Source organism: Stegodyphus dumicola, chromosome 8, assembly GCF_044657685.1.
Source record: "Stegodyphus dumicola isolate Sdum_Otavi_A_Nest chromosome 8, ASM4465768v1".
Classification (NCBI taxonomy): domain Eukaryota; kingdom Metazoa; phylum Arthropoda; class Arachnida; order Araneae; family Eresidae; genus Stegodyphus; species Stegodyphus dumicola.
In genome coordinates, this window is record NC_140775.1 from 23,144,116 (window position 1) to 24,222,403 (window position 1,078,288).

At 33.8% G+C, this 1,078,288-nt stretch overlaps 6 protein-coding genes, 1 long non-coding RNA gene and 1 other non-coding gene across 20 annotated transcripts; 3 read left to right on the top strand and 5 right to left on the bottom strand.

Annotated features, from left to right (window-relative positions):
* Window positions 1-15,345: 15,345 nt before the first annotated feature.
* Window positions 15,346-138,078, bottom strand: LOC118192407 (uncharacterized). Of its 4 annotated transcripts, none has more exons than XR_015042501.1 (3): window positions 137,916-138,039; window positions 54,577-54,633; window positions 15,346-15,522 (listed from the first exon to the last, which is right to left on the bottom strand). XR_015042501.1 is itself a non-coding variant. In XM_085821668.1 (2 exons), exons 1-2 carry the CDS (start codon window positions 30,221-30,223, stop codon window positions 15,514-15,516), a joined length of 456 nt encoding a protein of 151 aa, XP_085677794.1. In that variant the 5' UTR covers window positions 30,224-30,528; the 3' UTR covers window positions 15,346-15,513. The 4 variants fall into 4 exon arrangements, 1 of the variants encoding a protein (XP_085677794.1); XR_004758751.2 differs by lacking the exon at window positions 137,916-138,039 and adding an exon at window positions 91,159-91,244; XR_015042502.1 differs by lacking the exon at window positions 54,577-54,633 and having other exon boundaries at window positions 137,916-138,078.
* Window positions 70,841-174,666, top strand: LOC118200858 (uncharacterized). 3 transcript variants are annotated; one of them, XM_085821667.1, is made up of 3 exons: window positions 70,841-70,976; window positions 158,232-158,310; window positions 164,060-174,666. In XM_085821667.1, the coding sequence occupies exons 2-3, from the start codon at window positions 158,241-158,243 to the stop codon at window positions 172,795-172,797; spliced, it is 8,808 nt and encodes a 2,935-aa protein (XP_085677793.1). In that variant the 5' UTR covers window positions 70,841-70,976; window positions 158,232-158,240; the 3' UTR covers window positions 172,798-174,666. The 3 variants fall into 3 exon arrangements, with proteins under 3 accessions (XP_085677793.1, XP_035228730.1, XP_085677792.1); XM_035372839.2 differs by lacking the exon at window positions 70,841-70,976 and adding an exon at window positions 131,230-131,387; XM_085821666.1 differs by lacking the exon at window positions 70,841-70,976 and adding an exon at window positions 143,905-143,923.
* A 2,291-nt stretch (window positions 174,667-176,957) lies between these two features.
* Window positions 176,958-233,480, bottom strand: LOC118200859 (mpv17-like protein). 2 transcript variants are annotated; one of them, XR_004760157.2, is made up of 4 exons: window positions 232,884-233,480; window positions 211,866-211,936; window positions 180,168-180,423; window positions 176,958-177,251 (listed from the first exon to the last, which is right to left on the bottom strand). XR_004760157.2 is itself a non-coding variant. In XM_035372840.2 (4 exons), exons 1-4 carry the CDS (start codon window positions 233,200-233,202, stop codon window positions 177,207-177,209), a joined length of 567 nt encoding a protein of 188 aa, XP_035228731.1. In that variant the 5' UTR covers window positions 233,203-233,475; the 3' UTR covers window positions 176,958-177,206. The 2 variants fall into 2 exon arrangements, 1 of the variants encoding a protein (XP_035228731.1); XM_035372840.2 differs by having other exon boundaries at window positions 180,292-180,423; window positions 232,884-233,475.
* A 105,372-nt stretch (window positions 233,481-338,852) lies between these two features.
* On the bottom strand, window positions 338,853-807,358 carry LOC118198856 (uncharacterized). Of its 2 annotated transcripts, XR_015042503.1 has the most exons (8): window positions 807,140-807,358; window positions 735,111-735,178; window positions 676,628-676,753; window positions 618,847-618,956; window positions 414,374-414,622; window positions 398,058-398,150; window positions 367,050-367,242; window positions 338,853-342,507 (listed from the first exon to the last, which is right to left on the bottom strand). It is a non-coding gene; the product is annotated as an uncharacterized LOC118198856 (long non-coding RNA). The 2 variants fall into 2 exon arrangements; XR_015042504.1 differs by lacking the exon at window positions 398,058-398,150.
* Window positions 445,980-446,052, bottom strand: TRNAS-GCU (transfer RNA serine (anticodon GCU)). The gene has a single exon. It is a non-coding gene; the product is annotated as a tRNA-Ser (tRNA).
* A 2,937-nt stretch (window positions 807,359-810,295) lies between the features above and the next one.
* Window positions 810,296-912,553, top strand: LOC118197114 (phosphatidylinositol 3-kinase regulatory subunit gamma-like). 5 transcript variants are annotated; one of them, XM_035368601.2, is made up of 19 exons: window positions 810,296-810,559; window positions 838,112-838,350; window positions 881,038-881,106; window positions 881,314-881,347; window positions 881,713-881,823; window positions 884,136-884,207; window positions 890,610-890,720; window positions 892,764-892,841; window positions 894,409-894,537; window positions 896,516-896,723; window positions 900,366-900,466; window positions 900,977-901,127; window positions 901,899-901,997; window positions 902,168-902,348; window positions 903,882-904,105; window positions 906,096-906,272; window positions 906,378-906,461; window positions 907,297-907,452; window positions 910,640-912,553. In XM_035368601.2, the coding sequence occupies exons 2-19, from the start codon at window positions 838,180-838,182 to the stop codon at window positions 910,848-910,850; spliced, it is 2,367 nt and encodes a 788-aa protein (XP_035224492.1). In that variant the 5' UTR covers window positions 810,296-810,559; window positions 838,112-838,179; the 3' UTR covers window positions 910,851-912,553. The 5 variants fall into 5 exon arrangements, with proteins under 5 accessions (XP_035224492.1, XP_035224495.1, XP_035224496.1 ...); XM_035368604.2 differs by lacking the exon at window positions 838,112-838,350 and having other exon boundaries at window positions 810,297-810,559; XM_035368605.2 differs by lacking the exons at window positions 810,296-810,559; window positions 838,112-838,350 and adding an exon at window positions 860,354-860,374.
* A 3,056-nt stretch (window positions 912,554-915,609) lies between these two features.
* LOC118197117 (uncharacterized) lies at window positions 915,610-928,605 on the bottom strand. The gene is made up of 2 exons (XM_035368607.2): window positions 928,313-928,605; window positions 915,610-919,092 (listed from the first exon to the last, which is right to left on the bottom strand). Exons 1-2 carry the CDS (start codon window positions 928,313-928,315, stop codon window positions 915,781-915,783), a joined length of 3,315 nt encoding a protein of 1,104 aa, XP_035224498.2. The 5' UTR covers window positions 928,316-928,605; the 3' UTR covers window positions 915,610-915,780.
* A 905-nt stretch (window positions 928,606-929,510) lies between these two features.
* LOC118197116 (ERI1 exoribonuclease 3-like) lies at window positions 929,511-973,530 on the top strand. 2 transcript variants are annotated; one of them, XM_085821670.1, is made up of 8 exons: window positions 929,511-929,806; window positions 936,288-936,404; window positions 946,298-946,357; window positions 951,358-951,449; window positions 954,100-954,172; window positions 970,738-970,834; window positions 972,122-972,245; window positions 973,364-973,530. In XM_085821670.1, the coding sequence occupies exons 1-7, from the start codon at window positions 929,567-929,569 to the stop codon at window positions 972,208-972,210; spliced, it is 768 nt and encodes a 255-aa protein (XP_085677796.1). In that variant the 5' UTR covers window positions 929,511-929,566; the 3' UTR covers window positions 972,211-972,245; window positions 973,364-973,530. The 2 variants fall into 2 exon arrangements, with proteins under 2 accessions (XP_085677796.1, XP_085677795.1); XM_085821669.1 differs by having other exon boundaries at window positions 972,122-972,239.
* Window positions 973,531-1,078,288: the final 104,758 nt, after the last annotated feature.

A 1,078,288-nucleotide genomic window follows, 5' to 3' on the forward strand; every position in this document is an offset into this window, starting at 1 on the left:
ATAACACACCTTGCATTGACTTAACTATTTCACAGTATATCTTTGCTTATTATTGTGAACTGAGAAACTAAAACTACAGTTAATTACAAAAAAAAAAAAAAAAAAAAAAAAAAAAATAAGATTTGTAAAATTATTAAAACAAAAAGATAATTTTGTTTGATTTAAAACGTAAACTATGGAAATTAACACGCCTTCTTTCAAGATATCTTTTTCCAATAGTTTAATGCCTAGACGCACTAAATACTTTCATTTTTTTGAAACAATTTCTTTCTGGATACTTTAATTAAAAAATAATCATGCACGAAGAGAACCCGGATTTTAAAATTTAATTATGATTGATATTCAAAATCATATGTTTCTAAAGCATATATGATTCATAAATATGTATTCATATGATTCATAAAAATGTTATATTTTCTTATTCCAAAATATTTGTCATATAAATACAAAAAGAAATTGTACTTGAAACGTTTCAATCAGTGAAAAGAAAAAACAATATAAAATATGCAACAAGTAACTACAAAATTTTCGAAAAAAATGTATATGAAAAATTAAATAATACTTTTAAAGTGCTAAATAAGAAATGTCTAAATCTAAAAATAAATGTAAGCAATCCTATTTATACGACTACTCAAAATTCCATATCTTTTTTTAACCTTGAGTGAATGTGGTGAACTTGCGTAATGATTAAAAACAATGTTTATTATTCTCAAAAACACTGTTCGTCTTAGAGGGAGATAGTCACCAAGAATGTTCACTGCAAGTAAACATTATTTCTAAAAAAAAAAAAAAAAAAAAAAAAAAAAAAAAAAAAAAAACTGCATGAAGATTTTCGCGATTTTCCTAAAGTATAATGTGCATATGAACCAGTTGCTGAGAATGTACTCCACAAAGGAATCCCACCCCCTTAAGCAGATAGCCGTAGTGTGCTTTGGCATAATCTAATAAATCCAAATCCTACTGAAATATTATGCATAGCTGACTTTCTTCATAACTAACAAATCGTCATTCAAGTAACTGACTGCACGCTGTGCATGGAAATTTTAATGACATTTTAAGAATAAACTGAAACAAAACAAGAAATAATTTTCGCTATAAGAGTATTAGACTAACAAAAGTGAAGAAAATAATCTCAAATTAACTTAGCAATTTTTTTTATAAATAAGGTCATGCAGTTACTTACCTTCCTTTTTCTAATCTTTTTTAGATAATACTTTTCATAAAAAATTACCAGTAAAAACTTTATAAAAAGGATTTATTAATGACCATTGTTAGTTAACTATGTCGGTTTAAAATTCTATTAAGTGCTATAAGTTGCATTAATTTTCTATGCTTAAGTCTCCTTCTTACTTTTTCAGCTAAAATTTATTAGTTAATAAAAAATATGAAAGTAAAAATTATCCTTCTTTCCATCTTGCGCTCACAAATCATTACGGGAATATCCATTTACAGTTATTAAAGCCTGAAAAAAGCATATCTGCGATGTTATCGTCATGCGATGATTTGTATATACTTTATTTTTTACCACGATATTTTCGACGACGATGTTTTTAAACTGCGAAGTTTTTGGACCGCTTTATTTTCGACGACGATATTTTGTACGACGATGTTTTCTCTTTGCAATGTTTTCTCCCACGATGTTTTGTAGCACGACGTTTTCGCCTTGCGTTGTTTTCTCCGCGACGTTTTCGTCCGCGATGTTTTTGCCGCGATGTTTTCGGCTGTAACCAACTCTACCACTACTGGTGGTGAAAGGAGCTTGATCATTTTGAGTATTATGTATTATATTATCCAGTTCCAATCTAAACAATCTCTGTATTGGTCTCAAGAACTCAATTATTACTTTTTACAAGAGCAACTCTTATGTTGCCATCTCGACCAGGGATCACCCGAATACCGCGTGCTAAATTCCAATATGCACGGTTTTTGTTTTGATCCTCCAGCAAGACAATTTCTCCTACAGAGAGAGGTTTATTTTTGTAATTTCTGGTAGACTGCTGTCTTAACTGCCCTAGATACTCAGAGCGAAATCTCACTCTTAACAATTCTCTCATTCTCTGGAGATACTTCGCTCTTCTAGTCAATTTTTCTTTGTCCACATTGTCAATATCAGGTACACCCGACTGTGGAGTTTCACGCAGAAATTTTTCCGGAGTTAAAGGCAAGGGATCTTCAATATCGTCAGACACGTACGTAAGTGGTCTTGAGTTGACAATTCTTTCACAATCGCACAAGACGATGAGTTACTCTTCATAACCAAAAGAAGCACGACCTAAATTTTTTTCTTAATATTTGTTTTACAATTTGTATTAAACGTTCCCACCATCCACCACACCAAGCGCGGATGGAGGATCAAATTTCTATTATATTTGCTTTTCAGTAGCCTTAGAGCAGAGGCAGTCCCAGTCAATGGTTTGCAGAACTCTCTCTGCACCCACAAAATCTGTCCCATTATCGGAATATATGACGGTAGAGCGTCCACGACATGCGATAAAACGCCTTAAAGCCTGAAAAAATGATTCAGTTGTTAATGAGGTAACCAGTTCCATATGGATAGCACGATAAACCGCACAGGTGAAGAACACAACATATGATTTTCGTCCATCCTTTAAATGCAAGGGTCCTGCAACATCACATCCTACGATTTCAAAAATGGCTGAATCACGAACCCTATCATTTGGTAAAACGCCTAGGACTGTCTCACCTCTTCTAGCCTTAAATCTCTGACATGTTACACATTTTCTTATACAGTTCCTTATAGTTTTACGTGATTTTAAGATCCAGTATCTTTCTCTTAAATGCGACATCAACAATGTAATACCTGCATGCAACAAATCTTTGTGGGCACTTACTATCAATAATTTGACTACTGGATGTTCAGAATGTAATATGATGGGGAACTTAAAGCTGTTAAGAGTCGTCACGATAAGCAATATTAGACTTAGCTCTTATTAGACCCTGACTATCGACAAATGGTCAGAGTCGTCTTAGCTTATCATCTGTTTCACCATTAAATGACTCTTTTTGTACTAATAACATTAAAGCTATTTCTCCTCTTTCTATTTCAGTTATAGTCAAATCCTTAGAATGGTTGTTATTATTATTATTACGTACATTATTATAAAATCTGAATATCCACGATAAAATTCTTACAATTTTCTTAAATGATGAGAAATACTTATAGTATCATCCAATAGAATTATCATTCTTTACCAACGTAACAATAACTGTCTTCCGTATTTCTGAATTAACTAAATCCTCATCTGGTTCATCATTAGATTTAGGCCAATTTGCCTCATATTCCCGTAACCAATCAGGTCCCTCCCACCATTTTCGTTCTATTAATTCATCTGCATTACAACCTTTAGAAAGTAGGTCAGCAGGATTGAGACTACCAGGGAGCCATACAGTGGAGGAGGTCAAAGACCTGATTTCCTTTACACGATTAAAAACGAATGCTCCCCAACGTTGATTTCGCCGTATCGAACTTAAAGCCGTCGAGGAGTCAGTCCAACAGTGAATACGAACTTCATGTAGGCCAATATCAGTAATAACTGAAGACAATAATCTAGAACCAATATTACAAGCAAGAAGTTCTAATCGGGGAATCATAATAGGTTTTAAAGGCGCCACTCTCGATCTTGCGTGTACCAAACTAACCTTTACCTTTTTGCCACTCTGTACTCTTAAAAAGACGCATGCACCATACGCACTTTTACAACTGTCACAAAAGAGATGTATAATAATAGCTTCATTAGATTTGAGACCTACCCATCTAGGTATTTGGATACAGGATAGCAAGTACAACTTTTTACGCCAAAACCTAAACTTATTGGTTAATTGATCGGGAAGAATATCGTCCCATTTTAAGCCTTAAATTCCAAGTTTCCTGTAAAATTAATTTTGGAATCAACATTACAGGAGCAGTATGCCCTACAAGGTCAAACATCTGATGAGCTACTGCTAAAACTAGTCTTTTAGTAACTGGGTCATCCAATTTTATATCTTGACTTATTTTGCAAGATAAGGTATGTGTAACTGTAAGCCATACAAGGCCCAAAACAGACACATCTCCTTCCGTGGAGGAATCTTCCTCTGGCACAACACTTCTTATATTGGATTTCCAGAATCTTAAATTAAAATGATCCGAAGCCATTGTTTTGAGGTCGCTGGTTCTACTATATATTGAAGACAACTTTACAACAACAACAACAATTTTATTTCGTGGATTGCATCATAACTAAAATCTAAATCGAAAATGATAAATTCCCGACCATACGGGATCAAAACATGTATGCTGCGCTACAAATTCGAATCTTAACTAACTAAAATTGCGCAGAAACAATGCGCTGTATATAACTTTGAAGTTGCGCAGAAACAATGCGCTGCACATAACTTTTATTGCCGCGTAGGAGGCAACATACTGCCCCACGTGACAATATCTATGATATGCAAACTAAATATAAGCATACAATTCAATATCAAATGCTAACAATTCAGCTATTCATTTTTTAAGCAATAATAAAGACTTAAACTTAGTAAATCATTTACAGAATGAAATAAACAATTCAGAAAATTCAATAAAGTATGAACATTTGAAATTTTTCCAATAATTATATATATCAACATTTCAAACAGTAAAAACTATTGACTATTTTTATCAAAATTATCAAAATATAAGTCTAATAAAGAACAATGTATATTTTATTAACAACTAGGTGTACCCGCCCGGCGTTGCCCGTGCATTTAGAAAATGCAGATAAGTGAATAGCGCAGGAATAGTAGTGTAGGACATGTAGACTGTCTCTCTCTCTTCCCCCCCCCAAAAGCTACAAAAAAGAAATGAATTGTAATTAATCGATTTAATGTATCGTCAAAACAGCAAACTAACGCTAGAATAAAGAAATCAATTGTTACAATCGAACGTTATTTGAAAACAAATAATAATATCAGTGAGTCAAAAAAAACCGTGATTAATTAATTATAAATAATTTTTTTTAAATTTTTCTAATTCAAAAATCGAAAATCGGGCTTCGAGGTCTGGTGGCCAGCCCCTTTGTGCTTCCGTATAAAAAATTCCAGGTCCCTGCGTGCGATAGATTTGGCTGGAGAGCTCGGTCAGACAGACAGACAGACACATTACACTTGCTTTTATTATTATATAGATGAAACTTAATCCTTGAAGTTATCCTCAATAGGCAATAAACAAATTTTTGATATTGGCCTTTTAATTGGACCAAACCTTGTCTTAATGACTTCTACTCGTATCTTACCATCTTTACCAGGAATTGTCTGATCAATTCTTCCTAGTAACAATTTAAATGGAGGTAATTGATCATCTTTAATAATAACCATTGTATTTTTCTTTATATTGTCCTTTGAAAAATACCATTTCTTTCGTTGTTGCAATGATTAAGATAGTCAGTTATCCATCGTTTCCATATAATCTGTATCATTTTAGTTAATGTTTGCCATCTTGACAGTCTGCTTTCTGACAAGTCCAAAATTTGAGGTTCTGCAATTGAGTTTATGGGTCTACCTATTAAAAAGTGACCTGGCGTCAAGGGTTCGTAATCTGAAGGTTCAGACGATAAAGGAGAAAGAGGTCTCGAATTTAGTATTCCTTTAATTTGTTCAATTATGGTTAAAAATTCTTCATATGTTAGTTTTGCATCGGAAATAGTTCTTTTAAGATGAAATTTAAAAGATTTGATTCCGGCCTCCCAAATTCCACCAAAATTGGGGGCACGAGGAGGAATAAATTTCCAAGAGATATTTTCAGATGCCAAATACTTACCCAAAACTTCATCAGGGACAGTAATTAAAGAAGCAAGTTTTTTTAACTCTTTGTGAGCTCCTAGAAAGTTAGTTGCATTGTCACTAAACAGACATGAGCTTTTACCTCTGCGCGAGAAAAATCGTTTTAAACATGCAATAAAGGCTTCAGATGTTAAGTCAAATACTATTTCTAAATGAATCGCTTTTGTAACTAAGCAAATAAAGATTGCTATATAAACTTTATGTAAACTACCTTTCCTTTGATTTCTATATTTGATTAGAAAAGGGCCTGCAAAATATATCCCTGTGTTATGAAAAGTTAGATTTGGATTTACACGTTCAGGAGGTAAATCAGCCATTAATTGATCTGAAATGATAGGTTTATGACGAAAACAAATTAAACATTCATGAACTGTTTTTCTATAATGAATAAATATTAGCTTGGTAAGCTTATGATTTTTGGCAATAAAATTTGATGTTTAGAATCATAATTAATTATGGCATGAGTTAAGCGACCGCCCACACGTAATATATCTTTTCTATCTAAAATATCTTTCTATAATCTTTTCTTTCTATCTAAAAATGGATTTAAAGTTTTTAGACTTTTGATTACTCTCTGATCTTGAAGTGATTTAATCTCCTCTGCAGATTCTATTACCTGAACCATTATTACATTTATCTATTACCTTTATCAAGTGCGTTTCCGCATCTTGAAATTCAGTACTACTAATGGGGCCTGTTTTCTTCACTGCACTTTTCAGATTGGACAGAAACCTGAAAATAAGACTTAAAATTCTAATTAGTTTAACATAATTATTTGTTAATTCATAAAAGGTATTCCAAAACAAGTTTAAATTGCAGTTCAAATTAACGTCTAAAGGTTTTTTAAATTCATCCTGATAAGCAGGAGAATCTATGAGAGTCTTGTCAAGTTCAAACAAAGAAGCATCACTAAGTTCGTTCTGTTCAGGACCATTCCACCACAAGGAAGATGTCAGAAATTCATGAGGATAAGCACCACGAGAAATCAGATCTGCCGGATTATTTGCTGATGATACGTGCTTCCAGTGTCGCGGCTCTACTAGTCTTTGGATTTTGGAGACTCTATTTGCAAAAAAGGTCTTCAAAAGATGAGGAGAAGTCTTCAACCATGACAGTGCTATCGTTGAATCAGTGCACAGAATGATGTCATCTAAATGCATCTTCAATGAGTTGCTAACTTTCAAAATCAGATGAGCCAATAACAAACATGCACAAAGTTCCAATCTTGGAATAGATAAAGTTTTCAATGGAGCCATACGAGATTTGCTGGCTAGTAGATGAGATGACGAGCCGTGATCTTCATTGACACAAATCAAGTAGACAACTGCACCATAAGCGGCTTCCGAAGCATTTGCATATCCAATGAGTGAAATCTTCCTTGGATGATTGGAGAGGCTGCAACGATTAATTTTGATGTTTTCAACAGCCTTTAAATTTGAAACTATCTGTTGCCATTCGTGAGCAATAGTTGCAAAAAGTGGTTCATCCCAACTCAGTTTTTAAACCCATAATTTCTGTAAAAATATCTTGGCTTTGGTGATTACCGAACCAATCGGTCCTAAAGGATCATAAAGTCTGGCAATTGTCGATAAAATGTCTCTTTTAGTATATGATGATTTCTCCTCGATTGAGACTTTAAAGCTGAATTCATCCTTCTGAGAATTCCATGTAATGCCTAAAGCTTTAACCACATTATCACTTTTGGAAGAAAATGAAAGCTCAGAGCTTGTAGAAGGGCTATCCAACAGTTCAGAAGAATTAGAGTTCCATTTGTGCAAAGTCATTCCACAACTATGAAAAAGCTGTATAAGCTGATTTTTCAATTCCCTTGCTTAGTCTAAGTTTGATGAACCAGAGATGACATCATCAACATAACAGTCTGACAAGACAGCTTTGGCAGCTTCAGGATATTTATGCATTTCGTCATATGCAACTTGCTTTATGCATCTAATGGCTAAAAATGGAGCACTTTTAGTACCATAAGTCACCGTTTTGAGTCTATATGTCACAGGTGAGTCGCTAAGGTTTCTCTTCCACAAGATTCGAAGTAAGTCTCTTTGGGATTCATCAACTAAAATTTGCCGGTACATTTTTTGTATATCCACAATAACTTGATGTTTTCTAAATCTCAAAAGAATATCAAAAGTATCTTCTTGGACTGCTCCCGCTAAAAGTAAATCATTCAAACTTAAGCCATTTGAGCTTGGGGCACTAGCATTAAACACAACTCTTAATTTTGTACTTGACTTCTCTGGTCTATATACTCCATGATGGGGAGGTAATATTCAAGTTCCAGTTTTGAATTATCATCGACCCTTTCCATATGGTCCAAATTTTCACATTCTGTTATGAAAGATTGATATAAATGTTGCAATGTAGCGTTTTTGCTAAGACGTTTAACTAATTGATTGAGTCTAATGTTGGCTAAGTGCTTTGAATTTCCTAATTGTTCGTCTTTCATAGGCATTTTCACGATAAATCTGCCATCTTCATTTCGTCTGTGTCTTTGAAATATTGTTCACAGAATTCTTCTTCTTGGCTAAGAATTGGCTTTTCTTCATCAATATTTTCCACTAACCAAAATTTTTCTACTAATCTATCAATATTATCAACATTACCGAGAAGTCCATAATAATTCTGACAATTTTCAAAAGATGTTTTCAAAGAACCAGTAGCTATATAACCAAACACAGAATTCTGAAAACGAGTGATTTCGTAGAAGATTTAAATTGTCCATTAATAAAAATGTCATAAAATATTTCTGCTCCTAAAAGCAGATCTATACTAGATGGAGTTGCAAATTCTAGGTCAGCCAAACTTGATGTATCAGAAATATCTATATTTTCAATATTTAATTTTGTAGAAAGTACTAAATCTGTGATGTTATTTACAACTAAAAAATTTAATGAAGCAGAGAACGAATTATTTCCATTAAAAATAGAAGCAAAAGTACGAGATTTAATGTTTGAAATTTGCCCATTTAAACTAGAAACGGGAATATTTATTCTTTTCTTTTTTAAATTTGCACGCTCACCGAATTCATTAGTAGCAAAATTTGACATTGATCCTGAATCCAGAACAGCTCTTGCTTTGTTTCACTTTGCTTTCCCCCACTTGTTGCAGACGACATGGAAGCTTCATTCCGATGAAGAAGTGAATTATGTTTTGATTTGCAAACCGAGCAAAAGTGTCTAGACTGACAGGAAGCTACTTTATGATTTGACAGTAAACAATTAATGCACAAAGAAAGCTTTTTAATCATTTCGTATCTTTCCATTGGATTTAATGCTAGAAATGTTTCACATTTAAAAATTGCGTGATTATCTTTGCAAACCGGGGGACACATAAATTTATTATTATTATTCGTTTTTGTCACTAGCGATCGAACTTTATTCGGAGGAATGTTTTGTTTTGTTTTTGCAAATACAGTTTTGTTTTGCATATTTTCTAACATCTGGCAGATGTTAAAGATGTTGAAGAGATGTCATGAAAGAATCCCATTCACATAAATCATTACTATTTAATGACATTTCAAATTGCTTGCGTGATTCTTTATCTATTTTATTGAGAATAATATTAATCAGCAAAGCTTCGCTTAATTTATCCATATTTAATTCCATAACTTTTAATGCTCTTAAATATTTCTGAACTTTATCAGTTAATGAGCGTAAATCTTTAGGATTTTCATGAACTATTTTTTCAATAGAAAGTAATTCATTGATATGAGAATTTACAACCAGTCTCTTATTATCATATCTTTCTTCAAGTGCCTTATATAAGGAAGAAAATGTATCATCTATTGTTTGTATCTGCTTTGCATTACCAATTAAACAAGATTGTAAATAAAACAATTTCTGAGAATCTGTTAATTGTTTATTAGATGAAATTAAAGCTACAAATTGGTATTTAAATAAATTCCAGTCTTCGAAATTGCCAGAAAATTTAGGTAATGTTATTTCAGGCAATTTATAATTGAATGAATTACTTCTTGTTTCTGGGAAACTATTATTTGCATTCTTATTACATAATGAAGTATAAAGACATTTCAGGCTTACCTGAACATTGGTAATATCCATCTCGATTTCTTCAAAAGTAGCTTCGATGTCTGATATTTCTTCATCTTTACACACTTTGTAATAATCCAAGCGAAGTTCATCAATTTGTTTATTTAACTTGTGCACTTTTTCTTGCAATAATTCTATTTGTTCGAAACCAAAATCATCACTTTTTCCACTGACAGACGACTTTAATTTCGTTATTTGAGCTTTAATACCACCACGTTTTCTGTTCAACGTAGTTATGTCTTCATTAGCCATTTTTTTTTAATTCTAATTAACTGCGGCTAGACGGTGACCAATGTTTTGAGGTCGCTGGTTCTACTATATATTAAAGACAACTTTACAGCAACAACAACAGTTTCGTGGACTGTATCATAACTAAAAATCTAAATAGAAAATGATAAATTCCCGACCATACGGGATCAAAACATGTATGCTACGCTAGAAGTTCGAATCTTAACTAACTAAAATTGCGCAGAAACAACGCGCTGCACATAACTTTTATTGCAGCGTAGGAGGCAACAGCCATAATTATTTGTGATTCATTTACAAACTTTCTGATTTCTATTTCTGAATTCATACTAGCCACACATTTATCTACGTAAAAGGATGCTTTCAAAATCTCCGCTGTATGACTTAAGCTTTCGGGAACTTCACTCAAATGATATTGTATTGTAGCGGCCAATAAATACGGACTACACGTAATACCAAAAACTACCCTTCTATGCCGATACAGTTCAACTTGTTCTTGATTATCTCTACTGAACCACATAAATCTCAAAAAGTCTCGATCTTTTTCCCTTATAGATATTTGCAAGAACGCTCTTTCTATATCTGAAGTGACACCAACGTAATTCTTGCGAAACCGATTAAGAATCGAAGGTATAATTTCAATTAAATTTGGTCCAGTAGATAAACAATCGTTCAAAATGATGGATAACCAGGCGAATGAGAACTTACGTTAAACACTGGTCTTATACTCGTGCTACTATTTTCTTTAACAACAGCTCGGATAAAGTGCAGAATCGCCCACTTATTTGTTTGGCGCTTTTTACAAGAGTAAGAAGAATTGGATTTTTATCAATTTTCTTTGACTTTTTAAGTGAAAATAGGTCGATGTGTACATGGATAAAGTCAATGGAGTACACAATGCCAATTACAAATTTACAATGACAATTTTGTGCAATTCTGGCATTTTTTTTAAGTGAAAATAGGTCGATGTGTACATGGAAACCGAGTATCCGCAATTCTTATAAACGCGCCAAGCAGTGAACGATTCTGCACTTCACCCAACCGTTCTATTAGGTAAATAATGTACACCCTTATATTTATTCTTATCCGGTACTTTTTCAATTATCCCGAGTGCTAGCCAGTTCTGGAAAACGTCTCCGTAAGCGTCAGAATTTCCCGTAGTCATTAATTTTCGTTTAGTACTTACAAGACATTTTTCTGCTATCATTTTGTTTTCGGGTAAAAGCGAGCTATCCGACTCGACTCCCAAGGTAATGCGACTTCGTACCTTCCCTCTGAATTTACCGTAAGAGTCTGTTCAAAATATTTTTGCGTATCCTCCTGTAACTGAATTTTGGTTTTACTTACGGAAGGTTCCCTAATACCCCATCTAACTTCCTGAAATCACTAATACATTGACCCTTCACTAACAGAGAAGAAATTAGGAGGGCTGCAGTATTTATCGTAGTTGGCTCAGTGCCAGTAAATTTACTCATTACAGTCTAGCCTAACTGCGTATGCACCGCGCTGACGCCACACGTAAGGGGAACAATTTTTTCAGTCAGCAACTTACCAGCAAAATCCGCACCGATTAGTAATTTTATCTCTTTATCGACATTACATGTACCATTTTCTAAATCACTAATTTGATACCATGTGACTTACGTTCGCGTAACCACGAACCAGATGGGAGTTGCTTAATTTCAGAACAAATTTTGTTTTCACCAAGTACCTCTAATTTACACTTATATTTACTATATGTATTGCTTACTTCAATAAAATAGTTTTTATACACATTTTCTGAAGTCTCAACTCCACAAAACAGAAACTGCTTAATTTTTGATTCACCAATACACTTACAAAATTTAACCTTTGAGCAACATCATTACATAAATATGATTTCATAGAATCACTATCATAAATTGCTCGTACAAACATTTCTTGAGAACCATTCTGAATTTTTACAATTAAAGTTTGAAGATATACATCTGATACCTTCACAGAGTTAAGAATGCCTGTTTTGTTTTCGTCATTCCCTAACTTTGTGACACTTTTTGTTTTGTTAGAAGGCAAATCAGGGCACATAATCACAAAATGTCGATTTTTACATAAGGTACACCTATGTTTAGCTGTACACTGATTTGCTCTATGGTTTTTCTTAAGACACACCAAACAAACATTCTTTTTCTTAATAATATCTTTCACCCATTCGGTGCTACTTTGGCAGACGGTTGCACGAATTTTGGCGATTTTCCTTTGGCGAGTAATACAACTTATGGTAAACCCATTGCTGGATAAGTTATTTATGGTAACCGATACTTTGTTGTCATTTTATTTAAAAAATAATGCGTTTTATTGTGCATAAATTCCGTGTTTAAAATATTATTTATGGCTTTTAAATATTAAAAATCAATTTAATTTTGCATTTTTATTTGAAATAAAAATTTTATTGTTTATCATTATTTTATGAAATTTTATGTTGTGGATGATGTAATCAATGACGTCACCTTACTTTAAAAGTAATTCGTTTTAATATGTGTAAATTTAATCTAATGTTTTAAACATTATTTATGGCTCTTAAATATTAAAATACAATTTAATTTTGCATTTTTTTTAAAAATGATTTTATTATATATGAATTTTTAAATAATTTTAATTCCAGCCGTGATGTAATAAGCTCTTTGATTGGTTATAGAATATTTGTGCATTAACGAGCTGTAATCAGCTCCCTGATTGGTTACTGACAATTTGTGCATTTCCGCGCCGTTTTTAAATTTAATTCATATCTTCGAATTCCTTCAAAGATGTTATCTAAATTATGATTCTGATTTTTTGTGGTACTTATCAATAAACAACAGGTTAAATACTCAAAAAAATATAAGTACATATTTTTCTTTTATTTTATAATTGTATACTTCAATTTTTGTTAAAAAAATTAATACACTATTTTCAGAAATTGCTGAGATAATTATTGTCCATATGTTTTAATGTTAATTATATTATATATAACGTATTTTAAAGTATTTGAATTTAATAATATTCTAATTCTTTTAAATGTTGGTATCATGGTTTTTAATTCGATATTCAATTTCAGTAATATTTTAATCTAATTAAACGTTGGCTCAATGTTTCTATAGCGGTGTTTTTATTCTCTTCTTTGCTATATGAAAGTAATAATAATCTTACTTTAGTATTTTATACTCATAGTAAATGTATTTATTTACATTTGCCTGCCATCTTAAAAAACGACATTTTCAACAAAAACTTAATCCATTACTTTTAACGATATTTATTTATTTATTATTATTATTAAGTTTCGAATACTTTACTATGCGTAAAAACAGCGTTTTTCAAGATGGCTGACGTTTGTAAAAATCGCGCCAACGTAAATCGCCAAAAATCCGTGCAACCGTCTACCAAAGTAGCACCTTACATTCTAAACTCATTAAAGATGCATCCTTACAACTTTCAGACAAATGGGATTTTTCACAAAAAATACGAGTATCAGACTTTTTATACCTTTGAAAATTTTCATTACACTTACTGTTACTACTATTTACATTAATTAGTTCACATGCAGTTGAAACAACAGGTTTTGTGTCAAAAAACTATCAGAACCCAAAACATCACGGGTAAGTTTAACTCCGTTTCTACTTCCCTTTTTAGAAAATCAATTAATGACTCCAAATCACACTTACCTGTTGTTTCAGGAGACATACCTCGTTTTCTTTCCCAAATTTGTATTAAATCTGCAGGAAGTGCTGATTCCATTAAAGGAAATAAAACAACTGCAAATTTATTTTTAGTTAAACCGCGTGATTCCAGTGCGCGTAGTTGAGTTTGAAACTTATCATAAAGAGCTAATAAGTTTGTCTTTTGTTTGTCATTGATTACCAGTTTTAATAGCTCTCTAGCATGAATTTGCATTAAAATATTTTCATTTCCAAATCGTTCTTTGAGATATTCCACAGCTTTTTCGTAATTTTCTTCCGTAGCAGGAAAACTTTCCACTATTGCTTTTGGCACAGTCTCAGGTTTTGTAGATTGCAGTAGATAATGAAACTTGTCTCTCCGGCCGATGCGAGTATCTTCGTGTATTTTACTAAACCTCGTCCAAAACGTTAGCCAGTTTCTTGGTCTCCATCAAACTTCACCAGTTCGATCTCTGGAAGTTTCTGTTTTGCGGCCGTAACTATTCCTGATGAAGAACCGCTATTCGTTGAACCAGTAGAAGGTTGTGAACACATATCCTTTTTCCTGTTGGCTTTTACTTTCAACGTAGATAATTTATCGTAATGTTCTTGGGCTGCAGTAAATTCACTTTCGTATTCTTCTTGAATACAGCCTTTTTTCTGTAGAAGTTCCAAAAAAGAGTCATCCGTATTTCGTAAAGTTTTATACTTCTCTGAAATTTGATCCAAATAAATTTCTAAATCGTCCAAATCCGGAAAATCTGATCGTATCAGTTCTTCTAACTTATTAGCTATTTTCGTAAATGCACTCCTAATTGCTTTTTGCTTCTGTTTTAGTATTTCTAAATCCTCCATGTTTGCACGTAGGAACTTCTCTTATTTTCGTAAATTATCAAATGTCGAAATTGATAATGTTACCCTGTGACATTCATCCTGGCAGGCTCGCCAAATTTGTTGCTTAAAAAATAAATTACAGGTTCGAAAATCTGAGCCGACACTTTTAAAAAAAAATTTATTTTTCACGCCATTTCTCATTCTACAAAATCTTAAATGCGACTAACTATCAAACAGAAAAGCAGACGTAGACGTAATGCATCTGCGTACGTGATCCTCGTGACAGACGAATTCTTTAGGGTTGCCAAAGAAAGCAGTGTGTCGCCACATAAACAATTATGAATTTAACATACATTATGCTGGAAGAAAAATCTAAGTTATACGTAGATAATATGGGCTGGTGCTACCTCAGATGACTAACTAAAACCTTGGATTAAATGAAGTGCCGTTGCCATTCCCGATAAAAATATGATGTATTAAAAAATTGCCAATTTGAACGTACGTCTTTCTCTTTTATTGATATCTGAATGAATTTCACGTTATACATAATAAAATAAATGCGCTATCACGAATGTGTTTTCTGTTATAAGAAATAATTCATATAATAATTTTAAGAATAAAAATATGACGTTGCTGTTATAGACCAATATGAATAGTTTGCCAAGCATAAAAGGTAATAAATTAAAATGATAAAATTTAATAAAAACAAGCCAGCTTGAAAATTACTTTATTTTAATTTCTAAATTTCTTAGGATTTCTGTTTACATATTTTTATTTTGTACACACTCCTTTCTTCTTTGCTCAAAGCTCCTCACTCTGCTCAGCGCGAAAATGTGGGTATTTGCAGAATTTTCGCTCCTTTAATAGGTAACAGCATTTTAGACCACCTGTAAAATAAAAAAATAAAAAAAAAAAAAAAAAAAAAAATTTAAAAATATTGAATGAATTTTCTATGAAATTCAAGGCAAAACATTTATAATAAAAAATATATTACTCTTTTTTTTATTTCATAAATGCTTTCTTAACATCAAATAATGTGCAACATCCATTAGTCAAATTTTAATGTTCATTATATTTGATGTTCAAAATAAAAGTATACCAAAATTAAATCGAAAAGCATGTAATTTGATCTGTGTTGATGCAGTTAATGACTCACTCTCTGTTGTTGTTTTTTTTTTTTTTTTTTTTCTTTAGCCCAAAGAGGGCTATTAGTCTCGAAACGCGATTTTTCGACGAACCTGTATATATGCTTCGTTTCACTTTTCATTCGAGTCTATTGCCAATCGGTAAAATGAAAATATTTATCTTTCAAATTGACTCTCTTGTGATTAACAAACTAAGTTATTTGAAGGCAATAGATGCAGCTTTTAAGAAAATTCGTTTCTTACTTTTGAACCAGATTGATTTAAAAAAAAGAAATGTGTTTATTTCATGATCTATTTAATTAAAAATATTCAATATTTTCATAGAATGGCGTTATATCTTTTATTATTTATTTCATAATTTTTTAAACTTTGATGAATTTTTGATTAACAAACTCAACGATTTGAAAGCAAGCAATGGCAACACTATACGAAATAAAACGTTTTTATCTCCAGTGCATGAGACTGCTTATCGCAAACTTTAAAGATTTGTTGTTTTTAAATATTTTGTGATTTTACCGTCTTGTGTCGAATGGAAAGAGAGTGACAGCGCGCGATAGCGCTCCTTTACTCTGCATCAGATAAAAGAATGTCTGGAACAACAAAAGAAAATATGAAGAATCAAGATGGTAGAATGGGATATTTCACTCAGCCGCCATCAGTCGGCGAAGAAAGATGAAATGAATGAAAATAGATCAGCAATGTGAAAAAAAGTTGGATCAGTAAGGTAGTCGGTACTTCAAATATGTGATTTTACCGTTGAACTGAATTTTATGTAGCACAAGTGCGAAGAACGTGATCTTTAGTAAATAAACTTAACACAAGAAGCAATGATAACAAAAAGGAGAAAAAAGTTTTGTGAGCCATTTTACTAAGAAAACTGAGTATTGATATGATAAACTGAGAAAAGACTGAAAAAATAAAAACGTATGCCAACACTTAAAACTGCATCATGAATTCTAAAAACACACTGTTATGCTGCTTTTAAAATTTTTGTGAATTTGCTGTTGAATTGTATATGCAATAGGACACCCTCCCGAGCTGTGGCTCCGGTGAATGCTGCTTGGTTTTAGAAGCATAATCTACGTTGGCTAGTTTTGGTCAGAATTTAAATAAAAAGCTGCGAAAGGTCGCAGATATTGATTCTCTGCGAGGATGACATAGTTAAAGATCTGGAAATAATTTAAGTGTTCACAATCGAGAGCTTTATGGTAGAAGTTTTCGTTACTCCTATGGAGATATTCTCTCAAGGGTTCAATTCGAAGATCACTGTGAAGCACAGAGTTCCTTACGTAGTAAGGAGCATTCGTAGCAATACGGAGAAAATTGTTTTGAACCACCTGAAGCTTGTTGATGTCGGCTGGCTTGGCCTTATACCAGGCAGGTGATGCGTAGGTGAGAATAGGTCGTATAGTAGTTAGGTAGATGAGTCGCTTTTTGTTGAGATCAAGATTTGAAAATTTTACCCGGATGGGGAGGAGGCAGTTGATTACGCTTAGGGCTTGATTTCTAATATTACTAATATGCTGGGTCCAGGTGAGCTTGTCATTTATTGTGACGCCAAGGTATTTTGCCTGACGCACAATGGGAACTCCTTCGTTGAAGACAAGTAAATTATTCGTGAGAGGGCGATTCCGCTTTCTTCTTCTAAACAGAACGAGTTGTGATTTGCTGGCATTTATTTTAATCTTCCACATACTGCACCAGGCTTCTATTTTCGGAGTAAAATTCTGGAGGACTTTGATTGAGTGATTGATGTTAGAAGATTTCACAGCTATTGCCATGTCGTCTGCATAACAGGCAAGGATGGAATTTGAAGAATCTATTTAAGGAAAATCAACTGCGTAAAAGAGATACAGGACCGGGCCAAGAATACTTCCCTGTGGAATGCCACTTTTGATATTTCTTTCAGCAGAAAAGGCGTCGTTTACGCAAACTTTAAAAGTCCTTTCGGTAATGAAGGAGTAGAGTATGTGGAGAAGTTCAGTTTCGAAGTTGAATTTCATGAGCTTGATGATTAAACCCTCATGCCAGACGCGGTTTCGCCACGTCTAACATGAGGATAGCCACATTTAATCTATTGTGCAGCGCCGAACCAGCAAATTCTGTGATGCGGACAAGCTGTTTCGTCGTGGATAACTTTCGACGGAAGCCAAATTGCTCTGGAGGGAGTGCGTTGAGATGGTGCTGTAATCTTGTGAGGCTGATTGTTTCGAAAATCTTACTGAGAATTGGGAACAGGCTTATAGGTCTATATCCATCTGTTTGAGTATGGTTTTCCCCCGGTTTCGGGATCATGATAATCTTCGTTGTCTTCCATGCAGTGGAGAAGTAGCAATTCGTAAGTGATGCATTAAAAATGCTGGTGATTTTACAGATGAAATTAGGTGGCAAGAATTTGATAGATTTAATTGTGATTCTTTCGATTCCAGGGGCTTTTCTAGGTTTGAGCTTTTTAATGATAATGGAGACTTCCGCCGGAGTAGTAAGTGGGATCAGGTTCTTGACAGTGGGAGAATTAAGCCAATCATGGATTTTAGTAAGGGAAGCTTGTTCGAAATTTGAGTCACAGGGTGATAAATTAGGAGAGAGTTTCTCCTCCAGATGTGAGGCGAAAGAATCAGCTTTTTCCTGGTTCGTAATAGCTGGGTTCTCATTATAATGATAGGTCTATTTGTAGCGTAAGAATTTTTAAAATTTTTAACTATTTTCCATAGTGAACCGTCCTGTGCAGTAAGAATGAGAAGTTTTTAAGTCCAAATTTCTTCTTTGAAATTATTAATTTCATTTCTGATTTCTTTACTAAGCCGATTAATCACTCTTTTAATTTGTGGATCCCATGTCTTATGACATTCCTTGCGGAGTCTATTGCGTTGCCGCATCTTGTCACGTGTGCTGCGAGGGAGGCGTAGAGCATTATCCTTTGCACTGAGATGTTCAGTAGCCTCCGAGATCGCTGCCTGTATGGTCTGCGTTGCTTCGCTGATTGCTTTATGAATGCCATTCTTATCATTTAAATTATCCAATGCCAGATTGTTTGTCACTAGTACATTTTGAAAGAGTATCCAATCAATTCTGCTGCGATAATTGCCATTAATTGCTTTTGTGATCCCTAGGTATGCCAGAACAGGAAGATGATCTGATGATAGTGCATGCTTCACGTCTAAGACCATAGGAAGCGTCTTAGTGGAGAGCGCGATATCCAAAATGTCAGAGAATTCGATGCGTTCCGGTCTGTAGGTCAAGTCGTCCAGCACATAGATAGAGACTGGATTATTGACAATGTAGCTATGTAGAACTTTACCATCGAAAGTTCGATTTCCGACAGTTCCATGCAAGTTCGACAGTTTTTTTACCGCAACTAATAGTTCAGAACTAAAAATTGAATACTATTTTGATAGGCATAAAAAGCAAAATTGTTCCATTTGGAACTATTCTTCTATTTGGAAAACTGTTGGTATGATAATTAGAGAAAATAACTTCCTGACTGATGCGTCGATTTTATGTAAGAGATGGAGGTTTATGATTTTTCAGATCAGGGTAAAGTTGCAGTTCTGCCAAAAGATTCACTTAAAGATTGGTAACAGAGAAAAACAGATAAACATTTGAAACTACTACTCATTAAGCTATCTTTATTCACTCGGATGGTGGTGGCCAGAAGTTGCAGACACCGTAAGTTATTTTGAGAACCATAAAATAAAATAAAAAAAAAAAAACAGTTGTGCCCTTGTTTTTATTCGACATACAAATCTTACGGTTGCCATTTGGACGCGCTAATCACTTACATCACGAGAACGTGTACGATAATTCCTTATATTCTCCGCCAACATTTAATGGAAACCTGGAGGCCCAGTTGATCAAATTCAAATGATGAAGATCAATCATATCTCAGTCAACATCCACATATCAGTTTGGACTCAGACAATTAAACATTTCGGACCGAAAAAACATGAAAAATAAACTGCGCTATTGCCGGGGTTCGAACCACGAATCTTCAATTCACTAGCTAGACGTGCTAACCATTTACATCAGCTATGCACGGACGCCGGATTTACAGAATTACATTGAGCTTTTATTCATGGCATTTCCTTGACTGTAGCAAAATGCACCTACAGATCTACATTCGTTGATGAGATGAAAACACCAGAACCAGCAACATCCATTTATTTACAGCTAAGATTCAGAGTAAACGGTTGACTTGCCCTAAAAGGCTGTTTCAGATTTATAATTTTTAAAATAAATTTGCTTGAATTTTTTTTATAACGTAAATGAGAGCAATTGTGTATAAATATCTCATCATCTTCCCATGGTTTGCATCCATAAAGATCTCATTTTAGTAATTTCAGGTGTTTTGGTTAGTTCGCAGTCGGCGATAATTGCTTCACACCCTCAAGAATAAACTTGAAAACAATTATAATATATAGGAATTTAAAAAGAAATCAATCCGCCCTTACAGTTCTAAATTGAAAACATTCTGCTTTAAGATGAAGAATGGTAAAGCAATGCTAATGAGGTTGAACTGGGAACAACTTCTGCCACCTCCACCTTCGAGTTTTCGACAACAGGAAGGAAGATGTTCAAGATGTCGCCCGCGCTAAAATACTTTAAAGAATCTCTGCTACTATGCAGCCATTCATCATTTTTAGACACTTAGATTGAAATTATAAGGAGCAAGATGCGATGAATATTCAATAGGTCCTAGCAGCCTGTTTTTCCTGTACCCACTCTTCCCAGAAGTTTCGATTAACGTGCACTCACGTAGGCCCGCACACCACACCTCGGAACCGCTTCAGGGGAAACTGGAGGGGCACAGGGCCGCTGACCCCAACGCGAGAGATTGTGCTTCTGGAGTAAATGAAATCTGATCACTGAGAAAAAAAAAGCAAAAGAAAAATGGCTTCGTGTTACATGCCACCTAAAACACAATATAATTTACACGCTGCACCAAATTTAGTATTTTGATAGAGTTTCTTCGGCGTTTAATAATAAGAGGAATATGGAAAAATATGGAAATATTCCTATGCAATTATAATAAATCTTAATAATTTTTAGCAATTTACGTGAGATGAAGGTAGTACATCTTCTTTTCAAAGATTCTTTTTGTCAAGCTAAGCCAGGCATATATTATTCTATTTTTTTCCTTAAATATTGAAATGTATGTACCGTTACGCTTGAAAGAATAAAAAGATAAAATAAAACAAATTATTGTTATATAATGAAATACACCGTATGCGTGAAATGAAATGTACCGTATGCATTTGCAATTTATGCGAGATGAAGGTTGTACATCTTCTTTTCAAAGATTTTTTTTTTTTTTTTTTTCAACCTAGAGCAGGTATATATTATTCTATATTTTTTCTTAAATAGTGAAATGTGCCATATGCATGAAAGAGCGAAAACGTAAATAAAAAAATAATTCTTAAATAGTGAAATGTACCGTATTTTACCATATTATGCTTGAATAATGAAGTGTACCGTATGCGCATTTCTTAAATAATGAAATGTACCGTCTATTTTCATAAATAATGAAACGTACCGTTTGCAATTTAAGCGAGACAGAGGTTTCATCATGTTTTGAAAGATTCATTTTGTCAACCTAGGCCAGGTATATATTATTCTGTATTTTTCTTAAATAATGACGAAATATTATGCGTGAAAGATACCGCATATGTGTACCTTATACGCACCTTACCGTATGCGTATAAATATTTCTTAGCCATCAACAACTTGGAGCTCCATAAATTTTTTGTGAATCTTTATTTATGTTCTTTTAGGTGTTTAAATCTTTAATGTGATATTTTATAATAATTTTATTATTAAATTTTCGATAGCATTGTTTTAAATTAATTTAAAAATACTTAAAATCGTATGAACATTTTCCAGTGTTCATATTGGGCAACAGAATTGGGCGATTCAATACTTTATTTCTATAAACTGACTTGTTTGTAGTTGAATTATTAAAGATTATTTTGTCAGTAATTCTTTTTCTCTTTTCTAATCTGCTGGGATCTAATCTATCGTATACTCAATTCACTCGTGCATTTGGCTAAATGATGGCCAAATGAAAGATACAACTATCCAATGTAGACTGACAAAATTCATAAAAAAGTATAAGCTAATGCATATATATATATATATACGTGTGTGTGTGTCCATAAAAGCCTTTACGCAGCTTCTATTTTCACTATCTTTCGTCGTCGACATGCAGTTCCTGGTTGTAAAAATATTTTAAATGACACAAATATTCATATATTGTCTGTTTGAAACAAAAAAAAAATCAATTTTATAAGAATTAAAAAATCCTATCTATGTATATGTATATAGATATATATTATTGCGCAAGTAGTAGAATTACTTGATTTCGCACTAAGTGAACTTAAGATCATACAACATTATATATATATATTGTATGTTCCTTCGATACCTATCTTTAGAGTTGGAGAAATTTTATATTTTTTATAAAAGATAAACACAAATGTTCTGACTCTCGTACGATAAAAACTGCCTGAAATATTTTCAATAATTCAATAATAAAAAATAATTTCAATTTGAGAATTGAGATTTTTGACATTAATATCGTCAATATCGTTTGGTTAAAAGTAAATTAGAATAATTCGAGCTTGATTTTTGTTTCATTTTTAATGTCATTAAGTTATACCCTTTCATAATTTATTACTATGTGACATTCTTTACCTAATAATCTTGTCACACACTATGTCGACACATTAATAAACACATAAATAAATTATAAGATTTCAATGCTAAAAATACGTTAGTAATATTCTTATGCAGTTTCATAACTTTAAGCTCATAATCTAATAATTATACAAAATTAATTAAACTAGAAGGGTTTTTCATTTTTAATTTATGAAAATAATGTTACGAGTAGTACGTAATTTCTAAAATTAGAAGCGTCGCAACGTATGAAAGGCGGTCAAGATATATGAACAAAAATAAATTATTAAAATAATTTGTAATCAAAATAATAAATTAATTAATTTCTAAAGTAATTAATAATCAAAGTAATAAAATAATAAATAGCTGAATAATGAACATTAAATTTCAATAAAGAGATAAATAAATATAAATAACTAAATTATTGGTAAATAGTTAAATAAAACTCCCTCCGTCCCAAATTAGTTGCTACATTTAGGTCGAAAATTTTATCCCAAATTAATTGCTACATTTCAAGTAGGTGGAATCATAAATAATTTTCGATGCAGTTTAGTAGATCGACACCAGTAAAATTATAATGGTTTTATTTATGATTAAAATTATCACAACTTGGTATTTTCATTCTCAGTGTTTACTTTCCACAAATGTAGCACTTATTTTGGGAGAATTTTTTTTCGTAGCAAATTTACAGGGTTCGCTCTCTCAAGCCACACTCCATTTTGGAAGGGCTCTACTATCAGTATATCAGAAAAATCATGTTTATATGATTAAGGCAAAGCCCCGAGGGCTGTCTGAATAAGGGGAGGGATACCTTTGTGGAGGACTTTATAAGGGAAACTGGCTCGTATACACGAGAAAGGTCATTGGATTCACAATCCACTAGCTAGAAGATAGTTTTATGCTATTCTTCCCCCCGCCCGGGGGTCGACGCAGAGAACTTTGTGAGGCTACTAGGTAGGATCTGTACCTGGGCCATGGGGGCACATAATCATTGAGCTTGGCGGTTCCACTTGCCCAGGCGGAGATACCTCAGGACTAACTCTGTTGGCCTGTCTGGGTGGGTCGGCGTAAGTCACGGAACAGTAGGCTCTGTAGCTCGGTGTGATGACGATACCTCGGTGTGGGACGGCACCGAGTTTGCTAGGTAATGTCCTGCTGCGAACTGCAGCCCGCGTAGTACTGGCAAGTAGCATTTAGACGACCAGTCAGGTCTCCAAGTTTATAGTGCCCAGTCGCGTTGAAACTTGAGAACCGGGAGTGGTGACCCCGCGCGGCCCAGGAGGTAGACGTGGCCGTTAAGAGACAAAAATTTTAAAAGTCTCCCACTCTGAGTTGTGGCCCCGGAGTGTGTACCGTAGCTCCTTTTACACTCTCGATTGGCAGACCCACCCCTTGCCTGATAGGAGGTTCTCAGCTGTGGCCAGTCCGTGTAATGCTTTAGGCGGGGCACGTATAAAGTCCTAACCTCCGCCCAAGAGTTTGTTTTTAAGGAACTGGTTTGGTTTATTTCTTTATGGCAAAGCACTTGAGTGCTATCTGCTAAGCGGAGGAATACTTTAGTGGTGGACTTTCTAAGGGAACTAGCTCATATACACGTAACACATGGGGAAAACCACAAAAATGCCCAATAATTTTTAAAATAAAACCTTATTTGAGACCTATTGCAAATATTCTCAAAATTTCTTATAATCATAATAAAATGATATATTAATTTTAAGTCATTTTAAGAGCAAGGAAAATTTATTCTAGTCAAAGAATCCATGAAAATTAATTTAATAGCAGAAAATTGAATTATTATGAAAACATTTATCTGCATTTTAAGATAAATAAGTGAATGAAAAAATACATAAAACTGTTTGTGAAATATGTCACAAATCTTCTGTGACACTACGGGAATGTTTGCCAGATTACTGAAATTGTTTTTTTGCTTCGTGCAGGTCAGGAAATGATCAATCTGTGCACCACTGGCTCTGAGGATTCCCACTTACTGCATTTTCGCAGTCACGCGACAGCCCGTTCACGTGCCTTCTCGCTGAATAGGGCAAAAACATCGGTGATGGATCGAGCTCATTAATTGTCTTGCAAGCGCACGGAATGTACTGCCCAATTTTTGCTCCAAGGGAATAACTAAATGTTGATGGGAATAAAGGTAGAACGTTTCCCGAAAAACAGCCTTCAATGAAGAAAATATTTTTTGATTCCGTTATGTTTGTAAAAATTTCTTATCTTTTGTTACAAAGCATGCGCATGCCTATATTATTTCTGGTTGTCTTAAAATTAAAAAAATATAATGGAATCTGAAATTATATGAAAAATATTTAAGTAGATATCCGAAAAAGAAAAGTCAATTAAGTAAACCCTGTTAAGACTACAAACTACGATTACTGATGGGGGTGAGTGAGTGAGATTTCTGGCGCAAAACCAAAGATGATTATAATGCCCCAAACACGAGATAGGATAATCTAATTTAATGAAATCAAAAATTTATTTATAAATCAAAAAAGGCAGACAAATGTACCAATTCCAGAGCGATTATTGATGATTATGGTCTTTTGTAAAGGTCGTCACCTTAGAGAGTTGATATTCAACACCGGTGCTCATTTATGATGTCAGAAATACATGTTACCCTGTAAAGCTTGTTAGGATTTTCAATGCAGAAAATATGAAAAATCAGCGATGATTTAGCGGGGTTTGAAGTATGGACCTCCCGATTACTAGCTGGACGTACTTCCATTTACACTCCGGTGTCACTTGTCAAGGAGAGAGAAAATCCCTGTCATTCTCCGTCACTTAAAGGGTAACTGAAGAGGGAGAGACCAGTCCCTAAATCCTGATGGTGACGAAGTGACGAATATCGTCCACACATTTTAGTTCGGGACCACTTGCGGAATCTGTAGGGATTTTCGAAGCAAAAAACATGAACCACCTTTAAAAAATTTAACTTAAAAAAAAAAAAAAAAAAAAAGGTCGGAATCAGCGAGAATTAAGCTTCGGAGTGCTCGATTGCTAGCTGGATCTGCTTCTAGTTACATCATGAAGGCACGCAGTAAAGAGATACAAAATTCCTTACATTTTCAGAGGCGATTATCTTAGACAACTGGTGGTTCGAGAGGAGTTTCTGTGCACGTTTAATATTTTAATATATTTTCTACTAAAAAAATTTAATTAAAATATTTTTAGTTGACGATTATCGTGTAAAAACAATTACAAATAACGATAACTAAATTTACATGGACTTAAAGAGGTTGACAATAACTACACGGACACTTATTGGAGTACAGTAATCTGGAACGACGCTAACTATATAAAATTAACAACGGTATCAAAGTGAAATCGTGTTCAGATCTTAAGTTTTTCGATGACAGAAATTTCAGCACAAACTGTAAATTCTTTAAATTTTACAAATATATTTGAGAAATGTACTCATGTGAAAAATACATTCTTTTAAGAAAAATTACTACAAGGGCAACAGAAAATTTACTTGAGTACGCTATCCTTGCTTGTAAACTCAATCCAAAAGGTATAATCTTCTTCGCACCACGCTGAGTAATGATCAAGTGTGCAAGAATTCTTCCATCATACAACTTCTTTTATTAAATAGATTACTTGATCAATTTCAGAACAAGAAACTGAGCCATGAATATGCATTAAATGATCCGAAAAGGTGGTAGTTTGTGTTGGCAGCACGAAGGATGGGTTAAAGTTTCAAAACATCATAAAGAATGAGTGTGGGTTTACACTGGCTGATATCCAACTAGCGAATGACATGCGGATCGGTTGCTATTTCAACAATGACCACGTGTCATTTTCAAGAATTATGTCACTGGAACAGGTACGTTTGCATTCCGTCAAATCAAGTCCTTTGGATTCTGGCACCTCTGATATGTAACAGGACTTTTTTTCATTGACAAATATAACAGAATATGCAATTTTTTCCTATCATATTCTGTGTTTCATTAGAATTTATGCTTAATTGAATTTTTTGGTTGCAGAAATTGAGTTAAGAGTCATTATTTGGTACATAAAGCAAAAAAAAAGATCCACCCGCATTAAAAAAAAAGACATAGGACGAAATACGAAAAATTTATATTTCGTAGTGTGAAAATTCCGTATGTATGAAAAAGATAAATATGATTCATTACGCTTTCGTCTCCATTTAAGATCATTTTGGAGATCCTTATTTAAATCGGAATGTATTAATAGATTGTGTTTTAAAAAAGTTATCATTTTTTCAAAATTAATATTTCTTACTGAGCAAAAGCGCGTTTGGCATAAGATAAACACAAAAATTCACTAAACCAAACTCGACAAAGATCAGAGCGATAATACTGATTAAGAGATGGAAAGTTTTGCAAATGGAAAGTGTCATCATTTTACTAATTTTGGAGCAGAGATTATGAAATAATGATAATTATAAATCGCTAGAAATTTATAATTATATATTAAGTTATTAAGTTCTTGTGACACAGTGTTGCTGTCTGTGCTATCAATGTGTTATGCTAACAATTAATTTACGGCTGCTAATAATGTCTAATTTTAAAACCCATTGTAAATTCACTTCACTCCTTCTTGGATCTTTTAAGGGGGAAAAAAAATGGTGCAGTTAGGGTGAATAAGAAAACGAAAAAGATTTCATCGTTCGAGAAGCGGTAGCAGCAGTTGGCCTGCATCTACTCTTGCGAACTGCTATTGGATGATGAAAAGGGACGTGCCAGAGATTAAGCGCAAACAACAAAAAGTCGTTGGATCTGAACTTAAAAAAAATATTGACTGCGGGACGTGTAGATATTACTGCAATGCAATCCAGTGTAAAATATTAAACATGGTGCGTTTTGGAAATGGTAGCTGACCTTTCAAAATAGATATTTTTGTAGCGTTTTCAGTCCCTCAAATATGTAAAGAAGCATAACATTCACACTGGAAAAATTCGGAAAATCAAAATTTGTTGTCCAGTGGGCACGCTTTATAATTGCTTATTGATTTACTGCTTAGCACTTAATCTTGGTTGAATACTTGCAGAAAAATATCACTTGTGATATTTATCATGCTATTTTTTCTGTGTTTTTAACATAATTATTCATAGAAAACTAAAATTTAATTTTTTAACATCATTGGCTTAACGCTTTAAGAAATATATTATATGCGGGACTTTTTAGTAACGAAGAAAACATTTTTTTAAAGAAAATAAATAAATAAATAAATAATATAAAAAGTCTGAAAGCTTTCAGATTTTATATTACGCCCAAAGGGACTTTTTTAGCATTTTATGTGTTACCTTTACTTATTAAATATGTTCTTCGCATTTAAACCATAAAATTCAATTCAACAGCAATAGGAAAAAACAAAAAAAAAAGAAAAGAAAGACAGAAACCTCCTGCAAAAAATATCCGTGCTAGGAAGATGCACGCAATGTTCATTTTAATGAAACGCTTTGAAATCGATGAATTTGTTAATCAAAAATTCTTTAATGTTTGACAAAATATGAAATAGATAATAAAACAAATTTCAAATTTGGGCTTCCAGATGCCCACATTCGAGTGGAGGACTACGTTATTCAAAATTTGATGTGTCTAGTTACCGTTGGTTCTCCACAATGCGAGAAACATACATACATTCATGCATGCAGATTCTTCATTATTTAATTTTTTTTAAATATAATTCAGGACTCTAATGTTTGGTGTCAACAATTTGAAAAGTGATTCAGACTTTTATAGTAAACCAACGCAAAATGCTAAAACGAAATTAATAGCCATTTTGGGCAAATTGCCCCTTTTGTCTAAAATGAGAGAGAAAGGAGGGAAAAAAATAATTTTCGAAAATTGATGAAAGGAAGATTTTGGCAATTGGAATTTAAAGTATGTTATGTTAAGTAACCCTAAGTGTGTAACAAATTCTTAACAAAACGTGATTAAACTTTTATTAAACCTGACAGAAAACAATTAGTAGTATTAGCTTACTTTATACGTCATATCATATGTCCCTTTCGCTAAACATAATTATTTGCTTTTATAAACAGTAGATGTAATTTTTTTTTAATATTTAGCAAATAAAAGTATATTTTAAATATTAAAAAAATTACTTTTTTATTTGCTTAGCAATTAATCGTGTACTAGAAGGAGCATGATAAACAGTTATCTTGTCCACTTACCCGACGTTGAAGGACAGTTATATTCAAACAATGAGTAATTGAAGATGAGATTATAATCTTTCTTCTAACTTTCTGTAATGTTTAATATATGTTTATACTGCAAGAAGTTACTATGCTAATTGATTTACAATGATATGTTGAGAAACTGAACTTTTAAAAGATCAGAATTGCCCGTAAAATGAGTAAATCCAATCCATATTTTACCTTTAGAATTTCAGGATTCTAAAGTAAGATAACATGCATTACATAAGGTATTTCTCCCGTCTTCCTAGAGTGCCTTCGGGGTGTAGTGATCTGCACGCTCAGCGCCTAATTGAGAGGTCTGCGGTTCGATTCCCGGCGAAGGCGATTGATAATTTTTCATCTTGCTTGCTTCCAAAAAAATCCTAATGTCTCTACAAAGTAATAGAGTACATTTAGTAGAATACATAAGACTTTCCATTCGTAATGAAACGAAATTACCAGACATATAAAAGTACATTTTATCATAAGCATAACTAGATTTACCCTAAACGAAGCAATTAGTCTTGTTCGAAGTGCTAAAGACATATAATATTTGGGGGATGGTCAAATAAATTCCTTTTATCCTCTGAAATATTATTCTATAAGCTCAATATCCGATGGTCCTCGACGTCATCAAAGCCCACTTCATCGAAAGCCGAAAGAGTTTAATGAATTTTGTACGTTCCGTTGTTAAAAATAGTGGACTGTAAATTAACTTGATGTTACTTCAGTATAGAACCCAAAAAACCTCAGACTCCTAACTTGACCGAAACTTCTTTATTGACTTTCAAATAGCAAGTTAGGCGAAGAGGAACGGCGAAGACCACACAAACTCCGACTTCAGTGGCGGCTTACCAACACAAACTCAGAAGAACCTCCGCCTAGTTGAAACTCCAGTAATTCACAGCAACCTCGAAGCTCTAACCGCGAGCTTTAAAAACCTAACAAATTTGCGTCTGCGCCGCTCCTCGGTACAAAGAAAGAAATACAATTTACATAACATCGAACATACCCCCAGCCTTGAAGTCCCAAGGGGGTTCAAACAATAAATTTAAACTGTTGAACTGCATAAACCTGAAAAAAAAATTAGTCTCTAAATCAAGAATTAAATGGCAAAGCGCATAGCTTTGCTATAGGTCGTTTTATTTCACCATTAGACGTGCGTAAACTCACCACTCGAACTTTCTCATCCAGACCGGGATGCACTTTAATAATTCTACCTAATTTCCAACGTAGCGGAGGTAGCTTTTCGTTCTTAATAAGAACCATATCACCAATCTTCAAGTCTTGTTGTACCTTGCACCACTTGGGTCTCTGCTGCAATCTAGATAAATACTCACTGCTCCAACGATTCCAGAAATGTTGAAATAACCTTTGCACGTTCCTCCAACGGTCACTGCAGCTCATGGCTTCTTGAATTTGGTTAGATTCTGGAATAGCGCTTAAAGCCGCTCCGGTTAAAAAGTGTCCTGGTGTTATCGCCTCCAAGTCGCTACAATCACTTGAAGCTGGTACTAAAGGCCTAGAATTAAGACAGGATTCAATTTGGGTTATTAATGTCAAAAATTCCTCGTATGTTAAAATAAGTGTTCCTAAACATCTTTTTAAGTGATGTTTCATAGACTTGATACCCGCTTCCCAAAGCCCTCCAAAATGAGGGGCAGAGGGAGGATTAAACAACCATTTAATATTTTCTGAAGAAATATAACCCTGTAGCTGTTCATCACGTTGAACAATAGAAAAGGCTTTCCTTAATTCTTTATTAGCTCCTATAAAATTCGTTGCACAATCACTGAATTTCACACGGTTTGCCTCTACGAGCTATAAACCGCTTAAGTGTCGCGAGGAATGATTTTGTTGAAAGATCTCCAACTAATTCTAAGTGTATTGCTCTTGTAGTAAAACAAATAAATAGACATACGTAACACTTAAAGATTTTGACTTCTCTACCAGGACGATATTTAACGTTAAATGGTCCTGCTAAATCAATCCCTACACGAGAAAAAGCTCTACTTTGAGTAACTCTTGAAGCGGGTAAATCTGCCATTAGCTGAGTTGCAGTTTGCGCTATAACTCTACGGCAGATAACACATTGGTTTATACACTTTCTTATAATATCTCTAGCATTCACAATCCAAAATCTATGTCGTATGACAGAAGTGAGTAGCTGCGTACCTGCGTGAAGATACGTGTCATGATAATGCTTAATAATTAAACGCGTAATATTGCGATTCTTAGGTAAAATCATAGGATGTTTCTGATTATTTGAAACTGCAGAGTTTCTGAGCCTTCCGCCTACACGCATTACTCCCGCGGAATCCAAGAAAGGACTTAAAGACAGTAATTTACTTGATGTCTTCAAGGGTTTACCAGATTCTAAACAGAATAATTCTTCTGGAAATTCGGCTCTTTGCACAATCCTAACAATCATAGAAGTAACTTCACAGAATTCTTCAGTAGATAAATAACCCTTTATACGCTCTGTAGGTAACTTGCTACAATTATTTCTAAATCTTAAACACCACGCTAACACCCGACATAACTTTAACCATGACGAAAATCTTGAAAACACACTAGGCTCTTCAAATTTGGAAGCATTTGAACTGAAAATCTTTTTCAATTCCTTCAACATAACTTCACCCTCTAATTCTACACTTGAATTTTGCTGTACATGAATTACGGATTCGTTTAACCACTACGGTCCCTTCATCCATAACTCACATTGTAGAAATTCTGATGGAATAAAACCTCTGGTCCCACAGTCTGCAGGATTTTCTTTCCCAGCAACATAATTCCATTGAATACCTGGAACAGCTTCCTGGATTTTTGCAACTCGATTTGCCACAAAAGGTAGCCAACGGCGAGGTTCGGACGAAACCCATGCCAATGTAACCCGCGAGTCGGTCCATGCGTAAATATTGTTAATAGGCAGTTCTATGCATGATAATACTGCATGTAAGAGGTTTGTTAAAAGTAACGCAGCACACAACTCTAGTCTCGGAAGAGACTGGGTTTTTAAGGGCGCTACTCTGGTTTTCGATGTCAGAAGGCTGACTTTGACTGACGAATCAAGGTCGATTGTACGGAGATAGATGACTGCACAATAAGCCTTTTCTGAAGCGTCGCAGAAAGCATAGATATCTATCACTACTGCCTTCGTACTCAAGACATACCTCGGAAATTGTAAGCATGAAAGTAAGGGTAATTCTAGATAGAAACGCTTCCATTTTCTACTTATTCTCTTATCAACAAGTTCATCCCAACCCAGCTGTAAGTTCCATAACTCTTGTAATAATATTTTCGCGTATATTATTGTTGGCGCTAACCATCCCATTGGATCAAAGATTTTGGCTACTTCTGATAAAATAGTCCTCTTGGTAAACTATCATTTATGCATACCGAAAAATGAAACGTATCACTAGAGTTGTTCCAATTAATTCCCAATACTTTTACTTTCTTGTCACTGTTTATTTCAAGAGAAATACTAGATTCTCGTAAGCACTCGGGAATATTCTCTAAAATAGCTGAACTGTTTGAAATCCACTTCCTTAAGCGAAATCCACCCCTTTTCATCATTTCATTCAACTGCTGAACTAGAACATTCGCTTCCTCTTCACTTTGTGCCCCTGAAAGCAAATCATCAACATAAAAATCACGAAGGGCAATTTTTGATGCTAAAGGAAATCTAACTTGTTCATCTAATGCAAGTTGTTTCATTACTCTAGTAGACAAATATGGCGCACAGGCAGTCCCATATGTAACTGTCACTAATCTAAATGTACTCAAGGGCTCACTAGGACTATCCCTGCAAAGCATTCGTTGCCAATTTGTATCTTCTGGGTGGACACGAATTTTTCTGAACATCTTCTCTACATCGGCACATACTGCAATTTTGTGATTTCTAAACCGTAGAAGAATTGGAAACAGCTCTTGCTGAACTCTTGGCCCAACCATCAAAATATCATTCAATGAAAGACCCGATGTCGTTTTAGCTGAAGCATCGAAAACAACTCTCAGTTTAGTCGTAGTACTTGATTCCTTTAATACGGCATGATGAGGCATGTAATACGTAGAGTCAATAAGAATCTCTCCCTCAGGCACTCCCTCCATATGTCTCAGCTCAAGGTATTCCCTCATGAAATCCCTATACTGTTCATATATCTGAGGCCTTTTTAGAAGTGAATTTTCTAAAGATTGGAATCTACGCATAGCTAATTGTCTGGAATCTCCAAGCTGAGAAGGCGGAGAGTGAAACGGTAATTTCACAGTATATACCCCACTTTCCTCTCTCGTATATGTAGATTTGAAATAATCTTCACATGCTCTCTCCGATTTAGTAAGCATGTCAAACGTAGGTACAGCATCCAATTTCCAAAAGTCAGACAGCATCTGATCAGTTTCCACTTGTATATTATTAACATAGATAGTAGGATTAATTTCTGTTGAATTATTCACACTACCTGAAATAATCCATCCTAGTTCAGAACGAGAAGCTACCGGTTTACCTTCTTCGCATTTAATTATTTCTCCCTTTAAAAGAGGTAAGGCAATATCTACGCCTAAAAGTATATCAACAGGCCCACTTTTGTAAAACGTTGGATCTGCTAACATTAAATCATTATATTCCTCAACGTACTTCTTATCCAATGTAAAATGCGGCAAAGTTCCAATAATTCTATTGATGATAAATACTGGTGTTTTAAATGACACTTTCGCCGGAAAATGCGGAACGAAGTTTATTTCTGTAATCCCATTAGTTTTCGTATCCAAAGACCCTAAACATGAAATAAAAACTTTGGCATTTCTTCTTGCTAACCCTAGCCTTTGTACACAATCTTCTGAAATCAGGCTTGCTTGACTGCCAGGGTCAAGGAGGGCTCTACACAATTGGTATTCACCCGATGAATCTAACACTTTAATAACAGCCGTACATAATAAAACTTCACTCTGAAAATTAAAGTCTGAAACACAAGATTTAATTACTGGACTAGAACTTGCGATATTCTCCCCTGACCCAGCCGACTGAGCGCGAGGTTCTGGCCCAGGGAAAAATGGCTTAGCCGTCACTGATAATTCATTCGAACTGTTCGAAACTCCTTTAAGTGCCTTTGGTTCATTTTGAACTCTTTCGAAATGCAGTAGTGTGTGATGATTTTTAAAGCACTTTTTACATTTATGTGTACTTCTACACTCGAAAGCTTTATGGTTTGAAACCAAACAATTAAAACAAACATTATTTCTCTTGACAAAATTAACGCGTTCCTGAACATTCAGATTTAAAAACTTATTACATTTAAAAACTGAATGACCGGCTTTACAATACGTACACTGCGCGCGAATCTCTGAAGCCAATGAAGTTAATTTGTCTTTTGTAACTTGTTTTTTAACACCTTGCGGTTTACCTGCTTGCAAGGTTCTGGCATGAGATTTCAAGAACTCTAACAGATTATTAAGTGTTGGTATTTCCTCACTCTTTAATGTTCTTTCCCACCATCCTCTCGTCGAAGAATCCAATTTAAACTGTACTATTAACATTAAAATAGTATCCGCGAATTGCTGCACTTTGAATCCTAGATTTTCAAACGAACATACACACTCTCTTACAGTGTCTACTAACGCTAATATCTGACTAGGAATTTCAGATTGTAAATTTGATAAATACAAGATTTTCTTTAATAACGATGAAAGTAATTCTCTCTTATGTGAAAATCTTTGACACAATAAATGCCACGCTATTTCGAAATTCCTGTCACAAATAGTTAAAGCTTGAACAATCCGCAAAGCATCTCCTTTTAAAGAACCCTTTAAATATTGTAGCTTTTGTGCACCTGATAAACGGTCATTATCCACTATCGCCGTTTTAAATAAATCAAAAAATGATAACCATTCTTCAGTACTGCCACTAAATACAGGAAGAGTTAGCTTAGGTAAGCGTATACTCGCTATTTCACAAGATTTAGTTTCCACACTAATGTCTTTAACATTCTTAACTCTGGTTAGCATTAAAATTAACTCACAGTATCTTGTATGACCTGTTGTTCTTCTATAAATACATCAATATCTTTTCTTCACACACTACAAATATGTTACTAAAAATATCCGAAAGTTCGGTCATTAAGTCATTTAATCTAGATTTAAAAAGTTCCAACTGATCAACATCAGCAGAATCGTAAGTCACTGCAATTTTCTCTTTCAGTTTACTTAACTTAGCTTTAGCTACACGCTTTTTAGTCTTAAGCGTTGTAAATTCCATTATCTAATAAGAAAGATAAAAAAACACACTGACTCACCAAATTTACTGTAACTCCGTAGCCGACGGACCATAAAATATGTACGTTCCGTTGTTAAAAATAGTGGACTGTAAATTAACTTGATGTTACTTCAGTATAGAACCCAAAAAACCTCAGACTCCTAACTTGACCGAAACTTCTTTATTGACTTTCAAATAGCAAGTTAGGCGAAGACCACACAAACTCCGACTTCAGTGGCGGCTTACCAACACAAACTCAGAAGAACCTCCGCCTAGTTGAAACTCCAGTAATTCACAGCAACCTCGAAGCTCTAACCGCGAGCTTTAAAAACCTAACAAATTTGCGTCTGCGCCGCTCCTCGGTACAAAGAAAGAAATACAATTTACATAACATCGAACAAATTTCTTTCGTGTCACAACAAGTGATCTCAACGACATCTGCAGCTGGCAGCGATATATTATTATCAGCTGCTGCTATCTCTTAAGACTATGAAACGTGCTCGACGCAGTCTTGAAAGAAATTCGAGATGATTACATTGTAACGTCTTTATTTAGACACATTTAAATGAAGATAGGCATCTGCTTAGCGAAATAAAATTGATGTCATAAAAAATGCCACTTTATGTTAGTTCTCCAAGTGCAGTTAAGCACAGCACATCTTTCTCTTTTTTACTCTTCTGATTTCAGTAATTTTATCTTCGGTGAAATATCTAAACCTCAATGTATTTCCGTTTATGATCAAACAAATTTACATCGTTTCTCAACATGCAAGAAAAATTACTTTTCCCAATTATACCAAGAATCAGGCAGTAGGATAATTATTAAACTTTAATACATTGAAAAACAAATATTGGAGAATACGAAATATTTTCTGTGGTTTGGGAATTGAACATACTTTTTGATATAATTCGTTCACTTATTTCAAAATTGGCCTCAGTTTTTCTGTTACAAAATTAGTTTGGAATTACGTGTGATAAGTATTTTGTAGATACTATTGTAATTTTCAAAGGTACTATGGTAGAAAATTATCTCTGATCTCGCCGAGACGCAAACCACAGATCTTCTGGGTACTAGCTAGGCATGCTAATCAGTTACACCAAGAGAATGAAAATTAATTAATGGCTTTCAGTCTTAGAAGCTAATATGTATAGATAGTCTAAATTGGATTTTAAAATTTTCATTTTTTAGAAAAGTCCACAAATAAAACTTATTCCCATCTGTTATTCAATCAGGACAAATAATGGCCAAAGATCTGCATATTCTAAACTCTGTGTAAGTAGTGGCAACTGCCATTAGTATAGAAGTTTCTAATTCCAGGAACCGTAAAGCAGGAATTAATAGATTGTAAGCAAGTAATCTGCGAGTTACGCCAAAGAGACCGAGTAATGTCTGGAACCTGAGCTCCAATGAATGGCAACTTCGAAGGTCTTTGGACTACGAAACTACAAGCTCCATCTGACATTAGTTTATTTTCGTAAGCTTCTTATATTATGTTACTTTCTTCACTATTCAATTTTTTTTCGGGAAATAAAACCATGTTTAACCAAAACTGTTGTGTTTTTTATAAATCTGAAGACTCAAAGATCTGAGTCAGAGAGAAATACGGCTATAGGGATACGTAAGTTTAAAGCTAAATTTCCAACAATAGTTTTTAGAGAAAAATATGAATGTAATGTAGTTTTGAAAAAGAAATTAAACCATGAAAACTATTAATTGCTGATTTTTGTAAACCTAAAAATGATGAGCGTTTCATCTGCTTAAAAAATTTGACATGCTAAACATCCGTGCTTCTTATGACTTTTTAGAAACAATGAAAAAAAAAACAGATAATAGCTCTAAAACGAATGTCCTTTGCGACTAAGAAGAATGGTCTTTGAGGATTTAGTAGTTAGAGAATAAAAGTACAATCAAGCAACATTTTGTTGACAGAGACAAAAATCATATAATAAACTTAGTTTACTATAACAATTTCATTATGATTTTTGTCTTACACATGAAAATTCGCAGCCAGGAGTTCAGATTAGTGATCAATCTCCGCTGACTAACTGTACTGTGTAGAGCGACGTTTGTAGTATAACCAACTAATAATTTTTATTACCTCATCCTCAATTATTATTAATTTTTTTAAACATTTTAGCCTATCTTTTAGTAGTTTAAAAAAAAAGGAAGAAAGAAACCCACATAGCACAAAAACATCTTTGGGATATCCCGAGGATGTTGCTCGCGGGATATGCGCACATCCTCAGGACATCCCGGAATATCCCGCGAACCTCCTAAACACCTCCTCCCGAGTGCTTAATGTCACATCCCGGGATATCCTCAGGACATCCTAACTAAGTCCCATTGACAGCGTGCGGGATGTTATTAGGATATGAACTCCTACTTACTACATCCTCAGGACATCCTGGGATATCCTACTAACCTCCTAAACACATCCCATTATATCCTAAAAACATCCTATCTATGTCCCATCGGCAGCGTATGGGATGTTATTAGGATTTAAAGTACTACTTACTACATCCTCAGGACATCCCGTAATAACCCAGTTTCCTCCTAAACTCATCCTCCCAAGTGCTTAATGTCACATTCCAGTATATCCTTAGGACATCCTATCTAGGTCTCACCGACAGCGTATGGGATGTTATCAGGATTTGAAATACTAGTTACAATATCCCTTTAACCTCTTAAATACATACTCTCAACTGCTTAATGTTACATCCCAGTATATCCCCAGAAATCTTCTTTATATTCCAGTGAAAGTGTGTGAAGGTGTTGTGATAACCTGAAACGTGCTTATTTTCCACAGACAGTCTCAGGTCCTCCATCTGTGGTTACTATGGAAAAATAAGAAATGTTAAGAATATTTATACAATTTATTTTCTAATTTGAATTTTAATTTATTTAATAATTTGTAAATATATCTAAAACTGAGCAAGAGACTTTAAATGAATTATTAATACAAAATATTATAAGAGAAAATTTTGCTTTAAAGTATTAAAAATCTTTCGATCATTTTTAACCATTCAATAGCCCAAAACTGAATTCTTCGATATATTCATAATTAAATTATTCTTCAAATTCAGTTCTGACTTCAGTTAATTTTTATTCAAAATTCAATAATAAAATTAAGCATTTAATAACCTTTAAGTAGTGGACCAGATGTGTGTAAATTTTGAAATTCTGAACTTAAGTCGGTTATGTTTATTGAATCATTATTCATGGCTACAATATGATTAAACAGTTCATGAGTTCGTCTTGCTATTTGCTGTAATGGAGCGGAAGATTTTCTAATCAGTTTCTTAATAGAAGATATATATATAGCTTTCAAATTTAAATGCACTGTAATTATCTAACTGCCCAAACATTTTTACATCTTCGCAAATATGCAGTAGGCCGTGAACAGTATGAGCAGTATACTGTTTTTCATAATAAAGCCCAAAATTTACTACCAAGAGTTTTAATAGAGACTGTGCGTATTCATCAATTGCCGTCTGATTCTGTATTTTACATAAGACTCTAATCGAAATATGAAGTAGTAAAAAATGATCATGTAGCTTTTTGTTAAATTAAAAAAATAAATAAATAAAAATAAGTGGGCTAGTGTACAGTAAAAATTGACGGTATTTTGTAGCTTTCCAGTGTTTCAATTCTTTTAGAGTTGGTTCCTTGGTTTACTTGTAAATTCAATTGGTACATAAGGCTTTAAAAACTGGTCATTTAAAAAAAAAAAAAAAAAAAAAATTTAGTTCAACATTTTTATGTGGTAATCGTGCTTGTAAGGTGCCTCCGCCTATCCTAATAGCAATCATTTTTTGTACTTCTCCTAAGCACACAAGGGACATAAAGTCTAATGGAATATTTATTAGTCCTATATTTGGAATATTCCTTAAAATGGGATAATCGTTTTGGTAATCGTCATCAGTCAGTTCTTCTTGAGACATAAAAGTTCATATTTCGAATCACAGTTTGAAATGGAACTTAAAGAATATTTGCTAGCGCGAAAATTCGACACAGTCCTTTTTCATAATTAAATATACTACTTCATCTTCTGATGAATCCGATAATATACGTTGATTTATTCTGCTGTAAATCCGTCTTTTAGATATCTGAGATAATTTTTTTTTAGTTCTGATCATTTTTGTAGAATAAAGGAAACATTTAGAAACTTACTTTTCACACTCTGTCAATGTAACGCTTGCAAGCGTCAGCAAGTCAGTTCGTAACTGAAAGAGAATTTGGAACGACGGCTATTAACGTTTAGCAGAATAGCTGAATTCTGGAAATCAGAAAGTAAGTACGTGTACTTTCCACTTTGTGGGGTTCTTCAAGGATATCACTATTACGGAGCAATTAAAACCGTTGGGGGCGTTTTGCGACTTTGTTGTGAAGGGGGAAGGGATGTGAAGGGATGTTTCCCTCATAGAGGTCCATGGAGGTAGGAAAGGGAGGAGGGGCCATTCCGCGCTAAAAGTGAAGCACTGCTTTGAAGCTTGGGTCACCAGACGGGGTGTTTTTTTGTTTACATTCAGAAGCTCGCTTGACAAAATTCTGATAGCATTTCGACACACGACAGTTCCATAGAAATCGAAAAAGGGACACTCTCGCATGAAAGAAACATTCATAGTGTGATGGATAATAGCAATTTGTATAGTTTACTGACATTTACGCAAAAATCACATCTTGGTTATTTTTCGATAACTAACAACAGCGATTTTGATTATGAATTTGTTTTATAAAATTCTAAGCTGTTGCACTACAAAAATATAGATTTTAAGAAAATTGCTAAAAGAGATCTGCCAAAATTTATTTTCTAGAAGATTTGAAAAGTTTGAAACTTGATGGCTAAATGTAAATATAAAATTATGTATGTTAAAATATTTGTAATTAGGCACATAGGTCAGATTAAGTTTTTATTAAATAGAGTAACGCATGCAAGGGCTTTCTGCCTAAAGAGAGAGATGCCATCGTGGGGGAATTTTGAAGAAAAACTGACCTTTGAGTGGGTATTAAAAATAATACTTATAATTTTCATTCAAATTATATTCGTATATATTTTTTATGTAAAACTTTCGGGTGTATGCTAAATTAGTGTAAATTACTTTACACGAAAAATATAGTGAATGCACAGAAATTAAAGATTTGCACATGCCGGAAATGATAAATAGGAAATATGTATGGGTATTTATGCATGTACTTGCAAAAAGCATGTATCTGCTTTGACAAAATACTTAAATATTCATTAAATTATTTATAAATGTATTTGAAATGAAGAATTTATTCACTTATAAACAACTGTGATAGTACTGTGAAGAAATCTAATGATTAAATGTATCTAATTTATAATGATTATAAATGTTATCTAAATATATAATAACCTTAATATTGAATTGTAAACATAAATTGAAATCCTGTTGACAAATACGTTATAAAAGTATTTAAGCAAGAATTGTTCGTATTGGAAAGCAATCTGTTAAAAGGTATTGTAAAGCAAATGCTATGAGATGCGCACTTAAGAACGTAATAGAGTTTTGGAATATGTATTGTTGAAATGAAGGGTAAAAAAAAAAATCTGATAAGTATAATTAAAAGAATTATTCCCTTTACATTTTATAATAACTCAGTTACAAGTTTTAAATAATACTTTAAAAAAAAAAAAAAACTTATTTTATTCCCTTTCAGAAATGTTCAGAGAAAGTCAAATACTATTTAATTCCTAATAATTCTCTAATTTAAAATGAACCGAATAGAGCATTAATTATAAATTGACTTACATTTTTCGATTTAAAAGAAGCCAAAATATCGCGTCATATTTAAGAAAGTATTTTAGGAAGAAGCTCTATAAATAGAAAAGAAATAACGCATAATTTTAATATTAATAATACAATAAACTTTGATCTTAATTTTTGTACCTTAACCGAATAAAATCGAATTACCTTAATTTTTTTTTCTAATGTAATTAACGAAAACTTGTGAAAATATTTCATTCAAATTAAACCATTCTGAGAAAACTGTCCTGTGAAAAGTATAGCATTTAATTCCGTTCAGAATGAAATGTTGTTTAAAAATAATAAATGTTGTTTTCACATACTTAGGACTCTGAAGTGTTGTAGAAAAAGAAAATATATACATTTATATGTATATTTGCGACGTAATTACAAAATATTTACACCCGAACGCGTCAAATCCCATAGAACTCAATGGTAAATGACCCAATGTTTTGGTCACCACGTAGGGATCGCCGGTGCTTCAGAGCAGGGTACGGAAAAACTTGTTTAGGGCGACTCCTTCTTACTTCCTACCTCCATGTGGAGGTCACCTCTTACTTCCTACCTCCATGGTTGCTCTTGTAGGGGGATACAAAAGAAGGGAAGGTCTGACACATAAATCTGCCACGTTAACAAAAGAGAAATCTTCTTGGGGCATCTGCTACAGAAAAAGTGCTCAGAGGTGTTACATTCTGAGCGGAGCTCGGTTTCTCAAAAGCAAAGAAAATTTGAGAAGCAGTTTTACGACCAATGATAATGATGATCAAAACTTTAAGATTTTCAACTTCAATTGTTATTTATAGTATAAAATAAAGTAATAAAACTGCTGAGTTTAAAGAACGCGTTTAATTTAAGAATTAAATCATTTTAATTTAAAGTTTGAACATCTATTTAATCCGTTATCTAATTTTGAGTTTTCATAACAACATTTAACTTTGTGTTATATACCTTGAAGAAACGTGTTTACTGTATTTTCTGGATGTTACAAATAAATTAATAAAGCAGCAATTATTGTTAAATTATGAGGAGTCATGTAGCATTGTCGGCATAACGTATAAGACTGCAGAGCGCTGGATATATTTTTTTCGCGCTTTGTTTAGCAAAGACCGAATATTTGTATGGTTAAAGAGGTAGCAAAGTGAGGTTTGAGGAGAGTAAGAACTTAATGTTAGTTCTTCCTATTCTCAAACTTTATTTTCCTATTAGAGAGAGGTAAAAAATAAGTTACTTCTTACCTCAGTCGCTTTGAAAAACTAATTTTCGTTATTAAAGAACTTACCAGAAAATGAACGAAGAAACTGCAATGAAATTTTTAGCCCAATAAAATTATTTTTCTGTTTATAAATTCAAATTAAAGCAAGTTAAACCTCGTACAGACTAGTTTTTAACTGCGTCTGTAAAGTAAAATTTCGTTTGTTAAAAAAAAAAAAAAAATATTGTTACTTATTACTGCACAGCACTAAACATCATTCATTACTAATATAATAGTGTAACAGATCAAAAAGTATTTTTTTTCTTTTGCAGTTTCAAAGTATAGTTATTTCTATGCTAAGAACTATCGATGAATTTAATAGAATACTTTTATAACTTGATATTTCTGATTAGTGCCTCAGAGACGGGTAAGTGATTATATTGACCGATTGCCGTACAGAAGGGCTCAAGTTCGAATGCCATATAAGGCATGGATGTACATCATGCCCATCTGTTGATATGATAAATGTCTTCGTAAAAGATTTTCTGAGTTAACCTGTAACGTACATAATATTTGTGTTCAAAGATATTAGAAAAGTATCTAAAATAATGTTTACAAAATATATTATGTAGCAATTAGAATTTAATCGTAAACACACTTTCAATATGAAACTCAAAAACGGATGAAAACACGTGCCTATAACTTGTAAGAAAGTTCTCTGATCAATAGGCACTGTGAAACAACAACAAAAATTTGAAAATATTATTACTTAATATTTACAGCCAACATATACAAGACGAAATCCAGTGTAAGCATAACAATTAAATTTTCATATGCAGAATAGGTAATCCATAGAGTAAGATTTCGATTCTTATAACATGACTTGCATGTGGTACAAGGTTACTTTAATATTTTCAGATATGAGCTTCCATAAAAAGTAAGTACTGAAGATATCTGAGCAACAACATTCTCAGGAGATCTTCATATATCCCGGGACATTACGACTTGAACAGGGCATCCTTAAGATGTTGATTTACGATGTCCTCAGGATATCTGAAAATCAACATCCTGAGGAGATCTTCATATATCCCGGGACATTGAGACTTGAATAGGATATCCTCAGGATGTTGACTTAAGAAGTCCTCAGGATATCTGAGAATCAACATCCTCGGGATATCCTAAATGCTTCCCGGGAGATTGCGACTTAAATAGGATATCCTGAGGATGTCTTGTGTTATGGGGGAAGGGGAATTCGTGAATTTCATTTCTCATTTAACAAAATTGATAACTTAAGATCTCTGACTAAGATTTTCTTTTAAGAAAGCACACAGGATTATTTGTGCCAGACTTTTCCATCAGAATTAGCCCTATCTGTTCCATTCCTTATGACATTATATGCATTATTACGAAAGCAAATTATTTAAAATTTGCTTAACGGACACAAATTGAATTTTCCAGTTTGTGTCCATTACACTGATAATTCATTTACTCCATTTGAATTAAAGATTTAATAAAACGCTCTTCGAATCTTGAATTCAATAAATGTTACTATCCCTCTTCTGAGCTCGAGTCATGTAATTCCTTTCTGTTGTTTGACATTCTGGTCACATGCAATGAATCTAACTTAAGCACAACTGTATATTACAAACATTCCTCAGATTACCGAACGCCCTCATTTCAAGTTTTGCTAAGCAAAAGTTGGCACTTTTTTTAATTTATACATTTTTTTTTTTTTCCCACTCACAGTATGTTCCTCCAAGTCAACTCTTGATCAGAAATTTAACTATTCACGAGCGATTGCAACTCATACAGGTTTCTCATCCCACATTACTGACATCATTTTATCACACCACAATAGAAGTAAAAAAAAAAAAAAATTTGTTCTTTCGATCGGTTAAGAAGAATTCAATACCTATTCCGTTCTTTCTTCGATTAATTATAACATTGCATTAATATAAATTTAAATTTATTGTCTGTTTGATGGGAATTCTTGGGATATCTGTAATAGTCCTGGCTTATATGGTATATTAGTTATATAAAATGGTGTGGTGTAGTGTGGTGTATTTTAATTATGGCAAAGCACACTAGGGCAATCTGCCTAAGGGAAGGGATGCCTTCGTGGAGGACTTTCTAAGGGAAACTGGCTCGTATACACGTTACACATGGGGAAAACCACGAAAACACCCATGCAGCCAGCCCGTTCGCGGGATTCGAACCTCAAACCGAACTACCAGTGTTCAGCGACTTTACCGCTCGGCCGCTGGTGGGCCCAGATAAAATGAGTTTTGAAATTTAGCGTGAAAGTGCCTATGTTAAAAAAAATGAAATTCCCTAAATCATCCACTGTGTACCATTGTTTTATCTGGTCTCAAGAAGTCTCATAATCGCAAACAATAGTGGTGTCTATACAAAGAAGCAGGAGAGGGGCTGCCCACAAGGCTCTTGCGCGGGGCCCCTGCTTTGGATAATTACGTTCAATGCGCTACTGCAACTCAATTGGCCTGAGCACACCAAAGTAGTGGCGTATGACGATGATGCGGCACTGCTGGCCGTACGCGAGACGAACTGGAGAGGAACGGCTCCGCCAATTGCTCCAAATTCTATGACACGTGCCAAAAGCTGAAACTCGTTATCTCAGCCCAGAAATCTACGGCCACCAGCAATCTAACATCAAGCTAAAATGGGTAAGAGGCCACTCTGGGATCGCAGGCAATGAGATGGCAGATCAACTGGCCAATGAGGCAGCAATCAACAATAATGCACAAGCTGTCTCAGCACTAATCCCGCCGTCATTTTTAAAAAGACAACTAAGAGACATAGGGAATAAACAATGGCAACACGAATGGGAGAATGGAGATACCGGCAGAAGGACTTTCGAATTTTACCCTGTAGTAGATAAAGAACGCTTACAGGCCATACCCCCTTTAGTAAACTATATCACGGGGCATGGCCCTTTTCCCACCTTCTTTTATAAGCGTGCTATCTCCATGACAGAAGCGTGTGTGTGTGGGGAAATTGGCTCCCCCGACCACTACGTGTTCAACTGTAGCCTCACGACGAGCCATCACCTACCATATCCCACTACGGATATAGTACCTTACAAGAGGTTCATCATCAAACACGCACCTGCGATAAGAAATATATGTAAAATTATACAGCAGCTGAGCGCCCTAGGGCAGGATGACTGCCAACCAACATAGGAATAATAGCATACACAGCGCAATAATTCTATGTCTCTATTGTAACTTAGCAGGTGTTAAGTCTAAAATTGTAAATATGTAAGTGTATAAGTAACTGTGTAATGTAAGTAATGTAAGTAATAGTGTAATGTAAGTAATTTAATCAATGAGTGTAATACGTCGTACTATGTGTACTTTTAACATAACGTAATCGGTAATGTAGTCATTAGCGCGTGTAACGCGTGCCCCATGTGTATTATTTTAAGTAACGCATATATGATTATAAGGCAAAGTATGTGTGCCTATCTTGTTATATAGCATAATGTCATTTAAGAAGTAATAGCAATAATGTAAACTATAAGTAATCCAGTTATAAAGTAACTTAGCAAGTTCGCAATACAATTAGCTTAAAGTAGTATACAGTCAGGTTATAACTCTAATAAGTGTAGATTAATGTCATGCATTATGTATGTGTAATCTAATGTCATGTGAAGTGTAAAGTATGTATGTACTAATTCATTATGTATAAGTTTAATGTCATGTCATATATCATGTATGTAATGTTATGTTTCATGTATGCATTATGGCCTATGAACACCCAGGTCAACCATTAACATAAGAATCTGTACAGAACCAATGTCAAACTGGAATAGCCCCTGTATGGCCATGTAAACGTTTTCATGAAGGCTCAGTAACTCCCGGTTCGCCCTTGTGGGACCCCAGGGAGTTCTTGTATCTATATAGGGAGGGCGTGGGACATATGCCTGTTTACCTCCGTTAAACACCAGGCGTCCCAGTCCTCCGTCACCTGTCACCTGTTGATCGAGGAACTACACTTTCGACTTCTTTGTTATATGAATTATTCAAGTAAATTTGATCAGCATTCTGAAGGGTAGGAAATTTTTGAAATCTGATAATTTGTCATAGGTCCAAATCCCGGCAAACCTGAAAGCAGATAGCATTCGTGTGACTGCCTCAATCTAGCCTATTCAAAGACATCTTTTATAGATGAAGTTAATTCCCTGGAAGCTTTTGGCATGCATAAAGTCTTTGTATTTTAGTTAATGATCCATATTCTATTTTCCATTTATACTTTGCATTTAAAGAATTTAATTCTAAATTGTTTAGTTTACTTTTTTTATGAATGTATGTTTTAATCCCTTTAATCATGTTAGGGCTTTCGTTTCGCATCACTTGTTCAAAAATCTCTTGAAAACTTTGTATTCGTATCTAACAACATATTTGTGTTCATCTCATTTTTGTCTTTTCAGCTTATAAGGTATTTCCTCTCTCCCTTTTGCATGTGTTGGTGTTGTAAATGTAGCACACTCGGCACGTATTCGAGAGGTCTTGGTTCGAGTCCCGGCGAGAGCATTGCACATTTTTCACATATTCTGCTTCGAAAATAACTTAATGACTCTACAGTGGCGCCTGAACTAAAAGGTGGTGGATGATGATTCTTCACCACCAGGATTTGGCAATTGGGTCTCTTAAACCCCAGTCGCCCTTTAAAAAGGAGTAAGGTATTTTCTCTCTCCTTTCTGCTTGCCTTCGTGATGTAACGATTTGCACACTCGGCGCGTAATCGAGAGGTCCAGGTTCAAGTCTCGGCGCGAGCATAGCTCATTTTTTACATATCTTGCTTCAAAATAATACAAGCTGAGGAAAAAGAAATTCTTTGAGCTTCAAAGCTGCTGTGCGGTACATTTCATTTATGGTACACCAAATCTGGTTTCTTAATCTTGTGCTTTTTGCTATCGATCGACAATGGTAAAAAAATGTTTAAATTATGATATAGGGAAGAGTTTGATTCGTTGAATATTACACATGCGAAATACTTGAGACTAAAAGTTTATTTGAGTTCGAACTCTTTATTTCAGTTGTATGGTGCAATCAGTGCCTTGGAAATAAGATCCATCGTCTAGGAACAGAATTTATTTACGCTTCGTATGCATGAACATGAACATGAACATGAACATGTGGTAAACATGAACGTATTTTTTCGCGTTCTTTTTAATTTCATTGCGCATAAAACAATGTCAGTGCTTACAGAACCATCAGATTCCCTTATCTCAACCAATCATGGCTGTTGGCTGGATCACTACCGTCCTTGAGTCTGAACTTACAAGCCACGGTTAAGGAAAACATTTTTTAAAAATTTCCCGTACTAATATCTTTTAGTAGAAAATATACTGCGTTGTTAGTGCTACGAAAAAAAAGTCTTAAGGTATCTCTGTAGCTCATTAGCATTTTATTATTAACTGTCTGTGGGCGTCTTTGCGTGGGGAAATCGGGGTGAACGCGGAAAAGACACATTACAGCTGAACGACGCTGAAAACGACGCTTTTTCCCCTCAGGTATCTGATAACTATATACTGTGATCTTGTGTTCTAACTGCCATACATTAGCTAAGGTCAGGTGCGGAATTTTCCACTGAAAGTTCCAAGTTCCGGATTTTTGATTAGAGGTAGTCCACATGTAGTAGGCTGCTGAATAGTCTTAGATTCTCAACGATGTTTCTTCCCCAGTTGAAAGGATTTCTGTTACACAAACACACATGCACACATTATATGTGTGTGTGTGTGTGCAATAGACTGGCGCAATAACTGTAATAGATTCGGTAAAGAGAGGTATAGCTGTAATGGAACTGGAGATGATTTATTGCGTAGATGTATTGAAGACAGTGCAGACAGATGTGGCCGTAGATAAACATTACATAATTTTATTACTGGATATTTAATTTTTGAGATACATACTGTCATTCACACATCATCATGGGCGCAATATGCACACACAGTTTTGGAAGGTTATCACATCTTCAGGCAATGAACGATACAGAGACGAGCGGCGACGTGTTACATTGATGCAGCTAGTGGGGAAGTGCCTAGTTATTCAATAAGAAGGTTAACTTTATGAGAAAGATTTCGAGTTTAAGTTCCGAATCAGCTATGTCATTATCGTTATGTAAAGGACTTAATATTTATATGCAAGATGATTCAAAAACATCTGGCAAAATGTAAAGGGGGTGGAAATAAATAAATTTTTGGGATGCAATGGCCGGCTGAAATGGCCGGTTGAGATGATACATGGCGCTGTTGAGAGGTAGGTAAAAGCCATAAATCGTTGTTTCCCGTGCGAATTTTGAGCGGTATGCATTGCTACACGAAAGTAGTGTTGAACGATATGTACTGTAGTCATTAGGATTTTCGAAGATGGAGATATGGAAAAAGAACAATGGCCTCGCCGGGACTCGAACCTGAACCTCTCGAATACACGCCGAGTGAGCTACCGTTACACCAAGAATGCATGCAGAAAGGGGGGAGAAATTATCTTATATACTCCCCCTTTTAAAGTGCGACTGGGAATTAGGGGACCCAATCGCCAAATCCTGGCGGTGAAGAATCATCATCCTTCACCTTTTTTAGTTCGGGCGCCATTGTAGAGTTATTAGGGTTTCTGAAGCAGGAGACATGGTGAATGAGCAATGACCTCGCCGGGACTCGAATATGGACCTCTCGAATACGCGCCGAGTGTGATACGGTTACACCACGAAGGCGTGCAGAAAGGAGGAAGAAAATACCTTATAGTACTTTGACGGAACGTTGCACGGGCGTCCTTTTATATGGGATGCTCGGCGACGAACCTCCTGAGCTCGAAATGAACGGCATGCAGCCTGCCGTTCTTTCGCAGAAATAGCGTGCGTTTTAGTTTACTTGTCCTTAAAAGCCCCCTTCGCCCTGTCAAGACCGGTACTAAATGGAGTAACTATGCCTTTCGTAATGAAAGTCAATGTCGGGTGTTCTGGAACCAACCTTATAGTACGTTTTATAAAAAGGTTCATCTAGAATGGAGCAGTTAATTAAAAATGCATATCGACGAGCTCGTTCGCGTTTATATATCCAGTTTTATTCGAAATCGAAGCCAATTTAAGGCTGCTTGTTTAACCTCACTTTAAATTTTGCATTAGCATGTTTCTTTCCCATTTTAACATCCACGTACTTAAGTGTGAAAGTTAAAAATTTAATAAATCCTTTTGTATGCGATTATTATTATAATTGAAATTTTAATTTTAATATAGTAATTCACTACTATGAAATAAGGAAAATCTGTCTTTGTTATTAAGAAAGTCAAGTTCAGTAGTTCTTGCACCTTATGTTTAAAGGTTGTCGTATTTTCTCATTGTTATTGACTGCCTATTATGAAACACTAATGGGTGCTATTGAGGGTAGCAATTTACTAAGGACTATTTGTTTTCCTTTTAGTGTTTTATCTTGCTTGGTTGTATTGAGATAACTGCATATTTGTAATGTTTAAAGACTGAATATCCTCATCTAATCCCAGTGAAGCCATCAAGCAATAATTAGTGGCAGTGTCTGAACACAATTTTTGTAAAATGTCGTCTGACTGATGAAAAAAAATTCAAATGGAATTTTTCGTCTGGTTTAATGCATTCATATTATTATATACTACCTCGTGTTCAAACATGAAGCGATATGTGGTTCGTACAATCTACTACCTTCTGCCACTTTTTTTTTTTTTCCCCAAAGTAGCGTTAGCACAGAAGGGCTTAGTCTCTGTAATGCCCGCAGCCCGATGAAACAGAAGAAAAGGTGTTTAACTTGTGATAATTGAAAAATGGAAATTCATGGGATCGCGAAATCATGTTACATCATATCATAGGCTCGTGAAGACAGAGATTGAAAAATTTAAAGTAGCAGATCATCCTTAGAAATGGAAGAAGTCACGCTATTTTCTTTTTCTTCAATGAATAACGTTTTGTGATACAGCAGCCAAAGGTGCAAATATTTCTTTAAAAAAAGTCCTCTTGCTATAAAATTCTCACAGGACATTTTTATACTGTGAGATGCTTCAAACCAGGGAAGGAAAACTTCCACTAATTTAGTCATTTGTATTCAGCATCACTCTTGGAGACCAGACCAAGGAATTTCTTAAAGTAATCTACCAAAATTTGCTGTAATTCACAGCTATTGAAAAGAATAAAACACCTTTTTTCCCCTTGATTATATTAATATGATTCTGACAGTCTCGAAATGGCATTTTGAAAAAACGACGGTACCTAGAAACATCAAATTTGAATAATTTAATACATTTTGAATAAATTAACGTAATTCTCCATCCGAACATCTCTGCAAGCCCAAATTTTGAATTTCGAATTTTTTTATTGTCTGTTTCATGTTTTGCAAACTTTTAATTAAAGAATTTTTGATTAATGAACTCAACGATTTCAACGCGAACAATGGCAACACTGAACGGGAAAAAAAAAAACTTTTAGCTCTAGCGCGCGCGAGATCGTCTAACGAAAATTCTAAAGATATACTGTTTTTAAATACTTTTAGCCTAGAGGGACATTAGCCTAAATGGTCTTAACGTGCATGTGTGTAAATGGAGAAAAAAAGGCCTCTTTGGGCGTAATATTAAATCTGAAATCTTTCAGATTTTATTTATTTACTTATTTTTATTTTATTTAGTTATTCGTTTGTTTGCTTTATAAAGAAAAGTATAACTGTTCATGATGATTTTCGCTTTCCTAACTTTTAATCATCAACCTTTTTGATATTTCCAGGCTACTTTCTGTCTTATGAAAGAAACTCACCTTCGAAAACGTTTTGAGACTATTTTGAAAATTCTGGAAGTTCAGCAAGTATTCCAACATTTGACTACTATGAATTGCATCAGAAGAAAGTCACAGAAGCTTAAGCAGTCACAAAGTTATTTTCTTCAGGTCTCGATTTGTTATAAATTTAGTCCTAGAATTTGATAATTTAATTTATATGCTTAACGAGCACACAGAAATCTTAACTGAGGAAAACTGTCATTAATTAAAAAAAAAAAAAAAAAAAAAAAACTTTAAGTGATGATGTTCAGTACCTTAGGGACAAAATATGTGAAAAAGAAAACATCCCTTTCTTTCTAGACTTAATGGAATTCTAATCTAAAATTCGTGTCAAGCAAATCAAATATTTAATGCATTCATGTTATCAGATCAAAGGAATTTTTTTTTTCATTGGCGGGAGTCTCAATAGAAGCATTGTAACTTTCTTTTGAATGCCATTTTCAAATGAAAAAATATGAGGTGGAATTCATAATCCAGAAGTAGGGAAAGTCAGCAATTACAAGTTCGTGACTTTGGCCAACCGGCTTCAATGTCTCTCAGGTATCTGTTGGATCTCATTAAAGACCATTCTTGGGACTTTATTATCCGATGCAAATCATTTTCTATGATAACCATGTGCAACTTAAATTCGCGACACGAATGAAAGTAATCTCTCCAGACTACAGCTGAAAATAATTTAAACAATTCTTTTGTTCTGGACTCGGGCAGTAATAAGACGCAAAAATTTATGATAGTTTCTCTCTATCTATAACGGCTCGTTATTAAAACAGAAATCATAGCGAAGCAAATACAATGATGGTAACGAAGCTAATGTTGTCGATGAAGGTAAAACCCCAAATTTCGTTGAGAATACTAAATATGTTCAAACTGATAACGCGTATTTACTTTCAATTGTGTTTAAGTTAAATTCTACCTTTAAAAGTTTGATATGTTTGAGGATATAAAATCCTTGTGTTTAGATAATAAACAACAATCACCTACTAATGACCTATTAACACATCCTATCTTTTGGATTTTTAGAAGTATTGCGTTGTTCGGAAAGTAAATTCATTTTTTCCCAACAGAGGGTTTAATTGCATTTTTTCACAGCCAACTTCACACTTAAACCGCATAATCATTATATATTTTGACAAGTCATATGCCAAGGCTTTCTTGTGAAAAAGTTCGATATATTCTATACAGTAATTTTTGGTTGGTGCCCTTTCAAATACGAAAAGTAAAAAAGCAGCATTTTCGGCATGTTTTGCTTTCTTGCTATTGAAAAGGTAAGAATGCTGTTCAAGCAAGAAACAAATTATCCGATGTGTGTGGAGAAGATGTATTGACAGAACGCCAGTGCCAAAACTGATTTGAAAATTTTCAATCCGGTAATTTTGATCTTGAAGATGCACCTCGTTCTGGACGCTCAGTTGAAGCTAATGGAGAGCTTAAAACATGAAGAACACATATCTGAGCTCTGAGATTAAACTTAGACGTTTCAAATGACCATAAACGGTCGAATTCGATAAATTTAATCTCTCAGCGATCTCACGAGTTGTTATTCGCCGGTTTACATCAATTAATGCTTTTATTGTGTCTTCATCAGCTTCAACTGGCCTTCCAGAACGTGGTGCATCTTCAAGATCAAAATTGCGGGATCGAAATTTTGCAAACCCAGTTTTGGCATTAGCATTCTATCAATACATCTTCCCCATACACATCGGATAATTTGTTTCTTGCTTGAACAGCATTTGAATCTTTCCATAGTAAAAAAGCAAAGTATGCCGAAAATGCTGCTTTTCACTTTCCATATTGGAAAGGGCACCAACCAAAATCAGTCGAACTTTTTGACAAACAACCTTGGTTGTATCAGCTGTCAAAATATATAATGATTATACAAGTGTGAAGCTGTCTGTGAGGAAATACAATTAAGCCCTCTGTTGGAAAAAAAAAACGAAATTACTTTCCGAACAACTCATAAAAGCTGCTATATCTACCAAGCTATATAATGGAATTAGTGCAAATGTAAAAGCATTAAAATTTGAAATTTTCAAAGCAACTTTAAATTTCTATATCTAATTTTTCTTTCCTACGTACATCAAGAATTCGGCAAATAGACAGCTGTAAATTCAAGCAGATTTTAAATAAAGCTCTGGTAACTCCGAGGGTTAACTGATACAGATCCCTATCTTCATGGTGAAGGGAAAAACAATTGTATTGTACTTAATTTTATGTCGGAAGTGATTAAATTCTATATAGATGTACATCTATATTTTTGATTCTGAATTCATGTAGTTTTATTATTTCTCAAACGAAAGTACAGTAGTTATGAAATAAAAATTACATTGCAGACTTTTTCAGCAAAATATTTTTTCTGGAAAGAAAATATTCTAAAACGATATTTAATATAAACCACAATTATTGTTGTCCTGTTGTTGTCCATGTATGTCACGGAAGAATGATTGCCAGAACCTCAAGGAGGTTGTACTTTTACTTCCACCCGAGTTTTGAGAGACAACACCCCCAGGGAGGTCCGAGGGTCTCCCACCTCTTTTCCCTTCCACCAAACCACACGAGAGAACTTTCAGTTCGCCATATATTTAGAGTGCCCCCATACCGCAAAGATAGTGTACATTTACAAACATCCATACCTTCTCCGAGATTAGAACCCGAGCCCATCTATGCCACAGTAGGCTACCCTAACCACTATACCGTTTGAGCGGCATACAGCACACTTAACTAATATTCATTTATTACTATATTATAATGCCTTTCATTACTATGTTATAATATAGTAAGTAATTATCAGTTAAATAAAACTGCTAAATTATTTTCTTTTTTTCTTTGTATTAAAGGAATATATATAATATATATTTTATATATATTCCAGTTTATATTCCAGTTTCATTCAGTGATCAAGTTCGGCTAGCGTTAACATTTTATGTGGAATTAATTAATTAATTTATTTATCAGTTCATTCAAAACATAGCAGTTCTTTTACGCTATATAACAATTCTTCAAAGGAAATCTTCTCTTTCTGTGGTTATTAAAGCTGTTGCTGCAATTACTAGTTTCATCAGTGGAAGATTATTAATTTAGCTTTTAAATTATAGTAGAATTACAACAAACCAATTAAAATTTTGCTTGAGAAAAAGACTGACGTAAAATATGTTCACTATCCTCACGCTCGAAGCAAGAGGAAAAATTCTACCCTTTCTTTCCAAACTTAATGAAATTCTAATTTCAGGAAACGTTTTCATGAAAATGAGAAATTTAAAAATAATATACCTTTTCAGTTCTTAACATTTCGATTTTTATTGGCAATAAGATATATTTGTATTATCTATGAGATTAGTAATTGTTATATATATAAATATATATGAGAAGAGAAATTGTAGTTAGCTCGCGAAAAAGTTACCAAAAGCTCTGTGGCTCCAAGAAAAATCCAACATATGCATATTCAGTAGTTTTTACATGTTCGAATAAAAAACTATATGTTAAAAGCCAGAGTGGACCTCGAATTGAGCTAATTTACCTTTTTCCACTTTTTAATTTTTAATGTGTTTTTTAACTTGTTTCATCGATTGTTTTTTTTTACTGTGTTTTAATTTTTGCCTTTAACTTGTTCCATCGATTAGTATTTTACTGCGTTTTATAATTTACATTTTATTTCGCGTGTAGCCTAATTTATCACCTCATTCAATTTAATTAGTTTTTTAAAATTGTGTTAAAATTTCCGAAATTATTTAACATATAGTTTTTTATTCGAACTTGTAAAAACTACTGAATATGCATATGTTGGATTTTTCTTGAAGCCACAGCTTTTGGTAACTTTTTGGCGAGCTAACTACAATTTCTCTTCTCATTTCCTTAATTTTGCAGCACATTGCGCAAAAAAGTTTGACCAAAATTGGTCTTTTTTGTATAATTCTTACAACTTTACTTATAATAATATAAATATATAAGTATATACTTATTATGTGCCTTCGTTATAGAACTTGTTTGTAGTTAAATTATCATACACCATCATCTGCAACAAAAATGAAATAAATGAAAACAATTTTTTAAATAAATATATTCATGTTAATCATCTTTATGTTACTTTCTTTTTTCATCCTCTGCCCATTTTTTACTTCCTTGTACGAAATAAAGGAAGTGCTATAATCAGGAAAAATTTCGGGTATCATTTCAACAGAAATATTCATTTTGACAGTTTTCTGATATATTTGAACGATTTTTTGGGGGGCTTAATATCTGTACGTAGGGACAGATTAAAGTACTGTTTTTCTCCAAAACGGATTGTAAAATGGATTTTTAAGTGGATTCAAAAGGTATTTTTCGTGACATCTGTACGTATGTATGCATTATGCATGTATGTATGTATCTCTCGTAACTCAACGATTAGCCGTAGGACTTTGATGAAATTTTATATATGGCAGTGCTATAGTATTTAGTTGTGCAACTTCCTTTTTATTGCAATCGGCAGAATATTCCCTTACATATTCCCTTACATTCCCCTATACATATTCCCTTATCCGGCCTTCATTTTTCACAGTTGTAGGTCATAGTCATATATTTCCAATTAGAGAAGTGTTCTAATGACGAAAATATTCGTATTTTGGCAATGTCAAATAACGAAAAAATTAATTTTCGACAAATAACGAAATCCAACTTTTAATGTGGTCTCTAGGTTCTTGTACTTATATTTGGAAAAGTCATATACTCGTAATTAAAAAATAAATGTAGAAGTTTTGAGTCCCCTACTGCAAAAATTGACTGGGATATTTAATCTCAAAATTTGCAGTTTTTGATGTCATTTTCCATTTGCCTTGTGAAATCGGTTAATTAAGTTAAACTATAAAAAAGTTTAAATGAACTGCAGAAAAAAAATGTGTATAATTTTATAGGCCGTACAAGGAAATCCTGTTGTATCCGCATCAGCTTTTTAAAATTAAAAAAAAAAAAAAAAAAAAAAAAAACTCTTTATAAAATGTCAGCAGTTGAACATTACTCTGTTTATGAAGTGAAATGCCAAAAGAAATGCAACTGTGTAAGATTTTTTGCGATTTTATTTTACCAAAGTTGGGTTTGGAAAAAGTTGCAAATTATTTTGTGTTAACACGACGTATAGGATATGTAAAACTATATTTTTCATTATACATTTCTTTGGTTTACATATTATACATGTAAATGAATATTACTGATTGAAGAAACTAATACAGAATTTTCATGGCATTGCACATTTCACGTTAAAACGATACCAACTCAGGATATCTTTTAGTTGTTAACCTCGTATCATTTGCGTTAGACTGCAGTTTGAATTTATTTATTCATTTATTATTTAACTTTCTAGAATAATAGTAGTAGTAACTAGTAAGGATACAGTAGGTATTGTAAGGATACAATACCGAGGAAGGGGGTAATCATTGAATTAATTCTACAAGGAAACATACCAATAAATAAATAAATTAAAATAAAACAAAAAACAAAAAAATCTGAAGACTTTCAGATTTTACATTACGCCCAAAAGAACTTTTTTTTAACGTTTTCTATGTTACTTTTATTTATTAAATATCATGGGTTTCGCACTTAAACCATAAAATTCAATTCAATAGAAATATTGCAAAATAATTTTAGAGCATATCTTTAGAATTTCCGACATACAGTCTCGTGAGGTGCAGATAAAAATGTTTTTTCCCCGTACAGTGTTGCCATTGCTCGCTTGGAAATCGTTGTGTTTGTTAATCAAAAATTCGTTAAAGTGCTACAAAATATGAAATCGATAATAACACAAATTCAAAAAGTTGGGCTTCCAGATGCCCATGTTCGGGTGGAAACGTACGTTGTTTTATCACAATGGAAGAAACATGCATACATTTATACATATTCTTAATTATTTAATTTCTTTAAATAAACAGGGTGATAATATTTGGTGGCAACAAGTTGAAAAGTTAATTTATAGTGAATCAACACAAAATTCCAAAACGAAATTAATAGTCCTTCTGTGCTAACGCCCTAATAATATTTCAGCAGAAAAATAAATTACAAGAAAGTAAACTTTTAGAGGTTATTTATTTGGTTCTCCTAAGTTGAAAATAAAGAGCAAAATTCTTTATGCTTGTTTTATTTTTACTGCTTGTTTTTAGTTTCAGTAAAAATTTTCTGTTACTTGTGCAAATTTTAACGACTTCGAAAACAACATCACTGCAACTTCCACGAGTGCATTTTATATTATTTGAAAGGTAGAAGAAGCTTGTATAGAGAGTTGATACGTTTTCCATTTGTTAATTCCAACTATTGAAAAACGTTCAAATTTGAATGTTAATAAATGAAAACCAATTTCAAAAGATTAGGCGATTATATATTTCTTCAATTGTTGGTTGTAGGCATTTAGCTTCGTAATAAACCATCTAATAATGACTTTAAGACCGCAGCAATTTTGATCGCATGATCCATTTTAGTAAAAATATATGAAACTTAAATATTACAGTGGCTCTTTCTTAAGAGGTTAAGAGGGCTTCCAATTAGTAAATTATCTTGATATACTATTAAAACCATTTAGGGAGCACAGACGTCCGTCATATGCAAAAGGAATTGCAGAAAAGAGGGCTAAAATTATGTAATTTAAATCATTTTTGTTAGAAGAAGGATGTGAAAGAAAAGTGAGAATAGTAGTTAATAAAGAGTGAATTTCTTAAATATGAAATTACGGCATTTTTACATCTGGTAATCTGAATCTTGGTCTTTTTAAAAACATTGTCGCGTAGATGAAGGGATCGTACAAAAGAACAGGTAAGTACTTATGTCTAAACTCAAGACTTTTATTATTTCAAACTGAATGAAGAACATCAGTTGTATAACTGATGAATATGCTGGAACATTCCAGACTCGAAATGTCCTGGACTTAAAGAAACGGATTAATAAGAAGGGCATTTACATAAAAACCAATTACCAGGTATCTTGCCTTTGATAGGTTCCGAACCCGGGATCTTCGGGTTTCGAGTCCTGCGTCTTCTCCACTAACCTATGAGGAGCTCAGTCGAAAGGAGCAATTTTCGCTACTGAATGTTCTTCTAACGGAAAAGATACTAACATAAAAGGGCTATTAATTTCATTTTGGTATTTTGTGGCGTTTCACTTTTCAGCTTATTGCCACCAAATATTAGAGCCCTGCATCATGATTAAAGACATTACATGATGAAGAATATGTATGAATGTATGTACGTTTCTCGCACTGTGAAAAAAACAACGGTACCTAGAGACAACAAATAAGCGTAGTCCTCCATTCGAATATTAATATCTGGAAGCCCGAATTTGGAACGTGTATTATTATCTATTTCGTATTTTGCAAAATGTTAACGAATTTTTGATTAACAATTCAAAGCGAGCAATGGCAACACTGTACAGAAATAAAATTATTTTATCTTCAATGCGTGATACAGTGTATCAGAAATTATTTGGTATATTGCTGTTGAATTGAATTTTATGTGGTTTAAGTGTGAAGAACATGATATTTAATAAATAAAGGTAACACACAAAGCGTTAAAAAAAGACGCCCTTTCGGGCGTAATATAAAATCTGAAAGCTTTCAAATATTTTTCTTTTTAATATTTATAAACAATTCTCAAAGTATTTTAACTAATAATATATTTGCTATTTTTTATGATTATGAGGATGGTAATTTTTATTTAATTAATTTATTTATTGAAATGCAAGATAAAAAATTCGGCAGTACTTGAATAGTTCGCCATGGTTTCATTGACATGACCCATAATAATTTAAATTTGACGTATTTTTAATAAAGACTTTTGTAACTAAATTAGCCGTAGCCGTAATATGAAAGACCTTTTTATTTGACTCATTCCTTGTTACTATGATTCTAAGACCAACTATTCGAGAGCTATCTTTTTAAGCAAATCATATATTTCCCATAAATTGAAAGCAATCTATCGCTAAGTTTTAACAGTGGTTACTTAATAGAGTAGGTAAAGGGAATTAGATGACTTAATGCATGTTTATTGCCCATGCAATAAACACAATAGCGTGAACATTAACACTTGATAACACGCGTCACGCAACAAACGCCACTTCATAATCATACGAATAGAACTTTATGATACAATTAGCTTTCTGCACAGCCGGCATGCCATTGATTGAAAGCTGCTGGTAGTAGATTCTTCGGGGAGAAAGGTTCGAAGATAATCATTTGGGACTGGGAATATTATTATGAGTAAATAACCCGTTGTCATTATAAAATCAGTAATGTTTCTGCTATGGAAATGAACGCAACTTCTGTCATAGGATTGGACTGATCGGATATGCTAATAATGCATTACCGGTCGAGGTGACTGGGAAAGTGGACAGAACATAAATCATCTCCGCAGAGATATGCCGTAAATCTGCTTTGCAAGGGAGATGATGCTTTATACTTCGATTCGTTATTTGTTGCGGAATAAAAGGTGCCTGGATCTTCATATCACGCTTGCTTTATAGACTTGCCAACGAGGTAATAAAGCAGTTTCTAAACTTTATGATAGGTGTCCCAGAACATACCCCTTAATTCTCTGAAAATAGCTGAGAAAATTTATATTTGAACCGTGCAAAGAAATACAAACAAAAATAAAGTAGAATATGTGAATAGGATTTACTGCAATTCAATATCCAAATTAAAATGCAGATCTAGGAAGTTCTTGCAAATTAAAGTTAGAATTTTCATTTACTTCTTTTCCTGTGTTAAGAACTTAGATAAAATTCTCCCGATAATTTATAACAGCTCCTTAAGTCTTTTTTTTTTTTTTTTTTTTTTTTTTTTTCAATTTCTTCTTGATATTAATATGTTTGTAATAAATCTTTCCAAAATGCTTCATTTCAGAATTTTAATCCCCATCACATGATTCTTACATAAAGCTAAATGGCACATATATATTTCTGTAAAGACAAAAATTAAAGTAAAATCTTTTCCCAATTGGAATTACATGAACACAATAATTAAGTCAAAAAAGCGGTTTTTATGTTCCCCAATTGCAAAGTTAATTTAGTCTAACAATAGCTGTTTGTAATCTAATAGCTTAGATACCAATACATAAGTATATATAATGTATATTGATTATAATTATGTAATACAGTACCATGCATAATCTCTGCTCTAATCCCGTTGGTTTGTACCTTGGTGACATGGTCCCCTCCGCCTCTCATTTTTTTCCTGTTATCAGATGCAAATACAAGTACATGTATGTAAAATGTAAGATGTAATTGTTGCAGATTTACTCATCACAATAATATAATGCACAAGAATGAAACACAATAAAGCAATATGTAAGTTTAATTGTAAGCCTGTGTATTGTTTTATTGTAATGGTCTTCAAACTTCCGTGAGTCAAAATAAAATTAAAAAAAAAAAAAAAATCTGAAAGCTTTCAGATTTTATATTACACCCAAAGGGTCATTTTCTAAACATTTTGTGAGTTACCTATATTTATTAAATATCATGTTCTTTGCTCTTAAACCATAAAATTGAATTCAACAGAAATATCACTGAAAGTAAAAAACTTTTTTTTTTGGGGGGGGGGTACATTGTTGCCATTGCTCCCTTTGAAATCGTTGAGTTTTTTTTAATGAAAAATTCATTAAAATTTTATAAAATATGAAATAGATAATTTCCAAATTCTAAATATGGGCTTCCAGATGCCCATATTCGAGTGAAGGACTATGTTATTCAGAATTTGATGGCTCTAGGTACCGTTGTTTTTTCCCAGTGCGAGAAACACATATACGTTCACGAAGGTTCTTCATTATTTAATTTCTTTAGATATAATGCAGAGCTCTATTATTTCGTGGCAACAATTTGAAAGCGAAACACCGTTTTACTGAGGGCGACGCAAAATGCTAAAACGAAATTAATCAGCCCTTCTAGGCAAATTGCCCCCGTGGCCTAAAGCGAAAATTATGAAGCACTCAAAATAGCTCACTAGTGTGTATTAACTAAAAAATACAAAGATACATTTAGCTATGGTTTAGTTTTAAGACTTAACATGTTTTCATAATACAGGTATGTCAAAGAGAATGATGTGCAATGCTTTGCGAATTTCTCACACGGCTATACAAATTTCAATGCATTTCGGAACAATTTATTTGCGTGAAAATCTTTCTCAATGTATGTGGCAACAAAAAATATACAAACAAATTAAACTCAGAATTTGAAATGCGATTGCAGATACCATCAATACAGGTAAATCTTGACTGTTTAACGGAAAAAAGCAAACACACTCCTAACACTAAAATAATACAAGCGTAGCTGACGTCTGGAGCAGGAGTTAATGCTATTAATGAATAAATTACATTAATTATCTGTTAAAATTTTCCAATAAAAACGCAAAATTGTTTCTTTAGTTGTCTTTACGTAAAGTACCTATAACATAATGATTTACTTTAAATTAACATATATTTTTTATGAGATGGAGTTCCCCGAAAATACCTTATAGTTCTAGGGGTTCCGTGAGTCGACAAAGTTTGAAGACCACTGCTTTACTGTGTTTCATTGAAAAAGTTATGAAAAAAAAAAAAAAAAAAAACTGAAAGGTTTCAGATTATAAATTACGTCCAAAGGGGCGTTTTTTAAAATTTTGCGTATTACCTTTATTAAATAAATATCATATTCTTCGCACTTAAATCATAAAATTCAGTTCGATTCTGTAAAGAGCAATATCGCAAAATAGTTTTAAACTGAGCATATCTTTAGAATTTCCGATACAGAGTTTCGCGCGCTGGAGATAAAAATGCTTTTTCTGTACAACGTTGCCATTGCTCGCTTTGAAATCCTTGAGTTTGTTAATGAAAATTTCGTTAAAGTTTTACAAAATATGAAATATATAATAAAACAAATTCTAAATTTCAAATTTGGGCTTTCAGATGCCCATATTCGCAGTAGGATTACGTCATTCAAAATTGGAGGGCTCTAGGTACCGTTGTTTTGTCACAATGCGAGAAACATACATACATTTATGCAGATTCTTTATTATTTAATTTCTTCAAATATAATACAGGGCGATAATATTTGGTGGCAACAGTTTAAAAAGTGAAACGGACATTCGGAGTGATTCGACGCAAAATCGCAAAACGAAAAGTTTTCCCTCAGGGGCAAACCCCTTTGGACTAGAAAAGAGGATTTGGGAATACTTACGGCTACCTATTATTGGGACATAAAAAGCATGAGCACCATCATCATGTGTTTTATCACGTTTAAATTTTTATCACACATATGATTCTCTTGTATCGATGGTATTATATCTATCGGTGAATGAAAACATACAGTGGTTATTAGCAGTATCTTAGTGCAGTATAAATTACACTATGTATGTGGTGTGAAATACCCAAAAATGAATTTATACTGCATAAATAAAAAACTTCTCTTTTGGAAAGCGATTTCACAACAAAGGTTTCACAGTTATAATTAAAATCGTAATTATAATAATAGTCATTGCACTGAAATATATATTAGCTATGAATCCAGGAGGGAAAACCTGCATTCATAATTACACATCCTGTACGGACAAAACATTCCGTTTCGTAAAACTCGCCCATTTAGGCTATGAAAACCTAACATAGGCTACACCTTTTTCCCCGTAATGCTTAACTGTCTGGAAAAAAAAAATAATGGAAAAAAAAGCGTCTCTTGATAAGATGGGGCACAGAATGTCTCTTATGCTATTAGCAGTTATCTACAATTCTTGCCTCTAGCCAAAGCATTCGTTTGTCATTCTTCATTTTCCCCTTTATGACGAAATCATTGTCACATACTGCACGTTCAAAAGTTGTTTTAAATTTTGGGTCAAAATGGAAGTTTTTTCGTTTCAACAAATACTTCAAAAACAGGTTGTTTGGAATGCTTCCACGTTATCTTTTAGAAAAGTTTCTTCGCGAAACGTGCTTTTTTTAAATTTCGTAATGTATTGAAGTATCGAAATGTGTTTCTAAATGCATTGAACGTATTGAAGGCGGCATTTTAAATTTTAGAATGTCTTATTCGCGAAAATAAATATAAAATCAACGAGTGATTCTTTAAGATATTTTTCGAATTTTATAATACATATAGAGTACGGATTCTGTGTCCGGATTCTACTAGATGAAAGGAAAGAATTAATTGGAAGCTTTCCCAATAGAATTACATTATACGGGTGTTAAAGATTATTTTCGATAGTATAAAGTTACGTATTTAAAATATCATATTACTTTCCATGTCTGTATTCTCTAATACAAAAGTAACGGTCATAACCTAAGCTTGTTTTAAATAACACATTATTTTTATGTTAATTATTTTCTGCACCTTCTGTTTCTTCCGTCAGCTTTCACCAGAATACAAATTAGCTTACTTGAAAAAGCAAGCGCACTTTAGTTTATGGAAAGTGCTGTCGCTATCATGTAGTACAATGTATGAGCCTAAGATGACGAGCCTTCTACCTAGCCTGTGCATCTGGTGAGTGAACTGTGCATTTGCTTGTGTGCAGGGTAGAATCCCATTTAACTAGACATAGTTTCTTAGGTGAGCGTTACATTGTGTGTCATGCTTATTTAAATACATGAGTTCTTTAAACATGGAATGTACCCATGTTTATTATTTGTCAGTTTTAGGTGAATTACAAGATATAGTTTTAAATAAGCATTTGAATTAATTTTCTTTTTTACCTGGATATTTTATTAGACTTCGATAATTCGATTCGAAGAGAATAATTCATTAGTATCAGAAAAATTAAACAACTGCAAAGGTTTCATTTTTAAATAACATGTTACTTTTATCGTAATTCTATCCTGTACTTCTTTTTCTTCCGTCAGTTTCACCAGAAATGTAAATTAGTGTGTTTTAAAGGCAAAAGAATGTGTAAATTAAGAAGACAGAATTTGGCAATCTAGCTAATGAGCTGTATTCTCGTAATCCACGCGCCTGGTTAGCTTATGAGGTATTTCTCCCACTTCCCTAGCGTGCCTTCGTGGTGTAACGGTAGCACGCTCGGCCGGTATTCCAGAGGTCCGTGGTTCGATTCCCGGCGAAGGCGGTTGCATATTTTTCATCTTTTCTGCTTCCAATTAACCTAATGATTCTACAAGCTGTCCTGAGTTCAGTTAGTTTTCTGACGTTTGATAACATTCATGTCTACAGTTTTTGAATTAGCAGTCGGCTTGTTAAATATTTCATATTATTCTGTATTTAAAACTTGCTGTACTCCCAGCTTTCAATTAGCGGGGATTCAGTTATTAAATTTTTAGCTATAACTACAAGTTCATAATAAACAAACTTTGATTTTACTCTTGTTCCAATTAATTAATACGAAGGATTAAAGTAAAAAGCAAGGATAATGAGTCGTCTGCCGCCAAGTAATCTTAAACAAGCTTAAATGTAAAATAATATTTAACCTCGCGATAATACCCATCCGCGGACGAGTGGTTAAAGCTGCTAAACTCTGATAGTTCGGTCCGGGGTTCGAATCCCGGCAAACGGGCTGGGTGCATCGGCGTTTTCATAGTTTCCCGATGTGTAACGTGGATATGAGCCAGTTTCTCTGAAAATGTATGTTATGGAGCAACCTCTCTTCGGCGTAGTGCCTAATGGCGGAACACGTAATAAATTTTAAAAAAACTTAAAATAAGATTTAATATTTATTTATTGGGATGGAAATCTTAAAAATTGTTTAAACTTTAATAAATTGTTCAATCAGTAAAATTCCGATTTACCGGGCAACCTTCAGCATCGATACCTATCATTAATTCAAAATAACAATTTATCAGAGTCTGAAATGTTTCAGATTTTAACGGTCGCCCAAAAGGGTTTGTTAAGATTTTTTACACTCTCTCCGAGCTCTCAGTCTACGAGTCTGCTGTTACACTCGTTACTACTAAACGTTTTTTTTTAGGGGGGGGGGTATTTGTCTTTTTAGCTTTATTATTAAGTGTCATTTTCTTTGCTTTTATACAACATACAGTTCAACAACAAAACCACAAAATTTTTAAAATCTGCATAGCAGAATATGTTTAGAATTCACGACGCACTGTTAAGTAATGCCATACATTTTTATATTCTTTTCAGTCTTTCTTCAGTTCATCATATCAATATTCAGTTTTCCTAATAAATTTTTTTTATTGTGTTTTAATTTTTAACTTTTTATGAATTATTTTTTATTAAATATCACGTTTTCCGCACTTAATGTGTTCAACCATCTTAATCAATCTCCCAATTTTGATTTTTACATCTTCTTTTAAAACAAGGGTCGTGGTCAATGTTTCAAATGTATGTATAAAGTAAATTCTTTTGAATTTACCTTATACATATAAATAATAATTGCTTATTTCTAAAAAATGAGGTCTGAAAAGAGTTATAAACATAGAATTTCATTGCTGTGTGACGTATTTACAAAATGATACTGCAGTGGAAATGACGGTAGTGTTCCCTTTTAATTAAAATTATTTCATTTAATAGTCAATTAATTCTATGATGAAATGTATTTCCCAAGAGTCTTGAAATGCTTATTACCCTTAAAATGATGCAGTTAAAAACAGCAATTATGAAGAGTAGGGAAACTTATCAGATTTCACAATTACTATCTTCAATTACGGTATTTGGAAAGACGTAGTGTGTTTGAAATACACTGCGATGAAACAGCATCTGCTGCTTGCACTAGTCTATATTGAGATTATATTTCTGATATAAAGATCAAATTTCTTTTAATACTTTCTAAAATTACCTTTATTTTCGATAAATGTGTTTTTCACATTATTTCTCACTGTTGTTCTCCAAATAAACATAACTTATTGAGTAAAATTTAGCGGCTAATCTTTGGAATATGGTAACAGGTAGTTTGACGACATTTTGGTAAGGCGATAAAGGTTACTCTAATTTAAAGGTAAGCTAGGACTTTAGCAGTGTAGATGGATAAAGTCAAGAGTGTGCGCATTTTTGTGCAATTCTGGGATGTTTTTTTAAGTGAAAATAGGTCGACGTGTACATGGATACCGTGTATGTGCAATTCTTAAAAACGCGGCAAGCAGTTTGCAATTCTGCACTTTCTCCCAATTTCGCACCTAATCTTCGTCATGATTAAGCACTTTTGTTCCATAAAAGTTCTAGCATAAGCGTAATTCGGCTAGCAGATTGTTGGAAAAAAAATGTTGAGTTTAAAAAAAAAAAAAAAAAAAAAAAGCATGCCTTTATTTCGTGAAAACAAAATCGCGTCAAAAAAAAACAAAAAAAACTAGCAGTTGCTGTAGCAGGGTTGGTCGCCAAATTTTCGCCAAAAAATCGCGAAGTTTCCATAATCCAAAGATTAACCAATTTAGCTTTTCTACGTTATAAATTAAATGATAAGAACAAATGAAAATTAAATTTTAAATGCAGAGTTTTTTAATTTAAATTTTGAACATTAGCATATGAAAAGATGTCTTGTCTGGTCATTTCATTGCATTAGAAACGTGTGGGTGTTTCCATTTCTTTTCTTGCAAAATTTAGTCTTCCAGTTTTTCTTGCTGCATTATATTATCATACATTAAACAACGCTGTGAAGATATTCATCATCTGCGTGACTAGAAAGCACTGCCATTCCACGTGCTCCAAGATGAACATGAACTCCATATGTTGCTTAAGTTATCATGCACGAATCTTTAGTTCTAACTTATATTCAGAAGCTGCATATTGTCTTTACGTTTCAAGTTGAAACTATATGCTTTTTTAATTATTATGCCTGCGCTTTTATTTACGTTTTTAACAATGTCTCTTTCATGCATGATACACCAAATTCACACAAACACATTTGTTTGATTTGGTGTATATAGATGTAATTCACAATTTTTACTAAATTTCCACTATTATTGTAATTAATAAAAGTATTATTTTAACTCCATATTTTGTATACTTTGGTACGCACAAACAATTATTTACTGGTAAATAATTGTTTGTGCGTGGTTTAACAGCGATATTTTAGGTATCGTTTCTACATATGGAGAAGGAGAAAACATTGATTGTAAGGGTTCAATATCATGTGACTAAGGGTACAGCGAGTGCAGGATTTACGTATAAGCTACTTAAGCTATAGCTTAGGGCCTCCCAAAATTAAAATAATTACATAAATATAGTATTAAACTATAGTATAAGAGACTTCTAAAGGACCCCAATTCTCAAATAGCTGAGGCCTTATCAAGTCTAAATCCGGCTCTGGCATACAGCACTCGTATCTTGTATTTGGAATGAAGCTTGTTCTAGCAACAGAAGTTAGAGAGTTCTTTACCCTTCCATAGGTTCTAATGAAAGATGGCACAATAATGCCCTGTGTTCCGCCTGGAAGTTGAAACTAGATGTTCCTCTCCATTAGTGAATGGACTGAATTACCGCCCAGACGGGACAATAGTGAGTATCCCTGATTGTCATGCCGAAGGGTTCAGGTTCAAATTCTTGAGAAGGCATGGTATAGTGTCTGTGCAGCAAGGGGACACCCAAAATACACGGAGAGCCCGAGATGTTCTCGCTCAGAATTCCACCCAGGGCAGAGGCTTAGCAGTTAGCAAGGCCCGGCGATACCTCATATGCCTATTTGAATGCACAGGTACTGGTCTTGCTTCAGCCTGTACCTATATCAACTGAATTACACGGAACCGCTTCATAGCTTCGGATAATTTTTAGTTAATGGTTCTCTTTTTACAGCCGCATCACTAATTATGAAACAATAAATGAATAATTGGAATCGAATTTCGTAAATTCGCTAGTGATTATTTTCTCATCAACTTACGATTAAGTTATTTTGAAAGCAAAACTAATAAAGTTGTATATGTAATAATCGTCAGGTGAAATTTTTGTCCTTTAAATTAGAGTCATTTTTCCTGAACTCGTCAATTATTAATTTGCTTACCAACCCATGAACTAATTAGTTTGAGAATAAAATTAAATATGGTACAAATGTGAATTAATTTTCTTTTTCCATTTTTTTTTATTTAGAGTCAAATTTTCTGAATAAGCCAGTGATTATTTTATTTATCAAATTATGAATTAATTGGTTTGATAGTAAACTTCAAAATTGTACAAAAATAATCAAACGCAGTTTTAGTCCTTTAAACCGGAGTCAAATTTGTTCAATTCGCTAATGTTTATTTTGCTAACCAATTCAGCACATTCACTGCCATGAACATCACCAGTGGGTGTCAAAGATTTTTCATTCTATGCCGCAACCAAAACCCGTGGGGCACAATTATTATCTTTCTACATAATGTTAAATAAAGTCTTTGGCAGTTCAGAAATGACTCTATATTGTATGTGGCACCCTGGGGATAAATGTTCTTCAAATATATTTTGCACCATCTATTATCGGTCAGCAAAGCTTTGATTTTAGAATTTATTATTTTTTGCTCTTGCAGACATGTGTGAAGTGGGCAGTAAATTTATGTTTGTAAGCTAAAAAGGATTGTTTTTATTGAAAGCAATTGTAAGATTTTGATTTTCCTTCACCAAAATTATTTGTATTTTTCTGATATCTCTTATTATTTGTAACCAATAAAGCCTTTACAAGCAATTAAATTAGTCTTTTAAGTTTGAAACGTCAGCGATTACTTTGACACGTTGAGCGCGGCGCCGAATTTGCTGTCCTTTCCGTTCAGCCGGCAGCGAGCTAAGCCGCATTTTTGTTTAGAATGTTTCAATACATTTCATTAAAACTAAATTTGATCACATTTCATTGAGACTATATATTTATTTTTTAACTTTAATATTGTCGGTTCCGCGGACCGACGCCAGCGAAACTAAAATTCCAGTGCCGGTCCCCGGGGACCGACGCCGGCTACACGGAAAGTTCACTGCCGGTCCCCAGGGACCGGCGCCGCGCTCAACGTGTTAACTACCTATGGGAATAGTGAACGTGTTAAGATATGGTCAGCAAAAAAAAATCCGCTGTAAAGTGAGGTTTTTCTCTAGTCCAGCGCTAATAAGGAAAAACCACATTTACAGTGAGTGCATGAAGCGTTAAATCGGCAGTATAGAGATAGGATCTCTTGAGAAATGACGCAGCATGAAGTTGACAGTCCCAAAGATTGAATTCATTAAAGTAAGAAGAGAGGAAAAATAATTATCTTAATATTTTCAGAAAGAATGAGCCTTGCGGATGTTTACTGATAGCTAATGTTAAATGCCATTTAAAAACAATCGGATACAAACATATTTTTTGTTGCCATGGCGAAAATTTTATTAAATAGATTTAATTATTAGTAAAATTATAGCCAGCTTAATATAATGTTAACTATGTAGTAACTCAGTATAATTTCAACTCTATTCAAATATGTGTAATAAAATTACTTTTCTATTTAATGTTTCGCAGTTAAAAAAAAGGGGGAGGGACATCAATTATCGGTTATGTATTATGTTGCCAAAGGATATTTGTAATTATAAGTTTTGCGTTTCAGAATGTACAAAATGGAATTTTAACTATAAAATTGGTCTTATGATGAAAAAAAAAAGTTTTTATGCTGTCGCTGAGCTCTCAGTTTACCATTCTGCTCTTGAACTCCCCTTTGCTAACACAACTGTTCTGTCTTTTTGACTTTATTATTAAACATCGCTTTCTTTGCACTTACGTCAAAATAAATTCCACAGTAAAATCATAAAATTTTTAAAAGCAACATATCTTTAGAATTTCCTATATAATGTTTGTTGGTATTATTATTTTTTTCATTCTTTCCTCAGTTCATAATATCAGTGTTCAGTTTTCTTAGTAAAATGAATAACATAACTTTTTATATCTTTTTATTATTAACTTTCCGTCTTTTTAACTTTATTTGTTAAATATCACTTTCTTCACACTTAGGCCACATGAAATTCAAAGCAGAATCATAAAATATTTCAAAACAGCATATCTTTAGAGTTCACGATAGAGCGTTAATCCCGATAGTACGTAGTTCCCGATAGTACGTTTTTTATATCCGTTACATTAATTCTTTAAAAGCAATATATAACGATAACATTTGGTGGCAACATTCTTTTACTTGAAAAGTAATAAAAACAAAATGTGAGGATTATTGAGATTAATAGCATCTGTGGTGCTAAAACCTGCATTTTATACTCCCTTCTATTCGAAAGTTTATTTAAGTGAGTTTTTTAACCTTTAATTCCAGGATTAGAAATTCACAAAGGGGCTTAACTGTACCGACAGAAATTTTTATATGATGATTACAATAGCCATTGAATTGAATAGTGCTGACTTAGTTAATGGATATTCGATTTTGTAATTCTTAAGCTTGTACAGCCGATACTATGCTTATATTTATAAAGCTTTTAAAAGCAATTTATCAAAGGTGTCAAATTTTTATTACATTACAATTGCTTTGATTTTTTTTAAATTCATTTCTCTAAGAATAAGTTTTAAAATGCAAATTTAGCGTTTGCTCTGCATTAGATTTGATTTCTTCAAGTTAAACGCTTCAAGTTAAACGCTTTTATTTTTTTACATTTTAATTATACATTATAATAACTCTAAATATGAAACAGTTTTTATTACTAAATCTCTTTCAAAAGAAATCAGTTTCGAACCAAATGAAGTTTCATTGATTTACTGAAGTTCATCTGTATCAATGAGGTCTCATTCATTTATCAAACATTGCCTTTCTTCTTACTGTAAAATAGTTCTATTTTTTTGCATTGATTTTGCTGAATATTAGTTCAAATTAATACTATTCAAATGCAATTTAAATGAATTGCGTTATAATGACATCAACAAATTTAATTTTGAGTAAAATTTCGATACAATTTATAAATTATTTACATCTTAATTTCAACTCTGCTTTAATACAATTTTCCCAATTACCAGTACGATATTTGAACTACATTTTCACGCGATGCTCATCGTAACAATTAACGCCATTTGGCCCCATGAACCACAACCGACTCCTCCGCATTTTAAGCGCAAAAATGCAAATTCTAATCCAATTCAATCGTTTCCTAGGTGAAGCAAAAAACTCGGGCGTCTGTTAGTAAACAGCCTTGGCGACCGTGACCCTCAAAATTGATCAGGAAAAAAGAAGAATCTGTAGCAAGAGATCCACCGCGAGAGGGAAAGAAGAAAAACAAAAATACATCAAAATTCTTCGCTTCAACATTGACCTTCCATGCGCAATCACGTGACGCCAAGTCAACGACCAACGGCAGACGCCGAAGTACTGCCATTGGTTCTGACGTCACAGGCGGCGGGAGGGCATAAACGCTAGGTAAAAGAGTGACCACGGGTCAATTTAGCAGAGGCACTCCGCTGCTGAAGAGACAGAATATCAAGGCATTCCGGAAGCGACTAGGTACACACTGACTAATGTCACTTTGAGAGTCCGAAACTTTTAGCTCTCCGAATAAGATATTTACAAGGTAAGTGAAATAATATATTTTTCAATCTGATGAAACATTTTCAGAATTAATATATTTTTAATGTGTCGATATTAGAATTATCAATAACAGCTGTTCAAAAAATCGACGAAAATTTTTAGTATTTTTTTAAATAATACTTTTCTTTGAGTATAGTGCTTAATAAAAATTATTTCTTTTGAGTATAGTGCTTAATAAAAATTATTTCCTTTGAGTATAGTGCTTACTAAAAATTATTTCCTTTGTGTATACCAATTTTTATAACATCATCTTTTAAGAAAATCAAAATCTTTTAAGAAAACGGAAAGGAAGTTTAACACCAAAATGAAGAGTTATTTGAAATTTTAAAAGTATATTTTGTATGATTCCAGTATACTTCCTGTGTTTTAATGCATTTATAATTTCCGCGAAATTTCTAATTTGTTACAAATTCTTGTTTTATTTTAAAAGCTGCATTTTGTTTCTTTTTAAACTTTTGTAATTCTTTCAAACCGTAGTTTATTGGAGATTATTTTCCCTCAAATCTTTCATGCATAATACTTACAGATCTTTCAATGAAAATAGAAAAAACATTTCTTTCTTCAATTAATTTTTTAACATTTATTTGTGTACTTGTTTTTATTTATTGTATTTTAATTTCATCAATTGTAATCATCCCATCTTGTGTTTGGTGCGGTATAATCATCTTTGGTTTTGCGCCAATAACCTCTCACTCACTCACTCTTCCTTCAGTTAATGAGCTTATTAAATAAGCAGCATTTTATGCGAAACAGTAGAAAAACACTTTGTAGTTTTAAAATCTGTCTATAAATAATAAATAAAATCGTAATTAAAATGAAATTATGTTTGTTTTCTATATTGTTTATTTGTTTTGTTCGTTATTAAATTTTATTACATTTACACATGTAATTACAAAGTTAATTATCAAAATTCGTACTTTTCTGTTACTAATATTTTAACACAAAAATGTGAGGGAATATGTATGTTTCCATAATTAGTATTCGTTAACAAACAAAATGTAATTAATAAAATATTGCTCTGTACTTATAACATGTTTATACCTACCAATATACTTATACTATACATTTATCGGAAATCGGTTTGAACATTTCATAGTTTTCATATATTAATTAAAATTAGATCTAGCGTGTATTATTATATCTGATATGGCACTAGGTTGATAACAGGAACTGATTTATGTCCTATCATAAATATTCCAAAACATGACTACTCTATATCATAATCAGACGTTTTCTGTCACTAAAATAAAATAGAAATTTTGCACTTCAGTAGCAAAAAATAATTTTAAAACAGTTTGCATTTAATCATTTTAATACAAAATTATGAAACCCGCAACATCGAAACGCAGCAGATGTGAAATACTTCTACGCAGCATAAGTAAACTAAATTTTAGTTTATGTAAAATGATTGAATTGAATATGTAAGTACCGTATTTCTTCACGTATTCGCTTTATTATTTTTTTAACTTATTTTTATCATACGAAATCAAGAGGAGAAATTTATGCGAATAATTCCATTTCCGAAGGACGCGATTACAGTTAAGAACATTACAAATGAAAAGTAGTTGTGGGAAAACTATAGATAACTATTATTATATTATTTCTTTAACAGAAACCAACATTCCGATTAAGAATACATAGTAATATTAACATTAAAATATCTCATAAGGTATTTTCATTTCTTTTCCCTGTAACTTAATCTCGCTGTGTTGTCTTTGCTACTCCTTACGCCTCAAATCATTCATAAATAATTATAGAAGGTTAATGTGAAGCTGATTCAGTGAAATCATAGACTGAACGTCAGTTAATATTGACTTTGCTGCGATGGGTAGGTTCATGTATTAGGCTGGCATAAAATTCAAGGGAAAAGTTCGACATGACCTTTACAGGTAGCTTGCGAGGGTTTATCTCAGTTAATAAAATGAAAACAATCCCTACGTGTACGTATCCATTTTAAAATTTAGAGAAGCTCCTCTGAGCGCATGGAGAAAGGAAAAAATTACGCAAATAATTTTTACATCGATCATTGTACTTGCCTTGTCAGTGAATTTAATTAGAAAACGACGATGAGAACTCACACCGCACTTGTAGCGGTAAGTTACTTTAACCTTCTTGACGTAGTATTAAATTAAGGAGAGATCAATTGTTACCTTGATTGTGTTTCGAGCTCTGTATGAACACTGAATTTCCGTTGTTGAAAGTGTAGTTTATGTTCTATTTTCTGCAAATTACTGACAGTTTTAAACTTGTAATTAACGTCTTTGTTATTATTCTTGAAGCTGCACATTTTGTTAAATCTTTGATTTTACTTGATTTATTTTGTATTGCTTTAGTTAATCAGTTTCCATATGGGAAGTAAGTTGCTAACAACAGATAAATTTACCTGGTTAGCAATCAGTTGGTAAGCTAACTAAGATTAGTAAAAAATAGTACGTTACATTTGGGATTTAGTTTAATGATTTTGCTTATAATGACTATTTGTTTTATACACCAGGACACCTTTTTGTGAATGTGAATTGTAAATTTTTCTTTCCTTCTGGGAAGAGATATTTAAAAATCACCTAAATATAGGTGCCTTAAATGAAATAATGCATATATTGATTTTTAATGCTGATATAATTATTTTTGTTTTACAAAAATAGCACATTTTCCAGGGATTAAATTATAAGTTTTCGCTTTCATTCCTTTAAAAGTGCCATATATTTAATTCGTTGAGACCTTATAAATTAATAGTTTTACGGACTTTGTAAACAAGTTAATAATGTGAGCTGTTTTACCTAAAATAGAGCCATAATCGTGAAAAGAGGAACTTCTCTTTCATCTTAAATCTGGTCAAAATCTTACTGAACATATTTTAGTTTTTAGTGATAGGAACTGAAAAATTACTTAAGTCAATAAATTTATTTTCGAATATCTCTGAGAACATTATTCATAAAAATAGGAAGCCTAAAGAAATGGATATTTTACGAACTGGATCATTTGATATACGAGAGCCATATAAAAAGTTAAAAATTTTTTCATTTTTTAGAAGACTTTCATTGTAATAATAAATCTGCTTCCGTAAAATCCTCCATGTTATCTTAAAAAGCTTCATAACTAAAAATACTTGTATCGGACTAATATTTAAGGAAATAACACCTGTAACCACGTTATTTGGATACTTTGTCTATAATTTGTTGTGATTTGCCTCACTTGTCTGAGAGTAACATCAGAACAAGCCCACGAAATTCATCGTGGCAGGAAGTGCAAGACTGCGTCTGTAGTTGACAAGAGCCTTGAGCACCATACAGGTGACACTACGAGTTTAGCTAGTTCCGCCCCCCTCCCAAATTTTGAAGAAGAGTACCCCGGGGGAACGGGTCCGACCCCTCTTCTCCTACCATCAACCTTTCAAGAGAACTTTCGGCTCTCTCGCCGCATATTTAGAGTGCCCCCATGCCGCACAGACACTGTATATTTACAAACATCCATGCTTCCTCCGGGGTTCGAACCCGGGCCTTTCATTACGACAGTCAGCCTCGATAACCATTATCTCGGTTAAGCGTCACTTGTCTACGTGTAACATCAATTTATAATTTATAATTTTGTTTTCATATAAATGCATCACTTTACATAGGCTGATGTATTTAAAATACATTAATAATATAATATTAATTTTAAAATAACGCAGAGTTTCTAATACTAGTTGAAATAAATTCAATCTGGTTGATTTATGCCGCAAAGTTCCGCATAAATAATTTCTATAAACATTTATAAGCACAGTTAACTCTTTAAATTACTCACAAAATTCCGCATAAATAATTTCTATAAACATTTATAAACATAGTTAACTCTTTAAATTACCTCTAGGTTCGAGATATAACGGAATTACTGCATAAAAGAAACGGATTTTACTGAAATTTTACCTCTCTTCGTTAACAAAATTTCTTATCAGAAAGCGTAGTTACTCAGCTATTACATACAGCTTAACGTCTTCCCCGAAGTTAACAAAACATTTAGATAAAGCAAGCTCATCTCTAAACGAGGCACTAAAACATACCCGTATTTATATCGGGAGTTTTTTAACGATTAGAACCACGGTAATCACTTTCCTTTATTATGGCCCGTGGCCGATAACGCACAGATAGCCATCCAAAACTAGAGGCAAGAATCAAAAGGTTAAATGGAGGAGTTTAAGTAATGTACAAAGAAAACCTGTCATTATTCAAAAGAGGAGGCACTGAAGAAGTGATCATTCAGGCGTAAAACTTTTCACTTTCCTTCTCATTTGTGCCTCCGCGTTTCTTATGCACCCTACCAGTAGCCAAAGAAACTTGGCATGCGTGCAATAAATAATAAAATTTGTGATTCGTAGGGAAAGGATGGGTTTTGTACATGTCAAGGTTACTTTTACTAGATGGCAAAGTTGAAGGTTAGCGGTGCTGATGATAAAGTTGATAGTGGTGTTGTGAGGTCGCACGACGTGGTGCATTTTGACGAAGGGTTAAAGTTTCTCCCCACCCCAAAAACTTTTTTTCCACCTTTTTTCTACTAATTTTTTTCTTTACTTAAATGTATATACAAAATATATCGTGACTTACTTGTCAAGATAAATGGTATTTCCATTTCCTTTCAAAATTTGTATGTCTAGAATTTGACCCTTGTGAAGAAAGTGCATTTTAACCCTTTGTCTCTAATTTGGATGTTATTACTTTAAACGGTGAATTCCTAACTACGAATTTAATACGTAGCAAAATGTAAGATTTACAACAATTTCATTCCCACATTTATGAAAATGATTTCATGGAAAATTCTCACTATTTAAAAGATACATATTTGTAATTTATCAGTTCATTATGATCTTATTCGTCCAGATTATAAAGTAAGATTTCAGGATTTGATTGCATTTATTCGATATCATATTATGCGGAAAGAATTAGAAAAATTAAAGGAATCCAGTGAGAAAGAGGCAGATTCCACTTGCGTATCAATACTGATTCTCCCCCTCTACAAACAACGAAGTAATCGCTGACGTCATCTTTAGTTAAGAACTGTTGTGGCTACAATAAAAGGCACCCGTTATCTGAAAATAAACAATGTAAACTTTGTTTATTCTCTGGATAAAAACGCATTAAAATAAATCCACGATGCAAATCTCACTACAGCAGAATATAAAATTTCAACAAATTATACATAAGCACTGTGCACTTGATAGCTGAAATATGTGGCCCATATGACGTGATCTTAGAAATATTGTTTGCTTCTCATTAAAGTAGCATGTGCTATTGCAATGAATTGCCTGTCAAATGGATTATATGCCACAACTTGTTTAAAGAATTTTCCCCTTTAAATAAATTATAAATACTTTAATTTTCTTACAATGATTTAATTCGTTTTTTATTTTACTCCTATATTTAACAACATACAGGAAAATTCCTGTCAATCAAGTACAAGTAATTCGAGTTAGGTATCAGATTGAAAGAGAAGTCATGCCAATAATAACATTTAAAGTAGATCAAAAACTAATATTAGACTGGCACAGGTTTTTAATAAAAAATATGTAAGACACAATAACACGTCATTTTGCGGTTTTGCAGTTGAAGATGGTGGTTCGGTAAAACCATCGAAACTAGTCCTGTGAAAATTTTGTAAATATAACGCTGATTTTTGTTGTTTGACTTCTGAATTAAAAAATATGTGTCAATTTCCAGAGCAAAAATAATTTGCTTCTGAAGAAGAGGGGCCTATTTCTGAATTTCTGATCACTCTCGAAATCGATAGAGTTGTTGTACAAAACCTATACCAATACAAAGTTGTTTTTACTTTATTTTAAGTAGGTATCAAGTATCTCATTTCTACAGACAATGATTTTTATATAAACTTTTCTCTTGTAAATTTATTATTGTGCGGCGTGGCGTGTTTTTTTTTTTTTTTTTTTTTTTTTTTTTTTTTTCCATGCAGAACTTCATTTAAATATCATATGAGTTCGAATATAAGAAATTTTTACCCTTTGAAAGTACCCTTCTGAAATATATCTCTGTCTTATGTGTGCCAACGTAGCATTTTCACTTCTTCTAAGACAAAAGAAAACATTTTATGAGTTTCGTATCAAGATTTAGTACTTAAATTGTGTAATTATATTTCTTTCAGAGCTCTTCGGTATTAATTATTGTATTAGATGCTCAACACTACTTACGCAATCAGATGAAATATAGAGATCGAATACTAAGGAGAATAACAAATTGATATCAGGAAATGGGTTGGTTTCGAAATTTTCTCCCAGTCTGGAGTCACTTTGTGAGTCCTAGTTTTCGATTAAGAAGAAAGCAAAAACGTTGTGCAAGTACCTTTTCCGAAATCACAATTTGAATTCCAAATTCTGTTATTAAAATGAATAAATGAATACTTTCATGTTCAAGGACAAAATTTTGTTTTCATGTTACGAGAAAATGGTTGCCAAATCATTTCATAAAAGCCCAGCATAACGAAAAATTAATAACAATGAACAAATATCTTTACACAAATTTTAAAAGAATATAAACATATTTTTAAACCTTTTGCAACAAACTGTAGCCTAATTTATTATTACAATAAAAAATGTTCATGCAATGAGTCTGATTTCCTGCGGCGGGATGAGCTATATGCTTAGTTGTTTTTATAAATTTACCCATGTATTATGTACAGCAAAAACCACTATTTTTTAGAATTAACCATTTGTTCTGATAGTAGAAGGCTGGATGTCATAGCCTTGAGGCCGGGGTCACATACCGGAGAAATTATGGAGGTTCTGCAAGTGTATAGTGTCTTTACTGCATGGGAACACTAAAGAAATTGTCGAGCCGAAAGTCCTGTCGAGAAGGTGCTGGTAAGAGAAGAAGGGCGAAGAGCCTCGGATTTGTTCCCTTGGGGAGTTCTCCAGGAAAACTGGGCAGGATCGACCACCTTCAGCGAGGAATAAGAGGCTCAACAACTGACACATTATAAAACTTCAGTTGGCTGGCAGTGAGTACTTTTAGAACATAGATAAACTTCGGTACTGAACATCACTTTTCTAAGCTGATCACCTTCACAGAAAACCAAAATCATCTGGGGAGGTTCACGGGGAAGTTTTACTGTATTTGGTTTCAGAGAATGAAAATTTCTCCCTACTCAGAACATAGGAAGAACAGTAACAAATCGACATGAAATGGGAATGAACAGAGACTAAAATGAACTGGTATGTTTCTTATCAGCAAACTCCCAAAATGTTTGCATGCTTAAGTTGGTTTGGTTTATTTGATTACCGCAAAGCACTCGAAGGCTATCTGTCTAAAGGGAGGGATGCCTATGTGGAGGACTTTCTAAGGAAACCTGACTCGTATCAACGTTACACATGAGAAGAACTACGAAAACGCCCATGCAGCCAGTCATTTCGCCAAGATCCGAACCCGGAACGAACCACTAGTGTTCAGCTACTTTACCACTCGGCCTCTTGGTGGGCATTGACTGCTTAAACGAATACCTTAGTGAAATACTTCCTAATGAAAATAACTTATATTTGTGTTAGGAACAGAGAAAACGCATCATAATCAGCCGTTGCTAAACTTGTAATGAATAATATTAAATAGATGAATAAGCATGCATACACACATGTGTAACAATGTATACATCATAAAATTTGTTGATCATTTGAAATATTTGTAATCTGTAAATATTTTTAACTTTAGAAGACAAATTTTGTATTCGGTTTTATACTACGTACTTTCTTAAATTTTTTAGAGGAGGATAAAAAAGATAATTCGTAACATATAGAATTGTTCACCATTGACTTCAGATTATTATGAAAGATTTACGAAATGCTAAAAAATAAACAATGTGATTTTTCTCTTCAGTATTTTAAATATGATATTAAAACTTTTTGCATTAAAACGACACTTTCATCGTAGAGGCTATTGTTCATTCTAAAATTTACAATATTGATTACAAAATTTAAGACTGCTTGAGAATTAATCACTCTTTGTTTTCTATATTGCAGCAGTTATTTTTGCTTGAATTTTCTTCTAATGTATATTCACATTTGCTAGTTTAATTATAAGACCAACTTTGAAAAATCTTGTAGGGTTATTATTATTTTCATTAACCAATTATTTATAATTTCAGCCTTTACTATCACTTCTCCTTTCCCGTTTCATTACCAGAAATGCAAGTCAGTCAAATGTATTTAAATCGAAGTTTTCGGATCGAGAGTTTTTCTAGCTTTCAAAGCCACGTTACCAGTTTATGCTGTCAAAGAAGGTCAATCACTACAAATTTTACCTATGCCTGTTGAAAAAAATTTGATTTGTACACCACATGATTTCATTGAACGGAATACTAAATTTTACGCATCTCTCCCTGCATTTTATTTAAACTTATTTCCTGTAATTTCATTTGAGGTACATTTCAATCAATTAATTCCGTTCTCACTTCACGGCAAGTCAAAAATACATAAAAACTCAAAATATCTTCATTAAAATTGAAAGACATAGAAAAACATAAAACACCAAATACAGATAAAAATTTAAAAAAAAAATTACAATTAAAATTACAGTTTCAACGCAAAAACAAACAATTCAGCAGACAAGAAGGCAGATTTCTCGGTGCATAAAACTAAAAGTTATGGTCTCACTCGGCAAAAAGTCACTGAAGGTGCAAAAACTGAGTTCACTATTCTGCTAATTTTCAAATGCAAACAAATATGGCTACTATGGTAAAAGAGAAATATTAGCCGCATTTAAGCAACTTTTAAATTGTTGATAATTCTACAGCTATTGCATGCAGATTAACTAAAGGCATAAAAACCTTAACCGGAACATAAAAAATAGATAATTCAATCACTTTTAAAGCAAAAATACACAATTTACCGGTATATAAGAATAAAACTAAGTTTAACGAACCAGGAAACAGAGTGAGAATATATATATTTATATACGAATGGTGCAGCCGATTGAAAGGAAAAAAGGAGATGCACAACTATATGTTATAGCAGTCTCATATACAAAATTTCTATGTTCTAGGACTACTCGTTCTTGAGTTATGCGAGATGCATACATACATACATACGTACGTACAAACATTAGGAAAAAACTTTTTTTTGAATCCATTTTAAATCCTTTTTACAATCCTTTTTTGGCAGAAATAGTCCTTTATTCTGTCCGTATGTACAGATGACACGCAAAAACATCGTTTAAATGGTTTTGAGAGCAGTTGAAATGGGTATTTTCGTAGAAATATAATACTCGAAGTTTTTCGTGATTACAATACTTCCTTTCCTTCGTGGAAGGAAGTGAAAACACTTCACTAGAATCATGACTTTACTGTTTAAGAAGGAGCAAAAAATAGAATAATTTGTAAGTTAATTTAACAAGAATACGAATGTGGTGGTTATATTTACTTAGGCCAAAAATGCGAGTGATTAATTTAGTGGTAAACGTGACTATCATTGAAGAATCTTTAATTCTTAACTTATATATCAACGTATCAAAGTTAAAATGATTAATAAATTTCTTTTATCTTTTACTCTCTGTAGTAAATGAATGTCTTAATATAAAAAGGATTCTGATCCCCTTTATCCTTTGTTTATTGTTTAGATTACATCAGTATTGAAAAAACAAAGCGAAAAGCAACTAAATTCTCTTTTGAATATAGTTACACTTAACAGATTATGTCATAAGTTATAGAAGGTCGCATATGTCTCCAACACATGAACAATAACGACTTTATTATTGTACAAAAGGATAAAACTTCTTATCCTAACATGTCTTTATTTCCTATTGATGTTATTGATGAATTTTAATACACAAGAGGCATACATTCGACGGTCATAAATAATTATTAATGGTCGCTTTTCCATGGCTTTTGACAAAGTTACATCTAGAGATCTTTGTCTTTAGAAAGTCGTTAACTGTTTTCCATCCAAAGCGGAAAAACTTTGCAAATGCAAGGACACAGAATTCCTCCGCTAGTTCTGAATGCGAGCAAAACTCAGTGGGCGTTTGACAAGCGAAATGAAGATGTCGTTGATCGAAAACCTATTGTGAATGCGAGAAAAGTAAACAATGGATTTTACGCAGGATAAATCTTCATGGGATTTATGCAAATGCATTTTAAACATTTCTGTAATGCGAGGGAAATAAATTTGTGCAATGTTAGCATCTATGATTTTTATATCTTGATCTAAAAAGAAGAGATTATTTATCATGTAAAACTGCATAATGGAAAATTACTGAAGGAAAACAATAAGCAAGAATCCTTAACCAAAATAAATTTAATACGCATCCAGTGTAATATTTTTCAGAAGCATTTTGCAACCATAACCTTGCCCTTTGCACGTATGCGTAGTAGACATTTATCTAAAATAGTAATTGGGAAGTAGAGCTACATTTATTTAAAATAGTAATTGGGAAAAGAGGGAAGGGCATTTCGAATAATCCATGGTCAGCGCTTCATAAAATTTGGGAAAAAAACTCATTTTTATGGACATTATTTTCGATAATAATGTCGTTTGGAATATTTTTTTGGATGGCATATAAATTTCTAAATTTTTCTTTCACCCTTTCATATTTCTTAAATCACATAAAAGGCGTAACACACACGTCTCACAAATATTTTTGAAACTTTTATTTCTATTACAGTTACCATTCTTAAACTATCTGTTAAACCAATATGGATGAAATTAAACGCATGGCAAACATGAGTAACACTATAGCTTAATTGCTGAAGGAAAAAAATTTAAAGTATAACAAATAAAATAGCGTTAAAATAAATAACCAGCTCTTGATATTCCATAAACAATTGTAAGTCTCAGTTTAAAGATTCTGTTCGGAAATACTATTAATATCATTAGCAGTCCATTGAGAAAAATAGCAGAAATCCACTAATTTACCACTTAAAATGTTCAGTTTTTTTTTTTTTTTTTTTTTTTTTTTTTAAATCTTTCATATTTTTTAAGGTACTTCATACGTTTTCAGAGATTTCTCTCAGATTCCTTTGTTCCGTAAAAAAGCAAATATTAGTCCACATAACTGATAAATGTCATCTTATGGACACTTATTTCGCAGTTCTATAAGGATGACGTTATAAGTACCTAAAAATCTGAAAGCCATTTCCTGGGCTGTAAAGCATTAGAGTGTAGCTACACCTGAAAGTCATTTTCTAGATTTTGAAATCTTCAGAAGTGGGAAATGTCTGGATATAGATTTCACATTTCTCAATATATCGAATAAATTTCCTTTATTCAGTGCAAATTTCATTTGGCGTAATCCATCAAGAAGCGTAATTACCTAAAAGTATTTTCTGGACAGAGATTTCACTGTTCAGACCACTATTTTTGCTTGTAATGTACGCAGGTATTTGATTTAAAGCATAATATATATATATATATATATAAGGCATAGGGGCAATCTAAATATGCGGCAAGCCGAAAGTTCTCCCGAGAGGTTGTGGTAGGGGAAGAAAGGTGGAAGACCGTCGCCCCATTTCCCCGGGGTGCTTTCCGTCACAATTGGGGACGTAACTGAGCAAAGTCGTACTGTCACATTTATAATGCTTAAGACTAACGAGAGGCGCAATCTTCCACTCCTTGCCACGATGAATTCCGTGGTCTTGTTCTAATGTTACTGCCAGACAAGTGACATAAGGCACAGGAATAACACAGTTCATCGCGACCCATATGCATATAGCTTCTCAGGGAGTGGAAGTGATAGAGAAAGGAAAGTTCTAAAGAGCCGTTCTGAGGATGAAGTGAATGAAATACTTGCTTTAGGAGGTAAAAATTATGAAGGATCACAAAATTATAATATAACAAATTTGTTATTGGATTGAAGTTTTTAGATTATCTCAAAGCTTGAGAAGGTTATCTGCCTAATAAGAGCAGCGCCTTCGTGGAGGACTGTTTAAGGGAGACATTCTTTTTTTTTTTTTTGCTTTACACATGAGGAAAACCAGGTAACCTCTCATACAGCCAACCCGCTGATCGAAATTTGAAAGCGAGTTCAACTATAAGTGTTCAACGATTTCACCGCTCGGCTTTGGTAGATCCTATAATAAATTGAACTTTCTTTCATTGTAAAAGTGATAAGAACGAATTTATGTATCGCTATTTTGAACTTTGGCTCAAATATCTGTCTGTAATCCCTCCTCAGATAAAAATTTATAATACATAAAATGCTTAATATTTCATTAATGCTCATAAGTAATTATGTATTATTATTTTATATATTTGAAGGTCACCAAAATTTAAACTCTCTCAGTATCCCTAATCAGTCGCGACCTGCATTTTGGAGAATATTACTTTATAGAATACTTGACCGCTTTTATTCGTCACAATAAAATTTGTAAGTAACATGTTTCGAATCAAATCTGTGATCACAGAAAGAAATATTTACGATATCCAAATGAAATAAATACCCAAAACAGACTCTAAGTTTAATCAAATAATTAAATGCAATCACCTGAATATATAAATAATTAACGCTTCTTCAAAAGTTAAGGAAAACTACAATACAGGTGTAAAATTTAATAAATTTAATTAATTAAAATTTAATTCACATTAAAAAATTCAACACTTTTTTAAAATGAATGCAACTTCCCCAAATCACAGCTTTGGGCATTTAAACTGACGAGTGAAAAATAATAATGAATGGCGGTTAAAAACTGTAGGACTTCTTATATAACACCGCCTTTGCCATTTATGTAAGAACTTAGATCAAGATAGCACGGTGTTATAAATGGTCGGCCCATCTGCTTGCGAAAGCTGTCGTTTCTGTGGCAGCACGAATCGACCTCCGCAAAGGGGCCCCGGATTACTGACCTGAAGCAAACATTATCTTATAAAATAAAAGAAAGCCAAAAAATAATGGCTTACGGTTGTTAATATTGCATAATTTCCTTGATTTCGAAACTCCTAAATTCTTTTAAGGACACATCCAAGGTTCATTGGAGTCGCTATTTCAGAGGTTATTTTTTTTTTTTTTTTTTTTTGTGATACTGAAGTAGCGTTTATAATGCAATATATAATGAAACCCGAATGTTTTAAATCCATAATATTTTGTGTTGTTGGCACTGAGATATTTGGCTTACGTTGCTCATTTCAATAAAACTATATGTATTAATGAGTGTATCAAGTGTTACCCAATAAGGTTATTAAATATCGCTTTGTGACCGACTATTTACTAGTCGGTCACAAAGCGATATTTAATCACTCGCGGCTATGTGGTAAAATTACTTCTTATAGGTCAATATAATCAAATAATAAGTGCGATTTTACCAACACATTTAATATTGTTTTATACACATTTCTCTATCATCGAGGAACCCATCTGATTGAGGGATAAAATATACAAGTTTAGTAGATTACATGTCTTCTTCGGGATTCAATCCTGGGTCCTTCAATACGGCAGTCAACGTCACTAGCCACTATCACGGTTGGGTTCAGTAACACGGACACAGAATGGCTAACAACGCTTTAGATGAACTGCCGTCTATGCATTAAAAGCGCATTTAACCGGACTGGCGGAAAAAACCAGCAACATATCATTGCGCCTGGAAAACCTATTATTCCCAGGTTTTTAAATCAAATTTTTCGTAAGTTTCATTTCTTAAAGGTACTAAATATGTAATTTAGAATAAAGAGAAATGATCTTAGTAACAAAGTTATATCCTAAGCAGTTGAATTGTGAAAACTTATACCTGGAAGAGAATATTTATATTACATATTGCGCATCAAACCGAATCATAAATATTCTGAGAAGGGAAAAAATCTTAATAATCGCTTATCGTTTTGAATAATAAGTTTTTTTAAATCATTTCTTTACACTGCGTAATACTTAGTTTTGCTTAACAATAATATGCGTATTTATTTCTACCTCATGGTTTCTATCTTTATTTCTACCTCGTAATTCACACGGTTTACTGGAGAAATAGTCTTATGCAAAGTGGCTTTACACTCCTACGGTATGTATTAACTCTACTGCATTTAGTAATTTTTAAATATTTTATGTCTTTCCCAGAAAATGAGAACTTTCCTGGACAGTGTTACTACTCTTAATAACTCCTAACTCACGAATTCTCGTTATTTAGACAGCATTTGTGCAATGCGGAAACATAAAAAATAATTTCACGGCTGCTTTTCAATCTAAATTACGAACATTAGAAAATCTAATAGTTTTTGCGTAGATTACGAATGTGGGAGATTAGGGCGTTTTCAGCGCAAAAAAGAGTTGAAAATTTTCGGAACGGAATGCAGTGTCTCTACGGGCGTCTTGTTTACTCACCTGACACGACCTCCGCGAACTCGTTAATTTTTATCGGAGAAATATTTTGTCGGCTCGGCGTGACGCGGCATAATGTGTCAAGAAATGAAATGAGTCAACAGCTTCTTTCGACGTTTACCGAACGCATTACGCAATGGATGCGCAACATCTTTTGACCTTAAGCGCTGTGGGAAAAGAAAGAAGAGAATTAAATAACTGTCGTCTCCAGTCACAGTCATTTAATTATCATTATCATTCTTTGATCTTTTTGGCGGCAAATATTTTTCAAAAGTGATGGAAGATGGTGCTTTGTATTACGCATGGACAGTTAACAATTATTCACTATTGTGGCATCTGCTAAATATTATGCGTCATAAGTATGTTAAAGAAAACTAACTTGAAATTAATAGATACTACGCTTTTTACGATAGAAGAAATTCATGCTTAAACTAATAGAGTTTCTGTAAAGATTTATCTCTTTCTCGCGCGAGTGCCTTCGTAGTGTAAGTGCCTAGCACTAATAACTAACAAATGCAAATCGGAGATTCAGATCCCGAGACCACAGTTGATTTTTCCTATTTCCTACTCAAAAGTGTAATTAGTCTCTAAAGTTTTACAGGGAGGTCTAGTTTCACCTGCGGCCGAGCGGTAAAGTCGCTGAACGCTGGTATTCGCCCTGGGTTTGATTTCAGGCGGATTGGCTAGCTGCATGGGCACTTTCGTGGCTTTTCTCATGTATAACGTGGATACAAGGCCTGTTTTCCTTGGAAAGTCCTTGACGAAGGTATTCCTCCTGTTAAGGAGATAGCCCTCATATAGTTTTCCATAATGAAATAAACCAAACAGAAAGTTCTGCATTTTCAGAGAAACAAACGTCTTTTTTTTTTTTTTTTTTTTATTTAATTTCTCTTTAAACGTAATGTTTTAGTATTAAAAAATCAAAATAATTTAAGTAAACTAAACAAAAAGCTGTGTACATTTTCAGAGAAACAAACGTTTTTTCCCTCGCCCCCCCTTTATTTTTGGAGCAAACCTACTCTCTTAGTAATACAGATACAAAAATAATTTTAAAAGAAGCATTTTAAAGTGCAGTTACTCTTTGAAAAATTTAGCAAATATATTAAATTGCTTCGAAAAAGATAGAGACCCATGCAAAGTTCCTTCGAAATGCGCAAGTTTCGATAAATGAGCTGTAATTTAAAGTTGAATTTTGTCTGCTTTTCGAAAGTGTGATTAACGTCTCGCCTTCCATCTGTTGAGACAGTATACTATTATGTTCATGAACAATATGCACAGTCATTATGATTTTTTGAAAATGAGCAATGTATTCGCCGCGAATCGAACCTGGACCTTTAGAATATGCGCCGAGTGTGCTAACCGTTACTCCACGAAGGCATGCAGAAAGCAGAGAGATAATACTGGAGATTAGGGGACCCAGTCGCCAAATCCTAGTGGTGAAGAATCATCGTCCACCACCTTTTAGTTCGGGCGCCACTGTAGAATTATTAGGATTTTTTTCACTCGGAAACTTTGACTTGGAGACTTGGAAAATGAGTAATGCCCTTTCCGGGACTCGAGCCTAGACCTCTCAAATACGCGCCGAGTGTGTTAACGGTTACACCGCGAAGGCATGCAGAAAGGAGAAAGAAAATACCTTATAAATTAATTTAGGAAGCACGAAAAAAAAAGCAGATTCGCAGAATATTTATTTTTTGCTGTCATATAAATACTTTATAAGTAATCAAGAAAATTTTATTCAAATAATGTAATGTCCAGAAATTTTTAAATTCTTTGATTATTCGATGTAACTGATTATATACATCCTTTAACTGAAGATACAAGCAATATTTCGAATTCAGACAGAAGTATGCAAATTCTGATTCATATATGCATTTTTTTAATATTATTAAGAAATTATACTATCAAATAATTTGAACTTGATGAGCAAACTGTTGTGCTAGATTATATTACAAAACTGGAAATGTACTAGAAAATATTTTCTGACTTTTGAACTTTTCGTCTACGATAATGTGCAGTTAAATATAAAAATGTTGATTGAGATAAGGAAAAAAAAAAAAAAACTCATTTTATGTAACTACTATATTTTGTTACATTCAACAACAAAAGCGCAAAAAGAACATCAAAAATTGAACACCGAATCTCTCAGTCTGCGAATTTCCAGCAGGGAGCCATTTTCGATTTGAGCTTCGTAGAGCGGATACAGTTATAGTTGTAAGCCGAGTTAAATCGCCACTCTTGAAAGCAGTAAAACTTTTGATTTATAACTCAGTCTTGCCAGAAATACCTTTTTGAAACCCCAGATGCCATTTTTTTTTTAAGACTCTAAAGAAAATTACTTTTCGCCATTTTATTCTTGGATTCTTATAACATAAAGAATTTATTTTCTGCGCAACTATGAACGTTATAAAATCCCCAAAGAGCGAATTATGTTGCTATATTAATAATAATAGATAGCTTGCTGCTACACAAAATTCATGAATACAAAAGAAAGTTTACGTAAAAAAATACATTGTGTAAAATTAAATAAATAAAGCCAATCCATCACTTTTAGTGTACTACAAGAAAATGTTCATAATGACAAGCTTGAGCTTGCGTAACAAAATAACCTGAGGTGGCAATTTCTTGTTAAATAAAATTTATACATTATCTTTTAACATTTTTTAAGTAGACCATAAATATTCAAATTTTAATATTTTTCCTCAATGTCAAGCTGTCCATTACTCGCAGTTTGCTGGATTTAAACAAACAAAATTTTAGAACTTGGATCTTTTTGCTTGTACTCAAGATGTTATTTATTCATATTTTATGAAATCCCAGGCAAGAAGAATAACCAGTTTCAATAATAAGATTTCGGTGAAGTTGATCTGTTGATTGCATTCTCGTCAACACAGGACGAAAGGTCATTCAATCATCTACTTTGAAAGCCATTTTGGAAGTGTCTTCCTAAGGGTGAAAAACTTGAATGCTTATAGCAATAATTATGCATGTCCGTTTTTCAATAGATTTATTCTTTTTCGAGACGGTTTACAAATTTTAAAAATAACTCATTGTTTTGGAGAGATAGTAACTGTAATATAGAAAAAGCTTTTTCATAACTGAAACGCAGATTGGTAGATTTTCGTAATTGAAAAGTAGATTGCCAGTTTTTCATAGTTGAAAAGCATGTTTCTTGAGGATATTAATTATAGTTTATTCAAATAGTAATCAATAACTGAGTTAAAAATATTTTTCATCGACTGTAAAAGGGCGTAGTAGGTTGTTAAAAACATGTTTTTAAACAATGGGAGAAAAGTTTTGATAGGAAGATACCGATGCTGATGACGTTTCTAAAATGTGAGTTTATATGTGTTATCAAATCTCCTTCTTTTGTGGTACTGGTAACGTGCCGTAACCTGCACTGTTATTACACCGATTACCTGCCTTAATATCCTATTTACATGAAGTTTTTATCTCAGTTCCCTACTGATAAAAAATCACCAAAGTTCTAATAAGGATATTTTTATAGTTATTTTCTCTCCCCCCCCTTCTGCATGCCTTCGTGATGTAACGGTTAGCATACTCGGCGCGTATTCGAGAGGTCCAGCTTCGAATCCTGGTGAGGGCGCTTCTCATTTGTCACATCTCCTGCTTTAAAGTAACTAAAAGACTCTACAGTAGCGCCCGAACTAAAAGGTGGTGGATGATGATTTTTCACCACCAGGATTTGGCAATTCGGTCCCCTAATCCCCAGTTGCTCTTTAAAAGAGCATCCTTTCTGCATGCTTTCGTGGTGTAATGGTCAGCACACTCGGCACGTATTCTTGAGGTCCAGGTTTGAGTCCCGGCATAATCCTTCGAATATATTTCTCTGTGTGTAAACAAAGCATCACGATGTCAAATCACACAAATTTACAAGCTACCTGTATTCTTTTTCTCAAAATCTTTAATAAAAATAGAAGCTAGATTCAGCATTCTTATGGTCGCGCGTTAAAGCATCGCTATCGTTTTAACTTTCTTTTGTAATTCATCAAGTCTGAATATTCTTTTATGTCCGTATCTTCAAAGTAAACTAAATTCTGATTCTCCAGCCTCTTAGCTAACACAATCTTCCTTTTAATATTAGCCTGTAACGAACGACTATTATATTTTATGGAATAGGAAACACAAAAAATAGCTATGCCCTTCTCGGTATTCCAACTACGGAGCTTTTTTCTGCTATCTAACGACTGATGTCAGGAGACACAGGAGAATGCGATCATTCCTGACAATCTTTCTCTCTTAAAAGAGTGGGGGGAAGGCAGAATCCCTGTCAATTAAATCTAGGTGATGGTCTGTTATCAGCTCCCTCAGTTTAGTTCGGTGACATTGTAAAGACTATTAATTTTTTTTTGAGCGGGAAACACGAAACATCAGTTTGTGCATTCGAACAAAATTCAAAGTACACAACTGTACTTCTTTCATGCTAACCACTTACTCCACTTGTAACACTTGTTATGTACTTCGGAGCATGCTTACCACTTACTCCAGACAGTAAGCAGTGAAAATGTGTTAACTCCTTATAAGCCTGTATTCTTCTTTCAGAAATATCGCTATACAATGTTAGGGTAATTTAAAATGGTTTAAATATTTTAATTTATGCTATTTCTTATCTAAATTTATTTAAATTAAAAGAGCGTATAGAATAGTTTCTGTAAATATCTGAATTCTTTTAGAGTTTGCATCTCATATTCACGATCATATTATTAAGTCAGAAAGTTTGTCTTTCCATATTTTATTCAAACAAATTCATTTATATTTCCCATGGAATTAGGACTTAACATATTAAAGCCATTCCTGGGTAATTTACAGTTTCTGTATTAGGGTTTCCTATATAAATCAACAAGTGTTAATCAAACATTTTCCCGTTCCAATTTTGTACCAATCCTCTTTTTTAATTTTCTTTTTTCTTATTGAACATAAAGGATTTTTATTAAACATAAATGATTCTCCAGTTTTCTCATTTCCTATAGTGTTTCATGATAAGTAAATAAAATTATTGCTTAATTATTACCATTTCTAATGATTTTCTTAAAATTCAGCCAGAGTTTGCATTTTTTCTTAATCTTTCTTTCTTGTGGAACTAGTCTTTCATTATTTTTTATTTTAAACATATGGCAGATGTTCATCATAATATTAATAGCACTTCGATTAAAAAAACTTAAGTATCATTAACGGTAGTAAAAATATATTTCTAATAAATGAACAAATCCACAGTTACAGAACACTATATTCCACCAATAGACGTTTTAGTTAAGATATATTCCACCAATAGACGTTACTCACTTTCACACTCTAAAGTTTAATGTACCTATTCAAAGGTTAGGAACCAGGACCTTCTCCAAACCTGAAAGTAGTTAGAATGCAAACCGAATCTTTTCCTAGCTAGCAAATGCACGTTAGTTCTGGAAAACATAAATAGCGCATTATAAATCAGCTGTGAATACGTGCAGAAACTAAATAGCATGTTTTATACCTAGGAACGCATTGTAAAATTAACAGAAGCTTATCTTTAAATTTAAAGAACAACAAAATATGTCGCATAGAATAGATTATGCTTCGAGTGTTTGATTCTTGATCAAAAGAACGAAATACCTCAACTACAACATGTTAGAAATACCTCAACTACAACATAGTATAGAAAATTACAAAAGGTTTGGATCCAGTTTCCCAAAGTTGCTATTGGATATAGTATTGAACTACACGAAAAAGATACCTTCAATTTCCGTACTTCTGTAAACATAAAATCTCATCTTAAAAACCTTGTTTTCGTAAAAGATATTATTTTTTATCCAATTTTTAACTTTATAAACGTTTCAGATATTAAATTTCTAGAGAAAACGAAACTCATCTTTTTTCAGAACGATAAAAATGTCTTACCTTTCGATGCATTTCTTCTATCACAGAAGCCAGCATCTCAACTGTATATCAAAAGAAAGGTATTCTGGACCAAACACCGTGTCCTCATTTTTCTCTGTGACCTACTTTCGTTAATCGAAAACTTATTTCTTTTCCCTTTGTCGTAGCTTTCCTTCAACTAGGAAACAGTTAAAGGTTACACAAAACAGGATGAAAATGCTCGATAGCCATTTAATCCATTTCCTATCAAATTTTTTATTCTTTGACTATATGTTTTTTTCTATGAAATTACTCTCTTACTTTTATTTCAGGTTGCATATATATATATATAACTTTAAAAAAATGTTAAACCTTAACAGATAAAAGGGTAAATATATGTAAATGTATGTTGTTATGTAAATGTATGAGTAAAATCGTAAAAAAATTAATATTTTCAATATTAGTATTACAATATCTATCGTAGAGGAAATTTGGAACATAATTTATCCATGGATATTTCGTTTCAAATACAATAATACTAAATAATAATAAAATATTATGAGTAAGAGCTTGGTGAAATTGTACAGTTAAGATTTTAAGAATTTAGACAAATACTATTTATTTTCAATTTTTGATCATATTTTTTATTTTTATGGAGACAGCCTTTTGTTGCTCGCGACAGAGGAAAAAAATTTGAAAATTAAATGTGTGTGTGCTTAATTATAAAAAATGTTGTGACAAATTGTTTTTTGTAGAAATGTTATTAACAAATATAAGATTTCCTAGCTTATTCCAATACTTTAATCATGCATTTTAAATGTGACTGATATGCATCCCTTTGTGGCAAGAAACTGAAGTATTCTGCCAGTAAAACAGAAACGTTCAGAAACTGATAGCAAAAATATTCTCTCAAAGCAATATTTTGCCCTTTGAAAAACATACAAAATGCCTAGGAGTTTTATAAAAATTAGCGTGAAATTAAATTTGAATTTTGTCAAATTAATAAGACAACTTTCTTATTTCATTAACATGAAATCACTCAGCGAATCTTGTTTTGTTGTCCTAACCGCTGTGGGCATTACGGTATCAAAAATATTTTAACAGTGTCTTTAAAAATGTTAACTTTTTTCTACGTAATAAAACAACTTTCTTATTTCATTAAAGTGAGGTCACTGAATGACTTTCGATTTGTTGTTTTAGCCGCTTTGTTGTGTATCACAATTGACATTACAGCATCAAAAATATTTCTAGAAATATATTTAAACAGTATCTCTGAAAGTGTTTACTTTCTAAAATTAAAAAAAAAAGGTTGAGAAATTTTTTATTTTTAAACGATTTAAAGCAAAGAATAAAATGTAAGTCTTCTGAATTCATAAACTAGCACTTCATTTCAATTTACAGCAATACATTTTCAAATACTCTGTATATTCTTATCACTTAGCCAACATCTTTCTATCCAAAAGCTTAGCAGGTGAGAAAATAAAAATAAATATTTTTATTATACCATATATTCAAAAACATATGAGCAGGAAAAGGCCTAACGAAGGATATATCAAAGCAGGAAACAAGAGCTTGACAGCTTTGTTGTTATTGTCCTTTCACTGAACCATGCATATCATCATTCTGATTTAGTGTTGGGGATCATATAGAGGCGCTTCCAACAAAGGGATAGTCTTCTCTTTATAATAATACAAAACACAGGGCGGCCAAATCGATTTACATTTAGATTAAATTTCATATGGTATGCATAAAATCACATGGAACTCTATTATTACCATTAAAGATCACTAAAGATTAAAAATAATCTTTTCAACCGAAAATATTCTCCTGAATTTTCTTCAAGATATAATATTTAAGTATTAGCTATCTTAGAAAGATTAGCTAATGGATTAACTAACTTTAGAAAACAATTTTTGCTTTATAATTAGTGAAAAATTGTCGCGCAGACTGGTTAAAAATGGAGTAATTCAAGGTTGTATACCTCTCACAGAAACCCATGAATGTCACTGAAAAACTCTAAAACACCCCTCTGAGTTTTTCGTCTAGCATTTTAAATGTGAAAAGAATAAAAATATACATATTTTAAATCCGTGTTTTGAATATTTTTATTTTTGTTATAATCTTTAATTTAATAATATTTAATAAAGGCATAACATTTATTTTTAAATTCTAGAAATACTATTTTCTCTGCATGTGTTCTCCCATTATATGCTTTTGTAAACATACATTTTCTTGCGTGTGAAATCGAAGCATATGAAACTATTTTAACTTTAAAATTCAGAAAAATTCAATTTAGATTGATAATTGGGGTTACAGAGGTTATTTGCAAATTTTTTAGATGACCTTAGTTGTATTTACAGAAATATTTTACCTAAACATTTCTGTGTTTTAAATGTTCTCTTGATGACCTTATTCTTCATTTTTTCATTTCAAATTTTTGTAATTTTTAAGACAATAAAGTCTTAAAAGTTCTAAAGCGCAAAAATCCATGGCTGATACATCAGGTTATTTAATAGGGATATGAGTGAAGAATAGGGGGCTTGATATCCGTTTCTTTTTCCATTTTTTTCAAGAAATTATCAGTGGATTTTAAGTGTTGTTGCTTGTTTTCTCTTGATGGAGTTTTACTGATGATCGCATTGTAGGTAAAGAGAAATTATTTCATATTCGAAAATTGGATACAAAATATGTTCATGATAATATGAGGAATTGATCTTAACATTTTCTCCATTCTTTTTATTTTTAATTTGCCGTAATATGAAAAACCAGCAACAATCATAAATTTCTTTGAAAAACTATATTTAGATTCTTTAAACCATGCTTTAAGATTTTTTCGTCTCCTTTGATGATAATAAATATATCTCTTTTTATTGCAATCGTTTTGAGAAAAATTTTCCAGTTTTTCCCGATAAATGTTTGTCATAAAGAATTCTGCAGCACGTGTTGCGTTAAGCGATATGTCGTGAAGTAAGACTACGCATATTATCTTTTTTCGCCTTTTTAAGATTCAAAGCAGAATTAATTACTTTGTTTACAGTTGATACTGAGCGCTTAAATAATTTTGCAACTGTCCTTTTAGTTGGCGGATTTTCGTTTAACATTAAAGATCTTACCTTTGCAGCATTCAGTTTTTTCCTTGAATATGCATTTGGAACAATTTTTTTCCCTTGAACCAAACTTTGACTTTTTTCTTCTTTCTTGTTGGCAATATTACGTATCGTAGCTTGAACAAAACCATGACTTGATATAAAAAAAGCATGACTTACCCAGCGTTTTTTAATAATTAAATACAAATAATTTTCTTCGTAAAGAGGACAAACATAGCCTTCCGTTCATTGTTTTTTTAAAAGCGCCATTTTGCATGAAAACAAAATTGTCAAGAAGCAGACGATAATTTATATTTTCAAAAATAAAGCAGACGATTTTCTTATACTAAGGAAAATAGTCTAAAAAAATGTGCGAACAGTCTTTGAAAAACTATATGCTTTTCAAAGGAACTGATAGAAATTAATTTCCTAGAGGAAAAACGATTAGCATTTACAGAATAATTTTACTCGTGTCATTTTCCGAAATGCGTAAAAGGCTTTGTTTAAAGTCATCGCTACTCCAAGGCTGAACTTTGATCAGCTTTTAAAATACAATTGTATAAAAGGATAAATTATTTCCTATTACACAAAGTGTTTCCTCTAAGACTGTTAATTAAGTTTTCTGCAACTGCTTAATATATATATTTGTTTGTAGTCTTCTGTACTTTTGATTGCGTATTACATTATCTCAAAAATATTTTGAATACTGGCGTAAAGACACTTGTCAGACCATAAGAATCACAAACAAATTTTGCTCGAAATAAATGGCTCAGTACTAAGCTGCACGTGAACTACTGGAGACTCTAAAATAAAACATAAATGCAAAACAGAACCTGTTGTATCTCTTTATTCAGTAATTTGTAAAACATAACGAGGCATAATTAAATAATTCATTCTGGTTAGATGTCTTGAAGGCTGGAACATTATCCTTGGCATTTAAACGACCACCGGAGTATCGTCATAACTAAAATTTATTAAACTTTCCCTGTCGGTTTCGTGAAGGCTGTGTCGTGATAGCGTGTAAAAAATTAAAATAGTTACGTTCAGTAATTGGTCGTAAATGTTCTTCCTGACTGCGATGTGAAATTAGTCTTCAAACAAGATTATTTACCCTCGAATTGCCTGCGGAGGAAAAGAGTTCATTCAACCATGATCACCTGCTTCCTTTTTACTCACATTTGCCTTTCACTTTCGTGGCGGATTCGTTCATGTATATTTTATTGTTTGCATATTTGATAGTAGTGTTCGCATGAATAAGTTGAAAATGTTTTCGTGAGGAGATTAACTCAGTGTCAGATGTGTTTCATTAAAGAACAGAATGCCGTGCCTGAGAGGAACGATTACCACGAAAGTAGCATTTTTCGATAAAATTGTTTACGGTAGAGAACATCTTGGCATAGACTTTTCAAAAAATTGTGTTTCAAATTCCAACTAATTTGTAGGTTTAGAATTACAGTAGCAGAATTTTAGTGCAAGAATGCTATTATGTGGGACGCATTTTAACTTACAGTAATATGGTTGTTATAATTAGCTGATGGTGGACATGCGTGTATTTATGTTTCTGTTATATTAGTATGAAGAATTATCTCATTCCCCTTCGCGTGCTGTGATGATGTACATTGTTACCATGTTCAGCTCGCAACTGAAAGACCACATAGTTTGAAAGGTCGATAATCCGACACTACCTGGATTTGGTTGATTGGATCACGTGCCTTTTCCCGGTCGCCCTTAACTTGGGGGATAATGTAGGGAATTATCGCATTATACTCATGATTTAAGAGGTTGGCAAGTCTGGCTTGTATTTGGAAGATCTCTGGCTTACATGCGCATGATATAAGATTGCTAATCTTTACGTTTTTGAAATTAATATAAGGCGTTGTAGTTTTTAAATCGAATGAAATTCATATGCGTCATTGGTTTAAAATTAAGAAAATGTATTAAGACGAATTATTCCTTATCCTTTAAGTGTACGTTAAAAGATTAAAAACATACGTATTTAGTTTTTCATTATGGAAAATCTTCAATATACACATCTCAAATATCCGAGTCCTTTTTAATTTTTGATAAGCATCTTAAAATATGAAGGACGTTTTATATTGAGACCACAGGATATTCTGCTTACTTTCTTAAAATAAAAACTTAAAAGAACATTTTTATTTAAAATTCTTTCAATAACATTTGTTAGGGGTTTATTACACTTATATGAACAAATATATACATTCACAATGCTAATTAATATTCTTTAGTAAATATGAACAAATATATACATTCATAATGCTAATTAATATTTTTAGTAAAAATTGAAAGCCTTCCCAGGCGATATAAACCTTCTAGATCATCATTATATTGCACTAGAATTGCTATTATCCGTCACTGTAGGCATAATAGATGTGATGGATAGAGAAGAGACAAATACAGGCAGAACAGAATTGATTTACTAACAAAATACAAAAGGGCTGTTTGCTTAAGGATGTGGAAAATTTTTTAAGCAAACATTCACAAAAACCGTGAAAAACACTCACGCAGCTAGCTTGTACAGCAGGGGCTGAACACGGGTCGAACTACTAGTATTCAACGGAATTAAACCCTCTACCACTGGTGGAACCGCGGTTGAGAGAGAAAATCCAATTTTAGCATTGTACTTTCATAATACTGATAAAAAATCAAGAAAAGAATTGAAATCTAGTCACATTATAGCTTCTTATCTTGATTACTATCATATGTAAGAAAAGTATAATATTTAAAATAAATTTCAAATGACCTCTATCTGCGGTATAATAAATATCAGATATTATTAACGTGGCTCACTCGTACGGCTGTAGTTCAATTTTGTTTCTTTATGTCATACACGAAAAGAATTTATTGTAAAAATTTGACATGCTTCCTTCAATAGGTGTTATTTTGATAATTTTCTTGAATACTAAGCTCATTTCCAACACAAACATGCCGCCGTGCAGATATATTTGAATACTTGCATTTCTGTTCTAAAACTAACACAACGACGAGGGGTAAAAAGCGGACATGCAAGGTATGTAGAATTTCCTTGGGATATAATGAAAACACAAGTATAAATCACGCTCTTAAATTATTCTCCATACATCGTCTCTGCCACTGCAGTCTGACCTTTACTAAAACCATCGTAACTCGAAGTAGTTTATCTTCCAGAAATTGAGTATCGTCAAATAAATTCAAGGTTTTAGCTTATCGTAGCCATGATGCTTAAATATAAAATTCAAAAAAATTTCCAATGCATAAATGTTACAATACAAATTCAATGCTGTTTAACTTCAGAGCCAATACATACGCCAATAACATAAAGACAATAGATACTTGCTACTAAAAATAAAATGCGGAACTTATTTTGCAAGTATAATGTAAGAGATCGATAAAAGTTCTAAGACAGAATCCAGTGGTTTCAAACAGATATATTTCTTAAGTCTCTACTATTTGTAACAAAACAATAGAAACGATGTTACTACCGTCCTCCATTCTGGAATTCCTCAGTTTGAATTCATAAAATCCAATGACATTCACCTCATTGTTTTACCCAGAATAAAAAGAACTTTGTTTAAGAAACTTAATACAATAGTATTCATAAAATTGTGATATTTTCTTACTAGTTAAATGTGAAATATCTTCCCGAATAGAGATAGAATTTACATTCAGATGGAACAATGTATAGCAGCGTGTAATAAATAAAATATTCGAGAAGGTTTTGTTTTGGAAATATAAATCATTCTCGAAAGCCCAAGATCCTGAACAGATAGGAAACATGTGAATACAATCAATATTGCATATCAATATGCAACCAATATAAAGTGATTCTTGGAACAATGAAATTAAGCGTTTTGTTTTTTGAAGGTAAACAGAAGCTACCAAAATTCCAGAATATTTTTGAGAAAACAAGAGTTAATAGCAATGATTAATTTTGCTGATTACTTTTCTCATCTTTGCTTCTGAACTATGTAATACAAAACAGTTTTTTAACATTTATAACTAAAGAGTCTTGTGCAAATGGTATTTATTTCTTTCTAAAATACTCATAATTTTCTCTGCGCTCCTTTAGTATTTCAAATAAAATTTTTATTCATTTGCTAGTCTACTAATATTATAACGAAAACAGGCCATAATAAAAGTAAGTTACACTTTAAAATTTTAAATTTCCATAACTATAACTCTATTTCTATAACTCTTCAAATAAAATTTCCGCTCATTTGCTAGAGTACTAATATTTTAAAGGAAACATTATATAATAAGAATAAGTTAAACTATAAACTCCTAGATTTACTTATTCTCTAACCTCCTATAGTACTTCAAATAAAATTTAAGTTGGACTATAAACTCCTAAATTTACTTATTCATCCTTAATGCTATGCAGGTAAAAATAAATTATGGAGGTGAGATTATTTTATAAAAATATCAAATAAAATTAATCGTAGACGTTAACCAGTTTTTGACAAGTGAAGGACCAGACAGGAAATGAAAACAAAAAGTCGCTAAAATACTAATACGCTTTTGAAAGTATAGAAATAAAACGCTGTATATCATCAAAGAATGCACATGAAAGTAATGCGCATCATACGTACAATAATAAAACCGAAAGCTCGGCGTCGGGAAACGAGTATTTTGTACCAAGGTCCACGACACATAGTACAGGGAATAAAAAAATATTAATTACATATATTAATATTTGTAAAAATTGTAAATTAGGGATGTTGTAATCACATGAATTATACTTACGTCTCTAATTTACGTCAGATAGAGACATTATGTAAAGTACATATTTCTAGGATATTTTTAAAATTATATATTAGTAGAGATATGTTTAAAATACATATTTATTGAATAACTTTAAAAAAGTATATAAATTATTAATTAATATGTACATTGCTTTGCAGTAGTTCAAGTAATTAAGCAAATAATTATGATATGATAAGTTAAACTAAAGATCTTCTGCCATATCGAGTAATGTCACTTCTTAGAAAACTCTCAGAACGTATTCAGAGAAGCAAAGCACGAAGAAAAAGGAATAACTCCTTGAAAAATTTAATTTCGTTACAGGACATTTTAAAAATAATTTTCTGTAATCAGTAATTAAAATGAAAAACTGATATTTTGCTTCTGAATATTGACTTATAGCTGGAATTATATGCATCAGAACACCAATTATTTGGATTCCAATTATGCGAAACTCCAGTTATCCGGATACTTGCTCATGTTTGGATAGCATATGAGTTTAAACTTACTATTATTTTTTTTTCATTTGATTTAAATAACACAGGAAGATAAATCAGTAGAGCATACTTTTTAAGAAATTGTTAACTTCATTTTTAAAGGAATGTGTAGCTAACGATAAAAATCGCCTTTACAGCATGATATGTACATCCATATCATTTAATTACAGTAACACAAAATGAGTCAGTGAGTGTTGCCACATACCATTTGGAAAATATGCGGACCGTACTAGCAAAACAACTTGCATCTGGAAAGACTTGTTCTTTGTTTACTCTACTTAGCCATAGCAAAGGCTTCTTTTAGATATATCTCTAAATATCGTGATGACGTTATGGCTGTGGTGACATCTATCTGCGTGTAGAGAAAACCCAAGAAAATTTATTGAGATTTTATATCTATTGTTTTTCTACCTGAGCGAAGTTTTGTCTTGCAATATCTGATGTAACTGCAATACTCACTATCAGCCTTTTTAATGACCTTCACAAACTTAAATCCTTGAATTTTCATTTTTTTTTTTTTTTTTTTTTTTTTTTTAATTCTCAAGGAAGTTTTATGTTGCTTGCGTATAAGCTGAACAGGAAGCACATCGTTATGACAACGAAATGGAAAGTTAATTTCGTTAACAGACTGAAAAAAAGGTGAAATAAAAAAAATTGTAATTATGGAGCTGAGACATCAATGCATTTAGATATACACTATTATATTTACACTAATTACAGTAAATGCAAATTTTCTTTACATAGAAAAAACAACCCGATTATCCTAATAAACCGTAGTTCTATTTAATCAAGTAAATGAACCTCTGTTGTATTTATGTTTTAATTATAATATTTCCGGATTGAGAGGCAGTTATATGGTATGGGTGGTTGTCTAAGGTGCTCATCTTAACAGGGTGCCAAATACTATACAGGTGAAGAAATTAATTTACGTGAATAATGCTTTTTTGCTGAATAAATCCGGCGTAGGGAACGAAAATTTCTTTACCTGGCTCTGTGGAATGTAAGTTATAGAAAATAACATTCTAACGCGATACTGTAATGCATGCAGGAAAATCCCATTTCAATGTAACACTGAGCCCAATGTAATACTGAATCACTAAGTGAGATATTGCAGAAAAGAAACAGGGAATTACTTGATTCCTAAAACCAACTATCTGAATACTTTGAGTCAATTTTTTTATTATTTCATTTCTGAAAGATGAATGCTTAGTTTACGATGACACCAAATAATATTATAATTTTATGTGTGAAAACAGAAAACTCCAAACGCTGAGCTGTCCAGGAGGTTCATTTTTTTATAAACTGCTTATTAAATGATGAGACAATACAGCTAGCTATTCCTCACCTTTCCGAGAGAGAGCATCTTAAACGGTTGTAGAGTCATTAGATTTTTTGTGAAGCAGAAGACGTGAATAATGTGCAATGCCCTCGCCGGGACTTGAACTTGGACCTTTCAAATACGCGCCGAGTGTGCTACCGTTACACCACGAAGGCATGAAGAAAGGAGGGAAAAATACCTTTAAAGGGCCCCCTTTTAAAGGGCGACTAGGGATGAGGGGACCTAGTCGCCAAATCCTCGTGGTGAAGAATCATCATCCACCACCTTTTAGTTCAGGCGCCACTGTAGAGCCATTAGATATTTTTGAAGCAGGAGAAGTGAAAATATGCGCAATGCTTTCTCCAAGACTTGAACCCTGGACCTCTCCAATATGCGCCGAGTGTGCTATCGCTACACCACTAAGGCATGCAGAAAGAGGGAGAAAATACCTTTTAAGGTTATTCATTATTTTAAATAATATAATTATGTAAATGTATTATAATTCGTAATTTAGCTCAATGGTTCTCAGTCCTTTCCCCATGCGTCCCCTTCACCACCGATAGAAAATCATCTCCTCCTCTTTCCCAAAACTTGAAAAATATATCTACATTTACTTTAGATTTTTTTAATGTGTATTTAAAGAAATGTAATTTAAAGAAAAAGGTACAGATATCATTCATACATACCAAAACTTGAAAATAAGTAGTGTTTGATATTCAAGAATTAAACTAAATATTTAACAGGTAAATAAAAGGCTGACCGCATGCCCACCCCTAGTTTAAAACCCCTGCTTAATAATTCGATGCCTGTTTTCTGCATCAGACTAAAATATTTGAGGACTAAAACGCAGAAATAAAATATAAGTTTTCTGCGTTTTAGTCCTCAAAAATAATTTTCATAGATAATGCAAAACTAATTTTATATAGACGAATTTCCATTAATGTGTTTTATAAAGAAAAAGGTACAGATATCATTGATACATACCAAAACTTGAAAATAAGTAGTGTTTGATATTCATAAATTAAAACTAAATATTTAACAGGTAAATAAAAGGCTGACCGTAAATAAAAACTAATTTTATATAGACGAATTTCCATTAATGTGTTTTATAAAGAAAAAGGTACAGATATCATTGATACATACCAAAACATGAAAATAAGTAGTGTTTGATATTCATAAATTAAAACTAAATATTTAACAGGTAAATAAAAGGCTGACCGTAAATAAAAACTAATTTTATATAGACGAATTTCCATTAATGTGTTTTATAAAGAAAAAGGTACAGATATCATTGATACATACCAAAACTTGAAAATAAGTAGTGTTTGATATTCATAAATTAAAACTAAATATTTAACAGGTAAATAAAAGGCTGACCGTAAATAAAAACTAATTTTATATAGACGAATTTCCATTAATGTGTTTTATAAAGAAAAAGGTACAGATATCATTGATACATACCAAAACTTGAAAATAAGTAGTGTTTGATATTCATAAATTAAAACTAAATATTTAACAGGTAAATAAAAGGCTGACCGTAAATAAAAACTAATTTTATATAGACGAATTTCCATTAATATGTTTTATAAAGAAAAAGGTTACAGATATCATTGATAGATACCAAAACTTGAAAATAAGTAGTGTTTGATATTCATAAATTAAAACTAAATATTTAACAGGTAAATAAAAGGCTGACCGCATGCCCACCCCTAGTTTAAAACCCCTGCTTAATAATTCGATGCCTGTTTTCTGCATCAGACTAAAATATTTGACGACTAAAACGCAGAAACAAAATATCAGTTTTCTGCGTTTTAGTCCTCAAAAATAATTTTCATAGATAATGCAAAACTAATTTTATATAGACGAATTTCCATTAATGTGTTTTATAAAGAAAAAGGTACAGATATCATTGATACATACCAAAACTTGAAAATAAGTAGTGTTTGATATTCATAAATTAAAACTAAATATTTAACAGGTAAATAAAAGGCTGACCGTAAATAAAAACTAATTTTATATAGACAAATTTGCATTAATGTGTTTTATAAAGAAAAAGGTACAGATATCATTGATACATACCAAAACTTGAAAATAAGTAGTGTTTGATATTCATAAATTAAAACTAAATATTTAACAGGTAAATAAAAGGCTGACCGTAAATAAAAACTAATTTTATATAGACGAATTTCCATTAATGTGTTTTATAAAGAAAAAGGTACAGATATCATTGATACATACCAAAACTTGAAAATAAGTAGTGTTTGATATTCATAAATTAAAACTAAATATTTAACAGGTAAATAAAAGGCTGACCGTAAATAAAAACAAATTTTATATAGACGAATTTCCATTAATGTGTTTTATAAAGCGAAAGGTACAGATATCATTGATACATACCAAAACTTGAAAATAAGTAGTGTTTGATATTCATAATTTAAAACTAAATATTTAACAGGTAAATAAAAGGCTGACCGTAAATAAAAACTAATTTTATATAGACGAATTTCCATTAATGTGTTTTATAAAGAAAAAGGTACAGATATCATTGATACATACCAAAACTTGAAAATAAGTAGTGTTTGATATTCATAAATTAAAACTAAATATTTAACAGGTAAATAAAAGGCTGACCGTAAATAAAAACTAATTTTATATAGACGAATTTCCATTAATATGTTTTATAAAGAAAAAGGTTACAGATATCATTGATAGATACCAAAACTTGAAAATAAGTAGTGTTTGATATTCATAAATTAAAACTAAATATTTAACAGGTAAATAAAAGGCTGACCGCATGCCCACCCCTAGTTTAAAACCCCTGCTTAATAATTCGATGCCTGTTTTCTGCATCAGACTAAAATATTTGACGACTAAAACGCAGAAACAAAATATCAGTTTTCTGCGTTTTAGTCCTCAAAAATAATTTTCATAGATAATGCAAAACTAATTTTATATAGACGAATTTCCATTAATGTGTTTTATAAAGAAAAAGGTACAGATATCATTGATACATACCAAAACTTGAAAATAAGTAGTGTTTGATATTCATAAATTAAAACTAAATATTTAACAGGTAAATAAAAGGCTGACCGTAAATAAAAACTAATTTTATATAGACAAATTTGCATTAATGTGTTTTATAAAGAAAAAGGTACAGATATCATTGATACATACCAAAACTTGAAAATAAGTAGTGTTTGATATTCATAAATTAAAACTAAATATTTAACAGGTAAATAAAAGGCTGACCGTAAATAAAAACTAATTTTATATAGACGAATTTCCATTAATGTGTTTTATAAAGAAAAAGGTACAGATATCATTGATACATACCAAAACTTGAAAATAAGTAGTGTTTGATATTCATAAATTAAAACTAAATATTTAACAGGTAAATAAAAGGCTGACCGCATGCCCACCCCTAGTTTAAAACCCCTGCTTAATAATTCGATGCCTGTTTTCTGCATCAGACTAAAATATTTGACGACTAAAACGCAGAAACAAAATATCAGTTTTCTGCGTTTTAGTCCTCAAAAATAATTTTCATAGATAATGCAAAACTAATTTTATATAGACGAATTTGCATTATGTGTTTTATAAAGAAAAAGGTACAGATATCATTGATACATACCAAAACATGAAAATAAGTAGTGTTTGATATTCATAAATTAAAACTAAATATTTAACAGGTAAATAAAAGGCTGACCGTAAATAAAAACTAATTTTATATAGACGAATTTCCATTAATGTGGTTTATAAAGAAAAAGGTACAGATATCATTGATACATACCAAAACTTGAAAATAAGTAGTGTTTGATATTCATAAATTAAAACTAAATATTTAACAGGTAAATAAAACGCTGACCGTAAATAAAAACTAATTTTATATAGACGAATTTCCATTAATGTGTTTTATAAAGAAAAAGGTACAGATATCATTGATACATACCAAAACTTGAAAATAAGTAGTGTTTGATATTCATAAATTAAAACTAAATATTTAAAAGGTAAATAAAAGTCTGACCGTAAATAAAAACTAATTTTATATAGACGAATTTCCATTAATGTGTTTTATAAAGAAAAAGGTCACAGATATCATTGATAGATACCAAAACTTGAAAATAAGTAGTGTTTGATATTCATAAATTAAAACTAAATATTTAATAGGTAAATAAAAGGCTGACCGTAAATAAAAACTAATTTTATATAGGCGAATTTCCATTAATGTGTTTTATAAAGAAAAAGGTACAGATATCATTGATACATACCAAAACTTGAAAATAAGTAGTGTTTGATATTCATAAATTAAAACTAAATATTTAACAGTTAAATAAAAGGCTGACCGTAAATAAAAACTAATTTTATATAGACGAATTTCCACTAATGTGTTTTATAAAGAAAAAGGTACAGATATCATTGATACATACCAAAACTTGAAAATAAGTAGTGTTTGATATTCATAAATTAAAACTAAATATTTAACAGGTAAATAAAAGGCTGACCGTAAATAAAAACTAATTTTATATAGACGAATTTCCATTAATGTGTTTTATAAAGAAAAAGGTACAGATATCATTGATACATACCAAAACATGAAAATAAGTAGTGTTTGATATTCATAAATTAAAACTAAATATTTAACAGGTAAATAAAAGGCTGACCGTAAATAAAAACTAATTTTATATAGACGAATTTCCATTAATGTGTTTTATAAAGAAAAAGGTACAGATATCATTGATACATACCAAAACTTGAAAATAAGTAGTGTTTGATATTCATAAATTAAAACTAAATATTTAACAGGTAAATAAAAGGCTGACCGCATGCCCACCCCTAGTTTAAAACCCCTGCTTAATAATTCGATGCCTGTTTTCTGCATCAGACTAAAATATTTGACGACTAAAACGCAGAAACAAAATATCAGTTTTCTGCGTTTTAGTCCTCAAAAATAATTTTCATAGATAATGCAAAACTAATTTTATATAGACGAATTTCCATTAATGTGTTTTATAAAGAAAAAGGTACAGATATCATTGATACATACCAAAACTTGAAAATAAGTAGTGTTTGATATTCATAAATTAAAACTAAATATTTAACAGGTAAATAAAAGGCTGACCGTAAATAAAAACTAATTTTATATAGACAAATTTGCATTAATGTGTTTTATAAAGAAAAAGGTACAGATATCATTGATACATACCAAAACTTGAAAATAAGTAGTGTTTGATATTCATAAATTAAAACTAAATATTTAACAGGTAAATAAAAGGCTGACCGTAAATAAAAACTAATTTTATATAGACGAATTTCCATTAATGTGTTTTATAAAGAAAAAGGTACAGATATCATTGATACATACCAAAACTTGAAAATAAGTAGTGTTTGATATTCATAAATTAAAACTAAATATTTAACAGGTAAATAAAAGGCTGACCGCATGCCCACCCCTAGTTTAAAACCCCTGCTTAATAATTCGATGCCTGTTTTCTGCATCAGACTAAAATATTTGACGACTAAAACGCAGAAACAAAATATCAGTTTTCTGCGTTTTAGTCCTCAAAAATAATTTTCATAGATAATGCAAAACTAATTTTATATAGACGAATTTGCATTAATGTGTTTTATAAAGAAAAAGGTACAGATATCATTGATACATACCAAAACATGAAAATAAGTAGTGTTTGATATTCATAAATTAAAACTAAATATTTAACAGGTAAATAAAAGGCTGACCGTAAATAAAAACTAATTTTATATAGACGAATTTCCATTAATCTGGTTTATAAAGAAAAAGGTACAGATATCATTGATACATACCAAAACTTGAAAATAAGTAGTGTTTGATATTCATAAATTAAAACTAAATATTTAACAGGTAAATAAAACGCTGACCGTAAATAAAAACTAATTTTATATAGACGAATTTCCATTAATGTGTTTTATAAAGAAAAAGGTACAGATATCATTGATACATACCAAAACTTGAAAATAAGTAGTGTTTGATATTCATAAATTAAAACTAAATATTTAACAGGTAAATAAAAGGCTGACCGTAAATAAAAACTAATTTTATATAGACGAATTTCCATTAATGTGTTTTATAAAGAAAAAGGTCACAGATATCATTGATAGATACCAAAACTTGAAAATAAGTAGTGTTTGATATTCATAAATTAAAACTAAATATTTAATAGGTAAATAAAAGGCTGACCGTAAATAAAAACTAATTTTATATAGGCGAATTTCCATTAATGTGTTTTATAAAGAAAAAGGTACAGATATCATTGATACATACCAAAACTTGAAAATAAGTAGTGTTTGATATTCATAAATTAAAACTAAATATTTAACAGTTAAATAAAAGGCTGACCGTAAATAAAAACTAATTTTATATAGACGAATTTCCACTAATGTGTTTTATAAAGAAAAAGGTACAGATATCATTGATACATACCAAAACTTGAAAATAAGTAGTGTTTGATATTCATAAATTAAAACTAAATATTTAACAGGTAAATAAAAGGCTGACCGTAAATAAAAACTAATTTTATATAGACGAATTTCCATTAATGTGTTTTATAAAGAAAAAGGTACAGATATCATTGATACATACCAAAACTTGAAAATAAGTAGTGTTTGATATTCATAAATTAAAACTAAATATTTAACAGGTAAATAAAAGGCTGACCGTAAATAAAAACTAATTTTATATAGACGAATTTCCATTAATGTGTTTTATAAAGAAAAAGGTACAGACATCATTGATACATACCAAAACTTGAAAATAAGTAGTGTTTGATATTCATAAATTAAAACTAAATATTTAACAGGTAAATAAAAGGCTGACCGTGAATAAAAACTAATTTTATATAGACGAATTTCCATTAATGTGTTTTATAAAGAAAAAGGTACAGATATCATTGATACATACCAAAACTTGAAAATAAGTAGTGTTTGATATTCATAAATTAAAACTAAATATTTAACAGGTAAATAAAAGGCTGACCGTAAATAAAAACTAATTTTATATAGACGAATTTCCATTAATGTGTTTTATAAAGAAAAAGGTACAGATATCATTGATACATACCAAAACTTGAAAATAAGTAGTGTTTGATATTCATAAGTTAAAACTAAATATTTAACAGGTAAATAAAAGGCTGACCGTAAATAAAAACTAATTTTATATAGACGAATTTCCATTAATGTGTTTTATAAAGAAAAAGGTACAGATATCATTGATACATACCAAAACTTGAAAATAAGTAGTGTTTGATATTCATAAATTAAAACTAAATATTTAACAGGTAAATAAAAGGCTGACCGTAAATAAAAACTAATTTTATATAGACGAATTTCCATTAATGTGTTTTATAAAGAAAAAGGTACAGATATCATTGATACATACCAAAACTTGAAAATAAGTAGTGTTTGATATTCATAAATTAAAACTAAATATTTAACAGGTAAATAAAAGGCTGACCGTAAATAAAAACTAATTTTATATAGACGAATTTCCATTAATGTGTTTTATAAAGAAAAAGGTACAGATATCATTGATACATACCAAAACTTGAAAATAAGTAGTGTTTGATATTCATAAATTAAAACTAAATATTTAACAGGTAAATAAAAGGCTGACCGTAAATAAAAACTAATTTTATATAGACGAATTTCCATTAATGTGTTTTATAAAGAAAAAGGTACAGATATCATTGATACATACCAAAACTTGAAAATAAGTAGTGTTTGATATTCATAAATTAAAACTAAATATTTAACAGGTAAATAAAAGGCTGACCGTAAATAAAAACTAATTTTATATAGACGAATTTCCATTAATGTGTTTTATAAAGAAAAAGGTACAGATATCATTGATACATACCAAAACTTGAAAATAAGTAGTGTTTGATATTCATAAATTAAAACTAAATATTTAACAGGTAAATAAAAGGCTGACCGTAAATAAAAACTAATTTTATATAGACGAATTTCCATTAATGTGTTTTATAAAGAAAAAGGTACAGACATCATTGATACATACCAAAACTTGAAAATAAGTAGTGTTTGATATTCATAAATTAAAACTAAATATTTAACAGGTAAATAAAAGGCTGACCGTGAATAAAAACTAATTTTATATAGACGAATTTCCATTAATGTGTTTTATAAAGAAAAAGGTACAGATATCATTGATACATACCAAAACTTGAAAATAAGTAGTGTTTGATATTCATAAATTAAAACTAAATATTTAACAGGTAAATAAAAGGCTGACCGTAAATAAAAACTAATTTTATATAGACGAATTTCCATTAATGTGTTTTATAAAGAAAAAGGTACAGATATCATTGATACATACCAAAACTTGAAAATAAGTAGTGTTTGATATTCATAAATTAAAACTAAATATTTAACAGGTAAATAAAAGGCTGACCGTAAATAAAAACTAATTTTATATAGACGAATTTCCATTAATGTGTTTTATAAAGAAAAAGGTACAGATATCATTGATACATACCAAAACTTGAAAATAAGTAGTGTTTGATATTCATAAATTAAAACTAAATATTTAACAGGTAAATAAAAGGCTGACCGTAAATAAAAACTAATTTTATATAGACGAATTTCCATTAATGTGTTTTATAAAGAAAAAGGTACAGATATCATTGATACATACCAAAACTTGAAAATAAGTAGTGTTTGATATTCATAAATTAAAACTAAATATTTAACAGGTAAATAAAAGGCTGACCGTAAATAAAAACTAATTTTATATAGACGAATTTCCATTAATGTGTTTTATAAAGAAAAAGGTACAGATATCATTGATACATACCAAAACATGAAAATAAGTAGTGTTTGATATTCATAAATTAAAACTAAATATTTAACAGGTAAATAAAAGGCTGACCGTAAATAAAAACTAATTTTATATAGACGAATTTCCATTAATGTGTTTTATAAAGAAAACGTTTACAGATATCATTGATACATACCAAAACTTGAAAATAAGTAGTGTTTGATATTCATAAATTAAAACTAAATATTTAACATGTAAATAAAAGGCTGACCGCATGCCCACCCCTAATTTAAAACCCCTGCTTAATAATTCGATGCCTGTTTTCTGCATCAGACTAAAATATTTGACGACTAAAACGCAGAAACAAAATATCAGTTTTCTGCGTTTTAGTCCTCAAAAATAATTTTCATAGATTATGCAAAACTTATTTTATATAGACTAATTTCCATTATAAAATCCAAAGCTTAAATCTTTTTATTGAAATTTAGAATTTTTTCTTGCCCGCTGAAATTAATCGATTTTTAATGATAAGATTTCTAAGATCCTCCTTTATTTCAGCAAATTTAACATTGCCTTTACAGGGACAAATGCTTTAAAACATACCTTAAAATAACATAAATTATTTATAAATTCGTAAATAAAAATTAAATTAAATTTTAATATAAAAGTTGTTATTAATCAATCTCATGCTGAGCTTCTTCAACGGGCAATACTAATTATTGACAGCAGGAGGATAATAATAAAAATAAATATCGTTTAATGATTTTTAAAAGAAAATTATCATGTTCCAATACTCTGTGACTGAAGACATATAATATATACTTCTATTCGAACTATTTTATGCTATAAACATCTGTTGTTCCTATGGATATTCCTTTGCAGTTAAAAACCGTTATTTAGAATCAAATATTCATCAAATTGGTTCTAAAACCATCCTATTTGCCGTTTTCTATCTAAATACTCTTAAAACTGTAATGAATCCGGTACAAAAGTTTTCTGGTGGCTTTTGGGTACCACTGTCAATCTCTTGCTAAGCATCTCACCTCAAAGGTAAACAGGAACATTCGCTCTTCACATATACGAAAGCGACTCTAAAAGCTTTTAGAAAAGATTATAAAGGAATGCTAGGAATGTTCAAATCCTTTAATGGGGATTCTGTAAGCGTGCTAAATCGTACTGATTAATTGAAAAGCATTTGACCTGCAGATCATTGCCCTTTTGGACCACACCTAACTTAAATTGCGATCAGGTTGGATACATCCTAATCAGCACTCGCTTGTCAAAACTATGTTTGAATACCTTTCGATCATGACATGTTTACTGGAAGAACTCGAAAAGAAAGCTCGATAACATTCTTCGAAATGACTGATAAACCATGGTTAAAAAAATGGAGGAAAAAAAATGCTCATAAGAAATATATATATATATATATAAAAACATTCTGGTAAATGTCACATAAGTATTCTTCTTACGTGGGCAACAAAACAGATGGCGCTTAGTGTCGATTCCTTGCTTGAGATTAATTCTAAGATAAATGGTGATTTGTGTTCCAGTCTTCCTACATAGAAAACATACTCTTAGCATTAAAGGTTATTGAATTCAAATAATTTGTTTTACCAAAAGGTCATAAATTGTCGCTAAATCGCTTACAATAATTCTGGAGTCGTACAGGCAATGCTTTGTTAATATTATTAAGGAAACATATACACTTTTTACATACTTTTTGAGCAGTTCTATAAAACATAGTATTTGTTTTAATCAGTTTCAAGCAAGAGCTCACTTTCGGATTTGTTTAACTTTGAAAATTCCTGTAAAGGCTGTAGATAGCTTTAATTTGGTCATTTCTGATAATGCAGAGAGGAGTAACATTTCATTTTAATCAATTTCAAGGAAGAACTCGCTTTCCGACTGAACTTTTAATTTTCCTGTAAAGGCTATAAAGAGCTTTAATTTGATCCTGGCAATGAAGGTAAAATTTCTGCTTCTGCTTCCAGGCTGTGAGCAGTCCCATTTTTTATATTATAATTACTTTCTCTCATATTAAGCTGAAAGATAATGGAATGAAGTGAAATTTAACGGATTTTATGCTGAATTTGAAAGAACGTTTATAAGATATTTCTCCCGCCTTCTTAGCATGCCTTCGTGGTGTAATGGTCAGCACACTCGCCGCGTATTCGAGAGGACTGTGGTTTGAATCCCGGCGGGGGTATTGCTCATTTTTCATCTCTCATCTTTCCTGCTTCTAAATAACCTAATGTCTCTACAGTGGCGCCCGAACCGAAAAAGGATGGTGGATGATGATTCTCCATCACCAGGATTTGGCGATTGGGTCCCCTAATCCCCAGTCGTCCTTTAAAAGGAGGAGTATATAAGGTATTTCTGTCGAATCTTAGCATGCCTTCGTGGTGTAATGGTCAGCTCACTCGGTGCTTATTTGAGAGATTCGTAGTTTGAGTGCCGGCGAGGGCATTACTCATTTTTCGCGTCTTCTGCTTCCAAAATAACCTAATATCTCTACCGGTTTACTACTCTTGTCAAGAATATTCATCTTCCTGTGTTCGCTTGTGGAAAAAAGTAAATGCCTTGATGAATTATTTAAGCTAGTAATGTTACTGCTAAAGTAAGTAAATGGCTTTAATAATTTTATTGAAATGGCTTAACAAGCATGTATTTGGGCATTGGAAAACAAATGCATAATGTGCTCACATATTACTTGTAATATTGCAGACAGGTTTTATTCGCTTTGAAATGATTTTCAATATTCGCTACTTATCCTGATATTAATTTTAGTTTGCCATTTATATATAAGCAATTTTTGCCATTCTGTCTGCTACTTATCCCCATACTCGAGATACTTGCTTTGATCAAGTTACCGAATCAGCCAAGGCTAGGAAAAAAAAAAATCTGTTATTATTGGCTAAGATCTTGGGTGACATTAGTTAATATTAAGACATTCGTCCAATTCCGTCCCAGATTTGATGGAGAACACTCGGATGGCGGAATGCAAGAGTCTTTTATACTCCCCCTCTTCTCTGCCATCTTTATCCTCTCAGGGAGATTTCCGACTCCACGATATTTTAAGTGCCTCCATACCGCAAAGACATTTTGCATTTGCAAACGTATGTTTCTTCTCTGGGATGCGAACTGAATGATATGGCAATCGACATCACTAACCATCACACTAAATCGAGAGGAATTTTTGCCATTGAAATTAATATATTGAAAATTGTGAAATCTAGATGTTATACGAGAGTTTTGGGATTTATGGATAATTCAACACGCCATCTTGAAGTTACTTTCAACATGAAAAAGACAACAAAAATCTCAAGGACACATTTATAATTACTTATTAAAATTAATGATACATATATGTTAATTTAACAGAAATGTACACCTTTGTCGCGTACAATGTAATCTCATCCAGCAATGATAAATTTGATAGGACAAATTTCTCACGCTTAAAAAAATCTAGTGCCCTTACTCTTAAGATCAAATACTTTCACAGGATATATTTATCTCAACTAATTGCATTACCCTGTTAGGCAACAATCTTATGAAAATGCAGATGAACAATTAGCCAATGGCTATGAAGCTACTGACAAAGACATCGTGGAAGACAAACAAATGTCTTGTTGGTATCCCCGGAGCAACGTACTTGCAAGGTCGTCAATTGATTCTAATCTAGTTAAATGGCGAATCAGAGATGTCCTAAGGGTTCTTGATGTGATCATCTATTAGATTTGCGAGACAAATACGGTCCGTAAAGTCTAATGCAAAGGCCATCAGATTTATTTTATGAAGCCATTTTTGGGGGGATAATTTCATTCCAGAGTTAAATGTTTATTCAATAGCTAATCTTAATTTAATATTTGAAAAGAGCATCTGAAATGCTCGCCATTCAAATGTTGCTACAGAAAATATTTAAGTAAAAAGAATGATTTGTTTTTCTTTCTAAATCCACATCACTTCTCCATAAAATTCCTAAAAGCAATTAATAACATTAAGAACAAAAATGAGAAGACTTAATTGATTATTAACTGAAATAGTTTTGTTGTTAAAAGAATTTGTATAATAGGTATATGAATAAACACAGGACACCTTTCATTACTGAAACGCATTTTATCACTTCTGAATAATACGCTTCTTGTAAAACGGAAATGCAAGTTTTTCTGAAAGCTGCATCCAGAAATATTTTTGTAAAGATATTTCTCTTGTAAAATATGCACTCTTACAAATGATTGAAAACTTCATGACAATAAACTGCTCGATTTTAACATGATAACGAACTGATTAAATGTAATAACTTAAAAGAAAAGACTTAACTACAACAGGTAAAAGATAAATAAAAGACTTAACAGATGCTGTTGCTGGTTAATGCAGAAACCTTTGTACTATAAATTATGGCTCCATTTTAAGGAACTGCTATCAATAGCACTTGGGCCATTTTTAAGTATTATTTCGTTATGTGTTTGTCACTTTGAACAGAGATAATAATTAGTTAGACTCACGCAGGTATCAAATGCATAGTTGTGTATATTTCATCTCGAAGTATAAAACTTTTATTTATTCATGATGATATATGGTCTAAACTACCAGACTGTGCTCATTCTAAATTGGTGCTCAGTACACTTAACTTTTCAGGTAAACTCATACACCTCAGTAGAACTAACTTACGCCAGGTAATTCAAATTTTTACTGGACATGCTTATCTAGCTAAGCATCTCCACAAATGTGGTCTTGTCGAATCTCCTCTCTGCCCAGCTTGTGGAGAAGAAGAGGAAACACCTTTTCACTTTCTGGGACGATGTCCGGTGTTCTCTGTCCCTAGAAACAAATTCCTTGGGTTTCCCTATATTACCTTTGATCAAGCCCTTTTATACAAAGGGCTCTCTGGCATAATAGGGTTTCTGATGTATACTAAACACCTACAGGTAAGGTGAATATGAAACCACAAGAAACAAGCATTGAGACGCCCTATGAGTTCTTTTTTTCTTTTTTCTTTTTTCTTTTTTTTTTTTTTTTTTTTTGAAAAGAAACTATGCAGGGATTTCCCTCTCATAGCTGTGTTTTGGAATATAATTTGAAAACAGATATCAAATCTTTATACACTACCTGGCCATTTGGCTTGAGAATGCACCTCTGCCCTCCTTATTTATTTATTTGACTCGCACTCTTGTTTGGTCAAGAATTTGCGTTTGGTGGTTTGGAAGGGATTGAATCGGTTTTCCATCCAATAGGGAAGTCTTCACGATCCAGCCGACACCTTGAACTTAGAGATGGGATCTTTTGCTGATACTATAGATTTGGTGTCAGTTTGAGATCTTATCTATTTATTATTTACCTTTTACGGGAGTTACCATTTAAATCCCTTGATTTAAATGATCAAATGGCGGAAGAGTAATGGGCAATTTTGCCTAAACTCCTTTCCTTCTTTTCATAAGAAGGAAGCGCCCCTATTGTTATGTTATAAAACTTTTATTAGAACTGTAGACAATTTTTATTCAGAGCTAATCATATAAAGCTTTGTGCTAGGCTGCTTATATTCACCTCACACCCAGAAATAAGCAGGAAAATTCTTAGTGCTTTAATAGGTTAACAAGTTTGGCCCCAATGGACAGTTTTCTTAACCCTTTATTTCACAAATTCCCATTTGCTAGCAATTACTTTTATGGTAGCAAATACATTCATCATTTATTAATACATTCATTATATTCTGTACTTTACACAAAGGATGGGCAAATACTTTTTCCGAAGCATTTTATCAAATATTTTTTATTTAATAGTTCAATTAAGCTTCATTCAGGTGTATTTAAATGAATCATTATATATATTTATCATTGTCGTTCAATGAAATCATCGTTGTCAATTTAGTTTATTCAGGTAAATTTAAATAATCGTTGTAGACTGCGTTGTATATTTTCAACCGACGATTACCTGGAAACGAGTAAATTTTACTTTGAGCATTTACAAAGTAATTTCAAATTGCTGTAATTTACAGAATAAATTATCATCTTAAAACTTCGTGACTGTGAAAGGAGAAGAGAAGATCTTCATAAATATATACAGTTCCAATAACAAATATTTCATGAATAAAAAATTCTGTGTGTCTAAGCAGCGATTATTCTGTAATACAATATATATTATTTTTCTCTGAAATTAAGTTGACTAAGATGAATTACTTTTCTAATTACTATTTTGTGCTCAGTTCGTTAATAAATTATTCATATTTCCTCTCTTTGCGTACTGATTTAAAAATAAAGATACATTAAAAAAATCCCTGTAGAAAATTTTACTTGCGGTCTGCAATATCGACGATTAAATTTATTTCTTTATCCTTTATTTAAAGAGATATCCTTACGTGTTCCATTTACTTCGCCAAGACAAAGAAATTAACATTGAACCTTACTTTGATGTTTGCAAGACTATTAAAGGCAACATCTTTTCAAAGGAGATTTTCTAAACTCCTCGCTAAAATATATCCCAGGATAAAATTCGAAGAGCATAAAAGACTCTACGCCAGAAACTGTTTATCTTGCATGCTTCACTGTCAGAACAGCACAAAAATCAAGAATTTCAAATAGTCTGCTGTTACAGCATGAACTCTTTCTCCCCTCGCACCTCCCCACGACTGATGAATGTTCTCCACGTTTTTAAGCCCACCCTTGGGAGTCGCTGGGTCAAACCCCGGATTGTTTGTCTTCTGGGGACAAGCAGGTGATTTACTAACAAGATTTACACATTCAAGAAGCACTGCAGATTTTCTTCTGAGTTAATTACTAAAGAGCTCGTTCATTGCAAATGATGCCTACGATCGTTTTTCTGCTTTATCCCCCCAACCAACTACTGCAATAATAAATCATTTCTTAATCGATTACTTTTCGCGCCTTTACATTCAGAAAAACTGGTCCTTAATGAGAAAATTCCAAAGTAAAATAAAAGCCGAGGCACATGATTTAAAAAGCTTTATAATCAATAGCAAAAGGGCAAAAAAGTTCCATTGATGTTTTTAATTCTTCGCAATAACAATACTTGGTCTAAGATCATTTTGGGATGGCATAGAATCAATATATAAAAACTCTATCTCTAATATGTATCTATGAAAAAAAGAATTTATTTCAGCTTTTGTACTCTTTTTGGCTACCTATCAAAAATATTTAAAATTTAGTTCTTTATGCAAATAAATTTCAGTAACAGCAAAACCGTTAAATTTTTATTGTTATTCGAATTTTATTTATTGGATTTCTATAAATATTTATATTCTAAATAATATGTGTAAACAGAACGTTATCTTAATCTTTGCCACACTGGCATTTTGTACCTAGGCAAGAACTGCGTTCATTTAGGACGTAGGTCACCAAGAATTTGAATCCTGTTCCCAATAAGTAATCGAAAACCGTATAAGCAATGCTGCTAGAAATGTCAGTGCATTTCTGATGAAGAAAGCAAATATGCCTCACGTACTTAACATTTAGTGCGTAGGGAAGCTAACACAAAACATGAGTTACAAAAACAAGACTGGGACTAAAAATTACCTCTGTTCTCAAGTCCTATTGCAATGCTGTCCACGATACTACCGTGAACTGCTACTACTATTATATACACAAAATTTCCAACCGTATTTAAATAATAACATTGTTTAAGGAAAAAAAAAAAAAAACATAAAACATATTGTATTTGTAGTGACTATCAAATTTTTCTAATCAGAAAATACGAATAACTAATTATAACTTATCGTTCATTTGAACCATGATCTTGGAATGTTAGCTAGATGTGCTAACGCTTATTCACGGAAGCATGTTCGGGGAAGCGCAGCAACGTTCACTTCTACTTGAAACGGTGACTGGAAAAAGCACGAAACCCAGTCGACAAAATCCTAGACGGGATACACTATCAGTCACTATACTTTCTTTCAGGCCCACTGTAGAGTCTATTAAGTTTTCGTAGGATAAAACATCCTCCAGTTGTTAGTTGGACTTCTAATCAGACCGCAAGAGTTCGTATGGAGGAATACTATAGTTTTTTATACATTATTTCGTAACTTTGATTGATAGACTTTGAAATAAATCTAGAACAGCTGGTAAACAGAAAAATTATTTAAGAGTAAGTATTTTATTTTATTAAATTTAAATTTAAGAGATCGATAAACTGCAAAAGTCACAAAAGTTTCCATGAATTTTAAGTATATTTTTATATTTTTTCTTCCACTTTATGCTTGTATTACCACAGTCGTTCTAGCTGAACCTGCTAACACAGCTAATTTATATACATAATGAACTCCTGAACTGAAAGATAATTTTAGCTCTTTTTTTTTAAATGCTAATTGTATTCTAAGATAAATAACATACAACTGTTATTTCTACCCACTGCGACCTTGTTTACCTTTTGAGGCATCGTTCCTGTTCATAATATTCGCCTGGTTAGTATATATTTCATTTTAAAGCAATGCTCTTTGCTAAAGTATGGAAAATTTGCACTACAGAGTTAAATATTTCCTTAAGTTGCTTAAATTAATAGCAATATAAATTTAAACTTCATTTATTAATTCTAAATTTAAAATTGCGAATATATTTTGCAGCTTATATTTAAAAAATGCTTTGTTATTATTGCTTAATATTTAACTTCTGCAAGCGTAGCGTATAAACAAAATAATAAAAATTAGCTATAATGTAAATGTAAAAAAAAGTATTATAACAAAATGTGACAAAGTATAGCACAAAGAATTATGCTAAAATCTATATAGCATTAATATTTAGTATCCTTTTTTTAGAAAATTAGTAACTTTTAGTAATAGTAAATGTTATGTTTCCTTATTTTATGGAATGTTTCGATATAAAAAACAAAAACATTTTAATTTTCCTTTATTTTTCTGAAATTGAATTATTTGGAATTTGTTTGACTCGCACGTAAAGAATAAGAAACGTTCCGTCAAATTATCGTTAAAAGTTTTGATCTAGCTTTAGGTAATTATTTTAAGTTGCGAGAGGAAAAAAACAAGATAATGCCTTTGAGAAATAAATTCCATAGATATTTTCACATCTTAAATTCTAAAAAAAAAGTGTCAGCAAAGGTGATGTCAGAAACAATCTAATGAATGTCATGACTGTCTGCTCCAGTTTCTTGAAAGCGTAGAAAAAAAAAAACATAGGCGATAAGCAAAGGCATTTCCCAAATTCATTCTGTCTGGATTAATTAGCTCTCTAACGAAATGAATGGGGAAATGTCTGTCATCGCGATAAAATTAGGCCTTTTTATTATAAGCGTAATATACGTTTGTGAAACGTTTATTTTACGTATAATTTTACGTTTCTGACACTACATAAAACTGCGGATATTGATAATGATAATAATAATTATCAATAATTAGAGCAAACTTTGTATATGCTGCTTTGCTTCTTAAATTTAACAAAATATTTTGTGTAAAAATAGTCTTATCATTATTACTATATCAAAAATTAATTACTAATAAAACGTATTTCATCGATTATTCTAAAATTTCGACACAATTAATAAAAAGAAGATAAAATATGCATTAGAACGCATTAAATCATCTTGTATACATCTACAATAATAATAACATTTTCAGCTGCCCTTCCGCCCTTTTTATTTCTATGATTTATAAATTCACTATCTTTATTATATTAATACACTGTGTAGAATCATTAGGATTTTTAATGTTGGAGACGTGAAAAAAATGCAGTACCCTCGCCAGGATTCCAACACCAGACCTTCCGAATGTGCGTCGAGTGTACTTCCACAAAGTACAAAAGTCGAGTATACACCACGAAGGCATGCGGAAAGGAGGGGAAAATACCTTATAACTCTAATAATTAATAAAATCTTATCTAAAACAATCCAAATTAAGTAAAACTGCAATATAATTACAATAAAGGTAATTTAATCATATTAAATAATTTAATTAATATTAAATTTAATTAATGTTAATCATATTAAATAATTTAATTTAATATTAAATAATTTAATAATATTAAATTAATAATGATTACTATAAACATATGCATATTTATACCAGGGTGTATAAATATATGTTTACAGTATTATATGTAGTATATACAGATGTTTACGCAAATTAAGTAAAACTGCAATATAATTGTGATAAAGATAATTTAGTCCTACTGACGTCAATAGGTTAATTAATTTTAACCTTTTGACTTCAGTGGATATCCTGTAAACGTATATAAAATCACATAATCCTGTATAAACTGTATTAAAATGTATTATACTATCCTAGAAAAATCAAAAATATTAATTATGATTACTATCTTATTGTCGTATGAAGGTTACATATATATCTTTAACAATTGTATATAACTTCCACAGAAAGTCTGAGAATCTCGGATTTTAAAATGACTTTTACCGTTATTTTACATAAGAAAGTTTTCGTTTTCAGAAATCGCGCTTTTCAAGTACCACAGTTTAAGGCAAAATACTGTTCTTTGGCAAAATTTCAAATTTGTTTTCATATTCAATTTGTAAACACAACACAAAAGGAAAATCAAATAGAATGTTCAATTGAAGTATTAAACATCTCTTAATTAGATCAAACACAAACACAAAATTCATTTGTTGGATTTGTATTTATGTACCCCTTCAAACAGCCCTTAAACATTCAGTTCTGAACTTGTACTATGTGTAATGTTTATAAACACGAAAATGGGATTTTCAGTAAAAAGTAACAGGATTTATAAAGGAGTATACTTTTAGTTAAAATAAGCAGATCGTATTTAAAATGAAAAGAACACAAGACGCGAGCACCTCGTAACTCACATTCTACTATACTATCTTTATAAGCGATTTTGGCAAACAAATTTTTTTTGACATTAATATCAAAATATTGAGCTCAAATGGCAGAAGACAGGGATATGCACTCAGCAAAAATAGGCACCTTAGGACTTTTCCGATGAGGCAGACATCCCGAGAAAATTGATCACTTAACGCAACCATTAATCGTTGGTAACGGTATCGGATTTCTTTCTTCTTTTTCTGTGCGAAACGTTCCATCACCAAAGTACAGCTGAGATAAAATGCTATATCCTCTAGTTTCCAGAGATTTGGGTCTTGTAGTAGTATTTGCTGGAAGTGCAGTTAATAATCCTTTCGGAAGGCAACTCCCATAAATTTTCATTGAAGCGACAAGGGTTTTTGTTGGGTCATTCATCTCATGTTACATACATTTTAGGTGTCATTGCTAATTTTATCTGATTCATATGTAGCTCCTTGTTAATGACTGGTCTTCCTTTTTCTTCTCTTTCGTTGAATTTAATTTCTCAGGTTAAATTATTAATGATTATAACTATTAAGATAATTGTATTTCACGGTTATATATAAAATTTTTATTATCCATTTGTAGATTTTACATTATGTCTTTTATGTATTATATTTGTAAATTTCTTCTTATGCCCCGTGAATTATGTTTGCTGATATTTGAAGCATATGCAATATGTTTGCTGCCCAGCGGAGATAGTGGTTAGTGACTCGATATAGGATAGCAAGATAGAATTCATGTTAGATTTTTTACATCTGAAGAATCAAAATCAGAAAATAATCACCACCTATAGATTTTTCGAATAAAGAAATCGCTATTTGCAAAATATTTTAACAATATATGGTTACGAAAAACAACGAAAGTATTCCTCGGTTAATTAAATACTGCGCCTAAAAGTTCCTTAGTCTTTTATAATTACATCAATTAAACATGATGACGTTCTTTGGAACAACATCATCATTACATAATGATCATTTTGTGGTGTGTCCTGTTTGATAGATGTCTTTTAGAGAAGGCTGGTTTCCATCTTCAAGGATACAGCCCTAAACACAGCTTTGGAACACTAACTACGCAGTAACTTTTTTATTGAAAAACTTTATGTCCCTGAAGATGGAAAGTGTTAACCTTTCACCGCAGTGTAGAATCAGTATCTGCTGTGAATGGAATCCGGAGATAGGACCCGAAGAAGGCATGGATGTTTGTAAATGTATTGTGTCTACGCGACGTGGAAGCACTCTAAATATGCGACGAACCGAAAGTCCTCTCGAGAGGTTGATGGTAGGGCAAAAGAAGTGGGAGACCCTCGGATTCGTCCCCACCCCCGAGTGCTCTGTCTCAGAAAAAGTCAGTTTGTCACTTATTATATATATATCTACTTTTGTTGCGGCCGATTGCAACCAAAATAAGAGGTGCACAACCAGGGATAAATAGAAAGGGCTAGCTCATTTCTTTGTTCGACTCCTCGCCGACGCGAGCCTAATGGGGGGACTTAACCAACACCTTCTAGAACTAACTAGAACTCCTAGAACTAATTAGAACTCCTAGAACTAACTAACTCCTAGAACTCCTAGAGTTAGTTCTAGGAGGTGTTGACTTAACAGGCAGTAATCTGACGTCACTGTGATGCCACCTGTTCTGATTTCCCGCGTTTAAAACTGTAGTTTCATTCAGCTGCGAGACGATTTTCTAGAGGTTACATATCCCAAATTAATTTTAATCATATATATATCTGTTTTCTAATAATGTACATATTTAAAATAATTTATATATATGTAATTTTAGTCAGTTTTTATTTTAAATTCTATATTGTGAAGTATCGTTTACGTAATATGGCTTTTTGCGCTGTAGTAACGTGCTGTAGCACTTACAAAAGTACGAAAGGATGAGATATTTTATTTCATGGGACCAAAGGTTCCAAATGAGATTTTGCTTTTGACGAAAGAATGGATACACAAATGTCAAAGACAAGATTCTATTAATGTGAAGAGCGGAAAAATCTGCAGCGAACATTTTCTATGCAGTGTTTATGAAGATGGTATGAAAAATCGCTTGTTTGGATAGCCACAAAAAGAAACTATTGAAATGGAATGCTGTGCCGAAAGTAAATTATGATGACAATAATAAATCAAATTTTAATGATTTTGAAATAAGACTCACAAATGAAAATGTAGCTATTCCTGAATACTCTAAGTTTAAGGATAAGCAAAATGCATTGCTAATTTGAAGAACAAAATAATATCCTTAGAAAATTGTATTAAAGTATTGAAAAATAGAGAAAAGAAAAATTTTAGAATGTTTGTTCAGCGGCAAAGAAGGTGGACGACATCTAGACAGAAATTGGTATCTGAAATTTAAATCTCAAAATAGCGAAATTTTGGGGGAGGGGAAGCACAAATCGGAGAATTCGGAAAAATGTCTAAAGCCTATTTTTATAAAGACGCAGATTAATGTATTACTGAAAAAGAAGGAAAAAATCAGGTGGACTAGTGAAGATATTTCACGTTGCATTGTCATAAGAGCTCTGTCATCTTAAAGCTATGATTTTTGGGAAAAAAAATTAAGAAAAAATTTGGAATATCTTTACCTAGTATTAGCAAATTAAAGAAATGGTGCGCTAAATTTTAGTGTAGTCCGAGAATTCAAAGTGATGTTTTTACTCTAAAGAAGGAAAGAGGCGAATATTTGTATTCTGTAGAAAAAATATGCATTCTCAGTTTCGACGAAATGCATATAGATTGAAAATTCTTCTATGACTCTAAACTGGACCAAGTTCTCGGTTCTTTTCAAAATGTGCAGTTTGTTTTAACCAGAGGTCTCATTTCGCGCTCTGCCTCCAATTACTGAGAAACCACGTTTTAGATAAAGAATTTGTTTTAGAAGATGGAACTGTTTTAAATTTTGATATTATTAAAGAGATTTTAAATAGAGATTGAGAAGAAATCAAATTGTGTCACAAACTAAAACCGAATTATTTAATGGTTAAGGGAAACGAGAGACAAAAGGTCGCTCCAGAGAAAACATTATTTTCATAAAGTACCGCAAAAGGTATACTCCACCCCACAGGAAATCAAAAAACATCTGACTTCTATGAGTTAATCGATTATATCTTCGGTATTATGAATAGTACCAAAATAGTACCAACAAGAATAACAAGTATTTAATAAACTAATTTTGTTAAGTACTTGTTAAAGTTATTCTTATGGTATCCTTTGTAACTAATTATTGATTAGATTCTGTGCTAAATTAGCATTCTAGATAAAATATAATAGTGTAAAACATCAAAGTAATTGGCATAAAAAGAACTGCTTCCTTTACTCACGCTTTTGAAAAATTAAATAACTGTATTAGGTACTCTGAGTAAAGCTATTTTGTCAAAATTAAGGTAACAATCTTGCATACATTTATTTAATTCAATATAGATATAAGTATAAATTACAAAATCATTTAAAAAATATCTATTATTATATTGAATCGGAAGAGAATTATAACAATGTAAAATTTACAATTATTCAAAATATCAAATGTAGGTTAGCAGAAATTTTGCCATATATGTCATATATGTTTAAAACTATGTCAATGTAAAATTGTTTTTTGAGTAAATTTAAATAGCTGCTATTATAGTTATCTTAGAAGCAGTATAAAAATTATCTCAGTTAACATGCAGATAAAGAAATGATTAGAAATAAACGTGCATTAAGTAAAAAAACCTGCAAATAAAAATTTAAAAAAAATCCACGGAACTTTATGTTAAAAGAATAGCACATTTTATCTATTATTTTAAAATTGAGTAAGTATTATTAATTTTTTTAATGGTTCAGTCTAAAATGCATAAAGCAGTAACATTGTCTCTTCCAAATTATAGCTATCTTTCACACACAGTAAATCATCAATCAAGATAGTTTAATCTATTCTAGTGTTTGTCATAAACAAAAGAACTCGATTAGCTAGTTCTAAATTGTTGCTTTTTAAGGCTTCATGTTTAGAATCATAAAATATGTGGTTTTTCTCTCCCCTTCAACCTTGTTTCCAAGATATATGGATTTTAATTTTTGTAAAGTTTAAAAACCAAAAGAAACATGTCATTTAAATAACCATTAAAAAGTTAGGCTGAGACTGGTATTCACAGCAGATACTGATTCTACACTGCGGTGAAAGGTTAACACTTTCCATCTTCAGGGACATAAAGTTTTTCAATAAAAAAGTTACTGCGTAGTTAGTGTTCCAAAGCTGTGTTTAGGGCTGTATCCTTGAAGATGGAAACCAGCCTTCTCTAAAAGACATCTATCAAACAGGACACACCACAAAATGATCATTATGTAATGATGATGTTGTTCCAAAGAACGTCATCATGTTTAATTGATGTAATTTTAAAAGACTAAGGAACTTTTAGGCGCAGTATTTAATTAACCGAGGAATACTTTAGTTGTTTTTCGTAACCATATATTGTTAAAATATTTTGCAAATAGCGATTTCTTTATTCGAAATATCTATAGGTGGTGAATATTTTCTGATTTTGATTCTTCAGATGTAAAAAATCTAACATGAATTCTGTCTTGCTATCATATTCTTGAAGTTCAGTAAATGCATAGGAAATCTGAGTGAAGCATATCTGAGACTTTTATTGCGACATCTTAACTTAGGATGAGGTAACAAATGTCTGTGATGCCATAAGAAAGTTTTAAGTCAAGGGTATCATACCTTGATTCGGAATGTATCTGATATCAAGCAGGTGGCTAATGAGGGGCATGAACAGCAAGGATTTTCTTATCATCTACACGTGAGAAGAATACTGTAGTAACATGGTCGCCATTAATCTTAAAGTATTACTCCCCACGGACGTGGAGCTATGCAGCGCAATCAATCTATTTCTTCCTTCTTCTGAACTTATCATGTGGTATATCGTACCTTTTGCCACCTAAAAAATACCATCTCCTGTAATTTGAATTTATGGCCGTAGCCGCCCCTCATTATGAAAGTAATTAAAAATATGAATACCTAATTTCATGACACGTTTTGTGCAGTTGCCGTAAAAGAGTAGCCGCTATTCCTTGGTGAGCATTAATTCCTAATCAATTAAGTGGAAAATCGTGGTTGATAAATTGAGTATCATATTATAATTTGATAGCTTTCCAAAAAAGAAAAATAGCAGGCTAAAAAAAGTCTCTTGAGGAAGGTATCCTGCTTATTAGAAGATTAAAGTAAAAGTAGATGAGCAGACTAATGACCGCGAGATGCTAATGTGGTATCTCATCATGGAAAGTTATTTCTTTCTCTTTCGGCTTTTTTTAATTAAAAAAAGAATTTATTAAAACAGCAGAAAGGAGCTGAATTTTATTGTTTTTAGAGCAGAAACTTATTATGAGATAAGATAAAATGTAATTTAAAAATATTGTTAAAAAATTATTTTTCACGAAATTTAATATGCATTATGCTCTTAAATTCATTAAACAAGGGAATAAAAATTAACATTTAAAAGCAATAACTCGTATTCATTAAGAAAATCATTCACTGATCATATTTGTCTCTCTTTTGTTGTAGTTAGAATTCTGATTTGTAAAACTGACCTTTCTATATTTTTCTAAAATTTGCTTCAAACTCAATATTTTTTGTAATTTATGCTACAGTTTTTTCTGTCCGAGTCAAACGCATGTGAGATTTCAGTCTTTTTAAAATTAATATATCTTTCTGTAGCATAGCATTTTAAAACTTCTTTATCTTCGATGAAACCTTGAAGCGCTTTGGGATTTTGTAGAATTAGCGTATTGATGCACTTATTTGTGCGTGGAGTCTTCTTTAGCTTTCCTGCATTAGGAAAAATTCGAACTAATTGTCAGATTATGCTGAATAAATTTATTTATCTGCCCGTGGTATGCTTTGTCAGTCTTTTTACCCTGGAGGAAACCGTAAAGTACTTTTCAGGTTTCGGAACATTATTGAACAAAAAATACTTCATCATAATTAATGGCTTTTGCATTTTGATAAAATTATCCAATAATTGCCACCTTAGTTTGAAAAAATCTCATTTCGTCCTATATCCCTATAGTTTAGCATAATGAGGTTCTTTATGGGAAATCAATAATTCAAAAGTAAAGGAAATTTTTAAATTATTGTTTTTGTTTTTTACATCCTTATACTTGTACGAAATAAAGGAAGTATTGTAGTCCCGAAAACTTTTGGATATCATATCTGTATGTATGGACAGATTAAAGGACTCTTTTTTCCAAAATGGATTGTAAAATTGATTTAAAATGAATTCAAAAGGGATTTTTTTCGCAACGTCACTACATATATAGGTATCTCACGTAACTCAATTAGTCGCAGAACTTTAAATTTTGTGTATGGGATTGCTATAACATCTTTTTGTGCACCTACCTTTTTTATTGCAATCAGCAAATGACAAAAATATTATGTATACAAATATTCCCACTCCCTTATATGGCTTGCAAGTCCTTATTTCGCTTTTATTTTTGCAGTCGTTGGTCGTAATCATATACTTCCAGTTACAGAAGTGTTTTAAAGGATGATAATATTCATGTTTTAACAATGTCAAAATAAAAATTAATAAATTAATAAAAAAGAAAATCTGAAAGGTTTCAAATTTTAAATTAGTCCAAAAGGGCCGGTTTTTTTTTTTTTTTTTTTTTTTTTTTTTTTTTTTTTTTTTTTGCTATTGCTGGCTTTGAAATCCTTGAGTTTGTTAATCAAAAATTCGTTAAAGTTTTACAAAATATGAAATCGATAATAAAACAAATTCCAAATTTTAAATTTGGGCTTCCAGGTGCCCATATTCGCAGTAAGATTACGTCATTCAAAATTGGATGGCTCTAGGTACCGTCGTTTTATCCCAATGCGAGAAACATACATACATTTATGCAGTTTCTTCATTATTTGATTTCTTCAAATATAATACAGGGCGATAATATTTAATGGCAGCAGTTTGAAAAGTGAAACGGACATTCAGAATGATTCGACGCAAATTAGCAAAACGAAAACAATAGTCCCTCAGCGACAAAGCCCATTTGGACTTATAAAAACTAACTGTCGATAAATAGCGAAATCTAACTTTTAATGCGGTCTCACGGTTCCTGTACTTACATTTCGGAACGTTTTATACTCGTTATGAAAAATAAAGTTATAAGAAGTTTGGCTCCCGTACGACAAAAAATTAGCAGAATATTTAATTCCAAAATTTGCAGTTTTTGATATCATATTCAACTTCCCTTGACGAGTAGGTTAATTAAATTAGAATAATTCGACAAAATAAGTTTAAATGAAGTGTAGCAAAAACATGCGCATAATTTAATAGGCTGCACAAGGAAGTCAAGTTGTCTCCACATCAGATTTTTTATTCCAAGACATTTCAATCTTAGAATCTGTAAGTTTATGGCAAATGTTTCTCGCGTTGGCATGTGAATGTTATCCTCCCCCACACACACTCACACAGTTATACTTACAACATTTTTAATAGTTACAATAACGGGGCAAATGTTTCTAAAATTAAATGTCAGTCATTTTAAAATTAAATATAATATTCTTAGTTTAGTACACGGCAATTCAGCATATAGATACCATTCTAGAATTAACAACGCGACTAGAAGATTTTATATTTCTTAAAATGTGGTGCCCCCCCGTGGTATTAAAACGCAAAAACTAATCAGTATTTACACACTGCTGTTATTTTGCATAATTTTTTCAGTAATTATTCTTTAGTTCAAAACTCAAAGTAAATTCAATGGAAGTAAGTTGCGGCTCCTGCCGAGAAATCAATTTGTCTCATACTATTTGTTTTAAAGCTAATAAAGCATGAAAATATCCTGTCACCACGATTACCTTTTCCTTAAACACATTATCTCTTATTCATGGGTGAAGAAATTAATAGCATAATTTATTCTGACAGATTACAAAGCTTGATGGATGTCCAAAACGTGCAACACGAGACGGTAACTATAGAGACGCTAGAAGAGAAAGAAAAATAAAACCCTTTTAATCAGTTGTCGAAAGACAAGTAAAGTCACACTCCGTTTTTCAATTGCGCTTTCTTCACTCCTCCATTAATAATTCTTTTCTGTTATTTTGAACGTTCAAAAAAAAAAGAAAAAAAAGAAAAATCTTCCGTCTTCTATGGTCCATTGACTGAACGAAATGAAGATTGGTGTAGGTGGTCGACAATAGGTCACTAAGTTGACCACGTGATTATAAAACCCAGTTTATTCTTTCTTTTTCCTCCAGAAAAACGGTTTTCTTTTTAAAAAGGAAGAAAGCTTTCAAGAATTTGATTGATAGGGTGATAGGCTGAAACCCATTTATCAGAATTTGAAAAGGTGAAGAGAAAATTTGTTAATGCATGGAGTACGACATTGCAAGGGTAGAGAAATTCTGGTATCAGTTTTAAGTGAATTCTTTTGGGCGATAAAACTTTCATAATTAGGCATAAATCCTAAACTGGGTTTTATTATAATGTGAAACATAATACGCAATAATTAGACACAAAATACATACTACCTGCGCAAAGCCTAAGTTAGAAACATAAACTGGAAGTTTAAGAAAGGTGCTAGTAGATATTTACAGTTCAAGAATTTTCGTTGTTATTACTGCTGTCCGTGAACTGTACATTTTGTTTTTGTTGTTCTTATCAATCTCATTTCTCTGACACTGGCCAGTAAAAGCTATGACAATCATCGTGGGAAGAAGTGAAATGCAGTTATCGCAGGCAAGAGCTTTGAGTACCACATGGGGAACAGCCCGACTTTAACTCAGTTCCGCCCCAATTTTGAGAGAGAGCGACCCGGAGCGCCCGGACGAGTCCAAAGGTCTCCTACCCCTCTTTTTTCTAACACCAGCCTCTCGAGAGGACTTTCGGCTCGCCGCATATTTAGAGTGGCCTTATCCCGTATAGACACTATACATTTACAAACATTCATGTCTTCTCCGCGATTCAGACTCTGACCCTTCGGAACGGCAGTCAGAGTCACTAACCACAATTCCAGTTGGGCGGCTGTAACTTTCCGTAAATATATGTATTTTTTATTTAATTCATTTATTAAATACGCGAATATTTATTATTTTGGCAATCCCCCATCGCCACGTTAATGGAACTTATTTTTATAATGTTTTGACACTTAGTGCATTAGTCTTTGACATGTTTTGGACAGAATTTTTGAGGATTTAATCTGATCTATTACATCGCATAATCAAATTACACTGGCAAGTGGGAGAAGATAAGTTTCAGATGGACATTTCTAAATTTTCGTATCCACTGTATGCTTTATGTAATATACTTTAGTTGTTTACAAATGAAGTCAATTTTCTACTCCATCTCTTTTAAAAAGAATATTTGCTGTTAATCTCTAAACGGGATTTAGCGTCGCCCACTATAAACGACGAATCACTTTTCAAATTGTTGCCCCGAAATATTATCACCTTGTATTACAAGAAATTAAATAATGAAGAATCTTCATGTATGTATGTTCCTTGCACTGTGAAAAAAACGACGGTATCTAGGGTCATCTAATTTTGAGAAACGTAGTCCTTCACCCGAACATGAGCACCTGGAAGGCCGAATTTTGAATTTCGACTTTTATATTTCGTATTTAGTAAAATTTTAATGAATTTTTGATTAACAGATTCAACGATTTAAAAGTTAGCTGTGGCAATACTGTGCAGAATAAAGCATTTTTATCTCCAGCGCGCGAGACTCTCTCTCGGAATTTCTAGAAATATGTTGTTTTTAAATATTTTGTGATTTTCCTGTTGAATTGAATTGTAAGTGCAAATAGCGTTAATTATTAAATTTAATTATTAAATTTAACACACATAACGTTAATAATAAAAGGACAGGAAAAGTGTTTCACGCCATTTTACTAAGAAGACTGAACATTGGTATGATGAACTGAGAAAAGATTGAAAAATATATAAAAATGTATGCCAGCACTTCATCGGGAATTCTAAACATATGCTGCTATGTTGCTTTTAAATTTTTTTAAATTTTGCTGTTGAACTGTATTTGGCATAAGTGCAAAGGAAATGGTGCTTAATAATAAATCTAAAAAGATTTTTAAAAACAAATGGATTAGCAGGAGTAAGTGCAACAGCAGATTGGTAGTCTGCGAATTCAGCGACAGTGTAAAAAACCTTTAAAAGCCCTTTTGGGTGATTGTTTAAATCTAAACACTTGCAGATTTTACTTCTTTTTTTCAATGATTTTTTTTTGTATTGATTCATAGAATGTATTTATTTTCTTTGATATGCTGGAAGACAATAGAACTGTCAAAACACTTTTTCTGCTTTACATTTTCCAACATTTTCTGGTGTTTCACACATATGTCACAGTTTATGAATTAATCAAAACTGTAAGTTCCAGAGTGGAGGATGGATTTAAATCCTACCAGAATAGGCGTAAAGTCGCTGCTTTTCACTGGCCAAAAACAATCGGTGATGTAAGAGGGAGCATAAAAGTCTCCAGGGCCATCACGAAACATAATTTAGGCACCAAAGCGTGGCCAAACTAAAAAATCGAGGAATGCATTTCCTTCCATTACGCACTTCGCTACCAGAGCATCTTCACACATATTGGCGCACTTCGCCAAGCATAAATCCAGCCGAAACCTAAAGCTTCCCATCTATGTGAAACTTTCTTCAATTTATTGCCTCCAGTTATTTCGTTTCCCTGGTAACACTGACCTTCGGGGGTTGCTGAAACGAGCTCTCAAAAATTCGTTTTGTCACAAAAGAAGCATAAATTTGACTTCCAAGGCGAAATATGACAGCTTTTATTGTTGGCTAGCCGCAGTTATGAGTCAACGACTGCCATCTTCGGAATTCTAAAATAGTGCCTTTTACCAGACGATTATTCGTATTTGTTTCGTAGAACACTGAGATGCCAAGAATATACCAAGAAAAAACTTTGTGAAGGTAATTTGCCTGTCAATAGGAATCGGATGGATCAATATGCTTTATAGAAGAAAGTCTTTCATCGGAAGAGAGTAATTGATTTCAGATAGTCCTGGCTGCTGTCAAAGTGTAAGCGTCTTCCCAAGAAATCTCCGTAAGTGTTGAATTAATACTTCATACTAAGCTGGCACTTTATGTATTTAATTTTTGAAGTCTTTTATGAATTTACTTAAGGGCATTTCCGAAATTTATCTTTAATTGAATTTAAGAAAAATTTCGATTCTGTTTTTTAGCATAAAATAATATTTTGCAAAGGAAGAAAAATTTTGAAGATAACTAATTATAATAATTAGAAATTTCTGTCAGTATTTCCCTGTTAAATTAGTTTAAAATTTGTTTTGCAAGGAAAAGATTTGTCAAGAAACAGTTAACGTGATTTACTGTCAAAGTTATTTCTAAAATTTCTCCATAGAAGACACTGTTGATGCATTGTTTTTGATGTACAGTAAATACCATTACTGAAACTCAGCAGTATTTGTAAATGTAATAATTTATTTTTAGTAAAATCTGCTCTCTTATGCTGCTTTATTTCAGATCGGGATTTTCGGTTTCTGTCTCTAATAATACATCATGTTACCCAATATTTCTAATTATTCGATCTCAGTAAAATCCCGTTTAAGTCAGATAATTAAGATTTTACTGTGGGTATTTTTAATACAGATTATGAAACTAAAGTTATATAAAACAAAAATTTTATTTTATATAACTTAACTATCATGACTGCAATAATTAAATAATGCAATACAGGTACATAATTAACGATTAGAGCTGAGATACTTTATAATAAGACATAACTGAGGTACTTTATAACAGGTGTTCTTTGTTGTAATGTTTACAAAAACCGACAGGTAATTGTTAAGCAAAAATACATTGGGACATCATATTCGCGAGGGAATATCCAGACCTTTACACTATGGGAGGAATATGATCAGAGAAAAATATAAATAAACTTTATCTATTTGTTTTTCATTAGTTTGGGGATAAAAAAAATAATTCTTAAGTTATTTGATTTCTCGTTTATCTTAATGAGTTTTTCGGCATATGAAACTGTGAAGAATTATCACAATATCTAATGCGTACAGTCGTGCTGTAAATGGCTAGCTAACAAGTGGAAGATCTATGGCAACTGTTACTTAATTTAATTACTAATCCGGGCTTCGATGAACAATGGTTTCCGTGCTAAAGTGTGGGGGACAATTATTCCTTACCACTGGATTTGATCAACTGGGTCTGATATCTGTCTTTAGCCTCTTATTAAGTGGACAATGATGTAAGGAATTAACTCATTCTACCATGCGCTATCTGGTGATGTAAGTGGTTGGCACGTAAAGCTAAACTAGAAAATATGCGCTTAGAATCCCCGCGAGGGTGCAGCTGACTTTCACGTTTCCCAGCTATGGAAAAACCGAAAGCTCACTGCGAAGTTTAGTTAAAAAAAAAAAAAAAAAGGTTATATGAAATGAAACCAGCCATTATGTTCCCAATACTCGAAATAGCCCTGTATTGAATAAGAAACCAAACCGTTATTCAGTGTACAACTGGCAATGCAATTCATCAAATGAAAAACTGAAGTAAAATATTAATAATATAGCAAACATTCAAAATGTTTTTAGATTCTTCACCCATTTTTCTATCGCGGATTATTATTCCCTCAACAGCTTTTAACTTTTTGAAGGTACTGCTCTGGAATTTACAATATATGCAAATATAATGTGAAAACTTTTGACTATATATTTCAAGACAGTTATCCAATCATTTAAAATCCAATCATTTAAAATGGAGCCCTTCTAAATAAACACCAATTTACAGATGACTATGTGTTACAATCAGAATATGATATTGTCGTAATGTGCTTCTTATTACAGATGTTATATTTCTTATCTTTAATAAATCCTTCAAAATCGTAAACCTTAAAATTTTTATAAAATGATAGAAATACTTTTGAGGGCAGGAAAAAAAAACCTTCTCTATGATGCACTAAGAAAAACCTTCTTCTTCTTAGTTTGGATCGATAATTTGCGTTAGTGATAATGAGCCTCTCCTTTACATATATACGTCATTACTGAAGAACGATATTTTATAAATATTCATTTTGTGAATTCATAAGTAAATGGTATTTCTTTAACATATGGCAAATCCAGATGAGATGACATGTCTGACTTATATTGCTTTGCAAAAACCGAAACTTATTGTTCCAAAATATTTTTTATGTGATACGTAAATATAATATTCCTAACATTTTAATGTGGACCACTAATGTCTGAAAGGATAAAACCGCTAATGCTGGTAGTTTGACCTGTATTTAAATTTGAGTGATTGGGATTGCTGCATAGTTGGTTTTTGTTATTCTCCCATATGTAACGTGAATACGAGCTAGTTTACAGAGAAAAAATTCCCATAATGACATTTTCCTCCCCTTAGGCAGATAGTTCTGCGGTACTCTGCCGTAATTTGAATAAATCGGTCCTAATTTTAAACATTTTTAGTGTCTTAATGATAATAAATGTGTTATTTAGCATTTTGCGAATTAATTTAATCTTCAAATATTATCCTATGCTTTAATCGGTCGTTAGGGGTAATGGACAAAAATTTAGGAATTAGCATCAGATAGAGGGGAGCTCCATATGGGAGTGGAGAAATTTCATATAAAGGCGTGGAAACCCTAATCACTGAAATCTATTAATTTAATTGCATTGTCAAATGTATAAGCCATTATCTTTTTTAATTTTCTTTTAATTTAATTGCATTTCTTCGAATGTATAAGCGGTTACCGTTTTTCATATTTATCATAAGCGCCCAACGCTTTTATTCTTCGCCATATTAAAATCACAAATAATTCTATTATTCCCATTAAATTATATGGTAAATTATTTTTTCCTTTTAGTGCATTAATTATCATACCCATTTAATAATAAAAGCTTATTGTATAAATACATTTTTAATTGTATTTTATTTTGTGATTTTTGTGTGTGTATTTTGTGTTTTGTGTTATCAATAAAAAGAATATAAAAAAGGAATATCACCACTTCAATATTAAGTGTGCCAAGGGTGGCAATTTCGAAAGCAATTTTTAAACGATAAACTGTTTTTATTTCCCATCTGCTTCAGACTGCAACATATTTTTTTTTAATGCAGAATGTCGCTCTTTTTTATCATTTTTGTTTTAAAATTTTAAAATTTGTTTTATTATCAGCGATTTCAAAACTTTATTTTTAGTGCATTTTTAGATGTTGAAATTTAAAATCATAAACGTCGAATAGTTTAAAACATCGAACGATTTTCAAAATTTCAGAATTTAAATTACAATTTCTATACAAGTTTCATTGAAAAAAAAATTTTTTTTTAACTATATGCGATGGTGCAAACAGTAAAATTCTGATATTTTTAGCTTGTTTGTTAAACGAAGACATGTGTGAAAAACCTATTAAACATCAAATTAAAAAATATCTAAATTAAATATTGAAAGATTTCCCTTTACCGCATTGTATTTTCATCGATTAAAAGTGCGTATGTCGACAAAATTTGAATTTGGCACATTATCAGGAAGTAAGTTAAATTCCATGAAAAAATCCCCCTCATAGTGAAACACCATGAGCAAATAAAAGCTTATAACTATTGAAATAATGCTTAATAAAATTGTATAAATGTTAGAAATAAATATGAAGATAATAAATCATCTCAGAACCTTACAGATTGCTCGGCCCACTAGAAGACTGCTAAAGGTGCTATGTAATTAAGAGCGTTTTAAAATCATCCACTGAGTCTATGGAATAGATTGAATTTATTAAATTATGTTAACGTACTCTAGGGTTACCTGCCTAAGGGGAGAGATGTCATCGTTGACGACTTTCTGAGCGAAGCTATTTCGTATTTAAATTAATGCATGGGGAAATCTACGAAGATGCCTTACAACCAACCGTTCACGTGTATTTCTGCTGGGGTAGAATGATTAGTGTTATCCGTTCGGCTTGCTGATAGGCTTGCTCATTTTTGAGTTGTTGGAGGCGTGATGATTGATCTTTCAGAGTTTGAAAAAAAGAACGAAAATTTGTTGTGCGTTTCTCTCTTTTAAAAATATATAAATAAATGCGGAAATAAATGAATAAATAAAACAAAAGATAAAAAAATTCCATGTGTTTAAAAAAGTTTCCTTTTTCAATCAGATACAAATCTCAGAAAATAATGAAGATTTCTTCCTGAAGAATTGTTTTATTTCTTATTACTCCAAAATCTGACCTTCGGTCTTTCTGGTAATATATATTGTTTCCATTCCATCAAGGAATTTACATTCTTGAAATTTTGTCGTGGGCACCAAATGGTCTCTTAGAACAACAACATGTGGGTTTTATGCAATCATATCAAGCAACGGGTAAAGATAGGATCAGTGAGAGTCCTTTATCTAACAGTAATGCAACAATGCTGCAATTACTATACTGTTGGAGGAATCTAATTAACTCAAGGAGCATAATCAAGATCATCTATTGACAATTATAGGGGGAAAAATATGAAATTCTGAGGTTAGAAATACTCCAGAATACTTTCTAATTGATAGTCAAAGCACGTAATACTATTTTTGCTCCGCTTAAACTTCTAATACTACATATCCAATGCTAATTCCCTATATATACGTCAAAATCAAAGCTGGCAAGAATTTCCTCCAGAACACCAAGTCCAAATTATTCTAGATAAATTTGAAAATATTCTTCTAATGTTTGATAAACTTAAAAAATAATTTAAAAAAATTAATAAATATATAAAAGTTTAAATACTCCACAATACTTTCTGCAAACTCAAAGCACGTATTTCTATTTTAGCTTTCGCTTAAATCATCAGTACCACTTCTATCCACTGATAGTTACTTCTATAAACATCAAAATTAAAGGAGCAAGAGTTTCCTCGAAAGCATTAAGCTATTCTAAAAAGCTTTGGAAATATTCTTCTAATGCTTAGAAAACTGCTTACCCTTCGAGTGCTCAAATCGCCGTTATTTTGCCTATTGTCCCAAATATTCTAGTCATTCTGTAGTAATTTACAATCCGCAAAGTTATTTATGTGATTAAAAAAGAAAACTTTCATGACATTAGTTATAATGCAATAAATTTAAGGGTTATATAGCAATTAAACACCTATTTATTAATTTATGATAAATACTTATGTGCTAATGGATAATATGCCATAAAAATTTGTACCAAAGAAATCTAATTTGGGGACTCGGTACCATAATTGCACAAGGGTTAAATCAGAGCGGTATTTTTTGGAATGCCTTTCAAAGGTTTTAAAATAGTTTTTTTTTATACATTCATTCATAAAATAGCAGAAATCGTTATTCTTCCATATTCTTCACTACATAAAGTTTTTTTTTTTTTTTTTCCCCAATCTAAAAGGGCTATTAGTCTCGAAATGGTATTTTGCGTCGAATCGTTAAAAATGCGTCGTTTCACTTTTGATTCGAGACTGTTGCCATTCGGCAAAATGTAAGCTATTTATTTTTCAAAATGAATTTGTCTGATGTGAGTTAATGAACTATGCATTTAAAAGCAATACATGCAGCTCTTAAAAATACTCGTTTCTTACTTAAGAATCGGATTGATTTAAATATTAAAAAAGTATATAATTCACGTTCTATCTAAATTAAGATACTCAACATTTTCATAGAATGACGCTATATATTTTTTATTATTTATTTCATAATTTGTAAAACTTTAATGAATTTTTGACTAACAAGACTTGAAAACGAGAGTGGCAACACTGTACGAAATAAAACTTTTTTTACCAGTACGCGATACTGTCTATTGGGAATTCCAAAGATATGCTGTTTTTAACTATTTTGTGATTTTCTGTTAAATTGAATTTTATATGGCATAACTGGAAAGAACACGAGTCTTGAAATACTCCTCTCTTAACAAGGAATTCTTCATTGTAATGTCATCGTGGTCATAATTTAGCTGATATTTTTTATTTAGGTGATATAATTTTCGTTCAAAAGTTTCGATGGAATAAAAAATGTATACGAAATATATGTAGCTGTTGAAATTTCGTGGGGATTTCTTTGAATACTTTACCTCGAGTAAAAGCTATTTTTTCCCTCAATTTAATTCGGTATGCAATTCAGAGTCTCATTATATTTTTACCTGCCTCGACTGTCCACGCAAGAAAATGTCACTCTCAAAAATATGTTACCCGGAGTGAACCACCCCGTAGCTACGCCACTGATGCCATGGAAAACTGAACTGAATGATTACTGTCTGCATTAATATTCAGAGAAGTTTCTTAGACTTAGCAACTAAAATTCCAGACTGATAGCAACTGAAATTCGTCATCGTATTACTAAATATTTCAGAAGCCGTGAAACAAGCAAATATTTATTCAGAATTTAAAAAAAAATAGTTAAACAACTGCCTCTAAATACGCTAAAAGCGATGACAGTAGACAAACATCTCTGCAATCTACTAGTGACTTTTATTATCACTTGTAAGCGGCTGTTAACCCATACCAGAAGAATGATATCATCTATTACCCTGCATATAAACAATATACAACCAGAAAAAAATATAGGAGGGAAAAAAAGCTATCTAAACGATAACACACAAAAGAAAAGTAAAAAGGATGAGATAACTGTTACCTCGCGTATCCCTTTCATCTTCAAGGGCAAGAACAGAGAGAAGAAATTACCAAGGACAAGAAGAAAGCAGAAAAGGCAACCATTACAAGTCCATTCATCAAGAAAGAAAACAAAGGAGTAAGAGATTGCAGTTGTGTTGGGTTGAGTTGTTTCACGTCTACGGCATTGTTTGCTCCGCCTGTGCGGGATGTTTATCTTTCATTTCCGTTTCTATGGTCTCCCGAATTAACAGTGAATTACTCCACTGATTAAATCCCATCTCTTATTTAGAATTATTGTTCGTAGGAGAATAGTTTAATTGAAATATCCCCGAATATTCGGTTGCTATTATAAAATTCAGAAAAGGATTAGAATTTGTTTTACATTACGTATGGGTGGTAAACCATGCTCTTTTGTTTATCAAGGTAACAAATATTTACTTTAACCGAAAGTTTATTTCTTCACTGAAGCATATTAGGAATCAGCATAGTGTTTCAATAAATAACTAGTTTATTGATCAGATAATCTTCAATTTTACTGTACCATTAAATTTGCTACTGTACCATTAATCACAAAATCATCAAATTTTCACTTTTATTGTTAGACAACTTGTAAAGAATACCAGTTCTTTAACTAGTAATTCTATGTTCTAAAGTTTATGAAAAAAAAAAAAAAAAAAAACCATAATTATTTTACGATAAAAACACTAAAGTTTTTTTAGTGTCTGTTCTCTTCAAGTTCTGTCAAACATCAGATCTGCTGCAGATGGAAAAAGAATTAGATTTCTTATATTAAACATTTAAAATTTTGGCCCAATAGTGGCTGAGCGGTAAAGTCCCTGAACACTGGTAGTTCGGTCCGAGGATCAAATCTTGCGAACTGGCTGCATGGGCGATCTTGTAATTTTCCTCATGTGTAACGTGGTATACGAGCCATTTCCCTCAGAAAATCTTTCACGAAAGCATCCTTCCATTTAGACGGATAGCCCTCGATTGCTTTGCCGTAATCAAATAAACCAAACCATTTAAAATTTATTGCAACGACAGAATTGTTTTAAATATTATTTGGGTGTTCGTAACATTTGTTAGTCTTAAGTAACTTGAAAATTCACTTTTGACGCTTAATTTCGTTGAATAGAAGTTAAAGGCTCCGTTGGAGTTCATAAAGATGGAGTTAAAAATAGCACAACTAGAGTTAAAGAAGCCCAAAATTTAACTTTGGCGCACTCAGAACTAAATTATTATTTAGCAAATTAAATTTACCCACCACTGCACGTACCGTCACAGCTCTGATTCTCTGTTTCTGAGTCAACTGACAAGATGCAAATAGAGAAATAGTAGGTATTTTCTACTAATCTGTTTCTGTGTTTGAGCCAAGCTGTTCCACGAGTAACAGCTTGGCACATCACGCCACTAACTGCTGCAGAGTTTATAGTATAGATATATTGATGGCCATTACATCCACCTAAGTACTAAATATGAATGCTACTGAAGGGATGTTGAGTTGGAGGGAAAAAAATTAGTAGAAAAGATAAGATAATTATTACCTTCCATCATAAATAACACTTTTTTCCATCCTGACTTCATTTTATGGATGTTAGTATTGTTTTTTATACAATATGACATAAAGCTAATTTATTGCATAATATGAACTTAGTTTCAAAATGAAGGTAGTAAAACCATCAAATATTTCAATTTAAGTTATCTTTGTTAAACTGAATTTATTGCTCTATAAATGTTATGTGGAGGCAGTTTATTTATTCACCGCAAAAATGACAGCTAACTTATAATTAACTGTTAATGACATTCTGAGAAAAATCGTCCAGTCATTTCTAATCATCGAGTTAAAGTTACAACTGAGTCTCAATTGAGCACCTGCAATACTTAATAATTTTAATTTTAAAATGCAGTTATTCAGAGCATAAATATATTAACGTTCGCAACTAATTTTTAAATCAGTTTTTATACTTTGTAGAGTCATTAGGTTATATAGATGTTGGTGACGTGAAAAATGTGAAAAATTCCCTCGCCGGGATTAAAACGCCGGACCTCCCGAATACCCTTCAGGCATGCGGAATGGGAGGAGAAAATCCACCACTTTTTAGTTCGGGCGCCACTGTAGAGTCATTAGGTTATATCAATGTTGGAGACTAAAAATGTGCAATGGTCTCGCCGGAATTTGAACGTCGGACTTTCCAAATACGCGCCTAGTATGCTTCCGATTACATCACGAAGTCATGAGAAAAGAGAAGAGAAAATACCTTATAACTTAAATGTTGCTGAATACATTTTATAACTCAATAATATTTTAAAAGCCTGCTTCTTGTACAAGTGTATTTGATTCAAGAAAGGAACATTTCTTTCATGAAGCTAAACAGAGTTACTGAGTTAAACATAGTTTTCTCTAAGTTATATAACGTTGCTGATGGTATCTGTAGTAGCGCAGAGAAACAAATAGGTGCACAGGACCTGTACCCTGTTTTTAACAGATGTCACATGCTAACTGTTATTTGGAACTAGGCAAAACAAAATTGTTTCTCTGATTTTTTAGCCCTAGTAACATATTCCCGCCTCCCAAATTCCGAAACTTCAATACATTGTTTATTATAGACTGAATGTAATTTATTTTGGATATTTTATTTATTATGGATTATCCTAATAATAAAATGCACAGCATAGTAAAAAGAAAGAAAGGGAAGACCCAAAGAAGAAAAATTACTTTCTTCTGTTGCGTACAAAGCATCAGAACGAGTTTTTTTCTTCTTATAATTTATATTTACAAACACATCAATCTTGGCGTCTTCGACGTTTTGGACATCCTCATCCCAAATGACCAGCATGGCCTTGAAAGCCATCTCCACTTTCCAAGTATCCCATTGCCCCTGCACCAATCCTTCCCTCTGAAATCTCTCCCTGTCCAATCCTTCTCCTCCCCTCTGAAACGCTAGATTTATTGATTGGAGAAAGTGTCGTGGAGCGACCTTGAATTAACAAGAAGAAAATAATCAAAAAAACGAGGCAACCCCATAGGGAAGCTCTACCACCGGTGTGGTGAAGAATACGAGATGATTCTTTAATATCTCCAGCAGAAGCATGCGTGAGAAAAAGGTCGAGGCAGGTAGAGTTAAATGTCCGAACGACCCCAGGTGACCCGTTCGAAACCCGTTAGCTCCACGGAAATAAAGTAGGGAAATCCCTAGCAGCGATAAAATAAGATTCTTGTGGTTAGCTTTCGGAATTTTTCGAACGTTTTGAGAGTTTGTATTACGATGTATCTGAGGTCACATTTTGACAAACGGTGACCGGTTACATGTTAGCTGCATTAAATAAAGAAGTTTTTTTTCAACCCCACTGAGATTAAATTCATTACCGCCCAAGCAATCTTGCGAAAAGCAGATAAAGAAAATGTTCATTCATTCCTTCATAAATTAATGTTCATGAATCAGAACCGGAAAAAAAATACTTATCAAAGCAATAAAATTTGCATACTTTAATAATTTTCTAATTTTTCTTCTTTACTGTGATGTCAAAATGAATTCGCTCTATGGCAAGAAGGAACAATCTTTAATTTTCATATTTCAGGTAGAAGCACATTGGATTTACCTCTTTTAGATGAGGCAAATATGCAAGAAATGATTACCTAATCATTTATAAAATTTTACATTGATTTTTATTAACCAAGTATAATTTTGTATCACTCTAGACTAATTACTAAGTGAAGATGTTGGATAAATACCGACCTTATTAATGTTCTGAGATGTATTTGTCACTTTCGGAGGTGGCTTGTCTTAGGAAACTGATCGCTATGAATATTACGCTGTTGCTGTGTCTTCAGAGTTCTTCAGAGTTAAGACTTTATAGCACCTAGGTTGCAGTTCCCTATCTCAAGGTGTGTTGGCTTAAGTGCAAGCATTTTTTAATGCGAGCATTGAAGCTAAGTCTGGTTACATACAAATATTTCTATGTTTCTACTAAATGAACATAAAAATTTATCTGTATTTAATTATGAATAACAATAACTGCTTATCATAATTTAGACAGCTAAAGAATAACGGATCGCATGCGACCCATGTTGTTCTTTTCCGCGGTTCATGCCAACGTTAGCGTTATTTATCAGTTTTAGTGTCTGTATTCATGGACTTTTAATGCCAATATAGAGGATTTTGCACATCTGTTTACACACATGTTTTACACACATTCGGCATCTTGATTTCCATGACAGAAAACCTTTCACAAAATTTCCAAGCGATTGATTTCCATCCCTTTCCACTACTTTCCGGAGTCTACCAATAGTGGCGGGTTTGCGCTTATAAAGAATTCTTTTCAAGAGACCAAAGGCACAGTACTCCATAGGTGAATCAGTCTTCATTTTTTCAAAGAATGCAATGGTATATTTCGAAGTATGATCTATTACTTTATCTTGACGAAACTGCACTCTTTGAAAGTCAATGGAATAAACAAATGGAATCTCTTCTGAAAATTTTGGGCGTAAAGCTTTCTCTTGATACTAAGCTGAGTTGATAAGAGAATGCTGCTACAAACATAAATATCTTACTTATTTTTTTTATTAACTGGACCAAGTTTATGCAATTTTTTCTTCATTTTCAGTACTAAATAAACTTTTTTGTTGCAGTTATTTAGATAAGCCCATGCTTCATCAAGGGTCACAATGTATTACCTTTTATCTTCTGCTAAACAGTTTTCCTACAGGCTTCTAAAAAGTGTTCTGCGTTGAGCTACATCCTTCGACAAAAGCTGGAGAACATTATGCTTTTCGCTTTCTTGAGTTGTAAATCTTGGTTTATTATTTTATTTATTAATGCTACAGGTGTATTTAAAGACTCTGAAGATTTTATGGAAGATTTTATATCTATTTGCTGTAAATCAATCTTTCCACCTAAATCAATAGAACGTAATGCAGTAGCATAAATCTGAGGCTTCTTTTCGATCACGGAACGGGTCGACCCCAGTGGATAGAGAATGTTTGAGGCATCTTGCTCAAAAATTACAAAGAATGTTTTGCTACATCCTGGAGATAGATATGTTATTGGTTTCTTCAATGTTCTAAATTAGGGGGAATAAGAAAGATTTAACATGCCTAACATTATGTTGTTGTAATAACCGGAAACCTTCCCATTCATTTCCAGACATTCTGCATGTAACCAAATAGTAAGCTGTTTACAATCTAACCTAATATGTCTAAAGCAGAAAAGTACAATGATCTTGTACGACGATTTTTATCCCTTTTCCAAAGTTAAATTTCATTTCGGAAATTAAGATTAAAACTATTACATATACTGAAAATCTTCGCAAGTGTTTTTTCCCACAAGTGCATCAATAAACTTTCCGCCATTATTAATTTTAAGGCTCGGAAAGGATGAAACGTAAACGTACATCATCTTTACGATTACACGCATGTTTTCGAAATAATAAAAGGGAAATACCGTTCGAATTAGATACGTTTTAACTTGTCGGTGTCGACGTTAACGACCTATGGAGATCGTAAAATCGCAAACAGGACACTATCTCATCTGAATGACGTTTCAGGGTGCTAGAGAACCCGTTTAAGCTGATCTCTCTTTATTTTCTTTCTTTACTTTTCCCCTTTCGATCGTTGAAGCATCCATTTAATTTGTGCGAAAGGGTTAAAGAGCTGGTTTTGAATTTTGCCGGCCTATTATTTATTATCTTTGCTTCGTCCATCCCTTTCCTTAGATCGAAATGCATACCTTTCTTCGCGTGATGGATTGCATTGGGGTCATGGGACAAATTATCGCACGTGAGGAATGTTGAGCCTAGAAAATAGTCTCTAATTGCTAATTAATTCAGCAAAAATACCATGACTTTAACCATGTCTCTGGTACTTTGCCCAAAAATCTTAACAATAAATTGCAGTGAAGAAGCATCTCAATATGAATAGTTGTATACCCGATGCCAAGTAAAATATGTTTATTGAATTTTCAGAGGAGGAACTTCGAGAAAATAAAGTTAATCTTTTGGAAAGTGCATCAAGAATATCAGATCATCAAGGTATGTCATTTTTTTACACATTGAGCAAACATTGAAGGAATTTTCGAGTTTCAAGTAATCATTGAAAAAGAGATCTATCGGTGGTAGATCCATCGATCTACTAAATTCTATTAGTTTCTCCTGGGTTCTGTCGTTGGTGACAAAATTTATGAAATTTTAAATTTGCGTAATGGAAAAATAAAATCACTTCTCTTTGATTTTTAGAGCTATTACGCATTTATTTGGAGCAAAAAGCATAAAAAGTCAACTATATCCTCTCAAAATTCGAATTCCGGATCTTTCAATTGGTAGCCTAACGTGCTACCAGTTGCACAAAGAAGGTACCCAATGAGGAAATGAGAAAGTTTCATATATTCCCCTTCATTTAAAAGGCGACTAGGGAGATGGAAACGATTATAGTACTACGAAGGCATCTTTACAATTACACTTCGAGAACAGGCAATGGGAAAGGCTAAAGTTCGTGATAAAATATTAGGATGTATATGGAATAAAAAATTATATGAAAAGAAAGTCTTTGGCTGTTCTAATAAATATGACGATTTTAGCGCTTTCCTGTTATTTTAGTAAATGTTTAATATTAGTTATTTTGTATAATATGTCTTTTATAATGTATACTATAAGTAGATCTTTAACGTTTTAACCCATTTTCCCGCCTTTTATATTTTTCTGAAAATATTCGTATTTTACTAATTACTCATTTTTTTTTTAAGTTAATATTTTTTGAGCTTACAGTTAGTTACTTTTCTATACTTACTGGCTTAAGAATCTTCTACAGACAGAATAGCTAATAAACGTATAAATCGGGCATAAAAATTCTGTAATATGTACTAAGAAACAAATTTTAAAATAAAAATGTTCTTTACATCACGTACACAATACATAGTCTGTTATGAATTGTCAATAAATGTCTTTTATTTAGTGTATTAGTATTAGAAACTTATGCAAAAGAAAATCATAAAGCTGAATTATGTTATATAGGAAGCTATTAGAAAAAAAATTATTAATGGTTTGAATGTTAGTAAAACATCTTCTTCTTACTGGAAAGAACCGAAATTTTATTAAGCAGTATTTGTTCATAAACAACTCATTTTGTTTGTTTTGTGGTTGTTATGTACTGCATTTGAAATGATAATTTTAATTATGATTACAACATAGTTGATAAGTAATGCATCTTAGAAAGTGAATGCTTTATACTGTTAATAGTTAGCGACCGAAACGGCGTCGCATGGTCCTCCGACCTACGGTTCTACACCAATCAGAGTTATGTCCATGCGATGGAAAGAGAATCTACCATCCACCGCCGGGGGCATTCATTGAATCAATGATAGTAATATTACAATGCTAAATTGACAATGTTATCTTTAGAATAATTGTTACATAATAATGCGTATGAAAAAATATACAATCAATTAATCATTACATTATCACCCTGACTCCCGTAGAGATTTGCCCGGGTTCGAATCCCAGAGAAAGCATGACTGTAAATATTCGTTCATTCATAGGAGACTATGGTGGCCACCTATGAGGTGCTTCCGTAATGAAATGGCCACCACTATCGGTCCTTGTAATGGCACAAGGCTAATAATATTACATAAAGCGCCCGGCCATTAAAATAATACTATTAGACAAAGATGAGATGTCGATACTGTAGTATAACTTCAACGTAGCAAAAGTATTATGACACACAAAAAAATGGAAGAGATGTTTTTACGCAAAAATTTACTCAAAGGAGCGTAAACGATTTATTGTAATACAATAAACGCATTATTTAGGTGTAGTTACATTAAACCTAAACTTTCAAAGCAAGAAAGTGATAATTTTTATTAGCCATCTACTTATTTATTCTTAATTTTACAGATATAACGGAGCAACTATGACAAATATACAGCTGATATAACAGCTGTATCGAAAGCGAAATTTATGAAAAGCTATGTTTCGAGCAGGAATATTTGTTCCGGTATTAATACCTTGAAATATCATTATTAATCTCTAAAATCCTCGAGCGAGTATAAATGCCCATGATTCAGTTTTCAACTTTGAATTTTCAATGACCGACATTATCTGTAATCCGGATGTGGATTCAGGCACGTTCCTCCTTTCTATAAAACTTAAGCTCACGTTCTGTAAAGCTGTCCTTTATGGATAGCATGACACACCGACAGATGTTAAGACAACTAATTATATTTCTGTTTCCCACTGAATTTGTTGCTGGTACACATTATCTATTCTGTGAAGAACTTTAAAATCTGGGATCGAACATCTGTAGTTTTACCGTAGTATTTGTGAGAGGCATGGTGAATTCCTTAAGCTTCTACAGAAATTGTCATTTAAAGAGCAAGTAAGAGAAAATTTTAATTGCTGTGTTATTTCTAAAGCGTTTAGTGACATCCATAATTTACAGATTGCAGTTTTAATTAAAAGCAATTTAAAACTGTATTTCTTTCACACGATTTATATAAACTGGATAAATACATAAGAAACAAAATGAATAAGGTCACCATTTCTTACATTAGGTAGATAAAGTAAGTAAGAGTTTCTGTGTTATTTCTAAAGCTTTTAGTGGCATACATAGTTAACAAGTTTTAGTTTTGTTTAAAAGTAATTTATGGCTTTACTTCTAGGTAAATTAATAAACGCTCGTAGAAAGTATTGTGCGGTTCCTTTAATATGAATAACCAGTTAGTTTTTGTTTTGAATCTATACTATCACTTCTCTCTTTCCGTTTTCTCGCCAGAATGCAAATACGTTCGCGTGTATTTATACGGAGGTTTTGAGATCGTTAAGACAGAGCATGTTCTGGCAATCGTTAGTCACGTTACTGGATTTGCTGTTCTAGATAAGAGTTCCTGTCTTCAGCCTTGCATTATAATAGTTGAAATTCACGCCGGTGAAGTTCTGAGACAACCTCATATTAAATTGCTCTGTGTAACCTTTGGCTATTAATCTGATTTAATTTAAGCTTTGTATCTGATCTACTGCATTTAAGGTTTTCGCAATAAATACTGGGGCAGTCGTAAGCCCCGGAGTGCCTCCTTTTCATCTTATTTAGTTTTTAATAAAGGGTTGTAAGGTGTATTTTAATTTTATAACAGTTATTTTAAATTTTGAAACCCTTTCCTTTCAGTTCTTGTTTCCCACTTACAACTCCCTACCAGAATGAGTTTTTAAAACTGCGTTGAATGTAAATGAGGTAGAAGTAGTATTTAAGGAAGGTTCAGCTTACTTCAGTTGGAGAGCTTGGGAGTCCTTAGTGGTGCGTGTTTGCCGTCAGGCTACTTTGCTGTTAAACCTACTACGCTCGGCGCGTATTCGAAAGGTCCAGGTTCGAGTCCCAGCGAGGGAATTGCTCATTTTTCACTTCTCCAGTATTTAAAAAAAAAAAAAAAAAAGAAAAAAAAAAAAAAGAAAAAGAAAAAAACTGATGACTCCAGAGTAGCGCCCGAACTAAAAGGTAGTGGATGATGATTCTTCACCACCAGGATTTAGCAATTGTGTCCCCTAATCCACAGTCGCCCTTTGAAAGAGGAGTATATAAGGTATTTTCTCCCTCTTTTCTGCATAACTTCCGCTCTGCGCGTATTCGAGATGTCCAAGTTCGAGTCCCGGCGAGGGCACTACTCATTTTACATGTTTTCTACTTCAAAAATCCGAATGACTTACAGGGTCTTTTACACCCTTCCCAACTTTCTGTTATATTTAGGACTTAATGATAAGTCGCTTATCGTTTGCATAGAGTTTAACTTTGGATGATATCCAAAAGAGTTAAACTTTACGGTATGAATAATGACTACATTTCTTTCTAATTCAACAGGTAAAAAGCGACTAGACTTGACCTCTGTCGAGGGCTGTGTGCTTGAGGAAATTTCTTAACGAAATTCATGAATGTCTTAATTTTAGGTTAAATTGTAGAAGAAGAAAAAAAAAAAAAAAAAATATGTGAAGAAATTATCTAAAAATACGTAATAATTATTCTTAATTTGTTTGCTCGTTTAAAATAATTTATTTGCTAAAAATTTGCACCGGTATTTAAACCATACACTAATGCAAATTATTTTATATACAAGGATAACTTAACTTCAAATGGCAAATATTATTTCTATAGATAAGAACTCACCAAAAATCTTTCAATTACCTCATATGCTTATTGAGTTTAATGAACATACTTCTAATTTGTTTCGAATTAATAGTAATTTAATAAATGCAATAATTAGCTTAAATGATGATTCAGTGTACTTAACAGCATGAAATTATTTTTCTCTCAGTTCTCTAGCAACATGTATTCCATATTAGGTTTTCTTATGATGGATGATAGTCTAGTAACAATGATAATCTCAGCGTATCAGTTTTCAGCCACAAATGGATAAGGTACTTCTAAAGGTCATTATCAGCGCAGTGAGGAAAACAGCCATTACTGGGAATAAGAAATAAGACTCTTATTATTCCCGAAATGTATTCTTCCATGAAAAAAAAAAAACATGTTAATGAGCTTCAAGAATACGGTTTCGGCAAAATTTTCAAAGAATTAATCTCATTATGTAGATCATTATATTAATATCATCGACTGGAGAAGCTCTTTGAAAGGTGAATTGTAGGCTAATTTTGGTTACCAGTTAGTGGCATGAATATAGGTGTTACGAGAGGACGCCAACAGGAGAAGTAGCGATGTAGCTAACAAGGTTATTAATTTGGCTTTGCTAGGGTTCTAGAAGCCTCATATTTTTAAGTTTAAAAGGCGCTGGGGATTTATTTTGCTTTTTGGTTTTTTTCTCACCTTATGACGACATTTCAGAAGCCGACGAAAATGTTGCTGTATTAGTGAGTTGTCATATGAAATAGTGCCCGAAGTACCGCAAAAATTAACTTTCAGCATGTTATTTCATCAGATTTTAAGCAACAGAGAAATTAAATCATTCTTGTAAGATATTTAGATATAACTCTAATAAATTAACCCTCTACCCCTTTCACTTGGTTTCGGACTCGTGTCAATTTCGTATTCAGCGGTCTTAATTAATTTTCCGCTGGTGAGGTTTAAAAAAAGTTTTTTTTTTTTCTTTTGATTTATTTGATTACGGCGAAGCACACAAGGACTATCTTCCTTAGGGAAGGGATGCCTTCACGCGGGACTTTAAAGGAAACTGTCTCGTGTACACGTTACACATGGGGAAAACCACGAAAATGCGCATGCGACCAGCCCGTTCTAGCCGGGACTAGAACCCCGGTCCAAACTATCTACTGCTCGACCGCTGGTGGGCAAAAAAGAAAAGAAAAGAAGCACAAAAGAAAAAATAGAAAATTTCTGAAGCTACAGCGCTAAAGTAGCCGAAATAAGAGAAAATTTGTCTGGTTTAAAGAAATGTTGGACTATCTCAAATAGTACTATTAAAGTTCTCGAAGAACTCATGCAGCTAGCTAAAGAAATAGACTGCCATATCCGATTTGGATAAAATCCAAATGTGTCTAAAAGTTGTAGAATTTCTTGAAAAGCTCAGCGAAGAAGAAACAGAAAACTGGCTTGTAGTTTTCGGGAAAGAAGATACTCCTCCTGCTGTTCGTACATTAGCTGAAATAGAAACCATTTTGGCGTGTTTTTTTTTTTTTTTTCCATTGAATATATTTAAAGATATTTAGAAAACAAACATTCATAAATTTCATTTATCTAGTTGTTGGAAATCTTATTCGGAATCTTGTATTATTTTATTCAAAAAGAGAGAAATAGTTTTTAATATAAAACGATATTAAAATCCTTAAAAATAGTTAATTTGCTATGTGCAGCAAAAAAAAAATTGCTTTACTATTTTCAGTTATATTTTATGAAATTTGCTCTTAAGAGACGAATGAACTACTATAGAAAATTATCTGTAAAACCTTCTGCTTTCCAGTAAGTACTTAAGAAAAGAATCTGACTAACAAAAAAAGAAGAAAGTAAAAGTGTTTCGTGCAGACAATTGCTGTTCGAAAAAGTACTTTTATCTTAAAGTTTCGTGCAGAAATTTAAACTATACTCGACTTTCCAATATCTTAAATTCTATAAACAGTAAGAAAAAGTCTCATGAGACTCACTTTGCCTTCAAATTTCCCATCTTTTTTTTTTTTTTTTTTTTTTTTTTGCATTGCTGTGGGCAGAAAAAGTGCAGAAAGACACGGTGTAGCTATAAAGTAGCAGATTTGTGTCGTCTATGGGCGAAGAAATGTCTTTTCGTATACAGTAATTTTATTTGCAGTGTAAAACGAATAAAAGCGTAAAAATGCTATAAAAATACATTTAAATTTATGGCTATGTTATGTTGGTGTTATGTTCATTTTTGCAGAAAAAAACTACAACCAGAATAAAAACTTATATTTTAATTCATCGTAATAGATTTAAAGATTTTTTTTATTTTTTCTCACCATTTGCCTTTATCTTTCATCTGTTAAAGCGGTAAATAAGTGTTAATAATAACTGATTCTGATTGTCATTAGATAAGGATAGAACATTCGAGTCTTTTTTGATGACTCTTTGACTCTTGAAAATAGATTCGAGATTAAAAAATTTAAATATCGTGGCTTTTTTTTTTTTTTTTTTTTTTTTTTTTTTTTACGTGAAATAGCCGCGTTTATTTGTAACTTTTATTTTAACCACCATGTTATTTTTATGTTAATTCTTTTCTGTCTCGGCTATGATCAGAATATCAGTTAGGTTCAGTATAAGTTAAACAGCGAGGATGAAAGAAATAATTCTAGGAACCTTCTAGTAAATTTATTTACCCTGAGGAATCTATATGCCTATACCCGATCTGTGTTTTTGGTGAGTAACTTTCGCATTTGTTTGCTCACATACATAGAATACACGTTTAGCTTAAGCCAGCAGACTTAGCTGTTGACAGTTAACGTCTGCGTTGTACGTATTTAAATATCTGAATTACGGATCTCTCACAAATATTAGCTGACAAGATCTCCCCCACTCGGGGAAAAAAAAAAAAAAAAAAACTTTTACGACGCCTAAGTCAGGAGACGCAAATATCTATCAATGCATCAGCCCATACAATGAGCGAAGTGAGTAAACGAGTAAGGAAATGTTGAAATTATATCCATGTCGAATTGATGTTTTTCACGAATTAAAATAAATTGATTACCTTAATCGTATATACTACTGTCAATGATTGAAGGACTTTACTGGGGATCACATCATTGTGATGGACTAAGTATTGTTTTCCAATAAAGTATTTTTCACACGAATGGTTACATGTGTTCGCAAAATTATCGAACATGCAGCTCTGAAAATCCCCATCTTTTTGTGGAAACCCACTTCCAACTTCAGAAAGTTGGTGTCTGACGTGCCATATCCAGGCGGCGAGTGGTAAAGCCCGTTTTTTTAAACACAATGCATAGTGAAACTTACCAAAATATTATAATACATTGTTTGTTGTAATCTTAGAACAAGAGGAACGTCGGTTCTGGTTTCAGCAGGACGGCGCAACTTCGCAAGCTTCCAATAAGTGAGACTGTGGCTATGTTGAGAAATTTCTTTCGACACAGGATTATTTCAAAGCGAGTGTGGCGCGTCAGATCTCCAGTCCGAACTACTTCTTGTGTAGTTTTTTTGTAGATATACAATCAAAATCAGAAAGGTATATAATCAGAATCCACACACCTTATAAGAGCTGAGGCACAGCATCACTGTGTAAATTAGAAGTACAACTGTAAATGTCCTCCATAATATCGCAAGAAATTTGGAAAACGGTGTTAATATTTGTATTCAAGAAGAAGGTTATGATTTTCAGCTTTTGCTTTAAGAATATTACTTGTATATGTTGTAGACTGCATATTTGTGCTCCATACCGCTTTTAAATCCAACGCACTGCATTTGCTAATGTGCTACGATATATAGCTTTTATTAACCTTTTAGTTAAATTGTACGTCTTGTCTCTGTTCTTGGACTTTTGTTTACAAAGAAAAAAATTCCTGCAAGCAAAGGAAGAGTAAACAGGTAAAATTAAACAGCTACTTAGATTTAACTTTACACATTTACAAAAAATCTGATATGGACACCACATGACTTCCTTGCATGGCCTCATGGCCTGTTAAATTATACTTTTTTTTTCCCCCTGCACTTCATTTAAACTTATTTCCTCGAATTTCATTAGAAATGTATTTCAAAATATACGATAGTTTATAAAATCTCAGAATATCTTCATTAAAACCTGCTACATACAGAAAAGCATAAAACAACAAATACAGTTAAAAGCAGTTAAAGAAAAACAATTTTACAACTTCTACCCCAAAACAAGAAATTCGTTCAAGCGGCAAGAAGACCAAATTTTCGATGCACCAAATTGAAAGTTAACTTATGGTCCCATTGTGCAAAAAGACACTGAAGTTGGTGCATCTACGGCTTAATTCACTATTCTATCAAGAATTTTTACTGCGGCCGCATTAAATTTTTATATTCATGATAATTCTACAATTATTGCGTGTAGATTAACTAAACGCATAAAAACCTCCGGGTAACTGTAATATATATACATATATACGTATATGTTTGGTGCGGCCGATTGCAACGAAAAACTGATGTGCACAACTACATGTTATAGTAGTCCATGCACAAAATTTCAACGGCTACTCGTTTTAGAGTTATGAGAAACATGTACATGCGTACAGACATCACGAAAAAAAAATCTCTTCTGAATCAATTTTAAATCCATTTTGCTATCGGTTTTGGAAAAAAGGAGTCTTTTATTTTGTACTTACAGATGTGACGCAAAAAAAAAAAAAAAAAAAAAAAATCATGCAAATGTATCCGAGAGCGGTCAAAATAGACATTTTCATTTAAATGTGATACCCAAAAGTTAGAATACTTCCTTTATTTCTTACAAGGAAGTACAAAATAGAACACGATTGTTACAACTTTTAACTGAATTTCTTTTGCTGTATTTCCTGGTACTCTAAAAATACGTAATTTTAGTATTTTCAAGAAGTCCTAAAATAAAGAAGAAATCAAGAAGAAAATTCAAGAAGTCCTAAAATAAACAACATTTTATTTTCCACTTTTCTGAAGAGAGCTTTTTACTTCATATTTAATACAATCTTTGCTATTTCTTGAAATAATCCTCCCCCTTCTAAGTTTGCATTGATTTAAAAAGATTTTTTTTAAAAAAATTCTAAAAAGAAATTCAAACTGTTCCTCATTTTCAATTATGGTGATGGAAATGAACCCCAAAATTGCAGAATTTTAATTGTAAGAAGCTTACAATTAAAATTTACTAAATTTCGTTTGCATCTTCTTAATAAATATGGGCATTTTAGGAATTACGTTCTTAAATTTGTTTTTATTCAATGCCGATTTCAAATGTCGCGTTAATAGAGACGCTTATGCGTAAAAGTTTATTTTTTTCTATTTGTTCTTACATAAAGAAGCCTTTCCAGAGGCCAAATAATTCAGTACCTCTGAAAACTAGAAGCTCGACCCAGATTGAAACCCTGGCAAACGGGGCTCCTTACATGGTTGTTTTTTCCCATGTATAACGTGAATACAAGACTAGTTTACCTTAAAATTCCTCTACGAAAGCATCCCTCCTTTTCGACAAATCCTTTTCTCGTGTAGTTTGCCGCATCTAAATATCCTAACCTTTTACGTAAAAGATTTGACAGATTCAAGAATTTTATATGAATTGGTGTTGAATTCGGCCCACCTGTATTGTTACATGCGTTCTAGTAATTAACAAATGCCAGCTATTATTTGTTCATTCCTGTTGATTTAATTAACTCTTGAAGATAGCACAAATGAATAATAAATATAACTTAAGATGCTTCACAAATGCTCATCTGTGAATAAACACCTCAGACTACTTCAATATGGTAATAACACTCCATTGATTTTGAAGTTGTCCTTGATTCAAGATGTTTATTGACTGCGTTAAGCATTCAGGATGAGGCCAGACTTGTTTTGCATATTTTACTTAAGAGAAAAAAAATACGTATATTTTCCAGTGAGTGCCCTAGTTCACATGCATTTTTTTTTCGAACCGAATAAAAATGTGACTTAAAATAAAAATGTGAAAATATTCACATATTTTTCTGGCAAGTAACAGTTCTTCTCTAGAATGAATGTCGATCAAGTAAAAGTGATATATCTGTTACTGTAAACTTTCGAAGACTGGCATTTGCAGTTTATTGGTGCATCTTAATTTAACAGCTTAAGACGGTAAAAATCTGAAAGATGTAAAATCTGAGTTGTAATCGTTGAGATTTATCTATAGATTGTGGTAATTGGGAAATCTCTCGATACCAATTGGCAAAAGGGAATTCAACGTGTTTCAGGCTGATCCTTTTTCTTAGTTTATTTCTTAGTTTTTCTTAGTTTTAGTTTATTTTTAAGTTTTCCTTTTGCTTAGTTTATTTATATGATAAGAAACTTAAAACAAATGCTTTTGTTAATATTTATCTGATATGAAAGCTTTCATTCAGAAAACTTAACATACTACATAGTACTTATCCTTAGCACTCGTTTCATACGGTCACCTAAATATTTATTTGAGAATATCATAGATAATTTTAATTTTATCAATTCAAATTTTTCTTGAGTAATTCTATCATGTAAAATTTCTTTTATTTCTTTCTCATGGATATTTTCTATTAAAAGGTGTCCACATGATAAAAATTTAGTATCCCAAAAAATCCCCTTTAATCAATTCATTTAACGAAGCGGAATCATATGAGTCTGCGATTAACAGTGTAAAAGGCATTTAATCATAATATTTATGATCTTTGAGGCATCCTGTAGCAAAAAGTAAAACTACTGCAAAATAAAATACAAGTAAACGAACCAAGTCACATATAAAATAATAATAATGAGAAAATAGATTATTAAAAATCATATCTATATGCAAAAACTATTTAAAGAGGAGGAAAAGCCCATACCATCTGTTTTTAACATAAAGTTAAAAAATACATTATATTTTTACGCGAAAAATACAATTGTTTGTCATTTTGTTATAATCATACAATCACAATAAATTTGTACAATTGGTAAAAATTTCTGGCAAGCTTCACCGACAGTTTTAGAAAGATCATGTTCGAAACCAAGGAAATTATAATTTTGAGAAATCTTAATTTAGAGATACAAAGAGCTTCAAATCTTATAAGCACGTAAATTTCTTGATATTAATAAAAAATTATAAAAATATATCCTCAAAATTATAAGTTTTCAGAATTATATATTTAACTCTGATTAAAATTATGTACTGAATTATAGTAAATTATGTGCTGAATTCTAGCTAAAATTATGTACTAAAAATTACTAAATATCAATTAAGGCATAGTGGTTACTGAGATTTAACGCACATTTTTTAAATGAAAGATAGGTAATTTTAGCAAGCAGCACTTATTTCGAGCAGCGGTATTGTTGAACTAAAACAAAGAAAATTTTTTTAATAATTAGTGTTGTTCTTGTTCACGCGAATACAAAAGCTGACCTGAATTCAGACAGGAAGTTTAGTTCTTAGGTGTTGGCGAATGATGGTGTATTACCTCGAATGCTGTTGCCTTTTACTGTTAACACGCGTGTCACAAGTTTGCATAATTAATCTAGGATGTAGAAGAAGCTACATATTATTGTATAGTTGCTTTTAATATTGTGGTGATGAGAGTAAATGCTCATTTTACAGTCTAATGAATCCAGTATTTCCATAAACTCTAAAGCTTGGGCGTAATTCCAAGGGCGTAAAAGTTCTCTTTTGAGAAGTTATTTTTCAAAGAGTAGAAAAGAAAAAGATTTAATATAGCCTATGTTGACAACCAAGATAAGTTTTTAAGTACTACGCAGAATAGCATTAAAAATAATAATAAAAATATAATGATTTTAAATTAGTTTTATACGTTACAAAAAGAACAGGCTGAGAAAAACAAATTATTATTATTTAACCATATGAGATCTAAGAAGTTTAGCTATCCTTTTCTAATCAGATTATTTTTTCTGCAGCGTAACTCCGTTGTTGATTGTCAGAAAGAATCACAAATTTCTACTTTCGTATACAATTCTTATTATAAATTGTGCGCTTTTAATGGTCAAAACTTTTAGCATGAAGAACAAAACAGTAAGGAAATGGATTGATTACTAAACAACCAATATAGCTTCTGAAAAATTATCCCCAAAATGGAAAAAAAAAGTATGTATTTTGAATTAGTATAAAATAATGTGAAGTCTCCTTAAAATTTAACCGAATGTTGCATTTGAAGCAATTCATAACACATGTAATAATGGAATCGATATCGTGAAAATGTTGTTCAGTTTTCTAATATGGAAATCCTATTAAGACTTTGCTCAGATCATACAACTGAATTATTTAATTACTACTATTAATTAAACTAGCGAAGGACCAATACTCTTTTAATCTATCGTTTTACTTAATTGAATCTGGCCGTACCGTTTTCATTCCCATTCTGCAATTAAGCTTAATTATATCTATGTTCAATATTAACGAAACTTCAAGCCCAAGCAAATACCTAATTTAGGTACAATAAGCAGCTCGAAATTTAACCATAAAAATTGCAAATTCCACTTTTACAGCCAATTAATTTAAATAATTCCTCGGGTTAAAAACTTCGGTTCTTAGTAAAACCAGTTAGAAATTTTATGGATACATAAAGTTGGATGATAGATAAATCCATTAGTTAAACTCATATTATGCGTCTTCTGGTCAGGCAAATGTTACCTAGAGCTGGTTACTGTTCTGTATAGCTGATTTAGTAAGGATGGAATACAGTCACGAGTTGAGCCTTAGCCGAAACTCAAGCTGTCACAATGGTTTTGACTAAAACCTTAGTTTTGGTTATATTGCATAGTCCCTTATCTTGGATACTAGGGATCCTCCTTTGGCGCTGCTATTGACTCGGATACAAGCACCCGAAATGGAAAGGAGAATTGAGAAGTTCACTAGGTTAGAAAAGAATCAATTCAGTCTATGGAAGTCAAGTTCAGCAAGTCTTGTGAGGCTGTCAGACTTAGCAATAGCACAGACAACCAAAGCATACACTAAAAAGTAATTATTGTAAAATCAGTACCGAAGGATTCCCAAGAGCAGCATATTTTACTCCTCGATCTAAAATGTTCCGTATGATATAATACTGCTAATAGCTTAGCCGCTTAGTAGGTAGGTTCAAAAGAACCGGGTTCCTCATTTCGCCAGTCCGAAACATAACAGATTTCTTCTCGGCATCCGTTCAGTTTAAGTTGATAATTTGTCTACGGAAGTAGCATTTTATGGGGAATTTTACGATTTACTCGGCGTTGCAGCAACCGTTTCCAACCCTGAAACTTCTTTAGCTGATGCTTGTAAAAGTAGAGCATAGCAGCAGCTTATAAAAGTAGAACATACCAAGCTTTAGGCAGCTCAATTGATATGATGTGAAAAATGTATTTAAAGTCGGACCCTAATTAAAAGAAAAAAGTTATTTTAATTGAAATTATAACAATATTTTTATATTCATTATATTGAAAAGTTTACTTTTGAAAAAACTCAAAACTAGAGCTTTCTCTTTTCAAATAGATAAATAAATCCTCTGTGCTTGTTAATTTATATGCAATTTCGGTACAAAAATTAGAAATAACTCGAATTTTTCCCTAGCTTTCGGATTAAACTGTGGTTTACCTTCACGATGGTTTCAATGTATTGCTTATATTTTTAAGTACACACATTAATTAATAGAATAGGGTAAAATGGTATGAATATTAATTTTAGTTATCTTAAAGACAGAAATCTTCTCAAGATTTAAATTTCAAAACAAAGATCAGAATTTTAAAAATTAAACAATCGTACTTTAAACTGGTTTCTTGCATTAATTCTTTTTATAGCTTTTAAACAGCAATTTGTTCAGGGTTTTAACTCCATTGCAAAGAGCACGGTTTTAAGAATTAAACAATCCTATCTTAACGAATCGCTTGCTATCTTTCATGTTTTCTTCAATTATTAAATTTTTAGTTTTGTAAAAGTTTTCTTCTTGTAACGTTTTCTTCTTTTAGTTGTAAAAGTACTTCTTGTACTCTAATTTTGATGTTCAACCTGTCAATATGATTTTAAATGAGATTTTAAGACGAGTTACTGAGGTAATCTTTTTCTTCCTTTTAAATGCTTTTAGTAGTAGTGATTATTGCTATACTCACAATCAAAATTAAAGCTTCAAGTCCAGTATTTCATGTAATATGTTCGGATGTTCTAATAACTGTATTTATAAGTTAACATAAAGAAATATAATTGTGGATAGTTTATTACTGTCTTCAAATAACAATTAATATTGTAAGTGGTTTCTGATGGTCTATATATTTTATTTTCAGAGCTTCGTCATGAAACTCCTATGTACATTACTATATTTCTCCATAGCCGTTGCAACAATCAACGCTAGGCACAGAAAAGGTGAGTTGAATTTTTGAATATTTAAATAATTATTCCATTAAACTAAAGCATCAAATTATTTCGCTGATATATTTGAAATCTTGACTTTTTCAGACGAATGTATCCCTAACAGATATATAGGTTACCCGCAAATTTTAAAGTTACCCAAATTAATTTAAAATACAAAGCTCATTTTAAGAGATAATCTGATAAGTCTTTTATTCATTAAAATCAAAAAATCCGAATAAATTCTAGTAACAATATAAAGATTAAGATAAATTCTGGTAACAATATAAAGGACAATACTAAAAGGACTAATCCTGAACATTTTTTCTGAAGCTAAGATGCGAGTAACGCTCCAGAAAATCTGCAAATGGCGCTAATTAATTCCACTGTGATCTAAATCGTATTCAAGGATTTGAAAATGCAGATTTGATTAACTTTTTTCCTTGCTTAAGATTTGAAAATACATATATTCTTAAAATTTCAAAGCATAAATAAACTTCAGTTAAAAATTTTTGCAATATGGTGTGGTGTATTTAATTATGGCAAAGCACACTAGGGCTATCTGCCTAAGGGGAGGGATGCCTTCGTGGAGGTCTTTCTAAGGGAAACTGGCTCGTATACACGTTACACATGGGGAAAACCACGAAAACGCCCATGCAGCCAGCCCGTTCGCGTGATTCGAACCTCGAACCGAACTACCAGTGTTCAGCGACTTTACCGCTCGGCCGCTGGTGGGCCAATTTTTGCAATAAGTATGCTAATAATATATATTTTTGCATATAATAATATAGTATAATAATACATATTTTGGCAACATATTTGGAAGTACATTTATATGTGAACAAGTTTCTTCGCAGTTGAAAATTGGTAAGTCTAAGAACAGAACCAGAATGAATAATCAGCATCTGAAGATTCTTTCTAGCAATTTTTCTCCAGAATTAGAAGGTTTATCCAAATGGAGCCCTGGTGAAGTACTTTAACTGAAAGTTGTAGTGAGAAATAAAAAAAAAAAATGAGAATAATTTGCACGCAGATATATGCAATTTTCCCGTACACGTTTAAAAAATTAATGATTTATTGAGAATTTTGTCACCATTTGTTCTCATATTTTGTCCCACTTAGTTTACGTATTTTAGTTTGAATTGAAAGTAGTTCTTTAGAAGTTAATTAAAAGCATTAGAATTATTTGAAATAAATGTCAGCCTGCAAATTTGTTTAAATTACAAAGTGCAACCATAAGAAATTTCATGTAGATACTAGCTATAGATTTCACATAGAAAATAAATAAAAATTGTGTTTATTCCTTAGTGTCATTATTATTATTATTATTATTTTGTATGTATGATATAAATATTTAGTAAATAAAATTTAATATTTAGTTTCGTTGAAAAGATTTTATTAAAAAAGTACTTTTCGTATTAGTTAAAAGAAATCGGTTCGTCAACTACTTTTAAATCATGCTTTCAGCTTGTATGTTATTTGTGTTTGAGACTACTGCTTTATCCTCTAACATGATCAGCTTGGATGTCACCGCCTTTCACTTTTAAGCAGCTTTCCTCGGATATTTTCTGTGCCATTCGAAGTATATTGCAAGGCTTCTTCTTCAAAGAAATCGGAGAAATAAGATATCTTCGGGAGACAAAACTAATATGGCAGCTTTTAGCGGGTTAGTCTTTGTATTCATCCAGAAATAGAAAATAGCGCACAATGTTGTTGTTGTGACTTATCTCTCGTTTGATATCATAGCAAGCCCAGTGAATTCAACGTGGCAAGAAGGCAAAATTCCTTGCCTGTCGTTGGGCACCATACAGATGACAGTACGACTTTTACTCAGTTCCACCCCCAGTTTTGAAGGACAGCATCCCGGGTTCGAGTTTCTCCCTCTTCACTCTTTCCCTACCGCCAACCTCTCGAGAAGACTTTCAGCTTGCCGTATATTTAGAGTGACCCCATGCCACACAGACAGTGTACGAATATCTATGGCTTCTCCGGGATTCGAAACCGAGCTCTTTGTTACGGCAGAGTCACTAACCACTATCCCGGTTAGGCAGCACGCGCACGATGTTTTTATTTACACGCAGGTTTGTATTTCATCTGAAACTAAATATTTAGCTATTAAGGACTAACTTATATTAACTAAACTCAGTGGCGCAACAGCCCTTGTGGGCCACGGCCTGCAGTGCCCCGAAATCTGCTTTCTTGACCTTGACTCTCGGAGTTCATCAGCATATGACCTGGGCAAGTGGTCAGCTTGTCGCAGAACCCCTGGTGTTTAGTCTCCAAGCGAACTTGGTACTCATTTTATACACCCAATCAAGGGATGAAAGGCTGAGTCAACCTTGCCTAGCCCGGGGATCGAACCCCAGACCTGATTTATATTAACTACTGATGGCTAAACATTATTTCAATGTTACTAATAAAGCAGTTCGTTGAAATTTTGGTGGTTTGACATTCCCTTATAATTAAAACTGGCAGTGGCAATTCTTATTTCATTAATAACGAAGCACGCTGTTGAAATCTAAAAATTATTTCTTATGTGATAACCTGTGAGTTTTGCTTCCATCTAAATGTAAGGAAATTATGCGTTCAAATCATTTATGACTTCTCTAATGGTATCCATGCTATAAATTTTATCTTTTGTACTCATTTATCAGTACATTTTCAGAATCCGTTTTATCTTTCTTGATATATATTAGCACTTTTCTGTTCGTTACAGATAACATCGTTATTCTTACTAATTCCACCGTGATTCTTACTAATAGCATCAATATTCTTACTAATTCCAGAAATGATCAGTTTTGTGTGAAGGGAAAAAAAGGCTTGTAAGCTATTTCTTCCCGATTGACACACTGAAGAACGAAAAATTAACGGTAGTAGATGCTGAAAAATTTTCTCATAGACGCTTTTGCAGCTTCTTTTCTGCGTCAAAAATCATGCAGTTCCTCATACTTCGTCATTGGAATAATATTTAAATACTGGAGTTTGCCTAAACGATAAGCCTACGCTTAAGCATCATACTCATTATATTATTAACCAAATTCATATTCCTGTTATGCGTTTATTACTATGTTAATTATTCTCAACACGAGTTACTTAAAACATCCATGCTACAGTTATAATTTCCTTCCAGACAGAAAACCTAGACAATTCATGGGAGGCTTAATACTCAATCATAATGTCTTATTACTTCACCTATATTAAGCACGTTTGAAAAAAAGTTCTTCCTTAGATAGTTTTAAGGTCTTTCAGAATAAGCCGTACAAGTCATTAACGATGCTTTATTTAATCTGCTGTACATCTTATAAATAATTGTGTTGCTATCTATGTTATTCTGGAGAATTTCTCCATTTCTTTACTTCTGTTGAACATTCCCGTATCTTTGCTAAGTTAAGATTATTATAAATTATGATTCTACTCAGAAACTTTTAAACAGTCTCAGAACTTTTCCCAGAATTATCGATGATAGTGTTCTGCCTTGGCTTGTGGTATTATTAAATATATTTCACCATCCATTTTATAATCAGCTTGATAATTTATTATTATTATTATTATTATTTATTTTACTTAAGACCACGTTTTTCTCAGATGTATTTACTTGCCACTTTTTTGATTAATGCGAAATTTTTGAAATCTTTTTACTGTGTAGACACACATGAGCTAAAGCTGAATTTATCATATATTGATATTAATATTTACGAGGTTTATTAAAAATAAAGAAACACATTTTGAAAACCTAAATTTAACCTTCTGGTATAAAACATCAAAAGAAATGCACAGTGTTAGTTACAAAGACAAAATCTCTGTTTATCTTATTATCCATATAATCCATATGAAAGCCCTGTTTTTTTAATTACTGCTATAAACTTTAAGAGATTATCTGCAGTCCATTAAGAATTGTTCAGAAAAGCCCTTCCATTATGATGCTTATTTTTTTTATGAGACTGCATACAATGGTTTAGATTGCTACTGAATTTTTACTACTGATGCTTGTGAATTTCAGTAACTTCATTGCAGGAAAAAAAACGAAATTCCCGAGACAATCGTTGGACATATTAAGAAATTTCGCGGCCTGAGATTTGTATTAACAGTTTTGCGAAATATTTCGCATCCCCTGAGAATTTGATACTAACATTTCGTAAAGAAACACGTTAATTAAATAGCAACAAAAAATTACTTATACTCAGCACGTAATTTACTGCATATATTCATCTATCAAACTTTGGTAATACAATCAATGAATTTGTGGTGTTTTGCTGGTAATTAGTCCAATAACCCTCAACAAACCTAAAACGTGTCTTAGAGACTTATCATTATGTTCAGGTTACAACAAAGTTTTGAGAAGGTTTAAATAATCTTTTTATTTAAATAAAATTTAGGACAAGAAAGCACTCTCTTCTGTTAACAATATCAGCTAATGCAACTAAACAGAGCAGTGGAATTTAAGTTAAACACGGAACAGTAGTCAAAGACTTCACAGTTAATTATTACTAGAAGCTGGTTCGGTCTACCGGAGCGTCAAAGTGTTAGCAGCGATATAACGCACAGCCTAATAATTGAAACTATCAGAGCTGGCAGGAAAGTAACGCATAGCGTGCAAGCAGAAATAAAAGGAAAGTAACACATGCACGCTATGTGTGCAGGAAAGTAACACATAGCGTGCAAGCCAGAAATTCCGCTCCATCTTAAAACCACAAAACCTCAGTTTAAATACTGGCTAAATCATTTGCATGCTGGTGAGGAAAACGGAAAGGAGAAGTTATAGTAAAGATCCAGAGATAAACTTGGTTAATTCAATTAATAATCTGATAAAGTTATTTGAGTTAATAATTTTTACTAAAAAGAACGGTAAATAGTACTCTGCAAGTAGCATATTTTTAAATTAAAAAATAGCCTATATTGAAATTATTTGTGCACATTAAAAGGCGACAGAGAGCTAATTTTTGACAGCTTTCTTAAAAAAGACTGAAAAGGGTAGCGGTTCCAAACTTATAACTTTGGAAAAGGCAGCTTCTACTATTGCCAGATTAGAAAAACTGACAAGTAAAAAACTTAAGATTCAAAATTTGCAGTGTAAATAGAATTATTTGCAGAACAATTTTCTCATACTCTATAGAAAAAGATGTTAGCATGCAGTATAGAGGAATATTAAAATTACTTAGAATGCGTGAAACACTAACTACAATAGAAATAAAATGATATGTTTCATATAAAATGTACAGGGACAGTCGACATTCGTGGAAAAATTTTATACTCGCAAGAAATCTCTTAAAGTAATCGAAAACAATCACAGAAATAATATTAAAAGCAATACAATATTTAATATTCACCTTTCCAGAACTCAGAATAATAAGATAATTATTACTGAATAAGTTTATATCAGCTTGCAAACGATTTAACAGCAAAGCATCTAATTAAAGGATAGAAATAATATTGAAATCAGCATTATCAGGCGGATGCAACTTGTGAACCCATATATTAGGTATGGGTCTTGGATGTAGCAGATGCATTTTTGTGCCATTGCATACTGTCGTCCATGGTTGAAAGTCATTGATTTTATTCATTTCAGTTTACGTACTCACATCTGTAAACACAATTATTATTTGTCGACAATGTCATACGTTCTTCCATATTCAGACGAAAGAGAGTACACGAAGTCAGAATTTTTGGAAAATGGTGTTTCATATTAACACTATTTTCCAAAAAAAATCTATTATTTTGTGTATTTTATGTCCATTTTTAACAAATTCTCCTTTTTTTCTTTCAGAATGGAAAAGGGTAGATCCACGAAAATCGACTCGGGAACTTCTCTTACCTTTTTACCATTCATTAAGTCCAGCTTGTAATAATGGAGCAGGATTTTTTCGTGATCCTTCTGACTGCCACCAGTATATTCGTTGTGTTGATGACTTTGGAAATGGCCGAAGATTCAGCGTTTTTGTTGGACGATGTGAACCAGGACTTGTTTTCGATGAAAATATTAGTGCTTGCAATTGGCCAGAATTGGCTGCCCCTTGCAGCGATGCACCAGAAAAGATCAGAGAGACATTTAGCAAATTCAAACCGAAAGAAGATGAAGTGCAACTTATATTAGAAGATAATGTAATTTCGGAGCAATCAGATGAACAAAATATACCATATCCTGTACAAGAACAACTAGCTGAAGAGCATCAAGATTTTAGTAATCAGTTCGTTCAAGAACCCCAGTTTTTTGACGTCACGTTTTTTCAAGATCAAAGGAATCATCAAGATTCTCAAATCCTCTCAAATATACGTGAACCCGGAACTGAAGGAAGTTTTCACGAAACATCTGCGAGTAAAGAATCTCCTATGAAACCTCAACAAGAAACAGTTCATGATACTTCAGTTCAAGAAGATGCACTTGAAATGTCTGAACATCAGAATTTTCAAGAGCCCATTGTTCAGCAACAACAGCAATTAACTCACGAGCAATCTGTTTTCCAAGAGCCAACAATTCAACAAAAAGAACAGTCAGCTCATAACCAAGCCGTTTTTCAGAAACCATTAATTCAGCAACAAGAGCAACTACCTGAAGAACAACCGATTTTTCAAAATCCTGCAGCTGAAGAACAAGAACTAGTTGCTCAAGAAATGCCTGTCTTTACGGAAATTGCTTTTCAGGATAAAGAAACAGATCTAGGCTTTGAATCATTTCAGAAGCCAGCAGGTGTACAAGAACAAACTAAAAACCAAAACGAAGGTCAAGTACCACATCAGCAACCAGCGTCTGAAGCGGAAATAAACCAAATTAGCCATCAAGAGAAGCAAGAAACAGTTGGTGCTTTCCAAGAAATTGTGGATGATGAAACACATCAAATAGAAATCCAGTCCAACGAAGGTTATAAATCACAACAAGAGCAGTCTCAATGGTGGATCCCTGATGAAAATACCTCTCAGCATTCTGCACCAGAAATACAAACTGATGACAATAAAGGAAAACCAATATCAGAATCTGTAACGGAGAAACCTATTTTATGTTTGAGTGAAGGATTTTTCAGTCATCCCGAGAACTGCAGTCGATTCATCAGATGTGTGAGAATCGATCAATCAGTTTTCGCGATTCATTTCTTCGAATGTCCACATCAGTTAGTTTTTAGTGAGAAGGATAGCTCCTGTATTGTTTCCGACGCGCAAAATTGTAGGAAAAATAATAGATCTAAAAGACAAGTAAAGAATGCTCCCCTAGAATGCAAAGCTGAAGGATTTTTTAGGCATCCTGCTGATTGCAGATCTTTTTATCGTTGTGTAAAACAACCAACAGGTATTTATGAAACACATAGCTTTTCATGTCCAGATACTTTAGTTTTTGATGAAGAATACGCCACATGCAATTGGCCTGAAAAAGCTCCTCCATGTGAAGAAATTGGACAGTCTTACAAAACTACTGGTAGGCCATCTTATCAACCTCCGACTACGGTTACAAGGCCATCGTATCGGCCTCCGGCGACGGCTACAAGGCCATCATATCAACCACCTGAAAGAAATACAAGGCCATCATATCAACCGCCTGAAAGAAGTACAAGGCCATCATATCAACCTCCTGAAAGAAGTACAAGGCCATCATATCAACCTCCTCAAAGAAGTACAAGGCCATCATATCAAACTCCGACTACGACTGCAAGATCATCATATCAACCACCTCAAAAAAGTACATCGAAAATCTATCGATCAACTTCAAAGCCCAGAAATGATTTTAATGATAATTTAAATCCTTTAATACCAGTACGAGAATATACTACTCAACGTACAACTCTAAAAACGAAATATGCCACTCAACGAACCACCCAGAAACCAAAATACACTGAAAAGCCCGTAACCGACAACTATGGCGATCAGAAATGTAAAGATCCTGGATTTTACCCTCATGAAAAAGATTGTAATAAGTTTTATAAATGCATCAAAAAGGGTGACTATTTTGTAAGATATGAATTAAGTTGTTCACCTAATTTTGCATATGATGAAACTACATCAAGATGTGTTGCTCAGAGGTACGTCAGTTCATGTAGTCGCCGAAGAACGCCTTATCCGCCAAAACAAGATGATGAAGAGATATCTACAACTGAATCCTCAACGCCTGACAACACGAACCAAATTGACAGTGATGTTTCGTGCACTGAGGAAGGTTATTTTCGACATCCTGATGATTGCAATCGTTTTTACAGATGCGTCGATTACAATGGTGATGGGCAGGAGTTTGTGCGTTATGATTTTAAATGCCCCGAAGGACTTGTTTTTGATGAAACAAATAGCGTATGCAATTGGCCAGACGAAAGTGCACCTTGTGACGGAAAGGTAGAAAAAGACGATGATAAAGATTCACCCAGTGAAGGAAAAGAGTCTGGTGTTTCTTCCACGACAGAAAAAAGTACTACGGTAAAGGCCACAGCTGCTACCACCGAAAGCTCTACTCAAGAACCTTCAACGACATCTAGCAGCTCTATAACTCCTGAAGATTCATCGACTGGTGGTGTAACTACTGAAGATTCTGGATATGGAGGTTCTGAGTCCAAGGACAGCACAAAAGAACCTGGAGAAAATAAAAAATCTGGCACATGTACTCAAGAAGGTTTCTTCAGAAATCCTGAAGATTGCAATAAATTTTATCGTTGCGTTGATTTTAATGGTGATGGACAAGAATTCGTGCGCTATGATTTCTCTTGTCCAGAAGGTCTTGTTTTTGACGAAGTCAATAGTGTATGCAATTGGCCAGATGAAAGTGCTCCCTGTGATGGTACCTCAGGCAATAAATCTGGAGGAGGTGGGCAAGATCAAGGGGAAAGTTCTACTTCTCGATCTACTTCCCAAGAAGACAGAGAATCAACTCCTAAAGACGAAAGTACAACAAGCACATCTACTAGTACCATTCAAAGCGGTGGAGATCAAGGGGAAAGTTCTACTTCTCGATCTACCTCACAGCAAGACAGAGATTCTACTCCTAAAGATGAAAGCACAACAAGCACATCTTCCAGTACTACTCATAGCAGTGAAGACGATTCAATAACTTCGTCAGCTGCTGTAGAGAGTACAACAGGAAAGACTACGTCTGCTTCATCCAGCACGCAAAGCAGAGATGAAAGTTCATCGTCCGATGAAAGCTCGAATAGAGGTGAATGCACTGAAGCTGGTTTTTTTAGAAATCCAGAAGATTGCAGCAAGTTCTATAGATGCGTTGATTATAATGGTGATGGACGAGAATTTGTGCGTTATGATTTTTCATGCCCTGAAGGATTAGTGTTTGACGAAGTCAATAGTGTATGCAACTGGCCAGATGAAAGTGCTCCTTGTGATGGTACCTTAGGCGATAAGTCTGGAGGAAGTGGTGATGATCAAGGGGAAAGTTCTACTTCTCGATCTACCTCACAACAAGGCAGAGAATCAACTCCTAAAGACGAAAGTACAACAAGCACATCTACTAGTACCATTCAAAGCGGTGGAGATCAAGGGGAAAGTTCTACTTCTCGATCTACCTCACAGCAAGACAGAGATTCTACTCCTAAAGATGAAAGCACAACAAGCACGTATTCCAGTACTACTCGAAGTAGTGAAGACGATTCAACAACTTCGTCTCCATCAAAAGGTGTAGAGAGCACAACGGGAAAGACTACGTCTGCTTCATCCAGCACACAAAGCAGAGATAAAAGTTCAACGTCCGATGAAGGCGCGAGTGATGGTGAATGTACAGAAGCTGGGTTTTTTAGAAACCCAGAAGACTGTAACAAATTTTACAGATGCGTTGATTACAACGGTGATGGACAAGAATTTGTACGATATGATTTTGCATGCCCTGAAGGATTAGTTTTTGACGAAGTCAATAGTGTATGCAATTGGCCTGAACAAAGTGCTCCCTGTGATACAAGGGAAGGAAACGGTAGCACGAAAGCTGAGAAAACAACTACCGACTCTTATCAAACAACAAAAAGTACAACTGAATATCCTTCAGAGGATAGATCAACTGAATATCCTTCAGAGGATAGATCAACTGAATCTACTTCTTTTACAACAGATTCATCTACTTCGAGAACGCAGACGACTAGTAGATCAACGCAGCCTCCCTCTACAACGGAGTCTACGTACACTACGCAGTCATCCCCGTCAACTAGTCGTTCAACGCGCAAACCAACCCAGGCTCCTCCGTCTACGACAGAATCTACTTATACAACAGAATCATCTTCTTCGGATAACTCAGCAACGGGTACATCTACTGAAGCTTCAGAATCGACATCCAGAGGAGTTTCAGAAAGCGGTGGGGATGTAGAATGTACAGAAGAAGGATTCTTCAGAAACCCAGAAGACTGTAATAAGTTCTACCGTTGCGTGGATTTTAATGATGATGGGCAACAATATGTAAGATATGATTTCGAGTGCCCAGAAGGTCTTTATTTTGACGAAGTAAACAGTGTCTGTAATTGGCCGGAGCAAAGTCCCAAATGCGAAACTAATGCTGGTAGAGAAAGTACTTCAGATAGTGGAACCTCGACTTCACAAAAGGAAGACTCTTCTTCAGTTGGCACACAAAGCACAACGCAACAAACTAGTGCTGCATCTTCAGAAGCCTCGACTACTGATAGTTATACAACGAGTCAGAGTAGTAGTACTTACTCAACAACGACTCAAAGCAGTAGTACTTATTCAACGACAACTCAGAATAGTGAATGTGAAAAGCCAGGTTTTTATAGATACCCTGATGACTGCACTAAATTTTACCGATGTGTTGACGAAACAGGAGACGGTAAAGGTTTAGTACGTTATGATTTCAAATGTCCAGATGGACTCATATTTGACAATAAGAACAAAAAATGCGATTGGCCTCATTCTGATACATCATGCGAAGTAGATTCTTCAACATCATCTGAGAAAACTACTCAGCCCACGAAGGATTATACATCATCCACTGCAAGTACGACGCGTTCCTCAACAACAGCAGGTACTACCAGCGGTACAACTTCTTCAACTTCTTCATCATATGAGGAGTGCACTGAAGAAGGTTTCTTTAGAAATCCGGATGATTGTAGCAAATATTACCGTTGTATTGATGAAGGCGATGGCACTTTCACAAGAGAAGATTACGCGTGTGCTGAAGATGAAATTTTCGATGAAGAAATGCGATATTGCAATAGGAAAGGTTTAGCGCCTCCTTGTGATGGAAGTACTACCGAACAGGCAAGCTCTTCACAGTCTCAAGGAACAACAGGAGGTACAACAGCAGTTTATCCGACGGAAAGTTCTACAAAAGGGGAAAAATCTGAATGCAGTAAGCCAGGGTTTTTCAGATGTCCTGAAGATTGTAATAAATTCTATCGTTGCGTAGATGAAGAAGGTGACGGTCAGAATTTAGTACGTTATGACTTTAAGTGCCCTGATGGTTTAATATTTGATGAAAAAAATAAGAAATGCGATTGGCCTTCTTCGGAACTTACTTGTGATACTGATTCTACAACAACATATTCGACTCAAACCACACGAACATCTACCTCACAAACATCAAAACCACAAACAACAAAAGATTACACAACTTCCACGAGACCATCGACAAGTGGAACTTCTGGAACTACTTCAGATGTCACTTCAGCTAGTGGTGAATGCACAGAAGAAGGATTTTTCAGGAATCCTGATGATTGTAGTAAATATTATCGTTGCATCGATACAGGATATGGAACTTATACTAGAGAAGATTATGCCTGTGAAGAAGATGAAGTTTTCGACGAAGAAATGCGTTACTGTAACCGTAAAGATTTAGCACCACCTTGTGACGGTAGCACAACAGGACAAACATCGTCTCAAACAAGAACTACCACTGATAAAACAACTTCTGTGTATACCACAGAAAAACAAACTTCTACATCTACAACACAGAAAGCAACAACGGCATATCCAACGGAAAGCTCTACAGGAGGCAGTAAATCAGATTGCGAGGAGGAAGGATTCTTCAGATGCCCTGAAGATTGTAATAAATTTTATAGATGTGTACAAGACGGGGAATATTTAGTGCGTTATGACTTTAAATGTCCTGAGGGACTGATATTTGACGAAAAAAATAAAAAATGTGATTGGCCATCTTCAGAACTAACTTGCGATGACAATTCCTCAGCAACATCTTCAAGCTCTTACCCTAGTACAACAAAGACGACTGCTTCTTCTGGAAGTACATCCTCATCTGGGGAGTGCATAGAAGAAGGATTTTTCAGAAATCCGGATGACTGTAGTAAATATTATCGCTGCATCGACGAAGGAGATGGCACATTAACTAGAGAAGATTTTGCTTGTGAAGAAGATGAAGTATTTGATGAAGAAATGAGATATTGCAATAGAAAAGATCTTGCGCCTCCGTGTGAGGATAGTCAGCCATCGACTACAAGATCCAGTAGTACTAGCACATCAAAAAGCGCAACTACAAGACCCAGCACCAGTTCCACATCTGAAAGCTCGACTTCGAGGTCCTCCGATAGTACCACAAAAGAAAGTTCTACTACTGAAGGCTATGAAAGTACAGGCGGTACATCCAAGAAAGATTCTGAGTCGGGAGATTGCGAAGAGGAAGGCTTTCATCGTCATCCAGATAACTGCAGTAAATTTTATCGGTGCGTTGATTTTAAAGGTGATGGCCAGTCATTTACACGGTATGATTTCGATTGTCCAGAAGGTTTAGTTTTTGATGAAGATAATGATGTCTGTAACTGGCCATCGGCAGTACCATCTTGTGAATCATCCACAAGCAATGATCGATCTACATCTGGTAGTCCTGATTCCGGAGTTTCAGGAACATCATCGAACCCCCAGGAAAGCAGTCAAACCACTTCATCGGGAGCATCAACTACAGTCCAAGAAGGAAGCGAGACTTCTTCAACAACCGGAGATGTATCTCAAGACTCTTCATCAACGACTGTCACTGATCGGCGATCGACAACTCCAAGAGATGAAGATTTTTCATCAACGACAACTAAGGATAGACAGTCGACAACTTCTGAAGACGCAAATCGTAGCTCAACTGGAACAAGTACTAGAGGCACATCTGACGGTGGATCTTCTGAGAACATAGAATGCACTGAAGAAGGTTTCTTTCGACATCCTGAAGACTGCAGTAAGTTCTATCGCTGTGTAGATTTTGCTGGAACTGGAGAATCATTTGTTAGATATGATTTTGATTGTCCAGAAGGTCTTGTATTTGATGAAGTAAACAGTGTCTGCAATTGGCCAAATCAGAGTCCAGGATGTGAAAGTGGATCAACCAGAAGAGGCAGCGATGAATCGTCAGGAGCCACACCATCTGATGAAAAAGTCTCAAAAACTACTACTGAAGGAATAGATACTACTAGAGATGGCACAAGTACATCTGAAAGTTCTTTCTCCTCTTCGGGAACAGATAGTTCTAGAGACGGCACAAGTACATCTGAAGGTTCTATTTCTTCTTCGGAAACAGATAAAACAACAGAGAGTGCAACTTCCGGGACAAGTTCTGGAACGACATCAGCAGGAGATTTCCATTGTAAAGAAGAAGGCTTTTTTAAGAATCCTAATGACTGTAAAAAATATTACGAATGCAAACGAGATGATGAAACTGGGGAATTGATTAAAATAGACTGTGAATGCCCTGAAGGGCATGTTTTTGATTCTGAAGGTTGGTACTGTAATGCTAAAGAACTAAGTCCACCCTGTGACGAAGGTTCTTTCAGGTGTACAGAAGAAGGTTTCTTCCGTGACCCCGAAGATTGCACTAAATACTATCAGTGCAATAAGACAGGTCCTGGAAATGATGATTTCACAAGCGAAAAATTCCAGTGTCCAGATGGATACGTTTTTGACGAGAATGGTAGATATTGTAATGCGCCTGAACTGAGTGAGCCATGCGATGAGACCTCAGGTTCTACTAGAATTACTAAAAGTGATGAATCAGTATCATCCACAACATCTGCTACAACTTCCTCCAGCGCATCATCAACTTCATCTTCTGTTTCGAAAGGTGACTGCACCGAGGAAGGATTCTTCAGAAATCCTGAAGATTGCTCTAAATATTATCAGTGTTCTAGAAATGAAGATACAGGTGAAATAGAAAGGACAGACTTTGCTTGTCCAGATGGCCGAATATTCGATGAAGGCCCAAGTTACTGTAATGATCCTCAACTGAGTGAGGAACCATGTGAAAGTGGAAGCACAAGTACTACACGAAAGCAGACAAACGCAGGAAACGCCGACTCTTCTACAAGCACTGCAGGGCAAACACCAGGATCGACTAGTTCTAGTGAAGGTTCCCAGGCAGACAGCAGAAAGTCAGGTGGAGGTCCTCAGTGCTCACAAGAAGGTTTCTTCAGGCATCCAGATGATTGCAATAAGTTTTACAGATGTGTTGACTTCTCCGGTTCTGGAGAATCATTTGTTCGATATGACTTTGATTGCCCAGAAGGCTTACATTTTGATGAAGTCAATTCTGTATGTAACTGGCCAACAATGACTCCAGCTTGTAAATCTGAAAGTAGCTCTTTTCTCTAAAAAAAAGGCCATCTATGAAATAGCCAATAAGACTATTCCTAAATCCTGTATATATTGTGATTAAACGTGATTTAGAAATATTCATGAAGGAGCAAAGTACCGAAGAATTTCATATCAATATTCAAATTGTCTTATTGCCATAATGTTAAACAGCAAATCGTGTTTTTATATTTAATCTATAGTACGTTCTTTCAATTTGTATTTAATTGTGGTTTCTTAAACTAGTCAACACACGAATGTTAAAAATCCTTACGCGTTTGAATATGTTTTACTTGTAAGTATTCTTAACATTCCGTTTATAGGAACAAACCATCATATGCAAGACAATAAATTTTAATCACATAAACTACAGATTTACTGAAATCAAACTTGATGCTTAAAAACATGCTGTTAAAACATACTTAATGCTTACAACAAAAAATATTGATTTTTTTTTTAATTTGAAAAGTTTCAGTTGCGATAATATTTTAAAAGAAGATATCATTTTATTATTTATTGCTCAGCTATTATTTGCTTTAAGTTCAAAAGTTCTTCTACTTTGCTCTATATCGTGATCATGTTTTCAGGGTTTTTATGATAGTCCTTAAAGTGCCAATCTGTCATCTTTGATGTGCAGATATGGGTTATGGTTCATTTTATTTATTTATTTCATTATTTATTTTTTTGTGTACATTCTTTTCGTCCATTTGTATCATTTCTTTCAATCAAAATAACTGACACTGTTACAGAATTTTTCATATTTTTACTACGTTATTAAGAGTCTAAGAACAGTCTAAAACCTAATAAAGAAAGCGATTCGGATAAATATGCATTCATTACAAATACGATGTGTGTACTTGGCATTCTAAAAGAACATAATATTCGTATTAAAAATAAATCATTTCTATTTTATTTACTTCTCACAGTTTAGAGAGAAATCATTTTTTACGTGCATAAAGATTTTTTTATGTGTGCTTTAAGTACTGGAAAAATCAAGTTTTATCACTGTTCCTTTCGCAAAGGTAAATGTTCAAATGACAACTTTAATATTAAAAAATTTTCCTTTAAATTTTTGTCAATAATTTAGTCTATGTGCAGTATAGTTAATTGGAAACATTATTGTAAATTTAGCTTAAACTTTTAACTGTATGTAAATGAATGGTTAATTTAAGTAATACATTTCTACGCGCATGATGTGTTGCACAAATGTATAAACACATAATGCTTTGCATTGTATGCATTACTGCTCCTGAATTTGAGCGTGTATGTATAAATATTTATTGGATTGCCGTGTATCATAAGGAAAGCATAAAATAGAAAACATCACTCGCAGTGTCAGTTATTTCGATGAATGTTTAAGCATTTTGATATAATTCTCTCTCTCTACTTGTGCATATTATATTATGGTTCAAGATAAAATGTATTATATATTAAACAGAGAGATGAAGGATTTTATGTGGAACTTTGCATGTTAATTTAATTTATGAATATTAGTGTACATAAGCATATCTGATAACGATAATAGAAGATAAAAAAACTAATTATTTTCATAACGTATTAAAAAATTGATAAATACTGTCACAATAAAAATTCTAAACATTAATATAAGTCTAGAATGAAATTGTTTTGTCACATATTGTATGTGAAAATAAAACTTAAATATATGATAAGCTCTACTTTTCCTCTAAAAGAAATTAATTTTTTTTTTCAAAAAAATGAATAACTTGCTAACCAAAGAATGGAAAGTTGTGTAAATGCCACCATGTATCTAAATGAAAGTGCCTTACATTTTCAATAAAACAGTATGTTCTATTTTTATGTAATAGAAAGAAAAAGTAATTGCAATTGTTTTGTAATTTACCAATCATCCAAATAAAATGGTTGCTTTGATTTCAGAATATTTTCTTTCACACTAAAAGTTACTTTTATGCATCACATAATTTTAAACATACGAATATTACAACAATAAAAAAGGTTACATTAAACTACGTGTTAATTATATACTTTATTCTTAAACATCGAATTAAGGCAATTAAAATTAAAAACATGATTAAATGAAACTCGATAAAAGTCGGATTTTAGAACGGCATAGCAACTGAATAGCAATCGGAGGGCCACATGCGATCCTCCAATGGATTTCTGATTGCTCTCTTTTTTCTCCTATTTTATTCAATTTTTAACGTCTGAATTGAGAATGATCTTCAACCGCGTAGCTGAATGCGTATGCGAAATGTCTATTGTAATTGGTCAAATTTTATAAATCTCAAAGTTTCCATAACAATAAGAAAATACGGGAAGCTCGCAGTTGGTTGAAATCTACAAAGTTAGACAGAATTTTAGCGCGCTTTTATAAAGATTGATGTCGAGCTATTGTGTGTGTCTCAGGGACTTTGTTATTGAAAGCTACTAAAGTAGATTACGACTACTGGTTTCTTCAGAATAAATGCAGCTCGAATTGCAATATTAAAAATTAAGACAGATTTCAAATCATTGGGAAGAAATTTGGACAAAAGTTGGTCTCACTATGTAACATATTAAATCAATTTTAAACAGTAAACTGTATTATTAATTGTACTATTATATGTGGAATCATTGATATCTGAACATAAAGGTTTGGATTTGTATGATTTTATTTTGAAAAAGAAATTGTATTGATTGCAACTAAAACGCATAACAATGATGAAGATTCCAGAGTCATGATCTCGAGACATTATATTCTACTAATTTTATATCTCCCTCAAAAAAAGACTGCATTAGCTGCAATTAAAACGCGTTAACAATGATGATTATACCAGAATTATGATCTTAAGACATTATACCCTATGGATTCTTTAAACAAACAAAAAGGAAAGTTTGTATGGACTGCAACTAAAACACGTAACTATATGATGGCGATTCCAGAGTTATGGTCTCTAGCTATTATATTCTACTAATTTTGTAGTTTTCAAAATTTAAATTTAAAGGGAAAAAAAAGTATAAGTGTTTTTGCCATAATTCCATTTCACATTTTGAAAAATAAATTGCTTAAAATTTACAATATATGAATTTCCCAAGTCTTAACAGTTATGCGTTAGTGGCCTTTATAACTTGCAGTTACAATTAACGATCTGTATTGTTATTATTGAATTCTAAGAAATAATTAAAAATGAAATTTATAAATTTGAGCTTTGTGATCGTAACCATTGAGATATTGTGATTCCGATCAATTTTAATTAATCGTCAATGATATGTAAAATAACAAAATATTCATGAAAATCTCCATATTAAGTTAAACATTGAAATAAATGCAATCTGTAACGTAAAATTTCATCTGGGAGAGGTAACGCTTTTTTTTTTTTTTTTTTTTTTTTTTGGACATATTTTAAAACACGCGACGAATTCCTTATAAAATTCTTTTGAGAAAGGTAACTTAGCTCGGATTTTCACAAAAGCATCTATATTCAGGTTAGGTTATGTTAGGTTATTTGAATATTGAAAAGCACACGAGGGACGGCTATTTGCCTAAGGGAAGGAATAAATTCGTGGAGAACGTTTTAAGGGAAGTGGCTGATGGGAAACACACATGGGGAAAATCCCGCAGCCAGCCCATTTGCCAAGAATCGAACTCGGGTAGTGGAAAGAATATCATTTTAATTATGGCGTTACTAACTGAAACTAAAGGTCGATCTGCGTGATCCTAAATAATCATATACTTCAGAAACATAAAACAAATGAAGTTTGAATTTTTTTGCGTCATTACTGCAACTACAAGGACAAAAGTGTTTGGAGATAGTAGTGAAAATGTTTCAGTTTGGAACTAATAATATTTCGATATATATTTGACCAAAAAGTTGGTTTTTAAGAAAAAATTATGTTAACATTGCTTTCAATTTTCATGTCAATAATATTACTACTAAGTCGCACAGCCAGTAAAGTGGTTAGTAATCCTGACTTCGAATTCCAGAAAAAGCATGGTTATAACTGTCCGTCATGGCCACCACGTCCGACCCTTATAGAGGCGCAAGGCTAATGAAAAAAATGTTAGTAGGAAAAGATCCTAAAAAAAGGAAGAAACACAATGGATTATCTAATGTCAATCAAACATGAGTGAGAGGAGGAAATTTCCAGAATGGGTTTTAAAAAATCTCTATGAGTACTCAGTGTTAGCATGATAGATGCAAATAAGCAAATCGACACTTACGATTAGTGAATAAACTTTATGAAATAATCACATAAAATATCACCAATCTAGATACTTTAAATACGTGTAACATCAAGTTCTCACGCTCTTCCCAAATATGAAAAATACGGTATTGTTCAAAGTCAAACTGATTATTTACACCTTCCTAGATCTTACAAAAAGCTCTGTAGACCAGAGTTCTGTACGCAACGAAATGGTATTTACTGGATATAAATATTTCTTCTTATGTCCATCTTCTTTTTTTCAGTATTCATCTCTTCTCTTCAGACTTTACCTCAGATGATTCATCCATAAACTATAAAATAAAACAAAAAATCTTTAAAAGTGCTTTGAAAGTTGAAACACAGAAAGATATGAAAATAGTCATTAATAAGCGCTTTTATATAACTGTGATTTTTAAACTTTGTTGGCTCAGGAAGCCATGATACCTTATTTTCCCCCCTCTGTGAAGCCCCTAAAATTCTAATTTTTTTTAGAGTTCATTTTCGCACTAGTTTTGGAAAGGTAAATACTAAGTATTGAAAGTATAACAATGCCATGTTCATTCTCCGTGAAAAACGACAAGAAAACCATTATTTGATTACTATTTTACTTATAAAAACAGATTTGTGTTACATTATTTAGGTAACAATATGAGTACAAATAAGAATATTATTTAATAACTGTATAATTATTTTAAACTGATAGTTTTGTGGTCTATATGGAATTCAAAATTTCTTTTAAATTTTCATTTTGACTTAAGGAACTCTTACAGAAGCTGCTGGAAACGTTAGCATTCCACAGAACACAGACTTATTTTGAGGACCTATGATTTAAACTGTACATTAATTACATGAGAATAGAACGCAACTGTACAAGTAAATTATGCAGATTTTTCCTTTGTTATCACAGTTAAAAACAGTACATAAAAATTTAATGAAATCTAAATATTAATTTAAAGTTTAAGACTACAGTTGTTTCTGAATATAAGTTTATGGTAATGTTTTTTGATAGCTTTAAAATTTAATATTATCAGCTCTATCAAATGACTTTGACATATTCTAGCAACTAATTGATTTATTTTCTAGGAGTTATTTAATTATTCCAAACTGTAATTCATGCTAACACTCATTGGATATGCTATAGCTAGATTTTAAACGCTTTAATTTTAGAATTAAATAATATTTCAAGGGGAAGTCACTATTTTTATTAACAATCCAAAATTTAAATTATGATGTACAGAATTTTTTTACTTTGAAAGCTGCGAAATTTTGTAATTATTCGTATTTAACAGAATAATTCTACTCATTAAAAAGTTGGTTTATTTGGTTATGGCAAAGCATGCAAGGAATATCTGCCAAAGAGAAGGAATGCCATCGTGGATGACTTTCTAAGAAAAAATGGCTCGTATGCATATTACACATGTGAAAAACCTCCGTGCAGCCAGCCCGTTTGCCGAAATTCGAGCTCCGGACTGAACTACCAGTGTTCAGCGACTTTCGCTCGGCCGCTGGTGGGCCTTCCGTTTTAAAGAAAACAGGCTCTTGTAAACTACTGTTTTCATGTTTAAATCAATGCCATTTGAGATTAAGATTTTCTAAGTTTGGAAGTCCAGATTGGAGTATTTCCTTTAAATTTATTACATAGACGGATTCTTATGGCCTTTGCTATTCTGAAAGGAATTAAAAAATCTTTCTTCCCAGCAATATTACCACAAGCATGTTGAAAAAATTATATATAAATTAGTTTAGTATTTTCTGCAACAATAACTTTTTGATTACTCTGCCAATTTATTATTAAATTTAAACAAATCATTCAGTTATATAGTGATTTCAAAAAAATTACTTTAAAATTAAGTAAATGAACATGTAAATTATTTTCTGCAACTATAATTTTCTTTAGCATCTTTAAATAAACCACGATATTCTGTATGCGACACAAATAAATTAGTAAAATTTAAAATTAAGTAAATAAAATCTATGTTATTTTACTATTCATTAAGTAATAATTCAATAATAGTCAAATCAATGTTATCTAGCAGACACTTATTGGCTGTTAGATAAGATTTCTTTCAGTTGCAAAACTTATTTTCTAGAAATTATATCATAATTCCACTTTTATCTAAATAAATATTCATATGCGAACCGTAACATACTCATAAAATTATATTACGACATGATGAACTATGTATTTAATCACTGATAAAATTGCTGTTAGAGTGATAACTAGGTATATTTACTAACATTAAAATTTTCGACTCACTGCCAACATAACGCAGTTAAAATAATTTTAAAAAGGGGAAGTAGTTTTTTTAAAAAATGCAATGATATGTAAATTTTTGTACATGAATGATTTATTAATTTATATGCTCAGCATAAAAATAACTAACGTGTCTCGAGCAAACGCGCAACTTAAAAAAAGGCATCTTTGTTCTGGGTTTTTTATTGTTATTTTCAAGCTCACGTACTTGCAGAGAGATTATTGAAAAGTTATGCATATTATTAAAAAATTAGTATTTAAAAAAAAAAAGCGCTATTAATGCTTTAAATACTGAAAAGAAGCATCAATAATCGAACAAGAAACTAAAATTATTATTGGCAGTGCTGTTAATTGGACAGATATTGGTAAATATTCTGCGGATAATTTACAAGGTAAAAAATTTCGTATGATTTATCAGAATGAATGTTTTTCCAACGAAATGGAAATTTTATACTTATGAATAAACAACGTGAAAAGAAAAGTCTCTGTCGGCTGCAACATTTCTTAAATAGTTAGGCCTGATCAATAACTTACTTGCCGAATCAAATTTAGCTACTTAAAAGAACTTCTAAACTATAACACCGCAAATTATACACGATCCCCCCCTCCAAACACACACACGATAATGATGTCCATATTTGAGTCAAACCAGAAAAATGTTTTTACTTTGTCATATGAATGTCTATGCTATTTTCCTATATGTCAGCTCATAAACTGACTTCCTTCGATAAGCTACGATTACCCACCAGACAAATTACATAAAAGTAAACAAAATATTCTCTTCACATATTTCTATAATCATGCGTAAAGGATTTAACTCGGTTCTTGATGCTAATGTTTGTCCACTTTCTATTAAAGTTTATTTAACGTGTACATTTATAGTGTGTTAAAATACTGGAAATTCATCGAATAATGCGGTGAAATAATCCTCGCTTAGGACAGACCTAGCTGAAACCATTAATCATACCGTTACCTCTCAGAAACAGCGATAATTTTCCATCTGAGTAGTTGGTTACAGTTAATATTTATGGCTCAGGTGAGCTTTAAATGGGTTAGATGATGTAACAGCATCAAAGTTTCGTGGTCAGAGACCGCACCTCTTGTCTTTTGACGAGGCAGAGGACGTTGACCCAGACGAAGGAGGCGACCCCCACGAAAGCCACACGGGTGTACGGGGGGAGAAAAGCGAAGTTGATAGCTTGAGCCGGAAGCCAGAAGCAGCAACTCATCTGGAAAAGTCATGGACATAAATTAGATTGTAACAAAGATTAGATAGAAATAATGCTACAATTATTTGTTGCAAATGTTAAAAAGTGTAATCATTGATAATATTGCAAATGTTAAAAAATAATAATAAAACAACAGTGACAAAAAAATTAAACTAAATAATTTTTAATAATTCACACGAAACAGCAATTTATATTAGTAGCATTTGAATGAAACTCGTTTTATAGTTGTACAAATAAACTGTAAAATATTTTTTTTTAAATACACCAGTATCATTTGTGTACCGTAAGAAAACATTCGCAATCAGTCATAAAACAAACTTTCTTAAATGTTCCATGATACGAAAATTAGATCTTCGGGCGTAACTTTTTTTTGCCTTAAATGCAGTACTTTTACTTGCAATATTGGATTACTGGATTACTGGATAGTTTATACTGGATAGTTTATAATTACTGGATAGTTTATAAGGTATTTTCTCTCTCCTTTATGCATGCCTTCGTGGTGTAACGGTAGCACACTCGACGCGTATTCGAGAGGTCCAAGTCCCGGCGAGGGTATTGCACATTCATTTTTCACTTCTCCTGCTTCAAAATAACCAAATGAGTCTACAAACTTATATCAGATGTTCATCGTTCTTATGCTTGTGATTATTGACATCCGATCTACAACCTTCCATACTAATTTCTCCAGTCAATCGTGTTATTGCACACATTACTTTCAGTACAAATCTATTCAAAATGCATATAAAAGATAGTCTTTGCTTTATTAACCAAATGAGGCAACGTTGCCAAACAATATTGTAATTCTCGCGTGAATTAATTCGTAATGATTTGATTTCTATCATCCATTTTCCATGCACTTCTTCTCATCCATACTAAGGGTTTTATCATCAGTTTCATTATTACCAATATGATCGGTATTTAAAAAAGTTAAGTAACAAAAATTTTAATTTTAAATAAATCTGAAAAGATTCAGATTTTAGTATCGACAGGAGGGGTTTCTTAGGGTTTTTTATGCTCTTGCTGAGCTCGCAGTTTACTGATCTGTTCCTGGATTCGTGCCAGTTAACACAACTTTTTTGTTTTACTTTTTATTATTAAAGATTGTTTTCTTTGTCCTAACGTGGCGTAACGTTCAACAGTAAAATCACAACATTTTTTAAAATACGGCATTTTTAGAATTCACGATAAAGTTTTGCCGTACATTTTTCTACTCAAGTCTCTTCTCATATCAGCGTTTGGATTTCTTAATAAGATAACCTACACAATATTTTTTGACTTTTGAACATTATTATTAAACATCACTTTCTTCACACTTACGCCACATAAAATTACCCAGTGAAATCAGAAAATGTTTAAAAGCAGCCTGTGTTTAGAATTCCGGATACAGTGTTAGTGGTGCCATTATTATTATTATTATTATTTTTTACAGTCCCCAGTTCAGTTTTCTTATCAAGACCATTTACAACTTTTTGGTCTGTTTGTTATTAACGTTTTGTCTTTTTAACTTTATTTATAATGCATCACTTTCTTCGTACTTAGGTTACATAAAATGCCATAGCAAAATCAAAAAATAGTTAAAAAGAGCACATTTTTAGATTTTTTGTTTGTTTTTTTGTTTGTTAAGACAATTCCGACTTCCACAAAGTATACCACGATAATAATTCACATTGAATAGACATGACACTAACAAAACAAATAAACAAATGTACAATAGCACTGCAAAGGGGGAAAATTATAAAAGAAAATAAAATAAAAAGTGAGAAAATAAAGAGAACTCAATAATCCAAATTGAAAATGAAATTCCGAAAAGCAGAAATTATCTCTTTTGTTTGTAAAGTTCAGAAAAAATTCGTGGTCAAGCTACAGAGAGGTATTTCAAAGTTGCCTGAAGTATCCCTCATAGTAATAAGTATTGAATACACTTTTTAATGTTAAATATATTATTTTTGTAAAAATAATATATAGCAATAATACTTAGTAGCTACATCCTTTTATTTAAAGTGAAAATCGAGACCAATAGCACCTCCAGTGCTAAAAATAAAAAAGTATGTTTTGGGATTTTCAATAGTAACCGCTGGTAATATTGGAAAAACAAAAAAATGCCGTTGAGCAGCGTTTTTTAACGGCAACAGCGATACTGCTTCTTTTCTTTATTATCGATAATTGCAAAAAATCGATAATTTTATCGATTTTTCGTCTGGATATCATCTTTAATCAGTAGTACAATTTGAATTTACCATCCAATCTACCATTTGAATTATAATCAGTGACACCCTCATATCTCTCAACATCAGCGGTTCTTAAATACTTTTAAATTCTTAGAGCAATGTTTTATACTATTTGTGAATCTTTATTAAAATAAATGTTTTTAAGCTCACAGCACAGTTCAAAAACACAGTCTTCTGGAATCACTATCTTAATAGTTATAGTTTAATAATAATAATAAAAAAAAAACTTGTTAGAAATTCTCCTACAAATTGTTCAGGTCAAAGCCAGGAGGTTCAAAATTCATATTTTGTTTGAAATTTAATTCACGGAGATTATAATAAGTATAATAAGTACGTATATAATATTATTTCCATTTCATTCTTGAGATTTCATAATGCCTGCGAGGGCCAAAGTTCTGCGTTGATTAATAATTTAAATGATTGCGGCCCATCAGTCTCTCAGTCGTTTGAAAGAACTTATACCTCTTCTATAATGAAAGTTAATTATTGACTTTTACCCAAGTTTCGATGCTCAGCACGTCCATCTCCTGCAGTCCCCTGAGGGAATGGTTTACAAAAAAAAAAGGCTAGAACAGCAAGATATTCTTTCAGAGTATGCTTTGCTGTGAAGAAACTGCTGCATTTTTAAAGCTACCCTGAATAGTTTCTTTTCATGAATTTTGCAGCCATTCAGATGGTATTCCCAACAAATTAAATTTTTGTAAAAGCTAATATGAAAAACAGGGCTCTTTCGAATATGTTACGCTAAAAAATAATGGGAAAGGATATGCAAGTGTCATTATAAACATTGGCAAGTTTTATCTTATTTCTATTCATGAGAATTGGTGATGGCAAGAATTGGTGATATTCGATTCGTACTATTACACCAATAACTGTATTGTAATGAAGCTTATATAACAGTGAGTATTTTATTAGGCTAGTCTTTAGAAATATTGAAATGTTGGTATGTGATCATTTTCGAGTTGCAAGTGACTCAAAAGAGAGATTTAATGTAAGGATTACATAGTTCAGCTTTTCTTCTTGAAAAGATGTAAGGGAAATACACCTATTCAAATTATAAAATTAATTCAGACTATGAAAAATTACTGCATTCCCTCGTGCGTCTCCTTAAGTGTAATTGGTTAGCATCTCAAATTTGCAACTGGAAGATACAGGTGTAAGAGAGTAGTACATAAAATTTCACCATATGTTGTAGAAGTACTAATAGAACAGCTCTACTCCAGTTTTATGAAGAACACTCTAGGGAGAAGAGCGGCTCGCGGGTCTTCCACCCCTCTTCCCTAACCACCAACCATTCGAGAACATTTTCAGCTCGCCGTGTATTTGGAGGGCCCCTTTGCCGCACAGACACTATACACTTACAATAATCTATGCAATCTCCGGGACGCGTAATGGCAAACCGCACATTGAATTGGTCAATGTTAACGAATTTCGGTTAATGCGCATGCTCAGTGGTGTACCATTGGCGTGGGAGGAAATACTGGCGACTAAGAGGGGCAACCCTACACAAGCCTGTTAGTCATGTTGGTTTTACTGTTTTACAATTGCAGTACTACGGAAATTTGTGTGCTTATTGCATGTGCTTCTGTTTCATTTCGTTCTGTTTTATTTTGTTCTTAAACATTTAATTTAACATCGGTTATTTGACTTTAATTCAGTAATTTAAACTGGATTTATTCCTTAATTATTGACAGTACATATGAAAGGAACGTATAGTAAATGCTCAATTGAAGTATAACCAATAAGCATTCAGCTAATATATCTTGTAATGTTTCCTGTTTTGTAATCCTTCTTAAATGAAAATGTGCGTAGTTTACAATCGATAATTATAATCAAAGTAATGAAGCAACTTACAACCTAACAAATTTTAAAACCCCGAACTATTTACGCGTAGATAACACAATATCAACCATATACCATGTTTATCGTCTTTTAAAATTGTGCCAAATTCTATTCTGGGCATGTGTAGCTAGCGAAATTCGTTTAACATTGATCAACTCAATGTGCGGTTTGCCATTACGCCTCCGGGACTCGATCCCGAATCCATTGTTACAGCAATCACCGCCACTAACGACTGAAGTAATTAAGTGGTGCAACTGGAAGATACGTGGGTCGAATCTAAGGCCAGGGTACAAGTTATTTTCTTATGTTTTCTGGCTCCAAAAAATACAAAAAAGATCTCTACAGTAGAACCCAGATTAAAATGTGGTGAATAATAGGTCGTTACTACCTACCTTTTGCCAGACGTTCTTTCAAAGGGAAAATATGAGGAATTTTCGCGTAATTCCCATGCGTACTGTCGTGGTGCAAATGGCTAGTATGCCCAGCTAGTAATTAGAAGACCAGTGGTTCGAATCCCGACAAAAATACATTTAATTTTCTCACCCTTCCTGGCACCGAAAAACATATAAAATTATCTCTACAAAATATAATCCTAGATTTTTATTTATTAAAGAAAGTTGCTTCAAAATGCGGTCTATATCTAGCCTCACTCCTGTTACTATTGCAGTGGAACTACTTATCAGTGGACGTTTATCTGGTTCTAATCTTTTGAATAAGGATTTGAAACACTGCAAGGCTTTTAAAACATTAGTGCCGGATGTAATCAAGGTAAACGTTTCCAAAAACTTTTGCAAAGGGGACATACTGGGATTCTGTAATTATAATTCTTGCTAGTGTTGGCTACCCTAATGTAGAATTGCATTCACATAACAACGAGTTATCATCTAATAGCTGCAATAATTACGGAAACAATAAACTAAACAAATAGCTACAGTTTATTTATCCACAATTTAAGAGTAACAAATTAAATATGAATACAATAATAAAATATGCAATATAATAATAAAATATGCAATAATGAGTATATTAATGAAATACATATCTGTTCCTTGAGGATTACAAATAGCTAAACATGAATGCTCTAAACGTTCCAAAGTCATTTTTAACTATACAATGACGTAGACTCTTTCTAACAAGCAATTACCACAATGAATTTAGATCTTACTAAAGCCACTCTTCATTCATTTCTACGCTTACTTTAAATGCGACAACGCTTGTCTGAGAGAGAAGATCCTTCGTCGAGGAATTTTTAAGAGAAACTGGTTCTTGTTAACCTAATTCCCATGTAGTCACCCCATTCCCTTGGATATGAGCCCGGGGCGAACTACCAACGGTCCGTGATTTTAATCAACCTGGACAAATTTCTTTATGACAATTAGAGTGCAGTTCTTGTGGATTATCAATTAACGGTTATGTTATGGCTAAACAGAAAAATAAAACGTAAAATATTGTTGCGAAATCCTCAGCTACAGAAGGCCAGAGTGACTGGGCTCCGTTCCCTGACAGTCGTGGGACTGTCTTACACAGATTAAAGCCTAGACATCCGGATATTTATTTGCGCTAAATCAAAAAAAAAAAAAAAAATGTTTTACATGGGCACACAGAGCCGTTTTTCTTTACAGAGTTAAGAGTTACATTTTTCTGTTTTGGTCATAATGATACTTCTTGACATGACATGCATAACACTTCAGACTAACTTTATAATTTTACATGCTAATATTTCAGAAACACTTGGTAAATTGTAGAACATTGGAGACTTTTTACAGCACATGACACATTTGATACATTTTACAACACTTTTTTACAACACATGATGCATGATTATATATACTTAATTGAATCAAACAGGATATGATTCACAATGCTAATGAGTAAAAGGTGTTACCTGCTTTAAAGTAGCTGTAATCTTTCTGCATGCTAACATGGAGATTGACACTCGTTAATTTGACTCGAGTTTACAAAACTTGCTGCATAATAGAACCTTTGATACTTTTTAGAACGCTTGACACATTTGATACATTTAACAACACATTTTATAACGCATGATGCTTGATAATATATACTAAATTGAAACAAACAGAGTATAATTCACAGTACAAATGAGTAAAGGGTTTCACATGTCTTAAAGTAACTGTATTCTTTCTACATGCTAACAATGAGACATTTCAATGTACACTGACTTGCATCTTACTGGCACTCGTTAATTGACTCTATTTTATAAAACTTGGTACATATTATGTATGACCTTTGATACTTTTTACAATATTTGCCACATTTGATACTTTTAACAACACATGATGCTTGATTATATTTACTTAATTGAAACAATCATAATATGATTCACGATGCGTGTGTGTGTGTGTGATTATGGCAAAGCCTCGAGGGCTATGTGCCTAAGGGGAGGGATGCCTTCGTAGAGGACTTTCTAAGGGAAACTGGCTCGTATACAAGCTACACATGGGGAAAACCACGAAAACGCCCATGCAGCCAGCCCGTTCGCGGGATTCGAACCTCGGACCGAACTACCAGTGTTCAGCGACTTTACCGCTCGGCCGCTGGTGGGCTCGATTCACGATGCAAATGAGTAAAGTGTGTTACATGCCTTAAAGTAACTGTAATCTTTTTATATACTAACATGGAGATATTTCCAAATACGCAGACATGCATCTTAATGACACTCATTAATTTGACTCGTTTTTACAAAACTTAGTACATATACTTGGTATCTTTGATACTTTTTACAATACATGACGTTTGATACATTTAACAAAACATTTTACAACACATGATGCTTTATTATATATACTTAATTGAAACAAAACAGAGTATGATTCACGGTACATATGAAGGGGGGAAAGTATAAACAAAAGAATCAAGCAATCAGTGTAATTTGAAGAACAGTAAAATATACTGTAAAAGTTTAGTGATTGTAAGTTTCATTTGCGAGGCTGCAATTATTAATATTGTTAGGGAATTACCTTGTTTTAGATTCCAATTTAATTTTAATTTTAATTTTGATTGCTTTCAGTCTAATTTACTTCAACCCAGCAGATATAGCGCAGGACAGGTTTAATTTTTAATTTTGATTTGGTTTTTGTACATATTACCATGTTTTTCTATGTATATGTATATATTATATATGTGTGTGAATACATTTAGAAAACATGAAAGTACCCGGTATCCGATTCCTGTGAAATTCGTCTTTACACAGAATCAGCATGTATTGTCAATAGATGTTTTGAAATAATTACTAGAAAAATACCTTTTTTTATATTTATAAAATGGGTCTTCTTATAACTTCCATTAGCAAATTAATTTTCACATTAAAAGTTCATATTAGAAAGTAATATAAACAAAAAAAAATCTGAACTTAAAATACAAATTGAAAATAATCTTTAATATCAACGAAATTGGTTCAATTAAGCATAAAAACTAAAAAATGAAATTAAAAAGATGGTGCCAAAACCAATAATTTGTTTTGACGCATTTGATAAGTAATTAAGCATAAGATTGATTAGTAATAGCACAGAAAGGAAACAAAGGGAAAAAACCAACAACCTGTAAAGAAATAAGAAAAAAGTAATCAAAAGATAATCCACTTTCATGCCTTTATGCATCGAGAACTATTTTTGTTATAACTTCTTTGCTTACCTTCTCGTGTTTATGTCATCAGTTCTTTTAGTTAATTTGCAATCAGTATTTGCTTTTACAGGCCGCTCCTTCTCAAAATTTCAATTATTTAAGCATCGATAGTTTATGACATGAGTTCTTCTCTTTTAATCATTTTGATTAAGGTTTAAAAAATTTCTTCGCAATATTATAATACTCGGCAATCTTCTGAAAGTATTAACAGTAATTAATTTGCAGTTTCATTTCCTTGGACTGCTCGTACTTTCATCGTCGAAGATTTTTTTTTTTTCCTTCCAGGCATAAAGTTCACGGTTTAGTTATTGTTTCGGTTTGAATAGACACTTTCCTCTGCCTTTGAATGGCAACGCGAAAATCAGTAAAAGCGCCCTCGTTTTGAGAACGCTAAGTAGCAATACCGTGAAATTGAAGTTTTGATTTATTTTGATGCAGACTGAATATTGATGATGAGACGTTAGATTCGCTATTAGATGTATTTTTTGTGATGTTCCAATAAATTCCTTTTAAAACTGGATTGAGTGTTGATTTTAGATAGGAACACTACATGTAGAATTTTAGATGCGGAATTTAGATTCATCGTAAAACTTCGGAGATACGCCGCACCGTTACTGTTCAGTTATTAAACATTTTTATCTATTCAGAATGGGGAAATTTATTGCACTTGTTACTAGTATTACTTGTTAAAAACTGATGATGTGAAAAAAGAAAGTTCAAATTTCACATTAAAGCATGAGTTTTTAGATCCAAAGAGGTAGAATCCGTAAAATTTCTTTTATTTATAAATGTTGGTTTGTCTTTCATTCTTTTAAATTTTCATCGGTTGAAGCTCGTTAGTAAACTTCTTCAGCTAAAATCATAAACTTCGGAATGACAGCCCGCACCACATTGAGCGAAACACCATGTTGATATGATGAATTAGATTTGCATTTATTGTCTTTAATGTAACTTCACCTTTCTTTAAATAGGAAATAAATTCAATGGAAAGTTACGCTTTTGTTAGTGAGCATTTTTCCTTTATGTCGATAATTTCAGTAAATACTTTCAGAATTTCATAAGTCTACAGACAATTTGAACTCGTCATATAATTCACTTAAGTAGTATGCTATGCAACATAAAATCCACTTAACTCAACAGTGTTGCTTGGTATGCTTTTTTTCTTCTTCTTGAATATCATGCACACCTCATTATTCTCCCCCCCCCCAAAAAAAATCTCACTTTTACATTCACTCACTTCGATTCCTCCCTCCCTTCTCCCCCCAAAAAAACGTCAATCATCCTGCATATAATATATGATATCCAAAGCTGGGCAAAATGTAATTGCAATTACAATTACAATTATATTACAATAGTAATTGGAGCATGTAACTGCAATTAAATGTAATTGCTTTCCAATTAAATCTAATTACAAAATAATAGTATAAATTACAAATAAATAAATAATAATATAATAGTAATAAATTACAAAAACTATTATTACTACTGTTAGACTACTATTAAATTATATTGTAATTAAATTACATTATTATTACAAAAAAGTTGTGTAATCTAATAATACTTACCTAGTAACTGTGGAAACTGTATTTATGTTAATCTGTATCTGTGGAATCTAATGAAGTACAATATAGCTGCAATCACACCGTAATTGTGATTACAAAATAATTGTATAATAATAATTAGAATGCAATTTGAATTACGTTATAATTTCAAAACGTTGTCTAATCTAGTTACAGTTACATAGTAACTGGGAAATCTAATTGCAAGCACAACCACATTGTAATTATGATTACAAAATATTTGTATAATATAATTACACTGTAATTTATATTACATATTACATTACAATTTTGCATTAGTTACAAAGTTGTGCAATCTAATTACAATTACCTAGTAACTGTGGAATTTAGTTACAAGTACACTATAGCTTCAATCACACTGTAAGTGCAATTGCAAAATAATTGCAATACAATATAATTAGAATGCAATTTGAATAACGTAATAATTACAAAAAGTTCTCTAATCTAATTACAATTATATAGTAACTGTGAAATCTAATTACAAGTATAATGAGGCAGCAATCACACTCTAATTCTAATTACAATATTATTGTATAATGCAATTAAAATGTAATTTGAATTGCTTTGTAATTATAAAAAAGCTGTGTAATCTAATAACAATTATATAATAACTGTGGAATCTAATTTCAAGTACAATGTAATTGCAATTATACTGTAACTGTAATTATAAAATAATTTTATAGTATAATTATAGTTACAGTGCCGTAATCTAACTACAATTTATTTACAATGTAACAATGTAACTTAGTGCAGTTATGATAGTAACTGCAATTACAATGCAATCGTAACTATAATTGCAGCAGATAATTACATTTACGTAAGTAGGAATAACTGCTCTTGATAATTTCTGTTACATAGCCTCGTGGAATCGTGACCGTAATTGAAAATTATAGTAAATTATAATATATCCGAAATGATTCACCATTTTGGATAGTAAATTGTTAAATGATAAAAAGCGGTAATTACATCTTAAGAAAATTATTAGTATGTTCCATCTGGAATAATCCTGCTAACTTCTGGATGAACTGCAGCTTGTAACAGCAACATAAATTATTAATTAATCCATTGTTAAATACTACACATATTTTCTGTAAATTTCTAAAAGAAATATAGTTAACGCGAAATGTATTTATAGAATGGCTATTTTTCATATAAAACTAAATACACATAGCTTTGTTAAATAAATGTGTTTATTAATGATGTTCACCGGCAGATATTTGAGTTAGGTTAAAGGAAAGCAAAGAAAGATTTTACGCCTAAGGAATGAGATGCCTTTGTGAAGTATTTGTTAAAGAAACTTGTCTTTTTTATATTACACAGGAAATAGATCACGAAAATGTCATTTAGTCTTCTCGTGACTTTTTTTTTTTTTGGTTATTTTATTTATTTATTTATTTATTTATTATTACTTGCTCTCAGCCCTTAGGCGCTACGCGGAAAGGGACGGATGCCCCGTCGAGGTCTTTTTAAGGGAAACTGGCTCGTATCCATGTTACACATGGGAAAACCACGAACACATCCATTTTATTTGCAATTACACTGGAATTCTAGTTAATGTACGTATGCAGTATAATTGTAACTGCAGCTATAATTTCATTGTACGGGTAATTGCATTATTTGCAATATAATTTAATTAATTGTAATTGAATCAATTGCAATTACAACTACATTGTAGATGTACGATTTGTAATACAATTACAGTGCAACTGAATTATTTGTAATTGTATGACTTATAAATTACATTTACATTGCAATTACAAGTACGTTCTTGTTGTTGCTGTGACTTATCTCACTTGTCTGACAGTAACGTCAGAACAAGCCCACGAAATTTATCGTGTCAAGGAGTGCAAGATTGCGCCTGACTTTGACAATAGCCTTGAACATCATAGAGGTGACAGTACGACTTTGCTCAGCCGCTCCCAATTTTGATGGAGAGAGCCCCATGGGGACGGGTCCGACTGTCTCCCACCCCTCTTCTCCTACCATCAGCCTCTAGACAAGACTTCCGAATCGCCGCATATTTAGAGTGCCGCCACAGCTGCGCAGACACTGTATATTTACAAACATTCATACCTTCTCAGGGATTGGAACCCGGGCCCTTCGGTATGGCAGTCAGCGTCGCTAACCACTATCCGGGTTGAACGGCGTAATTACAAATATTAGTAATTGTAGTTACATGTAATTCAATTTTGAATCAGTTACATTGTAACTAAATTATGCCCAACTCTGATGACATCAAATAGATACTTATTACAGATATGATATAAATTTTGAAAAGCCGATAGTTAACTATTTCTAAAGTGGCATTAGAAAGGTATAAAAATAACATTTCTGCTTAGTTTTTTTTTTTTTTTTTTTTTTTTTCGCACAGCAACCAGATGCGTAATTACAACTATTAGTAATTGTAGTTACATGTAATTCAATTTTGAATCAGTTACATTGTAACTAAATTATGCCCAACTCTGATGACATCAAATAGATACTTATTACAGATATGATATAAATTTTGAAAAGCCGATAGTTAGCTATTTCTAAAGTGGCATTAGAAAGGTATAAAAATAACATTTCTGCTTAGTTTTTTTTTTTTTTTTTTTTTTTTTTCGCACAGCAACCAGATGCGTAATTACAACTATTAGTAATTGTAGTTACATGTAATTCAATATGTAATTCAATTTTGAATCAGTTACATTGTAACTAAATTATGCCCAACTCTGATGACATCAAATAGATACTTATTACAGATATGATATAAATTTTGAAAAGCCGATTGTTTTGGCCTCCTCGGTGATTGCGGTGATTTGTGCCCAGAGGGCGCACCGCACAAAAAGTGAGTTGCGTTACAGACCGTAAGGGAAGCGGACACGCCAAAATGTCGGGCGTATTACCGCTAATTGAGGTAATTTCATCGTATCTGTCAGGTGGCAGAAAACTAATATGATGTATCAATTCACATGCCAGGTGGCAGAATATGTCTATCATGTACATGCCAGGAGGCATAACGCTTGTAAACATGCCAGGTGGCATACGACTTGTAAATAAATTGTAAATAAATGTACAGTAAAATATCTTGGTGCAATAGATCAAGGAACAAGCATCAACAACTTTCTGATCATTTGGATACGTACATTTTTTTGGTGACACCGGACTTGATTTGTGGAGATGAAGAATGAACGAAGAAAATTAGTGAGTTCATGACTGAAAAGCCAGGATTTAACGCGAAGAAATTCGAGGTAGGCCCTTTTTCATTTTTCCAGTTTTGAATAGAATTGTTGAATAAAAATCTTGGTGATTATTATAGTTGATAGAATCTAATGGTAAAATGGAGGCTATGAATAAGGCAAAGAAGTTGCGTACGGTGACGCGTAGCTTAACTACTAAGTTGATGAGTAAAATAGATTCTGCATTGTTAGAAGAGGGTGAAACCGCGGATGAGAAATTAAAAGAATTACTCGAAATGTTACTTGAAAAATCGCAATTGTTGAAACAATACGATTCTGAGATTGAAAAACTTATAATTACGGAACAGGAGTTGGAAACAGAAGTAATTTCCGCGCAGGAATATCAGGAAAGAATTATAAGTTTTAAATGTAAAATTCAGGAAAAATTAAGAAAAAACGCGTGTAAAGTTGAATCTAGAAATTCTAGTGAGGAAACTATATCCCCGAAGTTGAAAACTTGTGAAGTTAATACTTTAAAATTGCCAAAATTAACGATTACAAAATATTACGGTGATCCTTGTTCTTGGCTTGAATTCTGGAATCAGTTTAGTAATTCCATTCACCAAAACGAAAGTCTCAGTTCGGTTGACAAGTTTTGTTATTTAAAATCGCTTTTGGGAGGTTTAGCTTTAAATGCTATTAGTGGATTAACATTTACTAGTGAAAACTATGCGGTGGCTGTTGATATACTAAAAAACCGTTTCGGCAGAGATGACCTGCTAATTAATGCGCATATGAATAAATTGTTGAGTTTAGAACCTGTAAAATATTCCGGAAATACGGCTTCTTTGAGGAAGCTTTATGACGATATAGAAATACAAATAAGGAATTTAAATTCTTTAAATGTTACTAGTGGTTCTTATGGACATTTATTATCCCCTATTTTGTTAAAGTTAATACCCGAGAATTTAACTCTAGAATTCACTAGGAAAAGAAGTGATAAACAAAATTTCGATGTTAATGAACTACTAACGTTCTTGAAAACTGAAGTGGAATGTAGGGAAACATCAATGATGTTAGCGCGTTCTAAGAATTTTGATGTAAATGAAACATCAATACGAAACAAAAGTTCCCATCAAGGTTATCAAAATAAATCTTACATGCATTCTAAAAGAAATTATTACAGTACGAATAAGCAAGGTGCTTCGGTATTAACTAGTCAAAGTGAAACTCCCTCTAAATACTTTCAAAATTCACATTTTAATCCAAATCGAAAGTTCTCTACCCCGCCTAAGAAAGAGAATCAAAATGTCAGCATATTTTGTTTATCTGCTTGTCATATGAATCATGATTGCGCACTTGATTTAAAGGCTCGCCGAAAGGCATTAATGGATCGAGGTTTATGTTTTATTTGCTTTTCGAAAGGGCATCCAAGGCGTTTCTGTGCTCATAAAGATGAAAAATGCAGACTGTGCAATGTCCAAGGTTTACATAATTCGTTAATATGTGACGCCGCATCGAAAGATTTAGAGACGGATACTTCCAATCAGACAAAACAAACGCCAATCCTTGAACCTTCTCTTTCGCTCTTATGTAATGAAAATAATAACAAAATTAAACCACCGACTTCCGTTCTTTTACAGACGTTTTCGGCAACAGTTAGGTGTAAAGGGGGCAACGAAAAGGAATTACGTTGTATGCTAGATTCAGGATCAACAAAGTCATTCATCTTACGAGAAGTGGTTGATTCACTGGGGTTGAAAATTATTAATAAAGAAGCGCTTATTATTTTCACATTTGGATGCAAAGATGCAAAAGAGCGCTTGTATGATACCGTAGAAATAGTATTGCAAAATGTAAACCATCCCAATAAAAAGATAAAAATTAACGCAATAGTCATTGATTCTATAACACTAGGGCAAGTAAAAGTTCCTTCTCGGTGGATACGAAAGATGGCGTTTGAGAAGGGAATAGAATTAGCAGATGCTGGTACGAGTGACGAAATTCAAGTATTAATAGGTTCGGATTATATTTGGGAAATTTTAGGAGAACGAAACGTGAAGATTTGTAAAAAATTAGTCGCAACAGAAAGCACTTTCGGTTTTGTGATTCAAGGCAAGGACGAAGGATTCAAGTGTAAGGACGCAAGAGTTAATCATATAACCGTTGTAAATGAGGACTTAGATTATGAAAGAGTTAAAAAATTATGGGAATTAGAAGCAATTGGGATAAGTTCGGATAAAGAAATATCTCTGTCAGATAAAGAAATTTTAGAGCCATTTGAACGAAATACAACTTACAAGAATAAAAGGTATGAAACTCGATTATTGTGGAAAGAGGGTGTTGAAGGTTTAAATAACAATTATGAAATCGCGAAACAGCGTTTACAATTTTTAAATAATAAATTTCAGAAAAATAGCGAGCTATATTTAAAATATAATGAGATAATTAATGAACACTTGAGAGATGGTATAGTGGAACGGGTAGATACGTATTTAAATAGTACTTTGAAAACGGGGTATTACATGCCTCATCACGCGGTAGTGCGCGAGCAGAAGGATTCTACAAAGGTTCGAATAGTTTTTGACGCTTCTTCTAAAAGTAAGGGAAATTTATCACTTAATGATTGTTTGGAAAGCGGACCTAATTTAAATCCTGATTTGCTAAAGATTATCATTAAATTCAGGGTACATTCAATTGCGTTTTGTGCCGACATTCAGCGTGCATATTTAGAGGTAGGCTTAGCTAAAGAAGATAGGGATTTTTTAAAGTTTTTGTGGATAAATGAGGAAGGGTCAAATCTCGATCACAGTAATTCCAACTTACAAGTTCTTCAACACAATCGAGTTCCTTTCGGGGTCAAGTGCTCACCTTATTTATTAACAGCTACAGTAAGACTGCATTTAAAAAAGTATGAAGATGCCTACGAAGAGGCATGCAGTATGTTAAAAGAGCTTTACGTAGATGATTTAATTTCTGGGACAGTCAATGTAGCAAAGGCCTTACATTTAAGCAAGGACATGATTTTCATTCTTAGCGAGGGCAGTATGAATTTACGTAGATGGGTTTCAAACTCACCTGAGCTGAATGAACTATGGAAACTTAATGGAATTGACTCTCGTGAAACATCTGAAGACTCTTTGGTACCGTTGAAAGTTTTAGGTCTTATCTGGGACAATGTCAATGATAATTTGAAAATAGATGTATCTCAGTTTGAGAAGTTACAAAATCTCAAAGTAACTAAACGCATCATTTTAGCAGCATGTGGTATGCTCTTTGATCCCTTAGGAATTATGAATCCATTTACTGTTCGAATTAAACTCTTAATGCAAACTATGTGGGAAAAGGGTATTCAATGGGACGAAAGTGTTCCCCTTGATACAGAATTCATATTTCAGGAATGGTTAAAAGAAGTTGAAAAAATAAAGTTTTTCGAAATTCCCAGACAGTACTTCAGTGATATGTGTTGGAAGTTAATAGAAGTTCACATATTTTCTGATGCCAGTCCCAAGTGTTATGGTGCCGTAGCATATTTTAGATTTAAGAAGAAAAATAAATGTAAAACAAGTTTCATAATGTCGAAATCCCGTTTGGCTCCATTAAAAAGGGTAACGCTCCCTAGGCTTGAACTTTTGGGAACATTAATTTCTGCAAGATTAGGTTCGTATTTGCAATTGATATTTCCGCAGTTGGATAAGGGAAATATATTTTACTGGACTGATTCCCAAATTTGCATTCACTGGATCAAGGGATCTGCCAACGAGTGGAAACAATTTGTTAGAAATCGTGTGGTAGAAATCAAAGAGAAAACAATTTTAAACAACTGGTACTTTTGCAGTGGGAAGACAAACCCTGCTGATAAACTTACGAGGGGGATGGATGCTGAAGCTCTAATTAATGATAGTGATTGGTTTTCTGGGCCACCCTGGCTTTCAGAAGTAGATATTCGACATCACATAAACGAAATGAATACCGAAGCTGACTTGCAAAACGTTAGTGAAGAGCGTAAATGTGTTACTTTGAAAACACTTGTGGAATCTACAGAACCGTTACTAAATCTTGAACTGTACGGAAATTTAACCAAAGTACTGGGAATAATGGCTTATGTTCTGCGCTTCGTGAACAACTGTAAATCCGCTCGTGAAAAGCAATCTGGTGTGCTTACCGCCTATGAGTTACGGAAGGCTTCAGAATTTATTATAAGAAATGTTCAACTTAATGAATTTTCAGAAGAAATTAAGGCTTTAAAGACAGAACAACCGATTAAAACTAAAAGCAAAATCATTTCACTTAATCCATTTCTAGATGAAAACGAAATTTTAAGAGTAGGAGGTAGATTAAGAAACGCAGAAATTACCAGAGAAAGTAAACATCCCATTATATTGCCAAATAATAATCACTTCACAAAATTAATGATACAGCATTATCACGAAAAACACTTACACGGAGGGTTGCATTTAATGTTATCCGCAATAAGACAGAAATACTGGATAATAAGTGCAAAGAATGAAATTAAAAAATGCATTTGGAAATGCATAAAATGTTGCAGAGTACGAGCAGTAACATCTATTCAATTAATGGGAGAACTACCTGCAAGTAGAGTGATTCCAAGTAGAACCTTTTCAAAGGTTGGCGTTGATTATGCCGGCCCATTTTCTGTGAAAATGAAAAGGGGAAGAGGTATAAGACCAATTAAATGTTATGTCTGTATTTTCGTTTGTTTAGCTACAAAGGCTATCCATTTAGAGATTGCTAGCGACTTATCAGGTGAAGCATTCCTAGCTGCTCTAAAACGATTTGCTTCGAGGAGAGGAAAACCTCAAGAAATAAGAAGTGATTGTGGAACTAATTTTATAGGTTCAAATAAAATCCTCAAGGAAGCAGTTTCATCTGTCCAGTCAACCTCAGAATTTCAAAGGTGGTTAGCAAATGAAAACATAAGGTGGATATTCAACCCGCCAGCTGCTCCACATCATGGTGGTATATGGGAGGCAGCTGTTAGATCTATGAAGCTGCATCTAAAGAAATGTGTTGGAACTCAAATTTTGACTTATGAAGAGTTTCTAACTCTAATTGCACAAATTGAAGCATGCTTAAATTCGAGGCCAATAACACCGGTCTCCAGTGATCCCAATGATTTGACAGCTTTGACTCCTGGACACTTTATTATAGGGACTTCTTTAACAGCTGTTCCGGAACAAGATTTAACCGAAGTACGAGTGTCTCCATTGCAAAGATGGCAACTAACACAGCAGATGTTCCAAGGGTTTTGGAAACGGTGGTCTAAAGAGTACCTGTGCCAACTACAGCAGCGTAGCAAATGGAGACAGCCTAGCAGAAATATTCGTCTAAATGACTTGGTTCTCATTAAAGAAGATAACATGCCTTCATTACGTTGGAAACTCGGGCGAGTAATAGAAGTGTTTCCTGGAAGAGACAATAATGTCCGAGTGGTTAGACTAAAAACTGTGCACGGGGACATTAAACGTCCTATTACCAAACTGTGTCTTTTACCAGTTGAAGAACATTAACTTAAGTGTTTGGTTTATATTGAATATGTTTTATTATTTTTTTATTTCTTATTGTACTAATAATTTTATTTGTTTGTTCTAGTTTAACCCTCATAGTTAACGTTTCAATATAGTAAGATATAAGATGTTTTGCTAGAAGATTGGTAAGTGTGATATGTAATTTTATACTTTTTGAAGGTTTTTGTGTGTTTTCAGTTTCTATATTTTTCATTTACTTGTTTGCATATATTGAAGATTGTATTAAGATGAATGTAATTCATCGGGGGGGGGAGGATGTTTTGGCCTCCTCGGTGATTGCGGTGATTTGTGCCCAGAGGGCGCACCGCACAAAAAGTGAGTTGCGTTACAGACCGTAAGGGAAGCGGACACGCCAAAATGTCGGGCGTATTACCGCTAATTGAGGTAATTTCATCGTATCTGTCAGGTGGCAGAAAACTAATATGATGTATCAATTCACATGCCAGGTGGCAGAATATGTCTATCATGTACATGCCAGGAGGCATAACGCTTGTAAACATGCCAGGTGGCATACGACTTGTAAATAAATTGTAAATAAATGTACAGTAAAATATCTTGGTGCAATAGATCAAGGAACAAGCATCAACAACCTTCTGATCATTTGGATAGGTACACCGATAGTTAACTATTTCTAAAGTGGCATTAGAAAGGTATAAAAATAACATTTCTGCTTAGTTTTTTTTTTTTTTTTTTTTTTTTCCGCACAGCAACCAGATGCGTAATTACAACTATTAGTAATTGTAGTTACATGTAATTCAATTTTGAATCAGTTACATTGTAATTAAATTATGCCCAACTCTGATGACATCAAATAGATACTTATTACAGGTATGATATAAATTTTGAAAAGCCGATAGTTAGCTATTTCTAAAGTGGCATTAGAAAGGTATAAAAATAACATTTCTGCTCAGTTTTTTTTTTTTTTTTTTTTTTTTTTCCCGCACAGCAACCAGATGCGTGCAGTAATGAAATAATCCTGAATCATAAGAAATTTAATTGCAATAAAAGCTAGAATAGAGATTCCCAGCCCCCCCCCTGGAGGAGAATTTCAAAGGGAAAGAATGCAATTGACCTTTTATTTAGCTGTTAAATATTAGTTTCAGTTTATGAATGAAAAAAAAAAGTACTTTTATTCCTGTTTTAGTATTTATCATTATTTTACTTTTTGTTGTTTAATTTATAAAATGCATTAAAAAGTAATGTAAATCTAAATAAATGTGTATATGTATTTTTCGAGTTTTGGAAATGGGGGATGATCTTCCAGCAATGGCGAAAGTGGTACATGGGACAAAATAGGTTGAGAACCACTGAGATAGAGCTTCACCCGTGAAGGAAACATCGCAATAAGGAGCTGCACATTACTAGATTTCGAAGCTGAACTTGGTGGTCTGGTCCATCCTGTATGAAAGCCTTATTAAACACAAAACAAAACGCAAATTTTAATTAGACAGTGCTTACAGTGAAAGGCTTATTAAATATTCCATCTTAATATTTCTTCGAGAGTTCATGATCTTTAAATTACTGGCGAGCGCCTTTGGGTCACGAATGTTGAAGGTCAATCTTTAGCTCAAGCCATTAATCGCCTACGACACATGAGCGATGCAAAAATTAAATTGCAAGCAGGTGCAGTGAGAGGCTTCAGTTTATGTTATTACAATTACTAATGTAGAAATTATGCAGAAGAACAGTTTTCTTGTGTCTTATTGCATCCTTTTGTAAATCCATTGAAACTTTCGTTAAGTTTCCTTGTGCTAAGTCTATTTGCACAATTTTAGATGATTTTCATTATGTTTACAAAAATATTTAACCTAAAATATTTGTGTTTTGAATGTTGTACATGATAACCTTGTAGAGTTGATGTTAACATTTCCTCCATTCTCGTTATTTTTAATTTGCCATTATATGAAAAAACAGCAACAATCATTAATCCCTTTGAAAAACTTTCTTTACATTTTTTAACCAGATTTTAAGAGTTTTTCTCCTGTTCGATGATAATATATGGATCTCTTTTTATTGCGATCATTTAAGTAATCCAAGGTTCATCTACTATGACTACATTGTCCCATTTTTGTCCGGATAAATGTTTCTCATAAAGAATTCTGCGTTCGGCGGTATGTCGCTGAGAAAAACGACGCGCATTATGTATTTTCTCCTTTTTAAAAATCAAATCAGCATTAATCACTTTGTTTACAGTTGGCATTGAGCATTTTAGGGATTTTGCAACTGTTCTTGAACTGGTGGGTTTTCTTTTCCCATTAAAGATCTTACCATTGAAACATTCCGTTTTTTCCTTGGATATGTATATGGAAAAAATTTTCCACGTAAAGCAAAATTCTATTTTTTTTTTTTTTTTTTGACAATATTGTAGCTTTAGATATCGAAAAACCAGGCTTTCACATCGCTTTTTCATAAATTGATACGAATAATTTTCTTCGGAAAGAGCACAAACATAGTCTTCCATCCACTGCTTCTTTAAAGGCGCCATTTTGCATGGAAGCGACACTGCCAAGTAGCAGACGATAATTTATACTTTCAAAAATAAAGCTTCAGTTGAAAAAAAATTGAAGCAGGCGATTATAGCAAAGCAAAATCGAGTAAAAATTGTGCGAACAGCCTCTGTCTGGTAGTTCGATCTGGGTTTGATACCAGGTCAATAGGCTGGAAGCATGAGCGTTTTTGTGGTTTTCCTCATGTATAACGTGGATGGGAGCCAATTTCCCTTAGAAAGTCTTCGACGAAAGCATCTCTTCCCATAGGAAGATAGTACTCGAGTTGTTTTGCCCTAATCAATTACTAATGTCTGCAAAACATTACAATTTGTATTAAGGATTCTTTAAAAATTTCTGAATAAATCATGTAAAACCCAAACCTGCTTTTCAAATGTGAAAAATCACATCAATAGATTCACATCAATAGAAATGTTATACACTCATGTCCATAAATTAAGGATAATGCAAAATCAGGCAAAGGAAGAGTTAGAAGCAAAACCAATTTGACTTATTTGTAAAGCTTATTTATCATTATTTACCAAAGGGTATTATTTACCAAAAGGTAAAGAGCAAAAAAAGATGCTATATGTTTGATATTATTAAAAAAAATAGCGATTTTTTCTCCCTGGAGCAAATTAAAAAACCAATATTACATGGTTGGTATGATTGTTGATACATTGTATGTCTCCCAGACGATGCAATACAGTCCGTACAACGCCTAGGCATGCTGAGTATCAAATTATCCATCTGATCTTGGAGGATATTACACCACTCAAAAAGCAATGCTCTCCGAAGTTCCGGTAGACGTGTAGGAGGAGGTTGACGGGCTGCAACTCGTCGGCCAAGCATGTCCCACACGTGCTCTACTGGATTCAAATCCGGTGAGAATGCTGGCCAGTCCATACAGGTGATATCCACCGATTGAAGGCATTCGCTTACGATCTTTGCACGGTGAGGACGAGCGTTGTCATCCATAAACACAAATTGTGCGCCCATGGCGCCCCGAAACAAACGTACATGTTGTTCCAGAATGGCGTTCCGATAGATTTGATTTGTCATGGCTCCAATTTGAACATGCAGGTCAGTTCTGGAACCCAAAATAATTTCACCCCAAACGAGCACTCCTGCACCACAGTAACGGTGTCGTTCAATGATGTTTTCTTGGTGGTAACGGGTACCTGGAGCTCTCCATATGAAAGTCCGGCGAGAATCAGACTGCAAGCTAAACCTGGACTCGTCGGAAAATATCACACAAGCCCACTGTTGCGGTGTCCACAATGCATACTCTCTACTCCAGGCTAACCGCTGGCGACAGTGAGTTGCAGTAAGTGGAACGCATCTGACAGGTCTACGAGCATATAGACCAATCTGCCCTAAGCGTCTGTACACGGTCTGCCTTGAAATTGTCGTACTAGTGGCTGAAGAGAGCTGACGAAACAGGTCTGAGGCTGTGCTCCGCCTGTTTCTTTTGGCAGTAACTACCAAATACCGGTCCTCATTCAGCGTTGTAACTCTGGGGCGACCTGTGCTGTAACGTCTACTCACATTACCATCATCTTGGAATCGTTGCCAAAGCCTGGAGATGACACTCTGGGCAATTCCAAGTTCGTCTGATAGTTCCATTTGGGTACGCCCACATTCCAGAGGGCCGATACTTCTACCACGTAAAAAATCATCCAAATGCATCCTTTGTGTCATAACCATTCGGTTATTGCACTGAAATGCTTATAAAGCGCCTGCGAACAATTTTACTTCTTTGCCTGTATTCCTTATATATTACTCTCTTACACTCTCGTCATTGTGACGTACCATCGGTGTCATCTGGTTACTTCCTGAAATTTGCATATGATTATTGAAGATGTGTATAGTGATTTTACAGGTGATATATTTATTTTAGGATTCGATTTCCGGGTGACTCCGAATTATCCTTAATTTATGGACATGAGAGTAATTTGCTTTTTATTTTACTAAGAGATTTTAAGATGCCTTCAGTTAATAAAAAATAATTTTTGTTCACCATAAGCTGTTTCATATGCAGGCTGAAATGCCACACGTTGTAGCAATATACTGTGGGAGTTTCACAAAACTCTGAAGAAGAAATCTGGTTATAAGTTCTTATAAGGTTTCGAAAACTAAACTTTTTAGGGATAGTTAGTATGTGAAGGCATTACCAGTTGACATCTAGTGCATTGCTGCTATCCCCCATACTTTTACCAGTACTTGTACCAAAGTCGGCCTAATCGGTATAATGGTTAGCGATACCGGATGCTGTATCATTTTAGGCCGTTCGACTTCCGCAGAAAATACCCGTATTTGTAAAGAGGTTATCACATCTAGCGACGGTCCCTGCTAGACGGGACTTTTCTGAGAAACGAGATTTCTGGTAGCAATGGTTTAAACGGGAGGATTCCTAGAAAAAAGAGCCCCGCTAGAAGAGAAGGCCCGCCTAGCTACGGAAACGATGTACCGGCTACGCGAGATTTTTTGAAACCTCGCTGAAAATGTTTTGGCTGCAGCTCTGCCCCACGTAGAGATCAACCAATCAGACGAAAGTTCTGCTTTTGAAAGATCACATGGTCACAATGTGAGCGATAATCGATTACCGTTTGGCGTTCAAGTTTTTGTAGTAAGTGAAAATGGTAACGTAGCTACGTGGTTTTCTGGAAATGAGCGGGTTCTGAGAATTGTGCCTTTCGAAGTTCCTCGTAGCCCAAACATGATGTTATTGGAACTTAACTGTATACTGTTTGTGGGGCACTTAAAATACTAACGAAGTAAAGTGCTTTTGGCGGTAGAAGAAAAGAGTTAAGAGACACTCGAATCTGTCGTCTGCGTTATTTACCAAAATTTGGGGGAGTTGCACAGCAAACGCGGTAGGTCTGTACCTGTAAACCCAATGGTTAAATTCTGGTTTTCCAAGCGCTTAGCTATACTAAAAGTTTTCAGACCTTTCTTATTGTAATTTTAGGTTATTTGACAAATGTTATTCACACTGAAAGAAGTTATTCGCCATTATACGACAGGAATTATAGTTGAACTCTCTTCCATGATGTGCGGAGTATCGCAGTGTGTCTGACAGCCATTCTGATGAACTAATATGTCTCAATTCTATAACGAAGCGCATGAAATTCCTTACGATATGAATTGCATGGGAATTAAAAAGTAGAAAATAAATTCAACTTTAAAATTGTGTATACATTTTTAGACTTGGCACGAAGATTAAGACAAAATTAAATAATAAATAAATAACATTGAATAAAGATTAAACGAAAGTATATAAATTATTTTGAGATATCATAGCTCAAATTTTGAGCAGTAAAAGTAAACAAAATAAATCAGTGCATGAAATTATTCAAAATCTTCCCCGTACACCATATTTCGTGTAAAAACGTTTTTAAACATCGTTTACCATTAATAATAACGCCTAAGACATAACAATAATTTGCGCCCAATTTAATATTAAAGGAGGCATATATCCCTCGAACGCTTTCCCATAACCAAATAAATTAAACCAAACCTAATACTTTTACCCGCAGCGACAAGCGCACGCAGGGCGCATGCAGATACGACAAAATTTGGCCGCTCTTTCACGGAACAAGAAGGAAGAGGTTTTCCCCTTTGACTATGTAAGATCAGCCGAGTGCGTCAACGCCACACAAGTTTTTATCGCCTTTTTTAATGTAAGATGACAGTCGGCTCAGTGAGCATTTGTAATACTATTTAAACAAAATATGTGTAAATCTCTAATAAATCAGACTGGATCGCAGTTAAAGTAATAAACAGAGGAGCGTTCTTCCACACAACATTTATTTACGAACACCAAAGACGAACTGATACATATACATAATTGACATCACAGTTTCTTTTTACAAACAAACACTACCGCCATCTATTGGCAATCTAAAGACACATAATCCTAAACTTAACACTATTTGAATTGAGTACTGTGCTGCGCCACTGTACGAACTTCTGGCCCAACTGAAACACCATCCGTGGGTGAAAAATATAACTATTCTGGCAATAAAATATTTTACTATCCCTTTTCTTTCTGTGTATCTCTTTGACAAATCGTTTTGTGCTATTGTCTATATTTTTCGAAGTATAGAGTCTTTTTGTTTTTTTCAGTTATAAGGTATTTCTCCTGCCTTCCTAGCATGCCTTCGTGGTGTAGTGGTTCTGTACGCTGGGCCAGTATTCCAGAGGTTCATGGTTCGATTCTCGGCGAAGGTGGTTGTTATTTTTTCATCTCTTTTGCTTCCAAAAAAATCCTAATGTCTCTACAGTGGCGCCCGAACTAAAAGGGTGTTGGATGAGGATTCTCCACACCCAGGATTCGGCGACTGGGTCTCCTAAAAGCCCCAGTCGCCCTTTAAAAGAGAGAGTATATAAGGTATTTCTCCCGCCTTCCTAACGTGCCTTCGTGGTGTAGTGGTTCTGCACGCTGGGCCGGTATCCAGAGGTCCGCGGTTCGATTTCCGGCGAAGGCGATTGCTAATTTTTCATCTCTTCTGCTTCCAAAAACTACCTAATGTCTCTCTACACACTTATTTTTGGTTAAATCAGTATATGTTGCTAATTTGGATAGTGTAATTTATCTCTGCTTTATTATTCTTCAAAAAAATATTAAATTGTTATAACTGCATTGACAATTTTTTTTTCTAAAAAAACTAATCTAGGTATTAATAAAGGAGATAATAGACTAGAAGAGAAACACGCTAATGGGACAATCAAAATCGTAAAAACAACCTTGTATTTAGCGTAAGTATATTGAAACACTCAATCGAGTTCGAGGGCAGCTAAAGGTCCCTCCTCATCAGGAGAAAGAAATACCTAGAAAGAAGAAAACTAAAGGGAAAGGAATCTCAGAAACACGTGGTCCTTATGAGCACTGCACGTGGTTATAACCGGATTTTTAATCAGAGTTACACTGGCCGCCTACTTTTACTGAACCAGGCTATCTGATCAAACATGTAACACAAAGGACAAAGAATTGGCGAAGTTAAAAATAGGAAGCGAGGGGCAACTGCACCTTCACGCTCAAAAAACACTACCGCCATCTATTGGCATTATTCTAAGTTCTATTGTTCTAAGTTCTATTGGCACTATTCTAAGTTCAAAATCTGAACTTAGAATAATCTGAACTTTATTCGAAGTTCAGATTTTGAGCGTGAAGGTGCATTTGCCCCTCGCTCCCTATTTTTAACTTCGCTAATTCTTTGTCCTTTGTGTTACATGTTTGATCAGATAGCCTGGCTCAGTAAAAGTAGGCGGCCAGTGTAACTCTGATTAAAAATCCGGTTATAACCTCGTGCAGTGCTCATAAGGACCACCTGTTTCTGAGACTCCTTCCCTTTAGTTTTCTTCTTTCTAGGTATTTCTTTCTCCTGATGAGGAGGGACCTTTAGCTGCCCTCGAAATCGATTGAGTGTTTCAATATACTTACGCTAAATACAAAGTTGTTTTTACGGTTTTGAAATGAGATAATATTCTTTTTCTCATGAATAAGACAAGAAGCTAAGATCCTAATATTCTTTTTAGATATGTTTTCCCCTTCATATTCCAATAATTACATGCATTTTACGCTATTTCTACTGTTACATATTCCATATCACTCTTACTAAAATAATTCAAGCTTTTAAAAACAAGTCGGTTACACATTGAATTTTATATTGCGTTTAATTCTATTTAAATAGTTTCGGAAATTTCTGATTATGTGTATACTTTATTTCGAATTAAACTTAAGGGCACTTATTTTTTATAACTTTTGTTGTTTAAATATTATACCAAAATATGTTTTGGGAGTAAAAATTGGCTAAAATTTTAATCATGACTCTTTAATAACAATATTCAGAATTTAGCACTTTTATTTAATAACAATATTCAGAATTTTATCTGATAAGCAATTAATTTAAACTTGAGTTTCATTCTGAATTTAAATTGCGAGTTATTACAGATTACGTGCCAGAGAATAAGAATATTTTAAGCAGTAGTTTTATCCCCTAAAGTAATCGTTATTTATATTACCTACTTCGAATTCTTCTTTTCCTGTTTTTTTCCCAATTTTTCAGATTAAACAAAATAAATTTTTAGATTTGAAAAATGTATTGTGTTCTTTTGTTTTATACGGCAACTACTTATCACATTTGTGTGGGGGGGGGGATGAAGATTGTTAATGCGAAACTTTAGAAAGTTCGGCCACTGATGTTCTAAAACATTTAGCGAACTCGATTCAGATATGAATATTATTACATGATCCGAATGTCTATGTAAAGATAATTTTCAAAAAACAGGCTAGTAAAAATAATTTTTTAGTGGAAGACATATTTGAGACTTCTCATTCATTCTAGAACATATTCATATTTGTTTACGTAAAAAAAGATTGCATTAAAATAAATATTTCTTTGCTAATTATATTCCAGCATCTATGACGTACACGTGACGTAAGATAATGAATTTTTGCTGAAAATTTTCGATAAAAATATTAATTGTGTAGTGGAAGAAAAAAGGTTTTAAGCGAAAAGGTCAGAATAAGCCTAAAAAATTTTAAATAACGGGAAAAGGCTTAACATTTGGGATAAAAAGTGAAAGCTCCAAAAACAGTAATTTTCAAATAATCTGGTGCTGCCATCTATTATTATTTAACGTAATTGAATGGCTAACACGTGCTGCCATCTATTGCAATGAATGTAAACGAGATAAAAGTAACGTATGTTTTAATATGATTTCTGTCTGGTGCTGCCATCTATTATAAATTGGTGTAAACTAATTAGATATTTCTTTTATCCAAAGAAAATTTACATTCAAAATGATCGGGTGTCTCAAATACCGCTGTAGTGATTTATGATAATTTTAGTTTATTTATTATTGCAGTATTAGCAGATATTGGGCAAATTTCGATATTTTGAGTGAAAAAAAACGTTTATACAGTATGCATTTGTCACTAACTTTGAACTTTTTTAATGGGCTTTTAATAGTATAACTTGCAACAGGCGTCAGCAATTTTTTTTTGCTTGCGGGTCAAAATCAACCAAAATGTGTGTATTAAGATGTTTCGGGTCAGTGGTATTTTAATTTTAGAACACTCTTCCTTGGTGAATAATACGATTTTTTTTTTTTTTTTTTAGAAAATAATAACAATACGCTTTAAACATAGTTATTAAATTAGTTAAAAAATTTTAAACATGATTAATTATATGTTATGCAATAATTTATAACTCATCTCCTAATGTATGACTCATCTACTAACCTATAACTCACTTTCAAAGCCGAACTAAATTTTTCTATAATAGGCGTAACCAGAAGGAATAACTATTATCCTTTATTGAAAACGTTTTAATTTTTTTTTTTTTTTTTTTTTTTTGTTAGCAAAATAAAATAATAATATTAATTACGATACTAATACCTGAGCATTATTAAAATTTGTATTTTTACAATAAAATCATTTTCCGTACACCCTGATTTTATTACTTGCTTTCATAATCATATTGAAAGAATTGGAGAAAAGAATTGCATATTGGAGAAAAGAATTGCTGAAATATTACATTAAAATTTATGATTTGAAAATGTGATCCAGTTAATTCCTCATTATCAATTGATATGTTTATAATTACTTTTACATGTAATAATAACATCAGCAAAATACATTTTTGGTCGCAAGGGGGAGCAAGGAGAAATGATAATTGGATTTTTTAATCAAAGCAAAACACATTACCGCTTTATCTGCTTATGGGAAAGGAAGCTTCCACTCAGGATTTTTCAAGGGAATCTAACCCTTATTCATATTGCAAATAAAAACGCGAAAACAACGTACAGATATTTACTTATCAATTAAGAACAGAAAATGGCATGCGCTACTAGTGCTCCGGGGCTGCGGGCCACATTACCCTATTATCGTCTCGGAGAGGAAAGAATATTCTGCATTATAATACGCAAAATTGACTTTTTTCAATGGGGTTTCAATAATATGACTTGCGACAGGCGTCAGCAACTTTTTTGCTTGCCAGTCAAAATCAACCAAAATGTGTATATTAAGAAGAGGTTTCGGTTTAGTGGTATTTTCATTTTAGAACACTCTTCCTTGGTGAATAATAAGACTTCTATTGAGAAAATAATTACAATACGCTTTAAATTTTAAACATAAAAATTAAAAATTTAATTTTAATTATTATAAAAACAAAGCTAACTGAATGAACTTTGTTTTTCTTTTCGATATCAATGGTTCCACCGATGCTGAACTTATTATCATCTTATGATTAATTCAGGCATCTGAACTTTCGGCAGTTAAGCTGCTCCTGTTCTTGCTTAAAATCAGTTTCATGCGTAAGCGTATTTGATCGCATTTATAACTTGAATCGAATGCGAACAAAATGGCAAAGAGTTTTTTTTTTTAATTATAGATTATTGATTAGAGTTTCCAAACTTGATTTCGCCTTGAAATTATGTTACAATTTTTACTTTTTAAAAATTAAAACGCATCTTCGTTATAGCAACTTTTTAATCAAACAAAAATATTACTTTGATTATTTATTTTCAGTTCTTTTCTATGTATTCTTCAAGTGCTCTTTCATATTTATGTTTTATAATTTACTTTTATACATTATACTTTATTTTCGAAACTCAAGTAGCTCACTCGGTGACCCGCGGGTTATAGGTTTGGCGAGGCCTGACTGACGATCTGAATTTAGAATTTCTCTAATTGCAAACTCAGTTGGGGAAATTTTGTTCTTGCTTACTCTTTGGGAATCAGTTAATGTTGGAAAAATCGTACTTATCAATAATGTAACAATAATTTAAAAAATTTCTAAGCATTAAAAAGAAAAGAAATATCTCAGCACTTTTGAATGCCTTTAACATTTCAGTTTTTACTTCGACTTGCTGCTGTTGGCTTTAATTTCCAGACATATGTAAATAGTAGTTCTCTCTCTAATTCTATTTACAATTTTCTCTCCAATTTATTGGTAATACTATTTTATGCTAACATTTTATTTTGAACTGTGTACTTCATCTACCACCATATTTATGTCGTTATTTGAACTCATGATAGCTCATATTAGCATTCAGAAGAAGAGAACCCTCATCTCAATATCTAATAAATCAACGATAGTTTAATGGAAATAATGAAGATATGGGTCTTACCTCATTCATACAATAAAGAAGTCTGTCTTTAATTTTCATAGGAACGTTAAAAGTTGCAGTCTTTAACGTTAAAGGGTTTTTTTTTTTTTTTTTTTTTTTCTTTTTCAGAACGTTAAAGTTGGATATGATTAGGCATTAAGTAACACTATGAGGAAAACCCAGAAACAGTGCGAAAATTTTGTTCGTAAACACTTATGAATGCTGTTTGTAACTATTTACGAATAAAAATGCTGCTTGTAACTACTAATGAAAATTAATTTCTGAAAGAATTTTCAAGCGTTTAACTGCATGTCTTGGTAAGGATCTTACTTTTTGAATAAATGACTTTAGCTGAAACATTAATAAGAAACTACTTCTATCACTTAAGGAATGCTTTTGTTATTCAAAATAATATGAAATTTTCAATAGATAATTATGTAAATAGTTTCGCCATATGTATTACAACACAAATGGGAATCATTTGTACCATATCCATCTTTTATTCAGACAAATATCGTAAACTGAGAGTATGACTTTCCTATAATAAAGCTCCATACAAGGAAAGGTTTTGGACGGTTTATTTAATCCACATATAGGGTAAGTTAAAATAAACATCTGTGCTAGTTTAGGTTTGAGAAGTTTGTATTTATCTGTAAATAAATTAATAAATTAATGTGTCTTCATGTGTAAATTTACATGTTTTATATGCTATGAACTGACTGCTAAGCACAGATATTGCAAAGTGCAAATTTGGAAAACGAAGTAGGATTTAGATAAAGCTTCATTTGTATTTCTTGTTGATTGACCATGATATACAGGATATCCAAAATGTCCTTGAATAGCTTTAAACAGTCGTTATTTGGGAATGGATATCTTTTGGTATTTGTAACACTCTCACAAGCCAGGTTTTTGTAACGAGCGAAACAACGAGCAAGGTTTTGTGATAAATTCCACATAGGGCAAATTGATCTCTAGTTGACTGTCATCCAGTTGTGGGCAAATGTAATTTATGAATGTATCGAGATAAACTCAAGTTTTTTTTTTTAAATTTTTTTATTTTTAAATTTTATTATTAAAGTAACGTGGTCCTAAAATCATGCCTTGCGGCATCCCACACCACATTCATTTTCAGGTCGTTCCTATTCACCTCGCACCTCGCTTGTGACATGAGTATTTTCAGATCCCTACATTATGTGTATATAAAACCTAAATAAACTTTTGGGGGGAATTTTTGGTATACGTGTAAAAACGTAACAAAAATAAAAACGTTACCTCTTAAAAGGTGTCCACAATAATAGGGTAAAGTTGTTCGGAAACTTTATGGACACCCTATATATTAATTTATTAATAAGCATTTCAAACCAGAGGCCTTGGAATGGACACAGTTTAACGAGAGAACTAAAACAGAAGCCAATAACTGCTTTACATAATTTTCCTGTCGACGAGAGGAATAAGGTATTTGAAACTTTAAGCTATTTCAAGCAAAGAGGTATAACATTAAAATTAATTTAAAGCCTCATTTTTGTTATTATTCACAAAAAAAATTATTTTTTGAAAACGTACGTAACCTAGAATGCAAATAGGAAAAAATAGACGTGCATTCATTAATTATTTTTCATGACTCGTTAAATGTAATCATGAGTTTGTCATACTGACAAGCTACATAATTACTTCACAGTTAAGGATTATTTTTTTATTATAAACAATAAATTAAAAAATAAAGAACACACGGCATTTCCAAACAAAGTAAGCAGGGTTAAGCGAGAATTTTAAAAGCAAATTATAAGCGAATAAATCTAAAATGTTTAAACACAGTTTAAGACAAATCAGAAAGATTTACCCTGTACGTGGACCAGAATTTCGCCCTGAGTTCTGCAAAGATGTCTTCCCTACCTTCCAAAATTCCCATTCCTGAAAAGAAAAGTTAATTATTTCTAGGAATTCTAAAATTCATACTGGCATATCGCCAGACGGAACAGTCTATTTCAGAATGCAAATGAGGTTAAGTAAGGAGATATTTATCTTTTTAACTGCATAGAAAACACAGTACCTTGCTTTAGAAGTTCTACTTAAAAGACGACTTTACTGAAACAGTTAGTAATAAACATTTATTTGGATTTACTACGACTACAGTATATTCCGATAATCAGAAACTCCTTTCAAGAAGGGGAAAAAGGCCTAATAGATATTTCCTATACGATATGTGAAGAAATTTTATTTTAACTTTTTTTATATTCTTTCGCAACAAAACTTTCGTATACTGTAATGGCCAAAAAATTCGGGTGTCATATTTCATCAGAAATATCTATTCTGACCGTTCCCCAATCCATTTGGACGATTTTTTTTTTTTTTTTTTTTTTTTTTTTTTTGCTTGACGCCTACACGTACGGACAGAATAAAGTGCTCTTTATCTCCAAACGAAATGTAAAATGGATTTAATTTTTTTTTTCCGTGACGTCTGTACGTATGTATGTATCACACATAACTCAAAACTGATTAGCCGTAGAATATGAAATTTTGTGTATGGGATTGCTATAACATCTAGTTGTGCACCTCTCTATTTTTATTTTGATCGGCAGCTCCAAATTTATATATATCTATATACACCCAACCGTTTAATCGGTCTTTATTTCCGCAATCGTTGGTCGTAGTCATATACTTACAATTACAGAAGTGTTTTGAATGGCGAAAATATTCCTCTTTTACAATGTCAATTTTTTTTTAATAAAATTAATTTTCGACAAATAAAGAAATCTAACATTTAATGGTCTTGTGGTTCCTGCACTTATATTTGGTAAAGTTCAATGCTCGTTGTGAAAAAAGAAAAGTATAAGAGGTTTGATTCTCGAACAAAAAAAATTGACCGAGATATTTAATTTCAAAATTTGTAGTTTTTGATGTCATTTTCAACTTGCTTTGAGGGATCGGTTAATTAAATTAGAATAGTTCGAGGATATAAATTCAAATGAAGTGTAGAAAAAAAGGTGCATAATTTAATGAATTACTTATTTCTGTTTAACTGAAATTTGATGTAATCTAATATCTGAGCATTTATTTGTTGGGAGAGGTTGAACGCCGCGGTCATTTAGCCATCTCATCATCGAGAATGTTGCCCAGAGTAGGAAGATATCGTATATAAAAAGGGAAGGAGTAGAGAGAGTGTAAACACAACTAAGCCTTACTTGAGAATCAAACCTCACCCTTAGTTTCACAATATGAATTATCCCCCGTAAGATACCATATCGTCCAAGCCGGATATCCATCTAAATCCATTTATAAGTGACGTAAGCAATCAAATAGACAGTAACAACAATACACATCATTATTACATTTGGTGTTACATATAGTAATAAAAATTTGCTGCATATTTTCAGAACATAAACTTGTTATGTTGACCATATCCGAATTATTAAAATTAGTAGCTTAAAAGTTAAAAGTAGTAGCTTAAAATTAGTTTGATAAAAATAATGCAAAATAATAGTGCAATGTATAAAAAATGAGTTTTTTAAATTTAAATCAGGTTTTTTATCAAGTCATATATATATATATATATATATTGGCATTAATTTCTACCCGTGTTTGAATCCCGGAGAAGGCATGGATGTTTGTAAATGTATAGTGTCTTTGAGGCATGGGGGCACTCTATGGCGAGCCGAAGAGAGTAGGGGAGAGGGGTGGAGGTCTTCGGACCACCACTGAGGTGCTCTCCCTCAAAATTGGGGGTGGAAGTAGAAGTCCAACCTCCTTGAGGTTCTGGCAACCATTCTTCCATGAATTACATGAACAAGATAACAACAACAATTCAGTATTTTATATTCGAAGCGGGCTTGTCAATATGTTTTATCAGCTAGAAAGCGCAGTATTATAAAATCACCATAGCTTAAAATGGAATGACTAAATCTGGTAGGAGTTCTGGTAGGATTCTGTGTTTGTAATGAAATAGGAGAAACATGAAAGAAATCTAATAAATGTTTAGAAACTTGGTTCTTGGCGGCAGTCCAAAATTAAACCGTGAAATAACATAGTCTTTCCTAAGAAAAGCTACAGTTAAGTTGCCCGAATAATCTCTACCTCTGATAGCTGCACATCACGAGTGCATAATGTCACGATATTTTGCATTTTGATACTTAAAAACACGAAAATCTTTTCAGCTTATAATCAATGCGGTAGTATAGGCGATTCGCTTAATAAGCAAATAAGATTTCCGAAAGAGAAACTAAGGAAGTAAAATTTTGATCTAAAGAACGTTGTAATTTTAAGCTTATTAAAAATAAGAAAATAAAAAAGCAAACTTAGATTAGCGTAGATTTTAAATAAATTTCGACTGATTTGAAAGGCTACCTGTCATAGATTTTCTTCTTCATGAGCAATTAGTAAATAAATGTAAATGAAAATAAATTAAAAAAAAAAAAAAAAACTGACGACATTTTGGTATTTATAATACGCCTGAGAACTTAGGTTTTATTCCGTAGACCGTTGGCGAAAAGCAACGGTCGTCAGTCGCCAATTGTTGCTGCGGAATTCTAATAAAAAAAATCTCGTTACTTGGCTAGTCAGCGGGATAAAACGTAAGCACCTACGACAGTTTGGTGGCTAACATTTTAGGGCTATTACTAGCACCTCAATTGACCCAGATTTAGGAAAACAGGTTGTTGAAGAACCCCACAAACGATTTTTGTATCGCCGTTAGAGGGCGCTTATCTTCTGAGTAAAGAAAGTTAGTTTAGTTGTTGCGAAGGGGTAGATAATGAACTATCGATACAATTCAAGTTGCTTTGTAAATAAAATGATTATTTTTGTAGATTGCTGAAGTATTGGCTTCAATTAAAATTAAGTGTGATCAACTCTCTTAAGGAAGTCAATATACGAGTAATATAAATATAATGTTTTCTCATACAGGTATGCTAATCTCTAAGCTGTGAATCTTTAAGAAGGGGAACTGCAAGGAAAATTGCAAAGGCGTGAGAAACAAAATAAAATTATAGAAAATCAATGAGTGGAGCAAAGAGAAAACGAACTTACCGCCATTTCTTGCAGAAAGCTGTAATAAGCATAAACACACATTTTATGAATGAGACATATTATGGCCTCGCCCGACTAACGATGCACAAGCTCGAGGCATTTTTAATTTGCTACTTTACATTTTTATTTTTTTTTTTTTATTTTTTTTTTTTTTAGATTTTTAGCTATAATTTCCCATAGAAATTATAGCTAAAAATCCTAAGGCTAAGTTTTCAAAAATCTTTATAATAAGTTGTCTTGCTTTTCGGTGCACCTTAATTATTTTGTGAAAATTTGTTATTTTATTTTTAGTTTTAATTTCGTAATATTTTTCACGTTTTTTACTTTATAATGTCCCTCAGTACTTTGTCTATGTTAAAATGTAGAGGAACCTAATGAACTAAGTAGCGACTTGTCGCTGAGTTCGAATATTTACGACAGAATCTAGATAATGGTTGGAATACTCTTTTATTCACTCAAATAATAACAGATGGCCCCTTCTCGGGCTTACAAAAAGGCCTTCACTCGAGCTTTTAACTGAAGATAAGAAAATAAGAAATTAATCGAATACTAAACTAAACAGACTTAGCCGAAGCTAGACACAAATACCTAACGTAGTTGGCCCTGAATTTAACCTAGCCGGCGATTATCAACAGCTACGTACAATACGGCCGAGCGTAACAGATTCAAGGATGAAGAAGTCAGACGGCAAACATTCGCGACTAAGGATTCCTAAGCTCTCTCTCTCGAAGTAAGTTGAACCTTCCTTAAATACTCCTTCTAATTCATTTGCATAAAACGCGATACTAAAATCTCATTCTGGTAGGGAATAGTAGATGAGAAACGAGAATTGACAGTAAAGCATGTTTAAACTTACAATAACTGTTAGCTTATTAAAATAACCTCTATAACTTATTACAATTTTTTTTGGAAGTAGTGATTTATATATATTGTTACGGATTTTGTATTTAGTTAACTATTTTTAGTAGAATTGTAATTAAAATTGTTTTATTTCCCCGTGCAATGTAGCGCGTGGCGAGTTTTAAGAGAAATCTACGCCGAAAAAGTAAAAATATAGGAGCACGCGCATTTAATAAATAGACACTTCGTAATTTATATTTAAACTGAATCAATGTAATCGACTACTGTGTTAGCTGTGACCGTAATTCTACTGTTTTGCTTTCCAGAAACCTCGAGAAAACAGAAATTACCAGAAGATTCTCGTGCCCAATTAAAAAGCTTTAAAAAGTCGGAGAGAAACATCTCAGTTCAGTTGTTTACTTAGTTATTGTTATCAATTGTAGCAAATTTGCGGTGAGATCGGATTAGCTTTCTCTGCGCTTTGGATTGCGTTCTATTTAACGTTTTAGCAGTTTAAAATATAACTTCTGTGTGATATTGTGCGAATACCTGGGAGGAAATTCAGCATTTTGTTTTATTTCTTGCGATAAGAATAAATTTTATCAACTTTTTATCAGTGTTTACTACCCACCCTATCGAATTAATTTCCACTTTGCCCTGCGTTGGTAACACGTTTTTGAGATTTTCGTCTGAAGTATTTGGTCGCTAAATGCGTAGCTGACCTGTAATTGTTGTAATTCTTATTTTAAAGCTTATCTGTATTGCTGAATTATTACTAAAGGTTTACGTGTGAATGTTTTATTATTAAATGTATGCAGTTTGGTTTAAATAGACCGAGAGTGGTTGACTTTATTAAGGATATTTAAAATCGAAACTACTTCATCCATTTCGGCGCCATTCTAATACAGGAACGTAAACAATCAGACTAGTGCATTCAATCTATTACGAACCCGTATGCACGCAACTATATATGCAATTGAATTTATGTTATATTTACAAACGTTAAAAATTTAAAAACATTCAGAGGAGCTGCTTTAGAGTTGATATAATGATTCAAATTGTCAAAAACCTGTATTATATAGCCAAATATTATTCTTCTTTGCTTGATTTAAATTTTTAATTTTGTATTTTTCTCTTCCAATTATAGTGTAACGGAATGCAATTTCCTGTTATCTTCTAGATCATTAGTGATCTCTGTCAAAAACCTCTCAAAAAGATTTTCACGCAGCAGATGTATAACTCCACGCCACAAAGCTACCACATTCTGTGTCTCAAGCAGTATTAGAATCTGGGCCCTCTGTCGAAGTAACCATTATTCTCTTAACTATCATACCGATCGAAGTCGCATCATTATTGGGAGAAGGTCAAGGTGGAACAGACTCGTTGAGGAAGCCAAAACTCACGCTGAGCTGCCATTTCAAACAATAAATAATCTCTCAATCAGTTTTAAAATGCAATTCTAAAAAGAAAGGCGTTTCTTTTTAATGTGCAGAGATTTGAACATTGTCTAACTAGTAAAATATCCGACTCAGATATTATGTCATGTTTAAAAAACTGGATTGAGATAATTTCCTGCAATTACTTTTAATACCAGTTGTAGAAGGAAGGAAAACGGTAAGAGAGTAAAGGATAGGATGCAATGAGGAAATGAATTGATTGAAAAGATAAATAGGAAATGACGCAATATGAGGTGATTGTCGTTTAATACGATGAGATGAATCGTTGTGACAGAAGTTATCAGATATCAGTCGAAGTCTTACCGATTCATATTTTTTTTATCAACTGATAATATTTTCGAAACGCTTTATTATCGTCTGGGAAAAGAGGAATTTTTCTCATTTGCAGCTACCTTTAAGGAATTGCAGTTACGAAATAAAGAAATTAAAATTTTTGTCATATATTTATATATAACACCCATATTTTTGTTCGTAGGAAAGAAATCAAACTTTGCAATGGACGTATTATTGTATACGCATATTCAGGGTGATTCAAAACTAGAGGAACAAACTTCTAGGAGGGGTAGAGTACAGCTACAGAGTTCGAATCCCATAGTAATGCAGGGCTGGATTGGCAGTCATAACGAGAGATAGTGGGCGGGGGGGAGGTTGCACGAAAACCGTCGACAATCATCAGCAGAGGTGTTTGGATCGAAATATGAATTAATCGTGATCGCAAACTGACATTTAAAGACCATAAAAATAAGTCCCTAACAGGGAAACGAGGTATTTCGTAACGAGGCATAAGGCATGGAATCTCGGACGTTTTGAAATGCCCTGCGAGTTTTAAAATGGCCCATCTTTAAGATGGTCTTGCGATCACGATGTATTCACAATGTCAATTTGCGATCACGATGTATTCACAATGTCAATTTGCGATCACGATGTATTCACAATGTCAATTTGCGATCACGATGTATTCACAATGTCAATTTGCGATCACGATGTATTCACATTTCACATTCCTTTGCGGGTGGCTGTCCACGGTTTTTCTGCGACAGCCTCTAATAATGCCCTAATCTCCTTGGGACTGCATTTCCGACCCACATTGCTATGGAATTCCGAGTCGTCTAGGATACGTAACGTGTATACGAACCAGTTTCCTTTAGAAAGTCCTCCACGGATGCATCTCTCCCCTTAGGCAGATAGCCCTCGTGTACTTTGCAGTAATCAAATAAACCAAACCAACCGAGTCGTCTAGGTGTATCCTACCCCCGCTAGAAGTTTGTTCCTCTAGTTTTGAATCATTCTATATATAACGAATTTTATCATGCATCTAAGTAATAACCTTTCCGTTTTATAGAGCAATAATAAACTTGTTTTATACAGTTTGCAATAGCGAGTTTGAAACGCATGTTTAATATTTTATAGGGAATCCTTTAAATTCAAATGATGGAGAATTATACCTTTTAACCTTTAGTCGTCATTTTACGCAGGGACAGATTCCAAAATTTTATGTGAAATATTTACGTAATTTAATTTATCCTTTTCTATCATAAGTTTATCTATTTCCAACATTGATAGCATAAACATTTTTCCTACTGTCAATGTCATTTGCACTATGTCAAGGTTAGGAAAAGGCATAATGCAATTACTTGTACAAACCGGTGTTGATAATGGAGTAACTTGTAAAACCCAGGACACATCCAGTTGCTTCGTTAAATAATCTCGTATATAAGAAAGTATTAATAATAAAACTGCTGCTCCAAAGACGATGGAAAATTATTAAAGAAAAAAGAGTTTTCAGAGCATTTTATGATCATGGTAAAATGATTAATCGGGGCTGTACAAAACCTTATCTGTCGGTGTACTACGTTCTGTAACAGCAAATCACAGCCCTTCAGAGTAAAGGACAAAGATCTCATATATAAACCTCTTCTTCAAAACACAAATTTTAATAAGGCAAATACACAAATTTTGCAAGGAAGAAATACTTGGGTAGAAGGATAAATTTCTTTAGCCGCCTAGAGGTTCGCAGTAGTGGTACGTTGATAGAATTTAGCGGACAGCTGACTAGACAACCGAATCAATTTTTAGTCATGGTCGAAAGAAAAAAAATCTACTTAAAAAGCGTAGGTCTGTCAGAAACGAAAATCACAACTGGCTTGCTAGTTAAAACATCTTTTTTATTTTGAACAGGAAAAATTCTTCTGAGATGCGTTTTTACTTAAATTGGAACAACATTAGGGGGGATAAAGACGCTCCAGAATTTCTATATTCGCAGTTTGCATTTTAGATAACAGAAAGGAAGCTTAGTGAAAAGACGTGATTTCCCTAGGCAAAGCAAGCAGGTGAAAAAGTGATGGGTAATAATTACGCTCGCATTTATAAGCTCGAAAAGTCTTTTTTAAATCTTTCCAACCACTGGACAAAAGGATTTAGCAGTGCGGAAAAATTCCAGGGAGAGAGGGACGTAACATGCTGCCATGGACCTTATAAGAAATAGACCAAGCCAAATGGGTTTTCTCCCTCGTCTGACGCGTTTCCAGCTGTCACCTTGATCACATCCGGAGGAGTAGGGACGACTTGCAGAAATTTAACAGTGGTTGCCTATTGCAGCGTGTATAATTGTCAAGAAAAAGCTGGTTGTAGTGCCTCATTTCACAAATTAGAATTTCTACATATTTTTATTTTTGAAATTGAGATTGATTTTTAAAAATTTAGCATATTTATCAAGCATAATTAACGTTCCAAATAATTATAAAGCAATTGCATGCTTTCAGGGATGGATTTTTTTTTAGCTTTTCCTATGCGGTAAGGAAATTTGTAACTACTTCTTTTAGAAAATAATATTTTAAATCTGAACAAATAGAAAATGTCAAACAAGCAATTTTCTCTTGCAATTTTTATGCTTTTTATTGGTGTAAATAAGTAAAAAATACTAAAATATTTAAAAACGAATTTTTGAAAGTTTTGTTTAAAATTCTAAATTGGGCTGCTTTTTAAAATTTATAGATGAGTATTATAGCATAATTTCTATAAAGGAATTTTATTTCAAATATATTTCATAATAAATCATAGTGATAAACACTTTTGACTCCTTAATTTTTATACATTAAATTCTAATATTAAAATTGTATTTAATCGTAATAATTAATTTTGCTTGTACTTTATACTGATTACTTTTTAAAATTTATTTTTAGCGCCTCATAAGATTTTTTTTTTATTATTATTTACTGTAAATTTAATTTATTAGCTCGAAGCGGCATTTTGCGCTGTTTCACTATAAATGTCCGTGTCTCCTTGCAAATTGTTGTTACCAAATATTATCGCCCTATATTATATTTAAAGAAATTAAATAATGAAGAATCTACATGAACACATGTATGTTTCTGTGACAAAAACGACAGTATCTAGGGCAATCAAATTTTAACTAATGTAATCCTCCACTCGAACATGGGCATCTGGACGGCCGAATGTCGAATTTGTTTTAATCTATTTCATATTTTTTAAAACTTTTAACGAATTTTTGATTAACAAACTCAGCGAGTTCAAAGCGAGCAACGGTAACACTGTACAGAAAATAGCATTTTTATCTCCAGTGCGGAAATTCTAAAGATATGCTATTTTAAAATGTATGTGGTTTACAGGCGAAGAACATGATATTCAATAAATATAGGTAACACACAAAACGTTAAAAGAAGGTTCTTTTTGGCCGTAATATAAAATCTGAGTAGTTCCAGATTTTATCTTTATTTTCCCTTCATTACACTCAGAAAATTTTATGCTCCGAATTTTATAAATTACTAAAATAAATAATCCACTTTAATGATGATATAATCAAATAAAGGATCGTTTTGTAATGGTTTGGTTTATTTAATTATGGCAAACCACACTAGTGCTATCTAGCCTAAGGGGAGGGATGCCTTCATGGAGGACTTTATAAGGAAAACTGACTCGTATACACGTTACACATGGGGAAAACCGCAAAAACGCCCACGCAGCCAGCCCGTTCGCGGGATTTGAACCTCGAACCGAACTACCAGTGTTCAACGACTTTACCGCTCGGCCGCTGGTCAACCTTCGTTTTCTAATATTATTGCAGTTTTGAAAATCATTACCTGAAAATGTTTATTAAATTAAAAATAAAATTATAAATTAACTTATTTATTTCAAAGCATCACCTACTATCAATATTATTTAATTTTACTTTACTTTTACTCAAAATTAAGTTAATAAATTTTATGCTTAGAGTTTTTACCGTTTTACCAAAATAAAGATGTTTGTACAAGAATTACGCGTGAAAATAATGGGCAAAATGCAGTAAAAAGTACTTTAATGAGATACATTAAATCCTATTTAAAAAAAACTGTGACTTTCATAATTTCATCACTATACAACGTATCACATTTAATAATTAAAAACAGTTATGTAATACAAACGCCATAGGTTTCAGTGTTAAAGTAAACCAGATCGTCCCTGCTCTTTTTGCGGACATGTCGGTGACGCGCGCCCCGCCCACTAGGTTAGTCTATCTGTTATGAGGTCCATGCATGCTACAGAGTGACGCAAAATGGTGCAAAGCGTATCCTTGAAGAGGGGATGTATTCAATTAAAAATTGTGAATTTAAAGGTCTATTTCCAATTAAGTTTCATATTTTATATTTTACATATATATGTAAAATAACAACTATGTAAATATAAATTGTAATTTAAATTAGAAATAGCCCCTTAATGCTTAATTTTAATTTGGCTGTTTAATTTTTCTGTTAAAAAAAACTAATACCTTTTTTCTGTACTGCTACTTTCGAGCCTAATCCATGATTAGCATAATAAAGGCACAGCCCTGATCCTCCTAGCTGGCACAAGCCGGCCATATGACCAAAAAGTGGGACTGACCAGAAAACACATATAAAACAAAAAACGTATTCAAAATCTGAGTTTCAGTGCCGAATTCCAATTCTATCTTTGTTCGCATTTATAAACTTCATTATTGTCTCTGCAAAATCTTTCAAATTTGAAAATTTCCTTTTAAAACCTTCCTTAAATTTTTTTTCTATATTTCTCTCTTGCAATCCGGGGAAGCGTACACTTCCCAAAAAAAAGGGGGGGCAGTTCTATAGCTCTCGTTCTTCTCGGCCGATTGACGAAATTCAAATTGCTTTTTTCATGTCTCGAAAGCGCGACTTAGGATATATATTAGATTTATATATAGTATTGATTAACATGAGTATTTTGACACAAAATCGGACTTTTTCTGAAATAATATATGAATTGTTTTTTAAGTATTTCGATTCTACGACTCAAATTTTTCTTAAGTCTTAAACTTTGTAAAATTTGGTGCGAAATTTACGGAGAAATTCAAAAATTTATATTGGTCCATTTTTTTCAGTTTGCGCCAAGCATAATTTACTTGGCGAACTTCTTAGTTATATGGCAATCTATTTTCCTTTCCCTTCCATTTTGAATGAGCGCAAAAAAAGGCAAATCGTTCCCTACCATTTTACATTGTGCATGAGCGGAATAAAAGTCACGTCATTCTTACTTTCAAATAATTTTAACAAAGTGCCTAAACCACATTAGTAGATAGAAAATGGGGGTTCTGCTGCACGGGGTGTGGGGTGTGGGCGTGGTCGATGACATCACAGAGGGCGGGGCCAAAGGCAACGTCATCACACTAGGAGGCGTGGTCACGAGTGGAGTTGAGGTGTTTTTAGATTGCTGGTTGAGTTGTAGACCTCCTGCTTTTCATTTAAAGTTAGTTTTCTTAAATTGGCAACGGAGTCATGGCGTCCTCTAGGGACGAAAAAAGAAAATAATTTATTTAGGAATTGCTTATGGCATCCTCTAGGGATGAAAAAAGAAAATAATTTATTTAGGAATTGCTTATGGCGTCCTCTAGGGACGAAAAAAGAAAATAATCTATTTTAGAAGTTTCTTTTTTTTTTTAAATGTTCTATTATTCAAAATATAGAACTGAACTCTCAAACAAAATATCTCACCAGCTCAGTAGTTTGAAGATTTTAACCACTAAGCTAACGGGATACATTTAGATTTAGGTAAAAAAAGCCTATATAAGAAAATGGAATTTGAATCAGCTCATCAATTTATTCTGATACTTTTATTCTTTCTAGTTTTTCATGAAACTTATTTCTCAGGTTTTCTGTTTCATAATAACATATTCATTTACTGTCATATTTTTTTAATACTTAACGTTTCTAATTTGTAATATTTTATTTAATTTCCACATACTATTCTTTTCATACCTTTCATAAATTTCAGCATACCCTGATTTTTAACTTATATGTTATATTTCACAAACGTTGTCGCACATGCTGTTTATTTGTTACATTACTTAATTTTAGATGCAATTTCACACTTTTTTTAACGTTATAATGTTCAATATATTCTGAATTTTAACTTCATTTACTTTTTTCTAAACCATTCTAGTATTCTATACACACTTTAACTTAGTGGTATGAAATTGTATTTAAAAAGAAACATTTATTTTTCGTGATCTTAGTTCTTTTACTAAATTTTCTACAGAATTTCTAATTTCTTTCACGTGTTTAACAATATCTTCCTTACATTACCGAATATTTTTTAAAAAAACTTAAGTCTATAACTGTTAATTGCTTTTCTTACGTTCATGATTTCCCTTCTGTGTTTATATTTCTTAATTCTAGTTTAACTTATTTATTATAATGTTTTTATTTCTGTCTCATCACTCGTAATTCCAACATTTTATCCCTTTTTATTCATTTTAACAATATGAATTGTTTTCATTTACTCCATATTCAAACATTTCCTTACAATTTTTAAAATACTTGTTTTATTCTCCGATCATAATAGATCATCTACAGGTTTTACTCAGAAATTTCCATTCACATCTTTACAGTTTAATACCATTTATATCTAACTGTATTTCTTTCTCATATAGTATTACGATCTTCAAAGTGTCTAACATCATGTTCAGTTCTAAATCTCGATTACCTTTAAGTGTATTGATAATTTTCATTTCTAATTTTACAACCACATTCAGTGTTCCATCGACACATACCAAAATATTTCTTACATCTTCTGATATTTAGTCTATGTCATATTTCAGTGCTTCAAATGAATTTACACTGCTCTCACTATTATTTTTTCATGTTTTAGAGACACTGACTATACTAATTTTACTACTTTTCCTACACTAATTGCATCTATGCCAGCACTCATGATAAACTAGCAATTGTTTTGCATTACATGCATAAAGAAATTCTTAAAACCAACTTTTTCAATATCGTACTCAAATTACTGTTTTCCGGATGGGAATTACCAGTATTCTTTGGTTTTACTCTGTTACATCTTTTTAAATTTTAACATCTTACTTTTAATTCTAACATACATCTTTTGAACAGTTTTTTCTTTTAATGATAGCCTTACCTTATTTGTTCAAATTAATTCTTTAATTCACCTTCTTTACTACCTTTCAGTACCTTCATAATTCACTATGCAAACGCAATGTCTTTCATTGACATTCTGTTTAATAATACTACAAGTTTCCTTAATTGATAAAAAGCGAATTATTTCTCAGTTCAAAATAGAACTACTATATTTTTGCACAAACATTACCTTTATCCATTCAAGACGCCCCTTAACCTGTACCTGACGTAGCGATAGGAAAGGAGACTCTTATCATATGCTCTTTCGACATTTGAGGTTTTTAGAACTTCTTGGGCAAGTATATCAATACCATCAGAAAATATACTTAACACTTTTACCCAGTTTAAAGGCAACATACTGTTATAAGAATTGTTTTAGTTAAATTTCTAACACAAATAAACGCATTTTGTGCTAAATAGGCATAAACATTTAGATTCAGAATATTTCTTTTTAATCCGATGTAAGACTTGAATTTCATTCATGATACGGATTGTCTCTTGATTTTTTTTTTTTTTTTTTTTTTTTTTTTTGTTGTTTACCTTACATTAATAGAAAATTTTTATTTTACATGTTCAGCTTTTAATGAAATAGAAATAAAAACTACGATACACCTGCTGTTTTTAAGAAAAGGAACTTTGATATATTTCTGGAAATCTAAATGCTTTTAGAGTTTTCTTTCAATAACGTTGATTTTCATTACTTTACTAACTTCAAGAATTCTCTTATTAGCTAATATGAATGAAAGAAGATTATCAAAAATGTGACACAGTATAATTCTACGAACATACGTACCTTTACCAGCATACAGATATTACCGATTGAAATGAAGAAAGATACAGATATTTTACTCCAATCTACATTAAATTAAAAAAAAATATTTAAACTTTCATACATTCCAAAGAATAAACGAAAGCTCAATAGATATTGTCATGTTTGTATATATGAGATAAAAGTTTTATGAATAGTATTTAAAGTAATGCTTAGAACTTCATAAAAGCGAACATTCACTATGTTAATACACATATCATCAGTTATTTACATTAATCAATGTAATATTAATCATTATATGTACTATATGCATATATATTTAAAGTTTAATTGTCTTACAATTGAATAATTAACTATTGAGAGAAAGAGGTTCATATCTTACACTATTTAATTCACATGGAACAAATTTTTCCATCAACCACATTGAACCACGTTTATTAAATTCGCCAAAGCTCTTTTATTTCTGCATTTTCACACTCACGACACATTTTAAATGTAACTATTGATTACCATTTCAAACACCGATATCATAACTCAGTGTAAAACTACATCATAACTCATTTTTTCCCTACTAACTACAATTTTATATATTCAAGAAGTACATCTAAGACATGATCTAAGCTCTTTTATTTCTGCATTTTCACACTCACGACACATTTTAAATGTAACTATTGATTACCATTTCAAACACCGATATCATAACTCAGTGTAAAACTACATCATAACTCATTTTTTCCCTACTAACTACAATTTTATATATTCAAGAAGTACATCTAAGACATGATCATTTTCTATGTTCTAGCAAATCGATTCAATTGCTTAAATTTCTTAGGATATACACTACATCTGATGTTTCTTTCATGAGATTTCAAATATCTCTTCAGATTACTCGTATTCAAGAAACCTTACAAATATATCACATAAGTTCAGCGAATAATCGCTTCATAAACTCTTAAATTTTCAACACGAGTGAATCACTTGAAGCATATACTGCACTGTAAACATACAATACTTAAAAAAATTGTTATAAAAAATAAAAATACATTCATTTCACCAAGAAGCTTTTCTATTTAAATACATTTATTTATTTCCAAAGAACAAGTTTCTGTATTATACATAAAATATACTTAGAATTTTCTTTCATTAGTTAATATCAAATTAACAACAATATCCATTTACTGATATCTGATATACATGTTTGCTTTAAAATTAAAACTAATATTTCAATATATTTCTATTAAAAAAAACATAAGGAAAAAAAAATACTCATAACATCAACCAAAGACAGAAATTTAAATAGAATAGCTGTACTTATATTAGTGCATTTTTATAATCTTCATAACATTTCGATTCAAGAAACCTATTACAAAATAAATGAAACATTTTTTTCTGCCTTAAAGAATCTTTTATATTTTTAAAATTAATACATAAAAATATATCTTCCCCAATATATTTAATTCTATCCTCAACACTTATTATAATGCAATCATGTCTTGTTTGTGAAGGATGATTTACAATACAACCTTCGCATTTAAATAGTTTTTTAATCACTGAATTTAATTCAGTTTTGATAGAGTTCATGAGTTCTTTAAAAAGTTCATCATCATCACTTACCATATCCGAACAATTGTTTTTACATTTGATTTGCAACGGTAAAATAATTTCAAAAATACTTTTATATAAAGTATTAGATACATCAGGAATAATTTCTTCCAATTTTTTTAAAATATCACAGTTTACTTTTAGGTATGTAGGTTTTAGTTTAAAAGAATTTTCATCTTGTTTAAAAACTTGTTGAAAAATACACTCACCTTCTTTGTTGAAAACTACCAACTCATTATTGCAAATGATGCTGGCAGTCGTATAGACAAGATTAAATTCATATATTTTTGAGGAAAATTCTTGCCATGTTGCAGGAGTTATAACAACACCGCGTGTAGTAGGGTATAATATTTTATTTTGTTCCACACATTCACGTAGATGAATGTTCATTCTGTTTTCAAACTGATTTATGGACACAAAATATCCCCAACCAAGAGTCCACTGTGCAATCAACTTCGAACTTTCTTTTTTCTGTTCTCGATTATTCGGCATGAAGATATTTTCAGGAACAGACTTCATATAGTGGGCAAACCAGTCATCCTCTGGAAGTTCATCCTCATTATCTTCCAAGCGTCGTTTTTTAATTTTCGAAATTTTTATGTTTCGGAATGTGATACTAATTCTAGGATCTTTAACGTCAGGTTGAGAGGGTATTCCGTGCATCCAAAATTGATTCGTTGGGGGTTTCATTACAAGGAGAGTTCCATGAGTTAAGTCCACGCTTCGAGATGTGAAATTTCGCCTGGTAAATACCATTTGACGTTTTGCACCTAAACTGATGATAGGTATATCACTTTCAGGTTCGAGACAAGTTTCATTGTCTTTATGCGTTGAAATTTTCGCCACTCCTTCAGGATAATAGTTCAATAAAGCAAAATTATATTTTTTGCCAGTTATCGTTTCAACATAATCTTTTACATTTAGAAGAGTTTGAGTCCATGGTTCTGCACAAATGCTCGTTCCAGAGAATTCGTAACTAAGTCCTTCATCACCAAAACCGAGTACTTTTCTTCGTGGAACATACTGAATCCCATTAATTTCAAAACTAATATTTTTAAAATCATAATTTGATAGTTCAGCTAGCAAAATATCAGCTTCATTTCGTGAATAAAATTCTTCGTATAATTCCACATTTAACTCTGTATCACATATATTCCTCATATTCGCTTCTGAATCTAACGAGAATTCTGAATGATATAGAAATACGTAGCATTCTTAAATAGCAAAAATTATCTAAAACATACATTAACGAAATGATTTCATCAACACTTATCGTAATACATTCTTGTCATGTCTTGTTTGTGAAGCCAGTCTTTCCGGCGTCATATGTGTAAAAATAATCATGATAGGATAGTGGGAAAGAGTTATAGTGTCCTAATGTAGTTATTCTGAACCTCGATATTACATATATGCATAAGGAGAATCTTAAAAGCATCATCCACTTATCATGATAGAGTAATGGAAAATTTCTAAAACTCTGATAATCATACGCGAAAGAATGTATTATCTTAAGGTTATTGTTGCTATTCCAAATTTGACAGTACATAGAGAGGTGAAGGAAGATCCTTGATAAGCGCTGTAGACTTCACGTTATCATGATAACGTGCAGCACTAATATGAATATGGAGGAATAATAGGAAATAATAGGAAATATTTGAATATGGAGTAAATGAAAACAATCCATATCGTTAAAATGAATAAAAAGGGATAAAATGTTGGAATTACGAGTGATGAGACAGAAATAAAAACATTATAATAAATAAGTTAAACTAGAATTAAGAAATATAAACACAGAAGGGAAATCATGAACGTAAGAAAAGCAATTAACAGTTATAGACTTAAGTTTTTTTAAAAAATATTCGGTAATGTAAGGAAGATATTGTTAAACACGTGAAAGAAATTAGAAATTCTGTAGAAAATTTAGTAAAAGAACTAAGATCACGAAAAATAAATGTTTCTTTTTAAATACAATTTCATACCACTAAGTTAAAGTGTGTATAGAATACTAGAATGGTTTTAAAAAAAGTAAATGAAGTTAAAATTCAGAATATATTGAACATTATAACGTTAAAAAAGTGTGAAATTGCATCTAAAATTAAGTAATGTAACAAATAAACAGCATGTGCGAGAACGTTTGTGAAATATAACATATAAGTTAAAAATCAGGGTATGCTGAAATTTATGAAAGGTATGAAAAGAATAGTATGTGGAAATTAAATAAAATATTACAAATTAGAAACGTTAAGTATTAAAAAAATATGACAGTAAATGAATATGTTATTATGAAACAGAAAACCTGAGAAATAAGTTTCATGAAAAACTAGAAAGAATAAAAGTATCAGAATAAATTGATGAGCTGATTCAAATTCCATTTTCTTATATAGGCTTTTTTTACCTAAATCTAAATGTATCCCGTTAGCTTAGTGGTTAAAATCTTCAAACTACTGAGCTGGTGAGATATTTTGTTTGAGAGTTCAGTTCTATATTTTGAATAATAGAACATTTAAAAAAAAAAAAGAAACTTCTAAAATAGATTATTTTCTTTTTTCGTCCCTAGAGGACGCCATAAGCAATTCCTAAATAAATTATTTTCTTTTTTCATCCCTAGAGGATGCCATAAGCAATTCCTAAATAAATTATTTTCTTTTTTCGTTCCTAGAGGACGCCATGACTCCGTTGCCAATTTAAAAAAACTAACTTTAAATGAAAAGCAGGAGGTCTACAACTCAACCAGCAATCTAAAAACACCTCAACTCCACTCGTGACCACGCCTCCTAGTGTTATGACGTTGCCTTTGGCCCCGCCCTCTGTGATGTCATCGACCACGCCCACACCCCACACCCCGTGCAGCAGAACCCCCATTTTCTATCTACTCACATTTCATGTAATTATCGCTTTCAACAAATATGCCAAACTTCAAAACGCGCCAATATATAAATTCATGTATATCTTCAGGAATTTTGAATAAAAAACTGTAATTTTTTTCAGGTATGCTTAGAAATACATCTACATTAAGAAGATGGTAAAAACTGTATGTAAAATATTAAAAATACGAGGGCTTTGCTTTTCGCGAACACGCAACCTTTAATTAACTTTCTACAATTCAGGATCTACCCCCTAGACCAATACCTTCTAGAATTTGCTAGCCTATTATGTAACCTCTATAAATAACGAATACGCGCCATTTTGCATCAGAAGAAGCTCGCCTCTCCTCCTGTGCTATACATTTCGCTGCTGCTTGATCTGTCTTCCCTTTGTTAGAAATAGTAATGACGCGTAAAGTTTAACTTTAGTCGTACTTGGTTTAAACTAGTATTGAATATGTGATTTAGAGAATTTCATATGAAGTAAAGCATGATCTACGAAAAATATTGAATTAAAGCTATGGAATAAAGATGTTCCATTAAAAGCTAAATCAACTTGCCTCTTCATTTGGATTAGCCTTACTACTCCTGCAAAAACCATGCCGAAATATCACATGTATACATTATAATTAAATTTTTTTTCGAAAAATTTGTAAAAATTATTTAAAAATACAAATTTAAAAAATAAATCATAAAAAATGAGCAATTTTATTTAAAATGAACCTAAATTTCGCAATGTGAAAGGAAGAATGAAATAAGTTTAATAAAAAATGGACAGATTAATAAATATATATCAGTCTCAATTAACATTGAGGATCTAAAATTTTAAAAACTACTCGTACGATTTTTACAGAACTTGGCAGTTTGGTGTAATGTGAGACGTAGAATTAAAATATGGAAAAAAAAGGCAGATTATTTAAAAAAAAGGTCCGATTTTGTGTCAAAATACCTATATTAGAACAATGCTATATATAAATCCAATACATATCCTAAGTCGGGCTTTCGGGACATGAAAAACGCAAGTTGAATTTCGTCAATTGGCCCAGTAGAACGAGAAATATCGAAATGTCCCCCCCCCCTTTCTTTTTTCCGCAGTGTACATTCATCGACGAAGTGCCTGGCATTCCCAAACTTATCACCTGTTAAGCATTTAACATTATTCTGCAGATGGAACCGATAAAAATGAGCCACAAAAGGCCCATGATTAGTCAGTATCTGATTTATTTATATCAACATTATTTATAATACCCATCTTCTTACTTAACTTTATATTTTTCATTAAATCTTTTTTTCTTATTAGACGACTCCCAGTAAATATTCTGTTCTGTATAAATCCAGTTTTCCATTTCAGTAATGGTCTTTTTTCTTGAATCTTCGATATCAAAATTATCGGTCCCATCTCCAAGTGCCGCCAATTTAGCAAGGGTGTCCTCCCTCTCATTTCCGACAGTTCCACTGTATGCTTTCGCCTAGTGTAATTTAACAGTATGGTTTCTTTCAGCCTTTTATATTAATCAATCGTTTTGTATGATCTGGTTGAGAGAGTGCCTGTAGCGCAAAGACGGCATCAGTATAAATGGGATTAATATAGATTAAACCATTTAATGAATTTTAAATTAGTTAATTTTAAAATTTAATCAAAAGGAAAAAAAAAAAGTAAAATTTTGGGCAGTTGCTGCAAAGATAATATTTAATTTAATAAAGTTACAGCTAAAATAAAGGAAATTATTTCCTATGAAATTCGAAGTGAAATTTGTAAAGTAAATGTGCACTATTATGGTATAAATAATTGGCAATTTAGAAAGCTGATGTGCACTATTGTGGTAATAATTAACTGAAATTTACAAGTGAATATACTGGGATGTCAAAAGAGAAACATAAAACAAGAGAGCTAACTATTACTGATTCCATAAGAAAGATCTCGACTTATCAAGGAGAACTGGAATCTTTCTATACAACCATCAATAATTCCTGAAAAAGCGCTTTTCTTCGTCTCACATATCTGAACAAATCCCTTTTCAATTTTACATTTCTATTCAGCTTTAGAATATTGAATAACATCTTCGGGGAATTATCTGGCTAATCCGAATCGATATGATGTCATCGATTCGAATATGTCAGATCTGAATCGATAAGATAATATAAGATGTACGTATCTATCCATAAATATAGATAGATAGATATGCTGAGATTTAGGAAGAGAAATATTTAAAAAACTGGAAATGTTTTAATAAGCATTTTAGGAATTTACATACTTTAAAATGCATTTTCTCAGTTTGTAGTTTTTCGATAAATCCTTTTACTCAGAGTTCTAAAAACTTATATAGATATGGACTAAATTATTTAACATTTTTTTCTGTATGTTTATTATTATACACTTAATAGAAACAATGGCAGGTTTTGCAAAATATTGACAGGAAAAACTACTGGAAATAAAAATGTAGTTGAAGTCATATTTTTTTCAAAGTTTTGACATATAAATATGGTTTTTAATTTTTTTCTCAGAAAATTAATTTACTAATTGCAAAATCGATTCTCTAAGTTAAGAAGAGCATTCTAATAAACACAATAAAAAATTGGAAACTGTAAAAGGAGTCAATCGTTAGTTTTTTTCAAAAAATTAAAATTAAAACAAAATTGGGCAATTTTTTTCAAGTTTAAATTTTTTTACCTAGCAAAAATACTCAATTCGTAAAAAATTAAATAACAAAAAATTAAATCTTCTTAACAATAGCAAATTTCATAAAAGTTATGCCACAAAGCCACTGTAAATACAACTGTAACCATAATAGTTATCAAAGACACGACAGAATTAAAAGAAAAAAAAAGAGGAGAAAGCCATGATAACTATCGCATACGTAAATAATTGCAAGCAAATTTGAAAATATTTTAACTTACCAGTAAAAAATATCACAAGACAACTAGTGGAGCTTATGAGTTGATCCGATAGAACTTTTTTTACTACAGTTTTTGCTGCGGATCCTGGCAACAACCTGTCCAGTATACGATACCAATAAAAAAGTGCCGGTCCTATGCCGACTATTCCAACCACTGCATATCGCCCCACGCTTCCCCAATCTATGGAATTCTTCTGGGGGGATGTATAAACCAGTATAGTCTGTTGAGCTACTTCGGCCCCCACATACATAGTCCCAAATGAGACCATGTTCATTAACAATGGCCGTTTCTGGAAAATTAGCCTTACCCTACTCAGCATACTCTTTACACCCAATGCAGACGACACAGACTTGATAATTTCGATTTCTGATGTTGTATTCTTTATCTTTTAAGAAAACACAGAATTTTCAGATAAGAGAAAGTGTGCCAACAGCAGTGTGACGTCATATGAAAGAGAAGCGGTCAATAATAAAAATGGGAGTGACAATATCTTATAGCAACAAGCTTCAGAAAACGAGAGCATGAGGGTTGAAGGCACCAGCAGAATTCGCTTAGCAGAATTACACAATCAAAACAAAGATCGCTGCTCCATCTGCACGTCCCCCCCCGACCGTTTCGTTGTAGTTGTAAAAGGAAGTGACGTTGTTGATGATGTGTAAAATGAGGCCGGCCATAGAATTTGTAATGTTTGTTTGATCAAATCAGCAAGAATTCCAGACGAACCTTTTACTTATTTTTGTTTTTATTTCTATATCCCTAGTTCAAATACGTCTAAAAATGTGTTAAGTGCTTGTGTATTTTTTATTTTGCTACCACATGGTTAGACGAAAAATATAATTACTGTAAAAGATAGGAAATTTCGTAGAGCTTTTTTTTAAAGCCCAAAAGACACTATTAGTCTCCAAATGGGATCTTGGTTTAGTTCACTGCATAAATGGCGAATTACTTTTCAGATTGTCGTCACCCAACATTATCACCCTGTATGATTTTTAAAGAAATTAAATAATGGAGAATCTGTATATATGTATGTTCCTCGCGTCATTTTGAAAAAAAAAAAAAAAAAAAAAAAAAAAACACGACGGTATCTAGAATCATCAAATTTTGAATAACATAGTCCTTCATCCGAACATACTGACCTGGAAGCCCGAATTCTGAGTTTGTTTTATTTATTATCTTTTATTTCATATTTTGTAAAACTTTAACGAATTCTTTTGAAAGCGAGCAGTGGCGACACTGTTCGAAATAAGACATTTTTATCTTCAGCGCATGAATCTGTTGCCATTCGGAAAAATAGAAATTCTATCAGTTTTAATTAACAAACTCGACTCTACGAAAGCGATGTTTTGTCGGGGCCGGAAATGAAATACTTTTATTTTTTACGCGAATGCGTGTTGCTGTTCGATAAAGCCTATGGTAATTCCAAATTAAATCTGGAAGATTATAGAGGAGTAAACTAAACGATTTAAAAGGAATAAACACAGTTTTTAAGAATATTTTTTTCTACTTTTCAATGTGATTTATTTAAATAAACATGTATTAAAATTACGAATTGTCTAATTAGAAACATTCAATATTTTTATAGAATGACACTAGCTGGACTCATTAAAATCGTGTTTTTTTCCTTTTTTATGATATGTATTTTAGATTAGTTTTCAAAGAAATAATACAGAGAAAATAAAAATGTGTATGGCAGACTCAAACACTCTGTTGAGAATCCTAAAGATTGTTGAAATGAATTTTTTGTGGAGTAAAAGAACGGGAAATTTAATAAATAAAGTAAACACATAAAAAATTCGTAATAAAAGTAACAAAAAATTTGGAAGCCATCATACTAAGAAAACCGAACATATGATAAACTGAGAATAAAAAATAGAAAAATGTATACCAACACTTAATGCTGAATGAAGAGTTCTAAGCAAATGCAAAGGGTTTTTTTTTAAATATATTTTTCCGAGTGGCAACAACAGAGTATTTTTGAACGGTAATGTTTCTTCGAAGTACGCATAGTCATTTTGTATTTTCAGTTGTATCGTCTCAGTGATATTTAAATAATGCGAGAATAAAGATTTATTAACATAAGTGAAGAATATTTCTTAAACAAAGTAATTTATGCTAACATTTCAGAAGTGGGATTAACTAGAATTATTACCTAGGATTTAACAACGTATTGCCTTAATGTACGTTAAGCAGTGGAATAGCGAGCATAATTGGCGCTCAGGGCAAAATACCTTTTTGGCGCTTCCCCCCCCAAAAAAAACAGAGTGATATGAAAATCTTGTTTGGAGACCATTTGGCGCCCCTCTGCGAGCGGCACCCGGGGCATCATACATCCCCTTGTCCCCCCCCCTCGTTACGCAACTGACGTTAAGCCTAAACTGAATGCGGAAGCTCGCCAAAACTGAAGGTAGAGAGAGGTACGTGCATTTATAAACTGTTTATGTTATATTTAAGTATTAAACGGAAAGAACTTAAGTATAATTATTGTATTATCATTTGAAAATTGAAGACTAAGATTGCTTATTTGGCAACGGGCAAGAAATGTGACTTAAAAGAACTTGCTTTGGAACTTGATGTAGATGTCCCTTTTGATATTAAAATTATAGGCTTTAAGGCATATGATTTTGAATAGTAAGAACTATAACGAAGAATTTACTAAGCAAATGCTAGATAAAATTATAAATGATCGTTTAGACAGCGAAAAGTTAAAAAATTTAGAAAACCAAAGAACATTTGAAATTGAAATATTAGAAAAAGAAAAGCAAAGAACATTTGAACTCGAAAAGGAAAAGATGGAAATTATAGAAAAAGGTAAGCAAAAGATATCTGAACTCGAAAAATTGAAAATAGAAGTGGAAATCAGAAGTAGTAATGTAAAGGATTCTGTTCCTTCTAAGGTTAGTAAAATTAATTTTTGTGATATGAGTAAATTAGTGCATAAGTGTGATTTGGATGAAGGTGATATAAGTTCTTATTTAGTCTTTTTTGAGAGACCACGACGTACTGAGTTAAAAAAACAAAATTGGGTTTCTCAGCTGCTGGGTCTATTTCCTTATGAAATAACTCAATTAATTGCTCGTGAATCAGAAGACTAACTACTATAAGCACGTTAAACAACTGCTAATGAGAAAATTTAAGCCCTGAACAGTTTCGATAAAAGTTCGTTGATCATATTAAAACGTTTCGCAATACGTGGAGGGACTTCACGTTTGAATTAAAAAATTATTTTGAAGAGTGGCTTGCTGGATTAAATGTAACGGATTTCGACTCTTTAAAACAGCTTATTATTGCGGATCAATTAAAGAAAAGGGTCCCCGCTGCTATACGAGATCATTTCATTGATGATTGGTCTAAATTCATCAATCCTGGAAGAGTTGGCTGAAAACTAGATGAATATGAAAATATTCGGGCAGGAATAAAAGTACTTGAAGTAGAAAATAAAACCTTTAGGCATAATTCTAAACCTAAATTTAGTTCTAAATTTTATGAGGGATCCTATAATCAGTATTCAAGACCCAGAAATGTTAACGGTTCTATGCAGACAGATGGTAATTTCAAAGTGGGTTTTAAAAACAGTTTTGATAATAATAAGTACAATTTGAGAGATAAATTTTATAAAATAAACGATAGGAAAAAGGAATATAATTCTGATATCCGTAATGAAAAGGGTAAGCCGAAATGCTTTAATTGCGATGATTATGGACATATAGTGACGGATGTCCTGAATCTAAAAAAGAAATTATTTGCAGGAAATGTAATGAAAAGGGTCATACTTTTAAAAAGTGTACGTCTAACACTTTTAGTTCAGACTTCACAAATGTTAAAAATAATTTATCCGTGAATCAGAATTCAGGTAATTTACCAACTGTATATTTAAAGTATGCTCGCATCAATAATGGAGAAGAAAGTAGTGCAATCATAGATACGGGTTCTAGTTCGTGTCTATTGAAACAGTCTGTAGCTAGAAAACTGAATCTTACTATGAAACCTGATGTGGAGGAATTGTTTGGCTTTGGAAACCAGAGTAAACCAGCCGCTAGAATATTGGAAAAAGTAACTGTTAATTTATAGATTGATAATGTGGAAGGAAAGGACATTACAGTTATAATTGTAGGAGATGAAACGCAACCATGCGACTTATTAGTTGGTCGAACATGTATTGATTTACCCCATAATGCATACGCCAAGATAGGTAATACCTTGCACATACGCTGTGCTAATGATTGTCTATTTTCACAGTTGCAAAATGACATCAACACTCCGCGAATTAAACTGAAGGCTTCTCAAGAGAAATCGAAAGTAATACGGTTGATTTCGTGAAAATTAAAACTGATGAAATAAATAACGGTTATGTTTTAATAAGTGGATCGAAAGATGAGTTGGGCTCATTATTGGAAAAAATACAGGGAGAAAAAGTGATACCAGTCACTAACTACAGCGATCAAAAATTAATTTTAAGAGAAAATCAACATATCGGTAGAGCGGAAGTAGCATAATTAGTTGAAGCTGAAGAGTTAAGCACTTTGCCAAACAAAAAAGTAAAAGTATTTAGAGATGGCAAAATAATAGTTAAAAATTGTAAAAATGAAAGTGAATCAATAGACAATTCCAATTTAAATGATGAAGATTCCTGTCCAGAATTAGCTGATAACAGTGAAAAGGCAAGAATGACTCTGGACTATGATGGAAAGTTTGAAAATCCAAATACTGTAAAAGTCGCTAATTCCAAAGGTAAAAGTCACTGAAAAGGAAAAGGACTTCAAAGAAAATCGTTAAACAGAATACAAGTGAAAAAAATATTCAGTACCATTATTGCAAATTTGTATCAAAATTATCATTTAATTATATGACGTTTCTTCCCATTATATTATTCATATCCAAATTTCTTTATCAGCATTTTAAAAAAAAGGTGGGTGTGATCTTTCAGCAGTGAAATTGCCTTTTCGCATTGTTAAGCAATGGAGAGCGATTTTGTTCTCGTATTGCCACAGAAGTCCAGTAAAACTGAGGGATAATTCGAAATTCTGGATTCTAAATTCGGATTACTTTGCATTGCGTTTTTGCAAAACATCGAACGGAAACTATCATAAAAAATATTTAAGCATAAAAAAATAATCTAAGAATTATATTACAGATTAAAAGTGAAAGAAAAAAGCCTGAAATTCGCGGATTTATTCAGCATTTTTGGAAATATCAGATATTCACGAAATCTTCTTAAATTCGCTAAAATTTGCAAAAAAATGTAAGGATAAAGTTACTGTCTTCGAAGCTTATTTCACAATAATACCTTGCACATAGAATGCAATAGAGCTTATTTCAGAGGAATTAAGCTCTAATGTACTGTTTTCCCGCTATACAATGTTAGATATTAAAAATCACACTTCAGTCGCTCTCAAATTGGCCACTCTCATTAAAACCCTCCAACCGGCAGAGTGTTTGGTTTCAAAACTGTCATGAAAATGAGGAATGTTTTTAATTATGCTACAAAAACGTCTCTTGTACTTTAGCATGGACTATTTATCTTTTAACATACTCCTTTAATGTATTAGACATAGAAATTCACAATGCACTTGCATACCTGTTTTACAGTAAAAATGACTGATTTTGACACTACTGTTTTAATGTAATATTTAGTAGAAACTTTCAGTGTTATTTTTTAAATTATGTAACAGAAACTCAAAAGTTACCAACTTAAGCATTAGTTACCCGACATGTAGTTTAGTTAATAGTTACTTCACTAGATAGCCTTTAGCCGAAAAATAATCATGAACTTATTTTATTCTGGAATTCGGTTTTAGTAAGCAGTGGCGGCATCTAGTGTTCATTAGATAAAATACAAAGCACGTACTTACCACCAAACTGTTGATACGCGAAAAACAGAGCGAATTTAAAAAAAATCTCTATCTTTGCGTAAGGGAATGAGGAGGAATTGCAAAATTATAAATTAATGCATGACCTTTAAAATTTTAAATATATGACTATGAATCTTTTTTTTTTTAAATTTTTTGTTAGTATGTTCAAAATTTCTTTGTAAAAAGTGACTAGTTTATTCTAACACAGAGGTAAAAAACCTCCTAAGTTTAATTGAGACTTTGTGTAATTCTCAAAAAAGGTATTTTTATTTCTACAGAGACTTGTAGGATGAATTTTCGTTCTTCTAATTATTCTAACTTAACACCTTTTCACGTTCTATAATTTTTACAATTTTAATAGTTCTGTCCACGATTTTTTTGAAAAAAAATTATATTTAGATAAAGATGACATTTGTAAAAAACTGCAAAACATGTCTTAGAAATTTATAAGATTTGCTGAAACAAGCATTAAGACCTTAAGTTTAATTTGAAAAGTTAGCACGAAACATTTTATTTTGAATAAGCCAAATATTTGGTTCAGATTAAACTCTGTTTTATTTAACGGTCATTAGAATTTTTTTACGAGAATGCATATATATATATATATAACATTTTTTATTAGTATGAAACGATTTTCTTTAAAATTCACATTTTTTTTAATCGCGAAATTTTTATTACAATATATTCAGGTACTATTGTTGATCATAAACTGTAAATTTCAAAGCATTTAATTACAGTAATAATTTTAAATGAAATTAGTCTTAACGAGACCTGCTTCCGTGCTTTCTTTCTTAGCGCGTGGGCTTGGGAGAGAGCTTCTTTCTCCTTTCGCCGGTCCTCGGAAGGTTAAAACAGGGGTTCTCAATGGGGTCTGTCTGAGGATATTACGAAATTTTAGGGGGGTCGATAGTCGAATGTGTATCGGCAACTAATCATAATAATTCAGATCGCATTGATTTAAAATAATATTTTAGTAAAATATCAGAATCGTAGCTAGGGCTTTCAGCGTGCATGGACCCAATGGAAGATTTAGCCCTCTACTCGTGTTTGACAGGAATGAAAAACGTTTCAGTTTAAAATTTCGTAACATCAGTTTGCCTAACCCTGGATGCTGCGCTAGGGAACAGATGTCTTCCTTTACTCACCAGTTACGCTACTGATAAAACTGATCAGTTTGCTGGTATAAATCTATGTGATATAGATTTAAACATATTTAAATTTTAACAAACATGTATATACGTAAAAAAACAAATTTAAAGTTAAAATAATTAAAAAATGTGCAAACATATAAAAGATTTAATTTTCGAACTAATCTACAATATCATTTAAATTCAGATAGCATAAGTAAATCTTCAGATAGCATAAGTAAATTTTAATCTTCTTCTAATTTTCCATACTTTAGCCAGTATTTAGTTAAGTTTTGATATACGAGTTGAAATCAAGTTCATTAAACTATCAATATTTTCTTTCATTAAATATAACTTTTAATTAACTTTTTAGGGAATTTTTGAGAGATTTCTGGGAAATTTCTAGGAAATTTCTGGGAATTTTTTTAGGTTTTTAAGGAATTCATTTCAAAAAATTTTTGACTTAAAAAATTTCCCAAAATTTTTTAAGTCAAAAATTTTTTGAAATTTCCCAAAATTTTTTAAAGACATTTTAAGACTTTTTAAATTTTAAATTTTACTTTAAAACTTATTTAAAAACTTATTTAAAACTTATTTATTATTAAATTTTATTATTATTTTTCAGTTTTACTTAATTATTTTTTAATTATTTGCAATTTTCACAGATTTTTTTTTTCACTTAACGTTATTATTTGCAATATTTACACAATTTTGCAACAGAACACACATTTCACATTACATACTGTTTACATTTATTAATTCACAATAACCACGTAATTCTACTTTACTTCAATTAGTACTCTTTTTATGATATTTGCAAAGCAAACTTACATCTCTTGATTGGCTCAGCTACTTAACTCTCTACCATAAATAGTTGATCAGTTAAAATTAAAACTTGAATTACATACTTTTAGGATATTTAATTTTTTTCTAGATTTATATTTAAATATTTTAATATTAAAGTTTGCAAAAAATTTTTAATAAAATAAAGATAGCAGTTTGGCACTCAACTTTACTTACATAAGCGCCATCTATATAATTTGAAGAACACATTTTCATCACTTTGGAAAAACTTTTGCAGACCCCAACGCTAATTACAGTAGGTAAGTGAGAATTAAAACTTACCATTTACTTGCATTAAGTATTTTTTAAATATTTTTTATGTAGTATTTAAGTATTTTCTAGATATGAAATGATATTTTTAAGTATATATTTGTTTTTTTAAAAATTATGAATTAGTTCTTTTTGTTTCTTATTGGTTTATAAATTATGTCTAGTTCCTTTTTAGTTTCTTTTTATTGATATGCATATTCGTGTCGGGGAGGTTTCTGTAGACAGGGGTTTCTAAAATGCATTGGTTTCTGAATTAATTTTTCTGAAAAATTAATTTTTTAAAATTTTATTTTTTTAAAAAAGTTTAATTTAATACTTGACTTTACATTGCTTATTTCTCAAAAGGCTTCATTGGTATTTTCCTTTTAGAACTTTAATTTTTAATTGCTAATTTCTAAAGGTACCACTTTATTGATATTTCTTTTTGGACATTGTTCACTCTTTATTTTTGGTTTTGACTTTTACCGTTGCCTGCATGAATGACGAAACACAAATTGAATGATTGGAGAGTTAGGTTTGGAGGCAACTTCCCCTTGATAAGTCTGTCTCCTGCCTGCTCAACAGTCATTCACTTATGCATTTTTTTAAAAAAAAATTTAGATTAATTTTAATTTGCTAAATTGGGGAATTTATTTTAATGGTTTGGTTTTGCACCTGATTTACTTATGCTATTTGAATTTAAATGATATTGTAGATTAGTTCGAAAATTAAATCTTTTATATGTTTGCACATTTTTTAATTATTTTAACTTTAAATTTGCTTTTTTACGTATATACAATTACGTATATTACGTATATAAATTTAAACAAATTTAAATTTCATTCCTTGAAGCAATGGAGCAAAGAATTAATTAAATTTGTATTTAAATTAAATTTATTTAAATTAATTTTATTGTATATGATATAGTATGGACGAAATCATAGAAAATACATATAAAGGAAAATGTACAAAATAATTTAATGTATTTTTAAAATCAATAATATTTTTTAGGAACTCAGGAACACATGAAAACACAATCATGAAATGCAAAGAAAGCAAAACTATAAACCACAGGGAAATCTGCGCCCATTCTTTCAGCCATGCCGACTATTGAAACTTGTTTACAAATGGTAATTATGTCATCGGAACTTGGAACTAGTTGTTATGCAGCTATTAAAAAATAGCTCTTTCAAGCTCCTTAGAGAGTCCAAGTGTACCCTTTCATAATTTGACAAGAACACTACAAGCTAACTGTTCCTTCTGCCCCCTTCCCCACAATTACGATTATGCTGCAAACCCTATGTTACAGAGAAAAGTGTAAGGAGGTCGATGAAGAAAACCATTCCTTTGAAAGAGGCCGGTGCAAAAAAACGTTGTTTTTACAGTGAAAAGTGTAAGGAGGTCGATGAAGAAAACCATTCTTTAGAAAGAGGCGGGTGCAAAAAAAAAGTTGTTTTAAATATTTAATATTTCTTATGATAATGATATCTTTTAATTAAAGCATTAATCATCTCTTCTAGCAATAAAGTCGAACTTTTTGTATTTGTTTTTTCAAGCATTTGTATGTGGCGCCATCTGTTGATTAGCTATAATACTTCTACGAACTTCTTAAAACATTTTACGTAAATCTTTATCAAGAATTTAAAATCATGCAAAACTGAGCCTTAGATTGTTAGTTTCATAAAAATTGACACAGAGGGAGAAGAGAGAATTCCTGTCTCCATTAAAGATAAAAAATATTCTCCTAAAATTTAATAATCAAGTATAAGTTTCGTAAATTTATAAGCATGTAAGGATTATATTAATTTTATTAACAGTTAAATTTTAAGTTCCTTTCCTGTCAAATTCTTAACTTCAACTTACTACTTCCGGCGAGAACTTAGTTTTGGAATCATTCTGAAACTTAATGAGGAGGAGCGGTATTTAAACCGCGAAGTTACTTGCAGAGTTAGAGAGAATTAGAGTTTCTGATTTGCGCGCGTCTGTCTTTTGGCTACTCTCTTTCTCTCTCACGCTGTTATTACGCTCGGCCGTACTCAGGACCTTCATAAGCTTCGTAGTCAAATAGAGTTAAGGGGCCAACTCGATTAGAATCTTGTGGCTTCGGCTATATTTCTTTAGTTAATTTTAGTTTTAGTTTAATTTTTAGTCTCTTAAGTTCAAGCCCAAGTGTCGGCTTTGATTGTACACTCCAAGACGGAGTTTTGTTAAATCTTATTGGAATAATAAAGGGTTAGTTACCTTTCCATCTTATTGTTTCTTGTTACACGAACTTAAGAGCGACTATTCGCTAACTAGACGCTAAGATTCGTCACTTTCTACAGTAACTGAGAAATACACTAGTGAGAATCTTACGAGCAATCAACAGAAAAATTTTTGTTTAAGAATATAGCTTGATTTTTGACAAAAAAGAAGTAATTTAACCTGCATATTGTACTAAGAAAAGACATTTTCACAAAGATTATTTCGAAAAGATTATATATTATATTATAAGATTTACAAAGATTATTATTATATATAATAATATATTATAAGAGAATAGTTTTAACTTTACAGACAATAATGGAGATGGGAAAGAAAGAAGAATTTCTTCTCAATTACAATCTTAAAAAAAAAAATTAAGAGAAGTTTTATTTGTTTATTTCGATATGGCAAGATATACAAGGGCTATTTACCTAACGTCGGGAAGAATGCTTTAATGATGGACTTTTTAAAAGAAACTGTCTCGTATTTACATTACATTTGGAGTAAAACACCACGAAAACATCCACACAGGCAGCTCGTTTGCCGGGATTTGAATCCTAATCGAACTACCAATACTGTAAGGTTTTTAACCACTTAGCCGCTAGAGCCACGAGCCTTTTCTTTTAGAAAGTCTTCCACGAAGACATCCCTCCCCTTAGGCAGAGAGTCCTCAAGCGCTTTGCCATAATTAAATAAACCTAACCAAGCTCAGATCTATTTAATATTCCACGTATAGATTGAAACAAGCAAAAATAACAAAGTTTTAACCAAACATGATATTAAATGCTGCTGGCTTAGTATTTATAAAATTCTAAGATTACGTGTAATAGAATTTTGATATTTATGTAATAGAATTTTTAATTTGTAGCTACATACTAATATGGAGTAATTTAGGTATCCTCAACTTACTAATAGTAATCTCTAACTCACACATTTTAAATTTAAATACATTTTACTTAATTAGCTTAGTTACCTAAATAACGTATTGTTTGACGACGTGTATGGTATCTTATGTTTGAATCTTATGTTAAATACATGGTTACTTCACGTTAAGACACTTTAAGACATTTGATGTCACTGTTTTAAATCAGAAACAAGACCGAAGCTTCAGAAATTGTTAGAATGTTATAAATTGGATTAAATAAAAACATAAGACAAGCTATTTTTGCACTAGTCCTTGTATAAAATTTGAAACTATTAATTTCTAACCCTAAGCTATGCATTCCTCCCTTCAAGCATAAAGCTAAAAACAGGTAAAATTGTGTTGAAATTTAGTAGTAAGTCTTGTTACTCTATAGATCACTGAGGGATTATTTTCATGATATATTTCGTTTCCATCATTACTCCCCTAAGTTTCACCACTAATTTTTTGTTATACTTAATATAAGAATTTTACTTCATTTAATGATCCAACAACAGCTAATAGATAATGTTTCGTTTCGCTTTGTAAGGCAATTGCTAGCAAGGCGAATATTTTAAAATAATCTGCAGCTATACGAGAAAACAAAATAAGCCTAAGGTAATTAATTGACTAATTCATTTTCCTGATACGAAAACACAATCAAAGAATTAAGGAGCATAATTTTCAACATAACTGCATGAATATTTTTAATTGCAATTTAAATGCATAGCCACAATAACAAAGTGCTTACTGCAACGCGACTATATGCCCAAATATTCTTGTGCAAATCAAATCAATTTATGTATGTGATCAGAAAAAAAAAAAAAAAAATATGCTTTGGTTTATTTATTTTTACTTAATTATTTTTTAATGCATTCAAGAAACCGTAATCAAGACTCGGGCAGGAAATCTAGGTTCTTCATTCGACGTGGGCTTATCCACTCATACTTCTGTTGGCCTATCTTGAAGTATTTAGCAGAGTAGAAACTGAAGTCGCGCTATCCGTAGTCAGAATGCAAAATGTGTCCTAATCAAAAAATAAATGAGTGATACTTATGCAGCAGAAAGGGATTTACGTGCTACCACTGCTCATCAATAGTACGCAACAATTAAATAAGCAAAGCAAATTTCAGATATTGGTTTGGGTTAAATTATTTATTGTGATTATTTCTTTAGGAGTGCGCTATCCGTATTCAAAAGGACTGGCCAGAGGTAGAGTTGTCCTTGGAATTATAATATTGGCCATTGGACAGTTTCGCTAGTTTACCATGACTTCATTTCTAGCTGCTGAAGAGGCTGGTTATATTGGACTTTTGGGCTCTCATGAACAACGCAAATGCGATCTAAACTGCATTGAAGAGCTTCTGTGAAGAAATCTGTATTTTCTTAAACAGGTAGCTTTTGTTTATCTCACCATAATTAACTAGCCATATCTGTACCCAGAATGCGAGAATCAATGGTAATCAATTTGTAGTATTTCTGAAGTTGATCTTCCTTTTTCCTTTCCAATCTTTTTTGGTATTACCAAACAAACTACTAAAGTTTTATTACGGACTTTTCTGTGGCCTGTGTAGCAAGAAATGTTTTTTAGATGCAAAGGAATTTCGCAACAAATCTGGTGGCGGAACATTATGGTCTTCATAATTCCATGATCAAAGTTTCTGGTAAGGAAGAAAACACTGTATCAGTAGTGCATCTAGGTCGACTTTGCTTTCCAGAGAATATTACTCATTGATAGTATGCTGAGTGAGTTACAGATCGTCAAATACCTACAAGGAACCTAGATGATTTAAATTTAAATTTCAGTTCAGTGCCGCTAATCAGTCTTAAAGTATTTTACATTTTACGCCTGGAAATTTTAATACCTTTGAACATTATGCAGCTTTCAAGCTTCTTAAACTTAAATACGGCTATTTAATGAAGTTAGAAATGACAGTTTGTGGAATGAATGTGTACAAACATTTAATTTTCGTATACAAAAACGAATCTGAATATCTGCAATTCACCAATAATATTTTCTGGATCGTAGAGAGAATTTCTCTTCGAATAATTTACTTTAGATAGTTTTTAAGGATACCCATTGCGTGCGGCATTAAGTTCGAAGAGAAATCGATTTTTCCCTGACCTTGACCTCTTTTCGCACACGTCGTGCTCCACCTTCCTCTTCCCCAGCAAACGGGAGCTTCCCAAAGGCTTCCTTTAGAATTGACATACATTGATAACATCACGATAGGACTTCTGGAAATCATTCCCTCCCCCTTACTACCGCTTGAAGTTGTGTTTCTAGACACGAGATTTTCCAATTAATGGATCTCGAATTTTACATCTTTATGCATCTAATAATGCTACAGGAAAAAAAAAAAAAAAAAAGAGAGAGAGAGCTGAATGAGAAACATGCTTTATTCAATCTTATAAAAATAATTCAACTTTCATTTATATATGCCTGAATTTTAATTTTAATTTTGCGCAACTTTACTTTATTATGAAATTTAGTGCTATTAAAGAGCATCAACATAAATGAGGCAATTCTTTTCATTTAAAGCGCATATATACCAATTCAGTTTTTTTTTTTTTTTTTTTTTTTTTGAAAGATGTTATTCGGTTTTAGAACGCATATTATCTACTTTCCTTAGTGAAGATGTTCTGTTTCTTTCAAGAAATTTTTATGAAATGGGATTTGTTTTAATTTCCGTGACGTTTCTGCAAACATTACGCTAAAATCATGTTTAATTTTTACTTCAAATTATTTTATTTCTGCTAAATTTGATCAGTAGAAAGCCGAAAAGTGCATTGGCGCACACTTGAGGAATTATATTAATTTATTTTAAAATATTCTCATAATGCATTTTTTTTTTTTTTTTTTTTTTTTTTTTTTCAACTCGACGCCAAATTATCGACTGCATTATAACTTTACAGTTTTGCACAAAACATCTCAAAATTTTCTGAGCACAATTAATGTATTAACAGATCTATATTCAATATATCCCACTTGCCTTTCTGTATAAAGTTTTTGACAAAATGAGAAAGTGTGTCTAGGTATGTCTTCTGGCAGTGAGAGATATTTCTAGCATTCGCAGCAGGAAGAACTTTGTGATACGTCAGGCCAACAGGTCATACTGGCTAATCCGCAAAAAAATTTTGGCAACATAAAAAAATGGTACCTTGATGTGTCTTCCAGCTTTGGCAGACATTTGCAGCCACTTCTAAAGTGCTGGAAGTATTCCAGCAACATTTTTTTTTGCTGTTGAAAAACAATAACGGGCCATGGGGGTATTTTAGAGTCAACAGACCCAGGGGCAGCCTGTAAAAAAATCTTCCACAATGAGAAGCTTATACATACTATGACTCCAAAAGCTGAGAATATACTTCCGTTTCTGCACAATTTAAACTTAATTTGGCAAATTTCAAGCAAAAAACATAAAATATATAAAATTTTAGTGCGTAATCAAGAATTCAAGAACGTTATTACAGAAATTTTACGATAAAAATGTTGAGAATACGTCGCTGAAAAAGTGTGTTTGACTAGCATTATTTTTAAAAAGCTGTAGACTTAACCATTAATTCGTATCATCATTGTAAGCAATTATTACTTATTCTTCGATACAACCTAATTATTACACCTGCTTTAATCTACGATACTAAAAGAATATAAGAAACCAGTATTGATATGCGAAAGTTTGTTTTAAGGTTATCATGGAATGGTAAATCTTGTGAAATTGCTAAAATTATAGGACGGAGTCATACTCATGTTCAGAAAATAAGTGGAAAATGCAAAAGAGAGGGTCGAAAATAAAATTGAAACAGAAAGAAAGGACGTTCTTAGCATAGTTATAAAAGCAAAACTCTGGCTGAAACAAACACTGAAAAAAATCAAGTTGGATCCCATAGTAAAAATGATTAAAATTTCTATAGAAATTTCTGCAACAATTGGTAGGTGTATTTGTGCCCCAAATCGTACAAAATACCGGCAGAAACGGTGGTTATAATGGCAGAGTAGCAAAATTGACACCGTTCGTAAGTTTGCAGAATCAAAGAAATAGTTTAGAATATGCTTAATGACATCAATTAAAGGCACAAAACTTTTAGAAAAAAAAGCATTGTCAGCGATAAAAGTAAATGTAATGTATTTTTGGTACTGATGATCGTCGCATTGTTTACAGAAAGCCAAATGCTCTACTTTTAGTTCTAAAAACTTAAGTTCAGTGATAACACATATGAGAATAATCTATAAAATTTTGGGTTTGTATGATCGCAAAATTAGTTGGGAATGTTTTCATTGGTGAACCACATAATATATTTAGATATACTCTAAAAGAATCTAAAGGAAATTGCTATCAAGTTAAGCTTGAATAAAAATTTAATATTTTAGCAAGATAATGATCCAAACATACATTGCATAATGTGAAAGTTTCGTGTCTTTATCACTGCAAACAGCAATTACATACTCGTCCCTTGTACATGGCCGCCACGCTCCCCACTCGGATGGCCAAAGCCACTACGGTCGGGGACAGCATAGGCTAGCCTTGTCGGCTATAGGAACCGGGTTCGTGTTATTGCATCCCCAGGGCAGCTTATCTATGGTACAAAGCCAGTGTGTGCAGTCCCGGGAGAGGGGAATCCTCATTTAAGAGAAGTACTTTTCATAAACCTTTTCCCTTTCGTTCTTATTGGTGCACATACGTACAACTCAGGGGGAAAAAAAAAACATTTGGAAGCTTGGCTCAACCCTCTAAGACTGTAAACTTAGTACCGCACCGAACTTTGGCTTTGAATCAGACCGTGCATTGTAATACTAATAATACGATTAATTTTGACGTCGTACAATTAACTGTCGAGCAGCGAGTTGGTAAGCACTGCTAGTCATCAACCATGTACCATTTTTTTTTATAATTCTGCAGCTGTTTTCAGTTATTTTCATGCGGTTCACACGCACCAGTTTTCGCTCCTGAGTAGTATTAGGTTAACTCTTCGAAGCACTTAAGGCCATTATTTTTTTAGGTCTCATGTAGGAATAAAGCTTTTACTAAAAAAGACTTAGAACCTTGTGATAACTATGCGCTCACTACGGAAAATGAGTCAGAAAAGTTTGCTTTTTGCTATATAACACAAAAAAGTTAAAATTTTTAAAAAATGATGATTTTGACTAAATCATTTTAAATATCCTATATATATATATATATTTCCCCGCACAGTGTTGCTATTGCTCGCTTTGAAATCGTTTGGTTTTTTAATCAAAAATTCGTTCAAGTGTTACAAAATATGAAATAGATAATAAAACGAATTTCAAATTCAAATTAGGGCTTCAACATGGCGATATTCTATGTAAGATTGCGTTATTCAAATTTTGATGGCTCTAGGTACCGCTGTTTTATCCGAATGCGAGAAACATACATACATACATTCATTCAAATTCTTCATTATTTAATTTCTTTAAATATAACACAGGGCGATAATATTTGGTAGTAACAGTTTGAAAAGTGATTCGCCGTTTATAGTAAAACGACGCAAAATGCCAAAATTAAATTAGTAGCCCTTTTGGACTTAAGTCCTTTGGACTAATTGAGCACGTTTTATGCTATATATAGACCTAATATAATTAAAAGTTTCAAAAATTCGTTTACTGAAACTTTTAATTATATTTCTAAATGTTTTTATAAAAATTGAAACTTATAATTATTATACTTTTTACTTTTAATAAAAAAATGTATTTAACTCTTCCATGAAAGATAATAGAAGTTACACTATACATACAGGGAGGAAAGAAACCGTACTCTAAGCCACATTGCATCTTTTCTTTTTATCTGAAATCTATTAGCCTTTCTAAGAAACAATGTCGGAAGCATTTTTTTGAAAAAGATATCGTCCTGATCTTTGACGTTAAGGATAACTGAAACACACATAAATTAGACAGGTGCTAAATTATAATAATATAGTTAAGAGTCATACTAAACAGACACTAACGTATGTATTTCCTGTTGATTTTGTTTTAGTAAATGTGTCTGCCGTTTTTCCTGGAAGCAACAGCATTTCAGACAGGGCGTATCAGGAAGCGAGGTCTAATAATAAATTAAGCAGATGCAAAATTATAGCCATGTGGCTAGTATTTCTTTTTAATGAACTGAAATTGTAAACCATCTGCACATTATGTTAACATTTTTCCTATATTTAATGTTCTAAATTCCCTTCTATGAAGTCGGACTGAAGTTAAGTTTTCATATGTCTCGAATCGAGTTTATTGATACAAGACTGGATACTTTTCTTTTAACTACAGACCGTGGGAATTGAATGTTGGGTAGATGTTTGTGGTTGACACTAATAACTTATGTTTTTTAACTATGCTTTCGGATTTGTATTACCTTTTTGTATTTTTTGGAAATAATTTAATATATTATGACTCTAATTGCTTGAAATAATGTTGAACAATGCTACCTCGGTTAGACTGGGGTACCTGAATATGGAATCCGAGGGCTGTCTGCCTAAAAGGAAGGGATGCTTTTGTGAAGGACTTTCTAAGGGAAACTTGCTCGTAGATTATTTCGGTTTGAAAATTTAACAAATTTATGTTACTGTGTTTGTGACTTATGTCGCTAGTCTGAAATCAGAACAAGCCCACGAAATTCTTTGTGACAAGGAGGCAAAATTGCACCTGTCGTTGGAAAGAGACATGGCCACCACGCAAGCGACAGTAGATTTTGCTCAGTTCTGCTCCCAATTTTGAAGCAGAGCACCCCGGAAGGTCGACTCCGAGAGTCTCCCACACCTCTTCTCCTACCATCAACCTCTCGAAAGCACTTTCAACTCGCCGCATATTTTTAGTGCCCTCATGCCACACAGAATCTATACATTTACAAACATCCATGCCTGCTCCGTGATTCGAACCGGACCGTTCGGTACGGCAGTCAGAGATACTAACCACCATCCCAGTTGGGCGACATAGTGCGCTAATAGTTATTCTTAAAGCTCATTTCCTATCACAGTGAATTTAATATTGTAAAAATATTGAGAGTGATCTTGAAGCACTGCTGAGTTCTCGGGCGTGAGTCAAAACGCGAGTTCTTTGAGTAAACTGCCCAGTGCATTAACCGTTGAACAATATCAGCATATAAGAAGTAAAACGGGTGCTAGATATTTATTGTCCGGTGCAATTTCTCTGTAGTCCCTAAATTTTGCCGCTCGGTGCAACCGGACTGGTTACACCTGCTCTGACGCCGGCTCAGATGAGAGAAAGCCTTTTCTTACATCCCGCCACCTAGGGGCAAACTGGACGAACGCCCATAAATTAACCAATCTGAGTTAGCGCTGAATAACCGTCCACTACAGTTAGTTCGAATGTCACATATAGAGACACTAGGAGTTTAATATCAAGAACTATTTGTAGGCGGGGGGAGGGTTTATTATATTTTCGCCCGGAGCTGAATCCAGAATTTTCAAGCAATCATTTCGTGTGCTACTCATTGTAAGACAGAAATGCTTACAAAAATAGAACACCGATCGCTTTTATTTCAAGATAGAAATGCTTTCAAAAGTAAAACATCGATCATGCTTATTTTTACGATACATAACTTAAGACACAATAACACGCCGAATAAATACTAATTCAGAAGTCAAACAACAAAAATCAGCGTTTTATTTACAAAATTTTCACAGGACTAGTTTCGATGGTTTTACCGAACCTCAGCTGCAAAACCGCAAATGAACAAGATAGGATATAATGATTACATAAGATAAGAAAGGCTGGACAAGAATAAGCAAGTGGCGCCATCTGTTGGTGAAACCAGAACTAAAACATAATTTCTTTAAAGGCCGAAGGCAAATTTGGATTGGAATTAGGATCGTTAACTAGAACTGAAAGATTTTTATGAATGTGAAATGCCTCTAGAAAATCCAGTTCTCCAATGGAAGATGTTTTTTGAATAATTTTGGCAGCAGAAAAATTGAAAGTGTGGTTTTCGGACCAACAATGTTGAGCAACAGAAGACTTCTGTGTTTCCTTTTTTCTAACATATGCCTCATGTTCCTTGACGCGAAATTTTAAGGCTCTCTTAGTTTGGCCAATGTAAGTTAAACCAAACTGGCAAGGAATCCTATAAATACCGCAGGAATTCATATCAGGAATGGGGTCCTTGAGTATGGAACTCGGAATTTTATTGATGGGAGAATAAACAACCCGAAAGTTAAATTTCTTTATAGCTTTATACTTTATAGCTAATTGATGGAAAGAAGGGAATAACAACAGAATTTTTATAATCTCCTAAAACAAGAGTGTGCCTTTTAGTGTGTTGAGATGAGAATTTTTTAACTGCTTGATTAATAATGTTGGGTGGAAAGCCCCTGTCAATAGCTATTGCTTTTAAATAATTTAGTTCTTCATCAAGGGCTAGTTTAGAGGAGCAAACTTGAAGAGCACGGAAAACATAGGAATAAAATGAAGCTAACTTTTGTTTAGTCGGATGACATGATTTAAAGTGTAGTGGAAGGCAAACCGATGAAGGTTTACGGTAAACCGTAGTACTGAAGTTGGATGTGTTACGTGTGACCAGAATGTCGAGAAACGGAAGAGAATTGCATTTCAATTTCTCTCACTCAACTCTGTTTGAAACAAACACATTTTGTTTTCCAAAATAAATATTACAAGCAAACTGAGGGATTGGCCATGGGAAGCCCCCTCAGTCCCATCCTGGCTGATATTTACATGCATTATTATGAATCAAAATTGTTTGAAACTTTAAACTTCCCGGCATCGTTCCGCTACGTACACGATACTTTTACTCTGTTTGAAGGTAATAAAGATGATTTAAATAAAGTTCTTTCAACAATGAATTCTATTAATCCTGCTATTCAGTTCACTTTTGAACTTGAGACTTGCAATTCTCTTCCGTTTCTCGACATTCTGGTCACACGTAACACATCCAACTTCAGTACTACGGTTTACCGTAAACCTTCATCGGTTTGCCTTCCACTACACTTTAAATCATGTCATCCGACTAAACAAAAGTTAGCTTCATTTTATTCCTATGTTTTCCGTGCTCTTCAAGTTTGCTCCTCCAAACTAGCCCTTGATGAAGAACTAAATTATTTAAAAGCAATAGTTATTGACAGGGGCTTTCCACCCAACATTATTAATCAAGCAGTTAAAAAATTCTCATCTCAACACACTAAAAGGCACACTCTTGTTTTAGGAGATTATAAAAATTCTGTTGTTATTCCCTTCTTTCCATCAATTAGCTATAAAGTATAAAGCTATAAAGAAATTTAACTTTCAGGTTGTTTATTCTCCCATCAATAAAATTCCGAGTTCCATACTCAAGGACCCCATTCCGGATATGAATTCCTGGGGTATTTATAGGATTCCTTGCCAGTTTGGTTTAACTTACATTGGCCAAACTAAGAGAGCCTTAAAATTTCGCGTCAAGGAACATGAGGCATATGTTAGAAAAAAGGAAACACAGAAGTCTTCTGTTGCTCAACATTCTTGGTCCGAAAACCACACTTTCAATTTTTCTGCTGCCAAAATTATTCAAAAAACATCTTCCATTGGAGAACTGGATTTTCTAGAGGCATTTCACATTCATAAAAATCTTTCAGTTCTAGTTAACGATCCTAATTCCAATCCAAATTTGCCTTCGGCCTTTAAAGAAATTATGTTTTAGTTCTGGTTTCACCAACAGATGGCGCCACTTGCTTATTCTTGTCCAGGCTTTCTTATCTTATGTAATCATTATATCCTATCTTGTTCATTTGCGGTTTTGCAGCTGAGGTTCGGTAAAACCATCGAAACTAGTCCTGTGAAAATTTTGTAAATATAACGCTGATTTTTGTTGTTTGACTTCTGAATTAGATACATAATTTATTACGAAATTGCATTGTTTTTAAGGATAAAAATACGTGCTGTGGTAATAATACTTTAATATGAATAACTTGTTTGACATTGAAATTAGAAGAAAAAATGGTAAAAAGTAATAAAACTAAATCCTTTGTAACATGGAGTAACTTGAGACACCATCGATTTCGGGGTCAAACAGGTACAGGTCTCTCTTCATCAGAAGCAAAGAAATCTGCCACAAGTGGGTAAACGATCCAAACTGGAAGAAATTTCTCGAAAATTCCTTAGTAGCAAAAATCAAGAGACAAGAGGAACCCGCCAAAGTAAAATATACAATTACTCAAAGCGAGAAACCTACGTTTGTCGTAGATTTTAGTTAAGATTTTATAGACTCTGAGGGAAGACAGGTACAGGGTTCTTCTTCATGAGATTTCTTTGCTCCTGAAGGCTTTTGATTAATTTTATGTTTTACTCTAGCATGTTTCTCTTGCTCTTTAGTTTTGAATATGGTTTGGAAGATACTCTGTTGCAATATTCCGCTGTCATTTTAGCATCACAATTTCTGCAGATGTTATTTTTTTCTGCCATTAAGTATGAAAAAAGTATTTGTTTACTTTTTTTTAGATGGTTGTCTACATTTTGTGGAATCTCGAAACAATGCCAAATCTCAAATAAGCTTAATCGAGCTTGCTTGTTAGTCCAAAGGGGCTTTGTCCCTGAGGAACTATTGTTTTCGTTTTGAGATTTTGCGTCGAATCACTCTGAATGTCCGTTTCACTTTTCAAACTGTTGCCATCAAATATTATCGCCCTGTATTATATTTGAAGGAATTAAATAATGAAGAATCTGCATAAATGTATGTATGTTTCTCGCATTGGGACTAAACAACGGTGCCTACAGCCATCCAATTTTGAATGACGTAATCTTGCTGGGGATATGGGCATCTGGAAGCCCAAATTTGGAATTTGTTTTATTATCGATTTAATATTCTGTAAAATGAATTTTTGATTAACAAACTCAAGGATTTCAAAGAGAGCCATGGCAACGTTGTACAGAAAAAACATTTTTATCTCCAGCGCGTGAGACTGGAATTCTGGACGGAAATTCTAAAGATATGCTCAATTTAAAATTATTTTGCGATATTGCTCTTGAAGGCTCAGGTGCGTAAGCACGTGAAAACAGGCTCCTGACGCTGGTAAGCCGCATCCTGCGTGTAACGCGGGGTGAAAAACATGGCTTTCCTACCATAACATAGATGACAGTTGACAGAGAAATCCAGAAAAGGATTCTCGATGAAGCGATGGTGAGCCATACGTATAACAAAATATCTAATGAATCTAATATCTAAATATCTAATGAAATTCGCATTAATGATTAGAAAAATCGCGAAAATAGCCATGTAGGCAACACATTTCAGGGATTCTTGCCTCGATCGAATATCAATGTTCAGTATGAATTAATAATGCTATCTGTTATAATTCTGAAATGAAATTATTCTTGAAATTTTCAAGTATTTATAGAGTTACAAGTGTTTAGGGCTCAGCAATGGCGGTCTGGAAGGAATCCACTAACGATGGGCCTCATTGTGCTTACAATTATTTGAAAATTTTGAGAATCGTTTAATTTCAGAGTTACAGTTGTTAGAGTTATTAGTTCGTCAGGCTATACTTGCAAGCGAATAGTATATAAAAAATGTTCTTTAGTATTTTTTCAGTTGTTTTCTTCCCATATTATTTTTACGAAGATAAAACGGGCGCTTTGTTTTTAGTAGTTAGGGTTCTCCTTTTTTCAGCTGCAACTTTAAATTCCTTGGACGTTTGCATTATCATTATTATCGCTTGCGTTATCGTTATTATTGTGCGCTATTATTATTGCGAGATGAAAACAAAAAGTATGAAGAAAAATTTTAAGGAAATTATAAAAATAATTTTAAATTATTTATTTTTTATTATTTTATTCAGTATATAAATTTACAAATTTTTCTACATACATTTGACAAAAATAAAGTAAGGTTTTACTTAATTAATGTATTATGACTTAATTAAAGTAAGGTTTCACTTTAACTTCAACTAACCAACTAGCCAGTTTTCACTCCTAAGACTTCTTATTGTATTCAGAAATGCGGATAAACTTATCAGCGAAAGCGAAATAGTACATTGAGACGCAAAAAGTAATTAGGCCGATTTATTTCCCTTTCTACCATTAGTGTAACTACTTATTGGAAGATTAAAATACATTGTAAAGAATGATCAATCAGATCAATGATTCTGAGTCAATATTTAGAAGTGAAAAGATCATTTGACTTATTAACTTCATTTAAGCCAAACTTCAGAACTCTTGTCTCCTTCCAACTCTGGTTGACTTCAGAAATCAATTTCATTTTTGTTTAAAGATTTACATTCCGTATATTATGTACTTCCTTCAGAAATGATTGTTCGCGCCTTATGTAAATTTTGATTTTGTTCCCTGCAAGAGGGCGCCTGCGAGCGCCGAACTACCTGTACATCTATTGTACGAACTTGCTCTTCACACAGTCTAATAAACGCAATAACGAACGTTTGTGTCTACTTTCCATCCGCTATCATGGTCCGTCGTGAGCCAGCGCAATTCTTTGGGTGATGTGTCAAGACAGTTTTTAACGTTCTGGTATAGGAGGACATTTCGTGCAAGGAAAACGGATTTATATTTTGTCTGGATTGTGAAAACAGCGGCAGGAATATGGAGTCGATTTTAAAGCAAAAGCGAATCATTAAGGGTAAGTTGACTCGTTTAATTTCACAAGTAAATAGTTTACAAAATCTAGAAAATTCTTTTTCTGCCATTGAAGTATACGAAAATGATGTTGGTGCATTAGGTGTTGAAGTGAACTGTTTAAACGATAACATTCTTGGTACTTGTTCTGACGCAGAGTTTAGTAAATATGAAAGAGAAATGAATGATCCATTTTCCAAATTAGATGTATTAAAAATTACTTTAAAGGAAGAATCAAGAAAACTTAGTAATTCAGGCAAAGATATAATAAATGCTAATGCAAACGGCTTGAAACTTCCTCGCGTGGAATTGCCAGTGTTTACTTCTAATTATGTTGATTGGATATCATTTAGGGATTTATTTCTTGCCAGTGTTGGAAATAATAGTACATTAAGTGACAGTCAAAAATTGCAATATCTTAAGCTTTCTGTGAAAGGTGAAGCTGCTGTTTTACTACAATCAGTTCAAATTTCAAACGCGAATTATGAAAAGGCATGGGAAGCTCTTACTGAACGTTATGAAAACGAAACAGAAATAATAAACGCAGCATTAAATAAATTAACTTCACTGCCTGTTCTAAAACATGAATCAGCTTCATGTTTGCGGAGATTAATTGATACAACACAACAGTGTATTGATACATTAAAAATCCTTAAACAGCCGGTAGAGCATTGGGATACTATGATTATTTTTCTGTTAAAAGGAAAACTTGATCATGAAACACTAAAAGAGTGGACGATGGAGCATTCGAACAAGAAAATTTCTGCTTTCGCTGAATTCAGGCGTTTTATTGTAAACAGAGCGAATGCTATTGCCTCTTTGGCGAAGTGCCAGAGGGAGAAGGCAGTTGTGCCTTTTGAAATTAAAACTAGCGGTTCAGGTAGCAGATACGCTTTTTGTCCCAACTTGTGGCTAATGTGTGCGTTCATTGTAAGAGTAATTCTCATTCTTAGTTATTTAAATGTGATAGCTTTTTAGAACTCCCTATCAAAGAAAAATGGGATATTATTAAAAGGAATAAATTATGTGCTAATTGTTTGAAAGATAGTAAAACGCATCCCATTTTTAAATGTCGTGCAGGCATGTGTAAATATTGTTCGAAGCCACATAATACAGTGTTATGTTCGAAAAATTCAAATGATGAAAAATGTCATATACCCATGGAACACGGAACTTCTGCTATTAGTAGCAATAACGCCACGGTGCCTGTTGCGCAAGCAGTTTTATTGCCAAATGCGATAGTTTATGTTAAAGATATTAATGGCGATTTACAAAAATGCAGGATGCTAATTGATTCAGGTAGCCAGGGCTCATTTATTCGGGAGCACTGTGTAAATTTACTGCAGCTAAAGCGCACTAGTGCAAACATAAGTGTAAATGGCCTGAGCTCGCAAAAAATTGGAAAGGTTTCAGGTTCAGTTCAATTACAAGTAACATCTCCATTTTATAAAAACGCAAGCATTTCAGTTAATGCAATAATCATACCCAAGATCACGTGTGACCTTCCTCAATATCAAGTTGATAGATCTGTTTCGACATCTTTCAAACATTTGTGGTTGGCAGATACAAATTGTTTCCAGCCTGGCCCAATAGATATTCTTTTAGGCGCAGATGTATTTGGCGAGATAATGCTTCATGGACGTTTAACTGTTCCGGGTCATTCGTTAACAGCCTTGGAATCAATATTCGGCTGGGTCATAATCGGAAAGACTAAAAGTGTATCACAAACAATTGTATCTAATCATGCTAGTTGTACCAATGTTCAGCTCCAGATAAATGATAAATTTCGAGTCGTATTTGATGGTTCTGCAAAATCTTCTAGCGGTATTTCTCTTAATGAGAAATTGATGGTTGGTCCACAGTTGCAGACTGATCTGACAACATTAATTATTCGTTTCAGAATTCACAGAATAGCTATAACTGCAGATATAGAGAAAATGTACAGACAAATTATGCTAAAAGATGCAGACTTTCAGAGAATAGTCTGGCGCGATTCACTTTATAAACCAATTCCGGATTTTCGATTAACTAGGATTGCTTATGGTACTGCATCAGCTCCGTACCTTGCGGTAAGATGTTTACAGCAGTTAGCCATAGATGAAGCAACTAATTTTCCTTTGGCTTCCAAGACATGTCTTAGGGACTTCTACGATGATGATTTGATGTCCGGAGCCAGTTCAGTTACTGAAGCTATAAAATTACAAATGCAACTGAATCAGATGTTGTCACGTGCAGGATTTGTTCTAAGAAAATGGGCTTCTAACAGCAAAGAAGTCTTGAATTCAATTAATCCAGATTTGTGCTTATCAAATGTTTCTTTGAACATAGACAATGATGATACTGTAAAAACGTTAGGTATCCTGTGGCATCCAGCTTCAGATATGTTTTTATTCAAAGTCAATTCGTCATATCCTGAAGTCTTAACCAAACGAACATTACTTTCAATAATCGCAAAGACCTTTGACCCTCTTGGATGGTTGGCACCGATCACTGTTCGGTATAAATTGATTATGCAAAGATTGTGGAAACATCAGTTGCAGTGGGATGAAAAGGTTCCTCCAGATATTGAATGTGAGTGGAAACAACTTGCAGAAGATTTGTTATTCATTAAAAGTATCAAAATTTCACGATTCTTGTTGGTTGAATCAGATAACCAGTTTCAACTGCACGGGTTTTGTGACGCCTCAGAGAAGGCCTACGCCGCTGCAATTTATTATCGTTCTGTGTTAGATACTGGACAAATTAATGTTCAGTTAGTGATAGCCAAAACAAGAGTTGCACCACTAAAAACCATATCACTTCCCCGATTGGAACTTTGTGGAGCATTACTGTTGACTAAATTAATGGATTTCACCTGTAAGGCTTTAAATACTCCTATATCGCAAGTTTATTTTCATACTGATTCCACTATTGTATTAGCCTGGATAAGATCTCATGCAAGCCGATGGAAGACCTTCGTCGCCAACAGAGTAGCAAAAATCCAGACTTTATCCTCTCCTGTCCAGTGGCATCATGTGAGTGGAAATGCTAATCCTGCTGATCTTGCAACGCGTGGTGTGTCATCATCTGCACTGGTTACTTCATTGTGGTTACGTGGTTCAGATTTATTGTATAATTTATTTCCTTTTCAGCAAGCATTGTCTGCACCACTATTGAATGATTCTGTGCCAGAGCAAAGATGTGCTCTACAGTCAACAACTGCTGCCAGTCACTTGACAGAAGCACATGATTTATTTTACAAATATTCTTCTCTCACTAAACTTAAACGTGTTGTAGCATTTTGTCTGAGGTTTGTAAATAACTGTAAAAATTCAGAAGATCAGGTAAGTGGATTTTTAAAAACAAGTGAATTAACTAAAGCTATGTATGCGTTAATTAAATTAATGCAATGTGATGAATTTAAGAATGAAATTAACACTTTAGACAGAAATCAATCATTATCTGGTACAAGCAAAATTTTATCTTTAAATCCATTTTTAGATAATTTAGGTATTCTCAGGGTGGGCGGTCGCTTGCGACATGCAAACCTTGCATATGGTTTTAGGCATCCAATTTTGCTTCCAAAGAAGCACATTTTAACTCATCTCATTGTTAGACATTACCATGAAAGACTTTTGCATGCAGGTCCACAACTTATGCAATCTTGCATTCAAGAACAATATTGGATCATAAATGGTAGAGCTGTTATCAGAGATTTAGTTAGGAAATGTATAAAGTGTTGCAAAATTAGAGCATCTGTCACTAATAAATTGATGAGCGATTTGCCGTCTAGTCGCGTTTCGCCTGCTCCTGCGTTTTTGCGCTGTGGAGAGGATTACGCAGGTCCTTTTCAAATTAAAGCAAATAAGGGTCGAGGCTCTAGGTCATTCAAGGCATATATAGCTCTATTTGTTTGTTTTACGACAAGAGCTATTCACCTAGAATTGGTGACTGATCTTTCAGCAGATGCTTTTATTGCAGCTCTTAAGAGGTTCATTTCCCGCAGAGGCAAAAGCAGTGATATATATAGCGATTGTGGTTCCAATTTTTTTGGAGCAAAACGCAAACTGATGGAATTTGAAAGGCTTGCTAGGTCTGCAACTTATAACCAAAATGTTAGCAGATATTTGGTTGATAATGGCATTAAATGGCATCTAAACGTTCCAGGTGCGCCACATATGGGTGGACTCTGGGAAGCTGGCATAAAATCAACAAAATACCATTTAAAACGAGTAGTTGGTGAGGCGAGATTGACATATGAAGAATTTGAAACATTTCTCACACAAATAGAAGCTTGTCTTAAATCGCGACCTTTAACAAGTTTGTCTATGATCCAAATGACTTATCAGCATTAACGCCTGGTCATTTTCTTATTGGTAGATCATTAACAAGCATTCCTGAACCAAATTACATTGAAGTTTCCCATCTTACTAGATGGCAACATATTCAAAAAATGGTTCAACAATTTTGGAAGCGTTGGCACAAAGAATATCTGTGTCGAGTACAACAAAGACCAAAATGGCTTTTGCCAACTAAAAATCTTCAAGTTAATGATCTGTGTCTCATACAGGAGGATAACTTACCTCCAACTAAATGGAAAATGGGTAGAATTACTCAGTTACATCCTGGTCTTGATAATATTGTTAGGTTGTGACCATTAAGACTTCAGATGGCATGGTTAAAAGAAATATTACAAAATTGTGTCCATTACCAATTTGAGTTTTAATTTATGTATTATAAATTAAGTATTATATCATGATTTTAATATTGTATTGTGTTTTAAATTTACTGAATTTTAAGCACTGAATGTTTAAATAATATTTCAAGGTGAGCGGCATGTTCGCGCCTTATGTAAATTTTGATTTTGTTCCCTGCAAGAGGGCGCCTGCGAGCGCCGAACTACCTGTACATCTATTGTACGAACTTGTTCTTCACACAGTCTAATAAACGCAATAACGAACGTTTGTGTCTACTTTCCATCCGCTAACAATGATCGCTTTCTTCCATTATATGTAGCAGTAATTTAATCCGGCTTGCTCAATCTATGGTCCGAGACCACAAGTAGTCGTCGAAGCTTGCCTTTGTGGTCCTTCTAGATTTCCAAGAAAGTTCTGTTAATTTTAAACGAAATTATTGAAGATTTTACATCATTTCTTATTGATGATATGTGGTTAAGTACATAGGCATATTTTACAGATTTATTTTCAAAACTAAACGAACTAAATATCTGTCTGTAAGGTAATTCTTTGTTCTCAATGCACAGGAGAATATGAAGGGTTTGAGAGGAAACTTAGTTTGCTCATTAGTTGGGTGAAAGATAAATATTTTATTTTGTCCTAGAATTCTTTTTAGCAGAAACTGATATTGGGCTGCCCAGATGGTATAGTTGTTAGGGAAGCCGACTGCGATACCGAAGGGGCGCTGGCTCGAATCCCGGAGAAGGCATGACTATTACTGTCCGTCCCTTCATAGGAGGTAATGGTGGCCGCCTAGGTGCCCCCACAATAAAATGGCCACCACGTCCGAGCCTTAGGAGTGGCCAATGTCGGAAAAAGAGACAAAAATGTGCCCACCGTTCGGTAAAAAAAAAAATAAATAAATAAATCGATATTGGTGTGGAAGAGAATTATGCAGTGACATAGATGCTAAAGCTATTCGCACATTTTTTAGACGATTTTCATGCATTTACAAAAAACTTTTATCTAAAATTTTTGTGTTTTAAATGTTCCATTTAATAACTCTTATTCTTCACGATCTTTCTAGATCGTAATTTCCAAGACAATAAAGCATTTTAATGGCGTAAGAGGTATTTTATCCCATTCCTCTTCAACAACTTTCCAAAGTCCAAGGAGGGTTGCAGGTCGACGTCGCGACAATCCGCTTTTTAAAAGTCCGAAAGCGCCAAAATTTGTGGATGATACATCAGGAGATTTAGTAGGGATATGAGTAAAGGGTATGGTTTTAACACACGTTTCGTCTTCCATTTTTTCCAGGAAATTAACAGTGCATTTTGACGTGCGGCTACTTGCTTTGTCTTAATGCAGTTCTACTGACTGATGGCACTGTGGGCAAAGAGCAGGTATTTCATATTTGAAAACTGGGAGTAAAATATATTTCTGATAATATGTGGAGTTGACCTTACCAATTTCTGCACTTTCTTTAATTTTTTTGGTCGATATATCAAAAACCAGTAACACTCATAAATGCTTTCGAAAAACTTTCTTTGATTCTTTGCATCCCTTTAAATTCTTTGAAATTCCTTTGAAAAACTTTCTTCCTTCTGCAAAGTTCTTACCTTTGCAACATTCGAAACATTCCGCTTTTTCCTTGGATATGTATTTTGAGCAATGTTTCTCTTTGAAGCTAAATTTTGACGTTTCTTTCTTTTCTTAATGAAAACTTTATTTATCGATTCTTAGATACCGATTTCTTTAGATATGAAAAATCATGGATTTCACAGCATTTTTTAATAATTTAATACGAAAAATTTTCTTCGGAAAGAGCACAAACATAGTCTTCTGTCCATTGCTTCTTCAAATGCGCCATTTTGCATGAAAACAAAATTGTAAAAAAGCAGACGATATTTACACTTTCAAAAATATAGATGTAGTTAAAAAAAATTTCCAAGCAAGGGCGATTTTTACTTCCTTATACGAAGTAAAAAGGAAGAATTGTAATCGCGAAAAGTTTCAGGCAGCATATTTCAACGAAAATATCCATTTTCACCGCTATCAAATGCAATTTAACGATGTCCTTACGTAACATCTGTACGTAAGGATAGAATGAAAGACTCGTTTCCTTCAAAAAAATTATAAAACTGCTTTAAAATGAGTTATGAAGAGAATTTTTCGTGGCGTCTGTACCCCCATAACTCGAAAACGAGTAGACTCAGAACATTGAAAATTTGTATATAGGACTGCTATAACATGTCGATGTGCACCTCGTATTTTAGTTGAAATCGGCCGCACCAAACGTATATAAATATATTTATATATATATCCACTCTGTTACCCGGCTCAGTGATCTCTGTTTCTTTACTCTCAGATGTTTGTAAATTGCGCATTTTTTGCTTTAAAAATGATTGAATTATGTTGTTCTTATCTTCCGGTTAAGGTTTTTATGCCTTTAGGAAATCTTCACGCAATATTTGCAGAATTATCAAAAATTTAAAATCTGTTTAAGTGCGGTTAAGCCTAATTTTTAAATAACATGGTGGAAGTGTTTGTTTACATTTGAAACAGCGGAATAGTAGATTTGTTGCCAATCTAAAGAGACTAAACTTCGCAACAACAAAGATAACGCCTTCCTTTATTGCGAATTAAATCATGCTTAATCCTATCTGGAATTTTTTCGAGGAAATAAGTGTTTAAGATTTACTTCGTAATTATTAATATAGATATTTTGAGTTTTTATGTATTTTTGCCTTGTCGGGAGGTGAGAGCTGAATTAAGTGAATTAGAAATACTGAATCGTCTGTGAAAAACTGTCTCTTTTTTGTTTTATTTGCTTAATTTCTTTTATACATCGTTCTAGATTTATTATAGTATTTGAATAGAACATGTGGCAACGATTAGATAATTCTTCAAATGATATGAATTTTGTGCATTCTGAGTTATAATATGAACAAAATATAACGCTGTTAGGTGAACCTAGGGCCAGAGTGTCGCTATGGTAAACAAATATAGTGAGTTTTAAAGAGTGCCTTTATTCTATATGTTTATGCGCTATCGACGAAGTAGATTTAAATCAATCCAATAAGTTTAAATGGAATGCAAGAAAAAATGCGTATAATTTAATATTTCGTACAAGGAAGTTATGTGGCGTACACATCAGATTTTTTTATAGTAGCAAAGAAAGTCGTCTAAAAATGTGAGAAAAAACACCTATTATGCATCTCGAAACTAAGGTCGCAGTCTTGATTCGAGTCGAGCGCTCTAATAACGTTGGACTGAAAATGAATTTCCAAGCAGAAGGTTTCGAATTCATTTCAGGGTATCATTGTCGGTGAAAACGAAATGTAATAAATGATCTGTACAATAGGCGCTTTAAAAATTATAATTCAGTTTGCTTCTATGTGTCTACGTGAGAAAGGGTTTTAGCCACTAATAATATTCACTAATAATAATTTCATCACTAATATAATAATCAAATAAAAATAAAGTACCGAAATTGACTTGACGTATGCTTCGGTCTCAGACTTGAAGCTTACAAGCATACATCCAAGCATAGCACAGTTGTGAAAGAATCTGCAGGTTTATGCATACTGATGAAGTTTCTGCTGGATGTGGATGTAATTTGTACAACAGAAACCAATCGGAAAAATACACCTTCTGTTACCTTTCCCTCAACTTGTTTCTAGATCCAGTCATAAGAACAAAGTCGAGAAGATATTTTCTTTTGGGCCCTGAGTTAAAACAACATGAAACAGAATATACATGAATCTTCCTGATGCTATTGTAAGTGTCGGAGCCAAAAGAAAAAAAAAAAAACTTTTGCTTGTCTACAAAAGCGTATAAAAAAACTTATATCTGTCTTGAAAAAAGGATTTAAAAAACACGCGACAGCATTTATGTGACAGATTTCATTCGTTTCTGAAGGGGTGACAGTGATGTGACCTACATTCGAGTTTTGTCCTGTGTTGAGATGAAAGTATAACACATGTATTTAAATATTTTAGTTTTTATTCTTATTTTAACGGGTACTATTTGAATTGAAATAAAAGAAATAAATTGGAAGCCCTGCAGCAGGTCTGAACTAAGTTAGTTGAAATATTCGCGAATGAGATTTTATTTCACATCTCCAAGGTTAATCGTTGAGACAAATTTCCGAGAAGGTGACAGATTACAAGTCACCAGTGACAGTTTATTTAGGAGTACTTCCAAAAATGATATTTTTCGTAACTAGTTACTGAGATTAGCTGTTAATGTAAACATTTGTGTGAAGGTGTCAATCTTCTAACTACCGAGTTTTAGTTTGTAACTATCTTTTAGCCTGTATACAGCAGATACAACTTATTAGTAAAGTTTCTAGCTATATTTAATTTTCTAACTATTTATGCTATTATACAAGGTTTGAAATTCAACTCCTGGAATTAAGTGTTAAAAATATGAGTTATATATTAGTGGACTACAAGTGAAAACACCGCGGTCGAAAACAAGACACGGCGAAAAACCCCGTTGTACAAAACATTGAAAGAAAGGAGAAAACATTGCAGTTCTAAAGCATCGTAGTATAAAACATCGTGGTCGAAAATAATGTGGTTCAAGAACTTCTCAATTTAAAAACAGCGTTGTCGAAAATATCGTGGTAAAAAATAAAGCACCTACAAATCATCACATGACAATAACATTGCAGATATGCGTTTTTCAACGTTTAAAAGTAGTAAATTTGATGAACATAACAATTTGTGAGCTCAGGAAGGAATGAGGAATATTTTTACTTTTATTCTTTATAACTAATAAATTTTTTCCTGAAAACGAAAGAAAGAAACTTAAGCATTCAAAAACGTGCTACTTATAGGATTTAACTTAATTTTATAATCTGATAATTAACTAAGCAATTTTAAGAGCTAACTACTCATTTTTCTTTTTCTAATCATTCTTAGGCTATATTTTTTTCATGCAAAATTACGAATAAAACTTTATAAAAGAGAGGAATTAATTAATGACATTTATTAACTAACTAAAATAAGTTTGAAATTCCATTACCTGCTATACCTAGGATTTTTTTTCTATTCATTTAAGTTTTGAATGCTCAAGTTCCTTCTTATTTTTTTAGCAAAACTTTATTAATTATTTCAAAAATATGAAATGTAAAAGTAAAAATATTCCTCATTCCTTCTTGCGCTCACAAATTGTTATGCAAAAATGAGAATTTTTACAGCCTGAAAAAGCATTGTCTGCTGTTATCGTCATGCAATGATTTGTAGAAAGTTTTTTTTTTTTTTTTTTTTTTTTTTTTTTTTACCACGATATTTTTAACGACGATGGCTTTAAACTGGAAGTTTTTGAACCACTTTATTTTCGACCACGAACTTGGGTACGGCACGGCAGTCAGCGACACTAACCACTACTATACCGGTTAAGCGGCGCTAGTGTTGCATCAGTTTTAAGCAAAAATGTATTTCTGAATAACTATTCATGTGGAAATTAAAAATGATGCTTTAACCATCAAAACAGTTCTTATTTTCTCATCCCTCGTCATCTTAGCAACAGTTTTCTAGGCATGACTAAAGAGTGAGTTAGTTTCATCTTCTGAAGAAGCCTAAACACACGCGCACACACACACACACATATATATATATATATATATGCAGTTAAACCTATGCAGTTAAACTGAGGTTACGGAATCGTAGAATTTCCGCTAATGCTGTGGGCAGACATTATTTTGTAATTGATGAGAAAATTTTACGGAACAGCAAGATTGTTTTAGGATCATATATTACTGAAAGATGTAAGCTTAAACTAAAGTAAAAATTTTGTTTCATTTGTTTGCATTTATGTCTGAAATCCTAAGTGATGCACTATTAAAAACTCAAATTTTTATTTAATTTAGAATTTTCTCAAAAGCTAGAATTAGATTCTTAAGCAGACAGCTTTTAACAGACTTTCCCTTTCAGCTTTCTCTTAAAATAAGAGGTATGTTCTGATGTATTAGACAGCAGCAATGGCATATTTATCAGCAATGGCCGTCATAACCTATTTGTTACTAAAATAAAGAAGAGTGTAGAATGAGTGTTATCAAAAACACATCGTAGCCTCTTCCACTGATTCACTCAAAGCTTCAAAAGAAAAACCTCCGACTTCCTTTCCAAAGTGAATAAAAGGGAGAGAAGAAGTCTTAATGTCTTACACTATAAATCCTTTGAATGAAAAAAATCCGCAGTTTATCTTTTCCAATTTATTCGCCTAGTTCTCATCCATCTCCAAGAAATTTTATCTTTCTGCAGGTCAGGATTTTGGCAGTTTATATTTCCCTCGGCCTATTTTATTTAAGATTGAATTTCTGCTGCCAGTGCAATAATTCAATGTCTTCAGCAGCCAAAAACAGTTTTCAACTTGATAGATCTTCCTTTTGCTAACAAAAAATAAATTCGTTCTAAATTTGCATTTCGAGCGAAATACCAAAGTAAATTCTTTTATCATGTGTAATAATGTGTGAAATTTTCAAGCCTCAGAAACAAAACTCAGTTTATTTGAATCAGAAGTTGGCATTTTACAGAAATTCTATCCAAATATAACATTACTTGCACAGTATAAAAATAAGAAGTACATCTGTTAGTGAAGGTACGACATATGTTTACTAATTTATACATCATAAGCTAAAAGTATAAAATTTTGCTTTGTTTAATAATATAGTTATTTATATTATTTTACACTGATTCTATATTTGTAAGGTCTATTTATTATAGAGACCAATTACTTAGAATTTACAATTTTCCATGGATCTTACTTCTGCAACTTCGGAAAACTTCAGAAAAGGCAAATAAGGAAGAAGTTGAAAACAATTTTTCTAGCAACCCAAAATATGAGATACGTTCTGAATTGACTGATTGCTCCTGGATAATCCAGCATTCTACTGTTATTGTTGTTACTAATTCTTTTTCTGATCTGAAGTTAAACCAGGCAAAGTCCACAAATTTTACTGTGGCCAAGAGTCAGGTGGTGACGCTTTGGAGAGGGCACCGATCTAATTTTACATCTCTTCTCCTAACATCAGTCTCTCATGGAGAATCTCGGGCGGTATATAAAGTGCCCCCTTCCCTATGTCGCAAAAATACATTGACAAGCATCCATGCCCTGTCGGAGATATAAACTCGGCTCAGCGATAAGACAGCTGGTACCGCTAATCTCTATACCGAACTGGGCAGATTCAGCATATTCTAAAGAGGTAGTGTTCGGCTCCAGTTACTTCCGAAGTGCTAATTAAACTGCAATTAGAGTTAAATATAGTTATGATAAATGTCTTTAACAAGCCCTTCGCTTGAAGCAGTATAAGCAACTTCTTTGGCACATGTTTCTTTTACTTCAGTTCTACAAAGTTTCCTGTAGCCTTATTTCTGTTGGTAGCACAGATCAGGTCAGAGTGCGTACGGCACCAAAACAGTATCATAGACAAAACTGGAAAAGCCCAGGCACACTACCACCTGGCTCCTTCAGGGGCTCCAAGTGCCAGTTTATTTATATTATTAGAAAGGTTACAAGAAGTTTATAAAGAAAGTTACGTAGGTACTTACAAAGAAGGTTACATTAAGTTTATAGAAAGGTTACACACTGTTTGCATATTATGAGATGTTTGCATTATTGGGTTTATGGGTGATAGATGTTGAGGTCTTGCTTTGTAAATAAACAATGATGGATTTAAAGTCCGTTATACATTTTTCGATGTCGCACCAGGGGTCGCCAGAGGTCAGACACCAAAATAGCTATGATTTGATATCATAGCTTTTGATGCCTGATGTCAAATCTTTCGGTTCGAAGACATAGAGGTCAGGATCTCCCCTTCCTCACATATGCACAGGTCAATGGTTGATAATTTTCTGACATAGCAATATGTGGTGAAGGGGCCATGACCGAAGATATACTACGAAATAAAATACGCCGATATAACGTCATGGTGGTAGCACAATGGGTATACTTGCAAACTTTACTTGTTCTAAATAATAAGTATGAAGGGATGTTACTTAATAACAATTAATACAGTTCAGTCACCCTCCCCCTTGCTTATATATGCAATGGTGTTTCTGTAGTTTAGTGCGTTTAAATCAAGTTTCCCCGCTTCTTTCTGAAGTATCTTCAGCAAAAATAAACTGCATAAACTGCAAGCTTAGTGAATATTTAGATTGTTAATATCAGATTGTAGAAGTCACTAGGTTATACCGACGCTGACCTGGAAAAATATTCAACGCCTCTCCGGTATTCGCATTCCGGACCTCCCGAATACGCGTCAAGCGTGCTTCCAATTACACCACGAAGGCATGTGGAAAAGAGGGAGAAAATACCTTGTAAGATATTTTGGAGACAAGGAACTGATTTTGTAGGATTCATTGCAGAGGGGTTATAATACTGTATGCATTCTTTACTATACTGAATATAAGCTTGGTGTTTTATCTCCATACTATCAATTTTGCATTTATAGGTTTTTCATTTATAATGTATCTGCTAGAGTTCATTTCAATGTCTAAGAATAAGTAAAATATTAGCCAACTCTTTCCCAAGTAAGCTGCTTAAATGCTCAATAGGATTAATGCTCAGGAATCAATCAGGCTTGTTCATTCATTGTTCATTCATCCAGTGCTATTATAGCTAGATGACTTAAATTTCTCAATGACTGTCGGGCAATATGAACAACTGAAAAAAAAAAAAAAAAAAAAAAAAAAAAAAGAATTTCCATCTGCACTAAAGTACCGATAAAATTTCATCCCGATGACAGTGAGTACTCAAGAGTTCCAAAAGTTAAAATGTTTTGCCTAAGTAGTGATATTGCAGCTTCATCAGTCTCTTCAAACAATGCTGAATAGGAACATAGCTTATTATTCGTCTGTCTAGTTCAAAAGGTTGTGTGAACCAGACTGTGAAGCTTAAATGTGAATAGTTGTATAATACTTGGTCTGTGCTGTGGCCAAGAGACAGTCTTGTCTTCTTTGCTCTTTAAGCGGATAAAACAGCATAAAATCAGGTTTTTTCTTCAAGTAAAGTTTTTATATGAAGTTATCTGCGTACAGCAATATCAGATATTCTCTATCCTAATATTCTTAAACTTAAGTGTGATTAAATTAGACGTGACCTCCATGACTCTACTAGGTTTCTTTGAGTATAAATGGGCATGCGGATGCCATACTCCGTGTTGATTTTCTCATCACTTGCATCGACTGTAATACAGCTATTGCTTGAGCGAAGCAATTAAAGTCGTTTTCTCTGATATCAACCATTAGCGTTTGACTGATTAATTATCAGCAGGTGTAGAAATCTTGCGTTTTTAATAAAACATACAATAAACCATCGATATTGAAATTTTTACTAATAATACGCACTAATAATTCCGTGTAACAGTTTAAAAATTCATATGAAATAAATAACGCAACAGATGAAAAAAAGTAATTACACTGAAATACAGGCCAGCTCACCAACATACATTTACATATTTCCCAAATGCTTTGTGAGGCAACCCTTTATGATAGAGCAACTAGCTATCTACAAGATATTCTCCTGTGCCCAAGGTCAGTATACCACTGACGACAAGAGCGACACCTTTGACGATACATTGTTAAAAGATCCTAGAGATTAGAAGACAGCGAAGGAAAAAAATAAAGGTTTTTTACAAATCTGCAAGAGAAAAGGGCTTAAATCTGGAGACGAGTGTGGTCTCCAGAATAACGTGTCTTCTTTTCACCTTTTGTGTCCCATCCACCTTTGTGGTCTTGATAAACTCTGAATGAGATACTTACGCAGTTAAATAGGTATTACTAATACAGTACATTTAATGAAAAACCTAAGTTATTGATTCTAAATTTCTCTAGCACGACAGTATAATTATTCTGCCTTAGAGTCACCAAGTAATGCGCCACAGCGATTAGTGGGCTGTACTGATACGTTCCATAATATTACAAAAGAGAACAATATACAGATAACCATAAATACCAATACAATGTATATGCTATCCCAGACAATTATGACCAGCCTGTGGTCAGAACTGAGCCAGAGCATTTGTATGAACATCAAATGCAAAATAAAAAATAATTCAAAATAATTACTGAAGTATCGTACTTTCAATATACAGATAACCATAAATACCAATACAATGTATATGCTATCCCAGACAATTATGACCAGCCTGTGGTCAGAACTGAGCCAGAGCATTTGTATGAACATCAAATGCAAAATAAAAAATAATTCAAAATAATTACTGAAGTATCGTACTTTCAATATACAGATAACCATAAATACCAATACAATGTATATGCTATCCCAGACAATTATGACCAGCCTGTGGTCAGAACTGAGCCAGAGCATTTGTATGAACATCAAATGCAAAATAAAAAATAATTCAAAATAATTACTGAAGTATCGTACTTTCAATATACAGATAACCATAAATACCAATACAATGTATATGCTATCCCAGACAATTATGACCAGCCTGTGGTCAGAACTGAGCCAGAGCATTTGTATGAACATCAAATGCAAAATAAAAAATAATTCAAAATAATTACTGAAGTATCGTACTTTCAATATACAGATAACCATAAATACCAATACAATGTATATGCTATCCCAGACAATTATGACCAGCCTGTGGTCAGAACTGAGCCAGAGCATTTGTATGAACATCAAATGCAAAATAAAAAATAATTCAAAATAATTACTGAAGTATCGTACTTTCAATATACAGATAACCATAAATACCAATACAATGTATATGCTATCCCAGACAATTATGACCAGCCTGTGGTCAGAACTGAGCCAGAGCATTTGTATGAACATCAAATGCAAAATAAAAAATAATTCAAAATAATTACTGAAGTATCGTACTTTCAATATACAGATAACCATAAATACCAATACAATGTATATGCTATCCCAGACAATTATGACCAGCCTGTGGTCAGAACTGAGCCAGAGCATTTGTATGAACATCAAATGCAAAATAAAAAATAATTCAAAATAATTACTGAAGTATCGTACTTTCAATATACAGATAACCATAAATACCAATACAATGTATATGCTATCCCAGACAATTATGACCAGCCTGTGGTCAGAACTGAGCCAGAGCATTTGTATGAACATCAAATGCAAAATAAAAAATAATTCAAAATAATTACTGAAGTATCGTACTTTCAATATACAGATAACCATAAATACCAATACAATGTATATGCTATCCCAGACAATTATGACCAGCCTGTGGTCAGAACTGAGCCAGAGCATTTGTATGAACATCAAATGCAAAATAAAAAATAATTCAAAATAATTACTGAAGTATCGTACTTTCAATATACAGATAACCATAAATACCAATACAATGTATATGCTATCCCAGACAATTATGACCAGCCTGTGGTCAGAACTGAGCCAGAGCATTTGTATGAACATCAAATGCAAAATAAAAAATAATTCAAAATAATTACTGAAGTATCGTACTTTCAATATACAGATAACCATAAATACCAATACAATGTATATGCTATCCCAGACAATTATGACCAGCCTGTGGTCAGAACTGAGCCAGAGCATTTGTATGAACATCAAATGCAAAATAAAAAATAATTCAAAATAATTACTGAAGTATCGTACTTTCAATAAAGCATTTTAATTTACGTATTATTTTTCCTTTCTATCATCTTTCGTTTCATCTGTTGAAACACCATGCATTATATTAGTACTGCACTCTCTAAATAATTAGAAAATTTTAAAATGCATACCTATTTTCCAAATTTATATGTTGTTTGTTGCTTTCTTTTTCTACTGTTTTATTTGTTTATTGCTTTGTTATTCATATTATGCTGTTACTTTAAAGTTTCGCCGCTATTTTATTCGTAAAAAATCCGCTACTTTCTGTTATGGCACGGATGTTTGTATGTGTGTAGTATCTTTGCAGCATAGGGGCACTTTAATGGCAAGCCAAAAGTCTTTTTATGTGGTTTGGTGATAGGATAGAGGGGTGGGAGATCCCCAAGATACCGCCGGGGAACTGTTCGTCAAAACTGAGGTGGAAGAAGTCCAACCATTTTGAGGCTCTGGCAACCATTCTTCCATGAAGTACGGACTCGACAACAAACAAATATTTTCTGTCATGCATGTCCGGATGTTCAATAATACAGCAGCGATGATCTGGGATTGCAAAATGGAAGTTTGTATGTATTGTAACGACTCCTCTCATAAGCATACTAACAGCTTTGTTGATGAAAATAAGATATACGCGTGCTTGGACCCCTGCGAATTATTTAATTTCACCGGATTGATAATCTGAAATCGCCTACAGATGACAAATTTGTCCTGACCACAGACAGGTCAAGAACGTCTCTCTCATTCTCTTTGGCAGGACACACTTTGCCGTGGGTGTTAGATCCGAATTTACAGAATAAACAAAGTCTTTTCCTCTCCTCTATGATAGAAAGATGACACTTAGTTTCTTTCATTGTAAAATAAAAGAAAAATATTTCTGTATATAGTGCAGAAATACCTTCCTGCCTTCCTCTCATGTTACATTACGTCACATACCTTTCTACTCATCGAATAAATAGCTTTAGCACAACGCCATTTAATTTTTCCTGTTCACTTTAAGGCATCCGAAACAGATAAATTAAAAGGCATAGAAGCAGCAACGTCAAAACAGCACCTTGCTCAATGAATTTTCGCAGTTAAGAGAAACACCAACCTATTTTCCAGAATTTACATGTTTGGCGTTTGCTTCCATGAATAGCCAAAAGCCCTTGATTGCACCATTCCAGATTTGGGACCATAATATACAGTCACACCGGCGCAAGTACACAAATGAATCTAATTTAGAAAACCACCAAGAAAAGAGAAAAGAAAGAGGGAGAAAAAGAAGTCACCGAAGAAGGATGGTTCGAAGCTCGTAAAGTGAAAACTAATAGGGCGTGCAAGGTCCCTGCCGTAGTTAAGAACAGAATTTATGTCGTCCCCCGCGGACCAATCTGATTCATGAGTCTTCTGGTGGCTTTCTTAAAGAAAAAAAAAAAAAAAAATGAAAAATTTGAAAAAGTAAAGAAAGAGTGCTTTGGCTTCTCTCCCATTTTCTTTCTAGAAAATCTCAAACACTTTTTCCGGATTCCTGTTTTATAGCTTCAGATTTTTATGGTCGCTATACCAGATGGGAGCCTGCCAAACTCGGGATGTGCATAACGCAACTTTCCACGCATCAGTTCTTCTGAGGAACTAATTTCTTTAAAAAAGTGCTTATGAGATTGCGTGAATTTTAAAAACTAAAAGAAAAAAGCGTATCGAAAAAGATTATAACTAAAATTTATGAAGTGTAGATAATCCTCTACTTATATATTCTACTGAAAGCGAAATTCTTAATTCAAACTTTATCATGATTTATCTGACCATTTTTTAGCATCATAATACTCAAAACAAAATATTTGTGTGCTGAAAGAGATTTTTCACATAAAAATCAAGTTCGAAACTTTCCTTATTAAGAAAATGACGCGTTTATAATTCTGATCTTAAAACTCCCGTTTATCGTATTCCATTAGAAAAACTTCGTTTCGAATTCTTTCAGGAAACATTTAGCATATGGAATGGCGAGGAAAGATACTTTTCTGGGGAAGGCATTTCTTGTGTATCAACAATTTTTTTCTAAATTGAAAACAACCGAAAATTCCACCTACCTACAATTCTGGAAAAGAAATAAAAAATTTTCTTCTAATCATATATTTTTCAAATTTACAGCTCTAACATATGTTTGTAAAAGGAAAACGTAAACTCAAGACTACAAGATCCATGTGTCTGTTATAGGCTAAGTAATAAGTGGGGAATTTTCGGATGAAGTAGCTTAATTAGTTTTCAATAGCATTAGTTTCAGAAAGTTTGGTATGCAATCATGGTATCCCTTGATAAAATTAGAACAACTTCTTAATTATTACTTTTTACGGTTTTCGCCAGCCATTCCTATTACGTAAAAAGAAAATATATTTTCTTCTTCACGTAAAGGGTGGACCACGGGAATCTACTGATTTTGAAACTGAGATTAACACCAACAAAATGTGACTAAAATATTTATTTGTTTCATAAAACAATACGATATACGATGGCATTTCGCGCTTCAGGCTCTTACTTTTTGAACAACACATTTTTCAAGCATTCTCCAGCCGGTATACTCTTCAAACTTGTTAGTATGTAGATGATTACATTTTAACAAGTTAATAAAACAGATTTATTAATACAGAGTATCAGAATTAAATTAGTATTGTCACAGTACAAAATGATAAGACACCATAGTTCTGTACGAAATCTTGTGATTCTTGCGCATGCTTTCCTAACAGCTTTTTTTTACAATTTACGGCTGTTCGGTTTGTTGCGATAAATTCTATTTAAGAATGACCCATAGTGTATTTTCTTAAGATGAGAGATCAGTAGCCATGGTAGCCACTGGTTCGTTGCTAGCAGGTGAACAGTTGAAAGCAGGGTCCGGACATCCGGCCGGCTATCATTGGCTATTCCGGTAACGTAAGGATCTCGCAGGTGTCTTGAGTAAAACTCTTCCTGGGCCCCGCAAGGACCGCATCGGGAGTTTATTTCATAACAAGGGGGCATAATACAATGCCATACTGGGGCCATATGCATTACACATTTCTCTTATAAGTTACACAAGGGCGATACCAATGTTTATGCTAATACCCTACATGATGATTCATTATAGATAAGATGTGAATCCCTATCCATTTATCTAGGACTATATTATTTACGAATTCTCTGGCGTCGATGGCATGCTTGGTTGGTTGGATTTCTTTGACGGATGGATACTAGTCAGATGGATACTAAGAGCATAACTCGATGCTTTTGGGCCATAGTCAATTAAAAGATTCAATATTCAGAGTTCAAGAACAAGCTATTTCTGCCACATCGTAATATATGATTAATTGCACCATCCAGAAAAACAAGAAGCTATGAAGAATATAGCCAACCTATTAGCTGATGTCTGCCATCTAAAGTGAAATACGGATAAGAAATACATACCTGTGCAAAAAACATGATGGCCACCATTATATTAATAAAATCTAATCACATTGACAAACTTAGGATAGGACTGCAGGGACCAACTACAGTTACACCAAATTTTTCTCCTAAAGCAGTGCAAAAGCTCTATAGTAGAATGAAGAAGGATTGCACAAATGGCAGAGAGTATTTTAAAAACATGTTATTCGAAAACATAAGAGGATGAAGAGAGAAATGTTATTGTTATAATAAATGGTAATATATATTTTAGAGATCTATTAAATAAATGAATAGTTGAGTTACATTTCACGATATTGGTTCAACAATCATCATATTCTCTTGGCCCCAAACTTTACATGCTCTAACATTGTGAATTCCTCAATTTATCAATGGGACGCATGATAGAAAATGAGTCGAATTTTGATGGAAGAATATATTTCATTTAAATATTCCATACATTACCAGCATAGCTTGATGAAGTGAAATATAATTCCTTTCCTAAAGAGAAATCACGAAATTCATTTGTCATTTGCTAAGCCAATACAATCTCTTTCACCACATCAACGAAAAAAAAAAAAAAAAATCATGCGGGAAAAGTTCTGTTTCAGATATCACCATTTTAGTTGCGTGGTTCCTAAAATAACGCAATTTTTTTTACACCTTTTCTTCTAAATAACGCGGTTTTTTTTCATGTGCGGGTCATATCTATGATGTAAAATGAGAGTTGGGTGCAAGCCCGTCGAGACGGAGTGATAGACATGGCTGGGTAAGGAGGCTCAGGCTTCTCACATGGTCGCAGATAACTCAAAAAACGGACTAAAAAAACGGAAAGAGAGGGAGAAACATTTTATTATTTTATTTGAGAATAGAAACTTTAAAAAAGTTCTTCACTCCCGCTCCATTAACACTGCTAAAATTGAACAACAAGCGTAGCAAGAATTTTGGCGCCAATCTTTCTAAATTTCATTTAAAAGTATTTTGGGCTCAATCGTGGGGTCGGTCTTCGCTTTCCTCGGTCTCGATTGAAGTATGCAGTAGAAACCTTAATTATCCGAACTTCAGGTGTCCAGAGCTCCAATTATCCGAAATTTTGTGAACTGTAAAATTAATTTAAATGAATGAACACATTGTGGATTACCCTTTGCTTCGCAAGCATATTAACAACACTTTATAGATAAGTTTATAATACCTCGTTAATGTTTCTATTACAATATGCAAATTTCAGACAAATAAAGGATAAATTCTTCCATTAATATGAGCATAGTAAAAGTAAAAACAAACTACAGTATATTGCTTTGGGCTTATGAAGTAAAAATTAATTTGGTCATTTTATTTTACTGAAACAAGAAATGGGTTATGTATTTAGATAAATAAAGACTAATTTTGTTGTAAAATATTATTTTAATATATATATTGTAGTTTCAGTTACTTTTTTAAAATTCAATAAACTGTAAAACCAAATTTCCTCATTTTAATTACAGTAAATAATTACGTTTGGCCTGTAGGTGGAAAACAAGCCGGCACGATTACCCAGATCTTTAGAGCATCTGACAGGTATGCGGCGCCAGTTATTCCGACTATCAGGAGCTCTGTTCTTCCATGTTAACACGCTTGTAAAGTCAAAATGAATTCGTACCAATATATTTCCTTTTAAATTAGCGTGCCGTAAATTCCTTCTCTGTGACAGTGTATTACAGTCTTATTTTAGCCGAGACCTTGTTTCTGAACAGCTCGTTTTGAGCGCCTTAGTTTCTTCAAGAAAGAAGCATTCATTCTGGTGAAAGACATTCTGTCAAACATTTCCTTTTTGACTAAACATATACTATATATTTCAATGTATGAACGTGAATTTTCATCAAAATTTTTAATTGTGATATCTGACGGTATAAATCCAAAATAATTTGCTGAAAATGTGATCGAAAAAATTATCTTATAAATTAAGAAATTGAAAAATATTATTTTTATTTCACTTAATCCTAATACACATTACTAAAATTGCTTAATACTGATCTCCGACACACAACTTTTTAGCAGTTCTCTTAAGTCTTAGTTTGGCACAGGTTTAGATGGATGTCTTTGTCCGCCACTTCATCATTAACACGGTTGTCATCCGCTTTGTAGATAATAGTTTTTTCATTTTTGTCCAGAGCATTGCTTAGCAGAAGTGATAACCTTGTACAGTTTGGTGTTCTTCGGTAGCATAAACTAACATCAAACTACTAACAGACGTGGACTGAATTAATGTTTAGTCAGAAAAGAACCACAGTCTTGGAAAAGTTTAAAATAGCCTTTTTATTAAGTCAGAAAATTAACATAAACATGCTGCTCGTACTTAACAAAATAATCACCACTTGTGACAATGTAGCTTAAAGTAACAGGTGACAGGTGATAGGCGAAAGTCTGGTGATAGGTGAAAATCAGTATGAGATTTTACAGTGTTGTCCCCTCAGACTAATCGTTTAGAGCAGAGATAGCGAAAATTTTCAAATGAGTGTGCCGGTTAAACTACGGTTTATTATTTTCAGGTGTCCAGTGTGCCTCTTATTATATTTCTTTTGAAACATTATCTTTAATTTCAGACTATTGAATTGCATTTTGTAACTATACTCGCTGTTTATTTATTAACTTGTTGTTTAGTTATAATTGGCTCCCATGCTCGCAGAATTAAAAATGTTTGTACTGAAATAGAAAGACAACAAGAAGAAATCGTAATTCTCACCAAAAATTTTTAAAGAAAATGAAATTTCAATTAACTTTATTTACAGTTTTGTAAGAAAATCTGGAGTAGTCTACACCCTATAAAGCTTTTTAAAAGTATGAATTTTTTATCTGAAAGCTCCAGTTGAGAAGGATGTTTTAGAAAGTTATATAGGTTTTAATTTTGATATCTTCTCTTTATGTTTCTTTCCTTTATATTAACAATTAGGCTAACTGTATTCAAGTCGTCATAATAAGCCCATGGCGTGAAGACTTTTCACTTTTCTAACATTTGTCCTTTACTTCCTTTCCTTACTACACTAAGACTAAATTTGTATTTTTTTTAATTTAAATAAATTTTTTAATTTTTTTCTAAATAGCATTAAATTAACCATTAACAAATTTCTAGGCACTTTTGACTTTTCTTTTAAAAATTCATAAAACTGACTAGTATTTGAGCCTCTGACATTTATTAAAGTGTATTAAATATTTAGAAATTTGTACATTAGTTATCATTTTCTCGCTTTTTCCTGCTTATCTTTATTCTATTTCTTCATTTTTATTGTAACATTTTCAACATTTTAATTGCAATTTTGGTTTAAATTTAAATTTCGGTTTTACTTTGAAAGTATCTGATAATTTTTATATTTAGGAATATAGTTGAAATTTCAAAGTGTCAGTTAGTTTTTGAATTAAAAATTTTCTTTGAACTTCAAAATGCTTTGCTTTCTTCTTCTTCTTGAAGCTTGGCTTCCCTTTAGCGCCTTGTGCTTCAACTCAAATATAATGTTATTTGCATGTTAAACCACAAGGACGCATTCCCTCCAATTCAGGCGGAAACGTCGGTCCGAAAACCAAACCCTTACACTAATATGACTTGTGAATTCCTTAGGATGTATTTGATGACAAATTTTCCTAGGAAATAATATCTGCAAGTTTTCTTATTACAATGATTTAAAAGATCAGCTAAGAGGTCAATATTGCTTATTTTCATCTTATAAGACTTTCACTGTGTAAATATCAGTTACTGTAGAAAGTGACGAGTCTTAACTAGATAGCGAATATTCGCTTAAGTTCGGGTGACAAGAAACAACAAGATAAAAGGGTAACTAACCCTTTATTATTTCAATAAGATTTAACAAAACTCCGCCTGGGAGTGTACAAACAAAGCCGACACTTGGGCTTGAACTTAAGAGACTAAAAATTAAACTAAAACTAAGATTAACTAAAGAAATATAGCCGAAGCTATCAAGATTCAAACCGAGTTGGCTCCTTAACTTATTTGACTACGAAGCTTAGCAAGGGCGTGAGTACGGCCGAGCGTAATAACAGCTTTGAGAGAGAGAGTGGCCATAAAGGCAGACGTACGTAAATCAGAAATTCTGATTCTGTCTGACTCTGTAAGTAACTTGGTGGTTTAAATACCGCTCCTCCTCATTAAATATTCAGCAAGATTCCAAAACTACGTTCTGGCCGGAAGTAGTAGGTTGAAAAATTGCTGTATCTTCACATCTGAGAGATTTCTGTTCTGGAACTCATACTCATTTATTTTGAAACAACACTTTACTTCTTCAGAAAAATCTAGCTCATTGTTAAAAGTAATACACTTACTGAAATCTAGATCGAGATTGCTTACCTTGTCTTTAACACACTGGCTAATGGGCTTACGTATTTTGCTCCACTTGTACTTGTATCTTTGCAAAAAAATTTTCAGACTTTCCGCAATGGGAGAGGCTGCTGACAGAGCAATATTCTTTATTAGGAACTTAATTGCGGTGATGCATCTTCTCGTATCTTAAGGTGAAAATCCCTGCTTCAACATTAATAACGGGAGAGGGGTGCTGATAGGCGCCCCTATAACCACTCTTAGGCTTGATTATAAACAATTTCAAGCTTTTTCTTATTTTGTTGAGAGGTGGACATGAGGAGACAGCTGCTATATTTGTAGCATTTGAACTATTAACGAGATCCACTTTTCTGGCACCCCACCGGGGACTCGCGATGAATTTAAATGCATTCAGCATTCTTTCCAGTTTCGGTACTAGTTTATTTACATGGACGTCTACATTTATTCAGTCTACTATCAAACCACATACCCAGAATTTTAATGTGATCTTCCGTAGGGATGCTAATACCATCAAGCTTCAGTAGATTCTCTTCACTACTCTTTCTCCCACCGAAAATGATCGATTTACTTTTCTCTGGGGGAAATGCATAAGTTCCATTCTTTAGCCCCTCTATGCACCTTAAACAGCGCGCGCTGCAAATTACTGACTACCCTGGGGAACGAGACATCTTCGCTGTAGAGGAATATGTCGTCCGCATACACGTAGCAGTCGACATCAGCCGGAATAATTTCATAGATATCGTGCATGAAGATTGTGAAGAAAATAGGAGACAAAATGCAGCCCTGAGGGACATCGCTGGTAAGCTCATAGCTTCTTGAAAGGACCCCTCTCCACTTAACTCTGATTGTTCTCTGGTTCAAGAAATTAGCAATCCACAGGATACTATTCCCTTTAACACCGAATTGCATGATTTATAGAGCAGGCCCTCATGCCAAACTGAATCAAATGCAGCTTTGAGATCAAGAGCCGCCAGCTGAACAACTTTCCTTTGCTTCCTGTGGTGCAGGATGCTACTGAACAATTTATTAAGCAGGACCAGGCAACTTCTATTCAAAATAAAGCCGTTATGCATGTTTGAGAGTCTTTTACTTTGCTGGATCCTCGGAAGTAATCTATTTATAATCATCTTATCTATCACTTTGGCAAGAACTTGCGTTAAAGAAATTGGTCTGTAACTGAAAACCCGGCTTGGGTCGCCTCCAGGTTTCAAAAAAGGAATAACAATAGCTTCTTTCCAATTCTCAGGGATCAGACCAGAATTCCATGAATTGTTGCAAGCCTCAAGGAGCGCTTGCTTGCAATAACCAGCTAAAACTGTAATAGCATATCTTGTAAGGTCACCTTATACCGGAGCTGAGTTTTTGAGGCTCCTGATAGCATTATCGCGTTCTGAACCTGCGAAGGGGTTATTAATACGGCTACTCTCTTCGTCACTAAAATCTAGGGGAATGAATTTTTGAATAGTGAATATTGAATAGTACTTAGCAAACACTACGCTCTGCTCTTCAGCTGACCAGGTGTGTCCGTTCTGGTACTTTAAGATATTGTTCGAGAACTGAATCTGACTTTTTTTATTTTGAATATTTTTAACTATCCTAAATAAATTGCCATCCTTTCTGGTATGACTACAAATTTTTTCCCCAGTACTCATTTTCCCCCAAATTCTCTTGATTTTAATGACCCTCTTAAGGTAAGCATTCCATTTCTTGTAAGAGATCCAGTAACTTCTTGAAAGGTGAGCTTTAGCGAGTCTAAGGCATTTCCTTTTCTGGACAAGAATGAAGTTACATTCTGGTCCCAAAACGGGCTGTTTTTGCGTTGAATCGCAATTTTTTTTAGGTTCTCTTTTTTCGTGGCGCTCAAGATGCGGTTGATATTTTCCAGGTTCCTTTCTTCTGGGTGCAAAACCCTGATTCTGTTACTGCTTTCTGTAGCGAACATCTTCCAGTCACAGTGAGCAATTATTCTCTGATTTCCAGCAGCAGAGGCGTTGTTATCATTTGTGAACCTAATTTTATAGGGTAGTGGTCATTGCTAAAGGGATCAGGAGAAACTTCCCATTTCAATTGACTATAAAGCTCGGCTGAGCACAAAGCGATGTCAAAGCAGGATTCGATTCCTCCAAGATTCATGGGTGGGCTTCCATGTGTTTAAAATGCAAAGGTTGTTGTTGTTACACCACTCCAAAAGCACTCTACCCCCTGCTGACAGCCTGCTTGACCCCCAAGCCGGGTTGCGACAGTTGACTCCTAAGATAATAAACTTGCCGGGCAACGTAGCCAGAACTTTATCCCACTCTTTCACGCTGAACTGGCCATTGGGAAGGTAGACGTTGATCACTGAAATATCGGAACTATTTGCACGAAGATCAACTTTCATAATTTCTCCTCCCGCTAAATCATAACTGCTATCTTGTACAAATAAACTTGCCCATTGTTTCTTGATGGCAATCATTAGCCCCCCCCCCCCGCCTTGGTAAGAGCTTAATCTATCTTTGCGAAAAATAATTTTATCAGGTAAGCAAAAATCGTCTAAGTTAGAAATCCAGGTCTCCTGGATGATTAAAACATCAGAGAAAAATTCTTTCCTGCTAATGTAAAGTTTCTTTTGTTAGAGATGCTTCTTGCATTCCATGAACAAAACGTAGGTCTCATCGAACTAGATGAGAAAAGGAAGCAAAGAGAGCAGCAGGAAAAAAAAACCCTCATTTTATGAATAAAATCACAGTTTCTAACCTTGGCCAGACTTTTTGGTTTACTCATTGTCATGCTTGCTTTGAATACATGCTGCCCTTGTTATAGATTCTGATTTAGAATGGGGCTTCTTGCCCTTGTTTCTTACTAATTCTATTTCCGTAATATGCTCATCCAAGCCGTGATCACTGTCGGATTCAAGAGCTCTTTTCGCAATATGCTTATCTCTGGTGCATTCTGATTTCTCGCTCAACTTTGTATCGAGCTTGTTAAACATGCTTTCATACTTTTGATCCAACCCTCATAAGATTTTTTCGAAATAGTCAGCCTGATGTTTTAATGCACTTTCAAAAGATCCTTGCAACGCAGCTATTATTGGAATCATGACTTTCAGGAAATCTTCCTTTGCAGGACTTGACACCTGAGTTCCTGCCACCTTCGCATAAGAATTTTTATTTCCTACAGCCTGCCTTGCTTCTACTACGGAAACATGATGGTCAGCACTATATTTGAGAATATTGCCTTCTTCGATGTATTTGGGGCAATTCTTCGAGGATGCTTCATGTGAGTTGCTGCACAAAGCGCACTTGGTCTGCACACTCTAGCACTGTGACCTGGTGTGATTTTCGCTACATTTGCTACATCTTACTAATCCTCTACAGCTTTTAATCCCGTGACCAGACCTCAGACATTGAGGACATTGCCTTGGATTATCATAGAACCTTGTGATCCTATGTCTTGTCAGCCGTGCTTTTACATGTTCTGGCAAGTGGTGTCCTGCAATAGTAACGAGTACTCTTTCCGAGGGTTTCTTGTTACTGTCAGAGCTTTTGGCCATAAATCTTCTTAAATTTAATACTTCAATATCGTTATTATGATTCAGTTCATTAGCTAGCTCCGAGAGCTCGACTTCTACTGGAATGGCCGATAGAAGAAATTTGCTTGTCAGTTCAGTCATGGAAAGCATCGGGGAGACCTTCACGTTAAATACTTGTTTAATATTTGCCACGCGTATTCTGCCACTGAGGTATTTATCAGAAGCCTTCCATCTCTTTTAATTTTAATGAAGTCAATATTTTTAACTAAAGCCACTTTGCTGGATATTTCATCTTTCAAAATTTTACGATTGTTTACGTTAATATTTTTCTTTAACCTTTAAGAAAGACAGTGTAATTTCTTACTCCTTTTTCATGACAAATTTTTAATAGACGTTCTAATGATATGGGCGGTTTATACTGAAAGTCCGGGACCCGCTCACAGAGCTCTACTCCATCTTTCTTCATCACAATTTGCGTCTAAGCTTAAAATAAAAAGGAAAATTCTCCTACCTGTATCTTCTCTGTAAACACCAAACCAGGAGAACAAAATAATCTGTTTTTAACTTTACTTAAAGCGCAAACTAATCACCACAATACAGAAAGAAACCTTGCACTTTAACACGTAGCGCTTCGCCGAAGTAAACAAACGCGAGTCGAAGAATTCACCACACAGCTTCGCGTCCTTCGACCAAAAAACTCCATGCTTTGCTTTGTAGCATTAAATTCACCTTTTCGAAGATGTCTTTCCCGACTACGGATTTTAGTTTCGCCAAAGAGGCCAAACTGGCAAGCCAGACGTCTCAGCTTCTAAAGGTTATTTTTATTATTTCGAACTGCTTTTAAAGAAGTTCTCGCAGAGTTCTGTGTAAAAAAATTTTGCTACATTGTAGGTTTTTTTTTCAATTTTAACTGAAGGTATTTGATTTTTTCTCTTGATTATGGGTAAATTTTCAATTCATTTCAAAGGAAAGGTTTTTTTTTAAATTACGGAAAATCTTCTTTAATAATTTTACTTTGTATGTTTGCCATTTACCTTCCTTTGAGGAGGACCAGAGTTTTCAGGTGAACTATTATGATTTAAAAAATGTGTTTGAATGGTTCATCATCTAATTCTAGATACAGAAAAAGCAAGGGTTTCCTTATGGAAGAGGAATTGTAATTGATTTTGATGTATCCTCCTCCTGACGATGTTATATGGGAGTTAAGATTTCTCTTCTTTCATGTTCTTTATTGGTTTTTCTTGTGATGGTTTAATTTTATTTTTTAATATTTAAAGATTTTTAATTCTACATATATAGAATTTTTTGAAATTTATTTGTTTATTTGACTTTTAATTTTTGGTCTTTGTGAAAAATTGGATCTAAATTTCTTTCTCTCTCTACATATATATAAACAATATTTTTAAAAACAAAATTATCCCAGTATATTTTCGGGATTTCTTCTGGTTTAAAAACAGTTAGTTGATTTTACATTTCTGTTGGGAAATTTTTGGGATTTTTAAATTCAATTTCTTTCATGACTTTGTGGATTTGATTCTAAATTTCTTACTATTTTGTCTCGTTTTCTCTCTCTCTCTCTCTCTATATATATATATATTCCCTTACTCTGCTTAAAAGTCCTTACCCGACCTTTATTTTCACAGTTGTTGGTTGCAGTCATATACTTCCAGTTACAGATGTGCAGAAGTGTAGTAAATGAGGAAAGTATTCATGTTTTTGCAACGTCAAGTTAAAAAAAGTGTAATTCTCGACAAACAGCGAAATCTAACATTCAGTGCGATCTTCCGGTTTCTATACTAATATTTGGGAAAGTTTCATACATAAGAAGTTATTAATAAAAATATAATAACTTAGTCTTATATCTTTATTATTATAAGAAGTTAGTCTCTCATACGACAAAAACTGGCCGTGACATTCAGTTTCAAAACTTCCAGTTTTTTATGTTATTTTCAACTTGTCTTGAGGGATCGATTAATTAAGTTAGAATGAAAAGTTTAAATGAAACGCAGCAAAAACTGTGTATAATTTAATAGGCGCCTCCTAGATAGGGAAGTGGTTAGTGATTCTAGCTGCCGTACCGAAGAGCCTGAGTTCGAATCCCAGAAAAGACATAGATGTAAATTGTCTGTCCCTTCATAAGAGCAACGGTGGCTCATCTATTAGGTGTCTCCATAATAAAGGTTCTGGCCTTGGTAGTGGCCAAAGCCTAACGTTGAAAAAAAATTTAATAGGCCGCACAAGGAAGTCATGTGGTTTCGCATCAGATTTTTTTAAACAATTGTATAAATTATATTTGACATAAATTTGAGAGCATTTCTGTTAATCTTGACATTTAAAGTGCTAATTAACAACTTGTTTTCTGCAACTTAGTTAATAAAATTTATTATTATTGACCAAAATTCCGAATATGTGTATATTTTCATATTTCTAATAACTTTATGGCTAGCTTCACACAAGCATTTTTGAATTTAATTCTACTGCAAGAATTTTAAAGTAACCGGTGTTTGTTTATTTCAGGAAATATTCCTAAATATTTTCCAAACGTAACGACACAACCTGCGGACGGAGAGCACAACTTAAATTGGCTTTTGAAGATAGAAGCTACAGGCCAAGTAAATAGGCAGCCCTTGAGATTATGTTATGAAATTTCTTATTTAAAATTATATCTACTAAAGAAATTGTTTTTTGAAATTTGCTTTTTTAAGGTAACATTTATAGCAAATTATTACTGACTAATTTAGCACAAATGATGAATAATTTAAAGTAGTGTTAGAAGTAACTAAGTACACATTAGATTATGTTATTTATTATGGCAACACGCTTAATAGATGAGTGTTTTAAGATAGATGCCTTTGTGGAGCGCTTCCAAAAGCACAGGATTATTTGATTATTGCAAAACACATCAGGGTTTGTCAGTGCCTTTGTGGAGGATTTTCTGGGGAATGCGTTTACGTAAGAGATGGGGAAAATGAGCGAAAACAACGAGCCCATACAACGGGATTTAATCCTGGATAGAATTATCAGTACTCAGCAGTATATCTACTTCGCATCTGCCGGTTCTCTTTATAAAGAACCCTGAAACCTTGCACACCGGCGAAAACCGCTAAAAGAAATCTTACAGCTTGTTTAGATACCGACAACCCTGGTTCGGTTGAACAATATTAAGTTTTCTTATCCACTCTAAGTGTAATAAAACTAAGTAATTTCAAACATTTTGAGGATTTCAAACTGCAGCATTCTGAAAACATTAACATTCCACGTAATATCCGCACTTAATTACAAAGAACAAATCAAATATGATGAAAATTTTTATAATGCAATCTTTCAGAAATAAACCAGTTTCGCAACTAGTATATTCTTCATTAGTGAGAGCTCGCAGCCTCGAGAATGTCAAGAGAGTCATATAGATGGAAATATATTTGCTCAGCAACGATTTCTGCAAGGCCCATTTTTAACCGTCTTCTCGTTTAATTCCTAATAGCTATTTGCATATGCGAAACCAAGAAAAGAAATTCTTCGTAACAGCTCCGTAAATAATACGGGTAGTCGTTCAAAAATAGTCGCATCTTGCATAATTTATATTTGAGAAATTTTAAGACTAGCTATAAAATACGTGGCTGCGTCGTGACATTGTCCCGATGAATAAAGGCTGTAGGTTTTTTATTAGCAAAAGAAAGATGAGCTAAAAGAAAAGGAAGAAAGGTTAACATTTTAAAATAAATACTACAAACAAGGAAATTAACTAATAAAAATAAGAAATATATCTGATGCGTACACCACATTTCCCTGCACGGTCTATTAAATTACGTATATTTTTTGTTGCACTTCATTTAAATTAATTTCCTCGCATTTCATTAGACATATATTTCTCATTCAATTAATTCAGCTCTCATTTCACGGCAAGGAAAAAATACATATAAACTCAAAACAGCTTCATTAAAAATTGTAAAATACAGAAAAACCTAAAACACAAAATATAGGTAAAAAACCAAATTTTGCAATTAAAATTACAGTTTCTACGAAAAACAAGGAATTCGGCCAACAGGCAAGAAGACCAAATTTTCGATGCGCGATGTTAATTCTTGGTCCTACTGGGCAAAAAGACATTGAAGTTGATGCACCAGCTGACTTAATTCACTGTTCTACTAAAAGTTTCAAATGTAAACAAATGGCGGCCTCGTTAGGCCTATCCCCTACTTAAACTCTTAATGTGTTGATAAGTCTGCAGTTATTGCATGTAGATTAACTGAAGGCATAAAAACCTTAATCGAAGTACAAGAGCCACATAATTCAATCACTTTTAAAGCAAAAAATGCACAAAAGCGTTTTGAATTTGCCATCTTGGCGAACTTAATGACGAATCGATGACACTCGTTTCTTCATTCGCTTTAGGTAACATGCTCGTTACAACATTATTATCCCATCCAGTTTCCGAAACTGAAAATTGAAAACGATTTTCTCCAAATGGTGTTCAATTATTTTTCCGTATTTCATAATTTTTTCTTAATTTATTGCTTGCATTTTTGATAATGTATGATTGAGTCTGAAAAACAGCGAATTAAATACAATTAAAAATAAGTTTTTATAAAATTATCTTTTATTTAAAATGGATCTGATAATTAATGCACTAAAAGGAGAAAAATAACTTATGTTATAGTTTAGTAGGAATAATAGATAAGTAATGCTATAAATACTTTTATTTACAGACTTCATCTACAATTTTATATCGCGAATAATAAAAGCAAGAACAAGTAGCGAAATCTATTACTTTAATTGCATTATCAAATGTATAAACCATTATCTTTTTTAATTTATGCTGGGTGCCTCAGGCTTTTATTATTCGCAATATAAAATTGTAGATGAATTTTGTAAATAGAATTTAGTCTATTATTCCCGTTAAACTATATGATCCATTCTTCTTTCTTTTTTAATGAATTAATTATCATATCTATTTTTAAAAAACCTTATTGTGTAAAAATCTTTTTTTAATTGTATTTTATTGTACTCTTGCTAAATAAACACACCATTTTTTACTGTATAAAGAATATGAATGTGTTTCTATTTAGCTAAAATTAAACTAAGATATTACTTTTCATTGACGTCAATTAATAAAATAATATGTATAATTAATTTATAATTAATTTGCATTTGCAGTAAAAGTTACTTAAGTGGGTAAGAAAAAACACAAACATAATTCACCATAAGCTTAAAATTTGAGTGGTGGTTGGGAAAAGAGAAGAAGTCATTATAAAAACTGGATTTCCTGAGTTTAGATAGGTAATATTCTACAGCATTTACTTTCCTTTAATACTTACTGTTTCTTAGATTAATCTTACTGCCCCATGAGCAATATCGCAAATGGTGCATGATATTCCGCTTTAAGTCATTTGCATCATGATTACCACTCTTGACGAATGCATTCCCCCTTTGGGAGTCAAAATGCTTATGTAAAGATAATTTATTAGGCATTATTTGATAAGGAACTGTTGTGAATGATTAGGATTACGTGTTAGGAAGAATCACGGATAGCATATAACAGATTTCAAATATTGATTTTACATTGCTAAATTTAAATATGGCATTTATTATTAACTACCGGTCTTAACGAGTATATAAATTTAGAATAGGTGTTGTCTTTGGGCCTTGCAAAAATTTGGAACAATTGGTGCCTTTCGCACTTTTAAAGATTTGGAACAGTTGATGAATTTCGCACTTACAATAATTCCCAGTCATAAAAACTTACATTACAACTTTCCGCTAATTCAGTTGTAATTCGAATAAAATGTTTATTTGTTACAAAATATATGAGCCTATTATCCATTATTTACTAGTTCTTTTGTGCATAGTTCTTAATGCAAAATTATTTTTATGTAAAATTTCTTAATGCAATGCTGTTTTTTGTTATGTAATTTTCTTTACAATGTAAAGTTCTTTTTTTAGCCCAAAGGGCTTTAGTCCAGAAGGGCTATTAATTTCGCTTTGGCATTTTACGTTGGTTCACTATAAATGCCGGCTCACTTTTCAAATTGTTGCCGCCAAATATTAGAGCCGTGTATTATATTTAAAGAAATTATTGCAAAAATATATTTCAAAATGAATAAACTAATCAAAATCGAAGAATAAAATATTTTCATAAATGAACAGTTAACAAATTTTTCAGAATATCCAATATCTATGAAGTTTTCTTATTCGGAGGGGAACAGTACATTTTGACATCAAAATGAGGAAAGGAAATTCAGGAAATACAAATTATCTGAATATCGCCATAAAATGCAATTAAAAATATTATAGATCTATAATATTTTATTCATGCGATTGAAATAAAAAGTTTAAAATCAAAGTTACTTTTATTGTAAACGTAGTAAAAGCAAAATTATCTCTGTAAAAATGAGCCATTTCTAATTTTTATGAAACGAAACCTGATGGGTTATTCAAAACTGTTTTAACCAATTAAATAGAATAAATGGGAATTTATCGCATCTAGTTATACTTACCAGTTTGCTGGCGGCTGTTATTGATTTGTTATTTTTAGTTGTTAGCCTAAGTTGTAGATATCACAAGTTGTAATGGTTGCCTTTAAGTCTGTGGATTTACTGAAATTTTTTCTTTAACTTCTTAAAATATATATTGGACTAGGAAACATCAAAAGTCAATCGTGAGCTAGTCGGGATTTCGGCCACGGATCTTCCAGCTGCTAGGTGAACATTCTAACCACTTGTATCATTATAACAAGCACAAGAGAATGCGATCATTGCTTAAATTCTCCCTCTTAAAGCAGAAAATGGGGTGAGTTAAGAGAGAGTTATGCTAAGAGAACATGAGCAATGAATGCCGTGATTGTTTGTAGTTTTTCAGTCAGTATGTAGATAGATTACTTGGAGGAATGCCATAATTCCTTAGCTTTTCAGTCAGTTTATAGACTTTCAAGGGGCAGTCAGTCTACGCTCAGGTTTACTTGATTATCGCTAAAACCCACATGGCATATTGGCCTAAATGTGTGCAGTCAGTCAGAAAGCTTCATTTGAGTTATTTAACTATCCAAGGCAGGTCTGAATGTATTTAACAGAAAGATGAAGGAAGAAGACCTTTAATATTATTAAATCAACTTTTGATTCATTTATAGTTACGACAACAGACACTCACCACTGATTTTTAAATATACGGCTGTGGAATTTTAATTTACTATTTTGATAAATAATATGACTATCAAATAGTTATGCCATTCATGTTAATTAACTTCCGCATGCATATGGAAGAAATATATAAAGTCCAATAATTTTTTTGGGGAAAGGGGCACTTGCAGGCTAAAAAAGAAGGGACCGGTATCGCATTCTAACATTTTACGGTTGTCAACTATACTGTGGTTCCTGAAGCAGTACAGGCCTGTGCATATGAAAGTATAATTTTGACAGTTTCCTTTCTTCAGAAGTTCTAGTCTTTTCATCACTGTTTGCTGAAGAATTCCTTGAACTATATGAGTTCCCAACACTGAACTCACCGTCTTTTCCGCGTTAGTGATTAAACACTGGAAGTTATTCATTTTATGAATTATTGGTTAACCAATGAGTCTGCTAGACAGCAGCGATAAAAAGGAATCACTTACTTTAAAGTAGGTCACCATATGCGAAAGGAAGTGAGTTCATAAACTGACGCTCAAAATAGAAGCTTCCCAAGGATTCTTCAGTGTTAACCCATTATCTCACCCTTTCTCTGAAATTTAAATTTTATCTAGAATACCCTAACGAGAACCCACTTAACGCTCCCTCATTTTCTTCTTTTCTACGCTTTCTCAGCTGGTTGAAGTTACTATTCTGCTTGATGGCCAAAATATTTAACTAGCCGGGCTATGCCGATAACAGACGGGTTTAATTTCGGAAAACTGAAGCTGACAGCTGATATTTTAGGAAGCTGATATTTGCCAATGCATACTCGTATAATGATGTATGAGCTCTAAAAGGAATGGGGAATATTTTTACTGCCATGTATAGCAGTTAATACAATTTTAAATTTGCATAGTTAACTAATAAAGGTCAATTAATCTTTTTTAGAAAGTTGTACTAGTAATCTTTCATTCAAAATATAATCTAAAACGATTAGAAAAAGGAAGATGAGTAACTACTGCATGTGATTACCTTTACTATAATTCTTTAATTAATTGTCAAATTATCCATTTTTGTCAACTGCTATAGTTTTCTACTCATTTTCAGTTTCTAAAGTTTAAGTTTTCAGTTACTTAAGTTTCTTTATTAATTTTTCAGGAAAAATTTACTAGTTAATTCAAAAATATAAAAGGAAAGATATTCCTCATTCCTTCTTGCACTCACAAATCACTATGCAAATATGCATTTACAGCATTTAAAGCCTGAAAACATCATGTTTGCGACGTTAATGTCCTGCGATGATTTGTAGGTGCTTTATTTTTTCGCCGGTATATTTTCGACGATGATGTGTTTAAACTGAGAAGTTTTTGAATAGCTTTATTTTCAATAGCAATGTTTTGTACTATATTTTAAAACTGCGATATTTTCTTCCTCTATATTTTGTACGACGAGCTTTTCACCTTGCGTTGTTTTCTCCGCAACGTTTTCTGTGGTGATCTGCATGCAATAGTTTGAGAATTATCAACAATTTAAACTTTGTTTAAGTTCCACTAAGCCTAAAGAAGCCGCCATTTATTTGCATTTGAAAAGTCTCATTAGAATAGTGAACTAAGTCCTTTTCTGCACCTTCGGTGTGTGTTTACCAAGTGGACCAAAAGTAAACTTTCAGTTTTGTGCACCAAGAAATCTTCTTCTCCACTGGCCGTATTACTTGCTTTTCCGTAGGAACTGTGATTTTAATTGTAAAAATTGTTTTTATTGATTTAAATGTATTTGTGTATTTGGTGCTTTATGTTTTTCTGCATTTTACAATTTTTAATGAAGATGTTTTCAGTTTTATGTATTTTTATACCTTGCCACGAACTGAAAACTGAATTAAGTAAATGAGAAATATATCTATAATCAAATTAGAGAGAGTAGGTTTAATGAAATGCAACAAAAAAGGGTATGATTTAATAGGTCGTACAAGGAAGGCATGTGGATGTCCACATCCGATTTTTGTAATTAGAGTACATGTCTACGACCAACGGTTGCAGAAATAAAAGCCAAGTATTACATTTTGGAGACAGGGTGTGTATCTCTTATCGGAGCATACAAGCAGCTGATTCTCAGGTATGCATAAATGAATGAATACGACGGTTAAAATACTTCTCTAAGCATTGAAAAGCAGCAATAAAATAAAGCTGCTTTCAAATCGTTGATAGAGTATCATGATCATTTTTATAAATCATATACGTATTGCATAATACAATTTACAACCTAATACACCAGGAATTCTGCCAAAATTAATTCGAAAAACAGTCCTTGACGAAACTAAAACGCAATCAGAAAAGGGAGGCTATGAAAATGTCACCTTTTTTAGTGTTTAATGAAGAACTATGGCAGAGAGTGAATATTTAAATATCTGCATCGTTTCTGTCGATGATGCAGATATCCAAGGCTTTGTTCTTCAGCCTTGAGAAAATTTACTGGCAGCTGATATACCAGCATTGTTTTATTTGTTATAAAAAGTCTTTTGCTATGAGTCTCTATATTGGCTCAAAAACGCGCTCTCGAGAATGAATAAATGAAATAGTTTGACAAAAATATAAATAGATTCTATCTTTCTTTTTTTCCCTTTTCTTTTTAATTAACACATTTTTAAGGTAGAATTTATCTTCTTGCGAAGTTTAATGCATACAATTATCAGTTCACTTGAGCACATTAGTCTCTCTTTAAAAAGGTTGTACTTTTGAGGTTTTTACAGAAAACGCACAAAACCAATTTTTTTCCTTTTTTCTTTTTAGCCCAAAAGGACGTTAGCCCAGATGGGCTATTAGTCTCGAAAAGGCATTTTGCGTTGAATCCCTTTTCAAATTGTTACCACCAAAAGTTGTGCTCTGTATTATATTTAAAGAAATTAAATAAATCAGAATCTGCATGGATGTATGTATGTTTCTCGCATTGTGAAAAAATAGTGGTACCTAGAGCCATCAAATTTTGAATAGCGTAGTTCACCACTTGAATATGACCACCGGAAAGCCCGAATTTGGGATTTATTTTATTGTCTATTTCACATCTTGTAAAATTTGAATGAATTTTTTATTAGCAAACTTGTAGGGTTTATATTTATTTTAACTAACATTTATTTTAAGTTTATGCTATCTTTCCTGTCAAGCCTTACTTTCCCCTGGAATTGCCAATACAGAAGTAATTTTGAGTTAAATAGAAGGGAAACGAGTTTGTAGGTGTGCTTTCTTGATTCACGAGCGTGAAGGTTGCTAGGTAGAAATTGAAGAACCGCGCGTTTCGGCCTGTGTGCTTGCTTCGGCAGTTAGTTGAATCTTTCAACTTTTTATTCAGAAAGTTTGCTGGAATCTCAGCTGTATCTTAGAACGCGGTTAAGTTAGTCACGTTTAGAGAGCCTCGTAGGTAGTGACTTGTTATTATTCATTTTTAGTTGTACTTTCTTATTTTTATTTAACCGCCGGGTCGGCGTAGTTTGTGAGCGTCAAGTGAACGCATCTGTAACTTCTAAAGTGGAATAAAAAGGGAGTTAAACCCTTCTTAAGAGTTTGTGTACTTTCCAGTTCACAGCAGTCACTATAGTTGTTGCGGGCAAGTTGGAGCCACGCAACACCACAAACTGAACGATTTCAAAGCAAGCAAGGCAACACTGTATGAAAAAAAAAAATATACGTGTTTAAGTCAAATGACACTATTTAGCAAAGAAAGAATCAGGCATAAAAATTAAATGCGTCCCATTTACTGAAATACCTGCAAAACCATCTCATGTTTCTCCTACGGACTTTTGCGCTTTGGGTTTGCTAAAATGTGCCTTTAGGAAAACGATATCCAAGAACACTGAACGGACTTTGGAAAATGATAATAAGAGGAATGGGATAAAATGAGCATTACAGTGCTAAAGAGAAGTTTGTTTTTATTAGAAATTCAAGACAGAGCTACAGACAAGAATCAAGGCTATGAGGGAGAAGCAAATCGCCTGAAGAAATACATCTTTTATGCATAAAAATTAGTTATCAAAATCGTTTCCATAAAATGCAAATGGCCTTTTGTAAAACTTATTGCAAGTTATGCCTGATCACGGGATCACAGACAACAGAGTGTTATTCTTGTTATCTGTAATCCCGTAATCAGGGGTAGCCTACTACTATGACCAGAGGTGTTTCCACCTCTAATTACGGGATCATAGACAACAGAGTATTATCCTTGTTATCTGTAATCCCGTAATCAGGGGTAGTCTACTACCATGACCAGAGGTTTTTCCTTCTCTGATCAAAGACAACAGTAAAATACAAACTATGTACAACCACAAATTAAATTCTAGCTTAGTACTTGACTTGTTATATTTCACTGTCAAATTACCAAATATACAACAGACAAAAAAAAAAAAAGAATTTGCCCGTCCAGAAGGTTCCTGCTTACGTCTGCTATACACAGAGGAGCTTACTTTAAGGTAACAGCCAGTGCCAATTCCCTTAACTTTTATTTCATTTGAAACTCCTATCATTTACATGTTCTGGTGGAAGCAGATGGGACAGTAGGAGCATGGGACAGATTTTTAGCTTAAGCAAAAACGTGTTAATTACAATAAACCTTACATCAGTTTTAATGTGGGCAGAAATGCCTGGCATTGTGCGCAGTCTCGATAGTTATATCAAGCGAGGAGGAAATATTTTGTGCAAACCAACTTTTGTTTATTATTTCAACGGCTAGTATTGAATCAAAAGAAAGTTATTATTAATCTCTTAACTTCCTAGATGTGCTGAAAATATGCAGAATGTTCCTGGAATTACTATCATGGTTGCATCTTTCCAAAATTAACTGTGTGTGTGTGGGGGGGGGTCAAAGTAAATCTGAGCCGGAAAATTTATTAGTAAAATGTTTGGAAGTGGGATAACCAAACTCAAAATAAATTTAGCACCGTATGCCAAAAATATTTTATTCTTAATTGAAAATAAAAATTTTGTTTTCCACTTTCCTGAATTGTGGGCATAAAAAGAAGAAAGATATGAGAATTAATGCCTTCTTGTTTCCTACGTCCGAAATTTTCTGTACTGACTTAATCTTCTCAACTTAGTTCTTTTAGCTTCTTACCTTCTGTACCCTAGTTAGGGAATGTAATACTAATATTTACGAAAAACAGCATACAGTTTTATTGGTAAATCGACATTATTTTATCAGTAATTTTGTAAATAGCGAACAAAAAATTATCCGACTATGTCTCTTTAGATAAACTCTCATAACTTCAAAATATGACATGCATCTAAAACTTACATATTTTACCATGTTTTGTTGATAAAATACTTATTTATACGTCTCTGATGTTATACAGAAATGTATTGTTGTGAAATATATTGATAAAATTGATTTTATCAAAATATAAAAAACACTTCTGGAACTTTCCACAGAAATAACCGTACAGGCGTTCACAGTATCACAGAGGTACACTGCGAACTACTAAGAAGAAACAATGCAAAGTGCATCTGAAAGCCAAAGTTTTCAGTACTCCGAAGTCGCTCGAAACTAGCAGCAACAACTGAGGGAGAATCCTCTCTTGGGCCTTAAGTAGTTTTCACCCAGCCGCCGAGATATTTCTAGTACTTTCTGCTTCTCGAAGTTACTGGAAGGCATATGAGTGCCGAATACAGTTACAGTTACACAAAACATCAATTACAATATCCATTACAGTGATACAGGGACCGGACCAAAATGTCATCAAATGATCGCCAAGTATGGTGACTTTTGGTGACAAGAATTAGTCGCCAAAACCATTGTCAACTTGGTGATATCTCGCCAATTTAGTCGGATAGCCATTTACTCAATGTTCAATAGACCTGCCCTAGTATTTTTGATTTTCTGGCAGAGCCTCCTTCTTCAAGATTTTCATGTTACATTATGCAGAAAAATACAACAATTTCACATATAATTTCACTAATATTACCGCATATGTACAAAATTCATAACAACTAACAAATCGAAACACAGTTTTAAGTAACAAAGTTAATAAAGCTGTAAACAGATCGGGGTATTAAAAAAATGTGTCGCTAATACCATAGCATATTACAAACTCGGTTACAAAGAAGATAGACATATTACGTGCTATGTGGTAGCAAATTTTTAATCCTAAACAAAGCCTCTCATACTATGTGTACATATTAAAAATGCTCTTCTTTTCTCATCACCGCAAATATCTTTCAGGAAGCTACACTCTACTTTGAATAAAAATTCAAAAAATGGTTTATTCATATAGTTATCTAGAGATAGAACTTAGAACAATTTTTATTAATTGTGTTTCTCGTACCTGTTTTAAGTTGGCATATTTTCAATATTTTTTTATAAAATTTTATTTATAAGCTAACTAGACCTTTTTTTTACTTCTAAAATAACTAGAACTTTCTAATTTTATTTATAAAAGGTTTATATATATGTAAGATATAGCAAACTTTGATAGCTGCTTAAAAAAATAATTAGCGACCTCAAAATTAACATTCTAAATTTAGTACCTCTCATTAAATTAATCTGTTTTCCAAATTCCAGATTTTTCTGTGTTACGTAATGTTTTAATGCAGATACCTCTTGTCCAATCAAATTAATTTTAAACCAAAACTCGGAACTGAATCTTTTACAACTTCCTCCCTTCTTCCTCTGAAGTACTGCGACACTCTTCCCGTTTTTCCACAGACATTTTTTGAGATCGGGTTTTCATACCTAATAATAAAACACACCATTAAGATTTCACGTTATACCAAAATACTAAACTGAATCACGATATAAACTTTACTGAAAAGTTTCACCAATCACTTAAAAAAATTTTTTTTGAAGCACCAATCCTGAATATTGAATCATGAATCACGTGTATAATCACATACTGAAATTTCATATTACTGAAATTTTTTCACATTTCAAAAACACCATATTTGAAAATTTTACGGCACACATAAAGCACTTTTACTATAAACACTGAAGTTTCGACTTTTAAGTGAAATGTTAAATTACGTCAAAATATCAGTCAAAATTCTATGACAGTAATTTTTTGTTTAAACGTCAATATTTTTTTGGTATTTTTAAAATTAAACCTTTGACATTTTGCTGCTCTAATGTTTTTTTCTTCCACCCTGCTCACCCAACCTTTCTTTTGAAGAGGGGATATGTAAGATATAACAAAATATGACAGCTGCTTTATAAAAATAATTGGCAACCTCAAAATTAACAATCTAAATTTAGTATCTCCACATAAATTCATCTGTTCTCCCAAATTCCAGATTCTTTTATGTTACGTAAAGTTTTAATGCGGATACCTCTTGTCCAATCGAATTAATTGTAAACCAAAACTCGGAATTGAAACTTTTCTGACTCCCTCCCTTCTTCCTCTGAAGTACTGATAGACATTCTTCCCTTTTTTCGCTTACGCTTTCAAACTGGCAACACGCTACTTTTCCATGCTGCCGCTTACTTGCTTAAGATGACGTCGTACTTCAAAATGGAATTTATTGTATTCAAATAGAAATAAGAAATATCTTGTCTGAAAAAGAATAATTTGATATACATAGTTCAGTTGTGCTAAATGCGCCATCATGCCTTTCCACTCAGTCCTACCTTCAAGCCACTACGATCTTCTCCGCCATCTACGCAATATCGAAAGCTATTAATAGTTTCATGTCTTCATCTGCGAATTTTAAAACTATTACGTATATATGTAAAATATAAAAAACACGATGGCTTTGCTCTATGCGAACAAGCAACCTCTAATTAACGTTCCGCAATTTCAGGATCTTCCTCCTAGACCAATACTTTCGAGAACATTCGAGCCTATTACGTAACCGCTTCTATAAATGCAGAACTCGCGCCATTTTGCTTGGGAGACCGCTTCTGCCTCCCACGCAAAACTGCTGTTAAGATCTATGCTGCTGCTCGCATCTGCCTCCTTTTGTTAGAATACTATGACACAGTGAATTTAATTTTATTTAGCAAAGAATGATGATATGCCTTTCAATTGAATAAAGATGTGGAATCAAAACAATTAACTCCTTCTGTGTCATCATTTATGCCAATCTTCATTCATGTGCCCGACTGCTAAAATATTTACCAAAATATGACACACATATATACATATATATTATTTGTAAAAGTATTTACTTATACAATAATTTTTTCTATAGTTTTTACTCGTAAAGTAACTAAGAAGTAAATTTTGTTCTTAGCCATAAATAAATTTTCGAATTTTACACACTTTTTATTTCTAAAATAACTAGAAAATAAAATTAAAAAAAAAAAAAAAAAAAAAACCACTTGGTAATTTATTTGCATTCCACATATATAATTGTGTTAATGGCACATGTGCTATTTTCTATGTTGACATTAAGTATATAGGCAGTTATTTATAAGCTTAAAAACTAGGAAAAATATAGACCGATATCGACCTTAATTTTGTGTAAAAGCAATGTAAATCTGGCCCATGTTCCTTAAAATGCGTACAACGTTTCTGTTTGATTAATCTCAACATCAACTGATTTAAATGCAAGACAAATAAACCGATGTATAATTTAAAACTGAATAAAAAAGCAGTCTTGGTTTGGAGAAGATTTCGAGGGCGAGCAGATATAGGTTTTCCCTTCTTTTTCAGGAGCAAAAAAAGGTTTTGTAAAATGGTAAATGACCTTTCTTATATTAAAAGTAATGGATAGAGCAAAATGAATATGCACGTTGTGCCATATTCGTTTTGCTCTATCCATGTCAAAGAAAATAGTAATGAAATGCGAAAAACTAAAGTATTAAGATTTCGGAAGAGTTAGTAAGGACTCAATTGGAATGAACAACTTTAACTAGAGGAGATAAATTTTCTTCTTCCTAAGATCAGTTTCTTGTTTTCTTTTTACTTTTACGTATTAGGTATTGTGTTTTCAAAATTTATTCTTCAAATTCTCTGCTTTCTTACGAACTCAATTATTTGAAATCTTGTGTTATTGACAGAGGATTTTTTTCCGGTCATTGATTTTCCGGTCTTTAAAAATTCTTCCTATTGTCACCAAGAAAAACATTTCGGTACTAAGAAAAACCATAATAATCATATCATTACTTTATTTAATCCTGTTACTGGTTATAAAGTCGCTTGGACTCTCCAGAAATTCAATTTTCAGGTCTTTTTCTCACCCAGTAAAATTCATTGCTTGATTCATAAAGATTCCCATTTCTGTTTTAACTCTTGTGGAATTTATAACATATACTCTCAGTTTGGTTTGCTCTGCCTCTCCAAACTAAAACATCATTAAAGTTTCTCATCAAGGAACACGAATCGTATGCTTGAAAAAAGAAATAAATAAATCTTCGGTAGGTAATCACATTTGAACACTTAGTCATAATTTTTGTTTTGGTTCTGCGAACATTACCCTTAAAGATTCTTTCTTCAACTGATAAACTGTATCTTCATAAAGCTTTCGATTTTCACAAAAATTTATCTTCCATTTATATATCTATATGATATTAATTTCAATTCAATCATTTCTAACGAGTTCAGAATTGTAATATCTTAGCTTTTCACGTTTCATTACTATTTACCTCGACAGATGGCACTGCTTTCGTGTTCAGTTTTCTCGCTCATTGCTTTCGATATAAAAATGGTCTCGCTCCTCTCATTCGTTTTTTTTTTTTTTTTTGGGGGGGGGATACTTCATTCTGAAAATTCACCTTAGCTCTCGTGAGCGAAAGATACATTCGATTCTGTTCCACACAATGCCAAAGAGTTCCAGCGCCTGAATGAGAACATAGACCAAGAACGTTCTCGATGATTTGAAAGTTAACGTTGATTGATCTGGAATGGCCATGACTGTCACCGATACGACGAAGGAAAATTTCCAAACTAGAAGGACCAAATAGAAGAATTACAAGGAAAAGATGATCTTAACAAATATACCGCAACTGAATTTTGCAAGCATTAGATTCCTGGACAGTCATAAATTACAGCAGACGTTTTAATATCAAGAATGAAGAAAGTCTAGAGTCTGGAGTTCAGCCGGCGTAAGTTTAAAGCTTTCATTAATTAGTAAACACAGAACTAGTGATAGTTAACTTAGTTCTGATAAATTCGATGGTGCTAATCCCGATGACGGATTCATAGCTCCCCGTAAATGTGAAAAGCGTTTGAGCTTAATAATATTTCACATACAACTGTAGGAGTTAAAAATAGATTGAATACTCTGACTGATAAATCCAGCATGATGAAAGAAAACTTTATCCAGCCCCAGAAATCAAATTGATGACAACTGCCTCAGACGTAATTGGCCATCATTCCGCTAACTATGATAAAATCTTCTGAAACTGGCTATGGGCAGATTACCTAGAAGAATCGTGCTTATTTACTATGCTAAAATTATAGGTACTTACGCCCCATAAAAGTCAGTTCAACCGCAAAATCGCAAAATAATTAAAAATAGCGCATCTTTAAACTTTTAAATATACAATCTCGCGCACTGGAGATAAAAGTGTTTTATTCCGCAGTGTTGCCACTGCTCGTTTCCAAAAAAGGAATTACATATTTTTAAAACAAAGGGGTGTTAGCCCAGAAAGGCTATTAGTGCCGAAACGGCATTTTGCGTCTGTTCATTACAAATGTCCATATCACTTTTCAAATTGTTGCCAGCTAATAATATCGCCCTGTATTATATTTAAAGAAATTAAATAATGAAGAATATGTATAGATGTTTCTTGCACTTGTAAAAAAACAATGGCACCTAGAGCTTAAAAATTGTGAATAATGTAGTCCTTCACATGAATATAGGCACCTGGAACCAGGAATTTGTTTTATTGTCTATTTCATATTTTTTAAAACATTAACGAATTTTTGATTTACAAACTCAAAGCTTTCAAAGCGAGCAATGGCAGCACCGTACGGAAAAAACATTTTTATCTCCAGCGCGCGAGACTTTCTATCGAAAGTTTAAAAAATATATTGCTTTTAAATATTTTTACCCGAAATGCTCTCAAAACGCGTATGTATGTGTAAATAATAATAAAAAAAATAATAATAATAAAAACACCCATTTGGGCGTAATATAAAATCTCAGATTAATTATTTTTATTTTGAGTTTATTAATCAAAAATTCATTAAATCATCGCACTAATTAGAAGATAATTAAGTAATTAGGTTTAAAGAAATTAAGTAATGAAGAATCTGCATGTGTGTATGCATGTTCCTCGCATTGTGAAAAAACGACAGTGACACAGTCCTCCACCCATAAAGTGCACCTAAAAGATCGAATTTTTTATTTCGAATTTTATATTTCATGTTTTCTCATTTTAACTAATCAAATCTTTAGTTTAAACTAAAGTTAAAATTCATTACTCAGGAATAAAGGTGTATCAAATAACCCTCTCTCCGTTGCCTGTCTTTCCCTCGGAAGTAAACGAACGGTTTAATATAAATAAATATAACGTCTAGATGTAATAGAAATTGCTTTAATATCTGCTGCATTATTTTAAATTAAACTCCTATTATGATGATTCTATATTTTACCAAGAAAATCTGTTAAGAACTCCAAGTAAAGTACCACTTCCGGTTTATCATGTATTGTGAAAATCTAGTATGTTGTTCTCAAGCATGATTGCATATGCATCGCATATGCGAGTTTTAAACATTAAGTCTGAGAAGTTTTCGATTATATCATAATATATGTTTTTACGAAAAGTCTGTTCAGAGCTTCAAGTATAGATTTCGGTTTATCAGTTTAAGTCAAAATCTAATATATCTCATTAATATAAAAGTATTATAAGTATATATGATATAAAGTTATTTTAATATAATTTTTCGTTCATTAGAAACTGTTATGGGCTTCAAGTAAAGTACAACTTCCGGCTGTTCATTAAAAACTGTAATAAGTTTCTAGTAAAGTACAAGTTCCGGCTGTTTATTAAAAACTATTATGAGCTTCTAGTAAAGTACGACTTCCGGCTCTCTATTTTAGCATCAAATTTAACCAATTCTTCATATGAATGCATAAAGTTTAAATGCGGAAATTAGAAATTTTTGGCAGCTTGATATAAGAGTTAATGTGGATGAAAAAAATCTTCACACAGATACATACATACATATAGAAAGACATCATTGCAAAAATAGCAAAAACGTGATGTGAAGAAAGACTTTGTAATTCGTGGTTTTTCACTGAAATTTGTGCTTTTTCACTAAAATGCATTATTGAATATCTAGAGATAAAATATTACCTCCCTTTCTTACGTAGCATGTACACTAATGTTTGTGAAAATTGCAACACCATGAAGGAATTATGCAAATTAAACCAAACTTACAGGAAATGTTAACTGAGGTAAAATATAAGCAAATGATTAGATTTACAAAGCGATTGCGCATGCGTAGAATGAGAACAAGCCGCTTGTTCCATGTATATATGGGACTGCATAGTTACTCAGAAATCTCTTTATCGTCCTCTGCCTGCGGTGAAAGTTTAATTAGTGGTAAATATGCTACGTCCACAGCGAAGGGTGCCATACCAACATGTAACAGAGTTCGAACGAGGATGCATCTTTGGTATGCAAGAGGGTGGACTTAGCAATCGCACCCCACACAGAGCATAATGACACAACAGTGATGCATGTGTAGAAGAAACGAGCAGAGGAGAACCAAACACGACGAAATTCTGGTAGTGGGTCACGCAACAGCATGGGACTACTTATACCTCATCCGCATGGCTGTGAAGGATCGTACAGCGTTCTTTCGTGTGTTAGCACGAGCATGGCTACGGGTCTCGTCTAGTTCCACGGTTCGTCGATGTCTGCTGCAGCCTAAACTGCGTGCAAAAGTTCTTCTACTCAGGATTTCCCTGTCGCTGAATCACAGACGCCTTCGACTTCAGTGGGCACGGCAACACAGTGCATTGCGTGCAGTGTGGAAACAAGTTCTTTTCTCCGATGGAGCTCGCTACAATCTGAGTACAATGATGGAAGAGTACGCGTCACACGTTACATAGGGCAACGTCTGGTCTCCCAGTGTGTTATCCATCGTCATATCACACAAACGCTTGGCATTCTGGTGTGGGGAGCTATTGGGTATAATTGTCGATCCCATCCAGTGCAGACTGCCGGCAACCTCAACAATGATTGCTACATAAGGAAAGTTGGAGAGCCAGAGCCCCCGCAATGCTTCGAAGAATGGAGAGCCAGAGGGCCTCTCCATTCTTCGAAGCATTGCGGGGGCTGTATTTAGCGCAGGATAATGTTCGTGTACATGTTTCTCAAATTGAAGAAGCTTTCCTTAGGGCACAACAGGTTTCACTTATTCCATGGTCTGCTTATTCCCCTGATATGTTGCCCACTGAGCATGTCTTTGGAATTCCATCGGTCGGCGATTCGCTTGTGCAATGGTGGGGCAAACACTAAGACTGAACTTTGGCGTCAAGTCATATGAAATGCATTCCCCAGGATTACACTCAATTTGTATGATTTAATGCCACGACGTGTACAGGCTTTTCTCTTGTAAATTTGATCATTTATTCCTACTGCTATTAGAAGTATTTGGAATAAATTTTATTCTTTTCGGACAATATTTTCATGGTGTTACATTTTCCACAAATTTTAGTGTAGTTTGCCAAGAGGTAAATTATTACATTTTCCGAAGCAAGAAACACGAAAAAATGCATTTCCCAACTGAATCACTAGATTCCAGAACTGAGTCACGAAGTGTACATTGCCAGATTATTATTATTATGGATTTGTCCACGTTTCGGCAGATTTCCCCCAAGAATTGTATACATTCTGTTTGGTTCATTTTCGTGGTCGGAAGCCATCTCAGCAGCGCACTCACTTACCACTCACTTACGGCCGTACAGTGTCCACAAATAAAACCAAGGATAAGTTATAATGTGTCCAATATTCAGAGAAGGGTAACAAAGTTTAACGGTGTTTAATGATGTAGCTTTCAGTCTGCCTAAAATTAATGATTCAGCAGCAGAGATGTTTGTCCTTTTTTATGCCACACACGTGATTAATGGTTCGTTGTGAATAGACTGCGGCTGGTTATCTCTTTCTGTTTAATATGCTGATAATAACTTGGCGGACCATTTATCAGCTTCACTGCTTTAAGAACTACTTTGTTGCAACATCATTGACTTTGTAATTCCTTTTTCCGATGTTTGGAACATTTAACCATTTAGCATAGTTAGTTTGCAGGAAAAGTCGCCCACGAGCTGTGTTCGTGCGCATGTTCGACATGCGTGTTCGTGGTTTAATGATCAGCTGTTTCGGTTTTGTTGCAGCGACTGGAGGACTCGGGATCAGTTTCCGAAGAGACCACAGTTGTTTATGCAAGATATTTATCTCAAAGAAACCTTATAATTTCAAAAGTTGAGGAAATTAAGTTTATTTTTTAGAAGGAAGAATAATGCAGAGCAAGGAACATTCATTGATTTCTTTCTTAATAAGAAATAAAGGGCTAACCACACTTTAAGATAAAATGTGGTTAGCCCTTTATTCCTTATTAAGTTTACCTCAGTTATTTATCTACCAATTTATATAAAGTGCGGTAACCAATTAAAAGTAATTATAATAAACAAGGGTTAAGTATGTGCACGATTGCCATAATTTATCTAAATCAATTCACTGTGCACTTGCATTAAAGTGTGCAGAAACTATTACCTTTTTCGAAGCAAGAAATATATATATATATTAGAAAAAATTCTACTGTGCTTACAGAATCTTCTATGGCGCCCAGTTTGAAACAAAATTTATGAAAGTATTTACACGAATAATATTCACTTAATTTTCTGCAATTAATATGTAAATTTTATTACGGAACTGTTTTAGCACTATATGCATCGATGTATTCATTTTAGCATCGATGTATTCTTTCTCATTTGCATTCCCCTGCTCAAGGAGAATATTTTTAGGACAACACGTGTGTTAGAAATTATAAATTTACAAAATAATGATAAATCAAGATCCTTGTCAGTTCTATTTTGAATATGTCATTGTTTCATTTGTACAAAGTGAATGCCAACAAAACTGTCAGGTATTCTAAAACCGAAGGTAATGGGAAGTCATACATTAGCTACGAGTACAGTGCAACCAGGGACCATAAAATATTCTGCGACGTGATTTGGGACGCCAAATATAAAGCTTTCATCATTAAAAAATAAATGAAATGGTTTAGAACTCAGTGTATACTTAATCTCTTTCGTAACTGGTATTGATATGGATCATAAGCCATAAAATTTAACATTCTGTTTCGTTTCAACAAAGAGGAAAGAAATTAAATGGTTCCAAGGGTCTGTCACGAGCGAGAAAGGAGTCACATATCAAGGAGTATTAACAACTGGTACTTCATTAAGACTTCGTCTTCCTTCTTCTCTTAGAATGTGTCTGCATATGAAATTGGTCAAGCTGCTTCTCCTATCTAAGTCCATATCTTTGCTTAAACAAAGGTAAGTGCGATGACACCAAATACCTTGCAGGGAATTTCTGAGTCGTATTTAAGGTGCAGTTTGAATTGTATTGTTATTATCATAATTTATGTATACTTTCATGAATAGGACTGACAATCTGGCTTATTTCAGCCAAATTCCGTAGTTTTTTTTTTTTTTTTTTTCTAATTTTATTTAACATTTTTAAATGAGTTATTGTTTTCAGTTAACTTTTTAAATCAGGTCCTAGAAAGATAAAATCCGTAGACATAATCATGCCATGAAAATTCAAGGAAAAAATTTGGGGACGAACTTAAAAGTAGCCTTTGTTAACCAATGGCACACCCCGAGGAGAGTTGCTGTGGCGTGAAACGTAAAACCTTTAATTTTGTTTTCGCGCGTCTTAATGCATAGGCGATTCTCAGAGTGTTGTCATTCTGAAAATTTTACAATGTAAAACATAAGCCTTTAACGTAGCTTTCGAGCTGAATCACTGAGTTATTGAGTAACAAAGCAAGTGATTCAAAAACAATAAACGTACATCTTAATATCTTAAATGATTGTTTATTTTGCATTTTTATAAAACACCAAACTGCTGTAAATTAAATTGCATTTAATGTATAATGTATCCACCTGATAATTTGAAAATCGGCGGTCGAGCGGTAAAATCGCTGAACACTGGTAGTTCGGTTCGGGAATCGAAAACCAGCAAGCGGGTTGCCTGTATGGGCATTTTCGTAGTTTTCGCATGTGTAATGTGATCTTTTAACTGTATTTGTGTTTGTCTGTGTTGGGTGGGCTACGTTAACCATGAGTAGAATTATTATCGGCCAGGAGGGTTGCAGCACACTCGTATATTACATTACATGTGTAATGTGTATACGAGACAGTTTCCCTTAGAAAGAATTCCCTCCCCTTAAGCAGATAGTTATCACTTGCTTTACCATATTTAAATAAACCGGACTAAACCAACCCACGGAAAGTCCTCCTCGAAGGCATCCGTACTCTTAGGCACATAGCCCTCGAATGCGTTGCCATAATTAAATAAACCTAACCAACTGATAATTTCTATGAATATTTGTGGCTTTTGTGCAGTTAGCAAAAGGCATTTCTAATATCACATGTTGCGTAACTGGTACAATACAAATTGAAAAAAAAATTATGACATTTGCATTTGTTATTAGTCCAAAGGGACTTGAGTCCCGAAGGACTATTGCTTTCGTTTTGGCATTTTGCGTCGGACTCATAAATGTCGGTTCACTTTTCAAACTGTTGCCACAAAATGTTAGAGTCCTGCATTATATTTGAAGAAATTAAATAATGAAAAATCTGCATAAATGTATGTATATTTCTCGTATTGTGATAAAACAACGGTACATAGAACAATCAAATTTTGAATGACGTAATCCTACTACGAATATGGGCATCTGGAATCCCAAATTTGAAATTTGGAATTTGTTTTATTATCGATTTCATATTTTGTAAAACTTTAACGAATTTTTGAGTAACAAACTCAACTATTTAAAAGCGAGCAATGGCAACGTTGTGCAGAAAAAACATTTATATCTCCAGCGCGTGAGTCTCTGTATCGGAAATTCTAAAGATATGCTCGTTTTAAAACTATTTTGCGATATTGCTGTTGCCCTGGATCTTATGGTTTAAGTGCGAAGAACATGATATTTAATAAAAAAAGGTAACACACAAAATGTTAAAAAACGCCCCTTTGGACGTAATTTAAAATCTGAAACATTTCAGATTTTGTTTTTATTTTTTTTTTATTTTTATTTTTTTTAAATAGTGAATGCTGAATTCTCGTTTGAAGTGTTAGACAGCAATCTAAGGTTTCCAGATTACAGTTTCTCGCATCCTAGTGTGGAAGGCCTTTCAGAATGTTACCACATTTGGTTTGCGTATATGAAATTGTATAAATTCGTAATAAATCCTAAACATTTATATTTTGATTTTTTACATATAAATTGCGTTTATATTCAAAAATATTTTTCCCTCAAAAGCTACTTTTTAAAAATATATATTATTTTTCTATAAATTTGTAAGGTATATTTTAATTTTATAACAGTTATTTTAATTTCAAAAACCCTTTCCTATCAATTCTTGTTTCCACTTACAACTTCCTACCAGAATGAGCTTCTAGAAACGCGTTGAATACAAATGAGTTAGAAGTATTTAAAGAAGGCTCGAGATAGAGAGTGCCAGGAATCCTTAGAAGGGAGTCTTTGCCTTCGGGCTAAGTAACTCTTGAAGCTGTTACGCTCGGCCGTATTATTACGTACCTTTTGATATTCGTCAGCTAGTTTAAATTAAAGGGCCAACTACTTTCGATAATTGTGTTTATCTTCAGCTAAGTCTCGTTTAGTTGATTATAGTTTAGTTTCTTATTTCATATTATGAGATAAAGGAGAAGAGGCTTCCTGTAAGCCCGAGAAGGGGCCGACTATTATATGAGTAAATACTAGGGTATTTTAAACCCTCTCGAGTCTACGTCTTCAGTTGTTTGAACTTAGCTACCACATAGTTCACTAGATTCCTCGACGTTCATCTTAGACAAAGGAGTGAGGAACCCTACAAATTTATAAAAAATAAATTTATTATTTTGTAGTTTTTTTTCCCTTGAAAATTTGTATTTTGGGCGTAAACATTTTTTCTCTCTAAAATAATGTCCTTGCAAATCTTAGAATTCCCATTATTTCCGGATTTAAAAGGTGACTGGATGTGACTTATAACCACACTTATTTGAACATAAAATATTTTTTTTGCTACCTTTCTTCTGTTGATAAATGAGTACAAGTAATGCGAATGTCGACGGGATGACTTTTCTTATGCACTTATTTAGTAAAATATGAGAAACGACAATAAAAATAGAAGAATCAAAGTCATCTGAATCTTAGCTCTCTACCACTACAATTGTCAAACATATACTATATAGTAAATACTACTAAAAATTTTCGATCTGCTGCTTTAGTGACGATAATCATCCGAATTTACGATACTATCTTCCTCACAAGCTAGACGTAGGAAGAACATAATCTTCCCACTTCGAGGAAGCAGACTAGACGAAATTTGGTCTCATTATAATTTTGTTTCTTACTGAACTCGTCCTTATCACATATAAACGCTCAAATAAGCGATCTTTTTGCATGAAATGCCACTTTTATCAACAAAACCTCCGCTCAGTTTGAAACATAGAATAATAAATTTCATTCTGTCTCAAATATTATTCGTTTACATGTCAATTATATCCTTCAATTTCTTACTTATAAGTTAAAAAGAATTTTTAAAAAAGAAAAAAAAATTAAATCTGGAAGGACTCAGATTTTAACGTCGCAACAGAGGACTTGCTAAGGATTTTCATGCTCTAGCCGAGTTCGCAGTTTACCATTCTCCTCTTGGACTCACTCCTGCTAACGTAACCTTCTTTGTGTCTTTTTAACTTTATTATGATTGTCACATTTTTCGCACTTACGTCACATAAAATTCAAAGTAAACTCACACAGTTTTTAACAGCATACCTTTAGAATTCCTGATAGAATGCTGAGCGTTGCAATATATTTAAAAAACGTTTTCAGTCTTTTATCAGTTTATCATATCAATGTTCAATTTTCTTATCAAGTTGACCAACACAATTGTATTATTAAAGATAATTTTCATCACACGCCACATAAAATTCAACAGCAAAATCACAAATTTTTTAGAAGTAACATACGTTTAGAATTACCAATACTCTTTTAAGTCTGTCCATTAATTTTTTTGTCCTTTCTTAGTTCATCATATGAATGTTTAGTGTCCTTAGTAAGACAACTTAAAGAATGTTTGTTTTGTCATTTTATAAGGTATTTATCCCGCCTTCCTAGCATGTCTTCGTGGTGTAATGGTCAGCACACTGAGCCGGTATTTCAGAGGTCCGTGGTTCGATTCCCGGCGAAGGCGATTGCTGATTTTTCATCTCTCTTGCTTTGAAATAAGCTAATAACTCTACAAGTTTTAAAATAATTACAAACTTATCTATCCTAAATTATATGGTATGCATTTAGAAAAAAAAATATAAAATGTGCTGCAAAACTGGTATTAATATTTTAATGTTAAGACTTTTATGAGTATCCAATTCATATACTATCAAGTCAAAGCACTACACATTTATAACTTATTAAAAATCAACTTAAGCCGATATTTATTAAATTGGTGTATTTAATGTATTCATGTTTAAGATACATGAAGGTCAGGATAGGTTATTTGGATTATGGTGAAGCTTTCATATATTCAGCCTAAAACTGTACTTGAAGATTAAGCTAGGTTTTTTTGGACTACGGCAAAGCAATTAAAGATACCAGCATAAAAGAAGATATGCCTTCGTGGAGAGCGTTTTAAAAGAGCCTGTATCATATATAAATTATGCATGAGGAAAATCATAGAAAACTCTCCTGCAGCCAACCCATTCACTGAGATTTGAACTCTAGACGAACTACCAGTGTTTAGCGATCTTACCGCTTGGATGCTGAATCACTTAAGACCGTTGAAAGCAATGCCAGTAGCCAACAAGGTTATGCTCTTTCCAATGCTCGATTACAGTGACATCAATTACCTACAGAAGAGAAAAAAACGAAGACCCAGTTTACATTTAGTTCCCCAAGGGGGTTGTGTCTTTAGAGACAACTATGAGTCAATGACGTCACACGATGAAAGATTTTTTGGTCGGGAAGAGCGTAATTTGCTTGAAAGTAAATATATTGCTAGCATATTGTTAAATATATAGGAACAAAACATAATTAACATAATTTTTAAAGACTTTTCTTTCCGCAGTTTAATCTAAAATAAATTATACATTATCTGAAATAAACTTTCAATGCTTGGATATTAGTTGTTCGGTTTCTAATTAAAGGATAAAATTTCCTACTGAGTATCAATAAATTGCCTAAATAAATATTATATATCAATTTTAATTAACGATTCAGCCACCTAAAAATATTTCAGGAAGCAACCCTTCGTAACCGCTACTAACCGGCTGAATCTTACCACTGACTTTATTCTGTTTGCTTTGAGTTATTTGCCTAAATTCTTTATTCTAGTTAGTCTTGCCGTCAAAGTAATTGTTATTCCTCTAAATCTAATATGAACACCTACGCTGCTGCTTTCTGATTTTTGCTAATTGAGACTGAAGTTTAGCTAATTGGTCTGAGCTGAGATGTAAGACTTAATCAATGTAACTAAGAAAACTGATAATATATTCCCACAAACAATTCTGACGGCTCCGTCATTTGGCAGACTGAAACTAATTATTTAAAATAATTAATCTTATGCAAAATTGCATGTTTTCGTTGCGTTATTATTTTTTCCCTCAGGAGGCTCACTATTGTGAGTACGGGTGTGGCAATCCCGAGGTACCCTAGCCCTTCAGCGGATCATCTTCTTGGTGAGACGGGTGTCACGATCCTGGAGCCCCAGTGATCTATCCTCTTTTCCGTCTCCTCTCCTCTTGGCTGGAAATTTTTTCCTTCCCTTCACCCTCGTGGTTTCTCTCTACGGAGTTTGGGGCTCGTCACGAGAGACTGGTCTCTAGTTTTCGAGTAGCGAGAAAACTGCCCACGTGTTTGCCGTGCGTGGAGACCCGTGTCGCTGGAAAGGAGGGTCCTCGTAGTTGAGGGGCGAGGTACTGTCCCGAACACACTACTTTGGCCTCTGCTTCAGCTAAACGGGAGGCACCTTAGTCGTCCTCACGGGTGTCAATCGGCTAGTCACTAGTCCTTGTGTCAGTGGCTTGGGGTCAAGCTCTCGGGAGTACCTGCTTTCGGGAAAGCGATAAGCGATAAGCAACGGAGGACGTGGGCACTGTCCCTTTACCAAAAGGTTAATCGGTATAGCACAACGTCCACCTATATATCTAGAGCCTAAAGAGGAATCACAAGACACCACGCGCCGGGCGCCCAAACCCAGAGCCAAATTCAACCCGGGGGCAGTCCAACAGACCAAATGCCCACGAAAGACAGTCCCAACAACCGCCCAGGCCCCACATTTATTAAATAAAATAACAAAAGCATGCAGGGCCAAAAAGGGCGAGTTTGGACAATAAGCAAAAATTTTACAAAGATGTAATACACACAAATATAGAATATACATAAGCTAAAGTACAGTCTGATGTTGGGCAGCCCAATAATATACAATGAATAAAATATAGACAGTAGAATTAGACTTAATGACAATATAACGTAAAAATAGAGAACATAGTGAAATAATGAATGTAAATGATTACAGCAATACACATAGGATATACCAAAAGAAATAAAAATAAAAGAATACAATGTAACAGAATGCAATAGCGGTACAATACACTTGATCATGTGGTATTGTGGGAAAAACATGCAATAAGGCTAATTATACGATTATGAGGAATAAAAATAACATATTTAGCCTGCATAAAAGTTAACGAATATAAGATACTATACAATACTATACAATATTACAATACAATACAATACAAAAAAAAAATTAACATATTTAACCTGTACTAAAAGCCAACTGATATAAGATACTATACAATACTATACAATACCACAATACAATACGATACAGTTGATACAATACCACAATATAATACGATACAGTAGATGCTATACAATACTATACAATGAAAATACAAAATACATTCAGTGTTGGTGACACAAAAATACATTTAAAATTGCAGAAAGCCGACTGTGGGGCTTCATTTTGCGTATAGGTCCGGCTAGCCCTAACACAGGAGTCTGTGTTCCCTTGTTGGGCTCCGTGGTGGGCGGGGCCGTCGGACCCGAATCTTTTCTTTCTTAAATATGGCTTCTATGTTTCTTCTCAAATCAAATGAAAACGACCAAAGTATTGAAATAATTGATAAATCTCTTACTAAGAAAATACGTACCGATGCAAATGCCAAAGTAATCACTGATAATCCACGCTTCCTTGTAGTCTCGAGTCCATCCGAGCTATCTAGCCAAAATGTCTGTGGTGCAAAGCGGATCAAGATGCGTAAAGAAGGTAAGTTGATCGATACGAAACACGTGATCCTTACCTTCAACACGCCTAATCAGCCAAAGAATATTAAGGCCGGTTACCTAAATTTACCTGTGAGACCTTGTAGGGTTTATATTTATTTTAACTAACATTTATTTTAAGTTTAAACTATCTTTCCTGTCAAGCCTTACTTTCCCCTGGTATTGTCAATGCCAGAGTATGTAAATTTTAGTAGAACGCGCAAGGATTCAAATTGTCAGCAGAAGTAATCTGAGTTAAATAGAAGGGAAACGATTCGAAAGTGTGCTTTCTTGCTTCACGAGCGTGGAGGTGGCTAGTTAGAAATTGAAGAACCACGCGTTTCGGCCTGTGTGCTTGCCTCGGCAGATTGTTAATCTTTCAACGTAATATTCAGAAATTTGCTGAATTATCAGCGGTATCTTAGAACGCGGTGAGGTTAGTTACGTTTAGAGAGCCTCGTAGTTAGTCACTTGTTACTATTCCTTTTTTTTAGTTTCTTATTTTTATTTTACCGCCGGGTTGGCGTACTTTGTGAGCGTCAAGAGCATGCATTTGTAATTTCTAAAGTTGAATATAAAGGGATTTAAGCCCTTCTCAAGACTTTGTCTATTTTCCAGTTCTCAGCAGTCACCAGTATTGTTGTGTGCAGGTTGGAAGCGCGCAACATTACATTGGCGCCCGAACACTTGTCGAACTGAGATGGCCGAAAATTGGATGGAAGTTGCTGGACAACAACAAGAAATGGCAAGCCAATTGGAAGGATTTGGATACCTGGTCCAGACGATGAGAGCGTCAATCAAGCTAAACGTCAATTTCAACAGAAAAAATTCGGTGGCGATATTTCTAGAAGCCCTCGACAATCACTTCCAGCTCTACCCTGTGCCTGAAAGACAAAAAGTTGCCATCGCCACATCTGCACTAAGAGGACAGGCCGCGTTATGGTAGAAGAATATAGGCAAATTTTTATTAGTGGAATTCGGAGGCCAGACATGTACATTTGAAAATTTCAAAAAATCGTTATTAAAGGCCTTCCCCATAGTGAAAGATCAAGCAAGGCTAGAAGCCGAACTGTATAGTTTTTATCAACGGAATATAGAAGAGTTGACGGACTTTATTCTGCGAAAAATTAAGCTGACGGATATGCTGTATGGGAAGAAATCCGACGCGGAGATTATTGAAATAATCTTACCAAGATTGTTACCTGCCGTTCAAGACTACTTCGAAATTAGAAACCCAAGCACATTGCAGGAGCTCTTCGAATTGGCGGTCAAGTTTCAAAATCGCAGAATAGCGGAAAAAGCTAGAGGGGCATCGTATTCTCAAAGTATCCGAAGGCAAGCTTCAAATGAGCAGACCAGAAATGCAAACCGCTCTTATCGGGGAAAGAGCTATCAAGCTAACTCATCGAAGCTCGAAGGTCAAGGCCCAAAAAGGAAATTTGAAAACAACCGTCCGCGTACCCAGAAGGCAGAAGTTGAAAGGAAAGCTTTAAACGAGTAGAGGGGCCTGTGAAAGCAAAGGTCCAGACCCCGGAAGTTTTGAAAAAACCCTCAAAAAGACACTTAAATACGGTCATCGTAAAAAACTCACATTTACCAATTATACACATTTACCTGGTTGGCGATGTATCAGTAGAAGCCCTCATCGATACAGGAGCAGAAGGTAATTTTATGAGTGATATTTTTTTAAGAAGAATTTTAATAGGTTTCGATTATTTAAAAATAAAAACACAGAAATCATAGCAGCGCAAGGACGAACTTGTCATTGTATTGGAAAACTATCTTTAAAAATACAAGTTCAAAATGAAAGCCTTAAAGTATTAATTTTTGTAGTAAAAAACTTGCAAAATCCATTTATTTTAGGTATGGAGTTTTTAAGGGCCGCGAGGGCCAAACTCAATTTTCAGGAAAGTTCTATCGTGCTGGAGATGGATCGGAGGGTGGTGGAACCAGTGGAACAACAGCAAGTTGACCTTAGCCATTTGAATGACCAGGAAAGTCAAGCCATCCAGCAAGTGGTGAGTACTTTTTCAAACTTTTTCAGAACGGCCTGGTAGCTGTCAAATAGTTACGCATGAGATACAGTTAACTGCCGAGAAACCCTGTAGGACTAAACCTTACCGCTATGATAAACAAAAAGAGCAAATCATAGAAGAACATATTCAGGAAATGTTAAAGAACAAAATAATAACGCCCATAAAGAGTGAGTACGCGAGTCCAGTCGTACTATGTAGGAAAAAGAACGAGTTTCCTCCTTCAGATAAAAGGGCTTGGAGGTTTTCTATCGATTACAGAAAACTTAATAGTATTACTAAATTCCCAGTTTACCCTTTGCCGGTTATAGAGGAAATTATTAGAAAGATTAAATCGACAAGATACATGACTACTTTGGACTTAACGTCTGGCTACTATCAAATAGCTATGAGACCCGAAGACATACATAAAACCGCGTTTATAACAAAATCGGGCACTTATGCATTTTTACGCATGCCCTTTGGGTTGCGTGGGGCCCCATCAACATTCCAGAGAGCTATGGACATTGTTCTAAAGCCTGTCCTAGGAAAATCGACTTTAATCTATCTAGATGATATAATTATAACGAGTAGTACGTTGGAACAACATATTAAAGATCTAGAAAAAGGTTTTAAATTATTAAAAGAGGCCGGTCTTACAATTAACGCCTCAAAATGCAAGTTCGCAACTAAAGAACTTAAATATCTGGGTTATAAAATTTCGCAAAAGGGTATAGAAACTCAAGATTCAAAAATAAAAGCAATCAAGAATTTCCCACCTCCCAACACCGCCAAGAAACTTTCTTCTTTCCTTGGGTTATGTTCTTATTATCGGTCATTCATAAAAGATTTTGCTAATATTGTTGAACCCTTGTTAGTAATTAAAAGAAAGAAAAGTAAATTCACGTGGACAGCGGAAGCAAATACCGCTTTTGAAAGAATAAAAGAAGCGCTCATCAATGCCCCTGTTTTGAAATTCCCGGAGGGGGACGAAAACCTGGAAATTGCAGCAGATGCGTCGGACTATGCTGTGAGTGCGGTTCTTATGCAAAATGGCCATCCTTTGGCATTTTTTAGTAAAACGTTGAATCATACATAAAGGAATTATACAGCTACAGAGAGAGAAACATTAGCCGTATTAATGGCTGTACAATAATTTCGAGTTTATTTCGCCAAAGCGCCAGTAACAGTCTTTTCGGATCATGCGGCTGTTGGTAGATTTTACTCGGGGAAAAACCTAACGCCCAGGTTAATAAGATGGGCTTTAAAACTCCAAGAATATAATCTCATAATCAAATATAAACTGGGCAAGGAAAACAATGTAGCTGACGCACTTTCTCGTATAAAACTGGACGATGAAGGCAATGAACTTAAATGCGCTGTGTTGGCTTCAAAAATTTTAGATTCTAGAGATACAATTATTGCTGAATTGAAAGCTGATCCTGAATTTGGAAGTATCTATGCATATTTGAAAGACCCCGAAAGCTTTGAGCACACAGATATCGATGCGATAAGAAATAGAGCAGAAAACTATGAAATAATAGATAATTTATTATTTTATACGAAAACAACAAACGAAAATCTCGAGTACAAACCAGTCATCCCAGCCTCGCTTCGATTAAGCATTTTGAAGGAATTACACGACTCGAAAACAGCGGGTCATGTAGGGGTCAGAAAGACTTTAAAAAGGGTACGCGAGGCGGTATATTTCCTGCAATTATACAAAATAGTAACTGCGTATGTCAGGTCCTGCAATCAATGTCAGTTAATAAATGATATTAATTACAGCCCAGCCGGGTACTTAAATAGCATTCGTGCTACATTTCCGAATGAAATTTTAGGCATAGATCTTCTTGGTCCTTTCCCCCAGAGTGAGTTAAATAAAAATCGTTTTCTTTTAGTAATTGTAGATCATTTTTCAAAATGGACAGAAATTGTTCCACTTAAACGCGCGTCAGCCAAAACAGTCGCAGATGCATTCTTACACAGATACATTTTAAAATACGGTGCACCGATATAAGTCATTAGCGATAACGGTAAACAATTCGTTAGCCAAATATTTGAAAACATATGCACTGGACTTGGCATACGGTTAAAAGCTCGGATACGGCAAGAAATAGACAAAAGTTATATTATGATAGAAAACGCCGTGAAGCAGATTTTAAAGTTGGGGATAAAGTGTTGAAGCGGAAATTTTCTTTATCAAGTGCCCCAGACAATTTTACTGCAAAGTTAGCTCCAAAATTTGAAGGCCCCTGTGTAATTCAGGAAATCAAGGGAGTCGTATTGTACCTTAAGAAAGAGAGAGGGGAAATCTGTAAAGCAAGTCCCGACCAGGTGTATAAATATTATAATCAAAATGATTTTGAAATCCTTAAAAGTTTCTTGCAGGACTCAAGCGTAAAAGAAGTAGAAGGTCCAGAAGTAACGTCACCCGTTCCACCACCCAAGAAGCAGAGAACTGAAGAGAAATCTAGCCCTTCTACAAGTCATGCGACGGTACCGAAAAGAAGAAATGAAAACGGTCAGACTCCAGCATTTAAGAAATACAAGAAAGCAAAGCCGCCGCGTAAAGAAACTTTGGTAAAGAGGAAAACACCACTTACAACGTATCGCAGTAGAAATTCTACATCGAGGAGAACGCTTCCAGGACCAATGAGTCAGGTGCAAACAAGGCCGCCGTTCCCGACAACGAAAAGACAGCAGGAGGAACGAAAAGACCACCACCAACAGAAGAAATTCAAGCATGATTCCAGACCGGAGGACTCCAAGACCAGCCGTCTAGGGGCAAAACGGAAAAGACAGCAACCCGACGATTACCACTCCAAGAGGCCAGCCTGCAGAGGGCGAAAAAGAAAAAGCAACGTGGACGACACTCGAAGGACCCTAAGGAGACGTCTGACGTCGATGAAACCTATAACGTGGGAGCAGTTCTGCCAGAAGAGGATGTCGGAGTTCCAATCATCGAAAACTCAAAGATAAGTTAAAATCTTCTATAAATTTTTTTTCTTTTGTTCCGAAATGTTATGCGTAAATACGAAGTTCTATGTTTTGACGGAAGTCAATGTGTCTCGGTTGAGACTTAGTTTTGTTTTACTTTATTTAGCTAAGGCAAAAGTATTATTTTCTTTAAGTATAAAATCTAAGAACAAGCAGTTTCTGTTGGTCGAAAGACTAATTCTGTTATGTTAAAGCCAAAATTTGGCCGAAGATAAAAAATAACTTCGTATTCTTGTATTAATAAGAACTTTAGTTTCAGTGCCGCCAGCTTGGCGAAGAATGAGTAAAGTAAAAATTTATTTTTCTCTTATTCATTTTATGGTAAATTGTAAAAATCATATGTATTAGAATTTTGTAAATATACGTAAAAACTTGAAAGTTATGTAAAAGTAGAATTTAGGATAGAAGCATAAAATTTTAGATGCTAAAAGTAAATGCTCAAAAGAAATGAATTCAAATTAAGTATTAAACTGTAGATAAAATTATGCTTTAGAGCGAAAGCCTACATGTCTAAAGATGAATGAGGGGGAATTTAGAATGAATGTGTTTTGTAGGGTTCTCCACCTACACTTGAATTTTAAGAATGTTAAAGTAGCTCATCGAGTTGCAGAATGTCGAGTAAGGTGTGTCTATTTGGTCGTTGAATTCTAACAAATCATTGTGGTTAGGGAAAGTGTTGCAATACTAAAACACGAATATTCCCGTTTGACACCACACATTGTGGAGAGCCAGGGTAAAGTTAAATTCATGTTTGAATACTTGAATGAATGTGAATTAAGCAGTAACTAAGGAAAATAAATCGTTCCAAAACAAAAACTTATTCAGTGTCAAGAAAGTGTAAATTATAATGTATTTAGAAAGATACTGATACTTGTTCCTTCCAGATGCTGGAAGGAAGAGAACAGATTGATTGCTGAAGTCCAGGAAAGGTTGCTGTAAGAAGAGAGAATTAAATAAGTATCTACCGAAATTTATTCTACCTTTTGTGAAAAAACAGTTTTTTTATGTAAACGAGGTTCTTAAATTTAGTTCAGAATTGTGGAAACTTTTCAACAGGTCGTTTCTAGGACCTGCTTCCAAGTTTACCAAATTCTGGCAGCGGCAAATGTAGGGTTTATATTTATTTTAACTAACATTTATTTTAAGTTTAAACTATCTTTCCTGTCAAGCCTTACTTTCCCCTGGAATTGTCAATGCCAGAGTATGTAAATTTTAGTAGAACGCGCAAGGATTCAAATTGTCAGCAGAAGTAATCTGAGTTAAATAGAAGGGAAACGATTCGAAAGTGTGCTTTTTTGCTTCACGAGCGTGGAGGTGGCTAGTTAGAAATTGAAGAACCACGCGTTTCGGCCTGTGTGCTTGCCTCGGCAGATTGTTAATCTTTCAACGTAATATTCAGAAGTTTTCTGAATTATCAGCGGTATCTTAGAACGCGGTGAGGTTAGTTACGTTTAGAGAGCCTCGTAGTTAGTCACTTGTTACTATTCCTTTTTTTTTAGTTTCTTATTTTTATTTTACCGCCGGGTTGGCGTAGTTTGTGAGCGTCAAGAGCATGCATTTGTAATTTCTAAAGTTGAATATAAAGGGATTTAAGCCCTTCTCAAGACTTTGTCTATTTTCCAGTTCTCAGCAGTCACCAGTATTGTTGTGTGCAGGTTGGAAGCGCGCAACATTACAACCTTATATTCCAAACTCTATGCGATGCTTCCAGTGCCAGCGTTTCGGCCATACTAAGATGTATTGTCGTGGCAGCCTCACATGCGCCCGATGCTCACAGATTGGCCATGATTCTGAGAACTGTACCGCTGCGCCTTTGTGTATAAATTGCAAGGCTGAGCACCCAGCATTTTCTCGCTTGTGCCCAAAATGGAAATTGGAAAAGGAAGTCCAGACGGTAAAAGTTACTAGGAACATGACATATGCTGAAGCCAGAATATTAATCCAAAGCACGCAAGTTAGACCAAATATATCTTACGCCAGTGCTCTAAAAACATCCCGTACAGTTGCCACCCAAACTTCAGTTGGTATGCAGACCGCACCAAACAAAACTCAACAGATTACAAACAATAAGAAAAAAGAATATGAAACCCATATAATACAGAAAAAAAAACAGTAATTCAAGGCAAACCTAAAATCGTGACTGAGAAAATAATAAATAAAAGTAGAAGCCCCAGCAATAGCTCTTTTGATGGAATAACATCTGAATCAGACAGTATGGAAGTAGAGGAGGGTCTAGAAGTTCCGAGGCATCTACTTCCACCAAAAACCAAACAAGAGCACAGAAAGAACAAAAACCAATCATAATGGCCACCCTTGTCTCATGGAACTGTCGCGGTTTCCACCGAAATTTGCTCGACATCAAAGCCATAATCAATGCTTATCATCCTGTATGTTTCGCAATACAGGAAACAAATCTAAAACAGGAACAACAGGCAAAACTTCGGAGGTTTTCATTCGTCAGGAGGGATAACCTTGCAGGTGAGCGTGCCAGTGGAGGTATAGGTCTCCTCACCTCACTGGATTATCCCTCAAATGTGCTTTCTTTGACGACACCCCTCCAAGTTGTCGCTACTCAAACAAATTTTGATATCGTTGTTTCAGTCCTTTCTATGTATTTGCCTCCAAATGAACGCATTGATCAGCAAGATTTAAATGGTCTTATAGAGCAGCTGCCTGAGCCTTTTATTATAATAGGAGATTTTAACGGCCATAGTCCGCTCTGGGGTAGTAAAGATACAAATTTCCGAGGAAGACAAATAGAGCAGATGATCGAAGATCATAGCCTTTGTCTCCTGAATAATGGGCAGGATACTTACTTCCATGAGCCTTCAAGGACATTCCACGCTCTCGATCTTGCCATCTGTTCAACATCTCTTTTGCCATTTTGCACTTTTAGTGTCGGAAATGACCTGTACAACAGCGATCATTATCCCATTTTTGTGTCTCTTGCACGAAGAGGAGCAAACCCCATGTCGAGATCCCCACGATTCATACTCGATAGGGCAGACTGGGAACTCTTCTCTTCCATCGCAGAGCTCACAGATGAAATGGTAGAAGATGCGCATATCGATGATGCTGTTGAAGCTGTTACTAATACTATTATTGAGGCAGCTATGCTTTCCATTCCTAGAACATCAGGAAAACTCCTAAAATATTCGAAACCATGGTGGAATCGCGACTGTCATGAAGCACTGAAAAAACAGAAAAAAGCATGGGGTATTTTTCGTAGATATCCTACTCTGTGAAACCTCATAGCATTTAAAAGAGCCAAAGCAAATGCACGAAAATTAAGGAGGCAGGGCCAAAGGAATTCCTGGATTTCATATGTGTCGTCAATAACATCCTCCACGCCTAGTAAGCGGGTTTGGGAAAGAGTTCGAAAAGCATGCGGCATATATAAAGACCACTCACTGTCCTTTTTGGAAAAAGATGGCCGAGTGATTAGCTCCATTGAAGAAATTGCGAATACTATTGGTGAGACATTTGCTGCCGTTTCTTCCAGCAGAAACTATTCACCTGCATTTCTCTCTATCAAGCAGCACTCTGAAATAAATCCCATCGCATTCAACTCTTCCAAATCTGAGCCTTACAATAGAGCATTTACTATGCTGGAATTAAAGAGAGCTTTGTTGCAGACACATCAGTCTTCTCCGGGTTTTGATGGCATAAATTACGAAATGCTAAAGCATCTGTCCTATAAGTCACTGACTGCCCTTCTCACTCTTTACAATAGAGTGTGGAAGGAGCGTATTTTCCCCAGTGCATGGAGGAGAGCTGTTGTCATTCGTATTACTAAGCCAGGGAAAGATGCAAGGAATCCTGCCAACTATTGGCCAATTGCCCTTACCAGTTGCGTTTGCAAACTGTTTGAAAAGATGGTAAACAGCCGCCTAGTCTACTTCTTGGAAAAGAATAATATTATATCGCCTTATCAAAGTAGTTTTCGAAAAGGGAGAACAACCGTAGATAACATGCTCCTCTTAGAGACATCCATTCGAAAAGCTTTTGTAAGAAGAAATCACCTTGTCTCAATTTTCTTCGATATAGAGATAAGGCATGGAGATACGGTATACTTCGCGATCTCCACGAGAGTGGCTAGCGCGGCAACCTACCAATTTTCATTCAGAATTTCCTGAACGCTAGAACTTTTCAAGTAAGAATTGGCTCTGTTTTGTCACATGTTTTTGAACAGGAACAGGGTGTGCCTCAAGGCTGTGTGCTTAGTGTAACCCTGTTTAGTTTAAAAATAAACTCTGAACTTCCTCCCACCATCTTGGGATCTCTATATGTTGATGATCTGCAGATTAGCTGTCGAGGCGAAGACATGAGATATGTAGAGAGGCAACTGCAGATGGCTCTATATAAGATCCAGGAATGGTCAAACAAACAGGGATTTACTTTTTCCAAACAAAAACTGTGTGCGTGCACTTTTGTAGGAAGCGTGGTATCCATCCTGAACCTGAGTTATATCTAAATGGTACAATTATTCCAGTTGCGCCCGAACTAAATTTTTAGGAGTGACGTTCGGCCAGAAATTGACTTTCCTTCCTCATGTTTTAAACCTGAGAAAGAAGTGTTTAAAAACACTAAATATTTTAAAAGTGTTGGCGAATACCTCCTGGGGTGCAGAACGTTCCTCTATGCTTCGCATTTACAGAGCCCTCGTTCGCTCTAGACTGGACTATGGCTCAGTTGTTTATGGATCCGCTCGGTCATTAGCTTTGTTAAAACTGGATCCTGTTCACCATCAAGCTCTGCGGATTTGTTTAGGAGCTTTCAGGACTTCTCCTGTCCAGAGCCTGTATGTAGACTCTAACAAACCATCACTTTATCTGAGGCGTGAGCAATTGTCCCTTTTGCAATATTTTAATATTCTATCACAACCTGAACATCCCAATAAGCTGTGCTTACTTGATAATGTATGTAACACTTTATTTGAAACACGACCATCCTGTGTTCCTACCTTTCCTTTAAGACTTCGCCCTATCATTGAGGAACATTCCCTCTCTGATATGCGCCCCCAAGCAGTACAGAACTTTGAAATCCTACCTTGGGAAAATTCACGGATTCAGCTTCTTGATGTTTTCAAACATCACGTGAAGGCAAGCACTAACGAGATCGTTTACAGACAACTCTTTGCTGAGCACAGGCAGAAAAATAGCAGTTATTATCCGATATATACAGATGGATCAAAGTCAAATGATCATGTCGGGATGGCTTTTGTATTTGAAAATTACATAGAGGGCAGATGCTTGCACCATGCTTTCTCAGTCCTAACATCTGAACTAACTGCAATATATTATGGTCTTTTGTACATCTCAAAGCTCTGCCACAAAAAGTTCATAGTTTATACAGACTCGTATAGTGCTCTTAAATCTTTGGAAGCTTTTCCCAACGCTCAGAATCCTGTGGTAGTGGATGTTCTGAAAATTCATATAAATTTAACGATTCGAGGATATGAAGTCCTGTACTGCTGGGTTCCTGGACATGCTTCCTGGACATGGAATAAAGGAAAATGAGCTTGCAGATATCGCAGCAAAATCTGCTGTTGAACTGTCCAGTCGCCTTATCCCTTTTAGAGATATCTGCTGTGTCATCAAGGGAAAGGTCCGAAAAAAAATGGCAGCAAATTTGGGATGTTCAGCATCACAACAAGTTGAGAAATGTCAAGTCTAGAATTGAGCATTGGGTTTTTGCTGGAAATCGTAAGGAGGAATTTCTTTTAACTCGCCTCAGAATTGGCCACACTAGAGTGACACATTAACTATCTTCTCAAAGCTGAAAATGAGCCTGTTTGTTCAAATTGTAATGTTTGTTTATCTGTTCGTCATATTTTAATTGAGTTTCCATGTTTTAATAGTCTTAGCAAGAAATATTTTAATAGCTGTGACTTACCTCTCGACCGTTTAATCGGAAGAGAGGTCAATTGTAATTTATTTTATTATTTAAAAGAGACTGGCTTTTATCACCTAATGTAATTTGTTTTGAAGATTGTGTCTTGAGTTTTAAATGTGTGGTTTTAAATTGTTCTTATATGACTTCATCCTCTGGATTTGATACATTTGTCTACTTGTTTTTATTTTTTGTATTTTAATTTCATCAATTGTACTCACCCCATCTCGTGTTTGGCGCACTATAATCATCTTTGGTTTTGCGCCATAATCTCTCACTCTCACTCACTCTCTCACGTTATTATTTATTTATTTATTTCTATTTCGTGCAGTTGGAATATTTGCTGGAAATAGTTGACTGCCCATGATTTAAAGCACAGCTCTTGTATATATATGTATATGTACTCTTATAAGTGACATCCCGTTATAATGTTAGTATACCTCTTATAGCGATGTCCCGCATGATTATGCACGTCTACCTCTGTTTGAAATGGCAAGACATTTTTACAAGGGCACCCTAGCATAAAATGCCGTATCTTTATGAACATCACTTTCTAACTTGGCAAAAACAATCTTCAGAAACACATGGGCACTTTCATGCCGAAACACCGATATGCAAATAAGATTTTCATTGTCTTTGTTAAATAAATTGACAAAGTAACACCCTGCTTGCATAACAGGTGCTCCGTAATAAAGGCTCCTAAAAATATATAAGGTCGTATAAAAGTCTATATTTCACAATTCTGAAATCGATCTTCTTAAACAGCCTGCACCCTTATGAAGATTTCTGTCTTTTCAAACAATAGCTACATTAGCCACAAAGGTGCTGGCACCTCTATGAGGGTATCATTATAAAGTTATCGCAGTCTGACTATACAGAAAGGTACTAATCTCGATTCTGATAATAGTATAGGCACCTTTATTCCGGGACACTCGTATGAAAGGTTTAAAATTTTCGAACGTTAGCAGAATTGCGTAAAGGTGCTGACACCTTTATGAAGGAACAGCTTTGAGAAGCGGAACTACAAACGTTTTGCTGTGGGTTGTAGAGTCTCACCTTTTTTGGGAATATATAAAGGTGAACTCTACAAAATACTGCAGAAGAATAACCCTCTTGTCTTAAATTGCAGACAGGCAAAGTCAGAAGAAGGGTGTAAATTGCCCTTTTATTTGAACACAAAAATTAACAGTTACTCAATTTGGTTTTACACAAGCAAAGCACTTTTGGTTTAACGTAATAGTGAACTAAATTAAATGTGATAGATTAGCTTAATGGATCACAGAATAATTTAACGAGCAGGAAAGGCTCTGGTTTGTAGAAACCGGCGAGACAAGCTAAATGGCTAGAAGCAATCAAGACCACAGAATCAAATCGCTAATAATCACGGCACAACGTGGCCTGGAATAGGCAGTCACGCTCTAACACTAACTTCCGAAAATCTTGCTTAAATAGCAAACTGTATAAAGGCTAGCTATACCATTTACATTCTGGTATGAAAAGCGTGGGTGAAAATAGAGTGATAGAAAAGGCTTGTAACTTAAAATTAACTATTAGTTAAAAATAAGTAGATAAACCTCCCAGGGTATTGGTTTTAGCAAAGATATAAAAGAAACCTAGTTTCATATAAGAATTTACTTATTTATTTTATATTTTTGAATTAGAGTTTGATTAATTATTTTGAGTTTTATTATTATCGTTATCGCGTGTATTATATTTTAACAGTTTTGAGGACTCTTAACGGAATTAAATAATAATAATATTATTATTATAGACAAGCAGTTTCTTAAATTCATCAAATAAACACTAAGAAGCTAAGGTACAAAATGAATTTTGAATCCTTGGTTAAAGAACAATAATTTCCAATTTTGTTATTTTAGTTTCTAATTAACGTATTTTCTAATTAAAAATTAATTAATATAAATTAGTTTTTTATCAGTTATTACCCAAATTTAATCACGTACAAATCTAAGCGCTTGCTAGAGTGGTGTCATCATATTTTACTTTTTCAAACAGATTGCGAAAAGCTTTGGAATTTTTTTAACTACTTCATTTTAAGCCTGAGCTTTTCTCTAGGAAGAGATCTGTCATCATTGATTGTTTCACTTAGTGAAGTATGAGACAGTCTGGTTTTCTCAATGATAACCAGATGTCTTATAACGGCATATGGTCAATGTCTAAAGAATCTCACGATGTTAAACAACATCACGATGAGATAACACGTTTTGAGTCATTGAACTACATTCATACGGGTTTATGAAATGCTTTTCAATTCATAAATCTTCTAATGCTTTGAAAATATTATTCTTCGTGTGTGTATTTATGAAAGTTCAGATCAATCGAGTGTACACATTTAGAGTGTACATATTGCAAATGTGGGAGAAGAGACAACCATTTCGCATGGAAATCAATGAGCGGAATCAAAATTCTAATATCTCAGCTTTCTCATATTTCATTCCTCTTATTCGTAATGGACAATGTTACGTTCGTTTTCATTTTGTTTTGCCCTCTAATCTCTGTATAAAATGTTAGTTGCTTCCCCTTTTGGAAATGCTTTTTACCTTGCGAAAAATAAGGACCTATTTCTAAATGGCCTTTAAATCGATAGAATTCAAACTTTATGTTAATTTAAAGTTGTATTTTTTTTGCTTAATTTTAAATAGCATCAAACAATTAATGTACCTGTATTAACACGTTTCATATCCACATGCCAAAGCAGTGAAAACATGATAAAGCAGCAACAAAATTCCTTTATTAGTCTTCCTATGCTAACGGCAGTGCAGTTTTGCTGTTTTCATACTTTGTAACGACATATGGTATTTTGAATTTCTGGGAAATAGGCCTCTGATCTCTATTTTAGATAAACATAGTCAGATGTTTGTGAAGAGCCTTTAAATTTTTCTATGTGTGAAAAACGTTTCTATGTGTAACTTCACTGACTGTTACAAAAGAAGAGTTTATCTGGGTATGCGTGCTGTTCTTATGGTCTTGATTTACAATGCAGAAGCTAAATTGCAGTGCTTTAATTATGTTTAATATTGTTTTAAAGGTTAGGAGAAGTTTTTTGCAAAATATTTTCTGGTGGTTTTCACTTTAAAAATCAGCATTTTTACTAGAAAAGCTATATGCTGACTGGATTATCTCTCAATAAAAGGCCCTTCAGAGACCGAGTGTCTAACATAGCCGAATACTGCTAGTTTGACCCTGATTCAAATCCAAGCAACTGAATAATTGCTAAAAAGCTGAGACTTGCGACCAACCTCTAGGGACATGGGCTTTCGTTGGATTTAAAATTACACCAGTGAATTTCTTATCAGCGTAATAAAGCAAGTGATTAAAAACAATATACGGAAATTTCAGATTATTCTACTTTTTAAAATTTTTAATAGTACATAGAGTTTGGCAACCATTGATAGCATAAACTAAGTCCGCGCAGACGTACAAAGAATTATGGCTATGACAGAAATTAACTGCAGAGTTTTAAGAAGGCTTAAGAAATCTTTTTATTAAATGAGAATTTAAACGTAAAGCGCACATCTTGTGCTTAACATCTAACCACAATTTGCGGCGAGATAAATGAATAAGTAAAAGCAGGACCGAACACCTGGACGGCTTTCAAAGACTAATCGCGTATAGTCCGGGACCTGCTCCATCCAGAGCATAGCATAACGACATAACATGTTTACAACGTAAATTACCCAACGTAACAGTCAGTTTCAGATTTAAAATTAAGTCTATTAGCCAAAGACTACACAGTTGTTTTAACGCGAAGTTGGTTCAAAACTTCTCACCGGCGTAACAATTTAAATGTCGGCAGCAAAAACGGAAAGCTGAAGAATATAGTCTTATCTGAGTTGACAGAAACTTAGTAATGTGGCCTCGAGAGGTAGAAATACACTCTGTCTTTCAACTCAAGATACCTCAACTTAAATACTCTTAACCTGATTTTCATTCTGGTAGAAAAATGGAAAAGAGAAGCGACAGTAAAGATCTAAATCCTGATAACTGGTTAGATTAACATAATGAAGTTTTGCAAGTATATATGATATAATTCATAATATAATATATAATACAATATTCTATAATTAATAATACAGTATTCTGTAACTGTAATACACATTTATATCATCACTGTAATTAATAAAAGGCATTTTTAAAGTTATATATTATGTCTTTTGTTGTAGAATAAATGCCTGTGCACTACCTGGCAAAGAGAGTTTTATAGTTTTGCTAAAAAAGAGAATTACATAATTTACTTAATTTTTTTTTAAGTTGGGATAATATATGTAAGATTCAAGGGGGAAGATCATGATTCTTCTGTCATAACTAAATGTTATAAATGTTCACGGATCTTATGGATTAAATTTGCATTGTATGATTTGTAACTAAAATATGAAGCGTAATTAATGTTTTTAAAATTTTTAATATAAAAACCAGACGAAATCTGAATACTAAACTCACAATTAAGTATCCTTTTTTCCCCATATATGTCTTTCACATAGCATGAAATGGAAACTGAAAAAGAAAAATAATTGATTACTGTTGCATCCTAGAAATCTATCTTCTAATTTTATAAGGTTGGTACTAAAGGTCAGACGCAATCAAGATCATTGCCTCCAATGTGGTGTTTCGACGAAACGTATTTTACAACACCCTCCTTATGAACTTTTTTTCTTCCTCAACATTCTTTTAAAAGAGTTATACATTTTGTATAAAAGAAATTTCGAGACGTCTGCTGTCTGAAAATCCGCTTGTAAATGATGCGGCAGGGGCAAATATCCAGACGTACGTCTGATGTTGAGGTCTAGACTGCAGTTTTTTGTTCTGGACCGGGCTCTAGAAAGTGATCCTGGCCCGGGCAGCTGTATTGTCTTTTGCTTTTTTTCCCACATTTGGTGAAGTTCACGATGAGTATTTGAAGAGTCATAAACTCTGGACAACCTAATTGGTATCAGTCAGAAGTTTAGAAACGCATGATATGTAATTTTAATATTTATATTTGCGATGATGTCAAGAAAAAATGTAGTAATGATACATCTGATTTAAATTATAAGACATTATGATCGATTTTTGTACCACGTGAATCAGATTAAAAGATCAATGTGCGTTTGGCTTTTTGGTTTATCACAAGTTAAATACGCTATTAGTTAAATTCATGGAAAAAAACTATAATGTGGCCTCTTTAGAGAGAAATTCTGAGATTGGCAGCAAAAACGTTTTATATTAGTAGATGTTTTATGAAAAATCTATACTATTAAAATTGTGCACGTCTGTCTGTTCCTTTGTTTTTTTTTTTTTTTTTTTGGGCATTATCTTCTCCGAAAAAGGGGGGTTGAGTTTCGAGAGAGGTATCTCCGGATTCCAAAAATTCGTGGGAAGCCACTTCGACGATTGTAATCAACCGAGATATTAATTGAAGTTTCTGAAAACGCTAATTTTCGCCCTCATTTTTCCGAATGGCAACGTCAGTTTATGTCGAAAATCTTTCGTTAATGTCAGCATTTTAAATAAATAGCTGCTGTTGGCAACTTTTTTGTTTCATATTAAGTTAATTGACCCGGTATGTTATTGCCACGTTAATTCTTTTATGGATATTGAGAAAACGTTGTAATATTACATTAAATTTAAATCATGACGTCATACGTATACGCATTAGACTGAAGTGTCCAAAGGTTTTGTTCCCAGTTTTGGCAACATGAAAATTATTTACAAATTCGTTATTGTTCGGAAAGAATGAACTGACTTCATTCGTATTGAAATGTTTTTTTTTGGGGGGGGGACTTACTTTTCAGGTGTACATAGAATTCATAAATTTTGCCTTGGTCGCAGCTAGCAAGTTTATATACAGTACATTAAATAATTAGTTAATTTTATGGTACAGCTTCAGTATAGCCCACCCGGAATTTTAAACAAAAAATATCGCCAAGAGCGGCGATAAATGATATGATGTGGTAACCCATACTATTCGCCAAACGCAATGTAGACAAGATGATAGAATTACGGTTACAACTAATATAGTAGTCTCAATTTCCATTACAGAAATCTTTATAAATTATCATTTGAATATCACAAGTTAAATTTCGACTTATTCTCAATTAGATTGTATCATTAAAAATGAAGAAAGGATTTTTATTGTTAAGAAGGGCGTTCATCACCTTTAAATCTCTCAGCTTGTATCTGTGTCGGCTGTTTGTATTTTTCGGAACAAAAAACGGGAGACATCTGTTGTATCCTTACGGTGATTTAAATCACAAATCTTTAAATTTGCTAGTTGGGCATGCTAACAACATACGCTACGTTTAATCGGAAAAAAATATTAATTTTAATCTCTTTCAATTTTTAAGGGAGATTGGATTTTATTCTTAAATCTGAAGTGGTTGTTAAGGGCTTTAATGTACTTTCAGAATTTGAGATTTCACTTGGTTTACATTTTATTTGGAACTTGATGATTTTATGCATCTCTCCATCACGGCATAATTAATCAATATTCCATTATTTTGCTGTTTTTATAATTACGTTGTTTCACATTTTTCTTGTTACATCATACATTTTCCTCAACATACTTTATTTAACATTTTTAATAATTTAATTTCTTGATGATTTTAAATAACAGAATACCTTTAGCATGCCCCCACAGGAGCTCTTTTTTGTGAGTACGGGTGGGGCAATCCCGAGGTACCCTAGCCAAAGAATCTGCCCTAGCCCTTCAGAGGATCATCTTGGTAAGACGGGTGCTACGATCCTGGGGCCTCAGTGATCTATCCTCTCTTTCATCTCCTCTCCTCTGAGCTGAAACTTTTTCTCTATTCTTTCTCCTGTGACATATGTATCCCTCGGACTTCCAGTTGCTTAATAAGATCTACCTGTTTGTTCAGAGACAAAATAGACAACAGACCTTTGGAAGGAAGGTGCAGCGGAACCCCTCCCCGGTGTGGTTTCCGGACATAAGGGACTAATTATTTTCTTTCCAGATTTTATCAAAACGAGAAGAGAGCTTTGTATAAAAGCTTTTGATGCTGTAAATAAGAGAAAGCAGACGGATCCAGCGTCGTAGCCGCGTCAGCGGCCTTTGTATGAATTATGGCTGAAATGATTCAATTATTTTAATATTTATTCAAGAATTTCTTATTAAGTTTTTTAAAAGACAATCTGTCTTTTTTTTCCACCCAACGGGGGTGTTCTGACGTTACAGCTTTATTAAATTGGTGGCAGCGGTGAAATAAGAAAATCAAATCCATGCAGAGAATTGCAGACCGGCAGGCTATGAAATTCATCTCAAGTGTGTAGGACAGCCATTGTCCGAACATCATCAGTGTTTTGCAGATATTACAGACCGTCAGGTTCTGAAGTGCAGCACGAAAAGTTACGAAAATCAGTTCGAAAAAGTGATTACAGCTCTCCGAAGCGGTGAGAGTTGCTTAATAAGATCTACCTGTTAGAAAATCCATGCAGAGATTACAGACTATCAGGTTTTGAATTTCCACGAAGTTAAGAAAATCAGTTCTAAAAAGAGAATACAGCTCATCGTTAAGCTGTGTGGATCGGAAATCCACGGAAAAGTTTACCGACGCCAGTCCAGATAAAAAGGAACGACAGTCTCCTGAATACAACTCATCTTTAAGCTGTGTGATTCGGAAATTCACGAAGAAGTTACAGACGTCAGTCCTGATAAAAGAGAACGTCAGTCCCCTGTATTCAACTCAAGCTGTGGGACTATCATTGTCCGAAGATCATCAGATCATTGTGAATGTGTATTGTAGTGAAAAAGGTGATACGTGTGTGATTATCGTTGTGCTCGAGAAAATTTAGTGCGGTGAAGTGCTGTGAAAGTTGTAGTGTGTTGTGATAATAAGTGAAGCGTCCAAAAAATCTTAAGTTGTGAGAAATCTTAAGCTGTGACAGCATTCTCTTTTACAAGCATCAGCCATGCCAGTCTACAATCCAGACGGGTAAGTACCTTAGATTTTTATATTGAGGCAGTGAAGTAATTTAATTTATTTTTATAATTTAGTATACAAGTTCGCATAACTGTTTTAAGTCGACATTATTTTTTGTAATGCTTAAAGAAATGTGCAGTTTTGGTTTTATGTTTCAATAAGAAAGCATATATTTTAGAATTTAAATCTGTGTTAATAGTGTTACTGATTTGGTATCTACGAGTAAATAGCTAATGTTAGTTGAATTATAAATTAAATTGTTCTATTCCCCGTGCAGTATAGCGCGTGATGAATATTAAAGGAAAGCTAAGCCGGAAAATTAAAAATACAAGAGCACGTGCATTTAACATTTAATAAATAAATATCTCTTTTTGATTTCGAGAAAGTTCCAGAAAATTCTCGCGCGCGATTTAAAATCTTATAAAAGGAGGAAAACCTCTCAGTTCGTGTGATTTTAGTTTGTTTGTTGTTGTTTTTAAGAGTATGCTTAGAAAACTGCTCTTGTTGACTGTAGCGAATTCGCGGATTAGGTTTTAGCTGTTTTGAATTAAGTTCTCTTGAACGTTTGTGTAGTTAAAAGGTAACTACAGTGAGATAGTGTAATATTGTACGAATATGTGAGGAAATTTAAGCATTTTGTGATAATAATAAATTTTTATTCATTTTTCGTAGGACTTGTGCATTCATTTCGTAACGAACCCGTACGCACGCAACAATTTTTAGTGTCAGAAGTGGAATTTGAATGCCAATAGCAAGAGGGATGGAAGAACAGTTAATGCAGTTGATATCAACCTTTACCTCGTTTAAAGAAGAAATGAAAGGAGAGATGAAATCTAGCCAAGAAAAGATCGACGCTGGCCAAGCATCATTTAAAGAAGACATGAAAGATTCTGTTAAAGCAGAGATGACATCCATTAAAGAAGAGATTAAGGCGGGACAGGAAGCCGTTCAAGAAAAGATGGAAGCTGTTAAAGCAAAAATGAATGTGGGCCAAGAGGAAATTAAGAGAGAAATCACATGCATAAAAGAAAACAAATTTGAAGCTATAGAAGACAGAAGAAGTGCATAGCGACGGTAGGAAACAATTCTGAAGGTTTTAAATTTCAATCTATGCCTGTTCGTCCCTCTCTGAAGCTACCTACATATGATGGGAAGACCTCCTGTTAAGTATATAAGACACAGTTTTCTATAGTGGCCGAAGCAAATAGATGGGATCCCCAGGCTAAGGCCTGTCATCTCGCCGCATCTCTGAGAGCAGATGCAACGGATATCCTGCAGACGCTTCCCGAAAACCAAAGACTAGACTTTGAAGCTCTAACCGGCGCGTTGGAGCTGCGCTTTGGGGAGAAGTGTTTAAAAGAGTACAGGCTTCAATTAAAATCCCGTTAACAGAAGCCTACAGAAACACTTCACGAGCTCGCCACGGATGTTGAAAGGATGTCACATCACGCCTTTGCTGAGTGCCCGACAGAAACAAGAGAAATCATGTCCCTGCAATACTTCATCGACGGCATCCGAGATCCTGAAATACAGAAAGCTTTGCGAATGGCGGATGTGAAGGACATAAAAGCGCTCTGTTGTACGCCGTGAAGTTCGAGGCAGCCCAGCAAGCTACTCCTAGAGATCACTACCCAGTCAGAGCTGTGCGAGTCCACGAGCCAGTGGATCAATTGATGGCTCGTTTAGATGATTTATCCAGACAAGTCGATGCTTTGATACGGAGTAGGAGTGAGAACAAAGTGGCTCTAAGGTGTTGGAAATGTGGTGCTGAATTGCACATACGACGGCATTGCAGAACACCCCAGGGAACGGATAATAAAACGGATGATTTGACAAGACCAGTGAATGCCTTGAGACAGAATATTGGTGAGAAGAAACCAACCCTAAAGTGCTGGAACTGCGTTATTGAAGGCCACATACGAAGGAACTGCAGAAAACCCCAAAGCACGGAAAATAAGAGAAGCGTGTTAAACAGGCAATTAAATGTCATGGGACAGAAAAGGAGTAACAAGAAACCAAAGTGCTGGTACTGTGGAGCTGAAGGCCACGTACGAAAGAATTGCAGAACACCCCAGGGTACGGAAAATAAGATCATTTCCCAGCAATGACGCAAGAAACAAATGAATGGCCATATCGAGGAACGGAGGTTGCCAGATAATGGAAAACCTTGTTTTAAAGTGCTCAAGATTTCTACAGTGAATGGCAACAGTAACGGACTGTCCATCAATGGGCATATCGATGGAGTTCCTTGCAATATGATTATTGACACAGGATCTAATGTTACCATCATTCGGAGAGATTTAGCTCAACAGTTTAAAGATAAACTTATTTGGACGCCATCCTGTGTTACCCTTGAGACTGCATCTGGTGATAAGGTCGACATAGCTGAGAAGTTAAACATTGGACATCACGTTTGGAAGTGCCGCTTACCATCACACGGCTTATGTGGCGGATATTACAGATTCATGCATTCTTGGATTGGACTTTTTAAGGAAATACAATTTTTCCTTAGACTTTAAAAACAACAAATTGCTTTCAGCATCTGAGGACATGACTATTCATCCTCCGAAAGGATCATTACCTGGAAACGCCGACATCTTGTCTGGAAGACCCTGCTCAGAAAGCTGCCGAGATCATACTAGGGTCGGAGAGAAACACAAGACTACCGCCTATTTTCCATCCCAGATGCTCTTCGGTCGAGAACTTCGTCTGCCTTGTGATCGCCTGTTTGATCGCCATACGGATGCTTCTTCATCGCCTGAGGAATACGTCCAAGATGTCCAGGCCCGGTTTGAAGTGATGCACCGTTCTGCCCGAAAGCTAGTCAACTTGGCGACGGAGAAAGTGAAGATCATATACAACACGAGAGCTACTGGACATAGATTCAACAAAGGAGCGAAGGTGTGGTTGTGGAACCCGATTCGACGAAGAGAAGTCAGGCCTAAATTACAGTCACCTTGGGATGGTCCGCACACAGTCCTAAACAGGCTGAATGACGTCGTGTTTCGGATCCGTAAGTCTTCGAACTCTAAACCTAAAGTCGTTCATTACGACAGGTTAGCTCATTACTATGGCCATAGTACGTAGTGTAAATAATTGTAAATAGTGTAAGACTATGGTCCGTTTTGTTTCTAAATGTGTATTTAATTGGTATTTAGTATTTGATTTGTATTTAGTATTTGACTTTTATTTAGTATTTGACTTGTTTAAAGTTAGTTATTGCATTTATTGTTCATGTTGTTTGTTATTGTAATGTAATGCTTAGTATTGCGCTTATGCCTTAGGTGTAAGTTTGGCTCCCTGTCCAGGGGTTGTACTGCCCGGGACGTGCAGTCCTTGGGTAGGGGGCAGTGTTACGGATTTGGTATCTAAATAGCTAATATTAGTTCAATTATAAATTAAATTGTTTTATTCCCCGTGCAGTGTAGAGCGTGATGACTATTAAAGGAAAGCTAAGCCGGAAAATTAAACATACAAGAGCACGTGTATTTAACATTTAATAAATAAATATCTCTTTTTGATTTCGAGAAAGTTCCAGAAAATTCTCGCGCGCGATTTAAAATCTTATAAAAGGAGGAAAACCTCTCAGTTCGTGTGATTTTAGTTTGTTTGTTGTTGTTTTTAAGAGTATGCTTAGAAAACTGCTCTTGTTGACTGTAGCGAATTCGCGGATCAGCTTTTTTAGCTATTTTGTATTAAGTTCTCTTGAACGTTTGAGTAGTTAAAAGGTAACTACTGTGAGATAGTGTAATACTGTACGAATAGGTAAGGAAATTTAAGCATTTTGTGATAATAATAAATTTTTATTCACTTTTCATCGGACGTGTTCATTCATTTCGTAACGAACCCATACGCATGCAACAATAAATTTTTTAATATCTGAAATGTTAATGTCTTGTGCTCAAATTGAGCTTATATAATTGAATGTGTAAAGGAGAAAAATTACTGTAACTTTGAAGATTCTAAGGATAGGTGGCATTCTGACATTCATTTCTAAGTCGTCTTGAATATTATAAATATTAGAATTTTCAGTTAAGGTGTGTAAAACATTATTTGTATAAGAATTGAAAAATTTTTATATTGAACGAGTAAAAGGGGAAGGTTAGAAATCCCCAATATCTTTCATTTTAACTGTTGTCATATTTATGTAGATATATGGTTATGAGCATATGAGGTTATGAGCATGTAGATATATGGTTTTTTTAAATTAACCTCTGAATGCATATTTTAATACACCTCAAATTAGGATGAAAGTATATTGTATTATCATAAGCAATTGAATTTAACGCAACTGAATTTAAAGCTTTTAAGAGGTAATATTATATGTCCTCAAGTAGACAAATTTTTATTTGAACGCATAATGTGCATATTATAGTGTAAACTGTCTTGTTTTTGTTTAAGATTTGTAAAAAAATGTGTTGAAAAAAAAATTAAGGGTTCAATTTTACTCTCTCTTTGTGAAAATGATATTTGTTTAAATCCATTTTATATAGATGTAGTGTGAGGGAGCTAAAATTGTTAGGTTATTAACATAATTTTGCTCATATCATGGCATTCTTAGCAAAAGTTAGAAAAGAGGATCTTAAATCTTTGGCTGAAGAGTTAGGGCAAAAAGTTAACCCTGAACTTAGGACAGCTGATTATGGGAAATGAATCCTGTGAGGAGGAACTAGTGAAAGGCCTTTTAGAAAATATCACTTCAACGAGGCTTGAGAAAGAAAAAAAGGAGCAGGGAAGAATTAGGAGAGAAGAAGAAGAGAGGCAGGAAAGAATTAGGAGAGAAGAAATGGAATTTGAATTATGGAAGTTAAGATTACTAGCCGCTAACGAAAATGACTCTGTAGATGGTGGGAATGAAGAAAATGGGCTTAAAAAAACCGTTACGATCTAAAAAAATGATTCCAAAATTTGATCCTGAAGAGAATCACATTAGTTTGTATCTAGTCATGTTTGAGCGCCAAGCAAAGCGTGCAAAGCTTCACCAATCAGAATGGGTTTCGGTTTTATTGACAATTTTGCAGACATAGTTCAGCTGATTATGCGAGAACCAGAGCAGCAGTCTTATGACTACGATTACGAAAAGAGGATACTGCTTAAAAGGTTTAAGCTTAGTCCAGAAAAATTTCGTATCAACTTTACAGAATTCCAGAAAAACACTCGAACCACTTGGAGAGATTTTGCCTTTGAATTAAGGAATTATTTTGAAGAATGGATTGCAGATTTGGAAGTTACCGATTTTGAACTTTAAAAAGATCTCATGATAACAGACCAAATGAAGCGCCGTGTAAATATCGAAGTGTGACAGCACTTTATTGACGAAGGGTCGAAAATAACGACTCCAGATAAATGAGCAGAAATATTAGAAGAGTATGAAAACGTACGGTGAAACCCGGAAGAAGATATCTCCTGTTTATAGCTTGGAGTCACACAAGAGAAATAAAAACCATTCGAATTCCAGGGAGTCGCAAAAATATCACCTGCTTGGTGGGGAAAATAGATATGCCTCTGAGAGTAAGGAACATCTCCGGAATCAGAATGAGCGTCAATTTGACATGAGAAGACCCCTTAAGTGTTATTCTTGTGGTTCAGCCGAACACTTAAGGCCTCAATGCCCGGAAGTAAAAAAAGGATCTTAAAACCCCATTTATTGTAAATAAGGTGCAGGAGATTGAAGAAGATGGTTTAGCCCCGTATCTAACGATGGCTAAAGTGAACGGTTTTGATCTTCCAGTTTTGAGAGATACTGGGTCATGCATTGACGTAATATGCAAGAAATATCTCACTCCTTCGATGCTGACGGGCGAGACTGTTTGGGTAAAACACCCGTTTGATGAGGCCCCAATTTGTTTACCCTTAGCAAGCCTCGTAGAAGGAACTTTTGGCCAAGTAACAACAACAGCAGAGGTCATTCGAAATGAATTGGATCCCGGTCATTATCTGTTAGGAAACAGAACCGCCGAAAAATTAGCAAAAGATCAACACGATAAACTTTTCTTTAAGGTGAATATAGGTACTCGAGCTCCGAGTCAATCAAAGAATGAAATCGTGAAAAATTGTCCGGAGTCTGAAAGCGGCGGACTCGAACCCTCAAGCGAAGTTTCTCCCCTCATTATAGAAAGGGGTGAAGTGTTGTCTCAAACGAAAGGCATGGAGAAAACCAATTTCTCTCTGCCTGAAACGGAGGTGAAAGAACTGTCACTACCTACAACCGATCCGACGCTGTTAGCGGATCAAAAGAAAGGTGACGTTGTAACCCATCTTTTGACTGGGTCGCGTTAAACAATCATTAGTTGTCGCTGCGTCTGAAATGGTATGAAAAAGACTTGCGAAGATTTTAAACAATCTATTTATTAAACTGAACTTTTAGCAAACATAGGCACAACACGTACTACAGGTAAACACTACTTGAGGCGTTGTAAAATAAGCAATAATAGACACTTGAATTTAAACATAGAATAAAGTAGTCTACAACTATGCGACCAAATAGCTGAGCTACAAACTAGCTCAAATAATTTACCGGTACATAAGTTTAAAGTATCGGCTGTGAGATAATGTAAATCCGGGATAATTACATTTAGACTTATCTGCCAGAATCTATCAGCGCAGCGCAAGTACCAGCAATTCTATCTCTCTCTGGCTAAGATCCAAAAGCCTTCGGCTTAAATAGACTAAATCTGAACTAAAATACACACTCTAGCTTAAATATGGAAATTTGGATTCTGGTGCAGAATACGAAAACAAGTACTTTCCCTCGGAAAATCAGTAATCCCGAATTGCAATTTCTCGTGACTCTTTACCGCACCGCTGATGGTGATGCATTCCATGCTTGGAAGTATAGTAATTTTATCATGAGCAATTATCCTATAGTAGATCTTTTTAATTTCATGTACTTCAAACATCGCATTTCTTCATTAAGGGAGCATAATTCAGGATTTAACATCTAAACAAAATCCATACTTTTTCAGAAATCAAGACGAAAATGCATGGATCGGTTATATCAATTACATAAACTATGACTTCATATACGTAGGATGGGAACTTGATGTGCACAGTCATTTTCCAATGCACTGAGATTTTCTCTTTATTCAGGTTTGTAGATTTAAGGATGGAGCCGTATATAGCAGGTGACCTTTCAACCGTCGAGATACACTAGTGTGCAAAACTAAGCAAATTTCTGATTTGGGCCGTAATTCCTCAAAATGCCAGTTGGGAGGAATAAAATTCATACTGAGGCATAATTTGGTACTTAAAGGATGAGAAAAACTATAGAGCAAAAAATGAATAGGACGCATACAGTACGGAATGAATGTAAAAATGCTTTATTGCCAGAATGGTCTTGGTACAAAGAACTGTGTGGTGAACAGGAAGAATAACAAACTAAATAGCCTTAGTATTTCATATGACCTCCTCTAACTGCTATGGTTGTGTTGCACCGCCTATCGATATACTACACCAAATTACCTAATAGTTCTTGGGAAAAGAATTACCATTTTTCAAAGAGCGTCTATTTCAGCTTTCTGGTTTTTTTTTTTTTTCAGAGCGTAAGATTGTGCCGCAAGCGTCTCCCTAAAGTATTCCAAGTAAGTTCAATTAGATTTAAATCAAGGAAGCACACTGGCCAATCCATTCTGTGGATATCTTCCCTTTCCAGGACCTCCTCAACACTATGAAGCTTGTGTGGTCGTGCATGGTCATCCGTAAAAATAAATCGAGATCAATGGCATCCGGGAAAGACACACGTGGAGGAGGATGAATTCATCACGCTACAGTTTCCGGCAAGTGAACCTTTTTCGAAAATGTACAGCTCCGCAGTTCATCTTAATACTTTCCCTATACAAGAACGCAAGACCACTCCAAAATTCTCTTTCCCTGAAGGTAGTGGGATGAAAGCGTATCCATGCTTCTCTTTATATCATTAACTGGCACCGAGAACCATTTGTCAGACTGAAACGACTGTCATCGGTAAATTTCACTGATGACGTGACAGGACTACATTGAAGTGCCCAGTCTTTGTGTTTCCTAGACCACTGTAAACGGTGCCCGATGAGCTGCTGTCAATAGCAAACAGCGTTGAAGACCACGGGCGAATAGGCCGCCATTATTAAGTCGTATGGTCACAGTAAACTAAAATACTTGTCTTCAGGTTGCAGTACGCAACTGCTGAACAATATTGCCCTCTGTCTGATCTCAATCTCCTTTCACTTGCAGGGTAATATATCTATCATTAGTCACCGCTGTTTTCCTTGGCCGATTACTAACAACCTTTCTTAAAGAGCAGTACCTGCCGTATTTAAGGCTTTTCAAACTCGTGAAACAACACTTTTATCAGTTCGAAACTCTTGAGTGGCAGTTATCAAACTACGATTCTCATAAAGCTTGCCTATCATTCCACCATGTGGAAAGGTATATGTTTTCTTGTAGCCATACTACATATACAATCTAACTTTCACTTGAAGAATGCCTGAAAATACGCCTTCCTTCCTTCTTGCACTACGCCCGCTGATTTTTCGCGTTTTGCGTGTCCTAGCATACTCTCTGACGTCGCGGTGCTGATATTTGCATATGAATCACCTTTTAATTGAGTTGGCGTTTCATTGTACTGACTGCACAAGACCCTTTTAAAATTTTTCATCATTATATGCTGAAAAATTAATTTGTTGCTTAAGTCTTGCATACTAGTGTGTATTCGCTCGAAGAATAGTTACTTTCACTCTGGTTTCTACTATCATGCGAAATGAAAATCCGTTGATTTCTCCTTCCACGCACAGTACATGATCTCCGCGGTTAACAAAAGACATCTGAAGAATGTATTTTCCCTGTTGTTTTTTCGACATATATTTTTCTTCTTTTGAACTGGACGCGCACGACACTCTTTGTGTATATGTCATTCTCCATTACACTTCTAATGTTTTATTTTCTTTTTATCTTTACTCCATTTCCTCTTGGATTCTTCCATTGCCTCTATTCTTTTTGTCAGTTCCGCCATCCACTTTCAGTATTCTGTCCTTTGCCCTGTTAACACTACCTTACAGCACTAATGTCTTTTTGCTGGCCATCTGGGCAAACCTCATTTTAATTTCTTGCTCTTCTTTGTCTGCTATTCGGAGTGATTTCTGTATTTCAGAACCGCTGATAACAATTACAAATACTGAAGACTCAAAGTTTCTTTAATTTCTTGGTCGCAATCCAGAAGTATTAGCTGCGTTAACTTTTCGATGTCAATTACCGGTTCTTGAAGTGTCTCTTTTTCTCTCTGCTTTCGAGGCTTAAGTTGCAGTCAGTGGTAATCTCTGAGAAATAGTTCTTCAAATCGCACTTCTGACGCATTAATTAAGGAGTCAGATCCGAATGTTTTTCAGCTGGGAGTACCTGTATTATGTCCGCTGCCTGTCCTCGTAAACGGGCTGCCAGATTTAACGCTTTGGTGACAGCGTCCCGCTAATTTGCCTTAGAAAGCATTTAGAACTGTGTCTTACGCGTTCTATGATGACGTTTCATCATATGCCAAGAACTTAACTGTGGGATGAGATAACTGAACCAGAACATTATTCAAAGCAGGCTAAGTTGGTACATTGTTTATGCATGGAAATGGTTCTACAAATTCCTGTTCCACTATTAGAATCGCTTTATCCAGTCTCTCGTTCAGCGCAGAGATCTCTTGACTAACATTCACTACTTGTATTTGTAATTTTTCTCTTACAGCGGTTACGTTTTCGTTCATAATACTGATGACTTTCCTTCGATGGCGAATATAATCTTCATACGTGAGTATTGACAAGGTACTTTCTTTTATTTGTGCTGCTTCTTCATCTCAGCAGCATTTGAGGCTGCCTCTTTCTGACTGGCAACAATTATTTCCATTATGGCATTCAGCTGCTCGTTCATCCTCCTGTTTATGTCCATTCAAAGAAGCCTTACTTCTGATACCAGTTGTTGCGACTACGGGATCGTTGATATTTATTCAAATAATGAGTCCAGATAAGCTAGGAAAAAGAAACAATTTATCAATTTATCATTTTTTATTTTTTATTTTTTATTAGGCAAATAAGAAAAATAAGTAGCACAGCACAAAAGCAACTGGAAATAACTCAAGAATACTCGGGTATTTAGCAATTGTTTCCCTTAGCATACGAAATAAATTGTGAAATTACTCAGGGTAAAGCCTTACTCGTAGTTCAGCTAACCGCTTAGTCTCACAGTTAATTCGCACCCGATTCACCCTCCGACCCAAGTTTATACCCTACAACATGAATTCTGGAAACTTTGGAAGAATCGGTCGTAGAACTTCGGAAATGTTCTTACGCGAATCTTCTAGAAAGTCGCCAAGTTCGCAAGACATCGTCAAATATCGCCAACTTGACGACAAACTCCTCAGAAACGAAATGGACTATACCTTACCTCTTAATTGAAATATTGCTTAGAATTCCAAAGCCGTTGCACTCAATTAAAAGATATATAGCTCTATGTAACAAATAAGCACTTAAATACAAGACGTGTGGCCACAAATCAGATGAAACACGAAACTATAAAATTGCCATTCTGAAAATAATACGTAAAAGATAAATTATAATTTAAATTAGCAGTAGCCCCTTAATGCTAAATTTTAAATAGTTTATTTCGCCTCTGTTCTAGTAATCTTTTACTGCACTACGTCATTTCGAGAATAATCCGCACAATCATATGACTCTTATATAACGCTGGCAATGCAAATGGAACTAAAATGCAAACAGCCAATAATAATTTAACAGCAATATTAATTATCCAATCAGATGCATTGATAACCAAAAATAACTCATTCTGAATTAAGATTTCATCCTGAACATAACTGAACTTGCTTTCTACACTTCGGCCTAGTTGGGACTATTGCTTGCTACTCTCTTTTTATTGCAACTGCAAAGGTATAAAAATGTAAACGTTTTGAAATAGGCACGAATAGTGTGCCAAGTTGTTTGTGACAGCACGGCAACATGTTTTTTATATTAAATAAAGATGTTTATTTATTCTTCCTAGACTGCCCAGTTTGCTTTTTATTACAGTATCAACATTTATGAAATGCAGTAGATCTACATTACGTTATCAGTGCTTCTACATCGTTACATCTAAGTCTACTGCTAAGTCATTGCCGTGAGTTTCTGCTTTATTACATTTAAGCTATAGCGGATAATGCAAAAGTGATGGTTACAAATTAAATAATTCCTATTAAATTCATTTTATTAAATTCAAAATTTGTGTCAACGTATGATGGAAAGTTGATACAAACTAGAAAGAATTTAAAATAATGCTGAAGCTTTATAAATTCGTTCAACTTCGTTTAAGCAAATTTTTGTAGAGTTCACCACTTTTCTTCCCTACATTTTTTCAGATCAATGAAGCATTTAAAATAATGCTGGTGCGTTTATTCATCCTTCCACATTTGTCATTTCTGAAACTCTACTGACAGACTCTTTTTTTTTTTTTTTTTTTCTCAAGGATTTTGTTATGTGCAAACGGTTAAATGATGTAACCCCAAAGAAAGTTACTGAAGTGAACCTAGCATTTCTATGACAAATATATAACTGCCTTTTAGTTGTCAGTTTTTTTTATGTATATTATAGGATAACTTCTTACGCATTTAGCATACTTAAAATTTTTATCGTATGCTCAATGAACTGGGTAATAACATTGTTTCAGATAAGACAAAGCGAAGAAAGTGTTCTTTATCCATGCATCGTATGTTGCCCTGCTATAGATCGACAGAAATTGTTTTAGTACGAAAAATCTAGATAGCTTTTACATTTCTGCTGACCAGACCAATTGATTAGTAACAGATAGCTTAAACTAAAGTTGATGCTCGTTATAACGACTTGTCAGTTGCAAGAACCAATACAATAAAATGACCAGTTCAAAAAGTCCCAAATAGATAAGAAAGCGAATTTTATGACAGCAATCCCTCGTTATAATGTCCCTCTTTTAGAACTCAAGGGTTTGTTATAACAACTGTCATTTGAATTTGGTGTATATTCCGTTTTAAAGCAGAACTTAATATCTGATTTCCATCAGCTACCCTAAAAGAATGCCGTCACAATTGTTAATTTATTAACAACTAAACTTTTCTAGCAATAAAAATAAATACTTGAAAATAAACCATAAAAATGTAGAGCATTAAGTAATAATGTAAAAATTTATATTAAAATGTAGAAACTTAAGTAATAATGTAAAATTGTATGTGTGTGTGTGATTATGGCAAAGCCTCGAGGGCTATCTGCCTGAGGGGAAGGATGCCTTCGTGGAGGACTTTCTAAGGGTGTATTTTGGTGTATTTAATTACGGCAAAGCACACTAGGGCTATCTGCCTAAGGGGAGGGATGCCTTCGTGGAGGACTTTCTAAGGGAAACTGGCTCGTATACACGTTACACATGGGAAAAACCACGAAAACGCCCATGCAGCCAGCCCGTTCGCAGGATTCGAACCTCGGACCGAACTACCAGTGTTCAGCGACTTTACCGCTCGGCCGCTGGCGTGCCTTAGTAAAATTGTATGTAAAATTTTAATTTTAAATTAAAGGAAATTAATTAATTATAACACATGATACCAGTGCAGTTAATGCAAATATCAGGAACGGGAGATTCGAATTCGTCAATTCAGTGAATTTAAAAGACGCTCAAGATTCCAAACCTCATATTTTTTACCCATTTTCATTATTTGAAGCTTTTTAAATCGTAATATAAAACTGTTTGAGATTTCAACTCAAAAGTTTCATAGCATTAGTTTTATTTACGCCCAAGCTAATTAATTAATCTAATTTTAAATATCGTTTTGGGAATGTTGTATGTAACAAACTATTTTTATAGGCCATCTACGTAGCCTACCACAAAGCCCACCAACGGCCGAGTGGTAAAGTCACTGAACACTGGTAATTCGGTCCGAGGTTCAAATCCTGCGAACGGGCTGGCTTCATGGGCATTTTCGTGGTTTTACCCATGTGTAATGTGCCATACGAGTCAGTTTCCCTTAGGAAGTCCTCCACGAAGACATCCCTTCCCTTAAGCAGATAGCCCTTCAGGCTTTGCTTTAATTACATAAATCTAGCCTACCACAACTTACTACCTTTTACTACGGTACTTTGTGCTTTGTCTTAAATTCTCGAAAATTATTCCCGAATCGTCTCAATAATTCCTGATAGATCTGGATATTTCTATCAGCTGATATCATCCTATATAAATATCACGTCGCGAATGTAACTTCAACGTGCGAAGCGGATACCAGCCAGTTTTGCTGAGAATGTTTTCTACGAACGTAGTCCTTTTTTTAAAATAGCTTTTGCATGCTTTGACATAGTAGAATAAAAAAATAAATAAACATAATTGCAATATTCTACTAGTTAGCTACTCAGGAACGATTTCTTCGCAGCATTATTGCGAAGATCTATATAAAAAACATGATTAAAAGGATTCAAGAATTTTAATTAAATAGTTCATTACTAGATTTCAGAATATATCTATTTTTGAACTATGTACTTTATTACTAGATTTTATTTCGTTTTTACTTTTTATTTATTTATTAGCCCAACTATTAACTTCGCTTTGGCATTTTGCGTTGGTTCATTATAAAAGTCGGAATCAAATTGTTGCCACCAGATATTAGAGCCCTGCATTATATTTAAAGAAATTAAATTATGAACGTATGTATGTTTCTCGCACTGTCAAAAACAACGTTACCTAGAAACATCGAATTTTGAATAACGTAGTCCTCCACCCGAATATGAACACCTGGAAGCTCGAATTTGGAATTTGGATCGTGTTTTACTATCTGCTTCATATTTTTTGAAACTTTAACGAATTTTTAATTACCAAACTCAAAGATTTCAAAGCGAGAAATGGGAACACTGTACCGAATGAAATATTTTTAACTCCAACACGCAATGCCTACCGGAAATTCTAAAGATATGCTATTTTTAATAGTTTGAGATTTTATTGTTGAATCGAATTTTATGTGGCGTAAGCGCCAAGAATGTGATATTTAATAAATAAAGTAAACACACAAACGTTAATAATAAAAAGCCAAAGTTTTGTAAAGCCATTTTAGTAAGAAAACTGAGCATTGATATTATAAACTGAAAAAAAAAAAAAAAAAAAAAAAAAACAGAAAAATGAATGTCAATACTTAATGCTGCATTTTGAATTTTAAACGTATACTGCTATGCTGCTTTTAAATTTTTTTAAATTTTGTTCTTGAATTGTATGTGTCCTAAGTGCGAAGAAAATAATTCTTAATAATAAAGCTAAAAAGACAAAAAAAAATGGGTTAGTAGAAGTGAGTGCAAAAGCAGATTGGTCAACTGCGAGCTTAACAAGAGCGTGAAAGAACTTAACAAACCTCTTTGGACGACCGTTAAAATCTGAAACCATTCAGATTTTTTTTTAAATATGTATTATTGCTAGGTGTAAGTTTTTTTTTAAATTTTATTTGTTGCTAGACGTAAGTCTTAAGCCATTTTTCTTTTTATATAATTTTCACTATTTAATTTAATTAAATTTAATATTAATTATGTATTTACTTTGACGTTTTATATAGGGATCATTCCAACAAAGGGGGCCCCAGGGAGATTTCCGCCCCGGTCCTTGATAAATGTAGGTCTGCCCCTGGCAACAAATATGATCTATATACAAATTTTGCGTCGTGAAATGAAATTCGGTATTCATCAGTTTAGGTAACTTTCTGTTGTTAATTTCCTTATAGAAATTTATTATTCATTTTGTATAACAGCCTTTGAAGTTTCAAGTTTTTTATTTATCCCATTAATAATTAATTGTGTGTAATAAAAAAAATTCATATTGATTCCCCTGTTCATATTAAAAACACAAATTATAATACAAAAATTGTGCAACCATATTTTAAAAATTCAACACAATCTTTATGAAACTCTGTAAATTCTTTGGAAAATATTATAGTCTTAAATTCCCTGAAGCAATTTGACAGTACCGGCTCAAAATTCCCATTTTTTCATTCGCATTAAGAAGTATTTTACTTTGACTTTAAAACTTATCATTTGAGTAGCCTGCTTGAATACACATGACTACATTAGTTCGTTTAATTTTCAAAACTTTGATAGACATCTCTCATGTCAGACATTATTTTTGCCCGGGGAAGAATTGTAGAAAGTAAAAGTTACCCTTGTGAGAAATCATGCATAGTTAAATCTTTTTGATTGAAGAAGTGCTTCACCGATTCCAAATCACTCATTCTTTGACATTATCCTGACAGCCGCCGGTAAACTTTCTTTCTTCTTTAGGAGTAAGTTAAAGGAGTCTACACGTGATTTTAGTTCCACTTCATATAGAATTTAGAATAATTTAAGAAAAAAAAATGTCTATGTGCATTGAAATTCGGTGTCTACAGATAAATCACTATTGTTCGGTTTCTAAAAGTATAGTATGTTTCAAAAAGATTGCATGTTTAAAATATGTAGCAAATGTCTGGTGAACGAACTACGGTTCCAGTTTAGAAAAATAAACCGGATAAAGTAGACATTTAGGCTGCTAAGATTTTGTCACGTGGTATCCTTTAGTAAAAACATATGAAATTGTATGACTTACGAGGAGGGAGTGGGAAATCAATCAAGTTTCATTTCCCACTCCTGCAACTTAATACAACTGTGGGTAACTTATTTGGCGGAAGAGACAGGTGAGCAGACTGGTTGCTGTGGCTCGTAAGTGGTTGGTTTATTTCATTACGGCAGTCTTGAGGGCTATCTGCCCAAGGGGAAGGATGCTTTTTTGGAGGACCTTTTTAAGGGAAAGTAGCTAGTATACGTGTTACACATGAGGAAAACAACGAAAACGCCCATGCAGTCAGCCCGTTCGCGTTATTCCAACCTTGGACCGAACTACCAGCGTTCAGTGACTTTCCCGCTCGTCCATTGGTGGGCGGCTCGTAAGTGGTGGTTGAATCCACGTGGGACACTCATATTATCACCCTCCACATATTAGGCAGAAGGCGAAGGTCTGGTACTGCAAATTAGTTCTGCGATAAAACAGTACGTGCCATATTGGTATAAACAAAAAGACAGATGTGCCAAGTGGCGAAATTACCTGTATACTTAAAAACCATACAGTGATCTATATGACTGGAAGATTTCTCTGCAGTTATGTTCTTACCAACAAGCCGCTTTATTTTGGGATCTCAATCACGATCCTATTAATTTTACTTTTATTGAAGAAACAAAAGTTTAAATTATTTACAATATTTACATTTTATACTGAGATAATACTACAGGAGATGTGTCGTATCCATGCATTTACACGCGTCGTAGAAACATGTTGTTTTTACATTTCTTTTATAAATTAAGGGGGTGGGTAACTGGTATTCATACCTATTTCGCCAAATTAGCGGCATAACAGGGATTGGTTGAAACACCAGTCAAAACCACCCAAAGATTGTCGTGAAAACTTCTGCTGAGTCGAGGGGGCCCACATTCCCGGAAGCATCAACAATTTAAAAAAAAGGCTCCCTCTTAGGACCCTCCGCTACACTGACCAGCCAAGGCCACCATCCCAGTGAACAGAGACCACGATGGAGTGGGTTTTGAAAACTTGGAGCAAGACTGGCCGTTGATTGGCTATCTGCCAGTAGTACGCGGGCAGCCCTTCCCTTCAGGCTTTACACAGAATACCGAAGATAGCGGGGGCAAGACGCTCAATGGCACAGGCGCTATTCGGCTACTGATACCCTAGTTACCTGGGGCCTACGCCTCCTGGCCCGTGAAAGGTGGAGATGAGTCCCACCCCACGGACCATCGGAAACTGCCAAGTTCATAAATTTTATGAGACTGCCTAAGTACAGATCCTAGCCAGTACTGCGCAGAGCGTTCTGCGTCGACCCCGGGATGGAGGGAATGGGAAAGATAAAATTGTTCTCTGCAATTGAAATAGTCCAAGAAGCAAGAGAAAATTGATAAATGAAATCTAAAAGATAGAAATATAATCTTACAACCTTTCCAACTTAACACTTGAAGAAAGTTTCAGCTGAACAGGATTTGATTTTGTTAAAATATGGCAGAGCAAGTAAAGCTGCCTGTCAGAGGGAACGAATGTGCCATCGTGAAGGACTTCTTAAAGGCAATGTCTCGTATTCACCTTACACGTCATACTCATGCTAGACGTCGAATTTAGGTTACACATTCATGTTACGTTACACACGCTCACATGGAAATGTTCCACGGTCGGTTCGTTCGCAGGGATTTGCATCCGGAATTAACAACTAATACTGAGATCGACCACTAAGTCGCCTGCTCTTAAGTCGAACAGGTATTTTATATGATTCCTAAATAACAAATTCCCCAAAATTCGAGATAACGATTATTATTAGCCCAAAGGGCTATTAGTCTCATAACGGCATTTTGCGTCCTGCGTCGATTCACTTTTCAAACTGTTGCCACCAAAAATTATCATCGTCATGTAATATACTTAAAGAAACTAAATAATGAAGAATCTGCATGAACGTATGAATGTTTCTCCATTGTAAAAGAGAAACGACGGTACTTAGAGCCATCAAATTTTGAATAAGGATGTCCTCCAACCGAACATGGTACTTGGAAACACGGATTTTGATTTTCGAATTTGTTTTATTATCTGTTTCAAATTTTGTAAAACTAACGAACTTTTGATTAAGAAACTCAAGGATTTCAAAGCGAGAAATGGCGACACTGTACGGAAAAAACTTCTTTATCTCTATGCGCGAGACGGTGTAGAGTGAAGTGTATAGTGTCTTTACGGCAAAGAGCCACTTAAAATACCATCGAGCTGAACGTTCTCTCGAGAGCTTAATGAAAAGAAAAGAGGGATTGGGGACCCTCTGATGCGTCTTCAGGGGAATGTTTCTTCGCAACTGATACGGAGCTGTGCAAAGGCTTCAAAGCCAACGACAAGCATAATCCTTGTTTTAGACACAGATTCAGAATTTGAAACTTGAACTGCTGTTACTATTATGTATGCCAGATAAATCAAACTACAGCTATAACATAACTCTCCACTTTCAGTAATAATTCATCATTTGTATTGAATAATCCACGTTTGATGCTGTATTTGTTTGTTTGTTGTTACATTCATAGTTTAGTATAAAAGTTAGACAGGAATATTAAATTGCTGTTATTGTAATAACTTATTTTTAAAATTATTGTTTTTAAAAATAATGCTTTGCCTAGAAGCACATTGACTATCATATATTGAACTAAAAGTGCTTATTCCTTTGAACGATACTATGATTAATATTTACATATTCCGCCTAAGCCATTACACGGAAGGAGGGATACCTTCGTGGAGGACTTTCGAAGGAAAACTGGTTCGCATTAACACGTTTACACATGGAGAAAACCACGAATGCAGCCAGCCCATTCGCGGGATTCGAACCTCGGACCGAACTACCAGAGTTCATGGACTTTTACCGCTCGGCCTCTGGTGGGCCATTAAACCATAATAATCTCGGGTTTTTTGTGATGTCAAACAAGTGGAAGTATTTGTTTCTACATTGCATATTTCAGATCATATTTAAGTACATTATTTTGCATTTATTTAGTAGCTATATTTAAACTTTGTGTCATCGTAAATTTGTATTAGTTTTCTTTCTGCATTTTCTACTATCGTAAATTCGAAAATTTTAATTTCGTGTTCGTTTATTAATTTCGCATTATTGTAAATTTGTGCTTCCGTATTTTCTATTTCTTACATTTGCATGTAATTATTGTGCTTTCATGCGCATGGTTATTTTAGCACGTTTTAGAATGTGAAATTGTAGTAGTCAAAATGGAAAACACGAAGGAAGTTTCCAAGCAATTTTTCAACAAATTTCGTTTGAAAGACGTACAGCCGTTCTAACGGAACTTTCTCGAAAATTCCAAAAATGTCACGAACCAAAGAAGAATCAATCACATCTGACATCTTTTGACGATGAGGAGAATAAACAATGTACACATCCTTTCATTATGCTTATACATTTTTAACATTTATAAATGTTTCTTATCTTTGTTTCCAGCTTCGGAGCTCTGCGGTAGTCTTTCTTATCTGATAAATTTGTCGGAACTAAAGCACTCAAAGTAAGCGGCATCCTTTGTTCTATGACTATAAATAAAAATTAGGTGAATTAATTGCTAAAAATTTTGATGCTGTGAAAAAATTGCTTTTCTTTGCAATGAAATCAAACTTACATTTCATGTAAATAAAGTACGTGATTTCTTTTCAAAACTGCATCACGAATCTGCTAAGAGGAATCGATCAAATCTGACATCTTCTGGTGGAGCACCACAGAAACCAGCCCTCACAACAGAATTAGTATGCAATACCAACATCAGTTTCCCATTATCTTGCCTTTGAAGTCATTTGCGCTTAAACAAGTCGAACTAAAAATCAATAATGCATTAGCATATTAAAATAAAATAATAATGTTAGATGATGAGAATGTTGGATATTCGTTAAAGACTATTATATATTCAAAGAAAAAGTAATAATTTGCTTTAAATGGATGAACCTGGAAGTAAATAAATAAAAATTATATATTTTTTTTCTAAATTTGTTTTAGGAATTGTATATTTTAACATGTTTCGTACTGATATATAACAGTATTTTATCTTATTGTAGCATTTAGTTTTCAGTATAATATTTTCAAAAACTTTTCCGATTACAAGAAATGCATGACTAAAATGCATGCTTAGTTTTAAAAGTAAATTTTAACTACTTTCATAAATTTCCACACCATGTTATAAATCAGGAACTCTACGAGAGTCATGGATTCTTTGGGCGTGTGCCGGCCTACTACTACGGTAAACTTAACGAATAAAAAAAAGTACCGTTTAACTTAGCTGAAATGGTACCAAAAATGGCTAACTTTCAAATACGCAGTTTTGAGAAACAAAACTTTTGCCCCGAACACAGGTGTTTAAACTAAATTTTATCCACATAGACGAACCAATTACTTTTTGTACTCTTTCCATTCATTGAAAAACATTAAGTGGCGACTTATTACCAAATTTGGCCTCTAGCCTTATGAGTTTGTCAATGAACGAACTCTAATAATGATTAGTATCACTTAAACAATGACTGCGAACCGGACTGAAGAAGGATATCTGTTAGGCGATGATTATCTTGATTGAGGAGTGGCTTTAGGTAAACGATGATTACAAACCGGATTGTAGAGTTGGACGGCGAGGTATTTATACTGATAAAATTATATCTTGGAAAATATCATTTATGTCATTGTAGAGAGAACTTAGGAATCTTTCAACGTTTCTCCCATGCACCGCTCGTATAAATTAGGCAACTAACGACCATAGGTTACTTCAGCAATAATGCTGACAACAAAGATATGCTTTCAAACACAACGCAATTCTTACAACAATGTGTAGATAGTCTCCTATCTAAAACGTTACGCATTTCTGGAATAGCAAAACTTTAATTATGAAAAGAAATCCCCAGAACAGGGTTGCCAAATTGTTGGAATGCTATATGAAGAACAGTCTTCTACTAGAGCAGCACCCATTTCGGAGCAAGTTTCAGTTATTAAGAAAATTTTAAAAAAGCATGGGGAGTATGTAGAACTAAAAGTTTCGTAAAGAGTATATTCAATGATCAGATTAACCTATTTGATGTTTTGCATGAATTTTGCTTAAAAATCTGTTACGGATACTGGGGTTACATTTACCCCAGACATACTTCAAGTAATATGAAAAAAATATCAGCCATTAATTTGGAAGTTTACCGTGCATTCAATGCTATACATGGAAAAATCCACTTGGATAAGCGGTTTCCAGCCTATGGTACGGGTACCCATGGGGATACGAGATGGCTTACCCATGGGAATGTCAGAATCCCAGTTAGTCAGTAGTACGTGATTATATCATTGAGTGAATGGGGAGAGATTATTGATTTATGTCGTAGCGTAACTTTGTATTGTTACTGTGTGTTATATTGTTTTGTAGTGTATTGTAGCGTATTGTTTACTAATAAAATCATAACATTGTAAAAATGGCACGGACTTATGCACTGACCCAACATATTACAATCCAATTTGGTGGAGTTTTGTTTACATTAGTTGTTATTATTTTAGAGTATAAAATATTTCATGTTAAGTAACTAATTTTTATGATTTAGATCTGTACTGTTACTTATCCTTTTTGTTAGCCCTCACGAGAATAAAAATGAATTAAGAGTACTTAAGGCGAGGATTTTGAACGTCTCAGCTATAGAACTTTTTGCAGCGATGTTTGCAGCTTTACTTACCGAAATCAAATCAAGCCATTAAAGTTTGGTCCAGCTTAGTTAGATGAAATTTGTATAATATTGGGCAATGATCCCTTTTAAATTTTCAATATAGCTTCATGTTATTTTGATACTTGGAAGTAGCGGCGTTTCTATTATGCCTGCACGCACAAGTTGCACCTTCTGTTCAATTTAAACTTAAATAAAAAATTTTGTTTAGAAACTTACTCCCGTACATTTTCAGACACTCACATGGTAGACTAATAGGATCCTAAGAGATCTGAGTTAAAATTTGACAAGATCCTGTAACAGCTTTTAATTTGTTTAAATAAAGTTGGTAATTGGTTAAAAATATTGATTTTGGCAGAGAATTAAAAGTGTTATGGATTAATAGCTCTGGTTTGGCGCTTGCGCCAAGAATTTCCAAAGAAAGAGATGTACCGGGATGAAGTTATTATTCTGGTAAGCGACAAACTGACTAGTAGTAAGATAATTCGAAACGGTCCTTCTTGTAAGAAAAAAAATGTTTTAATGAATGCTTAATACGAATTTTTATTCATAAGAGACCAGGATAGACCCAGTCCTCTTTGGCAATATATACGGAAGTTTTATCAAGTGGAAATGTGAAACCTTCACTGCCGCTGCCTAATTTAGGAACAAACATCTCAATTACAAAAATAAGTAAATAAATAAACTTTTTCTAAATTATGTAAAAGTGCTAATGCGAAGTCCTATCATTTAACACAGATGATAAAATGTATTTAAATGTCCTACGGAGTAAGTTATCATATCGTAAAAAGTGGTAACAACTGTGCAGTTGCTGAAATTTTGATGCTGCTTAATGGACGTTGGATAAAAAAATATTCGAAAAATTAACAGCAGTGTCTTCTTAAACACTGCAGTCCCTTGACAAAGGCATGTCTGATGACTTTTGAATAGACCGAAATTGAAAATTGAAAAAAAAAAAAAGTAATTCTTTTTTATTGAGAGGGGGGGAGTATATATTGATGAGGATATTGATGTGCTGAACCTTTCGAGATCGAGTCTTAATTTTTGTTTTAAATTCAGTATGCCCGAAGTTACGTATAAACTCATTTTAAAATAATTTTAGATTTAGTATTTTACTGTGGCATAACGCTATCTCGAGAAGGCTTAGTGTTTGATTATATGCCTACAGCTCATCAATAGAGTAAGTTCATCAATTCATTCACTATTACATTTCAATTCTAGAAAAACTGATATTCAAAATAATTACGGTACATTAATAATATTATACTTAGTTTAAAATATGTGTTATTAGTGTACTTGATAGTGAGAAGGCATGGTTGTAATTGTCCGTCCCTTCATAGAAGGCAACGGTGGCCGCCCATTAGATGCCTCCACAATAAAATGGCACTTCCGGCCTTAGGAATGTGGCCCTTGCTGAATAGGAAAGTACCGCCATTGCATACAAAAAATGCATTTTATTAGACAATTTTTCTATTTTTCATTAGTTTCTCTTTGTTAAATCATCAGTAATTTACAAAAAAATTCTGTTTGAAAAGTCATTAGAGTTTAAAACCTGAGCCAGGAGGATTAAACGAAATAATAATAATTAGCAATACTAATTATAAATATGGCCTTATAATGGGTTTCTTTTTACTATTAAACGGCACTGAATAGTGCATTCAACTTAAGAATACCCTTCATTAAAATCTTTTTTGGCAAATATCGCTTACCGATTTCAAACACCTGCATTAACTGCCCCCTGGCAAACATCGTTTCTTGCATGAGCCATTTTAACTAAGTTATCCATAAACTGTGTATGGTCTTTGTACTAAATATGCTAATAGTTCTTTCAACCTCTTTGATCTTTCACATACAGAATACAGTTAGAAAATCCCATATCAGTTCCAAGAATCTAACTTCTACATAACTGTATTCGAACTTTAGATATAACCGTTGGTACAGGTTTTACTTGTCTTGCGAAAGAAAATCAACTTTTTAAAATTTTCTAAAAGATATTAGCATAAAATAGCGATAGAATTAATTTTAATTTGTAATGGGAAATGCCTGAATAGTTCTCATGTCTTCGAAACATCTACCAGATCATACTAAGTAACTCTTAAGACCTAAAAACAATTGTTGAAACTATTGTCTATACAAATCGAAGTAATCATAAACAAAAGTATGATCTTGTGATCCAAAACTAAACGAACAGCGGTCAGTCACCAGAATGTAAATTAAGTGTTATTTAAATAGCGGTCGAAAGTGTAAGTCTCAGCCAGATAATTTGGCAATTGACTAAGAACGCTGCTGTTCTCGTGAACCGCTTACTTCATCCAAGCTGGTTTCGGTAAGTTTTATTTCTTTTGTTAGCGTTCATTCATAGAGGTCACGAATAATTTGGTGCCATCTAGGTAGATATTTGATATAATATTTTTGTGTTGTATACATTTATGCCTTTTGTATTCCAAGATTTCGCAAGGAACGATGAATAGGTTCGTCAAAGTTTTAGTTATACTTACAAACCGTAACAAACTTTCAGTGTAATTTTAACTCTGATTTGTGTTCGTATTAGACTTAAAAGACGAGAACGATAAAACGTCTGTATTACAGAGTAATTAAAGGACAGGAAGTTGAGTCAAACAGATTTAATCTTACAAGTTTAAAAGAAAACACCTCCATCAAACGCCTATACGGTATTTTCTCTAAACACAGATTTTTTAAAATTTAACCGCTCACTGCCCTGTTTGCATTGTGATAGCGAAACTGGCTCTCATAGCCTTGAGTTCGGGTTCGAATCCCGGAGAAAGCATATATCTTTGTTAAATGTATAGCATCCTTATGGCATGGGTGTATTTATACAACCGAGTTGCCTTTCGAGAGATGGAGGCAGAGAAAGAGATATCCTCAGATTCGTCTCCCGTACTGGTCTCCATCAAAACTGGAACAGTTTCCCCCCTTTCTCGTGCAGGTAATTCGGCCGTTCGCTATAGTCCATTCTGGATAACGTTGCCAACGAAAACACAGCTGAGTGGCGTGTTTGGCCATTCCCAACGATTGCCACTTCCCCCAACTAACTCTAGCAATATGTTCAGCGGTTGGGAAAAAAATTTAACTGTCTTGTACATATTTTAAATTCATTAGTGAGATTTCTACTAAGTGAAAAGTACTGAACTTTATTTTTTAACATTATACTTTTCAAAATTATAATGTTAAAAAATAAACTAAGCATTTCTATATTTATAAATTCAGAATTAGAATTAAAGGCTACTTGGTCTCATACAAATATAAATTTGTAGAATTTTAATTTGGGTGATGGTTAGAGCAACGTAGTGTAAGACTTGATTATTTACAAAAGGAGCATACTTGCTGTAAGTTAAACATAAACTTTAATGGGTGCTTTCCTGGAGTTTAACAAAACAGATGAGGGCTTGAACCACGGACCTCTCGAATACGCGCCGAGTGTGTTGACCCCTACACCATGAAATCATGCTAAGAGGCAGGAGAAATACCCTATACACCCCCCTTTTAAAGGGCGACTGGAGATTAGGGGACCCAATCGCCAAATCCTGGTGGCGGAGAATCACCATCCACCACCTTTTTTTGAGTTCGGGCGCCACTGCAGAGTCATGTAAAATTTGTTTTAATCAGGAAATTGAAGAAATGTGCAATGCCCTCGCCGGGACTCGAACCTCGGACCTCTCGAATAGGCGCCGAGCGGGCTGACCATTACAACACGAAGGCATGCTAAGAAGGCGGGAGAAATAACTTATAGAATAATAGGTGATTAACTTGACTGGTATGGTGACAGGTACTTGACCGCAGTAATTGCATACGATACTTCACATAAATGCTGTCCGGGACATTCTGCTAGATTCTTATTCCCATCCGAATTTTCGACAGCTATTTTCCATGTAAGGATTCCATGCTTCACATCTCTTCACCATGCTGGAGATAATCACGGGTTTTAGCCACGTTCATTAACATGAAAGACTCACACTTCCGAATAGGCATATCGGGAGGGCATACAGTCTTCTCATGCACACCTTTTCTGGCTTTAATCGATAGACTATACAGCGTTGAACTTAACTTATTTTCAGTACTACGCAGCGGTGAGGGAGAATGCAAATTTCCCAACAAAATTAAGAGAAGATAGCAATTACAATATAAATACGAAATATTTTTGTGAAGCCTAAGTAAGTATGAAGTATTTGTTGATGACTTTAAAATTGTAATAAAAATAAAATTAGTAATAAATATTTCTGAATTTAAAATTCAAAATTAGTTCTAAAGTTTACCTGCTTTTTAAAGCTTTTGTAAACATAATTTAAAAAGAAAACTTTTTAAAGAAGTAATGATTCTGAAGTAAGTATGAAATATTTTTGCAAAGCATAATCAAATCCAAAGTATTCTTCACAATTTAGATTAAAATCTCCCTTTTCCTTTGCAGCACTTCAGCAGAATATGCTACATCAATCACCACGAGACTGATTGTAATTAGAAGATAATTCGATCAATATTTCTGCATGCATGTAATTTTAAATGCCATTTCAAGCAAATGCCGTAGAGGTTATGGACCATTAACGCTTGCAACTGTGATGTTGAACACCCTTTCACACATTCCAAAAATACCCCACGCAAGTTTGGCACAGTGGGTTCTAGTCCCACGTGATACTGTGTTTTCGTGGTCTATTGATTGCCTATAAAAAGAACCAATAGTAGTCAAGAGTGAGTTAAGTCTGCACAAGAGGTTTACTGGGCAAAGAACAATAGAAATGAAGAAGAGTTCGAAACTTTGACACTAAGACGAACAACAAGACCTTAGACGAGCTGTCAGAGGAAGGTGACAATAAACACACCTTAAAAACAATCATTTAACAGCTGGGGAGCTCAGGTTTTGTTGAACAGCTATTTTTACAACTCTTTGGGAATTCAATCGTCTCTTTCCGCTCTAGTCTTCAGTGTTTACTCTGTAGTTTTTCTATTTTTTTTTTCTCTTTTTTAACTTCTTTTCTGTGTTATATAACGATCTCATACTTGCCAGAAATTATTTTGTTTTTATGCTTAACATGTATTCCTGATTTCATTAAAATAAGCGGCTATAAACAAATTTCTCACAAGAATTAATTTAATTCATTTGCTTGTTTTTGTTAATGAGAGGCTAAGCTTTGGCGTCATGCTATGATAACGACTGGTTAATGTCATCCTGAACCGTTATAGTCGTTAGCGATTCTGGCTGCCCTATCGTTAAGCCCGGGTTCAAATCCCGCAGAAGACTTGGTTGTTTGTAAATATGTACTGTTTTTGCGGAATTCATGGGATTATTTTAATACACGACAATCAGGAACTTCTCTTTAAGAAGTTTGATGCTAGGGGAAGAAGAGTAAGACCTTTGTATCCGTTCCTGGCGGGGATTATGCACAGAGTTGGGCAAAGTCATTCTATCTTCTATAAGCAGTCCATGATCTATGCCAAAGGCAGATGTTATACGCCCCTCGCCAGCATAAAACTCGTACATTTGGTCTAATGTTTCTATCTTACAAGTGAGATAAGATGCATCACGACTGGCATAATGCTCGAGAATTTCTATGAAACTATGATTGTTCGGAAAGTGGGAGATGTTGCATAAGGATTCGTGTTAGTAACCCTTTCAGGTAATGTACTGTTCAGTGTTACCACTGAATTCGCCATTCCACCACTTGGTGGCCCTTTTAATCCGTGAATTAGATGCACTATTAAATTGCATCAGAGAGAAATGTTATGCTTGAAACCGCAATTTCACATATATCTTACAAGTGAGTCACGTGGGTTTTAATGTTAAAAAGGGAGGGGACCTTAATGCGGTGCAACAAATGTTACTTATTATTATTATTATTTGTTAAAGAATTTTCATTTGTTGCTAAGAACTCACGAATCTGACTAATCCGATTATTCTGCTTTTCAAATTTTCCTTTTGGCAGTTGTAATTTTCTGAGTGTTTCTTTGAGCATTTTCTTTCAAAATGTTTGAAATTTCTTACTTCCGAGCTCAAAAATGACTTTGTTTTAGTCGCCAATTTTAAGCGGGAGAAAAACATAAAAAATTAAAGCATTGCTTAAAATTTCAGCTTTATTCATGCTTGATTGTAAAAGAATCAAATAAATAGAAACGTGAAACCAAAAAAACATTATGGACCATCGTGCAGTTACATAGAAATTGTATTTGGACTACCATACATAAATTACACTGAAAATCACTTCTTTAGAAATGATCTTCCTTAGTGCTAGTCACTTTTAAGAGACTAGCTAGTGCACTTTTAAGTAACTCTCAAAAGTGCTAGTCGCTTAAAAGTGACTAGCACTTTTGAGAATATAAATAAACTTCGATACTAATATAACTTATAGTCTGTCCCTTACAAGACCAACATGTTTGTTGTTTCTGAGCAGTTTTCGTTCGGTGTAATATTTCACTTCAGGATGTAAGCAACTGAAGAAATTTATTACAAGTCTCTAAAATTGTTGTCCGGATTTGTTTTAGTTTCTTGAAATTAACTAGCTCGAGCACATTTACATATGTAAAGCTTCCGATTTATCGCCCAAAATTTTTACATAAAGCATAAACTTGTCTAAAATAGTTATATCAGTTTTCTCCCGACTTCCTCCATTTCTGCTATGTGTATGCGACAGGAATTCAGATTCTTTTAGATTTTATGGGAATTTAGTTTTCGTTAAATTTTTTCTTCATTTTTTTGTGGATTATAATTATTTGGTTTAAAAGCATTCATTACTTTCAGAAGTTCTTAACGTTGTCATGCAATTAATGATTAAATATTTTAGTAAATATTTATGCAAATATTCCCAGAAATCAGTTGCAGGCAGAATTTTGCTAATTCTTTTTCCTTGAATTATCTATTTTATTATTACTTGCATGTAACTGATTGCTGATGATTCTTTCTCGCACGCTAATTTCAGAGTTATTATTATTAACAGATTTAGTAATTATTATTTGGTAATTAATCTTCAATTAATTACCAAATAATAATTATGAATACCAAATACTTAATCCTTCATTTTATGACAATGATAGAAATTTTTGAAAATAACACGTTTTAGCTAAGTAGTTAATTATTTCTGTTTCCTTAGTTTTGATTTCAAGAAATATAAATGAAATTTCTTAAAAATGTCTATTTATAATAATAATGATGTACTACATTTTCCTAAAAAATTGTTTAAGAGTTAGTTCTGCTCAAGCAAAAAATAAAATAAATGGGTTATTGTGTGAAAAAGGGAAAATAATCCACTCAAATAAATTTTTATAAATGTTCCAGATTGGGAACATACTTTAAAAAGCAGCTAAAGAGGATTTAGAATAATATTGCGAAACCTCAAATACGAAAGAAAAACATGATCCTAATAATGGAAAGGAAAATTTATTTGAGATTATTTCGTTTCCTCCAAGCGAAATTGCCAAAGATAATTTTTTCCAGGAATGATTCCTTTCCACAGAAACGATTGTCTAACATTGCAGCTGAATAAGTATGTCCTTAATTAGATCGAATGTTTGACAACAATGTCTTGAGGTACGTAAGCTTAGTTACTGGAAGAAATGTTTTCGGAATATCTGAAGGATACTTAATAAAGATGACAAGTTAATGAGGTCAACGCAATGTAATGCATAAGTCAACGGGAATACTGTGGCACATATTATACTGTTACGAATTTTACATATATGTAAATAAATTTAGTGAAATTATATGTGAAACTGTAGTATCTTTTCTATAAAGCAACATGAAATGCTTGAGAAAGTGAAGCTCTGCCGGAAAAATAAGGTTGCAGGGGCAAGCCTGTTTAACATTGAAGTAAATGGTTATCTTACTAAATTGGCGAGATATCACTGACGATGGTTTCACAATTAATTTTTGTCACCAAATTTTGCAAGAAACCTCCAAAAGTCGCAAAACTTGGTCACCATTTGGCGACATTTGGATCCGGTGCCTGTGTAACTGTACTTGGTACTGTAATTGAATAACTGTAACTAATCCCTATAACTATGTGTAACTGTAACTGTATCCGGCCCTTATATGTAACATTAATCGTACATGCCTTCTATTAATTTCGAGAAATGGAAGCTACTAGAGATTTCTCGACACTGAGGGAAAACTGGTTATCATAAATTAAGGAAAAATCACAAAAATCACGATTACTGAAAACGTTACATGTAGAATTTCATGAAACGTACCCACAATATACAACACATAGTAAGGTATCAAATAACATAAAAAGAATTTTCCAGACAATTATGGTAGTATAGAATTTAGCACATGTATAAAATGAACAAATCGAAGGTGTCAGTTTGCTATAGGAAAAGTACCTTGAATCTGGAATATGATCGCCTCTAAAAGCAATACAGCAAATACAGCGATGTGTGATGCTTTCAATTATGCGGTCTATCAGTTCCATAGGAAGCGAGAGCCATTGCTCTTGCAAAGCAGTTGCAAGCGCGGCAAGGGTCTAAGGGGGCGGATTGAGAGCAGTTAGTCATCTCTCTAAAGCATACCAAACGTGCTCGATGGGATTCAAGTCCGGGGATCGAGCTGGCCACTCCATGCGCATAATTGTTTTCTGTTGAAGATAATCATTTACGATGCGAGCCCTGTGTGGTCTTGCGTTATCGTCCTATAAAAGGAAAGCATCACCTATTGCCCCGGCACATGGGCGCATATAAGCATCAAGGATGTCATCGCTATAAACCGGAGCATTCACGATTTCCGTTGAAAGGCATGGAGGTCTGTGCGTCCACCCAAAGAGATGCCATCCTATACACAGACACTGCCCCTTCCGTATGCATCTCTTTCACGGATGTTTGACGGATGATAACGGGTTCTAGGTTCTCTCCATATCAAATAACGTGTACTGTCGCTTTCTAGACTAAACCTGGACTCATCTGTAAAGAGAACCGCCCTCCATTGATCAGGCGTCCAGTGGACATGTTGTCGTGCCCACTGAAAACGGTCCTTCCTATGGTGTGACGTGAGCGGCACACAAATGGCTGGTCGCCTCACATACAGACCACCTTCGTGAAGCCTTCTACGCACAGTTGACGTTGACATGAACCTTCCGGTGGCTGCAGCAAGGCCGTCGTAGCAGTTGGCCGTCCTTGGCTGAACCTCCTAGAGGCCGAATCTGTGGTTTCAAATTGCCTCCAAAGTCTATGAACCACAGAAGGACTCCCATTTAGCCATCTGGCCACTTCGGTTTGACTTTGTCCTGCCTCTAGTCTCCCAATGGCTCTCCATCGCAGTTTTGAAGGCAAATGATGCCTGGAGGTCATTGTTATGAATTGACTATCTCAGATTTCTGATGTCACTGTCACAGTGAAATATGTGGGCTTGCTCTCAAACATGGACTTTTATGCTCCTCGCAGATGATGTATTCCGAAAGCAGCGCCACTGATTTGCATACCGCAGTTTTACTCAGCTAGTCTTACTTGGCAACATATTCAAATTTTACACGGTTTAGCTTATTTTTGAGGGAGCTGTCGCCATTTTTGTGATTTTTCCTTAATTTATGATAACCAGTGTGTATAAGACCTGAGAGAGCATGAACTCCCAGTTGATCAGAGTTAGGATTATTGAAAGATCTCCGTGTGAGCTTCGCTCTTTAGATGTGCTTTCCATTGCGTTGTGTTTAACGTTCTTAGTGCTTTGAAGTGGTAACTACTGATCGTACTGCGTGATACTGAGAAAAGCGTAACGAGTTTTTTTCGGGGGGGGGGAGTTTCAAAACTGTAAAATGTTTCTTTTGGAAAACTAAATTTGATCAAGCTATCGCAGGTTCTGTGTGCATTCAATTCATTACGAACCCTTACGCATGCAACTATACCTTTGGCGGGAACTGTTGTACATACCAACACATAAATTAACTGATAAGTAACGCGAATTCTTACAACAATGACGAAGGTAAAATGTAAAACGACTTCAATAATTTCAAGAAGTTCCCAAACACGCTTATCAATAAACTATATTTTTAGATGCAGAATTATATATATAAGATATAAAAATATGGAAACAAACTACTAACTTTAATTTTGCAATAGCCCCTTTATTTTTCATTTTAATTTGGGTACTTCCCCTTTCTGTCTTAAATAGTAACTATTTACAACACATGAGACTAAACTGCGTCATTTCAAAATTAATCCGCATCAACCCTGCAATGCAGACCTTTTTATCCAATCACAGACTAGATTTCTATTAAAGAACGAAAATCTTTTGATTCTCTTACACTTCTGTAATGCATAGTTAATTTTCTTGCTTGTTGGGCTATTGCTAATGCATTGCGGCTGATTTCTGTCTATCATCCATTATCGTAATAGCTGTGGGATGCATATTGCGCCCATACTGATATGTGAATCAGATTATGAGTCTAAAAAATTGTGTAATTCAGTAATAAAATCATGTGAATCTACGGCTACGTCTGTCTACACTGCTATTTCTCAGCTACATTGCTATCATTTTTGTTCGAAAATGGAACGAGTTGCGCTGTGTTAGGGTTTTCGCTCAGGTACCCAAAACTAAACATCCCGTTCAATAAAGCACGATTTAAAAGTTGGAGATTAATTAAATGATTCTTAATTTTTCTCTTTAAAGTGTCAATTAACGAATTATATTTTTTGGATCAGCTTACGTGGAACTGAATGAAAGTTTGACGCCTTATTGCAGCTGCTATGACTTGCGTTAGTGGGTCAAGGAGAGTTATACTGCAATTAGAAATTTAAATTTTACTGGGTGGATTTCCAAAGAATTAACAGCGACGTGTTAAAATTTTTCTTGAAGTAACGCAGAATATGCTACTTGTTAAAATATTTGAAGCATGAAACAGAGAATTTTCCGATTAAGAAAAAACGATTAAAGGATCTGAAATTTAATTAAAAGTTTCATTTCACATACAGGCAAATCGATAACCTGTATAAAAAAATCGTATTCTTAAATGTCTTATGAACTTAAAAGTTTTGTAAATAATACAGATTGCATTCTTTTCTTTTGAAAAAATTAATGTGAATTGAAATCAGATTTCGTAAAAATAAATAGATAAATAATAAATCTACACTGATAAACACTATAAGCTATTTCTCCCACCTTCTTAACATGCCTTCATGGTGTAGTGGTCAGCACGCTCGACGCGTGGTTTGAAGCCCGCGAAGGCGTTGCTCATTGTTCATGTCTCCGGTTTCAAAAATATCTAATGTCTCTGCAACACAAAAATTAAAAACTTTAGTTCTGTACGATTTTCCTTTGGTTTCCTAATGTATAAAAACGTTATCCAATTCATCTCCTAAATTACTTCCAAAGGCACATCCTTGCTGTTCAGAACGTACTCATGAAGAACATATTCATAATATACTTAATAATATACTCATGAAGAACATGTTCATAATATTCTCATGAAGAGCATCTTCTTCGTGTGTCTTTCACGTCATATAAATTACATATTACGTATACAAACTACATATTACCATATGTTATAAAATTTTTTGCACCGATAATTTTCAGTTTTAAAGTTGTTGCATTTTTAAATATCTAAATACGGTCAACTAAACTAACATTAACTAAAGCAAAGGTCAACCATAAAATGGAGCTGGTCTTAAAGAAAACTCAGCTTCATAACATACTTCTCTTCCATGTATAGATTTCTAAGGAAAGTTAGGCACCCACTTTTAGATCGAAGCAAATAGTTATATATACTAAGGCAGGTATATTAAACCGATTAAAAGCAAATATTACCCTCTTGGTGTGTAATTAGTATTTATATATGCTGCAGTGTTGTATGCATTTATATAAGTTGTAAATCAGCTTATGTAAATTAATTAAAGAAGGGCTGCTATGTTACATGAGTTCTTACACACGAATTTCTCGCAGGCTTGATGTTGTTGCTGTTATATGTGATGAAGACCAAACTTGTTCAAATTTTCCACGTGTGCCGAGATGTAAATCGATGTGCATCAGTCATCATCTCCTTCCTGATGTTTGAAATTACAAGGCCATAGAACAAAAGAATAAAACTCGTTTGGACTTTTACGGTCAAGTCTCACACGATCTTCTTGTGTCGGCATTCTGTGCATAAATGCAACTATTGCAGTATCGAATATGCAAATCGTCTCAGAATTTTTAATGGCTTGTACCCCTCCGATTTATATTGTAAGATGGTGATACTCTATGATAAATATATTGTTACGTTTTTCTTTTCCTTCACGTTCGTACGGGGTTCGTAGATTTGGAGTGAAAGTGAATAACGACGACACTTGATGAGGTACCGAAACACACTTTATTATCACTTATTTACCAATAATAATCAGGACTACTCCCAAACACTTTTACGGTCGTCGAAGATCTACTATAAACATGCTGACACGATCAGCAACACAGCCTCCAGGTTATCAGGATATCATAGTGGAGAGAGCCTCAAGGCAAAGCTCCAGAGTACAGCTCCCTACTCTGCTTGGTCGTTCTCAGAACTCCACGTACTCTCGAGACTCCACGCTACAACTCGCACTTGACGACACACAGAGCACAGCTCCCGACTTTTTGGTTCAGTCGTTCCCGGAGCTCAACACGCTCTCTCGACGATGCACTACGAGACTCTTTCAGTGCGCTCGACGACCCACTCGGCACTCGCTGCCCGGCTGTCAACACCATCGATTCAGCAGGGATTGACTCGCTAGACGAGACACCAACTCGATATTACCTAACTCTCCGCGTACCAACAGGGTTTATATAGCTTTTGGCTGATATTCGAGAACTTTCTGGGCTAAACCGGTAAGAATTCGTTCCAGAAGGTTCTCCATCCGTCCATGGCATATCGTCAATTTTTTCACCAAATGGGCGATTTCTAGCCAAATGTGGCAACCCTACTTTCCCTTGCCATTTTTATGGCAACCCCAAAAACTGCTTTGCGGGGAAGCTATCTCACCGCGCCTGTACATTTCGTAACAATATTTTTAATGCCAGAAACATTTTTAAGCCAAGTATCCAGGGTTTTCCGTAAAGTCTACACCCAGACGACAAAATCATTTTCAACAAAATGTGCTCCAGAAAAGTCGAATAATATCGAACTTCGATCTTGCAGGATTAGGATCTTTGGTACTAAGGATACTTCGGAAGTTTGGGTTATCCGGAGTATAACCTAACCCATCGCTCTCACCACCGAAAACTTAGCCCAGAGTGCACCACAGAATAGGATCAATATTACATTAGAAAAAGATTACATTAGAGTATCATAATAATATATAGATCAATATTACATTAGAAAAATAAATACAAAGCATATAACTTCCATACCTTTATCAGGATTTGAAACAGAGCCCAATGATATGTCAGCCAGCTCCATCAACTAACGTACCGACCAGGGTGGTTAGTCCTGAGACATGATTTTCTTTCAGTACTTGCTTGAAAGTAATAAATCTTCCCGGATTCTCAGAATAGCATCAAATAGACTTACAGGTATTCTATCGCTTGTTTTCTATTTTGTTAACTGAGGATTAAAAAAAATATGGAATTCTATTAATGCTTTTGCTGCAAAGACACAGACAGACATTTGGCAATTTTGCAAGTACAAAAGAACCGATGCTTCATTTTGGTGATTAAACTATTTTACATGTAAAACTAAAAAAAAATTCATGCGTATAGTTTTGTTTTGCAAAAATGCTGTACAGCCGGATTAATTTTTTAATGCCTTCAAAAACTGCATTTTGGGGAAAAAAAAAGGAATTAAAGTAGTAACTTTTATAAAAACAAACTTTTTACCATCGAAAATTTATGAAAATATTATATTTTCATATTATAAGAAATGAAGAATATAATACTTCATATCACAAGAATAAATATTATATAAATTTTGTATTTTAGATATGAAATATATAATATTTCATTTATAAAACAAAGTTCATCTAACAATATTTATTATTTAAAACTATTTTCATTTCACATTAAAATCATTTTCATAATATAAAATAGGATTATTATTATTATAATTCTATTTTATACTAAGGTATTTATTATTTACTTTTTTTCTTTTCCTCGACTGAGTAATGTGCTATTACAGTTTTGATGATAAATTAAAGATCGTAAGCCCTGTGAGGTGATAATAAATTGTTTTCAAAGCCCCATGGAGTGATAATACGTCACGCTCAGTGGAGTGATAATACGTTGTTTTCAAAGTCCTATTGAGTGATAATACGCTGTTTTCAAAGCCCCATGGAGTGATAATTCGTTACGCTCCGTGGAGTGATAATAGTGTTCGTTATTGTTTCACTCAATAAATCTTGGCTCTCGGATCTTCCAAATTACCTCACAAAGACTTTTCCTCACTGAGACATACAAATGTCAGTTGTCGAAACATTAATTCAGATCTCTTATTAGCGCAGATTTTCTGGAACATCGTGAACAAGAGATCCATCAAGCTTATAACGAGAACTGAACACACATTGTTTTGGAACCTTATGATCCACAAAACATCCATTAACTCGTTAAGCAGCGCAGAATCATGAACAGTTGGGAAGCTGAAAGAAAAACAAATCCATCAAGTGGGGATGAAATTAGATGCGATCGTTGTCTTCAGCTCCTTGGTTAAAAGGATTTTATAATCTGCATTGCGGTCTTGAAAAGATTAAAGATACACATTGTAATAAAGTAGTTAGACGATTAAGATCGAATAATTAATCTTTTAAAGATCGATTTTCTTTCTTCATGAAGGCAGCGTTAATTCCATTTATCATCGGTGGGAAACGTATCACATAAAAGAAAACGAAATGTACTATGAAAATCTCCACACATGCTATAGTAATATTTTTTGTCCTTGGCAAGAAGTCAGATGTGAAAGGAAAAAGAGCTATGTTAGTGTTTCCTTAGAGAAAGCAATAATTTTTTTACCCCAAAGGGCGTTGGCTCATAAAGGCTATTAATTTCGTTTTGGCATTTTCACTATACCATTTCACTATAACGGCGTTTAACTTTTCAAATTGTTGCCACCAAATATTATCTCCCTGTATTATATTGAAAGAAATTAAATAATGAAGAATGTGCATACACGTATGCATGTTTCTCGCATGTGATTAAGCAACGGTACCTAGAGCCATCAAATTTTGAATAACATATGTCTCCATCCGAATATAGGCATCGGGAAGCCCAAATTTGGAATTTGTTTTATTACCTATTTCATATTTTGTAAAACATTTATGAGTTTTTGATTAGGAAACTCAACAATTTCAAAGCGAGCAACGGCAACACTGTACGGAAAAAAAAATATGTCCAGCGCGCGATACTGCGTACCGGAAATTCTAAAGGTATGCTCTTTTTAAATTATTTTGTGATATTGCTGTTGAATTCAGTTTTATGGTTTAGGCCAAGAATATGATATTTACTAAATAAAAGTAACGCACAATACGTTAAAAAATGCCCCTTTGGGGGTAATATAAAAAACTGAAACTTTTTTTTTTTTTTTTTTTTTTTTTTTTTAGCCTAAGCAAGCTCTGGTTACTTGTAACAAAGTATTCTCTCTTCCAACCTTATTGCCGAAACCTTACACATTTATGGAAAATTTTGCCCTTACCTTTCCCATCCATATTCCTTATTACTGCTTATTATTATTATTCGTTACTATTATTCCTTATTATATTACTATATATTACTTATTACTCCTTATTATTATTATTATTTCTTATTGTATTACTATATATTCCTTATTCCTATATATTCATTTTCTTACTATATATTCCTTGTCCATATTCCTTACTATAAGTAAGGAATAATATAATGGCTACTATGGAAGAATATTTGATGTTATTGAAACATATTTGTACAGATTATTTCTACCTTGAAACGCTTGTAAAAATTTTTATCCTGTGTACAAATTGCTGTATAAGAATCCCAAATAATTCTGAGCATCTTTTTTTCTGCAGATTTAAAATTCCCTTCCAAACTAGCAGTTAATTTTGACTTTTTTTCCTCCAAGCCTTAGTCATTATCATTTCAGAACACAGAATCAGTTTGCGCGTAAGCTTATAAGAGGTTTGAGAAATTCCGAGCATAACAGAGCAGAAACTTGGCAACCTGGGACTAAACGCACTTGAATGCTTAAGCCCAAGTAATTAGAATACTTTTCGAGTAATCTTTTTATAAATGTCTTGGCAATCTTATCCAGCCTAACACAATCTGAAATAATTCTTCCAGCCTCATAAAACAATGTAATCTTTTGAATATTCTAGAACTCTTTTGAATATTCTAGAACTGCTTTGTGCTTAAGTTTTAGAATTTTTCAAATAGGTTCTCTGAAACTGTGAGGTAATTACCCTGCATTTCTTGCAGAATAATGTTTTTATTTAAAGACGCTTGGAAATAGTTAGATGATACGGGCAGATGTGCCAACTGCCAAGACTTTCTACGCATTCCAGTCACAGAAACTGAGTAAGTTTGTTCTTTTCCCAACAGAATCTTTCTTGTGCCGGTTCAGGAGCTAGAACAGGGCTGGCTGTGTTCCGGAAGACCGTTAATTAATCTCCGTCAGCCATTCCTTGACACTTAGTCGAGGTGGTGCCCTTTTTTTTTACGCATAGTTGTTACTCTGATGTAACATTGTGGCTGTGCTTCCAAGGTCACCGGTTCACACAAAGATGCAAACTCCAGTTTCAGCAATGCGAAATTCTAGGTAATGGATGTAAAAACAGACTGTTGCAGCTTCATGTTTATTAAAGAAATTTTAACACAATTTTAATTTCAAAGTAACCTTTTGTAAGTTTTAAAATTGCAGATAACGTGCAATAGAAGTACTTGTTGTCAAAACCAGATCATTAAGAATATGAAAAAGTGGGCAAAATAAAATAAGTAAAAAGAAGGACTTCCTCGAAAAAGGAGCCACTGACCTTAACTCCATAAACATGCGAAGCAATCTTTTTGAACTCGTGGTCTGCTCTATAGGACACTATGAATTTTCGATTAAATTTCTTTGTAAGATACATTGTAAAGTTTTAATGAGAAATTTTATCATTTTAGAAGTGAGTTCTGACATTTATTTAGTTAATCAGTCACTGATTTATTCATAGAAGAAAGGTCCAGCCCTTTACAGTGAAGCTGTCCCTAAAGCCTTATTTTCGCTGTATGAAGTTTAGAATCCAACAGAAATTTTTAAAGATTAATTTAAACCTATTTTTCCTAATTTCGCTTTTTTATTATTATTACTCCAAGATTACTTGATTGAGTTGATTATTTCACAGAACGTTTTAGAAGTTGACTTCTAAATAAAGATTTATGTCAGGTAATTGGCACATTGAAAATTGCTTTTCCCCTGGCTTTGAATCGATTTAAATAGTATTTTCTTGCTTGCAAAGAATACAGATTTCATACCGAGTATATTAGCAATGGTAGGATAAAGCACTAGATATACGAAAAACTATCCGCAGTATCAAATGGATTCATACAGAAGAAGAATTGCACGGAGATGCAGCTAGTCTATTTGCTTACTTGGTTTGCTTTGATATTAGCAGCAATAATTGTTTTGTGGTCAGCAGTAATACTCGTGAAAAAAAGTAAGTAAATGTTTTCGATGTAGATAATCCCGTTTTCTGTAGACATTTTATTGTTTTTTTTTTATTTAATAAAAGCTGATTTCATTGAAATAATTTTGCGCCTTCACGTGATCCTCAAGTAACAAAATTTTAAATAATATACTACTTTCAGTACAACTTTATTTATAAATTTGAGTAGATTCCAAAAACATATATTTCAAATTTACTGTTATAGTTGCAGCTGCGAAAAGATGTCATTGAGTTTAAGAAATAAGAGCCAATTATATAGTTTTCATTTACAATAACAAAGAAAGTTTCTGCTTTGATTCTATTCGCCTTCACATAAGTCTTTTGACACTTGATTACTTCATGAGATATCCCTATTTGTGGAAGATTTGAGAAAACTCGATTTGATAAGAATTTGAATAATCTGAGGAATTTTAATAGAAAATTTAGGAAATAACCTTCCTCCACGTTTCGTAAGTAAAGTAAAAAAGACCGGTAAACAAGGCCCACCTGATTTGGTGCAGAGACCATAGAATTTGAAACATACAACCTGGCATGCTCTCCAATGATAAGTCAAGGATCAACTTAAAAACTGATTCTAAAAGCACTTACATTTGGAGATCCTTCTGCATGCATTATACTCGAAATACTTAGAACTGGAGGATGCCAAGAACATGAAATATACTTTCTTTTTATGAATAATAATTCACATCTAGATATAAATTTCTTGAAGACCATACTGATGAAAAATAGAATTTATATTCCCAAACTTCATTTGAGCATATTATCAAGAGCATGAAATCCCAATGTGATAGATTTGTACATGTTAGGAAAAACTTCATTAATAACCAGTTTCAAATGTTTATTTCAAATGTCTTCATTAATGTTTTCTTAAAAGTTTCATCGTCATATATTTAGGGCCAGCTTCAGGCGTAGGCAACATAGACAGTTAGCGCCCAGGATGCCAAATTTTGAAGGATATTAGTTAAGTTGTTCTCACAACTGACTTGACATTTAATAATGTGTTGTGTTGATTTGTTGTGATTTGTGTTGTGTCTGTGTTATTAATTATAAGATCTCACAAATATATATTTTACTTTGAATTTTTATATCGATCAGCAACAGCATATTGATTGCCTGGCCGCCAAAAATACTGTAGCTAGGCCTGCACATGTTAGCACTATTTTACGTTTTCAAAATAGTTTATATTCTAATTTCTATTTTTCTGTTTGAAATGATGCGTTATGAAGCAAAGTTTTATTTTAAATAAATTCATTCAAAATTTTATACCGTTTCTAAACGTTTTAATCTCCAGGGCTATGATCAATGCTTGGCTTGTGAGAAGTACGGAAATGCAGCTCATTTCATGGAAGAATGTAAACTGACCGAGAGTGTGAGGACGAGATTTGGAAAAATAAATGAACAGAATGTAATTGAAAAAAGAAAATTCTTGAATAGTTATGCAACAGAAATTATGAGGATTGTGGATGAAAACAAGACTATCCTAGGAATAGGACATTAAATATTTTAGTTTTTCTTTTGTTTACGAGTTTATGTGTTGGGTGAGTGAGTTATGTGTCGTCTTACTATTTTTTTTTCGAACCGATTATGCTTATGATTATCCTTATTTTGTATTGTGTGAGTGTATTTTTAAAGATACACAATCTGTGTTAATCTGTGCTTTAATTTTTTTGTTTTTTCTTTTAACTGTATTTTTGATTGTCTGCGTCGGATGTGCTGCGTTAACCATGAGACCGATTATTATCGGCCAAAAAAGTTGCAACATACTCGTAAACTAAACTAAACCGTTCCTAAAAAAATCAGTGCTTTTAGAGGCAAATATTTTTTTGACCACTCACATTACTTATTTTCAAGTGGAATATTTCTGACAGCTACTTCCTTCACTTATTTTTGGGTCTGTTCTAAAAAGCATTTTCTCTGAATCTTTGGTATTTCTGAAATTATATTTCGCCCCTTTTACTCAACGGATTATTATTCGATGTGGAAAAACTGAACTTTGCTCTCCAATCGCCTGCTTATGCAGGAGATCGAAACCAAGGTGGTTAGCATGCATTAGTATATACCCAGAAGCTAATCGAAGTGGTAAATATAGTTAAAAATGTAAACTTTAAGGAACTATTAGGATTTTCAGAACATGATATGTTAAAAATTAAGTATGCCTTCGTGGTGATTCGAACTATGAATCTTCTCTTTGCTAGTTGCACATACAAATACTTACATCACGACAGCACATAGGGAAATGTAATAATTACTTATAAACCTGTTAAAATAAAACTTAAATATTGTAAAATGTATTTCTTAAATACAAAAAATATATTTCAGCCAACTATTGAAAAAATTTCGCAAACCTTAAATTATTGAGTTGGCAAGATTTAAATTGCAAACGTAATCAAAACCGGTAAGTTACTAATTCGAATCATAAAGTAAATATTGTGGAACTTTTTTGATTTCTACAAAAATTACCTCCATATTCTGTAATGTTTATTATCTAAGGTAATTTTAAAAGGCAATAGCCGTTGCTTAAAATTTTCGATCGGTAAAATTCTTTTACCCTTGCATTACGCACTTAAAATACTGATGTCTAAACTCCATTCACCTTCTACGACAACTCATGATTTTTTAACATCAAGAAGTATTTGGCACCGGTGATTGCTGCTGAAGTGCAAGGGCGTAATCATGAGGAAGTTATTCAAGCAGTCTTGTCTTTGAAACTCAGATTTACTTTTTATAGCTACTTTGATAATGAGTTTGAATGTTTGACACGAACCGGAATGAAAAGTATCTTTTTCGTACCTAATTCTGTTTCTTTAACTTTCATCAGATGTCAGACGCCTTTTCTTATTGTGTGGTAATGCTATACTCTGACCTGAGTTTGGGATTCAGTAAGGTGGTAAATAGCATTTGAAGTCTCGACGTCTAGGTTATGCAACATTTTATTCACTTTGTTTTACATTTGAATTCACTGGGGAAGTCTAAAATTGCAAAGCCTGGTGTCTAGTGTATGGTTGGAAATACCAGTTAGAACTTCCAGCCAGATTTTGACTCTTTTTTTTTTTTTTTTTTTTTTTTTTTTCTACCAGAACTTTTACTTAAAACTGTAGAGTACACTGCGCCTGTCTACAAAAGATAAAAATGTTATGCTTGTAAGCTGTCCCGTCAAATTCAGACCAACAACTGAAAAGTATTAAAAACTGGCGTTCGTGTAGAATGAACTGCGTGAGTCTATCATAAAAAATTCAAATAAGTTTTTTTTTAATAAATAACTGCTCATGTTATGTAAATTTAATGGGAATTATTTCCATTAAATTTACATTCGCATTTCGCATAGAATTCAGAGTTTAACTCTGAATTCTATGCGAAATGCGAGTAATGCAAGCTAGCTAGAAATTACACAAACCTTTTACTTACCGTTATCACCTAAAAAACAAAGACTAATAATTTAATTAGAATTAAAAAAAGAATACAAATATACGGATGATTGAATTTTTCAGGTCTTTCCTCAAGAACATTTTATTACCACTACTATTACTACTACTGCTACAGTTATTTTATGATAATATTATAATTGTAATATACAGGCCATCGAGTTGAATTCTTTAGATTTAAGATATATCAAATGCCACCAGAAAAATCTCTCATTAATTTTATGATATAAATCGTAATAAAATAAATAATCTTCTACAAACATTAACATTCTTATTTTAAAATAGTATTAAAATAATTGCATGGAAGCTCTAATTTGAACAACGGATATTCCATTGATAATTTTGTTGATACTGTAAAATGTTAAAAATTCTTAAGAAATACGTTTCAGTTTTCAAACTGGTTTATTTTGTTAGTAACAACTGTTTATATGTAAGCAAGCAAATATGAACATACATGTATACGGTTGCCCGCTTACATGTATATAAACAACACTAAGGAAAATAGCTGCAACAGGCAATATTTATGAAGCAATTTGAATGATGTGAGGAATGTTACAGATGGTTCTTATATAAGGTATTTCTCTATTTCTCCCGCCTTCTTAGCATAGTTTCGTGGTGTAGTGGTCAGCACACTTGACGCTTATTCGAGAGGTCCGAGGTTCGAGTCACGGCGAAAGCACTGCTCATTTTTCATCTCTTCTGCTTCAAAACATTCCTAATGACTCTACAGTGGCGCCCGAACTGAAAAAGGTGGTGGATGATGATTCTTCGCCACCAGACGATTGGGTTCCGTAATCCCCAGTCGTCCTTTAGAAGGGGGAGTATATAAGGTATTTCTTCCACCTTCTTAGCATGGCTTCGTGGTGTAATGGTCAGCACGCTCGGTGCGTATTCGAGTCCTGGCGAGGACATTGCTCATTTTTCAAGTCTCCTGCTTCGAAATAACCTAATGATTTTACACTTAAAAAGTCAAAGTGGTAGCTTTATATAATGCATATATAGAGTATGACGTATGTATTAGAAGAAAAAAACTGTAAATCCAGACTATGTATTAACTGTTGCATACAGTTAATACAGACTATGTATTAACTGTATATATAAATCTGTTGCACACTGGCTTTGTTTGCCCATGTATCTCTTTGTTTTAAGACTCAGTAATTGCCGTCTGACCTGCCACCCACCCCGGTTGTGGTGGAGCGGGTAGTAGATAGCTTCCGGAGGCAGAGGCTTTAATCCATGTAAGGCAGTCTGCTAGACTGCAAGGCAACGGAGCCGCTGTTCTCTGGTGTATAATAATAATAATACATACATATATAGAATATATAGAGGAGAGAAAGAAAGCATTTTCAGACTTCGGAAGATCATTACACATATTTAAAATGCATGTTTGGGGGCTATACCTGAAGAAATCATCAGCAGACAATGAATAATAATACCTTGCGATGTTAAATTATATTAATCTAACCAGTTATTATGATTTAGCTTTACCGTCACTTCTCCTTCCCGTTTCCTTAATTTAGTTTTAGAGTATTTAAGCTGGGAGTTTTGGATTAGAGAGTGTTTCTGTCTCTGGAGGTCAAGTTACTAATTTCCGCTAGCTTATGTAAGATTGGATTATTCGGCTTTGCATTGTAATTGCCGATATTTAAATTGTTACGCCGGTGAGAAGTTTGAGCCAACTTCGAGTTAAATCAATTGTGTAGCATTCGGCTACCAGATTTAGTTTTAAGTTTGAAATTGACTGTACGTTTTAACACTCCAAATGGTTCGTCGATCTTGTTAAGCACGAGACGCTTATTTTATTCTCAAAGTTCGGATTTCATGAAAAGCTTATTTTATTGCAGTCTTCTCAAGTCTTTGTCGCTACCTTCAGACAACGATAATTCGCTTCATGTCTAACATTCCTCACATCATTCAAATCGCTTCATAATATTCGCTGATAGGTGTTTGGATACAGTTATGCCACCAAAGAAAACCAAACTCTATAAACCTCAAGAACATTCGACTTAATAAGTGTAACACTAAATTTCATCAAATGTACTTAATGAAATAAGTGGAACAATTCTTGTCTTTTGCATTTATTGCGAAAACCAAACAAGTCTAGGACAAGAACTTTTCGTTCTCTCACCTCACAGAAATTGTAAAGGCCTAAACTGTCTAGACATCATAGTTGCAAATGATACAAAGTGCAAGTTGTACGATTATTGCACTGGCAATAATCGTTATCAATGAGTGAACATTTTGAAGAAACTCAGAAAAGGGCGTTACTTAAGGAAAATCCCCTTCGACCACAAGAGACGGCGCCAATCGCGTCAAACAAAACAAAAACAAACAAGCCAGAAAAAAAAAAAAAAAGTTATATTCTTATTTTTCTTTTAAATTTATTATATTATCATTTATTTATATTTAATTTTTCTTTAAAAATTTCCATTCCTTTTTATTAAGGAAATATACTGTAAAAGCAATTATTTTCGCTAGGTTTTAATTTTCGCGAGAAAAATAAGTCTCGCGAAATACTTTTTTTTCGCCCCAAATAATAATAAAAAAATCAGACATTTTTCATTTACCAAATTTCGTGAAATTTTTAACTCCCGAAATCACCGATAAAGGAGTTAAGAATAGTAACTAACACGTGTAATCAAGGTTACAGCAAACAAAACGTGTTTGAAGAAGACTTTTCCATTTTGGGCGAAAAATCGCGTAGTTTGGCGTCTTTTCTTTAATAGGCAAAAATGGTCGACGGGATTTTCCGTAAGTACCGAAAAGGGTTGTCAGGAAAATGTTAAAATTTTAATGTGTATTTGGTAAAGGGAAGAGGTCTAATTCATTATGATATCTTTAAATATCCTGAAACTATAAACTTCAGATTTCTACTTAATTACCACCAAAGTGAATATGGATAATATTGCATAATAGCAGTTTTATAAGGCTCTCATTCTAACTTTCCACAGTATTAATATTAGTACTTTTGGTCTGGGACAGATGGCACTGCATATTCTTAGCCATACCTAACTTTTGCATTCCTACTTGAAAAAATAAAAGAGATGGAATAAATATCATTTTTACAAAACATATGAGTGCTTTGCGCTTTGAAAGAACCAATAAAACAATTCATTTCGGATTTCGAAGCAAGTAATCAATTAATTTTTAGGTTTTGGAAGTAAGAACATCTGCCTATTAATTCCTGTTCCTTTAATTTATTTATGTGGGCTATCGGTAAAATCCGAAACGTTTCAGTTGCTTTTGTTTTGGATTGTTTAAATATGTAAATTGAAATTCCACCGATTATTAAGATAAAAATACCTACGTTTTTCTATTCATGAAATCGAGTATTTAGACGGTCGAACTTTTTTAAAGCTACACTTTATTCAGAACAGAGTACTTCATATTAAGAAATTGTTCCAATTTCCGTCGAGGTTAGAAATATTAAATACCATTTTTAATATGAAATCCTATACCTTTACAAGTTTAAACAAGGTGCTTTCTTCGATTGTTGTTTATTGAATGAAAATTAAATTGCTAAAAGCTAAAATCAAATTAATTAAAACAAACGGACTATTAAATTAAAAACTATGAATGGCAACTGATAATAAATTTCAGATTATAAACAGTTGTTTCAAAATAAACATTATTATTATAAAAATCACTTGAAACAACTGTTGCGTATACTCTACAACGGAATCTAAATTTACTGTTTGATTGCAAAACAAAAAGTTCACTCTGCAAAGCAACTCCGCAGCCGGCAGCTGAAAAGCCTTACGTTACAAAGCAGGAATCTTTAACCCCAGCGGTTGTGCAAATATTAATCAAGTCGAAACCATCTCCAAAATGAAATTTAAAAAGGATTGAAGGCAAACAGAGATTGCAGAAGCAGTTTTAATATCAGAAACGTGAAGAGATTCCATATTCAGTTTTCTTTTTCCAAATGACATGTTAAAGTTCGCCAAGAGCAACTAAATCTGGTTTCATAATATTTTGAATTGCCAGATTCTCTGTTTAAAGTATTAATTCAAAATTAATATGACAAAGGTAAAAAGGGATGCATTAAAAGCGATGGGCTGTTTTCTAGCTTTCGAGAGCTATAATATATTATTATTATTTATATTATTATTTTTCCTGTTATATTATTATTATTATTATTATTATTTATATTATTATTTTTTCTGTAATATTATTATTGTTATTTTATTACATTATTATTATTATTATTATTTATATTTTATTATTATTATATTATTATTAGTAGTAGTAGTATTATTTATATATTTTATTATGATATTATTATTTTTCCTACGCGAAAAATTTGCATTCTCCACCAGGCGGAAAAGTCACGTTCTTTCGAAATAGGAAGTTGCTGTCATTTCACTTTCATGAGAATTATTATTTTTCCTCCCAAATTAATTATATTTTTAGTGAATAAAACAAAAGGTCTGTATATCAAACAGTGCCAGATTTCGAATTAGAACGAAACATCGCTAGGTTCAGAAGCATTATCTGTTTCCAATCTAAAAAACATAAATAAATGCAACAGGTCTTGTTTCATATTATATGGCTACTGCAGTTAGTCGAAATGTAAGTACAAATATATATTAGTTTCGGGCACAAATATATATATAAATTAGTTCGGGAATATTTTTTATGATGTGCTTCACTTGCAGATGTTTCATCTATCTTTCAAATTAAAAACATCGCTCCTCATCAAAGTATTTTTTTTAATTTATTAGCCCAAAGAGGCAATTTGCCCAGAAAGGCTATTAATTTCGTTTTGGCATTTTGCGCTCGTTCACTATAAACGGCGTTTCACTTCTCAAATTGTTGCCGCCAAATATTAGAACTCTGCATTATACTCGTATTTAACAAAATTAAATAATGAAGAATCTGCATGAATTTATATGTATGTCTTTCGTACTGTGAGACATTAAATGTTGAATAACGTTTTCCTCCATTCGAATACGGGCATCTGGAAGCCCGAATATGGATTTTTTTAAATTATCTATTTCATATTTTGTAGCACCTTTAGCGAAACCTTGATTAACAAACTTAACGATTTCAAAGCTAGCAATGGCAACACTGTACGAAAGAAAAAAACATTTTTATCTCCAGCGCGCAAGACTGCGTATAGGAAATTCTAAAGATATACTCATTTTAAAATTATATTGCGGTTGAATTGAATTTTATGGTTTAAATGCGAAGAATATGATATTTAATAACTAAAGGTAACACACAAAACGTTAAATAAACGCCCCTTTGAGCCTAATTTCAGATTTTTTTATTTATTTATTTATTTTGTAGGTGGGGAACTGGTTAAATACACTCGATATTTACTATAACGACTCTATCGTCTGATAGAAAAAAATATCATAACAAATGATGACTTTAGTGGAAATGTATTTGATATAATTTTATCATTTGTATGAAAAGTAAGATTTGTTAAAGAAGGGCTAGTTAAGAAATTACCATTTCCTTTATTATTAAAAAAGCACTGGCAATGAAAATAATATGTATAACATTTAAGAGAAATATATATTAAAAATAAGCATTACTTATTACTAAAATAAATGACGTTCTCTTAAGTCTAAACTTCAAATTATATTTCTATGATAAAACTTTAAGTAAATGAAAAAAGAGTTTTAATTTTAATTCCATGTTATTGCTTTTAGTCTACATATTTTAAATATCTAATTCCAACAATCGTAATTTTTTAAACTCCCTTTAACATGTGTGCATAAATAAGGGAAGTAATGTTTTGGGCCTAAAAATTCGATAGAGAGTTTTTAGTGAATAAGTGCAAATTAGGGTCCTATAGTATGTTTTTGTGTGGGCCACGACTTTAAAGTCCTCTTTAACTCTTACATTTAACTTCAAAAAATTTCCATTTTCCGCATTTATGTTTTCACACAAAGAGTTGATTAGATTTTGGGTGAAAGTGGACAACCGAAAGTCGTACATTACACAAAGCTCATAAAAGTGTTTTTAATGGACAACGGAAGTGATCCTTTTGCATTTAACGTTTACTTAAACCTTATAAAGGAAATAATATGCTTATGTAATTATCAAAAAGTGTTAATTTGCTTTAGCAGGGATGCTATAATTCGTGATTTTTGTCTTTCCATCTTAGAGGGTCCACCAGGGATCGAGCGATAAAGCTACCAAACACTGGTAGTTCGGTCCGAGGTTCGAATCCCGGCAAACGGACTGGCTGCTTGGGCACTTCCTTTTTTTTCCTAAGTGTAACGTATATACGAGCCAGTTTCCCTTAAAAAGTCCTCCAAGAACTCATCCCTTCCCATTGGCAGATAGCCTTCGAGTTGCTTTGTGTAATTAAATAAACCAGATCATTCTAATTGAACTTAAATTAAGATAATGTATAAACAGTCAGTAATTGACACATCCAAAACCCTGATATGCTTAAACTCTAAATTTTATTTAGAGTAATAGTATAGATCGTTTTGTAAGCTAACCATTGTAGTTTCTTCAAAATATCATACGACCTTTTTAAAAACTCTGATTCCTAAGAAAAAAGGCATTTTTCTCAGAAAATGTTTAAAAAAATCATGTGTCACAAATCTCTGCTTTTGTACCCATTCTTGTAGTTATTTTGTCATACCCTAATCCCATATTGTCTGCAAAATCTTTACTTAAACCTTACAGCGAGAGAGAGAAATGGGTCACTATCATCCAAAACTGTGAAGATGTCAAAAACGTTAATTTCATAGTAAAATTTGGGGAAATACAGATAAAATTCTATTAAATTTATAACAGTATTTTTTTTAACATTATGGAATGAACTGCCCAATTTGGTATTCGCCAAGAAGGATCCATCTAAAGTTTGAAGCATGGCCGTCGTCTAAGTTTCCATTTCTCATCATCAAACACTCGGCTAATGCCTAAAAGGCACTACTGAAGACAGATTGCTATTTCACTTGAAAGAAACGGCTTAAATAACTTATCCTTAAAAGGAATCGAACCCGAGCCAATGGTATCCATATGAAAGTCAACTATAATTATTCAAAATATTAACCTGGACGATACAGAGTTATTAATGCTTAATGTAAACAACTGTGGATGTTGATCGAAATTCAATAGCTGTTATTGGCAATTGTGAACGCTGAAGGCTATTAAATTCAACAGAGTAATTCTAAGCGTTAACGAAAGTTTAATGCTGAAGAAGCTTTTGTTTAGTCTTTCTGGAAATTTCCTCGAATAGTAAATAATTAGTTGTGATTATTGTCGATGAATATGAACTTGTGGGCGTTACTGATTTGGAAATTTTTTTTTCATAAATATATGGGGGGATGAAGAAAGCAGTTGTTTAAATCATCCTCTTCTATTTTTTTCCCTCCTTCTGAAAACTGGTATTTCGTCTGATACCCATAAATTAGAAGTCTAACTGCAGAAACTCTATCAATGCAGGAAGCTTGTGAAAAACATCAAAGGTGCGGAAGATTTGAAAATAAAGAGCACCCACTTTCCCATTAAAATAGTACGATGCGCCAAGAAGCCACGGCCCACTGTTCGGAAACCACTCATATGCACTAGTATGCAAAATTAAGACAACTTGCAAATTATGTTTATTTTTATGAAATGTATCGAAGAACCAAAGGTCCTAATTAAAATTCCCCCGAAAAATTATGCAAATATTCAGAGTCGAATAGACAAGCGTCCACTTTCGTGCCTGTGGTTGTGGAGGAGATACAAGCGCGCAAGAGATTTTCGGCGATTTGCGGGCTCGTACTTCTTTACGGCATTCGCCATGTTTCTCGTAAGACTTGAGAAAATTCCATAAGGTACCAGGGAAAATGAGCAGCCACGGACGGGGTGAAATGCAGAATTGGAGCTAGATCTGAGGCAAGCCAATCACAAGCGCAGAGCTCAGTGTAAAACCTAGTGTTGTCTGCAGTTAGTGAAACCTAATAACTTTTCTTTCTTTCCACCGACAGCAAGGCAGCCGGTCCACTGGGTAGTTAGCATATCGGCCAGGTAGCCCCGCTGACGGAAATAACTTGATCAAAATAACACACTTATAAATACATATTGTGGTCAAGACGACTGCTGGAGGCAGTGAAAACAAATGCTGGACGAAGACAATAGTGCAGTGATGGAAGAAGGGTGCATTGTGGGTGAGAAGAACAATTTCAGTTTCATATTTACAGAGTTATGGATAGGTGTTTACAAATACTAAAAGTAATAAGAAGTAAAATACTAAAAAGTGATATAATACATAAAATTAAAAAAAAAAAAGAAAAAAGAAAAAGAAAAAAAAGAAAGAAAGAAAAGAAAAAAAGAAAAAAAAAAGGCAAAACAGTGAAAACATTACATAAAATAAGGCAAAATACATAATTCAGGGTTCATAATTCGAGGTTTACAGTTCAAGGAAATAAATATATACAGGGAATAAGAAAAGCCGAATAAGCTAACTTAAAATAAAATTAGTTCATTACAGGTACAGAGCATACAGGGGCTGTGCTGGTAACGAGGATGGTAGCTGAGAATTACTCCAGCCTGTCTGAGATTTTGCGTGCAATATTTATGCAATCGCATATGCGTTTCAATGCATTGCGATTTTTCGAAGTAGCTTCGGCCCATGCATGGATGTGGTTTGCTACAGTGGGATGTGGTTGCCTAAGATGATATTTGGCGATCTCTCTGCAAGCGAACAGATAGTGGTCCGGATCTCCTACCATCCCGCATGAGCAATGCTCGTTTTCGCGTCGTCTGAAGTGATGCAGGTAAGTCATGAAGGGACCATGTTTTGTTAGATACTGAGTGAAGTGAGACGAGCCAGTTTTTAGAAGCCGGCAGACTTTTAGAAAAAATCTGTAAACTCTTCTGCCGGTGGTCTCTGTCTCCCCCAGATGTTGCCAACGCTTGAGTAATTCTCTCTCTCGAGCTCAGCTTTTAAGAACGAACCCGGGAGACGCACGTGAAGTGTGCGAACGTGGGGGTCAGTTGCTGCTCTTTTGGCTATTGCATCTGCAATTTCATTACCCAGTATTCCAGTGTACCCACTGGAGTTCAGGCCTATAATATTTAGGTGTTCTTAGTAGGAGTTTTTGTATGGCTCTGACGAATGGATTTTTACTACATATGCCTTGGACTGCCTGGAGGCTAGAGACTGAGTCTGAATATATTCTGGAATAGTTATTTTCCAGTGCGTAGACAAGTGCAGATTTTAATGCAATCATTTCAGCCTGAAAAACTGAGTTGTGGTGCTTAAGCTTTCTTTCCCATATTTTTAAGATCTGGTTCCCATGTAGAACACAGTATCCGCTACCGGTGCCACATTCTCCTTTGGAACCATCGGTGTAGATTGCAGTGGCGTTGAACCACGTTGGTGACCTGCAGTTAATCGAGATGTTGAATTCGGCCGGGTGGCAAGGTGGATCGGGAATGCTTTGCTCATAATCAGTATAAAAATAAGTCCTGTCCCATAAACTTATTGTCTCTTTGATTCGGAGCACTCGCACTATTGCACTCTCGCGCTGAGCTAAGAGATGCAGAGGCGGTAGTCCTGAAATCACTTTTAGAGCATTAGTGGGCGAGGTTTTATATCCTCGAGTAATGCTTTGGAGGAATGGTCTTTGTGCTGAGCGTAGCAGATTCTCCATTTCAGTAGTGATCATATGCCCCACATGGAGGCCCCATACAGTGCAATACGTTCAGCAACTACAGAGTACCACGTCTTAAGCATCCTCGAAGAAACTCCCCATGTTGGTGCTGCTGTTCTGAGCATGGAATGAAATATCCTGTGAAGTCGTGCCTTGACCTCCTTTAAATGTGACATCCAAGTGAATGTGTCGTCAATTATAAGTCCAAGGTACCTCAAGTTTCTGACTATTTTAATATTTTTCCCATGAAGATTGATGCACGGGGTTCTTCGATGGCGCTTACCTAAGCAAATAAGCATACCTTGGGTTTTTGAATTGGCAATAATTAACTTATGGTCATTGGCCCATTTGGCTATCTTGTCCATTGCTTGTTGCGCCCTAGTCTCATATGCGTTGCGGCTGTGCCCTTTGGATACCAGCAAAAAGTCATCGGCATAAGGCAGTATTTCCATGTGAGGATCTGTGTTAAAGAGAGTCAGCGCTGTGTCGGCTACAAGATTCCAGAGCAGTGGACCCAGAGAGGATCCTTGAGGACAGCCTCTATTGATGGAACGTGAGTGCACTCCTGCGTCCGTAGTGGCTTGTAAGCGGCGATCACTTAGGTAGCTGTAAATAAGGTCAAAGAGAATCTTAGGGCAACCCATGTCCTGTAATCTCTTCAGTACATCGGGCCACCACAACGGGTCGAAAGCGCCCTGTATGTCCACAGAGATAATTAGACTATGTTGGTTATTTCTTCTGTTATTTACTATTAATTTTCGTAGGTGCTACAGCGCGTGATCCACCTATCTGCCAGGAATGAAGCCGTATTGTTTGTCATTTATGCTTTGTCCAAACAGGATATAGTGTTTAAGTCTTTGAAGGACGACTCTCTCTACTACATTACCCAAGGCAGGAAGAAAGCAAATAGGCCGGTAAGACGTTGGTACATTAGGGTCTTTTTTCGCTTTGAGGAAGAGCACCAGCTCACCAAGTTTCGTGCCGGCTGGGAAATATCTGTTGCGCCAACACGCAGTAATGTAGGCATACAGTAACTCCGGATGCGTACTATTAATGGCTTGCAGAATGCCATTATCTATCCCATCAGGACCTGGGGCTTTATTGGTGTTTAACGCTTTGACAATGCCGCTCATTTCTTTGGCGTTTGGCAGCGGTTCAAAATCTGTTTTCTTGGTATTGTAATATTGCTCAACACCGGCTCTGATATTTCTTTGTGCAGGATTATCTGTGTCTGCGTTATATGCAACGAAATATGTAAATCATGCAACAGAAGCCCCTAATGAAAGTATGTACATTATGTATTATGGTTACTGAGCATATTTCCGCACAGCGCTTCTGCTTTACGCACACCTTACTATGTCTCATATGTTTCTTCTGCGTGCAATATTTGCATTTATGTGCTCTACGTGTTTCCATATGTATTCTATGTGTATTCTATGTATTCTATGTGTCATGTATTCATATGTATTCTATGTGTCATGATATGTATTCTCGTGTGTGTTTTTATGTCTTTATGTTACGTAATTACGAGTGTGTTTTTATACTTTTGCGTTTAATTGTGTATATCTATGTGTTTCAGCTTATATGTGTGTTTAGTGTTTTAATGCTATACTTTATATTCTTTTTAAATTACTTTGTGTTATTAACAACGTCCTATGTAAAATCTACTTGGCGTCTAGCCCCTGTATGGCCATGTAAACTCCCAGTGCAGCCTTACGGGGCTCCAGCGAGTTGTTTCTTCGAGATAGTGGAGGACGTGGGACATATGCCTGTTTACCTATGTTATACGCCAGGCGTCCCCGTCCTCCGTCACCTGTCACCTGTGTCTGCGTTATCAGGTCTAAAGATGTTGTCCAGAATGTGCGCGACTACTTCTGTGCTAGTTGCTGCTCCGTGGCTTATTGTGGCAGTAAGATTAGTAGGTGTAAACATCTTATCATGTGCAATACGGAAGACAGTTCCAAACTTATTCGCAGTGCTGGTACAGTACTCTTTTCAGGATGAAAACTTCGCTTTTGCAGTCTGTCTTTTGTAAGCAGCTCTGTGCTTTCGAAAAATTAGCGAGTGTGTCTCTCTTTCTAAGGGATCCTTGCATGCTTGCATTCTGCGTCTTAGCGCACGGACTTTTCTGCGTTCAGCAGTCAGCGTGCTGCTCCACCAAGGAGTGCATTTCGGGGCTGCGTAATGTTTCCTTTTCAAGACTTTTTCGCACACTGAGAGCAGTGTTTGCATAAGATCTTCATGTATGGCGTCGATGTCTTTACTACTGTTGCAATTGTTACATTGTGCGACGAGACTTATGGGGCGACAATATGGGTTGAGAGTGCATCTTTAAATTTGTTGAGGTTTATGTACTTCGTTTTCCATCTGTTCTTTGTTATAAAATGGTGCTCCGAATCAATTCTGAACTCAATGTAGGATAACCTAATAACTCTAAATTGGCGCCCGAACTAAAAATGCGGTGGATGATGATTCTCCTCCGCCAGGATTTGGCGACTGGGTCTCCTAGTCCTCAGTCGCCCTTTAAAAGGGGGTGTATATAAGGTATTTCTCCTCCCTTGCCTTCGTGGTGTAGTGGTCAGCACACTCTGCGCATATTCGAGAGGTCCGTGGTTCGAGCCCCAGCGAGGGCATTGCTCATTTTTTTACGTTTTCTGCTTCCAAAATATCTTAATGCTGTGGTATATCGTGACAAGGGTCACGTCTTGCTCCATCTCCAATACTGTCTTCCTAGTTTCGGTCAAGCACTCATTCTACTTCAAGGACCAGCAGAGGCAACAAATTCAAGACAGTCGGAAAACAACACGTCATTTTACATTTTATTCCCTGCGATCATCGAAACATGGAACATCTCAGCTCAGTTGTTTATTAGTTAGTTGCTTAGTTGTTGCTATTATGAGTTTTAGTTTTGCGAGAACTGGATTAGCTTACTGTCTGCATTGCGTTGCATTTTAGCATTTTTAGTAGTCCTGATTATATTGCATGATATTGTGAACACTTATTCACACACTTACTTTGAGGAAAATTCCAACGTTCTGTAATATTTTTTTTTTTGACAAAAATTAATTTTATTAGCCTTTTTTCGGATTTGTGCATTCAATCCATTACCAACCATTACGCGCGCAACAATCTTGTTATCATTGAAATGTATCCGTACCTCTATATGAGGACTTGCTTCTAAATGGTTCACTTTACATTCATATATCACGGTTTACGTAACTGGAATGATTATGCTTTCTATTATAATCTAGAAGGTAAATTAGTAATCCTAATCATTGTCTAGGATAAGAATAGTGTTAATAAATAAATTGTGATGTGTAGCAAGCATAGGAAGTCTCACTAAGGATGTTCCTAAGATTAAAGACCTTGAAAGCTGATATTTCTCAGTCATATTTTGTCTCCATCCATATAAGAAATACTTTGAAAAAAAAAAAAAAATTAGAAAAAAAAGAGTGCATTGGTGTACCTGAAAAAAAAAAAAAAAAAAAAACTGTGGTTTTTCAGAATACTTGCGTGTTTTTGCAACCGTACGGATTTTTATGTCGCGGGCGAAATTACGAATTTCTTTTCCCTTTGTTCGCGGGCTACTAGCTAAAAATAAATGCGACCGTTCTAGGCACAAGTCATAAAAAGGAAAATAAAGAGTCAAATTAAATAAAAGGCTAATAGAGGAAAGTCGTAAATTTTTTCTTTTCTCTTTTTGGGAGTAAGTGAGCGTATATTACGAAATTATTTCAGCTGTTGGTGAATTGCGAATTTTCCTTACATGTGAGCGGAAGGACGATATGATGTAATCGACCTTTCTGGGCTTTTTTTTTTTTTTTTTTTTTTTTTTTTTGATGGACAGCAATGATCACAAAAACCTTGCAAATATTAGGATTGCCAGGATTAATGAATATATGTGTTCATATGCGAGTCTATTGTTCTTTAATTCCAGGTTGCATTTTATGCATTATACGACAGAATAAGACAGATCAAAGCAAAATGGAAGGGAATGCATGCATGGCTTTATCATATATAATTAAAAGAAAGCAATATCATAAATATTATTTATATGTTAAGTATAGAAATTTTGAAAATAAAATTCTTTTCAATCTTTAATCTGACTTTAATCTAAGAGCTGTAAAACTGAAATCTAGAAACTTAATTTGGAACCAACTGAAATAAATAAATAAAAATGACTGTTCATTTTTGACCATAATACATATTTTTCTTTGTAATATTTAAGTATAACCTTTCATATACTTTCCTCATTCATAGGTATATTTGTCACATCCAGTCGTCCACTCACTCGCTAAATTATAATACCAAATAGACCAATTTCCGTCAAACGAGAAATTATGCATACTCGAAGTAATCTCTTTCAACATCCAGCATCTTTTGCCAACGTTCCTGCAGCTGGGCAATGCTCTGGCGTTGAAATTCGATCTTGAACCCAAAGAAATCCTTAATTTTGCCCCGCAGGTAATAAGTAACAGTAACTGCTGGGATTACCAATAACAACAACTACTAACAGTACAGGCCCTTAGTGATGATGTGTTCTGGTGGTAGTAGCTCGTAATGCACCATTTGGCGACTAACCCACCAGACACAAAACATGATCTTTCGTAGGTGCAGAGGTGGTTTTTAGGTCTAAGACATCGGAAACTGGAGGGTTCCGCAGTTTCAACACAAATTTGCCTCTTGTTCTCCTCTATGAGACCCTCATCATCCAACTCCAATGGTCGTCCACTGCATGGCTTATTACAAAGGTTCAGATGCCCCATCCTTAACTTCTGCAATCAATGCCTAATAGTCCATTCGTTCACATCTTTCTCCTAAAATGTCTGGCATCTTCGGGGACTTAATCTGACTGCCGATGCGCCCTCCTTGAAGTCACACTACAATAACAGAGAACAAGCTGCTTCGATACCTCCATTTTTCTACAATACTGGATGAGCTGTGCTTTCTGCATATGCGTAACGTGAGTATATTAACGCAGGTTAATGGTTACGTTAAAAATCCATTGGTTTCCAACCCGTGGGTCATTTCATTTCCTTTAGTGGGCTCTTCACTAAGTGGAATATCCAAAACTGCAAGAAAATGTCTGGTTATCTTTCATGAAATCCTTCTCATGCTTTGAATGAAAATACACATTTCCCTTGAACTTGTAGTTTATGTAGTTTGGTGCTCATTGCTTACAAGACTAATTCTATACTATAATTTTACATTACACTATATTTTTGTTATGTAAGTTTTCAACTTAGTCATTACTATTTGTTTGTGTTCCATTTTTATCATTATATTATGGTAATTTCTTTGTTTAACTATTATGGTACTTAGCCGCCCTGTGGTAGGAAAACCCGCTTCCATAGTGTTGGATTCGAGTTCGAATCCCAGAGAAGGTAAGAACATTTATAAATGTGTAGTGTCTTTTCGGTATGGAAACACTCAAAATACTCTCGACTGAAAATCGTTTCGAGAGATTGATAGCAGGCGAAGAGGGATATGAGAACTTCGGATGCGTTTCCTGGCTTGTTCTTCATCAAAATTGAGACGAATCTTCTCGTAAATGTAATAGCGGTCTCCTTGGCCAACGTTCTCTGTGATGACCACAAGGACCAACAAGATCACAAGGATCATTTCGGATCACAAGTTGTCATCGAAGCCTGCTCTTATGTTCCATCTATACTTCCAAAAAAGACAAAAAATAAAATTTAAATTAATACTTATACTATAGCTAAAAATCTTAAAAGTGTGGAAATTAGGTATGACAATCCGGTACCACTTAATACTGACATTTTATAAATAAAAAGTGACTCATAGAAACAGAGTAACGAAATCGACTTGATGTATAAACAGATCTAAGACTAAAGAATACCGGCAATGCATTCTAACATAGTACAACTGTGCAAGAGTAGACAGGCTAATGCATATTAATGCTCATTTATTTTTTAATTAATTAATATTCATTTAAATTTTAGCTAATGAGAGGAAGATTATTCATACTCTGCTAAACTTGAATTATTAAAATGGGATATAAATTTTCTTCTGTTAATTAGTTTTATAACAATATAAAATTAAATTACTTTTAATAAATTGTATTTTGAAAATATAAGTATTTAGGTAGTAGCATATGCTAAAAAAACTGCGTTTGAAGGGACAAGACTAAGGTGGTCATCAGAAGATTCTAATTTACAAAAGTGGTACCCGTTTGAAAAATGCTGCGCTATCAGTAACTTTTAATTTTCAATCGCTTCTATTTTAAATTTTGTTATGCTTTCTTTAACTTAAGCATGCCAAAAGTTACTCAAATACAACAGGCTTTAGGATGTAGCATTTTATTAGGTAGTAACGAAGATTGCCCCTGCTTAAGTTCTCATGAATTTATTTTCTACCTTCTCTACCCATCACTAAATTTACTAAGCAGCCAATTAAAAATTTGCAAATTTCAAATGAAATAGAGAAAAGTTGACTACGTTTGGTTCGGTTTGGTTTTGTTTTATCTGATTACGGCAAAGCACACAAGGATCATCTGCCTAAGGGAAGGGATGCCTTCGTGGAGGACTTTTTAAGGGAAACTGGTTCGTAGCACGTTAAGCACGTTATATACAGAGTATAGCACGTTATATACAGCACGTTATATACAGAGAAAACCGCGAAAACGCACATGCAGCCCGCTCGCCGAGATTCGAAGTGTTCAACGACTTTACGTTCGGCCGTGGTGAGCCTTTTGACGACGTTTTGAGCGATGGATACGATTATTGTTGTTGTTGTTACTGATCCTAAATGGTTAGCCATTACGCTAGACCAGATCCATGAGTCCAAGAGCCGTCAGTAACGGTTACAGTTACTTCTGAATTACAGTTATTCAGTTACAATACCCATTACAGTTATACAGGGACTGGACCGAAATGTCACCGACCGGCGATTTCTCTTCAAATTTGGCGTCAAAAATTAGTCTCCAAAATCATTGCCATCTTGGCGATATCTCGCCAATTTAGCAGCGAGATAGCCATTTACTCAATGTTACATAGATTTACCCCTGTATTCTTATTCTTACGGTAAAGCTTCGCGTTTTTGCATTTTCATGTTATATATATATATATATAAACTACAGTTTCACATATAATTTCACTAAAGTTATTTACATGTGTACAAAATTCTTTACAGTATTTTACAATGTTTTCACTCTGAGTTTTGCTGGTTTTTATATTATAATACTGTTTCAGAACTTTAATTCCTCTAACTTAGCTGTCTATAATTGCTATGAGTTTCTAATTGAACCCGTCCTGGTTTTGAAGGAATAAGCCTCAAGTTTGTCTTCTAGTTCTGGTCAACATTCAAGAGATACTCGGCGTAAAATAATATTCTATACCGATGTATTATCCCGTCGACCCTTAACGGAAATTTTTGCAGCAGTCGCTATAGTTGGCAGTTGTTATTGCAGATTTTTAAAGGTAGAGGTCATCCATAAGTGACGCTAAATCTCGCTACTTGGCCGGTTGACTGGATAATACTAATGTAAGATTATCTTCAATAAGAACATAATAGAGCACGACTTAAACATAACTAATTATTTTATTTTACTAATATGAAATAAAATGAATGAAAAGATTAAGTAAAAGTGAATGTTGCAGGTAATCTCACAACTAACGTAGTTCCAAACAGTTCTACATGATTCATGTAACGATGATCATTCTCATACACTATCAGTTTCTAACAGTTCTGCGGGCACGTCTGCCTTCATATGTCTAGCTCGATGTAAGCATCTTGAAGGATCTGCAGGCCGTCTGCCTGCTTCCAATCCTTTCCGCATCTCGAAGCTATCCACCTCTTGTTCTCAGCACTTCCAGCGGTCGTCTACCGTTCTGCAGTGATGACGTTCCGCCTTGCTGAGTAGAAGTAGAAGTAAAGGGAATTGAAGAATCTACCTCCACACTAATAATATTAAGTACCTAACATTTATAAAGAAGTCAACATGCACGTTTAACTTCACAGAAATAAATCAAAAACCTTTTTGTTTTGCTTTTTAAACTTGGTTACTCAACTCTTTTTAATACAATTACCATCATTCTTGATTACGGACTTAATGTTCTCAACAATCATGAATGTCATAGTGCTTTAATTGTCCAGTTATTCCTGAACTGCCTTGATGATGTCTTCTTGACCTTCTTTATTTAGGCACAGGAGCCTCTATTTTTTTAAAAAAAGGAGAGATATAAGGTAATGAAAGACCAGGAGAAGGCACTGGAACCTAAAGAGTAATTCTTGATACTCCAGCTATCTTAGTCGTAAACTTTACTAATGCCCAGTTAAGACAGTCTGAGAGCCTTAGACACACCATTCATTTGAGCGACCCTCCACAGCTCACTTTTCTTGATATTCTGACGAGGAATATTAGGAGAAACTAAAGGATTATTCTGGAGTTGGTTAAAAACCGGGGCCTTAGGAGTCTAGTGAAAATATTATTAAATACTATTCAATTAAAAATAATGTATCTCTTTTCTGAAAAAAAAAATATCGATATTTTCGAAAATTACGTTGAAAAATGCTAAAACGCTATGCTTGTAAAGAAAAGAAAATGTATCTGATGATTTCTATGAAAATGAATTTTTATTTCACCAAAAGAGTTATTAGTCTCGAAATACGATTTTGTGTTGATTCACTTTAAAAGTTTTGTTTCACTTTTTCATTTGAGTCTGCTGCCGACAAAGTGTAAGATATGGATCGTTCAGATTTAATCTATGATTGATTAACAAACTAAGCCATTTTAAAAGCGATACATGCAAATCTTAAGAATATTACTTTTTTACTTTTTAATCTGATTGATTTAAAAAAGAAAATATTTAATTCGTGATATATTCAATTAAAAATAATAAATATTTGTATAGAATTATTACATTTTTTCATTTTTCAAATGCAGACCAGATATAACATGTTGCCGTGTTAGTATAAACGTACATTCATCTAGTAATTGGCAAATTACTTCGCCACTGCACCTCGGTCATCTCGATTGATAATCTCTACCGATAAACTTTAAAATAGACCTTTTAGCGATCATTAAAAATCGGAATTCTTTCAGCTTCCTTCATTTATTTCATATCCATTTATTCCTATTTTCCTTCATTTATTTATTTATTACGATTATTATTATTATTATTATTTTTTTTTGGATATTCCGTACGTAGAACTTCATTGTGTTTATGAGTTAAGAGTTAAATAATGGTAAAATTAACAGTTACAGTTAATGAAATATTACATTTCTCTGTTTTCTGCACAGGAAAGTAATTTTAATTAGATTTTTAAATTAATGTGTTTCAATATAATACTAGTTAATCAGCGCGTGTATCTCACACATTATATAATTTTAATTTGATTTTAAAATTAATGTATTTAAATATAATACTAGTAAATCAGCACGTAGTTAAAAATCATTAAAATCTGTCTCACACATGATGAAAATATGAAATATAATATTTTTTAAGCAATAGATACTTAAAGTAGGGTGAGAAATGGAGTGAACTTCACACGTGTAATAGAGGTCAAATAACACTAATACAAACGTAATCTAATTACAATTTAAAACAGTCCCTTCGTGCTCAGCATACAAAAATATATACACAAAAATGTATTAATAATGCAACTTAATGTATAAAATGTATTAATAATACAAATTTATCGATTAAAATTATATACACGTAGACGCAGAGCCTAAAACACTAGAAGAAATAGTAGAAGAAATATTAGTGAATCTTAAAAGTTTCCTTTCCGCATATAATTTATACAGGAAGCTATTAAATAAAATTATATACTAATTTTTATGTCATCTTCTCACCAATTATCCAGATAAAAAATGAAACGTGAATAAATTTCTCCTGAATTTGTTACTTTTGTTTAATTTCCTTAAATCAGTATTTTACTTTATCTTATTTTAATTCATAAAATGATGCAAGTTTCTTAGGGCTAGCTTGCACGTGTTTCGGACAAGTGCTGCGATGACAAGAGGCGGAAAGGAAATATTTAATATAGCTATTTTGATAGACAATCTGAAAAAAAAATCAAATTTTCCTTTTATTTATTTATTTTATGTATTTGTAAGGTGGCTTTTGAAGAGTTCTACGTCGACGAAAAGCTTTTGTTTCTTTCCATTCTCTTGACATGCAGGACTCTCAATTATGCTAATTGTAAAACAGTTTGACCCATCTTTATTAAGCTACTCATTCACGTTGCTTTTATTTTGTAGCTTGTTTTCTTTTATTTCCATAAACGTGAAAATTTTATCTCTATGTGTCTCCTTTCTTTAACACAAACTGACGTTTGTGTTAAAACGCGCATTCACAAAACAAGAAACGCATGTATAGTCATCTCATTAAAATGTCGCCTAATCCTGATTTAGCGAGATCCGGATTTATGATTTCTCCAATTTAACGGGTTTTTTTTTTCTGTTGGTTTTGGACGAAGTACATAAAACTATTGTCAAATTATTCCTGATTTAAAGATGGAATATTATAAACTAGCAGCTACGCGGCCAGCCTTCGTCTGGCTTTTAAATGTACCGGGAAAATGCCTAAAGGGAATACCAAACGTTAAATTCAAAAACTGCGCAGAATTTTACTCTGCATTACAACTTTATCAAAAAAAATTTAAAAATGTATTACATGAAACAAAATTACAATGAAATAAGCAATATCCCTTAATACAAATATTAATTATCCTAATAAATAAATTAACCAACTTCCCGATACAAAATCTTAAGAATTCAAATGGTATAAAGGATGTTAAGAACTTTGTTTCCTAAAAAAATCATGCAACACTTGTTACATATTAATTAAAATTATATATAATTAAAACATAATATAAAAAATTACATTGAAATAAGCAATAAATCTCATATTTTCAAGAGAAAACAGTCAACAGTCCAGCATCCAAAGCAATGAATGAAAAACTGTTTCCAAAACCACATTTCTAAACGAATGAAACTATTCAAAATGATGCGAAAAAATGGAAGAGATAAAATTAAAAAAAAATCCTTATTCGAATTTTGAAAAAAAATCGCTCCGAGGGGCACTGGCTCTTGTCTAGATGCACCTACATACTAAATTTCGTAGCCCCTGGGTCTATTAACTCAGCATCAACGAAAGACACACAAACTCCTTCTTTTATTATATGTAGAGATAACATAGACTATAATAACAAAATGCTTATCATAACTAACGTATAATTTTTATATTAATTCTTTCCAGTTACTTCCACTTCTTTTATCAACCTTAACAGTAGGTAAATAAGGCGAAACTTTAATAGCGATCGAAGATGTAGTTTGAGCGAGTGTTTGGCAATGCACCAGAAAAGTTGCTTGCTTACTGATCTCCATTTAAAAAATTACTTTGGTTAATACTACGTTTCATAATAATCCGCAGAAAAATGCTCATCACTTCATCTCTTAATATCCGAAATTTTTTTCGAAGCTGTTATTTTATTTTTAGCTACTTACAAATGCAAGTATTCTGCTAATCAATTTATGTAGGTCCTCTGAATATGAAATTCGACTTTAATATCAAATAGCTGCATGATTGTTTTCGTATGGGATTAAAACTGTTTTGTTTTATTTATTATGATGCGTATAATTTTTTTAATATAAGAGTAGGAAGCGGTGGAATACATATAAAGTTAGATTTCGTAATTTTTACATTGACTTCTTTAAATTTAAATATACCAAAACAATATTTGCGTCGTTTACAAAAAATTGTAGTAGGAAATATATGTCTATGACCAAAGGTTAAGAAAATAAAGGCCAGGTAAGAACTTTTAAGGATACGGTGTCTGCACTATTATTATAAAAAATAAATGAAACTCTAATACATCTCGTGATCCACATTTTATAAACCTCTCTATAAGAGCCATTTGCAGCTGTGTGATTGTGCTATACACGTGATATTTTCATCTAAACTTCGCTATTTGCGAGTTCTCTTTAATTAAGAATAATGCATTGTTCAGTATATTGTAAATTGTGATTCTAGAGTTGAAATTTGTGAGTCTCGTGTTCGGTGAGAAAAAGAAAGAGAGAAAATCAAAGTAAAAAGGAAAGAAGAGAAAAGAAAAACCTCGTGATTTACATTTAAGAAACCACTCTTCAAGAACCATTTGCAGCTATCAGACTGGGCTAAACACACGATATTTTCATCTAAATTTCGCTATTTGCAAGCTCTTTTTAATTAAAAATAATGTTTGTTTTCAAAACATTGTAAATTGTGATTCTAGAGTTGAAATGTTTTGAGTCTCATACCCGAGGGAAAAAAAGAAAGAAACGTAAAGAAAAAAAGAAAAGAAAAAATTATAATGAACAGAATGTGAATGCTGTATTCCAGAAACGAAGATGGAAAAGTGGGATGAATACAGTGAGAAAGTGAGAATAACGAACGCGAGAAACAGAAACAGTCAACTATGATAAATCAAACATGGTTCTACGAAAGTACTTGCTGGTGTTCGTATGGACTACTTGCTGATATTGGTATGGACTCTGAAGTTTACGAATGGAAGCAAACAGTATACACGACATTTTAGAATGTAAATTTTTATTAGGCATGCTTGTGATATATAAAAGTCTAGATCTATAAATATTAAAAAAAATGTTAGTATTTTGTCATCAAAAAACGATGGGCCTAATTATAAATCTTAGTTATCATTATCTTATCATTTATCTTAGTTATCATTAATTCTTAGATTTAATGTCAAAAATAATTTAAAAAAATTTATGTTTTGACTAGGGACGGGCGAAGCAGCCTTGTGCAAAGAAGCTTTTTTCAGTAGTAACAACGCCTTCATCCTTGACTGTAGCAAGATCGTATGAATATGGCTATCATGCAGTAAAAAGCGCAGTGTGAGGTATTGTATCATATGCAAAACTTATAATTGTGCATCTCAGTTTTTCTTCGACCTTCTATAAAACACAGCTAGACATTTAGGCTTACTATATTAAGGGAATGAGAACTCACAACAATGAGCGTTTGCGATGAGGGAAGACAGGACACATGTCCCTGATGGAATCGAGTAGAAACTGTGTTTTTGCTTTATCGATGCATATTGGTATAATTAATTGTCTCCATTCTCTTCTCATCTTAAAAATTTTCTGAGGATGTTCACATGTTTCGCGTTTTATGAAAAAATATTTTTAATTCTTAAAATGCCTATAACATATACGTCACAGAAACCTGTATGACGGATAAAAATTGGTAAGAAAGGATAAAAGGAAATCGTACAGCAAGGACAGAAAAATACTTATTTTATTTTTTATTATGACAAAGCACCCTATCTAAAGCACCCTAAGGATATCTGTCTAAGAGGAGGGAAACCATTCTGGAGGACTTTCTAGGGAAATTGTGTCATATTCATGTTACGCATGAGGAAAACCACGAAAACGCCCGTGCAACCAACCTTTTTGCCTGGAACAGAAGCCAGGTCGAACTACTAGTATTCGACTGCTCGCCCACTGGTTGACAAAAAATAGTTAAAATACTGAAAAGTAACAGATTATTTTTTGCAACAGCTCTACTTAATATTTTCCTTAGAAATTCTTTATTGGATTTTATACATATTTTCATAAAGACATTTAACTGAATATTTAGATTTTACTTTAAAGTTTAAAATTTTCTTCAATGTAATAACTTAATTCTTTTTTATCAAATAAGTCCACACTTTGTCTCTCCTTCTTTAATCAAATATTTATAGTTAAAAAATTCCGGTACTTACATATTATCCCATCGACCGTGAAAACTACCTGCAATCAAATTCCTGAAAGTTGAAGTAGATTAGCCAAAGTTTTGCCTATCGTTCCTTGGAATTCTGAAAGAATTGATATGTATTTATTTAATAAACAATCAGTGGTGTGTTTAAAGCGCTATGAGTACAAATTTTTGTCAGGTAATTGTTGCAATCTATTACTGTTTGTCGGCCATAGTCAGTTGATCGTAGCGTGTCTATAAAACTCATTTCTTTTGTTAGTACGATCCCATAACTTTGAAAATAATTTACTGCTTGCTGTTCTGCAGAAGGTAGTCACAAATTTCTTTCTTTCTTTCTTTTTTTTTTTTTTTTTTAATGTAAGGGAAGAATGCAGGTACAGCAGTCAACTTAATTCCTCTTTTGTAAAAACAAAACTTTTCTTTGATGCTTTAGTTGCGTATTCTGGTGTTCAGCAGGAATTTATCCTGCTCTTTACCAGAGCTTATCACGGAATCCCACTAGGGGCCGTACACATAACGGCTCTTCATAGTAATTGTTTCACCATAAAGATGTGAACATCGTCTCTGCAAAATCATTGGAGATGATATTGTGACGAGCTGAACGCTGCATATCTAGAATCAATCATGTATATAGTATCCAAAGAAAGTGCACATGTTGTGAGTGTGTTGTTACGTCATACTTACACATAACTGGCGATAAATCGAGCTGCTTGGCGACAGTTCCACGTCAAAGGGATATTACGTAATACCAAAGTCATTTCTGCCGGAACTCAGGCGGCGAACTGATTAACTAATTGGATAATTGCTGGCATTTTAAAATTCCCGAACAATATTCAACCACGGGCATAGCCCGGATGTAATTCATACAACTCCTGTACATCAGGTAAACCTATTAAAAAAATTCATCATTTATTGCCTTTGCTGCAGTTGCACTCGTATTGCAGTTTCACTCATCAACTGTAGCAAGTGCCGCAGTTGCACTCGTATAACAAGGGAGGGATCCAGCGTCCTCATTCTCATATCGACCAGTTTGCCTTCTTCCATCATTTGGTAGACTCTTAGAGAGGATCATTTTGGCCCGCCTCCAGTTTCACCTCAATATGATCCAAGGCATCCATATTCAACAATATGGCTTTTTTTCAACAGAACACGCATTACAGCACTTGTTAAGAATCATTACATCTAACAGAAGAGAAGATCGGCTCATGGCAATAGTTGCACTAGATGTTAAAGGTGCTTTTTATTCTCTCTGGTGGCCTCACATTATCCACAGCGTTGAACTAACTGGCTGTCCAGGCACCTTAATGGATATTACAAGAAGTTACTTGGAGGATAGGTACGAACAGGTCACCTTAGATGGAGGAATGGCTATGAAGCCCCTTAAGAGAGGCTGCCCAAAGGGATCGTGTCTGGGCCCGACATTAGGGAATCTTGTTGCCAATTCCGTATTCCAATTCTATGATGGCAAAGGAGTTTACTTATTGGCATATGCGGAGAACATTAACATCTTTGCAGATTGGGCAAAGAAGCACAAGCTTCAAATTTCTGCAATAAAAACAAATGCCTTAATCATTGGAAGGAAGAGCCCGCTATGAAGGAACCCGTACCTTAGACTTCAAGGAACCTCTATTAAATGCGTAAAAGAGTTAAAATATCTACGAGTGATCATCGATTCCAAGCTGTCGTGGTTGCCGCATCTAAAACGTGTGAAACAACGAATTACTGCTTTGACTAATAGCATGAAAATGATTACCTCACTATGATAGGGAATCCCAGGCAAGCTACTTAAGATCTGGTACACGACTGTGGCCGAAAGGATCGTCTTACATGGAGCGGCTATCTGGGTTACACAGACCACATCGCACATGAGATGTATGCATAATTCTATCCAGCGACCGCAACTCCTTATGGTCTGCAGGGCATATCGCACATCTCCGACAGCGGCACTACAAGTAATAGCGGGAACGCCTCCTCTTGACTTAGTCACAGAGCTAGAAGCTACAATCGTGAAGGTTTCCCGACTTGGAATCACAATTAATCTATGGGGACAAGAATGCGTCAATTCAGATTATGAACATCATTGTCCAGAAGATCCCTGCCATCCAGCGGCAAATAACCTAGAGGAGCACATCTCACTTATGAAACCAAATGACCTCATTAGTGCAGATGGAATATATACGGACGGTTCTAATTCCCTAGAGGGAACAGGCAGTGGCCTCTGCTATATCGAATACAATAGAATTACTTACCAGGGGAGAGGAAACGCGTACTTTTAACTCAGTTTTTCAGGCAGAGCTGCCAGGGATTAGAGCAGCCATAGTTTATTTGTCGGAAGCACCTCTGGCATCTAATCACATCTATACGGACTCAGCTTTAACTGCAACACCAGGGAGTGCTTCACGAAGTCCATTAATGAATAATATTAGACATCTGCTGCTACAAGTATTCCACTCAGGCAATAGGCCTCATCTGCACTGAATTCCCGCACATGTTGGCATATATGACAATGAAATGGCTGACCATATTTCCAAAGAAGCGGCATGTTCTACCACACACCCAAAAATACTGGCTTTCAAACCGGTCTCTTTTCTCAAGCAACAAACGATGTCTCGACTTATAATTAAATGACAAGACAAGTGGAATAAAAGCACCACAGGACGAAGAGTATATAAGTTCATCCCTAGAGTCTGCATAAACGGACATATTTTGCCTTACTATACCACTCACCTTTTGACAGGCCACTGCCCCTTTCCTTCTTCTCTCTACCGCTTTATTAGAGATAATGCATCTTGTGAATGTGGTGAAGAAGGCAGCCCGGATCACTTTGCATTTAGCTGCAATCTACTTAGAAATCAAAGACTCAGGCAGCCAAAGTGATAATAAGTCCGTATGGTACAAGAGCCTCCAATATAATAAATATGCAACCACCCGGCTCAAAAACATTATTGACTGGTATGCAGATAAATATTCTTAGCATAAGTCAGCAATTTTAGCATAATCAGTTCATTAAGGGAATACTATAAATAAATATGAGGGATAGGCCATTTATAATTGTAGGAAGATTATAGAAAATTAGAATGCTCCATGTCTGTGGCAGTACATTTGTAGTGTGCTGTGGTACAATACACTACATAATGTATTTGCAACTGAACGTGCCCTAATGTAGTATAGTATTACGTAGTAACTGTAGTATATATAGTATGTATATATTGGTAATTATATTTTGGAAATTGCAAATTAGTGTTGGCATTTATAAGGGTTTTTTTAACATTTTAGCAGTTGTATAGGTAAATTATTTAGTAGTTTTTTGCATTAGTCAGAGGTTGCGTTATAAGGTACAATAAATGTTTATGTATTAGCAATTGTGTAATTGTATATTGTACTGGACTTGTTATAATGTAATGTTATAATGTACTGAATTTTGTAATATGGAATATGTATTGTGGTTCAGTTTATGCCGAAAAAAGTGGTAACTGAACAAAATATTAGCATGTAATCAGAATCGTATCTAGTTAAGTTATATGCCGATGACATATTGTGCATAGTAATTGTATAATGTAATAGCGATTATAATATGTACTAGATATTGTAAGATGCAATCTTCTAGTAATGTATGGGTATTTAATCAATAATTGGATAATAAATATCATAACTGTACTTGTTAGTTATACTTGTTAGTTGTACTTGTTAGTTATACTTGTTAGTACTTGTTAGTTCTGTCATTTATCTGTAAATGTACTAGTTGTAATATACTTGTAATTGTATTAAATATTGGAAACTATGTAATATACAAGTATAACATATTTGTATAATGTACTTGGAAATGTATATAATGTACTTGGAAAGATTTATGCGCAATAACATTATAAAGTATAGGAGATTGGATAAAGTACTGTATCCAGTAAGGTAAATTTGCATGTGTGTAATGTATCAGTACTTGAAAGAGGTTTTAGTATTTACCTAGGAATGCAAAAAATACTCGTTAAGAAGTAGATTGATAAAACACTGTAATTATACCTGCTGTATAATGCATTTCTATGTAAAAATACTCGTGGAGAAGTAGACTGATAATATATTGTGTTTGTACATGCTGTATAATGCATTTCTTTAATAATATGGTACAAGTTATTGGTCTATCAAGTACTTGTAAATATATAGTGTATAGGTATAAAGTACAGGTATTGGAAGCACACATTAGTTTTATAACATATCACTTTTGTATAGTGTTTTAATAACTCAGCTATGTTTTAGTACTTATTCAAGAATGTATTAGCATTTATTCAAGAATGTATTATGTATTTGTATTATGTAATTGCATCACATTTTTGGTTTTATATTTATATTTGTGTTATATATTAGTAAGTATGCATGTATTATGCACGATGGTTAAGAGCTTCGGCTTCCTAAAAAGCACAGTGCAATTAATATCTTCAAGGGCCTTAAACTGCTAGTTGGTAACCAATTCTGTATGGATTATGTAATACTCTGAGACGGACGCTAACTGAGCGGATGTAATGATTTCAGTTGCAGTCGTATGATTGAATGTACGTGGATAGAAACAAAACGTCGCTTTAACATCTGCAAAGAAATTAACGAAACTCATACTGAACTTATTTAGCTCTAGAGGGGAAAAAAATTGAAATTTCATGCTTACTTTGTAAGATAAGTATTCAAACTGCCTCAGGTACGTTTTCTAAACAGTTTTAAAACCAGGTTTATGTTGTTTCGGCGATATTATATAATAGATTTAAAGCTGAATTAAGATGTATCCTTCATTTAATGATACTGTTGCCAATTTTGTATATATGTAACTAATTTTAGTGAAATTATATGTAAATTGTAGTATCTTTTGTGTAATGTAACATGAAAACCCTCAAGAATGCGAAGCAATGCCGGAAAAACAGGGTTACAGGGGTAAGTCTATTTATTTAACAGGCAAATGGGGCGAATTAGCGCCAAACTGGCGATGGTTTTAACGACTGAAAAATCGCCAAAAAGTTGCAAAACTTGGCGATCATTTGGCGACATTTGGGTTCTATGCCTATGTAACTGTATGTTCCTTCTAGCAATTTCGAGAAATCGAAAGTACTGGAAATTTCTCGACGGACGAGGGGAAAACATAAGACCGGAAGTAGTACTGAGTTTGAGAGTATTGATAGATCACTGTGCGAGCTTAGGCATTAAAGGTTTTTACATTTTCTTGTCTTTAACGTTCTTAGTAGTCTGAAGTGGCAGTCCACTGATTGTGTTCTGTCATACTGAGAAGACCTGTACGAGTACTTTTATGAAAAATTCCAGAACGTTTCTTTTGGAAAATAAATTTTATCAAGCTATCGTCGCAGTACTATCCTTCCTTAGAATTAAATAATGATTTTCGTTAGATAAATATCTGACCGTAAAAAAAAATAATAAATAAAAAGTACATAAGAAACTTGTTGAACATATCAGAGATTAGCTACAGAAGAATAAATTTAAACAGTTTTAAGAAGTGTTCAAGGACTTAAAGCTGGGAATAAATTTGACTGTCTTTTTTATAAACAGATTGCTTCTATCAAATGATTCAACTTTGATAGCTTTTATCGCTAAGGAAAAATAAGGATGACAAGAAAATGGACTTTATTAAGAGATATCATTAAGGTGTCACTGAGAATGCAGTATTAATTTGACTCCCTCCTGATAGATATAGGGAAACACGTGTCATGAAAAAACCATATTGTTCGAAACGAGAAAATTCAACATTAAATGACAAGGAGAAAAAGATTGCATGCACTGCGAACAGTTTCGCAGAAGTGATATTGTGGCTATTCTACTATTTAAAACAAATTTACTACTTTTATTCACTGTATTTAAAAAAGTATAAATCCTCTATGTTTAAAACAAATGCCCTTACGTAAGCCTGATTACTTGAAAGTATTCAACTAACACTTCAGAATGTTTATTCTGAAGTTAACATGTATTTCCGACGTAAGCCAAGAAGTAAGATTTTGGTTAAAAAATTCAGCCAAAATTGAAAATCCAGATTTTTTTTTTTTTTTTTTTAATGGCCGGGGTTTTTTTTTTTTTTTTTTATCTAATAGACATTAATTAGCCTTGCATCACTACAAGAGCCGAAAGTGGTGACCATTTCATTATAGAAGCACCTAATAGGGGGCCACCTTTGCCTCCTATGATGGGACAGACAGTTACAACCATGCCTTCTCCGGGATTCGAACCCTGGTCCATCGCTACTGCAGTCAGGGTATGGGTAGCCTTTTAATTTTTTTTTTCCATTTGACATGTTGTAATTATAATTGTGTATTTAACTTCAATGCATAGAGTATTTAGGACTATTAAGTACTGGATGTGCTCTGCACTTCCACATGAGAATAAGTTATGTGGGCATTATATAACTTATTGAGGCATTTGGGAAATGTCTCTTTGTATATTAATATTATAGCCTTAATTATGAATATTTTTGTTATTTTATAATTGTTATTTTGTTCTTTATATTATTATTTTTGCCATTTTGTTAGTATCATATATTTTTGCATTATTATAAGTCAATTAAAATTATTGTTTGCTGGTGAACTGGAATATTATTCTGACTGTGATAAAGAGTTCATTACAGTTATTGGAATATGTGCATTTTAAGTAAGAACAGGAGTTTAGAACTGTATCTAATTATTTTGTCGGTTATAATGCTTCCTTGTTATTAGAGTTATAATTAAATGTATGAAGTATTTAGGTCTATTGAGTTTTGATAGATTTGGTAAATGTATTTTCTATATTTGACAGAGAGTTTAGTGTTTTGTATTTGCACATAAGAATAAACATCTGAGGATGTTTTGTAGCTTTTTATAGGATCTGGAATTATAACAGCCTTGTACAGAATAACTTCTGTGTATCATGTCCATCACAATTGGGTATAAGTTCCTGTTTTCCAGTAGATGTTCTTAACTATTTTAAGCATTGTGAACTATTACAGCCAATTCAACTTAGAGCTGATTCATTTTATTAGCTGGCAAATTGGAATATACTAACTGTAATGAAAAATCAGTTGCAGCATTTGAAACATGTGCAATTATATGGTATAATTGATTGGTATATAATATGTACTGAATAATTTTTTGTACTTCATGTTTGTTACAATTGGGAATTGGTTCCTGTTTTTCTGTAGATGTTTTTATTTATTTGAAGAAATCGGGCACTATTATAGCCATTGTACAAGAATGATTAGCTGTATTTGAATATGTGCTCTTATATTGTAGACCTGTCGATTTGTATAAATTGAAATTGTTTAATTGTGCTATTTATAATCGTATAGTAAAAATTTATTATTTTAACTGCAATGAAAAATTAATTGCAGTTTTTTTAAACATGTAAATTTGTAGTATGATTGACTGGTAAATATTCTAACTATAATGAAAAATTAGTTGCAGCATTTGAAACGTGTATTTTTATGGTATGATGATTGATAAATAATATGTACTGAATAATTATGTATTTTAGGTCTATTATAATTGGGAATTAGTTCCTGTTTTCCAGTAGACGTTTTAACTACTTGAAGGAATTGTATATTATTGAAGCCTTTTCATAAACATAATTAAATACATGTAATGGAATAAATAATAGCATTTTTTAGAATATGTGCTTTATATTGCTGGAATACCAGTATATTTGTATAGACTGGTATTGTATAATAAATCTTTAGTTTTGTACAATTTAGAATTGTATTGAAAAAATTTAAGAATTAGTTTCCTTTCCTTCTTTTTTTTTTTTTTTTTTTAATCATCTAGGAGCCAAGTTATTATTTACAAAATATTTGCTTCTGCGGATAATAGTAAAATAGTGTACATATTACAATGAACTTCCCAACTGCAATTTCGGGATTGCTTTGTGGATAACTGCGACACAGTCTGCAAATTGCTATGGACACACATAATGAGGTGTGCAAACTAGGTGTTAAGGATGTATCGAAGTGGACAAATAGTATTTACATGAACAATGAACTTAACAAAAGTGTACTCCGAATTTATCAAAAGTTAATTTAGAATCCAGTTTATATGAACATAGAATAGTCTACACAACATCATATACTTTGGGCTATGGAACAACCAACTGCCTGAACTGATGTGAGAGTAGGCACAGAGTAGGCCTGTGGATAACTGCAACAAAAATACGGACACGTATCATTAGGTGTGTAACTGATAAGAACATGAAGTTATGGCGTATTGAAAAAGACATAGGTTTAGAAACTGGTTAATATATAAGTTCCACTCTCCACAATATAGATCCTATCGATGACAATGTAATGATTAATTGATTGTATATTTATTTTTTATACGGATTATTATGTAACAATATTGTATAGATGACATTGTCAATTTAGCATAATGCCGCCAGCAGTGGATGGTAGATTCTTTTCCGTCGCATGGACATAACTCTGATTGGTATAGAACCTTAGGTCGGAGGTCCATACGACGGCGTTTCGGTCACTTACACTGAGCGGCACAAAATCCGGATATAGTATATTATATACGATTAATTTAAAACTGTCCTATAAATCAAGCTACATATCCTCAAAAGTCGTCTAATTTAGGATTAAATTAAAAATATTATTTTCAAAATTATTTATCCTACATCGTTTTCGCAATTGAATTGCAGTCAAACACCGCTACAGCGAATGCAGCTTATTACGAGCCCCCGGATATAATGAAATAACTTTTTAGTTCCATCTATCCAATTTCCTGTAGCCTTAATGTTCTTTTGTAACTTCCAAATGTATGAACATTTAGAAAATATTCGGATATAGCTAATTTTCTGGATATTTTAGATTGAAAGCTTTCTGTATTTTTCCCTTTTTGCAGATTTTTTTTTGCAATTTTCAACTAAAAAATCAGGAGCAGCATCTGGCCTCATTTAAATTATTTCTCGTGTTTAAGGGTGGAAAAATGTATGATGAAAACATGGATAGAAAAAGGGCTAGAACAGTGATTTGGTTTGGCTTATTTTATTATGGGAAAGCACTTGGAGGCAACCTACCTAAGAGCAACGGGCAACCATCCCGTTCACCGGAATTCGAATTCCGGACCGAACTACCAGCGTTTAACGAGTTTACCGTTCGGCCGCTGTGGGCAATAGAACGATGAAGGCCATATAATTTTATCGGAGTTAAGTATTCCTAACGCAGAGTTACCTGATTATGAGTCTTCTAAGCAAAGCAAGACAAATCTCTCTAGATTCTTAACCATAATAAAACACAGGAATAAGTTTTATTACGCTGAAGAGACATTTCCCCTTGAATTCTTATTATGTAAGTTTTCACCCCTGCCCCTTTCGATTTTCAAGATTTTAATTTAATTTAATTATTTTTATTTTACATATCTTCAAATTTTATTTTTAATTTTAATTTTATTTATTTACAAGCTGTTACTCGGCATGCCTTGCAATATTATTTAAAGGAAAGAAAGTATCTGTCTTTTAATTCTGTTTATTGAAGTGCTTTTGGATACAGAGTATTTTTTTATCTCCGTCTGGTCCCGGAAATTTCACTTTTCCACCCGCGCAGCACATTGCTGATGCTTCAATCTTGAATTTGAGAACTCTGCAATACATGCATACTTTATCCATCTTTCCAACGACCACACTTGAATGAACACTGTGATCGTATTAGCATCGTAATGGAATGCACACAGATTTAAATTAGTGTACAGTGTTCGTCTGGATCGAGCACTGCGTACTCGATCGTTTTCCAGTCTTGCTTCCTGTTGCTCGTCTGTTTCAGATGAAGGGGCTTGCGCAGTGCGTACTCGAACATTTCCCAGTCTAGCTTCCCGTTGCTCGGCTGTTTCATACGAACGGGTTTGAGTAGTGCGTACTCGAACGAGTTTTACTCTTGCTTTCCGTTACGTGTTTGTTTCTGAAGCCCGTGATGCCTTTTTCTTTCTTGCTTGAGGTGTACTTCGAGCAATCGATTTTCGTTTCAGGGGTATAATTCATTTCGCAGCGAAAGTAATGCTTTGTGACGAATATTACAAATTCCCTTTCAAAAAGCAAAGAAGATGCATGTGATACAATTACACGCGTGTTAATGCGTTAAATTGAAATATTTTACACTTTGCTGAACAAGAACACACTTTGAAATATTTTAATTTGGGCAGTGGCAGCACTTTACTCTTAAATAGCTGAGTTTGTTTATTAAATTCGAGACAAATTAACATAATTGCGTTTTCCTGGGTGCAATACAATTTTGTTATATCTCCGGGTTTTTTGATTAAATTTCAAACATATATATCTTACGTTTTCCAGACTGGCAACTCAAAGCTTTTGAATCGCTGAGCAAAAGTTCGTTAAATTAGCGTAAAATATATGTACATAAATAGTGCGGACACCATGGGCTGGAATGTCGGAAGAATAAAGATCGGAATTAAACTGTTGATTTGTCCAAAAGACTACCAAACAAATAAACAAACATTCATTTTTATCTAGAGAGATTTTTGTTTTTTATTTCTGTAAATTTTATTTCTTATTTATTATTATTATTTTTTTTTTTTAGGTTTTATTTATTTTACTCATGCCTACGCTTTATTTTATTTCATTCATTTTCCCCCCTTTTAAGTATATCTAAAAATTCCTTTTCATCTTTTTCCTCAAATCATTCTGGTTCGAGATTACAATGACGCTAAACATTTCTTCCTAATGGTTTCCCGCAGATTATTCTTGAATTTTAAAAAGATTAAAACCTTAAAAAATTTATAAAAGTATACGAATCACTTATTCCCTTAATAATTCAACTTCCCTAGTAATTTAAATCGCATTTATTCAGAATTTTTAATTTTATTCCATGATCTATCACATTCAGTAATTTATTTTCCTAATTCTCATCATACTCTCCAAGTCGAGAGCATTTTGAATTCAGTCTTTTAACCTGCAACCACGAATTAAAACCACGATCAAATCTTCGGATGATAAATGAGTAAACTGATAAGTATCATTTTATGGTAAAGTTCTCTCTTATTCTGAGTCGATTAAAAACCCATCAAATAGCAACTTGGCAGTTTGGTCTTTTTTTTTCCCTCCTTGAAGCTGTTAAAGTAGCGAAACCATTAAAGATACAAAATAAAAAGTAAAAGGCGAGAGATTTCCAAGACAAGGAATGCCATTGTATCACATAGTAACCATTTTTTCCTACTATACTTGCATATTCAACGAAGTTCTATAGCCTTTTACATTAAGTTTGTTACAATGTAATACACAGTTTCTTGCTAGAGTATCCTAAAGATAGCTTTTAAAAAGTCATCAATCATTCTCGTGACACCTGAATTCCCTGACTTTGAAAACAAAGAAAAGTAGACCGTAATTACTTTTTAAGCGGCACAGGGCGCGCTTACAGCGTCTAGACGAGCGGACTACACCCCCTTTACTTTACCGGATAAGAAGTATTCTTAATATTACTTCACTTTATTTTAGATGTGCGTTAGCGACGCATTTCAACGCGCGAGAATTTTTTAGCCTCTTTGTAAAATAATAACCAATCAAAAATTAAATATGAAAATCACGAGAGGTAGATATGATGATTAATTATCCTTACATTCAACAGGAATCGTTGTCTGGGTTTTCTTTGCGTCACAGCAGAATGAATTCTGGGTGCATTTATGAATATGAATGCTACTTAATTACTATTTAGAAAGTAATATGATGGAAATTACTTTAACGGTTTCATTTAAGTGTGTTTTGCATTTCATTCTTCATCTATTTTATTGATTAATAACCACACGTAAGAAATTCCTTATAAGCTTTCTAGTTTTATGTAAAGCAAAACAGGATCTATCAAAAGTTGTTCATCCGTGATTCTTTGTGATGAGATAAAATATTTTCCGAACTGTTTATTTGAATAAAAATATAATTTGCTAAAATATTTTTGTATTTTTAATATAAATTTATGGAATTAGATAGAAATGAATTAAGAAGAGCAGAGAAGTTTGAGATAGAGAAAGTTCATGATGTGTTGCCCATAGTGTAACTTTAGACCAGATATCCAGTAAACTAGCTGGATGTTCTGAACACTATGGCTTAGAAGCACATGAGAAAAATGCCAGGCAGCTTGGAAGAGAAGCCAGATATTAGTCGCTCATTCAATTCTTCAAAACACTTTGAAATAAATCGCACATAAGCCACAAAAACTAACTAAATAATGAATGAATATCCATAAGATAGCTTTCACTATACGTATACGTGCAACATACATGCAAGTGTGGTCTTAAACCTGATCACAAAGTTTAATTTCCTAAACCCAGATGACTCACCAGCCATTCTACAGTCTTCGAATGGAAAATTTTGATCGCCCCTTATATATTTATTTGGTACTTACATATTATCTCGTCGATTGGCCAAGTAGATCGACTTAGCGCCAATTATGGATGACTCACTTCCTTTAGAATTCCGCAGTAATGACTGGTGACCGTTGTCGAAATTTCCACCAATGGTCGACGGAATAATACTTAAGTACCATTTATTTAAATGCAAACTGCTGTTATTATTTTCGATTTTTTTTTTCAAGTTGAACATTATTTTAATTTGCAGCCCAACTGATTGCCAAAATCTAAAATTTTATTAGATATTGGATTAAACTTTTAATTCTAAATATATCTTAGAGATATAAATGCATACAGTGTATAAATGCATACAGTATAGAGATATAAATGCATACAGTGTGGACTGGATATTGCTTCAGGATTTAAAATTAAGAAAATTTTTCCCAAAATAAAATCAGTCAGAAATTTAAAATTAAGAAAATTTTTCCCAAAATAATGTTAGACTAAAAAATCTTATTTCTGAGATTTGAAATGAATATGACAGTCCGAATGGTAATTAGGGTTGGTAAAGGAAGAGGAGGAAGCTTTTCCTTGTTAAATGAAAAGACTGACTCTGAAAATAAATCCTATAACACATTAGAAAGTTAATTATTACATATTTAACCATTAGAGTAAGTGACTAAGGTTTAATCACTTAAGCGATTAAGGTGTGATTAAAATTTTTATCAAATTCATTATGAAATGAATCTCATAAAAACCTTAATCACATATATCATCATAATCCTTAATCATATATCACGAGGTAAAAAAAAAAAAATAAAAATAAAAAAAAATAAAAAAATAAAAAAAAAAATCTGATGAGGACACATTACTTCCTTGTACGGCCTATTAAATTATAGACATTTTTTTTTGGCACTTCATTTAAGTTTTATTCCTTCGAATTTCGTTAGAGGTATATTTTTCATTCAACCAATTCAGTTCTCACAAAAAACACAAAACGCATTTGTTAAAAACTGTAAAATACAGAAACAGTTACACAAAACAATTTTTTTCGGTGTGTAAAAAATTTTAAGTAAACTTACGTTTCCATTGTGCAAAAAGACACTTAAGGTGGTGCCCCAACTTACTAAATTGACTATGTTACTAAGAGTTTTAAAGGTAAACAAATAACTGCCACGTTAGACCCAGCGCCACTTACACATTTACATTGCTAATAATTCTGGAACCATTGCATGCAAATTAACTAACGCCGTAAAAATCTTAACCGAAACATAAGATCAACATAATTCAATCACTTTTAAAGCAAAAACTGCACAATTTACCAACATGTAAGAATAAAAAAAAAAACAGAGCTAACCGAGCTGGGTAAGAGGGGGGGGTATGTATTATATGTATATGTTTCGTGCGGCGTATAACAACAAAAAATGGCAGGTGCACAAGTATATGTTATAGAAAGTCTCATATATAAAGTTTGAACATTCTGAGACTACTGGTTTTTGAATTATGTGAGATACATACATACATACGTACGTACAGACATCACGAAAAAATCTCACTTATGAATCCATTTTAAATCCATTTTACAATTCGCTTTGGAAAAAGAAAGAGTCCTTTATTCTGTGCATACGTACATACATCACGGAAGAAAAAAATCATTCAAATGACAGAGGTCAAAATGAACTGTTTCGTTAAAATATTGTTACGAAATGTCAAGGCGGGGTGAGATGGCTTCCCTTCAAAGCAGTTTTAGGGTTGCCATATTTGGCGAGAAATCGCCCATTTGGTGACATTTGGCGACAAAATTTGGCCATTTGGTGACCATGGACGGTTTGAGAACCTTCTGGAACGAATTCTTACCGGTTTAGCCCAGTATGTTCTGGAACACAAGCCGAAAGCTATATAAATCCTGCTGGTCTCCAGTCAGTTAGTGTTTATCTCTCATCGAGTGTGTGTGCCTCGCCGAAAAGGCGAGTGAGAGTGCCTCGTAAAGTGCGAGATAGTTAGTATCGAGTTGGTGTCTCGTTTTGCGAGTCAATCCCTGAGGAGTCGATCGAGTAGACAGCCGGGCAGCGAGTGCCGAGTGGGTCGTCGAGTGCACCGAAGGAGTCTGTTAGTGTATCGCGGTTAGTGCATCGTCGAGAGAGCGTGTTGAGCTCTGGGAACGACTGAACCGAAGAGTCGGGAGCTGTGCTCGTGTGTCGTCGGATGCGTCGCGAGTTGTAACGTGGAGAGTCTCGAGAGTAAGTGGAGTTCCGAGAATGACCAAGCAGAGTTGGGAGCTGTACTCTGATGCTTTGCAGGAAGCTGTCTCCACCGCTATTGCCTGACAGTGTGAAAGCTGTGTCGCTGATCATGTCAGCGGTTTTATAAAAATTCGACGACTGTAAACGAAATTTTGGAGCTGTCCTGATTAATACCAGCCAATAAAGTGTGTTCCGATACTTCATCAAGTGTTGTCGTTATTCACTCCAAATCCACACGAACCCCGTACGAACTGGTGTCAGAAAAAGAAAAACGCAACAATATGATATCCCAAATTTTTTGCGATTACCGTACTTCTTTTATATCGTACAAGGAAGTAAAAAAAGTAAAATTCCGGCGTATGTAAAACGAAAATATATATATATATATAGCTTGCCCCTAAAATAAATTTAGAGGGATGGAAATTTTGCAGGAAAAGCGAAATGACTCATATTCATGGGAAAAACCTCGAAATTTGCCATGCAACTAATCCTTTCATCTTAATTTGAAAGTTACGTCGAATTACCTACAACATTCTGCAGGTTTCCACTCAGCTTCCAATAGCTGTACATTTTTTAAACTTATAATAATTGCAGTTGGTGTAAATCAGCTTATTGCTGCCTTTGTTTTATTGTGCTTAATCTCTGCTATGCATCCAATCCGCATTCAGCGAATTTATTATGAAGTATATTGTTTCTAATGCGCTAAAACTAGTACACTGTCAGGCATCGTTCCACTGTAAAACGATTTTCAGAACTTTTTTTTTTTTTTTTTTTTTTTTTTTTTTTTTTTTGTTGTTGTTGTTGTTCTGACCTAAATTTAAAAAAAAATAATTCTTGTCGGTTCTGTTGAGCTTTAGATTTTAAATTATAGTCTATTGATAATCAAAATATGTATCTTTCCTTTCTTAGCTCTTCATTCATAATCTTATGTTTTCGTTGTGTGAATCGATTAGCTAGCCTACTTACCGAATTTTCGAAATATAAATTTTAAAATTTGCCAAATATAATTACTTTTTACAATTTCTGAAATGCGAATTTGCACAATATTAACCGCTATTTTTTGTTATTACACATTGCCAGATAAATGGATTCGTACATTTATTTTCAGAAAAACTGAGAGTTTAAAATTGGAAAACCTTCCTTGTAAATCTCTAATTATACTATACCTAAACTGTGACTGATTATATCGGTGATTTGGATACGAATCGACTAATATTCGAAGACAAATGTAATTTTTTAAATGTGAATTTCTAACTCTTAAAAAATAGTCTCCATAAAGTTGTGGGGGCACTTTTATGCCTGGGCACAACTATGCAATTAAATTTTAATCTGCTATTCTGGTTCACAAAGCAAACAAAATTACATTTACCTAGTGATGTTCCGGCATAAAACTGTTAGCATTTATAGTATGAAAGTTTTTTGGTACTTACGTATCACCCTGCCGACAGTGAAATAGTCGCCAAACAGTGCGATTTAGTGCCAGTTATGGGTAAGCTTGATGCAACAACACACTCTTAATAACTGCGCTTTCGCTTGATGTAACCTCGACTAATTCTCAATAAACCACTTTTTGTCTTTATGAACAAAGATATAAATTAATTGTTATTATTGTATTGTTCTTGCATTTTGAAAGAAAAATGATTTAATTTTACGAATTGACTTCTACTATGATTGACAGGCAATGCATTATTTCCAAAGTAATGGGATCCTACCTATAGTGTGTATTAATGGTTAACTGAACATAGCCAGCAAAACAGTAATAATTTGAAATAATTTCTAATACTTACGTATTATCTAGTCGACTGTGAAAATTGGCTACCATTGAGCCCTGGCGAAGATGCCGCGAAAAGCTGTGCCAGTTGTTCCTGTAGCATTCTGAAGGAAATGACACCTCTTAATAAACAATCAGTATTCGACCCGCTTCGTCGATTTCTACTATTTTGTTAGGCTCTCCGTTTTTTTATCTGAAGCTCAGTTTAGAAAGCTTCTCAGGGCTTAATTTCTAAAATTGAGAAGTGCAGGAGCCGTACGGAAGACTGAGGAACGAAAAGGAAAATAAATAAATAAAATAACAAAAAATTAAGATAAATAAATAATTAAATTTTAAATGAGACAAAGAGAAATATCATAAATTATAAAATTGATTTTAAACAGCTAAATAAATAATAAAAAAAAATATCGGACCTTGTTTCATTTGGAGCTCCAGCTGGAATTAAAATTCCAAAGCTAAGAAACAGCTGATTATATGATTAATGTACTATTTCAAGGGATGACAGATACAAAACCATTCTCTTTTTGCAGCCCGCCAATGAAAAAAGATAAAACGTTTGAAGATTCACTAAAAATAGTGAGAATTTAGAAACGGTATGAAGATATGGAAGGAAATTTTAACAGGAAAGTGTAGCTTTGAAAATAAAGAGGGAAGCGTCCAAGACTTTTCTTATCGCGATGCCCTATCGATATAATTTTAGCTGTCAAGCAGAAATTTTCCCTGAATACAATTTGATAACAACGTGGGAATAAACGTAAGACTCCTCTGTTCCGCTGTCATAAATTCATTGCACATCCTGGAGAAAAACCTTTGAAGTGTGGGAGGAGACTTTTCTTTCCTTAAAAGTCTCAACTTCTGTCCAAGGCTTGAGTCCGAGGAAAAGACAGGCTAGCATTGAGAAGTTAGAATCGATTTTTAAGGCATATAAATAATGTTACGTTTTTCTCTTCCTGACACCAGTTGTTACATTATTTTCTTCCTTCACGTTCGTACGGGGTTTGTAGATTTGAAGTGAATAACGACGACACTTGATGAAGTATCGAAACACACTTTATTTAGCCAATATTAATCGGGACAGCTCCAATAACACTTTTTACAGTCGTCGAAAATCTACTGTAAACACACTGGAGCAATCAGCGACACAGCCTTCACACTGTCAGGCAATAACGGTGGAGATAGCTTCACTGCAAAGCACCAGAGTACAGCTTCCGACTTTGTTTGGTCGTTCTCGGAACTCTACGTACTCTCGAGACTCTTCACGCGATGCACTCGACGATACACAAGAGTATAGCTCTCGACTCAGCACAGCCTAAGACAAAACTCGACGATGCACTAAAAGACTCTTTCGATGCACTCGACGACCAACTCGGCGCTAGACTTCGAGACCCTCGCTCAATGACTGACTATCAGCTCGCTAGGCGAGGCACATACACACTGACTGACTGCGGACCAGCAGGGTTTATATAGCTTTCGGCTTGTGTTCGGGAACATTCTGGGCTAAACCGGTAAGAATTCGTTCCAGAAGGCTCTCCAACCCTCCATGGTACATCGCCAATTTTGTTGCCAAATGGGAGATTTTTCGTCAAATGTGGCAACCCTGCCTTCCCTTGCCATTTTATGGCAACCCTGAAACTGCTTTGCGGGGAAGCCATCTTACCGCGCCTGCACATTTCGTAGCAATATTTATTATTAAAATAAAATTTGACTGCTGAAAGTTCACGCACATTAGGATTAGGATTAGGAACGGGGAAGACGGACACCACACCTTTACCATTTGGTTAATTGGTTTAGCGCCGTCTCCCCACTACGTGATACCAGCCATTTATTGATTGAATACATAAATTACATAATACATAATAATAATCATAATACATAATTCGTAAATACATAATTTGGAATGATTACATGAAAATATTATGTTTGACAGAGGTTAAGTTTTCGATGGAGGGATCAACATTTAACTTGTTGGATACATAAATCTTTGTTCCACCAGTTAATGGCTTGTAACTTTTTGGTATGACGTTGTGGAAGATATGCTTTGCAAGTATCTTCATAAGTTTGTAAGAGGCTATTTGTAAAGTTATTAAGGTCCTCTGTTGTTTCACATGATTGAAGTGTGGTACCATACTGGAGAGGTTTCCACGTATACTCTCTGTAAATATTTGAATTTTCTTGCCAGGAGACTTATATCTTTTGATAACTTGTAGATGAAACTTGTGCGATTTGGAAGGTTATATATTTATGATCTGAAAGACTATGTTCATCAGAGACTGCCCATTCTTGAATATACGGTGTTAAGGATTGATTCGACATTGTTAAGTCAGGCCATCCTATTGGAAAAAATATACGTACTTTAATGAACTCACGTACATTAAAGGAATGCCGAAGCCCTTTTCCGCTCCAACTAAAATTATGATTTATGTCAAAAACTGAGAAGTATGTACCAGAGCCAGGCTCCGGCGCAGTTTAAGTTCTGATGCTGTAAGTGCTAACTTCCCGCAAATTATTGCTCTAGTCTGTTACTATTTTGTCGGCTATATTTAGCTGACCACATCGTGTCCATTAATGCACCCTATTTTTAGGGTAGGATTCCATAACTTTGAAAATCTTAATTTACTGCATGTTGTTCTGTCGAAGATCGGTTATATTCAGCTGGCACCGTGTCCATTAATGTACCCTTTTTTTGACGGTAAGAGTCTATAATTTTGAAAATCTTAATCTACTGCTTGTTATTCTGTCGAAGATTGGCCATATTCAGCTGATATCGTGTCCATTAATGAATCCTTTTTCTGAGGGTAGGTTTCCATAACTTGTTACATACTGCTTGTTGTTCTTTGAAAAGAAATCCCACATTAATTTTTTTTTCTCTCAAAATGGAAGGAAAACATACAAGAGAAATTACATCATTGTTTGTAAAACAAAATGTGGCTTATCCAGAATCAATAAACTAAAGCGCAGATGTTATGAGCGTATTGTTAGGTCAAGCTTATCCATAACTGGTGATGAATCGTGCTGTTTGGCAACAGTTTCGCAGTCGACGGGATAATGCGTAAGTACCGAAATTATCTTCGTAAAAGGTCTGTATAAAATTTAAAACTTCACATATTTTTACTAAAGATGTCACGAGATCAAAATTATTGTATTCTGCAAACCTAACTTACTTCATTTACTTTTTATAGTAAAACCGTGAATCTACCATCAGTTGCTTAAAAACATTACGTACTCGAAGCATTCAGTTGAGTTAAACTAATGATAAACAAATTAAAATGATTTAACTGCGTCTAATGTTATTTTCATAATAATTCTATTAAAGAACGCAACATTTGTGTAATTTGGCTTCAGTTTAATTATAGCAGGCAAATCAAACAAATCAAAACACGTGATATACTCGTACATACCTGATTTATTATGTAACCATGTTTCCCGATTTATGCTCGTGGAAGATATCTTACCATGCCATTTATGTACATTTCATAAATAACTTTAATGTTTAATCAGTTATCTTGTGCAATCATGTTCCAGAAATGGTAATTTTCTGAAATACAAAGAGGAGTAAGAATGACTATCTTTATTTTTTATTACCTCCGAAACTGAACGTGGAATGTCAGATTTCACGAAAGTGATTCTTATATGGTTGGTGATTACAGGTGAGCAAATTTATACTCGAAATAAACAAGCAATTTAAAAAATATCCCTTGTAAAAAGCAGATATCAAATATCCTGTAATCTGAGAAAAAGGCTACACAGCTGCATAGTTGTCCTAAAGCACATTCTTCTTCCAGAGCAGGAAGATTGCATAACATTTCGAAGACACTTAAAAGTTGTGAAACGGTTCTTGAGATTACAATTTGCGTAGAAGAAATTTGTGCTTCTAAATTTTTCTTGTGGATGATAATAACTGACTGCTGAATCACTGCAAAGGTTTTTCTGGCCTACCTGTTGAATAAAATATGCCTTCTTCCTAGAAGATGCTTAAATGGAAACCATTGATATTTGCAGCAGATTCCACTATAGTCTTTTCCTTTAAAATATACTTCAAGGTCATATCTCTTATTTATGATCGTAAAGTGTTTCAATTCCGCACAGAGGAAATTAGACGGTTTTAGCAAATTAAAGGATTCGACTATTTTTCCTCAGTAGCCATCTCAATGGTTAATCAAAGTAATTATGGGGAAGAAATGGCTTTGAAATTATAAGAATTATGTTAACTTTATTAACAGTTAAATTTTGAGTTAAATTTCCTTTCCTATCAATTCTGAACTTCAACTTACCACTTCCGGCCAGAACGTAGTTTTAGAATCACGTCTGAATACATAATGAGGAAGAGCGGTATTTAACCTCAAAGTTCTTCAATCTTAGTGAGAGAGATAACAGGTATTCTGGCTGCACGGGTTCGCCCCTTTTTAGGCTACTCTCTCGTAAGCTATTATCACACTCGGCCGTACTTTAGGCCCTTGATAGCTTCGCAGTCTATTAACGTTAAGGGGCCAACTCTGTTAGAATTTTGATAGCTTCGGCTATACCTCTTTAGTTTAGATTAGTTTAGTTTAATTCTTAGTCTCTTAAGTTCGAGCCCAAGTGTCGGCTTTATTGTACAACTCCAAGACGGAGTTCTGTCAAATCTTATTTTGAATAATAAAGGGTTATTTTACCCTTCCATCTTATTGTTTCCTGTCACACGAACTCAAGCGATTATTCGCTTACTAGTTCTTAAAATTCTTCACTTTCAACAGTAACTTAGAATTACCCAGTGAGGAACTTTACTGTGGCGCCCGAAATAAAAGGGTGTTGGATGATGATTCTCCTCACCCAGGATTTGGCGATTGGGTCCCTTAAAAACCCGTCGCCCTTTAAAAGGGGGAGTATATAAGGTATTTCTCCCTCCTTCCTAGCGTGCCTTCGTGGTGTAGTTCTCAGCACACTGAGCCGGCATTCAGAGGTCCGTGGTTCGATTTTCGGCGAAGGCGTTTACTCATTTTTCATCTCTCCTGTTTCCAAAATAATTCCAATGTCTCTACAAAGTGACTATTCTAAAGGCAACAGATTATAACAGTAACTACGCTAGTGCTTTAGTTACTAAAAGATAGACTTAACCCCCCCCCTCCAGCCGCGAGGCACGGAGGTAGGAAATAAGACCTTTCTTACCTCCATGCTGCGAGCGGTAAAGTCCCTTTCTCCATGTGTAACTACGTGGGTACGAGCCAGATTCTTTAAAAGTCCTCCACGGGGCAAATACCCTTTGGCAAATACCGTTCTGTGAAACGCCGCATTGCGACTTACAGAATATTTGTGGCATGTGACATAAAATTATAGCTAATAGGTAATTTTATATAATTTATTTTTCAAGAAATAAATTTTCAAGAAAATGTTGACATTATATTAAAACAACCAGATTTTTTTCTTTTCTCTAAATCTCTCGGGGCAGGACACGACAAGTTTGGCGACCGGTACAGAGGACAAAATACTGCATTTGAAGCATTATATTATCTGAAACAGTTAGCATGTTTAGTTCTTCTCACCCCCTCGCAGTTACTCATTCGTTACATAGATTTAAAATAATTCATTCACTCAAACCCTATAATTCTAAAAGGTGTTATTTTCTGTATTAGTAGTATGACTATCGATAATGCTGAATTCTAGTTTCAGAAATGATGATCATTTTTAGAGATTATCAGATATGCGTTATTTTAAAAATCTGATGTGTACACCACATGACTTTTTGTACGGCCTATTAAGTTAATTATACACATTGTTTACTGCATTTCATTTAAACTTATTTACTCGAATTCCATTAGAGATACATTTCTCATTAAACTAATTAATTTCTCACTTTGTGAAAAGGCAATAATACATAAAAACTGAAAATATCTTCATTAAAAATTGTGAAATGCAGGAAATCATAAAACACCAAACACAGTTAAAAACACAATTTCTAGAATTAAAATTAGAGCACGCTAAAACAAGCAGGAAAACGGGTGAGAAGACAGATTTTTTTTTTTTTTTTTTTTTCGGTGCACAAGATTGAAAGATTACTTTTGGTTCCACTCGGCAAAAAGACATTGAAGTTGCTGCACAAACTGACTTAATTTACTGTTCTACTAAAAGTTTCAAATGTAAATAAATGGCGGCTTCGTTAGGCTTTATACCATTTAAACAACTTTTAAACTGTTAATAATTCTACAACAATTGCATGCAGATTAATTAGAGACATAAAATCTTTAATCAGAATATAAGAACAACATAATTCAATCACTTTTAAAGCAAAAACTGCACAATTTCCGAACATATAAGAATAAAAAAAACTGAGCTCACCGAGCCGAGAAACAGAATGGCAATGTATGTAATATATGTAAGATAAAAAAATATGTGAATCAAAATTATAATTTAAACTAACGGTAAAACTTTAAATCTCCCTCTCTGTTCTAAAAATCGTAATAACGTCTCTGGATTGCGTCATTTCTAGATCATTCCATTTTGCATGACCAGATGATGTAATAATTGGGAACTGAAACTTTTAACTCCAACCAAAACCTTTCTCTTCGTGTGTTTCCATATTACATAACTACGCACTTCAGCGTCGCTCTCTACCCTGCTAGGATGTAATTTCACTGTCTTGCTTGTTATCGCAATAATATCAAAAATGTAAATGCTCTGTGAATAGGCACGAATAGAGAGCCAAGTGATTGTGACCACAAATGTTAATTGCAAATAAAAATGAAATTAAAACTGCCTCGACTGCCAAGGTTTTTAGATGTTACGAAGTCAACGTGTTAGCATACTACGCAATCAGAATTCTTTCTCTTCAATATGGATCTACGATCTATCCTGTAGCTATTACGCATCTTTTTCTTGCTATTTTTTCATATATATATATATTTATATAAGTTTGTTGGGGCCGATTGCAACTAAAAAAGGAGGTGCATAACTACATATTACAGCATTCCCATGTTCAAAATTTGAACGTACCACAGCTACTCGTTTTTGAGTTATGCAAGATACATACGTACAAAACAATACATACATCACGAGAAATTTTCTTCTGAATACATTTTATATCCATTTTGCAGTTCGTTTTGGGAAAAAGAGCCCTTTATAATTCTATCCCCATGTACAGATGCCACGCAAAAAAAAAAAAAAAAAAAAAAAAAAAAATTGTTCAAATGGGTTCGAGATGGGTGCAGATTTTTCGCAATAACAATACTTCCTTCGCTGCGTTATCAAGAAGTAAAAGTTCATGTCAAGTACATTTACAAAAAGCTTGAAAATTTATAAAATGCAGAGACATACATCAAAATACGGAATCATGCAGCGCAATCCTTTTCGTATATGCATGTTTATGTTATATGTAATCACTTTATGTTTTATGTAAAATGACATCATTTGTTAGTGCGGATTTACGAAGATAATTTTCATTGGCTTCGTTGCATTTAAAATGACCGCAAAAGTGCACAGACATACTTGTGAATTTTAAAATACAAAACTATCATGGGATTCATGGGATACAAACCTCATACCCGTTCCCAACAAACCCCTTCGTTCCATATATAACTTCACTTGTTTATGCAGGTGGACAGAAGCGCGTTAATGAAGGGCAATACCAAAATCTCACTCTCATCCCATGAAGAATTAGCTGAGGCAGCAGCAATTGCGTCGTTCACCGGGAATCAATATTTATGTCATTACATAACGCGTTACAAACCCTTGTATCGATTCTAGCTATGTTTAGCTTCTGTCAATAAAAGAAATATGTCTGGTCGAATGAGAGAAAGGCAACTTAGTGGGAGGACCGTGCTGACCTTGGAAGGAAGACACACGTGTGCAATGAGAATTCATCCTCGCCGCACGTGTGATTTGAAGAGCACGTGGGGAAACCGAATGCAGTAGGTTCTCACATCTGGCATCTTTCAGTCGCTGCGCGCAACAAATTTTGTTTCGAAAAAATCGAAGTTAATTCATTGTTCATACGAAAGCCTTCAACTTTTATTTTAAATATTAACAATGAAAGAGGTTTGGCATTTCCATTTAAATGAATGTAAACTAGTGGCTTTTTTGTTCAGTGTTGCTAAGTCCATACTTGAATGTGCTGAAAAAGTAATTGTACGCGGTAAATGTGGCATGAATGAAAATTGAATTTATTTAATTCTGAAAAGAAAATGATTTCTTTTAATTATTATTTTGAAAAGAAAATTGGGTTGATGTATTTCATTTTTGAAAATGAAATGTCATTTCTCTGATATTTTTCCATCTGTATACAACTCAAAAATTATTTATTTATTCTGCAAAGCACTCGAGGGTTGTTTGCCGTAATGAAGGTTTCTCTTGCTGAGAACTACCTACCTGATTTAAATTTATGACAAAGCAGATGAGGTTATGCTTTCGTGGAGGACTTTAAAAGAGAAATTGGTTCGTATTCGAGTTACACAGAAGTGCCAGGAAAACATCCATTCAACCAGCGCATTAGCCATTAACGCGGGTTGAACTACAAGTTTTCAGCAGTTTTACTCATTTGGCCACTGTTGGGCCTCTTTTGTTGAGAAATTTCGTGTTAATTGACTAGTATTCACATTACACGTGGAAAATATCTAGGTAGATAACTCTCTCAGTCACCACAAATGCATCCGGGATGAACTGCCAGGGGTTTATACACCTTAAACTGAGCTTATATACACGAACTGTGGTTATACACACTACACTCATAGCAGTCTCGTGACTAGTCATTTGACTGGCACACAGATTTTAGAAAAACCTGAAAAAGGTTACTAAATTGATTACCTGAAATTTTATACTATTTTTTCAAAGGTTGAAAAATAAGATAAGGCGTCTTTCTTCCAGGCAATAACTACTATTCTTAGATATTAGAGTGCATCTATCTTCCAGGCTGACAACATACCTTTTATTTTGTCTTTACATCTATCTTATCTTTACGTCTCCTTAAATGCTTCTTGTAGCACAATATCCACAAATTAAACATCTTCGTGCGTTGCATCTTTAAAAGCAAAGTACGAGGTTGGTTCGTTTGGGTACTAAACAAAGCACACTAAGGCTATTTGCCTAAATGAAGGGCTTTCTAAGAGAAACTGTTTCGTATACACGTTACACATAGGGAAAACACGAAAATGACGATGCAGCCAGCCCGTTCACTTTGATTCGAACCCAGATCGGAACTACCAGTGTTTAGCGATTTTACCGTTCGGCCCCTGCTCGGTGTGCGAGGATGGAAATACTATTTTAAGACCTGATTTAATCAACATATAGGAATGTACACCTGAAATATATCTGGTATCTAGTATTTACTTTAAGGCGAGGAATATTTTGTCGGAAGGGATTGTATCAGATTACATAACATACCCTATAGTGCTGAACACACGAGGCATGCTATCTGTATATATGTAATATTTACTAAAATGAACTAAAAAATTAGAATGATGTGTATCAAGCCATGTCGGCTATTTTTTCGTAATTACATAAGTTTACACATCTTAAAAGACCAAAAAAGTGAAATGAAAGAATTCATGATTTGGTTTGGTTTATATGGTTATGGCAAAGCACGCAAGAGCTATCTGCTTAAGAGAAAGGATACTTTCATGGACAACTTTCTAAGGAAAATTGGGTCGCAGTCACGTTACGCACGGGGGAATCTACAAAAACTCCTCTGCAGGGAGACCGTACTCCGAGATTCGAACTTGCGTCGAATTACCAGTGTACAGTGACTTTATCGCTCAACCACTGGTAAGCCGAAGGAGTTTATGAACATGTTTGTTTATTAGTACACTTTATTTATGAACTTATTTATCATCCGCTATTTAACACTAATCTGTTAAGTAATGGTATGTGATACGACAATTATCATATGGTAAAGCCTGTACAGAAATCTTCCCAGTTAATACTAGATCTATATACGCATTGTCGACAGTTGTAGATGAGGAACTCTTCGACCCAAAATGAGTATGTGCATCATAAAATTTAGAAATGAAGAGTTTCGCACGGTGTCGATATCAAAGTCCACCGAGTGAAATAAGATATGTTACCGAATCAACGTAACATACTGATCCATGAATAAAATGAGATTTTTGCTCTGTTAACGATGGCAAAAGACAGCAGCTACCTTCCAACTATACAAAGCCAAAATCCTTCGGCAGTTATTAGAGGAGAAATGAAGCAATTCACTGGATGAGTTTAATTCTTTCTTTTCCAATAGCTGAACTTACCCAACTACGCCGTAACATTTTTTGGAATTTGGCATAGTTACTGGAGTGGTCTGATCCACAGAAATGAGCTAGATCTGGGATTGGCAAACGGCGAAAACTCTGCGAAAAAATTTCGACTATATGCGTACGGGCGAGATGTCTTTTTGTTTAACGTAGTGTAGCCAGTCGCGAGTGGACGAGGAGGAGTAGGCACACGTGATTAGAGCGAGCCAGTCACGGCTTGTCTGTCAGTTTAAAGTGGTCAGTGCCTAGCGTGCTGAAAATTCTCACGCGAGCGAGGTGGGTACCTACTTGGAGTATTATAAGCTACTTGTATCTTTCAACCAGTTGCAGATCTCATAGTCAATTTTGGTATTAATTTAATAAATTATTATATCTTTGCGTTGCTGCCTTTATTGTTATAAAACGAAACATTTTATCAAATGCCACCTGTTTGACATGGCTATAAAGGAGAGGAAAAGAAAAACGGAAGACGAAAACAGTAAATTTAAAAGTTGAAGGGTGCGATTCGTTCGCGTTTATACAAAACTCAAATGGTCTTCCGACATGTCTTATTTATCAAAAACAAATTGGCACTTAATAAGAAATCATATTTGGACAAACACTTGCAACTAAACACCCGTCATTTAGCAGTACTTAGTCTCCGACGATGCGAGGAGGAATGCAGTTGAGGAACTTCAGAAAAGCCAAAAAAAACTAACAGCCGCCTTTAAGTATTGAATGTCTTATTGGATTGTTGTCAATCTTCCAACAATGTTAATATTTCACACTTTATAGAGGTGTAAATTTGAATGCCTTGATGCTGTTGTGGTAAGATTGAAGAAAAATAAATGTCATCTTAATTCACAGCAAAAGTGGTCTGCTTTGAAAAATCTGGAAAAGGAAGACACGATAATTTTCAACACCTGGAATAGAATTTCTAAATCATATTGATCAGTTGAAAAAAGGATCATTTGTTGTTATTTCACTCTTTGGCTCTATATATTCATGCGAACAATCTTTGGCAAGCATGAACTTTATGTCAAAAGTAAATTGAGAAATAGTCTTATTGATGAGAAACCTGAAATCCTGTTTGAAATTAAGAACTTCATATAAACCTGATACAAACTTCCCAAGGAAACGCAAGGTCATTGTTCCCATTAAATATGTGTTTTGTCATATTTTTTATTTTTATGTAAAAAGCGTTTGTTGTCAATAAATAAGATTATTATTACTAAGATAGTAGCTAGTTTAAACGGATCCTTAAAAAAACATGGCTCTTGAAAAGAAATTTTAATTATTGTAGACGTGATCTTTGCCTCTTTTGACTAATGAGTTTGCCGGAAGCAGACCTAGAAGAAATGAACCTTTTAGTCAAGAGACTGAAAGCAGGCAAATCATGGGAATATTCGGTATCACCTCGGTGAATACCGAAAGACATTAATTTACAAAAGCAATAGGATTTTCTTCTAATTCAGTGAGCTACGGCATGTGTTGCAAGTACTAAACTTACATTAATGGACAAATTCGAACGAAAAACGAGCCAAATGAATTACTGCGAAAAACGAGCCAAATGAATTACTGCGAAAAACGAGCCAAATGAATTACTGCGAAAAACGAGCCAAATGAATTATGGTTGAAAGTTTTAAAACTTTTTTTTTAACCCAAACTCGAATTGATATTTCAGAATTTTATTTTATCCAGTTAGCTTTCATTACATTCATACGGAATAACAATGAAAAAGACCCATAAAAGACAAATATGACAGATTGAGTATTTTATTCCACTAAATGTATTATTTGAGAGAATTTGCATCGATTGGCATCAGACGCTTGATCAAAGGTGCAGGAGAAAGAAATTGTTGCAACTGTGGGCAAAAAAAAAAGGTTTTGCTTGCTCTGTACATTAATCTCAAACAGGATCTCATTGAACGAAATATTTTCGAAACAAACTGAAACTGGCTACGTATTGCTCGAATCCTTGAATCTGCGGGTATGCAGTACCCGTTTTAAAAACGTATTTATGTCCAAAAAATAATTTTGCTTTTCCATATACTGTCCGCTACGGACAGTGATTCCGAAACACTAGACTCCATGTTAGACAAAGCTTGACGTATCTGTTGCTTCCTTTTGTCAGAATATCCAGCTGCTCTAGTTGTCGGTTTAGATTCTTGCAAGAAATATTCGGTTTCTTAATGCAATCTAAAGCTAGCTTATTCGAGTAGTGTATGATTAGGAGTTATTAATATTACACACACTATTGACTCTCTTATTTCTTTACTGCATGTTGTTGTTTTTGAAACTTATCTCACTTGTCTGAAACTAACATCAGAACAAGCCCACTGAATCCATCGTGGCATGGAGAGCAAGTTTGCGCCTGTCGTTGGCAAGAGCCTTCCCTTGAGCACCATACAGGTGACAATATAACATCGCTCAATTCCGTCCCCAATTTTTACGGAGAGCATCGCGGGGAGACTTACCCTACCTCAGTCTCTCGAGAGGACTTTCAATTCGACATGTATTTAGAGTGCATGCCGCAAAGACACTATACATTTACAAACACCCATTTCTTCTTTGGAATTCGAAACCTGGGCCCTTTGGTACAGCAGTAGACTCACCTAATTACTATATCATCTGAGCGTCTCTTTATGGCATATTTAGCTGCACTTAACAGATCCTAATCGCCAGCTTCAAATGTTTCACGTCAATAGCATGTATTCTGTCATATGGTACTTATAAGTAATTTTCCCCAAATACAGGGTGTTTCATAGATCATGGGACAAACTTGCAGGAGTGGTGGAACGTAGTAAAACATGCATTTTTTTTATAGGAATGTAGGGTCTAAAGTGACGGGTTAAGGCAGGAACGCAAAAAAACGACACGAGAGAAAAATGTGTTTATATACAAAATCAACCCAAAATACTTCTTTGTAGTAATACAGTATTCACAATAAATGTTCAAAATTGCAACCACCAGCAGTAATACATGCTTGGTAACGTCGCAGAAGGGACTGATGAACATTTTGAAAAACGACAGGCATTTCGCGCACGCTTGCAGCCGCAATAGATAGTCGTGCAACGAGTGAGTCAACGGGAGTCTCGTAAATGATGCTCTTCAGATGGCCCCATAAAAAAATCCAAACTGGATAAATTTGGCGAATGGGGTGGCCATCGAACAGGTCCCGCACGGCCAATCTATCGGCCCAGAAATGTTCCATCCAAGTAATTGCGGACCCGCACGTGGTTATGGGCTGGTGCATTATGATGCTGGAACCACATGCGATCACGAACGACAGCCGGAACATCCTGCAGCAATTCCGGTAGCACCTCTTGTAGAAAAATATAACATAAGCCATTTGTACGTGCAGGTAAGAGGTATGAGCCTATGACGTAGTCGTTAACAATACCCGTCCACACATTCACGGAGAAGCGGGTTTGGTGCATGTGGACGTGTGCCGTGTGGATTATGAGTTGCCCACACGTGCATGTTGTGGCTATTGAAGATGCCGTCCTGTGAGAAAGTTGCCGCGTCCGTGAATAGCACATCCGATGGGAAATCCACCTGCGTCGCACACTGCTGCAAGAACCAATGACAAAAATGAACTCGAAGAGGGTAATCTGTGTCTTGCAAGGCTTGGACTGTGTGCAAATGGTATGGATGCAAACCAATTTTCATGCAATACTCTCCAAAGGGGGGAATGACTGAGCAGCAGACGACGTGCAACAGCTTTTGTACTTGTCTGAGGTGATTCATGCACAATGTTCAAAATGGATTCTTTAATGCGAGGTTGTCGTGCACTTCTTCCAATGGCTTCAAATGGCCAGTTTTCACACACAGACCGATACAACCTCTCGAACACTATGTGCTTCGGCATACGCCTGTTCGGAAACCGTTCCTGGTACAACCGTAGCGCTGCTCTGCCGTTCCCATTAGCAGTAGCGTACATGAGATGCATGTCAGCTTTTTCCCTGTGCGTAAACTCACCCATCACGCTCGACATCAGAATTGCGAATGATGCTCTGATGCATCGAATCATGGTTTATCCGGCTCACTACCGCTGCATTGCAGCCAGTCACAGCTGCAGTTTCTATTACTGTTCCCTTTTTCGAACATTTATTGTGAATAATGTATTGCTGCAAAGAAGCACTTTGAGTTGATTTGTTGATTTTGTACATAAACACATTTTCCTCTCGTGTGGGTTTTTTTTTTTTTTTTTTTTTTTTTTTTTTTTGCGTTACTGCCTTAACCCGTCACTTTAGACCCTACATTCCTATATAAAAAATTCATGTTTTAGTACTCTCCACCACCTTTCCCAGTTTGTCCCATGTTCTATGAAACATCCTGTACATTCTTCACTTGCACACTTTTCAGATAGCAATGCAGAATATTTCTTCGAAGATTATTATTGCGTCATGCTAGGAATAAACATAATAACATAAAGGAATTCTATTGCCGTAATAAAGAATTTAGATTTACAAAGATTTGATGAACTTTGTAAATGGCAATAGAGCAGTATTGGGAATTTTGCTTTGATGTTTTTAACTGTATTTCTGTTTTTGGCTTAATCTTTTGAGTACACTTTGGTTGCCTGGTTTGGGTGGGTAACCAAGAGGCCGATTATTATCAGCCAGGAAGATTGCAGCACATTCGTATATTACATTACATAACTTTATTGCTAAATGTGCAACTTTCATAAGTGCCTCTGCCACATAGTATCTGTTATAATCCCCAATGCGTATATTTTAGTATCATTTTACCATCTTTAAAAAGATCCTGTCTCTTGCTACAGCACTAATTTTTACTATACGTCTGTTTCCTGTATTCCATGGTCAAATGGCCAGCATTATAATTTTCAGGAAATTTCTGTTAAATTTGTTAAATTATTAAAACTTAGACAGCGAGCCTTAATACATACTGACTTGGCAAGCTCAGCATTGTGCTCACATCACGAGATCTGAAACAGAAAGTACAGAAAAGAGCTTATTAGGATAATATTAAGTATGGGGACTGTTTCTTCGTAAAAATTTTTGCAATGAATTATTTTTTATTTGTAACTCCGAAGTTAAACAGAATTCAGGATCCATCAGAAGGCTCTTTTATATGGTTCGATTACAAGGGAAGATACAGGGTCCATCAGAAATCCTTTAACAGATGATATCTGAGTATTGATTTCGAAGATAGATTTTATTGACATTATGTAGTATGGTGTTTGCTCAATATATGTCGGTTTTCTCGTGTAGTATGTGACGTATGACTGACAAGTACTGACAAGTACTAACGTATTAACACATTTACTTTTGCGCAGATTTGTCAATTTTAAGAACGAAAATGAACAATTACTTTTATATATTTAACAATTACTTTTATATATTTAAAAAAAATTAAAAACAATTACTTTTATATATTTAAAAAGATAATCAGTGAGCCAAGTTATAAACGTTTCTTTGTTTTTGTTGTGATGGAAATTCTTAGCGATTGCTTTGAGAAAGAATTCGAAGCATTGTTGTTTCTTTAGCGATTTAGCGGCAAAAAAATGCATTCCTGCCTTCCTTCGATTATAGGAAAATCCTACAAGAACAAATTTTATATCGAGTGTAAGACAATATATATATATATATATATATATATATATATATATATGTATATTTGTATACAAAAGCCACTGGAACTTGGAATACAGCAAAAAGAATGTATACGAAAATGACAAAATAAATATTTGACATGAGCATGGTTGTTTGAATTATTGTTATGCGCGTGGTTTCCAGAATTTGATGTATTCTGAAGCTTTGGCGCTTTCTACTAAGGTGATTGCCATAATACGTATGACGACTGAATAATTGCAATAACACGTAAATATCGTATGCCGATATAATTTATATGACTATTAAGTAATTGCGATAATACGTAAGCACCGTGTGACAGTATAATGATATGTAATTGACTGCGATAATACGTAAGTACCATATGACGATAGTGAATTAAAATGGCCTTAGAAGACTTCGAAGGAAGACAGGACTTCGAAGGACACAGGAGATCATTTAGGCTGGGATGTCCTCCGTCATTGCTGAAACACATTAACCAGTCTTCGCAGGCACACTGACTAAAGTTGTTCAAGCAACCGCTGGCCATTGTGCTATGATATGGTCACCAATGGCGACTACTCTGACACTTTGAGCACTCCAAGTAACTGCACAGGTACAAGTGAAGGAACATCGTATTACATTTAACCAATGATTATATTAAGTTGTGATAAACTAAATGCAATAATATATAATAGTAACACTCAGTAAAGAATTTTCGTATGCGTGTAAAAACAGTAAAAAATATCCCTGTACGTAGAAGTGTGTATAAATGTTTCTGGTGGAACTTGTATTCCTACGAATATAAATGGGTAATAAGTTAATATTGCCAAACGTATGCATATATTTTAGTAGCCATTTTTCCTGTGACTTTGTGCAAATGTACATCCCCCCTTTGAATCTTCTTTACGTGCTTTTTAAGTGAAGAATGCGTATGTGTATTTAGAATACGGCAAAGCACACTAAGGCTATCTGCTTAAGGGGAGGAATGCCTTCATGGAGGACTTTCTAAGGGAAACTGGCTGGTATACACGTTACACATGGGGAAAACCACGAAAACGCCCATGCAGCCAGCCCGTTCGCAGGATTCGAACCTCGGACCGAACTACCGGTGTTCAACGATTTTACCGCTCGGCCGCTGGTGGGCTTTTAAGTGAAGGAATAAATAGTACTAATCTTTCTAAAGTTGTGAAATAATTTTTTCATGAGCATACCTTCGATTATTATATTCCTTTTGTCTTTACGCTTTCCCTTGCTTTTACCCTAAGGGGTTGCAATTAATAGACTTCTTTATTGTGAGGCGTCTTATATTGATGTTAGATTTTACATACAAAATTGTTCCCTTCCTGTTCTATTACTATATATTTATGAACACTTAAAAATGTGGTAAAGTCTACGATACCGAAGGGCCGGCATGGTTTTATTTGTCCGTCCCTTCGTAGGAAGTAACGGTGGCCGCCTATTAGGTGCCTCTACAATAAAATGACCACCACCTCCGGCCTTAGGAGTGACCAGTGTCGAAAAAAGACCAAATAGTGGAAGTGGGAGAAGCGTAGTAGAGTACGTGGGGTTTTAATCAGACATGGGAAGAATTAAATTTGAAATAAGAACATATTTACAAAATTAGCATTTTCTCCTGAATCATACGATTGCATAAAATGTCAATTTTTAAATAAAGATAAATGGAAATTTGAATCCAAACCGAAATAAATAAATAAAAAATCGATTCTAAATTTAAACCACAAAGATAATTTCAGTTCAAATTAAAGAAATGAGACATATCTCTGTGTTAAATAATGCGCTTTTCTCCGTTTTATAATAAAAGATATCCTTATATCAAGAACAAAATGTTGTAATTAAGGTCTCAAATTCTAATAGATTAATTTTACATTGTTCTGTTTTGTTTTTAATACCTTTTATATTAATCTCGCTCTCAGACAGGTATAAATTGAGGAAAATGATTCGGAAAATTATGACATCTCTTTTTATCAAGTAGATTTCTAAATAGAATAATTCCATAACATTTTATCCCAAGAATTTCGAAGCAAGATTTTATTTACAAAAACTACTGTAGTTAAATTATTTTTTTATAAATCTTTATGTAATATTTATTTCAGTTTCCTCCATCTTTTATGGTCTTTTTTATCTAATTAGTCTTTCAACCATGACTAATCTTATATGAAAAAAAAAAAAAAACTTATCACAACCGTAAATAAAAATTATAAAGCAAATACAGAATGGGGCAGAGAATCCTTAACAAATTAACAAAATTGAAATAATACAATTTCATTTTAAAATTGCACAATGAAATTTGCAATAATGCACATTTTAATTCATTTTGTAACTGCAGTCTATGTACTTCTAGAAAAAAATTAATAAAAATGAAAATTACGCCCATATTAAGTTCTGAAAATGACATCTTTCAAATGTCGTCTTCCTCCTTCCACACAAGATCAGTAAATAAACAAGGTTATGCTTTTCCCAACGCTCGACATCCAAGACGTTACGTTACTTAGATAAGCAGGAGAAACGCAAAGGAAAAATTTGCTTTGGAGAATACTATGAGTTATTGACGTCATACGCTCAAAAAGTTTTGGTCCGGAAGAGCAAACCTTGTAGCCTTGGGTCCATACACTGCTAGAGCTGATCGGCGAAACTTCGCGAATCTTTTCAAAATTTTTCTTGGTATGGTGACTACTTTATGTTGAATGGCAGCCTTTGGTTCAGGTAAGGAACGTCGTTTTGTCGAGGTTCTCTTTCAATTTTAGATAACCCCATACCAAGAAGCTGCAAGAAGAAAGTTCATGTTACTTGATGGCCACACGATATGTCTACGTCGGGAAATTAAATGTTCTGAAAACATCCTCCTCAATACTTCTGTGGATTCCCTAGCTATGTGGGCCCACTTACTGTCGAGCGGTAAAGTCACTGAACACTGGTAGTTCAAATCCTGCGAACGGGCTGTCTGTACGGGCGTTTTCGTGTTTTTACCCATGCGTTACGTGTATACGAGCAAGTTCCCCTTAAAAAGTCCTCCACGAAGGCATCCCTACCCTTAGGCAGATAGCCCTCGAGGCTTTGTTGTAATACATAAACCAAGCCCTAGCCATGTGTGCAATTGCTACTTTCTTCTATAAGCACAGGTTCGATTAATGCGCCTTCTGCGAAAATTTGCAGCACTGCATGGGATCGTTGACTATCTCACCTAAATTATTGGAGGCCCCTCCCGATTGCGACTTGTTGTATCCTATAAGTCTGCCTTAGTTCCACAAAATTATAAATTCGGTTAATGCAAATTGATTACAAAATGTCGCGCTATTGTTTGAAACATATTTTTTTTTTTTGTTTAATTTATGAAAAGGCTGAAAATATTATATATAAATTATGAGTACAATTCACAAAAGAACTTGCTTTCTTATAACCCTTTAATTGGCAGATGGTGAAAGGTCGTATTAAATAATTTTTGGCTCTCCATTCTAAGCAAGCAGGACAAGTATAATGTATTTATGTCCGTTGGTTGCTTTTTAAATCAATGTTACACGACAGCACCAATACCAGTCATAGCATATGGAGCTGTAGATCTTCCATAAGAACCAATGACCACACATGTTGCTTCTAGCAACCGTGTCAAATAAAGGGCTAAATTGTATCATGTAGCAATGCATATGTGTTTGGCAATCATTGTTCACTTTAACAGAGTAGACCTTTGGCAAGTCAATTATTTTTTATTTCGCCATTCAGAAATGACAACAGCTTTCTTCTCATTAGAAGCAGGTTTATGAGGTCGTGTTTATTGCAAGACCGGCCTGTGTTTATGGGATGCTTAATAATGTTTCAAAAATATGCAATCATCCCATGGTCTTAAGATGTAGAGCTTCCGAATTTCAAATGAATTTCGCTTAATTCTGATAATCAAAAGTTTTGCTGAAACTGAATTTAAAAGCCGATCGAGAATATTCAGTTGCGAGTTGTATGTTAAAAATGAAAAGTATAATAAAATCGAATAAAATAATTTGCCTATTCCTAAATTAAGTAAATAATTAAGCAAAATTTAAGTTAACGGAGGATTAGGTACTAAACTGGACACAATATCATAAAAATTCAATTTTCCAGAGGAAGCTAAACATGAAAATTAAGAACTTTAATTTTTTAAACAGAAAACTTGCTGACTTTTGCAAGATACTGTTTGTGATTAAAATGTTTTCCATGTCCTTTAAGAATACGCAAAGATTGATTGGTTTATTTTAATTCTCTACAAAGACCCGTTTTACAAAAAATAAAAAAGTTGTTTTGAACTGTGGTATTCTAATTAATATGCTGCGAAGGATCTTTTGATAACTGCCATGAAAAAATTATTCCTATGAGTTTTGATGATTGTTGTTTCGGTGTGGCAGTTTTTAATTTGGGTATCATTAATAATATTTACTTTCATATAATTTCTCATTTTGTTAATACAGTAAAATATAGTGGTATAGAGTAAAAATATAGTGGAACTTCGATCTATATTTCCTGGAACGATCGTTTTCCCGCATTTATCATTTACCAATTTTATTCCCAATATATGTTGGAATAAATCTCGATAGATACGGGAATAAATAATATTATTTGTTAAAAGACATTTTATATTAATAATATTATTTATTTCCGCATTTATCATTTCCCAAACTATCATTTGACAACATTAATCATCTGAAATTATCTTTTTGCCACATTATCAACTTCACATCCCAGCTATCATTTTACCACATTAATCAATTCCGCGCATGGCTACTTTCAGTTTAGATGGTGGAGGGTTATTGAAGGAGAAGTACATATTTATTACTTCTACTACCTTCTGTTCGGAGTATAAATCTGTCAACACGGTAGGTGCAGTACGCTTCTCACGTTCCCTTAGTTTCACATATGGATTATTAGCCTCGTTTCCGAATGTTATTTCCTCCTAAATAAATTTATTTCTGCTTAGTTTTCATTTATATGTTCTTTTAACTTTCAGAGTGTAGATTCATTAGGTCATTTTGAAGCAGGAGACGAGAAAAATGTGTCATCCCCTCGCTGGGACTGGAACCTGGACTTCTCGAATACGCGTCGAGTGTGCTCCGTTACACCCCACGAAGGCATTCTGGAAGCAGCACAGTACGTACATTTACGTACAAAGCTAGACAAGTTAAAGCTTAGGGCCCCCACTTTCTTGGCGCCAAAAAATAATATTTGCCACTGACATATAATATCTGGACTTATATAGGGCCCTATATTTTAAATAGCTTAGGGCCTGATCAAGTCTAAATACGGGTCTGTCTCGAAGGAGGGAGAAAACCTTATAACGGATTCATGTTCTATAACGGATATGGTCTAAGAACATAAAAAAATTAATAATTTGTACGTGTTAACGCCGAAGAGAAGTGACGCCAAGATCTAATGTTGGAGTAATGTTTAACTTGACGGATCTGGCAACTAAGGTGTAAGAGAAAAAGAGTGAAAGCTAGCCTCTCTTTTATCGAATGTGTGCTGGTTATGCTGATTATGTGATGTGTATTTTAAAGTGTGGATAGTAAGCGTGTCCATCCGAATAGAATACGTAAAGTTCTCATATGTATGCAATTTCTGTTAATGAAAGTAACATTAATAGATAATGCAGTCTGCTTTGTTGTGAATCCGCTGTGTTGTTATTTATTTGTGAATTTCATGAATATTTGGTGTGATTAAATTCAGTGATTGAACAGTACGAGTCGAAGCTATTTTAAATAGTATTCATTCTTGCAACCGTAAAAATAGTCAGACAGCTTATCGCTTCGTCTTAACGTCTAAGTAGAATGAAGGAAAACAGAACAGATCCAGATTAAGCGTTAAAATAAACCTTTAATTTATTTATCAGCTTGACAGTTACGGAAACTAAGCAATTACAGAAAATCCATGTCTCAATCTTGTCAAACACTCTGAAACAAAGGCTAAAATAACAATTAATATATTTAGTTATTTAAATTATTGATTAATTAACATATTTAATTGTATTAAAGGGCTCCTTCAAGCTTTGGCTCAGGCCCTCAAATTTTGGCTCAGACTTTCAAACTTTATATGAGCTGTTTGGGCTCGTGGCCGGACTTGAGCAATTACTCCTTTTAATATAACCGAATTAAATTCAGTCCCGGCGTTACGCATTTTGCAGTCTCCTGTAAATATTTGAGGGTCCTAAATACTGCTCCCGGTGCCTTCTTAAATTCTAAACATTTTTTGACGTCTCTCATGTTTACTGTCCTGTGCTTCTGGTAAATTCTAAAAATGCTGCCATTCCTAAATTTTGCTCCTTTAATTTCTAACATTCGTGCTGCCCGATACGGCCACAACGGCACTGGCGCCGATTCTGATTAAATGTAATGCAGTTTACAGAGAGAATTAATAAGGTAAAGGTCAGAGATAGCATCTAGAAGTTCTCTCTCAAACTCAAGAACTGTATACTTAAATACAATAACTAATTTAGATCCTGGTAGAAGACGACGAAAGCAGTAGTGAAAATGTAGATAATACATTACCATAAATTAACATAAATGATTAATGAACATAAAGGGATGCTTCCAAAATTAAAGAAGACTTGCTAAAAATAGCTTTTTATATGCACAAAGTGGAAGCATTTTAATCAAGTCATATCTCAGTTGACGCTAAATTGAACTAAGAAGCATAGGTCAGTAAACTATTATATTATTAAGAAGTAGGTTTTTTTTAATTGTATTCGTGTTAAAAGTAATAAATATTATTTATTTTAAGTATGCTATTTATTTACAATGTATAACAGTTTTTCGGCATTATCGTTTTCCCACAGTCATCGTCTTTTTCCGTCTATGCTCTCTGAAAACTATAGAGGTCAGGTCAGGTCTTAGCATTAGACTACAAATGTCATACTACCAAAAGTACATGACTTGTTCTTCTTTGAATAATACATTTAAGGTTTTAGGAATGTTAAAATTTAAATCTTGAAGGGATGTATGTGATTAGAAATTGGAGTCTTGAGTTTCAGTTAATTCAAGATGTTATTACAGCAGTCAGTGGAACTGATCACGTGCTCTCTTACCGGGATGTTAATTGGATAGAGCGAGTAAAGCTTAAGTTGACATAATTTGCAATATTTTAAAATAAATAAGAGACTATATCCTTGTGATGAAACAGCTTTTGTCCAGAATAAATACATTGGTGAAGAATCATAGATGTAGTCGTAGCTTAAATTATCAGACGATAAGTTTATAAAACAGGATCCATTTATTATTGGTCAGGAGAAATAGCAGTTACAAAATCAGATATCCGGAGTAAATAAAAAGAATTACTAATAACGTTTTGTATGAAGTTTACTGCATCGTGACATTTAAGAAAAAGCCTTCGATATTCCTTTGCGAGTCCTTTTATAGTCTCTGGAAAGGCGGAGTTTCAAAGAAATGACGTCAGCCTCGTCAGCCAATCCAGTTCGCTTTAAAATATTTCCAGAACATTCTATAACTGTACGTTTAGAAAAGGCGGGAAAAACAACTTGACTACGGGGCTGTGGATTTAATTCCACGTACTTTAAAATAAGAGAACGTCGCCATTAAAAATGAAAAGAACATACAGTTAGAATGTTAAGTGTATTCTTGACTATGGAATTTTATTATTACATACATATCTAAAGAATAGAATTTCTTTCTAACATTCTCAGTAAACGTAGAAAAATTTCGTAATGATGATGCTGATATATAATGAATAAGAAAAAATAAAACTTAAATATATAGGTGTGGTCGCTGATCGACCAATACAATTGCAGTAAAATAATGTAAATTCTTGAGTAAATAAAGCATATACTTCAGTAAAAAGTTCAAAGTTCATAAAATTTGAAGTATAGCATGATCTTGGGTAAATACAGAATAAAATAATAATAAATGAAGATGAATATATACAGATGTTACCATCGAACATTTTGGTGAATTGTTTTTGGTCTTTTGTATGATTGTTCAATGATGCAGTCATAGTTGCCTATATTTTGAATAAGATTTGAGGAATGGTTTTCAATTTTGCTGTAGAATTTGTAAACTGTCTTTAGAATTTCTTCGTCGATAGTATTAATTTTTATGTCTCTGTGCAGAACTTCGTTTCTAACAAACCAAGGGGCACCCAGCATGGTTCTGATAATTTTATTTTGTAGAGTCTGCAACGGTTTTTTATTTGTACGAGCAGCTGCCGCCCAAACAAGCGAACCGTAAAGCATGACCCGTCTTATTAATTGCAGATAGATAATTCTTTTGCTAAGTTTAGAATGGCTATTGATGATTGAGTAAATACTCATGAATGCTTGCATGGTTTTGGTTTTAGTAGCTTGAAGATGATCTTTAAAATTTAGTTTGGAGTCAAGGTGAATTCCAAGATATTTTACTGTGTTGTCTCTATTGACAGGTTGATTATTAATATACAGTTGATTACAGACCGGTCTTCTAGTTCTGCGTCTGAATATAATATTATTGCTTTTCTGAATATTGATTTTAATTTTCCATTTTTGGAGCCAGTCTTGAAGATTATTGACAGCATTTTGGAGTTTGTGCTGAGCATGTGCAGGATTGATTGAAATAGAAAAAATTGCTGTATCATCAGCATATTGGGCTAACTCGGTGCCTGGATAGTTAGAGAAATCATTCATGTAAATTATATACAGATAAGGAGCCAAATTTCCTCCTTGAGGGACGCCAGCATTAATTTTTCTTTTGGTTCATTATTAATTCTCACTTGAAAGTATCTGTTTTGAAGGTAGCTGTATATAATATTAATTAAAGCAGCAGGAAAATTGTAGGTTATAAGTTTAAATATTAGGCCTGTATGCCAAACTTTATCAAAAGCTTTTTCTACATCGAGGAAAAGAGCAGCTACTCTTTCCTTTTTATTAAAGGCTTCACCGATCTTTTCAACGATGCGGGAGACTGATGTGTTATCGAGTAATTTTTTCTGAACCTAAATTGATACGGAGAAATTATGTTATGATCTTGAGCATATTGTTGAAGTCTTTTTTGGATGATTTCTTCAAATAGTTTGGATTATATTGCAGGTAGAAGCGAGATGGGCCTATAGCTTGAAGTTAATTTTTTGTCTTTTCCAGGTTTCTTGATGATAATGATAGTGACAATTTTCCAGACATTTGGTATATAATTTTTTCTTAGACAGGCGTTGAAAAGGTTGACTAAAAAGATAATGGCTTTTTTAGGATTAAGTCGCTGAATCAGATGGAAAACTTCTGATGGTGTAGTGGGAGGATTTGCTGTGCTCCTGTTGGAATTGATATAATTTTGAACATTTCTTTAATGCTGCTATCTTCAGGGTGCGTAAGGTTATTATTAGTAAATTGCTCTTCATAGACGTCTGCAAATTCATTGGCAATTTCTGCAGGATGATAAATTATATTATTATTATTTTCAATAGGTCCAATTTTTTTATTGTAATTTCTTAATTTTCTGGCTAATTTCTAAATAGAGTGATCAGTGTGTGCGAGGCTTTCAACATAATTATTACAGCTATCATTTTTTAATTCAAAACAGAGTTTTTTTAACTTTATAGTAGGATCTTTTATAGTTATTGTGGTCTCTCTGATCTCGAGTTCTTTGCCATATCTTTCTTAATCAATTTTTGATTCTGATTTCTTCAACTATATTGTTTGGGAGCGAGTAATCGTTTTTGGAGGAATTTCTCGTGGCTTTATTGATGGCTTCCAAAATTTTATTATTGAAATTAGTAGTAGCTTTTTCTATTAATTCTGGAGTATTCATTTTTGCAGCTGCAGATATATTATTATCTAGAATGTACTTGAAGTCAGTCCAGTTAAGTTTAGTAGGCTGTGGAGGCATATAATGAATGATGTTATTGAGGATGAACATAACTGAATTAGGATCAGAGCCCAGATCTGTGATATTTATAAGGTCTGGAATTTGAGGAATATTGCAGGTAATGAGAATATCGATTACATCAGAGATATGATTATTATTAGCCGAGATGTGAGTTGGTTCAGTTCGAGTTTCTATTGTATTTGTACTCAGAAAGAGCAACGTGGCTTTCAATTCAAAATTTGCTATACTGCAACTGACAGTATTTAGGTTCAAAATATTAAAGTATTGCCAAATGATTATTTTGAAACTTTATATTAATTTATGAGGCTTTTTTAGTCGCATTGCTTCTAAAAATGCATAAAATGTCTTTGCGGTCTTAGCTTTTGGTTCATTGAGATATGCACAAAAATTGTCTACATTTAATTTCACCTTTGCTTAGCGTTTATTCCCTTTTATGCGTAGCGTTTATTTACTGGTCAGGAAATAGGAAGATGAGAAAATCTGCATCACCTTCATGACTGCAGCGTGCCTTTCATTATCTTTTCTTTTTTTGTTTCCCTCCAAAACTGCTTTTCTGTCCAACCGCGATACGATGTGGCTGGTAGTTGACGTCCCGCTGCTTCCAAGGGTTATTTATTTTGGCTCTGATAAGTAAGGGTTAGGCTCTTTTCCCATGCATGTTTTACCAATCACTTCCGGGAGTCAACTTCCGGTGGCAGGATGTGGAATAGCCTTCGCATTCAAATGAGGAAGACATGTCAAGGACAATAGAGATAGAAGCCTGCACATTCGACTGCATCTCATCTTCCAGAACTTGAAACGAAGTTAAAAATTAATATTTCTTACTTATTTAATATATTTATAGGCAGTCCTCTGTATATTTTTATCTAAATGTTTTCCTCAAGCATCATTCATATCTTGAGTGAAAATTTCCTAGTTGAAATATCCTTGAAAACCAAGTATGAAAAAAAAATAAATATACGACACTTTAAAGGAAGATGTGCAATGTGTTTTACAGCAACAGAATAATTACTATATTTGCTAGAATATTCTGTTACACGATTGGAGTTTATCTGTCTTATGTTTACCAGTTATCGCATATAATTGATAAACTATTAATGTTCATTCTATAGTTTGAATGGCATTTTTTATTGATATTTTCCCAATATATTCTACAATTATCTAATATTAATCTGAGTTAGAAGTATTTGCGTGTTATTTGTTATAACATCCGAACGAAGTAAAGGAAATAATAGCAAATCGAATAATAATAATCGCGAAAAATTTCGGTTATCAGATTTTAATGGAAATAGCTATTTCGGATATTTTTTTGAGTGACGTCTCTACGTACAGACAGAATAAAGGACTCTTATTCTAAAATGGACTGTGCGCTAGAGACCGAACCTTCGACCTAGAAATTAGCGTACAAAGTTTAGATGAAACGGACTCTAGAAGGGACTCATCAGTGGCGGCGCAGACCCCACAGTCCCTGCCCGGCTTTATACATAGCCTCAGCGAGGTAAAAAATACTTAATACGAAGAAATACACTAGGACGCCTTTGCCTCGGGGCACCACTCCCTTGACATCAGATACATTCATGCGGGTGCCTCACCTTACTTTGTCAGTCCCCGTCACTGGAACTATGAGGGCCAAACCCCCATCGAAGAGACCCACTTAAATCTACATATAGTAGCTCCACCACAGTCGGAGGAACAGACACGACAGTACCAGTACGGTCCCTGCCAAGCCTGAACCAACCTAAGTTCAATACTCGGGTTCTAGTCCTGTGAAGACTGTTTGCATGCCCCCGTGGTTGAGACTGCCTAGGTACAGATCCTAACCAGTATTTCCCAGGAATTCTCCTGAGTCAACCCCCGGGAGTATTCTAAAATGGACTGTAAAATGGATTAAAAATGGAATTTTTTTCGTGACGCCTGTGCCTACGTAGATGCATATGTATCTCGCATAACTCAAAAAAGATTAGCCATTGAAATTTTATGCATGAAACTGCTAAAATATCTAGTCGTGTATCTCCCCTTTTTATTGCAATAGCCAGTACACCCCACCCCCCTTTATTTTCGCAATCGTTCGTCGTAGTCATATGCTTCCAATCACAGAAGTATTTTAAATGGCGAAAACATTCATGATTTGGCAAAGTCAAATTTAAAAAAAAAATAAATAAATAAAAAAATTGAAAAGTTTTAGATTTTAAATTACGTCCAAAGGGGCGTTTTTTTAACGTTCTGTGTGCTACCTTTATTTATTAAATATCATGTTCTTCGCACTTAAACCATAAATTTCAGTTCAATAGCAATGTCGCAAAATAATTTTAAAATGAGCTTGTCTTTAGAATTTCCGACACACAGTTCCCCGCGCTGGAGATAAAAAAGGTTTCCCCACGTAGAGTGTTGCCATTGCTCGCTCTTAATTCGTTGAGTTTTGTTAATCAAAAATTAGTTAAAGTTTTACAAAATATGAAATAGATAATAAAACAAATTCGAAATTTGAGCTTTCAGATGCCTATGTTCCGGTGGAAACGTATGTTATTCAAAATTAGATGGCTCTAGGAACCATTGTTTTATCAAAAGGCGAGAAACATACATACATTTATGCAGATTCTTCTTTATTTAATTTCTCTAAATATATAATACAGGGCGATGATATTTGGTGGCAACAATTTGAAAAGGGTGTCGGACATTTATAGTGAACCAACGCAAAATGCCAAACAAAAATAATAGTCCTTTAGGGCAAACTGCTCCTTTAGACTAAAAAAATCTGAAACTTATAAACCGCAAAAATTAAATCAACTGCAATATCGCGAAATAATTTTAAAATGAGCAAAACTTTAAAATTTCCGATACACAGTCTCGCGCGTTGGAGATAATTTTTTTCTTTTTTTCCCGTACAGTGTTGCCATTGCTCGGTTTGAAATCGTTGACTTTGTTAATCAGAAATTCGTTAAAGTGTTACAAAACATGAAATCGATAACAAAACAAGTTTCAAATTCAAAATTTGGGCTTCCAGATGTCCATATTCGGTAGAAGATTTCGTCATTTAAAATTTGATGGCTCTAGGTACCGTTGTTTTATCCCAATGCGAGAAACATACATACATTTATGCAGATCCTTCATTATTTAATTTCTTTATATATGACACAGTGTTCTAATATTTGGTGGCAACAATTTGAAAAGTGAACCGACATTTATAGTGAACGCAAAATGCCAAAACGAAATGAATAGTCTTTCAGGGCACATTGCTCCTTTGGACTAAAATAAAGTTCATTTTGAACAAATAACGAAATCTAACTTTTAATGTGATCAGTTTTGTTGAAATCTGGGAAAGATTTATACTCTTTATGGGAAAAAAAAAAAAAAAAAAAAAGCAAGAAGTTTGACTCCTGTACGAGAAAAATTGACCTGGTTATTTAATTTCAAAATTTGCAATTTTCGACGCCATTTTCAAGTTGCCTTGAGGGATCGGTTACTTACATTAGAGTAAATCGAAAATATAAGTTGAAATAAAGTGCAGCAAAAAATGCGTAAAATATAATAGGCCGTAGAAAGAAGTCGTGTGGTGTCAACATGAGATATTTTATTCTGCTTTTTAAAGACATCGTTATTATTTATTTATGTACATTATTTTAAAAAAATTCGATTGCAGTTATAGAAATCTTAATATTTTTTCTTTTAATATTTATTTCCAGTTTTATTTGTTGATTTCTTTTGTTTTATTTTCCACAAATGGTCGAAGTAAGTGAATAAAACCTCTAAAATTAGAATAATAAAAATTTCAAATATTCTGAATTTTTTTAAGTCCCAAAACTGATTATCGATAATTCCTTAAATATTAGAAGCTTGTGTATTTTCAGTATTGTAAACATGTTTATATTCAGCAAAAATGAGCGTTAAAACTGCAAGAAGTGTCTGTAATTAAATCCTGGCGTTTTTGTTTCTATTTCAGAAAACTTGACAATAAAAATTTTCAAATACGAAATTATTGGATCAGATACATGATATCAGAAGAGGTGAATGATCTATATTTCTTCAGGAATGATTTATGTATTTATTGAGGCGAATCTCTTCTATTTCAGTTTCTGTTTTTGTTTTTTCCATGCTTTGCTATTTTTACGGAGTTTCCTATTCATAGGTTTTTTTTTTTTTTTTTTTAGGTACTTTGCGTTTTTGTTCAAAACATTTGCATTTTCACCATTTTTGTGATCTTGATAAAGGAAAGATTGACTGTATAATCAGACACTCTTTAATCACTGTCCACACATTCTCTAATCAGAGCCATTAATACTGTATGAGGTATTTCTCCTGCCTTCTTAGCGAGCCTTCATGGTGTAGTGGTCTGCACACTCAGCGGGTAATTGAGAGGTCCGCGGTTCGATTCCCGGCGAAGGCATTGCATATTTTTCATCTTGCCTGCTTAAAAAAAAAAAAAAAACCTAATGTCTCTACAACTGTAAGAAAAAACTCCATTTGTAGTTAATCGTATTTAGACGAAACCTCAAACATAAATAAAAAAGGAATATATAAGCAATTTAAATATTCACAAAACCATACTTAAGTAACAAATAGACATATGAGTAAAGCAAAAAAATGTTTTTTAAATTGCAATATATCTACAGGGAAATAAATAAGAAATCAGTAAATAAACATACGTTTTATTTTTGAATTTATATTTCTGTTTATACCATAAATTTGCAATACAATAATACAGAAACACACTTACATGAGCCGTTTTCTTTGAAAGTGGTATAAAACCATTTTTGACAAAAATTTAGTTAATCATAATAACGAATGCAACCTGCAATGAGCTATTTATCGGTAAATAGTTCCCCCCAAAAAACCTTCAAAATTTTCACCATTTTGTGAATATGTAGTTAATGAAATTGCAAATATAATTATTTTGAAAGTGATGCAAGTCCATTTTTTAGCAAAGACATAACATTTAGTTCAAAAATTATAGTACATAATTTCTCCGCTTCGTTTTTATATGTGCGGCCACATTGTTAAAGACATTTGATAATGATAACGATAATTTCATAAAGATAAAAATTAAAAATGGCACATATTAGTATAAAGTTTCAATTAAAATAATTTAAATGGCAGCAACTGAAGAAATATTGAAATAAATTCTTTTTATTTTTTTGACATCTTGAATCAAAATTTCATAAAAATTGGTTTGATTCAATTGAAATCTCATACTTAATATTTCATAAATGCATAATTTTCACATTTTGTTGACTTGTGGTGTAAATACATTTCAGGTCATCAAAAGTATAAATTTCTTTTAACTAATACTTTAAAAATGATTACACTATTAATTAAAACCAATTTAATATTTAAAAATATAAAATGAGGATTTTAACATGTACTAATATTTTTCAAACCTTTCAAATATACAAACCCTTAAATATTTCCATTTAACGTAAAATGGACTTACACCACTTTCAAAGAAAACGGTTAACATAAAACAATAGAATTTCCTTTCTATAAATTTAATTAATTTTATTATTATTTGACAACGGATTGCCCTGATGAGATTCAGAATTAAAAATGAGATTTTCGAAAATCTTATAAACTCGATTCTAATAAAATGATTAATGTTATAAGTAAATAACTGTATGAAAATTCGTCCGAAAAAAATCCTACTTCAGAAATGCAACTAAACAACTTTTTAAAGTAGTTTTTTAATTTGTTTTGATAATAATAATATTAAAAGGATTTAAATATGGAACAGATAATAAAATTCTGAAAGCTTTCAGATTTTATATTACGCCCAGAGGGGCGTTTTTTTCCATTTTACACGTTTCAAGAGGACCCTTTGGAATAAAACTATTTAAAAGCAGCATATCTTTAGAATTTCCGACACAGTGTCGCGCGCTGTAGATAAAAATGTTTTATTCCGTACAGTGTTGCCACTGCTCGCTTTCAAATCGCTGAATGTTTTAATCAAAAATTAGTTTAAATTTTCAAAAATATGAAACATTAGGTTATTTCGAAGCAGAAAAGATAAAAAATGAGCAATGCCCTCGCCGGGACTCGAACCACGGACCTCTCGCATAGCCGCCGAGCGTGCTGACCACTACACCACGAAGGCATGCTAAGGAGGCGGGAGAAATACCTTATAAGATAATAAAACAAACTGGAAATTCAAAATTTGGGCTTCCAGGCAAAGAACGTCTATGTATTCTATTTACAATGAATATTCTTTTTCCAGGTGCCCATATTTGGTGGAAAACTACATTATTCAAAATTTCATGGCTCTAGGTACCGTTGTTTTTTCACAATGCGAGAAACGTACATAAAGTTTTGTAGATTCTTCGTTATGTAATTTCTTTAAATATAATACTGGGAGATAATATTTGTGGCAACAATTTGAAAAGTAATTCAACGCTTTTAGTGATTCGATGCAAAATGCCGTTTCGAAACTAATAGCCCTTCTGGCTAACGACACTTTAGGCTAATATAATTTAATACTGCTAAATAAACTGCTAAATATAATTTAACAGTTTAAATTTAAATTAAAACATCATAGGGAAAATAACTGAAATTTGTAAATTTTTTGGCTTTAATGGAAGAATATGATAGTCACCTAATTTAAGGAATTCTCCCCAAATTTGTTGAAAGAATTGCCGAAAATTCTTGTCAAAATGAAATTACTACCTTAATAACAGTTAAGAACATCTGCTGTTTCAGAAAGAAATATCGAATATGCTCGAATTTATTAAAAGCAATCTGTAAATGATGTCAGCGGCATAATAACTATTAGGTCAGAGAATGAAAGTTGCAAACCTTCTGGTATGATGCCACCTGATACTAGTGGCTGAAACCACGACTTCCGCTATAACGCCATCTGGGAACTAGAAAGAACAATTAAGAAATTAGGAGACTGCAGCTTCAGAAGCTCAGTGTTTCAAAGACTTCATTTGATTCGCCCTGTAAATGAAGAGCTCAAGGCTTCAACCCTTTCTGGAAGCGGAAATTTAACACCTTGAGAAGACAGGTGTGTGTGTGTGTGTTTTTTTTTTTTTTTTTTTTTTTTTTTTTTTTTCAAACTTTCCTTTTATTCTCTGCCTATTCTGAGTTATAAGTGAAATAAGAAAAATCTCATTTGGTCTTCCAATAAAAATTTATTTTCGGACTGTAATTCAACATCACTTTTACAAATATCTTTTACTGAAATATCCTTCTTAATGAAATCTTAAAGGAATACACTTACAAGTTTATAGAAATAGACGTGTAAGTGTCTTAAAGGAACACACATACAAGCCTCAAAGGAATACACATTTAGCCGAACCCCGGTATAGCGAATTTCAAGGGATCGGAAATCTGGTTGGCTATATCCGCTATATTCAATAAGAAATTTCTCATAAAAGTTATAAAAACAGTGTTTTTAAATTTTTATGAAAAGGAACAACAAAAATAACTCACAAATTTACCCTTAGCTTATAGAGTCTCACTCAGTTTGGTAACATAAACCAAATGAAAACTCTGAAAACAAATGCGACTTCTCGTGATGTCTTGGAAATTACAATAGAGACGGCGAAATGAACTCAGATAATTTAACAAAAAGTGCAGCCTGTGCTTACAAAACTAGCCAGCACTGATGGCGTGAGTCAGAAATGAAAAATTTAACTTAACTGGTAAATTATACTTAGCCCAAAGATTACAAAGACAGAAAAACGCGCAAAATGGCTTACACCTAATATCGGCGAGATAAGCCTAATTCCAAGAATAACGCAAAGCTGCAGATAAATTACTCTCAGAATCAACTGGTAACGTGGCCATCAGCAGGAGAAACACGCTCTGATTTTACCATCTAAAAGCTTCCTTTAAATAACTTTTAATTTGAATAACCTTTCTTAATTATCTCTTTCTACCTCGTTTGAATACGCGCCAGCTAGAAATTAGCATCCTGGCAGGAAAACGAAAAGCGAGAAAGATAGTAAAGATCATTAACATAAAATAACTGCTTAATAAAAGTAAATAAGTAAGACCCCGCTTAACGCGGGGGATACGTTCCATCAAAGTAGAGCGTAATGCGAAATAGCGCTAAACGAGGCTATCTTTACATGTAAATATTGGGGTTAGGGAAAGATGGCTAGGAAATTGGTTAGGTATTAAATTTAAAAAGTATGTTTTTTTAATAAAAATAAAACCAAACATTTATTTCTTAAAGCCCAAATTAATACCACATTATTATTTCTTGCAAAAATAAAAACAAAATATAAATAACAAAACGAATATTCTTAAAAAAACAAATAAAATTCTAAGTCAGTCATATTTAGTTAGCCTTCCGCGTTTTCAGTGTTCTGCCTTTTTGTGACAAAAGCATCTAATGTTGTTTGCCTTTTTCTTTTGCGTTGTTCTCTTAAAAGTTCTTCCTAAACGGATAGAGCATCTCTAACACCACGCCTTACTTTTGAGCTCCTGTCAAAATTCGGATCATTTTCAATGAATTGATCCATTATTTCAGTTATGGTAGACAAACTCCTTTTTACAAACGCCATCGAAAGTTCTTTTTGCTCTTCTTCTGAATCACTGCTGTCAACATTTTTGTTTTCTTCTTGTTCAGTTAATTCCTTGAGCTCATCATTAGAAAGACTAGCCGCTGCTTCTTGAATTATTTCTTCGACATCTTCCACATTTACCCCTTCAAAATATGTCTGTACAATACCGCACCGAACAAGAAATACAAGTACATTCTTTCGGATATGTATTTGAAACCTATCGCTGCATAATATTTCGGGGAATCCCCGTAAGCTGCGAGCGATTTCGTGGAATCCCCGGGTTGAAATAAAAGAGCGCTAAACCGAAACAGCGTTAAGCGGGGTCTTACTGTACATTACAAGCTTTTACGCGAGTTATGTATGATTACAAAGGAAAAATTCAATGACTTTTCGGAAGAATATCCTACGTCTGTCAAAAGACATAAAGACTGTAAAATCCCTATTTGGTAGACAGAACATGGAAAACCCTTATATTAAAAAATATATAAATAAAGAAAAACCCTTATAATAATAAATAATATTAACCCTTAAATATATAAATAATGGAAAACCCTTATATTAAAAAATATATAAATATTCTGAATAAAGAAGAATTGACATCTGTATAATCCAAAATCATAAGATACACAACCTCCTCTTTTCCTGAATAGCCAAAATTTCAAAACTTCCACCATAGTATCAGCCTTGAACACAGCTCTGTGTTACAACTCAGTCAAAGAATTTGACCGAGAACAACCTTACGTTCTTTGATGTGATGATCACATACATCATATACAAAGAACGCCATATAATGTCCTAAGATTTACTTATTGTGTCCTCATTCTCGTAGACTGGGTATTCCACCTGTTTTGCATTGTCTTTCTTTAGAACAAGGGGCAAAGTGGGGGTGAACTTAAAAGAAAGCAATGTAAAGATGTTTTCCTTTACAGATGGAATGTGGAATATCGATTCTAACATTTTAAACGAGGATAATTTAAAATGTTAGTACTTTTGTTTTGTTAAAACTTGCAGAAATTTGAAAAATACAAAACAGTTTTTGTTGAAGATACCCATACAATTTTTTACATCCGATTTTCACATCTTTGGAAGTTCGGTAACAGTATAAAATAACTTTGGATGTGTAAGATATTGGATGGGACCAAGAGGTTCGCTCGTTATATCCGAGGATTCATTATAAACCAGGTTCATTATAACAGGATTCCACTGTCCATCCTTTTAAGCACGTATTTTTCTTTACATTTTCTTGACTGCCATTTTCATTTTCCAGACCTTGTCACCTCTACGAGAATATGTTTGCGCATAATATTTTCCACTGCATTATAGATTTGCAGACCATAGATTATAGATTATTAATATGCAAATCCACAAATAACAGAATGATTAAGACTCCTGCATACTGAAAATTAAATTGCCGCGGGAAGAAAATGGTTTGGTTACATAAATTTTTCTAGTTTCTTCTCCCTTTACCAACATCACGAACCAGTTTCCCATGGAAAGTCCCTCATGAAGGCATTCCTTTTAAAATTCATTTCTTTTAGCATAATAATTAAAATAATTTTACAGAAATTAGAAAATATTACTAAAACATTAGAACCATCAAGCAATAATTACCGTTAGTAAGAGCTTCATAAAGAAAAATTAGAAAAAGCTTTTCCACTTGAAATAACACTAATATGTTACCACTTTTGCTAGGTGATCAATCTAAGTTCCTCGCTGTAGTGTATTATTTCACAATAGACAAGGTCGGTTCTATCGGCTCGCCTGGTAACCATGGTAACGGCAGCTGCAGAAGATGGTCTTGTTCCCTAACCCCCTTCCTATACATTTTATTTCCGCTTAGTGTATTTCTGAAAAGCAAATGAATAAACACTGTCTTGAAATATATTTTCAAATGAGGTGGAGAAATAAGTGATGTGCAGTGACGACGAAACGTGCCAGTTTCGTAAATTAGGGGTGGTCGAAAAGACCTTGAAGTGTCTATTTTAATTATAACAGTTTGGGGTTACGGAGAGATCCATATTTATGTCTCCTAATCTAAAAGGATTCATAATGGAACTCAGTTGAAGAAATACCTTGAAATTTTCAGGTGTAATCCTTATAAGGTATTCCTCCCGCCTTCTTAGCGTGCCTTCGTAGTGTAGTGGTCTGCACGCTGGGCGAGTATTCCAGAGGTCCGTAGTTCGATTCCCGGCGAAGGCGTTGCTCATTTTTCACTTCTTCTACTCCCCCCCCCCAAAAAAAAACGAAAAGGAGAAGTAGTATAAAAACTGAGGAAGGAGCAGATATTCGCCCGCTTCAGCTTTAGATTTCCGGGATAATCCAATGCAAATAAAAAAAAAATTTATATAGATCAGTAGTCTCAAAATAAAAGTGCATGCGGGCAAAATTCTCGATTGGAAAGTAGCTGACTATTCAAAAAACAAAATTTAGCGGAATTAAAAAAAATTTAAACAAAAATAAATAAAAAAGAAAATTTGAAAACTTGCAGATTTTATATTAGTCCAAAAGGGCGTTTTTTTAGCGTTTTGTGCGTTACCTTTATTTATTAAACATCATGTTCTGCGCGCTGAAACCACTTAAAATTCAATTCAAAAGCAATACACAAAATACTTAAAAGAGCATATGTTTATAATTTCCTAATTACAAAACAAATCTTTTTAAAAAGTAAAATATAAATATGCCTAGTATTTTCGCGCTTTAAGCTGCAGAAAATTATCATTAAAGATATAAAGTAAGAAATTTAGAACTAATGTTTCACAAAGACGAAAATTTTGATATTCATAATTAATAAATTTCAAATAATCTTATAAATGCAAAAAAGAATTTAATAAATGTAAAAACTAAAACTTTTAAACAATCAATACTCCAATTAAAAAAAATATCCTTAAAGAAATTAAAAGAAAAAATAACATAACAGAAGAGGAATTCAATCAATTTCAATGCCACTTCATCAGGGGAAAAGGAACATTGAAATCAGTTGAAATCTTTCTTCTGAAAAACATTAGTTCTAAATTTCTTACTTTATGTCTTTATAATTTCCGATACACAGACTCGCGCGCTGGAGATAAAAATATTTTTTCTGTTCAGTGTTGCCATTACTGACTTTGAAATCTTTGAGTTTGTTAATCAAAAATTAAAGCTTCGCAAAGTTTTAAATATATAATAAAACAAATTCGAAATTCAAAATTCGGGCTTCCAAGTGCCGATGTTCGGTTGAAGGACTACGTTATGCAAAACTTGATGGCTGTAGGTACCGTTGCTTTTTCACAGTGCGAGAAACATTCATGCATTCATGCAGCTTCTTCATTATTAATTTCTTTAAATATAATATATGGCGATAACATTTGATGGCAACAGTTTGAAAATTGAACCAATGCAGAAAGTGAACCAAAGCAAAATTTTGGGCTGACAAATAAATAAAAGCAAATAAAACCAATTTCAAATTTTAATAATTGAATCTTTGTTTAAATATGCATAACTATAATAGTAATAATAACACAACGAAAAAAATTCTACTTTATATTTATTTTCTATTGGTACCTTCAAGAAATTTCTTTTGTTTATACTCTGTAATTCGAAATATTAACAGCTAAATATTAAATATTAGACTGATATTTATTTGAGGTAATTCCGTTATAATGAATTAACGACTAAATACTTATTTTTAACTTTAACTGCAAACCAGAAATTTCAGAATGCAGAAATTCCACCAGGTTTCGACGGGGCAAACTAAACTTACTGATTGCACCAATGGGAAAAATTCGGCCGTATTATCTTTGTCACGTGGCTTGGGTGGTGCAAGCGTAAATTGACAAAAACCACACAACATATTCTTTCTATCTTTTTCCTTTAATAGCAATCGGGCACATAAGCATAGTCATGTCTCTAAAACTATAAACTCCATATCTGCTTCAAATACGTAACTGAAATGTATTCATGGGCCGTATAAAATTGATTCGGGGGCCACATGCAGCTCGCAGGCCGCGAGTTTGGTACCATTGCCTTAGAAGATACAGCAAATGTATTTTTTCAAACTGTACTAGTTTATGTTGTCTCATTAAGCTCAAGCTTTTATATTAAACACAACCCATGCTTGCAACATGAATTCGTATAATGTATGTAATAAATATGGAAGTTAATCTGCAGAGATCTGGATTCTATCTCTGAATTGGACTTAAAATTTCTCTTCTCACGAACCAAGTCAATGTGGATTCCTCTTCTCACGGACCAAGTCAATCTGGATTCTATCTCTGAATTGGACGTAAAATTCCTCTTCTCACGAACCAAGTCAATCTAGATTCTATCTCTCAACTGGACTTAAAATTCCTCTTCTCACGAACCAAGTCAATCTGGATTCTATCTCTGAATTGGACTTAAAATTCTTCTTCTCACAAACCAAGTCAATCTTTATTCTACCTCTGAATTGGATTTGAAATTCTTCTTCTCACAAACAGAGTCAATTTGGTTTCTATCTCTTAATTGGACTTAAAATTCTTCTTCTCACAAACCAAGTCAAGCTGGATTCTATCTGAATTGGACTTAAAATTCCCCTTCTCATGAACCAAGTCACTCTGCCTTTGGCACCTCAAAGCTTCGATAAATCCTGCTTTGTGATGAGACTTGTGGTATTTCTTCCTTACATAGCTCTCATGTATTCTGTAACATTCTAATAAATAAATTTTAAAAAATTACCTTAACTTTAGATTTAACGATGCCTTTCGAAAGGTAAAGCAAATGTCACTTCTTTCAAACCTTAAAATTACTATCATATGCTTGCAATAACAAGGATAGCTATTTAATTTTAATGCGATTAAAATTATTTTGATTTGTAATACATTAAGCATGCTTGTTATTTTTATTTCATTTGAAAATTTAAAAAGAAAAACAAAAGCAGATAATACAGTATTATAAAAAAAAGAATGAACCTGTTTCAGACAGGAACAATTATTACGGAAAAAACTTGAAATTTCTAACCGGGCAAGAAGTACTCCAATAGTGAAGACGTTTTATTTCCTGTCGTACCGAGTGTTCAGGTGGGTTGAGAGAACATAAGCTCAACGCTATAGTCCATTACTTTAGAACAGGCATTTTAAAGTCATTTCTTCCCTCCCCAAGCCATGTTTTGTAACCATGGTAGCGTCGGCTCAGGCAAGGCGTCGTCTTGCAATGCATGTTCCCGCGCAGAGCGCTACCCCGTGAATAACATTGTAGCCGATTTTCTAACACATGAAAGTTCGAAATTATTTTAAACACTGTCCACAAAAGTACTTGGGAGTGAGCGACAATAAAAATCTCATAAGAGTTCAGTAAAGATGTGAAGAAAAATCTGAAACAATCTCTGTAACCGAACGAATCCCATAGCTAAGCCTGTCGAGGCGCTTGGAAGTGAAGAAATGTGCAAGGTAAGTGCGCAAAAGAAATGCCTTTTATCACCAAAATCAGTGCCTCACAATTAACATGTATTATAAACGTAGACACATGAGTAAAACAGATAATATATACTAGACACAGAAGTACTGCTAAATATAGGTACACAGATAATACACAATACAAAAAATAAGAGTAATGAATTTTTTTTTAAAATATTTTTGGCACATTTTAAGCTTTATTTTTAAATAAATATATACACTATTTGCAAAATTTAAGGGGTGGTAGCTTCTGCTACAAAAAATAGTCGAGTAGTCTAATTGGTTGAAATTCTCCAATTTCGTCTGTGCGATGATGACAACGTACGTTACGATTTTAAATGAGAGGAAAGTCGCTACAGCCTTGAAGGGCCTATTTAAAAAAGTTATGTGTGATTATGGCAAAGCCTCGAGGTTTATCTGCCTAAGGGGAGGGATGCCTTCGTGGAGGACTTCCTAAGGCTAGTATACACGTTACACATGAGGAAAACCACGAAAACGCACATGCAGCCAGCTCGTTCGCGGGATTCGAACCTCGGACCGAACTACCAGTGTTCAGAGACGTTACCGCTCGGCCGCTGGTGGGCTTTAAAAAATTAACAGCCACAGCTGAAGTTGTGGCCTTTCGTCGAAATGCCTTCCGAGTTTGGCCATTTTCTTCTGGAACTTCCTTCTTTACGCAAACAGCCATTGTCTCGAGACTGCCAAAAGCATCGTCGGATGTTCAAGAACTCGAGCAGAACGCAGAACTCCTTTTTGCTAGATGTTGCAAATCCGAATGAAAAGAACGCGTCGCAACCAAAGTGGCGAGAGAACGCGCTGTTGACAATAGAACATCCATAAACTCGTTTCTTTTCCCCTTTCTTTCTTCATCTTCATTTTTTTCTTTTTAAATTAACCTCTATGTTTCTGTAAAGACAAGAAAACCTTAAAGCTCTATTTTTTATTTACGATCATTCGATGATGGGCATTTAATTACAAAATAATTTTGATTCAAGAGATTTGATTAAAGAGTTCTTTTAAACATGATGAATTACTCAAAATAAATTTAACTTTTTTTATCTCCAATTGTATCTGCTTCATCTGTTATTTGAAAGTATTCCGTATCGTAAATTAGCCACAGATAATTCTAATATTACATAAAAAATAGAGAAAAATTATTCGATTAACGTAAGTCTTTTTAGTTGTTAACTTCAAATATAATTACTCAGTGCATAACATGGTTCCCTCTCCCGGAAGCAAATTATTGAGTTATTTTACATAATTAAGGTTAAACATTCATAGAATTTTTATAATGATTAAATAACTGTGTATTTTATTATCCTAGACCCGTCGATTTAATTTGATTCTGAAAATAGATTATGACAAATTAAACCTTAAAATAACATTAATGGATATTTTAATTGAAGAGTTCTTCGCTAAATCTGAAAATGTTAAATAACAGGACGTTTTTTATTTCACTCTTCTTTATGGATGGGATCAAAAGCCCTTTCTATTAATTTTTTTTTTCATTTAGATGAAATCAAGGAGATTCCAACAAAGAGTTTTTCATAGTATTAAGTTGTGAAATGCTATTAATATCGAAATAAATGCAAAAAAAAAAAAAATATTTCAGAAATGTCCAAATAGATTTTCTTTGGAACATTCCATCTCCCTTCCCCAAAAAACGTTTTTAATAGAAGATCCCCTTAAATTATTAACCGGCTTTATTCAAGCGGGAATAAACTTGAAGTTCTTTAAAAATTCTGCATGAATATCTCAATATATATCATACACATTTTGTCACGAAAGCTATCTCTAGTACTGAGTATAAAGATAAAAAAGCAGATACGAGCGCTGCAATCTCACGAACGTGGTCGACAGCGTGCATTACGTTGAACTGATACAATTACTGGATATTCAGAAACACCTGCATGTACTCGAATAAGACGCTTAAAATGGGTTCGTAAGAATTAAGCGTGCAAGAGATTTCCCCATCGGGAGACTGGCCTATTAACGTTTGTTGCTGCAACCGCTTTTTCCTCGTATTAAAAGAATTTAAGATAATCGCAATAACAATATTAGATACTGTAATTTTGTTGCCATGATGTCATGGAAGAACTTACTCCAGTGATGATAATAAGCTAAATAAAGTGAAAACGAGAGTTTTATTTTCAAACCTGGAGCTCTCAGATAGCTGTTAAAGGCTCTAAAAAAATAGCAAAATACACCTAAAAAGAAATTGTATTGCAGATTAAAAGTTTTTTCTGCTAGCTCAATAGAACTCGATTAAACTGTTCTATAGATACTACAATCACTGATATATAAAAATAAGTAATATGTAAATGGAATAACTGATATATAAAAAACAAAATACAATAATAACAAACGTTAACAAAAATGGGCAGGCCCACTACAATGCAAATCAGCATAATAAACTGCTGATGAGTGTGGCATGCTCAGATGCAATTGTGTGTAAAAATTTCCGTTCCTTAAAAAGGTGTCTAGCTTTAGTATAACAAATCAAAGTTAAATTGTCAGTCCTGAATGCCAAATCCTGAATCCTGCCAAATCCTGAATGTGAAGAATCATCATCCACCACCCTTTTAGTTTGGGCACCAATGTAGAGACATTAGGTATTTTTTAAAAGCAGGAGTAGTGAAAAATGAGCAACGCCCTCTACGGGAATCGAACCACGAACCTCTGGAATACGCGCCCAGCGTGCGGACCACTACACTACGAAGGCATGCTAAGAAGGCTGGAGAAATACCTTATAAGGTTGAGATGCAATAATCGGAATAAAATATTGAGAAAGTTTAATGCATTATTTGGAAAACAAAATTTACTTAATTTTGAATAGCAAGAGGTATTCTACTATTTCGGACAGTTATTTAAATTCACTTGCTGGATTAAAAGGTCTGAGTTCTTCAAGAGATTTGGTTTATCTATTTCAAAGGTAACTTCAGACCATTGTTTTAAAATTTTATAAGAACCTGAAAGAGAAGGTGAAAGTTTTCTAGCGTTAGGATGTTAAAATTCCTCATTATTTAATCACCAGGTTTAAAATTACTTGCTTTAAAATGGTCATGCCTATTTTTATTTACATTATGATAATCATGGGACCTTAGTAACAGAATGTGATGATTTAATGTGTTCTTCAGTAACCTGAGGTAACAATCTTGTCCATGTCCTTGGAAAAAATTTAATTTATATTTTAATCTAGTTATAATAGTTTGATTGCTCTTTCATCTTTACCATTAGTTTGAAGTCTATTAGCAGTAGTTAATAATTGTATATTATTATTATTCGATAAAAATTGTTTAAATTTTGAAGAGGTAAAAGAAGCATTTCTACCATTTAAAATTTTTTTGGTATTTGAATTTGAAAAATTTGTCTTAAATAATTTATATAAGTACTTGTAATGACACATTTAGAAGCAAACGTACATATATAACGAGTGTATATGTACGTTTCACATACATATACACTAAATATACGTACACATTTAGAAGCAAAAGTACATGTATAACGAGTGTATACGTACATATATGATCTTTAATAATGTGCATATACATATCTTTAATAATGTATATGCACATTATTAAAGATATGTGAAATATATTCACATATCTTTAATAATGTGAATATATTTCTTAGTAGAATTATAATAGTTTAAACTACTAGCAGTATCAATAGGTAATAATTAAAAAGATTAACTGCAGATAGTAAGATTTGCATTAAACAAAATTTCCTTTTTTATCTTGTATTATTCCTGCCCAATAATGCACAGAAACAAGAAATTTATCTTGGAAGATACACCAGTATGACTGAATTCAATATGAGCTTTTTGAAGTAACTTAGTATGAAGAGACACTGGAACTACAACTTTGTACAAGTGTTTTTTCATCATAAACACATCACTAATTTTCTTATACTTAGGATTACAAACATTATCTAAATTTTGATGACATGATTTAATATCCTGTAACGATAGTAAATTATTTTGTAAACACAAATGTTGGGAGATGGGATTTCTAGTTAACATATCAGCTTCAAAGATTAGAAAAACCTTTCTTATATTTAATATCAAAATCATACATAGACAATTTTAACAACCATTGAAATAGTTTTCAAGTAGGATGTTTTATGTTTTTAAGCCAAACTACAGCAGCATGATCAGAATGTGTAGTAAAATGGTTTCCGTGTAAATAGTAATAAAATTTTTCTATGGCAACAGCTAAACATTCTAATTCAGCAATAGCATAATTTTTCTCGTAAGATTTTAATTTTCTAGAGCGGAAAGCTTTAGGGTGTAAATTAACATCTGCGTGCTCTTGTTGAAAAATTGCACCATAAACAATATGTTAATTAAAATTTAATTTAAATTAGCGGTAACCCCGTAATTTCACCTCTCTATTCTAAAATCATAACAACTTTCCTGGACTGCGTCAGTTCTCAGATCATTCCATTTTGCATAACATGAGTAACGCTGATGACGTAGCTAATTCGGAACTTGAACTCAAAATTTCGAGAACTGGAACCTTTCTAGTCTAAAACCAAACATTCTCTTGCTGAGCCTCCATATAATTGCGCACTTTCGCTTCAAATCTCTTCTCGTAAAGATGGTATCCTTTGCCAGTTTATTGCTTTAAAAAACTAAACTAAAAATTGTGGGGTGCATAAGGCACCCACAATAATGATGTGAAATGAAAAAGAATATGTGTCCCCAGAATTATTTATCCAGAAATAAAATTTTGTGTAGAATTTACGGCTACGTGTATCTTCGAGTGTCATCTTTCTAGAGTATGGTACAATTTTTGAGGTGAACCCAGGAAAGTGGGGGGAGGAGTTAAGATTCAGCTTGTGCAGCTTATACGTAAATCCGGCACTGGTTGCAGCTTTCTCCAATTCATCTTATAACATATGTTTATATTAAGGGTTCAGATTAACGATTACCCAAAAGGCTCTTTTAATATAATATACCAATAGGGATTATCGATGGAGGTGGACCACATGTAATAACGAAACATATAGGATATTAGGTGAATACGTGTGTAGACTATCTGTATATATAAAAAGTGAAAATATATGTAACTCCACAAAAATATTTTATAATTTAATTAGATATGTCAAGAATTAAATATGCATTTTTATTTAAATTAATTTAAATTAGAAAGTAAAAAGCAATAATATTTTTAAGAACTGCATATATTGCTTTTAAATAATTTAGTTTGTTAAGTAATAACAGACAGACTCAATACAAAAAAGTTATATTTTACATTTTCCGAATGGCAACAGATTTGATGAAAACTGAAAAAACGGATTTACAATGGACTACCCAAAAATCGCATTTCTAGCCTAACATCTATTTTGAGTTAATAAAATTTTAATTAAATTAGCAAAGCAAGACCCGTGATTGTCGTGTTGAATCAATTTCGAGGGAAAACAAGCACAGGTTCTTCTTAATCAGGATCCTATACCTTCACCTGTATCTGCACCAGCGGCCGAACGGTAAAGTCGCTGAACACTGGTAGTTTGGTCCGAAGTTGGAATCCCACGAACGGGCTGGCTGCACGAGCATTTTCATAGTTTTCCCTATGTATAACGTGTATAAGAATCAGTTTCCATTAGGAAGTCCTCCACTAAGGCATCCCTTCCATTAGGCAGACAGCCTTCGAGGTTTTGCCGTAATCACTTAAATCAAATCAATTCTAATCTAATTAATTACTTGTAGCTTATAGCTTACAAAAGGCATAGCTTATAAAAATGCGACCGGTTTAAAGAGAAATTAGAAAGTTAAAAAATAAATATATTTTTCTTTTATCATTCTTGTTTTAAAAGAGGATGAAAAATTTATTTTATAATCTTTAAAAATTTCAGATCTTTGTAACAACTGCATTTTTGGATGTTAGAATTTTAAAATCTTATGAAAGAATATATTAAGTACAACAAATTAACAAAATCAACTTTTAATATGATATGTTGTGAAAAATATGTATAAAGTTATTAATTAGAAAAATTTAAGAATGATGCGATAGATTTCATTAGAAACACTTGGATATAACGTTATCATAACCTTGAAAGTGTTTAAGGCAAAGGAAGAACCGCTATTTGTCCTTCTGTTTCGTAGCATTATTTCTTAAATGGAGAAAAACGTACAATTAGTATTTTATTATTATTTTAAAAGACGGCTTTGTTTTGTGATATATAAAAATTTCAAAACTTTGTAAGTTATATATTTTTAGATGTTGTAATTTAAAAATAATAGACTTTAAATAGTCAAAAAAAGTCAAGTGGTTTTCGAAAATTCGCCAAAAAATCAGAAATGGTATTAAAAATTTCATCTAAAAGATTTTTTTTCCGCTTAATGCAATGTTGTCAATACTAAAATTCTGAGGCTTTCATTTTGTTCGTCAAACGGAGATATGTGAGGAAAATCATTTACCATTAAATTAAGAAGAAAGTGTGAATCGAATTTTGAAAAGATCGCTTTATCACACTGCGTGTACAAATGCGGGCAAACAGTTTGTGTACAAAATTTGAACTCGAAAGCTTTTAAGAAACTAGCATGACAAAAGTTTGATCCTAACATGGTGGTTTTGAATCTGGAGATTCTTTCCAAAATCGAAAAATACATATGCATTTATTTAGATTTAGATTATTTGCTAATGTGTTTTATAAATTAAACAACAAAAATATAGGAAATGTTGATGATTCCAAAACTTGGATAAACGTAGCTTTTTTTTTTATATATTCATAAACTGAAACTTAATACTTAACAGCTGATCCCAATTCGCCTGAAGCTATGAAGTTCTCCCCTCCCTCGCAGGGAATAATTCCCTCCCTACCGGCTGAGAACCCTTAGACTAACAACATGAGTAAATTTAATAAAAGCTCATAAAAAGCTGATAATGTGTCATCAAACTGATGTCACACAAGCACAAAATTTTGGTCTGCATTAATCCAAACGTATCATCCCTTGTCATCAAAGAAATAAGGAAGTGTTTACCAGATTGAGGAAAAAAGGTTCATTTAATAGCTTTGTAACGATGACACTGTTTTAGTTTCTGCAAAATGTTCTGTCTTTATAGCTCAAACGACGCTTTCTTCGAAAGCAGATATTTTCACATTTTAAATTTATTATTTTAGCACAACTATTTATGAGTTTTCTGAGAACTCCTTAGGAAAGAGTTGGTTGCTATGGGGCGATATGCCAGTCATTGTGAACGTCTAGGAGGAATTAATAAAACTGTTTTAACATAACTGATATAAATAAAAACATAGCATTTCCTTAGATAAAAGATGAGATAAGAAACATTTTCGATTTTCAGAAAATATAAGAACAAGAATAAACTTTTGTGGTTGCTTAGAAGCCGCTGTTTTAGATAATCATTTATTAAAATTTGTTTTATGGAGAACTGTTTATGCTTCTATCTTTCGGGACATAATTTGTACAGTGTAAATTAAAATAAATTGTATAAAGAAGAACATATACTTCTGACTGCTGTAATGAAATATTTCAAATATGCAGATACAACATGAGAAGTTCATTCTTCAAATTTCTACGGATATTCAAAAGGGATCCATGTGGGCGTTTTTTGTGACACTCTGCTTAAGAAGAGGTTCTTTGTGGCACTGCAAAATCTACATGATAGCCTAGTACTTGCCACATCTGGGCCATCATATTCTGATCAATTCTGATCAATTAAGTCGATCATGTAGCCTAACCGCTGCTTGAATTGCCGTGAAGTCCTGTGGAAGTGGAACCCAGACGAGATAGTGGTTAGTATCGCTGACTGCCGTAGCAAAGTTTGAACCCTGAAGAAGGCATGAGCGCTGGTAGGCGTATAGTTGGTGTGTGTGGGAAGAGGCATTCAAAATTCACGGCGAGCCAAAATCTATCGAGAGACTGATGGGACCGGAAAGAGGAGTAGACCCCCGAGAATTGTTCTCTGAAACTCCGTCCGGAGCGAAACGTTACATTCAGTAGGGTTTGGACATATCTAGTAATATGCGTAGATGGACGTACAGGTGCCGGTCTTGCTTCAACTTGTATCTTGTCTTTCACAAATCGCCACAGGAAAACTAACAAGGCTGGTCCTTGAGGCCAGAGCATCTATGATACATCATTCTAAATATCCTAGTCAATGTAGCATGCTGAAAGATGAGGAAGTCGCATACGCGTCTAGGCCAATATTGGGCAGCAAGGTTTTGATGCAAAATGAAGTCGCGCACTTCTTGCGACTATACAATAACTGCTTAGTTATCGTGTCAAGATAACTAAATAATGAAACGGTGGACACTGCATTGAGGAAAGGCCCAAACATTCTGCGGTTGATTAAGGTGCACAAAATATTTATCTTCAAAGAATCACAGTCATGTTCCCAATTTGGTACGAGGAATTTTTATGCCGTTATGCAGCAATTTATGTTTGTTTACTTTGCTATATGAAATATCAAACCTGGCTTCATCAGTAATGATTTCGCGAACGAGTTTATCCACAAAACCATCAACATCCAACCGTGCTTGCAAATCCATGCTGGACTCTTTCCACCGGTTTATTGCTAGGATCCACCTGGTTTAGCGATACATCCACTAGTTTATCGTACTTTTCCTACTGGTTTATCGACATTACGAATATTCTTCGCTATTTTTCTGCTAATGGATGAACCACAAGTGCATTGTTCTCTTGCATAAGCGGACCGTTTCCTTAAAGCGATCAACCCGCCTTGTGATGTTAAGACGGTGAGGTGTCTATTTAGTAAACTTGATTCAGAAATGAAACGGTTACCAATGAAATGTGTTCGTGTTCTAACATACGCGCTTTTTCTTTTGAATATCAGCGCCTCAGACGAGCATTTCGAAACTGGCAAGCGTTTCAGTGCAGGCAAATGAAGCTTGGAGAGTGAATCTTTCATATCATACCTGAAAAATAAACATACTGTATCAGTTTTCATGTGTATTTTCCTTTTTCAGTATCAGTACTAAATTATCTTGTGTATCACTGAGGCATTAACAAAGGATATTCTAGAAATTTCTGAGATTTGGCTAGTAACCATTAAATTTACGAATTTCAAACATTCTATTTGATTACGGCAAAGCACAATAGATCTATCTCTTTAAGGTGAGGGATGATTTCTTGGACCTTTCTAAGGATAAATTGGCTCATAACGTGTATGTTACGCGTGGGAGAAAAACACGAAAAGGCCCACTCAGCCAGCCCATTCAATTTATTCTGACTCATTAAGTGGTCTAAACTCTTTAGTTAATTTTACTGACAGTCGAAATCCTCTACTGGCTGACATTTTAAGTTTACATCGAAATTTATAAAGGTGTGGGTATGAAATCCTTTACTGTTGGGTTCTTGGCCATGTAGGCATAAAAGAGAACAAGCTTGGCAGATGCAACAGCAATGTCTGCAACTGTTTTATCGAACCAGCTAGTCCCTTACAGTGATATTAAAACTGTCATCAAACAGAAAATGTTAAACAAATGGCAATTATTTTGGGATGGTATGTTGTTAAATAGAAGAGTGTAAAATGTAAAGTAGAAAACTGGGAGACGACTAGGAACCGAAAGGAGGAAGTCTTGTTAACACGCCTAAGGATTGGTCACTCTCGAGTCATACATATCTTTTGAAGGCCGAGAGTGAACCTCTTTGTTTAAATTGTAATTGTGTCTTGTCCGTGCTTCATTTTTTAATTGAATGTCTACCTTTTAACAAACTTCGTTTCAAATATTTTAAGGATCGCGACATGACTCTTGACCGTATTATCGGGAAAGTGGTAAATAATAATTTGTTTCAGTACCTGAAAAAGACAGGTTTTTATTATTTAATTTGATTTTATTATATGTTGTTTTAATATTTTAATTCTATGCGTTTTATTGTATAACATGTTTTACTTTTGATTTTTAGCCATGCTTCTTGTTTGATACCATGTGGCCTTGTGGCATTTCTAAAAAATTGTTTTCAATTTTTTAGAAATTTTTCGGCACTAATAACCTTTAAGGTTTTGTGCCACGAAATCCAGTATAACCATCACTATCCCATCCAGCCCATTCGCCCTGAACGGAACCCAGGTCTGAACTGTCTGGCTTAGCAACTTAACCATTCGGCTGCTGATGGGTTTCTAATTTTTTTTATAAATGTTATTTTATTTTTTACCATTAACTAATTTTTATACTTGCTAACATAGCTATTTCAGACTTTTTTAAAGTGTTACATCACAGCAAATAATAAATTAAAGAAAACTTTGAATGTTTTTATTTCCATTCTCTCTGATGCGGGAAAACCAACACCAAGTCCAAATGACCACTTATGACATAACTGATCGGTCAACAACAGTCCCGGAAAAATGCCCATGCAAGTCCAGGAATTCTAGTTCATGCAGTTCTAGTGGTTCCTTATTTGAAGGGAAGTTGCGTACTACTTTTAGCCATGGACGTTACATATACATACAGTATAGTGTTACTTAAGTTAAAAAATTTTACCTCAAGGAGCGATATATATAATATTAGTACAATTTGAATGTTTTGTGCATGAAAGAACCAGTCTAAAATGTATGTAATATAATGCTTATTTGTTACGCACTAGTTACTTATATCACTGTTTCATATGCCATTTCTTAACAAACGAAATTGAGTGTTATGTATTCGCTATGCGAATTTACTGTCCTGACAAAATGGAACTGTTGCAGATTCACATATTTGTCCAGAGGAAATATTTATTGTCAATTTTAATTTGCAAGTGATCCCGCGAAAAAATATTTGCTACTTAGTCTTTCAGTCTTCATTGTTAAATAAATTCAGAATTCTTCATACGGTGTTAATTTCTTGATGAAATATACACACTGGCCAATGAATTGGAAACCCAAGATCAATTATTTTATTGGACCTCCTTTTACAAGGATGACTGCTCTGATTCGTTTGGGCATCAAGTCTACATGCTTCCGAAGAGCACTTACGTCCAGAGAATACTACACATTGGTCCAGAGAATACTATACACAGCTTTTTAGATCTTGTAAATTAGACGGAAGAGGAGAGTGCTGTCGGATGCGTCTTTCTACCATATCCCATATATTTTCTATGGGGTTAAGATCCGGGCTATGCGGTGGTCAGGAGAGGTGTTGGAAGTCAGACTGATGTTCAGCGAACTAGTTTTGAACACTTCTGGCACGATTTATAGTTGCATTATCGTCCATGAAGTATCCGTCGCTATCAGGGTAAAAATGCAACATTGCAAGGTGCACTTGATCTGCCAGCATATCTAGGTATCTCATGTATGTTTGTTTATCCTGGAGGAACACCAGGCTACCACTCCATGCTAGCAAAACATGCCCCATATCATGATACTGTTACCAGACACGTGCACAGTGCGAGTAAGACAAAATGGCTTCATGGGGCTTTCGCCAAATTTGACGTCGTTCATCAGAGCAAAATAAGGTGTAGCGTGATTCAGTTGACCACATTACCCGTTTCCAATCCTTAGATGTCCAGTGTCTTTACCGACGCCACAGCAAACGAATTCTTGCATGTCGGGCAGAAATGAGTGGTTTTTCTCAAAGGCATCCGACTGTGCATTCCTATCCTCTGCAATTCCCTGCGCATAGTTCGAGCTGAAATTTGTTGGAAAGAGCCTTGATTGATGAGCTGTGTCAGGTGAAGCAGAGTATAGTCATGTTCTGTCGTATAATTCGTCGGAGACGACGCCGATCATTCTCTTGGAAAACTGTGCTCGAACCACAGTTACGTCTTCTAAAGAAGGACTGTCGGGGTTCTGATTCCAACTTTTGAAAACCTTTGGTATGTCTGCTTTTGAGAACCCCAATGAGATTTGCTGTCTTCATAATCCAGGTCCCTGCTAAACGGGCACCAACAATAAGCCTCTTTTTGAAATGGTGAAAGATCTGTCGTTTTTCCCATTTTACTCCATCCCTTGCGAAAAGCACTCCTACACCTAACTTATACTAGCATTCTAACCGCGTATAACACACGTTATAAAAAAAAATTGCATACTCCATCCCTAGCACGCATTCAAATGAAAATCTAAGGTTTCTAATTTTTTGGCCAGTATGTGTAATATTATAGAAATTATTTTAGATCTCTTCGTTTCCTACCGTTCGGTAATGTTATTTTAAACATTTTTTTAGAAGTACGGATTTGTATTGAAGCTAGTGAAGGGGGTGTCGCCCATCACCAGCTTAAGTAGGCATATGTGCGAGTGAAGAGCTTCCAAGAATGCAGTAAGAGTGTACAGACATTAGGATTTTTTGGAAGCAGGCATGATGAAAAATTAGCAACCGCCTTCAGCCGGAATAGAACCACGGACCTCTGGAATACCGGCTCAGCGTGCAGAACCATTACACCACGAAGGCACGCTAGGAAGGCGGGAGAAGTACCTTATAAGAGGATCAATTCTCGCTTGTATTTAGAGTGAGTTTGACGGTTAATCCCTCATATCAATCACTCACGGTCGAAAGCTTTTGCTCATCTATATCACATGTATAATATAATAATTAAATGTAAATGAGAAGAGCAACATTTAATTTATGGTGCTATGCAACTCCAGCAGATTCAGTGATTCTGATAGCGACAATTATTCTGCATGGTAATCTATTGGTGGAACAAAGCTAAAACAAATCTAGCATTCTCTGTAAAGGAAAATAGTAATGAAATATAAAGCTAAGTTGCAAACACCAAACGCATGAACTAGCAGGGCAAAAGGAAAAACCAAATAGCACAATTTCGAAAATTTTATTGCTTGATATCTTACAGTGGTGCAGATACTGAATAAAACTTCATAGATTTCGAGAGCAATCATACATAAGTCTCTTTTGTTCAGAATCAAAATTAATAATATAATACACTGCTAATGTATTTCTGCTGGAAAAGCAAAAGTGTAAAAGATCAAAATACTTTGGATTTTGAAAGAAGTTTTAAAATCATGCTCACAAAAATTCCCTCCTGTTTGCAATTATTAAAATTTTATATTAGAAAACTTTTTTCTGAACTTGATATTTGAAAAACTTAATATTTGCTTGATTTTGCAAAAAAAAAAAAAAATGTATTAGGTGCAAGGAAATGTTCTAGCCTTCTTTTTTTCCTGTAATAATTTAAATGTAAATTTCCGTGTAAGCTAATTACACGATTTATGTATAAATACTTAAAATCCATTTTAAGTGCATAAGAATACACAATCTGTTTTTTAAGTTCTCCCAACCACTCTTGGGAATAAGAAACACTTCCTGGCAAATTTACAGGAAATTCCAAGAAGACAAAAAAAAAAAAAAAAAAAAAAAAAAAAGTACTTGATTGGAAAACCCTTTTCCTACCATCAGCCGGATATATTTATATATATCATCTATATCACTTCACTTGAATTTGTTACAGAGCATTACTTATAATTGAAAAATGAAGGTGTCGAAAGATAAATGAAAGAACTTGAAGGTTCTTCTATTGACGGCAATGAACGCCGAGATGTCTAAACTGATTTTAACGCGTGACACTTACATCTTAACGTTAAATGACGTCAAATACGCGCGTCATACTCTACAGGTCAAACAAGGGAGGTCACACTGGGTCAAATTACACATCATTCGATGAATTCGTAACGAAGCTCTCCTAATTCCCATCTGGAGCTCGTCTGATTCTTTCATAGTTTTTAAAACTACCAGTTGTATTTCAGAATCTTCTCTTTTTTTCGCACTGGTTAACATTTAGCTAGGCATACAAGGATTTATGCTTACCAGATTTATTTTTTCGCTTTTACTGAGATGCGTTAATGCTGAAACATTAATCTCCACTTAAGCAAAGTGCTTAACTTTACGATATAAGTTTTAAATAGAGTGATCAGACGTCATGTCCTTCATTCATCGCGTCGGCCACTCAGAACTTGTCCATACGAAACCCAACCCCAAAAATAAAACGAGAGTTAGCTAAAGTATTTCTTCGGTTCTAAGACGTTATCGACACACTCAAGATTTTTAAATTCTTATTAAATACGGTATTAAATCCCCTCTTCTTTGCAGAACGTTTTTGCTTCTGACGAAGAGGCGCGTGTAATCTTTCGCCCTCGAAATCGAAGTTTCTAATTAAAATCTATGCCAAACACAAGGTTGTTATTTTACCTAGTGTTAAGTTTTGACGTGTCTATCTTCTTTCTTGATAATTTACCTTGTAGAGTCATTAAGTTATTTTGAAGCAGGAGACGTGAAAAATGCGCAGTACCCTCGCCGGGCCTCAAACTCTGGACCTCTGGAATAGACGTCGAGTATGCTTCCAGTTACACCACGAAGGCATGCGGAAAAGAGAGAGGAAAAAAAAAACCTTATAACCTAATTACAATTTTAATACTTTTGCTTGATACAGTATGGAATATCCCAGGAATATTCCGTTTTTATTCCATATCACCCCTCAAAATTCCCGAATATTCGCAAGTGATTTGTAATATACTAGGAAAATATCCTCAAGGAATATTTTATTAATTTTGTGGAATATATTTGTAAAATACTCAGGACTATCTATATATATTTGTGGAATATATTTGTAAAATACTCAGGACTATCTATATATATTTGTGGAATATATTTGTAAAATACTCAGGACTATCTATACTATATTCTTGTAATCTACCAGAAGGAACATACCTAAAACATATTTGGTGTATATGGCAGAAATATTTTTTTTTCCAAAACCAAAACTCGTCTTTTCATAAAAATCTTAGAAAACTTTCAAAAAGAATGGATTGGAATAATTTTTTTTCTTGTTTGAGTAGAGAAAACGCCAAAGAAAATCTTTTGATATCGATAAATAAGTTTGCTTTCTATTTATAGCTAAATTTCTGTGACTCACAGAAACAAATGAAAACAAAGAATACAACTATTTGGAGTTTACATAAAAAATACATCATTACAAAAATAATAACCTATGGTAACAATATGTGCGTTTATTAAATGAATCTTCTTAAATATGAAATCTTCCTATATTTTCATATATAATTCTTTCTATATTTAAGATATTATTATACAGTATAATTAGTATTCGTCTGTAGGTAATGAAAAGATTTTTGCAAAGATGTATACTCTGATCTCCCCCCCCGAAAAAAAGAGGGGGAGTTCTATATCTCCCGTTCTGCTGAACGGATTGACGAAATTTCATTTGCACTTTGCATGCCTAGAAAGCGCGACTTTAGCTTTATATTTGATTTCCACATTTAGATTCTACGACTCAAATTATGGCTAAATATTATTAAATTTTATAAAACTTGGTGAGAAAGTTGCTGAGAAATTTTAAAATTTAGCTCTACATACTTTGTTCAGTTTGCTCCCAAAATAATTCACTTGGCGAAATTCTTAATTTAAACCTAAACAACCTATTTTCAACCTATTTTCATTTCCCTTTATTCATTGTGCACGAGAGGAGAATGGTGCATCCTGCATTCTTTCAGGCAATTTGACGCCCATTTGCATAAAGCCCATTTGGCATTATTATCACTTATAACAAATATGCCAAATTGCAAAATGTGCCGTTACAGGGTGTTTCATAGATCATGGGACAAACTTGGAGAGGTGGTTGAGCGTACTAAAATATGCATTTTTTGTATAGGAATGTAGGATCTAAAGCGACGGGTTAAAGCAGCAACGCAAAAAGAAAAAAAAAAAAAAAAAACCGACACGAGATGAAAATATGTTTATGTACAAAATTAAAGTGCTTCTTTCCAGCAATACAGTATTCACAATAAATGTTCAAAAAAGGGACCACTAACGGTAATAGGAACTATAGCTGTGATTGGCTGGCAATGTAGCGGTAGAGGGCGGTAGTGAGCCGGACAAACCACGATCCGATGCATCAGAGGATGATTCGCAACTCTGATGTCGAGCGTGATGGGTGAGTTTATGCACAGGAAAAAAGCTGACATGCATCTCATGTACGCTACTGCTAATGGGAACGGCAGAGCAGCGCTACGGTTTTACCAGGAACGGTTTCCGAACAGGCGTATGCCGAAGCACACAGTGTTCGAGAGGTTGCATCGGTCTCTATGTGAAAAAGGGTCATTTGAAGCTATCTCTGACACTAGGAGTGGAAGAGGTGCACGACAACTTCGCATGAAAGAATCCATCTTGAACATTGTGCATGAATCGCCTCAGACAAGTACAAGAGCTATTACACTTCATCTGCAGCCGAGTCATTCCACCGTTTGGAGAGTATTGCATGAAAATGGTTTGCACCCATACCATTTGCAGAGAGTCCAAGCCTTGCAAGAGACAGATTACCCTCTTCGAGTTCATTTCTGTCATTGGTTCTTGCAGCAGTGTGCGGCGTAGGCGGATTTCCCATCGGATGTGTTATTCACAGACGAGGCAACTTTCTCACAGGACGGCATCTTCAATAGCCACAACGTGCACGTGTGGGCAACTCATAATCCACACGGCACACGTCCACATGCATTCCAAACCCGCTTCATCGTGAATGTGTGGGCGGGCATTGTTAACGACTACCTCATAGGCCCATACCTCTTACCTGCACATACAAATGGCTAATGCTATCATATTTTTCTGCAAGAGGTGCTACCGGAATTGCTGCAGGATGTTCCGGCTGTCGTTCGTAATCGTATGTGGTTCCAGCATCATGGTACACTAGCCCATAACCACTTGCGGGTCCGCAATTACTTGGATGGGACATTTCCGGGCCGATGGATTGGCCGTGGTGGACCCGTTCGATGGCACTCTGTTCGCCAGATTTATACAGCTTGGATTTTCTTATGGGCCATCTGAAGAGCAAGCATCATTTACGAGACTGCCGTTGACTCACTTAAGGACCTCGTTGCACCATTGTGGCTGCAAGCGTGAGCGAAATGCCTGTCGTTTTTCAAAATGTTCATCAGTCCCTTCTGCGACGTTACCACGCATGTGTTACTACTGGTAGTTGCAATTTGAACATTTATTGTGAATACTGTATTGCTACAAAGAAGCACTTTGCGTTGGTTTTGTACATAAACACATTTTCCTCTCGTGTCTTTTTTTTTTTTTTTTTTCCTCGTTCCTGCCTTAACCCGTTACTTTAGACCTTACATTCCTATAAAAAATTTCATGTTTTAGTACGCTCCACCACCCCTCCAAGTTTGTCCCATGATCTATGAAACACCTTGTATATAAATTAACTTACATGTTTGGGAATTTTGAAATCTAATTTTTTGCAGGTATGCCTAGAAATACATCTGTGTGGTGTCTCTCTTCATGAGTCATAAATTCAAAGATCGTTTCGTTTCAGGAGTCAAGGTTGGGAGAGCATTAGAATTTCAAAGCAAAACTTCAAGATTTCTTAGAACATAGAAATAACATATATTAACGATAAACTTATATTACTTATATTACTTCCGCCTATAGCGGCCATGAAACATAATCAAGCATCAAATAAATATGACATGCGTCATTGTTCATGTTCAAGCGTCAAGTGAAATATTTTTCATCGGCGCGCATCAAGAGCGCCACCTATCTACCAAAAAGACGGAACATACTCCGCCCCGATGAACATTGGTTCATTACAACATTATTATAAAAATCTTCAATTTTAGATTCAAACAAGTTTTCCAAAGTTCAACAGTATATCATATAAAATAAAAATGCATAATGACAAATTTAAATTGAATAACAACATTAAATTTAGCACAAAATTTTACAAATAAAACATACTTACAATCTCTAGAAGGAAAACAAAATAATGAAACTGCTAAATTACCATAATCCACAACTGTGGTCCATTCTATGAATCTGAAACATAATTGAATTAATAATAGTAAAGACACAAATTATGAATATACAATTAAGGTTTTTTTTTAGAGTCTTATTCACTCAATGGTAAGCGAGAAAGTTTATGTATAGGACGCTTCATTTCGCCCAATAAAGTTTTTAGTTTCACAACACGAACTTTTCCATCAGCACCAGGATATAGTTCAATTACTCGTCCAAGTCGCCACTTTAATGGAGGCAAATTTTCGTCCTTTATCAAGACTAAGTCATTGAGGGCTAAATTTGGTTTATCCCTCAACCATTTGGTACGCCCTTGTAATTGTGAAAGATAATCTCTAGACCAACGTTTCCAAAAGCTCTGGAAAATTTGCTGTGTCAATTTCCATCTTTCAGCAGGGGTTAGCTTATTATTTGTAAGATCAGGTTCAGGATTTGCTGTTAATGTAGTCCCAATTAGGAAATGTCCAGGTGTTAAAGGATTAAAATCTTCAGGATCAGATGAGATGGAAACTATTGGCCTGGAATTCAAACACGCCTCGATCTGAGTAATTAAGGTGTGAAATTCTTCGTATGTCAGAACCTGGGTCCCAATAGTCCGCTTTAAGTGAATCTTCATTTGTTTCACTCCAGCCTCCCAAAGGCCTCCAAAGTGAGGGGCAGCAGGAGGATTGAAGATCCATTGAATATTTTCACCGCTCAGGTAGTTTTGAAATGCTTCGTCAGAAGAAAGTGTAGCTAAGTATCTTCTTAATTCTCGATCAACCCCAACAAGGTTGGTGCCTCTATCGGAAAATATTTTCTTGGGTTTTCCTCTGCGTGACACAAATCCTTTCAGAGATGCTAGGAATGCTTCAGTTGTTAGATCACTGACCACTTCTAGGTGAATGGCCTTTGTGGTGAAGCATATATAAAGGCAAACGTAACATTTATATCTCGTTCCTCCTCTTCCTTTCCTAGCTTTAATTAAAAAGGGGCCTGCAAAATCTAGTCCTGTATTCGAGAATGTTCTATCCGGCAATACGCGAGAAGCAGGTAGGTCGCCCATTATCTGACTGGATGTGCTTGTTCGATTTTTAAAACATTTTATACATTTCCAAATTATTTTCCTTACAATTTCTCGCCCATTAACGATCCAATATTTCTGTCGCAGAGCAGATAATGTTAATGTGGCTCCTCTGTGAAGGTTCACTTCGTGAAAGTGTTTGACTATCAATTCAGTAACTTGGTGACATTTGGGAAGAATGATTGGATACTTTGTGTTTTCTGAAAGATTCGAGTTACAGAGTCTACCACCGACTCTAAGGATTTCTTCTCTATCAAGAAAAGGATTTAATTTCAGGATTTTACTGCTGAGACTCAATTTCTTCCCTGCTTTCAAAAGTCTAATTTCTTCTCTAAATTCGGAATTTTGCATGATTTTAAAAATCAAATTGCTTGCCATATCCAATTCTTGAACTGTTAAAAAACCCTTGAGTTTTACAGATGTAGGTTTAATATTGTGGCAGAATCTTAAACACCATGCAGTTACGCGTTTCAATTTTTTCCAGGATGAAAACCTGGATATCAATTCAAATTCAACCTCTTGGCTAATAACAGAATATACAGTAGTTTGACGCTGTTCTACCTGTACATCTTCTACCATAGGCTCAATCAAAGGATCAAAAGATGATGAAGGTACATTTTTCTCTTTTAACCACACTGGTCCATTGAACCAAAGTTTATTTTCCACTAGATCAGAAGCTCTTAATCCACGTGAAACTATGTCAGCCGGATTGTCATTTCCCTTACAGTATTTCCATTGCGAAGGTGATACAACATCTTGTATTTCCCGTACACGATTAGCAACAAAGGGTTTCCATTTATCAGCGGTACCCCTGATACAGTGAAGAACAATTTTAGAGTCACTAAAACAAAATACATTATCTTCTTGGATATTAAATAATTTCCTTAAATATTTAACTATTCTTGCGGCAATAATGGCTCCCATAAGTTCTAAACGAGGCAAGGTTAATTTTTTAAGTGGGGATATACGGCTCTTTGAAAGAACAAAAGACGTACAGCAAGAATCAGGATCACGAAAATATGCAACACCTCCATATCCCTTGAGGCTGGCGTCACAAAAGACAAAAAGCTCTATTTTATCGAAATTTCCACATTCATCATTTAATATGTATTTTCTAGGAATACACAAGTTGAGAATAACTTCAATTTCAAAGTACCAAGTTTTAAATTTTTCACTCAAATAACTGGGCAAAATTGTGTCCCAATCAATACCCAATTCCCATAACTCTTGTAATAAGAATTTTATTCTGATAACAAAGGGTGCAATGAATCCAAATGGGTCATAAATTTTTGCCACAATCTGTAATACCTTTCGCTTTGTAACGTGTTTCCAGTCAACTGGTTGTAAAAGTTCTTGTATATCTAATTTCAATGTGTCCTCATCCAAATCCCAAATTATTCCCAGCACCTTTAACGTTTTCTTATCCAAATTATCTTCCTTATTAATTAAACCAATATCTTGCCAATGATTTTTTAAAGATACTGAATTTGATTCAAATTTTCTTAAGTTCATACCAGCGTCTTGAAGAATTTTAACTGCATCACTTGATAATGAGAAAACTTCTTCAACGGAGTCTGCTCCATGGATAAGGTCATCAACATATAAGGACTTATTTAACATGTCAACAGCTTTGCTATATTTCTTTTCATAACCCTTAATATGATGTTTGATAGTGGCGGACAAAATAAACGGACTTGTTGTCATTCCAAACGGCACTCGGCACATTCGGAAAACCTTAAAGCCTAAACTATTGTCACTATTGTTGTAAGAATGATCAAACCATAAGAACCTTAAAAAATTTCTATCTTCACTATCAATTTGAATTTGGTGAAAAACCTTCTCTATGTCTGCACAAAATGCAACTTTATGTACGCGAAATTTTAAAATTATATCCAACAAGTTAGGATTTAAATTAGGGCCTGATATCAAACATTCATTTAACGATTTAGCTCCTTCAGACTTAGAAGAGGCATCATAAACTATTCTTATTCTTGTTGTTACTTTTTCTTCACGTATAACGGGCCTATGAGGCATATAATAACAGTTAGGTTCATTTTCAACAAACTTACATTGTTCAACAATCCCCCTTTCAACTTGTTCTCTAATTATATTATTATATTCATTATATAGGAAATCATTTCCCTTTAATTTATGCTTTAGTCCTAGAAATCGTCGTTTAGCAACGAAAAAATTATCAGCGAGTTGTGATTTATTGTCCTTCCAAAAGAGTTTTGTTTCGTACCTGCCGTTATTAAATTTTAAACTGTCGTTAAAATACTTAATAGTATCCAAATCAGTTTCCGAAAATGTTTTGTTTTCATTTTCAATTCCTATCGAATCCAATTTCCAAAATGACTGCAAATCAAATGTGTTTCCTTCAACGGTAGATAAAAACAACGCATTAATTCGAGTATTATTATTTTTTACTTTACCCATCACTGTGTATCCAAATATGGTCGGTACTATAAACAAACCATCATTTATCATTGAATTACTTCCTGTTTGTATATACCAGAAATGCTCCGCGCCAAGCAGAATATTTATGTTCTCATTAACGGGACTTGTATCCGAAAGTTCCAAGCCCTTTTTAGTCATAAATTCTTTAATGTTTTGACATGTTGATGGCGCCTGGAATTCTATTGATGATATTAATTCTATCTCTATAGCTTCTACAACAAGGCAGCGATCATCGTTTTTATTTTTTATTTTTAGACTATATACATCAAATTCTTGCGAGTTACCGCGCTGATTTCCAAACGAATAAATTGTTAGAAATTCTTTTCTAATGACTTGCAATTCTAAATCGCGCGCTAACTTGTGGGTGATGAAGTTTCGTTCACTACCTGAATCAATTAATAATCTTACGATTCTCGATTTATTTTTGCTTTGAGCAATAACAGAACATGTCTGTAAAAGCACACTATTTTCAGGTTTTAGAGTGTTACAGTGGGAAGTAGATACTAAAGTTTTATTTTGCGTATCTGCGGAGTTAACATCTTCCATTTCTTTCGATTTCAAACGGCAGAAAAGTTTATTATGATTTTTGTCGTTACAATTTTCGCATGGTTGTATTTTTGAATGACAAAACGCCCGCAAATGTGATCTCAGAAAGCATCTGTAACAGCGACCTTCATGTTTTAATTTCTTTCGTTTTTGTTCGTCGGAAAATTTCAAACATCCGGCAGATGTATGTTCGTTTGATTTGCAGAATATGCAAAACATTTTTACCGATGTGTTAAAAGCAGAAGCTTGTGATTTGACTTTATAATTTTTGAACCCTTGTTTAGGATTAACCCCTGTGTATTTATTACCTTTTGAGCTATTAATCAAAATACTTGCTTCTCGGCATTCAGTTTCTATTTTAATGAACTCTATTAATTCACTTTTCTATATTTTGGTTAGATGTTCTTTTTCTATGGAATTCAAGAGCTAAATCTTCAGGTAACAATTTAAGAATTATTGGGTTCAATAACTGTCCGTATGAACCGCTAGTAACATCTAAACTACTTAAATTTCTAACGCAGATTTGTAACTGATCATAGAGCTTTCTTAACCCCAAAACATTCGAAGAACTTTTAACTGGTTCTAACTGTAACAACATCTGCATGAATTTTGATATAATAACATCTTTACGACCAAACCTCTCTTCTAAACTTTTAATACATAGATCATAATTTTCTTCAGATAAAGCATAACCAGAAACACAATTATATGCTGAACCAGATAATAAACTTTTCAAATATGTAAACTTATCTATTTTAGATAAACTTGGATTAGAATGAATAGCATTATCATACGAATTAAAGAATTCGAGCCATTTACTGGGATCACCAGCAAATTTTTCAATATTTAATTTAGGTAACTTTACTGAAGCACTACTTGTAACAACATTATTACCATTCAGAGTACTACTAATACCATTACTAGTTGTAATTATACTTCTTTCAACAACTTCATTACTGTTAATTTTCTTTACTTTACTAACAATCTTAGCTTTAAACGTTATAATTTTTTCATCATATTCTTCACATACAAGTAGTTCGTTATCATATTCTTTTTCATCAATTATGAGAGCATCGATCTTTGAGTCAAGAGTTTTAAGTTTCTCATGGTATTCAATTAACAATTCATATGATGAATTTAGATCTTCTACATGTTCTTTACTTAATGCTTCCGATAATAATTTCTCAAGTTTATTTAGAAGTGTAGTAACTTTACTACGTACAATAGCACGTTTCTTTTTCTCTTTTGCTAAATCATCCATCATGCTTCGTTTTCAAAGATCGATACTAAGAACAAATGAATCAAAAGTCTTACCTTTCAAAAGGTAATTCCCCTTTTCGCGGGTTTCAGACACCAGCAAAATGTGTGGTGTCTCTCTTCATGAGTCATAAATTCAAAGATCGTTTCGTTTCAGGAGTCAAGGTTGGGAGAGCATTAGAATTTCAAAGCAAAACTTCAAGATTTCTTAGAACATAGAAATAACATTTATTAACGATAAACTTATATTACTTATATTACTTCCGCCTATAGCGGCCATGAAACATAATCAAGCATCAAATAAATATGACATGCGTCATTGTTCATGTTCAAGCGTCAAGTGAAATATTTTTCATCGGCGCGCATCAAGAGCGCCACCTATCTACCAAAAAGACGGAACAACATCTACTTTAAGATGTTGGTAAAAATTTCATAGGTTCTAATTCAAAAATTTTATAAAAATTACTAAACAATTTTAACTTAAAAATAATACATTTGCAAACTTCAATAAATAGGGTGAGCAAAACAGGCCAAAAATAAAAATCAAAAATGATATTTACATATTTCATTATTTTATATTTGAGTCGATCAGCCTGCCTATTTTCTGAATTTTCAAATTAGCATTTTGAGAATTTTGAAATGTTCCGTATAGCACTCTATTGCCAAATCTCATTATTTTTTGCAACTTTTTAACTACCTAGTTACATCATATTACCACATTTTTTTTTTTTTTTTTTTTTTTTTTTTTTTTTTCTGTAATGTATTTTTAAGTGAATAGACTGAAAGGTATTTTTTTCCCGAAATAAATTGAGAATTCAAGGCCGGAAGAGATTCCTTGTTAGTGATTGTTAATGAAATGCATAATGCTTAATTGCTTCACCCTTTACAGTAGCAATATTTTCGTTTAGATGCGGGCTTCTCAACGGAGTCGGTAATCAACCCCCTGGGGGACTTGATGAAAATTTAAAGGGGTTCTATGATGATGAAGGAATCGATGATGAAGAGATCATGAACCGGCAATTGATCAGCATAATGAAGATCCCATTGGCTGCAAAAATATATTAATAAAACTGATAATTTATTGTTTATTGACATAAAACATTATCATGCAAATAAGGAAAGTATTATTCAAATGCACAAGGATTCGCTAAGTTATTGAAATTTAAAGTCATTCGAGAGAAATAACGCAAAATTAATGTTGTTGCGGGTCTTTTCCCCCTTTTTACGCTGAACCTAAGGTCCTTGATGACCGGTAGTTCGGTCCGTGGTTACTCGGATAACCGACTGGCCGCATGAACGTTCTCGAGGTTTTCCCCATATGTAACGTTTATAAGAGCCAGTTTCCCTTAAAACGTCCTCCAAAGTCATCCCTCCCCTTAGGTAGAGAGCCCTCGAGGACGCAGCCATAATCAAATAAGCCGAACCAAACTCTCTTCTTACACAGTGGAAACAAGCATTAAAGCAATAACTTACTACGGAATAGTTTGAATATATCTGAACGAGGTGATTTAAGAATTTAAGCAATTTTATGCCAAATATTCAGAATATTGCATCAATGCATCAAGGGCAGCCATCACATTAGTTAAAATCGAACTTTTGGCCAATTAGAATCTGCGATTTCGTATCTGAGAGGTTGTTTATATCTGCAAAATTAAAAATAATAAGAATACAAAACAAGACATATATCTAATAAACCATTTTTTATTAAAACTTTCGTCTAAATTCTTAATCTAATTGTCATCTTTAAGTTATGGATGCGCAATTATTTATATTATGATGATATTGTTTGCTATATATGTATTATAGAGAAAAATGTAAGGGGCTCAATGAAGGAAACTAGGAGGACAAATCTAATTGGGAATACAAACTGAAAGCACAATTTCAAAAGCAAGAAAAAAGCAAGTCAATGCAAGAAAAAAGTTGAAAAATCCCTAATCCAGATTATAATAGAATAAGATATGGGGGGAGGGGAAGTAAAATCCTAACCGTGACTGAATTCAGTGATTAAACGTTTAAACTTATTTTTACGTCTCAACACTTCAACAAAGTGCGATTATTTTTTCTTATTAAAAACGAAAGAACTTTCTTCCTTTCCACTTTCCCCAGCAAACCTCCCAAGTGGTATATATGTCTTTTCGTGCTAGAATGTATTTCGCGCCATTGTCCGTCGGTCATCATAGGTTGACGAAAATCGTGTACTCACGCGACAGAAAGAATGAAAGGCGCTCAAGAAACTGCTAACCACCTGAATGCTAATTTGGGAAGCAGCTTTGTCAACTCTCGATTGCATATGTAGGAAAAGTCGGATGAATAAAACGGCCTTGGTGAAACGTCACGTGGTACTCTGTGTGGTTGGGACTTGAAGAAGGCGAGATGCTGCTTTGTCATCAGAAGGGTTTGAAGAAAGAGGAGAAAAGAGAAGAAGAGGAAGTAGTAATTCAACCTTCTGTCACGGCCAAGTTATATGAAATGGCGGATACTACCTAGAAAATTCGTTCCCGCATTTCAACAGCTTTGTCATTTTCGATGACACGATTCATGTGTCATAATTGCGAAAGACAAAAAAAAAAAAAAAAAAAAAAAAAAAAAAAAAAAAAATCAATGCTATAATGACTACTTATAAGCTTACTGTCGCTTATGGTGACACATCAAGGAAAAAGAACGTATTACGAGATAAAGCGATTGAAAAATGCTTACTTATATTTCAGTAATTGAGTATTATAGTCATTTCTGACTTTTTTATTCCGTTTTGCGTAACTTTTCGGGAAAATTTCATTTATTTTTTCCATTAACTTAATCCGGTAAAAGTTCGATAATTGGCAATTTCGGGACTTCATTAAGGATGACGAGAATCAAGATGATGCCACAAAAAATAAGTTCGTAAACGTAATTTAATATATTGCATTTAATGATGAAAAAATATTAGAAAACATAAACTTACAGAATATGCATAATTTATTATTCTTAACCAATTTTGTATGAAGATTTTAGAGCTCGAATGTTTCACCTTCTCGAAGCATAAATGAGAAGTTTGCTAAGACTCGTTACTTTTCTATTGTTTTGTGGATATTGGGTTCTGTAAATTTCACAAATGTGTTCAATGTTTTGGAAGTCCTACGATAAGTAATATATAGACTCCCGATAAACCAAGTTATCAAACCAACCCGAGAAGACATCCATTAATTTAAAATCACGGTTAACCAGACAAAAAGCATGAGTAAAAAGTCTTCAAATAAATAGCTTTTTAAGAATAGTTTATACGAATAAAACTGTTTTTATGCTATATTTTAATAAACATGTTTTCTTTCACCAATACTGCTGCAAAATAAAAATTATCGTCTATATCGATATGTTTTTTAAATAAATAATTTGGTGTTTGGTTCCTTGGGTGCGGGAAGGCACACGAGGGGTAGATGCCTGAATGAAGGGAAACTGGCTCGTGCTCACGTTACACATGGAGAAAATGAATTGACGCTTGGGTTCAAATGTTGGTTGAACTACCTGTATTCAGCTGTCTTAACCTCTCAGCTACTGGTAGGGCAATAATTATCTGAAATCTACGTGCTTATTCTAAACATAGCGTGAATAATACGTAGTTTTGTAGCACATGCATAAAACATTTCGAAGAGTACCAGTGTTGTACTTTGAAATGTGCGTCCTGAAAACACGGTTGTAGCACGCACAACTTTAGCACGTCATGTAGAATGTACTTTTTTTCACATGCTGGGAACATTACGAAAAACAGTAATTTTGTATCTTAAAATGCACATGCTAAGAATAGAGTTGCAACGCGCCTCACTTTTGCACGTCATGTAAAACGTATTTTATAGTACATGCTGGAAGTGTTTAGAAAAATATCCTTATTAAACACTGAAATAAACGTCCTAAGAACAAGGTTGTAACGTAAACCATTTAACATATCGTATAGAAGGTACTTTTATGCTCCAGCTGAGAACTCTGCTAAAAGTACCACTGTCTACGTTGAAATGTACAGGTATGCCTTAAGAACAAGATTGCAACACTCCCCACCTTTAACCCTTCGTCTCGAAAGTCCTTTATTCCGGGAACGTTTGGAAAAGTACCTATGTTATACGTCGAAATGTACGTGCTAAGAACATGGTTGTAATACGCATTACTTTAGCACGTCATGTAGAACGTAATTTATAAAACATGCTGGGAACTTTTGGAAAAGTATCAATGTTTTATTTACTATTAGATGTACGCTCTAAGAACACTGTTGTTACAAGCACAGTTTTAGCATGTCATATGGAATGTACTTTGTAGCCAATGCTAGGAACGTTTTGAAGAGTAGTAATATTGTACATCGAAATGTACGAGCTAAAAACATGGTTGTAAACTCCCCACTCTAACACGTCACATTGAACGAACTCTATTAGGGGCGTTTTAAAAAATATCAAAGTTGTACGTTTAGATGTATGTTCCAAGAACACGGTTGTAACACGCACTACTTTAGCACGTTCTGTAGAAGATTCTAAATGCATGTAACATTGTCATAAAAACGAATAACACTCCCTCTGAGCGTGCTGAGAACGTTCCAGTGCTGCTTAGATAGAGGACACGATAATTAACAGAAAATACTATTAAAAGTTTAACGTGTATTTTTCCGCAGTTTAACCTTATATGAATTAAATTAGTTTTCAAAACAAAAAAAAGAAAAGTTCATTTCAAAATAGAAAAAACAATATTGCATTGCAATTAGATCAATGAGAAACGTACGAATTATAGCTGCAAACTTTTATTTGCGCTTTAGCAATATATTTTTAATGGATGATTTAATGAAATTAAATTATATACTGTTGTGGTTAAAAACACTTTTTTAAATACTGTGACATTATCTGTATCACTGCTGTTATCTCACGTATTTTCTGCTCCTTTTCCGCAGACATTTTGCTTCTTTGTGATGGTTTGTGATAGTAATTATTCCATCGTTGCTCAATAAACAAAATAGAATTTTTTAAGAAAAGACCCCTTGAATGGCAGCCCAAATAATCTGCCCACCTTTAATAGGGACTTGATTGTAGCATTCAAACTTTCTCTCACGTTATTCTCGACTTTTGACACCAGCCGAGTTTTCTTCAACTGGTTGATCTTTGATTTGGTTAACGAATCTTTGATTTCGTTAACGATGTTTCATTATCGGAAAGTGTAACTGCAGAAATGTTTTGACGGAGCACTTTGACTACAGTTCAGCAGATCTGAATTGTTAATTATAAAGTTATTAATGTTTTTGTCTTCTTCAAGATGATTTTGTTGTATAACTCTCAGCCATGTTCTGAAAGCTATCCATTAAGTAAATGCCGAAAACTTTCGATTATTTTCGAATAACTTACTCATAAATCTCATCAGATAGCATTCATATCGAATATACGTCTGCTGGATTATTGGGGATGACGAGTCTTAGGTTGTCAGATTATAGGACTTACGTAAATAAAGCATAAGCTTAACTCGTGTTGTTAAAATACATAAATACTTATAGCACTCAAAATATCTGGGGTTGTAAGATTTTATGGTAATTGACCAATTATTATGATTTGAAACTTCTTCTTCCCGTAGTCCTCACCAGAATTCAGATTAGTTATAGAGTTAAGATACAATAACACGCCGAACAAGTATTAATTTAGAAGTTAAACAGCAAAAACCAACGCTATATTTTCCAATTTTTACGGGACTAGTTTCGATGGTTTTACCGAACCATCATCCTCAGCTGCAAAAGCGCAAATGAACGAGATAAGATTTAGTGATTAGATAAGGTAAGAAAGACTGGACATGAGTTAAGTTACTGGCGCCATCTGCTGATGAAACGAGAACTAACACATAATTTCCTTAAAAGCTGAATGCAAAGATGGATTGGAATTAGGGTCGTTAATTAGAATAGAAAGATTTTTTTGTAGTGTGAAACGCCTCTAGAAAATCTAATTCACCAATGGAAGATGTTTTCTTGAATTATTTTAGCTGCAGTAAAATTTAAAGTGTGATTTTCGGACCAACAATGCTGGGCAACAGAAGACTTCTGTGTTTCTTTCTTTCTAACATATGCCTCACGTTCCTAAACACGAAATTTTAAGTTTCTCTTAGTTTGACCAATGTAAATTAAATCACACTGACAAGGAATCCTGTAAATACCCCAGGAATTCATATCCGGAATAGGGTCCTTGAGTATGGAACTCGGAATTTTATTGATGGGAGAGTAAACGACTCGAAAATTAAATTTCTGTAAAATACGTGCAATTTTATAGCTAATTGATGGAAAAAAAGGAATGACAACATGAACACCAAAGTACAGCCCCTGCACTGAAAGGATCAAGGCCTCCCTTTCAAAGTTTCAGAACTGCAACTTCAGGACCAATCCGAGAGGGCACCACCCCTCCCGATCGCTGCAGAGGGAAAACTTCCCTCGACAATTTAATTCATCGGAGAAGAGAGCCACGGGTGACAATCACGAAGAGATGCACAGGGCCGATCTCAACTCCGACTACTCAGCACACGTTAGACTCAACGCTTCAAAGGGAAATTCCGAGCGGGAGCACCACTCCCTCTCGCGGTACTGCAACAAGGAACAACATTTAAATTTCAAGAACATACATCCCTCCACACCGATCGAAAAGAGCCAGTCCCTCCCAGACGGGCCAACAACATCCACCATGTAACGTCCCCACCATCAAGGACACGGACAAGGCAGTACCAGTACGATCTCTGCCAAGCCTGAACCTACTATCGAATAAGCGATGGTTCTAATCTATGTGAAGACTGATTATTTGCTCTGCAGGCCGAAGCTGCTAGACACAAGTCTAGCCAGTGATCTGGAAGAACCCCGGGTCTCCTCCCATAAACGGTCAGTTCCAGTAATTCCGCCCAGTTGGACCACAGAGTTAGTTGTCCAGGATCGTTAGCCTATGAAAGCCGAAGCCAACATACTAGTTACCAGCGAGCGCCACGAGTAGGCCGATGCTGAACTGAGGAAGACGTGGCAAACCACCTCCCTCGGCTCCCGCTTCCTTAGATCAAACCCCTGGTCTCCTACCGCCAGCAGTCGGTTCCGGAGATTTGTCCTCGGTTACGGTCGCCGTCCGCTAGGGAATGACAACAGAATTCTTATAATCTTCTAAAACAAGAGTGTGCCTTTTGGTGTGTTGAGACGAGAATTTTTTAACTGCTCGATTAATAATGTTGGGTGAAAAGCCCCTGTCAATAGCTACTACTTTTAAATAATTTAGTTCTTCATCAAGGGATAGTTAGGAGGAGCAAACTTGAAGAGCACGGAAAATATAGAAATGAAATGAAGCTAACTTTTGTTTATCGGATGACATGATTTGAAGTGTGGTGGTGGAAGGCAAACCGATTAAGGTTTACGGTAAACCGTAGTACTGAAGTTGGATGTGTTACATGTGACCAGAATGTCGAGGAACGGAAGAGAACTGCATGTCTCAAGTTATGGTGTATAGGACTTTTATTTGACTAACATAAAAATTAACCACTCGTGCTTACAGAAGCCAACAATTATGGCTTAATTCAAAGATACTGGGTGAACAAAATCTAAGACAAGTATGTTAGTCTAACGGCTGCACAAATACAAGACTAATGCTCTGACCTAAGGTCGGCGTAATAAGCCTAATGGCAAAAATAATGCAACGCCACAGAATATTACTCGCAAGGAAATCAAATTAGCAATGTGGCCTTCAACGTGGTGATTGTTGCCATTCATCGAAGCAGAGCATGCTTTAATTCTACCCTCTAAAACCTTCCTTTAAATACTTTCTTCTTTCTATTTTACTTAAATATGACGCGAACCAGAAATTTATACATTCTGGTAGGAAAATGGAAATGAGGGATTAGGAAAGATGATTAACATAAAATACCTCTAATTCAGAAGTCAAACAACAAAAATCAGCGTTAATTTTTAAAATTTTCTCAGGATTAGTTTCGATGGTTTTACCGAACCACCATTCTCAGCTGCAAAACCGCAAATGAACAAGATAGGAAATAATGATTAGATAAAATAAGAAATAAATTATAAAATACCTCGTTAGGAACTAAACGTAAACTCTACAATGTAATCAGTTTGTGCTTTTAATGAGATTCAACCAATAAATTACATTATGATTCAGAAGCGATTATTTTCGTGACGTCTTTACGTACAGGTACGTACGTATGTATCATGCATAACTGAAAAGCGAAGAGCCGTAGAACGTTGAAATTTTGTGTATGAGACTGTTATAACATGTAGTTGTGCATCTGCCTTTTTCGTTCCAATCTGCCGCACCACACAAATTCTCTCTCTATATATATCTATATATATATTGTTACGTGTGAGATAGCTTCCCGGCAAAGCAGTTTTAGGGTTGCCATAAAATGGCAAGGGACGACAGGGTTGCCGCATTTGGCGATATACCATGGACGGATGAAGAACCTTCTGGAACGAATTCTTACGGATTTAGCTTAGAATCTTCTCGAACACAAGCCGAAAGCTATATAAACCCTGTGGTAAGTGCGAGATAGTTAGTGTGCCTCATCTAGTCTCGAGTTGGTCAGTCCATGCGAAGTCGATCGAGTTGACAGCCGGGCAGCGAGTGCCGAGTGGGCCATCGAGTGCATCGAAAGAGTCTCTTAATGTATCGCAGTTAGTGCATCGTCGAGAAAGTGTGTTGAGCTCGTCCTGAAAATACTGGCCAATGAAGTGTGTTTCGATACTTCATCAAGAAGTGCGTTCTCGTTATTCACTCCAAATTCCCACGAATCCCGTAAACGTACGTAAAGTAAAGGAAGAAAAAAATAACATAACAATATGTATCTGTATACACCACTCTATATTGCCATCTTGTCACCAGGCTCAGGGAGCCCAGTATTTTTATTCTTATATGTCGGAAAATTGTGCATATTTTGCTTTAAAAGGGATTGAATTATGTTGTTCTTATGTTTTGATTAAGGTTTTTATGCGTTTAGTTAATCAGCATGCAGTAGTTGTAGAACTATCATCAATTTAAGAGTTTAAGTAGAGTTAAGCCTAACGATGCCGCCATTTGTTTGCATTTGAAACTCTTAGTAGAATAGCGATTTAAGTCAGGTGGAGCACCAATTTCAGGGTCTTTTTGCCCAGTGTGACCGAAGGTTAATTTTCAATTTTGTCCACCGAAAATTTCAATTTTGTGTTTTCCTGTCCGATGGCCGAATTGCTCGTTTTTGCCTAGAAACTCTAATTTTAACAGTATTTTTTTTTTTAAAATTCTAATTGGTGTTTTGGATTTTTCTGTACTTTACAGTTTTTAATGAAAATTGAGTTTTTATGCATTTGTGCCTTGTCGCGAATGAGAACTGAATTTATTGAATTATAAATACTAAATAAGTTTAAATGAAGTTCAGCAAAAATGTGCATAATTTAATAGGCCATGCGAGGAAATCATGTGGTGTCTGCATCATACATTTTGATCACCAGTTGCAGTTTTACCTGACGGCGTAAATTGCAACTGAAATTTCAAACCGTATATTACTGGTAACATTACTTACGTGCGTACAACTTAAACACCGTCCACGTGCGGTCAGAACTTAGAAGATAACAATAAACGAAAGAGATAAAGATGATAAAGATAAAAAAGATAAAGATGTAGTGCTAGACTACGCAGTTTAGTTAATGGAAGAGGCTGACTCGGAAACCTACACAGGATATATACTAACTAGACGGCTAAAATGTTTAGCCGCTACTAAGACTAGTAGTTGGAAAAGAACTAGCAAATGTGCACTTTCGCTAGCGAAATCACGTTGTGTCTAACATTTTCTTTTCCACAGTTTAAATACTCTCGTTCACCTACTTCATTTACATCCTGGCGAGGAAATGAGAGAATTCATGAAAGATTCACAAATTTAAATAATTGTCAGTAAAAATAAATAAGACTCTATACTACAATTTTGAAAGTTTAACGAGGTTTTAGAATACCCTGCATATAAATTAAACTATAGGAATTAGATATTGAAAATTTTCTTTCCACATTATTCGCACTGGTTCTATAGCAAGGCTGCTCAACTGGGGGGGGGGGGAGATTTCACAGATTCAGGAGGGGAATTCGGTCAGCGTTTTATTTAGCTGTTATTCAGTTTTGTTTATACATATATGCAAACTACTTTTATGCAAGTTTTAGTATTTATCGACATTTCCTATACTTTTTGTTGTTTATTTTTTAAAACACATTAAAAAATAATATAGAACTAAATAAATGTATGCATGTATTTTTCGAGTTTCGGAAAGGAGAGGAAGAATGATCTTCTAGCGAAGGTAAAAGCAGCGTATGAGGCAAAATGTTGAGAGCCACTGTTATGTAGTTTGATATGTAGTGTATTTCTCATTAACATTCCAAGCCTTTTTTAAAATTTATATATAATTCTATTAGCCAACTTGTGTAAATTCATAGCTGAAAATGCTATCAATATTTGTTAAACTTGCTTCATAATAATAGGACAATAAAAAGTACATTAATAAATCATTAGCTCTATTCGCAAGAAATTTTTCATTTAGATATTGTAGTGTCTCACTCTTTTAGAAAGCGTACACTACGTCCAGACTGTAATAGACTTCAGCGAATTATTGTTATGTCTATATAAACAACGGAAACATAAGAGGGGTGTAAAGAACCCTTTTATTAAAAATTCAAACAGTTGAACAGAAGTCACTTCTTGTGCTTACAAAACCAGCCAGCATTTATAGCGTTACTCAAAAGTAGAATTTCAAATTAAAGCTAAGTTGTAAATTAGCTAAAGGCTACACAGAAATAATCAGCGCACTATACAGAAATAATTAGCTCATACCGTCGAGACAAGTACTATTGTCAAGAATAAAACAACGCCGAAGACAAACTGTTAACGTAGGATATCAACTTGTAACGTGGCCTTCAGCAGGCGGAACACGCTCTGTCTGTATAATCTAAAAAGCCTTCCTTTAAATACCATGTCTTTCTTCTTCTTCTTACGCTTTACAACCGATTTCCAGTCAAGGCAGTCTCAATCAGCTTCTTGAATCACTTTTCCACATTGTTTAACCATCTCGTTCGTCGTCTTTCTTTCGCTCTGGTATCCGGAATGTCATTTTCTTTACTGGGTTTTCATCTTCATATCTGTATGTATGACCTAGCCATCTTAGTTGAGAGTCTTTAGTAACTTTTATTATATTTGATTATCTAAATTTCAGCTGTAGTTCAAAATTATATCTTATTCTCTACTATCCATTTTTCTTTACTGCTCCAAAAATTCTTCTCAAAATCGTTGGTGCAAATTTCATAACTCTATCCTCATCTGCTTTATTCACTGTCCAGCACTCACTTCCATACAACACCGTAAGTATTTCTTAAGGTCTTATACAATTATATTTTAGTTTAACTGCTTAAGTATTAGTATCTTCTTTCACCTCATTTAAATACGCATGAAATAAAATGTGCGTTCTGGCAGGAAAAAAGAAAGGGGAGAATTAACAGTGTATAGATTCAGAACATAAAATAACTAAAATAAATTAATTTAAATTAAATTAGTTAAATAATTCAATTGATAAGTTGGTTAGTTAAAATAAATAAATACATCATAAAGGGATGAAAAACAAGTATTTTTTAAACAGAAAAGAATTTGAACAAATGTTAGGAATATTTTATTTTTAACGTCTCATGAAGAATAAATCGTGATATTACGTGGCTTGCTTAAAAATAACTTTCACCTAAAAAGATCTCAATGTATACATTTTCTCACATTAACCAGAGAACAAAACAGTACAATATACGTTGCATCCTCAGTCAAACACTGGTAATTCAACTTTACATCAATGCCAGGATGGCAACTCATGTTTCCAAGCTAAGGAATTCGATTCTGCGATTAGATGTTACAATGAATGCATTTGATTCAAGGTCGCTGCAGTTTCAGTACTATGTATAACCAGACATTTTTAAAATTTTTTCTGTGTGCTGCTGATTTCGTATGCACAAGAACTTACTCTAGAAGAAGTAAAATTCGACACTCTGGAGAGGAAAGGAGAAATGAATATAAATTGTTCACATTAACTGTAACTGATAATTGTCTGATTTATTTGCATTGAAATGATTTGTTGCTGTGTTTACTCTACTCCGTGCCGGCCCTAGCAATCAGGTTTAGTTATTCGGTAACTGAAAATCTGAGCAAAGACTTCAGGAGGTAGCTGGTAATTCGTAAATTTATGAGTAGAATTGGTATTTATGGAATAGTACAACTCAGAAAGATTCGTATCGAATACTGTAGATTTATCCAACTCGAAATTTTAATTTATTTCTCATGTTTTAGAAATAACTTTTGCTACTTTTTATAACACTCAAATCCTTGTAATGTATTTCTCCCGCCTTTCCTAGCGTACCTTCGTGGTGTGGTGGTTCTGCACGCTGGGCCGGTATTCCAAAGGTCCGTGCTTCGATTCCCGGCGAAGGCGATTGCTACTTTGTCAATTTCTTGCTTTCAAAAATCCTAATGCCTTTACGTCCTTATATAATAAAGTTTTAGAATCCCATTTATTCGAATCAATTGCAGGTGAGAAATTTTGGATAATATTTTTTTCTAAATAACCCATGGTCTGACTTTTTATTGGATATTATTAGTTCAAAGGGGTTTGTCCCTGAAGGACTATTGTTTTCGTTTTGAAATTTTGCGTTGCAACCCTATAAACGGCATATTACTTTTCAAATCGTTGCCCCCAAATACTATCGCGCTGTATTACATTATAAGCAAAATACTGCTGATAAGCCTAAAATGTGCTAAGTAATGAATTTAAATGAGCAACGAATTTTAAATTGATTACCGTAGTAAAAATAATTTGAAAAAACTTTTCTATTGTAACCTTAAATGTGGCGTAGTAAAAACGATATTTTATAAAAGGGAAAATATTGAATTACCTGGATTATAAATCTTAAAAGAAATCCAAATTTATGGCGGAGTGCTTCTAAGATTTATAATCCAGGTAGTTCGCTATTTTTTCCTTTTAAAAATGATTCAGTTTTACTATACTATATTTAATGTGACAATAATCCGATTTTTATTTTATATTTTTTAAATGAAACTTTCACTTATTATATTTTCAGGTATTCAATTGTTTCTGTTCTATATGTTTTTTGGACTCGGTCCACTTAAATTATTATTGTTAGACTTTTAAGCATTTTTGCTGAATTGTGATTTTAACGCTGTAAATTTTTGAAAATATATTTAACCCAGCCTGAATGGTTTAAAAATTTGCATATATTTTTATTTTTTCATGTAGTGTATGACTTATGTTTGCATGCTTTGTCTGCTCAGAGTAATACTCGGTCTGCTCAGAGTAATATTTTTATGCTTTTAAATTTGTTTATGCTTTTGATACTTTGATTTTAGAACTTTTTACACAGTTTACTTCGGCCTATAGGGATTGGACAAATTTTCTCGCTAAATGTCATTAAAACAATTCCTTTGGATTTCTAAAATTATTACGAAATAAGTGTGAAAGTTCACAGTCTTGAATTTCTTGTTTGAATATCATAATATAATTTTTACAGTCCTTCTCTTGAAAGTGTTTGGTATGACTTTTGTATTTAATATAAAACCAAAAATTTTCTTTTACATGTTCATGAAATTCTATAAAAATGGTTATTTGTTTATTATAAATAATTTATATTTTCTTAATGTGAAGTAAAATGGACTTTAGAAATTAATAAACATAGAAAAATAACAAAATGTAGTAAAATAACAAAATAAACTTAAATAGTAAACAAAATAAACTTAAATAGTAAACAAAATAAACTTAAATAGTAAAATAGCTGAAAAATAGGCAGTCCTCGACAAGCAAATCAATATAACTACTTGCTGATGGCTGTGATGGATGCTTATATACAGTTATACATTAAAACCTCAGTTCCTTATACAAAGGATCTGGTATCTTGACCAGAATTTAAACGTGGTTTAGAATTTTTCCTCACCTCATCTCCAGGCTTTGGGAAAGGTACACAACGAATTTTAAACGGAAAAACTCTGAAGAAAAGGAAAGGTAGGGAAAATGCCAGACTGAGACAGTATCAAATTTAGGAATAATTTGTCACACAAAAAGTCACATCTGGGCTAAGAATATTTTTTAAAGTTTAAAGCAATTTTAATGAATAATTTGGAAAATTAAAATTAAATAATTTTTGATGGCAACAGGTATTACTATTTCTAACGGTTAATTTAATTTCATTACCTGGATTGAAATATATGAGTCCAGTAGAATGCCCAATTTTTGAATTCTTTTTAGTAACAGAATTTCGTTCATATATTTCAAAAGTAACTACAAAATATTGTTTCAAAATTTTGGCCTGAAGAAGGAGGTGAAAGTTTTATAGTGCTAAGTTATTGAAATTCCTCATACATTACTGAGTCACCAGGCTCAAAATTACTAGCTTTAAAATGGGTGTCTTACCTTTCCTTGTTTACATCGTATTACACACCTTTCCTGAGCAATTTTTCTAGCTTCTTCAGTTGGTGGGTACAGATCTTGATTTTCGATAAATGGGTCCTATGATAATTTTCTACACGCTAAATAAGACAGTTGGAATGTAGTTACAGAATTTGTGTACTATTATACTCTTCAGTAATCTAAGGCAACAGTTTTGTCGGTGCGATATTACCTTGATAAGAATTTAATTTACGTTTTAATCTAGTTATAATAATTTGAATAATTCTTTCTATTTTACCGTTTGTTTATGGTATATTAGCAATAGTTAATAATTATATATCATTATGATTTCTCAAAAAATGCTTAAATTTTAAGAAAGTAAAGGCATTATTTTTACCATTTAGAATGGTCTATAATGATGTGAATATACATTTTAGAGGAATTATAAGAATTTAAACCACCGACAGTATCAACAGATAACAATTCAAAAGGTTCACTTGTATAGTCATTAGGTTATCTGGAAGCAGGAGATGGGAAGAATGAGCAATGCCCTCGCCGGGAATCGAACCACGGATCTCTAGAATACGCGCCGAGAGTGCTGACCGCTACACTACAAAGACATGCTAAGAAGGCAGGAGAAGTACCTTTTACACTTAGAGATGGTAGTGCTTGCATTATACCAAATCCAAATCTCTTTACTTTTCTTATTAAACTGACATACTTAGCAATGTTTACGATAATTTCTAGTATCTTGTATTATTCCTGCCCAACAATATTGAGAAGATAACAAGTTTAGCATCAAGGATACACCAATAATATCAAATTCAATATGAGTTTTTTCAAGTAATTTAGTGAGAAGAGATATTGGTATTGCAATTTTATAAAACCCTTGCTACATTACAGTTAACACATTATTAATTTTCTTATGACTGCAAACAGTATCCAAATTTTGGTGACCTTCAATTTTCTTTAATGATAATAAATTATTTTGTACGCACAAATGTTTGCAAATAGGATTCCTTGTTAATATTACAGCTTCGACATTAGTAGAACCTTTTTTATAATTTTAGAATATTTTTTATAATTTTATAATAGACAAGGCAATCGAAATAATCTCCCTCTAGGATCTTTTACATTCTTAAACCAGGCAATATTATCAGTATTTGCAGAAATGATTTCCATACAAATAGTAATCAAATTTATCAAGAGCGCTTACAGTTGCTAAATATTCCAATTCAGTGATTGCATAATTTTTTTCATAGGATCTTAATTTTCGAGAATGGGAAGCTATAAGTTCTAAAACACTATCTGGACGCTTTTGTTCTAAAACTGCACCAACGGCTTCTTTAGATGCGTCTACATGACAGGGATAATTTGGATTAAATAGTGTTAAAATAGGTCTGGAAGTTAAAGCATCTTTTAAATTTTGAAATACTGTTTGCCATTCAGTTGTCCATTTATATGGAGTATATGTTTTAAGTAAATTTGTTTGAGGGGCTCTAATTTTGCATAATTTGGAGTACATTTATGATACTCATTAATATTCATTACTCATTTGGAATAAAGTTGATACCAAGAAATCTGTGTAATTCTTTAACATTTATAGGCAGCTGTAATTTTTTATAACTTCAATATTCGCAATGCTGGATTAATATTTTCCAGTTTCAGCTAATAACTGTAATAAATTCTGAAAATATCTTGTGACTGGGCAATAGCTACAATAATTGGAGATGGTGACGTAGATATACTGAGACAATGTCGACAGAAGCGGACGAACAAAAGAAATTGTTGAATGCTAGACAGCTAATTCTTAGGACACATATTCTTTTTCACACATCATCATGGGAGTCAGTAGGTACCCCACAATTTTGTATAGCTTTAATTTTCAGACAATGGACGATAAACGTGCAGAAAGACGAGCGATGCATGCTAGCAGAGAATGGGAAAGTAGAAAAGTAAGTACGCATTTACCATTAGCGAGAGCTAAAACATCGGTTCTTTGCTGAAATTTTGATCTATGATTGGATAAAAAACATCCGCAGTTCTAAGCGCTACATAACATGGCATAATAGATGACGGAAATCCGATTCCTATATGTTAAACAATTAGTTTTATGACAGGAAGGGCAGGTAACCAAATTAAAATGAAGAACAAAAGGGATTAATTATTGCCAAATTAAAGTTAGAAATTTTCTTTCATATTTTATATCTAAAATTTAAATTTTCTATTCTATATTTCTATTTAACTTAATATTTAAATTTTCTTTCATATTTTTTTCACCATCAAAGAGAAAAAGGACTGGTGGTACCAAAGCCATTTTATTAAAACCCTTAGAACATTACCCAATATTTCTGTGCAATATATGCTTGTTCAGTGAAAAAGAAAATGACTATCCTCAAGAGCATAGTCTTTAACAATGCCCCACCATTTTGTTCATGAACTCTTTCACATGTTAAACATATAAAATTACGAATAAACGTGTATAAACTTATTAGATTTTAAACATAGATTATTTATCCAATTTCCCGATGCCAGGAAATAGGATATGTAAACTATGCCCTTTACTAACAAATAAAATATGCCAAAGTATGCCCTATGGGTTCGAGCATTCCCCCTCCTCAATGGAATTCCTTTGGAACTTTCCTAGCACTCAATTCCCAATGGAACTTTCATGTCACTTTTTCAGCAAGAGGTCTATCCTCCATGAGGGGACTAACATCCAGTTTTTAGTTTGATTCATGAGTTAGCGAAAGTGCGAATGACATTTCCCATTTCAGCTGAGTTTGTTACGAATTAGATGTTTCCTGGTGATTGCGAATCAAATTATGTTAGTAAAGTCAGCTTAAATAAATGTGCAGCATTGTTTCTAAGAAATATGTTTTTAGTTGAGTTTTTACTTGTAAAATCTCATTATGGAATTCTAGTAACGTATGCGGTTGCTATAAATTTACTTTTTGGTAGAGATGATTCTATGTTTAGATTCAAATGTATTTCTATGTTGCAGGTAATAACATTAATTATTTTAAAAAGATTGCGAGGTTAGTTCTCAGATTTAAGTTTCGCATATTGTTAAATTTAAAGAATAAGCTGTAGAAAATAATCTATTAATATTCCTCATCTTTAACATGTTTTCGCTTTTCATTCGCATTTGTTCTACTATTTATGTCACTTGGCATTCAACCAGCTGACCCAATTTAAAATTCTTATCATCATGCGGAGAACTGCTTTATAACGCAATTGTCCTTAAATATATCTATTAGAATTCAGGTCTTGGTCTTCTCAACTATTTTTTTGCGTGATGACATTCAAAGATATTCAGATGAGTATCATAATGCAAAACATTTCCTTTCAAAGCTCTTTTTTAGTTAACCAATAAGAAGGAAAAACACCAACTTGAGCTTTAAAATTAAACAAATTGCACCTACACAATCTAAGGAGGGGCAGACCGCCTCAGGCCTCTGATAAGGGGGTAGGGCCTCTAAAGAACCTTAAGTTTTAAAGCATATGTATTTATATGCAATAATACAAAAGAGGTATTTTGTATTATGGGAAGGTGGTTGTGTATAAATGTGCCGGGTTAGTTTTTAAAAGTTTATGTTTTCCGCTTTCAAAGCTGATTAAAAGTTATTGACAATGAATCAAATAATAACGGTTTGGCGGTTGAAAACTCAGTAGCTAAAGACATTAATTTTGATAAAAATTATAAAACCATTTTTAGAAATCAAAGCTCACAAAATATAGTTTTAGCTTTTTTCATTGCTAGAAAAGTTAGAGACAATTTTTAAAACGTCAAAAAATGGCAGATTAATGCTGTTTGTCTACGAGAAGAACAACATCGCCACAGTGTCTGGCGGGTGGCGGTCGCTATAGCAACGGGGATAGTATATTTCAAATAGGGAAGAACCAGGAGTTGCCAATTCATCTTTAAATACGCCAGGATGGCAAACTGAAAAGTAAATCTTCAAGATACGACTATGGAAAATGGATCAAGGCTCGTTTCTACGGCAACAGACAGCTGCAGACTTACTGGCGAGAGCTTTTCTTATCATAGACAGAGTGTACACTGTTTTTGCACATATATATATATTTGTCTGCTTGATTAAGTTACTTTTTCTTTTGTCTTAAGATTTTTTTTATTTTGTAAATCATTTTAACTGCTTAATTTTAATTAAATAAATGTTAATTATATATTGTATTAAGACTTTTTATAAGGATCATTAGAATAAGCAGGCCCCCAGTGAGATTTTTTGCTTCAGGCTTCGATAGCTGTAGGCCCTCCACTGCATCCACAGTAGAGTGGGCCAAATAGAACCCCTTTTTTAAATTTTTCTATCGCAATGCCTCCGAAAAGTTACTTATCGCCTAGCTAAACTGAATAATAAAAAAAGAATTATAGCTTCTATTCTCATATTAGGCTCATTGTTTTGAAAAATAATGAAATTTTGATGTGTTTCATCAATTTTTTACAGTTATTAAACTCACTAGTATCGAAATACTAAATCGATTACATTAAAAAGTAAGAAAATATATTCTTAAGAATTGAGTTTATTGGTTTTAAATCTCTCATTACTTTCTTCTACGAAGTAAAAGAGAAGTATTGTAATCGCGAAAAGTTTCAGGCATCATATTTCAACGCAAATATCCACTTTCAACACTATTGAATGGAATTTAACCATGTTTTTGCGTGATATCTGTACGTAAGAAAAGGATAAAGAACTCTTTTTACCCAAAAAATTGTAAAACTGCTTTAAAATGAATACTAAAGAGAATTTTTCGTGGTGTCTTTACGTACGTAGGTATGTATCTCGCATAATTCAAAAACGAGTAGCCTCAGAACGTTGAAATTTTGTATGTAGGACTACTATAACATGTAGATACCCACCTCCTATTTTGGTTGCAATCGGCCGCACTAAACGTATACAAATATATTTATATATACACTCACGTTTGTGAAAATTGCAACACCAAGAAGGAATCGTCATAATTGAATGCAATTTAATACACAGTTGAGTGGTAGTGGTACAAATAAATGATTAAATGTTCAAAGCAAACAAACAAGAACAAGAGATCAGAATCAGTATTTTGTGTGGCCACCACGCGCCGCAATAAGTGCTGCTACACGACGTGGCATGGAGTCAAACAAAGTTTGAATGTCTGACTGAGGAAGAGCATTCCATATCGTTTGTACGCGTACCCAAAGTTCGTCTGCAGACGCAACAGGACGAGGATCACGAGCAAGACGCCGACCAATGACATCCCACACATGTTCAATTGGCGACATATCCGGGGAACACGCAGGCCAAGGAAGAAGCTGTACCTGCTGCGCTGCAAAGAAGGATTTAACAATCCGAGCAGTATGAGGGCGGGCATTGTCCTGTTGAAATACAGCGCCTGGCAAGCTTTGAAGGAAGGGAACAGCTTCGGGCTGTAGAACTTCACGGATATACCGGTTGCTGTTCAGATTGCCCACAATTCGTAGCAATTGAGATCGTCTATGATATGCTATGGCGCCCCAGACCATAACTCCGGGTGTTCGTCCACTGTGGCGTTCGATAATGCACTCCGGAAGGTGGCGTTCACCGGCATAGCGTCTGACACGAATGCGGCCATCATGGTACCACAAATTAAAGCGGGATTCGTCAGAAAACACGACATGCTGCCAATCAGCACGCCTGTCTCTATGCTGATTGTCTATGCGGCGATGGTCGTGCGTTAGGGGGATCCTGTATAAAGGAGTCCGTGCGCGCAGTCCACACTGCAGCAGACGTCTACGAATTGATGAAGCACACAATGAAACACCTGTAGCTATTGACCACAGTGCTGCCAATTGTCTAGAGGAAGCTGTACGGTCCGTCCGCGCCATGCGGACCAGGTGTCTATCATCGCGAGCTGACGTCACATTTCGGGGTCCACTCCCGGATTTCCGAGTTGTCCGACACTCGTCTGTCCACTGCTTCCAAACGCGCATCACTGTGCTGCTGTTACGCTGCACACGAGAGGCTACTGCACGATACGACAATCCAGCTTCACGAAGGCCGATGATTCTCCCTCGTTCAAACTCTGTAAGTTGTTCAAATCTCGCTCTCTTTCGTCGACGAGGCATAAGTACAGATTGAGTTAACGTTTACCACTAGCAGATAACCACCGATAACCATACACGCCTCGCTACAGCCGTCTATTTATTCGGATCCATCAGCCGTTCAGAGGGCGCTGCTCAGCATACGCATGCGCTACGGATTTGCAATTCTAATCATTTGCATATCATGCGCTACTTTGCATTTCCTGAAAATTTCAGCTCACTCGCGTAAGTCCTTCATGGTGTTGCAATTTTCACAAACGTGAGTGTATATCCACTCTGTTACCCGGCTCAGTGATCTCAGTTTCTTTACTCTTATATGTTTGTAAATTGTCCATTTTTTGCTTTAAAAATGATTGAATTATGCTGTTCATATCTTCCGGTTAAGGTTTTTACGCCTTTAGTAAATCTGTATACAATATTTTTAGAATTATCAACAATTTTAAAGTTGTTTAAGTGCCGCTAAGCCTAATAATTTTTGCCATGTCGGCCATTGCTTTTGTTTACATTTGAAACAACAGAATATTAGATTTGTTGCCAATCCAGAAAAACTAAGCTTCGCAACAACAAAGATAACATCTTCATTTATTATTGCGAAATCATGCTTAATACTTTCTGGAATTTTTTCAAGGAAATAGATATTTAAAATTTACTTTGTAATTTTTAATATAGATATTTTGAGATTTTATGTATTTTTGCCTTGTCGCGAAGTGAGAACTGAATTAATTAAATGAGAAATACTGAATCGTCTGTGAAAAACTGTTTCTTTTTTGTTTTGTTTGCTTAATTTCTTTTATACATCGTTCTAGATTTATTATATATAGTATTTGAATAGAACATGTGGCAACGATTAGATAATTCTTCAAATGATATAAATTTTGTGCATTCTGAGCTAAAATATGGACGAAATATAACGCTGTTAAGTGAACCTAGCGCCAGAGTGTCGCTATGGTAAAAAAATATAGTGAATTTTACAGACGGCATTTATTCTATTGTGGTTTATGCACTATCGGCGAAGTAAATTTAATTCCATCCAATAAGTTTAAATGAAATGCAAGAAACAATGGGTATAATTTAATATTCCGTACAAGGAAGTCATGTGGTGCACACATCAGATTTTTTTATTACTAGATATCCTTCCAGATTAAATTTGAAAGTATCTTAGGCTTTACTGTATGGCAATATTCTTGAGCGTGGAAGACAAATGTATTTTATTTCCGACTACAGCAACACATTGCTTTCATAGAGCCGAGTTTGGTAATAAAATTGAAAGATAATTATCTTACATTTTTCTACATGGCAAGTATCACGTGCTTGACATAAAACTGTTTTATTTTGAACAATGACGCCACTGCTCGCTTTCAAATTGTTGAGTTTGTTAATCAAAAAAATTATTAAAGTTTTATAAAATCTGAAATAAATAATAAAAAATTGAGTGCAAAGTTAGAGCTTTTGGATTATCACATTCGGGTGGAGGACTACGCTACTCAAATTTTCATGGCTCTAGATGCCATCGTTTTTTCCCAATCCGAGGACATACATACATGCAGATTCTTCATTATTTAATTTCTTTAAAAATAATGCTGGATGACAATATTTGGAAACAACGATTTGAAAAGTGATAAAGTAATGATAAGGGAATCAACGCAGAATTCCATTTCGAGGCTAATAGTTCCTTTTGGGCTGATTAATTTAAATTTTTCGATATTAGGTAAATGACATGGAAAAAAAAATTAAATATCATATTCGTTTCAAATTACCTATTTTAACTACATTATTAAACATTTAATTTTCTTTAACTATAAACTAATAATATTCTATGTTATTCAATATAGTTTTTAAAATACAGTTTCTAAACAGGTAAATAAAGGGGCGAATATTTGAGAATGTTGATGTAAATCAAACCAATTTTTCCACATGCCTTGTTATGCCTAATTAAACGTAATCCATGCTTTTGTTAGACCTTTCTGTTTATTGGAACAACAAACAAGATTTTATTTACAAACGATCAACTTGAAATGATTCCTTACTGTAAAACTCGCTGGTATTTAAAATATGGAATTGATGAAAGGTAATAAATGGGTTGGCCACATCAGATTTTTTATGTTCATATAAAAAAATTATGCGTCTTCATTATGCTTATCAGAAATAAAATATATATATATAGTTAAAATGTTTTCTCCTAGCACAGGTAGTTTTCTTACCACTTGTATAAGTAACACATATGAATTCAGTCATTCAGTTTCTGAGTGATAATACAATTTTGTTCCTAATACTATGAATGTATTTAAATATGCGAAATGTATTTAAAAAAAAAGAAAGTCTGAAAGTTTTCAGACTACATAACGCCCAAAATGGAAGTTTTTTTTTAACGTTTCGTGTGTTAGCTTTATTTATTAAATATCATGTTCTTCGGACTTAAACCATAAAATTCAATTCAACAGCAATATCAACCATAAAATTCAATTCAACAGCAATATCACAAAATATTTAAAAACAGCAAAAACAGCATATCTTTAGAGTTTCCGATACATAGTCTCGCGCGCTAGATATAAAAATGTTTTTTCTCGTATATGTTGCCATGGCTCGATTTGAAATGTTGAGTTTCTTTAACAAAAATTCCTTAAAATGTTACAAAACTTGAAATAAATAATAAAGCAAATTTGAAATTCAAAATTCGGGCTTCCAGGTGTGCTGATGTTAGAGTGGAGGACTATGTTATTCAAAATTTGATGGCTTTAGGTACCATTGTTTTTTCACATTGCGAGAAATATAAATACATTCATGAAAATTCTTCATTATTTAAGTTCTTTAAATGTAATACAAGGCGATATTATTTGATGGCAATAATTTGAAAAGTGAAACGACGCAAAATGCCGTTTTTGAAATTAATAGTCCTTTTGTGTTAACGCCCTTTGGGCTAAAAATTATTTTTTACATGATTTCGAAATCTTTGTTTTAAAGCATCAAGATAGCACCATAAACTGTGTATGTGACAATGATAAGTATTAACTGCAATAATCAATACACCTCAAACAACGACTTAACACAAAAGATATCCGCTCAAGAAACCATTTTCAGATTAAAAATTTTCGTGATAAATGCAAATGGCTCCAAATAAATTCAAAACAGATGTTACACTTTTTCTCCGGTTAGTAAAGAAACAAAGTAGTAAATTAGATTCGATTAGAAATTCGTATTTTGTAGATTATGCCCATTATATGTACAGCAGTAAGTTATCTTCATATTATGCGCCTTAAGCCAAAAATTGTCCCCAAAACGCTTTATTTAAGATTCTAGGAAAATGCCCAATACGTATTCAACACGAATCAGCTGGGCTGTTAAAAAATGTTGCCAAATAAAATATATTCATCAAATCATGGACACGGGCGCTTTGAAAATAGATTTTATTTCGCACTCAGAAACTACACAATTTTGTATTTATTTCCGATTTCTACTCTCTACTACCGAAACGCAGATGCGACATAAATTGCTACGAACTGATTACTGGTATTACTGATTTGGTTAAATATATTAATATTCCTGATAGCTCTCATCAAAGGTTGGCATCTATGCAATTTGTACAATCGCAAGCTTTTCCAGGTTTCCTACAGTAACAGCCTTTAAAAGAGGAAAATCTTTATCATTAAGAGAATTAAGGCCCGTTTCCACTACTGCGTATGCGTTGCGGTGCGTATGCGTTTCTCCAATCAGCGAGCGAATTCACTTTGATTGACATCTGCAATCCGGTCGGTGTGCGGTGACGGATGACATACGGATGGAGTTCAACAATGTTCAACTTCTATCCGTATGTCTGCGGTTGCGTTGGGGTCACGTGGTGAAAAAGGAGCAATCAGGTGCAGTGACTAAAAATTAATGGCGGCAGAAGTAGCGATGAACGCTCGCTAATAGGGAAAGAATGTTTTGCTAAAAAATACTTATTTCTGAATTAACATTATAGCGAGAAATCTGCGTGCTGAAAATGACAGCAATCAGCTGAATTTAGTTTAAAATGATAAGAAAAACAAGATAACTGCAACTACAGTACTTGTTCATTCAAGAAAATCAGCGGCAAAAATTATCATTCCAAGTCCATGAAATAGCAAAATTTGTTCTGATAATCATTTTTTAGTTCTGCATACTCATTTAGCTTTAATGAAAATGAATGTCTGACTATATCAAACTGCTATAGCAAATTAGATATGATTAAAAGATTTGCTATTTTTTTCTTTTGAAACAGGTAAAAACTAAAAACGTTAATTATAAATTAAATTTGATAGCCTTTTAAATACTCCAGTTCATTGAAGAGTATGTTAAATTTGTATTTCCCTTTATAAATATATCTTTTTGGATAACATATATTTGTAAGCACATGAAATATATTTTTAGGAGCCCGTTTAACTTCAATCGGAACGCCACTTTAAAAGATAATGATTTTTCCAAAAAATGTACTAGAAGCTGAAGAACAAACTCTGGTGAATTTTTCAGACAATAGCAAAGTGAAATAGGACCAAAAAACTTGTTTTAAGAATTGATTTACTTGATGATGTATATAACCCAAAATATGCATGCGACTTTCGTGTAATCCTAGCTTAGTGGTAAAGCTGATGGTAACGATGTTCACTTTTTGGAGTCGTGAGTTCGAATCCCATACGCTTTTTGCACCATGTCTGCAACTTTCTTACCTTTTTATTCCAATTTGATCTATATTCGTGTTTTATAATTTATTTCTATTATTATATGCATTAAATATATTGTTTTATTTATGCTCTTATTTATTTAAATTTTTCCCGCAAAAAAGTTTGAAAATTATATAATACTAATTTAAAGCATATCCTGTACATATATATTTGAATTTAACAAACATTCTCTATTCGTAAAAAGCAAATTTAAAGTTAATTAAATTTAAATGAAATTTAATGCAAACAAAGAAATGATTAATTATTGCTGTGTAAGTATCAAAATCCATGAATAAATATATAATTCCAAAAATTTATTAATCCTTAAAAAATTTATAAAAATGCATAAGTGAATAATGGGATAGATTATTAATCCTAAAAAAATTATAAAAATGCGTAAGTGAATAATAGGATAGCTTATTAATCCTAAAAAAATTATAAAAATACATAAATGAATAATAGGACAGATTTAATCCTAAAAAACTTATAAAAATGCATAACTGAATAATAGGATAAATAAATTTTTGGAATTATATATTTATTCATGGATTTTTGATACTTGCACTTGATTTACATATGCTCTCAGAATTTAAATGATATTGTATATTAGTTCGCAGCAATAATTAGTCCTTTATTTGTTTGCATTAAATTTCATTTAAATTTAATTAACTTTTAATTTTTACGAATAGAAAATGTTTGTTAAATTCAAATTTCATTCCTTGCAGCAATGGCGCAAGAGAATTATTTAAATTTAATTTATTTTGAAACCCTGCAGATATATATATTTTCGTTTCACTTTTATGTGAATGTATATACATGTGCTCAGACTTTGGGATGTTTACGACTCTAAACTTTCATTCCAATTAACATGAGACAGTATTAATACCCTAAACATTTTTTTAACAAAAAATTACTATAATAATTGCTTTTAAATTCAGTCCTCTCCTGCAGAAGCGCAGGAATTAATTAATTAAATATTTCCATTTTCTTTACCTAATGTGTGTATATATAAAGAGAAAAATCTTATTTTTATAACTTCTTGTATAAAAAGAGATATGAATTAAAAATGTTTAAATTAAAAATAATATTTTATGGATTATGTATAAAATATAACTACTGCCCATAGTGCATTTTAAAACAAACGAGATTTCTAATAAATTATCCAGCTATGACCCTGAAGTCAGCGGTATACAAGCATAGCAAATTTTGCTTAAATATTGTGAACCTTTCCTTACAGTTGCTCTGTACTTTTAAAGTACCAACTATTTTTTAATCCCTTTAACTTTTTTATTTTATGTTATTTATTTGTTTACTTTTTCACTAACAGTACATTTTAGTTTTAATAATATATATATTATTTCATAATATTTAAGGCTTCTAGAAACACAATTTTTTTTTTTTTTTTTTTTAAATTTAGTTCAGCTTCTATGGAATTCGTGATGTTCATAATATGCATTATAACCTTACTTATCTAAAATTCCATATCAAATCCAAAACAAACAATACTCGCTTAAGCGGGAAAAATTCAGTCGTCGTAACTTGCGAACTGCTTGCGCCAAAATATTACAGTGACACCTAGCGGCGGAAAATGAAAATATTTTACGCATACGCAGCAGTGGAAACGCTTGTACGGATGCCGTAGGCGTGTCTTCAATTGACGCAACGCGTTCGTACGCAGTAGTGGAAACGAGCCTTTAGCTGTGTTCCTCAAGTAAGCTCTTAATTACTTCCTGTACTCTCTTTTTTTTTTTCCAATAAAAAAAGCTTCCTTAAGAAAATGGATGGTATATTTTGACAATTTTCATGGCTTGTTCAAGGCTGTGAATTGCTAAAGACTGAAATTTATTGTACAAACTCTAGCCTTTCAGTGCCAAGAATGCGGAGTACATTCAGTTTCTCAGAATTTCTGCTTTTTGGCAAGAATTATCAATGTAAATTATCAATGTTTCAAAATTTTACAAATAACACTTTTGAGCCAACAGCATGCAATTCTAAAGTATATATTTAAATAGAATTAAAACATTTCATAAATACTGAAATTATTCGAAAACAAACCAGTTTAGAATTTTATTAAATAAATTTTATAAAGTATTATAGCGTGCGTACGAGTTCTTAATGGATTGAATGTACACTGCGCGGGAAAAAAAATGGGACATTTCTATATCTTCCGTTCTACAGGGCGGATTGACGAAATTCAACTTGCGTTTTTCATGCCTCGAAAGCGCGACTTAAGATATGTATTAGATTTATATAGAGCATTGTTTTAATACAGGTATTTCGTCAAAAAAATCAGACTTTTTCTAAAATAGCATACCAAGTTTTTCCATATTTCAATTCTACGACTCAAATTACGCCAAAATATCAAGTTTTGTAAAAGGTGCAAGAGTATTTTAAAAAAAAAAAAAAAAAAAAAAAAAAAATAGCTCTCAAAATTTTAGCTCCTCAATGTTAATCGAGTTTGGTATATATTGTTACGAATTTCGTATTTGAAAAGAGTGAGTGAGTGAGTGATTATGGCGCAAAAACCAGAGATGATTATGACGCGCCAAACACAAGATGGGATGATTACAATTGAAGTCATTAAAATTCAATGAATAAAAACAAGTAGATAAATCTACCAAATCCAGAGGATGAAGTCATATAAACACACGTTAAAAGCACATATTAAAATTCAAGACACAGTCTTCAAAACAAATTACATTAGGTAATAAAAGCCAATCTCTTTTAAATAGTAAAATAAATTACAATTGACCTCTCTTCCGATTAAACGGTCGAGAGGTAAGTAACAGCTATTAAAATATTTCTGGCGAAGGCTATTAAAACATGGACACTCAATTAAAATATGATGAACAGATAAACAAACATTACAATTAAAACAAACAGGCTCATTTTCAGCTTTGAGAAGATAGTTATGTGTGACTCTAGTGTGACCAATTCTGAGGCTAGTCAAAAGAACGTCCTCCTTACGATTTCCAGAAAAATCCCAATGCTCAATTCTAGGCTTGACGTTTTTCAACTTGTTGTGATGCTGAATATCCCAAATTTGCTTCCATTTTTTTCGGACCTTTTTTTTGATGACACTGCAGATATCTCTAAAAGGGATAAGGCGACTGGACAGTTCAACAGCAGATTTGGCTGCGATATCTGCAAGCTCATTTCCCTTTATTCCAGCATGTCCAGGAACCCAGCAGTACAGGACTTCAAAACCTCGAATCGTTAAATTTATATGAATTTTTAGCGTATTTGAAAAGCTAATGTTAGTTGAATTATATATTAAATGGTTTTATTTCCCGCGCAGTGCAGCGTGTGACGAATATTAAAAGAAAGCTAAGCCGGAAAATTAAAAATACAAGAGCACTTGCATTTTAACATTAAATAAATAAATATGTCTTTTTGATTTCGAGAAAGTACTAGAAAATTCTCGCACGCGATTTAAAAATCTTATAAAAGGAGGAAAACCTCTCAGTTCGTAGTTAGTTGCTTAGTTTGTTGTTTAGAAAACTGCTCTTTGTTTAGAAAACTCTCTTGTAGCAAATTCGCGGATTAGCTTTCTTTAGCTGTTTTGAATTACGTTCTATTGGACATTTGAGTAGTTAAAAGATAACTACTGTCAGATATTGTAATACTGCATGATAATTTGAGAAAATTTAAGCATTTTTGTTGTGATAATAATAAATTTTTGTTCATTTTTCATCGGACTTGTGCATTCATTTCATGACGAACCCGTACGCACGCAACAATATATTTATTAATTTCTCTTTTTTATTTAACTTATTTACTTCTTCCTTTCACATTTCCAAATTCAGGTTAATTACAAATAAAATTCCTCCATTTTTACGATTTAATTTTAAAATTTGTATTTTTAAACAATTTTTGTAAATTTTTCAAAAAAATATTTGAATTATAATCTATAAAATGTTTACCATCCTCTTAAAGCAGACATATTTCTAAGCATACCAGCAAAAAATTACAGTCTTTTATTCAAAATTTCCGAAGATATACTTGAATTTATATATTGGCACATTTTGAAATTTGGCATATTTGTTGAAAGCGATTAAACATCAAATGGGGTTTAGACACTTCGCTAAAGTTATTTGAAAGTAAGAACGATGCGACTTTTTTTTAGCTTATGTGCAATGTAAAAAGGTAGGAACGAGGCGCCTTTTTTTCCGCTCCGGCATTATGGAAGGGAAAGGTAAATTGGTTGCCATATATTAAGACATTCGCCAAGTGAATTTTATTCTTAGCGCAAGCTGAATAAATTGCGCTAAGATAAATTTTTTAATTTCTCCGTCAATTTCCCACCAAATTTTACAAAATTTAATATTTAGGCATAATTTGAGTTGTAAAATCGAAATATGGAAAAAATTGGTATGGTGTTTCAAAAAAAGTCCGATTTTGTGTCAAAATACCTATGTTAGAACGATGCTATATATAAATCTAACATACATCCCAAGTCGCGCTTTGGAGACATGAAAAACACTATTTGAGTCTTGTTCAACCGGCCCAGTAGAACGGGAGATATAGAAATGTCCTCTTTTTTTTTTTCCGCTGTGTACATGATGGAACCAATGATAGCTTGATTAAATTTTTTATCCCCCCCAAAAAAAACGCTTTACAGTTCTGGAACTTTCCACATATGCACTCATACAACTCTTCTCATTATTACAGAGCACAATCGGTAGTTATACTTCGAACTACTAAGAACGTTAAACACAGTGCAATACAAAGCGAAGCTTGGACGGAGGTCTCAATGTTCCAAAGTCAGTGCTGAACTGAAAACTACGAATTGATGCTCTCACCGGGCTTATACAGTTATCCCCAGACTGCCGAGAAATCTCCAATACCTTCCATTTCTCGAAATTACTGGAAATTACTGGACGGCATATATGGTTAAAGTTACATATAACGGCCGGATAAGGTTACTGTTATATATAAAGATCAATTAGCTATTTAGTTACAGTACCAATTACAGTTATACAGAGACCGAATAAAAATGTCGTCTAATAGTCGCCACGTTTGGCGACTTCTAGCCAAATTTGGCAACAAAAATTAGTTGCCAAAATCATCGCCAACTTGACTGGCGAGATAGCCATTTGACTCGGTGTTAAATAGATTTCGCGCTGTAATCTTATTTTTCCGACAGAGCTTCGCTTTTTCAATTATTTCATGTTACATTATACAAAAAGTACTACAATTTTACATATAATTTCACTAAATTATTTACATTTATACAAAGTTCCTAACGTTATTTTTTATCAGTACTCATATTGTTATAAATATTGTTATTGATACTGTTGTTGCAATTGATGAAAAAATGGCTATTGTAATTAATTTAGTGTGCCCTTAAATCGTGCATCGAGTATCATGTTGCGTGCATACGGTTTCGTAATGGATTGAATACCACAATAAAAGGTAAACAAAATTTATTCTTATTACAAGACATGTACCGTATTTGACGGCATACAAGACGCACTGGCTTATAAGACGCACCCTTATTTTGACGGCCACACACAAGGAAAAAAAGTTTCAATAGCGTGGTTTCTTTTAGTTCTCACGTTTCGTAAAAGCCAAATAAACAATTATTGAATGCAATTACCTTCACGTATAAGACTGTGTCCTTCACGTATAAGACTGTGTCCTTCACGTATAAGACGCAGGTAACTTTTTTGAGACCAAATTTAGGAAAAAAAGTGCGTCTTATATGCCGTCAAATACGGTAACAAAGCGCTAGGTTTTTCCTCAAAGATATTCGTACAGTATCAAAATATCACACATTGGTTATATTTTAAACTACTAAAACGTTAAATAGAACGCAATCCAAAGCGCAGAGAAAGCTAATTCTATCTCAGCGCGAATTTGCTACAATGAATAACAACAGCTAAGTAAACAACTGAACTGAGATGTTTCTCTTTTTAAAGCTTTTTAATCGGTCCCGAGAAGATTCTGGTATTTTCTCGAGGTTGCTGGAAAGCAAAATTGTAGAATTACGGTTACAGTTAACTTACATTTATTCAATTTAAATATAAATTACGATATATTTATTTATTAAAAGTTAAATGCGCGTGCTCCTGCAATTTTACTTTTTTGGCGTAGCTTTCTCTTAAAATAAGTCTCGTGCTGCATTGCACGGGGATATAAAACAATTTTAATTATAATTCTAGTAAAAATAACTAAATATAAAATCCGTAACAATTTTAATTATAATTCTAGTAAAAATAACTAAATGCAAAATCCGTAACAATTTTAATTATAATTCTAGTAAAAATAACTAACTGTAAAATCCGTAACAATTTTAATTATAATTCTAGTAAAAATAACTAAATACAAAATCCGTTATTCCGCTGCAACAACAGCATGAATAACAATCCGTAAGTATTGTTATTCATGCTGTTGTTGCAGCAAGTGATGAAAAAATGGACATTGTAATTAATACAATGTGCCCTTAATTCATGCATCGAGTTTCAGATCAAAATATTTTTTATTCTAAACAGTGTTTTAATACATTTTTCATCACCTAGACCCCCACCCCCACGCACCAGAATTACGTAGGATCACGTGATTTGACCATTTGTTTCTTTCAGTAAGAAAATGTATCATTGGGTAAATTGATGTGGTTTTAACAATAACTGTCAGTCAATTATGTGGCCCTATGCCATTTTCCCTTTGTCTGGAGTGATTTAACAAAGGGAGATTAGGGTGTAAGAATAAAAAAATTATAGACTGGAGGAAGTTTAAATGCAAGATTGAGGAAGTTGTCAAATGAATAGAAATATGGCATGATCGGTGAAAGCATGTAAAATTGTTTCTCTCATTTTCAAGTTCTCTCATTCTTGAAACATCTTTTTGTAACACTGCACTCTCATGCTCCACCTGGAACTCTCTTAAAATTACTAGCGAAAAAAAAAGTAACAAAAATCTATCATAATCGCCACTTTAATCGCGGTATCACAATATGATAGGTGAGAAATCAATTAGGCAAGAAGCTTGAAATTATATAATGAGTATGCTCATATAAACGTTTATTGAACCAAATTTACAATGTTTATTGAAAACACTATAAGGTATTTCTCCTGCCTTTGTGGTGTGGTGGTCTGCACGTTGCGCGCGTATACAGAGGTTTGCGGTTCGATTCCCAGAGAAGGCGTTGCAAATTTTTCAATCTCCTTTGCTTCCCAAAAGCCCTCAGGGGCTCACTTTTGTGAGTACGGGTGTGGCAATCCCGAGGTACCCTAGCCCTTCAGGGGATCATCTTCTTGGTGAGACGGGTGTCACGATCCTGGAGCCCCAGTGATCTATCCTCTTTTCCATCTCCTCTCCCCTTAACTGGAACTTTTTTCTTCCCTTCTCCCTTGTGGTTTCTCTCTACGGAGTTTGGGGCTCGTCACGAGAAACTGGAACAACCCTTGCGTCCGATTTTCAAATGGCGAGAAAACCGCCCATGTGTTTGCCGTGCGTGGAGACCCGTGTCGCTGGAAAGGAGGGTCCTGGTAGTTGAGGGGCGAGGTACTGTCCCCAACACACTGCTTTGGCCTCTGCTTCAGCTAAACGGGAGGCACCTTAGTCGTCCTCACGGGTGTCAATCGGCTGGTCACTAGTCCTTGTGTCAGTGGCTTGGGGTCAAGCTCTCGGGAGTACCTGCTTTCGGGAAAGCCGACTGTGGGGCTTCAGTTTGCGTATAGGTCCGGCTAGCCCTAACACAGGAATCTGTGTTCCCTTGTTGGGCTCCGTGGTGGGCGGGGCCGTCGGACCCGAATCTTTATTCTTTCACTATGGCTTCTTCTCATATTTACTTAATTAAAGATTTCGAGGTAACTCCAATCACTCAAGTCACTCCAGTCATTCAATCTAGTTCTGAAACGTCTACAGCTAAACCAGTCACTCAAGTCACTCCAGTCATTCAATCTAGTTCTGAAACGTCTACAGCTAAACCAGTCACTCAACCTAGTTCTGAGACGTCTACTGCTAAATCAGTCACTCAACCTAGTTCTGAAACATCTACTCCTAAACCAGTCATTCAACCTATTTCTGAAACGTCTACTGCTAAACCACTCACTCAACCTAGTTCTGAAAAGTCTACAGCAAAAAAATTACGTACAGATACAAATGAAAAAAATCATAACAATAGTCCCCGTTTCCTAGTCATCTCTAGTCCTTCTGGCGAAATGCATAAGATGTCTCCTTTCGTAATAAACAAATACATCCAGTCCTGTATTGGGGAGCCGAGAAATATAAAGCGTCTCCGCTCCGGAGATTTGCTTATTGATACAAACTCAGCCACCCAGTCTGCTTCTTTACTTCAGATAACTAAACTTGGGCAAGCGAATGTCAATGTAACACCACATAAGTCACTCAACTATTGTCGGGGTGTAATCTCAAAATTCGACCTTCTGTATGTTTCTGAAGAAGAGATCGCTTCTGAGCTCTTCGAACAAAATGTCTGCGGTGTAAGGCGGATCAAGATGCGTAAAGAAGGTAAGTTGATAGACACGAAACACGTGATCCTTACCTTCAACACGCCTGATCTGCCTAAGAATATTAAGGCTAAATATTCCTGTAAGACCTTATATTCCAAACCCTATGCGATGTTTCCAATGCCAGCGTTTCGGCCATTCTAAGACGTCTTGTCGTGGCAGCCTCACATGCGCCCGATGCTCACAGATTGGCCACGATTCCGATAATTGTACCGCTGCGCCTTTGTCTATAAATTGCAAGGGTGACCACCCAGCATTTTCTCGCTTGTGCCCAAAGTGGAAATCGGAAAAAGAAATCCAGACTACAAAAGTTACTTGGAACATCTCTTACGCCGAAGCCAGAAGACTAGTTCAGAGCACACAGCTTCGACCAAATACATCATACGCCAGTGCTGTTAAATCATCTCGTACAGTTGCCACCCAAACATCAATAGGCACACAGACCCTACCAAACAAAACCCAACCGCCTACATCCAATAAGAAAAAAGAAAATGCAACACATATAGTACAAAAAAAAGAAACAGTTATTCAAAGTAAGCCCAAAATTACCACACAAAAAACATCAAATAAAAATAGAAGTCACAGCAATAGCTCTTTTGATGAGATGATTTCTGAATCTGCGGATTCAGACTTTATGGAAGTGGAAGAGGGTCTGGAAGTTCCCGGGCATCTACTTCCACGAAAAACAAAAGAACAGCACAGGAAAAACAAAAACCATTCATAATGGCCACCCTCATGTCATGGAACTGTCGCGGTTTCCACCGAAATTTGCTCGACATCAAAGCCATAATTAATGCTTATCATCCTGTATGCTTCGCAATACAGGAAACAAATCTAAAACCAGAACAACAAGCAAAACTTCGGAGGTTTTCTTTCGTCAGGAAAGATAGCATTGCAGGTGAGCGTGCCAGTGGAGGTGTAGGTCTCCTCACCTCACTGGATTATCCCTCAAATGTGCTTTCTTTGACAACATCCCTCCAAGTTATCGCTACTCAAACAAATTTAGATATTGTTGTTACAGTCGTTTCTCTGTATTTGCCTCCAAATCAGAATATTGATCAGCAAGATTTAAATGGTCTTTTAGAGCAGCTGCCTGAGCCTTTCATCATAATAGGAGATTTTAACGGCCATAGTCCACTCTGGGGTAGTAAAGATACAAATTGCCGAGGAAGACAGATGATCGAAGATCATAGCCTTTGTCTCCTAAATAATGGGCAGGATACATACTTCCATGAGCCTTCAAGGACATTCCACGCTCTAGACCTTGCCATCTGTTCACCATCTCTCTTGCCATTTTGCACTTTTAGTGTCGGAAATGACCTGTACAACAGCGATCATTATCCCATTTTTGTATCTCTTGCACGAAGAGGAGCAAACCCCATGTCGAGACTCCCTCGGTTTATACTGGACAGGGCAGACTGGGAACTCTTCTCTTCCTCCGCAGAGCTCACAGAGGAAATGGTAGAAGATGTGCATATCGATGACGCTGTTACTAATACTATTATTCAGGCAGCTATGCTTTCGATTCCTAGAACATCAGGAAAAATACTAAAATATTCGAAAACGTGGTGGAATCGCGACTGTCATGAAGGACTGAAAAAACAGAAAAAAGCATGGGGTATTTTTCGTAGATATCCTACTCTGCGAAACCTCATAGCATTTAAAAGAGCCAAAGCAAATGCACGAAAAGTAAGAAGGCAGAGCCAGAGGGATTCCTGGATTTCATATGTGTCGTCAATAACATCCTCCACGCCTAGTAAGCGGGTTTGGGAAAGAGTTCGAAAAGCATGCGGCATGTATAAAGACCACTCACTTTCCTTTTTGGAAAAAGATGGCCGAGTGATTAGCTCCATAGAAGAAATTGCGAATACTATTGGTGAGACATTTGCTGCCGTTTCTTCCAGCAGAAACTATACACCTGCATTTCTCTCTATGAAGCAGCACTCTGAAATAAATCCCATCGCATTCAACTCTTCCAAATCTGAGCCTTACAATAGAGCATTTACTATGGTGGAATTAAAGAGAGCTTTATTGCAGACACATAGGTCTTCTCCGTGTCTGGATGGCGTGAATTACGAAATGCTAAAGCATCTGTCCTATAAGTCACTGAATGCCCTTCTCACTCTTTACAATAGGGTGTGGAAGGAGCGTACCTTTCCCAGTGCATGGAGGAGAGCTGTTGTCATTCCTATTGCTAAGCCAGGGAAAGATCCAAGGAATCCCTCCAACTATCGGCCAATTGCCCTTACGAGTTGCCTCTGCAAACTGTTTGAAAAGATGGTAAACAGCCGCCTAGTCTACTTCTTGGAAAAAAATAATATCATATCACCTTATCAAAGCGGTTTTCGAAAAGGGAGAACAACCGTAGATAACATGCTCCTCTTAGAGACATCCATTCGAAAAGCATTTGTAAGAAGAAGCCACCTTGTCTCAATATTCTTCGACATTGAGAAAGCTTATGATAAGGCATGGAGATACGGTATACTCCGGGATCTTCACGAGAGTGGCTTGCGCGGCAACCTACCAATTTTCATTCAGAATTTCCTGAACGCTAGAACTTTTCAAGTAAGGATTGGCTCTGTTTTTTCGGATGTTTTTCAACAGGAAAAGGGTGTGCCTCAAGGCTGTGTGCTCAGTGTAACCCTGTTTACTTTAAAAATAAATTCTGTACTAAAAGACCTTCCTCCCACCATCTTGGGATCACTATATGTAGATGATTTACAGATTAGCTGTCGAGGAGCAGACATGAGATACATAGAGAGGCAATTGCAGATGGCTCTGAATAAGATCCAAGAATGGTCAGACAAACAGGGATTTACTTTTTCGAAGCAGAAAACTGTGTGCGTACACTTTTGTAGGAAGCGAGTTCTCCATCCTGAACCTGAGTTATATCTGAATGGTACAATTATTCCAGTTGCGCCCGAAGTAAAATTTTTAGGAGTGACGTTCGACCGAAAATTGACCTTCCTTTCTCATGTTTTAAACCTGAGAAAGAAGTGTCTAAAAACACTAAATATTTTAAAAGTGTTGGCGAACACCTCCTGGGGTGCAGAGCGTTGCTCTATACTTCGCATTTACAGAGCGCTTATCCGCTCTAGACTGGATTATGGCTCAGTTGTTTATGGATCTGCTCGGTCATCTGTTTTGTTAAAACTGGATCCTGTTCACCATCAAGGTCTGCGGATTTGTTCAGGAGCTTTCAGGACTTCTCCTGTACAGAGCCTTTATGTTGACTCTAACGAACCATCACTTTATCTGAGGCGTGAGCAATTGTCCCTTTTACAATATTTTAATATCTTATCCCAACCTGAACATCCCAATAAGCTGTGCTTACTCGATAATGAGTGTAACACATTATATGAAACACGTCCATCCTGTGTTCCTACTTTTCCTTTAAGAGTTCGCCCTGTCATTGAGGAACTTTCCCTCTCTGATATGTGCCCTCAAGCAGTACAGAATTTTGAAATTCCACCTTGGGAAAATGCACGTATCCAGCTTCTCGATATTTTCAAACATCATGTAAAGGCGAGCACTAACGAGATCGTTTACAGACAACTCTTCGCTGAGCACAGGCACAAATATAGCAGTTATCATCCGATATACACAGATGGATCAAAGTCAAATGATCATGTCGGGATGGCTTTTGTATTTCAAGATTACATTGAAGGCCGATGCCTGCACCATGCTTTCTCAGTCCTAACATCTGAACTAACTGCAATATATTACGGTCTTTTGTACATCTCAAAGCTCTGCCACAAAAAGTTCATAGTTTATACAGACTCGTATAGTGCTCTTAAATCCTTGGAAGCTTTCCCCAACACGCAGAATCCTGTGGTAGTGGATGTTCTCAAAATTCATAGAAATTTAACAATTCGAGGATATGAAGTTCTGTACTGCTGGGTCCCTGGACATGCAGGAATAAAGGGAAATAAGCTTGCAGACATCGCAGCCAAATATGCTGTTGAACCGTCCACTCGCCTTATTCCTTTTAGAGACATCTGCTGTGTAATCAAGGGGAAGATGCGGAAAAAATGGCAGCAAATTTGGGATGGTCAGCATCACAACAAGTTGAGAAACGTCAAGCCTAGAATTGAACATTGGGAATTTGCTGGAAATCGTAAGGAGGACGTTCTTTTGACTCGCCTCAGAATAGGTCACACTAGAGTCACACATAACTATCTTCTCAAAGTTGAAAATGAGCCTGTTTGTTTTAATTGTAATGTTTGTTTATCTGTTCGTCATATTTTAATTGAATGTCCATGTTTTAATAATCTTCGCCAGAAATATTTTAATAGCTGTGACTTACCTCTCGACCGTTTAATCGGAAGAGAGGTCAATTGTAATTTATTTTATTATGTAAAAGAAACTGGCTTTTATTACCAAATGTAATTTGTTTTGAAAACTCTGTCTTGAATTTTAATATGTGCTTTTAACTTGTGTTTATATGACTTCATCCTCTGGATTTGGTAAATTTATCTACTTGTTTTTATTTATTGAATTTTAATGACATCAATTGTAATCATCCCACCTTGTGTTTGGCGCATCATAATCATCTCTGGTTTTGCGCCATAATCACTCGCTCACTCACTCACTCTTTGCTTCCCAAAAAATTCTAACGTCTCTACAGTGGCGCCCGAACTAAAAGGGAGGTGGATGATGGCTCTTCACACTCAGGATTTGGCGACTGGTCCCCTAAAAAAACCAGGCGCTCTTTAAAAGGGGGAGTATATAAGGTATTTTCCCCGCCTTCTTGGCATGCCTTCGTGATGAGGTGGTCTGCACCCTGGGCGCGTATTCCAGAGGTCCGCGGTTCGATTCCCGGCGAAGGCGTTACTAATTTTCTTCTCTCCGGTCTTTTAAGATAATTTTAAAATTATCTAATGTCTCTACAACACAATATACAGTATGAAAAATCTTTAAATCAATGAAACTGGCATGATTTTGTTTTATTCATTTTTGGCATTAACATTACAATAAATATTAAAAATAAAATAGCTTATATTAATAAAAAATAAATGTAAATATTGTTATAAAGTAATAATTGTCATAAGTATTAAAAATAATTATTGTTATATTGAAAAAAATCATATATCTACTCAAAAAAATACAATTTAATTATTATATTTATATAATTTAATAACATTCTATGACTTGGAACCAAACTGTGTACTTTAAATGTAAGACTATGAATTTAGTAGGTATGCCTTTTTATCGCCATAGATACTTGTTAGATGTTTGTAGAACCAGTAGGTTATATCAATGCTGGAACGTGAAAAATGTGTAATACCCTCTCCGAGATTCGAACAACAGATTTTGTAAATACACGTCGAGCGTGCTACCAGTTACACCACGAAGCTATTGAGAACCGGAGGGAGAAAATTACTTTATAACATGTCCATGCACAAACAACATTTTCGTGATTTACTTTCATCTAATACAATGGATTGATATGAATGTTTTCCATGTTATCGGAACAGAGATGACCGAAATATTTTGCACATGTATAGTAAGGAAATAAAAGCTGGACTCCCATAAAGACCTGACTGATTTTTCAAGAATCTTATTTAAGAAAAAAATCTAGTGATTGTGCATTGGCTCCCAGATTAGAATGGGGCTGAATGATAATTCCTCGCCAACCCTATGACTTGGCTATCATTTCTTTAACCTAATTACCTTTTAACTGAAAGGAAATGTATAAAAAAAAATTAAATATTCTTCTTCTCATGCATTGGTATGGTAAAGTTATTAGTGCATCTAATTGCAAAAATTTAATAATATGCATTTTTAGACCAAAGAGGCGTTAGCCCTAAAGGACTATTAAAACGGTATTTTGCGTCGTTTCATTTTCTGCATTGATTAACTTTTGAAACTGTTGCCACCAAACATTATTTAAAGAAATTGTATAATGAAGAATATGCATGAATGCATGAATACTTTTCGCATTGTGAAAAAACAACGGTACCTAGAGCCATCATTTTTTGAAAAAACCTAGTCCTCTAACCGAACATGGGCACTTGGAAGGCCGAATTTTGAATTCGAATTTCTTATACATTTCAAATTTTGGAAAACTTTAATGAATTTTTGTTTAACATATAAGGTATTTTCCCGCCTTCTTAGCGTGCGTTCGTGGTGTAGTGGTCTGCACGTGTATTCCAGAGATCCCCGGTTCGATTCCCGGCGAAGGTGTTGCTCATTTTTCATCTTGCTTGCTTCCCAAAGTACCTAATGTCTCTACAAACAGACTCAACGATTTCAAAGCGAGCAATGGCAACATTGTACAAGGAAAAGAAAAAAACATTTTTACCACCAGCGTGCGATATTCCGCATCGGAAACTCTAAATATATGCTGTTTTTAAATTATTTTGTGAGATTGCTGTTGAATTGAATTTTATGGCTTAAGTGCAAAGACCATGATATTTAATAAATAAAGGTAACACACAAAATGTTAAAAAAAACCCCTTTGAGTGTAATATAAAATCTGAAAACTTACAGATTTTTTTTATTTATGTAATAAAATTTCTTACTTTAACATGTTGCATCGGTAAAATATAATGTATTACTTTAATAAAAAAATATTTCGTATTTCAAGCATCTTTATTTTAAGCAAATGAGAAATAATGTTTTTCTTTAACAGTGTAGTAAATTAAAAACAATGTATTTAGTTTAGGGCCTACATAAATAAAAATTACTTTCCTTGTCTTAAAACAGTTGAAATACGAGTTAATTGTGTATTTGAAAAAAACAAGTTGATTTTTTTTTAGAAATTTTATTATAAAAGAATGTTTTGTGTTTTCTGTTATGAGAATAAAATTTAGTTTTTAAGATATCAACAATCGATGGTCTACTAGCGAAATAAAATATAGGAAATGAGAAAATGAAACTCCCACACTTGTATTATAGCATTTAACTTTTATTACGGCATTTGCCTAATAAAAAAATCCTTGCAGTTAATTGGATTTTTATTATATCCGGCTGGATTGGTGATACCTAGATTTTTTCTATTCTACTGTAGTGTCTTTCCAAAATCAGACATTTCTTATAAACCATCATACAGCTGCTAAGAACATATCTCGAACTTTTTATTGGTGACCTATTTCCGTTATATTCAAAGCGTTTTCACAACAGCTTCATCATGAAAGCTTTGCCTTTAACTGCACCTTCATCTCTGAAGAAAGGTAAAGGTTTCAAGGTGCATCTGTCAAGTGAAAGAGAAAATGCTGCATTTTTTTCTAGCCCGAATATTGCCAGTTTATTCGAATAACTTTCCCGCAGCAACACTTGCTAAAAGTGCTCTTAGTTGACCTCAGCAGTTTGAGGGATGAACTCGCAATGAATGATGACTTTCTTGTCGAAAAACATCTTCATCTAAGCTTCAAGCAAACCTTTGGAATGTTCTTTTTCTCAGAATTGAAGGAGATTTATTTGCACGTGAGTGATAGTGTGTCGTAAAACAGCAGCTCATCTTCGTCTTCCATACTGACCTTGCGCACAAATGACATATTCTGTAATGAACCGCGTCAAAAAGGTCACGACATACACACATTCTTTAACAACATAGCTTGAAGATACTGTTAAAGAGAAAAGGCTACTGAGATGAGATGCTGTTAAAGCAGTTCCTAAGAATTGCATGAAAAGGATCGCTAACAAAGGGTTGCAGAACTGTTTTGGACAGTTTGAGGTGTGTTGGCCAGATGTATACAATAGTTCTAGAAATGAGAAGAAGTGAATAAGATTGAAGATGTTCTAGAAGTGAATAAGATTCTGGAAGTGGATGTGTCTAAAGCATTTCATATCACTAGTCTAGGCTGTAAAAGCTATAGTCCACTGAAACGTTTGAATCTACTACGTATATACATATATATATATACACAGGAAATTCAATTAAATTAGTTTTATTCGAGACATACGTGAGCCTTGTTAGGTATTCGGTCTGATACTACTAGCATAATGGCTTCATAAAGGAGATTGGTTGTCTTTGAAAGAGATTTCCAAATGTATACTGTTAATCATTAAATTAAGAAAAGGATGAAATGAAAAACACAAAATGAGAAATAAATAAATAGGGAGTATTGAAAATATAATGAATATAAAAGTGAGTAGTTTATATAACTATGACAACCGTATATAAATAGTGAGTATTTTGTATAAATATACAAAGTATTTTCTCTTTCTTTTCCACTTGCCTTCGTGGTGTAATTGGAAGTTCACTCGGTGAGTATTCGGGAGTTCGAGTCCCGGTGAGGTCATTGAAAATTTTTCACATTTCTGCATCGATGTAAATTAATGACTGTACAAGCGGTGTCCGAACTAAAAGGTGGATGACGATTCGTCACCACCAGGATTTGGCGAATAGGTTCCCTCATCCCCAGTCAACCTTTAAAAGGGGGTATATAAGGTTTATTTTCCTATTTTCTGCATGCCTTCGTGGTGTAACTGAGAGCTTGACATGTAGTCGGGAAGTCAGGAGCTCGAATCCTGGCGGAGGCATTGCAAATGTTTCGTGCTTCTGCATTGATATAACCTAATGACTCTACAAATATGGTAACTGTATATAAATAACTATATATAAATAGTGTATACTATTGGTGCTACATCTGTTGTTGTTATCTTGCCCATGAACTGCATGGAAGAATGGTTGCCAGAGTCTCAAGGGGGTTGGACTCCTACTTCCACTCCAATTTTGAGGAAGAGCACCCGGGAGGGATAGGTGGTCCGAGTGTCTCCCACCCTTCTTCCCTTCCACCAAACCACACGAGAGGACTTTCGGCTCGCATATATTTAGAGCGCCCCCATGCCGCAAACACATTATACATTTACAAACATTCCTGCCTTTTTTTTAGGTTTCGAACCTGGGTCCTTCGGTACCACAGTAGGCTCCCCTAACCACTAAAACTGTCTGGGCGGCTAGTGTATACTGTACTATATGCATATAATAACTGTATATAAATAGCGATTATAGTAAAAAAATATAAATAATAAGTACTGTATGTTTTTAATCAACGACAGATAAGAGCACTCTCTAGTTTTTAGATGATAACATAACCATCTTCTGTATGAGTTACAACAGAAAACAGTATTTTGTAATAAATATTATTTTAAAGGGTGCACCCCAATTTTATTTAAAACTTTTATAGTTCTTTAAAAGTTATATTTTACAACGAGAAAATTATGGTATTAGAAAATTACAATTAAGCTTTCAGAATTAGCATTTTTATTTCTATTTAAGGTATCCTTCTCAACCGTCAACATTAGATCAAAAATACCATGACGCTTCTCCAAGAAGACGTTTTGCGCTGGAATTTTTATGCAAACGAAGAATTTTATTTTTACTTATTTTCCCATTCTAGGAAGTTTTCTTTGACTTCTTCATAATTATCTTAAAAATGTATTACAATAAAATGTCCATCATAAACTAGACTATTTGATTTAAAAGCAAATGTTAACTTATTTCCTTAAGAAGAGGGAAGATATACGATAATGAGAGAGCACAAGTACTTTCCTACGCTTTTTCCTTAAAACTGCGCTGGGAAAACCCTTTGATAGGCAGTTATTTCGAAGCTAAATAAATTATAAACAAAACATACACAGTACCAATTTTCGCAGCGAATATAAATACTATTTAAAGCAGATTTTATCATTACATACCCACTAAACTTAAATTTGATTTGTTGCACTTCTATCACTAGCGTTGTTGATGGCAATGGGATGCACAACAGCGCCTTGGCTCAGAGATAAAGCACTTCCCTGTAAATTGTCATCATCTATTAAAATCTCGTACAGACGTTTACCCGTTGCGTGGTCAGGTTGCTTATATTCATTGTATGGCACGACAACTCTGTAATATATGATTAGATTTGCCATAACTGAGTAGCTTTTTGAAATTGAAGGACTGTAGGCGGAAGCATCGCTGACATGTACTTTCTTTTGTTTATATGCCTTTTTTCCTCTTCTCTCGATGGTTCAGGCTTTCAGAGAGGTTCTCCTGTATTTAAAGCAAGGGCACCAAGGAAGAGCTGATGCCATATTAAAAAGAGTGGTTACATCAAACCTGACGCGATTTTATCAACTTCAGACTACAATGCAGTGGTTATTAATCACCAATTATATGCAGGTCTTGTCTAACTTGAATTGTGAAAGTAATTTTAAAGAGACACAGCTGAACAATTGCCATATGAAAAGATGTAGCAGAAAAGAAAAGATTTTTACCATCAAAGAATAAAATATTTTCCGTAAATGAAAGTAAATTATAAACAAGAGCAACTGTTAGTTTATATAGTAGGACGTATACAACTTAAAATGCAAATGCTTGTGCTCATCAAATTCTAGTATAATTTTACATACAAGCACATGACAGGTGCTATCAGGACAGAAATATACTGTAAACTGAATATAAAAATTTTATTTTGATGATTTGTGTGTTTGAATGAGCTATACGTACGCAACGAATTTTGCATTGTGTAGACCAGCAAACTGATAGGACCAAACGCGTGGGCAATCTTTTATTTGAACTCCACAATATATTTTTTAAGAATCGTGTGAGAAGTTCGACGGTTACCAAAGCAACATTCTTAACTAAATTAGAGTTTGTATTAAGATAAGTCTGTCAAATAATGAAGCAGTAGCTAAGCAAAACTCATAATTTTTGCTTAGATATATTTGCAGAGAGTTTGAAAATATATTTTATTGATCTGTCACGAAATATGAAGGCCATATTAGAAATGCCCATAAATAAGTTTTTACGAGTATATGCAGCTCTGAAAATATATGATATATTAATAAAATAATAAAATTATTATATAATATTGGTTAATCTTCGGATTATGGTAATTTGGCGATTTTTTGGTGAAAATTTGGCGACCAACCCTGCTACAGCAACCTGCTAGTTTTTTTTTCTGGACGCCATTCTCTTTTCACGAAGTAAAGGCATGTTTTTTTTTTTTTTTTTTTTTTTTTTTTTTTATTCAACATTTTTTCCCAACGATCTGCTAACCGAATTACGCTTATGCTAGAACTTTCACGGAACAAAAGTGCTTAATCATGACGAAGATTAGGTGCGAAATTGGGAGAAAGTGCAGAATCGTCTACTGCTTGCCGCGTTTTTAAGAATTGCATATACACGGTATCATGTACACGTCGACCTATTTTCACTTAAAAAAAAACATTCCAGAATTGCACAAAAATGGCATTGCGCACACTCGTGACTTTATCCATGTACACTGCTAAAGTCCTAGCTAGTAACCTTTATCGCCTTACCAAAATGTCGCCAAACTACCTGTTACCATATTCCAAAGATTAGCCTAATATTTTATTAATATAAATATTAATAAAATTATTATATATGAAGTTATTAATGTTTTAAGTTGCACAAGTAATTAATAAGCAGTGTATATTCATGATATGAAAAATATTGTTTCTTACGAAAACAAATTAATTGTTGTTGTTACCACAGAAAATTTAATTACAAATAGAATAATTATTTTTATGAATTTTAATAAAGAAAGAAATAGTATTATATTTTAAAGTATTTATATATTTAAATTAGCCATTTATTTTATGTTCACAAACTTTACTGTCACTTCTTCCTTTCCGTTTTCCTGCCAGGATGTGAATTTCGTATTTAAGTGAGGGTTTGAGATTGCTTTAGTCAGAGTGTGTTCCGCCTGTTGAAGACCACGTTACTAGTCGATATTCTACGATACCATTCCTGTCTACGATGTTGCTTCGTTCTTGCAAATAGTGCTGTCATGCCGGTTTAGGTTTAAGTCAACATTTCCACGTTAAGTATTCCTGTACTGTTCTATTATCGGGACCGGATTCAGAAATGGAAGAACACGTGTTTGTATGTGTCTGCATATAGGTGTATTGTATACACACATATACATTCATACTTTACATATACACATGCATACATGAACACATACGTACTTACTTTTCTGAACCCAGTTCCTATAACAAGGAAAACAGTACCAATACTTCTGCGTAGCCTTTGCCTAACTTAGATGATTTAATTTAACTTGAATTCCTTATTTCTTGAATTTTGAATTTACGCCATAAACACTGGCTTCTTTTGTAAGTACCAGAAGTGCCTTCAGCTTACCTGAGATCTTAATGAAAGGATCTTTTACTCCCATTTTACATTTCTGTTTGCATTCTAGACATAGCGATACGTCGCTTACTTCTACTTGGAGTCTCAACTTAGTGTACATTAGCAAAGAGAGCGAGATTCTACTTAGTTTTAGAAAATTATTCTATATTCTTAGTTTTAGAAAATAAAAGATAATGTAAACTGTTTTATTTTAGTTCAAACAGGATGAGTATTATATACTTACAAAGACAACCAAAGTGTCATAAATCTAAACGTCGTTAACTTCTTAAAAATGTTATACTCCTTTAAAACTAATCTTACACTGAAAGTATGTGTGTTGGTATTATAATAGAACACCTTACTGCTAAAATCCATTCACATTTTGTTATTCACACCATAAAAGAAAGATTTGGTGTCATGTAAAAGTATAAAGCCAGAAGATAAAACATCACAGAACTCCTACCCCATCGTAACACTTATCCTTCACTGTCTGTCCTCTTCAGCATCTTTTAAAGCATTGTTCATCTTTATGTATTTTGTCAGTTATTGCTTTACAAAAAGTATTCTTCTTTACTTTTTTTACTGTTGCCACTTGCCAGCTTCTAAACTCTGTCTTGTGATGACCACGCGCTTGAAAGCCGTTGGTTACACAACTAGATTTTGTATCATAAATGAAAACGGAAAAGGACTGCATATTGCATATCAAGGAGGTTAGAGCAGATGGAGTAAGCCTGACGTCTCAAAAGTGAATCCAAGGAAATGTCGGCAACGTGACGTCACGACTTTTCATGGCCGCTATATAGCGTACGGATAAGACTACGAAACATATTGATAAGTAAAATTACATTGACTTTAAGAGCAAATATCAACGTCCACAGGTTAGAAAAGTTTCTTTCCGATAATTTGTGTAAAATGCCATTGAAACTTCTACTTAAACTTTCAAGTTTTACCATGTGTATATTTGTTTTATAGTTCATTTACACATTCTCATGTACCTACATTTTATTAAATTTAGAATTGTTATTTGTAACCCTTTTGACTTTTCTATATAAAGTAGAAAATCTTTTTATGTTAAGTGTTAAAATTAGAAAGCCAGACTTAACGTTCAATGATGAATAGAACAAAACCAACCAGAACTCCGCTTATGACATCGGCCATAATAATTTGTGACGTCATATCGTGACATTTCATGGCTTCATTTTCATTGCACGGGGCAAAAGGGGGAGGTTTACTGCTCCTCCTTTTGTCCCGTGTCCCGTCCTTTTGACCTCCTTTTGTTCTAAACTCCATGTTGCGGAATAACGTTATTTAATCTTTCAAAAGAAAAATAGAAAAGGCTGTATATACAAAAATATTTTAATATTTTTAACTAACAATATTTTTGCTTGTAGTATTTTCCGAAATATACTGCCATAAATGAAAAATAAAACTTTTATTTGCATAGCAGTAAGCATTTATTTTAAAGAAAATAAAACAAAGAAAAGTAGAGAAAAGAACGATCCAAGTATTCATATTTCTCAGATACACGGACAAGACATACACGCTGTTGCCCTAGCTATTTCAGAATAATTATTTTTCTCCTTTTCATTGCGGTAACACACACAAATATCTATTAAGGCGCAGAATCGAAGACTAAATTTCTACTAATGCTAGTTGAGGTATAATTGACGAAATTTCTCGGATGATGGAAAGTATATCCTGACTGAAAAGTATTCAGTTTAAGACAAACATTAGGACATACCTCTGTGATTGGAAACTTTATACATATATATGCAATATATATTTGTGGGAATTATGGATTATGATATTGCTCTAGATGTTTGTTTTATTAAGATATAGTACATTTATTATGCGGTTTCCGTGTTTATATATTTAAAAAAAAATATGTCGCGGAACATACTAAAACCGGTGCGTCAACACGACTTGGGAATTACTCAAGGTTACATGACGTATGCCTGCCAGGATGGAGATGATTTGTCAGAATGCCAGAAATGAATATTTTTCTTATATAAATTCAAAATTTTAATCACTTTAGTTTCAACCCTTTTGAATAAGCAAAATTTTAAGTATAGTTTTGATGCAGATCATAGGAACTTAGCACATATATTGCTACAAATCTTTGGAAGTCTTTGAAACTTTGACAAAACGTTCTCGCAGCCTATGTGGTAAGTAAATGAAACATACACAGCTAGCTCATATTTTCGATTTCAAGAGACTTTGTCTGCACAACATCGTTACGTACTGGAATTACTGTACAGGGCAATATTTACTGACCAGAAAGTATCGAAGCCCCAAGAGATGAAGTTTTTGCAAGGTTATGTTACCCTTTCAGTGACATAATTCTGAGAATCATACTTTTCTGCAATGAAAGTAGTGAAATCTGAGCAAAGATACAAAATTGTTTTATCTTTATAGATGATTAACGTGTTGACCTGTCAATCATACAAAAACAACTTGACAAATTTTGATCGATACTAGCTTTAAATTTATAGACATGTCTCAAAAGAATTCGTACTGACTCATTCTTGCCGCTAGAGAGAATACGTAGACAATTTAGTGGAGGTGTTAGTAGTAAACGGGCGTAACCGGCCGATGGATATGATGTCAGGAAAAAGAGGCGCGTACAACCGTCTTGAATCACGTGACAACCGGAAGTGAAGTAGGATAAAAATGGACAGTTTTAGGATTTTTTAAAAAATTTATTGAGCTGAGAAATGCTTAATGTAGTAAATAAAAGAATCGACATGCCAAGCTGTGCCTAGACTTAAACGTATCTGCACCTTTAAGAGGGTTACATTTTTAAGTTAGAAACTAATCTGCATGAATGTGCAGAGATCTTTGTACAGGCGCACTCTTACGAAGGCTTCTTTCTTTTTCAACACTGGTTAACCTTAACAATGCTGACATAAGGTACCGGCACTTTTACGATGACGCCCCTTATAATGATTTCTGTATTTCTGAACGATGGCTGATTTACTTCTTTTTGAACAATTCTGTTTCAAGGTTGCACTTGTACCGGTATGAAGCAGTCCGTTATATAATACAAACAGTTCAAACCCTAATACAGTTACGCGCTGAAAGCAGCATTAAGTGTTAATGCAAATTAAATTAAAAAATAATACGTTTAAAATTCATCCCACATTCAATTCATAATAAACATATGCAAAATCCAGTACAGGAAGTATAGTGGAAACTGCAACAAAAAGGGGGTTGGAGCAACGAAATAAATAAATAAATTAGCCTTTTTCTGTACCAATAAAATCGCTAACTACAGTTAAAAAAATAATTTCAGAAAATAGTCAAAGTAATCTGTATCTTTATCAGACCAGTCCCTATAGGCTAAAGTAAGCAGAGCAAATAATAGCAAAATAATAACATCAAAAACAGAAACAAATTTTTAGAAAAACATAAATTTTAAAAGAACCTGCAATATTAAAAAAATAACCTGCAAATACAAGCAACCCAACATACGAAAAAGCAAAAAATACATGTAAATTTTGAAGCACTTTAAAAAAATTACAGCATTAAAATCTTAAATAAGCAAAAGAGATTAAACATCTAATAATAATTTTCAGTTTAAGCGGATTGAGTCCAAAAAATATGTAAAACAGAAGCAATCCAACATATGAAAAAAATAAATGAAAATTTGATAAAAAAATAAAAAAACAATAAAAAATAAAAAATATGAGTTAGCACTTAAAATTTGTAACATTAGAGCAACAAACGTTTAGAAATGGAAAAATATATTTGACTGTTTAAAGTAGCTAAGTGTGAAATGTGCTAAGTAAGGAATTTAGATAAGCTAAGAATTTAACTGATTAATATTACTGATAATACAAAAAACCTCCTTTGTAACATTAAATAGGGTGCAGCAAAACTGAGTAATTTATAAAAGAAAAAACATCAGATTACCTTGATTATAAAACGGAAAAGAAATAAAAAAATAACCGCCATAGAATAAGATCAAGTGAAGTATCAGTTTTGTTCATTTCAACAAATGGAAAACGTTGTAGAGTTTAGCTCAACGAATGAAATAAGTTGTAGTGTTTAATAACAATTTTTTTTATTTAGCAGTCGAGGGAGGTACAGGGCACTGTAAAAAAGAATTTTGGAAAACGTAAAAAAAAATGTGAAGAATAGATATGTAAATTTTTAGAAGCAATGTCTAGTAAACTGTGAGCTAAGTTGTGAACACTCTTAGTGAATGGAAAAGAGAAATTTTGCAAAAACGTTACAAATTACCCGAAGGAAATAAAGGCAGAGAAGGAAACATGTTGTCAAATGTTACAGAAAAAAGTCTCATTGCCAAATGTTACAGAAAAGATGTCTCATACACACATATAAAATACAATTTAAAAATCTGAAAGTTTCAGATTTTACATAACGCCAAGACAGGCTTTTTTTAACGTTTTGCGTGTTACCTTTATTTATTAAATATCATGTTCTTCGCACTTAAACTATAAAACTCAAATGAACAGCAATATCGCAAAATAATTTTTAAATGAGCATATCTTTAGAATTTACAATACAAAGTCTCGCGCACTGGAGATAATTTTTTTTTCGTACAGTGTTGCCATTGCTCACTTTGAAATGGTTGAGTTTTTTAATAAAACATTTGTTAAAGTTTTACAAAATATGAAATAGATAATAAAATAAATTCCAAATTCCAAATTAGGGCTTTCAGATGCCCATATTCGCTGGAGGATTACGTTATTCAAAATTTAATGCCTCCAGGTAGCGTTGTTTTGCCACAATGCGAGAAACATACATACATTAATGTAGATGCTTCACTATTTAATTTCTTTAAACATAATACAGAGTTGTAATAGTCGGTGGCAACAGTCGGAAAAATTAATCGAAGCAAAATGCCAAAACGAAATTAATAGCCCTTCTGGGCTTTAAAAAAAATGCAAAAAGGATTTTTGGAACAGAAATCCAGAGCCAATTCTGCTAAGATTATTACTCAACATTTTTCGACGACTTAATTAACCTTGACGCTAATCACAGGAATTCTGTCTAACGTCTGTCCGAAAATAAGAATCAAATTTTCGTAGGACGTTTCTTTTTATACGTATATTAACGGTAAATTTCAGACTTGTACACTTATTTAAAATGTCACTAAATTATTTTATAACGTTTGTAGTTAGTTCTAGTTTTCGGCTAAATTGTTTCACTAATTTTTTTACTTTATTTTATTTATTGTTTCTATATATATTCAGCATATATTTACGCCATTTTTTGTTTTCACGTAATACAGTTTAGTCTTTCCATTTTGCAATGTTTGGTAATTAAAAATACGTAGAGGTGGTAGGTAGCCTTAAATCATTAGAGGAATGCATTTTTTTTACTTTAATTCCTGTTAATTTTTTTAATTGACTCCTTAACTGGTAGCTCAATGAACTGAATTTAGTTCTGCAGTGAAAAGCACTCCTGTACAAATCGATCTAAAAAATGTTGTCCCCCCTTGAAATGCAGTTCGTTTCCCTGCCTAACACTGCATTCCCCCTCTCTGCCAAGTACCCCATTGTGTTAAACTGCAACCCCTGCTGTATCAACACTCAAATATCTTGTAAAGTAAGGCAAACATCCGAAGAAGAGAGGAACAGTTTTGTTCTTTAGTAGAACTCCCTTGAAATTCAAAATTACTGAGGTTACTTTTTTTTGTAGTCCTGACTGCTAGCGGTCGCTTTGATGAGGAGAAGAAAATATGCTTTGCAGTGAAACTGGAGTTATTTACTTCTAGCGGTTGGGTTAATCATATGTAAAGCGTTTGAGGATATCGAGTATACCCGGGCGAATCACTGTGTTATGTGTTTTCTCATCTCGAGGTAACTTGCGAATGTATAATAAGAAATATATTTTATTATTTCTTATTACTGTATATGTTGATATTCAATTACGTAAACTTATCGTCACCACTTGGACTCTGAAACTCAGCGAGAAATAGGCAAGTTCTTTTTATCCACTTATGCCATTGCCATGCGTGCTTATCTCTGGCAAGGCCTACAGTTACTGGAGTATGTTTCTTTTCGGACTCACACATCGTTTCTCCCCAGACGTTTTTTGTTATGAACTCAAATTTGTTTCTTCGAATTTTTTTCCAACTGCTCGTAACCACACAGATTCGAAAATCGAAAAAACATCTACGCCGGGATAGCGTCATAACGCGGGGACCCGTATAGCGATAAACTCGTCGAATTTGCCTGAGCCGAGGGTCAGATTTCAAATCCTGTCGACTAGATGTAGCGATGCTGTAGAAATATTGATAGCGTAGATGTTGAGATGTAATAAACAGCAAATGTTGAGATGTAATAATCGGGGCAGATTAAATATTAGTTTTTATTTCATTTGGCATCTGTGGCCACAACTAACTTGGCATTTATGTATTTAACTTGGCAGCCAATATAAATTTGCAATGAAAAAGCCAAAATTTGAAAAAAAGTGGCAAAAAGAATGCAATTATTAGACTTTTTTATTTTTCTTTTAATTTTATCTTTTCTGCAATCTTCGATTAAATTTGTTTAACGTGAATAGCAAAAATTAACGATTAGTGAGCTTTACTGTAACAAAATCGAAAAATTTGCAATTTTTGATTGAAATATTTTTATTTGTCTGCGCTTCAAGGCCTTTTTTGCAGTCATTTTTGATTGAAATTCTTCACTTTAAAATTACTCAGAGAATCTTCAATCGTCGATTGTGATTTTAACGTAAAAATGAAAAACTAGTGATTTAGTTCCTTACCATAAACATTAAAAAAACTAAGGAATTTGTAATTGTTGATTAAACTTTTTGATTTTCCTCACTTAAGGACATTTTTCTACAGTAATTTTTTATTGAAATGTTTAATTCTAAAGTTACTCAGGGTTGTGCACTAATGTAGCTCTCTCGGAGTTACATTTTTGTGCCTTTTATTCCTTTTTTACATGTTCAGCTTCCATATCGGTTTTCAATCAAAATTTAATTTCTGTAGATCTGTACCTCGTTTAATATTTAGACCTAATCTTTCAATCCATATGTACACAGAGAAACACTGCCACGAATACAGAAAACTCGGATAAATTCATATGCTAACAAAGGAAACATTAAGGATTACTCTAGCTTCGAATGGCACATGATCGCACAAAAATCGTTTGACTCAATACCGGAAAACTATGCCCTTCTGTATCGATTTTCTTCTTTTCTTCCGTGCTACAATAAACTTAAGCTCATGTTCAAGCCACGTGTAGGAAACACGGTACCGGCGAAATCTTTTCCCTCCTTTACTCTCCTTTCCTCTCTCAGCCTCAAACTTCGACACGTGTGCGTGGTGACGTCAGAATTCGTTGTCAAGGGTAACGTCATTTTAAAGCTGTTCCGATACCCAAGTTCCCTAAATTCCCAGTCAGAAGGTTTAATACTTTAATGTGGTTGAGCCCTATTTGATTTAATCTATGCTTCGTAAATTGCGGCAGTTGTTTTAAAATGCAGTTAAGGAAAGTGTATCACAGTTTTGCATGCTGTATTGTAGTGAATATATGTCTGTGATTAGTTTAAATAAAGCAAGTTAAATTTCCGACACAGTTTCAACTACTGTATTAAAGGGGAACTAAGTCAAACAGAATAAAACTAGTTTTGGGAGCACTTTAATTAATGAATACCTTGACGAAGATGTTGCTCTTTCGCTGTGCGAATTTCTTGTCCTAATAAAATAGAAACTGTTGTCCCTTTCCTCGCTGAAAACATGTATCGCAAACTTCGTGCACAGGCTATCCAGCTAAAAACGTCCACAGCTACGTCTTGAATAATTAGGTTCTTTCTTTACTAAAAGAGTGGAAAATCTCCACGCGGCGTTAACTTGTGAAATGGAATATTATTATAACAAGTCTTATTTTCCCTCCTGTTGCTATTTTGTACAGCTTTATTGGAGGGATGAATGTAGTCAGCCTGAATCCACCTGCTTCCTATTGTGCCGCTGCGGAAAATATCATGGGGAAATGCGGTCAGCCTTTATTTAGCTGTTTTCTATTCAGTTTTTGGGATGTAACCAATATTTTCTATATGTCTTGTTTTCCTTCCTTGTACGAAATGAAAAGGAAGTATAATGTCGAAAAGTTTCAGGCAGCATATTTCAACCAAAATATCCATTTTGACCGCTATCGAATGCAATTTAACGATGTTTTTGAGTGACATCTGTACTTAAGGACAGAATAAAAGACTCTTTTCCTCCACAAAAAACTACAAAATTGCTTTAAAATGAATTCTGAAGAGAATTTTCGTGGCGACCGTACGTACGTACGTATCTCGCATAATTCAAAAACGAGTAGCCTCATAACGTTGAAATTTTGCATATAGGACTGCTGAACGCTGCTCAAGTGGACTGCCGCCCTTAACTATAGTAAGCCTTACGGTATTGCTGTCTAATCATGACTCGCTGATCCGACAGCATTTATTATTTCAAAATCTTAGGTATCATAATCACTCATTATTTTACATAGGTTTTTAGTATCTATAACTGCCTGGTTATTAACTCAAGTTCTATTTTAACTACTACGCTGCTAAGTATACTACACTACTTTAACATGGGCAATGTTGCTATAATTCCTTTACACTACAATACTACTTCAATGTTTTACACTAGACCATACTACATTTTACACTGAGTACTATACATTGTAACAATATCATATATAAATGCAAGACATAGAAAAACATATAAATGCAAGACATAGAAAAACATATAAATGCAAGACATAGAATATCCTATATAAATGCAAGACATAGAATATCCTATATAAATGCAAGACATAGAAAACCTGGTTATAAATATAATACGATAATATTAGATCATTTTTCTATCGCACAATTTCAAGTACAATACAATGCCTACGAAACTTTACACTCTAGTACTATAAGCTACAAAAGTACAAACTCGGCTAGAATTGCATTTTACATTGGGTACATTACATTGTGATTCTATTATATATATGTACAAAATTTACAAAATATAAAAGCATTAAAGTCGCATAACCTCATACTACTACTTATACAGATATACTGAACAGTAGCTCTATATCTTGATTACAATTCACACTGTACTAGTTAGCCATATTATTGCAAAATTAAGAAATAATATACAATGTTAATCAAACCATACACTGTTATTCATTATTGATGCAAGTACCCAAAGATAATACTATAAATGAAAAATGCTAAGGTTAGGTTACAATACACTTTTCAAAACCATTCCTTGTTAGCAAATACAGTGGAACTACCAACAACATGATTTAAACATTGATATTTCAAGCATAATCCAATTCATATTCTGTACTCTAACTTAAAAAAAAAAAAAAAAAAAAAAAATTGGTGACAATAAGTTATGCCTCCATCTATGCTGAGTAAATAAATACATATAATTTTGCCAATAATGGAATAGATACAATTAACAATGATACAGTTATATAACTAGTAATTTTACAATACGTTTTAATGATTCTTTCAGTTATGAGACTTATTAATTGTAGGGTAATCTAAAAGTCACAAAGATGTGTACAATGAAAAATTAAGAATCTATACACAAATGTGGTTAAATCACACAAACATTGAACAGTTCAAGGTTCTGCAATGGTAATAAAGCGAAAGTTATGTCATTCACAAGGAAGTCTTTACCCTAAGATGATCCTTTAATTGTGAGCGTACAAGGTACAGATGTGTGCAGTAATTGTCAATTATTCTGAAGTGTTCGCTCGGTTTATGCCTGCATGACTCTGTGCACAGTACTTTAATACCTCATTCAATTTGCGTTTAGCAATACTATTCTTGCAGATTGTTTCTGCCTATTGTGGCCTAAATAAATCACTTGGTCTCCTCAGGTGATAAGGTTTGGTGGATGCACAATGGAAGAGATAGTGATCTGGATCACCTACCTCTCCACATTCACAGAATTCTGTTCCGCTTAAGTGGAACCTCTTTAAATAGGTAGGGAATGGACCATGTCCAGAAAAAAAGGGGGTCTGTGCACCGTTCGTGACTTTTGCTACAGTTCCCACTTTTGGAAAAAAAGAGTAGGTCCTTCTACCCGTGCGTGCTGAGCCCCACCTTTCCTGCCACTGGCATAATAAATTTTCAAGAGTACTTCTCTTGAGATAAGAGGTTGGGAGTTTCACAGGATATTCTCTCGGGCTTTTATCATTTGCTGCCGATTTGGCAAGCTCATCTGCCTTTTCATTGCCTGTGATGCCCACATGAGCTGGGACTCATACCAAGTGTGGACGTAAGGAGAGAGAGCAATGCAAAAGAATTTTTTTGAGCTCTTGTACATAAGAGCTCCTGCTTTTATTTCCTCTAATCTAGAGTCTAGAGGCCGAGTCACTGAAGATTGTTGCTCTGAATCTAAGTGAATAAACTGCAAATTTAATTGCTGCTTTTAGCGCTGCAACCTCTGTCTGAAAGACTGTATTTCTAATATCTAGTCTTCTTTTCCATGTTTTAATAATAGTCTCCCCTTGTAAAACGCAAAATGCACTACCGGCGCCTCGCTCTGTTTTGGATCCATCCGTGTAGAGGCTGAAGCTGTTCTTTTTTGAAGATGCGTACACAAGTTGGATACTATCGGACAAGTCTATGTCTGCGGGGTGCCCCAAAAGAACTGGTTTGTGCTTTTCATAGTCTGTGTGATAATAGTTCTGATTCCATAATGTTGCATTCTCATCTAGTCTCAGCACTTTTGCCAATAGGGATTCCCGTTCTGCTTGTAAGTCTAATGGTGGTATACCAGCAATCACTTGAAGTGCTGCTGTAGAAGTGGTTCTATATCCTCTGCATATCAGTAATAATTGCATTCTTTGTATTGTGAGCAATAGTTTACTCATATGTGAGGAGATATTTTCCCCCCAAATTGCTGCACCATACAAGATAATCCTCTCGGATATAGTACGATACCAACTTCTCAGTATATTGGCTGGCGTTCCCCACTGTATTCTTGATGTTTTGAGCATGTTATTTGTAAGGCTGTTTATTTTCTGTTTCACCTCCTTCAGGTGTGGAACCCAAGATAAATTATTATTAAAAGTCAGTCCCAAGTACTTCAGACTGGGCGCGCATTTGATCGGTATACCGTTCATTTTAATGGACGGATTTCTTTTTGGAATACCTTTCCTACCTATGTAGAGCAATTGGGTCTTCGTTGCAGAGATGATCAGTTTGTGACTCTTGGCCCAGGTTGCAAAGTCGTCGACTGCCTTTTGCGCCTTTTGTACCACGTCCTTCCTGCTAGTAATGACTAGAAGAAAATCATCTGCGAAGGCTTGTATATTCACATTTGGATTATTATCAAACAGAGTAAAGGCTGTGTTAGCCACCAAATTCCATAACGTGGGTCCCAAGCAGGAACCTTGGGGGCATCCTCTTTGCAGTTGGTAATTGATAACCCCTTTATTCGTAGTAACCTGTACTCCTCTATCTTGCAGATAACTTCGCAAGAACTTGAATATTTCAATAGGGATTTGTGCATTATCCAGGCATTTAATTACGTCTGGCCACCATAACGAATCGAATGCCCCTTTGATATCCATTGCAACTACTATTGTGTATCTGTCATTGTTCCTGTTGGCTTCGATATTCTCCAGAAGGTTCTTAAGTGCCCCCTCCGTAGACTTCCCCTCACTGAAACCAAACTGACTTTTGTTGATGTAATTTTTAATCTTACGAAATATAGGACTGCTATAACATGTAGATGTGCACCTCGTATTTTAGTTGCAATCGGCCGCACCAAACGTATATAAATATATTTATATATATATCCACTCTGTTACCCAGCTCAGTGATCTCAGTTTCTTTACTCTTATATGTTTGTAAATCGTGCATTTTTTGCCTTAAAAATGATTGAATTATGTTGTTCTTATCTTCCGTTTAAGGTTTTTATGCTTTTAGTAAATCTGCAAGCAGTATTTGTACAATTATCAACAATTTAAAAGCTGTTTAAGTGTGGTTAAGCTTAATTTGTAAATAACATGGCGGACATGCTTATTTACATTTGAAACAGCAGAATAGTGGATTTGTTGCCAATCTAGAGAAACTTAGCTTCGCAACAACAAAGATAACGCCTTCATTTTGCGAATTAAACCATCCATAATCCTTCCTGGAAATTTTTCCAGGAAATAAGTGTTGAAGATTTACTTCGTAATTTTTAATATAGGTATTTTGAGTTTTTATGAATTTTTGCTTTGTCGCGAAGTGAGAACTGAATTAATTGAATGAGAAATACTGAATCGTCGTGAAAAAAAATTTTTTTTTTCTTTTTTTGTTGTTTGCTTAATTTCTTTTATGCATCGTTCTAGCTTTATCATAGTATTTGAATAGAACATGTGGCAACGACAAGATAATTCTTCAAATGATATAAATTTTATGCATTCTGAGTTATAATATGAACGAAATATTAAGCGAACCTACGCCAGAGTGTCGCTATGCTAAACAAATATAGTAAATTTTAAAGAGTGCATTTATTCTATTGTGGTTTATGCGCTGTCGACGAAGTAGATTTAATTCAATCCAATAAGTTTAAATGAAATGTAGGAAAAAATGCGTATAATTTAATATTCTGTACAAGGAAGTCATGTGGTGTACACATCAGATTTTTTTAATTTATAAAACACTTTAGAAAATAATCTAAATTGAAACAAATATACATATATGTATTTTTCAGGTTTTGGAAAGGAGGAAGGGGGGATGATCTAGCAATGATAAAAGGTGTACATGGGGCAAAAAATGTTGAGAACCACTGAGACAGAACACGGAAATTGCCGAACAGCAAAAACAAGTTAGGTATTAAGTGCCCATGCAGCTTGATTTTGAAACTACCACATACAAAAGAGCCCGTTTTCCAAGTTATACGAAGATCGCCTAGGTCCTAGGTTAATCAGAATTAACGAATGACGAAGCGAAATTTTAGACGACTTTGCTTTTTATGGCCAAAATATCTCCAGATTTCAATTTGCGTCATCAATGACAGAAAAAGATACCTGTCAGTCGTTTTCTGAAACAAATCCAAGAACATCAGATCATAAACGTTTCGAAGAAGAAATTAACGGAATACGTGAACTTCCCTGCAAATACTGAGATGAGGAGTGGTTATGAATGTTAGTTATATTTGTTCTGAGTTAGTCAAATTGTATGGATATTTTGAAGGATACTTTTCTTATATCTTAATGTTTTCGATCGTTTAATGCTATCAAAATAATCAAATGTGATCATATTAAGCTGCGCCTGCTGTAGTTGATTTTGAACAGATGTCTGTCTGCTCAAAAGCCTGCCTTCGTTTTTCAATCTTTTGAGTCAATGATGTTACATAAGAGCTAACTTTATTTTAGTACGTAACCTTGCTCCCAAGGACGCTATTAGCTGCTCAAATTACATTATGACCACTTTTTATATTCATAGTACCGTTTAATAAGATTTGAAAAATGCCATCTCAGACAATTGTTGCCAAAATATTATTTGCCATTTCTGTGGTTCCTGATTTCATTATCTATTCTAGAAATGACATTGCCAGTAATTTTTAAACGTGAATTTTTTGCCTTCTGTTTATTGCTACTAGTAGTCTGTGAAAGGCATTCAGAAACTGCCTTAAAACTATTATATGTATGATTTGATTGAAAATTTGAAAAGCATTTCATAGTACAATTTCTCTTTTAACACAACTGCCGTTCATTAACGTGAGCCAACTTTAAGAGACAGCCGTAGCGTTAGCCACGCCTACTGAAAAATTTAAATTTAAGTGTTAGTCTGAAACTTGAAGAATCAGAACACAAATTTGATTGTTCGTATTATAATCAGTATTCCTGGTATCATCATCATCACGAACACCTCCAAATTATTATTATCATTATTAGAAGTGCTTGGTAAGGAACCTGAAAGATGAAAATGCAAGTTTGATTATTATTATAATAATTATTTTTATTTCATACTATTAGTATTATTACAAGTGTTAATCTGGAATCTGGAACGTCAGAATGCAAATTTGATTACTATTATGATAGTAAATCTTCTTGTTGTTGTTGTTTTTATTATTGCAAGTATTGGTTTAAAAGCTGAAGAATTAGGATATAAGTTTGATTATTATTATGAAAATTATTTTTGCTTTTTGCTGTTTAATTGTTATTAATAGTATGACTTCAATTATTAAAAATTATTGCCATTATTGCTTAATATAGATGCCACTATTTATTTTAAATTTTTTTCCGCGGTTATTTCATTTTCAGTGTATTTATCTATTTATATGATTTACTTACGTAACAGTGTTGGAAGTTCCTGTCTTTATACTTCAAGAAAAGAAAGGGAAAAGAAAAAAAGTGGAATTCTGTCGACGATTGTCACTTTTCTAAGAAAAGGTGAAGGTCAATAAAATACTTAATCTGTCACGAATATGACTGCCTTAACAAAAGATCAAGATCAGTAGAATATTTATGCCGTTACGGTCACGATTCAGTGCCGACAGAGGAGGAAAAAATTGTCAGGGTATAATATAGTTAAAGGAAAGGTTATCAAAAGTAAATGTCCAACACCATGAAAGAACAGTTCGTCCAACACCATGAAAGAAAAGTTCGTCCAACACCATGAAAGAACAGTTCGTCCAACTTTCAAAATAATGTAGTCTGAATTTCCTCAAATATATGTACTAAAAATTTTAATATCAAAGATGAAAGAAGCAGATACACGATTTCGGAGCTCGGTGCATAGAGATATAGCAGGAATAGTGATCTTTCAACACTTTTTATTTCTAAACTAAACAATCTTTGATACAGATGTTCACAGCTAAATCGGCGCAAGAGATGCGCCTGTTCTTGAATAGTTAATTACATTGATATATTTTACATTTTTGTTATTATTTATATTGGACCATTAGATTATTTGACAAAGAAACAGTGGGAAATACGTCAGGGCAGAGAAGGAAAATTAATGTTTATATTATACTCCGAAGGTTAGGTTAAGAATAATTCATTTTTAGTTTGAATTTAACCCTGCTGGTTAATTAATGTTATAGTTAAAAATGTTGATGTTATTATAGGCTGAAGCGTTATGTAAGTGTCTGTATGAATAGCGTAGTGCAATAAACCATTCCCTAAAGGGATGGTTGTGTTATTAATATATTGCGCGCATGACAAAATCATGTTTCGCAAAATTAATTTTCTGTGGAAAAAATGTATTAGATATAGTTCAACTTAAGAAAGTATTGTTGCGTTTTTTCCTTTTCTGACACCAGTTGTTACGTTATATTCTACCTCCACGTTCGCACGGGGTTCGTGTGGATTTGGAGTGTATAACGACGACACTTGATGAAGTATCGAAACACACTTTATTCAGACAATATTAATCAGGGACAGCTCCAATAACACTTTTTACATTCGTTGAAGATATACTATAAACACGCTGGAACAATCCGCGACACAGCTTTCAGGCTATCAGGCTATCACGGTGGAGACAGCTTCCTGCAAAGCACTCGACTCTGCTTTCCGGAGTACAGCTCCCGATTCTGCTTGTTCGTTCTCGGAACTCCACGTACTCTCGAGACTCTCCACGCCACAACTCGTGATGCACTCGACGACACACGAGCATTGCTCACGACTCCTCGTCTCAGTCGTTCCCAGAGCTCAACACGCTCTCTCGACAATGCACTAACCGCGATACACTAACAAACTCCTTCGGTGCACTCGACGAGCCACTCGGCACTCGCTGCCCGGCTGTCAACTCGATCGACTCCGCAGGGATTGACTCGATAGACGAGACACCAACTCGATACTAACTAACTCGCACTCTAGATGAGGCACACACACACACTAACTGACAGCGGAGCAGCAGGGTTTATATAGTTTTCGGCTTGTGTTCGAGAACATTCTGGGCTAAACCGGTAAGAATTCGTTCTAGAAAGTTCTTCCATCAGCCCATGGCATATCGCCAATTTTGTCGCCAAATATCGCCAAAATGGGAGATTTCTCACCAAATATGGCAACACTGCCTTCCCTTGCTATTTTATGGCAACCCTAAAACTGCTTTGCGGGGAAGCCATCTCACCACGCCTTGACATTCCGTAACAGTATGTATAACTTAAACAAACTTAAATAGTATTGTAATTAAAAGAAAAGAATGATATAACTTTTAATGGAAAGGATTTTTATTACTGCTTAATAGATATGGATTTAATATAGTTATTTATTTTAAAGCTGGTGATTTTAGCTTGGGACAACGACTGACGCAGCTCTAAGTTTCACGGTAAGAAGCGCAGAGTTTCTTTCAGTGTCTTTTCAGTGTCCTCTTCTTTCCTCATCTGGATTAATACTCATTGCAAAATCAGTTCCCGTGACTTTTTTTAACAAAACTTCTCATAATTAAAGGTGTTTTATTTTCTTCTCTATCGCTACTTTCATTGTCAGCTGGCGTTATAATATCATTTAGTTCTTCATTAGTCACTTGTTTGATCGTCACTTTCTACTGATCCTTTGACTTCTCTTTCTTCCCAAACTGAAAGTCATTCGCCGCCGGTTGCTTTTGCATATTGTACGATTTCTTTAGCTTAATTCACAATTGACAGAAATGCTTTAAATGACCCCATCAGGCCAGAGCTGATGCCAGCAAGCATTCAGTATTGTTAAATTCGCTTGTTCATATGCGATTTTAATAATTTCCATTCAGTGACTTAATGAATGAATTGCTTCCAAAATGCCATTAGCACGACGTGCTTTCTTTGTCTTATAAAGTATTTCTCTCGCCTTCGTTGTGTAATAGTGAGCACACTCGGCGCGTATTTGACAGGTCCGAAGTTTTAGTCCCGGTGAGGTTTCCTTGTTTCGAAAAATTCTAAAATGCCTCTACAGTGGCACGCGAATTAAAAAAGTGATGGATGATGATTCTTCACCACTAGGATTTGGGGATTGGGTCCCCTAATCCCCAGTCGTCCTTTAAAAGGGGGAGTATATAAGGTATTTCTCCCTCTTCTAGCATGCCTTCGTGATGTAATGGCCAGCACACTCGGCACGTATTCGAGAGGTCCGTGGTTCGAGTCTCTGCGAGAGCATTTCTCATTTTTCATGTCTCCTGCTTTCAAAAAATCCTAATGTCTCTACAGTCTAACTTTGCAGGCTTAGTGCCAATTCAGACTGTTCCCAAAATAGCCTTAACAGATTTGTTACTTTTCTGAGCTTTAGAGGGAAAGAATCAGTAATTTTAATCCCAAAGCTGCCTGATCAAAAATTATCCTTTCATTTATAACACAGACTTCTAACGTAAAGTCAGGTCTTTCAACTGCGTAATACTTTGTTTTTAATCTTGGTTTATCTTGTTGGGATATTATTATATGAAAATAATATTACATAAGTATTTTGGTTACAGTTTTATTTTGTATTATTTTAGTGAAAAGTTTTCAACTTCATTTTACACGTTTCCAAGATACGCCACTAGAAAGCTTGTAATCATCTCTCAAAACTCTTGGCCATTAATAACATTTTATCATAATTTTCAGGCTGTGAAATAGCTTTATTTAATTTCATCCTCCTCAAAATTAAAGCGTCGAGTTTAGAGAACATTTCCATATTAGATGTTAACATTAAGTTCGCTGTAAAAATCCCCTTCCCCAAATTATCAGATTAATGTACTTCTCAATGTACATTACTTTGAAAAAATTCTAACAGCTATCTAACTAAACCTACCTACCCTCCTTTACGTTTGTATGAGGGAATGGAAAAGGAAGGTTGTAGTGTTAAGTCAAATGATATTTATGGTTTGGGCTGATATAGTAGCACAATCGTTAAGGCTGTTTTCGAAAAGAGATCATTTGGAACATCACCATTTGTAGAGGTGTAAACATACCTAACATAATAGGCGTTGAAGATTTTTATGATCTCTTAAACTTGGATTAAAAAAAAATGGTGTTAAGTGCGAAGCCTCCACACTTTAAAAAATTTTTATTTGTTTATTACGAGCTCCGCCATTAGGTCCTACACGGAAAGCGGGGGATACCCGTGGAGGTCGTTTTAAGATGAACTGGCCCGTATTCATGTTACATATGCTGAAAAACAAGAAAAAGCAGCCCGTTCGCTGGAACCCGAACCCCGGAACGAAATACCAGTATTCAGGACTTTTACATCTCATTCGCTGGCGGAACTTTGTGAGGCCGACAACAATTACTGATGCAAGGGAAAGCAGAGCATCAGCCGCCTTGTCCCGGCTAACACTCTGCAGCATCTCGCGTACGAATGACAGTTTAGTTGGACAAATTAGATGCAGACAATTAAGAAAAGGCGCGTGGGCGAAATTGCGTTCTGCAAATCCGTGCTAGACAAGGTTTAATGTTTAATGTTGGTTTAATGTTTAATGACAAGGTTTAATGTTTAATGAAAAAGTTTAACGTTTAAGAATCATGTAAGATGGAGTAATTTTAAAATGATGCAGTTTAGAGATATTCATTATGAGCATGTTACTGCTTTTAGGGTAGAATGAAGATATAACCAAACTGAAAAAATAAAATAATATAAAAATCTAAAAGCTTTCAGATTTTCAGACTTTTACGCCCAAAAGAGCGGTCTTTTTTTTTTTTTTTTTTTTTTTTTTTTTTTTTTTTTTTTTTTACGTTTTGTGTGTTACCTTTATTTATTAAATATCATGTTCTTCGCACTTAAAGCATAAAATTCAGTCAAATATAAAATTCAGTGTCGCAAAATAATTTTAAAATGAGCATATCTTTAGAATTTTCGATACACAGTCTCGCGCGCTGGAGATAAAAAAAGGTTTTTTTTGTACAGCGTTGCCATTGCTAGCTTTGAAATCCTTGAGTTTATTAACCCAAAATTCGTTAAAGGTTTACAAAATATGAAATCGATAATAAAAAGATTCCAAATTTCAAATTTGGGCCTCCAGATGTCCATATTCCCAGGAGGATTACGTTATTCAAAATTGGATGGATCTAGGTACCCTTGTTTTTTCACAATGCCAGAAACATGTATACATTTATGCAGATTCGTCATTATTTAATTTCTTTACATATAATACAGGGATGTAATAGTTGGTGGCAACAATTTGAAAAGTGTACCGACATTTCAACGCAAAACGCCAAATAGAAATTAATAATCCTTTTGGACAAATTGCTCCTTTGGACTAAAAAGAAAAGGAAAGAAAAAAAGAGTTAAGAAGCTATTGAAAAATTACAGTTAGAATTTATTTTACCTATTCTTTTATTTTACATACAAAAATCTCGATTATCTGAACTAAATAAGATAAGATTATTATAATATAATTTCCTTATTTTAAACAAAGAGAAATTATTTTCAACTATTTAAATGTTTTACTTTGCTATAAAGCTACATATTTCAGCAAAATGAAGAGGAAAGGGAAGTAAATGCTCGTACTTGCGTGCTGAGTTAAACTTTATTAGTCAAACTCAATTTCCCTTATTTGACCTTCCTTTTCTCTGATGAATTATCTTCTTTGCAAATAAACATAAGTCTAGCTAAATTTTAGTAACAAAGATAAGAAGTAAAATTTAACTGAAAGGTTTATTAAAACTACGTCTCTTATAACAACTAAAAATTAATAGTTATTAGCCATAGGTTATCCGGTGAAACTGTCGCGAATGAAAACATCGCAGATAAAAACAAAGAGGAAAGCATCGTCGTATAAAATATTGTTGTCGAAAATAAAGTGGTTAAAAAAACTTCGAGATTTTAGAACATTTTCGCAGAAAATATCGCAGTAAAAAATAAAGCGCTCGTAGGTCATTGCGTGTTGATAATATCGATGATAATATAATACGTGTTTAGATTTGAAAAGTTTGAAAGGCAAGTTTGTATAATTATTTGTAAATGCAACAAGAAATGAAGTATTTTTTCACCGCTGGATTTCATATTTTTGCATAACTAGTAAATATTTACTGAAAAAGCAAGAAAGAAACTTAACCATTCAAAATTTGAAAATTTGTAGAAATTAAAGCTACTTTTAGTAGTTATTAGAATTCTGAAGTTACGTAGTTAACTATTAAACGTCTTTATTTAATTAACCTCCTTTATATAGTTGTGTTAGCAGTTTTTCGAGAAAAATGTAATATAAAGTACAGTATAAAAAAGATTAGAAAACTCCAAGTGAGTAATTGCATGTGTTTACGCCCATTAAATTCGTTAATTAATTATCAAATTGTTAGCGATGTTATTATCATACTATTATTTGTCGGTGCTTTATTTTTTACCATGATATTTTCTAAGATGATGTTTTAAAATTGCAAAGTTTTTCAACTGTTTTATTCTTTTTGACGATGTTTAATATTAAGATGTTTTAGAACTGATGTTTCCTCCTTGCGTTCTTCCCCCCATAATGTTTTGCACTACGATGTTTTCCTTTTGCGTTATTTTCTCCACGACGTTTTCGTCCTCAGTGTTTTTGCCTGTAGACTGTCCCTATTACTTATTGGGTTCATAAACTCACAAAATGAAAGCAATGAAACAGAAAACCAATTTTTACCGATTAGCCAGGCTTCGGTTTTGGAGACTAATTCAGCGCAGAAAAGGCTACAAATATTACTCACACTTTGGCAGATCAGCTAGGTGGTCGTTCTCTATGTTTCAGGTGAAACGGCTATATTACAGCATTCTCTCAAAATCACAAATTCGTTGGCTATTTAAACTCACACTAATTAACATTCTGGTCAATGCTGACAAAAGAAACAGAAGATGCAGAAAAAAACAAGTAACACAAAAGTCATGCGGGAAACTAAAATAAACTTCTTATGCTGAAAATCACATATTAATTGTTTGCGTGTGTTTAATCGGCACAATTCTTTTGCTTTTAGGTTTCAAAATCAAGAATATTACTCTCAATAAAACAGCATTTTTCATTTTGGCGTAGATGGTAAAGTAGACTGAATAAAATAAACAAGTCTGGTTAACAAGAGATGTACGTAGGGTTGGTGTAGGTGTTGCTGAGTGTAGAAAAACTGCTTAGAAGGAACTCATAGAGATCCAAAAGCATCATCTTCACCTGCACCCCTCTGTGGTTGGACACTTGACTACTAGTCATTAGTCAGAAAATAAAATCGAAGCCGTCTATCATTTAGGAGATTACTGCACAAACTGCATCTGAGGGACACCAATGTTACACACTCTAGAAAGAAAAAAAGTCAAGTTTTCTAATAGCCAAATTTTGCACCAGAATTCCCGCCCGCGCCTTCGATTTCGGTTTGACATTATGCTCATACGTTTTAAGACGGCTTTGCTAATCACCAAAGCTGTGAATCATATAAACTCAAAAGGCCTAGACTTAATGCAACAAGTTTGAGGAAGCCCCAAATCATCCTCAAACTTCTAATTACCGTGTTTATTCTTTCAAGTAAGCAATGAAATTAAGCGTTGCGACACCTAGAAGGAAATTATGTGTCTCTGAAAAGACACGATTAAGAGAGCCCCAGACTGTCTGAATCGTTTGAGTCTCACGGCTATGGATAAAATCTTGTCAAAAAGAGGCAAGGGCTTGTTTCGATTTATGTCTAAAAACGCTACTAGTCGATTTACAATGAGAAACGCCAAACCATTTTTGTAATATGATTAACTGTATTTTTTTAAGATTACTGGATGCTTTAATTGTGAAGCAACGTATGAGAGAAGGTTCATCGGATATACTTTGACATGCATAAATGTTACGAAACTTATTTTTCTACCTCTTGTTCTAAAAATAAAAATTTTTTAAAAATTTGAGTTTTAATACGTTAGATCATGATTTATATTGATATTGCTGTGCATTAATGTTAATTTGCAAATATCAGTTAATAAATATTTTTACCAGTAATTTTATCGAATTATTTGCATATCCATAAGCATCGATATCGCATCTTGCTGTCTGTTGTGCATTGCGAGTATTTTAAAAGTATAATAACTTTTTTATATTGGAAAATTATTATTTTTTATTATTGGCATCAAGTAATTGATTAAATTATTCCTATTTTTTTAAGTTTTAAATATTTGAATAATTATTTCCGAATTCCTGCATCCCCGAAATATTCCTTAAAATCCATATGTATAATTTTCTTTATGAAATCGATATTATGATGTTTTTTTAGAATTTATCAGTGCTAATATATCTCAGGAAGAAAACTAAAATAAAGAAGAGTAAATAAACCGGTGAAAAATATATTTTATTATTTCCCCCTTAAATAAAAAAAACTGCAGATTCCTCAATAATTGATTAAAAGCCGTAACCGGTATGGTATTAATACCGCTTTTGGAAAAGTTTTTTTGTTAAGAAGTACATCATGATTCTCTTCGTAATATGTTTTTCTGACAGTTAAAGTCAGACGGTAGAATCTAAAAGTATAGTTTTGCAATCTTCACCTACTCTGGAAACACCTTCTGAAATATAATAAAAGTCATAACCCAGAATCAAATCAAATTAATAAAGGTATATCTGATTATGTGGGTGTCCTATTAGAAAACGACATAAAAATTTGAAGTTAGAGATTTTATTTGGAGACCTACAAATGATTACAAACATTTTATTTGTGAAAACATAGAAAAATTCTCCAGACATTTCCATCATGAACGGTCGCAAAAATTTAAATGGCTTTCTTATTTGGAAATGGCAAAGTATGTTTATTGTTCCACTTGTGTATTATTTTTAACTAAGAAGTGGATAAGGAAAAATTGGAAAAAATTTGAACTTTTGTGAAGCAAACTTTACTGAAATCTGAAACGGGCGGAATCTTTTAAACAACATGAAAAAAACAATTTACTACAAAAATGCTCTATTGGCGGAAAATGATAGCGAAGCAATTGTAAAAATAAAATAGAAAGTATAGATAAACAGCTAGATTAAAAAAAGGAAGAAATAATTAAGGGAAAATATAGAGAAACTTGTACTAGAAACGATCCATTTTTGTGGACTGCAACCATTGCATTAAAGGAAAATAATGATTGGGGGTCATATGAATTCAATAATGATAGAGAAAAATGATGGAAATTTTCGAAGTTTACTGAGATTTAGAGCCAATGAAGAAGATGAAATCTTAAAATATCATTTACTATTGTCAGCAAAACATGCTTTATATGCTATACGCGAAATACAACACAAATTAAGAACCTCATTTGGCTTTCTTATACAGAGAACAGTAATTGAGAGCTAATGATAAGCAAATGTTTCGAGCTAATGTTTTCGATATTCGGTGACGAAACAACTGACATGTCGGCAGATAGAGTAATTTATACTTTGCGAAAGGTACATGAGTCATGATAAAAACAATATTCCATTTGAAGGACTTTTTATTATTTGTCTTAGCATATGATGTTCGTTGTAAAAACTCTTGTAACCGTAATTATCGTAAAACTTGAGATTTTGTTTTACATCTACAAAATTTAAGAGAACAAAGTTGTGATGGAATATCAATCAAGAGGGGTGAATTTTGACGAATGAAATCTACTATACTAAATATGTATCTTGAATCCTTAGGTATGCATTGTGTAACTCATTGTTTAAACTTTTCTCTAAGCGATTCTTCTAAACTTGAGTTAAGTTAATACGCAGAGCAACGATTATCGGAGGAGTTAAAGCAAAAAGAATTAGCGTAGTTTCGAAGGTTTAAATATGGAACCTTCTTCTTCAACTGCAGTGATAAAATAAGATAAGGCTATAATAATGAGAGAAAGGACGTCAAGCTACTGACTCATTTTTCACCAATAGAGGGCGACAGTGGCATGATTTCTTTCCTTTCATTCTCGTCGGCTTATTATCACTGGCTTATCCCCTCGTTTCCACTAAGTTTCGGTAGATGTCTGTAAATATTTTTTTCCCTAACCCTTAAAACGAGGTGAATATTTCTGTTGTGGTTTGGTTTCAGAACGACTTGGTCTGCCTCTTAGTCAGTGACTAATTCAAAAAATGTCTGAAACTGAGATCAAAGCTTTGAATAAAATTCTTCGCTTTATGAACGGGTGAACTGTCATGTTGAAGATAATACGGACAAGTTCCAAAATATTGTCATAAAGTGGATAATATAGATAACTATTGAACCACTATCAAAACAATAAATAAATAAATAAAATTAAAATTTAAACAAAAAAAAAAAAAAAACACCACATCGGAATTTATCTTTCTCTAATTTTCAGAGTGGGAGCAATGTACTCTGGTAAATAGCGATTAATTATTCTTGAGATTTATCTCGTCGATTACAATGCTACAGCATACAACATGACTCATCACTCTTCATACCTTCGGAGTTCACGTGGGATGTATTCGATGGCGAACACTCAATTTAGTGATCATTTGTGCTGCTTATGGAACGCAAGTACAAATATCTCTTGAGAGGTATGTGTAATGGCATCACGTTTAGATGCGATCGAAAACATGTAGCATTGTAACAGATTTTCTAATTTGACTTTATCACATTTCTGAGATATCGATGTTTTCTCCCTGTAAATGTTTCTCCGTGGATGTTTGGGTTTTAAAACTTCTTCAAAAAATTTTTTACCACTGTATCACTTATACATGCTAGCTGAAATTTGCCAGAAATCTTACGAATGGAAAAATTGAATCAAAAGGCACCAATAATCATGCTCTTCTCAGTCTCATTCACCTTTCATCGAACGACTATTATGATAGCTATAACTTATATATATGTGTCTATCTGAATCCAAAACCCGTCAGTCGGGACACGAACCGATGCGTATGCCAATTACTTGTTTCTCTATAAGTTTCACAGAGATTCCTTTCGAGTTTGATCTTATGAGCAAAAGTACGACCAAGAAAGAAATCTTTTTTCGAAGTGAAAATTATTCTTAGTTACTTTTATATATTTAGGACCAATGGATCGCTTTTTCTAATAGCGTTAATGACATCAGTATACCGACTCTCACAGGTATCATAAAATCTTGGAAGTAAGTTCAAAATGTCATTATTAGTGTTCGTAATGTTAAAATCCTTGTGGATTACCGGATTCTTGAAGAGAAATGGAGAGCGAGAAGAATTCTGAGAGATTTTTCTTGATAGTTCACTCTCTAAGTGTCTAGGCTACAGCTACACATACGGCAGCGCGTAAAGGAAAACTGCTTTAAATAATGCTAATAAATATGTCTCTTATAATAGATATTTAGACACAGCATGTGTCCTTTTTAATAAGTAAACGTTCGTGAGTGTTTTATGACACTTATCTCTATGTGGACGATTTCTGTCTCGAATGGGAGCTTGTAATCCAAAATAACTTCTAAACACTAGGTAACCAAAAACATTCTTGCTATCCTTGATAGTCAGACAGGCGTACAGCGTAAGGTATTCAGCATTACGTCTCGAAAAAATCTCCATTTGCATACATCCCCTTTGGCAGCGTTGCTGAGAGCCGCTCAGTTCTCTGAAGATAAAACTTGGCGGTCCTGGATGCAACGAAGTTCTTGTGTGCAAGCTGCAAATTTGCTTGCCATTGCCTCATTGTCACTGCAAAATATTTATCAGAGATGGTTTTTTAGGGAATGCAGAAGGTCGTAATCTATGTGCCGCTAGATTGGACAAGGGATGGCACAGCGTCTCCCAGTCAAATGACTAAATTATATCTCCATTCGTCCTTTCTATGTGCTATGGACAGCCACGTTGCAATATCCACAGCATATCCTAGCGATTAAGCAGCAGTGGCTCCTTCTTCTGCAATGAATGTTGCATCCGTTGCAGCTTCTGCGAATGCAGGTCCTCAGTGATGGTGTGGTCTTGTGGCAGTGGCTCATAATACACCACTTGACGAACTAGTAAATCGGACACAGAGCACGATTTGTGCAAAGTAGAGGGTTTTTTGAAATATGAGGTACAAGATAACGTGGTGACAATCCATATCTATACGCTCGGGAGTATCATATTGCACCAATCTTTCATCAGTTGTGAGACCTTGACCAAATATGGATTTGTTGCGGTGCCGAGACAACAACGACAAACAGGTTGTCACTCGTTGTTTCTTGTATTCTGCTGATAATGGTGTGCAATACGCACTTGCTCATTTTGTTCATCTTCCTTATACGATGCAGACGAAATCTGACTGTTTTCTTGGAAACCTGGAAACATTTAGCAAGTTTATCCCACGTTTGATTGCTGTCCTGTTCTATGGCTGCCTTCAGGACCTCGTCATTCAATAACTATGGTCGCACACTGCGGGACTCATCACAAAACTTAGATCGCCCTGGATTCAGTGCTTTCAGGTGCTTTCGTTCACAGTATTCTCCCCAAATCTTTAATTTGTCTGATGGCTTAACGCGGTTGCTAACAGGCCTACTTTAAAGTCACATAGGAAACAAATGCAAACGGACTGCTTCGATACATTCATTTCTCTTCACCCCTGAATAAGCTGTGAATCACTTTATTCGTCTTTGCGAACGCTTCATCAAATGGGACGTAATAAACGGCAAGAACGTTTTTGGACACCTTGGAGATAGTAAGCACGAGGGCAATAAAGTATTAGGCTTCCATTTGCGAAAACATCCTCAGTTAGATCCCTTGGTTTGTGGTTAGGGAAAATTACCTGAATACCTTTTTTTCGGCATTTATTGTGATCTTCCATATTTTGCATCAATCCTTAACAAATGGAATGGTGCTCTTAAGTATTGTAGCTGCTTTTCTGGGCTTTCACGATTTGGTTAAAGTGGCTTTATCATCAGACATTTCTATCTTGAACTTCTCGATACTTTATGTATAACACTTTATGCATATGCGTATTTGGCTCTGTTGTGTTGTGATAAGCTAATAAAGAAGCCAGCTACTGAAGGAACATAACAGTGAGAAAGTAAGACGGAAAATATTTTCTGAGATAAAAATCAAGCGTTCGTGGTTTTTTCTATAGTGAATAATGTTTTCTCGTTAGTGATATATAGATTATGACACTACTTTTCAGGGGGTTTGCTGTGACTAATGGAAATACAGTGATATCAACAATTAGTAGAGCTTTAAAAGATCTAATCAAATGTAAATTTCTTTGGTCGCTTCCCTCCCCCTCCCCCAATTTTACATTTTGAGATTTTCTCCGTTCCATCAAATCAGCAGTCTCTTCATATATACATTTAACAGGTACTTCCAACTTTTTGATTAGCGACATTTTTATGACAGTAATTTTCAATTCTAAATGCAGTCATTCGTTGTATCCGATCTTTTAAATGTGCCATGTAACGTTATTTACATGCCATCTGATAATTCTGACTCTACTGTATTTTTAGGAAATTACAGAAATTTAAATCGCAAACATATTAAAGTATTTCCACAGCTGCTTTTATCAACTCTAAATAAATTTCGAACAACTATTTCAAAAAATAAAAACTTGAAATTAAGTCTACTTTTGATTCTTATCAATCTTAAACGAAAACAAAATGAAAAAAAAAAAAGTAAATTTAAAGAGGAAGTTTATTTACACTTAATGAATTCGTATGGATAAGTGTTCTTAAAAGCTTTTTATCTAGATTACTTTAAATTTAACATTTTACAGAAGAAAAAGTAATGAAAAAAGAAGGTCATTCTGTTAAACACACCGCCAATCTTTCAATGTTTCAAATTACGGAATAATGTAAATGTTTGTAAATGTTTGATTTAAACACTGTAAACATTTGTCTGAACATGATAAGTGGTTCTTTTGCGTGTGTATTTTTAATTTTTTTGCTTTGTTTCTTTCTTTTATTAAAATACAGTTTAATTTTAAAACTTACTTCTCTAATATTTATTTATTTATTTTTAAATCTTTTCTCAGTTTTTTTCATTTAAATATAGTTTATCTTTAAAATTTCTAAAACAAATGTCTGTAGTACTTTAAGAGAAAACTCAAATAAAACCACATACAAATCACCAGAGGAGTCTCACAGATTTTGCACCTAAATCACGATAATACCAAAACTGCTTAAAATAAATATTTTTATCATTGTCATATATAAATATTTCATTTATTGTATTTTGTCAAATAGCCAAACTCCATTCCGATTTTTACTCTGTAGAGTCATTAGGAATTTTTTTGGAGGCTGGAGAAATGAAAAATTAGCAACCGCCTTCGCCGGGAATCGAACCACGGACCTTTGGAATATCGGCCCAGCGTGCAGAACTACTACACCACGAAGGCACGCTAGGAGAAGTACCTTATAACTTGCAGGAATTATCTTATCCGTTCCGATCTTGACACAGCTCTACAGATCGCTAAAATTACGTACAGTGAATATATGAAATTAAAACCAGTCTAGCTTAGGCTAAACTAGGGATGGGCAATGGCCCGCCCGCGGGCCTGCTGCAACTCTTCTAATTGCTTATTTTTCGTTCGATTATCAAAATAGTCATTTTCATTTACTGAGAAGGCCTTGTACAAAAGCAAACTTTTCTTTGAAACAGAACAAAGTTATAAGATTAAATTTTTTTACAAATTTGGCAAATCAGCTACCGAAACGTTATAAACTATTTGGACATTATATGATGATACAGACGATTCCGGTTAGTCGGACCACATCGGGAAGCGATCGTTTTGGTCCTAATAACTGGCTGGTCCGATTACACGAACATTTCCTATGTTGTAAGACGGGACGTGCTATGTTTAGCAAACAGTAAATATACATGTAAATCATGTACTAAAATGTAATTATGACCTTTATTGTGCGGTACACACGTATGGCGAACATACATGTACAAACAAGAACTACATCATTGAGAAAATTAATTTAGAAACAAATTCTGAGAAACGATCTCCACAATACTCAGCATAAGAAGCACAATAAAAACATGTTTTTACCAAGTTCCAGTCAACATTTGAAGAACTTATCCAATCTGATTTGACGCATTCTCTTGACGGATTGCACGTAAATGAAATTGCCACAAACATCTAACTCAACAGTGGGACTGCCTTCATTTCCCTCCTGCATGAAATACTGTCGCAAAGTGTCAATGCATTTCCTCGCATCCTGTGTTGTCACTTACACCAACTTATTAGTGGCATCATCATCATCATTTTCCTGATCTTCCGATTTCTTCGTCTGATGCTGTCGTGTGTTTTGCTTCAACTCGAGCAATGATTGCAGCGTCGTAACATTCATTTTCATCGTAGTATTGAAGCTCGTTGTCGATGGGTAAAAATTCTTCGCAATTTTGTACCTATTGAAATTCGACATGCCCGTCATCATTTTCACTTTCAATGAGCATGTCCCCATCCATCTCCAAAACCAAAACCACAGTGAGAAACTTAAAACCACAGCTTATAACCACAGTGAACTTATAACTTATAACCACAGTGAGAAAAACAGTTCTGAATTGCTCACTTTTCGCCAGCTGTCGGCCACAAATGTAACTGCTTGTAAGATGTTGACATTTGAACTGACTTCGCTGGCTTTTGATGATGAGGTTAGCAAATTTTCTTCAATAGCTTCAAGGATGTAATTAACAAACCTTGCACAATAAAGGGTCTTCAAATTTTTGACGATGCCCGTGTCCATTGGCTGGACCAAAGTTATGGTCCTGAGAGGTAGAAATTCCAGTTGGATGTTCTTCAAGCAATCTAAATGAGGATGTGCTGCACAATGGTCAAGAAGAAGTACCACTTTTCTCGACTGGCGTTGTAGCTCTCTGTCCCAGTCCTTCAACCATTATTTAAAAAGTTCAGAGGTCATCCACGCATTTCTGTTAACACGATACACAACTGGTAAACTGTTTATCCTAAGTCCTTTAAAGCAGCGAGGCTTAGTGCTTTTTCCTATAACTAACAGCTTCCTCTTGTCCGTTCCTGACATGTTTGAACAGCACAAGACAATTACGCGATCCGTCGCTTTTTTGGAGCCACAGAGTGCAACATGTTTGTAATTTAAAGAGCTGTCCGGTGTAGCACGATAATCCAGCCCAGTTTCATCAGCACTGTAGATGTCATCTGCTGAAAAATTTTCAAGAAGCTCGGGTAGTTTTGTTCATTTCCATTCTTCAGCAGTTTATATATCAGCACTTTCTTTCTCGCCATGTGCTTTCTTGAATTTTTTTGTCATGTCTAGATTTCCATCGAAACAATCAACCGTCCGCATCTTTACAGTCATCGTGGCCCAGCTTTTTAGCGAGTTCTTCTGCTTTGCATTTTAACATTGGGCCACTTACTCGTACAGCTCGTCCAGTAACAATTGGCAAACCATTTATTAAAGGCCTCATCGACGTCTGGATCCTTGCCTTCATCGCTTCCGTTTATTGGAAGTTCCTCCTCGTCCTTTACATTGTGCCCATTCTTCTCGCAGCCCATTCTCTTGTTTTATCAAGCGCGAAAGTATTCCCTTATCCACTCCACTAATTAAGAAAATAATATTAGTCTTTACCAATCCGGTAATTTCCACCAACCGACGCTAACTAGTGTTTCATGGTTGTTGCTTGATCTTATCTAGGAAACCAAATTTCCAGCTAACATTAAGTCCCGTCGTGGCATTTTGGCAGGAGAGACAAGACATGCGCACAGTTCACTGACTAAAGTGGTATGAAGAAACCTTGGTGTTTCGGGGTCAAGATGTTGAGGCCAAGAAGGAAATAAAATGCTCGCCATTCAAAGCTTTTGCACTAAAATCATCCCAAAAGGGTGGTGAAATGATAGCTTTCTCGAGTTTATTTTTATTTATTAAATATCATATTCTACCCACTTAAACCATAAAATTCAGTTCAACAGCAATATCGCAAAATAATTTAAAAATGCGTATATCTTTGTAATTTCCTACACACAATCTCGCGCGCTGGAGATAAAAATGTTTTTTTTTTCCGTACAGTGTTGTCAATGTTCGCTTTGAAATCGTTGAATTTGTTAATCAAAAATGTGTTAAAGTTTTACAAAATATGAAATGGATAATAAAACAAATTCGAAATTTAGGCTCCCAGATGCCCATATTCGAGTGGAGAACTATATTATTCAAAATTGGATGGCTCTAGGTACCGTTGTTTTATCACAATGCGAGAAACATACATACATTTATGCAGATTCTTCATTATTCAATTTCTTTAAATATAATACAGGGCTCTGTTATTTGGTGGCAACAATTTAAAAAGTGATTCGCCGTTTATAGTGAATCAACGAAAATGCCGAAACGAAAGCAATAGCCACTGTGGGCTAAAAAAAAGCACGGATGTCGAAATCAAAGACAGAGGTGATGCTGATTGCATTTTTTAATATTTATTTATTACAAATTACTTTTTCACTGTGAATTATCCCTAAACAATTAATCAGTATATTTACAAGGAGGTGTTTTTTTAAATTTTTTTATTAAGGCGAATTAGGAAGGAAGCTTTTGATTCTGGGTAATGATTTTTTCCCACGATAATACTAGCCTCCACGCTCAACAGTATCTTCTCCATGCACTCAATTGTAATGATAGCAAATTTTTTCGGTTTTCCGAAGCTTAAAATGGCCCTGAAAGGACAAAGATTTGAAAAGTTCTTGGATATTAAATCAAATGTTACTCATATTTTGCAAACTACAAGCAGTGTTTCGATGACCTGAAGGAAGGTTTTAAAAATCGTATAGACTTCTCTGGCGATTATTTAAAAGGCGATAAATTAATTGGAGATTAGTAATCATTTTCTTGCTTATAAGAAACTGTCCGGTTAATTTATGGGCGAAACTTGTACTTTAAAACATTTGTCTCTCATTAAAACAATAAATAAAATCGTAATAAAAGAAATAGTTTTGTGATATATTTTTCATTTTTGAACTTCCTTAATAATGCCTTTTAAAAATTTTTGTAAAATAGAAGATGCTCTCTTGTTGGCAGCTGTGTACCTAATTGCCTCAGCATAAAAATGTCAAAAGGTTTAAATGCGTACCTACTGTTTAGTATGGAAAAAAAATATTGTTACGATGGTATTTAGAAAAAAGGTCTTTGAAAAGAAGTTTCGTGCTGTGGGTATTATAATCGCGGTATAACTTTCATAAATCATATCAAACATGATGTATTAAATATACGAAGGTAAAATTTTTCTTATATTATACAGATCCATAATAAATCCATATTTTTCTGCAATTACATTACGACAGTGGAAGAGCGGATAAAACTTATAAATACTGGTAGTTGAACCGAGACTCATATCTCGGCAAACGGGCTGCCTGCATGGCATTTTCATCATTTTCTTTCCGTATAATGTGAACACGAACCATAATGACATAATCCACTGTACTGTTCTTACATTTTTCCTTTCTCAATTAGAGCTTCGATTATTTCAAAGAACACGCAACAAGCACTTCAAGTGTTTCTAATGCTTGTATTTAAAGGCAGAATTTCTTAGAATATGAAAGGTCACGGAAACAAACTATTGAATTTTGTTAATACTTCAGACTCCAAGGTAAAGTTTCCCTTGATGAAAGAGTCCTTCATTTTCGAAGTTCTGAAACAGCTTTTGTTCTTGGAAAGTTAAGCAGGTTACACTTCATACAACCTAAATATTTCTAGAGCAAAGATTAACAGTTATCTTCCAATTTTTTTTCTTCGTAGCTTTAAATAGGAGTATCTTCTTGAAATAAGGACATTTGCGTGCCAAAGCCTTTGGAGTGGATAAGGGAATAATTTATGATCATTTTTTCTAGTACGGAACACTTAGTTCGGTTATCAAAAATTCAGTCGGGAGTTCTTGTTACATTTTATGAGAGATCTACACTTTTCCTTGGATTAAAAAAGAGAAAACGGGTTTTGTTCCTGGAATACTTTAATATTATTCAGCTTTTAAAGAGGAATTAATTATGAAAATAATTACGAGAATTAATTATGAAAATAATTATGAAAAATAATTAAGAAAATAATATTCAACATGGCTTTTGAATCATGAAATACAATAGAACAAAGGTATCAAACTCAACATACATGATTTGAAAATACATGATTTGAAAACAGGCAGAAATGTTTTTAAACTAAATAAAATTTTCAACTAAATTTTTAAAATTTTATTTACTAAATATTTATGAAAAGATATATAAAGACTAATGAGTCAATGAAAAAATTCAAATTTATGCTTATTTTTTGTGTGAAACCTAAATCCGTGAAATTTCTGTTGTTTACACATTATAATTCGAACGTATTGATAGCTAAAAAATAATTTTAATACATTCACTTAATAACTAAATAGCACACTTTTAGCTTAAAATAAACAAATTATGAAAATTTGCAGAGTGGAACAAATTTGGAGAAAAAAATGTGAAAATATGATCTTTTCCTTTCGTTTAAAAATTTTCCTTTGTCTTATACGCAAAATAAGACATATATATATATTCGTATATACATAACTATAAACTTTTTTATTTCTCAGCAACAATTCATGGCGTTTCAATTTTGAAACAGTTTGCAACCTTTCAGAAAAATTACAAGAAACTTTCCTTGCCGTGAATGTAAATGCTCACTGCTCAATCTGGTTCTTTTCTTAAATTTACTAATTTTTAACAGCGAAACAAAAGTTAAGACACAATAACACGCTGAATAAATACTAATTCAGAAGTCAAACAACAAAAATTAGCGTTATATTTTCAAAATTTTCACAGGACTAGTTTCGATGGTTTTACAGAACCACCATTCTCAGCTGCAAAACCGCAAATGAACAAGATAGGAAATAATGATTAGATAAGATAAGAAAGCCTGGACAAGAATAAGCAAGTGGCGCCATCTCTTGATGAAACCAGAACTAAAACATAATTTCTTTAAAGGCCGAAGGCAAAGATGGATTGGAATTAGGATCGTTAACTAGAACAGAAAGATTTTTTTGAATGTGAAATGCCTCTAGATGAACTAAATTATTTAATTGATGAAGAACTAAATTATTTAAAAGCAATAGCTATTGACAGGGGCTTTTCACACAACATTATTAATCAAGCAGTTAAAAAATTCTCATCTCAACACACTAAAAGACACACTATTGTTTTAGAAGATTATAAAAATTCTGTTGTCATTCCCTTCTTTCCATCAGTTAGCTATAAAGTTGCCCATATTTTGCAGAAATTTAACTTTCGGGTCGTTTATTCTCCCATCAATAAAATTCCGAGTTCCATACTCAAGGACCCCATTCCGGATATGAATTCCTGGGGTATTTATAGGATTCCTTTGGCCAAATTAAGAGAGCGTTAAAATTTCGCATCAAGGAACATGAGGCATATGTTAGAAAAAAGGAAACACAGAAGTCTTCTGTTGTCCAACATTGTCACACTTGCAATTTTTCTGCTGCCAAAATTATTCAAAAAACATCTTTCATTCGAGAACTGGATTTTCTAGAGGCATTTCACATTCAAAAACATCTTTCTGTTCTAGTTAACGATCCTAATTCCAATCCATCTTTGCCTTCTGCCTTTAAAGAAATTATGTTTTAATTCTGGTGGCGCCACTTGCTTATTCTTGTCCAGGCTTTCTTATCTTACCTAATCATTATTTCCTATCTTGTTCATTTGCGGTTTTGCAGCTGAGGGTGGTGGTTCGGTAAAACCATCGAAACTAGTCCTGCGAAAATTTTGAAAATATAACGCTAATTTTTGTTGTTTGACTTTTGAATTAGAAACAAAAGTTGTTCACATATAAATGTACTCCCAAACAAAGTGATTATTCTTATTGCAAAAATTTGTAACTGAAGGTTATAGAGTCAGTCATTAGGCTTTTTTGAAGCAGAAGTTATGAAAAATGTGCAATGCCCTCGCCGGGACTCGAACCTGGACTTATCGAATACGCGCCGAGTATGCTACCGTTGCACCACGAAGCATACAGAAAGAAAGGAAAAAATACCTTAAAGATTGCCTCTTTTAAAGGGCGACTGGGGATTAGGGGACCCAGTCGCCAAATCCTGGTTGTAAGGAATCATCATCTACCACTTTTTAGTTCGGGTGCCACTGTAGCGTTAATAGGTTATTTTGAAGTAGTAGATGTAAAATGAGTAATGTCCTCGCTGGGACTCGAACCCTAGACCTCTCGGATACGCGTCAAGTATGCTTCCAATTACACCACGAAGGCATGCAGAAAGAAGGGAGCTAAATGTTGACATATATGATACGTGAATAAAAGTTAATCAAATCTGTAATTTCAAATCTTTGAATAGTTTATCATAATATAAATAAACTAGCTCCACTTAGAGATTTTTCTGAGGTGTTACTCGAGTTTGTATTTTGTAATGAAAATAATGTAAATTTGAAAAATTCATTCAAATCTTAAGCTTTTCTACAAATAATCGCCATATTAATTAATATCATAAAAATGCTAATTGATTTACGAGAAATGTATTCGTAAACAGTGGGAAATTGCTTTGGATTTCAGACCACTGCATCAGAATTTCGATTAACCGATTTTCAGTTATCTGATATTTTCTTTTATTCGCTATAGAATCACTTGCGTTTGGTTAGATTAGGTTGAAAGTTTAAGGCAAAGCAGCTCGAGGCCTATGGGGAAGGATGCCTTTGTGGAGGATTTTTTAAGGAAACTGACTAGTATTCATGTCTATTATAGAATCAAATCTTATTAGAAATTAACGTCATTATCATTACCATCACGGCACTGAAAAAATGTCCACACATTTTTAATGTTGATATCTAATTCAATAATTTCTGTTAAATACCTTAATATGTACCGTTTATTTAAATAGAAACACCGCATATGCTGATGTTGTCTTGTATATATATTTTACGGAATAATGGATGCCAGAGCCTACTCCGAAAAAGAGGCTGAACTTCTATTTTCCTCTCCCAATTTCGAGGGAGAGCACCTCGGATCTTCCACCCCTCTCCTCTCCCAATCCACACAAAAGAACTTTCGGCTCACCGCATATTTAGAGTGCCGCCATGCCGCACCGACACTTTACATTTACAAACATCAATGACTTACTCGGGATTCGAACCCAGGTCCTTCGGTACCGTAGTAGGCTTCCCTAACCACTATATACCATCTGTTTGACGAACAGAGTAACCCTCTTAACCGGTGTAATAGCGAGGCGGGACATTCCTACTTCATTAAAAACATTAAAAAATCTGTAGAAAATCAAAATACAAAACCTGTAGGAAGTTATTCATTTCATCAATAGCTCTGAAGACTTAATCATGATGGTACTCCTTGAAAAAATATTTTAGATTTCACAGAATCCTAGTGTAAACTTTTCTAAGTCTGAAGCTAACTGCATATTATCTTGCTGAAAAAATTATGAATCTTCATTAATTATTGATAATATATAATGTTAAATGCTCTTCCACTAAATGCTGATAATTATGTTAATGTTAAATGCGGTTAATTATTCATAACGCTAAATGCTGTTCAAGGTAGAAAACAAAAATCTGCGGATTTGTTGGTTTTGTACAGTTTAGCGAACACATTTCACGCATTTCCTACTTTGTGCAAAAAATCGATGTAGCCTTCATTCTCTTGGGGCAAATAAGCAACTCCATTCATGCCTTCTGAGTTCAACAAATAATTCATTTATTCATTTGTGGGAGTCACTTAGGTTTCGGCTAGCGACTTGTCTCTGAAAAAAGGCCAAATCTTCAAAAAATGGATATTCTAATAGCTTGCTCTCAAACATATTGTAGGTATGTGTATTGTCGATATAGTCGATTCTTAAGCAGATGATAAATCCTAAAATACAGTACTGAAAAATGTTCACAAACTTAACAACTTAAATAAAAATTTTTGAAAAAATAAAAAAATGAATACAAACGTTATAAAATTATGCCATTTGTAAATACTGTACACCAAAGTCTGGCTCCAGCGTTTTTGGAGCCCTAAGCGTTCTATATACTTGGCATCTCATGTCAATTCAGCATAATACTACAAAACCGAAATTTGGCTCATGTGGTTTATTTGGTTCCGTTTAAAAATAACTGAGGTGGCGCACTCTGAAAACTGACATCCTAGGCTGCTGCCTAAATCACTTGCGTTTGGTTAGATTAGGTTGAAAGTTTAAGGCAAAGCAGCTCGAGGCCTATGGAGAAGGATGCCTTTGTGGAGGATTTTTTAAGGAAACTGACTAGTATTCATGTTACACATGAAGGAAAACACGAAAACTTCCACGCAGCCACCTCGTTCGCCACCCGGCTTGAACTACAAGTATTCAGCGTTTTTACCGCACGGCCACTGGAGGAGCTCGCCTGTGTTTGGAACCGGCTCTGACCTTCAACGCCCATAATCTGATAAATGAACCTTAATGCCTGGAATAAAACTTTTTAAAAGACCTATTTTTTATTAATTGTTTTCAATGTAATAAATATCGCTTACGTAAACAGGTTTTTGTGAAATACCTGAATAATTTGCTTTTCTTCATTTAAAGTTATTTGAACAAAAAATAAGTTTTGCCTCTCCATAAGTTTTATAGTTTTAGTTAATTATGAGTTGTAAAAGTATAAACTTATATATTTTTCAATCAGAGTCTTGTTTTTTATTGGAAATAAAGAGAAGAACTTTAACGTACATTTATTGATTTTGCTACACAGCTTATTTATTACACTACAAAAATGAAGCCAAAATAATGCAATTTACTTTTGTACAGCCTCACTAATTTGGTAACATATACTAACCAAACGACTTATCGCTACGTCCAGTAAGCAAATAGCAGACGTAAGAAGGAACTCGAATAGTTGAACAGAAGGCACTTCTGGTACTTACAAAACCAGCCAGCGTTTATGTGATAATATAAAGGTACAATTTCAAATTAAAAATACGTTAACCAAAGGCTAATTTAAGACTTATTTACAGAAATAATTAATGTGCAAGCTGGCTCAAACCTACAGCGGTGTGACAGTAGTACAGGCAAGATTAAAAGTAACCCCTTAAACAGTAACTCAATTGTAGAATTTCAACTCGTAACGTGGCTTTCAGCAGACGGACCTCGCTCTGACTAAACAACTAAAACTTCCCTTTAAATACTATCTCTTTCTACCTTTTTAAAATACACTAACTTTGTATCTTTTTTCTCCTACTTCATTTAAAGATTTTCTATCCCATTAAAAACTTTTTCTTCCTTCTTTTTCCTACCTCATTTAAATACGCGCAAGCTAAGATTTGTATTCTGGCAGGAAAACGGAGAAAGACAGTACAGTTTCTGAATATAAAATAACTTCTTGATTCAAATAAATACCGTACAATTTTTATTATTTCATGTAATTTATTAATCGAATATGTGACCTCGTCTACTATAATCAGAAAACACTCACGTTTGCGTAATATCATAAGCTTAATTACACTGCGGACGAAAACGTTGCAGAGGAAACAATGCAAGGCGAAAACGTCATGGCACAAAACATCGTCGGAAAATATCATGGTAAAAAGAAAAGCACCTACAAATCATCGCATAACGATAATGCCGCAGACTTCCGTTTTCAGGCTTTAAAAATTCGCATATTTGCATAATGATTTGTGAGGCGAAGAAGGAACAAGGAATATCTTAATTTTTATATTTCCTAATTTTTGTATTAACTAATAATTTTTTACTGAAAAAATAAGAATGGAATTTAAGCATTCAAAAACTAAAAATGAGTAGAAAAATAATGCTAGGTGCAGCAGTTAACAGAAATTTACATTTATATGGTTCACTAATAAAGGTCATTAATTAATTCATCCCCTATTACGAAATTTTATTAGTAATTCTTATAATTAAAAATATAGTTAAGAAAATTAGAGAAGGAAGGTGTTGTAAATAGCCTGAATTTTTTATTCATTTTCAGCTTTAAAGTTTTCGTTTTCATTTTATAGTAAAATTTTATCAGCTACTTCAAAAATATAAAACTAAAATACTCTTTATTTGTTTTTTCTCTCGCAAATCCTTTATACGACTTTGCATTTATATCTTTTAAAACTTGAAAAATACATGCCTGCCATGTTAGTGTCATGTGATAATTTGTTGGTACTTTATTTTTTACCACGATAATTACGACGACGATGTTTTTAAACTGCGAAGTTTTCCATTTGCTTTATTTTCGATGTTGTATCATGATATTCTAGCCCCGCAATGTATTCTCTTTGCTTTTTTTTTTCCCAAGATGTTTTGCACCACGACTTTTTCGCCTTGCGTTGTTTACTCCGCGATGTTTTCGCCTGCAACCACGGGAAAAACTTCGCAAGAAATTTCTTTGCTTTGGAAATTTTTTTTTTTTTTTTTTTTTTTTTTTTTTTTTTAAATCTCAGTGACATGCACTCACTCGTATAGTAAAAAATAAATAAATCAGTAAAATAAAACTTAATGAATAAAAAAAAAATCTGAAAGCTTTTAGATTTTATATTACGCACAAAGGAGCGTTTTTTTAATGTTTTGCGTGTTATTTTTATTTATTAAATATCATGTCCTTCGCACTTAAATCACAAATTTCAATTCAACAGCAATATCACAAAATAATTTTAAAAGAGCATATCTTTAGAATTTTTTATATATAGTCTCTAGCGTTGGAGATAAAAATGTTTTTTCCCCCTTACAGGTTGCCATTGCTCGCTTTGAAAACGTTGAGTTTCTTAATCGAAAATTCGATAAAGTTTTACAAAATAGGAAATAGATAATAAAACAAATTCCAAATTCTAAATTTGGGCTCCCAGATGCCCACATTCGAGTGAAGGACTACATTATTCAAAATTTGTTGTTCTTCTCAGTGCGAGAAACATACATACATTCATGCAGATTCTTCACTATTTAATTTCTTTAAATATAATGAAGTGCTCTAACATTTGGTGGCAACAATTTGAAAAGTGAAACGCCGCTTATAGTGAACCAAAAACAAAATGCCAAAACGAAGTTAATAGCCCTCTTGGGGAAATTGCCTCTTTGAGTTAATAAATATAAATAAGATTTTTTAAAAATTTTATCAATTATTTTCCCCAGCTGGTTAGACGTAACTCCGCTACTGAACTGATAAACATGGACATAATAATAATTTTTAATTTCACACGATATAGTACTGTAATATTACTTGAAGTTGTAAAGTTAAACCTAATTTTCATTTTAACTGTAAGTTTATTTAAACTTCTTGAGCTACAGATGACTTTAAAAGTAAATTTTGTTCATTTTTCCCTTTAACTTAAGAGTCCAGTACTATAAGAAATACAGCTAACAGTGAAATATATGTTTATATAATTGTGACTTATGCTTTTTTAATCGTAGATACAAATTATCATGTAACAATCGTAACGTACTTTAGTTTAATTAACCAGTTATTACGATTCTGAACTTTATTAACTTCTGTATTCCTCAACAAAATGCAAGTTAGCTTTAAGGTGTATATAAGCTAAGAGTTTTGAATCTTACAGACAGAGAGCTTCTAACACTCGCGTAGCGCTATTGGAATTTTGCCAACTCTTTAAACATTCGTGCCAGAAAAATTAGTTGAGCCTCCTATAGCTTAGTTAATTTAACTGTGTAATTTTAGAGTGTAGCCCACCAGCGTCCCAGCGGTATGGGATAGAATCTTGGCGAACGAGCTGGCTGCATGGGTGATTTTATAGTTTTCCGCCTGTGTAACGTGTATACGAGCCAGTTCTCTTAAGAAGTCCTCCACGAAGGCATCCCTCTCTTCAGGCAGATAGCCATCGAGTGCTTTTTCATAATCCAATATACCAAACTAAACCATGCTTATACTATAGTAACTCATCTATAGTACGAGTTGGATTCTTTATGTTGAAAGCTCAAGATTAAATAAATCATTACTTAAATCTTCGCCAGTCTTTGCCATTTTATTTCAGACAGTGCGATAACTAGGTTTACCTGCTAGTAGGATTATAGGAAGCAACAACAACCTTACACAACAACAATATTTTTTTTTATTGTAGATACAAAGAAAATGTACCAAATTAGTTGGCACTTCTGGCGAAAACTGGAAATACAACAAATTTAAATATGAACAAAACAAATAAATAGATTGAATAACCTATTAATTTGAGCTAATTAATCGATGCTTCTAACATAAATACTATTATAATTTAACATAAATACATCTAACATAAATACTATTAAATTCGTCTTTACTTTAAATTGGCGCTTCCTTCGTTTACGATCGTAACCTATGTGTTCATCAGTACGCACAGGAGATTAAGAGATTTTAGCAAATTAGTGGACTCGACCATCTTCCATAGTACTCGTTAACGTACCTACGAGGCAACCCAGAAGAAAAAGCTAGCCTTGAAATGCTTATTCTAAAGTAACAAACTATAACTAAAGCATAAGACATTTACTAAAACTAGCATAGCTATCAAATAGATAGATCTATTATGGCTCGAGACATTGCTGAGCTCTGTCTTTTCTAACTTAAACTTTTGCTAGCCATTGTTATGAAATGCCTAGCCACGGTGCGGGGTTTAGGGTTGCCAGAAAATGGTAATGGAAGGCAATGATTGCCAGAATTTGAGTGAAATCGCCCATTTGACAACAAAATTTGCTATATGCCATAGGCGGATGGAGAACATTCTAGAACAAATTCTTACCGTGTTGTCGAAGGCTGGTTAAAAGCTATATAAACCTTACCTGTACGCGCAGTAGCAGAATTTATCGCGAGTTGGTACATCGTTGAGGTTGTCGAGTGCATCGCGAGTTGTAGCGTGGAGTCTCGAGAATACGTTGAGTTCCGAGAAAGACCGAACCGAGTCGGGAGCTGTACTTTAGTGTTTTGCCATGAAGCTGTTTTCACCGTTATAACCTCATAGCCTGTGTTGCTGATTGTGTCAGCGTGTTTATTGTAGTCTTTCGATGACTGTAAACGTGTTTTTGGAATTCCTGAGTACTGGCTAAACAAATTGTGTTTTGATTCTTCATCAAGTGTTGTCGTCAATCGCTCCAATTCCACGAACCCGTAAAACCGCAACACTATTAAAAACTCACCTAATTTATATTTACGGTGAGGCTGACAGAAGAAACAAAATCACAGGAGAGTTAATATAAAAATGACGTGTTATTTAAAATAAACCTTACAAAATGTCTAGGTTAATCACACATATTAGTCTCTTAGGCAAGAACATTTCAAAATTTTATGAATTCCACTGAATATTAGGAGTTCGATCTGAGTTCCATTCCCGGTCAACGTTCGTTTTGGCTGTATGGTTTGTTTCCGTGACTTTGCCCACGTGTAACGTGAATACGAGCCAGTTACTCTTGGAATACTCTCCACGAAGACAATCCTGTCCTTAGGCTAAATAGCCCTTGTGTGCTTTGCGATATTTCAATAACACTAACTAACCATAAATTCCTACAGCGAAAACAACAATTTAACTAATATATGAGGTACATAAGTAATTAAAATTTCGTTACATTCGATTAACTAAACATTGGTAGGAAAAGAGAAGCTAATAGAACGCATAATCTTTTATTACCAGATATTAAGCAAACATCATATTTCAAAAAATAGCATTTCCATTTCTATTTTTTTAATAATCTCTAAAATAAATATTTTATTACACTTCTCGATATGCTCTGGAGGATACGTAAAAGTCAACCATTTACTCTACTGAATCAGCTGCTTCCATAAAATTCATTGAATATGCAGCTGTTTCCAGCAATAACTGCGTTTGCATTTTCCGGGTTTCTTTTATCCATTTCATTAATACGCAGAATCCCAAGCGACGGCCTTGTAATTCAATCGCTAAATGTACGATTTAAAATTTCTCATGCCACGTGGTAAATGATTATAAAAGGATAAAATGCATTTTATCCTTTTATAAATGCGGATAAATGCGTTTATTGGATCTGTATGATGATTTCGATTGATTCTTTGTCTTAAACGTGTCTTAAATGCGAGAAATGATTTATTTCGAATATGGTGAAACGGGCGTTATTATAATTTTTCATTTATGAATGAACTAGGAAATATGACTTCTAAAGAGGTGAAAGGATTTATAATATCGAACAAAAGTTATCAGAAGAATTGCTTCCAAAGTTTAACTTTATGTTTAACTTAAATGTTAATGGTATATAACTGTCAAAAGAAAGGCCCCCAGACAGAAAAGTATTTAGTGAATCTGACTGCGGTACCGAAGGGCCCGATCTCGAATCCCGGGAAAGGCGAGGATGTAAATTGTCTATCCCTTCATAGGAAGTAGCAGTGACCCAAGGTCCGTAGAAAGTACGTAGTTCTTTCTACGGACCTTGGCAGTGACCGCCTATTAGTTGCCTTTATAATGAAATGACCACCGTTTCTGGCCTTAGTTGCGGCCAAAGCCTAAAATAGCTACGGCCAGACATTTAAAAAACTCTACAAAAGAGGGGGCGAGTTTCAGTTAACAGAAATTACGTGCAAAACATTTATCAGCTTTTCTAAAAGCTATTATACATATGTGATAAAATATTATAATTGATATATATGATGAAATAAAAGCAAGGAAAAGCCAGAACACTGTTGATGCGTAATACCCAGATAGAATAGAACGTAGATCCATATTGAAGATGATGCATTCCGATAGTATGCGAATATGTTGGCTTGGTAACATATAAAGAACTTGGCAGTCGAAGCAGTTATAATTCCATTTTTATTTTCCAGTTGATATTTGTGGCCACAGTTCACTTGGCAGTCTAGTCGTGCCTGTTAAGAAAATTTACATTTTTGATATTGTTGACATAGAAAGCAGACCAGCGAAATTAAATCCTAGCGAAGCTGAAGTGCTTAGTTATGCAATGTGGAAGCACGGGAAGAGAAAAGTTTTGGTCCCCAATTATTACATCATCAGAGCTGCGCAGGCCATAGAATTATCTAGAAATGACCCAATCCAGAGAAGTTATTATGATTTATAAAACAGAGAGAGAGAATTAAACTTTTACTGTTAGTTTAAATTAAAATTTTGTATATACATTTGTGTTGTATGTACATTAGGATAGTGACTTAATGTGAATTTCCTCATTAAATTTTTGCGAATTTTTAGATATTGCTAAAATCAGCTTTCTCACCGAATTTAAAATTTTTCAAATTTCTATCGTAATTATTAGATTATTTTTACATTAAATGTTTTTGCGCTACTTTTCGTTAGAATTTATGGCAATACACTATATAGTAACCCTTTTCCGAAATTCGAGTCAAACGTTTGAATTATATTAAAATTTGATGCCCTTCTGAACAACGAGAAAAAGGTCATTTGCAGAAGTTATGTAAAATCGCCCTCATTACCCCCCATCCGAAAAAAAAAAGTTTGATGCCAAATGATTTAAAAAAAAAAAATATGCTGCATAATGAAGAAAATCTCTGTATGTACATTATAATGTCTAAAATCATTGGATAAAAATTCATTGAATTAGATGATGATGTAAAGCAATGGTTTTAGAATAATTTTTAGAATATGATTGGTTTATAAATGTAAATTTAAATAAAAAAGTGAGGAACATATAGTTCATTTAGCTCTGTATGAGGTTTTTTTTTTCCTTTGTGCTTCTGTTTCTTTTCTGGTTGTCATTTTTTCACTTTCGAAATGCTTATATAAAACTTCTATTGTGAAATTTTTGGGCAAAAATTTTAACTAAACCTAGGTTGTGAAATTATTGTTTTTAAGTAAAATGCATGTCTGTATGATGATATATTTCATCATACAGACATGTTCATACATGCCAGATTCATACATGCTGAAACCTGGACAAACTTGTTAATGCAGATCTTTATTGTGAACAATTGGATCGAGTGAATCGAAAAATATATGGAGATTGTCAGCGAAAAAGGCGTCATTCTGTAACACTACAATGCAAGACCGCACTTTGCAATACGAGCACTGGAAAAATATAATGAATTGGGACGGGAGGTACTGCCTCACCCACCATATTCGCCTCATATCGCACCCTCGGATTTCTATTTATTCCGATCCCTACAACATTTTCATAGTGAAAAAAATTTGAAAATTTGGATGATGTCCAAAATGCCATCTCGAGATATTTTACTCAAAATCCAATTGATTTTTATTGGTCTGGGATTGAAATCGGCATACTAGATGGCAAAAGGTTGCTGATAACGAAGGTGATTATATTATTGATTAAAAATAAAAACTTGTTATAAATTTATTCGTTTGAATTTAATGTAAGAAAGCGACATTACTTCCCGGTCCCCCTATTATAATCTCTACAGACGCACTTAAAAAACGTTTATGAGATCATAAATCATCCCCATGTTGAATCTGTCGACTAGATCTCGTAGATCTTCTCGGTCACCCTTTAAGTGGAAGAGAATATAAGGAACTACTGCATTTATCCGTGTGTACTCTTGTGCTATAAAGGTCTGTTTACACTCGATATCCAACAAACTCAGCGAAAATAATCTGACTGATGAGATTTTTGTCTCGAGTAACGAGAAGAGGCGACGCATCCGACTCGATAAACTGAGACTGTTTGATAGACTCACAAGTGAGAAAGTCCTCATCGATGGTACTCCAAAAGAGTGAGACAAGGCAGAAAAGAGGGGTAACCATTTGTCACTGTACAAAGTCTTGAGAGAAAAAAGTTCAAACTTGCAAAACAAGAGGCGAAAGAAGTTTTTATCAGGTGACTTCTAAGTAGAAGGCTTTGGTTTGGTTTCTTTAACTATGGCAAAGCACGCGAGGGTTATCTGTCTAAGGGGAAGGTTGCCTTCGTAGAAGATTTTACAAGGAAAATTGACTCTTATCCACGTTATGTACAGGAAAACCACGAAAATGTCCATTCAGCCAGCCCATTAGCTGGAGTCGAAACCAGGTCAAGCAATCAGTAAGTACTCAGCTAACTTTACAGCTCAACTACTGGTCTGCCATAACTAGGTGTCATGTCTTCAAATATAGTAAAAATAACATGAGTTGACGAGCCAATCAGAAGAAGGTGAAAGCTGGATCTTCGTCAATGATTGCAAAAAGATCCTCAGTCTGCTGAGCGGGCGTTTTTGTTCGTAGCAAAGGGAACAGAGGCATTTTAATTGGAAATGCTACTTGAGAACTTCGTTCTCAACCAAGTCCGCAGTTAGGAATCCTAATTTGAAATTTTGATATGGATTTTTCTGTAAATTTTCCCAAGAAATTTGCTAATCTTGTAGTCCAAGGTAGTTGGATCTTTATGTTGTTTATCCTCTTATACTGGGGTTTTGATTCGTAACAATAGTTTATGGGGATGCAGAATTCTCGTCGTCTATAATTCTGTGGTTCTTTTAGTTCTTTCGTTTGTCTTCAAGGCTTTAGTTCCTGTAACTTAAAGAATTTTGGGCAACTTTTAAAAAATATTTGGGTGATTTCTCGAACATCTGTAACAGTTAGCAGGATGGTCTTTAGGGAGTTTACACATATACTATGATAAATTCGTTTGACTACATGTTGGACACCTGAGTTTGTTAAACCTGTACCTCTGGCTATGCCTAATTCTGTTACATATAAAGCAGGTGGGGGCTTTTTGTCTCATTTGTAAGAAGTAATATGAACGATAAGTCGAAGAGTGAGAAGCTAACCGATGTCCTTAGCATAATTTAGCTTGTCCGCTCACACTCGTTTGAATCATCGACAAACGAGCCAATAAGCGAGATGGAGATAGCCTCCTTCTCGTGTTATATTTCCTTTCTGAAGTTTTAGTTTTGAAGAGCCGTACATTCTTGCTCTAATATGTAATATTTTTAATTATAATATGATATTAAATTATTATATACTAGAGCAAAATACAGAATGAAGTCATAATAAATCATGAGCGTAGTCGAGTATCATTATATTTCTTTAAAATTAGTAAGTGATCTACTTCCCCCCCTAAAATCTTACCTCTAATTTTGCTCAGTACGATTTAAAATTAAATTCACTTCCGAAAAGTTAAACAAATGAAAATATGTTCATTACATATTTATATTTTGCTGAAAATTTAATTACTCTAAATTTTACAGTTTGTACTTAATAATATGCAAAGAAAAAGTAAAAGAAACTGTACAGATTAATTAAAAAAGAAAATTATATGGAATTTCTAAAATAACCCAAGCTTTATATTCGAATTTATTTAACGTAGTTGATTTGTGCTTGAGTGCTATTTTGGAATAAAAAAAAAATCAAGCTACAAAAGAGACAAATTAATAAAAATATTAATAATGAAGCTGTTGTGTGTAATTACGTTTTTTATTATATTTAGAAAGAATTATAAAATATTTTTTGCAGTTTCTTTTTAATTCAATGAGCTAGTTTTTCTAAATTGTTGTTAAGAATAAATAAGAAAAGTGTGGAAAGGATACGATAATTTATCACCTGGATTTGCTCAACTAGTTCTCGTCCTTCTCTGCACAGTAGCCCTTCGAATGAGGGAGAATATAAGGAATTTTCGCATACTTCCGTGCTTGCTCTCATGGTGTAACATGTTATGACGTTCATCTAGCATTAGAAGTCCGTGATTCAAGTGTCGGCCAAGTTCAACAAAATGTATATATGACTTTGCTTGTATGCCTTAGTTCATGAAACAACGTTTTACAATAATTTAGTTCATATTTTAATAAACTAATTACAGTTATGTAAAAAAATAAAGTATGAAACAGTTAACAACAAAAAAATATGCTTATATTTTCACATCACTATTCTAATATTAAACTATATTTTGAATTGTATTAAACCGAAATTTCTGATACCGATACAAGTGATTCCATTGCACATTTATCATAGCTGCGAATGCGATCTCTTCCTCATGGTCGCTACTGCTATTGAAGGTAAGAGGTCAGATTACTGTACGTCATTCAAGCATATTTTGTTCTTGAAAGAATTTAAATTATTTGATCATTTTCCTGGTATCAAGAGCATAAGAATGTTCTCAGACTTTCCGAAACTTATAAATCTTTACTGATAAAACAAAACTTACATCATCAAATTCAAAGTCTGTGACTGCCTGTTTAATCAAGCGCGGCACAGGTTAAGATATTTGCTGCTACCACCGATCTGTCTATCGCTAAGGCGGTGGCGCCAAAATAAACCCTTTTCTTCTTAAAGAAAATGAAGTAAGCGAAGTGGTGACGCGTGAGTCGTTCAAAGCAGTTACTTAGCGTATAAATAACTTTTTTTCTGGCATTGTACGAAGTCTTACATAACATACGTTTTCTTCTCAATCGCCCGCTGTGATTTTGTGCGAGATAACCATTCAATAAATTCTCTTTTGACGCGGTAGTGCAGACAAGCGACACATATACCTAATTTCATCAAATTCGCTCAAGGTCATTAAGAAGGAAATGAATGGTATGAAGCGAGACACCAACTCATACACACAAAAAGCAGTTTTTGTTTGACTGCATCTGATTATTCGAACGCCCCACTGCGCATGGAATATTCATTAAGGACAGCTCTTCAGCGATGTTTTGGACACTTTCCTTAAAAGACATTTCGAAGAATGTGCGTAAAAGGCATTTACGTAAAAGATTTCAGGTCTTGGATCATCAAAAGTGGCTTCATTTGTTGGAATTTCCAATTCAGATTTTGGAATTTTAACTTGTTGCGCGCCAACTCTGCATAATATTGTAACAACATATACCATTCATGCACAAAATGGCAAGAAAAGTTGTGGGTTGTTAAGGCAATACTCAAGAAGATTAAAACAGACTCTATTTTTTTAATTACATAACACTACCCAATGAGATTATTTTATAGGACTTAACTCCTTCTTCGGGAGAAATGTAGCCAATTTCCGCTTCTTATTACGTATACAAAGAAATTAATTCATAAGGTTACAGCAAGGTAATCAAGCTGGACTGTGTCGTGGAGAATGCATCCTTCAGCGCATGACCTACTGGGTGAATATGAGTATCTCAACCTAGGGCCTCAGCAGTCTTTCTTCTTCTCATGTCCTGCTCTTCTTTATCTAACACTCTTGTTTTCTTCTTTCCTCGTAAGTTTCTTTTCTTGTTTTCTTCTAAGGTTCATTGTGAAACGCTGCTATATAACGCTTGCTTCTGGCATCCCATGGCAAGGAATCTGCCCAAATGCTTGCCGCACTTTTATAGAAAGTGAGAGTTCCATTCTGAGCCTGAGATGCAACTTCATGAAGTAGTGATACAAAATTGCATCTATATTGAACCATTTTCCCTTATGTACCTTCATCATGCTCATACCTAAGGAGCAAGTGTTTTGACATATTAGATTTTTAAAAGCCTTGATGAGCATCTCCTAGAACAGTGGGGGCGATCCTTTTTTGGGCCGCGTGCCATTCAGTTTTAAGATATTAAATTAGAATTATTCATAAATTACCTCAAAATGCTTAGATCTGAAAACTGGAATCTATTTAACAATGAAAGTTTTAAAACTCACCGGCAGTCTGCAATAAATTTGAAGTATTCTTTGCCATTTAACAAGTAATATGATTGGCCCAAACTATTGAAACGTCATAATCTGGGTCAATAATAAGTAATAAATAAATTAATATATCATTTCTGTGGTGATATATGAAAATTTTATATCTAGGCTTAGGCTCTGTGCCAATGACATTATGCGATAAGTAAGGAAGTGAAACGTTCAAGAACAGACTAAAACACTTATTTAAATTTATACGTAGTATCATTTTATTGTGATTACTGGTTAAGGAAGTAATATTTTAGTCGTGTGCCGCCTGATAAGGCTCTGCGTGCCGATTGTGGCACGCATGGCATAAGTTCGTCGTCACTGTCCTAGAATGTGGAGAACTGCTCTTTGCTTCATATTTACACAGCCCTTGTTCGCCCACAAATTTTAAGTAATTATTTATTCAATGTAGAATTGCCAACGGCCAAATGTGACAGCCAGAGCCCTATTGAGTATTATATAGTCATGTTTAGTGACTCTGTGACTTCTCTAAATGATGATCCCAAATCAAATACTTATTTTAAGCTTACTGAAGCTTGTTTCTAAGGAAACTACAGCAACTGACAACGTTCGAACTATTTTCAATGCAAGCGAACTCGGATATGATTTAATTAAATTGTATTTATTGTTTAATTATTATAATCTTTGAAAGACCTAAACCAGTAACTGCTGTAATGCCCGTAGTAACTGAAAAATACCTGCAACGTTTACATGATTTAGATGTTTAAGTGCCAAGTTTGAAGCTACTTCTGTTAAATCGTCTAAATTCACTGCATTAAATTCCCTTTAGTTAGAAATTAAAAACTAGGCTTTTTCATGTCAACATATTTCATCTAAAACATCTAAACATGTGTTATTTTTTATTTCTGCTAAGAAAGCGTAGATTTCTCAAAAATTAGTTCGCTTGTCATTTGATTCTCGATAAACTAATTTATTAATCTTTTCTGTTTCTGTTAAAGTTATGTTTATATATCCGTCTTTGGAGCTAAATTTTCATATTTATCACAAATCCCTAATCAAGTAAGTATATAAAAAATTATGCATAAATATGCACTTTATTTCTTATATATATGCATATATATGTATAATTTTTGTTTGCAAGAATTTACTCACTTTTTACTTCCTCGTACGAAGTAAAAAGGAAGTATTGTAATCGCAAAAAGTTTCAGGCAGCATATTTCAACGAAAATATACATTTTGATCGCTATCAAATGCAATTTAATGATGTTTTTTCTTGATATCTAAACGTAAAGACAGAATAAAATACTCTTTTCCTCCAAAAAAAATATAAAACTGCTTTAAAATGAATTCTGAAGGGAATTTTTCGTGGCGTCTGTAAGAACGTATGTAGGTACGTACGTACATATCTCGCATAACTCAAAAACGAGTAGCCTCAGAACGTTGAAATTTTATATATAGGACTGCTATAACATGCAGATGTGCACCTCGTATTTTCGTTGCAATCGGCCGCACTAAACCTATATAAATATATTTATATTTAAACAAATTAAATTAAAATTTTAACAAACACGTATAAAACTAAAAAAGCAAATTTAAAACCAAAGTTAAAAAAATCAAATTTAAAGTCAAAAAAAATTTAAAAATATTTTAAAAAATGTGTAAACAAATAAAAGATTTAATTCTCGAACTAATCTACAATATCATTTAAATTCAGAAGCATAAGCAAATCAAGTGCAAAACCAATATATGAAAATAAATTCACTAATTTAGCAAATTAAAATAATCCAAACAATTTTTTTTTAAAATGCATAAGTGAATGACTGTTGAGCAGGCAGGAGACAGACTTATCAAGGGGAAGCTGCCTCCAAACCTAACTCTCCAATCATTCAATTCGTTTTTCGTCATTCATGCAGGCAAGGGTAAAAGTCAAAACCAAAAGTAAAAAGTGAAGAATGTCCAAAAAAAAAAATACCAATAAAGTGGTACCCTTAGATATTAGCATTTAAGAATTAAAGTTTTAAAAGGAAAATACTAATGAAGTCTTTAGAGAAACAAGCTAGTAAAGTCAAGTATTAAATTAAACTTTTTTTTAAAAATTAAATTTAAAAAAAATTAATTTTTTATAAAATATAAAATCTAGATACTAATGTATTTTAGAAACCCTTGTCTACAGAAACCTGCCCGACAGGAATATGCATATCAATAAAAAGAAACTAAAAAAGAACTAGACATAATCCATATAAACCAATAAGAAACATAAAGAACTAATTCACAATTTTTAAAACACAAATATATACTTAAGAATATAATTTCATATCTAGAAAATAAATACTACATAAAAAATTTAAAAAATAATTAAGCAAGTAAATAGTAAGTTTTAATTCTAACTTACCTACTAAATGAGCGTTGGGGTCTGCAAAAGTGTTTTTAAAGAGAAGTAAGTGTGTTCTTCAAATTAATTATATAGATGGCGCTTATGTAGATAAAGTTGAGTGCCAAGCTGCTATCTTTGTTATATTAAAAATTTTTTACAAACATTAATATTAAAATATATAAAAAATCTAGAAAAAATTAAATTAAAAAATAAAAAAAAATCCTAAAGGTATGTAATTAAGTTTTAATTTTAACGATAAATTATTTAGGGAGTTAAGTCAATCAAGAGAGGTAAGTGTGCTTGAAGTAAAATAGAGTTAAGTGGTATTGTGAATTAATAAATGTAAACTGTTTGTAATGTGAAATGTGTGTTCTGTTGAAAAATTTTGTAAATATTGCAAGGCAAATAATTAAAGTAATTAAGTAAAAATGAAATGTTTTAGAATTTAAGTTTTAAAGCAAAATATAAAATGTCAAAAAATTTCCCAAAATTTTGTGAAACGAAGTCCTTAAAAAAACTTTAAAAAAAAATTCCCAGTAATTTCCCAAAAAATCTTTAAAGAAGTTAAATTTAAAGAAAGAAAAAATTGAAAGTTTAATGAATTTGATTTTTGAACCTTATTTTTGGGAAATTACTGGGAATTTTTTTTAAAGTTTTTTTAAGGACTTCGTTTTACAAAATTTTGGGAAATTTTTTGACATTTTAAATTTTGCTTTAAAACTTAAATTCTAAAACATTTCATTTTTACTTAATTACTTTAATTATTTGCCTTGCAATATTTACACAATTTTTCACCAGAACACACATTTCACATTACAAACAGTTTACATTTATTAATTCACAATACCACTTAACTCTATTTTACTTCAAGCACACTTACCTCTCTTGATTGGCTTAACTCCCTAAATAATTTATCGTTAAAATTAAAACTTAATTACATACCTTTAGGATTTTTTTTTATTTTTTAATTTAATTTTTTCTAGATTTTTTATATATTTTAATATTAATGTTTGTAAAACATTTTTAATATAACAAAGATAGCAGCTTGGCACTCAACTTTGCCTACATAATCGCCATCTATATAATTAATTTGAAGAACACACTTACTTATCTTTAAAAACACTTTTGCAGACCCCAACGCTCATTTAGTAGGTAAATTAGAATTAAAACTTACTATTTACTTGCTTTAAGAATTTTTTAAAATTTTTTATGTAATATTTAAGTATTTTCTAGATATGAAATTATATTCTTAAGTATATATTTGTTTCTTAAAAATTGTGAATTAGTTCTTTATGTTTCTTATTGGTTTATATGGATTATGTCTAGTTCTTTTTTAGTTTCTTTTTATTGATATGCATATTCCTGTCGGGAAGGTTTCTGTAGAGAAGGGTTTCTAAAATACATTAGTATCTAGATTTTATTTTTTATAAAAAATTAATTAAAAAATTTTTTTTAAGTTTAATTTAATACTTGACTTTACTTGCTTGTTTCTCAAAAGACTTCATTAGTATTTTCCTTTTAAAACTTTAATTCTTAAATGCTAATTTCTAAGGATACCACTTTATTGGTATTTCTTTTTGGACATTCTTCACTTTTTACTTTTGGTTTTGACTTTTACCCTTGCCTGCATGAATGACGAAACACGAATTGAATGATTGGAGAGTTAGGTTTGGAGGCAACTTCTTCCCCTTGATAAGTCTGTCTCCTTGCCTGCTCAACAGTTATTCACTTATGCATTTTTAAAAAAAATTGTTTAGATTATTTTAATTTGCTAAATTAGTGAATTTATTTTCATATATTGGTTTTGCACTTGATTTGCTTATGCTTCTGAATTTAAATGATATTGTAGATTAGTTCGAGAATTAAATCTTTTAAATCTTTTATCTGTTTACACATTTTTTTAAATATTTTTAAATTTTTTTTGGCTTTAAATTTGCTTTTTTTAATTTTGGTTTTAAATTTGCTTTTTAACTTTTATACGTGTTTGTTAAAATTTAAATTTAATTTGTTTAAATTTAAATTTCATTCCTTGCAGCAATGGCGCAAAGAATTATTTAATTAAATTTGTATTTAAATTTAATTAATTTATTTGAATTAAATTTATTTAATTAAATTCAATTTTTTTATAAATATATTTATATATATATCTACTCTGTTACCCGGCTCAGTGATCTCGGTTTCTTTACTCTTATATGTTTGTAAATTGTACATTTTTTGCTTTAAAAATGATTGAATTATGTTGTTCTTATCTTCCGGTTAAGGTTTTTATGCCTTTAGTAAATCTGTATGCAATATTTTGAGAGTTATCAACAATTTTAAAGTTGTTTAAATGCCGCTAAGCCTAATAATTTTTTTTATGGCGGCCATTGGTTGTTTACATTTGAAACAGCGGGATAGTGGATTTGCTGCCAATCTAGAGAAACTTAGCTTCGCAACAACAAAGATAACGTCTTCATTTATTATTGCGAATTAAACCATGCTTAATCCTTTCTGGAATTTTTTCGAGGAAATAAGTGTTTAAGATTTACTTCGTAATTTTTAATACAGGTATTTTGAGTTTTTATGCATTTTTTGCCTTGTCGCGAAGTGAGAAATGAATTAATTGAATGAGAAATACTCAACCGTCTCTGAAAAATTATTTGTTTTTTGTTTTGTTTGCTTAATTTCTTTTATACATCGTTCTAGCTTTATTATAGTTTTTGAATAGAACATGTGGCAACGATAAGATAATTCTTCAAATGATATAAATTTTGTGCATTCTGAGTTATAATATGAACGAAATATTAAGTGAACCCAGCGCCAGTGTGTCGCTATGGTAAACAAATATAGTGAATTTTAAAGAGTGCATTTATTCTATTGTGGTTTATGCGCTGTCGGCGAAGTAGATTTAATTCAATCCAATAAGTTTAAATTAAATGCAAGAAAAAATGCGTATAATTTAATATTCCGTACAAGGAAGTCATGTGGTGTACACATCAGATTTTTTTAATTTTGGGAAGCATTTAATTGCAAGTAAAAAACATGCATAAAAATTTATTTACTGCGGAACTTTGTGAGGTCCAGTATATATATAGCTATGGTTTTTTCATTTGACTGCGTATCTTTTAACATCCGACACGATTATCTGTATAGTTAGTTCTTTGACACAATCTCCACTTAATGCCCATACGTTTATTGTTACTTTTAAAAAGGACATAAGAAGTCCCACCTACTCACAGAATTTACAGAAGAAAGAACTGCGCAAATACTCTGTAAAATAAAATAAATAAATACCATCTATAAATTTGCAGAAGTATCTTTTTTTTTTTTTTTTTTTTTTATCAAAGTCAGGCAAGTAGCCAAGCAAGAATGTATTTCTATTTTGACCATATCTTTGTCACATAATGACTTATATACTTCAGCCATATCTTTTTTCCTCATCGTATCCTTTGTCTTGAATATTTTTAACTAAAGTCAAGAATTTCTCTGTGAGCAGAGCCTATAAGCCTAGGCTTTCGGACAACCCAATGAAGTGCTGCCAAATATTTGATTGCTCCCAGCCTACAATTAGTTGCATTGTTCGTACTGAATGGCTTCTGCCAAAATACACAAGCCATATGCTCTCGTATTCTAACCTAGGCGTATTGCCAAGAGATCTGTCAATGCTCAAAATGGGCCAAAGATACATAACTTCTCTCAGTGGTAATATGCTGCTACAAATTACGAGGCTTGGGTATATCTCTTCGACTGCAGGCAAAACAGTCAATTTATTATTGTCCTGCAAAGGCCTTTCAAACATTCTACCGAGGATACATTGAGAATTTTCTAATGGTTACTTAAAGCTGCAGTTACATATTCGGCTAAAAGATTCAGAACAAATTTGCTTAGAAAAAAAAAAGGGAATTGAGCCACTTTCAAAGTACGCTTCTAGAAAAACTGTGATAGACCCAGAAAGAAATTCTAGGGCCATATTTCAAAATGCATTTCATAACTTGGTGTTGTTCTACAACGTTCCTAAAGAAATAAAGTATGGTAATACCTGAGCCAAGCTTCGAATTATACATTCATACAAAAGCAAAATTTACGGAAAAAGGTAGCAAGAGGCTCATTATAAGGTGTTCCATTTTCAAACATTTCGCTGCCGTTTTAAATGGTGTTTGTGCCTTCAAGGTGTATTCAAAGATGCTATGTTCAAAGAAACTCCCAGTGGCGAACCACCTTCCTCATTCAAGAATAATCTTTGGGAACTTTGCTCTACTGAATGGCATTAAGATGGAAAAATCTGCACTCCAACGTATGCTTTGTCTTTCTCAATCTTCTTACAGAGGCTACAACGGCAAAGAATTACAGTTTGTGCTAAATCGATGCAAATAACGAATCGTTCATATCGGTGGATTTCGGGGGGGGGGCAAATTTCCTCGTTTCAATACGAATCGACGAATGTTAGTTCTAATAAAAAAAATTTGCGTTAAATCTTTTTATACAATAGTTCAAAATAAACAGCAGCACTTCTGAGAATAAACTGAGTGATTTGATTATTTGGGTTACTTCTGAGTGATTTAACTATTTGCAGGTAGTCTGGAATTGTTTATCACACAAAATTCTTCTTAATATCTTCAATCTATGGTTTATTATGTTGCCCCTAAGCTGACCAGACATAAACTGAGAAGCGCTAGTGATTTGGACAGAAGATTAACGAAAGTTAAGTAGTTATCCATTTAAGTACTAAGAATGAAACGCGGTGAATGTGACATTTCTAAATCACTGTAAATTAAGCTAATAAATAGCAGTATGCAAATAAAAGTTTTGAAAACGCGATTTGTGAGTATGTTTCAAAGTAAAAAATTTGTAATGCTTATTTCCTTTAAATAAATTTCTAATTTTCAGCTAATTTTTTTAAGAGTAACTTGTATAGGTGACGAGTCTTTGTAACTAAATCATCAGTCTGAAGCAGATGAGAAGTTTCAGACATTGAATAATGAGTTTTTAATTTGATAAATAACTTCTAGCTTTGATGGAGATGTCAGTTAAAAGTGAAAGACAAAAACAAATTCCTTTGCGTTTTAAAGGGGTCAAAGAATGCGGAAATATACAATGCGGAATGTGAAAAAAAGTGCGGAAATATACATTTCCGCACTTTTTTAAACTCATAAATCTAACAGCAGGTGAACTGTAATTATTCACTCTAACGGTGAAGATTTATATTGTTATTCCTTTTCACAAAACAGGACCTGATCCCTTGATATTAGTTTTAACTTTAATATCTGTTTTAGCTAACACGCTATTTTTATATTAATTCTTTTCCGTACCTTCTATTTCTTCTGTTCGCCTTCACCAGAATGTAAGTTAGATTGAGTTTAAATAATAACCGAATTTGTAGTTGAGAGAGAGAGAGAGAGATGTGTGGCGCCCTGGGAGTAAGATCCTTGAGATACACATCTTGCGTTTTAATGGGGGATTTTTGTGTTTCTTATTATAGTAGTTGGGTAGAAACTGTGGTAGTTGACTGTAAAGTACTGTAATTAACTGCTACTGTTATATATACAAATATTTGAATTTCTGAAATCCGACAAGTATCAGTAACTTTAAATTTTAGTTGTATTGCAATATATAGGATTTAACAAATCTTTTAATTAAGTTTTATCTCTTATTTGCATTTTTGGAATTTAGATTTCTTTCATAAGTGCGAAGACAAGCCTTTATCTAAGCGAGGGGTAGTTGCAACAGACAGTTAAATAGCGAATTGAGTTTAATTTTACATCTCATTTGGCTTAAATAATTGTTTGAGGAGCTTAAATATTTGTTTGATGATACGCATTTTGTTGTGTGTATAACGTATTTCTCCCACTTCTCTAGCGTGCCTTCGTGGTGTAACGGTAGCACGCTGGGCCGGTATTCCAGAGGTCCGTGGTTCGATTCCCGGCGAAGGCGGTTGCTTCTTTTTCATCTCTCTGGCTTCCAAAAAAATCCAAATGACTCTACATGTGATTATCACTAGTTTATTAAAAATGAAAGGATGTGAACGACCAATATCATACATTAAAAGAAGAATGCGGAACACTGAAAGTTACCGACTTAAATCTGCCAAGAAAAATGGATTTGCTACTTACAAGTCATAGCATTTCTGCAAGAAAGCCTAAAAGCAGAAATCTTTGTCTTCTCGCATAATCAGCATACAATGGTAAGCAATAAATCACGCAAAAAATGCAAGTTTTATGAAGTTATCTCACATGTTCCTAATGAATCAACTATTTTATGAAGAAATCTTAGCTGGCATGCCTCTTCCTTTACAATTGATCCTAGTTGTGAAGATGAATAGAGATTTCATTGATGAACATATTATTATTTAAAATAGTTTTCTCAATGTTTTCTAGCATTGTTTTGGAGAAGGGTGCACATCCAATATTTATGTTATTTCCAGCTAAATTACGTTCAATTAAGTATGTAAAAAATAATCAGTGAACATCAGTCTACTCTTCTTATAAGAATGTCAGAATTTTTAATATTCCCCCTTCTTGTTATTCGCTGTTATTTTTAAGACACAAAAAGTGTTTACATGAGAGTTGCATAGAAGAATGTTGATATTTTTAATGAGTAAATATTTTAAAATATTTTTTCACTGGATTGAAAACGGTTAAATTTGTGTCTTTGGAAATACTGCGTTTGGAGGTCGAAATGAAAGAGGATTCTAATACTTATCCATTTAGCACTAAGAATATATTTAGTTTTACTAACCAGTTATTTTATGTTAATTACCTTAGTTGTCTTTTCCGCTTTCCATTTTCCCGCCAGAATGCAAATTTCTAGTTTGCGTGCATTCAAATGAGATAGTATTTAAAGGAAGGTTTTAGTTTAAAAGTATTGCTATATCCAACTCATCAGCAAGAAGACCGGAATTTACTAATTAATACATGAACTACATAAAAGCAAAAATCTAAGATACTAAAACATTGATATAAATGAAGAAATTAAAAATCTAAGATACTAAGACAGCGAAGGAAGGTTTTAGAGTGTAGAATCAGAGCATGTTCCGCCTGCTGAAGGCCACGTTTGCTAAGTGATTCTGTTGAGAGCAGTGTATTTGCGTCGTTGCATTATTCTCGCCATTAGGTTTGTCACACCGATATTGGGTCAGAGCCAGCTTGCCCGTTTCTCCGTCTGTGTAGCCGTTATTGTGTCTGTGTAGCCCCCACAAGTTTTTAAACAAAAGCTCCCCACCACCAAGCCTTCAACTTTATTGCACACGTCAATCTTCTTTAGAACTTACCTTACCGGTGTGCTAGCAGAGTACCAACTGTGTCAACTCAAAGTGCCTTCGAATGCCTACATCACCTTCCAACCTATTGCAATGAATGGTACACCGCACGTATACATCATGCACCAACTCCGACTATGCCTAAGCACTACATAAGTGCACACATCAGTGAACATCAGTACCTACACAGTGACTTAGATAATTCTCTTAAACTTGTTCACAGTCATAGTAACTGTGCAACCATTGTGACTGTGTACTGAAATTACTGTGCCTAACATAGTGTCTGCGCTGTAGTGACTATACCAACCTATAGCAATTGCATTAAAACTTAGTGACTGTGCCAAACTCCAAATTTAGTGCTATAGTACCACAGTGTACACTAAACTTTAGTGTAGCTTGAACTCCTGCAAATTTGAACTATAGTGCAGACAGTACTTTCAGCAAACTCTAACACTAACTCCTGGCACCATAACTCTAAATCCGGTACTAATAGCTTCATCTCTGTGTTTAAGTGCTCACAGGACATTTGCAACCCCAAGGATACCAGCAATACGCATATGACTCTTTAAGTATTTATTACTCTTGTATCTTACATATGTGTCTCTCTTCATATTTATCTTAATATCAATGCATCCTTATGTTCGTATCTGTTAGTATTTGTTTGTTTTTGCCTGTATATGTATCTATTCTTGTATTTGTTTTGCATATTTTTATGTAACTGTGTTATTCCAACAGCCATGCACACCCACAAAGTTATTGTCACGCAACCGTTGTCAAACAATAATCCTCAGCCCCTGTTTGGCCATATATTCATCTTTAGATCTGTATTATAAACTCCCGAGGCCTCACGGGGGAGTTGTTATTCCTAGATAGGGGAGGGCGTGGGACACACGCCTGTTTACCTATGTTAAACACCAGGCGTCCCCGTCCTCCGTCATCTGTCACCTGTGTAGCCGTTAGCTAACTTACATTTTACTTAGTTAATGTTAAATTCGTTACTTTTGATTTAAGCCATACATGCTGGCTGTTCTGTAAGCAAGAGCAGTGTCTTTTGTTAACATTCATTTGAGTTCAATAAAAAGGTCTTTTACCCCCTTTCTCAGTCTCTGTTTCCATTTAGAAGACCTAACGCTTCAGAGTTTTTGATATAGTTTATGCTACCAAAGAAAATGAAACTATATATACTCAAAATGCTTATTCGCGTGAGATACTGAAAACCATTTGCTCCAGGCTGTGCATACTACAATGAAAAAAAGAGTTGCTACTTCGTCTACTCAAAGACACCGACTTTCATCTCAAGTGTACAAGAAAAACGTTTGACCTAAATTCAGCTAAAACCTTTCTTTTATATTTGTGCATAGAGAAATCGCACAGATCTATCTTATCTCTATGGAGTAAAGAAAGAAGATGTAACATTACGCAACGGTAATATTAAGCTTTTAAAAGGGTGTAACGACCCTCTTTCTTCTCAAGGAACTAGGAGACATGCATGGACTTTATAAGAAAAGGTCCATGGAGACAAGGAGGAGAGATTCGGTCATAAATTTTTCGCACGGGTGAGAATTGTGCGACGACCTCAGAAAGGGGACAGAAAAACCTCTCTTCGCCTCTGCCGGAAGAGGGCGAACTTTTACCGCGGTCGTAGATGAGGGTAGAAGAGATTGGAATTCGAACGGGAAGAACGCTGACGCGACACGTCTTAGGGGGAAAAAAATATTTTAAAATTCTTGTACTTAGTTTTATATATATTGTACAGACATTAGATGTTTTAGAAGCTAGGGACAGATGGGAAATGAGCAATGCCCTCGCCGGGACTCAAACCACGGGCATCTCGAATACGCGCCGAACGTGCTGACCACTACACTACGAAAGCATGTTAAGACTGGCGGTAGAAATACCTTATAATATGATAACATTTATTTATCCTAGAAATGCAATCCGGTTTGTTTTCGTTGGCGACGTTGCTAGGGCTTATTTGTTGGATATTAGATTTAAGTATCCAGCATTAATTCAAAATTTTAAATAGTGTAGTGTCTTATAAGCCTGTGATTCCTAACCTTTTCGGACCTTTCCAGTTGATGACATGCAGGTATCCTTGATTGCATATTGCATATTCTACGTATTGCATGTATCCGTGATTGCAAATACATATTGCAGGTGTCCATTATTACAAAACTCCGTGATCTGGTAACAAACATATTCATTTTGAATTACTATTATTACATCAACATTCGACTATTCATAAGAAATTTCTATGCATGGTATGTTCCATGAAGTTTCTCAAGAGGCATCTTATGACTGACAAACCATTACTTCCAACATCTTAAAAAAGTACACCGCTTTATTTCTCTGCTTAGGTTTCCCAGTGTCAGAAACGCTGTTTTCTACAAATATGACATTGAAAACGGAAAAAAAGTAAAACATTCACATTAATCCAAACGTTTTGCGACATGCTACGTGAAGCTTCAAGATCAAAACATTACCTACTATGTAATTAAGCTATTATTTAAAAATTTACTTAAATACTGCTACTTTCGCTTAATGTCTCATAATTACAATCCTCGAATCAGGAAAGAAGTTCAAACAGAGATGCTCATAAAGCGTCCAGAAAAGAAGAATTAAAGGAAAAAGAAATTATTTGTATCTAATATGTAATTACAAGCCCTAAGGAACTACCTTTTCCCCTATACTCTTAATAGGTTATGTGTTTTCGGAGTACCTGTAGAGATCTTACGGTTGAACCTTTGACAATGGATCCTTACGTACTCTTCTAGAAAGTCTGAAATTAATTAAGTTAAGTAGATTTAATGTTTAACAGGAAAAAAGTAAGCAGGAGACTCATCTATAATGGCTTATTCAGATTATTATGCCTAGAATAATTAGCAATTCAAATGTAAACTTTCCTTTGCATTCGAATTTTTAATCGAGCCAAAGCTCCGTAGTTTAAAGGAACTAAAAGTAAATAATAAATAGAATTTTCGATAAAGATTATTTTATATTCGCAAAATATTTCTCATATTTATAGAGGAAAATCGTCGTTCTGTAAATCATAAGTAGTCAAAGCGCAAATTTTTTCTGGATAATAAATTTCGTGAACTCAGTTTGCTATGGTGCGTTGAAGATAGATTAGGTTAAGTTATTTGAATAAGCAGAGTAAGCAAAATGTGTCTACATAGGAGGGGGCAGAAGCCTTTTTGGAAAACATTCTGTGAGAAACTGGCTTGTATTCAAGTTACACATGGTGGAAAATCTCATACAACTTGCCCTTGGTCCAACTTTGAATCCAACCAGTATTCAACTGGTCTTAACTACTCTGCGATTGAAGAAACAATCAACTAAAGCAGAATTTTAAGTACTTTTTTTTAATATTTATTTTTAAATATGGAACTGTTTGCGTAGACTGCTTTACTTATACTTGTAGAGTCCTTAGGTAATATCCATGCAGAAACGTTAAAAATGTGCAATACCCTCTCCGGGATTCGAACTCCAGACCTCCAGAATACGCATCGAGCGTGCTTCCAGTTACTCTACAAAAGCAGGGACTCTACGAAACGGCCAATGTAACTGGCATTTGACAAATAAATAAATAAACAGTAATGATATTGGAAAAGAAAAAAAATCAGTTTTATATTTATTTTCTGACTGATTATCTAAAGTTTGGTACCAGCAAGACATTTTTTTTTTTTTTTTTGGTTACACTTTTTAGCTGAAATATATTGACAGTTAAATATTAAATTTTCTGTGTGACATTTACTTCAAATGATTCTAATGCATTTAATTAATCATTAAAGATTTTACTTAAAATAAACAAATTAGGGAAACTTACAAAGTGGAACAAAATTTGAAAATAAAAAATGTCAAACTAATCTCTTTCTCTTATTTATAGTATTTTTCTTCGAAGCATAAAAAATACTTATATTTGTATGTAACTAATTATAAATTTCTTTATTTCTTGCCGCAGTTTGACATTTGATGGTGTTTCGATTCCGAGAAAGCCTGTAGCCTTGGAGGGAGATTACTAGAAATTATCTTCATCGGGGATCGTGGATGCTCATTGGTCAACTGGCTTCTTTTCTTGTTCATTTTCAACTGTGATATCGCTCTATTACATTTAAAGAAACAGTTATCGCTCTGTATAACAATTATTTAATTAATAATTATAGATAATAATTATCGCCCATAAATACACTGGCTTCCAAAAGTTAAACAACAAAATGGAAATTCTCAATTAATCGGCTAAAAATAGTTAGAACTTAATGAAATTTGGATATGTTACAAATAATATCAAGCTGCATCGAGTGGCATTTTGCAAAAGAGTGACACTGCCATCATTTTAGGCAAATGTGATACAGCTTATAAACCTGCTGTTTAGGAGAGAATCGCTGTTCAATGAAAGACAGTACATTAAAGAGTTTCCAGTTGCCAGCATGTAAAAATGAGTTCGAGACGACATTTGCCAGCAGAATTGCGTTATAGTGCTATAGCCCGATTAGAAGCAAGTCAAAGCTCACGCCGACCGTTCCGTGGTAAGCCGATTGTGGAACCAGTTTCTAACTGCTGCAAACTACCGAAGATACAGGCAAAGAGTTACTACTCCTGTATATAATTGGTATTTGCGACTTAGTGCACGTCGTAACAGGACTGCAAATCCATATCAGCATACAAGGTGTGACACAAAGAAAACGAGACTGGTCCAATAAACCATTGTACTTACAGAATCAGTTCTCCATGACGTTATCACCTTCAAAGTAGTTTCATTCAGCATTCATACAATTCTGCATTAAGTGCTTCCATTGCTGGTAACAGTTCTGGAACGAAGGTTTTGGAGACCCTTCAGGAGATTCTCTGTTTTTGCCTGAAGCTCTTCAACTGAGGTAAAATGGGTTTCCTTTAAGCACGATTTAGCTTTAAGAAAATAAAAAAAAAAGTCGCATGGAGCCAAATCAGGTGAATAAGGAGGATGCATCATCACAGTAATATTTGTTCCGCTCAGAAACTGCTTGACAGATAAGGCCGTGTGAGCGGGTGCATTGTCCTGGTGCAACAGCCATCCATCACTCCGCAACTATTCACGAAGTCTTTTAGTACTTCGATGTAGTGGCGTTGATTAACAGTCTGACATTTTGTGAGCCCAGCACGTTCGTCGTCTTCCACACTGTCCCTTCTCCCTGAAAACCGCTTATGCCATTCAAACACACGTGCATGAGACAAAGTTTCATCGCCATAAGCCTCGGTTAACATTTGAAATGTTTTCTCCGTGGCTGATTTCTTAAGTTTCAGAAAAACTTTGATGTTGATTCGCTGTTCGGTTTGTACATTAGACATTTTTTCGGCAGAATACAGTTGCATATGTGTTCACTCAATGATGCAGTAATTACCACCGGCGTGGTCGGTTAAGTCGAAACTGGCCGCATGGATAGAGGAGGTGTGTGGCATGAGTCACCAAAACAGTTGTTGCCAACTCCACTCTTTTTTCAAGCTACACAGTCTCGACTTTTTGTGTGTGAGTCACACCTCATAGATTCACTCTTAGGTAAGGGAAACATGCCAGATGATCACAAAACGCTTAGATGCGAAAAACATACATACATTCATACAGGTTCTTCATTATTTAGTTTCTTTAAATGTAATACAGGGCGATAATATTTGGTGGCAACAATTTAAAAAGTGATACGCCGTTTATAGTAAACCGACGCAAAATGCCGTTTCGAGACTAATAGCCCTAGGGCTAACGCTTCTTTGAGCTAAAAAAATATTTTAAATAAATTTAAAATTTCGCTTGCTAAATATTTATCAAAACATACAAAAACAAAAGAAAATAATGTTAAAAATGAAACAAATTCAAATTTATTCTTATTTCTTATATGAAGTTTAAAGTTTGATACCTATAAGACACATTTGTCGGCTACACTTTGTGATTCAAATGTACTGATAGTTAAATATTTAATTTTTAGACTCACGTTTCTTTCAAATGTTTTTAAAATAATTCTAACATGTTTAGTTAACTTACTTTAATTTACACTTAAAATTTTTAAAAATTAAGTAAAATTGCTAAAAGTTTCGAAGTTTTGGGAGGCATCTGCGACACCTTTGACAAAGCAATAACAACCTATTATTTAATTAAAAACTAAGTTATTAGATAATAATTAATTTCTTAACTTTTGCATTAGCTTAGATGAATGACTAATAATTTTTTCTCCTTTTTACAATCAAGTTGAATTTACAGTGAACAGAAAAACCTTTTGGTTATAACCTTTTTTCGAAAACAAAAAATAACCATCTCCTCTAGTTGGTCACGATTAGATTACTATATTTAAATATTAGCTAATGGACTCGAGAAAATCATTCCACAGCCAGTTAGTCAGGTATCTTTTTAGACATAGTCTCGAAAGAAATTACGAGACCTTACATGATTATTGTTTGTGGTATAGCATCAGCCTCATTACGAACCTATTAGGTACATTTATTGTCTGGTTTTGGGCCGTTCACTGTCTGAATTTCTCATTTTGAGTTATTGGCCAAGTAAATGTTTGAGTTACTCTTGTTTGTTTTTCGCGCCTGCGGTATTTACCAACACAATGCCAGCTTTAATTCCGCAGGTTAGCGGCGCGTGAAATTTACCTTCAGGTGTCCATCGAAAATGAACTTTCGTTTGAGAAATGAACTACGCAGTTTGGAGTTCCACCCCTTTTTCCTCTAGCCATCTCTTGCTCGTTATATTATTATCTGCTTATTCCTTCTGCTTCACAATGGCCAGTTGAAGAGAATATATATGCTTTAGAATTTTCGGATTCAAAGAAAAAAATATTCTGCGTTGATTTCTTTAAGGAAGAACAAGACCTTTTCCAACCTGAATTTGTGTAGGATGTCACTCAAACGTAGTATTTTGTTAAAGAAATCTTTTTGATGGCCTTAAGAGATTAAATCGAGGAAAAAATTCTGTCCGTACACTATTTTTTTTTTTTTTTTTTTTCGTTTTTGCAAATGAGTAAAACTATCTATGGTATGCAAATTAAGAGCAGCAAATTCAGTAATCTACAAGATTAAGATGAAAAAGAAAGAAAAGAAAAGAGGTAAAACAAAGGGTTAATGATATTAATATTTAAAAGAATAATGCATTGAAAATATCAATTTAATAAAAGCATAATTGTTTGGGATAAACATGATAGTTTTTGTTCCATGATTTCATAATTTTTGCAACCTTACATTGAGTGGTTACACATTTATCTAAATACGAACACACGCATGCATTAATAACCGGATTAACACACGGGATTTATTCTTGTGTGTTATTCATGGGTAACAAAATAGTTATTCATGGGTAACAAAATAGTTATTTATGGGTAACAACATAGTGTATAATATTCCTGTGTGTTATTCATGGATAACAACGGGGCGTAATATTCCGGCGTGTATTCATAGATAACAACATACTGTAATATTCCTGTGTGTTATTCATGGATAACAACATAGTAACATAGTGTGCATTCATGGATAGCAACATATTAAATTAAATCCTTTTAACTTATTCTATACAGGTACAGGAGAACATAAAAGTAGGAATAAACGAAATTCTTAACATTTTTACTAATTAATTAATCAGGATAATAATATATTTGCGAGTATGAATTACTTAATAGAAAAGAATTCAAAAATATAATTAGATGTGCATTTGTTTATTAATGAGATGTCCGTAGTATAAGATTCAAAACAATAATAGCTTCCTTTGTAGATTTGCCGCAATGTATTGCACAAAAATTTTTCAAATAAATAAAAAATAAAAATAAAATGAAATGCAAAATAAGTTCAGGCGTGGATTACATTTTTATGTCAAAGTAAGCGTTAATAAAAAAAATCAAAAACTTTTAAAATATAAATTTTTAATCATCAGTTTACTCCTTCATTTCATCTGTTACTAATAATTCTTTAATTCACATTTTGCAGCTAAAACTGGTTTGATCAGTGACCGAATGGTTAAGACTGCTGAATACCGGTAGCTCGTTCTGAATACGAACCCACAGGAACGGGTTAGCTGCATGGTTCATTTTCGTGTTTTTCCTCGTGTGTAGGCCTATCAGCGGCCGAGCGGTAACGTCATTGAACGCTGGTAGGTCGACCTGTGATCAAATTCTGGCGAACGGATTGGCTGCATGTTTTTTTTGGGGGGGGGCATGTGATACGTGGATACGAGCCAGTTTCCCTTCAAATGTCCTCCACGAAAGCATGCCTCCCTACAGGCAGATAGCCTTCGCGTTTCTTTGTCTTAGTCCAGAGCTTCTTAAACTGGGGGTCGCCGTACAAAACATCACGTCAGAAGAGAAATCAATGGGACGCCATCGCAATTCTATAAAATCGGATAGAAAATAAAGTGGTAGAAAATCTTCGCAGTTTACATTGTCATGTGAAATATATTGGTAAAACAAAGCACCTACAAATCATTTGCATGACGATAACACCGCAGACATACGTTTTCAGTCTTCAAAATTCGTATATTCGCATAATCATTTGTGAGGGCAAGAAGAATTATGAAATATTTTAAATTTTACATTTCATATTTTTGAATTTTAACTAACTAAAATTTTGCTGAAAGAATAAGAAGGAAATTTAATCATTTAAAAACTGAAAATGAGTAGAAAATAATGCTATGTATAGCAATTAATAGAATATTTAACTGATACATTTAACTAACAAAAGTCATTAATTAATTAATCTTTTTTATAAAAGTCTAATGATAATTTTTCATGAAAACTATGGTTTGAGAAAAGTTAGAAAAAGCAAGATGAGAGACTGCATGTGGTGACATCTATTAAAATTGTTTAATTAATTATCATGTTATAAAATTCTGTTAACTGCTGTAAGTAACATTAATTTTCTACTCATTAATTACTACTACTCATTATTTCAACATTAATTACTAGTTTTTGAAGGCTTAAGTTTTCTTCTTAATTTTTCATCCAAAATTTATCAGTTCATTCAAAAAAGCAAAACGATTCCTCATTCCATCTTATGTCACAAATCATTATGCAAATATGCATTTACAAATTTTAAACCCTGAAAAATGCATGTCTGAAATGTTATCATCATGCAATGATTTATAGGTGCTTTATTTTTAGCACGATATTTTTAAACTCTTAAGTTTTTTAATTGCTTAATTTTTGACAATGATGCTTTGTACTACGATGTTTTCTTCCTGCTTTCTTTTCCTCCACGATGTATTGTGCGACTACGTTTTCGCCTAGCGTCGTTTTTTCCTCTACGTTTTTGTCCGCGATGTTTTTGATGCGATGTTTTCGCCTGTAATCCTTTGAAAATGAGCAATGAAGGACTCCGAAAGGATGCTAAACCGAATGTTTTCATTTGTCCGTGCCCACTGCAAGTGTTTTGTTCTCAGTCAAGCCTATTCATACAGGAAAAGGTCCGTCAGTGGCAGAGTGGTTATAACCATTTTTCAGAAAAAAATTATCATTTCATTCAAAAAAGAAAAAAGATTCCTCATTCTAATATTCCTCATTAATATTCCTCATTCTAACATTCCTCATTAACATACCTCAATCTAACATTCCTCATTCTCATCTGAACACTTAGTAATTTGTTCTGGATTTATCATTTCATTCAAAAACAAAAAACGATTCCTCATTCTAACATTCCTCATTCTCTCGTTCTGGGTTTAATTTATCATTTCATTCAAAAAAGAAAAACGATTCCTCATTCTCATCTGAATACTATTAATTTGTTCTGGGTTTAATTTATCATTTCATTCCAAAAAGAAAAAGATTCCTCATTCTCATCTGAACACTAGTAATTCGTTCTGGGTTTATCATTTCATTCAAAAACGAAAAAAGATTCCTCATTCTCTCGTTCTGAGTTTAATTTATCATTTCATTCAAAAAATAAAAACGATTCCTCATCCTAACATCCCTCATAAACACTCCTCATTCTCATCTGAATACTAGTAATTCGTTGTGGGTTTAATTTATCATTTCATTCGAAAAAGAAAAGTTTCCTCATTCTAACATTTCTCATTCTCATCTGAACACTAGTAATTCGTTTTGGGTTTAAATTCCAGCTAACGTGCTTGCTGTATGAGTGTTGACGGTTTTCTCTTTGCGTAACATGAATACGAACCAGGGTTCCTTAAACGTTGTGCATGAAGGTATCTCTCGCCTTAAGTTACCTCTTGTGCTTTGCCATAATTAACTAAACTCGTGTAGAAAATCACCTTATCTTCAATAAATAAGATCTCTTTGAGAAAACTACTTAATAAAAAATAGTCATGCTTTGGATTTCAATTCTCTTCTGTATTTTTTCATGACCTTTAAATGCCACAGACTGTATGGTATTACTCGTTTAACTATGTTATGTCATTGAAGGTGTGGATAGTTTCTTATAAGCGCTAAACGCTTCCTGAAAAGCATTAACCAGCCTTATTTGTAGGCAAGTAATGTAAATGCTGCCCCATACTTCAAAAAGTCAGAGAGACAGAAAAGTGCTTTTGAAAGGTGAGAAACGAACAAAGAATGAGGGCTGTCATCTCAACACTTTTTTCCCTCCCTGCGTATTTCCGCATTCAAGTGATGAGAGGGAAGATTTCGCATAATTTTCCCCTATGATTCAACCCTTTGTCTTCTTCGACGGACAAGCTCGGAGTAATCAGCGATGCATAGAGATCTTCCCTTCGGATTAGGAAAATTCACGATTACATATACAAAACGAGTTTCTTTTATCGCATGGATTCTCAGTAGAGGAAGAACAAAAACTGAATGGGAATTGAAAAGAAAAAGAAAATTTCAGATTATCAGCAGCTTGTTCGAGCGAGAAAAGTTTTAACTCTGGCGAAGGAAATACGTTCGCCACTTATCCCTTTCAAATATTCCATGGAATATTCGAATATTCCATGGAATATTTTGAGCTTATTAAGTGTGGACGATACCCGAATAGTCACTGAAAGCCGCCAGGAAAGAATGCATCGGTGCTACTACCTTTGATAATTAGATTAAGACGATTTAATTTAATAACTTCTGTCTCCAACTTACTTCTCATACTGCTTGAAATTCAAAAAATAACTCAAATGTTTTATATCCATATTATCTTGCTTACCGGAAAGAGTTTGACCATGTGTACGAACGCTGCCATTTCTCGCTCGCTTTAGTTGTGGGTTTGGTTTCTTTAAATTATTTTCTGTTTTGCCTGATTCACTCAGATGATCTTAGCTAAAATTTCTTGGAATAGTTTGAACACTATAGGAAGGAATATAGGAAGCCCTATAGGAAGCCGGATGGTCACCAGCACTGGAGTTAATGCCTTTTATTTCAATGATTGAGGTAAAGTGTCATATTTGTTCATATATTACAAAGCGTTGTATTCATTATGCCCTTTTTAAGTTGCTGTTGCCAATAGCCTTAACTCTCTGAGGAGAAAAAATAATATTTTCCGATAAACGATTGTTCAAATATCTTTTCGTTCAGATATTACAATAGTCAGTTGTGAGTTAGAATCTGTTTGTGCTCATTTATCAAATATTAAACATATCATAGTAGCTGTAACTGTAAAAGTAATATGCAGAACTAATAAAAGCGTCATTAATATACTAAAATTTATTGTCTTTAAAGCAGAAATATAAGTTTTGTTTTTTACTTAACAGAGAATATGCTTAAGATTTTAATTGAAATTCTAACCACCCTAGAAATTTTATGCATTTCAGTTCTCAATTTCTTTCATTTAAGTTGTAAACTTTCACTTGATCTGATAATCGTCAGAATCAAAACGTCGGCAGCGATAGAACGCAACGTCGAAAATTATAACTGTCAGAGCTGGCAGGAACTTATCACATAGCGTGCACGAGAAGCCAGAAACACGTTCTGTCTTAAAATCCAGAAATCTCAGTTTAAATACTGGCTAACTGTTTTGCATTCTGGTGAGGAATATGGAAAGAAGAAGTTATAATACACACCGAAATTGTAATAACTGATTAATTTAAAATAATAACCTTAGAGTTAATACTTCACCTAACTTAACACTGTGTGTCGCATGTTTGTAATAAGATTAATTGTATTTAATTGCAACAACGCGAAAAGGAACTGACATACATACTTTGTTTCTGAAGGCGATAGATTATTTTTGCACCTCTCTAAATATTTTGGACGTTCTAAGTGTTGTTTACTCCAAACATGTACATAATTTTGCCAGTTACTAGAAATGAAATAAGTTAAAATCTTTAACTTTAGAAGTGTTGTACTTGTTTATTAAGTCAATGTTCTGCATCGCTCAAGAGCTGTTATTTCTACAATAAACACTTAGAAGTTTATATTAGTAATCGGCCATCTGCGTTTCTTTCTAAAGATAGTACGTCTTTTTAAAGAGTTTATAAATTAGGTTAAATCCACAGTCTTTTTAAAAAATAAACATTACATGTATCTGGCAACTTGATGTAAACGATTCCGGTTCCTTTAAAGTGATGTTGTAGTTAATAACATACAGTTCCGAGAAAATCAGCAAGTGGCTTCGATGATGATTTCTCAAAATTGCTACTCATCAACCTGCTAGTTAAATGATAGTTAACTCGGTGTCATGTAGATCTGCTGAAACCTTTAATTGAACAGGTCAAAGCTTGCTGAGAAGGTTTAACTACATTCTCACTATACTTCTTTTTCATATGCTTAAAAAAGTTCAGAACTTTTCTCTTAATGAACTCACATCCTTAAAATGATTTAGAGCTTTGTTTTTAATGAATATTTAACTTTCTGAAAAACGACGTTGCTACAGCGTCTCTTATCACAAATTAGATGTTTCTCCATTTGTCAGAATACTTTTATCGAGAATTATTAATGATGTCCAGGGTAGTTATTCTATAGGTGCGATAAAATATTGCCTTATTTTAATGTTGATTCTGAACTCTATATTTTTAAGCAATTTAGGTACAATTCGCCGCTTAGACGGGAAATTGGTTGGTGATCTTGACTGTCGTACTGAAGGGCCGGGTTCGAACCCCGGAGAAGACATGGATGAAAATTATCTGTTCCTTCATAGCAGGTAATGATGGCTCACCATTTAAGTGACTCCATTATAAAGTGATCACCGCTTCCGGTCTTAGCAATGGCCAACGTCTATAATGGCTAATGCCCGTCATTAGAGAAAAGAAAAGCATAATATTAAAAATAATTATATAAGAAAAAATTAAACTCAGTTGCGCAACAGCCCTAGTGGACCACTACCTGCAGTGCCCTGAAATCTGCTTTCTTGACCTTGGGCCCCGGAGGGCATTAGCATATGCCCTGGGCAAGTGGTCAGCTTAGGACTCCGGTGTTTAGTCTCCAAACGAACTTGGTACTCATTTTATCGATCCATTCAAGGGATGAAAAGCTGAATCAACCTTCCCCAGCACGGGGATCGAGCCCCGGACCTGTGGTGCAGCTGCGCGACGCGCTAGCCACTTCGTCAAAGGGCGGTAATATTTAATGTAAAATAATAAGAATATTATTTTACATTAAATGAATTTAGGTTGATTTCATATAATGCACTTTTTAATAATCCATAAAGAATTATTAAATAATAAGTAATTTTTAGTTAATAAATTTAAAAATTACTTATTAAAATTTTAATGTTAAACTTAATTTGGCTTAGATTAAATACTAGTAAAATCATTTAGAATGCCGGATTAATTTTCATCCGTCTCTATCTTTCAAAACTAAGTAAACACAACCATGTAAAACATCTAAAGAATTTGTTTAAGCTTCCATCTGAAGTACAGAATTAAAAAAATTAACTAAAGTAGCTCCGACTTATTACGAAACTGAAAAACCACAATGATTCAAAATATGAACAAGTCGAAACTTAAATTCAAATCTAAAATTAATTCTAATAACTTAAATTATAATCTTTGTGTTTAAGTAAATCATTTAAAATTTGCTAAAAAGTTAATAAATATGTAATTTCTTCAGCTACACATTTTCATTCTTTTTTAATATATCAAATATTAATCCGACTCGTTCTTCATACTTTCTGCATATAATAGGAAACAGCGCAATTACGTATATTATCACTAATGACAGAACAGTTCAGTGAGGTAATAACCCTAAAAGAAAAGTGAAGGATGTCTATTCTACATCCTGTTTGGTGACATCAACAGGTAGCCTATATTCTTTTTTCAAAAAACTATTCGGGCAAATTAAAGAGTTAACAGTTTCTGAAGATTTTCTTAGAATTCTGGTGATTCATGGAAAAGAATTAATTATAATGACTGCATCAGTAAAGCGTGAATGAGTTCCAAGGTTTCTTTTAAGAATGGCAGAAAGAATAAATGCCAGAAATATTCATGTGATTCAGATTTTCAGATAAAAACCAAGTTTTGAAAATGTTATAAGAAGATCGATTTAATGCAGAAAATGTTAGGGTACTCTTTATATATAATATAAGGTTATGTAAAGTTACACATATATGTAAAGTTGCACATTAAAGATTAAACAACTTATTTAACTTTCTTGGAATGTAGACGAATTATCATGCCGTCTTAGAATTCAAGGAAACTATGTGAGTACAACAATAATAAAAACAAAAAAATCTGATGTGTACACCACATGACTTCCTTGTATGGAATATTCGATTATACGCAAATTTCCTGCATTTCATTTAAACATATTGAATTAACAGTTAACGAATTTTGAATTAAATCTACTTCGCCGATAGCTCATAAACCACATAAATGCAATCTTTAAAGTTCACTATATTTATTTACCATAGCGACACTTCGGCGCTACGTTCACCTAACAGCATTAGCATTCATTTTATAACTCAGAGTGCACAAAAATTATATCATCTGAAAAATTACCACAAACTGTATTCAAATACTGTAATAAAACTAAAACAATTTATAAAAAGAAAATAAACAAATAAAAAAGAAACAGTTTTCGCAGACGATTCAGTGCCGCTTACCTAATGCGCGTGCGCTACTAATTAATTCAGTTCTCACTTCGCGGAAAGGCAGAAATACGTAAACATTCAAAATATTTTCATTAAAATTTGAAAGCTATTGAAAAACATAAAACACCAAATACAGTTAAAAGAATTAAAATGACAATTTCTACGCCAAAACAAGCTAATAACTTAATGAATTGCAGAATGAATTAAGCATAATTTAATTCGTAATAATAAAAAAAAAGACGTTACTTTATTGTTGCGAAGCTTAGTTTCTCTAGATTGGCAAGAAATCCACAATTCTACTAAGTTGAAAATGTTAAGAAACATGGCTGCCATGGTAATCAAAAGTTAGGCTTAGCAGCACTTAAAAAACTTTTAAATTCTTGCTAATTCCCCAATTATTGCATGCAAGTTAACAAAAGGCATAAAAATGAACAATTTACAAACATGTAAGAATAAAGAAACTGAGCTCACTGAGCAGAGTAACAGAGTGGCTATATATATATACATATATTTATACACTTTTGGTGCGGCCGATTGGAAACAATATAGGTGTGTGTATTGTGTATTTAAATATGGCAAAGCACACGAGGGCTATCTGCCTAAAGGGAGGGATGCCTTTCGTGGAGGACTTTCTAAGGGAAACTGGCTCGTATACACGTTGCACATGGGGAAAACCACGAAAACGCCCATGCAGCCAGCCCGTTCGCGGGATTCGAACCTCAGACCGAACTACCAGTGTTCAGCGTCTTTACCGCTCGGCCGCTGGTGGGAAACAATATAGGAGGTGCACATCTACGTGTTACAGCAGTCCTATGAACAAAATTTCAACCCTCTGAGGCTACTCGTTTTTGAGTTTTATCATTTTTTTTTGGGGGAAGGTACTTTATTCTGTCTTTACGTACATACGTCACGCGAAAACATCGTTAAATTGCATTCGATAGCGGTCAAAATGGATATTTTCGTTGAAATATGGTGTCCAAAATTTTTCGCGATTATAATACTTCCTTTTTGCTTCGTGCAAGGAAGTAAAAACAAAAATCTGAAATATTAATCTGAATATTAATTTCAGATTTTAAATTACGAACAAAAGGGCATTTTTTAACGTTTTGTGCGTTACTTTTATTTATTAAATATCATGTTCTACGCACTCAAACCATAAAATTCAGTTCAACAGTAATATCCCAAAATAATTTTAAAATGAGCATATCTTTAGAATTTGCGATACTCTCCTGCGCTGGAACGAAAAATGTTTCCCCCCATACTGTGTTGCCATTGCTTGCTTTCAAATCGTTTAGTTTTTTAATCAAAAATTCATTGAAGTGTTGCAAAATATGAAATCGGTAATAAAACAAATTTCAAATTTAAATTAGGGCTTCCCACATGCCCATATTCTATGGAAGATTACACTATTCATATTTTGATGGCTCTGGGTACCATTGTTTTATCACAATGCGAGAAATATACATACATTAATGCAGATTCTTCATTATTTAATTTCTTTAAATATAATACAGGGTGATAATATTTGCTGACAACAATCTGAAAACTGATTCGCCGTTTATAGTTTTCAAAGCAAAATGCCAAAACGAAATTAATATTCCTTCAGGGTAAATTACCTCTTTCGACTAATAAAAGGTTAATTTTATTAAGGGCTGGTAATTTAAAACTTTAATACAAGATTATTTATTAGTATATAAAAAGTAACATAAACATAGAAGGAAATAAAATAATGCAAAATAAAATTTAGAAACCTGTATAATTTAAAATAAAACTTTAGAAAACCTATTAAAAGTAATAAAAGCAGTTGGAATCTATCAAAAACATTCAGTTAAAATCAGATAATTGATACGTATTAGTTAATTCGTAAGAGTTGAATAATCTGCGTAACTCCTCAGTATCTTTTAAAAGTATTTCTCGCTAAAGATGAGCAGTTTCCAATGCACTTTGTATCCATAATTTCGCATCATATACCACACAGTTAAAACTAGGAGGATATCCAAATCTTATGAAGGGCTTCATGTTGTGTTTCTAAACGAAAATCTGCAACAACGCGTCGTCTTTGCAATCCAGAAATTTTATTGAAGTGGTGTATTCTACCCTTTTCTTCCATTTTCAGTCCTTTTTTTAATCCCTTTCTTCTGATTTGCTTTCATAATTGTATTTCGCTGTGTTTTTTATAAATCTTACTACAACTGAAAATGACTGAAAACTCCTTTACTAAAAAAATCGTCTATTTACTACAAAAATACCATTTGTTTACCAAATAAACCATAGTTTGAGAGTATTCACCGAAGAGTAATGGTTTTGCGTCTTATTTCATGAGTTCCAGGATAGCACATAGCTTCTTTAAGTTGTACCGAATCTGAGTCTGCCGGCCAGGTGGTATAGCGGTTAGGGACGCTGACCGCCGTACCGACTGTCTCGGATTCGAATCCCGAAGAAGGCATGGATATTTGCAAGCATATACTGTCTATGCGACAAAGGCACTCCAAATACACGGCGAGCTAAAAGTCCTGTTGGGAGGTCAGTGGTAGGGGAATGGGATGGGATACCCTGAGACCACCCTCCGGGAAGTTCTCCCTGAAAATCAAGGCATAACTGCGTAGCCTACCGCGGCACTCTGCCTGTATGACCAATGGTGAACTTCTGGCCATCTGAGAGTAGAAAAAAATAGCTGGAACTGCTGTAACAAAATCGAAAAAAAAATTACAGCATTAAAAAAAAATTTTAATCTTGTAATTAAATACTCAACAAACTAAGACGTGAACGAAACTCAACCACCTCAACTAGCGCTTGAGAATGCCTAGTACTTTACATCATTACCAATCAAATATTAGATTACTAACAACAGGAATCCAAGCGTGAACCAACCCGTAGCCAAACACAGGTAGCTCGACCCGGGTTAGAATCCCGATGAACAGTGTCATTTTCATGGTTTTTCCCTACGCGTAACGTAGGTATGAGGCAGTTTTCCTTAGAAAATTCTCCACGAAATACCCTTCCTCTTAAACAGATAGCGGCCCACCAGCGGCCGAGCGGTAAAGTCGCTGAACACTGGTAGTTCGGTCCGAGGCTCGAATCCCGCGAACGGGCTGGCTGCATGGGTGTTTTCGGGGTTTTCCCCATGTGTAACGTGTATACAAGACCAGTTCCCCTTAGAAAGTCCTCCACGAAGGCATTCCTCCCCTTAGGCAGATAGCCCTCGAGGCTTTGCCGTAATTAAATAACCTAACCTAACCTTAAACAGATAGCACTCACGGGCTTTGCCATTATCAAATATACAAAAATTGAGCAAAACCAAACCATGCATGACTACTAATGTAATAGTAACAAAGCCAGATCTCATAAAAGCCAATACAGTTATCCAATCAGTCTTCTTTCTCTAAACTTAGATTCTCGCTTGTTATAAACTGCCCTAATTTGCAGATGACAGAAAAGGTAGAAGCTCAGGAAAATATTTAATGAAAAAGTAATACGTTCATTAAAATAAATCTTCAAGTAATAAGAAAAGCCGTATTTGAAGGAATCAACTTCAGTGATTAGCCTTCACTGCGCATTTTTCGTGAAGCTGCACAGTTCGTCCGTTCATAGAGCTTCTGATAAAGAAAAATACTAATTTTATTAATTTATAACTAATTAAAGAAATGGTTAGAAACATAACGTTATTTTAGAATTAAGCTCTCATTTTTAAAACTAACTATAAAAAATAATCAAAAAGAGGGGAAAAAAATTTCAAAAGTACATTCTTACAAAATGATTATTTCATACCTAGCTTTCGATAAGGGAAAATGAAAAATTTTATGGCATATTTAATTTGGAACTTCGATTGTCTGAGGTAACTGGGACCGTAATAGAAATCCTCTAATAATCAAAATCTCCGTTGACAGAAACTAAATTTGAAATCATGCCAATTTTTCTGTCGACTAAGTTTTCTGAAGCACTTGTCTGAAGTTCTAAAAGTAAACGCACTAATACTTCTACTAATATTTTAACAAAGTCTGTTATTAGAAAATATTTTTCTTCCTTCAGTCAAACAAGTAATCCATACGAAATTTCTTTTAATAACAAAAATGTTTATGAAAAAATTGGAAAAAGTGTGTAAAGGAACCTTTTATTTAACAGAAGGCAACAGTCGTGCTGTTCCTGAATCTGAGCCAGCATTTATGGCGTAAATCAAAAATAAGGAATTTGACGTAATTAAATAAATTTAAGTTAGGCTACACAATTAGCGAACGCGCAAATTGGTTCTGACTGAAAGTCCGTGTGACAAATTTAATAGCAAGAATAGCGAAAGCCGCAGAGTACCAATGCCAAGACAATCAAATCAGCAACGTAGCCTGCAGCAGACGGAACACATTCTAATTTTACCCTCTAAAATCCTCCTGTAAATACTATCTCCTTTCTACCTCATTTGAATACACGCGAGCTAGAAATTTACATTCTGATAGGAAAATGGGAAACGAAAGGGGCAGGAAAGCAAATTAACATAAAATAACTGGTTAATAAAACTAAATGAAACCTTACAATTTGCTGCCGGAGTTCTTGTAATGTGGCGAGCAGGTGGCGCGAATGGAAGATTCTTTAGGGGAGTAGCTTAATTTAATATAACAAAATGCACGAGGGCTATCGACTTAAAGGGACGTTCTAAAGCAAAATAGCTTGTATTGGCATTATGCATGTTCAAAACCGCAAAAACATTTATGCAGTTAGCCAGCTCGTCTACATTTGTACCCGAGAAGAACTACTAGTATTTAGCGAACACTGGTTTAGGCTAATGGACAGCAAAGATGGAATAGAAGAGATCAGATCGAAAACATCACCTGTAGGCTCAACTGTTTTGTAGAAGGTTGTATAAGCGTTTTTATTTTCACCCACAGCCGACTGAAGGAGATTCACATACAAAACATTCCGGATAACTTAAATACTGCTTCGAATACATATGGAGATCATTATATTTTATCTGGCATGAAACCGAAACCTTAAGTTCTTGCTAAAGTTTTGAAAAGCTTTATTATTTGTATAAATAGCAGATAGCAGATAATACCTCTATAGCAGATAATATCACCGAACTTTGAAACTATCGTCATTGAATATTTTTAATCTAAAAATGCGGTGTCGTTAATAGTTGAAGATATTAAAAAGTTTAGCAATTCGAATAGGATATAGAATAAATAACATAAAATTCTTAGCGAAAGAAGTATTCTTAAAGGCTCAAGGTTACTATGCTTTAGTATTTGCTCAGTTGGTGCTTGGCGTTGCTATACTTAAAATGACAGCTGTCTTACATCAAACAGAAAACTTTTTTTTATTTCTACGCGAACATTTTTTTTTTTTTCGTATTAGTTTAATATGGGTGGCCAGCCTTCGTCGGCAAAAATATATTGATGTCAACATACAGCTTTTAATATTTATCTCTTCAATAAACGTTAAATGTTGTATTTAGACAGGATCTTCTGAATTCTAACCTGAGTATTCTGTATTCTATATTATTATAATTTATATTAGGTTGGCTTTTAATAAAATTACATTTAATTTTTAGTCCAAAATATACTTGCGAGAGAAAATTATAAGCAGAGTTTTTTTTTTTTTTTTTCCAACGTGAAAAACTAAACCTGTTTTCGAAATATTAATGCACCTCGAAAACCTCAGTACTTGTTGCCAAGTATAAATTCAAGACTTTCAGGAAAAGTTTTTAATCTTATTTTGCTTTTTGCATGCCTCACGCATAAAAACATTTGTTCGCAAGAATGTTCGTTAAAGCCTAGAAATTTTGCTTAGATATGTGATTTGGTTTGGTTTAGCTTATCATGGCAAAGCCCACTATATGCATAAGGAAAGGAATGCCCTCCTGGAGGACTTTTCATTAGATCTAATGCAACTGCCAACTAATGCAACTAAAAGGGGCGAGACTAATATTGGTATATAAAGAAATTCGTAACAAACAATCGATCGAAAAGAGGCATTGAAAGTACACTGCGAAACAAAAAGACAGTTCTGAATCTCCGGTTCTACTGGGCCGATTGATGAAATTCAAATTGCGCTTTTCATGTCTCGAAAGCACGACTTAGGATATATATTAGATTTATATATAGCACTATTCTAACATAGGTATTTTGACACAAAATTGGACTTTTTTCTGAAATAACATGCTATGTTTTTTCCCTATTTCGATTCTACGACTCAAATTATGCCAGACTGCCAAATTTTTTTAAAAATCATACGAGTAAATTTTTAAAAATTAGCTCTAAGTTTTAGCTCCTCAATGTTAATTAAGTTTGATATATATTTATTAATCTCTCTTTTTTTTATTAAGCTTATTTGATTTTTCCTTTCACATTTCCAAATTCAGGTTCTCTCCAAATAAAAATTCAACCATTTTTTATGATTTATTTTTAAATAATTTTTTATAAATTTTCAAAAACATTTTGAATTATAATCTGTAAAACGTTTACCATCGTCTTAAAGTAGATGTATTTCTGAGAATACCTGCAAACAATTACAGGCTTTTATTCAAAATTTCCGAAGATATGCGTGAATTTATGTATTGGCGCGTTTTGAAATTTGGCATATATGTTGAAAGCTATAAAACATCAGATGTGGTTTAGACACTTTGCTAAAATTATTTGGAAGTAGAAACGATGTGACTTTTTCCCCGCTCATACACAATGTAAAAAGATAGAAACGAGCTGCCTTTTTTTCCGCTCTGAAATAATGGAAGGAAAAGGAAAATTGGTTGCCATATACTAAGAAGTTCGCCAAGTGAATTATTCTTGGCCAAACTGAAAAAATTTCGCCAACATAAATTTTTTAATTTCTCCGTAATCTTCGCACCAACGTTTTCAAAATTTAATATATAGGCATAATTTTAGTAGTATCGGAATATGGGAAAAAATTGGCATGTTATTTCAGAAAAAGTCCAATTTTATGTCAAAATACCTATGTTAGAACAATGCTATATATAAATCTAATAGATATCCTAAGTCGCGCTTTTGCAATTTGAATTTTGTCAATCGGCCCAGTAGAACGGGAAATAGAGAACTGCCTCCCATTTTTTTTTCGCAGTGTACAATGAAATTAAATAAATGAAGTGTATGTCTTGAATTTTGATATTGATTTTCTCAGTATTTTTGCCAAATTATAATTTGACAAAAATATTTAGAAAAACTGTTCGAATTTTTTGCATTTTCCAGAACCATTTTTTGCAAAGCTGGTTAGAAAAGATAGAATTATTCTATGGATTAAACAAGAAGCATTTAATTTTGAAGGAAAAATTTAAAAGCGTGGCACTGTAGCACTCAAGATTTTTGAGTCACTCAAGTACCGAATGACGCCAAAATTGTACTCATAAAATTTCAAAAATTGTAGAAATTCTAGAATAGATACTGATGGCATTTTTTTAATGTATGACTCCCCTACTCTCTTACAAGTAATATATTAATTGAAAATTCAGCTCCAGTTTATGGTATCAGTTTGCTTGTGCAAGAGGCGGAAAACCTCATATAGGTTTCTGGCTAAATGGGTTTCCCAAGGAACCTAGACCCTCAGCTAGGTTTCAGAACGCACTTTTTTTTTTTTTTTTTTTTGACTGGGAATTACTTCTCAACGTATTCATTGGGAATCACTGTCGAAGTGTTTAAAAACACATTCTTGAAGATGATACATTTTTAATCCATGATATTTTGTGAAATACCTTTTTGAAGAGTTTAAAAATACATTGCTGAAGCTTTGAAAAATAAAGAATGAACTTAGACGCCTTATCTACTTTTCAGCATGAATTTTTATGATTGAGAATTTCTTCGCATTCTTGTGGAATCATTGTTGAAGCGTTTAAAAATACCTTATTGAGGACTTTAAAAATGCATTGTTTAATATGATATATTGTCGGTGCATCATGCATTGTTAAATATCTGGTTGATGTGTTTAAAAATACATTGTCGAAGCATTTAAAAATGCAGAATGAACCTACACTCTCCATCTAGTTTCCAAAATGAATTCTTATAATTGAGAATTACTTTGCATTTTTGTGGAATCATTGTTGAAGCGTTTAAAAATACATTGTTGAAGATGATAAATTGTTGATGCATGATATATTGTTAAATGCCTTGTTGAAGTGTTTAAAAATAACATTGTTGAAGATTATACATTGTTAAATATTTTTTGAAGGGTATCAAAATACATTGCCGCAACATTTAAAAATACAAAATAAGCCTAGACCTTTCATCTAGATTTCAGATTGAACTTTTATGTTAGAGAGTTTCTTCTCAACGCAATCTTAAAGAAGCACCATTGAAACGTTTAAAACTAACTTCCCAAATTATTCGTTAATCTAACAAGGCAGCAGTTTTACGCTCGATAATTTGATTTCGGAGAAATCAATGTGAGAAATTCCATGGCTACTTTTCTCTTTTGAGTTTAAACAAAATGGGAGAAATTAGGAGTAAAATACTGCAGTCACTGACAATGTAAGAATTCTGGCATCGCAATCAGGTCCTGTTTAATAACCAATTATTAAACAGGAGGTCAGAAACTCTTTATTCTCTCTCTTTATCTCGGCTAATACATTCGAATGTATTAGCCGAGAACTGAAATCAAAATTTACTGGGACAGCTTTTGTAGTGAAAAATGATTTGCGAAACACCGTAAAGCAATTGGCAACAACCGATGATGAGACATATTCCCGATGAGCCAATGTCCTTAAAATGAAGTTTCCTCTTAAATCATTGCGGTTGATGTTGGTTCATAAAGAGCATTCCGGATAAGAATGAGACAACTTTATTGATTAGATATAAGCTAATAATGATATATATGCAAATATCTAAATCTGCCGTGCTTATTTCCTTCAAAGCAATGGCCCACCAGCGGTCGAGCGAAAAAATCGCTGTACAACTAGTATTTCGATCTGGGTTCTATTCTAGGAGAAGGGGTTGGCTGCATCGGTGATTTCATAGGAGTTTAATTTTCGGAGTTTCATTATCATTTTACATTTTCATTATCATTATTTTTTCAAATCATTTTACGTTACAATACAGATAATAATGATCTCAGAAATTTATTCGAATTACAGCGGAAACATTGCTTGCTTATAAAACCAAGACAGTGGTGAAGAAGTCGGTGCGTTTTGTACATCACAAACTAAGCTTTTGGTAGAAATTGTTAGAAGCAAAGTTTCTCTGAAGTACTAGTGTGCTGTTATCAGAGAGACATACAGCTGAGAAATTAGACAGGGTTTCGTGGTTGCTCCTAAAAATTACTATTTATAGTTGCAAAATTTCTGTCGCAGCAGAGCACTTTGCTCGGTCTTGTGAACGAGCTTGACCTGACAGCTGGCTCTCCCCGAAAAGGAAAATTTCTTACGAGACTCAATCGTTACTGCCGAGATTGCTATCATTGTACTAATCTCTGTTCTCCTAGTTCCGGTTCGTGATTAGATCTAAAACGGATTTATTCTGCTCGATGAACTCGGTGCTACTTGATCAATGGTGAATTTCATTGAATTTTACAAATGCCTTCAAAAACTTTACAAGAATTCACTGGAAAACCCCAAAACCAATTGGAGATAGAATTCAAAACTATCACACATTGAAATTTTATAATTGAAAATTACGAACATTCCACAAATTATTAGTTCAAATGCCAGATAAGAAAACTATTTGGAAGCTTCTCTACCTTTCTCAGAGTGGCCAATACGATTACCTTTTGTGAAATTTCGTTACTGTCCCGCCCAGCTGGTTCATTGCTAGACATCGCTTCCGTTACAAATGCATTCGAATTTGTATGAACGGAGTATTTTCCTCCTCTATGTGCGTGTTCCTCGAAAAGACAAGAAACTAGGAACTGTACCATGACAGAATAAGATCTGCGTAGTATACGGATGGGAGATAATGCTTCAATGTATTATATAGTATTCTCTCGCTTTAGATGATTAGGCGAGTATCAAATTCACATTTTAAGAACATCTCCATTATAATGAAATTGACCTAAAAAGTCAAATATTTACATTTCATTAAAAACTTATAGTCTCGGTATTTATATAAATATCCCACAGTAATGGAAACTGTTTCAAATACGATTCTCAAGTAGTATATACTACAATTTTAAATGCAATTCTTACGCATTTCATTCAACAAATTATGTAAGTTTTGAAAACCAAAAACAAAACAGAAAAGTCAAATATACGACTCAGACCGCCGTATGTGAATTAAAATCACATTGTATATGTATATTTGATTAAATTACGTTTCAAGTCATTTTTGCGGTACTTTTAGTTTTTTTTTTTTTTTTTTTTTTTTTCAGCTGGTTAATATTTATCAGCTGAAAAATTAAACTTTTGTTGACAAAGCAAAAACAACAACAGTATTGCATTTTAGTGCATTTTACTTTCTAACTTTAAATAGCGTGTATACTCCATCGTTCCTTTTGTATAGTCTTGTGCAAAGTTAAGAGAATTTACAAATTATACCCATTTTACGACAAATATTGAACAAAGCGTTACTAATCAGGCTGCCGAAAAATTATGCAAATATCGAATACTTAAGCGTATATGTACGTGTTTACAGAGCTGTGACTGTGGAGGGAAAACAAGAGCACAAAGGGCTTTCTGCGATTTGTGTACTCGTACTTATTCACGGCATTCGTTGTGTTTCTTGTAAGAGTTAGGTAAATTTTATAAGGTATCAGGTAAAATGAATAGCCACGAACGTATGGAGGATGGAATGCGATAGAGAATTGTCGGTAGACTGGAGGCAGACCATTCAGAAGTGCAGGAGGGCTACAGAGTTCAGTGTAACGCCCAGTGTCTTCTGCATTTTGTGCAAGTTTCAGTACACTAGATCCATATCGAGAAGACCATAACAACGACGAACGAGGATCATTATTTAGCACTTTCAGAGAGACGACACAGGACTGCTATAGCTTCACAGCTCCCACATGAGCTGTATGCTGCCACTGGAACCCTAATTTAACGGTCTACAGTTGCCCGAAGGCTTCTTGAGCTAGGGCTGTATACCAGAAGACCCGCTATTCTCATTTCACTGACTGCAATACACAAGAGAGTGCATTTAGCACGGTACAGACAATACAGGCCTTGAAAAATACTTCAGTGGGGCACTATAGTACTTTACAGATGAGTCAAGATTCAGTCTGAACACTTATTTTCGACGTACCTGTATCTGGAGAGAGCCTGGAATATGATGCCAACCCTCCCTCATCAAGGATAATTATCATTATATTGGTGGAGGTGTAATCGTTTGTGCAGGCATTTTTGGACGGCAGCACACTTCTGCATGTGTTTGACAAAGGCACCCCTGACTGCTATGAATTACAGAGGGAGATCTTAGAGCCCTTCGGGCCGCGCAGTTGGTCCCGAGTCGCAGTTAAAGGACCACAGTACTGGTATACATTAGGATCAGCTGGTCGAGGATTACCTGAAAAATATCTATATTAGCCGCATGGACTCGCCAACTAGATCTCTTGACCGAAACTCTGTAGAGCATGTTCTAGGATCCTCATCGTAGGGCAATTTCATCTCGTCATCTCCTTCCGAGAACAATCCCAGACTTAAAAACTACCTTGTTGTAAGAGTGGGATCGACTGACACGGAGACATTTCATCTGCGTCTTGCCCAGTATGACGTCACGTTGCGCGACCACTCTGGCTGCGAGGGGGGACCATTTTCCATATTAACTCATTTTTTCGTTTGATATCCCAATATGGATTTTGGACATCCCTGCACTAGGCGCTTTACTGATAATCATGTGTTTACAAAATGAGTTTTGCATGGTACATCTCTTTCTGTAATATAAATGTGTAATCGTACCAAATTTCGTTAAAAATCTGTCCATTAGTTTTTCAGAAATTCTACATAATGTGCAAATTCTCTTAATTCTTCACGTGGTTGTATACACACACACATATACTCCTAAGTACTCCATAGTAATTTGTTTTCGCACTAAATGAATTTAAGATCATACAACATTGTATATACATATATATATATATATATTTACTAAATAATATTGATATTACATTCTTATTGTTTGTTAATTTAGTTCGCCATATGTGGTGGTGATTTGTGAGCACGGAGTACGTGCATCTGTATAATTTAGTTTAAATAAAAATGTTATTTAAATTATTATTAATTTATTTAATTTCTTCTGCAGTATTTATTCTCAAAAGACATAGCGTGTATTCGCTACTTCGTCTTCTACGTAGAGTTCACGTTGTATGCTTCCGAAAAGAACACACCGACTCTACAAGCTAAACGAATCAATATTTTTGTTGATTTCCGTAAATATTTAAATTCTATCAACGACGCTTATAAAGCTTATAACTCTTAAATTTATTTCATGACGTTTGCAACGAATATAATGCTTATAATTTGATTTCAGCTTTTTGTCGAATCACTATTGCGGGGTATCATTTATTTTTATGATGTTTATAATGCATCGAAATTTATAATGCTAAAAAATATCATGTTGTCAAATGTTTGTTTTTCGAACAATAACGCATATTGCTAATAACGCTTATTAAAACTTATCCTAACTTTTGGGTTCAATCGCTTTTCAGATAACGCATGGACACAGAATGTTCAAAAATATCATGTTGTCGAATGTTTGCTGTTTGAACTTTAACCTATACCACTCATAACGCCTATAACACTCAAAACTTATCCTCATTTTTGCTAAATGCGTATCGCTTATAACGCTTACATGTAATTTATAATTAACATATGATTGAGTCGCATTAGAGAATTTATATTTGTTGTGTTGTTGTGACTCACTTATCTGACAGTAATAACATCAGAACAACCCCACGAAATTTATCGCCTGTCGTTGGCAACAGACTTGAGCACCATACAGGTGACAGTACGACTTTGCTCAGTTCCGACCCCAATTTTGATGCAAAGCACCCCAGGGAAACGGTTTCGAAGGTCTCCTACCATCAGCCTCTCGAGAGGACTTTCGGCTCGCCGCATCTTTAGAGTGCTCCATGCCGGATAGATACTATACAATTACAAACATCCATGCCTTCTCCGGGATTTGAACCCGGGTCTCTCAATTCCATAGTCAGCGTCACTAAAAACTTTTCCGTGTTGGTTGGCGGATTTATGTTGTACTATATAAGAAAGTCGCATCAGTGGGTTTTCTCTTCCACCAGTGCGACTTCAAAATCTGAATACTTTCAGATATTTTTACAAATATTTTTCTTCATTTCAGCTTATATTTCTTCAACAAAAATTCACTTTTCATTGGCAATTCAAAAGAAATCTCATCACTCATCGCATATATGTGCCCGCTTAATTTCAAACATTTATATGCAGGCTTAGTAATCATCCAGCTGCAACGACCAAAGTGCACTGATAAAGGTATCACGTTGGCTGACCTTGGCTTTTTAAATGAACTAGTTTCAAATGCAGAGTATCAGCAGGTGATAGTTATCACGCTTCTCCATCATTAGTCTACTAACTTATCCAGTGAACGAAAAAGAAATATTCCATGTCTCTTCCCTTCTTTCTGATGTGTCAATCACATCTATCAACAACCAGTAATTATCTTTCCTGCAGATTCGCTTTATTGAGTGACGGATATAGCCGGAGATTAGAAATGTTATTTATACACATGCATTCAGATCGTTTACAAAGTGATACATAGTTTCGAGAAATAGGACGAATGGTATTGCCAGTTAAAAAAGAAGAATTGAAATCGATACAATAGCTAGACTTATCTATTAGGTTTTTAATTTAGCGCATTCGTAATTAGCTAAATAAATGAAAGAGATTTTCCACTTGGAGAAGTGCAATTTGTCATTTTATAACTGAGAATGAGAGGAATGTCCATTGATAAGAAAGAAACTTCAGCATCAGTTTTTCAGCACAAAATTTTGGATTTTATTTCCAGATGTGGCAATGCATATAGCGCAGCATTTCGATTACTTGAATACTTCGATGACTGGAAATTTTTGGTAAGCCGAACTGAGTGAAAATATCCGATAAGTCAAATTAATTCTTAATGATCTTGAGAGATTTTTTCCTGCCCTACTAACTGCCGAAACTAGAGATGATGTAACTTAATCTATGGGTGGTAGGGGGCGATGAGCATGTTTTGGGATTCGAACTTAATTTTAAAACTCCCCAAAAATTTATTAAATCAATTATCCGGTTTACACCATTTGTACCAGCAATAAAACGAACCTTAGGCTACTGCTCCTAAGAATGGTGAGGCGAATTTATATTCTAGGTAGGATGACTTTGAAAACCCCGACACTACGGTATTTCTGCGATTGAACCGAATTTCTGCGATATTAAACCGAATGTTCAGAAACTGGCTCCGAGCACAAACATCCCACAAATCATACTTGATTTTTTCATTGATTACTCGTTAAGTGTATTTTTACTGTTCTTTATTTAATTAAGAAAAAAGAATTTTTTAAACATGGAAGAGCGTTTAAGATTTTTTTTTGGGGGGGAAGGGATATTTTTCATTTGGGCAGGGTAGTCATTTCAGTTTTAACCAAAGAAATGTAATTTCCTTCCAGAGCAAAACTATTGAGTTAAAGAAACAAATTTTGTGTATGAGTGTAGTGAAACAAATTACTTAAAAGTTTTGCCTTTTATAATTCAAGAACCCCTCTTTCTCATACTCTAAATTACAGGCTTTTTCACATAGGGGGCGTTGAAAACGTTTTCGCTCCTTAAGGGGAGGCAGCTTTAAAAAGGTTGAGAATCACTGGTCTAGGCCAACGGTTCTCAATCTTTTTTACACTATGCAGCTCCTTGACCATTGCTACACGATCATTGGCTCCCTTTCCTTTCAAAAACTCGAAAAATACATATACATTTGTTTAAATTTCGCTAATTTTTAATATGTTTTATAAATTAAATAATAAAAAATTCAAACAATATTGATAAGTACCAAAACTTGAATTTTTTATACTCATCAACTAAAACTAAATATTTAAGAGGTAAATAAAAGGCTGACTGGTCTTTGTTCATGAATAAGAACCAATGAAACTGAAAATATCCCAAGTGATTTCATTCGGCATTCAGAGGACCACATATCCAGACCAGATCGTTACTTAGAGCTCCAAACTTTCAAGAACCTTAAAATATTTTTACAAATCCTCAGAAACTTTCTCTTTTCCTCATAAAGGCAAGGAAACTAAGCGTTAATAGTCACTGAAATATCCTGAACTCCAAAAATTCCTTAGTCAGGCCATGTACACTGCGAAAAAAAAAAAAAAAAAAAAAATGGGGCAGTTCTATATCTCCCGTTCTGCTAGGCCAATTGATGAAATTCAAATAACGTTTTTCATGTCTCGAAAGCGTGACTTAGAATATAAATTAAATTTATATATAGCATCAGTCTAACATAGGTATTTTGACACAAAATCGGACTTTTTCTGAAATAACATAGCATTTTTCTCTATATTTCGATTCTACCACTCAAATTATGCCTAAATATTAAATTTTTTAAAATTTGGTGCGAAATTTACGGAAAAATTCAAACATTTATCTTGGCGGTTTCCCCCCCCCCCGCCAAGAATAATTTACACGGGGAACTTCTTAATTTATAGCAACCTATTTCCCTTTCCCTTTTTTCATTGCAAACGAGTGGAATAAAAGTAATCGTTCATACTTTCAAATAATTTTAACAAAGTGCGTAAACCACATTTGGCGTTATCATCGCTCAAAAAAAAAAAAAAAAAAAAAAAAAAAAACTGAAATGTTTCAGATTTTAAATTACGTCCAAAGGGGCGTTTTTTAACATTTTGTGTGTTACCTTTCTTTATTAAATATCATGCTCCTCGCACTTAAACCATAAGATCCAGTGCAACAGCAATATCGCAAAATAGTTTTAAAACGAGCATATCTTTAGAATTTCCGATACAGAGACTCACGCGCTGGAGATAAAAATGTTTTTTCTGCACAACGTTGCCATTGGCTCGCTTTGAAATCCTTGAGTTTGTTAATCAAAAATTCGTCAAAGTTTTAAAAAATAGCAAATCGATCATAAAACAAATTTCAAATTTCAAATTTGGTCTTCCACATGCTCATATTCGTTGGAGGATTACGTTATTCAAAATTCGATGACTCTATGTACCGTTGTTTTATCACAATACGAGAAATATACATACATTTATGCAGATTTTCATTATTTAATTTCTCCAAATATAACGCAGGATTCTAACATTTTATGGCAACAGTGAACATTTTATGGAAAAGTGAACTGACATTTATGAGTCCGACGCAAAATGCCAAAACGAAACTAGTAGTCCTTCGGGATTCAAATCCCTTTGGGCTAAAAAAAAAAAAAAAAAAAAAAAAAAAAAATCTGAAATGTTTCAGATTTTAAATTACGTCCAAAGGGGCGTTTTTTAACATTTTATGTGTTACCTTTCTTTATTAAATATCATGTTCCTCGCACTTAAACCATAAGATCCAGTGCAACAGCAATATCGCAAAATAGTTTTAAAACGAACATATCTTTAGAATTTCCGATACAGAGACTCACGCGCTGGAGATAAAAATGTTTTTTCTGCACAACGTTGCCATTGCTCGCTTTGAAATCCTTGAGTTTGTTAATCAAAAATTCGTCAAAGTTTTAAAAAATAGCAAATCGATCATAAAAAAAATTTCAAATTTCAAATTTGGTCTTCCACATGCTCATATTCGTTGGAGGATTACGTTATTCAAAATTCGATGACTCTATGTACCGTTGTTTTATCACAATACGAGAAATATACATACATTTATGCAGATTTTTCATTATTTAATTTCTTCAAATATAATGCAGGACTCTAACATTTTGTGGCAACAGTTTGAAAAGTGAACCGACATTTATGAGTCCGACGCAAAATGCCAAAACGAAACTAATAGTCCTTCGGGATTCAAATCCCTTTGGACTAAAAAAAAAAAAAAAAAAAAAAAAAAAAAAAAAAAGATGCCACATTTCAAAACGCTTCACCATGTAAATTCATGTATATCTCAGAAAATTTTTGAATAAAAAAATCTAATTTTTTGCAGGTGTGCCTAGAAATGCATCTACTTTAAGATGTTGAAAATTTTATAGGTTATAACACTAAATTTTTTCGAAAACTTTATAAAAAAATATTTAAAAATAGGAATTTTAAAAGTAAATCATAAATGATGTGCGAATTTTATTTAGATTAAGCCTAAATTTTGAATTCTGGAGGAAGGAATCAACTAAGTTTGATAAAAAAGAGATATTAATAAATATATATAAAATTCAATTAACACCGAAGAGCTAAAATTTTGCGAGATAAATTTTTAAAAAATTCGTGCGCGATTTTTACAAAACTTGGCATAATTTCAGTCGTAGAATCGAAATATGGAAAAAATTTGGCATGTCATTTTAGAAAAAGTCCGATATTGTGTCAAAATACCTATGTTAGAATAGTGCTATATATAAATCTAATACATATCGTGCTTTCTAAATATCGTGCTAATCTAATATATATCGTATTTTTATAAAGTCGTGCTTTCGAGACATGAAAAGCGCAATTTGAATATTATCAATCTGCCCAGTAGAACCGGCGATACAGAACTGTCCTTTTTTTTTCGCAGTGTACTTTCAATGCCTCTTTTCGATCGATTGTTTGCTACGAATTTCTTGATATACCAGTATCAGTCTTGCCCCTTTTGAAAGGCAGTTGCATCAGATCTAATGAAATTACTGTGTATTCAGAACTACTCCTTCTCACAAAGAGCTTCTTAAGGAGGATTTTTGTCAATAGCATGCTTTTACATCACGATGTTAATGAGGCGGTACCCTGTTTCGCTCGAAATGATGTTACTTCTCAACTGCAAACTCCTCTTGAATGCACAGCATAACGAATTACTTCAGGTGCAATTATTTTTTGGACATTCTGTTTTTTATTCGAACATAATTCGTATTTAGCGAGGTTGGCATGTTTGTTATAAAGCTTCGTGTATTGCAAAACGGTTCTGCACTCTCTCAAGCGCCGGATCTAAGATCAAACTGATAAAAATCTAGATTTCACACACGAATGTTAAGATCTAGCTGAACAGATGAATGTGTTCCAAAATCCAACAAAATCTCATCTGTCTTATGTATAGAAGCATGCCATTTTGAACTTCAAAAACTGGCAAGTTGCAGCGCCTTTTTCTTTCTTACTCATGATTCAGAACACTATTTTTATTTTCGCAAGTATTAAACTGAAGAAACACATTAAAAAAACGACATATGTTCACGGGGCGTCCGCAAAAATTTTGCAGTCGGAAATATTTTTCTAATAACACTGGAATAGCAGCGTGAAGAATTGCTTTGCTGTTTCAGACACATATTTTTTGCAATAAATTCATATTTAAGTACTTAATCTATAGGATTCGCTTCTAGATTACAAAATACAGTACGTCAACACAAATATACATTTATAACACATACACCCTTCATGCATGAACATTAATAATCACTTTTACCCGAGTTTGGAATAAATAAGTGCGCCATTTTCCCCTTCTTCAGTCTTTGCTCAGTTATTTGGATTATTTAGATTATGTCTAAGCAATTCATTCCTAAGACGAAGAATGTCTTCGTGTAGGGCTTTTTAAGGATGTGTTACACAGGAGGAAACTACGAACATCTCCATGCAATCAGTCCATTCAAAGAAAATGAACCCCGGCCGAACTATCTGTGTTCAACTATTTTAAAGTTTGGCCATTAGTGGGCCATTTCCATACGTGTGTCATATACCACGTAATTATTTACATAATTGGGTAATCTTTTGATAATAATGGAGAGCAATTTTCTCGTGCACGCATATTTTTTCTTTTCTTTTTTGTTAAAAGTTTACATTTTTAAATTTATTTATTAACTAAAACCGTACATATGGCAATAATTTTATCATGGCCAAATTTTCCTGATTATTTTCCCGAATTTTACGTACTTGCAAATGTCGAATAAATCCGAATTTCGAATTTTTCTCCGTTATCTGTTCAACTTTCCATTCTAATCATTAGGCCATTTTTATATGTAATTAATTTTTACGCACCCATAAATACCATTAGTAGTTTCACGTAAATAATACTACAAAGTAATTCTAGTCTAAAATCCAAATCCAAACTCAAAGGTTAAGCTTTAAATTAATCTGTTGCTGGCAATTTATAAAATCTGGCATTTTTAAAAAAAAAAAAAAAAACTAGGCATTTTACAGAATGCCGAAAAGCGGCCGGCTAGCCAATGCATGAAACGATTAAACATTTCACACATTGCCTAAGCATTCTATAGAATTTCAAATGACAAACCCGTAAAGTATGAACTGCATCTCCATATTATATACAATGCCTATGGAAGTACTATATAAATACATAAAGAAACAGGTCTACCAGGCGGTCGAGCGGTAACGTCGCTGAACACTGGTAGTTCGGTCCGAGGTTCCGAACACTGGTAGTTCGGTCCGCGAACGGGCTGGCTGTATGGGTATTTTCGTGTTTTTCCGCATGTGTAACGTGTATATGAGCCAGTTACCCTTAAAACGTCCTCCACGAAGGCATCCCTCCCTCAAGGCAGATAGCCCTCGAGTGCTTTGCCGTAATCTAATAAACCAAGCCACAAAGAAACATAAGAAGCTAAAATAAAAGCAAATTTTTATACCCGTTCTGCGCTATAGCTGCTGGATGTGAATAAAATATATTTAAAGCATCTAAAGTTAAAAGGAAACTGGAGTCAAAGGAAGGCAATTCCTCAGCAATATTAATAATTGCAGCCGTGTATAGGAGGTATAACACAATCAAAATTCAAAATTAAATAAGAATTCATAGAGGTACAAACTCTAAAAATAGAATTGAAAATGCAAAATATATAAGATAAATAAAAATATAAATTAATCTCCCTTTACTGAAACTTCAATTCAGGACTCCTCATCAGGAGAAAAGGAATTAAAGCTTCCTAATAGTCGACTAATATATTTCGGAAACGTGTCTCATTATCCTGTTATTTGAATTTAAAAACTGAAAAAAGAACCCTTTAAATTTTCATTTAAGATATTAACACCGGAAAACCGAATCTCAATTGTACCAGGGTTTTCCTTACAAACCTTCGAAACACTTGGAAAAACGAAAAAAACATAACATTGTGCTACATAGACTACCCCAAAAAACCAAAAACTTTACATATTGTAAAATGACCATTCAAAAAAATCAAATTGATCTAAAATCATTATATGCAAATCCGAAATTCAAAAGTATTCATCTTGGCAAGAAGCCAAGATTGCACCTATCGTTGGCAAGAACCTTGGACACCATATAGGTGAAAGTACACCTTTCGCCCAGTTACGCCCACAGTTTCGAAGGAAAGCACCTCGGAGGGACGGGTCTGAGGGTCTCCCACCCCTCTTCGCATACCGCCAACCTCACGAGGGGACTTCCGGCTCGCCGCACATTTAGCGTGCACCCATGCCGCACAGATACTATATATTTACAAACATCCATGCCTTCTCCGGTATTCGAGCCCGGGCCCTCAGTCAGCATTCAAGTCAAGGCAGTCAGCATCGCTAATCATTATCGAGGTTGAGCAGCAATTCTTGTCATAATAATACTAATTAATTAACGGGAAATGTTATTCACGGGTCGCATAAAATTACTTCTGGAGTCGCACGTGGTTGGAAAGTCACCAGTTTGAGACCAATCCCTTAAAATAGGTGAGATTTACAAAAAAATTGAATGAAATATTCTCATCGTCTCCAATCTGTCGAGGATACATTCGCTGATGTTTCTTGAAAATAATTTTTCACACTTATTTTATCAGAGCAGTAAAAGTACTTACTTTACTGCCTCTTTATAACAAGGAAATAGATGAAATGTAGTAAAACATTTTATCCTTTCTTTCAATTTTATTATGCTTTTATCTTAGAACGCGACAATGCTGTTATATTTAACACACATAATAGAATTTTCCATGGCTTTTACTTTATTATGACTTAATTTTTTAAGTGATAATAAATTAAGTAACTGATGGTATGGTTCCACGTGAAATTTCTTTCTTTAACTATTTCCTGTTTTGTTCAAGAGAAATATCTAATGAAAAATGCAAACTATTTTAATCGCATAAAACAGAAACAATTTTAAAATATTTATGGAACACTATTCATTACTGGAGGGGGGGAAAATCCCTTTAAAGCAGCGTTTCTCAAACCTCAAGTGAGGGTCGCTTTTATAAACTAGAATGTTCCGAAGATATCCTTAATCTTGTTCCCTTCGAAAGCAGTTTTTACCATATATTACTGACAGCATTCTTATATTTTAAAGTGTAATTAATAATAATTAATTAGTTTTATTTGTTATAAATTAACAAAAATGTTTATAATCAATTTTGGTAATTAAAAACTATTAAAGTTTGTATAATCTTTACATAATTAACCAAAAAATAAATAAATGTTGTCACTCAGATTAATAAGAGGGATGAGCTTATCAGTTCTTACAACCTTGCTGTGTTTGGATTTAAGTCTGAGATCCGCATATTTATTTATTTATTTATTTACTAACAGATGGGCAGCTGCACCTTTAAGACATTCAGCTTTTATGCTCAACTGATGGAATCATCTACCAACTGTGCTGTTATAGATAAAATACAATAAAATTTTAGAATTTTGATAATTACATAATAAAAATTAAATATCAAGAAATAAATATATAAATACATAAATAGATAGAATAAAGATTGAAAATTTAGAATCAGATAAATGCCTAAATACAATGTTGTTATATATGAAGTCAATATAGTATTAGAATTTTGAGAATTATGTAATAAAAAATTTTTTTTAATTAAAAATATAAATACATAATACTTAAATAAATATGTAAGTAAATGAAACATATATACGTAAGTAAATACTTATGAAAATCATTATAAATTTTGAAAATGAACAACATAATGTATGAGAATAGTAAGGGCTGAGAATGTACGTTTTGTAAAGAGTTGAGAATAAGAGTATAGTTTTTTATTATGGAGAATGAAGAGCAGTAATTGAATAAAAGTTGATGAGAAACAGTATTTGAATGAATTAGGATGACTCGAATGCAAAGTTCTTGGAAATTCTTGATAGAGAGTCATTCTTGAGTAAAAGTCTTGACTAATAATTTTGAGTTGAGACTTTATTAATATATTTAAGATTAATATATTAAGCAGATGGAGTTAGAAAATATTCTTAAATTCTTGATTGAGCTTGGGAGATCTTGAAAATGTACTTAAATAAGGATGGTCTTGAGTGACGCATTAAAATGAGGTAGCAAAAAGGATAGGGTATTAAGTAAAGTAAATGAACATAGTTTAGAATAATATGATTTAATTTCCTTTAAGATTATCGATGTTTGCAGAGATATAATTTATTATATTTTGAAGATGATTTCTTAGAATATTACTTTTTAATAACTGTTGAAACCATAATTGAGCAGAAGTTAATTTGTATGCTTGAAGGGGATAATCTCTAGTAAGGTTGCAGTGAAAGAGATGATGGTCTATTGTGCCTTCATTCCCACTGGTACAGAGATTTGTATGGTGAGATCGGCATATACAAAAACTTGATTTAGATACGTTTGGTACTTACCTATTATGTCGACGACCGTGAACCTATCGCCAAACAACATGATTCAGCGCCAGTTATGGATAAGCGTGGCGTAACAAACTCATAACATCTGCGCTTTCATTTGATGCAACCTGAAATTATTCTTGATCAGTCACCTTTTGTAGGGAAATTTTGTTTTACATAAATATTAATGCTAATGGTAATTTTACTTCTCCAAGGGCAAGAGCCTTTACTTCTCCAAAGGCTCTTGCCCTTGTAGAAGTAAAAGAATATGAGTTATAAAGTTTTACGCGTTACAACGAGGCTTGCCAGAAAATTTGTGGAAAATGAAACTTTGACATTTTCTTTTCTGTGACAAGATGATAAAAATATAATCACATCAGCCTTAATACTTCAAGCTTATTGTGTAGCATTATCTGTATCATATATTTTAAATGACTGCAAAGTTCAAGAAACTGTAAATACTTACCGCTTTCGTTTAAGAATAACCGAGAAGAATATTTATAGAAATAACCTACCTGATTAGATGTATTCCTCTTAAACTTTAGAGTATTGACTACGATATTGTTTTAAACTCTAAAATATTTATTAATTCGCTTTTAAGATAGAGTATAACTCCATTTCCTTTTTTCATTCTTAAAATAGTGCTGAGCTATTTTTCAAAGCAATGTTCATCATCATAAACATTCAAATTTCACAGTTTAGCATTTTATTGTAAAAAAACTTTGGACTGCAATTATCTTATTTTAAAATAAATTTAAATTTAAATTATGGAGATAAAAAATTACAATTTTTGATTAAAAATTCGTAGGTTTCTCAAACTGGTGGCTCGTAGCCACATGGAGCCCTTAAACAATTAGGTTGGGTGTAAGCGTGGTCCGTTAATACATTTCCCGTAAATTAAACAGCATTATTATGACTTAATTATTTCAACAGGAATTTGAAAGAAGGTTTATAATTTAGGCATGGAGGTTTCGTGGCTTTCCCAATTTGTAACATATATACGAGCCAAATTCCCTTAGAACGTCCTCCACGAAGGCATCCCTCCCCTAAGCAGATAGCCCTCTAGTGCTTTGCCATAATTAAATAAATCAAACCTTCACTTTCATTAAAAACAAACGTGACTTATGTCCCAAAAAACCTATAAATGAAATAATTTCTACCGTAATATAAATCAAATAAAATATATCGAAGACGCAGATGTAGATTTATATACAGATACAGATTTTAAATTTTTGTACTTGTCGGAAGATAAATACCCACAGTTACAAATTTTTTCAATAAAAATAATTGCTTTGTTGGAATCACATTTGGGTATGAACAGAATATTTATTTCCGTAGTTGAAAATGCGTAAGTTTAAAAGAAAAGAACGAGACTGACAGAGAAGCATCTACAATACGTGATAAAAGCAGTTTCTAGTAATTTTTTTCCAAGATTACAAACTTTATCAAAATCAAAATGTCATGGGGTGACGTAGTTGAAAGTTGTAGTAAGAAATAAAGACGTTTACATACAAATGTATTTATTTTTCTGTATGCGATAAAGGAAAATTTAATAAATAAAAGAAAAATAACATTTCGCCATTATTTATTCTCAAATTTTGCATCTCTTAGAAAGTTTTCGTAGTGTGTTGATGTTGTGACTAATCTCACTTCTCTGACCTAATCAGAACAAGCCCTCGAATTTTACCGTGGCAAGAATTATAAGACTGCGGCTGCCGTTGGCATCATACAAATGGCAGTTCGATTTTGCACAGTTTCGCCGCAGTTTTGAAGGAAAGCACGGCGAGTAAAGGGTCCGGGTATACTCGCTCCTTCTTCCCCTACCAGCAACCTCTTCGGAGGACTTTTGGCTCGCCGCGTACTTAGAGTACCTCTGTGCCGAACAGACAACATGCATTTACAAACATCCATGCCTTCTCTGGGATTCGAGCCTGGGACCTTCGATACGGCAATCAGTGTCGCTAACAACTTTCTCGTCTGGAGATAATTTATTTAATTTTAGTTTAATTATAATTCATTTAGTGATTTATTGAACACCTCCAAGTTATTTAATATAAATATCAGTCGGAAAATGTAATACTATTTAGCTATCAGTATATCTGAAATGCAAAGTGAAACCATCGGAAGAGTTTTACAAATACCAATCTTTAAATTCAAGACAGTAAATAAATATAAATTGGAATTTGTCCCTTTGCGTCATTAATTTTACTCTTCATGTATGAACTGAGAAATATTTAAAAAATAAAATTTAAAATTTTTGTTAAAAATTTTTTTACCCAATCAGCTGCTTTTATATCTTGCATACAGCCAGCATGCAATTTGAGTTTGAGACCGCTGCCATACCCGATCTAGAAATTTTATTTTTCATTTATGATAGTAGCATTATAGTTTTCCAATCTTCGTCGCTTCTCTAGAAACATTTCTATTTCCATTATTACAGTTTAAGGTATAATACCTTTAATCAATATATTCAACAGCACGAAAATTCAAGTAATAAATTCATTTAGCTCGTCGCGTGACTAGGAACATATGCGCTGAGAATAACCTCATAATTTAGAAATATTTATATAAATATATCGAAATTATATATTTCTTTCTCATATAGCATTCTCATTAATATATATATATATATATATATATATATATATATATATATATATTCGGCGTATTATAGTAAAAATAACTATGAAATCTTTCGTAAAATTAAAAAATAAATGTATATATGTTTTATTGCAAAAAAGATAACAATCCAAATTAGTTTATTAAGAAAAAGTATTAAAATATTCCCACGACACTTTATTACCAGATAGTTAATATGCAACCCACATAACCTCTCTCCAGAAACAGTTAACATACCAACCTATACAAACGGATATAACTAATGATTCATCAATACAATCTTTTTAGTCCCATGACTTCAAGCAAAACTGTGAATATTTAACATAAGCGATTTTTGTGCCACAAAATGTACCACTTTAAAATAATTTAAGTACCTTTTTTTTATAAATAATACATTAAAGATACGTCATCTATTATGTTAAATTAGAAAATAAATGTATTCCTCTGAAACTTAACTTTAACGCTAATTTATTGTCCTTCCGTTCATGCATCATTTTAACAACAGAACCTGGTTTTTTGCAAATATTTTAAAACCTGCTAAATATTTCTGTCATATTTTATAAAAAAATAGTTTATGAAGCATTTTTATGACCTTACTTTTAAAGATAAGAAGTGGGCTTATTTGTCACAGACACTGCATTTGTTATTCAGCATTAACACCTGTTCCCCACCGTAGCTAATGCGGTGTTTAGCGATGTCAGCTGCTATATCGTATGCCCCTTTTCGACTCCTGGAGAAAGCATGCATATTTCTAAATGCGTAATATCTTTGCGACATTAGGACACTTAAAATCTGTCGCTCAGAAAGTCTTTTCGAGAGGTTCTTGAATAGGGGATCCTTGAATGCGTGATTTTGGGTGATCATTTTCAAAATTGGGATGCAGCTAGACAAACTGGTTTTATTATAAAGTGCCCGCAGCCTTGGCAAACAATAGGCGTTTCTTGGATAAGCTAGAATATCATAGACCTCATAAAAATCATCAGATCAAAAGAACCAATAGCAACAAGAGTTCTTGTTTATCGAACTTCTTGTCTTACATACTTGCCGCAGTCTCTCTCTCTCTCTCTCTCTCTCTTTTTTTTTTTTTAAGTTTCCATTTCGTGTTTGTTGAAAATGTCAAAGAAAAGGCGCACTGAACGTTGATCTTCGAAAAGATTTTAAATTCAACAAAATGGATAAAGTATGCAGTAAGGAAGCACAAATAGTATTTTCAGTATTATTTCCCTTTCATTACTGCTCATATATTCTGAAAGATCAAAATATATGATAAGGTTAGGTTATATGAATACAGCAAAGCACTTAAGTACCATCCGCCTAAGAGGAGAGACGTTTTCGTGGAAGACTTTCAGAGAAACTGGCTCGCAGTCACGCTATACATGGGAAAAACCACGAAAGCTCACCCTTACATAGGTTGAAAATGCAAGAAAAATGTGTGAAATATGATATAAATAATATTTTAGATGATTTTAAGGAAGTTTTTCTTTAATGTGCAGCATACTTAAATACATACTCTGAAAAATAGACATCATGTGAGCACAAAAGACATGCAGTCTCTCTTTACATAAAAATGAGAATTTTATGTTTAAGTTAAGTTTTAAGTTAAAAATTATGAGCTTTTTTTATTATTTTCATGCTGTTTATTAAATCCCATTGTGACCTTCTATCTCTTTTTTTTTTTTTTTTTTTTCGGGAGGGGGTTGTTATATTATTCAATATGAAAGAAAAGAACCAAAGCTTTTAATGCTTTGGTTTACCCAATGTTAAACCAAATGTTTCAGATGGTTCACCCAATGTAAACTAAATGTTTCAGATGGTTTAACCAGTATTTCGGTTGGTTTACCCAATGTTTCGGGAATAAATTTGAGCGTCCTTTTCTGTTCAGCTAAAAGAATATATATGCCTTTGACGGGTTACTAGAAGATTGAAATTTTTTTCAAACTCTGCTTTAAAGTCCATCCATTGTAATAGTCCATTATAATTAACTAATTAAATTATCATACACAATTTGAATTACATAGCATAAACTGCTCCTAAATCATGATATCATATGATCCAAAATGGGTATTAAGACTGATCCTAAACTTTCTGACGCATAGTTTCTTGCAAAAAATATCATGCATGCGATTCAAGCCGGAAGAGATAGGGAAGTCCTTGGGGTGAGGATCACAAAATAGGCCTATTTATCTGTCTGGATTCTGGGCACCTCCCTCGCTACCTTAATAATTATTTTAAGTCTAGACTGAGGAGAATCATCAAGCGTCTTCAGGCCGATTGCAATTCCATTTTTTGTGTCTCGATCATCTGAAATGCTTCCGGCGAAATCTAGGACGGAATAAATCTACATTGTTATGAAAAGGGTTGAGATTCAAAAACCGATTAAATCATAATCGATTAGTTGCGGCAATAAGAATGAATATGTCAATCTGAAATGCCAATGAAGATGCGATAACGTTTCTAAGAATAAGTAACTCTGTCCTTCTGTAGATGGCAAAATAAACTGAAAAGTTAATTAACTTTAAGCGATTATATCTTAAATCATAACCACCAGATTTTTGGGCATGTACCATTTTTAATGTTATAAGATATTTCTCCCACCTTCTTCGCATGCCTTCGTGGTGTGGTGGTCTGCACTCTGGGCGCTTATTCCAGAGGTCCACGGTTCGATTCCGGGCGAAGGCGTTGCATATTTTTCATATTTCCTGCTTCCAAAATACCCAATGTCTCTGCAGGGTACTAAAAGGGGAGTGGATGATGACTCTTCTCACACAGAATTCGGCGATGGGGTCCCCTAGAAACCCAGTCGCCGTTTAAAAGGGGGAGTATATAAGGTATTTCTCCCACCTTCTTGGAATGCCTTCGTGGTATGGTGGTCTGCACGTTTTGCGCGTATTCCAGAGGTCCGCGGTACGATTCCCGGCAAAGGCGTTGAATATTTTTCATTTTTCCTGCTTTCAAAATACCTAATGTTTCTACAATGTTACGTTTACAGTAAACCCTTACCGAATGTGGGGGCTAGGTTATTAATATATAATACACTGCGCATACAGCAAAATCACATTCTGCAAAATTAACTTTCTATGGGTAATTAAGCGATTATGTATTATTGAAACAAACCTAAGTATCCTTGTATCCGAAAGGAAAAAAATTGAAATGTATGTTAATTGAAATGATTTTTATTATTGTTTAATAAGTACGTGATAAAATTATTTTTAAAACCGCTGGTGACTTTTGCTTGGGGCATTGACTGACAAAACTCTTTAAAATGTTTCGCGGTAAGGAGCGCAGAGTTTTTCAGTGCCTCTCATAAAATATCTTCTGTTGTCTTTATTTGAGTCAAGCTCCACTGCAAAATCAGGACAGTTCCTGTGCCCATTTAACTTCTTGTAAATTAAAGGCATTTTATCTTCTTCATTATGTTGGCTTCACTACGCGCTAGTGTTATAAAATCATCTAGTTCTTCATTTGTCATTTCTAGATTAATTCATTGATTTCCATTTCTTCCAGATCTGAAAATCCTTTACGGGCAATTTCTTTTGGAATTTGCACGATTTTTATGACTTGTCCGATCTAAGCTAATATCCGCAAGTATTCAGTGTTGGTCAATGAACATTGAACCGCGGATAAATAAAATTCTAGCGTTAGACAAATTAAATTCCGATCAAAGCTGATACCAGCAAGCATTCATTCATTGTTGGTGAATGAACATTGAACCGCGGAGAAATGTAATTTTAGCGTTGGACAAATTAAACTGAAACAAAGCGAAATCCACGTTCGGCAAGGTTTACTGTAATTTACATCGAAACTCAAGGAACACTGATAATAATAAGCTTAGTAATCTAAGGTTTTTAAGAACAGATATATGTCTATCTAAATATGTGTAACAACTTGGAGTCTATATAACAAGTCCTATATCTGTCAAGAGAAAAAAACTGAATAATTGTAACATTTTTCAAACTTCAATTTTGCTGCCATGCATTATCTAATACACAAGAGTAGAACTTCATAATTCAATAGATTCTTTACAGGTTAATAAAATCATATTCATAATAAATATATAGTATTATTCTGCGAGAACTTCCTTATTTTCTTCATTCTGTTCCTTCTTGGGAAAGATGTTTTAACGTTGTAACTCTTGTCGAAACTTCCTCTGACTGTTTTGCGTAAATTGGACTGAATTTCTTTGATACAGCGCTCAGTTTCCTCCTATAAGAAATGGGTGGTAGTGGACTTGTTGGCATAAACTACTTAGATTTGTAAGTTGCCACAAACCTTAGACTAAACTAAACAACCCAATAAAAAAGTCCAATGGCGTTAAATCGTATGATCTGGGCTGCCAAAACTGAGCTTCAAAACGGGAAATTATATGACCAGGATATGACTCATACAGTAATTGAATTGTTTGACAAGTTTTGAATAGCAAATACTTAAAATTGGCTAAAACCTGCTTCCATTAGATAAGGGGGAAAATGTCAATATTTGTTGGTTCGACAACAGCTTTTATTTTGAGATGTTTCTCTTAGATTGCTTTTAAATTCTAAACCTTACCATGTCCATGTATTTTGAATAATATTTGTACCAGAGCATCCTTCTTCAATCGAATCAACTCTTCTTGCATCATAATATCAAGATCAGGTATATCGTAGTTCAACGATATACCTGATCTTCCAGTGATTCATAGAATTTCCAACAGAAAAATTTTATTGAGATTTTAGGCAGTCAGGTACAAAACCGCTGCCCAGGGTATTCTCTCAGGGAGCTAAAACGAATGTGCCAAGGTTGCACTCCTGACGTAAGTAGTTAGTATGTTCTGTTAGTAAGCGAAAGACCCGTGGTTTGGATCTCGACTAAGGGTACATTTAATATTTCATGTAATATAAGGAATTGTCGCATCCCCCGTGCATTCTCTCGCTCTGTAAATAGTTAATATGTCCAACTAACATGGGGAACATTTTCTGCGACTCATATTTCATGTTTCTTGCTATAAAAGTATTTAACGAGTCTTAGCAAGGACAGGATAGAAACACGAGATTTAAATTTTTGGACTAATTAAAGTGTTTACAATCATCTGGTTTAATAAATAAAGGAGAAGAGTTTATATTAAAGATAGTTGCAGGACTATGTCAGGTTTAATTTTTAGTGCACTGTTGTTGGGCAAAAACTGTATGTAGCGAAGTTCCTTAACAGCCGGCACAAGACAATCCTTAGTTTATTTTATAGAAATCGTACAAATAGGACATGTATCTCATACAAATCGTACAAACAAGCCGCGTATGTCATACAAATCATACAAATAGGTCATAAATCTCATAGAAATTGTACAAATAGGACATAAATCTCATAGCATGATTGAGCATGGCATCTCAAAGCATGAATGAAAATAATAATAAGCTATTAAATTACTTTTCTTTTATTAAACATGCCTTCTCTCCTCTTTCTGCTTATATTCCTCTAAAATATCGGTTTGTTCCTATACTATTTCTTCTTGAAGTAGAAATTTGGTAGTTCTTAAGAAATTAAATACCTAATAAAATTCATCCTTTTACTTGGCATATTTAAAACTAAAACATCCTGTGTATGTGATGAATGATAATTAGGTCCTGAATTTGAATAACATGAATTGTAACAAATTATATTTAGATCCGGAATAGAATTATCTTTTAAGTAATGAATAACATTAGATCCTGTATATGAATAACATGAACAACACTTTAGTTAAGTCGTGAATATAAGTATAATAAATTATATTTAGATCTGAAAAAAATTACATTGATTCATACATTTTTTTTTCCAATAGTTGTGAATAAATCGCATTTTTCGTTAAGGAGAAATTATGAACCAAGACTTATGAACACTAACGAATCGTTTTAACATAATTTCTAAAAGAAAATAAAATGTAAATTCTGTACCAAATCGAATAATGACCAAGTAAGAAATTTAAATTGAAATGACCAAGCGAAGTACCAATGTCCGGTCCAACGTTCAACCCTTGTTTTCAATCCCATGATCTGTCTAGAAAAAATTTTTCGATGTCCTGTTATTGATGTTAACTTGTTGAGCTCACAGAAAGCGGTTTTTTTTTCTTTTTTTTAACCAGTTCAATAAGCTCTTTCAGATTTTTTTTACTATAATCATTTTCGTAAACATTACTTGTGAAGGTAAACGTATAAGGTATTACTCCCGCCTTCTTGGCATGCCTTCCTGGTGTGGTGGTCTGCACGCTGGGCGCGTATTTCAGAGGTCCGCTGTTCGATTCCCGGCAAAGGCATTGCTCATTTTTCACTTCTCCTGCTTCCAAAAATATACCTAATGTCTCTACAGTGGCACCCGAACTAAAAGGGTGGTGAATGATGATTCTCCACACCCAGGACTTGGCGACTGGTTCCCCTAAAAACCCCAGTCGTCCTTTAAAAAGGGGGAGTATATAAGGTATTTCTCCCGCCTTCTTGGTATTGGCTGCGTGGTGTGGTGGTCTGCACGCTGGGCGCGAATTCCAGAGGTCCGTGGTTCGATTCCCGACGAAGGCGTTGCTCATTTTTCATCTTTCCTGCTTCCAAAATACCTAATGTCTCTACAAACGTTGATGAGTTGAGTACGTCCACGCCACACACACTTTTTCTTTCTCCCCTTCTTGCCATTTTTTCCCCTTCTCTTTTCTGAATCCTATTAACCAAGATGCTGATGTCACTGCTAATGATGGCAATAACATATAAAGTAACACTAAATGATAACTAAAGTAAGCAACCCGTGCCTTAAAGCTTATTCATTCCTAAGTTTTAAAACTGACATGGAAACAGTTTGAAGAATGCAAATCGTAAAATTAGATCATAATAATAAAGTTTATAAATCTTATTAATTGCATTATTGAAATCTTAAAATTCGCGATTTCAAATATGTGACAGCAACATCTTACCTGTTTTCAAAAATAGAAGTCTTAAAGAACTTAAAATTACATTTTAAATTGCTTTACAGATCATCGCTATCCTCAGCTTCAAAACAAAAATTATTTAAATTTAACATTTTGATATTTTCCAATGTTTTCTAATATTGGGTTTGTACTTATTTTCTTAACAGGTTGTATAAACTGAGAATAACACCAGAAGAGAGGAAAAAATTAGCCATAAATTTGGAACCTTTTTTTACAACTCCAAAGATGTAACAACTTTTATGCTAAGCGATGTTGTTGGGATTTACTCCGGATTACTCGTCTTCTGGCTCCGTTCATCAATTTACATCCCAAACATAAATAGTGTAGAGAATATAAAAAAAAAAGTGTGGCAACATTTAACACTCTGTAAACATGATCTCTAGTATGCCAACTGCCTGCACGACACGAATATGCTTTTCTCTTCGCCTTTTCTAATATAAGACACTAAATATTACGTTTCCTCTTGCATTCAAAAATCAAATCACAATTAAAAAATGGCTCGAAAGTTTAGTGGGATATAAAATCCGAGATGCTTTTTTAACAGTGCCCCGTCTTAAAGGTGCTGACGGTTCTATACAAGTTGGCCACTGTTCAAAAAACAGGTGAACAGGTAAGAGCAGGTCCGGTCGGCTTACATAGACTAATTGGGCGTTGTTCGGATTCCGCAATTGTTTAGAGCAGCACTCCTTGGTGCCTTACAAGGGCCGCATCGGGAGTTTGTTGTATTTACATTTTACATAGCCATTGGTATGAGTACTTAATAAATGCAAATGGACAGCTAACCCAACATAATGCATTAATTACAATAACAACAAATTAAACACATAACACAAATTATAAGAAATGGCTGATCATTATTCAAAGAACAATACAAAACTACTCAAATGACTTCATAACAAAAATTACTGTTGCAGTACATTAAACATAGAATACAGAATGCCCATATCCATTGGATACAATATGCTAAATTCAATATATATATTACTCATTAAATACATTTTACCTTGCCCGTCACACATTATAATAAGGGCAGTAGATCTCTGTATATTTCATACTTTGTATATTACACTGTACTGGCTCAACGCGGCATACATATGATGCATATAATATTAAGAACAATACTGTTGAATACTAGTTAAGAAAGAGGCCCAACCGGGATAGTGGTTAGCGACGCTGAATGCCGTGCCGAAGGGCCCGGGTTCGAATACCAGAGAAGGCGTGGATGCTAGTAAATGTGTAGAGTCTGTGCGCCATGTGGGCGCTCTAAATATGCGGCCAGCCGAAACGCCTTTCGAGAGGTTGGTGGCAGGGTAAGAGGGGTGGGATTCGCTAGCTTGCTTTTATTATTTTGGCCTTGCATTGCCGCAAGACTGGAGGCTGACTCCCTAAATATCACTGCACTGTCGTTTCTCAGATTGGTAGCTAGTTTGATGGCTGCTTCCAGTGCTGTCTATTCAACTTGAAAGACCGTGTTATTGATATTCAGTCGTCTAGTCCAAGTATTTAGTAGCTGATTGTTTTGTTTGGCACAGTAAGCACTTCCGGTCCCTAATTCCGTGCGTGAGCCGTCCGTATGTATTACAGTTTTTTTTGTATAAGACAGGTTTATATATAATAAATTGGTTATGCCATTAAAAACAAGGTTGCTCTATTTACTAATTCAATGAAAAGAACAACTTCTCTCACTTGGGGCATTCCCCCACACTACTTGATATTGTGGAATAAAGTCGAAACACAGAAAGAGTTATACTTTACGCAGCTTCAGTTTACGGGCAACATCTTACAACACATATGAGGAAACAGCTGATAGGGATGCAAATAACCGAATTACTTTTAATATGTAGAGCATATCGAACTTCACCAACTTCAGCTCTTCAAGTATTAGCGGAATTCCTCCATTGGATCTTACAGTGGAAAGGGAAGAAACAATCACAAGAATCACGAGGCCACAATGTAACGCAAAGCTTTGGGATGATAAGTTTTTCAGCGCGGATTTTGAGCCGCATAACCATGTCATACTGGGACATCCTGCACACATAGATCTGACAAAGAATATTTCTATGACCTACAAACCTCTCTCACACAACAAAACTGTAATATATACGGACGGCTCACGTATGGAATTAGAGACCGAAAGTGCTTACTGTGCCGTACAAAACATTCAGCTACTAAATACTTGGACTAGCAGAGCATGCCGGTTGGGACTAAACTCTTTCTTTTCTTGGTCAAACTTGTTACCTATATTTTTTATCAGAAAAGCTGTTGTAGAATTCTGAAAGAGTATTATTTTAGTGTATCTGTATAATATATTCTTAATAATGTTTATAATACTGGGATTGTGTCAACTTGTAGAGACATTATGTATTTTTAGAAGTAGGAGGGATGAAAAATATTCAACCGCCTTCACCAGGAATCGAACCACGGACCTCTGGAATACACGCCAGCGTGCAGAACCACTACACCACGAAGGCACGCTAAACGCTAGGAGTGTGTGAGAAATATTTTATAAACTGAATAGTATCATTGTATTTTTGACTCCCTAGTTTTTGTCCCCATAAAAAAGTACATCTAGTGTTATTAATCTAATACATTTAGTTGATCAATCTAGATATTTTATATTTTATTTGATTCCCTAGTTTCCAATATATATATATATATATATATATATATATTAATATTACGTCTAATTTATAACTATCAATTATTTTGTACTATATTTAATTATTGGGTTCATAGCTTCTTTGTGTTCCTTGTGCATATTGTGTCTATGTAATCAGTAGCATATCTGTTGTATTTTAAGGAATATATAGTAATATATTTTCCTTATTTTTTCCCGTTTGTTTGTTTGTTTGTTTTGTTTTAAAGAAAGTAGAAAGTAGATGTTGTCCTCTACAAGTCCTATAGGCAAATTTATTATTCTCTGTTCAAAGATTATGTAACTTCTAATGTTATGTAGCTATAGTTTTATAATAAGTGCATTTACTTTGGTCATTTGAATATGCTGATTTTAATTGATTCTGTTGCAACTATTAGTTAACATAAGAGTCTGAATTTGATATTTAATTCATAACGGGATCTATTAACCTTGTGCAACTGTAAATTTTATATTTAATTAATAATGTGCTCTGTTAACCTTTTGCGGGATAACGGGATCTATTAACCCTGTGCAATTGTAAAGTTTGTATTTAATTAATAATGTGCTCTGTTAACCCTTTTGCAAAGTAACCTTCAGAAACTGTTTAGTAAAATGAATCTTTAGCAATTTCCAACAAACAGGGAATTTAACTGCTAAGTAAGTCATAACAAATAGCTGTATTTAACATCCTAGCATCTAAAATGTATAGTACTATATGTAGAAATATCTGTGTAAAACTGTATGTATATGTGGCACTGTAACCTTTTGGAGAATTGTGAAAAACGCCATCCTGCTTGCTAGCTGGACGGATCACCACGGATAGCAGATATTAAATGGCATCTGCCAACATGCTAATTACACCGAGAGACTCGTTAAGTCCTAGGGTCAGTGGTTATATTGGTAGTGTTTCCGGGGAGTGCTCTCCATTAAAATTGGGAGCGGAACTGGGCAAAGTCGTATTGTACCTGTATGATGCCCAAGGCTCTTGCCAACGACAGGCGCAATATTGACTCTTTTGCCACGATAAATTTCATGGGATTGCTCTGACGTCAGAAACCTGACCTGATGTTACTGTCAACCGAGTGGGATAACTCACAACCACAACACCACTAATTAGGATTACTGTTCATTTACCTAGGATGTAGATTATAAAGCGCTGCACTCAGAGTGTGAGCAGAAATATTTTCTACACTACATATGCTATTCACTATATGTCTTTTCCATTACATTTATTGTGTGCCTTCTTTACAGTCAATACTACAACCAGTGTGTATCAGTACTTTCAAAAAGACAGAAATGTTCTTAAGAATGTGCCAGAATAAAGATATTTCTTAAAAAGATCAGTTTTTAGCTCATAAAAGTCAGGCTTTATAAAAGTGTGGGCAACGATATGCCAGGGCACTGCTATGTAAGTAGAATTTTCTATTACTTTGTTAATTAGAGAATCAAACTCTCGGTACTTATATGACGCGGCACTATTTCGAAACGATCTGTATACAAGGTTCGAATGTCAGTATGGTTGTGCTTTATCAGTTATTGAATTGATTGTTTGAATAACAGAAACCAGCTGTCTATCAAAATACTACTGTAATGACAAAATCATTACATTCTCAATATCCGCTATTGTTCGACCTTCGCTTATCGAATGAGTAGCTCGTGAATCATACTAATCAGCAAAATTTATCTTCTAGCATTACACGAAGTAAAATACAGGACACGTGTTAACGGTGCCCTTCACAAAGATCCTAACGCTCACTTGAAAATCGGGCACTGTTCAAAAAGACAGAAAGCTTAACAAGACAATAACGGCATAAAGATGTTCATATCCTTATGAAGTTCATTTTCTAGCTTGTGAAAAACAACCTTCATAATTGGGCTGAAAGCTTTATTTTGGGGCATTCCTATGTAAATATAATTTTCATTTACTCTGTTAACCAGAGTATAAAATTGTTGCCAGTTTTAAACTGCCAATTTTATCAATCGGCACCGTTCTGAAGTAGTCTCTGAACAAGGCTTGAACTTATCTTCAGGTTGTGTTTTTATCTGCTGATTTGATTGCCAGAAGAGATGAAATTAGCTGCCTGTCAAAATAATATTATAAAATCATTAGATTTTCTATATCCGTTATTATTTCACATGCAGTCTTATCGAATGTAAAGCTTATGAGTTTATATGGAACAAGCAGAATTTATCTTCTAGTGTTACATGAACAACAAATATAAAAAATCCTAATTTCCATAATCACGACCGATGTAGATATGAAAACTTACTGAAAGATGCAGAATTACATTTCTTTTTTGATGGCTTATAATCTTTTTCTTTCTAAGAATAAATAGTGTTAGTTTCTTGTAACTGCTCCTATACAGGTATAGAAGAGAGGTCAAAGATTTAATAAGTAAAATTTTGCATAAATTATGTTCATTGATTAATATTGAAGCAAAATGCAAATATCGTTCTTGAATATTTACACAAATGAGGAAATATATACTTAGATTCCATGCACAAAGCTCTTAATATCAGAACTGTTAAAAGATTTTCTTAAAGTATTATTTATTATTTATTTATTCGTTAACCGAAGATTTTACTTCTTTCTGAGTAACAGGATTATAGCTGAGTTTTTTTTATTTTAGTGCTGGTGATTACCTTTTACAATGACCTCTCTTTTTTATTAGTTATCTCAAATATTCAAAACTTGAAGGATTAAAAATGTTTAATATTTGATATTTTTGCACAGAACAATACTGATATTTATATTTGATAATTTTACGCAAAACAAATGTCTATTGCATTTATAACAATTTAATGTTTTATGTTTTATCGAGACATTTGTTATTTACGCAGAACTTCTTATAACATTAAATATATTTCTGCGTAATCACATAGCATTGTTATTTGCACAGAACTATTTATAACAATTTGACGTTCGATAATTTTACGCAGAACAAATGTCTCCATGGCATTTTTAACAATTTAATATTTGATAGTTTTGCGCAGAACTATACATATTATTTGTTATTTACGTAGAACTACATGTAACATTAAATACAGTTCTGCGTAATGACGTATCACTGTTATTTGCACAGAACATTTATAACAATTTAATATTCAATAATTTTATTCAGAACAAAAGTCTCTATCGCATTTTTAACAATTTAATATTTGATAGTTTTACTCAGATTTATACGTATTATTATTATTTATTATTTATTATTTACGCATTTTTTGTTTTTTACATAACATTAAATGTATTTCCGCGTATTCACATAGTATTGTTATTTGCATAGAATTATTTACAACAGTTTGATGTTCGATAGTTTTACGCAGAACAAATGTCTCCATCGCATTTATAAAGATTTAATATTTGATAGTTTTACCCAGAACTATACATATTATTTGTTATTTACGTATATAACATTAACTATAGTTATGCGTAATGAAATAGAACTGTTATTTGCACAGAACTATTTATAACAATTTGACGTTCGATAATTTTGCGCAGAGCAACCGTCTCCATCACATTTATAACAATTTAATATTTGATAATTTTACGCAGAACTATACATATTATTAGCATTTGTTATTTACCCTGAATTACCCTGAACTATGTGTAACATTAAATATAGTTCTGCGTAATGATATTCTGCTTTCTTTCACATACGTAAAATCAAATTAACAGTTGATGTATTGAAACTAGGTTTATCATATTTTCAAACAAATGTATTTAATTGTCAAAAAAGGCTCACAATTTGTAAGTTATGCAACATCGCATGACCAAAAAATAACTTATCATGGACAACGAAAAGAAAAGGTAAAGCAAAGCATTCGATCAACAAAATAATATTCAAAATATTGAAGAGTAGGTTGCGTATAATTTGTAGCAGATTTTTTATTATGAAATCGTAGTTGATAACACGTTGTGGTATCAAGTATTGTATTTTCTATTAAGGTTCTAAAATGAATAATCTTAGTTGATAATACCAGCCTATTATTAAAAACATTGCTATGGTTTCATTGGCTTCTTTGTTTCTTGTACAAATGATAATTATTTCTTCTCTTTTTAATTATGTATAATTAATATTATAATTATTTATAATTAGTTATTTACACCTATTCGTAATTAATATTATTAATCATTGATATTTATTAATATTTTTTATTATTAATTTCTTTTGCTTTAGCTTGTACAGCCACTCCTTTAAAATCGCAGACTTTTTTCAATGCAAGACATAGTTTCGAGCGTAATTACGGGCCCAAGACTTCACGGGCCAATCGCGACCGAATGGTAATCTTAATTATAGGTTACTGTTTGAGTAAAACAACTAGCTACTAATTATGATTATTGACGCTAAAATGTACGTAGAAATGCATCTTTCCTTCGAAAGTCCTCCATGAAGGAATCTCTCTTCTTAGGCAGATAGTCCTTGCGTGCTTTACCGTATTTAAATAACCTAACCCGGTGGCATTTAAACTTCAATGCGACCGCATAAAAATTCAAACCCCCCCCCCCCAAAAAAAAAAATTTCGCCATCATAGTCAGAGAGTCGACTCTTAGGTATGTTTATATATACACCAGCTTCTCTCAGATACACGACTCTTATATATATATATATATATATGAGTCGTGTATCTGAGAGAATCTGGTGTATAAATATATATGAGTCGTGTATCTGAGATAATCTGGTGTATAATCCGAGTTATATATGTATAAAACTCAGATTTTGTTTTAGGACTTTAATCCACCTTGCAGTCCCAGAATAAATTTTTTGGACACCAAATGGTGTCGCCACCCATAATTTGAATACCACTGACCTAACGTAAAGAAATAATGTAGCGAATATAAAAAATTATATGGCAATACCTTACACAGTATCAGGAGTTCTAAAGGTATGCTGCATTTAAATATTTCGCCATTTTGAATTTTGCTGTTTAATTTTATGGGGTATGAGTGCGAAGAAAGCGATCTTTAATAAATAGAATTAAAAAGAAACAAAAATTAACAATACAAATACACAAAAAGTTGTGTAAGTCATCTAACGAAGAAACCGAAACGTTGATATGAGGAAATGAGAAATAATTAATATTGAAAAATAGTGCACTCTACCAAAAATTCTAAAAATATACTAATTTAATTTTTTTTTGTAATATTACTATTGAATTGTATGACGAACTGCGAAGAAATTATTTTAATAATAAAGTTATAAAGACAAAAAAGTTGTGTAATAATAAAGTTAAAAAAAATTTTATGTAAGTAAAAATACGTCCAAGAGCTGAATGATAAATTGCAAACTCAAAGTCTAAAAAACCTAAACGCAACCTCTGGTGCAACGTTAAAGTCTATTTTATTATATAACTATTATTTCAAAATTTTAATACACAAAAACGCAGGGCATCGTATTTTGAGTTTAGCCCCGAATAACCTATTTTATGCCACGGTTTCCGATTTTATGTTGACAAAAATGACATAATACCATTGACATTTATAGCTGTTATGTTTGTCTCCAAAACAATAATACACATACAGTCAGGTTAACTGATAGAGATTATTGGAAAGTGAAAGCTGCGTCCTTGGACCTTGGAAATAAATAATACTCTCCACATTTTTCCGAACGTTTTCTACATTATCGGGAAAATACTGCGATAGCTGATGTAGTGAAAATTCAAGGTCGGTAGGAGTCTATCGATATCGATGCTTCTTAGTCATATGGGTACTTCAAGTGAAATTCTAAATCTAGTTTCTTTGTGAAAACTAGACACTCAGATATAACTTCTGGTTTTTTTTAATGTCCAAATTATTAGCCCAAAAGGGGCTTATAAAGAGGGGGTTAGACATAGTTTGTTCACTATAAAGGGCGTATCACTTTTCCAACTGTTGCCACCAAATATTATCACCCTGTATTATTTTTACAGAAATATAATAAATGAAGATCTGCGTGTATGTATGTAGGTTCCTCGCACTGTGAAAAAACCACGGTACGTATAGCTATCAAATTTAGAATGAGGTAGTCCTGCAGGAATATATTGTTAATAAGCTCACTATACTTGACTGAACATTAAAGCAACTTCAAAATTGGAAGCTCAGCGAAAGAACAGGTACCCTAAGCCAGTAATTTCAAATTGACGGCCGGCGGACCACATGTGGCTTTCGAAGCAATTTTATGGGTCACGAGAATTCATTTTAATTATGTCTTTGCTGCAAATACGACGTTTCAAAAGTTTCAAGATTTTTGTTATTTGAAGTCCGAGCTTACGTTATTTTCGTTACCATTAAAAGCGAACATGAAAATGGATTAAAAATCTATAAATTGAGCGAATTAATTTACAGTGTAAAATAAATCTTATCCAAAGATTTTCAAGGTACAGATTTTTATTAACTTTTATTCGTACATGTCAAGCAATAAAAACACCCAATTAGAAACTTTTTGTACTAAGAATAATCACTTTGGCTGGGTTTGGTTTGGTTTATCTGAGTGTGGCAAAACATTCAAGGGCCATCTGCCTAAGGAGAGTGATGTCTTGAGGGAGGAGTTTATAAGGTATTTCCTCCCTCCTTTCTGCATGCTTTGTGGTGTAGCAGTAGCACACTCGGCGCGTATTCGAGAGTTCCAGGTTCGAGTCCTGGCGAGGGCATTGCACATTTTTCATATCTCCTGCTTCAGAATAACCTAATCATTCTGCAGTTGTTCCCGAACTAAAAGGTGTAGATGAAGAATCTTCATCACCAGGATTTGCGATTGGATAATAATCCCCAGCCGCCCTTTAAAAGGGAGAGTATATAAGGTATTTTCTCCTTCCTTTCTGCAGGACTTCGTGATGTAACGGTAGCATGCTCGGCTCGTATTTCAGAGGTCCAGATTCGAGTCCTGGCGAGGGCATTGTTTATTTTTCGTGTTTCCTACTTCAAATATCCTAATGATTCTACAAGTTTTTAAGAAAACCTAGCTTGCTTACACGTTGCACATGGGTAAAACCACGAAAACGTCCATTCAGCCAGCACCTCCTCCAAGATTCAAATCCCGGTCCAAACTATCAGTGTTCAGCTATTTTCCCACTGCACTATTTTCTCACAGCACATTTGGTTGCTGGTGGGCCGCTTTGTTTGGGAATACATTTATATGTTAATATCTTTTTTAGGCAGTGGGAAATTAATAAGAAAATAACTCAATTGACCGATGAATGTATAAAATCCGTTATGAAAGCAATTTCTAGTAATTCCTCTCTAAGGTACAAATTTTATCAGAATCGAAACACCATCAAATGTTAAGCTAAATGAGAAAGTTTAAAATTATTTAAATACAAACATAGATATTTTTGTCATAAGTTAAAGAAAAATTTAACAGTTCTGACTAAGTACTTGTTAATAACTCTTGAGAATACCATTTGGAAATTTTGTCTCATTTGGAAAATTTTGTCTGAAAAATTCAGAAATTTTCCTAATTTGTTTATTTTTAGTTTAAAGTAAATTATTAATATAATGATTAACTATGTTAATATAATGATTAACATGTTACTATGATTTGAAATAATTGTCAGTCTAAAAAATTAATATTTAGCTCCTCAATATATTTGAATTCTAAAGCGTTAAATAGGTTCAAATCTCGGCGAACGGGCTGGTTGCATAGGTGTTTTTGTGGTTTTCTCCATGTGTAACGTGTACACGAACCAAATTCTCTTACCAAGTCCTCCCCTTAGGCAAATAACCTTCGTGTGCTTTCCCATAATTAAATAAACCAAAGCGTTAATAGGAAAAATATCATGCAAGTACCAAATTTGAGATTTCATATCGAAAATAATTATAAATTTGAATTTTTTTTCATTGCGATATTTTTATTGTTGTTTACATACATCTTGGTAAATATTTAGTAAGAGAAATTTAAAATTTATTTAAAATATTGCTTATTTTATTAAGGTAAAATTTTAATTTTGTTAAAAAATTTCAAGAAAAAGGTTTCTGGCCTGCAACTCTCTTCATATTATGCATTCGGTCCGCATGCAATTTCTGTCAGAGACGACTGCGCTAGTCTAGTAGTGTCTCATGCAATTTTTAACATAATACACCAGATGAATCCGTTTATGCAATGCTACAAGTAATTAATCCTTTACGTGGCATACGAGGGGAGGGTGGAAATATTTCAGCTTTACAGGGAATAAGTAGGGCTAGGTAGTTAAAGTTAGATTGGAATTTTATGACATGATGTGTGAAATTTCACAAAATTAGCATCCTTTTTTTTTAATATAGGAAATATACTATAGGAAATATACGAAGTGACGGAGAAGAAAATGGCTGCAAAGTCATGATTCAGTACATCTGTTAGAACATCGACATTGCATCAGAAATTCATCAGGATATGCTGCTGGCGTTAGGAAATAAAACTAATGTTTGCAACTCTTAAGAGGCAGGTGTCGTGGAAATTATGCTAATACAATGCTGTCTTGCCACAGCACGAGTATGCGCAACGCGCATGATATAGAATTTAAAACAGGACATAATTTTGTACCAAGTGCTTCTTCTGCGCTTGATTCTGCGGAGGAACCTCCAAGATGTATGTCTAAGTGTAGTTCGACCGCCTCATCCGCGACCATGAGGGCAAACACGCATGCGCAATTCGGACCGAATTGTTCTCAAAATAGAATGGCCCCTCAGGGGCTCACTTTTGTGAGTACGGGTGTGGCAATCCCGAGGTACCCTAGCCCTCCAGGGGAACATCTTTTTCGTGAGACGGGTGTCACGATCCTGCAGCCCCAGTGATCTATCTTCTTTTCCGTCTCCTCTCCTCTTCTCTGTTACCTTTTCCTTCTCCCTTGTGGTTTTCCTCTTCGGAGGTTGGGGCTCATCATGAGAAACTGGAATAATCCTTGTCTCTAGTTTTCAATTGCCGAGAAAACTGCCCACGTGTTTCTGACCAAAATGTCTGCGGTGTTAGGCGGATCAAGTTGCGTAAGGAAGGTAAGTTGATCGATACAAAACACGTGATCCTGACCTTCAACACGCCTGATTTGCCTAAGAATATTAAGGCCCGATACATAAATTGTCCTGTAAGACCTTATATTCCAAACCCTATGTGATACTTCCAATGCCAGCGTTTCGGCCATTCTAGGACGTCTTGTCGTGGCAACCTCACATGCGCCCGATGCTTATAGATTGGCCACGATTCTGATAATTGTACCGCTGCGCCTTTGTGTATAAATTGCAACGATGAGCACCCAGCATTTTCTCCCTTGTGCCCAAAATGGAAATCGGAAAAAGAAGTCCAGACTGCAAAAGTTACTAGGAACATCTCATACGCTGAAGCCTGAAGATTAGTCCAGAACACACAGCTTCGACAAAATACATCATACGCCAGTGCTGTTAAATCATCTCGTACAGTTCCGACCCAAACATCAATAGGCACGCAGACTCTACCAAATAAAACCCAACCGACAACATCCAACAAGAAAAAAGAAAATTCAACTCATTTAATGCAAAAAAAAAGAAACAATGATTCAAAATAAACCTAAAAATGTAAGTCAGAAAATAATTAATAAAAATAGAAGTTCCAGCAATAGCTCTCTTGATGAGATGATTTCTGAATCTGCGGATTCAGATAGTATGGAAGTAGAAGAGGGTCTAGAAGTTCCCAAACATCTACTTCCACGAAAAATTAACAACAGCACAGAAAAAACAAAACCCATTCATAATAGCCACCCACGTCTCATGGAACTGCCTCGGTTTCCACCGAAATTTGCTTGACATCAAATCTATAATAAATGTGTATCATCTTGTGTGCTTTGCAATACAGGAAACAAATCTGAAACCAGAACAACATGCAAAACTTCGCAGGTTTTCTTCCGTCAGGAAGGATAACCTTGCAGGTGAGCGTGCCAGTGGGGGTGTAGGCCACCTCACCTCACTGGACTATTCATCAATTACATTTCCTTTGACACCATCCCTCCAAGTTGTCGCTACACAAGAAAATCTCAATATTGTTGTTTCAGTCGTTTCTCTGTATTTGCCTCCAAATGAACACATTGATCAACAGGATTTAAATGGTCTCATACAGCAGCTGCCTGAGCCCTTTATTATAATACAGCATTTTAACGGCCATAGTCCGCTCTGGGGAAGTAAAGACACAAATTCTCGAGGAAGGCAAACTGAGCGAATGATTGAAGATCATAGCCCTTGTCTCCTGAATATTGGGCATGATACTTCCTTCCATCAGCCTTCAAGGACATTCCACGCTATCAACTTTGCCATTTGTTCACCATCTCTGTTGCCATTTTGCACTTTTAGTGTGGGAAATGATCTTTACAACAGCGATCACTATCCTATTTTAGTATCTCTTGCACGAACAGGAGCAAACCCCATGTCGAGATCCCCTCGGTTTATACTTAAAAGGGCAGACTGGGAACTCTTCTCTTCCGTTGCAGAGCTCACAGATAAAGTGGTAGAAGATGGGCATATCGATGACGCTGTTCAAGCTGTTACTAATACTATTATTCAGACAGATATGCTTTCCATTCCAGAACATCAGAAAAAATGCTAAAATATACGAAACCATGGTGGAATCGCGACTGTCATGAAGCACTGAAAAAACAGGAAAAAGCATGGGGAATTTTTCGTAGATATCCTTCTCTTGCTAAACCTCATAGCATTTAAAAGAGCCAAACTAAATGCACGAAAGATAAGTAGGCAGAGCCAGAGGGATTCTTGGCTTTCGTATGTGTCATCAATAACATCCTCTACGCCTAGTAAGCGGGTTTGCGAAAGAGTTTAGCACGCGGAATATATAAAGACCACTCACTTTCTTTTTTGGAAAAAGATGGCCGAATGATTAGCTCCATAGGAAGAAACTGCGAATAATATTGGTGAGAGATTTGCTGCCGTTTCTTCCAGCAGAAACTATTCAACTACATTTTTCTCTATCCAGCAGCGCTCTGAAAGAAATCCCATCGCATTCAACTCTTCCAAATCTGAGCCTTATAATAGAGACTTTACTTTGCTTGAATTAAGGAGAGCTTTGTTGCAGACACATAGGTTTTCTCCAGGTCTTGATGGCGTGAGTTACGAAATGCTAAAGAATCTGTCCTATACGTCACTCGACTGTCCTTCTCACTCTTTACAATGAAGTGTGGAAGGAGCGTACTTTTCCCAGTGCATGGAGGAGAGCTTTCGTAATTCTTATGGCTAAGCCAGGGAAAAATCCAAGAACGCCTAGTCTACTTCTTGGAAAAGAATAATATCATATCGCCTTATCAAAGCGGTTTTCGAAAGGGGAGAACAACCGTAGATAACATGCTCCTCTTAGAGACATCCATTCGAAAAGGTTTTGTAAAAAGAAGTCACCTTGTCTCGGTATTCTTTGACAATGAGAAAGCTTATGATAAGGCATCGAGATACGGTATACTTCGAGATCTTCACGAGAGTGGCTTGCGCGGCAACCTACTAGTTTTCATTCAGAATTTCTTGAACACTTCTTAAGTAAGAATTGGCTCTGTTTTGTCGGATGTTTTTGAACAGGAAGAGAGTGTGCCTCAAGGCTGTGTGCTTAGTGTAATCCTGTTCAGTTTAAAAATAAACTCTGTATTAAAAGAACTTCCTCCCACCAACTTGGGATCTCTATATGTTGATGATCTACAGATTAGCTGTCGAGGGGCAGACATGAGATGCGTAGAAAGGCAATTGCAGATGGCTCTGAATAAGATCCAAGAATGGTCAGACAAACAGGGATTTAGATTTTCGAAACAGAAAACTTTGTGCGTGAACTTTTGTAGGAAGCGACGTCTCCATCCTGAGCCTAAGTTATATCTGAATGGTATAATTATTCCAGTTGCGCCTGAAGTAACATTTTCAGGAGGGACGTTCGACCGAAAATTGACTTTCCTTTCTCATGTTTTAAACTTGAGAAAGAAGTGCTTAAAAACACTAAATATTTTAAAAGTGTTGGTGAACACCTTTTGGGGGGCAGAGCGTTGCTCTATGCTTCGCATTTACAGAGCGCTTGTCCGCTCTAGACTGGACTATGGTTCAGATGTTTATGGATCCGCTCGGTTATCTGTATTGTTAAAACTAGATCCTGTTCACCATCAAGCTCTGCGGATTTGTTCAGAAACTTTCAGGACTTGTCCAGAGCCTGCATGTTGAATGTAACGAACCATCACTTTATCTGAGGCGTGAGCAGTTGTCCCTTTTGCAGTATTTTAATATTTTTTCGCAACCTGAACATCCTAATAAGTTGTGCTTCCTTGATAATGTGTGTAGCACTTTATTTGAAACACATCCATCCTGTGTGCCTACCTTTCCTTTAAGAGTGCGCTCTATCATTGAGGAACTCTCCCTCTCTGATATGTGTCTCCAAGCAGTGCAGAATTTAGAAATCCCACCTTGGGAAAATGCGCGAATTCAGCTTCTTGATGTTTTCAAGCATCGCGTGAAGGAAAGCACTAACGAGATCATTTACAGACAAGTCTTCGCTGAGCACAGGTACAAATACATCATTTATTATCCGATATATACAGATGGATCCAAGTCAAATTATCATGTCGGGATGGCATTTGTATTTGAAGATTACATAGAGGGCAGATGCCTGCACCATGCTTTCTCAGTCCTAACATCTGAACTAACTGCAATATATTATGGTCTTTTGTACATCTCAAAGCTCTGCCACAAAAAGTTCATAGTTTATACAGTGCTCTTAAACTGTAGGAAGCTTTCCCTAACACTCAGAATTCTGTGGTAGTGGATGTGCTCATGATTCATATAAACTTAACAATTCGAGGATATGAAATCCTGTACTGCTGGGTTCCCGGGCATGCTGGAATAAAGGGAAACGAGCTTGCAGATATCGCAGCAAAATCTGCTGTTGAACTGTGCAGTCGCCTCATACCTTTTAGAGAGTTCAGCTGTGTCATCAAGGCGAAGATCCGGAAAAATGGCAGCAAATTTGGGACGTTCAGCTTCACAACAAGTTGAGAAATGTAAAGTATTAAAGTTGAGCATTGGGATTTTGCTGGAAATCGTAAAGAGGAAGTTCTTTTGACTCGCCTCAGAATTGGTCGCTCTAGAGTGACACATTACTACTTTTTGAAAGCTGAGAATGAGCCTGTTTGTTCAAATTGTAATGTTTGTTTATCTGTCCGTCATATTTTAAGTGAGTGTCCATGTTTTAATAGTCTTCGTCAGAAATATCTTAATAGCTGTGACTTACCTCTCGACCGTGTAATCGGAAGTGAAGATAATTGTAATTTATTTTATTTAATGTAATTTATGTAATTTATTTTATTATTTAAAAGAGACTGGCTTTTACTACCTAATTAGTTTTGAAAATTGTATCTTGGATTTTAATGTGTGCTTTTACCTTGTTGTTATATGACTTCATCCTCTGGATTTGGTACAGAGTGTTTATATTTATTGTATTTTAATTTTATCAATTTTGATCATCTCACCTTGTGTTTGGCGCGTCATAATCATCTTTGATTTTGCGCCAAAAACCTCACTCTCTGTCACTTACTCACTCAAAATAGCGTGGAGGGATGGGTACTTTCTTTCCCTCTAGCATAGCTCTTTTCAGAGAAGAAAAGACCTTTCACGTCGCAGCAAGTAATACCGTCCCTTTTAGACGAGTCTATGTGTTTTGGCAGAATGCCAACCAGGGTTGCACTTGAGACGGTCGAACTATAACTGCTGTTTCATCCGGTTGCATTTATTTTCCATCGCGAAGGTAGCGATGCTTCTGTATTAAAACAACTGCTCATTCTGAATAAAAAAATACCCAAGAGACCATAATCGCTTACCCAAGAGTCGTTATTTGGAGTCAGACAAAAAGGTAATTTTTAATACAGCAGGTTGCCGACTTTTACTATGTCCCACAAAACATTTTGAATGAAGCCACAAGAAGGACGACCACTGATGGCAACAACACAGAAAACAATCAACGCTGTTCTGGGTACAATACGGATGATCATCGACTGACTATGAAAATAACGTTTGAAAGATTGAAGAATTCCACAGAATGTTTGCAGCAGGCTATCCATCAAGAAGTGTTCCAAAGTAAACCATCGGCTCTATGAATTCCTAGAAAGATGGAGTTTCATTTAATAACGTCTGCAGCATCTCATGGATGAATTTCTGTTGCAGTGAGTCTTTTCCAACAGTAGAATCGAATCGCGGCTTTGTCATCCCCTTTCTTCTCAGACACTTCTGAAAAAAATATTCCACCTGAAAAAAAAAAGTGAAAAGTCTAAGAAGGAATTATGATAGTTTCGCAACATTTCGCACTGTGTGTCGTAAAATTTCATTCTAACCTCTTGCAAAATTCTAAATACCTAACACTACTTCTTCCTAGTGAGTCTTAGAAGTTTTTATCCTCCCTACGTAACTGTATGTAACTGGAGTGATGACTTTTCTCGTAACAAAATCATGTTATTTATAAGAATAGCATGATGGGGTAGTTCCGCGTAAAGCTGCAACTGCCCTTAAACTTCTTTAGTTAACATGTTGGTGAATTGGATACTGCGTATAGTATTTCTGTAGAATGAACACTGAGTTCATGAGCTTAACTCTTCTGAACTTCGTTCTCTTATGAGTTACAGACAAAACTCGAATCTACAACTTTCAATCAAATACTCGGGGCAATGAATGCAATCGAGACTCTGAAATTGGATTTCACTTCAGTTGCTGTTATAAAAGATAAGTTTAAGGACAAAACTAAAGACTCTAAATAAAAATAATTTTGGAAACTGAAACAGCTATAATGTTTTCACTACTACATCAGAAAAGCAGAAACATCCCCACTTGGAACAGACTATGAAACACCTTCTTTTCTTTTTTTCAAGAAAAAATAAAACACCGAGTGAATAATCTGAAACCAGACTACATACTTCTGAATTTATCTTAAGTATGGTTAATCTGTTAATCTCAATGTTCATAGAAGAAACTATAATTTATCACTCAGAATAAAAAAAACATTATGAGCCGGATAATAATATAAAACTATCAGTTCTACGTATTGTGGGTCATTATGTGTACAAATAGCCCTAAGTTCATCATATCATGAACAAATAACTGTAACCATGCACCAAGTTAAGGACAACTATTCTCTGCACCAAGTTAAGGACAATTATTCTCTGCACCAAGTTAAAGACTCTGTCAAAAAAAATAAAGGTTTGGTTTTCATAATAAATTCATCCCAAGACCGGGCAATCACTCATGCTTTAGCTAATCTGAAGTAAAAGATAAAAGTACGTGAAGTGAAACACAAAAGTACATGAACAAAAGATAAAAATAATATACGGAGAGATATCTTGAAGTAGACATTTCGCAAGGAAAAAGAAAAGGTTTCACACTTGGGTGGAACTTCATCTCTTTATCAATGTTATCTTCTTTTATATTCGCAAGAGTGACACCTTTTTAAGCTTTTTTTTTTTCGCTATATTATAGATCTATACTCGATATCATACTTTCAAGTGCATTTTGTTGATAATCAACCTGCGTGTTTAAAAGTGTTACATAAGGTTAACTCAATTGACCTTGTATTAAAATTTAGTCCAATTTTCTTGATTTTCGAAACATTTATTGGCCCGTTTTTACGTTTTAACTCCAGAACACTTTAGGAAAACAACAATGTAAAAAGGATTTGTTTGAGTTTCATCTTGAAGTTACAGAACTAAAAGAATTAACTAAATTAACTTCTTGCTGCTGAAGAGATAACAATTATTGAAATATTTGCAAGTAAAAAGTTCAGTTTAAAGTCTAAAAAACCTGGTTCCGCTATTTTACGATTTCTAATTCCATTTTAAACAAAGATACTCGCGAGCTCACAGTAGCAGCGCCGAAAGTAGACAATAATGTGGAAGTTTCAAACATGGCAGACTGACGTTGCCAACTTTTTCTCCCAAACTTAGATATACGTTCGTAATTTAAACTAGCTTCATTTACATTTTCTGATAAAATAAAAAAATAGTAGAAATAAACGAAAGATTTAACAAAAGAAATTAAGTGTTAGTTAAAACACACCTTACAAATTCAACATAGAGAGCTATTTAACAAATATGTTTGCATTAATTGCATTAATGCCAATTTTAATGACCTCCTCCGTTGTCGAATTCTTAAATAGACTAGTATGCCTCCGATTTTCTAACAAATCGAAAAAGCGAACGCATGAAACTACAGTAGGAATTCCAGGGGGGAAAGAAGAATAGGACAATTAAAAAGTAGAGAATTAATGATAACTAACCTACGATAACTAATAATAACAATAATAAATAATAATTAAACTAAACAATAACTAAGGAAACTGATGCCTTAAAGCATTCGTCTCATAATACCTTAAAATTAAACAGTTGGCAGAATGTAAATCTTAAAATTTGATCATAACAATAACACCCTATTCATTGTATTATTGGACTATTAAAATTCACAATTTTAAATATATAAAATAATGTCATAACTGTTTCTTGAAATAGAAATCTTAAGAATTAGTATTTCATTTTAAATTGAAATCGTTGCCATCTTTAGCTAGAATAGTTAAATTTAGCATTTTGATATTTTCCGGTGTTCTTAAATACTCAGTTTGTATTTGAGTGTACTAACAATCTGTACAAACTTTGTGAATAGACATGCCAGACGACCTAAAAAAAATTACGTAATCAATTTGAAAACATTCTGAACTTTTTAAGGAAGTATTGTAATCGTGAAAAATTTCAGGTATCATATTTCAACGAAAATATCCACACCCTCTCGAAACTATTTAAACAATGTTTATGCGTGACGTTTGTACAGACGGACTGAATAAAGGACTGTTTCTGTCAAAAAATATTGTAAATTGGGATTTAAAATGGATTCTGAAGAGATTTTTCCTTGACGTTTGTATGTAAGTACGTACATATATATGTATCTCACATAACTCAAGAACGAGTAGCCTATGAAATTTGAAACTTTATATATGGGACTGCTATAAAATGTAGTTGTGCATCTCCCTTTTCCGTTCCAATTGGCTGCATCAATCCTGTATATTTGAAACTCAGTAGACTAGTTTCCGCCCTTCAATGTCTTTTTGTCGAGTGGGATAAAAAGCAATCTGCTTTCTTACCTGCTGGTTGAACTGCTTGTTTCTGAGTAGAAACTCTAATTTTAATTATAAATTTTTAACCTTTTTAACTGTATTTAGTTTAACTGTTTAACTGTAACTTTTTATGCTTTTCTCTATTTTACAATTTTTTAATGAACATGCTTTGAGTTTTTATGTACTTTTGCTTTGCCGCTAAGTGATAACTAAATTAATTGAATGAGAAATATATATATATATATATATATATTGAAATTCGAGGAAGTAAGTTTAAATGAAGTTCAGCAATAAGTGTGTATAATTTTATAGGTTTTTACAACGAAGTCATGTAGTGTCCACATCAGATTTTTTTTTTTAACTCCAATCAGTAACAATTTTTACAGGTTAAAATAAACGGAGCAAATCCGACTACATTAATTATCCAAATATATCCACCATTTTAATCAATTTACACAACAAATACAAATAATACAGCGAATATAAAAAATCTGGTGTGTACACCGCATGACTTCCTTGCACAGAATATTAAAGTATACACATTTTTTCCGCATTTCATTTAAACTTATTTCCTCGAATTTCATTAGAGATATATTTCTCATTCAATTAATTTAGTTCTCACTTCGCAGCAAGGAAAAAATGCATAAAAACTCAAAATATCTTCATTAAAAATTGAAAGTTATAGAAAAACATAAAATACAATTAGATATAAAATACAATTAAAATAATTAAAAAGCAATTTTTACAATTAAAATTGCAATTTCTACACAAAAACAAGCAACTCGGCCAGCAGGCAAGAAGGCAAATTTTTCGGTGCACAAAACTGAAAGTTTACTTTTGGTCCCACTCGGCAAAAAGACACTGAAGTTCCAGAAGATGACTTAATTCAATATTCTACTAAATTCGAATGTAAACAAATATGGCAGCTACGGTAAAAAAAAGTAGGCTTAGCCGCACTTAAACAACTTTTAAATTGTTGATAACTCTACAGCTATTGCATGCAGATTAACTAAAGGCATAAAAACCTTGACCGAAAGATAAGAACAACATAATTCAATCATTTTAAAGCAAAAAATGCACAATTTACCAGCATATAAAATAAAAAAGCTTTACTCACTGAACGGAGCAGCAGAGTGGGTATATATACATATATACATATAGTGTTATATACTTTTGGTTCAGCCGATTGCAAGCAAAAAGGGAGATGCACAACTGCATGCTATAACAGTCCTATATACAAAGTTTCAACGTTATGAGGCTACTTGTTTTTGAGTAATTCCAGATACATACATACATACGTACGTACGTAGATACGCAACGAAAAATTCTATTCTAAAACCATTTGAAATCAGTTTTATAATTTGTTTGGGAAGAAAAGAGTCCTTTTTTTCTGTCCGTACGTACAGATCTCATGCAAAAACATCGTTAAATTGCATTCAATAGCGGCTAAAATGGATATTTTCTTTAAAATATGATACCCGGAACTTTTCGTGATTACAATACGTCCTTTACTTCGTATAAGGAAGTAAAACATATGGCAACATTTAATACTCTTTAAATGTAAACCTTGATCAGCTGAGTGCGAAGATGCGACACGTATTTATTTCACCTTGCCACACGTATTCACCTAACGTAATATTTTAATAAATTAAACGGTGATTTTTAAAATACAGTATGTAATTTTGTTGGTCAACAAGGATGACTGGGAAGATGTGAAAAATATTAAACAGCAAATTAGCAAGTTTTTGATAATATGGCCAGCTTTTGTTAACAGAGTATTAAATTACACTATCAAAGAGTGTAGTCAATGTTCGATAATAAAGTATCAAATTTCTGATAATGAATCACATCACCATTCAGTGATTCACATCACAAGAATTTCAGTGATATAGGAAAAATTCTTAGTGTGTTTTGATTCGAAGTCTTACAACGTTGTATGTATTCATGTGGGAATTTGCAAAAGGTCCTGTACACATATTTAATATATGAATTCTTGATGAATCATATCAATATACGAGATGATGAGTCATAAGATATCAATCTGCTCCGGAGTATGCCCCTTTAAGTGGGTCATGAAATTAATTTCTGTTAGCAGCGGTGTCTTATAACCTGGAAGCAGCCATACTAAATTTATTCCGGCTGTATCAAAACTTCGAGATTTCCTTTACATTTGCATAGCAATAAAAGTCGCCCATTCTTGTTGTTTTTATATCATTCAAAGTCATACGCAAAGTCTTTTGGCCCTCAGGGAGCTCACTTTTGTGAGTACGGGTGTGGCAATCCCGAGGTACCCTAGCCCTTCAGGGGATCATCTTCTTGGTGAGACGGGTGTCACGATCCTGGAGCCCCAGTGATCTATCCTCTTTTCCGTCTTCTCTCCTCTTGGCTGGTACTTTTTTCCTTCCCTTCTCCCTCGTGGTTTCTCTCTACGGAGTTTGGCGCTCGTCACAAGAAACTGGAACAGCCCTTGTCTCTAGTTCGCGAGTGGCGAGAAAACTGCCCACGTGTTTGTCGTGCGTGGAGACCCGTGTCGCTGGAAAGGAGGGTCCTGGTAGTTGAGGGGCAAGGTACTGTCCCCAACACACTGCTTTGGCCTCTGCTTCAGCTAAACGGGAGGCACCTTAGTCGTCCTCACGGGTGTCAATCGGCTGGTCACTAGTCCTTGTGTCAGTGGCTTGGGGTCAAGCTTTCGGGAGTACCTGCTTTCGGGAAAGCCGGCTGTGGGGCTTCAGTTTGCGTATAGGTCCGGCTAGCCCTAACACAGGAATCTGTGTTCCCTTGTTGGGCTCCGTGGTGGGCGGGGCCGTCGGACCCGAATCTTTTCTATTTTCAATATGGCAAATTGACATATTTTTTTAATAAAAGATTTTGAAGTCACTCCAGTCTCTCAACATAGTTCTGAAACGTCTACTACGAAACCAGTCACTCAACCTAGTTCTAAAACATCTACTAATAAACCAATCATTCAACCTAGTTCTGAAACGTCTACTACTAAACCAGTCACTCAACCTGTCACTCAACCTGGTTCTGAAAATTCTGCAAAAAAATTACGGACAGATGCAAATAAAAAAAATCATAACAATAGTCCCCGTTTCCTAGTCATCTCTAGTCCTTCTGGCGAAATGCATAAGATGTCTCCTTTCGTTATAAATAAATACATCCAGTCTTGTATTGGTGAGCCGAGAAATATAAAGCGTCTCCGCTCCGGAGACTTGCTTATTGATACAACCTCAGCCACCCAGTCTGCTTCTTTACTTCAGATAACTAAACTTGGGCAAGCGAATGTCAATGTAACACCACATAAGTCATGAACTATTGTCGTGGTGTAATCTCAGAATTCGACCTTCTGTATGTTTCTGAAGAAGAGATCGCTTCCGAGCTGTCCGACCAAAATGTCTGCGGTGTAAGGCGGATCAAGATGCGTAAGGAAGGTAAGTTGATCGACACGAAACACGTGATCCTGACCTTCAACACGCCTAATCTGCCTAAGAATATTAAGGCCGGATACTTAAATTGACCTGTAAGACCTTATATTCCAAACCCTATGCGATGTTTCCAATGCCAGCGTTTCGGCCATTCTAAGATGTCTTGTCGTGGCAGCCTCACATGCGCCCGATGCTCATAGATTGGCCACGATTCTGATAATTGTACCGCTGCGCCTTTGTGTATAAATTGCAAGGGTGACCACCCAGCATTTTCTCGCTTGTGCCCAAAATGGAAATCGGAAAAAGAAATCCAGACTACAAAAGTTACTTGGAACATCTCTTACGCCGAAGCCAGAAGACTAGTCCAGAGCACACAGCTTCGACCAAATAGATCATTCGCCGGTCCTGTTAAATCATCTCGTACAGTTGCCCAAACACCAATAGGCCCACAGACCCTACCAAATAAAACCCAACCGTCTACATCCAACAAGAAAAAAGTAAATGCAGCCCATATAGTACAAAATAAAGAAACAGTTATTCAAAGTAAGCCGAAAACTGCCACACAAAAAATATCAAATAAAAATAGAAGTCACAGCAATAGCTCTCTTGATGAGATGATTTCTGAATCTGCGGATTCAGACTTTATGGAAGTGGAAGAGGGTCTGGAACTTCCCAGGCATCTACTTCCACGAAAAACAAAAGAACAGCACAGGAAAAACAAAAACCATTCATAATGGCCACCCTCGTGTCATGGAACTGTCGCGGTTTCCACCAAAATTTGCTTGACATCAAATATATAATAAATGCGTATCATCCTGTGTGCTTAGCTATACAGGAAACAAATCTGAAACCAGAACAACATGCAAAACTTCGGAGGTTTTCTATCGTCAGAAAGGATACCCTTGCAGGTGAGCGTGCCAGTGGAGGTGTAGGTCTACTCTCCTCACTGGATTATCCCTCAAATGTACTTTCTTTGACGACATCCCTCCAAGTTGTCGCTACTCAAATAAATCTTGATATTGTTGTTTCATTTGTTTCTTTGTATTTGCCTCCAAATGAGCACATTTATCAGCAAGATTTAAATAATCTAATAGAGCAGCTGCCTGAGCCTTTTATCATAATAGGAGATTTTAACGGCCATAGTCCACTCTGGGGTAGTAAAGATACAAATTGCCGAGGAAGACAAATTGAGCAGATGATCGAAGATCATACCGTTTGTCTCCTGAATACTGGGCAGGATACGTACTTCCATGAGCCTTCAAGGACTTTCCACGCTCTCGACCTTGCTATCTGTTCACCATCTCTGTTGCCATTTTGCACTTTTAGTGTCGGAAATGATCTGTACAACAGCGATCATTATCCCATTTTTGTATCTCTTGCACGAAGAGGAGCAAACCCCATGTCGAGAGTCCCTCGATTTATTCTGGACAGGGCAGACTGGGAACTCTTCTCTTCCATTGCAGAGCTCACAGATGAAATGGTAGAAGATGCGCATATCGATGATGCTGTTGATGCTGTTACAAATACTATTATTCAGGCAGCTATGCTTTCGATTCCTAGAACATCAGGAAAAATACTTAAATATTCGAAACCGTGGTGGAATCGCGACTGTCATGAAGCACTGAAAAAACAGAAAAAAGCATGGGGTATTTTTCGTAGATATCCTACTCTGCGATACCTCATACCATTTAAAAGAGCCAAAGCAAATGCACGAAAAGTAAGGAGGCAGAGCCAAAAGAATTCTTCGATTTCATATGTGTCGTCAATAACATCCTCCACGCCTAGTAAGCGAGTTTGGGAAAGAGTTCGAAAAGCATGTGGCATATATAAAGACCATTCACTTTCCTTTTTGGAAAAAGATGGCCGAGTGATTAGCTCAATAGAAGAAATTGCGAATACTATTGGTGAGACATTTGCTGAAGTTTCTTCCAGCAGAAACTATTCACTTGCATTTCTCTCTATCAAGCATCACTCTGAAATAAATCCCATCGCATTCAACTCTTCCAAACCTGAGCCTTACAATAGAGACTTTACTATGCTGGAATTAAGGAGAGCTTTGTTGCAGACACATAGGTCTTGTCCGGGTCTGGATGGCGTGTATTATGAAATGCTAAAGCATCTGTCCTATTAGTCACTGACTGCCCTTCTCACACTTTACAATAGAGTGTGGAAGGAGCGTACTTTTCCCAGTGCATGGAGGAGAGCTGTTGTCATTCCTATTGCGAAGCCAGGGAAAGATCCGAGAAATCCCTCCAACTATCGGCCAATTGCCCTTCCCAGTTGTGTCTGCAAACTGTTTGAAAACATGGTAAACAGCCGCCTACTCTACTTCTTGGAAAAGAATGATATTATATCGCCTCATCAAAGCGGTTTTCGAAAGGGGAGAACTACCGTAGATAATATGCTCCTTTTAGAGACATCCATTCGAAAAGCTTTCGTAAGAAGGAGTCACCTTTTCTCGATATTTTTTGACATTGAGAAAGCTTATGATAAGGCATGGAGATAGGGTATACTTCGGGATCTTCACGAGAGTGGCTTGCGCGGCAACCTACCAATTTTTATTCAGAATTTCTTGAATACTAGAACATTTCAAGTAAGGATTGGCTCTGTTTTGTCTAATGTTTTTGAACAAGAAGAGGGTGTGCCTCAAGGCTGTGTGCTCAGTGTAACTCTTTTCAGCCTAAAAATAAATTCTGTATTAAAACAACTTCCTCCCACCATTTCAGGTTCTTTATATGTTGATGATCTCCAAATTAGCTGTAGAGGTGTGGATATGAGGCATGTAGAGAGACAGCTCCAGATCGCTTTGAACAGGATCCAGGAATGGGCAAAAAGACAAGGATTTACGTTTTCGAAACAGAAGACTGTCTGTGTGCATTTTTGTAGAAAGCGAGGTCTCCATCCTGATCCTGAATTATACCTTAATGGGTCTGTAATTCCAGTTGCATCTGAAGTAAAATTTTTAGGGGTGATGTTCGACCGAAAATTGACTTTCCTTCCTTATGTCTTAAACATGAGGAAAAAGTGTACCAAAATTTTAAATATTCTAAAAGTCCTGGCGAACACCTCCTGGGGTGCAGAGCGTTGCTCCATGCTTCGTATTTACAGAGCTCTTGTTCGCTCTAGACTAGACTACGGCTCAGCTGTTTATGGATCCGTTCGGTCTTCAGTGTTGTTAAAACTAGACCCTGTTCATCATCAGGCTCTACGGATTTGTTCTGGAGCCTTCAGGACGTCTCCTGTCCAGAGCCTTTATGTTGACTGTTACGAACCATCACTCCGTTTGAGGCGTGAGGAGTTGTCTCTTTTACAGTATTTTAATATTTTATCTCAACCTGACCATCCTTATAACTTGTGTATACGTGACAATAACTGTGACCTTTTATTTGAGGCACGTCCATCCTGTGTGCCTTCTTTTCATGTCAGAGTTCGTCCCCTCTTTGAAGAATTCTGCCTGTCTGATATTTCCCCACAGGCAGTACAGCATTTTGAAATTGCACCTTGGGAAAATGCACAAATCCACCTTCTTGACATTTTCCACAATTACGGAAAAACAACTACAAATGAGAGCATCTAGAGACAAATTTTTGCTGAGCACAGGCATAGTTACAGGAGTTATGTTCCCTTATATACGGATGGATCTAAGTCACCTTGCCATGTTGGCATGTCATTTATAATTGGTGACCACATGGAAGGCAGACGTTTACACGACGCTTCCTCTGTCTTAACCTCCGAACTGACTGCCATATATTATGCGCTTTTGTACATCTCAACTCTGCACCATCGAAAATTCATTGTACAATATACGGACTCCTACAGTGCATTGAAAGCTTTAGAATCCTTTTCTAGCACTGAGAATCCTGTGATAGTGGATGTTCTCAAGTTGAATATTAAATTGACATGTGGTGGATTTGAACTTCTGTACTGCTGGGTCCCCGGACATACAGGAATAAAGGGCAATGAGCTGGCGGACATCGCAGCGAATTCTGCTGTTGAAATGTCCGGCCGCCTCATCCCTTTTAAAGATATCCGTTGTGTCATAAAAAAGAAGATCCGAAAGAAATGGCAGCAACTTTGGGACATTCAACTTCATAACAAGTTGAGAAGGGTGAAGGCTAAAATAGAGCATTGGGATACTACTAGCAATCGCAGGGAGGAAGTTCTTTTGACTCGCCTTAGAATTGGTCACAGTAGAGTGACACATAGCTACCTTCTGAAAGCTGAGAACGAGCCTATTTGTGCAACTTGTAATGTTTGTCTTTCAGTCTATCACATTTTAATTGAATGCTCAAATTTTAATAGTCTTCGTGAGAAGTATTTTAATAGCTGCGACCTGCCTCTCGACCGTTTAATCGGAAGAGAGGTCAATACCAATTTGTTTCACTACCTCAAGGAAACAGGTTTCTATTATTTAATTTGATTTTTGTCCTGAGATTTTATGTTGGAATTTTAATTAATCAGATGTTTTAGGATTTTATATCTATACTGCATATCTCATTATCAAAGTCATATTCAGCATTTTCAGCCCATCATTTAAATATCATTTTACTTGCCTCGATTTTAAAAGTGTGCTGTTGTCTTTATATATATTTTTTCCCTTTTAGTTTATATGTTAAAAAAGAATCATGTGTTTGGCGCATATGGCCTATTGAGCTTTGCTCCATAAATCTACCACTACCACTACCACTACCAAAGTCTTTTGAAACATCTCTTTTATCGTACGCTTCGCATCAAATATGAAATAGTTTCAGGACAAGGAGATTGCAAAATGGAAAACTGGAAATTGTTATGATAATTCTACGTCAATTTTCTTTTAAGAATTTTCCTGCAGATAGAAGTGCTATCTATATATAAACGGATTATTATTCGTTCTGTCTTCGGAATCAAAGCTATATTTACGCAACACTAAACATAATACTAATTAATGTAAATCATTTAATACAACTCTTTTTACTTTAACACACTCTTTTTATTAAATTTCAGGTAAGGCTGCATATTAGAACCATTTCTCTTAAAATTAATTAAATTCGTAGTATTCGTTATTCATATAAATTAGTTTTTAGAGAACTGGCAACAATATGGAAATCTGCAAACAAGTAATTCTGAACAAATAGGCTACTAGAATATGTTCTGCCGTGATATCCTAGCAACAAGACTCTTACGCTTTCTTTTCTGGACGCATGACATAATTCGATCGTGAAGTTATCGCATAATGGGGTAGTTGATAGGGAAGAGGGGAAGAAGAAAGGCCATTTACCTCTTGCGACTTCGGCAGGGTACTTGTTGAAGAGAGAGATAACTCCATTATATCGCTTGTCGTGATGCAGAAATAATAATTGTAAGTGCGTATGATGTACATGATTATAAAAAATGTATTGAATGTGAAAACCTAAATACATTTACCAATCAATATACACCGTGTTCGCAAAAGTCATTTACTCAATTCTTTTTTTTCTCATGCGTTGGTTGTAGACATATATTTCTAATAACAAAAATTTCATATGGAATCACATGACTTGTACGGCCTATTAAATCACGTATCTTTTTTGCTGTAGTATATTTAAACTTACTTTCTTGAATTATTTTAACGTCAGTAACCGATCCCACAATGCAAACTGAAAATGGCATAAAAATTGCCCAAAATTGCATTTAAAATTATTTTGCGATATCGTTGTTGAATTGAATTTTATGGTTTAGGTGCGAAGGTAACACACAAAACGTTCTTTCAGATTTTTTATTATTATTGTTATTTATGAATGAGTAGCTTTTCTGAAAATAAAGCTGCAAGTTTACGTCAAATTTATTTTTGAATTTTCCCTTCCCTCCTTTTCGTTGTCTAATTAGTGATGATGGATGGGTTTCTAATTAAAGAATCTTGGGGTCCTAAAAGGTGGAAAATAAATCTCCCACCAGTGAAATAGTGACTGAAAAGCTTTTTTAAGCCCGTGGAAGATAATTATTTTTCTAACCTTCGTCAGGAGAATCATAATATTAGGCAAGAAAGAATGATCTTAAATATTAGTATTATTTAAAACTTTTCATACACAAAATGTGAGACAGAATTTTTTCTCCTAAACGCTGCTTGTCTAAATGAGATCGCTTCTAATAATTTCTTAAACACCTTTTTATAAAATTTTTAAAAAATGCTTTAGTATCCCAAACACGTAAACTTATGACGTAACTAAATTAAAATATTAAAAGGAATGGAGACGGATAAAAATAATTGCCTGCTTTTATCTCTGAATATGAAATGAAGAATTTTCTTTTATTTAGAATCTACTATTTAAGATCAGGAATTAATAAAACATCAACATTTATAGAGACATTATATTTAACATATGTCATTCAATAATACGATCTCCCTTCGCATCTCAAGTATGGCTAGCCTTTAAAGTCTTATGGAATAAGAGATATTTAGCATTTTTGATTCTTGGTGATTTCTGATTGGTAATGATTTAGTCAAATGAAAAATTGTGAAACTTGCACCTAGGTTATGGGAACCTTGTGTCTGGCAATCATACAGTTGTGGAATCTCATGAAGCGAAACTTACTGTCTAACCATAGTTCATACTATATCTTAAAACACAGATAGGTTTCCGGAAAGACGGTTTAATGGTGCAAAACTTACATGATATAAATAGTAGAAAATCATTCATTTCATGAAATTATAAATCCAGATTATTTTCAATGCTACCGCAGTCGCCATTAATATTGTTGTAATTTTTTGTAAATATTTTTAGTTTATTTTTTTTACTGATTTATAATTAGTTACATATTGGATTTTATCTATTTTTTATTGTTATATATTTATTTTATTCGCTTATTTTTATTTATTGTTTGTTTTGTGTCTTATCTTAATATAATCCTTTGTATATTTCTCGTATGTGTATAATAGTTTTTAATTGATCTGATATATGTGTTTATTTTTTTATGCTTAACTTATTTGCTATATTATAACATTTGAAACTGTGTGTAAATATTTCAAATCTGTGTCTTGGCCGCATCTGGCGATTTTTCAATCTCTCGGCAAAATTTTAAGAACTGTCAGAATGCTTTCTTGAGACCGTAGAATCCATTTTTCCAAAATTTTCTGGAAATAAAATCTTACAACTTAGCATCTCATTCGATGAAGGCGTAAACAGAGGCCCTTACAATTAGAGAAATACCATTTTAATCAACTTGAACTGTCTTTATATTAGTTAATTATGGAGTTTCAGTCTCAGTAGAGAGAGATCGTAGTTCTCTTCAGCATTCTGAATGCCGAAGTAGTGAATTTTTACTAACCCTACCAAGTCAGATCTATAAAACCATTATTAGTACTAATATCTACTGTTTCTTACAGGAGTAAAAGTGTCTTAAAAAACAACTTTGCTCGTTTGTATGAATGGAGAGAGAAGTTCAAGGCCTTCCACTTTAACAGCAGCTGTGAGTTTAGTGATAGATTAACAATGGTTGTGGACTTTCTACAGCTAGTGATATATAAAGCTATCTTTGCCGACTTATTTCAAAGACTGAAAGTATTGAATAAAGATTGCGGAATAAACGCACAATACGCGTCGTAGTCCAAAGCTTTAGAAATCGAACGAAGAAAAAGCTTTAGAAAGCTGTAAAACTAAAGAAGTTTTGAAAAAAAAATTGCTTTGCTTATTTAAAATTTGAAGAAAAAATTGCTTGGCCAGTTGTGTAAATGAAGAAGGAGATTCAATGTCTTCCGCTTTAACAGCAATGAGTTTAGTGATCTATTGACAATGGCTGTGGACCATTGATAAAGTTACCTTTGACTGACTATTCTAGAGACTGAAAGTATTGAATAAAGATCTCAGATTAAACAAACGCACAATACGCGTCGTGGTCCGAAGCTTTGAAGCTTTAGAATTGGAAGAAAAAAGCTTTAGAAACCATAATCGAAGATTTAGAAAAGAAAAGAAATGGTTGATGAGCAATTGTCATTCTTTTCATTAAAGAGAAACCCCTTAGAACAGCGTTTCTTAAATTATGGTCCGCGAACCACAAGTGGTCCTTGAAGCTTATCCTTGTGGTCTTTCCACACCTGCAAAAATGTCCTCTTAGTTGTAATGGAAATTAACAAGATTTTAAATCATTTCATGCTGATGACATGTGGCTAAATACCTTGGCATATCTTTCAGACGTATTCTCAAAACTAAATGAACTAAGTCCTTGTAAGATAACTCTTTGACCGTTCTCGATGCAAATGAGAAATTAAAAGGGTTTGCGGGTTAGATGTATAAAACAGAAAATCTTTTCCCCATTTCTAACCCTAGAATATTTTTTAGCAGAAAATAACATCGGTATTGAAAAAGAATTATATAACGGCATATATTCACATCTCGAAACTCTAAGGTCACTATTTGAAACTTCTTCCCCGTGTGGTAACTATAATAAATTTTCATAGAATCTTGATCTTTTCCATTGCGATACTGAAACTAACAAATTGTTCTCGAGAGAAAAAGAACAGTTAATTGAACTTTCTAATGACATCAAATTTAAAACGAAATTCCTGGCAGAAGGTATGGTTATTTACCAGTGAAAAAAGAATTTACAACGAAGGTTCTTTAAAAATTATATTTCAGCTTACTTTTACATATCTGTGTAAAAAAGAGTTTTCATCATTAACTCAAATAAAAACGAAGGAATAAAATTGACTCGATGTATTTGTCGATTTCACACTTTCCAGCATACATCCAAACGTAGAGCAAGAATACAAGAACCAGCAGGTTCATCTACGTCATTAATATAAGAAACAAAAGTTATTTTAGTTTACTATAAGATAATGATTATCCATTCTCTAATAAGTTAGGATTATCAAACACAAATATGACGTTTCTTCTGTTAACTTAATTGTTTAATATCAGTATAAAATTTAATGGATTTTAATTCATTATACCCCTCAGGGGGCTCACATTTGTGAGTACGGGTGTGGCAATCCCGAGGTACCCTAGCCCTTCAGGGGATCATCTTCTTGATGAGACGGGTGTCACGATCCTGGAGCCCCAGCGATCTATCCTCTTTTCCGTCTCCTCTCCTCTTGGCTGAAACTCTTTCCCTTCCCTGCTCCCTTGTGGTTTCTCTCTACGGAGTTTGGGGCTCGTCACGAGAGGCTGGAACAGACCTTGTTTCTTGTTTTCGAGTGGCGAGAAAACTGCCCACGTGTTTGCCGTGCGTGGAGACCCGTGTCGCTGGAAAGGAGGGTCCTGGTAGTTGAGGGGCGAGGTACTGTCCCCAACACACTGCTTTGGCCTCTGCTTCAGCTAAACGGGAGGCACCTTAGTGGTCCTCACGGGTGTCAATCGGCTGGTCACTAGTCCTTGTGTCAGTGGCTTGGGGTCAAGCTCTCGGGAGTACCTGCTTTCGGGAAAGGCGACTGTGGGGCTTCAGTTTGCGTATAGGTCCGGCTAGCCCTAACATAGGAATCTGTGTTCCCTTGTTGGGCTCCGTGGTGGGCGGGGCCGTCGGACCCGAATCTTTATTCTTTCACTATGGCTTCTTCTAATATCTACTTAATTAAAGATTTCGAGGTAACTCCAGTCACTCAAGTCACTCCAGTCATTCAATCTAGTTCTGAAACGTCTACAGCTAAACCAGTCACTCAACCTAGTTCTGAAACGTCTACTGCTAAACCAGTCACTCAACCTAGTTCTGAAACATCTACTGCTAAACCAGTCATTCAACCTATTTCTGAAATGTCTACTGCTAAACAACTCACTCAAACTAGTTCTGAAAAGTCTACTGCAAAAAAATTACGTACAGATACAAATGAAAAAATCATAACAATAGTCCCCTTTTCCTAGTCATCTCTAGTCCTTCTGGCGAAATGCATAAGATGTCTCCTTTCGTAATAAACAAATACATACAGTCCTGTATTGGTGAGCCGAGAAATATAAAGCGTCTCCGCTCCGGAGACTTGCTTATTGATACAACCTCAGCCACCCAGTCTGCTTCTTTACTTCAGATAACTAAACTTGGGCAAGCGAATGTCACTGTAACACCACATAAGTCACTCAACTATTGTCGGGGTGTAATCTCAGAATTCGACCTTCTGTATGTTTCTGAAGAAGAGATCGCTTCTGAGCTCTCCGAACAAAATGTCTGCGGTGTAAGGCGGATCAAGATGCGTAAAGAAGGTAAGTTGATCGACACGAAACACGTGATCCTGACCTTCAATACGCCTGATCTGCCTAAGAATATTAAGGCCGGATATCTAAATATTCCTGTAAGACCTTATATTCCAAACCCTATGCGATGTTTCCAATGCCAGCGTTTCGGCCATTCTAAGACGTCTTGTCGTGGCAACCTCACATGCGCCCGATGCTCACAGATTGGCCACGATTCTGAAAATTGTACGGCTGCGCCTCTTTGTATAAACTGCAAGGGTGAGCACCCAGCATTTTCACGCCTCTGCCCAAAATGGAAATTGGAAAAAGAAGTTCAGACTGCAAAGGTTACGAGGAACATCTCATATGCCGAAGCCATAAGATTAGTCCAAAGCACACAGCTTCGACCAAATACATCATACGCCAGTGCTGTAAAATCAACTCGTACAGTTGCCACCCAAACATCAATAGGCACACAGACCCTACCAAATAAAACCCAACCGTCTACATCCAACAAGAAAAAAGAAAATGCAACCCATATAATACAAAAGAAAGAAACAGTTATTCAAAGTAAGCCCAAAACTACTACACATAAAATATCTAATAAAAATAGAAGTCACAGCAATAGCTCTTTTGATGAGATGATTTCTGAATCTGCGGATTCAGACTTTATGGAAGTAGAAGAGGGTCTAGAAGTTCCCAGGCATCTACTTCCACGAAAAACAAACGAACAGCACAGAAAAAACAAAAACCATTCATAATGGCCACCCTCATGTCATGGAACTGTCGCGGTTTCCACCGAAATTTGCTCGACATCAAAGCCATAATTAATGCTTATCATCCTGTATGCTTCGCAATACAGGAAACAAATCTAAAACCAGAACAACAGGCAAAACTTCGGAGGTTTTCTTTCGTCAGGAAAGATAACATTGCAGGTGAGCGTGCCAGTGGAGGTGTAGGTATCCTCACCTCACTGGATTATCCCTCAAATGTGCTTTCTTTGACGACATCCCTCCAAGTTGTAGCTACTCAAACAAATTTTGATATTGTTGTTATAGTTGTTTCTCTGTATTTGCCTCCAAATGAGCATATTGATCAGCAAGATTTAAATGGTCTTTTAGAGCAGCTGCCTGAGCCTTTCATCATAATAGGAGATTTTAACGGCCATAGTCCGCTCTGGGGTAGTAAAGATACAAATTGCCGAGGAAGACAAATTGAGCAGATGATCGAAGATCATAGCCTTTGTCTCCTCAATAATGGGCAAGATACTTACTTCCATGAGCCTTCAAAAACATTCCATGCTCTCGACTTTGCCATCTGTTCACCATCTCTGTTGCCTTTTTGCACTTTTAATGTGGGAAACGATCTTTAAAACAGTGATCATTATCCCATTCTTGTGCCTCTTGCACGAAGAGGAGCAAATCCCATGACGAGTCTCCCTCGGTTTATACTGGACAGGGCAGACTGGGAACTCTTCTCTTCCATTGCAGAGCTCAAAGATCAAATGGTAGAAGATGCGCATATCGATTATGCTGTTGAAGCTGTTACTAATACTATTATTGCGGAAGCTGTACTTTCTATTCCTAGAACGTCAGGAAAAATACTAAGATATACGAAACCATGTGGAATCCCGACTGTCGTGAAGAACTGAAGAAACAAAAAAAAAGCATGGGGAATTTTTCGTAGATATCCTACTCTGCGAAACCTCATAGCATTTAAAAGAGCCAAAGCAAATGCAGGAAAGCTAAGAAGGCAGAGCCAAAGGGATTCCTGGATTACATATGTGTCCTCAATAACATCCTCTACGACTAGTAAGCGGGTTTGGGAAAGAGTTCGAAAAGCATGCGGCATATATAAAAACCACTCACTTTCCTTTTTGGAAAAAGATGGCCGAGTGATTAGCTCCTTAGAAGAAATTGCGAATCCTATTGGTGAGACATTTGCTGCCGTTTCTGCCAGCAGAAACTATTCACCTGCATTTCTCTCTAACAAGCAGCACTCAGAAATAAATCCCATCGCATTCAACTCTTTCAAATCTGAGCCTTAAATAGAGACTTTACTATGCTTGAATTAAGGAGAGCTCTATTGCAGACACATAGGTCTTGTCCGGGTCTGGATGACGTGTATTATGAAATGCTAAAGCATCTGTCCTATAAGTCACTGACTGCCCTTCTAACACTTTACAATAGAGTGTGGAAGGAGCGTACTTTTACCAGTGCATGGAGGAGAGCTGTTGTCATTCCCATTGTTAAGCCAGGGAAAGACCCGAGGAATCCCTCGAACTATCGGCCAATTGCCCTTCCCAGTTGTGTTTGCAAACTGTTTGAAAAGATGGTAAACAGCCGCCTAGTCCACTTCTTGGAAAAGAATAATATTATATCGCCTTATCAGAGCGGTTTTCGAAAGGGGAGAACGACCGTAGATAATATGCTTCTTTTAGAGACATCTATTCGAAAAGCCTTTGTCAGAAGAAGTCACCTTGTCTCAATATTCTTCGACATTGAGAAATCTTATGATAAAGCATGGAGATACGGTATACTTCGCGATCTTCACGAGAGTGGCTTGCGCGGCAACCTACCAATTTTCATTCAGAATTTCTTGAACCCTAGAACTTTTCAAGTAAGAATTGGCTGTGTTTTTTCGGATGTTTTTGAACAGGAAGAGGGTGTGCCTCAAGGCTGTGTGCTTAGTGTTCAGTTTAAAAATAAACTCTGTATTAAAAGAACTTCCTCCCATCATCTTGGGATCTCTATATGTAGATGATTTACAGAGCGCTTATCCGCTCTAGACTGGACTATGGCTCAGTTGTTTATGGATCCGCTCGGTCATCTGTTTTGTTAAAACTAGATCCTGTTCACCATCAAGGTCTGCGGATTTGTTCAGGAGCTTTCAGGACTTCTCCTGTGCAGAGCCTATATGTTGACTCTAACGAACCATCACTTTATCTGAGGCGTGAGCAATTGTCCCTTTTGCAATATTTTAATACTCTATCTCAACCTGAACATCCAATAAGCTGTGCTTACTTGATAATGAGTGTAACACATTATTTGAAACACGTCCATCCTGTGTTCCTACTTTCCCTTTAAGAGTTCGCCCTGTCATTGAGGAACTCTCCCTCTCTGATATGCACCCCCAAGCAGTACAGAATTTTGAAATTCCACCTTGGGAAAATTCACGGATCCAGTTCTTGATGTTTTTAAACATCACGTAAAGGCGAGCACTAACGAGATCGTTTACAGACAACTTTTCGCTGAGCACAGGCACAAATATAGCAGTTATCATCCGATATACACAGATGGATCAAAGTCAAATGATCATGTCGGGATGTCTTTTGTATTTGAAGATTACATTGAGAGCAGATGCCTGCACCATGCTTTCTCAGTCCTAACATCTGAACTATCTGCTATATATTATGGTCTTTTTTATATCTCAAAGCTCTGCCACAAAAAGTTCATAGTTTATACAGACTCGTATAGTGCTCTTAAATCCTTGGAAGCTTTTCCCAACACTCAGAATCCTGTGGTAGTGGATGTTCTCAAAATTCATAGAAATTTAACGATACGAGGATATGAAATCCTGTACTGCTGGGTTCCCGGGCATACGGGAATAAAGGGAAACGAGCTTGCAGACATCGCGGCAAAATCTGCTGTTGAACTGTCTAGTCGCCTTATGCCTTTTAGAGACATCTGCTGTGTCATCAAGGGGAAGATACGGAAAAAATGGCAGCAAATTTGGGATGTTCAGCATCACAACAAGTTGAGAAACGTCAAGCCTAGAATTGAGCATTGGGATTTTGCTGGAAATTGTAAAGAGGGCGTTCTTTTGACTCGACTCAGAATTGGTCACACCAGAGTCACACATAACTATCTTCTCAAAGCTGAAAATGAGCCTGTTTGTTTTAATTGTAATGTTTGTTTATCTGTTCGTCATATTTTAATTGAGTGTCCATGTTTTAATAGTCTTCGCCAGAAATATTTTAATAGCTGTGACTTACCTCTCGACTGTTTAATCGGAAGAGAGGCCAATTGTAATTTATTTATATGACTTCATCCTCTGGATTTGGTACATTTATCTACTTGTTTTTATTTATTGAATTTTAATGTCATCAATTGTAATCATCTCATCTTTTGTTTGGCGCGTCATAATCATCTCTGGTTTTTGCGCCATAATCACTCACTCACTCACTCACTAATTCATTATATTTTAGAAGAATAAATAACTGGTAGTAACGTATACTAAAATAACTGCTTTCGAACGAGGCAAAAGTATAGTCCGCAGAGCATTATAATTTGTAAAAGTGGCCCAACGAAAACAAGTTTGAGAAACATTGCCGTAGAAGAAATAAGTTGAATTCCTTTATTTTGCTGTCAACGATTTAAAAAATATCATTGTGTGGATTTCTCTGAAATGCAATAAATTTCTCAAAATTTAGACTGTGTGGTGTAATGGTCGAAACCGCTACAAAAAACACCGGTTGTGATACAGGGTTGATATGAACTTCTAATTCAAGTTCTAGCAATAACATGAATTTTAATAAAATAAAAACATTAACAATTATGGTTCCTGACGATGTGGGACTTGGATACATTCAGTCCCGTAATTTCAGACATTTGTTAAATAAGAAAATGCGCTATCGCTATTAGCATTATACGCGAGCAGTAATCTAGCGGACCAAAATGCTACATCTCCAGCAGGAAGGTCCTGTCTCTTCTCAGTAAACCACTTTACTAACTCACGGTGTCGTTACCTGCGCTGAATTCCGGAGGGCAGACAATTCCTTTACTCAGACATAACAAAGGTGTCCATATTCTGACCCTGATGAAAGACTTCTTTTATCCTTTTGTACCTTGGAGTGACCTTCGAGGATGAAACCAGAATCATTAACAAAAGGCACTTCGTTGTATCAGGATTTCTCCTCTGGTTTGAAAGAGGTACCATTGCATTCGGAAATCAGTCATCCTAAGACAAATAACATCTATGTTACCTTATCACAGCTACATATTCTGGATCTGTGATCGTTCTTACAGCAGTGGATTATTAAGTTACAACTACCTTCTTTACAAGAAAGGAAAAGAAGGAATTGCTGAGCATCTGTACTACGAAGCTCTGAAACCAGTTTAAAAAAAAGTACGTTTGACCCACTCACCGAAGACAGCGGTTACCGACCCTAACTGCTGTACCGAAGAGAACAGGTTCGAATTCCGGAGAATTTATAAATATTTGAAAATGTATAGTGTCTGTGCGGCGAGTGGGCACTACTAAATATACGGCTAGCCAATAGTCCTTTCGAGAGGTTTATGGTAAGGGAAGAGGAGTGGCCAACCCGTCACCAGGAAGTACTCTTTCTCAGAATTTGTGGGCAGAATTGAGCTGTCACCTGTGTGGTGCTCAAGGCCCTTGCCAATGACAAGCACATTTTCCCCTTTGCCACGATAGATGGCGTGGGCTTTTGCTGACCATTGTCAAACAAGTGAGACTGGTAACAATAACAAGTATGTTTGATAAAATTTTGTTTGCAAAAACATTAAATCCCATTTGTAGGTACAACTTGTAGAGTCACTCAGTTATACTGAAGCAGGAGACGTGAAACATATGCAGTGCTCTCACCGGGATTCAAATCCTGGGCCTCACGAATACCCTTCGAGTATGTTTCCAATTATACCCCGAGAGCAAAAAATACCTTATAAGAGGACTACTTGTTAAGGGGGAGGTATACCTCGGTAAATCACCTTTTTTTTTTTTTTTTTTTTTTTTTAGTTTGGGATCCACTGCAGAATGTTTAGGTTATATCGATGGTGAAACGTGAAAAATGCGCACTGCCCTTCGCGAGATTCCAACGAATATGCGTCGAGTGTGCCACGAAGGCATGCGAAAAGGAGCAAGAAAATACCTTATAAACTATAATACAATACATCTTGTAAGGAAACCTATAACTTAACGAGGCTTATTCACCACAGTTTGGAATGTTTTAGGAACACAAAAGTGTAATTATAGTTCACAACAAATAGGTTTAACGTTTTCATAACGTGTCTGTAATCACGCCGTCACTAAGCACAAATATTAACAAATGCCAGAAAAATCAATCGAGAAACGGGCGCCTAAGGAGAGAAATTTCTTTCTTAAAGCGTTACTAAAATTCTCGCTCCAAATTGCACATTCGGTTGTTCTTTAAATCCCCCTTAATTTACATTCTGGTAAACAGTCAGTTTGTTACAACACTCCTGAAACTAAATGCAATTAATGCAACTTTCCATCTGAACTGGTTTGGAGTTTTTGTAAATGACCCTGATAGGCTTTATTTGAATTAATTACCCAGAGATTCCCTCAGAGGTTAATAACCCAGAGATTTCCAACCGTTTTTCTTGCATCGGACTCTTTCAAAAGAATGGTTTTCTTCATCGAACCCCTTACTTTTTCTCTATAACATACAGCATACAACATAATTCAAATACGAATAATTACACATAACTAGCTTAAAGATAAGAGTTCAACTAAGAATATATTAAATATAATTAAGAATATATTAAAAAAATCTTTAATTTTTTTAATATATTCTTATATTAAAAAAATTAAAGATTTTTTTAATATATTCTTAGTTGAACTAATCTGTGTTTTATTATTTTTTGTATTACTATTATTGTGTTTTACAAATAGCCGCCCAGACCGGAAAGTAGATAATGACTCTGACTGCTGTACTGAAGGGCCCGAGGCTCAATTCCTGAGAAAACATGGTGCAATTTGTCCATCCTTTCATAGAAGGCAACAGTGGCCCATTAGGTGCCTCCGTAATAAACAGACCATCGCTTCGGACATTAAATGTGGCCAAAGTCTATAAACGGCTAGAGACTGCCGATGGTAACAATTTGTTATACAAATATAAACAAGTTTTCAGAAGCAAAAACACAGATTCCAATTACAAAGAAGTTCGATTAATCACCTCTTCAAAAATATTTGAAATGTTGCTTGTTTTCTATAGTAAATTATTGGCTTGACTAAAGCCTGCTTCCATTAAGTGAGAGAAGAGAAAATTCAGTAATGTTAGTTCGGCAACAACTTTTTTGGGACGATTTCAAGTGACTTTTAATTTCCAAGACTTAGCGTACTCGAGTTTTTGAATAAGACTTGTACTTCAATATCCTTCTTCAATGCAATCAACTCTTCTTGCATCATTATATCAAGATCAAATATATCGTAGTTCAGCGCTTCTACGTATCACGTTGGCACATTCAACTTTTCAATATCTTTTAAAAGCAAATACTAAAATCTTTCAACTTGCAAGCGGCTTGTATATAATAATCTATCTTCTAAAAACATACAGTTTCTTTTCAATAATATATAATAGCATTAAATTATTAATGTATGGAATTCTTTTCGATTCAATGTGGATATAAAAAATAAGTCAATTTTAAAACGAAAGCCGAAAATAATTGTTTTAGCTTCAATGAGAGTGAGGTCTCTTCTCTGTATTTTGTACTTTTGTGGAATTGAACAATAAATATATATCAGTTAAGTAGAATATACTTTTTTAAAATTTTATTAATTGTGTCAGCACATGGTTATCAACTTTAAGTAAACATTCTCTCACAGTGTTAAACCCCTCAGGAGCTCACTTTTGTGAGTACGGGTGTGGCAATCCCGAGGTACCCTAGCCTTTCAGGGGATCATCTTCTTGGTGAGACGGGTGTCACGATCCTGGAGCCCCAGTGATCTATCCTCTTTTCCGTCTCCTATCCTCTTGGCTGAAACTTTTTCCCTTCCCTTCTCCCTTGTGGTTTCTCTCTTCGGAGTTTGGGGCTTGTCACGAGAAACTGGAACACCCCTTGTCTCTAGTTTTCAAGTGGCGAGAAAACTGCCCACGTGTTTGCCGTGAGTGGAGACCCGTGTTGCTGGAAAGGAGGGTCCTGGTAGTTGAGGGGCGAGGTACTGTCCTCAACACACTACTTTGGCCTCTGCTTCAGCTAAACGGGAGGCACCTTAGTCGTCCTCACGGGTGTCAATCGGCTGGTCACTAGTCCTTGTGTCAGTGGTTTTCTCGGGAGTACCTGCTTTCGGGAAATCCGACTGCGGGGCTTCAGTTTGCGTATAGGTCCGGCTAGCCCTAACACAGGAATCTGTGTTCCCTTGTTGGGCTCCATGGTGGGCGGAGCCGTTGGACCCGAAACTTTTCTTTCTTAAATATGGTTTCTATGTTTCTTCTCAAATCAAATGAAAACGATCAAAGTATTGAAGTAATTGATCAATCTCTTACTAAGAAAATACGTACCGATGCAAATGCCAAAGTAATCACTAATAATCCACGCTTCCTTGTAGTCTCGAGTCCCTATGGCGAACTGCAAAAGATGTCCCCTTTCATTGAAAGCAAATATATCCATTCTTGTATAGGTGAACCAAAGAACATAAAGCGTCTCCGTTCTGGAGACCTGCTTATAGAATACTGTCTCGCCAACCCAGTCTGCTTCCCTTTTGTCACAAACCAAACTTGGAAATGTAGCTGTAACTGTGTCAGCGCATAAAACTCTGAATTTTTGTAGAGGTGTGATCTCGGAAATCGACCTTCTGGGTGTTTCAGAAGAAGAGTTCGTTTCCGAATTAGCTGACCAAAAAGTCTCTGGTGCTAGGCGGATCAAAATGCGTAAGGAAGGTCAGTTAGCTGACACGAAACACGTGATCCTGACCTTCAAATCGCCTGATCTGCCGAAAAGTATTAAGGCGGGATATTTAAGCTGCCCTGTAAAACCATATATTCCTAACCCCATGCGATGTTTCCAATGCCAGCGCATGGTCACTCTAAGACATCCTGTCGTGGCAACCTTACGTGCGCTCGATGCTCGACGGTTGGTCACGATATTGATAAGTGCACCGCTGTGCCGTTGTGTATAAACTGCAAGGGTGAGCACCCAGCTTTTTCTCTTTCATGTCCAAAATGGAAACTGGAGAAGGAAGTTCAGACAACTAAAGTGAATAGAAAAATTTCGTTTGCTGAAGCTAGGAAAATAGTGGAAAGTGCCCAACTGCGCCCAAATACAACTTTTGCCAGTGCAGTAAAATCGACAAGATCTATTGCAACCCAGACATCTATCAGCGCACCCAACATGCCGCCATTAAAAGCCCAAAGCAGTGCAAGTAAAAATAACAAAGCACCCACTCATTCGATACATAGGAAGGAAACTGTAATTCAAACCAAACAGAAAAATATCCCTCAAAACAGCACTAATAAGATTGATAATCAGACGAGTAGTTCTGTAGAAGATATGATGTCAAAATCTTTAGACTCGGATAATATGGAAACTGAAGAAGGCCTAGAAATTCCAAAAAATCTCCTCCCGCGAAAATCTAAGAAACAGCACCGCAAAAACAAACATCAGACATAATAGCTACTTTTATATCTTGGAACTGTCGCGGTTTCCACCAAAATCTTAGTAACATCAAGGAGATGATCGTTGTTCATCAGCCAGTGGGCTTTGCACTACAGGAAACGATGCTTAAAGAAGAACAACATGGCAAAGCTTCGGAGATATGTTCTGGCGAGGAAAGATAATCCGAATGGTGAACGTGTCAGTGAAAGTGTTGGTGTTTTCACTTCACTTGACTACCCATCAAGTACTGTTAATTTAGTCACTCGTCTCCAAGCTGTCGCTATACAAATCAATTTTAGTATTTTAATTTCAGTCTGTTCCATTTACTTGCCTACGAATGAACACATTAATCAACAAGATTTGGATAATCTCATAGAGCACCTACCTGAACCTTTTGTACTTCTAGGAGACTTCAATGCTCACAGCCCTTATTGGGGAAGTAAAGATCTTAATGCACGAGGTAGACAGATTGAAAAGCTAATTGAAGATCATTCAGTATGTTTGCTTAATAACGGTCAATCAACTTACTTCCATCAGCCAACTAGGACCTTTCACGTCATTGATCTTGCCATCTGTTCACCTTCACTCCTGCCACTGTGTTCTTTTAGTGTGGGAAATGACCCCTTAGATAGCGACCACTTTCCTGTATTCGTGTCGTTTACAGGGCTTGGAGACTCATGTAGTCCGAGACCTGCCCGCTTCATTTTAGATAGAGCCGACTGGAAACTTTTCTCGTCACTTTCAGAAATCAATAAGAAAATGGTGAACAATGTGCTCATCGATGAAGCAGTGGAGAATATTACACATAGAATCATTCAGGCAGCTACGATTTATATACCTCTCACATCTACAAGTCTCCGGAAATACTCAAATCCATGGTGGAACTGTGATTGTCAGGAATCACTGAGACAACAGAGAAAAGCTTGGGGAGTCTTTCGTAGATACCCCACTTTGTTAAATCTTATTGCCTTCAAGAAAGCCAAAGCAAATGCAAGACGGGTAAGCCGGCAGAGCCAGAGGAATTCTTGGATCGCCTATGTGTCATCAATAACATCCTGTACGCCAAGCAAAAAAATTTGGGAAAGAGTTAGAAAGGGATGTGGGATATACAAAGACCATTCACTCTCTCTTCTGGAAAAAGATGGCCGGATGATTAGTAACACTGCTGAAATAGCAAATGCCATCGGTGAGACCTTTGCTGCCATTTGCAGTTACAGTAATTACCCACCAGCATATCTATCTTTTAAGCGTCAGTCCGAGAAGTTACCCATCCGTTTCAATTCTTCCAACTTGGAACCCTATAATGAAATTTTCAGCATCTTTGAGCTAAAGAGAGCTTTCTCCCATACTCATAAATCTAGTCCGGGTCCAGATGGTATAAGCTATGAAATGCTGAAGCATCTTTCCTTTAAGTCACTGAGTGCCCTTCTTGCTCTTTATAATCGAGTGTGGAAGGAGCACACCTTTACCAGTGCCTGGAAGAAAGCTATAGTTCTACCCATATCAAAGCCAGGAAAAGATCCGAAAAATCCTTCCAACTACCGGCCGATAGCCCTTACCAGTTGTCTTTGCAAACTATTTGAAAAAATGGTTAACCACCGTCTAGTATATTACCTTGAAAAAAAACAACATTATCTTCCCATATCACAGTGGTTTTCGTAGAGGCAGAACTACCATCGACAGTATGCTCCTTCTGGAAACCTCTATTCGTAAAGCCTTTGTCAGAAGAAACCACCTCGTTTCTGTCTTCTTCGACATAGAAAAAGCTTACGATAAGACGTGGAGATACGGTATTTTGCGTGACATATATACTAGTGGCTTGCGAGGCAACCTGCCTATCTTTATACAAAATTTCTTGAAGGCGAGGACCTTTCAAGTAAAAATTGGCTCGGTACTCTCTGATGTCTTTGTACAAGAAGAGGGTGTGCCTCAAGGCTGTGTTCTCAATGCGACACTTTTCAGTTTAAAAATATACTCTGTTCTAAAGGAACTAACTTCCTGCAAGTGTCTCAGGCTCTTTATATGTTGACGATCTCCAGATAAGTTGCCAAGGGGCAGATATGAGGTATGTGGAGAGACAATTGCAGATCGCTCTCAACAGGATACAGGCATGGTCCTCAAATCATAGATTCGCATTTTCAGAACAGAAGACTGCTTGTGTACATTTCTGCAGAAAACGAGGTGTCCATCCTGAGCCGGAGCTTTATATCAAAAGCTCACAAATTCCAATCGTAGATGAAATAAAATTTTTAGGGTTGGTATTCGACCGAAGGTTGACTTCGGTAATAATATCTTAAAATAGATGATCCTTCCACACCTTCAATATTTGAGGAAGAAGTCTTTTAAGATACTAAACATATTAAAAGTGTTGGCGAATACCACCTGGGCTGCAGAACGTGGCTCAATGCTTCGCATTTACAGAGCACTTGTACGCTCTAGATTGGACTACGGTTCAGTTGTGTATGGATCAGCACGGCCTTCTGTCCTATTAAGACTAGATCCAGTTCACCATCAGGCATTGCGGATTTGTTCTTGAGCTTTCAGAACTTCTCCAGTTCAAAGCCTATATGTAGATTGTTGTGAAACTTCACTAAATTTAAGGCGTGAGCAGTTGTCTCTGTGATACTATTTTAAGATATTATTACTACCTGACCATCCTTGTAAGGCGGATCTGTTGGATGATATGTGTGAGCGTTTGCTTAATGCTCGACCTTCTTGTGTTCCTTACTTTATGCTGAGGGTTCCCTCACTACTTGAAGAATATCAAATGACACAGTTGAGTACTCAGGCAGTAAAATATTTTGAAATACCACCCACCTTGGGAAAATATTCAGTTCCAGGTCCTCGATATTTTTCAACATCTTGGCAAAAGAGAAACTAACGAGTTGGTGTACAGGCAGCTTTTTCTTGAGCACAGGCAAAATTACAGTAGTTATATTCTAGTATTTACTGACGGATCAAAAGCAACGACCACATTGTAGGTAGACGATTGCCTGACGCTTGCTCAGTTCTTACATCGGAATTGACCGATATTTATTGTGCGCTCTCATTCATATCCACTTTTTAAGTGAGAAAAAATTTACAATATACACCGACTCGCTTATTGCCTTAAAAGCATTACAAGCATTTAGTGATGCCCAGAACCCTGCCATAGTAGATAGCCTCATTCTCGATCTAAAGAGTTAAGGCAGTGTGGATATGAGGTCTTGTACTGCTGGATACCCGGGCATGTAGGCATAAGAGGTAATGAGCTAGCAGACGCAAAAGCAAATTCGGCTATCGATATGTACAGTTGTGCTGCCCCTCCTAACGATATCAGGAAAGTCATCAAAAAGAAAATATTAGATAAATGACAGAAACACTGGAATGGTCAAATAGATAATAAGTTAAGAAGTGTGAAAACTAGAATTGAATACTGGGATACTACTAGGAACCGGAAAGAGGAAGTTATACTTACTCGACTTAGAAGTGGTCACTCACGAATTACGCACGACTATTTACTAAAAGCAGAGTGTGAACCAATTTGCTCCCACTGTGATGCAGTCATCTCAGTTCATCATCTTTTAGTTACGTGTTCATATTTTAAAAGACTTCGGTTCAAACATTTTAAGGAATATGACTTGCCTCTTGACCGTTTAATTGGGAAAGAGGTGAATACTAATTTATTTCAATACCTGAAAGAATCAGGTTTTTATTATTTAATTTGATTTTGTTTTGATGTTGTATCTTGTTATCTTAAGAATATCTATTTTAACATATTTCATGTTTTAGAATTTTACACCAGTACAACTCACCTGCATAATAAGAGAGTTCACCTTAGCATCCATCATTTTTAGCTTCTTTGTATTTTATACATTTCCATGGTTTTGATCTTGTTTGTTTTGTCTAAGCTAGTTTGTCTGTTTGGTTTAATGTCTGACATGTATTTGCCGCAGATAACCTTTGGAGTTTTGCTCCAGTAAAACCTACTACTACTACTACTACTACTCACAGTGTTAAAAATGTGCACAAAACTCTGCAAACAGTTACCTTTAGAAAGCCAACGTCGAATGAAGAAGCAAATTGCTGTCATTGTAGTCACACAGCTGCGCAAAAAGACGATCATTTAAAGCTTTAATAATATTTATTGATTTCATGCTATATTTGAAAAATTTTGAAGTTCTTTGTGAATATGTTTCTCAGTTAAATGCTGCCTGTGGTATGGAGCGTGAAATACGAATAGTCCAAATGTTAGGCATCTGGTTTTTGGTATACACTGAAAAGCCTCGGTATTTTCCAACCACCAATGGTGCGCCGTCTCAAGAATGTTGGATAGGAGAATGTCAAACTGTTGGAAAATGTTTTCAAAACAATGAAATATGTCTTTTCCTCATGTGCACGTTTCGAGAGGGTTTACAAAAAAATCTTGTATTATTTCCCTTTTATAATAGATCATCTTATCTTCCAAAATTAATTCATGCAGCTGTATGACAAATTTATTAAGATCAACTGTTTCTCAATACTTTCAACCATTTCACCTATACGCGTTAATCGGCACCTATACTATACTGTTATTGAACTACTGTTGATCGACACCTATATTATACTGTTATTGAACGGCAGACTTTGTAAAATTGCATCCGGATTCATATTCATAACTCTAGTTATTACTTCTTGAATTAATTAATGGTAATAATAAATTTTGAGGGTATCCTCCTTTTGAAATTAAACAGGAATTGTTATTATATGAATATATTTTATCTTACTGCATGGTACAGCTGTATATCAATAAACAATTAGTCATCAGTTTTATTAGTATTTTTTAATTAGCTTTGTTATACCAATCAATTATAGGTGCATATTCGGCTGCAGACTCCTTCATCATGGAACCCTTTAAAATTTAACCTTAAAATTTAAACTTTAAAATTTAACCTTCCTGATGCAAAATAAAAATTCTAGAGATGAACAGCGACCTTGAACCAACCCAATCCTAGAGGCGTGAAAAGCAGCTACTAGAATACTTAATGATTCACAGTTATTTAACTTCAGACAAAAAGAATTTTTTTCTGAAATCAATTAAATTAACTTCCGAATTTTTATCTATAACAACTAATTAATTCTGTGTTTAGTACTCGTATACTGAAGCTATTAGAATCAGTTGGTATAGTTCAATCTATTCAAGTAATTGCTTGTAGATGACTGCTTCAGTCGAATTACTAAGTTAATGCGTTTTATGGGACACGTTTTCTTACTACTTCATTTACGGTGATTCACTTTCTTCTGAACGCGACATTGGATACTTAGATACTAAAATTATTCTAGCTTGAGCTCTAAGAGTTTAGTGCTATTGAAATCTCATGTACACAAATTCACTGATATGTTCCAATGAGGAAATCAAGAGATACTGAGGCCCTTGCCTGAATGATCAAACTTGCAGTAATAAAAAAATGGTAAACGAGTAAGAATGAAGAAGGGTACAAGTAGAGAAAGAGTGAATAATTCTAAGTTTAAAATGAATAAATAAGATGAATATGTACAGTCAAGTATAAAAAATTATGTGCCTAGTGACTGATCACACAGGAAGTAGGTAGCGTAAAGTCGAAGTGAGAAGACAGCATCTGTGATGTCATGTTCAAAACCTTTGGAATAGTGACGTTGTAGAAAGAGTCACAACGTTTCCGGTAAGTAGTGAAAAAAAATGTCAGTACTTACACTGTAGAGTCATTAGGTTATTTTGACGCAAGAGCCATGAAACAAATGTGCAATACCTTCACCGGGACTCGAACCTGAACCTCTCGAATACGTGCCAAGTGTGCTCCATTACATCATGAAGGCATGCTGGAAAGAGAGAGAAAATACCTTATAACGTTACTATTATTACTAGCTTTACCATATAAACTTTTGTTATTATTACAAATGTAGTCTGTTATATATTCGATTTTCAAGTCCACGTGAAAAAGATATGAAAGATTTAACTTAAAAATGGTTAGATAATTCTTATCGTTTAATTCATTTTTGTTAAGGTTACAAAAATAATAAAATGAAAACATCAGTGGCTCCTTCCTGATGCAAAATAAAAACCTATTGTCATGACTTTAACAATTTTTGTTCTATGCTGGGAGTAATAATTCCATATCCAATCGAGAAACTTTTTGCATTTGACCCGTTTGAAGTAAATTTAAAAAAATAAAAACAAAAATATTCACCATAATCTACAATCATTCAATGCTCATGAATCTGCAAAGAATAAAAATTCTGGTAATGATGATTCAGTAGTTTAAGCAATAGAAATATCGTTTAGATAATTTAGATAATTAAGCAACATGAGTCAGGAAAAGAAAAAGAATCCGTCGCAGACACTTAAGACAATTGTCTGTCTGGAGTTTGCTTAAGTGCAGTTGGTGACGAAATAAAATGTAGTTACGAATAGCAATGGCTTTAGATTTCTAGAATATCTTAATAAAATAGTTACGAATTGGTAAATACCGTAGAAAATATTTGACGTTCGGGCATCATATCTCAATAGAAATATCTATTTTAACAATTTCCGAATGCATTAGGACAATTTTTTTGCCTAACATCTGTACGTAAGTGCAGAATAAAAGACTCTTTTTTTTTTTTCTAAAACGGATTGTAGAGAGGATTTAAAATGGATTCAAAAGGGTTGTTTCGTGACGTCTGTAACAAATGTATCTTCCATAACTCAAAAATGATTATCCGTAGAAAGCTGAAATTTTGGATATGAGACTGCTATAACATATAGTACCAAATGTATATACATATATATATATATAGCCGGCCTTTATTACCGCAAATCTTGGTCGTAGTCATGTACTTCCAATTACAGAGATGTTTTAAATGATGAAAATATTCATCTTCATTCATGCCAAATTTAAAAAGAAAGAAAATATTTTGGAAATAATGAAATTTAGCTTTGAATACGGTCTCCCAGTTCCTATATTTATATCGTGAAAAGTTTCATCCTCGTTATAAAAAATAAAATTAGGAGAAGTTTGACTCCTGTACGACAAAAATTAACCGCGAAATTTGCAGTTTTTACTGTCATTTTCAAATTACCTCGAGGATCGGTTAATTAAGTTAGAATCATTCGAGGAAATAAATTTAAATGAAGTGCAGCAAAACATGTGTATAATTTAATAGGCCGTACAAGGAAATCCTGAGATGTCCACATGAGATTTTTTAATATAAGAGGTTTTGAACGAGTTGTAGCATTAACTGTTATCATATCGTATGACAAATCGAAAATCAATTCAAAGGCAAAAAACGCTATGTTTTTTCGGAAACTTGCAGCCATTTATAAAAGTTTATATCCACAATTATGCAATTTATTGTGCTTCTCCGCAGCCAGGTTGTGCAAATTTTTAGTTATCCAGCTTTATAAATAGGATACTTAACCAATTATTCCAACAAAATAAGGAAACTCGATCGATTAAAGGCGTATCCCAGAAATAATTTAAAGTGTAAAAAATCTCTTATAATAAATATTAGTCGTAGTTAATCATTTAATTAGACGAGTGCCTCTTATTGATGTACTTTTGTAAGATGAAAGACAGTTTTACATCTAACAGCAACGAAACATGTTACAAAGAATAATAATAATCTTTACAGTAGGACTTAATTAAAGGAAAAACCCACTGTGAAATCGGGATTGCATATGAGAAGTATATACAAGAAGTATATACATAAGTAACACTCAGAGTTTTGAGATAAGAAGCAGGAAATATTCGCTAAAAAGCAATTATTTATTAGGTACGCAATTTTTGAATATTTTCATGGCCGCAGACGATAATTTGTGGCAACGACTGCGATTTATCTATCGTAGAATAATTTTCGAAAGAGCGTAAGTCATTATTGTGCTATGATTTAAAATGATTTCAAAATTGGACTAAATTAAGAACAACGTTTATAGTTGGCGCTTGGAAATGTATCTCGTGCCCTGTATTCATATAATGTACAAAATTCCGTAGATATCGAAATTCTTGAAATAAAGAATGTACATAAAAGTCCTTTGTCAATATATTCCCAGAAAATATGTCGGCTATACGTAAAATGGTAATCAATTATAATCGCTGCACCAATCAAGTGACACAGAAGAAGCTTATCATCAGATCAGCAGCTAATACATAAAATTATCCATGTAGAACTGCACATGAAAAAATCAGTTTATCATTCGGTCCTCCATAACTGAACAGAAAATGAAAAAACAAAGCGTATCAGAATTAGTAAAAAAAACTCTAAAACTATATAATTACTGTGGATACCGCCGTATTTCTAAAATCATAAGTGATGATGAAAGATGCATACGTCTCTTGACATTCCAACACGTCAAGAAAGTAAAGTATGGCCTTTGAAGATGACTCCTAACTAACAATGATGAAAAGACAACGAGGAATCAAAAAGGTAAAACAATGATGAAAAGGCAACGAGCAATTAAAAAAGTACACTGCGCCAAAAAAAGGGGGGGACATTTCTATATCTCTTGTGCTAATGGGCCGATTGACAAAATTCAAATTGCGTTTTTCATGTCTCGAAAGCGAAACTTGTGGTATGTATTAGATTTATATATAGCATTGTTCAAATGTAGGTATTTTGAAACAAAATCGGACTTTTTTTTAAATGACATGACAATTTTTTTCCATATTTCGATTCTATGACTGAAATTATGCCAAACTCCCAAGTTTTATAAAAATCGCACGAGTAGTTTTTTAAAATATAGCTCTCAGAATTTTAGCTCCTCAATGTTAGTTCAGTTTGTTATGCATTTATTAATATCTCTTTTTTTAAGAAACTTATTTGATTCCTTCTTACACAGTTCGAAATTTCAAGTTCATTCCAAATAAAATTCACCCATTTTTTTTATTTATTTTTTTAGTTGTTATTTTAAATAATTTTTATAAATTTTTGAAAAACATTTTGAATTATAACCTATAAAATTTTTACAATCATCGTAAAGAAGATATATTTCTAAGTATACCTGCAAAAAATTAGAGCTTTTTATTAAAAATGTCCGAAAATATACGTGTATTTATATATTGGCCCGTTTTGAAATTTGGCATATTTGTTGAAAGCAATAATAATGAAAATGTGGCATATTTGTTGAAAGCAATAATAATAAAAATGTGGTTCATTTTTTTAATTTGTATTTTTAAAAATTATTTGAAAGTAAGAATGATGTGATTTTTTTTTCTGCTCATCCACAATGTAAAAAGGAACGATGTGACTTTTTTATCACTCCTGCACAATGGAAGGAAAAGGAAAACAGATTGGCATATATTAAGAAGTTCGCCAAAGTGAATTATTCTTGGCTCAAACTGAAAAAAGCTAAATTTTAGAATTTCTCCGTAAATTTCGCACCAAATTTTACAAAATTTAATATTTAGGCATAATTTGAGTCGTAGAATCGAAATATGGAAAACAATTGGTATGTTATATCAGAAAAAGTCCTATTTTGTGTCAAAATACTTATATTAGAACATAGCTATATATAAATCTAATATATATCCTAAGTCGCTCTTTCGAAACGTGGAAAACGCAATTCGAATTTCGTCAATCGGCCCAGTAGAACCGGAGATTTAGAACTGTCACTTTTTTTTTTCTTTTTTTTTTCGCAGTGTACAACAATGATGAAAAGATAGCGAGCAATCAAAAAGGTAGTGTATGCTTTTTCTTGGGAAGTATAGAACTATTCAAAGTAAAGAACTGAATTCAGTACAGAACTGAATAGAGCATTACTGTCTTTGATAATTCTTCACGCAATGAATATTAGGGAACTCGTGCTTTGGCATGATAATGCATGATCTTGTTCAGCAAGACTGACAGTCGAATTTCTTCAACAAAAATACATTAAACTGATAGAATATCCACTCTGCCTGATTATATGTGACCTTTGGCTATTCTTGAAGCATTTAAATTTCCCTACAAAAGAGCATTGATGATGGAGAAAACTGCTTTTGAACACACCTAAGATTTGGTAAGTTTAACCTGTAACATTTAGCTGTATCTCAAAAACTTCAGAGTGACTCTGGTATTAAGAGATATTGACTCATAGTTTACTCAAGTTCATCCGCTGAAATCTCAACAGTTCAGAGTACTGTAGACAATAGAATTCACAGTTTGAGTCTCTAACTGCAACAAGATACTTCATGCCTAGAGGATAAAATATATGAAGCCACTTAACTAAAATGCTTTTTTTTTTAATTTGTATCATCTGAAGCACAATGAACTGCTGAAGTGTGCATATTAAATCATAAAAAGAGACATAAAACGCCTGAAAAGGTAATAGTTAATTTCTAACCTTATGATGCACAACTACATGCTATGCCTTATTTTCTTGCTGGTTCCCGATGAATGCACGTATCTCGGATATCGAAAATATTGCAAAGAAAACAACACAAGGTCCTTTATTCCCCCCTTAAAGGGCAACTAAGGACAGAAGTCATCCAAGTCCAAGTGGTGAAAAATTGAAATCCATCACATTTTAGTCGGGCGTTGTATAGCTATTAAAATTTTTCAAATCCAAGAAACCGGAAAATCAGCTGTACCCTTGCTGTGATTCTACCCACGGAACATTCGATTGCCAGCCAGTTACACCCCAGCGGGGAGGAGGCGATAACTTCTAATTAAATGGCGACTTTTTTTCATTCATTATTTTCTGTGGCTCGACAATCTCCAACCAAGGTTTCCGGATTTAAAAGGCACAACCATAATCATACTTGGATCCTAATAATATATCTAACACTAAGCCCAAATCATGAATCTGCAAAATCGTTGTTTGGAGAGAAATACGACTACAAGTTTGACACTTTCTGAAATATAACTGTAGAATCATTAGGAATTTTTTATGCTGGAGACTTGAAAATTTACAATGCCCTCGCCGGGACTCAAACCTGGACCTCTCGAATACAGGCCGAGTGTGCTATCGTTACACCACGAAGACATACAGAAAGGAGAGAGTACCTCTTTTAAAGGGCGACTGAAAATTAGGGGACCCAGTCGCCAAATCTTGGTGGTGGAGAATAATCCTCCACCACCCGTACCTGTTCGAGCGACACTGTACAGTCATTAGTATTTTTTTAAAGAGACATGAAAAATGAGCAATGCCTTCTCCGAATCTGGACATTTCGAATATGCGCCGAGTGTGCTACCGTTACACCGACTGGGAATTACGGGACCCAATAGCCAAATCCTGGTGGTAAAGAATCAAGATCCACCACCTTTTTAGTTTCGGCGCAACTGTAGCGTTATTTGGTTTTATGAAGCAAAAAGACGTCAAAAATGTGCAATGCCCTCACCGGGACTCGAACCTGGACTTCTTAAATACGCGCCGAGTGTGCTACCGTTACACCACGAAGGCATGCGGAGAGAAAGGAGAAAACATCTTGTGTAACTTATTAACATTTTTACATGCATCTCTTCTTTTAGGTGTAAAGAACAACCTACGAATATAACTTAAAATCATTTAGGTGTAAACAACAAAAATTTCAGATTCATAGATTTTGCATTTCGCTACTCATACATTCTGTAAATTATCTGCCACCATCTCTCATTCAGTATTTAGACTTTCATAAATCACCACTTAAAAATTAATTAATGAATAAAGGACTGAATTTTTTATTGAGATTTGTCTTTGAACTGTTTGTGTCTAGTTGAAAAATTAACCATTTTTTAATCACTTTAACGTAATTTATCTGGGCTAGACATTCAAAAAAAATTTTAAATGACCTGGCGATGAACTTCTGTTTCGTAGCTCAACAATAGATTAATTTATGCTCGTATTATTTTGTCTGTTTCCTTTCCTGGATAAATAAAAAACAAATAATTTTATTTTGATATTAAATTTACTGCAATAAACGACCATAACATCCAAGGACCAATTTCCAGAGGTACTCATTCAGCTCACGATAATGTCGGTCTCATCCTTTCTGTCGTCTGCCAGCAGTTCGTAAATCGTCTGATCTGTCGAAAATACAGTGGACCGCGTGAAAAATATCCCAGGTGGTAGTCCTTAAGCTTCTTCGTTCTTTTTCATTTTCTTCATTGGAGGTAAACAATTTATCATCCATGCTACATGAAAGGTGTCCAGACATTCTAAAATTTTGTTGTTTACGTAATGATGAACGCATCAGGTAGTTGTTTATTCAACTAAGGTGGTGGTGATGCGTGTTTTCCAAGAAATAAATTTGAATTAGCAGATGAATTTTTTATAGTAAAAAATAATAGTATTTATTTTTCACTGGTTAAATAGCGTGGTCGGTGTCTCGTTTTTCAAAGGATTAATTTTCAAAACAAAATTTTCTCAGATGTCTTTTTCTTTTTTAACAGAGTAGACTGTCTCTTTTCTTCTGCATACTACAGTGGCTAACATTTCTTTTCGAACATTTGTAATCTTGAAATATATACATAGGTCTTGTACGAAAAGTTGAAACTCCAAATTTACTTCTAACACATAATTATTTTCTCTATTTTAAGCGTAGCTTCTTGCAAAATAAATTGCATCAAAATATTCCACGTAATAAAATAATTAATTATATTAAACAGTAACTCATGTAATAATTCAGAACTCGAAAGTTTTGGAAGACGAAGTTTCTTGTCATGATTTTTTGTTTAAATGAAAATACATCACAAGAATTATGGTCTGGATTTGGAAATTATTATTTTTTCAGCAAAATATATTAATAAATGCATATGTGATGTGAAAATGGCAAAACGCTACACACTAACTACAGGTTCTGTTAGGAATTTAATTATTTGTCATTTTAAAAATGGTAAACGAATTCGAACTATCAAAAATATAATGAATGTAAAGCATTCAGCTATTTTTGATGTTAATGGAAGCTGTATGAATCTGATGAAAATGCACTGAAGGCAGGACCACTTTTCATGTTAACACCCAAGGAATTGGAATTTTATCCTACGAAAAATCAACAAAATCCAAAAATAAGTACTTGCAATAAATTTACCCCTGGAACTGTTAGAAGAGTCATAAGGACGCATGGATACAACGAGCGATTATCAAAAAAGAAGTTATTCATCAACAAAGAGCAAGGAAAATACGCTTTAGGGTTTACAAAAATCCGTAGTAAGTAAAGATTTATCATATTGAAGCAATTTATCATATTGAATGTTATATTTGCAAGTTAGTCAATCTGCTTTTAGGCCACCTGCATAAAATAGTTATTATAAAAACTGAAATATGTGTATTGATTTTAATGAATCTAGCTAATTTCCCGGGTAGAGCTAACAGTAATAAAAACTGAAAATGAATCTGCATTTATTCCTTTTAAATCGATTAGTTTGTGAATTACGTAATAACATAATAAATTTGGAAGAAAATATAAATATTTTACGTTTCACCAAATGTAAGTGGCAAGTGAAAAATAAAAATATTTTGCATTGGACAGTGGCAACACATTTGCTTTAAATCTCTGAGCTCTTTTGTTAAATTTGAAAGACAAGTATCTTACATTTTGACAAGTGACCACACACACTTCTTTTTTTATTGTCTGAAATTTCTGATTGAATTTGGAATGTAAATATTTTACGCTTTGCCGAGTGGCAGCACAAAGTTTTTAAATTGCTAAATTTTTAATCAAAAGGTCTCTAAATGTGCACCTAAATATAAATAAATAAAACACACCTGATGAGTTTCAGATTTTAAGGTTGTCCCCAAACGGTTTGTAAACTATTTAAAAACAGCATATATTTAAAATTCCCGAATGACTGTTAGAGTTTGAAATAAATACTTCTACATTCTTTATATTATTTCTTTAAAACCTAGCGGAGTAAAATAGTTATAAAAAAATATATATAATAATTTTAATGAGTCCAGCTAGTGGAATTTAATAAAAATACTGACTATTTCTAATTAGACATCACATGATAATACTTGTTTATTTAAATCAGTCATATTAAAAAGTGAAAAAAGAGTATTCTTAACAGCTGTACGTATTGCTTTCAAATCTCTTAGTTTATTATTCAGTAGATTTCCAGATTAAATTTTATAGTATCAAGCTTTGCCGAATGGCAACACGCTGGTGCATGGAAAATAAAAGTATTTTATTTACTGTCGCAACAACACATTGTTTTCATACAGCCGAGTCTGTTGCCATTTTGCACCTTTAGTGTCGGAAATGATCTGTACAACAGCGATCATTATCCCATTTTTGTGTCTCTTGCACGAAGACGAGCAACCCCATGTCGATACTCCCTCGGTTTATACTGGACAGGGCAGACTGGGAACTTTTCTCTTCCGTTGCAGAGCTGACAGATGAAATGGTAGAAGATGCGCATATCGATGATGCTGTTGAAGCTGTTACTAATACTATTATTGCGGAAGCTGTACTTTCTATTCCTAGAACGTCAGGAAAAATACTAAGATATACGAAACCATGTGGAATCGCGACTGTCGTGAAGCACTGAAGAAACAAAAAAAAGCATGGGGAATTTTTCGTAGATATCCTACTCTGCGAAACCTCATAGCATTTAAAAGAGCCAAAGCAAATGCAGGAAAGCTAAGAAGGCAGAGCCAAAGGGATTCCTGGATTACATATGTGTCCTCAATAACATCCTCTACGACTAGTAAGCGGGTTTGGGAAAGAGTTCGAAAAGCATGCGGAATATATAAAGACCACTCACTTTCCTTTCTGGAAAAAGATGGCCGAGTGATTAGCTCCTTAGAAGAAATTGCGAATCCTATTGGTGAGACATTTGCTGCCGTTTCTGCCAGCAGAAACTATTCACCTGCATTTCTCTCTAACAAGCAGCACTCAGAAATAAATCCCATCGCATTCAACTCTTTCAAATCTGAGCCTTAAATAGAGACTTTACTATGCTTGAATTAAGGAGAGCTCTATTGCAGACACATAGGTCTTGTCCGGGTCTGGATGACGTGTATTATGAAATGCTAAAGCATCTGCCCTATAAGTCACTGACTGCCCTTCTAACACTTTACAATAGAGTGTGGAAGGAGCGTACTTTTACCAGTGCATGGAGGAGAGCTGTTGTAATTCCCATTGTTAAGCCAGGGAAAGACCCGAGGAATCCCTCGAACTATCGGCCAATTGCCCTTCCCAGTTGTGTTTGCAAACTGTTTGAAAAGATGGTAAACAGCCGCCTAGTCCACTTCTTGGAAAAGAATAATATTATATCGCCTTATCAGAGCGGTTTTCGAAAGGGGAGAACGACCGTAGATAATATGCTTCTTTTAGAGACATCTATTCGAAAAGCCTTTGTCAGAAGAAGTCACCTTGTCTCAATATTCTTCGACATTGAGAAATCTTATGATAAAGCATGGAGATACGGTATACTTCGAGATCTTCACGAGAGTGGCTTGCGCGGCAACCTACCAATTTTCATACAGAATTTCTTGAAAGCTAGAACTTTTCAAATAAGGATTGGCTGTGTTTTTTCGGATGTTTTTGAACAGGAAGAGGGTGTGCCTCAAGGCTGTGTGCTTAGTGTTCAGTTTAAAAATAAATTCTGTATTAAAAGAACTTCCTCCCACCATCTTGGGATCACTATATGTAGATGATTTCCAAATTAGCTGTCGAGGGACAGACATGAGATAAATAGAGAGGCTCTGAATAAGATCCAGGAATGGTCAAACAAACAGGGATTTACTTTTTCCAAACAAAAAACTGTGTGCGTGCACTTTTGTAGAAAGCGAGGTCTCCATCCTGAACCTAAGTTATATCTGAATGGTACAATTATTCCAGTTGCGCCCGAAGTAAAATTTTTAGGAGTAACGTTCGACCAGAAATTGACTTTCCTTCTTCATGTTTTAAACCTGAGAAAGAAGTGTTTAAAAACACTAAATATTTTAAAAGTGTTGGCGAACACCTCCTGGGGTGCAGAGCGTTGCTCTATGCTTCGTATATACAGAGCGCTTGTTCGCTCTAGACTGGACTATGGCTCAGTTGTTTATGGATGCGCTCGGTCATCATTGTTAAAACTAGATCCTGTTCACCATCAAGCTCTGCGGATTTGTTCAGGAGCTTTCAGGACTTCTCCTGCCCAGAGCCTGTATGTTGACTCTAACGAACCATCACTTTATCTGAGGCGTGAGCAATTGTCCCTTTTGCACTCAGAAATAAATCCCAATATTTTAATATTCTATCACAACCTGAACATCCCAATAAGCTGTGCTTACTTGATAATGTATGTAACACTTTATTTGAAACACGTCCATCCTGTGTTCCTACCTTTGCTTTAAGAGTTCGTACTATCATTGAGGAACATTCCCTCTCTGATATGCGCCTCCACCCAGTACAGAACTTTGAAATCCCACCTTTGGAAAATTGACGGATTCAGCTTCTTGATGTTTTCAAACATCACGTGAAGGCAAGCACTAACGAGATCGTATACAGACTACTCTTCGCTGAGCACAGGCACAAATATAGCAGTTATCTTCCAGTCTATACAGATGGATCCAAGTCAAAAGATCATGTTGCGATGGCATTTGTAATTGAAGATCACATGGACGGCAGACGCTTGCACCGTGCTTTCTCTGTCTTAACATCCGAACTAACTGCGATATATTATAGTCTTTTATACATCTCAAGGCTCTGCCACAATAAGTTTATAGTTTATACAGACTCGTATAGTGCGCTTAAATCATTAGAAGCTTTTTCTAACACTCAAAATCCAGTAATAGTGGATATTCTTAAGTTACATATAAACTTAACAGGTCGTGGATATGAAATCCTGTACTGCTGGGTTCCCGGGCATGTGGGAATAAAAGGGAATGAGCTGGCAGATATCACAGCAAAATGTGCTGTTGAACTGTCCAGTGGTCTCATCCCTTTTGGAGACATCTGCTGTGTTGTGAAAGAGAAGATCCGAAAAAAATGGCAGCAACTTTGGGATTCTCAGCTTCAAAATAAATTAAGACATGTAAAGCCTAGAATTGAGCATTGGGAATTAACCAAAAATCGTAAGGAGGAAGTTCTTTTGACTCGCCTCAGAATTGGTCATACTATAGTGACACATAACTATCTTTTAAAAGCTGAAAATGAGCCTGTATGTTCAAATTGTAATGTTTTTCTAGCTGTCCGTCATATTTTAATTGAGTGTCCATGTTTTAATAGTCTTCGTCAGAAATATTTTAATAGCTGTGACTTACCTCTCGACCGTTTAATCGGAAGAGAGGTCAATTTTAATTTATTTTATTATTTAAAAGAGACTGGCTTTTATTATCTAACGTAATTTGTTCTTGAATTTTAATGTGTGCTTTTAACTTGTTTTTTATATGACTTCATCCTCTGGATTTGGTACATTTGTCTAGTTGTTTTTATTTATTGTATTTTAATTTCATCATTTGCAATCATCCCATCTCGTGTTTGGCGCGCTATAATCATCTCTGGTTTTTGCGCCATAATCTCTCACTCACTCACTCATACAGCCGAGTTTGTTAATTATAATTGAAAGGTAAATATATTTTTCCGAATGGTATCAGTCTCATGCGCTGGAGATAAAAAAAGTTTTTATTTCAAATAGTGTAAAGTCCCCCCCCCACCTCTACGGGAAAATTCTTTCGAGAACTTTCTCTTCGTGAGAGTGGAAAAGGTGTTTACTTTAACTGTGAAGCGGCTATTCGCTATGCTCAAACTATATCAGTGACAAGACGTAGAAAGGGTGAAAAAAACCCTTTTATTCAACTCTAGAAGTAATTTGCAGATGGCATTCCTTGGTACATACGTATGTACAGACGTCACGAAAAAAATCGATTTTAAATTCATTTTACAATCCGTTTCGGAAAACAAAGTCCTTCTATCCGTACGTACAGACATCATAAAAAAATAATCAAAACGGATTCGGGAACGGTCAGAATGGATATTTCCGTTGAAACATGATACCCGAATTTTCGCGATTACCATACTTCCTTTACTTTGTACAAGGAAGTAAAAAGCAAAAAAAGATTAAACTGAAGTGCGTTACATTTACAACTATAAATTCTGCATGAACGGGCTTTAGACGCATAAGCGTTTTCGTAACTTCCTTATAAAAGAATTAGGCAACCGACGGGGTACTTTACATGAAGCCCATAAGAGTTTTAAATGGGCAATCGAAAGTGGCATTTTACTTGAACCCAAAATACTTTTAATGAAAAACTATATTAAAATAAAATCCAAAACTCTGCAATTTTAGTATTGAAAACCTTTATATCAATGGAAACAACATATTAGATTTTGGTTTAAAGTAATAAACGGAATATTAGTTTAAATTCTAAACAGATTTTCCTGAAAAAAATATATCGTAATAAAATCCAAGACGCTATTAAAAAAGTCTAATGTCGACACCACATATGGTCTATTAAATTATACACATTTTTGACTGCATTTAATTTAAACTTACTTCCTCGAATTTCGTTAGAGATATATTTCCCATTCAATTAATTCAGTTCTTACTTCGCGGTAAAGCAAAAATACATAAAATCTCAAAACACCGTCATTAAAAATTTTAAAATACAGAAAAACAAAACAAAACAAAAAAAAAAAAAAAAAAAACACCAAATACGGTTAAAATAGTTTAAATAGAATAATTTTTATGACTAAAATTAAGGTTTTTTTTTTTTTTTTTTTTTTTTTTTATTGAAAATTTTAAATCCTTGTGCACCACATAGTATTACACAAGGCTTACAGAGGTAAGTAAAAAAAAAACAAACAAATACAACAACACAACACAAAATAAAATAAACTTACAAATTCACAGATGATACGTAAGAGATAAATTTACAGAAAAAAGAGAAAGCCATTTTATGTTGAACAAAAACATGAAGAGGGGGAGGAAATGAAATATTCACAGAGTTTAACTTAGAAATGAGTTCCTTTCGTCCTTCCTTGAGCTTTGAACAATAGAACAACAAATGTTCGACATTTTGCACTCCCCCGAAACTGCATGAACACAAGTCTGTACTAGATAATCTAAATCTCTTCAGATATGAATTGAATTTACCATGTCCAGTTAGAAATTGAGTAACTTCAAAATTGCAGAAAAAGTGTTTATTATTCAGTCTGTGAGGAATGGAAGGAAAATATAGTTTAGTCAAAGAGGCAGTAGTAGAATTCCTGTAAGTTCATTCCACTCGAGTATTGTATCATCCCTACTTTTGTTCTTGTAAAATTACTTAGGAAGTATCATTGGAGTAATTACTTGAAGATGTGTAGCTTGTTTTGCCAACCAATCAGCCCGTTCATTTCCTAGATTGCCAGTGTGGCCACGTACATGAGAAAAGATAACATCAACACCTTTATTATTAAGGTCTTTAAGAAGAGCATGGGAAGTCACAATTAATTTATTATATGAGAAGATATTCCTAAGAGAAAATAAGGATGAAAGAAAATCAGTGCGAATAAGAAATTTAGCACTTAGCGAACAGTTGTTAGATATCCACTTAATTGACTCACTAATGCACAGTAATTAGGCTTGGAAAACACTGCATTCATTGGGAATTCTAAAGAGTTTGTATTCCAGTTCAGAACCATTATGGAAAACGACATAAGCTAATCCAACTCGATTATTAATTTTACTGCCATCTGTATAACACACAACAGGGAAATTATCATCAACAAAATTGTCATAAATGATAGTTTGAATTGGCAAACGATTGGCAAAAAAAAAAAAAAAAAAAAAAAAAAATTAAGGGTTAATTAGAGCTTCTAAGCAGAAACAAGCAATTTAGCCTACGAGCAAGAAGGCAGATTTTTCGGTGTATGACATTGAAGGTTTACTTTTGGGGCCACTCGGAAGAAAGACATTGAAGGTGCAGGAACTGACTTAATTCACTATTCTACTGAATTTCAAATGTAAACAAATGGCGGTTCGTTAGGCTTAACTCGCTACTTAAGATTTTAAATTGTTGGTAATTCTACAACTATTGCATGCAGATTAACTAATGGCATAAAAACCTTGATCGGAACACAAAAACCACGTAATTTAATTACTTTTAAAGCAAAAAATGCACAGTTTATCAACACATAAGAATAAAAAACTAACCTCTCTGAGCTAGGTAACACAATGGGAATACATGAGTACATATATATATATATATATATATATATATATATATATATATGTGTGTGTGTGTGTGTGTGTGTGTGTATTTCGTTGTAAAGGGATTGGTGCATCTATTTACAACGAATTACAACGCAGCTGCGTTTTATAGCAGCCCCATTCACAAAATTTCAATGTTCTACGGCTACTCGTTCTTGAGTTATTCGAGATACATACGTAGTCAAAGGAAAAACTCTCTTCTGAATCCATTTTAAATTCATTTCACAATCTATTTTGGCAAAAAAAATGTCCTTTATTGTGTCCGTTCTTACAGATGTCACTCAAAAACATCGATCAAATGGTTTCGATTGCGGTTGAAATATATTTTCGTTGGAGTATGATACCGGAAATTTTTCGTGATTACAATGCTTCCTTTACTTCGTACAAAGAAGTAAAAATATATGTGATTGAGAACAACAGCATATTGCATTTATAAGTATGGATTTATGCCAAATATAACGAGAATAAGCTCATTATGAAGAGTAGCTTTCGTTACGATGTCTATAAATTTATCAGTCTCGATCCTCAATTCTGCGTCCGTTTCACTCTTCTGCAGAATCACCTTTTAAATAAAAAGATGCTGTCACCAAATATTATACCTACATATTATTTTTAAAGAAATAATACTGCAGATATAAATAGCATAGCGAATATAAAAAACTGTAAGACAGAACTTAACACTGTATTGGAAATTCTAAAGATATTCTGCTTTTAAAGATTTTGTGATTTTGTAGTTAAATTTTATGTGACGTAAGTGTGCAGTAAATGATGTTTAATAAATAAAGGTGAAAAGGCACGAAACAGTTGTCATTATTATTAAGAAAATTGAGCATCGATATCATGAATGGCAATAAACAATTCGTCGGGAATTTTAAAGATATGCTGCTATTAAAAATTTTGTGATTTAAGTCATTGATTTGAGAATCCAAAATACTATGGGACCAGAATACATACAAAGATCGATGTGATATTTTTAAATAAAACCATGAAAAATGATGTGTACACGAGCGTGTATAGTGATTATTGTCCATTCCATGGAAGAATTTACAATTAACACTGAGCCAAAAAGTTTGTAAACATATTAGATTTTATATATAAACGAAAAATCAATTAATTTCATGTTTCAAATAAGAACGAGTACTAAGAAAAGCTTGTTGTTATTTAAAGTATGCAACTGGCGGGAAGTCATGTGCTCACCACATCAGATTCTCCCCCCCCCCCTTTTAGTTGAAATTATTACCAAAACTTTGTTGTAAAGTGTCTACGCTGACGAGCCAAAATATTATGACCATCCAAACATTTTTCAATGAATTCGTCTGGATGTCGTGGAGGGCACGTGATTAAGTGGGAATGGTATTTAACTGCTCCTGGAGAATGTAAGGAAATGCACTTACTTTTGCGAGTGGTGGGAAAAGATGCTGATCTAAGTGAATTTCATAGAAGGCTGATTGTAATAACCCGAAGACTCAACGAGTATTTCCGAAACTTCACAATTGTAGGTTGTACACGATCTGTCGTTGTTAGCATTTATGCAAAATGGATAAATGAAGGTGAAACCAGTAGTAGACGTCATTGATGTTGGACGTCCATACGTTCATCAAAGAAAAAGGACCTCGGAGACTGTCCCGCTTGGTACAGTAAAATCAGTGGCAGGCGGTGGTTCACCTGACAGCCCAATACAGTGCATGTCCAAGTGCCAATGTGTCGAAACAGACCGTTCAGCGGGCACTGTTAGGTATGGGACTGTGCAGAAGACGTCACATTTGTGTGACTCTGTTGATCAAGCGTCATTGTCAATGACGCCTACCAGTGGGGCCGGGAACATCTAGACTTTCTTTCCACCGACAGCGAGGCAGCCGATCCACTGGAGCAGTTAGCATATCGGCCATATAGCCCCACTGACGGAAATAAGTTGGTCAACATAACACACTTTGGTACATATTGTGTGTAAGACGAGTGCTGGGGACAGTGCGAACAAATGCTGGACGAGACGATAGTGCAGTGATGGAAGAACTGGACCATGGCTGAGTGGAATACAGTTGCCCAGATCGGATGAACAACGATTTTTTATTCATCACGTCGAAGGTCGTGTCAGGGTACGCCATCTTCGGGACGAACACTTGCCCCCCTCCAGTACAGCAAGTCACACATAGGTTGTTGGTGATGGCATTATTATTCTTTGGGGGACTTTCTCATGAGCGGCTCTGGAACCCTTAGTTATGGTACAACAGACCAAGAAAGCTGCGCACTATCTTAACATAACTGTGGATCAGTTGCACAATTAAGTGGCGTCTGGCTTGCCAACCGGAAACAGAATCTTCCAGCAGGGCAACGTCCCATGTCACAGGGCTCGAACTGTGTTGGATTGGTTCAAGGAGCATAAGGAGGAATTCCAATGGATATCCTAACCACCTAATTCACCGGGTCTTGGGTGTCACAGAGCGGCAGCTGAGAACACAAATACCACCATGTTAGAATATCTCGACTTTGCGTTACCGCTACCTAGACATTTGGTATAAGTCTCCAATCATCTACCAATGGCTTGTGGCATCCATGCCGAGGCAAGTTGCAGCTGTTTTGCAGGCCAAAGGTTGTGCAACACGTTATTGAATAGGTGGTCATAATGTCTTGGCTCATCAGTGTATATGCTAAAGTAAAAATTCGAAGAGAAGTAAAAATTTCAACCAGTGTATCATCAATAAATATTGAAATTTTGTTAAACTTTTCACAACATGGTGATAAAGGAGCAAAGACTTTAACAGATTAGCCGAGATTGAGTGCAGAAATCAGAAGGAAACGTAGAAAAATCTTATATTAGTATTTTATTTTTCCTTAAGAAAGATACCTATAATTAAACCGATTAAGAGGTTAGAATTGTTTACGTTTTAATGCGAAATGGCATTTATCATAAAAAAACTTAGTTTTACCATTGGCGAAATAATAAATATTAATCTAAACCATATTTAGTCTAGCCTTCCGGAAAGATTTTCGCCTGTTTTGTTTTTTAATTTTAAAGCAGTTGTCTTACTTTCAGTCCATCAAACTGAATGATGCTGTTTGTAAAAAGATTTTATGGGTTTTTGAAAGTAAATTATTTAGCAGCCAGCAGTTATGTTGGCGCCGTTACGCCCAAAAAAAACTAAAATGACATTGACTCCGCCGTTATGTAAAAACGTCTGCGCTTAAGAGTTTTGACTCTCGACTGCTAATGTAGTTTATTATACTAGTTTATTTATCTTAACTTCCTGGTTTTTTTCTTTGCTCAGCTGTTATGAAAAGTTGGGTATGCGACTATTAAGGTAGAAAATTAATTATTTTCCTTCCCAGATAATGCATGTATGAAATATATGCGGTATTTTTACCAAGCAGAATTGTGTTTTGATTCTTTATATTTGATTTTGAATGAAACCTCATGAGCCTCAATACTCACCGCATACCCGGATGTATCTCAGTCCATCGTAAAGTCTCAGTTTCAGTTAATTTTTGTTTAATTTAATATATATATATATATTCATATATATATATATATATATGTGTGTGTGTGTGTGTAATAATTTAATGCGTAGTCGTGCCGCCTGAGTGGAAAAACGAACAAATGACGCCGACACAAAACTAATTAGACGAATTCCCAATCTTTATTTTCACGCATATAAAACTATGTTAATAGATATTTATCAAATCATAATGAATTACAATAATTGCTTATATAGTATACACAGATGAACGGGGACACGACGTCATTTTGTAAACGTAGGCAAAGTAGCACAGCGTTGACAGTGTGGCCGAAGCTAGAAAAAGAATGACGTAATTTCCTGCGAGCGGTATTTATACCAAGTAGAGGTGGAAAATACTCTAAACTACACTGGTGTGCAAAAATTAAGGACGAGGCGGTTTTTTCAATATAACTTTGTACAAAAGCTTTCCAAATCAACACATTTAATACCGTAAGATCCCCAATACGTAAGGACATGAGTAATGTAAGCAACACTTACTAAAAGAGAAATCAGAGGGATAAAAAGAAGCTTTATTGAAAACGTAGCCTGGAGCGCAATGCGACTGAAGGCCGAAACATTCCTGTGATGGGTGTCCAGCAAGAAACATCCGGTCTTTAATCGGGGATATGATCTCCCCTGACTGCTAGGCAGGTTTCACAGCGTCTGCCCATGCTGAGAATGAGGGTGTCAATGAGTTGTTGAGGCATTGCTGCCCATTCGTCTTGCAACGCCAATCGAAGCTCCGGAATCGTTACTGGTGGTAAGGTACGAGCTGCCAAGCGTCTGCCTAGAAAATCCCATACATGCTCGATGGGATTGAGATCCGGAGATCGTGCCGGCCAATTTATACCTTCAATATCCTCCCTCTCTAAGAGCTGTTCGGCAGCTACTGTGCGATGGCATGGTGCATTGTCGTCCATGAAAAGGAACTGCGGACCCATAGCGCCTCTAAGAAGACGCACATATGGAAGAAAAATCTCGTTACAATAACGGGTCCCGTTGACTGAACCTGCGTCGAAGATGTGAAGGTCTGTACGACTACCAAGCATGATGCCTCCCCAAACGAGAACACCGCCACCTCCATACCTGTCCCTTTCAATAATGTTCGAGGGATGATTGCGGCTTCCCCGCTCTCTCCAGATGAGTATGCGATGAGAATCGCTACTCAGACTGAATCTGCTCTCATCTGTAAAGAGTACTCGTCCCCATTCATTGTCTCTCCAATTCCAGTGTTTCCGGCACCACAGAGAACGCCTTCTCCGATGGGCAGGCGTTAGAGATACACACCGTACAGGGCGTCGTGCAAACAGACCACCACCGTGCAGTCTTCTGGCCACGGTAAAACGCGATATCGGTCGTCCAGTCGCCTGTGTCGTGTGTCTAGCGATTTCTCCCGCTGTCTGCCGCCTGTTTCTTCTGGCATGTAAGGCAATATACCGGTCATCTGCGGGTGTGGTTCCTCGTGGACTACCACTACTAAACCCCCGGATAGCTGTTCCTGTAGTTTGAAATTGTCTCCAAAGTCGTGAAACGATGCTGTGAGCAATTCCGAACTCTGCAGCCACACTTGTCACACTGCGGCCTTCCTCCAACTTCCCAATGATTTGACCTCGGGTAAAAGCATCCAGATGTCGTCTAAGAGATTGATTATTCGCCGTTTCTCGCTGAGGCAGCAACTCGGTGTGATTTTAACTGCTATACGGCGTGCAATGTCTTTGCCAGAAATACTGATCTTACACCGACAACATGCTTTATACTACTCAGACACTCCCCCATTACGTCTACCTGCATATCTGCGCATGTGCTACAGTACATCACCTTACTTAATCTCCTGATTGGTCTTTCTGTCCGCTCTGCCTCTTCGTTCAGCTGATATGCTAATTTTTCGACTTCGTCCTTAATTTTTCACACCAGTGTATGATTGGTTAATTTTGGGTTTTAGTTTCATTTTTTAAGCAGTGTTATATAACATAGAAAGATCTCGAATTTGGGAGAACAGATGAATTTAGCGGAAGAGTACCAAATCTAGAATAGTCAAATTTGAGGTTGTCTATTATTTTTAAAGCAACTATTGTATTTTTTATCTGTTACATACATTTAGCGAAACGGAGAAAATCCGGGTATAATTTTCCTTAACAGAGGAAATAATTTTTAATAAATCCAGTTTACGTGGAAAATAATTTTTATGTATTGATGTATTATAATATTGTTCTTCAAATTGCGTCGGGAAGTTTGCGTATTAAAATAGTAAATTATTTTTGTCAGAAATATTCAGTAAAACACAATACTGGCTGCCATGTCTTGAAAAAAGCTCAACATTTAAACATTATGTTTTTTTTATTTTTAACAACCGATGAAGGTAAACGTTAGGTAAATTCTAGTAACTTCAGTTCCGGGATTTACCAATCTTCGAACTTCTAGTAACTTCAGTACCAGGGTTTATCAATCTTCGAACTTCTAGAATTACAAATGCATCCACAACTTTCACAAAAATTCCATAATCCCTTCTATCAATCAAAAAATAAAAATAAAATTTTAAAAAAAGTCTGAAAGCATTATGATTTTATATTGCGCCTAAAGAAGTGTTTTTTAACGTTTTGTGTGTTACTTTTATTTATTAAATATCCTGTTCTTCGCACTTAAACCACAAAATTAACTTCAGCAGAAATATCACAAAATAATTTAAAAAGAGCATATCTTTGGAATTTTTGATACACAATTTCGCTTGCTGGAGATATTTTTTTTTTCGTACAGTGTTGCCGTTGCTCGCTTTGAAATCGTTGAGTTTTTTAATCAAAAATTCGTTGAAGTGTTACAAAATCTGAAATCGATAATAAAACACATCTCAAATTTAAATTAGGGCTGTAACATGTCCATATTCTATGGAAGATTACGTTATTCAAATTTTGATGGCTCTAGGTACCGTTGTTTTATCACAATGCGAGAAATTTTGAAACGTGAACCGTCATTTATAGTGAATCAACGCAAATTGCCAAAAAGAAATTAATAGCCTTTCTGGGCAAATTGCCCCTTTGAACTTTAAAAAAAAAAAAAAAAAAAAAGCAAAAATGCAACTGCAAGAATAACAGCAATGTAAGCCCCCGAAACCGCCATCCTTTCGGAATAACGTTTGCTAGATGGTATCTTCCGTGAAAGCATCCATGTTAATCGATTTTCTTGTTTCTAGCCATTTTTTTTTTTTTTTTTTTTTTTTTTTTTTAAGAAGAAAAAAGGAAAGTCAAGCTACGGCAGTTGTAAGTTATCTCTTGATCTTCTGGCACTCGATAGTTAATCTTATTTTACATCTTTTAGAATTTTTATCTAGAATGCGGAAATTTACGTCCATTGTATTCACAGTAAGTGGCCCTTAGTATCTCTTCTTGAAGGATCATAGCAGTTACGGAGTTCTTCAGAATAGTAGAAAATCCACGTTGGGCAACCAAAAATACGATATGCCCACGCACTTAACAATGAAATCTTCTCCGATAGAGGGGACGGAAAACTGTTTTCAAGTGCCAGCTTTGTCCCACAGCACAGAGAAGATATCTGAGATTACAGAAAAAATCACGATGCGATGCATCAATAAATTATAGTAGCACTTTTATGGTTTAGCGTCTCTGGTCGAATGTTCTTCAGCATATTAAAGACGGTAAAGTTAGGTATGGCATACTATAGCCACAAATATAAAATCATCGCTCGTAAGCATTTGGTTTACTTATTGTAGTAGAGTTTGAAATGAAGTAAAGTGGTATAGTCTTTTTCTTCTTGGTTGGTTCTGTTCATCAACAATTGTTTATTTCAATGATGTCAGTTGAGTCATCAAATATTTTTACAGTAGAACATACAGGGAAGAGGCCTCACAAAAGTGAAGTACATTGAGCTGGCAACTCGCAGATATCGGAGCAGCAAATTAATGTAGTTGTCTCTTGCAGCATTATCCAAGTAACTGAACAGTAACAAAGTTACTCCCTTGATAGATACTGCAACTTTAATAGCAGTTACAACTTTTACAGGAAATTCAGCTAAGGTACCAGAAAATTGAGTCACGTATCTCCCTACCCAGTTTAAACCAGACAGTATTGCAGCAACTAAAAATCAACATCAGAAAAATAGCTCACCCCGTACAATAATAACAGGACTGTAAGAGCAAAAACTATTGTAATGTAAGCTTATTACTATCCATTTTGTACGTACTTGTTAAAAATAATGTAAAGCAGTTACAAATGACATAGAAAACAGTCAATGTGTAAATGAATTACAAGTTTACTTTAATTATTTCAGTAAAAGTATTATAAATGTGAATTCAGATAATGTTTAAATGTGCACATAGCTTTCACAATTATATCTAACTATCGCGTGTAACTTGTACAAGATAATGTATGTAATTAGCATAGCTATGCTTTTACGCAGACCTCCTATGCCTATGTAATACTTGTATTTTTATACGGAATAAATAATCCCATTTGCCAGGATGACTATTAATACTATAAGACTTTTATAACAAAGTCAGGTCAGTGGTTATGTCTCAAGTTTTGCTCAGTAGAGCATACAAGGGCTAGGGTGTATGTATGGAGAGGCCTAAGTCTATTTATATAACATTTTACTGCCCTTTTAATACGATTACTGAATGTACTCATCTCAATACATTTGCAGTTTTTATGTCTGTCTGCCCCATCGCCAAAAGTGCAGGTTATTAATTTGCTTCATGGAAAAAGCTTGAAACACAACATTATTTTAAATTATTTAATTAAAAATTGCTCAGTTAATTAAAACGGAAAATCCTCATCTTAATTCTTCCAGTAACTGAATAATTTACAAATGCAGATGTCGTAAAATCGAAATGACGTTACATGAACATTGGTAAAGTGAAAGATACCTGTATTTATTATTGTTATTATTTAAGTGTTCCGCCTTAATGCTCACACGGAAGGGAGAGATGCCTTCGTGGAGAACTTTCTAAGGGAAACTGGCTCGTATGAATACGCTATACATGAGGAAAGCCACAAAACCGCTCATGAAGCCAACCCGTTCGCGGGATTCGATCCTCGGACCGAACTACCAGTGTTCAGCGACTTTACCGTTCAACCGATGGTACCGTTCAACCGAATTTAGGTGTAAGATACCTCTATTAGGAGCGTTTTATGTTTAATCCAAGGTTTCAAACAGAAATATTTTAAGCTAGTATTTAGCACACTCTCTCTCTCTCTCTCTGTAGCAGTACTTTATCTGTAAAGAAGAATCAATCAGTACATTCGTTTAATATATAAGGTTAAGACCGTTTAAAATCAATGGACGCTTGTGTTACAACTTTAATTCAATTAATTAAGATAATTCAATTTTTAACTGCATTTGAATATTCTGCCCTAAATTTTGAAAATTTGCAATACCTTTTAATAAGAAAAGAGTAATAAAAGAAAGGAAAACTATAACTCGTTATTTAAATCAAGTTTTTTTTATTAATTCATGCGTTGAAGTAATTATTCTTTACTTGCCATTATAAGTATTATTTTCTCTTCAGTCCTAAAAATATGAAATTGTTTTATTAAAGCTCGTAATTTTAAATTTTCAATGCATTTTTAATTTAGAACTTTCTTCTAGCGAAAACTTCATGTCTATATAGTTTTTTAAATGTAGAAACCAAAACTGTTTCTATTGTCGACGAAAATTTGTAGTTATTGTTAATTCTTGCAAGGAAACCTGAAATATCCTAAGTTATTCGAATCGCTTTTGTCTTCGAGCGAGGCAAAAATAAAATAGCACTTCACATTAATTTATATTATTACTTTTCATTAGATAATTAAATTTAATTTATTAACTTGCATAACATTGTCAGTTTTATTAATTTGTTGTTCTACACCTACACACGTAAGGTCTTAATTTAACTGCAATAAGAACTGGTTAAGCAATTAGTTTTAATTTGTAAAGTATTTTTTATTTTAATTACCCAGTTATTGTATGTTTTCCGTATTTATACTGTCATTTCTTCCTTCCCCCACCCCAACCCCCCTTTTTTTAGAATATAAATTTTAACTCGCTCACGTATTTAAATGCGGTAGAAAGCGATAGTATTTAAAGGGAAGTTTTAGATTGTTTAATCACAGTGTGTTCCGTTTGCTGAGAGCAAAGTTATTAGTTGAAATTCTTATGATAGTAATCTGTTTTCAGCGTTGCTTTTATTCTTGCCAATAGTGCTTTTAACACCGGTATAGCTTTGGGTCAACTGGCGCTCTAATCATTTCTAGGTAACCTTTTGTCTAGCTTAAGATTTAAGTTAGTTTAAATTTGAATTTCTTACTTTTAAGTTACGTCATAAATGCTGGCTGGTTTTTCGAGCCTTCTGTTCTGTTAGTTGAGTTCCTAATAGAAAGGTTATTTATGTTCTGAATAAAAGGGTTATCTAAGTTCTGAATTCTTAAGTTCTGTTGCTTATCTAGGCATAGCCATAATTCGCTTACTTTTTCACAAGAGTCTGGACTTAGTGGATGCTACCTAAGAGACTGAGATTCAGCAACGTAAATAATAAATGACTTTCTTTGCTTAATTTCAGCTTAATGAAAAGATAATCCTGGTTATTTTTTTAAACATTTCTAAGGTTAAGTCAAATAAAAAATTAGTTTCCTTATTTAATTTTATGATAAAAGAGTGCTTTGTATTCTGTTTTATAGATACAAAAATGTTTTATTTTATAGCTCTCAATATTTTTAAGGAAATATTTTTAAAAAGTCACCTCGTTTTTACAATGAATGAATATTTTTCTGTAATAATAATAATTTTTATTATGATAATAATAATCTTTTCGTCTCCAATGGCTTCCAAATTTTCGTCTTCCAAATGGCTTTGAATCATATAATTGGCTCAAAATATCCTAATTAATATTCATATTCGAATTAATTAACATATTTTGAGCCCTACTAGTTAGATTAATTCATAACTGCGAAGCACACTAAGGCATCTGCTTTAAGAGAGGTATGTTTTCATAAAGGAAATTATGAGGAAAATTAGCTCATATTCATATAACACCATAAAGTCATAATACATGAGTTTTACTGTATATATAACATAGTATATCTGCCAACCGGAATATCTAACATCATCAATGCAAATAAATATTTAAATACAGATACAAATGGTTTGATAAAAATTTAATACCTAATTGCGTTCCGCACTAAAATTTATTATTAAAATTTTCATAACCATTTTTTTCTGCATAATCTATATTTCTTTCACATAATTTTGGTATCACATTAAAAAAACGAGCTTAGATAGAAGCCATAATGTATAGTCATCTTTGCATTTCTGCTTATAAATCCATAGAATCATTCTTGAAATTTCGTATTTTATTGAAACTTCGAAAAGGCAGTGTAACGTGATGAGAAATATTTCCATTCCAATTCTAACAAGTGCGGATTATAAAATCTTCATACGTTTTTTGTGCATTTTACTTCATCAGTCATATTATAAAGCATTACACTTCGTTTAAAACGTATCACAATTATCTTAGCAGAAAATATCTTATGCTAATTTTATTGCGTGACTCATTCATTGAGAACGCGTAGCTTGTGAATGGAAATGCAGTACATTAAAACATATGAATTTAAAAATACATACAGAATGACGTCAGCAAATGAAGACACATGCTCTTAGAATGTATTGCAAACCAATTTAAATACAAATCACATGATGTGTTTTATATTCATAGAATTTTGCATCACAGAAACACCTGAAACTGTGTTTCTTAATCTCGTCTATTACTCATCATTCTTGGTGCGGAAAGTAGAATGTTAAACACTAAGCTTCAGAAAATAGACAAAATTTCAGCATGTATGAATTGTCATTCATTTTAGAGAAATGTTCTGTATATTCCTCTTTCAGGAAGCAAATTCTTAAAACGAGGTATAAAATAAATTTTTTTAAAAAATCTGAAAACTTTCATATTTTATATTACGCCCAAAGGGAAGTTTTTCTTATTCATTTACACACACATACATGTTTCGAGAGCATTTGGGCTGATCTCATTTTTGGCTAAAAAGTATTTAAAAACAGCATATCCTTAGAATTTCCGATAGACAGTCTCCCGCGCTGGAGATATTTTTCCATACAGTATTGCCATTGCTCACTTTGAAGTAATCGAGGTTGTTAATCAAGATTAGATAATCTTTTACAATGAAAAAGACAATAAAACAAATTATAAATCCGGCTTCCAGCTGTCCATGTTTGGGTAGACTACGTTATTAAAAATTTGAAGTCTCTAGGGTGCCGCTGGTTTTTCACAATGCGAGAAACATACATACATTCATGCAAATTGTTCATTATTTAATTTATTTAAATATAAAATAAATCTGAAATGTTTCAGATTTTAAATTACGTCCAAAGGGGCGTTTTTTAACGTTTTGTGTATGACCTTTATTTATTAAATATCATGTTCTTTGCACTTAAAACATAAAATTTAGTTCAATAGCAATGTCGCAAAATAATTTTAAAATGATTAATAATTAATTTAAAATTTCCGATACACAGTTCAACGAGCTGGAGATAAAAAGGTTTTTTACCCCCGTAGAGTGTTGCCACTGCTGGCTTTTAAATTGTTGAGTTTGTTACTCAAAAATTCGTTAAAGTTTTGCAAAATATGAAATCGATTATAAAACAAATTCCAAATTTCAAATTTGGGATTTCAGATGCCTATATTCGCAGTAGGAATTAGAATTGGATGGTTCTAGATACCGTTGTTTTATCCCAATGCGAGAAAATACATACATTTATGCAGATTTTTCATTATTTAATTTCTTTAAATATAATGCAGAAGTCTAACATTTTGTGGCAACAGTTTGAAAAGTGAACCGACATTTATAGAAGTCGACGCAAAATGCCAAAACGAAAGTAATAGTCCTTCGGGGACTCAAATCCCTTTGGACTAATAATGCAGGACTAATAATACAGAATGACGTCAGCAAATGAAGACACATGCTCTTAGAATGTATTGCAAACCAATTTAAATACAAATCACATGATGTGTTTTATATTCATAGAATTTTGCTTCACAGAAACACCTGAAACTGTGTTTCTTAATCTCGTCTATTACTCATCATTCTTGGTGCGGAAAGTAGAATGTTAAACACTAAGCTTCAGAAAATAGACAAAATTTCAGGACGATAATATTTCATGGCAACAGTTTGAAAAGTGAAACGGTGAACCAACGCAAAATGCCGTTTTGAGACTAATAGACACTCTGGGCTAACGCACCGTTCGGCTAATTTTCAATAAGTTTGAGTTTTCATTTTAAGCTAAACTATTCAATTACTCTTAAGCTCATTGCTAAAATTCTATTCTTCCATATTCCTTTTTTTTCTTTTTGTGAATCAGACACCTTCTATACATTTGTCTTTTACTTGCAAGAAATTACCGTATTGCTTCGCGCGTATGTCATCGTATTCCTTCGGTTTCATTCAATATCGTATTTCTTCATTTTCACTGATTTCGAAATTAGATTAACGTATTCCTTTGTTTTCGACTCCTTGTAAATACGAGCGTGGCTATCGCGAGGTACCCTAGCCCTTCAAGGGATCACCCTCTTGGTGAGACAGGGTCACGATTCTCCCCTGCTCTTAGCAGTTAATTGTTCCATTCCATCTACCTTGTGGCTTTCCTTTTCGGAGGTTCTGGCTCAAAGTGTCATATCTTTGTTTCTAGTTTTTCATGGAAGAGAAAACCGCCAACACGTTTGCCGTACGTTGAGATCCATAAGGCCCTAAAGAAGTCTGGTAGTTTAGGGCAAGGGATTGGCCCCAACATACTTGATATTGAAAAGAAACACATTAGCTATCCCCACTAGTGTCAATCAGTTGATTACTCATCGTTCGGGTCAGTGGCTTGAGGATAAGCTTTCGAGAGTTACTGCTTTCAAAAAAGCAAATTGCATGTAGACCCGGTTAGACCTGGCAGAGGAATCTGCGTACCCTTGTTGCACGCCGTAGTGAGTGGGACTGCTGGATCCGAATCTTTTTTTACTTTCAAATACGGCTTCTCTAAATACCATAACGGATAATATTTCAACCAAAAAATTAAGGCAAATGTAAATATAAATCAAGATTAAAAGCACTGTGGTGTAGTGGCCGAAACCGCTATTCAAACCCTGGGTTGTGACATCCGGTTGAAAGTAAAACACAGCATAAAAATTTTATTGAACGCAAAAAATGGCTACATACAATTCTACAAGAGAGAAACTTATCTTTTTTCAAAAATCAAATTCTATACAATAATCGTGCGAGAGTCATACGTGGCTCTCGAGCCTGCGTTTTTAACATTGCCAGCAATTATATTATTTTAATAACAACTATTTTTTACAACTTAATATTATTTTAATAACAATTAAATAATTATATTTAGTCCCGTGATTTCATCAGGTATATTGCACTCTGAATTTGCAATTTGAAATCATTCGTCGTAGATTTATGCGACCTTATCACAGCACCTTGATTTCTGCTCATTAATAGCTCAGCAGATGATATGAAAAAAAAAGTCAGCTTTCCTTATTCACAAGATTATAGAGTCCTGTATTGGTGAATCGAAGAATATTAATCGGCTGCGGTCTGGTGATCTCCTTGTGAAAACCTCTTTACCGTTACACTCCTTGGACTAAAAAGAGCTTGGGCAAGTTCGTGTAAATGTAACAGCGCGCAAATCTTTAAATTATTTTCGAGGCGTAATTTCCGAGATCAACCTCCTCTTTGTATCAGAATAAGACATTGTCTCTAAGTTGAGATCAGAATTTCTGTACCTCTAGATGGATCAAGATGCACAATGAAGGCCAGTTGATAAATACAAAACATGTAATCGGTTCAATTGATTTACCAAAGAGTATTAAGAGTAACTTACGCTATAAGACCTTAAATACCAAACTTTCAATGCAAGGTGTTTCAGCCACTCGAAAATATCTCGTGATGTCCGGCCTCATATGTGCGCGTTGCCCCATGAAAGGCCACGAGAGCGAGAATTGCGATGGCAATTCGTTGCGTGCTAATTGCAAAGGGGAACTTACAGCATACTTTCGTCTTTGTCCAAAATGGAAGTCTGAGAACGAGGAGCAGACGCTAAAATTCTCCAAAAATGTTTATTCCTCAGAGGAGAGAAAATTGGTAGCAGAGTCCCAGCCGTGCAAAAACTTATCATACGCAAATTCTGTAAAATCTATTAAATCCATAGGCATTCGAACAACTATATGTGTACAAAATAAACAAACAAACCTCAGCGCGACAATTATTACGATCAACATTAAACATACTGTATAATAAAGAAAGAAATCATAATCAAAGTGAAAATGTAAAGGAAAAAATAAAACTCAGAAACCTCCCAAAGACGCAGAAACAAAAAAATCTAGAAATAAATATAGAACAAAAAAAAAGCATAGAAACAAATGTAAGAAACAAAAACAAATCTAGAAAATCGTTCGATTAAATATTTTTTATCATTCTTATTTTAAAAGAGAGCGAAAAGGTTTTTTTATAATCTACGTAAATTTCAAAATTTTATATCCGATGTATTTTTAGATGTTGAAATTTTAAAATTATAAACGTCAAATAGTCTAAAAAATCAACCAGTTTTCAAAAATTCAGTAATTAAGTTAAAGTTTTCATACAATTTTCATTGAAAAGATTTTTTTGCGTTGTATTCGGTGGTGTAAACAATAAGTTATGATATGTTTACTTTGTTAAAGGAAGATACGTGTGGAAAATTGATTAAACATGAAATTTAAACAAATCTAAGCCGAATTTTCAAAAAACCGCTTCAGCACATTGAATTACTATCGACCATCGGTATTATGTACAAAATATTTTACCATCAATATTTATATCAATATTTATATATCAAATATTTGATAATATTTTACCATTGGTAATATTATTATGTACGATGGTAAATTGAATTACCATCGGTATTATGTACAAAATTTGAACTCGAAGCTTATCAGGAAGTAGGTTAAAAATCGATGAAAAAATTCTACTCACGCTGAAACACGATGATTGAACTAAGCAAAATAGTATTACCATTTCTGCGAACTTTTCTATATTTTTTATTCAGAACTGTGCAAGGAATTCTTTGTTTTACTTGGAAGTGTCGAGAAATGCTGACTAAAAATTGTGCCATCACTCAGATTAGGATCAATCGTAAAATATGATTCACCGTTATTTTTGCTCGAATTTCTTGATTTCCCCCTCCCCTTTTGGATTCCACGTTTTGGTATGTAAGCGCAGGTATTTTATTGTTCGAAGGACAGCTAATCTTGATCTTTTTTTCGGATAATTTTTGCAAAATTTTGATTCAAATCAATATGTCTTTGCTCTTCATACTGTTTTAAGAGTCGATAAAACGTTGCGTTTGATATTTATTATTTTTATAAGTTTTTTTGCTTCTTTCGATATCAGAATTTTAAAAACGTACTCTTCCGCTTATAAGAGCGTTCGTTAAATAACGTGCCATTTTATAAACAGATCTAACATTTAACGGAAAATGCTACTGTTGCGAAGGAAATGAATCATTATTACCATATGCAACTTGAAAACTTTGCTTATTTAAAATATCTTTATTATTTCATACAATTTATTCTGTTTCTCGCACTCTCATGCGGGAAGCTCTGAATTTTATTTACTTTTATCTTAATGCAGATAAATATAATTTTCGGAATGAATAATAGAATTTATTATTTTATGTGAACTGATCTTGCGCTTATAAAAAAAGTGGAAATAAACTTAATTAATTAAGCATGAAATTTTTAATAAAGTTTCTAAAGTGTATAGTAATTCCTAACACGAAATCAAATTTTTGGCTTATGCATCTTGCAAAGTGTAATATTTCTGTGACTGAGTCCCTCAGAAATTTGTTTAGTTAGTTGAGAATTACCGCAGCTCGCCGATAGTAAAGCTCATTTCATGTCGCTAATTGTTTTACTTCGCACTGGTTCAAATGGGATTGGTCGTATAAGTGTTTCTGTAATAAAAACTTCCCACCCATACAGAAACCAAATAACCCTTTTTTATAATTAATTAACAAACAAATGAAAAATTCATTTAATATTAGGCTAATAATATACTGATGCTGCATAGGGGTTGGTAATAAATTGAATGCACACGGAGTCGATGATAGCTTGATAAAATTTATTTTCTCAAAAGAAACAATTTACAGTTCAGAAATTTTCCACAAAAGCACTCGTACAGCTCTTCTCAGTATCCCACAACACAATCAGTAATTACATTACTAAAAACATTAAACACAGTGCAACGCAAAGCGCATTTAAAAGACGAAGTTTGCACGGAGATCTCAGTACTCCGAAGTCAGCTCTGAACTAAAAACTGAAAACCGAGAGCTGATTTCCGGTCTTAAACTAAGGTCTTCGGTCCGCCAAGAAATATCCAGTACCTTCCATTTCTCGAAACTACTGGAAGGCATATAAGATTAAATTTACATATAAGGGCAGAATACGGTTACAATTTCATATAGGAATCAATTACAGTTATTCATTTCTAGAGCCAATTACAGTTATATAACGAACGGACCAAAATGTCGCCACATTGCCTGCAAGTTTGGCGACTTTAGGCGATTTCTCGCTAAATTTGGGGACAAAAATTAGTCCGAAAAACCATCGCCAACTTGGCGATATCCCGCTAGTTTAGCGACATATCCATTTACCTCATCGTTAATTAGGCTTACCACTATAACCTTGTTTTTGCAATAGGGCTTCGCGTTTTCAATCATTTCATGTTGCGTTATACAAAAAATATGACAATTTCACCTATAATTTCAATAAAATTATTTACATATATACAAACTTGGTTACAATATTTTTGTTGCATCAATGAGCTAACAAGTGAACGAAAAACTTATTAAATTTTTTTTTAATTCCTTTTATTAGCTCACACTCTCCCTACATCTTGTTCAAATTTTCAATCGTTAATAAAATACTTTTTATTCATCCCCTCAAATTCAAATACATTTTTTAAATTTGTAGTTGATGGCACTTGATGTTAATACAGTTTTTCACATATTAATTTTTTTTAATTCTTGGTTAATTTTTTTAATTGTTTTGCATTTTAAAAATTTTTCTTTGTTGATTTAAGTAGGATATGACGTTAAAAAATTGTTTATTTAATTAATTACTAATTAATTAATTTTCAATCGTTAATAAAATACTTTTTATTCATCCACTTAAGCTCAAATACTTTTTTAAAACTTTTAGTGGATGACACTTGATGGTAATACAGTTTTTTCACATATTTAAAAAAATTTTTAGAATTTTAACTTTTTTTTTTTTTTTTTTTTTTTGTATTTTTTTATTTATTTATTTTTTTTTTATTTTTAAAATCTTTTTTTGTTGACGTTATAAAAATGTTTTTTATATTACTTGTTTATGTATCAGTTCATCTTCTATGACGAAAAACAATGCCACCAGTCTTCACGTAATTGGGTTTTTAAAAAAGGATAAAAATTTTGTTATTTGGGAAAACATTTTTCCAAATATTTTAGGAGTCACATCAGCGAAACACGATCAATAAACAAACTTCGCCTACTCTAAAAGTTCTCTTAAAATATAAGAGAGGTTGTTTTCTGGCTGCTTTTATTATGGCTTCAAAATTCTTTTTTATTCTCTTTCTAACTTACAGCTTAAATTATTTACTTCAAAAAGTTCATTTAATCTATTAACAAAATCTTTGTATTTTAGATTTTTTTTAAATGTCATTGCTGTTTCCGATTTTATTGCCTCATTGCTTAAAATTCCAGAGCAAATTGCCCTCTGAAGTAATTGAATATTTTATCTTTCATGCATGTAAACTCCGTACCGTGTTTGCAAATCAGACCTTTTCAACATTTCTTTTGGCTTGTTAATTTATCTTCCCAGTTCGAAAATATTTTCGTTTCAGCTTTGCATGACTCCATATCATCAATGGGTTAATGTTTTATAAATCTGCAGTTAATCTGTTCACAAAGATAGTTTGCAAAATAACAATTTAAATAAATAATCACAATTTATGTAATCTGCACTAATGAAGGAGCAACTCAAGCGAGTGTAATCAATTCAACTCGCACGTGTAAGAGATATCGAAACTAGCTAGCGGCAGTTTAGACTATCAAGAGAGTGGTGACTGGAATATCAAATATTATTTCCATATGACACATCAACGTTTGTGTGGTGGTAAGAAATGAACAGTATGAAACCAAATAACTAACTAAGTACCAAACATTCTGTACAATAGCTGATTTTTGGTAAGGGGGCAAATTGATTTCGAATTTGGATTTGTCAGGGTTCTGGGTGAGTTTATAGACCAAGTATGCAATACCTTTAAAAGGTGGAAAATGTGATATATAAGTTACGGCCTCGCACTCTCTTCTCATTGTCAAATGGAAACGTTCCACCACTTACACCATTAGAGCACACGCGGAGGAATGAGATAATTCTTTACATTCTTCCCCATTTAAAGGGCACCTTGGAAGAAGCATGAGACCGAGTCGACTATCATCGCCAGATCATCTTCGAGCGTTACTGTAGAGACCCGTTAAGGTTTCAAAGAGGGAAGCATAATTATCAGTTGTGGCCTTGTTACATTGAAATTATCTTGGCTGGACAAAATGAGGAGGCTGAAGAACATGCGATAAATAGCAGTTTCTTAACATAGTACATGCGAATTTATTTTAAAGGTACTGTATCTAAAATACACTTGATATCACAGCAATGAAGTAACTGCAACTTGATATCACAGCAATGAAGCTCGGGATTAGAAGGTCTAAATAATTGCTTTATATGGTGAGCAAGCAGAATTAGTGCAGAAAATACATTAAAGAATAACAACTTAATTTTTGTTAAAAATAACAAATAATAACTTTCTATAGTTATAATTTTAAACTTTTATTTAATCTTCCTGAAGCAAGAGCAAAATAATGCTATAGATTAATCTTATACAATGGAGGCATCTTAAGCGTCAGTCTCAGACTCCAGACGGCCTCGAAAGCGAGAACAGTAACTTTTTATAACCTTAGGAAACAAATTTGAATACCTAGCAAATTATTTTTCTTCATCTAACTTTTATAGTTATTGGCATTTTTATTAGTGATTTTTTCCCATCGCGCTGCGCATATAATAGTCAATAGGACTGCAGTCAGGTAAATTTGGAGGTGACATATCAAGGCTAACAGTAAAAAAGTTATCTTTGAGCCACGTTTGAGTTTTCATGCGTCTGTCATCGTGACTGCTGGTAAAAAAACTTGTTGGAATACGTATGATCTTCCAACTATAATTTCAATCCAAAACTTGACTACCGGTACCGGTAAAACACTTTTCCATACATATTTTGGTTCAGTTATCAATTAACTGCACCTTATCAATAAACTACTGCATATTAAATGTTTTCCTTTTATAGTCTACTTCACCCTACCTTGGGTCTTTCTGGCAGCCATGGTCTCGATATCAAAGTCTGAATCTTCCTACTTCTCTGAATTATCTTCTTTTATTGGCCACCTTCATCTTATCAAAGATGGCTTTGTTGGTCATTCCGGCGCAGATAGAGTACAAAACGCAGATGGATCTTCACCCTGCATAGTCATCGAATCGGTTTCAGATCTGTACTTTTAGATGTCATATTGATAACTGAGAATCTAAAACAAAAAATATGGATAAAAAAATCTTGTAATTTCCTTGTTTGAAATCGTGTTAAATTAAACTGTGTGTGAGTAGAAACTCACGCACCATGCAGACAGTTTAATTTTCCCTTCCAACTCAGACCTCTACTGAGCAGGCTTCAAGCATAGACATAGGCTCCCACTTCGTGTCCCGATTTCCAGTGGACGCCAACTAAGCTGAATAAAAGCATGTATTTCAGTATGTCTGATTAATACGGATTGCCAACTGTACTGATAGCCTAGGGCGCTGAAAACGATGGATTTGATATTTGATCTGTGTAATTTATTTAATTTTAAAAGACTTACAGTCATAAGTACAATGATTAAAAAAATATTACTCTTTTTTTTAATGGGCTTCTTATTAAAAATTAAAAAAATAATGTATTCATTCCATTTCCTCATTATTTTCTACTTTTCATCATTTTAATGTGTAAAGTAGTCTTCAGAGCGTTTGCCCATTTCTGTGTTTCTCATACGTAGCATGCAATATACAGGATCCCTGAGAAAAAATGGTTGGATTTTTTAGATCTCGGTTGCAGCATATCTTATGTTAAAGAGATTAAAAATGTTTTTATTTAATCCAGTCACTGAAAAGGTCCAATAACAAAATTAAAAAGTCTCAACAGCTGCTCATTAACAGCACGACAAACATCATAGTTGCCCTCAGCTGCTCATTTTATGTGAGTACGGGTGTGGCAATCCCGAGGAACACTAGCCCTTCAGGGGATTATCTTCTTGGTAAGACGGGTGTCACGATCCTGGGGCCCCAGTAATCCATCCTCTTTACCGTCTCCTCTCCTCTGTGCTGAAACGTTTTCTTCAGTCTTTCTACCTTGTGGTTTTCCTCTTCGGAGGTTGGGGCTCGTCACCTCTCGAGCGGCAAGAAAACTGCCCACGTGTTTTGCCATGCGTGGAGACCCCAGTGTCGCTGGAAAGGAGGGTCCTGGTAGTTCAGGGGCGAGGTACTGTCTCCAACACACTGCTTTAGCCTCTGCTTCAGCTAAACGGGAGGCACCTTAGTCGTCCTCACGGGTGTCAATCGGCTGGTCACTAGTCCTTTTTTCAGTGGCCTGGGGATAAGCTATCGGGAGTACCTGCTTTCGGGAGAGCCGACTGTGGGGCTTCAGTGTGCGTATAGACCCAGGTATCCCTGTTGCAGGAAATTGTGTCCACTCGCTGGGCTCCGTGGTGGGCGGGGCCGTCGGACCCGAATCTTTTCCTTCTTCAATATGGCCAACTCTCACATTTACCTAAGTAAAGACTTCGAAGTCACTATAGTCGCTCAAAGCGCTAGTTTTGACAAATCTACTGCTAAAAACGTACGTACAGATGCAAATCCAAATAATCCTAATAATAGTCCCCGTTTCCTTGTTATCTCTAGTCCTTCTGACGAGCTGCAAAAGATGTCTCCTTTTGTGATAAATAAATACATTCATTCTTGTATTGGTGAGCTCAGAAATATAAAGCGTCTCCGCTCTAGGGACTTGCTTGTTGATACAAATTCAGCCACCCAGTCTACTTCTTTACTTCAAGTAACCAAACTTGGCAAGCAAATGTCACTGTAACAGCACATAAGATATTGAATTATTGTAGCGGCGTAATCTCGGAAATCGACCGTCTGTTGTTCCCGAAGAAGATATCGCACCCGAGCTGTCTAGCCAAAATATTTGGGGTGCTAAGCGGATCAAGATGCGTAAGGAAGGTCGCTTGATTGATACGAAACACGTGACTCTGACCTTCAACTCGCTTGATCTGCCTAAGAATATTAAGGCAGGATAGCTAAATTGTGCTGTAAGACCTTATATTCCAAACCCTATGCGATGCTTCGACCATTCTAAGATGTCTTGTCGTGGCAGCCTCACATGCGACCGATGCTCATAGATTGGTCAAGATTATGAAATTTGTACCCCTGCACGTTTATGTATAAATTGCAAGGGGAAACACCCAGCATTTTCTCGCTTGTGCCCAAAATGGACGTCAGAAAAAGAAGTGCAGACTGCAAAAGTTACTAGGAACATCACATATGCTGAAGCCAGAAGATTAGTCCAAAGCACACAGGTTCGACCAAATACATCTTTAGCCAATGCTCTTAAAACATAACTACAGTTGCCACCCAAACTTCAGTTGGTATGCAGACTCCGCCAAACAAAATTCAACAGATTACAAGCAATAGGAAAAACGAAAACCCAACCCACAAGGTACAAAAAAAGGAAACAGTAATCCAAAGCGAACCCAAAAATACCACTCAGAAAACAATAAATAAAAGTAAAAGCCCCAGCAATAGCTCTTTTCATGGGCTGATTTCTGAATCTGTGGATTCAGATAGTAAGGAAGTAGAGGAGGGACTAGAATTTCCTAAGCATCTGCTTCCACGCAAAACTGAAACTCACCACCGAAAGAACAAAAGTGAATCATAATGGTCACCCTCGTTTCATGGAACTGTAGCGGTTTCCACAGAAATTTTGCTCGACATCAAAGCTATAATCAATGCTTATAATCCTATGTGCTTAGCAATACAGGAAAGAAATCTGAAACCAGAACAACAAGCAAAACTTCGGAGGTTTTCTTTCGTCAGAAAGGATAACCTTGTAGGTGAGCGTGGCAGTGGGGGTGTAGGCCTCCTCACCTCACTGGACTATCCATGAAGTGCACTTCCTTATGACGACATTTCTCCAAGTTGTCGCTACTCAAGGAAATTTTCATACTATTGTCTCAGTCGTTTCTCTATATTATACCTCCAAAAGAGCACATTGATCAGCACGATTTCAGTGGTCTCATAGAGCAGCTGACTCACCCCTTTATCATAATAGCGGATTTTAATGGCCGCTCTGGAGAAGTAAACACAAATTCTCGAGGTTCAAATAAATCCCATCGCATTCAACTCTTCCAAATCAAGCTCTGCGGTTTTATTCTGGAGCTTTCAGGACATCTCCTGTCCAGAGACTTTATGCTAACTCTAACGAAAGTTGTTCCTTTTGCAGTATTTTAATATTTTATCGCTACCTGACATTCTAATAAGCTGTGCTTACTTGATAATGTGTGTAGCACTTTATTTGAAACACGCCCATCTTGTGTGCCTACCTTTCATTTAAGAGTTCGCTCTATCATTGAGGAACTCTCCCTCTCTAATATGTGTCTCCAAGCAGTGCAGAATTTAGAAATTCCACCTTTGGAAAATGTACGGATCCAGCTTCTTGGTGTTTTCAACCATCATGTGAAGGAATGCACTAACGATATCGTTTACAGACAATTCTTTGCTGACCACAGACATAAATATAGCAGTTATCGTTCGCTATATACATATGGATCCAAGTCAAATGATCATATCGGGATGGTATTTGCAATTGAAGATCAAACGAAGGGCAGACGCTTGCACAATGCTCTCTCAGTCTCAACATCTGAACAAAGTGCAATATATTATAGTATTTTTTACATCTCAAAGCTATGCCACAAAATGTTCATACTTTATACAGACTCCTATAAAGCGCTTAACTCATTAGAAGCTTTTCCGAACACTCAAAATCCAGTAATAGTGGATGTTTTCAAGATTCATATAGACCTAACGAGTCGTGGATATGAAATCCTGCACTGCTGGGTTCCCGGGCATGCGGGATTAAAAGGGATTGATCTGGCAGATGTCACAGCGAAATGTGCTGTTGAACTGTCCAGTCGTCTCGTCCCTTTTAGAGACATCTGTTGTGTTGTCAAAGAGAAGATGCGAAAAAAATGGCAGCAACTTTGGGACGTTCAGCTTCATAACAAGTTGTAAAATGTAAAGCCTAGAATTGAGCATTGGGATTTTACTAGAAATCGTAAGGAGGATGTTCTTTTGACTCGCCTCAGAATTGGTCACATGAGAGTGACACATAACTACCTTTTGAAAGCTGAGAATGAGCATGTTTGTTCAAATTGTAATTTTTGTCTATCAGTCCGTCATATTTTAATTGAGTGTACATGTTTTAATAGTCTTCGTGAGAAATATTTTAATAGCTGTGATTTAACTCTCGACCTTTAATCAGAAGAGAGGTCAATTATAGTTTATTTTATTATTTAAAAGAGACTGACTTTTATTTCTTAATCTAATCTATTTTGACAGATTGTGTATTGTATTTTAATGTGCGCTTTTATGACTTCATCCTCTGGATTTGATACATTTGTCCACCCTATAATACTTTCCTAGCGTGCCTTCGTGGTGTAGTGGTTCTGCACGCTGGGCCGGTATTCCAGAGGTTCGTGGTTCGATTCCCGGCGAAGGCGGTTGCACATTTTTCAAACTCTCTTGCTTCCAAAAAATCCTAATGTCTCTACAGTGGCGCCCGAACTAAAAGATTTGTGAATGATGACTCTCCACACCCAGGATTTGGCGATTGCTGCCCTAAAACCCCAGTCGCCCTTTAAAATGGGGAGTATATAAGGTATTTCCCCCGTCTTCCTAGCGTGCCTTCGTGGTGTAGTCATTCTGCACGCTGGGCCGGTATTCCAGGGGTCAGTGCTTCGATTCCCGGCGAAGGCGGTTGCTAATTTTTCATCTGTCCGGCTTTTCCAATTAACCTAATGTCTCTACAACCCTTTTTTTTAATTTACTAAGAAATTGTTTTTATTTCATCAAATTAGATCATCCTACCTCATGTTTGACGCATTATAATCATCTTTTTTCGCCAAAAAATCTCACTCACTTGGGATGTTGTTCATCCTTTTGGAAGAACGTAGATATAGAGCTTAGCACCTTCCGTCTCTGTTTGCTCGATTTGAGAGAACAAACCTATCTCCAACATTTTTTGAAATATGCACTGAAGTTTATACTAGTTTCAAGAAAGAATAAAAGGTTAAACATCTTGTTACTCATTAGACGTTACTTAATATTATGCAAATACATCCCCCCTGTTTATGGGATTACAGTAGCTTGAATTTTTTGTGTACTTACACAGAAGTTGAAATTTAAAAATCTTCCAACAGAACATCCAGTATGAAACATATAATCAGAATATTTGTGTCTATGTAAAAACAACATTGTCCTTTGACTTTAAAATGAACTACAGAAGATATTGCTTCTTCCTCTGCTTCTTCTTCTGAAAGAAAGAAAAAACTTCAATCCGAAAATACTTGTTAAACCGAGAATCTGCAATTTGATGAAAGGTTAACTGTGGATCCTGAAAATCTATGCTTCTCTCTACTAACCTATTATTAGTAGGGATTTTGCAAGAAATCTTTTTTTTTAAAGAGGTTATAAATATTTTTAAATTCTCATGCCTCATAAATGTATTTCCTAGAATATCTAATGGTTATATTAAAGAAAACGCTTTTTGACTACAAGAACAGGAAATTGTATCAGAATTAGGGATTAGGAATTCGATCGTTAGAAATACGGATAGCAATGCAGCCAAGTCGAAATATTGCAGATTACTTTTACTTCGTTGTACGAAGTAAAGGAAATAATCGCGAAACATTTCGTATCCTATTTCAACAGAAATATCCCTTTGACAGTTCCCGAATCTATTTGGACTTTTTTTTTTCCTTTACAGCTGTACATACGGTCAGAATAAAGGATTGTTTTTTCGAAAACGGATTGTAAACTGGATTTAAAGTGGTTTCAAAAGTAATTTTTTGTGATATCTGTACATTTGTGCATGTGTTTATGTATCACGCATAACTCAAAAATGATTAGCTATAGAACGTTGAGGGGCTATAACATCTAGCTGTGCACCTACCTTTTTTATTGAAATCGACAGCACTAAACATAGACACATGTACCCACCTTCATAAACCGGATTCAAAATCTTTACCCGGCCTCTATTTTCGAAATAATTGGTCGTTGACATATACTTCCAATTACAGAAGTGTTTTAAAAGACAAAGCTGGCAGCGCACTAGTTGCTCAAAGTGGAGAAGAAACCTTACACCTATGAAAGCAGTAACTAAGCGGTAACAACACCATGTTTCAGGCAAAAGCAATAACTATTTCCAGAACTACCCATAACATTACTCAGCAAAACCTACAGGTGATCATCATCCACCTGTCCGTATTCAACCATCACTACGCATGCTTTGTAGTTATGAAAATCCAGAAAGACTTACGGAGGCATCAACATCATAACATATGATGAAAGCGCATGCTGGGGAGAGTGGAAACGAAATTGTTGAAGATTAACATTGGGAAGTACTCATTATCCACAATCAGTATTTTAGTAATGTTATCTACTTGAAGAAACAACCAAAACGCAAAGCACAAATCAAATGGCAAACAGAAAGGATCAATGTGAACAAAGTCGCCACTCATCCTAGTACATAACACAAATAGACGACAAACGCAACATCACTTTCTTGCAGTTAACAACAGATTAACAAGATTTATTACAGGACATGGCTCCTTTTCTGAATATTTTAATAGACACGGTGACAGCAACACCGATCTCTATGTCTATCGAAAAACTGGTACTACAGACCATTATCTTACCGTGTGCTCAATTACCAGAGAACACCCTCTTAAAATCTGCAGTAATAATATACAAGCTTTCTGCAAGTTTATGGTAAAACGATATCATCTGGTGGTAAGGATCGTTTGTTATTCTCAGACTTAACCCTTTTTATGCAACTCAAAAAATAAAAATTCATTTATCTAGATGTGGTTTATCAACGTTCGGTATTGACTTCCAGTCGATGAAATTTTGAAGGATGTCATTGGTGTCCAAGGTGTCGATTGGGGTTTTGATAACTGAATATGCACGCTCAATTGCTAGGTATAACGAAGAATTTATTGATTACAAAAAAATTTTGATATTGTAAAATTGATGATAAATTGCTTATCGATAGGAAAGCTATATATCCTATAGTAAGGAAAAAATTATGTAAAATAAATATAAAGTAAAAATACACAATTATTTAATATATTTTTTAAATACACGTATTTTTATGCATTTACTTTGTAGGGTTTATATTTATTTTAACTAACATTTATTTTAAGTTTAAACTATCTTTCCTGTCAAGCCTTACTTTCCCCTGGAATTGCCAATGCCAGAGTATGTAAATTTTAGTAGAACGCGTAAGGATTCAAATTGTCAGCGGAAGTAATCTGAGTTAAATAGAAGGGAAACGAGTTCGAAGTTGTGCTTTGTTGCTTCACGAGCGTGGAGGTGGCTAGTTAGAAATTGAAGAACCACGCGTTTCGGCCTGTATGCTTGCCTCGGGAGATTGTTAATCTTTCAACGTAATATTCAGAAGTTTGCTGAATTATCAGCGGTATCTTAGAACGCGGTGAGATTAGTTACGTTTAGAGAGCCTCGTAGTTAGTCACTTGTTATTCTTTTCTTAGTTTCTCATTTTTATTTTACCGCCGGGTCGGCGTAGTTTGTGAGCGTCAAGAGCACGCATTTGTAATTTCTAAAGTTGAATAAAAAGGGATTTAAACCCTTCTCAAGACTTTGTCTACTTTCCAGTTCTCAGCAGTCACCACGCTTGTTGCGTGCAGGTTGGAGCGCGCAACATTACAACTTTATGCAAAAAGTAAAACACGGAAACACTAGAAAACACAACAAAAATATGAAGAACACAAAACTTCCTCAACAGATATATAGTCATACACAAGCCACTTGCAGAATTTAAAAGATTTTAATGTTCGTTTCCAAAATATTAAAAATTTAAATGTGCAGCTTGACTCATAGAAACGCTGAAATGCAATGTATCTGATTTTGATATTATGATGCAAGAACAATGAATACATTGAAGGAAGATATTCAAGCACAAGTTTTATTCAAACAATGTGTACGCAAAGTTTTATAATTTAAAACTCATCTGAAAGAAATGATCAAAAATAAAAGTTGTTACAGAACAACATTATTGACTTCATCTCCATCTTGCTATCTAGTAGAAGCAGGCTTTGGTCAAGTCAATAATTTACTATGAAAAACAAAAAAATAGTTTGACTAATTTTGAACTAGATAATTTAAGAATCAAACTAAGCAGGACATCAAACTTCTTCACAATTAGGAGTTGTGATTTTATTTCTGAAACCTTGCTTATATTTGTAAATTTATGAAAATAATAATAATGCAAAAGATAAGCATAAATCTAACAAACCATTTCTTTTTGAACTCTTCATGTTCTTAGTCTAATTGTTAACTGTATGTGAAATTATTTGCATTTGATTACAACATAATCGTTATCAAGACCTCCACAAGCCACATAAACAACATAATCATTATTATAATTATGCTGTATGCTGTATATAGTAGAAAAAAAATGTAAGATGGTCGATGAAAAAAATAATTATTTTAAAAGTGGTCGATGCGAAGTAAATGTTGAGAATCCTTGACTTAGATCAAGAGAGTGATTAAAGTCATAGCAGTGTATTCTGGTATTACTTATAAGTTTCAGGTAAAATTCGCCGAGAGACAAGAAAGTTAAAAAAAAAAATTTATCAATTGAAGAAAGTTTTCTAGGTGAATAAACTGATATCATTTCGGTCTTAAACACCTTCCTTTAAATAAATCGAGAAACATCTTGCAATTTCGTATATTTATTCCCAATAAATTATCGCAGAGATTCCTTTGATCCCAGCGACAGAGATTAAGATTTAGAGAGGGCGATTAGCTACTTATCAGAACTTTGCACTGATATTTACATATTTTAAAGCCTATCTAGGTCACTGTAACAGTAACAGATAAGTAATTTCGATTATGTCTTTCTGAGTGCGACAAGGGTGGCAACAATTTGAATACATTTTGAAATGATGCATGTAGAAGGTTAGTCGTTCAATGGATGATTGTTCACATGTTATTCATTCAGTTAATTTCTTTCATTCTTTATTTATTTCATTGTCTTTCTTTTTCTATTTATTCATGCTAGATTAAATATGCAGATATTGCTTCGCTAAATGCTATTTGTTTTAGTTTTCGGTTTGTCAAAACGAACCGGTTATAATGATTTTGACTACCCGACTGGGATAGTGGTTAGTGACTGCGAGTGCCATACCGAAGGGCCCGGGTTCGAATCCCGGAGAAGGCATGGATGTTTGTAAGTGTATAGTGTCTGTGCGGCATGGGGGCATTCAAAATATGTGGCGAACCGAAAGTCCTCTCGAGAAGTTGGCGGTAAGAATTGGAAGTTCCCTTCAGTCTACCTGGGACATGAGTGTCCCTATAGCCCTTTCCCCGGGGGGTGACTCAGGATAATTCTGGGAAGTATTGGCTAGGATCTGTAATTAGGCATTCTCAACCACGGGGTATATAATAAGTCTTCACAGGACTAGAGACTGCGTTCATTCGGAGGTTACTTCGGGCTTGGTAGGGATCTTACTGGTAATATCGTGTCCGTTCCTTTGGCTACTGTGGAGCTAGATCGAATGCAAAGAACCTGTAAGGAAACTCCTTAGAGATTCTTTGTCAGAGATCACGGACCAAGTTCTTAGGGGTTTGACTCCATTCAGTTCTCGTGACGAGGACTGACAGAGAACCCTATTGACGTATGTTGCCGATGGAGTTGTGCCCGGAGGCAAAATGACTAGCGTAATTTTTCTGACTTCGTTTTATTGCTTTGCCCATTGCTTTGTATAAAGTCAGGCGGAGACTGCGGGGTTTGCGCCAACTTGGACGAGGATCACTGGACTATAGATATGCAACCCCGAGAGGTATTGCTAATCAGATCCAGGACGGGGGCCTGTGTTCGTCTACAGTTCTGTCACTATAGCCCAAAAGAAGAGAGCCCCGTCTTTTCACAAACGAAAGCAGCCAGCGACCTAGCCGCCCCCAAGCAATAGATAAAAGCCGGTAAATAAAGTTTAAAATTTTAAAGTACCAGAAAAACAAACTAGAGGTTGACAGTAGAGAAAGAGAGGTGGGACTGCGGTATGCTCTTGTTCAGGATTGAGGGTGAAACTGAGCAAAATTGTGCTGTCACCTAACGATGCCCAAGGCTTTCTTGCCAACGACAGGCGCAATCTTGCTTCCTTGCCACGATGAATTTCATGAGCTTCGTCCTCCCTTCAATTGCGATGCTGATGACGCCATTACAAACGGGCAGAACAATGGAATGCAAACAGCAGTGTGGCTGACAAATAGTCCTCCTTGATGCAAGCGTCTGCTTACAGTTTTTCGGGAGATTCGCTTGCCAGTAGCAACAAGTAACTGATTTTCTACCGCTGTAGCTGTGCTTCCTTTTTGTCAATAGCACTATGTTCCTACCTTCTGCAGACGTCGTACCGCGAACACGACCTTCCCGTGACGTTTGTTGTACATTCCTCTTGCTTGATATGATTTTCAAAGCCTTGAAACAACACTGAGGCTGACGTCGACGGAGTTCGACGTCAGCCACAGTGTTGTTTACATCTAATTTAATTAACATTATACATTGTTTACATTACACAGTGTTGTTTACATAACAGCAACATCTGTTATATTTCGTCCTTCTTCAGTCTTGCCAATAATATTGCTACTTATAAAATTATCTAAGTGACGTCGGCAAGTAAGTCAATTGATTCTTTCCCGTTAAATTTCGCTTTTGAACAACAACGGTGTATACGCATCAAACCCTTTATATCTGTTATCAGCGCTATCATGTGATGAACAACTTCGGCAATCCAAAATTTGCATAAGCGCAACACATTTCACTGTATTCCGTAAGTATGCTAGCTCCCACATTTTCCTGCCCTCCATTTTATGGTTGCTATCGCTGCTACTTCATCCGTCCTTTAGTAATTGTCCACTGGTGTATTTTCACGTTTTCTTGAAGCTCTTCACTACTATTGCTTCATCGGTTAATCCTCATTCAAAATCCATAAGCAAATGAATTTTTAAGACGAAAAGAATCACCGCATGGACGAAAATTTAGAATTTTAAAATTTAGGAAAGCCAGCTTTCTGAATAGCTTGAAGGAGACGTAATTGCATGTATGCTTAATAGAATTTTTAGACCCTTGTGTTAAAACTAAGGGAGAAGATACGCAAGTAAATTCGAGTATATATGTGTATACTTTTAGTATTGCCGATTGCAATAAAAATGGACATTCATAACTAGATGCTATAGCAGTTCAACAAACGGTCCAAAACGATTGGCGTTCTACGGCAAATCGTTTTTGAGTTATGCGAGATACATGCGCACGTAAGTGCGTAGAGCCGCCATGAAAAAAATCCAATTTTAATACCTTTTAAATCCATTCTACAATCTGTTTTGGAAAAAAGAGTCTGGCCGGAAGAACAGGGATTGCACAGAAAAATAGTCAAAAATTTCCGTTGAAATATGATATTCGAAGGTTTTCGCGAGGAAGTAAAACGATTCTAGAATCATTTGCATTTGAACATCTCGAATTTTTTATATAAAAATAAGAATATATGAAACGGAGGGGAGAATTTAATTAAAGCAAATTCTGAAATCTGCACTTGATGAAAGCTAAACTAAAAGTGCAGTTTTTAGACATACCCCTATACTTGTAAGTTATTTTCTGTCTCCTTACCGCGTTGCTTCCGTGATGTAATTGAAAATTATGTTCGTTTAGCAATGGGAAGGTCCAGATTTCTAGTCTCAATTAGAGCATTGGACATTTTTCCCATCTTCTGTTCCAAAATAATATACCAAGTTCTCTCTACCAGCGGCACCCGAACTAGAAAATGCTTATCGATAGCTCATAACCACAAGTAATCAGCGATAGGATCCCCAACTCCCCAGTTGCATTTTAAGAGAAGGAGTATGTAAGGCATTTTCTTCTCCATGCCTTCGTGGAGTAATTGAAAGAACGTCCGGCTAGCAGTTGGGAATTCCGGAGCTTGAACCCCGGCAAGGGCATTACAAATTTTTCGTGTTTCCTACTTCATAATAATCCTGATGATTCTACATATTTATTAAAAAGATACAAAGGAAATTTAATAAACGAAAAGCATAATTAAAACTGTTTTCTCATGAAGTTCAATTTCTTAATACAACTTGAAAAAAATATTTGAATAACACTTCAGATATATTACATTTTTCAAAATCTTTCTAAATCGAAGCAAATTCAGATGAAGAAGATTATTTCAAGAATTAAAATAGGTAAATATGAAGCACAGAACGATAAATTCCATTTAGAAAATTAAGACTGTGTCATTTACAGCCTGCACGATGTGATATTGGAGAGCGGCGTTCACTAAAACTGTAATAATTGCTGTCTGTTCTTTAACGAACGCTTTTACTGGGCGTTAATCAAAGCAATCTTTACAAAGTTTTGAAGTTAAATGTTTGAAAATATTTTAGATTAATATCTGAAATATCCGAATAATAAAAAAGGCGGGAAAATACGAAAGTCCCATCCCAAGTAATTACGTGAAGTGTAACTTATTTATTAGCCCAAAGGAGCAATTTGCCCAGAAGGGCTATTAATTTCGTTTCGCCATTTTACGTTGATTCATTATAAACGGTGAATCACTTTTTACATTGTTGCCACCAAATATTATCGCCCTTAATTTCATTTAAACAAATTAAATAATGAAGAATTTGCGGAAATGTATGTATGTTTCTAGCACTGTGATAAAACAAAGATATCTAGAACCATCAAAATTTGAATAACGTAATCTTCCATAGAATATGGGCATCTGGAAGCCCTAATTTGAGTTTTTAATTTGTTTTATTATCGATTTCATAGTTTGTAACGCTTTAGCGAATATCTGATTAACAAACTAAATGATTTCAAAGCGAGTAATGGCAGCACTGTAACACTATACCGAAAAAAAAAAAAAAAAAACAGATATTTTTATCTCCAGCGTGCGAGATTGTGTATCGGAAATTCTAAAGATATGCTTTTTAAAATATTTATAAATATTTATATTTTTTGATATTACTGTTGAATTGAATTTTATGGTTTAAGTGCGAAGAACATGATATTTAATAAATAAAGGTAACACACAAAACGTTAAAGAAACATCCCTTTGGGCGTAATATAAAATATGAAAACTTTAAGGTTTTTTTAAAATTATTTTATTTTATATAATCAACAAAAAATTCTTTCTTGTTTTAAATCAAAAACCTATTTTAATCTCTTTAGAGAATTTAGGACATCAATTTAGGTTGGCAGTGAATCATAATTTTTGTAGAAACAGTTTGGTAGAATAAAAACGAATTTATGGCAACATGCTAAAATGCTGATTTCATTCATATAAAGTAACAGCGTTTATTTATGGCAGATTCCATTCAGCTGCATTTTCGTAGAGTGTTCGTTAGTTTCAGTATCTCACTTCGTATTTACAATTAAAAGTCTTTAATATCTTACTATAGGCGTAACAAATAAATTTAATTAAACTATCTACAGAAATAAAGCTTTCAGTAAAGATTTTGGTGGAATGCATTTGAGAACGACGTATTATTTGTATATTTCAGATCTGGATCCAGTTTTATATTTCATATGCTTTGCAATTTTCCTCGTGATTTTATTTTTATACGCGCCGCAGTTTTTGTCGGGATTATAGCCCGAAAGGGATATTTGTTTCTAAGTGGGATTCCGCATCGCATCAAAATGCGCAGTTTCACTTGTTAGATGCTTGTCATTCGGCAAAATGGAAGATATTTATCTTTTAAACTGAATCTGTCTGTTGTGGATTTTGAAAGCAATAGATGCAATTTTTAAGAACATTTGTTTCTTGCTTTTGAATTGAATTGATCTAAATAGTAATGTTAAAAAGAATCTGAAAGCTTTCAGAGTTTACATTACGCCCAAAAAGGCTTTTTTTTAACGTTTTGTGTGTTACTTTTATTTATTAAATATCATGTTCTTCGCACTTAAACCATAAAATTCAATTCAACAGCAATATCGCAAAATATTTAAAAGAGCATATCTTTAGAATTCCCAATACACAGTCTCGCGCCCTAGAGATAAAAATGTTTTTTTACCCTCCGTAGAGTGTTGCCATGGCTCGCTCTTAAATCGCTGAGTTTGCTAATCAAAAAATCATAAATGCTTTACAAAATGTGAAATAGATAATAAAGCAAATTCCAAATTTGGGCTTCCAGTTGCCCATATTCGAGTGGAGACGTACGTTATTCAAAATTGGATGGCTCTAGGTGCCGTTGTTTTATCACAATGCGAGAAACATACATACATTTATGAAGATTCTTCATTCTTTAATTTCTTTAAATATAATACAGGGCTCTAGTATTTGGTGGGAACAATTTAAAAAGTTATTCGCCGTTTATAGTGAATCAACGCAAAATGCCAAAACGAAATCAATAGCCCTTCTGGGCAGATTGTTCCTTTGGGCTAAAAATGCATTTAATTCATGATCTATCTAATTAAATATATATTCAGTACTTTTGTAGAATGATGTTATTATTTGTTGCATATTTTATAAAACTTAAATAAATTTTTGAAAGCGAGCAATGGTAACACTGTATGGAATGAAAATTTTTTGTCTCCAGCAAGTGAAACTCACTATCAGAAATTTTACAGATATGCTGTTTTTTAATATTTCTGTTCAATCTAATTTTATTTGGCGTAAGCGCAAAGAACGTGATATTTAATAAATAAAGTAAACACACAAAGCGTTGATAATAAAAAGACAAAAATAAAGTTCTGTAAAGCCACTTTGTCAGAAAAACTAAACATTAATATGATGAACTGAGGAAAGACTGAAGAAAAATGTATGTCAATACTGACGACTGCGTCGAGAATTCTAAACGTATGCTGTTTTTAAATTTACTGTGATTTTACTGTTGTATTGTATATAGCGTGCGAAGAAAACGATGCTTGATAATAAAGCTAAAAAGACAGAAAAAAATGGGTTAACAGAAGTGAGTACAATAACAGATTGGAAAACTGCGAGCTGAGCGAAAACGTAAAACATCTTACAAACCCTTTTAAACGACAGATGAGTGATCCCATGGTGTAAGTGAGTGCCATCTTCCAATTAGCAAATGAAAAATCGTCGTTCGAGAAATGCACAGTTGACTTTCCATGTTACATTGCTCTACTGAGCCTATGCTTCTTCCCCATCATCCATTTATTTTCGTATCCCATCATAATGTAATGTCAGTGGCTAGCACATCCAGCTGCAACCAGAAGATCCCTGGTTCGAATCCCGGTGACATCATAGTTGAATTCTCAAATTTCCTAATTTCGAAAAATCTTAGGAAGCGTTCAGGCGAAGGCTTTACTGGTGCAACAGCTTCATTGCCAGACAACAAGACCTTGCTTAAGTCACGGAATCTGGTATCATGAGTTAACTTGAATATTCTAATTTTCCAGTATTGCAGCAACCTGATATAAGTGCCTTCCAATCGCATGGAAGTAAACACGAATTCCATCCGGTCGACGATTCACTGAGTCAGCTACATATTCACATATACGCAATGGTTTAAATCCTATTCAATAGATATGAACAAAACGAATGGCTTTTATGATTACAATTATAACAATTATGATAGCTACCCAACCGTCTGAACGCTCCTTTATGGTCTTCTCATATGTACCATGTAAGATAAATGCATGTAGCTTCACCTGCAGGTGTTTTTTATTTCAGATAGTTTATAAGAAATGAAATAAATTTTAAAAAAAACTTTTAACTTTTAGAGGTATAAGAAAACCGTATAACTTAATTAATTAGTTCACTTAGCAAAAGTGCATCTTTTATTCCTTGAGATATGTTCTTTTCTATCTGACACGGTTATAATTGTTTGGGCAGAATATTGATCCGGGTCACACTTTTCATTGTTGTGCAGTAATCTGCAAATTGCTTGTTTAAGTACGACCATTATAAAGACGTGGTGAGGTTAATTGAACAAAAGACAAAGAGGATACTTTCAGAGGGGATGTCGTCAGAAGGCTGTACAGACATTTGTAATGATAGCGTATCATGGATGGATGTAACGTAAGGGGAAAGAAATCAAATCGAAATCGTCATCAAACTAAATCTCTTTTTTACTGCTGATGTTTAAAGGGCGAAAATGATGTATACACAATTTTTTTAAAGAATTTATTTATAAAAAAGGAAAAGGTTCTTAAATTTTAGTAAAGAACATCGTAATATAGGCAGTAAATCCTGAAATATTTTTGACTCTTACCCCCCCCCCTTTAATAAAGTACCACTTGAAATATTTAATTGTTTACAACGAAGTATGCTGCTAAAATACCTTTCAGAAATTTAATTTCACTCAATTAGCATCTTGCTGGAACTCGATATCCCAGAACTTCTCTACTATATCCTCCATGTATGTTATTTCTTAGGAAAAAAAAAAAAAAAAAAAACCTAGATCATTTTGTTGGGGGAGGGGGGCATAGCACGATTGGATTTTTTACATATATTTTTTCCTGACTATTTTTAAACAGTTTTTATCGGAGGGGGAAGCGGACACAGTTCCAAAATTCTCCCCCAAGCGTGATTTGAGCTTGCAAATAATATCTTAAAAGAATAACTAATTTTTAATTATTGATCTGCAAATGAAGACTTTCATATGAAAGAGTTAAAAAAATACTTTTTAAGGTATTTCTCCCACCTTCTTGGCATGCCTTCGTGGTGTGATGGTCTGCACGCTGGGTGAGTATTCCAGAGGTCCGTGGTTCGATTCCCGGCGAAGGCGTTGCTCATTTTTCACTACTCCTGCTTCCATAAAATACCTAATGTCTCTACAACTTAATAATTAAAAAAAGTATTTTTCTTTTTTTTACAATTATAAACTCAAAAATTATCTAATTCATAAAAATTACGACCCTTAAAAGATACTAAAATTTTTCAACATGTTCATATTTGATAAATATGAATGAATATGACATTCATGAATATTCCTATTTGATAAATATGAATGAATATGAATAACATATGACGGTAAATCATTTTCTAAGAAATTAATACCTTGTAATCTAACACAATTTCCGTTTCTTGAAAGATACGAGTAATGCCCGATTTCAGAAGGGTCAAACAGGTCTCGAGGAATCAGTAAATTAATCAGCAATAGGCTTGTACAATTCACATTTATACAGGGTGATCTGAAAGTCGCACACATCAAATTTACAAAAGAAAAAATTAAAAGGAGGAACTTTCATGATAAGTTTTGTTTTGAATCTCCAGTTTTTAAATCTGGCCCTAGATGTGACTTGCCGTCAAAAGTATAAAACGAGCTCATATTAACTGTCCTATGCTCCAGAATGTTACATTAAGAAATTAATTTTATAAAGCGCTTACTTAAATTGTCTAATTTTATACGCTTTTGATAAACATCTATCGTATTTTAATTTACAAAAGAAATGCTTCTTTAATTTTCGAAAGGCATTCGCATTTCTTAGTAATTGTAAATGGTATTTGAAATTCGTAATCTATTCCAGCTTTGACGCGGTTATCAAGAAACGTTGAGAGATTTTGGATTGATTCATCGTTCTGAGAAACGTATTCTTTCTTGCAATAGAGTTACAGAGTTGAAAGTATAATCTGAAACGGATCATAAATCATCGCTAACACCAGTTTCTTTTGCATTTCTTAAGCGCAATGCCTGATGAACGGAGCATGACTAAAGCCATATCAGCTCCATTATCGTACAGATGTCAAAGTGCGCTGGGAGGACCTCTTAAAAGGAGCATCTTGAAAGCCATTTATTGTACCCAAAATTCATCTTAATAGCTTCCGATTTCTTATCATAGCACCTAAAAAAGGTTTCATCGAAAATGCTTTATGTACCCGTTAAGAAAAAGACATTCAGAACAAGCAAGGAAAACTAATTTGTTCCCCGCAAATCATCGTAAGGTCACCAAAATTTTCAAAGAAAATAACCTTTGAGATAATGGACCTCGAGAGAAACGAACTTGGTTTTTGTGCTACCATGACCCTGCTTGTTCAGACAGTTTCGCAACAACCCCCATCTCACCTTTGGTCTCCAACGCTAATAAGTCTTAAGAACTTCGAACACGGATTTTATCGCAATAAGATGCGATGCGCAATTTTCGCACCGAAAATATTCTATGACTCACGCTAATAGCATAGATTGCAGTTTGCTGTCTTAATATATTTTTAGGCGAAATAGAGATACATAAAATGATCTTCGTTAGAATGACACAGCGATTTGGTTGATTTTCTAACTAGGGTTGGCACATTCTTTTGTTTTGTCAACCTATACGATAAATGAAAGCGCCGTATTTTGACAGCTTAGTTAAGCTGTATGTATTTACAGCTATCTTTCATTGAAACGTTAATTAGAAAGCATTAACGATGAAAACGGAATGAAATAATGACACGTATATTATTGCATTCGATGTTTTGACCTATTAGAACAGTTTTAAATTGCTCGATGCAATATTCTAGAATCTGAGAACGTAAACATATTTTCTTCAGCAATACCAATAAATAATATGGTATTTCTGAGGTTAAATACGTTATTTCAAAACAATGGAATAAATGCTTTGAATTCATTCATTTAAAAGATCCATAACGTAGAAACGTTTGAAGACGAGAAGTGAATTATCACTATGTCTTGTAAGGTAACACAGAGACTGAGATAAGGTATAAAGAACACCTCAATCCATCCGGATTATTTAACTCAAAAAAATTTAACAGGTAAAAAAAAATAGAACAGCTTTTTTTTTTTTTTTTTTTTTTTTTTTTTCTTACAGAAATATAGCCAGTAGTTATGGCTTAAATCAAAGATACTGAAATTGACTTTACTAAGTAAAGTAGGTTAGACTAACGCACAATAAAACTAAACGAGACCTTACAGATTTACCATCGTACGAGATAGACGTAAGGTGGTAAATTGGCTTCATGAAACCAAATTCGAGGAATTTCTTTCCCTTCTAGTTTGGTTGGCATAAAAGAATTCATTTGTTTTTCTGACATTTTCCTAGCAATTTTTATATGCACTAGAGCTCTAAATATCCGAAGCAGCAAACATCTCAATCCATCCGGCTATTCAAAAAAGCCAGATTTTTCAGTTGCCTTTTTCTGCGTAAAATAAACACCTGTTTGGTAAAGTATGAGTAAAAAATCCGTTTTCTCATTTGATGTGCAGTTCTCGATAATCTGACTTCGAACAGTCCAAATTCATTATAGTCAGGTTTGAAAATTTCAAAGTAAACTAAATTTTATTTTATAGCAAACTAAAATAAGTATAATAGCAAACTAAAAATAAATTCTACAAATTTCGTACACAGCACTGCTTTTAACATATTATTGATTTTTTTATTTAACTTATTAATGATATTTTTACTTTTAACGTCCAAGTGTCCTTTTTTGCACTGGTTTTGAAATTCATTTTACTGAAGTCGCCTGTAACATAGCAGAAACTAGACAGCAATTTGCATGAGGATTAATAAATGAATAACCATAAAAAATTACTGGAATGGTTGAAGCCTTCGAAAGAGAAGAGGAACACACTAAGGTAAAACTTAAATTAAGCAAAACAACAACGTTGCGTTTGACGTAGATTTTAACTGAAATGCTATCAATTTCGAGGGCGAGCAGGTACAGGTCTCTCTTCATCAGGAGAAAAAATACTTCTGCAAAGAAAGAAGAAACTGTATTTATTTAAGACTGAAGCCTCGTCATTGCAAACTGTCGAAGTTTATCCAGATATTGAACGTACTCTTACCATTTGTCAGATGGTAAACAATACAATTTGTTGCTACAAAGAAATGCATGACGAGAAAAGACCGAAGGAGAAAAATGTGCGGACATTGTCGATTTAACAGTTCTTAGGAAATAAAAAGTGAATTATGAAAGCATTCATTTTTAAAAAATTATTTCTAAAAAATGTGTGTTTATTAATCAATCGTGTTTTATTCATTGAAAAACAGAGATAACGTTTTTTTAACTAAGTATTATTTTGTGTGTGTTGTCTGTGTATTTACTCAATTATCTCAATTTCAAGCGGTCTGGTTCTAGAGTCATTAGGTTATTTCGTAGAAGAGATGAAAAATGAGCAGTGTCCTCGCTGAAACTCGAAACACGGACCACTCGAATACGCGCCGAGGGGGGCTGACCATTACACCACGAAGGCATGCTAAGAAGGCGGAAGAAAAGCCTTATATGGTATGCTGATGGAATTGATTACTCGGAATATCAGTAAAACACCAATACAGTATAGGAATACTGCATGGTATTACTGTAAATTTATTTCTGCAAAGATTATACGGGTTAGGAAATCAAATTGAGTTAATTAAGTAAAAAATGTATTGCACTTTATATTCAAGGGTAACCGCCCAGACGGGAAAGTAGTTAGTGACTCTGACTGCCGTACCGAAGGCCTCAGATTTGAATCCCAGAGAAGTCATGGATGTAAATTCTCTGTCCTTTCATAGGAGCCAACGGTAGCCCACCTATTAGATATCTCCATAATAGAGTGACCATCGCTTCTGGCCTTAGCATGGGCCAACGCTATAGCGAATAGTACCCGCCTTTGGAAATAAATATTCAAAAGTAAAATTACAGTTAATCATGAAAATCTAAAAAATAGTATATAGAAAGAACGCAACTTACACTAAAAGATTAGCAGGTGATAATTATCTGTAGATGCGTTACATGTGTGTGTTGTTACAGTAAAAATATCCTTGTTGCGAGAATCAATTAACTATAAAGTGTATTTATTAGTGTGCTCTTCTGAAAAATTTTCATAACAACAAAAATTTTAAGCGATTAATAATCTTTCTAAAAATGCTGTTAAAAGTGTAACGCTTGTTTTGACTAGAACGTTATTTCTTACACTGAATCATTCTATACTTTTACTATCTGATGTACTCCATCAGGAAATGCAAATTTAGCTAAGTTTAAATAAGAAGAGAGAACCTAAGTTTAGAAAAAGAATTTTGAGAACTTATGCCGGGAGCACGGGGATTCTAATTCTTTCGGCTAGAGAATTGAGCTGATTATTGGTGAGTTACCTAGTTACTTTAAGTTATGAGAGTGGGTGCTTTAGGATATGAATCAGTTTTTTAAATTTTTAATATTTAATTCGAAAATAATAATAAAATCTGAAAGGTTTCAGATTTTAAATTACGTCCAAAGGGCCTTTTTTTAACATTTTGTGTGTTACCTTTATTTATTAAATATCACATTCATCGCACTTAAACCATAAAATGCTGTTCAAGAGCAATATCGCAAAATAATTTTAAATTGAGCATATCTTTAGGATTTCCGATGCACAGTCTCTCGTGCTGGAGATAAAAATGATTTTTCTGTACACCGTTGCCATGGCTCGCTTTGAAATCCTTCAGTTTGTTAATCAAAAATTCGTTAAAGTTTTACAGAATATGAAATCGATAATAAAACAAATTCCAAATTTCAAATTTAGGCTTCCAGATGCCCATATTCGCAGTAGGATTAAGTCATTCAAAATTGAATGGCTCTAGGAACCGTTGTTTTATCACAATGCGAGAAACATATATACAATTATGTAGATTCTTCATTATTTAATTTCTTCAAATATAATAGAGGGAGATAATATTTGGTGGCAACAGTTCGAAAAGTGAAAGAGATATTTATAGTGATTCGACGCAAAATCGCAAAACGAAAACAATAGTCCCTCAGGAACAAAAGCCCCTTTGGACTAATAATGAAATATTATTGCATTCTGTGGCCGCATAGGAAAGAAAGGAAAAGAGAAAAAGAATGAATAGAGCGCAATGCGATAAACAGAATTGTATTTTATACCAGATTGACAAAATAATCTTTCGATAAAATTGATTTTGAAGACCCACCACAGTGTTGCCGCACTGAAAATAAAAACTTAAGTCTGAAGTTCGAAATGAAAATTTCCAGATATTTACAAAAACCTAGCTCGGCTAAAAATTCAAGAAAAACATCAATTTAAATCAGTTACCAACGCATATATAATCCAGCTTCTTCATAATATTATATTATTATCAGATGTTAACAGAAATGTGCGTTTTTTAAATATTTATTTAGTAAAAATTTCTCTCTTTAGTGATAGATTTTATTTAAATAACACTCGTAACGTTCAAATAGTTGAATCATATATGAAAGTGTATTTAAGAGCTGTTATATTAGTAACTGCAATATAGCAACTTACGAAAGGTCTTTGGAAATTGCTTTTTCGGAGTAACCATTACAAGAAAGTTCGAGGCATTTTCAGAATAGCTTCGCCCACTCGGTAAGTCAACACCTGTTCCAACCTCAAAAGTGCAAAATATGACTTGTGTCGATGTAAGACCTAGAAATAAAGAATGTACTATCTGTAAGTCGGAGATTATTTACTAGGCCTTTTAAACTTGAAAACTCTGATTTTAATTTTTGTTTACCGATGAATCAAAATATTTTATTCCAGCTTGGAAAAATTATCGTATCGTTTTTATACTATACAGATTTGAAAAATAAAATTTTGCTTTGTTGAAAATTTAGTGGCCGTAACATTCAACAGCTAACAAAACATTAAAACTGCTTGTCTAATGTAATGTAAGTAACATATACGCATGATATATGTTTCGTAAAGCTTTTAGGGTGCAAAAGTGTTTTAGTGTTCTGACTGGCTGAAGTACATAAGAAAACAAAATATTATGCAAAATGTTTTTTCTATAAGCTGAGTATGAAACAACTAACAATACATATCATTTTCAATATGACTCGATATTATACATGTAAATAATTATTAAAGCACATTTTTTGAATCCGAAAAATTAAACGGCTTAATTTATCAATGCCAGTGATTCAATGAAGCATAGGAAATATTTATATTGACATGCACATGTCTGAAACTGAAAGATTAGCGATATTTTTGTTGTGCACATAAACGGAGATAATATAATTAAACAAATATTAAATAAATAATATTATGAAAATTATAATTGACTTATTTTTTATAATAATCAATTTTAATCTTTATGTTTAAAGTTTCAAGCGTATTGTGCTTATTATTTTCCCTAAAATAATAATCACAATACGCTTGAATAATCACAATACGCTGTTCTAAAATGAAGATGCCACACTTGTCAGAAAGGCCTTCTTAATACACATATTTTGGTTAATTTTGACCCACAGCCATACATGGTTGCCGACGCCTGGATTAATCTATGCTATTGGTAATATTTTTAAACATCAGAAGTAAAACAGTTACCGTCTCTAGAGTGCAATATGGATATTTATGAAAAAAATGAAAGTGCGAGTTTTTTAATTATTATTATTAATTTCAAGTCCATTTACGAAGTTTTTAATAAAAAAAATTATAAAGGTGTTATAAAACGATTTGCCAAAAACCAAATTCTAAACTTTTATAAAACCGGTAACTTTTGAAAGAAAACTTTCGAGAAGACCAGTTTTAATATTAACAAACCTAAGACAAATCACTGCGGAAATATGAGAAAAAGACTTTTATATTTACAATAATATAAAATACAGGAACTCCATGAAAATAGCCTTGCTGAATATTTTTAAGACTATATATTTATCCATACAATGCACGGCGAGCAAACACGCTCAAAATGAGCTCAAGTCCTTTATCTCGGGCTGTTAATTTTCGGTCTTTTATGGCGGCTTCGAAATAGCTTTTTCTATGATCACAGCTGTCCGACATTTAAAACATTCTCTGCATTTATTTCTTGGCGCCGAAGTGAAGTGACTATATAACATGTACGCAGTATCTGATACAGAAAATAGACGTCAAACAAAATTTCCCAGTAATGTTGTAGCAGCTTTCCTTGGCACGCAGCTATAAAATATTGCTCATAATTGCGAAGAACGGCATAAAAGTTAGATACCGCATTTTGAGGGTTTAAGTGAGATTTACAGAACGAGAATGGAATTGCTACAAGCGGTTGCAAGCTTTCTCTGCTCATTTTAAAAGCCCGTAAAAGGATAATATTTGACTTGCAGTATCACTGTTAACACACTTTGTTGCAAGCTAAATTTATATTTATGATAGATTTTATTTATATTTTCTAATATTTTTATTTAAAATTTTATTTAAATCTGTGTTTTATTTCGGAGATTTTCTTTTATATCGACTTTGAAATTGTATATCAAGCACATTTTAAATGATGGGAGGAATTATAAATAATAAAAAAGTATTAAGTAATTATAATAGTACTTACAACACTAAATCTAAATTCTGAGTAACCTTCCTATACATGGCAAATGAATTCTCGTCCCGTCTTCGAATCTAGAAATACAAAGAGATTGCAACCAATGTAAAATCAATTAAAGCATTTATTTATACTTCTGCATATAAACTGAAATGTTTAACGGAACTTGTTACGAAAAACTAAAATGTTTAGCAGAATTAAAATGTTAGCTAAAACGTTTAACAGAGCACGTTACAGAAGCTAAAATATTTAATAGAATTTATTATAAACACTCAAATGTTTAATAGAACTTGTTACAAACGCTGCTTCTGTGATGCACTTATAAACTGAAAACTTAGAAATTGCGTTTTTGCTAAAACGCCTTTCAGCATATGAGCAAGCAAAGCCGAAACTCAACAACAAAATCACTGCACAGCACTGTAGAAAGCAGAAGTTAAAACGCTCCTGGCAGAAACTGCTAACACTCTTGCTCTAAATTTAGATTCTCACTCGCTATTTAATCTCGCTTAGTTTTCATTTTTGATGGAATTAACGGAAAAAAGAAAAGAAGGAAAGGTTTAACACAAAAAATAGCATGGTAAATGAGGTATACAATACACATTCAGTGGCAAAAACAGAAGAGGCTATTCCATTAGCGCGCAAGGCTACGACTTTGGAACTCTCATGAAAGAATCCCAAAATCGTCAAAGAGATGTCCCCCCCTTCTCTTGTATATCTCACATATCCTCTAAACATATATTGTATATTGTAGATATCTTACGTTAGAAATGCTAGAAATTAAAATTTATCAAAAATGCAATTTAGATTGGCTTACACTTTGAATACGGAATCAACTCGCGATTAACCGGTCTGTACAATGATCCATTCAGGCTCGACAGGAACTTAAAGGGCAATTCAGACTGGGATTTATCTGAGCTAACGGAGTCAGTTCCATGTGTTGACTAGCTCCGCTATGCCTGCAGTTCAGATTTTTTAACTCGCTGCGCTATGGGAAAAAATTGGTTTTGGAGATGGCTCAACCAAGTCAGTTGTCTCCGTTAGCTCAGGTAAATCGCAATATGAACGGCCCTTAAGGGTACTGTAAGGGTCAAGTCTGTCTGGAGCTGTGTGATCGCTCCATATTAAGTAATTATAAGGGTGATCCTCGGGATTTTTGGCCTCCTGGGATGAGAGACTATAAAAATAACCATGTACGGGCTACTAGGTCTGTTTAGATCTGTGTGGATCTCAAGCTGGTACAATATGGACAGAACAAAGGATTCTTCTTTCCTAAACGGACTGTAAAAGGGATTCAAAGCGGATTTTTTCGTGAAGTTTGTACATACGTATATATACCTAGCATAGCTCATAAACGATCAGATGTAAAACGTTGAAATTTTGTATATAGGGCTACTTTGACTCAAGGATAACTAATAATAATAATGACAAGGATAACTACTGTCCTGACTTTTCCTGGAAAAGTCTTGCAAGTTTCTTCCTTTTAGTCATCTTGGTAGAATACCATCTGAAACTAGCTAGATCCCTCCAAGAGAAAGGTTACCAGCCTAGATGGGATTTATTACAATCAGAAATATGTATATTAACAGTTACACTGAATATCAAATACGTGAAAAATTTTACATCCTGCATAGGTAACTGCATAGTATAAATGTCCAAGTTACGTAAGTTCATGACTCTACCATGATATGTAAGTCCATAATAATAATGGCATAAATGGAAGTCCTACAATATTCTTGTAATATAAGTTCTGATATATTTTAGAGTTTAATCGAAGGTGTTACCTGTTCCATTCTATTATATTGCGTCTATTAACTGAAACATAACGTACCGCACAATAGTTGATAATTTCACTTAGTTTCCTTTTAATTTTGCAAATCCAAATGAATGTCTACTCATTGCGGTAAAAACTTCTCTGTTGGTGACCAAAGGTGATTATTGGCTATTACAATTGCAGTTGACTACATGATGATCGTGATCGCCAACCTTAGCACACTTGACAGTATTCCAAATCTGCTAGCTCAAATCTTTTAAGACAATTTGGAAATAGGCGCATGACCAGTAAAGAATTTTGTTGTAAAACTATTGCACGCTTTAAGTTCTAAATTCACTTTCGGAAAAACCAGTGAGTTCGTCTTCCCGTTCCTATGTTATCCCATCTGTCATACCATTCTTGCTTCATTTAATTTTTTGTTTTACACTTTAGCCATGGAGATAGAAGATGCTTCCGGAATTTCCAACAAGTTTACATAATATGGATGCGAATTTATCTAGTTGAACTGCCATCTCATTTCCTTGTTTTTCTATGTGCGCTGAAACCCAGCAAAGTTATAGAACTGCTATAACATTTAGTTGTGCACCTCTCTATTTTACTGTAATCAGCAGTACCCAAATTGATTATGTTTAATTAAGTCTTTGGAGCCTAGTTGCAGGATTTTACTTGCAATCAGCAGTACCAAAAGTGTATGTATTTTTCCTAATGTACTCAAACTTTATATACACAGACACATAATTATAGAAATGTTTTAAATGACAAAAATGTTTTTCCAATGTCAAATTTTTAAAGAAAAGTTAATTTTTGACAAATTGTGAAATTTAACTTTTAATGCAGTCTCCCGTTTCCTATGCTTTCGTTTAGGAAAGTTTTATACTTGTTATGAAAAAATAAAATTATAAGAAATTTGACTCCCGTACTACAAAAATTGACCAGGATATTGAATTTCAAAATTTGAAATTTTTGATGTCATTTCCAACTTGCTTTGAGGAATTGGTTAATTAAATTAGAATAATTCGAAACAAGTAAGTGCAGCAAAAATGTGTATAATTTAATAGGCCGTACAAGGAAGTCATGTGATGTCCAAATCAGATTATCTTGCTTAATTTTAAATCGCATCAACCCAAGGTGGGTTTTTTTCCCCTTACTTTTTAAATAGCGTCAATATGTTAACAAGGTAAATGCAATCAATATCTTTGCTTCACTGTTGTCTAGCGTGTCCACTGGTAAAATGAATCATCATAGAATATTTAAGGAGACAGTATTGCATTCGTACTTCAGAAATTATTTTTTTAAAAACAGTAAATATATCCTATATCTTAAAACAAAGGAGCACACGGGTTCAAGAGAAATGGGTCTCCCCACTTCATAATACTATAACTGCACTCTGGCTTCTTCTTTGTAATCTCAGGATAACTACAGACACTTCATACGAGAGTACCGGTATTATTCAAGGTTTGCAGTATTAATCGAAATACTAAAAACAATGATAACTTCGGTAAATCGAGTTTTTCTGCATAATGCTCCATCTGGTAGACAAATGAGTTATTTGTAAAGTGAATACGTCTGCAAGCATACGGCTTTTCAAGTGGATACATGCAGTACCTCAGCAAATGGCGTCACCGCAAGAAAAGGCACAAATTGTTCTTTGGTATGCAGAACACAAATTCGTAGTAAAAGTGGCAACGGATGTTTCAAACAGTTTATAAAAGAAATCCACCCCAGAGGAAGAGCATGAAAAGTGGCACAAAACGTTTCTGGAAACAGAAAGTGTACGGAAAAGATCCGGAGGTGATCGGCGTTCACATTCTGATTCACGTGTGGAAAATGTTCGACAAGCTTTCGTTTGGAAGCCTCGTAGGTTCCAAACGAAAGCTTGTCGTTTTCAAACGAAATCGCCTCGTATAGATTCCAAACAAAAGCGCTTCGTATAGATGAAGAGATAGTTTTTTGTTTTTTATTTTAAGTTTACTTTCCTGTTTTAGTGCAATTTTACCTACAACTGTGTCTTTCTAAATAACGTGCTCCAAGTAGCTGACTTCATATTTTAGATCAAAAGCAAACTTCTCTTCTTAAAATTGTGTACAACACAAACTGCTGTGATTCTGCATATTTTATATCACTCTGTTTAATGACTAAAAACAGAAATATTTAAGTGTACACTTATTATCTCATTACAATATATTTCCATGAATTTCTTTAATTTTAGGGGGCAGACCTAAAATTCCTTAGACAATGTGATGCCTTAAGTAGCACACGTCACAATCCGTTCTGCACCTTCAAGCGTATCCAGCAAGGGACCCTTTCGCATGCCGTAATTCGCCTAATCCAACATCGGCGAAGCACTACAGGGTATCCGAATCAAGCGTACCTATATATGCATGCCTCTTCAGTTTTCGATGCAGCTGATCATGAATAGTTAGTTGATCGTGGTAGAGATAATTCAGAAGTTGCCCACCTGATTGACTGACGAGGGTTCCAAACGAAAGCTTTTCGAACATCTTCCACACGTGAATCAGAATGTGAACGCCGATCACCTCCGGATCTTTTCCGTACACTTTCCGTTGCCAGAAGCGTTTTGTGCCACTTTTTTATGCTCTTACCCTGGGATGGCTTTCTTTTATAAACTGTTTGAAACATTCGCTGCCACTTTTACTACGGATTTGTGTTCAGTATACCAGAGAACATCTTGTGCCTTTTCTTGCAGTGACGCCATTTTCCCGTTTGCCAACTCAACAAAAGCGCAGACGCGAGAATATTGTCTCGCGTCTAAAAAAAAATATTGTATTCAGAAAAAATATTGTATCCAAACTCTACGAATTCAGCTCCCACATGTGGCCAACATCGCCCTCGTAGCACTAAAACTTTGTTTTTAATCGACTGTTCAAAATAGGTAGATTCGGACACCTTGTAGTAGCACTAGCAATTCTATCCCGGTTCAAATCCCGGTGAATAAGCTGGTTGTTTGGGAGTTCGCGAGTTTTTCTCCTTGTGTAACCTCCGTGAATAAGTGATGAGTGATGTGCGATTATGGCAAAGCCTCGAGGGCTATCTGCTTAAGGAGAGGATGCCTTCGTGGAGGACTTTCTATGGGAAACTGGCTCGTATACACGTTACACATGGGGAAAACCATGAAAACGCCCATGCAGCCATCCCGTTCGCGGGATTCGAACCTCGGACAGAACTACCAGTGTTCAGCGACTTTACCGCTCGGCCGCTGGTGGGCCGTGTACCTCCGTGAATATGAGCCGATCATCCCATAAAAAGTCCTCCACAAAGTCATTCCTCACCTGAAGTAGATAGCTATTGCTTGGATTAACCAAACCATTGCTTAATTTTTATTAGTGGACGAATATAGGGAAAAGAGAGGATAGAACAGTTTTTAAATAAAGTTCAACTAATAGTAAAACTTGATATAATTATCAAAATGTTTACATCGTTATTGTTTGAACAACTTCAGCGATTATCCGATTATGATCTAATCAACTGCGGAAAAGTATATTCCATGCATATTACTCTGTCTCTCACGTAAAAAAAAGTCTCTATTTCAATTATCTCTCTTAGGCAACATGTAGATGTTGAAAATAAGAATCCCAGGTACGGATAATCGTTCATCCGACAATCGCGCAATTCGATAGACCTCATCACTCATTTATTGTAGCTGAGATAACAACAAAAAGAAGAATCTTTTATTGTCTGTTTCTTCCAGACAAGAGTCTGCTTACATTAATAATAATCGAAGAGGAGTAAAGAGTACGAATTCTCGGCTTAGGTAATTTGAAAGAGACATGTAAAAATTCATTCAACGATGATTGATTAAAACTGGCTTGAACAGTAACGTTCAGTCAATGGACTTAATAACATGTTATTTGCTTTTGTCTTTCGAGTATGATTGGAAAATGGAGTGCTTTCACTGGAAAATTTAAGCGAATTGAGATGTAAGAATATGCACATAAAAAATATTATTTTGGAAATTTGAATAGTAGCGATGACTCATATTAACTGAGAATTTAACTTCACAATAATGCTATTTAAATTTGAGAAACTCATATAGTAACTTCAGATATTAATACAAAATGCTAGCAATTCATTTATGTATTTCGTAACTTTTCGCACTCTTTTAATCACTTTATAAGGTACTTTTCCCGCCTTCTTAGCATGCCTTCGTGGTGTAGTAGTCAGTACACTCGGCGCGTATTCGAGAGATCCGAGGATCGAGTCTCGGCGAGGGTATTGCTCATTTTTCATCTCTCCTGCTTCGAAATAAAATAATTTCCCTACAACTTTATTATTAAAAAAATAAAGAGCGAATTTTTTTTCCTGAATTTCCGTATAAATAAAAAAGGGGGAAACCTTTTAGGTTTAAAGCTTTAAAGAAGGATAGCCAACAGTCCCCCCATATCCGTTAAAAGTTACATCGCACAATACAGGCTCGATGAGTTTCTTATATTCTTAATTTTTTATCGAAAATGGTTACTATGTTCTATTTTATGAGAGTTTTCATTTATCCTATCGGTAGACATTTGCTTCTACAACCCGAGTACTATTGCATTTATATTGCAAAAAGCATTTTGTGAGTTGGTGTGTTTATTGATTTATATTAGACACATATATAATAAATAAATTGGTTATGTATTATATAAATTAATCTCATAAAAATATTAATAATGTCAGCATTAATTCTAACGTGGTCTTGATAACTGAAACTTCTTTATTCTTTGCGTCAGTATTGGTGAAGTGTGCTTGGAATGTAATCCTACCCCGTAGTTTTGCTCAACCATTCTTTTTTTCTATGGCACCTATCTCTTATATGCAAATCAAATGTAAGCATTTTTTGCTGAAAGCAGTTTTTATAACAGATCTCATTTAATATTTACAGTGGAAGCAAGAAGAACTAAATTTAGATTCAATAAAAAATATAACCCAAACTATTTCTTATATGTAGTCATTTACATTTCAAGATAAGACAGTTCGACTTACTTGGAAATTTAACTGATATATGTGTAATGTGTAACTCCTTACGTTCTGATCCACGTAATTAGTTTTCTGAAAAACTGACAACAATTGAAGCAGTAAGATTTCTCTTCGCTCTGAGTTCAGCTGCTGAAGATTTTGTTTATGTAAGCAACTTTACTGCCAATAATGATGGGTACATGAAAAATTAACTTTGTCGTTGCAATACAAAATAATTGAACGAGTGTTTATATTTTCATTTTTAGAAATTAATCTAAAATAAGACTTTTAAATACAAATTATCTAAGACCCCTTACATTAAGTATTAGGAAAAGAACTTTTCGGAACTAGAACAGTATTAGCGAGAATCAAAATAATGATATTTTTGTGAAATTTTTGCCATTCCTTTTATTTTGTACTAAATAACAAATTTTGTAAAAGTATATTTGCTTAGATGCTGTAACAGTCTAGTACAACACACGGAATATCATTAAAGGAATGAGAGGAAATAACATCACATTTTTTCAATATAGAAAACTTCCAAAAAAAAATCTGTTTCGGAAAAAAAAAAAAAAAAAAAACTAGAATGGAACTTGAAGTAAAATACCGATAATAAAAGATACAGCGGGAAAACTGATCCATTTTTTGCCGAAATCAATGCCAACTTCTGCGTAGGTCCTTGTAATTTATCACTTTTTTTAATCTTTAGGTTTATCTTTATCTTACATTGTTAATCTAGATGCCGTACGATGTGGAAATTAACAGATGGTGCTGTCCAAGATACAAGGTTTTCTAGTTTAAAAAAAAATATTGCGAAACTTAAAACTCCGAATAGTATAGAAAATTCATTGTCTACCACCATATAAAAATAAAGTTTTCACTGTGAATCTCAGCAGAAATTTCAGTGAAGTTAGTATGAAAATAAACTCAAAAATTATAAAATACGGCACCATATATAAATGATCTCTTGAGTTTAATGTATTAATTTTAAGTGTAGTTATTCTAAATTGCTGGGCTTTAAGAGTCCAGGTAATTGTGATAAGATATATGACTCTATGATATCTTTTCCGGTAATTACATTTAAAATCCGTAAATCCGAAAGTCTTGGTACAGTGGAAGAAAGAATCGTTTCCTGAGATTCTTCTGAATACCTTTTCTGTGAAAACCAGAATGTAGTAGTCAATGTGTTCTTGCAAACATCAACAGCAACTTTTTCAAAACTCAAGTTATTCATGTCAGAGTACAGAATGCACAAAACGCAACTTGAGGATATATTGTACTTAATGCTGTAATAAATTCTACACTGTATATTCTGGAGTATTTGTGTACCCAGCGTCTTTGTGTACAATAGCCATATACCTTGATCCATGCATAAATGCTTCTGCAACAGTCCATAGCCTATGGAAGCAGTAACAACTGCCACAGGTACAAAAAAAGCAAACTTTTTATAATCATGTGTGTTTCTGGAAAATAATGGTTCAGTTTCAGGCCGCAAGTGTCATCACTGCTGCGAGTATCCTGATTGTTTCTAGAAAGTAATTATTCAGTTTCATGCCACAAGTAGCATGAGTACTCCGATAAGAATATCTCTGAAAGCAAGTAAAAGAAGATACGTGTCCCATATCTTGTTACGTGTTTTCTATAAGGTCCAACGTGTGGAAACTAAACTGACAGCAGGCATGCAAGCTCATTTAAAAGGTCTAAGATAAACTTTAAAGGTAGGTGAAGAATGCAAAAACAAATCATTTTTACGTAACAGCATGTAGCAGCAAACAGCATTCGAGGGTGCTACGGATGAAGAAAGAATAAAATATAAATGAACACAAGTAATGCAATATGACATATTTATTAGATTTATTGGATGTTATTTTTTAAACTGAGCAATCTGTAGCTCGATCTTTATGCAGCAATGCCGACAAATTTGGTAAAATAATGATGATTTGGGAAAAAAGATTTCATGAAATAAAACTTCTCCGAAAGTTGACGATAAGCGATGTTCTAGTCTACACAACTGAGATTTTGCATGAAACACTGGTCAAATTTGAAAACACGAATATTTGATTAGGTAAACAACAGCATCATCAGCAATTGAGTCTCTCGCATTGCCTTAACATGCGTTACTTGTAAAGTTATTTTAGCTTCATCAATCGAACACAACCGCCGCTCTCCATGAATTTAGAAGCCGTAACAATGTGTCTATATCAATTAATGCATTGAAGGACATGATTTAGAAGTTTGAAGAAACAGGATCTTAGCAGTTCGTTTTGGTATGGGGAGGAAACAGGTATCAGAACAGAGTTACTGATGTCGAGACTCCAATCATTGATGGCATCCATGGTACCATTTTATATAGTACCAGTATACGCAAATAGCGTGACAACTGGATTTGAATATTTCAATTGGTATGGTAAATCTTGCGAAAAGTTCTTTTCTTCTACCGATACAAGATAAACCATGTGCAAGAATTAAAACCCGAAGGTTATGATAATCGAATGGCATTTACTCTGACATTTGTTTCTAGGATGAAAGCTGACTGTGTTTAGCCGTGGAGAATTCTGTGGAAAGATGAGGTACTTTTTCACCTAAATGGGAATGTTCAGCTCACAGTTCTCTAATATGGCCATCCGAATAATTCCATGCAGTTCAGGAATTTCTATTGCATTCACCAAATATGATTGTTTGGTGCGGCTTTACAAAAGATATTAATCAGCAGATCATTCTTTTTCAAAAACATTGCTGTAACAGAACCACAGTATCCACAAGCCACGCATCGTTACCACGCAAAGGTATATCCTGTTATGCTGACTAGTTTTGTCATTCCATAACTTTAGCAGAGGCAGTTGCTGGATTAGGTAACTTTTATGCAGGATGGTATACCACCGCATATTTATCTGTCGGTACAGCAGGTGTCGCGATATCGGTTTACAAAAGAAAAGGACATAAGCTTCTTTTTTTCCACTCGCATGACCTCTTCGCTCCCTGTGACTTTTCTTGTGAGATTATTTGAAGTTCATGTCTATCTTTGTGGAGTCCCGACCTCAACTACCTTAACGGACAACATATCACGGGCTTCCCTGAGCATTTCTGTTGACATGTTACATTCGCCTATAGAGAGAATGTTGTGTACAGGGTGAAATGTGTGATCCACGAGAAGGTGCTGATATTGTATAAAGTCTATGCCCTCGCAAAGAAAGTGCTTTTATTGCATTATATCTTCCTGTAATTGTTTGGGGCAGTTCACTTGCTACATTAAAGTCGTGATGCACTGGAATTTATCACTAATTCGTCTAGTTCTCAGATATGTCGACTACAGATGCCTTTGAGTAGTGCAAGTTCAAAAACAAACTCCACATACATGTTCTTCTGTTTTCAAAGCGAGTATCCAATGGCAATATATGCCTTGCCACTCATGTATCGGCGAAGATGTTAACGCAACACAGAAAATTAGAGCTGTTAGAGTCATTTTTGAAAACCCAGCGTCTCGCTGATCAGAAGATAACATCAGGACACGTCCACAAATTTTGTCGTAGCTAGAAGCGTAGCATTCAGCTGTCGCTGGCATGGACCCTGGGCAGCTTATAGATGAATTTCCCCTCGAAAAAGTTGCAGGGTCTCCCAACCCTCTACCCTACCACCAATCCACTCGAGATGTTTTGGGCTCATCTTGTATTTCAAAACTGCAGCCAAGATTTTATACACTTACAAATATCCAGGTCTTCTCTGGGATTATAGTACGGGGCTAACGAAACGCCAGCCAACAACGCTAACCACTGTATCGATCAGGATCATGAAGTTATTGCATGTAGAAAGGATGTAAGAATTTTTTGTGTAATACTCATCACATACTGGAATGAGATATACAAATGTGATACAAAATTTCCCATACGTTTGCAAGGGGATTGCATTGAGTCTAGTGTGCAACATTCAGCTGTTTCTTCCATTGTATATCTGTGTATCATTCGATTCCAACCCCAATGGCTATTGATATTCAAAGGTTATGGACTATTGGAATATGGGCTATCTGCTTAAGGGAAGGAATGCCTTTGTAAAGAAACCTTCTAAGGAAAACTAGATAGCATTCTTGTTATAAGGAACTGGGTCGAATCACCAGTATTCAGCGGTATTAACCACTCTGCCACTTGTGGAGCTTGATAGCGAAGGTTCTTTTGACGGTGCACTGGACTGGAAATCGTTTTCAAAGCAAATGCATCGCGGCTAACCCGTTTCCATTCTTACTCCATAAATAAATTGTGTATTAGCTGGGTCAGTTTATAATAGTGCACTCTATTCTGCAACGTAAGATCCTTGAATAGTAATGATTCACGCGGCCCAAAACAATTTTTTGGCAAACAAGGCTCTTTAGCATACAAGGAGGACATTTGCGGTACCTGGGTAAAAATGCATTGTTTCTCCATTCCTAACCTGCTGTTATAATTTGTTTAAGATTTTTTTAAGATGTCATCCTGGATATAACATGAAAGTTTAATCCATTGTGTAATTTTGATATTATCAATATATGATTAAAAAATACTTTCTTTCTGCATAATTTGAATTATCATTCACAGAATGTGCTTATGGAAAAGGCAAATAGCTGTACTCGTTAAAGAAAATATAATTTCAATCCGAGTTTAGAAAATATCTCCAGTTAATGAGAAAAACTATGCTATCATCACTAGTCAGTTACAAAGATTTAACTTTCATTTTGAAATGATTCTATGTGATGCCTACGTAACCTTGCCCATTCTTGGTTGTCTAAGGCAATTCGTGAGCATTCATTCCTCAAACCGAAGGAAAGATAAAACAGTGCTTAATTTAATTGCTAATAAAACATTAAAAATATTGTCACAAATTTTACAAGAAAGTAGTATTTGGGAAATATTTCTGTATTTTAAACAAAGCTTATAGTAACATTAGCGCAATATTAACATTATGTTGTGTAACATTATCTCAGTAACATTAACATTATGTCAGTGAACAAGTGGGTATTCCTAGTGTAAAAACACATGACTCTAAATTTCATTTCTATGAAACCCAAGATTATAAATCAGCACATTTCAAATTTTTTGTGAGAACTTCAATGCCTAGACATTTATCTAATTTCTAAGAAGGGATGTAACTAAGAGAATTTCTAAAAACGCAAAAGGTTGAAAAAGTAATAAAAGATAATAGGAAATATCACTGGACAAAAAAGGCTTTAAGGCATCTTAAAATATATTTGATAAAATTATTTCACGTGATGTTGTGAACATTAATAGATGACTGATAATTTTTTATCTCAAATAGAGGTTTTATATTGCACTATCTCAAAAATCATCTTCTTTTGCTATATACTAATAATTATGAGCCGTGTCATTATAAAATTCAAAACAGAAGAACGAAGGATTCCCTACGGAAAAAATGCATGAAAACGTGTATATTTTCTATATTTTTTGCAATCGTACCAAAATTACTAAATACACTTAAATGTACTGAACCCAAATGATTTACTGAGTAAATATTTTCTCAAACTTTCATCTTTGGTAAAGATTTTTTTTAAAAAATTGACTTATCCAATATTGTAAAAATCAGAGCAATTCCAGTACAACTAACAATTAGTTGAGTTTAAGGGGGGGAGGCGTTAAATATAATTAAGATACGATATTTAGTATATTCAGTAAAAATTCCATATTTACTCGGGTATTTTTTCTACTTCTTTTACTAACTTTCTCGTACTCAGATCGAGAGGTAAAAATTATGCGAATAATTTAATTTCTGAATGGGGAGGTTACAGTAAGAACATACAAATGAAACGTATTCATGGATAAAATACTGGTATCTATAACAATATAATTTATTTAAAAGAAACCTACATTCTATATAGTAAGATCAACACTACCAATAGGTAATAAGGTGTTTTCCTTTCTACTTCCTGCATCTTGTCCACTCTATTGTCTCACTGCTATTTCTTAGGGCTCAAATGTCTGAATTTTGTTTGAACTCTTATCTATATCGTCAGCTATAGTTGAAATTCGTTGACATCATCATCGCTGTCATCGTCTTCATAACCGTTCAGTCTGTCTTCCCGCGTGCAATGATATTCAGAGCATTATGCACTGCTGGATAATTGCTAAGTACAGATCACAAACGGCTATATAGCGCGTTAGAAAGTAAATGTGTTTGGATTGCCAAGCGAAATAAAGTAGTGCCCAGAACACTAAAATATAAGAATGAAAATAATTTTTTGTTATCTGGAATCTAGAAGGATTTGAAAAATGTTCAAGGGGGGAAATGGTCATATTGCGCTAAATACGTAAAAGTGGAAAAAATTCACTTACCGTCCGCAGGCATTCTGACATAAGATGTCAATTCGGGATATGGTAACGCTGGAGGGCGATGTAAGATTCCACACATTGTGTTGTACTTTGCACAACATTATCCAACACCTGTTGGAGTAATTTATCCCATGCTTTATATTATTCTGTCAGCTCACAGGGGGGGGTGTCCTTGTTTATTGGACGGCATTATCGACCAGCAGACTCCTCCCGTAAGCATTCCAGACATTATCAGTAAGAACGTGCTGGCCATACTAGGCGTTGAATATCTTCGCTCTCTAGATACTCTTGGACAGCGACTGTTCGGTGACACGTTGCGTTGTTGTCCAATTCATCACCTACGGCATCACGGAAACCAATTCATCACCTACGGCATCACGGAACATTCGAACATGAGGCAGCAGAGCATCATTAATGTATCGTTTGCCAGTCATAGTCCCAGCTGCAACCACATGAAGGGGTGTGCGGCCTTTGCTCATAGTGCGGACCCATACCATGATACTACATCTCGGATATTGGTCCTTTCCAGGAAAGTTTCTGGGCGATAAGCTGTACCACTCTCACGTCAGATCAGTTGAAGTGTATAATCCGCTAACAGATTGAACTTACTCTCACCTAAGAACTATGTATGTCTATTTCTATTGAGTCAAATTACGATGCTTGCGATACTATTACAAACGGGAGGTACGTTGCTGGCTGGACAATGGAATGCACACAACAGGAAGGCGGGCGTGTATAGTCCTCCCTTGATGCAAATGTCTGGTTACAGTTTTTCGGGATATTCGCTTGTAATTATCAGCTAATAACTGATTTGCTACCTTAACAGCTGAGCTGCGCTGTGTTTTTATTGTCGATAGCACTATGTACCTATCTTCTGCAGGCATCGTACTGCGAACACAACCTCCTCTGTAATGTTTGCTACACATTTCATTTATTGATATGATTTTCAAAGCCTCTAAATAACACTGTGGCCGACGTCGAACTTCTTGGCATTATCTGTTATTTTTTGCTCTTCTTAAAATTTGCCAATAATATGACCACGTGTAAAATCATCTAAGTGATGTCGGGAAGACACATCAGAAATTTCAAGTTCGTCAATTGATTCTTTCCCGTTAAATTTGGTTTTCACCAGCAAAAGTTAATACGCGTCAAATCCTTTATCTCTTCTATCAGCGCATCACGTGACGAACAACTTCATCCAAAATCTGCATACACCACAGCACGTCTTACTGTATCCCGCACTTGCTCTAATTTCCACCACTGTCCTGCTTTCCATTTTATGGTTGCTATTGCTACTACTGTCATCCGTCCTTCGCAATTGTCCATTAGTCTATTTTCCCGTTCTCTCGAAGCTCTTCACTGCTATTGCTTCATCAATTAATGCTCATACATCCAAAATCCATGAGCAAATAAATTTTTAAGACAAAAACAATCACCACATGGACGAATCCATTTTAAAATTTAGAAAACCCAGCTTTCTGAATGCCTTGAGGGAGTGGAAATTGCACGAATGCTTAAAAGAATTTTCAGAACCTTGTGCTAAAACCAAGGGAGAAAATACGCAAGTAAATTCGGTATCTGTTATTGTTGTTGTTGCGTCTACGGGCATAAAATCTATCCACACAAAGTACCTCTCCTGTGGCCCTCTTGGTTCATTTTCATCCATGGTATTGAATCCATTTTTGATCCAAGGAAGGATGATATGAGATGATTGGTGGAATGGATACAATATCATAGTGTCATACTCATTATCTGTAAATTACAACCAGCGACATTTCTTAGGATTGCTGAATTTTCATAGGGTGTCAGAAGTTAAAAGTTTATGAGTTGTTTCATCTGCACGGTGGCTGCGACAGCAACAGCAAACTCTTCTCTCTTCTCTTATATATGCTATGATTTGGACTGGTGTTAAGCATTCCTTATCAAAACTGGCTTACCTTCCGTAATTCAAAACAAATTCGGTACTTAGGTATTGCCTTCTCGTCCATGAAACTATAGCTAAGCAGAGCAATTTAGTGCCAGTTATGAATAAGCTTGACGTCATAATATACGCATAATATTTGCATTTTTATTTGATGTAACCTCCGACTGATTCTTAATAAGTCAACTTTCGTTTTTATTAACAAGTGTATAAATTAACTGTTATTGGTCTCTTTTCCCCCGTGTTTTGAAAACAGTGAGTTCTAGGGTTGTAAAATCACATTTGTGACCAAACTTCGGTTCATTTACAGCTGGTCGAAAGAATTAATATCTGTTGAAAGGAGGAAAACAAGAGCTGGATAGGGCCAACAAAGCAGTAATAGATTGGAACAATCAATCAACTGAAGGAAGTTTGTACTTATAGCATTTTAAATACAGCTTTCAATAAAATCGGAGGCCTAATAAATTATAGTATTCACGATGAAGGCGACTATTTTGCAACATGTGCGGAGAGATTGAGGATGTTTTATTTTAAGAGTTACAGATACAAGTGTGGGTCAGAATTCCGTAGGAATGATTGGCGAAACATTTGCGGAATCTCCGCCAACTTCCATACCTTGCTGGAAGCTAACTTACACGGTTGATGGGATATTACGCAAGTATAAAAAAATCGACTAATTTTCGTTCATACTAAGCATACTCCTGAAGTATTGCTTAATATGATCCCGACGTGAAACGATACTTTGAATTCCAATTGAAATCTTGCTAAAACGACCAAAAGCTATTCCATGTTAAAGTAAAGTATGATCCCAGGCGAACAGGCTGGCTGCATGGTAGCATTTCGTGATTTTTCCCCACGTGAATACGAGACAGTTCTCCTCAAAAAGACCTCCATAAAGGATTCCTCCTTTTGAAGAGATAGCTGTGGTGTGCTTTGCCACATTCAAATATCCTAACCTGACTGAGTGTACTAACTACTTACACCACGAGAAGAAGCAAAAGGGAAAAGCCGTACCGTAAGTACAGTAACCATGTTTTTCCACAGTAATAACATAATTTATTTCTTTGAAATATGTAGCACAATAATAATATTATTATATCTATACATATATATTTTTAAAAGATCAAATTTTCCTTCTAAATTCTTCTTTCAAAAATAACATACTTTCTATTTAGAGTATTAAAAATTCTTTAGTTCTATCGTCTGCTTCTTAAGATACATAGCAGATATAAACTTAAGTATTTTTCATAAATCCTTCCACCCAGTAAACTTTGTAACTTTGGTGGCTATTTTTTCTATAAAACTTATCAAATAATTTATCAAATTAATCTCAGAACTTAAGCTTTCATCGAAAGAAGATTGTTGCCCTGCGGTACTATTTTAAGAGAGTTCAATCAACTAGCTTTTTTTTTCCTTGCAATGCAAGAAGAACGTGTATTTGTTGCCATATTTCAGAGAATATGGTTACTTTACTATAAACTACATTACTACTTTACTTTAGACTATATTGTTTACTTTATGGTTTACAGTATATTTCATCGTAGAGTAAGAAAAACGTTGTAATGAAATGACCATCGATCAGCTTTATTATCTTATCTTTTTGATATTATTAACTTTTGAAATGAATAGGAATGTTAGTATATTGCATCACACTACACAAGGAAAACTTGAATATTGCAATCTTTATTAGAAAACCAGCTAAAGACCTGATAATTAAAACCGCTGAATACTGGTAGTTTGTCCCTGTTTGAATCTCGACGAACAGGATGGCTGCGTTAGCATTATTGTGGTTTTCCGCGAGTGTGACGTGAATAATAGCCAGTTTTCCTCCAAAAATTCTCTACGAAGGTATTCCTTTTCGTAGTTCCACATGCGACTGGGCTTAATTCATTAAAAAATAAGTCAACTTTTTTAACATGTCTTAATAAACCAAATAGGGTTTTCTTTCAGTTCTTTCAAGATGTGTATAATCCGTCGGCTGATGAACCTGCCAGTGACCGAATGGATGAGATTACTGAACACTGATAGTTCAACTCAGGTGGAAATCCTGGTGAACGGGATAGTTATTTAAGTATTTTTGTCGTTTTATTCATATGTGGGGCAACTTCCTTGCCAATTTCCTTTATTAAGTCATCCATGAACGTACCCCTGATCCTAAGCAGACAGCACTAGTATACTTCAACCTTCTATGTTCATCGGTTACTACAAATGCCACCCTCACGATCGAAAAGTATGGAATGTACATGTCTGTTTTCAGACAAGTTTCGTGAGCATCTTTATCATGTATGGTAAATCAATGAATAAACGCTGTAAAGCTCATACCTTACAGCTTTAGCAATTTAATCCTTCTTAACTAAACTAATTTTATTATTATTATTTATTATACTTGGCGACGTTCGTGGATGTCTTAAAGAAACTTATGTTCTACAAAATGAAGAAAAGTTTTTAATCCGATTTTAATAGTTTTGTTTTTCTTTTCGATGGAAAAGTAATGAACTAATCATTCTTTCATGTGCCACTGACAATGAAGCTCTTTCTACTGTTTCATCTGTTTTCTTCAAGTCAGCTACAGCACATAAGCTGAAGTTTAACGTTTCTGCTCATATGCTCGTTAAGTCCTACTGCTTACTTGCTCTTTTGCTCATGAGTATTTCTATCATACTTAGCTGGTAGGAATTGTAGACACATGCGTAGACTAAGCGCAGATCCAGTCATTCAACATTCATTGAACATTCAATGAACACATCATGCAGACTGGTATTAACTGGTATTATCTACGAAAGTCACGCCTTTTTCGCGCTTAACATAAATGATGATTTGAAATCGGTCCGATACGGATGATATCCTGTACAATCCAAAACTATTCAAAATTTTACATACATCAGCGTTTTTTTATTAGTATACGAGCCTGGAAACGGATATGAAAACTGCATGTTTTAAGATTCTGATAGTGGTACTTGTGGGAACCGATAGGTTGAATGAATAGAAGGTGAAGCATATTAGTGGTGTCTGCCCACTATGGTAAGGGATACATTCATGGGTGACATAATAAAAATACTTTTATATTCATGCTGCACGTGAGAAAAATCACAAAAATGCTCGTACAACCTCCCCATTCGCCAGAGTTTCAATCCGAGTCGAATTATCATTGTTCAGCAGTCATCGGTTGCTTCAGGTTAGCAACCGACGGATTATCATGCCCATGTTTGAAGATATCGATGACATAATAAAACAAAACTTTTTAACAGAGAAAAGCAAGTTGCCTTACTATCTTTACAAAAATATGGAAAATTAAACCATAAATATTACCAATTTTAATCGAGCCAATTCTAAGCTTTATCATATTGTGTTCAGAGTATTATATTGATCGTTAGTACGTAAAAATTTACAAAAATTTTACAAAAAAAAAAAAAAAAAAAAAAAAAAAAAAAAAAAAAATACAGTTTCATCGGAATGTCAAACTGCATTTTACGAAGTTGTATACATGAAGGGGTCCTTTCTCAAGTTTGAGGCCCAACGCGAGTGGGAAAGTTGCGAATTCCTTAAACCAGCCAACCACATTTCATCTCATTAAAATTTCTTAAAAATTAAATGAAAGAACAATGACTCAAAGCTAATTTTTTAACTAGCAAACATTTTTAGCGTAATTTTATGAGGACCAAAACTGGTACATTTCGTTAAGTAGATCGTTGATTTTTCAAGTGTTTTTTCTCCTAGTCGGTTTCCAAAAGCGCTTTAAATAAAAGTGTCATATCTTAAGAGCCGACACACTGAAAATATGTTTCCCATCACACTCTATTTCCACAGAGAGCACAAGACGGATGTATGATAGTAGTACCGCCGGCATGGATAACACGCCTTCTCTGACATGTCCTCATTTTGCTGATGAACTTCCCAATATGCCGCCGTCAGATTTATGTTTAGAATGAGTTTTGTTGGATACCCGGCTGAGTGTTCCTAGTCTCTAAGGGATAAACCACCGTAATTAATCATCAGGTATCATATTCATCATTTTTATGGCTTAAATGCTTTTTATAATCCTGTTTCCATATAAATATGTAAATATAACTATATAATACTATAATTTAATTCAATTCCATTTTGAAGGCGTCCTTAAATTCAAGGTATATAACACGAATTAATTGCAAAGCGTGCATGGATTCGCTTTCATACTTTAACTTGTAAACAATGTTCATGATGGATTATCAATATTTTTTCTCTTAATGATTTTGAATACTTCACTAAGAAGCCAACAGCCGCCAAGAGTTATTATCTCTTTTCACCCGTTTTTTTCAGCAGGCATTCAACGTTAAAACATATCTTCTCGAAGCAATCCATTTCTCATTACTGTATTAATAATATTACAGTTTAAACACACACCGACAAGCAAGTTGTTATCTCATACCTCTGACGCCAATTTTGCGGCAGAAATTGCTCAAATATCTGACTGATTTAAAAGCAGTGTAGGGCCCACCAATGGCTGAGCGTTAAAGTCGATGAACACTGATAATTCGACCTGAGCTCGATTCTAGTTGAACAGTGGACTCTTTCGTGGCTTTTCCTATGTGTAAATTGGATACAAGCCAATTTCTCCTAGAAAGCCCTCCCCCCCCCCAATAAGGCATCCCTAGCATGCTCTGTCATAATTAAATAAATCAAACCAAACTAAAAGCAATGTACTCATTTTTAACCAATTTATTTTGGCATTAGAAAGTTCTGCATCGGAGTCTTTTTTTCGGCCGTTATATTAAGCAATTGGAACAAATATCATGCAGCAGTTTGGCAAGTGTCAATGTTCCAAGAAATATAAGATCTTTAATTTAATTTTCATACGATGTATCAAATAGCAGTTGTCAGATAGTTGTCATTTCACCTACCGTAAGGTCTATAATTATAATTATAATTACTTAACCTCTCTGAAGAATTTAAATTTAGAAGGATTTAAAAGGGCTAGAAGAACTTCACAATTTCTAGCTTTATTTTATTTTTTAATATTTTCTTTTACTATGCGTCTACTCAATAACTTGTACAAACATTTGCATCATTAGCGTAAGAATTAATAAAATATATTTCTAATGCCGCATATTACCCACTTCGATACTGAATAACCATTGCACGTTGCCAACCAACGAGCTTAATTAATTAAGATACAGTAACACGCCGAACAAATATTAATTTAGAAGTCAAACAACAAAAATCAGCGTTATATTTTCAAATTTTCACAGGACTAGTTTCGATGGTTTTACCGAATCATCATCCTCAGCTGTAAAAGCGCAAATGAACGAGATAAGATATAATGATTAGATAGGATAAGATAAGAAAGCCTGGACAGGAGATCAGGTACTGGCGCCATCTGTTGATGAAACCAGAAAACCGTTTCTTATTTCTAATGATGAAACCAGTAAATCAACAGACGGCGCCAGTAGCTTATCTCCTGTCCAGGCTTTCTTATTTTATCTTATCTGATCATATATCTTATCTCGTTCATTTGCGTTTTTGCAGTTGAGGGTGATGGTTCGGTAAAACCATCAAAACTAGTCCTGTGAAAATTTGAAAATATAACGCTGATTTTTGTTGTTTGACTTCTAAATTGAGCTTAATTAATTTTGAAGTTTAAAACGTCTATAGCCATTTTTCGCATCTATTTGCATAACGTTACTAACGAGTACTAAATGTACCTACTAAGGTTTGTTATTTTCAGGGGCAAAAATTTGAATATTGATTAATAAACTATAAGCTTTGGAAAGCTATGTGACGTATTTCGTATTTTCTTTGCTTTTCTCTTGATCTAAACCTGAAGCAAGATCAGGTCCACGAATTTTAATGTGGGCAAGATGCATTTGGGTTAAGCCTTAGGGAAGAGCATGAATTTTCCCAGCTCCATTACAGTTTTGAAAGAAAATCCAGCGGGGGAACATATTCTGGTGTTTTTCACACTTCTTTCCCTAACACAATAAAGAACTTTCGCGCTGACAGCCGTACCTTTCCCAGAAATGGAGCCCGGGTTCAAGACATGTATTCCCTATAACCATGCCAACGAGACGGCATTTCTTATTTCTAATGGTTTAGATATATCGTTTCGTATCTATTGTTTATGCTTTATTTTTAATTGTTTATATCTTTTAATGCTTTTTCCCTTTGATAGTTTCATGAACATAGTTTTGCTTATTTGATAACCATTTTACAGAAGTCTGCAAAATAAAGACTGTGTGATTCCAGTAGTTACTATTTTGCAAATAAAAATATAAATAAAATAAAAATCTAATGTGCCAGCACATGACCTCCCCCCCCCAACGAGAATAGCAACGAGTTGTAAGTAAACTGTCACTTCCGATTGATCGTTTGTATATAATATCTAACTTATTTATAAATGTTATGGCTCAGTGTTAATTATAAACATTGCTCATTTTTTATTATTCTGTTCTCTCATCAAATGGAAATGATAACAAGAAATGTTACTGTACATATGCATTTTCACGCTTTGATTTGAAAACATCGCATCGATCATACTGTTACTCAGGCTATAGAGTATTTCGAACGTACAAATCAATGGCTTAACAAAAGCAAACTTTTTAAAAGCAACATGTGTTTAGAATTCCCGATAGAGTGTTAGGTGTTCACATACATTTCTTTTTATATTCACTGTACTATTTATATTTACTGTATTAATCCCTTAAAAATAATAACGTAGCAATAGCATAAACGGAATAACATTTGGTGGCAGCATCCTTTAATTTGAAAAGTTAGTCGACGCAAAAGTGAAGTGAACACAAAATAAAGGATTGAGGTAATTGCTTCATAACGAGATCTCATCTTCATAATAAGCTTATTCTTTTGTTGGATTTATCATAATTCCAGGAATACATTTAATAATTATAAATGTAGTATATTGTTTTCAATCAAGTATACCTATTTTAAACCAAATTTGAGACTTTTGGATTATTATATAATATATATCAGGGGTAGCCAAAGTGCGGCTCGCGAGCCTGATACGGCTCTCGCAGTCAGTCTGCGTAGTTCGTGCAAATAAAATATATGTATGAAATATGGTAGACTAAAACTATTCAGTGTCCAAAAAGAAGTAATTAATTAGTTTAGACTCTTTACAAAGTTATCAGGAATTTCTTTCTATTTAAAACCTCCTTCACTACTTCTGTAATGATGTAAATATGAACTTGTGGCTTTTAGAAAAACTAGATGCGGCTCTCGAACATTCCTGAATTCAAAAGTGCGGCTCTTACTGACATGAAGTTTGACTAACCCTGATATATATTTTTACCAAAGTCTGTTCGGACACATAGACATAAACTTCATTATAAAACAGTAAAAATGTGTGTCGGAGACCTTAATTAATACTTATTTACTGAAAACTCGCTGTCGAATTTTTGAGCCGAAAACATTGCTTCTCTTATTTATGTATACTATGGCGGCGGCAATTAAAAAACACATTCTTATTTGAAATGTGAGCCGTTTTCTCTGAAAGTGCTGTAACTCCATTTTATATTATGTTTAGATATTAAAAGGTTTATATTTGAATGGTTTAAAAAATATCGGTATATGTTAATACGTTCATTTTATGTTTTTTAAATATTAAATTGATTTAAATTTTTAATGTGTTCGTTTTTAAAGTATTAGTTACATGAAATTTATTCTTTTGATGACCTCATATCAATTACAGCATTTTGACAGTTAACAAAATGTGAAAATAATACATTTAATGAAATGGAATCAAATCAATTTTTTTCTGAAATATTTATTAAAGATGTATTTCACCAGAATATAATTACAAGACTCTTTTTAATGTTTCTATTCATTGGGAAGATTTCTATAAAATAATAACAATAAAAATAAAATATTAAAATTAATTAAAATATAGATGGAAATGTATTAAAAAACGAGTTTATTTTATAAATATCTACATAAGTCACTGTCCGATTCTAAGGTGACATCATCCATTTCGAATGTATATAATGTAAAATGCACACTTTTTATAAAATTAACAATTAGTAATTTTAGTGGTAATCGTACTTATTTACTTAAATGAACAAAGAGAAAACATTACTAAGTTTTATACTTTCCAGTAAGTGGGCGAAGTATTAAATTCCAGTGAAAGAACAAACATTTTTTTTTTTTTTTTTTTTTTTTTTTTTTTGTCATTAACAGTGTTGCCACATATATAAAAACGAAGTAGATAAATTATATAGTATAATTTTTAAACTAAATATTATGTCTTCGGAATGTGGACTTAACCACTTTCAAAGTGATTATATCTGTAATTTCATTAACGACGTCAATTCATATTGTCTAAATGATGAAAAGTTTAAAGAATATTTTAGTAACTATTTATATATAAAGAGCTCGTAACAGATTGCATTCATTCTTATCATTAACTAACTATTTGTCAAAAATGGACTTAACCTCTTTCAAGAAAACGGCTCACGTAGAAATTCTTTTAATAAATCTCCTAGCTTTATGATTTATGCTTATTAAACCGAAAAAGTATGTCTGCGTAGGTCTGTCACCCTAAAGCGCATCGTAGGAATTCTATATGAGCATCTTCTAAAAGTGCCGTCAAAATACTGTCGCGGTTTTATGAACATCTCAGCATCCATGAATGAAATTTTAAATCGATAAAGATTTTGCATATTTAAATTGATCATTCTTCTATGCATGATAAGCGAATTGTTTACCTGAATTAGACCCTCTTTAGTGAATTGACAGGAATATGAATGAAACAATTTGAATCAATGAATAGTAATAAACTTATTAATAGAGATAAATCTGTTTTATTCCAGTCTGCATTTTAAACACACTAGATATAGGAGAAGCGAAATTCGTTTCTGTAATCAAATGAGTTCGTTTCCATCGAGTCATTTAAGCCAATGACACTCTTTGTTCATTTCTACTTCGTTCACGAACCTTGTGTCCTTAAAAGCATCTTCTGTTCTACGCGTATGACTGCGTGTTGAATTATTTTTAACGCTCTTAAACTTCCATTCATAAGAATTTATAATCTTTGAGGAAAAGTACGTTAGAAACACTGTGGAAGAATTCATCTTTCAAAAGCTAAATCAGTAAAGTGTTGCTGCATTACATCAATTTCAAATAACATTTTTCGTGGCAATTATAAATACAGGATCATTAAGAAAAATGGCTATGATTTTAAACATTTTTATTAGAAAAAGCATTTGGAGTAACTTAACTATTTTTATTTCAAAATAAAGATGAAATTTTTTCCCACATAATTAGCAAATTTCTATATTTCTGCCCTGTAAGCATCATGTTTATTTTTCCATCCTATTGTCTGTTCTATTGGCTGCCCTGTAAGCATCCTATTTATTTTTCTATACGCATAGGTTGCATCATAGATAGTGTGATTGCAGCAAAAATAACATAGATGCATTTTCCAAAAGGTAGCTGCGCTCTATAAAAAATTCGCCCAAAACTGCTGTGAACAGTTATGAAAGATTTTAGTTTTGCGCACCGCACAATACCTACTGCGCTTTCGGTTGAACAGTTGTTCTGGTTAAAGACAACGCCATCATTACTCTTGAAAAGCTTCCCTGCATGTCAAGGTTACCTTCCCTGTAGCTATACAGTCAAAATTTTGGGGATTATTTATTTAATCCTATATAAAAGCGAGCAGATTGATTTACATTATAGTACATAGTATTACAGAGATTTAAAATCAGATCCATCTTTTTCTGACTCTGTATAATTGAAAGAGTTATACAGTTATTAGGATTTTTGATACGGAAGACGTGAAAAATATGCAACGCCTTCGCCGGTACTCGAATGTGGACATCTCGAATACGTGCGGAGTGTGCTACCGTTGCACCACGAAAGCGTGCAGAAAGGAGGGGGAAAATACTTTTTGAAGGGCGACTGAGGACTAGGGCACTCAATCGCCAAATCCTAGTGGTGAAGAATCATCATCCGCCACCTTATACTTCGGGCACCACTATAGAGTCACTAGGTTTTCTTGAAGCAGGAGGCATGAAAAATGTTGCCGGTACCTCTCGAATACGCGGTGAGTGTGCTACCGTTGCACCACGAAGGCATGCAGAACGGAGGAAGAAATACCCTATAGAGTAATTGTTAAAAACCTCATTATTTTACGTTTACTTAAACTCTTTTGGAATACAATGCAGCTGTTTTACGAATGTTACTGTTAAATTAGTATAAAAGCACATTAAATCACTGACACATAAAATACATTAATGTCCAAAAGAACGAACGCGAACTGCATAATATTTCAAGACGCATAATGTGACTTTGATTAAGCATATCAATCTTTGAGTAGTAAGACTCTTGAATACTGATAGTCAGACCCGTGTTTAGATTCCGGGGAATGGGTATAGGTATCTTCCTGGATTTCCTCATATGTGACAAAAATATGACATAGTTTCCCCATATAGTTTCTGTTTCTTTAATCAAATATCCCTCTGGTGCTTTACGTCAATTAGTTAAATAATAAAAAAGAACGAATTTGAATAAAACTGATGCAAGTAAATTTATGCTGTTAAGAATCAATATACTACAGCAGAATAAGCTCAGACGTCCAAATTTCCGCAACATACATGTTTATGAAAAGATATTCAGGACATGATAAAGCAGTCATTTCCTAAAAAGGAAATTAATAGGGACTGCATCTTCTGAAAACAGCTATACAAATCTCAATGAACTCTCATATCGATGACTTACTAACTAAGAAATACTTCATGAAATTAAATCCACTTTCCTAAAAAAGAGGATTTTTATCACATGTAGGATCCTGGAAAGCGATTGCGATTCTCCAACAATCTTCGCTGAGCTCTATATGCAGTAGCGGTGTCAATCAAGAAAGCAAACTGGAGTCTAATGGCATCTCGACAGAGCCTCAAATATGGTAAGAAAGTTTCATCCCTGTAACACTATTGGATCATATTTCCTCTTCCGGAAGCCGCTCCGTCGGACCTTTCCACTTGCATTGATCCCATTAATAACACTCTACTATTTTACCATAGTAGTTACTTTTCCTAATATAAGCTGAATTACACCATGTCCTACAATATCTTCTTTAAAAGCACGTTAAGAATCAATTGCATGACGTTTCTCGATTCATCAGAGGATGAGTCTTGCTGATGTTGTTTTCCAGAATAATATTCACAGCCATTCCAGGGAAAAGCAATAATGAAATTATATTTGTCGAGTATAAAACCTTTTTCTGTGTGGGTTTTGTATATTCTCCACACTGGTCTTTATAGTATTATTTATTGGGTGCAAGCAAATTTGCCGAAATATATATCAGCAACATTTCTTGGAATTCTATTGAAGCAGTTTAGTCCTTAAACGGTAGCTCGAGTAAAACACTAAATAGATAATTTTTATCGGTCGCACCGATCGAATGCAGTTTTCTTTCTTGTTTTTTTTAGTTGGCTATGTTATCAACAACATGATAGTTGTGTTTCGGAGTAAAATTCTGAGGCTGTAAATTTACTATCAAACTAGTAAATAGAAGTGCATTGCTTGGAAAAATTCTACGTGGCCTCCGGTATTCTTCAGTAAAACAAAATTTTAAAATATAAAGATCTAGCTCTTATCTGTCTGTGGTATCATATACTTATACCAGCCTCAAATCTTAATAACATCTCTTTATGTACTTGATCAATCCTGGAGCTGTCATCTGGCGATGTTTCTTGTTTTAAAGAATTATTTCCCCGGAAAGAATGTAATGCACGATCTCCTAGCAATAGACACTTATTGTAAACCTAACCCCAGAAGTTCGGCAGCTTTGTTGATATTGTAATCTGTAATATTTCTCGTTGAGATGCAAGTTCATTGTGTTTTAACATTATTTATATAACACGTGCTTCGAACTTAAAGCAAGGAGAATTAAGGATAAACTAGTAGGACAAAAAATAAACGTCATAAACTCATTAGTGATTAATATATCACACCACCTTAGAAAAATCACTAGAACTTAAAAATTTAATTTTGTGGAATCTACAACTTAAAAATTTATTATGAGCTGCATAAATCTTAATTACCAAACAGAAACAAGAAACGATTTCTTAATTGCTGGCATAGTTTACTGCGAAAGACAAATTAGGTAACTTAAGTGCCGTTCTTGTTCACAGAAACACATCAGAGATATTAAAATATTAACTTAATCTGCCAAGGCTTGTACATCCGTAAGTAAGGTTAATTTATGTTATCTTTAAAATATCACAACAAGAAATATTTGGATAACGCTAGTGCAGAAGTTTTCGATTCATCTCTGCACTCCAAAAATAGTTCATTCACAGGGCAAAAAATTATTGACATGTCCTGAAATTATCATAAAAGAAGCTTTCAGTAGCATCAAGGATAACCATTCCAGTATTATCTTGAAGATGAAAGACAGATTACGTTACCAGTTACTTAACAATTGATAATTAATAACTGATAAGTGGAATCCGGAAGTTAACCAAAACGTTGCTTATAATAAACACGTAAATAGTCTCCTTCTATAAATCGGGAAACTTCAGGATAGTTAATAGTGGAGAGATATCTATTAAAAGATTACGGGCTTTCTTGTTGTGTATCTCGTAATCATGTTTTGAAGTATGCCGTGTGCATTGTCCTTGACCACATTACGAAGTACTTACAGCAAATCAGATAATATGAATGTTTCAGGGAGAGAAGAGAATTGAGGACTTATGCAGTTGGTTTTATAACAGCTGTTGAAAACAACAGCATAATTTACGGATTTTATGTCATTCATCAATATATTAAATGCAAAACGTAGTGTGTGGAACTTGAATTCAATTGGCAATTTTTGTTCTTGTTATTTTGTGAAGCTGATTTGTTTGAGTGAAAAGAAACCTGTAGATGTATTGCCATGATGTGAAGTAGAACTTTGGATTTGGTTGCACCCATAAGAAATTATTTTAGAATAGGCTTAAAATAAGCAAGATATTATCTCAGGTTTGATGTTAATGCATAAAGCATTGCTGTTTGAAGCCGCTTGCGTAGAATTTATTCCGCGATTATCATCTATATGAGATACTTTCGAAGTTTTAAAGTGTCCATTTTCAACATAGATAGAACACGCATCAGATCATAAACATGCCACAATATATGGAACTTCCTCATAACCTCATGCGTACTCTCGTAGTGTAAATAATTGCCAGGGGGAAATTATGCGACTACTAGGTGTAAATTATGTCTTACTAGGAGGGGGGATTATGCGACTAGTTTTAATTTCTAAAGGATGCGGGACAGACAAATAAAAAACATTCATGGATAAGCTACTAATAACTATCGCAATGCAGTTTATTTAAAAGAAACCCATATTCAAGTAAGAATGCACAATATTAACACTACCAATGCCTAATAGTGTTATTTGCTACAGCTTGCAATTCGTTATCATCTTCCTCATCGTTCAGTCTGTCTTCTCACGTGCAATATCTTCAAACCATCATGAGCATTAGATATTGGCGTTTACTCGAAGCGCTTCACTATTTTTGCTTCATCAGTTAGAACGATACACTCCAAATCCACAAGCAAATCCATTAGTAAGACGAAACAAACCCTCCGGAAGCGAATCACTATGTAGAAACAATCAATACATGGATGAATCACTGCGAGAACGACATCTGGCGACATTTGGATCAGATTTTGGTAACTGTTAACCAGTCCGATCCCTGTGTAACTATAATTGTATAACCTACCCCATAACTGTATATGTCTTCCAGCAGTTTCGAGAAATTGAAATCACGATCTGCTGATGGCAAAAATAAAAAAAAAATGCATCCTTGTTGTCATTGCTTATTTTACAAAGTGACCTCAAGCGTATCCTTTCTCTGATCAAGAAGCTGCCGCGATAGCAGAGTTTCAAGCGCTAGTCTTTAAGGTGCCTCTTCAGTTACATTCAAGCGAAGAAAGAATTTTATCTCGGCTGTAATTAAAGAACTCTGTAAACTAGTCGGCATAGATAAAACCTAAACGACACATTTATATTCATATACAGATGGCATGGTAGAGAGGTTTAATCGAACCATCTTTAATAACCTCTCACTGATTATTTCCTGAAACCAATAGGACTGGGACCAGAAATTACCTCTGTTCTTACTGCCTTATTGCACTCCTATCCTTGAGACTACCGACTATTCCCCATCAGTGATGCTCTTTTTCGTGACCTTCATCTGCCTCGTAATCTGTTGCTTGGTAGCTCTCGGAACGATCATCATCGCCTGAGGATCACATTCGGGATCTGCAGGAAATATTTGAAGTGATGCAGAGTTTTGCGTGAGAGCGAGTCAACTTGGCAACAGAAGACCTGCTCAACATAGGTTACAAGGCGTAGTTACGGAATATGAGTCGACAGAAAGGATTTTATCCTTCTGCTGTCTCCTTGGGACAGTCCTTACATAGTCCCAACAAGCTGAACCACGTTGTATTTCGGATCCGGAAGTAAACAAATTCTAAGCCTACAGTCGTTCGTTACGACACTCTAGCCCTTGGCCACAGTGCATAGTCCTCATAGTGTATATAAATAGTATACTAAGATCATGATCCTTTGTGTATATAAATTTGTAAATTACTTTATTTTATTGCATTTAGCGTTCAGTTATTCATTTTCCTTAGTTGTAAGTGTGGCTTCCTGTCTAGGGATTGTACTGCTCGCGACCTGCAGCTCTTGAAGAGGCAATGCTATGAATTTTGCATACATGTAAATAATATTAGTGAAACCGTGTATAAATTTTAATATATCTGTATAATATAGTATGAAAAGGCCTCAGAATGCGATGCATTGCCGAAGAAATAGGGATATAGGGTTAGATAAAAGGCGGTCGCTACAGAGCCGAGCTGATAATGGGTTTGGGTGACTAATTTTTGTGGCCAAATTTGAGAAGAAATTGCAAAAAATCACAAAGTTGGGAGTCATTTTTTTCAGATCCCTGCGTAATTGCAACTGGCCTGATCTCTGCGTAACTGTAACTGTATTTTGCCCTATGTATGTATCCGGCCCTTTAACTGTGTATGCCTTCCAGCAGTTTCGAGAAATGAAAGCTACTGGAAATATTTCTGATTGGTTGAGGGGAAAAATTATTTATATATAGTACCGAACTAGCATTAGTTTTGAGTTTAGTTAGAAAGCTCAGAGTATTGAGAGGTTTCCGTGCGAGTTTCCTTTTGAGGCGCTTTGCATTGTCTTGCGTTCAATGATCTTAGTAGTTTCAAGTGTTAATTACTGGCTGTGCTCTGCCATTCTGAAATGAACTGTAGGAGAAATTTGAAAAATTTCAGAACTGTGAAGTTTTTTCGGAAAAAAAAATTTCTTCGAGCCTATCATCAGTTCAGTGAGCATTCAATCCATTACGAACACGTACCCACCTAACAGTACTTTCTGTTGTATTAACCTCTAGTTAGAGGGAATATGCAATTATTATCTAAGAAAATACTCTATATTTCTTATTAATTTCCGTCTGATGCTTTTATCTTTGAGGATATACGCCATGAAATTTAATTATGCCATGAATCGACTAAAGAATTATTAATTATCCTTAGTTTAGCAATTGACTGAGGTTCCGATTTAAATAAATGCTCTGAAACGTCTACTTATAATAGATAATAATATATCACTTTATATTTAAAATTAGGCAAAAAGAAACAAACTTAGCTTGTCGTAAATTTCGAATAAATCTCTAACCTGTATTCCTTTCTAGCTGAAAAAATTTATTTAAAAATCCATTGCAAGTCAATAAGAAATTGAAATAAATAAGAGTAAAATATAGAATTCAGTGTAAATTAGTTTAAACAATTTGTTTTCTAATAAGTTAAAATAAGTTAAATTGTTTTTTAGCAAGTCAAATGAATTCATTTATATTTTATTTATTTGCTTTGAAACTCAAATAAAAATTACATACAAACAAGTAAATTAATTTTTGTACTGAAATATAAATAAAAATTAATTAATTTATATAATTTGTTTTCAAGTAAAAAAAAATGTATTCATCTAAATAATAAATTTTCTAAATGTTCTCGACTGGGAACATTGGCAATAAATCAATAAGCAGGTTAAATCAATAATGTTAAAGGTATTAAAATTTTAAGTAGATCAGAGGGAATCAAACACATGCAAAGACAGGATAATATGATTTATCAAGAAATACGATAAGCTGACGCAGCTATTTTCGATTTTACGTGACCGTCTCAAGTAAACTCGTGCAATGATTCACGTAAGCGAGGGTTTGGGCAGATTTGTATAATCAGCAAAACAAATAAATACCATAATAAATAGTATCATATTACATCATTGACTTTCAAATTATATCATCCGAACTGATTACGAAGAAACTTGGAATGGAAAAAAAATTTTTTTTTTCCTTTTAGACTACGATTGCAGCTGATAATAAGTAGTTTAAAGTTTTTGCTTTTCCTAAAAAGTATGCGTTACACGAAAGTTATTAAAATGTGTTATTACAGCAAGATTATTATAAAGATTGGAAGGATATTCGTACTAAATAATATATTCTTTGTTTATCAAAACAGTTTAACTTTTAATACATTGATTTGAGAAATATTTACAGCAGAGGTGGGGAACCTTTTTACCATGAGAGGCCACATTTAAATTAGACAGTGATAGAGGCCAAATAAGTTGATATACCTATAAATGTGACATTCGTGAAATTTTGTGAAATTATTCTAGTTTTTGTATAGTTTTTATTGCTTTATTGCTTTATATAGAAATAATGCAAAATATCATCAAGTCATTTATTAAAATAAATATTTACAATATAATTTTTTTTATTCAGATAAGATTAATAACTTATTAATCTTTAATAATTTTTTATTTACCAACTACATACTTTTAAATGCTGTATAGAGACATTAGGTAATTTTGAGGCTGGAGAGATGAAAAATTAGCAACGCCTTCGCCGGGAATGCGAACCACGTACCTCTGGAATACGCGCCCAACGTGCAGACCACCACATCACGAAGGAAAATGGAAGAAATACCTTATAACTGTTTCAAATAAAAATAATAAAATAGAAGTATTTTTCAATCAATGTATTACATTATAAGGAAAAACAACAGAAAAGTAGTAATATTAAGTTATGAAAAGCTAACATAGCATCAGTATGTAAAATAATGTTAAATTTCGATGGAAAATTTAATTTAGCGGGGTATTTGCATTTGTTTCTTGCCTGAAAAGTAATTGAATATTTGTTTCAAGCTCCGTAACGCGCACTCTTAACCTTAGTAGATACTCTAAATAACGGTCTGCAATTTGCGTTCTTAAGCTAGTTTTAATTTTGGTCATGAGAGAAAATGTTGACTTGCAGCAGTAAGTGCTTCCAAAGCAGGAAAGTAAACGGTGTGCATGCTCTCATAGGCATGAATACTCAGCAGCATTTTTCCAGACTTCTATGGGATCCTTTTTTTTCGTCAAAAAGAGATCTGAGGATACAATCTTCCCGCAACTCAAGTAATTCCATTTGCAGTTCCGTAGGAGCTTTTGATATATCTACTAAATGTATTTCAAATGCCAGTTTCATAGCAGAAGCTAGCCCCGGGAAGTGTTTTGCAGATACAGTGGCTCTCAAAAGTGTTCGTTCACTTATGAATTTCATTGAAATAGGGCTCTATCCATTAATTAAAAGTAAACTTTCTGAATGAGATTTTAATAATAAGATCTAACAAAATAATAAATTCATAAATTTTGTATAAACTCGGCAGAGGCAGGCGGCCACGTTTTTTCTTATAGTGAGTTTTCATTTTCTTTAAATCGCGTTACTAAGCAAAAAATCTTTTCTTTCGAGGTTTGGGAACATTTGAAAAGTCTATGTCAATGCTTAACTAATTTTCCGTAAGAATGAGTGGCGAAGTAACGCTCAATCATAAAAATTCATTCTGTCTGGAAAAACGTCATCTCCATCTTGCACTAACGATTTTAAAAGTTAACAGCAAAAATTCAATTGAAATTTGAGGTGGTGTATTACTTTCGAGGTATAAAAATGTCATCCCTTGGAACAATTTTCCACTGAAATTCGTTTTGGAATTTCCGTAAGTTCTGAAAGTTTGGATGCGCACGAATTTTGGATCACCTCGTATTTTTCGCCCCCTCCCTGTAGCTCCCTTCTCTTTCAATAGCTTCAGCCATATCGGCGCATAGAAGAACTACACTTTGGTACTTTGAAAGGAATTATTACATTCTCCCTTACCTTATATCGTGGTGTAAATGGCTGGTAACTGGAATATCTACACTTAGAAACCTGACGAGGACTCAATAGTTTTCTAAATATTTCCTGCTTCAAAAGAATTAATTTTCGCAGTTTATATTATTCCTAACCGCAACTCTACCCGAAATGAGTTAGTGATTACGAGCTATATTATTATTCCTTCTTTTCCCGACATTGCACCGCGCCCAACAGCAGCCGAATGGTAAAATCGCTGAACACTGGTGGTTCGGACTCGGCGTTCGATTCCAGGCAAAAGAGCTGTCTGGTTTTCCCCATGTGTAACCTGTATATACGAGCCAATTTCCCTAAGAAAGGTCCTCTATCCAGTATAATGTTAGGCAGTGAAGTCATCTTCCTGTTAGGCAGATAGTCCTACTGTCTTTGCCACAATCAACTAAATCAAACCAAACCCAATTTTGCACATGCTTTTGAACTCGTACTAATTTATTACACATTCATATCAAAATAAATGCAAATATTCGCTCTACGTAAATAATATAGAACAAAAAATATAACATGCCAGCAACGATACATTTACACCGCTTCCGAAATAATCTCAACTGACCTACACTTTACCGAGCGGCCATCAGTAAAGGCGTTTAAACTTAACATTCATTAGCAGAGTTTATTGCCCTCTAAACCTATTCAGAATAATCTGAGTAAGCGTATTTAAAAAAAAAAAAAGAAAGAAAAGGAAAAAAGGAAAGAAAGGGAAAGAAGGAAAGTATAAAAAAGAAAGACAAGAAAGAATGGGCGGGGTCACGCTGTCAGGGAGCAATAAAGGCCGGCTTGGGACTTCGTTTTTATTTTCCTGTCGTTGATTGAATAGAGAGGACCATTAGAGTTACCTGTGCATCGTTTACACCTGTTGCCACCACTACGTATAGAACTTCCGTCCCTTCTTTTTCTCTGCTTTTTTTTTAACCAAGCTTAATTATTATGGAGGTTGTTCGAGATGCACAGCTTGCACGACAGCTTTTAGAATAAGATTCAGCGGCGATTAAACTGTTGTAAGCATTGCTTGCCCTGGAACTCGCGCTTACAGATATTCGAAAGAGGCTTTTCCAAAGGGTCACTTTCCTTTTTTCTTTTTCTGGAAATCTTGTTTAATTTTAAACCAGCTGAGTCAATGGAGTCAGTGCTCGGTTGCACGTAAAACGGATAATTCTGTTCAGGAGCAGTTCTCTGTTTCACCGATTTAATTATATTTATTTTTAATCGCGTCTGATTTTTCCTCGTTCGAGGCTTCTGATTAAATTGAAAGTAGGCTGGGTAACAGGTGTTTAAAATTCTAAAACTGTCATGATTCTAACAACCAGTATAAGCTGAAAAATTCAAAAACTCGTCAAGGTTTTAAATAGTATATTCAATTCGAAAGGCTAACCCAAATTAAAACTGCAGTTGATGATTTTAGAAGTAATCGCATTGCAGTTGGCACTAATTCTACTACTATTAGTGTTATGTTCAGAATTAATGTCAGCCACTTTTAATTATGTGATTGGATGCCATACCGAAGGCAAGCGATTGCACACGATGCCAGCTCTATATTTAGTGCTGAATTGATTGCTGTATATTTTGATCTGTCCTACCAAAAGTCTGTAATTTACGCCGATACATTGAGTTGATAATTTCAGGCAGAGTACTCCTTTCCTTACTTTATCTAACAACAAGTTTCTGTTTATTCTAACAGCGGTTCTTAACAGTATTTTGATTGCTTCTTTGCTTAATTTTAAATAGTTTCTAACAGAATACTCTTTCCTCGAACAACAACATCCAAGCATATATGTAGACTTTGAGGCTCTTAGCCATCTATTCGGCTGCGTTCCCGGGGCAAGGTGGAGCAGAGAGTAGATGGTTTTGCCAGGAAGATAACACACTATGACCAGGTCAGTGGTCTTCCTTGGTGGCGCTCAGTCACTCACACCGACTCATTTAGTGCACTAAAAGCTTTAGAAAGTTTTTGTGACACCCGAAATCCTCTACTAGTTGAAATTCTAACAGTACATAAAAAATTAAAAAGCGATGGGTATGAGATTCTTTACTGATGGGTCCCTGTATAAGTAGGCATAAAATGAAATGAGCTAGCAGACACAACAGCAAAGTCTGCAATTGTTACAGTGATACCAAAATGGCCATCATGCACAAGATCTTAAATAAATGGCAAATATTCTTAGATGGTCAGCTTTTGAATAAGTTGAGTAGCACCAAACCTTAAGTGCCGGGAGGGCTTAAGGTTTGTAGGAAAAACTTCCTACAAACCTTAAGCCCGGAGGGAAGAATAAGTTTAAGAATTGGTCCCTCTCGGGTCATATACAGTTACCTTTTGAAAGCCGAGAGTGAACCTATATATTCAAAGTGTAATAGTATTATGTTCGTGTATTTATTTTTAATTGAATGTCCGCATTTTAGCAGACTTGAAGTATTTTAGCGACTGTGACTTTCCTCTTGATCGCATAATCGGGAAAGGGGTAAATGACAATTTATTTCAATACCAGAAAGAGGCGTGTCTTATTAAATTTAATTTTGTTTTGGTATTGTTTCTTGATATTTCAATGTTGTGCATTTTAATGTATCTCATGTTTTGTTTGTATAGTTTTTCGTCGTTTTCAAGAAAGATTTGGGCTTAAAATTATCGAAAAAGACTTTTTATTTTGTACTTAGGACGAAGACACATCAATGTTTCAGTTAATTCATTACGAAACTTTTTTCTTAATTTTTGAAGTTTTTCCTACATCAGTTTTGTAATTATGTTACTTTTTCGTATATCTCTTCCAGTTATACGAAGTATAAGTACTTTAGTACTTTTTTATTTACTACGATGAATGGGTTTGAGTATATAAATGTTTTCATTGAGTACGAATGCATATAGGGGAAAGATCTGTACTCATTTGAAACTCACTTTAAAGGTTATATTATTAAATATTCTTATGAAGTAGTTACGAAACGGTTTTAAGTCTCAAATGATCCAGAGGAACGAAACATGTATTCGGAACTCATAAGTCGACTGAGTTTAAAGCTTCAAACATTTTTCCCGTTGAAAATTTCTGGTTGGAGCGTTAAACAAGGGAGTAAAATTTCAAGTTTGTTTTCACTGTTGTTTTGATAGTTTTACTTTATAATTAATACTTTTTTAATTATTACGTTTTTTGGGGTTTGTCTTTTCCCGTTTAATAAAATTATTTCTGTAACTTTTCCACTTTTACCTTAGAGAGATTTTCCTTTGGCATATGACATTAAATTTAATTTTGTGACCCTTTTTCCTTCACTTTCAACTTGATTTTATATATATATATATATATAGAGAGAGAGAGAGAGAGAAAAACTTGATTTTGAACTAAGTGAATTTAAGATCTTTCAACATTATATATAATTGCATATATATATGTAAACAGGATGACTTCGAGTAAGCTGCAACGGATTGACGATGGTTCTCTACGTTATGACTTGGCTTTATTTCACGGTTAGAAAGATGACATTTGAACACAAACTTAGCGGTAAAGTCCATACATAATTTTATTCCTGGATAATGAAGTCTGACGACACATATTCTTTTTTATTTCATATCATCATTGTGGGTGCACTGTACATCCCACAATTTTATATAGATTATATTTTAGAACAATGGGCAATAGCTGGCAGGGGCTAAGCGAACGAAGTTACCGACATCAGAAGTAGAAGCAAAAGTGCGCAATTAATCCAATATCGAGGTTCGCCAAGAGAAGGTTTTGTTTAAGGTTTCTTATTAACAGAAAAGTTTCAGTTATCGAGATTTTGAGTTCAGGTTTCGAATTAGCTACGTCGTGTATCATAGATTGATCTAGAAACGACTCGGTCCAGAAAAATTATTACTATTTTTAGAATAGAGAGGAGGCGTTAAGGACTATTGCTAGTTTAAATTATTATTTTTTAGATTTTCATATGTTTTAATGAGATTTACATATTTTTTATCTTACACCTCCTTACATTACTCGGCACATGAAATCCTCTGCTTGACAGTTGAAATCATCTGAGTTTTACGTAATTATTCACTTCAAAATACATCATTTTAGTAAATTCTTTGATTTTATAAATGAGCTGTTGTTTTAAATGTATGCTTGGCTGTAACTAATGCTTATACCTGATTTGATTTGGGAAGTATCAGACATGATTCCGGAGCATATAATCTTCAAGGTTTTGCGCCAAAACATTCACTACCACCACCACCCCTTTTGATTAAATGATCACCATTTTTCGGTAACTGACATCGAGAGTTAAATCGTAATCGCGATAACTGTCTCGTCGTCTAACCCAACGATCACAATGGTCCAATGATTAAAACAGCGAAACAATGGTACTTCATCAAGAATCGAACTATATCAGTGTTCTCCAGTCGACAGCAGTCACTCGGCCACTGATGCATCTGGTTTTAAAAAGTGAACAAAAATAAAAAGCAAATAAATTCGAATTTGACAAAATAACTAAAATAAAATAAAAACGAGGCCCTATAAATATATTGAGGCAAATTTTCAAAATGACATCCAAGCAGTAATGGTCCAAAGACTACCTTGAGAAAGATGCAGGGTACAGCTGTAAGTACAAGTGAGCTGTAAACCAGAATTTCACCATTGGACGGACAGGTATAGCCCATTCCATTAATTATATAGTTCCGCCTCAAGTTTTGAAGGAGAACACCCTGGGGGACGGTCTCTCGCTCCTCTTCTTCTACCATCAATCTCTCGAGAGGACTTTTGGCTAGCCGGTTATTTTTAGTACCTCTTTGCAGCGCAGACACTGTACGCTTACAAACGTACATACCTTCTCCGAGATTCGAACCTGCGCCTATCGTTCGGTAGTCAGCGTCACTAACCGACGTACTGAAGGAGCGGAAGATGAAGGGCAGAAAAAGTGTATTGTAAAATCATTTTAGCGCTCACAATAGTATGTGTCAGTGATCTTGTAGGTTTACTGAAATTTTCATTTTTTTCCCTTTCGAATGCACTTATGCTCTTTAATCTTGGCATATTTGTAAGAAATGGGAGCAATCTCTAAGTTTCTTTCGAATTTTTTATCCCTATTTCCTTTTTGCCTCTACCTGAAATTTAGCAGATTACTGATTGAACATTACTAATTCTGATTCGTATAAGTCAGCCAGTAAGTTTATAATATCTATCCTGGGTTCCAGATTAATTTAGCTACTTTATTTACAAATAAGGTGTCACGTGAATTCCATTAGTGAGATTTAGCTACAAGAATTTCTGACTCTAAACAAACAGACATAGAATTAAAATAAGTTAAATGTATTTTACTTCGACACTTGTTAGAGGTTAAAATACACTCATGTCCATAAATTAAGGATAATGCAAAATCATGCAAAGGAAGAGTTAGAAGCAAAAATTTGACTCATTTGTAAAGCTTATATATTAAACAAAAGGTAAAGAGCAAAAAAGATGCTATATGTTTGATATTATTAAAAAAATTAGCGATTTTTCTCCCTGGAGAAAATTACAAAAAAAAAACCTATTTACAAAAAACCAATATTACATGGTTTGTATGATTGTTAATACATTGTATGTCTCCCAGACGATGCAATACAGTCCGTACAACGCCTAGGCATGCTAAGTATCAAATTATCGATCTGATCTTGGAGGATATTACAACACTCAAAAAGCAATGCTCTCCGAAATTCCGGCAGACATGTAGGAGGAGGTTGACGGGCTGCAACTCGTCGGCCAAGCATGTCCCCCACGTGTTCTACTGGATTCAAGACCGGTTAGAATGCTGGCCAGTCCATACGGGTGATATCCTCCGATTGAAGGCATTCGCTTACGATGTTTGCACGTTGAGGACGGGCGTTGTCATCCATAAACACAAATTGTGCGCCCCTGGCGCCTCGAAACAAACGTACATGTTGTTCCAGAATGACGTACCGATAGATTTGGCTTGTCATGGTTCCAATTTGAACATGCAGGTCAGTTCTGGAACTCAGAATAATTCCACCCCAAACGAGCACTCCTGCACCACCGTAACGGTGTCGTTCAATGATGTTTTCTTGGTGGTAACGGGTACCTGGAGCTCTCCATATGAAAGTCCGGCGAGAATCAGACTGCAAGCTAAACCTGGACTCGTCGGAAAACATCACACAAGCCCGCTGTTGCGGTGTCCACAATGCATGCTCTCTACTCCAGGCTAACCGCAGGCGAGAGTGAGGTTTACGAGCATATAGACCAATCTGCCCTAATAGTCTGTACACGGTCTGCCTTGAAATTGTCGTACCAGTGGCTGAAGAGAGCTGATGAGACAGGTCTGAGGCTGTGCTCCGCCTGTTTCTTTTGGCAGTAACTGCCAAATACCGGTCCTCATTCGGCGTTGTAACTTTGGGGCGACCTGTGCTGTAACGTCTACTCACATTACCAACATCTTGGAATCGTTACCAAAGCCTGGAGATGACACTCTGGGCAATTCCAAGTTTGTCTGATACTTCCAGTTGAGTGCGCCCACATTCCAGACGGCCGACAATTCTACCACGTAAAAAAATCATCCAAATGCGTCCTTTGTGTCATAACTATTCGGTTATTGAAATGCTTATATAAAGCGCCTGCGAACAATTTTACTTCTTTGCCTGTATTCCTTACGCTCTTACACTCTCGTCATTGTGACGTACCATCGGTGTCATCTGGTTACTTCCTGAAATTTGCATATGATTCTTGAAGATGTGTGTAGTGATTTTACAGGTGATATGTTTATTTTAGAGTTCGATTTCCGCGTGACTCCGAATTATCCTTAATTTATGGACATGAGTGTAAAATATACAAATATAAAGTTAGAGCCAACTGGACATGGTTTAAAACAAACTTCCTTTCACAATTGCTATACTTTCAGGAATTTAATCTAACCTTATTCGAGATCAAATTCTTCGTGTAGACCGCCACAGGTCAGGTCTACGAGCGTGTGGGACGCCATAACAGCGTCATAGACAAAATTGGTAAAGCTCCGGCACACTAACCATTTTGCCCCTTCAGAAGCTTCCAATTGGCAACCCACGGTAACACCAATGGGATCAAGAACCACAAGGCAGCAGAACATTTCAGTTTTCTCCAAACATCCATTATATCAGCGTATTTTATTTCCCATATATTTGAAGTCATGCCTCCTTCCCAGCAAACTTCATTAATAGAAAGGTTATCAAGCTAAACTCTGACGGAAATCCAAATTTCAACCGAATTCGACTCTGTTCTAATTCTACAACACTGAATTTGAGACCAGCGTTGGAGTTGCCAACAGCGCAAAACTAGATTTAGCAAGACAGATACGGCTAGCAGACCCAAACTCTCTTACTCAGCTATTTGTAATTTCTTGCGTGATAGTAAACTACTCACCACTCAAATACATGATTTTTGGAATTAGCAAACCTCGTGACGAAATGAGACTGAAAGGAATAATGTAAATTAAATAATATTTCGTTTGTAAAATTTAAGCATAAATGCAATTAGGATGTTATAATAAACTTCATAATGCCTTTAAACGCAAATATTTAGCCTCAATTAATCATCATGTAGATTTATTAACTTATTTTGAAGCAGGAGACTTGAAAACATGTGCAATGCCCTCGCCAGGACTCGAACTTGAACATCTCCAATACGCGCCGAGTGTGCTAACACTTACACCACAAAGGCATGCAGAAAGGAGGGAAAATACCTTAATTAATTAGAGCCAAGCATTAGACAGCTAAAAAAAGGTTGTTTTTGCGAAGGGATGGGAAATCGACTTGTGTTTATACAGAACGTTGCGGGAACCACGAGGTCCTAGTACAGTAGTCTCTTCGGCCTTCAACAACAAATTCAGATTAGGTTAGGTTAGACTAGATTATATGGATATGTCAAAGCCACGAGTGCTATCTGCTTAAGAGGAGGGATACCTTCGTGGAGGAATTTTTGAGAGAAACAAGCTCATATTCACATTACACGTGGGAAAACCAAGAAAATAAACCATGCAGCTAACCGGTCGTCTGAGTTTCGAACCCAAACTAGGTCGAGCTACCAGTATTCAGCGATTTTAACCACTTGGCTGCTGGTGGGAAGAACAAATTCACAACAAACTGACAGAGCTATTATGCATCTTTAACCACTCGTCAATTCGCCGCACGATTTCCGCCAGAGGTAAGATTATAAGGTATTTTATGTTAATTAACCAATTATTATGCTACAAACCATTACTATAACTTCACCTTTCCGTAGTCCTTCGTGCAGATTAGTTGTTTGTGTATTTAAGCTGAGGGTTTGAATGTTTAGAAAGAGAAAGAGATTCTAGTAGCGTCGTCTTGCTGTATGTATTATCGCCAGCTAAGTTTATTTCTGGTTTTAACATCACAGTAGCCGACTTTTAATATACGCATCGGTAATTGTCTTGAGCCAGTTTAAGTAGTTTATTTTGTGTTGTAATCTCAGACTACGTTAGCCACATTTTAATTTAATTTTATATTACGTTAATTTAAATTTTCGCAAGTAGCGGAGGTTTATGAGTGCTTCAAAATAACTTAATGACTCAAAAGTGGCACCCGAACTTAAGGATGGCGACGATAATTCGTTACCATTAAGATTTGAAGATTGAGTTCCCTAATCCTCAGTCGCCCTTTAAAAGGAGGCGTAGATAAGGTATTTTCTCCTTCCTTTTGCATGGTTTCGTGGTGTAATTTGAAGCATACTCGACGCGTATTCGAGAGGTCCAGGTTTCGAGTCCAGGCGAGGGCATTGCGCCTTTTTCATGTCTCCAGCACTAAAAAATAATAATAATGACTTTACAAAATGTATGATAATATGCTATGCATTTTGAATTTCCAAGCAATTATTCTTAAATAAGTATCTTATCAGTTTAGCTTAAAATCACTTCAGTAATTAAATTTAAATATAGAGATCATTTTGTAGTTTCTTTGATATTTTTATCTTCTAATTTTCTGTAAAGGCTTTGCTTTCATTCTGAAATTTTTAAGATTGAATTTCTTTTTTTTTTTTTTTTTTTTTTTTTTTTTCGAAATGTTAGAAACTATTCTGACATCTTTAGATTACCATCCTCCCCCCAATCAGATTAAGCATACGCGGAATTCAGATAACTAAGCCAAAAAAAAATTACCTGAAGTAATTTTATGAGAAGAAAGGAAAAGGAACCGGTCTGAGATCTGATCTTTTTTTTTCGGGGGGGGGGGGGAGGGGGGAGGTTAAAAAAACAGATAACAATGTGAAGCTTTTCAGGTATGAAATGTTCCTTAAAGTACCTGTTAAAGGAATTCGTGAAGTTATTTTAATGACTATGAGTTTCTAAGAACTTGATAAGAATTTTAATTGCTAAAAATTACCCGCGAATCACCACTAAAATCAAATTGCATTCTTTTTTTACTTTAAGTGTTTCCAAAATAAAAGTTGATAATGGGAATTAAATGAAATTTCGGAGGATTAAGTAACAAATTTGCATGTTTGTAATATACTGTCTTCTGGATCATTTAACAACTTTTTTTTTTACTAATGAAAAATGTTCTCCGTAATTACACAGGCTGTTCGCACACTTTTTTAGACGATTTTCGTTGTATTTACAGAAATATTTAATTTAAAATTTTTGTGTTTTAAATGTTCCATTTGATAACCCTTATTCTTCTGTGTTTTTCTACATCGTAATTTCCAAGAAAATAAAATTTTTTTGAGTAATGGAAGAGGTATTTTATCCCATTCCTCTTAAAAGAGCTTTCCAAAGTCCAAGGAAAGTTGTAGGTCGACATCTGGACAATCAACTTTTTAAAAGTACAAAAACGCAAAAATCCGTGGATGATATATCAGGAGATTAAGTAGGGATATGAATGAAGGGCCTTGTAATAAGCCTTGATGCATGTTTCTTGTTCCATTTTTTTTTTCCAAGAAATTAACAGTGGATTTTTGAGGTCCGGCTGCTTGCTTTGTCTTGATGCAGTTCTGCTGATGGATTGCACTGTGATTAAACAGAAGGTATTTCATATTTAAAAATTTTGTTCCGAATAATATGTGGATTTGGCTTTAGCAGTTTTCTGCACATTTTTTAAATTTTTTTCTGTCGTTATATCAAAAACCAGCAACAATCATAAATCCCTTTGAAAAACTTTACCTTCGTTGAGCCCTGTTCTAAGATATTTTTTGCTTCTCTTTGATGATAATAAATGGATCTCTTTTTGTTGCGGTCATTTAAATGTATATAAGATTCATCTATTGTGACAACCTTTTTCCGTTTTTTGTCTGAATAATTATTTCACATAGAAAATTCTGCAGCGCATTCTGCTTTCGGCGATATGTTGTGGAGAAAGACGATGCATATTACGTTTTTTCTCCTTTTAAAAATTAAAATTTAGCATTAATCACTTTGTTTGCAGTTGACACTGAGCATTTTAATGATTATGCAACTATCGTTTGACTTCGAAGATTTTTTTTAACACTAAAGTTATTACCTTTGCAACATTCGAAACATTCCGTATTTTCCTTGGATATGTATCTTGAACAATTTTTCTCCTTGAAGCCAAGCTTTATTTTAAACTTAAAGCGTTTTTTTCTTTTCTTATTGACAATATATCGTTGCTTTAGATACCAAAAACCTCATGGCTTTTTCAGCATTTTTTAATAACTCAATACGAATAAATGTTTTCGGAAAGAACACGAACATATCCTTCCGTCCATTGCTTCTTTAAAAGCGCCATTTTGCATGAAAACAAAATTGTCAAGTAGCAGACGATAACCTACACTTTTAAAAATATAGCTACAGTTAAAATAGAAAATTTCCAAGCAGGCGAAGCAAATTTTATAGCAAAGCAAATTCGTCTAAAAATGTGCAGCCTCTGTGTTGTCTTCTGGATAATTTAACTACTACTTTTTTTTTTACAGATGAAAAATGTTCTCCGTAATTAGCTCATGAATGAATAATCATCAGGCGAAACATGCTGTGATGTGAATGTTCCGGGTGTCATAGAAAATATGACGGACTATGAAGAAAGATATTCTTTTCCCAGGTACAGACAGTTCGCTTTTGAATATTTAATTACACCGGCCTAACATTAAATACCACGTTGAAAGAGGCATATTATAGCGGAAATATTCTAGTTCTAAGAAAGGAAAAAAAAACCTTATTCGCCATGGTAGAAATATATGTTTCTGCTAGTCATAGAGATAGTTTGATATATTAGGAATTTACTTTGCATTATGCATAAAATGGAACTTTATCTTGCGAATAGCGTTCAACGTTTCACATTTACTTAGCGTGGCGTTTATGTTATTGAAGTTATATTTATCCGATTTTGGATCATTTATGTCAGTAATAAATAAAAGAGAAAGTCCTGAAGTTACGCTTTGGTGCGACGCGTTGACTCCAATGCTCTACAGTACTGGACGGCTAGTCTTTTATATTACAGGTATGAGGAACTACGATTACAGCCAGGACAAGAATGAGACAAGTGTTAGGCACTTGCCTCATCCTTGAACAATTACAAGGACCAAGGCGTTGGCTTGCGGAGTACCTTTGCTTAATTAAGCAATTACCTCCCCATCATTGTTAAGAAAAATGAATAAATTCAGAGTGAGCAATAGCTAAAAATACGGAAAAGAACAGTTACGGGTTTAAAGATCCAAGAGACATTAAATTATTTCGAAGCGGGAGAGATGAAAAATGAGCAACGCCTTTGCCGGGCCTCGAATCACGGGCCTCTCGAATACGCGCCGAGCTTGCTGACTACTACACTGCGAAGGCATGCTAAGAAGGCGGGAGAAATACCTTAAAATACATATAAGGAGCAATTACAACGAGCGCCAAATTAATTATAAGTTAAAATTTCATTAAAAAATTATGAGTGCCAAGACTTAGAAATGCGTTAAGATACATAATTTTAAAATGCCTTTTTAAATAATAAAACTTACAGGTGACAGGTGACAGCAAGTCCGGCCACCCGTGCGGCTTGCATGGACTGTCCGGATCCTGCAACTATCTAAAGCTACTTTCCGAAATCAAGACATTATATGGTCATACAAGAGCAAACTATCAAATTATTCTGCATGCGTTTCATAAAGTAGAACATACAAAATACAGGTAACAGATCTGAGGACGCAATACATTTCACACTACTTTTGATGGAATAACATTATTCTAAAAGCTCACTGTTGCGGAAATTTTGCTGTGCTAATAAAACTTACAGCAGTATTTACGATAATTTATAACCATATAAAGTTTGAAATAGGGTCAGTTTGAATGCCTAGCAGACATCAGAAACCATATAAAGTATTTTCTCCCTCTTTCCAGCAGCATGCCTTCGTGGTGTAACGGTAGCATATTCGGCACGTTTTCGAGAGGTTCACGTTCGAGTCCCGGCGAGAACATTGCTAATTTTTCATGTCTCTTGCTTCAAAATAACCTAATGACTTTACAATATTACAATGTTTAAATCGCATTCATGAAACTTATAAGCTGTGATATAAATATTATACAAATTATGGTATTATGATTTAATATACTTGTTTTTGTTGAAAATATAAGTGTGCGCATACAGTTTATTTGATTATATAGGGGAGCGCATAAACAAATCAACCGTAGGGCAGCGCATTCATCCCTTTGACTCCAGTGAAAAAATATCTAAGCATGGCTGTGATTGCAACTTAGCCCTATGTATGCTGGAGTGGCGCAAGTGATTAACATGCCCAGTTAGCGATCCGTGGTTCACATCCTGGCGAAAGCACAGGTGAATTATCATGATTCATTGTTCTGCCAACCCAAATAGTCTTAATGACGCTCAAACTAAATCTTGGTTGAAAATAATTCGTCACGACCGAAATTTAAGGATCTTATGCCTCTCTCCAGTCTCCATTTAAATGGGAAAGAATCTAAGGAATTACTACATTCTCCTGCGAGTGCTGTCGGGGTGTAAATGGTTAACATTTCCGGCTAGTAAACAGAAAATCTTTTATTTGAATCCTGACTACAGCACAGTTGGGTCTTCGCATTTCCTGCCGAAAATAATCTAAATAGTCTCTGCTCAAGGTATTTCTTCTAAGCTTATATTTACTCAGCTATCAACTTACAATTTACGAGTAATCATTTCAAGGTGTTAAAAGTGCTGTACATGGACGATATTAAAACACCTGCATTCGTAATTAGTAAGTTAGCTGTTGGGAGGATATAGATTTTCAAGTAGGACTTCTCTTCACACTTTGTATGCATTTGAATTTGAATTGTTACAAAGTGAAGTTAAGTTTATAGCTACCCGATATATGTGCAACATTTATTTTCAACTGAAAACTGTGATTTTCCTTTCTGTATAATTAGTTAACGATTTCCTTCCTAAATATGAAAGGACTCTAAAATCTGCAATTGTCTTATCGCCATTTCAATTTCTGCAATTGACTCATCGCCATTTCAGTTTCAAAATTTATCAGTTCAACCAAAGTTTTAGGTATCATTTACTTCGTCTTTTATTTTAAATTAAAATGCATAGTCTTTGCACTAAAAATATTCGAAACGATGTGTGAAAGAGGTCTTGAATTCTGTTTTGTATCTCAAACCAGGCCCTACGGCCAACATCTACCTGGTGACATTCAGAATCTCGCAATATGTTTCCATAGTCCAAAATAAATTTTCCTGTCAATAAATCACCTGCCAAGAATATCTATAGAAACTTACCATAAAAAAGCTTGCTCTTAATAAACTTAATAACAGACCTGATGTCCAAATACAGCCCGCCTCTATGCGTTCTGTTGGACTGGTATGAATTTTCTTTAGGCGATCTGAGGACTTAATACGCAGTTCTTTACATTTAAACCAAATATATGTTTCTTTATGAAAGCTCCAGTAACACAGATCTAGGCATGTTGGAGTTTCTTTGTGATGCTTTTATATCCAATTGAATATGGTCTTCCTTGAGGCAATTCTTGCAAAGCAGTTGTTCACATATCTTGCTTGATCGCCATCTGGAACAGGTTGTCTTGAATACTGAGATGGTATTAACTGGTTTCATTATGCTCAGGTCTGTAATCACCTTTTTCTACCTCCAAAGATTTTTTTTTTTTTTTTTTTTTTTTTAGTTTTAATTTAGCATCGCTGCATAAGCAATATGCTGCAGGTCTGCGCTTGCCTCATTGAAAGTCTCAGTAACTTGTGCCATGCTCCAGGGAGTTGCAGGGAGAAAAAATTATCGTCGTTACTGATTTTCCAAATCTGTGATTCGACAAACTTCGCAAACGCATCTGACGAAGTGTGTATCATGAAGGATTATTCGTTATTTCGTGAATCATTTAAAATATTCATAGCAAATAAACTGTACAACCAGTACTAAATTTAATTCCTTGAAATAGTGTCAAATTGGTAAGTTTTCTTACATATTTCACAAAGGTTCAATGTTCCCACCTTTACTGATACCGCAGACATCTGTCCGTTAATCAGGAGGATTTGCCTGAACATATTGAAAATCCCGCTGATTCCACAGTTAAATGAAAAGAATGCAGATTACATCTTCATAAAAAAAGAAGTTCCCAACTCACAACTTCTAAATTCATTGCCAAGATCGTTAGTGAGAGTATCTTCTAAACGCCAAAAATCCCACAGCGTATTTATGACAGAATTTCAGTTCTTCTGTATAGGAGGAAAAATATGGCAAATTAAGATACATAGAACGAGGATATGACGCGATGTGTGATGACTCCTATCTTCGGATTTAATCCCTGTGACTTTCTTTTGCAGGGAGAGTGGTTCATCAAGAATTATAGCTTTGTACCCCTACTCTGACAGTTTAACTCCACGATTTTCACATCTCTACCACCGATGCTTTGGCTCTGGTGAGTCATGTTACATTGGTACATGTATAGATGAAACTTATGGTCATGTAGATGTGTACTATATTAGCTTTGTCTCTATTTTAGTATAATTATATTTGGCTTCGTTTGCTTAATTTACTTATAATGATTTTTTTAATATTTGGCATAATTATGAACAATATTATATTTCAATTTAGCTGAGTATTATAGAGATGATTTAAGATTCTGGATTTCATCACCCATTCGTACGCTAAAAGAGCTAGATCCTCAGCAACGTATTTGACAAAGTAAAGTTTCGAGTTTTAAACTAATCTTCAGAAATGATTTTCTTTAAAGGATCTGAAGTATGATGAGCTTTTATGTGAAAAAAACTGTTTTATATATTTATAGGAACATTGAGAGAAACGAGCGACAAAATCTAAATTCAATGATTAATTGTGCACGCAAATTATTGTCTTCTTCCTGCGATCCTTCCTTTAATGTAAAAATGCTAGCAAAAAATATTCTTCATTTTTACATTTGGCAATTAATTATCGTTGCTCTTTATATATAGATATCAAACCAGCTTACAAAACGTATTCTCAAATAGCAATGAATGAAACAACATTCATTTAAACTGCATTCGACTTAAGTTATAAGATACGGAAAATGTTGCATAATAACATTAATCAAATCACCTCAGAGAGCTGTAAAGCACTATATAATGTATTTTCTTCCTCCTTTCCGCATGCTTTCGTGGTGTAATTGGGAGCAAACTCGACGCGTCTTCGAGAGGTCCAGGGTTCGAGTCCCGGCTACGGCACTGCACATTTTTCACGTCTTTTCTTCAAAAAAGCCCTAATGCCTCTGCAAATGAATTCAAACCTAACCGTCTTAATATTTTGTGAAGGAGATTTAAAATGTACTGACGCACTCAAAGCAAGTAGTGCATATGTTTCTTTTATATGATTAATTTGGTAGATTAAATTGTATAAAGTGCTAAATTTGAATATATATAGTTTTAAAGTAGTTATGAAACAATTTATAAATCATTAAAAGTGGAATCAAATAAAATTCGGGACCACCAGTTGCGGAATGGTTAAGACCACTGAATACTAGTAATTCGACCTGCTTCTGTTCAGAAACAGGCGAAAGGCTTTGGTTTTTGTGGTTTCCCTTCTATATGACGTGAATACAACCAGTTTTTCTCAGAAAATCCTCTACGAAGGTATCCCTCTTCATAGGCGAACAGATTTTGCTCTTTTGCCATATTCACATAACCTAACCTAAGCTAATATCAAATAAAATATAAACTTTGGGAACGTTCTAAAACATAAATTCTTGCTTGCGTAAATAATATATCTGATGTAGCGTAAATAAATTCACTTCTAATTTCATAGAAAGAGCTCCACAGGCCCGAGCTAGATGATAAGGGACTAATTATTTCCTTTTTTATTGAAATAAATATATTAGAATAATACTTTATTCACATAATATAAAAAGGATATTTTTGTGAAGCATGTCGTAATTAATTTATGTTTGTTTATGTAACTACGCAGTTGCAACAAAATTAAATTTAATTTAATTATGTATAATACCATCAACTAACATTTCAAGAATCCTCCAAAATTTTATAAAAAATACAGCATAAAATTTCTTACCTCGAAGAACATAAAAATTTTTAAAACTCATAAACCTTGCGGGAGTGTAGAGATACTACATAAAACAAATGTTCGAAAGAAGTTTAAGGTAACTAAAAACGCAAAATCTTCAAATTCCAGTTTAGGAATTTACAGCGTTAATAAATTATTTTGTTTAATGTAAACGAAATACTTCCTAAATCCATTTTTGTAATTGTTGTTTTTGCTCAAGAGGCATAATCAATTGAATCGTTCACATTTAATTTCCGGTGCTCTTCATCTGAGTGCAATGAGCGCAGAATGACTAAATTTTTTTCCACTTTATAGCTCTGACCCTAATAAATCAGACCCTGAACTTCTAATTCTAATAGGGCTGGAAGTTCATGGTCTCCAAGAATGAATGAGGTGATTTTATGAGATCTGCGTGACGTAAGTACTACGTGAAACGGATTGAAAGTGCTTTCATTTAATCCAGTTACTCTACAAGATCAACAGTAAAATTGGTCATTTTCAATAGGTGCACCATTAACAGACGCCGTGCGGACGTCATTGTGATACGCAGTTTCAATCTACGCTTTTGCCAAGAACGTCTGACGTAATGCTTGTAATTACTTGTATGGTTCCCTTCTTAAGATACGGTTGACATTACCAACACTTTAACTGAATCTCGCTTTTGTTAAAGTGTCAGAGGAAACAGTCTGGTGGAGTAAGACGAAAACTTCTTATAAACCTATGAGGATAGGTACTTTTCTACCAATAACATCGTCCTGGAAGTCAAAGATTCAACTCATTCAATTCGTTGCATTCAACGATTAACTGGTTGAACAACATTCAAGAAGTAGAGCTTCGTTTTTATCTTATTGAAAGAAAATCCGAAAATTAGTCTCTTCGATTTCCATTTGCTTTATAAGTGAGGGTATGCATATATTAGTGAGCCTTTTTATTACATTGGGGCTCGTGTGCACAATAAAAGCATACACCCACACACACATAATTTTTTGACAGATTACATTACAGAAAGCAAGAAAAGTGTTTTCTTTAATATAATCTGTCATTTCACATTATGAAGATGTCCCAACAAAAATGCCGAATTTAATATGCCAATGAAATATTTTATTTTTAGGAAATGGAAAACATAATGTTCTTCACGACTTTTACACTGTCCAGCACAGCACTCTTTCGGTGAAATTCGTGATTATTTTTTTTACGTGTCAACTGAAAGTGGCTAATGACACTGAATTTTATCTTTAAGTTCCCTGTTGTCAATCTATAAGGTATTTCTCCCGCCTTCTTAGCGAGCCTTCGTGGTGTAGTGGTCTGCACGCTGGGCGCGTGTTTCAGAGATCCTTGGTTCGATTCTCGGCGAAGACTTTGCTAATTTTTCATCTTTCATACTTCCAAAAAATACCTAATGTCTCTACAAATCTTTCTAGGATTCTGAGTTCGGATTTTTTTTTTTTTTTGGATTTTCAATAACACTGTCACGTACAGAGATGTTTTCAATAGACTGGCTGTATCGACAGCATAGTGATTTAATGTCTGATGTCGAACCTGAGTACTCATATACCTTTATCAAGCTGCAACGAAGCTGTGAAATGAATTGTCAGGGATAAAATATCAGTGTTGCCTATAAAATCAAACTCGACATTTTAAAATCGGAACATTTGCCTGTTTTGAGTATGCAAAAAAGCCTTACTTAAAAATGTAGTTACAGGAAATGTTAATCAATCCTTAATATTATCATGTGGATGAAACACTTATTCAGTGTTTGGTTAAGAATACGGCAGACTAATATTCCGCACTTATAAAATGAAAAAAGGTTAATTAAATTATTATGGGTTATATTTTCGTTTTTCCGATTTCCAACACATCTTAAGAAATTATCGGAATGAATCTTCACATTATTCCTATATAATTCAGAGCAATGGAATCATGGATTTTAATTTTAATTCACTAATGCAAATCCTATTTTGGATTCAAATGATTTTCATTAATTACATTAGTGTAAATATTTTTACAAAGAATTAGTAGAAACAGTTGTTATAAATACATTATTAATGATGTTTATGTAGTCTATTATTGAAAAGCTTATTTTTTTAATTTGCTCAGCTGTTGCACTCATAAGCAGTAAAACAGTTGCAATATACAGTTGCAAACAGCAATAAGCCAATAACATGAAAGGATAAAAGCAACGAAATGAATTATATGCAGATATCTGGGAAAATTTTTTTAATCACATATTAAAAAATTTGATAGGGATTTGAACCTAGGATCCTATTGATGAGAATGGACACCCATAATCGATGAAAAACTGACAGTCAGTCTGTTCTAACATTTATTTGAAGAAAAAATATTTAAGCATCCTACTGAAATCTTTTTCCAAGCGCTATTGCATACATAAATATTTATTCTCGTAAATACAGATACATAGTATATAGTAGTCCCTTTGTAATTTGCAATATGTATATATTTAAATTTATAATTAGTAAATCTTTACCTTTAAATCTATACCTTTAAAAAATTTTAATAAATAAAATTTAAATTTATAAAAATATAAGCATTACAAAATATTGCAAAAATTGCAAAAATTGCATAAAACAGCGGATAAATTTATGCGGTACATGTCGTCAATTTTTTCTGTAAATTTGTACAGTTTTTTCTTTCACATCAGTTGATCTTCTAGGAGGATCTAAGCCCTTTACATAAGTTTAGGATTGATTTTTCTTAAAGTTTTCCTTTTAAGGATAGTGCCACTAAATCAAAAATAGGCTGTACAATCAAAAAGCTCAGAAAAAAAAATACACGAAACTATTGTTCACCGATATTAAAGGTCGTACAGACTAACCTACGAAGGTCGGCGAGTAACATGTATTTTTCTTTTAATAAATAAACTAGCAAACAAAAAAAAGAACAAGAGGCTTGAAAATTAGAGGTAAATTTAACAAAGGGATTCCACGAGCTCCCCCTTACAGCTTATCACTGCATGTGAACATTTTTTGTGATTTTTTTCTAGTGTGATGTAGAATCTATTTTCCCTAGTGCCCAACTTGAATAGTTGTTTGTGATGCTGACTGCCGTACCGAAGGGCCTGGGTTCGAATTCCGGGCAAGGCATGTATGTTTGTATAGTGTCTTTGCTGCATGGGGGCACTCTAAATAGACGGGTAAGCCGGATCAGAGGAAAAAAAATCCTAGACGAAATGTTAATAAATGAATAGATATAATCAATAAAAAATCCTCTAATAATTATTATTTATTTCGCAGTTTATATAGTAGATATAGGTTATTAATAATTCAAAAAAGTGCCTACTGTTATTGTTAAACTGTTTAATTATACACCAGAAAGAAAAATTCTGATGCGTACACCACATTACTTCATGTACGTCATTTTCATATTTCCTTGAATTTCATTAGAGATATATTTTATCATTCAATAAATTCAGCTCTTCCTTCTCGGAAGGCAAATACACGTAAAAAAATCAAAACATCTACATTAAAAATTGTAAAGTACAAAAAGCTTAAAACGCCAAATATAGTTAAAAACAGGTTTAGAAAAATTATTTTTAGAGTTAAAATTAAAATTTCTACGCCAAAAAAAAAACAATTCGGCAAGCGGGTAGGAAGGAATATTTTTCAGTGCACAAAATTGAAAGTTAACTTTTGGTGCCACTGGGCAAAAAGACATTACACTTGGTGCGCCAAATTTCGCGCCAAAATTCACTAGTAATAGTTTCAAATGTAAAAAAAATGGCGGCCTTATTAGGCCTAGCACAACTTAACCTTTAAACTGTTAATAACTTTTAAGCAATAAATTAGCTAGAATATGAGCCCTTTTAGCAGGTCCCCTGGGCAGTGTGAGTAGATTCTATGCGTTAAAATAGCGCTTATTACAAATGATGCCTCTGAGGAGCTTACAACTTTTATTTGAAATATTGTTTTACCACTTACCACCTGGAAATGTTACGACTGCGTACATAATCATAAATTCAATCGCCCAGACGGTCTGGAACATAAATAATCATAAAATTGTTATATATGACTTCAAAAGCTAAGAGAACTGAAAAGTTTCGTAGAAAGCTATTTTGTATTTTCGTAGAAAGCTTCAAGGATTTTCGAGGAACGATATTTGAGCTTTGAAAGATCTGACAATGCGTTCACATCAGTCACTTTCACATAGTCTTCGGTAGATCCAGTTTTGTCTTAAGTTATAAAAAAAAAACTTGTAATTTATGTTTGTTATCATAGATTTATGATCTCTATTGAAAGAGATCTATTATCTAAATGAACTTTTAAAAAATTATAATAAACTTTACAAAGCATTATTTTCATCCTAAAGCAGGACATTTTAAAGCTGAGGATCTTATCTTCCTTTGTCTTCGTGTCTTTCTTTGTGTCTCTCTTCCTTGTGTTACATATAGTATTCCTAAAGACAATACGATAAACAGGATAGTGAGAAATGGGCGGGGCACCAGCATTTCACCATTGCCTGAACAGGTATATTCTACCCTACTAATTGTACAGCACCGTTTCGATTCTGAACGAGACCTTAAGGGATGCCTCCAATCACTCTCTACCAACAAGCCACTTGAAAGGATTTTGGGCTCTCCAGTATTGTGAGCGCCCCATGTTTCACAAATAGTATATACTTACAAAAAACTATGCCTTCTCGGGGGTTCGAGCCCATGTCCAAAGGTACGGCAGCCAGCATCGCTAAGCGCTAGACCGATCAGGGTGGTAAACAATTACGGTGAACAATCGCAAACTTATCTTTGGTTTAGTTCATTCGATTATGGCAAAGAACGCTAAGACGTTTCCTAAGGGGAGGAATGCCTTTATGAAGGAGTAAACTCCCATGCAACCAGCTCATTCGCTTGGAATCCAACCTAGGTGAAACTAACAGTATTCAGCGACTTTACAGTTTGGCCGCTGGTGGGCTCCACGGACACAGGAGTGTGTTTTAATCGAAAGTTTAACTTGTAAGGTGTATTCTAAGTTTTTAACAGTTATCTTTAGTTACTTTCCTGTCCTTCCTAACTTCAGCTTACAATTTTCTACCAGAATATGTTTTTAGAATCGCGTTTAATGCAAATAAGTAAGAGTGGTATTTAAGTCGAAGTTCCACTGACTCAGAGTTTCCGACTAGCTCGCGTTCGCCTTGTGGCTGCGTCTCTCTCTAAGCTATTACTACGCTCGGCCGTATTTGAGGTCCTTGATAGCTTCACCAGCTTATTTGATGTTTAGGGGCCAACTACTTAGAATTGTGATAGCTTCGGCTATATCTTTTTAGTTAAGTATTAGTTTAGTGTTATTTCTTATTATTTTGAGTTTAACCCAAGTGGAGGCTTTGCTGTACGCTCTGAGAAAGGAGCCGATTGTTAAATTCTTATTTTGAATAATAAAGGGTAATTAATCCTTCTTGAGTTTACGTCTCTGTTCAAGAACTCAAGCGATTATTCACTTATCTGTTCACGAGGTTCCGAGTTGTTAGATAAAAGAGTGGAACACCACAAACTAATTGCAAATCGCTCTATTCAGCATGGTGGTCATCGAAGCCGGCTACCATAACTGGGGACCCCGGTTTTGAACCCCAGTGGATAAGGCATGGTTATTTACACATGTAAGGGTAGCTTTGAGGCAAGGAGGCATTTAAAAAAATCTATGGAGTAGAAAATTCCTTTGAAAGGCTAATGGTAGGGGAATGATAGGCATAGTTTTTAAAACCTGGGTTTATCGATTAGGGCCAAAACGTATCTAAGGAGCTTAGGCTTTGGTCAACAGCTGCAGCTCTGATCAACAACGTACATTTTCTCTTGGACATGATGAATTTGGGAGACTGATCTAAATTCTTACAAAATCAGGAGGATAAATAATAACAACAATACTAATTGGAAGGCACACTGGAAAGATTAGACGTAGTGACAGTGAGGAGACAGTGCAAGTGTTGAATATTCTGTAGCGGAGATAGAGAAGGCTAGAGCATGGGAAAGTGAGAGGATGAAAGTCATATGTTAAATAATATCTGTACCGTTTCAAGTAACTATCATCACAAGTTGGCTTAGTTAACATACTGCAATGGGCTGTTGCCACACTGATCCCATTAAAATGCAAATTCGCTCGTATTTAAACTAAACTATGCATTCTGGTGCAGGCTTGTAAGGTTTGTTTCATTTAAGATGTCATTATCTTCTTAAGTTAAATATTTGTTGCACTTCTACTTTTTCGTCAACTCTACCACAAAGGCAAATTAAACCTGTTTACTTAACGATAGAGAATAGTGGTCAGTCAGCCGTCTTAATATTTTCACTTTTCCGCTAGAAAACTGTTTCGATAAATTTTAGTTTCATGTGTAATTGCATTTTAGAAGCCTCTTGTTTTGGACTTAGGGTAATAAATTTCTTCTTAACGGTTTGTTTTGTAAATACTTAGGTTTATTGCTGAGTTCTTAACTCTGAAGAAGAGAAATTTTCAAACTTTTTAAGCATTTTAGGTTGCAAATGCCAGCCGAAGTACAAATAAACTTTTTAATTGCTTTTATTGTCTTTATATCTGATCTCTATCGCGCAATTTTTCCTGAAATGCAATGAAATCTTAAAGGAGCATCCGAATATTAATCTGATTTGTATCTGAAATTTAATTCGCTTAATGTAAACATTCTTGTAATGTGATCCGAAATGTAATCATGCCTAGGTATAACACGTCGCAATTTTCTATGGTTTTGAACCATAGGCACTCCGTAACTTACAATCATTGGCATTGGCATCGCTCTCTTCTCCTTGGTCGCTCATTTTGGTCGACCTACTTTTCCCAGTTTCGCCTTGCCCCTGGACAAGCCGAGTTTACTTTGCGCTTTGTCCGTTGTCTAAGAAGATTTAAGCTGTACAAAATTGTTGAGTGCATGTCGGACCCATAAGTGATACCTATGAATCTGTTTTTGCGTAAAACGGCTTGCATATTACGAAAAAAAATATGTGTTCATTATCGTTAATGTTCAGTTCATTATCGTTGATGTTAATTAAGTTATAGATTATTATCGTTAATGGCTATCTTCTAATTCCCAAGTCATCCCATTGCAATAGTTCTATTACATATATGCAAACAAATGAAATGATGTTGCCAATAAATGTTATCTCTATGTATTATTTTTTAAAATAGTGAATATAAAAAATGTATGGCAACATTCAACACTTTATCGGAAATTCTAAATTACGTCCAATATGAAATATTTTTAACTTCAATGCGCCAGTTTTTTGTCATTTGGCGAAGGGTAAGATTTATAATTTTTCTTTTAAATTTAATGTGCTTGATTACTAAATTAAGCGATTTAAACGTAATAAACGCAGCTCTTAATCTCTTTCACTAATTACCAGCTGGATCCGCTAAAAAACATATATATTTTTTTCATTTTTGCAGCATTAGTTTTAGGAGGCAGGACCGGCTAGCGACTTGTTACTTAGGAAGTGGAACAAAAGTGGTTCCATGTAAAAGTGAGGTTCCAGGATAACAGCCCAGTTTAAATGTATGACAACACTTAACACTGTATCGGGAATTCTAAACGCATGCTGTTTTCAAGAGCTTCGTGATTTTTCTGTTGAATTTTATGTGTCGTAATTGTGAAGAAAGGGCTGTTTCTTTAAAGTTAAAAAGAGAAGAAAAGTTGTGTCGGTAGGACTAAGTCCAAGAGCAGATAAATAAACTGTAACCATAGCGAGCGCATAAAAACGTTAGCAAACCCATCTGGTGCAAAGTTAAAATCTGGAAACTTTCATATTTTCTTTCTTTCCTCTTTTTATTTTTAGCCCAAAGGGCTATTAATTTCGTTTTGGCATTTTGTGGCGTATCACTTTTCAAATTGTTGCCATCAAATATAGAGAAAGCCTTGTATTATATTTAAAAAAATTGAATAATGAAGATATGTATATTTCTTTCACTTTAATTTGATGGCTTTAGGTACCGTTGATAAAACAACGGTACCCAAAGCCATCAAATTTTGAATAACGTAATCCTCCACCTGAAAATGGGCATCTGGAAGCTCAAATTTGGAATTCGTTTAACTATCTATTTTATAATTTCTAAAGCATTTATGAGTTTGATTAAGAACTCGAAGATTTCAAACTGAGTAATAACAACACTGCACAGAAAAAAAAAAAAAAAAAAAAAAAAAAAACAATTATCTCCAGCGCGCGAGACTGTGAATCGGAAATTCTAAAGGTATGCTCTTTTTAAATTATTTTGTGCTATTGCTGTTGAATTGAATTTTTGTTAAACAAAGAAAGAGAATAAATAATATTATTTAGTGCAAAACTTTAATTAAATTTTAAAATCAATTAATCCTTAAAAAAAGATTAAAAAAGTGGCCCAAAAGGTGATCAAATAATTTTTAATAGTTGTTTTGTAGATATGAGTAAAAAAAATCTATAGATTTGAATTTTAGTTTTTAAATTTTGTACAAGAACATGATATTTAATAAATAAAGGTAACACACAAAACGTTAAAAAAAAAATGCCCCTTTGGGCGTAGCATCTGAAAACTTTCAGACTTTTTCTTTTTTGTTTTATTTATTTCCTTTTCCTTCTCAAAGAATAGATAAAATCTTGAAACAGCTAATCAATCCTAGAGTCCAAACATCTAGTGCAAAATGTGTGCCGATATCGCTTGTGCCCAAAATCTGCTTGTTTTGGTCGTGTGCTGCAGGAAACCCGGCAATGATCGGAATACTATTTTGAAAAAGTTACTATCTCGCAATCAACTTAATTTCTGCCTCCTTACCGAACTTGATCATAAAAAACACTATTAAATGAATGACACTGAAGAATATGTCAGGTAATTCATCTATTTTCCACGCTTTTCTGCTCAAGGCCTAGTCTAAGGCTTTTGAAATACGAGCGTGAGATAGAGAATTGTAAGCGAAGGTTACTGAAGATCAAAAGCCTTGAAGAATTATACTATCGTATCTATAGTATAGAAGAATTGCAATTAACAGCAACTCAAGTTATAGATTGCTGTTCTTTTCTCTGGGTCAAGTTTATCTTTAATTTATTTGCGTGTGTTAATTTTTTTCAATGAATTATAATGATGACGATGGTGCTTTTCCTAAAATATCATCTGCCTACAGATAAAATTTTCTATGCAATTAATCGTTTGTTTTTATCCAGTGAGCATCTGCTGGAAGGAATTAGAAAGCTCGGTTAAAAACAACAATGAGGTTTTGCTGTAAAACGGGGAAAATAGCAAAATTTATTAAACAAATTAAAACTGACGATGTAATTTAATGCCTCACAAACCTGAGACAAAACAACAATCATGTTATTAAACTGGAGAGCGTTTGCAAAGGCGAAAGCAATTTTAGTTTTAGAATAAAAAGCATGTTGGTGAATTTTTTCCACCAAAATTTGAATGAAGCTCCATATTTTTAATAAAGACATAAAGGACGTAAATATAACTCAGCTCGTTAGGCCTGAAATATCTCAATCGAATAACTTGTGCCTGCTACTCAGAAACGAGCCGTCGCAAAATTCCATTCTTGTCAAGCAATTTCTAGCGGGAGGTAGGGGGGCAAGAAAGAAGAAAAATAAAATCTAAAAGCTTTCACATTTTATTAATACGCCCAATAGGGCGTCTTTTTAACATTTTGTCGATTACCTTTATTTATTAAATATCCTGTTTTTCTCACTGAAACCATAAAATTAAATTCAACAGCAATACCGCAAAATAATTCAAAAAGAGCATATCTTGAGAATTTCCCATATACAGACTCGCGCGCTGGAGATAAAAAAGCTTTTTTTTTTTTTTTTCGCACTGTGTTGCCATTGCTCGCTTTGAAATCCTTGTGTTTGTTAATTAAAAATTCGTTCAAGTTTTACATAATATGAAATTGATAGTAAAACAAATTCCAGAATTCAAAATAGGACTTCCAGATGGCCGTATTCGGTGAAAGATTGCGTTATTCAAAATTGGATGGCTGTAGGTACCGTTGTTTTATCACAATGAAACATACATACATTCATGCAGATTCTTCATCATTCAAATTTCTTTAAATATAGTACAAGGTGATAATATTTGGTGGCAGCAATTTGAAAAGTGAAACGCTGTTTGTAGTGAACCAACGCAAAATGTCAACACGAAATTAATAACCCTTCTGGACAAATTGCCCCTTTGGGCTAAAAAAAAAAAAAAAAAAAAAAAAAAAAAATGTTATCACACTTCTCAACCACCTCCTTTTTTGAGCAGATTTTCCACCCACAGACTTTTCCTTTTTACTTCCTTGTACGAAGTAAAGGAAGTATTGTAATCACGAAAAATTCCGGGTACCGTATTTCAACGTAAATAGCCATTTTTATCGCTATCGAATGTAATTTAATTATGTTTTTGTGTGACATCTGTACGTAAGGACAGAATAAAGGACTCTTTTCCCCAAAAACGTATTATAAAACTGATTTTAAATGGATTCAGAAGAGGTTTTTTTTCCCCCCCGTGGCGTTCAAAAACGAATAGCCTCAGAACGTTGGAATTTTGTATGTGAGACTGCTATAACATGTAGATGTGCACCTCCCTTTTTGGTTGCAATCAGCAGCATCAAAAGTTTATATATATGTATAATTTATTTACTAAAGAAATATTGATTATATTATCTCCATAATATAACTATAGTAGAATATATCAAAATGATGGAACCCATAACATCCACTTCGTTTCTCGTCTCAGTGAACTCAGTTTTCTTATTCTTATATTCTTGTAAATTGTGCATTTTTTGCCTTGAAAATATTTGAATTATGTTGTTCTTATCTTCCGGTTAAGGTTTTTATGCCTTTAGCTAACCTGCATGTTATACTAGTTGTGGAATTATCAACAATTTAAAAATTGTTTAAGTGCGGCTAAGCCTAATTTTTTACCATAGCAGCCATATTTGTTTACATTTGAAACTTAGCAGAATAGTGGATTTGTTGGTAATCTAGAGAAACTAAACTTAGCAACAACATTCGAATTAAATTATGCTTAATTCGTTCTGGAATTTCCATTTAAATTATTAAATTGTCTCATATATTGACTCAGCATAGCGTCCACAACATATTAAATCAGTTTCTACGCCTTTACTGTCTTTTTGCCGAGTGAGACGTAAACTTTCAGCTTTGTACACCGAAAAACCTGTCTTCCTGCGCGAGCGAATTGATTGTTTTTGAGTAGAAACTGTAATTTGAATTGTAAAAATTGTTTTATCTTATTATTATTATTTTATTTTTAAAATTTTTTTTAACTGTACTTGGTGTTTTACTTTTTTTATATCTTTAAATTTTTAAGGAAGATATTTTGTGTTTTAATAATTTTTGTCTTGTCGCGAAGTGCGAACTGAATTAATTGAATGGGAAATACATCTCTAATGAAATTCGAGGAAATAAGTGTTTCCTATTAGCAGAAAATACTGTCACCAATCTGTTTCGGACAGAGAATGTTTACGAGTAGCCCATGCGCATTAGGTAAGCAGCGCTGAATCGTCTGTGAAAAACTGTTTATTTTTTAATTGTTTAATTTCTTTTATACATCGTTTTAGAGTTATAATAGTATTTGAATAGAACATGTAGCAACAATTAGATAATTCTTTAGATTGTATAATTTTTTTGCATTCCGAGTTATAAAATGAATGAGATGTAACTCTGTTAAGTGAACCTAGCGCCAGAGTATCGCTATGGTAAATAATTACAGCGAATTTTAAAAAGCGTATTTATTCTATTGTGGTTTATGTCCTATCGACGATGTAGATTTAATTCAGTTCAGTAAGTTTAAATGAAACGTGTATAATTTAATATTCCTTGCAAGGAAATCATGTAGTGCACACACCAGATTTTTTCCTAAAGTGAAGACATGCCCCTAAAGTCACTATTTTAATACCACTGAAGAAACCGTAACCAGTGATTTAAACAATATTCCAAAAGATGAGTTCTACGAAAGAATCAAACTGTCTGACCGTTGTATAGATTTACAAGAACTATATACTGAAGACTATGAAATAATAATATTGTTTCCTTAAATTTTCGATTTTGTGCGAAATTATCCTAAAACACTTTATAAGTAGCTTCTAAATTATTTTAAATGAAGCTTTATTTCACTATTTGCTCACTTTATTAGCTCACTTTATTTCACTATGAACTTTGTGAAGCACTATTGTTGCTTACCTACAATATTCCCCTTAAAAAATGGCTTACATGTTTTTGCCTCAAAAATTAATCAACAGTCTTCCTTTGTTTTAATTCATTAAAATATATATAAATGATGATTAATTCATATAATGTAATTATTTATTATTGGTTAAAAATTACATTAGTTAGTTTCCTATTTGAATAAAAATTCGTTATTAGATAACTTGCAAAGGATTATTCTGACCATTATTCTTATTAATTAAATTATTATTCTAGAAAACATCTTTTGTTAATTATAGTAATAATGTAAATGTTCATAAAAATTATAAATTGAAGATATTGTAAATTTTATTAATTAAATTTATTATAAATATAATCAAGCAAACATATTTAAAAACTTAAATGATTAATGAACTTTGTAATATTTGTCATCAGAAAAAGAAAATTTTAATTACAAAATAATGCTGAAATTTTTCATAAAATTTTATCAGAGGAATATAAGATAAATTAAATATATTTTTAATTGATTTTAAATTAATTTAAAAATTAATCAATTTAATTAAATTTTTATTTACATCACTTACCACATCTTAAAAATATAGAGATATAAATTGATAGGAATAGTGTATTTACTGTTTGTAAATTGCTCTGTTTCTTAAATAATAGAGGGAAAGTTATCACAATTTGAAAATTAAATTAAAATAATTTAAAAGATAAATTAAAGTCTTTATGCTACGTCGAAGGCAAATACTTTAGAAATGGGATATTTGGGAAAGTTGCATTAAAATTTTTATGCTTCTTGAAATGGCAACGCTTGCGAAGTAGCTCGGATGATAAGTTCTTGTAGCGTAACTTAAGATAGTTTAGTATAATGACGGCAAAATTTTTAGAAATAATTGTCACACCTCACTTCTCTGCTACCCCCCCCTTCTGAAGAAGAGATATATATGTCTGTTCGGTTTTAAAATCCGTTGAGTTTTCCTCGTATTCTAAGTTTATTTTTCTGTCTAACTTTAATTTCTTTAATTTTCTCTCCCAGTTAGAAAATGTTGTTTGCTTATTCGCCAAAAACTATCTTCTATACGAAGCCTTCCTGAAAAAATTACGGAAGAAAATGGCTGATATTTACGTCCAGAATCGCGAAGTTCAAAATTTTGTTTAGAATATTTCTTCGTAGCATATTTTTTGCATACATTCCAACGACTGAAATTATTTTAACATGAAAAATAATTTAACAGTCATGATTAGGTATTAGAAAATATTAGGAAAAATCGAACATTTACGGAAATATTGGGTAATTGAGAAAAAATATTACATTCTTGGAATCTCCCAAAAGTTGCCTAAACATTGAGGAAATTCGCAACCAATATAAAACTACTACTCTTATTAGAGATTAAAGAAAAATGTTTAAATAATTTTTATATTTATATACATATTTTTTAAATGTTTCTTTTTCTTTTTTATGCCCTTTAACAAAATATAATAGTAATCATCGCTGAACTAAGAAAGATAATTAGACAAGTAACTAAAAATTATATACTTCAAAATATGTATAATATGTGTAAATTTCAGCAACAGAGTACTTACTAATATTCTTTAATTTCTCATAAATCCCTTTTTTACGATTTTACGGTGCATTTCATAAAAATTACATGCCTTGACAATAAAATAATCTATTTCTTTTGTAAATACTGCTCATAAAAGAGTATATTAATACTAGAAATGATATTTTATATAAATTCGATTTTATTGCATTCTTGACTGTTATTGTGACTTTGCAGTAATACAGCGATACTTTTCTACCAAAAATAAATAATGAAAAAAAAAAAAAAAAAAAAGAGGTAAAATTAAAAAAAAAAAAAAAAAAAAATGCCAGCTTTTTTTGTAATACTCTGTATTTTCTAGGGTAATGTTGCATTAAATTATATTTTTAAAATACACACATTCAAATCATTTATATCCAACACAGGCTCATTAAGCAATACAGAAGCCATAGAGTACATTAGGTAAATCATTATAATTAACTTTCCACGTGCCTCTCTTTAGACGAATTTCCTGTAAATCCCTGGAATTCTGGGAGATACAGCATCTCTCCTCAATTTTTACCTGTAGAACTCGCGCGCAGGCGCAGAGCGAGGAGAGCTATTTCGGGCGCCGCGGCCCTAGCAACTGCGAAGTTTCAATCTTCCCGTTTGCTGTACGCGTTCCGCTTTCATTCCCCCTTCTCTCTTTCTGACCCTCCCTCACAGCAACCAGGGGCCTTGGCTGAACGAGTCACGTGGTGCGTCAGTTGCCGGGGTCTATCCTCGCCCGTCGTTTTCCGCTTTGGCGATTTTTTTCTTTTTCCTTTTCGTTTTACTTCGGGTTTCGCGATAGTAGAACGTAGGTTACCAGATTTAGTTGCTTTATCCCACTTTGGCGCTATTGTCTTGATGTTTCCGTCAAGGGCAATAAATTTACAGGCAAAGAGAATGCGTATAAACCAAGGTATAAAAGCACAGAAAATATTCTCGTTCTTTTTAACTGAAAAAAAAAAAAAAAAAAAAAAAAAAAAGACAAAACATTATTTAATGATAAAGATAATAAAACACAGCTTACTATCTTAATTGTTAGATAATGAAGAACATGTAATATTCTCTATTATTAAAGAATGAAGAAACTATGTGTGTAGGGTATGCATGTATTGTGGTAAAATAGCGAAGCCGAGCTACCCAATTTTAGACACACATATCCTTCACTTGAACATATGCACCTCAAAACCCGAATTTTGAATTTGTTTTTCTTATTTATTTTATGTTTTGTGCGAACTTAACGAAATTTTTATTCACGAACTCCGCAGTTTGAAAGCAGTGTGTTGCTATTCGGCTAAGGCTATTTGAGTTTCAAATTTATTCAACGAACTCGGCGGCAGAAAACTGATGAGTTATCATTATCCGAAATAAAACGTTTTTTTATCTTCACGTGCCAGTGTTTGCTATTTGGCAAATTAATTTTTAATTAATTAATTTCAATTCAGCCATTAAATTTATGTTTTAATTCTATCATTTAATTTTTCCTTCAGGTGTAGTCTATCTGTTATTGAGTAATAAACTAAGCGATTTAAAAGCTTTAAACGCAGTTCTTCATCTTTTTTATTATTAATAACTAACTAGCCATGAAATTAATAAAAAATTTTAATTAATTTAATCAGGTGAATAAATTCCTTTGGTTACGTAAGTCAGTACTCGAAGCAGAGAGAAAGTTTGTGAATGGCATAAGAGTAAACATTACTGGAAATAAAAGAAATTAAGTTAGCAATACATTAAACCAATTTCAACACAGTGTGACATCATCTGCTATCAGTGCCGTTACCGGACGCATTTTTATGTTTTTCGCAGAAAGTTTTGTTTCACACTGATGGTTTGTGATGACAACTTCTTCATCGTTTTTGCAGTAAATAAAATTAACTTCTTTTTTTTTTTTTTTTTTTTTTTTTTTTGAGGGAGCCTGGTTAAGCGGTGAAAGAAAATACGTGCTCTCTTCTTAACTGAGGAAAGAGTCTATAGCTAGGATGGACATATACTTTTGGTTTGGTGTTCTTTTAGTCGGTGGAAGATTAGCCTATTCTAACCTCCTTGATTGCAACACATTCAGTGTTAAACAGCGAACACTCACTTTTCCCGCAGATATGGAAAAATTCGTCCCTGCTTTTACGTTTCGGGAGGAAAGGAGGAAAAAAGGAGAATCCGACTGTGCCCACGGCATAGTCAGTCGCCTTTTCTAATATATCTTCCGAGCTAAATAAACCTTCTTTAAATGGGCGGTCTTCTCATATATAAAAGCGTTAAATTTCTTGAATTTGTAAAGATAGAATTTTGATACGATGCATGTGTACTCTCACATTTATTGCAAATATTCAGTTATACCTTGTATAGGGTCATAACTAAATAACGAACGTAATCCTTTACTTTAGATCGATTAATTGATATGTCGTGCATTTAACACAGTTAAGGCGTTTAAGTACACTGTCCTCTATTTAGCACAGTTTTATAACAGAATCAGAAGTTAAAATAACTATGAAACCTTTATTTAACAAGTTAGAGAAACTCGAATAGAACACAAATCTGAAGTTAACAATCTCCACATACCATTTAAATTGAAGTGTTGAAGACAAGAACTTACAATAGACTCATTTTTAAGTTTAAAATATCTTCAGGCAATAATAGCATAAGTAGTATATTCCAAAAAGAAACGTAACATGGCTGAAAAAGAATGAAGCTCAAGTACCATGCAAGTACAAAACCTTTGTAAGACTTCCTTTTTTTTTTTTTTTTCATCAAAAACATAAATCCTCTCATTATATAAAAGTGACACTAATTTATTCTAACATTAATTTTAAAAATATGTTATGTAGATCCTAATAGTTAAAAAAGCAGAATATTCTTATCTAATAAGTGCCTTCTAAAAAGAATTTAATTCAGCAAGTGAGATTCATTTACATTTGTATTACTTTAAAAAAAATTTCTAAAATTTTCAACAGTACACAATAGTTTAATATTAGTACATAAAAAAATTGTTTAAAGATATTTTCTCCGGTCCCCCTTCCCACTCTTTGTTACTAAATAAATAATGTTTACAGCATTTCGATTGTGAAAAAAAAAACTTATCTAAAAAAGTGAAAAAAAACTAGTGAAAAAAAAACTTATCTAAAAAAAAAATTATATTTTACATCTTTGATTAAGCATATTAATCTAAATTAATGGCAAGAAGCTTTTAAAGAAGGACTGTTTTTGGAAAAAAGAAAGTGGTTTGTATATCAAACAGGCCTTATAGCCACCGAAATATATTTCCATATTTAGCAGAACAGCGATTCAACAGAAATTGAAACCTATCTGATGTTTCCTTTCACTTCTTATCTTATATCTATTGCAAATCTGTTTATTTTTGGCCAGCGATTATCTATTCCTTCAGTAAGTCCACTTAAGAGGATGTGACGAAATATTTCTGGGCGCTAAAATCACTTCCCATTGCATTCTTTTTCTAATAAAGTTCCAGGTTATAATATAATATCCCTGAGAATTTATTTATTTTTCAAGAAATTAATGCAAAAAATTCATAACACTTCCTGAAGAAAAATCGCATATATTTTTTTAAATGCGTACTGACACCCGCCAGTATTTTCTATTCCAGTAAGTAAACATTAAAATTTCATATCACAGTAAAGAGATTTCGCTTTCGAAAAAAAAATTATAAAAAATAAATAAAATAATAATAATAAGTAATTTATAATACGCCCAAATGGAAGTTTTTTTAACGTTTTGTGTGTTACTTTATTTATTAAATATCATGTTCTTCGTACTTAAACCATAAAATTAAATTCAACAGCAATATCACAAAATTTTTAAAACAGCATTTTTTTAGAATTTCCGATACACAGTCTCGCGCGCTGGAGATAAATATGTTTCTTTCTTTTCTTCCCTTTCCGTACAGTGTTGCCATTGCTCGCTTTGAAATCGTTGAGTTTCTTAACTCATAATTGCTGTACAAAATGTAAAATACACAATAAAATAAATTCCAAATTTGGGCTTCTAGATTCGGGTGGATTCGCTTATCACAGATTCGTTTTATCACAGTGCGAGAAACGTACATACATTTATGCAGATTCTGCATTATTTAATTTCTTTAAATATAATGCAGGGTTCTAATATTTGGTGGCAACCATTTAAAGAGTGCTTCGCCGTTTATAGTGAATCAACGCAATATGCCAAAACGAAATTAATAGCCCTTCTGGGCTAACCTTCTTTGGGCTGAAAATTAATTAATTAAGCACATTCGGACTAAAATTTATAATTATCCAAAATAGGAACCTTAGATTGTTGTACATTTTAAATAAAACTCTATTGATTTCCCGGGACACTGACATAAGTCCTCTTATTCAGGAGCAAAAACCTTTTACAGAAATGGTATAGTATTTTGACTTTTAAAATTGTTGCTGTGCTGTTTTAAGTACTAATAGTTTTGTGTGCAATTAGTAGCACCTTAGATATTTCTGACTTAAACATATGGAGCTTTACATTGCGATCCTTTAAAACGAGACCTGCAAAGGTGGGTTACAGTTACGGATAAAAAAGTGATTATGCTTATGTGGCCAAGAGTTTCCGCTTTTATGAACTCGGTTAATAATGCCGCATGGAACCACAACGTTAAAAAAAAATTTCGAAGTATATCCCACTAAGGGGAAAATAGAAAAGGCAGGGAGGAAAAGATTAATAATAATAAATGATTAGGCCTATGATTTAGGCCTTGACTATAACTCCTGTTTTCCGTTTCCTCACCAGAAATGTAAATCAGTTAGAGAGAATCTGAGTTTCAAGTTTTTAACTTGTTTCGGAATCTCGAGGCCACGTTAGTAGGTTTCGCCAGCCCTGACAGGGGCGTAGTTAGAGGGGGGCAAGGGGGGGCATCTGTCCCTGGGCGCAGAATCCAACGGGCGCCAAACTGATGTTACGACATTTTAGAATTAAATGTTTTCCATCCTTGGCAAGCAGTAGTGGGCACGAAATCTTCAGTTGTCCCTGGGCGCTGAAAACCCTAGCTACGACTCTGAGCCCTGATAAGATTATAATTCTTCGACGTTACGCTTTTGCTGCAAACGTTTAATTACCACGCCGGTGAGAAATTCTGAGCCAACTTAATTTTAAATCAGTTGTGTAGTCTTTGACTGCTAGGCTTAGATTAAATTTTTACATCGTCACAAGTAGTGGTTGATATTATGAGGCACAAGAAGTGCGTTAATGTTCAAGCTCCGTTTTAATAACAAGTTGATTTAAACATTTTGAAGAGACTGTAGTTACTTCAGGCACAGCGATAATTCGCTCCAAGTTTGTTAGAAGTTTGATATTAGTTTATATTACTAAAAAAGATCAAATTCTATAAAGTGTGGAGAGCAATCTAATTGGAAAACAAGCAATTAAATATGCTAGCATCAATTCCTTCTAAAAATCGCTGCTTCCAGTCCAGCTTTCAGTTTCTGCCAGAGACACTTGGCTTTCTAATTTTTTTCTTGAAAGCTCTGTGAGTTTCCTAAAAAATCTCCGAGCTTTTATCCTTAAAAAAATGGTTCTACTCATTTGCAGATTTTTTTCATCAACGTGGCTCATATTATCAGTCTTTGGCTAAATGATTCTGGGAGAAAATCGGGAAGGCGTTTGGGAGGGAGGAACTTTCATCTTTCCTTGAAAGAGTTTTCTTCTGAGGCTCTTAGAGTTTCAGGAACAATTCTTAAAATTACAGGATGAGGCTCTATTATATCTAAAACACATTTCTTTCTAAGTTACATCTAAAGGCATCTAAGGCACATTGCTTACGTGACATCTAAAGAGACATTCACACTGAGGTTTATCTGAGCTAACGAAAACATCCGACATAAATGACGCAGCTCCGAAACCAGTTTTTCCTCTTAGCGAAGCGAGTTGAAAAATCTGAGCTGCACTTATAGCGGAACTAGTCGGCCCGTGGAACTGACTCCTTTAGCTCAGATAAACCCCAGTGTGAATGGCCCTTAGTTCTAATCACATTATGTTTCGGCTATGCGGGACTGGATGTCGAAAGGGATAATTCGCAGAACCCGCACCATTCCAGGAAACCCACGTAGCTAGGTTACTATTTTCACTTACTACAAAGACTTGAATGCCAAACATGGCTCTGATTGGGATGACGTGATACTTCAGTAGCAGAACTTTCGTTTGATTGGTTGTCTCTACTCGGGACAAAGGTCCAGCCTAGACATTTTCGGTGAGGTTAGAAAAAATCCCGTATAGCCGCAACATTGTTTCCATAGTTGGGTGAGACTTCGCTTCAGACGGGGCTCTTTTTTCTAGGAATTCTCCCGCTTAAACTAGTGCTACCAGAATCTCGTTTCTCAGAAAATCCGTCTAGCAGGGACTGTAGGGATATGTGATAACGGTCTAAGGCAAATTGTTTTCTACGTCACATCTAAGACATTTAAGGTACATTGTTTTCTACATGACATCTAAGGCAAATTGTTTTCTGCTTTTATGGCAGCTGATGTGTAATTTGGCTGAGGTTCCGCACATTTGGAGCATAGCGGCTCAAGCCAAACTAATTTTGTCGAAACTGGAAGCATCGGCAGCAGCAAACATTTTTTTTTTTTGCATTTTTGTGTTTCTCTTCTAACCAGATTGAGTGTGTTCCAAAATAATTGCATAATTAAGTATCCATTAAACAGATAACCATGATTCCAATTTGAAAAATGAAACAATTAAAATATTCAGATTACGGTAGTTTTGGCACATGAGGCATTTTAGTAATGAAATTAAAATGTGTTTAAGAGCTTTCTTGAAAGTTACGATTAGTTAACATATTGTCCGCTAAACATACGTTAAACATCTTTCTAAGGAAGGCTGAAAAGAAAATAATAAAGGGCCTTGTAAAAAGTTGCCAATATCATGTTTTAAACAATATTCACGCGAAGTAAAGAAAAGCGATATAAACGCAAAATTTCAAATTTTAGCATTTCGACAAATGGTTATGTAAAACCACTGCTTTTAACTTTCTGACGTATTTTCTGACCGTATTAACTTTCTGACGTTAAAAAGTTATCCATAAGTTCCTATTTAAAAGTTTAACTGCCTTATAGTAAGACTTAGTTAATTAACGTTATGGAGAGTATTAGTAAAAAATTTATGTTCTGTATTTAGCGTTTTTATTTGTGTTAACTCTTGAAATAATTATCTCTCTTCTGCACAGATCTAATTTTAAAAATTTTAGCCAAATTATATCGCAAAAATGAATTTCAAGATTCAAAATTTCATTTATGTCCTTCTTAATAAATACAAGTGTATTTTTAATAAATGTATTCGTCAATATGCCGATTTCAAATTTTATTTTAATTGAAAACTTTTAAAAATTAGCTTTACTTTCTTATGATTAATCTTATATAGATGAGAAATCTTCAAAATTTGATGATTTTTTAGAATTTTGATTCGACAAAGTTTATGGTTAGTCTATTTCCTAAGTGTACATCGGTATCGCTACGGAGGGAGGGGCTTTGAGTATGGCCCAATGGGCTTCTACAGCTCTTGTGACGTTAAATCTTTGAAAGGCGTTGTTTGCATTCTTTTCGTAGATGTTCGCAGTATCTGGCATGTATCTGCATTCCTTTTCAAATGCCGTCAACCAAATAAAGAAATCTTCTCAGTTACTTTTATATGGTCTAATTTCGGATTGGAAATTTGAAAGTTGTTTTAAGTATTTTGTAGGAGAAATTGCGTGGCAAGATATTTTAAACCATTTTGCTCTAAGAGCAACAAAGTTCGAAAGGCGAAAAATGTCACGTGACACAGCATAAAATACTACTCGAACCCTACTGGACCGCTTAAGAAGCTCCTCCCTCGGTTGCGATTCCGATGTGCAGTGAGATGTGTAGAATTATACTTACGGTTCATCCCATATTACTAATTTTATCGGGCGAAGACATTCTTGTTGCACTGCGGCACAAAAGTAACGAGCAGAAGAAGAAAATGAAGTAGTTTGAACTAGTACTTAGTTTTGAGAATGAACTAGTTTCTCCTTCACATGGTAACACCAAAGTGATGCATGGTGACTGGATGTTTTTTAGGTAACGTGATAAAGCAGAAAAATTTCACTAAATAGTTGTTCTTCCGAGATGTTTTGTACCATAGCCAAAATTTCATCAATTTGATTCGATTCGAATGTTTTGAATGTGTGATACAACGTTTAGAGACCGCGCGTAGTTTAGAATCGAGTTGATAGACACTAAATCTTACCATTATGATGTTTATATTTATATTTTCTGTATTCCATGATTCTGTAAGGAGAGGTGAATAAATTTGTTACATTTTTAGTTAGATCCAAAAACCAATAGCAGAAATAAAATTTTAGCTTAGTTTTTACTCTGGTCTGTTTTCGCCCACCAATGGCCGAGTGGTTGAGTCGCTGGACACTGGTAGTTCGATCCAGCCTCAAATCTATGCTAACGAGCTGGCTACATAGTAGTTTTCATGGTTTTCTCTATGTAAGACGTAAATCCGAGCCAGGTTACATAAAAAGGTCTTCCACAAAGGCATTGTTTTTCTTACGCAGGTAGCCTTCAAGTAGTTTACGTTAGGATTCACGGTAGAATTCGAGAGATCAAATTAAAATGCGTGGATGTTAAATCATCTGTAGCATAGCAAATTGTGCAAATTCTTTTTGTTAAATAATGAAAAAATATTAGACTCATAGAATTATATAATTTTCAACTTTTTACTTTTACCTTGCCCTATATTAATACGCCCATCGTGTACTTTTCCACTAACATGCAGTTTTGTTATGCTTACTTACCTCTGCATCCGAAATCACTATATTAAACGATGTAGAAAAGCATTTTACTGTTGGCAGCTTCTCTGTCAAGTCAACAGGTTAGTAATTTAAAGATTTTAAGCTACACTTTTAATTTTTCGTTACTGATGAATCAAGTTTTTGAGTTGTGACGTTTCTGCAACTGACGTACGAACTCGAAGTTTCCATCTGCCCAGTCTACTTACTCCAACAAGAAACAGATCTGAGGGATGTTCTTTCACTCGTCACGTGTAACTTACACATGAGTTACTCATAGGCAGAGCGGTAGGAGGTTCTCTCCATCCCACTCAAAGCTGTCACGTGGTGCCTGCCTTTCAATGTAAGAAGATAAAAGCGTTTTTGACGTAAGACACGTCCTTAGTGGCGTCCTTCCAACATTTTTAGAACTTTGCGTTAGGTTATGTTACGCTACCACACATTCTCATGCACACGCCAATGTTTGCTAGTGCTCATAGAGTGCCATTCAGATTGTTACCATTCGCAGACGTATATCATGTGCAGTTTAAATACAACAATACAAATAAATAGTTTAACATAAACATCTTAATGATTTAAATCTTTATAATATATTATTAGCTATATAATATATTATTAAATCTATCTATTAATTTCATTATCTATTAATATTACAATATACCTAAATTATGTAATACATTGTTAAAATTACCTGTTAGTATATTATTAAATTGTAATCCATTAATTTTAATTATAATATATGTATTATTTAAAGTGGGGTCTATTAATTGCAATTACAATATATCTATTGAAATATTATTAAAAGTTGATCCAACGTTTTTAGAACTTTATGCTAGGTTATTTTTCGCTACTACACATTCTCATGCACACGCCAGTGTTTGCTAGTGCGCATAATGCCTCGCACATAGAGTATCATTTAGAATGTATTTGCAGAAGTAGATCTTTAATGTGTAATTTGAATTTAGTCAGTATGTAAAAATTTAACAACTTAGTCAATATGTAACTAAATTTACGGTTTAACAATTTAGTCAATATGTAGCTTTAATTTACGGTTTAACAATTTAATCAATATGTAACCTATGCATAGTCAATATGTGACGGTTTAACATAAATGCGCTTCTTAATAATTTAAATCTTTACAATATAACTTTTGTAATTATTGTTATTAAATATATCCATTAATTTTGTTATGTATTATTATTATCTATATTACTATTACTTATTATCTATGAATTTTACAATCTATCTATTTTAATTATGTAATGTATTATTAAATTTATCTATTAATACATTATTAAATTACAATATATCATTTATTATTAAATCTTTATCATATATCTTGATAATTTAAATCTATTAATTATCTATAAATAATAATTTAGATCTTTCTTGAATAATCTGTCTAAATCGAATAAATTAAAATATATTTAATATTCATTATATCCAAAAAAAATCAAATCTTTCAAATCTTTCTAACTTGTTTAGGTAATTATTAGATAACTTACTTTAACTGAATCTAAAAATAAACGAATTATGGAAATTTTCTAAATTTTCAGAGGAAATTTACCCAGTGGAGCAAAACTTGAGAATAAATAAATAAGTCTCTTCTTCTTATTTGTTAACGTTTTCTTTGGACTAATATAAAATACAAATAAATATGTAAATGTTTGTGTATAAATAATTTATAAACTCCCACGTTTCTTTTTTTAACATTTTGTGTGTTACCTTTATTTATTAAATATCATGTTCTTCGCACTTAAACCATAAAATTCAGTTCAACAGCAATATCGCAAAATAATATTAAAATGAGTATACCTTTAGAGTTTCCGATACAGAGTCTCGCGTGTTGGAGATAATTCTCCCCCCCCTCGTACAGTGTTGCCATTGCTCCCTTTGAAATCGTTTAGCTTGTTAATCAAAAATTCGTTGAAGTTTTACAAAATAGGAAATCGATAATAAAACAAATTTTAAATTTAAATTAGTGCTTCCACATACCCATATTGTATGGAAGATTACGTTATTCAAATTTTGATGGCTCAATGCGAGAAACATATATACATTCATGCAGATTCTTCATTATTTAAATTTTTATAACACGGGGCGATAATATTTGGTGGCAACAATTTGAAAAGTGAACCGACATTTAGTGAACCAACGCAAAATGCCAAAACGAAATTAATAGCCCTTCTGGGCTAATATAAAAATACTGAAATAAAGTAAAATAAAAAAATCAATATTTGAACTAACATCAACATTGATATATATATATATATATATATATAATTTATTTACTAATGGATTATTGAGCATATTATCTCCTTTGGGAAAGTTAGCAGAATTGTAGTTGAATGAAGTAATTTAGAAGCATTTAAAAATGAATCTTGAAAAATATTTGAAGTTAAAAGTAAAGAGGCTGCTAACCTTGAGTACAGTAAAGTTTTTGTAGAAAAACTTTGTAAACTTAAAAATAATAATCTGAAGATAATATATTGATGAAAGGCTTGAAAACATATGTCACATAATAAATTATATATATTTCATTCCCTTCTCCGTATTAAATTGTTAAACAATAAGATGTGCTTATTCACTGAAAAATTAAAACAAAAAGTTTAGCAAATTATTTCAAATAAATATAAATATTAGTTAGTAAAGCTTCTGTTTTACTCACTGAAAAAAAAAAACGACACAGCAAGTTTTTGTTAACAGTTTTTTTTTTTTTTTTTGGGGGGGGGGGTATTTTAGACTTCTATTAAAATCTTTCACTCAAATTGTTTTAAAAACTTATTTCACTCCAGTAATTGAAGAAAATGAACAAGTAAAATCTGGAATTAGGATGCTTTTATTTCATTTAGAATTCTAATACTGGAATACATGGTTGAAGGCAGGGCAAACCATTTTGGAATATAACAACCTATTTAGAAAAGCTTGATGCATACCTCCTATTTAAAATTCTATATTCATTTTAAAAAGCGCAAGAATATTTGCTTGTGAAAATAAATTTAACGATTTAAAAAAAGAATAAAACTTCAACTTAGCAGCCCAAAAACTAAAAACCAAAAGAACCGGCTTGGCGACAAACCATGTGCCCATTCGGGTGAAAATTTTAGTACAGCAACCCTACTCTCTCTGCGAGAAACTGAGTGCGAGCAAGAAGAACCATCCATAACTCTTTCAACTAAGACGGCAGTCATCGTCTGCTCCACTTAAACATTAAGTGCTTGGCACAAGTACTGGGGACTTGGCAACGTTGGTGACTGTACGGATTGTTGTAATCGTAGCATATAAAATACATTTTTAGGCATGTGATTTGTGACTTTATATTGGCATCAGTGTTGGTAGAACAACGTGGTGCGTAAAAGAAGTGAGAGCTTACCCTTTCGTATCGGATTTGATTCCGCGTGTGTTTGTATATCGTGACGGCAAACGGTGAGTACACATGTGTTTTGAATTTTACGATAATGTGACAGGAGAAAGTTGCAGTTGCATTAGTATCTCATCAATAATTCTGCACCACGTTCAAGCACTTTATAACATGCATGCATTGGGGTTTAGTTCTGCGAATAATTTTTAAATTATTTATTAATAATCATTAACTAGTGAAACATTTCATGCATATTGATCAGAAATTCACTTTTAGCTTACATGGTTGACATCTGATACTGGTAGTGATTGGAGTCATAGAATTCAATGAAATACATGTACAGGAAAATGCTGCTTTCCCTGGATCTGAAATTATTTCTTAACAGTGCCGCAGCCATGCAAGCATTTGTGTATACAATAAAATTTCGATCTGCGTATTGAACATTACTTAATAATTTCAGTTTGGATGAATCTAACTTTAGTATTAGTAGTAGTAATTGAAGCAAGTAGTGTGCTTCAATTGTTGTTATAAATCCAACTACAGTTTAGCATCTGAATTATTATACCCAAATAGCCAATGCAAATAACTGGCTATGAATTAAGAGTATGTCCCCTGCAACTTCTCTTCTGAATATAAGCAGTTTTTATTATCATTTTATCTGAATAAATTTATCAGTTTCTATTACTGTTTTTGTATTTGCACACTTTCTAAAAGAAACAAAAACAATGTGCATTGCTAAAAGGGAAAGTTTGTATTATTTTCATTTAATGTGGTGCAAATGTGATTCATTTAATGTGGTCTCAAAAAGGAATTACTATTGGGTTGATCTGCATATTTGATATGAATATGAACGTGCATGGTATTTTTGTGATTTATATAGTATGGTATACTAAAATTTGTTTTGCATTTTTCAATGGCATACTGGATCCTTACTCCTTTTGCAAAACTCATTTATATGAAAAAAAGATCCTTACATGTTATCCTGATTCTGCATATCAAGTTTTTAACCTGTCTTATGTTCTATTGTATGTAATGACAGACTGAAATGTAAATGAATTAATGACTTTGTGTATTTTCTTTATAATTTTTTTGGTAAATTTTAATGTTCATACTATGTGAAGTGTAGAATATAATTTTTATTAAATGTCTTTGAAAGTTTTTGGAGGTTTCAAATAGTTTGTGTTCATTAAAAACAAAAGCTTTATCCATCATAAAATATCTTAGAAAATTTTTAAAAAATTTCACATTTTAACAGGCCATGGCAGTAATTATGAGGAATGTGCAGAAATCTACAGGGAAAATGTAATTTTTTTTTTTTTTTTTTTACTTCAGTAAATATTTTTGTAATATTCTCAACCTTGTAATGATATTCTTCATTTTTAGAATTAATTTTTTAAAAATCTTGTTTACTTACAAAAACAATGTAAGTATTTAAGTTTTACTGAGCATATTGTATCCTAAAATAGAAGTTATCAATTATCTGCATAATGACAGATTTGAAAAGTTTGCACAAAAAGCATAATTTTAATTCCAGGTCAGTACTATCTGATCATATGAGTTTATATATATTTCAAACTAGTTACTAATAAATTTCTTACCTCTCTGTTGGAATTTCTGTTAATAGTAGCATAACAAAATGTATCAATTAAACTCTGTAATTCTTACTGTAACCATCTGATCATGTGAGTTTATTTCAAACTACTTACTAATAAATTTCTTACATTTCTGTTAACAGTAGCATAAGAAAATGTATCAATTAATTAAACCCTGTAATTCTTACTGTAACGTAAAATTAAGTGATATGATATGAGGTATCTGGATGGCAAAGTGTAATTTCTACCAGTTCCTTACGAGCTTCAGTCAGAAATTAGGAAACTGGTAATATTTCTATCATTAATGTTTAAACAGCATTTATATTACATTAAAACATCATCTACTGTTAGGAGGGCAGGAATTAATTTTATATCCTATTTCAATCTACTTTTGTAAACTGTAATGGAAAGATTCTGATTATTTATTTATTAAACCAGTTTTTAAATATTTTGTGTTATGTGTTTGAGTATCCATGCAAGAGTGTAAAATTTTCAAGGTATATTTTTCATGTCTCTGTGCTTGCATATATTATAATTTATTTCCTTTCCCCTCCTTGTGTTTTAATAAAGAATGCATAGAACACATTTCTTTTACCTTTTCAACATGTATGATTGTTAAGAAATTTTCCCCAAGAGCTTCACAAGTATATGAGAGGATGTAATGTTGTACCTATGCAAAAATACATACATTATATACATCCATCGATACAAAAACAAGTTCTATGCAGTGTAGAAGCAAATGCTTATTTTCATCTTCTCAAACTTTCCCAAATAAGCAAATGCTTATTTTCTTCTTTCATAGGTCTATTCCTTTCAGTAGTATCTGTGAAATCCTGTGACACATTTTTTCCCCTGTGAGAGTTTGATACCATCCTTAAGCTGGCAATAGTCTATTTTCATAAATAGTTGTCCAAACCTTGTTCAGGTTTGTTTATTTTTTGGTAAATGAGTTGCATTGTGCCAAAGAAAGTAGATTTTTTAACTTTCGGAAAATTCTGCTGTCATCTTAATTATCGTTTATGTTTCACTAAAATGAAGCGTTTATAAGTACTTCCGTATTTATAGAATCTTTAATAGTTTACAATAACATGTCCAAAGCGGTTAGGGAAATCGACCCGAACGATAACCTTAAATCAGCAAGTTCTGAGATGTCATGAACCTTGGCAAAACCTGAAAACGGTGTCGAAGATCTTTGGGGCCAGTCATTACGGGCTGACTCCGGTAGCAGCTTTGATTATCAAAAGCGTGCTTCAATTTAATCTCATTAATGACGACATTGAGAGCGCGAAAAAAAAGTCGGCCTCATTGGTTGCTTCTGGCAGGTTTCGTTTTCGTCCGGTAAGAAACCACCTTAATCCCTTGCTGGAAGTTGTATTACCATTCCGTGCTTTAAGTTTTGATGAAATCAAGTATTAACATTGCGCGTGGATTATACGCTAATTGTTTTCTGACACTGTGTTCATTTAACTGTTTTTCTGATGTACTCGTATTATTAAGTATGAAACTTTACTGATATGGTAGCTATTCACTGTTTAATAAACACTATATTTGACAATATGCGCACCCGTTGTTGGAAATAAGATCCTAAACAGTTTTGATAAATTATATCCTATTTCTGTCCTTATACGTATGCAGTAATAATATATATAATTAAGCTGTTAATCTGACTATAATTCCATCAAACAAAAATGAAACAAGGGAGCATTCGATTTAAAAAAAGTCATTTCATTGCCCAGTAATTTCAATATTTTATAAACCTTCAACGAACCCAAACTAAAAACTCAAGTTTATAATGTAAACTGAGGCTTACTAGTCGAGTTGACGTCATTAACCAGAACCGGAATGTAAACTTTTGGAGGCTAATCTTTGGAATATAAACATAAAGTTTGTATTCGAAAGTTTTTTGGAGATTTTCATGTTTCAAATTTTTGTGTTATTGTTGATTGGTGTTGCTTCCATGGCAATCAATAATTGGCTCTCGTAGTGTTGATAAACATCTTTAGTATTATTACCCGCAATTTAGGGATTTTTATGGGCATGAATTCAATACAAATATTGTTGAATGCGGCATTTCATTCTGCAGCATTTTCACCGATTTTCCATCAACAATGAAAATTGAAGCGAAAACTCAGGATTCGTATACTGTAAGCAGCAGCCTTATACAACAATAAGAAACTCCTAAAGAAGGCATGTCAACTTGCGGGCTGCATGATTAACCTCGAGAAAATAAAATATATAATTGAATATTTTACCCAACGTCGAGCCAAATCAAAATATGGTGCTAAAACGTATTCACTCAACCAGCAATGAAAATGTGACAGCCCATTCACTTGATGGAATGAACAGAAATTCGTTGCGAAAGCAAAAATTCAGTGATGTGGGCATGGCCGAATTTTACAAATATTTGTTGTCTGCAAAAATTGACGGTTGTCAGAAAACCACGAATTTGCATCTTACGTGATTTCCATGTTCGGTAGTTACGTATCAGAGTGAAAAATATTTCTCACGTATTGAAAAGGAACAAGCCTAGCGAAATCCATTGCCATTGATCCACATGTGCTGTCAAAATCGTTATTATGAGCAGAATGTCTCCAGATATCGGAAAGCTGGTTTCAGGAAAAAGATGTCAAGTGCCACGAAATAAACAATAGCAGTCCATCTATAACCAAGATTTATTTATGTTTCTGCCTTTTTTAAAAAACTGCAGCTTTAGGTAAGATTTTATATATTTATACTTTTAAGTACATAATTAATTATGAAAGTGGCATTTTTTTTTTTTTTCCTTGTGATCCGCATTATTGCACTCTGAGAAGTATTTGGTCCATTTTAAAGTACTGAGTGTGACATGTCTGCTCTAAAGGATAAAACTCAATGCCCAAGCTCGCAGATTTCGCAATCGCGTGTTTTCCCATTTCTTCGATCTTAATTCCGCAAAATCCAACAGTAGCTGAGGGCATACCACCGCTGAACACTGATAGTTCGAATCCCAGTAGGTTGTAAGGCATTTTTTTCGGGGGGGGGGAATCTTACGCATGTGCAATATAGTTGAGAGTTTATATAATTACAAAACAGTTTTTCGTAGACTTCTATGAGTGCTTCACCATAGATAATCCAAGCATACGTTGCCGTAATTGATTACAGAAACTTGATCGGTGTATCAGTTCAGAAATGGGCTGAGACCATTGAGCGTAGGTTGGCTGTCGATGAATGGGCTGGCTGCAAGGATTGTAAGCAAGGCCTTTAAAAAGAATCCCGCTGCCTAGATAGATAGCCCTGCCGTGCATTGCCATAATCATAAAATTCCTACAGAAATGAAATGACGTGATTTTCTTTAAGGAAAAGAGTAAAATCTAGGAGGTCGTCTGCAGTGCAACTTCAGTGGAGATAAAAGAGTTCATCGAACAAGATAACGTTCATCCACTGAACTTCTTGCCCGATGAACTCTTTTATCTCCTGTCTGTATAGCAGGTGACTGTATCTACCAGAAACTTTAAAATAAAATAAAATAAAAAAATAAATAAAAAAAATTAAAAAATATAATAAAAAATATTAAAAAAATCATCATCTAAAACATCACCGTATGACGCTGAAGTATCCGATTGTGAAATCGTCCATCTTAAGTTCATTCGCTGCGCCGGATTTTGAGTTCATAGTGTCTGAATATATAGCTTATTATTTTATTCACTAGGCTACCGAGACCTGGGAAAATGCGATGTCTTGTTCTACACATAGAACGTTGAAGATATAGTTGCAAATGGGAGACAAGCATTCAGTTGCAAATTATCTTCATTTTTTTTGGCGCTTATCGTAGTTCTCGCTTTCGGACAAGAATTCTTTCAAATTGGCTAACGCTGCATTTTTTTTGGCGCTTATCGTAGTTCTCGCTTTCGGACAAGAATTCTTTCAAATTGGCTAACGCTTAAGCATATTCTAAAGCAAGGGTTCTTAACGGGTGATACGCGTACCACTGGTGTTATGCAAGAGAAAAATAGGTGGTACACAAAGCAAAGTAATTTTAACTATTAAATTCAAAAATTAAAACCCCAGCTTCCTGACTCAGGTTTTTCTCTAACACTCGTCAATTTATGCGATCTGAGAGGTTCAAGAGTGGTGGTGGTAGTTAGTAGTACTTTGTAGTGGTGGTACTAAAGGTTTTCAATTTTTGTTTAGGTGGTACGCGTTAGTCAAAAGGTTGAGAACCGCTCTTCTAAAGTATTTATCGTAAAAGCAAAACAAAATTAAAATCCATACTAGAACGAGGTTAGGGATGAGATATAGCAATAAAATTTTGCTGTTTAATTCAAAACTGGGAATATAGTCTGCCTTATGTAAAATATAAATATCCCCTTCGAATAATTTATCTTTATTGAAGCCTCGGATAAAAATTGATTTCATCGAGAATCATAAATAGGAATATTTGAGTATCATAAATAGGAATATTTGTTGAACGATGAACTTCGTTTCATAGTCATTAATTTACTTCATTCCACACTTGGAACTGCCATGCAGCGTAGGATAGTTTAACTGCAGTATATCTTGTATTATATACGTCTGTTATCTTTAATTACTATTTGCTTTTAACCAAATGACCATAAACCTGTTTGCGAGTACCTGAGTAATTTTGGAGTAATGGTATTTGAGGGCTACTCGTTTAAGGTGGGAATACCTTCCTGTTGTGTTGTAGTTTTATGTGGCAGATGACAAAAAATTCTGAAAACACAGATTCCCCTCCCCAGAATTGAAACAGCTTGTTGCTATCATGTTCCTAGCCGCAATGGTGGAGTAATCTAGCAAGAGATAAGTTATTAATAATTAAGCGATTAATCATGATGTTTGATAATATTATGCAATAGCTGATTATATCTGCATGGAACTTGCCGAATTTGCTGGGAAGTAACTGTTTCCCCATGGTGTGAATTTTTCTTATACATTGAAAAATACAATTCAAGGATATAAAACTATGCTTTTTATATCCGTGATATCCGTTCCATCTTTCTTTATAGAGAACAGTAAATAAAATTTGATTACTTTTCACGGACATAATAACCTGCTGAGATGTTTTAAGAAAACTGGATCATCTAATTTTATTTGAAATTCTTTCATAAAAATGCACCGCTCCCGAAACCAGAAAATAATTGCTCCATTCTTTTTTCCCTCTTCGTGTATTTGTTGCTATTAATAATATTTATGGTGCGGTATGAGGAAGTTCGACGGCTATATCCGTCCAGTTTTTGATTTTGATGGCTATAGCTATCTAGTGTGTCTGCTAATGAAAAGTTCGATTAGAAAATAGCAAATGTAACTACAGCCGAATCCTATTATAATGAACCCGGCTTTTAACGAATACCCGGATATAAAGAACGAATCTTTTGGTCCCTTCCAATTTCCTATGCACTTAATGTTATTTCATACTACTCTAGTGAATTTCGAGAGATATGAAAATCATATATAACTAACTATATGGATATTTTCGATAGAATTTGTTTTGTATTTTCCCCAGAATTTCTGCAAGTTTTTACGAAAAACTTTTAAAACTTTAGGGTGTTGGTATCCACATTTCATCCGTAAAAGAAAACACTTTTAAATTACTTTCTTTTATGTTCACCCCCCTTTTTTTTTCTGAATACACAATAAGCAAGACACCGTATGGAGTCCTTTGTATATATTGCATGCGACTTCCATTAAAACAAAACATACAAGTGCTTTCTTCGATTAAATTCAAATTGTTTGACTGAGGTCTTCAAGACAGATATTATGATGGAAAATTTCAGTGTTCGGGGAAAGAGGAAGAAGTGAATCTTGAGTTCAAGCCGTACAGTTGACTCATCTATTAGAGAATGAAATTTTTTTATCCTAGTTGTTTTGTTTATTTGCTCGTGTATAAATGCTTTCCAAGTCTGTCCCACGGATGAGGATTTTGAATTCTTAAGTTATTTTGAAAGACATACGATATACAAAAGTTATTGAATCTTTCCTTTGTAACCACCTGTATCTTAAGTAAAGGGTAAATTCATCGATTTTTTTGTCATTCTTTTTCATACAAATATGTTTTATACAACTGGTTTTATATTTTTCTCAGATAATCTACTTTACTTATCAGATCAGATATAGCGAACCAAACTTCTGTTCCTTGAGACTAGTTATTGCGGGGCTCTGCTGTATTATGGTAGCATTTGCTAAATTGGAATGAATTTTTATTAAATAAACATTTAAGATACTGAAATTAATCAAAATATTGAAAGCCTTTGTATTTCCTTAAAATAAAAATGCGTTAGTACAATCAGAACAAAAAATGCGTAGGTGTTTAGTAGAAACATACTTTTTTCTTTAGTCATCAACGATGGCAACGTCAATGTACACTGCGGAAAAAAAAAAAAATTCTGTATCTCTCGCTCTACTGGGCCGATTGACAAAATTCAAATTGCGTTTTTCATGTCTCAAAAGCGCGACTTGGGATATATATTAGATTTATATATAGCATTGTTCTAGTATAAGTATTCTGACACAAAAACCGGACTTTTTATGAAATAACATACCATATTTTTCCGTATTTCGATTCTATGACTCAAATTATACCTAGATATTAAATTTTGTAAAATTTAGTGCGAAATTTACGGAGAAATTAAAAAAATTATCTTGGCGAAATTTTTTCGGTTTGGCCAAGAATAATTTACTTGGCGAATTTCTTAATATATGACAACTAAATTTTCCTTTCCCTTCCACTATACCGGAGTGAGAAAAAAAGGCTAACTTTGAGAACTTTTGGGGGAGGGGGGAGGAAAAAAACTAAACTTTTGAGAGCTAATTTTTTAAAACTACGCGATTTTTACCAAACTTCGTAGTTTGGCCTAATTTGAGTCTTAGAATTGAAATATATAAAAAAATTGGTATGTTATTTCATAAAATGTCCGATTGTCTTTCAAAATACCTATATTAGAACAATGCTATATATAAATCTAATACATATCCTAAGTCGCTCTTTCGGGACATGAAAAACGCAAGTTGAATATCTTCAATCGGCCCAGTAGAACCGGAGATATAGAACTGTCCCATTCCCCCCCCCCTTGCGCAGTGTACTTTTGCCAAAATCAACTAAACTAGACCTCTTTTGCCCCATGCACCCGTTTCACCATTGCTTAAAGATCATTACCCGCCCCTTCTTTCCCAAACTTGGAAAAGTACATATATATTTATTTAGATTATTTTGTAACTTTTTAATAAATTAGGTGTAACTTTTTTAATAAAACAGGTGTAGTAAACGTTAGTAAATACCAAAACTTGAATAAAAGTAGTTTTTTTTTTTTTAAATTTATAAACTAAATCTAAATACTTAACAGCTAAATAAAAAGGTGAGCACATTGCCCCTTCCCCAAAACTGTGAAATTTTCCCCAGTATAGACTTCCTGAACTAAACGGACAGGCGCACTCTTGTCGAAAATTTCAAAGTGTTTAACAAGAAATTTGAGTGCTAACTAGAAATGGCAACTTTTGACACGATGTCAAATTGTTTAAATTTTTTTTTTTTTCAAAATAAACGATAACTATATTATTAACAATCATAAAAATGAAGAAAAATAGTTCAGTTTTGTTTCATCAAAATTTTTTAAATCTGTAAGTAATTTTTAAAATTTCTTGCTGTTAGAGGTATTTTAGTAATTAAACAAAAGTCATCTGCAAGTTGTTCAAAAACGTTTTTGTATTTCAAACGCTGGAAAAAATTAAAATCTACTGTCTAAAAAATATACAGAATAGTACGGAGTTTATCTATACCGAATAGATGGAATATAGAATGTTGCGGAGTGTAATGTTACTGCTGCAATCCCTTACGTCCAAAAAAAAATTCTTTTTTTTTTTTAATTAAGGCATCATTTTGTGAAAGATAACGATATCTAACTTATCTAGCTCCTATAAGTGTCCTGAATGGCAGAAAATTGGGAGGAGGAGCCAGTACAAGCATGCGCAAGTATCTCTGGATGGCCATAACCCTTACAAACGTATTCTGTTTCGTGCGGCGCCGTTTTTCATTTTAACAGTTGCAGTCGCAGCGACGGTTTAGAATTAAATTATCCCAGTTTGTATTCAGGGAATACTTTTTCCCCGGGCTAAACTTGATAAAATATGCATACCGTCATTAATCAGCCGGGAGAAATCGTAGAAAATAAATTAAAAATTTTCACTGAAAATAATATAACAGATAGTTAAATAGTTAAAACTTTGATAAGAGAAATACTGATTTGGGGGGGGGGTAATAACAAGTCCTGTCAAGATACCCCGAGGCCGGCATTCTTTTTAGGACTTTGCAAGGGGGGAGGATTGCATGTATTTTTAAACACATAAAAGGAAATATAATAATTTGTTATTGACTTTACTTTTGCAATAAAGATCTTTTCCGTTATAGCCCAACACGACCATTAATTTCTGTAGAAAGATATTGCGAGAATAGTCATCTGATTACATTCACAGTGTCATTATCTTATTCTTATTTATGTATACAGTGAAACCTCGAGATACGAGTTTAATTCGTTCCAGCATTAGCTCGTATAGCGAATTTCTCGTATCTAGAAACAAATTTCCGCATTGAAAATAATGGAAATCCAGTTAATCCGTTCCGCACCTCCGGAAATATCAACATACAAATCAATTTTTCTAATAAATAACACTGGTAAATAATATAACCGTAGTTTACATTTATGATAGCTTCCGACATCGACCTTTTAAATGCTTCTCGTTAATCCACAACAACAACAGCTTCAAGAGACAGTGCTTGGAAATAACGGTAACTCCTTTGGCTACATCAAGTTTCTTAATTTCTTCTTCAGAGTAGTGCAGATCGTCGATGTCGAAAGGCCGTAAGTCTTCGCCAGGTCCGTCACTTTTACACCACGCTTAGGTTTATCTATGATTTCTTTCTTAATTTTAACGGCCATGTCTTTCTTATTTTTCTTTGCAGCATTATCTGAGGCAACAATCTTCTTGGGAGGCATAGTAAAATAATTATTTTCACGTTAAATGTAATAAACAATTAACTCATAAGCGCACAACACGTAGGTCAAAGAACACTAAGTGATCTGATGAGGGGATTCACAGAGTCGAACCGGAACGGGAAAAATGGTGCCACGCATACCAACAGCCTGGCTCACTGCTCATTACCCGAGTCAATGCTCGTACTTAGAGACAAATTTTTCACTCTTACTTTTGTCGTATCTTGAATTTCTCGTATATAGAGGTACTTGTATCTCTAGGTTCCACTGTTTATATATCGACATGCTGGAGTGAAAACAAAAATCAAACTGAACAGAACCTACCGACATTGTTATCTACAAGCCACCTTTAAATTAATGTATTGTTCTTATTCTCAAAGTGAATATTGTCAATAAAAAATTTATATATATTTTAGTGAAATATGTAATCTAAGGACATATTTCCCGCCGTTAATTTTTTTTTACCTGTAAAGGAATACCATAATGGAAATTATTCGATTGCTGTACTATAATGAAAAGATTCCGTACTGATTAAGTATATACTCTCTTGTGAAAAAAAAAATGATTAAAAAATCAAGGTCATAGTACCTGTTCACGGCTCACAATCACCCATTGAGTGTTCAAATTAGTAGTTGGTCGAACCGCCCCTGGCGGCAATACATGCTTGAATTTGTCGAGACAAAGAGTGGTAGAAGTTCCTAATGTCATCCTGCGACACATTCTGCCAGGCATTCATCAGTTGCCTCTCCAGGTCTGCGATATTTTGTGGTGCCCGAATTTGGCGGCCTACCATGTCCCAGACAAGCTCGATTGGGGGTCGAGCTTCCTTGGCCAGCAAGGTGACAAGAGTATCAACCGCACGGAGACAATCCAGAGATATGCGAGCGGTATGTGGCCTGGCATTATCTTGCTGGAAAATGGCGCCAGGGTGACATGCCATGAAGGGTAATGCAACCGGCCGCAATATGGTATCAACATATCGTTGAGCTGTTAAAGATGTACGGAGGATGACTAAAGATGACCTGCTGACATAAGAAATAGCACCCCACACCATCTCACCAGCGGTTATGGCTGTATGCCTTTGTAAAATAAAGGCTGATTGGGACCGCTACCCCCGTCCTCTCCAGACACAAACACTGTGGTCGTCTGCTTCAAGAGTGAAGCGGGATTCATCGCTAAACACTTTACGATGCCAATGTGATGGCAGCCATGATAATCGGCTGCGACACCATTCCATACGGTTCCGCCAATGTTGTGGGGTCAAAGGCAAACGTCTTAAAGGCCTATGTTAGCGTAAACCCAGACTTAGACAAGCGTTATGAGATGGTGAACGGTACCACGGGAGGTATAGACGTGGCTGTAGTGCGTTGAATAGTTGACGATAATACCGTTGGGGCCTGGCGAACAATCATCCTATCTTGCCTCGCATTTGTGCTCCTTGGCCTTCCAGAGCCTTCGTTTCGTCACCAATTTCCTTGTAGCAACCATTGCTGCCAGCATCTTTGCACAGCAGTGTCTGTACGCTGCAGGAGGCTTCTTTACAGTTAGTCAAAAGTTTTGTTTTCTTTACAAAGTCTTCGATATCGTCGTAATGGCATCTTTAGTTGCTTCTTTACAAAATTACAATGGCAGCAACAAAAATAGATAAATTTTCCTCCTCTGTTACTGGTTTTATACTTTGCGAATTGCGCGCTAAGTTCGCAATACCTGTTCATTTGCCTTGAAACTTCGATCATTTGCATATTCTATCAAGATGTTTTTGCATACCAAATTTTGTAACGATCGCAAAAGGCCTTGGTTCGTAGATTTTTTTTTTTTTTTGTTTGCAAAAGAGTGTATAAGCTACAATTATTCACTAATAAATTCTAATTGCTGAATTAAACAGTTGTAAAAGGGTTTTGAGGCCCAAAATCAAAAATTAGTAAACTTAGTTGGTAATCAGAACCTAAATAGTAATCACATGCCTTAGTAAATAAGTTGTGTGTACTGTCTACCCACGTTAAGCTGATATGGGTGAAAAAACTCACTCATTTGAAAAAAAAAAGGGGGGGTTAGCCAATTTTGTTCAGATGCGTCGGTTTATGTCTGTTTCCGTAAGCTGCTGCTCCAGTCTCTCATTCTTTAAATGCAACATGGCACATAACAAAAAGCACACATTAATTGTAAGAACACTTCCAGGAGATGCTGTAAAGAACGAATGTCAGTATTAACATATGGGAGAGGAAATCTTAGAAACATACCTTTCTCCTCTAAAATAAGAATCGGACTTTCCTGGCAAACTTTCAACGAAAGCTGTACCATGGTTGAGTGGACTGTAAAATGCTTTCATCAATGGAAGCAATTAGTAAAATTGACAAAAATTGCATTAATATAAAAGCGAAAGGAAATACTGAATGTTTGACAGTAAAAATTTTCATACATTGAGTTTGATTGCAAAATGAGCACTTGAGTTCAAACGGAAATCGTGGAATAGATATGTGATTTTTTATTTTTTTAATCCTAAGTAGTGTTATTCCTCTTTTATGTTGTTTTTTTATTGATAAAATATTTGGGTACTATTCGGTTTTGAGGACCGTAAAAATCGCCAAACTATTGTTCATGCCAGTGCTGCCAAAAATAATTGCGGTAATCCTAACGCAAGAAAGGAAGTATAATAGTAAATAAATATCTAAAGTTTATTCTTTTAATTTAGATGAAAGGTTAATTTCATATAATACTTTTTTATTATTATAATTTATATAAAAAAGGCTAAACATGACTGAATGGAAGCATAAGAGTAAATAACTATTTCAAATCATTATAATTTATATAAAAAAAAGTTAAACGTAACTGAATGGATGCCTGCATCGCTATTTCGCTACCGGGTTATCGCTAAAGCATAATTTCATCTAGTTGGTTGTTCAAACATAATTTTTTATAATGAATGATGCCTTTTCTTTGACAAAAATTCTCGGTAAAGTGCAACATCGCCCACTTATTTGTTTGCCGCTTTTTACAAAGGTAAAAACAATTGGATTTGTGTCAATTTTCTTTTACTTTTTAAGTGAAATTAGGTTGATGTGTATATAGATGAAGTCAAGGGTGTGCACAGTGCCATTTTTGTGCAATTCTGGAAATTTTTTTTTTTAAACTGAAAATAGGTCAATGTGTACATGGATATCGAGTATGTGCAATTCTTAAAAACGCGTTCTTAAAACAATTCCCAAGTTGTTAAATCCAAAGGATATTAAGAAAAAAAAAAAAAGGGATTTAAAATCAAAAAAGGATTTAAAAATTAAACTAGTATTTCAATGGCGTCTTAAGAAATATAGAACTATCTAAACTTACGCAATATGAAATCAGTGCGTCCGCTAGATTTGGCGCGCTGTTAATTGGGCGCGTTTGCTAGATTTGGCGCTTTTGCGCAAACATTTTCGCTGCAATTTTCTACGATCCTCAAAACGGAATAGTACCAATATTTGCAAATTTTTTGCTGCTGTTAGTTGATTGAATGAATATAATTCTCTTTTGAATAGAATGAGAAATGTCTGAAAAATGAGTTGATACAGATTTAAGTAAGGGCAAAGAAATGTGTCTTTTTAAAGTGCTCCAAATAGTTAGACTGACATTTATTGTAACTGATTTGGAACTGTAATCCTTATAAAACTGTTATCCTTATAAACTGAATCATGTAAAGCTGTAATCCTTATAAAAAAGAAGACGAATTTGATTACATACATAACGTAGTTTCTTTCCTATCTCTCTCTCTTTTTTTTTTCACTCTCTAGACCTGTCTCTCTATTTTTAATGCTAGATTTACGTTTGATAGTTTCATTATGTTCCGTCATTCGAAGGAGAATAAAATTTTTGTTACTGAAAAATTAAGAATTAATATTTTATCATTTTTAAACGGGTTTTAAATAGTCTTTGCAGTTGTATATTTTTTTTTTTTTTTTTTTTTTTTTTTTTTAAATCCTTTGCTGGCATGCTTTGCTTATTTTATTCTTTGCTGTTATGTTTTGCTCATGTTATTCCTAGTTGTGTGTTTTTTTATTTTATTCTTCGTTTGTTTATATTATTTATATTTTTTGCCAATATGAGTATATAGTGTATACATATACAAATCTTCTGTCATAAAAAAGTTTAACTTTTGGGTGGGCAGAAGAATCCATCTCAAGTAGTAATTGAAATAAATTAGTGTTTAAAATTCGAAAACTTTTTTTTTTTTTTTCATTATAAATATATTCAGGTTGAGAATACATCCTTTCACCGGGATTTGAACTCAAATAGAATTGATAGCAGTGTTCGTCAGTTTTATCGTTTGAGTACAGATAGGCATATCTTTACGATTGAGAGAGCTAACTATTATGCTATTAAATAATTCTTAAAACTTCCTTTTGGTAGTTATAATTTAAATATGTCAATTTTTTTTCCTTCAGCCCAGAGAGAACCCAATGCAGTACTTCACTGTCTCTTTTATGCATATTTCCATGACTAAAATTACCCGTCAGTGGCCGAATGGATAAGACCTCTTGAGATATCGGGATTCGAAGCTTGGCCTCCTGGATGCGTTTGCATTTGTATGGTCTTCCCCATGTGTAAAAGTCACAGATGAGGGAAGTATATCAGTGCTATGTGGTAAAGGGTCGTAAAGACCTTAAAGTGCCTACTTTGAAGTAACAGACTCTTTTGAAGTAACTATTTTTCCGTCGTCAAATTATTCAATCCAATTCATTACTAGATTGTTTCAGAGCTGTTAACCTGAGATATACAAATTATAGCGAAAGACCGAATTCTCTTGTAATAATTTCGCTAACTGACCTGCTACGTTAATAGACCAAATCTCAGAAGTAATATATTTTGAACTTTAGCAGGCTAGTTTGTCACGGCGAAAAGCATAAAAAATCCACGGAGAAATAGTTGTTGTGTGCTTACAAGCGTTTTTTCAGAATTCACAATGAACAGTAAAATATCTTCTTGCTCACCCTTTCCTCCAGAAAATACTCACATTGTGAGATAGTCTGTGATACACTGTTTGAGCCATTGTATCTTAATAATGTTGAGAAATGTACAGGCGCGGTAAGATGGCTTCCCCGCAAAGCAGTTTTAGGGTTGCCATAAAATGGCAAGGAAAGGTAGAATTGCCACATTTGGCGAGAAATCGCCCATTTAGCGACAAAATTGGCGATATACGATGGACGGATGGAGAACCCGTCTGGAGCGAATTCTTACCAGCCCAGAATGTTCTCGAACACAAGCCGAAAGCTATATAAACCCTGCTGGTCCGCAGTCAGTTAGTGTGTGTGTGCCTCGTCTAGCGAGCTGATAGTCCGTCATTGAGCGAGTGTCTCAAAATCTAGCGCCGAGTTGGTCGTCGAGTGCACCGAAGGAGTCTCTTAGTGCATCGTCAAGAGAGCGTGTTGAGCTCCGGGAACGACTGAACCGAAGAGTCGGGAGCCGTGCTCTGTGTGTCGTCGAATGCATCGCGATTTGTAGCGTGGAGAGTCTCGAGAGTACGTGGAGTTCCGAGAACGACCAAACAGAGTCGGAAGCTGTATTCTGGTGCTTTGCCGTGAAGCTGTCTCCACCTTTATTGCCTGACAGTGTGAAGGCCGTGTCGCTGATTGTTCCAGCGTGTTTATAGTAGATCTTCGAGGACTGTAAAACGTGACTTTGGATCCGTCCTGATCAGTATTGGCTAAATAAAGTGCGTTTCGATACTTCATCAAGTGTCATCGTTATTCACTCAATCTACGAACTCCGTACGAACGTGAAGGAAGAAAATAACGTAACAACTGGTGTAAGAAGAAAAACGCAACAATAAAAACTCTTTATTATATTTATACGAAAAATAAACGTATAAATAAGATGGTAAGCATTTTGTATGTATTTTAATCAAATTATTTATTTCGAACCTCCCAAGAACAAACTGGAAGCAACTTACAAAAATAGAGTAAAAAAAAATGAGTTATTTATCTCTCAGATCAGTGCGAGCGATGAAGTATATATTGGATGATCCTGGAGTAAGATTCGTACCATTCTAAGTTTGTTTCCTTAACTAATCTGATGAAATATATTCGTGTGAAATCATGCTGAAGATATTTGTTGGCGAGCTGAAACGAATTTTCCTCCCAGGAACTCTCTTGATCATTAATTAAACCGAAGTGTGCTGTGTTGTGAATGAAACTTGTTAACACGCCAAAGTTATATGTGGCAACAAGAGAAAAGTTGACAAGGTAATTACACGGCAGTGTGGACTTTTTTTATTGCGATGTGTTCCTCCTTTTCTTGATTTTTTTTTCTCTTTTGTTCCTCTAGAATCTGCTAGGCTTTTAGTGTTTAATACTACATTACAGAAAGATTGTTTTCGACGTAACCCCCCTCATTTCTTTGCTATTAAGTATTTAAATATAGAAACTGCTGTTACTAACCTTTCAGAGGCCAAGCGTATGCCCCTAAAAACCCGAGCTTTCCGTAAAGCCCGTGAGGAAAACATCATGAATACATTTCCAAAATACATGTGCCGTTTGGATTCGTTCCCTTCCGATTTGCTTCCTTGAAATCTAGGGCTGTGATGACATATATAATGTATCTTTGCTTTAGAGATATTGGTTCAGAATATCCAAATATGGATGAACGTAAGCGCACAGCTTGACGATTGGAAGGTTAATTTTGTTTTCCTTACGAGCTGATTGTTAAATACAAGATGACCAGAATATAATGGTGTTTGGATTTAGTTTTTACTTAGATTGAGAGTAATGGATCTAACAACAATTAGAACGATAACCGCTGTAATCCTTCTCTAATAACGATGCAAGAAATACGATTCATAGTCATACCTTTTTCAGTCTGATGCGATATGGAACCCGTATAAAAAATTTCCATAGAAAAATAAACTAATTCTCTCTCATTATATCAGCAACAATGCCAGGCAGGTGTTAATGATTTTCTAATTAAATGGTCGTAAAAGCTCAAGTTCCATCCAATGTTTCACTTGTATTAAATTTTAGTGCATTAAATATGGCAAAAAATACATCATAATTAATCAGAAATCAATGACGCGAACAAGCACACACACAGAAAGACAGACATTCTTATTTACATAGAGAGATTTTGTAAAATTTACAAATTTTTTATTAAATTTTTGAAAGCGAGCAGTAGCAACACTTTTCGAAATAAAGCATTTTATCTCCAACGCACGAAACTGTTTCTTGCCACTCGGAAAAAGGAGTACGAAAATTAATGTTTTCGGAGTTTTTAATTAATATCTCGGTTTGATTATAGTCGCACGCAGTCGAAATGGCTTCCGAAGTATTTTTGGAATCGGGAATAATGTATTTAATGTTTGGCAATGCTATTTTTATTTCATTGTAAAACTTACAAATTTTTTAGTAACAAACTCTACGATTTGAAACCAGCAGTGGCAACAACTTTCGAAATAAAGCAGATTTTCATCTCTAGCTTGCGAGACTTGCCACTCGGATTAATGAGGGCGAAAATGATTGTTTTTCCGAGTTTTTAATTAATATCTCCAATTTTAGCTTTTTCTTTTGGGAAAAAAGTGGACATTGACCTTTTCCAGGACTCAGTTTTACAATTTTAAAGAATTCTTTTTTTTTTTTTTTTTTTAAATTACGAAATCTTAACTTTTTATATGTTCTTACAGTCCGTATACTTATATTCAGGAAAATTTTTATTCTTATTATAAAATTCAAAATGTTTGAGTCCACCTGCCACAAAATTTCAGGTTTGATTTGATTTATTTGATGAAGGCAAAGCATACGAGGACTGTCTGCTGTAAGGCGAAAGATGCTTTCGTGGAGGAATTTCTGGAGGAAACTGGCTCGTATACACGTTACACGTAGGGAAAAGCACCAAAAATTCAGAGGTTGTGCACAAATTCAAAGAGCGAAATATTTGCATTTGTAGGTAACTAAAAATTAAATATCAATTTTAAAAAATGATTTTGACTTTACTAGATTAAGTGACAAGCATTTCTTTCTGGATTATTGTGAAAAGTATTTATATATATATATTTTAAAAATAGCGATTTTATTCACAGAATCGTATGAAATTCGTATTAAAGAAAACACTGGCAGGTTGCCGTATTAGCACGTAACTGATTTGTAATTTTATTTGCGTAACTAAAAATTAAAAATATGTATAATTTAATGAATAGTTCTTATTATTATTAGATTATGATTCAAAAGTAAGAAAGCTTTGAGACTATTTATAGCATACTTTTAGATTTTGAAAACTTACGAAGTGATTGCTTGATTTTTTTTTTTTTTTTTTTTTTTTTTTTTTTTTTTTCCCGTACCAAGAGAAACAAAATTTTAAGTTAAAGACACTAATAAATAATTTTAAAATTTCATTGAATGCCCTTTAGGGGGAATCAATCTCGAATTATTCTAATTTATTTATTAACCGATTCGTCAATATACAGGGTGATTATAATTAAAGTTTAAGTTTCAAACCGCTATAAAAAAAGAACCACTCATGAAAATGACGTCAAATTTGAAAGGAATGTTATTGAAGAAGGCGGAAAGCGTATGGCAGAAGAAAAAATTTAGTTTCAAAAGTTAGCAACAGATGGCGCTGCAAGCGAAAGAAGACTTAAATTAAAATGTTAGTTAAATTTCAGTGTTATAAAGCCACCAGGTACCAGGCTGTTCCTCATTTCGCGTCTCAGACGTTCGCCATGGGTGTTTCACTGCAGGACCGCGCTCTGCTGGTAAAGCTGTATTACAAGAATGATGATTGTCAAGAGTAGCTGTGCAAAAATTCAGGACACTGAAGGGTATAAAAGAAGGCGTTGGTCCAATGAGTGTCGTAGGTCTAAAGAAAATGATGCAAAAATTCGAAACGACAAGTTCGTTTGATGTGCAATCTGGTAGAGGGAGAAAACGAGTGCATTCGACGGTAGTTGAAGAAGTGGCCACAGCATTACAGGAGGGGTCGGCCGGTGGTGTGCAACCGTGCAGTGCACGAGGAATTGTCCGAACATTGGACAGGCCTATGAGCACAGTGCTGAAAATTGTGCGAAACATTCTGCAATGCTATCCGTACAAAATTGGCCATGTGCAGGAGTTGCTTCCGTCTGACCTGACAGCTAGGGAGACGTTTGCGTTAGAATTCCTGGCTCGCATGGAAGTGGATAATGAATGGCCGTGGAAAATTTTGTGGACAGATGAAGCCCATTTCCATCTGACAGGATACGTGAATACCCAGAATTGTCGAATATGGGCAACAGAAAATCCACTGGCAACGCACCCCGTACCACTTCATCCTGAAAGGGTCACGGTATGGTGTGGCTTTACGGCATCATTCATCCTACAACCATATTTTTTCGAGCAAACGGGTGCTTCCGGTCCTGTTACCGCAACCGTCACTGGTCAGAGGTATGCGTCTCTTTTGTGCAACCACGTGATTCCAGGTCTGCAACAGCATGGATGTGTGGATGAAATCATTTTTATGCAAGATGGCGCTCCTCCGCACATTGCACATCCCGTGAAACAGCTGCTGAGGCGCCATTTCGGAAATGCTCGAATTATCAGCCGTCATTTCCCTACATCCTGGCCATCCCGATCGCCTGATCTTACTCCGTGTGATTTCTGGCTGTGGGAGTATCTGAAGGATGTTGTGTTCCGTGCTCCAATTGCAAATTTAGCGGAATTAAAGGCACGCATTTCGCAACACATTCTGAACATCACCCCGGAGACACTGCGATCCGTTGTGGAACATGCTGTTTGTCACTTTCAACTTGTTGCACACAACGGTGGACACCATATTGAACATGTTTTGCGCCAGTCTCGCGACAGTTCCGAACTTCTTTGATGAATGGTTCTTATGCGGTATGTCGCCGCAAAACTCTTGAAACCGATTTGTCCCTTTCGATGTGATATGTACAGTCATGCAAATAAAATTATTCAACAATTCTAATTTGTCAATGCGTTTTAATGTGTAACTTCCACCTTAGCCATTGTTTTACGAATCATTTCTCGTTTCTCGTCGTGATTCTGCCGCTTACAGCGCCATCTGTTGCTAACTTTTGAAACTAAAATTTTTCTTCTGCCATATGCTTTCCGCCTTTTTCAATAACATTCCTTTCAAATTTCACATCATTTTCATCAGTGGTTCTTTTTTTATAGCGTTTTGAAACTTAAACTTTAATTATAATCACCCTGTACTTTGAAATGTCAAAAATTTCACATTAATTGAAATTAAAGATCTCGGACAATTTTTATACTGGAGTCAAACTTTTGTGTTTAATTTTTTTAGAAGTATGACATTTTCCTAATATAAGTACAGATAACGAAGGAACATATAAAAAGTTATATTTTGTAACTTTAACCAAATTGATTATTTTAAAAATGCCAAAACGTGAATAGCTGCGTCATTTAAAACATTTTTATGATTGGCAGTATATGTCTAAAACCAACGGTTGAGAAAATAAGTACCGGGTAAGGACTTTTTAAAATAAGTACCGGGTACATGGTGAATATAAGGAAGTATGTCTTGAAGTTAGTTCTTGCAGCTGCTTCTGGAGCAGCATTCAAAATCCTACGCTAGAAGTCAGTATTTCCACACTGAGGCCAAATTTTGGGCCAGATCATTCACTCCACTAGAACGAATAACTTCTTGCTTGGTAAATGTAAAAGAGTGGCAATGCTCCAACATAGTGAAAGACAGACGGTCGGATTTTTCTTAGCCCTGTTAGATCGGTCCTTGTTTCGTAAACGACCAGAAGTTTATACAGTCCTTTCAATCAGTTTTTAGCTGTTGATAACAGATGTTTCCGTTGCAGTGGCGGATTTTTAAACCTCGCCTGACTTTTTTTTTAGGGGTCTCGCATCTTAAGATACAGTTTATGTTTACTATTATTTTAAACTTCTATATTGCTTTTCTGTGCGTGCAAAAGGACTTAAGGGAACCTCCTGTAATGCTGGGGATCTTGCTTGATCGTATAAATTTGCTTCTAATTCACATGATAATCATAGAATGCATCAGACATTATCATTAAGCGGATCTCTTGATTAATAGTATTTATGCATAATGAAATGCAAAATAACATTGCTATCGAACTAACAACAACAAAATATTATGGAGTTGGTATAGAAAATCCTACCTCTTCGTTTGCTTTGTTTTATTTTAATTATTTCAAAGCACTCGAGGGCTATCTGCCTCTGGGAAGAGATGCCTTCGTGGAGCACTTTCTAAGGGAAATTGCTCGCATACGCGTTACACATGAGGAAAACCACGGAAACGCCCTTGCAGCCAACCCGTTCGCTGGGATTTGAATCTCGGACCAAACTAGGAGTTGATCAGTTTACTGCTCGCCGCTGGTTGGTCCCTCACTCATTCTTCTCTACACTGGTGTGCAAAAATTAAGGACGAAGTCGAAAAATTAGCATATCAGCTGAACGAAGAGGCAGAGCGGACAGAAAGACCAATCAGGGGATTAAGTAAGGTGATGTACGGTAGCACATGCGCAGATATTCAGGTAGACGTAATGGGGGAGTGTCTGAGTAGTATAAAGCATGTTGTCGGTGTAAGATCAGTATTTCTGGCAAAGAGATCGCGCCGTATAGCAGTTAAAATCACACCGAGTTGCTGCCTCAGAGAGAAAAGGCGAATAATCAATCTGTTAGACGACATCTGGATGCTTTTACCCGAGGTCGAATCATTGGGAAGTTGAAGGAAGGCCGCAGTGTGACAAGTGTGGCTGCAGAGTTCGGAATTGCTCACAGCATCGTTTCACGACTTTGGAGACAATTTCAAACTACAGGAACAGCTATCCGGGGGTTTAGTAGTGATCGTCCACGAGGAACCACACCCGCAGATGACCGGTATATTGCCTTACAGGCCAGAAGAAACAGGCGGCAGACAGCGGGAGAAATCGCTAGACACACGACACAGGCGACTGGACGACCGATATCGCGTTTTACCGTGGCCAGAAGACTGCACGGTGGTGATCTGTTTGCACGACGCCCTGTACGGTGTGTACCTCTAACGCCTGCCCATCGGAGAAGGCGTTCTCTGTGGTGCCTGGAACACCGGAATTGGAGAGACAATGAATGAGGACGAGTACTCTTTACAGATGAGAGCAGATTCAATCTGAGTAGCGATTCTCATCCCATACTCATGTGGAGGGAGCGGGGAAGCCGCAATCATCCCTCGAACATCATTGAAAGGGACAGGTATGGAGGTGGCGGTGTTCTCGTTTGGGAAGGCATCATGCTCGGTAGTCGTACAGACCTTCACATCTTCGACGCAGGTTCAGTCAACGGGACGCGTTATTGTAACGAGATTCTTCTTCCATATGTACGTCTTTTTAGAGGAGCTATGGGTCCGCAGTTCCTTTTCATGGACGACAATGCACTATTTCATCGCACAGTAGCTGCCGGACAGTTCTTAGAGAGGGAGGATATTGAACGTATGGATTGGCCGGCACGATCTCCGGATCTCAATCCCATCGAGCATGTATGGGATTTTCTAGGCAGACGCTTGGCAGCTCGTACCTTACCACCAGTAACGATTCCGGAGCTTCGATTGGCGCTGCAAGACGAATGGGCAGCAATGCCTCAACAACTCATTGACACCCTCATTCTCAGCATGGGCAGACGCTGTGAAACCTGCCTAGCAGTCAGGGGAGATCATATCCCCTATTAAAGACCGGATGTTTCTTGCTGGACACCCATCACAGAGATGTTTCGGCCTTCAGTCGCATTGCGCTCCATGCTACTTTTTCAATAAAACTTCTTTTTATCCCTCTGATTTCTCTTTTAGTAAGTGTTGCTTACATTACTCATGTCCTTACGTATTGGGGGTCTTATGGTATTAAATGTGTTGATTTGGAAAGCTTTTGTAAAAAGTTATATTGAAGAAACCGTCTCGTCCTTAATTTTTGCACACCAGTGTATATTGAGAATATAAGTCGTAAAGAGGTTTGAAATGGTATCATGTTCAAGCCTCCCCCCCCATAGCACTCTGCAGATTTTATTATAATTGTAACCAAGTACATTTCAAACGTGAGTTGGTTAATAGTCGGTCCCGTGAATTTACTTAACATTAAATTAGCGGCCCTTAGCCCATAAGATCGTTGAACATTCGTAGTTTCACCGGGTTCAAATACTGGTAGACGGATTACGTAAATACGAGCTAGTTTTCCCGGAAAACATCCTTTTTCTTTGACAGATAATGGTCGTGTGCTTGTCTTGTGTAGTTAAACGTACATAGTATGTGCACCATACAAATTGCTGTGTATGAACAACCAATTCGTAAGAGTGAACAACTGGGGAAGCAATCGTAACTTGTCAGTAGTTTTAAAGTCAGAGGTTCTCAACCTTTTTTGCTCCATGCACCCCATTTACCATTTCCAGATGATTATTTCCCTATTTCGCATTCCAAAATTCGAAAAATGCAAAAACATTTATTTAAATTTAGATTCCTTAATGTGTTTTAAAAATTAAACAAGAAAGAGCTGTAAAAAATTTTAATAAATACCAAAACTTTAACAAAACTAGTTTTTTTACATCCATAAAAATAAAACTAAATAGGTTAATAAAAAGCTGAAAAAGCTGATCGCATTCCTCCCGCCAAAGGTATGAAATTCCCCCATAGGTGCCATTCCCCCTGGTTTTAAGTAAAGCAGCTTTTTTTTTTTTTTTTTTCTTTCCCTTAGTTTTGTTTTTGTGTGTATCTTTAAAATTTTTAGGAAGTATTTTATGAGAATTATTTTGCTTAACACACTTTTCTACTGATTTGTTAGTTTAATTTTATATATTAAATAGGAATAGTCTTTTTATTTGCAATACAGCTGCTCGTTTTTCAGTTAATTCATGAAATTTTTCGTTTCGCATCACCTGGCAGCGAGAAAATATTTGCTGAAGAGCAGTTATTTTAATTCTTTCTACAGTACTATTCTGAAAATTGCAGAATTTTTTTATTGTACATACGTAAGGATTCGACGGTGGCTTCACAAGAAACCGTCGGATCATTTCATTCGAAAAGATGTCTTAAAAGATATATTGAAGTAAATATTTTCTTTAAAATGTCTACTGTGCAGTTTATTTTCCTTTCCGTTGTGTAATTAGTAATATTACCCATGAGAGTTGCAACTTCTATCTTAAGGTGCTTTGCAAGCATTTTTACCTTGCGGGAGGTGATAACTGGATTCATATGTAGCAGTTGAAGAAAGGACGATCGGCTGTCAGAAAGTTCTTATCATAAATTTCTATAAATACTGGTTAAAAAGATAAAGAAAGAGTGTTAAGGTGGATGGTCTATGATCACATTATTAGATGTTTTAAGACAAATCAAAGAGACTACTACTTGAACTATTAAACTGTTACTTCGGTATCTTTATCCGATATTTCATTTTATTAAGTTTTATCTCATGCAGATGTCTCTTTTTTTAACTGCCAAACATCATATATTGGTTGTCCATAATCTTTTCGTGGGTAACCGTAATGCGTATAAAAGTAGATCTTATATCGTTATTTTGTAAACATCTATTGAGCCAATTTGTGTGGCTATTAACTTTTATAAAAAAAAAAAAAAAATAATGTTCTCTTGTATGCCAAACCAAGTTTCGATAAATAATGAGAGAATCGACTCTGAAAAATTTCATTTTTTTATTCTGAAGCCCTACACTTCATGGGGCCCAACAGCGGCCGAGCGGTAAAGTCACTGAACGCGGGTAGTTCGGTGCGAGGTTAAAATCCCGCTAACAGACTGGTTTGCATGGTCGTTTTCGTGGTTTCTCTCCTTGTGTAACGTGTACACGAGCCAGTTTCCCTTAAAGTCCTCCACAACGCATATAATCCAAACCAAACCTACATTTGATATCGAATTTTCTCTTTTTGAAGTTAAATTGCCTGCTTTGCCGTTCTTCTGACCGTTTGGAGAACAACTTTCATCGTTGAATTGCTATTGCTTGTAATTAATTAATTTTCTTTAATTAAAAATTTAGGTGAAATTTTTATTACCTTCAAGTAAACTTTTAGTATTTTTCCTTATAAGTATATAACAAAAGTTTAGTAATTCAGCTGGGCTGATTACTGAAGCAATAGATTTATTCTACTCAGCACTTTTTACTGCTTCACTGTATTGCTTTTTTTTTTTTTTTTTTTTTTTTTTAGCTGATGCCAAAGCAGAAAAGTAAATTGGAGCTTGAAATACATTGATACTTGGTGTTCCATTTTACTGTATTTTGGTCGTGAGTTACGAGCTTTCTTAAAAATCTCTGAACGCTGGTAATTCGGTCAAGCCAGGCGAACAGGTTGGCTGCATGGGTATTTTCGTGGTTTTCTCCATGTGTAGCGTGTATACGAGCCAGTTTTTCTCGGAAAGTCCTCCACGAAGGCATCCCTCCTCTTAGGCAGATAGGCCCTAGCGTACTTTGCCTTAACCTGGTAAACAAATCATGAGAAAGACGAACGGTTTTTTTAAAAATTATTTCTGTGAAGTCAACTTTTAGTCATCTTCCATATGAATACTTACCAGAATAATACCTATCACTTGAAATTTACCGGGAGCATTCCTTAAAACCATTAATTTTGTTCATCTTTCCTCATCTGCTTGCCATGTATAGTCTTTTCTGATAGAAGTGCAACCAGAAAAAAGACAGGTGCGTAAAATTTCAAAATAACATTTCTCTAAATATTCCCAGAAGGCGATCAACCGTCACTTAGCTTTCATAGATATATATACCCTTAAAAAAAGGTTAGAAAATTAAAATCACTTCTCAGAGTTGAAAAGTTATTAAACGTAGTGTAACACAATTAGGAAACAAACTATGTAATATAAAGTTTCGTTGATTTTGAAAACTGAGATGTGAAATTTTGAAATGAAAAGTTAAATACTGTCACTCATTTACGTAAGATATCAACAAACACTAGTCGTCAGTGACTTGAAAAATGTTTAACCAATATTATAAGCTATTTATTATTGCCTGCGTTAAATATAATACGCCGATAAACTGAACTTCATTTAACCTAAACAGTTATACCCTCTAAGATTATACACTGTAAGAACTTGCTGTTGTTGAAATTGTTGATTTTTCAATAGGTAGTGTAGAGATGTAAATATAATGTAACACGTTTGCTTAACAATGTTTATCATAGGTATTAATTTCTAATTGCCAAAAATAATTAGAAAAGTTATAAAATATTATCTAAATATGGCTCGTCCCAATTAGTAATTATAAATGTTGTTGTAAGGCAGTGGTGCCCAACCTTTGGCCTCTCGCGAGCCCATTTTGGCCTATTGCGAGCACATTTCCAAAACATCAACATTTTTTTAAACATATTTCCAAACGTATATGATACATCTGAAATATTAATTTCGGCAAATGGTTTTGAGATGAATAATAGTATTGGTTGAACTTTATGGAAATCAGAGAGCAGAGTTCAAAATTATTTTTCAGTGAATTTAGGTTTTCCAAGTATTTCTCTGTGGTTATTTTTAAAATATTTTTTGTTCATAGTACCTAATCGGAATGGCGAGCACATACAAAACGATCAGCGAGCACAAGGTTGGGCACCGCTGTTGTAAAGTATCAAACATTTCTCGTAATCGGCAATTAAGGGGATTAGCTGTCCAGACAAGATTTAAAAATTCTTAAAGATAAACAGTTTGTGAATTTACTTTTATCTGCATGTTGCAATGGAAAATATCCGCAGTACATAGTAATAACAATAAATCACAAGCTTAAATTTCTTTCGTATGTCATTCTTGGAAAGGACACCACTGCCCCTTTTCCAAGGGGAAAAAAAAAAAAAAAAAAAAAAAATTGTCAGTGATCTTCTTGTTGGTCGTTATAGATTTTTATATTGATCATCTAAAGTCAACATAAGTTAAAATACCTGTACTAAATAATCATGTTTTAATTAATTTGTACCATATAACCGGTAACTTTTCCCTCCTTTTAGATTCATGCGCATACAATTAACCTTTCGCGGGCTTATACCTGAAGAATAAAAACTAAAAGAGTTCACTCTTTCAGCTGGGAATCGGTCAGTGTTCGAATTTTCACTTGTTTATTCTTTTTCTCCTTCAATAGGTCATCGTCTGCCGTTGGGTTCCAATGTGGAATCGGACGCCGAATTATTGCACATTTTGCATCGCGTAATGCGTTTGCACACCTTCATGCTTTCTTGCGAAGAGGACAGATGCTGTTGCCAATGTAGATCAAACCCAGATCGAGCCCCGCTGAATGTCACTGGGCAATGGATGTATACCTCGGCTCGCATGTCGGAATTGCCTAATAGACCATTCGAGAATGCAGTGTCACAAGATGTGGTGAGTAAGACATAACAGAACATTTTAGTTATTTGCATAATTTTTATTAGACACTTAGGTACTTACGTATTATCCCGTCGACCATGAAATTTGGATACCATCCAGCCATGAAAGCTGGTGGAAATCCCGCCAAATTTGCGCCAATTCAGTGCTACGGAATTCTGAAAGGACCAACGCCTTTTTATGGTAATAAATAATCAGTATTCGACCCGTTTCGTTTTTGTGCTTTGTATAAAGTTCTGTTAAGAACGGATTGAGTGCAAAATCTTACTGGTTTATCGGTCATATCGGTTCAGCTGAACATGTTCCTATCTATTAGTACATATTTTTTTAATGAACTTCGAAAGTAGTTTGCTGTTCTGTAGAAATCAGATCCTAAACTTTAATTTTTTTTTTTTTTTTCAAAATACAAAGGGAAAATTCAGCAATAACAATTAATTTCTATCCTTGTTCATTAAAATAAAAAGTGACTTTTCGAGAATTAAATAAAAGAGCAGGTGTTATAAGTGTGTTGTTACGTCATGCTTATCCATAATTGGCGTTAAATCGTGCTGCTTGGCGACGTTTTACGGTTGACGGGGTAATACCTAGTATCGAGGCTTAGCTTTCACTTCTGTTTAGAGACAAATAAAGTAAGTAAGCCTGAATATGAACCCTGTATAAACTAGCTAATTCTTAAAAAAGTCAGTATTTTCATATGTCGTACAAGTTTTATTAGCTCTGCTTCTTTCCAAGACAGTGGTAACCCACAAAATATTGAATTTCTTGCAGATAGTAGGTGTTTTTAGAAGACCAGAATGGAGAGTGTATCTAGATTGAGAAAAAAATGTCAATACTCACTTTTTTTTTTTTTTTTTTTTTTTTGTTCAGTATGGAATTAAGAAAGGTTTTTGGGTTGAATTTAAAATTCCACTCGTCACATCAAGGCATGAAAACGGTAACAGAAGTAAAGATCATGTGTTCTACCATTTTAATGATGCTCATTTTCCAGAAGCCTGTATGCACACGTAGAGGAAACCCTAACGAAGACTTCCCATAGTCCAGATGATTTTGGTCTTCTGTAGAGATGGTGATATTAGAAAGGCTATATGCTCACTCAATACAGCTATTTATTTGTTTTCAGATACTGGTCACTTACCGATGTGGTCACCACGAAAGGACTCACTGTATTATAGAATGAACTCGGATATTTGTTCTTTCCCTCCAAGAAAAAAAAAAAAAAAAAGGATCATATTTATGAATTATAGATCAGTCTTGATCTTTTGACTTATGGTGAATTGTGCTTTGAAAATCTAATGAAGCCAGGGCTTTGGCTTCACTATGAATTGCTGCTTATCACTGTCCAAGAAGGAGTGGTTTTAGCAAGACTGGCTTTTGCGATATTAATTTTGAAACAATAAAATTATTCTGAATATTTAAATATTGTCTAGAAATATTATGATTTTGTTTGTTTCCTTTAAACTATCTGTTGTATAAAATTTTATAATATTCATCTGAATTTGAATCCTGTTAAACTTAAAAATTATGCATTAAAATTCAAAATCCAATCAGGCTGAGATTTCTTGCTGTTCGCGAGAGACCTGGCTGATTCATTCATTCTTGTTCTCTTTTCTGTAAGTATGGAAGTAAATATTTTATTAAAATTACATTATTTTTATTAAATCACGACTTGCCAAATTTATTGCATTTATTGGAAAATAATTTTTTTTTCCCTCCTACATTTTTATCTAGTTTTCTTTCTTCTATATTTTGATCTAAAATTCAGTAGGGTTTTATAATCGGATGTTTGAATGAATGAAATTGCAGAATGAGGAGAAGTATAACTGTCCTACTATACAGAATAATTATACTGTTTTAGTACTAAATAAACTGCTCGAACTATTAACTTTCATATGAACTGCACAACTACCATCAATTTTTATAAGGGCAATCTAGTTGAGCAATTTCATTTTAAGCCTGCACTTACTGTACTGTTGTACCTGAAAACAAGTATCATATATTTTTTCCTATTTTTTGTTCGTATAGCGTTGTAAAATATTGAATTAGATAACTTGCCTCTAGCATTCAGATAAGAACCAACAAATCATAACCGTGTTCATCAAATATCCACTTGCATATTCTACTGCCAGATATTCTGAGTGAGTATTAACGTAACCACCTTGCGCTATTTGGCAATTTTTTTTATCAGATGAAGAGGTAAAAGTCACTTCCCAGGTACAAGTTGGTGGTTTTCGCGCCTTTTTCTAGAAAGATTCCGAAATTATCGATGTTTATTGTAAATTGGTAACTATTATCAACATATGAAAAGAAAACATACTTTAGCAATTTAAAATACATAAATTCATTTTCGAAATATTAAATAAGGATTACGTGATACATTAAAAAATAAAACCACTTACACTGTTCTTCAAATCTTTGGGTTTTCTCTCTGTTCTCCTCCAAAAGTGCACAGCAATCTGTTTTCGCTTTAGAAGAAATCAGTGAATTGCGAAAAATTTTCAGCAAAATTCAGTATTCCCGCAGAAATTTTGTGGCAGTTTCTTGCATTGTTGGCAAATTCTACAAGCTCATATTTTAAAACTTAAGTTTTAAGGGGGGGGGAAATGTCACGAATTATTTATAAAAATCATTGGAACTTGGAATGGGGGGGGGAAACCTCATACAGAAATGGCGGCATTGTTTGACTAAAAGAATGTTATGAGCATGGCTGCTGAAAGAATCGTTATGGGCATGGTTGCCAGAGTTTGGCGCATTCTGAAAATTTGGCGACTTTTACTAAGGTGGTTGCGTTAATACCCAAGTACCATATTCTATTCACCAATTTTTCAATATTTGATAGAATATTGTGCCAAATATTCTATTCAATTTTTTTCACACTTCACGTTTTTTTTTTTTTTTTTTTTTTTTTTTCCACAAAATTTATCCTAAGTGAGAGGGATCTTTCTTATTTTTGACTAAACACGGTGTATTCTGTGGGATAGAGATAAATTGACGTAGTTTATTGGTACTTAATGGTTAAAAAAGCTTCATTTTTTTAAGTGCCTTAATAGTATGTATTTTTAACATAACTATATTAGTGGATTTTTTAACATAAGTTTTCGCCAATTTTTTTTATTGTATAGAATATCATTATGATTGTTTCTTTTAGTTTAACGTTATTACGGCATAAACTCAATATAATATTTGCATGGCCGCAAAGGCAGCCACATAGGGCGCCAGCGCCCTCCGATAATAGGGCTTGACAATAAGTACTGGATAATAAGTTCTCATTCGTAAAAAGTCGATAATAAGTTCTTCTCAGAAACGACAAATAAGTAAAGTATGTATTTCGCTCTGGATTATTAATGCATTTAAATTATAAGGTTTGGTATCATCTAGGATTAGAACATGATGGAATCAAGTGATTTTTAGCATTTTCTGCAAGCAATAAGGCAATTATCAGGCGAATACCAATGAAATCATAAAACGGTAAACTTTTTCGTAAATTTCGAATTCTATTATTTTCTTTTATGGGATTCAAATTGAAGCGGTCGGTCGCTCATATTTCACTAAAGTTAATTTATAAGAATGAGAAATATTAAATATCATTTTGAGCTGACTTTAGAAAGTTCTATACCGAAGTTTTTCAAAATTTTTAACCGTTACTCTAAATTAGGGTTTCTTAAACTTTTTTTTCAGTCGCGACCCCTTTTTATCATCGAGAATTTTTCGCGACACCTGGGACCTCATAATGTTTACAAAAATTATGTGTGACCCCATTAAGTATTGCGCAAATCCGACACACGCGTGAGTGAAACTGTCAATTTTTTCACTTGTACTGCAATGTACTATTGCAGTTTTAGGTCATTAATTTCTAATTTTAAGACATAGAACAATGTGAACATTTTAAATAAGTTAACAGACAAAATGACAGCGTCAAGTGTAAAGCAAGGAAGATGAACGTTTATATTATAAAAAGAATGCGTCGAAATTTTTCTTTTCTTTGTCTGAATTCTCTTATCTTTATCTATTTTCAGATACATTGTGTAAAAATATTTGGTAATTGTAAAATTATTATAGTAAGTTAAAGAAATATCAAAACTGTTAAAATTTTTGGCGACCCCCCCCGCCTCCTACAGGTCCCGTGACCCCCTTGGTCGCGACCACAGTTTAAGAAACACTGCTCTAAATCGTACTATCAGGATTTTATTGTCCATGTGACCTTCTAAATGTTGCTATTCTCAAGAGATAAGATACTATTTCTTCGATGACTTGTACGTGGACCGGCAAATAGCCAATTCTCAGGGCATTGCCACCAACGTCGTTAAGATTTTTAATCTATCTTTTAAATTATAACTTTAGTTGCTTAACAAGTTGAGAAGTTTAAAAACAATAAACGTACTTTTTTATTATTTTGTATCTTTATTTATATTTAATAATATAAATTATAATAATGCATTCGGTTGACATGACTTACAATATAGACATATTATAAGTACTTCCAATTATTTTAATAAAAGATTTTTCTAACGCCATATGAATCGTGAATCGGTTACCATAATAATTATGACAATAGTTTAGTTCATTTTTTTATCATTTAGTTTATTTTTATTTTATTTCTTTATGTCCTTTAGTTAATTAAATTAAGTTTTGAAAGTTTCATAAGCAAAATTGGAAAATTAAAAGAAGTGGAAAATAATTGCGATCGTGAAAAAAAAAATTACAGTTTGGCAAATGAAATAACGTACGGAAGGGGTTTTTAGCCCACAGTGCGTAAACCCAGAAGGGGTATTAATTTCAAAACGGCATTTTGCGTCGATTCACTTTTCAAACTTTTGCCACCAAATATTATCGCCATGTATTATATATAAAGAAACCAAATAATGAAGAATTTTGAATCAAATTTTGAATAACGTAATCCTCCAACCGAACATGGGCACACTAAAGCCCGAATTTTGAATTTCGAATTTTTATGTATTTCAAATTTTGTAAAACTTTCGTGAATTTTTGATTAAAAACTCAACGATTTCAAAGCGAGCAATGGCAACACTGAACGGGAAAAAAACATTTTTATTATCTCCAGCGCAATCCGAAATTCTAGCAATACTTATTTTAAAGTACTAGAAGATTCTAGAAAAGTACGTACTCCAGACTGTGTATCCGAATTCTAAATATATGCTATTTTGCTGTTTTTAAATATTTTGTGATATTGCTGTTGAATTGAATTTTATGTATTTTAAGTGTGAAAAACATGATATTTAATCAAGGTAACACACAAACGTTAAAAAAACGCCCTTTTAGGCATAATATAAAATCTGAATGTTTTCAGATTTTTTTTTTTTTTTTAAGTTGTAGAAAATATGTTTTATTGAAACAAATCCCTTAAAGTTCTTCCGCAAATGCGCATGAAAAATCAAATAAAGAGAGAAGTTTAGATTTTTTATAAAAAAAAAAATGCTTTTGTTATTTTCAAAATTTATTTTGTGTAATACATTTTAACATTGTTAAAATCATTTAAAAAAACACATGAAAGTGAAACACTCAAAGTAAAAAATTGCGGCGTCAAATTTCGCGTTAATTACCTCAGGGGAGAAAAAAAAGTATTGCTAGACAGGTTTTGATGGGGACATTTTGGCTGTCGAAACCGGTCTAACAGTCCCTCCCCCCTTGAAATTAAGCTGAAGGTAGAGTTTTTTTCCCCCCTCTTTTTTTATCTTGCTCTTGAAAATGTGGAAAATCCACAAATCCGAACCATCCTACCCTAAACTGTTCGAATTTTTTATAATTTTACTTTAAAATTAATTTTTTTCAATTTCCATACTTTTCCATTAAAGTATGAAAATTTTTGTATGTATATGTGTAAGACCAGAATACGTAATGCTATATATATATATTTTGAATAAATATTGAGATATTACCAATATAAAATTTTTGACCATTGGTTAAATGTTAAATTTTAATTAATTTATGAAATAATTATGATTAAAAATGTGATGTAAAAATTAGAAGTTACTACGATAATAATGATTCCTTTCCTTGAAAACAGTAACAGTTTTAAATGAAAACTAGAAACGTTTATAAAAGGGTACCTCTTTTAACCAAAACTATTAAGAACGAAATAGTACATTTTTATAAGTTTGATACCAAAATACGCAGAAACGTTACAAAAGTAGTCACATATTTAAAACAACGATTTATCATATTCGAAAACAGTATGAAGGACATAGACACGTTGAAAATCAATCAGAAAATTTTAAAACGGATTGGAAAAAAAAAGAAAAGGGTTATGAAATGGTTAAATGAAAGTCTGTCGAGAAACCGGACATTTCTGACCGTAAGATTGCTCGAAAAATGAAGACGACAATTTCAATTGTTCATCGAATTAAGAAAGTTCTTAATCTTTAAGGCTTAAAATCTCGTAGCATAAGGTTGAATCCAAAGATTAGAACAACAAAAAATCTAGCGCAAAAGCTCATCATAGATGATGAAATCATATTTTTATATTTGATTTCTACCGACTAGTGACATTAAAAGTATTATCATTCAATGTGCCCTTATTCTATCTTAGCGCCCACTCAAAAAGAAAAATTCTGAAAGTAATTATAATTAAAGTAGTAAAGTTTAATTGCACGCCATAGAACATTAGAGGAAATGTTTCTAAACCAGTTTTTTTTTTTTTTTTTTTTTTTTTTTTCCCAGAGAACTAGTCCATTTTATTTAAATCAGTACAATAAATACAGATTTCTTCTTCAAGCAACATAACAAAATGAAGATATTGTGTTTTGGCCGGACTTTAGCTATCCATTATATGAAAGATGTTGTGAACTGTTTGAACATTCCGAACATAGATTTTGTGTCTGAATCGATCAGTGCCGTCGGCTAACCAAAATTAAATATATCGAAATGTTTTGGAGAATTATTAAAAAACAAGGACTAAGATTCCATGTCTAAATCGATTAATGCCACCAGCATATCTCAAACTAGGCATACCGAAAAATATTGGAGCATTATTAAAATCACGTATTGAATGAAGTATAGACGCTTAAAATTTTTTCTAGGCTCAAGAGAATTTGCCTTTGATTATTACAGTAAGTTTCTTAAGAGGATAGCGCAAGCTTGCGTCAAGAAAAAGCCAAAACAAATCTTCCTAAGATATCCCAGAAAGGGAATTTAGAAGCAATAAATATATGAATATTAAAAGAAAAAATTTAATACTTTTTTTTAAAAAGTCTGAAAGCTTTCAGATTTTAACCCGCGTCATCTTTGTGAGCTATATTTTGATGAACATTGGTTGACATGTATGATGGTGCCAGCACGCTCAGGAAGGGATCCCGACTTTTAATTAACATCGTATGAGAACCACTGGATTACTGGTACTTCGTTCCAGGTCGTTATTCGGCAACAGAACAGACTGGCTGCAAAGGAGCTCAAGTTTCTCCTTAAAATATTCAGAAAAGCCATCTTTCTCTTCAGGTTGATTAACCTAGGAATGCGTTACCGCATGGCCTAGGAATTCATTGCGAAAATTATTTAAATGAGGCCAAAATATGCGAAATGGGGAAATGTCTTCAAAAGAAATAAGAGAAAAAAAGAGAAGTACTTAATATTCAAGGTTTAAATGCCCGCACACAGCATTTGAAAACGTCAAATGAATCTTTTGGCTCTTATTCTTTGGCCTTGCGGGACACATGTGTAAAGAAAGAAAGGTGTATTTCGAAACTGAAACTAATTGACTTTGTTTTCAGCAGGCCAAATTTGGGTAAGAAGGATTTTTTTCATTCATAGCAAAGTAATTTCCTGGAAAGGTGCGCAGAACCTTTCGTGGGAAAATCAAGTTGAAGTAAGAAAGGCTTCTATCGAAATTGTTTTAACATTTCGTTACTGTCAAATTAGAGACCCTTTTAAATTGTTCACATCTGCAACGAAGGCAATTCTTAATATATTACAGATTAGTACCTAAGTGCATGCCTCTTTTCCATTATATTTTCCGTCTGGGGTGTCACGGTGATTACCTGTTCGAATATTCAGCATGGATAACTGATTATATATTTTGAAAAGTTTTTGCGAAAACTTTGTTTCTGCCCTCCTAGGACCTAACCATCGCACTGCCCGTGATATGCCTTTGAGGCTCTTATTTGAAATTAACAAAGAAGAAAAAAACCGAAAAAGGGCCGCAGAATTAAAATGCAATAAATATGTATGTGGGAAGATATAAAAATGTATATATAGGAAGCACAATTTAAGATTTTCGTTAGGTATTAAAATTTTTGGCATGGCTGTGCAAAGTCTGTGGTGATGTGATGTGGAGCTGTGCAAAGTCTGTGATATGATGTGGAGCTGTGCAAAGTCTTATGTGTCTGCCTGGCCTTCCTGGTAGAGTATACGTCGCCGTATGGCTTTTCATAGGCTGCGCCAGAGCAAAATATGTGTAACATTTTCACTGTATTAATTAAGATTTAAACTATATCAAAGTAATCTGTTACTGTGTAACGACATAACGATTAGTCCTTCAGGTGTCCTAGCGTAATTTGTGCGTTGTTTATTTTATCTCATTTATTTTATATGTGGGAAGAAGAGGGAGAACCATAAGAAGAAAAACGAATTCCGACCATTCTGCAGTTAAATTAAGCTGCTTTTGTATGCAGTTTTATAATCTTGCATTTAATACCGATGTATGGCTATCGTATCCATGCTAAAAAGGAATTAACTTTGGAAACTGTTGAGAAATGTCATTTCATTCAGTTTGAACACGTTCATTTTGTATGTTTGTTCACGATGATGTATTGCATCTGTTTCATTTCTTGCAAAAAGCATTTTTATGTCATAAATGCAAAGTGTCTGGGCTAAAAGTATGTAGAAACACCTAAGCATTTATAAAAATTACGTAAATATTTTTTACACTGTGCGGAATTATTCGCCATGTTTTTGTATGAAAATGAGTGCGAGTACATTTTGTAATTCATCAAGTGTTGAAAGCTACATTTGAGCACTTACCGAGTGTTTTCCAATTCTTGAAGTGGTACAGAGCAACTGTTTTATCGGTAAGCTTTTGCAGATTTTCTAGGTCTCGGACTTTTGTATAGCACTCAAATAAAATCCTATGAAGAAAAGTAAGTGAAATGAAATCATGATAGGGGTTCTGGACGGTCAGATATTTTGGTTCTTATTTCTTTTCCATAGAATCTAGTACAATATTGTGGGAACATCTGAATGGAATAACAATGTAATACCTATCTAGCTAAAATATGAAGCCTTGGAATCTGCAATTAGTCAAGGTAAGTGTGTCTCGTTACTGCTAATCAGCCTTTAACTTTTGATGTATTCTCATTTTCAATCACTTGATGAAGATTCTGAGTATCCTGAATGCAGCAACGCTGCTTGCTAACTTTTACTGAGAATGTGAAAAATTGATTTATCGCTAGGTAAACATAAATCAAGCTTATTCATCACTGCTGAGCACAGTAACCGTTCTTATACCGTTTCTGTATATGCAGGACTACTGTTAATACCTTGGCATTAGTGGAGTTAACCGAATTTTTGAAAAATTGAGTTTGAGAAAATGTGAAGAGTTATTCTTTGGGCATGCGTATAGCCCAGACACTTTACTTTATAACATTTATAAATCATACTCTTGCGAATTTCGTAAATAATTGTAGTGAAATAATATCTGAATATCTCTTGTATAAGATGTATGAAAAGCGTCAGTGTGCAAAACATCTTCGGAAAAATAAGGTTTACGAGAGTAAGTTCATTTCATAACATCCAGGTAAATGGCTTGATGAAAAACGGCCGGTAGGTTGGCGGCTAATTTTTATCGCCAAATTTGCGAGAAATTACAAAAAGCCGCCAGACTTAACGACATTTTAGACCGATCCCTATGTAGCTGTATCCGACCCTGTAATTGTGTATGCCTTCCAGCAATTTCGAGAATCGAAAGTACTGGAAATTTGTTGGTGAATCGGGAAAAACTATATAAGACAGTTTTCATTTTAGCTCAAATTATTCAGAGTTCAAAATATTGAGAGATCACAGTGTGAGCTTGCGCATTTGAGGCCTTTCTGCATGGTCTTGTGTTCAACGTTCGTGTTATTTTGAAGTGGCAACTATTCATTATGTTCTGTCATACTGATTAGAGCTGTACTAGGACTTTTGTGTGAAAGATTCTAGAATTATGAAATGCTTTTGGAAAAAAAAAAAAAAAAAATTTCATCAAGCTTTCATCGGTTCTTTGTGCATTCAGTCCATTTCGAACCCGTACGCACGTAACGATACATATTTATATGATGAACATTTTATACTGCATGGATTTTGAATGATTATATTTTGCAGTGAAAAGAAACAGTTCAAGAAAACATTTCCTGAGTGCTGATATAGTCGAAGTTTTCTGGTGGTACATTGGATATTCACGGAATCAAAGATATTTGCCCGTTATCAAGGAATGTTCATTAAGTTTGAAGTGCATTGGAATCCTCCTGCGAAGATCTGGAAATTAAGGAGATGTCTGAAAAAATACGGAGTGTTCGCTGTTTTTTTATTTCATGTCTGTTTATGAAGGTTTATGTGCGATTTAAATGAGTAAGAATTGAATGATAAAAATTGATTGCATTTTTTAGTAATCAGGCAAATTGCAACTTAAGACGAATATCGGTCTTGTTGAAAAATTGTGCATTTCAAGGAGATAGTGAGTGACAAGGGTCCGTTGTCATTCCCATTTAAAGTATGATTTAAAACTCTGTATGCAGGCTGACTCCTTAGTGTGAGCTTATGTTCACGATATTTGTGCACGCGGTCTTTCATCAGTTTCAGGTGTAGGATTTTTGTTCTTTATTTTAATCGCATATTTCTGATCTTGGTGCAATTCTACTTCTACCGGGGAAAAAAAGAAACCACTAATGCAATCATTAGTATTCAGGTAAAATTGCTAGTTTTTATCTTCGTATTGGCTACTGTCGTGGGGGGGGCAGCGACTATTACAGGCTGGCTACGATTTTCATAAATCACCACCAAATTTCACTTATAAATCATTTATTTTATGCCACAAAGTATGGCTATCTTATCTCTGAATACATTTCAACATAGTCCTTCGAAACACTTGGCTGACTTCAAACTAGAACCGGATTTTCAGCGATCTCAGATTATGTTCTATTGAAAAGAGGGGAAGTGAAGCGAAAAAATGCTGCCATCGCCGTGGAAAATGTTTGCATATTTTACAAAAGCTGTTCGCATGATTTCAGATAGGGAAACTAATACCCTTGCATACAGAATCCCCCCCCAAATGTCTCTTCTACATGACGCAATGGCTGTCATTGCGTGTGAAATTGGATCTGCTGGTTTGCATGTTTGTAAAAGGATCTAAAATTGCTCCCTGTTAGGGCATTTTGGGGCTGAAAATTGCCCATGAATTATATGATATGAGAAAAGTCGAAATGTGTGATTAAGGAAGCACGAAACTGCTTTTGTGGAGGATATGCGCACACAGTTTGTGGCTGAATAAATGTTGGGTATCACGAGAAAAGTGCTGATGATGAGATTTATGAGCGGTAACGGAGGGGAGACGGAAAACTTTCGCCCAGTGTTACTTAAAAATCACTTACTATGGTAAACTGTGATAAAGTGCATGAGGCTCCGTTTCGGTTTGATGGATTAGCACATATCTTGCAAAACTTGCTTTAATGACTACCGTTTATATACGTTGCTGGTCCAAGAAGCGCAGAATTTCACTGCAAATAATTATTGCTCTAAGAATGCCTTCGGAATGAAAAATATTAAAAACCATTTCATCTTCATTTTGGTGGAAGAGCGCAACAAGATTGACAATTATCTCTGCCTTCAAAGCATCTACACGGATACTCGCAAATGGGCGCTGATGCTATGCCAGTGTCAGTCAGTCCTTTGCATGTGCCCAGAAAAAAATAAATAAATAAAATGCTTAAACCTCTTGATTATGATTATGTGTCTAAGCCATGTCTACGTGTCGCCAAGCCATGCCTGTGTCAACTTGTATGCCGGTATCTTGTTGTTTTATGCCACTGCCGGTATGTCTGTGCTGTGTTAAGGACAAATGCGCGCTAATTCATTTTTCATGATTATATCATTATGAAAGTTTTTTTTTTTTTTTCCCGTCCGATGATATGCAGTGTTCATTGTATCGGATCGATCCTATGCATGTAAACATATTTTGTTTTATAGGTGATAAAATAAAAAATGTGAATATATTGATTTTAGTACCCCGGGAAGAGTTGTTAGGTATTTTAAGACGATGAAAGAAAATGTTCGATTTCCTTCAAAGTATCTTTTTTCAGTCCATTTCGTATATGGTGAAGGGAGAATCATTTTTAACAAGCTCTCTAACAATAACCTGTGCTTTAATTAATGTATTTTTTTATTTAGTTATACTACGATATTTGTAACTTGTAGATACTGCTTTGTCATGTTTATTCTTCATTTAATTAAATCATAAAATGGATTTTAAAATCCTATTTCATAAAATTAACACAATGCATCAGTTTTTTTTTTGTAATAATTATGATTTGGGAGAGAAAAGAGTCAATTTATGTATTTTAACTGTTGTAAAATATAAATAAAATCAAACATTTAATACATAATTTCCATCAGTATTTGTCAGCATTGAAAAATACAATTTCGATTGATTTGCAAGAATTTTGACGTGTTACTTCTCTTCCATCCGTAGTCTTTTGAAATGCCATAAACGGTTAACATAAGTGAAACTGTTGAAGAATATTTGTTCACGTGCCAATAAGGCAAATCTATAAATTATAATCGGCAAAGTCGAGATTCGTATTTTGCTTAAGATAGAATTGCAAACTTACTGTGCCTAATCTTTGGAATATGGTAACAGGTAGTTTGGCGACATTTTGGTAAGGCGATAAAGGTTATTACCCGGGACTTTAGCAGTGTACATGGATAAAGTCAAGAATGTGCGCAATGCCATTTTTGTGTAATTCTGAGATATTTTTTTTAAGTGAAAATAGGTCGACGTGTACATGGATACCGTGTATGTGCAATTCTTAAAAACGCGGCAAGCAGTTTGCGATTCTGCACTTTCTCACAATTTCGCACCTAATCTTCGTCATGATTAAGCACTTTTGTTCCATAAAATTTCTAACATAAGCGTAATTCGGCTAGCAGATTGTTGGGAAAAAATATTGAGTAAGAAAAAACATGCCCTTTACTTCGTGAAAACAAAATGGCGTCCAAACAAAAACTAGCAGTTTGCTGTAGCAGGGTTGGTCGCCAAATTTTCGCCAAAAAATCGCCAAGTTACCATAATACAAAGATTAACCCTTACTGCGATATCCACCTCCATTTGAACCCTGGGCCTCTAATAGTCGACTTACTTAGCTTCAGCTTGGGATTGCCGCCTGAGCGGACAGTACACAACGGCATACAAGAGATATCACCGAACAGCCCTCTAATAGTCGAGTGGTTAAGACTGCTAAACGCCATTAATTCAGTCCGTGTTCCAAACCCTACAAACGAGCTAGCAACATGGGTGTTGCCATGTTTTTCCTCTTGCGTAACGTAAATTTTAAACAATTTCCCTTTAAAAGCAGGCTCACCAGCGATCGAGCAGTAAAGTGTCGTGTTCAGCGACTTTATGTCTCGAGGTTCGAATTCCGCGAACAGGCTGGCTGCATGAGCGTTTTCGTAGTTTTCCGCATGTGTAACGTGTATATGAGCCAGTTTCCCTTAGAAAGTCCTCCACGAAGACATCCCTTCCTTTAGGCAGGTGACAGGTGAATGCAGGGCCCGGACACCCGGACGGCTTAATATGACAAATCGGGTGTCGTCCGGTACCCGCACCTATTTAGAACAACTCAACACTGGCGACTTCCTGAGAGGGCTGCATCGGAAAAATATTAATGGAGAATATGTGGTATTGACGTGGCCAAACAAGGGCGTGTGCATATATATGCTTCAGTATACAATTAATAAAAAGTTTCATACACAGGTACATTGATGGTATAGGTGCATTGGATACATATGTATATTGGTCTAAGTGGTTAATGAGATAGGCAAACAATAAACACTTATACATTTAAAAGAAAGGAAACACTGACGCAACTGGCGCAATAATGCAGAAGATGACAGTTAATGAATACACGTAATCGTGTGTCATCCTATATGACTATACATAAACTACTAGAAATGATATGCTTAAACACATACGAATGATGGCGATAAATGAAAACACATAATCATACATTATTCTACTGGGCTATACACACATCAATAAAAATGATACATACCTATACGTTCACAGAAATGATACACTGAGAATGAAAATTGTCGATGTGAAATCAGTGTGAACGATGACAATTAATGGTTACACATATTCATGTATTACCTTACTTGGCTATACATATATATTAGTACAAATGATACACTTATACATTAATGGAAATGAAACACTGAAAATGGCACTTATACATTATACGATAGATGAAGAATAATGGTAACACGTAATCGTGCATCATCCTAAGTGGCTATACATACAGTAATAGAAATGATACACTTATACATTAATATACATTTGTAACATGTTAAATGATGTATTTATACATTAATAGAAGTGGTACACTGACAATGATATTTTCACATTAATACGAAAGATGACGAGTAATGATAACACATAATCATGTATTATCCTACTGCGCTATGCATACATGAATAGAAATAAGACATTTTAAGCATCTGTAAGTTGACAGAAATATTGCACTGAATGTAATGCTTGTGTATCATTGCGAGAGATGGCAGTTAGTATATACACATAATTGCGTATCGTCCTACGTGGCTATACATACATTAGTAGAAGTGCTACACTTAATACTAGAAACGACACACTGAAGATGGTACTTGTGGATAAATCTGAAAGAAGACGATTAATAAAAAATACATGAACATAAATTATCCTACACGGCTATGTATACATTATTAGAAATGAAACCTTTAACACCTATACAATAATAAAACTGATACACTGAATTGTGTATTAATGCGAAAATGACAATGATTATATATACTCGTGTGTTATCCTACATGGCAATATAGATATTAGTAGAAATGATACGCTTAGATACTGATACATTACTACAGAAGATGCACTGAAAATGGTACTTGTACAGTAAAATAGCCCTCGAGGCTTTGCCGTAATCACATCAACCAACCCTTTGAAAGTACTCCGTGAAGGCATCTCTGCCTTCAGGTATATAGCCGTTGTGTGCTTTGCTTAAATATAATTAAATAAGTAAATCATTTTTATCATAAAACAAACTGAATTTTAATTGAAGGAAATTCTTTATGCTATAGGTTTTATTTTTCTTGACTGTCATCGAAATCGACGCGAACGTCTACCCAACACAACATTTTATTTTTCCACTGTTTGAACATTTTTAATGAGCACTATGATTTTTGCATCGTTAATCTTCACCACTGGAAAAAAAAATGCACATGAATTAAGTAAACATTAACTCTTACGTCACACTAATGACACCAGATACCTTCGTGCTACAATGAGCAAGGAAATTGGTAGAAAAACATAACCAACGCAAAGATTTATCTGACTGTAGCTAAGTTAATACTCTTATCATTATCGGAGACCGTCAAGAGAAGATAAAGGTTAATGATAGTGTAAGAAAATTTTTTATTAGGAAATTCTTCTCCTGATTAATACAATGTATCTAAATGGATACACGTTTTCTGATATCGGATTCGCAAGGTAACCAAGCAGCGTAGGTAAATAAACAGCAAGTTTGTAAATTGATGACGTACGAGTTTTGCAAATGGAGGCATATAAAATTGCATAAAAAATTAACGAAGATCCTTAAAACTTCCGTAACAAATTTCAGCCCATTTTTAAATAGCATTTCATGATCTCTTCTAGAATTTGGAACAACATGCTATTAAAACTTTCCTCAACATAAAAAAAAAAAAAAAAGTCTCAGATCAATTATTTCAATATGCAAAAGAAGTAAAATATAAAACATAGTTTAAAACTTTTTATCGTCAAAACGTACTTTAAAAACAGAAGACTTAATAATAAATAAAAGTAAATAAATTCGAAAGCTTTCAAATTTTGTATTACGCGCAAAGGGGCTTTTTTTTTTTTACGTTTTCTGTGTTACCTTTATTTATTAAATGTGTTCTTCGCACTTAAACCACATAAAATTCAATTCAATGGCAAAATCGCGAAATATTTAAAAACAGCATATCTTCAGAATTTCCGATAGATAGTCCCGCGTTGATAAAAATGGTTTTTTTTCCTCGTACAGTGTTGCCATTGCTCGCTTTGAAATCGTTGAGTTTGTTAACCAAAATTTTGTTAAGGTTTTACAAAATATGTAATAGATAATAAAACAAATTCGAAATTCAAAATTCGGGCTTCCGGGTTCCCATGTTCGTCTGGAGGATTACGTTATTCAAAATTTGATGGCAGTAGACACCGTCCTTTTTTCACAATGCGAGAAACATGTATAGATTCGTGCAGATTCTTCATTATTTAATTTAAATATAATACAGGGCGGAAATTGTTTGGTGCGTGCGTGCAGCTCTGAATGATTCTATTACAATTAATTTAAAACTTCTTGTGAATAGTTTTTATAATTGTTTGCGTTGAATTAACATTACGATTAAGAAGTTGATTCTTTTTTACTGTTTTTATTTGCATTAAAGTTGCTACACCGTGTCCGAAAAATGTATTACCTGTTATTGTGTTTAAATCTCTTTATCTTTGATGTTATTTTACAGAATTAGTTTTTAGTTAAGAAGTTTTTTGATTACACATAAAATCAAATCTATTAACCTTTTATAATACTGATCCCTTAATTAAAATAACTGTATGCGGTTTAATAGTAAAAAATGAGCTGCAAATTAATAATTACAACAAATAACCAAACGTTATCGCTGTCTGCAATTTCATTGGAACATGAATAGAAAATGTAGTTTATCCAATTTTATCAAAGCATGATTATTATCGCCTTCACCACTGTGACAATGCTTTGATAATGTTGGACTAAACTGGAAGAAACTGCAATGAGCGATTTTGATTATGTGCTCTAATTTTTGCGTTGAATTTCTTGGCTTTTTGGGGAAAAAAAATAAATAAATAAATAAATAAATAAATAAATAAATCCCCCCCCCCTCTGTTCGTTTTCTTTCGTTGGCAGATTGCCAAAAATAGTCCGCGTGAGCTCTTCTAATAAAATGTAAAATAGCTTTGGGAATTACTGTGAAAATGCTATACTATTGTTTTGGGCTAGTATTTAAACCATAAGAGCATAATAAATTCATCAGTTTTGAATAACCCTTTCCTACAATTCCAAGAGTAGCCGCCATCTTAGAAATGCAGGTTTCCCCCTTCTTTCTTACATGGAGGCCATCTGAGAACCCTAAAAGACATTTCTCATCATTAAAATCAAATCTCCTTCAACTGTAGCTGTTTGAATAAGATCAGATAAAAATTTTCGCTAACTACAAATCTTTTTGAAATTTTGTATTCTGTTTACGTTGAGTGTGTGTTTAGTTCATTTACATATCCCTGATAGGTATGATATATTTTACTTTTGTTTATCTGAAGTCGTTTTTTCTTGTGTGAGAATTGCTTGCTTTGCATAGACGTGACGAAAAATGTCAAATTTTGTGTGTCAAACATGTCCTAGCGTATGATTTAGATACGTTTCGTGAATGTCAGTATAATGGCTCAATTTCCGAAACATTTTATATGCCATTTCTTTCTTAAAGTTTAAGAATTCTGTGAATAAATGTGTTATTAAAGGTTCTAAAAACGTGCGTGACGATAAAATGTTCGCTTTTTTTCTCTTGCCAATGAGAGAAAATCAACAACTGTTGGCACTTTCGCTGTGCGCTGCGGTTTAAAGAAATAAATAATAAGTACTTTTTTTAAATCTAACATTTGTTCAGAGTTTTAAAGAAAATAATAATAATTTGTAAAATACTTTTTTAACCGTTAGAATTTCTTCATTTTTTTAAGACGCGCATTTATTATGTATAGATTAAAAAAAATTATAATTCCTGTAATTCCCTTCTCCATTTCGTAAAAAATCGGATGTGTTACTTTATTATAAAGAAGGGGAGGAGGGCAGTCTTTAAACCAGTCTTTAATATGTACACTGCCGGGGGGGGGGGAAATGGGACAGTTTTATATCTCCCGTTCTACTGGGCCGATTCACGAAATTCAACTTGCGTTTTTCATGTCTCGAAAGCGCGACTTAGGATATGCATTATATTTATATATAGCATTATGCTAATTTAGGAATTTTTGACAGAAAATCGGACTTTTTCTGAAATAACATACCAGTTTTTTTCCATATTTCAATTCTACGCCAAACTACCGAATTTTGTGAAAATCGCACGAGTAGTTTTTAAAAAATTAGCTCTCAAAATTTTAGCTCCTCAATGTTAATTGAGTGTGGTATATATTTATTAATCTCTCTTTTTTATTAAACTTGTATATATTTATTAATCTTTTTTTTTATTAAACTTGTATATATTTATTAATCTCCTTTTTTTTTTTTTTTTTTTTTTTTTATTTTATTTTGTTAAACTTATTTGATTCTTCCTTTCACATTTCGAAATTTAGGTTCATTCCAAGTAAAATTCACAAATTTTTATGATTTATTTTAAACTTTTATTTTAAAATAATTTTTATAAGTTTTTCAAAAAGGTTTTTGAATTATTATCTCTAAAAATTTTAACCATCATTTTAAAGTAGACGTATTTCTAAGCGTACCTGCAAAAATGATAGTTTTTTTTTATTTAAAATTTCCGAAGGTATACGTGAATTTATATATTGGCCCGTTTTGAAATTTTGCATATTTGTTGAAAGCGATGAAACATCAAATGTGGTTTAGACACTTTGCTAACATTATTTGGAAGTAGAAAATGATGTGACTTTTTTTTCGGCTCCGGGTATAATGGAAGGGAAAGGAAAATTTAATTTTCATATATTAAGGAATTCGCCAAGTAAATTATTCTTGGCGTAATCAGAAAAAATTTCGGCAAGATAAATTTTTTAATTTCTCCGTAAATTTCGCACCAAATTTTACAAAATTTAATATCTAGGCATAATTTGAGTCGTAGAATCGAAATATGGAAAAATATTGGCATGTTATTTCTGAAAATGTCCAATTTTATGTCAAAATACCTATATTAGAACAATGTGATATATAAATCTAATATATATCCTAAGTTGCGCTTTCGAGACATGAAAAAATGTAATTTGAATTTTGTCAATCGGCCTAGTAGAACGGGAGATGTCGAACTGTCTTTTTTTTTTTCCCCCCGCAGCGGACTTTACGAAGTCACTGAACATTTTGAGATACACATAGTTTTTTTTTTTTAATTTTTTTTTATTACGAAATTTTAGGAGTGTTTTCTCCTCTAAATGTACTTCTGTACGCAAATTTTCCAAAGATTAAATGCCACAAACCATTCATTTCTCGTAATCGATGAAAAAAGTGCGTTTATAATCCGTTGTCCGCAGAAATTCTTTTATAGATTAAAAAATAGCTAAAAGTCACACAGAGCTAATCTGGTGAATAGGGTGGATATTATATCACTGTGATAGGTTTTCGTTCAAGAAACCCAACTGTCAATCTTGCTGAATGAGAAAATGCACTCTCATGATGGAGCATGAGTTCTCTGACATTACTTCTTGAATAATTTTCTGAAGACATTTATTGGTGTACCAGTTAGCTGTGACCGTCTTCCGTCCTTCCAGCTTGATGGCTTTGACCAATTTGTACTTCTGAAGAGCATACCTTACTTTTTTCATAGCACGTTGTGTTTTCACCATTTTGGGCATGGGATCATCTTCAAAGACCTAATGGCTTTACTTTTTTGACATGTTGGAACGTCAAAAAATTTTATCTGTATTTCATCACGAGTTACGATTTTAGAAATAATGCGATGGCTACCATCTTTAAGTAATTTAAGAATTTTTTTACTGATTTTGAAAGCTTCTCTTTTTGGTGCTCAGTTAAATTATGGGGAACCCAACAGCAAACTAGTTTTTTATATGCAATTCGTCATGAATAATATTATTTATGGCAGCGGATCCAATATTAAGCCTTTTCTGTATTATTTAGTAAGTGCGGCGATTATCATCGATTAAAATTTTCCGTGTGCCAAACACAAAAATTTTCTGCTAAGCTAAAATGTAACTTGTTTTCTAAAAACTTACTATATTTTCAAATGTAACTGTTATTTTTTTTCTGCCATTTATCGTTTGCGCGTATTTCAAAAATTTCAGAGTGATCTCCGTATAGGGTATAGAAAGCACTGTGTAATGTAAATTAAAAATAACCTATTGCCACCCTTCATTAATAGAGTAAACACTGGGTCTTGGACAGGGCAACAGAACACATTAAAAAAAAGTGCAAGTAAATCAAGCAATATTTTAATACTCAAATTGCGTGTTACGATATTTAGTGAAATAAATGCGTTCATGAACAAATATTTGTTAAGGGAGGGGGGTCTTCGAAAGACAGCGATGCTTAGTTAATTCAAACTTCGAACAGTTGGTAGTAGCTAAGTTTTTTACATTTTATATGTAACAAGAAGTTCAAGGTCTTGTTGCTGTTTCTTCGTAAAGTTAATGGGGTGTAAAACTTGGCTTCCGAACCTTCTCTTTGTTTCTGTTTGTGTTATTTCGTAACGTTTTTTAGTGGTAATGGCCAAAACATCAATTTACTAAAGGGAAGTTCCAGCCTGTATGCCGAACACGGTATCATGCTCCGTGTATCATGTGAATATGTTACCACCGGATGGTAACATATTCCGATTAACTCGTGGATTGTAAAATGTTTCGGAAATTAACACGTCCCACGTTATGAAACACAGAAAATTTTGTAGATGTATAACAACAAAAGATGATGAAACCGCGAATAAGTTGAAAAAGATACATCTTTCCTCGTTGCTCAAGGAGTCAAATTTATAGCTAAATTTCTGATTGAAGAAAAAATATGTAATTGTTGAGTTCCGGTATAATTTTTTTAGCCCCTTATTTATTATTTTGCTTGTAATTAATCTGATTCTGCCGTTCTTGACAGGACTGAGTTATGACTTTTAGAGGCCTTTAAATACTTGAAAGATATTGTTTTCCCAGCATATATACGCTGCTTTTTCCTCCACTACCTCTCTCTCGCTCTTGGTTTAGCTGCACCATACATTCCATGGTGAACCGGCAATGGGAGATTTTAGCGGTGCCCCCCTTTTACTGAACCCAAAGCATCTTTTTGTGGTGCCTCTTTTCTTTAATGTTATTAAGCACTTGCTTAATAGTTAATCCAGATGATGTTCTTGGTCTTAAAATTCCTGTTTACACGTGGTTGGCCGTGATCTGCCATAAATTTATTTTCCTTTTCATCTAATTTAGATGTAATATTTAAGAGAATTCCTTTGCGCTGCATGCAAGAAACGTTTTGTTCACGAGCTTTGAGGATGTTCGTATAAATCTTCGGAGAATTAATGAGGTTTGGATGACTTTTCCTAAGCAGAAAATCAAATTCTGAGTGACAGGATCTATTTTGGGCATTTCCCCGTGAACTATCTACAGCACTTTTCCGGAATATTAGCGAAGAGAAGGAGAGATGTTTAAATAAAAGCCGGCAACTTTTTTTCTTCATCTTGGCCTTGGAGAAAAAAAGCAAAAATTTCGGAGTGTCTAGATATCTATCCATCACTGAAGTAACCCCCTCCTTCTCGTGATAAAAGAAAATACTATACAAAAAGTGATCTTGTAACGACCTTCAGCAGAAATGAAGCAAATAAAAACCCAGGAAATACACATTTATGAGTGCCTTCGCCATTTTAGAATTAACTACGCATGCGCTGAACATGACTACGCCCAAGAGGCGGGGTTGTTTATGATGTAATACTACATTCTATGTTATATCACGTTTGTTTCAGATCGCGACGTTTTCTTCGATGCCGATGTTTTTGGCCGTAGGCTTGCCAAAAACTTTTTTACGGTTTAGACTTCCGTTGTTTTCACTGAAAGTTTAAAGTAAGTTTTGCTTTATGCATTCCAAAGTGTAAACATCTGAAGACATTAGGTGCATTATAATTAGGTAGTGCTTACTTATTTATCTATATGTATCTTTTGTGTTTGCAGAAGTTTTTCTGTAGCCTTCGTTATTAAGTGGTATAACTTAATAATATGATTTGTGCAAACTTTCTTGGGGAGGGAGATGTATCTGATAATAGTAAGTATTTAATTAATGGTTGTCAATGTATAGATTACATTAAAATTCGAATTTGTGCCACTTTTTGTATTTTGTTTGATAGACAGTCTGTTATCATTAAGACTTACTGAGTACTTTAAAAGAACGAGTTTATATTACAATGCAGAACCAGGATATTTTATTAAGTTCAGAAATATTCATTCCTCCTTCTCGCAGCTTTCCACGTAATAAATACGTCTTTGCATTTTCCAAATGAAAATTTTCTTCGTGGGAATATTGTCAATTAAATATCTAGTTAAGGTAGTGTACGTTGATCAGTAATTGTAAAATTGGCAACGACCCAATACGAGTTTTATCATTCCACGAGTTAAGAAGCTTTGCAGGCTAAACAGTCTGGACTTTATCATGATGGGAGAAGTAGTCTTTGGTGAAAGCAGTAATTTTTGGAGAGTTTCAAGAAATGTGTTTTCATGAATAATTCACTCACAAATTCTTAGTTAGGATGCATAGTGATAATGTCTCCCACGTACGATAATAACAGTGGCATTGGGATGGGCTCGGCCAGAAAGGTAGACTGAAATTGAAAGCTATGAGAAAGACACGGATGTCATGGTTGGAGACAAGCTAGTAAATTTGCATTTTAAGGTACAAAAACTACTTTTTAAATCCCAAACGCTGAATGGAATTGGACGAAGAAACTGGAAGTTCTTAGAGATCTCTTAATAAATAATAAACGTGACAAGACATACACATTCTCCAACGTTTTTGAGCTGCATGAATACATGCGCGTAGAGCACGCTATGGCGCTTACAATGGTATCACGGCAATCCCTTTCGTCTCGTTTTTTAAGAATTTTAGACAAGCAGTTTGTTGCTTGCATTTTGTATGTTTCATTGGAATCTCAAATAAATAAATACAAACTTTGCGTACGCACAGTTTGAAGCAGCGACGGGATTGGTATGTTTCTTATAAAGATGCATGACTGCCATATCGTAACGTTTGTTAGAAAAGTGTAAAATATTCGTGTTGCATATTTACTTCTTACTCTCTTGTGATATCCAAAATCAGCAGGTAGCCCTTCTTCAGATCGAAATATCGTAGCATCCCGTGTGGGGAATGTTTGCCATAAGTATTTAACCATAATTTGCTCTGCCGTTGTTAAATAATTTAGTGTTCGTGAGCACCTCGTGTGTTTTGGCATAATTCGTGTAATCCTAATTCTCGAGCATCTTTGGAATCGTAACTAGAGGATTTTTTACGTACTCTTCGCATTCAGCAACCAAGCGAGATATTTTCATTTATTGATTCCCCCCCTGCCATTGCACTTTGTAAATACAGGGTGCCCATAAATATTTACCCTGAATTATAGTCGTTTTTAACATCGTATGAATGGTAAGCAAAGTATGAGCTGTGTCGTCAAAATGGTTTTCCTTCAGTATGTTGTGTGGCTTTCAGAAACAAAATCACCAGTGTACCAGAATCACTATGCATCGAATGATTCGGACTTGTAATGGAAAGATACCACTTGCAGTGAAGTAAATTAAATCCCCGGATATCCAAAGTTTTAGCAACAAGGTCCTTTAAGAACTGGCAGAATGACGTTTTACACGTGCTATCAGGGTTGCTGATGAAGAAGTTTACTAAATGCTTTCAATATGAGTATAAACTTTGAAAGTTTATGCATTTGAGGTTAAGTACATGTCACGTCATCTGTGCACAATCCTGAGCTGTCATATTTTGTAATGAGGCTAATAAGGGCAAACATTTATGGACGCGCTAAATGATAATAGAATATCTGAGTCCTATCCAGTGATTTTGAGCAGAATTCAATTGGAGTGATACCCCCTATTGATCGAACTGTCGAAGCACCATATTTATATTTGAAAAATTCTTCCTTAAGATTTAAATTGAAAGCAGATTGAAAGCGCTTAAGATTTAAATTGAAAGCAGAATCTGTGGAGTGAAAATTTGAGGACTCTTCTGTGGTAAGATTTCCAAACCAGTTCTAGCCGCTACTGCAGTTTAATCCTAGCAGAAATTACTAGTCTTCAGCAGTTTTAACTCCAGTGTTTGATGAGGCCTGATCCTCAGTTTTATTGGTGAGATCTTAATCTTAAGACCTACTACAAGCAGTCGGATTGCTATTATTTGCAGAGCTGCAAAAACCGGCAGCCATGTCGGTTACATCCGATGGCGTTTTACTTTTAGTAGTAAAGCGCTGGAAAAATTTCTCTGTAATCCTTTGTTCAACCCAGGTTAGAATGCCCGCGAACGCTGGCCTGGACTGTTGGCATGGGTGCTTTTGTGGGTTTCTAAGCTATTTTCCATTAATTCTTCATTGCGCTTGGGCACAGAGTCCTCGTGTACCTGCGTGTTTACTGTAAATCATAACGCTACTCTCGTAGCGTTTCAAAATTAGTTCTGCCCACCACCACAAATTCCAACATGATAGATTTGATTGGATTTGTTAGAAAATCGCAAAGCGCACGCAAGGGCTGTAAGGAGGAGAGCCTTCGTTAAGGACTTTCTAGGGAAAACTAGCTCTTATTCAAGTTACATGCAAGAAAAACCACGGAAACGCCCTTGCATACAGCCCGTTCTCAGGGATTTCAAACCTTGCTGAACTAGCTGAGTTTAGTGGTCTCGTCTGCTATAGCTATAGCCCATTGGTTGATTTCAATCTGGAGAGAGTTTACTAGTCTTAAGGGATTTGAACTGCAATCACTCATGAGTTATAATAAAGAATACCGCGGAATATTAAAGACAGTAAAAACATCTTGATATTAGTGCAAAAAATCCTGGGACAAATGTCAGACGGATTTTGATAATTGCTTATTTATAGTATAACCAAACATGAAGCCCATTAATGAAAACTTGCCTTCAAATTTCAGATTTAGTTTTTTTGTTGTTGAAGTCGCCCTTAATGCATCGTTAAAAATTTGCGAATTTTAAATTGAAATTTACTCCTAGTGAACTCAATATCGCAAAATCATTTCTATCAATGATGATTGTTAAAGCTGAACTTGAAATTTTGAAGTGAGATTCGAAGTCAGCCAGAGTGATACACTTTAATGTATCTTTCTGTGGCTGTTTTTATTTTATATTATTTTACTATCCCGAATATAATCTGTTTCCGTAGGAAATAGGAGCACAGAGAGCGACAAATATGTAAAGGGTTTAGAGTAGCGTCCATTTCCTATGTAGTGACCGGAAGCATTTTTCTGTGTGTAATGCGATAGTTGCAAATGCTTAGCGAATTGTTTCAGATATACGTTCAGAGCCTGATTAACAGAACTGAAGGCTCGGAGCAAAGTCTGTTATGGAGGCGTCTAAATTTGTAATTCTTTTCAGTGCATTAGATATCATTGGTGCGAACTGTATGAAGTATTTCATCAAATAACTTAATAACTCATTTATTTACTTCATTAAAATTATAGCTGCTTTTAAAAATTATCTTTTTCACATTGTGGAAAAAGGGCAGTGTCTGGAGATATAGAACGAATATTGTCCTCCATCTAAACCATGCATCTCAAACCCAAATTTTTGTATTATTTACTTTGTATTTTGTTCGAATTTAATGGAATTTTTGAGTAATAAACTGTGCGATTTAAAAGCAGTGTATTACCACTGCCAGAAATAAAATATTTTATCTTCCACGTACCAGTGTTTTGCCATTCAGAAACCGCAAAAAGCGCAGTTTTTAATAATTTTTTTATACTTTTAATCTGATTTTTTAAAAATAAAAATCTGATGTGGGCACCACGACTTCCTCGTACGGCATATTAAATTATGCACATTTTTTGCAGCACTTCATTTAAACTTATTTCCTCAAATTATTCTAATTTAATTAAACGATCTTTCAAGGTAAGTTGAAAATGACATCAAAAGTTACAAATTTTTTTAATAAAATATTCCGGTCAGTTTTTGTCCTATGGGTGTGTCAGACTTGTAATATTTTTTTTTTTTTTTATTCATAATGGGTATGAAACTTTTCTATAGCGTAAGTATAGGAACATGTAGACCGCATTAAAAGTAAGATTTCGCTACTTGTTAAAGATAGTTTTTTTTTTTTTTTTTTTTTTTTTTTTTGTAACATTGCCAAAACATGAATATTTTCGTTTTTTAAAACGCTGCTATAATTGGAAGTAAATGACTACGATCAACGATCGTAAAAATTAAGGCTGGGTGCGTTGTGTTGCTAATTGCAATAAGAAAGGGAGATGCACAACTACGTGTTATAGAAGTCCCATATTTAAAATTTGAACGTTATATGAATAATAATTTAAAAAAGGTTAATAGATTTTGAGTTATTCGAGATACATATGTGCATCGTACAGCCGTATAGAATGCCATGTGAATCCATTTTACAAACAAACAAACAAACAAAAAACCCTTTATTCTGTCCCTCCGTATAGGCCTCATGGAAAAAAAAAAAAAAAAAATCTGATGTGTACACCACATGACTTCCTTGTACGGAATATTAAATTATACGCATTTTTTCTTGCATTTTATTTAAACTTATTAGATTGAATTAAACCTATTTCGCCGACAGCGCATAAACCACAATAGAATAAATGCATTCTTTAAAATTCATTTTGTTTACCATAGCGACACTCTGGTGCTAGGTTTACTTAACAGTATTATATTTCATTCATATTATAACTCAGAATGCACACTATGTATATCATTTAAAGAATTATCTAATCGTTGCCACATGTTCCATTCAAATACTATAATAAAGCTAGAACTATGTATAAAAGAAATTAAGCAAACAAAACAAAACAGAAACAGTTTTTCACAGACGATTGATTATTTCTCATTTAATTAATTCAGCTCTCACTTCGCGAGAAGGCAAAAATACATAAAAACTCCAAAATATCTATATTAAAAATTACGAAGTAAATCTTAAACACTTATTTTCTCGAAAAAATTCCAGAAAGAATTAAGCATGATTTAATTGGCAATAATAAATGAATGCGTTATCTTTGTTGTTGCGAAGCTAAGTTTCTCTAGATTGGCTACAAATCCACTAGTCTCCTGTTTCAAATGTAAACATGAATGGCCGCCATAAAAAAAAAAAAAAAAGGCTTAGCGGCACTTAGACAACTTTAAAATTGTTGATAATTCTAAAAATATTGCATACAGATTTACTAAAGGCATAAAAACCTTAAACGGAAGATAAAACAACATAATACAATCATTTTTATTAAAGCAAAAAATGTACAATTTGCAAACATATAAGAGTAAAGAAACTGATATCACTGAGCCGGGTAACAGAGTGGATATATATATAAATATATTTATATACGTTTGGTGCGGCCGATTGCAACCAAAATACGAGGTGCACATCTACATGTTATAGCAGTCCTATATACAAAATTTCAACGTTCTGAGGTTACTCGTTTTTGAGTTATTCGAGATACGTACGTACATACGTTCGGACAGACGCCACGAAAAATTCTCTTCAGAATTAATTTTAAAGCAGTTTTATAATTTTTTGGAAGGAAAAGAGTATTTTATTCTGTCCTTACGTACAGATATGACGCAAAAACATCGTTAAGTTGCATTCGATAGCGGTCAAAATATTTCGTTGAAATATGCTGCCTGAAACTTTTCGCGATTACAATACTTCCTTTTTACTTCGTACAAGGAAGTAAAAATCGTTCAAATGGTGTCGAAAGCGGTCAGTGCAGTAAAAATAGGTTATTTACTTTATAACTTGACTAACTGACAGGTTTGAGAATCATTGCATTAAACGAAATTGCTAACAAGAAAACTCGTGCTTTTATTGGAAAGTGTTTGTTAAACATAGACCTGTATTACGGGGGGGACATGGATGATAAATTGTAATCTATGTTATATATTAGTTATCCTACGTGAAAATTATTGATCATAGTACAGTATTTTCAAATTATGTGTGTGTGATTATGGCAAAGCCTCAAGGGCTATCTGCCTAAGGGAAGGAATGCCTTCGTGGAGGACTTTCTAAGGGAAACTGGCTCGTATACACGTTACACATGGGGAAAACCACGAAAACGCCCATGCAGCCAGCCCGTTCGCGGGATTCGAACCTCGGACCGAACTACCAGTGTTTAGCGACTTTACCGCTCGGCCGCTGGTGGGCTATTTTCAAATTATAAGTCGGGTTTTCATTTGCAGCTATTATCTCTTATGTATCAATCCTATTGTAAGATCAGAGAAAAACTACAAAAATAGGATGCGGTTTGAAATTTGTTTCATTTCTCATTTATTTCACTTGCAGTTCTTTTGTGTTTTAATAATTTTTGGTTGCATGCACAAATAATTCTACTTTTTATATGCATGTGCAGTAAAATTCCAATTATAAGTAATAATAAATTAGGCGAATTTTTCATTTATTCGTGTATTTATTAGATTGATTTAAAATTATATAAAAAGATAATGTCGGAATTGCTATTTAGTTGTTAAGATAATTAAAATATACAACTTTTCTTCCTGTTAAAATCTTAAATTTTCTGTATTTGACTTCAACTACAGCAACAACAAAAAGCTTTTATTTAAATTTTGTATGAATTTAGATGGGTTATTAATTTCATTTAATACAAGTAATAAATAAAGATGTTTTGTATGTAACTGCCGTAAAACTGAAAGCAGTATCATATGCTAAATTTTTAGCGGAGGGGACTCTCAACCAGTGGGGAATTCCACCTCCCCAGATGGGAAATGCATATAAAAAGCTATTTTTATTCAAGTGTTTATCAAAATTTTCTATACTTTTTTGGTTTTTCTAGAACATGTTAAAGGTAAGTGGGAGCAAAAATGGTTGAGAACCAACCACCTCCGCCTAATTATTTTAGTTGTAGCAGAGACAAGTACTTATTTAGGGAACTTAAAAAAAGAAAAAAAAAAGTAATTATTGTCTAATTTTATTAAAAAATGTGTCGTGTGTCACCGGCAGAAATAAAAATATATCAATTTTTTTATGAAATGGAATGCGATAAAAAGAAAAAGCAAAATTCCGTCTCTTAACGCTATTGCGGTAAAATCCTTTTTATCTTCCCGGGGGGGAGGGAAACAGCTGTATTATTCAGATTGAATATCGTTACGAATTGTGGTGCCACTTAGTCTGAATGTTTGAAGTTCTACTGTACTCGCTTATGTACGTAACACGTAATGCACAAAGACAATGAAATGAGGCTGAATGAAATTGGCTTATTTCCATGAGATGGATCCTATCCGAGTTCGCACGTACTGTAGTTTGTGTGTGCTTTATCCACGTGTTATTTCGTATTATATTTACCTGGCGCATGTACTCCCATGTGAAGGTTTGTTATTTTTAACTGTGATACGTGATATTTTCTTGTTTTTGTTGATAGCTGTAGTAACAGCGTTAGATCCTTAAGATTCCGTTGTAGATTCTTCAGATCTGGAAGTTGGCGAATACTTTTCTTGGTAATATTCGCATAAATAACATCTGTATGGTGATACGGTTAATTAGAATTGAATTCTTATTGTATTCTCCTCTATAAAAGGGAAAGCCAGTTCCGGATAGCGATATTGTGACGTTTGAAAAGGATTCCACGAGAGTAGTAATAGATTGAGTTAAACTGTATGACGAGTCTTACAGTTTTCGAAAGAAGATAATTGCATGCATTATGAAATTCCCCTTTTTTAAATTATTATTCATATATTTGTAGAGACATTAGGTTATTTCGAAGCAGGAGACATGAAAAATGAGCAATGCCTTCGCCGGGACTCGAACCTCGGATCTCTCGAATACACGCCAAGCGTGCTGACCGTAGGCATGCTAAGAAGGCAGGAGAAATACTAACTATATATACTACCACTTTTAAAGGGCGACTGGGGATTAGGTTACCCAGTCGCCAAATCCAAATCCTGGTGGTGGAGAATCATTATCCACCACCTATTTTAGTTCGGGCGCCACTGTAGAGACATTAGGTTATTTCGAAGCAAGAGACATGAAATATGAGCAGTGCCGTCGACGGGAGTCGAACCTCGGATCTCTCGAATACGCGCCGAGCGTGCTGACAATTACACCACGAAGGCATGGTAAGAAGGCGGGACCTCATATATTAAACTAGATTAAATATAAACAAACGTGAATCGACTTTATTTTTATCCGAATAATAATGTGAGCAAAGACAAAAACAGGAGGAGGAGAAAATGTAGTTTCTGATTCATTCTAAAATTACTTTCAAACGATGTCATAACCTCAGTGATAATACTGGTTCTTTAGAAGCAATCGTGAATTCAGTTGACTTAGAACAGTGGTTCTTAACTCCATGCACCCCTTTCATCATTACCAAAGATCATCCCCCCTTTCCAGAACTGGAAAAATGCATATATATTTAGTTTATTTTAGATTATTTTTAATGCGTTTTATAAATGAAACAAGCAAAAATATAGATAAATACAAAAACTTTGTTTGGTGTAGTTGATTATGGAAAAGCATATTAGGGCTATCTGCCTAAAGGAAATGGATGCCTTCGTGGAGGATTTTCTAAAGGAATTGTTTATACACATTACACATGACGATAACCATGAAAAAACCCCTCTAACGAGACCGTTCTCCCTGAATCGGACCGAAGTCGGAAGCTCGGTGATTTTACCGCTCAGCGCTAGTGGGCTAAAAACTTGAATATAAAAGTACTTTTTTTATATTCATGAGCTAAAATTAAATAATTAACAGGTAAATAAAAGGCTGGCAACATTTTTTCCTCCCCCCCCTTTGAGAACCCCTGTTTTGGAAGTAATGTAATAACCCTGAATTTTTTAATGAGTACCACCTATGACTGAGCTGTTCAAACAAAAAATAAAATAAATTAGAACAAAAGAAGTCTTTATCGGGATTTATTATTTTTAAGCTAAAATTGTTAATTATTATACTTAATTATTAATAAAGACGTATTAATGTTCTGCATTAGTTTATGAAAATACACATTAATAAATAAATGATAAAAAATTGTACATCAAAATGATAAAAAATTAGGGTACTTGCGTATTAACTCCTCGACCGTTAAATTGTTGCCGACCAGCGCCAATGATGATAAGCGTAAAGTAACAATACACTTATAACATCTGCTGTTTAGTTTGATGTGTCTCGGATTGATCCTCAATAAACCTGCTTTTGTTGTTTTGAACAAGGATATAAATTAACTGCAACTGCTATCTTTTTTCAATAGATATCTACGAAAGCTTTTTTATGAAATGCCAGAACGAAGCGAGTCGAATACTGATCGTTTATTAAATAAAGAAGCATCGGTTCGTCCAGAGTTCCGCAAGAACGATCGGCTCAGACGTGGGCTTCGCCAACTGTCATGGTTCGATGTTATCCACCATGGTCCACGGAATACTACGTAAATACCAAAATTAACATTTAATTACATTTGCTCGATGTGTATAGATAATGCATAACGTTTCACGGATTGATAATGTTAACGCCAATAACATTACAATTAACTTTAGCGGTTGATTTCGTCGTGTGTTATATTCTCTATTCTTGCACTTAAATCACTCACTGCCGAACATTTACCGAACGTTCGGCCGCTAAATTTAACGAACGGCACTAGGCAACACTTCAGCTGCAAACTGCCATCAGTTAAACATATGAAACGAAATGAATTTTGAGCAAATTCCGATTCGAACCCATAGAAATATTATTAAACTCTCACTCCTGGCATCATAAAAGATAAAGACGGACTTACCAGATCACAGGTGACGGAGGACGTGGGCGCCATGCCTGTACCATTATGGTTAATTGGTATTGCACCACGTCCACCATTGTTTAGGGAGCCCTCAGATGGTAGTTGGGGGGGGAGGCACACGTAGGCGGCATGCACCAACCATGCCGGCTTGCATCTAATGAATGGGCCCTACAGCCAGCTGTCCCTAGTGGTAATTTATTGAAAATTTTGATATTATCATACAATGAGCTACATATAGTTATACAATGGCATACATACAGTCTTTCACCTGTAGTTATACAATGGCATACATACAGTCTTTCACCTGTAAAACAATGAAATACATATACATATATACAATAGTATGGGTGTGTTTAAATTTACACGAGACTTTGACAATTATTTTCCTGGTTTCAATACACCTATAAAGTATGCACCTTATAGTAAAGTAATATAGTATAAATAATATAACATAAAAATAGTATAAGTAAAATAATAAACATATAAGGTATATATGTACACATAATTTAACTAAATATTAATTTTGACATTTTTCCTAATTTTTAAATATATTTTAAATATAGTATATAAAGTTCGTAAAATTCATGAGTTCATAGCTCATGAGTATAGTTTTAAAAGTAAGTTTCATGAGTATAAGGTCATATATATATTTCATAGATTCATATAGTAAATGAAGTTCTTTATGATGATCACACGAAAGTTTATTTTGGTTGAAGTTTGTATTCATAAAGTTCATAACGATGAGTAAATCTGAAGTTCGTACTGATGAGTAGGACTTTGTATACTTCATGATAGACTATATAGATTTCGTTATGTCTTTGTTTTATTAAAAATTTGCTGAAGGCCTGTCTGTTTATGAAAGGTATAGGTGTATGTAATACACTGGTGAGCTGACATGTTGTGCCCACCTCCCCACAGATGCACATATCTGAGTTTGTAGTGGCGTGTTTTTTGAAATACACAGGGGATGGGCCATGACCTGTGATGTAACGTATCAAATGTGAATTGGTAATAAGCCGGGCTTCTTTTACGTAAGTAATGTGGTAGTAAGTCCTGCGTCCTGTGTCGCTGGTGTCCCACTCTTCCTGCCATTTCGCGTTTGCATTCAATGTCGGACACTTTTTAAGGTAGGATATTGGCCAAGGTAATGTAATATCACTGGCGTCAATATTCATGGCAGCGATCTTTCGCAAAATCTGCTTCCTCATTGCCTTTGTTTCCTGCATGAACTTTCGTCCATTCCAAACGTACGTGGAGGTGGCTGATGAGGCGCAGATCTTTCTGGATGAGAGGGAAAGTGTGACCTTGATTGAGCAATGCATGGAGTACCGAAAGGCTATCCATGATTATAGTGCTATTGAATAAATTTGTTCGACGGATGTAATAGGGGGACCGGAAAGTAATGTCGCTTTCTTACATTAAATTCACATGAATAAATTTTTAACACGTTTTTATTTTTAATCAATAATGTAATCACCCTCGTTATCAACAACCTTTTGCCATCTAGTGTGAAGATTTTCAATTCCCGGACCGATATAAAACAACTGGTTTCTGAGTAAAATATCTCAAGATGGCATTTTGCCATCTTGAGATCATGGCATATCATTTTATATTTGAGAATATTAGAAGAATGTTTTATAATTCAGTATATAAAGTAAATTAAATACGAATGAATTAATGAGATAAAGTACAATATAGTTGAAAACTGATGTCTTATTTCCTAATTGAGGGAAACAGTGATGTTACCGCATTTTGAGATCCAGATATTATTCTGAATAAGAATGTGAAAGTTTTATTCAGATAAATCAATTAGGAACTGAGTTAGAAATTATAAGTATTTTTATATTGTTGAACACAATTTGTAATCAATATTTTGAAGGCATGAAATCTTTTACCCAGTTGTTTGCTGTTCTTTATACTTGAAATTCAAGCTGATCCATTGTTGTAAAGTGAAGTATGTTTATATATATATATATGTGTATACTCAGTCTTAAGCATGACGCCAAGGCAATGACGGAAACATTAAGTTTAATATTTTGAGGCTATCAGTATCATAAAATCAAAATTAATGTGATAAAATAATATTGTATATTATATGGCATATCACAATATAAAGTTTCTTATATTAAAATGTTAAGGTTTATTTAATAAATCAATTTAGATCATTTATTTATTATATTTTTAGCATGTGCAATCTTAAGTAAGAGCATGAGCATAGAAAATTGTGTTTTTATGAATTCAAATATTAAAAATAATTATGAGAGTATTGTAAATTTGAAGATATTTCAAGAAATATAATAATTTTTTAAATGAAACCTATTTCACATGAAAGATTAAAATTTTCTCTATAAGATTATTACAAATATTGAATATTTTAAATAAGATCCTCCTCTGAAATTTTAGATAAGCTTTGAATTACATCAGTCAATATATACACAGCCTACAATAAATAGTATTTCAAAGATTTAAGCTGTAACAAATTATGTAATAAAAATTCTATGAAATTGAAGAACAGATTTTTCTCTATATGGCCATTATAAAACTGCATATATTATCAAACAATTTTTTGTAAAATTTGGTTTAAAGCTTCATACCTTTGAATTCACCCTATTTTGTATTGCTAAAATCCAATGAATTAAAAATTTCAAAGTTTGGTATTTTCTTCCGACGATTTTGCACAGGTGGTTAGTCGTATATCCTCGAAAGTCGTATTACTGGACTCCTCGCTTAGAGGGCTTTCCGATGATATAAGATTTAGTTACCCAAAGTTGTTTTTTCCGCAAGTTCTTTTTCACACATTTGAGAGCTCCAATAGCGTCTTACACTTTGAAACTTTACAAATGAATCGCTTACTAGATCACAATAATTCATGAACGAAAAAAATTACGGTATTACTTTTAAGCCGCACCTATTATTCAGATTTTTAAGATATAAAATTAGGGCGCATTGTAAATTCGAAGCGAATATCTTAACGTTATATTTCTGCTGATTTCTCACTCCCGAATGATTGGATCTTAAAAAGCTAAATGATTTTGTTGTAGATATTTTTTTACTTTTTATTGTAAAATCGTATGTATTTTTTACAATACTTTTTCAGTTTTGAAACTCTTCTAGGCTTAAATTCGGAGTATATGGCATTTAACTCGGAGATTCAGTGCCTCAAAGCGGAGCCTGGAGATTTTCAAAACCGGAGTTTCCGGATATTTAAAAAGTAGCAATCGTGCCTTTGGGTTTCATAAAATAGAAATTAAAGAGTGATAAACACCGTGTTTAACTCGATCCGGGCGAACGGACTGGCTGCATGGACTTTCGCGTGGATAAGCCAGTTTCCCATAGAAAGTACTTCACGGAAGCGTTCCTCCTCTTAACAGATAGCCCTCGCGTTGTTCCTCATAATCAAGTAAAACAAACAGTATTTTAGGATTAATTTTAAGAAAGAAAAATGTAGTTGAACATTTGATGAAAGCAGCAGTAATTCTAATTAGAAGCTAAGGTAAGCTGCCTAACTAAGCGTAGTATTTTACTATGCTGTAGGAAAAGTTAGTCGTTTATAATTAATGATTATTCCTACTAATAATCAGTATAGCGACACAGGCCTATACGACCGCTCAAACGTGGAAGTAGTTAGTGACTCGGAATGCCGTACCGAAGGACCCGGGTTCGAATACCGGAGAAAGCGTGGATGTAAACTGTCTATCCTTCCATTGGAGGCAACCAGAGCCAGATTTAGATAAAGGCCCAAGCTATTTGAGTTATGGGGCCCTTTATAAGTTTGTCATATTGTATTTTAATCTTTTGAGGAGCCTATAGCTTGTGTGCTTATATGTAAATCCTGCACTGGAGGCAACAGGGCCCACTTAATATGTACTTCCATAATAAAGTGACCACCGCTTCCATTCTTAGTAGTTGCTAATCCCATGATGGTTAGTGCGCCTTATCCGGGGGGGAGAGAATAGTACATGCCTGAAATGAAATAGCTCAACTAGACTTAATTATTATAATTAGGGGTAGGTATGCAGTTTATATATATTCTCTTAATTTAGTAATGAAGTAATGTAATTCTTCTGTGTAATATGATGATAAAATTTTCCACTCATTCAGCAATTTCATTTCTTATTTTTAGTAAATATGGTATGCGTTTGTGTATTATAAAAGTAAAATCGCCTGAGATAAAAAGCGTTAAGAGTATTTAACTATTAAAAACTGCAGTGCATCTGTGTATAGTGGTCATTCGATTATCACTTCATTTAAAGTGAATGATAATCTTATTACCAAAACAGAGCTCGGACGTTCTTGGCAGTTTTACTTGAAAATTAATTAATTTTCAGTTTCCTACTTTATTTCGAGTATTTGCCGCTTAATTTGTGCATATTTGAGTTATTTGTAATAATCGAGATATTTAACTCATTTTTATGTAATTTTAGTATTTCGTATTCTGAAGAATAGCTAATGGCCTTAAAACGTTAATATTCGAGAACCATGCTGGTATCATTCCTCTTCAAGTCCCATTATAGTAACTGGTAGATAGAACGCGGGAATATCACTTCCTTCTTCCACCCCACCCCCTCCTCACTCGGATAACACTGTCAGATCAAAGAACAAAATGCTGTAATAATCAGTGATGAAAGCGGTTTACGAGTTCAGATGTAAAATGGCTGGTAGCTAAAAATGTGATTACGTTATTAGCAATACACGCCCCATAGCAATAATCTTATGACAAACCGCTTAGCGTTAAATGAAGGTAAGGTGCAAATGAAAGTATAGAATGCGTTTGTTGACATGCATGACTAAAGCATTTTATCTAAATTTCGGACCGAGCAAGAAGTTAATTAATAGGCATCCTTTTTACATTGCTTGTGACTGTTTTAAGAATAGCTTGATTTTCATGAAAAGCGATGTAGAAACTATCTTAATGTAATCAGAGACGTTGAAAAGTAGTTAAGGTTTTTAAACCAGTAAATATTAAAATTAAAAGCTTGTGCTATCTGACTTTTCTAATAAGATCTAGAATACCAGAAACTTTATTGTTTTGATATCAGAATTTTGCATACAGCGTAATCGAAGATGATACCCCAGCTTTTCGTATTTCCGAGAACGAGTGGTATGAAAGGCAAGAACTGTATTCCAGTTGTTAAACGGAAAGGAAAATGGCGTTCTTCAGAATCGATTTACTATAATTATGAATGTGAATGGAGGGGGTGGTAAATAAATCAAAACAGTTATAGAGTGAAGTTTACTACATTTCTTGAAACTTTCTTATATAGGGTTACCGTGTTTAGGAAAGAAAATTCAAGATGCTGTATGAAAAATAAATTGTAACGTTAGAAGGTAACCTAAAGCTCTGCAAGATAAAGTTTGAATAAAGCTTAAAGGAAACGTTTAACCAAGCGAATTGATTAACAAAATATTTAAATATTGAATACATTCTGCAGCATGTTGTTGCTGTTATGAAGATGGCGGTTACAAGCGAGCGAACGGTAAAATCGCTGAATGCTGGTAGTCCCAGTTCAAATTCCTGAAAACGGGCAAGATTCATGGGAGCTTTCTGTGTTTTTCTTACGTGTGGTTGAATATGTGCCAGTTTTCCTTTAAGAAAAAAAAAAAAAAAAAAAAAACTTCCACCAATACTTCCGTTAAACAGGTAAGCCTCGGGTGCCGTAATCCTGTTTCTTGTAAGGGATGTGAGTTATTTGAAATTATGGTTATAAATTTGCTCACAGTTGATCCCAGTTAATTGATCTTATACGGAAATATTTTCATTTTAGTAAAAGCATTACTCAATGAGTAATATTTTTGTTGTGACGCACATTACTTATTAAAATATTACCGTGTTAAATCATTATTGAAATATGTATATTTTAAGGGAGTTGCATTGCATGAAATGTTTTATTCTGTTCAATTTTCTATGGCCTTTGTGCTCTTTCTGTAAATAAATAATTGTTCTTCAACTTTTGTAATCTCTGATTTAAAAATTATGGACCTTTTTCGAATACTGAGTGAAATTTCGGACACAGTCTTGAAGCCAGGATTATCCAAATCAGTCTCAGATGTCTGATAACCCTATGCGTGATCTTAGCAACAAATAACCAATCTTGCATTTTGTGATGTATGCCGAGATCCTTTCACCCTGTTATAGTTTACAAATATACGTTCAATCGAAAATTTCAGCATTCGTTTCTTAACCCTACGTTAGGTGCATACGTTTGTGTTGAACAGTTAACCTAACTATTAAACCTATTAAAATGTATCTAGAATAAGGAAAATCATTTTTTGATTCTGCCGCCGCAATAAATACCAACAGTTAAATACTACTGAAACACAGGTGATGCCGCTTGCTGCTACCAACACAGCTAACTGGAAAGGTGCGACTCAAAATCAACACACAGCGTTGCAAACTTGCAACAAATATCACTGGGGGGCACCTGTGATCCACACAGTTTATATAGGGTTAACTAGGAATTTACAAATCAGCTCTGTTGGGATGCGATCCATCGTTCCCAACTTCGAAATATGCGAAGGACATAAAAACCGAAGTATAAAAGTATTTACTCAAAGGATAACAGTTTCTCAGAAACTCATGTATCTAAGAGTGCTCAAGTGTAAAATGAGAGGTGGTGACATTCATTGAAAATGCTAATTTACTAATAAATTTAGTAATATTACTAATAAAATACTAATAAATTTACTAAGCAGTTCAAAAATTTGCTGTTTTCAGTTTAAACTCGATGAAATTACTTCAAGAACGACTTGAAATATTACTTAGTGCATGTCGATGCAAAATAATATAGTTGCTTGGAATTTAATAATCAAGAAATTAATCAGTTTTAATGAGTTATGAAATTCGTGCATTGAGAAAAGTGTAGGGTTTGTGCTTGGTTGAATTTTTCTTTGATATATTCATTTGTAGCTATTTTGTAGCTTAGAACTTCTTTCAATTCTGAAATACAGTTCCCCCCCCCCAATATGTTGTAGTCTGTACGGTGGGGGAGGGGAGCTTACTATTAATTATTTTGCTCACAAAACAGTAAACGAAATGTGTATTAATGTGCACCTTAATAGCATTATGTTTTTACTAAAAAGCTCTCACTTTTTTTTAATTCTGTAATTTCCACGTTACATAGAAAAAAAGAAAATGTTTAATTGCTGCAATTAAGTAGGTGTAAACAATTTCTTACATGCAATTTTATCACAATTTTTCCAAATTGTTCATTCAAATTCCTTAGCAGTGCGCGGAAGCGTTTGAAATATCGTTTACTTACGAATGTACTTGCTGCTGTCTGAGGCGAATATGTTCAACACTGCAGAGTAAAAAATTGAGCTGAAGAGTTTAATGAATGTATGATAATTGTAACTAGGCGCGCCCATGGACTTTCAGTTGGCCCATCCGTGACCCTGTGCTGCTTCCATTGAGGCGAATATGTTCAACACTGCAGAGTAAAAAATTGAGCTGAAGAGTTTAATGAATGTATGATAATTGTAACTAGGCGCGCTCATGGGCTTTCAGTTGGCCCATCCGTGACCCTGTGCTGCTTCCATGTTTTTATTTGAGTTGAAAGAGTGTAACTTGGCCTTGTAGACGCCGCACTGCAATGTCATTTTCTGGCAAAGTCAATTTTACCGAAACGATGACTTCTACGTAAACGACATTCTATTTTTATAGGATATCCATATTCAAAGATTCGGTATATGTAAAGCGATGGTGGATATTGTGTATAGTCATTACTAGATATTCTCTCGTATCTGAATAAATTGATATTTCGCAAATTGCAATCCCGCCGGAAAAGAATAAAATAAAATTCCGGTCTTGCGGCGTACAATCGAGAACTCATTTTGGGAACAGGAGTTCAACTTAAATTCCTCTCACGTATAGGCAACACGTGACCTTGCGCAGGATAGCCATGCTGCATATCAATATTCCGGTTCAAACTGGTCTGGCCTGGCTACTGCCTTTTATTATTTTATTAGTTATTTTCTTCTTTATATCGTTAAATTTGTCAGGTCATTTTTCTATCTGTGGTGATTCAGAAGAAAAAACAAAGTGAGAGAGATTTTAAATTTAAGGCGCCAAGAAGTTATACGCAAGAACTTGTTTTCCTCTGTACGAGAAAATCCGTCTTTATTGCGCAACTTCAAAAACTAGCAATAATTTGAATTAAAACCATATGTTATATGAATTTCCAATAGAATTATGTTAGTCCTAATGCCTGCAAACGACTTCGTTTTGTTGTGTATATCTGTTTCATATACAGAAGAAATTACTATGTGTCATTTTATCAACTGCAAGTGATTAAAGATGCTAAGAGGGTGGTAATAAAGTAGATCATGTGCAAGTGAAGTTTTATCAAATAAACAAATGGCGAGTTTTCTCTCATGATGAAATAGGATTTTTTTGGGGGGGGGGAGAGGAGTATGCCCGATTTTTTTTTTTTTTTTTTTTTTTTAAAGGTTCGGCATACAGTATAATACCATTGAATTGTCATGGCGGAAAGTAGAATCTTTTACCAGTGAATGCAAAAAAAGTCACTTTGATTCTTTTGTCAGTTGTAGATTTCCCGAAAAGTAAATAAACTGTTAAAAACAGAAGCATCAAAGCTGCCAATAAATTGTTCTAAAAAAAAATCGTAAGTAACGTCATGCAGTTCATACCGAGTTAATTTTTGCCATTTTGCGAAAAGATTGATCAATTGACTTTATCTCTATATACAGTATATCTTATTGACTGTATACTGTTCGTTTCCATCATGCTTTTTTTTTAACTTAATCAGTGAAATGTTAACAATATTGAATGAAAATGAAATATTAGTTTAACAGTTTTAAAAAAGGTAATTTTAATACGAATTTTTAAAAATATTTTGCGGTTGCATATGCATATTTTCTTCTCGAAATAACCTCACCCGTAGTGGTTCTGATAAGTGGGGCTCCTGTGTAGCTGCTAGATCACGTGTACAATAGAATTTTGCTTGCAGCAACCATTTAATGAGTTTGTAGTATATTCCGAAATGTTGAATTCTTGTGATCATTAAGAAAATTTTTAAGTGACTACTATTTAGAAATGTGAATTTGGCATTCATGCCTTGCCGAATTTATTAATTGTTGAAACTTGGCCCACTGAGGACTTATAAATAGGTGATTATTTTGAAATCGGGACAGAGCAGATGGAGAATTCTTATCTTGTATTTAAAGATAAGTTCACTTGTAACAGAAGTGTTGCTTGCTGCTACTTCCATTTCATTCATCATATTTAAATGAGAATGAAAGTATGAAACAGAATTTTCTAACATAAATATAAGTCGCAATGATTTAAAACAACGCATTTCCTTAGAATTGTCATGGCAGCAGAGTTTAATGAAGTGTAAGAAACGTTATTCTCTGAAGTGTGGCGAGTCAGTATGTGTGAGATACTCTCATACACTGGAGTTGTCGATTCATGCCCTAAATAAAGACAGGTTTGGAATTCAGTGTTCGGAGAACAGGAACAGAGTCTAGAACGCCAAAAAATGAAACTAATCTCCTACAAGACCTCCAGATATTCTCCCCTTGGCGTCTTCTGTGAATTTACGATTGTCAGCATTCCCTGTTAAAACTGCTGTCACTTTCTTGTAACATGCCTTTAATACGTCATCGTAGTGAACTTATAACGTTCCTTCAGTCGGCAACTCGTCAATCGCCGCTGTAGTTATTTGAATGTTCCCTTCTTAAGAATTTGGGGATAAAAAAGCAGTTTTATCTCCCGATAGATTTATGCTAGCGTTCATCAGTGGTGGGAGGGGAGAAAGGCCTAACTGGCGTGCAACGTCCAAGGACAGGCTGTATCGCAGTCCGTTGATTTGTGAAAGCTTTTCTTAAAGGGCTTTATCGCTGTGGCAGTGAACTTTGACACTCGCTATCTTGGTCACTTGCGAGTAGCAAATGGGTCGCATCCCGTTACCTGATCCTTTCAATCCTTTATGGCTCGGCGACCACTTGCCAAAGTGCCGTGGAAGTATAAAACAGCTTCTTCCTCGCCATTCCAATTTTCCAGTGGGCTTTGTTCCTCGGAAGGTCCGTCAAAGTGAATATGTAGTTTTTAAGTGGCTTACAATTAATCTTGAGTGGACCTCCTGATAATAATTCCATGATAACGGTCACGCCGAATGATGTTATAGCGCTGTTGTACTTGGTGAATTAATTGTGATTTATGTGTGTAACCCTTTGAAAGTGCATGCCTTTTGTGAATTTTAAAGATGAGAACACTTCCCACTTTTTGCTTACTTTGATGGATGTTTTACTCTGTGCATTTAGGTAGAGGTATTATATATAGGAATTAAGTTTGTGATTTAAAATTTGCATCTCTTGATGATCAAACTTTTGGATTAAATTAATTTTGACATGCGTTAGTAACATTTTAATGAGCAGTTTTCACAGTTACGATTTTTTTTTTTAAATTGTCTGAAAAAAATTTGTTGAATTGAAGAATATTATTTCAAGCTGTATGCCAATAGCTTTATTGATTTTTTTTTTTTTTTTAAGTTTTAATTTTAAAAAGTTTTATTAAAATTTGCAGTGAGTTTTTATAATGAAATAAAAATATAATTTGGATATTGTAATTTCCGTTTTTGGAAAGCTTAAATTTATGGAATCCATATTCATTTATTAGTAGTTAATGAGCTAGAATTAATAGTTTATAGCTTTTATATTTCAGTTTTAAGTCATTGTTTAGAATGTACTCATTTACTGATACTTCATATGTCTTGATATCTCTATATTTTGTCTTTGCATGAAAAGTTCTATTTTCATTACAGAAAATGGGCATTAAAGAAGAATTTTATCAGAAAGTAATTTCTGCTGGGGCTGACCATCTGGGATGTGCTGTAAGTAAGCTGTTTCCAAACTTTTGTTTTTTCTGATTTCTAGTTAAAAATGTATATTTTCATGAACATTTGAATACATGCATTCTTTGTTTATTTTTATTTGAAAGCTTAAGTAATTTTCGAAATTGGGTTAAATTGTATTTCATGTCTGTGATATAAAATTGTTGATTTTTCTCTGCTTTTAATGTACTTTTTTTTTTCATTTAGAATCCATTGCAAGGAAATTTGTTAAAAGAAGAAAGTAAGTATGCCTAGATAATTAAACATGTATTTAATATTTCTTGTAACTTAGTACAGAAGCAATATTTTATGTTGCATCTCTATATTAGCGTAAGCAGTGTTGTGTAGATTGCTTGAAAGAAGCGTAGCTAAGGTTTTTAGCACTCGGGGACAGCTATAGATTTTGCGCCCCTTTCTGTGTTCCCAAAATGAAAAACATTTCATTCTCAAATTTGTAGCATCAATTTAACGTCTCTGGATGCTGTGCCCGGGGGCAAATGTTCCCCTTTTGCCCCACTCTAGCTATGCCACTGTTGCTTGATTGACTGTGTTAACTGTCACTTTTGGTCATTAAAAAAAATAAAATATATGTATATATATTTTCAGGTATATCAACCAGTAGCAAGCACTTTGAAAGTGGCATTTCATCCTTCCTGCACTGTGAAAAGTGTCATTTTTATCTTCACAATTTAATGCAGAAAAGTCAAATGTGCCAAGGTAAGGAAGGACCGTTATTTTAATATCAAGTGAGTGTCATTGAAAATATAATGGTTCAATACGTATGTTGTATGAGGTGATTATATGTTAATGACAACATTTGTCAATTATTTACGAAGTTATACACAAATTTACAACTTTGTTACAAATATGTCAGGTCATATTGTTTTCAACGAAATCTGCGTCGGTAGGAACACTTTTCAGGAATACATACAAAGAAATATATGACAGTATATCTCGAGGAAAACTAATGTATAATTAAGAAACCTGAAATTAACTTGCTTCAATAGTTTCTTATCACTCTTCTGAAAGAATGGCAAGGCAGATGGAAAATTAGGAATAAGTTTACACATCTTGCATATACTGTTGATTAATTACAAAATAATTCATATATCTAAGAATAGGTCTTTTTTCCATTATTATTATTATTTTTTTTTAATTTTAGAAATATAGTTCTGCATTATTTATAATCATTTCTGAAAAATTGCATTTATGTAACACTTCCTTACATTTATGTTGGTCTTCCTATGATAAAGATGTATAGAGATGATTAAAATATGCTGTCTGAAATTTTCTTCTTGAATAAGCATTATATAATTTTACAGTTTATGTATTTATGTTGTGTGCATAATATATGTTAGAATAGATGTTGGAAATCAATATTGGCTTTAGAAATAATCTTAGCAAAATGGTTTGTTTTATGTGAATAGGGCAAAGCTTCAGGGCTATTTGCCTAAGGAGAGGGATGCCTTCATGGAGGACTTTTCTAAGAGAAACTGGTTCATATACATACACATTACACATGAGGAAAACCACGAAAACACCCATGTAGCCAGCCCGTTCGCGGGATTCGAACCTTGGACTGAACTATCAGTGTTCAGTGGCTTGACCGCTAATGGGCCCTTAGTAAAATATATCTAACAATTTTTTTTGCACTGTGTCTTTAATTTATCTCGCATGCACTGGCTCACATGCCATTAGATTTTTAATTTATCTCTCATCCAACCTTAAAACTAGGTAATTCATAGTATGTTATCATTTGATAAAGCACTCAAGCAATCTCCAGTTTATCTTTCAAGTTTTATTAGTCTTAAATCATTTAAAAACTAATAATTTAAATTTTTTTAATAGTGTACCTAATTCACATGACTTAAAGTATGTTTAATTTATTATACATTCATCTGATGGTTTAGTTTTTATGGGCATTTACAATCAAACATAAAGTTACAACAGACAAAATTGCTGTAGATTGTTTTCTGCTTTAAGAGTTTCTTCAGTTAAAGAACAGAATTTTTGTTTCACCTCCAATTTATAATTTTTTATTTTGCTGCTTAAATATGTAATTCAGATATCATTAATATTCCATACTTAAAAATTGATTCAGTGAATTTGTATGTATACATTCCAGATATTTTATTTTAATTTTATTGTAAAAACAGCATTTCCATTTTTTTTTATATTATTCTCCATTTATGGCTACTGTTTGAGTAATGCGCATTTTCTGTCATTGCAGAAATATATGTTGTGTCACAATGAAACTTAGTTATATTCCAATACTTTTAATTCAACAGTAAATTAAAATAGGCAAAATTCAGCCTTAAAGTATGTTGTTTTTATAGAAAAATTCAATTTTTTCTTGTAAAACTCGTGAAGAGTTTATTTAATACTTTTATAAAATTGCTTAATATTGTGAATTGTAATAATAAATAACAAATAATTTGAAGACAGTTAAGTAGTTGAAATCAATATTAGATTTAAAACAGTCTTGAAATATTATGCTTAATCTTTTTCATTATTCACCGATTTACTATTATTGTTATTAATGTATGAGAACCCCCAACCTTCATTTTAGTTTTGACTAAAATTGCCCATGGGATTGGTATCTAAAGCTGTTGTATTAGTCTTTAACCTAGTATCAACATCATGAAAGAGCTTAGGATCTACGAGTTGCCTCTGTTTTTGTAAAGACACTACAATCACAAATGTTTACATTATATCTAGTGTTAAGGTTTGAACCAAATCATTATGATGGTCATTCAGCCTTTGCTAACTGCCGTAAAATCCAGAGCAACATGTTTTGATATTATTGAAGCTTGTTGGCAGGACATTGCTGTAATTATATATGAGAGACACCTTTTTATGAGTATTTGAATATATTACACTGCCCCTCCCAAAAATGTGTTTGATGACTTCTAGGCAACTAAGTTGTTTCATCTGCATTTTTAAGTAATAGTGAATCATTATGTTCATATTCTTAATTTTTGGAGAATGTTTTGTGACTTTAGATTGATTGTATATTTCTTTATTTCCAGTTTGTGGACACTCTTCCCACACCCCATGCAGTTATGGTGTTCTTTCTCAGTCAGTAAACAAGCTGGATGCTGGTGAGTACCTCTTATTGAATACATTAAAAAGCATCAGGAATTATGTAATGTAATGTAAACAAATGCCATACTAGTTTATGCATTATTTCTTCAAAACATTACTTATTCCTACCACTTGTTGAATGCATTTCAAGATAACTTTTTCTAAAATGAACATCCATTATATTGGGTAGTTTGAGTCATGTGTGGAGGTACTCACCAAAAGATAAAATATTGTTGAATGGTGATGATTGATTTGCTTTTTTGATTTACTCAGTTCAGAGCTCTTCTCCGTTAATGCTGAATTATATGATATTGGTTTATTAATACTGTTATATTAAACTTGTAAATTAAGGGGGACGTATGTAGAAAATAATGTAGGGATGCTATGTAGAATAAATTAGAAAAACCATTTAGCTTACTCTTACTTTTATGTAAAAAAGGAAAAATAATAGAAACCCTACATTGAAAATTTTTCTTTAAAAACACTCGCTGCTTATTAATTTCATGCATTGAAAGAAACTTGGTTTCTTAATTTTCTGTTCTGCTTAAACTCTTCAACTTTATAAAATAAATAAATCATTATATTAACCCTAAATTGTTACCTAATTGTTTTAACTTGTTTACAGGATTAGATTGAAAAAAATAATCAAACCAGTTATGTAGCTCAGCACAGAATATATGGCATTGAAAACATCTTTTGTTAATACAAGAATGCTGAAAATGCCTTTAAAAATAAATATCATTACGCTACATTAAAATATAAATTAATTTTATATTTTCTCAATTAAGTATATTATTAATAAGTAAATCTGATTAAAATACTTGAAAAAGGGTATTGTGCTAAAGTTCCTCAATTTGGTTATGCAGTTACAGGCTGATTATATGTGAAAGATAGATAGATATCTTACACTTTGTTGAACAGCATCACTCAGTGAGCATCATCACTATTTGTAAGGTTAAAAAAAAATGTGGGAAATGAAATTTAAAAAAAAAATTCTGAAGCTTACATATTTTATGCAATAGCTGCATTTGGCAATTTTTATGGATGATGAAAAATCCAAGGTAATTTGGGAAGACTCCATCAAAATGTTACTAATGCCAAAATATTACAAAAATCTATATAATAAATTTTGTTCATTATTTTCAGAAACACATTTTGCTTATCACAATATTGTTCTAATGTAATCTGCCTACTTAATATTTTGCTTAATCATTTATTTCCTTTACAAAAATAGTCTGGACTATGTAAAAATGAATCAGTCATCTTATTTACTATCAAACATGTATCGTACCTTTCCATTTCTTTTGTTTTTGATTGTCAGCATCATCTTCATTAATTTTTAAGCGAGTTTTTAAATTTAAGGTGTTTATTTTTTGTTTTGCAGATCTATTAAGATTATTGAATCATCTTAATTTAAGGTTGTACTTAAGATTTTCAAAATTTAAAATTAAAAAAGGAAAACAAAAATCACAGGCAAACATGCATAGAATAATCACTTTTGAAATAAGTGTAACCAAGGATTGCATATTGCATTAGTAGTATTCCAGAGAGGATTAACTACTGTTTTCTTTAAAAGTAGTTTTGCTGATGTAGTTAGAATTGAGAGTTAGTTTAATATGTGAAATATTTTAATTTTATAACACAATTAGACATTTTGCTAGTCACTTAAATAGAGCTTAAATTGCGCCCGAGGCAACCAGAGCTTGGCTCCGATACTTCTTAGTTTTTGGGATAAATCATAATTCTAGCCTGAACACACCAAAGTGCTAACTAAGAAGGCTCTGGCACTTCTATGCAACTGAACAACAATTTCAAAAGAAATTTTATTTTTAGTTATAAAATTATACTAAAAATCCTATCTTTTGAATGCCTCTCTTTCTCTTGGAAACAAACCTTTGAACGGTTGAGATTTCTAAAAGAGGAAAAGCCCACACCCATATGTTTATTCTTTAGAAAGTACAATGACTTTATGATAGTGGGTAAAGTCTTCCTTGAAACACTAGTATCTTTCAGCAGAAAAGAGCATCTATAGACTTTTTGGAATGATGTAACCAAAGATGGAAAATGAAAATTTTCACTTAGATTTGCAGCTAATCAAATGTTTGCAGCTAAACATTTGATTCTGGGAAAATTTGTTTCCCTGGCTCATTCTGCTTGACAGCTAGAATTAGATGGTCAGAAAATGTTGGAATCTTCTCTATTTGTTTTCATACCTATAAAACATCCTTAAATTTTCTTTACATTCTGTTACTGTTTATAGCATTCTCTATAGTCTCTCATTGATGCTTTAAACATTTTAAAGTTATTTACTGGTGTGCTGAGAAAAGAATGGTCTTTATTTCTGGCATTCCCCAATCATATTCAAGGTTTAAATTCTATCGGAGACTGGTTAAGCTATTTTTTAGATTTTGTGTTAAATTTTAATTTCATTAGAAATCTAAAATAAGTCAAGATCTAGTACTTCATTTTATTATTTACCATTTATTTAATAATTTGTATGTATCTCTTTATACTTTATGAAATTTTAATTATTTGAATAGTTAATTATTAATTTGTTCAAACATTTATGATTTTATTATATTAGTCATTTTATTTATGTATTCGTTTTTGTTCCTGACTCCACCACTTCTAATTTTACAAATTAAGACTCTGCACTTAAATGCATATTCATTGGTCTCGGTTAAGGGGTGGATATCTTAGGTAGTAATATTATAACTATAAATTCTGTTGTCTGTCTATGTTCTCAGAAATATTGGTCACTTTCAGATATGGTCATAATAGGAAGTTATTTGCTATGAAAGTTCTCTGTATTTTTGAAATATTGTGCAATCAGCTGCAGTTTTTGAATTTTCTGCATTGGGAACAAAAGCAGTATCTTTTAGAAGTTCTTCACATTTTTATAAATATATTGGTTAGTTGTGTTTGAGGTTAATTCAATGACTATATAAGGGTAACATGTCTAAAACTTTTCCTTTGTGTACATAAGTAAATAGCCCTTGTAAAGTTTACTGTAATTAATGTAATTATTCTACCTTCCATTAGCTAAATAGATAAAATAAGTATCTTTGTGGTTATGTATACTAGGTAAAATGTTTCTGTAATATGTAAGGCCATTCCCAACAATTTTCAATTTGAGGTGTTCTAATAGAATAGATGAAGTAATAGCAAGCAAGTGATAATGTTATAAAATTGTTTCCTAATTTTTGTACTTTTTAAGCCAATGTAATTTTCCTGTAGATAATGATTTTATAGAGTTAGTATGCATTTGAAAGTTTCAAAATTTGTACAAAAGTTATCTGAACTGTAGAAATTTTAATTGGTAATTCTGTTGTGATGACATAGGATAAATGAAGTATTTCAAAGAATTAATTTTTTTATTTTGGTATATAAATTCTTAAAAGAATAAAAGTAGTGAGGGGGAACAGCTAGAATGTAAATAATACAAATAATGTATAAAATTTAGAGGAAAAAGGCTTTTTTTAAAGTAGGTGTTATATAATTATTTGTATATTTTTTGTTTTTAATGATTTAAATATTTACCAGTTATTCCGGCGCATAATGCACACTTTTAATAATAAAATAACATCAAAATTTACGGGTGCGTATTATGTGCTGGGTATAAAAATGCTAGGTTAAAATTAAAGAAAAAAATAAGCATACAAAAATTAATTTTTATATGTACCTAGATGCTATTTATTTAAAAGAAATGACATAACTTACAAACTTGAAAATTTTCATTATCGGATAACATGAAAAGTTTATCTTGTTTACGTCATTTGGCACATTATCGAATTCTGTTTCATATTCAACATCATTGTTATTCTGATCTATAAATAAATAATCATCATCAGTTCAGTCTTTCACCAACACTAGACATCCTTGCTACTATTTCCATTTTCTTTTGGAAACTGAACGACTTTGCGTTTGAAACCAGTACTGAGTTTTTTTCGTTTGGCAGGAGCCATATTTACTACTAAAAGGAACCTTAGGTCAACTCTGTTTCAACTAAAATAAATGCCATTTACGAAAACATTTTAATGTTCACTTCAAAATCACAGCTTTAAGTGACTACAAAAAGAGAAAAAAAATCTGACCCCTAATTTCACAAATTTATTTGGGTTGGAAGGGCATTCTGAGCAGAGGCGTAGCTAGAGGGGGGCACCTGTCCCCGGGCGCAGAATCCAAGGGGCGCCAAACTGATGTTACCACGTTTTAGAATTAAATGTTTTCCATCCTTGGCAAGCAGTAGGGGGCGTGAAATCTTCAGTTGTCCCTGGGCGCTGAAAACCCTAGCTACGACTCTGATTCTGAGCCTAAATTCTGTCCACATTTTCTGGAAACCCTAAGATAACATTCTTGCACACATCAGCATTGAATATAACCCACCATTCTTTACAGACTTACTTACTCCATCAAGCATTTTCTTTCTCCCCATATACATACTGTTCCCTTTATCGCTTACCAATTCCGTATACAATTGTTCAAATGAGTAGGTAAAATCTTTGAATGAATTAATTTCAACAGATAAGAGCCATCGCACATGTACCTTTTAGGTTTCTTTCAAAAAAAAAGCATGCACATTATATGCCAAATATACTTGAAAATTAATAAATCTAGTCTGAAATTATAGATGTGCGTTATATGCCAGAATATACAGTATATGACGAAGAAATGCATATTAAATGACTAAACTTCAGAAAACTTTCTTCTGTCACTTTATTTACAGTAATGTTCTAGCTGTAACATTTTATCAGTGTTTAAATAAAATAGAAAAATAAATTCCAACTAAAGGAAATATCAAATGATAAACATTTTCTCTGTTAAATGTCCTTTATTCTCACATTTTTTCCCTCACTTTTTTAATTTCTTACCTGATTCAGATCTGTCCTGTTTTAGGTATTCTCTTTCTCTTTGTTATTCATAGGCTCATATTTTGCATATAATAGCTCATATTTACTAAAGCATAAATATGACCCAGTTTCCTTCATAAATTCATTTTTACCTTTAGACAAATAACCCTCTTCTGTTTTACCACATTGAGTTAAACAAATTTTTTCCATTTCTGATCGCAAAGGGATCAATACCATGCTTGTTTATATTGTGACCTATTTGAACAGTGTACTATTGTGCATATTATTGCTTTTTAACCCTATGAATGTCTGATGTAATATTTTTGGGTTTTACTATGAAATGGATTTGTTATTAAATTATGTGATATTTAGCATAGGAACTTGGAAACAGGTTTCTAATACCTTCATAGTGTGTCTCTTGATTATACAGTGGCCTTGAGACCACTTGTTACCATGCGATGAATTTTGATGAGATCATTCAAGGCTAGCTTTTTCATGGCACTATGCTTTTTATTTTCTTCATATTAATATTCCAGACTGGTTTTTATTGTGATAGCTGAAGTCTTTTATTCCTTAATGAAGTTGGATTAGTCTTCCATTTTATCTTATTTTAGTTCTAATGTTGCATTAATCTAAGATTGAAAATAATCAGTTTTAAGAATGGATAAATGTCACTTGTTTTATCTTCTAAGAAGGAAATTCTGACTCGCTTGCGTATTTATGTAAAAACGAGTATAATCTATTAAAGAATAAAAATATAATGTCGAGATGCATATAACTTCAGCAAATAACCCTCTTCTGTTTTACCACATTGAGTATGGTTGTAAGAATTATCTCCATACAATATAAGATTGAACAGAATTCTTCAGAATTTTGTGAAACTCTTACAGTATAGTGTACAACTGTAATATGTCGTGTTTCAGCCTGCATATGAAAGAACAAATGGTTAAAAAAAATCAGTTTGAATAAAATAAAAGGTAAATTGTACAATTTCATTCACATAATTGTCTGCTGTTGTGAAATTTTGAATTTGAAAAGTATTTTGGGGTTTTACCTATTTTTATATAAAAATTTCTAAAGATTCCTTATTAATTATTCATAATTTTTAGTAGACATTAGCCTAGGTTAATTGATTAGGGCAAGGGTTATCTGCCTATCAGGAGGGATGCCTTTGTAGATGACTTTTAAGGGAAACTGTATTGTATCTGCATTACACAATGGAGAAAACCAACCATGTAGCCAGCCTGTTTACCAGGAATCAATTCCAACTCTAACTACCAGTATTCAGCAACTTCACCCCTGAGCCACTGATGGGTTAATTTTTAGGAGACATGAATATAGGAATTATTAAATATTTCATTTCCAAAAAAATTTTCGATTGGTTGCTAGAAATCTTCATTTTTTTTAAATGTACCCATTTGATATTGTAACTGTTACGTTATTTTTAATTATTTTGGTAAAACTACTTTGTGATTTGTTTCAGGTATAATTATTTATAATTTTTACCATCTGTAATTCTGAAGAAATATTTTAAGTATATATATATATATATATATTGCATTTATATAGTTGTGTTTGGGCGAGAGCTGTGTTCAGAGTTCAGTGTTGCTGACCAACATGCCCCAACACTAGTCTTAAAATGTATTCAAGAAATAGAGCAGCATGCAAGACAAAATCCAGGTAAGATATGTGCAATAAAAAATTTTCCTAATAGTGGTTATCAAGTGTGTAAGACTTTAATGCTAGTTTTTCTTTTATCTGTTTTATACCTGGTATCAAAATTTATTTAAAACTGGATGATATATTAATCCAGAGTGTGTTCACCTTCCTTTAATTTTAAATGATTGTATTACCTGTACTTTTTATAATTTTACTGTATTAATTTTTGTAATTCTGTAATTTCTGCATGAGTATTTGTAATGTAAATCGAACTGTCTAGAGTTTGTAATATACTTATGGAAATTTAGGTTTAGTTTTTAATTTTAAAAAAATTTCACCTGTTTTGAATATTTGCTTCTTCTCATTTCTGCCATTCTTAATATTCTGTCTTATACTATATGCTTGAATTTTTTTTATTTTAGTTATTTATAAGAGAGTCTTAAATATTTAATTTGTCAGTAGTATAAACTAAAGTAGTAATATGTGTGGGTTAATCTCAAAAGAGGAATTTTACCTCATCTTGATCAATTTAAGATCTTGTTTGACCACTTTTGAACATTTATGTAATATGAGTGTAATGTATGTTTCTTTCATTTTAAGTTTAGCTTGCAATGAAATTTTAATAGTGTTTTTTTACTTCCTTGTATGAAGTAAAAAGGAAGTATTGTAATCGCGAAAAGTTTCAGGCAGCATATTTCAACGAAAATATCCATTTTGACCGCTATCGAATGCAATTTAACGATGTTTTTGTGTGATATCTGTATGTAAGGACGGAATAAAATATCTTTTTCCTTCAAAAAAAATATAAAACTGCTTTAAAATTAATTCTGAAGAGAATTTTTCGTGGCGTCTGTACGAACGTATGTACGTACGTATCTCGAGTAACTCAAAAACGAGTAGCCTCAGAATGTTGAAATTTTGTATATAGACTGCTATAACATGTAGATGTGCATCTCGTATTTTGGTTGCAATCGGCCGCACCAAACGTATATAAATATATTTATATATATATCCACTCTGTTACCCGGCTCAGTGATCTCAGTTTCTTTACTCTTATATGTTTGCAAATTGTACATTTTTTGCTTTAATAAAAATGATTGTATTATGTTGTTTTATCTTCCGTTTAAGGTTTTTATGCCTTTAGTAAATCTGTATGCAATATTTTTAGAATTATCAACAATTTTAAAGTTGTCTAAGTGCCGCTAAGCCTTTTTTTTTTTTTATGGCGGCCATTCATGTTTACATTTGAAACAGGAGACTAGTGGATTTGTAGCCAATCTAGAGAAACTTAGCTTTGCAACAACAAAGATAACACATTCATTTATTATTGCCAATTAAGTCATGCTTAATTCTTTCTGGAATTTTTTCGAGAAAATGAGTGTTTAAAATTTACTTCGTAATTTTTAATATAGATATTTTGGAGTTTTTATGTATTTTTGCCTTCTCGCGAAGTGAGAGCTGAATTAATTAAATGAGAAATACTCAATCGTCTGTGAAAAACTGTTTCTTTTTTATTTTGTTTGCTTAATTTCTTTTATACATCATTTTAGCTTTATTATAGTATTTGAATAGAACATGTGGCAAAGATTAGATAATTCTATTCTTTAAATGATTATTTGAATAGAACATGTGGCAAAGATTAGATAATTCTATTCTTTAAATGATATAAATTGTGTGCATTATGAGTTATAATATGAACGAAATATAAATTTTCGTTAAAAGTTAACTGTTATATAATTATTGGATTATATAACAGTTAACTTAGTTTCCGTTATATAATTATTATATAAGTTAACTGTTATATAATTATTAATACTGTTAAGTGAATCTAGCGCCAGAGTGTCGCTATGGTAAACAAATACTAGAGTGAATTTTAAAGAATGCATTTATTCTATTGTTCTTTATGCGCTGTTGGCGAAGTAGGTTTAATTCAAACTAATAAGTTTAAATGAAATGCAAGAAAAAATGCATTTAATTTAATATTCCGTACAAGGAAGTCATGTTGTGTACACATCGGATTTTTAATATATGTAATTACTTATTGTTTCAAAATTCCTTTTTTAGATGTTGATTTATATCTTGGATACAAAACTCCAGTGCACAGTCATAACCAATCCAAAATGAAACAGAGACTTAATGAAGGTGAGTTGTGTGTATAGATTTGGAGCTATTTTACCAGTGATTTATATCAAATTCTTTGAAAAAGAAAATACTCTAATAGGCATATTTTTCACAATCTTTAGTTATAAGTAAACTACAAAATTTTGATTTTAAATGAGGGAATCTTAGCAGATAAGCAAAGAATTCCTTATTAAAGTATAACACATGTTACTGTTTTATTGGATCTGTTGAGCTATTCTTATATTTATTTACTTTTATTTATAGTATTTTTTTTATAATTATTTTACGTGTATCTTTGTTATTGCAAATATGTTACCACCTAAAAAATGTTACACAAAGCTATTTCTGAAACTATATTTCTGATAGTTTTGCATATTATTTAATTTATTTACCCTTTATATTGATTTTTTTAAAATTTGAAATTGCACTTTATGTACTTTTTTTTATTCATTTCTCATTTTCTTTAATTAGAAATGTTATTGTTTTAAATTTCAATAAGATTGCAACTGATGTAAATTAGAGATGTTGTTGCCAGTCACTTAATAAGATCTTTCTTTTATATTCAATTTAAAAAAAAAAAGATACATGAATTAATGTCTTCAGTTTTAAAATACAGATAATCATTAAAATAGTTATTTTGACTTTTTACAACACTTTTCATTAAGTGATATTTTATATCATGAGTGTCATAAGTAAAATTTGCCTTTAATAATTAAAATCTAATGGATGTAATAGGGAAGTTTTAATGGTCCATGCTTCTTTATGTGTTATTTTAAATCAAATGGTAGTACATCTTGATATTTTTGTTTAAATCCTGTTTTGCATTAAAAAAACGAAATGCAGAAATAAATAATGGAACTTTTAAAATTGAAATTGCTGTAGAAATTTAATGTTATTCAACTGTAAAGGTTTAGTTTTATGAACTGACAAAAGTAATTTTTTTTTTTTTTTTTTTTTTTTTTTTTTTTTTTTTTTTTTTTACTTTTTTGTTATATTAAAATATTTGTAAATTTTTGTTTTAAATTAAAAAAATTTTAGTTGTAATTTATAACTCTTCAAAACATTAGAATGTAATCTAAAGTATAGATTTTTTTATTTTATTTTTTATTTCAATATAAAGATGTCCTATACAGATATTAGTGCATTTTGCTAATAAAAGTGCAGATAAATTGTAGTTTGTAAATGAAATAATGTAATTTGGTTAATATTCAGTGAGGCTTTGAATGAGATAAATTTTTATGAAATTTTACTTGAGGTATAGTGACAAAAGCTATAATCAGTATAATAGTTTATTCAACACTGAATGTGGTAACTTTTTACAAATATTGTTCAGATGTCTAATGATGCGAAAAAGCTATACATATATTTTTAATTCAGGATTAACCAATAATTTTATTATTAGCAAGGATTTTCTTTAATAAATAAGATTTATGTTTTAAATAGCATGTTTTCTTTCTTTCATGAAATTTTTATGCTTATTGCCTGCAGAATTTTGCTTCTTTTATAGCCTGTTAAAGCATTACCTCATTGAACTGTCTATAAATTGAAAACATTAAAAAAAATTTAATACCTTTTTTAACATTAACAGATACGAGAAACTTGGATTTTAAAGGACATTCACTCTCCTACATCACAAGTGCCTTAATAAAATATCTGAGGGAATTGCCCAATCCTGTGATACCAGTGCAAAGTTACGAAAAATTTGTAGATGCTTCTAGTAAGTTCCATAGTTTAATTTGTTATCTTAATGTTATCAGTGCTGTATGGTACATACAATATATATTAAATGTTTAGGAGCCAGTTATTTAACTGAATTTGATGTTTCAGTAATTAATTATAGGATGCAAGTTTCATTTTATGTAAAGCTAAATAAATAAATTTAAAAAAAAACTGCATGATAAAAATGAAAGTGTTAAAACTTTTTTTTTTCCCTTTGTGTATTTATTTTGTGTAAAACTTAAAAAATCTGAATATTTTAGACAGTACAAAGTTTGAAATCCTGATAAGCATCCAGACCTTCATAAAACTTTTTTTTTAATATTCTTTTTCTCGCCCAGTGTTGGAGTGGATGATATGATATTCAAGCAGAAGCTAGTGTTGACATGCTGCAAACACATTTAAACATAAATGAAAGTACAGGATCTTTTGCAAATGATCCATCTGATTCATCAATGGAATGGAAGGTTTTTTCACATTCCTGTTCCTTTATTGGTTTTTGCAGAGTTTACTGTATTCAGAATTGACATCCAGATGTATGGAAGACTGAGGGAAAGGTCTCAGTTCTAACATGGCTTGGGGGTGAATTCAAAAGATTTCTGATTTTGAGGCTGATTTTATGCCAAGGTTTTGGCAATGATTTTTTGGCTTATCCTACTCAGTTATTGAGTTTTGATACTCCATGAAGTATTTGACTGAAAAATGTGCAGATTCTATTCATAAATTGGTTGACAGAAAGCTTGGAGCTTTTTCTTTCTTTTTTTATGTTCGACTATTATCCATAGTTTTCAGGATGTGTAGCCATATATTGAGTTTCTGATCTTGTATCTTTGTTGTGAATTGGGATTGTATATATACCTGCAGTATGTATTGTAGCAGCATCTGATCTTGACAATTTCCAGATCAGTGAAGTAATGATAAACTTATAACTTTTGAACATGAAGTAGATATATGGGGTAATGTAGTAGTAGAAAAAATTTCTATTAAATTTACTATTATTTGATGATTACATTTTGTGAAACGGTTGTAGATCATTTATTGATTTTCTTTGCAATTTTTTCACAAAATCAGGAGGATATTGCTTTCAGCTATTCACGGTATGTAATTATATTCAGTTTCATAAGACTCTAGAGTTGATGCTCCCATAAAGAGACCTTGCTGTTTGTAGGTTTATCCACTGACTGTAAAATACTGTAAGCTTTTGTATGGCATGAAAAGCTTCATAAATGCTTGTAATAAGTTTGGGTGTAATTCTTAGTTTTTCACCAAAATCATTTAAGATTATAATAAAGGGAAGGATTTGACAGTGATGGTAAACATGGTCCTATCAGGGCCATCTGCTTTGGAATTTGTTCATAAAATTTTTTTGTAGAATGCATGTTTAATATACTGTCTTGTATGAAATTGGAGTGTGTTGGCAAGCTTGTGAAATGCTAAATGAAAATGATATAGCTGAAGTCTTCATTGAAATGATAATGCTCCTATCATTAATCATTTAATGGACTGTTAAGTTTGTAATATGATTTTATATCTAGAAATTATTGCTGCAGATACTGAAGGAAAGTGATAAAGAAATTGCTGAGAATGAAAAGATTTCAGTTAATTATTTAATGAGAGTTCTAGGCATAACTGTTCTAGAATTTGAACAATGAAACTGTTTTCTAAACTTGCGCATCAAACAAAATTGCTTGACCAGCATATGTTAAAAAAAAAAAAAAGTTTAATGAAACAAAACTAATGTTAACATTAACATGTTTTTCGTACATTTTGAATCATACTAGATTTAAATTGATGATCTAAATATCTGGAACTTTCCGAAATCTGAAATCGCTTAAGTCTCAATGAGTCCAGATATCTGACTTTGTACTCTAGTCATATTTTAAAGGTGATTTATTTATCTGTATGTTTTATTATATTTTTAATTTTTGCAAGTTTCATGCGATAGAGTTTTGTTTTAAAAATAAAATATTTCTTCTTAGAAATTCCTATGGACAAACAGTGTGCCATGTATTTAGGAGAACTTGTCCAACAGCTACCTGTTCACCACAAAGTCACTTTGCAAACTTTAATGGCCCATTTTTGCAGAATATGTTGCTTGCAGCATTCTAGAGGCTTCAGAAGTTTTCCAGAGTCCATGATTAGAACTCTTAGCCATACACTTCTAAGACCTCCATGGGAAAACATCGAGTAAGATATTTTTCTCACTGTTATTAAAATTATTAACTCTTTTCACAGAGCATAAGCAATTCAGAATTTTAAAATCAAACTTCTTAATTTTGAAAAATGTTCATTTAATTAAGTTGGGATTGGATGGGGATTGGAGATCAAGTACTGGATATGTTTTCCTCATCGGAAGTGGTGCAATATCATGGTGTAGTAAGCGTCAACCAGCCCATGCAACTAATGCACAACCAGTTATATTATATCGTGATAACAACAGTGCTATTAATCTCAGTGAAAATAGCATATATCATGGTAAATGGAAACGTACAAGGTTGTTCAATAAGTTCGCAGAGCGCCATCTATTCATCAATATTAGACGTAAAACTTCGACCCCATTCTCATATTTGTTCTTTTTTAGGAACACGTCAAAAGTTTCATTTCGATCTGTTAATTTATTCATTGTTTAACCGCCCTTTATATCTAACATGTTGTGGCTTTTTTCAGGCATGGATAAAATTGAGCAACATGCAGTTATCAAATTCTTTGTAAAGAAAGGTTTAAAGGCAATGGAAATTCATACCGAACTGGTGAATGTGTTAGGTGAATCTGCTCCTTCAAAAACAATGGTTTGCAAGTGGGCTAGTTTATTCAAAAGTGGTCGTATCAGCCTTGAAGACGATCCGCTAGAGGGACGTCCAAAAACTGCATCAACACCGGAAATCATCGGAAAAATACAAGATGTGGTATTGGAAGACTGTCAATTGACTGAAAGAGATTTAATGGAGGCTTTAGGCATTTCATTGGACACAGTGAGCAATATTTTGAATGTTAATTTGGGTTTTAAAAACTCTGTGCAGAATGGGTGCTGCATTGTCTAACGGTGGAGCAAAAACACATTCGAATGCGACTTTGCCAGCAGCATTTGGAGCATTTTAAGAAGAATAAAAGCGACTTTATCGATCGATTTATCACAGTAGATGAGACTTTGATCTACCATCATTATCCTGACTCAAAACAGGAGGCTAAGGAGTGGTGTGAACCCGGCTCTTCGGCGCCGAAGCGAGTTCGTGTGCAAAAATCAGCCAAGAATGTGTTAGCATCAGTTTTTTGGGATGTGAAAGGAATTTTGCTTATAGATTACCTTCAAACTTGCAAAATTATTTCATATTATTATTGTAACCTTTTGAATCAATTAGACAAAAAAATTCGTGAAAGAAGACCTGGATTACAGAAGAAAATCATTTTCCACCAGATAACGCACCTGCGCACACAGCTAAAAAAACCATTGCTAAAATAACTGAAGTACAAATTGTTGCAACATCCAGCCTATTCGCCAGATTTAGCTCCCTCCGACTTCTGGCTCTTCCCACACCTCAAACAATATCTCCGTAGAAAACGATTTTCTTCAAACGAAGAGGTAATAGCTGTGGTGGAGGGATATTTTGCAGAGCTGCCGAAAAACCACTACAGTCAAGGGATCCATAAATTAGAAGACCGTTGGAATAAGTGTATTGAAGTTGAGAGAAACCACGTTGAAAAATAAAGTCATTTTTACAAATAAAAATTGGTTTCTTCATTTCCGTTCCGCGAACTTATTGAACAACCTGGTATAGATATACAACACCATTTTGTCCAAGAAGCTGCGACACTTAAGCATATTGACATACATAATATGACCACTAATGCTTTGATTTGCAGATTTTTTGAAAAACTGTGAATGGTGCAAAACATGAAATGTGTGCAAGGATGATGGGTTAAAAATGAAGGCTAATGAGAATTTAATTTTTTATATGTGTGTGTTAATGTAAATTTGTGTTTAATTGGGATGGTACTTGATATTTAAACCTAAGTGGGAGTATTTATAAAAAAAAAAAAAAAAAAAAAAAAAAAAGGTAAATATTACCTTTAAATATGAATTCAGTCCATAGATGGCACCTCTGATGCATATAGTTTAGTAACTATCTGTACATTTGTACATATCCAAGAAAACTTCACTTCTGCTCCTAACTCCCACCAGGTATATTGTGTCTTTATTTATCCTCATACATGTTGAAATAATTGATCTCTGCTATAGTGAGTTTGTTTATATATCCTTCCATAAGAAGTTTCTTAAATGCTTTTAAACGTTTTTTTTTTTTAAACAAAAGTGCTGTTGCTATAATAAAAATATTTTTATTTCTGTGTAGTATAATCAAGAATTGTATTTTTTGTTATTGCCTTTTGACCTAAAATAAATGTGTTGTCTTTTGATGTTATTGCACTTGAATATATCTATGTCTGCGTATATTAAGGTGACCAGATTTTAACATTGGTAAAGCGGGACACCATTTATCGGGGGGAATTCTTGATTAAAAATTTGGTCTATATGGAGCAATGTAGAACGCAAAAATAGTATTGTAATAGATATTTTTAAAAATTTCAACATAAGTGCAATTTACAAATACATTAAAAATTATGTATAGTATTATTTTATTCTTTGGCATATTTCTCATTTAAGTGAATTCGTTTAGTAGATTGCTGTCGTTTTTTGTTGTCCAACTCTTGGACAGTTTGTGATGTACAAGATCTGAAGGAATGATTATGATTATTAGCATAAAAAGACATAAGTCCTTCTGCTAATGCTAATTTCTTTTCTTCATCTCCATAAATTGTTTTCCAAAAGAATTCCTGCATTTTGGAGGAAGATGCAGTAGTATTTAAATATCTTTTATGTTTCTGTGTCCCTGAGTGCTTTGAAATATCATTCTTTACAGCCGGGCAAAATAGAAAAGTCACCATTACATTTCTCGCATTTTACCATGCTTTTGGTTTTTTTAACAAAAGGAAATTCACTTCTTAGATCATCTTTGAATTTGCATCTTCTGTTCTTACTCAAAGAAGTAATTTATAAATTATATTATAAATTTTTATCTGAACATATTTTATTGTTAGTTTAAAAAATAAATTAATTTGTTATAAAGTAACTATATTTTTAAAATTATTTTAATTGAATCCTATATTTCTTTCTAAATAATACTAACATGTATTATTTTTCCTCTGAGAATTTGCTGAACGTAAGTTGTAAGCATCCCTTTCAAGGCCGATGCTAAACCTGTTTGCAGCCACTATAAAATATAAATAATAAGATGCTAAATTCAAGAAAATTTATGTGTTTATGAAATAAATTACATACCTAAATTATTTGAATAGCTGATTTGTTGACATCACTAGTTTAACTAGCACGCAGTATGATGTGTATCGTCTGAGAGACAGTTACAAAATGTTCTCGTCATTGCCAGTGCCAAACAACGATGGTCGAATTCTAACAACTGGTCAACAGTGCGAACTTTGATAAGCATTTCTCTCTCAATAATTAGTTGTCAACAATTATTTGTTATTATTAAAATTGAACATTATGAAATTAACAAAAATAATATAAGGCCAAGTAGCATATCCTGGCGAAGTAGCCACATGGCCACTGAAAACCATATTCTCCCGCCTTTCCCTAGCTTGTTGTGCATTTTTTCCAAAAATCAGGACCTTTTTAAAATGCCGTGGGACAAATTGTTGAAAATCAGCATCTGGTCACCTTGGCATATATTTTAATTCTTGTTTTTGTTATTCTTGTACATTTTCATTATTAAATTATTGCATTTAATGCCTGAATCTTCATTATTTCCTCTATAGGCAAATAATGTGCAACTCTGAAGCCCATATGAGAATAGTCAAGTTATTACTTCTGAAAGGTGAATGGGGAGAAAAACCTCCAGAATTTTTATCCCAGCCAGGTTAGCATTTTTTTTTTTTTTTTTTAAGTTTTATTTTGTTACTTTTTATTTTAAAGATCTGTTTAATTTTTTGTTTTATTTTTAAAATATGTGAAGGATAAATTTTATTTTTTAACTGTAGTCTTGATTTCTTTTCTATCTGACCTCGAAAGTAATAAATTAAAGATAAGTAAGCTCTTACAAATTCATGAAAAGAAAATTATGTGTAATATATGTGTTACATTTTTTATCCTGCTTTTGAAGGTAATTATTTGTAGTACATTTTGTTGATGAAACTATTTGAAAGAGAAGTAGGTAATTTGGGGGGGGGGGAAAGGCGTATGTTTGCTAATTTTTCATTTCCATGATAATTTTTTGTCTATTAACTGTCAAATGGTGAATAAAAGTTCTGCATGTATTAAGAAATTTAGACATACTGTAACAAATTTTTTATGAAGTATAATTTGAATTTTCATGCTCATAAATTTCATAATTAATATGATTCTACTGAATATGTTTTTTTGTTTTCAGTTCAACCTCCTCATTTATATGCCATTAAGGAAGCCAAGCAAAATTTACATTCTCACAGGAGTTTGGAAAAATTGTGTAATTCTGAGGATAGTCAAAAACAGGAAAGTAAAGATCTCCAAGATGCAGACTGGTATTGGGGTGATATCACTAGGTATGACCTTTTTCTCTAATAAGTAACAAAATTGTACAACTAATAAATCATCAAAACTTTTTGAAATTTTTGAATTTATTTTATCTACAGTATAACTGCTATATTTTTTTAATAACAAGTTATGAAGCTTTTCATAAATAGCATCATTGAATATCATTTGCTCTGTAGAAGAGGGAGAAATTTGCCTTTGTTACAAAAAAAATTATAACCATTTTTTTACTGTATTAAAAAATATTCGAGGTTCAAAAACTGAAAATTAATGCTTTCTGAATAAACCAAATAATAAAAAGCTATATTATTATAGGAGTTGAAAGTTTTTAAATAAGTTTTTCTCTGCTCGATTGACAGACAGTTTTTATAAAAATGAAGAATATGGAGGAAATAATTTTATAATCTTGAAAATTTGTTCAGATATTTTATATATTATACATATATATATTAAGTTACAGTTTGGAGTCTGATTACTTGAATAATTTTGATTTTTTAGTATAAACCACTCTAAGAAATATTAATACTGTATTTAGAATGAATTCTATAATCTTTAAACTAAAATTATGCTAAATTCCAGGCATGAAGTTTCCTTATTCATTGGAAAATATTAATTGAAAATTGGATAAGATGTGTTATTTTCATTTAACATTTGTTTATTTACATACGTTCATTTTCATTTTGAGGAATACTTAATATTTTGCCATAATGCAGTGTTTGCTCTGATGCTTGCTATTATTAAACAGTATATCTTAAGAAAATTTTAATTATTCTGTGTTTCAGAGAGGAAGTGAATGAGAAGCTAGCAAACACATGTGATGGTACATTCCTTGTTCGAAATTCATCCACTAAAGGCAATGGAGAGTATACTTTGACCTTGAGGTAAATGCACAAAATCGGTGTTTCATACGTTGTACTAGATTTTGTTACATTTTGTAAAAATGTGGTATTTGCCAGTGTTAAAAAACATTAGGACTTAAAATGAAATGAAAATGTTGAAGATCTGTTGGATTTGTTGTATTTATGCATTTTTATTATTATTATTTATTTAGGAAAGGAGGCAGCAATAAATTGATTAAAATATATCACAGAAATGGAAAGTATGGATTCTCTGAACCCCTTTCATTTCCTTCAGTTGTGGACCTGATAACACATTACCAACATGTTTCTTTAGCTCATTACAATTCTACTTTAGATATAAAATTGATGCATCCTTATTCAAGATTTTCTGAGGTAAGTAATTGAGTTTCTTTGTATAGTGTAGTGTTATCTAAAAGAACTAATTAGTTTGAAGTTGATATTTAATGAATATAACATATTTGATTGTACACATCAGTATTTTGTACTCAACAATGAAACAAAATTATAACCTACTTATTTGGAAGCCAAGAAGTTAACAAAATAAAATTTTCATGAAAAACATTATTTTTTGCCTTTTTATCCATTATAAATGTTTACCAAAAGCAATTACCTCAACTTGAATTTGAATATCAGGTAATATTTGGGATTATGAAGGTATTGAGAGAAGAAAGACCCTTCATAGATTTTGTAGTTGCTGATGTTGGACTGTTTTCATGATAGAGAACGTGTGTCCCAGACTTACTTAGCTTTACACTTACTCATGTAGCCATATTTTATCTACCATATTTTCTTCCTAGCTGCTTTGAATTGGTGTAGTGTTTAGCTGAGTCTGACTCCACACATTATTAGATACAGGTTTAGATAACATTGAGGACATGGTGTTTTTTGACTGTAGTATCTTTGCATTATGATAGCATTTAAAATCTTTTGATTCTGATATGGTATTGAGAGATTGGTATCTGTAGAAAGAGGAGTGTGAGCAGGGCCATTTCTAACAGGGGTGCAGCACGTAAAAGTACACGAACAATGAAAATCGGGGAAGGGGGGACTCTCGTGATACCACATTTTATTTTAAATTCATTGCAAGTACTTGTCATATGTAAGTACTTAGTGAGTATGAAATAAACATTTTTACTAATCACTGAGCTTTTTTTTTTTATTTTTATTTGTAGGCGGCAATCTTAAGAAAGTACATGAGCAGCCCTGAGTGTGAGAGCCCCAGATTTCTCGTTCTGGTGTGCTTTTGGTCAAAATTGGCTTGAAATTTAGTCAAAGAACCTATGTGTATTCTAAAAAAATAATTCAGTTCATCCTTTTCTGGCTCTCTCCTTTTTCCTGCCCACCTTCCATGGCATATATAATGTTGTTAATATGACCATTCCATCTGTTCACCAAAGTTCCTTTGCTGGCTTCCTATGTTGTTCCTATATGTGTGGAATTCAAACTGTATAGTGTTAGCTGTGTAAAGACTTGCTCTAGAAACCCATATGTGAACCAGTTCTCTTTGACTTCAAATTCCTCAGTAGTCAGTAGTACATGTGTAAATAAAATTTCATTAAAACTCTTTTTTAGTTTAAGACTTATTCATTGCATAGCATTTCTATAAATTTCAAGTAATCCAAATAAATTTAAACGATTAGAAAGCTGTATTTATTTGCAAGAAGCATTGGCCTTTCAAAATTAGAATAGGGTATTCAAAGAAATAAAACTTTTTAATAGTATGTTCTTAATATATTTTTTAATTGCAATTTAATTATCTTATGTTAATATTAATTATTTGCCTATTTTACAGGTTTTTTTATTATTATTTTAGTGTATGTATGCATTATAATTTAGGTTTTCATGTTTGCATTGTAATTTAGGTTTATTATTTTAATAACTAATTATATAAATATTTCTAAATAGTGTGAAACATCTGAGGGCTTAGAGTCAAGTTCCAAATCATTAAGTTCTGTGAATAATGAATATTTGAGAGCAGCAGAGTTATATGATAAATTTTACAAGGACTATGAAATAATGCAGAATGAAATATCTATTAAAGAGAATCTTCTGGATGCTGTGGATAACTGCTTAGCATTACTAGAAAATCAACTGGATGGATGCCAGAAGCAAACTGGAGATAGAACTGTGTAAGTACCTCCTTGTTTTAAAAACAAGTTACATAAGCATTCATCTTTTTCTGATCTCTCTCTGAGATATATAAACCAGCAGTTAACTATGTATAATTTGTTAGTAAGCATTGTATTTTACACTTCTACAATGAAGAATAAGTTTATACATTAATTATGTTTTTCCATAGCTGTTTTGGTAGCATTAACTGAATGGTACCATTAAATGATGAGAAAAAATATCCTTCAAAATAGCAATATGATTAACTAATTTTATATAAAAATATCAAGAAACATGTAGGTATTTTCTCAGCATTTTAATTAGGAAAATGCAAAAGTTTGTTTACGAACTGTTCCTAATGTTACATTTTTATGAATTTTCATGTTGTTTCTGAAAGTTATTTGACTAATGCTGTCTCCGAATCTTAATAGTTGGAAGGCATTCATCATTGGAAGAGAACTTGCCAAAAAAGTTTTAATTAAGCAAGAGAAAGCTATCATAATTTATAGTAGCTGTTTTCAGGGAATTTTCTTTACAAAAGAAAAGACAGTATTCTGCCAGTTTTGGGGGGGAAGGGCAAGGGGTCTCTGAAGAAGAAAGACTTCTCTAATTGCCCTCAAAGTTGTTAAGTTATTTAAAATCTAAGTTAAACAGAGGTTACTTTTTTGCCTAATTTTAAATGGTTGACTGAAGTTGAAACCAGGCAGTCTAACCCCTCATGTGACAACATTTCTGTATCGCTTGGAAATTTTTATATTCTGTTTTGACCTTATTTGGTGACTTAAGTTTAGAACATATATCTTTTTTATTAGTTTGATGATATTAACCGCATTGTTGATCACAAACGATATATTTTCCATGTTTTCACATACAAGTGGGTGGGATTCTGACAGATGGATATTTACCACAATCGCATTATACAGCGTCTTCTGTGTATTTATTAAAACTCACTTTCTGCTTTTAGGTAATAGCTATACATATTAGATTTATAACTTCAGATTTTGTTCTTAAAATTTATAAAATCGTTTATTAAGAATTTTCTTAAATGATGATTGAAAATTAGTTGCAGATAATTCTAGAAAAATTATGCCTTTTCATGGTATTCAACGAGCTCAACTCGGATTCCAGCTATATATGTTGGTGCAAACAAGTACAGCTCACATTACAAATTTACAACTAACAGATATTGTGCATATTTAGGACAAAAGAATTGCTTAATCTTGCAACCATGTGTCAGCAGCAGTCTTTTTATCAAACTTCTTGAAATTTTTGTATGTCAAGTATACTAGTGTTCTTTGTTTCATGTTACCTAATACATACTGAATTATTATTTGTACATTTTTAATCAACTCAAATTAATTTGTCAATTGCTAATTAATTGGAGTGATATTAGGATTATGGTTACAATTAATCAGAGGGTAATTTTAAAAAGGGGAGAGAGGAATAATATATGTAATAATTAACTGAAAAGTACTATTAATAATTTACCTGTATTTTCAAGCTGTTTAATGTTGAGAATTAGTTCATTTGGTTCATGTGATTAAATATGTTTCTTCTTCTCTTTCCAGTATGCTGTTTTCGTTTACATTATTTTTGTATTTCTGTAGGCGTTGATATGAAAAAGAAAATTAGAAAAAGATCGCTGTGCTCTTGATTTAGTTTTAATATTAAACAGTTTACTTTTAAAAAAGGTTTAACATTGTCTATATATTTCAAAATAGGTACAATTGTATTACATACTGTATTGAATAAAGTTAACTCCCAAATACTAGACGACATCTGCATTTATTGCTGTTATCTAAAGAAATGCTATTTTCTTTTTTGTGTTTTCCATAGGCAGTTTTGTTTTTCACTTATAATTTGGAATCTCAATTTTTCAACTGCTCTGCAGTAAACATGAATAACCTCCCCCCCCCCTTTTTCGTACATTAACTAGTCTGTCCTTGGATAATTGGGAATTGACTGTAGTAATTATCATTATAGTTCTTTGAATCATAATTTATTTTCCAGATGTGTGGAAAATATCGACAGCATAAAGAGACGAATAATAATACTTCAGAGTCATCAGAGAGAGTTGAATTGCAATTTGAAACACCAGTCTTCATACTGTCGTTCCTTGGAACGTGAAATATATGCTTTAAAACCTAAACTTGTGCTTCTTTATAAACAAAAAGAGCAAGCTCAAATGTAAGCCTGCATTTTGTAAAGTATTATTCGTTTTTATTATACTATTATTTTTCAATTCTTCTGAATGTTAAAATAGAATAAATTTTGATGTTTTTACTTTTTTAGGCAATTAGTATCTCAAGGTATAACAAAAGAAAACATAAATAAAATACTTCAAGAACCTTCAAGTAGTAAAAAATGTAGCTCAAGGTGAGAATTTTTTTAAATTTTATTTAATCATATCATTAGATTATGTATAATGTTGAAAATTAAGATATTTTTCATAACTTTCAAATTAGAACTCTCTATAAAATTTTAATTTGCAAGTTATGAGAACATATAATATGTTGTAAATAAGGAATTGTAATTTTATTTTGAATCTAAATTACATATTTGTAAAATTGAGCAATAATTTATGTTCTTTGTAAAATCCTTACACTCACAGCTGTGTTCTTATAATGCAGGTGTAATCTCGTATCTACCATACGATTACTATAAGAAGACTGTGTGGTAGTTCATGTGCTTCAATAAAATATGAACAAGTTTTTGTATTGTTACAAATAATTGTAACCTTGTTATCTCATTTCATCCTTATGTCAGTTACAAAATTGCTGAGATTCTCCACATATTCATCTTTAAGATTGTTTTCTAATGTATCCATAATTTTTTATTAATTCTTAAAGATCCTATAATTTCTAAATTTTGCTTTGTCTTGCTTCTCTTGTTATTAGAGAAGAATCCTTATTAAATAGTTGGTATAGTACACATTTGACAAACATAAGTCTTGAGACTTGATTGTGAGTGACAGAACTTAATGCCACTAGTGTACATTCGTATGTAGCATCATGACTTCAAATCAAAAGCAGTACACATACTTCAAAAATAAATGTTAAATATTCTCTTTTAATTTTGCATAAACAAAATATCCTTAAACTCTATACATTTTTATTATTTACATAGAAATCTTAAAAAATTTCATTCTATATACCAGACATGTGCTTTGTAAATATTTAACATTACGGATATTTTGCTTCTACTCCTCTAGGAGCAGTTCCATCAAAGATTTGCCTCATAATGATGAGTGTACCTGGTTACTTGAGGAGTGTTCTAGAAATGATGCAGAAATACTTCTTGCTGGAAAGCCGAATGGAACTTTTCTGGTCAGAAATAGCCGAACTGGTGATTATGCTCTTTCCATTAAGTAAGTATTTTAATTTTCATTGAAAATAGTTTTATATTTAATTGTACCTGATATAATTTCATATCTATGCATCATTCATATCATTCATCATGTAGAAGTAATTGTAGACATGAAGTAGCTTTTCATAGTTTTATATTAACATAATATTTACATTTTTAGTTTAAAAGGATAATCATTTTAACAACAATATTCGATTACAGCTGATTCAAAAGTTCCCAAAAATCAGGTTGAAGTTAAAGTTCTGAATAATAATGCTAGTTGTACGATTTTCATCTGGTTTCTTTGTTGTAGAAACGCTTGAATCAATAACCATTTTCTTCTCCTTTTTTTTTTTTTCTTTTTCTTTTACCAGAATTGTTGGTAGTCTTGAAAATTTGAAGAAGAAATACATTTAATTATTACCAGAACAAAAGATTAATTCTAGAAATGTCTTATAAAATTAAAATTGACAGATGTCTCGAAGGTTACATAAATGTACTTTCTGAGGAAAATTATTTATAGTGACAAATTGTAAAGGTATAATACAAAAATCAGGATTATTGCATTTCAAACAAAGGTATTTTAAATATATTAAATTTAAAAGGGGAGAGGATCTGCTGGAAATAAAGGCCACAAAAGGGCTTCCTAAGAGTATTTGAACATGTGTAAATATCAAGAAAGTGAAGTCTTTGATACTGGGGGGGAGGGGAGGATTCTCGAACTTCCATTCAGAATGTGTTCTGATACTATAAGTAAAATCATTCAGATTTGAAGTTAAAAATGTTTAAACCTAAAGTACATCTGTTTTTGCCAAAACATATTATGGAAAGACAGACAAATTATAAAAAGATATGTGGAAAACATCTAGCTGCTGAAAAAAAAAATTTCTGTTGCTGAACTGACAGAAATTACCATACGAAATGCCTTTGTCAATATACAGGAAAGTTCCAAACAGGATTCATGATAGTTGCAGGATTTTGTTACAACAGCAAATTAAAACTAAAAAGTCACAAGTAAGGCCAATATGAATTCAATACTATCAGTAGCAAATTTTAGAACCAATTTTTTAAGAATTCCAAGCTAATATGGCATTATGGTAGAGCTAAGAAAAGGTTTACACTCGTGGAAAGTCAAATCGGGCTATAGCCAAGAATCAAGGCTGTCAGATATAAGCAAATGATGGCAAGAATTATGCCATTTATGCATAAAAATTATGAAAATTGTTTCCATAAAATGCAAATGACATTTTATAAAATATTGATATAATTAATGAAAATTAAGATTTTCACATTGATATCTTTGTTATTGTGGCAAATTTTTGGAAATAAAATCTTGTATTTTTCAGCATCTGTTCTTTTCTGTGCCAAAACTTTTCTCTGTTTGTGTGTTCATGATAAAATATAGATTTATTGAAAGCTTGGATTTTTAAACTCGTATTAAAAATTTTTACATTGTCAGCAATATAATTTATATACATAGGCCCTCCCTCTTCTTAACTGTGTGGATTCATCAGAGACTCTAAAGTAATATTTCTTTTATAGTAACTTGAAACTTACTTTAATTAAATTTCTAGTGTTATTATACTACTGTCTGTGAAAAAAAAATATGCTTTAATATAAAATAATGTTTCGGCTAAGTTTTGCATTTCCATCTTTTTAGTATCAGGTCACTCCATAAGTTTGTGCGCATTAAGAGTATGCATGGAATTCACTATGACGCATTTACTAAAACAATACAATTTTGAACTTGTTGAAACTTGTCATCATTTGTCTAACATATTATTCAGTCCATCACCAACTTTCGTAAATATCGAACACATTTTAGTACGCATAGAACATGAATATGGATAATCAGTACAAACATGCTGTGCTACATTTTTTATTTTCGTGTGGTGAATCTGCCAGGTTTTCAGCTATTAAAAATTAATAGTGTACATGGTGAACACACTATTGGTGTAAGGGACTTCCCAGAAATGGTTTAAAAAATTAAAAGTTGGGAAAAGCAGCATTGATGATGAACCCTGTTTAGGACATTTTGAATTGTTAGAATCAAATCATACGATTAATTTAGAAGTTTATAGTGAACAACTTTGCCATCTAAACTCGGAATTGATCAAAAAACACCCACGATTGGTGAATATGAAGAATGTGTTGTTTCATCATGATAATGCTAGACCGCATACAGCTCAAATGCTGCAAAAAATTAGTGAATTTAATTGGGAGCTTATGCCACATCCTGCTTACTCCCCAGATATTGCCCCAAGTGATTTTCACTTATTTCGTGCCTTGCACAATTTTTTACTGGGAAAAAAATTAAATTCTAAACAGGATGTACACAGTGAACTTTCAAATTTTTTTGCATCAAAACCAGAGTCTTTCTATAGCAATGGCATAAAAACGCTGCCTGTAAAATGGCGAGACAGTGTAGATAATGGAGAAAAATATATAGTTGATTAAAATGTTAAATTGTGTTTTTTTTTTATATTATTTAAAAATTTACCAAAAAAATGCGCACGAATTTAGGGACTGACCTAATATTAAAATGATCCTTATATCTTTTGGTAGGGTCAAGTTATACAATATATTTTCATATAAAGTGTATGCTAACTTCATGTGAGCTATTATAAACTAAAACAGGAAAGAAGAGAAACTATTAAGATAGTAAAAAACTTGTAGTGGATTTAATGGCTTTATGTTCGAGAAGCAGTAGAGGTCGGACTATTTTCAATTCTTTTTACTTCAATAAATAGTTAAATGAATTATAATTTCTTTATTATTCAAATTATAATTGAAAAACTTCTCTGAATCAAGTTATAATTACCCAAAAAACTACTACTCCTCTTCCCCAGTCTATTGCACTGTAAATTTATTGCAAATTTACTTGCTGTTTTAGGGATTTTCTAAAATAATGTTCTTAGAAAGTAGAAATATTATTGGTGAAGTTTGTTATGCCTTGTATTAAAATGTTTTTACTGAAAAGAATGTAAAATGCTAACTTAGCAAACCTGAACCTTTATGGTGCTGACATAGTTTTTCCAGAAGTTGACGGAAAGTTGGAGTAACTCTTATTATTTTTGCCCTGAACTGTTAATGTTTAACATTTAAAATTGTGCTGAATAAAGATTGCAGTTTAATATTAAAGAATATAGTTAGTCTGTTCTGTTAATTAACAATGTTGTCCTTTTTAATATATTTTATCTGTTTCTTAGAGTGAATGGCACAGTGGGTCACTGCTTAATACACAAGACTGAGAATGGCTTTGGGTTTGCTGAACCATATGATGCGCATCCTACTCTAAAGAGTCTGGTTCTTCATTACGCACAGACGTCTCTTGAGGAACACAATGAATCCTTGAAGACAACACTTACCTATCCAGTTTTCTGCCCAGAAAGTGAACAATACTTGAATTTGACAAGTTAAAATTTGGTTAATGCCAAATGTGATTAAAGTTTTTAAAAAAATTCTATAAAGTAAGCTTTTCCTGGCCTTTGTTGTTGTCAGCAGCTGTAATTTTTTTAACGTGGAAAGTTGTTTCACTTTCTGCCTGTACAAATGCATTTGAAACTTAAATCATTAATAGGTATTAAATGTGTATTATGTATTTTTTTAATTAAGAAACAAAAGTTGTGCTGCCAAATTCTGCTTTTTTGTTCCATAATTGCTGTATTTATCTAGTTTTAAATTTAATTTTATCTAGCTGCTGACTTAAATGTATGATATTCAGTACCTGATTTGATGATCTTTTTTACAATCTCCCTAACTTGGATGTTTTTTTTTTTTTTTTTTTTTTTTTTTTTGTGGGAGAATTTCTTCCGGCCAGAGAAAACTTTCAATTCAGGCAAGAGGTCTGAATTTTCATGTTGTCCAAAGAATGGTTTTTAATAATAATATCTTAACTGTGATAACTGTGGGCGCTTGGATGTTCCAATAAAAGTACTTATTGGTTTAAATAAATCAAATTTGCTGGTAGAATTTCATCACATGGTAGTAAATGCCAAAGGCATATAAAATGTAAATATTTTGCAATGAAAATAGTGCAACGTGGACTTATATTGCTTAAATTTGGTAGCATTTTGTATGAAAAGCCTAAATCTTTTCACTTTACATCAAACTACATAGTCAAGTGGTTCATATTTTCAGATACATTTTGTTCTCTCATTAATGAAACTGACATTCATATTGAAATTCTGTAGTGTTCATTTAAGTATCTTACTCTCATTTCTTCTGTGTTTAAATCTGCATATATTTGCTACATGAGATGTGGCAATTCTTGCTGATTAATAGCATTAATGCAGTGTTCGATTCATTTTTTTTAGATATGTATGCAGTAACAACATGTTCATAATCTGCAGATGGATTTTTGTTCAAAAACCATAAATGACTCACAAAAGTTGATTATGACTAGATTTTAGGTATAGTTCAAACAGATTTTTAAATGCACGTTTTCATAAATAAAGGTGTAAATTAGTTTTCTTTAAAATTAATGTTGTTATATTAAGTTGCTGATAGTGTTAAGAATTTAAAAAGTCATCTTTACAACTGTAAAAAATCTGCTTCATTGACTGTAAAAGTGTGAAATTCTAGAATTATAATTAGTGGAACTAATAGGAATTTTCATAATTGAAAAACTCCTCTGAATTGAAACAGTTTTTATGTTTCCTGGTGATAGAAAGGTATATTTAGTATTGTTGATTTTTAGATATTATTTGTAACATAAAATTCTAATAAAAGCTTAGTTGCTTTTCTGAAATTTACAGTGTATCTTTAGAAATATTACTAGTCATTACATATAAAATTCTATCTTAAGAATAGGTTTCACTTTATTGTTTTTTTTTTTTTTTTTTTTTTTTTTTACATAAAAAGTTCAGCTAAATTTTAGGATCATGTTTTGTTTTTAAGATAATTCCATGAAAAATTGATGTTGTGATATTGAGCTGTATATGTATTAAAACATTGGTGTTGATCAAAAATCATTATGGGCTTTACTGTTCTACATACCCAGTCTGTGTCAGTTATTCAAAAAGAATTCTGACAATGTCCATCTTTTTCAGAGAGTACAAAGAACTGTGGGATTTTACCCAGAAGTTTCATAAATATACTTTAATAAAAGGCTGTTTTTCATAGTTTGTGTGAATTTTTTTAATCATGTTTGCATATTTCCTTGTAGGTTTACTCTATAAAATAACTACAAACACCTTTCTTTCACGTAAGACTTAAATTTAGAGGGCAACAATTAGGGACTTGGAAAAAAATTGCTATTCTTCCTTGAATATATTTATTTGCTAAATTTGTAAATATTTTCAATGAGGGATTGAGGGATCTTCTTTGCTATTGATAAATAGTTTCATCATTAGTCTTCATTAAGCATATCTAATAAATACAGGAAATATTTTATTAGTGTGATTTAGAAAATTTTCTTTACATCACTTTAAATTAAAATTATCAACATTACACATATTGTTCACTGTTATTTCATTAAAAGTAATTTATATTTAGAAGATGGCAGTATTTGAGAATACAATATTAATATTAATTATTAGAATGATTTAATAATACAAATAATACATAGCAGCAATTTTAAAGGATGAGAAACCAAAAGGTTTTTCCCACTATGTGGTAACATTCATTGGCTGCAAAAGTGTTCCAAAATGACAAATTTTATATCAAATGCATAATTTAGATTATTAAACAGTTATAATTTGATTTTTAATGTGAAATTTATGAAATTTAGAATAATAAATTAAATATTAAGATATGTTTTTGAGCTAATGTCATGCAATTTTGAAACTTTAAAATAATGAATATATGAGTAATTAAAAAAATTAAATTTAGACTTTCAAAAGTACTGTTATTTTGATATAGACGGTTGAGAATTTACTCTGTATAGTTGAGTACATTTTACTCTGTACGGCCGGTTGAGATTTTACTCTGTGTGATTTTACATTTAGAAAGAAACAAGATCTTTCTTTCTCACAGGGTGATCATTGAGTAAATTGGCCATTCCTTATCTAGAATATAAACATTGGCCATTCCTGATCTAGAATAAATCAGATCATTGGCCATTCCTGATCTAGAATATAAATTACTGATCCGTTTTCTCAAGAAATAATATATTTCTTGAGTAAAACATCATATTTCTTCCTAACTGTGTAAGAGGCTGCCAAATCTTTCTCAAAATACACGAAAAAAGAACGGAGCTTAAAGTGATAATATCACAAGATATAGGATAGACTCGATAGACTAAGATAATGAATACTGAATAATTTCCTTGTTATTTGTTATAATATGGCCAGCTAGACGAAACAGTCATATCTCAAGTCTTCAAATTAGCATATAAGATCTTGTAAAGAAATTTCCCTTTTTAAAAATGCACAAGGTTATATAAAAATATAATAATAATAATAACTGGATTCTGTATCAATTACATACTACTTAGCGATAGAAAAATCCATGATAAATTAACAAAAAACAAATATTATTAAATTTGGATTAAATACATTTTAAAAAAAATCTGTCAGGCTAAAGAAAAAACTGTACTACGTTTATTGCTTTTAAATAGCTTAGTTTATAAATCAGAACTAGACAAATGTTTTATTTCTAATGCATAAAACGTATTCAAAAACTTATCCTTAACGGATTAAGTTGAAAATTAAATATCTTGCACTTTAACAAAGACAGCACAATAGTGCATTAATTTTATTTCTGTCTGTGGAAATATATTACTTTTAAGTAGCCAAGTCTGTTGATCAAGTTTAACAATGCATGAAATTTCTGATTCAAGAAAAACAATATTCCACATCAACATTCTAAATATCAATTGTGCGCATCGAAAATTTGCCATCGACCATCGATGAAACAATGCACTCAGTGGGGTGAAATATGCTTTAACTCACAACCCTTGGCTATAAAATTATCATTGGAATGTACGTTAATGACAGCCAAACACAAATTACGGCCTTCGGTCGATTTTTAAATTGGGTATATGTTAAAACACATTTTCACCCAGTCAGTGTTAAACCAATAGTAATAAAGTGAAGTATCATTGATTTGGTCACACTAAGTGTTTGTGCTTAAATGCACCCAGATTTATTAAATGTTCTAAAAAACACAAAAGTAATATCTGTTAACTAAAGAAGGAAGATACCCACCTAACTATTCTCTAGGGGATCTCGTGTAAGTAGCTTTCATAGACGTTCAGAAGTGCAGAAAAATACTCTAGAAGCCGAACCCTAATACCAAGCAGGCCCTATCAGTTATGGAAGAAAATTTTCCTCGTTTCAACAGTGGCAAAAGGATAATTATTACACGCCAGATCAACAAATATTTGCCTGACGTTCCGAAACCCAAAGTCTGAAACATGCCTAGTGAAGTCCAGGGAACAGCATCTTGGCTGCAATACCGACTCATTCTTTCCTTTAGAAAAATAGTTGCTGTATAAAGGAAATCAAATTGGCTCAGTCCATGACAGATAGACTAGTTGTAGGATTTAAGGTAGCTGAAATTTGCTGAAATGAACTAGCTGTGCAGGACTTTTACTAGCTTGATGGGTGATACACTTAGTGCATGGTTAGGGCAAAAATTCCAAAAGCGTGGGTAAATATTTCAACTCGTAAACACCCACTGAATCATAATGATCCAATTTCTAAGAGATTAAGTTTAAAAAATAAATAGCTTGAACTTTGCCGAATGGTAACATACTGGAGCATGAAAGTGTTTCATTTCGAGGAATAGTAACACATTACATTTCATTTGCTGAGTTTTTGAATCAAACATTCATTGAAATCACACAAGATCCAAATAAATAAGAAAATTCAAAATTTTAACTACAAAATGCACATGTTCAGGTGGAGGTCTATGCTTGTTCAAAATTTGATGGCTCTGGGTACCTCTGTTTTGCAAAGACAAAACATGCTTAGCACATACAGATTCTTCATTATTTCTTATAAAGCATAAAAGCTGCTATAAAAATATGTTTATGTAAATTTAAATTTGCTTTGAAAAAAAAGTATTTAATAAAATTAATTTTTCTTATTCAAAGCCAGTACAACAAATAAAATTGTTCAAATAGTAATAAAAGAGTGATCATTTAGGAATAAAAAGCAAATTGCAGTTGTGTGGGGAAATAAATTATAATATTTATAAATTTCTCTTGTGAGTATTTAATAACAATTAAAAGAAATTTTCAACTATAAGAGCTTTTAATACGAGACATAGTAAATAATACATTAATATTTTAAGTGACCATAAATGTAAAACTTTTCTTCTTCTTTCACGTTAAGAAACAGAATTTGTGTGTGATAAAAGTAACAAAAATGAGAAGTTTTAGAAATTTTCTAATCTTCCTTCCTCTTCAAAAAGTGAATTTAAATGTAGATGTTGGATCAGGCTCCTGCGAAGTACTAGCTCCTCCAAAATTCAGAACAAAATCTTGTTTGCTGGTGTCATCATCTTTTTCATTTTCTCCTGTGAAAAGTGAGAAAAAGTCTGGTGACTTAGCTATATTAGGTAAATCCTTTTCGAATGAAAACATTGACTGTTCAGTGCCTGCTTTTACAGGTGGAGAAGGCGAATCATTTAAATAATTCTCATAATCTAAAGATAAAAAGTCTTTCTTCTCATCATTTGTTTTCTGGTTTGTGGATCTATCATTTTGGTCACTTGTGGAAACAGTAGCATCAAAATACGACATCATATTAAAAGCATCGTCTTTAACATATTGGCTTGATGATGTTCCTTCTAAATTAGCCTGTTTTAATACAGTAGATTCCGTAGGGAACATTAGACGAGAGGGATAAACGAAACGTGGAGATTGTTTCAATTCTTTCAACATTTCCATGTGTTTCTGAAGATCAAAAGGACTGTATGGATCATTTCCATTTCCTTCAGATATTTCAGATTTCCCATGGCGATCGCTTTTGCAACTTCTTGAACTTTTCGCTGAATAATATGTGGAGCCAGAAGAAAATACCATTCCTCCGCTGATAGGCGTTTCTGGTGATCTTGTAATTTTTTCGTTAATTTTCAAAGGGTCAGTTTGAGAATATTCTATCTTGTTTAAAGCTGCTTTATTCATATCTGTCAAGGTGTCTAACTCCATTTCATTGTCTCGATTTGAAGCATTAGAAACATTTTTATTAATAGATTGTTCCTGAATAACAGGACTTCCTTTGAAAACTGATGATGTTTTCTTAAGGTCATTCTCAGTTGCACTTCTTGTAGTGTAAAATGAGGCAGGAGACTCTTCTGTAATGTCTAAATCCTTTTTATTCATTTCTGAAGATTCAGTTTGAGAAAGATCTCTTTTACCTGAAGAAACTACGTTAGTTTTATTTTCCATGTCATCTAATTGCATTTGATGATCTTCGTTTGGATTTTTAGAAATATCTTTGTTAAAGAACTGCTCATGATCTATTGAAATGTAATTTTTTAGTATTTTATCGCTTTCTGTGGAACTTTCACTCTGTGGTACTTCATTTAATGATACTTTAGATAAGTTATCCTGAAACTGTTGAGTATAAACTTTTTTTGTCTGAGAGTTGTCTTCCTTATCGTGAGGTAAAACTGTAAGATCTTCACATTCTACCTGCATATTAGCATTAATGATGTTAGGATTTCCTACTATCGTATGTAAAACATTTTCTGTTTGCATAGTTTCTATATCGTCTTGCTTATGTTCATCGACTACTTGCATAATCGTATTGTTAATTTCTATGTGAGCATCATTTATGTGCATGCTCTCAGTGCCTGTCTGCATACAAGCATTATTTATTTGCAAATTCCTACTTTCTTCCTGCATGTGATCGTCATCTGTTTGCATAGGCTCCTTGTACATATGTATGGGATCATTTGTTTGTTTTTCTATGTGAATGTTTGGTTTGTTATTTAAATCTTTGCTTAATTGGGTAATGATATTTTTATCTTTGGAGTTAGGAGGCGTTTTCAGGCTGAATTCCATAGAGTAAAGAGTATTTTCATTTATATGCGGAAAATCACTTGCATTTGAATTCATTGTTTGACTACTTCTAGTTTTGAAAACTTCGTCTTTTGACTGTTCACGTGAATTTTCTTCTCGTAAACTTGGATTTAAGCATTCAGAATCCATTAAAGATGATCTATTCAAGTCTGATGTCTCATTAAACTGCTGATGATTAGTTTGAAATAGAGTATTTCTAACGGTTTGTATTTTATTAGTATCTTCATGTTCGATTTGAGATGAAATATTTGTGGCATTTTGCATTTTATAAATGTAATCTTTGTTTCTGTATTCATTTTTTATTGAAGAAGACTGTTCTGAAAACTCAAAAGTCTTTCGACCTTCAATATTTTGAGAATTTTGTGCGATTTCTTGTTTATTTTTCGATTTAATTTTATATACAGTATTTTGTTCTATGGGTTTTAATGTTTCTTCGTATAGCTGACGCTGATAACCGAAGTTTTCTTCTGTGCTGTGGTTGAAATCTTCAGAAAACCTTGAGAGCGATTTTTCACTTTCTTCTGTATTCGTATTTTGCCGTAAGAACGCTTTCTCTGTATTTTGTTGATATTCAGCATCTTTTTGTGATTCTGCATGATACGTAGTACATGAAGATCTGTTTAAATTTAACAATAAACTATTTGTAGGGATACGTACTTCTTCAATTTTTCTCTCAGTATCAACCGTTGGAGCATACATCTTAAATCTTTCCATCCATTTAGACATAGTTGCTTCTTCCTGTACCAATTTTTTTCCTACTCTTGTAGTTTCAGTATCATATATTTTTGAATTACTCTGATACGGCTTGCATAAAGCTGCACTGCTTTTTCTAAATGTACTGATTTTGCCAGATGTTTCAGTAATGTTTGACGAAACGTGTTGCGTCTGCAATAATTCTTTTTCAGGCTGTTGGAAACTAACTGCTTCAGGACGATTTTCTTGTAGTGCATTGCAAGTCATATTTATTTCTAACTGAGCTAATTTCTTCTGACTCTCTTGATACTTTAAAGAAGTTATGTGCTTCTCCAAATCTAAAATTTCCTGCGATAACTGCATTCTACAATTTTCTGTTTTCTTTATAGCCACATAAAGTCCTGCTATACGAATTATAAAGTACTCTACTGGATAGAAGCCGTTTTCTTCAGCATTTCTTCTGCTTCTTTCGCATTTTGCTTTGAATATATCTGCCTGGCATTGTCTCAGTTCGGATTTAACATTCTTCAAATTTTCTTTCATTTCCTCAAGCTCTAATTGTGCTTTTATGTTTTCTCGAAATGCTGGGTTTTCAGAATATAAGTCTTCATACCGTTTCTGCCACATCTGCTTGTAAAAAGAAAGTTTACTGGAAATGCTCTGTCGCTGTTGCTCGTTTTCGTTTGCTAGCTTTCTCTCTTCCCTACGGAGACTATCAAGATTTCTTTTGAGCTCAAGGTTTGATTTGTCTAGGAACTTTATTCGATTTTTCGTGGACTCTAGATGTTTTTCAATGTGCATATGTTTTTCGTTTAGACGACTTATTCTGTCTTTCGATGCTAATATTTCTTTTTCTTTTGCTTTTAAAGTTCTGTCGTATTCTTCTATTTTTTGGTATTCAACATTTATTTGTCTTATTAGTTTACGTGTTAATAAGGAGATATCAGTTTCTAAACATCTGTAGCTTTCTTCTATTGAAGCAATGTTTTCAGCTTCCTTATGACACAAGAAAAGAATGGATAAGTTTTTTCTGCCTATATATACAGTATGCATAAAATATACAACCAATTTAAATACTGCATTAAAAAACTAACAGTCATTTTATATAAACTTTAAATTATTTTAACTCATTTATTTATAATTATTACTTTGAACAGAAACGGGAGATAGACAAATCAAATTGGAGAATAAAAAGAACTACTGCAAAATTAAAGTTAATAATTTTGACCTGCATATTTTATATCTAACATACATTACATAAAGTTGCACCTTAAGAGCACTTTCTGTGAAAATGATTTTCATTTTAAAACGAATGGAAAAATAAAATCTTCTACTATGGCTGTTTTAAATCACTTATAAATTGTTTAAAATATATTTTTTGGACTGCGTCTTTCCATTTCATGCTTACTTATGTAATCTCCCTGCGTGTACTAAGTGTTCTGTTAGTTTTTTGAATTTAATTATAATCTTTAATAGATGCTCTGTATGGTCTATAAGATGCAGAACATTCTGAAGTCATTATTGTTACGAATTTTGTACACAGATAGATGGTTTTAGTGCAATTATATACTAAATTATTGTATTTTGGGGGGGTGTAATGTAACATGAAAATCTAGAGAAGCTAAGCTTTCCGGAAGAGTAATTCGTTTAAAACTCGGTGTTAAATAGACTTGTCCATACAGGGGCAAGTCTATTTAACACAGTAAATACAACATTTTTCAGAAACGTTCCAGGACAAAGGTCGTAAAAAAATAGTTGCATTTACCAAGTAATGATCCTAGCTGCTATCAAAGTAGTCCGCTTGGCTATCTATACACAACTTCCAACGTACCTTAAAGTCTTGGAAGCAAGCAGGGAAATTTTCAACTGTGTTGCTTGCAAGCTCATTTATCACACCCCTTTGGATGTCTGCAATAATCTTGATGAAACATTCAGTCACCTTTTCACTCCCGAAAACAATGACAAACCACAATAATCTTTGACGCAAATGTGTGATCATGTCTGGCTCTATCCAATAATTTAGCAGAAATTCTTCGTCTTTCCTCTTTCTGGTCATCTGTTAGTGATTGAGGGACGATTCTTGCATTAAGTTTGTTTCCCTAAATCTTCGCGTAAAATCTTATGACACACATCGGGATTCAAATCCAGTTCATCTAATATCATGCGCACAGTTATATGACTTAATAATAATAACTTGCAATAACTGCCTTATAAGCTCCCCCTTTGCGTCGGTATGTGCTATAGACGTGTCTTGCGTCTTGCACTGAATCTCTGCCTTCAGGAAACCTTTTGTGCCACTCGAAAACACGACTTCTTCAAAGTGCCTCGCCTGCATATGTTTGCTTAATCATGTTTCACTAGGGGTTTTCCCGAACTTAAAGCAGAACTTAATGTTCACTTTGATCACAGTCAGCATCCATTGTGTCACCTTAACGAATGCGACAACAATCCGAACAGTTGTGTTGCTAAGCACAGCTCTGCCACCTAGTAAGTTCGCGTTGAAACATGGCCAAGGTCATGTCAAGTAATAGTACATACCAGGTAACATTAAAAAAAATAAATAAATAAATAAAATACTTGTTCCTTTTTAGTTTTGCAAACTGAGAAATTTTTAAAAAAAAAAATTGTCCTGGAACTTTTCTGGAAAAAAGGTGTAGCTATCTCGCTAGATGGCGAGATTTCGCCAAGCTGGCAACGGTTTTAGCCACTAATTTTGTTCGCCAAAAGTCTCCAAACTTAGTTACATTTGGGATCTGTGCCTGTATCACCATAATAGGTACTGAATAAATATAATTAATCATTATATTAGCTGTAACCGTAATACGGCCGTCATATGCCTTCCGCCAATTTCGAGAAGCAGAGAGTTCTAGAAATATCTTGGCAGCCGGATGAAAACTATATGAGACCAAAGAGAGAACATCTGCTCTCAATTTGGTACTTCACTGGTAGTCGGGGTATTTAAGATATCTTCGAGTTAGCTTAGCTCATTAGATGCGCTTTGCATTGCGTTGTGTTTAATGCTCACAGTAGTTTGAAGTGTAACTAGTGATTATACTCTGTGATATTGTGATGTTTTGACGACTGTTTTTGTGGATTGATAACGACTGTTTTTGTGGAAAGTTCCAGATCTCTGAAGTGTTTCTTTTGATAAAATAAATTTTATGAACCTGTCATCAGAGCTGTGTGTCTTCAATCTATTACGAACCCGTACGCAAAACAATATTATTTTTGGAGGTTCAATATTAAGATAACCACGTCATATTTACTTTTCTCAAATATGTGACTATAATTATTTAATAACTCTTTTGATTATTTTAATAATGGTCATTTACACAAGAATTTTCACAGTCATTATTTTCAGCATTGTTATAACAGTCTTTTTCATTTTCAATACTTTCGCATACATATGAGAACTTACTCTTAAAAGGATTATTTTGTTGTACACCATTACTTGTCATCCACTGAAATTGATACATCTCATAAATATTAAAATTCAGTTGCAATTTACACAGAGAAACACAAGATGGAGCCAATAATAATTTAAACGAGGAATTTACAACATAAAATATTATTAGTTAATCTTCCAATTTTGTATGATGATGTATTTAATTTAGTGACAGGAAAGCATCCAGATAAAGCTATAGCTTTTTTGGAGTTTCAGTCATAAGAATTTTAAAACGATTTGTACAGCTTGGAGTATTCTCAGAAATTACATTAACCTGACTACCTAATACACTTTTTATATTCTTAAGCCAAACTAGAGCATCACGATCAGTACGTACAGTGAAACAAACAAATAGTAAAAAATTTCATCGATAGCATCAATAGTAGATAGGCATTTCAATTTAGTAATGGTATAATTTCTTACATAAGATCTTAATTTTCGAGAATGGAAAGCTGTAGGCTGTAAATTATCATATGGATGCTCTTGTTTTAAAACTGCACAACAGCTTCTTTAGATGTATATACAAATGCATGACAGGGATATTTTGGATTAAATATTGTTAAAATAGGTCTGAAAATTAAAGCATCTTTTAAACTTTAAAAAGAAATATAATATTCAGTTGTCCATTTATATGGAGTACAGATATAAAACATGAGACTCAAAATTATTTAGTTTATAAGGTATTTCTCCCACCTTCTTAGCATGCCTTTGTGGTGTAGTAATCAGCACGCTCGGTGCGTATTCGAGAGGTCCGTGGTTCGAGTCCCGGCGAGGGCATTACTCATTTTTCACTTCTCCTGCATCAAAAATAACCTAATGTCCCTACAAGTTTGCAGTAATCATTTTATTCATTATTTTAATTTGGCTGTCTCTCTTTCTTGTTCTAATTTCTGTATAATAATTGTTCTGTGCTGTGCTTTTCCATTTCATGCTTGCTTACGTAATATTCCTGCATTGTGACAGCTCATATCCAGTCGTAAACCCAGTATTTAAATAATGAAATTAAGCCTGTAAATACCACTTGAGCAGCCTTTTCTCCTCCACTCTCTGTGCAAACTTACGTTGCTCAGACATTGTCTAATGATGTGATCAGTTTTGTGAAGGGTGCTTATCGCACCCAAAATGATGTGCGGACATATTTATGCTTATCAAGAATGTCCATGAATGAATTAATATACATTTTTTTGGTAAAGTCTGTTTACGTTATGTCATCTTATGGATCTACGCATTAGAGCCTTTCCAAGCAATTAAAATCACATCTCAACGCTAATAGTTATCATCTAATCCCCAGGTCATCTATGCAAAAATTATTACACACACACAAAAGTTTTATGTAGAGGGAGGAAGAAAATAGCTTATATACTCCCTCTTTTAAAGGGCGACTGGGGACCCAATCGCAAAATCCTGGTAAGGGCAAATGATTGTTCATCACCGTTTAGTTCGGGCAGTACTGTAGAGTCATTAGGTTGCTTTGAAGCAGGAGACATAACAAATGAGCAATGCTCTCGCCGGAACTCGAACCTGGACCTCTCGAATACGTGCCAAGTGTGCTATCGTTACACCACGAAGACATGCTAGAAAGAGGTAAAAGTTATTGCTTCTAACTCGGTCGCATCGGACGTAAAACTCCGTCGATCTAACGCCTCGTATCCTCTTGGCCGAGAAGCGCACCACTTAAGAGGTCGCTCGACGGTGGGAGAGACGATGCTAAAAAACGTTAGGACGGTAAAGACGGCCGTAACCTTATAAGGTATTTCTCCCACTTCTCTAGCGTGCCTTCGTGGTGTAGTGGTTCTGCACGCTGGGCCGGTATTGCAGAGGTCCGTGGTTCGATTCCCGGCGAAGGCGGTTGCATATTTTTCATCTTTTCTGCTTCCAGTTAACCTAATGACTCTACAACCTCAGAAATGAAATATATATATGATATATAAAAAATGGCTTTGCGGCAAAAATGATGATATAAGATTCATATTATTCAGCCTTCGTCTAGTCCTTTGACATCAACAATCGTCTCAATTAGGCAGAAAGACGGTTTCATGCGATTTCGTTTCAGTTATAGAAGTTTAAATCAGTTTCATGAAATTTTTATGTTTACTGTAGAAGCTTAAATGACATTACAAAGACAGTTAACCTTTGCCTAAAATCAACGACACCTTACACATGCTAGCAGGGGACAAATAATGGTTTTTCACTGCAGATTTCAAGAGCAGCTACTGATAAGTGGAAATAGATCCTAAAGAAGCTGAAAAGCTCATTCAACTAAATACTGCGAGAAGACCGCATTTACTAATAGTACAGAAATCTGGCAGTTTAAAGTAATGCATTTTGCATTGTGTAATGCTCCAGCGATTTTTGAGAGCCCCAGAGAAACAGTTTTGAAAGGACTGCCGTATGAAGCCTGTCTTTTGCATCTTGACGATATTATTATAGTTGGATGAGCTTTTGGGGGACTTTTAGGAAAATGCAAAAAGGGCTAAGGAAGCTTATAGAAGCATTAGTTTTAACAGAAAATTAGCTATCTTTTTCATATCATCTCTTCAAAAGTGTAAGCATAGGTCCTGAGAAAATCAAAGCCTTTCATGACCGTCGTCACTCTTAAGACATTCATCAGTTAAGAAGCTTTCTCGGCCTCTGCATTTATTAGCGAAGATTTTAAATTGTTACAGCCGAAAACATCGCGAATGAAAATATCGCGGAGAGAAAACTACGAAACGTTGACGTTAAGTGAAAACGTTGTGGAACAAAACATCGTGGGAGAAAATAAAGCAAAGAAGAAACATCACAGCTCTAAAATGTCGTGGTACAAAATATCGTCGTCGAAAATAAAGCGGTTCAAAAACTTCGTCATCGAAAATATTGTGGTACAAAATAAAGTACCTACAAACCATTCCATGCTGATAACATCGCACACATGCGTTTTTCAGGCTTTAGTTATTGTATATGGATATTCTCATAATAATTTGTGAGCGCAAGATGGAAAGAAGGATAATTTTTAGTTTCATATCTTTTATTAACTAATAAAATTTTTAAAGACAGAACAAGAAATTTAAATAAAAGAAGAAAGTATCAGATTAACAAAAGTGAAGAAAATAATCTCACGATTAACTTATCAATTTTTTATAGATAAAGTCATGCAGTTACTTACCTTCCTTTTTCTATTCTTTTTTAGGTTATACTTTTCAAGAAAAATTATCAGTAAAACTTTATAAAAAATAATTCATTAATGACCTTTGTTAGTTAACTATGTCAGTTTAGAATTCTATTAAGTGCTACAAGTTGCATTAATTTTCTATTCTTAAATTTTCATTTTACATTTTCAACAAATATTTATTAGTTAATAAAAAAAATATGAAAGTAAAAATTATCCTTCTTTCCATCTTGCGCCCACAGATCATTATGCGAGTATCCTTTTACAATTATTAAAGCCTGAAAAGTTATCGGCATGCGATGATTTGTAGTTACTTTATATTTTACGACGATGTTTTCAACGAAGATGTTTTTAAACTGCGAAGTTTTTAAACCATCTTATTTTCAACGACGATAATTTTGTACCACGATGTTTTAGAATTGTGATCTTTGCTTTATTTTCTCCGACGATGTTTCCTTCCACGACGTTTTCACCTTGCGTTGTTTTCTCAGCGACGTTTTCGGTCCAGTTTTTTTGCCGCGATGTTTTCGGCAGACACTAGGTAAACGTCTAGTGCTAAGCTGACGATGGTTTTGGAAAATCACTTTTATCTCCAAATTTTGCGACCATTTGGTGACATTTTTTTTTTTTTTTCTGATCGTTGTGTAACAGTAATTAGTCAGATCACTATGTTATTCTATCTGTATTCAACCCTTTGTGTAACTCTATGTGTCTTCCAGTAGTTTCAAGAAACGTCGAATACAAAATCTTTTCATGTTCTATCAGAATAACGATCCTAAACAAACAGCCCTAAACGTTCCATTTTGGTTATTATATAACTGTCTTCAAGTTATCAAAACTCATCGATACTCTCCGGAATTAAATCCTGACAAACATTTATGGAGTAAGATAAAAGGGTACTATTCGGTTTTGAGGGCCGTAAAAAATCGCCAAACTAATTGCTGATGCCAGTGTTGCCAAAAATAGTTGCGACAACCCTAACGCAAGAAAGGAAGTATAATAGTAAATAACTATTTAAAGATTATTGTTTTAATTTAGATGAAAGGTTAATTTCATATAATACTTTTTTATTATTATAATTTATATAAAATAGGCTAAACATGACTGAATGATAGCATAAGAGTAAATAACTATTTCAGATCATTATTATAATTTATATAAAAAAAAAGCTAAACATTGCTGAAGGGATTCCTGCATCGCTATTTCGCTACCGAGTTATCCATAAAGCATAATTTCATCTCTTTCTATAATGAATGATGCCTTTTCTTTGAAAAAATTCTCACACTTATTTGTTTGCCAAAGGTAAAAACAATTGGATTTTTGTCAATGTTCTTTTACTTTTTAAGTGAAAATAGGTTGATGTGTACATAGATAAAGTCAAGAGTGTGCGCAGTGCCATTTTTGTGCAATTCTGTTTTTTTTTTTTTTTTTTTTTTTTTTTTTTTTTTTTTTTAAGTGAAAATAGGTCGATGTGTACATGAATACTGAGTATGTGCAATTCTTAAAAACGTGTCAAGCAGTGGGGGATTCTGAACTTTATCCAAAATTCTCTTGCAGACTTTTCATCATGGGTAACTCCCAAATTGTTAAATCCATAGGATATCAAAAAAGAATTTTAAATCAAAAAAGGATTTAAAAATTAAACTAGAATTTCAATGGCGTCTTAAGAAACATAGAACTATATAAACTTACGCAATCTGAAATCAGCGCGTACACTAGATTTGAAGCGCTGTTAAATGGGCGCGTTTGCTAGATTTGGCGCTTTTGTGCATACATTTTCGCTGCAATTTTTTTACGGTCCTCAAAACGGAATAATACCGATAAAAGAATAAGGAAATGCAATATCTCTTCTAATTATTAATTAATTGTAATTATGGAAATACAATTCTCCAATACAATGTTTATAATTATGGAAATATAATTTTACATAATTACAAACGGATCTTACGGAGGATTGGAATAAGCTGTATAATTCTTGGAGGAAGAAATTAGTTTTGAATCCGCGTCAAAGCGCATGAAACATAGAATTTTAACTAACGGATATTCAACGAAAGATTGAATGCTCCGTTATGTTGATATTTTTATTAAATATAAATTGTTTGCTGAAAGTGTCCAAACACTTATATGAATTGATTGTCGGAACATTTAAATATTTTTTTTTTTTCCTTAAAAACGTTTTGAATAACTTTTTTCGCATTAAGCAAGTTTTAAAGAAGATAATTAAAAGTATATGCGAAAGAAAAGCAGCATCACTTCGCTTGTAATTAATAACTGATATTTACAAACAAAATTGAGGCAAAAATAGTGTTCGAAAACAAATGTGAGGCACCGTACTTGGGTTTCAGCTTCAGAAATTTCTGAATAAATTATTATTATTATTATTATTATTATTAATAGCAGTAGTAGCGATTACCAGAAACATTTTAAATAATTTTGTTTTCAAAACAAGCAGTATTTAAAACTGGTGATGAATAAAGTAGGCACTGCTTAATGTAATCAAGTTTGCTCGCGACTAGAATTAAGCGACGAATAAAAATGCCCTTAAAACCAGAAACATTAAAAGTTAACGAATGCAATATAAATACCATAAATACCACCAGAAACATACAAATAGGTAATACTTATTTTAACTAGGAAAAGCTAAAAATGTGTTTATCAGCTGTTCACAGTGTCTTTACGTTCATTTACTACGTTCTTTACGTTCAACTACTCATAACGTTTTTGGAAATTATTTGACCGACACTGAAACTCTAATACTTGGAAGTCACCCGTCGCTGAAAAAGGAACATATTAGTGTAAAATTTTAAATTAGGTAAGAAAAGCAACCTTAGTAGATGATTTTCATGGATTTTTTAGGAGTAAAGAAAAGGGAGAAAGAATTCTGCAGATTTTTTTTTTTTTTTTTTAAATCCTGAAGAAAACCTGTGTTTGATCGCCATCGAAAACCGATGGTGTTGTACAAAATCTATGTCAAATTTAAGTTTTATTTTTGTTTATTTAATTTTAAATTATTAATTAAAATGGTATTTTAGAGACTCAACTCCTTACTAGGCAACATTACTTTGTTACTTGCCAATTTTTGTAATCTTTTGACTTTTTTCAGCGACTTTACTTCAGGGTAAAAAATTTATTATAAATGTGTTGATCACATAGATAGGTCGATCACATTAGGTGGCTTCTGCTGTAGTATAAGTGAAAGAAGTGGTAGCGTTCTTCAAAAATGAAATAATTTGTTCAAGCAGCGTAAAAGAACAGAAATAAAACTAGGCCTAAAACTACTTACTGTAAAATTCAATTTGTATCAATATCTTTAACAATATCTTTATCAATATATTTAACAATAGATCTTTTATTTCAACCTAAGCTGTTACAATTTATTTTATTCGCATTAAAATAATTTTAAAATATACTAAATTCATATTGAATACATATTCTTTCTTTGTTTCGCTGCAAAATAAAATAACTTTTTTATTATAATTCTTAATATTAATACTAAGTATTATTACACACTTCAATAAAATTGTAAAGATAGTATTACAAAATTCAATTATTTTCTGTAGTAATGAATATTGATGCAAATATCAGTTATATAATAATATAAATATCATAAATAAATATGTTACCATTTTTTCTGTTTCATCAAAATAACTCTTTTAATCAGTTACAATCCATATAATCCATTCCTTATTTTATTCTTTCTCTATGTCTATGTCTTATCACTTAGTAAGAGGTAATTATTGTTTCGTATTGATTTTGATTAGTATCGCCTGCGTAGCACTGTACTGCCAGAAGAATAATTTATCTTTAAATTTTTCCTATCAGCCGTTTCTTGTGGAACGGTGTTTGTTACACCTGGATGCTTAGGCTGACGTCTTACCCCAAATCGAACATAGTTGAAAGTTTTGAAATATTTTAGAAAGTAACTTATTTGAGATAAAGTAATATTTTTTAATTTAAATTTTGAAAACATTCACGCACTATAAATTCAAGCCTCAAAGCTGTCTAAATGAATCTATGTAATAAAGGTAATTTTGAATCAATAGGTTCTCAAGTGGTGAACAAATACATACATTGCACACGAGATATAAATATACATGTGATGATAAAATTTAGTTTGGCAGTCGGGAACTTTTGAAGAATCACAGTAGTATAATAATGACAGTTCTGCGACAAGTGGAGATGTGGAGCTGAGAGGGCGTGGCCAATGACGTCACAGGTACATCATGCAACGTCATTAATGACATCACACCAAGGAGGCGTGAGCAATGACGTCACGAGTTGAGTTGTTTTAGATTGCTGGTTGAGTTGTAGACCTTCTGCTTTTCATTTAAAGTTAAGTTTTTTTAAATTGGCAAAGGGGGTATTTTTCGCATCTTAATTTTGATGATATGGCAGCATCTCCATTCTACAGAAACCCAACTGAAAGCTTTTCTTCGTATGTTGTCACATGCTTAATATTGCTGAGCATGAAAAAGAAGTGTAGCATCCTAGATAATAAATCTTTCAGCACCCCTAATCTACATTAAGTTGAACTTATACCTCATAATTTGAAATCGCTTTTAAAAATGCACAAAAATGTGCTCCTGATAGCTAAGTAATGTCACAAGACAAGTTGATATCAATCATAGGTGATGATTAAAACTGTTTTTCACATTACGATCATTAGGAAATAAATATTCGTTAAAATGAGAAATTCATTAAATCTCCTCCCGCCCACACCCTAAATTTCAGTTAATTTCTGCTACTATCTGAACATTTTCTTTGAATTTATCTTGATGTTCTTTGTGAGCGGGCAGAAAGACCTTAAACTACATTATAACTAATTTGCCTTGGAAAAAAAAAAAAAAAAAAAAGTTTGTGTTCGTACGAATCGTAATATGAATTGCTTATACAGACTGATATCGAATGTAAGGCACCCTCTGCATCGAATAGGTATGCCTATGAAATATTTAAGAAGTGCTTATTCTGATACTGCGGAATGTGTCGAAATTCCATCCGTTCCATCTTTTTTAAAATTGCCACCTAAGTTAAATGAAATAAAGCAACAGAAATACGATTACTTTTTAGTTTTAGATTTTGAAGCTACTTGTGACTCCCCTGTGAATGCAGTACCTCAGGTATGAATGAGTTTTTTGAACTAATCAAATTATTTCGCAATTGTTATGTTACACCTGTATTTTAATATTAAACTACAAAATGTAATTTAAAAACATGAAAGTTTGCTGAAGTCATTTTCTGTCGTGATTAGAATGATAAATTTGTTGGAAAATTGGTATTTTAAATAATTTAAACATTTTTTAGGTTAGGAAGTAGTTTTTTTAAGTGTGTATTTGAAATACTGTAAAAAAGTTGTGTCAGCCCATCATTCTAGGACATTTTCATCCGCAGAGAACCCGTTGGCGCCGTTGCATTTTTACTCGCCAAGCTCGCGGTTCATCGGCGATGAGCCGAGCCGCAAACGTGATATTTTGTAAACATGATTTGTAGTGCATTTAAATTCAAGTTAGCAGACAAAACAATATATTAAGCATATGGTAGTAAAAATTCACAGATAATAAGCATGTAGATGTAAAACTAACTGGTTAAACGTGATATACTAAATAAATTTGTATTAAATTCAAGTTAGCGCAGAAAAGAATATATTAAGCATAAGACAATATATAAGCATTTATAACGGAAATAAAAATTCATTTGAAAAATATAAATTAGTATTAATGTACTGAAATTAACCGGTTAAACGTGATAAACGAAAAAAATTTGTCTTAAATTCCAGTTAACACAACAATATATTCCTTACACCAGCAATGTTTTGCTAATTTTGATGACCATGGTGATGCATCAAACTATTCTGTCATCTTAGATAATCAATAATATTTTGTATTTCAATTTAATCATCTATTTATGTCACACCTGCCATCCTCTGAAAGGTTATTGTTAGAAAAGCATTAACAATATATTATCTTGTTAAAATTTTACGCCAGAAAATTGATTTATTCTCGTAATTTTAGATGACAATAACCAATAATATAAATAAGAGCATTACTTAGTTATTTAAATTGCTGGTTCTTAGAGCTGTTAATAATTAAGAACACAACGTGAACAGCCGTGTTACAAATGAGCATTCACCCCTCCCGCCGTATTTTCTTCCTTTCATCCCGAAACGAGAACCGGCATCTATCTACGAAAATATTTCTATCTATTCGTTGTTAAAAAATTCAGAAAAAATAATAATAAATAAGAGAAGAATAATATAAATCTGCAAATGAGAACAACGACAGTGATAATTCAACAAAATGAACACAAGAGATATGGTTGCCAACTTCGAACAAGCGAATACGATAAATCCGCTGGGTTACCAGGTTTGAACTATTATCGCCAAAGTTGGCGATGTTTACATTTACCGGGTTCTCTGCGGAAGTGCTTCCCAGTAAATATTTGTAAAAATATATATATGTATGACATAAAATATGTAAAGCAAGTTTCTGATTTTAATTGCATAGTTCATTTATTCCTTATTTTAATTTTTCTTTCTGTCCTAAAAATATGGCTAATATTTGTAATATATAACATATCAGTCCAAAGTGCATCATTTCAGAATCAATCTGTTTCGTGCCATCTCATCCAATATGCAGCAATGCAGGTATTTTATAGGTAATCAGGTGAAAGATTTCAGTTGCAAATCAAAACTTTTAACACTCTTGGAGGCTTCTGCTGAATGCATATTCATTCTTCTGCTTTGCTTGCTTTATGCTAGGATATTGTCGCTTGCCTCTCTAGCATCCATCGTATGTCTTAAGATGTAAATTTCAAAGAATGTGTTAAAAATGGGAGCCATATTGCATTTAGAATGTCTAGAAATGAGACTTCAAGAATTTCATTTCTTCTGTATCGAAACTGATGAGTTAATTTCCATCACCAAACTCTGTCTGAAACAAACACATTTAGTGGTTGACTTTAGGGTAGCCCTTGTATTGTCACGAAGTTGTTGTTTCATTTATCGCAAAGTTGTTTCGTTTATTGCCAAGTTGTTGTTTCATTTATGGAAACCGGAGTAGCTGAATGTTATGGAAACCCTATTATGATGTAATTGTTTGCATTACTCTGGGAAATTTTGAATCGTGGAATGTTTTGCAAGAACTTTTGTGGTGTGTGTTGTTTAGGAAGTACATTGCTTGTGTCATTGTTTAGACAGTAGAATGGCTGAATGTAGTAAGATTAATTTGAAGCTTCTGTACAATTTGGAATGAAAGGGGAAAAGTGCATTAATTGACTGGTGTGTAAATGAAGGTTTATGTAGTAGCCATTTTGGGGACACTCCGGAATGCGTAGGATATTTTTTATTCTTATTTTTGTGAATTTATGTGGCGACGTTGATATACGGATTCTAGTTCAGATAATTCTAGGAAGTTTTTGGATGCTGTTAAAGAATTTTGTAGAGGTAAGTGGATATTTGCCACAGATGTAAGTGGATATTTGTTTGTGTAATGGGATAGAGTAGACTTTAAGGTACCCCTTGTATTATGGCAAAGTTGTTGTTTGATTTATCGCCAAGTTGTTGTTTCATTTATGGTAGCCTGAGTAGTTGAATGTTATGGAAACCCTATTGTGATGTAATCAGGTGCATGATTCTGGGAAATTTTGAATCATGGGATGTTTTGTAAGCATTTTTGTGGTGTGTGTTAAAACCATTTAAATGGGTTTGTAGGAAGAAAGGTTCAGATGGTCACTATGTGAAGTGTTCAATCAGAAAGAGTACCTGGTTTGAAAAAAGTCATTTGAGTATGATTGATATTTTGATTTTTACGTGGCTCTGGGTGTACAAAGTGAATTCGAAAATCATGGTAAGTGAATGCTTAAATGTATAACATGTTTTCCCTTTTTTATGTTATTTTATTGTTTGGTTTAAAAGGTATTTTATTGAGATTACGTATTTTTTGTTTGCTTATATGGTAGACTTTGGTGCTCCTTTGACTTTTTAAGTGAAAATATATCAATGTGTACATGGACAAAGTAAAGGGAGTGCGCAATGGAAGTTTGTGCAATTCTGGGAATTTTTTTTTAAGTGAAAATAGGTCGACGTGTACATGGATAAAGTTAAAAGAGTGCGCAATGCCATTTTTTTTGCAATTCGGAGATTTTTTTTAAGTGAAAATAGGTCGACGTGTATATGGATAAAGTCAAAGGAGTGCGCAATGCCATTTTTCTGCAATTCGGGGTTTTTTTTTTAAGTGAAAATAAGTCGATGTGTACATGAATACCGAATTTGTGCAATTGTTTGTTTTGCTATTTTGGCTTTGTGTAGTGGTGATTTTTGGCGCAAAAATCGCACCGCTTCACAAGACAAAATAATGAGTCAAAGAATTGCACAAAATTGGTATCCATGTACCGCCAAAAATCGGCAGGTTTCGCCAAGGGGTAACCTAAACTATACTTTTACCATGTAATGCTTAAATGCATAATCCTTTTTTATGTTATTTTATTGTTTGGTTTAAAATGTGGTTTTTTGAGATTATGTATTTTTTCTTCACCTCTACTGTAGAATTAAGTGCTCCGTTGACTTTTTAAGTGAAAATATATCGATGTGTACATGGACAAACTCAAGGGAGTGTGCAAAGCCTAGTTTGTGCAATTCTCTGATTTTTTTTTTAAGTGAAAATAGGTTGATATGTACATAAATAAAGTCAAGGGAGTGCGCAATGCCATTTTTGTGCAATTCTGGGATATTTTTTTAAGTGAAAATAGGACGATGTGTACATGGATACCGAGTTTGTGCAATTCATTGTCTTGTTATTTTGGCTTTGTGTAGCGGCAAAAATCTGTATAGAGTATTTAATGCTGTATAGAGTATTTAAACGGCTTTTGCTTTATAGATATTTTTATACTATATACTTTAATTACCTTATTTCTTGTTTAAATGCATATTTTATACATTTTATTTTCATTACTCACCATTTTATGACTTTTAACATTATACACCTGAAAACTAAATATATTACTTAAAATTCTCTTTTCGTATGAAAAAATTGAAAACAGGGATCTACACACAGTCCTACGTTACATTCCTTGCACTCGTAATAACTCATTTGTCGTTTTGGAGGATTTTTCCGCGAATGTGAATGAACGAAGCATCGTCGTCTCATTTTCTTATCAGTCTCTTCTGAACAAAGTTTTGGAAAATGTCTTTCAGTTACTCTTTCAGAATCAATATCAGAATTTCAGAATCAATATCTGAAATATTTTGCATCATTTCTGCTATTTCATGCTCTGTTAAACATTTTCGACGCTTCGACATTGCAACAGTAAAAACAGAAAGAATTCACGTCTAACAAGATCTAATTATTTTCTAAAAACTGAACTGCAAACCGAAATACCCAACGCTTTAGTGCAAATAAAACTTCTCTACTTACAGTAAAGAACTACCACGTGCGAATAAAGTGCGATTTAAAGAGACGTCATAAATCACGCCATTCGGAAACATTTATTTCTCCATTTGTTTATATAATCAAAAACATGTGTATGTGAGTCATGCTTCTCTCATTTCGAGTAGAAGGTCTAATGTACATGTATCTGAAACCATATGGACATACAGTGCCATCTTGTGGCAGAAATTATAGTTTTTCAAACGTTCTAGGACACTGGCACAAATATGTGACAGTTGGTAGTGAACGGGAAAATGCTCTGGCATGCCTGCGTGTCGGCCAGAAGCTGAGTGTGTTCGTTGCTGGCACGTAGACGTGACATTCAGGGCGAAGGGGTTAAAAGCAGCTGCTATTAACTTAAGCTTTTCACCCAGCATTATTTATCAAACAAGTAAACAATTTTCATCTCAGCATATCAAAAAGCACCCTTCTGTTTTTAAGAGATTATAAGAATCCTGGGTATTTTTCCGTTTCGCCAGCGGAAATCTCGCCAAGCAGACTCTATTGGTGACAACACACAGTATACACATAAAAAATGTTGATAAATGTTAGTTTAAAGAATTTTTTGTTTTGAAGGTATAAACATTTTAATGTCGTTTAAAATTTTGTAAGAAAGCCAATAAATAAAGACAATAAAGTTGTAAAAAGATTTTAATTTAAGAATTTACTATCCTTTCATGGTACAACATCCTGATTCGCCGGTTCATATCACGGGAGCCCATGTAATCTCATCTCACGTAAACTACGCTACAAAAATCTAATTCTCTCAGTAATTATCTACATTAATTTCAAGTTAAATCTTAATTTGGAATACAAGTTTAAATGCAAGAATTATTTCAATTCGTACAAATAGTTTACTCAGAAATTATGTAAAACCGCAGTGCTTTACTTCGCTAATGCATTCTCATTAGAATTGATGAATTTAACCCTTGAATTTGCCTGTTCGATATTTTTGCCTTCAGGTGAGCGGTGTGATTGCATCCTAATCGACTTAATTACTGTGAATGGCCTTAGAGAAGAAAATTGAACTATCTAGTAAAAATTCTATGTAATTGTATACCAGTATTGAAAGAAACAATTAATCTGATAAGAAATGGCTCTGACTATGTTTTTTGAAAATGAGGTGTAAAAGGTTACCAGCGAGGATAATCTGTTTGGCATCAATTTTACCATTACTGGCGACTTTATCACCTGCACCGGCAAAATGGAAAAGTACCTGTACTTTAATTTACATTAATCAAACTAACAAAGCCGTAACATTTCATGCTAAGAAACATGAGACATATGTTAGGAAAAAAAGAAACGCGTAAATCTTTGCCCAACAATTGGTCAGAAAACCACGTTTTCCACTGTTCTGCAGCCAAAATTATTTTAAAAATCTTCCATTGGTGAATTAGATTTTCTAGATATGTTTCAGGTTCATGGAAATCATTCAGTTCTAGTTAACGATATCTCAATTCCAAGATAACTTGACTTTCATCATTTTCTTTTCTGCAGCTGAAGAAGAAGCTTCTATACTTAAACCTTCGAAACTAGTTCTGAAAATTTCTGAATATTATATTGATTCTTATTGCTTTAGCTCCTCCAGTAATCCTTATTCAATGTGCTATTGTAACTTAAATTGAAACTGAAGTTTTTATCCAACAATAATGAAAAAATTGCAAACCAAAATTTTTAACCAGTGAATAGAGGAAAAGTAGTATCACAACTTTGGTATTCTTCATATAGTATTAGTATCATATTCTTCACACTCTTCTCTCCCCCCTTTTTTTAATGTCTGCATAATTGTGGGGAGAGGGCATCTATTGAGATGCTGTCTTCCCGCTTTCTATTTTTGCCAACCAATAATGTAAAATATGTTTGTGTATTGCTTTGTTGTATTTTATTTACAAATGATGCATATAATAAAGGTACATGCCAGATGACCAAGACTGCATATGATTGAAAATTGTTTTCCATCATCAGCATCATCAAGGACCGACTCAAAAGTTTTCATTTTATAGGTATCGATACATATAAATGTTGGTAAACATTTGCAAGCATTACTAATATTTTAGGTTTAGGTACCAATGTATTATTTATGAGATAATAGATGTTTATTGCTGAAGAATATTCTTAACAGTAAATTTAATGTTCAATTTATTTTTGCATTTTGAATACTGACCTATACTTTTTTTAGGAAATCATAGAATTTCCAGTACTGAAGGTGAATGCAAAAACCTTTGAAACTGAGTCTGAATTTCATTCTTATGTTCGACCTGTCATCAATCCCCAGCTTTCCAAATTTTGTATAGAAGTAAGTTGGAAAATGGTATTTATTTTTTAATATGTAGCATTAAATAACTAGATTATTTTCTAAATTTATCTGGATACATCCTTACTATTATGACCTCTATAGTTTAAATGGTGCCATCACCAAGTTTGTGTTTACTTGTGACACATAGTTTGTAGTTGCCATATTTCTGTGACTTCTTTCATTATGGCATAAAAAAGTATTTTCTAGTCTCAAGGACTTTCATCACATAAACTCAGTAAAGTAAGACTCGATGATGATGATCCATGCTGTATTGATTTTAATTTTTGTCACTTAGTGGAGCCTTACAGCTTTTCAACATTTTGTACGTAAGCAGCCATTGTTGGATCAACTAAAAGGAATTTGTGGTTCACTATGAAAAGATGACAGCCAGGTTTTTCCAGTTCCTTTGATTTATACAGTATAAATTCTGAGATCTGCAGTTTTCAGGACTTTGGTGATTCCTGATTTTGATCAAATTAAATCTAGTAAGATGCCATGTAGATATGTTAACATTGGGTTGTATTCTGTAGGTCAGACTGAAAAATGTTATCCTTCCTCCTCTTAGGGCAAGAACAGGTCCAAGTACTTCAAAAATTAAGAATGGCTGAATTTTATGAATTTAGGAGAGGCATTGAGCTGTAGAATTTAAAGGCCTGAAATTTTTAAAACTTAGATAGGTATTGGGCAGCAGAATTTATGACCTGCAAATAGTGCAGCATGTGGCAAAATGCCTAGGATTGACCGTTTTCCCTACCCCAACCACTTAACCCTTTGACTGTGAATTGAAAAAAATTATCCTGTTTTTTATGAAAGTGAATAAAATGTATCATACATAAGGTAAATTTAGCATTTGGGATTTGGCAAACGGTTCAAACCAAAGTCTGGGACACATATGTCCTAATTGTAGTTAATGGTGGGATACATATGTCATATGTCCCACGTGTAGCGATTGACTTACTATAAGTGCACCTATTCTTCTGGAAAACTTTATTATATGAAATATACTTTACGTCATATGGTACAAGGTATTGCTTTCTTTGCATAACCAAACATTACACATTGGGCAACTCCTATTTGTTCTTTCTCTATGTTCATTTGTGTACAACGAGCACAGCGGCATCTTGATTTTTCAGTTATTGGAAGATGATTCCCAACATTCAGGAGATTCTAAGTACTTCTTAACCCAGCAGTAATTTTTGAGCTTTTAGTGGGACATATATATCCTGTTAGTGGTGAAAGGGTGAAAGTGGGATTTTGATGAGCATCAACCAATGTATTGTTATTGGCCAGTGTTGTCACTTGCCTCACCAGCAGGTGTTTCAAAGTGATATGCAAAAATCTCAGTCCAGAGAAAAGTTGTATTCATGGCACACCTTGCATTTATATTATTATATTTTTCATTCCTTGATTTAGTAATGAAGGGGAGATTTTTTTAGCCCAAAGGGCATTAGCTCACAGTGGCATAGTACAAGGTGGATCATCTGTCTCCAGGGGCCACCAAATTGATGTCACAAAATTTTAGAATGCAATGTTTTCCATTCTTGGCAGACAGAAAGGGGCACAAAATCTTCAGTTGTCCCCAGGCGCTGAAAACCATAGCTATGCTTCTGTTAGCCCAGAAGGGCTATTAATTTCGTTTTGACATTTTGCGTTTGTTAGAGAGCGAGATCCGTCAAAAGAATGATGGACTGTAATCAATTATAAAAGTTTATTCATCAATAGAAAGGCACAGAGACCTTAAGGATCAGAGCTGTACGCTCTTGATAGTACCGATGGCTATTACAAAAAGATGGCATAGGAGCCCAAAGGAACAACCGCTTTGTTCATGGTCTACAGAGGTTCTGCTGGTTTGGGGGGCATTGCAGCGCTCTGTAGTAAGATCAATGTTACAACAATAGGATGGGACGGAACATCCCGCCTCGCATTGAAATATTTATATTTCAATACAAGGTAACACTTGTAACATAATAAGGTATAATAATACTATTAAAATGAGATTATCCATTACGACATAGTGCATTCTGGGATATAATAGAATAAAATAGCATAAACATTCATACAGTTACAAAATTGATGATATCTATTATAATATGATTCTACATTAATGAGGTTCATCAAATAGACATAAGTATTATTATTCAATAGGTAGCACGACATATTTTGGGTATGCATCTTTTAAATGTGCCTGTAGAAGTTCTCACTATAACTACTCTAACCTTTCTATCAGGTCCGGTTATAACTTTCTGTATACGACATGTAGCCCATTTACAAGGAGGCAGATTATCTTCCTTGAGTAAAGCAAGGGCATCAAGGTTTACGTTTGTCTTGGCAAATTGCCATTTATTGTTCTGCTGCAAATGGTTAAGGTAGTCTCTGCCACTTTTTCCAAATTGACTGAACCATCTTAGTAGTTTTTTGCCAACAAGGCAGCCTATTTTTTTTTAGATGCTATACGTCAGGTTCTGCCATGGCATTTAATGGGTGCCCAATCAGAAAATGCCCAGGAGTGAGGACTTCGTGATCTGTAATTTCAGAGGATAATGGAGTTAAAGGATGTGAATTCAGAATTCTCTCAATTTGAATAGAAACAGTCAGAAACTCTTCTAGTGTAAGCTTAGCATTGCCAACTGTTCGTTTCAGATGGTGTTTAACCTTCTAAAACCGGGCCGAAATTCTCATAATATAGCCTTCAGACTGGCGCAATCTGAAACAGTTTTGCCCCCTCTTTGACATTTTCCTAATGAGAAAAGTCGTTAGTCCCCCTCCATGGATGAAGTAAAATTTACGTTTGTCAGATGCTTACGTCCCATAGTAGAGGGGTTGCTAGATTTGCAATTTTTTTGATGATTATTTTGCTTTCATTTAAATGAAGTTCTAAATAAATAGTGCATAAATAAATATGCAGTACTGGATGCATATCTAGTGCACAAATTATTTAGAACAAAATGTATGCAATGTTTATATTTCACTCACTATTTCTAATCAATCTCGTAAATAATTTGTGAATTTTTTAACTTTGTTTTCACTCTTCATTTATATTCCCATATTTTCGTATCAGAAATTAGAAAGCGAGAACAAAATTTAACAAAATATACCGTATTTACGCGAATCTAATGCGCATCGTTTTTGGCCAAATGTATTCAAAATTGGGGTGCGCATTAGATTCGATGGCGCATTAGCATTACCGTATTTATGCGAATCTAATGCGCCATCGAATCTAATGTGCACCCCAATTTTGAATACTACATTTGGCCAAAAACGATGCGCCAAAAACTGAATGAATGAAAATCACAAAAACTATTATGCATACAATTGTCTCTTATTTATCTCCTGATTGCTTACATAATAGAATTGCTTACATAATAGAAGCACTTTGAAAATAGAAGCACTTTGACAAAATTGCTTACATAATAGAAGCACTTTGAAAGAGTTAACAGTTCTTAAGGGTTTTATGCTCTCCCCCCAAAAATGTCAAAATAAAATCTTATTATTCATAAGTACGAAAAGGAAGTAAACAATAAAAGCGGTTTTACCTATTTTCTAGAAGAGCATTAAATCTGAAATATTAATCTATTCTTATTTGTTATGATTAAAAAACATTAAATATGGTAAGCTTAAAGAGCGTGCAAAATCGCTGACGTTTTAATCATAGCAAAAGTCAGTACTAAAAAAATTAGCATTAAAATTATGAGACAGATTGAAAAAGAGATGGCCTCTATTTGATTTTCAAGTATATTGGCACGAGACGAAACCTGCAGTTTTTGCCAAAATGTAGCCAAACTGATAAGAAGAAGGAAATAATGTGTAGCCAGCGGCTACTCTGAGCAGCGACAATGGACCACCCAGAGATCTACAGATAGGCGATTCTCTAAAATGGGGAGGGCATGGATGGTATGACAGTTGTACCAATGCCGGCGTCTGAGAAAGTCATTCTCCTGATACAACTGCTGTACCAGCCGGCTTCAGAAAGTTAAACAATTTAATGCCTGTCTCCCAGAGTCCTCCAAAATTAGGGGCTCTGGTGGAAGAAACTTCCAAGTAATGTCTTCTGAAGCTAAATAGCTAACTACTCCAAATTCTGACTGTTTTACTAACTTTTCCAACTGTTGTAATTCCGAATGTGCCCCTACAAAATTCATTGCATTGTCTGAGAAAATGGTTGAACATTTACCCCATTGGGCAAAATATCGTTTTAAGCTGGCAATCAAAGACTCAGAAGTAAGGTCTGTCAGAAATTCAAAATGAACAGCTTTAGTAGCCAAAGATAAAAATACAAATATGCAAAATGCCCTATTTCTGCCCCTTATATTTGAGTTGAAAAGGACCGCAAAGGTCAATGCCCATATTGGTAAATGGCAGGCTTGGTGATACTCTTTCAGCCGGAAGATTACTCATTAATTGAGTTACTGCAGTGGGATGCATTTTAAAGCAAGTTAGGCATTCATGAACCACCTTTCAAGCTAAGTTGCGGCCATTGATAGGCCAAAGCTGACGTACACTATGTAAAAGAGACTGCAGCCCTACATGTAAATCTCTTTTGTAAAAGTATTCCATTATGAGCTTTGTGAATCGACTGTCTGGTAGGAGGACGATGGGATATTTTTGATTGTAATTCAAGTTGGAGCTACTTAAACGGCCTCCTACACATATTAAAACTTTCTTATCCAAGAAGGAATTAAGAGATTTTAACTTGTTGTTACTCTTGTTTAACTTACTCTGGCATTGTAAATAAATCTAAAAACAAAGCTTAAAATTCTAATGAGTTTCATATAATTATTAGTCCTGTTCATAAGTTCATTTAGCATATCATTACTTGTTGAAATAGCTAAAGTCGTAGTCACAGGAGTTTTCAATTCATTTAGATATCGGTCATCTGCAGGGCTCACAAATGTTTTAGTCATAGGTACACACACTTCCTTAAGTAGAAAAAATGGTTCGTGCCACCACATGTTATTTGATGCTATTTCTTCTGGATTTAGACTTCGGGAAATTAAATTCGCTGGATTGTCTTTTGAGGAAATTTGTTTCCATATAAAGTTTTCCGTGAGATCTTCTATTTTGGTTACTCTGTTACCTACAAACGTTTTGAGTGAATGAGGAGATGTGGCAATCCAGGCTAATGCGATCATTGAGCCTGACCACAGGAATACTTCACTGATATCTAATTTCAGCGCGGAGAAAACCTTCTTCACCAGTTGTGCTAGAAGGAGACATGCACACAGTTCGAGTCTTGGTACAGAGATTTTCTTTAACCCTTTCCGGCACGCTACCTTTTAAAGTTGGAATTTTGATAAAAAAAAAATCTAATGTGTACACCACATGACTTCCTTGTACGGAATATTAAATTATATGCATTTTTTTCTTGCATTTCATTAAAACTTATTGGATGAATTAAATCTACTTCGCCGACAGCGCATAAACCACAATAGAATAAATGCATTCTTTAAAATTCACTCTAGTATTTGTTTACCATAGTGACACTCTGGCGCTAGATTCACTTAGCAGTATTATATTTCGTTCATATTATAACTCATAATGCAAAACATTTATATCATTTCAAGAATAGAATTATCTAATCGTTGCCACATGTTCTATTCAAATACTATAATAAAGCTAGAATGATGTATAAAAGAAATTAAGCAAATAAAACAAAAAAAAACAGTTTTTCACAGACGATTGAGTATTTCTCATTCAATTAATTCAGTTCTCACTTCGCGAGAAGGCAAAAATACATAAAAACTCAAAATGTCTATATTAAAAATTGCGAGGTAAATCTTAAACACTTATTTCCTCGAAAAAATTCCAGAAAGGATTAAGCATGATTTAAATGGCAATAATAAATGAAGGCGTTATCTTTGTTGTTGCGAAGCTAAGTCTCTCTAGATTGGCAACAAATCCACTAGTCTGCTGTATCAAATGTAAACAATAAATGGCCGCCATAAAAAAAGGCTTAGCGGCACTTAAACAACTTTAAAATTGTTGATAATTCTAAAAATATTGCATACAGTTTTACTAAAGGCATAAAAGCCTTAACCGGAAGATAAAAACAACATAATTCAATCATTTTTAAAGCAAAAAATGTAAAATTTACAAACATATAAGAGTAAAGAAACTGAGATCACTGAGCCGGGTAGCAGAGCGGATATATATATAAATATATTTATATATGTTTGGTGCGACCAATTGCAACCAAAATACGAGGTGCACATTTACATATTATAGCAGTGCTATATACAACATTTCAACATTCTGAGGCTACTCGTTTTTTAGTTATGCGAAATACGTATGTATGTATGTATGCACGTACGTACATACGTTCGTCCAGACGCCACGAAAAATTCTCTTCAGGATTAATTTTAAAGCAGTTTTATAATTTTTTTTTGAGGAAACGAGTCTTTTATTCTGTCCTTACGTACAGATATCATGAAAAAACATGGTTAAATTGCATTCAATAGCGGCCAAAATGGATATTTTCGTTGAAATATGCTGCCTGAAACTTTTCGTGATTACAATACTTCCTTTTTACTTCATACAAGGAAGTAAAAAAAAGGTAGGCAGGCCCAGAGGAGTACACAAGTAAAATTTTGTGAAGATAGCACTTATCGTTTTAATTCTGTTGGTGTGCCCAAAGTGCGCACACTGATTGAATAGAGCTTCGAAAAGAGTGCTGAAACGAGCATTGTTGTCAATGAACTGACCGATGAGATCCAGAGAAACAAAGAATACAGACTCTCAGTTGTCCTTGATCGGTGAGCCCGGTTTGGGCACACCTAGGGTTTGCCGTTTGATTTTAGGCAAGATTTCAAGGTAAAAATTTAAAACTAATTTAGAATAAGGAGATTAGCATACAGCCAAAAAAATAACCTTGAAATTTCTTTTCAAACAATTCTCTTTATACCCTAAAAAAAATCTGGAAGATTTCTTTGAAAAATGAGGGTTTTAAAAAACTAAACATGGCTAAAATATATGAACTGGTTTGTGTTGAGCTGCCGTCTACTATAAATAAAGAAGGTTCAGAGTAACCTATACTAACCTATAAATCCTTTTTCATTCAATTTTTCCGTGTGAACAGAAGGAAATTTTTAGGTGTGTCCAGACCGGACACACTGTGCCCCAAAGAATTAATGGTGATACTCTGGATTTACTATACAACAGTTGGCCAGAGCACTTTTCACTAGATATTGATTGAAGCTACAGAACCGCTCTAAATGCTATTTCAGAAGCGTCAGCAAACACTTGGAGCACAATTGTAGTATTCGGGTTCACAGCACTCTAGGAATGCAAAGCTTCTCGATTTTGGTAAGTGCAGAAACAAAATGTGTCCATTCCTTAGCTAAAGATTCAGGAAGATGCTCATGCCAATCAATGTTGACAAGCCATAACGATTGCATGAAGGTTTTAGCTCTTGTGATTACTGGCCCAATTAAGCCCAAAGGATTGTATATGCGGACGATATCTGATAAGACTTCCCTTTTCGTATAAGTAAGAAGGGAACTGAGGGTGACGTTATAGGAAAAGGCATCATCTGCTGTATTTCATTTGATACCTAAAGCCTTGACAGTTCTTTTATCATCCTGGAAAGGAAAAGCAAAATTCTGCTCCGTAGAGATATCAGCGTAGAGTTTTGGTTTATTAAAACATCACTTGTGTAAATTCATCTTTCCTCGTTGTAACATCGTTGTCAACTCAGAAAACAATTTTGCTACTTGACTTAGCTCTGATCCTCCAGAGAGGATGTCATCCATGTAAAAGTCAGTTAAAGTAACAGAAGACGCAAAGGGGGGGAGCTTTCCGCCTTATCATAAGCTAGTTGATATAAAGTTCTGGTTGCCAAATAAGGAGCACACACAGTTCCATACATTACAGTCTTAAGCGCATAACATCTGCTAGGTTCATTTATGCCTGTCTTCCACAGAATTCTTTGGAGATCAAGTTGAGAAGGATCGATTTCAATTTGGCAATACATCTTTTCAATGTTCGCAGTAAATGCATATACATGCTTTCTAAAATGCAGCATAGAAGATGATAAACTCCCACCTAGTAAGGAACTGCAATTCTGTGAAGAACATTACGCAAAAACCCATAGCAGAAAATCGTATGGACATTATGTAGTAAAGATGCCTGTAAAAACTGATGATAAAGAAAATATAACACCTGGAAGTTCTAAGGAAATCGCGTCAAAACGCTTAGATCACTTTGTGGATTGTTTGGAATTGTTTGGAACGCCAACCACAAATGAAGAAGCTGTATACTCAATTTTTCAAAGAATATGAACAGCTAAATCACATGACGGAAATTGAAACTGAAACTTAGGCGGCCTATTACTTACCTCACCATGGGGTTTATATACCGGAAAAGAGTAGCACTAAACTTTGGGTGGTTTTTAATGCTAGCTGTAAAACAACAAATGGACGATCATTAAATGATATTTCACTAAAATGTGGCACAATCTAAGATGATTTATTTTCAATTATGTTTCATCAAAGATTCGTAAGTGTCATCTGTTATTTCAATTTGATTTGCTTTGTCTTTTAAAGGTGCACGTAAATAAAAAGAACCTTTTGAAAGTTTGATAAATGAGGATTATTAGAAATAAGATTTTGAAATGCAATTTTAAACGCATTAAAATCTTCATAATGACCGGAAAATTCTGGTAACGGTATTTGTGGCAATAGAATTTTGACTAATTTCGACCTTGCTGTATTAACCGCTTTCTCTGCATTTAATGTACCATCTGATAATTCTGATAATGAAGAAATGAGGTTTAAAAGACTTACCTCATTTTTGTCTATTCTTGAGTCCATATCTGCAAGATCCTCATCTATTTCTTGTAACTCTTCGTCTTTAGCTTCTCGATAAAATTGGTTCCGCAGATCTTCTTAGTGGATTTCCTCATGCAAATGCAATTCAATTTAATACTTATTTCCACTGCTGAAGGTGGCACGTCCAAGATAAAAGTTTCTACTTGTGTGATTTTCGTTTTCAAAGAAGCTTTCTGTCTTTTAAGATATGCTAACATCATTTTAATCCGCTCTCCAGGTCGTTAAGAACCGAATGTTAGAAAGTGAGATCTGTCGAAAGAATGATGGACTGTAATCAATTATAAAAGCTTATTCATCAATTATTCAGAAAGGCACAGGGACCTTAAAGATCAGAGCTGTACGCTCTTGCTAGCACTGATGGCTATTACAAAAAGATTGCGTAGGAGCTAATTCAGTTTGAAAATTTGCCATTCGAGTAACACATAAGAAGGCTCCTGAACTCTTGACTAGAGAGACCTAGAATGCTCCTGAACTCTCGACTAGAGAGTCTCTCGTTAGCATACTCCTCGCACTACGAGGTCTATAATTCACTTCAATAGCTGTCTATGCTATACATGAGTATACATATGTAAAGAGCTTCTTGTAATTGTAATAAATGTTTTGAGTTCAATAATGCAGTAAGTATCATGTAACCTCACAATTGTACCCAATCATTACAAGTTGTTTCAGTTGTTAGCGAAGAAAAATATTAATTAGCACTTATTTAATTATTTTTTAAAATGTTGAAGGACCAAAGTGGTAGATAACTGTGCAAAATGATATTGAAAAACATAAATTAATTTCTTTTAAGCCTTTATTTGTTTTGATATGAACACTTTTGTGTTTTGTCAGAAAATTCAATTGTCAAAGCTTGAAAGACCATACTTGTGGATTCTAAAAAATCATTTTAATTGTTTTGGAAGAACTCTTTCTCCCCTTCTTCCATCGCAAAAAATGTAATGAAACATATGTAAGGTAATTAACTCTTAATGAATGGAAACTATTATATTATATATGACATTGTTCATTAAACATTTAATATTGCATTATGCATATGAATTAGCTATTGATTTTGATGTTTTTAATTTTCAGCTAACAGGCATCACACAAGAAATTGTAGATAACAGTCTAGTATTTGAAGATGTGTTTCAGGTAATCATTACTTTAGTTTACAGTACCCATTATTTATTGCTAGTGTTCTAAAACATCTTTTTTCTTATTGCCATAAGTATTTTATGAATGGCTTGAAATTCTATGAAATTAATTAAAAATTGTGTATTATGTGTTTTTTCCGAAGTACAGTTTTAAGACTTTTGTGATTACTCTGTAACAGTACAATGTTTAAAGACTGTAGTGATCATAATAGTATGTGATATTAATAGTATGAAGTTCTAGTTATATTAAGGCCAAATTCAGCATTGTAATTTTACAGTAGTTTGATCATAACACATCTTATGCAGAAAATGACTAAAATCATTTTATGCATATTTTTTTATTAAAGCACAGGAAATGACTAAATTAATTTTGTGCAGATTGTTATCAAAGCACAGGAGACGACAAAATTCATTTTCTCTGAATTATTGCTAGGATTTTTGAAGACAAATGATTTTTTACCAGGACATATTTTACAGTAAATTCCTAAAAATGACCATGATAGAATAGAACAGACTGAAACTACTTTCATCTGAGAATATTATGCAAGCCCAGTCCAAGTGCAATGCTCACACCATTGCAAATGGGTGGTCCAGTGCTATTTGAACAATGGAACATTCACAACAGATCTACGAGCGTATAGTCCTTCTTCTCCCAAATGTCTGGCTATAGTTTTGGGGAGATCTGCTATCCTCTAGCAGCAAGAAACTCATTTATCACCAGCTGAGCTGGGATGCTTTGGTTTCTTTTTGCCTATAGGACAGTATACCTGTTTCCTGCAGGTGTCCATCAATGCTATGTACACCATCAACATCTGGCATTGAAAAAAAAAAAAAAAAAAAAAGAAAGAAAGAATGCAACACAGTTCAATTCTCCAAGGAGACTTTCCATGGACATGAGGAAACACACATTAGCATTAGGAAAAATCCATCATGGAAATTAGGAAAAATAAAAATACTTTGTGACTATGTTGTATGTACGCTGTCAAGAAAATGCACATTATATCTATCAATTTTGCAATGTACCTTTGCACAAAGGAAAGTGTTTTGAAAGATATCACTCAAAATATTAAATTTTTTATGTTTGAGAAATAGTTTAATTTTTTTAACATTTTAATTGTTGATGGTTTCTCCAAGAAGCAGAAGTAATCTTATGCACCGATTGCAAATAATTGCCAACTATATGAGTGTTTAAGATATGTACACCTGCTTAAGGTGTGTTAAAATGTACAAAATAACAAATTCTGCGTGTGATTTTCTGCACAATTCATGCTTTTCTAAATGTTACTCAGTATGTTGTGAAGAAAACTGATGTATATTTAGCTTATTCTCGATATCTGTAAGGATAGATGTATGCAAAGATATCTTGATGGATATCTTTAGCTGATTCTTGCTATATAGATAAAGCTTCTTTTTAAATCATTTTATTTGATTTTTTTTTAACAGTGTGATATATTGTGGAAAAGTTGGTGATATGCAAAGCTGCAAGACAGTTTTTGTCTTCACAATGGCTTTCATTTTTTTTTAACAAAATTTTTTCTTTTACAATAAGGATGCAGATTATATGAATAGCTGTGTAATTATGTAAATATTTGATCTGTATGTTGCAATAAATTAAATTTCTGTTTAATCACTCAGTAGATGATTTATTTAATTTCCCTACTTTATATTTTCCCTACTTTTATTATTTCTGTGTTATTTATTGATGTAATTGGCAAAAAAATGAACTTGCTTTCTTTCCATTGTCTGATGTCTTAAATGTTTGTCTTCCTCATTTTCAGTTCAGATCATTGCCTAAATTTAATACTTCATTTCAAGGCAGTTCAGGCATTTTACAATATTATGAGAATTTTATAAATGATGAAGTAGTGGATATAATTGTAAAAAAGACTAATTGTTATGCTGAGCAATCATGTAATATTGTTGGTAAAAGAAAACTGAAAGGCAGAAGAGAATGGTAACAATACTGTATCACCTTAGGTAATTATTATACTTCACTAGAATTATGTGCTATCCATTTGACTTACCAAATAGATGTCATTGGAACTGTAAGACAAAACAAAAAGGATTAACCTTTAGAAATAGAAAATTTAAATCTGATGAAGTTATTTCATTAAGATGTAGAAAAATCCTTGCTCTGAAATGGAAGGACAAAAAGGAAGTAACAATGTAATCATCTTTTCATGATTCTGAAAATGTTGAGGCAATGTTAAAAAGTTAAAAATTAAAAACAAAATCAAAGGTTGTAATTGACTATAATAAACCAATGGGAGGTATGGACCTTGTAGATCAATACCTTTCTAGTTATAAAGTAGCCAGATGTGGTGGGAAAAAATATTATAAAAAAAGTATTCTTTCGCCTTTTAGACTAAGTTGTTTTTCAATGCTTTTCAAGTTTATAAAAAAAGAAGTTTGGAAAAAATAACATAAAATTTAGATAGGATTTAGATAATGAAATAATTGATAAATATCACTTTTATCCATATTTCAAGGTGAGGTCATCCATTGAATGAAGCATTGTCAAGTTGTTTATTTGAATGCCCAGTTTTTGAAACTTATACCACCTACAGAGAAAAAAGAAAATCCTGCCAGAGAATGTAAAGTGCATTCATAAGAAGAAGGCAAGTGGAAAACTAATTAGGAGAGAAACAGGGTATTATTGCAAAGACTGTAGTATAGGACCCTGCATACCATGTTTCAAACTATCACACACAGAAATTTTTATAATTTTTGAAAAAATATAGATATTATTGTTGTTGAATAAAAGCATCATAATTTGCAGATAATACTGTCCGTTATTTAAAGCATACATAACTTTTCTGTCTCCAAAAATTACATATATTTCATAAATGCCTGCATTGAAACTTTTCATGATTTTTGAACAAATTTTGTCAAAATTGTGTGACAGGTAAGGAGTTAAATTATTAACTCTCTTTTTTCTTCTTAATGTCCCTTTATGTAGAAAGTTTTTCTGCTTTTCATCAGTAAAAAGATTTAATAAATACTTGATCAGTTATGAATTTATCAACCATTCAATTTACAGCTAAAACTGAATCTCTCAACTCCCATTGATTGACATATTAAATATCTGTAACAAAATTTAAATACTACTACTTCTTCAACTGCACTACAGCCTATTACAGGCCAAGGCCATCTCAACAAGCTTCCTCCAATGGATCTGATAGTCACTATGGTCCTCTAACAATTGATTTTTAAAGTCTTGAGATCTGCCTCCACACAGTCTGTCCATCCTGTGCAAGGTTACTACTATTTATCACAAACCTTTTTCTGTTTGTCTTCTTGCCCATGGCAGATCTTGTCTTTCTGCTGGGAAAAAAAATTACTTCATTTCATTCATATTTTAAAATTTTTGTTTCCTTATAATCATCTAGGCTTTGCAAATTTTTTCTTATTCAAGAATTTGATTATTTGATATCTGTTGCCGTTAATAGCAACTTTTCTTCTATAGTAATTTGTTAAGCCAAATTTACAAAAATTTGCTATTGTCATCATACAAGACATTTTTTTGTTGAAAACACTTATAATAATTTTATTGTTATTTCATTTTTTCTAAAAAAAGAAATAAATTTTCATATTAAGGAATACAAATTCTAGGTTTCCTTTAAAGTCCAAAGGGGTGTTAGCCCAGAAGCGCTGTTAGTTTCAAAACATCATTTTGCGTTGAATCACTTTTCAAATTGTTGCCACCAAATATTGCCCTGTATTATATTTAAATAAATTAAATAATGAAGAATCTGCATGAACGTATGTAAGTTTCTCGCATTATGAAAAAACAAAAGTACCTAGAGTCACCAAATTTTAAATAACATAGTCCTCCACTGTGCCCTGGTCCATATTTAGGTGCCATGGACACCTGGAAGCCCAAATTTGGATTATATATAATATATATCATATTTTGTAAAACTTCAGCAAATTTTTGATTATAAAACTCAACAATTTTAAAGTGAGCAGTAGCAACACTGTAGGGAATAAAACATTTTTATCTCCAGCACACGAGATTGTCTATCAAAAATTCTAAAGATATGCTGTTTTTAAATATTATTAGCCCAAATGCTCTGAAAACATGTATGTGTCTGTAAGTGAAAAAACGCATGGGTGTTATATAAAATCTAAAATTTCTCAGATTTTATTTTGATTTTATTTTTGTTTTGCTCAATAGATTATGCTATGTTAATTTAATCTCTTATCCTGCTTATTCATGGGGGGAGCTTGAAGACAAATGACGTTTGTCATTTGAAGCATCATTGACATTGCTAGTTTTATATAAAATCTGTACTAATCTAGGATTGATTTTTTTTCCAGAATTTATGATTTATGAATTATATTGTAGTAAAAAATGGCCCAAGTCTGTATTTACTAAAACTTGTTGGCGTATTTAAATATACTTGAAAATAAGTTATGTTATAAAATAAATTTCTTCCAACAGTCATGACACTTATGTTTCTTTTGTTTAGGATGAACTGCTTTGTAATTTAGTTATTAGCTAGAAATGTGTATTTTGAGTGCTGCAATAAAAATGATATTTTTTGAAATATTTGTAAAAATATGTAGGTGTTTTGTTACATATTTTTTGGTTATGTAATAGAATGCTGTGATTGTCCGTAACTGATAATGAAATGGTCAATCCAAAAATCATGTTTTATTAGAAGACACTTGAATTTTTGTTTATATTAAATTCTCTGTAAATGAACCTATAATTTTGTATTTAGAAGAAAGAGAAATGACTTTTGTAGCAATTAGTTATAAAAATTGTGATGACTTTAAGTACTGATAAAAATTTCCAATCAGTGATAATTTTAATATTTAAACTACTAAATGCATTAATGATGGCCTTTTAATTCTAGTTTATTTCAAAGAGTTATCTATTTATGTTAAAATTTCAGGTTAATTTGGTATACTAATTGAATATTATATTTTAGTATGCATTAGAAGTACTCTTTAATTTATAGCAATGTTATCATTTTTATTTTTCATTTATAGGACTATCAGAACTGGCTTCATAAAGAAGGTCTTTTGAAACCTGGTGTCAAACTTACATGTGCTACTTGTGGAGACTGGGACTTAAGATTTATGTGAGTGAGTATGCAAATTTTTTTTTTTGGAAATAATAGTTTAAACAATAAACATAATAGATCTTTAGACAAAATTTAACTACGGTTAAGCTTTAATTCTGACTGAAAAATCTGTATGCTTTTTAAAAGACAATAAGATACAGACAGAAGAGTATTTAGTTATAGGATTTAGAGCTCAGTGTTTATATGACTAATCAGCTGAGATATTAATTAAAATTTCTCAAAACACTCATATTTCTGAGTGGCAGCAGTCTTATGTGTTGGAGAAAAAAAATGTTGTACTTTTAAAAGTGTTGCTACTGTTCGTGTCCAAATCGTAGGGTTTGTTAATAAAAAATTTGTAAGTTTCACAGAATCTGTATATATAAAGAAGAATGCCTGTTTGTGCATTTGTTTGCATTGTTGATTTCTGGTCAATTATGATAAATTTTTTGCCACATTTCAGTGGCTAAAATTGAATATAGGGGAAATATTGGATGGAATTTGAGCTTTTATGCCCATTTTAATTAGCAAGACGAAAATCATTAAAAACTGCATGCCATTGTTGCTGATGTAATGAGAGAGAATTAGTTTTTCTATTTAAATTTTTTATGGGTTCTATATTGTGTAAGCATGAAAAATGTATGAGTATGAATAATAATTTTTTCAGCATTATTAGAGAGTGGTATCATTCTCTTTGTTGTTAGATACATTACTCTCAGTCTAACTTCCGCAGGTCAAGAATAAATCCATACTTCATCAGTGCCAAGTGGGAAAATGAAACACCTGTCATTGGGTACCTATACTTTAACTGATTAAATAATTAAACTGCGAATAAAAATTTACAAAACAATTTAGGTTTTAGGATTATTCCGGGGACCATAAAACTCTCCAAGTACTGGGATTTAGCACCAGTTATGGATATGCATGAAGTTACAATATACTCGTAACATCTGTGCTTTCATTTGATATAACCCCGACTGATCCTCAATAAGCTGTGCTTCATTTTCATGGACAAGGATATATATTAACTGTTACTGCTGTATATTTTTCTAAAATAATTTTAAAATTTGAGACCTGCCTTCTACAAAATAGCAAGCAGTGTATTATTTTCAATTATATGGGATCCTATCATCAAAAAATATATATGTATATTAATGAGCATAATGTGGTCAGCAGCATACGGTCAACAAAACAGTAATAGAATGGTACAGTTACATGCATAAAGTTTATACGCATGACATTCTAAACCGAGCTTCTGATAAAATTACAGATATAATAAAATAGTAGAAATTGAGATAGATTTTTTATGAAACACAAAAACAAAGGGGTCAGATACTGATAGTTTACTAAATAAAGAGGCTTGAGTTACAAGTGACAAGATAGAATTCCACAGGAGCAATTGATGCAGTTTTAGCGGGATCTCATCTTACTGTCATGATTCAATAGTAGCCAACTTTCACGGTCAACAGAATAATATGTAAATACCAATTATAATAATTTAATAGTCTTAATGCATTCTTGAGAAATGTTTATAGCATCCAAAATTTTTTACAGGCTGTATTATTTGACAAATAGTAGAAGTAAAGTATCTGTGGCCTAAATAATTCTCATAAATGTCTGAATTTTTTAGATGTACAGTAACCAAATATCTTATGAGAAGATACAATAGTACAATATAATAATACATTTAGTTTTAGGAAAAATCAGGTACTTGGAATAAATGACAGTTAACACCCAGTTAACTGGACCTTGTTTTAAAAAAAGTTAAATTTGTTTATTGTGGAAGGAAAGAAAAAAATCATTGTAACTAATCATCCATACTTAAACAACACATTCTAGAAAAAGTCCAAAATGGAAAAGAAATTTGCCTCAATTATTAGCAATGATAGTATATGATGTCTACTTAATGAACTATACAAAAAAGTTCTAACTGACATTTTCCATGAATTTAACTTTTTATGCTCATTTGAACTTAAGTTTCTTCATTTCTAACAATATTTAATTTTTCATTAATAACAGTGTATTCCTTTTCTTTTGAATACTGATTTAATTTGCATAATCAAATTAACTTATTCTCTTGATCAAACTACTTGAAAGTATAGATGAATTGTTAATGATAATATGGATTATTAGGTTTTCCTATTTTTTTAAACTTATCCTCAGATTAACCATGAGGATTCCATCCCTAATACTAGTCCTGCTAATCAGAAGTCAAAATTTATTAAAAGAAGGTCTGAATGCCTCTCCTAGAAATGAAGCTAGTCCCTTTCCTGTTTAATACAGCAGTAAATATATATTTTATTCAAGCACTGAATTCCTGAAATTTTTAAAATTTTTTTCTTTCTTCTCTGTATCTCTATCCCTTTCTCGTTTTTTAGTTTATATGTTCTGCTTCACTCACTGCATTTAAGAATTGAAAGTTTTAAATTTAAACATCCGTTCTGTTTACCACTGTTCATTGCGCTTAGCTAGAAAGTCTAGCTTTTGCTGACTGTCATGAAATGTAGTTGCTAGCAGGTGCTCGAATGCTTCAGTGAGAGACAAGATAGGAGATATTTAAGGTCCTCAATTTTATTTTTGTAACAGTTACTCCTAATTATTGTGTTTTGATTGGTACCTGCTGCTGCATGTTTTCTTTATAAATAATATATTTTTGTTACATACGTAGGTTGCCAATGCAATGCAAAGGACTGCGATTACCTGTTCCTGATTTCATGAAAAGATGGATTAATGTGAAAGTGGTAATTAAAATATTTTCTCCTGTTTAATTTTACTTGTATATGATTCCTTGAAAAGTAGAATAGCATAATTCAAACATTAAAACATTGCATTTGTGTAGAAAATTAAAGGAAAGCTGTACAGGAATACCTTGCCTTCCTGTACTATAGTCAACTTTGGACTAACTGGGAACAAATAAACTAGTTCTTGTTTAAACATATTTCGTTAATAATTACTGTAAAATAATTAAATAATGTAAAAATTACTGTAAAAGTGGAATATAGGAAAATTATTATCGTAGGCAAGGTGATGTGAAATTATGGATATTAATAAAATAATTCCAAAGTGATAGAAAAATTACATACAAAGTCTGAGATCTAGAATTGTCAAGGCTTCCATGATTCTTGATTTGGAGATCCAATATTGGATTATGAATCGAAATCTATGTGTAGAATTTATGAAATTAAAAATATGAAAGGTTGTTTGCAAATTAAGTATTTATGATCTCAAAATAATCAAAAGTTTTTAAAAAAGTAAATTTTTTTATGTATGTTTTTTAAGCAGTTTCATTTTTATATGCTAATGCTTTTAATTTTATAGAGAAACATATTTTCTTCTGCAGTTACATAGTTTCATTTCTAAAATTCTATAACTGCCGAATCGAAAATTCTTATTAAGTAATCAAATAAAATCTTTTCATCCTTAATAATCTCTTTAATGCTTTCTTCACAATCAGTGGTAATATTTACTAGGTTAAAATCCATTCTACATGTTTCACTGTCTATTAATTGATTAATAATAGGGCATTGTCACCACAGCCTTCTTCTTTGGTTTGCCATCAAAAGAAAACAGTGTGTGCAACTTTCTACTCCAAGCACAATATTGATCTTTGGGGCTAGATGAGGTAATAAAATGATGCCCCCTCCACAGCCAATCCAGAGCCAAAAATGAAAGTATGATTTTGTAGCTGGCAGATGTTGAATATCAAAATAACATGTAGAATGATTCAACATTATAACAGGTGATGTTTTTCAGAAAGAAAAAAAACACTCTGCTATTTGGAACAAAAATTGATTTATGGCATGCTTGCATTTGCTTGAGTAATGTATTTTCCATTCTTACGTTGTATGAGAAAAAGGAAAAAAATATTTTAAATTACCAGAGGTTCAGGTAATAGATCATTCTGGGTATTAGATACCTTGATTTCAGATTTTATTACGTACTATCACAAACCATCAGCATAAGACAAAACGGCCTATAAAACATACAAAAAGAAAAAATATGGAATAGCAGTAATAAAAAGCAAATTATGACTGTGAGATAAACTCTTCCAAAAATAAAATTCTCAGCAGCTTCTGATGTGAGTTTGAATTCAGTGATATTGTTCTTCAAATTATCTTGCAAAGATTGTTGTTTAATGTCATTTATAACTTCTTGCGTTAGTTCTTTTTGTTTTGAATATTGATTTATTTGCCAGACCAAATGATCTTTTCTTCAAATTTAAATTGCTTGAAAGTACAGATATAAACTTAATAGTATTTTTGTTACTTATAATATGAGTTATTTCTCTTTCTTGTTTTTTCAAGAAACAGACATTCATGTGTGAAATACACTCCTTCAAAATTGCTTCACATCTTAAATAAACACATTTAATTATATACATTATACTACAGATATATGGCAAATATGCATTACACAGCTCATCACACTACATTCTCAAAAACCCATGCCAGTTCTGCCTCAAACTGAAACTTTTTCTCACATGCTTGTGGGGGTGCTACAACGCCCTTTGTGGAAGATCTCAATATACTCCCCACGGATTGCTGTTCAGGTCATCAAACTACCTCTTACATGAAATTATTACTTAATATTATTCTTAGTAAACATATAGTTTCTAGATTAAATAGTTTATGCATATAAATGAGTAATACTTAAGCCTAAAATAACATATAGATGTAAACAATGAATTACACAAAATTAATAATATAACTAATTAATAACATAAAAACTTCAAGAAATCAAAATGAATATCAAGTTAAAGTTCAAAATTTTTCATGATAGTTAACTGTCTATTGGTAGTTCTTCCTTTTATAATGGTTGGGGCAGAGCAGACAAACAATGACTAATGACATCCTAGATATGCTCGATTTGCAAAAGATCAGGGAACATTACAGGCCAAGTAAGCAATGGGACATGCTTGAAGGCTTATCGGCTAATGAATGCCATGTGTCGTTTGTCCTGCTGGAAAATACCACTTTGTAGCCACTAAAAGTAAAATAGCATAATTGGCTTCATCATCTCATCAATGTTCATTGTGCCTTTGATGCGTAACAGAGGTGACCCTGCTATCATGAGTGATGGCATTCCAAACCATTATGCCACACTGATGAGTGGCATGGCATACAACACTAATAGTTAGATTGGCTCAACTGATGTCTTCAGACTCTTAACCGGTGATTATCATCAGACAGACAAAACCAAGACTTGTTGTTGAATACCATATTGTGCCATTCAGATGTTCATGTATCTTGTTGCTGACACCATTGCAGTCTTTCCTGTCAATGCTTTAGCATTTATGGCAGTCTTCACAAAGGTGTCAAGCAGCTTTCAGCTGAATGTAGGGAAACTGTTCTCTTCCAGATATCAGAGAATCCAAAGCTTCCTTCACATTCTGCAAAATATCCACAGTACTCAACTGTGGAGCTGCCATCACTTCTCTTCATATGCATCATTCTGTGCATTTTGTGGTAGCTCTAGATGAACCTGGTCTTTTGCAACTAATTGCATTTCCTTCAGTATTCCATTGAGATGAAGTTCTACACACAGTGGATACATCTACGTGCGTTTCAGCAGCGATATAATGGCAAGACCACCAGCCGAATGTAAGCCTACCATTTGAACTCTTTTAAAATCATCCATTTACTGGAACTGCATATGGTTTCATCGTTAAGGCATATTGTCATTCACACGCATTTTCTGGAACATTGAATTTTTCAAAATTCTCGTGTAAGTAGCATAGAGTGGCGACTGTTGGTTCATCCATCATTTCCTTCGCTTTTATCTTGCACTATTAATCTTGTGACCAACTTGCATTTTACATCATTTGCATGACTTGTTCCATTACATATTCCCCCAAAATTTGCATATTTATACAGCCAGATCATAATGGTGTTGCATTATCTATGTCGACCTGTGTACTTTGAAAAGTACTACTACCTTTCTTAGAAAAATGATGACTGGTACAGGTTTTGCACATATGCCTTTTCAACGTATTCCTGCGGATTCCCTTTATGTTTCACCTATGGACCATTGTGCCTTGGTTTCTTGAAAAGGGCTCCTTCTAAGTACACTGCTCAAAAAAAAAAAAGGGGGGGACAATTCTATATCTCTCGTTCTGCTGGGCTGATTGACAAAATTCAAATTGTGACCTTCATGTCACAAAAGCGCGACTTAGGGCATATATTAGATTTATGTCGTAATTCGCTCCTACAACTCATCTGCCTTTTCCTGCATCTGGCAACCGCATCAGCAGCTAGAGGATTCTCGAAGCTGGGTGATAAGTTGACTTCTCCACTTGTGCGCATGAGAGATGCTGCGACAGCAACGTGGTGAACGGATCCTAAAAACTATTACGTAGTAGCGTAGTAGTTAAGAGACTTTCAAACATCCCCATTTGGTGTGAGGATTACCAATATTGTGATGCCACCCTATGCTATGGAGCTAAATTTTTATCTTACTTCTTTTCATCTTTCTATGTTTCTTTTTTTTCTTCATTAAAATACTAAATCTTAATATTGGTGTCATTCTTAAAGTAAAGTGGAAAGACACCCACATGGGGGCTCGGCCCCGCGAACTCTTTCGACTCCTTGAACTAAAATCTGTTCTTCTCTTCAGCTTTTTAAATCCCCTAGACTACCATATTACATATCGAATATTCCTATAAATGATGTACTACTGTGGAATAATATCGCAAGATCCCAGTTGTTGTGATTCGTCAGCACGTAAGTAGAGCTAATTTTATTTGATGAAGTAATACTAATGAGGAAGTAATATTCTTTCAAGTTATTTTGAATATTTGATGACGCCTTTTTATGAAGTTTATTTGACGAAGCGAAAGGCATTTGATTTTGATGAAAATTCATTTTATTTTTGAATGATTATTACTTTGAAGAATTAACACTTCCGTTTTCAAATTTAATGTTGATGATAATTAATTAAACAGTGTTGATGAAGTTTAATTGAATAAGCTACAGGTATTTGACTTTAATGAAAATCCATTACTGATTATTTACTGAATTGTGATGTATTAAAAAAGTTACTTTGAAGAATTACTTTCGTTTTCGAATTTGATGCATAAATTTCTTATTTCTTGTGATGCCCATATTTTACAAGGACTGTACAATATTAATCGAAGTTATTAATTTTGATATCATATCTTAACGTGAAATTATATTTTCCATTCTTAACATAGTCTTATATGAAAATTTGTTTGACGATATATTTTACCATTTGTTTGAATCATATGTTCACAATTTCATTTATGATTTTTGAGTGTTTTAACATCATAGTTATTGTGTAATGTACTAAGAAGAATTAATATTTTTGTGAAGAATAAGAAAAATTAAGAATATATTTTGGTATGCTAATTTCTGATAAATATTTAATACCAGATAAATATTTGACGAAATCGAAACATACATATTTTGTGGAATTTCATATTTGGTTAAAACAAAACTGATAAATAATGGCTACACTTAACGATTATCCCAACATTGCACAGTCATTAAAAACCGCCAGTTCTAAGCATATCAAGCTTTTACATCGTTTAGTTTTTGGCTCAGATGGTGATCGGCAAAATCGTGCTAGGTTACGCAATTTTTCTGGTTTTCCCAAACCATTTAACTTTGAAGATACGAAACAAAAAATTATCGAAGAGTTTTCTCTTGCGGAATTAATTGCCATATGTAACTTACTATATTTAGAATTTTCCACCGATATTGAAAACGGTGCTAACAATATTCTTACGAATCTAAGTGATGTATTGTTATTAAAATCAGATTTCGCTGACTACAGCGACCTTGAAGAAGAAGCTTTGGTGCAAAGTTCACCTTCCACGCATAGCATCGCCCAAACAGCCATTAATCACACTCCAGATGGCTCTTTATGTAAACAAATGGAGGCAAAAATCTCTCTTGAAAGTGCGCCTGGAAATTTATTGCTTTCACAAACACAGACTGTTCCGTTTCAATGTTTTGGCTTAAAGGACATTGTTGATTTGATCAAACCCTTTTCCTCTCGGGATAATTATAGCGTCGAAACTTTTATTTCTGACATAGAAGATATTTTTAATCTCTATCAAATCACGAATCCTGTACACCAAGTAATTTTTGTTAAAAAATGTCTTACAGGTCCAGCTTTAACATTAATTAGATCAATTCGCGGAATTACTAATTGGGAACAATTAAAACACCATTTATTAGATGAATTTTTGGATAAAATTAATAGCCTTCAATTACATAAAATAATGGAATCTCGTCACATGCAAGCATTTGAAACCTTACAATAATATTTTTTAGCTATGAGAGACCTCACACACAAAGGTTCTATGGATGATTCTTCTTTGATTGAGTATGTGATACATGGTATTCCTGATTCATCAAACACCAAAATAATTTTATACAGTTGTAAATCCATTCCTGAATTTAAAGAAAAACTGAAGATTTATGAAAAACTCTTTAACAATTCAAAACATTTGAAGCAAAATACTCCAAAGAAATTTACAAATTCCTTTCCCAATGCTAAAATTGATACTAAACGTACATCAGACACTCAACCAGTCTGTTATTCCTGTGAAAGGCCACAAAAGGAATATTTGTCCTAATAAATCTAATGGCAAATTATGTTATGGCTGCCAAAATTATGGCCACGTTCATTCCAACTGTCCCAAACGTTATGGTAGTTCGACCACGGAATCTGCTCCTAGTTGTTCTACATCTGATAGTACTGTAAATGCACTTTCTGCTCAAAATTTTTATAAAAATCCTATGCATGTTGATATTCAACTTTGCGTTAACTGCTTTCTATGACACTGGATCACAAGCAACACTTATTACGGAGAAAACATACCGCAAAATTAGTTCTCCACCATTACATCCTTCCAGAATTACATTCTCAGGACTTGGCCGAGACACTGTTCAAAGTATTGGATTCTTTCAGGACTACATTCAAATTGAAAACACTATTTTACCTGCTAAAATTCATGTAGTAAAAAACTATATGATTCCTCTTGATGCGATTATCGGAATTGACTTTTTGCAACAAACTCGATTTGCATTTGATAAAGATGGTATTCATTTATGCAACAATAATAATGATCAAATTTTTGTTAATGTTGCTAATGTTACTGATGATCACACAGTTCCACCTGATCTGTCACACATCTCAAAATCTGAAATTCGTGAGGAAGTTCAACATATCATTACTCCTCACAACCCACACGAAGTTAACACTGCTATGGAAGATTTTCAGAAAATAACAGAAAATGAAAATCAATTGAAGACAACAAGTAAGGAAAATGATAATGATGATGCACATGATGATTCAGAATTGGATTTAGATGATGACAATTTGGATTTGGATGATCTCGATGACAAAGATGATGCTGATACCAATCATGGAACTCATGACGATGATGTTGATGAAGATGGTGATGACGCAGACAACGACATGGATCAAGATCATGATATTGATGATGACGACAATCATAACGCTAATGGTGCTGCTGCTGATGATGAAGGCACTCCTGAAGCTAATGAAGATGATGTTAATGATGTTGATCAAGATGACGTTGCTGTTGTTGATGAAGATCATGTCAATGAAGATGATGTTGATGATAATGACAGTCATGAAGCTAATGATCATGATGATGTCGATAATGATCCAAGCGTACAGAATACTGAAGAAACTCTGAAAAATAAACTGAATCAGTTTGAACAAGCATGTGCTGATCAAACAAACGAGAAAACACCTGCTAAAAGTGCAGAAACTCCCAAAGAACAGAAAAATAATCTAAGGAAACAACTTGTCTCTGACATTCCAGTTGAAGCTTTTGAGGCAACAAAGAATGTTAAATATTTGGAAGAAAAATTACCGTTTCATATACTTTATCTGCTTCACAGCCAAAGAAACGCAAGAAGAAAGCCTAAAAGTGTAAACGAAGAAAATTTAAACAAACTTCAAAGACAATGAAATTGCTGACACAGCATGATGATGATAAAGCTGCATTATGCATTGAAGCTCAACGGAACCTCCTCCGTTTAAAGCAAGTACATATATGACAGTATAAGAAACGACGCAAACCTGCCTGCAAATACAAACTTGGACACCAAATCCCAATCCAGCCTGAACTGAAACTTCCACTTGGACTCAATCTTCGACTTGAACTGAAACTTGGACTTAAACTTCGTCCCAAATTTTTCGGTCCTTATGAGACAGTACATCCCTATGATTGTTGCGAAGTACTAAAGATACGCCATGAAGGAACCATTATGATGTCAACCTCTGCTGATAAGATGAACTGGTGGTGCACAAAGCTAACATTCGCCACCTGGACATTGATTTTTTTTTTTCACTTTCTCTGCTTTTTTTTTTTTTTTTTTTTCTTTCTTTTCAGATCAACCCCCAGGCGAGGACACCCGGCAAGGCAGAATGGCCGTGTGGTAATTCGCTCCTATAACTCATCCGCCTTTTCCTGCATCTGGCAACCGCATCAGCAGCTAGAGGATTCTCGAAGCTGTGTGATAAGTTGACTTCTCCACTTCTGCGCGTGAGAGATGCTGCGACGGCAATGTGGTGAACGGATCCTAAAAACTATTACGTAGTAGTTAAGAGACTTTCAAACATCCCCATTTGGTGTGAGGATTACCACTATTGTGATGCCACCCTATGCTATGGAGCTAAATTTTTATCTTACTTCTTTTCATCTTTCTATGTTTCTTTTTTTTTTTTTTTTTTTTTTCATTAAAATACTAAATCTTAATATAGGTGTCATTCTTAAAGTAAAGAAGAAAGACACCCACATTTATATATAGCTCTACTCTAACATAGTTATTTTGACACGAAATCAGACTTTTTCTGAAATAACATACCAATTTTTTCCCATATTTCGATTCTATGACTCATATTACGCCTAATTAAATTTTGTAAAATTTGGTGCGAAATTTGCGGAAAAATTCAACAATTTATGTTGGTGCTTTTTATTCAGTTTGCGCCAAAATTAGTTCATTTGGCGAACTTCTTAATATGTGGCAACCTATTTTCATTTCCATTTTTACATAGTGCGTGAGAGGAAAAAAAGACGCAATCGTTCCTTTTTTCAAATAGTGTTCTTTATATTGTATTTTTAATTATAATTGTTATTAATTTTAAGCAATTTTTTTTTTCTTTTTCGAATTTCATTTTAATTGTTTATGTTGCATGGTTTCTTTCGAATAACTGTTTTAAAAATTTCTCTTTACTCATTCAAACTGCGTAGTTTAAATCAAAGATGCATCGCTTATTTTTTTTTCAAATAGCTTTTTTATGCTATATTTAGTCATAGTTACTATTTTAGGTAATTTTTAAATTTTTAGATTATTTTAAATTTATTTTAATTGTTAGTTTTGCATTGTCTCTGCAGATAATTATTTTCAAATTTTCTATTTATTCATTCGAATTGAGCATTTTAAATATATTTATAAATATAAATTTTTCAGAATTTGATTTTATTTATTTCAATTGCGTTTCTTTTGGAAGAATACTTTGTAACCCAGACAACAATGCGTTTGAAAACTGCATATATTAAAAGAGAAATTACAGTAAAGCACAGTTAACATGCCTCTCAATGTTCCGTTTAGAAAAGATATATATAAATAAGAGAGATGTATAACCGGCATTTTAACTTAGGATGACTTGCATACACTTTAAACAGTTTTATCATTGTGCCTATTGCTAACCGGCATTTTAACTTAGGATGACTTGCATACACTTTAAACAGTTTTATCATTGTGCCTATTGCTTTACACAATTTTATCCTACATTTGGTTTCTTAAAATGTTATTCATATTTTAGTCAAATATTTTATTTTTGAAATCGCAAGAAACAAATACATAAGATTAAAAAGTTTTAAATTAAAAAAAATACAAATACTAAATTTTACTCAAAGTTGTATTTTTTCTTCTCCTTTTCTTCAGTCATTCTGCTTCATTCTTGCTATTTTTCTTTAGGCATTCTGCAAGTATATTAAAAAGCATCCAACTTTTTGAAACACCTTGGTATTTCTGGCAACCATTTTAAATAAAGTTATCGCTTTCCATTTCATAAAGGCCCACAAACGGCCGAGCGGTAAAGTCTCTGAACACTCCGGGATTCGAATTCCAGTAAACGGGTTGGTAGCATGGGCGTTTTCGTGGATTTTCTCATGTGTAACATGTATGCCAGCTGGTTTCCCATAGAAAGTTCTCACGAAGGCATCGTTCCTTTTAGGCAGATAGCCCTGCTTTGCCATGACTTAATAATCCATTTCATCAGTATTTGGTCAGAGCCTTCATCAGTCTTTAGAGGCTAAGCATTTTGAAGTTATGATATGAAAGGAAAGACTGGTTTCATCAAGAGGTTTTGGTTTATTTAATTATGACAAAGCACACTAGGGCTATCTGCCTAAGGGGAGGGATGCCTTCGTGGAGGACTTTCTAAGGGAAACTGGCTCGTATACACGTTACACATGGGGAAAACCACGAAAACGCCCATGCAGCCAGCCCGTTCGCGGGCTTCGAACCTCGGACCGAACTACCAGTGCTCAGCGACTTTACTGCTCAACCGCTGTTTCATCAGGATGGGGAAAAAATGTCTTTAGATGACATCCACATACATCACTGGATAAACTTCTGAATCTTCAAATAATTCGACTGAGAAACCATGGGATTCTTTGTTTATGATAAGATATGGTGTCCATAACGTAATTTAAATTTATACAACCATATAGTCTAACACCAGTCGCTCTTCACTTTAATCTGCAATGCTATCGTTTTTGTCTTTTCTGTTAACACAAGCTCAATTCATGGTATTTGCCGGTGTACACGTCCAAGTGTTTTCTCTTTGAACACCTAAATTCTTTGAAGTATCCTGAAAGTATATTCAAAAGCGTCCAACTTTTTGAAACATCTTGATATGTCTGACAGCCAAATTTCCCTGAAAAGTTTTGCTTACTTTTCTCCCCAATTTTCTTCTTTTCTTCTACAGTTATTTTCAGTGCTCACACAAGAAAATTTAAGATTATTCGATTGCTAGACTTTCATAAATTTTGCATTCTTGTCAATTTTTTTAAAATATCAATTGCATCAACTGCGTTTCAATTGAAGACAGCTTTTCATTTTCTAGACATTTTAACTATAAACAAAGTATAGAGCAAAGTCCAAAGGATAAATATTTTAATTAAAAGATTTTTTGCTAAATGACAAAGAACTAAAACAGTCCAGCAGTGTTTATTTTATACCACCGAGTGACCTGATCCTTATATCGGCTGAAACAATCTAAATCATATTAAAGATCATGTTTTTTTATACAATCTATGTCGCGAAAGAAAAATTAACTTCTTAAAGCATTCTTTCTAAGAGGATTAATATAAAAATTTATATATATATTTTTAAAGCTGGGACTTGAACCAAACTCAAATTTTTAAAGTTTAATTTGCATGGTGGTTATAATTAAAGTTCCACTTTGAAATGGTCATAAAATGAAAACTACCGGACCAAGTGGTTATCGAACTTAAGAATCGTGTCAAGGAGGTTATGGGAATTTATTTTCCGTGGGAAAAAAAGAGTTAAAAAACTCACCACCAGGGTAAAAATGTCGCTGCATGCAATATTGTTAAATGAAATAAGACACAAAAACATCGGTTTAAAATGTGTTTAATCGTTTCCGAAACGTGTTACAAAGCATGTTCAACGTAGCATCCAGCATTTTCCGAAAGCAAGTTAAATCATGTTACTGCATTCTCAACAGCAGTTCTTAGCATATCAGGTGGAATGTTACGGGCATGTTGGTGTATCGCATTTTTCATTTCTGCCAAATTGTTTAGATTATCACCATATACAGTGCTTTTGAGATAACCCCATAGCCGAAAGTCACAGAGGTTGAGGTCTGGTGGGAAGAGGGAAAGTGTCGGCCTATAAGACGTTCATTCCTGAAATTTTACCTAAGTAACTGTGCGACACATGTGAGGTGGGGCCCAACCTTGCATAAAAATCGTAGTATCTAAAATGCCACGTTACTGCAGTTCATATATCACGAAGCATTTTAGCATTGACTATAAGCGAGCTGCAATCACAGTGGTCCAGCTGTCGACTGCTCTTCAGAGAAAAATGGTTCAGTTATGAAACTAGCTGTCATTCCACACCAAACAGTGTGGAATGACTGCTATGCAATCGAATACAGTAGGAGAATGCAATGGAACTAGATAGATAACATGAGGGATTTCTTTGGCCGTAGATCGATTAAAAGCGTTTTGAATCGGTATCTTCATGTTTTAGGGCCGAATTCAGGCTTAAAAAATTACAAATTAGTGATCTGTAAGAAAATGATTTCCAGATTGTACGCACTCGTGCGAGTGATTTGCGATCTCACATTTTCTAATCGCTAATTTGTGATTTTCACGGATGAATTTCTCCCTTACACGGATGGCGCACTCTACTTTTATTGAATTTAATGCCTTTAAATGGCAATTTGCCACAGTGGAGTAGCGAGCACAACGGACGCCCGGGACAAAATACCTTTTTGGCGCCCTTCCCTTTTCCTGAAAAAAACACAGTGATATGATGAAAATCTTGTTTGGAGACCATTTGGCGCCCCTCTGCGAGCGGCACCCGGGGCATCATACACCCCCTTGCCCCCCTCGCTACGCCACTGATTTGCCAACTTCAAAGTTTCTTAAGGGTATACAATATATTAAACTCATGTAACAAAAGGTTAAGTTAGACTCCGACCCATATTTCGTTTAACAATATTGCATACAGTGCCATTTCCCTCCTGGTGTTGAGGTTTCGAACTTTCTTTTTTTTCTTGGAAACTAAGTTCCCATGACCTCCTTTACACGGTTACCAAGTTTGATAATATTTGATCCAGTAGTTTTCCTTTTTATGACCGTTTCAAAGTGGAACTTTAATTATAATCACCCTGTATATTATTAAATTTTAATTTGAAGCTATGCGTTATATGTATACCATGCGTAATATTTTTGCTTTTATGAAAAAAATAAAGAATTGAAGTAAATATACATAGGATCATATACATGAAGTAAATATACATAGATAAATATACATGAAGTAAATATACATAGATATATTGGACCAAAACTGAAAAAAATTTCCCCTCCCTCTGAAAATAAAATATTGAAACTTCGACCTTGAATTTATTGGATTATCAAAATATTGAATTTGACTTATCTTCTAAGTCCTAGTTTCGACAAAAATTCCGTCAAAAATTCCGAATTACTGAAGCTGAAGTAAAAGGTTTAGTATATATTCACTGTATGTTAATAAAGTAATCAGAAGGTAATAAAAATAAATTATAGAATTTACGCTGATGCAACTTTTTGTTTGAATGCACAACATGTAATGGAAGAGAAGGCTTGTAGAGATCTGTTTTCGACATGCCTCTAAAAGTAGATGTCAAACTCATTTTGTCTCTTCAATGTCAAAGAACTTTCCTTTGAGAGGCAACTTTAGTTTTTGGGAAAGAAAAAAAATCACAAGAAGACAAACTTTAAGAACATGCAGGGCGATTGAGTACACATACTTATTTTCGGAACACAAGCGGTTTTCCGATTGGTTATTGAATTATGAAGAGATGCATTGTCATGCAATACAAAACATTTGGAATACGTTTTCTGACTGAATAACGTAAGATTAAAAGTCAACTGCTTAATTCACAGCCATTTACAAGTCAACTACTCGGGCAATTGCAGAATCGTTTTGATCCTGAGCTTGTAAGACAAACCTAATATCACTGGATTTAAACACTTCTTTAATCTTCCAAGAACATTCCTTCTTTAGCTCATATTCCAAGAATAGTAAGTGAATACAATTATTGCAAAAGAAATTGAATATTCATTTGCACTACTGCTTGGTAGTTTACTAACGAGTTAACAAAACTTAAATTCTGCTTTTTTTGTCTAAGAATACAGCAATATTTTAAATATTTACAAATAAAATATTAAATTGGATATTTAATTGGAGCCTCACCAGTTGCCTAGCATTTGAAGATTGTTAAATACTAATTGTTTGTTGCGAAGTCTAACACAGGCTGCATAGTTGGTTTTCATAGTTTTCTAGGTTCTCTTTACAAAAGTTCTCTATGAAAGCATCTTAACCAAATAGCTCCCATGTTCTTTTCATGTTCAAATAACCAACTAACCTAGTTTAAGCGCAATTTCCAAGTGAAGTTACTAGCAAACTCAAATACTCATTGAAAATCATATAGCCTGCCAATCGAGAGTAACGTGAAAGATACGGCACCAATAATTGAATTGCTGTTATGGTACGCGGTTTCTAAACTTAGATGGTCATTCCTTAATTGAATATAATTGATTTGTAACTTCTACTAGAGCTGACGGTAAGAATTGAAGTGGAAATAAATAATATCGTGTGCAAACTTGATTAATATAAAATTAGAAATATTTGCATAGAAAATATTTGCATTCAGACAGAAAGTTTTTCTGAAATATTTGCAATTACTTTATAAGAAGGATTTATTATTGTGTTATTACATTCTAAATTAGAATTTTAAGGGTATAATGAAAATACACTATGCATAAAAATACATTTTAGGATAAAAAATGAGTTGATTTTTATGTTTAAAAACTTCTTAAATTCATTTAATAAACATCGTACCCTCATTCGTAATTGAATCCAGAATGTTGAGTGTCGTTTATATCATTATTCTTACTTGTCCAAAGAACCTGCTGACTTATCGAGCCATTAAGTAGCTGCAGATCATTTCTACATAACCATTGAACTTCCATTAATTCGGTCTCTAGAGAGTTGTATGTTTATATCATAATTTGACTTTGATAAAAATGATTATTCTAAATCTTATGTTTCTATAAAAAATACTGGTCTATAAAAAATACTATGGATAATAATATCAGCCGCTCTTTCAGCCACTTCATAAGCAACAACTTGTTTAGAAATAAATTATGCAGTTAATGTCATAAAATATTTTCATGAAATTTAAATAAACATCAAACGAAAGTTCTCTTTAGACAATTCGATTCAAATGAAGTTAAAGTAAAGTAGCAGATGATAAAACGTTGAAGATAAAAATTTACTCTTACAAATATTTTTTTTAAAAAGGGAAGAAAAAGGGAAATTGAAAGATATAGTTAAAATTTTGAATAAAATCATCCATAATTTAAAAAAATAACTTCTTATATAGTATTAATAAATATTTATTACGCATTATTGAGGGAAAAAATTTCATATAATTAATTCTCCATAAAATTTTATTTGAAGGTATTTAAGGTTAAAAATACCTGTGGCAATTCACTGTAACAAAAATACATAAACCGCATTTGGTGTTACTATCACTAAAAAAAAAAAAAAAAAAAAAAAAAAAAAAAGATGCCAAATTTCAAAAGACAAAAATATGTAAATTTGTGTATATCTTAAAAAATTTTGAATAAAAAAGTCTAATTTTTTGCAGGTATGCTTAGAAATACACCTACTTTAAGGTGATGATAAAAATTTTATAGGTTATAATTCAAAATTTTTTTCGAAAAATTATTTAAGAATAGAAATTTAAAAAATAAAACACAAAAATGGGTAAATTTTATTTGGAATGAACCAAAATTTCAAAATGTGAAAGGGAAAATCGAAAAAGTTTAATAAAAAAAGATATATTAATAAATATTTGCCAAATTCAATTAACATTGAGGAGCTAAAGTTTTGAGAGCTAATATTTTAAAAACTACTTGTAGGATTTTTACAAAACTTGGCATTCTGGCATAATTTGAGCCGTAGAATCGAAAGAAAAAGTCCGCTTTTATGTCAAAATACCTATGTTAGAATAGTGCTATACATAAATCTAATATATATCCTAAGTCGTACTTTCGAGATTTGAAAAACACAGTTTGAATTTTGTCAATTGGCCCAGTAGAACAGGAGATATAGCACTTTTTTTTGTCCCCCCCCTTTTTTTTTTGAGCAGTGTACATATTCACCATGATTGATGAGCTCTGGAAAGTAGTGGATGAGGAATGAAATCAGTGTCCCTCTAAGTTTTACAAAAAGCCCTCCATCATGGAAATCATGATGCAGACTTAAAATCCAGAAAAAAAAAAATGCTATCAGATCGAACATTTAAAAAAATACTTTTGACATTTTAAACATAAATTAAATGGCCCTGAAATAGTTCTAAAAATGTGTAAACATCCTCTGTAGTTTATTGTGGATATTACACCAACTGTCCAGCATCACCCATACTGTTTGATTAGCTAAAACTTTACTGAATTTCTTTGTTTATTCTTTATGTTTAATAATTCACCACATAAGTAAGTCACCTTTAGCTTTTGTCGGTACACAACATCTCCATTAATTTTAGTCACCTTTAGCTTTTGTCGGTACACAACATCTCCATTAATTTTATGAAACGAGAGTTTTTGGCACTATAAAATGATGGGTTTCTAGCATGAAAAAATTTACCTACTTGATGTTCTCTGTTAAATTTTTGAAAAGGCAGTGTTTTTAGGGCATATTTGCATACATTGTGGATTTTGAATTAGTGCATTCATCATCAGATTTATGTTTGAGACTAGATCATTGATTCTTAACCTTTTTTTGCCCCATGTGCCCTCTTTCATCAATGCTAAATGATCATTCCCCCTGCTTTCAAAACCTTGAAAAATACATATCCGTTTATTTAAATTTAGATTATTTTTAATGTGTTTTAGAAATGAAACAAGTAAAAGTAGAGAAAATGTTAGACAACCCCTGAATTAGATGGACATGGAAGTGACTTATTTTCTTGCATTATATTTACATGGTTTTTTTTAAAAAATATTGTCAAAATTTATACTTTAAAAAGTTTCTGGTTTTCACACTCAGTAATTCAAATTTCTTAAAAAAAATTACAGATTATCTTTAGCTTCGATTTTAGCATATTTTCCATCATTGAACAAATTGGAAGAATATTTAATTTTGATTGATGATTTTAAAAAAATCTGATTGAAATCATGACTGAAGTCATTGATTTTAATCATCCGATTGAAATTATTGATATCCTAGTTGATGCATTATAGGGTCTGTATATTAATTCTTATTTATGTATTTCAGATCCTGAGTTGTACAATGTTTATAGTTTGAACCCCCCCCCCAATTACTCAGGCAAATTCCTTCCCCCACCCCAAGTTGTATGTGAATTTCATATTCAATATAAAAAGCTTAAAAATTAGTCATTAATTCTAAAATTTTGGACTGTTCTTTTTATTCAAATGTTAACCATATTTGTTTTGTTATTTGCCTGCGTTTTTTAATATGTTGTTTTAATTTGTTTCTAGAGTTTTGCAGAACTTACAGATACATATCCAAGGAATATGATGACTATGATAAAATACTGCCAGCTACAACATGAGGGGCGATTACATTCTGGTATTGGTAAGTTTATAATTTTTTCTGCATATATTTAGGGAAGATTTCATATTCTGTTACTAAATGATTATTTAAAAATTTTGCACTTACTCCTCATTATATTACCAAGTAAAATTTTAACACAAAGCTATTAATTCATACATCACTATATTTATTAATACTTTTAATAATCTATGTTTATATATGGCAGTGATTAAACATTATAGGTATAATATAAATTTAATAAAATAAAATGTCAGTACATAAAAATATTAAATCTTAAATTATAATTTTTAATGATCTTTGTGCAAGATCCCCTCTCCTTTTCATCTTGGTACATTTACAAATTTGCAACAAAAGCATTAAAGTGATGCATTGGTTTGAATTAGAGGTATTTTTTATTATACTTTATTATTAGCACCAGCATCTCAGAAAAGTGCCAAGATATTATATAAGAATTTGTCTGGTAAGTAATGTTTAACATTAAATATCTTCAAAGTAACATTTGATGATCTTTTGCAAATTTCCCACTAAAAATTTTTGCTATGTGTAGCAATCATGGGCTCAAGATTAGTCAGTCTATACAAAATTCTTAAATTTAAACCTTCTGTTTTTTAGATTGTATGAAGTCTTACTGAAGGAAGTTGTGTTATGCTATTAACCAAGTTTCACTGAGATCTGAAATGTTAAAATTTCTGGCCTGGATAATGTGACTCGCATATCAGTTTTAATTCCAAAAATCCTTGCATATTGAGTTATTATTATAAGTCTTGTTGTCTTGCAGTTAATTTCATCTTTCCAATTTCATTAATGGTTGAATGGCTCTTGAATGCTGGCAGTTTGCCTGGTTTGATTCTCTGAAATGCTAACTGCATACAGTTTCCTTCAGGAGGTCTTTTCTGTATGAAGCTATCTTCCCTTGGGCAGATGGCTGTTACATACTTTCACATAATCTTCTCTTACCTAGACAACCAGTTACTTTCCTTCAGATTTGAGGGAGGGGGGGAATTAGCTAATGCAGAGTTTTATTTATTAATAAATTTCTAATTAAATACTACAGAAAATTTGAAGCAAGCAAGATTTGAAACGAAGGCTTGTATAAAAAAATTCATATTAAAAATTGTTAGGAATAGTATTTCAGTTGTATTCAAAAGTGCAAAAAGTTTTAACTATTTCCTTTCAGGAATAATTAATCCAGTAGTAATTTTCATTTGAAGATGTATATTTTTCAAACAAATGAATTTCATGAATCAGTTAACTAGAAATGGAATTTAATTTAATTTTTATCTATAGGTTACTCTTTTTTGTTTTTAGATGACTGTAGAAATATAGCCAGGGTTTTGAAGAATCTAGCTGAACGTGGCATGGTTTTTGAGTGTAATGGCAAAGGCAACGGCAACTGACATCAATTTATTAGCATGTTATCTGCAAAGTAATTGTAATATATGTTATGTATATTAAATTATTCTTTAAAAAATTGGTTTATATTGTATTTCATCTTATTTTATTCATTAGGTGAAATTTACAGCACAATTCCATTACTGTTATCTACTTCCCCTCTGAAAAATCACCAACATTTTGCCAACCAAGTTTTTGCCATTCTGATATGTGAAAGGCAACAATGATTTTGAAAATGGTAGTGCACTAAGAATTCTATAAAAGACCAGTGAATCAATAAAATTTTAAAAACGAGAAACATCCCTAACAAAACACTAACCTTTCTAAATAAATCCTTGCTTTTTTTGTTTTGTTTTGTTGTTTGTTTTGTGTGAGTGCGGGCTATCGTTCTGCCTATGTACCCAGCAATCTGTTTTGACATAGTAAAAGCCAAGAATTACATAAACTTGTCATAAAGATATTTATAATTACTTACAAATAAATGTTTGTATTTGTATGCTATTAACCAAGTTTCACTGAGATCTGAAATGTTAAAATTTCTGGCCTGGATAATGTGACTCGCATATCAGTTTTAATTCCAAAAATCCTTGCATATTGAGTTATTATTATAAGTCTTGTTGTCTTGCAGTTAATTTCATCTTTCCAATTTCATTAATGGTTGAATGGCTCTTGAATGCTGGCAGTTTGCCTGGTTTGATTCTCTGAAATGCTAACTGCATACAGTTTCCTTCAGGAGGTCTTTTCTGTATGAAGCTATCTTCCCTTGGGCAGATGGCTGTTACATACTTTCACATAATCTTCTCTTACCTAGACAACCAGTTACTTTCCTTCAGATTTGAGGGAGGGGGGGAATTAGCTAATGCAGAGTTTTATTTATTAATAAATTTCTAATTAAATACTACAGAAAATTTGAAGCAAGCAAGATTTGAAACGAAGGCTTGTATAAAAAAATTCATATTAAAAATTGTTAGGAATAGTATTTCAGTTGTATTCAAAAGTGCAGAAAGTTTTAACTATTTCCTTTCAGGAATAATTAATCCAGTAGTAATTTTCATTTGAAGATGTATATTTTTCAAACAAATGAATTTCATGAATCAGTTAACTAGAAATGGAATTTAATTTAATTTTTATCTATAGGTTACTCTTTTTTGTTTTTAGATGACTGTAGAAATATAGCCAGGGTTTTGAAGAATCTAGCTGAACGTGGCATGGTTTTTGAGTGTAATGGCAAAGGCAACGGCAACTGACATCAATTTATTAGCATGTTATCTGCAAAGTAATTGTAATATATGTTATGTATATTAAATTATTCTTTAAAAAATTGGTTTATATTGTATTTCATCTTATTTTATTCATTAGGTGAAATTTACAGCACAATTCCATTACTGTTATCTACTTCCCCTCTGAAAAATCACCAACATTTTGCCAACCAAGTTTTTGCCATTCTGATATGTGAAAGGCAACAATGATTTTGAAAATGGTAGTGCACTAAGAATTCTATAAAAGACCAGTGAATCAATAAAATTTTAAAAACGAGAAACATCCCTAACAAAACACTAACCTTTCTAAATAAATCCTTGCTTTTTTTGTTTTGTTTTGTTGTTTGTTTTGTGTGAGTGCGGGCTATCGTTCTGCCTATGTACCCAGCAATCTGTTTTGACATAGTAAAAGCCAAGAATTACATAAACTTGTCATAAAGATATTTATAATTACTTACAAATAAATGTTTGTATTTGTAGATGTGTGCCCAAGAAAAATTTAATAAATACGAGAAAGAAACTAGCTTGTCATTATTAACTCTCAAATTTTGTCCTAATGAGAAAATTTTCTCTGAAAACTTTGAATGCTTTGATAATTTGTTTATTTTAAATAAAGTTAGTTGTTTAGTGATTAATCAAACATATTTAGAATTATTTGAAGTAAATGTTAGTTAGAAAATTTAACATTTATCTATCATTAAATTACATAACCAAAAGAGGACCAAAATTTAGATATCAGATAGAAAATAAGAATAAATTTGGAATTTATTTTCTTTTTAATATTCTTATTATTGTTTATGCATGTTTTTGTTAAAATTTAGAAAGGAAATTGTAAAATTTGCTTTAAATATTTTTTAATTTTTTTTGTAATACAAAATTTTTACTCTATTTTCACAAAAATCTGGCCTGTCAACTGTTTTCCTATCGGGCATTTGGCCCACATGCAGTTTGAGTGTGATACCACAGTTGTACAGTATTATCATTTAGAGTCTATAACAAAAATTTTTAAATGCCATGTTGATTGGGAGCATAGTTAGTTGTGGCAGCTGTTACATTGTTGCACCCTGGTTTCAATTCTTGGAAAAGGCATGGCTGTTTACAAATATATAATGGTATTGTGTTAAGGGAGCACTTAAAAAATTGTCTAGCCTTCAAAAATTTGATGATAGGGAAAAGTGGGCTAAGAGATCCCTGAAAATTCTATTCCGTAATGTGTTCATTAAAATTGGACATAGCTGGACAAACTCGTGTCATCTGTGAGGTGTTCAAGATCTTGGCCAATGACAGGCACTACTTTTTTTCACTTAACTACAAAAAATTTCATAAACTGGATCTGCAATTAGGATCTGATCATTGATCATGAGGATTAGAAGCAACGACAAAATTTTGAAACGATAAGTTGGCTTTTGGGGGGGTGGGGTGTATGTGTTGTGTTCAAAGGATAATAATAAGAATGGCGAAAAGTAATTGCAGAACATAGCACTTAAAACAAAATTCTTATTTTTAAAGACTATTTTTTTATGACAGCAAATATAAAATTGCAACAACAAGCTCCTTGTAACTAAACTGAGCAGAAAATGTGTTGAATTTTGAGTGAATTTATTTGTTAAATTCATAAAACCATCTCTAATTTCCGAGTTACACAAATCAGTGATTTTAGTGATTTAAGAGGCTCTGTTTTTCCACTCTCATTCCCCACGAATTATATTAAGTTAAAAGACTCTTTTTACTCTACATTAGCAAAATTTTTAATTTTTCAGATTTTTTAATATGTCAGATTTTTAAGACTTCAGAATTTATTAAATTTAACTGAAATTTCAAATTACGCTGCAGGCAACTTGGTTCTAAGCACTCACCTGGACTCCTTCTAACTAATATACAGCACCACTAGCACCCAGATAGAAACGGCTGTCAACTGAGAACATGGCAGACTTGCACTTCGCCCTCCAATAAGCTCCAGCTTGACACACCAAAGTTTCAGAAGGCGATGATTTAGAGTTAATGCCACTACTCTGCATGGTGTCTGGCTTGGAGCTGTTCTTCAAGTAATTTTTTTATTACAGTTAGCTGTATCACTCTGGTGTCTACAAAAGCTGAAATGTATACTGCAGGTACAATTTGATGCGCCACAGACATGGGGGGAATATGGCAGTCTTCCTGAGACAGACATACGGCCATGTCCACTGCTGCCAATACACATGCATAGTGGATATAGTGGATACATACCACCCAAGTCTTTTTGCAATACCACGGAAAAAATTCCACCTTCTCATAGGTCTATTACATGGCCTTGTTCAAACTCAGTAACCTGATGATACTATCTTTATCATCTCATTAAAGGCATTCTTGACTTAATTCTCGCTCACAAGCCCAATCCAGCAGATAAAAAAAGCACTTGAACTTTGCATCACGTATTTAAAGCAAACGTGATTTTCATATTCATAGTGATGCTACTAGCGCCACACTAATTCATCTAGCATGAAATTTGGATAGATGCCATGTTTCAAGATGTGCAAACACATCTTTCAAATTTCATATATCTAACGCAACTCCTTTTTGTGTTGAAATTTTATTTTTCATCAGTGTACATACACAGAAAATTCGAATGTGAATTTTTTTGCAAACTGTGTTATGAAGTAAATAAGGCATGATGAAGAACTAGTGCAAAGAGAATACGTAAGAATCAAATGCAGATTTTAACTTCAATAGGCTTAGATTGGATTGGATTGGATTATTTGACTATAGCAAAGCATGTGACGTCTATCTACCTGAAAGGAGGAATGTTTTTGTGGAGAACTTCCTAAGGGCAACTGGTTCTTGTCCACGTTACATATGGGGAAAACCATGGGAATGCCCATGCAGCCATCCTGTTTGTCTGGAATCGAACCCAGGTCAAATTACCAGTGTTCAGCGACATTGCCGCTAACTTTAATAGAGAATTTAATTTTCCCTAACTATACTTACATATCACAACACAATTGCGTACTCTCAATTAAATGATTAATTAAGTTTGGGGAACAAATGTTTATTGAGAATTTAAGAACAGACTTTCGCTGAAACTTACAAAGGTATCTTCAGAAGATACCTTAAGTTCTCTAAGGTACTTAGGGAGATTTGGTTGGCTAGTTCATTTGATCAACAGTATTTATTTCAAGAAGTTTCTTCAGTGTGGATGCGCTTTATCATCCACTAAAATTAATATAATATCCAAATCAATCAAAGAGCCTTACGTACGTATACAAGACTTCATTTCTATATATGTGAGGAAGCTCAAATCATCTAGAGAAGCAAATCCATTGATCAGTACTTTTTCTCATTCTATCATATTTTCATCCACCAAATGATCATATTCTGTAATGTTCGTGGGACTAATTTCTATTCCTGATGTAAAGGCGCTTACAATTAAATATTGCTCTGAACTTTGACTCGTCATTGAAGAGAACAAGGACTTTTTGTAGTAGACCTCCAGCTCTGATATGCTTGCTCAGATTCATGCTGTTTCTTTTGTAATGTGAGGTACTGAAACACAATTTATTTGGTTAGCCAGCTGCAACATGAAAAGCTCCAATGCCAGATGCAGGTTCTGAATTCATCTGCTTTTGAATCATTTCAGCAGCTATGCTTAGAAAACTAGCTGAGAATTGATTTTCTTTTACAACCTTATCCTAGCAATAGTTTCAATTTTTAAATTGTTCTCACGGAGCCAAAAACTGCTAATCTTGAAGCGTTCAACTATCTTGTCACTGCCATAATTATTTACCTTGCTTCTAAATGACTAAAAATTGTCAGTTTCAAAGACTTTTCCACGGCACCGTAAAAAATTATTTTGATTCGATGAAAAATATGAGGATCAATCTAATTTTTGTCTTTGTATTGGAAATAATATCAAAGAACCTTTTCCTGGTTGAAGAATATTTATTTCTTCGTAACTCTTGAATAGGCTAGCCTTTTTGCTTCACTATACGGATGAGCAATAATTTGCATAATATTTCTAAAATTATTTGACAATACCATCAATAGGTGGCAGCACTACAAAAAAACTGCATTTTTAGAGGTACCATAAATTAATAGAAAATGCTATCTTTTATTTTTAACCCTTAGGAACCTTAGGATTTTTTATGATCGAAAAGTTAATTTAGCGGAGCATATTTCTGCAATTATTTTCAAAGCTAATTTTGATACATTTCTGATTGAAATAAAATGTAAAATAATTACATTTTAAACTTATTTTGGGGTATGATGGTATATTAATGTAGTTCTGTCCTTCAATTAAATATAATACATAGCAGCTTTTCTGTATAACTGAGAGTTATACTGCATTTTTTATATTTCTCGTAAATTAGGAATATTTTCCTTTAAGGAATGTCATTTCCTTCCAATTATTACGAATACAGTTCAATAGATGGCAGCACTATCAATCAGATTTTACCCTTAGTTATATGGAATATCCTAATTATGGACCCAGACATCTCCCTAGAAATATTTCAGTTTTATATACTTGCATATTTTCTACGTTCTTCTAAATGTCCCTTCTTTGGAAAAAAAGGAGTGCTGATTGTTTCGTGCTTTTTCATTCGTATAATTCTTTTACTGTTTCTTTAAGAAGAAATAAACATAAAATTTAAAACAGAATAATATTTCCCTTTTTGTGGCCATTGTATTAGATTGCAATTAAAGGATATACTTTGCTTTAAATTCTGAAAATTTTTATGCTGTGTTAAAATGCAGCAAAATGTTTTAAAATTTATTTAAAAATCTAGATATTGTTATCCCTATTACTGTCCTATTATCTTATTATAAAATATTATAACAGTAACAGACTGAACTAATTGTGTTTGTAAAAGGTCTGTTAGACTTTCCATCAATCATTGTTATTACTTTAAGGCAATATACTGATATATGCATATAAATTATTCACAAAGTTTTAGTTTTTTTCTTACAATTTATTAATTTGTCAATCTCGGTCACACTATTTTATTAACTTTAGGGTAAGAAGAAAAACTGCTCCATGTGCTACTAATTTTATCATGATGCTATTTATTTTTGCTATCAGGTGGGGAGTCTTGATCAGGAATCTTTCGAAAGCGAGTTCGTAGATAATTAAGTCCTTTAAATGAAATCAAGATGTTAAAGGACCTTTAAAAATATAATGATCTGCGTCTCCCTTTTCCCAACATAAACGGATTTCTGTAGCGAAAATAATTATCTCATGAAAATACTATGTCGGCAAAGGGCCATGACCAGATATACATTGGAAATGTAACCGTTAGTGTTGGCATATTTTACATTCAGTTTTGGAAAGAAACTGTGGAAAGGACATTGTCCCATTTATTTTGCCATCTTAATAAGGCCTTTTTGTTTTAGTTGGAATTTTAAATACGGCCGAGGCCATGGTATTCCTTTAAATTCACGTTCTTGATTAATTGCTTCTGTTTTTCCCAGCTCATCAGCTTTTTCTCTCCCTTGATGTACATTATTATTATTATGGGCTTTGATCCATGAGATTTCGTTTTTCATATTTTGCAATGAGTTTGAGAACACGTTGAAGCCGTCTATAATATTTGATATCTGTCGTATTTTTAATTGCGAACAAAGCAGCCTGGCTATCTGTTTTGATGTGCATTTCTGTTTTTACTTTTATTTTGCTAACATTTTTCCGGCACATTGTACCATTTGGTGCATACGCTGGATGGCTGATAGTAAAGTTGGTATTGTTGATGCTGTCGTATAAGTTGCAGTTGATGCATGATAAAAGTTCTTACATGTAATGCTTGGTTTTCTAGTTGCCATTGCAATATGCACGATGTTTACAATTGTAAACGCTCGTAGTCCTGGTACCTGTAACACAAGCGTGCGCCAAAGAATTCTGTGATCTTCAAGGTGAGCCATCCACAGCTAAAAACTTTATTGCTCATTAGTAACTTAAATGCTGTTGGCTTGCATTTAATTATCCATCGTAGTTCATATTCAAGTCTCTCAGACACTTTAAAGAGGAGGTTGATGTCTTCTGCGGCTATAAGTGATTTACATCTTCTTCCTTATACGCTTTTTATATATTGTAAACTGTACATTTTGCCATTTTACTTTTAGGTATTCTTATGTCAATTAATTTTTTTGTCTTCTAATGTGAATGTAATTCTAATTTTTGTCTTCTCTCTAATGTGATTTATCATTAAGCTTTACAACCTTCTGAATGTCTTCATTTCTTTTGTGACTAATTGCAATAATTCCTTTGTGGAGTTTAAAGAATTTATTTGCAGTTACTCCAAGGTTTTTTTAAAGGAATTTTTTTTCTCCAGTATTTCGGAAGATTCTTCGAAATATTTACTGCTTTTGGAAATATTGAAACTGCCGGATCATTTTTGTTAAGTATGTGCTTTACTGCTTCTGCATATATGTTGGTCTGACATATTTAGAATTACGATGTCCATTACCAACTAGTGTGCCTGTTGTAGGTTCCCGTGTGTCACTTCTTGCATTGTTAACACCTATAACTGTAGTGTTACCATTATCAAACTGTGAGGTGGGATGGCTGCATTTTTAATTTCTTCCCAACTAGTACGGCAACGTCGTAACGACGTTGCAAACTGGTCGCGGATGTCATTGTAAAAACGTTACAATATGTCGTCTTAATCTGTGCAATAATTATGGATTGCAGTATTTACCAGTAATGCTGATGTTTCTTAACACCATTTCTTTCGATCATATGTAAATGTATTTACTTACTATTGGTTTCTGCATTTTAGAATAGTGGTAAATTACAATGATAATTTCATGCACTTTTTATAATCAATAACTTTTCTTTTGATACTGTACAGAAATAATTTAAATAATATAGTATACGATAGTAAGCTAAGTACGTTAAAGTAAGCTCTTCGTTAAATAGCACACGATGAAACTTTTTGTTTTATTATGAATTTCCTTGTTATTACATGCACATAAAATGTAAGCGAAGAAAATAGAATATGCTTAAATTTAATAAAGAATAAAACCTAATTTACAACATACATTTATTGAGATAATCTAATAGACATACATAACAGCAATATTTAAAAAAACGCGAATTGCAGTGTTTGGAAGAAGAGCTACCAAACGACAAGTAATAAAACTGCAATTTGCAATCAATAAAAAAATATTTAGTGTTTTTAACATTACACACTTAAATATCGCATAGTTATAGATTACAATATTTCATAGTAATCCTAATGTTTCCTTAACACTATTTTTTCGATCATATGCGGAAAGTCTGAGAACCAATCTGTTCGTTTAATATGAGTGATATACGATATAGCACTTAGGACGTTATAAACCGAGTCCGTGTTTCCAAATATTGCACCGCTGGATTACTGAAGATTGGAGAACACCACCATGTAAGTTTAATCACCAGAAACAACGCCAAAACAGAATACTATTTCACTGTGTGGACGATTTTAGCATGTTGCATTGTGAAGCAGATATTCACAAACAAAATAAGCAGAAATTCGGCATTACCACCATGATTTCTCATTAATTCAAAATAAACTGCCATCATTATATTTTTTCCATCGTTCTCTTACTGTATTGAAGGTCTCCAGTATTTAATTCCGACGGTGAATTACAAAACCGGGAAGAAAATATTTCTAAAAATAAGATGGAGCCTGAAAATATTGCGCCATTACTAACTTGTTCAAATTTGGCAGCTAGCCAAAGCGCGCAAGCTTCGAGATCAGATGTTCGTTTATATAATCATCCAGTAAATAATATGTGCATGGAATGTCAATCTCTTGAACAGCACTTCAGTCTAAACTTTTCAGCGGTTTATACCATGGCATTAAACCTTTCGACGGTTCTTCTGATAATTTAATAGAATCTTTTTTAAATGGCATAGAAGAATTATTTCAACTGAATAGAATTACGAACAATGTTCAAAAGATTATACAGGGTGTTTATAAAGCCCCGGACCCATTTTGATGTTTAATAACTCATAAAATAATGAAGATATAAACAAACTTATTGCATTTATTGATGGAATAACTTAGTATATATTTTTCTTTTAAGGTTTGAATATCTTTACTTTTGTAAATATCGTCTGCGCGTGTGGTTAATTTCAGATAATTTCATTTTACAGTCTAAATATCTGTACTTTTCTAAATATCGTCTGCTTATTAATTGCATTTTTCTCTCTTTTGTTTTTGGCAACTATTGGAATGTTATGTTTACTTTTGATGTGTTTGTTCCAGTACTTTTATATGTGATGTTTTATTCGACGGATATTAAGGAGAATGCATACACCACAAGAGAAAGCACAGATTTTGTGGTGGTTCATAGAAACGAAATCCATAATGCAAACACAGAGAAATTTCAGAAGAATTTACCAAACAGATCCTCCATCCAAAAGCAGCATCTTGCGGTGAAAAAAGAATTTTCTAGAAACTGGAAGTATTGCAGATAAGAAACTTTCCGGACGTCCCTGCGCAAGTGATTTTGATGCTCAGCGTGTTTTTACACAATCCTAGAAGATCTGTGAGATCAGCGGCAAGAGAATTGGATATGCCAATTTCGACGGTGTGCAAAGTTATTAAGAAAAAAATTAAGACTGCATGCATACAAAGTTCAAAAAGTTCAAGGTTTAGAACCGGACGATAGGCCTAGGAGGATGGCCTTTGCAACAGATATGCTAAGGAGGATAGAAGATGATGCTGAATTTCTGAAGCACATAATGTTCTCCGACGAAGCATCCTTTTATCTTTCTGGCATTGTTAATCGCCATGTGCGCATATGGGGATTTGAAAACACCCATGATTGCCGTGAGGCACAAAGGATTCCCCAAAGGTTAATGTGTGGTGTGGATTAATGCACGATCGAGTCATTGGGCCTTTCTTTTTTACAGAAAAGACGGTCTCATCAGTCGTATACTTAGACATGTTGGAAAACTTCGTATTTCCACAACTAGCAGAGCTTCAGCCACATGTCTTTTTGCAACAAGATGGTGCACCACCTCATTGGAGTACCATCGTTCGTAGTTCTTTGAATGATCATTTTACAGGAAGATGGATTGGGCGAGGAGGTCCAATTCCTTGGCCACCCAGATCACCTGATATAACGCCGCTGGACTTTGCCCTTTGGGGATTTGTAAAGGACAACGTTTACAGGAGGAGAGTGTCGAACATTGATGACATAAAAGCCAGAATTACAACCGCAATAGCCTCTGTGGATGCCGACATTCTTGCCGGTACCTGGCGTGAAATTAAATAGCGACTTGATATTCTCCGTGCGACGAAGGGGCACACGTGGAAGTTCATTGACAAGGGTCATGAAACTTTTTAAGTCTATCTAACTATTTATGTTATTAATTTTAATATATCTTTATTATTTTATGCGTTATTAAACATCAAAATGGGTCCCGGACTTTATAAACACCCTGTATTTATGAAAAAATATTTATCGGGCTCGTTAAAATATTTGTAATGCCAATATCGTCAAATCCCGAGTGTACCGTATATTAGGATTAAACCAAGCATTTTTAAATGCATGGAGATGGGCAAAAACGTAACAAACAGTTCATCAGAACTTTTATAGGTAAGGAATTTTGTATTTTTGTTCACAGTTTCTCTAATTTTGATGTCAACATTTATTAGTAATTTATCAAAGCCATTAATTTTGTCGTTTTCCATTAAAAGTGTTAATATTTCTCTCTCCTTTTCCATTAATTTTTCCGTTCTGCTTCTCCTCCGTCAGATATATTAGACAGCCGTTAAATATGCATGGATATGCAACGTCTTTTAACATTGGACGTTTTCTCTGAATTCTTAAAATTGCCCCATTTATAACCGTGAATACATCTTCACGCACAATCATATCTTCGTGAAAATTGTACTTTTCGCTCTGTATGCGGTAAAAATGTTTCATATTATGTCAGCATATTAATTCAAATAAATTCGTCCTTACTTCAAAAATAATAAATAAAGTCACATATTAGCAATGAAATAATTGCTGACATGTGATTTGCATTGATTTCGGAAATATAATTTTTTTTTAATATATAAAACGCATAACTTAATAACTTACCCTATAGATTAGTTTCATTTTAAAATATTTTGCTATAATATTTATAAAAAATATTTTAAGTATTGTTGCCGTATCCTTTGGAAAAATTAAAGCACAAAGGATGAAATAATTTTCTTCTGTGAAATATTTAGTGTTTCGTATTCAGATAGTTTATGGGGGGGGGGCTGAACAGTGAAATTGTATTTTTTGAGAGGTGATGCAAATGATTCCTGCTAACACAAAATTCCACAAATGCACTTTATCAACTGAAAGGCCAACGCATACTGTTTAGGGCTAAAATTATCAGATACTAGTAAACAAAATAACTTGGAAGCGTTCTATAAATTATCATAGTTCTAATAAATGTTCTGAATCTTGTAACGATAGCAAATACACAAATTACAGAAATTATACAATTCTATGCATTAGATGTAATAAAAAATATTAATTTTATTCTTAATTGTGTGAAAATTATGTGCACTGTGAAAACCGAGATTACCATTAATTAAAATTTTAATGCAATAGATTATTAGGTGATCAAATTGATGTTCGTTAACCATTTAACACAGAGGTGGGGTCTATATGACCGGGCCAATATTTTAGAACTGCCGAAACTGCTTATGAGTTATCTAGTTATTCTTCTCCTTTTCAGTACTTTCAAGTTGACATAAAATATAATTATTCCTAAATTTTTATTAAACTGTATCCATTAGTTTTTTATTTTTATTTTATTTTTTTTAAATAATTTTTAAAATTGGGCCGCGGTCATACAGACCTCACCTCTGCTCTTATATTACTTTTTTCTCGCATGAGGGGGAGATGGCTTTATTACTGCTTGAGTGTCGAACCTGTACAAGAACTTAACTCTAGAGATTTCACATATGTCGGTATTATGAAAAAAAAAATAAGAAAGACATAGCAGGCGATGTTTTTCCAAATAAAAAGAAAAGTGAAGGATCTCTTCTTTATGCATTCGCAGGTAGAATGACTCGCGTTTCACATGCGCCTCAAAAACTAAAAAGTGTTATTCTCATTTCTTCAATGCATCATTCGAAATAAGAACACCTTGAAACTGAGAAACCAAAAATAATAACATTTTACAATGTGACTAAAGGAGGTGTAGATGCATTGGATGAAAAATGTTCTAAACATTCTACAAGCCGAAGAACAAGGCGATGGCCAATGGCCATATTCTTTAGGATGCTTGATGTAAGTGGAATTCATGCACATGTAATACATCAATCGTTAAGAGATAGCGCCAAATTGAAAAAGAAACCGAATTTTTGAGGAGTTATCATCAGAATTAGTGAAACCACGTATGGAATGGAGGCTTCAAAAGCCAACTGTGAACCGAGAAAAACAAAGGTGCATTCAAGAGAGTGCAAGGAGTTTCCAGCGGAATCTATTCTAGCTCAGATGTAACTGATACCCCTAAAAAAGCGTAAAACATGCTTTTTATGTCCCCTCTAGATTGAGAAGAAAAGCTCCATGTTTCAGCTTATCTATGTTTCAGCTTCAAGAATCCGACATGTAATGAATGGGCCAGGTGAATTCGAAAAAATTGTGTTGAAAATGCTTAAAATAATGTGCTGCAATTTTTTAATATTCTTTATATATTATACTTTTTTCTATTATTTTATATAATCCAGATTCTGTAGATAGAAAATTTATTAAATAATTCAGTTTTTACGCATTTGCAAGTAAGTAGTGTTTATTTTATTTATATGATTCACTACTTTTTCAGTGGCTTTTTCAGTGCCCCCTTTTTCAGTGGGGCAAGGGGGAACATCTGTCCCCGGGCACAGCATCCAGGCGGCGCCCAATTGATGCTACGAAATTTTTAATGAAATGTTTTCCATTCTTGGCTCACAAAAAGGGGTGCAAATTCTTCAGTTGTACCGGTCGCTGGAATCCTAGCTACGCCACTGTACTTTTTCGTACGTGATTTAAAAATTAATTTTTAATGCATTAATTTTAGAATTTTAAAAAGAATTAATTACTTCAATATAACAAGCAAAGTGTATTAATGCATATATAATAACAAAAGTATAGTATTTTAAAATTTTATACTTTTTTAAATGTATAAAACATAAAATAGAGCACGGTCTGAGAGACCCCTTCTCTGTGTTTACGTAACAGAAAATGAACGTCTATACTCAAGGGTTAAAAGAATGCTTCCAACTAAATTATTATAATGTTTAGAAAGTCAAAATGAAGTGCATTTTTATTACAGTAAAATGTCTAAATGAATTGCATTTCTTTGATAAGAGTGAGTTAATAAATGGAAGTCTTACCATTTGCGGTCTTGAGCTTGAAATTCTTGTTACTTCTCAGCCTTTCAACCTTGGTACCAAAATGCTCCTCTTCTTAAATGCTATTTTTAATCCATTGTTTTTCTTTGTTTTGGAGTTGTGGAGGTTTAATCGTAACCGGACTTTTGAACTCTAATGTACTTTCTAACTGTTTATTTAACTGCATTATTTCATATACATAAAACTGTAACTTTAAAGAAACAGCATGTATGTAACTGTAACCATATCTATGTCTCAGCAAGCAGCATTAGTTATACCAAAGAAATTAGAATAGAAGGAGGGAGGGTTCGCTGTTTCCTCCACTATCGGGGAATGAAACTCCACCGAACAAGCGGCGTCCATGTTTGTAGCTTCAAAACATTGCATTACGGCTGTGAAACATACGTGTCTCTAAGCTGTTCCGTGCATGTATTTTCCAGTAAAAATATGTTAAATTTATAATGAAATGCTTCGCTATTGCTAATTTTTTGTTTTAAAGTTATAAAGATGATCCGTAATTTTCTACGTACAGAAAATCATTAAGAAATAGTTCGAAATCTAAATGCATGTGCATAACATTAAAGCCTTTAAAAATGATGTTTCTGCATATTTCAAGAATTTGTTTAGGTTTTATTAGCAACCTGTTGGGTGTACTTTCTAATTTTTCTTTTAAGAAGTGATATTTCTGATTTATTCACAATATTATCATAATTTATTAAACTATCATTTCATACACAAAATTTAAGAGATAGAAAAAAAGTTATTTTATTATGCTTAAATACTTCAGCTTTAAGTTGTAATATACAAAAACAAAAATTCAAATATTATTTATTGGCTATAGCAGTTGTCGTAACAGCTAATTTCCATTTATAAATTTATAGAAGTATTTTAGGAGAGGGGAAAATTGTTTTTTTGTGGAAACCTGAGAAAAGTGTTAATTTTGATTAAGCTACAGTAAATGAAATAACTTAATGGAATCAAATCTAAAATGCTAAACAAATAGAGATAAAAATAAATAGCAAATAGATTTGCATTATGCACGTCAAAAGCGACAGCTCATTAAGGGATGGTGGATTTAGATGGTTGCTGAGCAAAGTGCATCTCCAAGTTAAAAAAAATTAAAAACTTATTTAAATTCTATTCTGACTTATTTCTAATGCTTTCCTGATGAGAAAATTTCTACGCATAATGGGAAAATGCCTTTCTCTGAAAGGTGCAGCAGTGAAAAAAATATCATCATATTTCATATTTATGAATCTCAAAGAAATTGCCTGGAATTAAGCTGAATTACAGAAATATACCTATATAAATTTTTGGATACATCTTTCCACATGTTCAATTATGTAAATATTTTACTTACTTTTATCGCTACACTGCCCAGAAATTTTAAGTTTAAACACAAAAAATTTAACAACAGAACAGTTTATCTTGATCAAATGCACAAATTATATTAGTAAAAGTTCACAAAACTTAAAAATGAATAATAATTAATACATAAAGAAAAGCATTGCTTTATTTAACACCTTTACAATTCATAAAAATAGTAACAATTGATTTCTTACTTTTCATGAAAATTATAAAACGAATTACCTAAAACGTTCAAATTACACAGTTTAAATCCTGGCATATATCGTTGTATTTAAGGAACGAAGATGCCAGCTATAAACAGAAACATTAAAATGTATTTAACATATTTTGATTATTTTAAAGTCCTTTTTTTGACATCTGGAAAGAAAACAACATGATACTGTGATATTTTTTAACATAATTATCAAATTACATAAAAAAAGAAAATCAATACTTCCGCGTGAAAAGTAATCCCAGGAATCTTTTTCAAAAATATATTTGTGCATCCATTTGCAACAAAAGCTGACATGCTTCAAAAAGAAAAGAAAAAATGTTGCAATTCCTTGCGTACGTCATAGCGATACTAGTAACATGGCCGCCAAGCTTCACCATTTGAGTTGAACCTTCCCTCCCTCTATTCTAATCTCCTTGAGTTATACCTTTCCTTCGCACCTAAGCTTGATTTTTCGCTTTTCGGGCAGAAAGACTTAGTGGGTGCAAAGCAAGACATCTATCTACTTTGTTTGTCTGTACGCTGGTGCTCGCGTGCGGACACCTGCATTCTTGTAACTTGTTTTGTTAAAGATTAAAGTTATTATGTTGTGAAGATGACGAGTGTTTTAATTACATAAGCGAATTAGCTCTGTTTTAGAGTCTGTAGATCACATGTGCAACATTGAGAAAATGAAGAATATTGTTGCGTGCGTACGGGTTCGTTATGAAATGAATGCACAAGTCCGATGAAAAATGAACAAAAATGTATTATTATCACAACAAAAATGCTTAAATTTTCTCAAATTATCATGCAGTATTACAATATCTCACAGTAGTTTTCTTTTAACTACTCAAATGTCAATAGAACGTAATTCAAAACAGCTAAAGAACGCTAATCCGCGAATTCGCTACAATCAACAACAGTAGTTTTCTAAACAACAACAAACTAAGCAACTACTACAAACTGAGATGTTTTCCTCCTTTTATAAGATTTTAAAATCACGCGCTAGAATTTTCCAGTACTTTCTGGAAATCAAAAAGAGATATTTATTTATTTAATGCACGCGCTCTTGTATTTTCAATTTTCCGGCTTAGCTTTCTTTTAATATTCGTCACGCGCTGCACTGCGCGAGAAATAAAACCATTTAATTTCTAATTGAACTAACATTAGCTTTTTAAATACCAAATTCGTAACACTGCCCCCTTCCCAAGGACTGCACGTCCCGGGCAGTACAATCCCTGGACAGGAAGCAAAACTTACAACTGTGGCATAAATGCATTAATAAGCATTACATTACAATAATAAACAACATGAACAATAAATGCAATACATAAAACAAATCAAATGCTATCAAACACAAATCAAATACACATTTAAAAACAAAAATGGACCATGGTCTTATACTATTTACAATTATTTACATTATGTACTATGGCCATAGTAATGAGCTAACCTGTCGTAATGAACGACTTTAGGTTTAGAGTTCGAAGACTTACGAATCCGAACCACGACGTCATTCAGCCTGTTTAGGACTGTGTACGGCCCATCCCAAGGTGACTGTAATTTCGGACAAAGTCCTTTCCGTCGAGTCGGATTCCACAACCACACCTTGTCTCCTTCGTGGAATTGATGTTCAGTAGCTCTTGTGTCGTATCGGGTCTTCATCTTCTCCGTCGCCAAGTTGACTCGCTCTCGTGCAAAATTGTGCATCACTTCAAACCGGGCCTGGAGATCTTGAATATATTCCTCAAACGATGAAGGAGCATCCGGAGGGCGGCCAAACAATAGATCACAAGGCTGACAAAGGTCAAGACCGAAGAGCATCTGTGATGGAGAATAGCCGGTAGTCTCGTGGACAGCACTGCGGTAAGCCAGTAAAAAGAGTGGTAATTTCTTGTCCCAGTCCTGTTGGTTTCTGGAAACCACTAATGAGAGGTTATTAAGGATGGTTCGATTGAACCTCTCTACCATGCCGTCCGACTGGGGATGCAATGGCGTCGTTTGAGTTTTGTCAATGCCAAGTAGTTTGCATAGTTCTTTGATTACTGCCGAGGCAAAATTCCTTCCCTGATCGGAATGTAACTGAAGAGGCACTCCGAACCTGGAAATCCAGTGCTGTATCATTACCTCAGCTACTGTGACTGCCTCTTGATCAGGAATAGGATAAGCTTCAGGCCACTTGGTGAAGTAATCAATGACAACGAGTATGTATTTGTTGCCATCAGCAGTTCGTGGCAGAGGTCCCAGGATGTCAAAGGCGATACGTTCAAAAGGCGCACCTACGTTGTAACGTTGCAGTCTGCCTCGGCTGCGTTTCCTCGGTCCTTTCCGACCTGCACAGGCATCGCAAGATCGGCACCACTTTTGCACGTCATTCTTTGCATTATTCCAGTAAAAGCGCTCACGAACTCTCTGTAAGGTCTTCATAATTCCAAAGTGACCTCCTGTAGGGCTGTTATGTAGTTCTTTGAGGACATCAGGAATCCGGGATCTCGGAAGTATCAGTTGCCATCGGAACGTCTTCCCATCATCCGACTCGAATTTCCGGTATAAGACGCCGTTTCGAATGTGAAGTGAATCCCAGAGTGCCCAGTATTGTTTTGTTGTAGGACTACAGATAGAAATGTCCTGCCATGTAGGTTTTCTGTTTGATGACTCTATTAAATCAAGTATGGGTTTAATGTCGCGGTCTTCCAGCTGGTCTTTCCTGACTTCATCATCACTCCACGGGTCTCGAGCAGCCGATGTTGATGTTGTAATTTGTCTTGCGACCGGAGTCAGCAGTTCGTATTTCGCTTCCACCCTGGAACAATATCGGCAGTTTTCTTGGCAAGGTCTTCTAGACAGGGCGTCGGCGTTTCCGTGTGATGATCCCTTACGATGACGGATAGTGATGTCATATTCTTGGAGTCTCTGTATCCACCTGGCTATTTGACCCTCAGGATTTTTGAAATTTAAAAGCCACGCCAATGAGGCATGGTCCGTGCGGAGGAGGAATTTTCTCCCGTATAGATAATGATGGAAATGTTCTACAGCTTTGACTATGGCGAGCAACTCTTTCCTTGTGACACAGTAATTCCTCTCCGGTTTAGACAGGCACTTGCTCCAGTAAGCTACTACACGTTCTTGGCCGTCTATTTCTTGGGACAAAACAGCACCGACACTTTCATTGCTCGCGTCGGTGTCGAGAATAAATGGTCTGTCGAGCTGAGGATACGTCAGGATTGGAGCAGATGTTAAAGCTTCCTTTAAGTTGTTAAATGCATCCTCGCATTCCTTTGTCCACAAGAATCTTTGCTTGCTCTCTGTCAGCTTGTGAAGTGGTCTTGCGATGGAAGAAAAGTTCTTCACGAATCTCCTATAGTAGGTGCAAAGCCCTAGGAAGCTTCTCAGCTGATGGACATTTTCGGGACGCGTCCAGGATTTAACCGCTGATACCTTTTCAGGATCCGTGCGCACACCTTCTGCAGAGATGACATGTCCCAGGTAAGTCACTTCCTTTCGAAACAATTTGCATTTAGCGGGAGTCAGCTTCAGATTGGCCTCTTTCAGTTTCTGAAGCACCTTTCTAAGATTTTCTAGATGCTCTTCAAAACTCTTTCCGACGATGATGATATCGTCCAGGTATATCAGACAGGCTTCGTAAGAAAGGCCTTTCAAAACAGTCTCCATAAGACGTTCGAATGTTGCCGGCGCATTACACAGTCCAAACGGCATCACTTTGAACTGCCAAAGTCCTTGTCCCGTAGTAAATGCCGTCTTTTCTCGGTCATCAGGATGGATTTCTACCTGCCAATACCCACTCTTTAAATCAAGTGTTGAGAACCACTTGCTTCCAGAAAGAGTGTCTAGAATGTCATCAATTCTAGGAAGAGGGTAACTGTCTTTCTTCGTAACCTCATTCAACCGGCGATAGTCAACGCAAAATCTTGTTGAGCCGTCTTTCTTTCTGACGAGAACGATGGGAGATGCCCATGGACTCGCTGAAGGCTCGATGACATCGCCTTCTTCCATATCTTTTAACAGTATTCGCACCTCTTCCTGTTTAGCAAACGGTAGACGTCTTGGATGTTGCCTGATCGGGGGATGATCGCCAGTATCTATTCTATGTTGTGTCAAACTAGTTCGACCCACGTCAGAAGACGAGCGGGAGAAAACAACTTGAAGATCTTTAATGACGCGATCGGCAGCATTTTTCTCTTTATCGTTTAATTGTGCATTCTGCAATAACTCCGATGTAATGCTCTCTGAGGACACGGATTCTGGGATGTTACTCTTTTTTTCAACGCTGGTTACTGGAGTACATGTTGCAACCACTTCACCTTTCTTAATAACTCTCGACTTTTCAGTTACATTGGCGACTCTCACCGGGATAACCGTTCTGGATAGGTCGACGAGTGTTGAAGCTACTAATACTCCTTTTGGGATATTACAGTTATTGGGATATTCTATGATGCCGTAGCGGAAATTTCTATTTTCGGCTATGGATCCAGGAAGTAAAATTTCTGTTCTTGCCGGTATTGTAATATAGTCTTGTGCTATGATTTTATGGACAGATTTAACTTCTTCATCATTAACGAGAAATAACGCTATGTCCTCAGATGTAGAATGCAATTCGTTATTTTTAAAATCCAAGGAAAAATTGTATTTCCTTAGAAAGTCCAATCCGAGTATGCAAGAATCAGTGATTTCTGCTACATATGCCGTGTGATGGTAAGCGGCACTTCCAAACGTGATGTTAACATTTACTTTTCCGTCGATGTCGATCTTCTCACCGGACACAGTCTGGAGGGTAACGCAGGGCGGCGTCCAGATAAGTTTGTTTCCTAGTTGTTGAGCCAAATCTTTTCGGATGATGGTGACGTTGGCTCCTGTATCTATAGTCATATTGCACGGAACTCCATTAATATGTCCTATTATGAAAAGTCCATTACTGCCGCCTCTCACTGCAGAAATCTGAAGCGCTTTAAACGGGGGCTTTTCATTATCTGGCAACCTCCGCCCCGCGAGATGGCCACTAATTAGTTTCCCTGCTGCTTGTTAGAAGCGGTCTTAACATCAGTACCCTGGGGTGTTTTGCAGTTTCGTCGTATGTGTCCTTCAGCACCGCAGTTCCCGCACTTAACGGTTGGTTTCTTCTCACCAATATTCCGTCTCAAGGCGTTCAGTTGTCTAGTCAAATCGTCAAGTCGAGCGGTGACTTGATCCCCTGGCTCCTGGACTTGAGCAGCTCTGACTGGGTGGCGGTCTCGACGAGTGGCTTGCTGGGCTGCCTCAAATTTCATGGCGTACACTAGAGCACTTTTTAAATCTTTTACATCCGCCATTCGTAGAGCTTTCTGTATTTCAGTATCTCGGATGCCGTCGATAAAGTATTGCAAGGACAGGATTTCCCTTGTTTCTGTCGGGCATTCCGAAAAGGCGAGATGGGACAGCCTTTCAACATCCGCGGCGAGCTCCTGAAGTGTTTCGGTAGGCTTCTGTTGACGAGATTTTAATTGGAGCCTGCTGTAGTCTTTTAAACACTTCTCCCCAAAGCGCAACTCCAAGGCGCCGGACAGAGCTTCGAAATCTAACCTTTTGTTTTCGGGAAGAGTCTGAAGGATATCCGCTGCGTCGGCTCTTAGAGAAGCGGCGAGATGACAGGCCTTAGCTTGGGAATCCCATCCATTCGCATCCGCCACGATAGAAAATTGTGTCTTATACACCTGCCAGGATGTCTTCCCATCATATGTGGATAGCTTCAGAGGTGGACGAGCAGGCATTGGTAAGAATTTAAAATCATCACTCCTGCTCCCTGCCGACGCTACGAATTTCTTTAAAGTATCCATTTCTTTGGCAACTGCAGAAACTCTCTCATCAATTTGTTCTTTTACAGAAGAAACTCTTTCTTCTATTTCTTCTTTCACCGAAGAAAGTCTTTCTTCAATATGTCCAACTTTATTTTCAACTGCGTCAATTCTGCCTTCCATAGCTTCAAATTTATTTTCTATTATGCAAGTAATTTCTCTTTTCATTTCTTCTTGACCAGCTTGAACGGCTTTCATTTCGTCCTTAACGGATTCCTGGCCCAATTTCATTTCTTCCTTAACGGATTCCTGGCCCAATTTCATTTCTTCCTTAACGGATTCCTGGCCCAATTTCATTTCTTCCTTAAATGATGCTTGGCCAGCTTCCATCTTTTCTTGGAATGCAGCAAAAGCACTAATGAGCTGTCTCAATTGTTCTTCCATCGCTCTTGTTATTGGCATTCAAATCCCACTTCTGACACCAAAAATTGTTGCGTGCGTACGGGTTCGTTATGAAATGAATGCACAAGTCCGATGAAAAATGAACAAAAATGTATTATTATCACAACAAAAATGCTTAAATTTTCTCAAATTATCATGCAGTATTACAATATCTCACAGTAGTTTTCTTTTAACTACTCAAATGTCAATAGAACGTAATTCAAAACAGCTAAAGAACGCTAATCCGCGAATTCGCTACAATCAACAACAGTAGTTTTCTAAACAACAACAAACTAAGCAACTACTACAAACTGAGATGTTTTCCTCCTTTTATAAGATTTTAAAATCACGCGCTAGAATTTTCCAGTACTTTCTGGAAATCAAAAAGAGATATTTATTTATTTAATGCACGCGCTCTTGTATTTTCAATTTTCCGGCTTAGCTTTCTTTTAATATTCGTCACGCGCTGCACTGCGCGAGAAATAAAACCATTTAATTTCTAATTGAACTAACATTAGCTTTTTAAATACCAAATTCGTAACAATATGTTAGCCAGAAAGAGCACGAACGTAAAAGATATATGAATATATTTATATATATGAATACATTTTATATGTGAAGGGCCTTTTTTCACAGTTGAAAATTAGTAAGAAACTGATTGACGAATGAGAATCTATTATCTGTGATAAAGATTATTTCTAGTAATTTCTGTCCGAGGCTACAAATCGTATCAAAATCGAAACACCGTCAAGTGTCAAGCTATAGTAAAAGATAAAGAAGTGTATACTTATAATGCATATAAACATACGCATTTTTATTTACGCGACGCGCCGAAGGAAAAGATCATATTATCATAGTTAGATGTTAGTATATTTAAATTAAAAAATTTACAACAAAAATTTCTTGCAAATAGCAAACTTTAGATTTCAGATAAGAAATAAATATAAATTTGAATTTTCACCCTTTGCGGTATTATTACTTATGTATGCTTTGATAAATATTTGGCAAGTGAAGTTTAAAACTTAATAAAAATATTTTTATTTACTTAATAATAAAGCATTTTTGAACAATCAGCTGTTTTTTGACCGTGTAATCTGAGTTAGTCATTAACCTAAGGCATTCTCGTTTTAAAAGAAATGCGAGTCCGTTTTGGAAGAGGTACAGTCTGTCTATCATAAGAAAAGCTCTCGCCAGTTAGTTTGCAGCTGTCTGTTGCAGTAGAAACGAGCCTTGATCCATTTTCCTTAGGAGTGTCTTGAAGACAAATGATAAACTCTTTTCCCCCTCAGCAAACAGTCGCCAAAACAAAATAACAGTAAAGCAACCCTTGGTTCGACCCCATTTGAAATATACTAGCCCTGTTGCTATAGCGACCGCCACCCGCCAGACTGTGGAGGGAGCTGTTCTCATTTAGACAGACAATATGTGGTAGTATTTTTGGGTTACATATGTGATACTGTTAGCTCTTTTACTTAGAAATCTTTAAAGAAGGGTTTTAGTTTACTACAACAAAACAAATAAAAATTCTGTTTGCATAACAGTACCCGTACCTGTACGGAGATTAATATTTTCGTCTTTCTCTAGAAACTCATCTGCTTATGGAGGCAGACATCATTACGCAGGAGATTGTAAACTTCTGATTTTCGTTTGTTTAAACTTTGAACTTCATGATAAACCGACTTCTTTCAATTTATGAGAATCCCACATGTGAATTTTTTTCCTTATCCTTCTTTTAAACTTTTTGTCTCAGCAATATCAGATTTCACTAATAATGATTTTAACAAGCATTTATGTTTTTCTACATTTTCTTCAAACATCTCTGTTCTTTTCCTTTTTATTAGACGTAAGTTCTTCATTTGAGAAAGCATCTTACATAAAGTTTCAGTAAATATTTTAGATAAAGCTTAAGGTAACGTAACTAAATCAATTTCCCCCTAGGTTTACAATCTAAAGAAGAAGAGGAGAAATCGGTCATAAATTGCAAAGAAATACTTTAAGATTGATCTGATTTATTATATTTCGGTTTAAGGGACTAAAATGGGACAGTTCGGACATCAGCATTAAGGAAGAAAAAATACTTAAAAGGAAAAAGATTCCATTCTTTAAAATGCATACAACTGCACAAGGTACTATCTAGAACAGTGATTCAAGCTCAGTATTTTTTGCGGACAGATGCACAAACTAATAACAACCAGATTTTTTTTTAAGCAAAATGAAATTTTTTTAAAGAAAATTTTAAATTTCTTTACTAAATATTTATCAAAACGTACATTAATAATAATAATCCAGAGGGGGAAGGAAATCAAATTTTTATTTATTTTCTCTCTAAAATCTAAAATTTGGTACGCTCAAGACATTTTTGTTGGCTACACTTTGTAATTCAAGTATATTGATAATTCAAGTATGCAAGTGCTAAATATTAAATTTTCAGATTCACATTCCTTTCAAATAGTTCTATCATGTTTAATTAATAATTAAATAAGATACTTTAAACAAATTCTGAAAACTCTCTAAGTTTCTAGAGATAACTTTACAAGAGAGATAACCTTGAAAATAAATAATGACAACCTAGTTTTTTTCCTTCGACACTCAAATTAAAATACAATCAAATTAAAATATTGGTATTTATGAATTTGTATATATAAATACAGAATTTGTTCGTATAATTTCTGTGCTCTAGAGAGAAATTACTAGAAATTATCTTCATCGCGGTAAATCGGATTCTTTTCTCATTAAATTTTAACTGCAAAACAAAAAGAGCTGTTCACATATAAATATATTTCTAAACAAAGGGATTATTCTCCATGTAAAAATTCGTACTTATTTTTTGACAAGTATGAATAAAAGTTAATTAAACTTGTATCTTCCAATCTTTGAATAAGACTAATATCACATTTTAAATTCATTAGCCTAATTTATAGGTTTTCTGGTGCAATATTCCTGTTAATTATTAATAGTAATGAAAACGATGTCAACTTAGACTTCAAATAAGTAACATCTTGAAATATTTACAACATCGCATTTGCTCTAAACATGTAACTGAAATGTATTCGCGGGTTGTATAAAACTGGTTTGGAGGCCTGCTTGCAGATTTGAGACCACTGCTCTTGTTTGCGAAGTAATAAGATAATTTGGGTTCTAGCACTGCCTCGTATCTTGTTGAAATCCGAAGCTGCTCAAGATACTCTTAAATGGGAAATAATCAGCCAGTTTAGTTTCGAGCAATGCTTCCTATCTTATTGAAAGCCGGAGCTGCGAATATACTCTAGGCTGCGAGATAATTCAGAATAGCTTCTAGCACGTTTCGTACCTTGCTGAAAGCTGGCTATACAGTATACTTTAGGACAATGGTCTCAGACTCGCGTTCCCGGAGAAATTTTGTTTTTGTTGCAAATATGATGCTTAAATATATTTGTTACAAATATAGTGTTTTTATAGACCTGCTTATGTGCACGACTGCTATTGAAAGGAAAAAGAAAGAATAAATATCTTGGGACTTTTGTCATTGTGACTAGAGTAATGTGGGAGAATTTTGCACAATGGTACAGTCAGTACGTTTGCACATTGGCACAGTCAGTAAGTTTGCACATTGGTACAGTCAGTAAGACTGAAGGGTGCCCCTTCTATTACCTCGAAGTTGTTTCATTTATCCCCAAGTTGTTGTTTCATTTATGGTAACCTGAATAGTTTGAATGTTCCATAAATATACTTTTACCTAGAACTGGGTGCTCCTTTGACTTTTTAAGTGAAAATATATCAATGTGTACATGGACAAAGTCAAGGGAGTGCGCAGTGCCAAGTTTGTGCAATTCTGTGATTTTTTTTTATTAAAGTGAAAATAGGTCGACGTGTACATGGATGAAGTTAAGGCAATGCGCAAATGCCTAGTTTGTGCAATTCAATTTTTTTTAAAGCGAAAATAGGTCAGTATGTACATGGATAGCGAGTTTGTGCAATTCTTTGTCTTGTTATTTTATCTTTGTATAGCGGCGATTTTGATCGCCGCTATACAAAGTCAAAGAACTTCACAAACTCGGTATCCATGTACCGCCAAAAATCGCTAATTTTCGCCAAGAGGTACCCTTAAATATACTTTTACTGTAAGTTTAGTTTGCCAGCCGACTGCTAGTGGCGTTTCAATATTTTGAAATTTCCGGTATTCCGATTAAAGTTAAAAGTAATTTACATAAGTGGTTAATTTTACCATAATGGAATTACCTCAAAAAATTGTGAATCTGAAATCTAATATTTAGCTGTCAATACTTTTGAATTACCGAGTATAATCAATAGAAATTTCTGGCAGGATTCGACTTCAGATAGAGAATAAATTTAAATTTTCTCCTTTGTGTTATTATTACTATTCTTTACGTATATTTTAATTAAATATTCACTTATTAAAATTTAAAATTTATTAGTCTCGAAATGAGATTTTGCGTTAGTTTACAGTAAAAGGCGCATTACATATCAAATTCTTGCCGTTATCGCCCGTGTTATTTTTAAAGAAAATTGAATAATGAAGAATATGCATTAAGTATGTATGCTCCTCGCATTGTGAAAAAACGTCTGAACCTAGCACCATCAAATTTTGAATAGCGTAGTCCTCCACCTGAAACTGTGCACCTGGAAGCTTGAATTTTGAATTTCAAAATTATTTTATTATTTATTTTATATTTTGTAAAGCTTTAATACATTTTTGATTAATAAACGTAACGATTTGAAAGCGAGCAGCGGCAACATTGAAGTAAAACATTTTTTACTTCGAGCGCGCGAGACTGTTGCCATTCGGAAAAAGTAGGATATTTATCTTTCACTTTTAATTAACAAACTCAGCTCTCTGAAAGCAATGTGTTACTGCAGCCTGAAATAAAATGCTTTTATCGTCCACGCGCCAGCGTGTTGCCATTCAGTAAAGCCTAACAAATTCAAATTTAATCTGGAAGTTTATCGAGTAATAAACTAAGCGATTTAAAAACAATAAATGCAGTTAAGAATATTTTTTCTACTTTTTAATGTGACTGATTTAAATAAACATGTAATAAAATTGGAAGATGCCCAATTAGAAATATTCAGTATTTTATATGATAACTACGTTGGCGGCTAGTTTAAAAAATAAAAAACGGATATAGAAGTATGTATGGCAACGCCTAATACCCTAGCAGGAATTCTAAACATATTGTTGCGTTTATTTTTTTCTGACACCAGTTGTTACGTTATTTTCTTCCTTCACGTTCGTACGGGTTCGTGTGGATTTGGAGTGAATAACGACGACAGCACTTGATGGAATATCGAAACACACTTTATTTAGCCAGTACTAATCAGGACAGCTCCAAAATCACGTTACAGTCGGCGAAAACTACTATAAACACGCTGACACGTTCAGTGACACAGACTTCCCACTGTCTGGTAATAACGGTAGAGACAACTTCACTGCAAAGCACCAGAGTACAGCTCCCGACTCTGTTCGGTCGTTCTCGGAACTCTACGTACTCTCGAGACTCTCCACGCTACATCTCGCGATGCACTCGACGACACACAGAGCACAGCTCCCGACTCTTCGGTTCAGTCGTTCCCGGAGCTCAACACACTTTCTCAACGATGCACTAACTTGCGATAGACTAAAGACTCTCTCGATGCACGACCAACTCGGCGCTAAACTTCGAGACGCTCAACGACTGACTATCAGCTCGCTAGACGAGGCACACACTGACTGCGGACCAGCAGGGTTTATATAGCTTTCGGCTTGTGTTCGAGAAGATTCTGGGCTAAACCGGTAAGAACTGGTTCCAGAAGGTTCTCCATCCATCCATGACATGTCACCAAATGGGTGATTTCTCGCCAAATGTGGCAACCCTGTTTTCCCTTGTCATTTTATGGCAACCCTAAAACTGCTTTTCGGGGAAAGCCATCTTACCGCGCCTGTACATTTCGTAACAATATGCTTTTTCTAAATATTTTGCGATTCCGTTGAATCAGTTGAATTCAGTTATATTCATGTTGAATTTGGTTTTATGTGGCGCATGTGTGAAAAACATATTTAATAAAGTTAACACATAGACGTTAATAACAGAAAGACAAAAAAAAAATATATTTTCGCCGTTTACTAAGAACTGAACATTGATATGATGAAAAAATTATAAGAATGTATGCCAAATTGAAAAAAATGCATCGGGAATTCTAATATATGGTGCTATGCAGCTTTAAAAAAAAAAATTTGATTTTGTTGTTGAACTACATGTAGTGTAAGTGCGCAAAAAACGATGTATAATAATAAAGCTAAAAGAAAAAAAAAAGAAAAAGAAAAAAAGAAAAAAAAAAAAAATGGGGTAGTAGTAGTTGAATGCAAGATCAGAGGGAATGGAATTATTCGCCGTGGCCATTTCGCTGCTGTCATTTCGCCGACAAGACATATTTTTCTTTACACGACGGTATTTTATCTTGCCGTATTATTAAGTTGATTTAAATTAATAACTCTGTTTAGTTTAATAATTTAATTTAGTTTAATAAACATTTTATATAAAATAATATATGAAATATTTTTGTGTACCATTTTATATAAAAATAAATACACCGTTAGAAATGACATATTAATTTTAAGAGATTAAGGTGCTGACCAGATTTCAAAGTAATTCCGTTTTCCATTCAGATTTCACAAAAATGTGAATTTCCTGTTTGTATGAGTGATTTCTCTGAACTAACCGATTAAAATTTCCAGAAATTTTGACGAATTATGTAAATATTGTACCCGCATAATTTTAAAATCGATAACTGGCGGTAAACTTCTGTCCCAGTTCTATTTGATACAGATATAATTTTCCAACTAGCTATGCGTAATTTCCTTATATCTCATACTTGTAAATAACTATATATATTAAAAGCAAACCTTTATTAAGCATACAAAAGGTAAACAGAATTATTAAACTAAATAGATTTAATACGAGTATAATACGGCAAGATAAAATGCAGTCATATAAAGAAAAAAATATGTCTTGACAGTGAAACGTCCCGACGGCGAAACGGCCACGGTGAAATGGCAACGGCGAAAAGTTCTAGACCCAGATCAGACACTGCGAGCTCAGCGAGAGCGTAAAAAACCTTAACAAACCTTTTCGGGAGAGCTTTAAAATCTGAAGACTTTTTGATTTTATTGATTATTTTTATTTTATATTTATTTATTTTAGTCTATTGAGGTTGAGCATTCGATTCGCCTGCAATTTGAGTTATTGAGAGTTATTGAGAGTTCTGTTTTAGAATGCGAGTATTGAAGTACCAGCACAGAATGACAATTACGTATGAAATCCAAATAACACGTCAGCCGACGGAAAAAAAAAAAAAAAAAAAAAAAAAAAAGATTTAAATAAGGTTCAGTATATATTCATATTTTTGTCTTGTGGCTTGCGTCTATTAAATTACATTTCCTAAAACGAAATTTGAATAAATTTCAGGGTAATTTAAGATTAACAGAAAGGACAGCCTAGTACATAAAGCAGAATGCTATTTTTAGAGCATCTTAGAAAGGGTAAGTGCTCAGAAATGTGCATTTAGAAATTCAAAAGAATACACGGCACCTGGACTAGGTGTTTGAAAACCTGAAGAGATGTTCAGGAAGTGGGAGAAAAAAGAACATTTCAGACGAATGTGTCATCCACGTGATTGTCTTCCACCCAAACATCATTTGAATTTTTTTCCGCTCTTCTTTCCGTTACTCTCAGTGCTTTAAATTACAGTCTGGAAAATTCTGCGAACATGTCCTGTTCTAAAGGAAATGCCTCCGCAGTCAAACCCCCCCCCCTTTTTTTTTTTTTTTGGTTTCTTTAGAGAGACGCACGCAAGCTTGTGACTTCGATTCTTTTCTAGTTCTAATCTTTCTCTCTTCCCTCTCCCATATCTTAACAATAATCCCCCACCCACCCAAGAATTATTTGCGGTTACAGCTAGAAAAGTAAATGGACATGCCCCAGCAAACTAGAAATTGAAATTATATCCTGTTTTTATAGTACAGTGTTTCCTCTGATTTCGATCTATGATAGTTGAAGGCTTTTTGCAAGAAAATCTAAGCTAATCTGAAAAGTAATACAAACACACGTTTCGATGTTGTTGCGCTTTTATACCACTTTTAATATACTTGGGCTTAAAATGATCCGAGACACTCCGTATTTTCAGTGTGTGTTGGCACCAAAAGTTCTCTGAATCTGGTTTCGGTACTTTCAAGTTTTGAGAAAAATCACAACTCCATCTGAAGCCTCGACTGAGATGGGTTCCGGTACTTCATTGTATATGTGATTGAAGAGTCAAATGAGATGAATTCTGGCATTTTGGTTGTGTAACTGACAGAAACCTCCAATAAGATGAGTTTTGGCACTTTGTTGTATACCTGTATTGTATTATTAGCAAGGAAGTCTTTATGCCAGTGGTTAACAAAAGTTATACTAGTGTTAGCTAATAAATACATGCTTCACTTTAGGTACAAAGTGGAAAATTTGAACAGCCGAGAAAGAAAATTTCTATGTCAAAATGTAATCCTTTCAGAAAGAGGAAATTTTGTGGGCTATATCCACCTGATCTAGAAAGCTTTAAAGGGATTCAAAGCCAAATAAAGAAGAATTTTATTTTACACCGAAGAATACTGTTTAAAATACTTACTTATTACTTTTACTCGGTGGCATTTTAAGATATTTCTACCATCTTCTTAGAATGCCTTCGTAGTGTAGTAGTCAGCACTCTAAACGCGTATTCGAGAGGTCCATGGTTCGAGTCCCGGCGCTCATTTTTCATGTCTCCTGCTTCAAAAATACCTGATGTCTGTATAGCGGCGCCCGAACTAAAATGTGGTGAATGATGATTCTTCACCACTAGGATTGGGAGATTGGGTCCCCTAAAACCCCAGGGTGAGTAAAAGGGGGAGTATATAAGGTATTTATCCCGCCTTCTTAGCATGTCTTAGTAGTGTAGTGGTCAGCACTCTCGACGCGTATGCAAGAGATCCGTGGTTAGAGTCCCTGCCAAGGCGCTGCTCATTTTTCATCTCTCCTGCTTCCAAATAACGTAATGTCTCTACACCATGTCTTGTTATAAACAACTTACTCACCTTACATTTGTTTGATTATTAGCTCAAAAGGGGCTGTTAGCCTCTCGAAATCAAATCACTGTAAATGCTTCATTTCATATTTCATTCGAGTCCGTTGCCATTGGGCAAAATGTATCATATTTATCTTTCAAACTAAATCTGTCTGTTGGGTGTCCGCCGAAAACATCGCGGCAAAAACATAGCGGAGGGAAACGTCTGGGAGAAAACAAAGCAAGGCGAAAACATCGTGGTACAAAACATTGTTGGAGAAAAGAAGCAAAGAGAAAACATCAAAGTTCTAAAACATAGTGGTACAAAATGTTGTGGTCAAAAATAAAACGGTTCAAAAACTTCGCAGCTTAAAAACATCGTCGTCGAAAATATCGTGGTAAAATAAAGTACCTACAAATCATCGCTTGACGATAACATCGTACATATGAGTTTTCAGGTTTTAAAAGTTGAAATTGCATATTCGCATAATGATTAGGGAGCGCAAGAAGGAAACGAGGGTAGTTTTAAGATAAAATAACACGCCGAACAGGTATTAATTTAGAATTCAAACAACAAAAATCAGCGTTTGCAAATACTATAACGCTGATTTTTGTTGTTTGACTTCTAAATTAAAGGGTAGTTTTACTTCTACATTTCATATCTTTGAACTAATAATTTTTGCTGAAAAAGTAAGAAGAAAACTTAAGCATTTAAAAATTGAAAATGAATAGAAAATTAATGCAATTTATAATAATTAACAGAATTTTAAATTTTCGATATTTTGTACCACGATGTTTTAGAACTGCGATGCTTTCTTTTCTCCCACGATGTTTTGTACCGCAACGTTTTCTCCTTGCGTTGTTTTCTCCACTATGTTTTTGCCACGATGTTTTCCGCTGTAACCTTCTGTTGTGGATTAACATACCACGCTACTTGAATGCAATAAATGCAGTTTTTGAGAATATTTGAATCGATTTAAATTCTTACTTTTGAATCGAATCGATTTAAATAATAAAATCATTTAATTCATCATGTATCTAATTAAAAATATTCAGTATTTTCATAGAATGATGGTAAATATTTTTGATTACTTATTTCATGTTTTGTAAAACTTGAATGAATTTTTGATTAACAAACTCAACGATTTAAAAGCGACAATGGCAACATTGTATGGAATAAAGCATCTTTATCTCCAGCGTCAGTCTTCAGTAAAACGAAAATTAGAATAAAGAATTAAATGCAAACAGGAGGTCAATGAAGTATCTTGAAACACTGATTGATCAACACATCTCTAACTAAAACTGTCTGCCCAGTTGTTCAAACTTCGTATCCGTGTATCAACATAATTATGCCTCATTTCACACTATAAAACTGGTGACAGAGTGCGGTTGTTAGAGCATCGACATGAGCCTGAACATCTTTCACATCTTGCACATTTTCCCCAGTTTCAATATCACCGAGCTTGTTATCGACAGACTTACGAAATAATGGCGAATCCAAACAAATCATTTCTTCTCCTTGTTCAACTACCAAAGAGATTTACTTTACAGCGAAAATTGTTATTTAACAAAATTGTCTATTAGTGTACTTAAAACTGCAATTCTGTAAAATAATATATCACATTCTGTGACTACATGTACAATAGTAATCTACGCGCGTTTGTTGATTTTACATTCAAATCTGATGTTAATAAATTTGTTTTTGGATATTGCGTCTCCCGACGTAACATCCAAAAACAAAGATATTCTACATCTCTAATGTAAGTAATGATACACAGTATCATTATATTGTAAGAATGATTACAATGTAAGTAATGATTCAACAATCATTACAATATAAGTAATGATTACATGATGTAAGAATGATATTCTACATGAATAATGATAATCTACAGCTTTCTCTTGTGATATGTAAAATATCATCACTCTTTGAAAAAGAACTTCTTTGCTCCTTCGAAACTTCGAAACTGGTAGAAATTTCTACAAAACCGTGATTGTGTTACACCTAATTTTTACACGTGATGTTTATTGTTTAATCAACTACGGCAAAACACGCAAGGACTCTTCTGCTTAAAGGATGCTTTCATGAAGGACTTTCTGAGGTACTGGGTTATATTCGCAGCATGCATGGGAAAATTAGTACTGGGTTTTATTCACGGCGTGCAACGCCGTGCTTTTAGTCCGTTTTCCAGAACTCGATCCTGCGTCAAATTACTAGTATTCAGTGGGTCTTAACAACTCGCCGCTGATGGGCCTTTTATATTTACAACTGAAGTGTGTTTCTTTTAAACCTGTTTACTTTGTTTAAGTTCGAAATGAAATATATCAAATGTCTGCATTTAATATAACTGCATTGGCCCCCTGCGGCCGAGCGGTAAAAGCCGCTGAACACTGGTATTTCGGTCCGAGGTTTGAGTCCCGGCGGGCGGGGTTGGCTGCATGGGTGTTTTCGTGGTTTTTTTTATGTGTAACGTGGATATGAGCCAGTTTTCTTTAAAAGACCTACACTGGACATTCCTCCCTTTTCGTGTAGTGATTAAGCACGTTAGAAAAAAAAAAAAAAAAAAAAGTGACTGCATTTAGTGCACATACGCATTGTGTCTTACTTTTGAGAAAAGAGCCAGAACCGATTTTCGACCTTGAGTGACACGAATTTTGTGAGAAATAAATAGTTTTATAAGTGATATTTACAATACAGCTAATAAAATGTATTTTATCGTTTGAAAGGATTGCACATTTTCATTTATTTGAGCGAAAGGACTTTACCATGCAAGAACACCCATCAAGACTAATAGCTGTATAAAAGTTTTTGGAAAGGTAGCGCACAGATCCTGCAGCGAAAGCAGTACCATTGTGGAATCAGTACAGTGGATCAATACCATAGTACACTGCAGTGGGATCAGTCATTCGCGGGTTAGTACCATACAGTAAAGTCTTTGTGTTCCCTATGTGTATTTTCTGTCCTGTCCTACAATTAGTTTAAGTATACTGAAGATAAAAGTCAGATCGTCTGCTTCAGGAATAAATAGCTTTCATTAATTGTTAGTTTAATTGATTGAGGCAAAAACCATGTGAAGGCTATCTGCTTGAAGAAAAGGATTTCTTCGTGAAGGAATTTCCAAGGGAAACTTTCTCATATTCCCTTAACACATTGGGTAAAACATAAAACCCCCTGGTCAATCTCCCTATAGTCGGAATTTGAATCTAGCTCGAACTTCCAGTGTTTAGTAGCTTATCCGTTCAGGCACTGTTGATCTGCATCTATTCTGAATAAGTGAAGAGTTTATTATCAGAGTGACATAAGAATTTTTTATTTCGATCTCTAATGAATTTGTATTCTAACAGTCTTAATTAAAGGCATATTTAAAATGTACTCTCAATGCGTCCCAATTTTTGAACTCCTATTTGAGATCTCTTCAATTCCAAAAGTTAGTTTCAAATGAAAAATTGGATATTTAAGTCAGTATTTGTAAATACAAGCCAGGTTTTAATTTTGAAGATCAGAAATAAAATTCAAAGCGCAGCGTATCCGATTTCATATAAATTATCTGTTTTTCATTCCTTGTACGAAGTAGGAAGTAGTGTAATCACGAAAAATTCCGGGTATCATATTTCAACGAAAATATCCATTTTGACCGCTATCGAATGCAAATCAACGATGTTTTTACATGACATCTGTACGTAAGGACAGAATAAAGGACACTTTTTCGCAGAACGGGTTGCAAAAAGTACTCAAAATGGATCCAGAAGAGATTATTTTCCTGACATCTGTAAGTATGTGCTTATGTATCTCGCATACTCAAAATGAAGTAGCCTCAGAACGTTGAAATTTTGTACATAAGACTGCTATAATATGTAGCTGTGCACCTCCCTTTTTGGTTGCAATCGCCCGCACCAAAAGTATATAAATATATTGTTACGAAATGTCCAGGCGCGGTGAGATAGCTTCCTCGCAAAGTAGGTTTAGGATTGCCATAAAATGGGCAAGATAAGGCAGGGTTGCCATATTTGGCGAGAAATCGCCCGTTTGGTGATATTTGGCGACAAAAAAATGGGCGATATGTTATGGACGGATGGAGAACCTTCTGGAACGAATTCTTACCGGTTTAGCCCAGAATGTTCTCGAACACAAGCCGAAAGCTATATAAACCCTGCTGCTCCGCAGTCAGAGAGAGTGTGCCTCGTCGAGTGCGAGTTAGTGTGTGTGTGTCATCTAATTAGTCCGTGCGGAGACGATCGAGTTGACAGCCGGCCAGCGAGTGCCGAGTGGGTCGTCGAGTGCATCGAAGAGTCTCTTAGTGTATCGCGGTTAGTGCATCGTCGAGTGTGTTGAGCTCCGGGAATGACTGAACCGAAGAGTCGGGAGCTGTGCTCTGTGTGTCGTCGAGTGCATCGCGAGTTGTAGCGTGGAGAGTCTCGAGAGTACATGGAGTTCCGAGAACGACCGAGCAGAGTAGGGAGCTGTACTCTGGTGCTTTGTAGTGAAGCTGTCTCCACCGTTATTGCCTGACAGTGTAAAGGCTGTGTCTCTAATTGTTCCAGCGTGTTTATTGTAGATCTCCGACGACTGTAAAAGTGTTTTGGAGCTGTCCTGATTAATATTGGTAAATAAAGTGTGTTTCGATACTCCATCAAGTGCTGTCGTCGTTATGCACTCCAAATCCACACGAACCCCGTACGAACGTGAAGGAAGGAAATAACGTAACAACTGGTGTCAGAAAAAAAAAAATCGTAACAATATTATATATCCGTTTTGTTATTCGGCTCCGTGAGGTCAGTGTATTTTATTATTATTATTATTATTATTATTGTTATTCTTACATGTTGGTAAATTGTGCATTTTTTGCTTCAAAAATGATTGTATTATATTATTCTTATCTTCCGGTTAAGGTTTCTATGTAGTTAGTCTGCATGCAATAATTGTAGAATTACCAACAAATTAATAGTTGTTTAAGTGCGGCTAAAGCTGATTTTTTTTACCGTAGCAGTCATATTTGTTTACATTTGAAACTTAGCAGAATAGTGAATTCAGTTTCTGCAGCTTCAGTGTCTTTTTACGGATTGGGACCAAAAGTAAACTTTCAGTTTTGTTCACCGAAAAATCTGCCTTCTGGCCCGCTGGCCGAATTGCTTGTTTTTGCGTAGAAATTCTAATTTTAATTGTAAAAATTGTTTTTTAATTGTTTTAACTGTATTTGGTGTTTTATGTTTTTCTATATTTTTCAATTTTTAATAAAGATATTTTGTGGTTTTATGTAATTTTGCTTTGCCGCGAAGTGAGAACTAAATTAATTAAATGGGAAATATATCTCTAATGAAATTCGAGGAAATAAGTTTAAAAGAAATGCAAGGAAAAATGCGTATAGTTTAATATTCCGTAGAAGAAAGTCATGTAGTGTACACATCAGATTTTTTTTTTAAAGTAAGATACCTATTACTAACTTACTTGTAATTTTCATTATGTAACGCAGAAACAATCTGGAAAATGAATTACAGTTGGCTTGATTTTTCATTTGTTTTCTTATTGCTTTTCCTTTACATGCGTTTTCTTAAAATCATTTTAATATATGGTCCGAACTATGTCGTAGTCTTAATTTCTTACCTCTTAATGACTTGTTTCAGATTCCGTTTCACTTCTGGAAGCAATTTCTTTTTAGAACTATCGAAATTGTTCTAATTTTTTAATTTGTTTTATGGTTATTTTCAAAAGCTTTTAATGAGTACTCCAAATAATTTACTTACATACATTGGATTTTAATTTCATGCAGGCTCAAATCTCGGAAATGTAAATAATAATCTTATATAATATTAAGTTTCTTGACATGTAATTAGGACTGAAAATGTTGATATAAAGTCGACTACATTTAATAATACGAAATCCCCTAATGTGTAGTTTGAAAAATATCATTTAACCTTTATACAGGCTTTAATCAAAGACATTACGTTACCTTTTGCAATCGTTCTTACGAATATGTTTACATATTCTGGGTTATTGCATATAACTGAGACAATTATCTTCTGTATTTCTTTGGAAATTCAGTTGCAAACAATAATGTTTCCAATAATTAGGGTGTATTCGAAGTTCAAGCCTGCTATCAAACGAAACACACCCAAAAGCAGGAAATATAAACTGTTTTTGTTATTATTTTTATCAAACGTTCTGCAATTTCTTGAGCTTCGAATTGAGAGTAATTGGTCGCCATTTTATAAGAAGAAAATTAGTTCCTTACAAAATTATTTTTGAAAAATTTACAAAAATTCTATGTGCGTGACTTTTATTTGAATTTTTGAATATTGGGCAATATCTGCTAGCTACTTGTCTCAAGAATTCTTATGCCATTGTTTTCAACTTAAAACTTTTATTAGCCCAATGGGGCGTTAGCCCAGAACTGAGCTTTAAAATTGGAGAGATTTAAAATTGATTACATTAAAAAATATTAGAGAGATTGAGAATTGAGATTTTGTATTAAAGAAATTAAATAATGAAGAATCTGCATGAATGTATATATGTTTCTCGCTTTATGACAAAAACAACGGTACCTAGAGCTATCAAATTTTGAAGAAGGTAGTCTTCCGCCCGAATATGGGCACTTAAAAGCTCGAATTTGGAATTTGTTTTATTATTTATTTCACGTTTTGTAAAACTTTAACGAGTTTTCGATTAAAAACCCAACGATTTCAAAGCAAGCAGTAGCCGCACTGTACGGAATCAAACATTTTTATCACCAGCGCGCGAGACTGCCTATCAGAAATTCTAGAGATATGCTGTTTTTAAATACTTTTTTATGCTTGTGTGGATGTGTGTTTGTGCGGGGGTTTGTGTAAATGAAAAAGATAAATAAATTTAAAAAAAATTAGAAAAAAAAAAAAAAACCGTCCCTTTAAGTGTAATATAAAATCTGAAAGCTTTCAGAATTTTTTAATTTTTTTATTTATTTTTATACGTTATAAGGTATTTCTCCCACGCTCTTAGCGTGCCTTCCTGGTGTAGTGGTCTGCGCATTGGGCGCGTATTCCAGAAGTCCACGGTTCGATTCCCGGCGAAGGCGTTGCTCATTTTTCACTTCTCCTGCTTCCAAAAAATACCTAATGTCTCTACAGTGGCGCCCGAACTAAAAAAGGGTGGTGGATGATGATTCTCCCCACCTAGAATTTGGCGATTGAGGCCTCGCTCTTTAAAAGGTGGAGTATATAAGGTATTTCTCACACCTTTTTAGTGTACCTTCGTGGTGTAAGGGTCTACGCTGGGCGCGTATTCTAGAGGTCCGCGGTTCGATTCCAGGCGAATGCGTTGCTCATTTTTCACGTCTCCTGCTTCCAAAAAATACCTTATGTCTCTATACGGTTACATATTAAATTCAAAGATAATTAACTGATTTGTGAAATACAATGACTGTGAGCTGCTTTTATGCAACTTGGAATCGCAAATTTTCATACTTTCTGAATTTTTTTAAAGATAGGTGAATGGTTTTAACGTTCTATCTAGCATTTGAAAGTTTTTATTTCATTTGATGGTTTTAATTGTTTGGCGTTGGAAAATAGAACTGATATATGAAATTTTGTTATTAGTTGCATTTTACATTGGTGTGCGTACATATAACAATAAAAAGTTTTAAATGTACTTTAAGAATTTAAATCTATCATAAAACTCATATAATAAGGACGTCCTTTATTCTGTCGTTCAACGAATTTCGTAATCAATCTAAAATTTTTAAAAAAGTTTTTAAAGAAAGGTATGTTTTCTTCGCTATATATCCGCTCGAAAATTATTGAATTTAATTTTAACTCATGATAAAAAGAAATCTAATATTTATAAAAATTTTCGAATCCACTGATAAAAATTCTGATGTTTTCCAAATTTGGTAGATTAGATTATGAGACCATTCAGGGAGACCACCCGTGGTAGATGTGGACTCATATGCGGGGTAAGTAACGGATTTTTTTAGCCTAAAAGGGACTGCATGAATGCGCCCCAGCTCGTGCCGCATTCGTGAACTGCCATTTCGAGTGTAACAGTGATATGGATCGGTGGAGTGCACAGCATCGTGCCTTTGCTGTTGAAAGTTATTTCAAGAATAACTACTCTGTTATTGCTACCCAGCGCCTATTTCGGCAACATTTCAACTTGGAACGTTATAGGAAAGTTCCAGATAGACGGACCATTGTCAGGTGGTAAGTGCATTTCGAACAACAAGTTCTGTTTGCAATGGCAAACCGGGAAGAAGTGGAAGAACTGTGCGGACACCAGAAGCCGTGGAAAATGTTCGTGCTGCAGTATTGCGTAGCCCAAAAAGATCTGCTCGTGGTCATTCGCAAACTTTGCATATGGGTCCGATCGCTCATTCAGGAGAATATCCCAAGCAATCCCGTCGGCAATGTCCCAGGGAATACGTTACGCCGAGTTATGGCAAGCTTCTAACACCGCCTAGATGAATGTGTTGTGCAGAGGGGGCATCATTTGACAGGCATCATATTCAAAAAGTAATCCACGCAATGGATAATGACTTACACATTAGTAAATGGCATACCTTTAACTATTAATTGACATAAGAGGTAATAAATAAATTACAGTTATTGCCTTATGCTGTGTTTTTAATATCCTACTATGAACGCTGCCGCACCCTGTAGTTTCAAAGAATATTATTTTTTTACTTTTGATTTGTATTTATTTAAATAAAAATGCATTGAATTCAAGATACGTCCAATTAAAACATTCAATATTTTACAGAATTAAGTTATATTTTTTCCCTTTTCAAATACATTAAAGATATTAGAAAGTTCTCATGTTAGTCTTATGTACATTCATCTTATAAAATGTTTCGTTATTCCAGCTGAGGTATCTCCATTGATAATCTGTACTGATGAACGGTATTAAACTTTAAAACAGCTCTTTTAGGCGACCCCTTCGGAACCTTTTCAGATTAAAATTTTTTTAACATGAATAAGAAACGATATTATACGTCTTCAACCTACGACGATTGCCTCCTCAGAAGACTAGAACTGCGACTGATCATCTTAGTTTTCACTGACTACAAGTATTTGTTACACAAAAGCGGAAAGTGTATGCTAGATACTTCGCGGAATTATAAAGGGAAGTCTCAAGTATAGCAACTTTATAAGAAGACTCTGCATACCACAGTTAACGCTTAGATCAACACTAAAGCAGGGTTCATGATGATCCTAGTCGTCATTATTGTCACAGTCTTAAGGCGTAAAGGTTTTAAGGTTTTAACTACGGCCGTACCTATGTAACATCATTTAAGCCATAATTAACCAAGGAAAGTAAAGTTGCGCCTGTGTAAATGTTCAGTTAACAACGCGAAATATCAAGCGATTGTCAGTTTGTGTTTCCTGTTGCTGTGACTGGTCGGTTCTTATACGAAGTTCCCATAAAGTTGAATAGTTAGCACATTTAGAAACATTTCACCGATTTCTGCGACAATTTCTGCAACGAAATTCGACTAATTCAACTTGTGATTGCAGTACCTTCATTTGAACACTCCATAACAGAACACGTGAAAAGCCAGGGTCCAGTTTAAAACTGGTCTGGGACTTACCATAGCATTCTTTTAAAGGTTCCAAAGGTTCCTTTTATTAATTTAAATGAAAAAAAGTCAGGATCATATAAAATTATATGATGATATATGGCCCCCTAAAAATCGTAGAACCTAGGCCAGGACTTTGGTGTTCTTGACGGTAATCAGGCTCTGCGTAAACTACATATCTCATTTATAGATCATTATCCTGTTTATAGATCAGAAAATAAATAACACATTTTTACTTTGGATTCGAAACTTTCGTAAAGCACCATTCCTTTCTGCTCAACATAAACGTTCTACTCAATATTTTTAAAAATATCTTTCAGCAGTTATCGAATTAAAAGTTTCATCCTCTGCAAACTATTTTTCTCGCGTGTGACGTGAATACGAACCAATTTCCATTGGAAAGCCCTCAATAAAAACTATCCTACCCTTAGAAGGTAGACCTAGCGTATTTTAGTATAATTTGATGTTTTTTCATTTATCGATTAGAGAATTATTAGTACGTCATGGAAGCCGTTGACTATCTATTTTCTGTGTGAATCAATTTGAATCAGAAAAAACTTGAAATTGATCCTATTTGGTTCAAGCCGATTTTAGAACATTCAGAAGCTGAGTGTTAGGATTTCAAGAGCTGGTACCTGAAAGATTTTACATTCAGACCGTAAACTTTAGGTTTCAAGAGGTGCTACTTGAACAGTATTAGGTAGGTTTTCCTGGTGACAACAATTTAAATAATTTCTAGATTTTCTGTCCTTTAAATGTACTTCACGCGCAAGTTTTTTTTTTTTCAGTTGAATATGGAACCTAGCAGCATTTTATTCAGAAGCATTGCTGGCACGGTTAGTTTCCCTTTTAAAAAAAGTTGGACGATCCGCTCCGGAACTGATTCACTTAACTGAGTGAATTTACTCCGATTTTAAAAAACGGAGTTGTAGCTCTTTTACAGTTCACGGAGAGCTCTTGCTGGAAGCGCGCCAGGAACCGAGATCTGCTATAGTCTGTCTATCATAAGAAAGCTCTCGCCAGTTAGTCTGCAGCCTGTCTGTTGCCATAGAAACGAGCCTTTATCCATTTTCCATAGGGGTGTCTTAAAGTTTTACTTTTCACTTTGCCATCTCGACGCAATTAAAGATGAATTGGCAACTCTTGGTTCGCCCCCAATTGAAATGTACTAGCCCTGTTGCTATAGCGACCCGCACCCGCCATTCGTCCGCGAGCCGATTCAGTTTACTGAGCGAGCTTACTCCTAATTGGCGAAAAAAGAATGGAGCTCGTCTTGAAAGCGTGCCAAGAAAGATTTCCACTTTAGAGGAGAAAAGAATGTTTATCCTTCCATATTAAAAACGAGTTTTAATTTTTTTATCATTTACCAAGTTTTTGAAAAAAAAAATTTTTGTAGAATCTTTTTAGTTTTACGTGGAAAGGAGCTTTTAGAGAATTTCAAAACTGCAGCTCAGTTTCAAGACTGCAGAAATCAGTTTTGGTTGTTAGCGTTTTGACTGAGTCAATTCTTCCGATCCCACTCCTGTTCGGTTCTTCCCGCTCTTTGCTCCACCCTAACTAACAGCTCCTGATTTGCCCGTACTTCCGGATCTTTTTCATCAAGTTTATTTTTAGTCAACTGCGAGTCATAAAAAAGAACCGATTCATTTTAATGACCGAAAAGTTCTGATCCCAGCCCACAAAACAGCGGTTTTGTCCATCTCTACTTTTAACTTAATATAAAGGATTTTGCCGTGCCTAAGAGCATTTTTGTCAAGCATCATATTCATACGCTATTTTCTTTTTTAATCAAATATGGATGTTTTCGCAGTACCTAAGAGTACGCTACTCTTAGGTAAAGCATTCATATGTTGATCTCAAAGCGTTTTACTCCTCATTCAGCATTTGCAAAAAATTATATTATTGAGCTAGATATATTGGGTTGGCAAGAGCATAATTTCTGTTTACACAAATAGGTAGCAATTGGTTTGTTTTCTTATTCTTCTATCAATTTCATATTTTTTTTTTCTTTTCAGCAATAAATTCTGTGTAAATTTGCTTATAACTTTTTGTTTACGGTCAATTTTAACATAGGGTGCAAAAATAAACATTTTCGACAAATTTTACTTTTTTCATAAAGGTAAGAAAACGTCTGCGGCTCGCTAACAGATATGTGAAATTTATGGTGTGGATTGCTTCACAGACAGAAATGGTTTAAAAAATTTCATTTCGGAGGATTTTCAGTTGAAGATGACCAAAGTTTTGGCCAACTTTCTGAAGTTGATGATAGTAAAATAAAAGCCATAATTGAATCGAATCGTCATATTATAAGGTATTTTTCCCGCCTTCCTAGCGTGCCTTCGTGGCGTAGTGGTTCTGCACGCTGGGCCTGTATTTCAGAGGTCCGGGGTTCGATTCCCGGCGAAAGCGGTGGCTAATTTTTCATGGCTCTTGCTTCCAAAAAAAAAAATATCTAATGTCTCTACAATATAACTGTGCGACAAATTGAAGAAGGGTTAAATGTATCACACACAGCAACTGAAAATCACATAAAATGTCTTGAACTCGTTAGGAAGCTCGATATTTGGGTTCCTCATAAATTGAAAGAAATTCACTTAACATAACGAATCAATATTTGCGATATGCATTTCAAATGTAATGCCAGAGACCCTTTTCTGAATTATCAATTAGTGATGAAAAATGGATCATCTGCAGTAACATTAATCGAAATCTGCAATAACATTAATCGAAAAAGAGTATTGTCCAAGCATGATGAATCAGCACAAATCATATCGAAAGCTAATAGTTTGGTGGGATTGTAAAGATGTTTAGATGCTTCCAAGCAACTAAACGATCCAATCAGATATTCAATGCTTCAATTGATGAAATTGGAAGAAGCAATAAAAGAGCAAAGGACAGAATTGGCAAATCACAAATCGTGCTCTAGCACACACACAATGCGAGGCGTCGCACAACTTTAGCAACAGGTTGGAAATTATTGAAGTAAGTTTGAGAAGTGGCGTTGTATCCCCCATATAACCCTGATCTTACATCATCGGACTGTAATTTATTTCAAAGTTTACAAAACTTCTGAAATAATAAAAATTTTAGTAATAACGACGAACTCAGATCGTACACTTGGTTCAGTGGTTTGTTGATAAAGACCAGAAATTCTACGAGCGCGGAATCGCAAAATTACAAGAAAGATGGCAAACGAGCATCGAATAGAATGAAACATACTTGACTTAGTTCATTTTTGGGGGGAAGAAAATTGAGTTTTATTTCACAAACCGAAATTCTTGTCAACCCAATAATTTGGAATAAAAAAATATTGATTTACTGTACACCAGTAAAGAGAAATCTGTTTTGTCAATATTTCACCGGTATGGAAAATAACAGCACACCTTCATTTATTTTTACACTAGCTGCAAATAGAAATAAACCCTGTATTGAAAGCTTTGTACTTTCACTTTATAGTCTAGCAGTGACTACACTCAGTATTTGTGCTGGATATTGCTGTTATTAAAATCAGTAGTCATAGTTTCGGATAAATTATCAAATGAATCACAAATCAATACAAATGAAAAGGAGCATATTATGTAACATTTCCAGGAAATGTTATTTATTTTCCTATTAGTGATAAAATCCTGTCTAGCGATAATAGATGTTATTGCCAATCAACGATATGAATCTTGGAATTATTTTTAATATTATAAATGTAGGCTACTCATGAAAAATATTTATCATTTAAAAAGCCGTTTTATATGGATGTCTTAACAACATTTCGTAGTAAGGTGTAGGTGGTGTAATTAATTATGGCAAAGCACACGAGGGCTATCTGCCTAAAGGCAGGGATGCCTTCGTAGATGACTTTCTAAGGGAAACTGGCTCGTATACACGTTACACATGGGGAAAACCACGAAAACACCCATGCAGCCAGCCCGTTCGCAGGATTCGAACCTCGGACCGAACTACCAGTGTTCAGCGACTTTACCGCTCGGCCGCTGGTGGGCCGTATTTCGTAGCAAGATTATTATGTATAATTGCAAGTGTCATAAGTATTATGTTTCTTATAGCTTAAAAAAAATCGGTTGCGAAAGTTCTAGCTCTACATTTTTTGTGAACTATCCTCTGCATACCAAATAAAATTGAATAGTTATTATGAAATTTTGTAATAACATATAAATTTCAAAAAATATATGTATTAAAAATATAATGTATATAAATTATGTTTCTATTTTCAATTTTATTAAAACGCTGTTATACTTGTTTCTATTTTCCTATTTAATATTTTTACATATTTCATAATGAAATTTTGTAACAACATGTAAATTTCAAAGATTTTCTGCATATGAATTACGTTTCTATTTTCAATTTTATTAAAACGCTGTTATATTTGTTCCCATTTTCATATTTTTCTGTTCCTGAAAAATTTTTACATATTCAAGGAACGAAATGGGGGGGGGGACCTCCAAGGCTTTTAAAAAAATTAAATTCTTTCTGAATACAATTTTAACAGTAAAGATAGAGATAGCAAAGACATAACAGTAAAGATTGAGTTTTAGGAGCTGGTAATAAATAACATCTATTATTTTTACTGAAGAGGAGAAGCGAAATATTGTAATATTTTTTTAATACTTAAGTTTTTTTTTTTTTTTTTTTTTTTTTTTTTTTTGGCTTTTCAAAATTAAAAAAAAAAAGTTAACTGGTTGAGACGTTTGAGGTTTTAGATTACAAAATAAAGTAAAACTTGGAATATGATGCATGCATAATAATAACACAGTTTCTGCAATTTCTTAGACATCTGCTTTGGTACATATATACATGTAAATTTTGTAGCACAAATAAAGCAAATTTATGGGTTTCGAATTATGTTCCCAAAGTGTACTTTTTTTACACAGAAGTTTAGATATTTCAGTGGGGCTCAAATTTGCTGCCTTTATATGACTTTCTTCCGCTTTGTTCTGGGAAACAATTTCCCAATATATTTTCAGATTTCTTTGTGATTAATTCGTGTTCGTATGATAATTATCTAAAACTCGTTTTACTTTGGGGAAGAGAAATTTTCCCCCTGCCTTACCTATTAAAAATGCATTTCAGTGACATATATGTAAATATAGCAATTTTCTTCTGCATTTCAAAATACTATAATTATGTTTCAAAATAACTTGGCACGAAAATCTTTTTTTTATTTAAATTTTACGAAATGAATTTTTAATAGCTCTCTTCTATTCAGGATTCAAAACCTCAGATTCTTTTTTATTTTATCACCCAGAGTTCTATTCTTTGAAGCCGGAAATCTATTTTTCAAAACATCCGCATTATCAAACTTCAGTATTGAAAATGAATGGCACTGAAGACTTTAGACTAAAAGTATTGTAAGTGTTTTAGCCCTGACGTAAAATTAGTATTCTAAAAGTCGGTACTGCTGACGAACAAGAAATTAGTGATTTGAAAGCAATTTGAAGGATAAAGACCATTTTAGTATAATAGATTTAATCTATAATCTCAAAATCGCTTGGGATATGCTGTACATATCACGACAAAAATCAAAAGCAAATTTGCAACTGCGCAGAAAAAATCATTATGAGTCATCATCCAGAGGTAATCGTAAGGCACTCTGACTGTAGAAGTTAATTTTTTTAATAAAATAAAATGAAAGAGCGCTTTCAAAAAACAGATTTAAAAAAAAAAATACGCTTCAAATAGTAATTCACTTTGAAAACAACAATCAACTCCCGATTAACAGTAGGACGGCCTGAAAGGGTTGCTGATTAAATGATCAGAAAGGTTAAAAAAAGGGGTTAAGTTTGTTTATTGCGGAAAGATGAAAAAATTAGCATTACGAACCATAGGAGTAAAATAAAACTGTAAACAAGTGATGTACAATGATATATAAAATGATGTATAGATATCTTATATCTCTTTCGTTGCAATATGCTTTCACCTTCATTTCTTTTGGTCTATTCTTTCACCTTTCTTTTGCTCTATTCTTTCACCTATTTCATAAACCTATAGAAAATGTATCATACAAATTTAATGTATAATTTGAATAACAAATTATAAAATATGAGTCTGTATTTACATTGGTACAATGAGATTTTGCGATTACATATTAAGTACTTTTTGTACTATGCAAAATATATTTCTTTAATATGAATGATTATGCATGATTAATATGCATTATGATCTATGGAATTAGATGTACAGTTTTGTCTCCTTTGTTAGCCTAAATTAGGTCGAGAACTCTAAAGTCTAAAGCTGAGACTGAGAAAGGGTGTAAAAGACCCTTTATTTGAAAGCAGCAGAGGAACACGCCAAGTAAAACATAATATTAGTAACACAGCAGCCTTGATTTTGGAGTAGATTTAAGTCAATATTTCAATCGATTTCGAGAGCAAACAGGTACAGATCTCTCTTCATCAGGAGCAAAGAAATCTGCAAGACTGAAGTCTGGACTCACCAAGAGCCTTTTATTTAAATAAAAGTTAACAGTAGGTACTGCTTGTGCTTACAGAACAGCCATCATTTATGGCTTAAATCAAAAGTAACGAGTTTAACTTATCTAAGTAAAATGTAAGTTAGTCCAGAGGCTATACAGACAGAGAAATCCGAGAGTTGGCTCAGACCTTGACAATCCTAAAGACAAGACAAACGAAATTCCCCAGGTATACTGCTCTCAAAAGAATCAATTAGCAAACGTGGCCTTCAGCAGAAGAACATGCTCTGATTCTACCTTCTGAAACCTTCCTTTAAATACCATCTCCTTTCTACCTCATTTGAAAACAAGCGAACTAGAAATTTGCATTCTGGCAGGAAAATGGAAAGCTAGAAAAACAGCAAAGGTAATTAACATAAAATAACTGGTTAGGGAAATTAATGTACAGATTCCATAAAGATACTTCAAAAAACTTTAAAACAGACTATAAAAATCATTTATACGACGGGATATGAGAAAGCTACTTTAGAAATAATTTTAAAACTCGAATTATTTCTCCTTCTCCTGAAAGCTTCCGTAATTCATGTTGAAAAATTGAAACCTTGTTCAGCAACTAATTAGCATGGTTGTTGGCATTGTCGATGCATTCCTTCTGATGACAGATCTATTGTTTGAAAAATACAAAGATACTGAGATGATGCATAATGTTAATGATGACAATGATGCGTGATTATGCATGATTAATACGCATTATGATCTTATGATCAAGATAATTCCTCAGCTGGAGCTTAAGGGATCAATAAGCTTCACATTTCGTGTATAAAGATTATTACACTTTTCTGATGCAAAAAAAACTGAAAAGTCAACTGTGACCTTGCCAGAATTCGAATCATGAGTCTTTAGTTTACCAGTGTTGGACGTAGCTATCCACTTACGACAAGTAAATGGAATTAGCCTGTCCGTACGCTGTTACTGGCAAATTTCCGCTCTAGTGAAAGATGTTGTACAACCTGAACCAACAAGACAGCACCATTACGGATCACTCCATGGCTAGACAGCAACCACACTGATAGAAACTCTTTTAGTCAACGACATGCTCATGTTCAAAAATTTAAGATTGAACAATATGATACAGCAATGTCTGCAAAATCCTTGATCGTTCTCTGATGCTTCGCATACAGTAGTTCCTGAATTCGTTCTACATTTTCAGGGAAGAGATGAAAGCGGGAAGGCTTCCTCACAGCTCGACTCTTCAAAAAACTTTCATATGCCTTGAAGCAACCGTGAAACTTGAAACATTCCATACAACTCATTTCCTAAGCATGTTCAAGAATATTCGGTTTATTTATTTATTTGATGTTGGCAAAGCACGTCAATAATGTCAACTTAAGGGGAGGGATGCTAGCGTAGAGGAATTTCTGGTCCGCCTCCGTGCTACAGTTGGGGAAACCATAAAAACGCGTATGCAGCCAGACAGTTCACTTGTAATCGAACTGAAGTCATATTACCAATGTTCAGCGTTTTCATCGTTGGTGGTGAGCGTCAGTGGAGTGGTTTGAGCGAGTTGAGCGTCGTTGGAGTGGTTGGAACGAACGTCGGAGTGATTGGTGGTGAGCGCCGTTGGACCAAGGCGTTGGCTTACGGAGTACTTTTGCTTAATTAAGCAATTACCTCCACTCTTTTCGATAAGATATAACTCTTTTCGATAAGATATGTATTTTTTCATGAACTTCGATTCATCTTATTGCGGTTCACCTAATGATCCTTAAGCTACAAGCGGTACCTTACGGTATTACTTAAATCAAAGGCGATTCCAGCAGCAAATCATAGAACGTGAGAAGAGACTCAACCATTAACCCATAAATTTCCTTTATTAGCAACGACAGCGGAAAGTTTCTTGGAGAAATTCCAGCGAATGTTTTTATTATTTTGCTTCAGGTTCCTTTTCTTTTCCTAACAAAAGGACTCTTTGGATAAATCTTTTTTTCCCCTGCATTAGTCTTAAAAGAAAAATTACCCGAGAGAATTTTTGTGGACATCATCTGTATCCAATTATTTTTTTATTCTCCTTTGTGCTTCTTTTTACTCTTTCGACTCTATGCGAAAGAAGCGAAATATTAATGCATTTTAAGAAAGAAAATACGAAATGTGATTCGTGTTTTTCCAAAGGCAGGTATGGCTTTTCTGTAAAGCTTTGGGAAGCACGTTTGAAGGTCGTGCACTGGTACAGGTAGTTAGTCGTCAGTAAATGCAAAAAGAGAAATATGCAAATAAACAAACGTATAAAGGCAGTTGTATTTTTTTATGTCGGGTAGGATTGTTTCTGAAAAACAAAATAAAGTGATCTTTTGCAGTTTCTAAATGTATTCAACAGTACGAGAACAAAATTCTTCTCTTAATATAATTATTATATATATTATGAAAATCAGGTGTACAGAATAATGTCAGTGAGCATTAATCCACTTTTCTTTTGAGTTCCGATTTCTGCTAGAATGTAATGAAACATCAACTATTTAGAGGAAGAAGACAACAGTAAAATCTAAAAATTAGGCAAAAAACGATTTTAAGTTGATGCTGATTTTGAAAAAAACACAAAGAGTTTCTAGGATTATCAGATATAGACCAACCCCTTCTTCAAGAGCAATATGTGCATAATATACATATATATTATATATATATTAATTCAAAATAAAGTAATTAAGGGTAAATACAAAAGCGTATGACTTGCGCTAAAGCTGCAAAGTAATAAACCAATAATTCATAAAAATTTATAATAAAAAACTTTCCATATACCATCTCCAAGGAACACAAGTTTAAAAACCATCAATGAAAATATTTTATAGTATTTAAATTAGTATTTTAGTTAATTTCAACTATTTGTTTAAAAATCTGCTAAGGAAAATCTTTAATAGCAAAAATACCAAAACCAAAAGTAAATTTTAAATTGAAAAAGTAGCTACTGTTATTGATCGCAGATTAATCGACTTATCAATGGGATAAACCAATCTACCATCACTTAACAATAACTATATTAAGAGAGTGTTTCATATTACTCTCAAGTAAGCATCAAATTATTTGCTAGATTCAAACCATAAGTCAAAATTAATACTCAATCCAAATAAAGACATTTGTCCATTTAAGCCAGGAATCTTGTTAAACAAAATAGCAAATAATCTTAAAATTTAAGTTTATATTAAGAACACAATTAATCTGAACGAGATACTTACTTTAGAAAACATACCCCCTACACTCCCATTTTTAAATTCAAAAACAGAAGTAAACATATAAGAACATATTAAAGATTGGTTCTAAATCATAAGAAGATCAAAAATGATAAAATCTTAAAATTAAAGTTTAAAACATACAGTTGAAATAGAAATTCAAAGATCAAACTAGTAAGTTAAAATTAACAAATTTGTCTTCAAAATTTTAAAGCTGGAAATTCAAGTATTCAGCGATGGAAGTAAATGGGTTGTCGTTAAAGTGCAGTTTTCCATTTAAGAAAGTTTAGCCTAAATTGACGAGAAAATTGGAATTCTTCTTGGAGATAATACATAGAGAATACTCCGTTACTAAAATAGCGCTAAAAGCTGCTATTATAAAGTGACCACACGTCCCGATTTTGGTGGGACAGTCCCGCTTTTTGGAGGACTGTCCCGCGTCCCGCCGATTTTTAAAAATGTCCCGCTTTTTAGAAAACATCTGCATTTCTTATTTTAAATGTACTGTAAAAATATGTTACCTATTATTTATTAATTATTATAGTGAATATAAAGAAATAAAAAACATATAAAATGCATGCAGAGTAAACTAAATTAGGCGATGTAACGAGTTAGATTTACTCGTGGTGTTCGATCATTGTCGTTACATCTCGTCAAGGAATATATATTGTTAACGGAGGAACAGCTGGTATTAGCTGAACGGCTATTTGCTTTCCACACCATAAACCACAATCAAAGTTTCAGATCAATTGATTGTACGTGGCAAATGATCAAAACATTGTACGACAAAAAATTTGCACGTGCAAGGACAAAAATCGAAGCAATTATTTGTAATGTTTTTTCACCTTATTCGTTTTCACATTGCAGAAAGAATTAGATAAATGCACATTTTATGTCCATATATTATGATGCTTCCAACCGCAAAGATTTAAAATTATTACTTAGAATTGTGAGACTTTTTGATCCAGAAACAGGAATTAAAATTAGAATATTAGATTTTGTTTCATTGCCGTTTGAAACTTTTTTTCTCAATGCAGATTGTGAACAGTTACAGTTTTGTAACAAAGTCCATTATTCTATACTAAGACCAGACGTGGTGGTCTCTTTGTTATGGAGACACCTAATAGGTGGGCCACCATTGCTTCCTATTGAAGGGACAGATAGTTACAACCCTGCCTTCTCCGGGATTCGAACCCAGGCCCTTTGGTATTGCAGTCAGGCTTCCCTTACCACCATACCACCTGGGCGGCTGCCGGGTGAAACTCCATAAATAATTTTTGAATCAATAAGTACTATTTTAGAAAAGAATGATTTGAACAATAAAATTATTGCCTATTGTGAGACAATAATTTTATTATTGACACTAACGCAAATTTTGGTGGAAAAGCTAGAAGAAGCATCAATAACGTTTTTACGAAACTTAAACGTTTGAACCAAAAAATTATTCGAGTAGGTAGTGCAGCGCACTGCCTACTCGAATAATTACTATTCAAACAGCATCTGACTTACTATTCAAACAGCAATACTATTCAAACAGCATCTGACTTACTTCGAGTGAATGTTAAAAATATTATTTCAAACATTTATTCGTATTTTTATATATATATATACTGTGCGTGTCGAAAGTTTGAAGGATTTTTGTGAAAGCGCAGAAATCGAATATAAAAGAATTATTGGTTACAGCAAAACACGATGGCTAGCTCTTTTACCAGCTGTAGAAAATATTAAAAAAATATACGAACCATTAAAATCATACTTTTCATCACAAGATAAATGTCCAAGAATATCGCAGCTGTTTTTTGAAAATGACACATCACAAATTTGTCTTCAGTTCATCCACAACCAAGCTACATTATTTCACAATGCTGTGAAAATTATTGAAGGGAACAAAATTTCAATTAAGGAAGTGTCAAATAAAATCAATAATTTTAAAACAAAATTGCGAGGAAAAATTGATAACGATTACGTTCCTTTAGTTATTCGAAAGGACATCACTAGTTGGAAGAACAAGGTGCCATATTAAAAGACCTGATTTTCTGAAAGAAATCAGAAATTTTTATAATAAGTGCTTGGAATATCTTGACGAACGAACAGTTCAATTCGAGGATATTAAAAACTTCCATTGGGTGATATTAAAAAAGGAGATTTTATGGAAATATATGGAAAAATCTGTTTAATATATTAGTAACTATTTTCCGAAAAATAATATTTGCGAAAATGATCTTTTTGATGAGGTGTCATTGGTAAAAAGATTCGTTACTCATGAAAAAATTAAATGTTGGTTGTCTGCAAATGTAGAAACAGACAAAAAATGGACGGAGTTATTCCTTCATTTTAAACAGAATAATATTCCTTATGAATATATTTTGAAAATTGTAGAACACATGCTCTCCCTTCTAGGAACAAATTCACCAACAGAACGTGTTTTTTATAGTATCAATAAAATATGGACAATTGAAAAAACGCAGTTGAACATTAAAACTTTAAAATCTGTATTAAGCCTAAAATATACAGTGGGTAATCGGTTAACGAACAGTTCGGGCAGCGAACAAATCGGACAATAAACACTTTCAGAAAAGATTTTTGTGTTCAGACAACGAACAATATTCGGATAACGAACAAAAACGAAACTAACGAAAACCTCTCGGCTCCAGACACCAGTCCTCAATTCGTCCTGAAAATGGATGTGCGCGTGCACTGACACGTCAATCATTCATACTATGTAGCAGTGAGGCAGCACCGTACGACGCGTACGGTAGTGTGCCACGACACTTTGTCAATTGTGTACCATAGTTGGTTTCTTTCCTTGTGATTTTCGTATGTGTTTCTCTAAACGCCTTATAAAAAAAAACCTGAAAATCTGACAATATTATGGGACCTAAAAAGAGTGGAGTGTCAAGAACTGTGTGTTCACCATAAAAACCAAGCAAGAGATTATAACTAAAGTTGAGAGTGGACAAAAAATGATTCATGTTGCTAGGCTGTACGGCTTGAACAGGTCTACAGTAGGTACAATCCTAACTAAGAAAGATATCATCAAGAAGACTCAAGCCGCTAAAGGAGTAACGAAAATTACACCTGAGAAGCAAAGAAGTGGCCATTCATGAAAAAATGGAGTGTTTGCTTTTAGTTTGGATAAATTAACGGGAGATGAAAAGAGATGTAACTACTATGGCCATCATTCAAGAAAAGGCTAGAGAAATTCTTGAGAAATTGAAAGAACAAACTCCAGGTTCGTCATCCGAAAATCTAGAATTCAAGGCTACCACTGGCTGGTTTGCAAAGATCTGGCATTAAACATGTGGTCATGCATGGTGAGTCTGCTAGTGAAGAAGAAAGAAGATGCTGAGAGGTTCCGTCTCAAATTTCAAAAATTCATTGAAAAAGAAGGGTATTGTCCCCAACAAATATTTAATTGTGATGAAACTGGTTTGTTTTGGAAGCGCATACCGAACCGTACCTACATCACGAAAGATGAAAAAAGTGTTCCTTGGCATAAACCAATGAAATACCAATTGACGTTACTGTTGCGAGGTAACGCTAGTGGTGATATGAAGCTTAAGCCACTTTTCGTTTATCACTCTGAGAATCCTAGAGCATTGAAAAAAAATTCCATAATCAAGAGAAAACTGCCAGTGATGTGGAGATCGAATCAGAGGGCATGGGTCAGGCAGGTTCTTTTCAAAGAGTGGCTATTTGAAGTTTGTGCCCCGAGCATCAAGGACTATATACTTGATACCACTTACTTGCCAATGAAAGCATTGCTGCTATTGGACAACGCACCAGGGCACCCAACCTTGAAGATAATTTGCTGATAGACTTTCCCTGGCCGATAGTACAGTTTTTACCTCCGAATACGACTTCACTGATTCAGCCAATGGATCAAGAGATTATTGCAGGTTTCAAGAAATTGTATACCCGTGCGCTGTTTCGGCGATGTTTTGAAGCATGCCAATTCTCCTCAAAAATGGCTTTAAAAACGTTTTGAATAGAAAAATTTGACATTCTCGAAGCTATTCGTCTTATCGAAAAGGCGGGGTCAGAAATCACTCAACGACAGTTGGTTTTTGCCTGGCGAAAGCTGTGTCCCTCCCTCGTTCAAGGAGACGGAGGTGATCAGAGTAACACCCCTGAAATTATGGATGAAATTGTAACAACTGCGAAAGATCTGGAATTGGAGGTGAACGAGGATGACATTGAAGAGCTCATAATGGAACATGACGGTGACTTGACGGCAGAAGGATTCCAAGAAATCTTGAATGAAGAACACCAAGAAACTCAGCGAAATGTGTTTCCTTCTGAAAAAGAGGAAGATGAAAGAGGAGCAATGCCGACATCTGCCATTAAAGATCTTTTGAAGAAGTGGGAGGATGTCAGAGCAACGGTCTTAAAATGGCACCGAAACCAAGCTGATATCAATAGGGTTGCTGATCTCTACAACGACATTGCTATCAATCATTTCCTGAAAGTCCTGAAGGAGAGAGAAAAACAATCGACATTGGACATGTTCTTTAACGCCCAAAGAAAGGAAAAGGATTGATTAATAAGTAAGACTATATGTACGTATTATATTTGTAATAAATAAACTTACTAAGAAATTATACTTGTACATGACATTTTTTAAAAAATTTAATTTTTAGGATCTCCAGAACGAATTAATCGAATCCCCATTAACATATATGATAAATCGGTGATCGGTTAACGAACAATTCGGATAGCGAACATAATCTTGGAACGGATTTTGTTCATTAACCGATCACCCACTGTCATTTGATCATTTCATGTGAGAAATTTCACGACAATTTAATAAATGGTCTGAATCTATTGCAAAATATTCACTCGGATAAAAAATATAACCGTGAAAGAAAATCATAATTTTTTAATAAAATATTAAATTAATTAAAAAACGTAATATTGAAATTATTGTTTTTTACAAATATTTTATAGTTACCAATTGTTAATAATAGATATATTTTTGTATATTTATAAACAAGTATACGAATGTATATAATAAAATCTATTTCTTTTAATTATTGGTCTGCTTTCATAACTTAATTATAATTCTCATTTCATTCCATTTGTCCCGCTTTGTCTCAATGAAAATGTGGTCACTTTATGCTATTAGTTAGAATATCAATTCAAAATAAAGTAATTAAAAGTAAATTAAAAAGCCTATGACTTGCGCTAAAGCTGCAAGAATCAACCTTTAATGTTCTTATATGTTTACTTCTGTTTTTGAATGTGAAAATGAGAATGTAGGGGATATGTCTTCTAAAGTAAGCATCTCGTTCAGATTAATTGTGTTCTTATTGAGAAAGTTTAATTTTAAGATTATTTGCTATTTTGTTGGCTTAAAGGGACTAATGTCTTTATTTAGATTTAGTATTTATGTGACTTATGGTTTGAATCTAGCAAATAATTTGATGCTTATTTGGAAGTAAGATGAAAAGCTCTCTTAATATAGTTATTGTTAATTGATGGTAGATTGGTTTTATTCCCTTGATAAGTCGATTAATCTGCGATCAATTACAGTAGCTACTTTTTCAATTTAAAATTTACTTTTGGTTTTGGTATTTTTGCGATTAAAGATTTTTCTTAGCAGATTTTTAAACAAATAGTTGAACTTATTTAAAATACTAATTTAAATTCTAACAAATATTTTCATTGTTGGTTTCAAATTTGTGTTCCTTGGAGATGGTATATGGAAAGTTTTCTTATTATAAATTTTTATGTATTCTATATATAGTTATATGCATATCTATAATTTCACTTCTACTTTCGATTTGCATATGCATAGCAAGGACGAAACACGATGTCTGAGCGATTGAAAGGAGAGTGAAATAAGTTAATTTCTCCCTGAAGAACCTGTTTTATTTCGGTTTCCTTTCAGTTGTTCATTTTTTTTTTCTTTATATGGCTTTAATTATCATTAACAATTTTTTTTCCACAATTTTATGCATTATGTAGTACTATTGGCCATTGTTGGTAGAGCAAGTTTTCCATGCCGATTTAACTTTTACTATTGAATACTTGTAAAAAATTTTCTTAAAAATTTTTAAATTTAATTTTTATTACTTAAATTTAATTACTTAATTATTTATTATTATTTAAATTAATTATATTAATTAAAAAAATTTTATTACTTTAATTTAATTTTTTTAATTACTTAAATTTAAGAATTTATAAATTGGAATTTTTTTTAGACTTCAAACTGTTATTCTTTTACGTATACTTTATTAGTTTCCTTAATTTTATTTTAAATACAGGAATTTTAATAGGCGTATTCACCTTTAATTATAATTATGTTTAATTCAATCACTGCAGCCTAGGCGCAGGATTCTCAATAGTCCTTACTTACATTTGATTATTTGTTAATATTTATATATATGTGTGTGTAAAATATGTTAGCTGCTGTAGAAATAATTGGCGACCTCAAAATTAACTATTCTAGATTTGTTGCTCTTTCCCTAAATTCATATGTCCTCCCATATTCGAGATCATTCCGAATTACATAACACTACTTGAAAAAGGTAACTAAAACTAAAATTAACCAATCACCTCTTAGATTCACATATGCACCTACGCAGTAATGCAGAAAGCTACTCTAAGCTATGATTGATTAATCTTAGGTTGTTATATAACATTTAGCTCTGAGGAAGAGGAATCTATGTCTGATATAAAAAATTCCGATGATTGTAAAGGCGTCAACATATCAGTTAAAATTTTTTATTTCAAAAAACTACCTTAGGGTATAAGGAATAATTGCTTTCCATTTGCGCACTGTTGCACGTTTTTATTTTTTAATCGGATTGATTTAAATAAAAATGCATTTACATCATAACATGTTTAATTAGAAAGATTAAATATTTTTATGAACCGACACTAGCTGGAAACATTAAAATCATTACGTAATTTTTCTTTTCTTTTTTATGACAGCTCTTTTAAGCAGCTAATATTTAGAGAAGAATATGATAAAAAAAGTGTGTGGCAACTCCTAACCCTATCTATCGGCCATTCTAAAGAAAGGTTGTTTCTTTTGCTGTGGAATTTTATGCGACGTAATTGCGACATTAATTTATTTTTAATTAATTTATTACTAAGCGATGCTTAATAATCATCTAAAACGACAAAAATAAATTTTATTAGCCGGAGTGAGTCCAAGAGTAGATTGGTAGCCTGCAGTGTTCGGCAAGATGATAAAAAACCGGAGCAAATCATCTGGTGCTATGTTAAAATCTAAATCCTTTCGCATACCCTTTCTTTTTTCTGTTTAATTTATGCAACAACAAACGAGGACAATTTTTGATTAGAATTTAGAAAATTTATTGAAAGGAATCTTTTATTGAAGATATATTAAATAAGGCCATAGCAATATTTTTTTTTTTGTTTGTTTTTTTGTTGATGACACTAATTTTATCTTAAAATTTTATTTATTAAGCCTTTATAATGGGCAGAAACTATACTTAACAAAATACTCATAAGATGACGTATGGATGCAAAAACTGTGAATGGACTGATGTTATATGATTGTCTTGTTATCGAAATTAGACGAAGTAGATCTGTAAAGAATTTATCGAAGTGAGAGAATCAGAATTACCTCCGTCAAAATGATCAGTTTCCAATATAATGAATAACAAATTTGCAAGACTATAGTTCTGACACTATAGTGTATAACTGACTTCGAGATAGTTTACCGAACGCCACGAGATAGCTATAGTGAGTGAGAGCGAGGCTGTAGTGAATAACGGACTCACGAGACTATAATTCCAACAGTATAGTGAAAAATAGTTTAATGCGTTGACTATGGGGATCCACGGAATGTGTATGGGTCAATCTCACGTGATTTTTATGATACCAAAATTGGATTAGACCATTATGCATTTTATTTCCGAACAGGAATTCCGGACCTCCTGTTGTTACACAGATGTGTTTCCACTTACACCACAAAGAAGCACGACAAGGAAGGAGAAAATGCCTTACATTCTCCTCCACTTAAAGGGCGACTGGGAAAGAAGGGAGCCCCATCGTTAAATCCTGGTAGTTGTGAATTATCGCCCACCACCTTTTATTTCGGGTGCCACTTGTGAGTCATTTATAATTTTTTGGAACAGGAACCACGAAGAATCAGCGATGCCTACGCCATGATTTGAACTCCGAACCTTCCAGTCGCTAGCAGGATGTGTTTCCAGTTACACTACAAAGACACGTGGTAGAGAGGAAGAAAAAAAACCTTACACCATTCTCCTTCACTTCAAGAGCGACTGGGAGAAGCAGGGACCCAACTGCCACTTCTGGTGGTGTTGAATTATTAGTCACCACATGTTTTGTTTGAATCCTACTTGTAGAGCGTCATTAGAATATTTTTGAAGCCGATAAACAATACGAAGCAACAAACGACTTCATCGCAGGGATTAGAGTCTTGGCGAGGCCACTGCTCATTTTTCTCTTCTCCTGTTTAAGAAAAATAACCTAATTGTGTCTACAGTTGCGTCCGAACTAAAAAAGATGGTGGATGATGATTCTTCACCACCAGGATTTGGCAATGGAGTTCCCAAACCCCCAGTCGCCCTTTTAAAAAAGGAGGACTGAGGACTATATAAAATATATCTCCCGCCTTCTTCGCATGCCTTCGTGGTGTAGCGGTCAGCACGCTTGGCAGGTATTCGAGAGGACCGTGGTTCGATTCCCGGCGAGGCATTGCTCATTTTTCACGTCTTCTGCTTCCAAAATAACCTAAATATCCATTTTGGAACTCTACAAAGACAGTTTTTGAAACTTTTCTACAATTTGTGCCCCATATTTTATTTTAAAGAGATTATCAGTTTAAGGGAGAGAAAAACGAAAAATATTAAATGCATACTTGTCAGGAATCGAACCACTGATCTTCCAACGCCATTTAGCAACGTACGTGGGAATGCATAATTATTCCCCTCACTCGAAATGTGACTGGGAAGGAGGGAGACACAGTTGACGAAGTAGAAGGTAGAAGATGACGATTTATAACCCATCCAGTAGAAGGTAGAAGGTGACGATTTATAACCAAAATGCAGAAGGTGACGATTTATAACCCATCGCGTTTTGATTCAGGCAACTCTGTAAAGATATGCAGCAGAAAACATAAAAAATCAATTACTCCCTCGCCGGTCGCGGATCTTCAGTTGTGAGCTGCATGTGTTAACCGCTTACACTGAGAGAACGCATAGGGGAATGTGAAAATCACTTACAATTTTAACTGCAGACTGAACAACTAACTTATTTAAAACGCATACCAGTACAGCGTGCAGTCACTAGAAGGAAAACGTATGTAACCAAATCCATAGTTGCTATTTTTATATCATTTATTGAAATGACGGCTATTTGTATTGAAATGACAAAACTTGGTTTCGTTTTATTATTGATATCACTTAAACTTTTGTCTTTGAACTCTTTTTGGCTAGCATTAAAACCCAGATCACCACGCATATTTAAATATTATAACAGTTAATAATATTTTTATTCAAAAATAGAATGCAGTTTTCTTAGAAAAGGAGTGAACTATAAAGAAATCAAAAAGGTAGAACATTCAAAATAATTCAAAAACAGAAAAATCACGGAAATTGCCATATCTAAAAACGTAATTTGTCAAGGAAACTCACACGGAAGAGGTTGGCATGGGAAATTTTCCATCCCTTTTCGCTTACATATGATAACAGCTAGAAATCAATGTCTAAGTACACCACCATTTACATAAAGAATACCTTCTCTCTTTTTCTTACTTCTTATGGTTGGATGCTCTTTCTTTTTATTCACATCTGGCAACGGAAAAGTCACGCGAAGTTGAGCTTTTAATGCAGTTTTCCCTTTCAGTTTTTTTACTTACTCTTTTCTATTTATTTCTTCGTAAACTGGAAGGTCCTGTGGGATGATGGGTAACTTTTCAGTTATGTATTATGTTCTTTAAACGTATTTCGTAATACATGGAGCGTTGCGAATATAAGAAATGGGAGAATTCCGTTATATTTTCATAGTAACTGACAGTAAAGATTTTGTTATGCTGGTAAGGGTTATGAGGAAACGGTTTTTATCGAATGGATTTCGTGAATGTTTGCATACATACACAGTTTATAGAGTTATTTAGATATAAAATACAAAAAAGATCAAAAGGAATATGTATTTTAAAATTATACGTTTTAAACTTTCTCGTATTGGTGAATACAATAGCAAAAATGCCTGAAACGGGAAAAGAACTAAATCGTATTTTAGTTCAGATTATTGTATAATAAAGCACCATTTATTCACATAATTAAGTATAAGTTTTTAACATTAACGACCATAAATTATCAACATTATTATGCTTATGATTTTTATGTTTACTTTACAGAATTCTTGCTTAAATTACAAGGAATTATCGTACTTCTTTATGCATAATATAGTGATATAATCAGCTAGTAGTCGGAAGAGACAGTGAATTCACGGCTGACCCTTTTTGACCTCTGTGCCGAAAAACCAAATCGTTTTTGTAGTATCGCCTGAATTAAAGCGTGGTGAATGGTAATTCATGATCACCTGGATTTGGTCGACTGGGTATCGTAACTCTCCCTAGTAGCCCTTTAAGTTCTAGAGATATGGAGAAGAATGTAAGGAATTATTGCATTTCCCCGTGATTGTTTTTGTGATGTATAGCAGGCCCAGCTAGCAAACTGGAAGTTTCGTGATTCGAATGCGTTGATCTTCTGTGTTTCCCAGCATCGACAAATTTTAATCTTCTTAATAATTTTTCTATAATGTTGCCTGAACTAAAATATGGTGAACGGAAAATCGGCACCACCTTAATTTGATCGACTGGGCCTCCACAATCACTCTTTAATTGGGAGAGAATACAAGCGCGTATCGCATTCCGCCATGCGTGCTCTCATGGTGTAAGCAATTAGCATATCTAGCTAGTTAATTGGAAGATCCTTGATTCAAATCTGACTTTTCATGCCTTCTGGCTTCAAAATTCTTACAGCTTGTACAGCTGTTGTTCATATTTCTTCGATAATGGCGACAATAGTAATAATTTGTATCTGCAGTATACATTCAGATACTAGTTGCTCTTCACGAGGAAAATTCTTTCATGATGAAACCACTTCTCTATTTCGCCGTATACATTTTCGCCTTAGATTGTTTAATAAAACAACTTAGTAATAACCTAAAAATAACGTTAGTTCTGAATGGGATATTAGTCTCCCACCGACATTTTGCGTTTAATTACTACAAAAGGCGTATCACCTTTTAAATTGTTGCCACCAAATATTATCGCCCTTTATTAGTGCATTTAAAGAAATTAAATAAAGAAAAATCTGCATGAATGTATGCAGATCTCGCGCACTGTGCAAAAACAACGGTACATAGAGCAGTCAAATTTTCAATAACGTAGTCCTCCACCCGAACATGGGCACCTGGAAGCCCGAATTTTGAATTTCAAATTTATTTATTATCTGTTTCATATTTTGCAAAACTTTAGCCCTTTTTTTATTAACTAATTCAACGATTTGAAAGCTAGCATTGGCAACACTTATGGGAGGGAAAAAAAATTATCTTCAGTGCACGAGACTGTCTGTCGGAAATTCTAAAGATATGCTGTTTTTAAATATTTTGTGATTTTGCTGTTGAACAGAATTTTATGTGGCGTACCCGCCAAGAACGTGGTATTTAATAAATAAAGTACACACAAAACGTTAATAATAAAAAGACAAAAAAAAGTTTTGTTAAACGATCTTAGTAAGTAAACTAATATGATGAACCGAGAAAAGACTGAAAAACAAACAGAAAAATGTTTGGAAACACTTAACGCTGCATCGGGAGTTCCAAACGTATACTGCTATGCTGCTTTTAAAATCTTTGTAATTTAGCTGTTGAAATGTATATGGCGCAAATGCGAACAAAGTGAGGCTTAATAATAAAGCTAAAAAAAACAAACAAACAAACAAAAAAAATAATAATAAGTAGGAGGGAGTGTAACAGCAGACTGGGGTAGACTGCGAGCCCAGTGAGCGCGTAAAAAACCTTAACAAACCTTTTTGGGTGACCGTTGAAATCTGAAACCTTCCAGACTTTTTTAATTTGGATTTTTTTTTTTAAATTTTTTGCTGTTCTTTTCTTTCTAAGATGGCAGCAGCGCTAAAAGAAAAAAATCAATAGACATTTGCTTTATGTAATGTGGCGCACGAGAGGAAATTTTAAGTTTCAAGTTGTTGGAGCTTCACAATTATTTAAATTCGGGCGGAACTAAGGCGCATTTACGGAGCTGAAGTTTCAAAGATATGGTCGGTGCGTTTCCCTGCATAATAAACAGGCGGGGATTTAGCGAATCCAAGTTACCTTCGCTCGATCCCTTTTCCCTCGTAGCTGTTTACCTTTGCATGTACTATTTATATCTCATCTGGCATTTGAATTGATACAGTTCTTGGAAGTTTCTAAAATTGGAAGATCTCTGCACATTAGGCTTAAGCAAAAGGCGATATCTCATGAAAACTGAGTTGTTATTATGTTATAAATTAAACTGAGCTCAACGAAATATATTCTGACACTACCATCATATATTAATTGTGATTATTTAAAACATACCAAACTACATTTTCATATATGACAAGCCACTTTATGCCTCATGTAGTTCATATTTTAAGTATGTATAGTAGGATAATTCTGAAGTTTTTGACGCAGGCGCAGAAGATGTGCGCTAAAAAAAAATTATTTATCAGATATGTAAATTTGAATTGGTTTATGTCCGCCAACGATAACTTCCCATTTTTCATTCAATTCAGTTTACAGAAGATTAGTTGACTAGTTACATTGTAACCGATGGCTGAGTAAGACTGGATTGGATTATTTGAGTTACACACACAAAGTATATATGGCCAAAGCGAGGAATGTTTTCATGGTGGAATTCGTAGAGAAAGGGCTCGTTATATATGAACGTTATACGTTATATCTACGTTATATATGAAGAAAACGTGAAAACTTCCAAGCAGCCAATCCGTTTCCCTGAAATTGAAAGGCTGACTAAGAAAAGTTACCGAAATCTCTAAATTGGATCTTAGGTTCGGATGCCGGGAATAGAAAGATTTGAACTTCGACGTTTGTTCTCTTACGAAGCCAGTTTTTCTAATAAAATTTTATTGCTAGTATTTTTCTTGTGGAATTGAGACTCTGAAATAGGGAAAGAGAAAAGTTCTTCTATTTTAATTTGTTTACTGTATAACAAAGAGTGCTGTAAAAAGGTTTCTAAAGAGTTATTTTCTCAGATATTGACTCTAGATATATGCATCCAATTATAAAATGTCTAGAAAGGTAGCCACTTTTATAGAAACAACTTCTGTCCAATAATTGAAAAGATAGCGATAAGTAAAAAATGGCATTTTCTATAGTCTCCGTCACGTAAAATATGCAATAATTAAAAAATTGAATATATTATTATTAATTAACTAGAAAGTTCTATATCTTTCAAATTAGACCATCTCCTTTACGATGTACTCATTCATGATTTAGAACGCAGAAACTAAAGATTTCTTTGATGAAACGTTTTAACTTTTTAAAAGTAAATATACTTGTGAAATCAGTCTTTTTGCTTTTGAAATATTACTATACATCCCTTGAGGGGGGGAGGTAATAAAAGGCATACCCGTGTTTCTGAGAATTCTAGTTAAATAGGCGAAAATGCTTTTCTCTGTTTATGATGAGCTTTTCATCAAATACAATTCTACTTTCTTAGTCTATTCTCATTTAAAACGGAACTGCTTCCGATTACTTCCGTTTTCAGACCTATTGTATTTTGTCTGTTGACTTTCTGTTCTGTCTTATTGGCTTTATATTTAAGATCGCCTAAGCTTTTAGTTCAAATTATAACAGCGCCTTTGTGTTCCCTTTTCCTGAAACACATTTAGGATTTCTAAGATTACACCATCTGCACATCTGCCTGTTTTCCACGCTTCAGGAAAATTACTACGTCGGGATTATATCAGCAGATAACAGTAGTGCATTATATGTACTAGTTTCTGTGAAAAACGCAAAATTCTCAGAATAATGCAGTCATTTCTTACGATTTTAAATTAAATACAGCTGCTGTTATGATAAGAACTTTGAACGTCTTCTTCCTCATATTTCAGATTTGTATCCCCCCCCCTCCCCAGTGGCAAGCTCTAGTCGTTTCTAAGCGTTGGCCACTACTAAGGCCGGTGGCGGTGGTCCGTTTATTATGGAGGCACCTAATAGATGGGCCACCATTGCCTACCATGAAGGGACAGACAAATTATATCCTTGCGTTCTCCGAAATCCGAATCCGAAACTTACGGTATGGCAATCAGAGTCACTAACGACTTTTCCATCTAGGTGGCTCCGATTTGTATTAAATAAATATTAACATCACAAAAAATTACTGATGTTAGAGGAACTAATTTGAGCACTCCTAATATCAGGTAAGTTTAACATGCATCATTCAACTGTATTTCAAATGTTTCAGTGTTACTCTCATGGAGCTCCTACTGAGGTTTTGGTTTATTGAATTATGGCAAAGCACGCTAGGGCTATCTGCATAAGGGGAGGGATGTCTTCGGGGAGGACTTTCTAAGGAAAACTGGCTCGTATACACGTTACACATGGGGAAAACCACGAAAAACCCCATGCAGCCAGTTCGCGGGAATCGAACCTCGAACCGAACTAACAGTGTTCAGCGATTTTTACAGCTCGGTCCTGGTGGGCTAACTGCTAATGGACAGTCAAAACTTATTCTATAATCCGTACATATTCATCCAGCTGTTCGCTAAGGAGATTTGAGATGTTCTTGTTTAGTACATTGATGAAATATTCTGAGCCTACTTTATTGATCGATGAAGAGTATACTGTAGATAGAGATGTTCCTGTTATTATAATGGGAGATGTATATAGATCAATGTAGCCATCAAGGGAAATGAAAACGCGTTTAATTTTATGTGTGTGTGTGTGTGATTATGGCAAAGCCTCGAGGGCTATTTGCCTAAGGGAAGGGATGCCTTCGTGGAGGACTTTCTAAGGGAAACTGGCTCGTATACACGTTACACATGAGGAAAACCACGAAAACGCCCATGCAGCCAGCCCGTTCGCGGGATTCGAACCTCGGACCGAACTACCAGTGTTCAGCGACTTTACCGCTCGGCCGCTGGTGAGCCTCGTTTAATTTTATGAAATATTTTTTTAATCTCAATATAGTGTCAAGTAACTACCAAGTACACTTGGCAATTCATATATGGATTTAACGTTTACTAGGAATATAACGGCAGACATCTTAAATCGTTTACCTTATTTCTCATATCATCGACCAATTTTACATAGGGGCATTCTGAATGAATAAATGTCTTGGAAAAAAAAAAAACTGTAACCTTTCGCATTTTATATAACGCCCAAAGGAGCGTTTCTCTAACGTTTTGTATGTTACTTTTATTTATTCAATATCATGTATGGTTTAAGTGATATTTAATATCCTTTATTTATTAAACCATGAAATTCAGTTTAACCATGAAATACCACTTAAACCATGAAAAGTTTACCACTTAAACCATGAAATTCAGTTTAACAGTAATATCGCAAAATAAGTTTTACAAAATATGAACTGGATAATAAAATAAATTCCAAATTAGGACTTTCAGATGCCCATATTCGGTGGAGGAATACGTTATTCCAAATTTGATGGCTCTAGGTACCGTTGTTTTATCACAATGCGAGAAGCATACATACATTTATGCAGATTCTTCATTATTTAATTTATTTAAATATAACACAGGGCGATAATATTTGGTAGCAACAATCTGAAAAGTGAAACGAACATTTAAAGTTTTCAACGCAAAATGGCAAAACGAAATTAATAGCCCTTCTGGGCTAACGTCCTTTGGGCTAATAAGTAAAAAATACAATAAAATAAAATATATTGTGTGTGTAAAACCTTTTGTTTGTTTTATTTGTTCTATAATATCCTCAGACTTCCGTTATTAAACCTATGCGTTAAAGAACAACGACTCTTTAAACTAAAACAGAGAGTCTATGGTCAGTTTTTTTAATGAGCTTCTGTAACTTAAATAAATCAATGTGTTAACGTATTCACTTCACTGAGAACACAAAAGAGTCAAATTTCTTCTAGGGACAAAAATAATTTTTTTCCTTTAGTGATTATCTTAAATTACAAATACTTTGACTTTAATCTACCTGATTTCATTTAAACTTCAGGTAAACTCTGTGGCTTGTTCTCAATATTTCTCTTTACTACAAAGTCACCTTCCAAACAATGCACGTGATAAACTTTCGTTTTGGCCGATTTTGCTGTCTGCAGTTGAGTCGAAAAGACTGCGAATATATTTGCTCAGAGATTATAGGAGTTTCAGATAAGAAAAACTTGTGTCCTTTGGAATTCTGTTTTCGGGCATTGTTTCCCGTCTCTAATGGCGCACATGATGGTGGAATTGAAACGAGTTCACTTGCTTGGAGATAAGATTGCAGATTTGTTTTGTTTTTCGCATTTTTTTTTTATTTTGTTGCTGTTATCGATAGTTAACTATTAAAACAACTTTTGTCCTTTGTACAGTAAAAACCATGCAAGATTCTTAAAGATTGAGTACGCATTTAATTCTGCAACCTGTATTTTGATTACATAACAGCCAGAACTAATAACCCATGATCTGCATTCCACATGAGAAAGAAATTAAATTAAATGTTAAACTGTAAACAGTCATTAAAATAAATTTTTGAAGCTAACTGTGTAGAGTTACTTTTGCAATACTATTGCAATTAATCACTGGTTAAGGGCAAAGATTAAACTTATTATCAAGCAGCAAGAAAAGTTTACTGTTAACCGAGGTATGTAATATATGACCTCAAAAGTTCCTTTATGTAAATATTTAAAAACTGCTGATTAGATCTCATATACATCATATGAACTAGATATTTCCATTTTACATATACACATCCATTAAAAATTATTAAAAATAAAATAACGATATGTAAGTTTACTTTTAAATCTCTCATTTAATTAACAAAGCATTTTAGTCTATAAGACAAATTAAAAATTTTTAGCCCAAAAGGGCAATTGGTTCAGAAGGGCTATTAATTTCCTTTTGGCATTTTACGTTGGTTCATTACAAACGGCGTTGGTTCACTTTTTAAATTGTTTTCGCCAAATATTAGAGCCCTGTATTTAAAGAAATTAAATAATGAAGAATTTGCATAAATGTATGTATGTTTCTCGCACTGTGAAAAACAACGGTACAAAGACACATCAAATTTTAAATAGCGTAGGTCTCCACCCGAGTATGGGCATCAAGAAGCCCAAATTTGGAATTTGGAATTTGTTTTATTATTATTCCAAAGGAGCAGTTTACCCAGAAAAGCTATTAATTTCGTTTGGCATTTTGCGGTGATTCTCTATAAACGGTGAATCACTTTTTAAATTGTTGCCATCAAATATTATCGCCCTCAATTCTATTTTGTAAGATTCCGTACTGTGTACTTTAAAGTTACAGTTGAATGTGAAGAATCTTAAGAATTGATAAGCGAATAATCGCTTGAGTTCGTGAGACCGTCATTAAAACTTGGAAAGGATTAAAAGACCCTTTATTATTCAAATAAGATTTAACAGAACTCCGTCTTGGAGTTTTACAATAAAGCTGACACTCGGGCTTGAACTTAGGAAACTACGAATTAAAACTTAACTAATCTTAACTAAAAGATATAGCCGAAGCTATCAAAATTCTAACAGAGTTGGCCCCTTAACGCTAATTGAATGCACAGCTATTAAGGGCCTAAAGTACGGCCGAGCGTAATAACAGCTTAAGAGGAAGCAGCCTAAAAAGGCTAACACGTGCTAGCCAGAATCTCTGTTTCTCTCTAATTAAGACAGTAGAACTTCGCGGTTAAATACTGCTCTTCCTCATCTGCATTCAAACGTGATTCTAAAATTACGTTCTGGCCGGATGTTGTAAGTTGAAATTCAGAAATGATAGGAAAGGAAATTTAACTGTTAGATAAATAGGCATAATCCTTAAAATTTAAAGAAATTAAATGACGAAGAATCTGCATAAATGCATGTATGTTTCTCGCATTGTGATAAAACAACGGTACCTAGAGCCATCAAAGTTTGAACAACGTTCGTCTCCACCCGAATATGGGATCTGGAAGCCCTAATGCAGAATTTCGCATTTGTTTTATAATCTGTTTCATATTTCGTAAAGCATTTATGCATTTTTGATTAAGAAACTCAACGATTCCAAAGCGAGCAATGGCAACACTGTACGGGAAAAAAAAAAAAAAAAAAAACAGATTTTTATCTCCAGAGCGCGAGACTGTGTATCGGAAATTCTAAAGATATGCTCTGTTAAATATTTTGTGATATTGCTGTTGAATTGAATGTTATGGTTTAAGTGCGAAGATCATGATATTTAATAAATAAAAGTAACACAAAACGTTAAAAAAAGTGCCTTTGAGCATTATATAAAATCTGAAACTTTCAGGTACCTCCGAAAACTGATAAATTGCCAGGAGTTTGAAAACTAAAGAATAGGTTTTCAGTCTCTTAGAAGGCCAAATATATCAATGGATGTTGTTTTTGTCTTGTCTATGATAAAGCCTATTCAAACAGTGCTATGGGCGAAGATTGACAACCTTGGCAATCTGCAGAATGTTATCATCGCAGAGATTCAATCTCTTAAACAAAACCCCATTTTTTAACAATTCAGCAAGGATAGCCGGATAATCAAATATGTGTGCAGTTCTGTGTCCGGGTAATTATCACAGTTTCAGTTGGTTTCCCTACTCTCTCTGTTAATTTTCAGTCCTCTGTGATCGCCAAATCTAGGCCAGACTATGGTTTTAGTTATAGGTCGATCTCCATCGACGTTATGGAGCTGGTGCTTAATTGGAATTGAAAGTTCCTACAATCTGTATTTGGCCAAGGCATTTGGGTCCGAGAGAGAGTCATTTACAGTATTATTATTGCTTAGATTTCGAGCCTCTTTTGCCACTTTATCTACACTTTCCTTATCTGCAATGCTGCCATTCTCTGGCAAGAATGCAGACCTTATTTAACTTTTGAAGCTCGTTCAGGCGAAAGTGAACCCTGCTGATGATCAGGGAGCTTCAATCCAGGATCGTCTGTAGAGCTATGTCAACGCATGTGATTGATAAGTTAAGCTTAATGTAACAGCCTCCCAAAAACTGGAAACAGCCCGTTGTACATTTTTCTGAAAATCCGTAGAGAAATTACGTTTGTTTGCCGGAAAAGAAAACGGGAAAAATCAACTTTGCCTTTCTCGGAGTTCGAGCTGACCATCGTAAATGGAAAAACGCATGATAGCGTATAATGCCATATTTTTCTTTTATCTACAAGGATGCGTAATTTAATTGCACCTAATTTTTATGTTAGGCTATTTGAATATGGAAAAGCATACGAGGGCCATCTGCTTAGGAAGGACGCTTCGTAGAGGACTTTCTATGGCTCATATTCATGTTACACATGGGGAAAACCACGGAAACCACGGAAGCGAAGAAGATGGAACCTGCGGTCGAACAACCAACGTTCAGTGGCCTTAAACTGATGACACAACTGAAAGAAAAATTCTAAGCGATTTTTACGGAAATTTGAACTCAAAGATATCGTTGAAATTCTTTTATGAATATTGTTCATTAACGTGTTTTACCACTTAATTTCTTCATTCCTAGTCATATTTGTTCTTTCGTTATTTACACTGTGTTCTTTTTTTTCCCCTTAATTCTGTCTCAATTTACGTAATCAAATGAAATCATTCTCCGAATTGAATAGTTTAAAAATATAATTAAATTGTTAGCAATATTTTTCTATTTCATATTATATGTGTTATTCTTCTTTGCTGTATTTTTTAACTGCCCTGGGTTTGGTTTGGTTTATTTGATTAAGGCAAAGCACTCGAGGGCTATCTGCCTAAAGGAAGAAATGCCTTCTCGGAGAACTTCAAAGGGAAACAAGCTCATATACACGTTACACTCGGGAAAAACGACGATAACGTCCATGCAATTAGTCACTTCGCCGGAATTTAAACCGCTGACCAAACTATCAGTGTTCAGCGACTTTACCGCTCCACCAAACCTGGGATTAATAAATTAATCATGAATTTCGTCTCCAATATTACCCCAGTTAATCAGGAAGGGATTATAAGAGCCTGAAATTAACACATTGATAAAATCAGACATTCGTGAATAATTACATAATGAAAACTGTAAAGGAAAAGGGGAGAGGAAAATAATAAGAAATATTATTCACAAACTTTATGCAAAATATTCGTAAGTAACGCGTTATTTTATCATTTGAAGGATTTAACATTCGCATGTCTGTGTGTCATCAGTTACTTCCCTTTCTTATTTTCGACTGACAGAGACCGAAGTAGCTTTATCTGGAAGGTATTTCTAACAGCTGTTCATCCGTTTTATGTTAACAGGAAAACTCTTTGTTGCGTGTTTTAATTATGCAGTTTGCTAAATAAAGGAAAACACATTCCCTAAAGAAAAAAAAGAGCTTTGATGTACCAATGCAAGAGAATTTTCAAAGAATATTTCTGTATTTTTGATTTGTTTTCCTTCTTCAAAGCTGAATTAAAGTGAAGTACTCATGAAAACACGCATTTTAATACGTCCGTTTTGCAAAATAACAGATTTAATGAAGTTTCTACCGCATTGAAAACTTCGTAAAGGGCAAGAAAAGGGGTGCGGAGAGCTAATCAACTAAAACGTATATTGCATTCAAATGTCTTAGGTGTGTGTAGTTGTCTATTTTAAGCATTGTATCATTGTATATCATTTTCATCGTTGCATTTTATACTATTGTGATTGTATCTTTTCTGTTTGTCTCTCTAAGAATATTTGACGTGTGTTTCGGTGCGTATAATCATTAAGGTTTTGCGCTAGGAAACATACTACTACTACTCAAATGTTTCAGGCGAGAAAATAAGCATACTTAATAGCTAAAAATAATTAATTAAATTTGCATTAAATTAATTTATAAGGTATTTTCTCCCTCCTTTCTGCATGTCTTCGTGGTGTAACAGTTAGCCCACTCGAGGCAGGGTAGAGTTACTAACCACTCTCCAGTTTGGTCGCCGTTAAAATACATTTTAAATGAACCTAATGGTTCTACAAATGTGATTACAGAATTCTTTCGAGGAATACTTTAAATTGCTTTCAGCACTTCAGAATAGTTAGTCATCTACCATGATGCTTTAGATTTCTACCAAGATGCTTTTCTCTTCCGTTGCTTTCTTCGGAACGATTTCGTGCGCCGCCTGATGTTTTCGCCCACGATATTTTCGGTTGACTCTCATTAGTTAACCCTGCTTTTTGTTCTCTGGGTTTTTTTCCGTTGTTTCCGTCTGTTTTTTAACACCGTTTTTTCCCCCTCCAGTTAACAATAAAATCTAATCCGTTATAAAAAGACATTGTTGCAAATGGAGGATGCATGTAATAATCTCTCATATGCCTTTGATTAAGCTTTTTTAAGTGCGCATTTCATCATTGAAACAAAGTTAATCTAAGAATCGCCTTATTAGGGTTTATTAACAACATTTTGCAACAAGTGTTTTATTATGCAATGTGTTTCATAATAAAATACTTTTCCTATAATCAAAAGAAAATCTAATGTTGTAGAGACATTAGGTATTTTTTGAAAGCAGGAGAGAGGAAAAAAGAACAATACTCTCGCCGGGACTCGAAACTCGGACCTCTCGAATACGCGCCCTCGGGCCTCTCAAATACGCGCCGAGCGTGCTGACAATTACACCACGAAGGCATGCTAATAAGACGGGAGAAATATCTTATACTATGTATTATCACAAAACTTTGCACTTTCTTTAAGTAATATAAATTATAAGAAACCGTATATTTATTTTTAGCCCAAAAGGGCTACTTGTCCCGAAACAAGATTTTGCATTATTTCGCTTTTCATTTCAGCCTGTTGCCATTCAGCAAAATGTAACATATTTAGTTTTCAAACATCATCCGTGTGTCGTTGTTTAACAAACAAAGTTATTTAAAACCAACAGATGCACTTCTTAAAAAATTTTTGAACTTTTTAATCGGATTGATTTAATGAAAATGCATTTAATTAATGATGTATCTAATTAAAACATTAGATATGTTTACAGAATGAAGATGCATATTTTTTTACTTTTTGAGTATACAAAAGATACATAACGTTCTTATATTAGTCTAAACGTCCTGTGAAATGTTTCGCTATTCCAGCTGGACCATCTCTATTGAAATTCTCTACTGAAATCATATTAAACTTTAAAAGAGCCCCTTTGGGCTACCGATAACATCTGAATATTTTCAAATTTTTTCACTGTCCCTAATTTCAATAATTTGTTCTGTTTATGGCATTTACCATTCAAAAGCAAAATACAGAAGCAAATGGAGAAATTATAAATTGCCGTTTTTGAAGTTGAATTTTAATGTCACTTAAAAGGAAAGATTACGTTTCATGAGTTGAAAATAGGTATATTATTTTTATTTAAGGAAAGAACAGAAATAATTGCTTAAGTTGTTATAATTATAATTGTTTTATACTTTAAATTCTTAAAAACTTTTTAACAAATGGTAGAATTTTTTCCGAGGTGCTGGGTTGTTATTTGAAGTTTTCATATTACAGTCTAAAACGCGGTTGTTGTGTATTTTTAACAGTTTATGCATCGACTGCTTCCCCCTTAGCCTTATCTACCAATTTGTTTTAATTCTTATTATTTCTCTGCATTAATCTCCAGATATATCGAACAAACGATGCATATATGAAAGTCATTCCTAACGTTTGTGACTCGCGTTTGGTATGTTGTAAACGCAGATCCAAATTCTGATGAATATTAGCGGATGCCAGTGGAAATGCGAGATTCCAAGGAATAATCGAATGCATTCAGCGAATAATATTACTCATACATTCTTGGAATTTCAATCGGAGTGGAATCTGCAGGACGCGTTTAGGAGAGGTATTCTTATCGTCAATTATCGTCTCCAACTCTAAACTACTCTCATCAACTATAATCACTTGCTCTCATGCATTTACCAATAAAAATTGCATGCAGTAAATGCTGATCTTATTTTTGCATTATATATTACTTTACATCTCTTTTATAGAACTTTATATTCATACATCACTTAATACATCAATGACAAATCTACTTTTTCCCTATAAAATACTTCATCCCAAAATTGTCCAGACGCGTCTTTCGCACAGAGGAGGAGTCAGGCTACTCCTTTCTGAGCTAAAAGCAAACTTTCCTGACACATGAATCGATGAATCATTGCCAACAATGCGACATTCTCAATCCATCTTTCAAAATGTGCAGACGGGAAGTAAAAATTATTTATCAGTGCAACGGGGGGCTCCAGTTATGTTCCTTCATAATAATTTGGTACCTTTTTATTGGTATCGAGACTGTTAATGAAATACAGGGTGATTATAATTAAAGTTTAAGTTTCAAAACGCTATAAAAAAAGAACCACTGATGAAAATGATGTGAAATTTGAAAGGAATGTTATTGAAAAAGGCGGAAAGCATATGGCAGAAGAAAAATTTTAGTTTCAAAAGTTAGCAACAGATGGCGCTGTAAGCGGCAGAATCACGACGAGAAACGAGAAATGATTCGTAAAACAATGGCTAAGGTGGAAGTTACACATTAAAACGCATTGACAAATTAGAATTGTTGAATAATTTTATTTGCATGACTGTACATATCACATCGAAAGGGACAAATCGGTTTCAAGAGTTTTGCGGCGACATACCGCATAAGAACCATTCATCAAAGAAGTTCGGAACTGTCGCGAGACTGGCGCAAAACATGTTCAATATGGTGTCCACCGTTGTGTGCAACAAGTTGAAAGTGACAAACAGCATGTTCCACAACGGATCGCAGTGTCTCCGGGGTGATGTTCAGAATGTGTTGCGAAATGCGTGCCTTTAATTCCGCTAAATTTGCAATTGGAGCACGGAACACAACATCCTTCAGATACTCCCACAGCCAGAAATCACACGGAGTAAGATCAGGCGATCGGGATGGCCAGGATGTAGGGAAATGACGGCTGATAATTCGAGCATTTCCGAAATGGCGCCTCAGCAGCTGTTTCACGGGATGTGCAATGTGCGGAGGAGCGCCATCTTGCATAAAAATGATTTCATCCACACATCCATGCTGTTGCAGACCTGGAATCACGTGGTTGCACAAAAGAGACGCATACCTCTGACCAGTGACGGTTGCGGTAACAGGACCGGAAGCACCCGTTTGCTCGAAAAAATATGGTTGTAGGATGAATGATGCCGTAAAGCCACACCATACCGTGACCCTTTCAGGATGAAGTGGTACGGGGTGCGTTGCCAGTGGATTTTCTGTTGCCCATATTCGACAATTCTGGGTATTCACGTATCCTGTCAGATGGAAATGGGCTTCATCTGTCCACAAAATTTTCCACGGCCATTCATTATCCACTTCCATGCGAGCCAGGAATTCTAACGCAAACGTCTCCCTAGCTGTCAGGTCAGACGGAAGCAACTCCTGCACATGGCCAATTTTGTACGGATAGCATTGCAGAATGTTTCGCACAATTTTCAGCACTGTGCTCATAGGCCTGTCCAATGTTCGGACAATTCCTCGTGCACTGCACGGTTGCACACCACCGGCCGACCCCTCCTGTAATGCTGTGGCCACTTCTTCAACTACCGTCGAATGCACTCGTTTTCTCCCTCTACCAGATTGCACATCAAACGAACTTGTCGTTTCGAATTTTTGCATCATTTTCTTTAGACCTACGACACTCATTGGACCAACGCCTTCTTTTATACCCTTCAGTGTCCTGAATTTTTGCACAGCTACTCTTGACAATCATCATTCTTGTAATACAGCTTTACCAGCAGAGCGCGGTCCTGCAGTGAAACACCCATGGCGAACGTCTGAGACGCGAAATGAGGAACAGCCTGGTACCTGGTGGCTTTATAACACTGAAATTTAACTAACATTTTAATTTAAGTCTTCTTTCGCTTGCAGCGCCATCTGTTGCTAACTTTTGAAACTAAATTTTTTCTTCTGCCATACGCTTTCCGCCTTCTTCAATAACATTCCTTTCAAATTTGACGTCATTTTCATGAGTGGTTCTTTTTTTATAGCGGTTTGAAACTTAAACTTTAATTATAATCACCCTGTATATTGGTAGTTTGAAATGCTTGTATGCAGTCATTTATGAATATAATTACTCATTTATTACACCAGTCTTCAGCGGTATACCTTGAAACTCTGGAGTTCCGCACAATTCCTTTAGAGTTCAACAATCGTAAATGGAAATTTTAAAGATATTTTGAATAGCATTTGAACTGCAAAATTAAATATCTAACATAATTAATTATATTATTATTCTTTATCTTTGCTGTTACTGTTAGCTAAAATAAAACGAAATCAATCAGTATTCAGGAGTAAAATTATTACGAAATAACGATTTTCTTTCCATTTTTCACATAAAATGTGTTACCGCCTAGATAGGATATGGTTTAGTGACTCTGACTGCCGTACTGAAGAACCCGTGCTCGAATCCCGGAGAAGGCATGGCTGTTTATAAATGCACCGTTCTTTGCGGCATGGGGCACTCTAAACATATGGCGAGTCGAAAGTCCTTTCGTGTGGTTTAGTGGTGGGGGAGGAGAGATGAGAGACCCTCGGACAACGTCTCGGGGTGCTCACACACGCATTCTTGGTATACAGTGGTATATACACCCACGCATACAGTGGTATAATATAAAATGGCTCAAGCAAAGGTAATTATGGCCCGAAAGTCCTTCAGCTTCTTCAAGTATAAGGTATAGAATATGCAGCTTATCGAGCATGTGGGCACAATATGCTTAAGTTCTGGCAATTTATTTATATATGAATAACTCGTCCAATATTTGGGCCGAATGACTTTTGAAATTCAGACATAGCGTTGATTAGCTCAGAAAAATCATTAATGTTAGAATTATGTACACTGCGCAAAAAAAGGGGGATGAGACAGTTCTATATCTCCCGTTCTATTGGGCTGCTTGACTTACTTACAAGTATGTATACGCAATTAATTGTTTTTAAAAATTCTTTTGACAAATATATATCACTGCTGAATCGTGCGCCATACTTCTAGAAATTTCGAATTAAATCTTTGAAACTAACAAATTTACCTTTGACGATTAATAAATTTATCAATGACTTCTATTAATGTATTTGGATGTTCCGAGGAATGCAAGTAAATCAAGTCCATGCAGTCGAGGCTCAGATGTTATATTTCTCAATTATGGACGTTGACAGCTTGCGGCTAGGAAAAAAAAGCTTCTTTTGGCCAGAACTAGCTATGCCAGAAGCTGGAACGATATTCGAGGTGTATTTTTTTTTTTTCCCCTCTAATCCACTTTTTTTTTTTTTTTTTTTCGTAAGGAATATTTATTTTGAAAGATTTTATTATAACTCACCTTTATGCAGAATTTCGGAAGAAAATTATTTTTACTTTAGGAAACGATCTTTTAGTTCATTGCCAAAATCGTCTCAGAATCTGAACATCTCTCTCTCCCCTTTTAAATACAATATTAGCTTCATTCATGCAAAGATCTGAGATCGTAGATATTTTTCGATTATTTCTTTTAAAAATTCTTCTTTAAATCTAAATTTTTTTTGCTTACCTACATTGGATGAGACGAAGGCTCAGTCGGCCCCTTTTGGAAGGGCGTTAATGAAGATTGCTGATTTTGAGGAAACCAGAAATGTTTTTGACAACCGCGGAAACAGGAAGACACCACTCCAACTCTAACCAATAACGAGTAATAAAACCAATGTTTAATGAAACAAAAGCCATACCTAATTCCTACACTAATATACTAATAAAGCAATAAAACCGATATTAATACATAAAAGCCAAACCAAATTCTTACAATAACCAATACCTTAATAAAGCAATAAAGCTAATAAATACACAATAAAACAAAAATCAAACCAAATTCTTACAATAACCAATACCTTAATAAAGCAATAAAGCTAATAAATACACAATAAAACAAAAATCAAACCAAATTCTTACAATAACCTTACTTTAAGAAAAGTATAAATCAATGCTTAATAAAACAAAAGCCAAACCAAATTTCTGCGCTAATCAATACTTTATATTTATCTTCGTCTTTTCTCTTTTTTCGAGATCATTGCTCAGAAAATACCTGGAAATACTCTCCGATCTATTTTCTGAGAAGGTGCTAAGGTAAAAAAAAAAAAAAAAAAAAAAAAAAAAAAAAAAAAAAATTGGAATAGTTTGAGATTTATCTTCCGGAGATTACACAATCCACTCACTTTCTTTCGCCTAGAACGAAGATATAAATAGTTTCGATCCAGCCGAAAACTTATAAATGTACTCACACAATGGAATGTTTTGCGGAAATTCATCCTGTTGCCTGGGTAAACGAAAGCTTGTAAGGATTTATTCAATTCTGAAACCTAGTATATCTAGAATTCGGTCTAGTGAAAGAAGCTTCCTCTATACATAGAATAAATTGATATGTCTAGCCAAACACAACAAATGTTTTTTTTACAACATTTCTGAAACTATCGTTAAAGTTTGGAGAGTTCTTTTTTTTTTTTTTTTTTTTTTTTTTTTTTCCTATTTTTATTTTTATTTTTTTTTTATTACCTGCTCCACCCTTAGGCACTACACAGAAAGGGGGGAAGCCCCGTGGAGGTCTTTTTAACAGAAACTGGCTCGTATCCACTTTACACGTGGAAAAAACCACGAAAACGCCCATTGCAGCTAGCTCGTTCGCAAGGACTCGAACCCCGTACCGGACTACCAGCGTTCAGCGGTTTATACCGCTCGGCCGCTGATGGGCCTTGCAGTTTGATTGAACTTTATTTTTTGAATTGCAGTAGTTCCTGTCATAAAGCTGCTTGATAAAATATTTTGAATAGTTTGCAGTTAGTAATTAAATGAAGTAGCTCAACATAATTAGCATTAAAATAATTTTATACCATTTTATGTTTTAAAAAGGAATACAGAAACAAAAGTCGAAGATTTTAGAACTGAATTCTTTTTTGAGTTGATTTCTAATGTTATTTAACAATAGAAAGTTAGCTTTATAAATTAAGAGCAGTAGTTGTCAATTTATGAAAGCTTAAGTATTGTCATAATAGTATTGCTTAAGTATTGCTGTTTAAGAAGACAAGGAATATATATATATATATATATATATATATTTAATTTTGAAATTTTTTGTATATTTAAAATTTAAAACTTTATAGAGTCATTATATTATATTGATGTCAGAAAAATTGAAGAAATCCGCAATATCCTCGCCGGGATTCGAACTCTCAACCTCCCGATTACGCGTCGAGTGGGCTTCCAGTGGCATCACGAAGGCATGCGGAAAGGAGGGATAAAACACTTTATACATTTTACCTTTTAAAGAATGGCTGGGAATTAGGAAACCCGTTGGCTCTGGTGGTGACGAATTACCCTCGACCACTTTTTAGTTCGGGCGCCATTGTAGAGTGATTAGAATTTTTCGATACCTTCCGAATACCCTTCGAGCGTGATTCCAGTTATAGCACGAGGGCTTGCAGAAAGGAGGGAGAAAATGCCTTAAGTTTTAACATTTTTTTTTTTTTTTTCTAAAATTCAATCCTCTATAAGCTATTATACTATATTTTTAAGTTTTCCGGATGTATTATTAGCCCAAAGGGGCAATTTTCCCAGAAGGGCTATTAATTTCGTTTTGGGATTTTGCGTCGTCCACTATAAAACAGCGTTTCACTTTTCAAATTGTTGCCACAAATATTTGAGCCCTGCATCACATTTAAAGAAATTAAATAATGAGGAATCTGCATGAATGTATGCATATTTCTCGCATTGTGAAAAAACAACGGTACCTAGAGATATCCAATTTTGAATAACGTAGTCCTCCTCCACATAAATATAGGCATCTGGAAGCCCAAATTTGGAATTTGTTTTATTATCTTTTTCATATTTTGTAAAACTTTAACGAATTTTTGATTAACAAACTCAACTACTTCAAAGTGAGCGGTGGCAACACTGTACGGAAAAGGAAACATTTTTATCTCCAGCGCGCGAGAGTGTGTATCGGAAATTCTAAATGTATGCTCTTTTTAAATACTTTGTGATATTACTGTTGAACTGAATTTTATGGTTTAACTGCGAAGAACAAGATATTTAATAAATAGAGGTTAAAAAATACGCCCCTTTGGGCGTAACATAATATCTAAAAGCTGTCAGATTTTCTTTTATATATATATTATTTTCTTTTTTATATTTTATGTTTCTCATTGCTTGACTTCATTTCCTTAAAATTTCTTAGGCCCAGTTTATATTTTATAACTAATTTTTACTTAACCTAGAGTGTCACTCAAGCGGTGCGCTGGTTGAAAAGCCAGTGAGGAATGCATGGATGTTTGTAATTGTAGCATTCCTCATCTTAATTGATTTGATTGTAGGGGAAGAGAATACGATTTCCTTTATTTTCTTTATCGAAACTAGAATGAAGCTGAGAACATGTCATACTACCAACACTGATGCCTGTAGACATCATATGACCGACGACAGGTACACCATTTTCCTACCTTTCCTGTTTATTGATGGTTTTACCGCATATGAATTTAAAATAAGCACTATCCGTAGCATTTACAAGTTAGAGTTTAAATCTCTCTTTTAATTACAAAAATAAAACGATAAACAGACAGCTACAGAAAAGCCTCACTATCCACAGTCTTTTAAGTATGGTTACTAGATGCCCGGAATTAGATGGAACAATGCGGGAACTATAATTACGTCCGGGCTTGTGTCCGGAATGCGAATTTCTTACAGCACATTGCTAGTGCAACTGTGGGAGGAACGTTTTATACAAAACCAGTGGGGAGTAAGAGTCAACTGTCAGATTCTGTAGTTTCGTTAGAATTTTGCCGCCGATTTAGTATAATTGATAAGAAAATTTAGTTATTTAGTTTTATTTGCGAAATAATTAAAATGAAAGTGGTATAAAGAAAGATTTCAGAACATGATTAATTGAATTTAGAAAGAATATGAGTACATGTTAAATACTTCGCAGAACTTTAAAGAATGAATTCTTGTTTCCCCTTTTTACGAAACGTCACGTGAGCGAATTTTGCAGTTCAAGCCCATTGGTCCATTTTCAGAAACCACTCCCATGGTTGCTATACCAATGTACACTTTGGAAATTCTCGTTAGAGATGGAAAACTGTCGTATTTTTAATCGGGAGTTGTTCTCCATCTATTTAATTAATTTCTAAATACATAAGCTCCTTTAGAAATGAATTTTTTAACTGGGAAAACCATTATTTTCCAAAATTTTAAACTTAAAAGGGAATTCAAAATATTCATTAGTGATTTTTTTTAAATATAAAGTCTCAGAGAGAGTTTTTAAGAAATATTATTTCCTGAAAAATGCTTATTTCTTACTTACATTTCTTCCACTCTTGCCTAAGAGCAGAAACAAGGATCCCAGTAATCCACGTTGTCTTCTGAACAGACATGCTGCAAAAAGCTATGCAGTATTTTAATATCTTGAACACGGTGCTGTCCGTGCTGTAGAATTTCCTTTTATTCCTTCCTACCAACTTTTATCTGTTATATGATTTGTATAATGTATGTATTGTAGGTTTGTGTGTGTATATTTGTTTAAGCAAAGCTCTCTAGGGCTATCTGCCTAAGGGCAAAGAGTAAATCCTCTGAGTAGGCCTCCGTCTTAAGCACCAACCAAGCGGAGTAATGCCAACTCAGAAAAGAAAGCCTAAGGGGCCTATCTGCTTAAGGGAATAGATGCCTTTGTGGAGGACTGTGCAAGGGAAAGAGGCTCGTATACACTTTACACATGGGAAAAACCACGAAAACGGCCATGCAGCCAGCCCATTCGTTAGATTCGAGCCTCGGACCGAACTACGAATGTTCATCGACTTTACCGCTATGGCCGCTGTTGAGTAAGTATTGTAGGTTGTTTAATCTTTCAAATTAATTTTACGTGAAGTATTCTGGACATAGGCATCTGGGGAAACTTTTTAGTGGGGAGACTCGAGACATATAATAACATCAACAGGTTTTTATTTAGTTTTTAATCTGGCGCTCGCAAGTAGATTATAAAATTCGGTGTTCACCAACATAAAAACGATATATACTAAATATACACTTTTACATGTATCAAACGCAAAAATGCATTTTTTACTCGATTCCGAGGGGTAGGAAAGCCCCCTTTCCTGGATGCCCATGGTCCTGTAGTCTTGCTCCTAAAATATGGTCCTCATTAGCGGCTGAATGGATAAGACCGCTGTGCACTGTTAGTTCGACTCAGGTAAAAGTTCAGGCGAACCGACTGGCTGCATAAATGGTTTTCGTGCTTTTCTCCGTATGTAACTTGAATGCGAGTCACTTTCTTTTTAAAAGTTTTTCCACGAACGAATCCATCCTCTTAGGCAGATATCCCGTCTATGCTTTGCTGTATCTAATGCCTTAACCTAACCTAACCTAACCTAAAATATGGTAACACTACCTTTATCAGATTAAGTTATCTTTAATTAAATGTGTCTCTTCCTCAAGTTACTTTTAGAATTTAGTATTTTTAATTCCGGTCTACTCTTCTATACCTAACTGACATATTGATGAGGACACTGTTGCGTGTTTTTTTTTTTTTTTTTTTTTTTTTTTTTTTTTTTTTTTTCTTTCTTTCTAGAGTCTCCGCATGACATCAATTAATCAAAATCGGTGAGTGCATGATTCTTTTTTAAATCAGAGAAGCTGTCGCTTTCCGTAAAATTCATAATCTGTTTGCTTTCCCATCGGGTAATCAATCAAAACTCAGTTTCATTGGGTAATAAATCAAAACTCAATTAAATTTTGTTAACAATTTAGCTGTATGTAGTTGTTTCGTTATAAGAAACAGTATTACAATAAAATCAATTTTACTCTCCGATTTTCTATTACGCATATTTTAATTATATTTAGTGTCACTTGTTTTATTTGTTTCTCGTTTAGTTTTATTGTGTTTTATAAATATAAACCTTTTTATTTAATTGCATTTTATATTCTTTCCCAGTTACGATAAATATTTTTATTTTTTTATTACTTTTTTATGTTTTTATTACTTTATTTTATTTACTTTTGGCTTTAATTTACATTTATTTATTTCTGTTCTGTTACGTTGTAAGATTCTTACTAGTGTAATTCTCAGTTACTGTAGAAAGTGACGAATCTTAAGAACTAGTTAGCGAATAATCGCTTAAGTTCGTGTGACAAGAAACAACAAGATGGAAGGGTAACTAACCCTTTATTATTCCAATAAGATTTAACAAAACTCCGTCTTGGAGTGTACAATCAAAGCCAACACTTGAGCTTGAACTTAAGAGACTAAAAATTAAATTAAAACTAAGATTAACTAAAGAAATATAGCCGAAGCTATCAATATTCTACTCGAGTTTGGCTCTTTAACTTTATTTGACTACGAAGCTTATCAAGGACCTGAGTACGGCCGAGCGTAATAACAACTTTCAGAGAGAGAGAGTAGCCAAAAGGCAGACGCGTGCAAATCAGAAACTCCGATTCTCTCTAACTCTGTAAGTAGACTTCGCAGTTTAAATACCGCTTCTCCTCATTAAGTATTCAGAAAGATTCCAAAACTACGTTCTGGCCGGAAGTAGTAAGTTGAAGTTAAGAATTTGACAGGAAAGGAACTTTAACTTAAAATAACTGTTAATAAAATTAACATAATCCTTACAACGTAATATAACTCATATATCATATTCCTAGTATCCGGGACTTATATTCTTGTACCTTCATATTTAGGCGCGTAGTCTGATGTAATGTTTTAAATAAGTCATATACAACAGTCGCCGCTTAATGTGGTCACGTTCGCCCACGGCTATTTTGATAATATTAGCCGAATGATAACATTAAGAGATAAGGAAAAACTTCCTTAAAAATAACAATGGACTTTAACTAAATATAAATGTAACCCACAAATAGTCAATTTCAAAGCCTTTTCATTAGAAAAATGCGAAGTTCATGGACTCTCCACTATGTCTTTAACTGAGAAGTTCATTTATGAACAATTCAAAACGTTTCTGGAAATTATTTAGCCGATGCTCTATCCCTATCTTAATACCAGGAGAGCATCCCTCATTGAAGGAGAGCATGGCACAGCAGAATTTAAAATTATGCAAAAACATCAGCCTGTTACGTGACAATTTGTATATTTATGACTTTATCTGACGACTTTACTTCAGTTAAAAAATTATTCCATAACATTAACCAATATTGCTTATTGTGGTAAAAAATTGGTTAATATTGATAATATTAACTCATTTTTTTACCACAATAAGCAAGAGGTGACTTCTACTGTAGTGTAAAACATGAATGTGTCACATTCTCATGCTTTTTTATACTCATTTATAGTTTCTGGGTTCCCCCCCCCCACACACACACGGCTGCTATATAATTGAGTCCGGTTTGAATCATGGAAAGATATGGATGTTTTTTAGTGTCTCCGCGGTATGTGAGAACTTTGAATACTGGTGAGCCATAAGTTCTCTCGACTGGTTTGATGGCAAAGTAAGAGGGATGGGATCTCTGGATCAGTCCCCCAGAGCGTTCTTCATCAAAACTGCGGCGGAACTGTAAAGTTAGTGTGATCGTACTATATCTGTACAACCAACTGCGAAACTCCCCTCTTCTCTTCCTGTCCTGTGTTCCTTAGTAAACATTATTAGGTATTTTCCCCGCCTTCTTAGCATGACTTCGTGGTGTAGTGGTCAGCAAGCTCGACGCGTATTCAAGAGGTCCGTGGTTCGAGTCTCGGCAAGGGCATTGCTCATTTTTCACAACTCCTGCCTCCTAAAAGAATATCCTAATTATCTCTACAGCGTAACTTCTGTTAAAACATTTGACTTGTTTGCTCTAGGCTTTTAGTCTGTTTCTGCTAATATATAAATCTTCCCACTAAATTAAAGTGAAAACTAGTAAGGTAACCATTTATTCAATAATATATACTAAAATAATTAGCCATAACTTAATTTCTGTTTGAAAACAATATTAAAATTACTGAAAGTTTCATTAAAAATAAAAAGAATTAAAAGTACTGAAAGCATTTTAATTTGAAGAAAGAATTAAAAGTATGAATAGGATACATGAATCCTCGAATCTTACGAATCTTGAAATAGATGTTGTTATTCCAAATGACGGGACTCTTGCAGCTTAATGCGTTTGTCCGAAATGGATAAAGCCCACTGGTCATTTAGCCGCCTCATCTAGGTGCTACAAATTGCACTACAGAGGGTGATAGAATTACACACGCGAGAAAAAGGGAAGCTGCGCCCTTGTTTTGATGTAAAACATCTCGAGGGACGGATTCAAGGATCTTACAATCCTCTTTCTCTTTACCACCATCCTCTGGAGAGGTCTTTCGGCTGTCGAGAATAATTTAAATGCTCCAAGACGTAAATATATTAAACGCTTATAAACATTCATGCCAGATCTAGTATTCGAAACTGAGGTCAAGGCAATGTCAGCCGGCTTTACTACCACTAAGCCAAAAGCGTGGCATCTTGAGACAGCTTCGACAATCATAAACTCGAATCTTTGCACTTATTTTATTATTTGAATCTGAAATACCGCAAACTCTTTAACTGAAAACTTTCGAATTGTTACTTTTATCGAGGTATATTAGGTATGTTGAGTTATGGCAAAGCACACGAGAGTTATCTGCCTAAGGGGAGGGATGCCTTCGTGGAGGACTTTCTAAGGGAAACTGGCTCGTATACACGTTACACATGGGGAAAACCACGAAAACGCCCATGCAGCCAGCCCGTTCGCCGGATTCGAACCTGGGACCGAACTACAGTGGGCCCCGAGGTGCATTAGAAAAAAGAATGCACTTGTTGCAGTTTTCAGAGGTACTTGAATCACAGTTATCATCAATATCACATCTTAAATCATATCAGCTCTTACAATACACAAAATTTTGATTCTTCTTAATTTCTCGGGAAATGTTTAACATTCTATGTTTAATGTTTATTTATGTTAACTCTTTTGAAATAATTTTTACGTTCTGTAAAGCCTGCTAGTGGTTGAAAAGTAAGGCTGGTTTGGTTTGGTTTATTTGATTATGAAAGAGCGCTCGCAGGCTCTATGTCTAAGAGAAGGTATGCTTTCGTGGATGACTTTCTAGGGGAAATTGGGTTGCGAGGTAAGACTGGTTTGGTTTATTTGATTATGACAAAGCATATGAGATCTGTCTGCCTAAGGAGAAAGATACCTTCGTGATTCATTTGAAAAGAAATTTACTCGTGAGGAAAACCTCACAAACGCTCATGCAGCCACCCATTCTTCTAGAACCGAACTCAGGTAAAAGTACCAATGTTCAGCGACATTACCACTCCGCTGATTAGTAGTAGTTCGATCAGGGTTTATATCCCGGCAAACGGGGTTGGGTGCATGAGAGTTTTCATAGTTTTTTTCATTTTCAACGTAAATATAAGCCATTTTTGTTTTAAGAAAGCTTCTCGAAATGTGTCTCTCCCCTTGGGCCGATAACCTAGTGTGTTGCTGCCATAGTCTAAATAATTCAATCCAAAATATCTAAGCTGTTTTTCAAATTTTGTTTTCTAAGCTGGGCTAAGAAAATGAGTCTTGTAACAGAACTATTTGAATGTTCTGTTAGAAGACCACAAAGAACCGAACTGTTTTATCCGAACTATTAATAACCGAACCTAACAGAACTATTTTATCAAAAGCTTCCTAGTGGCAACGAGAACAACTTATAGTGAGTCAACTTTGACCTGCGATGAGGACAAGCTCTCTAATACTATATCTTCGTGATTCGAAAGTTAATTATAAATATTAGGTGTTCCGTTTTGGTGTGTGTTCTGTTCTGATGCATTTTTTCTTTGTGACTGTTTCTATGCTTTATTAACAAATACTTTTAGAGCTAGCCGGCGTTTGTGTTTATAGAAGAACAGTTACAGTCTTAAGATTTAAGAGCTTCAGATACAAAACTTATTTATTAAATTTTATTCATATCTTTTTAATAAATATAAGTGTATTTTAAAAATCTGCATGTAATTTTTTTTATCAAATGCAGATTTCCATTCTTGCGTTTTTTTATAAACTCTGAATATTACATGAAAATTTCCTTTTCTTTTTTTCATTTCCTTTTTGTTCTTAGATGAAGGATTTGGAAGACTTCAAATACGAAAAAATCGAACGATTTAGAGAAGCATTTAGCACTCCAGTTCGAGAGAATTTAACATTTGTTCGATTCTAATTTAAAAGCAGGCCGACCAGCTGCAGAAAGTCGCTCATCCCTGGAAGTTCGGTTCGAGGTTGAATCCCGGCAAATGGTCTGGTTGCATGGGCGTTTTCCTGGTTTTTCCATGTGGAACGTGTATACGAGCCAATTTCCCTTAGAAAGTCCTCCACGAAGGCATCCCTTCCCTTAGGCAGATAACCCTTTGTGTGCTTTGCTATAATTAAATAAACCTTAAACCTAATCTTACTGAAAAGCCCTCGAAACATTTAATTTTGCACAAATTCCCTTTTAAAAGAAGAATGAAGATGGAAATTTAGATATGATATTTGAAAATTTCACTTAGAAAACGTTAAAAGTTGTTTGTCAGATCAGAGCAGTTAAGTAGAATTTTAATACTTTTTTCTAATTTTAAATTATAATTTTTATTACATCGTAAAAATTTTATTTCTCGTTTTGATTCTTAAGGGCTTACAAAGACATTTTTTTTAATTCTTCCTTTCTGTATATCTACATATTTTATCGCTAATTATTTTCTGGGTCTTAATATAATTAAAATTAGAGTGAAGTTTACTCATTTACATGTCTCTATAATAATACTGCTAATTTTATTGCATTTACTACGAAATAGCTCCACAATTTTATTAGCTAAATAAAAAAACAAATCTGAATTATTAGATATAAATAGTCAGAGTTAATTATTGTGATTGTTAATTTATTGTTCGTCAGAGATTTTTTAACAGAGCCCATATTTAAAAATAAGGGTTACATCACCTATAATAGTTTCTATTCTTGTGCTTATTAATAACAGAACAGGTGCCAGCACTTACTTAAGTTGTAATGAAAAGAACCTGTTGTCAGGCCTATCAAAATAAGAACCTTGAAAGTTTTAATTAAAATCTCTGAAGTATATCCATACGGCTTTCTGAAGTAATAAATAATTAACCTTGAGAGTTATAATATCATTTTTATGCTTTATTTTATGAGCTCGTAATTTAGTAATGCAACAGAACCGACATCCATAAAACAAAACCCTGAATGCGCAGCATGTGTATCCTAAAGAACTTGTTTTTCCTTAGCATCACAAGGCCGAAGTTGTCTTTTGAATGCACTTATAATGTTTATTTTTTTAAGTTATTATTGTTTCACAGAGTTTTGTGTACGATCTCCTGAAATTGATGATAATAAAAACTTGTTCTTTAGTTAGTTTCGAAGCGATGCATACGATATAAGAACAGAACAGTAGAAGACAACCCCAGTACTGCTGAAGACTCGGCTGAAGTAGGAAAGCAATCCACTGGTTTTGTTTCAAGATACAAGCTATGCGTCAAAAATACCGAGGTTAAAATGCGCTTGGAAACACTCTTGCTGGTAGGCAATGGTGCAAACAACAGAGTACCTTGCCCGGAGACTAACCTCCATTGAGAAATTTGTACTTTCAAATATGTCCCATGAAGTCTTGGAAACATTAGGTGAAAAAATAATGTTCAAGAGCAAAAGACACTCTTAAGTTGGACAAATGATAAAGTCTTTCGTCAAACCATGCGCACCAGCGACCAAGTTTATCAGACTGTTAAACAGTAGCAATTAGAAGATAGTTCAAACGATGACAAACAGCCTGGCTGTAAGGACGTTTTTGAGGTTTTTCTTACGTACAACGAGAATACGAGCCAGTTTCCTTGGAAAATTCTCCATTGACGAAGTCCTTACCCTAAGAAAATAGTTTTAGTATCTTTTGCCATACTTAACTATTTCAGTCTTTCCAGCTGAATTCAACAAGGCTTCCAAAAGAATGTAGACTGTTCCTCTTTTTAAAGCGTAATAGCTATAGTAGGAGAAATTTAGATCTTTTTTTCCGCTATTTGCGCTATATCTTTTCGTAGAAGATCCATAAAGTATTTTCTTCCTCCTTCCAGCACGCCTTTGTGGTATAATGGTTAGCAAACTCGACGCATATTCAAGAGGTCCAGGTTCGAGTCCCGGCGATGGCCCTGCACATTTTTCACGACTCTTACATCCAAAAGTATCCTAATGACCCTATAATGGCGCCCTAACTACAAAAGTGGTGGGTGATGATTCTTCAACACCAGAATTTGGCAAATAGGTCCCCTCATCCCCAATCGCCCTTTTAAAGGGGATTCTCTCCCTCCTTCCAGCATGCCTGCGAAATTCATTTCACGAAGCATCCTTCTCTTCAGTCAGATAGCCCTCACACAATTGCCTTAATCAATTAGACTAAACTTATAAGGTATTTTCTCCCTCTTTTCTGCCTGCCCTCGTGATGTAATAGTTAGCACACTCGGCGTGTGTTCGAGAAGTCTAGGTTCGAGTATCGGTCAGGGAATTGCACATTTTTCACGACTCTCGGTTAAAAAAATTCCTGACTCTACATATCCATCATGATGATCAGAGGAACTTTTTCTAAAATTGTTACAAAGATCACCGAAGCTCGATATCAGCTGTCTCAGATTCTATCAGATTAACGTTTTATTAGTTTTAGACGTGAAAATGCATAAAAAATGTAATAAAAAGTTATGAAGTGCACAAATATAAACCATACCGCAATTTAGAACAGTACAAAATAACTGTACACAAATATGTAAACCCGTTCGCAACAATTTATTGTCTTGTAAATTTTATCTTAGCTTCGTTAGACCTGTGAGTGTAGCAGGATTTTCTTAAAATACTTTATATAAATTAGCAAATTTGGGCGCTTATATAAATTATAAATGATAACATTTCGGTAATTAAATTGTGCATTTTTATGCAACAAAATAAACATGCATTGCTAAAAAAATGGTAAATAGCTTCTCAGATATAATACATTCCCTTAAAATCCACAATCTGAGCTTTTTATTTAAATAATCCTTTATTCAGCTACAACATAAAAAAACAGCTTCTTTGTTTGATTTTTAATAATAAAATAAAGCTAAGCTCAAGCTTAAAGAGAGATTATGCAAACTTAAACAAACAAACGAAAAGAGTTATTGGGATGTCTCTCACGCTTCCGTGAATTCAAATTCATCATTCTCTTCTTCAGTGGTTTGGCACTGCTCGCATCTAAGAATACCTTTATATAGATTTAATTAATGAAGTATAGTTCAGCTAACTACTAGCCCTAGTCATAAGCATTAGTTGGAGCATTCCACATTTTTTTCTTTCTTTCTTTGCCAATTTTTATAATAAGATCTAAAGTTGGTTTTTGTTTGGTTTTGACTATTTTCTTTCTTTCCAAGAGGCAAGTGCTTAGTTGATGCCGAGGTGTAAACTATAACTTAAACTAAATTCAGAATCATTATTAAATGCTACAAAGCTTTTAAATACTGTAGTGTGTATGTTCTTCAAAACTTAAATCTCTATCCATTTCCAGGACTACACTAGGAATTTTCCAAAGACTATGTAATTTTAAAATATATATTCAAGGACTTTATTATATATATTCAAGGACAAAATATATATTTCAAAGACTATGAAATTATAAACTTCTTATCAATGATCTATTTATTCATCTATAAATTATTCGCTCATGTTTCATTTATATATTTATTCTCACATTTATTCATTTATTCTCACAAGTAGCTTATAAAATCTAAATACATGTCTAAACAATTTTTATTCCTACTAAATATCGAATTGATAGACCTTTTTAAGTATTAGATGAACTTAATAGCTGGACTTTTTAAATTTTTAATCTATCACTTTCACTAGTCAGTAGCATTTATCCGAAACATTTTTATTTTTATTTAAATAACATATTACTTGTCTTATATTACATTACTTATCCAGTTATATATTACTTATTAATTGATTCTCCTACAATTTATCTCTCATATTCATATCAACTTTATATCATCAATGTCTAACACTTGTTGCTTAGTGTTATAATATTATATTAGTCATCTTTTCACTCATTAGATATTGTGCAATATTAATACTATTTATATTTTCACTTGATTTAGCAATAACTTTATCATAATGCTGTAATACAGTTTTGCTAAATTTCTCTCTATTCTATAAGTACTATCTTTTTATTTCTTTCTCCTAATACATACCTTTTTAAAACTTATATTATCTCTCGTTCTTCTATGAATAATATTAAATATATGACACTTCTTTTCTCAAAAGCTATAATATTATCTCTCTATTCTTTTATTAATAATATTCACAATATAACACTTTTTTCTCAATAACATTATCTCTCTCCTATCTTATATCTATATATCATTATATTTATTATCTTATATTTATATATCAGTATCACTTATAATTTTTATTATTCTCTACTGAATATTTTAATTTTCATTTAAGTATTATTTTGCCCATTTCCTGATATCGAAACATTTCATCTATCAGATTGTGATATGTCAATTTAATCATGTATATCATTTCCTATTAATAGTCACTATTATAATGTTTTAGTTCTGTGTTTCATATGTAGTTAAGTTATACTTTTATATTGTCGTGTTAATTTATATTCTAAACTAATTAAGTCTAAATTCTTCAGAGAATGCTTAATGTCTATATCTATTACGTAATTCTAATGTTCTTCAAAATTTTATTCAAATTTGTAAATATACATACTCAACAATAATTCTCACTATACCAGCGCTTTTGACTAACACATACTGAAAACCTTTAGTACCACCACCACAAAGTACTACTACCGCCACCACTCTTGAACAAAGTTCAGATCGCATAAATTTACGAGTGTTAGAGAAAAAACTCAATCAGGATGTTGGGGTTTTAATTTTTGAGCTTAACAGTTAAAAATATCTTGCTTCTTTGCGTACCACCTATTTTTCTCTTGCGTACCACTAGTGAAACGCATACCACCGGTTGGGAACCCCTGCTCTATACTATGTAACGTGCATTATTGTAAAAACTGTGATCATTGTACACATTTCAAGATATGTATGATATGTATCTGTTCATTTTATGTATATTTGTAACTTTATGAAATTGTATGTCTAATAAATGCCGTGATAGCGGATGGTAGATTGTATCCATCAATAGAGCATAAAAACTCAAAGTCGAAGTGGTCGTGTAGTTGCTCTATTGATGGTCTCCTCTCCTGTAGTGTGCATGTACACTGTAACTAATTGCCTTCGTGAGGAGGGCAATTACAATTCTAATTACGTTCTTTTTATGTTCCACACAAATCACAATATTTGCACCATTTTTCTAAATCTGCTTCGCCTTCTCTCAGAAGAGACATTCATGCATTTTATATAGCATTTCTGTAATACCAAAATGAGCTCCTCCTTGGAGCTCTGAGAGCTCCAAAATCATGGTAAGATAAGTCGGTATCATGGTAAGATAAGTTGAAGATCGAGGTTGAGCTCCATCTCCCAGATGAAGTAGATACCACAGAGCCCAGTATCTTTTTGTTGCCAAACCACAGATTACTGTTTCTTGTCAGCTGGATTTTGCTGCTAGTTTCTTCCATTGATTTCATTTGTGGCCTCAATTCAGGATCTTTCATTTGAACCATTTTCTTCTTTCTTCAGTATTTTCACGCGATAATTTTTTGCGGTCTTGTATCGCCATGTCCTGTTTCTGACATTGCTAGATTCGTCTGGTTACTTGACCGTCTGAAATTTTGAAAGTCAGTAGCCATTTCAATGAAGCATGGTTGAAGGACGGTAGGAATCTGTGGTGGTACAGACTTTATTGGAAATATTGAATTTCCTTTTCAGAAACTAATAATAATTTCCTGATGCAACGAAGTTATAAACACGTAGTTTATTATAACAGATCTATAAATCAAAATTCTTTTCTTTCAAAATTGCTATAGATCATGGAGTTACACTGTTATAGCCACAGTGTACTCGTAAAATATTAAGGGCTTTTTCGTTAGGTGCTTTTGTATTTAATAGTAAGCACATCAAACTAGCAAACGAACACTCGGGTCGTATTCTCGTTGGGAGCATAATTAATGTACCACACTTCCCCAAACCCGAATGACTCTATAGTGCTTTCTTGTTTGAGTAAGACAAAGCGCGTGAGGTCTACTTTCCTTAGAACAGATATGACTTCCTTCAGTTTGTATTTACATCGCATATGAGCAACCAACGAAAACATCTTTGCAAGTAACATATTTGATAATTAATTTGAATTGAATCAGACAATGAGGGTTCAATGATATCTGCTTGGACGCTCTTAGAGTTGATTCTAGTGCGCAGTAATTAAAACGCTAGAAAAAATCTTCTCAACTTCTTTTAACCCATGTACCCCTTTCAGCATTGCTAAACGATCCTCCCCCCCCCGCTTTCCTAGACTTGAAAAATACATATACATTTATTTAAATTCAGACTATTTTTAATGTGTTTTATATCAACTATTGAACTATACGTAACATATTTAAATGAATGCAGAACTTATATGAACTTCCTATTCTGACTACTGTGATGTAGCCGTTCCTCAATAGACACTAATGCCGGCTAGCTTTAAAAGGATTTATTAACAGAGCACACAGGAACGGTTACAAACAAAAGAAATATATATAAAATGAAACATAAACGAAATGGAACATCAAACATTGAGAATAACATAACATAGTAAGCTATCATCATGGCGGCTGGAGGTCGACTGACGTTTTTTCATATCGCCACGAGATGGCGTTTAAATAAAATAGTTCGGTTACAGTTCATGAGTTCATGGCGTGAATAAAATAGTTCAATTACACTTAAATAGGTCTGTTACATCCTCCCCCTCTGACTTCGTAGACGTCTCGGCAAGAAGTCAGGAACTGACATTTGTCTACTTTGTGCAGCGGGCGGAGAATCAGATGAATGGGCTCCAGTTTGACGAGCAGTAGATTTTGCGTCACCAGCACCTTGTGCAACAGGTGCAGATTCGGGCGGTATTACACGTTTCGGGCGTCCTCTTTTCTTTAAGAGAACCACTGGAATTACACGAGCTGAGTTTTGCTTATTTCGATCTTGATATGGATTCAAGGCTGAAACATGATACTTGCCGAGAATTTTGTCTGGTTCATGAGGATCGGCAATATCATAAGTGGTTGGAGATCTTGTAGTCACTATCACATAAGGACCATCTCTCTTCGGCATGAATTTAGCAGTTTTCTTCAGTGGACCTTTGCTGATTGGGTGGAGGGTGACCCAAACTTTATCTGCAGGAACGAATTTCGGTGTTTCTCTTCGTTTTTTGTCAGCATATCGTTTCTGCTTATCTTGATGCATTTCGACTCTTTCTCGTACCTGTTGTACATTTCTTGCAAAACGTTTCAAATATGGAGTAATTTCGGGAACAAAATTATCGTTCTCAATTACGGCTTTTATATCATGCTTTACATCATCTAAGGTTCGTAACTCTCGTGCAAATTGAAGAAAAGAAGCAGAATGTCCACTTGAATCACATTTGGCTGTATTCAAAGCAAACCTTATTAATGGCAGTTTATCCTTCCATGACTGATGGTCGTTACCAACAAGTATTGCTAAACGTGGTTTCAGGTCTCTATTCTTCCTTTCAACTGGATTAGATTGTGGGTGATAGACAGGAGTAAGACTTTGATCAATGTTCAAGATATAGCATAGTTGTTGCATAACAGCACCAGTAAACTGGGTACCATTATCACTTATTATTTTCCTGGGTAACCCAAATCGAAGGGCGACTTCCTCCAAAAGAATAGTGGCACATTCTCTGGCCGTGGCTTCCTTTAAAGCAAATAGTTCTGTCCACTTCGTAGCACAGTCCTGCACAATAAAAATCCATTTTTCACCAGACGGTGTTTCAGGAAGGGGACCGAAAAGATCAATTGACAAGGTCTCGAAACGTTGAGCATAGACTGGAGTTTGAAGTAAGCCAGATGGCTTTTGATTAGTGGTTTCTCCCCCTACTTTGAAGACAGTGTGATATTTGTTAAGCAATGCATCAGTTGCAAGCCGTTGGGCTGTAGTTAATTGCTGTCCTTCATTTTCTCGTAGTCGGCAGTTGTTTACAACAACTGGGGTTTCTTCCAGTACTTGGGATTGATGAGGTTTCACGAAGCTATATTTTCTTCGAGGTTCATCAGAAAAGTTCCACTTATTTTCAGCAAGATTTAAAACAATTTTAGCTTTTTGAAGAAAGTCAGTTCCTAACAAAGTCGAGTTATTTTTGGCATCAGGCAACACAAGGAGCGGAGTTTTGAACTCTCTGCCTTCGAGAAGAATGATTTGTTCGGTGCGAAGTACCTCTTTTTCAGATACCAAACCATCAGCGAAAGACACCTGTAGTGTTGTCTTTTCAAATACTGCATCTTGTTTTTGCAGAATATGATAGAGGGATTCACTTGCAATTGAGTGACTAGCACCAGTGTCGGCGAAAGCTGTACCGGAAACACCACCAATACTAATTGGAAATACAGCAGTCCGAGTGGAAGATAAACAGGATCGGATTTGGATAGTGCCAAAAATTGATGAATTTGAAGTCTTTGGGGGGTTACAGTCTGGACATTTAGACTTGATAAAACCAGTTTTTCCGCACCCATAGCATGTTAAAGGAGGTCGCTTTTCCTCTGTTTGTTGCTGAACACGATTTGAAAAGGTTTTATGAGTTCCTTGTATGTCACTTGTTCGATTTTCTACTTTGTGTTTGGATGGATTAGTCGGTTTGTAAGAATAGTTCCGCCTGCCAGGAAGTTCAGTTTTATAGTTCGTATTTTTAACACGTACAGCTTCATAATCATCCAATTTCTGTACTAATTCAGATGAACTCTTTATTTTTCCCCAAGTATCAATAAAATGCTCCTCAACGTCACTACTGACTCTTCTTTTAAGCTGATCCGTCAGGACCAAGTCTTTGAGTGATTCAAAGTCTGTAACATCGAGACTATGGAGCCACTCTTCGAGATAATTGTTTAATTCGTAAGTAAAATCTTTCCATAAAGACCCAGGGTGTTTTTGGTGTGTAGTAAGTTTAATTCGAAATGATTCAGCATTTAATTTGAATCTTTGTAGCAGAATCTTCTTGATGTAAGAATAATCTTCTAATTTGTCTTTTGGTTCTCTTAAAATAATTTGCGAAATGTCTATAGGCAGAAGAGGTAGGAGATGAGTGATGTAATCTATTTGTTTTATATTAACTTTCTCACATTGTCTTTCAAAAATTTTCAGGTAGGTTGCAATGTCAGAAGTTCCTGTAAATTTAGGGATTAGGTGTTGAATATTTGTTCCAATAGCTGCATTAGAAGCAAAGGCGGCATAGTTAGGGTTTGAGCTAGCAGCTGCCAGGTTTAATTTTAAACGTTCCAATTCTAATAAAAGTTCTTGTTCTTTTCTTTGATGTGTCTCCAGATCGTTGCTTTCACGTTGTTTTTGTTGTCTAGTTTCGATTAAAGTTTCCAGAAGATTCCTGGTAAAAGCCTCATCATAAGTGTCAGAATTGATAATAAGATCTTTAAGATCTATTACTCGCATAGTGTCGTTTACAGTGAAACCCAGTTCTGCAGCGAGAGTTTTTAAATCCTCTTTTCGCGCTTTGGCAAGGTAAGCCATAATTATATGAGAGGTCAGGGGGGAAGGAAAAGATGAAGTTGAATTTATTGTTATTTCGATTTTATTCACAATACAGTATTTTAGAATTAATAATTCCTTTAAGTAAAATGTATATACCTCTATTAAACAGCATGTATGAATGTAAACAATGTTACTCATACATTTATATACCACTATTAAACAGTATTTATAAATGTAAACAATAATACTCACAAAGTTTATTATTTCGGAGTCGTAAAAATATCATAAAATGCCCTCATAAATTCAACTTATATCAAGAAAATAACATATAATAAATTGCTCAAAAATTGTTTACTACTTAGCAACATACATAAATGTCTTACCATAAGCTTTTATATTTAAGCTGAATTCTTCGAAATCTTAATCTTAAAAAAATATTAAGCTGATTAAGCAACACACACTTAGTAATTCTTTTACTTTATTTAAATGGTCATTCGATGTTATTCATAATTATTTTCTTTCGCTTCAAGAAATATTTTCAAGACATGCATTCATTAAAGGAAAACAATCGTATTTTCTTAAAGTATTATACTATAATCATTTTCTCAAAATGTTCGTTGAAAGGTAAATCAACAAGTACAATATTTTATTTTATGTAGAATAAAACATTTAATAATGAACAACAGCACTCAAAGGAAATAAAAATAATAAAAGATTTGACGTAAACACATCATAAATCATCGCTAGTCTAAACATTTCCGCGGGGGGGGAAAACATCTGCTGCTGTATGTCAGAATCGAAACTAATAAATTCTAATGAACAACGTCCATGAATATATTCAAACTTTAACATCAAAACATGTATTCAGTAAAACAATATTATTCACAAATTAATTTACTATGCGAATTAACATTTTAAAATAACAAATTACAATTCAAGAAATAACGTTTGGTTAACAGAAAGCTGTTTGCTTTCGTTTCATACTCTTATGTAGTATCAATAAATGAGATTTCAGTAAAGAATTTACATTTGCTTTAAGAAGCAGCTTATAATAAATAATCAGTTTAAAAGAACTTTAAACTCAGATTAAACGATAATGTAAACGAAACTTATCTTTTCCGTTGAAATTGTCCAGTTGATGATTCGATGTGCTAGCAACACGGTATGACAATTTTAATTCCAGAATTGGTTTCTAGAATTTTTGACCAGCAGTCCAAACCTGAAAAGAAACTGAGCCGATCTCCAGCAACTAAAAGTTAAATTCGGGAGTAAGAACTTGTTAAAGCCAAACAGAAATTCTAAACATTTTGTTGCGCCATTTTGGATTCAAATTTAGTTGGGCGCCAATGTGATGTAGCCGTTCCTCAATAGACACTAATGCCGGCTAGCTTTAAAAGGATTTATTAACAGAGCACACAGGAACGGTTACAAACAAAAGAAATATATATAAAATGAAACATAAACGAAATGGAACATCAAACATTGAGAATAACATAACATAGTAAGCTATCATCATGGCGGCTGGAGGTCGACTGACGTTTTTTCATATCGCCACGAGATGGCGTTTAAATAAAATAGTTCGGTTACAGTTCATGAGTTCATGGCGTGAATAAAATAGTTCAATTACACTTAAATAGGTCTGTTACACTACATATATTAACTATTTCTTATCAGTATATAAATGCACTATTATAAACCTCATGCTCTATTATGAACTATTAACTCATTATGAACTATATGACTCATTATGAACTCATGATTCATTATTAACTATATGAACTATTGAACTATATGCAACATATATATGGATGTATATGAAAGAATATACATGAATGATCTATTATGAGTCTACACATGAACTATTAACTATTAAGTATGAAATACTTATATTATTTTATTAATATATGACATTTTCTGTTATTACTATATGACATTTGTTGTTACTATATTATTTCTATGTTATTGGTATGCTTTTACTTTATGACATTTGCTGTCACTAATTTATGACATATATTTATGTTAGGTTATTTACAAATACTTATCACATGACAGCTATATTTAAATTATTGTATACTCAAAATTCTGTACATGAAACTGTGTTACCTGTCCAAATTATGTATTCCACTCCAAATTATATACACAACTGTACTGTATATTCTGCTTAAATTAATAGACGTGTCGAGGGCTAGGACGTCGACTCGCATCGCTGAGGGTTGGCGTCTGGTGTGGGGGGTCAATGTGGCCTTCATGCCTCTCATTGCCATCAATGGATGTTCTAGATCAGTGTTTCTTAAACTTTCTTCATTCACGACCCCTTTCTATCACTGAGATTTTTTCGCGACCGTCAGGATCCCATAATACTTACACAAATTTTGTGAGACCCCATGAGTGAAACTGTCAATTTTTTCACTTGTACTGTAATACACTATTGTAGTTTTAGGTCATTCACTTTAATTTCCAATTTTAACACGTGAAAATTTTAAATAAGTGAGAGACGAAATGGCAGCGTCACGTGCAAAGCAAGGAAAGTGAACGCTTATATTATAAAAAGAATGTGTCGAAACGTTTTCGTCGGTTTTTTTTTTTTTTTCCCTTTGTCTGTATTGTCTTATCTATTTTCAGATAGATTGTGTACAAATATTTGGTAATCGTAAAATTATTATAATAAGTTAAAGAAATATCAAAACTGCTAAAATTTTTGCCGACTCCCTGCTGCAGGCCCCGCGACACAGTTTAAGAAACCTGCTCTAGACTGTGGGGAGACGGCGCTAAACCAATTAACCTAATCGGTAGAGGTCATCTTTTCCCGTAAATAAATAAATAAATAAATAATGTGTTTTATAAATTGAACAAGAAATAGTATAGAAAATGTTGATTAATGTTAAAACTTGAATAAAAAGTAGTTGTAAGATATTTTTCTTCCTTCTTACCACTTGCCTTCGGGATGTAATTGTATAGCACGCCCGGCTAGCAATCGGTAGTTCCAGTGTTTGAATCTCATCTACAGCGCTGCAAATTTTCCTGTCCCGTGCATCGATATAACCTAATGGCTCTACATAATTTTTATATTCATAAACTAAAACTAAAGATGTAAGTTAAAGGCTGACTGCATTTCCTACTGAAACTCTGAAATCCCGCCCTCATGGAAGGGAAAATTCTTTCCTGGTTGAGAAATCCTGTTCTAAAGCATGGTATGCCTTTTGTCTTTAAGCGCCTCGGTTCAATAAAATGAAGTTTGCAGACTTAATTTTTATTTTTCTAAGAAACCAGAGCAAGCATTGGGATTTTACGATGAAGGAAATGCACATGCTTTTAAAATAATTTAATAAGTGCTATTTTAAATTGTAAATATATATATATATTATTAGCTTATTACTTTTTATGTAAAAGAAAGAAGAAACGAATAAATCCATTTTTATAATGATTATGGTCTCCATTAGGCTGCATAAAATGACATATCTTCAAAAAAACAGACAATTTAATTCGACGAAGTTAAAATTGAGACCGTCTACGAATTGCAAGTAAACAGCAAAACTGATTCAGTTACTTTAAAAGCACGGTAGCTACTAAAATAACAAGAGAAAATTTCCAAGCTGAATATAAAGAGTTTTTGAGAAATTACATTTGTAATTCAAATCTGTTTTTCCCAGAAGGCTTTACACTATTTCTTCTAAGTTTCATTTCCGAGAAATTAAGATTCTCAAAGAAGGGTATTTTAAGGATCAAATACTTAAATTAGATACTGTACATATAAATCTTTTTAAATTTCCAAAGATAAATAAATAGATAATTGAAAATGACTATTTTTATTTTTAGCTTCGTAATTTGTTATTCAAACCAAATTCTGAGAAAACAAACTTAAAATTTCATACGCAATAATCAGTGAGCTGTTTTTGTCAGACTGAAAGGCTACTTATCAAATATTGTGTTTCACAATGCATATCTGCACTTTTTAATGCGTAACTGCATCGCATTAAAATGTACTGCGCAACCGGGATATTGGTTAATGAAGCTGACTGCCGTACCAAAGAGTCCGGTTTCGAATCCCAGAGAATTTATGGATGTTTATACTTGTATAGTGTCTGTGCGGCATGGAGTCGTTCTAAATATGTGGCGAGCCAAAAGTCCTCTCGAGAGGTTGATGGTAGGGAAGAGGGGCGAGAGACCCTCGGACCTGTTCCCCCGCGTTGCTCTGCATCAAAATTGGGGGGGGGGGGCGGAACTGAGCAAAGTCGTACTGCGACTTGAATGATGTTCAAGGCTCTTTCCAAAAGACAGGCACTTTTTTGCTCTCCTTGACACTTAATTCGTGGGCTTGCTCTGGTATTATTCGTGGTCAGACAAGTGAGATAAGCCACAACAACATTAAAAATGTTATTCATACAATAAGATATCAAAATAACTATTTTATAACGAGTAGTAATTTTATAGCAAATGTTCGTAATATGTAGTATGTAGTAATTATTGCGAAGCAGTAATTTAACTACGAAGTACCCTCTGACCGGCCAGGGTTTTCGCTAAAAAAGCGCAAATTTACCAAAACTACATACTATGAGAAATAATTATTTTCTTGACTTTAATGTAAAATTTCTCCTGGTATTACCTGGTACAGATACCTGGGTTTGTGTACTTTTAATACATTGCTTTAATTTCTTTGTCATATTTTAATAAGAAATTATATATACGTTCTTAGAGATATCACAAAAAATATCCTAGGCTGTATATATACGGCCTTTCCGGTTAGAGGGTTAACTACGTTATTACAAAATATAGCAAGCTTAAAATTATCCAGGGCTGGTTTGATTTCATTTATTTGATTAAGGAAACTGCCTCGTATCCACGTTGCAGCGCCCACCAGCGGCCGAGTGGTAAAGACGCTGAACGCTGGTAGTTCAGTCCGAGGTTCGAATCCCGCGAACGGGCTGTCTCCATGGGCGTTTTCGTGGTTTTTCCCATGTGTAACGTGTATACGAGCCAGTTTTCCTTAGAAAGTCTTCCACGAAGGCATCCCTCCCTTTAGGCAGATAGCCCTCGTGTGCTTTGCCATAATTAAATAATCCAATCCAACCCGTATCGACGTTGCACACATGGCAACCACAATAATGCCTATACAGCCAATCCGTTTGCGGCTAGTCCACCGATTGGCAGCTGATAGGCTAACCGGGGACGGATTAACTGTAGTGTGCATGAACCGGGTCTTGTTTAAAAAACGAAATTAAGTTTTTTTATATTATTTTTCTAATTGTCAAATGATGGAAAAATTGCCAGCATAAACCATAAGAGAAAAACAAAACTGTCTATTGAAAATACAAAAATGGAAAATAAAAATGCTTGGAATAACAACAATGATAACAAATTTTGTGTAGCAGATGAGCTTCGCCAAAACAGAAAATGTTCTAACCGACATTTAGGCGAGTTTTTGCTTTTGTAACTATTGTTTTTTAATATAACTATTATTGTATAACTTGTAACTATTGTTGTTTATATATAACTCAATCATCCTTTCCAATGATATTTATTCTTCCATTGTTTACAGTATGTTATTTTTATTTTGAATACTGATACCATTTATGCAACCAAATAAACTTATTCTTCTGGTCAAAATTGCTTAAAAACACAGTTAAATTGTTAATAACAGTATTGATTATTCTTTTTTTCCTAATAGCCTTTCTAGGCTAAAGAAGGACAGTTCTATATCTTCCGTGCCGCTAGGCCGATTGACGAAATTTAACTTCCGTTTTTCATGTCTCGAGAGTGCGACGCATGATATACTATATTACAGTTACATATAACGTTGTTCTAACACAGGAATTCTGACACAAATCCGGACTTTCTGAAACGACGTATCTATTTTTTTCCATATTTCGATTCTGCGACTCAAATTATGTCAAAATGCCAAGTTTTGTAAAAATCGCCCGAGTAGTTTTTAAAAATTTAGTTCTCAAAATTTTAACTCCTCAATGTTAACTGGATTTGAGATATATTTATTAATATCTCTTTTTTTTTTTATTAAACTTACTTGATTCCTTTACACAGCTTGAAATTTAGGTTCAGTCCAAACATAATTCTCAGCTACTTTATAAATTGTTTTAAAAATTTGTATTTTCTTGTAATTTTTATAAATCTTTTCGAAAAAATTTTTGAATTAAAACCTATAAAATTTTTACCATTTCCTTAAAGTAGATGTATTTCTAGGCATACCTGCAAAAAATTAGAGTTTTGTTTATTCAAAATTTCAGAAGATTTACGTAAATTTATATAGCGGCGCGTTCTGAAATTTGGCATAATTTTTATAAGCGACAATAAAGTCAAATGAGGTTTACACACTTCGTTAAAATTGTTTCAAAGTTTATTTAAAAGAATATTTTTTTTTCCGCTCTTGCACAATGAAAAACCTGAAAGCAAAATTGGTTACTAAAAACTAAGAATTTCGCCAAGTGAATTAAATTCTTGGCGCAAACTGAAACAAAAATGAGCCAAGACAAATTTTTGAATTTCTCGGTAAGGTTCCACCAAATTTTACAAAAGTTAATATTTAGGCATAATTTGAATCGTAGAATTGAAATATAAAATCTATATGTCATATCAGAAAAATCCGATTTTATGTCAAAATACCTATGTTAAAACAATACTATATATAAATGTAGTATGGTACCAGAAAAATGCCCACAGGAAAAAAGCCCACACAGAAATATGCCCACATAGAAAAAAGCTCACATAGGAAAATGCTCACTTAGAAATATGCTCACACGGAAAAAAGCTTACATGGATATATGCTCACATGGAAATAAGCCCAATATATCCTAAGTCGCGCTTTTGAGACAGGAAAAACTCAAATTAGTCAATCGGCCCAATAGGACGGGAGATATACACTGGTGTGCAAAAATTAAGGACGAAGTCGAAAAATTAGCATATCAGCTGAACGAAGAGGCAGAGCGGAAAGAAAGACCAATCAGGAGATTAAGTAAGGTGATGTACGGTAGCACATGCGCAGATATTCAGGTAGACGTAATGGGGGAGTGTCTGAGTAGTATAAAGCATGTTGTCGGTGTAAGATCAGTATTTCTGGCAAAGAGATTGCACGCCGTATAGCAGTTAAAATCACACCGAGTTGCTGCCTCAGTGAGAAATGGCGAATAATCAATCTGTTAGACGACATCTGGATGCTTTTACCCGAGGTCGAATCATTGGGAAGTTGGAGGAAGGCCGCAGTGTGACAAGTGTGGCTGCAGAGTTCGGAATTGCTCACAGCATCGTTTCACGACTTTGGAGACAATTTCAAACTACAGGAACAGCTATCCGGGGGTTTAGTAGTGGTAGTCCACGAGGAACCACACCCGCAGATGACCGGTATATTGCCTTACATGCCAGAAGAAACAGGCGGCAGACAGCGGGAGAAATCGCTAGACACACGACACAGGCGACTGGACGACCGATATCGCGTTTTGGAGGAATCGGAGAGACAATGAATGGGGACGAGTACTCTTTACAGATGAGAGCAGATTCAGTCTGATTAGCGATTCTCATCGCATACTCATCTGGAGAGAGCGGGGAAGCCGCAATCATACCTCGAACATCATTGAAAGGGACAGGTATGGAGATGGCGGTGTTCTCGTTTGCGGAGGCATCATGCTTGGTAATCGTACAGACCTTCACATCTTCGACGCAGGTTCAGTCAACGGGACCCGTTATTGTAATGAGATTCTTCTTCCATATGTGCATCTTTTTAGAGGAGCTATGGGTCCGCAGTTCCTTTTCATGGACGACAATGCACCATGTCATCGCACAGTAGCTGCCGAACAGCTCTTAGAGAGTGAGGATATTGAACGTATGGATTGGCCGGCACGATCTCCGGATCTCAATCCCATCGAGCATGTATGGGATTTTCTAGGCAGACGCTTGGCAGCTCGTACCTTACCACCAGTAACGATTCCGGAGCTTCGATTGGCGCTCTAAGACGAATGGGCAGCAATGCCTCAACAACTCATTGACACCCTCATTCTCAGCATGGGCAGACGCTGTGAAACCTGCCTAGCAGTCAGGGGAGATCATATCCCCTATTAAAGACCGGATGTTTCTTGCTGGACACCCATCACAGGGATGTTTCGGCCTTCAGTCGCATTGCGCTCCATGCTACTTTTTCAATAAAGCTTCTTTTTAACCCTCTGATTTCTCTTTTAGTAAGTGTTGCTTACATTACTCATGTCCTTGCGTATTGGGGATCTTACGGTATTAAATGTGTTGATTTGGAAAGCTTTTGTACAAAGTTATATTGAAAAAACCGTCTCGTCCTTAATTTTTGCACACCAGTGTAGAACTGCTGTGCAGAGTGTACTTTAAAAATCCAGATTTTCTGTCCAGGTGATGCATCAGTGAAAACCTAATAATGCATAAATAGAGCGAAGAATAAATCTAAAATCTATTACACTGATTTTTACGTAATGATGATTATTTTTTGCATACTTAAAATAAAATATGTTTCATAAAATAAAAAAAAAAATATGTACTCTGTGTGACATAAAAAAAAGTATACTCAAAGCATCTTTCGAATTATACTTTTTTATAATTACAGTTGCTCGAAAACGAAACTATTACATCTTTAAAACTACTGACACTTCCACTGGCCATACATGAATAACTAGCAATTAGTACAATATCTGATTACCCAAAATTTATCTGTTTATAGTATTTACATCTATCTAATGTAATTCACTAATTCCAGCATATAAAGCAAAAACAGAAGTCCTCGTGAAAACACATGATGTTAGTGGAATCCTCCCCAGATTTTGTTAATTAATAATGTAATGCTTAATCAGCTTATGAAAATTAGTTGATGCTGCATTCGAATGACTGGATCCTTGTTTGTGTAATTAAAATGGAGGAATTCGAAGTATCCAACAGGAATAATCTCAAAACATCATTTGCTGCTCGAACTGGAATGGAGTGCCTCTCGAAGCAAGCCAGAGTTAAGTTAGATAAACCATAATGGCTGTGCTTAGAATTAACTCTCCATAGAATGCAGAATTAATTCTAAGCACGAATTCCGATATTCGAAAGTTGGACCAAGAAAGGTTTAGAGTTACGTCATCCGTATGAGATCAATATCTGCGATTAACTACAAAGATGCAGGACTTATTCTGCTTCAATTACGGTCCTCTCTTATAGTAAATAATAGAACCATTCTATTAGCTTTAGGCTTCACGAAATTTGTCTTTATGCTGATTGACCCATAATTTGCTTATTTCTCTAAGTAAGCTACCTTGTTGCAAAGGTTCATTCAATGCTTGGTGCTTATTTCTAATCTACACACATTCTTTCCAGAAGATGCAAGTTAACCTGGCATAAAAAGAAAGCGCTTTAATAGTAGCTTAGTGATTAGTTATCTCTGCCATTAGCACAACTTGATTATTAAGAGTTTCCAAGACACCATCATTTTGAGTAAAATTTATTTATTTAACTAGTACAACTTACAAATTAATCTTTCCAGAGTAAGGAATGTTCATCTAATTTGGTTAATTTGATTACTGTAAAGCATTCGAGGTTTGTCTACCTTAATGGAGAGATGCTTTCGTGGAGAATTGAAGGGAAACTGGTTCGTACCCACGTTACACATAAAAAAATAATTTTTAAAAACCCACCGATGCATTAGGTTCTGCGATAGTTACAAAAAGTTAATACTGACTTAAGCAGAAAAATTTAAAAATTGATTAAAATTAATATTGACTAGAGCTTGAATAGTCCTGCAGCCCACCTGAGCCCTTCTCCGGCACATATCATTTTTTGAAATAAGTCGTAATCCTAGCCGAAGCCCTAAGTAAAAGGGCTTTGGATACTTCTTTTATTCAAGTGAACCAGAATTTCAGCAGAAAATTTTTATTTGAATGAACAAATTAAACCTATTAAATTCGAACACATAAGAATCGATTTTTAAGGCTTAAATGTTAGCTTGTCTTTCCTTGAGGAAAAAAAAACCCCTTCGACGGAGGTTGAGACTTTTAAGGAAAGAAAAGCCCCCCCCTACACAAACACAGTTACACAAATACATTTTAATTATATCTTTCCATTTATTTAATTTAAATATTTAAATGCGTTTAATATTTGGTTATTTTATTATTTTTTTTCTCTTCCGCCCCCCTCAGACGGACTTCCATAGGGATCCGACACTTCTAGTTTTAGAAATTAAACCTTGGTTACTATAGAACACTAATCACTGTAAGCAACTTGCCTAAATTGTCAGTATGGAAGTTACAGTAAATTGTAATTGTAAGTATTTAATGCAATGTGTAAGACATGTTTGCACTTTTTACAGATGATGTCTTTGTAGATGTTTATATTCTTTATAGATAACTTACAGTTGACTCTTTTACAGATATCCATATTCTTTACAATCGACTCCTTTGCAGTCCATCTTCTATCGATGAGTTATAGATTGCTTCTTTATAGAGGTCCGTATTTTTGCATTTGATATACCGATAATTCCTCTAGGTTTGTGTTCTTTACAGGTAACTCCTCTACAGAGATTAGAAACTTTTACGACTCCTGCATACAGATCAGAAGTCTTTCCAGATGGCTCTTTTACACAGGTTCTTAATTTTTACAGAAAACTTGCACACGATTCCCTTATATAGGTCACATTCCACTCTGATGACTCCTTTGGAAACATCCGTAGTCTTTAGAGTTGACTTCTTTACGGATGTCAGAAATCTTTACAGATAA

Coding starts and splice junctions, on each gene's coding strand:
- LOC118197114 (XM_035368601.2), top strand. CDS start 838,180: ATGCGTTTGCACACCTTCATGCTTTCTTGCGAAGAGGACAGATGCTGT. Junction 884,208..890,609: donor AGTAAACAAGCTGGATGCTG/GTGAGTACCTCT, acceptor GCATTTATATAG/TTGTGTTTGGGCGAGAGCTG. Junction 890,721..892,763: donor GCATGCAAGACAAAATCCAG/GTAAGATATGTG, acceptor TTCCTTTTTTAG/ATGTTGATTTATATCTTGGA.
- LOC118197116 (XM_085821670.1), top strand. CDS start 929,567: ATGAATTGCTTATACAGACTGATATCGAATGTAAGGCACCCTCTGCAT. Junction 936,405..946,297: donor TTTCCAAATTTTGTATAGAA/GTAAGTTGGAAA, acceptor TTTAATTTTCAG/CTAACAGGCATCACACAAGA. Junction 951,450..954,099: donor GACTGGGACTTAAGATTTAT/GTGAGTGAGTAT, acceptor TTACATACGTAG/GTTGCCAATGCAATGCAAAG.
- LOC118200858 (XM_085821667.1), top strand. CDS start 158,241: ATGAAACTCCTATGTACATTACTATATTTCTCCATAGCCGTTGCAACA. Junction 158,311..164,059: donor CAACGCTAGGCACAGAAAAG/GTGAGTTGAATT, acceptor TTTTTCTTTCAG/AATGGAAAAGGGTAGATCCA.
- LOC118200859 (XM_035372840.2), bottom strand. CDS start 233,202: ATGCTGAGTAGGGTAAGGCTAATTTTCCAGAAACGGCCATTGTTAATG. Junction 180,424..211,865: donor AATTCTGGTCCACGTACAGG/GTAAATCTTTCT, acceptor TGACTTTTCCAG/ATGAGTTGCTGCTTCTGGCT. Junction 177,252..180,291: donor GCCTCGTCAAAAGACAAGAG/GTGCGGTCTCTG, acceptor TTTATTTTATAG/TTTATGGATGAATCATCTGA.
- LOC118192407 (XM_085821668.1), bottom strand. CDS start 30,223: ATGAAACATCACTTAAAAAGATGTTTAGGAACACTTATTTTAACATAC.